Source organism: Aethina tumida, chromosome 5 (genome assembly GCF_024364675.1).
Source record: "Aethina tumida isolate Nest 87 chromosome 5, icAetTumi1.1, whole genome shotgun sequence".
NCBI classification, from domain to species: Eukaryota; Metazoa; Arthropoda; class Insecta; order Coleoptera; family Nitidulidae; genus Aethina; species Aethina tumida.
The window spans coordinates 19,438,788-20,592,220 of NC_065439.1; the positions used below are offsets into that span (position 1 = coordinate 19,438,788).

At 29.4% G+C, this 1,153,433-nt stretch overlaps 65 protein-coding genes, 5 long non-coding RNA genes and 1 pseudogene across 123 annotated transcripts in view; 34 read left to right on the forward strand and 37 right to left on the reverse strand.

The window, feature by feature from the left end:
• Positions 1-3,433: 3,433 nt before the first annotated feature.
• On the reverse strand, positions 3,434-5,061 carry LOC109596198 (tubulin alpha-1D chain). The gene is made up of 2 exons (XM_020011695.2): positions 4,873-5,061; positions 3,434-4,819 (listed from the first exon to the last, which is right to left on the reverse strand). The coding sequence occupies exons 1-2, from the start codon at positions 4,873-4,875 to the stop codon at positions 3,479-3,481; spliced, it is 1,344 nt and encodes a 447-aa protein (XP_019867254.1). The 5' UTR covers positions 4,876-5,061; the 3' UTR covers positions 3,434-3,478.
• Positions 5,062-5,206: 145 nt separating this feature from the next.
• On the forward strand, positions 5,207-6,816 carry LOC109596197 (tubulin alpha-1 chain-like). The gene is made up of 2 exons (XM_049968231.1): positions 5,207-5,349; positions 5,399-6,816. The coding sequence occupies exons 1-2, from the start codon at positions 5,347-5,349 to the stop codon at positions 6,746-6,748; spliced, it is 1,353 nt and encodes a 450-aa protein (XP_049824188.1). The 5' UTR covers positions 5,207-5,346; the 3' UTR covers positions 6,749-6,816.
• A 4,696-nt stretch (positions 6,817-11,512) lies between these two features.
• LOC126265544 (uncharacterized) lies at positions 11,513-14,632 on the reverse strand. Its single transcript, XR_007548036.1, has 2 exons — positions 14,050-14,632; positions 11,513-13,983 (listed from the first exon to the last, which is right to left on the reverse strand). It is a non-coding gene; the product is annotated as an uncharacterized LOC126265544 (long non-coding RNA).
• Positions 14,633-17,254: 2,622 nt separating this feature from the next.
• On the forward strand, positions 17,255-32,240 carry LOC109596174 (transcription factor cwo). The gene is made up of 6 exons (XM_020011670.2): positions 17,255-17,655; positions 29,671-29,733; positions 29,913-29,991; positions 30,074-30,276; positions 30,489-30,962; positions 31,020-32,240. The coding sequence occupies exons 1-6, from the start codon at positions 17,594-17,596 to the stop codon at positions 31,408-31,410; spliced, it is 1,272 nt and encodes a 423-aa protein (XP_019867229.1). The 5' UTR covers positions 17,255-17,593; the 3' UTR covers positions 31,411-32,240.
• Positions 32,241-32,503: 263 nt separating this feature from the next.
• LOC109596185 (prolyl 3-hydroxylase OGFOD1) lies at positions 32,504-52,392 on the reverse strand. 2 transcript variants are annotated; one of them, XM_020011683.2, is made up of 8 exons: positions 52,201-52,392; positions 34,535-34,644; positions 34,289-34,480; positions 33,860-34,233; positions 33,525-33,806; positions 33,167-33,470; positions 32,903-33,114; positions 32,504-32,848 (listed from the first exon to the last, which is right to left on the reverse strand). In XM_020011683.2, the coding sequence occupies exons 2-8, from the start codon at positions 34,542-34,544 to the stop codon at positions 32,585-32,587; spliced, it is 1,638 nt and encodes a 545-aa protein (XP_019867242.2). In that variant the 5' UTR covers positions 34,545-34,644; positions 52,201-52,392; the 3' UTR covers positions 32,504-32,584. The 2 variants fall into 2 exon arrangements, with proteins under 2 accessions (XP_019867242.2, XP_049823656.1); XM_049967699.1 differs by lacking the exon at positions 34,535-34,644 and having other exon boundaries at positions 52,201-52,391.
• On the forward strand, positions 35,395-36,156 carry LOC109596168 (E3 ubiquitin-protein ligase sina-like). The gene has a single exon (XM_049967958.1). It carries the CDS (start codon positions 35,395-35,397, stop codon positions 36,154-36,156), a length of 762 nt encoding a protein of 253 aa, XP_049823915.1.
• LOC109596199 (MAP kinase-interacting serine/threonine-protein kinase 1-like) lies at positions 37,579-104,892 on the forward strand. Of its 3 annotated transcripts, XM_020011696.2 has the most exons (7): positions 37,579-37,800; positions 75,565-75,601; positions 99,343-99,528; positions 101,838-102,079; positions 102,141-102,410; positions 102,469-102,807; positions 102,869-104,892. In XM_020011696.2, exons 1-7 carry the CDS (start codon positions 37,594-37,596, stop codon positions 103,220-103,222), a joined length of 1,635 nt encoding a protein of 544 aa, XP_019867255.2. In that variant the 5' UTR covers positions 37,579-37,593; the 3' UTR covers positions 103,223-104,892. The 3 variants fall into 3 exon arrangements, with proteins under 3 accessions (XP_019867255.2, XP_049823657.1, XP_049823658.1); XM_049967700.1 differs by lacking the exons at positions 37,579-37,800; positions 75,565-75,601 and adding an exon at positions 92,060-92,355; XM_049967701.1 differs by lacking the exons at positions 37,579-37,800; positions 75,565-75,601 and adding an exon at positions 97,881-98,069.
• On the forward strand, positions 64,881-65,733 carry LOC126265628 (uncharacterized). The gene is made up of 2 exons (XR_007548131.1): positions 64,881-65,425; positions 65,574-65,733. It is a non-coding gene; the product is annotated as an uncharacterized LOC126265628 (long non-coding RNA).
• Positions 104,893-104,949: 57 nt separating the features above from the next.
• On the reverse strand, positions 104,950-108,585 carry LOC109596184 (S-phase kinase-associated protein 2). 2 transcript variants are annotated; one of them, XM_049967702.1, is made up of 8 exons: positions 108,331-108,585; positions 106,967-107,071; positions 106,690-106,903; positions 106,519-106,630; positions 105,935-106,442; positions 105,744-105,871; positions 105,527-105,686; positions 104,950-105,474 (listed from the first exon to the last, which is right to left on the reverse strand). In XM_049967702.1, the coding sequence occupies exons 1-8, from the start codon at positions 108,411-108,413 to the stop codon at positions 105,285-105,287; spliced, it is 1,500 nt and encodes a 499-aa protein (XP_049823659.1). In that variant the 5' UTR covers positions 108,414-108,585; the 3' UTR covers positions 104,950-105,284. The 2 variants fall into 2 exon arrangements, with proteins under 2 accessions (XP_049823659.1, XP_019867241.1); XM_020011682.2 differs by lacking the exon at positions 108,331-108,585 and having other exon boundaries at positions 106,967-107,111.
• LOC109596190 (protein SCO1 homolog, mitochondrial) lies at positions 107,250-108,806 on the forward strand. The gene is made up of 4 exons (XM_020011688.2): positions 107,250-107,443; positions 107,530-107,713; positions 107,771-108,177; positions 108,600-108,806. Exons 1-4 carry the CDS (start codon positions 107,381-107,383, stop codon positions 108,753-108,755), a joined length of 810 nt encoding a protein of 269 aa, XP_019867247.1. The 5' UTR covers positions 107,250-107,380; the 3' UTR covers positions 108,756-108,806.
• Positions 108,807-109,415: 609 nt separating this feature from the next.
• LOC109596179 (general odorant-binding protein 72-like) lies at positions 109,416-110,281 on the forward strand. Its single transcript, XM_020011677.2, has 6 exons — positions 109,416-109,568; positions 109,617-109,692; positions 109,748-109,836; positions 109,896-110,010; positions 110,070-110,140; positions 110,198-110,281. Exons 1-6 carry the CDS (start codon positions 109,509-109,511, stop codon positions 110,213-110,215), a joined length of 429 nt encoding a protein of 142 aa, XP_019867236.2. The 5' UTR covers positions 109,416-109,508; the 3' UTR covers positions 110,216-110,281.
• Positions 110,282-110,331: 50 nt separating this feature from the next.
• On the reverse strand, positions 110,332-111,019 carry LOC109608027 (H/ACA ribonucleoprotein complex subunit 2-like protein). Its single transcript, XM_020024472.2, has 2 exons — positions 110,760-111,019; positions 110,332-110,703 (listed from the first exon to the last, which is right to left on the reverse strand). The coding sequence occupies exons 1-2, from the start codon at positions 110,920-110,922 to the stop codon at positions 110,399-110,401; spliced, it is 468 nt and encodes a 155-aa protein (XP_019880031.2). The 5' UTR covers positions 110,923-111,019; the 3' UTR covers positions 110,332-110,398.
• Positions 111,020-111,291: 272 nt separating this feature from the next.
• LOC109608028 (rho-related BTB domain-containing protein 2) lies at positions 111,292-122,611 on the reverse strand. The gene is made up of 7 exons (XM_049967723.1): positions 122,412-122,611; positions 116,114-116,449; positions 114,607-115,002; positions 114,324-114,550; positions 113,726-114,266; positions 113,417-113,650; positions 111,292-113,363 (listed from the first exon to the last, which is right to left on the reverse strand). The coding sequence occupies exons 2-7, from the start codon at positions 116,405-116,407 to the stop codon at positions 113,070-113,072; spliced, it is 1,986 nt and encodes a 661-aa protein (XP_049823680.1). The 5' UTR covers positions 116,408-116,449; positions 122,412-122,611; the 3' UTR covers positions 111,292-113,069.
• A 3,363-nt stretch (positions 122,612-125,974) lies between these two features.
• LOC109596201 (dynactin subunit 1) lies at positions 125,975-132,084 on the reverse strand. Of its 3 annotated transcripts, XM_049967303.1 has the most exons (16): positions 131,768-132,084; positions 131,580-131,710; positions 131,474-131,500; positions 131,316-131,369; positions 130,039-130,222; positions 129,753-129,983; positions 129,416-129,701; positions 129,098-129,357; positions 128,781-128,987; positions 128,423-128,729; positions 128,174-128,364; positions 127,790-128,116; positions 127,498-127,738; positions 127,244-127,446; positions 126,301-127,194; positions 125,975-126,240 (listed from the first exon to the last, which is right to left on the reverse strand). In XM_049967303.1, the coding sequence occupies exons 1-16, from the start codon at positions 131,939-131,941 to the stop codon at positions 126,097-126,099; spliced, it is 3,861 nt and encodes a 1,286-aa protein (XP_049823260.1). In that variant the 5' UTR covers positions 131,942-132,084; the 3' UTR covers positions 125,975-126,096. The 3 variants fall into 3 exon arrangements, with proteins under 3 accessions (XP_049823260.1, XP_049823261.1, XP_049823262.1); XM_049967304.1 differs by lacking the exon at positions 131,316-131,369; XM_049967305.1 differs by lacking the exons at positions 131,316-131,369; positions 131,474-131,500 and having other exon boundaries at positions 131,768-132,083.
• A 1,151-nt stretch (positions 132,085-133,235) lies between these two features.
• LOC109596171 (V-type proton ATPase subunit B) lies at positions 133,236-135,830 on the reverse strand. Its single transcript, XM_020011667.2, has 5 exons — positions 135,691-135,830; positions 135,079-135,366; positions 134,515-135,020; positions 134,121-134,459; positions 133,236-134,064 (listed from the first exon to the last, which is right to left on the reverse strand). Exons 1-5 carry the CDS (start codon positions 135,770-135,772, stop codon positions 133,798-133,800), a joined length of 1,482 nt encoding a protein of 493 aa, XP_019867226.1. The 5' UTR covers positions 135,773-135,830; the 3' UTR covers positions 133,236-133,797.
• Positions 135,831-136,463: 633 nt separating this feature from the next.
• LOC109596177 (4-hydroxybutyrate coenzyme A transferase) lies at positions 136,464-142,350 on the forward strand. Its single transcript, XM_020011674.2, has 7 exons — positions 136,464-136,746; positions 140,648-140,810; positions 140,864-141,002; positions 141,099-141,189; positions 141,246-141,683; positions 141,736-141,969; positions 142,025-142,350. Exons 1-7 carry the CDS (start codon positions 136,569-136,571, stop codon positions 142,210-142,212), a joined length of 1,431 nt encoding a protein of 476 aa, XP_019867233.1. The 5' UTR covers positions 136,464-136,568; the 3' UTR covers positions 142,213-142,350.
• A 211-nt stretch (positions 142,351-142,561) lies between these two features.
• LOC109596186 (TGF-beta-activated kinase 1 and MAP3K7-binding protein 1-like) lies at positions 142,562-144,791 on the reverse strand. 2 transcript variants are annotated; one of them, XM_049967810.1, is made up of 4 exons: positions 144,043-144,783; positions 143,424-143,995; positions 143,115-143,368; positions 142,562-143,057 (listed from the first exon to the last, which is right to left on the reverse strand). In XM_049967810.1, the coding sequence occupies exons 1-4, from the start codon at positions 144,051-144,053 to the stop codon at positions 142,629-142,631; spliced, it is 1,266 nt and encodes a 421-aa protein (XP_049823767.1). In that variant the 5' UTR covers positions 144,054-144,783; the 3' UTR covers positions 142,562-142,628. The 2 variants fall into 2 exon arrangements, with proteins under 2 accessions (XP_049823767.1, XP_019867243.1); XM_020011684.2 differs by having other exon boundaries at positions 143,424-144,791.
• A 2,655-nt stretch (positions 144,792-147,446) lies between these two features.
• On the reverse strand, positions 147,447-152,894 carry LOC109596204 (uncharacterized). The gene is made up of 13 exons (XM_020011699.2): positions 152,596-152,894; positions 152,272-152,547; positions 152,069-152,222; positions 151,839-152,018; positions 151,153-151,724; positions 150,937-151,103; positions 150,645-150,826; positions 148,881-149,037; positions 148,508-148,825; positions 148,141-148,456; positions 147,816-148,090; positions 147,678-147,760; positions 147,447-147,597 (listed from the first exon to the last, which is right to left on the reverse strand). The coding sequence occupies exons 1-13, from the start codon at positions 152,839-152,841 to the stop codon at positions 147,584-147,586; spliced, it is 2,940 nt and encodes a 979-aa protein (XP_019867258.2). The 5' UTR covers positions 152,842-152,894; the 3' UTR covers positions 147,447-147,583.
• On the reverse strand, positions 149,167-150,628 carry LOC109596205 (probable malonyl-CoA-acyl carrier protein transacylase, mitochondrial). The gene is made up of 2 exons (XM_020011700.2): positions 150,090-150,628; positions 149,167-150,035 (listed from the first exon to the last, which is right to left on the reverse strand). Exons 1-2 carry the CDS (start codon positions 150,463-150,465, stop codon positions 149,206-149,208), a joined length of 1,206 nt encoding a protein of 401 aa, XP_019867259.1. The 5' UTR covers positions 150,466-150,628; the 3' UTR covers positions 149,167-149,205.
• A 403-nt stretch (positions 152,895-153,297) lies between the features above and the next one.
• On the forward strand, positions 153,298-154,138 carry LOC109596203 (uncharacterized). Its single transcript, XM_020011698.2, has 3 exons — positions 153,298-153,447; positions 153,496-153,827; positions 153,889-154,138. Exons 1-3 carry the CDS (start codon positions 153,408-153,410, stop codon positions 154,093-154,095), a joined length of 579 nt encoding a protein of 192 aa, XP_019867257.1. The 5' UTR covers positions 153,298-153,407; the 3' UTR covers positions 154,096-154,138.
• Positions 154,135-157,473, reverse strand: LOC109596182 (uncharacterized). The gene is made up of 10 exons (XM_020011679.2): positions 157,344-157,473; positions 157,001-157,288; positions 156,265-156,947; positions 155,814-156,215; positions 155,628-155,758; positions 155,135-155,577; positions 154,941-155,087; positions 154,727-154,883; positions 154,475-154,674; positions 154,135-154,423 (listed from the first exon to the last, which is right to left on the reverse strand). Exons 1-10 carry the CDS (start codon positions 157,420-157,422, stop codon positions 154,236-154,238), a joined length of 2,718 nt encoding a protein of 905 aa, XP_019867238.2. The 5' UTR covers positions 157,423-157,473; the 3' UTR covers positions 154,135-154,235.
• Positions 157,474-157,680: 207 nt separating this feature from the next.
• LOC109596181 (ER membrane protein complex subunit 6) lies at positions 157,681-158,123 on the forward strand. The gene is made up of 2 exons (XM_020011678.2): positions 157,681-157,826; positions 157,877-158,123. The coding sequence occupies exons 1-2, from the start codon at positions 157,706-157,708 to the stop codon at positions 158,086-158,088; spliced, it is 333 nt and encodes a 110-aa protein (XP_019867237.1). The 5' UTR covers positions 157,681-157,705; the 3' UTR covers positions 158,089-158,123.
• Positions 158,124-158,144: 21 nt separating this feature from the next.
• On the forward strand, positions 158,145-159,330 carry LOC109596194 (TBC1 domain family member 7). Its single transcript, XM_020011691.2, has 4 exons — positions 158,145-158,372; positions 158,432-158,891; positions 158,946-159,075; positions 159,135-159,330. The coding sequence occupies exons 1-4, from the start codon at positions 158,183-158,185 to the stop codon at positions 159,231-159,233; spliced, it is 879 nt and encodes a 292-aa protein (XP_019867250.1). The 5' UTR covers positions 158,145-158,182; the 3' UTR covers positions 159,234-159,330.
• A 582-nt stretch (positions 159,331-159,912) lies between these two features.
• LOC109596173 (GDP-fucose transporter 1) lies at positions 159,913-161,729 on the forward strand. Its single transcript, XM_020011669.2, has 6 exons — positions 159,913-160,154; positions 160,281-160,479; positions 160,660-160,885; positions 160,941-161,233; positions 161,285-161,488; positions 161,539-161,729. Exons 1-6 carry the CDS (start codon positions 160,084-160,086, stop codon positions 161,551-161,553), a joined length of 1,008 nt encoding a protein of 335 aa, XP_019867228.1. The 5' UTR covers positions 159,913-160,083; the 3' UTR covers positions 161,554-161,729.
• LOC109596172 (peroxiredoxin-2) lies at positions 161,721-162,855 on the reverse strand. The gene is made up of 5 exons (XM_020011668.2): positions 162,696-162,855; positions 162,577-162,643; positions 162,383-162,524; positions 161,962-162,332; positions 161,721-161,911 (listed from the first exon to the last, which is right to left on the reverse strand). The coding sequence occupies exons 1-5, from the start codon at positions 162,726-162,728 to the stop codon at positions 161,826-161,828; spliced, it is 699 nt and encodes a 232-aa protein (XP_019867227.1). The 5' UTR covers positions 162,729-162,855; the 3' UTR covers positions 161,721-161,825.
• Positions 162,856-163,328: 473 nt separating this feature from the next.
• On the forward strand, positions 163,329-165,865 carry LOC109596196 (uncharacterized). The gene is made up of 4 exons (XM_020011694.2): positions 163,329-164,105; positions 164,790-164,923; positions 164,976-165,174; positions 165,225-165,865. Exons 1-4 carry the CDS (start codon positions 164,027-164,029, stop codon positions 165,752-165,754), a joined length of 942 nt encoding a protein of 313 aa, XP_019867253.1. The 5' UTR covers positions 163,329-164,026; the 3' UTR covers positions 165,755-165,865.
• Positions 165,866-179,037: 13,172 nt separating this feature from the next.
• LOC109596167 (juvenile hormone esterase) lies at positions 179,038-181,126 on the reverse strand. Its single transcript, XM_049967959.1, has 9 exons — positions 181,064-181,126; positions 180,872-181,015; positions 180,362-180,821; positions 180,119-180,315; positions 179,887-180,070; positions 179,682-179,836; positions 179,510-179,633; positions 179,340-179,457; positions 179,038-179,289 (listed from the first exon to the last, which is right to left on the reverse strand). Exons 1-9 carry the CDS (start codon positions 181,124-181,126, stop codon positions 179,091-179,093), a joined length of 1,644 nt encoding a protein of 547 aa, XP_049823916.1. The 3' UTR covers positions 179,038-179,090.
• On the forward strand, positions 181,001-183,585 carry LOC109596193 (uncharacterized). Its single transcript, XM_020011690.2, has 5 exons — positions 181,001-182,634; positions 182,685-182,849; positions 182,902-183,128; positions 183,254-183,361; positions 183,416-183,585. The coding sequence occupies exons 1-5, from the start codon at positions 182,577-182,579 to the stop codon at positions 183,536-183,538; spliced, it is 681 nt and encodes a 226-aa protein (XP_019867249.1). The 5' UTR covers positions 181,001-182,576; the 3' UTR covers positions 183,539-183,585.
• A 7,296-nt stretch (positions 183,586-190,881) lies between these two features.
• Positions 190,882-193,178, forward strand: LOC109596183 (IQ and ubiquitin-like domain-containing protein). The gene has a single exon (XM_020011680.2). The coding sequence runs from the start codon at positions 190,949-190,951 to the stop codon at positions 193,112-193,114; it is 2,166 nt and encodes a 721-aa protein (XP_019867239.1). The 5' UTR covers positions 190,882-190,948; the 3' UTR covers positions 193,115-193,178.
• A 25,217-nt stretch (positions 193,179-218,395) lies between these two features.
• LOC109596189 (homeobox protein Hmx) lies at positions 218,396-229,270 on the reverse strand. Its single transcript, XM_020011687.2, has 3 exons — positions 228,618-229,270; positions 222,291-222,439; positions 218,396-219,545 (listed from the first exon to the last, which is right to left on the reverse strand). Exons 1-3 carry the CDS (start codon positions 228,956-228,958, stop codon positions 218,728-218,730), a joined length of 1,308 nt encoding a protein of 435 aa, XP_019867246.1. The 5' UTR covers positions 228,959-229,270; the 3' UTR covers positions 218,396-218,727.
• A 28,469-nt stretch (positions 229,271-257,739) lies between these two features.
• Positions 257,740-260,994, forward strand: LOC109596176 (uncharacterized). Its single transcript, XM_049967707.1, has 6 exons — positions 257,740-257,750; positions 258,023-258,159; positions 258,211-259,655; positions 259,710-259,911; positions 259,968-260,143; positions 260,200-260,994. Exons 2-6 carry the CDS (start codon positions 258,048-258,050, stop codon positions 260,899-260,901), a joined length of 2,637 nt encoding a protein of 878 aa, XP_049823664.1. The 5' UTR covers positions 257,740-257,750; positions 258,023-258,047; the 3' UTR covers positions 260,902-260,994.
• A 3,247-nt stretch (positions 260,995-264,241) lies between these two features.
• On the reverse strand, positions 264,242-337,200 carry LOC126265640 (uncharacterized). Of its 2 annotated transcripts, none has more exons than XM_049967713.1 (4): positions 337,106-337,200; positions 265,805-265,863; positions 265,686-265,745; positions 264,242-265,632 (listed from the first exon to the last, which is right to left on the reverse strand). In XM_049967713.1, exons 2-4 carry the CDS (start codon positions 265,860-265,862, stop codon positions 264,317-264,319), a joined length of 1,434 nt encoding a protein of 477 aa, XP_049823670.1. In that variant the 5' UTR covers position 265,863; positions 337,106-337,200; the 3' UTR covers positions 264,242-264,316. The 2 variants fall into 2 exon arrangements, with proteins under 2 accessions (XP_049823670.1, XP_049823671.1); XM_049967714.1 differs by lacking the exon at positions 337,106-337,200 and adding an exon at positions 322,356-322,470.
• Positions 272,980-274,580, forward strand: LOC109596187 (facilitated trehalose transporter Tret1). The gene is made up of 2 exons (XM_020011685.2): positions 272,980-273,129; positions 273,182-274,580. Exons 1-2 carry the CDS (start codon positions 273,087-273,089, stop codon positions 274,546-274,548), a joined length of 1,410 nt encoding a protein of 469 aa, XP_019867244.2. The 5' UTR covers positions 272,980-273,086; the 3' UTR covers positions 274,549-274,580.
• Positions 325,084-337,002, forward strand: LOC109595488 (homeobox protein slou-like). The gene is made up of 2 exons (XM_020010838.2): positions 325,084-325,675; positions 336,130-337,002. The coding sequence occupies exons 1-2, from the start codon at positions 325,138-325,140 to the stop codon at positions 336,636-336,638; spliced, it is 1,047 nt and encodes a 348-aa protein (XP_019866397.2). The 5' UTR covers positions 325,084-325,137; the 3' UTR covers positions 336,639-337,002.
• A 56,025-nt stretch (positions 337,201-393,225) lies between the features above and the next one.
• On the reverse strand, positions 393,226-393,886 carry LOC126265697 (uncharacterized). Its single transcript, XM_049967960.1, has 2 exons — positions 393,490-393,886; positions 393,226-393,430 (listed from the first exon to the last, which is right to left on the reverse strand). The coding sequence occupies exons 1-2, from the start codon at positions 393,884-393,886 to the stop codon at positions 393,387-393,389; spliced, it is 441 nt and encodes a 146-aa protein (XP_049823917.1). The 3' UTR covers positions 393,226-393,386.
• An 86-nt stretch (positions 393,887-393,972) lies between these two features.
• On the reverse strand, positions 393,973-394,458 carry LOC126265617 (uncharacterized). The gene is made up of 2 exons (XR_007548120.1): positions 394,149-394,458; positions 393,973-394,090 (listed from the first exon to the last, which is right to left on the reverse strand). It is a non-coding gene; the product is annotated as an uncharacterized LOC126265617 (long non-coding RNA).
• An 18,346-nt stretch (positions 394,459-412,804) lies between these two features.
• LOC109595483 (uncharacterized) lies at positions 412,805-414,058 on the reverse strand. Its single transcript, XR_002191301.2, has 5 exons — positions 414,016-414,058; positions 413,723-413,959; positions 413,279-413,670; positions 413,082-413,222; positions 412,805-413,024 (listed from the first exon to the last, which is right to left on the reverse strand). It is a non-coding gene; the product is annotated as an uncharacterized LOC109595483 (long non-coding RNA).
• A 272-nt stretch (positions 414,059-414,330) lies between these two features.
• On the forward strand, positions 414,331-415,411 carry LOC109595482 (uroporphyrinogen-III synthase-like). Its single transcript, XM_020010833.2, has 3 exons — positions 414,331-414,772; positions 414,828-415,093; positions 415,146-415,411. The coding sequence occupies exons 1-3, from the start codon at positions 414,391-414,393 to the stop codon at positions 415,269-415,271; spliced, it is 774 nt and encodes a 257-aa protein (XP_019866392.2). The 5' UTR covers positions 414,331-414,390; the 3' UTR covers positions 415,272-415,411.
• A 477-nt stretch (positions 415,412-415,888) lies between these two features.
• LOC109595502 (deubiquitinase MYSM1-like) lies at positions 415,889-419,122 on the forward strand. Its single transcript, XM_020010867.2, has 9 exons — positions 415,889-416,031; positions 416,084-416,861; positions 417,179-417,556; positions 417,618-417,774; positions 417,830-417,975; positions 418,028-418,183; positions 418,237-418,640; positions 418,690-418,900; positions 418,955-419,122. The coding sequence occupies exons 1-9, from the start codon at positions 415,961-415,963 to the stop codon at positions 419,060-419,062; spliced, it is 2,409 nt and encodes an 802-aa protein (XP_019866426.2). The 5' UTR covers positions 415,889-415,960; the 3' UTR covers positions 419,063-419,122.
• Positions 419,123-419,177: 55 nt separating this feature from the next.
• Positions 419,178-421,426, reverse strand: LOC109595503 (putative cystathionine gamma-lyase 2). Of its 3 annotated transcripts, none has more exons than XM_020010868.2 (6): positions 421,347-421,426; positions 420,518-420,679; positions 420,122-420,409; positions 419,800-420,064; positions 419,422-419,749; positions 419,178-419,363 (listed from the first exon to the last, which is right to left on the reverse strand). In XM_020010868.2, the coding sequence occupies exons 2-6, from the start codon at positions 420,671-420,673 to the stop codon at positions 419,222-419,224; spliced, it is 1,179 nt and encodes a 392-aa protein (XP_019866427.1). In that variant the 5' UTR covers positions 420,674-420,679; positions 421,347-421,426; the 3' UTR covers positions 419,178-419,221. The 3 variants fall into 3 exon arrangements, with proteins under 3 accessions (XP_019866427.1, XP_019866429.1, XP_019866428.1); XM_020010870.2 differs by having other exon boundaries at positions 420,518-420,690; positions 421,347-421,405; XM_020010869.2 differs by lacking the exon at positions 421,347-421,426 and having other exon boundaries at positions 420,518-420,801.
• A 569-nt stretch (positions 421,427-421,995) lies between these two features.
• On the forward strand, positions 421,996-431,853 carry LOC109595500 (constitutive coactivator of PPAR-gamma-like protein 1 homolog). 2 transcript variants are annotated; one of them, XM_020010864.2, is made up of 11 exons: positions 421,998-422,275; positions 422,647-422,914; positions 424,941-425,227; positions 425,283-425,921; positions 426,810-426,906; positions 426,958-427,131; positions 427,188-427,448; positions 427,672-428,367; positions 428,425-428,810; positions 429,179-429,261; positions 429,431-431,853. In XM_020010864.2, the coding sequence occupies exons 2-11, from the start codon at positions 422,704-422,706 to the stop codon at positions 429,555-429,557; spliced, it is 2,961 nt and encodes a 986-aa protein (XP_019866423.2). In that variant the 5' UTR covers positions 421,998-422,275; positions 422,647-422,703; the 3' UTR covers positions 429,558-431,853. The 2 variants fall into 2 exon arrangements, with proteins under 2 accessions (XP_049824016.1, XP_019866423.2); XM_049968059.1 differs by lacking the exon at positions 429,179-429,261 and having other exon boundaries at positions 421,996-422,275; positions 429,431-429,569.
• A 2,053-nt stretch (positions 431,854-433,906) lies between these two features.
• On the forward strand, positions 433,907-447,376 carry LOC109595485 (GTP-binding protein Di-Ras2-like). 2 transcript variants are annotated; one of them, XR_007548184.1, is made up of 8 exons: positions 433,907-434,318; positions 434,860-435,117; positions 435,169-435,309; positions 442,968-443,237; positions 444,244-444,376; positions 444,468-444,601; positions 444,661-444,866; positions 447,126-447,376. XR_007548184.1 is itself a non-coding variant. In XM_020010871.2 (3 exons), the coding sequence occupies exons 1-3, from the start codon at positions 434,181-434,183 to the stop codon at positions 435,361-435,363; spliced, it is 591 nt and encodes a 196-aa protein (XP_019866430.1). In that variant the 5' UTR covers positions 433,909-434,180; the 3' UTR covers positions 435,364-438,524. The 2 variants fall into 2 exon arrangements, 1 of the variants encoding a protein (XP_019866430.1); XM_020010871.2 differs by lacking the exons at positions 442,968-443,237; positions 444,244-444,376; positions 444,468-444,601; positions 444,661-444,866; positions 447,126-447,376 and having other exon boundaries at positions 433,909-434,318; positions 435,169-438,524.
• Positions 438,868-441,558, reverse strand: LOC109608192 (27 kDa hemolymph protein). The gene is made up of 5 exons (XM_049968148.1): positions 441,400-441,558; positions 440,165-440,352; positions 439,829-440,105; positions 439,327-439,474; positions 438,868-439,270 (listed from the first exon to the last, which is right to left on the reverse strand). Exons 1-5 carry the CDS (start codon positions 441,455-441,457, stop codon positions 439,054-439,056), a joined length of 888 nt encoding a protein of 295 aa, XP_049824105.1. The 5' UTR covers positions 441,458-441,558; the 3' UTR covers positions 438,868-439,053.
• A 190-nt stretch (positions 447,377-447,566) lies between the features above and the next one.
• Positions 447,567-456,940, forward strand: LOC109595511 (uncharacterized). Its single transcript, XM_020010883.2, has 5 exons — positions 447,567-448,169; positions 453,854-454,436; positions 454,496-454,981; positions 455,062-455,264; positions 455,378-456,940. The coding sequence occupies exons 1-5, from the start codon at positions 448,110-448,112 to the stop codon at positions 455,513-455,515; spliced, it is 1,470 nt and encodes a 489-aa protein (XP_019866442.2). The 5' UTR covers positions 447,567-448,109; the 3' UTR covers positions 455,516-456,940.
• Positions 456,941-456,944: 4 nt separating this feature from the next.
• Positions 456,945-458,668, reverse strand: LOC109595479 (aminoacylase-1-like). The gene is made up of 7 exons (XM_020010831.2): positions 458,463-458,668; positions 458,243-458,412; positions 458,021-458,189; positions 457,821-457,967; positions 457,578-457,765; positions 457,296-457,525; positions 456,945-457,247 (listed from the first exon to the last, which is right to left on the reverse strand). Exons 1-7 carry the CDS (start codon positions 458,566-458,568, stop codon positions 457,034-457,036), a joined length of 1,224 nt encoding a protein of 407 aa, XP_019866390.1. The 5' UTR covers positions 458,569-458,668; the 3' UTR covers positions 456,945-457,033.
• Positions 458,669-459,031: 363 nt separating this feature from the next.
• LOC109595501 (inositol polyphosphate-5-phosphatase A) lies at positions 459,032-472,621 on the reverse strand. 2 transcript variants are annotated; one of them, XM_049967432.1, is made up of 8 exons: positions 472,099-472,621; positions 469,364-469,594; positions 468,964-469,131; positions 464,028-464,285; positions 463,827-463,976; positions 463,535-463,777; positions 462,344-462,380; positions 459,032-460,982 (listed from the first exon to the last, which is right to left on the reverse strand). In XM_049967432.1, exons 1-8 carry the CDS (start codon positions 472,159-472,161, stop codon positions 460,822-460,824), a joined length of 1,311 nt encoding a protein of 436 aa, XP_049823389.1. In that variant the 5' UTR covers positions 472,162-472,621; the 3' UTR covers positions 459,032-460,821. The 2 variants fall into 2 exon arrangements, with proteins under 2 accessions (XP_049823389.1, XP_019866425.2); XM_020010866.2 differs by lacking the exon at positions 459,032-460,982 and having other exon boundaries at positions 461,412-462,380.
• A 702-nt stretch (positions 472,622-473,323) lies between these two features.
• On the reverse strand, positions 473,324-480,575 carry LOC109595505 (uncharacterized). 2 transcript variants are annotated; one of them, XM_020010872.2, is made up of 11 exons: positions 479,925-480,575; positions 479,452-479,869; positions 479,007-479,304; positions 478,867-478,955; positions 478,780-478,794; positions 478,194-478,463; positions 474,797-474,999; positions 474,526-474,739; positions 474,330-474,471; positions 473,988-474,272; positions 473,324-473,933 (listed from the first exon to the last, which is right to left on the reverse strand). In XM_020010872.2, exons 1-11 carry the CDS (start codon positions 480,482-480,484, stop codon positions 473,758-473,760), a joined length of 2,670 nt encoding a protein of 889 aa, XP_019866431.2. In that variant the 5' UTR covers positions 480,485-480,575; the 3' UTR covers positions 473,324-473,757. The 2 variants fall into 2 exon arrangements, with proteins under 2 accessions (XP_019866431.2, XP_049823486.1); XM_049967529.1 differs by lacking the exon at positions 478,780-478,794 and having other exon boundaries at positions 479,925-480,574.
• LOC126265596 (DNA ligase 4) lies at positions 475,050-478,177 on the forward strand. The gene has a single exon (XM_049967530.1). It carries the CDS (start codon positions 475,543-475,545, stop codon positions 478,114-478,116), a length of 2,574 nt encoding a protein of 857 aa, XP_049823487.1. The 5' UTR covers positions 475,050-475,542; the 3' UTR covers positions 478,117-478,177.
• Positions 480,576-481,203: 628 nt separating the features above from the next.
• LOC109595473 (pescadillo homolog) lies at positions 481,204-489,417 on the forward strand (annotated as a pseudogene).
• LOC109595475 (uncharacterized) lies at positions 481,394-623,655 on the forward strand. 5 transcript variants are annotated; one of them, XM_049968006.1, is made up of 10 exons: positions 510,253-510,452; positions 572,273-572,557; positions 614,567-614,809; positions 617,288-618,182; positions 618,261-619,805; positions 620,293-620,832; positions 621,006-622,320; positions 622,376-622,518; positions 622,571-622,652; positions 623,278-623,655. In XM_049968006.1, exons 2-10 carry the CDS (start codon positions 572,384-572,386, stop codon positions 623,321-623,323), a joined length of 4,983 nt encoding a protein of 1,660 aa, XP_049823963.1. In that variant the 5' UTR covers positions 510,253-510,452; positions 572,273-572,383; the 3' UTR covers positions 623,324-623,655. The 5 variants fall into 5 exon arrangements, with proteins under 5 accessions (XP_049823962.1, XP_049823963.1, XP_049823961.1 ...); XM_049968005.1 differs by lacking the exon at positions 510,253-510,452 and adding an exon at positions 481,394-481,604 and having other exon boundaries at positions 617,288-619,805; XM_049968004.1 differs by having other exon boundaries at positions 617,288-619,805.
• LOC126265706 (uncharacterized) lies at positions 495,668-498,071 on the forward strand. Its single transcript, XM_049968011.1, has 2 exons — positions 495,668-497,414; positions 497,467-498,071. The coding sequence occupies exon 1, from the start codon at positions 496,022-496,024 to the stop codon at positions 497,054-497,056; it is 1,035 nt and encodes a 344-aa protein (XP_049823968.1). The 5' UTR covers positions 495,668-496,021; the 3' UTR covers positions 497,057-497,414; positions 497,467-498,071.
• Positions 623,656-624,000: 345 nt separating the features above from the next.
• LOC109595478 (argininosuccinate lyase) lies at positions 624,001-626,141 on the forward strand. The gene is made up of 6 exons (XM_020010830.2): positions 624,001-624,047; positions 624,504-625,048; positions 625,098-625,291; positions 625,344-625,687; positions 625,738-625,925; positions 625,980-626,141. Exons 1-6 carry the CDS (start codon positions 624,045-624,047, stop codon positions 626,113-626,115), a joined length of 1,410 nt encoding a protein of 469 aa, XP_019866389.2. The 5' UTR covers positions 624,001-624,044; the 3' UTR covers positions 626,116-626,141.
• Positions 626,142-628,501: 2,360 nt separating this feature from the next.
• LOC109595494 (cyclic AMP-responsive element-binding protein 1) lies at positions 628,502-640,599 on the forward strand. Of its 19 annotated transcripts, none has more exons than XM_020010843.2 (7): positions 628,502-628,977; positions 633,414-633,600; positions 634,574-634,720; positions 636,276-636,459; positions 637,448-637,519; positions 638,075-638,206; positions 638,272-640,599. In XM_020010843.2, the coding sequence occupies exons 2-7, from the start codon at positions 633,433-633,435 to the stop codon at positions 638,517-638,519; spliced, it is 951 nt and encodes a 316-aa protein (XP_019866402.1). In that variant the 5' UTR covers positions 628,502-628,977; positions 633,414-633,432; the 3' UTR covers positions 638,520-640,599. The 19 variants fall into 19 exon arrangements, with proteins under 19 accessions (XP_019866402.1, XP_019866404.1, XP_019866409.1 ...); XM_020010845.2 differs by having other exon boundaries at positions 636,276-636,447; XM_020010847.2 differs by having other exon boundaries at positions 628,506-628,977; positions 636,330-636,459.
• A 209-nt stretch (positions 640,600-640,808) lies between these two features.
• LOC109595484 (uncharacterized) lies at positions 640,809-642,249 on the forward strand. The gene is made up of 4 exons (XM_020010834.2): positions 640,809-641,101; positions 641,186-641,288; positions 641,699-641,887; positions 641,942-642,249. The coding sequence occupies exons 2-4, from the start codon at positions 641,223-641,225 to the stop codon at positions 642,116-642,118; spliced, it is 432 nt and encodes a 143-aa protein (XP_019866393.1). The 5' UTR covers positions 640,809-641,101; positions 641,186-641,222; the 3' UTR covers positions 642,119-642,249.
• Positions 642,250-644,954: 2,705 nt separating this feature from the next.
• Positions 644,955-649,145, reverse strand: LOC109595476 (equilibrative nucleoside transporter 3-like). The gene is made up of 8 exons (XM_020010827.2): positions 649,013-649,145; positions 648,811-648,956; positions 647,457-647,706; positions 647,309-647,359; positions 646,819-647,253; positions 646,677-646,762; positions 646,422-646,621; positions 644,955-645,238 (listed from the first exon to the last, which is right to left on the reverse strand). The coding sequence occupies exons 1-8, from the start codon at positions 649,050-649,052 to the stop codon at positions 645,127-645,129; spliced, it is 1,320 nt and encodes a 439-aa protein (XP_019866386.2). The 5' UTR covers positions 649,053-649,145; the 3' UTR covers positions 644,955-645,126.
• Positions 649,146-651,733: 2,588 nt separating this feature from the next.
• LOC109595506 (protein pelota) lies at positions 651,734-653,828 on the forward strand. The gene is made up of 7 exons (XM_020010873.2): positions 651,734-651,893; positions 652,083-652,326; positions 652,381-652,635; positions 652,693-652,915; positions 652,968-653,160; positions 653,220-653,326; positions 653,385-653,828. Exons 1-7 carry the CDS (start codon positions 651,853-651,855, stop codon positions 653,468-653,470), a joined length of 1,149 nt encoding a protein of 382 aa, XP_019866432.1. The 5' UTR covers positions 651,734-651,852; the 3' UTR covers positions 653,471-653,828.
• A 44-nt stretch (positions 653,829-653,872) lies between these two features.
• LOC109595508 (pescadillo homolog) lies at positions 653,873-655,968 on the reverse strand. Its single transcript, XM_020010874.2, has 3 exons — positions 655,862-655,968; positions 654,317-655,801; positions 653,873-654,263 (listed from the first exon to the last, which is right to left on the reverse strand). The coding sequence occupies exons 1-3, from the start codon at positions 655,883-655,885 to the stop codon at positions 653,925-653,927; spliced, it is 1,848 nt and encodes a 615-aa protein (XP_019866433.1). The 5' UTR covers positions 655,886-655,968; the 3' UTR covers positions 653,873-653,924.
• An 816-nt stretch (positions 655,969-656,784) lies between these two features.
• On the reverse strand, positions 656,785-709,377 carry LOC109595509 (TNF receptor-associated factor 4). 5 transcript variants are annotated; one of them, XM_020010881.2, is made up of 6 exons: positions 709,281-709,377; positions 691,040-691,091; positions 658,919-659,023; positions 658,672-658,833; positions 657,770-658,348; positions 656,785-657,678 (listed from the first exon to the last, which is right to left on the reverse strand). In XM_020010881.2, exons 3-6 carry the CDS (start codon positions 658,988-658,990, stop codon positions 657,325-657,327), a joined length of 1,167 nt encoding a protein of 388 aa, XP_019866440.1. In that variant the 5' UTR covers positions 658,991-659,023; positions 691,040-691,091; positions 709,281-709,377; the 3' UTR covers positions 656,785-657,324. The 5 variants fall into 5 exon arrangements, with proteins under 5 accessions (XP_019866440.1, XP_019866438.1, XP_019866439.1 ...); XM_020010879.2 differs by lacking the exon at positions 709,281-709,377 and adding an exon at positions 708,798-709,043; XM_020010880.2 differs by lacking the exons at positions 691,040-691,091; positions 709,281-709,377 and adding an exon at positions 679,323-679,363.
• A 23,801-nt stretch (positions 709,378-733,178) lies between these two features.
• On the reverse strand, positions 733,179-735,418 carry LOC109595480 (uncharacterized). Its single transcript, XM_020010832.2, has 5 exons — positions 734,559-735,418; positions 734,345-734,506; positions 734,024-734,294; positions 733,858-733,974; positions 733,179-733,806 (listed from the first exon to the last, which is right to left on the reverse strand). Exons 1-5 carry the CDS (start codon positions 734,936-734,938, stop codon positions 733,231-733,233), a joined length of 1,506 nt encoding a protein of 501 aa, XP_019866391.2. The 5' UTR covers positions 734,939-735,418; the 3' UTR covers positions 733,179-733,230.
• Positions 735,419-736,119: 701 nt separating this feature from the next.
• On the reverse strand, positions 736,120-864,307 carry LOC109595490 (205 kDa microtubule-associated protein-like). Its single transcript, XM_020010841.2, has 15 exons — positions 863,956-864,307; positions 855,628-855,737; positions 852,447-852,658; positions 852,200-852,388; positions 851,994-852,143; positions 851,846-851,939; positions 851,461-851,625; positions 757,537-758,139; positions 740,664-740,788; positions 740,333-740,593; positions 738,372-740,175; positions 737,906-738,308; positions 737,474-737,843; positions 737,153-737,416; positions 736,120-737,099 (listed from the first exon to the last, which is right to left on the reverse strand). Exons 1-15 carry the CDS (start codon positions 864,123-864,125, stop codon positions 736,800-736,802), a joined length of 5,220 nt encoding a protein of 1,739 aa, XP_019866400.2. The 5' UTR covers positions 864,126-864,307; the 3' UTR covers positions 736,120-736,799.
• On the reverse strand, positions 838,975-840,068 carry LOC109595472 (dihydropteridine reductase-like). The gene has a single exon (XM_049967311.1). It carries the CDS (start codon positions 839,689-839,691, stop codon positions 838,975-838,977), a length of 717 nt encoding a protein of 238 aa, XP_049823268.1. The 5' UTR covers positions 839,692-840,068.
• LOC109595491 (transportin-2-like) lies at positions 856,564-860,434 on the reverse strand. Its single transcript, XM_049968009.1, has 2 exons — positions 860,176-860,434; positions 856,564-860,045 (listed from the first exon to the last, which is right to left on the reverse strand). Exon 2 carries the CDS (start codon positions 860,026-860,028, stop codon positions 857,350-857,352), a length of 2,679 nt encoding a protein of 892 aa, XP_049823966.1. The 5' UTR covers positions 860,029-860,045; positions 860,176-860,434; the 3' UTR covers positions 856,564-857,349.
• Positions 864,308-864,310: 3 nt separating the features above from the next.
• On the forward strand, positions 864,311-867,194 carry LOC109595499 (fatty acid-binding protein homolog 9). Of its 4 annotated transcripts, none has more exons than XM_049968018.1 (5): positions 864,311-864,477; positions 866,493-866,570; positions 866,622-866,794; positions 866,876-866,980; positions 867,035-867,194. In XM_049968018.1, exons 1-5 carry the CDS (start codon positions 864,459-864,461, stop codon positions 867,089-867,091), a joined length of 432 nt encoding a protein of 143 aa, XP_049823975.1. In that variant the 5' UTR covers positions 864,311-864,458; the 3' UTR covers positions 867,092-867,194. The 4 variants fall into 4 exon arrangements, with proteins under 4 accessions (XP_049823975.1, XP_019866422.1, XP_019866421.1 ...); XM_020010863.2 differs by lacking the exon at positions 864,311-864,477 and adding an exon at positions 864,678-864,776; XM_020010862.2 differs by lacking the exon at positions 864,311-864,477 and adding an exon at positions 866,196-866,332.
• LOC109595497 (UPF0545 protein C22orf39 homolog) lies at positions 865,616-866,310 on the reverse strand. The gene is made up of 3 exons (XM_020010861.2): positions 866,176-866,310; positions 865,956-866,120; positions 865,616-865,902 (listed from the first exon to the last, which is right to left on the reverse strand). The coding sequence occupies exons 1-3, from the start codon at positions 866,257-866,259 to the stop codon at positions 865,666-865,668; spliced, it is 486 nt and encodes a 161-aa protein (XP_019866420.1). The 5' UTR covers positions 866,260-866,310; the 3' UTR covers positions 865,616-865,665.
• Positions 867,190-874,235, reverse strand: LOC109595496 (RING finger protein 10). The gene is made up of 8 exons (XM_020010860.2): positions 873,866-874,235; positions 869,881-870,277; positions 869,737-869,827; positions 869,277-869,461; positions 868,730-869,226; positions 868,237-868,488; positions 867,515-868,027; positions 867,190-867,418 (listed from the first exon to the last, which is right to left on the reverse strand). Exons 1-8 carry the CDS (start codon positions 873,936-873,938, stop codon positions 867,333-867,335), a joined length of 2,094 nt encoding a protein of 697 aa, XP_019866419.2. The 5' UTR covers positions 873,939-874,235; the 3' UTR covers positions 867,190-867,332.
• Positions 871,458-872,602, reverse strand: LOC126265708 (mitochondrial nicotinamide adenine dinucleotide transporter SLC25A51-like). The gene has a single exon (XM_049968016.1). The coding sequence runs from the start codon at positions 872,319-872,321 to the stop codon at positions 871,491-871,493; it is 831 nt and encodes a 276-aa protein (XP_049823973.1). The 5' UTR covers positions 872,322-872,602; the 3' UTR covers positions 871,458-871,490.
• A 977-nt stretch (positions 874,236-875,212) lies between the features above and the next one.
• LOC109595477 (T-cell immunomodulatory protein) lies at positions 875,213-877,259 on the reverse strand. The gene is made up of 2 exons (XM_020010828.2): positions 876,549-877,259; positions 875,213-876,492 (listed from the first exon to the last, which is right to left on the reverse strand). The coding sequence occupies exons 1-2, from the start codon at positions 877,237-877,239 to the stop codon at positions 875,321-875,323; spliced, it is 1,863 nt and encodes a 620-aa protein (XP_019866387.2). The 5' UTR covers positions 877,240-877,259; the 3' UTR covers positions 875,213-875,320.
• Positions 877,260-884,910: 7,651 nt separating this feature from the next.
• LOC109595489 (uncharacterized) lies at positions 884,911-885,612 on the forward strand. Its single transcript, XM_020010840.2, has 2 exons — positions 884,911-885,007; positions 885,168-885,612. The coding sequence occupies exon 2, from the start codon at positions 885,168-885,170 to the stop codon at positions 885,534-885,536; it is 369 nt and encodes a 122-aa protein (XP_019866399.1). The 5' UTR covers positions 884,911-885,007; the 3' UTR covers positions 885,537-885,612.
• A 434-nt stretch (positions 885,613-886,046) lies between these two features.
• Positions 886,047-887,815, forward strand: LOC109606199 (sperm mitochondrial-associated cysteine-rich protein). Of its 2 annotated transcripts, XM_020022761.2 has the most exons (5): positions 886,047-886,172; positions 886,770-886,925; positions 886,989-887,141; positions 887,567-887,598; positions 887,685-887,815. In XM_020022761.2, exons 2-4 carry the CDS (start codon positions 886,771-886,773, stop codon positions 887,568-887,570), a joined length of 312 nt encoding a protein of 103 aa, XP_019878320.1. In that variant the 5' UTR covers positions 886,047-886,172; position 886,770; the 3' UTR covers positions 887,571-887,598; positions 887,685-887,815. The 2 variants fall into 2 exon arrangements, with proteins under 2 accessions (XP_019878320.1, XP_019878318.1); XM_020022759.2 differs by having other exon boundaries at positions 886,770-887,141.
• LOC126265668 (uncharacterized) lies at positions 887,179-947,023 on the reverse strand. Its single transcript, XR_007548167.1, has 3 exons — positions 946,955-947,023; positions 946,781-946,865; positions 887,179-887,526 (listed from the first exon to the last, which is right to left on the reverse strand). It is a non-coding gene; the product is annotated as an uncharacterized LOC126265668 (long non-coding RNA).
• Positions 947,024-1,003,571: 56,548 nt separating this feature from the next.
• LOC109603956 (calmodulin-binding transcription activator 2) overlaps positions 1,003,572-1,153,433 on the reverse strand; it is a 329,859-nt gene continuing 179,997 nt past the window's right edge. The window contains exons 4-24 of one of the 10 annotated variants that reach the window (XM_049967907.1): positions 1,094,591-1,094,682; positions 1,028,713-1,028,780; positions 1,023,189-1,023,324; positions 1,014,852-1,014,923; positions 1,014,600-1,014,791; positions 1,013,658-1,014,546; positions 1,013,261-1,013,608; positions 1,012,960-1,013,208; positions 1,012,681-1,012,907; positions 1,012,349-1,012,624; positions 1,011,962-1,012,290; positions 1,011,525-1,011,779; positions 1,011,367-1,011,470; positions 1,010,683-1,010,775; positions 1,009,333-1,009,400; positions 1,009,098-1,009,252; positions 1,008,863-1,009,044; positions 1,008,481-1,008,808; positions 1,007,204-1,007,278; positions 1,006,867-1,006,977; positions 1,003,572-1,006,826 (exon numbers count right to left, since the gene is read on the reverse strand). In XM_049967907.1, coding sequence (XP_049823864.1) covers positions 1,006,760-1,006,826; positions 1,006,867-1,006,977; positions 1,007,204-1,007,278; positions 1,008,481-1,008,808; positions 1,008,863-1,009,044; positions 1,009,098-1,009,252; positions 1,009,333-1,009,400; positions 1,010,683-1,010,775; positions 1,011,367-1,011,470; positions 1,011,525-1,011,779; positions 1,011,962-1,012,290; positions 1,012,349-1,012,624; positions 1,012,681-1,012,907; positions 1,012,960-1,013,208; positions 1,013,261-1,013,608; positions 1,013,658-1,014,546; positions 1,014,600-1,014,791; positions 1,014,852-1,014,923; positions 1,023,189-1,023,324; positions 1,028,713-1,028,780; positions 1,094,591-1,094,682 — 4,316 coding nt within the window. In that variant the 3' untranslated portion in view covers positions 1,003,572-1,006,759. Of the gene's footprint in view, positions 1,006,827-1,006,866; positions 1,006,978-1,007,059; positions 1,007,088-1,007,203; positions 1,007,279-1,008,480; positions 1,008,809-1,008,862; positions 1,009,045-1,009,097; positions 1,009,253-1,009,332; positions 1,009,401-1,010,682; positions 1,010,776-1,011,366; positions 1,011,480-1,011,524; positions 1,011,792-1,011,961; positions 1,012,291-1,012,348; positions 1,012,625-1,012,680; positions 1,012,908-1,012,959; positions 1,013,209-1,013,260; positions 1,013,609-1,013,657; positions 1,014,547-1,014,599; positions 1,014,792-1,014,848; positions 1,014,924-1,023,188; positions 1,023,325-1,028,712; positions 1,028,781-1,094,590; positions 1,094,683-1,153,433 lie in introns of all 10 variants that reach the window. The other 9 variants (XM_049967908.1, XM_049967909.1, XM_049967904.1 and 6 more) reach the window with 9 other exon arrangements.

The window sequence follows — 1,153,433 nt, forward strand, 5'->3', positions numbered from 1 at the left end:
AATTGCAGATTTGGCGCGATACTTACGTCGCACCCCTTTTTTTTCTACATATATCGCCGGCTGCCTTCACGATTATTGCCGGCCGTTGCAGTTAACATTTGCGGAAACGTCTCGCACACACGTTTTTTCTCTGTGTAACATTTTATTCTGTGCCAGTGGGCTTTCATAAATATGTCTGCAGAATAACCAGTTAAGAATTAATTAAACTATATCAACTATACATACACAGTAGTAATGGGAGTTGTTTGATCATAAAAATTAAATAAAAATATTGGTAAAAACAGTAAAATGTAACAAAAACTATTTCTCCTGCGAAATTTTTAAAATTAATTTAATAGCACATGAATTTATTATATAATTTATTTTATAAATTGTGGGAAGATAGAACTAATTCCATTTTTCGCATATTTTCTGGTAACTACTCATAGAAAATCTAACTAACAGCTTATAAATACTGATAAATAACTGGTACCATTCAAATGATCAATTAATGGTGCAATAAATAAAGTAATAAATTGATTTGTAAAAAAAATCCACTCGTTTCTTATTAAAAATGTAAAATATAAATTTTCATTGTAATATTGTTGTCAAAAGTGTCTTAGAACCAAAATTAAAAGATTTTAATGTAAAATTATTTTTGAAATTATCTTGGACAATAAAAAAACAAATTAATAATATACTTAAAATGACATGGAACAATATTAGTTAATTAAACATTGATAAAAATATATATACATACATACATATGTATAAAATAATGGACATAAAAGTAGAATTGTAAAAGACGAAAAACTATGAAATATTCTACAATCATAAAATTCCATGATTTGAATAATAACATATTTTTTATAAAATGTTTAAGAATAGTAAAAATTCTCTATATAAAAAAATAATAAGTTTTAAAATGTATATATAATTTTCTGTACCAAATTAATCAAAAAATATTATTATTATTAAAAACGTAAAGTGGCCTAATTCCATACGATCAAATTCCATACGATCATTTTCTATATGATTAAAATCCGTACGATCATTTTCCATACGATGAAAATCCGTACGATCAAAATCCATACGATCATTTTTTCATACGATTAAAATCCATACGATCATTTTCCATACGATCAAAATCCATACGATAATTTTCCATACATAAAAGTAGAATTGAAAAAGACGAGTACGAAAAACTAGGAAATATTTTGCAAACATAAAATTCCTTGATTTGAATAATGTATACATAATTTTCTGTACCAAATTAATCAAAAAATATTATAATATTATTATTGTATAAATTTATTGGTTTCTCATAAAAATATAAAATAAATAATAAAATTATTGTTAAAAGTGTCTTAGAAGATAAAAATATATATAAGGGAAGTTAATAATATTTAATGTAAAATTTTTGTTAAAATTATATTAAATAAATAAATTAATAATAGTTAAAATGACATAGAAAGAAATTTATTGGATAGTTAAAAATTAGTAAAAATATTGAACTTGTACAAAAGTGACATAAAATTGGATCAATTTTTTCGATATAAAAGAAAGTAAAAATGAACAAATTGTACAAAATTTACATTAAAATAGACAAATTTTGTCTATAAAAAACAAAATTTTAAAATACAAGTACCAAAAATTATAGAATATTCTAAAAACTTAAAAATTCCACCATTTTTCAAATAGCAATAGAAATTTTGTTTATAAAATTATTAAAAATAATAAAAATTCCCTAATTAGAAACAACAATAATAAGTTATAAAATCTATACTCAGTTTCAAATTAATCAAATAATATTATTATTATTGCACACATTTATTGGCTTCTCATAAAAATATAAAGTATCTAAAAAAGTAGTTGTTTTTAATGTAAAATTGTTGTAAAAATTATCTTGAACAATAATATAAACTATATTAAAAATATAGTTATACAGGAAGAAATTTATTTGTTGGTCAAAAATTAGAAAAAATATACAATTTGTACAAAAATTACATTAAATGTGGATCAATTTTTTTGCTAAAAATGCAAAATTTTAAAACTGTGGAATATTCTACAAACGTAAAAATTCCACCATTTTTCAAATAGCAATAGATGTTGGTTTATTATTATTTAACTTGGTCAAAAATTAGTAAAAATATTCTTGTACAAAAATTACATTAAAATGGATCATTTTTAAAACTATGGAAAAATTTTTCAAAATTTTGGTTGATAATTTTATTAAAAATGGTAAAATTTCTCTACTTAGAAAAAATTATAAATTTTAAAATGTATAATCATTTTTCTATAACAAATTAATCAAAATTTATTATCGAACAAATATAATGGTTTCTGTAAAGTACAAAATATATGAGGGAAACTAATAGTTTTTAATGTAAAATGTTTGTCAAAGTTATCTTAGACAATAAAATAAACTACGAGTACATTAAAATACAGTTAGAATAATATAAGAAAACAATTTATTTTTAATTAAATATACAATTTATTTAAAAATTACATTAAAATTGGATCAATTTTATCCACAAAAAAGCATAATATTTTAATAATAAAATAACAAAAATTGTTTATTATAAATTATAAAATGTATACTATACCATTATTATTATTATTGGACAATTTTATTGGTTTCTTAAAAATATATAAAAAATGTAAATAAAACTATTGGTTTATGTTGTGGACTTATTAATATTGTTTCAGGCAATAAAATAAACTATATAAAAAATGTAATTGGAATAATATCGGAAGAAAATTATTTGTTTAAAAATCCAAAAAAGAATAATGTGTATTCACATAACATAAAATTCCACAAATTTTTAAATATTGCTTTAGAAAATTTTTGAATATAATAATTGTGTAAATTGGAATAAACAAAAATAAAATCTCGCAAATAACATACCCACCTCTCTCAAAATTTACTGTGTAGACCTAGGAAAAGAAATAAACAGCACAACTGCATCTTCTTGAGTAATTAATTAAGCCTCGACCAAAACAAGCACAATGATAAACGCGAGCGCAGTTCAAGGTGGAGGCGAAACTAATCAGCGTCTTATTTAAAATTTTAGCAAGCATAAAGATATACGATGCAGCACAGTTATTTACGATTAATACTTTAAATCCGGACGTTTGAAAAATTAAATCCGTACAAACAATGGCGGTGCGTGGTAAATTGCGCCGTACAAATATACAACTGGGGGATTAATGTAATGAACTAGATTTAATTTGGGACGCTTAAGTAATACCGGGGTTCACCGCAAACTACCAACCAAGTTTCCTAGGCGTAATTCAAAAAATATATTATTTATCCAGGGGAAATTATGAGACGGCACCCTCTGTGACAACTAACCCGGAATTTCTCGCCATGTTCACACTGAGCAAGCTTTGCCCGGGTATTAACGTACTTTGTGTTGAATAAATGAATTTTCTATTTTAATTTAAAACTTACTTTGCTATAACATATAAATTAAGTAAGGGACAAGAACTAATAGTTCTATGAAGGTTCTTCACACTCCCCGGCACAGGGATCCATGCCAATTTCTTCGAAATCCTTTTCTAAAGCTGCCAAATCTTCCCTCGCTTCGGCGAACTCCCCTTCCTCCATGCCTTCACCAACATACCAGTGGACAAACGCCCGCTTCGCATACATTAAGTCGAATTTGCAATTAAGGGTGGCAAACGATTCTGCAATTGCCGTCGTATTCGATAACATACAAAGAGCCCTATGTACTTTGGCCAAATCACCACCTGGTACAACAGTGGGAGGCTGATAGTTGATTCCCACTTTAAAACCTGTAGGACTCCAATCCACGAACTGAATGGAACGTCTACTATTCTTTATTGACGTTATTGCCGTCGTGACGGATTGAGGAACGACGTCTCCTCTATATAACAGGCAACACGCCATGTACTTCCCCCTATTGGGGTTGCACTTTATCATTTGATTTGCTGGCTCGAAACAAGCGTTGGTAATTTCTGCCACGCTCATTTGCTCATGGTAAGCTTTTTCCGCCGAAATAATAGGGGCGTAAGTCGCCAACGGAAAATGAATGCGCGGGTAAGGCACCAAATTGGTTTGGAACTCGACGAGATCCACATTCAAGGAGCCCTCGAATCGCAACGAGGCGGTAATGGAGGACACAATCTGGCCGAGCAACCTATTCAAGTTTGTGTATGTGGGTCGTTCAAGGTCCAAACTCCTTCGGCATATCTCAAATACGGCTTCGTTATCCACCAGAAAGGCGCAATCCGAATGGTCTAAAGTCCCGTGAGTGGTCAACACGGCGTTGTAAGGTTCGACTACTGCATTAGATAAATGTGGAGATGGGAAAATGCCAAACTCCAGCTGGGATTTTTTACCATAGTCTAGAGACAGACGTTCCATCAGCATCGGCGTGAATCCCGAGCCGGTACCACCGCCGTACGACCGGAAAATAAAGAACCCTTGAAGACCTGTACAGTGGTCCGCCTGTCTCCTTATCCTGTCCATCACCGAATCGATGATATCCTTGCCGACACTGTAGTGGCCTCTTGCGTAGTTATTCGCAGCATCCTCCTGGCCGGTGATGAGCTGCTCAGGATGGAATAACTGACGATAGGATCCCGTTCTTACTTCATCCACTACCGTCGGCTCTAGATCAACAAAAACAACCCGTGGCACGTGTTTTCCCGACTCCGTTTCATTAAAGAAGGTGTTGTAGCTGTCGTCTGCTACTACTGGTTCAGATATGAAGTGGCCGTCCGGCTGGATTCCATGCTCTAAGCAGTATAATTCCCAGCAGGCATTGCCCATCTGGACCCCGGCCTGACCTACGTGAATTGAAATGCATTCGGGCTAAAAGCAAAATTATTTTTTATTTCTTTAAAATTCTATTTTATAATCATTACCATTTTTACTAAACTGAATTGCTGAATTAATTAATGCGGATTAGAATATTTGCTCATTTAATCGTAACCTAGGTAACCGAGATCATTTTTTTATTTTCACGTTGACTTGACTATTTTTTCATTTAAAATAATATTTATTTATATTGACAACCGAAAAATCCTATTACATAAAATAAACATAAATTGTGCAGATCTGGTTTTGTAAACATTACAGAACAGGTTTTAAATCAACGTTACTCACGCTTTTGTTTACTTTTAATAATTAAAACATCACATTTTTCAAAAACAAAAGATGGAAACAAAATGATTTTGTTGATCAAAAAACAGTTGCGCACACAAAACATTTCGGTTCTCCTAGACAACATTATTTCAAAAATTACTAAGAATCTGATACGCTGCATCACTGGCTTTTAGATTCGACCCATCCACTCATTTCATTTCCTCGTAAAGAAAGCCATTAAAAGATCATAAAGCATGGTACGTATTTCCCTTACGAAACAAAATCAATTAATCTGTTTTTCTGTAGCGTGAATGTATATCTGTGCACGTCGGCCAAGCCGGAGTCCAAATAGGCAACGCCTGTTGGGAATTGTATTGCTTAGAGCATGGAATCCAGCCGGACGGCCAGATGCCGTCCGAAAAAACGGTGGGAGGAGGAGACGACAGCTTCAACACATTTTTCAGCGAGACGGGTGCGGGAAAACACGTGCCCAGAGCAGTTTTTATTGATTTAGAACCCACAGTAGTGGACGAAGTAAGAACGGGAACCTATCGTCAACTATTCCATCCCGAGCAACTGATCACGGGCAAGGAGGATGCCGCCAACAACTACGCGAGGGGACACTACAGCATTGGCAAGGAGATTGTGGATTTGGTGATGGACAGGATAAGGAAACTGGCGGACCAATGCACAGGTTTGCAAGGTTTCTTCATCTTCCACTCGTTTGGCGGCGGTACCGGCTCGGGATTCACGTCCCTGCTGATGGAACGTCTGTCCGTCGACTACGGTAAAAAGTCCAAGCTGGAGTTTGCAATCTATCCGGCCCCACAGATATCCACCGCCGTGGTGGAGCCGTACAACGCCATCTTGACCACACATACGACCTTGGAACATTCAGATTGCGCCTTCCTGGTGGACAACGAAGCCATCTACGACATTTGCAGAAGAAATTTGGACATTGAACGGCCGACCTACACCAACTTGAACAGGTTGATCGGCCAGATTGTGTCATCGATAACTGCGTCGTTGCGGTTCGACGGCGCTCTGAATGTGGATCTCACCGAGTTCCAGACCAATCTGGTGCCCTACCCTCGCATCCACTTCCCCTTGGCCACTTACGCTCCCGTCATCTCCGCCGAGAAGGCCTACCACGAACAGCTGAGCGTGGCGGAGATCACCAACGCGTGCTTCGAGCCCGCCAATCAAATGGTGAAGTGCGATCCGAGACACGGGAAGTACATGGCGTGCTGCATGTTATACAGAGGAGACGTGGTTCCCAAAGACGTGAACGCGGCAATTGCGACGATCAAGACCAAACGTACGATCCAGTTCGTGGACTGGTGCCCGACAGGTTTCAAAGTTGGCATCAACTATCAGCCTCCGACTGTCGTGCCCGGTGGTGATTTGGCCAAAGTGCAGAGAGCAGTTTGCATGTTGTCCAACACGACGGCCATTTCCGAAGCTTACGCGCGTCTAGATCAAAAGTACGATCTGTTATATGGCAAACGTGCGTTCGTCCACTGGTACGTGGGCGAGGGCATGGAGGAAGGTGAATTCTCAGAGGCCCGCGAGGATTTGGCAGCTTTAGAAAAGGACTTCGAGGAAGTCGGCATCGATTCTGGCGACGGCGAAGGAGAAGGTGGTGAAGAATATTAAATTTTTTTTTCTTGTCCCGATTTTACTCTTTTCTACTATTTAATAAATTGCAACGTGCTTGTTTTGAACTTGGAAGGAAAATTTTATTTTGTGTGGCGAGTTAACTGAGGTGCCATCTAGTTTCGGGCTCGTGAAGTGCCTGTTTAAAGTTACAGGGAAGTTTAATTGATTTTGCTTGCTTGAGGTATTGAATTTTACTTTGTTTCCAATTAATTGAATGTTTTTAATTTAAACAATTATTTTATAATCAATTAAAACAAAACCTAGAACTACATTAAATGGTTAGTATCCAAGTAAACCTATGCTGTACAACTTTTTGTTTATATAATTCCATTAATTATTGTTATACACTCAACTGAACGTATTAAACAGACCAGTCAACGTTAAGAATTAATAACACCTCGTCAAATTCCAACGATTATTGGAAACTCACGTTCCGCAAGTTAGCAGCCGATACGTTCCTGCTGCTTCACGTGACCGGCTGCTCCCCCGACAATCAGGGAGGTCGGAATTTTCGACCCGGAAAAAAATTGTTTTATATAAGCCTCGTCCATGGCCGTTTCGTAACACTTTTGCACGGTGAATCTGGCAAATGCACATGTGAATAAAATTAATTCGTGACGGTGAACGTGCCGATTCGGGTCGTTGTGCACGTGTTGGCGGCTCCGGTTTCGATAAATCGCAGAGCGAATTCTTTCCCGTCGCTCGTTGTTTTATCCTTAATCGCAATTTGTATTGGCACGTTTTTAGTTGAACGGTGCAATTAATGAGCAACTATAAGCAAAGATAGGAAATGCTTCTTTTGACGTGCCGACTTACTTAGATAACACAGATAATCATCGGACAAAGGCAGTAGAAACAATAACAGACTCTAATCTTTAACGCCCCTTTAACGTAATTTTTTGGAAACCTCCACTCACGTCGTGGAAGCTGGTAATTCGATACGGTCCAAAAAAAACAAAATTATACACCTCATTAGCTATTTCAATAGTTGAACCGTCGGTTTAACAATGTTAATTAATGTTGTTGCTGCCAGTTTCATGTGGGAAGTCACGTATGTACCATGAAATTAACACATAATTAAACTGGGTTTCTTTAATGACACATCGAATCAAAAAATTGCAATAAATCATGCTACGGCCGATTGCGAAACGTAAAACTAGAAAATTTCCCTTGTATCGGTCGAATGAATCAAAGTTCGCTCTAAAATAACATTGTTTACATATTGGCCGTGTTGGAAATGGGTCACGCGATATTTCAAATTTATTACAACGAAAAATATTGGCCGGTGCCCCAACAAGTTTGAACTGTCTATTTTTAAGTGCTGTAATAAACCACACGAATTAACAACTCACTTTTTAATTGGTATTTTATCTGGTGCAGTTTTTAATCTGTTAAGACGTTCCAACGATCACCCGATGTTTTTTATCTAGGTAAATAATCTAAAAAGCGGGTGCACTAGAATTGATATTTTTATATACTCGTGATCGTTTGAGACAACAAAGATTTTATCAAATTCTTGTTACACATTACTTGATAATAATCTGGCACGTGTATTCGTAAAAGTTGCTAATCATTCTTGAAATAAAGACCTTCTGGGAATGTTAAACATGACTTCCAAAGGCACGAGCCACTAATTACTCGGAAAATTTTATTCAAAGACTTTCAAAACTACCTAAAACAAACAATTGTTAATTCCAGTTGTTTCAAAGTGTCCCCAGGAAGGTAACAAATGTGCGTCGAAGACACAAGTACCTAAAGTACTCAAACATGCTAAAAATAGTTCTATTAAAAATGTAATTTTATCTGCACTTCTTAAAACAAACGATTTTTAATTCAATTTGGTTTAAAGGGTCTTCAAGAAGGTAACAATGATACAAGTACTGAGTACTCATACATGGTTTTAAAAATAGTTTTATCCAAAAATGTAATTTTACCCAAACCTGTTAAAACAAACGATTGTTAATTCCAATTGGTTCAAAGAGTCTCCAAGAAGGTGGCAAAGGAGCTTCAAAGACACAAGTACATAAGTACTCAAACATGTCTTTAAAAATAGTTTTATAAAATATGTAATTTTACCTAAACTGCTTAAAACAAACGATTCTTAATTCCAGTTGGTTCAAGGAGCCTCCAGGGAGGTAACAAAGGAGCTTCAAAGACACAAGTACATAAGTACTCAAACATGACTTTAAAAATAGTTTTATAAAATATGTAATTTTACATTAACTGCTTAAAACAAACGATTCTTAATTCCAGTTGGTTCAAAGAGCCTCACGGAAGGTAACCAAGGAGCTTCAAAGACACAAGTACATAAGTACTCAAACATGACTTTAAAAATAGTTCTATTAAAAATGTAATTTTACCTGAACTTCTTAAAACAAAGAATTCTTAATTCCATTTGGTTTAAAGAGCCTCCAAGAAGGTAACAAATGAATTTCAAAAACCCAATTACTCAATATTACCTTTAAAAATTGTTTTATTACAAATCTGAACTATCTGAACTCTTTAAACAACAACGATTCTTAGTTTCTGTCAATTCAAAAACTCTAGGAAGAAAAAAAATGAGTTTGAAAGACATGTACATAAGTACTCAAACATGCCAATGTAAGGTACAGTTAAACATATCTCTTAAAAATAGTTTCCAGAACTCCTTAAAACAATTCTTAATTAAAGTTAGTTCAAAAACCCTCCAGAAAGTTCGGAACTACTTTTTACAACTCATTTTTACCTTCTTAGAGGGTTTTTGAACTAATAGGAAATAAGAATCGTTTGTTTTAAGGAGTTCTAGTAAAGTTATAATTTTAACAAAACTATTTTAAAGAAACAAGTACATTAGTACTCCGTTGTGAAGACAGAAAAAATGAGTTGCAAATATATATTTATAAATGTACTCAGACATGCCTATAAAAATAGTTTTATTAAAAATATAACATTTCCAGAACTCCTTAAAACAAACAAAAACACTATCGTTGCCAAGTAGATGCACATCTATCCGTAGTTCCCAAACACGTGTGTACTCAACTTACAATGTGACATTGAGAAGGAAAATGTTTTATGTAAGAAACCGATATAAAAAAAAAATTATATAAATAAATAAATTCTAAACGATATTGATTTAATGCTAATAAATTCGTTACGTAAAGTGCCAACATCTAAATGGAATTACTGGTTCATGTAACCTGTCCATAAATGCCTTTAGTACGTATCAAATTGAGAATTTGGACTTCCTGACAGTGCATTGTTTTGTTGCATGATTATCCGTTATTAAACACTAGATGTATTTATTCAAGTAGGTGCGAATTCATCGTGATAATTAATCCGTTTTTGAACAGGTGTTTATGGATTTTAATATCATAACAATTAATAAACGGTACTAATTTATGGTGTTCTCGAAAGTTTTCAAGAGAATTTCGATTAAAAAATTCACAGCTGAATCAAATAGGCGAAAAGCCAAGGTCAATCGAAAATACTTTCACATAAATAAACACACGCCGCACGATAAATATTTTTTGGGTGCACGAAAAATTCCAGATTGTCTCTGTAACGTATCGGCGGATTCTGTTCAAATCCAATTCAAAATAGACAATCGCGCACACAAGATATCAATGTCACGTTATTAATAGGATATAATTGGCATGATAACAAATTTTAAATGTAATTGCCTTATCAATTCCGGGAATTGGAGACGGTTCTCGGAATTTCCAAGACACACGATTACGAAACGAGTGTGTTGTCATGTACATCGAGATCTCCGACCACATGTTTTGGGATTAAAGTCTCCAACGCTTATCTCGGGCATTTTATTTTTGACGGAAGTCAATGAATTTTAGAGAAAACAACTGTTAGAGAGAAAAATGATATTGTTTTGGCTACGATTGAATCGGAAAAATTGAGGAGGGCATACCTCTTTTATCTTTTCTCAGTTGTCTTAACATTAAGGCCTTGTACAAGATGGTGCAACAGTCTTCAAAGTAATTTTATCTACTTAATAGTAATTGGTTCATTTTAGTGGCAAAATATCTTTCTGAATATTCTGAATTTTCTCCAGTAAATGATTTGTTATTCAATAATTCCTGTTGGCAGTTCTAATAGTGGAGTAATGAGATAAAAATTGTACTTAATAATATAACAATCCTATTTTAAAATAATAATTAAGATTACAATAAACACTGCTATCTTTTTATCTAGTAATAAATAAATAAATTAGCGTGACGTAAAAACCACACCATAAATTAGGTATTAATTATAGTTCTATAATTCCATTAAATCACGTGTCATCCTTTTATTTAAAACAACCAAAAAATAAAACAATCGTGTCTTTTTTATTTGCGGCAACAACACGAATAAAATAACGATTTAGGCCACCAACAAATTGAAAAATGAAAAGGCAACGATGAGAAGCAGGAACGATAGTTACGGGAGCATCACGTGGTTCCTCCACGTTACTTCAAACGTGATCAGGCGGCGCGATCATGTGAATGTCGACCGGTGCGATCCACGACAAACGTTCACGGATCGGCCGTTTTAAAAATACTCACACTACTCTCGATCGCCTTCGCCGTTCCGTCGGTCATCGAGACCGCCGTTCCGCCGTGCGTGGAGATTCCCCGTCCGCATCGCTTATCGGGCCCTTTGGACCTGAAAAACGGGACGAGATTCCGATTCGGTGAGGCCGATGCTTTTTGTTTTTGGCGATTGGACGTCGTGGGGATTCGATTTCATTGGTTTCTAAAGGTGCGGTGGGAAATTAATAACAAAAGATTTAGTTTTTATAACAATTTATTGTATATTTTTAGTAAAATTATAAACAAATCACATCATATATACAAAGGAGAGGTGTTCAAAGACAGACATGATATATTTTGCATATCTGTATCAAAAACACCTTATCAAAAGGCAGTTAATTAGTATAATGGTTTGAAATGAAAATTAACAATAAATAATATTTATTAATAATTATCAAAATCATAATACGAAAGTTACATCACAAATGATATGAATGATTTGAAATTTGAATGTCATATAAATGTTGGTAGGAAAGTAATGGTAGAAAAATTCCACACCGGGAAAGAAATCTTTGATGCAACTTCTGGTAGAAATTTGTTACTCATCTTGTACTCCATACCACCCACCTAAAATTTTCGATTCGACTTTCTCAGGACTATATCAAAAACTTCAAAATGTGCTCTTGTTAAGGATAAAGTCCAAAGAAAACTTTTCAGATTGACCCTGTTTTGGTTACTTTCAGAATAGAATTAAGTGAAACCAGTTAAAAATGAGAAAAATTGTGGTCCCGTCCAAATTGGGGGCACCAAAACACATAGTTCTCTTCCAAAATATGGTTCTAAAAGAACCATGCACTCTGGTGCCCAGAATTTGGACGCAACATCAGTTTTACTCATTTACCCCAGTTTCCTTCCCTTAATTCTACTAAAAAAGCAACCAAAAGCTGAACCAGCTCTCCGAAACACCCACGAAAAGTCATAATTAAGTTGAGTTTTATAAATAGCAAATTTTCGAGTTGTCACATAATTTTGGTTACTTTTCAAATAGAATTAAACAAAACCAGTAAAAATGACAAAAATTGTGGTCCCGTCCAAATTGGGGGCACGAAAACACATAGTTCTCTTACAAAATATGGTTCTAAAAGAACCATGCACTCTGGTGCCCAGAATTTGGACGCACTTCAGTTTTACTCATTTACCCCAGTTTCCTTCCCTTAATTCTATTGAGAAAGCAACCAAAAGCTGAACCAGTTCTCCGAAACACCCACGAAAAGTCATTATTAAATTGAGTTTTATAAATAGCAAATTTTCGAGTGGTCACAGTTTTGGTTACTTTTTCAATAGTATTAAACAAAACCAGTTAAAAATGAGAAAAATTGTGGTATCGTCCAAATTGGGGGCACCAAAACACATAGTTCCCTTACAAAATATGGTTCTAGAAGAACCGTGCACTCTGGTGCCCAGAATTTGGACGTAACATCAATTTTACTCAATTACCCCCTAATTCTACCAAAAAAAGTAATCAAAACCTGGACACAATTCGAAACATTCATTATATCGTAGTAAACCAGTCCTCCAAAACACCCACGAGAAGTCACTATTAAATTGGGTTTTACAAATATCAAATTTTCGAGTTGTCACAATTTTGGTTACTTTTCGAATAGTATTAAACAAAACCAGTTAAAAATGAGAAAAATTGTGGTCTCGTCCAAATTGGGGGCACCAAAACATATAGTCCTCTTACAAATATGGTTCTAAAAGAGCTATGCACTCTGGTGCCCAGAATTTGGACGTAACATCAATTTTTCTCATTCAGAAAGCAACAAAAAGCAGAACTGTTCTTTGAAGTTGCCACTAGTAAAATCCTTTTATTGTTTCGTTAACGTTTTGTTCAGATTGCGCTGAACGTTTTGTCTATAAATCCTGTTTAGTTCTGCTAAATACCAACGAAACATACCACTCATAAATTGGATTTTACAAGAATCAACTTTTCGAATCGTTTTGGTCTGAATAGAACTAAACTAGACAAGTTAAAAGTGAGAAAAACTGTGGTGCCATCTAAATTGTGGGTCCCAGAACATAGTTTTTATATATCACTTACATTACGTACATAAATTTATGGTATTTTTATGTCACGGTTGTTAAATGGTGGAGTTGTAAACAAATGAATTAATTAACCAAACAAAATAAAAACAATTGCAAATAAATTATGTTTATAAAAAATTAAAACATTAGAAATATGGTTCTTAATGAACCAAGTGCTCTGGCACCCAGAATTTGGACGCTACATCTTTTTTTTTATTTACCCAAATTGAAGTTAACACTTATGAGACACTGATCTGTACGTTTTGATTTCCTATCAATATTAAACTAACACAAGTTCGACTGACTCACTAAGAGTAAAAAAAGCAAACATTTTGCTCATAACTGAAGAATCGAAATGACAAATTATTCATAAAAGGAATTAACATAGGTTACTTCAACATCCTGAGTAGATATGAGTACAAAAAATAGAATCATATTAACTACAATTACTTTCCTACCTTTTCTATTGAATTATAATTTGGGCTTCCCATTTCGACTAAACACACCACAGTAGATGCTCCTCTCAAGGAAATTGTTCTCAGGATCCAACAGTAGTTTTACCACGTGTTCCAAATGATCGATCCATGGTCGTGATTCAAATGGCACAACCTAGTTACAGGATTCTGTTGATACTGCCAATAACTGCTGTTGAATTTATATTTAAATATGTAACTGGTTCGATTTGTTTCACAATCTTTCCTTGTTTCATACCTTTTTCAAACTGTTTTCGTATTTAAATGTTTATTGGTAGGTTTATTTTTGGACCTTCATCATCCCATTATACGTTGGTTTCTCAGGAGACTTCTTTTTAAGAGTTATCGACATGAAGCTCTTCTCAAACTTCTTACCATCACAATAGATCGACAGGGATGATATCTCCCCAGGTTTTCTTTATAGTTTCTATATTGGATTAATGTTTCATAACATTCTCAACGTTAGACCTGCAGGTATTTTATCATGTGTGGAGGAGCTGATGCTTTCTTGCAGGTCGCTGATTATAAACTAAATGTTTTTGTTAGTAACTATAACATTACACTTTTGTACATAGCTACCACAGAACAATAGGTTGCGTAGTAACTACATAATACACATAACAACCTCAGAGAACTGTTTTGTTTCAGATAACAAAAGAGGTTCGAAACTTTAAATTTAATACCAAGTAAATTGATAAATTTAATTTACATTAAAATCTAGAGACAATTCCTCAAAAAGTCTGGTTATAAATAGAGTTGTGTATTTGAAACAAAACATTTGCAACTGTGATTTACTTTTAAACAACCTTAGATCTAGTAGTAGTGATTTATGCAAACAAATAATTTATTTTATTTATTTGCTTATTTAATTAATTACAACTTATTTGAAAAAAACTTGATAAATATCACATTTAAACAATTTAAACATACATTTGTTATGTTATTTTGTAAATGATTTAAATATTTATCTTTTTACTTGTTTTTTAAACAATTTAGAATAGATTAAATCAATTTATTTATATGAAAACATATATTTTTCCAATGCAACTTAAAAACACCTTTTTTAAAAGAACATGAAAGTATTAAAACTAACCTAATAAATATTAATAATTATTTACCAAATATAAAATTAAAAATGAATAATTTGAAGATTACGACTTATTTATTAATAAATATGCTTGCCCAAATTTTTAATCTTTATTATTTTGATTACGTTTGTTTCCCAAATTATTCTGTTTAATGTTTTTACAAAATTTCTCTCCTCGTGTAAACAAAGTAAAAACACCAATATCAAATTGTTTATTCTGCTGACAAATAAACAAAAAATTATCTAATCAATCTGTACGTCAGAATTAACTTGTGCTGTCATTAGAACAAATGGTTTTCAAATATATTTGTATTTGATAAATAATTAACATATTTCTTTATTTAATAATTATAGTTTTTTCTTAGAAAAAAATTTACGTATTTAAAGTTGTGGGTATTTTCATTGCAATCAATTAAAACCTGTTTTAATCGAGTGTTTTATAATAAATAAATATTTAATTAGATTAATTGCACATTTTATTTTAAACACTTTCATATTACGTTATATAAAATTATCATTTTAGTTGTCTTTTATTTTGTAAAAGTGTAAGTAAATTATTTAATTATTTACAAAATTATGATAGATAAAAAGTAGTATTTAAATGTGTATTGAAAAACAGGTATGATGTATAATTTTTATTATTTCTTGTAAATCTTGACTAATAATTCTTGAAATATTTTAATACTTGATTATATATAGAAAAATATGAAGTATAATGAATAATTGTTTTTAAATAAATGAAATTCACAACCTTTTTTATTGGTTTTACTATCTTATTTATATAAATATAGTAATAGTTGGTTGTATATAGAAAACAAAAAGCTTGAAGAATTTATTATTGATATTTCTTATAAAATTTGAAAGTATAAATATTTATGACATTCAGCATAAAATATTTTATTTATAGATATATAATAGTACTAGTTGTATATAGTTTTTCTTACAAAAGTTGAATGTATTTATATTTATGACATTAAACAAAAACATTCAAAATATGCTTTAAATTTCAATAATTTTAACTATTTTAATTATAAAAACTATATAATGTATTGTATATATGGTATTATAGAAAACAATAAACATAGAAAATATGTATAATTACTTATAGAACTTGAATGTATAAATACTTGTTACTTTACATATCTTGTAGTTTTAAACACCACCAAAATATACCTCAAATTTGAATAGAATTTACTATATTATTTCTAGGTTGAATGTATAAGTATTGTAATTTTACTGTATAATTATTTATCATTCCATGTAAAACTTGACTTGACTTTAAATATAATATTAAAAATACCTACAATTTTACTATTTTACTTATAGTACTAAGTTGTATATAGAAAAACAAGAAACCTAGTGAAAATAATTTATTATTACTTCCTGTGAATTTTGACTGTAAAAATATTTGTGGCTTTAAACATAGAAACTTTAGAAAAATGTCTACTATATTATTTCTAGATATATTTTAATACTATATTTAGAAAAACAAAAAGTTTACTAAATAATGTTTTATTATTCCATGTAAAACTTGACTGTATGAATATTGGTGACTTTAAATATAAAACATCTAAAAAACCTTAAATGTAAGTAGTTGTTACTATTTTATTTATAAAAATTAAATAGTACTAGGTACGAAAAGAGATTGATCCACCTGAATCCTGAAAGAGACATCATGTACAATAGAGACAGTATGTCTCCCACTATGGGTCAGACTTCTACTGTCTCTTTCATGCATGATGTCTCTCTCTAAATTCAGACGTGTCAAACGCTTTTCTTACTGTATAGAAAAATAAGTAGCTTAAAGAATCATTTCTTATAAAACCTGAGTATACAAATCTTGGTGATTTTAAAACATAACATACTTTAAATTTATATATAGGTTTTACTATTTTATTTATAGATATATAATTATAATTGGTAATAATTTTTGTATAAATAATTGTTGTTTTAATTACATAACCTATAAAATATACCTTAAATTATTATTTTTATGAAGAATAGTAATATTTATGTATTTTATATATTGGAAAAGACTGAATTTATACTTATTTTATTTTAAAATTCAGTTTTACTAATATAAAAGTTGAGCAATTCAGGGGATTTACCTAATTGTACATATGTCTGTAATCAACTAACAAACATATATTTGGATAGTTGATGAGATTAAAGAATTCATGGAGGTTACACGACGAAATTCGACCAAAAACGGCCCTTATCAGATAAAACTTAGCGAAATTCTAAAATCGGCCCCACCAAACGCGCCAACCGCACCAATGGGACCGACGTTTAGGCCGGGCCCCGTTCTAGCCCACGGTGCGTCTCGTGGTATGTGTGCGGGGTCACGTACCGCCTTCAGACAAGGCGAACGGCGTCGGTCACGTCGTGGATAGACCGCGACTCACGTGTCCGCTAGCGTGTTCGCCTTCGCCGCGTCCGTATCAGTGAACCGCCAGTCCTGCAAAGCGACACGCCGATTGCGCGTAGACACCTGTCACGACTGTGGTCCGTAAACAATCCGCCGATCGGTGCCAAACAACCGCAGTGCGTCCGCCGATTGAACAGTGTTGGCCCCCCGTTCGTGACATGCCCTTGTGCCTCAGCCGCCGTCGTTGATTGCGTTGCGTCGAAGGAAGTCCAGCGGTGCGATTCGAGGAGGACAGTTTCGTTGGTGAAATCGGTGCCCGCATCCGATATGGATATGACACACTATTCCTGGGACGATCTCGCCAACAACCAGCGCGTCAAGTACGAGAGGTGAGTTTCGGGTCGTGCGACGTCACGACCGACGAATTCGACAAGTTCCCCCGGGGGTCTGTGGTGGCCCCGCGTGCGACGCCGGACGCGGTGACATAACCTGTTTTCGATTGAGCACAATAAGTGTTTCGAGTGCACTTTGGCCGGACAGGTGAAACCCCCGTTTGCGAAATTGATATTGTAAGTACGGTGGTGCAATCCGGTGCGCAAAGAGACGAGACGAGTGACTCATGGAAAAACTGTTTTCGACCGGACCGGAGGGAAAGTAAAACGCGGACGGGACGGGTTTGCGTGAGGTTTCAGCGCGAGTCAATAGCCCACGACACTCGGACGAGGTTCCTTAATATGTCCCGCTGGTCGGCGGACACGTTCGCAAATGTTTTCGTTGCGAATTTATGCTGGACGAGTGGGTGCATTTTTTTTTCTGCGTCTTGTATTTTTAAGTGGCACCACGACGAGGCGATCGTGGATGCTTTAAATTTTATTACCAGCTGTTGAAGAGAATTGAAAAATTTTGGGTTTTTAATGCGGTTGCCAGCACGTATTATTATTGTGTATTACGCACTTAAAAACAACAAGTAATCTACCAAAATATGTATCATAAATTACATCGACACACAGCTCTAGTTTGTATAAGTAAACATCTGATTTAACGCATTATTTGAAGACTATTAATAAAACTGTAGTTTACAATTTATCAAATAATTATTAAAGGAAAGTTGTTCACTAATTTAAATACATGCAATATACAAAATACGTAATTTGTGTACAAGTAATTGGAGGACAACTACGACTATAAGTAATTTATACACGTGTTATCAAATAATTATTTTAAAAAAATGTTCAACAAGTTCTAATAAAGGTAATATACAAAATAATGATTAAATTCAAAAGCAATATGTATATTATATAGATTCTATAATAAATAAATAAATCAAATAGTAATCAAACTACAATTTACAACTTATCAAAGAATTATTATTAATATTATTATTATTAGATAATTTGTTCACTAATTCAAACACATGCAATGTACAAAATACATAATTTGTGTACAAGTAATTGGAGGACAACTATGTATGTTTAATAAGTAATTCATACACGTGTTATCAAATAATTATTTAAAAGAAAAACGTTCATTAAGTTACAAAAAAGATAATATACAAAATAATTTTTAAATTTAATAGGATACAGTACAGTATCGTTACAAAATCTAGAACAATTTTCTATTTGTTTAGATACAAACGATATATATAAATTATGTTATTTATTGACAAAACACGTCACGTTAACGATGACATGAAAAAAATAAAACCAGCAAAAAAAATTAAAGCGGCTCATAAAAATTAAAAAAAAAATAGCCTTACTTCTCGATTTTTTTTAAAAAAAAAAGACAGGATTTTTTTTCGATCTTCCTAACTTATAAACTACAAAAATTATATTAATGAACTTTATAATTTGGTTTTTAAACTTTTTTTTTAATATTTAAGAAAGTCTCTCTAATTTTGTCCGACACTGTAATTACAATTGTTTGCATTAATTCATAAAATATAATATAATTTATAAAAAATTAAAAACGTTATTCAAATTTATAATAAAAATAAATAATATAAAATATTATACGGTAATAATTTCATAAAAATATATAATATTTATATTTGCCACTACTGTAAGTCATATATTAACATATAATTATTTTAAAAATTGCACACAAACTTCTTATAAAATAAGTGGATGTCATAATAATATTAAATTAACTAACAGTAAATATATCCCCAAAAACTGTAATTGTATGCATTAATTCATGAAATATCACATAATTAATCATAAAACTATTTTCAAAATTCAAAACATCACACAAAATCCATAAATTGATAAAATAAAATTATAGAGCAATAATCGCACAAAATTATCCATATACATAAATTATCCAACATTTCCTCAAAAACTGTAATTGTATGCACCAATTAATTTATAATATATCAAGTATATAAATAATTCCAAACGTCATACAAAAAGCATAAATTTTCTGACAAAAATAGATATTAAAGTAATATTAAATAGCAATATTTTCAAAAAAAGTATGACTGTACAATCCATAAATTATACAACAATTAAAACAGAACATTTGTTCCCAACATTCTAATATATGCATCATAAAATATACATAAATTGTAGACCAATAATTGGATGTGCCAAACTTAATTTAAGTGACAATATTTTTGAGAAAATTTGGGACAATTATTATCTGACCAATCAATTTTTGTAATTTGAAAAGAGTAATTGTTTTTTGAATATGTTTTAATTTAACGTCACGTGAATGAAGAATAAATTTAAATATCGTTGTCTGTATAACTTTGGCAGTGCAACATAAAAAATAAGGCCAAAGTAAACATATTCATGTTTAATTGCTTAGCGAATCTTAAATAAGCTTATACAAATTAGCAAACTAATATTTCTCGTCGTGTCTGTTTGAAAGTTGTGTGTGTCTATCAAAATATACAAAACCGTCAGTAATAAACTGTGGAATGTGCCTCCTGATTATTTGCATAAATTGATTACAAAGTAAAAATTATGTGAACATGATTTTTATTAACCATCAAATGTTTATCCAAAATATTATATATATTGTTAGTTATAAAACTTGTGTGTTTGTTTTAATTGAAACATATGATATTAATTAAAAAAATGTTTACAATAAATCCAATTAAAGACTTTAAAGAAGCGATTTGACCTAATTACTTTCTCGGAGGCATCAAAAATAAACTTTTACATGTGTTCTTTATTATAGGAAAAAAACTGTGAAAATAGTATAATGGCTTTTTATTTTGTTTATTTAGGAATTATGCATGCAACACCAATAATAATGAATTGTCAAAATAGTGGAAAAAATATTTATTCTTTAAATTACGCAGAAACTTAAGTAAATTCTAATAAACAGATAATTTTTATAGCAATTTGACCTAATCACATTCACTTTCTCATAAACGATAAAGTGATAAATAATTTTATATTGTAAATAAAATAACATGTAGAATATTTAAATATTATGTGTTGACTTTCTTTGTTTAAAACTTTTAACATCAAACTTCGTGATCTATAAATTGTGCTGAGTCAACTTAAAATAATAAATAAAACACATGATAAATTTAGGCTTTTGATCTCTTTATAAAATACATAATTATATAACCTTAAAATGCACTTTTGAAACAAACTAATTGTTAACATCACAATTTTAAATAGTTTCAACATTTATTGGACACCAATTTTATGATATCATAAAATTGTAAACCTATAAATCCACCGAAGGTCGTAATAAATTTCTCCTTCTTTTTTTCGAAAACTGTTTAATTCTAAAAACGATTCCAAAGGTCAAAAAATTCCTCCAATTAATTAACACATTTTTAAAAACCTGTAAATGACAGCTAAAAATCTATATGTGTGCAAGGTGCCCCTTAATTAATGGAGCACAAAAAAATACGATTTATCCAACCTTGTCTTATTCATTTGTATTAGTCGTTTTCGAATTACGAGTGGTTGAATTTAAGATTTTATTCTACACTTTATTCGGTGACTTCTATATAAATCAGTCTTTTTGAGCAAAATTTGGTTTTTGATTCTTCTGTTCAGACTTTTTGATCAAGTTACTTTAGTTTTTTAACTGAAGAGGTTAAATTTTGATCATTATTTTGTGGTAGAGTTACCTTAGCAAACTTTAAAATCGTTTACTTCTTGGAATGTTAAAATATTTTATAAAAATATTATCTATTCAGACTTTTTGCCTAAAATCTAGGGTAGTGAATTTAGTTTTTTGACCCAAGAAGTTAATTTTTGATTATTATTTTGTGGTAGATTAAAAACTTACTTAGCGTACTTTAAAATCATTGTAACTTTTTTACTTTTTGGAATATCTTAATATTTTATAAAAATATTATTTGTTCAGACGTTTTGAACAAAATTTTAGGTGAATTTGTATTTTTAATTGGAGAACTTAAATTCCGATCATTAACATACTTTGTTGTAGATTAAAAGTTACCTCATTGTTAAAATCATTGTTACTTCCTGAAATATCTTAATACATTATAATAATATTGTTTGTTCAGACTTTTTGGGCAAAATTTTAGGTGAATTTAATTTTTATTTTTGACCCGAGAAGTTAAATTTTGATCATTATTTGGTAGCAAAGTAAAAGTTATCTTACCATACTTTAAAATTATTGTAACTTTTTTTACTTCTTAATATCTTACTAAAATATTATTAGTTCATACATTTTGAGCAAAATTTTAGGTGAATTTGGTTTTTTAACTGGAGAACTTAAGTTCCGATCATTAACATATTTTGTTGTAGGTTAAAAGTTGCCTAATCGTACTTCAAAATCATTGTTACTTCTTGAAATATCTTAATACATTATAATAATATTGTTTGTTCAGACTTTTTGGGCAAAATTTTAGGTGAATTTATTTTTTTTTTTTTTTTTGACCCGAGAAGTTAAATTTTGATCATTATTTGGTAGCAAAGTAAATTACCTTACCATACTTTAAAATTATTGTAACTTTTTTTACTTCTTAATATCTTACAAAAATATTATTTGTTCATACATTTTGAGCAAAATTTTAGGTGAATTTGCTTTTTTAACTGGAGAACTTAAATTCCTATCATTAACATATTTTATTGTAGGTTAAAAGTTGCCTAATCGTAATTTAAAATCATTGTTACTTCTTGAAATATCTTAATACATTATAATAATATTGTTTTTTCAGTCTTTTTGGGCAAAATTTTAGGTGAATTTAATTTTTTTAACCCTAGAAGTTAAATTTTGATCATTATTTGGTAGCAAAATAAAAGTTACCTTACAATACTTTAAAATTATTGTAAATTTTTTTACTTCTTAATATCTTTCAAAAATATTATTTGTTCAGACATTTTGAACTAAATTTTAGGTGAATTTGTTTTTTTTTACAGGAGAACCTAAATTCCTATCATTAACCTATTTTGTTGTAGGTTAAAAGTTGCCTAATCGTACTTCAAAATCATTGTTGCTTCTTGAAATATCTTAATACATTATAATAATATTGTTTTTTCAGACTTTTTGGGCTAAATTTTAGGTGAATTTAATTTTTTTTGACCCGAGAAGTTAAATTTTGATCATTATTTGGTTGCAAAGTAAAAGTTACCTTACCATACTTTAAAATTATTGTAATTTTTTTTACTTCTTAATATCTTTCAAAAATATTATTTGTTCAGACATTTTGAACTAAATTGTAGGTGAATTTGTTTTTTTTTACTGGAGAACTTCAAAATCATTATTACTTCTTGAAATATCTTAATACATTATAATAATATTGTTTGTTCAGACTTTTTGAGTAAAATTTTAGGTGAATTTAGATGTATTGTTTGTCTAGTATTTTTAGTAGTAAAATAGTACATGTTATAAACTTTTACGTCATAGACCATACTATTTAATTATAATTAATTAGTTAAAAGAACCGTAGATAAAAACAACATTAAATGTTTATATGTTTTTTTGCAAATAATTTACAGCCGACATGTTTAACTATTTTAATTTCAAATCATCGATTCGAATTATTTATAGAACTTATTTAAAGTCGGGACTGGATAATCTCCTGCATAATAATATCATTATGTATCCCCAGTGGTATAAATTAAAAATCTGGTATTTCTTCACCGTTCTATTAATAATTTCCGACCTTGTTATTTATTTTGAAACTCTCGAACTGGGGAGAGAAAAAAAATCGACAAACCATCGATGTTTCTCGTCGATCGGTGAAAGTACGGTCGTCAATTCGAAACGTCACACCTGAAAAAGTTACGTGCACAATTTGTTGTCGTGCGTAAGCAGTAAAAAACCAACAATACAAAACACCACAAACGTCCACGATAAATTTGGAAGCTTGCGGTGAAACAATAAAAGCAACTTCCCGCTAATTGTGTGCGTCGTGGCGCACAACGTACCAATTATAAACGTGAAGTTGACCGTACGGATTAACAAAAGCGGGCTTTGTACGATTGCGCAAGCACAATGGTATTTTCCTTTTGGATAAAAACTAGGTTGCACACATGTATGAATGAAGTTTAACAGTGGTGCGTTGCGCGTCGAAATTTTCCAAATTCCCTCCCGGTTTGCACTCGTAACGCACGTGACGACGTTTAATTACTTAATTAAGTCGGGCATTGCGGCCGCACAAACACGGGCGTGCTTTTTTTTTCCAACGTTATCGGCGTCAATGCATGAGCCGATTCACTGCGGAGGATTATCGGCGAAGATTGTCGTTTTTTTCTTACAAAACAACCAACCCGGATCGATTTGTTGAAAGTTATCAATGTCACGTTTATTTATAAAATTATCGATATCAGTTTTAAGCATAAGGCTCGTATCAATTCCGAGAATTGGACCGAACTCCAGGAATCGCCACATTATAACTGTGTTATGAAACTCTGTTTTGATGATCTGTGATAGTTTTAATCACGAGGTTTTTTGCCTAGTAATTGAAATATTTTGATTGCCAATTTATGAATTGACGCATTATAAATAGATAAAAATGTCACGGATTTTTTTTCTAATATTTCATATAATGTAATAAGGAATTGTTTACTTGTCAATTTTATGAAGGGCAGATATAAATCAAATGATTTCACGTCAGGAATTGAATGAATTTATCACAAGGTATTTTTTATTTCGTTAGATAAGGTAAAATAAGTTTTATCGTTCAAATTATCTAAACCAACATATTGCACTTCATATGTTCATAACTATTATAATCAATCGAAAATAAACTAGAAAAATATAAATAAATGAATAAATTAACTCTGAAATTTGACTCAGTAGTGTATTACGTAATTTTTAAATTTATCCTATTCGTTTAAATAAAATCTCAAATAAATTGTCCGTCTAGTTTTCTGTATCCTAATATATCCTAAAATTAACTGCGAACTATAAAGTAAGAATATTTAATTATAACTGCTCTTTTTAATCAATTTTTAAAATAAAATACTATTAAATTGACCCTGTTTAAACCCTGACTCTAAAGATTATTATATAAAATTAAATTTCTTATTTTTCTGAATAAAATTTTCTTTAATAAAATATTAGATAAACTACTACTATTTAAAATTGAACTAGTTTACTGTCTACTTTTTATTTATCTGTCCTAAAATTGACTATCAAAATATAAACTAAAAACATTTAATTATAATTGTTTTATTTAATCAATTTTTTAAATAAAGCTATAAATAAATTAACTCTGTTCAAATTTTGAGTCTGGAGTTTATTATATAATTTTCAGTTGCCTACTTTTTAAATACAAAAAAATCACAATTAAAATGTTTTGATTTATTTAAACAAATTTGCTTAAATTAATCAATATTGCGTTGATTTCATTTAAACTCCGACTCTGTAGTTTTTATGTAATTTTTGATTTGATCTCAGTTTCTTTAATAAAATATCTATAACTATTTAAAATTCAACTATTTTATTTTATATCTCATAAAATAGACTGTCAAAATATAAATTAAAAATATTTAATTATAATGGACTCTTTAATCAATTTTTTACATAAAACTGTTTAATCTGTCGCTCTGTAGTTTATTGTATAATTTTGAATTCCCTAATTTTCTAAATAAAATCACAAACAAAATGTCCTGATTTCTTTATTAATTTTTTTAAATTAATTAATAATTAGTTTATTTTGTTTAAACTCCAACTCTGTATTTTTTATATAATTTTTTGTGGTTCCAAAAATTGACTGTCAAAATATGAATTAAAAACGTTTAATTATTATTGAATTCTTTAATCAATTTATTATACAAAACTACAAATAAATTAACTTTGTTTAATTTCTCACCATGTAGTTTATTATATAATTTTGAATTTCTTATTTTTATAAATATAATCACAAACAAAATGTCCGGATTTCTTTATTAATTTTTTTAAATTAATTAATAATTAGTTTATTTTGTTTAAACTACAACTCTGTATTTTTTTATGTAATTCTTTGTGGTTCCAAAAATTGACTGTCAAAATATGAATTAAAACCGTTTAATTATTATTGAATTCTTTAATTAACTTATTATACAAAACTACAAATAAGTTAACTTTGTTTAATTTCTCACCATGTACTTTATTATATAATTTTGAATTTCTTATTTTTATAAATATAATCACAAACAAAATGTCCTGATTTTTTTATTAATTTTTTGAAATTAATTAATAATAAGTTTATTTTTTTTAAACTCCAACTCTGTATTTTTTATGTAATTTTTTGTGGTTCCAAAAATTCACTGTCAAAATATAAATTAAAAACGTTTAATTGATTGATTGATTTCTTTAATCAATTTATTATATAAAACTACAAATAAGTTAACTTTATTTAATATCTCACCGCGTAGTTTATTATATAATTTTAAATTTCCTATTTTTATAAATAAAATCACTAAAAAATGTCCTGATTTCTTTAATCATTTTTTTAATTAATCAATAATAAATTGATTTTGTTTAAACTCTGACTATTGCATTTATCTTATTTTCTATAATAAAATATTAAATAAACTATTACTATTTAAAATGTAACTAGTTTATTGTGGATTTTTTGTTTATCTGTTCTAAAATTGATCATTAAAATATAAATTGTTATAGATATCTTCAAGTATATATTTTTTAATAGTCATAAATAAGTTAACTCTGTTTGACACATAACTTATTATATACTTTTTGAATTTATCTCTATTTTTTATTATATTTATCTTTATTTCCAGCTAAATGGCTTTTTTTAAATAGTCACAAAGTTTAACTTTGAAATTTGATTCAATAGTTTACGGTGGAACATTTGAAACTATATTATTTTTCTGAACAATTTATTTTGTATTTCAAATTTCACTAATCTCATATATTTTTTATTTGACTTAAAATGTTATAATCCATCTAACATAATTAAAAACTATACTAAAACATACTTTAATAATCTCACAAACAAGTTAACACTATTTGAGATTTGACTCAGGTTTTTATTAAGCAATTATTTCATTTGTCTCACCTAAAATAAACCACAGACTAGAAATTACAAACGTTTAATTCTATTAGTCAAGAAACAAACTGATTTTGAAATCAAATTAAGGCGTGTCCCTGTAATTACGAACTCACGAATCCACATCAATGTTATCAAATTAAAAAAATAAACGCGAAATAATTTTGGTAACAGTTGCAGGATTATCTCATAGGTCAAGTCTACATAAATATACTTCCATATCAAAAAAATAAATATAAAAATAAAACACTACAAATTGGCAATAATCGGAGGGAACAGGAACCGAAATTACAAGATTATCTAAAATTCAATAACACGAACGATGTCGCAAACAAATTTACACTCGACACAACACCGGGCCATGAGAAAACTTGAAACGTAGAATTTTCAAGTTTGTAGACCTTAGAGAGGTTGTTTACGTTTTTCGTTTGTGTTGATGCAACGTGTGGGTTCGACCTTGCGTCGAAGTCGAAAATTGCCGCAGTTTTTGCGTAAGACGTTTATTTCTTTTTCCCCCCCGTTTTAATTGAAAATTGAGTTCCACCCTTGATTGGATCCATTCAGAGTGGAGCGCACACGTGCGGAATTATCCCGGATTGTGTGGTTTTAGGACGTAACGAGACGGATAAACAATGACGGTGTGGAAAAACATATTGACAAATAGGCGAGAGTGATAAACTACTTCCATGTAATGTGAATCACATTCGGTACGAGGATATTGTCGAACTGCAAGGAGACACGTGGATGTTTCACGTGATGTTGTCACTTTCTTTCGTATCGAACGACACGAAACCTTCGCTTGTTTATTGTCGCTGAAAGAAACGCATTAATTATGGTATAATTACAAGGTTCAACAATTAATTTTAATTGCGTTCGACTCACCATCGTAAAAGTGAAAGAAATGTAGTAAATAACGAAGAAAAACTTATTTGCTGTATTATGTGGCCCAAATCTAACAGAATTTTCACAAATCGTCTAATTTCAGCGAAGTGTACAGTGGTGACCAGAGAAATGGGAAAAAATTTAAAATCAAACATTTTGTATGTTTTCAAACAAGGATTTAATTCAAATTTTGTCTATAATTTGATTAGATTCTTTAGATTCTTTAGATTCTATAAATTCTTTAGATTCTTTAGAGTCTTTAGATTCTTTAGATTCTTTAGATTCTTTAGATTCTTTAGATTCTTTAGATTCTTTAGATTCTTTAGATTCTTTAGATTCTTTAGATTCTTTAGATTCTTTAGATTCTTTAGATTCTTTAGATACTTTAGATTCTTTAGATTCTTTAAATTCTTTGGGTTTTTAGATTCGTTAGATTTTTTAGATTCTTTATATTTTATAGATTCTTTAGACCCTTTAGATTTTTTAGATTTATTGGATTCTTTAGATTCTTTTGAATATTTAGATTCTAATTGTATAAAACAGTATATTTCAATATTCTATACTTTTTTGCTTTTCTGTTACACATTTTATAAACGTCCGAGTTATTAACTTTAAACGCATATATTAGTCTGATTTGGTTGACCAAGAAAATAGGGCCTTCAAATGTATTTAGGTTTTCAGTATGTATTTAACGATACTCTTAATAATTAGACTTTATTCTTAGTATTTTATTAAATAAATTCACTTCCAGTGAGGAAAGACACATTTCTCTCCAGAAAAGAGGAAATTAATAATTAACATAAAACATAAGTCTAAATATTGCTGATACCGGTAAATATTTATGATGTTTCCAAAAAATGATTTACAATACTCCTTTTATTGATCGACAAATTTGGAAAATCAGGAAACGACATCCTTTCTTGTCCTCTAGGTAAATAAAATATGAATTAATGAACTCATATTCAATAGAACAAAATCAGAGGTAAAAAATACATTCATCGTCATCCCAATGAAAGTTTGAATCACAGATACACTACAGAAATTTAGAAATTCCATGAGGAAAAGTTTTGGTTTTGGGATCCCTTTCCTTGGCATAGTATAGTAGGACCATTAACAAAAATTATTAGTAAAATGGACGGTTTCTTATATAGTGACATCATGAAAAATGAATAATGGAACCATGATAATGACTTGGTTGAAGGAGTCGTGAAGTTTAATTTCAAACGACCATTGCCGATATTTTATTGAATCTGTGCCACACCGTTTACAGGAAACCATAATAATGAACAAAACATTAACAATTTTGTTTAAAGTTATGTGTAAATTATTTAACAAATATGTATTCCTCAAAAATATTTTGATTCCATTTAATGAGAGGCGTGCATTTCCTAAGTAAGTTAAGATAGTAATATGATCATTTCTCTGGCCACCACTGTAGCTCAAACATCAACCAATTAGCTTCCCTATTATCAGTTTTCGAAAAAAAAAAATAATCAAGCGAATGCGTAAAAACTTGTTGTTGCACGATCACTTTATAGTACAATTCAAGTACTGATAATTTGTTTTCACACAATCGAACAAACAAATTCATTAATAACGTTATCGACCACGTTACAAGACCACAACCCACAATTTGAACCAATTAAAATCACGTGATTTAAACAGGGTAACGTGTGAAATGCTTCCAGGTGCCGATTTCAACTAACAATGCACAACAGTCACGTGTCCCAATCGTCTTTTTACACACGTTTTACTTGTAAGAAAAAGCCATTGTATAAAAAACTCGTTTTATGTAACGCACCAGAACCCATTGTTTGCGGAGACATAGCCTCAAATCAATAAACTGGCTAAAAATAATCCCTTCAATTCGATGGTACAATAAAAATAATCCAGCCCGAAACTAGGACGTGTGCAATGCCAGCTGATTTATATGTTTTTATAATTTATAAAGTGTATTTTTAATCGGGCCCCCACGAAAATATCCACGGCCCGATATTTTAAAACTATCTTCCGTATTTTTAGACATCACATGACAAAATAATTGATTGCTTTTTTAAACTGCTTAAATTTAATTTTACACTGTTATTTTCAGTAATGGCAACGATGACCCAAACAGATTAAAGGATGACAGAAGTTTATATGCCTGCTGCGATGGGTGAGTTATTGAAATATATCCAAATTATTTTTAAAAAAAAATGTTACATACACCTTACCAAAAATAAAAAGTTACATTCGTCCAACACAAATATAATATCACTTGGCTCAATTTTTTATTATTCGTGACAATGCATACGATAGATGTGGCACGTATTTTGAACATAATTTTATTCACAGGAATCTGAACTTCCAAACTGCGCCTTGCAGCGAGGACGATTGCGAGTATGGCGGTTTTAAAAAGAACAAAGTGCCACGAGTAAGTATTTATATCAAGAGAATTAAGATAATATCCGACAGGCATGTTCTTTATAACGACAAAACGTTTTTGATTTATTCAGCAAGATCCGATGTCGCATCGTATAATCGAGAAAAGGAGACGTGACCGGATGAACAATTGCTTGGCGGACTTATCCAGACTCATACCCACCGAATACCTGAAAAAAGGCAGAGGCAGAATCGAAAAGACCGAGATCATAGAAATGGCCATAAAACATATGAAATATTTACAGCAGGAACAGTCGAATCCCACGGAACATTACAGGTAACACATAGATGCACTTTGTGACTTACGTTAAAGGGAATACTCATATAATTTTAGATGGCAATGCGTCACACTGCAAATGTGGCGTGACGTAAATACTTAATTGCAATCATAATACGTTTTCAACAAGTTGTGGAAAATCCACAAACGTATAAAAACCAACCATTGATCATTTCCTTTTCCGCCAACATGTTGAATAACTTTGTTTTCAGGTTGGGCTATCAGGAGTGCATGTCGGAGACGATGCGTTTCATGGTGGAGGTCGAGGGACACTTCCCCAGGGATGCGATCTGCGTGCGACTACTCTCCCACCTCACCAAACACTGCGAGCTAATCTCGAGAGCCCCCCATATTCCCCAACAGACACCCAGCCCTACTCACGTACCCGTCCACCATCCCCAAGAACTGACCAGGAACGTGTCGGTGCCCCAGGACTACCAAGTTCCCAAACAGGAGTCCGAATCGCCCGAACAGAACAACAACAACGGGTGCGTGACCAATTCGTGCAACAACTCCGAGTCGGAGCACGAGAAGCACCACGAAACCAATGGCGCCCTGTACAAGTACAAGACGAACATCAAACTCAGGTTCAACCAGGATTTGAACGGTGGACAAGAGGTGCCCACCAAGAAACCCAAGCTGGAGAGCAGCAGAAGGAATTCCGTTACCAGTTTAGAGAACCACAGGTAAAACGGTACAAAAATTGTAGGTTCCATTAGTACAAGTTATTGTTTTTCTTTTAGTTCGAGTCACAGCTCACCCCCAAGCAGCGAGGTGTGCACGAGAATCTCTGACGGCGAAACCGTCCACAGAAGATCGCCCACAGACAGCACCGCCTCCGCCACCAACATGCGAATAGAACAGCCCCACAGGATAGATGTGATACAGAGATACTCGCCGACGATAAAATCCCCGCCCCAGAACAACTTCAGCGTACCCATATTCGCCCTGCACTCCAAAGGATCCTACTATGTGCCACTGACGGTCGATTACAAGGCTCTGGTGCCCTACCTGCAGAACTTCAACGTGCTGGATGTGGGGGGGCCCGTGCACAACGTGGTGCTGCATCCCGTCACCATTAGCGTGAACTTCCAACCGAACTACGACGGAAAGTACAAGATGGAATGGCATTAAGTTAAACGGGTTTAGTGGGGATTGAACAAGCCCATATTGGGTGCCATATTACCTCGGAATACACACAGTATGATTTAGGTACGTTCGCATAACATCCAGACTCGTGTCCGAGTTTGTTGTGCGATATTGCAAGTTCTTACACAAGCATTAACTCGCTTAAGAAAGCTGTTCAAGCCGCTGCGTTAGTCAAACAGATGAACTTTAACAGGCTGTGATGGTCAGGGGAACTTTAAGACTGATAAAAAATATAGTCTGTACATTGTGGTTAGATTTTTAATTTTTCTTTTTCGTTTCGATGTTCGGTGGTTGAGCAAATCTATATATACTTATATTTTTTGTGTACATCTTAAGGAAAAACTAATAAAGAAACTCTGAACCAATTTGTTATTTACATGTTAAGGATAACAGTGATACAGAAGAATTTCTTTTTATTTTTTGAAGAGGAATATTTACGCATACTTCGGTGAGAAACTCTTACGTCTTAAGGCGTGAGAATTGGAAATTGAGGACTTGATGGCTGTAAAATTTTTGAATAATATTAAAATTATATAGATATAAATTTATTTATACATATAGATATATTATATAAGGTTACTAAGTACCTATTATAGAGATGTAGGTGCAATACTCAAATTGTACCATCATGTTGAATTGTTATACTATTTTTTACACCTCCTCTCTATATTTCATTTATATAAAATTCGTATTTTAACTGTATTAATGTCTTTTATTTAATTTGTTTTACTTTGTACAAAAACCAACTGCTTTAATACCATAATAATGCATACATTGTAATAATTTTTATAATAAAACAATTATTGTACAATTCAGCGTTAGTTTCATTTAATGCACACAGTAATAAATTTATTATTCAGATAACAAGGATGAGAATTTAAACCTGAAATAGAATATAATTTAACCATAGTATAATTTTAATAATTAAACTTAACATATGATACATTATAATAATTGGTGTAATTAAACAATTTATAGTTTAAACAAATTTATTATTTAATTAATAAATTCTTATTCAAGAATTAAATATTTAAATTATAAGTATGTATAAGTAAATTATTATAATAAAACATTTAAAAATTTAACATCAGTTTTATTCAATAAATATACACTTCAAATATTTCAACGCTATGTGAAAAAATCATTTCTCTTTATACATTTATTCACAATATGAACAAATCAACGTGTAAAACTCCTGACATCTACTCTGCTTACTAAAATACTTAGTAAATCTGGCCGAGTCTCTGTACACAATATTCAAATTATTCTCTTCCGGTTCTAGAGTTATTAACGCATTTTGCACTTCATCTTCTATGGTCACATACTGAGTTCTTGCTCCTATAACACTGGATGCACTTTTACACCCAAAATACATTATTAAATCCAACTCATTCCTTTTCTGCCAATTATAATCAGTCAACAACTAAAACAATATTCTAATTAATAAATTAAAAACCCAATTGAATATGTAACATACGGAATAACAGCCTGGTGTCCATCTTTGGAACTCGAACTTCATTACTGCTGTAGGACTAGTGAGTTCCAAGTCAGTGTATCTGTGTAACATTGAAAACATTTCAGTGGACTGAAATAAACTGATGCATCTATCCAAAATATATGGTAAATTGGTTAAATCAAGTACTTCATAGTTGTACCTATTTGATGGACCTTGTCTCTTCCAAGTAACCTCTGAACAGACTCCAATGAGAAGAATTTTAAAAGTGGAAAACGGTGAACTTACCGTCACTTTTTAAGGTCTTTAAAATTTCGTTAAAAGGCTCCTGTTTCAAATAATTCTTTAGTGATATCTCAGAATTGTCTTCTATGTGTTGTTGTATAACTTTTATTGACTGGTCATCCAAGTAATCATCACAAATCCAGCTGTGAAGGTCAATGTCCACCTCCCTTGCCTTACTGTAATGGTCTCCATATAGAGCACTGTCTGTTGGCTTGTATTCTGGTATGTCAAAGACTGGTGGCACTTTTGTGTGAAACCAACCATTTATACTCATGCGACAGTCATTTAAACTGGTAACTTCAGCTACCTAATCAATAACAATTGTTACAAAAAGTTACTAGTTAATATTATTAATTCTCACCTGATGGTAGGAGTCATTTGCCACAGGAAATATCACCAACTGATTATTAGCTGGTAAAATATCCCTAACAACATCAAGAGGTTGTCCAGCTTCATCCTTGTTCAATAACTGCAAGGCACCTCCTTTACTCTTATTCCAACCATTGTCATTAGTCAAATACAAGACGAAAGCAACCTTTCTGTCCTCCCTTTGATCATCGTGTACTAGCAAATAATCGGTGTTGCTGTATAAGCTGCAAGTGGTTGATATATGGGTCAGTTCAAATCCTGTCAATTCTGAAACCTAACAACAAGAGTGTAAGTTTGAAGACAGAGTTATGTTTAAGTTTATCTTACCCATGGCATTACAGTTGTTTCCAGAAAACTGTGTATGGTTTTAATATTATCTGAAGTTAAATATTTTAAATCTTTGGATTGGAAAAACTCATACAAGTCCATGTTTCTGTTATTCCAGTCAAGTTCATAAAACTCTTGTCTAACTTCCTTAAGTATGTCTGGATTATCTAAAAAGTTATTAAAAACACAAACTCTGAAAGGTTTTGAAATCAATTCGAAATGTTCATCTAGAAAGTGTGTGTTACTCTTAAAGCACTCTTTAAATTTCTGAATGAATGGTGCGTTGGCAAGATGAGCATTTATCTCAACTGTCGGTTTCATTTTTTTGCATAGATGTTCCTCTGGATTTCTGCTGCAAGTGGGCATTAGGTGTCCTAAAAAGTGGAATAGGTAAGTTTTCTAAATAGTGGCGATATATTATCTTATTACTTCCTATTATATGGGAATCAATAAAATTTTTCGATATTACTTTACAATCATCATCCCAAATGTCACACTCCAAGTCAGGCTCACTTTCCGAGGACTCTTCGAAGAATTCCATTTTCTCTTCATCCGAAAGCGCACTTTCTTCATCACTAGAGTCGCTATCATCATCCAAGGGCCTTTTTAAGGATTTTTTTTCTGAAATGTTTACAAACAAATAGAATAACTTTTTTCATTTAAATTAACACGTACCTTTATTCATGTTTGACAGATTTTAGATGATGTTCCAGATTAACAAATCGAAATTGAATGTGATGTATTATTACTTCACGTGTGATATGATTTTTTAAATGAATTATAACCTAAAAGTTAGACAATAACAGTAGATGTTGGGTGCACTTGAGCTACTCCAACAATCACTTTTATTTTAAATTTCTCATAGGACTATTATTATTAATATATTATTAAAGATTGCATAATATATATATTTTTTTATTTAATTATAGATTTCGTTAAATTATCAGAATATTTGAATTTTAACGGCTGAGTATAGACACATTCTGATATCTAAGCAGTTAATGCACTCAGAAAGTTCAAAATATACTATAAATAAACCATTCCATAAAAAGATTCCCCATTTTCAGTAAAAATTATGATTGAAACATAATTATGTTTAGAAATGTTATTTGGGATCAATTTTTTATTAGAAAAAAATTGAAAAACAAATATTCCATTAAAAGACAACATTTTATAAATTGACAAACAAATAAATATATTTTTTTATTCTTCATCAATATTTGATCTAAAATTAACAGCCATTTACAAATTAATGTTTGACAAATTTATTAACGTATCTTAATCATTGACCAATTGTTTTAAAAACATAAATTAAGTAAATATAATCCTAATTAATACAAATACATATAAAAAACAGAAGAAATAATCCCAGGTATAGCTTTTAAACTTAAATCTCCTAATCCATAGCATATGTTAAATTTTTTCTTATACCTGAATGTTAAGCATATAAATATTAATTGCATCCATCCAAATAGGCATAATTCATCAAATCTTCTGTTGAGTACAACGTTTAATACAACCAACTAATTATCATAATGTCTAGCAAGATAATGTATGATTTAATCGACGAATTTAAGTGTGCAGTATGCTTTGATTACATGAAACCACCAATCCGAATGTGCGTAACCGGCCACAGCTGCTGCAAATCCTGCTTTCAACGTATGAAACAATGTCCAGAATGCAGAGGGAAAAAGAGCAATTTCAGAAATTTGAACCTTGAAAGGATATACTATAAACTTGTGTTCCCCTGTGAAAACGCAGAGTACGGTTGCAATGTCGTTGCCAAGGGATTGGAGGTCATGAAACACGAAGGCAAGTGCAGATATGGATATCTTCAATGTCCGTTAACTGCTTATGGATGCTCATGGTCGGGTGCGTACAATACAATGGAGGATCATTTAAAGGCGGAGCATGATTTCAGAAATGATATACCTGACGATTGTGATTTGTTGGGTCTCGACGATGGAGCCAATTGTTGGAGACAGGTGCTAAAGTTCGACGGTCATCTTTTCATACTTTGCGTAGTAAAAGGAGAAACAAGTTTCTGGTTTGGGGTTTATTCCCTCATCATTACTGATATTTCATATGAATATGAGCTAACTTTCATGGATTTTAAGGAGAATAGGTCGGTCAGCTTCAATGGGGTATGTTCAACTCACAAAATATATGCTACCGAAGAATTAAACATGGACAGCGTACAGAATCAACCTGTAAGGTTGATTGAGGGTTTCAGGGAAGGTGATAGTCTTAAATACAAAGTTAAAATCTTTAAAAAACCTCAAGCACATAAGTTCTAAATTGTAATTGTAATCTCATTTCAATAAACAAAACGAAGAAGTAATAGTATTTTGTTTCAATTTATGCCTTCCGATGTTCACCTTCATCGGCAATCTTTTCAGTTAATAAGCACAATTCATCTAAATTGGATGCGTGTACACATTGTCATATACCGTACGAAAAATGCTCTTCGTGTCTGGATGTTGTAAGAGATGGATGCACGACAAAGAGAGAAAAGTTTTGCCCGGTAGTAAGAATCCCTACTCTCAGAGACAATGCGCCGTGCTGGTGCGCGCCGGCGCACAATGTAAATTAATCTTTGCGAATGCATTTAGTAACTCTCCGTATGCGTAGGGATGTAGTTCGAGTTCTTCGGATGCTCCATTTAAATTCCGTAACTTTGTATAATTTTCAATCTGTAAATTGAAATATTTTTTGAGGGTATATTAAAAACAAAAATAAGTATTCTAAAAATAAACTACTTTTTTCAAAATAAAAATGTATCCCAAAAATTAAATAAAATATACTAAAAACAACGTCTGCGGAGACGAACCGCATGCTAAACGCAGCAAACCCAAATGATCCCCTCCAGTCAGTTCGGCCCGCCCACATAATTGCATGTATATCTTTCCTTTTTGTTTACAAAGGGGTATTGATGTTCCGTCTCAATATGCGAGTAGACACGCTCATCATTTTTGATACGGTATATTCCATACATTTACATGCAAACTTTTAGTCTTGTTCGAATATTCTTTTTTACATACACCAAATGTTTCTGAAATATATCCTTACAAGTTTCATTCAGTCGACATCTGAATACTATTGTATGTGGACAAAACGTAAATATATGTCGGAGGGTTCATGTGAAACGCAAGTAGTATTATGGGCTGCATACTTATAGTACTGTGTGGGTGGAATCAGCGGAAGTGCTAAGCAGGGGATGGTACTCGAACCGAGGGTGACGGTAGAGGAGACCTGCGAGGCGGAGTGTGCCATCAATTATTTTAAATAAGATGTATAATATATAAATAAAATTTTATGAAAAAATGTTGTGCTATTTCTGTGACCGCCGCCGCAAATGAACCGCATTACATTATTCAATTATTAATATTTTTAAAATTATCTGCCCCTCTGTTTGATATTTTTATTTTTAAAGAATTTTTAACTATTTGTTTGTTTTAATAATCAAAAAATATATATTTTTTAAATATGTATTTGTCTATATATCCGATTGCCTGTTACATGAAGCTTAAAAATAAACATTGTTCTAATGTGTAATGTGTAATGTGGGTTGCAGAGTTCAAGGCAGCATAGTATTGATATTTATCTAAACAAATAATTTTAAAATTAAATATACACATTGTCATTTATTAAAAAAAATATCGTAAATTGGACATTTATAATTCTAATATTTCTCCTGAGAAGCCGACTATGAAAACATTATACAATCATATCGCATGACTTTGTTAAGGACGAAACAACAGCGTCACCACCCGTTTTCAACGGTCCCATATCGAAGACGCGGCACCCCAACGCCGAGGGGTAGTTTCCGTCAATGTGACCTTGCTACAAGAGGGCCCCTCGGTATCGAACTCGGGCAGCGCCACCGTCCCCACCAGTCAGTGGGTGGCATCATGGCGGGCGTCCGAGTGCAGTCTGAATCGGTGAGTCCGTTTAGCCGTTTCTGCACCAGTTTTCGGGGGTACCGGAACGTACCGTTGCCGCGGTTCGCCGGTACCTCCGTCTCTTGCCTTGTTTCTAATGCATGATATTTTTGCGGCACGATCTCGGAGGTGGTGAATAGTTGCCGGTTGCGGTTTTGTTTGTCGGGGCCCGAACGAAAGGAAAAGTGAGCGGAGCAGAGCGGACTGCGCACGCTGTTTTGTAAACGAACGCGTTGTTTACGGTGCGGTCGGGACGCCCGATTGGCGGGAACAACAGGGCCCGGTTTAATGCGCATCGTGTAAATGCGATATTTACGTTGTTAGCCGGCTTATTTCAACGTTTCAAATAATGTTATTTATAATTTTATTGCTACGATGTATAAATTGTGGGATTAAATTATGATATCATTTTTGTTTGGATTTTTCAATTTTCCTCGTTCGAAACCGGCTTTCAAGCTTTGGAAATTCACTTTAATTAATCGTATTTGTTTGTAAACTCTCGAATTTATAATCGGAGCGTTGGCGGAACAAATTAGTTCATTAAAGTTATTTTATGTACATACATTTGGAACAAACATATTTATTTAATAAAAATTCATAACATTATTATTATATAACTTATTTATTTTTCATTATATAAATATTTACCCTGCATAAGACTTTATTATTTCATTATGTTCGTTCGTCCAACTTATGTATCTCAAGAAACGGAACAAACATGTTTATTTGATAAAATTTATGGCACGTAATAATTATATAATTTATTTACATTTTTAAACATAAATATTTATTCCGTAAAGGACAAATACAAATTATTCTATTGCTTATTATTTGTGCATTACCATATACAGTGGTGGCCAAATAATGACACAAAATTTAAAATCGAACATTTTGTAAGATATTTCGTAAGATTCAATTCAAATTTTGTCCAATCAAAATAAAAAATATAATTTATTTAATCTTTTGTTTTTTTGTTACCCATTTCATAAACGTCAGAAATATTAGTTTAAACGTGTATAGTCTAATTTGGTTGGACAAAGAAATAGCATGTTAAAATGTATTTATGTTTTTTCGTATGTATTTAGCAATTCCCGTAATAGTTAGAATTTATTTTCTGTAGGATTTATATTTTGAGAAGAAAGAAACATTGCTCTCTAAAGAAGAGGAAAATTATAATTAACTTGAAATATGTCTAAATATTGCTGATGTCGCTAAAAACTTATGATGCTTCCGAAAAATAGTTAAAAATATGAAATAACACACTTAATTGAAAAAACAATAAAAAATGTCCTAACAAAAAACAACTACATTTATTGACAGACAAATTGGAAAAATTGACATCCTTTCTTGTTCTCTATATAAATAAAAAATGAATTAATTCGATCATTCAATATTAGTGTGTTTAGTAGAACATCTACTGAATGAACAAAACTTGGAAGAACATATTGCAATCAAGAAACCATTGGTATCAAAAAAGGATATTCTAACAAGACTAAAAGTTTGCACAAAAATGTATCAATCAACCTTCAGAATTTTGCAGTGATGAATCCATGTTCAATAGAAGATCAGATGGTGAAGGAGAAGTTTTGGTTTAGGGAGCCTTTCCTTGGCATAGTATAGGACCATTACAACCATCAGAGATGTAATGGAACTTTTTACCAACGATAAATTACCAATTACATGAAATTTTATGTATGAAGTATGCATTCAAAGTTGTTCAAAGTTGTTTAAAAGTTAAAAATGTTGAGATTCTCGATTGATCATCGTAAAGTTCGGATCTAAATACAATTGAAAACTTGTAAAACAACATGTAATGTCGATTAAAACACCAAAAAGCATCAGAATTAGATGAATTGTGGTTATGATTATAATAGCATCTTTGGCTCACCATTTGCAGGTGGTTATAACGGACAAAGGACACCAAACAAAATATTAATAATTTTGTTTAATGTTATGTATTTATTTAACAAATATGTATTTTTCAAAAGTGTACTGTGATCAGCCACATTTCGCATTTATTTTATTTAAGATTTGATTAAGTAGCCATTTTTTTGTCTCGGATATAAAATGAATAATGGAGAAATATCAGAGTAGTATCAGGAGTACTATTTCTCTGGCCATCACAAAATCTAAATCTGCGTTGTACTTTTGTAGCAATGTGTTAATCTTTTTGATTTAATTAGAACATTTATATTTTAATAAAAACTTACTTAACATCTTCCTGGAATACGTCTAAGTGATTGTTTTCATAGTGTAATGATTTGGAGACCAATAAAATATCCACGTTTTGTTAAAATTAGAAATACACCCACATTATTAAAATTACACGGATGTCAATAAATCACATTTCATCCATATACAAAGTTTAAATGAATGAAAAATTTAGTAATACGTTTGACTGTTTATCCAATTTTGCTTGATATGGCTTAAAACGTGTTTCTACTGAAGAAAAAATAGCTCCACAAATTTAAATTTTAAAAATTGTTTTTCTCATATTTTTATAACTTTCATCAAAGAATCGAAAATGCATTATTTTATAAATTAAATTTAGACTCGTCCTCACTGTTGAAAAATGGTTGAAAATGGTCAAAATGCATGAAATTTAATCCGTAAATCAGCTATTTCTCATCCGACTAGATCGAATACAGTACTGCCAGACATGTAATTTAATAATCTTTCAATTGAAATATAATTTATTTCGATTGTGTTTCCTGTTCACTCTGGACGCTGGTTTGAGTAAAACCAAAAGGAGAAACAAACAAAATTTTATATATTAGATTCGTGACCTGCACACTCAAATTACCCTAAAAAATGCGAGAGAAAGTTTCTATATTTCAACTGTAAACCAGTGTTATTTCTATTTTATTAAAAAATTCGTCCAACTCGTTTTTCTCGAGTATTTGGGACAAACATGTTTATTTAATAAAAATATACAGCACATGATTATTATTATTATATAATGTATTTACGTTTTATTAAAACATAAATATTTAGTATGTGAAAAACAAAAAAAGCTAACGACAATTTTATTATAGCACGTTATTTGTGCATTATTTTTTTTGTTCCTCCCACTTATATTTCTCGAGGAAGTTCTCGTAAGTTTTAAGCCCTTTACATGGAAGGCTTCGCGATATGTAAATGTAACTTCTATTTCTGTCCGTTTCTGTATAATGGCACTTTGCTACTTTGAAGTTTTATTTACTGTTTTAATACGACAACACAGTTTTTTTATGTTTATGGAATGTTTAAAATTTCACTGAACATCTGAAATTGGATTTTGTTTTTAAGCCTCAGCACAACGAACATTATTCTTTGTTGTGTCAAGTTACATTAGGTTAGGACAAATGTTACTTTTTTGCAGTTTAATTACTAATTAAATTATTAAAAATGTTAGTGGAGAAACTATTTATGTGCAAAAAAGGTATTTTCATTGTTTATTAATTAAAATCGCGTGTTTTGTTATCATATTTTTTATTGATAAATGCTATCTTGTTTTTTAAATACTGATGATTTATTTCCACTATAATTTAATTTATAGTGTTTACGAGCGTATTTGTTCCCAAGCTAAATTAACACTTACATAACTTTAAATAATTATAAACGGCAGATATGTATTTATTAAAAATTCATATTCTGAAGGCGCGTTTTAAATACAAGATTATGGAATGCTTGTTTATTTACCCACCTTTCTTATCATTAGTGTAAAACAAACATAACAAACGTTTATCAGTAATTATTCATAAACTCAGGTGAACCCCGAGTTTAAAACGAATAAATGGATTTAACTTTCTTACAGTATTGGCCATAACACTTGGAATATTTGAAAATTTCATCCAAAATATTATTTTTGCTTCAGTTTTTGTATATTATTTTAAAAAAAATAGCTGGACAAAGTACTTGGAATGTATGTCTATTATATTTTAGTACTTTTTTCAATATTCAAAATGTAAAAAATGAAGAAATTCCAGATATTATGGGCAATACTAACAATGATTTATTGTCATATTAAAATTGTTACAATTTACAGGAAACAGATGTCCCTGCCAGGATATCATTTTTAATCAAAAACACAATTAGTCCCAATTAAAACAAGTCTTTCACAAATACCAGACAAACTATCGAAAGAGTTTCGACATCAACAAATGTCAGACTGATTTGATTTGATTTAGTTGAATTGGACTACTTTTATTTAGCATTTCGTTAACCTTGTCCTTTTTGTGATAAGAACGCCTCGGTTCCCGACTGAAATAACTCTTTCTCACCTTTCCAAAAATAAAACAATTTCATGTCACCAGATACCATTAAACGATGCTGGCCAACGTCCAGCGTCCATTGTTCGGCGACGTATTTTCGAATTAATGCACATCCAAAAATACCCAGTATAACATCGTCAACGCAGACAACATGTGCACCAGCAGTCCAAGCGTTGGATTTAAATACGCGTTTCCTATTAGCCATTTTGCCCCGCAACCCGACTCATTATCCTTGAATCGAGGAAGCCGAATTAAAAACCTCATCAAATCAGCCTCCGAGTTATGTATTCCTTTTAATTGCCGAGATAATTATATTCATTAGTCCTTTCTCTCGCCAGTTTTTAAGAACCGTTGTGCGCAACAATCCAGAGCGTTTTTCACACCGGTCCGATTTCCATTCGCACCCCGGGCGACATAAATCATCGCAGACGCAGAAGCTACCGTTTCCGGTGGGTTCTTCGACGTATGGAAATCGTGGTGGAGTCAAAAAAAAAAAAAAAAACGGTTGCATGTGGGGACACGCAGGTCCGACCTTGGATCCGTTCCGATAAGGTGTACCGAATCGAAACCAGTTTTCGTGTTCCCACTACGAACTTTTCCGGTCCACGCCGTCTGAATCTGCGTCGTATTTTTTTCCGACCGATTCCATGAAAAACGTGGCCAAATATTAAATTAAGGTGGCCGGGGAGAATTTCTGAGGCGTTGGTAATTTGCGATGTTAAAACGTCGGTCTGGGAGTCGGAGGCGCGTGCCTTGATTTATTGCAAGAGGGACCTTGGACCATTTTTTTTTCGCCAGCCAAAATGAAACGTGCGCAGATAAAAATAAATTAATTTTTAAAACTAATAGACGTTTGTTTGTTGTCCGGTTCGTTTATATTAAAATATTCATTTCTGTCTCACATGTTTTATTTTCTATAAATAAATGTGTTGTAGAATATACAGGGTGGACATAGTCGTTCTTAATTCGAGGAAAATAGATAGAATGAACCTAGGTATTTAAAAATGGATTATGTATAAGATTTACAGTCTCTCTATGAAAATAACATGAAGAATAAATACATTTTAAAATTTACTTATTTCCCTGCATCATTATATATTTTCCTCTTTATCTGTTTATAATCTAATGAAATTAACATAATTTGGAACACATCTATATTAATGCATTTTTGAATTTTGTTTATATCATAAGGAATTCTACTGTGCTATTTTATAGGTAACTGAAAATTATCTAATCGGCTTAAAAAATAACCAGATCGTCAGCTATCTTAACAACAGATAACAAATATAGGACCAAAAAAATAAATATATATACAGCAAATACTATGAATTTTTTGCGATATTTGAAAGACATTTAATAAATGTCAAAACGTAGAAAGCCGCAAGATTTACTGGGAAGAATAGCTAATAACTAGTTAGTATTTTATAATCGTTATTTTCTGATATATAGGTCCCCCATATTTCATTTTCATTGTCGATTGCCATCAACGTTGAATAATAAACTTTATTATTTACTATAATATAGAAAATTAAATTATTATATGGATTCTTGTTTGTATATTCTTCTTGATAGTTGTCTTATTATTAAATACTTATTAACTTAATTTACATTTATGTTTCAAACTAGACTAAACAGAAGAAATATAGATTTTGCCTTTAGGAATATACTATACAGGTCATCCATATTTCATTTTCATTGTCGATTGCCATCAACGTTGAATAATAAATTTTATTACTTACTATAATATAGAAAATTAAATTATGTGGATTCTTGTTTGTAGATTCTTCTTGATGATGGTCTTATTATTAAATACTTATTAACTTAATTTACATTTATGTTTCAAACTAGACTAAACAGAAGAAATATAGATTTTATCTTTAGGAATATACTATACAGGTCATCCATACTACATTTTTATTGTCGAATGCCATTAACGTTGAATAATAAACTTTATTATTTACTATAATATAGAAAATTAAATTATTATATGGATTCTTGTTTGTAGATTCTTCTTGATAGTTGTCTTATTATTAAATACTTATTAACTTAATTTACATTTATGTTTCAAACTAGACTAAACAGAAGAAATATAGATTTTGCCTTTAGGAATATACTATACAGGTCATCCATATTTCATTTTCATTGTCGATTGCCATCAACGTTGAATAATAAATTTTATTACTTACTATAATATAGAAAATTAAATTATGTGGATTCTTGTTTGTAGATTCTTCTTGATGATGGTCTTATTATTAAATACTTATTAACTTAATTTACATTTATGTTTCAAACTAGACTAAACAGAAGAAATATAGATTTTATCTTTAGGAATATACTATACAGGTCATCCATACTACATTTTCATTGTCGAATGCCATTAACGTTGAATAATAAACTTTATTATTTACTATAATATAGAAAATTAAATTATTATATGGATTCTTGTTTGTAGATTCTTCTTGATAGTTGTCTTATTATTAAATACTTATTAACTTAATTTACATTTATGTTTCAAACTAGACTAAACAGAAGAAATATAGATTTTGTCTTTAGGAATATACTATACAGGTCATCCATATTTCGTTTTCATTGTCGAATGCCATCAACGTTGAATAATAAAGTTTATTACTTACTATAATATAGAAAATTAAATTATTATATGGATTCTTGTTTGCGAATTCTTCTTGATATTTGTCTTATTATTAAATAGAAATATAGATTTTGTCTTTAGGAGTATACTATACAGGTCATCCATATTTCATTTTCATTGCCGAATGCCATCAACGTTGAATAATAAATTTTATTACTTACTATAATATAGAAAATTAAATTATTATGTGGATTCTTGTTTGTAGATTCTTCTTGATAATGGTCTTATTATTAAATACTTATTAACTTAATTTACATTTGTATTTCAAACTAGACAGTACAAAAATACATTTTATCTTTGGAAATATTTGAAAAATTTTGTGTATAAATCACAGTCTAGAAATTTAATTTTGTCGTATTGCCATCATTGTTGAATAATAAAATTAATTACTTATTATAATATTGAAAATTAATTTGTGGATTCTTAGTTGTAGATTATTCTTGATGGTTGCCTTGTTATTTGAATACTTTTTAATTTAATTGACATTTATGTTTCAAACTAGACTAGGCAGTAGAAAAATAGTTTTTGTATTTGGGAATATTTGAAAAATATTGTGTATATGTCACAATTTAGAAATGTACAAGATTTATTGAACGTAACAACTAACAACCTAATTGGAATATTTTAGTCGTTATTTTCTGACATAGAGATCTTCCACATTTCATTTTGATTGTCGAATCCTTCAGTGTTGAATAATAAAGTTTATTATTTACTACAATATTTAAGACTAATTTATTTGTTCATTTTTATTTGTAGATTCTTCTTGATGGTTGTCTTATTCTTTAAATACTTATTAACTTAATTTACACTTATCTACTGGACTATATAGTAGAAAAATATATATATATATATATCTATATATATATATATATATATATATATATATATATATATATATATATATGTACATAGTACATTTATCACAATGCAGAAATCTACAAGATTTATTGGACAGAACAGCCATCTTCAAGAATATCTTGTAGAACATGATTTTTTGGAATCTTTGTACTGGTTCTTGGTTTTATTCTACTTTTTTACTGGAGCTTTTTCCATCTATTATAAAAGTATCTATTTATAATAGATAATAAAACCAAATTTTAATATGGGGTTTTAGTATTTACTGTTGTATAAGAATAACTTTTTGATCGTTTTCAAAAAATTGTCTAGACAAAATCTAGACACCATATATATAAAAAATAATAATAAATGGACATCAAATCGTAAAACATAAATTAAAATTCTGTCCAACCTTTACGTTATAGTAGCACTATCGGCCTTGACATTTTTTTATCAGACATAAACTTTTCAAACGTGCCACTCAAATTACGAACGTGTGCAAATCCAGACACGGTCCAGCCGCCCCTAAGACGAAAATAACCAGCAGTAAATCTTCCACACGAACCATTTCCGCAACACAAATTAAAACTAATACGTTCGTTCACATTTTTTCTGTTTAAAATTAAAAAAAAGAAAAGGACGAAATCGCAGTAATCGACATAAATAACGGTTCTTCGAATATTATAAATAATATTGTCTTGTCTATGGTCTGGCACCCGATCAAATAGCCCGGACTATATTTAACGTGGAGGCGAACGGATTTTCCGTAAAATTTATAAATAATAGGTCGGACCTCACGGCTAGCGCATGACCAGAATAGATTTTTGGCCGAGGATCGCGGAAGTGCGACTTCTTTCACCATCGTATTCCTGCAAGCGAACTGCACCGCACTATTATTAACCAGATAGCAATAATTAACGCAACAATGACGTCGGTTATTAGATTGCGAGACATGGACAACATGGAATGCTTGGAGCACATTCAATACCTGATTTAACATTAGGTTAACATAGGCAAGGTGTTATTTTAAGATGCCAATTATAACAGATACAGGTATTTAAATATGTATCGTCAACATATTTATAAGGTGTACATAAAAAAAACAATAATGTTGACCCTTCTAATCAGAAACAGTTTATAGATGGCAATAGAGATTTATAAACAACTTATCACTACTAATTTTAGAAACATAAAATTAATTTATCAGCCCCAATTTAACTAATAATATATTATGTGACAAGTTTTATGAACGCAATGTTTTCAGAGATGTTTACATAACCAACTATATATTGTATACTTTTTCAACGACCAGGAATGCTAAAGATATTGAGAGTCAACTATCATTCATTAACAACTAACGTGAAACTAGCTTCAGCCTATGAGTAAACAGACAAGCTCATAACTTTCACCTGTGTCTAAAGCATACAAAACCATAACTTGTCAATGTGTATTTAAAAGGTCACTTAGGGTTGTAAAAAAGTACTATTAAATGGTGTTTTAAAGATGTCATTAGTAAATAGTGGATATATTATAAAGTAAGTTTTAAAAGCTGTATTTTAGTTACTAGTGTACTAGTTACTGTATTATCATTTAAATAACAAATAACATAAAGCTAACTTCAACCTGTGTGTAAATTGTCATTCAGTTAACACCAACCTGTGTCTAAAGCATAGAAAACCATAATTTGTCAATGTATATTTAAAAGGTCACTTAGGGTTGTAAAAATGTACTAATAAATGGTGTTTTAAAAATGTGATTAGAAAATAGATATTTTATAAAGTAAGTTTTAAAAACTATATTTTAGTCACGAGTGTTTAGTTAAATCTTGTGTCCAGAAAAGTTCATAAAACGAACTGAATTCTATACTTTTTCTACGACCAAGAATCCCAGAGATATTGGGAGTTAACTGTATTATCATTTAAATAACAAATAACATAAAGCTAACTTCAACCTGTGTGTAATTCAACCTGTGTGTCATTCAGTTAACACCAACCTGTGTCTAAAGCATAGAAAACCATAATTTGTCAATGTATATTTAAAAGGTCACTTAGGGTTGTAAAAATGTACTAATAAATGGTGTTTTAAAAATGTGATTAGAAAATAGTAGATATTTATAAAGTAAGTTTTAAAAACTATATTTTAGTCACGAGTGTTTAGTTAAATCTTATGTCCAGAAAAGTTCATAAAACGAACTGAATTCTATACTTTTTATACGACCAAGAATACCAGAGATATTGAGAGTTAACTGTGCTATCATTTAATTAACAACTAACATCAAGCTAACTTCAGTCTGTGTGTGAACTGTCATTCAGTTAATTCCAACCTGTGTCTAAAGCATAGAAAACCATAATTTGTCAATGTGTATTTAAAAAGTCACTTAGGGTTGTAAAAATGTACTAATAAGTGGTGTTTTAAAGTTGTGAATAGAAAATAGTAGATATTTTATAAAGTAAGTTTTAAAAACCATATTTTAGTCACGAGTGTTTAGTTAAATCTTATGTCCAGAAAAGTTCATAAAACGAACTGAATTCTATACTTTTTATACGACCAAGAATACCAGAGATATTGAGAGTTAACTGTGCTATCATTTAATTAACAACTAACATCAAGCTAACTTCAGTCTGTGTGTGAACTGTCATTCAGTTAATTCCAACCTGTGTCTAAAGCATAGTAAACCATAATTTGTCGATGTGTATTTAAAAAGTCACTTAGGGTTGTAAAAATGTACTAATAAGTGGTGTTTTAAAGTTGTGAATAGAAAATAGTAGATATTTTATAAAGTAAGTTTTAAAAACTATATTTTAGTCATGAGTGTTTAGTTAAATCTTGGGTTCATAAAACGAACTGAATTCTATACTTTTTATACGACCAAGAATACCAGAGATATTGAGAGTTAACTGTGCTATCATTTAATTAACAACTAACATCAAGCTAACTTCAGTCTGTGTGTGAACTGCCATTCAGTTAATTCCAACCTGTGCCTAAAGCATAGTAAACCATAATTTGCCAATGTGTATTTAAAAGGTCACTTAAGGTTGTAAAAATGTACTAATAAATGGTGTTTTAAAGATGTGATTAGAAAATAGTAGATATTTTATAAAGTAAGTTTTAAAAACTATATTTTAGTCATGAGTGTTTAGTTAAATCTTGGGTCCAGAAAAGTTCATAAAACGAACTGAATTCTATACTTTTTATACGACCAAGAATACCAGAGATATTGAGAGTTAACTGTGCTATCATTTAATTAACAACTAACATCAAGCTAACTTCAGTCTGTGTGTGAACTGTCATTCAGTTAATTCCAACCTGTGTCTAAAGCATAGTAAACCATAATTTGCCAATGTGTATTTAAAAGGTCACTTAAGGTTGTAAAAATGTACTAATAAATGGTGTTTTAAAGATGTGATTAGAAAATAGTAGATATTTTATAAAGTAAGTTTTAAAAACTATATTTTAGTCATGAGTGTTTAGTTAAATCTTGGGTCCAGAAAAGTTCATAAAACGAACTGAATTCTATACTTTTTATACGACCAAGAATACCAGAGATATTAAGAGTTAACTGTGCTATCATTTAATTAACAACTAACATCAAGCTAACTTCAGTCTGTGTGTGAACTGTCATTCAGTTAATTCCAACCTGTGTCTAAAGCATAGTAAACCATAATTTGCCAATGTGTATTTAAAAGGTCACTTAAGGTTGTAAAAATGTACTAATAAATGGTGTTTTAAAGATGTGATTAGAAAATAGTAGATATTTTATAAAGTAAGTTTTAAAAACTATATTTTAGTCATGAGTGTTTAGTTAAATCTTGGGTCCAGAAAAGTTCATAAAACGAACTGAATTCTATACTTTTTATACGACCAAGAATACCAGAGATATTGAGAGTTAACTGTGCTATCATTTAATTAACAACTAACATCAAGCTAACTTCAGTCTGTGTGTGAACTGTCATTCAGTTAATTCCAACCTGTGTCTAAAGCATAGAAGACCATAATTTGTCGATGTGTATTTAAAAAGTCACTTAGGGTTGTAAAAATGTACTAATAAGTGGTGTTTTAAAGTTGTGAATAGAAAATAGTAGATATTTTATAAAGTAAGTTTTAAAAACTATATTTTAGTCATGAGTGTTTAGTTAAATCTTGGGTCCAGAAAAGTTCAGAAAACGAACTGAATTCTATACTTTTTATACGACCAAGAATACCAGAGATATTGGGAGTTAACTGTATTATCATTTAAATAACAAATAACATAAAGCTAACTTCAACCTGTGTGTAAATTGTCATTCAGTTAACACCAACCTGTGTCTAAAGCATAGAAAACCATAATTTGTCAATGTATATTTAAAAGGTCACTTAGGGTTGTAAAAATGTACTAATAAATGGTGTTTTAAAAATGTGATTAGAAAATAGTAGATATTTATAAAGTAAGTTTTAAAAACTATATTTTAGTCACGAGTGTTTAGTTAAATCTTATGTCCAGAAAAGTTCATAAAACAAACTGAATTCTATACTTTTTATACGACCAAGAATACCAGAGATATTGAGAGTTAACTGTGCTATCATTTAATTAACAACTAACATCAAGCTAACTTCAGTCTGTGTGTGAACTGTCATTCAGTTAATTCCAACCTGTGTCTAAAGCATAGAAGACCATAATTTGTCGATGTGTATTTAAAAAGTCACTTAGGGTTGTAAAAATGTACTAATAAGTGGTGTTTTAAAGTTGTGAATAGAAAATAGTAGATATTTTATAAAGTAAGTTTTAAAAACTATATTTTAGTCATGAGTGTTTAGTTAAATCTTGGGTCCAGAAAAGTTCAGAAAACGAACTGAATTCTATACTTTTTATACGACCAAGAATACCAGAGATATTGAGAGTTAACTGTGCTATCATTTAATTAACAACTAACATCAAGCTAACTTCAGTCTGTGTGTGAACTGTCATTCAGTTAATTCCAACCTGTGTCTAAAGCATAGTAAACCATAATTTGCCAATGTGTATTTAAAAGGTCACTTAAGGTTGTAAAAATGTACTAATAAATGGTGTTTTAAAGATGTGATTAGAAAATAGTAGATATTTTATAAAGTAAGTTTTAAAAAATATATTTTAGTCACAAGTGTTTAGTTAAATCTTGTGTCCAGAAAAGTTCATAAAACGAACTGAATTCTATACTTTTTCTACGACCAAGAATACCAGAGGTATTGATAGTTAACTGTATTATCATTTAATTAACAAGTAACATCAAGCTAACTTCAGTCTGTGTGTGAACTGTCATTCAGTTAATTCCAACCTGTGTCTAAAGCATAGAAAACCATAATTTGTCGATGTGTATTTAAAAAGTCACTTAGGGTTGTAAAAATGTACTAATAAGTGGTGTTTTAAAGTTGTGAATAGAAAATAGTAGATATTTTATAAAGTAAGTTTTAAAAACTATATTTTAGTCATGAGTGTTTAGTTAAATCTTGGGTCCAGAAAAGTTCAGAAAACGAACTGAATTCTATACTTTTTATACGACCAAGAATACCAGAGATATTGAGAGTTAACTGTGCTATCATTTAATTAACAACTAACATCAAGCTAACTTCAGTCTGTGTGTGAACTGTCATTCAGTTAATTCCAACCTGTGTCTAAAGCATAGTAAACCATAATTTGCCAATGTGTATTTAAAAGGTCACTTAAGGTTGTAAAAATGTACTAATAAATGGTGTTTTAAAGATGTGATTAGAAAATAGTAGATATTTTATAAAGTAAGTTTTAAAAAATATATTTTAGTCACAAGTGTTTAGTTAAATCTTGTGTCCAGAAAAATTCATAAAACGAACTGAATTCTATACTTTTTCTACGACCAAGAATACCAGAGGTATTGATAGTTAACTGTATTATCATTTAATTAACAAGTAACATCAAGCTAACTTCAGTCTGTGTGTGAACTGTCATTCAGTTAATTCCAACCTGTGTCTAAAGCATAGAAAACCATAATTTGTCAATGTGTATTTAAAAAGTCACTTAGGGTTGTAAAAATGTACTAATAAGTGGTGTTTTAAAGTTGTGAATAGAAAATAGTAGATATTTTATAAAGTAAGTTTTAAAAACTATATTTTAGTCATGAGTGTTTAGTTAAATCTTGGGTCCAGAAAAGTTCAGAAAACGAACTGAATTCTATACTTTTTATACGACCAAGAATACCAGAGATATTGAGAGTTAACTGTGCTGTCATTTAATTAACAACTAACATCAAGCTAACTTCAGTCTGTGTGTGAACTGTCATTCAGTTAATTCCAACCTGTGTCTAAAGCATAGAAGACCATAATTTGTCGATGTGTATTTAAAAAGTCACTTAGGGTTGTAAAAATGTACTAATAAATGGTGTTTTAAGATGTGATCAGAAAATAGTAGATATATTATGAAGTAAGATTTAACAACTATATTTTAGTCATGAGTGATTAGTTAAATTTTGTGTTCAGAAAAGTTCATAAAACGAACTGAATTCTATACTTTTTCTACGACCAAGAATACCAGAGATGTTGAGAGTTAACTGTCCTATCATTTAATTAACAACCAACTTGAAACTAACTTCATTCCAGGACTAAAACATTCAAGACCGCATTTCGTCAATAGTGACTTAAATGAAGAGAGTAAAAAAGTTTTTAAACACTTACTTTGCGTTGCCAGTTTCCTTGTTAACTAGTCTCGTTCTGAATAAACATAATTGAAACACACATACATCAGTAATTGTATAAATTAAACAAGTTATTCTGTCTGTTTTTCTCAGTTTTTAACTACTACATTCTCCAAGTAATATTTTTTTTCTTCACCCCAATACTAAACTGACTGAAAAGCACCGCTATTATTCATGCATTCCATCACTCACCACTCAAATACGACTTTTAAACGCTTGTTTTGTTTAAATTATCACAATTTGTATAATTTTACCGGCAACAAAATGCAGGACGCGTAAACAACAGAAAATCAGGCTATGTATTCGATACAACGCTGACCACATTTCCCAAATATTGTAGTGAAGAACACAAATTTTTAATAAAATTGTATAAATCATTCAACCAATTAAATAGTTGTTTTAATTTTATTGTGGTTGCCACAAAATAAAACAATTTCCTGTTTTTCCAGATAAATTTATAAATATTAAAATAGCCTTTAATCAAGACGTTACGCATCAGAACTTTATTGGTAAGTTCGCATGAGCATTGTTTACATTTTAAGATACGTGATTAATTAATACAATGTAACAAAGACATAACTGGAATGCGCGGACACAAATAAATATTTGCTGTGACATTAACGCTCGTATGTATTCAGAATGAGTGCAGTTTTTGCTTGTGGAAGATGGAGGTCGTTCACACAAAGCAAATGCATCCACTTAATCGGCCGTATGTGGGAATGAATGGGTGAAAGGCTGTACAATACATCATTACACAGCAAACTGGCGTATTTGAATTTTAATCGCCACCGTAATTATCCACTTACATAATTTTTATTATTATTTTTTTTTTTTTAACAACCCGCCCCCAACTGTTATTAGACATCTCTTTTCGCTGAACGTAAACGGTGTCCGTACTTAAACAAATTAAAAATGGCATAATGAAATGATTATAATTAAAAAGCATTTTTAATGGATGACTTAATCGGAAAATGTTTCCCAACATGTAACGAACTTGCAGAGTACGTTGGCCTGAAATTGTTACTAGTGGATATTACGTGACGTATTTGCATTAGCCGATGTTGCAATGTCGGTGTATTCAACTTGGCAATACCATTTTTAAAGGATTACATTTTATTGCAGTCGCACAAACAACTAAATAATGAACGAATTATCTTTTCATTCAAGACTTAAGTGATTAAGAGTAACTCTGCACTTGGTAAACTTGACGAATGAAGAAACGTATATTTTATTTTTGAGTTTGAAAACATGTCATCTGAGATTTCATACTGGAACGTTCGATTGTATTTATAGAAATTGATGAACGAAGAAAAACTCGAAGGTCACGACAAATTGACTGTATTATCTTTTAATTAACAATTAACATGAAGCTAACTTCAGCCTGTGAGTGAACAGTCACTCTGTTAACTTCAAGCTATGTCTAAAGCGTATAAAATCATCAGTGTATATTTGAAAGGTCACTTAGATTTGTAAAAATGTATAAATAAATGGTGTTTTAATGTTGGGATCAAAAGATAGTAGATATATTATAAAATAAGTTTTAAAAACTGTATTTTAGGCACAAGATTTTAATTAAAACTTGTGTCCAGAAGAGTTTATAGAACGAATTGAATTCCAAATTTTTTCTACAACCAAGAATATTGACAGTTAACCATACTATCATGTAATTAATAACTAACATGAAACTTACTTCAGTCTGTAAGTAAACAATAATAACTTCAACCTGTGTCTAAAGCTTACAAAGCCCTAACTTGTCAAAGTGTATTTAAAATGTCACTTAAGGGTTCTGAAAATGTTCATAATAAATGGTGTTTGAAAGATGGAGTTAGAAAATAGTATGTATATTATAAAATAAATTTTAAAATATGTATTTTAGGCATGAGAGTTTAGTTAAAACATGTATTTTGAAAAGTTTATACAACGAACTGAATCCTAAACAATCATAACTTCAACCTGTGTCTAAAGCCTACAAATTCACAACAGGTCAATGTGTATTTAAAAGGACATTTAAGAGTTCTGAAAATGTTCATAATAAATGGTGTTTGAAAGATGGAGTTAGAAAATAGTATGTATATTATAAAATAAATTTTAAAATATGTATTTTAGGCATGAGAGTTTAGTTAAAACGTGTATTTTGAAAAGTTTATACAACGAACTGAATCCTAAACAATCATAACTTCAACCTGTGTCTAAAGCCTACAAATTCACAACAGGTCAATGTGTATTTAAAAGGACATTTAAGAGTTCTGAAAACGTACATAATAAATGGTGTTTTAAAGTTAAAATTAGGAAATACTAGGTATATTACAAAATAAGTTTTTATAACTGTATTTTAATGACGAGACTAATTAAAATTTGTGTCCAGAAAAGTTTATAGAACGAACTGTATTCTATATTTTTTCTGCGACTAAGAATACCAGAGATATTGAGTGTTAACTATTCTATCATTTAACAATTAACATGAAGCTAACTTCAGCCTGTGAGTGAACAGTCACTCTGTTAACTTCAGGCTATGTCTAAAGCATTTAAAATCATCAGGGTATATTTAAAAGGTCACTTAGATTTGTAAAAATGTACAAATAAATGGTGTTTTAAAGTTGGGATTAGAAAATAGTAGATATATTATAAAATAAGTTTTAAAAACTGTATTTTAGACACGAGGCTTTAATTAAAACTTGTGTCCAGAATAGTTTATAGAACGAACTAAATTCTAAATTTTTTCTATGACCAAGAATATCAGAAATATTGAAAGTTAACTATACTATCATTTAATTAACAACTAACATGAAACTTACTTCAGTCTGTGAGTAAACAATCATAACTTCAACCCGTGTCTAAAGCTTACAAAGCCCTAACTTGTCAATGTGTATTTAAAATGTGACTTAAGGATTCTGAAAATGTTTATAATAAATGGTGTTTGAAAGATGGAATTAGAAAATAGTATGTATATTATAAAATAAGTTTTAAAATATGTATTTTAGGCATGAGAGTTTAGTTAAAACATGTATTCAGAAAAGTTTATACAACGAACTGAATCCTAAACAATCATAACTTCAACCTGTGTCTAAAGCCTACAAATTCACAACAGGTCAATGTGTATTTAAAAGGACATTTAAGGGTTCTTAAAACGTACATAATAAATGGTGTTTTAAAGTTGGAATTAGGAAATAGTAGGTATATTACAAAATAAATTTTTAAAACTGTATTTTAATCAGGAGACTAATTAAAAATCGTGTCCAGAAAAGTTTATAGATCGAACTGTATTCTATATTTTTCCTGCGTCCAAGAATACCAGAGATATTGAGTGTTAACTATTCTATCACTTAACAATTAACATGAAGCTAACTTTAGCCTGAGAGTGAACAGTCACTCTGTTAACTTCAGGCTAAGTCCAAAGCATATAAAATCATCAGTGTATATATAAAAGGTCACTTAGATTTGTAAAAATGTATAAATAAATGGTGTTTTAAAGTTGGGATTAGAAAATTGTCGATATATTATAAAATAAGTTTTAAAAACTATATTTTAGGCACGAGACTTTAATTAAAACTTGTGTCCAGAATAGTTTATAGAACGAACTAAATTCTAAATTTTTTCTATGACCAAGAATATCAGAAATATTGAAAGTTAACTATATTATCATTTAATTAACAACTAACATGAAACTTACTTCAGTCTGTGAGTAAACAATCATAACTTCAACCTGTGTCTAAAGCTTACAAAGCCCTAACTTGTCAATGTGTATTTAAAATGTGACTTAAGGATTCTGAAAATGTTTATAATAAATGGTGTTTGAAAGATGGAATTAGAAAATAGTATGTATATTATAAAATAAGTTTTAAAATATGTATTTTAGGCATGAGAGTTTAGTTAAAACATGTATCCAGAAAAGTTTATACAACGAACTGAATCCTAAACAATCATAACTTCAACCTGTGTCTAAAGCCTACAAATTCACAATAGGTCAATGTGTATTTAAAAGGACATTTAAGAGTTCTGAAAACGTACATAATAAATGGTGTTTTAAAGTTGGAATTAGGAAATAGTAGGTATATTACAAAATAAATTTTTAAAACTGTATTTTAATCAGGAGACTAATTAAAACTTGTGTCCAGAAAAGTTTATAGATCGAACTGTATTCTATATTTTTCCTGCGACCAAGAATACCAGAGATATTGAGTGTTAACTATTCTATCACTTAACAATTAACATGAAGCTAACTTTAGCCTGAGAGTGAACAGTCACTCTGTTAACTTCAGGCTATGTCCAAAGCATATAAAATCATCAGTGGATATTTAAAAGGTCACTTAGATTTGTAAAAATGTATAAATAAATGATGTTTTAAAGTTGGGATTAGAAGATAGTAGATATATTATACAATAAGTTTTAAAAACTATATTTTAGGCACGAGACTTTAATTAAAACTTGTGTCCAGAGGAGTTTATAGAACGAACTAAATTCTAAATTTTTTTCTATGATCAAGAATATCAGAAATATTGACAGTTAACTATACTATCATTTAATTAACAACTAACATGAAACTTACTTCAGTCTGTGAGTAAACAATCATAACTTCAACCTGTGTCTAAAGCTTACAAAGCCCTAACTTGCCAATGTGTATTTAAGGACACTTAAGGGTTCTGAAAATGTACATAATAAATGGTGTTTGAAAGATGAAATTAGAAAATAGTATGTATATTACAAAATAAGTTTTAAAATCTGTATTTTAGGCATGAGAGTAAACAATCATCCTGATCACTTCAACATGTATCTAAAGCTTACAAAGCCCTAACTTGTCAATGAATATTTAAAAAGTTACTTAAGGGTTATAAAAATGTACATAAAGTTTTAAAGATGGGATTAAAAAATAGTATAAAATAAATAAAACTGTTTTTTAGTCACAAGAGTTTAGTTGAAACTTGTGTTTAGAAAAGCTTATAAAACAAACGGAATTATATACTTTTTCTATGGCCAAGAATACCAGAAATATTGAGAGTTAACTGTATAACCACTTAATTAACTAACATGAAGCTAATTTCAGTCTGTAAGTAACAGACATTTTATTAACTTCAACCTGTGTCTAAAGCTCACAAAGCCATACATCATCAATGTGTATTTAAAAGGTCAGTTAGGGTTGTGGAAATGTACATGAGTGATTAAGATCACTTGGTAAAATCGACGAAAGAAGATTTTTATATTTTATTTTTAAATTTGAAAACATGTGACCTCTGGTTTCGCACTGGAACATTCGATTGTATTTATAGAAATTGAGGAACGAAGAAAAAGACGAAGGTCATGTGAAATTGCGCATTGTTTGTTCTGTTTTGTAATTTTATCTTGTTGAAACAACATGTTTTCGACCCACAAAATTTAAAATACACGTTTATTGTCGTTTCCTTCAAAAATTTTCGACGGCGTAATATTAATAATGTTAATACGAACACGTTTTCTGGTTTATATTATATTTTAGATGCAGCTGGAAAGACGAGGCGAAGATACGCCGCTGGTGTGGACTCGGTATATTAATTTACGGCCACTTGAGACAAGTGGTGTCAGTATATTCTGCTTAGGTCCGTCTGAAAATAGGCAATTCGTATTGCCGTTACAATTGTGTCTTATATCATATTTTCAAAAACAATGTCAAGGATAATTTAATTTTTATTCACGGCTTGAATATGTATGTTGTTTGTTGCTTGAATAAATTTTGGAAAAATTGTTAGGCATAAACGTAAATTAACGTACGAAAATATTAATAATTTTACTCGTAAAAGTAAAAGTCAACTTTCCAACTAGATATAAAATAAATTTAATGTGAAATAAATGTTTCGGAAAACAGTTAAGGAAATACATACAAAAAAAGTGGAGCGAATCAGAAATAAATTAGTGAATGTTTTTTTCCGTTAATATGTTACAGATTCTTAGTATAAAAAACACATGTATTTTGTAGAACTCGTAAAGATATGTGTAGAGTGTAAATAATTTACATTTAAACTTAACTAATCAAAAGTAAATCATAACAGACTATAAAGATGAAATTACTAGACTGGTTTTTCAAGTTAACAGATTAGACAGATAAAAATATATTGTTTACATGTAATAGTTCTGTTTTTTCACATCATCACATTTTTAAAATCATAGTTTTGTGATAATAATGGTGAATTGCACTTAATATTTTCTAAAATCGGACATTAAATTTTAATATTTCTTCAAACAATGCTAACATACAAATTATTTATGAGTCTACACAATTAAAATCATCTATGACTCACTAACTGTTCAATTTGATTAGCATTATGCAAAAAAGTTAATTTCTTTTTAGCATAATTCCGTAGTTTAAGAATAAATTAAAAATTTTAATATTTCTATTTATTTCTAACTAACAAATATATATTAATATAATTTATATTTATATTTAGATGTCATATATGGATGTACAATTAAAATTATGTAAAATGTTCTCATTTAATTACTGTCAAGAAGCAATGCAATTTTTTCCGTTTATAATAAATATTTACATCAGAAAATAAATTAACTAATTATTACTTTTTAATATTTTCAAAAATGTTTCCATTTAATCATTATGAAATTATACCATTTAACTTAAACTATGGTATAATATATAATAAATTTAAATAATATTTAAAATGTTTTTATTCAATCAGCATCATGAAATAATTTAGTTAATTGCACATTCTCAGAATAAATAAATTTCAATATTTCAATTTATTTTTTACCAAAAAAATAAAAAAATCTTGTATATCATATATAGTTTGAAATTTATTTAAAACGAAAGACTTTTTTGAATCTAAACAATTAAAATCTTTGAAAATGTTTTCATTTAATCAATATAATGAAACAGTCCAATTTTTCCTGTTTCTACAACATATTTTTCTAAACAAATAAATGTATAAATAAATAAACAAAAAGTCTTAGATACTATTGTGTCTTAGCAATTAAAATCAGCTGATTTGTTTTCATTTAATTATGATCTTGAAATAATCCAATTTTTTGTGGTTACTCTAAATTGAAGTTCATAGTCTAAATTAAATTATTCAATTTTTTTATTTAATGATTAAATTATTAATTTTTTTTATTTAATGATTATCATGAAACAATCAAAATTGTTCCAATTTAATATCCACAATATTGTAGTCTGAAAATAAATTAAAATATTAAATATTCCTATTTATTTTTAACAAATAAATATATAAATAAATAAAGAATTTTACATATTTTTGTGCCTGAACAGTTAAAATCGTATAATTTTTTCTTTAACAAATAAATAAAATAATTCTAATATGAATGAAATTTTTTAGTTTGGACAATTAAAATCACCTAAAATTTCATTTAATTTAAGAAAGAATTAATTGTTTTCTATATATGTTAATGTCAACTAATAATTGCATACATAAATTTTTAATAATTATATTTATTTTTAATAAATAAATAATTTAAAAAATATTCTAATAAAAAAGACATTTTGAAGCTGTTGTTTTTCTCATTACATTTTTAAAATTATAATTTTATGATAATAACGGTGAATAGCATTATAATTTTGTAATATCGAACATAAAATTTTAATATTTCCTAGAAATAAGGTGATATGCAAATTATTTACGTTATACAATTAAAATCATCTATGACTCACTAAATGTTCCTTTTAATTAGCATCACACAACAATTGCAAAATTCCTTTTTGCATAGACTAAAAATAAATAAGAAATTTTAATATTTTTATTTATTTTTTAAAGAAAAAATATTCAAAATCTTAGATATCTTTAATGATTTTTAAAATATCCTAATATGAAAAATATTTTTGAATCTGGTAATTAAAATCATCAATTCAATTAAACATTTTGTTATTCATATTTATTTTTAACCAATAAATAAATAAAAATTCTTAGATATCATTTATAACTTAAAAATATTTTAATATAAATGACATTTTTGTGTTTGAACAATTAATATCAGCTAAAATATTCTCATTTAACTATCATCTTGAAACAATACAATTTTTTTCCGATTAGCAATAATTCTACAGTCAAATCAATAAGATTAAATATTTCAACTTAAAAATATTCTACTTGCATCTGTACAAGTTAAACAATTTGTTACTCACTGAATTGCTCTCATTTAATTAACATTACGAAACAATTCAAATTTCTCCAGTGCATAGCACAAACCAATAATTTAGCAGTCCCACATTTATATCAGTTTTTCTTCTCTTTTGTTCTATTACTTAATCAACTAACACTGTCATTATCTGTTACGAAACTGTAACACAATTAAATACAATTGAAGTCGTATCCATAATAAAAACGGGTAAAGCTTTTGTGGAAGCTCAAGCGAACTGCAGTCCCTGACCTAGTTAACGTGTGCTACCTACCCCGTTGCGTTGCGGCCTCCAATTAAACCCGGTTTCCGTGCGAATCAACAAGAGGCATAATCTTGGAGTTTGACGGGATCACACGTCGTTTTGAAATGAGAGCAAATCGGGTTGGGATGAGGCAACCTCGTGATTCGGGAGGAAAACAAAGCGCTACGTGACTGGGCGCATTGATGCGTCTGGATGTTTTTTCCGTCGATGTTTACTACCATTCGAATAATGTGTGAAGGCAAATCTAGACGATTAATGAGCCGATTTGTTTACTCAGATTTAAATTTCGTGTTATTAATTGGAAGAGAGGTTAAGCAAAGGTGTGGTGAAACTTTTCAATTTGTTTTTAGCACAATCTATTAATTCCCCCGTTTGAAAATAATTCAATTTTTTTAATATATTTATTTTTGAATGAAAATATGGAATATATAGTTTTAAATATTGTCTAATATGCCAAAAAAAGTCTAAGTATAGACAAATCATGACTTGCCAGAAAAAATTTGACTCACCAAGATTGCAAGTCATCAAATAAACTAGTAATTATATACCGGGTGGCTAAATGATAGAGATCGTCGGTCACAACTCAAAAACTGCTAATCTGTGAATTAGTATAGAGAATGAAACGTGACTCATTAACTTAGTAGGAAAATTAAAAACATTTGACATATTTTTATTTTTAATGCTATTCCTACAGTATCTCGTAAAATAACAGGTTAAACATTTAAAATGATGGAAGATAAGTTTTCTTTTTCTATCTTCTACAGTAGTTGTCATTATTATTGCAACCTTCTATAAGGTTATATATTTTACTAATATTTTATAGTGTATTTTACAATCTAATTTTTTTATTATATAAATAATATCATCAATACTTAATTTATATATTTATTATTTATCATATGTGGTCGAATTTCAATACCTCGACCCATTATGTATCACGAAAAATGTTTTACATTAAGATTATAAGATTGTACAACTAAATATGAAATAAATATGAAATAATATGAAATATGAAATATGAAATACGAAATAATATGAAATACAAAATAATATGAAATATGAAATAATATGAAATATGAAATATGAAATACGAAATAATATGAAATATGAAATAATATGAAATATGAAATAATATGAAATGAAATAATATGAAATATGAAATAATATGAAATATGAGATAATATGAAATGAAATAATATGAAATATGAAATAATATGAAATATGAAATAATATGAAATATGAAATAATATGAAATATGAAATAATATGAAATATGAAATAAAATGAAATATGAAATAATATAAAATAATATGAAATATGAAATACGAAATAATATGAAATATGAAATAATATGAAATATGAAATACGAAATAATATGAAATAATATGAAATATGAAATAATATGAAATAAGAAATAATATGAAATATGAAATAATATGAAATATGAAATAAAATGAAATATGAAATAATATGAAATATGAAATACGAAATAATCTGAAATACGAAATAATGTGAAATACGAAGTATTGTGAAATATGAAATAATATGAAATATGGAATAATATGAAATATGAAATAATATGAAATATGCAATAATATGAAATGTGAAATAATATGAAATATGAAATAATATGAAATATGAAATAATATGAAATATGTAATAATATGAAATATGAAACAATATGAAATGTGAAATAATATGAAATATGAAATAATATGAAATATGAAATAATATGAAATATGAAATAATATGAAATATGAAATAATATGAAATATGAAATAATATGAAATATGAAATAATATGAAATAATATGATATATGAAATAATATGATATATGAAATAATATGAAATATGAAATAATATGAAATATGAAATAATATGAAATATGAAATAATATGAAATATGTAATAATATGAAATATGAAACAATATGAAATGTGAAATAATATGAAATATGAAATAATATGAAATATGAAATAATATGAAATATGAAATAATATGAAATAATATGATATATGAAATAATATGATATATGAAATAATATGATATATGAAATAATATGAAATATGAAATAATATGAAATATGAAATAATATGAAATATGAAATAATATGAAATATGAAATAATATGAAATATGAAATAATATGAAATATGAAATAATATGAAATATGAAATAATATGAAATATGAAATAATATGAAATATGAAATAATATGAAATATGAAATAATATGAAATATGAAATAATATGAAATATGAAATAATATGAAATATGAAATAATATGAAATATGAAATAATATGAAATATGAAATAATATGAAATATGAAATAATATGAAATATGAAATAATATGAAATATGAAATAATATGAAATATGAAATAATATGAAATATGAAATAATATGAAATATGAAATAATATGAAATATGAAATAATATGAAATATGAAATATGAAATATGAAATATGAAATATGAAATATGAAATATGAAATATGAAATATGAAATATGAAATATGAAATATGAAATATGAAATATGAAATATGAAATATGAAATATGAAATATGAAATATGAAATATGAAATATGAAATATGAAATATGAAATATGAAATATGAAATATGAAATATGAAATATGAAATATGAAATATGAAATATGAAATATGAAATATGAAATATGAAATATGAAATATGAAATATGAAATATGAAATATGAAATATGAAATATGAAATATGAAATATGAAATATGGAATATGAAATATGAAATATGAAATATGATATAAATATGAAATAACATGAAATATGAAATAACATTTTATGATGAGAGGAACGCTGCTTCTTAGTACGTTAAATCTAATGTGGGCTAGTAACATATATAAGAACAATTAATTTTGCCATATTGACAAAAAACTTTGGTGACATTTTTTCTCCTCTTACAGTAATATGAAATAATCTGACATAATCTGAGATAATATGAAATAAAATGTATAATATAAAATAGTATTAAATAAATCGAAATAATATAATATGAAATAATATGAAACATAGGCCACATTTTTGGATTTGGAATCATTATCATAATTAAACACATTTCTTAAAACCATTATATCTTCAATGTATAGAACAAATTATAACCTAATATTTTTTCTGTATATGCAGAAGCAGAGATGTATCTCCATGACATAATTGAATCACCTCCGTGTTTCACAATGGGTATAACAGACATTTAGACTAGGATGTTTTAATATAAACAGTACTGTCATTTTAAAGTAAATTATTTCTAGATTCATCACACTCGTCCACAATACATAAGTGTGAGGAAATCAAAATTGGGCCTTCACATTCTTACCAAAATGCAGGAATTTTTTGCAGATTTTTAGTCAAATAAACTTCCATAACTTCATAATCTTGTCATTACAGTCCATGGACTAATTTCCTGAATACTAGCTTTAATTTTAGTTGACGATAAGACTGGACTGAGACTATTTTTTGATATTCAAATTATCCAATTTTACATTTTTTTTAAATCGTCCAATATTACCTGGTTTTCTTAATATTTTCAATGTTATTTAACCGTTAAAATTTACTAAGAACAGAACTGTATTTATTTAGATTTAAATAATGTATAAACAATCATTGAGGATGTTAAGCAGAGGTGTGGCGAAATTTTTAAAAATAAAGGAAAAATCCGCAGTATCCAAAACACCAATATAAATTCCAAACGCGTATCTATTAATAAAACTTCGATCGAAAGAAAGTTAATAGTACGGCCATGAACAATAGTAAATAAGTTACATAACAAACATATTAATTATGATAAAAAAACGTAACTTAATAACTTAACAGATTCGTGTCAATGCTTATTTTCGTGTCATTAAGATAAACATGTTTTTCACATTTTCACACGTTTACAACTTCCACCTGCCGATGGAAGAAATTGTGTACCAGTTGCGTCATCCCAGGAGGAGCCGGAAACGAATTGTTTTGTTCAGTCGCCGAAATTGCGCAGAATTTTTGCCAATATTAATGACATTGTTGACGGTGGCGGCGGCGTTGTCGCCTCCACTTCGAGTTCCGCATGTTGGTTCACCGTCACCTGGCACCAATCGAACCAATCGATCACCAACCACCGTTGAACGTACAAGCAAACTTAATGGTTGTGGCGTGTTTGGGGGTTGGGGGGTGGTCGTCGGCGGAGGTTTGGACCCACGACGATGAAAAAATCGGCAACATCGAGGCGTTTTATCGCCGAAATAGTGCGTTCAAGGCCAGGTGATGTTGTTTGTTTGGTAAGAGGCCAAGGTTACGTTTCTCAGTGGCGTGGAAAACGCCATAAAAAAAAAACAGCGCGGCGAGTGAAAGGACGTGGTGCCAAGAACCTGGACATCTGCAGAGTTAAATGCACTCCGGTTTTATCGCCCGTGGAATATTTCATGTTAAAAATGATCGGTTTCCAAACGATGGCGCAGCGTCGGAACGAATTCGTAAAGCCGCACGGACTGCTAATGTTAGCAGCAATCCTGACCGCAGGAAATGTTGTTTTGCGGTTGATAATTCGACAGGACACATCCCGTGTGCGTCTTGCACTTTTGTGAATTAGGTAACAGTTGCTAATCAGTGCGGTAATCAGAAAGCATGAAACGACAACATGATTTTGCCGGTAAACCTACAACAATATTGTTTTTGTGTTACACTCTGAGTGGTCCAGTCCGTTGAACTAATATTTGCAGTACTATCTGAAAATTTACAAGGACAATTGAGATAAAAAATTATTTAGAAATTTTACATTAGTTGTTTGCGTATTTAAAACGTATGAATGTTGTGAAATCTATAAAGTAAGTGGAAGAATGCACTGAAGTAAATGTGCAAATAGATGAGTTTAAGAAACAAGTAAAAAGGTTAAATTAACATAAGAATTTCTCTTAAAATTTGTATTTACATGAGTGTTTTTATTAAATTTTAAATTCGTTTCGTGTTTTTCAGTAATATAGTGAAGAAAGTTCAAGGCTTTGTGTGGAGCATCTTAAGGAATTAGTTTTTCCTTTTTAACACAAAACAGTCTAAAAGACACTTACCCAAAATATTTTATAAACTAAGAATAAAGAAAAATGAAAAAAAGAAATTAAAGTATTTTTTTAATTAATACGTGTATTCTTTCAAATATTCCTGTAAATTGTCAAATTCCCCAGTTTTTATTCTTCAATGAATTTTTTTTGTATTTTTAAGTATTTTTAATTTATTTAAAATCAATACAATATTTTATTATTATTAATAGCTTACTTAAAAATTTACAAAGAAAATTGAATTATAATAGATTATATAACTTAGTATAAGAAAAGTATGAATGAGTAATAAGTTTTTTTGTTTACATATTTACAGAAAGTGAAATATTTTTTGACAAAAATAAAGGTCATAAAAAAGTTAATAGGTGAAAATATAATGTTTTAAATATTTTTTAAACAAAAAATTATCTAAGTTTATTTATAATATAATGAAATGAATATTTTTTTATTTTAAAATACGTATTACTGATTAATTTACTGAAATATTTCTCATAATTTTTTAACAAAAATTTTGTTAAAGAAATTATCCAAATAATTGGGTTTACAGCATTTACACTATGATCTGCAAAACTCCATTTTTGTAGTTTTTCTTTATAAAAAAAATCTGAAGATTGAAAAGAATATTTTTGGAAAATCTAAAAATGTCAAAATTTTTGTTCCTTTGTCGGTATAAAATATCTTATTTCAAAACATTTATATGGAACAAATTTTCCAAAGCAAATAATCTTTTGAAAATATATAAAATTTTCATGATAAATTTATAAATATGAAAATTGTCCAAAAAAATTATTTCAAACAAAATAAATTTTTTATCAAAATAATAAATTATAAATAATTGGTAAAAACTATTCTTTTGATTAACTTTTTTTTTTGAAAAATAAATTATATTTTAATATGTATTATGGTCCTTTATATGTCAATAATCTCATATTTTTTATTTTATTAAATATAATTTTTTACAATAATTATTTTAATTTTTCATATATTATATATATTTTCAATTGTTTATTTATCTATTTATTTAAAGGAGCTCTTTACTCAAAATATTTGACATAATTTTTGTTCAAAATTTTTACAAAATTTAAAAATAAAATAAAATTTATACTTATTATATTTAAAAAATTAAATAAGAAAATTAACAAAAACAAAATAATAATTTATAAAGATTAAAATCTCTAAATCTTACTCTATATATATATATATATATATATCTACATATATAAATAAAATCATATTTTTTATTTTATTAAATATATTTAAAAAAAAAAAAAATAAAAGTTAATTTGCAAAATATATTTTTGATTTATATAATTTAACCTTAATATGATAAATATTTCATTTTTTTATTTAACATTTATTTATATATTTATTTATTTAAACAAGTTCTTTATTCAAAATATTGACATTTTTTGTTTAATATTTTTATTAAAAAAAAAATGAAATAATTTATATTTCATAACAAATTTATTTTTTATGAACATTTTCAATTAATTCATAAATCATAAATTAATTCTGAAAAAAAATAAAAAATGTTTTTATCCAAAAACAAAGTTCAAAATATTTATTGGACAAAAAAAATTTATGTGAAGAAAAACTTCTAAAGCAAATAAATATTCTCTGAAAATTAAAACATATTTCAAGACAAATTTATCATATTTTAAAAATAATTTTTGAATTGTCCAAGAAATTTCTCTCAGGCCTTCTGGAAACTATATATTTTCAATTTTTTTTATAATATTTGACATATATTTCCATGATGAATTTTTAATATTTTAAAAAATATTATTTAATACAAAAAATATCCAAGAAATTTATTTCTGGCCGTCTGAAAACAAAACAATTTTTCATTTTTTTTATATAAAAATAATTAATTAGTTGCGAAAAAACTAAATAAATAAAATAATGTTTAATATACTATTTAACTATATTAAATTATACATAATAATTTAAAAGACAAAGCCCTGAACAAAGTATTTTTAATTTAATTATTGTTCATATTTTTTTATAAAAATCATCCAGGACATTAAGCTGTCTCACATAAGCTATTTTGAGAAACATTTTTTTTCTAAAAATTTTCTGTAAAAATAAAAATAATTCCCAAAAATTGATCAAAATATTTCTTAAAAGATAATAATTATCTAAGTACAAAAATTGCTGATGAGCAAAGTTGTTTAGAAAAATATACAGTTTACTAATTCTTAAAATATTTTCCCAAACATTAAAATAAAAACTTTGACTAAAGCATAAATAAATTTTATTTGAAATTAAATATTTTTACACGTTTGTGGTCAAAAACAATAATTTTTTCGATTAATTTACCGTAATAAAAAATTACTTTATTTTATTTCTTCCTAACAATAAATTTTTATTTTATTATATTTTTACATATTATTTAAATTAATTTAAAATTGTAAACAGTTAATTGAGAAACTGATACTGGTTGATTCTAATCTGGCAAATATTTCTTCAACAATTTGTAACAATTAATTAATTCAACATTTATAATATATATAAATAAGCACGTTAGAAGACTAATTTATTGCAACTAGACACAAGTTTAATGTAGACATGGTATTTAAATAATAATTCCGGTCGATTTGCAAGCGAAATGGAACTAAATAAAGAAAATGTTCCCATTTCGCCCAACTTGTGACATTTAGAAGTGGTTTCTGTTTGTCCACCTTTTCTAATGTACGTGCAAAAAACTAAAGCAAATACAGTTTTTCATCAGTTAATTGGAGATCAATAAACTGTATTTGTGCTAGCCAGACTCCCGAGTTATGATCGTGTTTACATGAGGGAATATAATTGGGCATTACATCAGAACACCGTGTTTTATGCACGGCAGATTATCGGTTGCATATTAGATTTAGAAAAAACTTTAACCAGTCCGTACGTGCTAATTTGTGAACGATTTTTCCTCATTCGCATTCTTCGTCGAATAAAAATTCAAGGTTCCGTGGGTAATTGCTTTGCAAATTCAATTTCCATGTTATTCATGTGACTTGTAAAACATAAACAACTTGATAAAAATAAATATGTTGCATATGCAAATCGAATAGTAATTTCTTCGACTGGAAAATTCGTTCGAATTTACAACGTACACAAATATGCGTGCGTGGGTGGCCAGTTATTTGGGGCTGCTGCAACAATTTCGGACGCTTTGTAACTATATCCGATACTTTTTGTCTCTCGATCGATAAAACCGGGTTTATTTTCGATACTTTCTGGCGAAAAATAAACGCAAAAATGCACGATGCCACGCGGAAAATTTGGCATGTCTGCCGAATTGTTATTTTTTGTGTCTAAAATAAAAAATATTTACAAACACATTCATTTTATTAAAAGAACGATTCTTTTTAATTTAGTGTCAAAATATTTCGTACGTAGTTTGTATATAACTTGTTATTTCAAGCAGGATACCTAGATGAGCCCATTTATCGATACAAATTAAACAAATTGTAGAAAAGTTCAGGAATGGTAAAAAGCAGAGTAAAATACGACGATTTAAATTTAATCAAATCAATCATTTCGAGGACGATTTCCAATTTTAACAGAAGGAATATAACGGAGAGAGTTCCCAAAAGTGGTAAAAAATATAAGACTAACTGAGTATCACTGCATCCCGCATAAATCAAGAAATAAACGAAATAAGTGTGTCAGTGTGAATACCATAAAGCAAAGACTAAAAGAAGCTGGTCTCTATGGTAGAAAATCAGTAAAAGAGCCCTCTATTTCAGACAAAAAAGGGCAGCGAGACCACTTTTTGCAAGAGAACATGAGAACTGGACAGATTGGCAACAGAAAACTCCTCCACCATACTGTGAAGCATAGTGGAGGAGGCGTTATGGTTTGGGAATGTTCTCTGGTTTTGACATGGGCTCGTTGGTTAAAATAGACGGGATAATGGATCGTTTCGTTTACTGTTACATTCTGGAGAATCATATGCTTCCATTTGCCGATAATAATATGAGTTAAAAGTGAACCTTTCAGCACGATAACGATCCGAAACACACGTCTAAATTAATTAAAGAATACTTTGAATGAACTCTTCCAATCCTTGTTGGACTGTTAAATTGTGATACTCCTCACTGAAGGGAATCTAAAGATCTTTAATTTTCTTAATTCTTTATGTATTTAAACAATTATTATCATTATTAAAAGAATTATGTAAACTTGACTCTCCTGTCTCTTTATTCAATAATAATTAAAACACATTTTCTTTAATAAATATATTTTACCTATAATTACATATTGTTTTTCATATCTAACTTCATAGTAAATGTTTAGCTTCTTCATATTTTTTCCTGTATTGTGGTGATCTTTCCAGGTTGAAAGCACTTTTTGTTGCTGTTCAGCTGCATTCTTTCATTTTATCTTACACCGCTTTTAATCCTTATTTAAGTGTTTCTGAAGTTCCTCACTGAAAGTTTCAACTGGAAATCCAGCTAATAATGTTTTGTTCAGCATCAACACTGCCTAAATTTGTATCAATCTGATTGATTTTGTTTCTGCACGTGAGAAGTATTGTCACCTTGAGCCATTGGATTCAATATTTTGGGACACACACGAGGTGCTAAGGAATTCAGCATAGACTATTTGTTGTGTATGACCAACAGAATCATAATTTCAACACAATAAAACCATTCGCAGATCTTACGGTCAAGACTCAGTGGATACACAGCTTAGTAATCTCTCTTCATCCAATTATCTGTTATTAGCTCCTTGGAAGAGCTGGAAGACGGGCCTCCCTTCCGTTGCTTCCAGAAATCCATCAACTATGGTCTCTGGGATAGTTTGGTCTTTGAACTGTGTTTTGGCAATAAAATGTTTTGAATGCGAAAGAGCTAGAAGGTGATTGTTTAAAGTTCCATTCTGAAACTTAAATCAGTCGCTGAGGTTGCTTCTTGTAACTCTATGAAAAGTGTTAACCGTCTGTATTTAGATGTTAGTGACACAGGTCAACGTTTCTTCGATTTGTTAGACTCTGAAGCCTCATGTATGATGATTTATCTGATTTTGAATTTTTGAAGTGGTAGTTCTGGTTGCGTGAGACTTCTTTTTTCATGGATTGAACGAAGTTTCTGGACGTTTTTGATTCTCCTTACTGAAAGGAATCTAAAGATCTTTAATTTTCTTAATTCTTTATGTATTTAAACAATTATTATCATTATTAAAAGAATTTGACTTGACTCTCCTGTCTCTTTCTTCAATAATAATTAAAACACATTTTTTATAATAAATATATTTTACCTATAATTACATATTGTTTTTCATATCTAACTTCATAGTAAATGTTTAGCTTCTTCATATTTTTCCTGTATTATGGTGATCTTTCCAGGTTGGAAGCACTTTTTGTTGCTGTTCAGCCAGCTAATAATGTTTTGTTCTCCATCAACACTGCCTAAATTTGTATCATTCTAACTGATCTTGTTTCTGCACGTGAGAAGTATTGTCACTTTGAGCCACCGGATTCAATATTTTAGGACATACAGAAGGTGCTAAGAAATTCAACACAGACTATTTGTTGTGTATGACCAACAGAATCATAATTTCAACACAATAGAACCATTCGCAGATCTTAAGACTCAGTGGATACACAGCTTAGTAATCATACCTTCTATTCATCCAATTATCTGTTGTTAGCTCCTTGGAAGAGCTGGAAGACAAGTCTCCCTTCCGTTGCTTCCAGTAATTCATCAACTATGGTCTCTGAGGTAGCTTGGTCTTTGAACTGTATTTTAATGGTCACGTAATCAATGTTTATTAAAAATGCATCTTCCGAACTCATCGATTTTGTTTTATATTTCACTTGATCAATGTTTGGACGAAGTGAATTTGTATGTAGATGAGACTCCATAAATTTAATTCGCACTTTTAATAGGGACATGTCGAATTTTGTGGGTTCTTCATTTATGAGTGTGAGAGTATGTGTAGAGGGTATTTAATTCATGTTCCCACACATATAAAACATGACAATGAAGCAAGTCTTTCAGTTACTAGCCGTTTCCTTTCCAACATGTTAAATATAATTTTATGCTTTAATTCGAGTTTCGTCGTAAAGTTTTATGGCTGTTTTATTCAGGTTCCCAATTCCTTCATCTTCTTTTCTTTTTCACAACAAATTATATTTGCCATTTCTTTCATAAACTGAAATTGAAGGCTTCTGCAAAATCTGATAGGTTAGGTCATCTATTTGTAGGTTATTATTTAGAGGATTTACAGATGTCATGAATGAACTGCATGTTAAACTATCGTTTAAAAACTTTTACTTTGACCAAAAGCACCATCATATCCCCAATTGGTTTATAGAATCTGACTGGCTTGTCCTTAAAAGATCATCTTGCGGTTTATTATTGAGGATTCTCTCAGCAGTGTCATCCTAATTACTTTGAAGTAGCACACGAGCTGAACTTTAAGTTCCTTCAATATCCTTTGGAAGGCATCCCTTCTTTGATGACGAAATACTCCTATATGAAAGGAGTATATCGTATCCTTCATTTCGAAGTACTCATATTAATACTCCGTCATATCTGTGTGTATAAGTAAGTGCTTTAAAGAACCGGATCACTTAATTCCTGTAAATAAAATGCCTCCTCATCGTGGCAACTTTAATTAAACCCACCGTCGGGTGATGACACAAACCGGAGAAAATTTTCAACTACAAACAACTAATCTAATTGCGCATAATTTTTTTTTACGATCGAAAAGAGCGATTTGTTTACCCGACATTCAAGGTACGTGGGTTATTGACTCGCCACTGAATTATACATTATGTAACAAATCGACGTTGCATAAATAATGATAAATTGGACAAATGAAACTTATAAATAAGTTTTATCTAGCCGTGCAGTCGAACTCGGTCAAACGAAAAAAAAAAAATGTACGGTGAGTCAGAATCACCGGATTAATTGCTCGCGGTGCTAATTAAAATTTAAGGTTAGATCTTTTGTGATTTCATGTGGGAAATTTGAAATAATTGGATTCTGCCCTTCGGAAGGCGGGTATTTTTTTAAATTAATTTCGTGAGTTCAGAAAATGTAAATAATGTTTAATAAATATGGTTAAAATGGCATTTTTACAATTTTTGTGTGATATTTAATAAAATATAATTATGTATAATTAAAGTTTCCAATTAAACTCTGTAATTTTCGTTTAAATTCACCTTACTTTCACGTTATTACTTTCAAATTTTCTGTGGTGTAAATTTTCTGAATTAAAACGTTTTAATTGAGAAATAAGATATTTTTATCCATAGAATTTGGTTTAAAAATGATATCATTTCTTTTTACTATTAATAATTCAATATTTTGAATTTTGTATTTAAAACCCTATTAAACCAAGATCAGATAAAAAATTAAAATGTTATGATTTGAAAATTTCAGTTTATTTGCTGTATTTTTTCATATTTCATCCAACAAACTTTAATGCTTATTCGATCATGGTCTACCATGGCTGGATATACTTTTAATTGAATAAATTGATTAAAAATTTTGAGTTTGGAAAGTTGGAATTATTTATAATTAAAAAAAATCAAATGCGAGAGTAACGGAAAATAGGCAAAAGTTGTATGAAATTGGAATTTTCTACTGTTCTATGTAATTCAGTTATTTTCATTCCTCTCGAAATTAATTAGGCGCCGTTGGATTTACCCACAAAATATAATTTCTCTGTTGGTCCCAGACGGTGTATAAAGTTAAATTATAAACCGAAAAATACAAATCTAGTTGAAGGGGGAAAAATAAAAATGATTTTCATGTTCAACAAGCCCGAATTACCCTAAAGAAATATAAAAAATATATATTTTTGTTATAGAGTATTTCACAAGTAGAATAAAATGGAAATATATCACTAATAAAAATAATACAATAGCTTGAATTAAAAATTAATTAATAACAAACACAAACATATTTTCAATTTATTGAAATTATTTAAAATTATGTTATCAATCAATTTAATTTAATAAAAGGCAGTAAGCAACATTAACATTTAAATTAAATAGACTTTAAGGGAATAAATATTTTTTCTGAAAAGCTGGAAAAAAATTAAAATTTATAATTATAAATATAAAATCAGTAAGTTGAATATATTTTTTTAATAACATTTTCGGTATTTTCAAAAGAGTAAATTAAATATTATGTATATTAAAAAACGGAAGAAAATCACATTATTTATTAAAATTATAATATAAATATTTTACCGATATTATCGTTGTTCAAATAAATTTTATTTGAAATATTTAATTTCACTCATTTAAATTTATTTTCTAACGCTTTTTATTAAATTTACTTATAAAAACTAATCTTCACAAGAAATATTGTTTTTAACATAAAACAAAATTTTTTTACTAAAATTTTTTACAATAAATCTCACATCTCAAATATAAATTGTAATAAATCATCAATTAAAAATAGACGAAAAAACATTTAATTTAGTTTTTCATAAATATTAAAACAATGTACACAATTTGAAAAGAATAATTTTTTTGTTAATTCATTTTTTAAATTTAATATATTTTACCTATTTTAAATAAATAAATAAATTTCATTTAACAATAATTATTGGTCACATTTTTTATTAATACTTTTTCTAATATTGTCTATTAAATTTTGTTGAAAAATCTTTTTTTACAAGAAATAATTTTTAAATAAAAAAAATATATTCAATTTTTAATTTCGTAATTAATATAAAATAATATTTTATTTTAATATATTGTATTTTAAGTATCTTTAGGTAAGAAAATTAATTGTGCATTACAAATCACTTTATAATTTATTAAAATTATTAATATTATATTTTAACTATATTAGATATCTTCATTCATTTTTCATTAAATTTTTAAATTAATTTATCTACTTACAAAAAACTTTAATGTTTTTAATTAAATTTTATTATAAAAACCAATATTATTTACAATAAATCTCTTTCTCAAAAATAAATTGTAATAAATCATTAATTTCTGTTTGTAATAAATTATGTCAAAAATTAAAAACTGGCTGTAAACATTTAATTTATTTTTTTCTTAAATATTTCTTGTAAAAACTTTTTTACAAGAAATATTTCTAAAAATTATATTCAATTTTATTTTCATAAATATCACATTTTATTATAAAAATTCAGTAAATTGTTTAAATATTTCATTTTCTTTATAAAAATAAGCAAAATTGATTATAAATAATATTATAAATGAATCATTTTCTTATTATAATAATTTTCAAATAAATAATTATAAATAAATTTGAAATAGAACACACATTTTATTCTATTTATCTAATTATATACAAATAATTTTTTTATTAAATTATTAAGGAAATTGTTCAAATTTTTAATTCTGTTTATATAAAAAATTAAAAGTCAATTATCAATAATTAACATAACCATAATAATTATTTTTTTACTTTATTTACTTGCGAATTTTTTGCTATTATTTACATTTACAACATTAATAATAATTAATTTAAGAGGAAAAAAATATTTTTTCTTAAAATTCATAAAAATGTTAATTTTATGCAAAGTACAATACCTCTGTAGTACATTTTCTGTAAAGAACCTTTCTTCGAAAATACACATGTTCAAACAGTGATTTGAGCAACGTTTATCTCGGGCACAACGATAATGAAAATTTTCCGAAAAAACATTCTCCAAATAGCATTAGCATTATCATTGTTCACTTGCAATTTTTGCGGCACCAACATCATTCGAAATTCCAAATTAACAAACAAAAATACATTAATTAATGCCGATAAGAAATTAATTTTCATGATGTAAGTTTTTAATCAGTTTCGTGTGCCTTTGGATCGTCGATAAGGACTTATTTGTATACACTCGTAGATAAACGTGTCATTGCGAATTTCAAAAGGGGAAATTATTCATTATTTATATCAATATTTATTGTTTATTTTTATTTACAGGAGGCAGACAGCAACTTCGACGAATTGGGCGATTCGGGTAAGTTTTGTGGATTTATCTATGAAAAAATTCAAAACATAATACTTATTATCTAATTGTAATAAATATTGGATTTTGGACGCCTCACAAACATACGGGGCAATCATGTTACTTATAACGTAATATTTTTAATTTTTTATCACTTGTTTTTAATTTAATGTTTTTGTGATTAATAAAAAAGTCCTCTATTAAAAACACTTCAGTTTTATCGATTGATTTTTGTTTATATTAGAGTGAATTTGTATGTGGTTGATTATTAAAACGTGACTAGACCAGTTAATAATAATATTTTGTTGTTAATTTATGGATGCGATTAGATTACTTGCACTTAAAAGTTAATATAGGAAGTGTTAACTATTTTTATATATTCGTCGGCTGATCCAGACACGTATGTACTGTAACCTAGACATGTACTTAAAACCTAGATATGAAATTATTTCGTAAATATTAAGTTTCGATTGTCTCTTGTACGATTCCTGGTCCAAATACGGGGGTTGTCCGAGAAGTACCCGACTTGACGTATTTTACATTTTACATATAATTATAGCAACTTATTAAAATATATTAAAAACATGATGTGTACTACTTCAATTGGATGAAATCCAAAAATGTGAAAATATACAGGGTATTCCTTTTAAAAATTGGAAAACGGAACCATTTCCGGTGAACCGGAAGTGACTGAAAACTGAAAAATATGTGAAAACTCTCCTCTCTCCATACCATTTACGTATAGCAGATCTCATTTTGATTTACCGAGTGTCCTAGAAGTTATGCTTTGCCTGATGAATCGTTGGCACCTGGTATATTTGGAAAAAAATTGGTTTGTCAAATATTTTATAATATTTCATTTAAAATGTAAGATATTTTGATTTTGACATAGCACAGACTCATCTACATACTACACTTACTATTTTCAACGTTTAACTTAGGAATTATGTTCATTCAATTTTGACATTCTGCGCAACTCGGACTTTCAGAGATAGAACAAACTTAGTGAATACAAATTTCAATGTGTATAAACACATGGAAGTCTATGTTGGAACAGAGGTATGACCATGATTGTATGGTACTTGGATATCTATACTTATCAAATCTCTGTTTGATGATTAGTTTCAATCTTAAAACGTTTAAGTGTAAAGTTTTAAGGTCTACATAGTATTTATTTTAAAATTTGATCATCGTTATTTGATTCGATACTTTCATTCGAAAGATATCAGTTCAACCAATAATTCAAATGATGTTTTACAGTCCATTGGATGACCAAATGATTAGACCAAATCAGAAATTGTTAAAAAACTTCACAAAATGGTTTTTGGACCACTAAAAAATATATGATCTGACACATAGAAATTGACAACAAATTTGTACTTGAAAAAGCTGTGCACGAGATGGATGCTTCGTTTGTTCATAATTGAACAAATATAATGTCGTGAAAATCTAATTTGTGGGTAGACTTCTAACATTGGATAAATTAAAATTGGAATTGCTCCCACAAGCATCCTATTCACCAGATTTAGTTCCACCTCCTTCTATTTCTATTCCTAAACTTGTAAAGGTTTTATCAACCATAGGAAACACTCTTTGCAGTTGATGGTTATTTTAAAAAGCTCGACGTTTCTCACTACAACACTCGATACCCCAAAGCTATTGAATATCGTTTAGAAAAAGTAAGTTAAAAGAGGACTATATAGAGAAAATAAAGACTTTTTATGTGTCTTCTTTGTTAGATCTTTGGAAGTGCCCTCGTAATTAAAAATACACGCATTTTACTGCCAGGTAGGTCAGTCATCTCGGGAATGACCAGTTGCACAACGTTTTTCCCGTTTTATTTTTAGTGACAACGTTGTGCGCCCCAGAACTGGGACGAACCGATAACCAATCTCAAGGATCGAGGATCTAAAGTTTTTTTTCATTAATTTTACGCTAGAATGCGTAAATTCATTTCATTTGTCCTTAAAAATATATATTTTAACATTTTTTGTACAACAATTTATGTTCAATTTCCAACATTAATTGCATCTAATAATATTCTAATATGTTCATTATATTATATAATGCATAATAATTATATATTAATGCACTTATGTATGTAATTGTTGCTGTGTTGATTAGCACGAACATTCTAGAATAGATTAGATTCAGAATAACAATTGTTTCCGTTTCCATTCAATATTTTAAGGGAGCTGCATTGTGAAACGAGAGAAACTATTGCAAACGTCGTAATTGATGCGTAAATATTGATTAAACCAGGTGAAAGACAAAGATTGGCTGCATCCAGTTTCAATAACAGACATCAGCGTTTAATTGACGTTTCCGGTTTGCAAAATTGTTTCGTTTCGTTTGTTTCATTCACCATCATAAAACAACAGATATGACCATGGATATTTATATTTTTATATATTTATTGTTTTAAAATAAAACTACATAAAAATAAAATAAAGGTATTTTTAATATTTTTATTGAAAAATGTATGAGTTTACAGCAAAAATATAGAATATTATAATTTTTATTTTGTTTAATAAGTTTAAAACCAGAATTAATTATTTAATCTACATGGTAATATTTATTTATAAACAACCAACTTTAGATAAGTTCATTTATTTATCATGAAAGTCCTTTATAATTTATTTTTTGTGAAAGGTTATTTTCATGTTCAACAAATTAATCTTCAAATTGTTTTGTTTACATGAGGATTTGCGTAAAAATGTTCACGTTACAGAATAAAAAATTACGCTGTTCAATCGAAAACATTATTTTTACGTGTGTAGCGATCGTTGATATTCAGGAAAAATTGCCAGCGCATAAACACCTCGACATGTGACTTAAGTTAGGTCGAATTCGCGTGCGATAATTTTAATTTGCGATTGTAATTATTTCAAATGTTTTAATGACTCAGCCACAAAAATATGTTTTCAATATTTTCGATTTTTGTCATGCAAAAAATATCAGCATAATTTTTGTTGAATTATGTATTACATTTCAAGGAAATTGTAATATTTATAAAAATAGAAATCCTAACTTTTAATAAATAAATATTGTTTCTACAGTTACTCATTCCATTATTTGAATTATGATTAAAAATGAATATTAAATATGAATAAAAAAAATTTACACCTTTTATTTTCTTTAAAAATCGTAATTGGTTAGATATAAATATTTTTATCACATTGAACTAGACATTTTTTTTAATTTTTGGTTATTTTGAATTATTTTCAAAAAACAAAATTTTTATAAACAAATATTTTTATCTCGTTGAATTAGATTTTTTTAATTTCTATTATTTTGAATTATTTTTGAAAATCAAAATTGTTACAAATAATAAAACTGGTTAGAAATAAATATTTTTTTAAAATTTTTGTTATATTCAATTATTTTTAAAAATCATAATTGTATATAAATAAAAATTTTTGACACATTGATTTAGACATTTTTATTTTTTGTTATTCTGAATAATTTTTAAAAATCAAAATTTGTTTTAAACAACTATTTTTATCTCGTTGAACTAGACACATTGATCTGGACTCTTTTTTAAAATTTCTTGTTATTTTTATATATAAATTTAAAATCAAATTTTTAATAAATTGATTATAAATAAATATATTTTTTACCACATTAATTTGGACTTTTAAAATTTTGCTATTTTCAATTTATTTTAAAAATCAAAATTTTTATAAAATTGGTTATAAATAAATATTTTTATTACCACATTAATCTGGACTTTTGAATTATTTTTAAAAATAAAAATTTTTATAAAATTCATTATTAGAAATAATATTTTTACCTCATTGATTTACACTTTTTTAAAATTTTTATTTTGGATTATTTTTAAAAACGATAATATAATAATATATATAATAATAATATTTTTTGACACACATTATTTATTTTTTGTTATTCTGAATAATTTTTAGAAAGCTTTTTTTATGTTTTATTACTTTGGATTATTTTAAAAAATCAAAATTATTTATTAATAAATTTTTGACACATTATTAGACATTGTTTATTCTTTGTTTCTTTAAATAATTTTTAAAAAACAAAATTTATTTTAAACAAATATTTTTAGCTAGTTGAACATTTTTAATTTTTGTGTTATTTTGAATTATTTTTAAATACTAAAATTAGTTATAAATAAAAATGTAGACTTTTTCTATTACTACGAATTATTTTTAAACAAAATTTGTTATTAACAAATATTTTTGCTTATTTTTAAAAATTAAAATTGATTTATAATTCCAAAAATAAACATTTTAACTGTTGTAATTTTTGTTCTTGTCTGACGTTCGTATTTTTTAAATAATTTGTAAGATTTATGAGTGTAAACGACCTGAGTCATGTTGGCGCATTCGATGCTCCGATAGACTTGAAAGTTGTTATGCGGGTGGATTGATGAATAATTTAACATTCGATTTGCAGTAAAATCTCATCGTTTCCGTCACTATTCTAATATTCAAAGAGATTATGCATGATGTGTTAAAATCCAACACTCGATTAAATACAGTACTGCATTGGTTTCATTAATATTATTTACGTTAATTCTAATATTCTTTGTTTATTTTTCACCCTTTATAACTAAATTAATTATTATCTAATCTACTATTAACTTTATAAGTAAATTATTAGTTAATTAATAAAAAAAGAATTATATTTTTTTTAATTTAAAAAAAAAAGTTCTAAAATTTACTTACTCATTCCAGAATTCCAATCATATTAATAATAATTGTGCTAATTTTGAAATCTAAATATATTTTTATTTATTTTTACTTATGAAATTAATTTCCATATTTTTTAATATTTAATTTATTTTCTTTTTATTAATTTTTTTATCCTTAAATTAAATATTACAATTTTGACATAATATTTGACAACACTATAATTATATATTATTATTTAGTTTGATTTTTTCATTTTATCAACGAAATTTTTACTAAAATTTGTTTTTTTTTTTCTAATTTATAATTAAAAATCAACATTTTACGTTCTAGAATTTAAGTACTCATTCCAGAATTTTTTATATTTTAATTTAATTAAAAAAAAGTATGGTATGTGATTCAACTCCATCAGTACAATAGTATTGTTCTATATTCATCTCAATAATATAAATAATATAATGAAATTAAATTATTTTCCATATTTTTTAATACTTAATTTATTAAAAAAACTAATAAATTTACTTTTTATTAAAATTTTTTATCCTTAACTTAAATATTACAATTTTAATATAATATTTGACAACACTATTACTTTACTTAGTATATAAATGTTTATTTTTTAAATTAAATTTTTATCAAAGAAATTTTTTCTGTCAACTTTTGTGTTTATATTAATTTATTAACGTTTAATGTCAAGAATAAAATATTTAGACATACATCTAAAGTAGAACTGAATAAAAAATATATTTTATAAAAATACCCGGAAGAACAAAACTCAATAAAATGGATTCAGTTAAATTAAAAATAGATCATTCCACTTGCCAACGAAAACTAACCGTAATTTAGTACAAAGTACTGGAAATAGTCGAACGTTAATTTCATTCGAACAATTATTTGATTGTTATTTTTAGTTAATGACATAGAGATCTGGATGTCATCTCGTTACTACCGGGAACAAACGTGGCACGTCCCACTTTAACCAGGTGTTAATAGAAGTCACCTCATTTGTAAAATAGTAACAAAAACACTATTTTTTAACCACTGAACTAATTTAATTTAATTAAACTTATCAATAACTGGAAATCAACAGTGCTCATTTAATAGTTTATGGCTCTGTTGGTGCCTACGTGCAGGTCGACACAAACCCATCTATCTAGAACGTTCCGCAGACAGAGGTAGAGAGCGGACCCTTGTGGCACCTACTGGAAAGGTACGCGTCCCTCTCGTGGTGAAATCGAATTTCTAGCGGCATTCCAGAACGGCAAAAATCGAATTGTAAGACCTGACGATTTAAATTTAGATGTAAACATCCAGTTTCCGTTCGCAATTATAAACCATTATGCGAAAAACCGGCTTCAACTGCGACTGCAGAATATAAATAAATATCAATGAATAAAGAACGGTTTTAATTAACTCGATTGACTTGAAGTATTTATTTATAATGATGTAATTTCCATTAAAACGAACGCTAATGGTTCGCCGATATTCGATAATAATTATACCTACATCGGCATATTTACGGTACAATTAAACGGGGAAGTTTTAATTGCATTTCGCCCGGAATTCCCCGAAGGTCCTTGGAAATTGTTTGTGTCAAAATTTTTGGGAATGACGTCCGGCTTGTTCGTGTGTTTACCCAAAACGAAATTCTGATGGGATCGGCCAAAATGCCGGCGTATTTTTAGATGATGCGAAGAAATTATTTGTTTGAATCGCAATTGTGTTCGAATGTTAAAACACGTTATTCTATGGCAAATGATCACGATTGTATCGTATAATTTTTGCGGTTTTAAATGGGAGGGTCGGACTCATAATAAATTATTCTTATGGTATGAATCATTAAATATTCCTAAACGATTTGCATTCAAGATATTATGTTAATTCGATTTGATTTGTGGATAATTTGTTGTTATCCTAATTTCTTATTATACGTATAGGTGTGCATATATTATTATTTTGATAGTTATTTTGTTTTTTCTCCAATTTCCGTATTTGGATTCGATCGATCTTTAGAAGGAAATAGGTAGTATTTCCTTATTATTCTTTTATTATAAGTAACATTTCATTCCTATTTTAGATAACAAAAGAATAATTATATAAAAGAACATTAAAGTATTAAAATTAATATATGTATAAAGTTAATTCCTTTCAGATTTAATTTTGAATTATTGTGTTACACATCTTAATTTATTTTATTATTTTGATTATATCATCTGACATTTACTCTAGTCAACTAATTTTCACCTAAAATTGTATTTTCAAATATTCTTTTATTATTTTACTTAATTTTTCAATGCTCATTTTCCCTAACTCAGAATAAGTTACTTTTTAGGTGTGCAGGACTAACAAAAGTTTCTTATAATTTAACTATTTTTTAATAAAGACTTATTTTTGTTTAAGTACCTTAAATGTTTAAAATAATTAATGACCATCTTATCTTTTGTTTGGTTGATCCACTTTGAAATAGTTTAAATTAACTAACTATACGTTAATGATATAAACAACTACGATAAATATTTTAATTAATCTCTTTAAACAGTTATTTTATGTTTAAAAATTATAGAAAATACAATAAGATATTGTATTTAATAAACATAATTATTTGAATTTTGAATTATATTTTGTTTTTAAAATTATATCGATTTGTTTCTTTATTTCATGATTATTTTAAAGTTAAGAAAAGTAAGACATATTATTTATATTTGATCATCCTTTTGTAAGAGGATAACATATAAAATAAATTTGTTTCAATGTTGTTTTCTTACATTTTATTATTTAGTTTTTAATTTAATTTTCATTTTATGCAATTTTTATATGTTTAATAGTCAATAATTATTCATGATAGAAAATTAATTTAATATAATATAATATAAAAAATTTTATAATTCATACATTTTTATATAAACATAATCTCATTTTTCGAAAAATTTCTTCTACTTTTAATAATTATTTATCATATTATGATTGTTGTTTTATATTTTTATATGATTTATAGATTTAGATAAAAAAATAATTGTTTCTGATAAGAAATTCTATTATTTAATAAAATTTTTATAGTTTTAAAAACATTTTGCTAATTTATTAACTCAAATCATATTTTGTAATTTATAATTTTTTAATTATTTCTTCTTTATTTAATATTTATTTTCTTACCAATTTTATTTTTTTAGATTTTTATATGTAAATTTAATTATTTTACTTTTCTTAATAATTTAGTTTAGTTTTATATGTATATCATTTTAAAAAATATTTTAATAAATTTTTGAATTATTTCCTCTACATTTAATATTTATATGTCATATTACTGCTATTACACTTATATTGTTTTAGATTTTTAAAAGTTCTCTAAATAAATTGACTATTTTAATTTCTATTTCTTATGTTTAATGTTTAATTTAATTATTATTATTAATTTTTGATTTAATTGTTTAATTGTTAGTAATTGTTTTAAGGTTAAGAAAAATGAATTGTAAATTTATTATTTATATTTTATTAATCCCCTTATAAGAATATATAATTTTATATTGTTTATTGTAGTTTTTATCTTTTTCTCTTATGTAATTGTTTATACGATTAGATAAACATAAATAATTATTTATGATAAACAATTAATTTAATAAAAGTTAAGTATATTTTATAATTATTTTATTATTAATTTATTAAATTGTTTAAATCTTGTTATTTATACATTTTTTAAATTAAACTTTATAGTTTAAACTACTATGTTTTGAATAATTTCTTCTACATTTAATATTTATTTGTCAAATTATTGCTGTTGTTTTACATGTTAGTATGATTTATAGATTTAGATAGAAAACAATAATTGTTTCTGATAAGAAATTCTATTATTTAATAAAGTAATAATAATAATTGCTATTGTTTTAGATTTTTATATGTAAATTTAATGGTTTTACTACTTTTTAATTTAATTCAGATATGTTATATAATTTTTATAGTTAGAATTAAATAAAAAACAATAATTGTTTCTGATAAGAAATTCCATCATTTAACAAAATTTTTATAATTAAAAAAAAATAATTTTTAATTTTGTAATTTATTTCATTGATATTATTTTGTAATTTAAATTTTGTATATATTTGAATTATTTGTTCCACTTTTAAAAATTATTTGTCATATTATTGTAATTTTTTTTTATAGTTTTATATTTACTAAAAATAAATTTAATATTTTTACAAATTTTATTTTAATTTATTTCATTTCCAATAATTATTCCGACAAAAAATTGTATCATTTAATAATTTTTTTATAATTTTTGAAACATTTTTATAAATTTATGAATTTAATATTTAAAATTTCGTTTTTATACGTATAAGTGTCTCTGATTCTTTCGTTATATAAAATTTTTATAATCTAAACATTTTGATAAAAGATATTTATAAATATGTTTATGAATTTAATTTATCATTGTTAATAATTTTGTTATTTTCACATTATTTTAATCTTTTATATTTAATATTTACTTTTATATTATTTCAGTTTTTTTTTTTAAATTTTTATGTGTATGTCAATAAATTTAATAATTTTGTTATATTTATTTTTATAGTTTTTAAAACATGTTTATAAATTTATGAATTTAATTTTTCAAATTTTGTAACCATACATTTTTGGAATTATATTTTTTATATCTAATATTTATATTAATTTTACTACTTTTAATTTAATTTTCATATGTTATGTAATTTTTATAGTTATTTAGATAAGAAAACAATAATTGCTTCTGATACATGATTATATCATGTAATATTTTTTTATAATTTAAACAAATTAATAATTTTTTCTTTTTGTAATAAATTTAAAATTCATACATTTTTTAAATTATTTTCTCTACATTTATAATAATATTTACTTGTTATTTTTGCTGCCCTACATTACATTGTTATAGACACTATAAAAAATATAAATTTAATTTTATAATTAAAAATTATTAAAATAATTTATAGTAACTTTATGTTTAATCATATCATTTTATTCATTGACTTCTGCATATTATTTCCTCTTTCATTATGAAATATGGTTTGTATTTCTCAATCTATATTTATTTAATAATTAAACCGTATCCGTTTCCACATTTCATATTGTGCTTATCAATAGTTATTTCATTTATCAATTGTCTATTGTTCTTTATTTCTTATTTTTATTCATCATTCTCTTGTACATTACCATAACAACTATTTCATTGTAATATTTTCACACAAAAATGAAATATGTGCATTTTCGATGTGTATTGAACTGACGGTACACAATAACAACACTCTTGCAAATTCATAATAAACTACCAGCGTGTAAACCAAGGTTGTTACACGATACCATACAATTTACAACCATATTTACTTCCTCCTGATTATATTCATTACTCGTTTATTATCTGGTAGCATTTTTCGCGACAGAAATAAAACTTACGTTCCTTGATTGCATTATAATAATAATTCAGCGCTAATCGGATCCCGTCCTTCCATTCCAATGCAAACGACTCGATGAAAACCGTGTGCAGAAAATCGAACGGTTTCATTTAATTTTGAAACAATAAATAATTCGATTAGTCCGCATTATATCACCATAAAATATTACGTAAGGGGGCGGGATGCCGCTTTTCGTTTTAATCCAATTATCGGCTTGGGAATTGATTTTTGCTCTTACGTCGTCCAACAAGAAAATATGTTACGTAAAGCGATTTACCTTTTTTCATATACGTGCCTTATTGTTGTGTGTTCTTTAGATGGTCTTGGAGTGACACGAACATGATCAGCACACGTAGATGTGTAGTAAACATAACGAACGGCTAACTCAGCAGTATTATTTCTAGTAAATATTATTGAAATTTGCTGATGAAAATATTTTTAGAATCTGTGACGTTTATCAAAGTTGGTCTGAGCACTTTTTATTATATGGAAAATACATATTTATACATAATTATAATTATTTATATTGTTCGAATTATGAAACTGAGGTTGCAAAATTGTTAATGTTATGAAAACATGTTTTAAAAACAAATTAATGCAACCATTATAATAATTTAATTACTAATTTAGTCACTACTTCCCTTAGTTACAAAGATTTTAATACTTTTTTTTATTTAATTATTTTATTGCTGGATAAATATTCATTTGTAATTTGATTTACTGAAAAACAAATACATATTTTTTTATTTTATTTTAATTTTTTAACATTTAAATTAAATAATGAAATTGTCAAGATAAAAGTGTCAATTTTATATATTTTGTCAACCAAATTTTTATATTGAATATTATATTTTAATTTAAAAAATGCACATTCCCATTTCAATTTCTACTCATAAAAAAAATATTATTTTGTCAAAATTATCAAAATTAAATAGTAAAATTGGTAGTTTCAATTTGAATTTTGTATTATATTTTTTTATTTCCTTTATTATATTTTTTTATATTATTTTTATTATTTTAAAATTTATTTTTTGACCCTATATTTTTATTTAAAATTTTATAGCTTAATTTCAAAAAATTAAATTCAATTCCAATATTCATTTATTTTTCATTTTACTGAAAATTTATTAAATAATTTTATTATTAAAAATAAAACCTAAAGAAACATTTTGTTAGATTAATACTATTATTAAAAAAAATAATCGGTAATATAAAGAAAATTTTTGTTATAAATTTCTTTAACTTTAATTTCTAAAATTAATATTGTCATTCTAATGAATTAATTTAATTATTTGATATTATTTAATGCACATACTTTTTTTAATTTGTCACTAATTTCAAAAATTTAAATTCAATAATTTACTTTACTAAGAAAATTAATAATTAATTATTAAAAATTCTTATACGTTCTTTTTACTTATTTACAGTTTATTTTTTGAGAAAAAAATAAAATTTTTCCAACATTTGATTTGTGTAAATAATTTAGTTTCAAAAATTTACATTCCCATTCCATTCTTCATCTATTTTTGACCCTCTTCAGTAAAGATTAATATTTAAATTAATATTTTTTCTCATAAGAAATTTAAAAAATAATAATAATCGATTTTTAGATAATATAAATGAAATTTTTATTATAATTTATATCATTTCAAATTTTAAGTTTACTGTAATATTTTTAATATTAAAAACTAAAAATTTTATTTTTAGTGAATTACAAATTTTATTTTTTTTTTAAATTTACATTTTTATTCCAACTATTTATTATTTTATTTACTGAAAAATAAGTATATATTTTTTTAAATTGAATTTTTTATCACGAAAATTAAATATTAAAATTATCAATTAACTATTTAATATTTTATGTTCTTGTTTGTCAGTAAACAAAGTACTAACAAACAAGAACATAATTTTTTAATTAAATTTATCACTAAAATTAAATATCAAATTTTACAGAAAAACAAGAAAATTAATATTTTATTAAAAAAATAGTTTGAATAATTTCTTCTACATTTAATATTTATTTGTCAAATTATTGCTTTTGTTTTACATGTTAGTATGATTTATAGATTTAGAGATAGAAAATAATAATTGTTTCTAATTCTGATTTATATAATTGCTGTTGTTTTAAATTTTTATGTGTCAATAAATTTAATAATTTTACTAGTTTTAATTTAATTTTTATATGTTATGTATCACTAAAGACATTAAATTTTATAGAAAAACAAGAAAATTAATATTTTATTAAAAAACATTTATATATTTATAACTTTTATGACTTTTTTAAATTTTATTTTCTAAAAAACAAAATAGAACATTAAATTTGTGTGAACATTTTCATAAACGAAAATATAAATTTATTAAATACGTATTTATTATTTTCGTTAATATAAAATTTCTAGACTAAAAAATTAATGTAAATTTAATTATAGAAGAATATTAAATGAAAAAAATAGATAAACTAAATATAATGTTACTTATATGACAATACTTCTTCTGGACGACATTTATATTTAAAAGATTCTACTTTAATGTAATATTGGCACTTTATGTTTCTTATAAATATACATTTCGCAGTACCAATTTTGATGTAAATGATTTTTTTCAATTTTATTTAAATTTTATTGTTAATTTTGTTGTTTATTTAAACTTTCGTTATTGTTTATGGTTAATGAATGGTTTTAAGTATTTTTAAAGGTAATCATACGTTTCCTGTCGTTTATGAATTTTATGCTGTTATTGTCCTTTTAATGATTCGTTTCTCTCAGTTTAATCTTTTGCAAATTACAACTTTCATTATTTAGTTTATTTACATTAAATGTTTAAAAAATTAGAAAATTTGTATCAATTTTAGTTATACGGTTTGTGTGATTCAGTTTGGACCATTTATTTGTTTTGACTAAATGTTATTGATAGCTTTGACAATTTCTACTGAATCACAGCCCACACACACATTGATTGTGCGTTTTATACCAAGAATTACCACGTGTAATCAAAACCATTACCACTTATCATACGTTTATCGGTAGGAAAACTCCTTTTGTGCTACATGTGCAGATGCATTTATGTGTCACTGAGCATAAAGGTACTGTTCATAACCGGCCCTTATCTAAATTTGCCCCAGATAATACGTAGTACCGATAATCCTGACACGTGGATACGGAAGAATTGTAAATCAAACGCCAATCAAAACACTATCGTGCTAATAGTGATGTACGATCGGCGTGTACCACAAACATTGGTAAACTTTCAGGACTTTCAGTCTAAAAATAGACACGTTGCGTAGGTGAAAATGCCGGCGTATCAAGTTCGACAACTTGTAATCACAATATTAGATTAAAGGTAAGGGATCGATTCCTACGGCCACTTTCTCCGCATCGTTGAGAAAAGAACTTGAACGGTGTTTTCAGCGTCCCACCAACAAGTGGCGTCGAACGTTCCCGTTATTAATTTTCGACCAAGAAATTCGCTAATTTACACAGATAACATTGCGTACGCACGTTTCGGCATGTTTTGATTTTTATTTGTCTTGACTTGTGCACATACGAACTTGTGTTTACGTAGTTACATGATAATGTCGAATTGCGTCTCATCCAGTTTTTATTTGATTTGCATGAGACACAATAGTTCGGTTGTGTTTTTAAAATTGTTTGTCTTCTCTTACATTGGTTGTAATGCTGGAGTGTGATTTTATTGAATTAAATCGAAAGGCACATTAATATGGCATGTTTTAATCTAATCGGGTTAAAATTGGATTACATACCGCAAAACATAATGTAATATTGCGTGAAAACGTGGTGTTATTTACATCATGCATCACGGCTTGGGTGACACACTCGTGTTTCTGATGAAACTTTACTGTTGGAAGTGAAATTTATTCCTGTTCGTGTTTTTTATTTTTGTTTCTAAAAATTGCGTTGAAAAATATTATTATAAATTACTTTTAAATATTTAAGAATGTAAATACTAATAATAATTTTTATATGAAATAAAAGGAAATGTCTTAATAGAATATCAATAGAAAATATTTAAAATCATAAATTTCAAATTATATATCTATTTATACAACAATGTGAAAGAGATTTAAATATGTAAATCAATTAAAAATAGATTGGTAGTAAAAATATTTTTAGAATAAATATTAATCAACAAAAATATGAATGAATAAAAAATACAGATTGTGTTAAAATTTTAATTTATTCAATTATACAGATCGAAAAGCACCTTAATAACAAATGATAAATAAATTATAGGAAATTAAAATTAAGTGTATTAAACTTTTTACAAATAATAAGCATTTAATTTGAAAAAAATTGGAAAAATATAGAATTATTTAAAATTTGATTTATCAATTTTACAATTATAAAAAATAAAATAAAAAATTTTAAATATAAATAATAATATTTTTTTATTATAATACGAATTAAATAAAAAATAAAATAAATATTTTGAAATTAAAAATTCAAATGTGTATTTTCTATTTTAATTTTGTATAAATTTCGATATAAATGAAAAACAATACAAGAAAATTATAAAACCACAAAATTTAAAAATTTAAGTTGATATTAATTAAAAAATATGAAAAAATATATATAAAAAAATAAATTTTTACTTTAAAAAAATATTAATATTAAAATATTTTGATATTAATCAAATAATATAAAATAAGTTTAAAATAAAAACTCACTCAAATTATATTAAATAAAGCAAAATTTTTTTGGATTTAATTAAATAATACGAAATAATGAATGTAAATAAAGGAAAGATTTTAGTTGTTCAAAATTTTTAAAAATATTTTGACAAATAATTTTTTGTTTTTTAAATAATTAATAATTATATTTTGTGAATTAAATAATAATTTTAAAATTTCTAATTAAATAAAAAGCGAAGTTAAAACATTTAGTGTTAATTAAAATATTTAGTGTTAATTAAAAATAATAAAACTAATAGTGCACTTAAATTGACATAAATAATGCAAAGTCTAAGTAATACATTAAATATTTTAAAAAATTTAGTGTTAATTAAAACATGAAAATATTTAAAATGATAAAAATTTACTTAGTTTAATAGAAATAAAGCAAAATTTATAGTTTTTTGAGAAATTTAAGAAAATATGTTGTAGTAAAATAAAAAATATGAACAAATTATTATTATGGTATTGGTTAAAAAATATAAATAATTATAAGATTTTATTTAATTTATTGAAAATAAAACAAAGTTTTTTGTTTTTTAAAAAAATTAAAAATGTGTTGAATATAAAAAAAATATATTACAATTAAAACATTTTAATATTAATTATATATTATTTAAAATGTATAAAACACATCTTAAATCAATGTAAATAAAGTTTTTAGTTAATTAAAAAATATGAAATAATTTTAAAATTTATAAAACTTCAGCTAAATTAATTTATATAAAAGTTTTTAATTTATTAAAATTTAAAAAAAGTATTTATCTCATAAATAATTAAAAAATAAGAAAAAAATATTAAAATTTATGAAACGTAAGATAACGTAAATAAAACTTATTTTTTTATTTAATTTTAAAAAAATTGTTTATGTAATATAGAAAAATAAAAAATATGAATAAAATAAAATTTTAAATTTTTGTAAATAAAAATAAAATAAAAAATTATGTAATATAGAAAAATAAAAAAATATGTATAAAATAAAATTTTAATTTTTTATAAATAAAAATTTAATAAAAAATGATGGTGATTATTAATTTTAAAAATATGAAAAAATAGTAAAAATTTTAAAATTCAAAAATTTTTAAGTTATTAAAAATCAAAAAACATTGTTTATAAATAAACATGAAAAAATCATAAAATTTTAAATTAATGTAAAAGACTCAATATTTTTTCTATAAATTAAAATGAGTTGGCTTCAAAAATATGAAAATATTCCAAAATAAATATATATCCATTTATTGTTTTCTAACCTAACTTTTGAACAAATTTCAAGAACAAATTATTGCATATTTTAAAACCCATTTTCCACGTGTTTTATGATAAATTTTAAAAAAGATCCTAATTAACAAAACCCACAGAATATTCCCGAAGTTTTTGTATAAATTTGAAAAACAATAACGATAAGAAACATCGTCTTATCGCAAATTTCCGAAATACCAATACACATTACTCATAATTGCGTGCCACCCGCAAAAATCGCTAAGCTTTTGCATCACCCAGTCGCGTCCTCGTCGCCGTTGTCACGGGGAAAAAGCCAATTGGTGAAGCGTCGCGGCCACGAAATGGAAGCGTCTGGAAAGCGGAACGCACGAAGCGACGCGGCAACGGTCGTCCTCTCCGCGAGATCATACGAGCGTCACGTAAGCTCCGTCGGACGCATGCGCGCGGCCCCCTCGCTCGCGTCTACGTGACCGACAAAACTCCCAAGCCGAGACCGAAACCAAAACACGGACAGTCGGAAATTAACATCTGTGGTGTGTGGAAGCAACGATGGGAAGATAAAAGTGGCTAACCAACCTGTTTCTTTTCTTTGTGCCCAAGTTAAATTCGCGGTGACCGGCCGTTTAAACCATCCCCCGATATCACAATAGAACGTCGGCGGTGAATCCGTTCCGTTTTTTGTACGCGGTGCCAGCTTGTTCGACAACGATACGCACGATACCCGTTCAAACAACATGGTCGAGAGAATCTTGGAGGAGACCGAACATTACGATTCAGGTGGGTCAAATTCGCATAAGCGGACCGTTTAGGCGACGTGCGGCAACGCCGTTCCTACCCGAGCCGACCGACCTTTGTTCTGTGTTACCGTCCGACTGGATGATGTCCCTTTGTTCCCGTTCCGTTTGTCCCGTAGAACTATCTGGAAACCACCTGCACTCGGTTTCGTTACGAAATGCTCGGTGTTCGGGGCCCCTGAATCGGTGCTGCGAGTGTGTAGATAAAGAGAAAGAGTTGCGTCGCTGGTCGGATGTGCCCTAAACACCACCGGTTGACCTCGGCCCTAATGTTTTTGTTTATGTTTGGACGCAACAGCTGGGTACTGCCGGTTCGGACGTGTTGTTTGTGTAGCAAACGGTTTTTGCGGCGTGTCCGTACACGTTTTCTGGCGTGAGTGGCGTCCTCGGTCCTTCCGCTTTGCACGACGATTGTTGGAAAAGATTCCGTTTTCAAAATCGCTTAGCTTTGATGACTTGTCAAATTTGAATCAATTTCTATGCTTTTTGTTTTGTTTTTTCTGGTACAAACAAACTGTGCTGAAGATAATGCTGAAGTCGGCATGAAAAACTGTTTGTTTTGGTTGTTTTGCATCAGTCGTATTATATTTCCTGGGTTTTGTAAATTTGTTTGCTTTTATATAATGCCTTTAGCCTTCCGTTAGACTATTTCCTGAATTTTAATTAGCAAAATTATGTAATTTTATTAATAACGTACATTCTTTCCATGCCTTCAAGTTTTCCACATTTTTCAATATTCCGATATTTAACTTTGGTTTCATTCAATTTTTGAAGCTTTTTACTAATACATATAATAAAGTATACAAATTTTATAATATATTAAAAATTTTAAAATAAATCCCTTATGATATATTTTTTATATTTATAAATTTTAAAGGTAAAAAAATCCGAGTATCTTTGAGATTTATTTTGTCACTGGCTGCACGTACTAATAATTTTGTAATATTATTTGCTTATTTAATTTTAACAATTTATTTAATTTCATTTTTGAAGAGTTTAACAATTTTAATATCTCTAAGTCTACTATTTTTGTTAATAATTTAAATATTTATTTTACCACCGATTATATAGACTGAATGCTTTTTTTATTTTATTATTAAAATGTATAAAAAAACTAGAAAAATATTAAATTATTACTATTTATTTTATTTATTAATTACTTTTAGTTTTCTAAGAGTTTTAATTTTTATTTTGTTATCTTTATTAACTGTCTCTGTTAATTAACATAATTTAAGTTTTAAGAAACATGGTTAATTTAATATTTATATTATCACCTGCTACAAACACTGATTTTTTCCATAATTACAAATCATTCAAAATTAACTAAAAATCTAGAAAAATAATTTTGTCCTGACAATTTATTTAATTTCATGATTAATTTTAGTGATTTTTTAAGTGCTTAATAACTTTAAAACTATTAAAAAAGATTATTAAATAATTATAGATAGTTCTGTACTATCTATATAAATACTAAATATTCCATAAACCACATTTTTAAAAATATTAAAGTTTTATTCAACAGTTTTTTGAGTAATTTTAAAATTTATTTCATCACTGATTTTTTTTTCAACAGTAAAAAAAAGTACGTTATTATATACTTATGCTAATTTATAAATATTGTTATTGCTTATTTTTTTAATTTCATTATTATTTTCAGAATATCAACAATTTTAAATATTCAAAAAATTTTATTATGTCTTTGGATCATTAAAAACATTTTAATAAAATTGAGAATAAAAGTATATATAAATTTTGAAATCAGTAACTTCTTGAATAATTTTAAGATTCATTTTATCGCAGGTTGTACACACAAAATTATCTATAATTAATAATTTTGCCTTTTAAATACACATTTAAATAAAATATCTGAAGATAAAAAGAAAATTATTTTTATTATTTGCGTATGTAAATTTATACCTTTACTTAATTTATGGCGATTTACTTAATTTTATGATTATTTTTAAAGGTTTTTTAAGTGTCAGCGATTGCTGATTCGATGTCCAACAATTTTATTGCCTCTAAAAAAGTACGACAATACATTTATGTATGAATAAATAGGCAGACTCTTAAATAATACTCATAATAAAGCGCAAATAATTAATTTATTTACAATTAGATAGTGTAAATCAATATTATTATAGATAAAGTAGAAAGTAGACAAATAGGTGCCTTTTGTGAGTGTTCATGATTTGAAATCTTAATGAAGTATTTGAGGGCAGAAACTAAACAAATTAACAATATTGGTCTTCAGATTGTACAATTCAAAAAGGTACACTTATATTTTTAACGTTATCTTAATCTGCAAAATTATAATTAATTTAATTTATTACTGTGATACGTCAATTAATTATGAAATTGGGACACGATAAACTATTTTTACGTAATTAAACAGGCACTTAAATTCGATAAACGATTTTTTTCCGAAACCTTGAACTTACTATTTGCTTTAATCTTAAATTTACATGTTTAAAATATTTGCGAGCAAATTTTTGTTGGGCAGACAATTTAAATACGTAAACAATTTTTATTATTAGCACATTGCTTAAATGTTAATATTAAATAAACATACATTACAGAAAATTACATAAGTTTTTTTTAGAAAACAAGGAAACATTTAATAAAACTCATCATAAAAAGTCAGCTTTTACAAATACAGAACGTAATCCTCTTTTACGCCCACCACACGTTGTAAAGGACAAGGAAAGTCTTAAAATATCTTTCGATATGACTTGGTAGTTTCTAAACGTTTTGCATACAATGGTCTCATTATTTATTTTTAAGCGAAGACAAATGTGAGATTGTTGTTTAATGGAACGCAAAGTAATTTAACTTTGTAGTTTTGTCAACGTTATCGGTAAAAATCATTTCTTGCGTCGTTTCCCCTTAACGTTTGACGCACACCCTCAGACGTGTGACCCACATAATTTTTGTTTGTAAATAATTAAGCGACCTCTTTGAACTTTTCGATAATCGCACATTTTCAGATGTTTTTATTGTAATCGTGCAACGTGGTTTCTGACCTTGCGGCCATGTGAATTTATTATTTTGTGGCCACGTTGTTGCTGCCGCTCGTTCGACTTTAACAAATTCGCACTTCACAATCGGTCCGGTTCCCCCGTACTTAACTTAATTAGTTTGGCGTATCAAATATTAATGCGAAGCGTGATTCTGAAACTGACGCACAACCCAGTTTATTTAGAGACAGTCCTGCGTCAAGTCCTAGATTATTTTGGGTATCGGACTTTTCTTTGTCCCCTGCTGATGTGTTTTTTGGCAAAATGTCCCCTGTTTATTTCCTACGGTGTTTTTGTTTACGACTCCACAGGTAGGCAGGAACAACCGTGAACTTTTCGTGAACGGGAAAACAGGAAGGGTCCTTGATTGATCCGTGCTTCGTATAATAGAGAGGAACCTATGTGTCGCACGCAAAGTTGGAAAAAATCGTATTTGAGGCACGTACCGGAGCGTGCGTTGTAAAGTATGTGAAACTCGTCGGCGTCGTTGTCGGTCAGTTCCACTGGGATTCGTTTTATTTTATCGGATTGTTGGCACCTAGTTTTCAAGGTTTCGGTCCGCGTTAAATATTGTATTGTCCATGGAAACCGGCAAAACTGGACGAAAGTATTGAAATTTGCTTGCACGATTTTATGCGCTTAGATTAATTGTTTTGCACTTCTAACAATTCTTCGCCTTGCAAGTGTCTTTCTATTCGCACTCATCATATGTTACAGTTTCTAATATTTTGTATCCGAGTGCAATTACACGTTAGAAATCTGAAAAGTATGAAATTTTCTATTATTTTACATTACATATTGTTTATAATAATGTGGTTTTATTTATTTAAACATCTGTGTATTTATAAGTTCACCAGCAGGAAATCCAACAATATTTTATATTTAAAAAAATGTTTTAGAGATCTACAACTGTACATAAATTTAGTCAACAATTCTAAAATATCGTAGTTCCTTTAAATATTGTGTTGAAAAGAACAAAAATAATTAAATTTAATTAGTTAAATTAGTTTTAGATATCCAAAATTTTAAATAAGTATTTTTCTTGGGGTGTCTTCAATTTAAAGGATAGACTCCGGATATCATGAATTTTTAAGAGTGGTTTTCCCAGCTTCCATCCAGTCTGTTTCATAGATATTTGTTGTTCGTTTTAATAAGCTTAATCTGTTTTAGTCATTAAATTCCCTTCAATTAAAACCAACCAACCAACGTTCAATTTAATCGATGCATCAATTCTTATCTAATTACTTTCTAATTCGTCCATTCATGACACCGAATCGTTCTCTGTAATATTTCCACCGTATTTATTTATAAACAGAAATTATGATGTGCCTCGCCCAGGAAGTGCGCCTCTAAATAAACACATGTGTAAACAAAGCATCCAGTCCGCAGCATGTGAGAAGTTGCGGTTTCGACGAGCCACAACAATAGTTCGTGCTCTCGTCTGAACGGTCGCATTTCATGTCCACAATATTCTAATGCATCTAAATGCCAATTGTTAATGGCAATCAATTACCGTACCGCCTTTATGAATACCAAGGCCAGGAAGATGGTGTTTGGCGAGGAAGTTATGGACGTTGTGAAAGTGAAAATGTTCGATAACTTGGCGTTTAATTGAATTTCAAATGTGTAACAACGCGCTCCCTTGGTTCACACGAGGAAATACATGTATCCAAGTTATGCGTGTATTTTCGTTGCGCCCCGGGGGTTATTTTTAGTCGTTTTCTAATTGGTACTCATGTTCTCCGAACGCGGATTGTCCGTTAATCAAGCCGTCAGGTGCCGCCGCTATTTTTATCCTGTTTTATTAAAAAATTTGGAAAAAACCCAAAGTCGCATGATAATGCGCATATTAATTAAGTACGCACTTTAATTACTAGACTTTATTATTATCACATCAGTTGCATAAACAAAGAACGACAACAACAAAATCTCCCGTTTTAATTTTTTAATCTGTGTAAATTGATTAGTATCAAGGTGATGCAAGCGACTGCGAACTTGCCTATTCACGGCGCAAAAATAACCGATTCGGTCGTAAAAAAACAGTTTGGAACGGATCCAGCAAAGTGCAAAGGACGGACGGACTCCGCGATATGCGTCTCAAACGGTTAATAAATCGGGTCCGTGCGAAATGGACAACGCAGAAGGGCTGGTTATATTTTGATGCCTCTATTACTTATCTTACAGGATAAAAATATAAAGAAGTGTCGTAAATAGAACTGATATCCTGATTTCTAATGAAACATGATTAAAAATGACGTGACGTTCACAGATAAAAGTTTTGGTTTTTGGTGTGTTAATCGAGACATTCTATAGAAGTTTTCAATTGCGTTTAATTGGTAAATGGCAAATGGTTCCATGATTTCTCTATACATGAGACGATCCATATTACTAATAACTTTCTGTAAGAAGAGCCAAAGCTACTAGTCCGACTCAATTAATTTATATTTTCATTTACCTAGTAGACAAGAAAGGATTCCGTTTACTGATTCTTCCAGTTTGTCTGCCTATAAAAGGAGTTTTTTGTTAGAATGTTTTCTCACTGAATTTTCAAATGAGGATGTTCTTACATATTTATGCAATATTTCATTTTTCCCACTGTACCGTTTCTCTGATCACTATTGTACGTTACTTCTTAGAAATTCTTGATGTAGGAGTACACAAATATTTTCATTAGATTAAAAAGGTAAGTTGTTTAATATTGTTTTGATCATCAAAATAAAGTTAGGTTAAAAGTCAAGTGTGCCACTCTTAAATAATTAAATTCCCCAGTTACCGACGATGACATAAAAAGGACCACGATATTGATAACATTCCCTGGAGAAAGTAGTTTTTCTCGCTTAATTTTATAACTAATGATATATCGAAAAACTGAGAAATAGATCTACAAGTATTATTTCAAACTTTGCTTTATATGGCGTAATAAATAATATGAGGCCTGAAATGTAAATAATAAACCTGTAACCCGGCTTTTTTTAACTCGTGTGCAAAATAATTGTTAAAACAATTCGACAAGTATATAGACCTTGAACAAGTAGTACGCCATTATCTAACCGGGTAATTGTATTCGTTTTTTGTTGTTTGCAAGTGTCAGTAATTGGAATAATAGGCATATTTTTACGGTTTTTTTAATTAGGCGTTAGTTACCGGAGGCTTTCCTAACACCACCAACAAGTTTATCATTCTTAGCTGGAACGTTACCACTTGTATGATTAGAAAACTTTTCTAAGCTTCATTACAATCGTCCTCCAAAAGCAGTTGTTACTTTCATCGGCTTAACAACAATTGATGGCAGCCATGAACTGTGAACTTCTAGCGAGTGATTAATAGTACATCCGTCACCTCCCCCAGCACCAATTCATTACCGATCGGCCAACTTTTGAAACCATCCACGTTCACCACGCAAACCTGTATGCGTTAACGGACAAAACACTCGGATGATTGTGGCATTTAGCTCTCTCGTGCCTCTTAAACTGGATCAGGGTTTCGCGGTGCCGTTGCTCGGGCGACCATCCCACAAAGATGTTCCGCCCAGTTGGTACAGTTCGATGTGATATATGCCCCGGTTCGTCTGTCTCGGTGTGCACGACAGTTTCGCAGGTCGTTAGCCCGGACACACTTTTCCAAGTCTTACGCAACTTACGCCTGAGTTTGCATCGCGATCCAGCGATTCAATCCGATATTGGGGTTGGTGACGGTTTTACTGTTGGCAGGTTTAACGGACGGAGCGCGTTGAATCAATCCTCGCTGGAAACAATGCAATGATATCATCGTGCCGCGTTGCCGAGCGCAACGTCCATACGTGTTATAAAATCCAGTCAAAACGTTTGCAATTCGCTTTTCTCTTTTATACACGCCGGGGCCAATTGAAAGCCGAACAATATTTTTACGTTTACCGCATTGCGGGACGGATGTTGACGAATTAATTAACGTGGTTTCTTTTTTTTTTTGTTTTCCAGAGTGCAACGGCAGTGTGAACAATGGAGATAGCACGGGCGGTGGCGGGGGCAGCGCCTCCGACAGCGGCGATCAAATGGACCCCGACACTCGTGCCAAAGAAGTCGCCCGTCGCAAAGAAGAGGCCAAGAGGAAACGGCGCAGCAAGAAACGTACCGGCTCATCTCTCGTGTCATCTTGTTTTCAAGGTGCGTTTTCTAACGTCTCACTTCATCATTGTTTGCAAGAGAAATTAATAAACCAAATGAATTTTTAAACATGTATATTTGTTACAAAATTGCTCAAAATATTTAAACTGTACAAAATGTTTAATATATCCACAGTGAAACAATGTGGGGGTTTAGTCCAGCTCAATTCAGAAAAACATGTATAACATTTTGTAGAATAAGAATATAGTAGTTCTATAATAAAATATAAAAACAACAATAGAAAATTAATATTATTTTAATAGTTTACATTAAATAAAAGAGTTAAGACTAAAATATTTAACATTTTAAAAAGTTGCTATAATGAAGAGTACTACTGTAATTTAATTTATTACACTGGTTGTGAGATAAAAGCTGCAAATATTATTAGGAAAAAACAAGTCTATCTAAACCACAATTATGGTAAAAGGAAAAACGTCAAAATGTCTCAAAAAAGCACATAATTTAATTTATTACATTAATTATGTCACAAAAACAAAGAATATTATCGGGATTACAACAAAATGTTTAAATGTGCATAATTTATTTAACTCAAAACAAAAAATCAGTACAACAACAAAGATCTAGAAATAAAATAATCGAGAAATAGAGTTACAAGACTACTTGCTACGTTTTTCCTCATGATAACGATGGACAATAAAACCTGAAATTTAACCAGAACAAATAATTTTTTATTGTTTAAACAGCCCAAGACAATTCATACAAAAGAAACAATTTCTAAACCATTTTCTAACCATAAAACATGTCCAATTACCATTTTTTCACTAAATTAGCCGTAAATGCCTTTTATTCTTGCCCAACTAATTGTGAACTTCTATTTTTGGGAATATGACAAACATAAAAAGTGTGACTCACCACGTTGTTATTTACTTTTACTTGCTGATTTATTAATTTGTCATCTAATCGAGATTAGATCAAATCGTCATTCTGGGTCGCCAGTTGGAGCAACAGAAACCTACAATTTGTTTCGAAATGTGCCTTAGTTTTTTATCGAACACTTCTCTTTAATATTAATTGGTAATTACCCCACGCGTTACCATGAAATATTTATAAAAAAATTGAAGGTTTCCTTTACATTAGTTATTCATGTTAATGTTAATAAAATAGCTGTCGCTGATTTGCATTAAACCGATACCAGTGTAAAAATTAGATTTAATATTGATGAGTGCTTGTGCACCAGTATCTATTACATCAACAATCCCAGTCGTTTTGTGTTTAAACCAGTAAAACTTTCCGTAATAATAAGCTATTTGCGTCATATTTTTTATCTAGATTAAATATTTGTTGACCTTTCCTGGATAATTGATAATTTTTTGGTACATCACGACAGCAATGACAATTCCAACTACTGTAAAAACTCACTCCCAACGTTATTGGCTTAACAAACATTGTGGAACTGGTTTTGTCGCCTACGGCGTATTCACTTTGAATCATAACTTTCTAACTGTGAGGTTCGGACTTATATGGTGACAGAAAAAATTCACGTTCCTTCGGAACAGTTTTATGGGATAGTATCGCAACCGTGCATATTTTTCTCATCGATTTGTATTGATCAACAGCAAACGGGGACATTCGGACCGATTATCTCTGTACGCTGTGACGTGATTTATCTATTTTACAACTTACTCCCTAGAATGTAAATATTTACGGTCTATTCTCGGTACGAAAGGGTCAATATTTATGCAGACGGAAAGTCACACCACCACTTATCAAGCGCAACATATTTGTGTTACGGTGTGCGGTCATCGCCTAATTGAACTGTCATTATCTTCTCCAGGAAGTTACTTAATCGTGGAAACCGCCTAAAATTAACCCACCACGTTGTAAAATAGAACAATGCGTTTTAATTGGTTTTTTATGGTAAGTCGCAGATGTTCCGAGAATAGAAACAACGCGGGACGGCCACCGTTGCCAATTTTTAATTATATCACCGGGACATTTGTCCCAGTTTCTCGGACGGCTATTCTATGCGTGTGGCACATTCGCTTGGGTTAGGTCAAGTCCGGGGACTGAATTACCGAATGCACAAACACTGTTAAGCAACATCCACTGATATATGAATAAGCAATCGCACTATTTTATGCTAATCCACATGACTGGTTATTTCCTTGTTTGTCTGCTTGCATTAAATGAATTTTCTGTAACTCGACACTTTGAAATAAAACCTGAAGATTGTTGAAAGTAAAATGTGCTGGTTTACATTGTCTCAATTTCCCCGCATGTGGTTTTTACAATAAACAATTAATTTCACTTCATTTGTTTTTTTTAACGTGTGGTTAATTTTGTTTCAGACCTATACAAATTGACAGGGGAGGTTTTAGGCGAGGGAGCCTATGCAAGCGTCCAAACTTGCATAAGCCTTTACACCGACCAGGAGTACGCCGTTAAGATCATTGACAAGGTGCCGGGGCACGCGAGAGCCCGCGTGTTCCGGGAGGTGGAGACCTTCCACCACTGCCAAAATCAACCGAACATTATCCAGCTCGTAGAGTTCTTCGAGGGCGAGGAGAAGTTCTACTTGGTTTTTGAGAAAGTAAGTAACAACACCCACACTTCAATTCCAAACATCATTCTAACTCATGGACATTTTACAGATAAACGGTGGTCAGTTGCTGAAGAGGATCCAGGAGTACAAGTACTTTAGCGAGGCGGCGGCCGCGGAGATTGTGCGCGAAGTCGCGACCGCATTGAGTTTCATGCACGCCAAGGGTATAGCGCACCGCGACCTCAAGCCGGAGAACATCCTGTGCGTGAACCGCGATCGACTCTGTCCGATCAAGATCTGCGACTTCGATCTCGGCTCGGGCATCCGGTTCCAATCGAGCGTCTCCAGCCCCTTGGCTACACCTCAACTCCTCACTCCCGTAAGTTTTGCTTACTTGCACCTTTTGTGCGGGTTGTAAATGTGGTTGTTTGTTGCAGGTTGGTAGTGCCGAGTTTATGGCGCCCGAGGTGGTCGAGGCGTTCATCAGCGACTCGGAAACGACATCGTATGACAAGAGGTGCGACCTCTGGTCGTTGGGAGTGATCACGTACATCTTGCTGTGTGGTTATCCGCCATTCTATGGAAAGTGTGGAAATGATTGTGGTTGGGAGAGAGGTGACAACTGTAGGGCCTGTCAGAACCTCCTGTTCCAGAGCATTCAAGAAGGGGACTATGAGTTCCCGGAGCAGGAGTGGGCCCACATCTCCGAAGACGCCAAGGACCTCATCTCCAGCCTGCTGGTGAAGAGAGCTAGTCAGCGAATCAGCGCGGAAAAGGTACTAAACCTCCCCAATTGTTTTTATTCTTCGATTACTAACAGTGGTTTGATTGTTTCAGGTGTTACAACATCCCTGGCTGAAGAACGCCAGCGATGGGGCCGCTCTGACCACGCCGGCCGTCATCAAGAAAAACAACACGGCCCGCGAGCTGTCGCAGTTCGCGGAGTCCGCCATGGCTGTGAATAGAGTCGTGCAGCAGCACTTCAGCATGAAGCTTGACTATCTGGAGCGGCCGAACGTCTATCCGATCGGCGGTGCCGACGGAAAGGCGACGGTACCCAACTGTTCGTCGCGCATATTCGGCCTCAGTCCGCCCAGCGAGAGCAACCTAATGCAGAGACGGGTCAAAGGCCGGTCCTGTCAGTACCTGTTGCCGTCGCCGGTGCAGGCCATACCCAGTCCAAGCGGCTGAAGTCCGTTGCTGTCAAGGCTCATCCCTTACATCTTGTACTACTATTACTTTTTTTCTTTGATGTTTTGTTGAAGGAGTACCGGAAAAATTTTCAAAAACAAGTTAAGTTTTTTCTACGTAAAAACCGTTATTTGGCTCATTGCAGAAAGTTGAAATTCATTTAATTCTATGTGACTAGCGCGAGCGCTCTCAAAGGGTGGCGCGCTGGCTTTGTTTTCATTTTGTAATTTTTCTATAATTGATCGCGGTGCGGGGTTCATCACATCGATCACCCCGACTCAGTCGCATGATTTACAGACGGCCGGCGGCCGTCTTTACGTCATTCAAAAGGTCGGGGCGGTTAGGGTGTTGTTCGTCGTGTCGCGCCGGCCTAGATTTAGATATTGCGCTTGATTTTTAATACTTTTGTATGTGTTGAGGCGGACTGGCTGCAGCCAGTTTTGCATTGTGATAATTAAATAAGCATCTGACCGTGCGATCTAGCCGCACGTAGACTGTAGACAGCCGTACCTGCTTTTCGTTCAGTGAGATACGGAACTTTTGTATATTTTTGGGACGAAGTCCCGTTTGAGGGAGCCCGTCGCCGTTTTTACCACCGCAACAGTGAAGCTTCGTCCATAGTATTATAGGCTTGCTGAGGTTGACAACTTGGAAATGCACCGTCCCGAACCCGATTTGCTTGAATCCTGTCTACACAGTACTAAGAGTTAGTATTTGATGGGAGTTTAGGGAAGTCCGTGGTTCGTGCAAGTGCGTTGGTTTTGTCCAACGACATCGGACAGTTTAAAACCACGAAATTTTGATTATTTAGTATTACTCGTGGCAAAAACGGCGAAGAGTTCTCAAAGTACTGACAGTCCATGTATTCTAAGAGTCCTATATAAGTTTGGATATTTTTTTAATATTTTGTAATGCTCAAGGGGTAGTTTGTCTTTCTATGATTCGAATGGTATCCAAACCAGGGCGCGTGTACTACAAACGTCCACGTGGCAGTCTAGGGCTATACCAGTGACTTTATTTTGATGGGCCCCCTGCCATTTGGTCGTTTGGTCTTCCAACACTCAGGGTTGTAATTTTGATTGGTCGCGAGAGTTTAAATAAAACCACAGTAGCCAAATTAACTAGGTAACATCACATAATAATATTCGAGCAGGCGACACCATGTTATTTGGCATTACTTAATATTAATTTGGCTTCTCTAGGAGACTCGACATGTCTGTGTGAATGCTGTCAAGTTTGAATGTGATATTATGTATGGATGAATCCCAAAATAAAAATTTAAAAAAACCTGTAGAAATCTATCAGATTGGAGAGTATTCATTTTTTTTCTAATTTTATTTTAAGGCATTTATTACTGTACCAGCGTCTATTTCCAATCAATCATACCAAAAAAATTTGATCAGATATATATTGGAAGAAATTAAATTATATTTCATGGCGATTGTGCCGTGAGTGCCATTGCTGAGTTTGTAATTTGCGAGCCGTATGCTGTAAGCACACGATTTATTTTTTTACATCTTACAGCAGACAGCCCGCAAATTTCTACAGAATTATTATATTGTTATTCATTATTGACATGTCTCTTTTCCGCAAGAGCATGCCTGCAATGATGGAAATTTATGTACCACGTGTGCTTTAATTTCATATAATAAAGACCGATTTTTTTACAATACCTTTGTATCATTTCGCCTAAAAATTCAAAATTCCTAATATGAACAAAAACAACATACGTATAATAATTTTATTGAAAGAACAAGGACCAGGGAACATTGCATTTGAGGTAGACACCAGCCTTAAATATATACAAATCACCAAATTAATAGCAAAATTTCATCCACACTCCCATTGAACTTTGAGGAGACGAATCGTTCACGTCCCCGCAAGCCAAGAACATCTCTCAATAAATAAACTATAAATTAGAAGATCAAAAAATATGGCAGTGTTTACAAAACTGAAATGAAATTAGATTAATACCCATATTCATGAACATAACATTATCTCGTTATTTTAACAAAACTTAACATTAAATCACAATTTTGATAAACAAGTAAAGGTTAATCAATCAATCTCGAACTCTCATGTTCCAAATACTGGTCCTCCTCATGCCGACTGTCGGCCGGGCTACCGAACTAAAAATAAATTTGTTGAGTTGCACCTGTGATCCCAAGCCATCTTGTATAGCTCTAACTTCCGTACGATCTATGAAACCATGGATATCCAGAAACGCTAAATTCCTCGACTTCTTCAAATACCTAAACGTGATATTTAAAATAACTGTTGTGATATTTATAAAAAAATACTTACAATAAAGATTTATATTGAATGGAGTAACACCTAGATAAGGCGAGACAATTAATATCCTCCAGAAGAGCTATTTGTCTGACACTCTCTCCTGTTATAACTGTGCAATCTGATAAGTCTAACTCTCTCAGTCTTGGACAACTGGATACTAAATCTGATACATCTGTAAGACAATAATGTAATTAAAGAACTGTTAGGTTTAAGAATTAAAACAGCTTACTCTTATCACATATTAATTTTCTACATCCAGAAAAATTAAGTCTATCCATAGAAGATGGTAAATTTTCACACAAATACTGTATGCACTTACTATTTAAATAAGTCCATGCAATATTCAGTTCTCTGATTCTAAAAAAATAAAACAATATTAAATAATAAAAGAAAATTTTTCATGATTAAGTTGAATGTTACCTCCTGCAATTGTTAATTAAATACTTCAGTCCCTCTTCCTGTATACCAGTACACATGGCAAAATTAATAACTTCCAAGTCCTTATTGCCAGATAAAGCAGTCAATACATCATCATTCACAGGCACATTTTCCATACTCAGTTTTTTCAGCCTCCTGCATTTGCTGAATAAACTGGTCTGAGTTTCAGTGCTTATGTAAGTCATACTTAAATCTAAGTAAACCAATCTGGACTGGAAGTCTGGATTTGCGACAATACTTGTGGGTTCAATTGCTGGATCACATATTTTACTTTTGGCCAGCCTCAGAACTACCACTTGTTTAGCCACAATTGTGCCCAGTACACCTGGTGGGAGAGTTTTGTTGGACATGTCCAGTCTGGTCCAGAGACTCTCATCATGTGTTAGTCTGGAGAATCTCCGGCACACTAGAGCAATGTCCCTTAGTGATGAGCGGGGCAACCACCTCAAAATGTGTAGGATGACCTCATCAGAGAGGGAGTTAAAATAATCTGAAATTGCAGGTATAATGAAATTGTGCAAGTCAGCAAACAAACAAATGTTGGGTAATTAAAGTAGAACACTTACTGGTTTTATCAGTAGCTTTCATTATTGGTTTTTTGACTAATAAATTATCCCATTCTCCCATACATAACTTATCTAAGGCTTCTTTGGTTAAAGTTGACTCAAGTACAGCTAACTGCAAAAACAATAAACAGTTAATTTAGTGTTAATTGATGAAAAATGAAAAGTGCTTACTTGCTTAACTTTAGTATTTGGTGACATGGACACACAGGAAACATTGATGGCCTGTGGTTCATCTTTGCAGAAAATGGTATCATCATCTGTGAGCACCTCTTCAGTATCACAATCTAGTCGTCCGATTCCTTGGTCATAAATTTCGTGTAAAACAACGTCACTTTTATTCAAACTCCAGCTCGAGTCCAAATCGTCATCGTACCTCGCACGTTTCCTTGATTATTTTCATTTTATTGTTATTAATTTTAAATGATGAATTAAACGAACATGTGCTTACCTTGCGGGCGATCTGTCTATATTCACGTCAACGGGTTGGAGAACGCTTTGCCTGGACATTGTTAAAATTTTTCTCTCATTCCCGGTCTTTTCGATCACATATTCCCTCCAAGTAAATATGAAAATGTGTATAAACTTAGGGATTTCTCTTTCGAAAAGTCACTAAACATTACAGAACTCTATAGTATTATTTTTTTGCTTATTCCTTATCTTTTAGCAGAGTCCCCTAGATTAACGTATAAATAACTATACAATTCGAAAAATTATGCCAAATCATACTAAAATAGTCTCATTTCAATTCACAAATTCCTAAATTACAACCAAATACTGCAGTGGAAATTTGAATGAGAGAAAAAACGCAGCGACATCTATTAATAAACGAGTAAAGATTCCTGACAAGTTAACCTTAAAAAACATGTCCACAATTTTTAATAATTTAAATAAATTTACTATAGCAAACTGCCTTAAGTGCTCAAATGTAAGTAATTAAACACACATTAAACAAAATTTCAAAAAACATATATATGTTGCAATTTTATTTTTATTAAATTATGCAATTTTTAGAGGAGTCTTTCTCGTCTCTTCAAGCCCACAAACACAGTACAATTAAGGAAATACAGTGATAAAGTACATCGACAGCCTGGTAAAGGCATAGGCCCTGTATCATGGAGAAATTTGGGCATAACTTCTGTGATAGGCGCCGGACTTTTGTCCTTTATGTGGTATGTGAAAAAAGAAAAAGAAGATGGTAAAACGCACCCCAATTAAACCTTTGACAGCCCTCTAATATTATTAATATTTTCAGCAATAGCCAGAGAGAGGCAAAGGATGCTGGGCAAAACACAAATAGGAGGAAAATTTGAGTTGGTGGACACTGATAACAAAACCAGGACCAGTGATGAATTCCTTGGCCAATGGCTGTTGATTTATTTTGGTTTTACCCACTGTCCAGACATTTGTCCTGATGAATTGGAAAAAATGGCACAGGTTATAGACAATTTGGATGAAAGTCCAGACACACCAAGGATACAGCCCATATTCATATCAGTGGACCCCAACAGAGACACACCAGCTGTTGTGGGGAAGTACTGTAAAGAATTTAGTCCTAGATTATTGGGACTGACTGGGTCAGAAGAACAAGTGGGCAAAGCCTGTAAAGCTTACAGAGTATATTTCAGTGCAGGTCCCAAAGATAAGGATAGCGATTACATTGTAAGTGATTGTTGAAGTTAAACAATTATATATGTATCATAAAATCATATACTTTAGCACAATGTAAATATTTGTTTCAAATATTTATGTTGCAGTTTTTCTGAATATATAAATATATTTTCAAAAAAAAAGTAATAATAATCATCTACTTACAACATATAATCTTCCAGTAAAACATGTACAATTATATTAATTTTCACACACGCATTTGAACAACGTGTTTGGATATTTTGCATGCAGTGTATTGATTTGACACAAGCTACTTTCAAAGAATATTTAATTATTGTTTATATAAATTTTTTGCATGTTTATCTGTGATGGTCTAGACCACATATTTACAATTGCAATTATCAGCATACACTAGACCAAAACTAATTAAAACAAGCATAAATTATGTCCAAATATTTTTCAATTATTTTTAGGTGGACCACACAATAATTATGTATTTAGTCAACCCAGATGGTGAGTTTGTGGACTACTATGGCCAGAACAAGAATTACTCTGAAATTTCCTCATCAATTAAAATGAATATGTTCAAGTATAATCAGTTGAAAAAAGGTTCTAGTTGGTTTTCATAAGTTTGTAATTAAAGGACATTAGTAATTTTAAATAAACTGTTATTTAGTGTTTCCGTTTTTTTGTATTTATTTACCGGTTGTTAATCATTGTTTAATTTATGTAAATTTGCCAGTAAGATGGGAGGATTCGCGTGAGCGATGAAAAACTGTTATTAGTTCAATTTCTGAGGCATATGCACAATTTATTTCAAATAGCAGGCTCATTCATAAAAACAAAAAACAGAGTCGTATTTTAAATTAAAATTATATTCTCTTTCTTCTTTTTTCTGCTATACTGGATTGTTATTTAAATAATTTGTTACTACTTTCTGAAAGACGTAAATAAGCCTATTCATTAACTGTTCCTTCTCTTAAGATTATATTATAATGTACATAGTGTTCCAATTGTGTATTATAGTATATAATTAACATCCACACATACATTATCCAATTATACTATTAATGTAATTTATAATGTATTTAGTAATATTTATTAATAACCCGTTTCTATAAATTTTCATCAAATTTGATTTATTTATTCGCACTACTTAACCAACATAATATCATGTTGACTTTGAAACTACATTTTTTTTAATAATTAGTATGATAATTAATTAAATTGTTGATCATTCAATTTGACACTGCAAACTATTTTGAGTACTGTACTGTGTGGATAATGTACTCATTACACCGCAATTAATATAATTGTTATGTTTTTTAATTATAACAGACTATAAAAGATGCATTGATCAGTTTTGATTTTACATTTTCAAAATGAAGTTGATATTTGCCTATTTAGTGTCAGCTTTATTGGTGCACCATGGCCAAAGTGCAGTAAGTAAAACACTAAGTTTAATAAAATTTATTAATTAAATTTGTTAGATGTCAGAACAACAACTAAAAGCTGCCATTAAGCTAATGAGAAATGTTTGCCAACCAAAGTCTAAAGCTACTGATGGTAATACTCTGTACAAAGATTCGTTTATCAATTTAAACAACTTATTGATTTTTAGAACAAATTGCGGCAATGCACGAGGGAAATTTCGACCAAGGAAAGCCCATTCAATGCTATAATTGGTGTCTTCTAAACATGTACAAACTGGTAATACACATTACATTGTATTTGGTGGATTTTTGTTTTAAACAATAATATGTTAATAGATAAGAAAAGATAATTCTTTTGACTGGGAAGGTGGTCTTAAAACGTTGGAAGCTCAAGCTCCACCACGAATTGTTGGACCTGCTACAAAATGTATAACTCAATGTAAAGATGCAGGTGATTATCAACAAGTAATGATATAATTAATGTGAAAAAATTATTTCATGTCATTTTAGTAAAAACAACATCCGATAAATGCGCTGCCGGAAACGAAATTACTGAATGCTTATATAAATGTGATCCTCCAGTAAGTTACTTAAACATCAAATTCATAGTCATTTTTTTAATACTTGTATTTTTTCAGAACTATTTTCTCCCATAAATCTGATGTTTAACTGTTAATTCAGATATCTTTTAAGGTGCCTTATTAATAAACTCATTAATATAAGTTGTGTGTTTTAGTAACCTGTTCACAATTAAATAAATAAAACTCTCATATACATTGTAAAAAACTTTAATAATTCTTTAACTAAAAATATAGATGTAATATAGATGTTGTGATACCTTACAAACTAAGTCCTAAAGTAGAAATTTCCGCTTTTAGTTCATCAAACGCCTCCTCGTACTCATTGTTTTTTCTAATCAACACAGTTAAACAACCCCTTTTCACACCCATAGCTGCTCCCAAATCCTTTCGACTTGGAGTATAAACATAAGGTATTTGTTTGGATTCACATACTCCAGGGAGGTGGCACATAATTTCAACTGGGGAAACGTCGCCAGCGAACAAAACTATACCAGTCTCTCCTTTACGTATCCTCGTTTGTACGTCTTTTAATCCACATCGCACGTAGGTTTTATGTTTCATTGCTATAAAATTTAAAGAAATTGTTGATTTGTATATTAGTTTTAGCTAAAATTATTACCTTTTTTGACGAGTTTGTAACATTTTTTGGCTAATTTTTTTGAAGCCATAGGTGACGCGATCTCGTTGCAGTTTGCCACTTTGTCCTCATAACTGAGTTCTTCTTCTTTAATCGTCACATCTCCGGCGTCTACTTCTTCGGGTTCCGACTTAATCTTGCCCATTTTTCTGTTTTTGTGGTTGTATTAATGTGCCAACAACAACACGTGTTTACTATCGGTTCAAAAGAAGGAATTGAGGTTAAGTTTGGTCACGTGATACCCCAACCAGACATACAACTAATTCTAAAACGAGACGCTTGGAGCGGGGGCAGTGACGTAGAACTGTTTTTCTGAATTTTATTGAATATTAAATTAATTGTATTAAAGATTATATAAAAAATTAAATTAGATAGCAGCAGTTGTCTTCCAATAATTTGTTCAATATATGGAAGCAAATTGTTGTTTAATGTATCCCTGTTATAAATCAGTTCCTGTAAGACGTTTAACATAAGCAGAACTATCATTTTTTATAAATTAAAAAAATAAAAGAAGTATTATTTCATACAAATGTTTATTAGAATAGCAAATTATTGCACAAATACATGATTGTAGGTAAATTTATATTGAATATATCCTTCCACCTAAAATGAGAATGGGTTTAGAGGTAAAAATAAAAACGGTGTATTAATTTGCTTCGTACATCGATTGTCATTCAACCTAGATAAAACGCGACGGAACAGTTTGCATAAAACACCTACACCAACTTATCATTAAACCTCCTCTGAGTCTGTATTTGAAATCATCTCGGTCGCAATTTGTTAATCTAATGCGCACAGTGATATGTAAATTCTTCAATTTTTGTTTTATGCAAACCTTTCCCCCTTCCTACGAACTTAAGTGAAAACTGCAATAATTTAAAGATTTATGTACAAGTACAGATAATTTGACAAATTGACATGAATGTATTATAAGGAGGTGTGTGTTATAAATTTAAGTGTTAGCTAGTTCGCCCTAAAAAATATCCACTTCGAGAAAATTAGCAAAGCAATACGGCACCTCAGTGTGAACTATACCCTTTTAGAATCTAATCGCTATGTTACTAAGATTTGTTAAAGCTATTTTTCTTATAATATGGTAGCTGAGTATAGTCCACACTAAATATGGAACATAAGTAAGTATGCGATCTGGAGGTAAATTGTCCACGATACGACTGGTAGTTTTTGTTTGTTGAACACAGTTATGCAAAAATTAAAACTAGAATGATTTATGATTATTTTCGTACCAGGGACATGTTTTACTCACAAACCAGTACCATGGATTATTTTATTTTTTATTTTTGATGTGCCCAAAGGGCCAAACAACTTTCTTATATTACTTCCTACTATCACTAAATTCTCACTAAGTGTTACTATATCTAACATCACACAGTGTAAATTACCCATGGCACTGTCACGCAAAATTAATACATCTTAAAATTAATCCGCGCGTATCGTCGTGGAATCGAAAAATGGAAAGTATGGATATAAATTTGGTCGTAATCGAATAAATTAAAAATAGTGACACACTGATCATCAGTATTCGAGTATGAGTAGAAAATTGTTTACTATAATAAGAATGGAGTAGTCGAAGAACTAGACGGACCCTCATTTATCACTTCATTCAATAAATGCTAAAAAAATACATTAATTTTAATCTATCGCAAAATACCCTTTGTTAGTTAATTCAATTCACACATGAAATAAACTCCATCAAACGTACTGTCTGAGTGGCAGTACCTAATACTGCAACAGGTTTTCCGGAAATAACAGCCAATGGAAAAAGCGACTTTCATAATTGACTAGGAACTTAAAGTGAAGTCACAACCAACACAGTCGACCCTCCCGCGGACGTGCCACGTCATCAATCACCCTGTTTTTAAATCTTAATCGTAAGTATTTCAGTTTCATCGTAGCCTAATTAGGTTGTCTTAATACGTAGGTCAGTCTAGCTTTTCTAATAAGGATGCTTAATACTAAATACGTGCGAGCCACCGACACGGGAATACACTACAACCGCCCGGACGGGGGACTCGTCGCTTAAAAACTACGATTATGAATGAGTAGGGGATCGATTCCGTCCGGTCCAGTTTCATCATACCCTCAACAAAACACCCACGTCGAGCCCGGCTCTCACCGAACGGAATGATTTTTAGAGAGAGATACGCCGATAAAAAATTTCCCGCAAAACAGGATGCACGTACGAATGATTATGTATGACAGTTACATGTAAATGCAATTATTATTTAATTTTTTTTGGTTTGTTTTAAAGTTTTAAGATGAGGAGACGCGTGTTCAGAGCTGGCTGGACGAGAGCGCCGGATCTGATTCGGACTTGCGCGAAAAGCAGAGGCAACCGCTGCTGGGCTTGATCTGCGGCTTGAGCTCCTTGTCGCGTTCCGCCAAGCACTTCTGGTAGTAGTCGTAGTCCTTCAGGTACCAGACGGGCGGCCAACGGTGCTCCACCAGATAGGCCTGGTTGTCCGGATGCAACAGACGGAGGCTGCGCGGTGACATCTTGCACAGCTTGTTGTAGTTGACGCAAAGGTGGTTCATGCACCAGTCCGCCAGTTGATGTCCGTTGTGCAACTGAAATCGATCGGTTGATTACTAGGAACGCGTCAGGAAACGCTTTAGGTTACCTTAACAGGTTCTAGCAGTCTTAAACATTGTTCGATGGCTTCGGCGGGCTGAAGCCGCTCGAGGTCCTCGATAACTCGTCGCTCGACGAGGTTGACCAGTCGAGGGATGCACAACCTATTGGCGAGTTCTAGAAGATTGACGCAGCGCAGTGCTGAAACCGCCGGCACCTCGTCCGTGTAAATGAAACACAGCAGCTTGTGGAACGTGTACTCGCGCACGCCTGGGAATTCTATCTGTAGAGAAGACGAAAGAAACGTTAACACACACTTAATTTGTAAAAGGATAAATGATATTTGATTGATATTTACCACTTTCGCCTGACTTTCCCTAAAATCCCCGCTGAACATGGCCTTCATAACATCACACCTGGCAGCCAACATGGGCTTGTGAGCCGCACACGCTCCGTCATCCAACTCGAAAACCACATCAGCGAACAGTCCCTGCTCAAGGCAAACATCCTGCAACCTCTTCTTAAAGAACGTCTCGTAGATCTCGTCCGGTGGATCGGGTGCGACGAACGGATGACGGGTGAGTAGTACCAATAACTGGGGCAGTTCGAGGAATTCGGCAGCTTCGCAGGTCTCCTGCAGATTGAGTGCGCTCCTATCCACCGTGCCAGTGTACGCGAACTGCAGACATTGTTGCATGGCACCGGGCGTGACCAGTTTCGACAGCGTGACAACGGTCTGTCCCTCGGGCTGTACCACCCTGATGCATTGAAAGGCCGGATGGTCAAGCTCGCGGGCCGTCGGCAGCGCTTGACAACTGGCTCTTCTGCGGCAAGTCTTTTGCTCGGCCCTCACCAGACATTCGGTCTCGTCGGCGAAGTCGCCCAGAGAACTTACCATGCTTGAACATAAAAAAATGTTCCAAAAAGGGCTTGTAAGTGGAAAATTTAGTGGTTACCTGGAGTCGCTGGTGCTTCTAGCAAGTAGATCGGCGGTTAGAAGGCGATAGAAAGCACGGCTGCTGGCAGCAAGGACGAAACGGTGGGCGGGGAATCCCATAGAGCCGACCACCAAAACGATGTCGGTGTTGGGTCGATTCAGCCAGAGTTGGTGCATGTGCTCGATGTAAGAGCTACTGGCCACGTGCACTTCCGGCTTGAGCGGCGGTGGCGGCTTAAACGGAGCCTACAATTATAAAACATTCGTTCGAAATTTCTCTCCAGAGGGTAATCGAGTCGTACCTGGAGTAGAGGACGTTGGACCTTCTTCAGATTGGTCATCCAGAAACGCTGAGCCCGGCGGGCGATCAGCGCCGCCCTGATCGCGTTCTCGAACACTTCGTTAACTCCGTAATAGGTAAGTACCGATGTTTCGTAATAGAAGAGTCCCAGTTCGCGGGCCACGTTCCGCGCCTCGTCCGGCATGACGAGATCGCTCTTGCGGGTGGCGCGCACGAACGGACTGCGATCGCGGAAGTAGCTGAGGTAGGCCTCGTCGCGGTACATGTAGCGCAGGTCGTTCTTGCACCCGACCAGCAGCACCGGCGTGCTGGGACAGAATCGCCGGATCTCCGGATACCACATGAGACGGCAGTTGCGCAGCGACACGGGGTTGTTGATGCTGAAGCACAGCAACACCTACAACACAAATAAAATTCTCAATCAAATATATTGTTGGGGTAGTACCGGATCGGGTACTTAGTGGATACACAATATAAAATTCATATTTTCCAATCCGAAATAATAATAGATGTATCTAAATTGATGAGAAACAACAATTTGATTATTTCATGTGGATTTCCAATAATTGCTCAATATTTTATTGGAAGTATGAAAGAAAAATTCTCCGAGATGAAGTTTAAGGAATGGCTCAAGTTAAAATAAACTTATGAACAAAACCATAGGTAAGTTAAGGTACAACAAAGAGTGTAAAATGCTACAGAATGTGGATATAGACAATGATGAATTGGCTTTTAAACCAGGAACGAGTGATTTTTCAGTAGACTATCTTTAGTTTATTTTTGGAAATTAGGTGTTGCTTTTTCCCGTCTCTTATTCATTTTTAACCAATTTTTACATTTTTGAATTAAATTTCCTTCAGAATTGTAATTAGTGGAGGTAGTTCCTCTGGCCCATTTGTCAGATTGATCAGATTTTGATATTCTGCCGGAATTTCAGTACACGATAATTGATAATCAGGTAATAAAATCTTTTAATCACCACTTTCACAAAGGATAATTTGACCGTCATCTAAAATTACTCCTTTCGTATCCTAATCAAATCCTGTTTACTCAATTGAATGAACAGCATGGTATGAACTGTGGGGGGTAGTTAAAATTGAAATCGTGGTCACGATATTCCAGTTATAGACTACATCAATCTTTAATGCCGTCATTAATTGTGTGGAGGAACGGCTCCAGCTTGAAAATTGTGTGAAACGTAAATCGGAATGGATTATTAAGGGAATTGCGGGGACATTATCAACAATTGATCATTGTTTAAGCGGAATTAATTTGACCAAAGTAAATTACATGCTAGATTCTTAGAACAAATTATAACAATCGATCATTGTACCCTCCCACCAAATTGTTTTGATGACGCTTGAGGTAAGCAAGCAGCCCTCCAATTTCAAGGACATATCTAATAGTTCTTTTTGATGAGTAGGAGTTAAATCTGGCAGCCTTTGAAGTGTTGGTGTGTGATGTCGCCCCTTGAGCAGTACTGTACGGTGGCCGGAGGGGGTACTTACCACATCGGAACGTCCGTAAGCGAACCGTCTGTCTTTTTCGTGGTCGCCGAAGGTGTCCCAGAGACGCAGGCTGACATTGACACTGTCCACCACCTCCCACGAGCGTTCTAGCACGTCCTTGTAGATGCGGTACTGGTCGATCGCCCATACCGTGGGCACGTGCGTGGCCAGCAGCTGGGCCAGCGACACTTGCTTGTTGCAGGCGCGCGCGCATATCAATCGCGTCTTGCCGACGGCCGTGTCGCCCACCACCACACACTTGACCAACTCCTGGTGGGGTTGTTCATTATCCATCCCCCAAGACCTCTACTCCCAAATCCATCACACCGTGGCCCCCTAAAAAAACCATCGTTACCATTCACTTACGCTTAACCGGTTCCGGTTCTTTGAACCGGTCCAGTTTGGTTGAATTATGCCTAAACTCATTAAGGACAATCAACAATTCCTAAAATACTCGTGCCGTTTGCGTTCCCGCAGTGCAACAGACATAGATTGAGTCGCGTTGCGACGATTTTATCGTATTCCGCTTAATTTGCACACGCAAACTACCACCATAGTCGTTTGCCGGACCATTGGTTATTTATGGCGGGACAAAGGAACGCAAGTTTCGGTGATAAAAATTCACGTGAATGTTTTTCAAGATGTCGCGTCGGTGTTTTCCACGTACCCGGTCGCATGACTTGTTTAACGAGCTATTAAATGTGTTTTCGAGGAGTTTTAATTATTTATGGTTTTATGCATTTGCCGCAGCCATACATCCGATAACGCTTAAACCTGCGCATTCACCAAAAATTAAACTGTGAAATTCATCATAATCTGGGTTATGGAATCAATATGTATGCGTTATTGGGTCACCTATAACACAAAGTACTAAAACCCATTAACATACTAACAATACGGCATAAAATTAAAAACCTTCATTACCAAAAAACACAATGAAAGCAGCTGTTATATCCACCTATAAATAGATTGCGAAGCAGACCACAAAAAAATTAATTCATTTACTAAAGACAAAACCACACAATGGAAATAACACTAAATTGCACTTGTATTTATTACACGACTAATGATTTGTTTGTATTCTGTAACGTTTCATAAAAAAAAAAACACGTGGCTGATTTTATGTTTGCCAGCACCGACATGCAATGCAGTCAATGTAGGGATAGTTTTAGGGGAACGTTTCATTTCAAATAATTAAAAAGTTTATATGGCGAAACGGGAACACAGAGCAATATTTATGGAAATTGATTTTCGTTGGTAAACCGACAGAGTTCAATCATTGTTTAAATTACGCGGTCTGTTATTATTTATTAATGGGTTTGTTTGATATTGAACGGATTAAAAAGTTGCATTAATAATATGAATGTGAATAATTTAAAATAGTTCATTTTGCACGTGGATAAATGTGTTTTATTAAATTCATAACAAAGTCGAAACATCAGTAACCAATTAATTACTAATTTGATTGAAAAATATAAAAAAATTGATGAATTTGTACCATCAGATTCAACATAATATGTAAATTTGAAATTGTCACATCAGTTCACTAATTAATTTAAACCATCCATATTAAAAATATTTCATAATTTAACAAATATATTATTATATTATAAAATTTACATTTTATTGTTTATTATATTATTATTATATAAGGATTCCCTGATTCTCTGTGTGAATGTTGAATTGTTAATTTATAACATCATACTTTATAGCAAAGCACAGATAAACATGGGTAACTAATTAATTTTTATCATCCACATTAAAAATATAATAAAACTCAATATATTTAATAAAAATTTAAATGAATTATGTTAATTTATTTAAACATTTTTCTGATTTAAGAGTACACAACTGTGTAAATTTTAAAGTTTTGAGCTTACCCAGTTTAATAATTACTAATTTTAAATTCTCCCCCAATTTCAAACATCAGTAACCTATTGATTTATAACAATCTCATTATAAAATGTCTATTTATTGTTTTTTGAGTTTAAATATTTCTCTGATTTAAAAGTACAGTTGTACAAATGTCAAATTGTTGAGTTTCTTCTGTTTAATAATTATAAATTATTAGAATTTTAGCAGAGGTAAATATCAGTAACTAATTAATTTTTAACATCTACTTAAAAATATAATGAAATTCAATAAATTTAATAGAATTTAAAATTAATTGTTTTACTTAAACACTTCTCTGATTTAAGGGTACACAACTGGGTAAATTTTAAAGTTTAGAGCTTACCCAGTTTAATAATTCAATAAGATTTAAAATTAATTGTTTATTTTATTTAAACATTTCTCTGATTGAAGAGTACACAACTGTGTAAATTTTAATTTCCTGTTACTGTTCTATTTAACGATTACTAATTTTTAATTCTTCACTTTCAAACATCAGTAATTAATTAATTTATAACATTTTATTGTTTCTCTGATACAAGAGTACTGTTGTGCAAATGTTAAATTGTTGAGTTATCTACTTAACTACATATTATTAATTTCTAAAGATCTAATTTTCAGAATATTATTAGCCAATTTATAACATCAATATAAAAAATGCATTTGAAATTTATTAAACATAATAAGAATTAATACCAATTGTATGTTTTATTGAGCATTTTTCTGATTTAAAAGGACAATTGTGAAATTTTAAATTGCCAAGTCTGTGCAGTTTAACAATAACTCAACTGTTTAAACAGTTGTTTGCCACAGTTAATAACAATGTTTACTTGTTTTGCATACAACAAATTCCTCAGACAATCATCACAGGACCGATGACCCCGTATCCAAACTTCCCAATTAACTCTTACAATTACAATTGTACATCTGAAAATAGCACTGGAACACAAACGCGTCTTGTTTAATTCACACTTTGCCAAACACTGATAACTTGGTACGACAAAATGTCGTTTTCGAATGCATTACTTTGATTGTTCGGGAATACTTAATGCCGATAAGTTGCCGTCGCATTACTAGGTCACAAACAAATTTGATTTACGTTCAGCAAGTTCCACAATTAATAAAACAACGTACATAAATAATTCGTAAATTCACGATTAACGTCAGTAAAAGAAGAAAAATAGTGCGTGATCAATTACCAAATTCGAATACGAACCAAAGTGGGTTGCGTGGCCTTTATGTGCAGATAGCAATTTGTCTACCATTGACAGTAATCGAATGTATTGAAACTGAATCCCAGTAAAAAAAAAATCCATCCAACTTGGCACCGGCTGTTTCGAGTTTAACACATCGGTTCAAATGCGAGCTACGAACGATTAAATGCGTCTGAGAAGCTCTTAACGTAATCATCACCATATCTATAATTGGACATTTCATCTCTCTTTCGTTTTCAATTCATACGGGTCGTCGTCCGGGGAAATTCAAGAAAAAAAAAATTATCAAGTCGTCACGACAAAAACAACATCCCGACGTGGTTTTTGCTTTTCTTAGCCTTCCTGTCTCTTCGTTTCGTTGCTGCCATCGTCGGGAATATTATTTTATCGTTGGCGGAGTGTCGCAACTTCGGATGATTTAATGCGGACCAAACGCTGTTTTTTTACCAGAGAGTCTTTCTAGGCAGCGACTGTGTACGAGAACTTTTAGCAGATAATATGACTGTACTTTCTTGGTTCTATAATATGTGTAAACTTTTACGTTATACTTTATTTTTTATTGAAACATTCCAAACAGAATTAAAACTTCTAAATCGACAAGATAAATCAATAAGATTCTAAAAAAACTAAATATTTTAATTATTCAAACATCTATTTTAAGTCTTTAAAAGAACAAAATGTTAAAAATAGATTCAAACACTTTCCAGAATTATTAGATTGTAATTTAGAAGTAGAAAAGTCTCCATATGGAAAGAAGATTATTCATTTTTGAAACAATTATTTGTAGTTACCTATTACGAATTTATTATGTTTAATAAAATAATGTTTTTAAGAAAGACGAAATCACAAAAAAATTTCAACTACTCTTCTTTCAGTTTCTAAAACCCGAACATTGACTCAAATTTCTTGGCATTTTGATTAATTTGTAGCTGTACACATTCGAGGCTATTTACACCATAAGAAAAGAAGTCTAAAGGGTTTATATCGGGTAATCTTTTATTTTTTAATGTAGTGGAAATGTCTTGTTTAAACGCTTTCAAAGGTAATTGAGAAGTGAGTTGAAGCTCCATCATGCTGGAGCCACATTTGGTCCAAAGCATTTTGTTCTATAGCTTAACAGTACCTATTATTCAGTTTGTTACAACAGGAAGATCCAGAAATCTGTCATCTACGTGCCATGTCTCCATATTCCTTTAGAGTGTGGGGATTTTCTTTAACCCAAACGTACGTAATCATAATTTTTAAAAAACAAGGGTTTTCAGTATCTTTGCGAAGAAACCAAAAGCAAAAATCTACAAAGTTTCCAGATTATCCTTTACACTTGCTAGAATTTCTTCTTCAACTTTAGGACAATATACATACTTTGATCTTGAATTTTTCCAAATGTGATAGAAGCTGGCGATGATTCTGACTATGAAGTAAGACGACTTTTTAAAAATTAATCTTTCATATCCATACTATTACCCTCTTAAATATTTTACATTGTTTTAAAACTCTGTAAAGTTAGTTGCAAACTCAGAAACAAAGTTACAAACGATGTTCAAACTACTCTTCATCCCTTTCTAAATGGGCACGACATCTTTGTCCAAAGGATTTTCTTTTCTTAAAACCTGTACATTAACTCTAATTTCTTGGCGTTTTTGATTGCAGCTATTCGAGGCTATTTACACCATAGGAAAAGAAATCTAGAGGTTTAATTCAGGTGATCTTTCAATTCCTAATGCAGGTACACCCAATATGCTGGAATCATATATGTTAGCTTTGGTTCAAAGTAATATCGTCCAAAATAATCAGCCACTACGTTCTTCAGCTTAGCAGCACCTCTTAATTGGTTTGTTAGAACAAGAGGACCAAGAAACCTATCACCTACATGACAGATATTCACATTTATTTACAGTAAAAAAAATATAGAAAAAAAAGAAAGGGTTTTCTGCATCTTTGCGAAGAAACAAAAAGTAAAAAACAAGGAGATTATAACATCTAAAGACTATATTACACTCTTGCTAGAATGTATTTTTCTTCTTTAGGAGTAAATACAAAGATATAATGTGATGGATGATTTCAAGTAGGTTGTAAAAGACAATTTTTTGTAAATTAAAATGGGAGCTATAAAAAGGAATAATCTTCCATATCCATAATACTACCCTTTTAAATAATATACATATTTTAAAACCCTTTAGAGTTACTTTCAAATTGGATAAATTGAGTAAAACGAATTCTTGATTTAATTTCAACAATGCATTCTGAGTATCAGTTTGAAACTTTCAGGAGAAGTTTTTATTTGTTTAAAGAGACGTCAATTTATTTTTTGTTGTTGTTAACTCAGTAAAATTGGTTGAGTTAAACTAATTAATAAATTTGTTTTTGTAGAAAACCTTAACGATTTTATAATGAATTAATAAAGCAAATTATTATAAAATGTTTTGTGTCTCTACTAACGGTGTTAACGTGTGGCTAATTACTTAATTTACTTGTTATTACATTTATATTATTTAATTAGTTTCCCTTATTAATAATGTGTGATGAATTTCCGTTACTTTCATTTGTGTTATCAGGTACAATATAATATATGAGTAATAGTTTTTCATAAAAATATAACAAATAAATGTGGTTGTTGTATGCAAGCAAAATTAAATAAATGAAAAAATCTAGATGTAACTTTGTCTGGGGGTGTCTGTGGGGTGTTTACAGGATTCATTCAGAGCCAGCCAAGATTTAATTAAAAAAAATCATGGCTCACGCGTCCAATGGTTAATTTCCCCCAGACCAAAGCCACAAACAACCAACGTCAATTTAAAAACCAACGTCCTATTTGCATTACTGCTTAGAGGTGTAGGTAAGTGCAATTTGCATCGAGTCGTTAACGAATTACCCACACAAGGCCGATGCACTTAAATGCAGACATGTCACTCAATCCTGAAATAATAACTAACCGCGATAATTAACACAAAAACTAAAATAAAAATTTACTACGACATCGCCTACATTAACAACAATTGTGCACCAAGTAAACAATCGTCGGTCAGCTGTTAAAACTGAATTGGTTCGCGTTCCGCGAAGCGAACAACCGACGGTGTTTATGTCCGGCCGTGTTTTGGGCAAGGGCAGGGTGCGAAAGGGCGTGCTCCGGCAATTAACCACCGGGACGCCCGTAACGCTATGTCCGGCCGCCGTCGCAACGCCTTCATACTTACATTCATCAGTTTGGGCAGAAAACGTGAGGATAGAGCTGCATTTGAGGCGTCACAGCAAGAGGACACACGCACACTAAACTCATATACGGGCCTACGGTGTGGGTGAGAGCGTCCGACCAGCGCGACAGCTCCTGGCCAACTACCGGTCGTGACGTACCGTTTTCGATCAAATCGACTCTCCTACCGCTTGCTACTCTCGAATTTCGCGAACCACTTTTTCCCCGGAAAGTCCGTCCCCAGTCGCGGATAAGGAATCGCCTCAAATTTTCACCGCGAACCCGTCGTCTCCCGACCAGTCTGGAACACCCCAGAACCGCGCCGACATCCGGTTGCTGGTCCTCGACTCGCCCAAGGCCGGATGCAGCAGCCGGCCACCCTGACTAATATTTTTACTCAAGCCTCCGACCGTCGGTCAGTTTCGATGTTGGAACGCATTGGTAATGTGATTTGTGTTGGGGTATGGTTTGGGATCCGGTGATGAATGTCGATTGATTTTTCGCTGGCGGTCTGGTGTGACGTCAAAGAGCCGAGGTCGTTTCAGGTTCATGGCGGAGTTTGAACTCCGACGGATCAGGGGCGGCGGGATGCGCGGCGTTCCGGCACGTCTGGAAGTTGCCGCTCTGAAAAACGCGCTCTGTTCATCGGGATTTGTTCTATGCGGTCTTCATTTAGACCGGCACCGGTTATGTGGACATGATGAAGTTGTCTGGTTTCAGGGAATATTGTCGCAGTATCTTTAGGAACAATTTTTCACTCAAGCAGCGTTTTTTCTTTATAATTAAATTATATACTTTTACAAACTATTCATTTTATAATCAAAGAAAAATATTTACAGTAGTACCCATAATAGTAACAACTTATTAAAAGTGAGTTCGAAAATCTTGAAAGAAAATCAATAACAGGATAATTGGAGTGTCAAAAAACAATCCAATCTTATTGTCAACTAAAATTAAAACCAACTTGGAGAAAATGAGACTTGCTGAAATTACTTCAAAGGAAAGCGAGAAGATGGTTAATGGATGGAGGTTCGTTTGACCCTTACAAAAAGTCCAATTTTGGCTTGCTTTATTGACCTGTCTAAATTTAATTTATAAATAATTCTGGTTCTGCTTATGTTGAACATTCTACAGGCCCAAACTACACAAACAGTTTGTTTATCCACTGTGAAACATGGTGACGGTTCAGTTATGGTATTCCCATACCATAATCTTCAATTCTTCTGGTGTACACCCCCTTATACTGATTTATTTACGGGAAAACAACAATTTGCTTCCATATAATGAAGAAAAGACAGTCTTAATAAATGTATTTCAACATGAAAACGATCACAAATACAATTCCAAACTTATTTGGAGGACGACAAAGATATTGAACTTGAATTCACTCCAAACTATTCTTGCCCAAAATTCGAGAAGATAATTAATATATTTTGGTGCAAACATTAGCTTTTTCCAATATTTATTCTTTTATACCAATGATTTGTTAACTCAAAACATGAAACGATAAATCGTTTATACAAGTTGAAGGTGATATTACTTCAATTTGAAAGTGATAATGGAGATGAACAAATAAAAAATCGTCCTAAAACGTGTAATAACAAATAAATTAAACAAAATCTCATCCAAAATATATAACATATTTAGAAATAGACCTGTCATTAAACTGTGATGAGTCAACATAAGGAAAAGATATAATGAATTTATTCAAAAAATTGGATAAACGGATTCCATATAAATTAAGTGAGGATAACAAAATTGGGCGTTTAACAATTGCCAATTCCTCATGTCACATTATAGACTCAACGGAAGCTTCAATCTACTTCATTCACCAAATATAAGTGATTATTATTTATTTTTTACGGCCCAATTTTTTTTAAATAATAAATAATTTAATTCTGAAGAGGTTCTACAGACACAGAATTTTTATAATAGTATAAATTTCGTTTTATTGTATATTTAGTTGAATAAAAGATATTTTAATGTAAATTATGTTAAAAAACAAATTACTAATTACATACTAAAATAATTAAGAGTCAAACGTTGTTTTCAATGGGTAGCGACCTTTATTAATAATAATTTTGACACGAAAATAACCAATTAGATATAGACCAATCATTTAGAATCAATTTATCAGACATTTTTGAACGTGTGAATCTTCATTACGTAACAACACCATACTGTACTCCATTGAAAAAATATTAATTGCCATTTCTACGCCAGTCTATATTAAACTCCTTATCAAGGAGTCTTGAAAGATCCATTCTAGATAGCCTGCGTCTACGAATTGGACGATTCTCTCTAATACGATGATCTTCTGGCACTTGAGAAGAAAATGTGGTGGTTTCTCTTGATTGTAACATTGGTGTATTATTGTTCTCTTCCTGTTCAAATGGTATAATTGATCGAACTGCTGTCATATATCGGGTGACTTCGATTAGAAAAATCGCTTGAATAAGACACGACGCCAAAGCCAGAAATATTTCAATAATAAACGGTGAAAATCTTATGTTCAACTCCATTGGAGTTGAAACTGTGTTATAAATGAAGTACAGTAATTCTTTCATGTTATTACTAATTTTGAAGCGCTACACTCGTTAATTTTAATTTGATATGTAGTCAATATTAATTCTGTCAAATTTGTTTGACGTAATATTAATTGTTGTAATTTGAACAGATTCAATTAATTTTGTGTCTATTAAACGAATATTAAATCAAAATCCGATGGGTACTCCACCCGGCAATTGGCAATTACAAATTTTTACGCCCGAAATTTATAGTTCGATTGTGCCGGTGAGTCGTTCGTCTGACTGTTAAAAATTTTATTGGGCACTAAAACTTAATGTCAACGAGCAATTACACTCATCCCATGTGTTCCACCTCATTAACTCCAACCCAGCCAACATATTTTGTGTTGTTTATTTTGTCTATCGGTTTTAAATAAATGTTTTATCACTTCTTTCTCTTCGGACACACTACTTAACACATCCGAACGAAATTAATAATGCAACATATTGATTAACCATTAATGTATTTGTTGCCACTGATGAACCTACTAAAGTGGTGCCGTTTAATTAATGGATCCCAGTGTATTTGCATCATTTATATTAAGTTTCTCTTAAATTGGTACGTACTATATCAACTCCCATTAAAGGGATAATTCGTCGTATTTACTTTGTTATGAAAAATTTTATTCAATATTCGCTGATAATTGATCAATTACTTTGGTAAAGACGATTGATTGTCTAGTTTTGATGAACAAACATATAGACAACAATGGAACGCATCTATTGAATTGATGAACGGGCGTACTTTAAAAAGATCCGTGATATTTTTAGACTGCGTATTATCTTTCTGCATCTGGACAATTCGCGGTGATTAGTGTCGTTATAAAGCCATCGGCCTTGACGCTATATTCGTCCATATTAATTTGTCGCTGAGAATTAATTGATCTTTTATTGACATTTATTATAGTTTTCAATGCAAAAAAATATTGGTTTCAATTGAGTGTGTATAATGACTTACTGACACAATAACTAGTTTGGAAGGGGTAAATAATACTATGTGTTAGGTATAAAACAAATAAATATATTTAGTGTGTTTAAATTAAAAATACAATTTATCACTTAATGCATTATTAGAAGTAATTCCACCTAGATTTTGTTTAAAATCAATAAATAAGCGTAGGATTAATATGCCAAAGTTTGCAAGATTTTTTGTAGATTCTGGAAATCTAATTCAAGATTTACTATCCGAGGTTGCTCAGACGGAGGTAAATGTTCCTTTGGAATCTTTACAAAGCCTATGTTTATTGGCTTACTCTCATTCAAAGCCTACAACAAACAAAAACAGTCATAAATCAATTCAAGTAAATTAAACTGTGAATAAACTACCTTGGCCATCTCTTTTGTAGGGAACATGGTAAAATCAGTATCGATCCTTCCTCCATACTTCCTCTTAACGCTTTCCGCTGCCACCTTCAACTGGAATTCCTCGGCCCTTCGTTTCAGACTCAACATCTTCTGCTGCTCCTCCACAAAGTGTTTCTGCCAAGCAGCCGGACCATTACCGGGCTTAAGTTTCCAAATCGACGGGAACGTGGGCTTGGCCAAAGTCATCAAAATGTCCTGTTTGAGAGCAATACCTTCCTTATACAAATTATCAATGACTTCGTCCCTCGTTGTTTTAAACGTGGGCAAAGGCTTGAGACTATCCAACTGCTTTTTAAGATGCTCATTTTGCAACCTGATCTTCTCGTTCCTTTCCTGATGGTACAGCTTCCTCAGATTGTCGATTTCCTGAAGAAGCAACGGAGAATCCTTAACCACGGCGGGCAAAATCGGGCCGGCGGAGGAGTGCATTGAAGACATGGAGGAGCCGGAGATGCTCTTCGTCATCGAGGCTTCTATTTGCACCTTCTTCGAGTACAGCTTCAGCTTTTCCTTCATCTCGCCGCGTTCCATCTCCAGGGAGTCGATGTCGGTCTGAAGATGGTCCAAAGTTTCCTCGAATTCCTTCTCCTTTTTCTTGTAGTTGTTGTGCGCTTCTTCCAACTTTCTTTGGAGCATTTCGATTTTCAATTCGTAATCTTTGTTGACGTTTCCCAGTTTCTTCTCCGCCAGCTCTTTGCGGATTGTCATTTGGGTTAGCTGTTCCTGTTTTTCTTTGACGAGTTTTTTGAGTTCTTTGATGTCGGACTCTTTGTTCTCCAGTTTGCTGGTGAGCGTTTTGGTTTGTTCCAGCTCCTTTTTAACAGTCTCGGCCCTGGTGTGAATTGGGGGAGTGGGCTGAAACATCACAGGTCATAACATTGTCCATAATAAATAGTATAAGTACCTTTTCTTCATTTTTGTTGGCGGTGCTTATTTCATACTCGTTGTCTTGTAAGAACTGTGCGACTTGAGTAACTTGAGTTAAAACAAAGGTCAAGGAATTCTTTATGCTTTGTATGGGACCCAAATCATCCTGCTCATATACTTTGTCACTGGCATTGATTGCAATATCCTTTATCTTATCCTGATTTAGTCCTTTTTCAGATTCTGAAGAAAAATACATATAGTTATATACTTTTAGACTAAATTAATACATACCACCCTCAGAAGACAAAGCCAGAACAGAGTGCTTGACGATATCATGGAGTGTTTTAAGTATTTTTCCCGCATGTTGATAGCACTGGTACAAATTTTCAAAAACTTCTTTGTTGAGGCCTAAGTTCGCCAAGCTGTTGTCTGGAGGCAAACGCCTCTTCACCAATTTTAGTTGCTGCTGTAACTGTTCTACTGTGGCAATAACGTGTTGCGCAAGAAGTCCAATATCACCAACGTTTGCAGCCTAAATATTTGTATGTAATTAAATTTTTAGTTGCTTACTAAATCACCTCACCTCAATTAATGTTCTAATAACTAGAGCGTCTGTGTTAAAACCATCAGAGGCGCTTAATAATGTTCTGACATTATCGTTTAGTAGCTGCGTGTGATGAAGTCGATTTTCAGGACCCAATAGCACTGGGAAAAGTGTGTTGAAGTACCCAACACATTTTTCCAAAGCATCAGTTGGCACATTTTCATCCAACTGATCCCTTTTGATTAGCTCTATGAAACCATCAACTATTTTTTCTTGTGCTGCCATTTCTGGATAAGAAGCTCCTACTTTAAGCAAAGCTTCAGTTTTACAGGAATTCAAAGCATAATCGTATTGATGCAAGATTGTCTGAAAACGAAAGTATTACGCAATTTATACTTCTATTAGTTAATGGAAAATAATTACTTGGAGCGCATAAATATAGTAAGCAATGCGACATCTGAAATTATATTGTTCGACCTGGTGTCCCTTCAAAATAGCTGCCCTATCAATTTTTTCTACAGCTGGGAATTTGTCCTTGATTTGGCTTAATATTATTTCGGTCTTGTACGTCATCCTAGGGATCAACAGGAGCATCAAAACTGCATCATGGTCACCTAAAATTATAAATATACAAGACAGATAAAATAAATTCAATTTGATTACAATTTTTACCTCCCCGGTTCATAAAGGAATCTGGCATGTAAGAACTCAGATACTTGATATGTTGCTGCAACTGTTGAATGTCCACTCTTCTTAACTCGAGATCTATAGCTTTGGTGTGCGCCTTGGTCTCCGTGAACATCTTCTTAAAGTCCATAATCTCAGGCAGCGCCGAAACCGGTTTGCTAGTTTCCGACTCCAATCTATGTTGGAGATTTAGTGACTGCTCTTGCAGCTGTTGCACCAACTGTCTAAACTTTCCGATCGTCGACTCCCGATCTGCTATGGTCTCCAATGCCGCGTCTCTATCTCTTACAGCCTACAAATTGTGATTGTATAAAAAATGATATAAATTTATCAATTTAAGCACCTCTCGAGTAGCGGCGTGAGCCAAATCTAATTCCTCGCGTAGATCGGCCTCCAATTCGGCGTTACTCTCGACCAATTGATCGTTCATGTCCTGCAAAGCCTCCAAGTCTGCCACCTCTTCCTGCAACTCCTTTACTTTCTCTTCCAGCGTTAGTTTCTGCTCACCCAAGATCACAACCATTTCTTCAGCGCCCAAAGCTGCATCCACCTAAGAATCAACGCAATGTTAAAACCATGACTGACTAGCACTAGCATGTGTTCATGTGTCAAAAATACACGCGTATAGATATATAAAAATAACTCATAAATTGTACCCACCTGTTCCTGAAGGTCGGCGATCTGCTGTTCCATGTCGTCGACTCGAGCACTCAGCTTCTCCTTGGTTTTGCCCAGTTCAGTGATCTCAGACTTCTTCTGATCAATGTCCTTCATCAGTTTCTGGTACTCGTGCTTGTCGTGGGCAGAGAGATCTCGCAACCGAATCAAAGTCTCCCTCAGACGGGCGTTCTGTTGTTGCAGCTGTTTGATCTCGAACTGCGACAAGCCCTGTTCTTCCGTAGTTGTAGCTGCACCACCAGCTAGAATGTTTAATATCCTTTTTATAATACATACTGAAACGGAAAGACAGCTGTGTACCTTTCCCTTGCATTTCCGTTTTTAAAATCTCCAGGTCGAGTGTGACTTCCTCTAAACGTTCCTTGCACACATCCAATTCCAACTGGAGGCTTTCGGCCTTTTCCTCGGCCATTTCCTTGTCCAAAGTTGCCATCTCAACAGCTTCGGCCAGGTCTGCCACTTCGTCGGCGTGTTGTTCTCTTGCTTCGATCGCCTCTTTGGCTTCTTGTTTGGCACGTTGTAACTCCCTCTGTAGACTTGCTTGCGTCTCCATGATCTTCGTTTTAAACTCGATCAACTGCTCCAGCTGTAAGGCAAAGATTGGAGGAACAGTTCGTCAAGAGTTGGTGGGAGTTACCTGAATTTTCAACTTATCGAAGTCCTTTAGTTTGTCCTTGTCTTCCTGTCGGCGCAACTTCAACGACTCCAACTTCTCGGTCAGATCTTTAATTTGCTGCTGCCTGTTTTCGATTTCCTGCTGCAACTGCATATTGTTGATCTTCTCCTCCACGGATGTTAAAGGTGTGGGTGTTGTGGTCAAGACTTGTCCAGGTGTGAATTGAGGCTTGAGGGTTTCCACAAAGCCAGTCTATAAAATTATTTGCTATATATACAAATTCACTATAACTTTTGATATAATTTACCTCGACAAAGGATGCCCGCTTCGGAATCTGACTGTCCGCTCCATTGCCGCTATCCGACGTCAACTTCTCGACGGATGGCGAGGCCAGTTGACTTCTGCTGCCACTCAGGGACTGCCTGCTGCCAGCCAAAGATTGTCTACTACCAGCCAACGATTGACGACTACTGGCAAGCGACATTCGAGAGCTGTGACGAACACAACACTACAGTACATAGTATAAACGAAAAATAAGACAGCTTCAGCAGTATACATTGTCACTAAAGGCAGAAATTGTGAAGGTGCTCTATATATAAAGTGAAGCTCAAAGACAGGACAAATTCCCACAATTCATTGAAAGTAAATACGAAGAGTACTGCCAAAAATACTTAAAGCAAGATGTTGATAAATTCAACAGAATAATTGTAGGAAAAAATACAGTTTTGTAGCACCAGAAATTGTTATAGAAAATATGTTAATATTTTCAGGATGAAAACACCTTTATTTTATACACACTTCAATATTATTCCACATGCAATTCTACATAGAAACTATTTTGACTGGAGTTTATATAACGGACCCCGGAATTCTAATTTAACAACACAGAAAAAAACCACCATTGTAAATATTTTAAAATATAATTTCGGTTATAAGACAATTCATCTACATAAACTTGTCCCAAAAATAAATATAACGCTTCATTAAATGAATGAAGTGCATTGACAAAAAGATTTAAGAAATTGTTGAAAAATTCAACAAAAAATAAAATTTAGGAGAAAATTTAGATACAAAATTATCACAAGTATCACAACATGAATACATTTTAGGGAGACACATTATAAGAATTACTTGCATGCACATCTACATATTTTTACTGGAATTTAAACAATTGCGAATATTGCAATTCTAATAAAAATTATTAAAATATCACCTTTAATACAGAATAAATAAATCTATTGTGAATGACTACAAACAATCCAAAGTAAACATATAATTATAAAACACTTCAAGAATAATCTACATAAACGTTGTGGTATATTGTCCCAAAAACGAATATATATTACACAAGTGGCAGCAAATTATAATACTGCAGAAACACCAAGAGAATAAATACAACAATGTTGCACAAGAAGAAAATACACATTTTTAGGTATTAGATATACATAAATATTCTGAATTAAAATGTGCAGGAATGTTAATATTCACAAATCGTCGATTTATATTTAATCTCAACAATGTTAACACATATATAGAACAAATACAGACAAAAAGCGACGAGATCTAGTCGTTTTAAACCTATACCTTGAGGCTGATAAAGACGGTGGTCTTTTTTGCGGCGATGTTTTACGTCTTACACTATAGTCCAATCAGGCAGCAGTGCAAAAAGTTATGAATTAATAATAATTGTTATACCAGTTTAATATTTATAAAAGCGTTATTGCACAGTTTTTAAAACTTACGTGGTGGGTTTGGGTTTTGATCCAGGACTGCATAAAAATATATGTTTACTTAATAACTGCATAATACTGATTGATCAATTTAAAAAGTAAAAGAGTTGACACTTACGTGCTCTGCCTGCTTCTGGCAATTTTCGATGGTGGCGGTTCATCAGGAGTAGCAACTTCCATGGGTTTTCCGTTCTCGTCCAGAGGCACAACTTGCGAGGGTCGCACGAACATGCCATGGTTTGGCTCACACTACATTCAAAGCAACGGCATTCAATCCAATAAGAACAGATGTAGGGAAGGACTCACCTCAAAGTACACCACGCCCTTAAGACAACCATTGTTCTTGCCCTTGGGTTCGTCCAGAATTAATCCGATCCATTTTCCTGGGGCGAACGAAGTATTACCCACAAAAGCAACAACGCCTTGCACATCTTTTCCGGTGACATCCACCCGTCGGCCGATTTTCAGGACGTCCGACATCTCTGGTTTTTCGTACAGATTTGTCTGGGTTTTAACAAAAATATCCGCTACTTTTTCGGTATTGGTAGTTTTACATAATTAACACAAAAAGCGATTGGGAAGTTAAAAACTGTTATTTGACGTATATGTCAAACATGACATCATTAGGTGAAGTTTGCCACAATAACTTTCAAATTTAAGGTTATGTTATGTAAATATTTTATTATATAACGAGGATTTTTCTTAAATGTATTTATTTTTTAATATTTATAATTACACAACAGAATATTGTAGGCATACTTATTTCTATAGATTTTTTATAAATAAATTTAACGTATACTATAGACATAAAAATAATAGATAGAAGGAAGTAGTGAATAATAGTGTATTACCCAACCACCGTATTATAATGGTCATTACTCACGAGAGTAAGGTTTTTAATGAAGAATGTGATGTTACTTGGTATTTAATAGGCTCTAATATATTTATTATATAAAATATTATTAGTTCTCTTGCAACAATCCTGCATAAAAAGTATTTTATACTAATCGCCATCCATTTTTAAATTTCTTTAACTTAGAGTAAAAACGATCACAATAATTTGTAAAAAACACAAATATTACATTCACTAGTAGCCAAAGTAATAGCAAAAAATTTAAATTCCAACTTTTTGTTAACATGTTGCCGAAAAATTGTTTAATATATTTTTAATAAATGTGTAAATACAAAAAGAAAATGCCCTCAAAGACACTCCGTTTATAAAATAACAAATTGTTGATTCTTTCTTTTTTTAATTAATTATTATAGCAACATTTTATAATATTAAATATTTTAGCAACAACTCTTTCATTTAAGGTGGACTGTTAAAATAATATTAAATTACTATTATTTTATATAGTATTATAAAAACTACATTATTCTTATTCTGTAAAATGTTAAGTTCAAGTTTCTGAATTGAGCAGGACAAAAATGTAGCAACTTTAATTTTGAAAGGGATTTTTAATGATTAAATCTGGTCTATTATATTGTGGTACTGACATGCAATTCAAATAGTTCAGTCCATGTTTTTATAAATATGTTCTTTCTAGTATGCAATTTTACAAAATTTTTATGTATTCACTAAGGTAGAATAAAAGTTTACAACGTATGAAAGGTTAAAATTAATAAGCATATTAATTAATTTCAGCGTTTAACTTAATAGACAATATATATATATATTAAAATAAAAAACGGTTTAGGCACGATATCACAATACTGTTTTATTAACACAACAAATAATTATGTAATGGTGAGGAAACACAATAAAAAAAGTGGATGTGTAACATGTAGGTATTTATTCACAATTTTGTACACTAATCTAAAACATAACATTAGATTATTAATTTTTTACAATAACATCAAAATGTCAAATGCTACGCTGAAAAAAAGAAAATTCCGTTCACCATTTATAACAAACTAGAATAAAAATACTGAAAGCTGGGGTGTATTGCTTTATACAACATAAAAATGATAAACATAATGGAATGTTAATTTTTCCACTTTTTTTAAACATTGAATGGATGAAACACTAACTTCATATATTTAATATCATCAAAAAGTATGATATATTACAAATATTGTCGCGGTTATTTTGAAACTATACATGATAAAATCGATTTAATCTTAAAAAGTAATTTATACAACCATACTTCGTTTTCTTCAAGGAGACGAAAACAAAATACGCAAAATAAAATACGTGTGCATATGTTGTAGCCGTTACAGTTACTATTTACACAATTGCACCAAATAAACATGGCTTTAGGGCAACTACTTTTAAAGTAAGTGGACAATTTGTAACAAATCTATGGAACTAGGGATATAAATTGATAAAAATAAAACTAATGGCGCGAGTCTCTTGGGTAGAATTCCGCGAGCGTGGTGGCGGGTATACGCTTCAACATCTCCTTGGGGAAGATACGGAGCAACTGCCAGCCGATGTCCAACGATTCGAACACTGTGCGGTTCTCGTAGTTACCCTGCGTGATGAAGTTCTTCTCGAACTTCGTCAGGAACTCCAGATACAACAAGTCGTCGGGTGTCAAGGCTTCCTCACCCACTACGGCCTTCATGGCCTGCACGTCCTTGCCAATGGCGTAGCAAGCATACTAAAAATTAAAAAGTTAGCACATCGATACGCAGAAATAGTTTAATTTATACGTACCAACTGGTTGGAGACATCAGAGTGGTCTTTCCTGGTCATACCTTCACCAATAGCGGACTTCATCAGACGGGACAGAGAAGGCAACACGTTGATTGGCGGGTAGATTTGTCTGTTGTGCAACTGACGGTCGACGTAGATCTGTCCCTCGGTAATATAACCGGTCAAATCGGGAATGGGATGGGTGATGTCGTCGTTAGGCATAGTCAAAATGGGGATTTGAGTGATAGAGCCGTTACGACCTTCAACACGTCCGGCACGTTCGTAAATGGTGGCCAAATCGGTGTACATGTAACCGGGGAAACCACGACGACCGGGTACTTCTTCACGAGCGGCGGATACCTAAACAATTATTTCACGTAATCTTATCAGTAATAATATATTCAAGGATAATTACCTCACGCAAAGCTTCAGCATAAGAGGACATGTCAGTCAGGATGACCAGGACGTGTTTCTCGCATTGGTAGGCCAAAAATTCGGCGGCGGTCAAAGCCAAACGGGGGGTGATGATTCTTTCAATGGTGGGATCGTTTGCCAAGTTCAAGAAAAGACACACGTTCTCCATGGAGCCGTTTTCTTCGAAATCTTGCTTGAAGAACCTAGCGGTTTCCATGTTGACACCCATAGCGGCGAACACGATGGCGAAATTGTCCTCGTGATCGTCCAAAACGGATTTGCCAGGCACCTTGACAAGACCAGCTTGCCTACAGATTTGGGCAGCGATTTCGTTGTGTGGCAGACCGGCGGCGGAGAAAATAGGGATTTTCTGACCACGGGCGATGGAGTTCATCACGTCGATGGCGGTGATACCGGTTTGGATCATTTCCTCTGGGTAGATACGAGACCAGGGATTGATGGGTTGACCTTGGATGTCCAAGAAATCCTCAGCCAAAATTGGGGGCCCTTAAATAACGAAAAACTAGCTAGAGGAGCAATTATGGGGGAGGTTTAGGAGTGGTACCTTTGTCGATGGGCTTTCCGGATCCGTTGAAGACACGACCCAACATGTCCTCGGAGACGGGGGTGCGGAGAATGTCGCCGGTGAACTCGCATACTGTGTGTTTGGCGTCGATGCCAGAAGTGCCTTCGAACACCTGGACGACGGCTTTGGAGCCGCTTACTTCCAACACTTGTCCTGAACGAAGACTGCCGTCGGACAGTTTAAGTTGGACGATTTCGTTGAATTTCGGAAATTTAACGTCCTCGAGGATGACCAATGGTCCGTTCACACCGGACACGGTCTTATAGGCTGAAAAAATTTGTAGATACTTGTGATTTTTTGCGATTTGGTTGAGGAGTGGCTGTCATAAGATGTTGTCATGTGACATTTACAAACAGCTGATTTCAGTCAATTTGGGCGATTTTGGGTTTTTTTGGGCAGCTGAAACGTACATCGCGTATACGGCTGGAAAAAATCGATCGCGTTTTATTTATAAAACAACAATAAGTACGGATTTTTTGGTCATATGACCTAGATGTAGCCACCATTAAGTATCAGACCCACCCAAAATATCAATGTTATTCTCAAAAAATACGAACTGTAGGGCCAGCAAAACTAGCTCGGGATACTTACTAAGCCTAGGCTGAGACACGAAGTCCCGGGAAACAGCCAAAACATGTTCCCTTTGAGCCTGTAACGCTGATATCGTCGACATTTTCGCACAACACGTCTAACACAGGCCGAGAAAAACCAGCAACTGCAAAATTATTGGATTCACGTGTAGTCACATGATCATTGTTACAAATGTCAAGCACCAGGTGACGCTTAGATTTTGTCAATAATCGAAAAATTCTGGAGTTTTAATTGTTGTCCCGTAATTCTCATTATTTGCCATAATTCCTGCTTATTTGTTGGAAAATTTTCTAATTTGATTTTCTCAATAAAGTCATATTAGACTATTTTACAGTAATCTTCTTTTAATAAAAATGAGGGCGTTATGTAACAACTTATTAAATTCCTTAAAACAAATTAAGCGTTCTTAATTAGTTGTGAAACATAATAAGGACCTATCGACAGTTATTTAATAAAAAACTCAATTAATGATAGCTTCCAAATTACAAAATTAAATTAGAAAAAAAAAGTTCAACCGTGTGTTTAACTCTTGTCCAACAGATGTCAACTCAGGTTTCCACTTTGTTCAAATTTATTTTTTTTAATTGTAGCACAAAATAACATTTAAATCATAATTAATATACTTAGAAAATGTTGTTATTTAAATAAATAATTGTTATATAAATAGTTTTCTTATTAAGCGCTAAAACTAACGTTGCTACTGGCGGCGAGATGTCGCGTTGACGTCTGTCACCAAAAGTTTTGTAATCATATTCGTCGTGCGCTATAAATTAATAACTTTAAAAAAATTTGAGCAGTCCGCGACTAGTCCGCGCAAGGGTTGGGAATTTTTTGGAGTAGTGAGGTTTCTGAGTTACCGTGAGACACCAGAGATAAGAATGGCCGCAACCGTCAGAGGTGTATCCAGCAAGCTCGGGGGCTGTTATACCTCCGTGAAGGCGATGACATGCGGTTCCAGGAATTATTTCACCTACTCGTTGGAGCCGGCACAGCCCCTTAAGGGCAGAGAACCGAAATGGGTTTCGGCTAAGGAGGCCTTCGAAATCATGAAGTCTGGTATGAGTCCAATAAGAGTATTTTTTCTGAGCGTGTTTTATTATTTCAACCTTCGGCTCCAAGGCAATTGTTGAACTTTGGTCCTGGTATCAATAAATACCAATGATTAGCCGGAGGAGGAAGTTGTTTGTTCAACTGGTCAACAATTTAATTGTTGCACTCAGTAATATTTGAACATTTTAAGGTTCATAATTTATGGGTGAAATGTGGCTGAACAACAATATGTTGTGCCACATTTTTTCCATGTGCTGTTAAAATAACAACTAAGCCTCATGAATATTTATCTATCACGATAAATAACCTAACAAATGCTTCAATTTGTTGTTATTAAAGTTTGCACTTCATTGGTCATTATGTAACATTCCAATTCAAAAACTAATCTAAATAATAACATTAATTATTTCACACAATAGAATGCTATAAATAATTATCAAATTACTTTGCGTATAATTTAGGGGAATGAAATTATTATGACGTACAGTTATTTTTGTTTATCTACAGTAATGCTTTGTTTATTCTTTTACTTGTAATTTTATACTTTGACCCTGTCACTCTGGTGATTATATTACATTTTACAAATAATTCATATTAAAAACATTGAAATAGTTTGAAATTGATCAATCACATATCAATATTTAAATAAAAACAATGTTCTAATAAACATATAAAATATTTCAATAAATACATTTAAGCAGCATTTGATTTACAGACAAAACCATTGTATTTATTACCTTTGTGGAGTCAGTGTACTGAATGTTAATGTCCAACTATTTAGTTGATTTTCACCTATAGAGTTCCTGTCTAATAATTGAAATATTAATTATAAATTATTATAATTTAATTGCATTTATCATGATACACTGAACAGGTTTATCTGTGAAGTTTGTTTATTTAAAAATTTAATCATTTCATTATCTGTGTTGTAATTTAATAATTTTAACATTATGCGTTAAATCTGAATTATCGTTTTGTATAATTTATTTCTCGGATTATATAAAAATATTTTAATTTTTATAAGTTATGTTTTAAATTATTATTTCCAAAACTAAATTTAAGTATTCATTTTAAGGAAACACACGAAATAAATAAACATTGGCCTATTTCCAAGTTCTCTAGGAAAAAAGATCTCGTCTATGGGACAAAGTGCTGCATTTTTCGTTCTTAAAATATAATTTTTGGGGGACGGTTCTCTATATTCGCGGTTGTTGTGGATTCTCTTTGACGTAGACGACACAGGCCTCCATAAGCGAATCCGTGATATTTGCCAAATTGTTAAAAATAGACGTACTTTGCACATTTATACACTATCATAATCAAATCGTGTTTTCGCGCCTGTTTCTCCTTTACGTAATCGTTTTATTTTTAATTTTAATAAATTAACGAATATTTAATTGGTGATAAGTTAAATACATATAGCGGTAGTCATTATTGCAGTAAATGTTGTTAAATAGTTTAGATTAACCCTTTTACTTAATGTTAACTATTAAAACAATATTAATTTACTATTGTTGTTTTAGACATCTGCATAAAAATTACTATATTGTTTTTCTATAAAATATTCCGTATATATTTGAGTTGAGCTGAACATAAATACAGTAATTTTAATTTTGGAAGGGGTTTCAATGATTAAATCTGTGTTATTTAATTTAACATTAACACTGTATAAAGTATACAATATCAATTTTATTTCAAGTTTTCGAATTTTTTCATAAATACCATTTGACTAGTTTCTATAAATTTTTTAATAATACAGGAAACGATTGACTTATTTAGTTGTAAACTCTTACCCATTTCTTTTTGCTTCTCTTGGTCTCGGTAACACTGAATTCCAATTTTTCTTGCAGTTTCACTTCGACCAATTATTAAATAATTATAATAAAAATAAAAAAACGTAATTTTTAAAGAATAAAAGTAGATTGATCAATCACTTGCATGGTACAAGTACAAGTTTTTAAATTTTAAGATGAGAATTTTAAATCACAATTTTTCTGGTTATCGCCCGATTGGATTCTTGCAAGGATTATTTATCGATCCCCTTAATTGTTTGTGTACAATTGAAATTAGTAGAGTCTCGTCTCGTAGTATGTGTATTTTTTCGTTGCCGATGTCATTAACACGGGTTCATAAAATTTTGGCACCGTACTGCGGATTTTCCAAATTTAATTTCTCAGGCGCCGACTCCCAAGCCAGAACAGTTTATTCTCGTGGTCAATTTGTGTTCAAACAAATTGACTTTTTTACGCACCGTTTACCTAGTTTACGTGACCGATTCCTTACATCCAATTGGAAACGTTTGTTTGTCTCGTAAATTTCACGTTGGTATGAACAATGGTTTTCTTGTTTGAAGTATTCATGAGATAAGAAATGTCGGTCAATTCCGTGATACTGATAATAAATTGATGTCCATGCACAATTTAAAATTCAACTAGACTTCGTACTTGACGGATTTTAAAATTAATAGCTAATTTTTCAAAAAATTGGAATGTAAAATATGAGTATTAAGATTATTCAGTTCAAAAATATTCCTGTTGCAATTCAGGACATAAAAACAAATATAATCCACGTTTGATTTGATGTAAAAACAACTATTTTTAACTGATTGGATTTGCCAGGTTTCTATTTTTCTAGTATTGAAACTATGCATAGAAATATACGCACATCTCTGTTCCATAAATACCGACTACTTTATTAATATTCACCGTGGTGTTTACAAAAAACAGTGCTGAAAGTTAATTAAATAGCTCGATCATGTATATAGACAGGGTTTATCCTTTTTATGACCTTTTTCTAGTATACTCTCTATATTAATATTTAATGACAGTTGAAGGGTATTGATAACCTTTCAATCAATACATAGACAAAATTTGATCACTTTTTATCCCTAATGAGGTCAAAAATAAAAAGATATTTGCACGGATTCACTTACAACTAGTATGTTAGAATACACATATATTTTTTAGTTACTGATTAGATAAACATGTATCATAACTGTGATACACATGAGAATATTAAGTTTAAGTTCACATTATGAACAATAAAAGATAATACATATCATATATCTAAACCCTTGATTTATAATGTTGTTAGAAATACAAACAGATAATCGTTGTTAAAATTATTCTTAAGTTATAATAATTTTCACAAAATTGCAATATGTAAAGCTCATTTAAATGTTCTCTAATTTTTCTCTTTACTACTATTCAAAAATTAAGAGTATTAAGTTCCCGTGAAATTTATTTAGTGAAAATATACACGTCTTAATAAATTTAACATAATTCAGAAATTGTTATTTATACATACATACTGTACTGCCATAATTACACCAACTTATTAAACTATATTAAAAAAGAGCTGTATTACTTGAATTGGATGTTTATTTTTTTTATGTCTTCTCTGCAATTTATTCTTTAAAAAATTGGATATATACTTTTTTATTTTTTAATGGACAAAATTATGGCAGCATTGATATTTTATCTTGCCCGTCTCCATCTCCAGGCATCTACACTGTAGAAAACATGGGAGATCACGTTTATGATCCGACATAAAAATTTTACAAATTTAAATGAACTCGTATATTCATGAAATTGGTCAAGTTGACTATGAAGATGGGCCAAAATTATAAAACAAAAAGGATATTATACAAAGTATTAGTATTAGTATTAGTAAATTAAATACTACAGATTTAATCATTAAAAATCTCTTTCAAAATTAAAGTTGCTATATTTATGTTCAACACAATTCAGAAAAATATATGTAACATTTTATAGAATAAAAATATAGTAGTTTATATAATATTATATAAAATAACAAGTAAATTAAAATTATTGTAACAGTTCACTTTAAAAAAAGAGTTATGAGAGTTAACATTTGAATATTAATTACATTATACTAATTATTTTAGGGGACACCGTGTTCTCATCTGGAGCCGCCGCCACTCCGGTGGAACTCTTGAAGGCCATGACTGAAGTTGGCAAGGCAAAGAAGCTGAGCAACATCCGCGTGTGTCACATGCACACTGAAGGAGCCGCCCCTTACACTGATCCAGAGTGCGAGGGAATCTTTAGGTAATTTTTACTTTTGCCACCTTTGACTGTTTACATTGAACATTTAATTTCAGATCGTTCTCGTTTTTCATGGGAGGCAACGTGAGAAAAGCCGTAGCTGAAGGACGTGGCGACGCTTTGCCGATCTTCCTCTCAGAAATTCCACTACTGTTCACCAAAAAAATTATCAAACCCGACATCGCAGTGGTGCAGGTAATCTTTTAAGAGCGTCCGGTGCTCTGATGCCCCGCTACAAGTACATTTCCTTGTTAATCAAACATTGTATTTGCTAAACTTGTCGTTTTGCAGGTCACGCCACCAGATCAGCACGGATACTGCAGCGTAGGTACTAGCGTCGACTGCGTACGCGCCGGCATGCAACACTCTAAAGTAATTATCGGTGAGACAATACCAAAGGTGGCCCTTGAATTTTTTTATAATTGAACAATCCCTCAGCTCAAGTAAATCCAAAGTTGCCTAGAACTTTCGGCGACGGCATCATCCACATCAGCCACATCGATTACGCCGTCAAGTTGGACACGCCGTTGCCCCAGCACGGCGGCAAACCCCCAAGTCCAGTCGAGGAAAAGATCGGCAAGAACATTGCTGAGAACCTCGTCGACGACGGTGCCACCCTCCAAATGGGCATCGGAAGCATTCCAGACGCAGTATTATCCTGCCTTAAGGGACACAAGGACTTGGGCATCCACTCCGAGATGTTCGCCGGTGGTGTCGTTGATCTGGTGGAACTGGGTGCCGTCACCAACAACAAGAAAACAATGCACAAGGGCCGCATCGTCGGTTCGTTCTTGATCGGCACGCAGAAACTCTACGACTTCGTGGACAATAACCCCTTCATTGAAATGTTGGCCGTCGACTACGTCAACAACACTGGTAATTGTGTCTTATTATAAATGTTTACAGGATACTCAATTTATATTTTTAGGAGTCATTGCCAGACAACCAAAAATGACAGCAATAAACTCGTGCATTGAGGTCGATCTGACCGGCCAAGTTTCCTCCGACTCCATCGGCACGAGGATGTACTCCGGATTCGGTGGACAAGTCGATTTCATCCGTGGTGCCGCCGAAGGTACTGACGGACTTGGAAAACCAATCATTGCGTTGCCTTCAGTTACCAACAAAGGCGAATCGAAGATTGTGCCTACTCTCAAACACGGTGAGATCTTAATTGATGACTCGTTAATAACAAATTTAATGCGATTTTTGTTTAGGTGCTGGTGTTGTGACTACCAGGGCTCACGTTCATTACATCGTTACTGAACACGGAATTGCCTATTTGTTCGGTAAATCGTTGAGACAGAGAGCCCACGCCTTGATCAACATCGCCCATCCTGATCACAGGGAGGCCTTAGAAAAAGCAGCATTTGAACGCCTTAAGGTCATGCCATCGGCCGACTAAAATGTACCTAAAATATTTCTAATATTCCGTCTAGGTTAATTTTTTTGTGTATGTTGAATACTTTTTTATGTTATGCATTTTTAAACGCAAACATTTATATGTTTACAAATTATTAAATAAAACAACGAAAACCCAAAAGCTTTTTTATTTGATTTATTTAAAAGTATATTAAATATATTTTTACATATTTGCAAATTATATTATATTGTATTTTAAATGAAAACAATAATGAATGTGTACAAAATTTAATTTTTATATTTAAACATCGTTTTAATATACATCAAAAAGTTATAAAATAATGAAAATCCACAGTTTTTTGTGTTATTTAGGAAATTAAAAGAAATTATGATACAAATAAATAATCTTATATTACAATAACTATTTACATTACATCATAAGTACAATATTTAAAAGGATTATTCCAGGGACAATCCGGGTGGGAGTGTTCCCGTATCCCGGGCATACATATAATTGTTATAAAACTCTGAAAAATCAACATAGGCGTTAATCTTTTGGTCTGGACCAACACCCTCATCATCTAGTACTTCTTCGGAACTGCTCGTCGTATTTGTTCTGATAGTATTAACTGAGGTTCCTGTTAAAGTGTGCTCCCTGTCATCATCAGTCATAATCTGACTGGTAACAATGGGGTTAAACGTAACCACTGGCGAGTTAATCGCTTTGGGCAGTGGGTAATTGAAGTTACGCAAAATTAACGTCATATCCTCACGTTTCGGGAAGCATTTTTTGTCTAGTGTTTTGGAGAGGTATGCATCTCTGTGCATGTGAACTACTTTGTCCACAACTGCTTGTGCCACTCCAGTCAAATTTGACTGCTCCCTGAACTGTTACAAACAAATAAATTAAATTTTATTAACACAAAAATCTGATAGTATATATACCTGTTCAACAACACACTGGGCAATGAATTTGTTGACTTGATCACTTCCAGTGGCTTCCTCAATTGACTTGTACAGGCCTGAGGACATTAATAGTAAAAATCTGCAGGATTCATCCAATGTTTTACTTTGAATATCAGGTTCAGCTGTTATTGGTTCTTGAGTTGCAGAACTCAAAATATCATACTCTTTGTATGAGCCTTTTAATAAGTAGTTGCCTAAACATCTGGTGCTCTCCTGATTGCCCAAAGAAGAATCTAAGAAAAAACTGAATATAAAATATGCTGTTAAAATTATTATTCTTTTACCTACTTGGCCCAAGTTTCTTCACATTAATACCAATCTGTGACAGTCTTAGAAGTTCATCTTCATTTTTTAAGTCATGGTCAATACTTAATTGTATAACTTTAAGTACAGAATTCTGATCAGTCTGGCAAAGTAAAACGCGACAATTCCCCACATTTGCCACATACAATTTGTTGTTGAAAATCAAGGCTACTGCACTGGAGGTACCGCAAGCCAATTCCCTATCTAGCCTGGCCAGTTTATTGTATTGTGGCTTGCCACTCAACAGCTCATAAGGATTCTTACCCTTGGGCAAATCCCAAGTCAAAGCAGTTTTCTCAGCCAAAATCTCCCCCATAGTATCCAAATAAGCTCTTTCAACAGTAATGAAGGCCTGTCTCAGAAGCTCTTTGATCTCCTCATCAGTTTTGTTCTCGATCTGTGAGAAACAAATCTCAGCAGACATCCTCTGTGAGCAATACTCGGCAGCCTTTTTACCTTCATGACCATCGAAAACGGCATACCAATCGCAGGCATCGAATTTGAAGTTGGACGTGAAGTCCTCATAAGGGTGGGCTTCTTGAGGGTGACCATCTGCTCTGTAAATTTGATTGATGGAGAATCCTATTCCTGTGTTTTTACATACCGGTAAGTCATCCGTCCAACTTTGCGACTGACTGTTAAAGGTGTTGTGTGAACTCATTGTTTGCCTTATTTATGCATGTTGTAAATAAATGTTGACGCACATAACCTCACAATTTGTTATCGTTTGGGATTGTTTTTGTATATGTTATATAAAAAAAAAACTATAATCTTCTAATGTAAATTTTGAATTTTAGTACTGCCCTAAAGTTGAGCAGCAAACTATAAATAATCAGTTTGTTTAAAAAGTTAGGTAAAAGATTCCTCGGCTTTTTCCAAATGTTGTCAAATTTTCTTGTGTATTATTCAAGGTTTTTCTAAAATAGGTGGTCAAAGTTTGGGAGGAGACTGGACACATTCAATAATGACGTTTCAATAATGATTAAATCTGTGTTATTAAGTTTAACATTACCACTTGTATAATATCCTTTTAATAATTTTGGCCCATCTCTGTGGCATAGACTGAAGCATTTTTCGAATATACAACAGTTTCGTATTCCATTAAGCTTCTTAAATTCGGATTTGGTTATAAACGTGATCCTCCATGATTCTTGAGAGGGTGATGTCTGGAGTTTGGAGCGGGTATGACAAAAAGTTGATGCTTTGGTCTTTTTACCAATCGGTCACACTGTTGGATTTGTCTTTTTCGAACTCAAAAAAATTCTTTCGTAATTACCATTGGGCCAGTTTCACTAATTTTCTTAATATTACTAGAAACGATTGACTAATTAAGCCGTAAACGCCTTCCCATATTTTATCTCCCGGTCTTCGCAACGCTGAATTATAATTTTTCTTACAGTTTCACTTCGACCAATGATTAAATAATTATAATAAGCAAAAAGCCGTTAGTAAATAATCGATTTAAATTCTGAAAGATAATATTTTTTAAAGAATATTATATATTAGAATTACATAGTAGGCTGAAAAAACAATGAACACTATTCAACTGTACTGTCATTCAATTTAAGTAGTGCAGCTCTTTTTTATTATATTTAAATATGTTGTTATATTTATGGCCAAACTGTGGTTTTTTGAATCTTTACTTAAAATCCTGTAAATTTTCCCTGAGAGTTAAAAGAAAAATATATTTTTAAAGTCATAATTTATTAAACTATTATATAATCTTCCAAGTAATGCATACATAACAGTTGACAGTTTAAGATTCCAAAAGAGACAATAGGACCAATTTTAGATTATTCAGGATATTTGTAGCAATGGGACTAAAAGGAAACAACCCCGGATACCTGAGCAGGTAAGCAATCGTGAATGGGGTCTTTGGGACATACAACGGGAGTTTGGGTTATTATGAAATATAAGCGGTTTTATAATACCTTTCGAATATTGAATAAGGGGAATTGCATAATTTTAATACATGTGCTATATTTGAATTTATTTTATATAATTGATAATTTAGTTAATAATACAAATTTAACAGATGTACCACCATGCTAAGCTGGTTTAATTCCCAATTAATGTTGTAACATCTAAATATGTATTTTTATTGAAAGTGTTTGGTAACATTATGTTTTCATGGAAAACCTTGAAATTGTAAAAATATAATTGATGAATAATAAAATACATGTGTATAGGTTTATCAAAATTATGAAACTATTAATTTGAAAGTGTGTAATTTTAAATATGTCGATAATCGATGTTTATGGGCAAGATTTAATTTTGAATCATTATATTCAGTTTTAGAATTTAATAATTATTAACGCAATATAAATTATTATAAAGTCTGAATAATGTCATTTAAATTAATTCTTCTGATTGAATTTATCAATTGTGTTTAATTGATAGTTTTAATTATGTAAAAACCTTTTGTCGAATCCACCTCATCTCCCGACAACAAGGCCATTGAGCACCAGACATCCCCAACATCAAAACGATCCCTTAGAAGGGCTCGGCATGCCCGAAATAAATCACTTCGGAGGGTGTATTTTTTACCTGGTACGTTGCACGTTCGCCGTTCCCGCCACAAACTGTTCGGATGCGCACGCGCACCCGTCACCACTTCCCGCCATTCGCCATTGTCGTTTTCCATTTGGTAACAGATAACGGCAACGGACGGTTACTTGGTAAGTCAGTACAATTTTTGTTTTTGCCAGAGCGGTTTTGAGTTTAGGACGTCGAGCGGTTTTGTGCGTGATCAATTCGAATGGACCATAACCTACGCTTGGTGCGGGCTTGTGTTCTGTCTATGGTGGCATGTTATTTGGGTTGATTGTGACTAGATAGAACACTCGCCTGGAACTGGCGGACAGACAACGAACCCGAACTGCCGGATCAACAGGTCATGGCGTTGGATATATTCTTCTTTGGTGAGCTAGGTGTATGAGTGTTTACTACTTCATAAAGCTAGTTCAGCAAAGCAGAAACTATTCAACTAGTCTACGAGGGACGCGCGTACGTCGGTTACAGGGGTCGAGACGTGTTTTACAAGGGAATCTGGTTTGAAGGAACTTCTGGTGTGATATGTAGTAATGTATTATATCACAGCCAGTAGTTACCTACGAAATGGGTTCCCGGCATCGGCTGGCTTATGTTTTTACCCCCTTACTATTATAACAATATGTATATGTTACACGTATTTAAAATATATTTGTGCATTGTAAACTATAGATTTTATTATTCAACATAGACCTACAAACCATGTTCTAAATTTATCCAGTTGTTTTGTGTCACCAACGTGAGAGAGGGTGAGGAAGGTCCGAAAAAATATCAATAAAAATCAAATATCACCAAATTTTAAATGTTCTATAAAAAGTATTTTTTGTGAAATATATTTAGGTATTATGTAGAGTGCATGTATTTGTAATATTTTAAATGATACAGTATTGAATACATAACCAAAATCAAAATAAAAATTTTACAAATTTAAATGGAGCAGTCCAAGACGTTTGAAGGAATATAAATTTGTAGTATATTCGGAAAATGGTCTATGCCACGGAAATAGGCCAAAATTATAAAAAAAAATATACAATGTGTTAATGTTAAATTAAATAACACATATTTAATCATCAAATATTCCTTTCAAAATTGCAGTTATCATATTTATGTCTAGCTCAATTCAGAAAAAGTATTTCTTATAATACTTTATAAAACAAAAATAGTAAATTAATATTATTGTGACAGTTCACATTAAATAAAAGAGTTTCTGCTAAAATATTTAACATTTTAAACGTTTTTATGCGTTATATAAATTTTAGTATCCCAATATGTTATAGCTTATTTTTTATCTATTTTACACTTAATGTAAGGTCCAAATATTTTTCACAGTTATTTCAGGTTTGATTTTCGTCGTTCATATGGTATAAATAGTTTATATAATATTGTCAAGTTAGTGAAAATGTCATTTGTTATATAAAAAACTATATTATATGCATCTATCATTAAAATTTCCTCATATCAAATACTTATACCATCCGTTCTTCCGGTCTAAATGTATCCCCACTACACGACAATTGCCTGACTTTTGACGAACGCTTTCAGGTAGGCGGATAGGTAAAAAAAATCCCAAACCTCAACCATTTAGATAAGGTTAACTATTCTTCGATATCTAAAATAAAACACAAATTTACGTCATTTTGTATTACAGACTGTTGATATATTTAATCGTGTTTTGCGTGTAAAACGAACCCGAGATCTTTGAAGCTTTTGTTGGCTCTCCTTTTATTTTCTTCAAAGTGTCTTTTAACGGATTTACCTTTATATACCTCCTCCTATTAAAATAAAGGTTTGTATCGATTGACAAAATTGTCATAGTTGTTTACTCACTCGCGTTCTGATGACCTATTACCCGAAGATTTGTTTGTTGAAGTGTTCAGCGATACAAAGTGCATTGATTTAGTATCGTCCGCAAGAAAATAGTTTGTATTATTTTTACCGCATTTTGGAACAGTTTGTTTTTTAGGTATTGATTTTTTCACTACTTTTCCTTTTGTCGGTTTATTTTTCGTTGAGTTTTTGACTTTATTGTATTCCATGCTGGCATGGAAAACTTGAACAGCTTCCGCCGACGGTTTCTTAGCGGCTACATAAGTTTTCGTAAGCTAAAACCCGAATTAAATGGTAAAGAGTCACCTGTAATGAACAACAATACTTTTTCAGTTGATTTAAGTGTCTTTCGTAATTCCGTTTCTGATCGGGTGCACGCACAGTCGTTGTGCCCGCATTTACACACAATTATCTTCTGTTCCACCGCCTTTTTTGTGTCTTTCACATGTTTTATCGAAGCTGGGGGTAGCGGTTTGTCTTCATCTGGCGGACAGCAACTGCAGTCCTGGAATCCGCAAACGCATAACGCCGGGTTGCCCTTCTCGTTGGTTTTTACGTTCTTGTAATACTTATCCGGCATGATCAACATTTCGGAGTTCGCTGCCGCAACGTAGGCGAAGGTGGTTGTGTAATATTCATCTCTGAATCCAAAAGACAGGTTTAATAAGTATCGGTTAAAAAAACTAACTCACTTTTTCAGGGTTTCAATGGTGGTGTCACTAAAGGTTTCCTTTCTGTAAGTGGGAAACGACTTGCTTCCGAACGATGCTTTGCGAAACACCTCTTCCCGTAGACTGTCCGGTAATTTATCTGGCACCTTTTCTTTAACCCAATCTTTTAACTTGGGACTGCCACTTTTTTTTATATTGACATTAAATATTTTGATGCTATTGCGTTCTTCAGTGAGAGAAACGTGCCGCGAGCCTGATGTCTTGCCATCGACATATTCATCATCCGTAAGACTTTTTTTTGGGCGATCTGTTCTAGAACTTTGCTTCAATATCTTGTATCTAAAGAGAAGTAAAATAACGTCGATAGAACATAATTAAGGTACAGTTTTAATACGCGGGCAGTTCAATGGAAGGTCTGTGACTTGTCAAAGATCCTCCTTTTATCGTGGGTTGGGGAATAGTGTCGTCTTCAATTTGTGGTGGAGTAATGTAAAGGTGTTTATCTCCTATCACAAAAGATGCATTTATCATTCTTGTTGTTGTTGTTACCTCTGAAAATACAATTTTTAATTCATAAAATTTAAAAAAAAAATTCTATATTTTTTATTGTTGAAATTAATTGAATTTCTGAATTGATTTCATTAATTTATAGAATAAACGAAATAATAAGAACATTTAAAAACTTTTAAAAATTTATTAAAACTATAAATATGTATACACTAAGCTTCTATACTAAAACAAGTGTTCCAAGCTTTATTGTTGACCTGCTTGAGAATCGCTTTGAGAGAAGTACCAGGTCCACATTCAAAAGTCCTGGGGAAAAAATCGTCTGGCTTCCTCTCATACACTGTGTGCAGTAGCTGTTCCCACTTCACAGGTTTGACAATTTGCTTGGGCAACTGTTCTTTTATATGATTTGCATCCCTGTACTTCTTGCCATCTACATTTGAATAAACATTAATTGCAGGTTCCAGTACTTCACTTTTTCTTAATGCTTTTTTAAATGGCTCTACTGCAGGCCTCATCAATGCAGAGTGGAAAGCTCCACTGACTGCCAGTCTTTTAACTTTCTTTAAGTTGAATTCCTTGTAGTTTTTTTCTAGGAATTCTATGGCAGACACACTGCCTGACACCACTTTACAATGTGGAAATAAATAATTAGCAATAAGGCACTCAGGTACTTCATCACCTTTATCTTTAGCCCATTCCTTGGCTTTCAAACATGCAAAGTTCAGTTTACTGTCTGGACTATAGAATACAGTGGCCATGTAACCAGGTTGCATTTCACTGGCTAGTTGCATAGCCTCAGCGCGAATTCTGACTAGTTGTAACGCCCTTTCAAAGTTGAGAGCACCAGCAAAGACTAATGATGTAATTTCACCCAAACTAAAACCAGCAGTCCCCACACAGTTTTCAATGGCATTGGGTCTTTCCTCTTTAAGCCTCTCAATTGCTGCCAATGAGGTTACCATGACTGCAGGCTGACAATACTTTGTTTGATCTAACTTTTCTTTAGGCCCCTCCAGGCATATTTTTAACAAATCATATCCTAAAGAATATCATCATTAGTTATACAAATTAATTGAATCATAAATTTGCTTACCTAATATGTAATTTGCCAATTCAAAAAGATCTCTTGCCATTGGAAATTTCATGAGGCTCTTTGCCATACCAACAAACTGACTGCCTTGTCCAGGAAACAATATAATAGAAGTTTCTCTGGGGTCATGTTTAGGCTGTATTTCATATTCACCCTGCTTCCTAATCTTTGTACCCTTTGGATAGGGAAGCGTTACCCACTGTTGGTCGGGAGTTTGGTTGTTCAGGTCTTGAAAGGTAGCTGACTCATCAAGCAGTTTTTTCAAAGGACTTTCGCCTTCATCTCTCTTATTGGAGCAGGGTCGGCACGATGAAAAAACAGGTGTCCTAAGTGCATGTTTCGTGAATGCACATTGAATTAATTTGTACGTTGAATTCATTATTTATCACGTTGTCATTTCTTAACAGACATTGATAAACCACACTTTATTTATTATTAAATAATAAGTTAGGTTAATGTACTTTCATAAATAAGGAAGTGCATCAGAACTACGCGGTAGATAAAATAACACATGGGGAACACAGGAACATATAAGAATATACAGGGTGAGTTACATACCAGATTTAGTTTTTCTGGATGATTGTTGTGAACCTATTGATCCTCTATTCTTAGGTAACTCGCCCATCGATTTTGTGTATATTTCCAAGGAACATCTTGTATTTGATATTGTACGACCTCTGTTATCCACGTTGGCTACTGGTATGTCTGTGCCAGAAGCACTATGTTGTATACTTACGAGGCTACAAAATATTATTAGTTTTAATTTAAAAATAATTCTCTTAATCTATAATGTGTGGAATAATGAAGAAACATACCCAAAATATTATTATTAACATAGAGTTATAAATACCTTTTTGGACAATCACAATTTTCTTTGCCACAAACACATTCAACTTCCAACTTTAAGGGATTCAAATTTTTGGCAGAAGTTCCGCTCTTTATAATCGATTTCGTCTTTTTTACGGATTGCACACTATCCTTGGGTCCAAGTGATATCTCCTCAACCATTGTAACATTCTAAAAGAACGAGTAATAGATAATATCATTAACTCAATGAAAGTAGTACCTTTTTCGTTTGATAGATTGTGTCGACATTTGCATCGTCAAATGCGTGATGTGGAATTGGCCGATTGGTAGCTCGAGAGTCTGCTGAAGCAACAGATTTGTCTTCGACTTTTTGATAATAACTACTTGTGTCCGAAGTAGATCCCTGTTTAGGCGGTATCATGAGGAAACCTTCTTCTGTATCACATGATATACCCCTTTCATCTTTACGGGTTTGACAAGTCTCAACTTCTCGAAACACTTCTTCCATCATGTCATTTATTTCATTACAAATCTCTTCACCTTGATCACAGGAAAAGCCTCTGTATTGTTTTTCTTCTAGGGACATATTACGTTCTTCTCCCGGTAAGACTTCATCGAATGATTTGGCATCATCATCTAACGATATATCTTTTTCTTCTTCGATAGATTTAATGTTATCAACAGGTTCAACCTGTACATTTGATTCTCTGAGTGTTTGTAGGAATTCTGCCAAACCAGCAAACTTATTCTGAGGCATTTCCCGATACTCCGTCTCTTCTTCTTCCTCGACTTTCACTTCTTCTTGTTCCACTGGTGGCTCTTCTTGGACACCTAAAACATTTCCGCTGGCATTAAAGATCATATCTGAACATTTAATTGACAACATCAGAAGAATAAAATTAATTTTACTCTGCTGGTGGTAGTAGTAGATAGTAAATTTCTTACATTTGAAACTCTCTCTGGCTATGACGTTCCAATGATTACAGGCACAGTCTGGTAACTGATTACACTCGCATCTTTCCCTATCAGGTTTGTTCCAATCCGAATACTTGCCCTCCTTTTCCTTTTTCTTAATGAGTTCGAGGATGTCTGGTCCATCGGGAATTACCCTGTTTTCGCTCATCTCTGTAAATAAATAACAGTATATCAAAGGTTGGCAAATAAATGTTACCCACCGGTTAGTTTCCAAATATCTGTCTTGCTGCTCTTCTTATCGGTCTTCCAATCGTTCAAACCCACGAGATCATCCAATTTAGAAGTGCAACATTTAGCTTTTGTTAATTTTCCTTTCATTATTTTGCATTGGGGACATTTTCGTTTGGCTTGCAACTACAAACCGAATGTTAACTTTTGCTATGAATACTTTGTAAAATTTTACCTTTATTTGGTCCAATTTTTTTTGTTGAATTTCTTTTACAGCGTTGAGGAAGATCTGTTTCAACTTGTTTTCGCTCTCTTGCAAACTCGTAACGGCGTTTCTTAATTTTTCCAATTCTTCAGATTCTTCTTGACTTGTACTTTTACGTTTTTTTTTACCGCGTTTATCATTTATTATTGTACATTTGACCGGCTCTAAATTTTCTTGCATGATTTTGTGCCAGAACTGGATGCATTTTTCAATACTAGAATTCGGTTCGGCTTCAAGCGATATTATCTGAAGTAGAATATTAGAAAAGGGGTACCCTTAATATTACTGCCTTACTTCAGTCTTTGATCCTAGCGAATTCTTACTTTCTTTCGCGCTGGTATGAACATCCGAATGAGAAAGTCGATGAAAATTGGCCGCAACTTGATGTTCACTTATACAAACAACGTCATCTTGACGGTAACATTTGTATAATTGCCGTCCAGAATTTGGTTCTGGTTTATTATAATTGGACATATAATCAGGTTCGGGGTCTGCAATACTAGGACTTGGGATTTCTGGGTAATTCTCTGAATCATCCATCTTTTATTAGTATAATAAAAATGTTTATAAAATGTGCGACATTTGTCAGTAAAATATAAATAAAATGATTTTTTTTAGAACGATTTATGATGTTGTCATGGTGAATCTTTTTTCAGAAAATTATTCGATGTTTACAAATGTAGATAAAAAAGATTTGTAGTAATTATTAATAATTTATTATGGACTAATATATGTTTAATGCAGTGTCGTTGACTCATTTAGTACTTAAATGGAAACGCGTACCTAAAAATTCCATTTCAGAAAAATATATGTAACATTTTATATAGAACAAGAATATATTAGTTTTTTACTTCTGTAAAAAACAACAATAGTAAATTAATATTACTTTAATAGTTTACATTAAATAAAAGACTATTGCTAAAATATTTAACATTTTAAATAGTTACTATAATAATTGATTGTTGTAGATTGGTTATTATTTGTTATATACTTATTTGTTTCATTTTTGTGACAGATTATGTCACAGTTCCCATATTGTCAGAAGAAGAAGAGACACTTAACCTTATATTTCTAAATTTTTTCAGTTTTAAAATTTCAATGTGAAAATGGCAATGTTAACACGGTTGTTCACTGGAATAATCAAACGTAAGAATAAACCCATAGTAAATCCATAAACCCACGAATTCTTTTCAGATTCTGTCACGAATTCCCGATTTTTGTCAACACAAAATGTAACTAATGTTGTTTCAATTCTACCACAAATAGCCGTTTCCAACAATTGGATTTACAAGGAAAATGATAAAGTACAAACGCCTTTGACTAACATTAAAATAGATATCCCTAAGGGGTTCAATTACATCCCTTCAATAATTGAACCTCTCCAAAATCTTCACATAGAGGCACCATCAACCAGTGACAGTGACATTACAAAACATGCAGAACGGCTTATAGTTATTAGGAGAAAGAAAATGAAGAAGCATAAGCTGAGGAAACTAAGGAAACGAATGAAGTTTGAGTGGGCAAAGGTAAGATTCTGACCAGGTTCACATATACAAAACTTATTATTTAATTAAATTATTTGTGTAGTTGAGACAAAAGCGGGAATTGAAAAAGGAAAAAGAATTTCAAGCAATTTTAATGCAAAAGTGTAAAGAAGCAGAAGCATTCTCTGCTGAAAAATATGTGGAAGAAAAGCTTAACAAACTAAATGAGATTGTTATTCCAAGATATTGGAAGGGCAGAAGGTTGCCTGAATTTATTATTAGAGAGAAAATGGGATTACCACCAAAATAATTTGTTATGTGTTATAAATATAAATAAATACAATTTTATTAGATTTTTTATTTTTATTACTTTAATTTAGATATTCATTACAAATTGTATAACAAAAAGCACCAATTTATTTAGGAACCAGCTTCATATTATGAAATTTATTATTTACTTACAGAAGTAAATAAACCAAGTAATTTTGGATTATCTTTGATCAAAGAAATCAGAGAATTTATACGATCAGAAGTGAATTCAACTGGGTTCTGTTGGAATTCTTTGCCATATCTTTCACCAACAATTTTACATTTATGTTCCACCTTTGGTATACACGGCTTTTTCTTCTTAACAATATCTGTAAAAAAGTTCATCAGTTCGTTAAAACGTTATTAAATATAAAATTCACCTGGTTCTAGTTTGTCCTCAATTTCAGGCTCATATAATTTATCTATTGGATGTATAACATTCATTAATTTATCTCTAGTTGAAAATGATACAGTAGAGACAGTTTTCAATCCAGTACACTTGCATTTTCCACAAACTTTTAAGGACGTGGTCGATTTCCTAAATATTTCCAGAGAAGATTTTGTTGTCAACAGTTTTGAACTGCAAGAGATTTAAATGAAAATATAATTCTAATGCTAATTATATAATATACTGGTTGGGTTTCAATTCGAGGTCAATAAGAAGATCCAACGAATCCTTTGCATCTGACAAACGCGACTTCTTTTCTTCCCATAGAGCATCCTGAGCCTGAATAATGGAATCCTTTGTTGCTATTGCAAGTTTTGCTTCTGGTGTAATGATGACCCCAACTGTGATTAAATAAAATTAACGACGATATTTCATTTTGTTTAGCATTGAAACAACACCTTTTCCGGATTTAGTGGCGACAGATACGGTGTCGGGTTTGGGAGCGTCTTTACCAGAGAGTCTTTTTTGCGCTAATATATGTTCATATGATAAAACATTAGTTGTATCAGCAATAATTTCTTCATCATCTGCAGGCTGCTGTGTAACTGAATATTTATTATATAGTTTATTATATAGTTAGTATTTAATGTACCTTTTGTAAAATCAGGTGGTTCTGGATGTTCTTTAGTATCTAATTCTAGCCATTTCAAGTAGTCCATGATATCATCATATTGCGTGTCTAAAATTTCAGTCGTGCGTGACGATGAAGATTCAGTAGTTTCATCATGTTTAATATGCGCCAATGAAAGTCTATACAACTCCAAAGAATCCTTAGCCGATAAAATCGTTTTGGATTGTTCAACTTCTCCTATTTTCTGATAATCTATGTGGGCAGTAACCTGTGATGCATCACCAATTACGCATATGCCTGGTGGTTTACAAGGTTTAAAAAGGTTTTCTTTGTTGCATATTTCTTGAGAGTCCCATGAAATTTCCTCTTTGTCCTCTTCCATTTCTCCTTCCTCATCCTCTTCACTTATCTTGTCCATTTCGAAGGTAACTATCAATTTTTCATCAGGTTTGATCCTCTTCTTGCTGTAAAATTTATTTTCATTAAAGGGAGTCGAATTATACGAATTACTTGCCAGATTGGGAGTTCATCGTCGCTACTAAATCGGTATGTCTTAGGAACATTTTCCGCAACTTGTCTGAACTTCTGAATTAATAGTTCCACATCCGGACTCCAAAGATCATGGTCTCTAGTTACTTCAGCACCCTAATATTGCAATAAAAAGTAATAAGTAAATGAAAACGAAAATTTCCAAACTTACCGATGCAACTAAATCTCTAAAATCTTCTCTTATGTACAGAAGATTATTCCAATTAACAGCTGGTACAACAAAGTCAGCACCTCGACCTTCCATTTCCAAAAACTTCAACGTAGGCTCAACTTCTCTGTAGCACATATGGTGGTCCTTTGCCGTCAAACTATGAACACTTGACGTCGCCGAAGGTCCCTGTTTCCATTTCTTTAGAGGTGGCTCCTCACGACGTTTTAATTTATTAACACCTTCCTCTCTGATATTTTGAAGCGCATCAGTCAGTTCCATCACCAACAGTTTTTCAGTAGATAGGAGAAACTCTGCTTGGGTGGGTGTAGCTTGCAGAGCAAAGTTTATGAACTTCTGGAACTGCTTGAGAATTTGCATTATGCATTTCTCCCTCAGATTAATCTGAAATTCAAACTATAACTTCAAGAATTACGATAAACAAACGACTAACTCCTAATATTTTTTCTTCTCTTTCTTCTTGAAGTTTATTTATTTCCTCCCCTTGTTTGTCAATGATTTCATTCAATTTAGATATTTCTTTCTTGTAATATTCCTCAATGCTGAATTTCTCGGTGTTGCACTTCCTCCTCTCCATACACAGCACGTACATCATATTTGCCACGTTCCTGCACTCCAGGTGGTGCTTCAAATTCTTCATTTGTCTGTAGAAATGCAATTCGCGCAACTGCGCCTCGTAGTGATTCTGTATTTGCACACGTTTCATTTCGGCACCGAAATACTGACAAAGGAGCGCGTGCTGCTTCTCCAAATCCTCAATGAATAATTGGCACATATCTCTGACCGTTTTCTCCACCGCCTCTTTGATGGTGGCTTCGCAGTGTCGTTCCTGTTGCACCAGCACGTCGCAGATTTTGTTGAACTTCTTTTGCAGCTCGTCCTTAAGTATGTGCTCCTGGGCTTGCAACATGCGTCTGAGCTCGTTTTCGAACTTATCACTCAGAGCGGCAATCTTTGCCTGGCATTCTTCTTGAAGGCGGACGCCTAGACACACGAGAGACTTTTGCAATTCCTTCTTGAAGCAGAACATCAGATCGGCCTTCTGTTCCATCAGTGCCACTTCTTTCTCCATCTCCATTTGGTTCCAGTACTTCCTCTCGATTTTCGCACCGATTTCTGTCGTTCACTTCAAATTGTACAAATAATCGAAGAATAATTTGGTATATTACCTAAAATCCCTTGATGCGTAAGAGCTTTGATGTGCTTGGAAGTAAGTGGGGGCTTCAAGCATACTTTTCCAATTAAAAGGTCGCTAGGTGATGTCCATAAAGCTTGTCCGTCTGGTCCGATAAGGGGTGGAATAAGTCCCAATTCAATTTGCTGCTCTTCAGGGCAGTTTTCGAAAACGACATTGGCTACATTTATGCCTAAATTTTCTTTGATTTCTGATATTGTGGGCGTTCTCAAGTTTTGGATGGTTCGTTTGCGAGCTTGGGCATATGCGCTCCTTTCCAAATCTTAAAAGAATGGTTTTGTTGAGTCAATAATAAAATTACTATTACCAAATTTTACCAATAATAATTTTTTCCTCTTCTATTTTGTTGAGTTTTCGATGTGAACATACTATTTCGATCTCACTTGTATCACTCATTTTGAAAAAAAGCGGCCAATATAATTTCTAATTTTTTGACAACCCTTTGACTTTAGTGTACTGAGGGTTGCCTACTCCTTAACCGAAAAACAGGAGAAACTGAAGCCAATTGTGAAATAATTATTATGCACCCATAAATATTAGTTTATTTTTCTGTTTGGGTGCTTTAAACATGACATGAAAAAAATTTTATAGGTGAAAATTTTAGCCAGTAATATTTGACGTTTCATCAAATCAATGTAAACACTCGTCGTTTAACGTTAATTAATGATTAAAGTATAAAATGTCGACTAAATCAAAGAACAGTCCAAACATCCCTTACAGCGATGTCGCTATTAGAAACAATTTTTCTGTGGTAGAGTATTGTAGGACGTCTATGGCCGCACTTTCAGGCTGCACAGCAGGTAAACCTTTGCAGGATGCAAGAGTAAATATTATTAACGTTAATTTTTAGGTTTATTGGGATTAACGGGCTTGTACGGCGCATTTTTCTTCGTATTCTCAGTGGTCAGTTTATGGTTAATGGTCTTAGGAAAGGCAGGATTCAGTACATGGAACAAATACTTCATCTCACGTAAACCCCTGTTAACCAATAGCATTTATGGCCAACTATTCACGTACATATTATTCTGGACTTTTTTCTACGGCATGGTCCATGTATATTAGCTAATTTATTAATAAAATAATTCATAAAAAAGCCACCAGTTTCAATCAAATCAATACCCAACCAAAGTCACGTTGGCAACGCTGCTGGTAAATAATGGCGACCGACGAAAGAAATTTTCGTTCTGCCTATTACGAAAAAGTCGCCTCGCGCAGCGTCGAAGAAAAGAAATCGCTCGAAATCATACTCAAAGACAAACCATTGGACAGGAGGAAGCTGCAGCAGTACTGCCTCGCATTTTGCGTTCCCATTGCTTACAGGAACTTGCTATGGAAACTGCTGTTAGGTAAATTGTTCACCCAGCGTTGGCTGAACTGTGCCGGTCAATTCGAATTCCTATTTCAGATGTGGTGCCCGTGCATGTTGAAGCACATCCGTTCATAATGAACCAAAGGAAGCAGGAGTATGCGGATCTGATGAACGCCGTGAAGGCGATGAAACTCGTGGACAATTCCACGCCCAAGTCGCAGGTGTTTCTTGTCATGTGGCTGCTGCAGACCGGCAAATTAACGTTCGATTTGAATTTGTTCAATGATAAGGGGTTTTCTGCAATCAGTCAAGTTTTCATGCAGTTTTTTGATGACGATGTTGATGTATATTGGTTATCCAAGAATTTCTACCTCAAAATATTGGACTTTCAGAATGATATACCAGCACTTGTGGAAGGCGTCTATAGTTTATTACAAAAGGAAGATCCAGCACTGTTTAAATACCTTGAATCCAACAATATATTAGATAATTTGCCCATGGAGAAATGGTTCTATTCATGTTTTGCGGGAATTCTAAACGAGACTGCTTTGGGAAAGTAATTATCTAATTAAACTTTAAAAGAATATCAATTAAAATTTTTTTATTGCAGAATCTGGGATAAATTTGTAGGGGGTTCATTAAAAATACTATGTTTCGTCGCCGCTAATCTTTTAATGATAAACAAGGCCAAGTTACTCAAATGCAACGACTGGAATGAAGCTTTGTCGTGTGTAAAAGAAGTAACGTATCAATTACTATGAATTATTATAATTATTTATTTTATTTTCGTGTCTTTTAGATTTCTGATGAAATAGCGGATGTGATCGCCAACAAATCGATAGATATGTGGCAACAGTACGGTACCCATTTGGTAGTGGACGTGCGAATTATTAAGTGATTTAAATTTTTGTACAATTATCATTAGTTCCTAAAAAGAGCGTTTTTATATTGTTTATGTTACGTTTATAAAGAAATATATTGATTTATCTATTTCACCTTGTGTTATAACGAAATTCTCGTGATAGAAGGGTAATATGTTGTAAAATGGACTATTAAGCAATAACAGCTTTATGTAAAATTTCAATAAAAATTTTGTTCACATGTTTCCTAGAGGCACTTTTCGCCAATTCGATTCATAAATAAATTTTGAACATTTCTATTTGGTTCCAACATTCGCGCATGCGGTCGACCTATTGTTTCAGTGGTAGGGGAACTGGGGCGTGCCTCTAGCCAATAAGGTAACTTCAAATACCGATACATGTTTCAAGAACTGGTGGATTCAGGATTTTAATACTGCATCTCTTTTTTATTATGATATGGCGACAACCAGTAATAACACGAAATGAATTATTAACAGAAAAAACGGCGTTGATGAAGTGGTTTTTTAATTAAATAAATATGAATGTCCAGTTTAAATTACTATAGTAAAATATTTCTTGCTAAATAATTAAATTGCCCAATTCATAATTTGAATACTTTAACCAATATAGGACAAATTAGCTTCAAATAAAATAACTATAATTATTTATCTATTTATGTTTTTATCTATGGGGTATATGTCATAGATCGTTCTATGTTTGTAAACTTATGGTTTCTTGGGTGTAATTGTAGATAATGATTGTATATTTCGCCGAATTTATGAATTCTCTTTGATAATAATGTAAATACAAATAGAATTCATATCGCAGTGTTTTTACAGTACCGCAACTTAGCTGACGTTACCATTTTCGTCTGAATGCCACGAAACAATGACTGAACACGAATCGAAAAGTTTGTTAGCAAAATACGTGACTATTTTCCTTGTGGTTTCCGGCTACTGGTCAGTAACAGAAATAAACTTAAAGAAAGATAATTTATAAAATATATTTTCGTTTTTGAGGTTATATTTATGTGGAGTTGGCATAGTAAACAAATGAGTGGCGCTTATTTTAAAATTTGATTTCAGGTTTGTCTCAATATGCACGGTTTTCGTGAACAAAACATTACTGAGCAATATAAATTTGGATGCACCCATGTTCATTGCGTTCACACAAACACTAATTACTGTGTTCATTTGTTTGTTCAAAAAACAGCTCAGCAAAATGTTTCCTGATAAATTTCACTTTCCTGATACAGACGTTTGGGATTGGTACACGATTAAGGCCGTAAGTTATTTATTCGGCAAAATAATAACAAAATTAGCAACTTTTTATTGCTAGATATTAGTGATAATCCCTATCAAAACTTATTAATCCAATGCAATACAACGTTAATAAAAAATAAAACGCATTACGAATTTCCACAATTAATTTTTGAGAATGAAAATAAAAATTCCATTATTTCAGATTGCACCAGTCTCAATCATGTTCACCTCAATGATTGCAACAAATAATTTGTGCCTAAAATATGTATCTGTGGCATTTTATTACATTGGAAGATCTTTGACTACAATTTTTAATGTCTGCTTGACTTATTTAATTTTGGGTGAAAAAACATCAAAAAGGTGTATTTTTTTCTGCCTTGTGATAATTTTTGGTTTCTATTTAGGAGTAGACCAAGAAAATATTGCAGGTAATAAAATAATGATCAAAAATTAAAATTAATTCTCATATTTTAATAATTTTAGGCAGTTTATCAGTAATGGGAACATTGTTTGGCATATTAGGATCTCTATCCCTTTCACTATTTTCAATATTCACCAAAAGGGTGTTGCCAAAAGTAAATGGTGAAGTTTGGGCGTTATCATATGCCAACAATGTATATGCCACAATTTTGTTCATACCAATGATGATAGTCAATGGTGAAATCACTCAATTAATTAACTATAAGGACATTTTCGATTCGTATTTTTGGACCATTATGGTGATAGGGGGCATATTTGGATTTGCCATTGGTTTCTTCACTTCATTACAAATAAAGGTAATTATTTCAAAAATATTCAGCACGTAAATTACATTAAATTTGTTATAGTTCACATCAGCTTTGACCCATAATATCTCTGGTACTGCCAAAGCATGTGCCCAAACAGTCCTGGCCACATACTGGTACCAAGAAACAAAATCATTACTGTGGTGGACCTCCAACATGATAATATTGCTTGGGTCCGCCGGTTATGCAAGGGTGAAACAATTGGATATGGAGAAAAAACATAGGGCAACACCTACATACAATAGAGTATAAAATTTACTCTAAATTGTTGAAATGTTTGACTAACATTTTTTTAGCCCACTTTTTTTTGAGGCGCCAGTATTAATTGGTACCGAGATATAATTCTTTTATCTAAAATGTCCACTCCTTAGGCAAAACTACCTGTGATATTATTTGATTACATCTTAATACCAATTTTATTCATTGTTTTGTTCCATCTTTATTGAATATATTGAACTGTGTTTTATAAATAAAAATATTTAACCAATCACATAAATTTTATTTAAAAATATCAACTGCACAAACAAATATCAATTTGGTCCTTCTGAACCCATCCAAAAAACTTCAAAAAATGCAACTAGATTTAATTCACTGATCCAAAATATTTCTTTGAACCTTCTGGGTCTGGTTTGATGGTCTTCTGTCCTTTTCTCCAATTGGCAGGGCAAACTGGAAAAACAAATTTACAACCTGCAAGTAGTACTAATAAATAAACATACCTTCTCCATGTTCCTCTACAAATCGCAGTGCTTCAATAACCCTCAAGGCTTCATCAACAGATCTGCCGATGGGCAAATCATTCACAGTAATTTGCCTTAAAATGCCATTTGGGTCAATAATGAACATGCCCCTAAGAGCAATGCCTTCACTTTCAATCAACACATCATATTTCCTGGAAATCTCTTTATTGATATCTGAAAGAAGTGGGTACCTAATCTGTCCTAAACCACCTTCAGATCTTTTGGTATTGATCCAACCCAAGTGAGAGAATTGGGAATCAATCGAACATCCTATAACTTCTGCATTCAATGCCCTGAAGTCCTCAATCCTGTCGTCTAAGGCAATGAGCTCAGTTGGACAGACAAATGTGCTAAAAGTCACAATTAGTGTTTTATCTCAGTTATGTCAGTTACTACTTACAAGTCTAGTGGATAGAACACTAAGACAACGTATTTGCCTTTGTAGTCACTCAGCTTGATGTTTTTGAAGGTGTTGTTCACCACTGCGACCCCACTGAAATCTGGAGCAGGATGTTGGACTTGCGGCGACGCGAGACAATGGCCTATGTGTTAGCAGAATGTAAAAACTGTTACGTAAATGTTACAAATTCTTACTCATGGAGATTGTTCTGACGGCATTGCACCTGACAACCGGGGCAGCTGATTTTATCAATTGGGGCGCCTAAAATCCAAAAATAATGTTTAATTTAATTCGACCAACTGCAGCATGTTACCTTTCTGATCAACGAAGAAAACAAACTGGCCATTTTAACTGATTTTATTTGAATAACCGGCGGAAAATAAGTGATTTTGCAAGTTACGAAATTTTTGAGGTTAAACTCATCAATGTCACGGACCGGAATGTGATGTAATAAGATTTATGTTGAAGTTTTTAAACTTTTTTACTTTATTGTTGGATGAGAATTACAAGTTCAATTAAAATTAACTTAATGTGTATAAATTTAATATCTTGAATTTACATTTTGTGCTTTATTTTGTGATTACGAATATCATTATTAGAATCCGGGCTCACATGCAACAAAAAAAGGAATCAACATTTTAAATACATTAATAATACATTTATATGATTATTTTTTTGTTACACCATGTGTATGCTAAAAAATATATTTAACAATATTTATGTTATTTATTTTGTTTTAATTACAAACAGTTAACACATATTATTTGTTTATTGATAACCAAATATATATTTTAAAGTTGACTGCTTACACCAAAAGGCTGCTGTCTTAAAACAACAATATCGTTTTATTGTAGATTATTTTTTATTCTAATTAATAAAAAAAATTTATTTAATAAATCATTAAAATATACTTTATGTTAAACCATAAAAAATAAGAGACACTTTTACTGATGCGATCAATATTTAGTTATAATATGAATTATAAAAGCACCCAACTGTGAAAAATCGATTGATTCATGCATAATGAAATAATTCGTCGATGTTTGAACAGCGTGCCAGATATAGCCGTTTGATTTCTATAGAATTATTTGATATGACAGTGTTAAATGATCAGCCCGATTAATTCGTAAACCCGACCTGATAATAGTATCGATTGCGGTTATCACGTTTTATCTATTTTCCCCTGTATTTACTCAGCGACAATAAAATACAGTAGTGCACCTTTGAACAATTCATACATAAGTGCTAGAATCGTGCATGCGAAAAAAATCCGTGTCTGTGAAGCGACAGATTAGATTAAAAGTATTTAGTAGTCCAATTAATGGGTTGGCTAACGAGCGTAACGAAAACACCCGCAGACCGTATATTACGATTATATATCAACGTTAATTTGTTATAATAATATAAAGGCAACTTCGTAAATATACAAACACCCAACTGAAAATATATTTCGCCGCTGTTTGTTGTGACGTTTTCAAGTAAATGTTTGGATTGGGAGATCCAACACAGACTCCAACGATTTAAAATAAATCGATTATTTCCCTCTTTAAACCGTGTACCGATAGTTTAGTGATATGGTGCGGAAATTTCGGTCTCCATTGTTTTCGTCGCGGCGCCGGTTCTGTAACAGTTTAATATGAAAACATGAAATTTAACTCACCCTGTGCCATCCTTGTCCTCGTTACAATATATTCTCAAATCTGTGTTTCTAAAAGACATTCTGGTAAGTTTTTTATTACTAATTTTTCGATATTTTTTAGGTATAATGTTGCTATTTGCACATAAATTATACACAATTTTTCTAGAATCATATCTAGACTTCACCGGATACTGCGGTTCCACTTAGATAAAATTGTCGTTTTAATTATTATTTAATTCATACAATTAACTTTCATATTTATTATAATAAAATATTTTTGAAATAAATGTGTATTTACAAACGGTGGTAACTCACACGTTTGCACGTGTTGACCCTTGCTATACAACTCGATTAAAATAAACAGTACTTTTATTGATAATCAAACATATTTGAGCTAAAATAAATAAATAGAAGCAATAAAATTATGTTCACAAACATACCTATGCATTGTCATCTTCTCTAAATATAACTGTTTGATAAATACTTGACTTAGAATTTTTACAGATAATACTGTTTATAAATGTCGATTAAACGGATTGATATGTTTCAGGCATTTAGATTCTTTCTTAATGACACGTAAACAAAACGACGGATATTTATTTATCCGTTGTAGCTATAAATCTTTCATTTATTTTTGCTGTTGAAAACCCATTGATAAAATAAGTATCAATAGTTTATATTTAAAATATATGGCATATACAAAACGTCGGACCTCAAAATTTACGTAAATGTAAATCATTATTAACTATCGAATGTTTTCGCACGTAGGTGTCAGAAAAAATGTGATCCCGGTGGTAAAAATGATTGAAGTTAAAGCAGGAAAGAATATCTCATTGATCTGCAAGGATTTTCATAGCAATCATCACAATCCTGTTAATAATGGAATCACTTGGGATCAACTGGTATGGTATCTTAAATATTTGTAATATGACTATTAAAATCATAGAGTTTCAGCCTTGCGAAAGCAATGACTATAACGACTGTGATACGGAAAACGCTAATGACATAGGTACCAGCAAGAAATGGAGGTCCTTAAGTGAATTTTCTGGGCTGGGCAACCTAATCATTAAGGACGTTAAAGAGAGTAATGCCGGCCTTTATAGGTGCATGGATAACAGACGCATCAAGAAACTCTTCGATGTTAAAGTTAGAAGTAAGACACATGATATATTGTGGTTTCGCAATAAACTCCAATTTTTGCAGACTTCGACACTTCTTCAAATGACATGAACACGACGGTGGACGACGTGGTAGATTTGGATTTGGTGTACACGCCAGCCTACAAATCCATGCACTTCATCATCAGGTGCAACGTCACCCTCTCGGCTCCTGTGAAAATCATTTGGTTCAAAAGGTGCGAGCAGAACTCCAAGTCGGTACTCAACGAAGACGGACTGTACTATTGCCACATCGTCTCCAACATCACCTCGTACAGTAACAGGGACGTGAATTTGAGCAAGTTGAAGATCTACAACGCCCAACATTCGGACAGTGGGGTTTACGTTTGTGTTGCCATAACTGGAATGGGGAGGTTCGACAAAACTATTGTGGTTGATATTCCGAAAGTCGACGAGGAGGAGGGCATTTCGTTGCTGCTGTTTTTGATACCGTGCGTCCTGTTTATACCGATCTTGTTAGTGTGGCTGTGTTATCACTTTAGAAAGTGGAGGAGCAAATCGATGCGATACATGAGGCCGACCAAAATTGTGGCGCAGCCACAAGAGCGAATTTGAGAGGAGTTATTGTTATGAATTTCTGGTATTTATTCCCTATTGCTGTCCCGAAAAAGGACTGAATATCTCTGTGATTTATATTTTTTAATAAAGTACATGATTTATGTTTTATTTATATTATTTTCAATTATAATCATAAATATGTATTCTGAAAATTTAAGTAAGTCATTTAAATTTCTTGTGAAATTGAAATTTCCTGTTTTAATAACCCATTAGTTTGACTGGTTATTCATAGATGGCGCAATAATAGAAAATGAAGGTATTGGTAAGGATGTCAATAGATGGGACTACTAGAGGAGAATTTGAAAACTTTTAAATATTTAAAAATATTATGAACTTTTTTCATAGTTAGTTATTTAAAATTAAGAGTACTGTCACAAATGTCATTACTGATATAAATGATATGATAAAAATACATACGATATATTTTATATCATCATAATATTAATTATTAAATAAAGTTTACATTTTTCTAAATATAATTGTTTGAATTTGAGGTGTGAATAAATATTAATTATTTAAGTAAACTGTGATAAAGTTAAGAAAAAAAATGTGTTCATAATTTAAAAGAATTTGTTGCAAAAAGAAAAAAACATAAATTAGTTTCCATTGAATGATTTCTGTAGCAGTTTAAATAGAAAATTAGGAAACGGACAAAAAAAAAAGAACAAATAAAAAAGCAAAAAGACAAGTGGGCATAGAAAAAGCGGCATCATTAGAGTCGTGGTTGGCCAATATTGCTACGTAGTGCTTGAAATCGCCACTAAATGTCAAATAAAAGCTCATCGGGCTTTTTACGGTCTACGAGTTGCGGAGCGCCGGTAATAGAAAACGCGAATCAAAAGGAAGTGCCTTTTGTTTTCGTTACTATTTTTAACTTATACCAAAATTGAATTGTAAATTTAAATCCCAACCAATGTGGCGTTCACCCAGCCAAACTTTTAACACGGAATAATGTAACGATCTATTTACCACTGAGCGCACTTTAAATACAAATAAACAATTTTCGTCCGGCAAATTTATATGAATCATTCCACGTATCGAGCGAGGGTCGAGGTCCCAGAGCGACTTTTACAGTCATCTGCGATTTCGGATGGGAAGATCGGTGAATTAATCTGTGCTCGTCTATTAAAAGCCTCAATGGACACCCCACAGATTAACCCGCCGGCTCCGGGGTGGGGTGGCACCTGCCGCAGGAAATTTGAGACGCTGACACACAAATAGCCTCAAGTTTGCTCTCTAATTGTGATTAGAATGTATGGCATTACAAGAGGAAAAACCTAAATTAATTGGTCGCCAATAGTAACATAAACTCTTCTCCGTCCACTCTGTTCCATGACCATTAGTGTGGTACTATTTAAAGATCATGCTATTTATTCTTTCTAGTAAGGCTTCTTGGTTTTTTTTCATAGTTACATATTTTTTGTATTTCCGTGTTCATTTCCCCGTTGTCCCATCAATCCGTATAAAAGTATGTAAAATTTCAATAAAACAAAAAATATGTTGGGGCCGTTATCAAAGTCAATTAATGGTGGCCGTGTCTGGTTATTTATTCCTCCCATGAAATATTTCTTTGTGCGGCGGTTTCCGCGTCCGAATCGGCATTAGCACTGATAAATAATGATTGGATTTGGACCCGACCGAATGACAAAACAATAAAAAGAGAAACGGCCATTAGTCGTTGTGTATCCGAGCATCTAGAGGGCAAACGCTGACACCTGATTGGTCCAGGCTTATTGCGGAGAATAGTAAAATTGTATTTTATGATTTGGAACACGGTCATCCGCATGTCGGGATGCAGGAGAACGGTTGTAAATAGCGTTGTAGCGCGCCACGGCAGTAAATCGTGATGGATTATCCACGGTGTCAGGGCCCCGGATGCCGGCTACGAGCTAAAATATTGACACGGCCATCGATGTTCGTTCGCCGACATCGAGTTTCCTAAATCCATACCTCGTGTTCGATGTACCGCCATACGGAGGACATTAAATGACAACGGATACGTGTCCGCTACATGGCGCCCGAATTTAATTGTCCATACGTGCCATAGGCTAATATCGTTAAACTGGAAACCAATCACTCATATTATTAATGCATCGTGTCTGGTTTGTGACACTTATTCGTACCAAATCAAATTAGATGATAATAGTGCTGACGTCGCCATACTGTTGATGATTTTTCTTTGGGGCCGATACCTCTAAAGACAAAAGAACTGCAGTAATAATCTAAATATACTACGTATCTTTTTGAAGTGGGTAACTTGAATTATTCCAAAAAATGATGATGGCAAGATCATTTAATTAATCTCTCTCAATTTTGGATTTGTGTTTGGGATGGTCTTCATGCTGAAGCACAGGTATTAAGAGCATCATTTCTTCAATATATGGAAGCAAATTGTGGTTTAATACATCCCTGTAAATAAATCAGTTTAAGAGGGTTTACACCAGAAGAAATGAAGTGTATAAAATAATTGAACCGCCACCATATTTTTCATTGTGGGTATAACAAACTTTTTGTGTAGTTTTTCCTCTATAGTAACATAAGAAGAACTATCATTTTTAATAAATTAAATTTAGACTCATCTGTTCTATGGTTCAGTGAATGTGATTCTAAGCAAGTCATATTTTTAGCAGAATTTTTCTTGTAAGTCTGGGGTAAGACATCCCCTAACCATCTTGCCAAAGTCGTTGAAATAATTTCAGTTAGTTTCATTTCCTTCAGGTTAGCTTTCATTTCAGTTGGATTGTTTTTTGACATTCGAATTATCCACTAATTGATTTTGTTTCAAGTTGTTATTGATTTATTTGTCGTAAACTATTAGCCATCTCTTCTTGTTTCTCTCGGTTTTGGTAACGTCGAATTATAATTTTTCGTACACAACCGCTTTCAAAAACAACTATTGGAACCATGTTTTGGTCGTGGCATTTCTCACCACGTTCACACGAAGTCCAAATATAGTGTGATAATGAAAAAGCCAAATTTGTTTTAAAACTAGAATTAGAAAGAAGTAGTTAATGAATAGAATGGGGAAAACATTGACGCCCTGTGGTTGAGTTGAAGCAAACCATTAATAAGACACAACTAAGTAGATTTAGTAATTTCATGGTATCTTAAAACTTCAGCAAAGTCAAAAAAGTGCCGAGGGAGGGGAAAAGCTCCGTTTACCCTCCAGAGGAGCGCGTATACTGAAGTGATAAATCCGGTAGGCAGTGGGCCGGATGAGTCTATTCATATTTATGGGGCCGGTACATGCAGGAAGCAGTTTACCTGAACAATATATCTCGAAGGGCATTCCCACACGAACAATATCGGAGATTGTCGCCATTTTCGCACCGTCGTGAAACGAAGCGATAGACATAATAAAAAACGCTATATAAGGAAAATGCATTACTATTTCGCGTTCGGAATGGGTCCCGCGGGATAGCGGATAAACTCCGCCATATTATTTCGCGGTTCACTTTCACATCCACACAGTTTTAGCCTTAATAACTTTTTCGCTCGGCTGCGTCCCCGCACACTCGAACCCGCCAACTGAAAGGATTTCATCCGAAATACTTTTTAATGGAATGTCTGGCGAAGTCCTCTAATTATTCCACAAAAAAACACCGCGTGCTAAACAAGTCCGCAATGGAAAAATGCTTTGACGAAAAATGTACATCAATCATTTTGTCGTTCGGATGTGCATTGTTATAATTTAGTGGATAAAGGCATGATTTTAAAATAGAATGTTTTTGATTTGGTTTTAATTAAAAAATAAAACCTAAAGGTCGACCAAAAAAATAAAAAAATTAACAGACGACTAATTAATTTTTTTTTTCAAAATTTCTGTTCTCTTTTAAATAAACAATTTGGACTTGATTCTAGATTTTATCTTTATATTATCAAAAAATTGAGTAGTTTTTTGGAACTTTCTACTTTTTTAAAAATGTTTGTTTTCAATTTAAATTTATAAATGAAAACAGTTTTCAAAGTTAATTTTGTAACATTTTGGCTTTAAATATTACTAATTTTTATTTAATTCATTTCTATCTTAAGCTCTTAGCTGTATTATTTTAAAGAGGTTTCCCTAATAAAATTAAAAATCAAGTAGTAACTTAAAACTTTCTGCTTTTTTCAAAATATTTATTCTTAATTTTAATTAATTTTTAAATTAGAAGTAAATACTTTACAAATATTTAAGAAAAAGTTAATTTTGTGTCATTTTGGTTTTAATTATTCTAATTTTAATTTAATTCTTTTTTATCTTAAGGTCCTAGCTATATTGTTTTAAAGAGGTTTCCTTAATATAATCAAAAGATATGTAGTAACTTGAAACTTTCTACTTTTTTCAAAATATTTACTCTTAATTTTAATTAATTTTTAAAATAGAAATAAACACTTTACAAATATTTAAGAAAAAGTTAATTTTGTGACATTTTGGTTTTAATTATTCTAATTTTTATTTAATTCTTTTATATCTTGAGGTCTTAGCTGTATTGTTCTAAAGCGGTTTCCTTAATATAATCAAAAGTTATGTAGTAACTTGAAACTTTCTGCTTTTTTCAAAATATTTACTCTTAATTTTAATTAATTTTTTATAATAGAAGTAAACACTTTACAAATATTTAAGAAAAAGTTAATTTTGTGATATTTTGGTTTTAATTATTCTAATTTTTATTTAATTCTTTTTTATTTTAAGGTCTTAGTTGTATTGTTCTAAAGCGGTTTCCTTAATATAATCAAAAGTTATGTAGTAACTTCAAACTTTCTGCTTTTTTCAAAATATTTACTCTTAATTTTAATTAATTTTTTAAAATAGAAGTAAACACTTTACAAATATTTAAGAAAAAGTTAATTTTGTAACATTTTGGTTTTAATTATTCTAATTTTTATTTAATTCTTTTTTATCTTAAGGTCTTAGCTGTATTGTTCTATAGAGGTTTCCTTAATATAATGAAAAGTTATGTAGTAACTTGAAACTTTCACTTTTTTTCAAAAAATTTACTCTTAATGTTAATTAATTTTTTAATATAGAAATAAACACTTTACAAATATTTAAGAAAAGTTAATTTTGTGACATTTTGGTTTTAATTATTCTTATTTTTATTTAATTCTTTTTTATCTTAAGGTTTTAGCTATATTGTTCTAAAGAGGTTTTCTTAATATAATCGAAAGTTATGTAGTAACTTGAAACTTTCTGCTTTTTTCAGAATATTTACTCTTAATTTTAATTAATTTTTTAAAATAGAAGTAAACACTTTACAAATATTTAGGAAAAGTTAATTTTTTGACATTTTGGTTTTATTTATTCTAATTTTTATTTAATTCATTTTTATCTTAAGGTCTTAGCTATATTGTTCTAAAGAGGTTTCCTTAATGTAACCAAAAGTTATATAGTAACTTGAAACTTTCACTTTTTTTCAAAAAATTTACTCTTAATTTTAATTAATTTTTTAAAATAGAAGGAAACACTTTACAAATATTTAATAAAAAGTTAATTTTGTCACATTTTAGTTTTAATTATTTTAATTTTTATTTAATTCTTTTTTATCTTAAGGTCTTAGCTATATTGTTCTCAAGAGGTTTCCTTAATATAACCAAAAGTTATGTAGTAACTTGAAACTTTTTGTTAATTTAAATTTTATTTTGAATATAGAAGTAAATAATTTAAAAATACTTAAGGTAAAATTAATTTTATAACATTTTTGGTTTTTAATATTACTAATTTTTATTTATTTCTATTAAGCACTTAGCTGTATTATATAAAAGAACTTCCCCTAATATAATCAAAAATTATGTAATAACACGAAACTTTTTCCTTTTTTAAAACTATTTTCCCTTAATTTTAATATCGTTTTGAAAAGGGACGTAAAACGTACAAATATTTAAGAGTATCACTAATTAAATTTTATTAATTTCTTTTTAATTTTAAACTTTTAACTGTATTTTAAGAAGTTTTCTTAATATAAAAAAAGAAAAAGCAATACCTTTATACTTTTTTCAAAATATTTGTCCTTTATTTATGAGAAAGAAAGTAAATACAAACAAATATATAGAAACAAATATTATTAATTTTCTGTAACATCATAAAAAAGTTAAGTAAAAATAGTATTTTCCTCTTAAAAATATTTTTCAGAATTTATAATTATAGGATTGAATAATGAAAATATGTTACACAACCAAGTAATAATGTTGCAATATAGAGCGATTTAAAGCGGTGGGCGCCCTTTAATATCGCAAAGTTAGTTTATATTTTTATCAATGCATATACACACTCTGAAAATATTGCAATTTATGATAAAGCCGCGTTTTATATCCAAGCGCATAATTTGCTTGATATATTAAAAAAGCTTCATAAAAGGGAGCCGCCAGGCAGATTTTTCGAGTAGTGTATTGGTAAAACCATTCATTTGAGTGAAGCGTTTATTTTTACCATTACCGCTATACTGTTAAAAATGGAGTGGAAATTAATAAAAATATGTGCTTTCACTACCCGCTATGTTCCCACTTTTATTATGATGGAGAATGTCACAACTCGCGTTTCGCGTGACAAAATGCCATGGCCGAATTAAATGAATTTGTTTATTTTATGAAATTGTTCTTTATTATAAAAAAAAAATACACGCGGCTTCGCCGCACCCGGATCAAATGAACGTATAATTAAACAACTTGACGTGGAAGCGTAAAAACAAAATAACGAAATAAAAATTGAACAAAGCAACTTTCCTGGTGCTTTGTGCTTTTCGTGCCAACCCCGTCCCCATAATCAGCCAACATTTTATTTAATCAAGACGCATCACAAAACCCAATTGCCAATTGACCGATCCGCGACAAATTGGATTGTGTTGGCGCCATTTTGGAATCGAACAATAGCCGCCCCCCGATTTGCGGGAACTCCCGGCGCCCGGGGCTAAGAAAACGGCAAGTGGCGACGAATATTCGATTAAAAGGGAATCGAAATCGGGACGGCCGTTTGAAAGGGCCGCCGATCGCGTCCGAAACGTTCGTTCCACCGAACATGTTTGATCTCCGCTCAATGGAGGACGTACGACGGTGGAGACGAGAAGCTTTTTGTGACGCGCCCGTTTTATCCCTTTTTTGTGCGACGTTAATTGAACTTCCCATTCAGTGCGTTTTACATTTATATAATGATCAATTTTATCACCGACTTCGGCGGGCCCACATTCACGCGGCACAATGCCTTGCGAAATTACGCAGCCCGACAATTTTTATCCACACCGTGGCGGTGTGTTCGGGTTGCGAAGCTCGGAAGCTCAGCGCGTAGTGATTATGGTGGATGGGTTCGAAAAGTTGTTTGTGCGAGAGGCCCCAGACCACTTCCCCTTCCGACCACCGAAACGTAAGCACGTGGCCACATTTAACACACATTTATATTATCTGATGCGGCGGCTTTATCGCTGCCATCTACATGCCAACATTTTATTACGGCCCGGCATTGCGATGCCAGGTGGTGAACTCATTTAATTGATTTGAGCATCGACTTTTAGGACTGCGTTTTTACGTTGTTGGTTATTTTTTTGTTTCAGGTGGTGGTTCGTCCCCCGAACGCCACGCCACAGTAATTTGAGGTCCGCCGAAATTATCGCGTTTTAATGAAGGGGTAACATTTCTGTGGACAAAGGCAGTTTTGATGGTTGACTCAGTGATGAGCGGACCACCTAGACCACGAACTTTTTAAATAAATAATTTCTTTTTTTCTCCTATTGTATCCTGTGATTTTTTTTTGTTGATCACACATTATGAAGATGGAGATCTACAGAAATTATCCTATTTTATTGAAGGAGATACCCGAAGACCAAGCCAATTTTTGTGATGCAAACCATCTAGTCCTTAGTCTAGATGGTTTTTTATTAAATAAAAGTATTACAAGAAATTTTCTTTCTGTACTATTCTATGAGCATATTGTGTATATCAGTCCGTGTTGTTTTTTTTATTATAGTTATAGCAATAAAAAATTAATTTTGTGTTTTAATGAAGGGGTAACATTTCTGTGGACCAGGCTAATTTTGATGATCACGAATTTACCTTTTTAAATAAATAATTTACCAGAAATTTTCTTTGTTTGTTCTTCTATTAGTCTTCTCTTAGGTTTTGTATATGTTTTTATATTTTGTGAATTAGTTAGTATAGATTTTAAATTATTATTTAAGAAAAGTAATAATTAATATTGGCAGGTACATCATAATAAATTACGAGAAATTTTCTATGTTTGTTCTTCTATCAGGCTTCTTTTAGGCTTCGTATAGTTATTATATTTTCTTAATTAGTTAGTGTAAATTTTTAATTATTTAATTTTTGTGAATTAGTAGTTTTTTAATTATTTTTTAGATAAATAATTAATAAGGGTAAGTACCCACTTGTTCAATATCAATATAGAGAGGTAACATTCTTGTGATTAAAGGGAATTTCAGTAATTAATTAAATGATGCTAGACCTCAATGATCACAAATTTACCTTTTTAAATAAATAATTTATTCTTTTATTAGGTTTCCTTTAGGTCTCGTATATATTTTTATTTTTTGTAAATTAGTTAGTGTAGATTTTTTGTTATTTTTGGACAAATTAATGAATAATGTTGACAGGAACACCCAGCAATATGAAGATGGATGTGTAACATTCCTATGATTAAAGACAATTTTAGTAATTAAGTCAGTGATGCGTAAACCACAATTAACACAAATTTTCCTTTTTAAATGAATAAATTATCAGAAATTTTCTACGTTTGTTCTTCTATCAGGCTTCTTTTAGGCTTCGTATAGTTATTATATTTTGTTAATTAGTTAGTGTAAATTTTTAATTATTTAATTTTAGTGAATTAGTAGTTTTTTAATTATTTTTTAGATAAATAATTAATAAGGGTAAGTACCCCCTTGTTCAAAATCAATATAGAGAGGTAACATTCTTGTGATTAAAGGCAATTTTAGTAATTAATTAAATGATGTCTGACCTCAATGATCACAAATTTACCTTTTTAAATAAATAATTTATCAGAAATTTCTTTTGTTTGTTCTTTTATTAGGTTTCCTTTAGGTCTCGTATATATTTTTATTTTTTGTAAATTAGTTAGTGTAGATTTTTTCTTATTTTTGGACAAATTAATAAATAATGTTGGCAGGATCACTCAGATTCAACATGAAGATGGAGGTGTAACATTTCTATGATTAAAGACAATTTTAGTAATTAAGTCAGTGATGCGCAGACCACAATTATCACAAATTTTCCTTTTTAAATGAATAAATTACCAGAAATTTTCTATGTTTGTTCTTCTATCAGGCTTCTTTTAGACGTCGTATAGTTATTATATTTTGCTAATTAGTTAGTGTAAATTTTTAATTATTTAATTTTTGTGAATTAGTTAGTAGTTTTTTAATTATTTTTTTGACAAATAATTAATAATGGTAAGTACCCCTGGTTCAATATCAATATAGAGAGGTAACATTCTTGTGATTAAAGGCAATTTCACTAATTAATTAAATGATTTTAGACCTCAACGATCACAAATTTACCTTTTTAAATAATTAATTTACAAGAAATTTCTTTTGTTTGTTCTTTTATTAGATCTCCTTTAGGTCTCGTAATGTTTTTATATTTTGTAAATTAGTTAGTGTACATTGTTTGTTATTTTTGAACAAATTAATAAATAATGTTGATGTCCTATGATTAAAGACAATTTTAGTAATTAAGTCAGTGATGCGCAGATCACAAATTTTCCTTTTTAAATGAATAAATTACCAGAAATTTTCTGTGTTTGTTCTTCTATCAGACATCTTTTAGGCCTCGTATAGTTATTATATTTTGTTAATTAGTTAGTGTAAATTTTTAATTATTTAATTTTTGTGAATTAGTTAGTATAGTTTTTCAATTATTTTTTAGACATATAATTAATATTGGTAAGTACCCCCTGGTTCAATATCGATATAGAGGGATAACATTCTTGTGATTAAAGGCAATTTTAGTAATTAATTAAATGATGCCAGACCTCAATGATCACAAATTTACCTTTTTAAATAAATAATTTATCAGAACTTTCTTTTGTTTGTTCTTTTATTAGGCTTCCTTTAGGTCTCGTATATATTTTTATATTTTGTAAATTAGTTAGTGTAGATTTTTTGTTAATTTTGGACAAACTAATAAATAATGTTGGCAAAAACACCCAGATTCAATATGAAGATGGAGGTGTAACATTCCTATGATTAAAAACAATTTTAGTAATAAGTCAGTGATGCGCAGACCACAATTATCACAAATTTTACTTTTTAAATGAATAGATTACCAGAAATTTTCTATGTTTGTCTTCTATCAGGCTTCTTTTAGGCCTCGTATAGTTATTATATATTGTTAATTGGTACCTTTTTAAATAAATAATTTACCAGAAATTTCTTTTGTTTGTTGTTTTATTAAGCTTCCTTTACGTTTCGTATATGATTTTATATTTTGTAAATTAGTTAGTGTAGATTTTTTTTTAATTTTGGACAAATTAATAAATAATGTTGGCAGGAGCACCCAGATTCAATATGAAGATGAAGGTGTAACATTCCCATGATTAAAGACAATTTTAGTAATTAAGTCAGTGATGCGCAGACCACAATCATCACAAATATTCCTTTTTAAATATTCATTTAAATAATAATAAAAATAATTACCAGAAATTTTCTATGTTTGTTCTCCTATCAGGCTTCTTTTAGGCTTCGTATAGTTATTATATATTGTTAATTAGTTAGTGTAAATTTTTAATTCTTTAATTTTTGTGAATTAGTTAGTATAGTTTTTTAATTATATTTTAAACAAATAATTAATATTGGCAAGTACCCCCTGGTTCAATATCAATATAGAGTGGTAACATTCTTGTGATTAAAGGCAATTTTAGTAATTAACTAAATGATGCCAGACCTCAATGATCACAAATTTATCTTTTTAAATAAATAATTTACAAGAAATTTCTTTTGTTTGTTCTTTTATTGGGCTTCCTTTAGGTCTCTTATATGTTTTTATATTTTCTAAATTAGTTAGTGTAGATTTTTTATTATTTTTGGACAAATTACTAAATAATGTTGACAGGAACACTCAGATTCAATATGAAGATGGGGGTGTAACATTCCTAAGATTAAAGACAATTTTAGTAATTAAGTCAGTGATGCGCAGACCACAATTATTATAAATTTTCCTTTTTAAATGAATAAATTACCAGAAATTTTCTACGTTTGTTCTCCTATCAAGCTTCTTTTAGGCCTCGTATAGTTATTATATATTGTTAAGTAGTTAGTGTAAATTTTTAATTATTTTTAAGACAAATAATTAATATTCACAAGTACCCCCTGGTTCAATATCAATATAGAGGGGTAACATTCTTGTGATTAAAGGCAATTTAACTAATTAATTAAATGATGCTAGACCTCAAAGATCATAAATTTACCTTTTCAAATAAATATTTTACGAGAAATCTTCTTTGTTTGTTCTTCTATTAGACTTCCTTTAAGCCTCATACACGTTTTGTATGTTTTGTGAATTAGGTAGTAAAGTTATTTTACATATTTTTTAGATAAATATATAATTAATATTGGTAAATATAACCTAATTCAATATGAAGATGGAGGAGTAACTTTTGTGAGGTTGAAGACAATTTAAGTAGCTAAGTAAATAGTGTGTAAGTGATTTTTTTAAATAAATAGTTTCCCATAAATTTTCTTCTTTTGTTAGCCAGGCCTCGTGTGTGTATGTGAGTATGTTGTGTACATCAGTCGCTGTTGTTTTTTCGACTATTTTTCGGCCAAACAAGTAATTAATATTGTTAGACATACCCACACACAATATGAAGATGGAACAGTAATAATAAATGAAAAATGCGTGACATTCGACATCGAACATTTCCCAATCCAAGCTCATGAAACGCATTTGACTTCATTAAAATAATAACGCCGCAGTCCTTAAAAAGGGCAAAAAGAACAAGCGCACGTTCAAAAAAGGGGGCTACACAAATAAATTCATTCAAATCAGAAAAGAGTAATGTTGTTTTATGGCGGTTATTTTCCTGCATGAAGCGTTAATGTATCTGCAGTATATTTCCTGTTTAAAAAATGTGGCAAACGAAAACAAATCATCATATTTCTAGACATCATAATAAAAGAAAAAAGTAGCGATTTTAAAACGCAGATTATTCTCCTAAAAAAGCTTATAAATCTGAAAGGATCATAACGAATGTTATACATGGTGCTATTCGTTGTTCAGCGGATACAATGCCCAACCGACGCAACAAGCGAACATTTTCAGTTAATGGATCTAGTTGGGTACACCAACACGATTTATATTTTTATACGCAAACTTGTAGCAAGAAAGTGAAATTGAAAATACATCATAGCTAATGCTAATGTGACTGCACATTCTTATAATAGTCTTAAAAGGCAGTTGTACATATTCATAAAAAATAGATTAGTGTGAACGATAAAAGGACAGGATAAAAATTTTCGAACTCGCACCTGTTAATTATCCACTTATCTTGTCAGATCCACTTAGCATCGACCTAACTCTTCTTCTACGCACATGTTTTGAATTAATACGTCCAAGTCTTAATTAATAGGTTAAACAAGATAACTTTCCCGTTTAAAATTCCGTGAATTTATGAACGCACTGGAAAAATATAATTTGTGACTTGAATGAAAATACGCCGGGGAACGAATAATTAAATTCATTTCGTTCCGTGTTTAAATAAAAGGCACACGAGGCATTTTGCTTGATAGATTAGTCTTGAATGAAAAATAAAGGAGACCCGACAATGGTATGGCCGGAAACAAAGATTCAGCCGTTGGATTTTCATAATCAATCTCCGAAGGGAGTGGATAAGCTCTCTCATATAAACACATAAAATATAACACACGCCGAGTTTTAATTACTGCCATTAAAATTGTAATTAATATGGTCTATATACGAAATTAAATATAGCGGAAAACGGAACAACAAAACCAAATTAAATTAATGGAAATTTGTATTTTAATGTAATTGCTTTATAAACTATGATAAGGATTATTAATATTAATTATTAGAGTGAGTTTCGCTGAATGCGCTGCCGGCCGCTTTTGGATTTGCCATTGAGTTAACAAATTTACTATGTATTTGGGCGCAGTCGATAATCACGGAACGTTCAAATGCAGCTTCAGATCAAATTTATGGTACGCTAAAGATTAAAATTGATTTTGGGCCACTAAACGCTCCAGACATTAAAAGCATTGACGTCAACCGTAAAACACTTGCGTGAATTCAGCTTTGCATGCCAAGGTTAAAAACGATAGTATTTTAATTATGTATGTAATCAGCAAAAGTGTTTTATGTTTTAGTTTAATTCTCAGTATGTGTCGTAGGGTTGGTTGCCAGATCTAAAGTACAAGTTCCTCCAAAATTCTAGGTTGGGGGTGTCGTAATTGCTTTCAAGTTTTAAGGGATCACTTATGTTCAAGTACACCAGGTTCTCGAAGGTCGTGGGGTAATTAGTCTTTGGCCAAATTATGTTTTGGAGAAGTTCCTCTCGTTGGGGTGTGGGATTTCTGGAAAACAAGTTTAAATAATCCTGATTTTGTATTATCTAGATCAGCACCTGTATTTGGCAAAGTTGGTTAACAATCTGACATTCCTTCTCCTCATCAAAACATCACTAGGAGAATTTACGGCACTGATTGGGAAAATAAATGGTAAGTCTGCAGCATGTCCAACATCTAAAATTAATTAAAAATGTAACTGAAACACAAAAATTGACATTTAACGGACCTGCATCTGAAACATTTAAGAAGGAACCACCGTAGGAATAAATGTAAAAGTACACCGGGACGTATTTGGATTGAAGCTGGACGGCTTGAGTAATGCCATTGTTAAAAAAAATATCACTGACGTACTGTAAGAAAAAATAAAAGAAATGTTATAAAACCAGATAACTTCTTACATTTGTTGCAGCTGTTCTATCTATAAGTAGTGGATTTAGTCCATAGTATCTTTCAATTTGTTTCCCAATTAGGAATTTCTCCAACGGGTTTGTAACATTTAAGTCACCCACCACAACATTCTCAGGATTTTGAAGGAAGGAGGGCACCATTATGTCTAAAAATTAAGTTAAGACACTCCGGCTTGTTTCCTTTTGCAACACTCACCAGGTAAGAAAAAATAAACATCTTCAGCTTCTTCACTTGTGTGTCCAATCATTAAAGGCACACGTGTGAATTCCCCGTTTTTCACCTGCCTGTAGCTTTCACCGGTAAATATGGCTCCTTCGTGGACTGGTTCTTTAACTGGGGAAAAGTTCAAACCATCCAAGGGATTGTCAAACATTTGAGTCTGTAAAATATCACGTTACCAACTAATCAACAAACTGTGGAAACATACGGCAATAAACTCAGGGCCAGAACATGCTTGTAACTTGTGAGCATCGATCTTCTTAAGACCTTCTTTCAACGTATACGAATTGGTGATGTCCACATTGAGGCTGGCGGCTATTAAAAAGGCAAGCTGTCTGGAGTGCCTGCTCAACGACCAAACGTTAATGCTAACGCCGCTCCGCATCATCGCAGCATAAAACAAACCTAAAAGTCTTGTAGAAAAATCAAAACTATTTGACACAAATGTTACCTCTTGCTGCTGGACTTTGCACCAAATAAGACACCGACACGGAGCCAGCGCTCAAACCGAAGATTGTAACCCTCTTGGGATCACCTCCAAACAAGCCAATGTTTTTTTGCACCCACTTCAAGGCCAAAACCTGATCCTTGAGACCGTAATTACCGGGACTGACCACATCACCGGTGCTCAAAAACCCAAATATGCCCAGTCTGTAGTTCATGGCGACATAAACGACACCATCGGCCAAAAGGGCTTCGGGGTTGTATCTGTATCTTGAACCGTCGCCGTTTATGAAGCCTCCACTGAAAATCCAAACCATCACTGGTAAATTCGACGAAGTGTTCAAAGTGGGGGTGAAGACGTTAAGGTACAGGCAATCCTCGGATCCATCTCCGTTTTGTTGGATGCAAGAACTTCTGTTGGTTAGGGTTTTAAGGACGCCACTCCATTTTTCATTGGGTTGTGGAGGCTGAAAACTAATTTTTGGAAGAATTTTGAGGTGACTGGCTTTGAAATTACCTCGAATCGCAGGCTTCCTAAAGGTGGCTTTGCGTATGGTATTCCTTCGAAAGAGAAGTAATGAGTACCTGGTGCATGTGGATTAGCTTGACTTTTGCCTTCTATTGAACCATCTGGCAATTTAACAATTGGGTTGGGTCCATTCTAAAATAAATTATGACGGTTATTCAACATTATTGGAAACATTCTTACCTTGTCCAAAGCTTGGTTAATGGTAAAGAGTGTAATTAAAACAGTTGCTGGAGATAGCCCCATTTTAATAAACAAATAATGATTTCAAGTGGTCTATTTGTACATTACAAGAGATAACAATAAGGTGTGTGCTATCGTGTTTGATACATTAATTAATTATTTTACCATATTATCGCCGTGCAAAACATTAAAAATTCGTGCAATTTTTTTATTACTTTTATCGTGTCTTCTAAATTGGCCAGACGATGAAGACGGATCAGATAAAAAGCAATTTAAACAAACCCATTGTTGAGACTGGCTATTTGTTTGCTTTACTAATAAAAATAATAGGTAGGAAGGTGAAAATAGATAAAATTAATAGGTAGGGTCAGATAATTAATGTTAACTTCTAGCCCTTAATTACATCAGATCAGATAGAGCCAAATGTTCTATTAAAATTATCTGTTCCGGCCATATGCTTTTTGTGCTCACCTCGCCACGTTTTATCCGGGATTAGGTGTAAGCTTTACAACGGATATTAACTTAAATAATTTCATTTTAATTTAATTAAACGTAAAAGTGGAGTATGATGGGTGTACTGGTTCTGGGCCATTATCGTTGCTTAACAAACGATTTACATTTTAACGAGTCGATATTAATTTTGTTAGGGTAATTTCTATGAATTTTGATAGATTACTGATAACAAATGATTACTAAAATTGGTATTACATGTATCAAAATGGCTGGGAATTATGGTATTATTTGTTTCGGTGTGAATATTCCCTCATATAGAGAATAAAATATTTCTTGCCAATTAAACGCACAAATAATTAAGGGTGAACGAATTAACGCCAACAGAGTAGACTTTATGGTAATAGATTGGGGTTGTCATATGTTTAATAAAGGAGTAAAGAATCACAAAGTGCCACAATGTGCCCATATAAAACCACTTAACTCCTTCAAACATGATAAACTCATCAGTTATTTTATGACATTACATCATAACAGTAATAGTGTGTTTTTTTCGAACCAGTGCACATTCGGCAATAAATGTGGCATTTAATTTTTGACGAGCATTGCCCACATGTGCACCCCACAGTCTCTATTGAGCGATAGAATAATAGAGTCCACCCCCATATAATATTTATGTAGTGCTTTTATATAAAGCTCACAAAGATTCAGTCTGCCCATGCTGCAAATGATCAAGGGACGGCTCAAAGGACGCGTACATCAATTTTCTACTAAACAATGGCTTGACAGAAGTCGGGTATTAGGGTGTCTAACAGGTTTTTAGGGATCTGTTCGCGGACTTCTCATCTCGATATTATGAACTGCAGATCCGTTCTCTGGTCGATTGACGCCTGTAAAGGTATTTACGTTGCCACGTTGCACTCACCTGCATCCAGTTTAGGAATGACTTTTGATGTTGTTGCCATGGAAAGATGTAAATTTGTCAATTTAGATCTTTCTCAGAAAAACTCTCTACAAAAAATATAAAATATTTAGTAAAAAATAACGACAGTAACATCTCAAAATGGACTCATTTGTGGAAATGCTCCTGGGCAACAGACTCTCCATTGATTTCGAAAAAGGTACACATTCCAGAATATCTAATGACAATTCTAGTTACACCTATTTTCAGATTACTTATGGGGAGAATCAGCTTCCTTTATTACATTGAACGATTCAGCCTTGATGGGTGCATTCTATGAACCGATCCACGAACCCGAAGTATGCAAGAAGTATTTGAAAAAAGATATTTATGCTGCCAAACTTGTCGATTCTATTGTTACGAAAAGAGTTGCGGGTATTAATAAATATTTGCAGCCTTATACATGTATTCATAATGGTGTTTTTAGAACGTGACATCTATATCCCGCATCAGCCAAGTCCAACGCCAGTGGAAGACTTACATCCTAAAATCGACATATCAATGTGGCCAACTGTGGAAATGATGAATGTTGATGTTGGTGCCGACACAATAAGGGAATATATTAATAGGATGAATTTCAAAGAAAACTGGCAGTTTAATATATTCTTCTTGAGAGACACTGAATCCCCTTTGTGCTCTGAGTACCAATATGAAGTAAGAGGCAAAAGGATTTAATAATTTGAATATATTACTTTCTTTGTGCTGACAACAATATTTATTTTCATTCAGATATTCAATAAATAGATTTAAGTTTCAAAGTTGAGATATTTTTGTTTAAGGTGATATTTTCCTTGCCGACAAACGAATATCCAATTGTACAAGCTTATGCTAGTGTATTTTTCTTTATACAAGCTTCGAAACTGAAAAGAACCGATTGCAAAGTTGAAGTAAGTGTCAGGAAATTTTTAAGGACAAAACTTTTGAAATCATTCTTGTTTCAGGTGTATTATTGTTACGAGAATATGAGACTAAGTAGAAATGCAAAAATAGATAAATTCCAAGAATTTTGGCTCAATCTTATACTGGACTGCAAGATTAATTTCTTTAAAACCTTGCGATTTTAATGAAATGATTATACATTACCTCAATATACATTTTTAACATTTAAAAACGTTATTTGATACCAAGGACTGTTGCCAGATTGACTTTGAATACAAAATGTTGATCTCTAAACATTTTTGTATATGGCATTAATCACTAGACAACTAGATTATCAAAAATTTGATTCTGAGAAATACCACATTACTATTGTAAATAGCAAATATAGGAACATACCTCTAAGTACCTTAAGTACTAAGTACTCTTTATGCACCAAATAAGACACTGATACAGAACCAGTAGTTCAACCAAATATTGTAACCTTATTGGAAACTTATCCAAAGCATGTAATGTTTTTTGTACCCAATTTAAGGCTAAAAGCTGACCCTCAAGGTCATCGTTACTTTGATTGGCTAAATCACAATTGCTCAAGAACCCATATATGTAGTTCATCAAACGACACCATCTGCTAAAAAATGTTTTGAGATTGTATCTGTATCTTCATCCATCGCCGTTTATGAAACCTCTTCTATGAAATTAGAGCAAATGTTAAGTTAAAGTTGTTGTGGAGGCTGATAATTAATTTTAAAAGTATTTTTGGGTGATTTACCTCGAATTGCAGACTTGGTTTAACTTGACTTCAACCTTGGTTTAAAATGTCTAGCAATTTAAGAATTGGGATGAGATGGTACTAAAATAAATCATGGTGGTTATATAATTTTTTTTTCTTGTCCAAAGTATGGTTAATGGTGAAGAATGTAATTAAAACAATCGGCGAAGATAGCCTCATTTTAATAAACAAATAATTATTTCAGGTGGTTGTGCTATCGTGTTTGATACTTTAACGAATTATTTTATCACATTATCATTGTGTGTCCTAACCTCAATATATATTTTTAACAGTGCAAAACATTATTTGGTTCTAAGCATTGTTGCCAGATTACCTTCGAGTACAAAATGCTGATCATTAAAAATTATGTGTTCGTGCGGCCTCAGTCGATCGGTAACGAAGTAGAAATGCAAAAATAGATAAATTCCAAGAATTTTGGCTCAATCTTATACTGGACTGCAAGATTAATTTCTTTAAAACCTTGCGATTTTAATGAAATGATTATACATTACCTCAATATACATTTTTAACATTTAAAAACGTTATTTGGTATCAAGGACTGCTGCCAGATTGACAATGAATACAAAATGCTGATTTCTAAACATTTTTGTATATGGCATTAATCACTAGACAACTAGATTATCAAGAATTGGATTCTGAGAAATACCACATTACTATTGTAAATAGCAAATATAGGAACATACCTCTAAGTACCTTAAGTACTAAGTACTCTTTATGCACAAATAAGACATTGATACAGAACCAGTAGTTCAACCAAATATTGTAACCTTATTGGGAACTTATCCAGAGCATGTAATGTTTTTGTACCCAATTTAAGGCTAAAAGCTGACCCTCAAGGTCATCGTTACTTTGATTGGCTAAATCACAATTGCTCAAGAACCCATATATGTAGTTCATCAAACGACACCATCTGCTAAAATGCTTTGAGATTGTATCTGTATCTTCACCCATCGCCGTTTATGAAACCTCTTCTATGAAATTAGAGCAAATGTTAAGTTAAAGTTGTTGTGGAGGCTGATAATTAATTTTAAAAGTATTTTTGGGTGATTTACCTCGAATTGCAGACTTGGTTTAACTTGACTTCAGCCTTGGTTTAAACTGTCTAGCAATTTAAGAATTGGGATGAGATGGTACTAAAATAAATCATGGTGGTTATATAATTTTTTTTTCTTGTCCAAAGTATGGTTAATGGTGAAGAATGTAATTAAAACAATCGGCGAAGATAGCCTCATTTTAATAAAACAATAATTATTTCAGGTGGTTGTGCTATCGTGCTTGATACTTTATCGAATTATTTTATCACATTATCATTGTGTGTCCTAACCTCAATATATATTTTTAACAGTGCAAAACATTATTTGGTTCTAAGCATTGTTGCCAGATTACCTTCGAGTACAAAATGCTGATCATTAAAAATGATGTGTTCGTGCGGCCTCAGTCGGTCGGTAACCGTTGTTAATTGGCGAAGTATCCCCATAGCATTCCCATAAAACCAGCGGGAGCGGCTGCGGCCGAAATCGACCATGTTTGCGTTTGCCGGGGACGCGCATTAATATCGTCGGGGGGGCCGGTGAGGGCGCCGGGTCCCATGGCAATCTTTAGAGCGTAATTAAAACCCAGTGTCTATCGGCCGGCGGGGCAGGTGGCGGCTGCGGCTGCGGCGGCGGCGGTGGCGGCGCTGTCGAGATATCCGTCCGTCGAAAATTCGCCCGGCCATTACGGCGTGCGCTTAAAGTGAGCCGGGCTTTGCGGCGGTCCTGTTTTGTCCCCCGACACCGATAAATTAATCAAGAATGCCATGACTGTTAGTGGTGGATCGTTCAAAAGCCGCCTACGTGATTACGGATCCCCGGCATTGCCAATGTTTTAGAGCTAAATTATTGGATGGATCCGAGCGCGTTCCCCCGGTGTCGGTCCCCACCGTGCGGGGCGAAACGCGATTTCAATTTTTCCGCTGTCACGTCGATGTGTTTTTGTATCAGGGGGTCGTTTGTTCGCTTCCTCTTAGGCGGTACGTCTTGTCTAACTAAATATCAGATCATCTAAAGAAATATCACTAGTTGTCGGACCAGACAATTCTTTCTTAGCAGAGAATATTTTAGAAGATTTTAAGAGTTTAATTCAAACCTTAATTTAATATCTAAAAACTTTACATTTAAATAGACTCCATTTCCAACTTTGATAATGATTTTATATCGAAATATGACATTTCATGCAAATTTCACATGTAAAAAATTGTGATATTTTTAATTGTACACAATAATCAATTTTCCATTGATTTCTTTTAAAAATGCATAATTTCATGAACCCTAAAGAATTTTTACCCGATTCACTTTCACAATTTATTGTTTGATTATGTAAAAAAAGCAGTAAAAATAGTAAACGAGACGTTAAAACTGTCCTCTATTGTGTAAATATTATAGGTTTTTTTTGTGAGTATATCAACTTTCTAAGTAAAAAACAATGAAAATTTTTTAGGGAACTTAACTTAACACCTTTAATTTTCGTCAGCAAAATAAAATTGAACAGATGATAAAAATAGACTTTATTAGAGATAATTAATACCACACTTTCCATAAAAAATAGTAGACAGATTTACAACATTTCATTAATTATTTTATTATTTTATTATTTTATTATTTTATTATTTTATTATTTTATTATTTTATTATTTTATTATTTTATTATTTTATTATTTTATTATTTTATTATTTTATTATTTTATTATTTTATTATTTTATTATTTTATTATTTTATTATTTTATTATTTTATTCTTTCCATTAAAAAACGTTGATGGTGTCCATATGATACTGGGCAATTTGTCACATGCAAAACTCTATGGCAAACAACATTTTATATGGTTTTTATTCGAAATCTATATCTTGTTCTATTTAAAATTTATCAGGGGGAAACTCTTTACGACTTTACAGTATAATAAAAAAATATTAACGTTTGAAGTTCACTTAATTTATTATGCCTGAAGACATTTAAAAAATTGATATGGATCTTTTAAATAATTCAAGATGCCACAAATTCTATCCTAAATTATAAGTTAGATTATATATTTTTTATCGAGAATTACATTTGGCAAACTGTAACGAAAAATATTAATACCTTAAAAACTATTGATTTTATGTGTAGATCTGTACTATGCCATTTTACATACTATTTAAAATTATATAAATACGTATAATTTAAAAATATATAAATATACTGGGTGTCCCACTTGAAATAATAAAGCCACCTTGAGGATAAAAAACACATTGTTATATAAGCTATACAAAGGCAAAAACTTTTTGAGAAATGTTATTGTTAATTTTATTAATATTTTATAACTTTTTAACCCAAATTTCATCGCAAGAGGTCAATCGCCAAAACAATTATTCGTGCAAATGTCCAGTCTGCGGCCCTCGACCCAATTTAACAATACGACATTCGGCAATAAACATGAGCAGTTAAATGTTTGGCTCGTGTCCATTAGGCGGCATTATCATATGTAAATTTGAAATTATCAGCGTCAATTAATTACGAAAACGGATCTCTTAGTTAGAACGTACGAGGGTCGAGTGCGGTCCTTAATATTAATGACATTTTACGCATTGTAAACTGACCATGTAATTTATTTCCTCCATAAAAAAAACCCGTAACGGGAGTAAATTTTTTTTTTAACATTTCGGCCGTCCGAAAGGGTTGAAGGCGCACGGCCTGTAACGCTTTTTAAACGCTACGCGTATCCGGTCCGGAAATTTATCGCCGATAGAGCGACGTTCGAAAAGATTTCGATCTGGTGGTTTTAGTTTCCTAGGACATAAATTACCACCCGCGGATTAAACCCTAAAAAAATAGCGGGACGGATCCGGCCCTGGTGCCGGGGCCCCGCCATTAAATCCGAGTACTTAAGGGTGATAATACCGAAATGAGAGGAGAAGTCAGATTAAATGTGTCAAAGAAGGTTTAATTTTCAGGGAAATTTTAGCGGATTTTTTACTGTAGGGTTTCATACTTTGTATGAGAGAGCAGATTAGTGTAGGACGGGGCTGAATTCAGCGAAATGGGTTTTGTTAAGGATATCTCTGATGTCTGTTCATGATTTTGTTCTCGCCTAAATGACTGTGAAGCTGAGAGCACGCTCGGAATTATAATTAATATTGCGATACACAACTTGCATGCTTTTATTCATTCCGCTACTCTCTTTGTGTCATGTGCCTGCTTGTCTTTTTCATAATTTTTCTGCCTTCTATACGTTTTACTCCTTTTTACATGTGTACGTCGTGTGTAATTTAATGCTTCATCAATTCAATTTCTATCTGTGCATTTCGATCTTCTTTATTCTCAACTCTCTAATCAATAAACGCCAATGGGATGCATTAACGAACACGCGACAGAACTGTATTCATGAATAACTGTAGTTATAACAGTGTCAACATTTATACTTTACTTGTTCTGTCCGTCATTCTTCCACATTATTTATTGTACAATAAATAATGTGGAAGAATCTCACGATAAATGTACCCCTTTTCCCTTTTAATTCCAGAATTATCAACAGAAGTTAAATAAATGTTTAATTTTTAATATTTAAATTCAATACACATATTTTGTACTTTTCAATAAGTATAATTTTTGTGAACAAATTTTTTTAATACATTTTTTGCATAATACGCAAAACATTTCAAATTATGAAAAATGGCTCGGACTATCAAGGAGCTAGCCACCCCTGATATACAACATTACTTTTCCATTAAACTATTTGAAAATATCAGTGTAATATATTATGTAACTTGTATAAAATATGTTGTGTATTATTTCGCTTGTTTGAGAATTCAGTAACTAAATGCTTTTTAGTATTTATTATAGATATTTTAAAATATAGTCATACTTTTTAGTTGTAAGCAATTGGGATAATAAATTATTATCTGATCATTGGTCATGATTTCACTCTTTTTCTACACGAGCTTCATCACAAATCAGAGCAATTACTATATATATACTTCATTGTCAAATTGCCAAATTGTAGTAAAAGTCTGTTAGTGTAACGATATACACTACTTTGATTGATAATAAACAATCAATTTTTTTGGTAAAAATTTATTTATTTAAATTAAATGCTTAATTTTAAGCAGTAAAATAACATTTATTTAATAAAATTTTTAGTTTTCAGCAGCTAACTGTAAAAAATATCTAAAACTTTTTCGGAGATAAATTATAGGAAATTGAATTCTCTACAAAAAATGTCCTATAAAATTTTCCCATAAAGTTGATGGTTGCGTCAGAAAATGAGAAAAATGTCAAATTTTTAAATCAATCCAACTTTAATGTTAAATAACTTTTGAAAAAATGAATATATCAAAAAACTGTAAGAGACATTTTTTGTAGAGCGTTAAATTTTCTATTAAAATCTGTTTTGGTCATTTTGAAATATTATCTCTAACGAAAGTTAAAAAATTTTAAAATCCAAGAGAACACCGTTCCCGTCTTATTTAAACAGGAAATTAAAATTTACGATTTTTTTACCATTTCCAACAAAATTTTCGATATAAATAAGAAAAAAACAAATTTGTGGATTTTTTTGAAACAGTCTAATATATATTGTTAAATTATTTATATATTTAATAAAATTTATGTATTTTAAATTTTGGTTTATATTTAGTTCTTTTATTTCATCTATCAAAATATCAAATATAAACGCACAAAATGTATTATATATAATACGATGTAAATTTATAAATAATAATTTTATAATAATATAATTATACTACTACTCAAAAATTTTTAAATTTACAGAAGTGTTCTACAATTATTGCGTTGAGATGGTCACACAAAATTGTTACTTACTAAAATACAAATAAATGTAAATTTGGGGATAATTTATGCGAACCCGCTTGTTCAGGTCGCAAACGAAACTCGACCTTAGGGTGGTAATGCCATTCTGCAGCCGACTGTACACTCATTACGGATACCTTAGTTTTGTTTCATTAAAGTTTATCACATCTGGAGGAAGCTTTGCAACTAAATGACACCGGGCATCTGGTGAATAAATTGACGTCATAACTGTGTAACACCAGCATTTAAAACGTGCAGCAAACAACGACAAAAATCGTTGGTTAATTTTGCGAAAGCTCGCAGATGGCGATCATTAGGTGCTAAACGAAGTAAAAAAGATAAATGGGCCCGACACGAAGTTTCTGAAAACTTCGGCGAATCGAAGCATAACGAAAACAATCAATCAGATATTTAGAATTGTAGAATTTCGTGATTGCTATCGGGTTGGATGGTCACCACACTTAGGACCACACATCGGCAGATGTCATTAATTATTTTCAATTTTGCCCACTAAAAACTAAAAAATATTGTAACTGGGCATTTTTTTGCTGCCAGTTATTACTTGTTTGATTGTTTCACCGCAATTACATACATTAACTGTAATTAAACCCAAAGGAATAATTAAAAGCTACGCCCTTGTTGATTATGTTATCTGGAATTTTAATGGGGTTTATCAGGATATTTTCGAATTAATCATTTTTTAATTTCCAGTTGTACGAAGACTGCGTACTCCACGAATTGTGGCCCGATAATTAAGTTATTACTCACTGATGGAAAGTCAGTAATAAAGTAATTAACGAAATGCAATTTGGTAACTCCCCAAGGAGTTAAAAACTGATATTGAACAATGTCTATTAAGGGATGAAGCGTAATGACACGTTCGTTTTGTTTGCTGTCATCAGTGACAATTCAAAAAAAATACATCAGTCATTATAAGTACCTGAATTTACCCCTCCAAGTAGTACAAACTTGAACCAGTTTACGATGTTCAGAAGCATTTCCGAAATTGAAGAGTTCAAAATGCGGCGATATACAAGCAGCAAATCGGTACAGTCCAAGCTGTCGGAAGCAAGCAGTGAACGAGACCGTAAACAGTCGAAGAAAATCATCATTCATCCTCCAAGATTGAATGTGGAACTTTACATCATTAATGATCACACCAGATATTTCTTGCACAAGGGAGTCTTTCCAATTTACAAACGAATCATATATTTCAAAAGAGCCTTACAAGGTTGTCTGAACATAGCTATCAACTCAATCAGTGCCATAGTGGACAATGAGTTCGTCGAAAATACCAAGAAAATCATCGACTTCCCTTACAACAAGTGTCTGCAAATAGAATTTCTATTTAACAGATACCTTTGCCCCAAAGAATTAAGTGAGGCTCGCACCAAAATTATCATACACCTGCATAGGAAGAGGCCCGTCGAAAAACGAATAATAGTGGAAATATCTCCGGAGAAGGCTGTGGAGGTCAGCATAGTCGATAAGACGGTAATGAAGCCGAACCTCGGCGGTTTCAAGGATATAAATACCGACATTGAATACCACCACGCTTACTCCCAAACTGGACCTCCACCTCCCAAAATTGAACCAGAACAGTTAAGAACTAGGGACGTGCAAACCGAATTTATGAGGAACCGGAAAGTCGTACAGAAGTACAGTCGAGCCCAACAAACCTGCACGAAATCTTTGTGGATGAATTCGGACAGTGACCAACTCAAAAACAGCTTGCCATATGTGACTTCCGCGGTGTACCGTAAACTGTTAAACATCGAAGGAAAGGTGATGTTCATTCAGAAGTGCTACCACGCACATATTATCCGCATCAAACTCTTCGAGCAAAGTGTCGAATACCACAAGAGACGCACGCTGGAACAACGGAGAAGATGCGAAGAAAAGAAGGAAATAATGGCCAGGAAGTGCACTTTGCTGATTAAAATCAGCACACCAATCAATCACGGCGACTATGCGATTTTATATTCTTTGGTGAACAAATGGAAGGAGGCCGAGACCAATTACATCAACAGACATTACTGCGGTCCTGCCAAAATTGTACAACTAAAGGCCCTGCTGGAAAAAGAGTTGGAGATTTTGAGCAGGATGAAAACACTTGAGAACAACCACATGGAGGACGCTACGACCATGACTTATTTAAAATTCTTCAGAACCATCGGCGAACCGATTAAATGGTACTCCAGGAAAAATGGTCTGCCGCACACCTTGGACACCCTTCAAACGCAAGCTGCTAGAAGATACATAGGACTGATAACCAAAGTCATAGGCATCGGTAAGGTGTCCAAGGAAGAGAAGTTGCTGATTTACAAGGAAGTACTGGATTACCTCAGAAATCACTATTGCGAGGACGCAATGGATTTGCGCATCAGATTGAACAGAGTCTGCGTGATGATTTCCAGGGACATGCCGAAGGATTCGTACCTCATCGAGCAGAAGATCATCGAAGAGTACTTGGTGAATCACTTGAAAAATTACTCGTGCAACGAAGGCATAACGTATAGAATGGACAAGTTAGCCGAAAATCGGTGGCGTCACAATCTTTACAGCTGCATCTCCTGCCACAAGCTGGTCACCATGGATGAATGTGCGATAACTGGTAAAAGTTTGAAGCCGAAGTTCTGCAAAGTTTGTCACAGGTACAACATGAGCGAACCGAAAGGCGACATGTGCCCGTATCAGTTTATGCTGCAGGACATAAGAAAGTACGAGAAGCTGCACTTCGGTAAATCCATCATGGCTTATATACTGCGTGACAAGGACATACAATACATAGTAGACAAGATATGGAACGGACACTCATCCGTCTCTGAGGAAAAAGATTTGTATAATTTGAAGTTGGTGAGGTTCTACAGGGACCAAGATTGGAGTCCGTGGAACTGCATCCTACTGACGCACAAGGAAGCTCGTGCACATTTGAAAATTGTAGACCTTAAGACTGTCTACGATGAACAGTTCTTGAATAATGTCATGAGCAAACATTGTTTGGCTAAATATTATTACAAACATATCCTTTTGATCAACGAACGATTCTTTGAGAAAGTTGCAATCAATCCTAGATTGGATGGGGAGATGGAGTACTATGAATTTGAGAGAATTTCTCCAGGAATTCAGTTATTATATCAGTGTCACTGATGTTATTATTATTATATCTATATATGTATTTTTTTAAGGGACAAAATATATTGATAGGGAGTAAGATGGCTTTGATTTACTATTGTTATGCTTGTCTCACTTTCTGACCATTTAAGTCAGATGAACTGGTGTCAGAAACCATTTTGAGTAGTTTATGTTTATTCAGTGTTATGGGAAATGATCGATGATTTGCTGCGTTATTAGTGTCTTCAGGTTCATTTTTTATCAAGAAATTTAACTATTTAAGGGTGCCTGTAATCGGAGTAGTTTTGGGGTGGCTTCGTACGAAAGAAAGCTCGTTTTAAGGGCTTTTATCCGACGTCGTGTAATATTACAATTGGAACGTTTCATTATTAGGTTACAGCCATCCGAATCAGTGGCGAGTGAGTTTCGCCTCTATTGCGGACGTAAATAGGGAAGGCAGTTGTCCTGACGTGTCGGGTTACGTTAAAATACATTTTTAGTGACATTTGTCGGGCCGTTTTTAATGCCAACTTTACATAATAGGAGGCCGAACATTGATTGTTGTTTTTTTCCTATCAAATTAAACACGATCTTTTTTCCCGTTTATTTTTTTGTTTGTTGCAAACAGAGGTGTCGAATTCGACACTTTTTATTGGATTTGTTTGGAACGTCTTTTTTAAATTATCTCGTCGATTTGCGCCTGCAGATGTTTATTTAGTTTAAGGCGATTATCGGATGTTTGCGACACAATAGAAAACATTTGAAGAGACGTTCTCGATCGAAATTACTTTTTAAATGAAGTGGGCACAATTGCGGAGCGCCGACGAAAAAACTTAATTGAATTGGGATTACGGCACATCTATAAAATGATTTGTAGCGCTCTCGAATTTATAAAACATAAAAGAACTTCAATTTTCTTTAATATTATTATAAAAACATCAACCGTCATTTTTAATAGTACTTCAATTGTTTAGTGATTAGTCAAAGTCATAAATAAATTTAATACTGTAAAATAACATATTTTATTATTCATCACAATCGACAAAGAGGTTCTTGTGCCCCTGTTAAAAATCTCATCTAGCAAAAGATCTTCCAAGAGTATTTAGTGAAGCACTTGAAAAGTTACACCTGCAATTAAAGTATAAGAATGCAGGATGGACGAGTTAGCCGGAAATCTTTGGCTTACAATCTTTTCAACTATACATCCTACCCTAAACTGTTCACCATAGATGAATGGAAGATAAGGTGAAAGTTTGAAGCTCAAGTTCCACTCTTCTGTTTCTGTAGATAAAAATTTGTACATGATGGTATCGAGTACCACAACTCTGGAACAACGCCGAAAATATGAAGAAAAGAAGGAAATAATGGTCAGGAAGAGTACATTGCTTACCAATCATTCTTGGTCAATAAATGGAAGGAGGCGGAGACCTATTACATCCATAGACATTATTGTGATCCTGCCAAAATTGGATAAAATCACTTGAGAACAACCACCAGAAGATCATCGAAGAGAATTACTCGTGCAACGAAGTCATAACATATAGAATGATTACGTGACAAGAACATAATGGACAAGATATGGAACATCATCTTCCGTCTCTGAAGATAAAGATTTGATTAATTTGAAGTTGGTGAGGTTTTACAATGACCAGGATGAGAGTCCGTGGAGCTGCATTCTACTGTCGCACAAGAAAGCTGGAGCATTTGAAAATTGTAGATCTTAAAACTGTTTACGATGAACAGTTCTTGAACATTGTTAAGAGTAAATATTGTTCGGCTTCCTTTGGGAAGGTTACAATCAATCCTAGATTGTATGATGAGATGGAGTACTACGAATTTGAGAGTATTTCTCCTGGAATATGAAATTTCTTCAAACATCAAAAACATCATCGGTCATTTTTAGTAGTACCATAATTGTTTATTAATTAGCCGTCGTCATAAATAAATTTAGTACCGTTCTACGTGTGAACAATAAAATAACACATTTTTATTATTCCACACAAATGACGGAGGGGTTCTGCACGTCAGTTAAAAACAAATATCGTAACTGAACCCGGTCATTAAATTTTCGTTTAGGGGCGTGAATTTCAAATGAGGCCGGATCATTTTCTTGATTTATGTCCTTTTACGCCTTCCCGCCGATCCAGCTGATGATCTTTATGTAAATGCCGACAAAATATGTTAATGATTTTATTTAAAAACAATTAATTTACATTTTTATTATTTAGGTAAATATTAATTAAAGATAGTGGTTTACCAGCGAAGGGTACGGTCGTCACTTTTGATGCGCCAGCACCGTTATTTAAATTCATTAAGGCCAGTCACTCATTACACGCTTTAATATATTAATTAAATTTCGATCACAGGAAATACCGACGGGTAATAAAATAATTGGTCGAATCGCGACGGCGGAAAATAAAGGTATGGCAGAGCATATGAATGTGGATTAATTGGTCGTGTGCGATGGGAAAGAGAATGAATAATAAGAGGGAAAAGCCGGGGGGAAGGATGGATCAAAGTACACGGTTGCTACGTGACCATTGATTGATGTGATTTTAACACACTCATTAGTTCGGCAACACGATGCGAACGTCTAAATGGCGTTAGCCGGTGTCATCGACGGTTTTCACAGTTTCGCGTATTTTGTCTGCCTCACAACTATTTCTCTGCAACGCTGTATATCTTGTATATTGTATTACGTTACTCTATGACCCAGGTAAATTAATACTTACATAATTTTTTGATAAAATTGTTATTGTGAAAGCTAAAAACTGAGAAGCCTCATAATTATAAAAATATAATCACTAAAAGGAAATTTAAAATTATAAAGTATTAAAAATATGAAATTAAAAAATATGGACAAAATATAATTAAACGAAATTATGACGTAATAAACTAGCTGGATTTAATAAATATTAATTAAAAATATCCATTAAATAAACCAAATAAAAAATGGTAAAAACTGTAAAAACAAATAAAACAAAATTAAAATAGGACAGGATACTAAAAGAAATAAAAAAGATAAAATCGTTAAAACTATAAAACAAAACCTTTACTTTAAAATATAATAAATATGTATTTGCAAAAAATTAAAAAAATAATTAATTGTAACAAAGTACTAAATATGTAAAAATAATTTAGAAAATAATATTCAAGTAAAACTTTTACTTCCTTGCAATTATTTGTAATAAAATATTAAATTAAAATTCGATTGACGTTAAGTTATAAATAACCTATAATATATTTATGTCTATGTTATACTTTACAATTGTTTTTTTGCTTATTTGATTATAAAGTTTGAAAACTGAGGAATAAAAAAATAGATATCGGACATGGACAATAATCGATTGAAAAAACTACTATTTTCGAACGAATCAAAGTTTAATATTTTCATGATAGTGGACAGTTTGTTCATTGCCCTAAAAACAGTAGACTTCATTTAAAATATGTTACAATAACTATAAAATTAAAAATAGTGTTATGATTTGGAGTTGTTTTTGCATTTATGGTATGGGCCCGATTTACAAAATGGATCAATTTGTTTGAACAAATCAAAAATGTTTGGAACAATAGAGACGGGGAAATAAGGGATATTGAATGAAATATTAGGCCATATTTTTTATGAAGAGTCTCAAATTTTGTCCAAATATAAATTGTTAATTTTCTGGTTTTATTTTTTTATGTTATCGTTAACGTGACATGTTTCGACAATAAATAACATAAAATATATATGTGTTTTATTATATGATGAATAAATATTGTTTAGTATTTAACAAAAAGAAAGTCGCACTAATTTACACAAATTAAATAAAAATGTGGTACATACAAATACAAGTAATTGTTTAAAATAAATTATAATGTCAAAATATAAAGAAGATAAAATATTTACTCGTAACTCTTAATATATTTCTTTCGCAAGTACATATAAAAACATAAATATAACGATGTTACGAAAAACGTAAAAATTTACTAATAAATATTAGTAAATACTAACACTAAAAATCTCAAAAATTCGTTAGAAACGTGAGAAATCATTAAAAACGTAGTGACCAATTCCATAAAATCAATACGATCATTTTCCATACGATCAAAATCCATACTGATCATTTTACATACAGATCAAAATACACAATGATCATTTTCCATACCGATCATTTTCCATGCCGGTCATTTTCCATACCGATCAAAATACATAATGATCATTTTCCATACCGATCATTTTCCATGCCGGTCATTTTCCATACCGATCAAAATACATAATGATCATTTTCCATACCGATCATTTTCTATACCGGTCATTTTCCGTACCGATCAAAATACATAATGATCATTTTCCATACTGATCAAAATACATAGTGATCATTTTCCATATCGATCATTTTCCATACATCAAAATCGTATTTTTTGGATTTTTATTTTTTTACATACTAATTTCATGAAAAATCATTAAAAAAGTAAAAATAAATAATTCTAATTCTTCCTGGATTCCCAAAATATTACTAAAAACGTAGTAATAACTAAAAGACATAATCATTTTATTAAAAGAACAATTCTTTTTAATTTATTTAAATTAATTTTATGATTAACCAGCTATACCCGCGACTTTGTCCGGGAGGCGCCCGACGTGACGGCCCAGTGGTGGCATGCGCCTGAGCTGCGCGTGGTACTGGACAGTACTTGGACATTGCAACATTACTTAATTTTTCTGAAATAAAAGAATTTTTCTAAAATAAAAGTAGCCTAAGTTAGTCCTTATTACATCAGCTACCTGCCAATAAAAGTCCAGTCAAAATCGGTCCAGCCATTTCAGAAATTAGCCGGAACAAACAGACAGAGAGACAGAGAGACAAAAATTGTAAAAAATGTTATTTTGGTGTATGTACCGTATTTATATTCATATGCATATACTAAAAAATTGATTATTTAGTAAAATTGTGATTAAGAAATTTAAAAACTGCTGTAATCTAGTCAGATTTAATGAAAATGAAATAAAAATATTCCTTAGACCAAAGAAAAATAGTAAAACAAGATATTAAAAGAAATGAAAATATTGGGATCAGTAAAAATATACATCATGTAAAGCGTAATTTCTAAATAGAAGAATGTGAATAAGGAGATTATATAGAACAACAAAAATTATTACGAATATGTATCAAAATAAGTAATAATAATAAAGACAAAATTCATTTAGAAAATATGGTGGAGAATGGAACTATAAAAATGTGTATTATGTAAAAAAAATATTGAAACTAATATTCTCATAACATATAGGATATATTGGATTAATATTTGGGAGCCACTAAAATTTAATCCAACGTTTACATAATTAGTAACGAACATATGCCAAAATGAAATGAGATTTTGAATAAATAAACCCTGTGATTTGCAATTTAATCGAGACCATTTTCGACTATATAAAACATATGGACAATTTTGCTAATTGCAAACAGTGCACCTTCTAATTATAAACAATCCGAATTATTTTCCAGGTCAATACTAACTTAAACTGGATAATTGAATGTGTTTAAAATGGTGCGGCGGAGCGATTCACTGGATCCTGGTCGATTAGTTTTTAAAGGTTTCGCCTGCCCTATTCATTCTGCCTTTGTTTCAAACAAACAATATAGCTAGACGTATTTGTATGTTTTATATTACCCCCCTTTGTTTTTTACAAATTTTTAATTGCGCTTTTTCGTTGCCATTGTATTTTTAACCATCACATTTTTAATGGCTGCTACATTTTAATTTCAATGAATATAATTGCTCCTCCGACCAAACAGAAAATAATGAAGAAGTGAACGCCGCTCCAGATAATTTTTTTTTTCGTTTTTTCAGCTCGCCGCATTTAGTTCCAACCAAACAGAAACATTAATCTATTTTTGCGCATTTAATTTTCACAATTAAGCTCACCCTTCGCGGACCATCCATTTTATTTAACGACGTATTCAATTGAGACCGATTTTTATTTTGTTCGGATCCTTATCTCAGATATTGGTAATTTGCAAGAACAACATGCCCGAAATTGCGGCGTTATCCGTAACAGATCGGACGATGTTGCCAATAAACAAATTGCAGACATTGTTCACTGTTTAATGTAAACTGACAGATAAAATTTCAGTTACACCTGTTCGGGCACGCGTGATACCCGATGTCGATGAACTTCGACAAAAACCATTCTTGGTTTAATCGCACGTATTTAATCTGTCGTCTTTTGCGACACGTTCGCTCCAGTTATTTTCAATGTATCAACCGTTTTAATGTAATTAGCTTATCGCCGCTTTTATATCGGTTATTATTCGTTTAACGATCGTTTTGGGTACAATTAGGTGGTGTAATTAAAAAAAAAATGTGTGGCGCTTGGTGAGAAGGACGTGATAATGTTGGACACGAGCAAATTAAACTAATTACTTTTTATGCACAAATTATGAAAACGTGAAATAAAAGTTCTGTTCTATATGTGTAACCTTTGTAAATTTACCATTCGATAAATCAACAATTTTCAAGAGTTCTTTTGTTTCAAAGGTAAGAGGATTCATATTGGGAAATTATTTCTTTTCTTTCTTTAATAACCATTTAATCACCTTAGTAAGTAAATAATTATATTTCTATATATTAGTTGAAAATTAGATATATATCTTTTAATCTATCTAAAATAAACTTGATTAAAGGAACATTAAAAAAAAATTTGGTAACCAAGTTCAGAATTTTATAGAAATTTTGTACTGAATTTAAAATTATAAGTGATTAAAACTAAATTATGATATAATAAACTAGTTATAGGAGAATTAATAAATATTATATTAATTAAAAATTGTCTTCCATATAACCAAATAAAAAATAGTAAACCCAAAATTAAAATATAGTAGAACGGTATAATGAAATTGATAAAAACAAACCCGAACAACTATAGATATAAAATATAATTATTAAAAGAATTGTTATTTCAGAATTTAAAAGAAATTTTATAATGACTTATTATATTATATATATTTACATATAAACAAAACAAAAATAAAAAATATGATCATAATAATAAAAAATTTATGTTAAACAAAAACAAAATAAAAAAAAAATTGAAAATTTAGAAGCATAAAAATATAATCATCAAAAAAATTAAATTCGTAATTTTATAGAAATTATGTATTGAATTTAAAATTATAAGTGGTTAAAACCAAATTGAAATATAATAAAATAATTATATTTAATAAACATTGTAAAAAATGTGTGTAATAATAAAAAATGGAGGACTTCTTATCATAAACATTCTTTTAAATTATTGTTTTTTATAGTACTGATATTTTAATAAATTATGCAGTAGTTCCCTTTGTTCCATTTTATAGAACAATATAAATTGATTGGAATAAAAAATAAAGATAAATCATCAATTTTCAAAAGTTCTTTTGGTTCAAAGCTAAGAAGATTCATATTGGGAAATTATTTCTCTTCTTTCTTTAATAACTATTTAATCATCTTAGTAAGTAAATAGTTTTATTTCATATATTAGTTGAAAATTAGATATATCTTTTTTAATCTACCTAAAATAAACCAGATTGAAGGAATTTGGTAAACACGTTCAGAATTTTATAGAAATTTTGTACTGAATTTAAAATTGTAAGGGATTAAAACTAAATTATGTGATAATAAACTAAAGTAGAATTAATAAATATTATATTAATTAAAAATTGTCTTCCATACAACCAAATAAAAAATAGTAAACCCAAAATTAAAATATAGTAGAACGGAATAATAAAATTGATAAAAATTTCAAATCCTAACAACTATAGATATAAAATATAATTATATAATATAATAATTAAAAATAATGAAATAAATAAAATTTATGTTAAGCAAAAACACAAAAATTGGTCAAATAAAAAAAATTGAAAATTTAGAAGCATAAAAATATAATCATCAAAAAATATATATTGGGAAATTATTTCTTTTCTTTTCTTTAATAACTATTTAAATATCTTAGTAAATAAATAATTTTATTTCATATAATATTTGAAAATTAGATAAATCTCTTTTAATCTATCTAAAATAAACTTTATTGAAAGAACATCCAGTTCAGAATTTTATAGAAATTTTGTACTGAATTTAAAATTATAAGTGATTAAAACTAAAATTATCTTCCGCACAACAAAATAAAAAATTGTGAACCCAAAATTAAAATATAGTAGAACGGAATAATAATATTGATAAAAACTTCAAACCCGAACAACTATAGATATAAAATAAATTATTAAAAGAATTGTTATTTCAGAATTTTAAAGAAATTTTATAATGAATAAACATATATACATATATAAAATACAAAATTAGAAAATATGACGATACTATAATAATAATAAAAAACTTATAAAATAAGTTAGTTGGATTTAATAAATATTATAATTATTAAAAATAATGAAATAAATAAAAATTTTGTTGAGCAAAAACACAAAAGATTCGAAATAACAAAAATAGGTCAAATAAAAAAAATGAAAATTTAGAAGCATAAAAATATAATCATCAAAAAAATTAAATTCGGAACTACAGAAATTATGTATTGAATTTAAAATTATAAGTGGTTAAAACCAAATTGTAATATAATGAACTAATTAAATTTAATAAACATTATAAAAAAGTGTGTAACAATAAAAAAAATAGAGGACTTCTTATCATAAACATTCTTTTAAATTATTGGTTTTGTTTCATTTTATAGAATAATAGAAATTGATTCAATAAAACATAAAGATAAATCAATAATTTTCAAGAGTTCTTTTGGTTCAAAGATTTGGAAATTATTTCTTTTCTTTCTTTAATAACTATTTAATCATCTTAGTAAGTAAATAATTTTATTTCATATATTAGTTGAAATTTAGATAAATATCTTTTAATCTATCTAAAATAAACTTGATTGAAGGAACATTAAAAAAAATTTGGTAACCAAGTTCAGAATTTTTAGAAATTTTGTACTGAATTTAAAATTATAAATGATTAAAACTAAGTTATGAGATAATAAACTAGTTATGGTAGAATTAATAAATGGTACATTAAAAATTGTCTTCCATACACCAAATCAAAAATAGTAAACTCAAAATTAAGAGAGTAGAAAGGAATAATAAAATTGATAAAAACTTCAAACCCGAACAACTATAGATATAAAATATAATTATTAAAAGAATTATTTCAGAATTATTAAAAAGAAATTTTATAATGACTTTAAACATATTTACATATATACAAAACAAAATTAAAAAATATGACGATAATATAATAATAATAAAAAACTTATAAAATAAGTTAGTTGGGTTCAATAAATATTATTATATAATAATAATAACTATTTAATCATCTTAGTAAGTAAATACTTTTATTTCATATATTAGTTGAAAATTAGATAAATCTCTTTTAATCTATCTAAAATAAACTTGAATTGGATTGAAGGAAAATTAAAAAAAATTATATAATAATAATAAAATTATAAAATAATTTAGTTGGATTATAAAATATAATAATAATTAAAAATAATGAAATAAATAAAATTTATGTTAAACAAAAATACAAAAGGTTGAAACAACAAAAATTGATGATGATGATGAAAATTTATTCGAAATTTTATAGAAAATATGTATTGAATTTAAAATTATAAGTTATTAAAACTAAATTGTATAAAAATAAATTAATTGGATTTAATAAACATTATAAAAATTAACCATTATCTTACATATAACCAAATGAAAAATAGTAAAAACAAATTTAAACTATAGTAGGACAGAATAGTAAAATAAAAATTTACTAAGGTAAGTAAAAATTGTAAAAAAATTCCAGTTGGTCCTAAATATTGGAAAGGTCTTCTTTGCTTCAGTTATGGAGCTTATCAAAATGTGTGTAATAATAAAAAAAATATAAGACTTCTTATCATAAACATTCTTTTAAATTATTTGTTTTTTATAGTACAATAGAAATTGATTGAAATAAAAAATAAAGATGAATTATAAATTATCCTAGAATAGTATAAATAACAATAAGAACATCCTTTCAAATTATTTGTTTTTTATTTTCGACAATTTGTATAAAATGTTACAGAATTACTAATTAATGAGTAAGTATACAAAACTTAGTAAGAATATTTTTTTAAATTATACAATTGTTTAGTTGAAGTTTCAGCAAAAAAAGATCAGGAACACTCTTTCCTTCAGTTTATTCAACAAAATAAAATGATTGAAATGATTAGTTACAATTCATAATGTAATACGGAGGGTGTAATCGTGTGCAATTGAATCGAATTTTCCGAACGGTTGCCCCAGACCGAAATGTTAATCAAACATGCGGAGGACACGGTGCAGATTGTGCAAAGTGGCAGCAACCAATGATGTAATAAAAGTTAATATCCAATTGAAACGTGGGGGGAAGCCACTCGAAGAAGTGAATTGGTATTATTCGGATGGAGGAGAGTGAGTTTTTCCCTTTTTTGTCGTCGACGGGGAGAGGGAGGTCGGTGCGCGCGTTGACAGATAAAATCTAGATGTTTATCGTGCGGCCTGCAAGGGAGGGCAACAAGGCATGTTAGCTAATATGAGGGGTCTATTAAATGATTATCTAAGCAAACAAAAATCATCTATTTAATTAGAAACGAGCGCTCGCACCGGAAACCCGGTATTTTGGGGGTCGCGTGTCCCATCGCGTTTCGACGTTTGTCGTAAATGTGAATTTAAATGGGCGAATTTTCAGCTTTTGTAACGCCGACGGTTATTTCGAAGATGGAATTTCACGATGATTGGGAGCGATCGTGTGACTCAATAATCAGTTAATTAAATTGATCGAAAAACGGCAAAGGAAAACATCAAAGGACCAGGTTAATCCTGGCTCATTAGTTAACTGGAAACGGCTCAACAATAGAATGTTGTCAAGCCGCACTTTACATAATAAATATAATTGCCGTGGTGGGTTGATGATTAATGTTGCCTGCTACATTGTAGCACCCCTTGGAAATACGTAAACCACCGATATCCGAACATGGATATATGTCACATGTTACATGTGATTGTAACAAATTACACGAATTATTGAGTTGCTAACTAGGTCTGTACTAGTACTATAATAATTTCATAATTCTTCCACATTTTTCATTGCAATCATTTTATCATATTCAACAGAGTGAAGCAAATTATGGTTCCATTTAAAAGAATGACCTTTAAGGCATCTGTTTTCTGATGATTTATTCTGTATTAATGATTTAGTAACTTGGTAATTTTTACACAAGTTGTCTAAAACTGGAAAACAGTGGTCAAAATTTGAATTAATTTTTAACTTTGGATAACTTTATACAAAATTTAATTTAATTAAATTAATATTTTTACAGATTGTTCAAAAACAAGAAATATACAAGTTCAAAGAATGTTTTTAATATTATTTGTTTTCTGTTGACTTGTTCTATTAGTATTACTATTAGTATCATAATAATTTTGTAATTCTTGTATATTTTTTAAATCATTTTATTATGTTCTTAAAATTGAAACACATAATGGGTTTCTGAATTTTGTACAAAAAAAAAATTGTTGTCAAAATCCACTCAAGTTATTCAAAACTATAAAACGAATAGTTTAAGAGATTATTCTTGATGTTATTTGTTTACTGTTCCTTTATCTGTTCTATTACTGTAGCAATTTTGTTATGTTTTAAACAGATTGTTCAAAAACAAAAAACATACAATTTCAAAGAATGTTTTTAATATTATTTGTTTACTGTTGACTTGTTCTATTAGTATTACTATTAGTATCATAATAATTTTGTAATTCCTCTATATTTTTTATTCTAATCATCTTATTATGTTCTACAAATTGAAACACAGAATGGGTTTCTGAATTTTGTATAAAAAAAATAGTTGTCAAAATCCACTCAAGTTATTCAAAACTATAAAACGAATAATTTAAGAGATTATTCTTGATGTTATTTGTTTACTGTTCCTTTATCTGTTCTATTACTGTAGCAATTTTGTTTTGTTTTACACAGATTGTTCAAAAACAAAAAACATACAAGTTCAAAGAATGTTCTTAATATTATTTGTTTACTGTTGACTTGTTCTATTAGTATTACTATTATTAATATAATAATTTTGTAATTTTTCTATATTTTTTGTTCCAATCATTTTATTATGTTCTACAAATTGAAGCACAGAATGGGTTTCTGAATTTTGTAAAAAAATAGTTGTCAAAAACCACTCAAGTTATTCAAAACTATAAAACGAATAATTCAAGAGATTATTCTTGATGTTATTTGTTTACTGTTCCTTTATGTGTTCTATTACTGTAGCAATTTTGTTATGTTTTACACAGATTGTTCAAAAACAAAAAACATACAATTTCAAAGAATGTTTTTAATATTATTTGTTTACTGTTGACTTGTTCTATTAGTATTACTATTAGTATCATAATAATTTTGTAATTCCTCTATATTTTTTATTCTAATCATCTTATTATGTTCTACAAATTGAAACACAGAATGGGTTTCTGAATTTTGTATAAAAAAAATAGTTGTCAAAATCCACTCAAGTTATTCAAAACTATAAAACGAATAATTTAAGAGATTATTCTTGATGTTATTTGTTTACTGTTCCTTTATCTGTTCTATTACTGTAGCAATTTTGTTTTGTTTTACACAGATTGTTCAAAAACAAAAAACATACAAGTTCAAAGAATGTTCTTAATATTATTTGTTTACTGTTGACTTGTTCTATTAGTATTACTATTATTAATATAATAATTTTGTAATTTTTCTATATTTTTTGTTCCAATCATTTTATTATGTTCTACAAATTGAAGCACAGAATGGGTTTCTGAATTTTGTAAAAAAATAGTTGTCAAAAACCACTCAAGTTATTCAAAACTATAAAACGAATAATTCAAGAGATTATTCTTGATGTTATTTGTTTACTGTTCCTTTATGTGTTCTATTACTGTAGCAATTTTGTTATGTTTTACACAGATTGTTCAAAAACAAAAAACATACAATTTCAAAGAATGTTTTTAATATTATTTGTTTACTGTTGACTTGTTCTATTAGTATTACTATTAGTATCATAATAATTTTGTAATTCCTCTATATTTTTTATTCCAATCATTTTATTATGTTCTACAAATTGAAGCACAGAATGAGTTTCTAAATTTTGTACACAAAAAATAGTTGTCAAAATCCGCTCAAGTTATTCAAAACTATAAAACGAATAATTTAAGAGATTATTTTGGATGTTATTTGTTTACTGTTCCTTTATCTGTTCTATTACTGTAGTAATTTAGTTATGTTTTACACAGATTGTTCAAAAACAAAAAACATACAAGTTCAAAGAATGTTCTTAATATTATTTGTTTAATGTTGACTTGTTCTATTAGTATTACTATTAGTATCATAATAATTTTGTAATTCTTTTATATTTTTTGTTCGAATCATTTTATTATGTTCTACAAATTGAAGCACAGAATGGGTTTCTAAATTTTGTTAAATAAAATAGTTGGCAAAATCCACCCAAGTTATTCAAAACTATAAAATGAATAATTTAAGAGATTATTCTTGATGTTATTTGTTTACTGTTACTTTATCTGTTCTATTACTGTAGCAATTTTGTTATATTTTACACTGATTGTTCAAAAACAAAAAACATACAAGTTCAAAGAATGTTTTTAATATTATTTGTTTACTGTTGACCTGTTATATTAGTATTAATATTAGTATCATAATAATTTTGTAATTCATCTATATTTTTTAGTTCAATCATTTTATTATGTTCTGCAAATTGAAGCACAGAATGGGTTACTGAATTTTGTACAAAAAAATAGTTGTCAAAATCCACTCAAGTTATTAAAAACTATAAAACGAATAATTTAAGAGATTATTCTTGATGTTATTTGTTTACTGTTCCTTTATCTGTTCTATTACTGTAGTAATTTAGTTATGTTTTACACAGATTGTTCAAAAAAAAAAAACATACAAGTTCAAAGAATGTTTTTAATATTATTTGTTTACTGTTGACCTGTTATATTAGTATTAATATTAGTATCATAATAATTTTATAATTCATCTATATTTTTTAGTTCAATCATATTATTATGTTCTGCAAATTGAAGCACAGAATGGGTTTCAGAATTTTGTACAAAAAAAATAGTTGTCAAAATCCACTCAAGTTATTAAAAACTATAAAACGAATAATTTAAGAGATTATTCTTGATGTTATTTGTTTACTGTCCCTTTATCTGTTCTATTACTGTAGCAATTTTGTTTTGTTTTACACAGATTGTTCAAAAACAAAAAACATACAAGTTCAAAGAATGTTTTTAATATTATTTGTTTACTGTTGACCTGTTATATTAGTATTAATATTAGTATCATAATAATTTTATAATTCATCTATATTTTTTAGTTCAATCATATTATTATGTTCTGCAAATTGAAGCACAGAATGGGTTTCAGAATTTTGTACAAAAAAAATAGTTGTCAAAATCCACTCAAGTTATTAAAAACTATAAAACGAATAATTTAAGAGATTATTCTTGATGTTATTTGTTTACTGTCCCTTTATCTGTTCTATTACTGTAGCAATTTTGTTTTGTTTTACACAGATTGTTCAAAAACAAAAAACATACAAGTTCAAAGAATGTTTTTAATATTATTTGTTTACTGTTGACCTGTTATATTAGTATTAATATTAGTATCATAATAATTTTATAATTTATCTATATTTTTTAGTTCAATCATATTATTATGTTCTGCAAATTGAAGCACAGAATGGGTTTCAGAATTTTGTACAAAAAAAATAGTTGTCAAAATCCACTCAAGTTATTAAAAACTATAAAACGAATAATTTAAGAGATTATTCTTGATGTTATTTGTTTACTGTCCCTTTATCTGTTCTATTACTGTAGCAATTTTGTTTTGTTTTACACAGATTGTTCAAAAACAAAAAACATACAAGTTCAAAGAATGTTTTTAATATTATTTGTTTACTGTTGACCTGTTATATTAGTATTAATATTAGTATCATAATAATTTTATAATTCATCTATATTTTTTAGTTCAATCATTTTATTATGTTCTGCAAATTGAAGCACAGAATGGGTTTCTGAATTTTGTACAAAAAAAATTAGTTGTTAAAATCCATCAAGGTATTTAAATAAATAAAACGAATAATTATTCTTTATTTGTTTACTGTTCATTTGTCTGTTCTATTACTTAGTAATTTTGACATTTTTTACACAAATTGTCCAAAAACAAAAAATGATCATGTTGTTCTGTAATAGTATTATAGTAATTTTGCAATTCTTCTATATTTTTTATTTAAATCTACCATCGATGTTAAAAACGAATAATTTAAAACATGTTTTTAATTATATTTGCTAGCTTCGAACTAAGTTCCATAAGAAATTAAAAAGTATGAAATCAAAAGCCATTGAGTTGTGTTTCATTTAATACAACTGTTCTCAATTCATCATTCACAATACGAAAATCGTACACTTCTGCAGTGCACGACCTTTAATCAACCAGTAATTATTTAGCGCCAATTTTCACACATACTTCTCGCACAATAAAACCGGGCCACCATATAATTTAATGAAACGAATTGTTCGGCCCCAAACATTCGCATTGTGATCAGTAAAACGGGAAGGCAGTAGTTACAGGATTAAATATTAATCCGGAACAAAGGCCACCCGTTAGTATCGGGTTGGATCACACCCCCTGTTTCGAAGCCTGTTGAAGAGAGTTGAAAAAAAAAAAAAAACATATCATTGAGTCCTCGCACAATTGCAGGTCGCCTTCGGAGCGTTGGTTTACAATTTTAAGTTTCAAAGTGTGTTAATTACAACTTTACATTTGTAAAAACCACGGGTGTCGTTTCTGCTTGAGCGGACCAGCGCGGTGTTGGTGGATGTTCGGGTGGTGAGCGAAGTCGAAACTGCCTGGGGCGCTGCCAGACAAACATAATAACACAAATAGTATAATGCAATTATTGTTGTGAAGTTACGAGGAACGTGCTATTATATTTTCGGCCCCCGAGGCGACAAACAACTTATAATAATGTACGGTCGGAAAACGTTTCGTGGAATGTGTGCTAAATGAAATAATTAACTCTAATTGACTAACCCCATTTCCTTGGCAGGGTATTAGTGGTATGATCATTGTGGAAATCTGGCAAATGGAAAACTTCTAATGCTACTTACTCGACACTACTAATTAAGTAACATTCAAAGGTTCCAGACCTGAGGGGCACAGTCGGTTGCCATTGTGCCGGCCAGATTTAAAAGCTTGGGAAACAATGTCCAAAGTGTGGAGTCAGGTATTATATGGGGATGAAAATGTAGAAGTTGGTTAAAATTATTACAAGGGTTTAAGAAAAAAACATGAACGCGATTGGATGGAAGAGGTACAATATTGTGGTGTTTACCAGAAGGCATATTGAAAAGCTGAAACGAAGGTTGAAAAACAATGATTTTAAGAGATGGAAAGTTTTACTCCTTTGGTACTTATAGGTTTATAAAAACATGTGCAGCTTGCAACTAAACGTTGAATAGAGTTAGTTTTCATTGTTATATTGTTTTCGTCAAAATTCGAATAGAAAAAGCAACAATGTAAATTTAAAACAAAGATTTGTATGTTTTTCTGTTCATGTTACTACAATAAAATGATAATATTATTATTTTTGATTTCTGGTGAATAAAAAATATTAAAACTGTTAAAAGTAATCAAATTAAAATTGATAAATACAATAAATGACTATAGGCTTATTCCATTTCTGTTTATATAATAAATGAATTTTTTCATAGACATATTTAATTTAAAAACAATATTTAATTAACAATAAATAAAAGTTTGGAAAAATTAAATTTTACAAAATATCTTATTTTTATTGGTTTTTATTCATTAATATTATTATTTTTGATGAATAAAGTTATTGAAAACTGATAAAGGTAAGCAGATTAAAATTGACATTAAATGATTATGGGTCCATTCCATTTTTTTCTACATTATAAAATGATTTTTTTCTACGGGTAAATTATTTGGAATTTGTATAAAATCCTTAAAAATAAACTAATCTAAACTGTTTTTTAAATGTGTCAAATAAATTACTTTTCTAATTTATATATTTGCAAGAATATTTAATTAATAATAAATAATAGTTTGGAAAATTAAATTTTAAAAATACCTTATTTTATATTGAATTTTTTTCACAAATATTAATTTTTTTGATGAATAAAATTATTGAAAACTGATAAAGGTAAGCAAAATTGCAATGTTAGTAATAAATAAAGGGTTTGAAAAATTAGAATTTTAGAAAATGTTTTTCTATTGACTTTTTCCACTAATATTGTCATTTTTGACTAATAATTTTTGTATAAATTGCTAAAAGTAAGCAAATTAAAACTGATATATACAACAAATGACCAAAGGCCTATTCTATTTCTTTTAAAAAAATAATACGAATTTTTCCAAAGATATATTAATTCAAATGTGGATAATACCACTAAAAATTGTCGAATCTAAACCGGATTTTTTTTAATGTGTGGAGTAAATCACTCTTTTAATTTACAAATTTGTAACAAGTTTTAATTAACAATAAATAAAAAAAAAACATTTCTTATATTTTTACTGAATTTTTTCATTAGTATTAATATTTTTGATCAATAAAAAATATTGAAAACTGTTAAAAGTAATCAAATTAAAATTAATAAATACAATAAAGGCTTATCCCATTTCTGTTTATATAATAAATTAATTTTTACATAGATATATTTTTAAACGTGCATAATTTTTAATTTAAAAACAAAATTTAATTAACAATAAATAAAAGTTTGGAAAATTAAATTATACAAAATATCTTATTTTTTATTGGTTTTTATTCACTAATAAGCAGATTAAAATTGATACGTACATTAAATGATTATGGGTTTATTCCACTTTTTTCTAGAGAATAAAGTGATTTTTTTCTAAGGGTACATTATTTGGAATTTGTATAAAATCCTTAAAAATATACTCTTTAATTTATAAATTTGTAAGAATATTTAATTAATAATAAATAATAGTTTGGAAAATTAAATTTTACAAAATACCTTATTTTATATTGAATTTTTTTCACAAATATTAATATTTTTGATGAATAAAATTATTGAAAACTGATAAAGGTAAGCAAAATTGCAACGTTAATAATAAATAAAAGGTTTGAAAAATTAAATTTTATAAAATGCCTCATTTTTCTATTGAATTTTTCCACTAATATTGTCATTTTTGACGAATAATTTTTTTTATAAATTGCTAAAAGTAAACAAATTAAAACTGATATATACAACAAATGACCATAGGCCTGTTCTATTTCTTTTTAAAGAATAAAACGATTTTTTCCAAGGATATATTATTTCAAACGTGCATAATATCACTAAAAATTCTATCTAAACCGATTTTTTTTTAATTTGTGGAATAAATCTCTCTTTTAATTTACAAATTTGCAATAAGTTTTAATAAACAATAAATAAAAATATCTTATACATTTTATTGAATTTTTTTCACTAGTATTAATATTTAATTAACGATAAATAAAAGTTTGAAAAATTAAATTTTACAAAATATCTTATTTTTTATTGGTTTTTATTCACTAATAATATTATTTTTGATGAATAAAGTTATTGAAACATATAACATGTACATTAAATGATTATCGGTCTATTTCACTTTTTTTTTTAGAGATTAAAATGATTTTTTTTAAGGGTACATTATTTGGAATTTGTATAAAATTCTTAAAGATATACTAATCTAAACTGTTTTTTAAATGAGTCAAATAAATTACTTTTTTAATTTATGAAATTGCAAGAATATTTAATTAATAATAAATAAAAGTTTTTTCCACTAATATTGTCATTTTTGACGAATAATAGGCCTATTCTATTTCTTTAAAAAAAAAACGATTTTTTCCAAGGATATATTATTTCAAACGTGCATAATATCACTAAAAAATTTGTATAAACCGGATTTTTTTTAATGTATGGAATAAATCACTCTTTTTATTTACAAATTTGCAACAAATTTTAATTAACAATAAATAGAAATATCTTATACTTTTTATTGAATTTTTTTCACTAATATTAATATTTTTGATGAATAAAAATTATCGAAAACTGGGAAAAGTATGAAAATAAATGATTATAGCTCTATTCCAGTTTTTAGAGAATTAACATTTTTTTCCATGGATTTATTTATTAGATTAAATTAGATAAATTTTACTATCATCAAAGTATAAAATAACCAGACTGGATCTGTCGATTTGGAATGAAACAGCCCATTTTTCAAGTATACCTATAATAATATTTTGGCATCACATTAATAGCGGCCAAAATTGTACGTGCTAATCAAAATATTATCCGACAACGTGTTCCTTGACCCGAACCATATCTTGTCCATTATCGCTGATGACAATCGTGGTTGCAATTTTTGTGGGCTAATTAAAGTTAATGCCGTAATTATTTTTTTCGGTGCAACTGTCGAACATTAGAAAATCCACGGGTTTATATTATAATTAATTCGGCCGTTAAATAATATTCTATCTGACGTATCTCTAATTTTAATAATTCGTATTGCTGGCCCAGACCATGTTAAACTGTTCATTTAGATCCGATGCGATAGTCTTGACGCACGAACAAAAGACGAAAGAGAAAGAAATTAAAAAAAAAATTCAACCCCGCCTGACAATGAGGCGCGTACATTAATTAGTCATGTTTATTTATTTATTTATATACGGGCGTAATTAACTTTTTCCTGATTACTTTGGTATGACTAAATAGTGTATGTACATCTCATAAATATAATTTATATAACTTCTTACAAAGTTATCAGCAGTTACTGAAGTGCAATTTATAGTATTTTCAACTAAATTAACTGATACAGGGTGACCCATATAAAACTTACTAAAGAACATTACAATTAGGATAATATTAGAGAATATAATCGATATAAAATAAAATATTTTGCACAATTTAAACTTTCAAATTTATTGTTAAACAAAAAAAATATTTTACCGAATTGTTTTACTGAATTGTGACTATATACCTATGAGGACCACATATCATTTTTAATTTGTGTACATTTATCAGTTTTCAATATTTTTTATTCATCAAAAATATTAATGAAAAATAAGGTATTCTGTAAAATTTTATTTTCCAAATTTTTTATTTATTGTTAAATAAAATTTTTTAAACAATTTTTATCGAATTATTGCAAATTTATAAATTGGAGGGACGATTTATTTTTAACATTTAATACAATTGATCCAAATTAGTTAATTTAGTATGATAGTTTGTACGTTTGAACAAATATATTCAATGAAAAAATGAATTTATCCTCTAAAAAGACAATTAAATAGCCATTTATTGTATAAATTAATCTTATTTTGATATGATGTAAATTTTCTTTTTTTACTTTTAAAAAAATTATAAACAATATTTACTGTAAATAATTAAACAAGTTATTTAATCTAAGCATAGAAAAACCTAAATTGATTGATTTGTACTTAAAAAAAATGTATTCATATTTTAAAAAAAATAGGTCAATAATCATTTATTATTTAAAAAAATATCCAATACATATCAATTTTAATTTACTTATTTTTACTAGTTTTAATATTTTTAGTTATCAAAAATAATATTTTCATTGAGAAAAAATTCAATAATAAATAAACAATAAAGTAAAAAATTAATTTTCAAAATTTTATATTTTTAGATTAAATAAAAAAATTTAAACAATTGTTACCGAATAATACAAACTTATATGTTATTTTTATTATAATAATTACATTAAAAAAACAGAAATTTATAATAATGTTATGTACGTTTGAAGTATTTCATTAGAAAAAATAAATATTTTGAAAAATTTTCTAAATTTTTTGATTACTGTTAAATAAAAAATTATGAACAATATTTAATTGATTTAAATTTGTGAACTAAACAAGCGATTTATTCTAAACACATATTATGTGTTTATTTGAATAAAATTGTTAATGAATTCATATTCTAAAAAAATAAATAAATAGGCTTATAATTATATGTTGTATAAAAATTGAATAGAAAAATATATATAAAATTTAATTCCTCACATTTAAAAAAATATCCAGTATATATTAATTTTAATTTACTTACCTTTACCAGTTTTCAATATTTTTTAGTTTTTTTTATTGGAAAAAAGTTAAATAAGTAGAGTAAAATTTGAAAAATATATCAATGGAAAAAATAAATATTTCGAAAAATTTTCCAAATTTTTTGTTTATTCTTGGATAAAAAATTGTAAACAATATTTACTTAATTGTTTTAAACTTGTAAATTGAACAAGTAATTTATTCTTAACATATGAAAAATACAGCTTTCTGTGAGGCAAATATGTAAATTTAAAATGTCATTTATTATGAAAAATTCGATTGAAATTATTTATTTTTCTAAGGATCTATTTATTCCCTAGAAATAACAGTTTTACTTTAGACCTACTTTTACCAATTATTCAATATTTTTTATTTATCAAAAATAGTCAAATTACAGGAAAAAAAATTATTAAAAAAATATGACATTTTATAAAATTTAATTTTTATCATTGAATGACAAGATATAAACAAGTTTTGTCTAATTGTTTATAATATTTTTGCTCCACCTATTAAAAAAAATCTGTTGATATTCGTAAATATCTTATGATATCATGTATTTTAAGTTGTTTTACCAGTTTTCAAATATTTCGTTATCAAAATTTTTAATTTTTCGTCAAACGTCAAATGAATGAATCTGTACTCAAAAATTAAACACTGTATGTATAAGGTATTAAAAGACCTTTTCAGTGAGGTATCATGAAACCCTCATTATCAATTGAAAAAAATTGTGATATGACATCTTCATTTAAGAGATTGAGTTTTATTATGTTTTTTGAATCTAAAGTTCTCTACTTAAAAAAAAATTGGTATTTTTTTGAATTTTGCCGCAGCCTGTTATACCTGACGATACGTTTTAAATGATCATCTTGTAATATTTTCAAGTATGAAGTATAGTCGAGGATTTCCTTATTTGAATCTTTGCAGATTGCATAGTTTAGGTAACTGATAAGGTTGTATTTCAGGTGGTGAGGATGGTGTGTCGACTCTCCTTAATGAGTAGTCCTAACCCAGCTTTGTGTATTCAGTTAGTAATCTAGGCAGTAATAATTGTTGGTGATGAAGCTTTAGGTTAGATTTCCATGATTTTAGTAAAGGTTTGGATGCTTTGAGTTTGCTTATCAAATTATTTAACGGTTGTTTCTGTCTTTATGCCACACTTACCTGTGGTTATTGCAGGATTAAATAACTTTTTTTGACAAGTCTATTAACTACTCCATATCCAGTGATATCAATGGGGCTCCAGAGAAAAGTGATTTTGTTTGTAACAGTTGGATTTTCAACATTTGGATGTCCTTGCATTGATGCTGCACCATAGGCTAATACATTAATATTTGTTAATTACTCGTGTTTTATTTATTTGCGTGCGTAATTAACTTTTTCGTTATTACCACGGTATGATTAAACGTTACACAACCCATAAACAACGCACAATATTGTAATATTGTTTGTTTAAAATTAACGTTTTAATCAAAACAATGAAAATATAATTACATTGTGCATAATTGGGGGAGAACGCATGCATTAATTAATCAGCGGCGTGTAACACGATCTGAATTTGTTGCCGGGACATATTTTATTTAACTGGCCCGGCTTTTCGCTCTCCCGTCCCGAAAAATATGCATACGTTCAAAATCGATAGGCGAGGATGCCCCGTTGCCGAGGAGTGAGTGAAGGAACCGACCGAACTCATGTAATTCGAGTCCACACAGTCAGTCAATCCCCATTTAAAAGGCGAATTCAAAAACGGCCATCCGCATTGTGATTCTCTCCCGGTAGGTACCAGATGTGCTGTAGGGACATGATTAAAGTTAAACTCGAATTAAAAGCAATCGTTAATCTGCTAAGAGATTTGATAGTGACAGATAAGTTCAATTGTACGCCAATGTTGTTCCCCCATCGGATCCAAATTGTTATTGCCTCGATTTTTAAATGCGTACACACAAAGGATGATGGGCCCGACGCGACAGAAAGTCGAGCAGTAAATAGTTTGTACATCGTTTTCATTTTGGGCGTTTTAATCAGCACAACGATGACAGTTTTCGGGGTTATTATTATGATATTTATTGGGTAACATAAGAGCAATCATCCGTCAAATTGTAACTTTATATTGTGTGTTGTAATCAGGACAACAATTTTCGGATCAACATTTGTTCAATTTTGCCACGAATTTGTTTTATAAATTGGCCCAATTTTGTTTTTGTTTTGTTGATTATCACCATCTTTTGAAATGGTTGAGTATCGATTGCAAATAAATTTTGTTATACTAATTTGTAACAATTTTTATTTGTGTTGAAACGGAAAAATAAAAAAAATATTATGAAAATAAAAGAATTTATATCTTGATTAAGTTAAATTTATTTTGATTTTTGGATAGTTTTATGTAATAAATTCATCCAGTAACAAACATTTTAATTTGGTTTAAAACCAAAACAGTAACAAACGATTTTTTAATATAGAAGTATAAATTGTTTCAATTAAAAATGTCTGCTGAAAAAAATTAAATTAAAATTTATTCTGTTTTTTTGTTTTTTTTATTGGCTTCCAATAAGTTAAATATTAAACTAATGTAAAAAACTAACAATATGCTTTTTTTGATTTGTTTTATGTATATATATATATATATATATTATATATTATATATATATATATATATATATATATATATATATATATATATATATATATATAGGATATAAATTGTGTTAATTAAATATTTGTTCTGAAAAAAATAAATCAAAACTTATTTTGTTTATTAAAAATTGATTTTAAACAGTATATGATATCAAAATAAAATAGAAGCTTTAATGATTATTTTTTTTGGAAAAGTAAGTTAATTATGAAACTATTTATGTCTTAATTTGTCCATTAAGAAAATACTAAATTGATGTATGTAAAAAGTTAATAATATACTTTTTTAATTTGTTTTTTGAATACAGGAATACAGGAATATAAATTGTTTTTAGTAAAAATCTGTGCTGAAAAAAATAAATAAAATTTAATGTCTTTATTAAAAATTGATTATATATGAAAAGAGTGCAGTAACTGGGAATTATAAAAATTTTACCTTATTTTGCTCAATAGAAAAATATTAAAGCGATGTAAAATGTTTACGATATATTTTTTTAATTTGTTTTTGAATATAAATTGTGTTTACTAAAAATCTGTTCTGAAAAAATAAATTAAAGTTTATATTATTTATTAAAATTTGATTTTTATATAATATATGAAATAAATATGAAGTAGGAGCTTTAATGATTAATGTTTTTTGCAAAAGTAATTAAAGTAATTTTGAAACTACAACAATTTATATCTTAATTGGTCCAACAAGTAAAATATTAAATTGATGTAAAAAGTTAACTTTTTTAATTTGTCTTTCGAATACAGGAATATAAATTGTTTTTACTAAAAATCTGTGCTGAAAAATATAAATTAAAATTTGTTTTGTTTATTAAAAATTGATTTTTAAATAATATATGAAATAAATATAAAGTATAAGTTTTTTTGGAATAGCTTAATTAATACATCCAATAAATAAAATGTTAAATATTTGTTTTATTAAAAATTTGTGTTGAAAGATTAAATTAAAATATATTTTTGTCTATTGAAAATTGATTGATTAATGATTTTGTATGATTTCTTGAAGAGTACGTCCAATGACAATAATTTAAAATTATTGTAAACAGTCAAAATTAAATATTTTTAATTTGTTTTTTGAACTAGAAATTATGAATATAGTTTATGTTTACTAAACATTCTGTGATGAAAAAAAAAAAAATAATATTTTACATATTTATTAAAAACTTATACATTTTTAATGTTAAAATATGTCATTATTTTAAACTTTTTGTGAATACTAAAAAATAAAAATTTTAAATTTATTTACGCTAATTTTAAACATTCATTGTGTTTTTTAATTAACATTGCACAAAATATTATTTAAATACTTTAATAATTCAAATCAACTGAATAAATATGTTTTGCAATAAATTATTTAAATTATTTTATTGACTTTTCATATAAACAAAATGTTCATATGTAAAGTTTTATAAAAAAAATTAATTATGTATGACGCACAGTCATTTATAAATGATAAATGTCATAATAAGGATGTTAAAAAATAGAACAAGGTTTAGTTTGTATCCATTTATTTACTGGTAACAACGATTTTTTACTACACAATTATACATTTATTATCAACTAATTATTTTTTGGCATATAGGTAACTGTGGTAGCTGTTACAAACTGGAATATATACAAGTAGCTACATAAAGTAAATAAATAATTTAATATAAATACGGTATTTACATAAAGCATTTCTACAAGTTCGTACACTATATATTTGCACATGAGACAACCTCAAAAACCAACCAATATGTACATTAAAGCAAAAAGGAAATAAATAAAACAAATACAGCGTTCACAATCCTCGTTAAACGAGACACGAATTTACAAGTTGCACAACGGCCCATCATCACCTTAACGCCTACGCACTGACGAAACCTCATACCAAACCCGACATCGGGGGCCTGTTCACCGGACTGGCGGGCAAATTGTGCACGGCCGCGGCGACGGCGGCCTGATGGTGGTAGTACAAGGAACTGGGATAGCCCGCCGTGCTGACGACGGGTGCACCGCCGCTGGGCGGCTCCCTGCTCGCCTCCAACGGATGGTGCAGACTCAAGGGATGGTTCTGGTCGAAGGGGTGGCGCATCGACGTGTTGGCCGACTCGTGGTACAGTATTGGCACCCGCACCAGACGTTGGGCCGCGTGGGCCATGTTGGCCGCCTCCAGTTCGGCGGCCAGTTGCCGTTTCCACTTGTTCCTGCGGTTCTGAAACCAGATTTTGACCTGGGTCTCGGTCAGGTGGAGGCTGGCCGCCAGGCCGGCCCGTTCGGACGACGACAGGTACCGCTTCATGTCGAACGTCGACTCCAGTTGGAACACTTGAGATCGGGAGAACACCGTTCTGGTTTTCTTTTTCCGTTTGTTCGCCAACGAACTGCCCGGACTCAGGCTGGAGCTGTTCACTTTCTTGTCCTTGTCGTTGTCGTAGTCGCTCTCGTCGTCCTCGATCTCCTCGTCGATGACCATGTTCTCCGAGTCCCTGTACGGCGACTTGGATCGCATGTAGGATTGGTCCAGGAACGCGGGATGGGAGGTGGGCAGGCCGCCGTGGTGCGAGGGGCTGCTGGCCGGCGATCTTTGGTGGTCCGATGGGGATGATGGTCTGGACGAGCGGCTCGTCTCTGTGTTGTTGGTGGTGTTGTGGTGGTCGCGTGGCGAGGCCGGAGGCGATGGCTCGTCATTTGTGGAACCGCCTGAAATATCAAAAGTTCATTAAAAAATCAGAATCATGGTTTTAATCAGCACAACGATGAGAGTTTTCGGGGTTATTATTATCATATTTATTGAGTATCATCCGTCAAATTGTAACTTTATATTATTTTCGGATCAACATTTTTTCAATTTTGCCACGAATTGTTTTGTAAATTGGCCCAATTTTATTTTTATTTTGTTGATTATCACCATCTTTTGTAATGGTTGAGTATCGGTGCAAATAAATTTTGTTATACTAATTTTTATTCGTGTTGAAACGAAAAAATAAAAAAAAGATTATGAAAATAAAAGAATTTATATCTTGATTAAGTTAAATTTATTTTGACTTTTGAATAGTTTTATGTAATAAAATTAACAAACGATTTTTTAATTCGTTTTTTAAATATAAATTGTTTCAATTAAAAATCTCTGCTGAAAAAAAATTAAATTAAAATTTATTCTGTTTTTTATTTATTTTGATTGGCTTCCAATAAGTTAAATATTAAATTAATGTAAAAAAATAACAATATTCTTTTTTGATTTGTTTTATGAATACAGGAATATAAATTGTATTAATTAAATATTGGTTCTGAAAAAAATAAATTAAAACTTATTTTGTTTATTAAAAATTGATTTTAAACAATATGTATGTAATGTAATAATGTAATGAAATTACAAGAGTTCATTAAAAAATCAGAATCATCGAAAATACTAAATTAATATTTAAGTTTATATGAAAAAATATTGTGATTTAAATGTTTCTTCTTGTGTTAAGTAGAATGTTAAAGCTTTAAATTTTATCCGGAATATACTTTTATAATTTATTTTAATTTGACCACTCTTTAAAGTATGTATGTTGTTGTATAAATTGAGGTAAAATAATCATGTTTAAACTGAATTATTTACTTAACATAAAGCTTAATAACATAAAATTTAACGTAAGTAATTAAAGATTTGTAGTGTTTTCAAATATATAACTTGGGAAACAGTGTTGAAAGTACTTTAAAGAAGGTTCCTTCAAATTTAATCACTTTAACAAATTCTTCTAATGCTTTGAAGAATATTAAAGCTTAAAAAATAATCCAGAACACATTTTTATAATTTATTTTATTTTAACCTGCCTTTAAAGTGTGTTGAAAATAAATTGAGGAAAAATAATCTTGTTTAAACTAAATTATATTATTTTACATATAATAATTTAAAAAATTAAGTAATTAACAATTTGTATTATTTTCAAATATACAACTTAGAAAATACTTAGAATTGAAGGTATTTTAAAGAAGGTCCTTTCAACCACCTCTTACCTTCTGAAGAATGTTAAAGCTACTAGTGCCTTTAAAGTATGTTTAAAATAAATTTAGTTAAAATAATGATGTTTAAGCTAAATTATTTTTTAACATGAACAAATTTAAAAAAATAAGTAATAAGTAATTAGTGTTTTCATATATATATAACTTGGAAAATACATAGATTTGAAAGTAATTTAAAGAAGATCCTTTCAAATTTGACCAGACAGATTATGGTTTGAACATTTCTTTTCGTATTTTGAAGAAAAAATATCCACAACATAATTTATTTTATTTTGATCTGCCTTTAAAGTATGTTTAAAATAAATTGAGGCAAAATATAAAATAATCTTGTTTAAACTAAATTATTTTTGTATGCATAGCTTAATAAGAAGCAAATTTAAAAAAAGTAAGTAATTAAGTATATGTAGTGATTTCAAATATAAAACTTGGAGAAATCTTAGTTCTTCAAATTTAACTACTAACTTTATTTTAAATTTAAATATTAAAAAATGAGTAATAAAGGATTTGCAGTATTTGTACTACATGGAAAATACTTTTTAATTTAAAAACACATATAGTTTGAAGACTTTTTCTTGTGCTTTATTTCTTCTATTTCAACAACTTATTCACGGTGTTCTAAGAATGAAATCTTCTTCAGCTTATTTATTTACATTCAAACAGGCAATCAAATTGACTGTCCAAGCCTTAAAAGTGCCTCATTTTTAGGGAAATACAATTAACCATAATAAAATTTGGTTGGGAAACACAACACCGTTTAGCGTTTCTTTTTTTTTTCGGATTGAGGACGCGTTTCGGCAGCACCGTTCCACCTCGACACGTAACCGGCTTCGCGAAGCCCCACGCCTCAAGTTTGTGTCAAATCGTCGGTAAGCCCTAGTAGTGCGGATCGACGGCTACGTCGAAACAGCAAGCAATCCTCCCCGTCGAACAATAAAAACGGACCGTGCTCCTTAATCAGCTTTTGGCCAGGATTAAACTTGATTACGCAATTCGTTTTTAAAGACGGCTTTGAAGACGTGCAAGTGCGACGGCAATTTGCTGCAATTAGATCGCTTTCGACGATTGCGATTGTGTGTGTTGTGTGTGTCGGGGTTTCTATCGGGAGTAATTGCGCCGAATTGAATTGGCCGGTCGGCTTTTTGATTTTTGCCATTTTTTTTTTTTTTTTCAAATCGTATTTTAAGTGAATCGATATTCGAAATGCTGGTAAAAATTCCGCAGATTAATTACGGCGAAATAAATAAAAAAAAAAAAAAATCGGGGGCTTTTTGTTGACATGAATTGGTTCGTAATTTGGCTTTGGTCGGGCCGTTTATCGGTAAAAATCAAAATTAATTAAAAAAAAGTTCCCGCTGCGATGCAAAACATTATTCGATACGGTCGACGGGTAAAATTGATTGTTTTTAATCGGTCGTCGGACCGTAATGCGAAACGTACCGTTCGGACTGGGTTTTTCCAGGGGAATTTGCGACGGTATCCTGCCCCAATACCAGGGCAAAGTTCTCGGGTCGGAACCGCCGCCGCATAGTGCCGCGTATCTACTGCTCGCCGCCGCCAGGGCGCCGAAATGGGACATCAATCCTAATCTGTAACAGAAAGACATAGTTGTAAAGACTGAGGAAAAAACTCTTCATTTTTTATTGTGAATAAAATCTATATTCATTTTTTTTTCATAATATGAATTAGAATTTAGCAATTGTTGGTTTAAATTAAATTAAATTTAAAGGATTAGTTGACCAACAAATAATCCTTCCTGTGATTTGTGACTTAATGGTTATAAGTGAATAATAAGAACTAGAGTTGAGAATAACCGGATTATATCAGTAACAGACTATTCACTCGAATAACAACTAATCGCTTATTTAAGTTACTTTTCATACGATTGATGTTAATCGTCAGTTGGTTTTCATTAATGAGGAAATTAGCCGACTAATAAATAGGTTATGTGACAAAATTGATGACTAACAACTAACCAAACAAGTAATAAAAATCACTAGTATATAAATATATTATTCGGGATTTTTAAATAACCTGACTTGTGACTTCTATGTGGTAACTGATGATGATTTATGAGAACTAGAGTTGGGAATAGCTGGATTATATCAATAACTAGCTATTTACTCGAGTAACAACTAATTAGTCTATTTAAATCAATTGAATACATGATACTGGTCAATTCTATTAATGTTTATTTAAGTTACATTTCATACGACTGATGTTAATTGTCAATCGAAAAATCCAATTTCATTAATGAGGAGATTAGTCGACTGATAAATATTTTATTATATGGTTTTTAAAATAACCTGAATAAATAGGTTATGTGACAAGATCATGACTAACAACTAACCAAACAAGTGATATATATATATATATATATATATATATATATATATATATATATATATATATTATTCTATATTTTGAAATAATCTGACTTGTGTTTTCTAGTTATGACTGATGATGAAACTGATTTATGAGAAGAGTTGGATTATATCAATAACCGACTATTCACTCGAATAACAACTAAGTGAATAACCAACTGACTAATAGAATTTATGATAACTGAAAGAAACTGACGATATAATTCAAGAATGAAAACTATGACTTGACTGAAATTAGTCGTAAAAATAATATATGTGTCGAGTATCCAATTTGTTCGGTTTACGCATCCACCATTATTTAAAAAATGCTTTGGGCAAATTGATTATGTGTAAAATTTGTATGAAAATCTATAATAAAATTTATATTAAAATTCATACCAATTAAAATATTTGAAAATAAACCAATTGAAATGCATGTATGTTAAAAATGTTAAAACAATTGTTGATAGACAAACTCATAATGTAAAATATATTAATTAAACTGTTATTCATGTCGGAATAAAAACCTTTAAAAATATTTTAATTTTATTAATAAAATGTTATTAATAAAAAGTTAATTTTTATGAATAGATATCGAGACGAAAAATGTGTTAATATTAAAAAAATAAGTTGATAGACAAACTCATAATGTAAAATATATTAATTAAACTGTTGTTCATGTCGGAATATAAACCTTTAAAAATATTTTAATTTTATCAATAAAATGTTATTAATAAAAGATAATTTTTATGAATAGATATCGAGACGAAAAGTGTGTTAATATTAAAAAAATAAGTAAGTAAATGAAACTCGATACGGAGAAACCTCATAAAATATTTAAAAATATTTTAATTTTATCAATAAAATGTTATTAATAAAAAGTTAATTTTTATGAACAGATATCGAGACGAAAAGTGTGTTAATATTAAAAAATTAAGTAAGTAAATGTGACAGTTCCTTAGAACTGAAACCCGATGCGGAGAAACCTCATAAAATCGGTCGCCGTCTATTTGTAAATCAATAACCGGAATAATATCGATAGTTGTTGCTTGTTGTTACATCGCAGTGGAATCACCCGACGATTCGTTGATCGATACAACGTAAATTCCCTGCGGCAATCTGCTGCGAACTAAAGTCGATCTCGCATTAAATTTGCATCAACTTAAGTGTTTTTCGTCGAGGAGAGACAGGCCCGAACTTGAACAGCGGAACGAGATTTTGAGACTTCCGCCGAATTCCCTAAGAAGCTTAAGGAACCTGTTTAAGTGGCCCGATATCGGCTACATGATCAGCAAATAACGTTCGATGTACAGTTTTGTGTTTCATTAATATTTAGAGGCGCCTAGCTTGCTCCGCTCACTCCCACTTGTTTATTTCTGCACTTCCGGCTAGAGAATATCTCGTAAAACGGATGTATGAGAAGTATACACGCTTATACGTACTAACAACTTCTTGTTTACTTTGAATATTCAAAAAAAATCAACCAATCAAAAGAAATTATTACTTTAATAGTTTATTTTATATTTACTGAAACATGACATGAATTAAATTTATATTATTTTAGTTAAAAAGGTATAATTAATATGACATAAAAAATTTCACAATTTACAAAATACTTCTTTGAATTAATATGAAGATCTTTATAAAAAAATAACCAAACCACAACAAAATTTTAGCACAAAATTTTATAAATTATTTTAGTTTCAAAATAAAATGTGAATTACCAAATATTTCAATGTCTACATTTGATAAAAATATCAAATAAAATTCTCTATAAAAGTAAATGAAGAATGAATTTATTTTCTAATAATTTTTTTATGTTTTAGATTCTACATTATGTTATCAAAAACTATTCAAATATTATTATTTAAAAAATATTCCAATAATATGTCAGTAAAATCTAATTTAAAGTTAAACTTCTAATATCAAATAATACAAGAAGAATATTTTATAATATTTGAAAGAAAATTTATGAATTAATAATTTAAATTTGATAATAGATTCTAAAAATACATCTCATAGTTCAACAAATTAGATTTTATATCATAATATATTTTAATTAATATTTATTTAAAAAGAGTAATAAAATTTTAAAATTTTTCTAGGACCTAATTTTATATAAAATAAAATCATATTTCAGTAAAATGCTGAAATTAAAATTAAAAACAAATTAAATTTATTAAAAACAGAAACGTAATATTCTTATTTATAGAATTATATATATGATGATTTAATAATAATTTGAAAAAATGTATTAAATCAATTAAAACATAAGAATTAAATTCGTCTTGTTAATACGATAAGATTATAAACACAAAAACAAAACTGAACACAAGAATCATTTTAGGATAAAAGTATAAAAACGAAAGAGGCTCAACGGAATTTTTTTTAATAAAAAAGAAACACAAAAATTGTCTTGGAATAACCCTCGTGTCGGTTATGTTAATAATTTAAGGAGTTTAAAATCTCCCTTAAAATGGCCGTTTTCCCCCCAGCAAAGTAAAAAACTTTCGCAACGGCGAACTCCCAAGACCCGAAGAAGTCGAATATAATTACTTTTAAACCGATATGCTAATTATTATCAAGCGTTCTTAGAAAATTAGTCGTTACAGTAATTGGTCATAAAGTAATGGAGGTTTTTGGGGGGCGCCGCTGCATCCGGTTCGTAATTATAAAATTAATTAATGCCGATTTAATATTGTGATCAGGCACACATTCGCATACACTGAATACATGTAATAATTGAAAATCGCTCGAAATTAAAACAAACTAATATTAAAATTTCAGTATACATTACGTTATGGCAAAAAAGATGCACGGTCGTATTTTAAATTAAATTTAATATGTCGAACGAAAAGCGCATTCCCCATTTACAACTGCTAATTAAAAACATTAATTCAAATAATTTGTTTTATAAATATTTTCCATGCGTAATTTATTAAAATACGGGGCAGTGGCGTTTTTGTCGGTCGACGAATAAATTCATTTGTTTTAATTTATTTTCCATGTTGAAATTCGTACCAATGAAATACAAATCATTATATTTATTGAAATACAAAATATTATAAACGACCGGAGTCGAATCAAGCCAATAATTATGTGCAGACATTGTGCAAAACACCGGGATTTATTCCAGAGTCGGGGTAAAACGGGGATTTCGGAAACAAAGAGACGTTAAGCAGGTAAGATGGATAAGTAGACGTATGACGGGATCATCTCCTTCTAATCGGTTCGAACATCTCGACATCCATTGGATCCGTGTTCCTCAGTCGAGGATGAAACAATCCTGGAGGGCTTCTGTCTGTATCGGCCGAAACTAAGATATCGTCCTCTTTGGTGAGGCAATTTAGGGTGAAATTTAAGTTATTTGGATGTTACTTAGAGGCGTTCACAACTCTTTGCCTTTTCTTTGTGTCATTTCTATGTTATCTTAAATACAAATTAAATAAATCCTTTTCAATTTCAAGTTTTATAATCATTATTATATTATTTTTTTTGTACATTTTGAGATGATGAGATTAGAAGAAAAAATATCCATCCATTTAACCAATAATAAAATATAATAATAAATAAATTAGGGTCTCATACATTTATAAGTCTATTTATTAATTTCTTGGGGATTACTAATTTTTCAGTTAATTAACCATGATTTATTTTAGGTATTTAGGGTGAATATTCTATAAATATAAGGAATAATTTAAGGATATTAATCAGATATTTTTAGACAAAGTAATTACACATTTTTAAAAATATTTTCATTTGTTTTACATTAAAAAAAAAATACATTTATTTATATATATTTTAATATTAATATTTTAAACTAATATGTTTAGTTATAAAAATATATGTATTGCAAACAAATGTGCAAAATTTACTTAATTATTAAAAACATATATATGTTTTTAATTTTGTATTTGAAAATTTTTAAAGTTTTAAAAATATTATTGTAAATTTTATTAACAAAATTGTCTTAAAATATAATAAAATCATTTAAATCAAATATTTAAACTAAATTTAATATTTGTAAATCTAAAAATGTATTTATTTATGTTTTAATTATTTTTCTTGAAATACATATAATATAATTTAATAATATAATATAATTTAATAAATTAATTGAAACCTAACACTGGTGACAATTATTTCTTTATTATTTCTTTGTGCATGTTATGTATTTTTCTGTAAAGATTTTATTAAGATTTATTTAAGTTGAGTTTAGAAATTAAATAGCATTTTTTTATATTTTAATAAATATAATTTTTAAGATATTTTTATTTTGTTCTGTTAAAAAAGATTATTTCTGTTTCTTTTAACATTAATATTTTACAATAGTATTTTATAATTAAAGAAATATATATATTTTTAATTTTAATATTTTAATATTAAAATATGTGTATATTTTTATTCTGTAATTTAATTTTGATAAAAATTTGTTAGTGTTTAAAATATTATTGTGAGAAAATAGTATTATGAAAAGTAAAGTAAAAGTAAAATATTTCCTCAAAAGTAATATTTTTGTTTATTTAAGTTCAACTTTAATTTATTATGTCAAATAAGAATGTATAATAATTTTTATTATCATTATATTTATATTTTATAATTGTAATAATAATTTGAGAGAAAATTGTGTTAAAAAAATTAAAATAGGATAAAAACATTCTAACCAAATATTAAAACTAAATATCTTATTTGGAAATAGACATAGTTAAAATAAATTAATTAAAACATTGGATACAAATATTTTTTCATTATTTTCGTTGTTTTAAGAGTATTATTATAATAATTTTAGTTAATATTAATCTTGATTTTTTTTATTTATAAAAGATTTAAAAATCTTATTATGGTAGAAAATTGTGTTGAATAGATTAAAATAGGATAAAAATATACAAACCCAATATTTACACAATTTTTTTTGTTTTAGAAATTTGACTCGGAAAATATTTGTTATATTGTTTTTCTATGTAAATTTTTTATATATATTTCTTTCCTGAACTAAACCAATTTTAAACATTAATATATACTTTTTATTAATTTAGATCCAGAAAAGGAAAATTGTGTCTGAAGCTATGTAATCTCTAGAAATTGTTATTAAAATTTACAAATTTTTACGTACGTAAATATGATAATTTTTTTTCAATTTATTAACGAATATGGTCAGATTTTAATAATTTAAAATCAACGATTATTTTAATAAATTTTGACTTCGACTTAAATCCAATAATTAGCTATAAAGCTAAGATTAGCTGGCTAGCTTGTTTGATTTAGTTACATATTAGAACTGGTTGCTTGTTGCGATTACTTTTAAATTTCTATTAATTTTGTTGAAGTTTTGCTTTAATTCTCTAAGTGACTGTTTTTTCCATTTCAACTAAAGGAGAAATACAAGAAGCAACAGTCGAATTACCTTGACAAAACGGCATTGTCCGAAGTGGCCGACAGCCCGTTGTCGATGACGTTCTGTCCGGCGAAGCCGTTCTTCCTCGCCGACGGCTCGTTCCTCGAGAGGATACTCGAGATCGAAAAATTGGTCGAGGCACCGGAGCTCTTCTGCGTCGCCGACGACTTCGACGACAGCTCCTTCTCGTTCTTCTCCTCATCGTCGCTCGTCTTGATCACCGGGAAACACGTGATATTCTGGCCGCGGTTCAGGATCCGGTAGCCGTCCGGCTCCGGCGAATTGTTCCTGCTGCTCGACTCCGGACTCGAGACCACATTAACTTCGATGTCGCGTACCGGCGAACTCATTTCTACAAAGTTTATTTACGTCGGTCTTTGGTTACCAGTCGGTCGCATCAAACACTGCACACTACGTAGACAACAAAGTCGCACCGGACACACAGCACCTAACCGAAAAAAAATGCCGCGAACGGGAACCGCGTGTCGGACCCCCAAAAATAGATTATAAAATATCCGGCGGGCCGTTAGATTGCCTATGACGGAGTATCGTCCGTAAGTGCTTAGATTGTGGCTCGTAGGGCGAAAAGGGCGGCGAAAATGTGGACACACCCTCTCGGCCGCCAGATACACACCCCTAACTTTACCTGACGGCGTCGCTCTCCGTCGCGCCCGTCCGCCACGTCCGACCACCCTCTCGCTCGCACCCTTAACGGTTTTATGTTAAGAACCTCGTTACAGGAATTTTACACATTCCGCTATGTGCAATTCACTCGGATGCCGTCTTCTTCCTCATAAGCCGGTCCTCTTTGTTGCCCGTCTACCGACTTATCACCCCTAAAGTGTCGTTTCTTGGTACTCGATTTCGTCCTGGATGGGCTTACGTGTGTTTACAAATAAGTTTTTTTTTTTTTTCTTTCTTTTAATCTGTTTTCACGACGGCACCGCAATATCGGCGGATCTGGTTGAATTAGCTAATTTGTGTTTGCGTTTGATTATTTGGTATTTTTGTGATTGTCGCCTCGGCTCCAATTGGAAATCAATTTATATAGTGAAGACCGAAAATTTATTTTCTAAATTAACTAATATTTAAATACATAATTTTATTTATTCGGTCCTGAAATTTTATGCAATTCTCTTTTAGTTAGAATAATAAAAAATCATAACAAATATCGTTTTTAATAATTTTTAAAAGTGTAATGGTTTTTAATTAATTTATATGTATTAACATATGTAATTATATTTATAATATTTTTTTTAATATAAAGAAATATTGTAAGTAACATTTGGATATTAAAAAATATATTTTTCTTTAACACTATGCCTTTCTTTGTTTTCAAATGATTTAAGACGTTTTATCACAAATATCATTTATTGATTTTTTAACCAATGTTGTTTTTAATAATTATTAAATTATTAGAAAACTGCTTCCTCAATTATTTTTTTAATATTATATTATGTTTAAAAATAAATTATATAATTTTAAATTTTGAGGTATTGTATAAATATAAAATAATAATATAATAATAAGAATAATAATAATATTTCATATTTATTCAATATTATTATTATTAATAACGTTTTTTAATAATTTTTAAATGAGTAGAAAATGCTTTTTCATTTTTGTTTTTAATATTAATTTATGTTTAAAAATAAGTTATACAATTTTTAAATATTAAAATATATGAATAAATATATAATAATTATAATAATAATAAATTTGTATTTTTTCTGTATAAAGAAATTTTTTAAATAATTTTTAAATATTAAAAAATATATTATTCTTTAATAAATATATAATTTTATTTGTCGCCAATTTTTTTTTATATTATTCAACATGATTGAAATAAATATTTTTTTCTAAAATAAGTTTAGAAATAAATTGTTTTAAATATTTAAAATAATATATATACAGTTAATATTGCATTTTAAATTTTATTTTTTTATACAAGGAATTATTTAATGATAAAAAAATATATTATATTTTATTTACTATTTTTGTGTGTCGTTGTCGTGTTCTACTTCTCTTCTTTAAACCTTTAAATAATTTTAAAATAGGTAGAAAAAAGTTTGTTTAATTATTGTAACTTGATATGTTAATAATTTTTTAAAAATTAAAATAATTTAAATTTATATTTGGATATTAAAACTTACAGGTACTTCTTTTTAACAAATTGTTTCAATGATAGAAGACTTTTTAATTTTTTTAATCGTGTTTAAATATAATAATAATAATAATATAAATTGTTAATAAATATTTTATAATATTAAATAAATAAATTTGACATTGAATTTAAAATTTATTTATTTAGTATAAATTAAGATATTAATGTTTTTGAAATTTGAATAAATGAAAATATTACTAAATATTTATTAGTATTTTATTTTATAATATATTTTTATAAAATATTTTTTACAAACATCTGATTTTTTCTTAAGATGAATTATTCTTCGTACAGTATAATTAAACTACATAATTGTAATTAAACAATATGTACTTAAATTATATTTATTTAATTTTATTAATCAGAAACATATTTAATAAAACAACATAATTTCCACAAAGTACTTTACAAATAATAGTCAATCAATTAGACAGTATATTTTAATGTAAAATTTGAATAAACAATAATTCATAACATCAAATATTTACAACTTATTTTTTTATTAAATTCAAAAATAAACTAAATGCTAAATAAATTATGAATTTTATAGAATATTTAACAATAGTTTGAAACATTTATATAACAAAATATATATATATAATATATATGAATTATGTACAAAATGATGAAAATAAATGTTAGGTCTTAAAAAATTCAATTATTTCATCAAATCAATAAATATTTGGTAGTTAAACAATTCTTTAATCTATAAGCATAATAATTAATAATACATTGTAAGCGACAGTAAATATAAATTATCATTTATCAAATTAAATGTATACATAAATTTATCACCGAATACTTGCAAAATGTCTAATGACATTATCAGTAATAAAAAGGAAATAAAAACATTTTTAGAACAATGTCTCCAAATAAATTCCCCAGAAATAAGAGCTTAAAGATTAATACGACATAAATTATATATAAAATTGTACCTATTTATATGATAAAATATGCAAAATACAATTTTTAGCTACTGTCTTCTCTTACAATACTTATGTTTCCATTTATTATAATAGGCTATTATACTGTTCTTGGTTAAAACGCGATATTGTTTTATTTATCCGCATCTTCATTGTTATCGTTCTTGCTTTTAAACACGAACATGCTTTATTTGTGGTTGTTTCATTAGCTATAATAATTTACTGTTACACACAAACTTTCTTGGCCCGAATGTTTCATTGTATTATTCTGTATTTTATCATATTTGTCTTGTTTTATTTATTGTGAATTGAAATTGGCAATTAAATTTTATTTTGGTAATATATACGGAGAGTTCCGAAAAAGTCCCTCCTCCCTCTGTTAATTGTAGAAATTTGCCACAAAGTTTTTGCTGTTTGAAGTGGAATGAATAGATTAATTACAGAGTTATAAGTTATTATTCATTTAATGTGTTACAAAAAAATTGATTTTCATTCTAAACAAAAAATAGGTATTACAGTTCAATATTTACATAAACAACAATTTTAATATCTCATTTATTTCTAAATATTATTATTAGTCCAACAAGCTTATAATAATTATTAGGGGGGAAAGTTTTAAAATCTTACTCTATATGTTTATTGAGTTTCACTTTTTACTGAATAACTGTGATTTCAGATTTTGTTATTTCCCTTTGGAAATATGTAAAAATATTCATATAGAAATTTCTTTACCTCCAATTATTCATTGTATTATTCAGCATTTTTTATATTTGTCTTGTTTCATTTAACAATGAAAATAGCAATTAAATTTTATTTATTATATACAGTGAGTACAGAAATATGCCACAAAGATTTTGCTGCTTAAATTGTGGTTACAGAGTATAAGTTATTATTCATTTGTAGTGTTAAAAAAACTATTCAATGTGTTTTATTAAAAAAAAAAATCGATATTCATTCTAAACAAAAAATAGATATTATAATTCAATATTTACTTAAAAAAAAGCTTTAATGTGTCATTTATTTCTGAATTGTTTGTTGGGTTTATAATAATTATTAGGGCTAGGAGAACCTTTTGCGACATCACCGTATGTTTATTGAATGTAATGGATTTAACTTTTTACTGAGTATGTATGATTTGGGATTGTGTTATTTCCAATTGGAAACGCTTCCTCAGTTCCAATTGTTCATTGTTTTATTCGGCATTTTTTATATTTGTAATGTTTCACTTCAAAATTGAAAATAGCAGTTAAATTTTATTTATTATATACAAAGAGGTCCGATAAAGTCCCCCATCCCTCTGTTAAAAGTAGAAATTTACCACAAAGTTTTTGGTGCTTAAAAAGGGGTGAGTAGTTACAGAGTTATTATAAGTTATTATTCATTTAATGTGTTAGATAAACTTCTAAAAAAACTATCGGATATAAATACACTCAAAAATCTAATATTACTTGCATAAAGAATAGATATTATTGTTTAATATTTATATAAAAAATAGTTTTAATGACTCATTTATTTCTGAATTGGCATATAACAGTTGTTAAGTGGGAACAAATGACGGAGGATTTTCAGTGTTTATTACAAAAATAGTTTAATTTTCCTAAATAAAATAAATATGACAAAAGAAAAGCAATAAACATATTTTTAAATAAAAAGTTATGCAAATAGTATGTTATCAAGGAACCATATTTTTGTTAGATAGTGTACCTTATAACTTGATTAATTTCACACTTGAATTTAAATAGTGTTTTCTGATGAAAGTAAATTTAATTTATTTTCATTAGATGAAATTCGATGGATTAGACGTCCAACCAACAAAATGTTTGACCCTAAGTACACCAAGGGAACTATTAAGCAGCAGGTTGGAGGAATAATGGTGTGAGACTCATTTGGGTTTGGAACAATAGGATAGGTTTCAATATTTACACATCCTTGCCAATTGTATGCTGCTAAAAGCTGAGAAAAAGCTTCCAATAATGTGAAATCTTATAAAGTGACCAGCCTAATCTAAACCCTATAGAAAATCTATGGGACATGATAAATCATAAAATGAGGAAAGCTCAGTCAGGCAAATTTCAAAACAGACATGAATTGTTTGAAGCTAATTATATTATTTGAAATTCTGTTTATAAGAAAGAGAGTGATAACCTTCTTTATTCTATGAAAAGAAGATGTCAAGAGGTAATAAAAAATAATAGATATGCTACTAAATTTTAATCAAAAATATTAAAAAAGGTAGGTATTTTAATTTGTTATACCTTTGACTTCTTGTTTTATATTATAATATTTTTCCTTTTTATTAATAAAAGGCTGTATAAATATTGTTTTTAATTTCACTAATTTAAATATACAAATGCGTTTAGAATATTTTCTTAAAAATAAATTTGTTGCTTTACTTATGACTGGTACTGATTATGATTAATGTCAAAATTGTATAATTTATTTTCAAGTGAAATTATGGAAAAATGTTTATCAACCATGTAGGCGACAATAAAGACCGGAGTGAAACGAACCGTCAGCGATCGGTGCTTGACGAACGCAAAACGGCACCGATAAGGAGCGAGAATGAAACGACGAGCGGTGGTGGCATGTAAACAGTAAGGGAAACACAATGAAGCTTTGGCCATTTATCGCTACACTATACTGATCATTTCACTCCACAAAGACGTCAAACGTTGCGCTCATAAAGTAAATATTGACTTGAAAACCTCAGATGCGATTGGAGGGCGGCAATTTCGAGCCGGGGGGGTGGCGGAACGCGCGGCGCCATTGGCCCGCCGCCCCGATGGTGGGGGACCGGGCCGACGAAGTGACAGAAAATCATACCGGGGGAAAAGTGTACACTGATTCCGTCGATGTTTTTGCCCTCTCTCGGATTTGTACCCTCTCAATCATTTACAACTTGTGCGCTAATTCACCGCAAGATTACTTGAATATCTTGTGTTCGCCGCACAGCCGCCCCCACCCCCATTCACGGCCTCGCGCCACCCCGTGAACGTCTTTCGACGCCGTTGATTTATTTAAATACGGGGCTGTAATTAAGATGTCTCACTTAGCGACTAATACCGTCGTTGAATTATTGCTGATCTTGTTTGCGTCAGCTTCGCAGTACGCTGTCGGATTAATTAAACGTCTGTTGTGTTTTATTGAATGTTATTTGTTTTGTTGCTCCGCGTAACTGATTCGATGTCAATTGATGTAGTACATCTAAAAGGGTTCTGCACATAACAGAAAGTTTAAATATTTTATTTTAAAAAATTATAAGGAGATTAAGTAAGTAATTTATTATATAATATCATACATGAATTGAGGACCCAATAAAAAATTATTATTCTTATATGTTAACGTAATATTAATTACGTTAATTATTACAGCTGAATTTAAAGTAGTTCTGATACTGTTATATTTTTTTTAAATAAAATTTCTTTTATTTATCTTGAACCCATTTTTCTTTTATATTTCTCTAATAAATTACTTCCTCCTTTTAATTTAATTCTATTATTAAATTAAGTTTTAAATATTGTAATGGAAGAATAGAAAAATATGTTGTAATACCTCAAAAATAATTTCTTCAATTGTACGTTTATTATTGTTTATTAATAATGAATACGTACTACGTAATATTAAAGATTACATAAGAATTGAAAATAGTCTACAATAACCATTATTTTATTTTAAATAAAATTTCTTACATAAGTACATTTTTCTTTCATATTTCTCTAATAAATTACTTCTTCCATTTAATTTAATTCTATTATTAAATTAAGTTTATTATATTCTAATGGAGAATAGAAAAATATAACACCTCAAAAATAATTTCTCTAATTGTACTTTTTTTATTAATAATTGATTTGATTTCCAAAAGTAGTCTACAAAAACCATTATATTTTTATAAGTAAAATTTCTTATATTTACTTTTAACCTAATTTTCTCTTATATTTTTCTAATAAATTATTTCTTCCATTTAATTTGTTCGTATTGTTTAAATTACTTATATCAAATTAAAATATTAATAATGGATGAATAGAAAAAGTATTTTATTATCTTTGATTTGGTAGATATATATTTATAAAATTGCCTCTTCAAATTATATAGTCAAACTTCAAATTTCACCATATGTATTTTTTTAATAATATTACTTTATTTCCAATTTTTATGACATATTTAATTATACAGATCGATTATATATTTTTTTACTTGTATTTCTTTAATAAACATCGTAATATAAGAGATTACAACTGAATTGAAAGTAGAAAAACCGTTATACTTTTTTTAAATAAAATTTTTTATATTCATTTTTAACCCATTTTTTATGTTTCTCTAATACATTATTTTCTCCATTTAATTTATTTGTATTATTAAAATTACACATGTCTACTTAAAATCTTTAAATGGGAAAATAGAAAAAGTATTTTATTATATTTAATTTGGATTTTATTTATCTACAAAATCGTCTCCTCAAAGTTTAAAGTAAAATATCAAAAATATTGTCACCAATTTTATTTGTTTATTGTCAATTTTTTTAACCCAAATTTATTTCCTCATTTTTATCTTGTTCACAATAAGGCACGTTGAAATTAATTTTAAATTTGTTTAATTTAGGAAATTCAAATTATCCACTGTAAAAGACACACATATTTCTCTAATAAATTACTTCTTCCATTTAATTTAATTCTATTATTAAATTAAGTTTAAAATATTCTTATTGAACAATAGAAAAATATATTGTAACACCTCAAAAATATTTTCTCCAATTGCACTTCTTTTCTTAATAATTGATTTGATTTCCAAAAGTACTCTACAAAAACCATTACAATTTTATAAATAAAATTTCTTATATTCACTTTTAACCTGTTTTTTTCTTATATTTCTCTAATAAATTATTTCTTCTTGATTTGATAGATATATATCTATAAAATTGCCTCTTCAAAATATATAGTAAAACTTCAAATTTCACCATATGTACTTATTTATTAATATTACTTTATTCCCATTTTTATGACATATTTAATTATACAAATATATTATATATTTTTTTTGTTTCTATCTCTTTAATAAACATCGTAATATAAGAGATTACAGCTGAATTGAAAGTAGAAAAACCGTTATAGTTTTTTAAATAAAATTTCTTATATTCATTTTTAACTTATTTTTTTATATTTATCTAATAAATTACTTCCTCCACTTAATTTATTTGTATTATTAAAATTACACATGTCTACTTAAAATCTTTAAATGGGAAAATAGAAAAAGTGTTTTATTATATTTAATTTGGAATTTATTTATCTACAAAATCGCCTCCTCAAAGTTTAAAGTAAAACGTCAAAAATATTTTCACCAATTTTATTTTTTTATTGTCATTTTTTTAACCCAGATATATTTCCTCTTTTTCACAATAAAGCAGGTTGAAATTAATTTTAAATTTGTTTAATTTAAGAAATTCAAATTATCCACTTTAAAAGACATACAATCGTTACCAAACTACAAATAAATGAATCAGTAAATATGTTGGTCCTTTGAAGGATTAATTATCGTCAACATGGGACGGGATATCGAGTCGATAATTAGGGAGCGAGTTTAAACCATCGGCTGCGGCCAATCCGATCTTTAGTCCGTCGAAGGTTAAAACTGACCTGCCAGCAATTAGGTTCAATCAGTGGTAATTGATTAAGACCACGGCTAAAGTTGCAAACTATCTATTTGATCGATCAGCTAACCTCCAGTCCACTGCACCAATATTAATTTAACGTGCGTCGTTTCGAAACTTCATCATCCCGTCTTCGGACCACATTAAAAATCAAAATCCTCTTTATTTATTCACCTATATTCACGTTTATTGGAATCGTGAGTCTTTGTCGGACATGCCGAAAGCGTACTTTTCACAGAACACTTTTCGACCATCAATCGAATTGTGAACTGTGAGAAACGGCGTTAAATGGATTAAGTTCGATGGAACGTCGAGATGCGATTCGCAAACCTAAAAGGTGAGTCCGGTCGGCGACGGGTCCTTGAAGGTGTACTTAAAACCTCAGTAGCTGACACAAAAGGCGACAATGCCAGTGTTTTGCTAACTAACGATCTCTTATGCACGCTCGGTTTGCCAACAGCCGTCCATTGTCTGAGGGGATTATGCGATTATCGGTACTCAACAAGTACGGAATTCGCACTTCTCAATGTGTGGAACGGATTATGGGCTGCACGTTCGGCTACCACTTATGAACAGTTCATTGGCTATTGTGCAACACTCTACTGAGATGATCTCGTTTCGGGGTTTCCTGGAATTCCTATATGAATACGGCAAGTCACGACATTTTAATTTTGAAGAACAAACAAGATAAATAAATCGTTTTATACATTTTGTTTTCTTCTGTCTAATCAAATAGACTTTTATTTGTATGTTTTGACCAGCTCATGGCATAAATTAAGATTATTGTAAATTTTGTTTTTATAAATTTTAAACGAGAAAAAAGATAATGAAATTTGTGTTTAAAGAAAATATATTAATTTTTTTATTCTGCTTTGAATTCAGGGTTTCACGATAAGTTGTTTATTAGAAAAATACAAAAAATGCATTATATTAAAAAAATCATGGTTTTTGTAGACTGTTTTCATTTAAGCTGTGTTCTTTTACAATAAGTTTCTTATTAGAGAAATATAAAAAATATATTAAAATCTTTTTGTGTATTTTAATATCTGTTTCATAAAAAGTGGAAATATTATTCATAAAAAAATAAAATTAGGAAATTATTTTTAAGGTTTTATTATATATTTTGGGGACGTAATTTTAGAGATAAACATACTTTTTCTATTTTTCTATTAGAAAATTTTAAGCTGACAGCAATTTTGGTGAAAATGTTTTTGACGTTTTACTTTAAACTTTGTAGCTAAATAAATTCCAAATTAAATATAATAAAATACTTTTTCTATTTTCTCATTTAAAAATTTTAAGCAGACATGTGTAATTTTAATAATACAAATAAATTAAGTGGAGGAAGTAATTTATTAGAGAAATATAAAAAAATAAGTAAAAAATAAATTTTATTTAAAAAAGTATAACGGTTTTTCTACTTTCAGTTCAGCTGTAATCTCTTATATTACGATGTTTATTGAAGAAATACAAACAAAAAATATTTAATCTATATGTATAATTAAATATGTCATAAAAATTGGAAATAAAGTAATATTAATAAAAAAGTACATATGATGAAATTTGAAGTTTTACTATATATTTTGAAGACACAATTTTATAGATATATATCTACCAAATCAAATATAATAAAATACTTTTTCTATTGTTCCATTAAAATATTTTAAGTTGATATGAGTAATTCAAATAATACGAACAAATTAAATGGAAGAAATAATTTATTAGAGAAAATATAAGAAAAAAACAGGTTAAAAGTGGATATAAGAAATTTTATTTATAAAAATATAATGGTTTTTGTAGACTATATTTGGAAATCAAATCAATTATAAAGAAAAAAAGGACAATTGGAGAAATTATTTTTGAGTTGTTACAATATATTTTTCTATTGTTCAATTAGAATATTTTAAACTTAATTTAATAATAGAATTAAATTAAACGGAAGAAGTAATTTATTAGAGAAATATGTGTGTTTTTTACAGTGGATAATTTAAATTTGCCAAATTAAACAAAATTAAAATTAATTTCAACGTGCTTTATTGTGAACAAGATAAAAATGAGGAAATATATCTGGATAAAAAAAATTGATAATAAAAAAAAATAAAATTGGTGACAATATTTTTGACATTTTACTTTAAACTTTGAGGAGGCAATTTTGTGGATAAATAAATTCCAAATTAAATATAATAAAATACTTTTTCTATTTTCTCATTTAAACATTTTAAGCAGACATGTGTAATTTTAATAATACAAATAAATTAAGTGGAGGAAGTAATTTATTAGAGAAATATAAAAAAACAAGTTAAAAATGAATATAAGAAATTTTATTTAAAAAAAGTATAACGGTTTTTCTACTTTCAATTCATTTGTAATCTCTTATATTACGATGTTTATTAAAGAAATACAAGTAAAAAAATTTATAATTGATCTGTACAATTAAATATGTCATAAAAATTGGAAATAAAGTAATATTATTAAAAAAGTACATATGGTGAAATTTGAAGTTTGACTATATAATTTGAAGAGGCAATTTTATAAATATATATCTACCAAATCAAAGATAATAAAATACTTTTTCTATTCATCCATTAAAATATTTTAAGTTGATATGAGTAATTTAAATAATAAGAACAAATTAAATGGAAGAAATAATTTATTAGGGAAATATAAGAGAAAAATAGGTTAAAAGTGAATATAAGAAATTTTATTTATAAAAATATAATGGTTTTTGTAGACTACTTTTGGTAATCAAATCAATTATTAAGAAAAGAAGTACAATTGGAGAAATTATTTTTGCGTTGTTACAATATATTTTTCTATTGTTCAATTAGAATATTTTAAACTTAATTTAATAATAGAATTAAATTAAATGGAAGAAGTAATTTATTAGAGAAATATGTGTGTCTTTTACAGTGGATAATTTAAATTTTCCAAATTAAACAAATTTAAAATTAACTTCAACGTGCTTTATTGTGAACAAGATAAAAAATGAGGAAATATATTTGGTTTAAAAAAATTGACAATAAACAAATAAAACTGGTGACAATATTTTTGACATTTTACTTTAAACTTTGAGGAGGCGACTTTGTAGATAAATAAAATCCAAATTAAATATAATAAAACACTTTTTCTATTTTCCCATTTAAAGATTTTAAGTAGACATGTGTAATTTTAATAATACAAATAAATTAAATGGAGAAAATAATGTATTAGAGAAACATAAAAAATGGGTTAAAAATGAATATAAAAAATTTTATTTAAAAAAAGTATAACGGTTTTTCTACTTTCAATTCATTTGTAATCTCTTATATTACGATGTTTATTAAAGAAATACAAGTAAAAAAATATATAATCGATCTGTATAATTAAATATGTCATAAAAATTGGAAATAAAGTAATATTATTAAAAAAGTACATATGGTGAAATTTGAAGTTTGACTATATAATTTGAAGAGGCAATTTTATAAATATATATCTACCAAATCAAAGATAATAAAATACTTTTTCTATTCATCCATTATTAATATTTTAAGTTGAAATAAGTAATTTAAACAATACGAACAAATTAAATGGAAGAAATAATTTATTAGAAAAATATAAGAGAAAATTAGGTTAAAAAATTTTATTTATAAAAATATAATGGTTTTTGTAGACTACTTTTGGAAATTATTAATAAAAAAGTACAATTGGAGAAATTATTTTTGAGGTGTTACAATATATTTTTCTATTCTCCATTAGAATATATTAAACTTAATTTAATAATAAAATTAAATTAAATGGAAGAAGTAATTTATTAGAGAAATATGAAAGAAAAATGTACTTATGTCAGAAATTTTATTTAAAATAAAATAATGGTTATTGTAGACTATTTTCAATTCTTATGTAATTATTAATATTACGTAGTTTACTAGAGAAATACAAAACGAGTCATAAAAACTGGAAATCAAAATTATCATTAAAAAAAAACAATAAATAAAAATAATAAAACTACCGCAATATAATTGGTATTTTGATGTTTTAAATAAATCAAATTATCCACTTCAAAAGACGGGCAGAGATTTAAAATTATGCGAGAGAGAGAAGAGATGATACGAGAAGAAATTAAGCCAATTAAAAAGTTTTACTTCCTGAAGCAGCCGTTTTCTTTGATGACCAACCAATTAGTTAGTTATACATTTCAGATTGAAAAGTATTATTTGGCAGCAAGAAAATAAGATTCAAAGTCCTCCCAAGAAACTAATTTGACGTTCCCGTTGACGAATCACAATTACATAAAGTATCCTTTGATTGGTACAAGAGTTGCGGGGCTTTGTGCACGTATCAAGCTCATTTAGTAGTGAATGGCGTCGGCCGCGGGCAAATAACTGCGAGCGGAGCCGATGAAAAGAGGAGAAAGACACCGGGCAAGTAAGGAGATGATTTAAGGAGATATCTTTTCAACTCCCCGTCAACTTTCCAACTATATGAGGAGGACATCAAAAGTAAAATTAACGGAATCGCCGTCCGTTTTGTGTCTTTGATCATGTCTGAATAGAGTGCAGGAAATGAATCCATCATCTACATCTTTTTACAAATTATCCATTAAGAAGCGGCTCATGCCCAAATTAAAATGATTAGATGGAAATTCAAAGACGAACTCCGCCGGCCATCAGATTATTATCTTATCTTTTTACGGTTTTTATCGGGAAAACTTATTCGCCCTGAACGTTATCTAATTTCAACTTTCCGTCGACGCTACTCGTTTATCAATTTAATTAATCCTCTCCAGTTGCTCCGCATTAAAACGGACATGCAAGAAAATCAGTACCATAACTACCGGGTGATCATCCGTCCATTTGATTTTCACGTCGGTCCGCGATGTATAATTTTAAAATTTTCGTCGTGGGGTTGATTGGGGCGTAAAATAAGTCTGTCTAAATATCGAATTACCGAAGTGTTAAAATATTAATTCCCCCGATATGTTTTGGTATTCAAATGGCCTCCGCGACGGTCCGGGGACAGATAATCAAAACTTGTTATTTCCCCAAAGAAATCAACTCGCCGCCACGGTTTGCGGTCGCGTTGCCGATCCATGTTTATATTAAACGTGAGTTGATTTTATTATTATTTGAGCCTTCAGCCCGAACATAATGAACTGTCAATGTTCTTGATGTTCGGTGTATTTCGGTGGTTCGACGCCGTTTTTTTACCGGTTTAATTAAATTTATTTCAGCTTATTTAAATTCGGTGTAGATGAACTTATTCGAATTAGATTTTTTGTAGCAATTTGAGTGTCTGGTTGTTTAAAACTTTTTTATAAGAAATTTTGCCACAAATTTTACTTTTATATTTAATAATAGGTTATTTGATATTTAAGAATAGTCAAATAGACCTAAGAATCTTATCCAAAAACTTAATATAAATATATGTGATGTATAGAAATTATATGTATATTTATTTTTACTTTTTATCCTTATTCAGGAAAACCGATTTGATGAACTATAATTTATTTTATAATTAAACTCTTTTTAATAGGATATTTTATTATATTTAAAAAATTGTGAAAATAGATCAGACAAGCTCTTCAAAAGCTTTATTAATATAAATAAAAATGATAAATAGAAATTATATGTATATTAATTTCTATTCTATTATACTGTTTATCCTTATTCTGGAAAGTAATCTGGTGAATAATTATAATAATTTATTTTGTAATTAAAGTATTTTTTTAATATGATATTGCAGATTATAGAATTGTAAAGCTAAGAAGTTCTATGAAAGCTTTAGTAATATAAATAGAAATGATTATGAGAAATTATATGTTCATTAATTTCTATTACACTTTTGGAAGTGGTTTGATGAACTATAATTTATTTTATAATTAAATTATCTTTTTAATACATCTATTTGAGATTAATGAATTGTGAAAATAGAATTCAGAAGCTCTATGAAAGCTTAAGTAATATATCTACTTTTTATTCTTATTCTGGAAAGTATAAGACTTTTTATTTTATTTATTTTTTAATTTAATTATGTATTATTTTTAGCTTTTATCTTTTTATAATTTATTAAAATTAAACATTATTAAATTTAATTCATGACAAGAAATTATTTGAAAATGTAGATCTTAGAAAATTAATAAATGTTATAATTTTACAATACATTTTTATAAATTTATGTTATAAAAATTTTCTGAATTTTTAATTTTTCATCATTAATAAGGATGTAATAATTTATAATAATGTACTTGTAATAATTTATAATAATAATAATAATTTATCATCATTAATAAGGATAATTAATTTATAATAATATAATCTAGCAATAAATCTATTTTATTATTTTTACATGGTAGTTAAAATAATGATATACAGATTTAATTCATTATTGTATTTTAATTTTTAATTTTAATTTAACATATTTATTCGTTATTATTTTAGTTTTAATTTGATAAAATGTATTATTTTTAGCTTTTTTTATAATTTATTAAAATTAAAGATTATGAAATTTAATTCATAAAAAGAAATTATTTGAAAATGAAAATCTTAGAAAATTAATAAAAGTTATAATTTTACAATATATTTTTATAAATTTGTGTTATTAAAATTTTCTTAATTTTTAATTTTTCATCATTAATAAGGATAATTATAAGAAATTGTAATAATTAATTTATAATAATATAATCTAGCAATAAATCTATTTTATTATTTTTACATGGTAGTTAAAATAATGATTTAATTCATTATTGTATTTTATTTTTTAATTTTAATTTAACCTATTTATTCGTTATTATTTTAGTTTTAATTTCATAAAATGTATTATTTTTAGCTTTTATCTTTTAATTTGATAAAATGTATTATTTTTAGCTTTTTTTATAATTTATTAAAATTAAAGATTATGAAATTTAATTCATAAAAAGAAATTATTTGAAAATGAAAATCTTAGAAAATTAATAAAAGTTATAATTTTACAATATATTTTTATAAATTTGTGTTATTAAAATTTTCTTAATTTTTAATTTTTCATCATTAATAAGGATAATTATAAGAAATTGTAATAATTAATTTATAATAATATAATCTAGCAATAAATCTATTTTATTATTTTTACATGGTAGTTAAAATAATGATTTAATTCATTATTGTATTTTATTTTTTAATTTTAATTTAACCTATTTATTCGTTATTATTTTAGTTTTAATTTCATAAAATGTATTATTTTTAGCTTTTATCTTTTTATGATTTATTAAAATTAAAGATAGTGAAATTTAATTCATAAAAAGAAATTATCTGAAAATGAAAATCTTAGAAAATAATTTTACAATACATTTTTATAAATTTATGTTATAAAAATTATCTGAATTTTTAATTTTTCATCATTAATAAGGATGTAATAATTTATAATAATATACTTGTAATAATTTATAATAATATACTTGTAATAATTTATAATAATAATAATAATTTATTTTTACATGGGAGTTAAAATAGTGATGTACAGATTTAATTCATTATTTAATTTATATATATATATATATAGGTATCATTTTAGTTTTAATTTTATAAAATGTTTTGATATTATTGAATATAATTAACGTAATTAATAATAAAGATAATATGTTAAAATATATTGTGAAAATAATAGAAAATTCAAATATGTAGGCTTGCTGGATCTTGGCAACACGCCACTTATCATAGGAGCCAAACTTTTCAATGTACATGAATCAATTGACACCCTCATTCTCCCGATTTATCTATCCCAGACTTTTTTTGTGAAAATTGAAATTAATGTGACTATATCATCAAAAATTAAATCATCAGAAATAAAATACAAATATGGTGTATATAAAATAAATATTTCCCACTTTATGATTAAATTCACATTTTTAATTAAATTTGGGTGATCCCTTATTATTGAAATGACCACTTTTATTATAAATTAAATCCCCAGAGTATATTTCGACATCGGCCAACAATAACGGCTAATCCCCCATGCTTTGTAATTAGCCATCGAGGATTTCCATTTTTATGGAAGTAAAGCAAAGTGCACCACCGTTCGGTGGGTAGGGAGGAGTATCATTTCGCAGTTCGCGACTAGACAAAACTCTAATGCGAAGTAGGAGTTCTGTCGGAATATAAAAGACGGATTACTCGGTCAAATGTCAAAGAAGAACGCTCCGATATATTCGAGACTGATTAAAAACCGACTTCAAAGCTCGGTCCCCGTGCTGGGGTAAACGACAATCACGGCCAACAATCGTTCCCCAATTTATTCACCATTGTTGTCTTTTTTCAATCGATATCCATTCTTATTTCTTACAGATTCATTTGCCGAACGTACCAACGGCCAAGAGGAGGGTGGGAAGATGCATTTTCAATTCCAACACTGCATAAGTTTATCGCGTTTATTAAGTGCAAGTTTAATTCGGGTAAAATGCGAGAAGGAATCGATGCCGTGGAGACCGTGCCTTTATCTGGCTCGGGGTTCCTTTATTTTTACACTGGAGGCCTCGAGTTATCAATAATTGGTTCGTAATATCGGCTTTTATTACGGGCAGAAGTTCGAGCAATTATTGGAATCTGTTTTATGCGGGACGATTCACTCCCCACCTCCATCCCGGGCTCTCTTATTTTATCAACCCCTAAAGCCGATTTTCATTAAACAACCCAAACAATACAAATTACTTAAATGGTTTTCCCTTTTTTTTTTTGGTTGGCGGTTTTGCTTTATTTCCAGCAATCCCGGTAAAAACACATCGATTGTTATGTAAGTGGGTACGGTAAAGGACTTAAAATAAGTGAAAGAGCCATTTATCCTTAAAACGGTCTGAAATGTAAATCGTCGGAATCGGCTATAAGCTTTTGCTTGCGTACTAAGCACTCCACTTCAGTCTTGCCACTTTTGAATTCGCGCTTTACACTTCCAAGGTACTTTACCGTAATGCCTCTAATCTGTTCTATAAGCTCTTTTTAGCACCTTAAGTGCCTCTCAATTATGACTAAACAACGACAAATACCGTCCTTATGTCAGATGCGGTTAAGGGCCCTCCATCCTTTGCAACTATTTGTCAACATTTACTGAGGATTACCGTTCGAGTGTAAGACATTAACAATGAGACTGTTTAGAATGCGACCTTCAGCCTGGGAATTGTTTGGAATGAATATTTTGTGTAATTTGCGGTTGCAGGCCGGATCATAATGTCATTGTGTCTTTCGGTAATTGACCACTAAATAAGATAAATGTTTATTATCCACAATTTTAATCCTTTCAATACAATGGTCTTGTATTTATTGTACTTACATTGTGTACAAGGTTTTGATAAACAATTTCATGTTTACCTTTATATTTGTTCCTTGTAATTTGGCATTCCTACAAATCGATAATTCACCGTGGAAAAATGGTCCAAATGACAGATGATATTTTCTGACGACACATTTCCGTTTCCACTTAACAACCCGTTATTGTCGCAAACCAGATAATTACCCTTAATCGTTTATGCAGATGTCCGGATACGTATTCCATATTTTTCGGTTTTGTGATTGGCGAAATACATAAAATTTAACATTAAGGGTGCACAAAAGAATGTTTATTGAGGCCGAATAATGCAATTTGATCTGGTGGACTTTCGGAACGATTCCGGCTTTGTTTATGGTTTTCGGTTGTTCAAAGACGCCGAACGCCGATTATTTGAAATGGACTCCCGCTGTTATTTTGGGATTTTTTTAAACGTTCTAGGTCAGAGTAAAAATATTCTTTTTTATTTCAATTTGAACATATAATCTAATTCTAAATATTTGTAATCTTTAATTTTCAATCAAGATTTTTAAGTTATAAGGTTTTTAAGTTTCAAGACGATAAAAATAAGAAATATTATTATTATTTTTATAAAAATAAAAAATTTCAAAATAAAATTATAAAACTAAAATAAAAATTAAAAATACTCAAACAATTTTTAGTGGGTCAGTTTATTACAAAATTTAAAAAATATACAGATTTACTTGAATTTTAGTTTAGTTTTATGTTTTAATCTAATTATTATCATTTTATTTTTTTTATTTTAACTTATATGTAACAATAAAAATAATGAAGGAAGGAAAAATATTAATATTCTAAATGTTCGTAATTTTTAATTTTCTACCATTTTTAAGTTTCAAGGTTTTTATGTTTCAGGACGATAAAAATAAGAAAAATTGAAAATAAAATTTTTACAAATTAAAAAAATTACTCAAAATTTTTTAGTAAATCAGTTTATTACTAAATTAAAAATTGCCGATTTATTTAAATTCAAGTTTATAATTTAATTTTTTGTTTTTGGAATTTTTAAGTTTTTATCTATTTATTATTTCTAAAAAAATTATGGTAATTCAGTATAATAATAATGTCTAAACAATTATTTTATTCAAAATAAAAAAAAAATATTTGAAAATATAAATTTTAAAAATTTAAAAGACAAAAAAATAATAAGGAAATCAAATTTTGAATTTTTCCATCAAGATTTTCAAGTTTTAATCTAATTATTACTTAACATATTTATTTATTTAATATTTAATCAAAAAAAAAATTATCATTATTATCATTTTATTAAAAATTAATTTTTCAAAATTAAAAAGGAAATCTCAAAAAATTGAAATAATTTAGTACAATAATATAATTTTATCAAAATTAAAAATAATAAGGGAATCAAATTTTGTATTTTTCTATCAAGATTTTCAAGTTTTAATCTAATTATTACTTAACATATTTATTTATTTAATATTTAATCAAAAAAAAAAAAAAATTATCATTATTATCATTTTATTAAAAATTAATTTTTCAAAATTAAAAAGGAAATCTCAAAAAATTGAAATAGTTCAGTACAATAATATAATTTTATCAAAATTAAAAAATATTTAGAAATAAAATTTTAAAAAGTTAAAAAAAAAATGTGTAATAATTTAATTTATTATATAATAATTAAATGAAATAGATTTTTAGAATAGATTAGAAAATAGATTTTAGAATAGAAATAGATCATTAAGTTATTATCTAATTCAATGTAATTTTTCACCAACATTGATAAGAACAATTTCAAATAATAAAGTAATAGTCAAAGGTATAAATATGTTTTTTTACATTATTTATTGGTATTTAATGAGTTTTTATATAATGAAAATTCTATATAAAAAGTTATTTACCCAATTGTTTAAAAACATTTCATAATAAAACTTACAACGTTTTTGCTTCATGTCATATTATGAATAACTTTTTTAATTATATTTCTACATTTTCTTATTAAATTATATATATATATATATATATATATATATATATATATATATATATATATATATATATATATATATATATTATTTAGAAGTTATTAGTTATTATATATTTTCTGTACTGAAGCAGTACGTTGCAGAACGTTTGGTGAAGATACTGTTCAAAATAAACTTACCCAAAAGATGTTAATTACAATGGTGATCAAATTTGAAAATGAACAGTAAAAAATCATTCATATCAATCTTACAAGATAAAAATAGTAATATTTTGATCTTTTATTTTTTGATTTTTACCAAACTCAGCATAAAACTTGTTAATTTAAATAAACTGCATTAAAACCAAACATATTTGAAAATATTGTGCGAAACAAAAATATAAATGAATTTATATAGACATCCCCTCGAGTGGTTTATCGATTATTGTTGTTCTTCCGTGTTCCGAAATACTAAATCCGAATATATGAGCGAGAACTGCGTAATATATCAATGTAAGTTGGGAGTAGATAATATCTCATTTAGATGAAAGCCTTTATCAATATCAATATAACATGTTTTTAAGTATTCTCCGGTTTTTGAGGTTCTTTATAAAAGCCGAATTTGATGAAAGCATCGGTTTACAAGTTCATATCAGATGTAGAGAGATAAAACTGATTGCCTGCCGAAAATATCCATATGCCGTCTATTTAAGCATACAATTCCCAATATAAAGGAATAAAAGCAAGGGATGAAACCAAAAGGGATATATCAATATTGATTTGAAAATATTCTTTTTGAAACTTGGGATTGTGAAATATTAGTTGGTTTAGAATGATGAATCTCGTTTCCATCCTACATATGGCACATCCCTTTTACCCGTTTTATGTAATCTTTGTCGCTACGTGTGGAACGAAATTTTGGTGGGCTTTCTGAAATTACCAGTTTTGAAAAAAAAAAGGTATTAAACGTAATCGACGGAGTTGAAGACTAACCGGGCGGAATAACGCAGTTATGTTACCAGGCATTTATTCCGCTTAAGCGGTCAGAAATTATGGGAAAATTTGCCGTGGTCAAAGTTTTGAATCGGCCTTCTGCGCCAAGTGGAAACTATAATGTTTTAACTTGCATTTCACGGCCGTCGGACAAATACACCGGAGATTAAACGGATTACGGGAGGATGGTTATTTTTCGGTAGTTTTAACATGTTAGTGGCGCCGTCCGGAGCTGGCGCCCGGTTATTGGGAAACAAAACGAACGTCGGTTTGCGACGATTGCATTACGTCCGCCCGACGAACGGGCACAACGGAATTACAGCAAAAGTGAACCGAGTGATTGAATCCGCAGATGCTATCGGGATGCGGATCGATTGCAGGTAATTGAGGGAGAAATTAACGTGCACCTAGCCGGAATTAAGTCCGTCTGAGAGGACTGGCAAAGCTCCGTTGGTTTTTTTACAGGTGTCGACGGCTAAAGTACGTGTCGCAGAGCCGTGATCTTAGAACAAATGCGCGAGAACTGTGGGCACGTAATGAATATTCAAAGAGCCGGGACGAGGAAAAGTAGTGCACAATGCACGGGCGAATCGTCGCTCGGCACCGGCTAAAAACACACACACGTATAAAATATATAAAGCAGTGGCAAGTATAAAGCTACAAAGGGAATAAGCACATTTCAATGTAAAAACCTTTAGCGGGAACGTCCATGACAGCGCAAATCTCCTAAGCCCCGGGTTTAGGGCGGAAGAAAGACTGCTAATAGAGCTTTTCCGAAGCTTTTACCGCCGCGCTGAAACCCAATTCATGATCCAATAACAAAAGACAACTATATTACCGACCGCTCGGACAAAGACCGTCGCCGACGTCGGCTGGATCACGCCGTTTGGGTCCAGATTGGATCAGGGCGACGGCACCGCGCCACCCCCGCTCGCCGTTAGTCAGATAAAACGGGGAAACTTTTAAGGTGATGCGATTTCCGCGCCTGATTTTATTAGGCTGCGATTCGGTGCGGACAACGGTGTCATGGCCCCGTGTCGACGACGACGTATTGGGAATACGAGTCTCGGTCATTCCGACACGGATTTATGACAATTGGAATTTTTACTATTATTACTATGATTTTTACTATCTAGAACAAAATTATATAATTTATATACACTTCAATATTCTTAAGAAACGACGAACAGTATGTCGAAAGCCGTACAATTAGAGGTAATAAAGCTTGACAGTTCCACGTACTGCTGATTATTATAGAACAAAATTATACAATTTCAATATTCTCAAGCTACAACGAAAGTATATCAAAAAACCAGTCTTAAATAGAAATTTAAGGAACAATAAAAAATATAAAAGTGATTGATTATGTATCTTATTACCTGGAATAAATATGAAATTTATATACATTTGAATTTTCTTAACAAGTAACAAAGGTAAATACAAAATTTAGCGTATTAAGTCTTAAACAGTCAAATTAGAGGTAATAAGTTTTAAAAGAGTACCACAATGAGCAATTTGGTATTCAAAATTTCAACATCTAATGACCACGGAGTACCACGGAAATATGATGATGTATTTCCATTATACATACATATGAATCATTTTGAAAAGTAATGAAAGGGTATCAAAAGTTTAGTTGATTAAATATTGAAAAGCATAATAAGCAATAAAGTTTAAAAGAGTAACATGATGGGCTGATTATTAAGTATATATTATATATATACGACGAAGTTAATCACAAAATTAATTTAAATTAAAAAGTCTTTTAGTTATTTCTTACGTTTAGTAAGTAAAAAAAATAAAAATCCATAAAGTTATTAAAGTGAAACTATGTAATTTAATCAGTATGAATTTAATCGTATGGATTTTAATCCTATAGATTTTGATTGTATGGAAATTGATCGTATCGATTTTGATCGTATGAAATTTGATCCTATGGAAAATTATCATATGGATTTTGATCGTATGGAAAATTATCATATGGATTTTGATCGTATGGAAAATTATCATATGGATTTTGATCGTATGGATTTTAATCGTAATGAAAATAATCGTATGGATTTTGATCATATGGAAAATGATTGTATGGATTTTGATCGTATGTATTTTAATCATACAGATTTTAAACATATGGAAAATGATCGTATAGAATTAGGTCACTTAGTAATTTCTCACGTTTTTAATGAATTTTTGAGATTTTAGTAGTTTTTTACGTTTTTAGTAAACGTTTTTTGTAACATCGTTATATTTATATATACCCAAAAAATTTCGAAACTAAATTGTTCGAGAGGACCGAAATTTCTTTCAATTTTGCTTTCACAAGAAATTTATTTCATAATAATTTTCACATCAAATTTTTATAATTAATAATTTTTTGGTTATAGAAGTGTAATAAACAGCTTGTTATTAATATTATTTTATTAAAAAATACTTTGAAAATGAAATTATTAAAAATTATTGAAAATTTCAAAAAATTGAAATAATTCAGTAGAGTAATAAGATATAATGATAATTATTTTGTCAAATTAAAAAAAAATACATTAAAATATGTGTAATAATTTAATTTATTATAAAATTATTAAATAAAATGATTTAGATATAATAAATTTAATTTTTTAATATAATTTTTGGAATATTCCTTGAAGATTTTTAAATTTGAATCTATTTTGTTCTATTGATCATTTTATTTTGTCTTATATTTGAAGGTATAAATAAATAATAAAATAATTTAACAAAAAAAAAAACATCTAAATATAAATTTTATAATAAATTAAAAAATAAAAATTTGTAATAATTCAGTTTATTACAAAGTTATTAAAAAATTAGAATGGGTTAAGTTAGGTTAGGTTAGTATATTAATAATATATAATAATAATTATTTTACCAAATTTAAAAATGTGCAATATAATATATAAACGTATGTAATTATTATAAAAATATGAAATAATTTTTGAACTTGACTTTCTATCAGGATTTTTAAATTTTATTATTTATTATTTACCATTTAATTTTTGGTTTTAACTTATATTTGAGGATAAAAATAATAATAATTGTTATTATTTTATTAATAAATAAAATTTAAGTTTGGTTATAAATATATTTTATCATTTTTTATATTAACGTGTTTTAAGTTTAATTAAATTATTTTAATCACTTATTTCTTTTTTATTTTTAATTACAATTCAATTAGTTGTTTTTTTAATATTATCTAATATAATAAGAAAAATAATAACAATAACAAAATTGAAAATAGATGACATCTTGGAAACTTGGGAAAAACATTAAGAATATGTACGGATATTTTTCATCCTAAAGAATATACCATTGTTATAAATTGTAGATGTGAAAGGAGCATCAAGAAAATAAACGAATAATTCTTATCTTAAAAAATATCCTTCAGTTTGATAAATTCTAGATGTTCTCTTCTTTATTAAGTAGATATATTTGAAATAATAAAAAAACATTTGAATAAACTGCTACTTTTTTATTATAAATTTAGAATCTCTCCTCCATTAAGTCGACACGCATAAAAAAATAGATAACATCTTGAAAATGAGCGGGAAACATTAAAAGTGTAGTTTTCATCCTAAGGAATATATAAATTCTAGGTAGTCTTCTTCTCTTCATTTCATGTAAAAATTAGAAGAAAATTTTAAGAGAATAATCAAATAGTCTTTCTTCCATTAAGTTAACACATTTAAAATATATGGAAGAGGCAAAAACATGAAGAATACGCGAAGAAAATAAATAGATTCTTCTTATCCTGAGTAGTTTTATAAATTCTAAATTCTTTTTTCTTGATTGAGTAAATACTTTTAAAAAGAAATAAAAATTCATTCAAAAAATAAACGAATACTACTTACCTCAAAGGTATTCTAAGGAACAGACTAACTTAGTTTTTGTTGACAAAGATAAGATAATCAAATAAAAATCACTTAAAATTATCAACAATTAATCAAAACAATAGTTATTGGGTAATAGTTTACACTCTATTTATATTAAATAATTGCAGTAAAGATAAATTACATATGAAAACATTGAAAATAATTCTAAGAGTCGTATATGAAATGTTTGAAAGTGCGACATAAAATAAAGGCGACCTAATGGCAGTAAAGTCTGTAAAAATATTTATTAAGGATTTATCACCCGACGTATTAATCGAATCGCGGCTAATCCCGTCGTGATAAAGTCGGGGAAGGTCCCACCTCCCTTAAGGGTGATCAGCGCGGTAGTTAGGGTTAATAGGGCCCCGCAGTATTTACTACCTTGAGCCTAATAGTGGTGGCAGGACAGGGCAGGAGTCCCGACAAATTGCCGCCGTCCTTCCTGCCCGCCGATCGGCAGGACTACGCCGTCCGACTGCACACATAAAAACCTTAATAGACTTTTGATGTGCGCAGTGTGTTGGCACTGCCTCTAACTAAATCACCGATGTTGACAAAATAAATGAATGGTCCGGCTTTTTTCCCCGCACATTACATCAAATAAAATGATGGTCCCGCTTGTTTTATAGCTCGGTTTTATTTTATACGTCGCCGCGTATGAGCCGAGCCGTACGCTCCGCTTCCTGCCACCATATTAATTTCATTCCTAAATTATACGACTCTTTAACAGCAAAATGGACGGTTTTAACTTAATTGGGTCATTGTAGGACTTTAGTTTTATTTCCAGTCGCTGAACGAATATCGCGCACGATGCGGGAATTAAATTATGGCCTTTAATAGACCCATTACCTGAAGAATAAATATTTATGTCGGATGCAATGGTTTTATGGCGACCGTCGCTTTTATTGGCATCGTCAAAATTTTCCATATTGCATTTAAACAGACATGGAGAATCATAAAGGTTCATCAAATTCTTAAGATGAACCAATCAAAGTATAATTAATTAGTGGGCCCATAACTACACCCACCCTTTATTTTATAACTGATCATCATCAGACCTAATTAAAATTTTGAATAAATTAAATAAATGATCATATAATTTTATTATATTTTAATCTGTATTGTTTCTAACTGGACTTCTTAAGATTTAATTAACTAGACTAATTACTTTCGCTACTTTTTAAGAATAATTAAAATAAGTAAATTACATAACTCTTAAAGACAATTTTTATTACTTCAATCTGGACTTCTTATAACTTAATTAACTAGACTTCAAATGTAGTTCAGTCTTAAGTAGAAATTTAAGGACCAATAAAAAATATAAAAGTGGTTAATTATGTATCTTATTACCAGGAATAAATATGAAATTTATATACATTTGAATTTTCTTAACAAGCAACGAAGGTAAATAAAAAATCTAGCATATTAAGTCTTAAACAGTCAAATTAAAGATTTAAAAGAGTACCTCAATGATGTTTCAACATCTAATGATCACGGAGTACCACGGAAAGATGATGATGTATTTCCATTATACATACATATGAATCATCTTAAAAAGTAATGAAAGGATATTAAAAGTTTAGTTAAATAAGTATTCAAAAGTATAATTAAAAGCAATAAAGTTTAAAAGATGACATGTTATTTAAAATAGTAAAAGAATATTTGAAAATGAAGTCCACATACCAACAAAATAAACTGTTACTCCTCAATTATTTTTATTATTATTAATTTTATTTTATTAAAAAATCTTTTGGTAATGAAATTATTAAAAATTATTGAAAATTTCAAAAAAATTGAAATAATTCAGTATAGTAATAATATATAATAATAATTATTTTATAAAAATTAAAAAAATACATTAAAATATGTGTAATAATTTAATTTATTAAATTAAATTATTATATAAAATAGATTTACAAATAATACATTTAAGTGTTTAATATTTTTTGAATTTTCCATGAAGATCTGTTTATTATTAATCATTTTATTTTTTATTTTGACTTATATTTGAAGATAAAAATTGTTGTTATTAATTTAATAAAAAATTTAAATATAAATTTTATAATAAATTAGGTATAAAATTTTGTAATTTATTACAATGTTTTTCAAAAATTAGGTTACCAAATTTAAAAAATGTGTAATGTAATGTATTAACGTATGTAATTATTATAAAATTATGAAATAATTTTTTGAACTTTTCATCAAGATTTTTAAATTTTACTATTTATTATTTACCATTTTATTTTTTTATTTTAACTTATATTTGAAGATAAAAACTCTTAAAGGCAATTTTTATTACTTCAATCTGGACTTCTTATAACTTAATTAACTAGTCTTTTCATATAAGTTGATAGTTTTTAAAAAGATTCAAATGTAGTGAAGTAGAGCCATAATAAATCTTCCCAGGGACTCTTTAATTTTTATTACTTCTACCGGGACTTTTTAAAACTTAACCAAACAATTGATATACTCTGATGCGTTCATAAGAGGATTGAAATGTATATAAATTGTATAAAATTGTTCTGATAAAGTAATGCAATAATCAATGGTACTATTTTAACTTTATTGTTTCTCACTGGACTTTTGATATATTTTTGTTCCTTTTTAAAAAGATTTAAATAATTTTAAAGTGGACTCATAATCAGTCCTTTGTAGTACTCGCTTAATTTTTATTATTTGTACCTAAACTACTTAAAATTTTATTAACTAGACTTTTGGTATATTTCTACCTTTTCCAAAGAAAGTTGAAATGTATATTAATTATATAATCTAGTTATGAGTAATAAAGTGAGGCTACAATCAGGCTCACATTACAATTTTAATCTTCATTGCTTTTAATTAGATTTTTTAAGATTTAATAAGCTATTTTTGATCCACTCCACTTTTTAAGAAGACTCCTTCCATAGTTTCTTTTAATTATATTCAACTTTAACTTAATTAATTAGATTTTTGTTATATTTCTGTTGTGACCTAAGAATTTTGGTTAGTTAATAAATAAGAGAAGAGCATTTAAAATTTACAATACTAAAATATCATCAGCTTATCTTTCGGAGCTCACGTTTTTCAAATGTTTTAAATATATCTACTATTTACTTTGTTCATTTTTTAACTTATCTTCTATGTTTTCACTTTTCCAAATAATTTAAATATGTTTACTTAACAGAGCAGGGAACATCTAGAATTTGCAGTACCGAAGATTTTCCTACCATCTTTAACTTTTAATGATTGAGAAGTTCAATATTATACAGAAAACATATGAATTATTGAGTTGAAAATAGGGATTTGAATGATCCAACATTGGCACCATGATAATTTGATGTACACACTCGGTTGTTGAACATTAATAGTGGATCACGGCTGGAAAGATCCTTTCATTTAATGCAACCACATTCGCGGGCTCAGACCGCAACAAAGCCAATAATAACACATTTCGGTATTTTTCGAAAATCACCTAAAATCAGCCATAACTTAATCTGACCACAATGGTTCCGAGAAAATTACTAGCACACCACAATAGATAAGCTCATTACACATAAAAGCCCTTGAATATAATACAATTTCTGGCACAAATGGATCGGGATGGACGTTACGAAAGTTAAATAAGACACGTGTGGTGTATGAGAGCTACACCAATTAGTAGGTACGGATTTTATGTACGGGGGAGATACACATGAGAACTGAGGGGCATGATCTGTTTTATTAGTGTCGAGGCAACAGCTAAGTAAGACCTTTGTTGCTAAATTCCCTCTTTCATTCGACCATTTCAACCGTCCTTGACGTTGTAATGAGCTAACAACACTAACGTGGACTCCCCATGAGAACATATCTTAGTCAGATGAATAATCGTCGGTTGACTGACATACCAGGTACCATTAGACACATTTCTGAATGAAAAAGAGAAAGTTGGAAGTGTTAAAGACATATTCGAACTGGCCTGCAAGCAAATAAAACAGTCTGCAGTGGTTCCACTATACATAGTTGTTTATTTAATGATTAATGTAGTAAACATCACGTGTCGTAAATTATATCTACTGGCAATTCAAATGTGAATTTAACCTTGTTTATCAGTTGTGAACCTAGTTCGGAGCGTGGAATGGATTTTTACATGTGTATATTAAAATGTTTTAATAAAACATGCAAATAGTTGTTGAATATGTGGATATTCCAAACTTTTTTTGATTGTCTGATTTTGTACAAAAAATATGTTTTTGTGAACTGAGCAAGTGTACCAATTGAACAAGGTCAGTGAGGTTAAGATTGTTTCACTTGTCAAACCGATTGCTTAAGATAATTCCTGCTACACCAAAATATTTTACATGTAGGTAGAGAGAAATTGTGGCAAATTAATGTTGTTAATTTAGTGACGAAATATTGGTTATCAAAGTATTTGACAATCCATTGTTTGGCTGCAAAATATAATTTGAAGTTCAAATAGTCGGAAAATGAATTTATTTCAACGATTACATTCGTAATTACCAATGTTTAACATATATAATGATTAATAATTACTAATAGTTATGAAACAACGTATTATTAACAAAACATTATTAAAATGAGCTTCGGAAGTTACTGTAAATATACGTGGTTTTTACAGATTTGGAGGTATCTCTCTCTCAGATATGGACCCCAAGTCAAAAGTATTAGAAGAAGTCCTAGCAAATATTTTAAAGCCAGACGTTAAAGTCACCAGGGAAGAACTCTCCAGCTTCATAGAAAAAATTGAACAATCTGGTAAGTAGTAAGAAATATTCAAAATCAAATTTAAGAGAACAACTCTTTTAGAAACCAACCAATTGACCCCGTACACAAAAATCTACACGAAATGGATCCAAACGGCCCTATCGGAATGGACCTACGACCAACCAATAGAAGTAGCGGAGTTCATCGTAAAACTGTGCGGCGTTCTGTGCAAGAACGACATCAAGTTTTTGCACCTGTTGAAAACAAAAGCGTTGGACTCCTTGATAAGTGTTTTGCATTTAAACAACACGAATCTGGAGACATCATTGAAACTACCGTTCATGCAACTCCTTCGAGTGTGTCTCAAGTACAAGTTCGGTGTAGATTGGGTGATAACTACCCATCATCATTGGAAGCACGTGTACGAACATGTTTACAAAGGACCAGACAATTACGCGTGTGTAAAAGAACAGCTACCGTATTTTATGATCGACCTCTTTTATCACGTTGTAGAAGTGAACAGGTTGTTTTTAGTAAATATAGTACAAGTGAATGTAGAAAATCTAGTAAAAATGAGCGACCAATTAGTGAGCAAAAGTCTAACAGAGGAGGAAGAGAAACAATGGTTGCCTAAACTTAAACCTGTGCTAGACAATTTTGAAGACATGACCACATATTTTATTGAAAAAACTACTGATAAAGCCATGTACAAACTAATAGTTAAATACGATAGAGTTTTCAATTGTCAAGAACGGTTGATCACCATACTGAAGGCTGTGAAATGCAAAGAATTAACATTTTTAGCCAGTCGAGGTCTTTTGTGTACCTATTATTTTGATATATGTATTTCGGCTGATTCCAACCTAAATATTGGGGTGGAGCCGTTTAATGAGTTGATAAAAAAAATTTTATTCGTACAGCAAGTCAATGTGGATCGAGGCTTTTTGGACAACGTATTAGACTTGTCGTATTGTGAGTGTGCTTATAGGAAGAACAAATTCTTGCCAGTAACTATAAAAGACAGTAACAGTGACAGTGAAGCAATGCAGTTTGAGATGCAATTTATCGTTTTCCCTTTGGCTCCCATTATATTTTGGGACGAATTACTTTGTAAGAGAGAGTTTCTGAAACTAATCAATGATGATGAGCACAGAGACGACTTCTTCTACGACTTTTTTAAAGGAATGTTTCCAGAAATCCTGCGGTTTGGTTATTACTGTAGAGACGTCGTATTAAAACAGGGAAATTTGGCTGAGCACTCCATATACTGTTTGGAGTTGTTGCAAAAGAACCTGCACGAATTCCCCAGGAAGATGGCAATCATGATGTTTCGAACTTTAGTGTACGTAGCGTCTGATTTCATTCAACACGCTGTTAGTGGAGATGTCATAAACCAAAAGAACGTCTACAAATGCACCAAGTTGGGTCTGGACTGTCTGGTGAAGTTTATCAAGCATCTCAACATCACCTGGAGGGACTCAATTGAATCTATAGAAATAATGAACATTTGTTCCAAGGTTTTCAATCTGCCTAACGTTCCAACAGAGGTATAACATTTTTGTTTGTATATTAAGAGGTTTAATAAAGTTTAAGACTTTCAGGCGGTTGCTGCGTCTTTGAGGCTGTTGGCGCTGTCCATTTCTAAATACATGTCGCCCAATCTTGCCCTTTTGGTCGAAACTAATGATTCCACCATGCACTACATTGGTACGTTGCTCTATTCAAAATTGAGAGACTCCGATTATGAAGTGAGAAGGGCTGCACACGACGTGCTGCTGTCAATTTCCGAAAATGCCGAAACAAGTGAGGACGATACAATATTGTTTGAACTAGTACTAGATTAAACCTTTTTATTTTAGAATTTCCGTACTTCAGGAAGATACTGATGGAGTCTCATTTGCCAGGGTTAGCTTTAAATTCGTATTTATTAATCAATGAAGACTGCTCCATAAGGAAAATCGCCGTAAATTGCCTTAAACATTTAGTTGCAATCCCCGAGATATCTGAGGAAGCCATCGATTTAAACAAATTATCGGTAGAAACCCTTTCATCATCATCATCGATGATTTATATTAAAGTTGTACTTTTTAGATCAGCCTGTTGGGAATTCTTTGCAACCCGGAACAAAAAATCATCTATGGTGAGACGTTATCCCTCATCAAAATAATTTTAGAACTTGATTTTTGGACTGAGAGACAAATAGAACCATTATATGAGATTTTATTTACTTTTATAACTTCTGACATTGATGATGATATAAAATTGGAAGCTTTGCATCTAACTTCTGGTGTTATATTCTGGCATTTGAAACAAGAGGGCTACATCGACAACGAGTTTCCGGAAACGATATTTGTAAATAAAAAAATAAAAATACTGAACAGGGGAGAGATTAAAAAAAGACTGATACGTGTAATGCACAAATTTGGTGATATTGGCTGTCTAAATATTTTATTGTACTGTAAGAGAAGCGAACAAAAATCCAATTTATATCAAAAAGGGACAGAAATTATCAACCACATACTCAAATTGCTCTCAAGATATCAAATTAACAGTGAAACCATCCAACATTCGAGTCTAACCAACTTAGACAAAATTATAAATGAATGTCTTGAAGTGATGAAAATGGACCACCTAGGTTCGTTTACTGAGGCTGAAAATGTACGAAGAATGGCTGTAAATCCCATCGACTTTCTTCAGGAAATAATTAAGTTGGAAAGGAGGAAGATTGAGAAACCTGACTCATTTTTGTTGTATTTAAATGAATTTTCGAATCATCTTTGTAACAAAGCTTGATGTAAGTTGTCTAAATTTTGTGTATTTTTTTAAATAAATATTATTAATTAAACTCTAAATTATTTTACCAATCAATAAAATATAGTCATGTAATTATCGAATAATTAATTAACCTTCTTCATCCCTATTCTATAATTAGCATCCAAAAATAGATATTGAGCAGCATTTTCTGTAATTTACTTGTACAGTTTTTAAATAAAACAAAGCTTTAAATATAACAATGCTTAAATTGTATTTTCCGGATTTAATTCCGGATTTTGGTTTTCCATCTTGGCCTTGATGACGGCCATTTTGGAAGAATTAAATTGTATCAGTGAAGTCTATATTTGTAGTACGATTCATCGAAGTCTTCGTTTTCAATTTCGGATACTTTACTGTCACTCAAAATGTTGAGTATCTTCATCATCAAAAGATCACCTTCGGTTAATTGAAAGTTGGTGATGACCAACTTTGGTCTGTGTTTTGCCGTTCTTTTCCTACCTTTGGTCGTCATCCACAAAATCTTCTCCGGTGATTATTATATAATTCAATGTCGAGTTCCGAAGCGTTAAAATTGTCTTCTTCATCATTTGTCTCTGACATTTGGCGAAATTGTTTATCACAAATTGTTTCCAAGAATTGTTATATTTTCTTTGATTTGTACTTGAAGTAAGTTGTTTGTTTAAACTTTTGAGTATTTTTCCTAAATAAATATTATTAATTCAACCCCAAATTATTTTGCCCAGTTGATAAAATATAAATACAGTGGAGCCGTACCGTTTAATTATCTGACAAACAGAACCGTTCAATATGGCAGGGAAATCGAGTAACCTGGTCGCTTAAGTAACGGCACTATTTTAATTAATTAACGAATAATTAACCCCGGGGGTAGTGCGGCCTGGAAAATCTCAGATGAGGCTAATTGAAGTAAGCGGCCGGGCCGTAGAGTCGAACGAGCCAATTTCCATTCGGGTTCCGCAAGCGACGGTACCCCGATGCGACAATAACGAAGGGAAATTCAGCCGGAGTGGCGAGCGGTTTACACGGAGCGGTTGCGACATGATTTCGCAATTAAACCGGCACGGAGGCGTCGCAATGCCGAGTGGCGGGGCGCACGGAGGCCGTCGCGACGCTTACCTTTCCCCGAAAACCGTGCCGCGTTGCCACATCTTCCGTTCATTCGAGATGGAATTTGAGGTCGATCATTTCCAAATCGATTTTGAGGCATCGATGTCTCGATGGATCGGAGGATATACTTAATTAGTGTGGCAATGGTCGTTTTAATTATCAACCTAAAGCGTCTGTTCGTCCCAACGACTGCGGCGAGGGTCCGAAAACCAGCGAACGATTGGGAAATAAAGTTTGTATGTTGCAATAAAAACACGAAAATAAAATATTTAATTGGGCATTTCGTGCCGACGGCTATGGAGAGGCCGCGATATAATAACTTGGTACACAAACGGTGAACAAGCCAGCATCGTTTACCCGTGCTCCATTGTTTGGCAACAAAGCCCGACGCCAGACGTTCGCGTTCCCTTCATCCTGATTGGGCCGCGTCTTTTGTTTCCGCTCGGCTACTGAATTACTTACGCCTGCCGAACTTCTTTGAGCCCACGACTTTTTATCTCGGCCCGACGATCACACCAAACTTCCTCTTCTTCGTCAGGAATTCTTTAAAAACAGCACGTGACCGTCCTCTTCAACTTTATCTCTGTGGTGGGCACTCGATTTTTGGTGCATCCACAAAACACTCCTAAGAATGTAACGTTAGAAGATGGGTCCTCTTAATTACGCTTAATGTGTACCAATTTGGCAATTAACCGGTGCACTGATGCAAGAAGAAGAGGCAACGGCATGATCATTAACAGGGGAGGATTTACCTTTTTGAAGGGCGTAATTCTTGACGATAAGTGGGTATCATGATGGTCTACTGATACTGGTTCCTTTGTTGGCCACCCGTTGCTCCGCCGGAGGCATCCCGAATCAAAACTAACCCACGCCCGGCTTTTTACCGACTTAATTTGTTATTGTTCCCGGTTTGTTTTCAATGGGATTGGATGCAGAGAACGGACGGCCTCATTGTCGATGGTACGGGGCCTCACGCCGTGCCACTCATATTCACGATTGTAATTGTATTCGTTAATTGTATAGCTCTGAGCGAGAGAGCCCTTGTTGGGTCGGGGGATATTAATACGTTCAAGTATGGGCTATTAATGATTTGAAGCGTGATCCCCAAGCAATGAAATATAGTTACTAGTCAAATTTACCAATCAAAGTAAATATTTTAGAAACCAATTGATTTATGCAAAAAGAAACAAATGATTTGTATAATTTTCCATCAAAAATTTTTAATTACAGTCTATAATGTAACAAATTTAACCTAACCATACAACAAACTAATCATAAAGGTATAAATACAGTCTTCATACACATTTTTTTAAATAGCAACTTTGATTTACAAATTTCTGAGCTACTCTTTCAAGATTTTAGTGACTTATTTATTTGCATTACTTTCTTATCTTTACTATTATATATTGACTTTATTTTATTTTCTAATCAAATTTACAACTCAAAGAAATACTTTTAAAAACCAACTGATTCTTACAAAAAAATGTTTGTATAATTTCCAATCACAAATGTTAAATATAAAAAATGAAACATAATCATACAAAAAACTCAAAAACAATCATAACAAATTAACTTAAAATACAGTCTTCATTAACATTTTATAATCAGTATCCAAATATGGATATTGAAGAACATTTTTTGTAATTTTCTTGTATAATTTTTAAACACAAGAAAGCTTTAAACATGGCGATTCATAAAAATACATTTTAGTGCTAATTAGCACTTAATCCAGAGTGCGATTTTCTATTTTGGCCTTGATGACGACAATTTTGGAATGTTCAATTTGGATATTTGTAATACATATCATCAAACTCATCCTTCCCAGTTTTGGATTCCTCACTGTCACTCAAAATATCTTCATCACCAGAAGGCCGTCTTCAGTTAACTGAAAGTTGGTGTTGACCAACTGAAAGAAAATCGATTGTTAAGTTACATTTGTATTCATTAACTAAATAGCTTTAAACAAAAGAGTCGTTGTTAGATCAGAGGATATTAATTCGTTCAAGTATAACCTATTAAGAACTTTCTAGTCAAATTTACAACTCAAAGCAAAAACTTTTAAAAACCAACTGATGCTTAAAAAAATGAGTTCATATAATTTCCAATCACAAATGTTTAATGTAATATATGAAACACAATCTTACAAAAAACTGATCACAACGTATTAACTTAAAATACAGTCTTCATTCACATTTTATAATCAGCGTCCAAATGTAAGTATTGAACAGAATTTTGTGTAATTTTTTAATACAATTTTTAAATAGAAGAAAGCTTTGAATATAACTATACATAAAAATATATTTTATTGCTAATTAGCACTTAATTCCAGAGGGCGATTTTCTATTTTGGCCTTGATGACGACAATTTTGGATCTATCAATTTGAATGGGTGGAGGTCTATATTTGTAGTACAGTTCATCAAAGTCATTCTTCCCAGTTTCGGATTCCTCACTGTCACTCAAAATGCCGTGTATCTTCATCGCCAGAAGGTCGTCTTCAGTAAACTGAAAGTTGGTGTTGACCAACTCAGGTCTGTGTTTTGCCGTTCTTTTCCTAGTTTTGATCTTCATCCACATATCTTCGCCGATCAGTTGCGGTTCCGTAGATTCAATGTCGAGTTCCGGTTCGTTAAAATCGTCTCCTCCGTCACTTGTGTCGGACATTTCGTTGTATTGTTGATCAAAAATTGTTTCTTCGATCAGTGGTTCTAAGTTAACTTGTTGTCCATTGTTTTTTTGATTTGTACTTGTGGCCAAGATCGCATTATATTCATTAGGTTTCTCAACATCGCTTTCGGAATCTGAGCATAAGTTCCACCAGTTGTCAGGTGGAGGTCGTTGGAAGAATGTTTCTAAATTTTCTTCGCGACGGGCAACAACCTGAGCAACAGAACGTTGTTGAACTACATTCTTAGTTGGCTCCGGTTTTTTAATAGGAATATTATCATTTGGTTCATTGTTGCTTTCTTTTGATTCACAAATTACTGAGCAATTCTTTCGAGATTGTAATCTCAAGTTCCTTTTCTTAACTTTCTTGTTTTTAATATTTTCATTTGATTTCACTGAAGCGTCAGTAGAACTAGAATTATTTACTTTCTTATTTTTATTCTTATCTTTAATTTTCTCAGTTTTTTCTTTTAAAGCACTTGCATCATCATTTTCATTTGTATCTTGGTTTAATTTAGTCTTATTATTTTTGCTTTTTTTAACCTTCAAAAGGGAAGTGTTTGTGGATGTACCCGCACTCGGTTTTGCAACTTTATGAGTTTTGTTCACCTGAACCAATTCATCGACCACAGGAGGCAAACTAGACTCCTGTTCATCTACAATATGTTCGTTTTTAGCCACCCGCTGCATCTTTGTATCTCGTCTCTTTTTAAGAAACAAAAATCGATAATATCTGAACTGTTCGAACATATCTACACCCTTTGCGGCACATTTCAAATGATTCGTTCTCCTTTTGGCTTCTTCATCAATCACTTCGAAGAAACGCCTTCGATTTTGCTTTATGTTTATTGGCTTCTCCTTTTGGAAACGTTTCAGACACTTCGAGAATTCGGAGCATGATTCGCTGCAGAATTTTTCAGTAACCTTCTGTGGGCTTGTAGTAACCTCTATGAACCTCTCTAAAATGAACATACATTATTTTCAAACATTGGAAATTTGACCAAAGATGTACCTTTTGAAAGTGATTCTGCGTCCTTCCCACTGTCAACTGATTGTTCTAAATCGAGGGTGGCTTTAAAATAAATAGCAAGGATCAAAATTTTTAAAATGTAGAACAATAATAAAACTCACCCGTGGGATTGTTGCTATTTTTGTCCACCTCATCGATTGTTGGTTCCATGTCGCCCATCCTGAAAGAAAATCGATTGTTAATTTACATTTGCTGCTCATCAACACTAAAAAATATATAATTTTTTTTTGGATAAAATTAAGGGGAAGCGCAAAATGCATGAATAAAGGAAAAGGTAAAAATGGTGGGATTCGCTGATGTGCGAATGGAGCGTAGGTGCAATTATCTATAAATCAAGCCATTAAAAGCTATTCGAAGGCAATCTGTCCGGATTACAGTAATTAAGAGCAACGTTAACAGACAGTCGTCCCCCGGAACAAAATCGCATTTAATCCCCGCACCCGGAATTAGCATAAACTGAATAATAGCGGGAAGGGGTTTATGAAGAAATGCAATTATACACAATGTATACATCCAATCCGTGCCAGTCCGTATAAATGAAGCTATTACGGGCGACAGTGCGAAGATGCGACCGACGTGTCTAAATATTAGAGGGTCTGGGCCTGTTTATGTGGGTATAACTCTATTATGACATTAGATTCGCGTTTCCACTGCCCGAGTTAATAAAGTGGATAATAGTATTTCTTCCCCTCTACTTTGTGTGCCGCTGCTCCTTCAAGGGGTGTGGGCACCGGAGGGGAAACTTAGGTTACATTGTTTAAGTTTATTGTGATCTCTTGCAATTATAAACCAACGACCGAAACAACATTTTGTTTATTTGTTTATTAAATAGTATTAAATGGAGATGGCGTGTTCAGCTTCAGCTTCAGAAATGTACGTGAGTATGCTTTTAGTGTAAACAAAGGGACAAAACCTCTTTCACTCCATCGATTCGGCACGTAGAAAATGTGAAAAACCAGTGGAAGCAAGGCAAAAAAAAAGTCGGACAGAAAGCTAATAACGTTGCCGTAATTGGATACAAGTTGTATAAAAATTCCCAACACGTCTAACATACTTTCAGTTTAGCCACTAAAAAGGCCACTAACTTCAATGATTTCGTTACAAGAGCACATTTGCTCCTCAAAAGTACACCATTTTGAGTCTCGAACAAAAGGGAAACTTAATAAAACAAGTCGGTCCCTTTATTTTCCAACAAACACCGGCTCCGGCTAAAAGCTTGCTCCAATATGTTCTCTGTCTCGCTCTACGCCGCAGACACTGGAAAAAATATCCATTACGAACTTTTACGCCAATTTACTCTTGCGTTGTTTTTAATTGGTAATTCTGCACGACTACTGCAATTGAATACTAGTTTTCAAAGCCTGAGACCTTTCGATTTTCACTCGAATGTTTTCGGTGCTAATTGATGTACTACAGAACATGTTTTTCTCGCCACCCTTTCCGCCCCATTCGAATTAAGCCTCGCCTAGGCGATCGAAGCTACACGAAATGTATAACTTATTATAACACAAAATCCGCTGGATCCTTTTAAAGTCGTTTAAGCATTACCTCCGACATTTCCCCCTTACCCTCTTTACACATCAGCCATCTTTGATATCAGCGAGCTGAATAGCGTGGGGTAGTTCCCTAATCTTATACTAATTCACCCTGTTAGAAGTAAGTCTATACCCTTGCGTGCTAAAAAGGCGGATTTCCCCCCAAAAGATTTTCTTCGTCCGCACCTCGCCCCTCACGTCCTCAACACGGAGCGACCGAAAACCGTTCGCAATTAGCGTGTTTTCCTCAACTACTCCGAACAATTAACGCGGACATTTTCGTGAGGTGGGATTTGAAGTTGTGCGACCGCGGAGTCGTCCGTCTGCGTGGCACATTTCCACGTGGATTCATTAAGTTTCCGCAGCACTCGTATAAATAAAGGTGGTTTATTAAGGGAGTCGGCTCGTCCTCGCCCGCCAAGCTGTTACGGTAATGTTTCGAATTACTGTTTCGGATTACTTGGGACCGGGACTTGTTAAAAAAGATTCCGCGGCTACGGAATTGCCACCGCCGCAGACCGTGTGTGGAGGCGGACTTGGCGGTGTAATTTCGCCCGACAGATTGGGGTTTATAGTGCTTCGTAAGTGGAATTTTAATAGAGGCAAGGATCAGCGGAGGGTAAATGCTTCGAAATGGAGGGAACATTACTTTTGGTTTTAAATAAATAGATGGTGCAAATGTGTTATATGGCGGTATGACAAAAGCACGAATAAAATGAAACAGTATTTTTCTGTTGGGCACATAATTTGTATTATAATTAAATATATTTTTATAATCTAACTGAAACTATGAAATTATAATAATAATATTGTTTTATAAAATTGAATATAAAATTTTATTTAATTAATTCATGAAATATTATATAAAATAATAATAAAAATAATATAGTAATTAACAACTAGACCAAAATTTAGAATTAGATATTAATTAACTAAAATTTTAACTTTTTAATTAACTTATTAAAACTATGAAAAAAATAACATTGTTTTTTAAAATTGAATATAAAATTTCAAATATTTTAAGACATTCTTATTATTATTATTTTAAATTTGACAAATAAAATTTAAATAAAACTAATAAAAATAATATAGTAACTAATAACTAGATTAACATTTAATAATCTTGTTATTTTGTTATATTTATTATGAAAAATTAATTGTTAACAAAAGATATTAATAAATAATTAAATTTATGAAAAAAAAAAAATTAAATTATTGTTATTTCTTGTGGTATTTTTTACAAAACATTAGAAATTTATTAGTAAATGAATAATTTGTTATCATAAAAATTAATACAAATTTTATGACGTTTTTAAATAACACTTATGCATTTTTATTTATGCATTTTATTTGTACATTTTTATTTAAAAACCATAATTTTATAAAAGAATAAATTATTGAAAATATTATTTTTTATTGATGACATTTTAAGATATATTCATTAGTCCAATGTGTTTTTAAAGAAATATTAAGATTATTAAAATATATTAGTCTATAAATAATTTACTGACATAAAAATTAATGATATCAAAAACATTGTTTTTTAAAATTGAATATAAAATTTTAAATATTTTAAGACATTCATATTATTATTATAATTAAATTCAGCAAATAAAATTTAAATAAAACAATAATAAAAATAATATAGTAACTAATAACTACATTAACATTTACAAATCTTGTTGAAATTTATTATGAAAAATTAATTGTTAATAAAAGCTATTAATAAATAATAAAATTTATGAAAAAAAAATAAATTATTGTTATTTCTTGTTGTATTTTTTACAAAACATTCGAAATTTATTAGTAAATAAATAATTTGTCATAAAAATTAATAAAAATTTTATGACGTTTTTAAATAATACTTATGTATTTTTATTTATGGATTTTATTTGTACATTTTTATTTAAAACCCATAATTTTATAAAAGAATAAATTATTGAAAACATTATTTTTTATTGATGACATTTTAACATATATTCATTAGTCCAATGGGTTTTTAAAGAAATATTAAGATTATAGATTAAAATATATTAGTATATAAATAATTTACCGACATAAAAATTAATGAAATCAAAATCTTATTAAATTTTTAAATAATGATTATACATATTTATTTATGCAACAAAGATGTACATTTTATGATTTTTAAAAAAAGAATGATATAAGAATTACACATTTATAAATTTTCATGAGTCCATATTTTTTTTGAATAATGAATTAAATTAATTATCTAAAAAAATAGAATTTTTTAATATAATATTATAACATGTTTATTTTTCTTTTTAATTTAGTCAATTAATTATTTCGTAATTTTCCAAGTCCAATAATGTTTTCTAAACAAATTTATTTATTTTAATACTTTTTACAAATCTTTTAAATAATTAAAATAAAAATAAAACTTATTGTTTAATAAATATTGTTAGTATTATATATGAATAATTTGTTGGTATAAAAATTAACATATAAATTTAAAGGTTTTAAATAAAAGTTTTATTTATGTAACAAAAAATGTATATTTAATAATTTTTAAAGCAAAGAAGAGATAAAATTAAGATACAAATTACTTGTAAAATTCCATTAAAGACCGTAATTTTACAAAACAATGAATTAAAAAGAAAATAATTTTTATATTAATGAACCTGTATGTATGCAAAAAAGGCATTAAAAAAAATTTTTTACAGAAATTATATTTATGAAAAACATATAAATATAAGTACAAAATATGTGTATCGAATTTAAATATTAAAAATTAAACACATTTATTTCACTTCTCTTGATAATTCTTTAAATTTGGTGAATAATTGGTGACACCACTTCTCAGTAATTCTTTGAGTTGCTGGTTAGTTAACACTGATCGCTGTTTCGATTTCACGAATTTTAAAGTGAATAAAATGATTCACATAAGTGAATATTGAAATAATTCGACAAGCAGCTTTTTTTAATTTAGGATACTTCGACAATACAAATTTCCAAAATTCGGTAATCGACGTCAACATATTTTATTTCTATTAATTCTAATTCTCGAGATGCTTTATGTTAATTTCAAATGGATTTAGAAAAAAATCTAGAGATGATTTAAAATATTTCAAGTTTTGAAATCTATTTTGTCCTTTTGAAAAAGTTGTATTATTTTATCTTACCCCTGCAATTGTAAATTCATGGTTTGCCAAAACTGCCAATTGCGGAAGATCTGTCCATTCATCAATACAGTTCTCCAAATCATTTTTTAAATTATATTAATGTATTGATGTATTAATTGTAGTTGTGCGTTGTTCGGTTGTGTGTCTCGAGACGAGAATTTGACATTTTCAAATAAGAGTCATACATTTTTATTTACGCAACAAAAATAATGTACATTTTACCGTTTTTAAAACGTACATAAAAGTGAGGCAGGAATTATTATTTAATTCATAAAAGGACAATTTAATGAAGTATAATTGGAAAAATTTTAATATTTTTTATTGATGACACATTTTAATATGCATTTATTTTATTTTAAATAAAATTGAAGTTACTCAGCACTTTTGTACACAAAAATCACTTCGATTTATATTTATTTATAATATAAATTAATTATTTTATATTTTTCGTACGTAATTATTTTAAAAACTACAGTAATATATTTTAAACTAATATTTACATTACATTTGATATTTTTTATACAGTGATAAGAATGAAGCGTTAATAATTAATTCATGAAAACTGTTGCTATATGACTAATTTGTTGACAGAAATATAAACGATCTCACAAACTGAACACGTTAATATGAAATGTTAAGTTTATATTTAATTACAAATTTAGATTACATAACATGTGATTGAAGTTGTTAGACAATGGGTTTGATTATGTAGCTCTTGTTTGAACTGGCACAGTCTTATAAGTGCTTTTTAATCCTAATTAAAAATAATTTCTATAACAAACTTGAATCAATTCTAAAATAAATATGAACTAAAATGTATTTATCCTTGTTTATTTATATACATTTATAATTTATGTAAATTAGAAGTAAATTAATAATTTTATATCAATGTAGGAACTATTTTTAACGACAACAATGTGAATTATATTAATGTGATTAATGTGTCTTAAATCAAATAAACATTTAAATATAACACTACAAAGGATTATTTTTATCATGCCGTATGATTATATCAAAATGTTTGCCATAATTTAACCAAGCATATGATTATGGCAAGGGTTAGTTATAATGTTATAATATCACAATTGATTTATTTAGGGTTCGATACGAGTGTCGCCCTCGCCCTATTATCGAGCACACAAAAAACAAATCCAGTATCCAAGGCCTGAAGGACCATTATGTTATGGCAAACGGACCGTGGCAACTCAACAGACATATGCCACATTATTTTCGACTATTAACGCACACGCACACGTTTAAGGACTATTTCCGGTCGCAAGACGAGTTTAATTTAATCAATCTACATCAATTTATAACTACAAGTGTAATTGGAAGATTTTTAAAATTGAACAAACAAAAATGGGGCACTTTGTTGTTAGTAAGGTGTTTTGTAACAATATAAAATCAGATAATCAGAGATTGTAGTAATTTACGTTTACAAACGGCGACAAATGAATAATAATTAGCAGGTACATTTTCTAATTAACCGGTCGCAAAGCCGCCCTCTTCCATTTACCCTAAATGAAATATTCCGGCCTAATTCGTTCTTCACATTTTAACTTCTCCTTAGGCTCAATTTGGGATTTCGCGTTAATGTCCGGACGGGTGGCGCAGGGCCGGATTTCGTAGGGGGGGAAGAGGGTGAATGATGGAAGGGAAACGTGGAGATAATCTGGTGGCGGGAACTCCGGTAATTACCGCGACATAAACACTGTTTAAGAGACGAGCTACATTAATTCATTAATTAAAATGTTGTGAACCGCCGACTCTCCGAAACCTGACTGGTTGTAAAGTAGAGGGTACCCGGTACTTACACCTTAAAGAAACGAAACAAAATGCGACGCGATGTGTGCAATAATTAAACCCGTAACGTAATAGCGATGAAAACCGTTCCTGCAAAGCTGCAAAACGACGGTGCACAAAAGCGAACGCATAAACCAATAACGGCCACCGCATAATCATTAATGGCAGAATCATTCGGCGGAATTTAATAGTTTACATTTAAGTTTAGCGTTAAATTCGCCCCGTTACAAATTGGCAACATTGAAGGGGTCGTGAAAGGGACCAGAACCGCATCCACTCTATCAGCATCGGACCAGAGTGGAGCGATTAGTGCCGTTTCGAATGTCCGGTGAAGGATCATCGATTTCGTTACTCTTCTCGTATTGAACTGTTCACATTCGGTCCACTATTCACTACAAAACCCCATTTACTCTGTATCATTGCGTGCTTTCATGTTTTCGACTGATTGCTTCTGCCGATGCCGGGATCCATTTAATTTTATGTAGGTTCCAGCAATGCAGGCGGTTTAGGTTTTATTTGTGCTACGATTGCTGCGTTTGTCAACTATAAAAATTGCTAATCTTGATAACAGATGGGAATTAAGTATGAAAACTTTCATAGTTATTTTATTGTCACATAACAATCTCAAGTACAAAGCTAATCCTTAATAAACCACAGTGACCATATTTGTATTGTTTTAAATGGAATTTTAGAAAATATCCTTTATAAATTTAATTTGAAATTTGCGTCATGTTTGTTAAATACCATGGTTATCGCATAAACCAAAAAGTGATAACCTGATCCCTCACCGGTTTTCACCAACGGTTTTACTATCGTCACAAAGAACTAAACGCACAATTTGGATGTATAAATATGATGGTTGATGACAAGCTCTGCCCTTCTGTGTTAAGACGGCGTCCACAATGGGTGCTCTTAACCTGAAGACCCTCCTAGTCGTGAGTTCTGGTAAGTTTTCAATCGAACACCATTAAATCATCATCTAAATTGATCATTTTAGTCTGCCTTTTGGCAACAACGGGGGACTCCGTGATGACTTGGGTCTCACCAATGTACGCCAAATTGTACTCCGACGATCCATCAATAAACCCCCTCGGAAGGCCAATCACCAGAGAAGAAGACACATGGATAGGCTCGATCATAAACATTGGATCAATGGTTGGAGGTATACCGTTTGGATTTTTATCGAGCCACTGCGGTCGAAAAATTACTTTGTTAACCATCGCAGTGCCTTACTTCATCTCCTTTGTGACTTTGGCCTTCGCCACTGATGTAAATTTGTACTACTTCGCCAGGTTACTAGCAGGAATTGCTATTGGTGGTGGCTACACCCTTCTTCCCACATACGTAACTGAAATAACCGAGGATTCGACTAGAGGACTCATGACATCATTGTTAAATTGCTTCTGGACCTTCGGCAACCTCATTCCTTACCTCATTGGTCCCTTCATGTCGGCGTTGTGGTTTAACGTAACTCTGGCTTGTTTACCAGTCATGTTCTTCATTTCATTTATGCTTATAGCACCAGAATCTCCATACTATTTAATAGGAAGAAACGAAGTTGACAAGGCCGAACAAGCTTTGATAACACTTAGATCTGGCAACAAATCTACGGTGCAAAAAGAGTTGGAGCACATAAAGAACGTCGTGGAAAATGAAACGCACGGCTCCTTATCGGAAATTGTCAAATCCAGAGTGTTAAGGAAGGCGATGTGTATCGCCATGCTCATTGTGATCTTCCAACAAGTGTCAGGTATTAAGGCCATCATGTTTTACCTTCAGTTCATATTCGCAGCGACGGGTAGCTCAATACCTCCAGAGTACTCGTCAATGATCTTTGGTGTTGTGCTGTTCGGTTCGAGCTTTATAGCACCTTGTTTGGCTGACAAGTATGGCCGAAAGGTCCTGTTAACCGTTTCCTCCTTGGGCGCCACCGTGGCTCTTGGAGTTCTCGGTGGGTTCTTCTATATACTGAATGAAACTGACATAGATACGTCGTCGTTCAGTTGGTTGCCCATCCTTTGCCTCATTTGCTTCGTAATCTTCTTCAATCTGGGCCACGGTTCTGTTTCTTGGACCGTAACTGCAGAACTGTTCCCGAGCAACGTTCGTTCCTATTCTGCGACAATAGTTTCCAGTACTACTTGGTTAACTGGATTTTTCGTAACTAAGTACTTCAGCGCTTTGAGGGACGCCGTCCAGGATCAAGGAACGTTTTGGTTCTTCAGCGCCTGTTGTCTGGTGGCCACGCTGTTCTTCGTGTTCGTCCTTCCCGAGACCAAGGAGAAGAGTTTCGACGAGATACAGAAAATGTTAGAGAATAAGAAGAGCAAAAGCGACTCTAAAGACGCTAATGACAATGTATAAATAATTATTTTATATTAAAATTATTTTTTTAACACTTTGTATTATTATACATTAAACTAGACTCGAACAAACTAAAACACCGGATTGAAACTGAAAAAGTCAAAGAAGCATACATACCCTGGTCTCCAAAGATTGGACTTATTAAAGGCATTAGCAAACACCAGATCATCCATCAATATACCCCCTCGAAAGACTAATCACCAGAGAAGAGGATACGTGGATAGGGTCCACCATAAATATTGGGTCAATGGTCAAAGGTATACCTTTTGAATTTTTATTAAGTTTCTGCCGACGAAAAACTTTGTGGAAAATGAATGCTTGCTCATTGTGACCCAACAAGTATCAGATATCAAAGCCACCATGTTTTATCTCCAGTTCATATTCGTAGCTACAGGTAGCTCAATTCCTCGCCAGTACTCGTCAGTGATCTTTGGTGTGGTGCTATTTGAATCGAATTTTATAGTACCTTGTCCTCTTAACTGTTTCCTCCTTGAATCCTATTGTGGACATATTGAACGAAACTGACATTGATACCTCACCGTTCACTGGGTTGCCTATCCTGCACCACTAAATACTAAAGGATTAAAGTACGTTTTGGTTCTTCAGCGCCCGTTGTTTTTCGGTTCTTCCGGAGAGGAAGAAGAGTTTCGACGAAATACAGAAAATGTTCCAGAATAAAAACAGCAAAAGCGACTCAAGGGGCACAAATAACAATGTGTAAATAATTTTTTTATTAAATTTATTTTTTTAACACTTGTGTATTATTATAAATTAAACCGGACCGGAGCAAACTAAAATGTTGCACACGCCACAATTTCACAGCAGGTCATATATCTTGGACCCCATTTTTATGGCGACGCGTAATTAAGAAAACCACAACAGTTTTCCGTGGCTTTTTTATGGCTCTATCATTTTATTATTTTTTTGCTTTGCCCCATTTTGCTGTGAAATGGTCAACGAAGCATCAAACCCGCGCCGGTCTCCAGAGGCTGGGCTTATTAAGGGCATTAGCACCGTCTGTTAAGCACATCTGTTTAATTTTTTCGCCCCTCTGGTTATTGCAAACTGTACAGGACCGAATTTTAATCACTTACTTAATCTTGTGTCTTCCATTGAAGTTTTTGTGTCCGTTCAAAGACATTTAAGATACACGATACTTGATTGATTGGGGGTGTGATGATTGAGGCGACTCAAAGGATGGAGCGGAATGAGTTGATAATGGTGATTTGTGGATCAGTGGGGTACGGTCCTGTTTGAGATTATAAAAGTGGAGCGCCCATCAAGCACATAAGTGATACATGTAATTAAAATGTATATGGTGTTGTGACAAGACCACCCCAACTATTTATTGTGACAGGAATGATAAGGGATCATCCATTCCCTTTTATGAGTTTTAACATTTGATTTATTAAGTCGCTCGAGAGGAAAAAAACTCGATCGGAGTTATTAACATATTAGGGGTCTCTAAACGAACTATAATGGATTGGGCCAATGTTTTAGGTGTGGTGTTTGTTGCGAATAATGAATATTTAGTTGGCTGTTTTGTGGGGATTTCACCGCTTTATTGAGTCATGACGTTGATTTAGAGTGGATTTCGTGTAATTAATAATGTTGTGACATTGATGGTGAATTCCACAAAAGGAAGATACTTCATAGAAAATTACCAATTGATGGTGCCGGAACAATTATTAAGTGCTTTAATCTACATTCACGGTGTTATTGGTTTCCGACGAACATTCAGTCCATTTGTCTTATTCATTGAACACATTATCGGCAACAAACGAGACGGCAAACTGGCGACCATAATGTAACCTCGACCAGGAAGTCTCACAGGAGTTGATACTCCAATCCGCACACATCCACTCAATCAACGATTTGCGTAATCAAAATTTATGCCGTATTAACTTTGAATAATACGAAGGGGTAGCGACCAATGCACGCGTCAAATGGAATACTAATATTGCGACCACGATCGCTATCGACTGCTTTTGTCAATGCACGTTTTGGCTTTATCGTCCTGGATCGTACACGAGAATCCAGTCAAAGGGAAATATAATGTACGCCTTTTTGTCATCGTCACACTACAACATGGCTATTCGGAAATACGAAAAAGTCGATACAATTCAATATTTTCTAATGTTGCCGCTTTAAATGTTCCAATCGTTGCCGAGGTTCCCATGATGGTAACTTGGAGCAATCGAACCGAATCGCACACACAATAATGCGTAACATAAACGGAGCCCCGTGTGTTTCTTTTTTGTGTAATTTTTCGCATCGCCGCATCAAAAAGAGCAGAAACCATGGCACGGTAAATGCAAGATGGCAACCGTTTCATCGATGGCTTTTGTCCGGGACTAAACAGTAGTGGATCTTCTTATTGTTGCGCCGGCCTTTGTATTATTGTTGACATTTGCAAACAACGACACCCCAGAGTGAAATAATCTCAGTTAAGTACGCCATCGGTAATCAGCTTTGGACTTTAATTTTTCAGGATTTTTCTCGGCTTTTGTTGGCACGGGATTAGCACCGTTTAAGGGACACTGAGAACATAATCTGCATTGTCAATTGGTTTGTTGTGTTTCGTGTTTGGAAATATTATACCATTCGTTATACGGTTTGTGTACTATTTAATAAGTTTTTTAATACGATTTAGTAGTTTCTATTTTCTTTTAAACTGTCGTGTCTTAACAATTATACTAAACTTGTAATAAATAGGTAAACATTTTGGGAATATTTGTATTTCTCAACCATTTATAATTTTTGTGACAAATATTATATTTTATTTATTGATTGTCAATAAAGCCACAAAATGTTCTTTTTATGTCCTGTTCAGTATAATTTTAATTAATCATTATTTATCAATTAATTTTGACGGATTATACTCATCAATAAATTTTCCAACTAAATTTATTCCAATATAAACAATATTTACATTAAATATTAAATTAGTTATTTAAATATTCTTATTTGAACATTACTTATCAGTAATGAATTAATTTTTGTATTATATTATTATTTTGTTTTTTTTTATTTGCATTTTGGTGTATTCAAATAGAATAATAATTTTAATTCAAGTTAAATGTATCAACGAAGAAATTAAGTAATATCTCGAACCAGTCATTAAACTGGGTTGAATTAATCATTAGAAAGAGGCAAATTCATCAAACAGTTTGAAAACTGGATTCCTCACAAATTAAATGAAGGTAACAAAGTTAGAAGTTTAACAATTACATACCAAGAAATCAGCCAATTATTGTTCACTAAACCACCAAGTTCATGAAAAATTTGACTCATCAGGAAACACAAAGACTAAAGAGCCCATAGAAATGCTGTTATGCTTTTTCATGACATCGTAAGATAATATGCAGCTCAAGAAAACAAAAAAAAAAACAACGGTCAAGTTAAGTGAAAAGTTCTACTTCATCCATCACATGGCTTAGATGTTTCTTCATGAGGCTATCATTAATATATGTCATTATCCCATGTTTAAAGTAATAAACAATGGCATGAATTGTTTGTAAAATATAAGAAAAAATTGTTGATTATAATGATTATTTTATTAGACAAAAGTTATTTACATATTAATTTAAATATATACATTAAACATGTAAATTATTATTATTATTTTTGGAATTAATCATTTGAACAATGGATTGAAGCTGGCAAACCTAGTGGAACACCATTTAAAATTGTCTTAATCCAAGAACCGACTGTGATGAACTGCTTGTGGTATTTTACATACTGATTACTTACCAAGAAGCCAGCCAAATGATCAATCTAATTATTTCTCAAAATTCCAATAACTTCATGAAAATATTTACTCAGAAATTAAAGAGTCTATAGAAATGGTGTTGTGCTTTATCATATCATCGCAAGATCATATGTAACATTAGAAACTCATGGAAAAAATGTAAGAGAAAAGTTGTACCTCAGCCACTTCATAGCTTAGATGTTTCTACATCTGACTGTCACTAATTTTTGTCATTATCCCATGTTTAATGTAATAAAGAGCTTAACTGTGAAGAGGATGTCCAAACTGACGTTTGATATTTTCTTTAGCTTCAAGAACCCCAATTTTTTTCTAGTGTCGTGTCGTGTCAAAAATGTTTGATTATAATGGTAATTTTGTTAAATAAAAGTTATTTTACAGAAAGGCCATGAGACGATAAATATACCGAATCGGCCCCAGAAAGTGGTCGGGTTCATAATTTCAAGGAATCTGAGTACTAATAAAATACTTCGATAGTGCGAGTTTCAGGTCTTTATCTATAACCGTTTCTGAGTAAATCGAAAATACTGAAAATTAGAAAAAATTAATTTTCTCAGCGCTGTGTGAATCGATTGATCTAGATACCGGATATGTTTTGGAGGACGATTGTAGCTTTTCGGAAAAAAAATGAGAGCCATATTGGTTCACAAGAACCTTAAAAAAATGAGTTTATTTTCTTAATTTCCATTTTTAACCATCTTACGATTATGACACAAATATGAAACTATTTTTTTTTGAATTCCTCGTCCAATTTCCGATAAATATATGAGCTTTTGGAATTTTTAAAAACGGTACGCCATATTGAAAAAAAATAAAATCCATTTTTTTGCTCAAAAATCGGGTTTTTTAATAATTTTACTCTTGAACTGATATAATACGGAACTTGCTTGATTACTGAGCTGGTGAAAACAACAGAAAAAATCCAGTAAATATTTAAGGTTTTTCATCAGGTATTCGAAAATCATCCATTTTATCAAGAAGTGTAGAGTCACATTCAACAGCCAAACTTTCCATCATTTTAGATAACTCAGAAGATCTTAAATTACTCCAATTAGAATAAACTTTTAAGTGGTTCGTTCAAATTCTCCGTATAAAAGTGTTTTTTTATGAGATGATCGCTGCAACATTGATTCCCATTCGGAATGAAAATTCTTTTCTTAATAAAGCATTGCATACGGGCATCTTGAGGAACAACTACTAGATTTGAATTAGAAACAGAACATACACAACAATATCTGTGAGTTACAACAGTTCTCTTAATTTGAACTTCGAGAAAGTCTTCTGTATCATCATCACATACAACATCTAAATTGAATGATGAATCATCAGTGCTTGACTCATCTTCCACCGATGTTTCCTGATCCTCATCTTCAAGTTTCGTTTTCTTATATTTTTTAACACGACAATTAGAACACAGAACATCACCGACTGCAATTGGACACTCTTTAGCATCTTCATCAGATTTTATATATTTTGGAGTACTTGGGCTTTTTTTTAAGAATTTTAAGAACAAATGCAACACTTGAAATTATTAGTTTTAGGTGTCGGCATATTTTCACTTAAATAATAATATAGTTAAATAAAAATAATTATTAAATATAGATAAAAATACAACCAATACTTCCAATAATAGTAATTAAGTATATTAAAAAAATATTTTGATATGAGTGTATCTATTTTTTCTGTTGCGTTCACAGCTCAGTAATCAAATAAGTTCCGTATCATATCAGTTCAAGAATAAAATTATTAAAATCCCGATTTTTGAGCAAAAAAATGGATTTTATTTTTTTTTTTCAATATGGCGTACCGTTTTTAAAAATTCCAAAAGCATATATTCATCGGAAATTGGACGAAGAATTCAAAAAAAATAGTTTCATAATTGTGTCGTAATCGTAAGATGGTTAAAAAATGAAATTAAGAAAATAAACTCATTTTTTTTAAGGTCCTTGTGAACCGATATAGCTCTCATTTTTTTCCAAAAAGCTACCATCGTCCCCAAAAACATATCCGGCATCTAGATCAATCGATTCACACAGCGCTGAGAAAATTAATTTTTCCTAGTTTTCAGTATTTTTTGATTTACTCAGAAACGGTTATAGATAAAGACCTGAAACTCGCGCTATCGAAGTATCTTATTAGTACTAAGATTCCCTGAAATTATGAGCCCGATCTCTTTCTGGGGCCGATTCGGTATATTTATCGTCTCATGACCTTTATTTTAATTTAAATATAAATTATGCATTAAAAATGTATTTTTATTTAAATCAATGGTTTGGACAATGGATTAAAGCTGGTCTAGCTGTGGAATTTTACATATTGACCACCTATCAGGAAGTCAACCAAAATGTTCAATCCAACTATTGCCCCCAAATCCATCAAGTTTATAAAAACCTTTACTCAGAGAATAAAGAGACCTAAAAGCAGTTACGGTCAATTTAGTTATTTCTTATCAATTCAAAATTGAACAGGAGCTCCAAATTGACAATTGATATCTTGGAAAGGGTGCGTGCTTTGGCCGCTCCGTTTAATTAAACAAAACGTCCATTTTTTGCGGTCGTCTCGTTAATTTAAGGATAATTAAAGCATCGATTGGTCGAGGATTTTTTAACGAACGTCAGCGAAACTGGCAACAACAACAACGAAAAATAAAAACCGAACCAATGCGCACTTTGATGCGGAAAACTAAACAAAAACACAGTGAAAAATTAATAAACACACACACACACAAACCAGGCAACAAGGAACAAAGTGAAGAAAAAAAAATCGCTCGCGCACACACACACACACACACACAGTCAATCTCGCTGAACCCCTTGAATGTGGTTCGCGGCATAAACTTTTTAAAAAGCTTTTCCGTTAATGGGAAATAGGCAGAGGGATTATCTTGCCGGCTAATGTAATTTGTTCATCTGAACATGTTTAGTAGGCATTCGCGTGACTAGAATATTTTTTTCAAAGGCCAGAGGTTTATTATTCTTTGCTTTTATCTGTCCGTAATTATTTTTATGAATCCGGCGCGCGCCTATTTTTCGCACAGCAACCGAAAAAAACGGGCGACGTACGTTTTTGGTTGATTTTATGTGTGCTTTTAATTGTGCGGAGTGCGGAACGACACGACGAAACTCCGGTGGCATTTTGTTTCATTACTTTTTCCCAAAACGACGATTGTTTGATGTTATGCCTTTAATTTTTTCCTAACATGAATATGAGATACAAAGTATCTAAAAACCGAATTGTCTTTTTTTTCTGATATTGAAAGGTGTACTTACCCTATATTTTTGATCTCTTGTGATAACATAAATAATAGAAGGGGTCAACTTAATAACCTTTTAAGCTGCTATTTACACACACAGTTAATGTTCACTTTTGAGACCAAATTAATGTTTAATTTTTAATGAGTCATTAAATTTCTATTTTTCGACAATTTTCTAGTAACGTCTTAGTAATTTTTAATACTACCAACTTATAAACCACGGTTCTTTACAAACCTCAGAAATTTGGTAAGTATAAATACCAACATGCAAACTCAACTTTAGTACAATATGTATGAAATAAGTTACCAGCAATTTTTGTAGTTCCATCTCTTTTTACACCATATTAAATTAATGTAAACTTATTTCCCTCTTTCTTGTAAGGGTAAATATTTCTGATTGGTAAGAACCCTAATTGGTTGATTAGTTAACCGCTAATTTTAAATTTACTGTTAATACACGAAATTTAAATTTTATAAGCTGATTTTTTTTCAATAACATCAATATGAAGATAATATTTTTAACGTACAGTTTAAAAGTATTTTATTATTAAAAAAATAATCCTCATAATTTCAATTTTTACTCAATTTGAAAATATTTTTTAAAAAATGTATTAAAAATATGAGCTCTACTACTTGAATGGGCTGCCAGTACCTATAATGTTTATCGTTTTTTCTGTTATTGGGAAATTTATCAAGTAGTAGGCACGAAAAATTTGTCTGAGTTTGAGAAACTTAAAAGTAGATCGATAAGTAAATAACTTGAATGCCAAAAAACAATCCAATCATATATATAGTCAACTGAAATTAAAGTAAAACTGGAGGAAATGGGACTGAAATTAGTTTAAGAACTGTGAGAAGATGGTTAACGAATGGGGGTTGGTTTGACCCCATCAAAAATGTGACTTATTTAGCATCACACTCACTGGACCACAGGAAGTGAGTACGAGTAGTTTTTTTAGTGATGAGTCTGAATTTAATTTATTTCTACAAAACTTTTAAGTACACATAGTAAATAATTTTTAACAACTGAATTGCGTGTTCATAGATTTTGGGACAATAAAATATGCATCCCACTAAATATATATACCAATATAAAATTGGTTTGTCAAATATTTTTTTAGATATTTTGATTTTGACCAACAACACTTATTGTTTTCAATATTTAAGTCGGCATTAGGTTCATTGAGTTCTGACATTCTGCGCAACTCGGTCTTTCAGAGAGAGAGAGAGAGAAAGAGAGGCAGAATCCGTTACTATAAGGAACATTTTCTAGCGCATGCGTCGTAAGGCAATTTTCATTGAACAATTTTCAGTGCAGTGTTGTCGCTTTGTAATAGTTAAAATATTCGAATTATTCTTTGTGGTTGAATTATAATTATTAATATGCATTATACTTTTTATTTTTTGGCAAGTATATTATTTCTTCTAATTTGATGATTATTGTTCATTAATCAAAATATACTTTACAGATTATATTCTCGTGGCGTTTTTAAATACAAAATTAATATGTAGAAAATATTATCCCTATTCTTCTGGTAATTACAATGTACATTCTAAATTTAATGGTATGCTCATTTAATATATTTTACTTTATAGATCATTCCCATTTTTAAAATATTATACATTTATTTCTTTAGTAAGATCATTTTTAATTTGTTGGCAGTAATTTTTTAAGATATCTTACTTTATAGATTATTTGTGTGATTTGTGTGCTGTATTTATTATTATATTTTTTTTTTTTGGTACAATCTTAATTATTGATATGGGTCATTAATTAATTAATATATTTTACTATATAGATAATTTAATTAAAAATGTTTTTAATTTTTATTATTTTTTGCAATTTTTTTCGAGTTTTCTCCACGAATTCATATGGAGAAATAAATTTAAAAATCATAATATGTTTATGAGCATTTTAAATTGCACCAGGGATCAATATCGAGTGGAATATATTTTTTTGTTTTAATATAATTTTTTATTATAAAATATATAAATATATTTTTTTGTTAATTTTATATTAATGTATTATTTTTTATAAAAATTATTCATTCCCCTTTGTAAATTTACCTAATTATTTAATAAAGAACTTTTAATTACATAGTTAAACTACCAAAGAAATATAGAGTAAATACAAAATAAATATACTAATAATTAATAAAGTGATTTGCAGAATTTTAATTTTTTTAGAATTCAATCACAAGTCATACATGAAAAACATAATAAATTACATATAGATTTTTCTAATAACAATTTTCTCTACATATTTCGTTAAAAATGAAATCTGGCAACTATGCTGTTTAAAATCTCCGAAACAGATGATTTCAAATCAAGTTGACGCATGCGCTAAAAGTATTCCTTAGAGTCGCGGATTCTGCAATATTACCGAAAGAGAGAACAATCACAGTGAATAGAGATTTGGATGTAACATAAAAGAGACGAAGATAAAGATGAAGAATTATATATTAGAAAAGACGTCCATGATTGCATTGTATATTGATTCATGATATACATACTAAGATAAACGATAATATATTACTCTTGCGCTGCCGAAAAATTGAGCAATAAACATCTCAACTGGTTTCAAAAAGTTAAGCATATTGTCTCATTTTAAAAGTAAATGATTTATTAAAAAATAAATTGTAATAGTAGAAATGTAATAAAAAAAGAAATTTTGTTCCCACTGTTCCCAAAATGAAAAATACACCATATTTTTTAATATCGAATAATTCCGCATCTGCTTCCTATTACAATTTGTACTTCTGATCAGGTCAGGATGATTTCGATACAAAGCGTTCCATAATTTTGGAGGAATTTGTCTTAACCCCCTGAGAGTAAGAGCAACGGGACTCGTGAGCAATTAATGATCTTATAAGCACTTCCCAGGCATGTTCTACGTAATTCAGATCAGATGACAAGGATAGTGGAGTATTTTCTAAGTGGTTGAGAAGAGCCCTAGCTCTGTGTTCGTTGCATAAATTTCATTGGTCATGCTACGGTCGCAGATATAAAGTTCTATTCTACTTCCTAGAAAAATACCACCCCATACCATTACGGACCCATCCCGATATGAGTGAACTTTCTGCACATCACGTGGATTTATTCTGTGATTTGGAGGTCTCCAGACTCGTACTGACTTTCTCTCACTAAATACTCCAAATCTGCTTTCAACTGTGGACATCACAGTATTTCACTTATCATATCACAATTAATGATCTTAGAAGCATATCCCATTCGTGTTCTACGCAATTCAGATCAGGCGACAAAGCTAGTGGGGTATTTTCTAAGTGGTTGAGAAGAACCCTAGCTATGTGTCTGTTGCATAAATTTCATTGGTCATGCTACGGTCGCAGATGTAAAGTTCTGTTCTACTTCCTAGAAAAATACCACCCCATACCATTATGGACCCATCTCGATATGAGTGAACTTTCTGGACATAACGTGAATTTATTCTGTGATTTGGAGGTCTCCAGACTCGTACTGACTTTCTCTCACTAAACACTCCAAATCTGCTTTCAACTGTGAACATCACAGTATTTCACTTATCATATCACAATTAATGATCTTAGAAGCATATCCCATTCGTGTTCTACGCAATTCAGATCAGGCGACAAAGCTAGTGGGGTATTTTCTAAGTGGTTGAGAAGAACCCTAGCTATGTGTCTGTTACATAAATAACATTGGTCATGCTACGGTCGCAGATGTAAAGCTCTGTTCTACCTCCTAGAAAAATACCACCCCATACCATTATGGACCCACCTTGATATGAGTGAACTTTCTGCACATAACGTGGATTTATTCTGTGATTTGGAGGTCCCAAGACTCGTACTCTCTTTCTCTCACTAAATAATCCAAATCTGTTTTCACCTGTATGTAAACATCACAGTATTCCACTTTTCATGTCACAATTAATGATCTTAGAAGTATATCCCAGGCATACTCTACGCGGTTCAGATCAGGCGACAAGGCTAGTGGGGTATTTTCTAAATGATAGAGAAGAACCCTAGCTCCGTGTCTGATGCATAAATTTCACTGGTCATGCTACGGTCTGTTCTACCTCTTAGAAAAATACCACCCCATACCATTATGAACCCATCCTGTAAACATCACAGTATCCCACTTTTCATGTCACAATTCTCTTTCTTGACATCAAGGTTGCACGATGAGCAGGCTAGAGGGGTAGTCACCTTATGAATATCCTTCAACGAAGACCTGCATCATTTAACTGATTTAAAACTGTCCTTGGGCTTATATGACGTCCAGTAGCCAAATTAGGTCTTATCTGAGAAGCGTGCAGTTCCTTATTGTCTCTAGAAATGTTAATAGAGTCTGCACACTAAGGATTGTTCAACATTAAATGCAGCGGTCTCTTCAACTTAACTTGAGCCAGTCTGAAGCACTCTATAGCACGATATCCGTCAGCTTCTGTTAAATGACGCCTATGCATGATTTTGAAAATCAAAAAATTTAAAAATTTTTTCGACTTCACTGTTTTTTTTTATCTAAGGATTTATTGCTTTCATTTTTACGTTTTTAATGACAAATAATCAACGGAGACCGCATAAAAATATACGGTTAAATTAACATTTTATTCGAGATATGTTAATATGCTTAACTTTTTTATCAGTTTATTATAAACATTCCCGCAGACAAAATTCCAAAGGTTCGCCGCCCCGTGCGCCGAAAGGAGGAAATATTCCATGCATTAGAATCATGACGGGAATAACAAAGGGCAAAATGCATCTCGGTTATGTATATAAATGTGTAAAATGTGATCAGGGGCGGCGCGTCGTCTCCCGTACGTCGACGAAATAACAAATGATAAACTTTTGATATGTATTTACATAAAACAAACGACTGCGCCCGTCCATACGAAAAGTTGGCTAATATTTCAAGTTTGCAACAAGGTATCCTTTATACCACGTATCATCTCGGGTGGTGTATTTCCCTTGGGGGGTGGCGCGAGTCGAATGTGCCACGTTCCGTCTCCACGATCTTAATTTGAAACTGTCAATTCTTTTTGCGGTACGTCCGTGACCGGCAGCCGTATATTTCAAAAAGCGACGTTTTGCGAAACGAGAAAATCCGCACACACACACACACTTGCACGAATTTATTAAATGAATGTTTGTTGATAAACGAATACAAATTCCGTTGAATTGGATTATAATTGCGCAGAAAAACCATTACATTCGTTTGAAGTGGCTTTAAAAAAACATATGATTTAATTAGAGGGAGTGGAATTAATTAAAGATTGTTGTTGTCTTTTTTCGGATGTTAATTACGGAAAATACGGGATGTGTAAAAAGAACATCAAGTTTAATATTATATATTTTTAATTATACCTATATTGTGTTCAGCGAAAAACGAGTTAATTAAAAGATTAAAATATATTTTTAATTAGGAAAAAAGGCAGCTATACTTAATTAAGATGTTTATAAAACTCATATTTTTAAAAACCTTTTAAGCTTTTAGTACTTACCAATTTTATTTTTATTTATTATGCTGTTATTTTAACCGGAATATACTTGTTAGTGAAATAGCATAATGTTTTTAATTAGAGTTTTCACGAATTTCGTTTCCTCATGCACATCAAAGTTTGAGTGTATCTAAGAAAATAATTAACGAAATTAATTCCTCCTTTCAAAATCAAGGCAAGAACAACACAAATTAAAATTACAGCTGCAATTACTTTATACAACCTAGTAGTTTTTCATCCCCACTCATTTACCTTTTTTTTTTTGGTCATGTAAACTTTTATCGCGTATAAAACGCGAACACTCAATGTATATTCTTAGTGAGGGCCATAATAAAAACGGCAACGGGATGCAATAAATGTATCTAGTAAGTGGATTAAAACAACCACTTAATTACCCCCGCTTTGAAATATGGCCGTAATCTATCTAAAAGACAAAAGGCCACTCCAATAAAGCGTTAATTAGATTAGACTTTTAATTTTCCGCAGCCTAGACACGCGAAACAGCGTTTTTATTAGCGGGGGTTGTTGGTTCGGCGCGGGGTTGCCAGGTGGGAAACAAGAAGCACGATCAAAGTGGAACACTAAAATGATTACAATGTTATTGCTTTAATAAATACAAATGTTTTAGTTCGAAGTGGATTGCAACTTTGTTTTTTTTTTAAATTAACATCAAAAACATTAATTATTCAGTTTTCATTTTGCGGTGATTAAACGTCGATTTGAATTTTTAAACTTGGTTTAATCATTTTTATTGGTGGTTTTTAAACCAATAAATTAAATCTTGAACTTACATTTTTATTTCACAGGCAAATATTATTTTAGAGCGTATTTCTCATTTAAAAATAACTGAAAATATATTGTATATTATTGTATGTATTTAATAATAAATTGTTTAATACTTTTCGCTTTTTTAAAATTTACCTGTAGAACAATTTGTGCATTTGTGTTAAATAAATTAGAGATATTTTAATAGTAATTACAGTTTATAATTAAAATTTCTGTATGTTAAACTAAAGTGAAATTTTAACATTTTAATTTTTCCCTCTTAAATAAATATAATTTTTAGCGGTTTATGGTTCAATAATAAATTTATGAATTTAAATGAATGTATTTATAATTGTTAATAAAATATTTATTTTAAGTTGAATTAATTCCTATATTTCTTATAATTATAATTCAAAATATTTAAAAATTGATATAAAAGCTTATCAAATAGATATTTTTATAATTTATATTAACATTTTTTATAATAAAAAAATTTTTTATAATAAAATAGTTTGAATATTTAAATTATAAACATGCATTTTTTATTTTTAATAAAATTGAATTTCTACTAATAATTACTTAAAATAAAATTTTTAAATTACATAATAGCTTAAAGATTATTTATAATACCCAAAAAGTTCTTAAAAATATACAAATATTGAAATATATAAGTATAAAAGAAAAATATAAATATCTATTAAATAAATTAAATAAGTACTTAAGAAAAATTTAGTTGACAGCAAAATGCATAAAATAATTTGTTTTTTATTGTTATTTTTGTAATAGATCTTAATTACAACAAATTTTAAATTTTGATTAATAATCGTTAGAATAATAAATAAAAAATTTATCTATTTTACTACTTATATTATCATTTTTTATTAGTTCAATTTTTAAACAAAATTTAAATAAATAAATTTATTATTTATTCATTATAAAATTTACAATTTAGTTAACAGCGAAAAACATAAAAAAATTTGTTTTTTTTTTTTTGTTATTTTTGTGTTAGAACTTAATTATAATTTTTAAGAATTATCATATAATGAACAAGGAAAAACATTAAAGCCTAAATATTAAATAATAATTAAATTTTGATCATCTTTTTTATTAGTTCAATTTTTAAACAAAATTTAAATCAAACAATTTTAGAGCAAAAAGAAATATCTGATATATATCTATGTTGTTGGTCTTTACTAAAATTTAATAAAACTGGATAGTTCTCAATATTTAAAATCTAAAGAATATTTATTTTTTACTTATTACTATTACTTATTAGTGTAATATTCAAAAGTACATTTAAAATAAAACTAAATTTGTATTTTTTTATTGAATGTCTACAAGTACTTACATAATATCTTAAAAGTTATTTAGAATATTCCTTGAAAAGTCCTTGAAAACTTAAAAATATTAAAATATGCGTCTATGAAAGATAATTATAAATATTTATTATCTACCAAGTACATAAAAAAAATTAGTTGAGTACAAAATACATAATATAATATGTATTTTTTTAAAAATTTAGAATATTTATTAATATTATCATGTTAAAAACCAAGAAGAAATGTTTAAGCCTCAATATTAAATAATGTTTCATTTTAATTTAATAATCGTTACACCGCTAATTAATTTCTTCTTCAAAAATATCTTAAATAACCAATCGGATTGGATTTACTTTGGAAACTTGCAGACGTTTCTAAAAATTGCGGCAATCTAAAACTGTCGTGCGACGGCAACATCGGATCTTGGTCGATCATCCCCCGACGATAGTGGCTCACGCGACCCGCGTTAATTCTTCCCGATGTCCGAACAAAACGTTAATTTCCGACCGTATCGGGGTCACGCCATTGGTCGCACGTGCTTTTAGCCTAATGGAATGAAATTAAACACACCAATCGCGAACAACTTTAGATATCATCCGTCGGCCGATTGACGATTGCTTTGGTGGTGCGGCCGCTACGTCCCCTCCCGGCTGCCGACGCCGTACACAAAGCACGGACACGCAGCAACGTCCGTCGCCGCCGCCGCCGCCGCCGTCGTCGTTGTGTGTCCGACAGGACAGGGCAGAACACGCAGCTTTTTCACTTTATGTCCGGTAAATCGTGTGCGGAACTTAAGTGAATCGATACGAATCTGATTCTAAATTTGCTCAATTTTTATGTACATAAGTACACGATTATTTTAAAAAATTAGGGAATGAGTCAATTATTTTTAAACTATTTAAAATACATGTATTAATAATTTGTTTATAAAAGGTATCATTAGTTTCAATTAGTCTTCAGCAATATTCATGTATTTTCACATTTGAATTCTCCAGTAATAATATAATTTACAAAGCTATTGTTTTCAAAACAAACGTAAATTATTCCACTCATAATTTAAATCGTAAATCAACCAAACTTAATACAATGGAATAATTCTGGCGCTTTGTTTTAAACGTATATATTAATAATCAACAGAAAAACATTTCCTAATAATTATGATTAATCAAAGTGTATACAAATTATACTTTTAAAAATGCTAGCTTTATATTTTGTATAATTTTTAAACAAAAGTTTAATTTATCCTTTTTTCATCATTATCAATGGATTATAAAAAATACGTTTTATATTCATTTAAATATGTATATTATTTTAAACATTCAATTATTCTTTTTTTAATTTAAATAAAATTCAGATTCAAAATAATAGATAATAATTAAAATAAATAAAAGTTATATAGTCTTAAGAATTTTATCATTTTAGAAATGACTAGACAATTAATTTTATAATTGGTTATTCACAATAGTCCAATAAACAATTCAATTTCTTACACAAACCTAACGAGAGCGCCATCTCTTCATCCGCCTGAAAACTTTCACATTTTGAGGGTAGTTCTCTTGACACAGGGTAGAAGTTAACTGTAATAGATATAAGGGTAAGAGCAACCCTCTATCGTTGTATTGAGCTACTGTAAAGTGTAATAAAATTATCTTTAATGTATTATTAGGGGTGGTCATAGATGTCGACAGATAAGGAAAAACAGAAATCATTTATTTTTTGAAAATTAGTTTTATTGAGCATCGTAATACATATTTTTTTTTATTTTCAATCTTGATTACAAATTTTAAATTAAGATATATTTTCTTTAATTACTAAAAAATAAAATATTATGTATTAATCCTTTGAACATGTAAGTGATAATTAAAATTTTTAACGTTTTCTTTTTAAATTTTAAAATCTTTATATATTTAAATGAGAACAGTATGAAAATAAATAATAATATTTACAAATTAATTTTATTATACATTTAACAATTTTTATATTTACTATACATATCTCTTTTAATTTATTGATTTTATTATATTAAATTAAAAATGTAAAATTCGATTATTTTCTTTTAATTCCTGAAAATCAAAGTAAACTTTCTCTACTTTTAATTGATTTCAAAATTTCTAAAATTATTATTTATATGTTATTTTTTGATATCAGTATATTGTAATATGTATTTTTTCATATTTTCAAATATGATTTAAAATTTAAATTAAAATACACATTTTTTACATTGATTGTTGATTAATTAATTAATAGGAAATATAAATATTTTAAAGTTTAATATTAATTTTTGTTAGTTAAAATCTATTATTAAATGATTATAAAATTTCTGAAATTAATTAAAATATTTATATATACTTTTTTATAAATTTGATATTTTATATTTACCTTATTTATCTAATTTAATTTTTTGGTTTAGAATTAATCGTTTATTTTTTGAATTAACATATTTTGATTCATTTGCATATTATACATAAACTTTTATAAAATCTTAATTTTATTTTCTAATATATATTTATTATTAAACTATATTTATTCCATAAATAAATTTTCATTGATTAAGTTAAATATATATAATAATACATATTTTTTCATATTGTTTCATATTTCAATATCACACTAAAAACAAAAAATGTAAACTTTTATTCAAATTTTGCATTAAAATATTATAAAAATTCTTTTATGTGAAAAAAAATTGAAATAAATATATTTAAATTCATAGAAATTTAATATATTGGCAATTGTATATTTTATCTTTTTATAATTAAATTCATTTTAATTAAAATTTGTTTAATTTTTTTAAATCACTATCAACTACAAAAGAAAAAGTCAATTTAAAATTAATTTTATTTTTTATTTTTTATTATTAAATTATGTGTATTTAAGTCTAATAATAAATTATTTGTATTTTTTGAATACTAAATATAATATAATTTAAACAATTATTTAATTATTAAAATATTTGAATACACTTATTATAATAATAATTTATAATAAAGTTTGATTTTGTTTTCCTTAAATCATTAATAATAACAATACAACACTATACAATAGAAAATGTCAATTTAATATTATTTTATTTATTATATTTCATATTAAATTATTTTAATTTATTAAAATTATATTAATTATATTAATTAAATTGTACTTAATATAATAAGTAAAAAACATTTTCTATTCTATTTCATTTTGATTACAAAAATTTAATTAAAAAGAATATACATTGGTTTGCTTTTCTTAAATCATTCATATAATAATAAAGAAAAAGTCAATTTAATACTTTTTATATTTGATATTTTTATATTCTTTAAACCTTTTTTCTTCTTTTTCTATTAATTTAATACTCGTAATTTTATAAGTATAAAATTTCTCAAACTACTAATAGATTAATAAATATTTTTACTACAAGAGGCGATTAAACTAGTACAATTATTAGTTTGTTTTATTTTACTTTAAAATTCTATTAAAAATTGCATAGCTGTAACAGTAAATATATAATTGATATATACAATCACAAAAAACATTAAATTAAATGTTTTTTGTGATTGTTCTTTATCTTTTAATATTTAGAAATAAAATTAAACTTGACTTTTCTTAACGTCTCCCGACGATTTCTGTAATCCATAAAAAGTGCAACAAATTGATTTAATTTTAACCGTCCAACTTAACCTTCGAGTGAAAAGTCGACTAACGGAAACATGAAAGCTCATCAAGAAGTCAGGGAGTGATTTAATTGAAACACAAGTGGCAAACGTCGTAGATTTGTCCGTGGCATGGAACACACTAAACCGGCCATTAAATACAGAACATTAAATTTGATGTTTGTTGTCTGTCGGAAGCCGGTCTCCTTTTGTCTATGACATAAGTCGGGGCCGCCTTGTCGGCGAACGGAAGGAGGGCCTCCCGTCCCGTGAAATTCGCCGGTGCGAACAACAAACTAATTAGCTAATTTGGAAACGGTCCCTTTTCTAACGCCCCCCGGCTCCGCCGTTCGATCGCACTGATTGATTATCTGCCGATTTTTAATTAGACGAATCGTTCGTACCGGGGCTCTTTGAAAACGATCCGCCTCCGTTTGCCCAACCATATGGAAGGAACAGCAACGGAGGAAGCTCTTGTCCGATCATTCCCGAAGTGCTTCAATAACTCGGCTAATTGTCACAGTTAGCTTGTTTTAGTTTGGTAATTGAATCGAATTGCCCGAACCGTCGATTAAAATACTAGTCAGTAATTGGTGGAGCCTTTACTTTGATTGAGTGCTCGTTTTTGGACGATGTTCGGTGCGTGACTGCCAAAACTTTTGGAAAAATCTGTCCCGTCCTTAATTAAAACGCGAATAAGCGTTTCATTATCGCAATTTGTCAGGAATAATAAGCAGTTGGCGTCCAGCCAAGGATTATTAACCGTCTAATGGCATATGACCGCGAACGTTTACAAGTCTAATACATAATTGCCGCTATTCGCGTAATTTATGCTTGAATGACAACAGTTGTTAACGATAAAAACGCCATTTCGACTGAGCAGCAATTAAAATGTTCCGTTTGGGGTTTCGGTGGATGTTTTCGCGGTATGCCAAACGCAGAAAATGATGTTCGTCGGTATTTTTGGGTCGGCTAATTATGGTACGCACAAGGCATAAATTACGCTTTTTTTCATCTCCAATAAAGTCAAAGTGTTTATGGTTTATTGCTTCTTGCACCGAGTTATACTTATCGGTACTTAATAAACTTAACCAGAAATGTTTTGTCACGTTTCAAGTATTAAATCTCAGTTTATTCCTTCTGATGAGACTCAGATTAAACTAAAATGTTTAAATAAATACATTTAAATTCATAGAAATTTAATATATTGGTAATTGTATATTTTATCTTTTTATAATTAAATTCATTTTAATTAAAATTTGTTTAATTTTTTTAAATCACTATCAACTACAAAAGAAAAAGTCAATTTAAAATTAATTTAATTTTTTTATTATTATTAAATTATGTGTATTTATGTCTAATAATCAATTATTTGTATTTTTGAATACTAAATATAATATAATTTAAACAATAATTTAAGTATTAAAATATTTGAATACATTTATTATAATAATAATTTATAATAAAGTTTGATTTTGTTTTACTTAAATCATTAATGATAACAATACAACACTATACAATAGAAAATGTCAATTTAATCCTTTATTTTATTTATTATACTTCATATTAAATTATTTTAATTTATTAAAATTATATTAAGTATAATAACTAAATTATACTTAATATAATAAGTACGAAACATTTTCTATTCTATTTCATTTTGATTACAAAAATTTAATTAAAAAAATATACATTGGTTTGATTCTTTTAATCATTCATATAATAATAAAGAAAAAGTCAATTTAATACTCGTAATTTTATAAGTATAAAATTTCTCAAACTATTAATATATTAATAAATATTTTTACTTCAAGAGGCGATTAAATTAGTTCAATTATTAGTTTGTTTTATTTTACTTACTTGTTTTTATAACAATTATTTTTTTAACATATTATTACTTCTTATAACAAACCTAAATCTAGAACAATTCTAAAATTTAACCAAAATTGATTTTTTAAACTGTATGTCTTATGATATGGTATAGATTAAATTACAATATTTTATAATAATAATAATGTGAGTAAACATAGTTTCTAAAATTTAACCAGAAATGTTTTGTCATAACTTTGAAGCATTACAAGTTTTAGTTCATTCCTTCTGAGAAGATATAAATTAAATTAAAATGTTTTTATAACAATGTTATTTCTTCAACTAAATCAACCAAATTCTAAAATTTAACCATAACCAAAATTGTATTTTATAAGTTTCAAGCTTAAAAAGTCTTTGTTTATGTCTTATGATGTGACATAGATAATATTATAATGTTTTATAATAATAATGTGGGTAAACATATATCTTAAATTTACTATTACTTATGTATAAAATGTTTTGTCGTAAGTTTGAAGCTTTAAAAGTTTTAATTTATTCCTTCTGAAGAGATACAAATGAAATTAAAACAATGTTATTTATTTAATATATTATTTCTTCTGATAACTAAACTAAATCAAGAAAAACAATATATAAAATTTAACCAAAATTATTTTTTATAACTTTTAAGCTTTAAAAGTCTGTTTATGACTTATGATGTGATATAGATTAAATTACAGTGTTTTAAATGTGAGTGAACATATATAGTATCTTATACTTATTATTACTTTTGAGAACAAATCTAGATTATTTAAAATGTTATTACTAGTGATAAACAACTTAAAGATAGAATACCAAAAAATAAATATTAAAAAATGGGTCTTATTAATTACTTAAATAATATAAATCGTTTTACACTTGTCACATTTCAAAAATTAAATTAAATTAAATTATTTTAATACAATACTTTTAAAGAATGTTAAAAGATTATTGATTGATTAATTAAATATCTTTCTATTATTGTTCACATCATTCCACTTCTATTCTGCCATGCAACTATTTTTTTTTTTAGTTTGTCATTCCTCACCAGAATTCCAATGAATTTCTGAACACACAAAATAGTTTTTTCCCCCTAAACCATTTTTCCATCCTTAATTAAAAACACCGTGGAAAAGAGGACGAACCATTCAGTACCGGAAACTGACCCACAAAACCAAAAAAAAAAAAAGATAAATAAATAAATAAAAGCAAACAGTTGAATCAAGTGCGGTGCAAGTAAACGTTCGTGGAATAGATATAAAGGTGTCCAACAGATGTTGGTCCATATATGCTCAATCTCACCATTGAACAACATTCAATTTGAATCAATTTGTACCGTAACAGGATCAATGGCTCGGTGCCTGAACGGGAGCTCCTTTATTTCTGTAATTGGTTTCTAGTATTTGTAAGGCCCTTAATCTCGCATTCTTTTTATCTAATTTCTTTTTTGATGGCTCCTCTTTATAACATCAGCCTTTTCTTTTCGTGTTAAAAAGAATATAAATGTTCGTAATACAGGCCGATTGATCCTAATGTTTATGTCGTTGGATATTAAGGACGAATATTGTATGAAAGTCCAATTTAAATGGTAATTGTTTGGAGTAATTGGTTTTTTGACTATTTAAGTTGGTGTCTTTTATTGAGGATTGATTGATTTTTCTGGTTTCCTCCGCTGGCGCAGTCCATGGGCGTGCTCCATTTACTCATATCATCCGAATGTCCCTAAACCTCCACTTTTCAATCTTCCATAATTTTATGAGTCTCTACCTAATACTTGTTATCTATCATAATTATGACAGTTTATGACTTTGCACAATTTACATAGAAATGTTGAATGTTACAAATCAAAAGTATGTGATAAAAATTTATTGCTGCGCTTATGGTGTTCTCCTAAAATTTTTAAGAATGGCCCAGCACTTAAACGGTTTCGTTGTATACTTTCAATCTGACATATGTTCCACCGTTTCACGGATGTTAAAATTATCCCAGCTACCGGATTTAATTACCGGCATTTTTTTATTCAGTTAATATACCTATTAAATGACCAATTCAAAATTTTAGCTACTGAATCTCATTGTGTCAGTAGTGGATAATAACTCATCCTGATCTCTGAAAAGATTACTATATTATTTTTTTTTAATTGGACTTGGTCCAGGTAGGTTAGGTGAGGCGATAGATTAGTCGTCGATGATTTTATTGTTGGCTGTGGAATATTTTCCGGCATGAAATAGATCGTTTATAGCGTTACTTGCAGGTTTTCTTATTGGGTGTTAAATAATCATTAATAAGACATAATTGGTCCATGAATATATACCTGGAAGGTGTTGAAGATGGTTATGGTTATAAATTTTTAACAAGGAAAAGTAAATTAATCTTCATTTAAAATTATTTTATCCAGTTGCCCATGGCTTCAAAATTATGAAGAAATTTTGTTACATAAAGTAAATGAGCATTTTATTAATTGTATTATTACATTTAGTAAAAAATGTGTTTATTACAACAATTTTGACAAGTTTAGGAATTTTGAGTAATCATCCTTGAATTTCAGGACATCTTCAAGAACATTTTGTAAAGAAACAAAGAAAATTGTAATTAATTATTAATTACAGTACTCCTAATTTTCACAAAAAGTAGGATCTTCTATAACATAATTTTGATAAAATGATTGAACTATTAATTCTCGAATCTTGAAACTCTTAGACAATAGAAAAAATTCATGACTTTTAAACTTAAAGAGAGCTTCAAAATGTATAACTAAATGTTTTTTCATGTAACTAATATTTATTTTTATTATTGTTTAATATTTTAATGAACTGTTTAATGAATCTGTTTGTAGAACATTGGAAAAAATTATAATATATAATGATTATTTTGTTTAATAAAACATTTTATTAAATATTTGAAATTTTTAGTAAAAAAGGTATATAAATATTCAAAATATATTCAACCAAATATTATTTATATATTATTATATTATATTATATTATATTATATTATATTATATTCATATTTGAAATGAGTAAAAAATATTTAATTTAATTTTTAACAAGTTTAGAAATAATCTTTTAAAATTAAAGATACCGTGTGGTTATAATAAGAACAAATTATTAATTATAATTTAATTATATTAATTAAAAATATAGAAATGTTTTAAAATAGAGCAGCTATTATAAAATGAGAATTTAAAAAATTTGATCAAGTATTTGAAATATTTGGTAATAAACTATAGTATATAAATAAATATTCACAATATTATCATAAAATTGTATTTTTAATTAATATTTATTGTTACAAAATTATTGTCAAATTATTTATAGTATATTTGATGTAAGTAAAAAATACATATTTAAAATTAATTAATTAGTTTAAAGGTAATCTTTTAAAATAATATGTATTGGAAACATAATATAATTAAAAAAAAATGTATTAAATAATTGAAATATTTGAAAGAATATTTAAATATTCACAAAATATTTTATCCAATATTTTCATAAAAATCTATTTTTTTATTAATTAAGAATAATATTTATTTTTAATTTTCTTACAAAATTATTAAAAAATTTTTATTTGATTGAAACTAAAATTTGATTGGAATTCTAGAAAAATAATTATGATTGTGGAATAAATCTTTCAAATAGGAAATATTTTATAATATACAGTGTGGTCATAAAAAGGGCTTTATAGAAGTTATAATATTATTATATTCTTTTTTATTAATTAATTACAATATTTTTGTTAGTTTTGTTACAAAATTATTGTTAAGATACTAATAATATATCTGATTTTAATAAACAAAATATTGACATAAAATTAGTTATTTAAATTAAACAATATATCTCTCCTACTAATACAGTAGTTATTCACTTATAAATTTAATATACATGTAAAAAAGAAAGATTTTATTATTACTGCTAGTTTAATATAATAGTTATTAAAATCTTGGTAAGCTCCTTGCTTGATAACTTAATATATAACATATATCATAAATTTTGATATTTATTTTGATATAATATCATGAAATATAGTAAGGTCGTAAAAAGTCAGTTCAGAAGTAAACTTGATAATAAAATTGTGCTGTTGTGTAAAATATTTACCTGAAATGTTCAGTTTATTTTTCAAAATATAAAAATTTTTAGTAACAAATAATACAGGGAAGAAAAATACTTTTCAAATGAGGTATCACAATATTAGTCTTTATAAATAAAAGTAGTTCTTAACTATAAAAATATTTTTTTCTCCCACCTATTAGAAGTAATGTATATTAATTTGATAATATCATATTGTAAATAGAAAGAAAAAAATATATTTGATTATTAATTAGTTAAAAGTCAATCGTCACTTCTTCAGTCTTTTTTTTTTTTTGATAGGTAGAAGGTATAACTATTTGGATGTCTACCTCCTTAGTGATAATAAAATGAAGAAAGTTATAATGGGTCTTAACCTCAATGGAAGGATCAGGACAGTAGGAATATTTTATTTGTGTCAAATGTTAGAACAGCATAAAAGTATCAAGGGTTGTGGTAATTTCTTTATACTGTCGTGCAGCGATGTACACAAACCGTGTAAATATTTAACGTATAATTCCATCATAACTGCAAGAAAATTAGAATGAAACAATGTAATAACAAGATAGTTAGCATTCCGCGAGACAGTTTTATGTTCGGGCATTCGTTTTGCGTGCAACGTGTTTATTTAAGGTGGCGAGGGCAATTTTTATTCAAATGGCGTAAGCACCGCGGTGTACATCAAAACCCGCCATTTGCCGCATGATATTTTCGCAAATTGCCCCCGAAGATAAAACCGGAGAGACGGGGCACCGCTCTTGGTTTCGGATGGTGGCATTCATAAAACATCGGAATATTATGATGTCCCATAAACTCTGATTTGAGCGCGCCCGAACGTTACGAACCGGCGAAACGGATTAAATATTTATAAAACAATCATCATTCGACCATCAGCCAACATGGCGGAGGCCACGGGGGAGCAAGCAAACTGCAAACTGTTATGAACCACTCAAATATTTATACCTGAATAGAGATGCCTCTTAAATTTGTTTTCGGGGAATCGAAAATCCACTTAACGACACAAACTTACATTCTCGACACGAGTACCGCTCTTTTTTTATTATTACATCGCGCCCCAGCCCCAGCCACTTTATGTTCTCCCGCGTAATGCAAAGATTTAATATTAAAAGTCAATTGTTCGCCTCCAGTTCTCCTATTTCCTGCAGCTCCACCTCCATCTGCGCCGCTCCTGTTTCAATACCTGCTCGCATTGTTTAACAACGCATTCATAAATCATGATCGTGCATAAGGGAACCAATCGCTGCACAAAAATGATCATTATCCAATAATGAGATGAATTACGTGTTCAATTTTTTTACACGCAGCACATATCAAATTAATTGTCGATTGCTGCAGACACTTACGTCACTCGGCCAATTGCCATAGCTAATTACCTTGTGCACCGATGTACAGTATTGGCAGAAAGTAGAAAAACTTTAAAAATATGTAAATTGCTTCCGCCCTGTGTATATAAATCGAATATAATTTATACCAATTATGAACACGCTGTATACAATACCGGTGAATATTTCTTGTCTTAAAAGTAACTCTACAAATCAAAAGTATTCGGCTGACAAAAAGAAGAGTAACATTTTACTAAATGATACTAATACAACCAAAATCGACAATAATTTTTAATTTTAAAGTTTAAATACTTATATTATTGTCAGTTATGTAGTAGATAACAACAATACAGCAACATAATTGTTTATTAGTGGGTTTATTAATATTTGAAAAAAATTCAAAGGTTAAAATTAGAGATATTTCTGTCCACTGATTTTCAAATTCGTTCAAATTTGACAGTCTTTTTGCATGAATTTCGTCCCATTTTGAATTGAATTGAGGTCTGGGATTTGTACTGGCCAAAACATTACACGTACTCCTTGAAAGGAGAACTACTAATTTAACTAATTTAGACGAGTGTTTCAGATCGTTATCATGTTGAAAGGTCCACCTTAAACCCATATCATCTTCGGCAAATAGAAGCATATGCCTCCCCAGAATGTCCTTATAAACGAAACGATCCATTTCCGTTCCACTTTAACCAGCAGGGCCTATGTCAAACTCAGGAAAAATTATATACTTTATCTTAGTTTTTTGGGATAATCAAATAAGAAAAATCATCAATCAGTTAAAGGAGTTAGAGTTTTAATCACATATTTAATCCCGATATTATTATTTATACATTATTAAAAAAGTGATTGTTTTAAAGTGACATCTTTAAACAAGTTGGAGGAGAATCAGTCTAGAAATTTAGAGTAGTCATATTCGTCCTCCGAACCATACAAGAATAGTTTCAAGAATATTTTGTGTAGAAACAAAGAACATACTAACAGATAATTGTTGTACCCATATAAGTTTTCTTAATTGAAAGGCAAAAAATAGATTGCATCTGTATCAATCTTAATGATATCATTAGTTCTTGTTTATTTATTCTCAGTTTCTTGGAATAATCAAATAAGTTGAGTTGTCATAATTAACTTTTGAACCACATTTTTAATCATCAATTTTTAAGAACATAATTATTCTAAAATGGTAAATTTTCAAGTTGAAGAAGAATCAGTCTGAAAGTCGAGTGGTCATCATCACCTTTTGAAGCACCGAAGAACAATTTCAAGAACATTTTATAATCAAGCAAAGATATCAACAGATAATTGTTGTACTAATGTAATTCTTTTCTTAATACAAAGCCATCTTCATTAACTTTTAAGAGCACAATTATATTAAAATGATATTATAAATTCTTGAATAGTTCTTCTTATTTTATTGAAATAATCAAAAACATTGATGAAAAATAGATAATCAGAGTAATTATAATTACAGACGTCATTCCTTCTAGAACTTTTTAAATAAATTGAAGAGAATCGATAATCATTTAAGGTAGTTTCAGATATATTTAAGTGTAAAAAAAACTAATTTTGGTCATAATCCAGATATTTATGGAGATAACCAATCAATTGTTCACTTATTTTTACCAAAATAAAAGTTTTTAGAATGAACATTTCGAATTTTCAAATCTCAAAATTATATAAAATGCTGAATACTTTATCTTTATCTAATCTTGTAGTATGAAGAACATAGAAGAGAATGTCCTGATAAACGAAACGATCCATTCCCGTCCACCTTAACCAGCAGACCCATCCCAAACTCAGGAAAACATCCCCAAACCATAACGCCTCCTCCACCATACTTTCACAGTAGGTCTAATGTATTTGGGATTATATGTTTCATTAATTAGTCTTCTCACCCATGAAATGCCGTCAGATTTGAATAATTAGAACCCACTTTCATTGGAAAACAAAATTATTTTCCATTGCCCATCTGTCCAGTTCACATGTTCTGTTGCAAAAAATAGTCTCAGCTCTACTTTTTGCAGAAATGAAGGGCTTCTTTGCTGAATTTCTACCACAGAGACCATAGTTTTCGTTTTATGGTACTCATCGACACACTGAGTTTATTTCTTCCTGTCCACGACTCTGTTGGTCATACATTTTCTACCACTTTTGGAAACTATTTCCAGTGCATCTCTTCTATTAAAATTGGAAATCGATGATCGATTTGTTTAAAGTTAAATGGACTGCAATTTTCATCTGCTTTAACTTTTATTCAATATGTTGTTTAATTTATATCGATAAATGGACACCTTTAGGCATTTTTAGATTAGATGAATGATGTCGGACACAGAAATAAACTATAAAGTCAACTGCATTGAATATACGAACCCTGCTCAAAATAACTGTGTAAATAAAGATACCCGTGTATAAACGGAGGTACGAAATGTTTAGAAACTAAATAATTTTAAAATTAATTGGTGGTGGTACCATGTTGCTGCTCAATATGGTTATTAAGATGAAAATATACCACTAAAACATTATTTTCAACGGGATAATGATCTGAAGCACACAAAATATTTGAAGCAATGATTTTTAAGGGAAAAAATAAGGTTATGAAATGGCCATTGAAAACCTACCGGAGATAGTGAATAACAAAATAAGATAGTAATAAACAATATTTATTCACAGTTTTACAAGAGGCCTAGGAAAACACGAATCCAAATATTATTGACTATCTGTTGATTTCAATGAAAAAAGGTGTTTTGAAGTTACTCATATAAATAATTACAAAATAAAATTTTAATTAGCACTTTTTGCCAGTCCAAAACAAATAATCCTTAGCAAAATTAAACATTTTTTGTTATTAAACCGTGTAAAAAGAATAAAATTATGTGAATCTTAAAAAAGTTGCCCTTTTTTCTGCCAATACTGTACTTGAATCTTGGAAAACAACACTTCGATCCTTGTTGCACGGCACGTAATTAATGACAAAAAAAATCATTATGCGATTCGGATCCGTGAGACCGAGTAATTGCCGACAAAGACAAAAACACATCATTAGCATGGATCCAAATGAATATTTTTAATTGGCACCGCGGAAAAAAAAATAAAAACTCCGAAACTAAATAAAACAATGGCGGCCGGGGACCGGGATGACGGAATGAAAACGTGTTCGGAAAACTTATAATGAGCTGAATTATTGATGTTTACAATTAATTCATTTCGAAATGTTCACGCGGCTTTTTATTTCGCGTCCCATTGTCGGGCACGGGAGTTAATTGAAAATTATGAAAGTTCACCCTCGTGTTCGACGTCCTCTGTTCGTGCCGATTGTCATGTTATAACCAGTCAACTTTCCGTGATTTTTTTTTTTTTAATTTTTTACGCGCACATCAAGTATCAATTATTATGGAATTTATTTTTTCCGGAGGGCATATCCATATTCGCACGCAATTGTGGTCACGTCCAATTATTTTTATCCTATCAACTATATTTTGTGGATTCGGTAATTACTTCAAAGTTTTGGTTGCAAAGTTTTAATTTCATTTTTTTTTAGTTGACAGCATTAAATGGGCTAAAAAACGTTACTCAGTATCGTTGTGACGTTACTGTCACCCTTTGGAAGAAACCAAAGAAGATAATTGTTTATTAATATAATTTTTCTTAACCAAAACAAATCAAAGTTGAAGAAGAACCGATAATCAGGATGGGGTATGGGGTTTTGAGGTGTCACCACACTCTGAACCACATATTAGTTACAATTTGATTCTTCATCTCTTTTGAAAAAACATAATTATTTTAAAATGATTAAATTTTTAAATAAGTTCATCCTTTGAACCATAGAAGAACAGTTTCAAGAACATTTTGTAAGGAACTAAGGATAATTGTTGTACTCATATATTTTTTCATAATAGAATGGCTTAAAATAGATTTGCATCTTCATCAACCATTAAGATCATAATTATATTACATATTTTATCTTAGTTTTTTGAGATAATCAAACAACAAAAATAATCAATCAGTTTAGGGAGCTTTAACCACGTATTTAGTCTCGATTTGACTCTTTATACATTATTAAAAACAAAATTGTTTTAAAGTAATTACATTTTTAAACAATTTGGAGAAGAATTAGTCAAGAAATTCAGAATAATCATATTCGTCCTCCGAACCATAAAAGAATAGTTTCAAGAATATTTTGTGCAGAAGCAAAGAACATACTAACATGTAATTGTTGTACTCATATAAGTTTCCTTCATTGAAAGGCAAAAAATAGATTTGCATCTTTCTTAATCTTAATGATATCATTAGTTCTTGATTATTTCTTCTCAGTTTCTTGGAATAATCCGGTGAATATTTCATGTCTTAAAAGTAATTCTACAAATGAAAAGTATTCGACTGACAAAAAGTAGAGTAACACTTTACTAAATGATTCTAATACCACAAAAATCGACAATAATTTACAATTTTAAAGTTAAAATAATTATATTATTGTCAGTTATGTAGTAGATAACAACAATACGGCAACATAATTGTTTATTATTTATTAGTGGGTTTATTAATATTTGAAAAAAATTAGGTTAAAATTAGAGATATTTCTGTCCACTGATTTTGAAATTCGTTCAAATTTGACAGTCTTTTTGCATGAATTTCATCCCATTTTGAATTGAATTGAGGTCTGGAATTTGTACTGGCCAAAACATTACACGTACTCCTTGAAAGGAGAACTACTAATTTAACTAATTTAGACGAGTGTTTCAGATCGTTATCATGTTGAAAGGTCCACCTTAAAACCATATCATCTTCGGCAAATAGAAGCATATGCCTCCCCAGAATGTCCTGATAAACGAAACGATCCATTTCCGTTCCAGTTTAACCAGCAGGGCCCATGCCAAACTCAGGAAAAATTATATATTTTATCTTAGTTTTTTGGGATAATCAAATAAGAAAAATCATCAGTTAAGGAGTTAGAGTTTTAATCACATATTTAATCTCGATATGATTATTTATACATTATTAAAAACGTGATTGTTTTAAAGTGACATTTTTAAACAAGTTGGAGAAGAATCAGACTAGAAATTTAGAGTAATCATATTCGTCATCCGAACCATAAAAGAATAGTTTTAAGAATATTTTGTGTAGAAACAAAGAACATACTAACAGATAATTGTTGTACCCATATAAGTTTTCTTAATTGAAAGGCAAAAAAATAGATTGCATCTGTATTAATCTTAATGATATCATTAGTCCTTGATTATTTATTCTCAGTTTCTTGGAATAATCAAATAAATTGAGTTGTCATAATTAACTTTTGAACCACATTTTTAATCATCAATTTTTAAGAACATAATTATTCTAAAATGGTACATTTTCAAAAAAGTTGAAACAATCACTCTGAGGAGTCACCTTTTGAAGCACCGGAGAACAATCTCAAGAACATTTTATAATCAAGCAAACAAGATATCAACAGATAATTGTTGTACTAATACAAAGCCATCTTCATTAACTTTTAAAAGCACAATTATATTAAAATGATACCATAAATTGATGAACAGGTCTTCTTATTTTATTGGAATAATCAAAAACGTTGATGAAGTATAGATACCCAGTGTTTGGGGAACTTGAGTTGTTTAAAAACAAATCTAAAATTATAATTAAGTCATTCCTTCTAGAGCTTTTTATATAAATTGAAGAGATAATCAAGGTAGTTTCAGTTATTGTGATTACCTCTTGAATTACAGTAGGTTAGTTTATGTTTATTTTGGAAGAAATCATTGTACCAATATAGATGAAAAATGTATAATTGAAAAGTATAAAAACATAAAATAATTTTAGTTATAATCCAGATATTTATGGAGATGACCAATCAATTACTTATTTTTATCAAAATAAAAGTCCTTAGAATGAGCATTTCGAATATTCAAATCTCAAAATTATATAAAATGCTGAATACTTTATCTTCATCTAATCTTGGAAATGTATAGAATAAAATAGAAGAGAAAATTTAGTTTCTCGGAGACAAAGGATCAAGTTTGGAATTGTCTTGTATCAAGAAGACCCAAATTAGATAAGCGTTTTAAAGTTCTGCACCCAAAAAGTTCTATAAATAACTCAACTATTCAATTAAATGGTTTTGAAGACCAACAACAAAAAACTTCCACAAATACATCACAGCCAAACGACCGAACCTTCAAGCGAAAAAAAAAACCCATCATAAATAAGCCGCCGTCACTCGGCATTATTAATAAATTAATGCGTCGATGATTCATTGGTCGACGTTCTAAAGAGACTAGCTACCGAAACCGAAACAGCAAGGAAAAAAAATGAAAACACCGAGATATTTATGTGTTATGAAAGCGTCTTAAGGTATATATCCACGTCCAATTAACATCAGCAGTTAGAGAAGTCGCACTGTAGTAATTTGGCAATTTGTTAGTCGTTAAAATTCTCAGCTGTCTGGATCTGTCATTTGCCGGTTGGCTGATAGTCGGCCTCAAACATGTGTCGCACTGTCTATTCATCCACTCGCATGAGTATGATTATAAATAAGATGTTGCCGTCTAAAATAAACTGCGGATTGAATGTTCTTCGGTCGCTGAAAAATCCGTCAGTCATCAGCTAATCGTCGAATTTGACGGTTTAATTGGGGCTGGAGGAAATTCACCGAAAAAACCCGAGGCACAGGAAATACTTCTGTTTGTTTGAGTCTTAATAGGTTTTCTTTGTTGCACGGATCTGTTTAATCAGATCAGTCCATCAATCACCCCAAAGGTCTTTGATTCATTTCTAATTAAAAACCGGCTACTGGAATTAGATACGAACTGATAAGTGGCACGTATTGTCCAAATCCTAATAAAAAATTACCACCCAAACTGTAAAACTATCGATCAACCGTTTCGTTGGAGTAATTACCTCCAACTCTGTATGTAAAACGATTCTTTTTCTGAGATCAGGTGTTCCCTAATTCGGCGTCCCACCCCCCCCCCTAAAACGGAACGCGTCCCGTAAAGAGTTTAAAGTGGGCCACCGTTCAAGCATCGGCAAATAGACCAAGAAGTGATTCCATTACGCGTCCTATTATCCCGTGATTGAAATGAAATTGACACATCTGCTACTTAGAAAGTCGGCATCGATACTCCACGCCACCATGGACGTCCCCTTTGGGAATGCGAACCCGAAACGAGCCGACTTCAGTGGCGCACAATAACTAAATCTGAAGTAAAACTGTTGTTTTTATTCGTTCTCTTCATTTTGTCCTTTAATGGTGCCATTTGTTTGAATTGGAGTCAATATCTGATGTTTGAATCCGCAGAAAAAGCAACGAAATTTTTTTATGAATACCATTTTTTTTATTATCTTCTTAACATACTCTAGATTTATTTATATATCTAGATATTTATATATATATATATATATATATATATATATATATATGTATATATATATATATATATATATATATATATATGTATATATATATATATATATATATTTATATATAGATATAGGATATATAGATATTATTTTACTGGATGGAGACAGATATTCTTTTCACATTTAATTTTGATTTATGTCATCGTCATTTATTTATTTTGCTTTTTAGTTGATTCTCTTCCTTTTTATTATAGATATTTTCAATTTTAATTTTGAGGTTGTATTAAGTTAAACTATTAGGAGGTAACAGATTTTTATAAACACCTGTGAACATTTTTTTATAATTTACAATTCTTTATTTTAATTTTAATTTTAGGGTTGTGTTAAGTCAAAATTATTAGAAAATAGCAGATAAAATAACTTTTATAATAACCTGTGAACATTTTTTGTTATATTTCATCATCCTTTATTCATTTTGTTTTGATGTTAGGTTCCAAGTTATCTTCTTTTTGATCTTTGATGATGCTTCTTTGTTTGTACTAAAGTCAATATTTGAGAAGGTTTTATTCTCTTTCTTCTTGCTACAGATGTTTTTAATATTAATTTTGGGATTGTACTGAGTCAAAATTATTAGGAACTAACAGATAAAATAACTATTATGTGCACCTGAGAATATTTTTTGCTTTATTTCGTCATTCTTTATTCATTTTGTTTTGTAGTTAGTTCCTAATTTATCTTCTTTTTGAGCTTTGATAATGCTTCTCTGTTTGTACCAGATAAGTCAACATTTGAGAAAGTTTTATCCTCTTCCTTTTTATTACAGATGTTTTTAATTTTAATGTATTAAGTCAAAATTATTGGAAAGTGACAGATAAAATAACTTTTTTAATCATCATTTTGTTTTGAGGTTAGGTTCCAAGTTATCTTTTTTTTGATCTTTGATGATGCTTCTTTGTTTGTACTAAAGTCAATATTTGAGAAGGTTTTATTCTTTTTCTTCTTGCTACAGATGTTTTTAATATTCATTTTGGGATTGTACTGAGTCAAAATTGTTAGGAACTAATAGATAAAATAACTTTTATATGCACTTGGGAATATTTTTTGATTTATTTCATCAATCTATTAATTTTGCTTTGAGGTTTGTTTCTCAGTAATCTTCTTTTTAAGCTTTGATGGTGCTTCTTTGTACCAGATAAGTCAACATTTGTGAACGTTTTATTCTCTTCCTCCTTACTACAGATGCTTTTAATTTTAATTTTGGGGTTGTATTAAGGACGTGTAAACATTTTTTTTTATTTTTGAACTTTCAGAGCTTTGTTTGTACTAGGTAAGGCAGCATTTGAGATGTCTTTAATTCAAATTTTGAGGTTGTCAAAATTAAAAAAAATATAAAAGGTTAATTTTTTACACTTATCTGAAGAAATCTTTATTAATATATATATATATATATATATATATATATATATATATATATATATATATATCTTTAGTAGTCTTCGGATTATTTCTACAATAATTAAGTAACAGGATAATTAAGCAAAATAATGTTCCCTAATAAAATTCATGTTGTTCCACCCATGTGCAACTCTCGTAGAAAACCCCAAGGCAATTGATGTCGGATCAGTTGATCGGGGACGATCATAGATTGGAGTGTGTGTGTGTGTGCAGGACCATTCACTCTTGTGCAAATACGATTAAAACGATCGCTGATTATTTTCCATTTATTGTCATTTGGAGGATTGCCCGTTCGTCGAGTTCGTCGAACAAAGCTCAGCCACGAAATCGACAAATTGGCCTGACGATTTAACGTTGAAGTGGTGCCAATATTTCGGTTCAGACGGTTGGCAACGGTGCACCCGGAATATGCGTGGACGTTAATTAATTTCGGTGTTTCGTAAATGATTTGCATCTTGTACGGTGCGGGTCCATTGTCGCCGTCATCGGCAGCGGCAAATGGATTCGGGATGTCAGTCATTTGCCGGGCGACTAATTCATTTTTAACACGGCTATTTGTTAGGAGAATCATTAATTAACCGACATAATTAACATAACTAAATGCTATCGTTCGGTTAATTGGATTTCTTAAAATACACGGCACAAATGACTCGGGCCGGCGAGCGAGATACAGGTCTGTGTCGAAACTGGAGGACGGCATCCAGGAAACCATTGCTGATGGGAAATTTTACGGTTCTTGAGATTCGGATGGCTTTTTCGGTACAATCGTTGATTAACATTACGTAAATATTCGTGTTGGAATTGTGGTGAAATAGACTGGATGATTTTATCGCAAGCAAACAACAATAGTGACATAATAAACTATAAATTGTGATTGAGCCAATTAAGGAGATTGGAAATGCAACTTGCTGTTTGTTTACCAATTTAAATTAAATTACTATCAATTACCACTATAAAGTTTTAGAAGTATAGAAAAAAAATAATAAAAATATAATGTATAATTAAAAGCCTTCTTTTAGTTATTTCTTACGTTTTTAGTAATTTTTTAGGAATCCAGGAAGAATTAGAATTATTTATTTTTACTTTTTTAATAATTTTTCAGGAAATTAGTATAATAAAAAAATAAAAATCCATAAAGTTATTAAAGTGAAACTATGTAATTTAATCAGTATGAATTTAATCGTATGGATTTTATTCCTAGAGATTTTAATTGTTGGGAAATTGATCGTATGGATTTTGATCATATGAAATTTGATCCTATGGAAAATGATCATATGGAAAATGATCATATGGAAAATGATCGTATAGATTTTGATCCTAAGGAAAATGATCGTATGGATTTTGATCGTATGGAAAATAATCGTATGAATTATAATCGTGTGGAAAATGATCGTATGGAATTTGATCGCATGGAAAATGATTGTATGTATTTTGATCGTAAGGATTTTAATCGTATGGAAAATGATGGTATGGATTTTGATCGTATGGAAAATGATCACATGTATTTTGATCGTACGGATTTTCATCATATAGAAAATGATCGTACGGATTTTAATCGTATGGAAAATGATCGTATGGAATTAGGTCACTTTACGTTTTTAGTAAATTTTTACGTTTTTCGTAATATCGTTATGTTATATTTCTTTAAGGCTACCATTCGTAATTATATCAATTAATGCACCCAAGAAATTTCGGAAGTGTGGCTCATTAGTATTTACCACTCATACGGGAAATTTTCGAAACTAAATTGTTCGAGAGGACCGAAATTTCTTCCAATTTTGCTTTCACAAGAAATTTATTTCACAATAATTTTCACATGAAATTTTTATAATTAAAAATTTTTTGGTTATAAAAGTATAATAAACAACTTGTAATAAATATAAATTTAACAATTTATTAAAAAACTAACTAAAACTAAACTTAACAATCTGTCTCGACTAGAGAATATAATAAATTTATTGCATTTTGTTTAATAAATTGAATAAAATGTTGAATTTAAATGTAAAATAATTAAGTTATTTTGATTATAGAAAATATTAATTTTTAACAAAAAAATTAGAAATACCTAAAAAAATCACAATGAAAGAAAAAAAAAAATAATTCCTCTGCAACATTATTAATTAAAATTTTTTTAATATTTTTAACTACAAATATGTTAAGAAAACTAACATTTGCAATTTTTAAAGTCTACATCACCACCCAATACTCCCTATTTTAGAGAAATTAGGAAAATATCTGAAAAAATCACACTGAAAGAAAGACTTAAGAGAGAGACTGTAATATTAAGAATATCTTTTTGATATTTTTAATTATAAATATTTTAAGAAAATTTAACATTTAATATTTTTAAAAAATAATTATTCAATTCTTTCTATTTTAAAGAAATTAGTGTGACACATGAAACAATTACACAAAAAGAAGAAGTAATTCCTTTATAAAATTATGAATAAATATTTTTTAAATATTTTTAATTATAAATATTCTAAGAAAATTGACCATTTTGATATTTTTAAAATGTACATAATCGAGCAATACTCTCTACTTTGAAAAAATTCAGAAACAATTACAGTAAAAAAAATAATACTTAAAATAATTTTTTTAAAATGTTTAATTTCAAATATTTTTAGATCATTTATTTATTTATGTTAAGGAAATTAAGAAAATATATAAAAAATTACATTGAAAGAAAAAATAATTATAAAATATAGAAAATATACATTGGAATTTTATTAAAAAAATGTATATGCAACTGCGACTCCACCATTTTTTTAATACTGAATAAACTAATAAAAAAGAACTTATGAATCTTATTCACAATGTTCGGTATTTAGTTTTATAGTATAATTATAAGGATAAAAATAAAAATAAACAAAACTTTGCAGAAAAAATCAGAATTATTTTTAAATGAATACTTAAAAATTTAATGTAACTAAATTTTAATAAATTAAAAACTTAATGAACTACCTCACAAAGCGATTTACTGGAAATCGCCACACCATATTTGGCCAACAATAAAATAATTTTTAGTCGATTGTCGATGGCATTTAACATATGTTTAATGTAAATATACAGTAAATACCATTAATCGGTACGGCACAATGGACGTTCAATTTGGAAATGTTAGATACGTTTTTGGAAAAACTATTGAAAGCGATTGGTTCCGCGAATGTATCTAACAATTTTGTTTAGCAATGTTGACATCTAATTTGTTCGTTCTTTTATCTTGTCAATGAACTAAAATTTATATCGGTCTGCGCTAGTGGAATGTTCAAATCTTAATTATATTGTTTATAATTTTGAGGTGCACGTCAACTGAAACTTTTCCACATTTCTTCCAATTAATAGACCGTCTAAAAATAGGGTCATCATTTTTATAATATTCTTAATTCAAAGGAAATAAAGTAGATTTGGATTAACATCAAACTTTAAGAGCACAATTGATCTAAAATTATGACATCGTCATTACTTCTTGAACCCTTCTCTTTAATTTATTGGAGTAGTTAATTAATATTGTCATCATGACCCTCAGAGGTTCTTAATTAAAAAGAAAACAGTACGTTTAAATCTATATTAATCTTTAAGGCATAATTGTATTCAAATGTAAACAATTTAAATAGATGTAATACTTCTCTTCTCTTTAGTTTATCGGAGTTATTAAATAAGTTGAAGAATCAGTAATATATTTGTGGGGTTTGAGTTGTCATCATTATCCCCAGAATCACTTAATTAATTTGTTAAGTTTATTTTGGAAGATACAAGTATATCAATGTGGGAGATGCATAATTGTTTCTCTAATATAGATTTGTATCGATGAATTACAAATTTGTGAGTGTTAAAGTGAAAAACTGAATATTATTCTTCATAATTTAGAAATTGGAATATTATGGTCTATTGAAACTCTTCCTCGAAATTTTACACATATCAAACTATTTTTTCTAAACTTTTTGATTCATTTCTTACCAATCTAAAAAAAATTATCTTGAGTAATTTTTACAATATTTTTAATGGAAAAGAATAACAATAGGTTTAAATCTAGTTTGTGGGGTTTGAGTTGTCATCATGGAAGAAACAAATGTGTCAATGTAGAAGACAATGTATAATTGTTTTTCTAATATAGATTTTTATCCATGAATTACAAATTTATATGAGTGTTAAACGCAGAATATCAGTTAACATAATTTTATTCTTCGTAATTTAGAAATGCGGATTATTATAGCCCATGGAAACTCTTCCGCAAAACTTTATACATATCGAACTATTATTTAAAACTTTTTCGTCAATTTGCTAGCAAACTAAAACAAAAAATATTACCTTCAGTAATTTTTACAATATTTTTAATGGAAAAGAATAAAAATTGGTTTAAATCTATTGTAATTTAAGTAGATGTCATTACTTCTTGAACTGTTCTCTTTAGCTTATCAGAGGTTAAATAAGTTAAAGAAGAATCAGTAATATATTTGTGGGGTTTGAGTTGTCATCATGATTCTCAGAGACAATATATAATTGATTCGCTCATATAGATTGTCAATGAATTACAAAGGCCATGACACGATAAATATACCGAATCGGCCCCAGAAAGTGATCGGGCTCATAATTTCAGGGAATCTTAGTACTAATAAGGTAGTTCGAAAGTGCCAGTTTCAGGTCTTTATAACCGTTTCGGAGTAAATCGAAAAATACTGAAAATTAGGGAAAATTAATTTTCTCAGAACTGTGTGAATCGATTGATCTAGATACCGGATATGTTTTGGGGGACGATGGTAGCTTTTTGAAAAAAAATGAGAGCATATCGGTTCACAAGGTCCTTAAAAAAAATGAGTTTATTTTATTAATTTCAGTTTTTAACCATCTTACGATTACGACACAATTATGAAACTATTTTTTTTGAATTCCTCGTCCAATTTCCGATGAATATATGAGCTTTTAGAATTTTTTAAAACGGTACGCCATATTGAAAAAAAATAAAATCCATTTTTTTTGCTCAAAAATCGGGTTTTTTTAATAATTTTACTCTTGAACTGATATGATACGGAACTTGCTTGATTACTGAGCTGGTGAAAACAACAGAAAAAATCCAGTAAATATGTAAAGTTGTTCATCAGGTATTCGAAAATCATCCATTTTATCAAGAAGTGTAGAGTCACATTCAACAGCCAAACTTTCCATCATTTTAGATAACTCAGAAGATCTTAAATTACCCCAATTAGAATAAACTTTTAAGTGGTTCAAATTCTCCGTATAAAAGCGTTTTTTTATGAGATGATCGCTGCAACATCTTCAAGTTTCGTTTTCTTATATTTTTAACACGACAATTAGAACACGGAACATCACCGATTGCAATTGGGCACTCAAAAGCAGCTGAGAACTCTTCAGCATCTTCAGCAGATTTTATATATTTTGGAGTACCTGGTGTTTTTTTTAAGAATTTTGAACAAATGCAACACTTGGAATTATTAGTTTTGGGTGTCCACATATTTTCACTTAAATAATAATATAGTCAAATAAAAATAATTATCAAATATAGATAAAAATACAGCCAATACTTCTTTGGAATGTCAACAGTCAATAATTTTAAGGTCTACAGATGGTGAGTTTTCATAAAGAAAAAAAACAGTGTTACCTTTTTTGAATTACAGTCCCATCTTGTGGTCCTTAAATTAATTAAATATCGATATAATAGTAATGTATACTGATTTTATTATTGTAATTAATAAAGTTTATAATAGTAATTAAGTAGATTAAAAAAATATTTTGATATGAGTGTATCTAATTTTTTCTGTTGTGTTCACAGCTCAGTAATCAAATAAGTTCCGTATTACATCAGTTCAAGAGTAAAATTATTGAAAACCCGATTTTTGAGCAAAAAAATGGATTCTATTTTTTTTTCAATATGGCGTACCGTTTTTAAAAATTCCAAAAGCTCATGTATTCATCGGAAATTGGCCGAGGAATTAAAAAAAAAAATAGTTTCATAATTGTGTCGTAATCGTAAGATAGTTAAAAATTGAAATTAAGAAAATAAACTCATTTTTTTAAGGTCCTTGTGAACCGATATAGCTCTCATTTTTTTTTCCAAAAAGCTACCACCGTCCCCCAAAACATATCCGGCATCTAGATCAATCGATTCACACAGCGCTGAGAAAATTAATTTTTTCTAATTTTCAGTATTTTTCGATTTACTCAGAAACGGTTATAAAAAAAGACCTGAAACTCGCACTATCGAAGTATCTTATTAGTACTAAGACTGAAATTATGAGCCCGATCTCTTTCTGGGGCCGATTCGGTATATTTATCGTCTCATGGCCTTTGTGCAGAATTCTACCGGATAAACTGAATTTTATTCTTCACAATTTAGAAATGCGGAATGTGTTAAACCTTTCCACGAATTTTCATACGCATATTCCAAGTATTTTTTCAGAGCTTTGCGGTCAATTAAAGACCATCCAGAAAAATATGCTTCAGTAATTTTCGTAAACAAACCGTCATCTGGTCAGTCCACAAATCAAATAATATTTTTAAATATCCCAAAAACCGTTTCGATCGCCATTTCTCGCCGCTAAATCCATCGTCGTCCGTATTAAAGCGTCGAGTAAAAAATATATTTATTAAACGCCAGAAAAACGCCACTTTGAAGCGCATCCCGATTTGATTTTTTTTTTATACGATCATTTTTTTGATGTCCCCGACGATAAATCTGACGTTGGTAAGGCGCGAAGTCGTCTTTAATGTTTCGAATGTGTGTCGCACAGGAAATTCGAAATGGTTTTGGGCCGCTAGGAAAATGACGCGGGGACAAATTTACGAGCCGATATTTATACGGAGGCGGGCAAAGAGACGCGGCGTTTCGTCCTCGCCTCATGCGGACACGGGCTAATGGAATTATGGGTGTGCGGCGGCGGTTAATTTTAGAAAAGCGCGCCCGCTTAGTTTAATCGATTTTAAATTGGCGACGATTAAATCCGAACGACGATTTTATTCGCACCGTCTCGATTTTGTTCGGGGATTGGATCATTAAAAAAATTGGATGACAGATTAAACTTTTTATTTTCAAATGGAAAAACCTATTTGTTTTGACGTTTATTATATTAGTTTTTTGATTGAATTATTTTAAAATTTAAATATATTAGTTGATTATATTTAACAATAATTAAAAAAATATATTTCTTTAGTTTTTTAGAATATTATTTCAGGTTCATTAATTTAAATTATTATAAATATCATCATTTTACATCCACATATTTTGTGAAAAAGATAAGAAAACATCCAACTGTAAATAACATATTTAATTATTTTGCTCTTAAATTTCTTAAATTTTTAAAACAGTTTGTGGATTTTTTTTTTTAGTTTTTGACAAACTAATAAAACTGTTTTTCTGTTATTTTAACTACTTTTTAATTGATTAGTTATAGATTATTATTTGGTAAGGTTTTACATCATTTCCAATTAGAAAATTTTTATCATTTTTCAGACAGTTTTTGTAAAATTTTTACTAATTTTGACCAATAAATAAATATTTGACAATCTTTTACAATTTTCCCAGTTCGCAATTACACAATTTCAGTCAGTCAGTTTTTGCAGTTTTGACCAATAAATAAATATTTACTGTTTTTCAATTATTTTAACTACCTTTTATTGATTTGCTTTGGATTATTTGGTAAACTTTTACGACTTTCCCAAAGACACAATTTTTAACATTTTCCAACAATTTTAAACTATAAACTACAAATAATAGCTTTTACTTCACTTTTACTAGTGTTAATAAATCCAATAAATTTTTAATGATTTTTCCTATCATTTTATTTACTTTTTAATTGATTTGCTATGGATTTTTGGTACGCTTTTACATCTTTCCCAACTAGACAATTTAACATTTTTCAACAATTTTATTCTATAAACAAGTGTCAGTTCTTACAACATTTTTACTAATTTTGACAAACCAATAAATATTTACTATTGTTTTAACTACTTCTTAGTTACTTTTCTATGGATAATTTAGTAAACCTTTATGCCTTTCCCAATTAGACAATTTTTAACTTTTTTCAACAATTATATTCTATAAACAGAAGTCAGTTTTTACAATATTTTTACTAGTTTTAACAAACCAAAAATATTTACAGTTTTCCTATTATTTTAATTACATTTTAATTGATTTGATATGGATTATTTGATAAGGTTTTACATCTTTCCCAATTAGACAATTTTTAACAATTTTCAACAATTTTATTCTATAAACAAGAATCAGTTTATACAACAATTTTACTAATTTTGACAAACTAATAAATATTTACTGTTTTTCTATTGTTTTAACTACTTCTTAGTTACTTTTCTATGGATAATTTAGTAAACTTTTATGTCTTTCACAATTACACAATTTTTAACATTTTTCAATAATTTTATTCTATAAACAAGAGTCAGTTTTTACAACATTTTTACTAATTTTGACTAACTAATAAATATTTACTGTTTTTCTATTGTTTTAACTACTTCTTAGTTACTTTTCTATGGATAATTTAGTAAACTTTTATGCCTTTCCCAATTAGACAATTTTTAACTTTTTTCAACAATTATATTCTATAAACAGAAGTCAGTTTTTACAATATTTTTACTAGTTTTGACAAACCAAAAATATTTACAGTTTTCCTATTATTTTAATTACATTTTAATTGATTTGATATGGATTATTTGATAAGGTTTTACATCTTTCCCAATTAGACAATTTTTAACAATTTTCAACAATTTTATTCTATAAACAAGAATCAGTTTATACAACAATTTTACTAATTTTGACAAACTAATAAATATTTACTGTTTTTCTATTGTTTTAACTACTTCTTAGTTACTTTTCTATGGATAATTTAGTAAACTTTTATGTCTTTCACAATTACACAATTTTTAACATTTTTCAATAATTTTATTCTATAAACAAGAGTCAGTTTTTACAACATTTTTACTAATTTTGACTAACTAATAAATATTTACTGTTTTTCTATTGTTTTAACTACTTCTTAGTTACTTTTCTATGGATAATTTAGTAAACTTTTATGCCTTTCCCAATTAGACAATTTTTAACTTTTTTCAACAATTATATTCTATAAACAGAAGTCAGTTTTTACAATATTTTTACTAGTTTTGACAAACCAAAAATATTTACAGTTTTCCTATTATTTTAATTACATTTTAATTGATTTGATATGGATTATTTGATAAGGTTTTACATCTTTCCCAATTAGACAATTTTTAACAATTTTCAACAATTTTATTCTATAAACAAGAATCAGTTTATACAACAATTTTACTAATTTTGACAAACTAATATATATTTACTGTTTTTCTATTGTTTTAACTACTTCTTAGTTACTTTTCTATGGATAATTTAGTAAACTTTTATGTCTTTCACAATTACACAATTTTTAACATTTTTCAATAATTATATTCTATAAGCAACAGTCAGTTTTTACAATATTTTTGCTAGTTTTGACAAACCAATAAATATTTACTGTTTTTCCTATTATTTTAATTACATTTTAATTGATTTGCTATGGATTATTTGATAAGCTTTTACATCTTTCCAAATTAGACAATTTTTAACATTTTTCAATAATTTTATTCTATAAACAAGAGTCAGTTTTTGCAACATTTTTACTAATTTTGACAAACTGATAAATATTTACTGTTTTTGTATTGTTTTAACTATTTCTTAGTTACTTTTCTATGGATAATTTAGTAAACTTTTAAGCCTTTCCCAATTAGATAATTTTCAACATTTTTCAATAATTATATTCTATAAGCAACAGTCACTTATTACAATATTTTTACCAGTTTTGACAAACCAATAAATATTTACTGTTTTCCTATTATTTTAATTACATTTTAATTGATTTTCTATGGATAATTTGGTAAGCTTTTACATCTTTCCCAATTAGACAATTTTTAAAATTTTTCAACAATTTTGTTATATAAACCACAGTCGGTATTTTTGTTAGTTTTAACAAATCAATAAATTTTTACTCTATTCCTATTATTTTAGTTACTTTTTAATTGCTTTGCGATGGATTATTTGGTAAACTTTTACATCTTTCCCAACTAGAAAGTTTTTATCATTTTTCAATAATTTTATTCTATAAACAAGAGTCAGTTTTTACAACATTTTTACCAATTTTGACAAACCAATAAATAGTTACTGTTTTTCTATTGTTTTAACTACTTCTTAGTTACTTTTCTTTGGAGAATTTAGTAAACTTTTATGCCTTTCCCAATCAGACAATTTTTAACATTTTTCAACAATTATATTCTATAAGCAACAGTCAGTTTTTACAATATTTTTACTAGTTTTGACAAACTAATAAATATTTACTGTTTTTCCTATTATTTTAATTACATTTTAATTGATTAGACAATATTTAAAATTTCTCAACAATTTTATTCTATAAACCACAGTCGGTATTTTTACTAGTTTTAACAAATCAATAAATTTTTACTATTTTCTTATTATTTTACTTATTTTTTTAATTTCTTTGCAATGGATTATTTGTTATTAACTTTTGCATTTTTCCTAATTAGACAATTTTTAAAATTTTTCAACAATTATATTCTAATACATTTTTACCGTTTTTTTTAATTGATTTGCTATGGATTAATTGATAAACTTTTATATCTTTTTTAACAATTCTATAAATACAATTTATTAAATTACTTTGACTTCATTAATATTTTGTGAATTTTAAAATTAATGAATTAGTGTTGACATATTTAATTATTATGTATTAATTAACGTAATAGGTAATGTATATAATTAATGTTTATATTTAGTATTAAATAAAGTATTAATTTAAATATTTTTTGAGAAATTTAATACATTAAATCTTGATAATTTAAGTTATGATATATTAATTAATAAAATATTTAGTTGGTGTTACATCAAATTAAATTTTTGAAAAACTCCAATCCCAAAATGTAAAACGGTAATCACTACACAATTAATTCCATTTAATTTTAATTTAAACAACAACTGACACCGGACCAGAAAAAAACCCAATTAGATTAATTTAAAACCCCATTAATGATCGTAAAACATAATTGGATGGAATCACAGCGTCGAAATTTTATGCCGAACAAATGTGTCGAGTTAGTAAAAACGACCAGTCTCAGCGAACACCACATAAAACTGCCACCGTGTGTCCCCATAACATTACACCCGGTCGCCTGTAAGTTTTTGAGCGGCAGTTAATTTAGAAGATGTCCCGCCGCGCACATCCTCTCTTCGACACAAAACGGAACAATTCTATTTCTGGGCCAGTTCTGCGGACCGACACGGCGATTTGTCGGGCCGAATTATCCGAAATGGGCCCGTGAAAGCGGCACCGTCGTCGCGAGTCGGTCCCGACTAGGTCGGGGATGCGTGCCGTAAAGCGTTGCCACCGTGCAGATTAATATGTCGTGTAATTCTTACGGCGACGGCTAATTTATGCATGTTGACGTTGGAGTCGGGTTCGCTGTTTACAAACAAAACAACCGGGGGCATTTTGTCACATGCTCCGGCCGATTCTTCATCCCGAACGTGGATTTATTGGTTCCGTGTCGACGTTTCCGACCCGATAAATTAATATCAAGTGGTGCTCACTTGGTTGTACGGGTCGAATGTTTGTTGCTTTTAGAAATGCGGAGGTTGTTTACACAGATTAAAATGTTTCACATCGAGTGTCGCGTTCTGGATAAACACTTCGCGTCGCATTATGATTTAAGAACCCGATGATGCGATACGGTTAATTAAATAACGTTCCGAAATGTTATTTTAGGAGGTTACGGATCAAACTGTAAAAATAACCTTTTGTGAGATTCTAGTTAAAACACTATCGCTCATATGTAGAGCATTCATTTTATTAAAAGAACGAATATTTCATTTCAACATTTCGTACCACCCTGTATATGTTCTAGAAGTATATTTTCATCTCAATACGGTACCATGTTCCTCAATATTGTTTTAAAATATATTCGGGAGATGATCTTCTTTGGAGTAAGATAAAATTTGTTTATCCTAAAACCTATTGGTTTTTCTTGGTCTTCCAGTTTCCAGCAGTTTATTTAAATTTAAACAAATCAATCATTTCGAGGACGATTTACAATTTTAACAGAACTCTAGACTCTAGAAGGAGTTTCCAAAAGTGGTGAAAAGCGCAAGACTAACAAAGTCGTGGACAGTATGTCACTGAGTACCATAAAACAAAGACTAAAAGATGCTGAATTCTATGGTAGAAAATCAGTAAAGAAGCCCTTTATTTCTGCAAAAAAAATAGAGTAATGAGACTACTTTTTGTAAGAGAACATGTGAACTAGACAGATGAGCAAAGGAAAATAATTTTGTTTTTCCGATGATGAAGTTGGTTCCAATTATTAAATCTGGTGGCATTTCATAGGTATACTGTACACATACACTGGACCTACTGTAGAGCATGACGGAGGAGGGATAATGGATCATTTCGTTTATCGTGAGGTTCTGGAAAATCATATGCTTCCATTTGAGGAAGATAATATTAGTTTAAGGTGGATCTTTCAGGACAATAATGAAACACACTTCACTTCTCAAGGAATACATGTAATGTCTTGGCTGGTACAAATCCCAGACCTCAATCCAATTGAAAACCTATGGAATGAAATTGATCAGAAAATCCATGTTAAGAGATGCTCAAATTTGAATGAAATCTACGAAGAAGTTCAAAGTCAGTGGAAATAAATATCTGACGATTATAAGCTATTCAATCAATCTAAATCAATGAAAAAAAAGGACTTTAAAAGGTCAAATGTTCGTAAGGCTGTTTTATTTTATAGTTGCTCTACTTTTGACCCTTGAATTTTTTTTCAAATATTAATAAATGCCTAATTAAACCCACTAATAAACAATTATACTGCCGTACTGTTGTTATCAAACATGCTGTATAATTATCAATAATATAAATATTTAAAGGCACACTTTTATCAAGAAAAAAGAATGTTGCTCTACATGTGTACATTCACTATTATCATTAATACTATATTAATTAATATATGAATAGAAACATCCTAACTTTTATTTTAGGAACCAGACAATTTCAAAATTTTATATTTTGATATTTTTACGATAAACTGTATAAATTATTTGGAAACTTATTTCTATCTCTGTTTCTTCATGACAAAAGAAGCCACAGCCACAGAATGTAAAATGGAAAGACCGACCTTACCCACGATATTATTATTATCTATTTTTGTCATTGTTCATTTTCTTAAATAATAAACGGTTGAATTTTCAAATCAAAGATCAAAATTGAGGTTAATTTTTTTTCTTCGGTCCCAAAAATTTTTTCATAGAGACTAAATTTCTTTGTATAACGTTGGACTCAACTAATTATAACCGTCACTATTTTGTAAATAAAACTTGAAATTCAACATTTTTTTCTTACTTAATGATTTTGTGTAAAACTTTCTGTTAAAAAATGTTAGGTTAGGTTAGGTTAGGTTGTACATTAGTTCTTTAATTTGTTTAGTACTCACAATTAAATAAGAAAGGGGACGTAATTCAGTTCTTCAATAAACACCCAGTCTTGATCCAACAGCTTTGCCACCTCACAACACTGATGTTTAGTCTTCGTAGTCGTTTTCTCAATTTAATGTTTCCTCCGATTTTCACAGTTTTTTCACCATATAGGATTTTTGGAAATAAATTGGTGTTTGTACCTTTTCTTTTTTTAGTCTTTAGTCTCTTTGTGTAGGATTAACTAGGAACTTTTTTAAAAATAGAACGAAATTCTGACATATATCATAAACTCACGGATCACTCAAACGTCAAAAAATTTTTTTTTAACAGTTGGTAGTCACACACCTCAAATACATAAGAAATGGACAAGCTTTATTCATTAGTCATTATTTGTGACAGTTGATAACGTATGTATACAGGGATGTCATAAAACGTCCCTCCTGATAGGTATTATAAGTATGAACGACGATCCAGAAGTAAACGAGATACTAAAGCTCACTGTTATATAAATATTGACCTGAAATATATATTTTTTGTATGAATGTTTTATTGAAAGTTATTCTGACATTAAAATGACCCATAACTTTGTAACCAATGACTCAATTTTAGCCAGCAAAATAACATTGAATATAAAATAAACATTAAACACATGTAAACTTATAAATTTGTAATTTTCAATTACATCAGGAGGGAACTTTTAAGATCTCAGTCCGTAAATTATTTAATATAAATAAACAGAAATTTAAAATATCTAGAAATAGGTAAAATATTATTATCAATGTTATTTTAATACATAAAGTAAAAATCATACTTACATACCTATATTATTGTGATAAAACATTAGAAAAGAAATAACTAATTATTAAAAAATGAATAATGATAGTGATTTTAAAATAAATTGAAAATTGTGTGAAATAACTTTTTTTAAAGTAAATAATTTAAATTTTTTAATATTTTAAATGTTAAAAATATGTGAAGATAAACATAAAAATATCAAATGTTGAAATCTTTTCTAAGTAATACAAAATATTCAACTAAATAAAAAATAATTTAAAAAATTGGAATTATCCAGAAATGAGTAAAAATATATTAAACTTATTTTAATTTAATTAATTTAAAGTAAAATTGTCATGTCTGCTTAAAAATATCAAAAAAATAGTGTTGGTGATTTTCATATACAAAAGTGAGAGAAATATTTTTCGTTAAATATTTTAAGAATTTTTTCCAAAAATATATGAAGATTATAAATTATATTAAAATTCTTTTATAACTATTAATTTGTAATTTTGTAGGAGTATCAAATTTTTTAATAATAAAATATATATTGACAATTTATATTTACAAGAGGGGACATTTTTTAATAATAAATAAATAAAAAATTGAAATGATTTATAAATGAGTAAAAAATTGTAAATCTTATTTTAATACATAAAGTACTGCGGAAAGATTTTAGGTGAAAAGAAATAAATTATTAAATATACTACCTATAATTCAATTTTCGTAAGAATATCGAATTTTAGTTTTTATTCAAGGTCCATATCTTCTTCAAATTAAAATTTATCAAGGTAGTGGGGACTTTAGACGACTTTCCTGTATTTGATCATTAAATTAATTAATTAAATAAATAAATAATAAATTAATAAATTATTAAATATCTTTAATTATCTTATTACAAATCTTATTTTAATAGTTCTTAAAATATGTATACCTATATTACTAAGATAACACACTAAATAATCATTTATAGTTAAAAATAAGGTAATAATTATATTAAAATATTGTGTGAAATGCCTTCGTTTGCATTAAATAATTTAATTTACATAGATAATTTAAGGATAAATAAATAAAATATTTAGAAAAATAATACTATTTATATTTTTTTAATTTGTCAGTCATTTTATGTGTATAAAGATTTATATACAAATATATATAATTTGATATTATCTTTTATTATTCCTAAATAATGGTGTGTAAAATGTATCTGTAATAATTCTTTATCATAAAAATATGTCATACCGTGTAAATAATAATGAGATAATATATTATATAATTAAATAAGGAACAAATTAATAGTCAAAAGTGAACGTGACTTTGTAATCGCAATTGTCCCTTTAATTACATAAACTGTCCGGGCAACGTTGGAATTTTTTTATTTTCCATTGAAAATGTAATTAAACACGAACTTAATTCGCGGTTAATTCGTGCCCGAAGTAAAATATTTTTACGGTCCGGCGCAACGTCGAAACGACGTTTCATATTTAATATACATTAAATAAGGCAGACGTTAAACGCGCGTTGATAAGCCCTATCGCAAATCCCTGTTCATAAAAACAAATAACAATACAATTCGTCCCTAATTAAACTGCTAGCCATAACATTTTCACCGCTACTAAATTTAAATTGTTTCATCAGCGTACTCTAAATAAGAGCTTTTGTCCCAAAATATGCCCAACAATCATGGCTTGATAATTTCCCTACCCGCTTCTTTTGTTATTCCAAAACATATTCATAATTACAAAGCAAATAAAGTGGCTCTCCGCATTTAAACGGGCTACGCCCCCAGATCTGCCGGGACCAATCGGACGGCGGCGTCGCTCCAATAGCGACGTCGTTCCCCCACCGCGGCGGGATGCTGCGATTCTTAGCTCGCCATTCTGTGTGAACCGGATCCGAAGCGGATCAAATCAGTAGCCGAAAATCTCCCTCTACGAGTGGCAAGCACACGAAGCCCATTAGAGCCGATTGCATGCGACGGACGTCAACAAGTATGCTACCGTCACAGTGACCACGCTACGCAAGATGACAATGCTGATGATGGAACGGATCATTTCGAACAGTCACAAGAGCCAGGAGCTGGTGTTGCCCGAGAAGCAGTCGGAGCCGCAGGTCTTCCTGCAGCCGAAGAGGATGTGCGACGATTCGCGTGACGCGGAGATGTGCGACAACGAGAAGACGGACGAGGAGGACCTGAACGTGGACGTGGAGAACGACGACGCATTGTGTCCTGTCGATTTGACTAGACGTCAGGAGAAGTACACGTCCTTCGAGAATCTGGTCAATTCGTCGAAGACCGACTCGAACAGTGACTATACGAGCTTCAAGGACGAGATGAAGCGGTCGGAGAGTGTTTGTAGTGATGTTAGTAGGTCGGACAGTCCGAGGGACCGGAGTCCGTCGGTCGTTTCGCATCCCAACAGACGATTGGCGTTCTCCGTCGAGAACATTTTGGATCCGAATAAGTTCACTGGTAGACAGTCGGTTTATAGTGATGGGATTTGTTGTTGGAAGCCGCTCGATGGGTCCAGGGGCTCGCCAGATTACGAAGGAAGCGAAACAGGTCAGTTCATATCAAAATTCTAAATTGAATTTCTAATGGCAAGATATTTGGATGAAATGAAGTTGGAACCTTAAAATTTTAGAGATTTATGATGATTCGATTAATATAACAACTTTAACATCTACTAGTCATCTTCTAGATTTCATCTTTGCTACAATTATTTAACCACCAATATTCCAAAAAATTTAACAATTACAAGAACAATCAACTTTCTTAAAAACCGATTTAACAAATAAAAATCTGTAGAATTGTAATCCTCTTTAAAAAAATACAACATGTTTTCATAGATTTTAATTTAAAAAGCACAATTGTAAAATATTGATTAAACATTCGGATTACGTTAATTAAATTAAATGTATTGTCTAATTAGATGTAATTTTGCTTCCGCCACTGGTTGCTTTGGAAATCCGATGGGATAATTAAATTTTATTATACATTTAATTTTACTAATTTGTTGTTAATTAAATGCTGTAATGAATACATAAATTTATATAAAATGGAATGTGTAAAACAATGGTTATTAATGCAATATAAATTTGTTACAATAATATGCAATGATATATTTATTACTGATATTGATATTACTACAAATTATAACTATCTTTTACTTTACTGCTGCTTTTACTATGAGAATAAAATGTTGGAATAAGATAAATTAAACAAAATCCACATTTTTTAAACAAAATTTTTAAAATATTACAGTTAACATTTCTTTAACAATTATTAATTCAACAATTTTTTTGAGAATATTTTTAAATACTGTGAAACAATGTAGTTGTTGGTTTAAAACTACTTTTAAAGCACTGTTATTTATAATTAATAAATACTCTAATTAAAATAACTGTTTAAATATTTAATATTTACCTATATATAAAGATTTTTAAATTAAAAAAAAATATATATAATTTATTAATTTATAATTTTTTTTTTTTTTTTCATAATGTGCAGAAATTATTAAACACTATTTTTATCAGTAACATATTCAATTAATAATTTTTAATATTATGAATATATATTTAAAAAAAGATATATTTATATTTTTAATATTATTGTATTTTTTAAAGTTATGTTTAAATTACATTTATATGTACAAAATAAATACTATAAATAAAATAATTATTATTAATTTATGTATAAAAGTTACCTCAAAACAATGAAATATATATAAATTGAAATATATTATATTATACTATTATCTAGTAAATTAATTATTTTTTATGTTAAATTGCATAATTAAAAAATCTTTATTATTAATCTATATAATTTAAAATTATATTTTTCATAAATACTTCTATTTTTTCAGGAACATATCAATTATTATCAATCAAGTACTTTTTAAAATTGTAAATATACATTATATATAATTTGAAATTATTATTACATTATATTATTATTTAATTATTTTTGTGGATGATATTAAAGTATATAATTAAAAGAATTTTTATTACGTTAAATTAATCATTACATTTTACAAATTTGTATATAAAATAATTTAAAAATATATATAAATATAAATAATTTTTATATAATTCTTAATTACCATTTCTGAAATTAAAAATTTGTAAAGTGACTCAATTTTTATATACAATTTTTAAAAGACATAATTTTAAAAATTCAATTTACTTTTTAAAATTATATGTAATTGCATTTTTAATATTTTGATTTAAAATTATATTTTAAGTTACATTTATTTACAGTAATATTTATTCAAGTAATTTGAAAATTCAGACAGTTTTTTTAAAGTTGTAATTATAAATTAAAAAAGATTATTTATATTTTGAATATTTTGTTTCAAAACTATCATATATTTGAAACGAGATTTCTTTATAGTTAATAAATAAATAAAATAATTATAAAAAAGAATAAAAAATTCTTTAAAATAATATATAAAATATTTGTGTATATAATTAAAGTTATACAGTTTAAAATAACACAATTTTTGTATATACTTTTAGTTTAGTTTTTTAAAATTTTGAAAATTCACAAAATTATTTTAAATTAATAATTATTCAAAATAATATTTAAAATGATTATAATTTATAATTTTGACAATTACTAATGATAGAATAATAAATTTCTATTTTTATTTTATTATAATTGTAGATATTGTCAGATTAAAATATAAAATATGTGATTCACTTAATAATATTTAGAAAACTGATTTATTTTACCACAATATTTCAAATTATATAATCCTTAAATTAAGGTAATGAAATTTAATAATAATTAATTATGGCTAATACTAATTAATTGATGAAATCACAATAATAATTGATAATTAATATACATTATCATTGTACTGACAATAAATAATACTCATAATAATTGTTACATAATTATTCTTTAATTTTTTAAATGTACTAAACCATAATATTCATTAACTAATGTATGTAAAATAATATTTTAAACATATAAACTGCAAAGAAAATTTATAAAGAATTGATTTAAATCATTTCACAGTCTATTTTAATAGTCATATCATTACTGCTGTCTTGTCACCAGGAATAATAATAGTTTTATTACGAAATAGTTAAAATGTCATGAGCCTAATTAAATTTATGCAAAGTTTAAATACTTAATTTATTAAATACATAACAGAATAAATGGTTTGTTTGTAGATTATTTGCATCTTTAATTGTTTTATTTATTTAACCTTCGGTTCTTGTCTTTTTCATCAAATAATTACATTATTTATAGTAAATATAAACATGAACAGGTATGTTTTTATGTATGTACGGGCACGTGCCGTTGCTTGCGTACCGGATCCGCCGATCCCGTAAACGACCGGACGACACGCGACCGGATCAATTAACACCGGAGCCGTCGGCGATGCACCGGGTCCCCCGTATATTTTGATTGGCTACCGATCGGGACTAGGTTGTTTGGAGCCTAATCCCGGGATCGGCGTACGGGAGCAACGGCGTGGGGGAGGAGGTGGAGGAGGGCGCCGCCGCCGCTGCCGCCACCGCAGCGCATTGTTTCGGCGGTGAGCGGGCAAATGAATGTGGTTAACACATTTGTCGGGTTGTTAGGTATTGATTTCGGCGATGTTCTCGAATTACCGACGGCCCGCGCGGCCGTACGGATTTTCCGGCATTAATTCGACACCGTCAGTCAAATCGGTGGCCGAGGCCGCCGCCGCCGCCGCTGCCGCCCTGCCCCGCTCTGTACGGCGTACGCGACCGGATCTGGGGGTGCTTTCACGGTTGGCGCGTCGGGATGCGTGTGTTGTTTTCCGGGGTCGGCTCGAAGCTCGATCGCGGGGACGTTGTTGCGGTTGTCGCGGCTTTGATGGATCCACTTTGGACGCTAAATTTATTTCTTCACGTTTTATTTCACTGTTTATGACTGTTAGTATTGGCAAATTAATTTTTTCTCTTAATTTTATATTAAGAATAACTCTGCTTCTTTTATATTTTAACTATTTTACTGTAATAAAATATAAAAATAATATATTTTATTAAATATTCCTCACAACGAAATTAATGATTAATATTCAAAAATTATAAAATTACTTTTTTAATTTATTTTGTACTTGTTGAAAAAAATTACTTTATATATTTTATCTCAGCCAAAATGTAAATAAATGTATATTTTTTTCATTAATTATTTATATCCCCTTCTACAGTTTATTTTATATATTTATATTTAATAAATTTACAATACTTTTATTTCAATTTAATTTATTTTATTCATTTAGAAATACCTTCAAATATTATTTTCACACAAAAAATAGACAATATAACTGGAAAACAGTTTTTCTTTATTTTTTGGCTAATATCATTAAATGAATCTAATTTTGTATATTATTTCAATGTTATAAAATATCGAATTAATTTTTTAATTAAATATTCCTTACAAATCGAGATAATTTTAAAAAATTGTGTGTATCCATTTTTTACTCTATTTTATATATTTTTATCTAATAAATTTACATTATTTTTATTTGAATTTAATTTACTTTATTCATTTAAAATAGTTCCAAACATTATTTTGATATTAAAAGTAAATAATATAATTGGGAAATTATTATTTCTTACAATACTTTTATTTCAATTTAATTTATAATATTCATTTAAAATATCTCCAAATATTATGTCATAAAATATCAAAATAATGATTTATGAATATTTAAATATTCCTCATGATTCGTGATATTTTTATTTAAAAACAAACTATGTCTACTCATTTTTTGCTTTTTTATATTTTTGTATATAATAAATTTAAAATGCTTTTATTTGAATTTAATTTATTTTATTCACTTAAAATACCTCCAAACACTATTTTGACACTAAAAATAGATAATATAACTGGAAAACAGTTTTTCTATATATTTTTTGGCTAATGTCATTAGATGACTATAATTTTGTATATTATTTCAATGTTATAAAATATCAAATTAATTTTTTAATTAAATATTCCTTACAAATCGTTATAATATTATTTTAAAAAATTATGTGTACACATTTTTTACTCTATTTTATATATTTTTATGTAATAAATTTATATTATTTTTGATATTAAAAATAAATAATATAATTGGGAAATTATTTCTTAGAATACTTTTATTTCAATTTAATTTATTATATTCATTTAGAATACCTCCAAATATTACATCATAAAATATCAAAATAATGATTTTTTTAATTAAATATTCCTCATAATTAGTAATATTTTTATTTAAAAAAGAAACTATGGCTACACATTTTTTACTTTATTTTATATTTTTGTAAATAATAAATTTAAAATGCTTTTATTTGAATTTAATTTATTTTATTCATTTAAAACACCTCCAAATATTATTTTAACACTAAAAATAGACAATATAACTGGAAAATAGTTTATCTATATTTTTTGGCTAATGTCATCAAATGAATCTAATTCTGTAATTATTTCAATGTTATAAAATATCAAATTAATTTTTTAATTAAATATTCCTTACAAATCATGATAATTTTATCTTAAAAAATTGTGTGTACCCATTTTTTACTCTATTCTACATATTTTTATCTAATAAATTTACATACAAAATAGTTCCAAATATTATTTTGATATTAAAAATAAATAATATAATTGGGAAATTATTATTTCTTACAATACTATTTCAATTTAATTTATTATATTCATTTAGAAGACCCCCAAATATTATGACAAAAAATATCAAAATAATGATTTTTTTAATTAAATATTTCTTATAATTCGTAATATTTTTATTTAAAAAAGAAACTATGCCTACACATTTTTTACTTTATTTTATATTTTTGTATATAATAAATTTAAAATGTTTTTATTTGAATTTAATTTATTTTATTCATTTAAAATATCTCCAAATATTATTTTGACCCTAAAAATAGACAATATAGTTGGAAAACAGTTTTTCTATATTTTTTGGCTAATGTCATTAGATGAATCTAATTTTGTATATTATTTCAATGTTATAAAATATCAAATTAATTTTTTAATTAAATATTCCTTAGAAATGGTGATAATTTTATTTTAAAAAATTGTATGTACACAATTTTTACTCTATTTTATATATTTTTATCTAATAAATTTACATTATTTTTATTCGAATTTAATTTACTTTAGTAATTTTAAAATAATTCCAAATATTATTTTGATATTAAAAATAAATAATATATTTGGGAAATTATTATTTCTTACAATACTTTTATTTCAATTTAATTTATTATATTCATTTAGAATAACTCAAAATATCAAAATAATGATTTTTTTTAATTAAATATTCCTCATAATTTGTAATATTTTTATTTAAAAAAGAAACTATGTTTGCACATTTTTTATTTTCTTTTATATTTTTGTATATAATAAATTTAAAATGCTTTTATTTGAATTTAATTTATTTTATTCATTTAAAATTCCTCCAAATATTATTTTGACACTGAAAATAGACAATATAATAACTGGGAAACAGTTTTTCTATATTTTTTGGCTAATTTCTTTAAATTAATTTAATTTTGTATATTATTTCAATGTTATAAAATATCAAATTAATTTTTAAATAAATATTCCTTACAAATCGTGATAATTTTATTTTAAAAAATTGTGTGTACCCATTTTTTACTCTATTTTATATATTTTTATCTAATAAATAATAAATATTAATTCTATTTGAATTTAATTTACTTTATTCATTTAAAATACTTCCAAATATTATTTTTGATATTAAAAATGAATAATATAATTGAGAAATTATTTCTTACAATATTTCAATTTAATTTATTATATTCATTTAGAATACCCCCAAATATTATGTCATAAAATATCAAAATAATGATTTTTTTAAATTAAATCTTCCTTATAATTCATAATATTTTTATTTAAAAAAGAAACTATGTCTTCACATTTTTTACTTTATTTTATATTTTTGTATATAATAAATTTAAAATACTTGAGTTTTTGATTAAAAGTTTAATTAATATTTTTAAATTTTTAGTGGTAATAAAATGAAAAAAATAATAATACAGTAAAAAAATATTAAAAGGTGTTTAAAAAACAAAAAAACAACATTGTATTATGCACTTTTAAATATTATTTTATTATTATCAAAAACTACTATACAAAAACAATTACTTTATTTTATAAAAAATATAGTGTAAAAATTGTTTGTATTCAGTAAGTAAATTATCATGAATTATTAAAACGCCATCCCTTATTTACGTAACAAAATTGTCACAGTTTCGTTATTGCTCCGGAGTTGGAAAGTTGTTCGCCGCATCCGTTATTCTCGCTCCCCCGTCGTTCTATCAAGCCCCTCGAGTGGCCGCGAAGAAAGCAAAACCGGGAGCAAGAACGGCAATAAACGGCAAGGAACGTGCATCGAGCGCTCGGAGGCGGAGTAACGTCGGCGGGCAATCGGGCTCGCGGAACCGAACGGGCCGGGACACGTAATTAACAGTCTTAGCGTAATTGCCTCCGGGCTCGTTAGCAAGCCGTGAACTTTGTAATTAATCCTTTGGTTTTGCCGGGAGCCTTAAGCAGATGTATTAATTATGGACGGGACGCGCCGCGCTCACCCCGCCGCCCACCGGCGGGGCTCACCTACGACGGACGGGGCGGCCGTAGCCGCCTCTCTTTTGCGCCTTTCCTTTCGCTGCACTCCGTTTCAATTATTTAGTGCTTGCCGATGGTTTTCTAATTGCGATCTATTGTTGCGTGCCGGTTTCCGGGCTGGGCGGGCGCGGCCTTCGGCCTTTTCCGGGCTTCCGGGTGGGGCGGGCGCCGCGTTCTGCGGTTTCCGGATCCCGGGCGGCGGGGGGCTGGCGTGTCGGACATCAAATATTCACCGGTTTAATCAGGGCCGCGCTTAAATGATCCTTTGTGGAGGGTTTTATGAATGCCACAAAATAAAATGTTTTTTCTTGTGATGTTTTATTAAAGAAGTATTATTATATATTATATATTATATACTTTTTTCATCAACATTATCAGAATCTTCAAAAGTTACTACGTTAGTGTCATGTTTCTTTTACTTACTGCTGATGTTTTAGTTGTTTTCATAGAGACCATACCTGCCTATTTAAGCATTTGATTTTTCAGAGTCTAAGACAGAAACTAATAATCTTGTTATTCTGTAAAACATCACGTTTAACAATATTTGAAGTATATTTCACATTTTTTTTACCTTTTTCTTCAAACCTAGGCTGTGAATGGTTTCTGAAGCTGACCCATTTGAATTCTTTGTAATTGTAACAACGACATTAACGGGTTGTTGCATCTTTTCATCAAATTTATTATGAGTATGATTGTGATTATTAAATGATAATAAGAAAAATCACAAAATCATAAGTTAAGCCTCATAAAACTTAAATAATAAACAATAAATCTTCCAATTGTTTCAGTTCGACTTTGACTTCCTTCCCTTTAACTTTAATTTCTTGTTTTTCTTCCTCCTTCATCTCTATCATCATTACTTCCTCTTTTCTGATGTATACTAATGACACGTTATAAGAATAGTTGTTGAAGATAGTTTGAGAGAAAGTGAAAGAAGAAAATACCGAAAATTAATTCATGAATTAAAGTTGTGGAATCAGAAAATGCCAAAAGTAATGTCAAAAACAAATGATCCAGATGAAGAAGGAAGAAAAAGACGAATTTAAACTCAAAGAGAAGTAAACTTAAGTCGAATTGAAACAATTAGAAGCTTTTTGCAAAAATTGAGTAAAGCTTAACATTTTTATCAATGTTGACAATTTCTTTTTATTATTATCATTTAACAACAATCATGTTGACTTAATTAACTTGAGAAGTTAAAATTCGAAAGTGACCATTAATTTATTGTATAAGTGGTAAATTATTAAAATAATGGTTTTAAATATTTATAGAGACTGTTATTTATTTCAAAATAATAACTTATTACTATAGAAGTCTGATATAATTTGACTTTTTTTTTGTTTAGTTGTTATTAGCATTCAATTTGTATAAATTTGAATAAAGGTTAATATTTAATTAATTTAATATATGATATTAATAAATATTTGCCAATTAAAATATTTAAAAACTCATTTTTTTAATAAATGTTAATACGTCATATGTAATATTTAATACTTTAATAATTAGTAGTAAAATAATTTAAAATAATCAAAATTTTTTTAAAAAATTGTTTATTCAGTATAAATATTTACATGCAATAATCTTTTAACATTAAAAAATTTTAATAAAAAATTAATTTATTAATCTATTATTATTATTATTTATTAAAAACAACAAACAATTGTGCTCGCTATACTCCATTCAAACTAGGAACTTATTTAAATTTTGTCTGTCTTATTTAATTTATTATGATCATTAATTATTTATAAAATTAAGTTTTTATACTAAAATAATTTAAAATAATCAAAATTTTATAAAAAATATTATTTATTCAGTATAAATATTTAAATGCAATAATCTTTTAACATTAAATTTATTAGTCTATTATCATTATTATTTTGATGTCTCATGTGAAATAATTTTATCAATTTGAATATTCTTAAATATAAATTTATAATTTATAATTTTAATTTATCAAAAACAACAAACAATTGTGCTCTCTATACTCCATTCAAACTAGGGACTTCATATTTAAATTTTGTCTGTCTTATTTAATTTATTATGATTACTAATTATTTATAAATTTAATTTTTTATACTAAAATAATTTAAAATAATCAAAGTTTTATAAAAAATATTGTTTATTCAGTATAAATATTTACATGCAATAATCTTTTAACATTAAAAAATATTAATAAAAAATTAATTTAACCTATTTTTAACCTATTATTATTATTATTTTGATATCTCATGTGAAATAATTTTATCAATTTAATTATTCTTAAATATAAATTTATAATTTATAATTTTAATTTATCAAAAACAACAAACAATTGTGCTCTCTATACTCCATTCAAACTAGGGACTTCATATTTAAATTTTTGTCTATCTTATTGAATTTATTATGATTACTAATTATTTATAAAATTAAGTTTTTATACTAAATTATTGATTCCAAAAGAATATTTTTGTGTCTTAAAATATATTATCTTATAAATAATTTTTTAAAAACAAATCCAATAACCATATGATATTGTGCATATGATTTGTTAAGTTTACTGACAATTATTATTTCTTTTAAATTTTAATTTAATTTTTTTGAATATTTATTGATAATAATCATTGTAATCGATTTTATTCTTCATAACAATATAATATACGTATTACAAAGTAAATATTTTCTGATCTAATCCAATAACAGATTAATATTGTGCATTATGATATATTATTTGTTTAGTCTGACGAAAATTATTTGTCTTTCATTTTAATTTAATTTTAATTAATTATATTTTTATTACCGTGGAAAATTTAATATAATAAATGTTAAGTGATATTTTAAGTAATTGAATAACAATTGAACAGTGCTTTTTAATAAATTATTTCCAATGAAATGAATGATTATTTTGTTAATTAATCATGTTTCATGTTATCATGTATGTTATATAAAAAAATATTTTTATATATGTTATTTTAATTATTAATTTAAATTTATTGCAACCACGTTCTAAGTATTATACAAAATCATTAGCAAAATTCAGCAATTCTAAACCGGAACATAATAATGCCGGATAATGTTTCTCGGCAAGTTCGTCTCGGAGAAAAGCCCTGAAATATGCTTATTAATTTCCAAACAGTTCCGCTAAGTGTCTAAATCCGAAAGTGAGCTGGCGAATTAGTTAAGCAATCACGTCCCGATCCAATTAGAAAGTTTCCCCGTCCCGGGGAGTTCGCTTGTAAGCTTGCCACCGGGTATTTATGTCGACTAGGTGTTGTTCACGATCTCGACGACGATTCCCCAAACTTGTTTCGTTATTGTTTTCTAACTGTTATTAGCTTTAGACAATTATACTATCGGCGACGTTTCCCCCCATCAAAATAACTAAACCAAAACTTTTGCTGCAGGCAAGGAACACAATTCGGACGACGACGACGACATGCAGAGCGACATCAGCGACGACCTCAAGGACCCGCTGTCGAAGAAGAAGAAGGGCGACTCGAAGTCGCAGAACACGGGGAAGCCGCGGCGGGCCCGCACCGCCTTCACCTACGAGCAGCTGGTGGCGCTCGAGAACAAGTTCAAGACGACGCGCTACCTGAGCGTGTGCGAAAGACTGAACCTGGCGCTCAGCCTGAGCCTGACGGAGACGCAGGTGAAGATCTGGTTCCAGAACAGGCGGACGAAGTGGAAGAAACAGAATCCGGGCATGGACGTGAACTCGCCGACGGTGCCGCCGCCCAGTGTCGGTTCGGGCGGCAGCTTTCCCGCCTTCCCCGGCCACCACACGCACTCCGGGCTGTTGTATTCGCACCACGTGCCGTACGGCAGCGTGTACCCGTTGCAGGCCACCAGCTCGTCCGGCTACACGCCGTACTTCCACCTGGCCAACCACGGTCACAATTTGGGCTCTTGAAAGTTGAACTAGATGACCGGCGGATTTGTATATAGTTCTTTTTTTTTCGTTTGCGTACTGGACTCGTTTTTGTACATTCTGTGCTGTTCCGAGGTTTATGGCAATGCGAGGTTTTTGTATATATAAAATATATGTATTGTTTTCGTTGCTCCGGGGCAATGTGACTTGTGCCATATTGTATATATGCGTAGGTATAAGGAATTGGTACTTGCCAATTTAATATCGAATATGTATATCTAAAATTCAACTGGGTTTTGTGCAAATACCTAATTACCTGTAAATTATGCTAAAATGAATGTACTTAGAACTGTATTTATTAATGATGTATGTAAAATTTCTCTTGTAAATAAAATATAACTTCGTACATTAATGATTGTCTTATTTTATTGTTCACCAAAATAATAATAAAGATTATACCACATAATAGCCACAGGGAAGTATTAAAAGCTCTACGATAAAAAACTTACCTTATTTACTTGTCACGGCCTGTGTTAACTAACTAATATCCTCCCGACTCAGTTTGTTGCCTCATAATAGAGTGTAAACATTCCAACACAACAAAAGTTATAACAAACGTATGATTAACCGAAGATCAACAGCAACCTGCACTATCACTAGTTAGGTTATGTCAGAAATGAAAAGTTCACTCTTTAATCTATTTGACAAATTACAAATAGAAGGGAACTTCTTTACCTAAATCGCGGGTACCCCTCTATAAGCATATGTATTTCATGTTTTCATTACAATTAAACTTTATTTTATAGAGAATTCAAATTTATTCCAATTTATTGATATATTATTAATAATTCGCTTGTAAATTGCAAAACATTTAGTTTACATTTCATATTTAAGGTATTTAAGTTAGTAAAAGTTTATTGAAATAGTCGAGTCTAATTGGTATAAAATCAATTAGAAATAATTTTATCCAGTTCAATTAATATTATAATTAAGATATAATTGACCTAAATAATTATTGCAAAACATTTAAATCACATTTTCAAAAATAGAAATTACTTAAAGACTAAATAAATAAAATTTAATTAATTTTATATGTGATTATACACAAAATAATTTTTTTTATTGAATTATTAAAAATTTTTACAATTATTATTTTAAAAAAGTTTGTTTAGTTTAGTCTAGATAATATTATTTAAATTAAATTATTGTAAATAGTAAACAAAATAATAATTAAAAATTTATAAACTTTTCATTTGATATATAGAAAATTATAGTATACAATAATTTGTAAGATGTAACTGATAATCAGTAAAATGTGAAGAAATAGTATATATTCCAAACTAAATAACACAAAATAAAAAAAAAAACTAAAAATAAATAAATATTAAATTTAATTATTAGAATAAAATATATTAAATACAACTATAAATTTGAATTATAAATTAAAAAAATATATAAATGAAATTAATTAATTAAAATAATAAAAATAAATATGAAATATAATATTAATTTGTTTAACAATATGCAATAAAAAAAATTAAAATATGAAATAGTTTTGAAATAAATAAAAAATTCTCCTTGCACTTATTTCAATGAATTATTTATTATTGCACTAAATAATTTTAATTATCAATTTAAAAATAAGAAAATAAAAACAAAAAAAGCAAATAAATATTAAATTTACATATTAAAATAAAATATATTTTAATAGTGCTTCAAATTTTAATTGTAAATTAATGAAAAATTACATAAATTTAAAATAGAAAAATATTTTTTGTGTACATGTATATAATTTTTTTAACAAAATAAAAAATATTAAAACTAATAAACACCTAGAAAAATAAATAAATATTTATTTTAAAATAAAATATATTTTAATACTGTTACAAATTTTAATTAGAAAATAATAAATAAAAGTAGAACTTGTAATCATTAAATATATGTAACAAAATATAATAAAACTCTTATCATTAATAAATTATAAAATTTAGCAATAAATTACATGATGAGATTGAAATCAGTAAAATGTTTAGAAATGTATACAATTAAAAAAATTTTATAATTAAATTGTTAAACTCAGAATAAAAATCCAAAAAATATATTTTTATTTTAGAACTACTTTACTGTGCCCATTTTGAAATGAGTATTAATTTAATTTAATTTTGAATTTATTGTATAGTATTGTAATTGCTCTTCATTTTTCGTGAAACACTTATTACTAGTTATAAGTGAATACAGAAAAAAATTGCCAAATTATAGTAAAGTGTAACGATATATACTACTTTGATTATAATAAACAATCAATTTTTTTAGTAAAAATCTATTTTTTTAAATAAAATGCTTAATTTTAGGCAGTAAAATAACATTTATTTAATAAAATTTTTAGATAACTTATTATCTGTAAAAAATATCAAAAACTTTTTCGGAGATAAATTATAGGAAATTGAATTCTCTACAAAAAATGTTATATAAAATTTTGCCATAAAGTTGATGGTTGCGTCAGAAAATGAGAAAAATGTCAAAATTTTAAATCAATCCAACTTTAATGTTAAATAACTTTTAAAAAAATGAATATATCAAAAAAGGGTAAGAGACATTTTTTGTAGAGCGTTAAATGTTCTATAAAAATCTGTTTTGATCATTTTGAAATATTATCTCTAACAAGAGTTAAAAAAATTCAAAATCCAAGAGAACACCGTTCCCGTGTTATTTAAACGAAAAATTAAAATTTACGATGCGGCACCTCTTAATATTAATATTAAGAGCTGTAACTTTCACAGTATTTTTTCTACCATTTCCAACAAGATTTTCATTTAATATTAAAATTCACATTGCTACAAACTTTAATTAGAAGTTAATGAAAAAAAATATAAATTTATAACATGAATATATCTAATGTAATGTAAACAATACATATTATTCTTTGAATTAACAAAAATTTTCAAAATTTAAGGACTGTATGAATAAATATAATTCAAAAATATTCTCTATGAATCGATTTTCGTCTATAAATTCTTACATACTCCTAAAATAGCCAATTTTTTCTTAACATTGTTTCAGGTTTACAAATTATATTGCTTCTAAATATATTTATTTATTGCGGATACGTATTTCACCGGTCCCAAAACTTAAAAAACCCTCTCGTCTTACACATGTAAGTGTTTAATGTTTTCAGGCAGTTTTTTCTTGCAACGTTTGATAGTCGTTGGTTACGCACAAGATATTAAACATATTAAATATCAAAGGGAAATTAAAGATCGGGCAACATCTGTTACGGACAAAAAGCGCCGACGGAAAGTGTGAACGCGTTTCGAATAATTCGGCAGCAACATGGGAAAATGTGTCAAGTGTGACGGGACCACCAGAATCGTCTTTCTCGTGGTTCTGAGCGACGGTTTAAAAAAATGTTTCGTAATATTGATTAGGTATTTAATGCGGAAGCGGTGGTGCGTGTAAACAAATTGGGGCACGCGTCTCCCCCTTAATTTTGACAATTTTCCGGTAGATTGTTTGATAAATGCGTATTAAATACAAACTCGGGGGGTTAACGCGGAATCGGACGGGTCCAATTTGGATCGGTCTTTTTTTCTGTGTATGGGGCGGAACGACGACGCAAATTGAAATATGTTAATATTGTGCTGCCAAAAGTAATTCACATTTTTGGTTCATAATTTATTTTAATCAGTTTTTATATATTTTACCATTTTTGTGTTACAATGTTATACTAGATGTTTCTAAAATTAAGGTGGTAAAATATAAAAAATATTAAAAACAAAGAAAAGCAAGTAGATTTTAAATTTAAATATTAAAATATAATATTTTTTAACACTGGTACGAATTTTAATTAGAAATTAATGGAAAATGTACATAAAACATTAAATTTTTTAGTAAAATATAATAATAAAATAATAAATAATATATCCAAAAACGTTTTAATAAATAAATTAAAATGTTTTGTTAAAATTATTATTATTTTTTAATAGGAATACTTAAAAAAATAGATAAAAATTGGGTTACAATAATTGAAAAAATATTTTTTTTAACATTAATTTTTTTTAACAAATTTAAATATTAAAATAAAATATATTTTCATATTGCAAATTTTAATTTGAAATTGACGAAAAAATATTTTTTGTAAACATTAAATTTTTTAATAAAATATGATAAAATAATCTATCTAAATAAATTTATTTATAATGGATATGTTTTACCTGTTTCCAAATTTTAAGCAGGTTATATATAGAAAGCTCTCAATTCTTAGTAGTTTTTTCCTCATTGTATGTAAACAATTTTTGAGGAAAGATACGGAAAGTGATATGAAGTCTCATGATTGTAGTTTTGTGTAAGAGTGACAATGAATGTATTGAAGATGAACGATGCAACTGTATAGTGTTAGAAAAATTTACTCAAAGTTATAATATATACTCGATGTTTCTAAAATTAAGGTGGTAAATAAAAAATATTAAAAACAAAGAAAAGTAAATAAATTTTAAATTTAAATATTAAAATATAATATTTTTTAACACTACTACGATTTTTGATTAGAAATTAATGGAAAAATATACATAAAACATTAATTTTTTTAGCAAAATATAATAATAATATAATAAATAATATATCCAAAAACTTTTTAATAAATAAATTAAAATGTTATGTTTTGTTAAAATTATTATTATTTTTTTAATGGAATACTTCGGTTGGAACAACAAAAAAAAAATAGATAAAAATTGGGTTACAATCATTGAAAAAATAAAAAAAAAAATTTAACAAATTTAAATATTAAAATAAAATATATTTTCATATTGCAAATTTTAATTTGAAATTAATGAAAAAATATTTTTTGTAAACATTAAATTTTTTAATAAAATGTGATAAAATAATCTATCTAAATAAATTTATTCATAATGGATGTTTTACCTATTTCCAAATTTTAAGCACGTTGTATATTATTTGAGAGCTTTCTTAGTAGTTTTTTCCTCATTGTATGTAAACAATTTTTGAGGGAAGATGCGGAAAGTGATATGAAGTCTCATGATTGTAGTTTTGTGTAAGAGTGACAATGAATGTATTGAAGATGAACAACGTCAAAGTTGTCCTGCAACTTCTGTCAACGAAGAGATTAAGTAATAACACATACGAACTCGTTATGCAATAAACATGGGCTAGTTAGTAATTAAACTGCAATGAATCAACTATTAGAAAAAGGTTTTAACGCAAGAAATATTTTGATGATAGTAGACTGACACCCCAAAATAATCGATGCAACTGTATAGTGTTAGAAAAATTTACTCAAAGTTACAAAATATACTCGATGTTTCTAAAATTAAGGTGGTAAATAAAAAATATTAAAAACAAAGAAAAGTAAATAAATTTTAAATTTAAATATTAAAATATAATATTTTTTAACACTACTACGAATTTTAATTAGAAATTAATGGAGAAATATACATAAAACATTAAATTTTTTAGCAAAATATAATAATAATATAATAAATAATATATCCAAAAACTTTTTAATAAATAAATTAAAATGGTATGTTTTGTTAAAATTATTATTATTTTTTAATGGAATACTTCGGTTAAAACAACAAAAAAAAAACAGATAAAAATTGGGTTACAATCATTGAAAAAATAAATAAATTTAACATTTTTTTTAACAAATTTAAATATTAAAATAAAATATATTTTCATATTGCAAATTTTAATTTGAAATTAATGAAAAAATATTTTTTGTAAACATTAAATTTTTTAATAAAATATGATAAAATAATCTATCTAAATAAATTTATTCATAATTGATATGTTTTACCTGTTTCCAAATTTTAAGCACGTTGTATATTATTTTAGAGCTTTCTTAGTAGTTTTTTCCTCATTGTATATAAACCATTTTTGGTGGAAGATGCTGAAAGTGATGTGAAGTCTCATGATTGTAGTTTTGTGTAAGAGTGACAATAAATGTATTGAAGATGAACAACGTCAAAGTTGTCCTGCAACTTGTACCATCGAAGAAATTAAGTAATAACACATACGAACTCGTTATGCAATAAACATGGACTAGTTAGTAATTAAACTGCAATGAATAAACCATTAGAAAAAGGCAAGAAATATTTTGATGATAGTAGACTGACACCCCAAAATAATCGATGCAACTGTATAGTGTTAGAAAAATTTACTCAAAGTCCAAAAAGAAACAACTTTTGGTCAATAAAAACAGCTGCACAAGCAAGACTTCTCGAGTCTCAAAAGAAGATTCAAAAATGTTAAGAAGAGGCCTAAATTGAGGTTATTTTTTTCTTCAGTTTCAAAAATTTTTAAATTGACAGGAACTTGTTTGTAGAATGTTGCCAAAAAAATTGTTAATTATAACACTTTTCCGGTAGACAATACCCAATAAATACAATCACAACGCCGCAGTTTGTTCGAATTGTCGTAATTAGCGGTGAAGTCTAATTAAAATTAAAGCGATTCGAGTGTGGAAATTTATATTTTAATAACGTGTTCAAATTAGTAAATATCATAAATAGCAAATTGGTAATTAAAACTAAACTACACAGCCTATAGAAATAGTTAATGAAATTAATTTCGGTCAATAGAGCCGTGCAACCGAATTTATCGAATCTCCGATTTATCAAATAATTTAGCGTGTCGGTTACCCGACTTTCGCCCCGGGGTAAAATCACCAATCAATGTAGGAAAAAAAAATGCAGGTGGGGTAACACGATACAGTAATCTCCCCGATTGGCAATATCCAAATGATCGCACGCCCGGGATCCACTTCGTTCATCAAGTAACACGATGCGGCCAATCAATTTTCTCATAACGTAAATCATAATTCGAAGAGATCGGGTAACCGAAACACAATTTTAGTATACATTACTTAGTTAATTCGATATGTCACTTAGGAGGGTGTAAAAGTCGTTTATGTCGGGAACGAAATAATTGGATACTTTGACTTGCCACTTTCGATGTTGCGTCTGTCGTGTTGTCGTGTTGGCCTCCGATAGGAATTAATTATCTGGAAGGGACGGAGTGTTTTGGACAATTTTGTTAATTATTTTACGGATGGGAGTGATTAAATTTTAGACCGACAATTTACATATGAGAGGGAAAACGGATTAAGTTGTTGAGTAAAATTTGGATTGTGTAAATATTTAAAAAGGTAAAAATTGGATAGAGGAGAAATTGATACAAATCAAATCTTAGTCCAATGGACCTCCCAACTAAACATACCACCATGCGACCTATTTACAAATAGGATACTTCGGGGATAAAAATTATTGGTGATACAAATATTGCAGCAGCACCAGTGGGTGCAATCCTTCATACTACTCCTCAGTCATCATTTACAGATTCAGGGAACTTTAGATTCTTTAGATTCTTTAGATTCTTTAGATTCTTTAGATTCTTTAGATTCTTTAGATTCTTTAGATTCTTTAGATTCTTTAGATTCTTTAGATTCTTTAGATTCTTTAGATTCTTTAGATTCTTTAGATTCTTTAGATTCTTTAGATTCTTTAGATTCTTTAGATTCTTTAGATTCTTTAGATTCTTTAGATTCTTTAGATTCTTTAGATTCTTTAGATTCTTTAGATTCTTTAGATTCTTTAGATTCTTTAGATTCTTTAGATTCTTTAGATTCTTTAGATTCTTTAGATTCTTTAGATTCTTTAGATTCTTTAGATTCTTTAGATTCTTTAGATTCTTTAGATTCTTTAGATTCTTTAGATTCTTTAGATTCTTTAGATTCTTTAGATTCTTTAGATTCTTTAGATTCTTTAGATTCTTTAGATTCTTTAGATTCTTTAGATTCTTTAGATTCTTTAGATTCTTTAGATTCTTTAGATTCTTTAGATTCTTTAGATTCTTTAGATTCTTTAGATTCTTTAGATTCTTTAGATTCTTTAGATTCTTTAGATTCTTTAGATTCTTTAGATTCTTTAGATTCTTTAGATTCTTTAGATTCTTTAGATTCTTTAGATTCTTTAGATTCTTTAGATTCTTTAGATTCTTTAGATTCTTTAGATTCTTTAGATTCTTTAGATTCTTTAGATTCTTTAGATTCTTTAGATTCTTTAGATTCTTTAGATTCTTTAGATTCTTTAGATTCTTTAGATTCTTTAGATTCTTTAGATTCTTTAGATTCTTTAGATTCTTTAGATTCTTTAGATTCTTTAGATTCTTTAGATTCTTTAGATTCTTTAGATTCTTTAGATTCTTTAGATTCTTTAGATTCTTTAGATTCTTTAGATTCTTTAGATTCTTTAGATTCTTTAGATTCTTTAGATTCTTTAGATTCTTTAGATTCTTTAGATTCTTTAGATTCTTTAGATTCTTTAGATTCTTTAGATTCTTTAGATTCTTTAGATTCTTTAGATTCTTTAGATTCTTTAGATTCTTTAGATTCTTTAGATTCTTTAGATTCTTTAGATTCTTTAGATTCTTTAGATCCTTTAGATCCTTTAGATTCTTTAGATTCTTTAGATCCTTTAGATTCTTTAGATTCTTTAGATTCTTTAGATCCTTTAGATTCTTTAGATTCTTTAGATTCTTTAGATTCTTTAGATCCTTTAGATCCTTTAGATTCTTTAGATTCTTTAGATTCTTTAGATCTTTTAGATTCTTTAGATTCTTTAGATTCTTTAGATTCTTTAGATTCTTTAGATTCTTTAGATCCTTTAGATTCTTTAGATTCTTTAGATTCTTTAGATCCTTTAGATTCTTTAGATTCTTTAGATTCTTTAGATTCTTTAGATTCTTTAGATTCTTTAGATTCTTTAGATTCTTTAGATTCTTTAGATTCTTTAGATTCTTTAGATTCTTTAGATTCTTTAGATTCTTTAGATTCTTTAGATTCTTTAGATTCTTTAGATTCTTTAGATTCTTTAGATTCTTTAGATTCTTTAGATTCTTTAGATTCTTTAGATTCTTTAGATTCTTTAGATTCTTTAGATTCTTTAGATTTTTGAGAAATGAGAAACAGACATCTCAGTGGATGAAAATAAAGTGTATAGTAGAAATATGGGAGTGTTTCATAAAATTCATCTCACTCACTTGGAATTTCTCAAATAGAGACCATTTCACTATTTAAAGAATGTAAGGCAAAGAAAAATTGATACAAGGTAATTTAATTGCCAATTAAGTGTTTGAAGTATGATAAGCCAAGAACAATTTTTGAGGTGAGGGAATGGTATTGCTACCTACTAAACATTCGAGACCTCATAATGTTCTCCTATTTTACAACGATTACAAATATTCTATGTCACCACGAGGATGGAAAAAAGTGGTGGTTTAGGGAAATCCTCATCAGTTGAGGCATAACAATCTAAATAGTTCAAATAGTGTAAATATAAAATAGAATTGGAAATTGGATTGGCAAAAGAAAGAGAAGGGAGGGAAGAAAATGTTTGGTAAAATTAAATAGTCAATTAAGTGTTTGAAGTGTGGTGATCCATGAGAAGGGATTATCGACGTTGCTCACCTGCCACACACTCGATTGTCAACCCCCACAAAAAAATGCAGGTGAGCAGCGCCACAAATCCGGCCGCTGCACCAGAAAATGCCATTTGATCGACGACATGATCCCGATGCACTCACATCGACTCAGACAATGAGGGGACAGCAAGAAACAACCTTAAACATTTGCGCCTAATTCGGAACGCCCCGGTTAGTTTGCTCTGCGTTGGAAAATAATTGCGGGCCGGTTGGTTAAGTCTCCGTTGATCCGTAAGAAAATAACGACGAAAACGGGCGTCGGTGTAGCAGGTGTGCAGGTGTGTTGCCGTCGTCCGGATCACCGAATCGGACGTCCAAAAAGGATTGGCACGAAGAAGACGCATCCGTTCGGCAGGATAATGATGTCGCGTATTTTGTGCGGTGCGGTTTTAATGATTTTCCGCCTGTTACGTCACAATACGCGACTGCCGAATTAATTGGACAACGTACGACGATGGCTTTTTGAACGGATGCAGCACGTGTGTGTTTGTTTATGTTTGTCCCTTGAACTGCAAGAGTATAATATGATTGAATACGAAATACATATAAAATACCCGCAGGAATTTCATTGGTTGTGCAATCAAGAAATAAACTGGCATGTTATTTATTAAGGTTTTGAAAGTATACGTGGGATTCCAGTAATATTTGTACTTCAAATTTAAAAACAACAAAAAAATGTTTAATTTTTCATTGACAAACGTCGGTATCTAAATTAATATGAGACTTAATGCTCAGTATATTTACCTAACCCATAAATTAAAAAGTTTTTATGCAACTTACTGTTTACACGCTTATAATTATATATTATTAATTATGGTATGGTTTGTGAACGGTTGATTTTAACTGCCATTTTGTAATTGCACCTAAAATGTTCTGATTCACTCATGTCGTTACAAAATTCGAGTTTTGCATTTGCTCTCGCAAGAGTAAAAGAGAAAGAAATACATATTTATAAGAGTTCGAGAACGATGAAAGACTGATGCCATTCAAGTAAGCTGTGCATTTTTAACGCATGCGCATTAATTTATTTTTCTCAGAATTGCTATTTTGTTTGTTTGAGAAGCCGTTCAATGAGGTGTGCAGAAACAATTGTTTACATTCTTTAGGTATATTTAGAATTTCGTATATTTGAGTTATTTATTTATGGTATGTTTCAATGTCTCGTCACATATGAATACACTGGTTTATAACGAAAAGATAGAAAAAATGTTTTACATATTTTTTTAGAGTAATTCTGTCGAGCAAGAAAATTCTATTGTTGTTTATGTTTTAGTTAATGTGCCGAATGGAATAAGCGGTAAGTCTGATCCAGAGTAATAATTTCTCATTAGACAGGCGGCCAAATTAGTCATTCTAGGTGGCGGTTTTTCATCAGTTGCTTTCCTGTCTTTTTAAGCTCTAAATATGTTTATAATTAAAATAAATTAAATAAAATTGAAATAAATAAAATAAAATTTACATATTTAAAAATGCATATTTTTATAGTTGGCCATGGATTTGTATAATTAAAATGGCTCATTCTGATTGGTCGACGCTTAGTTGCCAAATGCACAGATTGTCGTGGCTTAGTTGCAAAATAAATTCAGATTTCACACCGTCTTCGTTTGGACGATTTCTGTGTCGGTCTGTTTTGTAAAAATGTTGGGTGTTATTTTACTTCCTCTGACTAAGAGAGAGAGAAAGGGATATGTTTATGAGAATAAGAGAAGGGTGAAAAAGTGTATATCTAATTATTATTAATTACACTTGTTTAATTTTTTTACATATATGTTTAATTAATATTTCAATAAATGTATATTATAAACAATTTATTTATTGTGCAGTATTGTATATGCCTAAATGATTTAAATTAAATCGATTTTTATATACTTACTGCTCTTTGAGATAAAATATTTGTTTTATATATGTTTAGAGTAATTCGGTTGTAAACGAAAATCTTAATGTTGTTTATCATTTCAGTTAATGTGCCGACTGAAATAAGTGATAAGTCTGATCCAGATTATTTATTAGAAAGATGATTTTAATATTAATTCTTAGAATTTTAAAAAATGTCAATAAAAATTAGAAATTATTAAAATATACTATTTGTAAAATTAATTATACCCATGAAAATTACATCTATAAAAAAGTGGCATGTAATTTCTATAATTAATACATATTTTTTAAGTTATTATAATACAATTTGTAATTAATTTTATGTTTTAAACATGACTTACTGTTTCTCAACAAATTATAATCAATAATAAATCATGATCGTAAATGAAATATTTGATTTACAATATATTTATTTAACATTTTTAAAATGTTAAAGGAATAAATTAATTTAGTGTTTTAAAAATGTATTGCATAATTTTTTCCATTTTTTGAAATGAATGAAAGGTAACTAAATAGAAAATATTTATTTACTTAATTTTACTTTTTCAAAAAAGAAAAAAAGTTTTATTATTCTTAAACATTATTTAAAAATAATTTTGCCCTATAAAATTAAATCTGGAAGCATGAAAAATTGAAAACATTTTTTAAATTTATGTAATTCAAATTGAAATATTGAAAAAATTAGTTTTTATTATTCCTGAACGTTAATAATTTAAAATATAATTTTAAATATATTTATATTTTCGGTATTATTAATTCTTATAATGTTAAACATTTCAAAAAAGAATGATTGACATTATAAGACCATTAAAATTTAATATTTGTAAAGCTAATTATAAAATAAAAATACGTAATACATAAAAATGACATTTAATTGTAATAAATTATATATTTTAAACATGAAAGTCAAATGACTTCTGCCGTTTCTCAACATAAATAAATTATAATCAATAATAAATCATTATCATAACTGAAATATTTGATTTAATATTTTTAAAATGTTAAAAGAAATAATTAATTTAATGTTTTAAAAATGAAATGTATATTTTTTTTATTCTTGGAAATCAATATTTATTTATTTATTTATTTATTTATTTTTAACATCATGGAAAAATAATATTTAAATATATATCTTGGAAATTATTATATTTTTACAATATTAAAATATTCAATAAATGAATTTGTAAATCATTAAAATATTTGCAAAATTAAGTGTGTCCTATAAAATTAGATCTAGAAACATGAAATCTTTAGTTTTACATTTGTCACCGTAAAAGTAAAAGAGAAGGAAATATATGTTTATGAAAATTCAAGAAGGATGAAAGATTCTTTCCGACCAAGTAAGCTGTGCATTTTTTTACGTCTGCGCATTAAATTGTTTTTCTTAGAATTGTTGTTTTGGAGAAACGAATGAATATTGTGCTCGTGCTTGTATATTTGATTTTTAGAAACATTCGGTAAGGTGTGCAATAGCAATTGTAATTTATTATATTATATTCAAATATATAGTGTATTTGCGTTATTTATTTATGGTATGTTTCAATGTTCTTCATACTTACGGATATACTAGTTTGTAGTGAAAATATAGAAAAAAATGTTTTATATATTCAGAAAGTAATTCGGTTGAACACGAAAATCTTATTGCTGTTTATCATTTTAGTTAATGTGCCGACTAGAATAAATGGTAAGTCTGATCGAGATTAATAAGTATTCATTAGAAAGATGGTTAGGACTGCATTCATCGTAGCAGTTGTACAATTACTTTGCTGTCCTTTAAGCCCGTGTTCTGAATATCAATGTTCATAATTTAAATAAATAATATAAAATTGCATATTTAAAATTTTATAGTTGGCCAAATATTTGTATATTTGGGGCATTCTGATTGGTCGACGCTTAGTTGCCAAGTGCACAGATTGTCGTGGCTTTGTTGCCAAACGTATGCATATTTCCCCCCGCCTGCACTTGCACGATTTCTGTGACGAGTCCGTTTTGTGGAAGCGTTGGGTGTTGTTTTGCTTCCTTCAATCAAGAGAGTAAGAAAGACTTATATTCATGAGAGTAAGAGAAGAACAAAATAATTGTATTTTATATTACTCATTACTATTAATTAAACTAGTTTAAATTTTTGTACATATATGTTTTAGTTAATATTCCAATAAATGTATATTATAAACAATTTATTTAATTTACAATGTTGTAAAATATTTAAATTGGTAAAGTTGCAGAATCCGTTACTCTAAGGAATATTTTTAGCGCATGCGTCAACTTGATTTGAAATCGTCTATTTCGGAGATTTTAGACAGCATGGTTGCCAGATTTCATTTTTAACGAAATATGTAGAGAAATGATTTTTAGAAAAATATATATGTAATTTATTATGTTTTTCATGTATGACTTATATTATTTATGTGGTTGAATTCGAAAAGAGATAAAATTCAAATCACTTTATTAATTAGTATATTCATTTTTTATTTACTCTATATTTCTTTGGTAGTTTAACTATCTAATTAAAAGTTCTTTATTAAATAATTAGGTAAATTTTCAAAGGTAAATTAGGTAAATTTACAACATTAATATAAAATTAACAAAAAAGATATATTTATATATTTTATAATAAAAAACAAAATCAATTAAAACAAAAAAATCTATTCCACTGGATATTGCTCCCTAATACAATTTAAAATGCTCATAAACATATTATGATTTTTAAATTTATTTCTCCATATGAATTCGTGGAAGTACGATGGAAACAGATCTTCCGAGGAACAGTCATGGTCTATGTAACTCGAAAAAAATTGTTCAATGCAAATATAGTATAAATTTATTAATAAATTGGAATAAATTAAAAAATAATAAAAATTAAAAACATTTTTAATTAAATACAATTATCTATATAGTAAAATATATTAATTAATTAACGACCCGTATCAATAAATTAAGATTGTACAAAAAAAAAAATAATAAATGCAGCACACAAATAATCTATAATGTAAAATAACTTAAAATATGACTGCTAACAAATTAAAAATAATCTTACTAAAGGAATAAAAGTATAATATTTTAAAAATGAGAAAGATCTATAAAGTAAAATATATTAAATGAGCATACAAATAAATTAAGAAAGTAATTAGCAGAAGTATAGGAATAATATATTGTTTTTAAAAACGCCATGAGAATATAATCTGTAAAGTATAATATTTTAATAATGAGCAATAATCATCAAATTAGAAGAAATAATATACTTACCAAAAAAATAAAAAGTATAATACATACACAACAACACAACAATAATTCAACCATAAAAATGATTCGAATATTTTGACCGTTGCAAACCGACAACACTGCACCTCAAAATGTTCAAGAAGCGCGAAATCAGCGCGAAATCAGCGCCTCACGACGCATGCGCAATATAATGTTCCTTAGAGTGACGGATTCTGCAACTTTACCTTTAAATTAAATATATTATTATATAACTTATTGTTTATATATTTAAAATAATATTTTTAAAATTTTTTAATATACAGAGTATTACAGTATAAGATAAATATTTACTGACAATTTTTCAACATTAACAAATTGTGACCAACAATAAAATTAAAAAAATTAAATTATAATAATTAAATAAATGAAATATTTGATTTAAAATTTAATATATATATTTCCAAGAATATATATATATATATATATATATATATATATATATATATATATATATATATTCTTGGAAATCTAACCAATTAAATATTATATATTATTATATTTCAATGTGTGTTAACAATTAATTTAATTAGAACTTGAAAAACTGTCAACCTAATTTTTTCTATTCAACACTTTTTCTACAGTTTCTGCTAAATAAAGTACATTCTCCCATATTTCCATAAGCTTTAATCCATTTCTGTTGGAATATATTTCTACTATTCATTATAATAAGTATTTTCCCTAATCATACAGTAGTGAAGACATTACTAAAGTAATTTTCATACAATACAAAATCAAGTAAGTATGATAAGGTTGTTTCTTCTAAATTATTAAAAGAAGAAAAAAATATTTAGACTCTCCTCATTATGGGACGTATTCTATTTTGACCATTTTTTTTAAACTCGTTGAATATATTTATGTGTGATAATATGCATTCAGAACAGATGATGCCTAATTAGCTTTAAATAACTTATCCGCAAAATATGTACATAGTAAAATTTTGATATCAAATTATGGCGCAATCCGACTCGGAAACGCATTAACTTATTCATGCCGGTCTGCGAGGCGAGGTCGCAGCATCCGGTGCGAAATGCGGCCGGTTTGCGTAGGTAATCGCGCCGATCCGGGCTCATTTTAAAAATTACATAAGCGAATCGCGCCATCAACTTATCGCCTTGTTTTTAGTGTCGCCCCCTAAACTGGCTGAACTATGCGCCGTGCGAGTCTATTCATATTAAATGGAGTTGTGGAAGTGGCAAGAGCCCAGGCAGCGCTTTCGCCATGAATTATTCAGGACGAGGCGGTCGCCTCGTATCCTCGCAGGTGCCGTTGATTCCTGCCGCGACTCCGGGCTACGTCTTCCGCGACCGCCATCTACACGACGACGTCTTCTGTTCTTACAATAATATGGTTATTCCCGCATCAATTATTCAACACATTATTACACGCTTCCGCCCCGCCACTTTAACCCCGATCTGATTTACTCCCGCTCGGCATAATGTAAGCACTGCGCAAACACTTTTTAATACGGCACTCGATAAGTCCCCGGTTTGACATCATATGTGGAGCAACAAATTAAAAAACATAATCATTTTATTAAAAGAATAATGCTTTTTAATTTAAACTAACTCGTTCCTCCCTTTATATGCGGATTGTAGATAGTTTTTATGTAACTTTTTATATCGAACAAGATTTATAAGTAAAGCAACCAAACAGTATATTCAATACAGTTTATTTTATAATTTATTTCTGTGTCCGACGTCCTTCCTTAAATTGCAATCGATTTAAATTTAAAAAATCGATCATTTTGAGGACGATTCCAATTTTAACAGAAAGAATATAGTGGGAGGAGTTGTCAGCTGACTCTATAGTAGAAAAAGAAGCCCTTCATTTCTGCAAAAAAAAAAATAGAGCAGAGAGATTACTTTTTGAAAGAGAATATGTGAACTGGACAGATGAGCAATAGAAAATAATTTTGTTTTCCGATGAAATTAGGTTCCAATTATTCAGATGTGATGGTATTTCATGGGTGAGAAGACCAATTAATGAAAGTTATAATCCCAATTACCATAGACCTACAGTGAAGAGTGGTAAAGGAGGCTTTATGATTTGGGGATGTTTTACTGGATTTGGCTGGATCCTTTCGTTTATCATGACATTCTAGAAAATCATATGCTTCGATTTGCACGATAACGATTCGAAAGTTAGTTAAAGAATAGTTTACTTCTCAAGAAGTACGAATAATGTCTTGGCCAGCACAAGCCCAGACCCCAATGCAATTGAAAACCTTTGAGATGAAATTGATGGGAAAATCCATGCAAAAAGACTGTTAAATTTGAACACGAAGTAGTTCAAAATCAGTGGAAAGAAATATTGAACGATTATATTGAAAAGCTAAAAAAGAAAAATAGTGTTTATAAATTATTAAAAGTAATCGATATACTAATTAGATACTAAAAAAATAAAGGCTAAGCGTACATAAGGTTATTTTATTTTATAGTTGTTCCATTTTTGACCCCAGAATTTTTTTCAAATATTATTAACTAAAATCACTAAAGCACTAATTTATGACTGTATTGTTGTTATGAAACTTACTGCATTACTGACAATATGGATATTTAAACGTACATTTTTATCAAGACTAACGAAAATTTCTATAGTTGCTCATATGATTGATAGTGTATATTAGACTGTTTCAAAAAAATCGACAAATTTTTTATTTCTTATTTATATCGAAAATCTTGTTGGAAAAAGTAAAAAAAATACTGTGAAAATTACAGCTCTTAATATTAATATTAAGAGGTGCCGCATCGTAAATTTTAATTTCCCGTTTAAATAACACGGGAACGTGTTACAGTTTTTTGATATATTCATTTTTTCAAAAGTTATTTAAAATTAAAGTTGGAACTTTATGGAAAAATGTTATATGTCATTTTTTGTAGAGAATTCAATTTCCTATCATTTATCTCCGAAAAAATTTTTGATAGTTTTTACAGATAATAAGTTACCTGGAGAAAACTAAAAATTTTATTAAATAAATATTATTTTACTGTTTAAAATTAAACATTATATTTAAATAAATAGATTTTTACTAAAAAAATTTATTGTTTATTATAATCAAAGTAGTATATATCGTTACACCAACAGACTTTTACTATAATTTGGCAATTTTTGTCTGTATTCACTTATAACTAGCAATAAGTGTTTCACGAAAAATGAAGAGCAATTACAATACTAAACAATAAATTCAAAATTAAATTAAATTAATACTCATTTCAAAATGGGCACAGTAAAGTAGGTCTAAAATTTTTTTCATTGATAAAGATGTAAATAGTAAAATAACATAGTACAATAACATTTATTTAATAAAATTTTTAGTTTTCTGCAGATAACTTATGATTTGTAAAAAATATCAAAAACTTTTTCAGAGACAAATTATAGAAAATTAAATTCTCTACAAAAAATGTCATATAAAATTTTCCCATAAAGTTGATGGTTGCATCAGAAAATAAGAAAAATGTCAAAATTTTAAATCAATCCAACTTTAATGTTAAATAACTTTTGAAAAAATGAATATTTCAAAAAACTGCAAGAGACATTTTTTGTAGAGCGTTAAATTTTCTATAAAAATCTGTTTTGATCATTTTGAAATATTATCTCTAACGAGAGTTAAAAAATTTCAAAATCCAAGAGAACACCGTTCCCGTGTTATTTAAACGGGAAATTAAAATTTACGATGCGGCACCTCTTAATATTAATATTAAGAGCTGTAACTTTCACAGTATTTTTTTTACCATTTCCAACAAGATTTTCGAGATGTCGATTTTTTTGAAACAGTCTAGTGTATATGGTAATATTATTGACAAAATACATAATTTCCTGATAGTAATAACATTCAAACAGTATGTGTTTTACTGACCTCCGTTTTGTAATTTCCAAGATAGTGGACAGAAAGGAGTTTCGAGTGTTGATTACACACTGTTTTTTGATGGAAATTCGCTATAAATGTGCCCAAGAGGTTGTTTTGGTGGAAGAAGATTAAAGTTACCGCAGAATAGCCGACAGCTTTGGATTATCCCATATATTCATTTACATGGAGACTGGTGACCATACTAAGAGTCTAGGTCAGGTTAGAAATCATGCTACAACTCCTGCTGAAGATCTTTTTTTGAGTCTTTTAACCTTGAGAGAATTGTTTGTAAGTACAAGAAGTCTAGAGTCTCAGTTAGAAAACGCAGAAGGGGTTCGAATAACTATTGAAACTATTCTACAATGATTTAGGAAGATAAATTGCAACCCCATGTTGCTGCTCAAAGGTCTCAACCCAATAGAAAATATCAGGCATATCCTTGGAAGACGTTTAAGAAACAATGTCCTAATCGTCGGAATATCTTAGAGGATGTGAAGCGTCTCAATTGAAATTTGGGAGAATTTGGATCAAAATGATATTCGAACCCAGATTTTGAGTATGAACAAAAGATGTAAGGATGTCATTCGTAGTAGATTTGTAAATACATCATCAATTTTTTTTAAATTTTTTTAGTAAAACAATATTTTTTAATATTCTTTGTAACAATTATAAATAAGAACCTATTTCTAAATAAATATACAAAGACTATGTAAGTTTAGGCCTATTTTGAAATCGTTTTACATAAAAGGCTCCGAAATGTATCACTTTTGAAGGATAGAAAAATTTGTTTTTCTTAGTTTGACCGGAGAGTGTTGCATATTGCCAATTACTTGGTGGGTCAATTTAGTCGATTTTTGACAAGACTATCGCACTCGTCAGAACGGCTTCCGATTATTCGTCGATAAATCTGGCGGGTCCGCTCTAATGGAAGGCGACCGTAGACGGGGGCCGAAACGGCAAAAAAGGTAGAAAGATTAAGACGGAGGCAGCGAAATGAAAAATCTCCCGATCCGCATTTTCCGTAGGTTGTAAGTGTATCGGATCGCTGTTAAATATTTAGGCTGTTTACGTGCGAGAGCGAGAGGACGGCCGGGTCTGTATCGGAAAATAGCGAGAGGAATCCGCCCTCGTCGTGTTTATAGGCTCGAAATGAATCTGGCCTCTTGTATAATTCAATTTCATGGTTGGATCCCTTCGCCCGGCAATTGTGCCCCCTATTTTCTCCGTTCCCGCCGCCGCCGTCGTTTCACTCTGGATCACACCGATGGACTTTCCTGCCCGTCGCTCCTGCTCCACGGCCGATCGCTGCACTTATTTATTCGACGATGCGGTCCCGATACTAAATCCCGGAACGAGCGTTTTTTTTAACGGGTCGTCCGACTTATCGGACGTTTACTGTGAATTTAAAACAATTTAAATGCTTTTTTTTTCGTTAATTTTAAATTTTTTATTTTACAAAATTTTCTAGGCCCTAATTTTTAATTAAATTAAGTCAAAGTTTTGGGAATATAAATTTTCTTTCTCGACATTCTTAAATTAAACCGTAAAATCTAATTTTTTTATAGTTTTAGTTAAAAAATTATATGCATATTTATTCTTTAGAAACTATGTATATAATAATAAAATTTTTAACCTTTAAATGTACATTTTTATTGTTTAAAAATTTGTATTTCCAATAATTTATATCCCGTAAATATAAAATGTTCTAATTTTATTTTTTTCTAGGTTTTGATAAGAGACTTTTTTACAATTTTAATTAAAAAATATATTATTTTTATTTTCCAAAAATTTAAAATGTTCGTCTAAACAAGACATTTTTATCATTTTTAATCTCCACAAACTTTGTAAATCTAGTGATTTAAAACCTGGAATTCGAAACTTTTCAAGATTTTAATATTGGTCTTAATTTTCATATAATTAAGATATGTAATATTAATTTTTTTATAGACATTTCAGTTTTGGTTATAAAAAATATGTAAGAGAATTTTATTCTTCTCATATTATATGTTGGAAATATCAATAGATGGGATGATTGAACGTTAATATTAAGAGATTTTATTCAGACACTTCTGTTTTGATGTATCACACATCAGACTCATTTTTTTTCTTGTTTATACATTTCTATAGTTACAATTCCACACATTATATGAATATATAATATAATATATAATTATTATTATCCACAAATTGTAAATCCAATAATTTAAAATTTAAAAATGTTGATTCTGAAACTTTTCTGTTTTAATTTTAAGAAATTCAGTAATCTATTTTGTCTTTCAGTTATTTCTTACGTTTTTAGTAATTTTTTGGGAATCCAGGAGGAATTAGAATTATTTATTTTTACTGTTTTAATGATTTTTCAGGAAATTAGTATTAGTACAAAAATAAAAATCCATAAAGTTATTAAAGTGAAACTATGTAATTTAATCAGTATGGATTTTAAATCCTATAGATTTTAATTGTATGGAAATTGATTGTACGGATTTAGATCGTATGGAAAATGATCCTATGGAATTTGATCTTATGGAAAATCATCATATGGATTTTGATCGTATGGAAAATGATCGTATGGATTTTGATCTTATGGAAAATGATCGTATGGATTTTGATCGTATGAAAAATGATCGTATGGATTTTGATCGTATAGAAAATGATCGTATGGATTTTGATCGTATGGAAAATGATCATATGGATTTTGATCGTACGGATTTTCATCGTATGGAAAATGATCGTACGAATTTTAATTGTGTGGAAAATGATCGTATGGAATTGGGTCACTTTACGTTTTTAGTAGTTTTACACGTTTTTAATAAATTTTTGAGATTTTAGTAGTTTTTTACGTTTTTAGTAAATTTTTACGTTTTTCGTAACATCGTTATATTTATATATATATATATATATAAATATATATGTATATATATTTCTTTAAGGCTACCAGGTTGCTTATAGCAAGAGTACAATAGTTTTCATGACCTGGAAATGACAATTTCCAAAAAAAAAAATATTTGTTACAAATATATTGCTTATCTGAGTTTTAGGACAACTTTGGCAAAAAAAAATGTAGTCAAAATTGATCCATTATGAGATAGTTAAGTATTATAAAATTATTAACGACCTTCTCGAATTTTTAAACTTCTTCATTAATAATTTTTAAGTAATAAATGCTTTTTTCTGGCGAGGCACTCGCGGATTACGTCAGATTTAGGAGGCGAGCTAGACTTAATTAAGGGTGACTGTTTATCAATTGAGTAAGCTAACGACTGCGATGAATATTAAAGTGTCTAATGAAAAAGTTTCCTTTTTATTTCCAGTCTGAATTTTAAAAACTTCGTCGCGAATTAAGAGCTTTTAAAAGATTATCGCTTTTTTATTTTTAATGTGTATTATACATAATTAATTTTCGTACTTCCTTGAAGAGTTAAAAACTGGCAAAGCGGTTTAGATTATTATCCGTCGTTTTGCGCCTTAACTTTTTTCCGCCGGCGACAAAGATATGTAAATTATAGAGCCGGAAGTTGCGTTCCGAAATCGAAAAACTAGTTTTAAAACGTGCATGGTGATTCGAAAGTTTTGTTTTATGTTCGTGTGCACTCAGGTTTTAGTTGGAAACTTTATCCGCCACCCTAAACTCCTGCTCTGGCAGCAGGATTTGCAAGCATCCACTTGGAGTTAACACTGGCCGCAACAACATTTCCTGCATTTTCGCAACACTTCCCGACCGCCTCCCGATCCGCATCCCCGTTTTTGGATTATTTTCCACAACATAATTTAATTCGGGCGGGCGTGTAATTTCAGCCTCGCAAGATTAATTACGCTCCGCATCATAATATTTTGTTAATTCGGTTACAATTAAATTAATTAAGTGTTATTTATTAGCGCGTTTTATCATAATTACGGAACGTGTTAATTAAGCGATTGGGGTGTTCACTGCTTGTTACACGAAACGCCATAATTCAGCGATAATGAGTGGAATTTAGCGAGACGAGCCGACAAGAGCGCTGTCGTGCCGGTTTACTGCAAATTGGGTAAATCGACGTCGCAGGAACAACTTTCCTGAACCGTACCATGTTTCCATTGTTCTGAGGCAAATTCTCTATCCACTAGGAAATGTTTCCGGTAAATTATAATTACTACTACAATATGTTAATGTTTATCCAACAAAGGGGTATTTTTATTTTATTTTATATAAACAGTGCAACAAATATTGTGTTTTGTATGAGTTATTCAGATCTTCACGAAGATGTTTATATATTGACATGATACCAAGTATTTAAAAAAAAGAATGAAAATGGAAAAAAATATTATAAAAAATACTGAATTATTATTTAATTATTATTAAATATTATATATCAGGGGTGGACAAGCTCCTTGATATTTCGAACCATTTTAAAAATTTGAAATGTTTCATGAGCCGTAATTAAATATTTCTTTAGGTATGCAAAAAAGATATTAAAAAAATTTGCTTACGGAAATTATATTTATTGAAAACACGAAAAGGGAACTCGAGTACATTTATCGAGAGTCACAAATAATCCTTCAAAGAGCCGCAACTAAATCTATAGAAATACAAATTCATTTTAAACAATCAGAGATTGAGACACGATGTTTTCAATTTTCAATACTTTGACAGAAATTGGAGAATGAATATGAGAGTAGATGATTTCATTTAATTTTTTGATAAAACCTTTGAAATAAAACAATTAAACATATTTTATTATAACGACTTTCTATTTATTACATTTTTTTATGTATTACACTCTTCACCGAATTGTTATTTATTTACCATACTTTACTATTTTTTGATGAATATCAATTATTTTAATAATTTCATTTAAAATATTGTCTAAACCTTTGAGGTATTAAAAAGATTTATAAACTAATGACTCTAACCTTTAATAATCAAAACTGTAACAAATAAAACAATTAGAAATATTTAATAATCACGTCTTCTTTTCAATTTTTTACCATTTTTGATACATTCATCTCCTCACCGAAAAAATACTTATTTCTTCTTCTATTTTGTGATGAATTTCAGATCTTCTTTACAATTTATAACTATTTTTGATATATTCATCTCTTCACCAAAAAGATTTTTATTTCCTTTTCTACATTGTAATGAATTTCAGATCGGTTTAGAAAGTTCCATTTAAAATTTTGTCTAAACCTTTGAGGTGACATATAGTGATGATTGTAGCCTTTAATAACTACAATTATAGCAAATAAAACAATTAGAAATATTTAATTATCACCTCTTTCTTTTCAATTTGTTACCATTTTTGATATATTCATCTCCTCATCGAAAAAATACTTATTTCTTCTTCTATTTTGTGATAAATTTCAGATCGGGTTAGAGAGTTTCATTTAAAATTTTGTATAAACGTTTAAAGTGTTAAAAAGATTTATATACTGATGACTCCAGCATTTAATAATCACAACTATAGCAAATAAAACAATCAGAAATATTTAACTATCAAGTTTTTCTTTTCAATTTATAACTATTTTTGATATATTCATCTCTTCACCAAAAAGATATTTATTTCCTTTTCTATTTTGTAATGAATTTCAGATCGGTTTATAAAGTTCCATTTAAAATTTTTATCTAAACCTTTGTGGTGACATATATTGATGATTGCAGCCTTTAATAACTACAATTATAGCAAATAAAACAATTAGAAATATTTAATTATCACCTCTTTCTTTTCAGTTTATTACCATTTTGGTATATTCGTCTCCTTGCCGAAAAAAATGAATAAAACAATCAGAACTATTTAATTATCACGTTTTTCTTTTCAATTTATTACCATTTTTGATATATTCGTCTCTTCACCAAAAAGACATTTATTTTCTTTTATATTTGGTGATGAAATTCAAATCGGTTTAGAAAGTTCCATTTAAAATTTTGTCTACACCTTTGAAGTGACTTAAATATTGATGATTGCAGCCTTTAATAACTACGATTAAAGCAAATAAAACAATTAGAAATATTTATTTAACATGTCTTTTTTTTCAGTTCGTTACTATTTTTAACATTTTTCTTCCTGTATTTTTTGATGCATTTCAGATTGGATTAGAGTTGCATTTAAATTTTTGTTTAAACCTTTGAGATTAAAATTAAAAATCACAACTATCAATTAAAACAATTAAAGTTTATTAGAATTATTGATACTACTCTCTTCTCCTTACCAAATTCCTATTTCCTTCCTTAAGAAAATTGATCTTAATATTTTATATTATTGTTTACAATAATTTATCCTTTCTTACTAAAATTGTGTGAGTTTTGACTATTTCGAAATCTAATTTCAAATTAATAATTGTTAATTTTTTTAAATTAAACTTCTAAATTTTAATTTTTAAGCTTAATTTTTTAAATTTATTAAATTTAATCATATATTTTATTAATTTAATTATTTAAATTCAATTTTTTACATTTAATTTTTTTTAATTTTTTAAATTTAAATTTATTATTTTAATTTCTTATTTTAATTATTAAATTTTAACTTAAATTTTTTGAAGTAAATAAATTAATTTTTACCAATTTTATTATTACTTTTAATAAAAATTTATTATTTTTTTTAATATTAATTTTTAAGTATGATTTTTCAAATTTTATTAATTTAAAATTTTGATTTTTTTTAATTTAACTTAATTTTTAAATTTTATTAATCTAAATTAATGATTTTTTTTTTAAATTTAATTATAGTAAATTCTAATTTAGTTTTAAATTTTAAGTTAATTAGTTATAGTTATATTAATTAAATTAGTAAATTTGACTTTTTTAAGAATTTTATAAATTTTAAATAATAATTTAATAATAATTAAAAATAATATAACTGGTAAATTTTAATTTTAGCTTAATTTTTAAATTTTATTAAATTAATGATCTTAATTTTTTGCATTTGCATAACCTAAAAATAGTATTTTTAATTACATAATAATTTTTTTTAAATAATTTTTAATTTTTATATATTTAAATTAATAATTTTAATTTTTTTGATTTAATTGGTAAATTTTAGGGTTTTGGAACTTTAATTTAGTTTTATTTAAATTTCAAATAAGTGCCGAATACATTTAGGATGCACCACCATAAATTGGAGCGGGGCACTGGTTTAAACAAAAAAAAATTGGTCACCGGAGCGTGCTTAAGTTTTGGCCGGCGCAATTTTCTAAGCCATAAGCCGCAACGGCATTTAGAATTCAGCAATTATAATATAAATAGATGTCATTACGGCGCTAATAACGAAACGGAATCGTTTAATGTCGGTTGTGTAGCCCCGGGGGTGTCGTGTGTATAATTTATTAATGGGTGGCATTAGGGCGACCAGTTCTCTCCTCCGTCGCTTTATTATCCGACGCGTATTGTGCAGTCGACAAAAGAACACAAAAACGGGGACCGTATTATGGTGCGACTCCCGGTATGTCGAATCGGGCGCCCGTTCACCCAGAAGCGCGCCCGATTCGATGCGATTCGATTCGATTAAGCGGGGATTATTTGTTTGTTGGCCGCCCCGTAATTGCGACATTATGCGCACTCCTGTTTTATTTCCGACGACGACGCCAATTGACTTCGGCGTGGAATCGATGATCGTCGCATTACCGGATACAATGCCGGTCGTATAATAAGGAATTATTTTATTGGTGATGGTGGCAGGAAAAAATTCTAATTGGATTTGATCTTATGACCGTTTCATTTGGTTTGGGGAACGTGTTTATTTCGAATTGAATTGCCGATTGGTCGGTCGTTTTAATGGGATTGCCGTAAAATTTGTTTGGTGCTAATTAACAATTTCAATGATGTGAATTAGAATGTCAGTAAATTAACAGCCAATCAAACAGTATATGTCATTTGAGGGAATGCTTACATAAAAATTAAATAACTCGAATTAACGACTTGAAATTAAAATATAAATAAATGCAGTTTTTTAGTAAAGAATCCACCAAAATTTTAAATTTTGGAAAATAAGTAACTTATGAATTATATTAAGTATTATTATGAATACTATGAATTTTATTAAGTATAATAAAAATAATTCTATTTTTATTAATATAACTTTGATTTTTTTTTAATTTATTTGATAAATTTTAATTTAACAAATTTAATATTTTTAATTTCACAAGTTTAATTAATTTTCTTAGTTTCAGCTTTTATTTTTTTAAGCTAATTCTTTTAAAATTATTACATTACAAATTTAAATTTAATTTATTTAAAAAATTTATTTTAATAAGTTTAATTTTTAAATTACACAGTTAATTTAACTATATTTTATATTATCTTAATTTAATTTGTTTTAGTTTTAAATAAATAATTTTTTTATTTAATTCTTACATTTTAATTTTGAAGCTTAATTCTTTAAAACTGTTAAATTTATACTTACAAATTTTGTGTAATTTTAATTCTTTAAGTTTTTTTTTTAATTTTATAAATTTAAATTTAGTTTATTAGATAAATTTTATTTATATTTAAATTTATTTATTTATTTTTAATTTAATTCGACATATTTTTTTAATTTCAAATTAATAAATGTTAATTTTTTAAATTAAACTCCTAAATTTTAATTTTTAAACTTAATTTTTTAAAATTATTAAATTTAAACATATATTTTATTAATTTAATTATTTAAATTGGATTTTTTACATTTATTTTTTTTTTAATTTTACAAATTCTAATTTCTTATTTTAATTGGTAAATTTTAACTTAAATTTTTTTAAGCTTAATTCTTTAAAATTGTTAAATTTATACTTACAAATTTTGTGTAATTTTAATTCTTTAAGTTTTTTTTTTAATTTTATAAATTTAAATTTAGTTTATTAGATAACTTTTATTTCATTTATTTATTTATTTTTAATTTAATTTGACATATTTTTTTAAATTCAAATTAATAAATGTTAATTTTTTAAATTAAACTCCTAAATTTTAATTTTTAAGCTTAATTTTTTAAAATTATTAAATTTAAACATATATTTTATTAATTTAATTATTTAAATTCAATTTTTTACATTTATTTTTTATTAATTTTATAAATTCTAATTTCTTAATTTAATTAGTAAATTTTAACTTAAATTTTTTGAAGTAAATAAATTTATTTTACCAATTTTATTATTACTTTTATTGATAAAACTTTATTTTTTTAATATTAATTTTTAAGGATTATTCTTCAAATTTTATTAATTTAAAATTTTATTTTTTTTTAATTTAATTGGTAAATTTTTAAACTTAATTTTTAAATTTTATTAATCTAAATTAATAATTTTAATTTTTTTAAAATTTAATTTAAGTAAATTCTAATTTTGTTTTAAAGTTTAAATTATTATATTAATTAAATTAGTAAATTTGATTCTTTTAAGAATTTTATAAATTTTAATTAATAATTGTATTTTTTTTTAATTTAACTTACAAATTTTATTTTTGTAAGCTTAATTTTTGTATTTTAAAAATAATATAACTGGTTAATATTTAATTTAACCTAAATATATTATTTTTTAATTACAGTTTTTTTTAAATAATTTTTAAATTTTATATATTTAAATTAATAATTGTAATTTTTTTTTTTTTTTTTTTTTAATTTAAAATTTAACTAAACTACAGTTTTTTGTAATGAATTTAGTAAATTTAAATTTTTAAGCTCAATTTTTTAATTAAATAATTTTTAAATATTTTTTAAATCAATTATTGTAGTTATTCTGAATAATTTAAGTTTAAATTTTATGAATATATATATATATATATATATATATATATATATATATATATATATATATACAGTATATTAATTTTAGTTTTTTTATTTGATTTTACAAGTTTGTATACAAACTTTAATTAAAGTACATATTTTAGAATTTTTTTTTTAATTTAAATTCAAAGATTACTTATAATAATAATTTATTTGTTAATATATTTTTAATAGTTTTTATAAAAATATTTCAAAATAGTTTTAAATAAACAAAAAGGGAATAAATTATGACTTAAGACTATAGTTTTTATAAGAATATAAGCAAATAATTAACCTTGCTGTTTATATTACCAATTAATAATTATATAAATAATGAAATATTATTAAAATAGTCAACATAATTTTTTTTTGAAGGAAAAAAGGAAAATATAATACTCATTATCAGAAAGATAAAATAGAACATTTAGATCTGGTATTCCAATTTTACCAAAGGACTATGCCCGAACTCATATAATGAGTTTTTTTTTTTGAGAATTTTCGATATTCGGATGTAAATTTGTAAGTAACTAGATCTTCAGACTTACCATCGACAGAATATGTGTATCCTAGGTAGGGAACTTCAAAAGTTACCTTTCTTCCCACAGACTTTCACGGATCTCCAGCGTTAAGTAGAAGTGACATAATATGGGGTGTCTTAGATAGAAATTGAATCTGAATTTTTAATCATATACCACAGTATTATTAGAAATATTATACATACCATATGTTAATTAGACATAATAAATATGTTTCGTTGAATTTTGTTTGAGTATCAATATTTTAGAGGGTAGAAGTCAACCCCCTTTTAACTTCTAATGCCACCCATTATTTTATCAATACCTAACATTTAACACAAGTGCAAAATAGATGGTAATTTTCAATGCGATCGGGATCATCCGAAATCCGGCATATTGTGCGTATCACTTGCCACATGATGACAAAACAACCACCAGGACATATGTGTAATGGGCATTCATTAAATGTGAATCCCCGCACGGCGTGACAAATCCCCGTTTTATAACTAGATAACAGATTGCGGTTATTGTTCGTTGATCCCGCCGGTGCTGTGCAGGACGTGGCGGATCGTCTACGGCGGCGCCGCGGGGAAGATCACTATTAATATTATTCGGGCGACACTTTACAGGACATTAATGAAGTCCCTGGTGTAATATTGTCGGCACGTCATATTTCAGGACGCGGTCCTTCGGGGCGGTCTGTCACCGGATAAATTGGCTGACGGCAAAACGCCGCCCGCTACCCTCCTGCCAGGCCATTCGGGCTAATGAGACGGCGTGCACAAAACGACACTGGAATTATTTATACCATTTTGATTCACAACAACGCCAGCAATGCTGGAACAAGACGTGGACGCTTTTGATTCCTGACCGACAATTTGTATAGGCAAATCTTCAACCCCGTTTACGGCGAAACGTCGGCGAATCTGCGGTCCGAGACCGGTCCATTGATCGTGACAAACCCGCCGTGAAATCGCCGCGTTTAACTTATAATTTCCCCGATCGATTTGCATAATTGCTTAATATTTTGACTGCAACTTGGCAATTTACATTTAAATGGCGATCAGCGAAAACCAATTTAAAGTTGTCAACTGTCTGAGTGAATCCTTTGTTATTTAATTCTGGATTGGTTTAATCGGTCTGCCCTGGGTGGGGGGAGAGTCGGAAGTGTGTGGGTCGGCTCGAGGGTTAAACTTTCTATCATCCTTGCACATGCCGACTTCACACAAACGGACAACCGGGTGCCATAACTCATGTCTCGATGCTAAATGTTCCATGGTTTTAATTCACACTTACGTATTCTAATTTCTATAATATGCCATATGGTTACGTTAAAAGAACTCGTGACAAGTTGTAATTGAGATTTGTTACATTTTGTTTAGTGATGTGTTAAGTTTATTGCAGAATTAACAAATGTTCATTCAAAAATCCTTAGTTAAAAATTGCATGTGATTTATCTCAACAGATTTAAACATTGTCAATCAATTAATTATACTTAATTATACACAGAATTGGTAGAAAGTAGAGCAACTACATTAATTATTACCACCCTGTATATACCAATCTATTATAGTTTATACCAATTATGAACACACTATATATAAACATTTCGGTGAAAATTTGTTGTATTAAAAGTAATTCTGTTACAAATCAAAAAACTAAATACTTGGCTGGCAAAATCCCTACAAATGATCGTAATTTTTTGAACTTGCATAACCTAAAAATATTATTTTTAATTACATAATAGTTTTTTTTAATAATTTTTTTTTAATAATTTTTAAATTTTATATATTTAAATTAATAATTTTAATTTTTTTAACTCAATTGGTATATTTAAGTGTTTTGGAACTTTTTTATTTTATTTAATTAAATTTAAAATTTAACTAAACAGTTTTTTTTACTAAATTTAGTAAATTTGAATTTTTAAGCTCAATTTTTTAAATATATAAATTTTAAATAATATTTAAATCAATTATTGTAGTTGTTCTGAATAATTTAAGTTTAAATTTTATTAATCTATATTAATTTTAATTTTTTTATTTAATTTGACAAGTAAATTACTACCACCCTGTATATACCAATCTATTATAATTTATACCAATTATGAACAGACTATATATAAACATATCGGTGAATATTTGTTGTATTAAAAGTAATTCTGTTACAAATCAAAAAACTAAATATTCGGCTGGCAAAATGTAGTGCCAAATGTCACCATTCCCTACAAATGATCTTAATTTTTTGAACTTGCATAACATAAAAATATTATTTTTTTAATTACAAAATAAAGTGCTTTTAAATAATTTTTAAATTTTATATATTTAAATTAATAATTTTAATTTTTTTAATTTAATTGGTAAATGTTAATGTTTTGGAACTTTTTTATTTTATTAAATTTATTATTCTAATTTCTTATTTTAATTAGTAAATTTTAACTTTTTTTTTTTTTTTTTGATCAATAAATTTATCTTACCATTTATATTATACTTTTATTGATTTTTTTTAATATTAATTTTTAAGCATGATTTTTCAAATTTTATTAATTTAAAATTTTTAATTTTTTTAGTTAAATTGGTAAATTTTTAACTTAATTTTTAAATTTTATTAATATACATTAATGATTATAATTTCTTTAAAATTTAATTAAAGTAAATTCTAATTTAGTTTTAAATTTTAAGGTATTTTATTAATTCAGTTAGTAAATTTGACTTTTTTAAGAATTTTATAAATTTAATAATTGTAAATTTTTTTAATTTAATTTACAAATTTTATTTTTGTAAGCTTAATTTTTGTATTCTAAAAATAATATAAATTTTAATTTTTTTAGCTTAATTTTTAAATTTTATTAAATTAATGATATTAATTTTTTGAACTTGCATAATCTAAAAATATTATTTTTTAATTACATAATAAAGTTTTTTATAAATAATTTTTAAATTTTATATAATTAAATTAATAATTTTAATTTTTTTAATTTAATTGGTAAATTTTACTGCTTTGGAACTTTTTTATTTTATTTATATAAATTTAAAATTTAACTAAACTACAGTTTTTTTTATTGAATTTAGTAAATTTGAATTTTTATGTTCAATTTATTAAATATATAAATTTCAAATAATTTTTAAATCAAATATTGTATTTCTTCTGAATTATATATACCAATATATTATAATTTATACCAATTATGAACACACTATATAAACTAACATATCGGTGAATATTTGTTGTATTAAAAGTAATCACTACAAAATCAACAATAATTTTTAGTTTTACAGTATACACCTAAGTAAAATGAGTTAATATAATGCCTCGTTAGTAAAATTAAACACTTTATTTTTTTTAATATTTAACTATGTAATCATTATATTTATATAATTAATATTTAATATACATTCTTTTTAACGTAATAACCAATATCAGTCAGTTTAAAGAGAGTTGGATGATATACAGTACAAAAAGTGTTTGATCTATCTGAATCCTGAAAGAGACATCATGTGCAATAGAGATATGAAGTCTCCCACCATGGGATAAACTTCTATTGTCTCTGTCAAGCATGATGTCTGTCTCTCTCTAAATTCAGACGGGTCAAATTCTTTTATTACTGTATAAACTGGCCAAGACAATTTTGCCAATATAAAATTTGTTATACAATAACTCATAAACTAAAATTTTTTGGCTAGTTAAATTATTATAAACCAAGAAATATTAAAATGCAATTCTTTTTTATTTTTATTAATAAATATATGATATAAAACAACAAACATAAAGATTTGCGTAGAAAAATAAATGTAATTAAATGTATTTTGTAATTAATTAAAGTGCTTCTTTATGTCTCATTTGTTTACCAACTCTTTTCGCTTTAAAACATATTTAAAATAAATTACTCAGTAAGTGATAAAGTACAGTAACGATGAATTATATTTTGTCAACAATATGCATGTTAGAAATAGCAACAAGGTGTGTAGTGACAATTATTAGTTTTTTTAGATCCAATTTCTATTAAGGTGTTTCGTATATTTGTGTCATTTATTTATAGTTTATTTAAATTTTCTTCATACAATTTTAGCAAAAATAGAGTTTTTGACAAACTAATTAATGTTGATGGTATAAATGATTTTCCTATAATTTTATCCACATTTTATTTATTTAGTTAATTTGGATCACCGATATTGCACATTAATTATTAAATAAATAATAATCTCTTAATGTGAAAATATAATAATAAAGTTGCGTTTCACTACAGCGTGTCAAAAAATCAATTATAAATCGCAATAGATTTATATGCTAATCCCGTTCGAACGTAAAGGAGAATCATCATGTAGCAATAAAAATCAGAGACATCAGTCAATGGGGTAGTCGGACGTGGCATAATCTGTTCGCCGGCCGTAGATTAGAGCGGCCCCCGGGGGTGAAATTCTGATTGTTTTTGTCCTTGTTAAGAGATTAGTGCCCGATCCTTCTCGGATTGATGTGTGAACCAGCACACGTCCTTCTGCGACATCCCTTTCGTTTTCCCGCACTGGGCCATCCCCCGCGCCCGGGCCGCTCTCGAAATCCGTTTCGTTCCTCCACCCTCTTAGGTCGCACGATATTCTTCGACATTGCCGGATCTAAACTGCCGTCCACTTAACGGATCAGGACCGGGCGACTTTTCGGTTTTTCCATTTAGTGGAATGGGTAGGTTCCTTTTTTTCAAAATAAAATTGCCGTCGGAAATCGAACTTTAAAATTCAATTTTTACAGTTTTAATGTTTTTTTAGGATAAGTCTATTTTAAGTATTTGCATAGGGGTGAATAATAAAAGTTTTTCTAATAAAACAGAAGTAAATTGTTAATCCCAAATAATAATCAAAATATTAATTAGGTATCTATTATTATATTATTGTCATTGTCACATTTTTTATATTTAATTTCATTTATTAAATAGATTATGGGTTAATCTAGGTTAGTTTAGGTTAGATTTTATTATTATTTTATACAAAATCAATTTAACACAAGATAATTTTATTATTTTTCGATACATTTTTAATTTTTTTTTCTATAATATTGTACATTCATCAATTTAATATTTAAATTTTGTGATGATACTTTTTTGATATATATTTTTTTATTTTTAAATATATAATTTTCTTTATTATTAGTATAATATTATATAACTATAAATTTAGCACCTAATATATTTTCTTCCATACTAAATATCTGTTGAAATATTTTTAGATTTTTGTCTTAATCATCAATTTAATACCTAATAATATTTTTTATGATATTACTCATTGTTTTAACATATTTTTTCTATTTAAATTTGTTTACAGGTTAATTTTAACTATGTTGGATAGTTTAGATTAGGAGAAGTTTGATTGTTTTGTTTTTCCATACTAAATATTCTGTTAAAATGTGAATATAAGATATTTTTTTTATTTTTTGATTTCTATCGTAATCATCAATTTAACACCTAATAATATTTTCATGTTATTACTCATTGTTTTGACATATTTTTTTACTTAAATTTGTTGTTTTTCTGCTTAAAAATATTTTTTCTCATATCTTTTTAATATAATATATGATAATTAAAAATATGCTTTTTGAAAGATTACTAATTTTTTGTCAAATGTTTTTTTTTTCTATTTAATTTTATTTATATTTATTTATATTTATAAGATTAGTTTAGAGTATTATATTATATTTCTTAATATTTTTTATATATATTATATAAATATACAAATATTAATATTTCTTTCTTGACATATTTTTCTATTTATTTTTAATAGTTATAACTCATATTCGAGTTATCAAGACTTGAAAAAGTAAAAGTTATCAATAATTAGTCATCGAAGTTCCACAGTATATTATAATATATAATTAGGTTAAAATTTAAAATCAAATAGTTCTTTTGTAAACTAACTATAAAAACTTAGATTATTAAAATTACTCAAATGACGAAAGTGAACATGTACAAAATTAGCATAAAATTTGAACTTTCGACAGTTTACCATTGTCATGGTTGATTAAATAAGTATAAAATTATGCCACATTGGCTACACATATACAGCATTTATTCAACTTCACATACATTGGCTACAAATTCTCTTTAACCCTTCATTTTTCATGTTATTTTAATTTTTTTTCTATAATCTTGTGCATTCATCAATTTAATATTTAAAATTTGTCATGATACTTCTCTTTTTTGATATATATTTTTTTATTTTTAAATATGGTATTTCCTTTATTATTAGTATAATATTGTATAATTATAAATTTAGCACCTAACATATTTTCTTCCATACTAAATATCTGTTAAAATATTTTTTGATTTTTGTCTTAATCCAATTTAATACCTAATAATATTTTTTATGATATTACTCATTGTTTTGACATATTTTTTCTATTTAAATTTGTTTACAGGTTAGATTTAACTGTGTTGGATAGTTTAGATTAGGAGAGGTCTGATTGTTTTGTTTTTCCATACTAAATATTCTGTTAAAATGTGAATATAAGATATTTTTTTATTTTTTGATTTCTATCGTAATCATCAATTTAACACCTAATAATATTTTTATGTTATTACACATTGTTTTGACATATTTTTTCTACTTAAATTTGTTTTTTTTTCTGCTTAAAAAAATATTTTCTCATATCTTTTCTATAATATACCATAATTAAAAATATGCTTTTTGGAAGATTACTAATTTTTTGTCAAATGTTTTTTTTCTAATTAAATTTATTTATAACGTTAGTTTTAGAGTATTACATTATATTTATTAATATTTTTAATACATAGTGTATAAATATAAATTTAATATATAATATTTTTAATATTACTATATTTGACATATTTTTCTATTTATTTTTAACAGTTAACACCTAACATATTTTCTTCCATACTAAATGTCTGTTAAAATATTTCTTTGATTTTTGTCTTAATCATCAATTTAATACCTAATAATATTTTTTATGATATTAATCATTGTTTTGACATATTTTTTCTATTTAAATTTGTTTACATACTAAATATTCTGTTAAGTTGTGAATATAAGATATTTTTTTTTATTTATTTGATTTCTATCGTAATCATCAATTTAACACCTAATAATATTTTCATGTTATTGCTCATTGTTTTCACATATTTTTTCTTCTTAAATTTGTTGTTTTTCTGCTTAAAAATATAATTTCTCATATCTTTTTAATATATCATAATTAAAAATATGCTTTTTGAAAGATTACTAATTTTTTGTCAAATGTTTTTTTTTTCTATTTAATTTTATTTATATTTATTTATATTTATAAGGTTAGTTTAGAGTATTATATTATATTTCTTAATATTTTTAATATATATTGTTTAAATATAAATTTAATACATAACATTTTTAATATTTCTTTCTTGACATATTTTTCTATTTATTTTTAATAGTTATAACTCATATTCGAGTTATCAAGACTTGAAAACGTAAAAGTTATCAAAAATTAGAATCATCGAAGTTCCACAGTATATTATAATATATAATTAGGTTAAAATTTAATATCAAATAGTTCTTTTGTAAACTAACTATAAAAACTTAGATTATTAAAATTACTCAAATGATGAAAGTGAAAATGTTCAAAATTAGAATAAAATTTGAACTTTCTAAAGTTTGCCATCATCATGATTGATTAAATAAATATAAAATTATGCCACATTGGCTACAACATATACAACATTTATTCAACTTCACATACGTTGGCTCCAAATTCTGTGTAACACTTCATTTTTCATGTCATATTAATTTCCATCAAGAGAAAATTTCTCGACGAGTCACAAAGAATAATTGCTAAATTACTTCGTGTTTATCACAAAATTGCTAAATGGAACGAGCCATACGAAACAAATTCGCTCAAAGGTCCGCCCGATGTTTTGACGTTTTTATTTCAGTAATGAAAAGTGCTGCATGAAAGTCGAAAAGGTAATCACGCGAAAGCATACACACTGAACGAAAGTTAGCAAGTTGAATTTTTATTTAAGCATCGACTTATTTCGTACGCCCAATTTAACATACCCGATGTGATCGACCGGAACGAATTTTCCGGGCGTATTCTTCACTTTATTATAATTTCCGACGTGCGATGTCGCACCTCCCGGATCCGTCGTTAATTTGACCGTTTTCCGTTAATGCAGAAAAATGTTAGGTAACGAGATAAGTTTAGAGAAACATCCCGAGAGATAAAAGTAAGTAATCTGAATCGTAATTTTTAAAAGAGGGCACAGAATTTTCAGTCCCTCGCCTAGGCTGCTTCGCCCCCGTTAGGGAACAAAGCGGCTCGAATCACACTGTCCAAATATTCTCATCTTATTAAAAAGAATAAGGGAATAATGAAGTGCCGGAACAGTCATATAAACTTTTCTTATTTCGGACTGGGAAATAAAATTTTAACACCTAATTCAGGCACATAATTTGTTCCAAGTTAAAAACAAGCGGGGACCTTAATTAGTTTTACACGGGCAGGCTGTTTATGCAGCTGATACGTTTGTGTTTTTCTTTTGTAATAAGCGTTGACGTTTTTATTTTGTGCCACATTTTTTGTCTTCTATATTTTAATTAAAAAATTTTAAAATCGTAAATTATACGTTTTACTTATTTTTATTATATTTTTAAAATTTTTATTTATAGATATTTCTAATAAATTCTAATCAGAATAAATTCAAAATTGTTTACATTTAATTAAACACTGATTAATTAATTAAATAAAAATTATGAAAAGTGAATTAATTAATTGAACAGTTATAATTAGTAGGTGACCAAAAAAATTGTGATTCTCTTTGTATTCACATTTAAACACAATTTTTATATTTTACGATCACTAAAATTTCTAAAAAATAGATATTTATTAAAATATTAAAGCAATAATAATTTTAAATGTTTTATATAACTTTTAATATCAATTAAATAATTTTTTAACAATTTTAATAACTTCATATAAAAAATAATTTATAAGAATTTTAATAATTTTTTACAATTTTTTAACAATTTTGAAACATTTTCTCATCCGTATCACATATATATAATAATTTTTTAAAATAATTTTAATAATTTCTAATAATTTTTAATCTTTTTATCAATTTTTTATACTAATAATTTTAATAATTCCGTTTCATATAGAATTATCATATTTATTAATACATTAAATGAGTTTATTAAAATATTAAATAGAATAAATTAATATTTTTCAATTCCGTATCATATAAAATTATATTTATTAATATATTAGTTTATTATATATATTATTATTAAAATATTAAATAAAATAATTTAATAATTTTTAATGTTTTTTTTTGTAATTTATAATAATTTTAATAATTTCTATTAATTTTTAAACTTTTTAAAACATTTTTATACTCTTAATAATTTGAATAATCTGTATCAAATAAAATCATATTTATTAATGCATTAAATGAATTTATTAAAATGTTTTTTTTTTGTAATTTATAATAATTTTAATAACCTGTATCAAATAAAATCATATTTATTAATACATTAAATGAGTTTATTAGAATGTTAAATAGAATAAATTAATATTTTTCAATTCCGCATCATATAAAATTATATTTATTAATATATTAATTATATTTATTAGAATATTAAATAAAATAATTTAATAATTTTTAATGTTTTTTTTTTGTAATTTATAATAATTTTAATAATTTCTATTAATTTTTAACCTTTTTAAAACATTTTTATACTCTTAATAATTTGAATAATCTGTATCAAATAAAATCATCTTTATTAATACATTAAATGAATTTATTAAAATGTTTTTTTTTTGTAATTTATAATAATTTGAATAACCTGTATCAAATAAAATCATATTTATTAATACATTAAATGAGTTTATTAGAATGTTAAATAGAATAAATTAATATTTTTCAATTCCGCATCATATAAAATTATATTTATTAATATATTAATTATATTTTATTAGAATATTAAATAAAATAATTTAATAATTTTTAATGTTTTTTTTGTAATTTATAATAATTTTAATAATTTCTATTAATTTATAATAATTTTAATAATTTCTATTAATTTTTAACATTTTTAAAACATTTTTATACTCTTAATAATTTGAATAATCTGTATCAAATAAAATCATCTTTATTAATACATTAAATGAATTTATTAAAATGTTTTTTTTTTTGTAATTTATAATAATTTGAATAACCTGTATCAAATAAAATCATATTTATTAATACATTAAATGAGTTTATTAGAATGTCAAATAGAATAAATTAATATTTTTCAGTTCCGTATGATATAAAATTATATTTATTAATATATTAATTATATTTATTAAAATATTAAATAAAATAATTTAATAATTTTTAATGTTTTTTTTTGTAATTTATAATAATTTTAATAACCTGTATCAAATAAAATCATATTTATTAATACATTAAATGAGTTTATTAGAATGTCAAATAGAATAAATTAATATTTTTCAATTCCGTATGATATAAAATTATATTTATTAATATATTAATTATATTTATTAAAATATTAAATAAAATAATTTAATAATTTTTAATGTTTTTTTTGTAATTTATAATAATTTTAATAATTTCTATTAATTTTTAATCTTTTTAAAACATTTTTATACTCTTAATAATTTGAATAATCTGTATCAAATAAAATCATATTTATTAATACATTAAATGAATTTATTAAAATGTTTTTTTTGTAATTTATAATAATTCGAATAAACTGTATCAAATAAAATCATATTTATTAATACATTAAATGAGTTTATTAAAATATTAAATAGAATAAATTAATATTTTTCAATTCCGTATCACATAAAATTATATTTATTAATATATTAATTATATTTATTAGAATATTAAATAAAATAATTTAATAATTTTTAATGTTTTTTTTTTGTAATTTATATTTTTAATAATTTCTATTAATTTTTAACCTTTTTAAAACATTTTTATAATCTTAATAATTTGAATAATCTGTAACAAATAAAATCATATTTATTAAAATATTATTTATGTGATTTATATATTTAGTAATTCTTTCAACTTTTCAATAATTATGAAATTATCACATCTATAAAACCCTATATTATCTCTTTTTTTTCAATTTAAAATATTCATATTGCATATATACAAAATAAAAATAATAAAATAAATATGAAACAAATATTATAATTATTATAAATATCTAGCTTCTCTGAACTCTAAAGCCCAAATCATTCTTAGAGTCACTCATTTAAAATCTCGCATTTATAATTTTAGTTAATAAAACAATATTTGTTTACGACGTTGTAATTCAGCACGTAATACAATCAAAGTCGATGTCAAATATTTACAATAAACTATCGGACAGACCTTATTGTTCCTATTTGACAATATTAATTAATATTATATATTTTATCAATTATTTTCCATTTTGGAAAGTTCATATTAAAATAATAAACGGAAAACAACTTGTTGTTCATATGTGATAATATTAATTGATATTATAAATTTTAGCCATTAAATATTATTTATGAAAACACATAATACAACATGCTAACATGCTTTTAATGCAACAAAGCCGGCAATAAATTACAAGTCTCCTGTGTCCATGGATTCATTAGAAAAAAAAAGGATCGTTTTCCCATTATAGCCGTCCCCCTCGCAACAACCGTAACTATCATTGAAGTGTGGAAAACATGTTAACACATAAACGACATCGGAGAGGAATTAATAAAGACACCGGCGGAGCGGATTCTTTTGAGCAAAACGTGGGGTTGCGATGCGGCCCCCGGACCCGTTCGCTGATCGCCTAATGATAAAGATTGATCGGCCAGGGAGGGGGAGGGGGCGCCCCGATGGCGAAATAATTGGGCCTCCGCCACGCCGCTGTGTTTGCAGCGCGCCCAAAAATGGATTAATACATTTTTAATACGACTTGTGTAAACATTTTCTTTATTATGTGGCCGCTGATTGTTTGCTTAGTTTTGGTTTTATGCGGGAGGGTTCGGTTACGCGGTTTTGTTTTATATTTATATTGCGGCGATTGTGCTTTTTAAAATGGTTTACCGGCAGGATAGATTTGCCACTGTTGATTTTCGGTTTTTTATTCGGTTAATGTTCCTATTCAACGGCCCCATCAATTACTCCTTCATTTTTGCGCTTAATTATTTAATGGGTTTTCGCTTTGCAAATTAATTTCCCAATATCGCGGGTCATTGGAGCACTCCATAAAACTCTGTTGTTTACTGTGTGTTATTTTCCATTTATATTAATTAATTCCACTTTTTGTTTTTGTTCCGGTTGTTGCCACATAAAGTCACATTTAGATTAAGTATTTTAACCATTTCTAATATACTCAATATCAAATTGAATAGAAGGTTTGTCTGTAAATATTGAAGAGCATCGTTTGACATGGTCTAAAGAAGACTGTAAACAACATGTCAGAGGTTCTGAACGACATGTCCAGACTGCCTCTTTAGGACTATAGCTCTATAGCTCTATCACTGATGCAATTGCCAACCAATAGTTTACAGAAAAAGAAGGCTTCTTACCATGTGAAGTGATCACCATTGAAACCAGTCTTGTAAACTTATTTTGTCTCCAGTTTGTACTTTTCCGTATTACAACATCATAGTCAAAGATTAAATTAGTGAAGAGAATGACAGCCTTGGGAAGTAGAATGAAATGTCGTCGTCTTCAATGATGTGCGATCTTCTTTTGCCGTGTACGTTTTAGAAGGCATCGAGAAGAATGCAAAATGCACAATTTTATGAGGGTTTTGATTAGCTTGAGTAATAATGTGGGATGTTATTGCGTATTTAACCACATTTAATTTTTGTTAAAGGTAATTTGTTGGTTTTGCGATTGACTCAAGAAATTTTGGAATTTTTTCTTAAGTTAAGACAGAAGTGTCTTAACTTAAGACCCTTCCAGGTCTTACTTTTGAGTATTTTCAACATTTCTATGAAAATTTATTGTTATGGCCAGCAAGATCTTCGTATATACCACCGATGCCATCTGTTCCATAGACTTCTAGATTTTTATTTCCGTCAATTTTAGAATATAGAATGAAATTGTTTCTCTCTCCCTCACTTTCTTTCTAAAAGTTCGAGTAGCGCAGAATGTTAAAAGTGAATGAACCATGTTAGATATAACTTATACATAAAAAAGTGAGTGTCTTATATTCTAAAAAGAAATATTATTTTTAAATGTTGGGGAAATATCTACCACTACCACTGCACTACCACTACACTATCACTGCACTACCACTACACTATCACTGCACTACTACTACACTACCACTGCACTACCACTACACTACCACTGCACTACCACTACACTATCACTGCACTACCACTGCACTATCACTACACTACCACTGCACTACCACTGCACTACCACTACACTACCACTACACTACCACTACACTACCACTGCACTACAACTGCACTACCACTGCACTACCACTGCACTACCACTGCACTACCACTGCACTACAACTGCACTACCACTGCACTACCACTGCACTACCACTACACTACCACTGCACTACCACTGCACTACCTCTGCACTACCACTGCACTACCACTGCACTACCACTGCACTACCACTGCACTACCACTACACTACCATTGCACTACCACTGCACTACCACTACACTACCACTGCACTACAACTGCACTACCACTGCACTACCACTGCACTACCACTGCACTACCACTACACTACCACTGCACTACAACTGCACTACCACTGCACTACCACTGCACTACCACTGCACTACCACTGCACTACCACTACACTACCACTGCACTACCACTACACTACCACTACACTACCACTACACTACCACTGCACTACCACTACACTACCACTGCACTACCACTACACTACCACTACACTACCACTACACTACCACTGCACTACTACTACACTACCACTACACTACAACTGCACTACCACTGCACTACCACTGCACTACCACTACACTACCATTGCACTACCACTGCACTACCACTGCACTACCACCACCACTATCACAACCATTATCACTACCACTACCACTACCACTACCATTACCTTTACCATTACCATTATTATTATTATTATTATTAATATTAGTTTGCTAGAAATTAATAATTGTTTTATAATAATGACAATTCTTTAAATTATCATGTAAGGTTTTCAATATTCCAAAAACTTTGGTATAGATGAGACTGATACAGCATATTTGTCTATTTGTGTATAATTCTATTCATAATTTTAACAGTATTAAAATCCCTTCGAAATTATTGGTTACTATATTTATGTCCAACTCAATTCAGAGAAATATACATACATATGTATAAATTTTTGTATATAGGTAATAGGACCAATTATATTTCACTACTAATTTATTTTATACAGTTATATAGAACTACTTTCCAAATTATGTAATAGTGCAGTGGCGGCTACATGATACAGGTTAATGTTAAAAAATACATTTTTTGTGTTTTTATTCTTTAAAATTGAATATAACTTAATATTTAAACAAAGATAAAAGAGTAATATGTTGTAAAACCGGCAATTAAACAAGCAATAACAGTTTTATATTAAATTTCAATGAATATTTTGTGTACAACTTCACCAGGAGCACTTTTAAATGTGCCTCTTCGCGCCAATTTGTTTCATAAATAAATCTTGAATATTTCTATTTGGTACCAACATTCGTGAATGTGTTCTAAGATCGGGCTATTATTTCTGAGCGTGCCAATAAAATGAAGTATTTCATTATCATAAAAAAATGACTTTGACATGGTGAATTTATTATTAAATAATTAGAATACTTTATCAAATACTGAACAAAAAACCGTGAATTTACTAAATATTAGTACGATAAATTTGATTTTCAAAAGATATTAAAGATATTTGGCATAGAAGGGGGTTTTGTGACTAAATTTTTTTGACAAAGCACTCATCATTCGTATCGTATATTGGTTTCGTTTTTTGTTCTATTTATAATGTGCCTCATCAGACTCAAACCTCACGAGCCTCCTGATTCCTTAAGAAATATATTTTTCATGATATTTTGTCCATTAAGACTTTAAGTATACTTACATATTATTTAAAGGAACATTCAGTTTAAGTTTGAATTTTTATTGATTGATTGGCACAAATTTAAAATTGGCGATTAACAGTATAACCAATCTGCAAAGAGTCCTTACCTGACAAAAACATTTACCCTTGTAAGAAAGAGGGAATTATTTTGATATTTTGTAAAAACACATACTTCATACATACTGGAAGGGAATTCAGTATGCATGCCAGTATCTATACCAAAACTGTGTAGATAGAAGAGTTCAGTCCTCCTTTACAGACATTGAAGAAACTTCAGAGTCAAGTAGAGATCATTTGGAATAATATACTTGAGGATGAAATTGATCTCGTCATCACTGCCAAGGAGAGTAAATGAGAGTTTGCAGGTTCTACTCATAATTAATTCAAAAAAATGATAGTCATCAATATTTTTGTCTGAATTTTTAATCATTTAATACACTGCACTCTGATCTTGAATCTAGTTCTTCTATTTGTTATACCACTTAGCATAAATTATTGAATAAAATAAGAGAAATATGTAGAAAATAATGTTGATCAGCGAGACTAATTTCGCTAAATCAGTTTCCAAAAAGAGCAGTGTACAAAGCGGCGGCAAACATGGCGTAATTTGATTGTCGGTTTGGAAAACGTGGCCGCTTTATTCCGGCAACAAGAACTCCGGTTTCCCCCGTTCCTGCAATAGATATTCCGGGGTAGCGCTACAACCGTCGCATGATTTCACCATGGTTACCGAGGACAATGGTGTTTATTTGTCCTGCGAGACCGCTAACAACGTGGCGTAGTGGCTGATAAGGAAGAGATGATATTGTACACGGAATAACGTGACCCCGTCGCGGCGCACCAGGCGACGATCGTCCCCGATTAGCTTTTGTTCGTCGCCTTTGTTTCGCTTTTTATCCGGCGCAAAGCGTTATTAAACGGTGCCGCTGTCTTTTTGATGGAGACGCCTCCGTTTCCAATTGCCTTTTTTCCGAACGGTTTTTTTTTTCGACGCTGGCCGGAGCCGTTAGGCGACGGCCAATAGTTAAAATTGATTTACGTTCTGGATAAGTGGCCGTTTTATGGGACTGTTTCCACATAAACCGATATTAGTTCATTTTTTTCGAGGCGCGTATCACTTTTATTTGTTTTCCTTTTCATTTTTATTATCGACTTGTGACCGCCTGTCATAAATTTTAAGATGTGTCGAACATATCTATCTGATGTATCTGTTTTTGAGACACAATACAAAAGAAGCTTTTAATCTTCTTTTTACTACGAATTAAAATAATATTTTTTTCTTTCACATTCTATTATAATCCTTCCAATACCTTCTAACTTTTTCAACCAGGAAGACAAAGGCCATGAGACTAAATATACTGAATCGGCCCCAGAAAGAGATCGGGCTCATATTTTCAGGGAATCTTAGTATTAATAAGATACTCCGATAGCGCGAGTTATCTATAACCGTTTCTGAGTAAATTAAAAAATACTGAAAATTAGGAAGAATTAATTTTTTCAGCGCTGTGTGAATCGATTGATCTAGATGCTGGATATGTTTTGGGAGACGACGGTAGCTTTTTGGAAAAAAAATGAGAGCTATATCGGTTCACAAGGACCTTAAAAAAAATGAGTTTATTTTCTTAATTTAATTTTTTAACCATCTTACGATTACGACACAATTATGAAACCATTTTTTTTTTAATTCCTCGTCCAATTTCCGATGAATATATGAGCTTTTGGAATTTTTAAAAACGGTACGCCATATTGAAAAAAAATAAAATTCATTTTTTTGCTCAAAAATTAGGATTTTAATAATTTTACTCTTGAACTGATACGGAACTTATTTGATTACTGAGCTGTGAATACAACAGAAAAAATTGGATACACTCATATCAAAATATTTTTTTAATCTACTTAATTACTATTATAAACTTTATTAATCACTGTAATAATAAAATCAATATACATTACTATTGTATCGATTTTTAATTAATTTAACGACTACAAGATGAAACTGTAATTCAAAACAGGTAACAATGTTTTTTTTTTCTTTATGAAAACTTACTCATTTGTAGATAATCCAAAAATTATTGACTGTTGACATTCCAAAGAAGTATTGGTTGTATTTTTATCTATATTTAATAATTATTTTTATTTTGACTATATTATTATTTAAGTGAAAATATGTCGATACCTAAAACTAATAATTCCAAGTGTTGCATTTATTCAAAATTCTTAAAAAAAAAAAACAGGTACTCCAAAATATATAAAATCTGATGAAGATGCTGAAGAGTTCTCAGCTGCTTTTGAGTGTCCAATTGCAGTCGGTGATGTTCTGTGTTCTAATTGTCGTGTTAAAAAATATAAGAAAACGAAACTTGAAGATGAGGATCAGGAAACATCGGTGGAAGATGAGTCAAGCACTGATGATTCATCATTTAATTTAGATGTTGTATGTGATGATGATACAGAAGAATGTCTTGAAGTTCAAATTAAGAGAACTGTTGCAACTCACAGATATTGTTGTGTATGTTCTGTTTCTAATCCAAATCTAGTAATTGTTCGTCAAGATGCCCGTATGCAATGCTTTATTAAGAAAAGAATTTTTATTCCGAATGGGAATCGATGTTGCAGCGATCATCTCATAAAAAACGCTTTTATACGGAGAATTTGAACCACTTAAAAGTTTATTGTAATTGGAGTAATTTAAGATCTTCTGAGTTATCTAAAATGATGGAAAGTTTGGCTGTTGAATGTGACTTCTTGATAAAATGGATGATTTTCAAATACCTGATGAACAACTTTACATATTTACTGGATTTTTTCTGTTGTTTTCACCAGCTCAGTAATCAAGCAACTTCCATATCACATCAATTCAAGAGAAAAATTATTAAAAAACCCGATTTTTGAGCAAAAAAATGGATTTTATTTTTTTTCAATATGGCGTACCGTTTTTAAAATTCCAAAAGCTCATATATTCATCGCAAATTGGACGAGGAATTCAAAAAAAGTAGTTTCATAATTGTGTCATAATCGTAAGATGGTTAAAAATTGAAATTAAGAAAATAAACTCATTTTTTTTATGGTCCTTGAGAACCGATATAGCTCTCATTTTTTTTTCCGAAAAACTACCATCGTCCCCCAAAACATATCCAACATCTAGATCAATCGATTCACACAGCGCTGAGAAAATTAATTTTTTCTAATTTTCAGTATTTTCGATTTACTCAGGAACGGTTATAGATAAAGATCTGAAACTAGCACTATCGAAGTATCTTATTAGTACTAAGATTCCCTGAAATTATGAGCCCGATTCGGTATAATTATCATCTGATGGCCTTTATATACAATTACATAAAAAAAATTTTAGTAAACTTAATTTGTCACAGACTATTTTCTATTAAGCAAAATCTTAAATCTTCTTTTGAAAAGATCTTTAACAGGTTGTAATTTTATATTAAATGAAAAATATTTTCACAATAAACTTAATTTGTTACCGACTATTTTCTACTAGACAAAATCTTGAAAATATTAAATTTTCTTCTGAAAAGAGCTTTAATAAGTTGTGTTTTAACATTAGAAGAAAAATATTTCCCAAACATGTTTTTCTATTACGAATTAAATTTATATTACATTTATTATAGTTTGTTCCTCTTCTAGCATTAATTATAATGAATAATTTTAAAATAATCGTGATTAAGTCTTGCTCTTTGAAGTGTGCAGATCGGTCTGGATGTGCGGCCGGCTGGGCGAACGGGCAGAAGGGCGCTGAAGGTCCTGTCGGCGGTGGCTGGTGCAGTTCGGTTCGCCCCCAGGAACGTAGACCGCAAGCTGAGTGAACGGAGCGAAGCGAGGCCCGACCTCCAGACCGCATCCGATCCGAGCTCTCAGACCCATTAAACATTCACACTGCAGGCAAGGATTGCTTACTCTCCCGCCCACCCACACTTAACCCGCCGCCACCCTTTAATGGGCGCCCGACGATTCCTTTCAGCGATCCATCTGCCAGCCTCGCCGACCTCCCGCCACTTCCGACGCTTCGAAATCAATTGGTTTGCACAAGGAAATTCGTGGTAATTATCAATTTAGGAACGGCATGCTTCGACGAATAATTTGTTCCACTAAGGAGTGGAAATCGATGGCGATGTAAGAACGGTCGTCACCACGTCATACAAGAAGCTGCACCACGAAATATGTTGGAGGAGTTTAAGCACAAATATTCAGTGAAAGGACGGGGGAAGATTGAAAAACCCCCAGACCGGATAGGGACGGACGTGGGCCGTAAAATCGTCGTTCAAACGTCCAACATTCACTTGCGGTTCGTCGAGATAATTAAGCGGCGGTGACGTCGTGTGTCCGGACACCAATTACGCCCTAAATTATTGGCTATTTCTAGGACAGGAAGCGTTTAATAAAGCGCGGTATTCATTAGGGTTATTTCGGAGGTAATGTGCGACAATCTTTGATGGTCGCCCGGTGGCGGAACTAAAGCGAAACATCTGAGGATCTAAAAGACGTCCATTGTTGAAACAATCGGCCGACTTTGCGGCCAATTTGCCACTTGGTTCGTGTATTTTTGGAACGGTGGGCCGCTTTAGCGATGCCAACTGCCAATTTGTGCCTTCACACTGATTTAATTAAGATAATGTGCCCATTGATGAGGCCGTATTTCATGTCACACTCTGCCACAGCATCACTCGGCAATTAGCTTCGATTTCTGATCTTCCGTAAAACCCAATTTTCGATTTTTTTACTCGTAATGTTTCATCGCACGAGACGACACCCCGAAGAGTCGAAGGTAGCATGGCAAAAAGACATAAATGTGCGACCGAGAAATTGGGACCATATGCCTAATGGTCGTTTGCATCAAAGACAACTTTAAAAGTCGGTCGCTTTGTTTAAGGCTCATTAGTGCTGTATTTATAACCTACAGAGGTGATTCCAATTCGACCCGGTTGATTAGTCTATCCTTTGAACCAAGTATGGAGAATTGATTTGAAGGTTGTTCGTTTAATAGTTTAAAAATAATTAGTATGTGTCAACGGATATTGGCACTGAGACTTCATCATCAAAGGACAAAGGTATCATTTCATTAAAACTTTGAAGGAAGCAAATGTGAAACTAGTTAATTCTTCACTTTTGTCGAAAGAGTCTTTTTTTCTTTCCATGGGAACAGGTCATAATTAATTAACTATGTAAAATATAATAGAATGAGCCTTTTTGCATGTGATTTACATTTCATTTAATTTGTAGACTCATATTAAACAGTTGAAAAAATGCTCACTATCACTATTTTTGTTGTAACGCAAGTTTAAAATTGCAAGTGCCTGAAACTTGCATATAAATAAAGTGGATGCGCATAATTAATTCAGCACGGTAAACTATTGCAAAGTGCATGGATACGGAAACGATTAAAAATTAATTGGCCAATCGGATCGGGCGCATCCCATAAACCTAATTAACATACAATTTAGTAGGTATAAATCCGGAACAATTTCAATTAGAGTGAATCGTTGTCGTCCTCGGCAAAAGGTTTAGACACTTAAGCGTTAAAGGAGCGGCGGTGGCGGCGGCACAGGACCTTTGCCGTGCCCCGCTAAAAGCCCCATTCGGAGGACTAACTGTGAGATGCAGGACTCAACTTTAATTGAAAATGACAAATCCCTCTATTGAAATGGTAATCAACTACTACGAAATCCTATTAGGATATACTCTGGTCCTGATCGATATGGCCCTGCGGGAGCGACGAGGATCGACGACTGAAAAGAGAGGATCGCCCCAAAAGACTTTCATCCGTTTGTTTTTTACTCTACTTAAGGACACAATTGGATCTGATAATAATCTCCGGAGCTCGATCGCGCTTCACCCCACCCCACATACTCTTCCCAATCATAACCAATAAATTGTATCAGAATAAAACAATTATTAATAAGCACCAAAAAACAGTATCTTCTCATTCTCCACACTTCTTTATTAATCTTTCTGGAGAACTGATAAATTAAATTTGGTCTCTATAATTAATTAACTTTTTATTACAAAATGGGATTTACCACATCAAAAAAATAATTCCTAAAAGACTTTCTCCATTTGATTTTTACTCACTTCCAAAATTTGATTTGATATTAATCTTCATAATTCAATGATCATCTCTTTAATAATATTCTTGAAGCTTTTAATAAATTAAATTTTGTCTTACTTAAGCTTTTGAACAATTTATAACATATCTAAAATGTCACCAATTGCTGAAAGGAAAACATTCCCAAAATACTTCATCCATTTGGTTTTCACCCACCTTAAAACAACAATTTGATATTATTATATATTTGTAATTCAGTAATGTCTTCTCCAAACCCAAATACAATAATAGACAACAAATTTTATCAGAATAGTAACCATAAACAAATATCTGTCTGTCTACTCTCTCATTATTAACACTTCTTTAATAATCTTCTGAAAGACTTAATAAATTAAATTTTGTCTCTAAAGTGAATAACAACATATATATTAAGATTTTAAATAATGTATAACATCTAAATATGCAACCAGGATTTTTTTTTACTGTAGAATTGAGCAAATTCATCATCATTTTACTCTAAACTCAAATACTCCTATAATAATAGACAACAAATTGTATCAGACAATTATTCTTTTTCACTCTTAACACTTCTTTAGATACCTTCTTGAAGACTTAATAAATTAAATTTTGTCTCTAATCAACTTATCAACAATGTATAACATCTAAAATATACGTTTTTTTTATTGGAGAATGGAGCAAATTCATCATCAATTACAATAAGGAATACATTCCCAAAAGACTTAACTTTTTTTTCTATAGTACTTAAAACCATAATTTGGTCTGATATTAATTGTTGTAGTAAAAAATAAACTTATTTAAGCTTTTAAATAATTTATAACAACTAAAAGACCAAAATGTTTTATTGGAGAATGGATTAAATCCATCATCAATTACAGCAAGAAAAACATTCCCAAAAGATTTCATCCAATATGATAAACAATTTTGTAGTTTAATAATGTCTCCTCCAAACCCAAATACTCCTACAACAATAGACAACAAATTGTATCAGAATAAAACAATTATTCTTTCTCACTCTTAACACTTCTTTAGAAATCTTCTTGAGGACTCAATAAATTTTGTCTTTACAGTGATTAATCAACTTATCAACAATGTATAATATCTAAAATATATGTCGAGTTTTTTTATTGGAGAATGGAGCAAATTCATCATCAATTACAACAAGGAATACATTCCCAAAAGACTTAACTTTTTTTCTACAGTACTTAAAACCATAATTTGATCTGATATTTATTGTTGTAGTAAAAAATAAACTTATTTAAGCTTTTAAATAATTTATAACAACTAAAAGACCAAAATGTTTTATTGGAGAATGGATTAAATCCATCATTAATTACAGCAAGAAAAACAGTCCCAAAAGATTTCATCCAATATGATAAACAATTTTGTAGTTTAATAATGTCTCCTCTAAACCCAAATACTCCTACAACAATAGACAACAAATTGTATCAGAATAAAACAATTATTCTTTCTCACTCTTAACACTTCTTTAGAAATCTTCTTGAGGACTCAATAAATTTTATCTTTACAGTGATTAATCAACTTATTAACAATGTATAACATCTAAAATATACGACGAGTTTTTTTATTGGAGAATGGAGCAAATTCATCATCAATTACAACAAGGAATACATTCCCAAAAGATTTAACTTTTTTTCTACAGTACTTGAAACCATAATTTGATCTGATATTTATTGTTGTAGTAAAAAATAAACTTATTTAAGCTTTCAAATAATTTATAACAACTAAAAGACCAAAATGTTTTATTGGAGAATGGATTAAATCCATCATCAATTACAGCAAGAAAAACATTCCCAAAAGATTTCATCCAATATGATAAACAATTTTGTAGTTTAATAATGTCTCCTCCAAACCCAAATACTCCTACAATAATAGAGACCAATTTGTATCAGAATAAAATGATTTTTGATATCCGTCAAAATACTCTTCTTCCTCATTTTAAAACATTTTTTTAATAATCTTCTTGAAAACTTGATGAATTAAATTTTGTCATTACTTATTAAACTTTTAAACAATGTGTAACATCTAAAATATGTTACAATTTTTTTTTAATTGGAGAATGTAGCGATTCCTTATTAATTACAACCAAATATATTTCGAAAAGACTTTTTTCAATCATGCATCCTCCCTATTCAAGTACTTTCAATTTTTACCGGAGTAACTCAACGATAGTAAGTATTAAAAAATCACTGAGTACTCCTTTTCTTCATTCTCAACACATCTTTAATAATCTCCTGAAGCCTTAACAAACTATATTTGGTCTCTAATTAAACTAATCAATCAACTTCTAAATAATTTACCACATTTTAAACCTTTGACTGATATTATTGTATGTGAATTGAGTGAATCCAACGTCAATTACAGCAAGGAAAACATTCCCAGGAGAACGTATAACGCACACGCGCCTCGCCGCCATAATAAAGTCATTATTTTGAAATCGGCGTCGATTTCGCCATGTAAACTGGATAATCTACGCCTCATTTAAAATTGTAATGACGATAATGATATCAGGGAGGTTTGTTCGCCGACCACCGTCGATGATTGATCACTTAATCACCGTGTTATTCAATTTTAAAACGGGACCCTGTTTTAAATTTAATCTATTGTGCGCGGTGGCCGGTTTTTATTATCCCTGTCGTCACGTAATTGATACACGATTCTAGTTTTATACACCGTAATTATATGGTTTGGGTTAATTGGATATTTTTCAGCTCAATTTGCATGTTAACTCGGTTTGTGTTATTTGTTTAAAAAGACTATTTACAAGGTGAGGCAATAAGAACGAAAAAGCTGAGCCAATAACAACTCATTTTGTATTTGAGCTAAGGTCGTTTAATTTTAATTAGTCACAATACTGATTAGCGATGACATCAGATTCTTTGAATTAATTTACCCAACAAACATTATATAATGTGCATAATGGATTAATGGAATCTTAATAAATAAGCAAAATTCAATGTTTATAAAAATGTTTATTTATAAACATGATAGAATTTAAAAGTTACTGTGAAATTTGACGAAATATTCAACAAATATAAAATAATCAATTATTGTATACTAACCTGGTGTTTAATAAGTTAGGAATATAGAACAACTGCAGATGGCACCATTACCTTTGCTTCGGTATAGGCAACACGAGATACATAGTATATTTACAGTTAATATACATAATAATAATACAGTATATATAAATATATCATTCATATCAGTTTTAAGAGTAAACTAAATATAAACTGTGAGGTCCATATTTATAAATTTAATCTTCTAGAATCTCATTTTCCTTTCTAAATTAAGATATTTTAAATTTAATTGACAAAAATTATAAAATATGAATAATTTGTATTAGTATAAAATATTTGCTGTAAAATGTAATATTTGAAAAATGTCTATGTCTTAATCCTTATTTCACTTATATACTTATACACCTCACTGATTCCACATTTGTAAGTTATTTTAAATATTTCAATAATTTGTCAAAAATACAGAAGAAATAATGCGGATCACATTAACTCTAATATAGACAACAAAATTGCTTGGTGTAATAGTGGTTGCAGATTAAGAGTACTCTAATATATAGAACTATAAGTTAAGAATAATTCAAGTAATTCAGTCAATCTGAATCGGTCATTTTACCGATCCCATTATCTGAACTATAAATCACAAATAAACGATGGTAGATATGGGTTCGCCCTAAATACCAATCGGATGATCGACGGCCGACAAATCGGACTAATTGATTTGGATTTGTCACCGAAGCCGGCGGCGGCATCATAATTAATCCCGATTCCTTCCGCCAATTCGGCAATAACAAGTCGCAGCGACAAATGCAGGCCGGAATTGTCGTAGTGTGGGGTTGGTCACGGGAACCGGCCAGGCGGGGGCGGAAGGACGGAGTCGATTGCCACGCGAGCCGCGTAACAGAGCGTAACTAAACTAAATTGAGATCGCATTAGAGCCGGAGAGGTCTTATTGCGCATATAATAGACGATGTTTGTGCAGTTTAACCACTTCCCGACGAGAGGCGTTCGAATTAGCATTTTAGGCGTTCAATTTCGGATTTCTCCGATTTCCCCGGGTTCCGTTCCGACGTTCGGATGAGGGGGATTCCGATTTTGTGTACGGACTTATTTCCGCGAATCGAAGTCTCCGAAAACCCGGGAACGATTTGCATCACAATCGTTGGATAATTGACAGGTATAAAGTTTGCTTCGATCCGGCGCCAAGATCCCATCTAATCTGGCTAGGGTGACCCGGATTGATCGATTTGTTCTAATGAAATAGCCTCCAAATCCGCAGTTGGTATATTTTTTAAACGTATGCAAAGGTTAGCGTGTAATGGTAATTGCCTATGTTCAGTAGACGAAACGTGCTGACATCTGTGGCCTGATTATAGCAACATTAATTAATCTAATTGTAAATATAAACTATTTATGGAGTAACATTTTACTCAATTCCAACGTAATTAATAGTGGGTCATTCAGTGGTATTACGTCGACAGATGTCACTTGTAATGAAATAAACGCAGTGTGCAAATTATGCAATTAAAGTGAGCGATGCTGTGGTTGAACAAATTTTAGATCAATTACTCTAATAGCACTTGAAGGCAGAACAAATAAATAATGAATAACAAAACAAACTTATCGTGGATTCCCTTTATTGTTTGGACTTTCCGACCAAGTTCGTCGGGGCTTCGCTCTGTACACATTGCGGGAACGCAGTGTTTGCTTTTTCCCCGTATCACTTCACTACGTTGAACGCAACCCGTCGCTCTGTGCGACCACAAAAAACAACCCCGATTTACAACACAATTCGGTTTCAATCAACGATTATAACCAGACGGTTTTACAGCAAATTCTGTAGTCCATAAATTTATATTTTTTGTTAATTTAGATATTTTTATTTGTAACATAAATATTTGTTTGTTTGATTTGTTTTTTTAATTTAGCATTGATATATTTAACATGGAGTGTTTTATTGATCATAATAAATGTCTGATGTCAACGGGGGTGGTAATTTTTTCCGGGCGACCGTTAATTAATCGGAATCCGCGGGAGAAAAAGCGCGACCCGATCCCAAAAAAGCAGTGGCCGAAAATCCATAAAACATCTACGTCGGCGGCGAATACGATGCTCCCATTATTGTTGCTTGGCAACCGGTAGGCGGCTCTGCGATAACAAAACGGCATCTCCGCTGTGGCGAGAAAACACCAATACACCAGCGCTACACTAATTATTGCAGTAATTAGGATAAGCCCGACACGGTTAGTTAGTGCGCATATCGCAGCCGGGACCGCCATTGTGCCGGCCGCCCCGTAATTAGATCGAGTGATGGCCCGTTATATTGTCACGAAGACGGTAATTGCCAACTTTATCTGTCGTGCACGTTTAACCCCGGCCGCCCGTCTGAGGCTGCGGCCGCAACCGTTCGCGTCTTTGTTGCAACTTCCCGGTGCACGATTGTCGCGGATGAACCGCACCCGATGCAACCCCTTTGTGACATCCTTGATAATTGCTAATTAATGCACGTCTGTCTCGTCTTACCTTTACATCGCGTAGATGATGTTAAAAGTACTGGTTTTTATTAGTAATACGAATATGCAATAATGTCCCCATAGATGTCGATGCATTTGTCTCCTGCAAGTTAGACAACTCTGATGTCCGGCAGAATGCATACTCCATTTTGTCTTACTTACAACTCGCATTATTTATAATTCGATTTCAAATATTTTCCTGAATTTAAATATAGCAATTTTAATTTTAAAAGGATTTTTAATTATTAAATGTATTATTTAATATAACATAACACTTTGAATAACATCCTTTTGGTTTTATAATTTTGTCCCATCTTCGTGTCGTAGATTCGAAAATTTTCTTCTTGTATTGCTGTGATGAGTTCATTAGTAATATGGTTATGTAGAATTTGGTTAGAAAAGTGATCCTCCACGTTTTCATATTAAAATACATTTATTAAGAGCATCATTGGTTCAATACACGGAATCAAATTGTGTATTTAATATATCCTATACTTAAATCAGTCTAAGAGGGCCTACGCCAGAAGAATTGAAGCATCCTCATAGAAGGATTGAATTTCTACCATTTGTATACGAAACTTTTTGTGTAGTTTTGTCCCTGGTGGGACTATGTTAAACATAAGCAGTGCCATCATTTGTTATAAATTAAATTTAGACTCGTCACTAAAAACTACTCATTCCACTGTTCTGTGGTCCAGTAAATGGGATCCTAAGTAATTCATAATTGGACTTTCACATTTTTAATAGCTTTTCTTGTAGATCTGGGGTCAAACCATCTTCTCACACTCCTTGAACTAATTTCAGCCATTTAATGCTTTGGCTTATAGGTACTGGAATCGAATCCAAATAGTACAGCTCATATTTTTAACACATTTGTATATATGAGAGCTTTCATATTAAGATATGTTATTATATTTTATATATATTATAATACTTCAGAAATAAAAATAATAAAGTAGAGATTGGTAACACAACGTTAAATTATATTCCTTATTAAATAATATTAAGAAATTTATCCAAATATGTGAATATTAAAATATTTATTTCAATAATCAAAAATCTACAAAAACTTAGTATCCAAACATTTTCTTCATCAACCTCTAAATCTTCATTTGTATCTTCTGAAATCAATGTTTAGAATGTTTGAAACGATATTCCCTTCTGCACTAAACAACTCACCAATTCATTAAATCGAGTTTTAAAAAACACCAGGGCGCTTTCCATCTTAAAAAATGACACATAGTGAAAAGTAACATGATCTTAAATAATAAACGATTCTTCGGTTCCCTTCTGTTATTCAAGAAAAAAGAAAAAGCAATATATAGAATTGGAAAAAATTAAAATAAAAGATACGGATATGAGAAGTGTAAAAAAACAACTAAGTCTTTACAAAGGATCTTTCTACTGCTTCCTCTGTGACTTCTGAAATCAACAACGTTTATGTTTTAAGCAATGTACTGTTTCTACAATAAGCAACTCACCAATTCTATCAACAGCATATTCATGCACCTTTTTTGGTATACGTTTTCTGTATTCCTTTTCTTTCTTGGCGTATATTTTCATTAACAGAACGGTCAAAACCAAACACGTTATCGAAATACTTAATTTACCGATCAACAAACTCAACTCAAAGATTAAATTCGCTGAAACTACTTTGAAAAGTACCAATCCGAATCTGATAAAATCGAAAATTGTAGAATCTACAATGGTAATTAAAAATGGTTTCATCAAATGTCTAGCGTTAAACAGTATTCCGACGAGTGCCACCAACGAAGACATCAGATATGCCAATTGAAAGCCCAAAACTATCGGCCATAACCTTTCGCCGCTTTTCAGCTTGAATAAAGTATGGATCAAATCTAAAACAACTACTACCATATAAATTATTAAAGCAACATACAAGAATATCTTTAATTTCATTTTAAATTGACATTTAACGTTGACGTTAATTTAAAAGAGGCAAATTATGATCAAAAGTGATATTTATTTAAATGAGTAAATGAATACATGGTACAATATAATGGTACAAATAAAAAATCAATATATTCAATTTTGTTTATCTGGCTGCATTACGAATTGTAGCTGAAACATAAAAAATAATATTAATGTGATTAATTAACAGGGAAGGAAGGCTACTTACGATTTGCAACGTTATATACTATCCTTCGCTTGAACAGCTTACGCCAAATTAAAATCGTGCTCAAAAGGATCAAAGAAATTGTTGCGGATATGTAAACGTACCACATAATGTGAACCTCTTGTTTCTTTGGCTTGTTGTATTGATAGTATATTGCCAAGAAGGTGATTGCAATAGCAAGACCTACAAGAAATTTCTTCAGGAACATGTTTGGAAGTGTCTTGTCAAAGTTTTTGATACAAATGTCAAATTTATTTACATTGATTGTAGCGTTAGCTACAGTTAATAATGATTTTTTTAAATTAACAACTGCATCATGATTTTATTGTTGATAGATACTGAATTAACTATAGATTTGTATCATAACACGATTATATAACAAAGTGGAGTATTACAAATAATATTACCAATATAATTATTAGTTATTACCTAATGATTCAAAAATTCAATTAAAATAATCTACTTTCAATTTTTCTGTTACAAATTTATATAAAAATCATTTTCCAACAGGTTTTGTAGAGGTAAAATCAAATCTCCAAATAATTACTACGTATTTAAACATTTTTGCTTCTTAAGACCTAATGAAACTTTTCATAGTAAGTAGAATAATATTTTAACTTTATAAAAATTATTTCATAAGTTTATCTTTTTCTTTTAGTTCAAATAATCATGGAATTCTTCAAACTTAGGGGATTTAAGTAATACACATTTTGTAAATCAATAAATTTATTAGAAATAAGTACAACTTCCATCAAGACAACATTTAACTATGTAAATCACACATTATTCAATTTTGGACGTATCCTTTTCGGTGTCGCTGTGCTGAACAAACTTCATCACCTGATTCTTCCTTGTGTCACTTATTTTCTTCAACATTGAATATGTCAAAGCGAACGAAATCATCGACACAGTCGCTTTACTAATCAACAAAGGGGGCACAGAGAATATATTCACATAAATCATTTGAAAATATATCATCATATATCTCACACCATCCACAATTATGGAGTACCCAATGGTCGTGAGGAACGGTCTCATCAGCTCCTTAGCTTCCTTGATCGTTCCGAAAAAGGAAATTAACGGCGAAACCAGGAAAACTATTTGGAAGGCGACATTCAAGGGCCACAATCCCGAAGTCACGTACAAATCTAACACCACCATCGCCATGTACAAAATTAAAAAGGTGCACACCAAAATCTTCAACATGAACATTTTGCTAGAGGATGTTGACAAGATGTCAAAACGTAATGTTAGAGTAACCACGGTTATGTTACATACTCACTTGATTATTTTTATCTCGCATCAATTGTGATTCAATTAAAAGCAAATCTTGCTGCGGCTACGTCCTTGTCCCAAGCACCGAGACACGGATCCGCCGAAAGCGGGGCCTTCATCCCCCGGGACCCGGGCCGAAATCCCGCTGTCGTTTGTCCAACAGCTGTTCACATATCATCAAATTACGTCATTACGAGCGATTGTCGATAGTCGGCCCCTTATCCCTGCAAAACACCCCACCGTAAGTCGGCGATTAATTTAAATTTTAAATAGACAACATACTGGAAATGGTTGCTGGTGTGTGTACGTTAAGTTGGAATTGAATTATTCTTTGTGTACTGTAAACAAGCCCCGATGGGGTGGGTGGGTTTTTTAAACGCACCCGCCGTTTTTGCTTAATTTAACCCCAACTACATATTAAACACATTCGGGTGCCCAATAAATATTCGATTAATATCTCGACCAACAGGTCACGGAAACCGAAAATAATCCAGGAAAACGGCGTTGTAATTTATTCCGGTTAAGTGCACAAAGAGACATAATGAGAAACTTCAACAAGTCTAATTCGGAACAAGGCACGTTAATTCCGTGCCTCGTCCTAAACGCAAGAAGCAATTAATTCAGTTTTAAAGTTAATTTATTTGTGTACACAAGTCTGAGAGCGGTACCTAATCACGTTAATTAAAATGTTCTGCCGGCTGTACGTTTCTGGGGGCATTCTCCCGCCACCGCCGCCGCCGCCCCCATCTCCGTCTCCGCTTTTGCGGCTCCGCTGCTCCATCTGCTCTTCGCAAAGCAACTGCCAACAGGTTCTGAACAGTTTTCCAAACAATTTTTTTACTCGAGTTGTTTTTTCTTGGTCCATGAACTTGAATCCAAAGTTTAGAAGGGCATATATGTTTTGTTTCCATTCTGTACATGATTTTTATTGAAATGAAATGTTTTGTTCCAAGAAGGATAATTTTTTGAGACAAAAAATATTTATTTTTTTCAGTTTTTTCTATGGATTTTTTCTTTAAAATGGTTGAACTAAATATCCTCAAAACACTCCCATCTAACGGAATTACTAATCGAACAACTTATTTCAGTTCTAACAAAATATAAAATCATGACTAGAATAGATTAGAAATGGAATGAACCAACGTAGGTTTCATAAATTACATTCTCATAATAGATTAAACACCAAAATGAATTTTAATACCTCATTTTTCTATTATAAACACATTAAATTATAAGTGCACTGAGTGTAACAAATTTTTTCAAATAATATTATTTATAAATAGTTAAAAAAAAAACAATAACCAAATGATATAAAAACTTATATTTCAATCACCGAGATTAATGTTTCTGGAAACATGAAGTCTCTTTTGTTGCTAAATAATATATCCATGTTTCTTTTAAATGTTAATTTATTGTCTAAGAACAGAAATGTCCTCAAAAAATTCCTGATTAATTAAATTGGCTAATGAGCAACTTATTTAAGTTCTACCAAAATATAGAATCATGACCTAAATAAATTAGAAATGGAATGAACCAATGTAGGTTTCATAAACTACATTCTTATAGTATATTAAACACCAAAATGAATTTTATACCTCATATTTCTATTATAAACATATTAAATTATAAGTGAACATTGAAAGTAGTCTTGTACTTAGTTATAACATATTTTTCCAAGTAATATTATTTATGAATAGTTAAAAACAACAATAACCAAATGACATAAAGACTTATGTTCCAATCACCGAGATAAATGTTTGTGGAAACATGAAGTCTCTTTTGTTGCTAAATAATATATCCATGTTTCTTTTAAATGTTAATTTATCGTCTTAGATCAGAAATGTCCTCAAAAAATTCCTGATTAATTGTATTGGTTAATGAACAACTTATTTAAGTTCTACCAAAATATAGAATCATGACCTAAATAAATTAGAAATGGAATGAACCAATGTAGGTTTCATAAATTACATTCTTATAATAGATTAAACACCAAAATGAATTTTATACCTCATTTTTTTATTATAAACACATTAAATTATAAGTGGGCATTGAAAGTAGTCTTGTACTTAGTTGTAACAAATTTTTTCAAATAATATTATTTATGAATAGTTAAAAACAACAATAACCAAATGACCAATGACTTATGACAAATGACCAATGACTTATGTTTCAGTCACCGAGATTAATGTTTCTGGAAACATGAAGCCCCTTTTGTTGCTAAATAATATATCCATGTTTCTTTTAAAAGTTAATTTATTGTCTAAGAACAGAAATGTCCTCAAAAAATTCCTGATTAATTGAATTGGTTAATGAACAACTTATTTATGTTCTACCAAAATATAGAATCATGACCTGAATAAATTAGAAATGGAATGAACCAATGTAGGTTTCATTCTTATAGTAGATTAAACACCAAAATGAATTTTATACCTCATTTTTCTATTATAAACCCATTAAATTATAAGTGAACATTGAAAGTTGTCTTCTACTTAGTTATAACAATTTTTTTCATATAATATTATTTATGATAGTTAAAAACAACAATAACCAAATGATATAAAGACTTATGTTTCAGTCATCGAGATTAATGTTTCTGGAAACATGAAGTCTCTTTTGTTGCTAAATAATATATTCATGTTTCTTTTAAATGTTTATTTATTGTCTAAGAACAGAAATGTCCTCAAAAAATTCCTGATTAATTGATTTGGTTAATGAACAACTTATTTAAGTTCTACCAAAATATAGAATCATGACTAGAATAGATTAGAAATGGAATGAACCAACGTAGGTTTCATAAATTACATTCTTATAATAGATTAAACACCAAAATGATTTTAATACCTCATTTTTCTATTATAAACACATTAAATTATAAGTGGACATTAAAAGTTGTCTTCTACTTAGTTATAACAATTTTTTTCATATAATATTATTTATGATAGTTAAAAACAACAATAACCAAATGATATAAAGACTTATGTTTCAGTCATCGAGATTAATGTTTCTGGAAACATGAAGTCTCTTTTGTTGCTATATAATATATTCATGTTTCTTTTAAATGTTTATTTATTATCTAAGAACAGAAATGTCCTCAAAAAATTCCTGATTAATTAAATTGGCTAATGAGCAACTTATTTAAGTTCTACCAAAATATAGAATCATGACCTAAATAAATTAGAAATGGAATGAACCAATGTAGGTTTCATAAACTACATTCTTATAGTATATTAAACACCAAAATGAATTTTATACCTCATTTTTCTATTATAAACATATTAAATTATAAGTGAACATTGAAAGTAGTCTTGTACTTCGTTATAACATATTTTTCCAAATAATATTATTTATGAATAGTTAAAAACAACAATAACCAAATGATATAAAGACTTATGTTCCAATCACCGAGATAAATGTTTGTGGAAACATGAAGTCTCTTTTGTTGCTAAATAATATATCCATGTTTCTTTTAAATGTTAATTTATCGTCTTAGATCAGAAATGTCCTCAAAAAATTCCTGATTAATTGTATTGGTTAATGAACAACTTATTTAAGTTCTACCAAAATATAGAATCATGACCTAAATAAATTAGAAATGGAATGAATCAATGTAGGTTTCATAAATTACATTTTGATAGTAGATTAAACACCAAAATGAATTTTATACCTCATTTTTCTATTATAAACCCATTAAATTATAAGTGAACATTGAAAGTTGTCTTCTACTTAGTTATAACAAATTTTTTCAAATAATATTATTTATGATAGTTAAAAACAACAATAACCAAATGATATAAAGACTTATATTCCAATCACCGAGATAAATGTTTCTGGAAACATGAAGTCTCTTTTGTTGCTAAATAATATATTCATGTTTCTTTTAAATGTTTATTTATTGTCTAAGAACAGAAATGTCCTCAAAAAATTCCTGATTAATTGAATTGGTTAATGAACAACTTATTTAAGTTCTACTAAAATATAGAATCATGACTTGAATAAATTAGAAATGGAATGAACCAATGTAGGTTTCATAAATTACATTCTTATAATAGATTAAACACCAAAATGAATTTTAATACCTCATTTTTCTATTATAAACACACATACACACACAAATTATAAGTGGACTTTGAAAGTAGTCTTGTACTTAGTTATAACAAATTTTTTCAAATAATATTATTTATGAATAGTTAAAAACAACAATAACCAAATGATATAAAGACTTATGTCCCAATCACCGAGATAAATGTTTTTGGAAACATGAAGTCTCTTTTGTTGCTGAATAATATATTCATGTTTCTTTTAAATGTTTATTTATTGTCTAAGAACAAAAATGTCCTCAAAAAATTCCTGATTAATTGAATTGGTTAATGAACAACTTATTTAAGTTCTACCAAAATATAGAATCATGACTTGAATAAATTAGAAATGGAATGAACCACTGTAGGTGTTATAAATTTTATTTTTATGATAAATTAATACCAAAACGAACTGTTAAAGCCCCATTTTTCAATTACAAACACGTTAAATTATGAGTGAACATTGACAAATTTTTCCAAATAATAATATTTATGTAAAGTCTAAAACAGCAATAACCAAATGATATAAAGTCTTATGTTCCAAACATCGAGATTAATGTTTCTGGAAACATTTTTTCATTGTTTCTTTTAAAGGTTTATTGATTGTCTAAGAACAGAAATATCCTCAAAAAATTCTTGTCTAATGGAACTGAAAATAATCTCGTACTTAATTGGAGCAATTTTTTTCATATAATATTATTTTTGTAAAATGTGTAACAGCAGTAACCATATTATATTAAGGTTAATGTTCCAATTATCAAGATTAATTTTTCTGTAATGAATTTGTATTTGGAACAACTTTTTCAGATCAATTAAAATAAAAAATCATGACCAGGACAGATTTGTTTTTGTAATCTTTAATCTTGTGGTAGATTAAAACCGAAACTCAATTTAAGTGTTTCATTTTTTTATTACCGACACAATAAATTATAAATTTACGTTAAAGCTGGCACTGTGCTTTGTTGTAACAAATTTTCACAACTAATATTATTATTGCAAAGTTTAAAACTGCAGTAAGCGAATGTAATAAAGACTGATGTTCCAATTATCGAGATTAAGTTAGTTGTTGCCCGGATTTATTCAGAACCGTTAATTATCTGCGGAACAGAGATCGGCGAAAAGGTCCAGGGAGTAACGCAGACGGGCCTGGATTTCCCGGTCGGGCAGATTAAGTAATTGTGGCCAACTTTGCCTATTACTATCCTATTGTGCTGTTTATTTTCGGGCGATTCACTCCATCTACGGGCACAAAAGACTATACCGGGCGCAATTTGCCTCCCGCTTAAATTATTGTTCAATTAAATAGATAAGGTGTTCTATTTGAAACAGTCCGTTCGGTTATTTACATTGCGATTGCCGAGTAATTGCACCCCAATGGAGATACATTACACCGCAAACTTTGACGCAAACCGAACACAAATTATTATTCTATCCCGTACAACCAATATTTAGGTCATCTTACAAGAAAAAATCAATGGCTAAGTGAAGAAGTCGCAGTAATGGATTGGCAAATGTTTAATTAAGGAGCGAAAAAATGAACCCGTAGGTCCATACAATATTGAGTGACCAGCCAAATGAACACAAATCGCATCCATTACCAGGAAAACAGGAACAATTTCTCGGCATGTCCCGGGGGCGGGTGGACCAGACGTAAAAGCCTCCCCTCCCATTTTGTGCGAGTCTTACACCCCCGCAACGGCCCGGCAACCGTCCCGCGACCCTACTTACTAATTCAAGACTTAATTACGAGCGCTGCGCCGTAATGCAGCCTAATATTTAACTAATTGTTTGAGCTATTATTAATATAAGCCGAGAGCTTTCGGAAAGTAAATAACGATGGATGACTGGCTGGCTCGTTGGATGTTGGCTCCATTCGGCACGGGCGTACCATTTATTTTCTGCTTACATTCAATTTTTAAATTTTTCGACCAATTTTTTTCTAAATACGGAGTTTTGTTTATTTTATGTGGAGTTTACTTTTCATTATCAGATATATCTACATATAAAAAATATTGGTTATCATCCAATTTTTTAGGTTCATAATGAATACAATCAACTTAAGAATAGATATTAGTCAGAAATCAAAGAAGAAATTTGGATTAGATTTATCTTAATACTAACTAATTCAGTCTATCTCTTCTTTTCAAAAATATTAGTTATCTTTCAAAGTCTTGAATCCAATCAACTTTGAACTAAGAAGAAATATTGATGAAGCACCTTAAAATTTTCTTGAAAAAAACATATTGGGAAAGAAATAAAGAAAATCAAAATGCAGTAACCAGGATAAATGTCATCGGAGTTTCAACTTAAACTAGATTAAATGTTATTGGTTTCTGAAATAGATTTGCCTTAATACTAACTAATTAAATCTATCTTTTCTTTATCAGATATATTTACATATAAAAAATATTGGTTATCATAAAATTTTTTAGGTTCATAATGAATACAACCAACTTAAGAATAGATATTAGTCAAAAATCAAAGAAGAAATTTGGATTAGATTTATCTTAATACTAACTAATTCAATCTATCTCTTCTTTTCAAGAATATTAGTTATCTTTCAAAGTCTTGAATCTAATCATCTTTGAACTAAGAAGAAATATTGATGAAGCACCTTAAAATTTTCTTGAAAAAAACATATTGGGAAAGAAATAAAGAAAATCAAAATGCAGTAACCAGGATAAATGTCATCGGAGTTTCAACTTAAACTAGATTAAATGTTATTGGTTTCTGAAATAGATTTGCCTTAATACTAACTAATTAAATCTATCTTTTCTTTATCAGATATATTTACATATAAAAAATATTGGTTATCATCTAATTTTTTAGGTTCATAATGAATATAACCATCCTAAGAATGGATATTAGTCAAAAATCAAAGAAGAAATTTGGATTAGATTTATCTTAATATTAACTAATTCAATCTATCTCTTCTTTTCAAGAATATTAGTTATATTTCAAAATCTTGAATCCAATCAACTTTGAACTAAGAAAAAATATTGATGAAGCACCTTAAAATTTTCTTTAAAAAAAAACATATTGGGCAAGAAATAAAGAAAAGCAAAATGCTGTAACCAGGATAAATGTCATTGGAGTTTCAACTTCAACTAGATTAAATGTTATTGGTTTCTGAAATAGATTTGCCTTAATACTAACTAATTAAATCTATCTTTTCTTTATCAGATATATTTACATATAAAAAATATTGGTTATCATCTAATTTTTTAGGTTCATAATGAATATAACCATCCTAAGAATGGATATTAGTCAAAAATCAAAGAAGAAATTTGGATTAGATTTATCTTAATACTAACTAATTCAATCTATCTCTTCTTTTCAAGAATATTAGTTATATTTCAAAATCTTGAATCCAATCAACTTTGAACTAAGAAGAAATATTGATGAAGCACCTTAAAATTTTCTTAAAAAAAAAACATATTGAGCAAGAAATAAAGAAAAGCAAAATGCTGTAACCAGGATAAATGTCATCGGAGTTTCAACTTCAACTAGATTAAATGTTATTTGTTTCTAAAATAGTTTTGCTTTAATACTAACTAATTAAATCTATCTTTTCTTTATCAGATATATCTACATATAAAAAATATTGGTTATCATCCAATTTTTTAGGTTCATAATGAATACAACCAACTTAAGAATAGATATTAGTCAAAAATCAAAGAAGAAATTTGGATTAGATTTATCTTAATACTAACTAATTCAATCTATCTCTTCTTTTCAAGAATATTAATTATCTTTCAAAGTCTTGAATCTAATCAATTTTGAACTAAGAAGAAATATTGATGAAGCACCTTAAAATTTTCTTTAAAAAAACATATAGGGCAAGAAATAAAGAAAGGCAAGATCTTATGGTCAGAATGAGACCAATCGACTTTGAACTAAGAATAAATATTTATATAAAATTTTATTAAGAAGAAATATTGGGTAAGAAATAAGGAAGAATAACATGATTAATACCATCGGAGTTTAAAATTCAACTAAATTAAATATCAGTTTTTCAATACCAACTAATTAATTCCATCTCTTATTCTTAACCATATAAATTAGACAAACATGAAAGCTAAGCAAATTGACGTAACGAGTAAATGATTATGATAAGCACCATCAAACAGTTTCAAGAACGGCTAAATAGTTCCAATTACTACAAACATCTCCAAACCAACTTCTAAATTGAAACACTATTGAAGAGACACTTCATTTGCATAAGTCACGATAAAGAACACATAATTCTGAGCTTTCAATCAACGATCCAAACGACAGAGTGGAAGCGATAAGGGACAATCGACAAAAAAAAACTAAAACCGACGTTATCAAAAGAGCACACGGTCGAGAGTGTGCCGATCAATTATTCACCGGGCAAAACAGGCCGACACAATAATTAATTTTTCGACAACAATGGCACCCTCTTCGGCCGCCCGGAGTCTCCGTTTAGCGCACCACCAAGAGTCTCTGCGGCGTTCTATCCGCCAGTTTACCTTCGGACTCCATTCCAATTCCACTTAATTTTGTGAGCGGAGCCGAGCAAATATTTGCACACGGCCGTGCCGGAGAAGAGATGGGGCCCCGTCAATGCCTATTGCCTCCTGCTCCTCTCGGTTTTCGAGGAGAGACCAACTTGGTGTTTTCAATTGTTATTATGCCCTCTTTGTTACAAACCAACTAGGTAATACAACTGATACCACCACGAATTGTTGGTCGAAGTGGGAAGCAAACAATATTGATAGGTTGTTGTAAAATTGTAGTTCATAAAAATACAGACAATTACATAAAACATTGCCGTCAGGTTTTTCCCCCAGTTGCAAATCGCCCAAATGCGGTAAAAGCTTTCGAAAGCACGTTGTTGGTTTTTTTTTCCTGTACGATTCGAGGTAAAACACATGTTGTTGCGTATTTGTTTAGTGAGTGTTCGGCTATTCCCCCGGTCGTTTATTTCACTTGCTGCAGTGCACCGAATCCCTTGCGGTGGCTCGATTCTGTGGGGAACACGTCGACTACCCTCCCACTTATTTCCCGACACGTTATTACGCCACCCATCATTTTATTTCGGTTATAAATTACTTGTTAAATGACCTCGAACTATAGTTATGCCTATTGTTTCGTCGAATTTAAATTACCTTATAAATATGAGATTTTATCATTTTATCGTGTGTTTGATTGGTTTTATTGCAATAACCGGGGTGGTTAATATGTAATGTTGCACATCTGGTAATATTTCAAAAGCAATTTGATATTGTGCCGACAACAATAACATTTGTGCGAACCACAATTTCTCCACGTTTTCATTGTGAACAATAAAATTAAATGTAATACGGTTTTAATCTGAATTGAAATTGGCTGGAATTTTCCTCTTTTTACTTCGATGAAATGGAACAATACAACTCTCGTTTTTAATTATTTAACAAATTCACATTTTAATTATTTACTTATTCACCCACCTACACTGATTTTTCTACAATAGTTTTATACCGAATTTTTTGTAACGAATAACTTAATTTATTAATTAATTTCCACCAATTTGTCTAAAACATTCATTTGTATACGTCGAGGAAATAACTGACAAAGTGTAGTCGTAAAAACCGCACCGACCGCGAAACGGCGAATGAAAAGGGAGACTAATTAAAATAAAAAGTTAAACGTGCCACATCCCCAAACCACAACAACATCGTAGCAAGGAAAAACCAGTAGAAATTGATTAAATCTTTATATCTGCATTGAATATAAGATAAGTAAAAATTAATTAAATCGACGGTATTTTAAATTGATTAGGATTAATAACCTTATTAAAATTAAATTTAACAGAAAACAACCTAAAATTGATACAAATTCATTTTTAGTAATCTGCTTTAGCAACAGAGGGCAGCAGGATAGTCAGTCTTAGAATAGGCAACCACATCTCACAGTACCTTTATTAATAGATACCAATATACCATCCAATCATGAATATACGTCTGTTTCAACATAGACTTCTCTCCCCGAAAGTTGCGCAGTATGTCAAAATTATATAAATGTAATACTTGACTTAACTCATTCTAAGTGAACACATTTTTTTACTAAAAAATTATAATACAAGCAAATAAAATTAAATTTAAATGAAGACAGTCAAATTAGAAGTAAGTTTAGCAAGTTTTTTAATAATAAATAAATTTAAAAATATTTTATTATTTCATTTATTTTCCCCCACAATCTCCCCCCCTTTAACGCCCAGGGGATCGACAAAATACCATCACGAAGCTGGGACTTTTTTAAAAGCTTATTATCGAATCCCTTCCTCCGGGCGGACATTTATTTTTTTCCGTGTCCTTAATTAAAATTAATACAAATTCATTTTTAGTAATCTGCTCTGGCAACAGAGGGCAGCAGGATAGTCAGTCTTAGAATAGGCAACCCATCTCACAGTACTTTTATTAATAGATACCAATATACCATCCAATCATGAATATACGTCTGTTTCAACATAGACTTCTCTCCCCGAAAGTTGCGCAGTACGTCAAAATTATATAAATGTAATACTTGACTTAACTCATTCTAAGTGAACACATTTTTTTACTAAAAAATTATAATACAAGCAAATAAAATTAAATTTAAATGAAGACAGTCAAATTAGAAGTAAGTTTAGCAAGTTTTTTAATAATAAATAAATTTAAAAATATTTTATTATTTCATTTATTTTCCCCCACAATCTCCCCCCCTTTAACGCCCAGGGGATCGACAAAATACCATCACGAAGCTGGGACTTTTTTAAAAGCTTATTATCGAATCCCTTCCTCCGGGCGGACATTTATTTTTTTCCGTGTCCTTAATTAAAATTAATACAAATTCATTTTTAGTAATCTGCTCTGGCAACAGAGGGCAGCAGGATAGTCAGTCTTAGAATAGGCAACCCATCTCACAGTACTTTTATTAATAGATACCAATATACCATCCAATCATGAATATACGTCTGTTTCAACATAGACTTCTCTCCCCGAAAGTTGCGCAGTACGTCAAAATTATATAAATGTAATACTTGACTTAACTCATTCTAAGTGAACACATTTTTTTACTAAAAAATTATAATACAAGCAAATAAAATTAAATTTAAATGAAGACAGTCAAATTAGAAGTAAGTTTAGCAAGTTTTTTAATAATAAATAAATTTAAAAATATTTTATTATTTCATTTATTTTTTGGAGAATAAATAAGCATAAAGGTAAACACTACACCCTGTTCATAGAAATTAAATAAGTTTAGTAGAATTATTTGAGTTTTCCCAAAAATAGGATATATACTCATTTTTAGTATTTTGATTTTATAAAAAAATCTCAAAAATGGTAAATTTTAGTAAAGTACCTATGTAATGGGTCCAGTAATATTTCATTACTAAATTATTTATACAAGTAAAAACCATGACTGAATTAAACATTACATTCATCATTAGTTAACTATTTTAATAGTAGATGTCTACAGGATAGGTAGTATATGAATAGGCAACCAGTTCTCATTGCATATATCTTGTTAGAATTTGACGCAAATGGGAATGTGATAAAATAAACAGTTTTCATACATTGAATCAAACAGTGCCGCAAATTCATCGTTATTTCACTATTTTAACAACAGAGGCCAGCAGACAGACAACATTAAATTAGGCAACCAACATTCAACTGCAATTAATAATAACGAATAATTTGTTACGACTGACGCCAATGCATAAACGATCGCCTATCAACGATAAAACCGGACAGTTTTTAATCAGTCCGTCCACGCTCGCTGTACAAACACCGACGCCCCAATTATAAAAAGGACCCCGGCGTCGCTCCGCATCCATAACGCCGCGGCGCTCGATTTGACAGATTCGGGTCCGTCGGCCGGCCGCAATCACGGAATAATGGAACGCAAACAGCGGCTAATGTCCTGCCGGCCGCCCCTGCGTATCGGTATCGTGCCGAAACAGACGACGAACATGCCTCCAAACAAAACACGCACCCGCGGAACGTCTCCTTCTTTTGTCACGCCGTCGGCCTGCTCAGACGATGATAAATTGCCATTCAATTGCCCCGACCGTCGTTTGTCCTCCCCCGTTTACGGCGGGGGAGAGAGATGTTGCCTCTCCATCGCGTGCCCTTTATTGGCTCCGAAAAATAACACTGATTCCTTCATAATCCTAATCGAAATGGGATAATGGCGGCCGGATGGCTTTTTATTCTCGCTCGGGTGGCGCCTTTATTGGGGGATTGTTTTTGTTTTAGCGAGATTGATGGCTCCCTCTTCGAGACCCATTTCGACTGCTTGAGAAAGCTCCATTAAGATGTGCATGGCTCTCCTAACTCAACATTATTCACTTCCTCTCTTCATTTAAATTGCCTACACTACTAAAAGTCATTTTGTCTTTGTTTTATGTTAATTAAAGGCAATTTCAACCATAAACCTTTTACCAGATATTTTAGGTATTTTGGTTGGAATTATTATATTTATTTTTGGTATTGACTATTAGAAGAAATTACTATTATTTATAATCAATCAATTCTCAAGGAGTTTTGAAAAGCACTAAATAAACTATTTAGCAGTAAATGAATTTTTTCTATATATATTTTAATTCATACCCTAATTATTATAGACATCTTCAACTGCACATTAGATGCAATATTTCATTGCAATAACTTTCATTTAAAAACTTGAGTCTTTGGTTCTCTGAAATCTGTAGAGTATTCACATAAGGTACGAATGAATGTATAAAACGGGTAAGAACATGAACCAACCCTTCTGAACTGACAAATAAAAAACATGTTACCCATCAGTTACCTAAGATCACGTTTTTGTTCACTGCTACTTAAAAATATCTTGAATATTCAAAAGAGTTACCCAAGAAATTCGCCCATGATAATCATGACATGATATGCCCATAAGGTTTCGGAAAGCAAGGGATGAATATTAATATAATCGCGGCAGCTAATTACTGAACGAGCATTCCAATTAACTAAGAATCTAATTTGCTAATCGCATTTAACGGGTGGTGGAAAACGGGAGGAGGCAAGGAAGGAGAGACGGGAGGCGCAGCATCCGCACCTCCCCCACAATCTCCCCCCCTTTAACGCCCAGGGGATCGACAAAATACCATCACGAAGCTGGGACTTTTTTAAAAGCTTATTATCGAATCCCTTCCTCCGGGCGGACATTTATTTTTTTCCGTGTCCTTAACAGTTTTTAAAACTGTATTAGAGTTTTTTATCGGACGGACGAGTTTTGCGGAGCTGCGACGCTGTGGGACCGTAAATCATCGCGAGTTTTGGTTAACAACACTCCGGCTGTTTGATATTCGGTCTTCCGGAAACTGATGGAATTCAAACAGTACTTTAGCAGATTATGGTGAACTGCCGCTGCTGTTTTCTATGTACGAAACAAAGTAATTAATCTAGTCGGCTGATGTTTTCCTTTTGCTGTAATTTTATTGTAAATTCTTGACCGTGGAATATTTAACCAAAGGATTGGAGTCAAAGACCAGATTAGATTTGATCTTCCGCATGTTCGCCAGCATTGTTATTTTACATTTGAGTGGTTTGACATATCACTTATACATGATGCACTCGAAGAAAGAAAATATCGGGCCCGTAATAGCATTAAAATGCACTAAGTGAAAACCTGGCCGAAGAATCGCTAAGACTAAGTGTATAAGTGGAAATGGGTAAAAGCAAAGAAAATATATATGTAGCGGGTAGAAGACTGTGGGAATTAAAAATCTGTTGTTTTTGTGCAAAGGACCGATCGATTGTTCGGCTCCTTGTGCCCGAGAGAGACGGTCTGCCAGCTACTTAAGAATTTAAAATTCTTTTACGTAAAATCCGGCCGAGTGTAGCACTTACGGCAGCAGGGATGGAGCCGGATCTATGAAATGGCATTTTAAGTTGGATTAGGTTCAAATTTAAAACACTGCCAATAATACGCAGCCAAAGGGAATGAACACCGGCAAATTTATCCGGAACAAAAGTTCCCACCGAGACGAATTTTTAAAAGACGCCATTCATCCGCATTACTCGAGCTATTTATACAAAATTGCTACACCACCCAACAATTTTTTTGTGTTTTTAAACCATAAACACTTATGAGCATCGTGGCAAAGTGTAAAACGCTGGGAGTAAAGAACAGAGTCGGACAATTGGCGGCGAGAGACAGCCGAAGGACGTTTTCATGGTGCCTGCGCCCCAATCTTTTTTTATCGGAACAGAATCCGACCGGAAAATGAACACTCCCGTGGTGACAAAAGACCGCTCCATCATTTCCGGCGAGATGGTCTCCATTAGAAATGCATAAACGGGGATTCACCGGTCGTATTTTAAACGGCCCCGACATTTTTACGGGCGCCGGCACAAATGAATTGGAAAATTGCCACCAATCAATTGACATGCCGTAGATTCTGGTCAATTTTTTTTTGCCTGATTCATATGCAGGATTATTGGACGGGTGCACTTTAAATTGCTTTTAAATATGAAGTTCTGCCGCATTCCCTTCTCCAGCGATTTATCACGAATATAACTCCTACAGTTGAGCCCAATCATTGTACAAACACAATTACAAATTGGGTTAGATGCAGGAGACACACAGTTGGACCGGTTGTGCACTGGCCGGTCGGCAGGAAGGGTCATCCGTTTCGGCCATTTAACAGATAACCCGCTTCCGACGTCCCACTTGTTTTAGCAACCCCTTAAAGTATTTCCTGCTGCCTTCCGCCTTGCCCTTAAACGACGGTTAAGGCGTAACAAATTTCCCAAGAAAACTACACATTTAGATAAGGCCCTCATTAGTTACTTCGCACGGAAACGGTCCGGTTTATTGCCAACTGAGAATTGGCCCGGAATCTCTGCAATCCCACCACATTAAACGAGGCGTTTGGTAATTGGTTAAATATTGTCCGTGTTAGGAAATGCTTAAACTAATTTAAAATATACAACGCAGCAACTTTTAAAAATGTTAAATATTTTAGCACTAATTCTTTTATTTCATGTGAACTTTTAAAATAACGTTAATTCACTATTATTGTTTTGTAGAATATTATAAAAAATATTCTATAAAATGTTACATATATTTTTCTGAACTGAGATGGATTAAATTACAATTTTAATTTTGAAAGAAATATTTAATTATTAAATGTGTTATTTAATTTAACATTGTATTTGCATTTCGAAATTTTAATAAATTTATAATATGTTTTAGTAATTTTTTGGATTGTAGAAAATTTTCTGTTAGAATATCTAGACACAGTGTACATAGACATACTCATCCTGTCAAACTCTGATAAACTACTTAATCAAATTAAGAGAGAATTAGCTGAGAAATTGAAGATCAAAGATCAGATGCTAGCTTTTTCTTTGCAATAGAAATTAACCAAGGAGAGAAAGCAGTAACAGTTAAACAAAGGAAATATATTTTAGGGATTCAAGAGAAATTCAGAATGGTAGATTGCAATCCAGTTAAAACACCGTATGACAGCCACTCAAAATTTAACAGAGATTCATAGAAATTCAAAGACCCCAAAACGATATATAGAATTAATTGGTTCTCTAATGTACTTAGCAGTAGCAACTCGGCCCGACATAGCATACACTGTTAATATGTTAGCGCAATTTTACGACAGCCCAATCGATCAAAACTGGGGGTCCGCCAAAGGAATACTAAGATACTTAAAAAAGACCATGGAAAATACTCTTTAAACTATCAAAGCATACAACAGAAATTGACAAGTTATGTGGATGCAGATTGGGGAAGTGACTTGACAGACAGAAAATCCTACACTGGGTACGTATTCTTAGTGAATGGAGCTGCCATTAGTTGGAAGGTAAAGAACCAAGCTACCGTGGCAACGTCCAGCACCGAAGCCGAATACATGGCATTGACAGAAGCAGTAAAGGAAAGCATTTATTTAAGTCAATTCCTAAAGAAAATAGGTTTTAATAACAAAACAATATTTTGCGATAATATTGGGGCAAAATTGTTGTCAGAAAGATCAGGATTTCATAACCAAACGAAACATCTGATATAAGATATCATTTTGTTCGAGAATCTGTGCAGAATGGTAGGCGAAAATTACACACATACCCACGCAAGATATGGTTCCAAACATTTTCACGAAAGATGGGTCTTGATACTTGGGATCTTTAATACGGTACCTTCATACACGCTGAGGATGTTAGAATATCTAGACATCGTGTATTACAGTTGTGATGACAACGGAGAATAGAAACAAAAGTAGAGTGTAGTCGTAGAAACAGGGTTGAGTCGTATGAGTAGAGTTAATCGTATACAGTCGACTAATCTTGTAAGATAGTCAATACACTGTTTTACTGAGTACCTTGCATTTTCATTCCACGTTGCCTTATAAGCATCCATATTCTAATATTTTCACATTTTTGGAGAATTCATTCATAGAGATTTTTACGTATTTTAGTAATTTCAGTAATAGATTTAGTTTCTTCAAATATCTCCAATTTCTCCAATTCCTCAACTTTTCCCACTTAAAGAAAATTTAGTTTTAACTATTTTTCGTCATTGACACTTGGTAATTTGGTCACAAGATAATTCGGTCTCTAGATAATTGCCTGATTAGTACCAATTTTATGAAGGCTTACCGCTTTTACCGTATGTATGCACAATTTGAGGGGTACGCTGAACACACAAAAATCCTATTTTTTATTTTACAAAAAAAAATACACATTAAAATTTGTATAATTTTTATATAATACAAATAATTTAACCTCATACGACTGACTAGGTTGGAACAAAGCGTTTTGAAGGAGAAATTCACTGGTTGTTGCCCGTAAGTTTGTGACACTATCGGACGTATTTCTCCTTTTCCGTCGTTCCGGTAAATTTGTGTCGGATCGGGGCCGCTTTTCCGATGGTCCGCGGCGCGATATTATCATAAAGCCATTTTTCAAGTGAGGCATTCAGTGTAATTTGTTTCTGGGTGCGTAATGGAGCGTTTAATGAGTAGCTCGCCGCCGCCGACGGTGGCCAAGGGACCGGCAAATTGAATCGTTCCCGGCATAGACGCGGGGTCCTCGCCAACCTGACACACTCCGCCTGCCTTGCAAGGACCTGTGTCTCGGTTCTTGCCATACTTTTTTCCGTTTAGTACGTCTAATATGATGTTTGAATTGCCCAAGTTTTACAAATTGGTCTGAACGTCAGACTCATGTTCGAGAGTTAGGATATTTAAACTCTTATGAATTAAAAGTCTATTTTAATTGTTCTTTAATGTTCAATTGTGGAAATATTCATAAAACTACACTTTTTTAATACTAAGAATAAAAAAAACAGTAGTTCCATTGCAACATTAACATTTATTTTTAAACAACTGGAATATAGGGGGGGATGTGTGACAAAATAAGTTTTAAATATGTAGTTATTCTTCAGTGTAAATAATTTCTTTTTCTTTTTTTTTTCAGAATTGAAAACATTTCCACCTTTTGGGCTCCAATTAAGAAAGCATATCCGGAAGAAATGTCCACAAAAGTTTTTTGATATAAGCCGTCGGCTGAAGCTGAAATTAAGGAACGTTAATTAATTCGTACTTGGAAAATTATTGAATAAAACTTACCATACCTCTAGATACTTCGTTATTTTTAAAAATATTTCCTTCAATCTTGGGACTGTTAAGTTATTGAATAAACAAAGTATCAGGAGGTAGTTCGCAGTAAACTATTATATTAATTGTAACAACCAAATACTACAATTGTGTCTGAAATTGTCACAAATTACTATAGTAAATTTAGAATTATTTGAATAATAACTCACAATTAAAATCCCTTGAGATGCTCTTCGTAGTAATTTTTCAACAAATTCTTCAATATTGCACAATTGTTCTAAATTATATTTTTTGAAGAGGATCACATGGAATCAATATAGAATTGTAAATAATCATTCCGCTAACGAGGTCAATTATATGTTTATGATGAAATGTAGTCAATCGTCTTATCAGGAGCACACCTTAAAATTTCTTACAACCATTTTATTAATAAGTCGATTCCTTTGTGGATCCCTTGCTCTCCCATCCAGGGAGTAATGAGAGAAGCACCTTCAGCAGAATTGCAGAAGAGAATCCAAGGAACCAACGTGAACAATTAACAATAAACATAAACACACATTATTCCAGTTATTAACTAACAAGCGAGGCTCAACATAATAAACTAAAATGGGTCAAGATTAACTATAGACTATTACAAAATGATAGTTACTCACCGACGTAGCGCCACACATCGTTTATTTGGAGCACTCTTTATCAGCCCTTTCAACCGGTTCACCAGTTGATGTGTCTTCGGGCTCCTTGCGCTTTCTCAGCCAGGGAGTCATGAGAAGCGCACCGAAGGGCACCAACATATACATGAACGATTGAAATAGGCCGTGAAAAAGCAATTGTCCCCTAGTCAATCGAGTAGCTGGGGGCCCAGATATCACGTGGGCCAAACCTTTAGTCATCTGTAATTTATAAAATATTAATGTTTACCTTTACTAGAAGATTATAAATTGTTCACCTTCCCACTGGGTCTGGGAAGAGACTGAATTCGATTTGTATTTGATTTAACAAGTTAACTTTCGTTACTAAGTAACAAAAACAATTCGCCTACTAGAATAACATTTATTTTAGTAACGGGATTAATCAGTCTAGTTTATTTAAAAAATCCATCAGTGGCAATATCTAAAATCCAGTATTTACATAATTAAAATTAATAAAATAGTTTGGCTGATTTTTACATTATAAAATGATGTTTTAAATTTCCAATTTATAAAAGCGCGGTAAATACCAACTTAAATCATACAACCCTGAAACAACTTATAGATGTAAAAATCTCTACGTCAAATCAACAATGATTATTTACAAAATACATAATTAATTAATTCAGTTCAAAATGATTCGCAAAAGTTCTGTCTTATTGTTAAAAACTCGTCCTGCAGAAGGTACCAGTGATAAATACGAATCAATTCTGACCGAACATAATTTTGAGGTTAAACTTATCAAAACATTGGATTTTGGTTTCAAGAATTTGGAAGTTTTAAAGGATCTACTGGAAAAACCGTCACAGTTTTCCGGACTGATATTCTCTAGCCCTAGGTGTGTTGAAGCAACACGTTTGAGTTTAAATTCCGGTACACTGAACAAAGAATGGAGCCATAAAGTAAATTATGTGGTTGGTGAAACAACGTACAAAGATGTCCTGGATAAGTTGGAGCTGGATTGCGTTGGAAAAGAATCGGGAAATGCTGTCAACTTATCCAAAATTATCCTTGCCAGTATTTTATCTCATATAATTGTTCACTTATTTCTATATGAATTAATAATTTTTAGATTCCGATAGGTGTGATAAACCATTTTTATTTCCTCATGGAAATTTAAAAACTGACACCCTAAAAGTAGAATTAAACAAACAAGGACTGGAAATAGAAGGAGTGTGTATTTATGATACTATCACAAATCCAGAGTTAGATAAAGAGTTATTAATTGCAACTCATAATTGCACAATATTACCAGAGTTTGTTGTTTTTTTTAGTCCATCTGGAGTTTATGGTTGTGTTGATTTTTTTAAAAAAGCTTTATGCATTGACAGGGTTAAGGTAAATTGAATAAATTACTAGTTTAAATTTCATATTTTGAGAGAATATTTAGTTTGTCGCAGTTGGACCAGTAACAGCCAAAGCCATTGAAGAAGCAGAGATCAATGTATATTCAGTTGCAACAAAGCCTACACCTCAAGATATATTGAGAGCTGTTAAAGTGGACACAGAACATTAATAAATATAATTTAAACAATATTGACACACAGTGTTATGAAACTAATTGAAACCATTGAATGATGATACAGTAAAAATTGTTTATTCTACAGGTTTTTTATAAGTAATGCTAAAACATATTAAACATTACATTTGTAACAACTATAATCATTTATTTATTATAATTATTTAATTATTCTAGCACGATTAGACCAAAGGTTATGTAAAAAAAAAATAAATTTGAGTTGTATCTACTTCAGAAAAAGAATATTTATATTTTCATTAATGTTGGACGTGCTCTACCATCTTTATAATTTAATAATTCTCTTTTTTTATTCATTTACATTGGAAATTTTTAACCGTACGCATTTCCCAAACGTTTCTGATGTAACAACACGTTCGACATCTATTGACCAATATCTTAAGTAACTTTTCATAGTTAACCTAGTTAACTACAAAGTAAATTGATATTTTTCATAGATGTCACTGCATACTTGATAAGCTCTTAATTTAAATTTGGCTTAAGCTAATTTTGCATTATTATAAATTTTTTCAAATAATTTCTACAAGAAATAAATATTAAATAATTTAAAGAACAATTATAAAATTATTTATTAATGTATATATTTGGCCTTGAAATGTTGTCACTTGGGACCAATTGGATTGGAAGCGCAGATTGTACAGTGTGTGTTTGTGTGTTAAACAATAACAATGGCAGAAGACGACGAAATAGACATTCTCGGCGACTTTAATTTGGATAATTATAAAAGTGATACTTGTTTGTAAGTTAAAAAAAACCATCCTTTTGTCGTTCGTTCAACTTCAATGTTTTAGATCACTTGTATCGGAAAATTCCGACTTGTTAAACTGCGACTACACAATTCACCCCCAATGGTTATTGGACAAACCGAGTGCAAACCCGGATAATTGGTACAAGTCAACTGGCGAATTAACTGACCCAGGTGAAAATGAGTCCTCTGGACATGTGTCCACTGAAAATTGCATCACTGATGAAAGTGGGTGGACTGAAAAAGAGAAAAACTTGCTTGAAAGGGGCATTGAAATATTTGGTAAAAGTAATGTACGACTATCGCAATTCATTGGCTCCAAATCTGCTTCAGAAGTGAAGTATTACCTAAAGAACTTTTACAATGAGAACCAGACTGCTAGTCGCACATTTAGTGGCTGTTTAATAGAAGACAATGTTATTAATGATACTGAAATACCAGCAAGTATTGAAGAAGTCATTGCTGCTGTAAGTACAGGCAAGTCCTCAATTTCAATTTCTTCAAAAAGGGCAAGGAAAAAGAGCAATTCGTTTAGTGGAGACAGTAGTAGCTCTGAGATCAGCAACATTCCCAGTGGCCAGTCTTTACTAAAATCTTATTATTTGAAGGCACAGAAAAATAATCCCAAAGAATTTAAAAAAAAGCTAAAATTAAAATCCAAATTCAAGGTGTCTGTGCACATAAATCGACACAAAGAACATAAAATCAAAGAGAAGTATAAAGTTAAAGCTACAGATGATGAAAAGAAAATTGTTGAGACTAGAAAAGTTGAAATCACAACTGGTGTTGGATTGGCTGTTCCAATTTCTGATGGGGAGGAAATTGTAAGTGGTAAATTTTTAAGTAATAATAGATGTAATATAAATTTCTTATCTTTAATTTCTCCATTAGTCATTAGCAATTATTTAGTTTATTTTGAATTACTAGTCAATGAATGTGTAATATATATGTTTATATCAGTAAAAGAATTTATGAATACCATATATTTATAATGAATGTGATAACATTATTTATGACTCATTGGTATGACTTTCTAAGTAAAAAAATGGGTTGTGATTATTTCATTTATATTAGTGTTGATAAAAATTAAATACAAGGTAACTAAATTACATGTATTGTACATAACTTTTAAATTCTTCAGATTAAACTAAAAAATGTTGAAAATGAATCAGATGAAGATGTAGATGTTGATATTGAAGATGATGATGAGGAACAAAAAGTACAAAATATCAAGGAAATTGAAATGAAAGACAATATTCCTGATAAAGTAGAAGTAAAGGAAGAAGAAAACATAAAGACTGAGCCAGAAGAAATAAATGAATCAAATAATGCTTTACATACAAAGCAGTTTATAGATTTATCTGCATATAGTGACGAAACTGTCAGGCAATTATTGTTTTTAGATGAACCTTCTGAAGAAGTGTGTCTGGTAGAAAATGAGATTACTGAGTTGGAAAAGGCCATTCACAATGAATTCTTTGAAGGTAGAACCACAAAAACACCAGAAAGATACCTTAAGGTAACAAACAAGTTCATTTTATTATAATACTCTATGACTATTGCCAAAATTGTTATTACAGATAAGAAATTATATAATAAACACATGGAAAAGTAACAAACCTACTTATGTAACCAAAACATCAGTGAGGCAAGGCTTAAAGTCTTGTGGGGATGTCAACTGTATAGGAAGGGTGCACTATTTCCTGGAGCAAATTGGAGCAATCAATTTTGGTTGTGGTAGGTTTATTGTTGTTTGGCATAATAATATATTTTTAATATATATTATTTTCAGAACAAATGAAATATGTTAGACCCTTGTATGATATGTTACAAACGCATGCTCCGCAGAAAAATAAATCGGTCAAAGAACTAGTCAAGCAAGGTGTCAGAAGCAGTGAATTAGGGAGCAGACCTAGGATAAAAAAGAAGTTTGCAAATGTTAATAATTTTAACCATCCATAATCACATTTATTATACGGTTTTATTTTAGGATGGTGAAGGCGGCTGCACTTTAACCCACGACGAGAACGGAGAAATTATCAACACCACAATCGTCAATGAAGAGCCAGCGGTTAAACAGCGTTTATACGTGAAAAAGCCCTCAGTTCGCCTTATCTTTTGCCGACCTTTCACTGACGAGAAACCAGTATGTAACTATTCCACTTGATAGGCATTCTTATAATTCTTAATTAATTACAGCAAGACTACACACTTAACATTCACCTGTCCGCCTTGCTCAAAATGGACTTCCACGCACACACAAATTTGACCGAGGTAATGGGTCTGGTGGCCGGCCACTGGAACTCAACAGAAAGGATACTCGAAATAACCCACTACGAGACTTGCAAGAACATCGCTTCGTCGGCCACCCACTGCGACATGTGTCCTATATCTCAAGCCAAAGCGGCCGAATTAATCGACAGCAAAGGCTTGGACATTCTCGGCTGGTTTCATTCGCATCCGACTTTTGCACCAGAGCCGTCTCAGCAGGACTTGGAGACCCAACAGTCGGTCCAGCAGTGGATCGGTAACAAACGGCCTTGCATTGGGGTTATTCTGTCGCCGTTCAGCTTAAATGGTGCCTTAATTGCTTCACCTTATAGGTATGACGGGATGTTTTAATAGAGGTGTAAATTAATGTAGGTGTTTTAGGTGTATGATTGTTGATAAAAAGGTCAATTTTGAAGACCAGTTTGTGCCTTACAAATTTCAAGTCAACGTTTTGTCTAATGAATTTGTTGTGGAGGACTTTTTGATGGAGATGACCAGAGTTTTGGAAGTTGAGAAGGATGGACCCTTAGGAAGCAAAATTTCTTTGGATAAACCGTACTTTCAGGATACAAGCATCACATTTTTGGATAAGGTATTTGTTGTTAATTTTTCTGGATTACCTCATAATGTTTGAATTGTTTTACAGTTCATTTATAGTGTGCGAATGCATTTAGCTAAGTGCGGAAACTTCAGCAAAATGACGTGCGACAGTATTATTCAAGGAATCATTGAGATTACCAGTAAATATAAGTAATAAATTTTATATTTTTATTATATATTTAATTAATTAAAATGAATACGGTTTAATTTAAAACTGCTTTGTATATATAAATCCTCTCCTCCATTCCTAAAGAAAACAACACTATAAATAAAATCAATAATGTTTATTTAGGGCAGTGTTGTATTAAATAAATTAGATCTGATCTAAAGCTTGTGCCAAATCGGCGATAATGTCTTCAATGTCTTCAAGACCAACGGACAGACGCACCAGCGAATCGGTTATGTTTAGGACCTTTCTCTGTTCTGGTGGGACCGACGCATGGGTCATTACAGATCTAAAAGCATCTTCCATTAGACAAAAGCACTTATTCAAAAACTCAGATGGAATCTTACGGTAGTTCGGCCAAACTCTCGTATCCTCCCAAACTTTCGGCAAGTGTGAACAGCTTCAACGACTGAAGGAATTTTTTAGAGTGCTCCAGTGTACCTTTGAGGTATATCGTTACCATGCCGCTGTGACCGCTTGTCTGTCTTTTGGTGATTTCATGTTGCGGATGGCTTGGGAGACTAGGATGAATTACTTTGTCGATTTTCGGATGAGATTCCAAGTATTGGGCAACGGCCAGTGCGTTTTTGCTGTGTTGCTGCATTCTCAAGTTTAGGGTTTTTAAACTCCTGTTAACTTGGTAGCAGTCAAATGGCGATGGCACAATTCCCATAGCTACAATTTTATTATTAAGTACATACAACCAGATTAATGTTAATGCTTACAGTTTTGGAGGAACTTCAGTTCTTGAAACAGCTTATCATTGTTGGTTGTTACGGCTCCCATGATGATGTCTGAGTGACCGTTCATGTATTTTGTCAAAGAGTAGGCGACAATGTCGGCTCCAAAGTCTAACGGTCGTTGAAAGTAAGGAGTCAAAAAGGTGTTGTCCACAACCAGGATTATGTTCTTCTTTTTGAGAATTTCAGAGATGGCTTTAATGTCGAAAACTTTCAACGTAGGATTGGTTGGCGTCTCCAGCCACATCAACTACAACAAACAGTACTCATTAAATGTTTGCTAATTGTTACAATAAATGAATTATACCTTGGTGTTGGGTTTGATGGCATTTTCCACGTTACTGATGTCCGACAGGTCGACGTAAGAGGTTTCGACTCCGAATTTGCTGGCGACTTTGCTGAACAGCCTGTTGGTGCCGCCGTAGATGTCGTCGCCGCTAATTAGGTGGTCGCCGGCCTTTAACATGCCGATAATGGCTGATTGAGCCCCTAAACCTGACGCAAAGCATAATCCGTGTTTGGCGTTATCAAGTTTCGCCAAAACATTCTCCAGCACATCTCTCGTCGGGTTTCCTGACCGGGAGTATTCATATTTCTACAACATACTTGAGCAATAGATAACAGAACGAATAACATCATTGCAACAGATATTTTGCAATTAGAACCTAACATATTTTAATTAAATTAACGAATGAAAATATACCTTAAAATCGGCGGGTCCGTATTGTTTGTAAGTTGTGGAGGTAACCAGAGGTGTGACTACGGCCATCGAGTCCCATTTCTCCGGTTCTTGGTCGTGGTGAATGGCGGCGGTTGCGAATCCTTTCGGGGGTGGAAGATGATCAGATTGTTGAGCCATTGTCGTCTGTAATACAGCTGCGTGGTATAATATATGTTTATTTTTTGTCAACTAATTTTTATCGGAGAAGAGCCGCACAAATCACATACATTCACCAAGTACTCAAAGCGACTGAATTGACTCAATATTGTGGAGCGTATTATCTGGGTTTTATTAATCGGTACTAAATGTTTTCAAGGTTGGTTAATGCCAATAATGGGGATTATAAGTAATTGTTGTTGCATCAGATTCATCTCCACAAAGCTTTAGATATCTGTGTGCGAAATTTGATTATTTATTGTGAAATTAAACATTGATAAAATTATGCTATTTCATGCGGTCAATAAATCTGATAAAATTACGTTTACTTAATATTTAAAAATTCGCGCCTTGATTACGTAACATGGCGACAACCGTTTGGTTTTTCAATGACAATGACCATCAACAAATTAAAAGATAAATCAGAATTGGACAAAAACTAGGCAAGCTAATTGTTACAATGCAGAAACACAATTTTAAATACGATAACAGTCCATTGTTAACCTTTTTCACCCAATTAACAGGTGAGCTGACACGTGGATAGGTTTTGTTTATTTTTCACATAAAATTGGGCCAACAAAGCGTTAGTGAGTAAATTATGTCATACATATTCGTGTCTAAACACATATTTTTTCTTATCAATCGATCTACGCACCTTGTTTAGTTATTATATTTATTTAATTTTATAATCTTTTGGGACCAACCATAGAAAACCTACCAACACCGCAACACCACGACCTTGATAACTACAGGGAGTTATTAAGTGATTTTTAGCATAATTTTTTCAAATTATAATCTGGAACATAAGTATGATAAAAAGACTTTTGAAATTTTATCGTAAATAATTAACGAAAAGCTGTTAATTAAATATCTGACAATTATTTGCATGCTGAACGTATTAATTTGCGTATATATTATTAAATACCAAAATTACTTTTTTAACATTCTTAAATTACTTTTAACTTTCCATAGGAGTTTATGCTATTAATTAATTATAAGTTAATTAAAATGCAAGGTTTTTTATTGACGGTGATTTTAAAATTCAAATTCCCGCCCTCTACTATTACATAACATGTAGCCGCCCGGCAAACGAAGGTCGTATCACATTAATTTTAATTTATTAATCTATTTATTTACTAAGTTTACGTGGTTCAAACCCAAGCCGAAAATTTCGCATCCATTCCAACATTAACCGGCATAATTTTCAGTGAGTTCCTTTTATTTACAATTTCAATTAACGCCCCTAAATTATCAATTAAACACATAAATTTGTTAAACAACGTGTGGGTTTATTAAAACTGAGCAGTTAAGATGACCGAAAGTCTGTGTAGAATTGACGCAGTGTCATGTAAGTCTATTATCTTCAACATGTCTTTGATATTTTAGGTCGGAATGCGAAGCACCACGGGGCCGAATTGGCGCCCGATATTTTGAACGTGGAAACAAGTGCCACATCCGACATGCGCGCGCTGTACAAGCCCCAGTATCCGGTAAACATTTCGTTCGTGCACCAGGAAAACATGTAATTTATTAATTTGGATTAATCAGGAAGTGTGGAAATGTCACTTGGGACACGTTGATGCTGTAAGTAGCGATTGTCCGGCCGCAAAATCCGCCGCCGGTTTCCCATTGTCGCGTTCGTCGGTGCCGTATTGTTGCCGGCGTTTTTGCTGCCGACCAACAATCGTCCAGGCGTCCTGGATGTGACGTTTCGCCTTCGGACGCGTTTGGTTTTTTGACGGTGGGACGATTGTTGGTTGATTTGTCACGATAGTGCTCAATCGAACCGGCACCAGGTGTTTTCGCACGCGATCACCGCGAAAATACGTGGGAAATGGCAACAATTTTACGCCGGAATGGTGTCGCCATGATGGCGGCTCCCGTTTCATAATGAAAGAATGTTTTTGCACGGTTTACGTGCGACCGCTGGTATAACAACCGTTGATTCGTTGCAGAATTAACATGTACAACTGATGTGATCCGGACTGATGTGTTGAGAGGATTTAACGAAAATGGGTGTCGGTGATTTGCAAACGTTTTTGGAAAGCTCCAGTTTGGACAGGGGAGCAGTTTCGGTGGATTTAATTAAAATTGCCAGGAATGTTACGCAGCGACAGCAACCGCACAACACCAACCGCAAAATTAGGCCCATTGGCAATAAGTTGAAACTCATCATTGATGCTGAAGATTGTTTGGACAGGTTATATGGAGGATATTTCTCAGGTGAATATTTACTTGACATGCATTTTTGTAAATAAGCATTCAACATAAATAGTCTTATAAGATATAGTACAATCAGTTGTCATTTTATATTTAAATAATAACCTCACTAACAACTGACAATTTCAACTACCACTTCAGTTGAGCATTTAATACTGACAACCTCAAAGTTTATATCTTTGTTATATTTTTGTCAAAAATTCATCTAAAAGTATTTACATTTTAAGCTAAATTAATAAAATGCAGGGTGTGCCACTTATGAGAGTAATTGTATTATATTTGTTTTATTTATTATTCCATTTAAATCAAGTTAACCTTTCTTCAAGTTTAATTATTTTTATTTCAACTCAGATATTATAAAAAGTCTTCTTTAATGAAAATATTTAGTTCAGTCATACAAAAAAAACCTTAAATATAAATTTTAAATTTATTAAATGCAAGTAAATTTTCGTTTAAAATAAAACAATGGAATTTTACTTGTCCTTATGTTTAGGTGATTTTAGAATATTATATTTAAGATTTTTGCATACCTTTGAATAGATTTTATTAGGTAATACTATAAAAACTTCTATAACAAATAAACTTTCATGATATCTATCTTTCAAACTTGACTTAGAATGAATTATAAGAAATGTTCAGTATTGGTCATTATTAGCAAATTTTTATTTAATATAAACTGTTAAAATAATATTAATTTATTATTGTTTTATACAGTATTATAAAAACTACCATATTCTTATTCTAAAAAATGTTATATATATATATATATATATATTTTTCTGAATTGGGCTGGATATAATTATAACAATTTAATTATGAAAGAGATTTTTAATGATTAAATTAAAAATTTTTTGTTTTATAATCTATATTCCTTTAAGTTTCTTGAATTATTGTGATTTAAATTTGTAATATTTTTATGTTAATATGGTTACAAACGTGTTCTCCAATGTTTTCTGTAGGGTTGATGTCTGGAGATTTAGATGGGCAAGACAAAACATAGATGTTTTGGTCTTTTAACCAGTTTACCACAATTTTGGATATGTTTGGGATCATTTTCATTTTAAAAGACATTTATTAAGAACATCATTTCTTCAATATATAGAAGCATATTGTTGTTCAATATATCCTTGAACACAAATCTGTCTAATATGTCTATCCCAAAGGTTATAATAAACTTTTTATGTAATTTTGTCCCTAACAAGTCTAACATAAGCAGAAGCATCAATATATATATTATAAATTGAATTTAGACTTGTTACTAAAAATTGCTCGTCTGTTCTGTTCTGTTCTGTGATTCAGTGAATGTTATCCTAAGCAAGTCAGAGGACATATTTAGTAGAAACCAGGGTTTTTCATGTGGGGTCAAATGAACCCCCATTCACTAATCATCTTCTCACAGTCCTTGGACTAATTTCAGCAAGTCCCATTTCCTCCAGGTTGGCTTTAATTTCAGTTGTCAATAGGATTGGATTGCTTTTTGACATTGAAATTATCCAGTTATCGATTTTCTTTTGAACAAATATTTTAATAATATATAAAAGAATTGAGTTGTTTATCTGCAAACTCTTAACCATCTTTTCTTGTCTCTTTCAGTCTTGGTAAGGCTGAATTATAATTTTTCTTACAATTTTACCTTGACTAATGATTAAATAATCACACAGCAAAAGACCACTAGTAAATATGGGATTTAATTTCACAGAGAACAATTAAAGACCATAAAGTAAAAAGTTGCTACAATTTTGTCCATTGAAAAATAGGTCATTTTTGGAAGAATAAAATTAGATTAATGAGTTGCATAGTAGATACAACAATAACAGAAAAATAATGTGTATAATAATATATTTTAATAAGTTGCTATACTTATTGCCACTACTATAAGTAACAGAATAAATTATTTTTGTGAATTTCTATATTTTATAAATTAATGAAAATGCACAAGAATTTTAAACAAATAAAGTGGTATTTTTTAAGAATTGATAGAAAATAATAATCAATATATTAATTTTGTATCTTAAATAATTCATTTCAGATTGGGCATGCGGTGGCCAGTGGAACCGCATGGTGCAGTTCCTCTCGTTACTGACCCGAGCTCTCGAACGCGGCAACATCGAACTGGCCGCAGTCTTCAACGGCACAATTGAACAGTGTCGCATGAGCGAATGGGTGGCCGAACAGGCGAACGTACGACAAAAGGTCGGCATGGTGCTGAAGCATATCAACACCAAAGCCACACCGCCGCCGAAGATCTGGTGGACGGCACCAACCTGCATCAGATCCTCGCTCAGGATGGCTCTTAGACATTTAGGTGTTACTGTGGTACGTATCTGCTTCAGTTATCTGATGGAGTGTCTCACTTTATTATTGATTCTAGATGTGTACAATGGACGATCACCACCAGGAAGTGATCGCATACTGTCGGGAATACGGATTCCACGGATTGTTAGCGGACGACGCCGAGTACGCCGCCTTCGATCCGCCCCGCTATTTCTCGTCGGAAAATCTGAAACTCACATACAAGGGATCAATCGAAACCAAAGAATATATGATAAGTGAACTGACTAAAACGCTGAAAATCACCCAGGAACAAGTCTGCGTTATGGCCGCCCTATTGGGCAATTTTCTTTTACCCGAAAGCGATTTACAAGACCTGTACAAACAGTTGAACATAACGAAAGTCTCGCCCGAATCGGGCCCGGAATCCAATATCGAAATCCTGGCACGATTCGTTCGAACGTTGCCGCCACCCTCAGAAATGGAGGCTCTGGTCGTTGCCGTGTTCGGTAGCTCGGATGATAAGAGAGCCTCTAAATTTAGACAATCAGTACAATACTATCTCAACGGCACTGCCAGCGGTTTTTTGAAGTACTGTACGCCCGTCGTCAATCCCGCGGACAAAAAGAAAACTGCCCCACAAACCACAACCGCCACCGTGACGGCGAACTGCACCAACAAGGTAGAGGATCACGACTTAGACACGTCTGGCTTTGCATCTGAAACCACAGAACAAGAGGTGAGTTAATAAAAATACTTTAGAGTTTATATGTTTACTAATGACAAGAATTTTGATAAATATGAATGCCAATAGGTACTTTAACTTACATATTCCTGCGACTTTGGTTCATGAGTAATTAAGATAGAAAACAAGTCAAATATTTAAAATTTAATTTATTGTTGACTGCCTTTACTATGAAAATAAATTTGATAAACACAAAATTAATGAATAATTCCAATTATATATTCCTAAAATGTCGCCTCAAATAGATATATTTTATTGTTAAATCCTTAAAATTATTTAACCAAGATATAACAAATAGTATAAATTTAATTTATTAATTTTTACAATACAACTGATACAATATGTACTATGGTTAATTTTGATAAACACAAAAGGTACTTTCAATTGTATATTCATAATACTTCATTAAAAAATGTCAAAAACAAAAAAAATATATATAATTTATTGAATCCATAAAATTATTTAAAATTTAAAAAAACTGCCTCTGAAATGATATAACTGGAAGTAAGTAGTTAAATTAGGTAACTGATAGGCTTCTTCGGAATTACAAATTCATGTAACTCTTATGAGTTTGTTCAAAATGGAAGCCAAATTAATTATACCCATGATGGATTAAAAGTAACATTTATTGTTGTTATTTTTAAGAAGTTATGGGTACATTCCTCTGGAATAAATTGAAAATTTATTTTTAAAATAATTAAAACTGACAAATAATTGACATTAGTATAAAAAACAATTTTTTTGTCATTTTTAATATTAAATTAATGTACTAGATAATGTATTGTACACTACATAATCATAATATTTTTAAAACATCCATAATTCGATTAATGATCGATATGGCCTTTTTCCTTTAATTAATTTTAGTGTACTTATTCACAGCAAGAAAGTATGCAGAAGTACATTGAAGCTACCGCAAACACTGTTATAACAGACTTGGAAGGACTGGAATCAGATACCATAAAAGACTTACAAAACGGTAATAAAAATTTTAAAGCCTTCAACTGAGTTTACTTAACAAATTTTATAGATGATTCAAATTATTCATCGGATACTTCACGATTTAATGGACTATCGAATGGGTCGTTGTCCAGTGGACGAAGTACCACCAGTTGTCAGTCAAATAATAAAAGCAATTTGATGGGTAGCTCCAGTACCAGCAGCCAACCATCCTCACCAAAACATTCATCAGAGTTAACCAATTGTAAGGTCAAAATAAAAAATTTAATTTTCGTTGTGTGACGTTATTTTTATCCACAGCAACTAGTTCAAATATAGTAACACCAACGGTATCACCGGACGTTTTAAGGACAGCTTCCCTTCGTCACCAGAAGGGCCTGATGGCACCTATGATTTTACACGTTCTCAGCACTCAAGAAGTTCGGTTACCATGTTTGATGGAGGACGAGGGAAACCGAGAAATTCCACCCATTCACGACATTTACCAAAACCTTAGACAACACGTTTACGCCGTATTATTTAATTTACACCACTTGCGTTACGTCCACGCCCAGAAAAAAGGTACTTTTGTGTGGTTAATTGTGTGTGCTTCCTTAGAATTACATATTTGTTTTATAAGTACAAATTTGTTGAAATAGGAAGCAAGATTGACTTTATCCATGATGCAATAGGGATGGCAATACTTTTTTGTTATCTCTAAAGAAACGTGGATTACATTGAAATAACTTAGTTACTTTAAACAATTTTAAATAATCAACTTACGATCATCTTTCATTACTTTCAGAGTCCGGAGAGATCCCGGAAAACAGTCCCCAACCTGAAATCGTAGTCAAAGAGTGGGTGTACACGCGCTCCAACCCTTACCAATATCCTGAGGAACTGAAAGCTGAACCGCTACCGTGGGCCGTACCGACACTGCAGCGGTTGTGGTTCGGACCTTCCGTCGACGACAAACGGCGTCGCATGCGCGCTCTCCTCTCCTGCCTCAACTCCGACACGCCCCTCATCCTGAACACCAGCCACGTGCCCCATCATATGTTAATAATGGCGTGCGTGCTGCGCTACATCATGTCGCAGGACAGGCCGGTGCTGCGCAGAAACGAGCTCGACGCCTTCTTATGCCACGCCTTCAACCCGAACCTTATGAATCCGCAGTACCTGCAAGAGTTGACGCTAAACATGGTGACAAGCCGCGGCGTCCAACTGGCCGCTCTGTTCATGGAAGGCGTCGACATGGCACTGCTGGCGAACGACGCCTGCGGTGCTCCGTTGCCCTGGCTTATGTGCTGTCCTTGGCTGTATTTCGACGGGAAGTTGTTCCATCACACCTTGAACAGATCGGCGCAGGCCAAAAGTCTTCTGGAGGTGTGCGAAAATTATATGGATCGGGTTTTCAAGGTGGAACGCATGAGGAAAGCTATTTTGGAGGGTTTGGACGTCAAGTTTGCCAAGATGCCCATTCAACCACCTTACTCAGCAGGTAGTTATCATTTCCAACGATTACTAGTATTCAATTCTAAAATAACATCCTTTACAGGTATGATGCGTCAGGGCATACCGCCACCACACTGTCTGCCAACAATGCTCTTACCTTCGAGCAGAACCGGACCCTCGCCGATGCGACACCAACGTCCGGTTCCGTCCAGGGGTGGGCAGCTGCAAGTTGCCGGCGTCGTAGTCGGCTCCTGGGGCGCCAACTACGGCTTCCATCAGCCGCCTCGTCAGGGCGGAGCCGGTGGCGCTGGCGCCGGAATGGCAGCTTCCGGGTATAACATGGGTGGTCGGGGCAGAGGTGGAGGTTCAGGACCTGCACAACTTCATGGCGGAGGGTTTAACCACTACGGCGGAAGGGGCAGAGGACAGAGGAAGCTTGGGGGATCGGGTGGGCCGCCGACCTATCCGGTTAATAACAGAAAAAATCCGGTAAGTGTTTCTTAATGTACTGCATGTTTTATTTAAATTTTAATGGGTTTTTTCAATAATGAATATCAAAATTTAAAATGAGGTGATTTTAAAGAACGCCCTCATAAAGTTTTCAATCATGAATTACAACTGAAACTATTAGAATACATCAGATAAAAGTTTTATCTGATTTATTAAATGGTTTGTTTTTGTGTATGTTTGACTTTAGCTGAATGAGGGAATTATTAGAATCGTGACAAATATTCACAGTATGCGTGAAGATGTCTGGTTTTGCATGAACCTCCCTCATCTGTGCAACATCATAATTGCTTTAAACATGTTAATTCCTGGCTTGTAAGTTTGTTACTAATCGCAGGTTTTCTTCGCAGGCAAACAAAAAGCGTAACACTAACAAATCTAACAAAACTCAATTACCACGGGGAATAGTCGTAACTGTTAAAAATGATAATGGGTATGTTATTTGTCCATAAAAGTTGGATGACTAGGTGAGCTATTCTCCGAATATAATAATAATTATTCAGTTGTTACTCAATAAATCAATCAGAGAAAAGCTAATCTGATCATTGAACGAATTAGTGGGCGGTCGAATAAGTGCCCGTTCTATAAAAAATCGTTTTCAGTGACGAGGTCGGATCGAAGTTAGATAGGACGGGCAGCTCTGGCACGACGAAACTGGAGGAATGCACCAAAACTCCCGAGCACAAGGGCCAGGGCGACGCACCTGTTCCCCAATTGGAGACCAACTAAAATCGTTTTTTAGTGTGCTCCTCTCGTCTACCCCATAAACCCCATTTCCTCCCTATCCCTTCTACGAATATGTTTTAATCTGGTGGACGACCTCGGAATTTATTATAGTTCGGACTCGATTACAGTGACTGTGACTGTTCTCACGATAGAATGACAACGATATAAAAGACAGTATAGATTTTTTAATTAAAACCCATGAGCAGTGTTAGTGCCGCCGGTGTTGTTGGCTAGGTTTAAGTCGGATATACTTGTTTATGGAAAGACGTTATTGATAAAAAGGAGGACATTGACACTGCTGAGCTGTGTTCAGATGGTCTGCAGACTGATTGTTTGAAAGCATATGTATATTTTTCTATGTTTGTTACAACTGTTATAATTATATATTGACTGAGAGAGCGCTCCAAGAGTGCAACTGTGATCATATTTATGGTATTTATACGTTAGATCTGTTGATTGATTGATAAAAATAAGGCGGCGTACATTTTAATTAAAGTTTTATTATGAATGAAATTAATTAGTTACAATCTACGTCGTCAATGTGATCAGAATGAAAAGGTTATGATGATGGTTCGCTATATAATATATATATTCGATGACCTTTCGGTGTAATATTTGAAAAATGATTTAATAAAACTGGACAAAACATACAGGTATGGCCTTTTTGCATTTTCAACTCAATACAGTTGCTGCCAATACTGTTTGTTTGTGTTCTCTTCTAATTCAACATATGCATTCCAAATTGCATGCCGTTTTAGAAACTCATTCATGAATTCAGGTAGTTTACATTGATGTAACTGTATTGAGTGTTTTATTATACAAATAATATTGACAAACCGAATGTCCATTACAACTTGGTATGTGAATTTCGTAAACAATATTGCCCGATTAATATACATGCACAATATTTATGTAATGATGATATTGCATCAGTCTTACTGTTGAATGGAATTTACTTTTTCTGTTAGTGACTCTAAAATTTCAGGCACATTTGCGATAACGGAAAAAGTATTAACTATTCTATAGACTATGAAATTTTGTGAATGTTCAGAACTGCGCTATTGCTCATAGAAGACAATATAGCTTTGAAAAACTCCACTGAACTCCAAAAAATGAAAAAACAAAGTGAAAGATATTTGTATTAAATGAATCAAAAAAGGATTCTTGTTTTAAACCAGAAAATAAATATCATTGCTTGACAAAAGAAAAAACCACGGAAAAGATTCAATATTTTATGTAGCTGTTTATCAAACAAAACACGTTGTAGTCCTTGAATTACAATTATATTTAGCTCACACAAATGGTATAGATTTATTATCTTAGAGAAAAATATTAAAAAAACAATCCAAGCCGGATGAAATTCTAGTAATTGTTCGTGAAAACTATATACTCTATTTATTTGTAAAATTTGTCCTGCGTTTACGTCATTTACTAATTGATGAGTTTTACATTCGCTTTTTTTTATTCACATCCTCTTTTTATTTTGTGTATGGTTGCTTTTTATTTTAGTTTATAAGCGAATGTTTCAATATTTCGTTTGGGGAGGTCACTTTGAGTTTTCCCGTGATTAATTTTTTGCCCCACGTTACAATGAAGTTAATTGTGAAATGACTGGCCTCCTTAATTGTTTAAATAATCATAATCTTATTAATAATAGTATATTCTAATGCTTAACATATTTAGAGATATTTGGAATCGTAGCATATTTATGAAGTTTTTTTTCTTATTTTTTTTTGTTTTGTTCGTAATTCACTATATTCAAAGATATTTAACATTGTATTTCTGATATATATGTGTATATTGGCTCTGTGGGTGAGAGGGCATCCATGCAATTTATTATTCTTATTATGATTAAAATATAAATACTTAGAAATAGTACTGCGTAATTGTGATTTTGGAAAACACTTGGGACAATATAATGGCTCCTCTCGATTAAAAACGTAACCGATCATTCTTCACGATTTTGGCCGTTTTTTGATTGCTTATATTCATGTTAAATATATTCACACTTGTCCGCTAGTATTGTCTTGATGTACCTTCTGAGATCACCGTGAATTCAATTTTCACTTTTTTCTTGTAATTCAACTTATATAAAGGTAAAATAAAATAAAAAAAATTATAAAAACATAACCGTTCAACTGTTAGACAGTTTTTTGAAAATGGGCAACAGAAACCTTTGTATTTAGTATTTGTGGGCAGATGATGAGAACTACGGATGTAAGACAGAAGGATTTTAGCGAGTAATTCTGTGCAGTTGAAAGAGTTTGTTTAATATATAATATACAAATGAACCATTAAATTGATGTATTATTTATTTCTTCCTTAAACAATCCCCAACGTCAAATGAAAGGTATCACTTAATGTAAATAAAAAAATAATCATTATTTACCAAATAATAATTTATAATTAAATTGTGTAAATTATTTCATAAATTTCATTTTTTTGTCGCATGTTAAAAATAAATATATTACTTTAAACACATGTATTGAAATATATTAAAAATATGAACCTGTACTACTTGACTGGATACCTGTACCTATCATTTTAATTACTTTCTATTATTTATTAATTATTCTTCAAAAAAAAATTAATTGACAATTATAACAATAATATCAAAAAATTTTTATTCTTTAAAATGGAATATAAGTTAATGTTTGAGCAAACTACTTGATATGTGTGTGTCTTCAGATGTGGAAATATTTTTGGGTATTGTTTAGAATCACGACTCCACCTATTTTCAGCCATAACAAATGGAAAAATTGAGCTATCGACATTTTTTTTTAAATGTTATCCTCTTCGGCGCATTAAAGAGTACGTTTCTATCGAGTAAATAGAAAATAATATTTCTTAGAGAAAAATTAATTTTAAATTTGAAAAGAAAGGCGATTTTTAAGATTTTTGATTGAGATATTTATAAATTTTATTTTTTATTATATGCTTATTATAATATTCATACTCAATATTTATGTAATGATGATATTGCATCAGTCTTACCGTTGAATGGAATTTACTTTTTCTTTTATTCTTTGAAATGGAATATAAGTTAATGTTTAAGCAAACTACTTGATAATGTGTGCGTCTTCAGATGTAGAAATGCTTTTGGTTATTGTTTAGAATCACGACTCCACCTATTTTCAGCGCATTAAAGAGTACGTTTCTATCGAGTAAAAAAAAATAATATTTCTTAGAGAAAAATTAATTTTAAATTTGAAAAAAAAATGGCGATTTTTACGATTTTTGATTGAGATATTTATAAATTTTATTTTTTATTATATGCTTATTTTTTTCAAAAAGTTTAAGAAAACATATTTACAAAAAAAAGTTCAATAATGTAATTTTTTAATATTTTATGAATTTTTGAAAATTTAACAATTTTTATTAAATTAGGATTTTATATCATACAAAATCAAAAAATCTATATTTTTTCTTTTTCTTTAATATTCCATTTTTATGCGTGATAAAGAACTTGTCTTTGTCAATTGAAATAAAATAATTTTTTTATTGAAAAGTTAATTTTAAATTTAATTTAATTTTATGAAAAAATTATTTTATACCGTATGCCTATTTTTTTTCAAAAAATTCATTATAAATAACTATTTTCAAAAAAAAAAAGAAATAGCAACCCTATCTTTTTTCCAGAGAATTAAAAAAAAAAATTAAATAGAAACCCTATCAAGTTCATCAAAAATAGAATATTTCAAAAAAATAACATAATTTTTCATTTTTTTTTTTTTTTTTTTGACGTTTTTCTTGAAATTTTTATGAACACGTTTATTATTTCAAACTTTTTGTTTTTTTCTTCATATTTTAAATATTTTAACAATAATAGGATTTTCAAATATTTATAATATTTAATTAGCACATTCAAATCAAATAATAACTTCTAATTTTTTTAATGAACAGACTTTGTTGATGGTAAAGTAGAAATCGTTTAAAATGGAATATTAAAAATTTGAAATTTTTGTATATAAAACTGATTATTTTTAAAATTTTTCCTTCAAGTTGTTTAATTTATTTAATAACTACTTAATAAAAATAAATAACGTAAACTTACAATGTTTAATAATTTTCTTAATGTCAGATATTATTTAAGAACTCTAATAAATTTCACCCCAAAAAGTTATAAGATTAAAGTGACAAAGAAGCATGTAACATAATCAACATATTTGAATTCCTGAGCTTGCGCACCAGTAATTCCTAATATTGACCTAAATTCAAAGGTTACTAACCTGCGCATTTTATTTTATATTAACAATTTCAAAATAAAACAAATAATAGTTTCCTCGTAAAAGTACTTGCGTATTTACTTCATTTAAAGCAATAAAGATTTTTATTTTGTTGTGTCACATCAGAGGTGACGACTGCGATTGCGAGATGTCGACACCTTGCAAATCAATACAGAATTTTTAGTTTTACAATGACGTCATTATTTTGAGACAATTTGCAACAATTTAAACAAACCCACCGACCCGGTTATCGCGAAACAAGTGTGTAAACGGACCGTCCACCATTCGAATATGTATCAGATGGAGAACAATCCGCAATCCGAAGATGTGATCATATAACCTCTTTTCTATTTGAATTGGGTAACATTAGCTGGTCAAAATTGAGGGAAAAATAGCTAGGATGCCGGAACAGAGCAACGACTACCGGGTTGTGGTGTTTGGAGCCGGTGGCGTTGGCAAAAGTTCCCTGGTATTGAGATTTGTCAAAGGTACATTCAGGGAGAGTTACATCCCAACTATTGAGGACACCTATCGACAGGTAACACCATCCAACACTCAACCACTATTTATTTGTTTATTTATATTTATGTTTCTTTTATTTTCAGTTTTTGTTATTGCTTGGTTTTGTTACTTGATGTATTATTTGTAGTGCTTGATGTTTGTTTATCAGGTAAGTTTATTTTTTATCACTATTATTTATTTATACCAAGATCTAATGATTGTTTATGTTTTATTTGGCACATTTAACTCCTTATTTTATTAATGGAATATTTCAGTTGCAAATGTGTACAATGTGTGTTCCATATGGGCAATATTTATTAAAGAAAAGTGTGAATTATTTTTATATTGATTTCTAAATATAAGTTATGTAAACCAGATATTTACTATGAAAATGTTCAGAGGCAAATATTAGGACAAAAGTGTACTTCAAATAAAGTTACATTATGAAAGTATTTTTTGTAAACTGTTTAAAACCTTAATATTAAGCATAATTTTTGTATTGTTTCTTTATCTGGTCTTATTTTTTGTTGCATATTATAAATTATTTTCACAGTAATTGATAATTTTGGCTGTTTTAGGTAATAAGCTGCAACAAGAACATCTGCACACTGCAGATAACAGACACCACAGGCTCTCATCAGTTTCCAGCGATGCAGAGACTGTCCATAAGTAAAGGCCATGCTTTCATCCTGGTCTACTCAGTGTGCAGCCGCCAGAGTTTGGAGGAGCTCAAACCCATCTGGGAGGTAATCAAGGAGATTAAAGGCCCTGACACCAGCCAAATTCCGATCATGTTAACCGGGAACAAGTGCGACGAAAGTGCGGAGCTCCGCGAGGTACTACATAATTCCTCATTCAATATGTGTTACTAAAATTAATATTTACAGGTGACAACATCGGAGGGACAGGCTCAGGCGGCCGAGTGGGGCATAAGCTTCATGGAGACGTCGGCGAAGACCAATCACAACGTCAAGCAGCTCTTCCAGGAGCTCCTGAATCTGGAGAAGAGTCGCAACGTGAGCCTCCAGGTGGGCGGTAAGGCCAACAGCCGTGTCGCTAAAGACAAATGCGATCTGATGTAATTCGTTGTCCTCGACGTCGACTTTTGTTTTTGGTGCTAAACTAGTTGTCGAGAGACGTCGTCCGCACGTTTTGCGGACGGCGTTCAGACATTTTTGGAGCGACACGTCCGGGCTACGTTACCGAATTTCCCACTGTGACGTTGCCACGGATCGCCCAAGGGTTTGTCCTGTTTTAATCTTTTCACCACCGTCACATCGTCGCACATATTGTCTACGTTTTCTCGACCAAGCTGGTTATGGAGGTTGGCCGGGCAAGTGGGAAGATGATTTATTGGTAGAATGTTGGGCTGTATTCTTTCTATAGCATACTTAGTCGTTGGTTTGTTGAGGTTTGTTGCCGCCCGACGGTAGAGGGTTAGCCCGTTGTCAGGCTTTTAAGGGGTCCAATATTTTTAAGGGAACAAATTTGGAAAGTGGCGCATACACTAATTTGAAGACTGCAAAACTAATTGGCTTTAATACTTAACTGTGCACGTTTTTTTGGATGCAAAATTTTCAGTTTTGAATAGCTTTTTATTAGTCTGTAACACATTACTTCGACAATAAATTATAATACTTAAATTTTGGATATTCCAAATGAAAATGAAAAGTATATAACCTACTTTCTGATTGACTGAGCTTCTAGATTATACATCTGTGTCATCTAAAGCTCTCTTAAAAAATTGTTGATGGTACACTTTTCAGCTACCAAATATGGGATCTTGGTTAGTTCAGTCGTGCCGAATGGACAACATGTTTGTTTCTTTAGCTTTGTTATGGCCAACTTTGCCGTCGTGCTGCAACAAATCCCCCCAAAAAGCCGGTAATCTTCGGATCATTTGACGATTATAGACGTTCGTCGTCGAAGACGAATCTATTATTGGATCTGGAACATATCCAACTCTAATTGGAATATTATAATGATCATAAGTAATGAAGGGACATGGTGTTAACTGTTTTAAGTCGCGTCCTTCATTACTTGGTGTAATACTTCAAATGATATGCTTGGATCTCGTCTCAGACTTGCACGTTGTTCTACTCTCAATGTATCCTTTAAAATGTTGAACAATGCCGAAAGTAACGAACAAATGATGTTGTTTCATTCGTTTTTAAATCTTGTTGACTGTTATTGATGAAGTGCCCATCTGTGGACAATATTATTAGCTAATTCTTAAACATAATCCCGTCACAAACACTTGTACATAATTTCACTTTGGCACTTGCTCGGCTCACTGAGTCAGTAGCATTTTCGATGACGAATTTTCTATTCAAATTCCCATTTAGTTCTGATATATAATATTTCGACAGCAATGAAGGTCATCATTAAGGATAGAATACTGACGGAGTAAATAACCCACGATTAGTTTATTAGTATTAGTACTCCCAGAAAATAGAAAATACGTCCATCGTCCAGCATTTACCATTGAACATTCCAAACTGACTCATTGAATTAATAATGTTTTTGATGTTATGCAACTTACATCATTTACTTATTGGCACTGATATTGATTGTTTAATTCACATGATCATATCCTGTTTCCAATTGTTATTCACGTGTTCGGGTGTTCCAAATTCTTAATAAAATCGAGCGAAACACCTCGGCGTTGTAACAGTTTTCCATTAGTCGAGCTTTGGAACGCCCCGCAGCGAAAAAAATTTAAAACAACGCAGACGGGTCCATCCTTCAGATCTTGTTGTAACGAAGGACAGTAAAACTCGGTTTTTACTGAACGATTATTAACATTATACATATGTCAGTCACAATAGCATATCAGTAATAGTAGTGAAAAAAAACGAATATAGAAATTCTAGTTATTAAATATATACATATAAACTTGTTCTTAAGGCTGCGTCCATCGTTGTACTTCAAGCCTTAACAGGTCGGATTTGGTGATTAGTTGCAAAACTAGAGTAATTTGGAAGAACTGGTTGGTGTTAAGTAAAGGGGCCAAACCAATTACAACATATCAGTCTTTTTGTCTCTACATAGTCCCATATTTTTGGATACTTTTCCTAATATCAAAACATATATGCAGTGCCATAAAAATATCAGACATATTACTTATTTTTTTTTTAATATTTGGTTGTTTACTGGAATATTTAGCAGCGAAGTACAATGATGGACCGTTGAAATTATTAGACTGGGTGCTAAGCAAAACATTGTTTGTTATTATAAAAATTTGTTATATTCACGCTTTATAGTGTTCACTATATGAACTGCAATTGTGATCAATTTATAATACATATATATTTATGCAACGAATATAAAAAAATAATTACTAGCAAAAAAAATTTACTCAAAAATATTTTGTCTTTTTGCTCTGTAGAAGCCACAACTACGATTTTTGCATTTTCAAACTGCAAAAATGCTTTTATTAGCATGAAGAAGAGGTTACAGATTTTACTACGTTTATTATCGAATTACGCTGTTATCTGCTGTCTGTTAAAAATCAGCCCCGTTCTCATGAAAACTTATTTAAACCCTTAATTTTATCTTATATTTCAGTTCTATTACAAATTATGCGGACAATCGTAATTTAAATTTTAATTTTAGGGGGGCTGCTGTAAATGGACTTGTTGTTTCACTGTTGAACTAAAGTCTGTCACCTTTGCAACAAAAAAAAATTGTTATTATATAGTGAACGTAAGGATCCAATTTGTATACCTGTAGATTATTTACTTATTACTGATAGTTTGAAGAACAATGATAGCTTTAAATTTATTATTTTAGCTCAATTTTGTGTCCAATAAGAGTCGGGTCGATTCTTAATTAACTGGAATTAACAACGGTCAACTCTCTTTCTGTAATCTGATGAAGATTTATCATTATTTTATGTGTTAAGGATTGTTCGACTCTTACTGGCCCATTTTTACATGACTGGCAATACCTGTAAATACGAAAACCTCCTCTTTTCGTCTATCTTGAAGCTCTCGTCCATCGATCAAGTCAAAGATTAGACCGAACACTTTATGTTAATTTCAGTGCCAAAATTTTTATTCGCACATTTCGATAATCATCCACACGAGCCCCTCCCACGAACCCTTGTTCGTTTCCCACGTCGAATTTTTGACTTTGATGTGCGTTTGTGCTTCGATTTTAAGTCCATTAGAGTTAGCGAATATTAATTGTATGGAAGTTGTAATATGTAAAATCCAGAACGGTCAGTATTGAACAATATCGTTGCCGTAGTTTTCCGAAACTAACAATTCACATAATTTCCAGACGAATATTCGTTGTTCAACCGTTGTACTCCTCGTCTTATCGTATGGTCAGTCAAAACTAATTCGGTGCATTTCTAATAATTATTGTGGATATTGTGTTGAATAATTATTGTAATTTTATATGTTCCTACCGCGTTTTTTGTATAAATGTTATCTAATGTAAAAAACGAAAATATTAAAATTGTAAAACCTTTTATTTGTAAATTGTTCTTTGTAAGCATATTTATTAATTAATAAATCAAATATTGATGATGATATAACTGTGGTTTTTATTCTAGGAACTGAAAAAATTGTTACAAACTCAAAAAACATATATTAAAATCTACATAATAATACAAAAGAAATATTTTATTATCACAATAAAATCTATTACGTATATCTATACAATTAATACAACTGGACTGATATAAAACATTCAATCCTTTTCGATGATTAACTCTTTAAACTAATCAGTCGAAGGCGTATTAAAACAAAGTAATAAATCAATTATTAAAACACAAATACAACAAAAATGCCTAATACCATGGCAAAGGACGCCACCGCCGAATAGGCGTCACTGGTAGCCTGTAATTCCAAAGTTGAGGTGGAATTACAAGGTGTGTGTTTCTTTAAGTATCTAAAGAAGGCGTCCACCAAGTTGGCCGGTGTGTTCGTTTTACATTGTTCCAGTTCTTTGTTGATGCACACTCTCATCTTCTCGAAATCCCTGCAAAAAATGGACCAGCTAGTGTGATGTGGAGCTAGGATAATTGAATGTCTTACTTGCACTCGCTTTCGGTGAACACCAGCAAGGGAAGGTTGTCCACATTTAGGTTGTCCGGCACTCTGGAACCCAGTGTTTGGTTTAGACAGTACTTAATGTTTTCCTCTTTTTCAGTCACGCATTCTACACCGCCTTCAGCAACAAACACTAAAAATAAAGTGTGTTATTTTTTGTTTTTCACAGTAACTCGACCAAAGGTGAGGGATATTCGATATCGTTGGCGTCTAATTAATCTTTGAACCGTATTTTAATAATGATTAAAATTAAAAAACTATTTGCTAATTATTCGGCTAATTGAAATAATAACTCGTATGTAGAAAAACCAGTCATTTGCAAGTTATTTGTAAAGGCATGTAATATTTGATTTATTCTATGTAAATTTCATGTTCAACATTGTGAATTTGTCATCGCAGTTTACGCAAGTGAATGCAAACACTTATAGCAAATATGCTTATCACTGTTCAGAAAAACGTGTTGTTATTAAAGAATAGAGAGACATACTAGCCATCCGATCTCCGTCTCTATAGCAAAGGAACTCCTTTAATTCGGCTATGGCTTTGATCGAAGAGTTATATGCTTCTTTTTCTTTTTCGTTTAAGCACATAGTAATGTTTTCTGTAGCTGTGGAAAAACATTTTCTTACATCCCCGTATTTAGCGCAATACTTTCCGAAAACCACATCCATTGAACCAGTTTCCTTTGCTTTCTCTAACTCATCCCTCAACACTGTGGTGTTGACGTAGTTTTCCATACAATTTTTTATGATCGTTTGTTGTTCCTAGAAATTCAAAAAATTTCACATATTTCAAAATTATTGTAGTAGTATTATAAAATTACTTTTAAATTATCTATGATGGTGGGATCAGCACCGTTTTTCTTGCATTTTTCTTTAAGAGATTCTTCAACTTGTTCCGGACTTGGCAATGCTGATTCATTGAAACTGCCTAATTCAGGAATGTGGTTGCTTAGTTTGTTTTTCACATCGTCCAGATCTAAATCGTTAGTTTCTTGAGTGGCTCCAAAACCTAAAAATGATGAAAAATATTTATTACAAGAACTTTTAATGTGGAAAGTTATTGAAATATTTAAAAAGAAGTAAAAAAATTCAATTCATTGGAGATCTGCCATTGCCAATAGGGATAATTAAATAATTTCAACTTAACGGAAATCGGCTAATATAATTATGTATGTTAGTAAAACCTTGTAAGAAAATTGTCATATTTAGAAATTTAAATTTCATTACCAGCTCATAAATACAATAGTTGGTGAAGTATTCTTAGCCAACAAAATGTTCTAGATATTTTATAAATTCCATTTATATATATTATATGTTTAAATAAATTTAAAATATTCCAAGGAATTGAAAACACCTGTATTACATGCACGTGGTTACTTTCATTAATATCAGGTAAAATATATTTTTACATTTGAATCCAACATGCCATTAACAAAACTGACCTATGTAACGATTGCAAAATAAAACTTTGACTTCATGGTCATCGGGACAAGTTAAAGATTCCATGACATAAAACTATTTGTGACATCCTAACGATTTTTTGAAGTCTGTTATTGAAATTAATTAAACATAATTAGTGTATTTGTGCACCATTATGTCTACAAATTTCTAATTGTTTTATGATTTAATGGATTATTCCATAAACTAGATTACAAACTGTCGCAATAATTTTAAATAAATAATATTTATCTAATAATGACACAATTCCAAATAAATATTTGCTCCAAAACAATAACGAAATTTATTAATAAGTTCCCGTTTTCCTTAAAAATAATAATAAATTAAGCTTTAATCAACTCAACAAATGATTTTAAATGTAGAATAAAAAACAATATAAAAATTAGATGTCGTTCCGCCTAACATTAAATTATCATTTTGCAACAATTGATGATTTATTTATCATCTATACATATTTCAACAACGTACGCACATTGTAATTTTTAAATTATTCAGCTATTTTACCTTTTTTTTAATTATTTTGATTTACTTAATATTTTAATAATCGCACACATTAATTTTTTGACTTTGTAATTGCAATGTTTTTGCCAACACTTACCACTGACCAGAGTAACAACGAGGCACGTTGCGAATGTTAACTTGTTGATGATAAGCATGGTGTTGAAACTCGACACAGCACAGATTCTGGATAACTGCAGTGACTGAACTGACTGGTGCTTGTGGAGTCCCTACACTGCAGTCGATTTGGTATTTGACCTCCAGGTGATTGGGGAGATGGTTCAAATTCGGAATACCGGCATTTTTTTATGTATTTTTTGGAAATGTTTTATAGCAGTGCACCAAAGTCCTGAAATGATATACAATTTAGTTAAAATTATTGGTGATTTTTGAGATCAAGAGTTTTATTTTTGGTTTTCTGATAATTATGATTTTTATATCATACATTGGGTAAAACCAGTGATAAATATGATCCCTTGTTATAACATATTTGAAAAAAATTATCTCCATTACTGAAGTATTCTTGATAGAAACAAAAATAAACATAAAAATGCATTATTAATCACAAAATTCTTATGAAATCCCCACCTTAGTTTTATAGATTATAATTGGGGTATATAAGACCAATACCGTCTCAACTTAATGATGCAGAAGTCAGAAAAGAAAAAATGCCAGGTTCACATCATCCTCCAGGTAAACAAATGTTTTTATGAGTATTTTTCTCAACTCAATATAAGAATTACATATATTTGAATATATTTAAATAAAGAAAATACAATTTAATTTTTCTTTAAGGTCCTCCACACAACCCACCTCCTCATCACGGTCCTCCTCATCTCCGATCGACCACATAATCCACCAGGACTTCTCGGACCACTACATTGTCCACCACCACATCATTAATATTATATTAATTTTATTTTTATCTATTAAGGGAATAACAAAATCGTGTATTAATTTAGATTTATACATGTATAATTTATTTATTTATTATTTTTCGTTTCCGTTTAAAGGATTTTGTAGTGGTGAAAATTGTTTCGTTTTTATGGACATATCGCAAACTTACACAATATGTTCTTTATTACCATCTATTAAATCTCTATAAAATTTATAGTTTTCAAATAGTTTCTACTATCTAAACAAAATATTTCTTGTATAAACAGTGTCATGTAATTTCTGTATACAAATGAGTTTATAAATTATACAAGGTGATGTTAAAATTGGGTACAAGTAGGATACGTTTAATAATGAAGAAAATCTAAATAATATTTTTTTCTAAAGTTTCTCCTGAGGAAACTTCTCTATCTTTGTTATACATGACGTCTCCATCTAAATTCAGACGGGTAGGAAAAGTCCTACTGTATATGTATATTTTATTTTAAATCCGCCAAGTCTGTTAATAAACAAGTCATTAGAATAACCTGGTCTAGCAACCAATACGTTTATGGTATTGACTTGCGCATGCGCAATACGTTCCGCGTCTCCAAAACAGCTGATTCAAATTTAAAAAATCCCGCTTACACGTCCCATAAAATCTATAAAACAGTTTACAGCATTGAAATCATTAAAATTCATAATAAATAATTATTACAGTTTACGACTCTATTAATCCCTACGAATCTATTAGTTTGTTCACGATTATATAAATTAATATGCTATGTTTTACAGGTGACACTATTACTGTAAGAGGCAGCTCTGGAGAATGAAAAATGAAGATAACATCGATTAAAAAGCAATAAACGTAAATGAAAAATTAAAAAATTACACAAACGTCTCCAACGCGCATTTTCTTTTATAAATTCTGCGGTATGTCGAAAGATGTCTTTGACATCAGCTGATCAGGCAACGCGTACGCGCTTGTGGCGTTGCCTGGACAAGCTGTCAAGAATATCGGTGAATATCTCCAAATTTCGTCGTTCCACCATCAAATAATTCACGGTAAGTTATTGAACATTCATTGTACCATTATTAAGATAATAGGTAACGACAATTTAGTTTTATTTTCATGGAAAAAGACCCTCAATGTCAAAACCACATAGTTGGCTTCGTTTCGCATTTGGGTGTGGATTGAAAGTTTTGCTTCGACAATTGTTTTGTTTTATCGTTGTTCTTGTTCGTTAAAACCGTTGTGGCTTTGTTAAAGTGGCGTGATATAGATACGAGGTAAATGTCGACGATTGTTGAAGTGTTGGAATTAATTTAAATGCGGTTTTCAGACAGGAAATTTTTCCATGATGACGCCAACTTGACATTTTATTCGTTTTTTGTACTTTTTATCGTTTATTTTTTACATGCGAGTTAATAAAGGATTAAAGAAATGTTTGAAATCTTACAGAGGTTTATTAACTGATTTTTACATTGGGAAATCTAATAATTACACAACATTCCTATGCATTACATTCCTGCAGTTTTCAGGAAATTGGCCTGGAAAACATCAGTTTTTGGCTTATTGATTAGGGTTGTATATTTTCCAGACTCAGTCAATACAATTATTTTTACTACATGTCTTTGAAACAACTATTGACACATGTATAAATTATGGTTAACCACAGTATTTTAATGAAATTATGCCTAATTTTTATCAAACTATTGTATTGTATTAGTTTCAGCTTGATGTACACCAATAGATATTATATAAAAGATTCACAACATTTACAAATATTGTGTAATTGCTTTGGTATCTTACAGAGCTCATAAAACTTTATAATTAAAAGTTGACACATACATCTAACAAATTTGTGTACAAATCATATTCAAAAGCCTCATTCGTCTCCTTTCTTTTCAAGTAGTTTGTAAGTGAACAAACTAAAAATTAACAAACAATAATTACTTGTTAATTAATTTGTTTTTTTAATTTTAATAGGATAATAATGTAATTATTATTATTACTATAATTTTTTAAAATTTAAATATATAATAATAATTGTTTATCTATATTTTTCAGATGATACTTCAGAGTTTTTCTAGAAATAATGCCAAACAATTTGACCATCTTGGAAAGTTATTGATGTGGCACTTGGAAAATCAATAGCCTGACATTGGTTTTGAAAACCAACAAAAATTATTTATTCACATTGGTTTGTAGCATTCTTTTATTTTTCTATTTTAAACATAGTTTACTATGTTAAGTGAACGAAAAATTTAATGTTTGTTAATTGAATTTTTTAGGCTTTTCTTGTTACAGTCATGGAGGAATATTGACTTAAACCAAGATGTTATTTTTGAATAATAGAATTATTACTATTAATAATGATATGGCAAAGAGTACATCAAGTGGAAGACTTCAATATATATTAATAAAGGTATACAATTTCTACATGAACTGTAAATTTTATAAAACTTATAAAAATATTTGTTACAGACTCAAATGTAAACAATGAGGAAAATAACTCCTGTTAGGACCAGGTTCTGGATAAATAGTACTAAAATTGAACAGGATGTTTAATTGAGATTATCGATACACAGTGAGTTTTTGTTACCTTGTGTGTGAGTAACACCGTGCAATTGAAAGTCTTTAATAAGTGAAGTTTGTGTAGTTAAAATTGGAACAACCATAAGCTAATATGCGTAAGTTGTTGAATTAGAGTTTGATTGATATGAATTATTTAACTTAATGTGGTCAATATATTAAATATAATATTTGTTTTTTAAAACATACACATACCATACAAAAATTATTTTTAGAGAAAAAAATTAACCTATGGACTATAACAGTTTGTAATTTCATAATTAGTAATTTACTTTTGATGTGTTTATTACTTTAAAAATGATTAACACTTTTATTTTGTGATTTGAAGGACCTGGACATCAAATAATTTGGATGTTTCAAGTACTCATCAAGTAAATTGTTGAAAACTTTGCAGTCTTCTTAAAGATAAAATAAAAGAAATTTTTTAATGGAAACTCAAATTATTAAATAAGATTGTACATTTTTTAAAATCAGTTAATTGAAATGATTTTTAGTACATATTTTCAAAATAACTATCAACACAGAACTGTAAATTATAGTATATAACATAATAAAATACAATTTTAATATATATTTTAGACAGTTTAAATCATTTTTTAAACATGCCTTCAAAATGACTATCAAAACAACAAAATTATAGTCTATATATAACATAAAATAGAATATTATTTTAATATTAACAAACTTTTGTCTTATATTAATTTCTGACCAATCTTCATTCTATTATTCTACCAGTGATATATCCCAAGATTTATTGAACTATGGACTATAATAATCACGATTAATAATTTATTTTTGATGTGTTAATTACTTTAAAGATGATTATGACTATTATTTTATAATGTAAAGGTTCTGAACACCAAATAATTAGGAATTTTATAAGTTATAAGTACTCATCAAGCAAATTGTTGAAAACTTCTTAACTTAGAGTCTTTTTAAAAATAAAATAAAAAATATTTTTTAAAGGAAACATCAATTATTAATTAGGATTGTAAATTTTCTAGACTCAATCATTTGGAAGTATTTTTAGTATATGTCTTAAAAACAACCATCAACACATCTGTAAATTATAAATTGTAACACATAATAAAATATTATATTAATGTTTAATTTTAACATTATGTGTTATATTAGTTTCAGTTCAAACCTCATTCTATTATTCTATCAATGGTATATCCAAAGAATTGTTGAACTATGGACTGTAATAGTCTTCAGTTTATTGGTAAATTATTTATTTTTAATGTGTTAAATACTTGATAATTATGTCTATTATTTTATAATCTAGAGGTTCTAGACATCAAATATTTTGGAATTTTCTATTTTACTTACACCAGGCAAATAATTGAAAACTTGTTAACTTTACAGTTTTTCTAAAAAGTAGATATTTTGAAAGAAACACCAACACATAACTATAAATTATTGTCTGTAATAATAAATATTATTTTAATGTCTAATTTTAACATCAAACTTTTATGTCCTCATCCAACTCATACTTGATTATATTCTACCAATAGTATATACCAGGGATGGGTAATCTGCGGCTCGCGAGCCACATGAGGCTCTTTCAACGATTATTTGTGGCTCTCGATAAATGTACCCGAGTTCCCTTTTCATTCAAAAATTATCAAGAGAAGTGAAATAAATGTTTTTAATTTAATATTTAAATTCAATATACATATTTTGTACTTTTATTTATATGTTTTCAATAAATATAATTTCTGTAAACTTCCATACCTTTTAAATACAAATTTAAATAGTATACATAATAATAGAAGCAAAAAAACAATTTAATTACTTAATTTGTAATAGATTTTTTTAAAACCACTAATATTTTTTATCAATGTGTTACTTTATGTAGTGTGCATAATAATAGAAGCATAAAAAGAACCTTTACTAAGAAGTTACCTGGGTTATAAAAGATGTGACGTCAGATAAATTTATTCCCACGAAAATGCGAGAACATGTCAGAGTAATTTTCCACAATGGTCTAATTTTTCCTGTTAATCTTTATTTCCATTAAGTTTTATAGATTTAATTTATCAATAATTATCTGTAAACAATTTATTTTCTTAGTGTTCTTGAATAATAAATAAAACTAAAAATTTAAGAAAATATTAATTAATTAAACAAACTCAATTGTATAATTTGGTTTAATTAAATTAAATTAAGAAAGAATTATATTACTGTAAGACTAATTTATTTAGTTTAATTATAAACAAGAAATTAATTATATTTTCAAGTTTTATCACACACAATTATTATTTTTAAAATTTTAAGACGTTTTTAATCTTAACAACAAATACTTTTTGTTTTATCTGGACAACAATATTTTAAAAAGGATTATTTCCATTTTTCAGCTATGTTATTCCAATTGGATTCCGAAATTGAGTGCGATGAGATAAACAATGAATACACCGATCATTTGACCATGGACACGTTCGCAAGGGGTATTGACATCTATTACAATATCATAAAAGAAATTGCTAACGTGCATAGACCATAAAAAATATCAACGTCCAAGAGGATAAATTGTGAAACGACTTATTTGGAAACATTTCCACAACAGGTCGGGAGAAATATGAAGAGATGAAATAAACGTTTTACATGCATTAAAGTTTGATTTTGTACATATGGTTCCTCCGAGCAATTCGTTCTTACTCCGTTTTCTTGTAATTGATAAATTACGGCTTTGTCTTCTGGCAAATTGAAATCGCACCGTCCCCCCCCCGGGTGCCGAATGGACTTGTCCGCGGTACAAAAATCGATTTTTGCCGGGTTTATTAAATTGGATGTATGTGCATTTCTCGCAAACGCACATGCCGGAAATCTGTTTTTCTGGTACGATTTCACCGGAATATTGGATGTTTTTCAGGCGATATGGGTTCATTTGTTGCGGAATGTGGATTACAAATATTGCCGTCTGCCATGACAGTTTCCGGCCGCGGACGTTCCCGGCAAAATCTGAAAAGGCTTAAAACTGTCGCATTACTGTGTCGGCCGACAATTGGGTAATGCACGGCGAAAGGCGTGTCAAAATTTTCGCCGAAAAACGCCGATTAATTTGTCGTCATCGAATTTTAACGGATTTATTCCGTAAGTCGATAAACTTAGGTTAAATTAAATGTCAGGCGCCATTGCCATGTGCATCGTTTCTCGACGTTGTGTGTTCGTCTTGCCTACGTTTGCGCGCCGACCAATAGAAATCGCGCGGGAAACACTCGTGACCTGCGCCGGCCAATCGACAGCGCGCGATTTGAATTCCCTCTTCGTCCTTTGTGGCAACCAGGAGTTTTGTATACATTCGTCGGGTGTACGGTGCTGTCAGTGTTAAAATCATATTTATGCACGATTTTCATGAAAATACGATCGGACACAACGAAATCTCTACGGAAATTAAATCGGTAAGTATTTTATAATTTTTGGTGATAATTTTTGCGTGCATTTCTGTTACAAAACGTGCGAAATCGACGAAAACAGTTTTTTCGTAATTCGCTCCGTGAGAATGGACTCGTCCTAACGAACAATCCCGCTCTTTTGTGTGGACGCGTGTTATCTTATCAATTATTGGGGAAATGTTTGTTTGGGGACAATTCTGTTATGAAATGTTACGTGATTTTTGCGTTGTTCCGGAAATTATTGCCGGCCGATAACGAACTGGCAAACGTCCATTTAAATTGCATGTAAATAAACAGTAATGGGTACACCCACCTCGGAAGTTTTTTCTCAATTCATTTTATATTTGTTTTATTATGAGTCCAATTGGAGCTTTTGGATGTTACTGTTGGTGTTGGTTTTTGTAACATTATACGTTTGCGAATAAAACGTTTATTTTAAGCAAAAATTGCTAGGCGGGAAGAATAGTCAAGGTCAAATGGAAATTAGTTTTGATGTATGAGGAAAACGTTGCCCTCTTCAACAGCTTCGCACAAAAGCGATTATTTTTCAAATTGAACAGTCGACAAAAAGACCTGTCACTTTGTTTACGATTTATGATTTCTTTTCGACGGTTCAGGTTGATTCTCGGGGTTGTTTCTTTTGTCCGGCCACGGCCATTGTGTCCGGAGTCAAGTCGTACACAAAGAGGCTCGACGTGTGTGTGTACCTGAGGAGGCGACGACAATTCGTCGTTATTCCGCAAAATTATCCTAATGAGCCGGACGGATGTATTGGGATTTAATTTCATCTCGGAGTATTATTATTGGCACCCTCTGCCGATGCTCGTTCCCCTCTCTGTCTATCTCACGTACGGGTCGGCCATCTGCCGGCATACCGTGCGCCAAGAGAACGGCTACCAGAAATGGTTTGTGGGTAAACCTGAGGAGCAATCATGGGCACCGAATAAATGTTTTAAAATTGATTAACTTTGTTGTTGGTGATGTCTATGTCGCTTGCAGTAAGTGACAATCGGCAATGTATGATAAGCGATGGTCCCGTTGGTGAATTTGTCATTTACCAAATACTAGTTAATACTTTAAACCAATGGCGGCTCGTGCATTGCCACAGAGTTCCTAACAAAATTAATTACCTATGTTCTCTAACTGAAATGTTAATTTTTTATTGTATAGAAACACATAAACTCATATTCAGAAGTTGGGGATGTTGTTATTTTATCTTTTAGAATTTTTTTAAGAATTAAGTAAAATCTCGTGAGAGATATTCAGTAAAAAAACATCTATAATAAATCAACAATTTTTATTTTTAATCAATTTTATACATACTGTAGCGGCCATAATTCTAGAAACATTAAAAAGTATTAAAAGTATGAGCTGATACTACATGTATGACGGTACCTTTAATGTTTATTGTTTTTTTCTATTATTTTTGTGTTTACTATGCAACTGATCAATCTTATTTTATTTTTACTTTATGGACTTACATTGGTTAGCGGATCCCCATCCACCCCATCTATCCCTTCGTTTTATCCCAGACCTACAAGGAAAATCCTGGTTTCTTCTAAAAGTGTCCAATTTTAACTTGCTTAGGATAACATCACTGGACCACAGAACAGTGGGAACAAGTAGTTTCAGTGACGAGTCTAAAATTAATTTATAAAATTTATGCTTATGTTAAACATCTTACAGGGACAAAACTGCAAAAGTTTGTTATACCCACAGTGAAACATGGTGGAGGTTCAATTATGCTATGGAGATGCTTTAATTTTTCTGGCGTAGACCCCATAGACTGATTTATGTACTGGGATGTTTAATATTAAACAACAATTTGCTTCCATATATTGAATATGTGTGTTTCAACAAGAAAACAATTCCAACAAATCGTAACGAAATCATTAAAAGTCGCATTCACCATGTATCAAACCTCTAGAAAACATTTGGATTCAAGTTTATAACCAAATTTGACATTAAATAAAAGATTAAGGAATTAAAATATTTAACATTTTAAAAAGTTTCTATAAAAATGACCACCACTGTATGTTCTATTTTGTGTTGTTCTCTTAACAAATTTCTTCCAACACCATAATGACCTTGAAATGGGTAAAATTCTTGAAGTATTCAACGATTTCGTGGAACACATCGTTTACACTAGACAGGAACTCGAGGATCATCTTTGTTTGTACAACCCAATTCCACTTTAATATGTTCAGTGAACATGAGACTTGACCCATTCCAGTCGTTACTTATGGTCGTGGGTCAAAGTAAGCGACGCAATGTTCTTCGTGAACAAAAAAAAAAATAACATTTGTCAAGCGTCTTCGTACTATACCTGGAGCGTAACAAGCTCCTGCGGACTTTTCTAGCTGAACAGCCAGTTGCGATGAGGACGCTATAGGGTCCCTACTGAAATTATATTGGTTTGCAGCAGTTTTTCTTGGTCTATAACTCTTTGGTGTTTCTTAAGTAGAGCCAGTATAATAAACTCGAGTACTCGAGCGAGAAATGCTTCTTCGTGCAACATTGAGCCCACCTGCAATTTCGATCTGATTAACCCCAGATTCCAACATTCCAATTGTTCATCTGTACTATTATCTGAGCAAATATCAGTGCAAACTTCAATGGAAATATACAAGATATTCCTGTTTTTTTTTTTAATAATTTTTACCCCAACTATTGGAAGTATTGAAAAAAATTGAAAAAATGTGATAACCCTTGTAGATACACTTTTTAATCAGTTGCAGCAAAGTAAAATCGACCCACGATATCGATAATTTTGAACACAGTGTCATTGAAGTTCGAATAATTATATAATAACGTTAGTGAAGCGTGATGAACCATCAGAAAATAAATGTATCCGTTTATGAATTCCTGCTATAATAGTTAGTTGCATTACTTTTTACTTTCGGAATACTTTGCAGAATATTCCGACAAGTTTCTGAGGATGAACTCACTGCCATGTGTTTCTTTTATCTCACACTCTATAAAGAATGTTTACGGACTGAACTGTCTTTTATTCATTCAAGTAATGAATGGTTCATTACCTCTTCTAAAATTTTAATAGCATACAATCTTAAGGGTAACTAGAAAATTATTGGAAATTGTGGTAACAACATTAGAAAGAAACCGATGCTTTTCAACTCTAAAACGTAATAAAAGGTTCCAAAGAAATTTAATAACCGAAAATTTATATTTAACCGCTCTTTCCATCCTATCCATTCAGAAAAAGTTAATCTCCGAAGTAGAAAAGAACCCATGATAGGCTTGATTTCTAAAAAAATATTCCCTGAAATGTTTACCACGAGACACCACTGCCTCGGCGCATTATTATTGGCACCCTCCACCGATCCATGTTCCCCTCTCTCTCTCTCGAGTTCGGGTCGGCCATCTGCCGGTAGGTGTACAGTCGCGCCAAGAGTATGGCAACCAGAAACGGGACGTGCCCGTTTTATAATACCTGAGGAGCGATCATGGGCGCCAAGCAAATGTTTTAAAACTGATAAATTTTATGATTCATTGGGCGCATTGTTTTTGCGTTGTTTATGTTTCTTACAGCAATTGACAATCAGCAATGTGCGATAAGAGGTGGATAGTCGCTAAAGTTGTCATTTAACAAATGCCAGTTATGCTTTAATCGTCATTAGTTTGTTCTTCATGTCTATTTCTTTTACTTTTTTATCATTTTGTTAGATATGTGATACTTTGTGGAATTATAGTTTGTAAATATGTTTTGCTAATGAGTAAGTATTTGTTTTAAAAGGTATGTTTGTGTAATGATTAAACGTTGAAAATAAAAGGCCTGCTCTTATGAAAATTTTAGTTGGCTATCCCTGGGCATAAAAATTTCTTATATTTTTTTAACATTGGTAAATATCAGTTTATTAATAGAAATAATTAGTTACAAATATTTTCCAAATTATTATAATTCAACTTCAACATCATTAATTATTAATCAAATTAAGCCGTAAACATTATAAAATATAGTTTGTACCGATTAATTTATTATTATAAATTGTATCATTGTTTAAAAATAAACTTTTTGATAAATTTACTCTTAAACTTTAATATTTTAATTACTACTATTATAATTATTTTTAAAATAATATTTAATATTAATTTAATATTAAAATAAAATGAAAATTTATTAATGATTCTGTATTAATTTAACATTAATATTAAAAAAATTGAGAATTTATTAAATATTCTATATTAATTATTAAAAAAATTATTTTTTTTTTTCAAAATGTCTCTAAAATCTTTATATTATTATCAATTTTGAAGTTGTTTTTAAAATCACATCGTTTAATACAAAAAATATTGAAATTTTATAAATTAATCTATATTAAGTAATTTAAGAATGTTTTAAATTAATTTATTATCATAAATTGTTTGTCACATGAATTGCATATACTATTTAAAACTACTCGTTTCGAAGAAAGTTTTATATCTTAGTTTTATTATATCTTTGAAACTAGTTTTTATTTAAATCCTATTGACTGATTTTAAACCTTTTATTTTATAATACCATTAAATATTCCCAACACCAAAACGTTTCAATATTACCTGCTATTGAATACGGGACTGTGATATCTAGGGGGTAGTTTGGGGTCTGTTACACTTTTATTAATTCAATGGAAATATACAAGACATTCCCGCTTTTTTTAATTATTTACCCCAACGACTGGAAGTGTTGAAAAAAGGTTGAATAAATTTGATAGCCCTTGTAAAGATACACTTTTTAATCAGTTGCAGCAAAGTAAAATCGACCCTCGATATCGATAATTTTGAACGCAATGTCATTGAAGATCGAAACAATATTGATAACATTAGTGAAGCCCAAGATCTAATAGGCGATGAACCATCATCCCTTTATGAATTCCTGCTTTAGAGGTGTGCGATTATAAATTGTACAAAAGATCATTCATAATATTTCAACTTCGAAATTGTTTGCCAATTTAAATAAATAGTTATGTTTATATTTATTCTTTAAATTTGTGTCCCTTTTAATACCCATTTAAAGACATAAAGTACACGTGCTACTTTTAGCTTTGTGATTGTTTTAATGTTTATTACCGACATTAAACAAGAAATGCAATAGACCGTAATAAATATGCATACACAGGTAGAATAGATAATGTTTCTTTGAATCAATGTCCGTGTGAAATAAAAAATACACGTGAAGAACTCTCGACGGGAAATGAACTCGTGAAACTAGAAATCGCAAAGGCAAAGACAGTACTAAAATTCGTGATGATGAAATACAAATACTTTTAAGTACGTGTTAAATTGTTCCATTTAGATATGTCGTAAATATTTAGAAGCATCGGGATTAACGGTTTTGTTAATGTAAAATGTTAACGATACAATTTTGTTTTACGACTGAAATTTACGGTGTAAAAATTATTATAAGCGATTATAAACATGGGAGACAGAGTGCACAATAAAGAGGGGTATGGACATTTCACCCCCTGGGATCAATATCGTGGGGAGAGGGTTTTACATCACTTAATCATTCAGGCATCTCTAGTGGACTGAAACCCAATTACACAAAACATCTGCGTGATATTTATGAATTTTATGTCTTTATTAAAGTTTATTTTTTCATTTTTTGTAACAGAAATTGTTTGACGCAATTGTTTATAACATTGGTTGAAATTCTAGAGGAATTTTGCTAATTGTAAATCAATTTCCCCCAGAATATTAATGCCATGTCCGCAGCAATGGATATGTTTTTGAGCGCGACGGACTCGCTGTCCTTCCCCGACATCCTCGACATCGACATCAAGTCGGAGATCGACACGCTGGTGGGCGGTCACAACGACTTCTCCGGCCTCAACTTCAACGAGCTGCCGCCGCTCGAGTTTGAGGACGTGCACGACATCAAATGGTTCTCCTCCCATTCGAACCACTCGAACTCGAGCCTGAATCTGGAGTTTGGCAGCGAGGACGGACCTACGATGGTCAATCCCAACGCCGTGATGCCGCTGATGTCGCTGGCGCAGAGCATGAGCTCGCCATCACCCACGCCGAAGGAGAGTCACCTGACGTTCTCACCTGCCACCATCAAAATCACGTCGATCAAACAGGAGGCGGATACCGTGAAGCGAGACCTGATACACAAGTTGGAGGAAGACGAAGTGGAGGTCGAGGAGAGGAAGCCGGTTTTCAAAGCGATCACCAAAGTCACGCCGATAATCAATAAGCCGACTGTTAAAACCATTTCCGCGTCCAAGCCACCAACTTTGCTCACCTTCAGAAACGCAGTGTCCAGACAAGTTGGTAAGTAATCATTGCAAGTTTTATCCTTCTTCGTTCTAACCATATTTGTTTTTTTACAGTGCCAGTAATCACGGGAACTCCCATCACAGTAGCCCAAATGAACAACGTCACCACAGTCCGTACTCTGACGGCGAATGTGAACCGTGGCCAAAAAATAAACACCAATAACAATCACCATCACAGAGGCATGTACGACGATAATGAGCGGTCGTTCCCGAAGCCGGCGTACAGCTACAGTTGTCTAATAGCTATGGCGCTGAAGAACAGCCGCACCGGCAGCCTGCCCGTCTCCGAAATCTACAATTTCATGTGCAAACATTTTCCGTACTTCAAAACGGCGCCGAACGGCTGGAAGAACTCCGTGCGTCACAATCTGTCGCTGAACAAGTGCTTCGAGAAGATCGAGAAGCCGGCACTGAACGGTGCGCAAAGGAAGGGCTGCTTGTGGGCGATGAATCCGGCTAAGATCAGCAAAATGGACGAGGAGGTGCAGAAGTGGTCTAGGAAGGACCCGTCCGCTATCAAGAAGGCCATGGTCAATCCAGGTGTGTAACTATATCTATTTTCTGTTATTTTGGACATATTATTTAGGAACCGATCATTATTTTGGTGTAAATTTTTACAGAAAACTTGGAAGCCTTGGAAAGGGGTGAATTGAAATTCTCGTGCAGCTATGACGAAAGCGATAACTTTGGCGACTCCTGCGGCAGCGCAGAGAGCGAGGAGGGCAGCGACTCCGAACACGAAGTGGAGGAAAAGCCCACCTACAAATTTATCAATGTCCAAACCATCAAAGAAAACGGAGACGTCAGCGATCTCGATATTGAGGTAAGATTTACCATAAAGCAATAAATTATTGAACTACTATGATAAATCCTGGATAATTAATTAATTATATTATAATTTCAGTTGTTTTTACGTTTTGTTTATTTTCATTACAGGTTTCTGACGGTATGTACGAAGACATGGACGACGATCACGAATTGTTGCGGGTAGAAATGGCGCTAGCGCAGAAGGAGCTGTTGTACGAAAGAACGGTAAATAACAAGCGGAGAAGGACGTACATTATCCAGAATTAAAATGAACGAAAACCAAGACGAGTGAGTAAACGGAGATGCTTTAAGCATCCTAAAAAATGAGAGAAAAGAATTTGTCCTATCTGGGTTAGCAACTCCATTGATATGTAATGTGAAGCTGTGTAGATTGGTGATATAAAAATTGTAAATATTGTATTTTTTTTCTACCGTGTATGTATCTTAGAAGATATCTGTTTTATGTTCCAAAATTCGAGATATACATCAAGACTGCCAAGCTCAGCAATTTTAGCTAAAAGATGTATTTTATTATAGTTTCTTATAGACGGAAGAATAACGGTTTTGTGTTGATTGTTATTACATTACATTTTTTATTCGTAGTGAATTGTCTCCCCTACATTGTCTCGAAATGTAAGCCGACAACAGTATTCTATAGAAGTGAAGGACTGATGGCAATTAGATCATGCTTTCAACTTAAATTTGAACAAAACTGCAGATATGTACTTACTAGTTTGTAATTATTTGGTGGCGCAAATTTTATTCCATTGAATTATCGTTATAATAATTTATTTTACGATTGCGAGTGTGAATATAATTTCCGTGAATGTATAGCTTCATTTTTTCATATTGGATAATGACATGTGTTATTAGAATTGAATGGTTCTTTATAGTATATTATCAGTGGAATGTAATTTGTAAGAGTGCAAAAATGTGTTCTAATTAACAATTTTAAATTTAAGTTGCAAAGTTTTTAGTTATGTACAAATCGTGCCTTGGCTCCTAACTTAACTTCTTGGTCATTTCCTTATTGCGGGACCAGTTCAATCACAATTTTTTAATTTTATGTTTTTGTTCATCATAATAATAATGATTATTTTTATTATGCCAATGTGATAATTCGTGTTTTTGTGACCTGTTACGTTTGTTGTGTTCGTTTTCATTTTTTATTTAATTGTCTAATTTAAAATGGAAATGATCATGTCACTTATTGTTCAAGTAACGATTTATCTAAAAGAAATGTGACTACCTCAAAAATTAAACATCATGCTGAATTGTTTGTAAACAAGTTCCTTTTTGGTGGACATTTTTCTTTTTGTTTTTATTTGTATGTGTATTGTGAAAATGTGGTTCATGACAGGTTTATGTATGAACCAAGTTTTCTGAAATATTTCTTTTATATTAGTATAGAATTGCACAGTAACAGATCATTAAAAACTTGTAGAATAGAAGAAATTGTTATTTTATTTAGAAAAATGACTGATTATTTCATAACCATAGCTGGTAGCTTTTTGCAAAATATACATATTGTATTATGTATATTTTACGACAAGCAGCCCAATCTATCTCTTAGTCTAACGTTAACTATCCTTGTGTATAATATTATTTTTACATTTTTTGTAAACTAATTTTTAACTTAAGTCCATGTACAAATTTTGTTAGTGTCTAAGTAAATATTGGTAAATAAAAGATGATGTGATTTTTCATATACAAAATGGTTTTATTAATTTTTGAATATACGTATTTTTAATATAATATATTTCTAAGATAATAACACAACAGTCCTTAGATTTGTGGTATGCATGCTAGGGAATTGATTAATTGTGCATAAATTTCAATTCCTTTCAAGAACGTTTGTACGCCAAGAAATTCGTCATTATCATGCAACAAAATTGGAGTTTTATTGATCGGAGAAAAACCAAGAACTGGCACGCCGATTCCTCTCAAGTATCTACTATTTGTTCCGCCAGGGAATATTTGAGTTTTAATCTTCAACCCTCTGAAATTTATATGTTAAGTGATACTCAGTTTGTTAATTTATGCTTACAATTTGTTTATAGTATTCTTGAAAGTAATCCAGTAAGGATTGGAACTGTCTATTTTGGTTGGTGCAATTTGAGGTTGTTTTTGAATGAAATCTATGTAAACATCTGGACCTGCCTCTTTACACCACTGATTAATTGTTTTTTCCCATTGCTCCACATCCAAAGTTACTGGTATTCTACAGTCAATTGTGAAGGATAATTCTGGTGGAACCACATTAGACTGAACTCCACCCTAATAGATATTTTAATTGAGTAAGTGACTTAGAAGTAAGCAATTAGTTTACCCAGAGCTTAGTTAGGTTGATGGTTGTTACATCTCCTATGGTAAAATGTGGATTATTTGCCAATTTTAGTTTTTCCTGACGTCTGAATTCAAAGAATTTATCTAAAATATAAGAAACCTTTTCTCCGGCAGTGTCGTCATGTAGAAGTGAACCATGTCCAGGTGTACCCGGGCAATGTATGTCCATGTCTAAAATTAATCTATGCAGTACAGTACACTGTATAAACATATTTTAAGCACTTACACCAAATGCATCTTTCACCATAAAACACTGAAAATTCTTCGTTTTCACTGGCCATACCTTCGTCAAGAGCAAATCCAACATTCAATTCGTCAAACTCTCGAGTTTTTACCAATTTTTTCATGCCATCTACCCCACCAATTTCTTCATCTAATAAGACGAATGTGGAGGAAAGTATCTTGTGTGTATCTTGTAGTACTTACCTGGTGTGAAAATTAAATGTACGCTTCGCAAAGGTTTTTTATTTTGAAGCTTGAGTCTTCTTATAGCTTCCAAATATTGAATTCCGACACATTTCATGTCTTGCGAACCTCTGGCATATATCTTGTCGTTTATTATTTCAGCTGCAAACGGCTTTTTGGTCCATTGCTCCTAAAATATCAGCAAGAAAATCTAATGCAGAAATAATTTTGGGCAATTTATACTTCATATACTGGAACAACATCCATGTGACTGCTCAATGCAATCGTGGGCAAGTTTGGATTAGTTCCAACCCAAGAGATGATCACTACCGGATTGGTGGGTGTGATTTGGACAATCTTAATCGGTAAACCCAAATACTTCGCTTGTGTTTTCAAAAAACTAACGCAAGGTCCTAAAACTTGTAAATTAGTATCCTTACATTGTACTAGCCAAAGATCATACCGTAGTCAACATTGGGATGCACAGAAGGTATCCTCAAGTACTCCTGAAAATTATTTATCGCTTGCTGGTCCAATTTTTCCTTATCCTCCATGGTAATGACGCTCATGTTGTAACACTACGTTTGTTTGTCGCAAACGATTCATTCAGCATTTAAATTAACATCGAGAGCGCACACTTTATCATTTAAGCCAGCCGGTGGTAATTTTAATCAAACAATTGTTACAAACTGCCTGGTAAACAACCAAAGATAACCCACGATATTCGGACGAGGCCGGAATTTTAAAAACAAGCTCTTGGGAAAGTTGTTTTCCATAGGTAAAATAATATGGCCCTGCAGTTAACAATGTGAACATTGGAAAGTTATGATTAAAGAAAGTAGTTATGTGAAATAGTTTTAATCGTCGACAATAATTCTCTACATTTTAAGGCAATTTTATCTTGCGACTAGATCAAGTATTTACTCAATTAAGCCCAGTTTTATTATTCGTATCCACAATTCTGTAATTTTATACTTACCACACATCTTACTGTTAATAAGGATTTAATTAATTGGGAAAAAACACATGTAATACTTTCCTAAATGTTTTATTTGAATTTTAGTTTATTTATTACAACAAAGTATACATAAAACAATTCAGATATTAAATGACTATTAAGAATGACTAGAAAATAAATGGAAAATAAAGCGAGATTGAAAATCCGTGTTTTACGGGTGTTCAACTCTAAATCTATTATTCAAATTCAAGAGGTTGAAACAGTATTAAAAATATTAAAAAGTACATAATGAAAAGGAGAAGATAATATGACTAGTACATTTATTTATCCCATTTTAAAGTTAACATTTTAAGATTATATGATATAAGTACAAATATTTCTAAATGGGCACATATAAAACATTTAACAATAAAAGTACAACTGTACTGAAACAGTCAATTTTTTTGGTTATTCTAAAACTCCTTAAAAGGTCACAAAATTTTCAATTAGCTTTAAAATTAGAGTATTGAATAATATCAGCATTTTGAGCAACATTGGTGTTCTAGGTAGCATCTCTTCTAATTCAAATGGGTCTTTGATTACACTTTTACTAACGGTTGCAAGAAATTATAATACTAAAAAAATATTTCATCGAACGGGATATGTTTTAGTCGTCAGTGATAATTTAATTAACATTCTTGCAACCCACCAGTTATTTACTTAAACTGTTTTTAACGATACCATGTTTACATTTAGAATAACCTTATTATGTATCTAGGTACATTTAGAGGTATTTTGGGCAAAAACGTTTACTTTACATGGAATCCACGGAACATTTAACACAGTGAATTATGTCTAACATCAAACATTAAATATATAGAAAAATCACATTAGTATAAAAAATAATAACAGTGGAGAAACAATCTTTTAATATCAAAATATTTAAGACAAGCAGGTTCATCAAATGAAGAAAGCGTACCGATTTGGCAAAACGTACAAATACAGTGAAAATGTGCTTTGTACGCTTATCCAATAGTGTTGGTGCATCAATTTTGCGAACAAACGTTTAAAAACACAACTTTATAAAGTATGTCAGTCGTGGGGTTTTGTTTGTACCTTGTTAGATTAATAATTAATTAACAACCAGAGAAGCGCAAGAGTTGCAATAGTAATGGCGAAAATATGATACCAGGTGTTACAGGTTAAGATGTGTGCTTTTAAATGTCTTGCTATAAGTTTTATAAACACCAAGTATCTGTGACATTTAACTAATTACTATGTACTTTGGAAATTAGACTTGAATGGAGATTAACTTAAAAAGGCTCCTTTACATGATGGATTCTGTATATAATAGGAAAGGTACTAAGATTGCACAGGAGTCCCTACCTTTAATAAGCATGAATAGGAGTGAAACACTCCAATTTATAAATTAGTTTACCTTAAAATTAATGACTTAAGAAAGTTCTTCAAAAAATATACATTACAATCCAAACTAAATGTCTTTTTTGCATTGTTCATACGGTTTAACAATTGGAAGCTTAGCGATATATGTTTCCATGTTTTTAATAAATATCACATTTAGTTAGAATATACATACATATGGTTTTTTAAAGAATAATGGCAAGCTTTTTGGGTGGATCACTTTTTGGGGGGGATGGTATAATCCGAAGAATGACATTACACACAGGTTTCTTCAATATATACAAAAATGTACGTTTCTCAATTTGTTAGACTGGCGACTCTTTCTAAAAATAATCAGGAAAAAATCTGGGATTTCCTTGTAATGATCACTTCATTTAGAATCGTGAGTCTCGCGTTTGTCAACGAAATACTAAATCTAAAATGAAATTGTGCCAATCGTCCTTCCAACGAGGACTTTCGCATTTTAAACGGCCGTCTCCCTGAACACCTTCACGGGGTTGTCAATGTTCTGGATGTAGATGTAACTGGTCACTGTCGTAGTCGGACTGCTGTCCACAATGTCCTGAACTTTTGGCACTTTCGAATCAGTCAAGTTTATACTGTTCATTGCGCTCAGCAACGACCCTGTATTGTTGGAAAGAGAAAAGAGTCCACAGGTTAACTTTTTGTACAAATTTGTCACATCAGTGCACACAAATCTACAAAAGGTTATTGGAAGCTAACCAAACTTACTTACTTTATATAAAGTAGTTAGCTAATAAAATAAATTAAATAATTAGTTTGAAAAACACCCTGTATTTTCATAATAAATAATTATATTGTTTATTTTTAGGTAGGAACTACATTAACTATTTAGTACTTGTTCTGGTACAGTAGAGTTATTGTACTATAAAATTGAAGATCAGTTTGGTCAGCTTGTGCAAGCATGCAAAAAAATCAACAACAAAAACTACTGGATGCATAACATTGCAGCACTAGAAATGTTTTGTGGTTTAGGTGTAATTTTTCACTGTGGTTTTATCTTCTTGTAGCTTCAAAATCCATCAAGAGAAATCTTTTTCAATTATTTATTTCGTATGTAGTAATACATTTACATACATTAGTCTTATTATTAAAAACAAAAGAAGCTACTAGTCATCAGGTTTAATACGTTTCCTCCCATATTAATTTCCAAAATTTTTTTTCATTTACATCTTTCCATTTTAATGATCTTGTATCATCAACATCTCATCTGCATAATTTATTCCATTGCACATCTAAATATCAACTCAAGAGTCACGAGAGGCTACAACAATCGATAGTCTTTCGCTTATCTTTGACTTTGCTCTTGTGTTTCCTCTGAATATTACAGTCTTCTGGTATAAACGTGAGTTCGACAGCATCTTTGGTCAACGAATAGTCCAGCGTCTCTTTGGATTGGCCTGTAATACAATCTTTGCCGTAGTCACCCCAGTCTTCGTCGGAGGAACTGTGATGGCTCTGCAGCCTGTTCAGCGAGTGCCCGCTAACGCTGGAACTGGACACCAGCCTGTCCCTCTGCGTCTTGGGCACCTCGGACATGGCCCTGCCCCGAAAAAAGTTGTCGCTCGTGCCGATGTCCACGTTCTCCGAGGCAGACCGCTTCATCAGCCTGGGAGACTTGTTCAGTTCCTCCCTGATAATTTTCTCCAGCCTACTCTTCAGCTGACTGGGCGATACGGTTTTGATGCGGGCCTCCGTTTCGGCCAGCGTCTCCGCTTTCTCCGGCATCGGCGAGTGGGAATCGACGCTCTCCGGCGTGTACGGTTCGTGAGTGAGCATGTCCCTGGTGATGGGTTTGTGCAAAAATCGACTGTCTATCGGCAAGTCGGCGAAACTTTGTTTGGTATTGGTGATGTAGTCGCTCATGTCTACTACGTTTATCATAACGGAAGCATACGATTGACAACAAGTGCAAACGGCTGGCAAGCATACAAACGGCGCGTGATCGCAACAAAGAACAGTACCTGCGTTCGACCTCAGCTCCACCCTAAGATACACTGGCTGTAAACAAAATATTGAATGTGTCAATTAATGTCTGGCGAATGTTTATTCAGGATACACATGGGCATGTAACAAATCATAACTAAAATGTTCTTTATTGTATTTACGAGTGAAACCAAAAGCAAAAGGTTCATTGTAGTTTAAGCGAGGCATGTCTAAACACACGAGCTGCAGGAATTTCAATATGTACATAAAATGAGTTTATTAAAAATGTTTAGTGAGAAAATATTGTCTTTTTCACGGACTTGTTGATTGACAGTTTTTGTTTCATGGCAATATGTACTATACATTTTTGATCTATTTTTACATTTTATATACAAATAATTTGAAGCAGAATTTTTGTATTATTTATTTTAAATGTATTTCTACAACTTGTAATAATTCAAATATACACTGCGTCTCTTTTGAAGTGAATTATTTAAAAAATCGGAATACCAATGGCAACAAACATATTATCAAAATAAGTTTTAATAAACAATGTAATCTACTGCATAAATAAAACAAAATTGCATCAACAACATAACTTTTAAATCAGTAATAAAATTAACATTACCAAATTCCTTGAGAAATTAATAAAATAAACATAATTTTAAAAAAAAACAATTTGAACTACTCCATCAGTACTTAAGAGGTTCCCATTGCTTTACAGCTTACACCAGCCTCATATACTTAATAAGTTGCTTAATTATGACCACAACTGTAATATAATATTATTGGTCAAAACAAAACATATTGAAAATATTTTTAAATCTATTTAATTTAGGAAATTCAAATTATCCACTTCAAAAGACACGCAGTAAAGACAATATTTTTGCTCCACGACAGAGTATTATTTTCACTTGTATCAAACATACACGTTTCCGACTTTAAATTGATAAAACTTTGGGATTCGACAATTTCTAGCTAAAAAATCAAAAAAGGGTGGCGACTATACTACGTAAAACGGACATGTACCTCAGACTTCAGTTACCAACATGTGAAAATCCAGAAAAACTGGCTGCGTACACGGATAAGAGAAAAAGAGAAGAACAATAAGAGCAATTAAAGACCCAAACAAAATTCAACACTCGAAAACATTGCAGGAAACGAAAATAAAATAAAATTTTCAAGTGTTGTCTTTCGTCAAACCATCATTGGTCAACCCAGAAACTCACCTTGTGATCTCCCATGCACGTATCACTTCCCATTATATTATACTTCACCTCAGCCGCGTCGTCCACGAGTTGCTTAGCCGTGTGGCTGAGAAGCACCCTGTCGCACCAGGCGGGACACCGCGTCATCATGTACTTGGATCCGAGGCCTACTTTCTCCTCGAACGGATAGGAAGGCGGGAACGTTATGGGGTATTCGGTGAGGTGGTCTTCGAACGCCTCCAGCTCCTTGTCGTAGGACTTCAGCTACAAATACAGTTATAAGGGGTGTCCTAAGACGAAAACATAATCTTACCCAAGTGGGCGACGGATTTAAGAAAACCGACTGGTGATCCGAATGGTTGAACTCCTTTTTACCCACACTCAAAATGCATTTACTCGATTCATTCGTGTACTGCAGCAGGTTCTTGTTGTTCTGCACCTTATTGAGACCCTCCGTAAGTTTCTGGAACGCCCAAAATTATTAAACGGAACGTAAATTAACAAAAACATTTACATTCACAACGCCTTCAGTGTCAGTTCTGAAATTGAAGTCGCCGAACAGGAAGTAAGGTGCCTTTCCGTACGAGTCGTTGTGGAATTTGTTGAGGGTGTAGTCGAGGGCCCGTCTCCTGTTCTGTGAGTACACCGACGGATACGATTCCATCGCAACGAAGTTCGACGCGTCGTGGAAAAGGTGGATGTTTATCAAATCGACAACTGTACCCTGTATGGACCATCTTGTACGTAGGAAGCCCTTTCTCGACCACACACTCTGAAACACAAAATTTTCAAATGTTATTTCATATTAATATTTTTTATATTAAACTTTTATGAATTAAAATAAGTCCACTTTAATTGTTCTTGATTTGTATATACAGGTTGATCACCTAACTTATTCACTGGAAGTTTTATAACAATTATAACTTGACTCTTGAACTACTTTCTGTCTGCATATTTGACTTGTATATGACTATACAAATCTATACCTAAACCCATTGGTTTTAGAGTTATAATCATAATTATTTTCCAAAAATTTTGACAAATTGATGGTCGAACTAAATTGTCACCAATTTTGATGCTGGAATTTTTTGTATACACGTTAACTAAGGACCATCCTATAAGGAGCCATTATTAGACCTCCCAAACTTTATACATTTATATTTTTACATTTAATTTTGTACATCTTAGACATGAACAATTTAGTCAATTTCAACGTATCAGACAAACAGAAGAACAATTAATTAATTAACAAGGAAATTTCCGGTAAAACATAGAAGTGAAAGAATTTCCTTAATGAGAATTCCTCATTACATTATATTGCAGCAATTTGTGTTGCATAGTTCCCTCTCTGTCCATTAATAGGTGCCAGTTTCGACAATTAATGAACCCGTTTATTAATAGCACGTACCAACCCGAACTGCACAATAAGCGGAAGACACAAAAGATATAAAATATCATTTTGTGAATGTCATTGTAAATAATGCGCTTTGTTTGGGAATCCATTGTGTGTTTTCGTGTGAAATTCGACTCACCGTAACAATTTAAAATAAAACGAATACGATTGAATGTAAAACACGCTGGAAGACAGCTAAAATTATATGATTTAATAACTTACATAACACATTTAAATTCTATAAATATAAATGACCGTTAATTTTAATAAAATTATTTTAATTCAAGGTTCAATTGTTAATTATTGTTTTTGTTTAAAGTCAACTTATTATGATTGAATACATTACATTACTACATACTATTTATTGAAATTTAAAGTTTAATGAAGGTATCAAATTAATATTCAAGTTGTCAGAAGTACAGCAATAATAAACTAAATTAGTACTACTATTAGTGGACATTATTATAGGAACATTTTAAAATATTAAATATGTTAGCTATAACTCTTTTATTTAAAGTAAATCGTTAAAATAATGTGAATTTTCTATTGTTGTTTTATTTAGTATTATAAATTTTATCACATTCTTATTCTATAAAATATTACATATATTTTTTTGAATTCAGCAGATCATACTCAGAAGGCAGTTGTGGTCAATCTATATGGCGGTGGCCTGTTGGTCCATATTACCGAAAAAATGGATAGATTGGTTTGTGGAAACATATTAAAGGATCACATGTTACTTTTCGCTGAAAATAATATGCCACTAAGATGGTTGTGATCATTTAGAAGTGAATATGCGGCAGCACACAAAAAAAATAAGGCAGAGGTACTGAAAAAGCTGCAAACAGAATTGCAAAAAATACTTTCAGAATTTATCAGAAATTTGGTTGACTCCATGAACAAAATGTGTGCAATAGTCATACAAGCTGATGGATATGCAACAAAATATTAATTCTTCTCTTTGTTTTCGAAAATTAAATTATTTAATAAGGATTCCCAACTTATGTCCAAATAAAAAAGTTTAATTCTATTTTACTTTATAAAATCTTAATAAAAGTAATAAATACAATTTCTAGAAACATTTTTATTAATCCCTTATTCGGGAGATAGAACTGTAATTTTATTTAAATCATTAGTCGTTTATTAATTAATCTAATAATTAACAATTTAATTTTAGGGTCTCCAAACTTTTGTCATTCGTGTAAATATGCATCATAACTTTTTACAGATATGTTTAATGATTAACATTTATTATTATAGAAGCAAATTGTTGTTTAATATATCCCTGTACATAAATCAAAACTATCTTTTTTGTAAAATACATAAGTCCACTAACCATCTCCTCACAGTCCTTGAACTAATTTCAGTAAGTCCCATTTCCTCCAAGTTTTCTTTAACTTTCCTAAACCAATTCTCTAAACTTTTTAATAATAAGGAAACAACTGACTTATTTAGTTGTAAACTCTTGGCCATCTGTTACTGTTTCTCTCGGATGTAGTAACGCTGAATTATAATTTTTCTTATAGTTTCACTTTAATCAATAATTAAATAATTTTAATAAGTAAAATACCACTAGTTATATTCACAAAAACCATTGAAAGACCATTAAGTAAAAGCTAGTTATAATTTTGTTCATTAAAGATTAAAAAAATTGAAAGAATAAAATTAGATTGACCAGTTGTAAAGTTAATAAGTATGGCCACTACTGTAAGTATTAAATGTATTTAGATACTAGATATTAGGTTTTAAATCCCACAAAACCGCAGCCTTAAGACGTCTGGTAAATTTATCAAATGTTTTATCAAAGTTGGTTGGGTCGTATCATTTTTATGGAATTATAGAGACATTTTATTCTTATTCGTATTAAATTATTATATACAATATTTTCAATCAAAACACTTAAAACTGCAAATAAATTTAATATTAATACTATTCAAAAAATATAAAAAAATGAGAAAAACTAATTGTTGATTGGCGATTAATCATATGAATATAATTTAGATTAAGCAATAGTTCCACTGAAATAAATTTTGACTGATTGAAAAGCAACATATTAATTTATACAAAAACAACTAGGCATTTTACATCATCACCCGCATCATATCAACGGAAACGAACGATTGACGAACCACAACCGTCTCCATCAGTTAATTCCTTATCCACACCTGATCGCGTATGCAAAGGAGTCCGCAACACAAACAGAAACCGAAACGTGTCCTCCGCTCCGGGCGTTGTACGCCAACCCACCTGCTGTCACTCCGATTGACGCAGTTTGGGACCGGTGTAATTGACACCCGCTGACGTCAAGAAGGCGGAAACTGAAATCTGCCAGCGCCGGAAGCGTCTAATCGTCCGAAAAAATGTGCACGCACCGATAATGCACCGGTATTTTCCTTTTTTTATTTTTTTGTAGACTGCGGACGTGAACGGGATTTTTTGGGCAATTAGCTGACGATAGTGTGGGGGGACCTTGGTACTTTTTTTGATAGATTTACAATCGTCACAAATTGGGAGAGATGAATTTTTAAATTATTATAATTCATATTTAATTTCTAATTTATTCGTGACGCATTCACGACGAATAAATGTCAGTGTTGTGGTAATCCAAAATTCTGATGTAACAATTGGTTAAATTATAAATGAACGTTCATTATCTATTTATACACATGAATGGAGAGGAGTAAACGATTCCAAATATTCCTACTCATTTTCTTCCCGCTTCATTTAATGACGTCATTTAGTGGCCACCTCATACAGTTTACTAATTACCAAAATGAGTATGCACTTTTACTAGAATTAAATTGTTAAACATTAGTAGTAACCACTTAATTTGTAATTCTTTATTTCTAATTTTAACGTGGTGATTTTATTTCCGATCAAGCAATTTCCGTCTCCGTCAACTGCAATTTTCTAAATTTGTTCTAAATTACAAGTGCTTCTTAATTATTCATTTTAAAACAAAAAGTTCCAATTTTATTATACTAAAATATAGATGATATTCTACTGAATATAAGATAGTTATTAATGTTTTGAAATGCACAATATTAAATATAAATAAAAATAAATTTGAGAGTACTAATAATGGCTTTTTATAGGACGGTACTTGGTTACCGTGTATGTCAAAAATTAACTTTCCTGGATTTAAAATGGTAGCTTTACAGATATTTTAGTTAGACCAGCAATCTGTCAAAAATGTTGGAAAAAAAATTAAAAACTCAAAAACTATTTGATTAAGATGTGGTATAGTCATTTTATTTGTAATTATATGTAGAATTTAAAAATCCAAAAAATATACAGTTTATGTCACTCAAAGAAATTTTGTTTAAAATAAATTAGACAATTAGTTCAGGTCCAGGTATAATTATACACAAAAATTTCAAATTAATACCTTTTTCCGTTTCCCATAAAGGTCTATTGAATAAGTCAGATGAATCACCCCGTATACCAAGAAAATGGGTTGTTTGTGTTACATTATATTTTAAATTACAAGTAATAATTTTCTCGTTATCCCAAGCCAAAAGTAGTAAATACTTTTGTACTATACACCATTTGTGCTAAACGATTAATAGTACCTTTAAAAAATATTCCACTTTCCAGAGTAATTAGGTCGTGTTTTAGATAAAATAATAATTTATTTCAAAATAATTAAAACCCAACTAAATAAATAAGTATTTTGATAGTGTAATCACAATTTAAAAGTGTTATGTTCAATATATTTTTCCCCGTTTATAATAATTTGATCTATAAATTGGATTATAAATAAATAACTGAAATTTTTGTAATAAACAGGTGGTTCATTATGTCCCAAACAATGTTTAATTTCCGATAAGATAATACTCAGTAGCTTCTGCCCGTTATTAATCACAATAAACAAATTACAATAGGAAGCAATTTAATTATAAGTATTTTATTTGTTTATGTAACATTTTCGTAGATAAAACCCACTATTTCCTATGGGCACCGATTAAAAACAACATATTGTTCTATTAATTAAATACTGATTGAACGATTTCAGTTTTATCTGTCACCATAGAACCAGTTCCCCAAACGGGCTTACCTTAGGAAAAAAACTTTGGGGAAATTTTGCCTTTTCTTTGGTAACGACCGCCTCGATGTTCCCCGAATAGATTTCTTTGCCATCGACAGGCACATACTGAGAGTCCTTGAAGTCCCATATTAAGACGTGATCAATCGATTCGTGTACGAAGTAAAGATTGCCAAGGGCCTGCAAAAGAAAATGCAATTAAACCATTCCCATTTCTAAATTAAATTAACCGCTCGCGTAAATCGTATTTAATATTCAATTTTCCGTGTCGGAGGCTATAAACAGAACTCAATTTACACGAGCGTTCATTAACTGTGCAAACACACTTTATTGTGTTTACAAGCAATCTCACATAACTACTTAAACACATTAAAAAAAGACGATGTTCCGTAACAACCGAGACGATTATTACCGTGAAATTCTCCGCGGAACTGTAGTCCTCGTCGAGGAACACCCTGATCTTGTCGAAGAGCCGCAGTTCGTTGCTGGACATCAGGAGGTTGAGGAACAGCTTCACGTGTTTCATGCTCTCCTCGTAGTTCTTGCCACCGACCTCTTGGCAGTGCAGAGCTATGAACTTCGGTTCCAGTCTGGCGACGGTGCCGAGAAACTCTTTGGTCCACAGTTCCAGCATCTGTGAGGGCTACATAAACAAGAACAATCGTTTCTTAATGACGTACTTTCAAGCAATCTTAGCTTTGACATAATTTTATTTCGAAATACGTCTCCGAAATTGTATTTAATTGCACAAAGCACAGAATCCTCGGATCTGCGATTATATTTCATAAATCCGCTCCGTTATTCATGATTACTTTGCATACAAATTGAATTGGCCGGTCTCAAATCCCTGGGAACAACGAAATTAAACCCGAGTCTGGATTTGAGACGCATTCCCTCCTTTAATACTATTCATGGTTGTAGCGTCTTGAATTTTAAATGAAACTGGTCACATTAACGTGATTCTTTTATGAGAATCGTTCGTTTTTTCATTATTATTATTACTTATTGTTTTGTTGTTTTTTTCTGTGAAAGGGTATAATTAAAATTGGACATTATATGTAAAATACAACGCTCAAATATGTTAATTTGTAGTGGCGGCATTGGATTATTCTTCCAGAATATTTACTTTCGAAAATAAACAAGTTATTTATAAAGTTTTAATTTTCAAGTCAAGGTTTGAACAAAAATTCATTGACGCAATTTCGGATGACAAAAGTTTTTAGGTCACTGTCCGCATCCTTAAACATTGGTTAAATTGTCGAAGTGTCATTTAAATTCAATTGAAAAAATGTTTTAATTAAACAACATTTAAATTCAGCCATAAAAAATTAAAATATGTAAATATTTTCATTACATTTAATATTTTTATGTACTAAATGAAGAAAAACCTTACGTAAGATTTATGATCATAATAAAAATAACACTAGTATTTTAAGATTCTCTAGAAGTAAATTATAACAAGCCATTAATTAAAAATTGCTGTTGTGAAACGTGATCCCAAAATAAATTTCGAATCAATTTATATATTTAAAGTCCTCTTTTTATAGTATATTATAAAATGTAAATAAGTAAGCTTCTATTCAAGTTTCATTTTAAATGTTTTGTTTAATTAAAAATTGCTAGGGTGAAATGAGATCCAAAAATCTCCCCTTTTTAAAATGGATAACTATGAATTGAATAAATCTCTATAGAGTAAATGTAAGTCAGCTTTTATTAAATTTTATTTTAAATGTTTTGTTTAATTAAAAATTACTCTTGTGAAATGACATCCTGAAATACATTTCGAACCAATTTTTGTATTTAAAATCAACTCCTTTTATAATATATTTTATACAAACAAACGTGTACACAGCAAATGTAAATAAGTGAGCTTTTATTCAAGTTTATTTTAAATATTATGTTTAATTAAAAATTGCTGTTGTTAAATGGGAATCAAAAATAAATTTCGAATACATTTATACATTTAAAATCTTATCCTTTTAAAATATACTATAAATTGAAAAAAATTTGAACAGAGTAAATGTAAATTAGTAAGCTTTTATTAAGTTTTATTTTAAATCTGGTCTTGAAATAAATTTTGAATCAATTTTTGTATGTAAAATGCCTTCCTTTTATAATATATTTTATACGAATAAATTTGTATTCAGCAAATATAAATATGTGAGCTTTTATTCAAGTTTCATTTTAAATGTTTTGTTCAATTAAAAATTACTGTTGTGGAATGAGGTCCCAATGTCAAATTAACACATTTCAAATTTATTTATTGTAAATAAAAATAAAATTAAATGGAGAATAATTACAAAATATTTATTAATAAAATAATAATAACAATTAATTCTAAGAAAAAAAAAATTAAATATAAATTGCAAAAATATTATTTTAATTTAGTAAAAAGTGTAAATGTGGCTTATTTACTTCTACCATAAGTAAATATTTATTTAATTCTACAATACTGCTCAAGTATAAAATTACACTAGAATAAACAGACATTCAGTTAAAAAATAACAGTTTATATATTATTACATTATTTATTTATAATCCAAAAGTGATTGAGTGGTTTATAAATAGTATATTATTTTATTACGTTGTATTAACAATTATTTTGTATTTAACATGTATTAACAATTATTTTGTATTTAATAATAAATAAATAATATAAAATTAAAATTTAATATTTTTAAGAGGAAAATCAGAATATTTATTTTAGTTACACATTTTTATTTAAGTTAGTGTTTAATTATGAAAAGAAATAATCTAAAATTGGAAAATAATTTTTCTGAAAGTTAATAACCTAGTTGATTTGATGTTGTTTACTTGTTGGATAATTTTAAAGTAAATTTAATAAACAAGTTAAATAGTTTGCCATTAAATTTGTGTAATATTTACACTTTCAAATACACAAAAAATCATGTCAGCAATACACATTACAATTTTGTTTTTTAGTCAACAATATCTAAGTAATTTGTATCTCATTTGTTTAGTGAATATGTGAATAGTAGATACAACTAATTTGTGGTGAAAATAACTAGTTTTATGTATGAATAATATCTGTAAATAATAAATTATACAAACAGAAACTTTCTTCTGGTATTCCACCAACATAAAGAAAAACGTAAATTTTCTCAACGTAAAGATCAGTTTACTCACATCCTCAAAAATAGATCCCACATTGGCTGTGACTAGAAGAACGGGAATTGTGCTTGAACCCATTTCGAACTGAACCTGGGACCGTCCGGTGGTGACTGTCGTCCGCAAAGAGGGCACTAACTAACGCACCAACGATCCATCTCGGACGAGATTTCCAAAACTGCTTTATAAGGTTAAATCTAAATATTACTATTTTCGCTGGCTGTTTACACGCGATTTTTGTGTCAGTCCCGACAGACCATCGTCCAATCGTCATGCGCGTACACCGTCACGTTGTTTTCCCTTGCTTTATTGATTTATTCCCAAAGTTCAATTCAATCAATCACTGCAAACCACAAATTCGCCCATGCATTTTATTTAAACAAACGCTGATCGTTTTCACTGTGTGCCGTGTAGAACGACCGATCGGACCGTTCCATAACCACACATTCCTGTCGTAACGCGTACCGACATTGGAATCAATAAGCTGGTGCATTTATCTGCTGGTTTATCAACAACAAACTAGCAAATTAATGGGCTATTTGTTTAGAGGAGACAACAAAAATTTATATATATATATATATATATATATATATATATATACACGGGGACAGATTGTTACTTCATCGAACTCTCTTCGTACTAATGTTATTTAGTTACTTTACACGTTTATTGTGCAACAATATACAATTACACGACTAAACTCTTGTTAACATTGGTAATTTAGCTTTAATTTTTATTTGTAAACAACCGAGTGCATTCATTCATAATTAACGAGTTGTTGAATTCGATGTATTCGCTTACATCGAAAGTTTAATATATAGTGTGTGCGTTTTAAGCACGTGGAAAACCAGTAGGGACGTGCATGTAAACAAAACATTGTTAGGAAATTTTGTGGTTTATGATGATTACAAAAACGGGGGGATTCATTCCGGTTGTCACTGATCACATGTAAATTAACACGTTCCCTCATTTTTGTATCAATTTGATAATACCAAGGATGTGTCGCACTTTAGACGTCAGGGGTAATTAGAGTTAATTAATGATTAGAATTGATAATTGAGTAGCAGTAAAGTGACCATTGTTTCTATATCTATAGTGGTTCGGGTTTATTGGTCGACGTTTGTGGGAATTATTTCCAAACGTTTGGCTAGCATCTTCAGAAGTCTGATTTGTATCCACTCTGTGTTAATTAATAACATAATTTTCTTGTATTACAGAGAAAAACGTTTAAATGAAAGTCATTTTAAGATGATAAACCAACAATTTATTAAAAAAGTAAAATTATCACAAAGTAATACATGGATTGAGGAATGTCAGTCAACATATACTTGAAATAAAGTATTAATAAAACAGAAAAATTAAAAAATTCAGCACCAACAACAATGTTATCACATTAAAATTTAATTTAATAGTAAACATATACAAAACACAATCAATAAAATGCATTTTCTATTCCTATTTTGTACTATTAATATCTAATAGATGAAGCATAATAACTGGTTAAAAAGAATCACTGTTGTGAATAACAAGGACATTTCTAGCCTAGACATTAATATTTCTTTGGTTATACAGACTGTAGAAGATAAATACTAAATACTTTTTATATAAAATATATGGCACTTAAACAATAAACCAACATCAATTTTAAAAACAAACACAACAAAGGAATGTTAGAAATTATGCAGAAGCAGGAGGCCCCAATGGGAGTTGACTCTCCTCAATTAATTTCATGGATATTAGCTCAAAAATTTGCAAAAATATGTCTTCATTGATTTTCTCCGTTTGCAATGACATTACAAACAGTCTGATTGCTCTTTCCAAGTTCTGTTGGGAAAATATTATCACCATGTAGTCTGAAATGTAACAAATTGTTATGACACACACACAATGAATAATAATATTATTACCAGGAAAGCTGCTTAAAATAGCACTTATGTAGGATTCCAAGTTCATATCCAACGTTTGATTTATGGTTGTTTCTGGAATTCTAAATAAGTTTGCGCACAAATTGTTAATGAAGTTTTCCGTTTGGGAAACTATTCTGTTCTCGATGGTGTTTCCGAACGATAAAACTATGGCTTTTACTAAAGATTCCTGAATTAAAAGCGATTCAGTGTCGGCCAACAGCTCGCAAATTATACCAATTATGGCTTTTGTTACTGGGAGTTTTACCTCAAATTCGTCCAGCTCGTCTGTAAAAACATAAAACGGTTCGTATAATTAACAACACCACTAGTTTATAAGCAAACCTTCAAACTGAACATTCACGTTGGAGTCAGTTAACTGGCTTATTGGATCCAGGGAGTCAATGGCTTCATAAGCTGTGTCCACCTTACAAAACTCCTTCCTTTCAGCTAACAACTTCTTCACACGCAACAGAAAGTCGTTATCCTAAAAATTTATTAACTGTCATCTTTGATTAAGTAATAAAATAATATAATCTACAGTCTCCTTGACGGCTTCAAATTTCCAATTTTCGGTATTCAAGAATTGGTCAGAGGTGTTGCCAGGAAGGGCCGTTTTTATTGTGTTTAAAGATTTGTTGAATACACCTGTGGCAGTTTTGGCACACAATTTATAAAAACTGGGAACCATCCCGTCGACTTCCAAGTCACCGGTTGCGTCCTGTGACATTTTCATGCAGAAATCGTCTGGCGGCCTGTAAATCAGTTATTGATTTTTAGAATTAATTTTACATAATATTTTATGTATTTACATGGGACTTATTGCAGGTGTTGATAAATTGGATTCAGACGATTTCTGCTGTAGTAACGAGCGCAACTTTGCTATTGTGGATTCTAAATCTGCTGGCTCCTCGTACTCTGGATCCGGGCTATCTTCACTTTCCGTTGAAATGTATGGAATTATCGGATGGTCTTCAACAGATTTTTCAAAATCATCAGCTGGTTTACCTTTTTCCTGAAATACCATTGTAGTCATTATTATACTTTTTAAAGTGTTAAAATAATATTAATTTTCTATTGTTTTATACAATGTCATAAAAACTACTATTTTTATTCTACAAAATTTTATTTAAATTTTTCTGAATTGAGCTGAATATAAATAGAGTAACTTTAATTTTGCACAAACAATTTTTAACACTTTGTACAAACAACATTATTTAGATAGCAATAAAAAATAGTTTCTCCTCATTATTGGATGTCTTCAACCTACTTTCAAATTTTGAGCATTATTTTAAAAACACCTTCTATTTTCATTTAATTTTCCAAAATAAATATAAATAAATATAATAAAGTTTTCAGGTTCAAAGTTGCAATTTTTTAACAAAATATCCCAATTTAATGCCTCAAATTTACAATTTACATTTATAGAACACCCTGTATTTTCATGTGCCTTTAAAGGTCCACAAGTTGAATTGAATCGAGAAGGCCTTGGTTCCAATAAGATATATAAGAGATCCGATTGAGGTTATGTTTATATTGCAAAACGTCAATAACAACAATGAATTTCCAAACTCTTTGCGAATTTTTCGAGTTGATCAAATACAAAAAAAACTTGCAGCAGAAAAGCATTGCAATAAAAGAGCAAATGAGAAACTTCAGATCCCTTGTCCTGTTGAAACCTGAGGATGAACGTTTCGACCTGATCTTCTCGATAATGCGATTGATTGTGCCCAAATTGGACAGGGACAGGTCGACGTACAACATGAAACAAGCTAGGATTTCTAAAATATTAATCAAGATGCTATCACTTCCTGAAGGTAATGACAAAAATAAGCTGACTAAAGGATATCAACATTCAGGTGTTGGGGAGGAATTCAGTGAGATCATCTATACAGTATTAAGAAAATACATCAGGTCCAACACATCTACCCTTACCATAGATGAATTAAACAAAACCCTAGATGATATAACTCAAAGAGAATCAGATGCTGAAGCAGACCGTCTCTTGTTGGGGCTATTCAAAAAGTGCAGTCCTGAAGATGCAAAGTGGATTATAAAAATAATTTTACGGGAAATGCGACTTGGAATCGACGCAGACAAGATTTTGAATTGCTATCATCCAGATGGATCAAACTTATATTCGACAAACAACAATCTAAGAAAGGTATGTGAGATTTTGTTTGATCCAAATGTTAAACTCAATGAAATTGAGATAAACATCTTCGAGGCTTTCCGCCCTATGTTATCAAAACGTCTGGACAAAAATTCATTTAAAAAAGAAATATTAGATGAAAATGAGTACATCCTTGAAAATAAATTTGATGGAGAACGTTTTCAAGTGCACATGGAAAACAACAAATTCATGTATTTTTCAAGAAAAGCCTTTAATTACTCAAGTACTTTTGGAGAAACATTTGATAGTGGAAATTTTACCCCAAAATTAAAAGGTGTAATCCATGAGGATATAAACAGAATTATTCTGGATGGGGAAATGATGCTTTACAACAAATATAAAGAGGAATATGGATCTAAAGGTATGACTTTAGATGTTAAGAAGCTGTCAGATAATGGTGCATATCAACCATGTTTTGTCATCTATGATATTCTTATGGTCAATGATACAGTATTAACAACTAAACCACTAAAAGAAAGACTGGAGATACTAAATGATGCAATAGTCAAAGAAATACCTGGTGTGATAGCAATCAGCAAATTCAATAAAATAAAATCACAAGTAGAAATAGTGAATGCTCTGAACTCCTCTATGGATAATGAGGAGGAAGGCATAATCATAAAGAATCCAATGTCTGAATACAAATGTGGACAAAGAAATGCTGGTTGGTACAAAATGAAAATGGAGTATTTCAGTGATGTTATGAATGATATGGACCTTGTATTAATGGGAGGGTCACATACTTCCTCTGATACCCAGAAACTTAATACATTTTATGTAGGAATAAAGTCTGCTGACTCTTATGCATGTCTTGTTAAAATTTCTAGTGGTTTAACATATGAACAATTGGATATGCTGGACAAAAAATTGAAAAACGAAGGACACCCTTTCGAAGAATTTGAATCTAAGAATAACGGTCGGTATATGTTTGGCAAAGACACACCGCAGTATTGGATAGATCCGGAAAAAACTGTCGTATTTGTTGTTAGGGCGACTGAATTAATCAGGACCGCAGATAATAGCGTTAAAACTCCATACACTTTAAGGTTTCCAAGGATTCTCCAAATAAGAAGTGATAAACCTGTACACGAATGTATGGATATAAACGATTTACTCGATCTAAGCCAACAGCACAAGCCCGTAATAAAGTTAAATAAAAGACACATCACTCTGCAGGAAATACTTACTCAAAAACCGAGAATAAACCTTAAAAGAGCCAGATTGATTATGCCAAAAATGGAGGATTTGGGAGAAAGACTGGACATATTAAAAAATTACACAATTCATGTATTAAATGGCACAGAAGAAAAATCTAAGGACTTCATTGAAGATCTAGTTGCTCATGTTGGAGGCAAAATTAGTTACAGATTGGATGAAAAAGTAGACATTGTTATAGTGGGTCAATTAAATGAAAAATTTAAGAATGTCAAATTTAATCCAGATGTTAAATACGACTTGATTCACGTTGATTGGCTTTTAAGAATAATTGAGAATAAAGCACTGCTTAGCTATGAACCTGAAGAAGTTCTAGGAGTTGGTTTCAACTACAAAAATAAATTGTGTGATAAAGTGGATGTCTGTGGGGATGGTTATGTGGAGGACGCCACTGAGGATTCTTTAAACCAATGTTTTAGAAATGTTAAGAAAATTAAAACAGATCTCAATGCAAATGGTTTATATAGTGATTTGTTAGAAGAACGATTCAAAATGCAGAAGTATAATGTTTACTTCGATAAATTTGAAGAAATCAACAATTCCGGATCTAAAGTTATTTTAAATACATTCCTTGATGAGGTCCAACTAAGATATTATAGGGGAACAGTAAGTACAACTGTTACTTCTGACGTTAACTTAATTATTTGTTATAGCGAAGAACGAACAGAAAAAGTTCGTGACTGGCTAGAACGTAAAGGTTACACGTCTGTAGACGTAACGACTCCGGATTTTTTATATATTTAATTTCTATTGTGATTAGTTTACTCTGTAACATTTTTACCAAATACAGTATAACAATAGCAAAGTCTATAATTTCTCACCAGCAAAATCTGCCCATCATAATTTGGCGTGTCTGTACTTTGTAAAGGATTTATCCAGCAGGATTCAGTGCTGTCACCAGAGCTAGTTTTTTCAGTCGAATCTGAGTGAACGAGTTTGGTGGCCTTAGTTTTCAGTTTGGGCGCAGTCGTACTGGTGAGCACCGCCTTCGCGTTCTGTATGTTGTCTTGTAGCCCAGTCAGACGCAGACCTTTACGTAATCCCGCCCTTCCGAAGTCCAGTAAACCCTCTACGACGCCAGCAGCTTCGTCCTAGAAGAAGATGCTATGTTGGAAGTTTTGCTTATAATTTTCTTTTTGCTGAAGCGGTTTTTAAGGGTTGTAGAAGTTAAACTAGTTGTAAGCTATAACTGGAGATTCAGGACATATTATATTTTTAAGCACCCTCTAAAGTTTAGAGTCTGAACTAAAGAATATATAAAAAATATTTATCCTAATCAATTACTATTGGTATAAGTTGTATGGGATAACATTCTATCTACTACAGTCATATTTGCTAAAAAATTCTAAGTGGGTCTACAAATTTGTATTAGCAGTGTGGAGAATTCTCTTTATGCTGTCATCTTACCTGACCATGTGGCTTCTGTTATGTGTTTTACGTGTAAAGAAGTACATGTGATTAACTAAAAGCAAGTAATAAGCAAAGACAAATCACCTGAAAATCTCCGATTTTCGTTAAGGCATTGTTTACAGTACTTTCTTGAAGATCCTTGAAGTTGCTCAATGTATTAACTGTTGCCTCACCTATAATTTTTTAATAAAAAAAAACGTATTATTAAAAAATTGTGTTCTTACTTATTGGTTTGATTGAGCTCTTGAGTCCCTCCATTGATGTCATCTGCTTGACCTCATTAAGGAACATATTTGTAGCACTAGTGGGTGACTCCAGACATTCTTCAGCCTTCCCTAGTTTCACGTCTTCAGTATTTTTGTAACTTACTTTATCTTCAGCCATGAATGAGCTCAATGGATCCATTCCAAAAGAAACCGAAATTAAATCTTGAGAATCATTCCAGACTTTTGATGTGCCCTTTGGTTCGTGAATTTTAACAGGGTCGCTTTTTAATACCGGTTCTGACTTTTTAATTGCAGGCTGTAAATATATTTTATAAGGAACATGGCTGAGTAACAGTTTCAAGTATCATTTATTGTAAACTTAAATTGTTTTTAAACACAAATTTTAAAAATACATAAACAGAGTTGTCTGATAATTATTTTTAAATATTAAGATAAAACATACCTTATCAACAGAAATAATCTCAGGCTTGGTGACACATTCTGATTTATTTTCAGGTTTTGAGTCTACTACATCTTGATTTTCCTCTTCCTCCTCTTCATTTTGTTGATCATAATCTTGTTTTAAGCAATCATTGAAACAACAATCTTGAAGACAAACTTTTGAATACTTTGGCAGATCCAGTACATTTTTTACACTTTTAGAACCTAGGACTTTTATAAATTGATAATTGAGGAAATGTGGGCATGACAATAAATTCAACATGTATGCAGTAAATTTTCTTGATACAATTGCAACCAAAGCATGGCAGGGTAATGAATTCCACAGTTCCCAATTTATGAACTGATTTAAAACATTGGTGGTCAATTGATGTAAATAATACTTGAGAGATTTCTGTGATCCTACACATACATGGGAATACCTAAAATAAAATTACAGTTAAATAACAAGATAATTTAAATTTTACAAAATAATACTTATAGAGATCCTGAATTTGTCCACCATATTTTTCCTTCCGTTTTAACGTTCTTCTAAACTCTTTTAGATGTTTTAAGTATATATTAAGAATACCATGAATTAGTACTTTTTTGTTGACATGAATGAGTACTTTAAATAATCTGTGCAACACTTCCTCAAGTACAATATTACTTTCCAAAGTAAATTCATTGTTTTCACTGATGTATTGGTACCATTTCTTTATAAAATATTTATCAATATCTTCCGCTAATTTTTTTACAGCCTCCGGATTTGGTTCAAGATTAGTGGTCTTAATCTTTTTTTGTTCTCTAAACAATTCAAAATCTTTGGGATAATCCAGTATGACTTTGTACAGCAAAATTGTGTGAACCACTGAAGAAATAAGCCACACAGTGAAGAAACACGTTTCAAAAGTTGATCCTCCAATTGGTAATATTTCAAAAGAGTAATTTAGGGCGCTAAAAGCAGAAACTAACCCAAATACAGAAATGAAAAACACTCTCCATGTGAGACACCTGGTTATGCACGAATTGTAAAGGTTCAGAAGCATTGTGACCATTTGTTTTTGCTTTTCGACTCAATTTCCTTTATCACTTCACATTTTACTGATCATTTGTTGTCACTCGAGTGTTTTACGGTACTTTGATATCTGTCAAAGTTGTAAACAATCTGATGATTCAGTTGATTTTTGATTGCGACATCTTTTAAAAGTACACGCAAGTTAGAAATCTTATAAACATCTGTTATGGAGTATAAAGTTCTAAGTGGAGTTTTCGTATTGTCCGGCAGATGGTGCGCCGCATTTTAAATAGTATTTTAAATATATTGATTTGCATACGATGTCAATAATGTAAATAATCTATTAATAAATTCTAATAAAAGGACAAACGTTATGTCATATTTCATATGGTTTTTTTAAAGACAAATTACTTGTAATTAGTTACAGTTGTTATATTTAATTACGCAAATTTTAAATATTAATCATTTTGAGATAGAAATGTTTTAAATACTAAATAAAAATATTTATTTGTAAAATTTCATTAAATATTTAATTACTCATTAAAATTCACAGGTGGTTTTTATAAAAAATATTGCTAAAAACAAGTTTAACATTAACATTAACAAGTTAATTACCGTATAAAAATTGTAAATATTGAGAATTACAATGATTAATTCCTTTTTAGAGTATTGTTGTCCCCCTAATGATTTTCGAACACGCAAAACTCATTGTCGTGTTCCTCGGGTCAAATCGAAAACCATTTGGCCGAATAAAAAACGATGACCAAAACCAAAATTGAGCAAGACCAAAAACCCACTCTTGTCGCAAGCCCGTGCGATAGTGCGGCCGCCGCACAACTAGTTTTTGTCTTTGGCTGGGTGACTGACTTACCTGCCGCAAGTTCTCTCGCCCGCCGCTTAGTCTTAGATCCGCTCTACGCGAAAGTTCAACGCAGTTCGTCGCGTGTGCCTGCTGAAAACCATCTGCAACGATCCACGGCGAATTTTCATCGAGTTTTCCGGCCGGGGATTCCCGTCCGCCACCCGTAACGTGGGCCGACTACGAAAGCCACCGCCACGTTTGGACGGCGGCGTCGGGCCGAAGGGGTCCATTGGAAAAATGTGATCTTGAGTTTTGTGGGTTGTTTTATTTATTTCGAAACGAAAAGTCGCTTTTGAAGGTGAGTGGTTTTCGGGGGTACGGTGGAGGTTTGTTTATTTGTTGTTCGTGCACGGCGGCCTGCCAAGAGATTGGATAATATTCATAAGCCGGCTGACCTTATATGGCGAACACATTTAAATTTTATGTAACGCAAGTGTGAAGTTTCGCAGCTGTCACTTCGGAACATTGTTCTTGGGCGAAGGAAATTTATTTTTAATCGGGGGCTTGCAAAAGGGGCACGGATGCACATGGCTCGTGTTACTGCCAAAAGTTATCTTCAAAATTAAGATTCGCATAATGCAAATTGAGTAAATGTCCATTAAAAATAAAATTGAAATAATGATTTGCTTAAATTCCTCAAGTCGTCAATGAAAGTACTGGAATAATACAAATAACATAAATAATAAAAGTATGCTGGCTCTTATGACAACAATGACGAGCAGGATTTAAGCAATCTGCATTAAAAACAAATATAGATATACATAAAAATCACATTTATCACTTGTACATCTAAATTGAACAACACACTTGAGTTTAATCCAGCAAAAAATGATAAGCATCTATTGTAGTTCTGAAGCAACATATTGAACATATTTATGAATTAAAATAATCCTTGTATCTGGACGCTGTCATATAAAATAATGGTGAACAACACTACAACAACATGAAAACCCCCAATGTATCGCATGTAGATCTAAATTGAACAACACGCACCAGAAACAAGACCGAAATCTTTCTTCCGTTTGATAAATATGTGACATTTAGAGACATCACGTTCTCTAATGTTTATGTTATATCCGAGAATAGGTACCAATTAATCATATATTTAGTAATGCATGTTTAGTTCAAACAGTTATTCGCCATATATAAACATATCAACACCCACCAGGACGTGGATTATGTAGAGAAATTTGATTCGTGCGCCCACGATCTACTAACTGCATGCATATGTGTTGGGAAAAAAATTCGAAAAAACCTCCGTGTGGTGGTTATTTAACGTCTAAAATAGAAAGTATGTTTTTAATACACGGTTTTCATAACAAAATTTGAATAAACCTTTACCAGTTGCAGCCCCATTTCTGTGCTCAAAGTCAACAACAGATATTAATGTAACGGAAAAAAGTGCCATCATTGTTTATCGAATAAACAAACGTTCCAAATCCGACGCGAGAACCAACCAAATCCTTATTTAAAGGCGCATTAAATAAACGTCAACCACTCGTGTTGTACATGCAAAAATTTATTGGACCGCTTGTAAAAATTTACAAGTAACAATAATCCAGGCTTAGGTCCGCTCCGTGTTTTCGTTCATTCAACAACATTGTTGGCACTTTTGGCCACGGATCCCGATAAATTAGCGCTAATGAGGAAAACCGAATGCAACATTATGCAGAATTATGACATTTATTGTGTTTATGGCAGTCAGTGCGTGCGAGTTACACGAGTATGCCGATTTGAAAGGGTAATGAGGCGGATTTATTTTATCGCCTTTTTTAAAAATTAAACACAAGGGCAGTCGGTTTTTTAGTTTGTTATTTATGTCGGATTTATCCCAGGTGTAACATGGGATTGCTTAGTGATGAGGTAACCGCAGGAAATGTGGAGCAGCCTTTCAATGTTTTTGAAATTTTGTGTGTGTGTGTTTGGTTGTTCATTATTTTTTGAAATTTAACTTCCATTGAAGTTAAAAAGGGCTATTCCTCGTATACTAGCACTGAACTACCCTTTTTTATCCCAAGTCATCTAAGTTCAATGTTTCATTCCTTCCAAATTAACAATAACTCCACAATCTAAACAATAACTACTTAATGTATACTTCATTACTTTAAGTGTCCTGTTTCAGTTAACTCACTTGAAAAATGTGTAACACTTTTGATGCAATCTTCGGAACAATTCTAAAGATAGTTTTGACTAATGCGGCATATTATTATTAAGTCTTTGTAAATGGGTTTTAATGGTTGTTAGTGCAATTGTGTCGCGTACAAATTACAAAACATTAGATTTTTCTTGGCAAGGAAATTCGTGTTAAGCGAATATCAACCCAGAAATTATTTTAGCACGTCCACAGTGGCACAAATGAATTTTAAGGTTGAATTCCTTGAAGTAATTAATCTATTTATACATGTACGTTGCGTAGAGGTGTCGTATTCCTAAATAAAATTAAAATGTATGATTATCTTGATATTATTTAAATTCCAATACCATTAGCCATTCTGCAAGTAGGTTTTGTCCTGTTGTTCTTTAGCTCGAATTCTTGAAACGCCTACTCTATATTAATAAAAAAAACAACAAATAAGATTATGTTAAGTTGGAATTGAACACCTTTTTAATTTTGCGTGTCACGCACTGTTTTTAACAATTAAGTGTCCGGTGTTTTGTTACGAATAATTCCTCGAAGCAATAAAATCTTGGATGTGGCTAAATATTTAATCTTTGACTATTTTCCTTTGCAAGCACTAATGTTATTATGGTTGTTATATTAACATCTCCAAAGGTAAAGTAAACTCATGTGCAAAAACTTGAGATTTTATTAAAATTGTATATTAATTGTTGTATAGTCAGTAAATTTTTATGAAATTCGACACAAGAAAATCTTTAAACGTTTTTAAAGAAGTCAATACAACGTGTATTTAGTTTGTATTTTGGAGTATTTGTTAAAATTAGGATGTGGGAATCTAGTTTTAATCAGATCGAAATCGCTGGTATGTTGCAATAGTATCAAAGAATCAAAAGAATCAAGAAGTTGTTAATCAAGGAAAACTGCAGGAAATGAAAACCGATATTCACGATTGGTAGCTAGTAGGAACCCTACATCGTCTTCCTCGCTAGTAGCTGGTCACATGGTACAGAACCTTGTATCATTCCAATGTTAGTAGCATTAGCAACATTAGTAATATTGAAATGGATGTAGGAAAAGAAGTTTGTACTTTTTACAGATTAAAGTGATCGTTGAATTTGTCTCTGGATTAGACAAGGTGTTTCAAGAAAATTTGAACAAAAAGTTTACACAAAAATATATTAATTATCCTCCAGAATTTTGGCGTAAAGGACTTTGGAGCAACAGGATCTGATCTAAATAAAAGTTATGTTGTGGTTCTGGATTGTTGTAAAACTATTATTAACTACTATTAAAAACTTATGGAATATAATAACGAAGAAAGGGAATACAACAAAATATTAGCAAGGGTCAAATGGTTCCAAATTGATAACAAAATTTCCTGGTTATAAATAATTATAAGCAACAGTCACTTCTACTCAGCTTCCCTGGTGGAACTTAATGTTCCGCCCTCACAGGTCTCCCCTACCGTCACCCTCGGTTTGAATACCATCCCTGTTTAGCACTGATTCCACCCAAATACTATATCTACTCAAATCTAATTCTATTGAAAACTTATGGAATATAATAATGAACAAAGAGAATACAGCAAAATATTAACAACGCACAAATGGTTCTAAATCTATAAAAAAAATTTCCTGGTTATAAATAACACAAAAAAAATTCTTACAATGTAATTAAACCAACAGATACAGGATTATAAGCAACGGTCACTTCTACTCAGCTTCCCTGACCGAGCTTAAAGTTCTGCCCTCACAGGTCTCCCCTACCGTCACCCTGGTTTGAATACCATCCCTACTTAGCACTTCAGCTGATTCCACCCAAATACTATATCTACTCAAATCTAATTCTATTGAAAACTTATGGAATATAATAATGAACAAAGGGAATACAACAAAATATTAACAAGACACAAATGGTACTAAATCTATAAAAAAATTTCCTGGTTATAAATAACACACAAGAAGTCCTTACAATGTAATTAAACCAACAGATACAGGATTATAAGCAACAGTCACTTCTACTCAGCTTCCCTGGTGGAGCTTAATGTTCCGCCCTCACAGGTCTCCCCTACCGTCACCCTCGGTTTGAATACCATCCCTACTTAGCACTTCCGCTGATTCCACCCAAATACTATATCTACTCAAATCCAATTCTATTGAAAACTTATGGAATATAATAATGAATAAAGGGAATACAACAAAATATTAACGAAGCACACATGGCTCTAAATCTATAAAAAAATTTCCTGATTATAAATAACACACAAAAAGCCTTACAATGTAATTAAACCAACAGATACAGGATTATAAGCAACAGTCACTTCTACTCAGCTTCCCTGACGGAGCTTAATGTTCCGCCCTCACAGGTCGCCCCTACCGTCACCCTCGGTTTGAATACCATCCCTACTTAGCACTTTCTCTGATTCCACCCAAGTACTATATCTACACAACCAATAGTACTAATAATATTTCTTAAGAGTTCATTAAATCATCAATCAAGTTTACCTGGTAATAAATATTAAAGTCGTTTAAAACCTAAATAATACATCAATTTAATTCTGTTGTTGAAATTTTTGACTTGAAACTGTTAAAACTGTAAAAACAAACATAAAATTATGAAATTGGCAAATACTTGTCATATAAATAAAATATGTATAAAAGTTTAAATAAAAAAGTCTAGGAATGTTTTAGAGAATGTATTGTAAATAATAAAAATGCATTGGTTTAATTAACTTATTAATTTATTCATAACTTAAGTAATATTACGAATATATTTTTTGATTTTATTGTAGATTATAAATGTTTAAAATAAATAAGTAGAAAATTTAATTTATCAAATTTATTATAAGACTTTAGCAAATAACAAATATGTAAATGTTTCTGTAGATTCTCTTTAAGATTACACATTAAAAATTAATGCTTTTAAATTAATTGATAACGTCATTCTTAATGGTATTTTAAAAATTGTTGAAACATAAATAAAATATGCTAAATAATAAATGTGAAAATGTGTTTTGTGTATAAAAATTAAAATAACAAAATCTATGCAATAAATATTTAAACTGTAACTATGAAATAGTGCTTGCAGACCTCGGATGCTGCCCACATGTTATGAATTTTTATCGATACAGTGAATTGTGGCAATAAACAGTCAGAAACCGTTAAATCGACAATCACTTTGAAATAGCCGATACGCATCGTACCTGAGAAAAACCGATACAAATAGATAAGCCGTCATGTGCAACAATCGCCGTATGAAATAATAAAACTGTTTTGAGCGAACGTACCCATTCGTCATCTGCGATATCGAGAAAAATCGGACACCTCTGCTTTATGTTGTGCGCAACGTATTATTAGTTGATTTATTCCCCATTCCCGGCCAACAAACTGTTGGGAAAGTTATGGCTCATCGCTCAGGGGCAACCGCTCTTCCTGGGCGACGTTTCCTAGAACGATGCTTTATCGAAACGGCTTTTGGGTGGTGCGGCATCGGTTTTCCGAAACCCCACATTTTCGATGATCGATCAATCGCGAATTGGCCGAGCGTGGGTCCGCGGAGCCGTTGCCCCCTGCATGTCCCGACCTTGGACCAATTCACCGCGCTGCGACCTACACCGAAACGACCAACCAACGATCCACCGAAACGAAAGTGAACACGCCAATTATTGGTCGGCGTGATTTTTTTCGCGTTCGTCACTTTCCACCGGCGACACGTTGCGAAATCCCCGACCCGTTAGGTCCGTGAATCACCGCATTGACGATGCTTTTTTCCCGCTAATAACTGTTAAATTGTTGTGGGGTTAAACCTCGAAGCTTCCGAATTAAGACAATGTGTGTTCACATTAGTTCAATTTAGATAGCCTAATGGCATTCTTGTTTCCAAGAATGTCGATCAACATTTCGCGGACCACCTGGGAATTCGAATGATTCTGACCTTAGGCCGGCCGAAATGATTAAACGCGATTAATTATCGAAACCCATCGGATTACATAATCCAACCTGATTAGACCCGAATCGGATCTAGTTCACTTATTCACTCGATCGGATTTCAACAGGGAGACACACGGAGACAATTAAAAGAATGCCATTGGTCCCGCACCCACTCACTCGCCACGATCTGAGTGGACATATCTGTATCGAGAGTTGCACAATTTTATTGTGTGTTGCTGATATCGATCAGCTTGGTACACTTTTTTTTTTTCGTAAAAAGTTTGTGGGTTTTTAGGTGACTTAACAATTAGAAAATGTCGTTTGGATTTACCAATGGTTTGTTGGGAATGAAAAATGGAGAAGCAATATTTCCATTTTGTAACTTGTTGTCAATATTCAACAAAAACTGCTGTTTAAGATCGTTTTTTGAAATTTTTAACTTTGAGACAACGGTTTGAGTCTACAAGAAGTTCACAGTCTCACTTAGAGTTTCGAATAAGTATTGAAATTATTCGACAATGATTTAAGGAATATTATTTTCAACCCCGTGTTGCTACTCAAAAATCATCGCAGAGTCCGGCTAAATTTTGTAAGAGAACATGTCAATTGGAACTAAACGTATTGGGATCTAGTTCTGTTTACAAATGAATCTAGATTTTGCCTGAACACACGTGATAGACGCGTTCATATGTTTCGATGGCCAAATGAAAAATGTGCTCATCCTAGAGAGCCCCGTAACAGGAAGAGAGCACAGAAGGGCCACATTGGAATAAAAACGTTGTACCATGTCAAAGACATACAATTTTTGCCCCATGAATCCATCATTTGGAGGCTTCGTGACTACAAGATTTTCAACATGAAAGTAGGACGTGCCAGGGCGACTAGAGACTTTGAAAAATTGAACAGATACTTGAACAATCATCCTACACTTAAGCTGGATCATATAGTTAAAGAAAGATATCCAACATTTATTGATACTTTGAGAGACTTAGATGATGGTCTCACTTTGTGCTTCTTGTTCAGCACTCTCCCTTCACTTAAACATGTGCCAAGAGATCAGTCTGCACTTTGTCAAAGATTAACCATGGAATTTTTGCATGCTGTCATTGAAGCTAAAGCATTGAGGAAGGTTTTTATATCGATTAAAGGGTATTACTTCCAAGCTGAAATTAAGGGTGAAACTATTATTTGGATTGTTCCACATCATTTTGCATTTGAACCACAGCAAAGAGCAGAAGTGACTTTAAAATTATGTGGACACATTTGTTGAGTTTTAAACAATTATGTTAGGGTTTATTAATTTTAGACTCTACCATTGGTTGAATTTGTATTACCCACCAAAATTCTCTTTAGCTGCACCCTCAGAAGCAGAAAAAGCACTGGTTGATGAAAATGTGTATGTGGCTGAAAGAATTGCAGCGCTCAATTTTCCATTGTCAAAAAGTTTAAATGAAACAGTGGAAGAAGAAGTAGAAATAGACAACTTCAACACTGAAGAAAGTCCGGAGAAAATTGAGGAGCTTAAGAAAGGACAAGAGAAAATCAAGAGAACACTTTTTAAAGGCAAAAAATTCTTAAACAGAGAAGTACCAAGAGAACCTTTGGTATTCATTATTCGTTGTTTTGGAGGTGAAGTCTCTTGAGACAAGACCCTTTTTGTAGACGCTACTTTTGACGAAAATTACCAGATAGTTGACAGGCAGTCAATGAGCAAGCACTACATTTCACGGTACTACATTCAACCCCAAGGGGTGTTTGATTGTGTTAATGCAAGGGAATTGTTGCCAGTTAACAAATATTTTATGGGCGAAATTCTCCCCCCACACTTGTCACCATTTATTGATAAGGACAGAGATCAGCAGTACATTCCACCAGAGGAGAGGGCATTGTTGGATCCTCCTCTTTTGGAACAGATGCATAAGAAGGATGAGCAGGAGGTGAATGGAGAAGGTGATGATGATGAAGAGGATGAAGATGACGAAAATGAAGGTGAGGATGATGAAGAAGGTGAAAGTGAGGAAGATGAAGAGGAGGAAGAAGCTGCTGGATCAAAGAAGGTTTAATGGACCATTCTAAACGTCTGAATGATCTAGAAGGTGCAGAGCATCTTCTATTCGAAATTTGGAATTTAGAACAAAATGGAATTCTAACTCAGATTTTGAGTATGAACAGAAGATGTGAGGCTGTTATTCGTAGTAGAGGTGGAAATACTCCTAATTTTCATCAAATCAGTCAAATTTTGTTGTAACCATTATAAATAAAAACATACCTTTAAATAAATATACGAAGTAAAAACTTTTTATTTTTTTTCCACCGATTTCAGAAAATGTTAATAAAAATCAATTATTATTAGTGTGCTGCGTTAATTTCTTAAAACAGTATTACTGTAAAAAATTGATATAAATTTTATTATTGTTATTATTATTACATCTTTTATATCAAAATGTTTTAACTATAAGATACAAATTAATTAAAAAATCATGAGCCAGGACAGCAAATCCTTCTTCTTCTCATCTTCCTTTTGTGAATCTTACAAATTTGATTAATGTTTTAACACGAAGAAATAACACAACACAAAAAAAACACGGCTAATTATATTACAAATGAGCAATTAATTACAAAATCCCTTCAGTAACGATAAATCACCGTGTTCCTGACACGCGTCCCCGATTTTGACATCCAACATTCGTTTCCGGCAATCGAAATTGCTAATGTCTCGGGTTTTGAGGCGCGACACGGTTGCGCCAATACAACAATATCATAACACCAATAATAACGATAATAATTAAAAAAAAAAAATCTCGTATTAACATTTCAATCTGCGACGGTGCAACGACAAGCAAAGGAAAAAAAAAAACGTCGTGTTTGCACACAAGCGACCTTTACCTTATTACTCAAATCAGGAAACCGTATCTTGAACATGTGTACACACTTTGTATTCACACCTTCGCGATTCAATGTCACATTATTGACTAAATTTGGCACAATAACCGACAATTCGTATTTCGCGTGTGTATTAACTGCTTAGTTAAATGACTCTATTTTCATTTTTAATTACGAACCCGCAACAAACAATGTAACGGTGTTCGTTTCGATTGTTTGAACAAAATTGTTTAATTACGGCGATTAATTTACTGTTTCATTGTCGAATTGTGGGACTTGGTTTGTTGTTTTTTTTATTTGGGCTAATTGTCAATGTATAACGGCAATCTCAGTATGCTCATTGTAACTTAGTAAATACCACTTTATTTGGTGGAGGTTTAATTATGGTGTGGGGAGGCATTTCTTTAACAACACTTAACGACTTGTTGGTGATAAATAATGGGAACCTCAATCCTGCCATATGCCCCTTTTATAGGACCTTATTTTTTTTTAATGCAGGATAATGCACGACCACATACAGTTCATGTTGTCCGAAATTATGACGTCGAGACATCGAATTATGCTAATTTTTAATTTTTTTAGAAAAACTATATTTTTTTAAAGATTTTTTGTAACAATTACAATTACTGTTTCGTTGTCGAATTGTGGGACTTGGTTTGGATTTGTTGTTTTTCATTTGGGCCCCACAAAATTGACTTGTATTGCAGCAATAGACGATTACAACAAATGAATCGACACACTAAATACTATTGTTAACATATGAAAATGCCGTCGCTCTTTGTAAAAAAATTGACCTCTATCAATTTTGACATTATAAAAGTGACGCCCAGGCGTGCACACTTTACGTTGTAGGTTTGCTGACAAGTGGGAGGCAATAATTAAAATTTTAAATAAAACTAATTGGTTACTTTGTAACAGTAACAGGTTGCGTGAATGATTTCAAGAAAATTCATTTAAATATTTCTACGATTTATATAATCCGGCTCTTTCGTAAAAATTTCTCGGGTTTCATCGCAATTTTTCGGTCGATAAATTTTAGAGAAGTGCCTCACATAATCGTAAACATTGCTTTTTTGTTGTCGCGTTTTATGGACCACACGATATTAAATTGACGGCCGACTTAAATTTCAGGACGAAAAATGTCAAAATCACATGTGGAGATTTCCAATTTATTTATAAAAAAGTATTTTGCAGGCTTGGGCAATTGTTTAGTTAAATCTGAGAATAAAATGAACCTACGTGTTATTAAAGGAATAAATTGAAATAATGAAATTACTTACATAAAAAATACCATTAACAATAAATTAAAATTTTATTATACTCGAAAAATTGTATGAAACTAAAAAAATGTTTTGAAATGTTTCTTAATACTTCATTAAATCTGCCATTTTAAATAAGTTTTATTATTATTAATAATACTAAAATATTTAAAATATTAATTATGTAATAATTTAACAACACTTTTTTTAGTTTAAAAAGGACGAATTTATGGAATTAGTTTAAAATATAAAGATTTTCTAAAATTAAAACTTTTAGAAATTTGTACCTCAATATATCTATAAAACTTGATGCAAATATTAAACATAATTTTAAAAAATTGTTACAAATTGACAGAATGTGATATTTATATAAAATTATAAATAAATATTAAAATCGTTTGAAATATAAATTAATGTCGATTTAATTCTGTTGTTGAAACTTTTAACTTGATTAAAATAATATAAAAATTATTTATGAATCTAATAAATAAGTGAAAAAATTATAGAATTAAATAGATTAAAAATATATCCATTTTTTAAACATTGTTATTATATACACAAATTGATAAAATGTAAAAATTATCCAAGGAGCTAATAAATAAATTAAACTCTTGATCATTTTGATGGAATTTGTTATATATATATATATTATTTATTATTAGCTATTTGTTTACATAATATTAATAAATAATAGAAGAGTTTAAAATAATTACGCTGTAAATTGATAAACTGTGAAATTGGCACATAGTTATAAGTAATATAAATAAAATATGCAAAAAAATATAAATTTTAATCAAATAAAAATTATCTAAGGATCTAACAAATTAACGAATATTTAATTAATTTATTTAATTCTACAAAATATATTTTTTCTTAACCAAAATAAGTAATTTTATTTCGAAATATTTCTTAAAATTCTATTAAATCAATCATTTTAAATAAACTTACATATTGTTAATAAATAATAAAATAGTATATTACAGTATTCTACAAAATATATTTTTTCTAAACCAAAAAAAGTAATTTTATTTCGAAATATTTCTTAAAATTCTATTAAATCAATCATTTTAAATAAACTTACATATTGTTAATAAATAATAAAATAGTATATTACAGTATTCTACAAAATATATTTTTTCTAAACCAAAAAAAATAATTTTATTTCGAAATATTTATTAAAATTCTATTAAATCAATCATTTTAAATAAACTTACATCTTGTTAATAAATAATAAAATAGTATATTACAGTAATCTAGAAAATATATTTTTTCTAAACCAAAAAAAATAATTTTATTTCGAAATATTTCTTAAAATTCTATTAAATCAATCATTTTAAATAAACTTACATATTGTTAATAAATAATAAAATAGTATATTACAGTATTCTACAAAATATATTTTTACTAAATCAAAAAAAGTAATTTTATTTCGAAATATTTCTTAAAATTCTATTAAATCAATCATCAACATATTGTTAATAAATAATAAAATAGTATATTACAGTATTCTACAAAATATATTTTTTCTAAACCAAAAAAAGTAATTTTATTTCGAAATATTTCTTAAAATTCTATTAAATCAATCATTTTATATAAACTAACGTATTGTTAATAAATAATAAAATAGTATATTACAGTATTCTACAAAATATATTTTTTCTTAACCAAAATAAGTAATTTTATTTAAAAATATTTCTTAAAATTCTATTAAATCAATCATTTGAAATAAACTGACTTATTGTTAATAAATAATAGAACAGTTTAAAATATAACACTGTTATTATAATACTAAACTTATTAAATGTCTTATTGGCATATAGTTATAAGTAATATAAATAAAATATATAAATAAAATTACAAAAATTAATTAAATAAAGAATCTAATAAATAAATTAGATTTTCAACAAATCATTTCATATTAATGTAGTTCTTTTAACGATTAATAGGGTCGGCCATTTTAGAAACTTAAAATATCTTGCAGGATTTTTCTCTAACAAGTCATGATTTGACTTATTGTAGTCCAACTGTATTTGCAAGTAAGCAGAGTGTCACACACATAAATTTAGCGGCACAAAAATTTATGTAAATCAAAATATAAAATGTATTCTTAAGTCTGCATTAAGATTTATGGTGATAAACTGTGGGCATAACAAGCAAAAATCTTTGGAGATTAAACGGAATGTATAGGAAAGCCATAAATTGTCCGAATGGCATTTTCTGAGCCGTTCCATTCCCAATATTTTCAATTTGCACAATTTCCAATAAACAACCGCAAAAGTCGTCGGCATAAATCCGCTTAAATATGTAGATAACCTTTCGCGATTTCGTAAAATAATTGATTAAAAAACATTTTATCATTTATCTTGCGCATTATCACAACTTTCGACATGCGACATTACTTATTCGTAAAATGCAAATTTACACGCTCGTAGTAGGATTTCATAAATTGTTTTGCGATTTTATTTATGTTGCCTGGAAATCGAGGCATTCGTGAAAGTTATCTTCATTCAGGACAAAAAAAAAAAAAGACGAACGAAATGACGATGTGGTAGAAAATAAGACGGGATGCTGTGCCGGTAAATTGAATGCGACCATTTAAGGAAGAAACTGTCTGGACGTCCATTGCGGAGCAAAGGCATGTCTAATCCAAATAAAGATAAATTACGGCAACAATTTGTCTACAATTATTATGCACCGTGAACAGAATGTCACAAAACATCGAGCAAATTAAATACCTCGCAAATTCATTTTTTCCACTCGCACACTCACATTTCCGACGTTGTGATTAATAAAAAGACAAAAGTAAATAAATTTCAGACGCCCACCTTGATGAATTTTTCACAATTCCGCATAGATGCGGGGTAAATTAATTGAAATTAGGTGGAAATGTTCGATAAATATTTATGATTCCGTTGGATTGAATGCATCAAAATAATTGATGGATAAATTTGCATGCATTACGACGAGCGAAATTGAAAAAAATTCACCCACCTAAAGTCTCTTTTCATAGAAAACATGGCGAAGAGTGCAGGAAATCTCGGCCAGGTGTTACGACGATCGCCTCAGAACAATACCAGCAATTAACTATGCAAATCTTTTAGAGAATTTACATCTTGCCTGACCATTTTTCCTAGACTGACAATGGGTTTATTTCATAGACGTTGGACGGATGAATCAGACGAGAGTGACATTTTTGAAAAAATATTTTTGTCTTGCACTGTTGCTGAGTGGGATAACTTAATTAATAATAATTGTTATGTTAATTTTTGTGGAACAATTATGGGTTCGTGGTGTGGATGCCACGAAAACATGGATAATTAGTTTTGGAAAATGAAAACAATATAAATATACAGGGATTTCAAACTGGTTCTTCCTGACTCTTGGTAAGTATTTCCAAACTAGATTGAGAAAAACTGAGTTAACTGACTTTTAACAAGTAAATATTGGTAAATAATATGATGTGATTTTTCATATATAAAATGGTATTATTTATTTTAATAACATAAGAATGGTTCTTTATATTATACTAATAATTGTCAAAGACGTTATCCTCTTTCTAATGGTTGATCCAAAGCAGTTTGCTAATTGGCCTATTTTTAAACAATTTTACATGAGGTATTCTTTAATTTCTTGGTTGGTACAGGTATATTAAAATGTGGTTTGTGGCAAATAACATTAATATATATATATATATATATATATATATATATATATATATATATATATATATAATATATATTAGACTGTTTCAAAAAAATCGACAATTTTTTTTTTCTTATTTATATCGAAAATCTTGTTGAAAATGGTAAAAAAAATACTGTGAAAGTTACAGCTCTTAATATTAATATTAAGAGGTGCCGCATCGTAAATTTTAATTTCCCGTTTAAATAACACGGGAACGGTGTTCTCTTGGATTTTGAAATTTTTTAACTCTCGTTAGAGATAATATTTCAAAATGATCTAAACAGATTTTTGTAGAAAATTTAACGCTCTACAAAAAATGTCTGTTACAGTTTTTTGATATATTCATTTTTTCAAAAGTTATTTAACATTAAATTTGGATTGATTTATAATTTTGACATTTTTTTAATTTTCTGACGCAACTATGGGAAAATTTTATATGACATTTTTTGTAGAGAATTCAATTTCCTATAATTTATCTCCGAATATATATATATATGTTAGCTTACGTCATCACCTTCACCGATGGACCGATGCGACGTGCTCACATCTATTTAGACTAGTTTTGTTTCATAAGCAAATCTGAAGTATTTGTTTACATTTAATAATCGGGGCAGTTCTTAAGAAAGAACCGAGCAGTCAAGCTTTAGATGTCGAGGGTTAAAGTACGTTTGTTGTAATAAAGCGTATTATTGTGAATTTAGTGTTTTAATCAAACTAAAAAGACAGATTAACAGTCGCTAATCTATCATCAGAAGTGGGATATCTTCTCGTGAATTATTTCCGGAAGAAAGGACCTAAAAAAAAAAATAAATTTTTTTTTGTGTTTCTTTGTGAACGAACAATGGCAGACAATAGTGAAAAACGCGACCGCGCAGTGAGTCCGAACGTTGTGAACATTACCGAAAGTGTATCGGAGACGGACAATAATATGGCGTTGTTATTTAAAATGCAGCAAGAAAATAACAACAGTTTCCAAAAACAAATCATGGAAATTTTGTCGACAATGGCCAACGCCCAAACTACTCAAGCAACATTGAGGGTGACTGCGCAGACGCAACCTGTTTCCGCTTCAGTATCAGAAGGTGTAAGTGCCGCGGCGGCGCAGTTTCGACTTGCCAGTTTTGACCCAGATGATACACCGTTTACTATGGTTGAGTGGATGGATGATGTTACTAGGATCCAACAGGAGCTGGAAATATCCGATACTCTTATTGTTTTAAAAGCTGGTCATGCTTTACGAGGACGTGCAGCACGCTTTTATCAACATTGGAAACCTATTATTAGAGATTGGGCTTCTTTTCGACGAGATTTTGAAATTGCGTTTCCTGAGTTAGGTACTCCTGCTACTCGTATCAGAAATTGTTTAGCAATTAAGAGTTCAAGTTTTGATTCACTAGTAGAATACGGTAACGCCAAATTAACAGCAATTAGAAGATTTTATTCAGACTTTCCATGGAATGTTGTGTTAAGTCTTGTTGAATACGATATTCAAAACACAGAAGTGAAAAATCGAATCTCCTTGCTAGCTCCTACATGTGATTCTGAACTATTAAAACTGTTGGCTACCTGTGATGCGAATAAATTGAACGCTGGTGTGCGAGAGCGTGAATTGTCACGAAAACGACCGTATAGCTTTCGTGATCAGCGTTCGTTTCAAGGAAACTGCAGAAGATGTCAACGCTATGGACATAAAGCAGTGGATTGCAAAAATGCGGAAAAAATACAGAATATGTCGGAAAAGGTACAGCCGGGTCCTTCTGGAGTACATCAAAGAAATTTTTCGTCTGGCAACAACACCTCAGCAAATAAGAAGTTTTGTAACATCTGTGGAGTGAATGGACATTCAGAAGATACATGCTATAGTAAAAAACAATGACATGAGGCATCAAAACGAGTGCTCCTGGCAAAAAACACTCGTTTTATCCGTTCATTTCCATCAGCTACGGTTACTAACAATTCCATGATCAGTTCAATAGCATACTTAGTAGACACAGGTGCAGATGTCTCAATACTTCACGAAAAAATAGCGAAAGCCTTAGACTTGCAAATTCAACCGGATTGCCAAATACTGTCTGGTGTAGGAAATTGTGTTATGAAGCCTCTGGGTCGCAGTAGTGTTGTGATGTGTACACCAACCATGACATTAGAAATTGATTTTCTAATTGTGCCAGATGGATCAATTCCTGGATGTGATGTTGACGCTTTAATTGGACTTGATGTTTTAAAACGACCAGGTATTAAAATTGAATTTAATGCAAACAGTGTAGACATTGTATATGATCATAGTGATAGGCAACGAATTTGTGCTATATACGCGTTTGAAGAAAATGACTTAAATTTGTCAGGACTGGACGAGTGGGTTATTAAGGAAATAAAAACAATAATCCAAAATGGAATAAGTCAAACACCGGCCGCAGTAACAACAAACAAGTTAAGAATAACATTACGTGATCTACAGCCAGTGGCCTATAAACCCCGTCATTTGTCATATGGCGAAAGATTACAAGTGAAACAAATAATAAAAGAACAAATTGAGAGTGGAATAATACGACAAAGTGAATCTCCTTATGCAAGCCCAATAGTCCTTGTCAAAAAGAAAAACGGAGACACAAGATTATGTGTAGATTATCGTGACGTAAATAAAAAAGTATTACGTAATAATTATCCTCTACCACGGATACAAGATCAGATTGACGCCCTTGCCAAAGCTGTATATTTTTGTACTCTTGATATGAAATCGGGATTTCACCAAGTTGAAATAGAAGAGAATTCAAAACATATAACTGCTTTTGTGACACCAGATGGACTTTACGAGTACAATCGAATGCCGTTTGGTTTTATAAACTCCCCATCGTGTTATCAAAGTGCCATCGATAAAGCCCTTGGACCACTTAAAGACGATATTGCGTTTGTTTACGTTGATGATGTGTTGTGCCCCTCTCGAACCATTCAAGAAGGTCTTAAGAACTTAAGAAAGGACATTGACGCCCTTAAATATGCAAAAATGTAACTTTTTCCAAACATCTGTGAAATATTTAGGTGTGATCGAAAAAGAACTGGCTGGATATTTCAGACATCTTGTGAAAAACTTTACAACTTTAACAGCACCGATATCTGCATTGTTACGTGAGGGAAAATCTTTTGAATGGACATGTAAATGTGAAAATGTACGATTGACTTCTTATCCGATTTTCAACATTTTTGATCTGGAATTGTCAACCGAACTACATACAGAAGCAAGTTCGTTAGGATTAGATGTCGCTATTAGCTGTCGAATAGAGGAAAGTTGAAACCAAAGTATCACGGACCCTTTGAGGTAACGCATTGTTTACCTAATGAGAGGTACGCACTCCGAAGGATTGGCAGCCGAGGTAGAACTACAATAGCAGCGCATGAACAGTTACGAACCTGGCCAGATACAGAAATTCTATAAGGTATGATGGATATAGATTTATTTAATAAGATTGTGAATGTGTGTAAAGGTCCCTGCTTAGTAGGCTGTTTAAGGTCCCTGTGTATCAGGCTATATGTGAAGGTCCCTGCTTAGTAGGCTATGATTAAGGTCCCTGCTCGGCAGGCTATTTTTAAGGTCCCTGCGTCGCAGGCTATGTTTGAGGTCCCTACTTTGCAGGCTATGTTTAAGGTCCCTACTTTGCAGGCTATGTTTAAAGGTTCCTGCTCGGCAGGCTATTTTTAAGGTCCCTGCTCTGCAGGCTTAGATTGTTGTGTTCTGTGTCTGTGAGACAAGCGGGTAATAGACCTGGTAGTGGTTGAACCGCCTCTGAGCTCCTGGCTAGAATATGGTATCTTTTGATAGCACTTGAGAGTCATGGGTGTAACAGACCTGTTGATGGTTGAGCCGCCTCTGAGCTTCTGGTGGTTGTTAACTGTGCCACATAACAGTCTATTTTGTTAAATGAAATAAGGTTTAGACTTAGTTCTTCGAATATATTTTGAGCTTGTACTGCTGTTATAATGTTTACAGATTACCGGTGTCAGGTGAATCTTTGCAAAACTGTGGAAGGTGCGAGGACGCCCCACATGTCAGGAAGGCCGTGTTAGCTTACGTCATCACCTTCACCGATGGACCGATGCGACGTGCTCACATCTATTTAGACTAGTTTTGTTTCATAAGCAAATCTGAAGTATTTGTTTACATTTAATAATCGGGGCAGTTCTTAAGAAAGAACCGAGCAGTCAAGCTTTAGATGTCGAGGGTTAAAGTACGTTTGTTGTAATAAAGCGTATTATTGTGAATTTAGTGTTTTAATCAAACTAAAAAGACAGATTAACAGTCGCTAATCTATCATATATATATATATATATATATATATATATATATATATTTTAATGTTATTTGCCACAAACCACATTTATATTACTATATTATTTTAAACAAATTATGGATTTAATAGAATATTAAGGAATATTTTGAAATAAAATTAGTTCTTTAGTTTAGAAATATACATTTTTTAGTTTGAATAAAAAAATATATATAACAAAATCCATCAAAATGATCAAAAGTCTAATTTATTTATTAGTTATTTGGATAATTTTTATTAGTTTAAATTTTATAATATTCTAATTGATACTTATTAGCCAACTCCACATTTTATCAATTTGTGTGTATAATAACAATGTTTAAAAATAATGTATACATTTTTAATCTATTTCTTCTATAATTTTTTCACTTATTTATTAGATTCATAAATAGTTTTTATATTATTTTAATTATGTTAAAAGTTTCAACAACAGAATTAAATTGACATTATTTTTATTTCAAAAGATTTTAATATTTATTTATAAGTTCATATAAATGTAACATTTTGTCAATTTGTAACAATTTTTTAAAATTATATTTAATATTTGTATCACGTTTTATAGATATATAGAGTAGTACCGGATCTACTGACCTACGAGAGAGATCAAAATCCTAAAATAATATTATTTTTCTTTCCTTGAATTATTTTAAAGAGTCCAGAGATCATTTTTTTTTAAACTTTGATTGCCACAAACCACATTTTGATATCTTTGACCGTTTATGAAATATATACGAAGACTGACGTTTGACAAGTAAATATTGGTAAATAATATGAAGTGATTTTTCATATATAAAATGGTTTTATTTATTTTAATAACATAAGAATGGTTCTTTATATTACATTAACAATTGTCAAAGACATTATCCTTTGTCTAATGGTTGATCCAAAGCAGTTTGCTAATTGGCCTATTTCTAAACAGTTTTAATTTCTATATATATATATATATATATATATATATATATATATATATATATATATATATATATATATATATTTTAATGTTATTTACCACAAACCCCATTTTAATATACCTGTATCAACCAAGAAATTAAAACTGTTTAGTGAAAAAATTATGGAAGAAATAGATTAAAAATATATACATTTTTTTAAACATTGTTATTATACATACAAATTGATAAAATGTGAAGTTGGCTAATTAGTATCAATTAGAATATTATAAAATTTAAACTAATAAAAATTATCCAAGGAACTAATAAATAAATTAGACTTTTGATCATTTTGATGGATTTTGTTATATAAATTTTTTTATTCCAACTACAAAATGTATATTTCTAAACTAAAAAACTAATTTTGTTTCAAAATATTCCTTAATATTCTATTAAATCCATATTTTGTTTACATATTATTAATAAATAACAGAAAAGTTTAAATAATATAGCAATATAAATGTGGTTTGGGGCAATCAAAGTTTAAAAAAAATGATCTCTGGACTCTGAAATGATTCAAAGAAAAATAATATTATTTTAGGATTTTGATCCCTCTCGTAGGCCAGTAGATCCGGTACTACTCTATATATCTATAAAATGTGATACAAATATTAAATATAATTTTAAAAAATTGTTACAAATTGACAGAATGTGACATTTATATAAACTTATAAATAAATATTAAAATCTTTTGAAATAAAAATAATGTCAATTTAATTCTGTTGTTGAAACATTTAACTTAATTAAAATAATATAAAAATTATTTATGAATCTAATAAATAAGTGAAAAAATTATAGAAGAAATAGATTAAAAATGTATAAATTTTTTTAAACATTGTTATTATACACACAAATTGATAAAATGTGGAGTTGGCTAATAAGTTTCAATTAGAATATTATAAAATTTAAACTAATAAAAATTATCCAAGGAACTAATAAATAAATTAGACTTTTGATCATTTTGATGGATTTTGTTATATATATTTTTTTATTCCAGCTACAAAATGTATATTTCTAAACTAAAAAACTAATTTTATTTCAAAATATTCCTTAATATTCTATTAAATCCATAATTTGTTTAAAATAATATAGTAATATAAATGTGGTTTGTGTCAATCAAAGTTTAAAAAAATGATCTCTGGACTCTTAGAAATGATTCAAGGAAAAATAATATTATTTCAGGATTTTGATCCCTCTCGTAGGCCAGTAGATCCGGTACTACGCTGCTATAAAAATCATCTGCCACTCGTCTTGCAAATAAAGAACCGCGAGAGTAGAGAGGAAAAAAAAACAATAAAACACAGATGTCGTGAATGTTTTTCTATACAATATAAGCGAACAATAAATGTATCTCGTTGCGGTGTGTTAATAAAACTTATGGCTGAGTTGTTGGTCGAGTACTTAACATATTGTAACATTCGCCTGTATGTTGTTAAACCGACTGGAAAATTCTAAATAAAATGTGCTTCAAGGTCTGCAGTGTCTGCATATTCTTAAAATTATGGTGTCTCGATCGGCCTTCCTGTGTTCTTCGTGGTTTTCTCGTTTCTGTGCATAGACAAACGTTTGTCTGGCTGACTCGTCGTTGCCGCATTTTTGTCGTCGAGTGTATGTGTAGTACGAAAATTCGTACGTTCCTTAATCGTCGGTTGTCGGACACGAAATAAATTTCGGCGAACCCGCAGCGAAAACATTTCGTCTTGCGATGGGGAATAATTTAAACGTGGCAATATTTTATGGGCCCTGTTATTTTCCTCAATGTCTCTGCATTAGCATGTCTCTCGGGCAGTCGTCTCTTTTATCTGATATGAATGTCCGCCGATCAACCGATCAAAACGATTGCCTTTTTCGTCGACCGCGAACCATTTAATTAACGGTTTGCTTTTATTTTGCCATTCGCTTTTAATCTTGACGTTTCCCTCCGATCGCTATAATTTGAATAATCGGAAACATCACACGAAGTAATTATTAATTGACAACGCTAATTGATACAAACACTCTGACAAGGGCGATTGCCATATGTAGCTAAAAGCTTTTTTCCATACAACGTAACTCATGGATTTGCCGCATGAAAGATAAAAAAAAACGAAAAGGTAAGATGAAATTTTGTCGTTGGATTAATAAGCCGAAAATGGATTGGTTTGCCATTGGCGATAAATCAAAATATCCCCAATCAGGGTCTAAAATTATATCCGAAACGAAATTAATGAGTGTGAATTTACGGGGTATCAAATTTGTTGCAAATTAACAGAACTTGTTTTATTCAAAAGTTAATAACGGCCTAGATTAAATATACAAGTTATCAAATTTAAAATTTTGGATTTTGATGAATTTATATTAATCATTTTGACCAAAAATTAGTGGAAGAAGGTTTTTTCGTTTAGAAAAAAAATTTTGACTATTATTTTGTTGTAGATTAAATCCGTTAATTAAAAAAATAAATTTTATTAAAAAAGAATTACTTAAGTAAATGACATTTAACAACATTTTCTGTTAATTTGTTCATTTTAGTAAAAAATATTTTTTTAATACTTCTTGTTAAAACTCAACTTGCCATATATTGATGGCCATAGTCAGGAAACACTCTATATATAATATAAAGTTGGCTAATTAGTATCAATTAGAATATTATAAAATTTAAACTAATAAAAATTATCCAAGGAACTAATAAATAAAATAGACTCTTGATCATTTTGATGGAATTTGTTATATATATATTTTTATTCAAACTACAAAATGTATATTTTTAACTAAAGAACTGATTTTATTTCGAAATAACAGTTTAAAATACAAAAATAAATTTAAAAAAATATTGATAAACTGTGAAATTGGCACATAGTTATAAGTAATATAAATAAAATATGTAAAAAAATATAAATTTTAATCAAAAAAAAATTATTTAAGGATCTAATAAAAAAATTAACGAATATTTAATTAATTTATTTAAAAAAAAGTAATTTTATTTCAAAATATTTCTTAAAATTCTATTAAACCAATCATTTTAAATAAACTTGCATATTGTTAATAAATAATAAAACAGTTTAAAATTTAACACTGTTATTATATTACTAAATTGATAAAATGTGTTATTGGCATATAGTTATAAGTTATATAAATAATAATATAAATAACTACAAAAATTAATTAAATAAAAATTTTTATCAAATTTGTTGCAAATTAACAGAACTTGTTTTATTTAATAGTTAATAACAGCACAGATTAGATATTCAACTTATCAAATTTAAAATTTTGGGTTTTGGTAAATTTAGATTAATCATTTTGACCAAAATTTAGTGGAAGAAGGTTTTTTGAGTTAGAAAAAAAATTTTGATTATTATTTTGTTGTAGATTAATTGAGGAACCTCATATGGCATGTAGAGTATTTTAAAACTGTTAATTAAAAAAATAAATTTTATTAAAAAAGAATTACTTAAGTAAGAGATATTTAACAACATTTTCTGTTAATTTGTTTATTTTAGTAAAAAATATTTTTTTAATACTTTTTGTTAAAACCCAACTTGCCATATATTGATGGCCTTAGCCAAGAAACACTCTGTATGCAAGTATAAGTAATAAAAATTGAAAACAGAAAAAGAAATTCGATTACAAATATTTTCCTTTACTTGCATTTATTTAATTGTATGCTTTGTGTTAAAATTTAATCAACATAATTATGTTATGACCTTAGTTATAAGGTAAATTATTTAGTTTAGTTTCTAGTATTAAATATTGGAAACAGAAAAAATTCGGAATTTTAAATATTTTTTGTTAATTTGTTTATTGGATATTATTCAGTTTAGTTTGTAGTAATAAAAAGAGAAAAAACGGAAACTGAATTTTAAATTTTTTCATTTTCAATTAAAATATTCACATGCTTTTTTGTTAAAACGTATAATGAACACCTTGGATATTATACAGTTTAGTTTGTAGTAATAAAAAATAGAAACATTTCTTAATTTTAAATATTGTCTGTTAATTTGTTTATTTTCAAAAAAATATTCTCATATTTCTTATTAAAACTTAATGAACCAAATATGGTGACCTTAGTTATGAGACACTTTATTTTTTAGTTTTTATTAATAAAAATGGAAAACAGAAAAATTTCTTAATTTTGAATATTTTTGTTTTTAATTTGTTTATTTTCAATAAAAATATTCTCATATATTGTGTTAAAACTTAATCAACATAATATTTAATTATGCCCTTAGTTATGAGACATACTGTATACTATTCAGTTTAGTTTCTAACAATATAAATTGAATACATATATAAAATATTCGAAATTATAAATATTTTCTGTTAATTCGTTTATTTTCAATAAAAATTTTCTCATGTTTTTTATTAAAACTTAATGAACCAAATAAGATGACCTCAGTTATGAGACACCTTGTTTATTATTCAGTTTTTATTAATAAAAATGGAAAATAGAAAAATTTATTAATTTTGAATATTTTTGTTTTTAGTTTGTTTATTTTCAATAAAAATATTCTCATATTTTGTGTTAAAACTTAATTAACATAATATTTAATTGTGCCCTTAGTTATGAGACATGTATATTATTTAGTTTAGTTTCTAACAATATAAATTGTATATATACATAAAATATTCTGAATTATAAATATTTTCTGATAATTCGTTTATTTTCAATAAAAATATTCTCATATTTTGTGTTAAAACTCAATCAGCATAATATTTAATTATGACCTTAGTTATGAGACATACTGTATATTATTCAGTTTAGTTTCTAACAATATATACATACAATTTTCTGAATTATAAATATTTTCTGTTAATTTATTTTCAATAAAAATATATTCATGCTTTATGTTGAAACTTAATCAACATAATAATTAATTTTGACTGACTAGTTATGAGACACCTTGTATATTATTCAGTTTAGATTCCACTGATAAAAATTGAAAACAGAAAAATTTCAAATATTTTCTGTCAATAAAATAACAATATTTTTATGGTTTGTGTTAAAATTTAATCAATATAGAATTTATCTATGACCTCAGTTATGAGACACCTTGCATATTACTCAAAATAATTTATAGGGTTTTAAATATTATCTAATATGTAAAACTAAAAAAAAAAACATCTTGGTCTTAAATATTGATTGTTAATTCGTTTTTACTCCAATAAAAACAATTTTTAAATTTCGTGTTGTAAACTAAAATAAAATGTAAAAATAAAATCTTCCATAATCATCAAATAATTTGAAAATTTATTTCTTATTTGAAGAAGCAAAGGATACTCTCAGTTTCATTGTTGAACTGAAAACCTCATTTCATGTGTTTAGTTACATTGGTGTGTTTATTGAATTGTTTTGTGTTTAACTATTGTTTGCCAGACAAAAAATATATATACACTCATAAACGTACACATTGTAATTGGTTCATTGCCAGCATCCAACGTCTAATTTTAGAAACAAAACACTAATACTCTGATTCATATCTATCTGCCTTCACTTTCTTTATTTTATTATTACTTTTACAAATAAAAAGGTCGTTGAAATGGATTTCACCATGTTGGCAAATACACAAAGTTCTACATCAAAAAATAATCCTGAATGTTTTAACAAGTATTGAAATACTACAAAAAAATAAATATCAATTCCAACATAATGACCAGGAAGACATGTATACAACTGTCGGTTTAGTACGCAACAACAACAATTTTTACAGTAGCGATCGATTCAAAAATACAAAAGTGGTCGATTATAACGGACGTCTCACAATTATTTTCGTCCATTGCACGATCTCTTAATCCTTGTACGTATTATAAAATTATTTAGGAAATAAGCGGTTTATAAAGACATGCTATTCACTTACATCGCGTATATAATTAAGGTGGCCTGCGGCATCTGCAAACACCGGTAGCAATTTACGGTATTATTGTGACCATGGCTAAATGCTTCAGAATGACAGAATCGTTTGCGGATGAAATTTTAAAATCGCAGATGTCCGTTCAACGAAACCAGCCAACTAAAACCGAATTTGAAGCGTTCAACGTTGCATGTTGATCCAATAAACTTATCCAGTCTTCGGAGTTACCGGCTTTCCAAAATGGTGGTTTTCTTGATGCTGTGGCAATGGATTTTTTGTACTATTATAGTAAACACGATACGCAATTAGTGGTGGCATGATATAACCGAACACATTTAACCATGTTCATGTGTGCACGTACATTCCAAATTTGGTGCTGGCCGTCTTGCGAATTATCGAATAGTAATTACTGATTATTGCTGTTCCGCCACAACAATGCAGGAATCATTGTCGAAAGGCTGAAAAAACGTAGCCTTGATCATTGAAAGGCCAATTACAAAACACAATTACGCTAACAAAACCCCTAAAATAACTGTTTCGACATATAAGGGAGTATTCTATTCGTCGGTGCCGAGCTGGTCTCTCGACAACAAGGAAGTAATTATCGAAGATTCCCGGCTTAATCTTCGTGTTGCGACTAATTTCACGAATTCAACGAACCATCCATGACCTTCCACAGTCAATTGTCCCGTGTTTGGTTTTTCAGCGAAGCCGTGTTCGAATCGATTTGTTGAACGTCTCAGCAAATGCCGTCATCCCGCCAAATTAACCAGCACAATTAGTTTTGATGATGAAACGAAAGGAACCCAGAAAGTCCAATTTAACATTCTCGTAGTGGAATGTCTTCGTTTTCAAACCTGAGGAGTATTTTGTAAAATAAGCAATCGAATCCTGTTTGAGAACTCGATCTGGCCGATGTCATTCAGCTCACGTATTTCACGTATCCTGTCAACAAATTAAAAGTTAATATTAAATCTTGAAAGGGGATTATTATTGACCCTGTTAATCATCGCTTGACACCTTGGGAGATAATTTCGCCAATTATCTCGAACGCCGCGCGAGTGCAAATATGAAATTTTCACCGGATAATTGCCAATCAACTTATCAATCCGATGCAACCACCGTCCCGATCGCTAATTAAATAAAGCATTTTGCGAGGGATTTACTTTACGATACCGTTTATTGGGCCATTTTCAATGCAAGGACGACGCAGGTTTTTATCACATCCTGTTATTGATGTATTTTTTGCTCATGCTGGGAAATCTACTGATCCCACAAAAATTCTTTATAGATACATTGAACATACAAAATATGTATAAAGCACCTTTTTGATTACACTAGATAGTTTAGACTAGCTTTTGAAAGCATCCCTCATAAACTCTATAAATTTCCCGCCTCCCGGACGAAGTCACGGGTACAGCTGGTTAATCATAGAATTAATTTAAATTAAAAGAATTATTCTTTTAATAAAATGATTATGTCTTTTAGTTATTTCTTACGTTTTTAGTAATTTTTTTGGAATCCAGGAAGAATTAGAATTAGTTATTTTTACTTTTTTATTGATTTTTCAGAAAATTAGTATTAATAAAAAAATAAAAATGCATAAAGTTAAGGTGAAACTATGTAATTTAATCAGTATGAATTTAATCGCATGGATTATATCCTATAAATTTTAATTGTATGGAAATTGATCGCATAGAAAATGATCATATATATTTTGATCGTATGGAAAATGATCGTATGTATTTTAATCGTATGGAAAATGATCGTATGAATTTTAATCGTATGGAATATGTTCATATGGATTTTGATCGTATGGAAAATGATCATATGGATTTTGATCGTACGGATTTTCATCGTATGGAAAATGATCGTATGGAATTAGGTCACTACGTTTTTAGTAATTTCTCACGTTTTTAATAAATTTTTGAGATTTTAGTAGTTTTTTACGTTTTTAGTAAATTTTTACGTTTTTCGTAACATCGTTATGTTTATATATATATACTGTATGTATATATATTTCTTTAAGGCTACCGTACAAAATACGTGTAACAAAATATTGTTGGTTCAGCAAAAGCAATTAAATAGCACCTTTTTGATTACATTAGCTAGTTTAAACTAGCTTTTGAAAGCAGCCTCTTGGGCATCTCTCATACTGGTCCAACATGATGGTAAAACGTCTTACTGTGATGGTCACTCATAACTCTATAAATTTCCCGAAAGTAATCCAGATATGAATTTTCAATGACATATGTCTTAAAGAAAATGTTGGGTAACGAGGTCTTTATACCTTTCCTTTATGTTTTCCAAAATATTTTTTTCAATCATGTTAAAGGCGTTTTAAGCTTCTTCCTTTCTTTCTATTCTTTAATTGACATTTAATTTTGTAATTAAAAACATTTATTGGGACATTTTCAATGTAAGGACGACGATGGTTTTTGTCACATCCTGTTATTGATGTATGTTTTCCCCTTATTGGGAAATCTACTGATCACACAAAAATTCATTATAGATACATTGAACATACAAAATACGTATAACAAAATATTGTGGGTTCAGCAAAAGCAATTAAATAGCAACTTTTTTATTACACTAGCTAGTTTAGACTAGCTTTTGAAAGCAGCCTCTTGGGCATCTCTCATACTGGTCCAACATGATGGTACAACGTCTTACTGTGATGGTCACTCATAACTATAAATTTCCCGAAAGTAATCCGGAAAGAATATGAAAGAAAATGATGAGTAATGAGGTATTTATACCTTTCTTTTATGTTTTTTTCTATTCTTTAATTGACATTTAATTTTTTAGTTAAAAACATTTATTGGGACATTTTCAATGTAAGGACGACGTTGGTTTTTGTCACATCCTGCTATTGTATGTAAGTTTTACACTTAATTGGGAAATATTGAAATGATCACACTAGATAACAAATTTCAACTTTATAGATACAATGAACATACAAAAATACAGATAACAATATACTGGTGTGTATAATATAATCTTACTTTCTCATATTCCTTCTTTCTTTCTTTGAAATATTCTGAAAGAACCTATTACTATCCTGGTCACTTACACTATCGTAAATTTTCGAAAAGTATGTATACTACACCTAACGTCTTGGAGAAGATGTTGGTTGGGCAATGGGGACTTAATAGTTTGCTTTTGTGTTTCACAAATGCAACCATTTTAAATGTATTTTAAATGTATACATACATACATAAAGTTTGATTGTTACTCCATTGGCAACAATATGTGAAAAGTACAAATTTTCATTTTTCATTCCGGAAAACATGGGATCCTTAATAATTTATTAAATGCCCATATGTACAATTAAAGTAAATTTTCGATTCATAAATGTTTTTTATCCCCATTTAATAGTCAAATTTTCTCATACATTAAAGGGAGACAGATAATAATCATAATCCCAAGTCATATTATTAATTAGTATCATAAAATAAGTCATAATATGACTTTACCATTTTTGAAGAAGGCAAGAAACAAAGGATAATTGTCTGTAGGACATGAGACACAAATCATCTGTAACACGCGTTAAAATTTCCGCCATCAGTCCCCGTGCAAATATGGTGATGATCTAAGATCAGGTCAGGGTTGCGATGAGTCCAACCTTCGAGATAGTCATTTAGATTGCGCCGTAATCTGATGGGTTGACGATCGATTTTTGCCTCGATTCAAAGAACATCTCATCTTCGTCGATGTCGTGAAAGCCGGTACGGCCAGATACCTAATCTGCAACGTTAACATCGTGATAGGGAATGGAAACAGGGCCGGGACCGATCCCGGGATTAATTGGAGGCGCTAGCGGCGGCGCGCCGTGTCGGTAAGGTCAGGGCCTGGTCGGCCGCGCCGTCGAGTTACTGACCTCTGCGGAAGGAAGGAAAAGTGGGGACCATCTCCGCGGCGGAGTCGCCGGCCCGGCATCACCGGGACCTCGCATTTGGCGTTTGACTGGACGCGCGCGTTGACTGCGTTCGTCGTACTGCACGGCGTACGGGCTGATTGATTTGTTGTGAGTGCGAGTAGCGGTCGTACCTGGCCGGTGGTTTTTCGTGGAACGGGAGACCGGACGGTACGATTTTGGATTTCGACGCTCACCGACGCCTGGATAACATCACCGACGAGCCAGTGATTTGGCCTGTTGTGTTTTCAGTTATTGGGTAAGTTCCAGGTGTAAATTACCAAAAGACATATTTTCAAATTTTGGTATAATAAATATTTTTATATTATTTTTTTTTTATATATGTTCTGTTAATAATAATTGTAGTATTTTAAATATATTTTTATATATTTTTAGATATATTTTTTATAATAAATTTAATATTTTTCTCTTACACTTTTGATATTTTACAATTATCTGTTAATGTTTGTTCAATATCTCCAAGTTTTGTTAAAAAATGTAAATGAATTTTTTACAGTATTGAAACAAAGAATAAAAACATTGAATTTATTTAAAAAAAATTGTTAATTATTTACATTGTTTACAATTAGATTTTTTAAAAATATTTTGTTTCTTTATTTTTTTTTGTTTATTAAAATTATAATAAATAATTCAATTTATTTTTAAATTTTAAATTCACATGTTTTTTATATTGTGTAAATTAGTAAATACGTCTAAAAATTTCATTTTTATATATTTTTTACATTGTTTATATTATTTTACAATTCGATTTTTTATTGTTTTTCATATTTTAATTTTTTTATTTATTCTATATTAAATTTAATATATTTTTTTTATGCTTATTTAACTAAAAAAATATTTTTAAGCCTTTTGATATTTTACAATTATTTAATTGTTAATTTTTCTCCGAAATTTTAAATATTTAAAAAAATATATTAAATAAATAAATTAATATAGATATATATATATATATATCTATATTATATATATATATATATATATATATATATATATATATATATATATATATATATGTATATATATGTATATATTTTTAATATTTCAGTTCAAAATTATTTAATACATTTTATATTGTTTTATAATAGTATTTTTTATTATTAAATTATTATTTCATATTGTAAAATATGAATATGAATATTTTTAAACATTGATATCGACAATTAAAGTAAAAAGGATGAATTTATTTTAAAATTACTTTTTGCAGATTATTTATTTATTATTTTAAAAATTTTCATTCAATTTTTTATAATTATTTAAACTTTTGATTTTTGAACGTTTATGTTTATTTTATAATAATTTCTTATATACATATTTTATTTTTGTGTTTATTTTATTTAAATTTAATAAATTCTCTTATATATTTAACTTAAAAATTAATATATTTTAAAATTTTAAATATTTCAGTTTAAAATTTTAAATTATTATTTCATATTGTAAAATATGAATATGAATGTTTTTAAACATTGACATCGACAAATAAAGTAAAAAGGATGAATTTATTTTAAAATTGCTTTTTGCAGATTATTTATTTATTATTTTAAAAATTTTCATTCAATTTTTTATAATTATTTAAACTTTTGATTTTTGAACGTTTATGTTTATTTTATAATAATTTCTTATATACATACTTTATTTTTGTGTTTATTTTATTTAAATTTAATAAATTCTTATATATATTTAACTTAAAAATTAATATATTTTAAAATTTTAAATATTTCAGTTTAAAATTATTAAACACAAAATATTTAATAAATAAACTTTAAATAAACTTTTAATTTAGTTCAGATATTTCAAAATATTTAATAAATATATACATAATTGAATTTATGAAAAAAAAAAAATAATAATAATTAACAAAGAATAAATAAGTTTTATTTCATTATAATTTTTATATTTATTGTATGAATTTCAATTTGTATTAAGAATTTTGTATGGAAAAAGACAAAAATAAAGTACTCACAGAAGAAATATTTGTAAAAACGGTTATTTTATCTTGATTATTTGTTATTTTCAAATTTTTCATTAAATTTTTTATTATTTTTTAATATTCTGATTTTTGTACACGTGTAATTTATATAATAATTTTAATATTTTTTGTTGTACATTTAACTAAAAAATCAAAAAATATTTAACATTTGACACAATGTACATATTTTAATTTAAAAAATAAACAAATTTAGTCAATTTTACTGTTACTGTTAATAATATGCAATTTTTTAGAGTTTAATATTTTTTATAAGGAATATATATTTAATTTAAATTTTTACAGTATTAAGAAAAAAAAGTAAAAACGCTTAATTAATTTTAAAATTATATTTATATTTTACATTCAATTATAATTTAAAAAAATAAATTAATTTTTAATCTATTTTTTTAAATAAATCCAGAAAAATTATATATAAATAATGAAACTTTATTAAATTGTATAATACATGTCTACAATAGATTATTCTGTAAAAACAATGCTATTTAATATCTGTGAATAGAAATTTGCATAATTATGTTAAAATCATGATGTGGAAAATGTAATATGAAATATAACAGATACTGTAGCATTTTATAGACTAAACGAAGTTTTTTAATTGAGCACATAAAGATAATTAGTTGTCAATGCAAATTAATTTTGTGCTGCGAATAAATTAAATAATTTTATGTTTACCATAAAAGCTAAAATTGTAATAAAATTTCTCTATGTGAGACACATGCCCATTAATTAACTAAATGTTTCCTCGTACACACACGTAAATAAATACTGGTGCATTCCTCTTTTCTAAACAAAAATCCTGTTCATTCATAGTTAAATACGGTTTCACTTTGCGTTTAGGAAGTGGACAGGTAATGCGGTTATGGAGCTTGACCGAGGAAGTATTAATTCCGTTCTGGGATCCAGTCGGTTTCCAAAAAATCCACGATTTTCTATACAAAACTTAATAGAGGTGTGTTTGTTTTAATAATTCGTTTTGTTTACCTCGCCGGTACATGTATCGGTTTCACTTCACAAGTGTTTACTTTCTAAACGTAGAAATTTTTGCACACATGTCTTGTTAATTTCGTTTTTCCCAGAAATTTTCGGTACAAAGCCACGTCGAAATGGACGGAAGACAAAAGGCCACGGCTGAAAAGTGACTAAGTTATTTTTAATATCCGCCAGTTTTTCTAAATGTTCAATTAGTGCTCAGGCGGAGTCTAGTGTGGAAATAAAATTTAATGATTTAATTAAACTTCTTTTCTTTAATTAACGCAGATTCCTGCTGTGTTAAATTAAACTATTAAACATACCTAAATGCCGGTCTTTGTTGTCGTTTTTTCCTGCGGACCGTAGCATTTTTATTGGCCGCATTTTATTGCCGTTTATTTTTTCAAAAAAATAAATAAATAAAACGTTGAAACGACAGAAAAATGTCGGGCGGATTGCGGTTCATGTGAAATCAGTTTTCTATGACTAAACACAACAGAGGCGATTAATTTTGTTTTAAAAATAATAAATTCTAGGCACAGACAACACGTAACGCTATACTTGTAACGAAACACTTCCTTAAACATTCTGTCAATTAAACAAACCGTGGAAAAAAATTACAAATTACACCGATCACGTATCCTTTAACTGTGTACCAAAAAGGAAGTCCATAAATATTTTCATCCAAAACAAGAGAAACCCGATGGAATTGCGTCATTATAAATTATTTCTCTGTCGGTGTTTTTTTCTCTCTCTCCTTCTCCTCAATCAAAATCGGTAAATTGCTTCGAACGTTTGCTAATGAAGATTTACAAAGGTTTTAATTCATTAAATTGTGGCGACCTTTTCCAGCCGCTTCAAGGCTCCGTCGAAGATCGAACTCCATATTATTCCAAATATTGACTTTAATTACTGTCTTAAATTAATGGTCAGATGAATAATAAGTTTTTTTTATGAAGCACATCAACTCAACCGAATTTTTAGGCATTGACAACTTTGAGAAGAAGAATGGTAGATTTATGTCAATGTTTTAATGGATAAATTTATGGTTTACAGATTAATTTCACTTTATTTTGCTTAATATATTATTATTTTAAATCTTAATTAGATAAACAAAACAATTACTCTATCTTATATTGATCAACGGTTTGTTAAAATGAACATAAAAGTGTGATTATTATTGATTTGTCTATAACTTATTAATTCATTGTAACAAACTAATAAAAACACTTCAAAAAGTAATAAAATAAAACTTAAATTTAATACAATTCTGCTCTTACAGATTAATGAAGATCTAAATCTTTCTTTTTCATTGGTATTAAAGAAATTTTTTTTTTAAAAATCTCATCAGTTCAGCAGAATTTTTTAGACATTGATAACTCTAAGAGAGGAATAATTGTTCTGTTTGGTGGATAAATTGTTGATTTAACATCAACTTTGTCTTATTTTATTTAACGTCAAGGATATATTCCAAATGAACACTGCTTTTCAGAACAGTTCAAGGAGTAATATATTTATTTAAATTTTATACAATTCTACTTTTAAGGATTGATGAGGATTTAAATCTTCTTTTTTTCCTTGGTATTAAAGAATTTTTTTCTAAAAGAAAAATGAAGACTTGCAGATAAGAAATAATGGACTTATGGTTTTCTTTAGTGGACAAATTGTTGATTCCTAGATAAATTTAGTCTTATTGTATAAACATTTTTTCAGTGGTTCAGGGAATAATGATGATTCCCCATACAGATTCCTCAATATTCTATAATTTGTGTAAGTACTTAAATAAACTAAGAAGAACAGTTCAAGGAGTAATGACATCTATTTAAATTTCAAACAATTGTCCTTTTAAGGATTGATCTAAGATTTAAATATATTTTTTTCCTTGATATTAAAGAATTTTTTTCTGAAAAATCTCATCAGTTCAGCAGAATTTTTTAGACATTGACAACTTTAAGAGAGGAATAATTGTTCAGTGTGGTGGATAAATTGTTGATTTCAACATTTATTTTGTCTTATTTTATTTAACATCAAGGATTTATTTCAAATGAACACTGCTTTTCAGAAGAGTTCAAGGAGTAATATATCTATTTAAATTTTATACAATTTTGCTTTTAAGGGTTGATGAGGATTTAAATATTCTCTTTTTCCTTGGTATTAAAGAATTTTTTTCTAAAAAAAATGACGACTTGAAGAAGAGAAATAATCGATTTATGGTAATCTTTGGTGGACAAGTTGTTGATTCCTAGATAAATTTAGTCTTATTGTATAAAAATTATTCAGTGGTTCAGGGAATAATGATGATTCCCCATACAGATTTTTCAATAATCTATAATTTATGTAAGTACTTAAATAAACTAAGAAGAACAGTTCAAGGAGTAATGACATTTATTTAAATTTCATATAATTGTCCTTTTAAGGATTGATCTAAGATTTAAATATATTTTTTTCCTTGATATTAAAGAATTTTTTTCTGAAAAATCTCATCAGTTCAGCAGAATTTTTTAGACATTGACAACTTTAAGAGATGAATAATTGTTCTGTTTGGTGGATAAATTGTTGATTTCAACATTAATTTTGTCTTATTTTATTTAACATCAAGGATATATTCCAAATGAACACTGCTTTTCAAAACAGTTCAAGGAGTAATATATTTATTTAAATTTTATACAATTCTGCTTTTAAAGATTGATGAGGATTTAAATCTTCTCTTTTTCCTTGGTATTAAAGAATTTTTTTCTAAAAAAATGACAACTTGAAGAAAAAAAATAATGGATTTATAGTTTTCTTTGGTGGACCATTTGTTGATTCTTAGATAAATTTAGTCTTTTTGTATAAACATTTTTTCTGTGGTTCAGATAATAATAATGAATCCCCATACAGATTCTTCAATATTCCGTAATTTATGTCTTACTTAAATAAGCTAAGAATAACAGTTCATGGAATAATGACTTCTATTTAAATTTCATACAATTCTCCTTTTAAGGATTGATCTAAGATTTAAATGTTTTTTTCCTTGTAATTAGAGAACTTTTTTTTAAAAATCCATTTGAATTTTTTAGACATTGACAACCTGAAGTAGGGGTTGATGGACAAATTGATGAGTCCTAGATTAATTTCACCTTATCCTATTTAACAAATTCCCAGTGCGTAACTTAATAGTACCTCATATTCGTCTAATAGTCACCCGTGATACTGTAATAGTATACATTTGTAACACGAAGCTTGTTTAGTAAATTACCCACCATAAAAACACGACCTTCCACAACTTTTACTATTCCATTAAAGTTTTTATTAAATTATATAACTGTTCCGCCGGTCAATCGGCCACAAACAATTATTAACGAATAATGCACATAGCATATTAATGGACACTAGATTATTTCCAGCAAATGTGCTTATTAAAGTGAGGGCGAAGGCGAAACGGTTGATTTCTTCATTTGCCGACCGACGGTGGATGAAAGACCAAGGCTAGGAAATACAATGAACAGAAGGGGGAAAAACCAGTTCCCGTGGAAAACAAAATTAAATATAAATACCTCGGAGGCAGCAAAAAGCTTTGAAATGCCTTTTCAGCTTAGGTCTATATTAGAGTGCTGAAGCAAGCGATCCATTACCTTTTTTTGATGCGTTTTCTGTCCTTTCCTTAGTGTTTTAATGGTTTTGTGTAAATAATAATGAAATGACTCGTGCAATTTCACGATTTTATGCACTTGAAACAAGTTGCAGCGTTGAATATTCATAATTGCTATTGTAACAGGAAATATTTTTAGTACGAAATGTCACAAACTAGTCCTATAAATCTCTCCGGAATCAAATGCCCATTATTCTTTTGTGCAAAATTGCATGTTGTCGACAAAAAGTAAACCACATCACTAACTCACTCGGCAAACTTGTTCCTTAATTAGCCACGGAATTAATTTGCATTTGATTGTAATTTAGAATTTTTATAATAACAGATATAAATAATGATGTCATTTGTAATAATAATAATAATAACAATAATTTATATATGTACGTGTGGTAAGCGGTATCGTGTCATAATCGAAGTCGAAGAGTAGGACTGCATATATTTACTTAAATTAATTGAATTAATTTAAAAAATTAATGCTGAATTGATTATTAGGAAGGAATCTGTAGTAAACGAGGCAAATTATTCTGCATCCTTTTATAATGACATATATCTGTTAATAATTTATTAAGAAGGGTAATTTAAATAATTTCAATTTAGTTTTACTCGTTTGACTAATGCAATAATGAAATATTATAATTTATTCACAGGCAAGTTCCTTCAAGTACGGCATTTGTAAAATTATATTAAAGTTGTGTAATGAAAAAATATAAAAAATAAAGGAATCTACCAACATAATGCTTATAAAACCATGAAGAAGATTATTAATAGTATATTATTAAAATTACCATTAATATATATAATGTAAAATTTTGTCCTTGTTCATACTGTTTTTCTACAATCGCGTTTATTTTTAAGTTTAATTATAATATAAAAAAGAAATTTTATTAAAAACAAAGGATTAAAACTAAAGTTCGTCTGATTTTTCATGTTTTTAAAACCATAAACTAAAACAATTTTATTATAACATATTTTTAACCAAAATATTAGTGCATTTTTATCAAAAACAGTATATCATCAAATATCTTTCTTTTTCATTTATTTCTTTTGATCAAGTAAACCAAGGAACAAAATGTCATAAATATCTCACAGTTCTCATATATTTTTCATATTATATATTCTTATAATGTATTTTTAGTTTCAATAAGCCAGAATCTGATATTCTCAGTTATTTTTAACATTTTATAAATTAAACTTTCCTCTTAAATCTTAAACCAATACTCACAACAGATATTCTGAATTTGTTAAATAACTCACATTTTAATCCATGTCTTAAAAAAGGTGATATTAATTTTGTTAAGCCACTAACTAATATTCTCATTTCACACTAGTTGACGAGAAGACACATTTTCAATGAAAAAATGTGACGTTCAATTTTGATAAGCCACTAACTAATATTCTTAGTTTTATTCCAGGTTTTAGTTAGCATAGCTAATCAGAGGACATATTTTCATCGAAAAAATGTGATTTTTAATTTTCTTAAGCTACTAACTAATATTCTAAGATATTTTTTACATTTTAATCCATGGTTTAGTTACTTTAGTTAATTTGAAAACGAATTTTTATCTGACAAATGTGATTTTTAATATTTTCAAGTCACTATCTGATATTCTCAGATTTTTGTCATATTTTATTCCATGATTTTGTTAGGCAATCAGAAGACGTAATATTTTCAGAAAAATGTCATTTTAATTTTGTTTTGCCACTATCTGATATTCTCAAATATTATTCAAATTTTATTACATGATTTAGTTAGATTAGTTAATCAGAGAACATATTTTCATCGAAAAAATATGATTTTTAAATTTGTTAATCTACAACTAATATTCTAAGATATTTTTTACATTTTAATCCATGGTTTAGTTACTTTAGTTAATTTGAAAACGAATTTTTATCTGACAAATGTGATTTTCAATATTTTTAAGTCACTATCTGATATTCTCAGATTTTTGTCATATTTTATTCCATGATTTTGTTAGGCAATCAGAAGACGTAATATTTTCAGAAAAATGTCATTTTAATTTTGTTTTGCCACTATCTGATATTCTCAGATATTATTCAAATTTTATTACATGATTTAGTTAGATTAGCTAATCAGAGGACATAGTTTTATCAGAAAAATGTGATTTTTAATTTTGTTAAGCCGCTATCTGATATCCCAGATATTTTTCAAATTTTATTTATTTATTTTAAGTCACCTAATCAGAATACATATTTTTATCAGAAATGAGAGAAATAATTTTTAATTTTTTTATGCCACTGTCTGATATTCTCATATACTTTAATCCATAATTAGTTAAACAAAAGACATATTTTCATTAGAGAAGTGTGATTTTTAATTTAGTTAAGCCACTATGTGATATTCTTAAATAATTTTCAAATTTTATTTCATATTTTAGTTGGCTTAATTGATTTGAAGATATATGGTCATTGGAAAAATGTAATGTTTAATTTTGTTAAGCAGTTAACTGAGATATTTTTTCATATTTTAATCCCTGTTTTATTTGGTTCAGCTGATAGAAGTAATTCTTTAATTGGAAGGCCAGAATCTAATATCTTCAAATATTTCTCAGATAATTTATTTTAGGATTTAATTAGCTTAGTAAATCAGATTGATACTTCCATTAGAAAAATGTATCTTAAATTTTCAGATACTTTTCACATTCTATTTCATGCTTTGATTAGCTTAACTATTCAGAAAGCATACTTTCATTAGAAAAGTGTGATTTTGTAATATATTTTATTAGTAGTTTACTCCTAACTCACTATTTGGCCATTTAAAAATTTAAAGAATATAAATATTATCAAGTGAATGTTCCAAACAGTTTCAAATGAAAGTTAAAATTTCTGTTAAAATTAATATTTCCTGTTTCTAAGCTTTAAAATATTATAATATTTTTATTTAATTTGACAAGAATTGAATAAGTTAAAGAAAGTTAAATCCATTAAAATTGCATATAGGCAATAAATTATACTAAAATGTATTATCAAATTAATTTAAAATGTTATAAAACGTTAAGATCCTTTTATAGGATGAATAGTTAAGTTAATTTAAATCTGTAATTATAGCCTGCACGAAATTACATTAATTACCCTTTAATACGTCTAAATTTGTTGTAAGGCAGCAATATCACATTACATGATATGTAGTTTAATAAATCCGTACTGCTGTGACCGCAACAAGACGCCAAGAGCCAGACAAAAGAAATCTATCGGGCACTAGACCGCATGCAAAAAAAAGTCCACGCGGCTTTGGCGAAAAAAATGGCAAAAAGCTTCCTATGGCGAGCAACAATACATGTCCTTGATCTTTGTACAAACACAGCGTACAAGCTGAATGCATCGAATCTAAAATACGCTGCTGGCCGCTGGTGGTCGCCCTTCTGGTCTTCCCTAAATGGTGAGGCCTTGGCACGTCGAAACGCACGAACCCGAACAACGGTCTCGTACCACGCCAACATCGGATCCGTTCTTCATTAAACCCTTTCTGTGTACGCCGCAATTCATCCTCCGACTTTCGTCGAAGGGTCCAGTGACGTAAACCGTTTCCGTCCGTCCAAAACAAACATCAGATGCAGAGGTGTGTGCGTTTTTCCGCAACCGCGGAAGTTCGAAAATAAAAATATATTTCTAAATATACAACCGACCCGGTAAAAACACTCACGCTTGATGTGATTCAAAACTGCTAATATTAGCTGAAGATAGGTCGCATCGTAGGTAAACAGTGGTTTTCGGTGCCAAGCTTCTGAGGTGAGACATAAATATTGTAAAGGTCAGGAATCCATATGATGCATTTATTGCTGATTTATAATAGGATTTAAGAGTCTATTCCGAGAAATCTAAAATGAGTCCCCTTGAGAGATGCATCTACAGATGTTTGCGATTGTTTTTATTAAAATCCGCTTTATCTTAAACGATTCTGCAGCTAAAACCGGCTTTGAATTTATTTATATTATGATAATAAACATGAAAATGGTCCTTGGTGGGTATTAGTAACAATATTCGATTGTCTTTTGTGTAAGCTTATTATTGCTGGATGTAAAATTGACATGATCAACCTTCCTGCAGTAACCTTCAGGTTAAATAACCATGAATAGAACAATTTCAAATGAAGATGTGCCATACAAATTATAATATTAATAAAAATTAATATTAATTGTTATTCTGTGCAGTAATTTTGGTTTTAACCGAAGCGTTGAAGGTTAATTTTGGATACTGGAAGAGGTAATTTACGTCCACAAGCAAATTTTTATTTATATTTTAATAAATATTTTTGTATTAAACATTTACTCATTCTAACTGTGCTATTTATCACATCGCCAATAAAAAATCCATTAAGGAATTTATCAAAAATAGTTTAAAACATTAAAGAAAGAAAATAATTGGTGTTTTAGTATTTCTCTGCTTATTTGTCTCCTTATTCTCCTGTTTGTGTGCCTCCTCCACGTTATTTTTGAGAATATGAAAGAAAAAAACTTTAGATGTTTTAGTACACCTTATCCTTCTTTTTCCTCTTCTTATTAATGAGTTTTTGAGAGACCTGTTTGCACAAATCATTATAAATGAGTTTTCAGAAATGAAGACATGAACTTCAGAAGGAATGCGAAGAAAAGATTGTTTAATAAATGAATTTTGTTAAGGAAAAAAAAGAATTGGTTTTTATTACATGTTATTCTTCTTGAAGAGATGTTTTGCTTTTTCATCACAACGCAGGATCAAATGTCGCATTAGAGACTGAAAAAGAGCTTCAAAATGTTAAATGGGATGTTATCCTCATCAATTCATTTTTGTCATTGTCTAATTTTTATGTTTAATTCTGAAAAGATTGATCATATTTTCAGTTCCAAGAACCAAAATTTTTTTCTCGTGTTAATAATTTATTTATAGAACAGTGGAAAAGATGATGTTTAGTTGAATAATGTTTAAAGCTTCACCTAATATTAATTTTGAAATATTGGTTGTAGGAAACAATTAATAAGGTCAATAGTTTTTAGGACTTAAAAATACTAATTAAAATATGTTTTCTTTTCTAGGTAAGTGAACAAACAATCCAAATACCATCTATATCGATCGGTAAGTGTTAAAACAAGATTAGTTAACAAGCTTCTAGAAGGTTGACTTCTATAAACGCACAGGAAGCAAGTTGTAAACTTACTTATAGTAAAAATAAGAAAATTTATCGACTAATTAAAGTGTCCCATAAACGAACGGATTGTAAATTAAATGGAACGGCAATTATGATCATAGAAAGCCGAAAATAATCATTTGGCGAGGTTCTACCAATTTGCCTACGACAAAACTAACGCACGCTGAACTTAACCGAAACTAATTCGCTTATTTAGCAGTGACTAATGATAGTTATTTACTTTCATTCGCAAAAGTAGATCGACCGGTGCGAATGGTACGGAGCAAACGAATGACATTGATGAAATTTAAGAGTGTCATGGGTCTTGCGCCCAACAGAAACATGAATAAGTGTCCCGCGTAACTTTTGCAACCGACTACAGTTAGAGAATGGCCGCGGGTGGTGTCGTTTTCCGGCTAAATTGAAACCGTAAGGTTTTGGTTTATTGTATTACCGGTCCCCCGGGAAAGTTGCTGAGCCAATTTTCAAGGTGTTAATGAAGAAATCAGTTCGCACACCGAGGATAAATTATTTCTGTTCGTCGTAGATTCGTTTATGAGCTAATGATGGTTATTAGTCACAAAGATGATGATCGAAACAAACCGGCAAATTGGCCAAAACTTTTCGCTTTTTGCATTATTCAGCCGTGTTCGGAATGCAATTTTAAAAAGAATCATGTAAGGTTACAAAAGGGTACCGGTTATAGCGGTAAAAGCAGTCAATTTCGTTGTACATTGACTCATTTCGACAGTGAAAACATTTCACAGGAAAACAACCGTTCCATCGTTTATTCGTACATCTTCCGTTAGGTTGCACTGTTTTGATGAAAATAAAAAAAAAAAACTGGTCGTTTCACATCCATGCAGTCATTTTATTGACTAATGCAAGATTATCGAGTGGTAATATTTATAATTACACCATGAAATCATTTAAGGCATCATTACTATGCCTTCGGCTTCTTGAAAAATGCTCCCACGCGGCTCGCTCCTATCAGCAATAAATCAACATCAAAACAATGGCTTCCTAAAAATGCATACAATGCATTTTCGAATAATTAAATTAATGATCGTTACAGGACTTATAAGGGCACTGCTAATATGACAACCGTAATTGATCGATGCAAGAAGAACTGCAAGATCATTTTTATTACATTGTGTTTTAGCAATAAATCTGGAGAGGATTAATTCCAAAGTGAGTTAATTTATATGTTTTAAATAAAAGATTGTAAAACTTTCAAAACTAGATTAGACAAAATCCGGAGAAAAAATATTAAAATTAGTGAAAACAGTTGATTCATAATTTGTTTATTACATCTTATTCTTCTTCTTTCTCTTAAGATTTTGCACAAATAATCACGTTCGAAAAGTTTTCAAAGAAGATGATATATACTTCAGCGAAAGACATGAAAAAATTATTTACCAATTGAGTTATTCTTAAAGAAAAAAAAAACTTGTGTTTGCACAATTAATTAGAACAGACAATAAAGACATGAATTTCAGAAGAAATATGAAGGAAGGATTGTATTATATGATGAAGATATGAATTTCAAAAGAAAGATGAAGAAGAGATGATCTTTTATTAAAGGATTTTAATAATTGTTTTTTTTTAAGATAAAAACATGAATTCCAAAAGAAACAATGAGAAAATATTGTTCAACAAATGAACTTTTATTAAAGAAAAAGACATGATGTTAGAGTAAACTTCTTCTTTTTTGTCTTCTTATTTGGAAGACTTGTTTGGACAAATGATTATAGAGTTTTTAAAGGTGAAGATAAGAAGAAACAGGATGAAATCTGTGTTTAACAAAGAACAGTGTTTATTAAAGAAAAAAGTACAGATGCTTTAATAAACTCCATTCTTTCTCCTTTTGTTATTGAGACTTCCGAGGACCTGTTAGCACAAATAATTATAACAGTGGAGGCACGAGCTTCAGAAGAAATGTGGAGGGAATATTATTTCACAAAAAATGTTTATTAAAGAAAAGACGAACTCATATTTTATTACTTTTATCTCTCCATTTATTCTTCTTCTTTCTCTTCTTATTTGTAAGATTTTGAAAGACATGTTTGTACAAATAATTATAAAAGAAGAGTTTCCAACTTTAGGAAATATTGTTTAACAAATTAATTTTTAATGTTTTACAATTTTTGAGGTAAAATTGGGTTAGAAAACGTTTTGTATTACACAAAAATTATAGGACAACAATTTTCCTCTAGAGCTTAGTGTAGCAAATTATTTAATGTAAAAATCCCATTGATTTGATACATTGAATGCTAAATGTTGTAACAGGTTCGAAGCAGATGTTTCATTGTACAATTAATTAGAACAGACGATAAAGACATGAATTTCAGAAGAAATATGAAGGAAGGATTGTATTATATGAAGAAGACATGAATTTCAAAAGAAAGATGAAGAAGAGATGATCTTTTATTAAAGGATCTTAATAATTGTTTTTTTTTTAAGATAAAAACATGAATTCCAAAAGAAACAATAAGAAAATATTGTTCAACAAATGAACTTTTATTAAAGAAAAAGACATAATTTTAGAGTATTCTTCTTGTTTTTTGTCTTCTTATTTAGAAGACTTGTTTGGATAAATGATTATAAAGAGAGTTTTTAAAGGTGAAGATATGAAGAAACAGGATGAAAAGTGTATTTAACAAATGAACTTTTATTAAAGGAAAAAGAACAGATGTTCTAATAATATCCATTCTTTGTCTTCCTCCTTTTGTTATTGAGACTTTCAAGGACCTGTTAGCACAAATAATTATAACAGTGGAGGCACGAGCTTCAGAAGAAATGTGGAGGGAATATTATTTCACAAAAAATGTTTATTAAAGAAAAGAAGAACTGATATTTTATTACTTTTATCTCTCCATTTATTCTCCTTATTTCTCTTCTTATTTGTAAGATTTTGAAAGACATGTTTGTACAAATAATTATAAAAAAAGAGTTTCCAACTTTAGGAAATATTGTTTAACAAATTAATTTTTAATGTTTTACAATTTTTGAGGTAAAATTGGGTTAGAAAACGTTTTGCATTGCACAAAAATTATAGGAGAACAATTTTCCTCTAGAGCTTAGTGTAGCAAATTATTTAATGTAAAAATCCCATTGATTTGATACATTGAATGCTAAATGTTGTAACAGGTTCGAAGCAGATGTTTCATTGTACAATTAATTAGAACAGACGATAAAGACATGAATTTCAGAAGAAATATGAAGGAAGGATTGTATTATATGAAGAAGACATGAATTTTAAAAGAAAGATGAAGAAGAAATGATCTTTTATTAAAGGATCTTAATAATTGTTTTTTTTTAAGATAAAAACATGAATTCCTAAAGAAACAATAAGAAAATATTGTGCAACAAATGATCTTTTATTAAAGAAAAAGACATAATTTTAGAGTATTCTTCTTCTTTTTCGTCTTCTTATTTAGAAGACTTGTTTGGATAAATGATTATAAAGAGAGTTTTTAAAGGTGAAAATATGAAGAAACAGGATGAAAAGTGTATTTAACAAATGAACTTTTATTAAAGGAAAAAGAACAGATGTTCTAATAATATCCATTCTTTGTCTTCCCCCTTTTGTTATTGAGACTTTCAAGGACCTGTTAGCACAAATAATTATAACAGTGGAGGCACGAGCTTCAGAAGAAATGTGGAGGGAATATTATTTCACAAAAAATGTTTATTAAAGAAAAGACGAACTGATATTTTATTACTTTTATCTCTCCATTTATTCTTCTTATTTCTCTTCTTATTTGTAAGATTTTGAAAGACATGTTTGTACAAATAATTATAAAAAAAGAGTTTCCAACTTTAGGAAATATTGTTTAACAAATTAATTTTTAATGTTTTACAATTTTTGAGGTAAAATTGGGTTAGAAAACGTTTTGTATTGCACAAAAATTATAGGACAACAATTTTCCTCTAGAGCTTAGTGTAGCAAATTATTTAATGTAAAAATCCCATTGATTTGATACATTGAATGCTAAATGTTGTAACAGGTTCGAAGCAGATGTTTCATTGTACAATTAATTAGAACAGACGATAAAGACATGAATTTCAGAAGAAATATGAAGGAAGGATTGTATTATATGAAGAAGACATGAATTTCAAAAGAAAGATGAAGAAGAGATGATCTTTTATTAAAGGATCTTAATAATTGTTTTTTTTTTAAGATAAAAACATGAATTCCAAAAGAAACAATAAGAAAATATTGTTCAACAAATAAACTTTTATTAAAGAAAAAGACATAATTTTAGAGTATTCTTCTTCTTTTTCGTCTTCTTATTTAGAAGACTTGTTTGGATAAATAATTATAAAGAGAGTTTTTAAAGGTGAAAATATGAAGAAACAGGATGAAAAGTGTATTTAACAAATGAACTTTTATTAAAGGAAAAAGAACAGATGTTCTAATAATATCCATTCTTTGTCTTCCCCCTTTTGTTATTGAGACTTTCAAGGACCTGTTAGCACAAATAATTATAACAGTGGAGGCACGAGCTTCAGAAGAAATGTGGAGGGAATATTATTTCACAAAAAATGTTTATTAAAGAAAAGAAGAACTGATATTTTATTACTTTTATCTCTCCATTTATTCTTCTTATTTCTCTTCTTATTTGTAAGATTTTGAAAGACATGTTTGTACAATAATTATTAAAAGAAGAGTTTCCAACTTTAGGAAATATTGTTTAACAAATTAATTTTTAATGTTTTACAATTTTTGAGGTAAAATTGGGTTAGAAAACGTTTTGCATTGCACAAAAATTATAGGAGAACAATTTTCCTCTAGAGCTCAGTGTAACAAATTACTTAATGTAAAAATCTCATTGATTTGATACATTGAATGCTAAATGTTGTAACAGGTTCGAAGCAGATGTTTCATTGTACAATTAATTAGAACAGATGATAAAGACATGATAGATTAGCGACTGTTAATCTGTCTTTTTAGTTTGATTAAAACACTAAATTCACAATAATACGCTTTATTACAACAAACGTACTTTAACCCTCGACATCTAAAGCTTGACTGCTCGGTTCTTTCTTAAGAACTGCCCCGATTATTAAATGTAAACAAATACTTCAGATTTGCTTATGAAACAAAACTAGTCTAAATAGATGTGAGCACGTCGCATCGGTCCATCGGTGAAGGTGATGACGTAAGCTAACACGGCCTTCCTGACATGTGGGGCGTCCTCGCACCTTCCACAGTTTTGCAAAGATTCACCTGACACCGGTAATCTGTAAACATTATAACAGCAGTACAAGCTCAAAATATATTCGAAGAACTAAGTCTAAACCTTATTTCATTTAACAAAATAGACTGTTATGTGGCACAGTTAACAACCACTAGAAGCTCAGAGGCGGCTCAACCATCAACAGGTCTGTTACACCCATGACTCTCAAGTGCTATCAAAAGATACCATATTCTAGCCAGGAGCTCAGAGGCGGTTCAACCACTACCAGGTCTATTACCCGCTTGTCTCACAGACACAGAACACAACAATCTAAGCCTGCAGAGCAGGGACCTTAAAAATAGCCTGCCAAGCAGGGACCTTTAAACATAGCCTGCAAAGTAGGGACCTTAAACATAGCCTGCAAAGTAGGGACCTCAAACATAGCCTGCGACGCAGGGACCTTAAAAATAGCCTGCCGAGCAGGGACCTTAATCATAGCCTACTAAGCAGGGACCTTCACATATAGCCTGATACACAGGGACCTTAAACAGCCTACTAAGCAGGGACCTTTACACACATTCACACATCAATCTTATTAAATAAATCTATATCCATCATACCTTATAGAATTTCTGTATCTGGCCAGGTTCGTAACTGTTCATGTGCTGCTATTGTAGTTCTACCTCGGCTGCCAATCCTTCGGAGTGCGTACCTCTCATTAGGTAAACAATGCGTTACCTCAAAGGGTCCGTGATACTTTGGTTTCAACTTTCCTCTATTCGACAGCTAATAGCGACATCTAATCCTAACGAACTTGCTTCTGTATGTAGTTCGGTTGACAATTCCAGATCAAAAATGTTGAAAATCGGATAAGAAGTCAATCGTACATTTTCACATTTACATGTCCATTCAAAAGATTTTCCCTCACGTAACAATGCAGATATCGGTGCTGTTAAAGTTGTAAAGTTTTTCACAAGATGTCTGAAATATCCAGCCAGTTCTTTTTCGATCACACCTAAATATTTCACAGATGTTTGGAAAAAGTTACATTTTTGCATATTTAAGGGCGTCAATGTCCTTTCTTAAGTTCTTAAGACATTCTTGAATGGGTCGAGAGGGCACAACACATCATCAACATAAACAAACGCAATATCGTCTTTAAGTGGTCCAAGGGCTTTAACGATGGCGCTCTGATAATCTGATGAAGAGTTTATGAGATCAAACGGCATTCGGTTGTTCTTTTATTTCTTTCGTAACCCACTCGTCCATTCCTGACAAATTCAAGTCATATTCCTCAAATGCAATTTCTAAATCTTACAAGTCGAAACTGCGCTGCAGCCACACTTAAACCTTCTGCGCAGCCATCTTCAATGTTGCTTGAGTAGTTTGGGCGTTGGCCATTGTCGATAAAATTTCCATGTTTTGTTTTTGGAATCTGTTGTTACTTTCTTGCTGCTAGTCTCTCTCCGATGCACTTTCGGTAATGTTCACAACGTTCGGACTTACTGCGCGGTCGCGTTTTTCACTATTGTCTGCCATTGTTCGTTCACAAAGAAACACAAAAAAAAAAAAAAATTTAGGTCCTTTCTTCCGGAAATAATTCACGAGAAGATATCCCACTTCTGATGATAGATTAGCGACTGTTAATCTGTCTTTTTAGTTTGATTAAAACACTAAATTCACAATAATACGCTTTATTACAACAAACGTACTTTAACCCTCGACATCTAAAGCTTGACTGCTCGGTTCTTTCTTAAGAACTGCCCCGATTATTAAATGTAAACAAATACTTCAGATTTGCTTATGAAACAAAACTAGTCTAAATAGATGTGAGCACGTCGCATCGGTCCATCGGTGAAGGTGATGACGTAAGCTAACAGACATGAATTTCAGAAGAAATATGAAAGAAGGATTGTATTATATGAAGAAGACATGAATTTCAAAAGAATAAATAAGAAAATATTGTTCAACAAATGAACTTTTATTAAAGAAAAAGACATGATTTTAGAGTATTCTTCTTCTTTTTCGTCTTCTTATTTAGAAGACTTGTTTGGATAAATGATTATAAAGAGAGTTTTTAAAGGTGAAAATATGAAAAAACAGGATGAAAAGTGTATTTAACAAATGAACTTTTATTAAAGGAAAAAGAACAGATGTTCTAATAATATCCATTCTTTGTCTTCCCCCTTTTGTTATTGAGACTTTCAAGGACCTGTTAGCACAAATAATTATAACAGTGGAGGCACGAGCTTCAGAAGAAATGTGGAGGGAATATTATTTCACAAAAAATGTTTATTAAAGAAAAGAAGAACTGATATTTTATTACTTTTATCTCTCCATTTATTCTTCTTCATTCTCTTCTTATTTGTGAGATTTTGTAAGACATGTTTGTACAAATATTGTTTAATTTTTAATATTTTACAATTTTTGAGGTAAAATTTGGTTAGAAAACGTTGTGCAATGCACAAAAATTATAGTAGAACAATTTTCCTCTAGAGCTTATTGTAGCAAAGTACTTAATGTAAAAATCCCATTGATTTGATACATTGAATGCTAAATGTTGTAACAGGTTTGAAGCAGATGTTTAATTGTACAATTTGCATATCAAAGGCTACTGTGATGAAAGTTTGAGTCGAATTTATTATTTTTGTTTTCGATTTCAATCGATGTCCAACAATAAGTTACACAAGTCCTAGATGACAGATGTGGATAATCTACTAAATAAACATGTCGTTTCCTCGATGATTTAAATGACAATATAAAATTGATCTTTTTAAGGCGTGGAGATAAATAAAACAGCTAATAAACACGCTTAAAATTTATGATATTTAAAATAAATCACTGACAAATCCTTCGATGTGGGTTGATCAAGTATGAGGTGAGTTCTCTAGGTAAGCAACATGTCCACTACCGATGTCTCCTTACTAAATCATCGGCCGCGTGTGTTTATTGAGTCCTTCTTGTTACTGCACACAAAGACGTATAAATCTTCAAATGTACTCAATCAAGGAAAATCAGTTTTCTGATCATAAATCGTGGCGCGTCAATATTTTAAATCATTGTTTTTAACACTTGCAGTTTGAGAGGCTTACCTCATGGGATAAAAGGCAACATCTTGCATGATACTTATCGGGTCTAATTGCGAGGAAAAATAAACGTATTTAATTCAGGAAATCCATTGAAACGTTATGATTAATCAAGATAATCAGATCGGGTACCGAAAGAAATTTCCTTTCAGCTCCTTCAGTCTTCCTAGTGTCATTATTTCAATTACGCATAATATTGTAGATCGACAGATTTAACTTCCCCCCCGTATTCTAAGTCATCGAACAATTACAGTATCTTCACTTAACACAGGTAGCGGTTGAAATAAGAAAATTAAATGTACGACCGGCCCGGAGTTACAGCCGGTGCAATTACACAAACTAACGGATTTACATATCTGGTGTTAGATCGTGTCTTACACAAATAAAAGACTAGCCGGCCGGATCGCACAAGAAAACACCTTCTGTTTGTAGATCCCGGATCGTGAAAAATCCCCCGACGATTTCCCACCACGACCGGCAACAATCGGTTGCGTGGGCACCGAAATAAATTAAATCGGTGATTCATTATAAATCCCGCGAGTGACGCAATTAAGTTTAGCGAAAATTTTTTAAGTGTAACCGGCGGAATTGCAATGCGTAGGTCACGTACCATCGCGAAACCGACTCACAACAAAGTTCAAGCTGCCCATAAAATCTCTGTTACCCTGTCAGGCTGGCTCCTTATATGGCTCTACTCGCCAAACCCGACTTTTGTCTGTGCCTCGGTACTCGCATCGGAACTCACTTATTCTTATTTCGTGATGCTCAAACGGTACCTCATAAAAGCGCCGAAGATCCCAGATATTCTATTGAATTATGGGTATGGCACTCTTGTGTGCTGCATTGTAATTTACAGTTTGAGGCTTCCACGGTACCATTTTTGATCTTGCTTCGTTATTATGTCGGATAAAAGGCGGTTTATGCTGTAACTTAATGCAGCCCCGTACACAAGAGGGCACCAACATTTGGTGCCGCTTTTAGTCGTTCTGAATCCAACTTCAGCAACAAGACTATAAAATTATTTAATTCCGTGGTATCGGTTGTTGTTGTTAAAGATAATAATAAACCTTTACACAACATTGACTATAATTTTTATTCGATTTTGAAACTATAACAATGACCAACACCTTTCCAACACAGAAATTTCTAAAGCCCACGTTATCTAACGCCGGAGAACGGCTACTTGGTACCACTCTTTCCTCCACAATGGTGTTTGTTCTATACTTAACTGTCTCCTGTTATTACAGTTCGTGGACCAGTTATACAAAATAATTCTTATTATGACTACAATCTAATACCGTTTTATGAGTACTTAATTGGTTTAATTATTACGCTCCAAGATGAAATCGTATTGGATAACACTTTGCACTTTTAGTATTACTGACACAGTTTTCGAAACGCCGATGTTCCGTTAAAATGCGCTTTTAATTGAGATAATCGGATAAGGAATTGAATTTGTGGACGATTTAATTGAAAACTGACACGTTGGATTTATTCAGTATGTAAATATCGAGAGTATTAATTAAAATGCAAATTAGGAAACATAATGATAGTTCAAGAAAATAATAACAACGGTAATAAGTGTTGATATTGAATAAATCACACATTTTTATTTAAAATAGGTGTTTTCAAAAATGTCAAAATTATGAAGATATTAAAATTGTCTAAATAAAATTTAAATTTTTGTTAATTTAATGAATTAAATTTAGATGTATTTTCTCAAAAAATATTGTATTCATTTTATAAAAGAAATTGGATGTAAAAATTTGCTATGAAAATTCTTATTAAAATTTAAATTTTAAAGAAATTTAAAATATATATTTAAATTAAACAAATATATATATATATATATGTTAGCTTACGTCATCACCTTCACCGATGGACCGATGCGACGTGCTCACATCTATTTAGACTAGTTTTGTTTTATAAGCAAATCTGAAGTATTTGTTTACATTTAATAATCGGGGCAGTTCTTAAGAAAGAACCAGGCAGTCAAGCTTTAGATGTCGAGGGTTAAAGTACGTTTGTTGTAATAAAGCGTATTATTGTGAATTTAGTGTTTTAATCAAACTAAAAAGACAGATTAACAGTCGCTAATCTATCATCAGAAGTGGGATATCTTCTCGTGAATTATTTCCGGAAGAAAGGACCTAAAAAAATAAATTTTTTTTTGTGTTTCTTTGTGAACGAACAATGGCAGACAATAGTGAAAAACGCGACCGCGCAGTGAGTCCGAACGTTGTGAACATTACCGAAAGTGTATCGGAGACAGACAATAATATGGCGTTGTTATTTAAAATGCAGCAAGAAAATAACAACAGTTTCCAAAAACAAATCATGGAAATTTTGTCGACAATGGCCAACGCCCAAACTACTCAAGCAACATTGAGGGTGACTGCGCAGACGCAACCTGTTTCCGCTTCAGTATCAGAAGGTGTAAGTGCCGCGGCGGCGCAGTTTCGACTTGCCAGTTTTGACCCAGATGATACACCGTTTACTATGGTTGAGTGGATGGATGATGTTACTAGGATCCAACAGGAGCTGGAAATATCCGATACTCTTATTGTTTTAAAAGCTGGTCATGCTTTACGAGGACGTGCAGCACGCTTTTATCAACATTGGAAACCTATTATTAGAGATTGGGCTTCTTTTCGACGAGATTTTGAAATTGCGTTTCCTGAGTTAGGTACTCCTGCTACTCGTATCAGAAATTGTTTAGCAATTAAGAGTTCAAGTTTTGATTCACTAGTAGAATACGGTAACGCCAAATTAACAGCAATTAGAAGATTTTATTCAGACTTTCCATGGAATGTTGTGTTAAGTCTTGTTGAATACGATATTCAAAACACAGAAGTGAAAAATCGAATCTCCTTGCTAGCTCCTACATGTGATTCTGAACTATTAAAACTGTTGGCTACCTGTGATGCGAATAAATTGAACGCTGGTGTGCGAGAGCGTGAATTGTCACGAAAACGACCGTATAGCTTTCGTGATCAGCGTTCGTTTCAAGGAAACTGCAGAAGATGTCAACGCTATGGACATAAAGCAGTGGATTGCAAAAATGCGGAAAAAATACAGAATATGTCGGAAAAGGTACAGCCGGGTCCTTCTGGAGTACATCAAAGAAATTTTTCGTCTGGCAACAACACCTCAGCAAATAAGAAGTTTTGTAACATCTGTGGAGTGAATGGACATTCAGAAGATACATGCTATAGTAAAAAACAATGACATGAGGCATCAAAACGAGTGCTCCTGGCAAAAAACACTCGTTTTATCCGTTCATTTCCATCAGCTACGGTTACTAACAATTCCATGATCAGTTCAATAGCATACTTAGTAGACACAGGTGCAGATGTCTCAATACTTCACGAAAAAATAGCGAAAGCCTTAGACTTGCAAATTCAACCGGATTGCCAAATACTGTCTGGTGTAGGAAATTGTGTTATGAAGCCTCTGGGTCGCAGTAGTGTTGTGATGTGTACACCAACCATGACATTAGAAATTGATTTTCTAATTGTGCCAGATGGATCAATTCCTGGATGTGATGTTGACGCTTTAATTGGACTTGATGTTTTAAAACGACCAGGTATTAAAATTGAATTTAATGCAAACAGTGTAGACATTGTATATGATCATAGTGATAGGCAACGAATTTGTGCTATATACGCGTTTGAAGAAAATGACTTAAATTTGTCAGGACTGGACGAGTGGGTTATTAAGGAAATAAAAACAATAATCCAAAATGGAATAAGTCAAACACCGGCCGCAGTAACAACAAACAAGTTAAGAATAACATTACGTGATCTACAGCCAGTGGCCTATAAACCCCGTCATTTGTCATATGGCGAAAGATTACAAGTGAAACAAATAATAAAAGAACAAATTGAGAGTGGAATAATACGACAAAGTGAATCTCCTTATGCAAGCCCAATAGTCCTTGTCAAAAAGAAAAACGGAGACACAAGATTATGTGTAGATTATCGTGACGTAAATAAAAAAGTATTACGTAATAATTATCCTCTACCACGGATACAAGATCAGATTGACGCCCTTGCCAAAGCTGTATATTTTTGTACTCTTGATATGAAATCGGGATTTCACCAAGTTGAAATAGAAGAGAATTCAAAACATATAACTGCTTTTGTGACACCAGATGGACTTTACGAGTACAATCGAATGCCGTTTGGTTTTATAAACTTCCCATCGTGTTATCAAAGTGCCATCGATAAAGCCCTTGGACCACTTAAAGACGATATTGCGTTTGTTTACGTTGATGATGTGTTGTGCCCCTCTCGAACCATTCAAGAAGGTCTTAAGAACTTAAGAAAGGTCATTGACGCCCTTTCGAAGGCCGGATTTGTTTTAAACATAAAAAAATGTAACTTTTTCCAAACATCTGTGGAATATTTGGGTGTTGTGATCGAAAACGGTACGGTAAAACCTAGTTCGCGAAAAGTTGACGCGCTCGCTCAAACATCAGCTCCTAAAGATGTAAAAGGTGTTCGTCAATTATTAGGACTGGCTGGATACTTTAGACGTTTCGTGAAAAACTTTGCAACTTTGACAGCACCGATATCTGCACTGTTACGTAAGGGAAAAACTTTTGAGTGGACAAGTGAATGTGAAAATGTGCGATTGGATTTAGTGAAACGATTGACTTCTTATCCGATTTTGAACATTTTTGATCCGGAACTGACTACCGAACTACACACAGACGCGAGTTCGCTTGGATTGGGTGCCATACTTATGCAAAAAGACTTAAATAATGTGCTTCATCCAGTGGCGTATTACTCTAGGCGTACAACTGATTGTGAATCGCGATATCATTCTTATGATTTGGAAACTCTAGCGATAGTGGAAGCCACTCAGTATTTTCGCACATATCTGTATGGTATAAAGTTTACAATCTATACAGACTGTAATTCAGTAAGGGCTACAGCACTCAAAAAGGAACTACACCCCCGCGTTGCAAGATGGTGGATAAAATTGCAGGACTTTAATTTTGATATAGAATATAGACCAGGACATAAAATGGCACATGTCGACTATTTAAGTCGAAATACAGCATCTCCGACAAAACGAATTTTAGCAGCACGAATTATTGCTAACAAACCAAAGACAATTTGTGAATATCAATCAGAGGATGTGTTTTGTCAGACAATAATAAACAAAACGCATCATGAGACGGGATATATAGTGAAAGACAATTTAGTGTTTTTACAATGTTCAAATGATGGTCGCGAACGTTGTTTTGTACCTGTAGCAGCTCGACTAGAGATAATGAAACTGTATCATGATAACTCGTCTCATATTGGTGCTGATAAAATGTTAATGAAATTACGTGAGGACTTAATATGGCCACGCATGGGTAAAACAGTACGCAAATATGTTGCAAATTGTAGATCGTGTGTGTTGGGTAAATCTTTTACTGGAAAACGGAGTGGATTGTGTCAACAGAAAACGAAACCTTCAAGTAAAATGGATACGTGGCATATTGACCATGCCGGACCTTTGGTCAAATCTAATAAATGCACTCAAATTTTAGTGGTTATAGACGCTTTTACTAAATTTGTGCGATTTTGTCCTATTAGACAAAAAAATGCCGAATGTACTATAAAGGCATTAGATGCATTATTTATGGAATTGGGTCGACCAAAACGAATAATAGCTGATCGGGGAACAGCATTTGTAGCGAGTAAATTTCGAGAATTTCTCAATGATAACTCTGTTGAGCTACACCTAATTGCAACAGGAGTTCCTAGAGGTAATGGACAAGTGGAACGCGTTATGAGAAGTTTGTTTAATGCGATGCGTGCTGTGTTGAATGAAAAAGACGAAAATAAATGGACAAAAGTGCTACCTGATATTGAGGACGATTTTAATGTAACTGTGAACAAATCGACAGGATTCGCGCCGTGGATATTAATGTTTGGTGAAAATCGACGTCTGAGAGCAACTAACGAACTGTTAAATGGTGTGCCAATACAGACAAGTGATGTGGACGCTGAAATACTTAGACAACAAGCTCACAGTCGCGTGTGCGAAGTAACCAGTAGAACAATTACAAACTTTAATAAGAAAAGAGTGCCGGCAATACCATACGCTGTTGGTGATAAAGTTGTTATTGAAAATAGTCAGCTGTCGAATGGAGGAAAATTGAAACCAAAGTATCACGGACCCTTTGAGGTAACGCATTGTTTACCTAATGAGAGGTACGCACTCCGAAGGATTGGCAGCCGAGGTAGAACAACAATAGCAGCGCATGAACAGTTACGAACCTGGCCAGATACAGAAATTCTATAAGGTATGATGGATATAGATTTATTTAATAAGATTGATGTGTGAATGTGTGTAAAGGTCCCTGCTTAGTAGGCTGTTTAAGGTCCCTGTGTATCAGGCTATATGTGAAGGTCCCTGCTTAGTAGGCTATGATTAAGGTCCCTGCTCGGCAGGCTATTTTTAAGGTCCCTGCGTCGCAGGCTATGTTTGAGGTCCCTACTTTGCAGGCTATGTTTAAGGTCCCTACTTTGCAGGCTATGTTTAAAGGTCCCTGCTCGGCAGGCTATTTTTAAGGTCCCTGCTCTGCAGGCTTAGATTGTTGTGTTCTGGGTCTGTGAGACAAGCGGGTAATAGACCTGGTAGTGGTTGAACCGCCTCTGAGCTCCTGGCTAGAATATGGTATCTTTTGATAGCACTTGAGAGTCATGGGTGTAACAGACCTATTGATGGTTGAGCCGCCTCTGAGCTTCTAGTGATTGTTAACTGTGCCGCATAACAGTCTATTTTGTTAAATGAAATAAGGTTTAGACTTAGTTCTTCGAATATATTTTGAGCTTGTACTGCTGTTATAATGTTTACAGATTACCGGTGTCAGGTGAATCTTTGCAAAACTGCGGAAGGTGCGAGGACGCCCCACATGTCAGGAAGGCCGTGTTAGCTTACGTCATCACCTTCACCGATGGACCGATGCGACGTGCTCACATCTATTTAGACTAGTTTTGTTTTATAAGCAAATCTGAAGTATTTGTTTACATTTAATAATCGGGGCAGTTCTTAAGAAAGAACCAGGCAGTCAAGCTTTAGATGTCGAGGGTTAAAGTACGTTTGTTGTAATAAAGCGTATTATTGTGAATTTAGTGTTTTAATCAAACTAAAAAGACAGATTAACAGTCGCTAATCTATCATATATATATATATATATATATATATATATATATATATATATATATATATATATATATATATATATTTGAGAAAATAAAAAAAATGCACATTATATGTTATAATTAGTGACAATTTTTTTTATTTTTGTCATGTTTTTTAAATGTAAGTAATTTTTAAAGGAATATAAGATATACTATTAATTTAATTTATTATTAAAATATATTCTATTTATCCTAATGTAATTAAACTTATTTTTTTGTAGGTTAAAGCTAAAATAATATTTGTATATTTTGATATTTTTTAATTTAAAATAATTAAAAATTATTTATTATTATTAAATTGAACGAATGTGCTTTTAAAATATAAGTTTATAATGCCATTTATAATGTGTATTTTCCTAAATTAAAATATAAATAGGATTGTTTCTAATTGAAGAAACTGAAAAAGAAACAAAATGCAACAGAAAACAAGTATATATAAATTATAATTAGCGTCAAATTTTTGCTATTTGTCATAAGCTTGAAATGTGAGAAAGTTTAAAATAAATATGAGATGTACCATTAACCTAACTTATTTCTTATTTCCTAATGTAATTAAACTTGTTTTTCTTTTTTTATGGTACGATTTATTAAATTCTCACACTTGTGTTTAAGACGTGAATGATTTACAGTCTTATTAAAATTCAGATTAAAAAATTCAAATAGAACATCAGATCTGTTTATCACGTAAATAGAATTGGGATATACCTATTAAAATAAAATATTGCCTTCGAAAAGATTCTATAATTATTTAACTAGTTACATTATTATTAATTAAAAATTAAGGATTAAGAAAGTGAAAAGGGATACAAACTTTTATAAATTATAACACCGTTAAAATTTTGCATTTATTATAGTTTTTAAATTTATTAAAACAATGTAAATATTCACAAATATTTAACATATACTTTTATTTAATACAATTTGTATACTTTTAAAATATTATTAATATAATTTTAAATTATTTAATATATATTTTTGAATTTTTGAAAATATTATTAAATTAAAACTTTTTAATAATACACATTATTTTAATAATATAATTATTAATTATTCAGAAATCATTCAAATGGAGGATAATATATATTCACAAATATTACAAACATATTTTTCTTTAATACAATTTATATTTAAAATAGTTACAGAAACATTATTTATTCTTTTTAAATATTCTTAATATAATTTTAAATTATTTAATATATATTTTTGAATTTTTGAAAATATTATTAAATTAAAACTTTTTAATAATATATATTATTTTAATAATATAATTATTCATTTTTCAGAAATCATTCAAATGGAGGAAAATATATATATTCACAAATATTACAAACATATTTTTCTTTAATACAATTTATATTTAAAATAGTTACAGAAACATAATTTATTCTTTTTAAATATTCTTAATATAATTTTAATTTAATTTTTGATATTAGAATAATATAATATAATAATTTTTCAATTATAAAGAAATATTTTAATTGGTGAGAAATATTTTTATTATTATTATAATTATTTTTTATTAAATTCTCACAGACGTGTTTAATAAATGAATGATTTACACTCTTATTAAAATGCAGATTAAAAAATTGAAGCAGAACATCAAATCGTGTGTTTACCACATGAATAGAATTGAGATATACCCATTAAAATAAAATATTGCCCATGAAAAGTCTGTATAATTTCCATAACAGTTCATGCAATAAATATGTAAATATATTGGCACAATACATCAATTTGTCAAAACAGTGGGTGTTTACTGACGGAGCTGAAGAAAACCAAACCAGAAATATTTTGTGTGATCGATCGATATTATTGATTTATTATTATGCTAATTATACGCGAAGCTAATGTCCATCATTCCGACGGACAAGCAATTTGTTCACTTTGTATTTTTGATTGGTCCAATCAAAAATTATTTATTTAATTAGAAGGACTTAATTAAAAAACATTACGCATTCAGCGTTAAAACCAATTTCAGTTGTTGTCTCTCGCATTAGACGTTTAACCCAGTTCAAGGCCCCCGTCGAAGATAAATGACCATCCGCTTTTTTGATACATTACATATACCGTACATGTAATTGAAGTATTATGTATATGTAAACGAGGCCTACATTAAATCTGTCAGGTCTTTTGATTAAGGAGATAATTTCGGAAGAATTAATTATCGGGGCCGCCATTATAAAACCGCCACCAGTCCGTAACAAAGAATGGTAATATTTCAACGTCGGTGCTATCCTGAAAACTGAGCCCGCGTATCGCGTTACCTGCTCTCCAAATATCCCGAATCAAACCTCACCGTTTCGTCCGTTCGTCCGTCAATTTTTTAAACTCGCATAATTTTTTCGCCCGTTTCACGCGGGTGAGAGGCATGATTAATTGGACGCGGCGAGGACGGCGAGGGTGATTTATGACGGACCCTAAGAGGTTTGGCGAATGCGACTTTTTCGACATCCGAAGTGGAGGAGAAACGCGAGAGTATCGCGTGACAACAATATTTCCGAGGTGGCCTGTAAAAATGCAAGTAAGCCACGGTACGGTAAAAATCTCGGTACACGAGAGCATTTTTACGAACCGGACGTACTCTGGACAGAACATGGTTTAATGGGTGTTTATCATTGGCGTAGCGGCCTCGATTTTCACGACGAACATCGCAATGATTTGTGGGAACGTACCAGTCGTTCATCGGAATAAAAATGAATCGTGAGTTTCTTTAAAATTATCCTTTGGTATCTAATAAAAGCATAAAATCCTTTGGAAATGTAAGTTTAAATAATTAAAATACCTAATTGGAAATACAAAATAAGTTTATAAAATTAACATATTATTTAAATTTATTGAATAAAATATATATGGTATTTTTAAGTATCTCAAATATGAATTTTTAATTTAATTCACTTTAATTGATTATATAATTAATTAATTTTTGGTTTATTTTATATTTATATTATTTAAATTTTAAAGAGTTAATTAATTTGATAGTAACTTTTTTATTTATTTACAATATTTTTTATTAAATCTAAAACTTATTTTTGATATAATATTAAAGACTGTTGAATATTAATTTTTAAAATTTTTAATAAATAGGTAATATTAATCTTTTTTTAGTTATTGACCTACAATATTTTTTGTTAAATCTAACATTTATTTTTTAACAAAATGCATTAAAATTTTAATTTTAAATATTAAAGAAATAACTAATTTTACAGACATTTCAGTATGTACAATAGTTAAACAATTTTAACATGAATTCTTTGGTTAATTTGTGTTAATGAGTATTTCAATATATTATTTTTAATAAAAAATATTACAACTCAATACTCACATCTTGCACGAAACCGAAATATTAGATAACTTTTTATTCACTGTTCTTAAATTTATAATTCAGGACTAATTAAAACTCAGGTTAAAATAACCTAACTATATTAAGAAATAAATATAAGAAATACAAAACAAACAGAAAATATGAAACTGAATGATTTAAATTTAACTTAAATATTTGGCAAAAAGGTTAAACTTAAAAAATATTGTAACAATTGATTCGACAAACAATAAGTAAAAAAACGAAAAGAACTTTGATCTTGATACTAGAAAATTTCTGGTAAAAATCTACCGAAATAATGACTCCCAGAGTTTTTATAAACTCGGATTCAAGGAAGGGGGTGAAGTAGGTGGTGACTTAAGTCCTTTAAGAAACATGATGTTTCCGACAATGATCCTACTTCAATCAATCAGATAAACTAAACAAATGTTCCTTTTCTCAACATTGTTGCCAGACTAATTTAAGAGTTTTTTTATAAGAAATCCCAATCTGAATAATAATATTTTTGGTCTAAATAACCTTATTGCAATTCAAAATAAAATACAATACATTATTTCAATACAATTACAATTCTGATATTGTTTGCATAAGGAAAAACTATTGTACTTATAAATATTTTCAATAATCTAAAAATCAATTAAGTTTAAATAATTAAAATACCTAATTGGAAATACAAAATAAGTTTATAAAATTACCATATTTTTTAAATTTATTGGATAAAATATATACGGTATTTTTAAGTATCTCAAATATGAATTATCACTTTAATTCACTTTAACTGATTAAATAATTAATTAATGTTTGGTTGATTTTATATTTATGTTATTTAAATTTTAGAGTCGATAAATTTGACAGTAACTTTTTTATTTATTTACAATATTCTCTATTAAATCTAAAACTTATTTTTATGAAATATTAAAGACTGTCGAATATTAATTTTTAAAATTTTTAATAAATAGGTAATATTAGACTTTTTTAGTTATTGAGCTACAATATTTTTTTGTTAAATCTAACATTTATTTTTTAACAAAATGTATTAAAATTTTAATTTTAAATATTAAAGAAATAACTAATTTTACAGACATTTCAGTATGTACAATAGTTAAAAAATTTTAACATGAATTCTTTGGTTAATTTGTGTTAAAGAGTATTTCAATATATTATTTTTAATAAAAAATATTACAACTCAATACTCACATCTTGCACGAAACCGAAATATTAGATAACTTTTTATTCACTGTTCTTAAATTTATAATTCAGGACTAATTAAAACTCAGGTTAAAATAACCTAACTATATTAAGAAATAAATATAAGAAATACAAAACAAACAGAAAATATGAAACTGTATGATTTAAATTTAACTTAAATATTTGGCAAAAAGATTAAACTTAAAAAATATTATAACAATTGATTCGACAAACAATAAGTAAAAAAACGAAAAGAACTTTGATCTTGATACTAGAAAATTTCTGGTAAAAATCTACCGAAATAATGACTCCCAGAGTTTTTATAAAATCGGATTCTAGGAAGGGGGTGAAGTAGGTGGTGACTTAAGTCCTTTAAGAAACATAATGTTTCCGACAATGATCCTACTTCAATCAATCAGATGAACTAAACAAATGTTCCTTTTCTCAACAATGTTGCCAGACTAATTTAAGAGTTTTTTTATAAGAAATCCCAATCTGAATAATAATATTTTTGGTCTAAATAACCTTATTGCAATTCAAAATAAAATACAATACATTATTTCAATACAATTACAATTCTGATATTGTTTGCATAAGGAAAAACTATTGTACTTATAAATATTTTCAATAATCTAAAAATCAATTAAGTTTAAATAATTAAAATACCTAATTGGAAATACAAAATAAGTTTATAAAATTACCATATTTTTTAAATTTATTGGATAAAATATATACGGTATTTTTAAGTATCTCAAATATGAATTATCACTTTAATTCACTTTAACTGATTAAATAATTAATTAATGTTTGGTTGATTTTATATTTATGTTATTTAAATTTTAGAGTCGATAAATTTGACAGTACCTTTTTTATTTATTTACAATATTCTCTATTAAATCTAAAACTTATTTTTATGAAATATTAAAGACTGTCGAATATTAATTTTTAAAATTTTTAATAAATAGGTAATATTAGACTTTTTTAGTTATTGAGCTACAATATTTTTTTGTTAAATCTAACATTTATTTTTTAACAAAATGTATTAAAATTTTAATTTTAAATATTAAAGAAATAACTAATTTTACAGACATTTCAGTATGTACAATAGTTAAAAAATTTTAACATGAATTCTTTGGTTAATTTGTGTTAAAGAGTATTTCAATATATTATTTTTAATAAAAAATATTACAACTCAATACTCACATCTTGCACGAAACCGAAATATTAGATAACTTTTTATTCACTGTTCTTAAATTTATAATTCAGGACTAATTAAAACTCAGGTTAAAATAACCTAACTATATTAAGAAATACAAAACAAACAGAAAATATGAAAAAATATTATAACAATTGATTCGACAAACAATAAGTAAAAAAACGAAAAGAACTTTGATCTTGATACTAGAAAATTTCTGGTAAAAATCTACCGAAATAATGACTCCCAGAGTTTTTATAAAATCGGATTCTAGGAAGGGGGTGAAGTAGGTGGTGACTTAAGTCCTTTAAGAAACATAATGTTTCCGACAATGATCCTACTTCAATCAATCAGATGAACTAAACAAATGTTACTTTTCTCAACATTGTTGCCAGACTAATTTAAGAGTTATTTTTATAAGAAATCCCAATCTGATTAATAATATTTTTGGTTTAAATAACCTTATTGCAATTCAAAATAAAATACAATACATTATTTCAATACAATTACAATTCTGATATTGTTTGCATAAGGAAAAACTATTATACTTATAAATATTTTCAATAATCTAAAAATCAATTCACTAACGAAATTTATTAATATGGAAAATCAATAATAAAAAGAACAGACTTACAATTCTCTAAGTTTTCACGTAGGGGTAATTTATTAAGTCTTTTAATTAATTTAATTTAAGAATATTTTATTAAATAGTTGTATATAAATCCAACCATTTAAACTTCGAACCCACTGTGCGACCGCACCCAGACAATTGAAAAGGGTTCTAAAAGAAAATAAATTTTTGTATGATTTTACGACTATTTTACGATTAAAATATGTAAGATTAGTTTTAAGAAAATCTATCAAAAATCGAAAAAAGTTTGTAAGAACCTAAACAAAGTCGTAGTCTAAAAATTCTCCCATGAAGCCATTAAATAAAGATTTTTTAGGTCTGTTACAAATAATTGATTAGTGATTTTTTCGGTTAATACTATAACTAAAATTTAATAAAAATATGTTTGTGTATTAATTAATTTTACAGTATATTTTGTATTACAAAAAACTGATTTAGATTAATTAAAGAATTGCTGTTATAATTAAATTTTAGAAAAATGTAACTGAATGTTACCATAGCCACATTTTATATTCAAACTTGTTCTAAAACCAGTTGCAATAAAAGATGTTACAAAATAAAATGGTCGATGTTATTAAATTTACTGGTCGTTAATCAGATAAAAATAATCACGAATGTATAAATAAATTAATATTTTTTAATTGATCAATTTTGAAAAGGATGCCACATAACTAACGCGGACGTCCTTTATTATAAACACCGTAAAAATTTGACGCAAACGTTGTTGCAAATATCCTGCTCCAACCGAAACCTTGAAACACAAATTAAATCACAACCCGTATTAATTTATTGTAATTTTTGAGTGGTTGCATCATTGTAATTCGTTCGGTACAATTTTTAGACAAATGACCGTTTATGAAAATCCGAGGCATACATTATTCATGTCGTTTATACTAATTTTGGAGTCAGTGTCAAGTGTGTTACGTCAAGTGCAATAAAATTTAAAAAACTATAAACAAACGGATTTCTTTAAGGTGTTTGGGGAAATTTGGGCCAAGGGATGGTTTGATTAGTATGTTAAGAAACTGTCGGTTACATAGGGTTAGAGGTCATTTTGATGTTATTGATAATTCTTCGTCTGTTCCTGGCTAATTTTTGGACGAAGAGTCCTAAATAGTCATTATGTATATACAAAAACAATATATAGTTAAATATTTATTTCAAAAGGTAGTTGAACAATTTTCTAGAGTGGAACTTGGAAGACTTCAACAGGTTTATGTGGCTGTTTCATGGTCCTTGATATCCATCTTCCTTCACGTCCTAATGGTATCTTTCTGTTAAATTGTAATATGGATAGATAGAAAAAAGAGATCTTTCTTCCTTCCTCTTCTTCTTCTCTGAGAGATTTAAGTATTTTATGAGATCATCCAGCTTTTTTAGAGTAAAACGTTGAGGAATTAATTAAAAAAAATCCTTCTATCAATATCAATACAGGTCTTATTGCTAAATCTAGGACATATCCATTGGTGTCTGTTGCTTCTGGGAACGAGACATAAATAGCAGTTATTGTGGAGGATTGTTGGTTTTCTCCAAACTATGCATTATGGACCCAGGAGGATTTTAATTTTAAAAGTACCTTTCCATTTTGACCTCAAAAGATGTCTTCGGTTCCTTTCTTAAGACTTTCTATCAGTCTCCTGTCTCAATAACTAGAGCTGCATTGCCATTAATTAACCTATGGTATATTTTTGGAATCGGCAAATTGCGTGCACAGAAGATTTACATTATCTACCCTACCCGTCTCAGTGTTGCCAGCAACCTTGAGACTGCGTGCATCTTTCAGATCGATTACCTGCATAATTTATTGTTATCGGCCATTCGCAATTTTGCCATATTAGTTTTTCAGTTAAAATTTACACACACACTTCACGTGCAGACTGAAGCGCCTCGGTAAAAAAAAATTACCTCATACTTTAGCTGGTTGTTTTATCCTTTGGGATTTTTCTCTCGACCGAAGTGTTAACATTGTGTCGAAGTGTGTAATAAAGGTAAAGGTGATATTTCATTAGGAGTGAGTAATAGGATACTTAATACTGACCTGGACATGCGGCAATAAGGCAACGGACAAGAGGAATAACAACATTAATTTTATTAATAACGGCATTGTACTATCAGATCCAAATAAGGCTGTTGAGGTCAACGGTTTAGTTATTTTCTAATTTTGTAATAACGTTTTAATTAACTATTATATAGTGCGTGTTCGGTCAGGGACTTAAAGCTCGTGTCGGGATGGAAATATTCAAAATAAGCGGGTGGAACGGTTGGGAACCTTGCAGTTTTAAAAATCGAAAAATGCAACGTGACAAATTTTTGGAATGCTGCTACCAAGTTGCGAAATGTACACAATGCATGTATCGACAATGGCAAAGACAGTGAGTCATTGCGGCTGCAATTAAAATATTTATTGACATTAATAAAAACATTGAGACAGTTTAATTGCTTTTGTTCTTTAAACAAAGGACGAGGAGATATTTTAAAGATAGTATGGTAATTTTTACGGACAAACGTTTTCCAACGGCACGTCCGCAGTTCGCGTTGGAATTATTGGATGATTTTTATCTCTATTGAAATAGCTAATGTGTTTGATGTCGTCTATGGTAAATGTTTGTTTAGTTTTTGTTATTGTTTGTGAAGGTCAGAAATAGGTCAATTTTGATTATATTGGAAAACTTATTATGTCTAATATATTTACTAATGTTGTTTTTTATTATACTTATTTTGTAGATATACCTAATGTAAAAAATCAAATATTAAGGATTTAAAACAAAGTTTTATAAATATAGTGTTACACATAAATTAATCTAAAAATTTATAATTAATTTAAAAAATCAGCTTATCAATAAAATATAAAAAATAATAAAAAATAAGAAAATGCTTTTTTTATAAATACTTAAAAGTATAAAATATTGTGCAATTTTAAAATTCTAATAATTAATTTAGGATACTAAAAAAAATTAAAAAAATGTATTTACTGTATGTTAGTAATTAAAATCAGACAAATAAATATAAAATTTTGGTGATAAAAAAATAAAAAATAAATATTTTAATAATTTACAATTAATTTTAAAAATCTTATATTAATATTTCATTAAAAAATATATAAAAAAAAATATGGGAATTATTGTACAGCTAATTTCTTCATTTAAATTTTTAACAAAATTTATAAAATTAAAAAATATTTTCAATTAATTTTAAAGAATATAAAAAATTTCAGTATTAATAAATTAATTGATACAATTTAGGAGTATAATAATTAATTTAGAATTCTGAAAATAATTATAATTTTAACAACAAATTTTAAAATATGGTAAAAATACTTAAATACATTCTTAAAATATTTAATTGATTTAATTATTTAATAATTTGCTCCTGTAATGGTTTTCCCATTAACTCATTCAAAGGACTGTCAAGTAAAAATGTCAAGAAAAAAGAAAGAATATAAAAAATTTAAAAAAATATGATGATACCACATTTAATAGAATATTTGAAAAAGATATTTAATATTTTATATAATTAAATATTGATTTAAGAAAAGTTATAGTACATAAGATATTGATAAATATAAGAAAAAATAATAATAAAAAAGTTTGTATTAAGGTATTATTGAATATTTTCTTTATAATTTATAAAAAAAATATTGTTCTAATTAGTTTGCATTAAAATTTTAACAACGATTTCTTATTAAACTTATACCATTTTTAATTTTATAATTTATAATTAATTGTAAATATTAATTTTATGGGAAAGATTAGAAAAAACAAAAAAAAAATGTATTTACTGTGTGTTATTATTTAAAATCAGACAAAAAAATTTAAAATTTTGGTGATAAAAAAATAAAAAATAAATATTTTAATAATTTACAATTACTTTTAAAAATCTTATATTAATATTTCATTAAAAAATATAAAAAAAATGTGTATTGTACACCTGAATTTCTTCATTTAAATTTTTAACGAAATTTATAAAATTAAAAAATAAATTCAATTAATTTTAAAGAATATAAAAAATTTCGAAATTTCAGTATTATTAAATTAATTGAAAATATTGTACAATTTTAGGAGTATAATAATTAATTTAGAATTCTGAAAATGATTATAATTTTAACAACAAATTTTAAAATATGATAAAAGTATTTAAATACGTTCTTAAAATATTTAATTGATTTAATTATTTAACAATTTGCACCTGTAATGATTTTCCCATCGACTCATTCAAAGGGCTGTCAAGTAAAAATGTCAAGAAAAAAGAAAGAATATAAAAAATTTTTAAAAATATGATGATACCATATTTAATAGAATATTTGAAAAAGATATTTAATATTTTATATAATTAAATATTGATTAAAAAAAAGTTATAGTATATAAAATATTGATAAATATAAAAAATAATAATAAAAAAGTTGGTATTATTGAATGTTTTTTTTATAATTTATAAAAAAAATATTATCATAATTAGTTTGCATTAAAATTTTAACAACGATCTTTTATTAAACTTATACCATTTTTAATTTTAAAATTTATAATTAATTCTAAATATTAATTTTATGGGAAAGATTAAAGAAAACAAAAAAAAAAATGTATTTACTGTGTGTTATTATTTAAAATTTTGGTGATAAAAAAATAAATATTTTAATAATTTACAATTAATTTTAAAAATCTTATATTAATATTTCATTAAAAAATATATAAAAAATGTGAGAATTATTGTACAGCTGAATTTCTTCATTTAAATTTTTAACAAAATTAATAAATTTAAAAAATATTTTTAATAAATTTAAAAAAATGTAAAAAATTTCGAAATTTCAATATTAATAAATTAATTGAAAATATTATACAATTTTAGGAGTATAATAATTAATTTAAAATTCTGAAAATAATTATAATTTTAACAACAAATTTTAAAATATGATAAAAATATTTAAATACGTTATTAAAATATTTAATTGATTTAATTATTTAATAATTTGCTCCTGTAATGATTTTCCCATCGACTCATTCAAAGGACTGTCAAGTAAAAAAAAAATGTCAAGAAAAAATACAGAATATAAAAAATTTTAAAAAATGTGATGATACCATATTTAATAGAATATTTGAAAAAGATATGTAATATTTTATATAATTAAATATTGATTAAAAAAAAAGTTATAGTATATAAAATTTTGATAAATATAAGAAAAAATAATAATAAAAAAGTTGGTATTAAGGTATTATTAAATGTTTTTATAATTTATAAAAAAAATATTGTCATAATTAATTTGCATTAAAATTTTTACAACGATTTTTTGTTAAATTTATACCATTTTTAATTTTATAATTTATAATTAATTTTAATATTAATTTTATGGGAAAGATTAAAGAAAACAGTAAAATATATTTACTATAAGTTATTATTTAAAATCAGACAAATAAATTTAAAATTTTGGTGATAAAAAAATAAAAAATAAATATTTTAATAATTTACAATTAATTTTAAAAATCTTACATTAATATTTTATTAAAAAATATATAAAGAATGTGGAAATTACTATACAATTGAATTTTAACAACAAATTTTCAAATATGTTAAAAAAATATAAATATTTAAATGATTTAATTATTTAATAATTTTTAATTATTTATAAAATATTGGAAGAATACAAATATATATATTATACCATTTTTAATATTACAATTTATAATTAGATTTTTTTAGATTAGATTTTAGATGAGGGAGCCAAAAGAAGTCGCTTGGGGCTAGATCTGATGAGTGAGGCGGATGGTCAAGCAATTCAAACCGTAATTCGTGCATTTTTGTCATGGATGAGGTGGCAAGAAAAAAGAAAGAATATAAAAAATTTTAAAAAATATACTATTTTAAAAATATGATGAAACCATATTTAATAGAATATTTGAAAAAGATATTTATTGCATACTTACAATTTTAAGAATTCCAGTAAACAAATTGCTTTAATCATTGGAAGAAATAAATATTTTTTATAAATACTCGTATTCTTTATGAGGTTAATGTATTAATAAAATTTCCTTAATATTAATTTAATAATCTCGAAGTCAAATTTTCATACATGTGTGCTTTGTTTAAAACCATTTTACAGTTCTTTATTTGACGAAAGGAGAGCAACATAACCATAAAATCTGTCATCTTAAAAATCTAGCAAAATGCCGTTAGGTTATCATCGCATTTTAGAGCTAATAAACCATGTTGGCAACATACAAGAGCATAATGTTAGTCCCATAAACCCGAGGAAATTCAATTAAAAGATAATAGTGAGCATAAAACGAAGCGGTTCGCATCAACCTCCCGCGGTCGTTTTGAAAACGCGCAGAAATAAAATCGCTTTGCACTGGGTCATCGCGTACCCCGCGGTATTAATTTAGTTTAATATATTTATTACATCTAACCGGCACCGGAGTGGTTTACAAGACTTGCCACTGTGATCACTGTGCACTCTACATAGCTACTGGTTTTTCCGAGAAGCCGCTGTAAGTAGTCCAAGATAAGAGACCGACATGCTCCTATGTTCACTTTAAAAACCTGTAACTGTTTAATCTCCTTTAATTGCTCCGGTGCAAAGCGAAGACGGCAAAAATGGAGCACGCACTTTCCGCAATATTTTGCCTCGACTTTCTATGTGGCGATTTTATAATATCAGGGTTGTTTTGTGGTTTTCGTTGTTTTAAAACTGATAAAATGTATTGTTAATACATATTTCTTTGTTCTTCAAGGTTAAATAACAAGTAAATTGTTTAAATTATTTTTATTTATTTATTTTGATAACCTTTTACGAAGATTATATATAATTTTTAGGTTTTGCCTAATTTTTTCAGGATTAAAATATTTTTAATTTTTTATTTCATTGGATATTAGAATAAACAAGTGAGTTATATAATACCAATTTATTTTTACTATCGTAATATTTTTTTTATATATTAGAATTAAATTATTAAATTCCGACATTTTATTAAAATTTTATCATGAATATATACAGTATGACCCATTTGAAAGACGCACATTCTCACTTTTCTCAAATCCAAAACCAATCAGAGTAATTTTTTAGTTATGAAAATTGAAATAGCAATTTTTTTATAGAAAAACTATACTACTGAATTAAGCACTATCTGAAATGTGCGTATTCCAAATTTCAAAAAATAATAAAAAAATATATACATATTCATAATTCTATTCTATATCAAAAACAGCACATATTAAAGATAATTAAATTAAAAGTAATACTTAAAATTTGAGAAAAATTACAAAACATAAAGTAAAATTTTATTTTTTTTTATTTAATTTCTTATTTCTTATATTAATAATATGACAAAATTTGGAAAAAAAATAATAAAAAAATATATGCATATTCATAATTCTATAAAAAATTAAAAACCTTATGGAATAAACTATCAAAAACAGCACATACTAAAGATAATTAAATTAAAAGTAATACTTAAAATTTGAGAAAAATTACAAAACATAAAATAAAATTTTATTTTTCTTATTTAATTTCTTATTTTTTATATTAATAATAAGACAAAATTTGGAAAAAAATTAATTAATTTTAAAATTGTTTTTCAGAATTTTAAATCTTTATAAAATTGGTCGCTGTTTTTTAAATTTTAATATAAATAGTTTCAATATTTTGTTTTATCATGTCAAGTAACAAAAAACAAGTATTTAGTAATATCATATTTTCGACTTTATTTCATTTTATTTTAATATTCCTACAATTTGTTTTTATTTTTGTGTTTTTTAATACATAATTAAATATTCTTAATTGAAAAAGTTTTTTTTGGTAAATATTGTCATTTGTTTATGCTATAAACATTTATTTAGACAAACATATGATAATAAAATATTTAAAATCTTATCTACTTGATAATTAATTTTTTATGTTAATGAATTATATTTTTGGAATTTGAATGTAAAAAACTACTTCAATTATGGTTTGTGAGAGAATTATACTACAGATGATATTTGAGAAACATTTAAAAAACGAACATTAACAAAATTTACATATTTTAAAAAATTGCTGTTTTATAGGTCAAACTAATTCCAGTTGCTCATATTATATATATTTTAATAACCTTTTCTTACTATAGAAAGCTGTTTAACATATGTTGGAAAACAAATTTGTAAATAACGATAAAAGTATATATTTATTTGTTTATTTAATGACACGAAAAATTGTTGATAAAGCTTAACAAATGAAATTAAATTGTTAAATTACATAAATAATCATTTTTATTGCTAGTCTATTAAAAATAAATTACTACAAGCTTCATAACTGTTATTACCTTAAAAAATCAATAAATGAAACTGTGAAATTTATCTAATAAATAGATTTTAAAAAATAGCACACCGGTTATTTAAATACTTACACATATCGTTTCTAAATAATATCTGTCTTACTATTTTAAAATTTAATTAAAATATTATATTTTTATATTAAAATATTTTATAATCTAAATTTCAGCTTAGACTTTTTTCTAAATTACACCAATAATAGTTTTTGTTATCCCATTAATATAACAGTTATTTGGCGTTTCAATAAATTGGATGATAATGGGAGACTACAACGCCGGATCAGACGACGAACCTTCGTCGTTTTCAAGAAAGAATAATTTTATATTATAATCGACAACAATTTCCTTAGGAAATCATTAGCCAATATACGCAAATAAAAAATTTCATAATCCTGAATACATCATTAGTTTCTAATAAATTATCCGGGAACTTTGAGTAATCACCTGTTCGACTAATACAAAACCGCTTAATATGCATATGCATTTTGTACAGTTCGTTAAATTAATCAAAACACAGCATCAATCATCTTACAGTTAGAAGATGGATTCGGCTGTGTTGCCGTGACGAATGCGATATGAAAATTGGTTTGTCGAACAAGGAAACACAAGTTGTAAGTAAGCGTAGCGTAATTAAAGTAATTTCGGGATTAAGAGTGCAAACCTTGTAAACGAATTCACAGAAAACCACATCTCGTATCCTGTATATAGAACCTTGACGACCGTCATATATGGAAAATCGAAAATTACAACATTCTAATGTTATGATAAAGAGTGTTTGTGTGCCGATTGGGAATCTGTTTGGCATTATTGCTCGATGAATATTAATTGACGCAGAAGCGATAAATTTATAGGTTTAATTAACATAGAAAGAAATTGCCGGTATTTATCGCATCAACAAAAGAAATGTTTATTACATATGGTAATTTTTATGGGGACCAGCAGACTGTTGTTTGCACAATTGATGTGTTTGTTTAGTAGGTGATTATTTATTAAAAAGATCTCTTTGCTCACACACCCACGACGACTACTTGGGTTTCACAAAACACTTTGCCAACACACGACAATAATACAAACAGTCTGTCCGAAATATTGATGTCTATTTGTCAACCTCGAAATGTTATTAGCAGCAGTAGCTGATATTATTATTGTAAAAACTTATAATATATAATTGAGAGCAAAGAAATTGGGACTCGTCAAGCACTAGTTTTCTTGAATGACGAAACTTATAATGACAACGTGAAAAAGCATTCAGATATCATGACAAAAACTGAAGATGCCGAAGATGTATAAGAAAAAGTTGATGAAGATTCATGAATATTGTACAAAACACTTTGTCAAGCTACAGTAGTCAGTACTATTCCTGAAGTACCAGTTTGTTCTAAATTGCAAACTACAAGTTTCTTTGAAGAAGAAACAAAAATGTTATTGTTGAAGCTGAGGAAATGACAAAAAATTAATAGAAGAGAGTAGTTCAATCTATGAATTGAAGGAAATTATGATCAGATATCGTGTCATAAACTGAAGTTGTCGAAGAAAAGGTCGACGGTGCACAAGAAAAAGATTATGAAGATTCATGAATATTGTCCAAAACTCTTTGCCAAGCTGCACGATGACAATATAAGCAGTTTGTCTGATTAATTAATTAATTATATGACTTTTCATTAAAAAAATGCTGAATCCCTTTAAAATGCCATTAGTACAAAAGATTCCCCTATATCTGAAAGCATAGAAATTAGTACTATTCGTGAAGTGCCAATTTGTTTTAAATCACAAATCGAGTTTTCTTGAAGAAAAAAAATAGTGTTATTCCTGAAGTTCAGGAATAGGCAGAAAATTAATAGAACAGGTGTAGTTTAACCTATTAATTGCAGTTCAAATATCTTATCAAAAACTGAAGATATCGAAGAAAAAATAGATAATGTATATAAAACAGATGATGAAGATTCAACAAGGTTATTCAAAGCACATCGCAAAGCTGTACAAAAATAATATTCAAAGTTTATTAATTATTTAAAAAAATTGTCAATCTAGAAATGTTAGCAACAGTAACTCATATTACTACAGTAGAATCTCATTGAAAGCAAAAGAATTAGTACTACTTCTGAAGAACTGTTCTAAAACAAAAACTACAATCCCGGGAATTTGTGATGACCACAAAGACAGAAGATGTCACAGGAAATGTAGACGACATAGAAGAAAAAGAAGAAAATATTCGGATACAAGAGGAGATGAAATTAAAATTTGACCTCCTGGTACTATTACATTTTCAAACATTTATTTTATATAAATTAGGACAAAAAATTAATAGAAGAGAGTAGTTCAATCTATGAATTGAAGGAAATTATTATCAGATGTCATGTTAAAAACTGAAGATGTCGAAGAAGTCGACGATGCACAAGAAAAAGAATATGAAAATTCATGAATATTGTTCAAAACTCTTTGCCAAGCTGCACGATGACAATATAAGCAATCTGTCTGAAATGTTTATTTATTAATTATATACCTTTTCATTAAAAAAAGTGCTGAATCCTATAAATGGAAGCATGGAAATTAGTACTATTCCTGAAGTACCAATTTGTTTTAAATTTTCTTGAGGAAAAAAATATTGTGTTATTCTTGAAATTGAGGTAAAGACAGAATATTAATAGAACAGATGTAGTTCAACCTATTAATTACAGTTCAAAAGCACTCAAATATTATATCAAAAACTGAAGATATCGAAGAAAAAATAGATAATGCATATAAAACAGATGATGAAGATTCATCAAAGTTGTTCAAAGCACATCGTAAGCTGTACAAAAATAATATTCAAGTTAAGTTAAGTCTTCATGTCAATTATATGATTTAAAAAAAATTGTCAATCTAGAAATGTTAGCAACAGTAACTTATATTACTACAGTAGAATCGCCTGTCATTGAAAGCAAAAGATTTAGTACTACTTCTGAAGAACTGTTCTAAAATAAAAACTGCAATCGCTAAAATTTGTGATGACCACAAAGACGGAAGATGTCAGAAGAAAAGTAGACGACATAGAAGAAAAAGAGAATATTCGGGTACAAGGAGATGAAATTAAAATTTGACCTCCTGGTACTATTATATTTTCAAAAAATTATATTATTCAGCTTAATTTGTAACAGCAAAGTCCTTTAATGATACTATTCGTTCGATTATTAATCAGTTAAGTAATAATTGTTGGTGGCGATTTTGGTGGATTCCAAAGTTTTATAGTACCTTGAGTTTGCTTGTCGAATTACTCCATGATTATTCTCATTTTTCGGTTTTAGTTCTTGAAACTTGGTAGATAAGTCCTCACGTCACACCTTCCTGTGTTTATTATTGAAAGAACTCCTCTCTTCTTGGCAAGATTATCAGTTATTTCATTTCCTGTGGCTCCAATATATGATGAGGCTAAAAGACATAAAAACTGAATTTGCCAATCATATGATCTGTTTCTGTTATCTTAAGAAATTAAAGAATTTTTAAAAATTGATTTAATCTGTGGCCCGAAGATATCGTCAGCCAAAATCAATTTGATCGGATGTCAACAACCTCCACCGTTTGTATGCAATTCTGCTGAGTAATACTTTTTTTTCCAACGAAACGATTCTCGTTCAAGCAAAAGAAACTCCGTCGAACAAGAACTAATAAATTTAAATAGATCGAGCAACCGATAGAAAAAAAATTAGATTAAAACCAGCGACGAATCGCTGCGGTTTTTTCAGATCGGTACCTTTTGCGTTTTGTCGAATCGTGATCGCCTATTAAATAATTTAAACAATGTGACCGCGTTGATCGAAACAGCCCGACACTTTTGGAAACGGCTGCGGCTCTCGTATCGCTGTGGGGAGATGCCAACAAAGACAAAGATTGTTGTCCAGCCGGCGGGACATAAAAATGACGGCGTGGCGTCTTCCACACGAGATTCCGCAAAACGATTTTATTGTTTTTCGAAATTTATAGTGCCAGTTTTTATTGGCGTCCATAAATAACGCACGGACTCTAATAACTTATGTATAACACTCGTATTACAGTATTTTATCGGTTTTATATCTTGTCGGAGATTGCGGTGAAAAAATGTCTTAACAACAATGTTTCCGTTTTTATTTATGGGCCTGTTTGCAAAACTACCGGTAAAAATGGGCAAAACCGAGACGGCGATCAGGTTAAACCTGGTATTTAATATACATAATAAAACGTTAAAAATATATACCCGGTTGCACTAAAGGCTGTCCTTAAGACTTGAAAAAATCGAGAGATAAGTCAATAATATCAATCGTTCAATGTTCCATTCTCTTTAAGCAATAAATGTATGTTTAACTGAAGTTTATTCAGTTTAATTTAGTGATATGTATATAGTATTGTCTATTAGTGTTGACTTAATTATTATGTTAGCAATTGTTATTTTATACAGGGTGTTATAAATTGGTTGAGAAATCTATTAGAGTGGTGATGGGATTAGTCAATTAATTAATAAATTAGACGGCGTTTTTAAATAATCTGATTTATAACTTACAAGTTATGACTGACTATTTGATTGTTGATTGAAATCAGTCTGGTGAAAAATAACTTATCATAAATAATCAATATTAGTCGGTTTTTTAAATATTCTGAATTAATTAATCTAAATAAACATTAGTCATATTGACCAGTGTGAAATGTCCCAATGAATTCAGTCGAATTATGAGTCGATTATTAATATCAGTCAGTTATTGAAATGAGTTAACTACTTTCAACTCTAGTTACGAGTATTTCCAGATTAGATAGACAAGAAATGAAGTGTATAAACCAAAAATTTTATATATCTCATTTTGATATCTCTTACTCTGAAATATACAAGAACTAACATTTAGCAGATATAAATAAGTTGTACGAAATATTTAAAAAACAATATTTTTAATTACATTTGTTTCTGAACTTTAATTTTTGTATTATTTCATTCAATTTTTTAATGACATCTGCTATTAAAATGTATTTTATCTCTCCATTTTTAATTAAAAGAGGAACATAAACGAACAAAGTAATTAAAGCCGAGAAAGTAAATTTTCTTTAACTAATTTATTTATCAGTACTGCGTAATTCTATATACATTGACGTTACGCAATAAAGAAAAGCTTCATCAAGTGATGCAAAAATCATAATAAATTAGTTTCTTAGACCATTAAGAAAATCACCTCAGCAGGATTAATGCCTTTTGTACAATGAATGAAATGAATGTCTTTGATATTTGCCTTATTAAGACGGAGATGATTCAATTGAATTGATTCAACACACATTGACATACGCTAGTAATAAATAAGGCTTACACACATTGGTGAGATATACCGGCACAAATCAGTATAAATTAATAATAAATGCTGCAATAAATTGCTAATCCACTCCTTGTAGTTTGCAACAACATTAGAAACCTAGAACTGACATAAATACTTCTAGATTATCGATAATTTTCTTATAATTGAATGTCTGGCTCTCATAAACAATAAAATTGCACAAATAATCACGCCATTCGGTTTCAGTCCTATGTGAATGTCAAAAACCTGTTAATTTATGTAAAATTATTTAGCAAATTACCGTCATAAATTTTCTAAAAATGGTTTATGACCCGTTATTTCTATATTATTGTATGATTTTATCTTGATGAAGGTACTAACATCGAATTTAACTGAGACGCAGGCAGTAGGTTTCAATAAATTGCTCTGTTATCTTGAATTATGTGATCAACTCGTGGAGTTTTTTCACACACCAATTTGAACTATCGTTCAATCTTCACACACACACTGAACAGTTTCCCAAGTTTTAATTGAAAATTTCGGCGAGAACATCAACCAATTTTTGTTGGTGCGAATTTGGATCGCTTACGTAAAACCGGCTTGAACAATGTTTCATCATTTTTTTTTTCCTTGATTCAGCATCTCACCATTGAAAAGGTCAAAGGCTCTCGTGCCAACAAAACGTTTCAATTATTTTACACGTCCATTGTTCCGTTTAATTGTCATTACCGGTTGGTAGTAACGACACGTAAGGTCATGGTTGGACATATTTTTAACACTTCCCATATTCACGTGTCAGATAACCGAATAACCAATCACAAACCACACGAGTGCTTTTTGGTAAAGATCAAAGCTCCAAAATGCTTTGCCCGAGATTCGTAATTGTTTGGTAACTGATCCCTCACATTTTTTATGTTAATATGTTACGGTTGTGCAAAATTTGTTCTGGTTTTTACCTATTGATGATTGACATGTTGTAAAATGAAGCCGGTTGGGTAATTTCCTCGGGGATTGCATCTGACCGTGGTTTTTTGATGAAGATTACCGTTTGTTAATTTATGATTTATGTTTTCGTGTCATTTTGTAATATGTAATTTTGAAGAAACAGTTAATTTTTAAAACAAATTTCTGCTTAAAAAACAGCCAATCGATTGCTTACAGTGTTAGCCAAAAGTATGGAATAAATTTTAATTTACTTTTGTTTTCAATACATTTACATTTGTATTTTTTCTTATAGAAAGAAGTATTTTTTGTATAAAAATTAATTATTCATTAAAATACATTTAAATAAAAAATGGTCATGGACATATAGTATTGGAAGAAAGTAGAGCAACTTTTTTAAATTCGAATAATTTTTGCCCTGGTTATATTGTAATTGGTATTTTAATTAATTCGTAAAATACTCATTATTATTATGAATAACGTCCAAACATTTTTTTTCATAGAAAGTAGCAGATGTCAATAATATTTGGATCCATGTTTTGCCAAACCTCCTGCAGATCAGTGAATAAATCTTGCTGATTACTATATTTTTGTATCTTATTTTGATGTTCACTATCTATCATAAGTTTAGAAAGGGAGATTGGTATGGCCAATTCATAATATTTATTTTTTCCCTTAAAAACCCCTTCTTCAAATATTTTGAAGTATGCTTTGGATCATTATCCTGTAAAAAATAATGTTTTAATGGCATATTTTCATCTGAATACAGTACCATGTTGTTTCTTAACGTTTCTTTATACATAAAACGATCCATGGTACTCTCTATTCTATGGAGAACCCATTCTAAATCCCGAAAAGCAGCATATCATCCCAAATTACACGTTTCCAATCATTTAAAGTTCAATTTAAAGACACCCCTGCAGTAATCTGTCTCTTACGGTTCATAGAGAAACATTAATTGTTGTGTCTCAAGTAGACCTTTTATTTTATTGGAACTCAGGAAAGGATCTTATGGACCATCTTCTAAACATCAGTTCTATTACGACATTTTAAAGAGATATAACGAATTTTCAATAAATCGAGATTAATAAATCTAACATACATACTTTGACCACCATTGTATCTTAAGCTAGATTGAACAATGACATGTGTACGTCATAGTGGAGGAGTATCCATCTAACTACTGACACGTCTTCCTAAGCTTTCGCACCTACCAGTCTCACGAGATTAACAAAAATAATCAATTTCTTAAAATTATTCCATACTTTTGACCACAACTGTATATCTGATCAATCGTACTTATATCATTAATAACTAACTCAATATTATTAGGACCAGTTTTTTATAATTTACTGTTATATTTTACCATAATAAATTTCCTGTGTTTTTGTCTCCCTTGATCTCTAAAAAATGTATCCAATAAAAATTAATTAATATTCCAACCTTTATAATCTACTTTTATTGTAAATAATTTAAATGTTTTCATTGTTGAACTAGATGGATATGTTAAGGAGCTGAAATTTGGACCCAACCCAAGCCGGCTGAGGGCGAGCCGAAGTCTGGTTGATGTGTCACTAACTGAAATCTTTTCCTGCTATATGTCAAAGTGGTCGTTAATTTCAAAAACACCCTAATGTGCGTTTATACATTAGATCAAAACGGTTATGCTTTTGATCCTTATTTGGTAAACCGTTCATAATATATGGTAATAACAATTTGTTGGTAATTATTTACAGGTCATTGAAATGCCAGTTTTGTTTCCTGCATTATTTCAATTGTTCGACCGGGCAAATCTGTTTCTGTATTGTGTTGAATGTTCAATGGTACAAGGAACTAGATTTTTGCCTGTTGCTTTTTGTGTTTGGCTCGGTAGCAAATGAAGACATTTGTAATTTGTTTTGTGTTACAATGCCTCACAATCTTTACCATGTACATTGTGTTCATTCATTCATTATGATATTGATAATTAAACCCAATGGTTTTATCCGCACTCGCTTTTGTCACATTGTACGTTAACCTTTGATTTCTTTGTGCCACGTATCGGTAATTAAAAACAGATTCAAAAACACACATCAAGGTCTCCTAATTGAATTAGAGTGAAAAGTGTCAAAACACTAGAAACAAATTTAATTCATGTATCCGGAACCACACTCGTTAAAATTGACCTTAATTAATGAACTATTTATCGGTTGCCATATTTAGAACAAAACTATTGGAACTATGCCGTATATCTCATTAATTCAATTAGCCGAGCTTAATTCGGTATGTCGGTTATTCGATTATCATAGATTTTAATTAACTTGGAAACCTTAGATAACACATACGGTAATAAAATCGTGAATTATTTATCCACTGCATAATCCATAATATTTGTTGTTTATCATTTGAATTTTTCCTGCATTATTTTTTAGCACCTGAAAAAGTGATTGGTGTTTTTAATGTTTTACTCAATTTTGGTACCAGAAAAAGTGATTTGTGATTTATAAATAAAAATCTATTTTTACATAAATATGTAAAGTTTATTTTACCCGTTTTCAGAAGATATTATCCAATTATTATTGGTGTGGTGCGTTAATTTCTTAGAACAGTGTATGAGTTTAATATCCCTAACTTTTAAAGTTAAAGTTTAATAAAAAATATAAAAAATTATTCAAATCAATCAATCAATCAACCAAAATCGTAAATTACTGTTTACATATCCTCCTATATATTTGAAATTTTATTTTAAAAATAGTTGTTAATTGATGTAATTAGACCGTATTAAAACAAATTATTTGGGTCAGCCAAGTGAAATGTGTCTTGTAACAACTTCACACTTTTCCTTACCAATTAATAAAATTACGTGTCCGAAGAGATGGTAATATGCAAAACGGTTTATGGATTACGTTCATCTATAATTAGCACCTCCTACACTTTGTTATTCGAAAAAACACAACCGTAGCATGGCGAAATATTACTAATAACCGTAATTAATGATTACTGCTTTTCCACCTTTTTAAATGTGTTGCAGTAAAATTGAAATTATCCAAAATTTTATGCAAGAAGCCACTTTATCAACTTTATTATTAATTGCTCTCGATATTCGATATTTTTTTACAACATTTACACTCCCATTTATTTCGAAACTTGATCTTAATTTAAATTTGTTGCGGTTAATGCGCACACTGAGAAGGTAAATAACCTGGTTTGATGGGTTTATAATTGTTCATTTTTCAGTTAATTAATGATTATGCGAGAGCATGGACTGAAATAACCGACCCACTAGGTGGGTGTTGTTAACTCGCTGTAAAATCAGATATGTGTGTTCCAAGAGAATATAAGAGATTTCAGGCCCACTCTAGTCAAAATGTGAATATAAATTAACCTGAAAATGCGGACTGATACTATTATGTGCCAATATTTAAGTTGTTTAGCTCAAAAAGTTTAAAGATCACGTTGTGAACATTGCACCGGTCAACAGCCATTTTGGTAACAACTGTTTCTGGCTAATTTTTAGGTTCAGGATCCATTAGATTTCAACTATCAAATCTCCATATATAGGTCTTCCATCTTCCATATTTTGAATATCCTGAAGGAATCTTTCTCGTGAAATTATATTGGTACCTGGATGAAGTTGATTCTTTACTTTGGATATAAGTAACTGGCAGACTCCTTTGAGAGGTCTCTTATGAGATAATTCAGTTCTTAATCATTTTCTTATTTCGAAACTGAGGAAGACTTCTGAAAGATGCAATTGTATTAAGACAAACAAAAACAAATTGTCGATTTTCAGAGTAATGGACTGAATCAACGTTAGATTTCACAAAATTTTGAGAATTGTGAAAACATAAATTGGTTTTTGGATCAGATGGTGTCCATCTATGGCAACATCTGGATTTAAAAATTCGATAAAAAAAATATTACCAGCAAAAAGCATTTGTGGCAAGTTATAAAAAAAGAATGGGCATTTCTGTAGAAGTATGTCATAATCTTGTTGACTTAGTGAACAGACGATATCGAGAAGTTATTAAACAAAATGGTTGTTACCAAATATTAAATAAATAAACTATTTTCAAATGTATTTCTTGTATATGAACTTATTTCACACCTATGTCCATGATCATATTTTTATTTTCATTACAAAAACAACAGTCATGATTTCATGGTGATGGTTTCCTGCTTTCCTCCAAATCACTGGTGCACTCTCTTTTCTCATAGTCCACTGTCACAAATGTTTTACACACGAAATGTGGCACCCAAGATTTATCCTGATTTCCACCTGGTAAGGCAGAAATGGTAATATGGGCCAAAGTGAAAATTAACATGGTATAAGATTTTCTGTTAAATCTTTGGCAAATCGAGCTATCTGATCTGGTCAATTTTAATTTTAGCAATTTTGACCTCAAAAGATACCTTTATTTCTTCGCTTTAAGCTTTCTATCAGAACTAATTTTAACTAGCCTGTATCTCAAAAACTAGAATTGATAGTCTAATGACATTTTTGGAATCAACGCATTAAAAATATTCTAAATTAGTTCTTTGCTTTCCGGCACAGATAAAAAAATTTCTGTTGGTCTACGTTGTCATTCTAGTCTTCAATTTTTTAATTATTTGTTGTCATCGAGTGAGTAAAATAAATAAATCATCTCACTTCTAAAAATAGACCATCTTATAGTTCACGAACCTAATAACGACGGCCAAGATTAATCATTCGCCATACAATAAAAAAAAGAAGACACAGAGAGCATCCTAGATCGACAATGGAAGACGGTTGTCGCAATCATAACGGTTCGAAATCTAATCTAATAATGACCGTGTAGTCCGATTTTTTCCCAGCGTGATGCCGCGATCAAACACCGCATTATGACCAAATACGGGCCACGGCGGACGGTTCCGTCCCGTCCAACCCGTCATTACCATGACCAGGAGATGCAGCGTCCGATTGTTTCAATAAGGAGGAAGTCCACCGGTAAACAATGGCACGGCCAACGGTGCCGCCGAGTCCGACACGTTGGAAAAAAAGCAAAATAAATTCGTTAAGTTAATATGCCTTTTTATAACTGTTGTTTTACATTTTCTGGACGGCTACTCTGACTTCACGGTTGCGCCGTACTCTGCATTGTCTATTGGCGTATCTAATGTTAATTGGTTTAGATATGCGCATATTAAATGGGCTAAGTGCATCTCTTTATTGCGCAATAAAGCTGATTGAACGACCGTTTTACATATGGATCAAATTTCGAATGGGTAAAAGTGCCCTATTTTTTCAGCTAGAGCGGATTTCTATTCGAACCGCAAGTTCGTGTGACACGATAAAGTTGTACGCCAAGATTAGTTGGTTTTCAGTTCGTAAATTGGGATCAATTGGAAGTCATTATGTTTGATGTATCCAATTTTAGCAAATCCAAAGGAAAAAAACTGTATTTCATTTCTATTTATTATTGGACTTGTGTAATTTAAATCAAAAGAAGGAACTGTATTAGTAATTTAAAACTCTATAAACGTTGTCTGCACCAAAGTCTAACTTTTTTGAAAATGTTTCATCATGGCCTTTAAGTCAACATTAATTATTCTATAAGTGTCATCTCTAATTATGTGCCCAAATGTGACCTCTAATATCAAAAATCTTCAAAAATGTAATTTAAACAAAGAGAAGAAACTGTATTAATATTTTAAAACCATATAAATATCGTCTGTTAAAATTTTGGGTCATGCACCAATGTCTAACTTTTTTTGAAAATACTCCATCATGACCTGTAAGTCAAATCTGACTTAATCAAGAAATAAACTGTGTTCGTTATTCTTTGGCAGAGTAGAAATGTCATTGCCAAAATTTTATGTCTTCCTCCAAACTCCCATCATTCATCGGACATATTCCATCATAACCTTTTGCGAGAACACACAATGAGTTCATTTCCCATATAAACACTCGAGAACTTGGAGAATGAAATTGAAACCCAGATTTTGAGTATGAGGCTGTCATATTAAATTAAAATTTTAATTTTTTATAAATATCAACTGTTAATTTTTAATTTTTTAAGATTTTTTCAAAAAATTAAAATTAAAATCTTAATTAGTCAATTAGCTATTTTTTATTGAGAATAGTTAAATATGTTAAATATACTACATAAGTATTATTATTTATATATCATTACTTGATTATATATTTAATTTTTAGGTTTTTTCAATTTTAAATTTTTTAAAATTATATAATTTAATTAAAAATAATAATAAATAAATTATAAAAAAAATTTTGAAAAAGAGAATATTAAAATTTTCGTGTATCACTATTTTATAAACGTTAAATCCCTTTTACAATTTTTTAAAATTAGAATTAAATATTAAAATCTTTGTTATCTAATTAGTTGTTTTTGATTAAGCATAGTTTTTATGTCTAAAATATTTTAGAAATTCTATTTGCTATACTTGCTCAAAGAATTTATTAATTAGATTTTATAACTTAATTTTAGATTAAATGAAATTTTGTAGAATGAAATTGGAACCCAGATTTTGAGCATGAGGCTGTCATATTAAATTGAAATTTTAATTTTTTATAAACATCAACTGTTAATTTTTAATTTTTCAAAAAATTATAAATAAAAACCTATTCTTAAATAAAGAATAAAGAGTGCATACGTTTATTTTTAAAAATATTAATAATAATCAATTATTATTGGTGAGATGTGTTAATTTCTTGGAACAGTGTATTTGTAATTATATATATAAACGTTGTCTGCACCAAAGTTTAACTTTTTTGAAAATGTTTCATCATGGCCTTTAAGTCAACATTAATTATTCTATAAGTGTCATCTCTAATTATGTGCCCAAATGTGACCTCTAATATCAAAAATCTTCAAAAATGTAATTTAAACAAAGAGAAGAAACTGTATTAATATTTTAAAACCATATAAATATCGTCTGTTAAAATTTTGGGTCATGCACCAATGTCTAACTTTTTTTGAAAATACTCCATCATGACCTGTAAGTCAAATCTGACTTAATCAAGAAATAAACTGTGTTCGTTATTCTTTGGCAGAGTAGAAATGTCATTGCCAAAATTTTATGTCTTCCTCCAAACTCCCATCATTCATCGGACATATTCCATCATAACCTTTTGCGAGAACACACAATGAGTTCATTTCCCATATAAACACTCGAGAACTTGGAGAATGAAATTGGAACCCAGATTTTGAGTATGTGGCTGTCATATTAAATTGAAATTTTAATTTTTTATAAACATCAACTGTTAATTTTTAATTTTTTAAGATTTTTTCAAAAAGTTAAAATTAAAATCTTAATTAGTCAATTAGCTATTTTTTATTGAGAATAGTTAAATATGTTAAATATAATTACGTAAGTATTATTATTTATATATCATTACTTGATTATATATTTAATTTTTAGTTTTTTTCAATTTTAAGTTTTTTAAAATTATATAATTTAATTAAAAATAATAATAAATAAATTATAAAAAAAATTTTGAAAAAGAGAATATTAAAATTTTCGTGTATCACTATTTTATAAACGTTAAATCCCTTTTACAATTTTTTAAAATTAGAATTAAATATTAAAATCTTAGTTATCTAATTAGTTGTTTTTGATTAAGCATAATTTTTATGTTTAAAATATTTTAGATATTCTATTTGCTATACTTGCTCAAAGAATTTATTAATTAGATTTGATAACTTAATTTTAGATTAAATGAAATTTTGGAGAATGAAATTGGAACCCAAATTTTGAGTATGAGGCTGTCATATTAAATTAAAATTTTAATTTTTTATAAACATCGACTGTTCATTTTTAATTTTTCAAAAAATTATAAATAAAAACCTATTCTTAAATAAAGAATAAAGAGTGCATACGTTTATTTTTAAAAATATTAATAATAATCAATTATTATTGGTGAGATGTGTTAATTTCTTGGAACAGTGTATTTGTAACTATATATATAAACGTTGTCTGCACCAAAGTCTAACTTTTTTGAAAATATTTCATCATGGCCTTTAAGTCAACATTAATTATTCTATAAGTGTCATCTCTAATTATGTGCCCAAATGTGACCTCTAATATCAAAAATCTTCAAAAATGTAATTTAAACAAAGAGAAGAAACTGTATTAATATTTTAAAACCATATAAATATCGTCTGTTAAAATTTTGGGTCATGCACCAATGTCTAACTTTTTTTGAAAATACTCCATCATGACCTGTAAGTCAAATCTGACTTAATCAAGAAATAAACTGTGTTCGTTATTCTTTGGCAGAGTGGAAATGTCATTGCCAAAATTTTATGTCTTCCTCCAAACTCCCATCATTCATCAGACATATTCCATCATAACCTTTTGCGAGAACACACAATGAGTTCATTTCCCATATAAACACTCGAGAACTTGGAGAATGAAATTGAAACCCAGATTTTGAGTATGAGGCTGTCATATTAAATTAAAATTTTAATTTTTTATAAATATCAACTGTTAATTTTTAATTTTTTAAGATTTTTTCAAAAAATTAAAATTAAAATCTTAATTAGTCAATTAGCTATTTTTTATTGAGAATAGTTAAATATGTTAAATATACTACGTAAGTATTATTATTTATATATCATTACTTGATTATATATTTAATTTTTAGGTTTTTTCAATTTTAAATTTTTTAAAATTATATAATTTAATTAAAAATAATAATAAATAAATTATAAAAAAAATTTTGAAAAAGAGAATATTAAAATTTTCGTGTATCACTATTTTATAAACGTTAAATCCCTTTTACAATTTTTTAAAATTAGAATTAAATATTAAAATCTTTGTTATCTAATTAGTTGTTTTTGATTAAGCATAGTTTTTATGTCTAAAATATTTTAGAAATTCTATTTGCTATACTTGCTCAAAGAATTTATTAATTAGATTTTATAACTTAATTTTAGATTAAATGAAATTTTGGAGAATGAAATTGGAACCCAGATTTTGAGCATGAGGCTGTCATATTAAATTGAAATTTTAATTTTTTATAAACATCAACTGTTAATTTTTAATTTTTTAAGATTTTTTCAAAAAATTAAAATTAAAATCTTAATTAGTCAATTAGCTATTTTTTATTGAGAATAGTTAAATATGTTAAATATAACTACGTAAGTATTATTATTTATATATCATCACTTGATTATATATTTAATTTTTAGGTTTTTTCAATTTTAAATTTTTAAAATTATATAATTTAATTAAAAATAATAATAAATAAATTATAAAATAAAAATTGAAAAAGTGAATATTAAAATTTTCGTGTATCACTATTTTATAAACGTTAAATCCCTTTTAGAATTTTTTATAATTAGAATTAAATATTAAAATCTTAGTAATCTAATTAGCTGTTTTTGATTAAGCATAATTTTTATGTTTAAAATATTTTAGATATTCTATTTGCTATACTTGCTCAAAGAATTTATTAATTAGATTTTATAACTTAATTTTAGATTAAATGAAATTTTGGAGAATGAAATTGGAACCTAAATTTTGAGTATGAGGCTGTCATATTAAATTGAAATTTTAATTTTTTATAAACATCAACTGTTAATTTTTAATTTTTCAAAAAATTATAAATAAAAACCTATTCTTAAATAAAGAATAAAGAGTGCATACGTTTATTTTTAAAAATATTAATAATAATCAATTATTATTGGTGAGATGTGTTAATTTCTTGGGACAGTGTATTTGTAATTATATATATAAACGTTGTCTGCACCAAAGTTTAACTTTTTTGAAAATATTTCATCATGGCCTTTAAGTCAACATTAATTATTCTATAAGTGTCATCTCTAATTATGTGCCCAAATGTGACCTCTAATATCTAAAATCTTCAAAAATGTAATTTAAACAAAGAGAAGAAACTGTATTAATATTTTAAAACCATAAAAATATCGTCTGTTAAAATTTTGGGTCATGCACCAATGTCTAACTTTTTTTGAAAATACTCCATCATGACCTGTAAGTCAAATCTGACTTAATCAAGAAATAAACTGTGTTCGTTATTCTTTGGCAGAGTAGATATGTCATTGCCAAAATTTTATGTCTTCCTCCAAACTCCCATCATTCATCAGACATATTCCATCATAACCTTTTGCGAGAACACACAATGAGTTCATTTCCCACATAAACACTCGACTCGGCCGCGTTAAATCATCACGAACCTTCATCACAAAACCGAAACAACCGTCCCTAAGGCCAAAAACCATTGATTTACCATAACCCGCGCCACACATGTGCTCATCAAAGACCGCGCTTCGTCGAAATTTACGTGTGTACAACACACCTGCTCCCAAATTAAAAGATCCTATTGTCGATTAAATGGACATGCCGAAAGTTGTTTTGACCATTTTTGTCCGACCGTCTATGTGGGACGATATGCCCAGCTGTCTGACATATCGGTTGCCACATAAGTTTCAGCAAGTCGCAATCTAACGCACGGCGTGTAATTAGTTGTCGGGTGTAAAACATTCAGTGATACCGGTGGATACAGATCTGGAAACTATCAGGGAATAAAAGTGAATGAGTGTGTGGTTGTTCGGTTGATGAACACGTGCCTATAAGTTGGATTATTCAAGTAAATGTGCTAAAGGTATTCCATTATTTTTCTGCTGGAATTGTAAAACACGCTTTAATAACTCGTTTGTATAAAATTAAGATTCAAAATACAATGTTGCTTGTAGTACCCACTGCATTCAATGTACGTAATTAATAACAATCAAATTTCCCAACACTATATTTTAAATCAATCCTTAAACATAAGACTTGAAATTGCCCTTTCCATTCGCATACAATCCCGCATTTAATTATATAACGAGAAACCAATTTGAGCTAAACCAATTAGTGACTTCCTTTAGATCCACTATCGAGTATTCTAGTGGATAATTACGCTGAAATCCTGAAAGAACATAATAAAACAGAGCGTCGAATCGATTTTTAATCACCGATTTGCCTCCCAATCAACCGAGATCCTGTTCATTGTCTCTGCAAATGTGTGCGAAGCCTTTGCATATACACTGTTCCAAGAAATTAACACAACATTTATAATTTTATAAATACATTTTTCTATTCAAGCAAATAGTACATAGTTAAAGTTAATACAAATAATTTGTATTAACTTTGACATTTTTGGAATTTTTGGAGAATGAAATTGGAGCCCAGATTTTGAGTATGAAGCTGTCATATTAAATTAAAATTTTATAAACATCAACTGTTAATTTTTAATTTTTTAAGATTTTTTCAAATAATTAAAATTAAAATCTTAATTAATCAATTAGCTATTTTTTATTGAGAATAGTTAAATATGTTAAATATACTACGTAAGTATTATTATTTATATATCATTAAATTAAAAATAATAATAAATAAATTATAAAAAAAAATTGAAAAAGAGAATATTAAAATTTTCGTGTATCACTATTTTATAAACGTTAAATCCCTTTTACAATTTTTTATAATTAGAATTAAATATTAAAATCTTAGTTATCTAATTAGCTGTTTTTGATTAAGCATAATTTTTATGTTTAAAATATTTTAGATATTCTATTTGCTATACTTGCTCAAAGAATTTATTAATTAGATTTGATAACTTAATTTTAGATTAAATGAAATTTTGGAGAATGAAATTGGAACCCAAATTTTGAGTATGAGGTTTTCATATTAAATTGAAATTTTAATTTTTTATAAACATCAATTGTTAATTTTTAATTTTTTAAGATTTTTTCAAAAAATTAAAATTAAAATCTTAATTAGTCAATTAGCTATTTTTTATTGAGAATAGTTAGATATGTTAAATATACTACGTAAGTATTATTATTTATATATCATTACTTGATTATATATTTATTTTTTAAGTTTTTTCAATTTTAAATTTTTTAAAATTATATAATTTAATTAAAAATAATAATAAATAAATTATAAAAAAAAAATTGAAAAAGAGAATATTAAAATTTTCGTGTATAACTATTTTATAAACGTTAAATCCCTTTTACAATTTTTTATAATTAGAATTAAATAATAAAATCTTAGTTATCTAATTAGCTGTTTTTGATTAAGCATAATTTTTATGTTTAAAATATTTTAGATATTCTATTTGCTATTCTTGCTCAAAGAATTTATTAATTAGGTTTGATAACTTAATTTTAGATTAAATGAAATTTTGGAGAATGAAATTGGAACCCAAATTTTGAGTATGAGGTTTTCATATTAAATTGAAATTTTAATTTTTTATAAACATCAATTGTTAATTTTTAATTTTTTAAGATTTTTTCAAAAAATTAAAATTAAAATCTTAATTAGTCAATTAGCTATTTTTTATTGAGAATAGTTAAATATGTTAAATATACTACGTAAGTATTATTATTTATATATCATTACTTGATTATATATTTAATTTTTAGGTTTTTTCAATTTTAAATTTTTTAAAATTATAGAATTTAATTAAAAATAATAATAAATAAATTATAAAAAAAAATTGAAAAAGAGAATATTAAAATTTTCGTGTATCACTATTTTATAAACGTTAAATCCCTTTTACAATTTTTTATAATTAGAATTAAATAATAAAATCTTAGTTATCTAATTAGCTGTTTTTGATTAAGCATAATTTTTATGTTTAAAATATTTTAGATATTCTATTTGCTATACTTGCTCAAAGAATTTATTAATTAGATTTGATAACTTAATTTTAGATTAAATGAAATTTTGGAGAATGAAATTGGAACCCAAATTTTGAGTATGAGGTTTTCATATTAAATTGAAATTTTAATTTTTTATAAACATCAATTGTTAATTTTTAATTTTTTAAGATTTTTTCAAAAAATTAAAATTAAAGTCTTAATTAGTCAATTAGCTATTTTTTATTGAGAATAGTTAAATATGTTAAATATACTACGTAAGTATTATTATTTATATATCATTACTTGATTATATATTTAATTTTTAGGTTTTTTCAATTTTAAATTTTTTAAAATTATAGAATTTAATTAAAAATAATAATAAATAAATTATAAAAAAAAATTGAAAAAGAGAATATTAAAATTTTCGTGTATCACTATTTTATAAACGTTAAATCCCTTTTACAATTTTTTATAATTATAATTAAATATTAAAATCTTAGTTATCTAATTAGCTGTTTTTGATTGAGCATAATTTTTATGTTTAAAATATTTTAGGTATTCTATTTGCTATACGTGCTTAAAGAATTTATTAATTAGATTTTATAACTTAATTTTAGATTAAATGAAATTTTTGAGAATGAAATTGGAACCCAAATTTTGAGTATGAGGCTGTCATATTAAATTAAAATTTTAATTTTTTATAAACATCAACTGTTAATTTTTAATTTTTTAAGATTTTTTCAAAAAATTATAAATAAAAACCTATTCTTAAATAAAGAATAAAGAGTGCATACGTTTATTTTTAAAAATATTAATAATAATCAATTATTATTGGTGAGATGTGTTAATTTCTTGGAACAGTATATTTGTAATTAACTGAAAGTGAAGATTTCGACTTTTTAATTGAGATGATCGAAACTAGTAACAGCTATATCAAAACTTCTTAATTGGCATACGAAGACAAATTTTATAATGTGTTAAAATTTAAGACCGAATGTTAGTCGGATAATTGCCAATAACGCCTCATTAATAAATTAATTAAGACCCATCGTTAAGATGTGACTCAATAAACAAGTCCCAAATTGTCGTGGAAAACACGTCACTGTCGAAAAAATCGTGGATCTTCGCACATAACTTTCGGATTTACAGTTACAGTGTCAACCAAATAGCAAATTTTGATAGTCATTTATTTGCATGCGAATATGGAAAATGTATAAAACTTAATGTTTATCATGTGAACCGACTAAATGTACGAACGAAAAGGAAAAATTCGTCTGATTTATGTGCATGTTTGCGGCATAAATCTGTATAATCAGTGCCGAATCTTTTATGATGCACCTTGAACTTTATAGTTCGACTCTAAAGGTGCAAACGATTATTGGCCCAACAATTTATATTGACATTGAATATTTTCCGTTATAGGTTGATGTCAATAGCACTTGATAACACACCTTGAAAGAGCCGAGAACCTAGAGCAGGCGCGCGCGCTCAATCGGACTGAAATCGGAGCGGATAGGCGGCCGTTAGTGATTTATGATGGAGGTGGTGGCAGCTGCGCCCTCAGGCGGCGGAGTGCCGCCGTTCCACGACCACGACGTACGCGAGTGGTCCAGATTGGACAGTTTGACCGGCGTCCTCGAAAGGGCCAGATTGGAAACGGACAATTGGACCGCAAACACCAACAACGGCAGACACAAATATAACAAGGTAAGTGTGTGCTAAAGTGTGAGTAACGGGTTTAAGTTGGTGGAATAGAAAGGACTTAAATTATCTGAAAACTGACAATTGACAATTATACTTTCACTGGAAATGTGCATCAATCAGAGTGAAATTAAGTTGAAATGGGGCAACAAGTAAAGGTCAACGCTAGAGTTATTGCCGCAGTAAATATTGTAGTTTCTTAAAATTAAATGAAGTAAAATGTCAAGTTTATTTAAATGTTATGTATTTATTAGATTTAAATGATAAAAATTTATTTAAATGATATAAAAATTAATTTTATTTTTTTTTTATTTTTTAAATCTTTAAATTGTTTTTCTAAAATAGATATATATGTATTTAATTTTAATTTTTTTATAATATTATATATTTGTATAATTTTATATTTAAAAATTTTATAAAATATAGGAATAAATGTTTAAATTACAATTACATATTAAATTCTTATTTTTTTCAATTTGTAATTCTTGAAATGTAATTTCTATAATTAAGAAATGGCATAAACATTTTATTTAATTTTATTTTTTTTTAAATGTTAAATTAGATACATATTTTTATAAAATTCATATTATTTCTTGATCATAAAATTTACTGATTAGATACCAAGATTTAAATTCAAATTAGAATTAAATATTAAAATCTTATTAGTCAATTAGCTATTTTTTATTGAGAATATTAAATATGTTAAATATACTACGTAAATATTATTATTTATATATTATTACTTGATTATATATTTAATTTTTAGGTTTCTTCAATTTTCAATTTTTTAAAATTATAATTTTAATTAAAAATAATAATAATAATAAAATTATAAAAAAAAAATTGAAAAAGTGAATATTAAAATTTTTATGTATCACTCTTTTACAAACTTTAAATCCCTTTTACAATTTTCTATAATTAGAATTAAATATTAAAATTTTAATTATCTAATTAGCTGTTTTTGATTAAGCATAATTTTTATGTTTAAAATATCTTAGATATTATTATTTGCTCAAAGAATTTATTTTTTGATTAGAACTTAATTTTAGATTAAATTGATTTTTTTTTATTTTAAATAAATATGTGATTATTAATTAAAGAAAATATAAAATTGTTTTATTAACATTTTTATCATTTTCAGATACCAAAAGTAAAATTAAAAAGAATTAAATAGTAAAATCTTAATTAGTCAACTTTCTAAATAAATTATAAAAAATAATACATAAAAAAGGAGAATATACAAATTTTTATATTTCACTTTTTTATAATCATTATAGATTTTTTTAAAAATTGGAATTAATTAATTAAAATCTTAATTAACTAATTAACTATTTTTATTAAGTATAATTTTTATGTTAAAAATATTATATATTAAAAAAAAAATTATTAATTGGATTTTATATTTTAATTTTTTAAATTAATTTTTTGTTTATAGTAATTTTAAAACTTATGTATTCACATTTTTATCATTTTTAGATATTAAAACTAAACTTCAATTATGAATTAAATATTAAAATCTTAATTGATCAATTTTCTAATTTTATCCTGAATAATTTTTATATAAAAAGTACTACATAAATTACTCCATTAAATAGATTAATTATTATTTTATTTTAGATTTTGTTAAATTTTAATTAAATATAATAATAAATAAATTTAAAAAATCTTAAACTCAAATCTTTATATGTCAAGACTTTTTAGAATTTTTTCTAATTAAAAATAAATATTAACTATTTTTTATTAAGAATAATTTTTATATTATAAAAATTGTTATATATTATTACTTGCTTAAATAATTTATTAATTAGATTGTATAATTTAATTTTAAACATTTTTAATAGTTTATTATTTTAATTTGAATATTTTAAATTGAATATTTTTTATTGTAATAAATTTTATAAATTAATATTAAAGGAATTGTTTTAAATTGTATATATGTTATATGTTTAACGTGTCTCCTCAAAAATTATATGGGATAAATTTTGAAGAATAATAGTTTTACTAAAGCTAAAATTACATAAAACTTGAATGCATTAAGACCCATAAAATTATTAATTACAAAACCAAACATGGCTGATTACATCATCTTTAATCAGACGGTCGAAAAACCAGAATTAAGACAGTTTTAAAATGTGTGTAAAAAAGAACAATGGCGATACTAAGTATTTAATTCGTTGTAATTATATCTTAATAAAAATTTCAACATGGTTTTATAATAGTAGCGTGTCAAATTCGTGCAATGAAACTTCCTTATAAAACCACAACAAAAAAATTACAAAATAATGATTTCTCCAGTTTTTTTTTTTGTTTGTTTCAAGTCGGGCTTTATGCGTTGCTGAGCAAACTTAATTAAAACTTGGGCGAGATTTGAATTTTTAACGTTGTTGTTTCTTGGATGCATTTGAAGGTTGCTGTGTGTTCATTTAGCAGTTATTTTCACACTATTTGGTGAAATTTAATCCGACAAGTTCAAAAGCGTTTATGGTCACATTTGGACGTGTCCGTATTACAAATTCTCTCGGCACTTTCATCGCTGTTTAGGAAACAATGCCGGTAACATAACGACGGAGCGTTAAACGCCTTATTTGAATAAATTTATTGTCGCTTCTTCGCAGTCCATTTCCTGTGTTATTTGACTTTTAGATTAATATTTTGTTGCCTGCATCTGGACAAAAGAGTTGTTGTTGGGAAACATGTGAAAGAGAAAATGTTTTTGATGTTTTTAATCGAGTGTCGTTATGTTAATTTCCAGAATGTTGCTGGATGGATTTTGGTAATTGATTATTTTATTGATGATTAGCTAGCCTTTGTTTATAACATAAACTTTTTTTATTCTATTAACATTTTTCACTATTTTATGTTGTAATTTTTATATTCCAATGTTTAAATTAGAATTAAATATTAGCTACATTTTATTAAGAATATTTTTATGGTAAAATATTGTTACTTGCTTATAAAATTTATTACTATGACATTAAAATTTAATTTTAGATCTTTTAATTTTAAAAACCAGAATTATCAATTTTTATTGAGAATAAATATCAATTTATTAATTTTTTCAGTTTTACTTAAATTCATATTTTATTAATTTTAATATTTTTTAATGTTAAATTATATATTTATTTTTATAAAATTTATGTAATTACTTTATAGTATAATTTATTCCTTACACATTACTTTTAAAATTTAAAACTTGAAATTGATAATGTAGAATTTACTAAAAAGAAAGTAATTTGCCTCATTCATTTACAATTATATTATATTAGCAACAATACAATAATAAATAATTGTCACCTACAAAACAGAGAGAAAATCTTTTAAGACTAACAATGTGTTAATATTAATTTGTTCTAAGTAACATAAGATAATGGAACTTAAATCTACACCTTTATTTATTATTATCATGTCAAATTTAGGAAGATGGTAGGTACCAGGAAAAGCAATTTACATTTGTAACGTTTAATTTTAAAATAAAATAACTTGCTTTCAAATAACTGTTATTTAACAAAATAATTACCATTATAATCAGTATTTTTTGCCTACTTTCTACAAGCAATTCATGTTACCAGAAAAAAATTCTGGGCTCTTGAAATTTAAGAAAACATCAACATCAGTTTTAAACTCTTCAGAATTAAATTATTTATTAACTCAAAAATTGGACAATAAGAAAAATAAATAATAGTGACATGAAGGATCTGGAAAAATATTCCATTTAACATTTTGAGAGTTTTCTTGTGAAAAAAAAAATGTTTTAAAAATATACAGGAATTTAACAAACAATAATGTCCATAATTATAGCAGCTTATTAAAATACATTAAAAAAAAAAAATTTTAAATTTATTTTTAAAATATTGTGTACTTTTTTATTTTTCAATAGACAAAAATGTAACAACTGTGTGGCAAAATATATTTTTATTTATTAAAATAATAATATCTAAACATTTTCAAATCTACTTTGGTTAAATATATCTGTAAAATTAATCATTTTATATTGTCAATCAATGTTTGAAATACAAGTTATTCTAATAAAAAATATAATTATAAATATAAATATGTATTTAAATAGGCTTTATTGAAAGAAAAAACTGAATTCAGTACAAATATTATTTTTTATATTTTTTATTATTTAAAATTATATTTTTAATAGTTTCTTTTTCAAATTTATTAATGTACTTTATAGAGAGTTATTAAAAACAATAAATGAAATAATGTAGATTATTAATTAAAATTTTATTAAACTCGATATATAAAAATAAAAATATAAAAAATTATATAAAAATATAAGGATAATTAGATTAATTAGAACTCTTCAAAAGTTGAACTCATTGTAAAATAAATTTAAAAATATCTAAACAGAGACAAATCACTTCTGTTTTAGTTATACCTGAAAAATTAATCACATATCACAAATTAATCAAACAATTATTTCAACGAAATTTATTTTTTTTTTAATTTATGGATATTGTTAATTATTTTATAGAGAGTTATTAAAAACAAAAATGAAATTATCTAGATTTTTAAATAAAATTTTATTAAACTCAATATAAACATAAAAAATTATATAAATTATATATAAATGTAAGGATAATTTAGAGTATTCAAAAGGTTTAATTTTAAAATAAAATAACTTGCTTTCAAATAACTGTTATTTAACAAAATAATTACCATTATAATCAGTATTTTTTTGCTTACATCTACAAGCAATTCATGTTACCAGAAAAAAATTCTGGGCTCTTGAAATTTAAGAAAACATCAGCATCAGTTTTAAACTCTTCAGAATTAAATTATTTATTAAGTCAAAAATTGGACAATAAGAAAAATGAATAATAGTGACATGAAGGATCTGGAAAAATATCCCATTTAACATTTTGAGAGTTTTCTTAGAGTTCCTAGGAAAAAAAAATGATTTTGTAAAAATATACAGGACTTAATAAATTTAACAAAACAATAGTGTCCATAATTATAGCAACTTATTAAAATACATTAAAAATATGTGCTGTATTAGTTAAATCGTAATGTTTATTGTTTATAAATTTTAAATTTATTTTTAAAATATTGTGTACTTTTTTATTTTTCAATAGACAAAAATATAACAACCTTCTAATTTATAATTTTTCATTATTTATTAGTGGTCTTTTGTTTTTATAATTATTTAATCATTGGTCTAAGTGAAACTGTAAGAAAAATTGTAATTCAGCATTATCAAGACCGAGGAAATAAGAAGAAGTGGAAGAATTGGTTTAGATAAACAGCTTTTTATTTTAAAAAACAACAACAGAAATTCTGTTGAAACACAGACTTTGATAAACATTAAGGGGGTATTCTAGTGTAGAGACATGAATTTTAGGTGATTTTTAAAGTGTCGTAAAAAACAGGCAATCAATATTTTTACTATCAATTTTTTTACAAGTTATTTATTAATGTTACAAGAGTACAGAAAAAAATTAAAAAAAAAATTAAAAACTTTAAAAATTAGCAGCTGATGAAGTGGGGGGTCTCAAAAAATTGACACATGACCATATCCACGATTCCAACCTTCCTAGCAATCTGAAATGAAAAAAAAAGATTATTAATTTAGAAAGATGTCGCAATTGCATGAACTAGGGTGGCAACTGTTTAAAAAAACGAGTTTTTTACCTTTTTTTTCTTCTTCTCGAATTTTTAAAAAATAGTAAAAATTGAAATTTGGAGATGAGGATAGTTCATACTCGGGAGAGGTCTATAAAGAAGATTCTCAGAAAATTTCAAGTGAATCGGTTCAGTAGGTATCAGAAAATAATTTAAATTTTCAAAAATCCTCTTGAATAGTTAAACTTTGAAAATATGAAAAAAAATTTTTTTTGAATTTCTACACTAGAATACCCCCTTAAACCGTTTCAGGTGGTGAAATATCAATAATAACAAAATACGAGGACAAATCGGCAATTTCCATCAGCGGCGATTTAATCCAATCTCAACAGCTCGGCATTAATGTCAAGAGAGTCCCAGTCCGACAGACGCAAGATGACTAAGACAAATTGAAGTGGCATCGGCACAATTACGATCCAATCACACTAATTTTGCAATATTGCCGTGCAATTTGTTAACGCACACACATCCCGTATTTAATCTATAAACGTGCATTTTTTTCTTTCTTGTTTTTTAGCTATTCGCCTCCCATATGAGTTAACCGTTACGGGTTGCGTAACCGATTCTACGTACAGGTTGCAGTTAAACTGGATGACACAACTTTAATTGCGACCACATCGACGATTTCCAATACGCGATAACAATAAAATGAGACGAGAAACGTCGCATGCTATTTGGAGCGCCGCGGGGGACGCTTTACCGACGCTCTTTCTAACAATTATCACCTCGTTCCGAGGAAAATTTATGGACGATAAAATTTTACGATTTTTAAAGGATTATTGCCAAACACAGAAAATTCATTCTCACAATACTCACGATAAAGTGCCTCCAATGGAAACATAATTAAAGATTTCATTTAAATAATGACATTTTATTAGTTGAATCAAAATGGAACATTTGAACAAAGCTTTCTTTTATTAACATTTAGCATGCTTACGTCATTTATCTCTTTTAATTTTATAATGAAATATATTTTTTTTTATTTAATGTATTTTTTTATTAAAAGAACTTCAACTTCAGGGTGTAATAACATATATTGACATTTTCATTTAATTCTCGAATTTAAGAATTAATTAATTTAATTATTAAAATAATTTATTCTTAATTATAAAAATTAATTAAAATTCTATTATGAAATATTTTAATTTATTTTAATTAAAAAATTTTAAAAAAAATGTTTTATTATTTTGATTCATGATTATTTTTTATTAAAATTAAAAAAAATTAATTTTAATAATGAAAATAACAATTTTAATTTTTTTAATTTAAAATTAAAATTGTTATTAATTTTATAAATGTAAATTAAGAATTTTATTTTTTAAAAAATTTAATTGTGTAATTTTAATTTTAAAGATTAATATTTTAATTCATATTTTTCAGTTTTCATATATATCACATTTTTCCATATTTTCCATATTTTTCATATTTTCCATATTTTCCATATTTTCATTATTTTTCGTATTTTCCATATTTTCCATATTTTTCCATATTTTCCATATTTCTAACATTTTCCATATTTTTTATATTTTTAATATTTTCCACATTTCCCATATTTTCCATATTTTTAATATTTCCCATATTTTTCATATTTTTAATATTTTCCATATTTTCCTTATTTTTCATATTTTTCACATTTTCTATATTTCCTATATTTTCCATATTTTCCATATTTTCCATATTTTTTATATTTTTAATATTTTCCGTATTTTTCCATATTTTCCATATTTCTAATATTATCCATATTTTTTATATTTTTAATATTTTCCATATTTTTCCATATTTTCCATATTTCTAATATTTTCCATATTTTTTATATTTTTAATATTTTCCATATTTTCCACATTTCCCATATTTTCCATAATTTCCACATTTTCCATATTTTCCATATTTTCCATATTTTCCATATTTTCCATATTTTCCATATTTTCATTATTTTTCGTACTTTCCATATTTTCCATATTTTCCATATTTTCCATATTTCTAACATTTTCCATATTTTTTATATTTTTAATATTTTCCATATTTTCCATATTTTTTATATTTTTAATATTTTTTATTTAAACCTTTGATTAATAATTATTTAAATATTACTAATATATTCTACTCAAATATTTCTTTAAATTTTATTTATTGTCCTTAATTTATTCCATTTTTACGATTTTTGTAACACTTTTAAATTTAATAACAGTTTCCCATTGAACTACTTCCATATTACCTGATAAATATTCATTTTATTATTGATTACACCATAAAGATTAACATTAAAAAAATTGATTCATAATTAATTATTAATAATGTTTTTTGTCAAGATGCATCGAAAGGTGCAAACGAAACTTGTATCAGTATTGTGCCGAATTGAAAAAGTAAAAGTACTTTCCAAACATCACATTTCAAACATTAATTCTTAATTGAATTAATAATACATTGGGCAACGGTGTTTTTGTTGTCGAATATTCCGCTGCAAAGGTTACAACTATGTTGTAAAATGTCTGATATAAATCATCAATTTTGTGCTTTTAACATATTATTGTCCGTTGGAAATGTGTAAAATTAATGCAGAAAGTGATGTTGGTTTTATGTTAATGATTGACAGAACAATCGTTAAAATAATACAAAAATACCAATAAACTTTCACATATACACATTAAATGCTGCATGACTTAAATTTCAACAAATGAACCGAGGCAAAACTGTACCAGAGTAAAATATGATATAATAAAGGTCACGTATGATGAATATAAGTTATGGATGACATGTGCATCTTACAGCAAATCTAGCATGATCCTAACGGTATTTAAATGCAACAATACTCCAATGTCTACGTGAATAATGTACTTATAATATGAAGAGTTTCCTGGACAGTTATTTACCTCCATATTTTCGTTGTTTATTGTTTTGGTTTATTGGTTGTGGTTTTGTTAGAGAATAGAAAACAATAACATCACTTTCTTGGGTCCCATTAATTTGCATCTTTTTTAGTGTCACTTTCTAAAAAATAAACCGTTTTCCAATAAGTTTTACTTTCAAAATGCATCTTCATCTAATTAGTCTTGACGGTGAGTCGAATAAATTTTAATAAATATCCATATATTTAATATTTTTGCCATTTTAAACAGCACAATGTGACGAAACAAATTACTAATATTGAAGGTTCCACTGCAGGTTTTTAAAACGGTGACGCACACTCGAGAATGAAAAGTTGCAAAATAATTAAAATTAACACTTGTGATGACGACAATATATTTTATTTAACATTTAATACACAACCAAAATCGGTAAGTCTATAAATTCGAATTCATTTTATTGGTCATTTCGCATCGCCGCATTTGTCACTTATGGATTGTAATGGCCTGTTGTATTATTCATTGTCGTTTTATTACAGTGCATTTTCTTATATTAATATTAGTAATATGCTTTATTAAATACAAATTGCTTCGGGCACCGTTTGATTTATTGCACAAGTTTAGTGACAAATAGAGACGGCGATATTATGAAAGCTATGAACGGATACGTTTTATTCAGGTTTATGTCTTTGTTTAAGTTAATTTCGTATACATAATTATTGATATAAAAGTATGTAAACATATTAAAATATCACTTGTTTAAATACATCTTTATAAAAACATGTTTTATTACAATTTGTTAATTTCATTAATATTTCAAATATTTAAATCTTATTCTACGGCAAAATGTAATTGTAAATGTTTTTGTGTTAATATTTTTATTTTTGAAGGTTATTTTAAAAATTTCTGAATGTTGATAACTGTTTATAGAAAGTTGTTAAAAAATTATTGTAAACAATTTATAAAAAAGTCATATAAAATTATATAAATTATTAGAATTATTTTAGAATATATAATTTATAAAAAATAAACGTGTAAAAAATTGTATGAAATTATTAGAATATTTAAGAGGTTTCAATAATGTGGCAAAATATATTTTTATTTTTTAAAATAATATTATCTAAACATTTTCAAATCTATTTTGGTTAAATGTATCTGCAAAATTAATCATTTTATATTGTCAATCAATATTGATTAATATTTGAAACACAAGTTATTCTAATAAAAAATATAATTATAAATATAAATATGTATTTAAATAGGATTTATTGAAAGAAAAAACTGAATTCAGTACAAATATTATTTTTTATATTTTTTATTATTTAAAATTATATTTTTAAGAGTTATTAAAAACAATAAATGAAATAATGTACATTATTAAATAAAATTTTATTAAACTCGATATATAAAAATAAAAATATAAAAAATTATATAAAAATGTAAGAATAATTAGATTAATTAGAACTCTTCAAAAGTTTAACTCATTGTAAAATAAATTTAAAAATATCTAAACTGAGACAAATCACTTCCGTTTAGTTATATCTGAAAAATTAATCACATGTCACAAATTAATCAAACAATTATTACTACGAAATTTATTTTTTTTTTAATTTATGGATATTGTTAATTATTTTATAGAGAGTTATTAAAAACAAAAATGAAATTATCTAGATTTTTAAATAAAATTTTATTAAACCCAATATAAAAATAAAAAATTATAAAAATTATATAAAAATGTAAGGATAATTTAGAGTACTCAAAAGGTTTCACAGTCATATTGTAAAACAATCATCTTTCATAATCATTTCGTTTAAATACATTTTTAAAATTAATTATATGTCACAAAGTAATCAAATATTATTTCATCAATATTTTATATTAATTAATAATAAAATTTAAAACACAATTTATTATAAATTATATAAAAAATGTATAATAGATATATAGAACCTTTATAGAGGAAAAACAGAAAACTGAATTTAGTATAATTTTTAAGATTTCCAAATTAAATTTTTGATTATAATTTAAAAATATAAAAAAGAATGATTAAAAAAAAATTAATTAATTAAATAAATAAATATTGGATTATTTTATTAACAATGTAATAAAATGTAATATATTAAATAATATACATATTTTTTGTAACCTCGTTTTATCAAAATATTAATAATAAATATTAAAATAAATATTTTAGTCAAATAATGTATTTAAATTGCAAATTTTCTACAAAATATTATACGAGAAGCATATATATTAATAAATTTAAAATTTAATCAAATTATATATAGAAATTACAGAATTAAAATTTAAAAAATAATTACAGAATCACAATAAATTATATAGTTTCTTATTTTTGTTAATACACATTTTAAAAATACAAGTACGAAATAAAAGTATATTTTTTCCAATAAATTAATCTTATAATAGTTAAATAAGAACATTAATTACGTAACCGTCGTTTCCCATGGACGTATCCGTTGTGTCCCGTACCGACTGCTCCAGATTACGGTCCACCGTTCCATTGTGTTCTCTCGCCGACACCGCCGAGATGGAGGTGGATTATTAACAACAATTAAAACGTTCAGTTGCGTGCCGCCGTCAAACTAGATACACACAGTTGTTCGTTCGAAAATGTGAGGTTTTCTCGTCGTGCCAAATGTTGTTGTGTGCCGCAGTGAGTTGAGACGGTACTGGTTTGGACATGTAAAACAGCTGTTGCAAATGTAAATGGCAACAGTCAAGGTTAAAATTTTATTTATTATCGGTATGATTATTATGATTTTATTGGTTTAACAGATGCACTTGAAATTGATTCGTTTTTTTTTTTTAATTGTGGTAGAAAGTTAGTTATTAGTTGGTTTTGTGTGGATCAGTCGACATTTCACCGAAATGCACAGCTGGTTTATTTTTAATAAAATCGTGGCTTAAATATATTAATAATATGTATTTGCGAATTGGTTGCAATTAATAAGTAGTACATTTACTTATTAGGAATAATTTAAAGTTATTTAACGTAGAGATATGAACGGTGGGTGAGAAAACGAACCTTGAAAACTCAACTGTCATTACAATAGATTGTTAATTTTATTAAAGCCACAATTAAAAATGTTGTCATTTATGTTTTGTGTTATCATTAATTATCTTTTTCCAGCTAAAAAAGTTAACATTCACATAAACATTTTATTTACTATTATTTATTTTAATTATATTTAGAACCGGAGCTTTTATTGCATTTATTTAATTATTAATAATAATGATTACGTGAAGACTTGAGAATTTTTTCTCACCTATCTAAATATTAACAATATTAAATTTTACTGGTAAGATTTAATTAGATGTACTTTTTATTACTTCAAAATTGTTACAATTCAAATTTTTGGATAAAATCACAACAAATTGATAATTTTATAATTTAAGTAAAATAATAATAATTTTTTATTAGAGTCACAAATTAATAAACATAATTTAGAAAATAAAGCATGTTTAATAAATTAAATTAAAATTTTATTATAATGTTTCATAAAACCACAAATTAATGAATTGTTAGTTTTTGCTAAAAATAACTAATTACTAATGAAAGTAAATTAAAAGAGAATATTATTAAAATTTTTTACTTTAATACAAATTTCCTGTTATTAGTAATTAGTTATTTTTCAGTAACCAGTAAAAAAGTTTAATATACAATAACTAGTTTTGTCACCGATCAAATATTAACAATATTAAATTTTACTTGTAAGATTTAATTAGATATACTTTTTATTACTTCAAAATTGTTGCAATTCAAATTATTGAATAAAATTACAACTAATTGATAATTTTATAATTTGACTAAAATAATAATAACTTTTTATTTTTTAGTCGCAAATTAATAAATATAATTTAAAAAATAAAGCATGTTTAATAAATTAAATTAAAATTTTATTTATTATTTGCTAAAAATAACTAATTACTAATAAAAGTAAATTAAAAGAGAATATTATTAAAATTTTTTATTTTAATTCAAATTTCCTGTAACTAGTAATTAGTTATTTTTTAGTAACCAGTAAAAAAGTTTAATATACAATAACTAGTTTTTATAATTTAATTTTAACTATAGAATTTTATTTTGAATAGGTTTTTATGGATTGGTTTTTAATGTAGATTGGATAAATAAATAAAAATATGTTTCAAATTTTGTTTCGGACGAAAATTTGACTGATTTGTTATTTTAATGTACATAATTTATTTATTTAAGATGTGTCAACAAATTAACTAATCAAATTCGACAAAGACTATAATTAAATTTTGTCAATTAATTAAGTTTTATTAGCGTAAATATTTAGTTTAAAGTAGTTAAAATTAAAAATAAACACAATTTATTTTTTTAATCTAGTGTTCCTTGACATAAATTGACATTAATTTCATAAGTTAATAAAAAAATTGAATTGAAACTTTATTATTTATTTGAATTTTATTACAAAACAACATTCACTTTAATTAACATTAATATTTTTCTTAGATTAATGGAGAGATTAATAAATTGACTCATTCACCAAAATTTTAAAATTTTGTAGAAAAATTAGAAATTAAGGGAGTAATAAAAATTATTACATTTAGAATAATTTGGTTATAAATTTTAGTATTTAAACATTTGACTGAACACAACAAAATTTTCTCACTGAACACAACATTATTAATATAAAATTTTACACGTAACATTTAATTAGTTGCAGTCCTTATTACGTTACAAATTGTTTCATGTGCACCGCAAAAGTGAAAATTAACTCTGAAAGCAAATGAAACAATAACAATATGTAGGTAATGCACTCTTTGTTTGTTTTATTAATTAGCCGGTGAAAACGAAATTTTTGGTAACGGTATTACACGACCGTTCCCCATAAAGCGGCCCATCAAAACCGTCATAATTAATTCACATAATGTCAACAATAATAATTACAATAAAAAACGGACGCACACTGGCACCGCAATGCAAATTTCGTAACTGCACCGTGTCCGAAATGAAAATTTTATCCGTCCGAGCATATCTAATCAATCAGCTGTTCGAACTGGCGGCATGAAAGTGTGTCGCAGATCGGCACGAATAACAATTAAAGTGGGTTAAATTGGAAGCTGGGCTTTTTCACTTGCGTTACAATTGTTGTTGCCAAAGGTCTTTTGAAAAAAAACCGACAGTCGTGTCGGCGATTGTGTTCAGGTTTCAATTAGACGATTATTTTTTTTTTTTTCAAATACACAATATCAACGGTACAATACAATTTAATGTACAGGTACGAGTGCAATTAATTATGTTTAATAAATACAGTTACAGTTTTATGTTTTAAGTTGATATATAACAATAAAATTTAAAAAAAAATATAGAATTGTAATGTAGCACTTATTAACACTTTGCTGGAATTTGATATATATATATATATATATATATATATATATATATATATATATATATATATATATATATTAGACTGTTTCAAAAAAATCGACAATTTTTTTTCTTATTTATATCGAAAATCTTGTTGGGAATGGTAAAAAAAAATTCTGTGAAAGTTACAGCTCTTAATATTAATATTAAGAAGTGCCGCATCGTAAATTTTAATTTCCCATTTAAATAACACGGGAATGGTGTTCTCTTGTATTTTGAAATTTTTTAACTCTCGTTAGAGATAATATTTTAAAATGATCAAAACAGATTTTTATAGAAAATTTAACGCTCTACAAAATGTCTCTTACAGTTTTTTGATATATTCATTTTTTTAAAAGTTATTTAACATTAAAGTTGGATTGATTTAAAATTTTGACATTTTTCTCATTTTCTGACGCAACCATCAACTTTATGGGAAAATTTTATATAATATTTTTTGTAGAGAATTCAATTTCCTATAATTTATCTCCGAAAAAGTTTTTGATATTTTTTACAGATCATAAGTTACCTGCTAAAAACTAAAAATTTTATTAAATAAGTGTTATTTTACTGCTTAAAATTAAACATTTTTTTTAAATAAATAGATATTTACTAAAAAAAATTGATTGTTTATTATAATCAAAGTAGTATATATCTTTTCACTAACAGACTTTTACTACAATTTGACATTTTTTTTCTGTATTCACTTATAACTAGCAATAAGAATTGTAATTGCTCTTCATTTTTCGAGAAACACTTATTGCTATTTATAAGTGAATACAGAAAAAAAATTGCCAAATTGTAGTAAAAGTCTGTTTAATTAAAATAAATTATATTTCAAGAAACTGATTTGTAAAAAATATGTCAGTTTTTGTTTAATTAATAATTGATTATTTTGTTTTTAATAAATGTAATATTTTTTATATAAATTTCAAACTAATGATTCTGGGTTAAAAAAAGTATACGTTTCTAATTTCTGTCTTTAAATTTAAAATTAAACATGTTACAATGAATGTTGAATTTCAAGGTTTGTGTCTTACCCACTGCTCATATTTCTACGTTAAGTAACTTTAAATTTCTAAATAAATTAATCTATGACGTATTTACTGCATTTACAATTTATATAAAACGTTATAAATTTATTTAAACTTATATTTTACTAACAGTCTAATATATATATATAAAAAAATCGACAATTTTTTTTTTTCTTATTTATATCGAAAATCTTGGTGTTCTCTTGGATTTTGAAATTTTTTAACTCTCGTTAGAGATAATATTTCAAAATAATCAAAACAGATATTTATAGAAAAATTAACGCTCTACAAAAAATGTCTCTTACAGTTTCTTGACATATTCATTTTTTCAAAAGTTATTTAACATGATTGATTTAAAATTTTGACATTTTTCTCATTTTCTGTCGCAACCATCAACTTTATGGGAAAATTTTATATAATATTTTTTGTAGAGAATTCAATTTCCTATAATTTACCTCCGAAAAAGTTTTTGATATTTTTTACAGATCATAAGTTACCTGCTAAAAACTAAAAATTTTATTAAATAAATGATTGTTTATTATAATTAAAGTAGTATACATCATTACACTAACAGACTTTTACTACAATTTGGCAATTTTTTTCTGTATTCACTTATAACTAGCAATGAGTATTGTAATTGCTCTTCATTTTTCGTGAAACACTTATTGCTATTTATAAGTGAATACAGAAAAAAAATTGCCAAATTGTAATAAAAGTCTGTTTAATTAAAATAAATTATATTTTAAGAAACTGATTTGTAAAAAATATGTCAGTTTTTGTTTAATTAATAATTGACTATTTTGTTTTTAATAAATGTAATATTTTTTATATAAATTTCAAGCTAATGATTCTGGGTTAAAAAAGTATACGTTTCTAATTTCTGTCTTAATAAAATTAAACATGTTATAATGAATGTTGAATTTCAAGGTTTGTGTCTCACCCACTGTTCATATTTCTACGTTAAGTAACTTTAAATTTCTAAATAAATTAATCTATGACGTATTTACTGCATTTACAATTTATATAAAACATTATGAATTTATTTAAACTTATATTTTACTAAAAATAAACCAACCGTGAGAACACATTTCATCTTCAAATTTAAATCTATTAATTTCCTAATCAACTATAAGTTATTTTTTAATTTCAAAATTGATTTTCAGTGATTTTATAAAATTCTACAGTATTAGTTAAGTTTATTAAATATAAATATTTTAAATTTAGATATAATAATTTTCTACACTAAAACAAATTTGCTATTACTAGTAATTAGTTATTTTTTATTTAAAACTATAAATTTATTAATTTATGATGTTTTTTCTTTAAGTTATTAAATATGAATGTTTTAAAGTTAGATCTAATAGTTTCCTACCCTAATATAAATTTGTTGTTATTAGTAACTAGTTATTGTTATTTTAGTAAAAATTCATTAATTTGTGTAACACTACAATAAAGTATAATTTCTTAAATGTAAATATCCTAATAATATCCTCCTCTAACACAATAAAGTTTCAGTTTTATTTATTGGATGTAAATGTTTTAAATTAGTTATAATTATAATTTTCTTCCGTAATAGAAATTTTTCTATTATTAGTAATTAGTTATTTTTTTAGTTAAAACTATAAATTCATTAATTTGTGGTGATTTTATGGACCAAAATTTAAGTTTAATTTATTGAACAACTTAATATAACTTTGTTGTTATTAGCAATTAGTTATTTTTTAGTAAAAACTAAGAATTATATATATTTGTGACGATTTTATGAAACACTACATTAAAGTTTCAGTATAATTTATTAGATATAAATATTTGTTAAATTAAAATGAAATAAATGTTTTTATAGTGTTTCAGAAAACGACAAAGTAAATAGATTTGAAAACTAATATCCATCTATCTTTTAATATTTTCTCTTAATATTTTACAAAGTGTCAAATTTGAATAAAACACTTTAATCATAAACTACATTTACATAGTCGCACGTTTATTTTGTGAAATCTACGTGCAACAAGAAATATAAAAAAAAAATAAATATATCGGTGATTGTTGCAAGTTCACCACTCTCGTCGTCCGTGATCCAAATACTGAAAGAAAACAGTCGTGAACTCGCACCGTAAAAAATCCATCGACGCATTTCAGTCGGTTCGTGTTTGATTTGCAGTTTAGTTATGCGACATTAAAATCGGCTAATCCATAAAATATTCTGATGTGATTGATGTGTCGTCGGTTTTCGCCACCGATTAGTTCGTTGCATCCGGTGCGACGGAACCGGATCATTCGCCTACGACACATTTCGGTAAGAACGCATTTTTTAATTATTATTCGGCTGCCGTTAATCGTCGTTGCGATCGGCTCTTACAAAATAATCGTATCGTGACTTGTCAACCTCCAAAACACTCGACTTGTTCACAAGTAATTGGTGTTAAATTATTCCGCACACCCACGCGACATACATATCTCGATTGCAAATAGCCAACCGAATCGTCTTAAATAAAAATTGTGTTTTTTTAGACGATCGATTCGTATTGGTTTTGCACGTTTGCGAAGATCATGACCGGTCACGTAAGTTATGAATGGCGTGTCGTGACATTGACTTTGAAGCCGTAGAAAAATTTACACCACAATGCATAATTAATAATTCTCTAATACACGGCACAACAATAAATCACGTGACTTTTTCTTTCACGCCTTTTATCATCGTGATCTTCTCTTCTCACTGCTTGTAGCAAATTGTGTTGCGAAATTAATCAATATTAATTAAATGTTACACCGGTATTGTAAAGTTCAAATATTTATTTTCGTGTGAAAACATTATTTTCTCCAACTGTAAATAATAGAAATTTATTCATATTCGTCAATGTGTTAATTTTAAACAACAGAAAAATATACCAATTTTTTTTTAAATATGCATTATTGTAAAAAACCGTTAATAATTACGTTCTAAAATAATAGTTATAAAATATTTCCTTTTTAATGTTCATGGTTCATTTATATCTAAATCCTTGAAAAGTTTAAAAATCCAATACTTATGATATAATATAATATCCATAAATTGTATTTCTTATTATTTATAATAAATATATAATTATTATTTATATAAAATATAATGTATAATAAAATATACTTAAATCAGTGAATAAATTAGATTTTTATACTACATTTAAATCGAAAATCTTTGAATCAAAAGTAACATATTAAAAATTAAAATAATTAAAAAAAACTTTTCAGATTGTTAAATTTCACTTATATTTAATATTAACATTTTAATTTACCCATTACAATTAATTTAAAATATTTTAAAACAAAATTATTGTTAGTTTTATTTTTATTTTATTTTATTTATTTTATTTTTAAATTTACATTTATGTATTAATTTATAAAAAAATATTTGAAAATAGCAGTTATGTAATACATTATTATAAAAATGTTTAAAATATTATATTTATAAAATATTCCTTTTTCAGATGTTCATTTCATTTAATTCAACTTTTAATATCCTTGAAAAATTTTAAGATCCAAAATAATATTATAACATAAAAAATAATATCATATATATATATATATATATATATATATATATATATATATATATATATATAAATTAGATTTTTATGACATATTTAAATCAAAAATGATTTAAGTGAAATACAAATAAAAAAACATATTTAAATTAACATTTTAAATATTGAAAAAAATTAAATAAATATTTTTAAATCCAAATTTCGTCTTCGTGAAAATATACATAATTTAAAAAATTAAAAAAAAAATAAGATTATTATATTTCATTTACATTTAATATTAAAATTTTAGTTTACCATAATTTCATTTACATTTAACATTAAAATTTTAATTTACCAATTTTAATTAATTTAAAATATTTTAAAACAAAATTATTATTAGTTTTAATTTAAAATTTACACGTATGTACTAATTATTCAAAAATAATTGAAAATAATTTTTATATGATACATTATTATAGAAAGAGTTTAAAATACAGTATAATATTTATAAAATATTCGTTTTTTAGATATTCATGTTTCATTTACATTTAAAAGTTTTAATATCCATGCAAAGTTTTAAGATAAAAAATAATATTAATATAAAATATAATGTAATACTCTTAAATAATTAAATTTATGTCTGTGAATAAATTATATTTCTATATTTCTATGTTTTTAAATGGAAAATACACATAATTTAAAAATTAAAATTAACATTTTAAATATTGAAAAAATCAAATAAATATTTTTAAATCCAAATTTCGTCTTAGTGAAAATACACATAATTTAAAAGATTAAAAAAAATTAAGATTATTATATTCCATTTACATTTAATATTAAAATTTTAATTTACCATAATTTCATTTACATTTAACATTAAAATTTTAATTTACCAATTTTAATTAATTTAAAATATTTTAAAACAAAATTATTATTAGTTTTTATTTAAAATTTTCACATATGTACTAATTTATTCAAAAATAATTGAAAATAATATTTACATGATATGTTATTATAGAAAGAGTTTAAAATACAGTATAATATTTATAAAATATTCGTTTTTTAGATATTCATGTTTCATTTACATTTAAAAGTTTTAATATCCATGCAAAATTTTAAGATAAAAAATAATATTAATATAAAATATAATGTAATACTCCTAAATAATTAAATTTATGATTATGAATAAATTATATTTCTATATTTCTATGTTTTTAAATAGAAAATACACATAATTTAAAAATCAAAAGTAACTTTTAAAAAATAAATAATTTCAGATTATTATATTTCATTTACATTTCATATTTACATATAAATTTACCAACTATAACTAATGATAATAATAATAATAATATATAAATAATTGAAAATAACCTTTGTATGTCACACTGCTATAAAAAAAAGTTAAAAATACAATATAATATTTATATAATAATATTTTCTAGATGTTTCATTTACTTTTAAAAATTTTGAAATCATTGCAAAGTTTTAAAATCAAAATAGTATTTAAATAAAATATAACTAACAAATCTAATTTACCAATTACAATTAATTTTGGAACATTTTAAAATAAAATTTTTGTTAGTTTTATTTTAAAGTTTAATTAATAATATATTAAAAATTGAAAATAGAATATGTGTGGGGTACATTATTATAAAAAATTAAATATAATATTTATAAAATATTTTTTTGGATGTACATGTTTCATTTACATTTAAGTTTTAAAATCCTTGAAATTATCCAAAATAATATTTATTTAATACACATACATTTAAAAAATATTTGCTCATATTGTTAAATTTCATTTATATTTAATTGAAAATATGTTTTAAGTAATTTATTTCTTTAATTCTTTTTTAGATTAAGCAACCTTAAAGCACAAAGTTGTTATAAATTTAATTTATTTAAAAATAATTAATTATATTTTTTTTATTTATAAATATTAAATATTGTGGCATGTAAGTAATTTAAAAATATTATTATATATGTATAATTTCTAAATTCTAAAGAAAGACCCGTATTAATTGTTTAAAACTACACAACAAAAGATCAAACAACATACTGAAACATCTGTTATTAATTATCATTTTCCTGTTCCACACGAAAACCCTGACAATTTTAAATTGCCCGTGCACAGAGTAAAAATAAATGGCAACAACTGCTAAAACCCGATGAACCCACAGCCATGAAAGGGCATCAGCTTGTGCACACACAATTAATAATTTTCATCCCAACAAAATGTATACGTGTACCCAAGCGGACACCTGTATGCTAAAATAAAACCCAATAAAAAAGAGGAAACGTCCAATTTAACACAACAATACAAGATGCACGGCGCAAATAACTCCGTCCCGAGTGAGTTATGATGACACACACCTTCGAGCATCCGGACTGCGAACGAAAGAAATATTAATAATATAGATTTTTTGCCTTCTTTCATCGAACTCGAGAGTCCCGGGCACCCAGACCACAACAAAACAGAACACTCGACGAAATTTCGTCGAGGTTGTTGCCCACAAACGTTCGTCGGACCGTCTCATGATGATGCACGCAAGAAAAACAAAAGGATGCTGCCCGTGAGTCACGTGGCGAAATTTCGGGGGCCGACGCACCTCGGTCGTTCGACTTTGGGTTCTTTGTGCCGTTCCTTGAATAAGCAGGACGACGAAGGCCTCGTCTAATGGCACGTTTTTATCTCGAAATGCTGAAAAATAAAAATAAAAATGAACGGCAAGTGCACATGTCGAAACTGATTACAAAATGGTCCGTGTTTAATGATAATGTGTCGTCGTTTTATCGAATCGATTTAATTAAAAGTATTGACTACTACGTTTCGCGTGCTTAATTAACCATTATCTTTCGTCGTATGCCTTGTTAATTAATAGTGTTGTTTGTAATGTGTTGTCGGGACCGTATTAAGTTTATTTAGGTTATGGGATTGATGTAAAGATGAAAGATTTGTTTTATAACGGCTGAATTACTAATAACTGGATCAATATCATATTTCAGTTTGACTTTAAGATACTATTGTTTCATGGATTTATCGGTTTGTGTGGCTGCTTGTTGAAATACAATAGGACAAAGTTATATTCAGTAATAAATATTATAACAATCTGGAAAATGATTTAGGTTTAATGTAGTCCTGAAAACAGTTAACTCTATGCAGATTTATATTCACTATTTCGAGAAAGTTTCTTTGTTCAATTTCTGTTGTAAATATTTTTGTTATTAAACATAAATATGTATTATAACTTTTTTGGTTTATTAAAAGTTTAGGTTACTAAATTATTTATTAAAAAATACATAGTATAACACCTTATCTTTTTTATTCACCAATTAATCAAGTTTCTTTATATATTTTATAAATTTTATTAATCATGTCTTTTATTATATGTATGTGTGTCTAATTTTTCATATTCCGTACGTCCAAATTATACGATCATAAAATTATAATTTCTACAATTGAAAATTAGATTATTTATAAAATATATTAAAACCTGATACAAATTTCGTATATTAAAATTAAAAGAAAATAATTAAATATTGTAAAAATGTTTAAAATATTCCGTTTTCAGATGTTCATTTCATTTATATTTAAAAATTTTAATATCCTTGCAAAGTTTTAAGATCCAAAATAATATTATAATATAAAAAATAATATAATATTCCTAAATTTATTACTTTTACTTTAAAATTTACATATGTGTACTAATTTATTCAAAAATAATTGAAAATAATATTTATATGATGCATTATTGTAGAAAGAGTTTAAAATACAATATAATATTTATAAAATATTCGTTTTTTAGATATTCATGTTTCATTTTCATTTAAAAGTTTTAATATCCATGCAAAATTTACTCATAAATAATTAAATTTATGTCTATGAATAAATTGTAATTCTATGTTTCTAAATAGAAAATACACATAATATAAAAATCAAAAGTAATATTTAAAAAATAAATAATTTCAGATTATTATATTTCATTAATATATTAAAACCTGATACAAATTTCGTATATTTAAATTAAAAGAAAATAATTAATTTTTTAATAAATTTTCCTTTATTTGAATTAAAATAAACTTTTTATCAATAATCTCTTTAAAAACTTTCCAAAAAATATTTTACTTGATACTTTTTAAGATAAAAATAAATTTTTTATCAATAATCTCTTTCAAAGCTTTACAAAAAATAATTATTTGATACTTTTTAAATTAAAAATATTTTGTAAATATGAACTATAATTTGAACAAAATCATATTTTCTTAAATATTTAAAAAATTTATTTACAATTGACACAAATTTCGTAAATTTAATTTTAAAAAAATAATTCATATTTTAATAATTTTTTTAATAATTTAAAAAAGCTTTATAAAAAATATTTTAATTTGATACTTTTTAAGTTAAAAATATTTTCTAAAAGAGAGTTGTAATTTAAACAAAATCATCATTTCTTAAATTGAAAATAAGATTATTTAACAATATATTTAAAGTTGATACAAATTTTGTAAATGTAAATTTACAAAAATTAATATATTAATAAATTTTTCTTTATATAAATTAACACAACATCAACAATCTCTTTTAAAATTTAAATTAAAAAATATTTTAATTTAATACTTTTTAAGATAAAAATGTTTTCTAAATGAGAGCTGTAATTTGAATAAAATCATATTTTTTTAATGTTGATTCAAATTTCATCAGGAAAATAATAAATATTTTAATAAAGTTTCCTATAATTGAAAAATATTTTTTAATTAACTGTCTCTTAAATAACATTATAGGCAATATTTTTTAGAATAAAAATATTTTGTATATGAGAATTATAATTTGAATTTATTTAATGAAGTTTAAATGTAAAAACTAAATTTAAAACCATTTTGTTTCAATTTTTAACCCACATACAGTGGGTGTGCATTATTATATTTATGTAATATAACATTTAAATATTCGATACGGCTATAATTAGTACAAAAATATTAAATTAAAATTAAATTTTATTTGGTTATAAAAGAACAATTAAAAACCTGAATTAAAACAGTTCTGTTGTGCGTCAGTGACATTTGAAATGAATACAGAAAATCATTAAGGAAATTCACTTAAAATAATCAATTAAAATGTGTGTGGGTAAAATAATTTATTTTACAACCGACAGAAAACATCGGTAATAATTACCAAAATGCCATTTTAGTTTTCAGTGATGAAACAACTCGCAAAACCAAACAACTTTTTCCTCCACAAAGCGATTACTTCATATTTATGTTTCGCGATACAAAAGAGGATGAATAAGGCACCGCTTTTAGCGGCCACAAAAATCCGCTACCGCCGTGTGTTCTACAGATACTTATCGGCTAAAGTGCAAATATAATACTTATAATTTATTGATAAGTGTTGGTGTACGTTGTATTTCACTTTATATCTGCCGCCTCGGCCTCAAACCCGGTTTAACGCGTTAGATAATCGGATATTTAAATCAGTCACTAATTTTTTTTTCTTGTTTCGTTATTATTCCACCTATAGAAATATTGTGTTGGTTCATTAAATTATCGAGATTGTGTCCGTGGATTTTTCAACGGCACGCAAACCCATTATTGCATTAGCAAAACGTCGAACTAATTGAAAAATCCGATCGAAATTTATAAATCAAAACGTGGGCGTGCGAATTTTTTTATTTGCATCCTTTGCCGCATGCAACTCTTGAAAGCAATTATATTTTTATAATGGACCGCCATTAATGCCGTGTAAAATCGGACTTTATGACCACCGTTGATTATTGAAAATTGACGGGGGGAAAACTTATCGATCCCACTCCAGGAATTTATCGGCTCTCACTGACACATTGTGGTAAGGAAGTGAAAAATTATACTTCGATTGATTGTTGAAAAGTTTAGTTCTCAACTATGGAACTTGTCAATCTAATTTCATTCTTCCAAATTTATGTATTTTTTTATTTTTCCAATGGACAAAACTATATCAGGTCGATTATTTACTAACGGTATTTGGCTTATTTAAAGATTGGTCGAAATGAAACTGTAAGAAAAATTATAATTCAACATTGTCGAGACCGAAAGAAACAAGAAGAGATGGCTAAGAGTTCACTGCTAAATAAATTTTAGTGCCAAGTCTAAATTTAATTTATAAAACAAATTATGGTTCTGCTTATGTTAAACATTTTACAGGGACAAAACTACCCAAAAAAATTGTTATACCCTCAGTGAAACATGGTGGCGGTTCAATTGTGATATGGGGATGCTTCAATTCTTCTGGCTTAAACTGATTTTCGTACTAGGATAAATGAAACAACAATTTACTTCCATATATTGAAGTGTTAATATTAAATTAAATAACACAGATTTAATTCATGAGAGTTTAACATTTAAACACAACGAGCTTGATGATGATTGTTAACAGATTTCGGTTATTAGTTCAGTTGCGGCACAACCTCTGGTGCTTACTAACGGAAGAACAAAATTCTTTCTCAAGAGTATATGCGCATTTATTAATTTTAATTGTTGCCTGATTTATTGTGTATTGATGCTTTCGACGAGGAAGTGCAAGATTCGTGTGAAAAAAATATGGAAAAAATGCACGTTTCACCAGAAGTATCGTTGCAAACGTTGAACCTAACAATAAATAATCATAATTATTGCATTAGTTCACCACATAATTGTTTGTTTGTTCTTAGATAATATCGATTAATGATTTTACATTAAATAACCATAATCTTGTTGTTGTGTTGCTTCAGACACTTTCACGCCGTTGTTTTATTTCTAATGTGTTTTTGTTTTTAAAATAAATGATTTACTCTATAGTGAAAATATTGAAAGTTATTGAAAAACATATTCCATTTTAAAGCTCTCAATTTGCATCTGTTCTACCGCAATTTATATTGTAATAAATTATCATAAATTAGTAATTAATACTTTAACCACAAATTAGATATTTCACCTAATTAGCCTTTCATTTTAAAATGTGTAAGTATCGATTTAATAATAAACATGAACAAAAAAATGTGTACAGGTTTGTACATACTGTAGTTAATTTTATGATTTGATTTGCATCTGTTTTCTAATATTAGAAATTGATACAGTAACCACAAAAGAAATGTTTTACGCTAATTATCTTTCTTTTGAAAGAGTTTAAGTATTATTTTTAAAAACATGCTTTTCACAATATATTTGTAATGTGTTTAAGAATAAGGCAGTGGTGCTATTTAGATGTGGAAGGTGAAGCAGTACCTCACTTATGAAAATGATTTTCTTGATATAACGTTATATTAAAAATATTAATTATTATTATTTATTCTTTAGAGTAGTAACAACGGAAGAAGAATAATATTTTTTTAATTTTTTGAGTTTGAAAGGACTCAGCTGATAAAAAATTAAACATAACACATTTATTGATAATGAGATTGTGCGTGATAATATTTCAAATTAAATATTTTAATATTTTATTAATTTCTTTTTAAATTTAAATTAATCATTTCATTTTTTTAATCAAAAATTAAATGTTTTTTTTTTTAATTTTGAATAAAATATTTTACTTTTTATATTGAAATTAATTTTTTTACTCTTTTTTAAGTTTATTTAAATAAATAAATATTTTATTTTTTATATATTTTTTTTATTTCAAATCAGATATTTTAATATTTTATTAATTTCTTTCTAAATTTAAATAAAATATTTTATTGTTATTAATTTTTTAATTTAAATGAAATATTTCATATTTTTTTAATTTAAATTTGATAAAAAATATTTTTTTATTTTAATTAAATATTTTTATATTTTTATTTCAAATATTTAATATATATTTAATTATTTTATTTAAATTCAAATTTAAATTTAATTAAATTAAATGTGAATTAAATATTACATTTTTTTTTAGTTTAATTAAATATTTTAATTAAATATTTAAATTTTTTGATTTCAAATCAGATATTTTAATATTTTATTAATTTTTTTCTTAATTTATATAAAATATTTTATGCTTATTAATTTTTTAATTTTAATGGAATATTTCATATTTTTTTAATTTAAATTTGATAAAAAATATTTTTTTATTTTAATTAAATTTTTTTGTATATTTATTTCAAATATTCAATATATATTTAATTATTTTATTTAAATTCAAATTTAAATTTAATTAAATTCAATGTGAATTAAATATTACATATTTTTTTTTGTTTAATTAAATATTTTAATTTTTTGATTCCAAATCAGATATTTTAATATTTTATTAATTTCTTTCTAAATTTAAATAAAATATTTTATGGCTATTAATTTTTTAATTTAAATGAAATATCTCATTTTTTTTAATTTAAATTTAATAAAAAATATTTTTTATTTTAATTAAATATTTTTATATTTTTATTTCAAATATTCAATATGTATTTAATTATTTTATTTAAATTCAAATTTAAATTTAATTAAATTCAATGCGAATTAAATATTACATATTTTTTTTTTAGTTTAATGATAGTGCGTGATTGTGCGTATCAATGTTAAATAACACATATTGAATGATAAAATATCCCTTACAAAACGAATATAGTGGATTTTATAATACTATTCATATTTTAACATTCAAATCAAATAAACGAGTTATGGTTAAAATATTTATTGACTGTTTGTTGTTAAGAAGAAAAATAATTATTAATAGAGAATTTTTAAAAAATTTGAAAAATGGCAGTTACAGAGACTGCTGTTAGAAGTGAAAACTTAGAACTTTTAGTATTAAAATTTGAAATTTCATAGTGTTTGAATTATGACTAAATTTATTCAATTTCACTTATAAGATATACACATGTCGGTGACGCGAACGCACGAGATTTCACCCATCCAAAAAGAGTCTAAAAACCATAAGATTTTCCTCTACCAAAAGGTGTCCGATGCGGCTGAAGAAGTTTTCATTTCAAAAATATTAATACTTCGTATTTTGATTTAAGTTTAAAGAGAAAACTATGACCAGAAATTTGACAGAAACTAGTGATTTTTTGTCATCGATCACCTTTAGAATAATTCAAGACGTGGGCAGTTACCGCGACCGACACTTAATACAATATCCCCCCGACATTCAGACGAACAATCCAAAGCGGAGCATCGAAACGAAATCATGGATCTTGATAAGAATAGTAAATGTAGGTAGCCGTGGTGAAATTGCATTTGGTCGCGGATTCTGTGCATCACCGCATCTAGTCGAGACGAATTCGTAACAAGGCGACGACGTTTTTCATATTTCAAAATTCGCAGTAAATAGTTGTTGCTCAAACGCTATCAGATTTGCCCGTAGAAGGCGCACAATCAATAATTTTCTAGGCGGCATGTCTCTCACGTTGCCATTGATATATGGTCACTTCGATGGTTATTAGAAATTCCCGGACATAATAGCGACCATAACTGCATTCAAATCGTTGGCCGGCATAAATTTCAAAATAACTCGGCGACATTTCCAAACTGACGAACGCCATCGATCAAGCAAAACGCTTTTAAACCGAAATATTGTTCCCAATACGTCAGATTTTTGCAATGGGTACATATGGCTGAACATTTGCATAACAAACTGTCTTGTGGTGTTTCAATCGGCTAAATTGGTGGGTACACCCATGCCTTTATATGGAGTAAAAGCTATTTGAATGTGGTTGAGTATTATGGCTTCGGGTTATTTTATTTGAATATTACAATTTATTGATGGAGTATGTCGTCTCTACTGGCGTTAAATATATTTTAGTTAGGAGGTTTATGTATAATATTTATAAGAAGTTTTTATAAACTGAAAGTACCTAGAAGAATGTATGTCAATAATATAATATAAAAAATTTACTAGCTATTAGATTGAGATTTATTTAAAAAATAGATTAATTAATTCTGTTTTTAAAAATTCTTTAATTAGTAGGTTACTAAATTTTTCCGTTCTTACAAAAACATGTAATGTGTTTCTTTTTATATCTTATAAGTTATTTCACGAATCCTTCGTTGTAATAACATATATTTCAATATATTCAACAGGGTTTTGAAACTAAAAAAGTTTCCAAAATTTTTACATTTCAATATGAAATAAAAATAAATTACAAATAAAATTAAGTACTCTTATAATAAGTTATAATTTTAATATGCATTTTTTTTTCTTTTTGCCTTTTAAATGTTTGTAAAAGGAAAATAAAAACAAAAAATATGTACATTTTACAATTGACACTTTGAAAGTACATTAAAAATATTAATTATTTTTAATGAATTAGTATATAATATAAGTTATTAACAAAGTTTGCATATGTTAAAAATTAAAGTATAAACCAGAAATATAGTAAGTAATATTTAATATAGTTATTGTAATATATTTACCACTGTTTCACAATAAAAATATATTTCTAATAATTCAAGTTTTTCTGATCTATATTACATTTAAATTAAATATTTAATATTATTATTTTTTTAAATTTAAATTATATATTTAATTTTAAATTAAATATTTTGTTTAATAATATTTTTTTAATTTCAAGTAAAATATTTTAATTTTTTTATTTCAAATTAAATATTTTAATATTTTATCAATTTCATTTTAAATTATTATTATTTTTTTTTAATTTAAAGTTAATATATATATATTTTTTATTTTATTTTTCTAATTCTAATTTTTTATAAAAATTATATTATTATTATTTTCAATTTCAAGTAAATATTTTAATTGTTTTTAATATAAATCAAATATTTTATTAATGTCTTTTTAAATGTAAATAAAATATTTAATTTTTTTTTAATTTAAAATAAATATTTCTATATTTTATTTTTTAATATTTTGTTTTATATTAAATTAAATATATCATATATTTTTTTTAATTTAAAATTAATAAAATATTCTATTTCTTTTTTTAATTTAATTTAAATTTTATTATTTATTTCTTATGTTAAATACTTTAACTTTTAATAATTTTAATTAAAAATTTTAATGTTTTATCAATTTAAATTAAATATTTAATTTTTTTGTAATTTTATTATTAATTTTTTTTAATTTCAAGGAAATATTTTAATTGTTTTTTATACAAATCAAATATTTTATTAATGTCTTTTTAAATATAAATAAAATATTTTATTTTTTTAATTTTAAATAAAATATTTTGTTTTACATTAAGTTAAATATACCATCTTTTTTTAACATTTAAAATTAATAAAATATTTTATTTTTTTTAATTTAAATTTTATTATTTATTTTAATTATAAATTACAAATTTTTTTAATTTATATTATTTCTTATGTTAAATATTTTAACTTTTAGTAATTTTAATTAAAAATTTTAATGTTTTATCAATTTAAATTAAATATTTAATTATTTTGTAATTTTATTATTTTTTTTTTTAAATTCAAGTAAATATTTTAATAATTTTTAATACAAATCAAATATTTTATTAATGTCTTTTTAAATGTAAATAAAATATATATATTTTTTTTAATTTAAATTAAATATTTCTTAATTTTTAATTTGATATTAAATATTTTATTTTTTTTAATTTTAAATAAAATATTTTGTTTTACATTAAATTAAATATATCATTTTTTTTTTTAAATTTAAAATTAATAAAATACTTTATAATTTTTTTTTAATTTAAATTTTATTATTTACTTTAATTATAAATTACAAATTTATTTAATTTATATTATTTCTTATGTTAAATATTTTAACTTTTAGTAATTTTAATTAAAAATTTTAATGTTTTATCAATTTAAATTAAATATTTAATTTTATTATTATTTTTTTTATTTCATTTCAAGTAAATATTTTAATTGTTTTTAATACAAATCAAATATTTTTTTAATGTCTTTTTAAATGTAAATAAAATATTTTATTTTTTTTTTTAATTCAAATTATATATTTCTTATTTTTTAATTTAGTATTAAATATTTTATTTTTTTAATTTTAAATAAAATATTTTGTTTTACATTAGATTAAATATCATATTTTTTTTTAAATTTAAAATTAATAAAATATTTTATATTTTTTTAATTTAAATTTTATTATTTATTTTGATTAGAAATTAGAAATTTATTTAATTTATATTATTTCTTATGCAAAATATTTTAACTTTTAGTAATTTTAATTAAAAATTTTAATGTTTTATCAATTTAAATTAAATATTTAATTTTTTTTTGTATAATAATATATAATAATAATAAAATTATTTTTTCAATTTCAAGTAAATATTTTATTATGTCTTTTTAAATGTAAATAAAATATTTTATTTTTTAAATGTAAATAAAATATTTTATTTTTTTAATTTAATATTAAATATTTTATTTTTTTTTAATTTAAATTTTATTATTTATTTTAATTATAAATTAGAAATTAATTTATATTATTGCTTATGTTAAATATTTTAACTTTTAATAATTTTAATTAAAAAAAAAAAGTTTTATCAATTTATGTTAAATTTTATTTTTTTTTTTGTAATTTTGAACTATACAAACTAAATCATGATAAAATTCTGAAGGATTATAACCCAGTATGTCACAATAAAAAACTTGATCAAGAGAATTTAAATTAAAAAAATCCAAATGGTCCTTAATAAAAAACAAAACGAGAAAAGAAATTGTGTTATGTGAAATCCCTGTTGAATCACAAAGTCAGTATGCTGGATCGCCGGTATGGCGAAAGTGAAACTGTCATTGCGACCCACACAGGTCACAGTTACGTTTTTTTCTAAAAAACCATCCGCAACCTTAAATGCCACAATAGTTCTGTTGTCGATTTTATATCGCACAAAGCAGCTCTACAACATTTTTTCATGTTCCTACACCACCGACGTATCCGTATCGGAATCGACGTTTCCTGATCGACGGATAAAACTCACTCACCGACCTATTTTTTCCGAGCACCATTGTTACGTGTTACGCTGTTGCATTGTTAATTAGATTGTTATATGTGCGTTCGTTTAACGGTCACAACTTTATGCGATGCGACCGCCGATTGTTTTGCGAGACCTGGGACTGGATGAGGTCGGAGTTCGCACGGACGTCGGCGGTCCGTGTGTGTGTGTCGAGATCATGATAATGGCGTCGACACGACCGTCATAAAGTTGCCGATGACGTTATATTGTTTTACACGGTTTACCGACGTACTACGCTTCTTTATTAATAGAAAACGACGATTTATCGGGGCCCCGTTGCAACGGTGCACCGGTTCTGTGATGTCGGTAGAAAGTACTGCTGTGGTGCTTCGATGCACCTTTTTTTTTCTGTCGGTGAGCAAAAATTGAACGTTGCGAATTATTTTTTTCGTCTATCGTTTCCTGATTGAAAAGCGCGAACCTCACGCCCGCCAGTGCATTAACAATAAGCGGCTGTGTTCAATGGAGAAATCCGATATAATTGCATGACCTGATAAATATTTCATTAAAACCGTTGTTACACTTTTATTATGATATTTTGTTGAGCGTTGCCTTCCTGTCTACCTTTGACATTTCGTGGTCGCAGCATAATGGGAACTAATTGCATCAATATTGAACTTAGACGTCGGACAACAATGACGACCGACACAGTATCGATAAAATCGTGTTGGGCGCAACTCGTTGCTTTCTAGACGTTTTCCCTTAAAATTATGTAATTTTAGCATGATATAACGCTGTCTTTTTATTTAAAAAAAGCTGAATAGCTAATAATAATCATTCAACTATAGAGTTAGTCATTAATATCTCTTGAAATACTTTTAATATTTTGTAGGAGTGTTAAGCAATTGATAATGTTGTTTAGACCATAGTAATTCCATCAAAGTTGTTTAAACAATAAATTTCAAATAATTTTAAATACATTAATTAATAAAACTAGAAACAAAAATATTAAATTACAAATAATTTAAAAATAATAATAATAATTTGTATTAGTACTTTTAATATATTTTTAGAAGAAATTTAAATAAATTACAGTTACAAAAAGATATTTATATTTTTTAAAATATTGACATTTTTTCTTAATTTTAATTCCAACAAAAAATAAAAAAAATATAAATTAAAAACTAATTTAATTACTAAATTTTAATTAAAAAATATTTTAATCCTTTTTCTAATATATATATTTTTTGAAAAATATTTTTAGACTTTTTTTTTCTTAACAAATTTTAATATTAATTTTAAAAATAAAATATTTTAAATTGTCGGTAATTTTTCATAAAATTGCTTTGAAAAAAATTATATATATTTTTATTATTGACGTAAAATCTTCAGTAAAAGATATTTTTACAAATATACAAATTATTTTTTATAAAATTGCTTTTAAAAGTAATTAATTTTTATTTCCAAAATAAATTTTATTTAAAAAGTATTTTTAATATTTTTTCAATATCGACATTTTTTTATTTTAAAAACAAAGTAATATATATTTTAATTTCAAATATTTTTTTATAAAATTAGAGTAATAATATTAATATGAAAATTATTAGTAATGCTAATTTTAAAAATACATTTTAAAACAATAAACCAAAGTATTATTTAAATAATAAATATTTTTTTATAAAAATACTTTGAGAAAAAATAATTAAATTTTTATTTTTATTGTAAATTTATATTTAAAAGAATATTATTTCTAATTAATATTTTGATTATTTTTAATTTTTAATTCTAATGCTAAAAATATATTTTTATTATTATTGAAATTAATTTAAATACATTATTTAATTATTTTTTTAATTTAATTTTTTATAAAATAGCTTTGAAAATATTATTATTTTTACTAAAAAAAATTAATTAAAAGAATATAAAAAATATTATAATATAAATAACGAAGTTTTTTTAAAAAATTACTCTGTAAAAATTATAATTAATTTTATTCTTTAATGTAAAATTTTAGCTGAAATAATATTTTTTTAAATAACAGTTTTGTTATTTTTAATTTCAGTCCAGATTCTTTAAAATAATCATAAACGTTTATTTACAAAATTGATATATTTGTTATTTTTAATTGTGATTCTAAAAACATATTACTTATTAATTTAAATAACAAATATTTTAGAAGATATTAACTTAAATAAATTACAATGTGAAGTTTTAAAACAATAAACAATATATATTATTTAAATAACGTACATTTTTTTAATAAATTACCCTGAAAAAACGATAATTAATTTTTATTTTGAATATAAAATTTTAATTGAAACAATATTTTTAAAATATTTTTTTAAATAATATTTTTGTTATTTTTAATTTCAGTCCAGTTTCTTTCTTTTAACAAAAATTTTTAGATGAAATTAATTTAAACAAATTGTAATATTAATATTTAAAAGAAAAAACAATTATTATTTAAATAACAAATAACTTTTTTATAAAATTGCTTTGAAAAATAATGATAATTAATTTTCATTTTTAATTTTAAATTTTAATTAAAAAAACCAAGCCCAGTTTCTTTAAAATAATGAGTATTTTTTTATAAAATTGGTTTTAAAAAAATAAATATTAATTTTTATGTAAAATTGATATTATTGTTATTTTTAATTCTAATTTTAAAAATACATTACATATTAACTTAAATGACAAACATTTTTAGAAGAAATTAATTTAATATATATTACAATATTAAGCTTTAAAACGATAACTAAAAAATATAACTTAATTAACGAATAGTTTTGTTTTGAAACGAAAATAATAGTAAAAAAATTCTTAGATAAATTACAAATAATTTTTTATATATCGATAAAAAAAATTAATTCAAAGATATTTCTAATATTTAAAAATTATTATTATTATTATTATTATTTCAAATAAATTAAATTTTGTATTCAAGGACATTATAATAAACAAAATCTTATATAAATTACAAATACTTTTAAAATATTTTTAATATTTAAAAATTATTATTATTTCAAATAAATTAAATTTTTTATTCAAGGACATTATAATAAACAAAATCTTTTATAAATTATAAATACTTATAAAAAAATTTACAATATTAAGCTTTAAAACGATAAATAAAAAATATAACTTAATTAACGAATAGTTTTGTTTTGAAACAAAAAAAATTAATTCAAAGATATTTTTAATATTTAAAAATTATTATTATTATTTTAAATAAATTAAATTTTGTATTCCAGGACACTATAATAAACAAAAACTTACATAAATTATAATTACTTATAAAAATTAATTAATTTTTTGTTAATTATATTTGATATTTGATAATTTATTGTGCCAAAACATTTCTTCTTTTATGGTTACTATTAACACAAAATTTTAATGAAAAATAATAATTTTTAGTAAAAAAAAATACTTAGAAAAAATTAGTAGTACACTATAATTATAAAGATTTGCGCATTCGCCACGTTTTTAAAACATATATTACCCTGGTCAACAGCTTATTACACATAAATTATATTGTGTATGCATGTCGTCAACTAATAAATCTCCGCGAATTTACATAGACATTACATAAACTACTTAATAAATGTATTGGGTCAGTGTAAAAATTGCATGCACGGAATATTGATTGTGCCGAAGTAGTTCGATCAATCATTCGACAAACCGAAAAATGTGTGTTCGCGTTACCATAAACCTATCACGCATTTTTTTTTTTTGCTCCCCGTGCCCGTTCGATATCGTTAATTTAAATTTTCCGATTAAATCGCCGATTGGCGGATCGATATTATCGGCTGATTGATTGTGAATTAGAGTCGGTAAAGAGATAATTACAGATTCTGTAATAATAACACGTTACCGTATTATGAGGAAAACACTCGGGGCGCTTAATTCAATTTACAATAAATTAATTCGTGATTCTCTTGACCTACTCAATTTCGTTCGTTGCAAGTGGCAAATTAAAATTCTTCGGATTTTACAACCTATTTAAGTTGTTTTAAATACATTGATTAACCAGGATAGTCATGCATAACAACATGATTTGTGTACGAGGAGTTGCAATATTAACTGAATATTTTATTTATCGGCAAAAGAAAACGAAGTTTATCGACGGATTTGAATATTAATTTTGCCGACATTTTTTTTCCATCGTACCATACGTATATAGTTTAGAAATTTGCAATAGTTTATAACTTGTTTTAAGCTCGTTTGACACGGTACTAAATTTTATAGTATATTACGAATTTATTACCGTAGCAAACAACGAATAATGTTGATAAATTATTTTGTAAATTTATATGAAAATTATTTAGAACCTGTTACTGATTATAAATTATTACGCATCTGTGTGAAAATGTGCATGAAATAAGGTAATTTACTAGAGGAAAATAAAATATTGTTGGAAATTTTATGGGTAATATATACATATATCTTAGAGAAATATTCAGATACACTATTTAGAAACAAAAAAGAAAATACTATAAAATTTCTACATTATTTTACTTAAGATATGATGTAATTGATTGATTGATTGAACTAAATACTATAAAAATCAAAGCCTCTATCAAATATGTAACATTAAACCAAAATATTTTAACTATATTTAATGAAGGGAAGGAAAAATGTCTTAAGACATGTCAACTGTCTCTAATACTAACAAAACAATGTTTTAAAGATTAATAATAAGAAGCATTAATATAAATAGACAACAGATAAAATATTAACTAAACATTAGATTACTATTATCTTTAAAGTAAATCTGAAATTTTTGACTGAATACTTTAAAAAGCACTATTAAGCACTATATTTTAAAAAATTAGTAACATCAAATTAAAATATTTTATCTACAAGTGGTGGGAAGGGAAAAACATTAAGACAGATACAATGTCACTAACACTAACAAAAAATACATTAAAAATTATTAATAGGGACTATTAATAGAAATAAAAGGCAAAATATAATCTCAACACTAGATATTATTATGCTTAAGATGTGGTTCGGTGTAACTGAAATTTTAGACTAAATACTTTAAAAAGCACTGTCAAAAAGTGGTATTTTTCAAATTTGTAACATAAAACTAAAATTTTTTATCTACAATTAATCGATGGGAAGGAAAGAAGTCTTAAGACAGGTCAACTGTGTCTAACACTAACAAAAAAATGCATTAAAGATTATTAATAGGGACTATTGATAAAAATAGACAAAATATAATCTCAACATTAGATATTATTAAGATGTGAACCGGTATAACTGAATTTCTGAACAAAATACTTTAAAAAGCACTATTTAAAGTATTTCTCAAATTTTAACCATAATTAATTGATGGGAAAGAAAAAGTACCTTAAGACAGATCAATTGTCACTAAAAAAATGGTTTTTAATTGGATCTATTAATAGAAATAAACAAAAGACAAAAAATAATCTCAACATTAGATATTATTATCTTTAAGATGTTGTCCGGTATAACTAAAATTTTGGACTTAATACTTTAAAAAGCACCGTTAAAAAGTGTTTTTCAAATTTGTAACATCAAACTAAAATATTTTAACTACAATTAAATGGCAGGAAGGAAAAAAATCGTAAAACAGATCAATTGTCACTACCACTAACAAAAAATGCATTAAAGATTAATTAATAGAAACTATTAATAGAAATAGATAAAAAAGAATATAAAATCTTAGATGTGGTTGAGTATATCTGAACTTTTGATCTAAATACTATAAAAGGAATTACTCAAAGTGTTTTTCAAATATGTAACATTAAGTTAAAATATTTTTTTTACTATTAATTAGAGGAAAGGAACAAAGGCTTTAAAACAGATCACCAACACTAAAAAATGCATTAAAGATTAATTAATAGGAACTGAGAAGGAACAAAAGCTATAAATTACAACGATAATATCTTTTAAGAATTACTGAATTAATTTAAAATTCTATTTTTAATTAATTATTGTATATTTTATTAATTTAATTTTAATTCAATAATACTAAATTCATCTTTATTTATATAACAATTTTTTCTCAAAACAATAAAATAAAAATAGTTTTATAAATAAAATTTTTAAATTCAGTAGATGTTTACAAAGAATAAAACAAAAAGAATTATTAATAAGAGTGACCCGGAAAACACAAAGAAAATATTCTTAGTTTCTTAGATGGCAAATAGGGAGTTCAAACCCCTGATTTAAAGGAAAAGTTAATTTTTCTTTACAATTTTCCAATTAAAGTGTCATTTAAGATATTTCAATATTTATTCGTTATATTCTTTTTATTAAGTGTCTTAAATAATATGGTGGTAACAGATTAAACACTAAAAGAGTAAAACTTTTAGAACTTTTTAGGTTGTTTCAAAATAACATTGACTATTCTAAATTATTATTTATGGAATGTCTGTACTGAAGAATCTGTCAAAATCTGTCGTCTATCAGAATTAGAAACTCCTTTCTAAAAATTCGACTTTGAAGATCACATTCAGAAACCAAATTCAATCGAGTTAGGGAATTTCAAATCAGGACTAAAGCTTTTATAAATTTAAAAACGATTTTAATATTCGAAAAGATAAATAAATAGTATTTTATGAGTAAATTAATTCTTTGAATAGACAGCAGGATAAACACAGTTCAAAGTCAGACATTTTACGAGAACATAAACGTGTTTTACGGTCGGTCTTCGGCCAAAGCTTGTAACAGTCCACAAAAGGGTTGTCCAACTCCATAAATTATACATAAAAGCTTCGCACAAATTTACGACCATAATTTCACTCCACTTTAGCACAATAAGTTCTTGGCTTTTTACCACTCGGCCGCAACACCTACAAAATCAGCGGCATTTGTTTAATTAGATAATTTCGCGTTTCGAAACGAAAAAATAATCGACGTTGCCCAACCAAAGGTGGATAGATAGGGGCGATTTAATTCGAAACGCATATAGACGTTATTATCGAAGACAAAATAAATTGTCAACGTGGTGGGTGTTTTAAACGCCACGATGCATATATCAGTGTTTAGACTGCCTTCCTAAAATGGACATACGCCGCTTTGAAAACAAGACGAAAACCACACCGCCGGAACATCATCAAATATTAATGTCCATTGTATCGTAGTTTAACATATATTTTTACTGTCAATCCCCCAACGTTTATCACGGACAAAATCACAAGTGTAACCAAACAATGACTTGCAACAGTGTTCGTCTGTGTTAACAACAGAAATCATCTGGTTTATTGGGGTGCAAAACGATTCAGCATTGAACTGAGCGATGATCTAAGTGGCCACTCTACCATCACAGCCTTGTCTTAATTACGGGAATACGCGAGGAAAAACGCTCGAAGACTGATGATGATGGTGCCCGATAACCGTCTACGTAACCTTCACACCTTCTTGCCCATTTTCGTGCCTTTTCATCTTTCACGCTTCGATTTTGTTCTGGGAAATTTTTGTTTATTGTTCAAGTGTTTTCATCCAAAGAAACTGAATATTCTTACTATGATATTCGACTTTTAAATTGAAACAATTTATTGAAAATATATATTACAGTGTATGACATTTTTTCTTTCTTCAGAAAATATAATAGAGTAATTAATCACTTTTGAATCTGTAAGGTATTTCTAAAATAAGTGGTCAAAATTTGAAAGCAAGGAGAAAAGTCAGATATTGAAGAAATTCTGAATAAATGTTTTTCTACAGTATCTCCTGAAAAAAGGTACAACCTCTCAAATTTACATTTTAAAAATTGTCATTTTTCTTGTATTTTCATAACCAACACCCTAATCGTGTATAAATTTCAATGAAATAAACTTTTTTTTATATAAAAAAAATGGTGAAATTTATTTAGATTTTCTTCATTATCCTCCTGCCCTTATATTTAGATGCATTTCAGATATATTTTGTATTTAAATGTATTAAATCTTAACTATTTGTGTTTTCATTGTTGAGTCACATTAAAGAATGTCAGTGTGAGATGTGAATGTTAATTTGTTTAAATTTATTGGAATGTGTTTTTGTTGATGGTACTTTTCCTTATTGCAGTTACAAAATATCAAGACAGCTGTTTGAAAATTTGTTGAAATAATTGTGGAGGTGATGTTTTACACCTACTGTAGGTAACGTTTAAAATGATGTAAATGTGTGTATTTAAAAAAGTGTCGTAACACCCAGACGTTTCCGGTATTTTAGATTTTATCAAATTACAAAGTCAACAAAATAGTAATTATTAATGTTTTTTTATTACTAATAATACTTCATTATTTTTTATTTATAATTTTTGTTTGTTTGAATACAAATAGCAAAAAATAAAGAAAATAAAACAAAGTGTGCTTAATTAAATTATTTATTAAATTATTACATTTATTTAATAACATTATTAATTTGTAGTCATTATTTGAACTTTTATTATGATCTTTCTGACTATGTTATTTATTTGTTTAATTATTTACTTATTTATTTATTTATTTATTTATCTATTTTTACATTATATTTAAAATATGTTGTGAGTTGTACGGTGTATTCAAGTGCTACAATTCGTACAAAATTGTTTTATGAGTCCAAAAATCAGCTTAAAGTAACACTTCAACGAACAACTAACACATCAACAAACAACGAACACTATCAACGAAATAATTAAGCAATATCCCATGCCCAAATCAAAGTGGCAATAGATGTAATATATGTGAGGCTTCATGTATTGGATTTTATAAAAAAATTGGTGGAATAACATGGACATAAAAGTCGAATCCTATAAAAGAATTTTACATCCTGATTACCTGCCAATGTAATTCTTTAAACTTTAAAGGAAGTCGATAACTGCATAGTTTGAATGTTAAAAAACAATTATCGTCAACTGAAATTACAGTCAGGAAATGGGACTTGCTGAAATTTGTTCAAGGACAGTGAGAAGATGTGGATGGGGGTTTGTTTGACCCCAACCTACAAGAAAAGCTCAGATTTCAATTAATAATTTTGACTTGTTTAGGATCACATTCACTAAACCACAAAACAGTAGAAACGAGTAGTTTTTAGTAGATTTAAATTAAGTATATATAAAATTAGCCATCATTTTTATGCTTATGTAAAACAGTTCACAGGGGTAAAATTACACAAAAAGTTTGTGAAACCTACAGTGAAACAAGGTGGTTGCAATGGGGATGCCTCAATTCTTCTGAAGTAATCCCCCTTAGACTGATTTATATACAGGGACATATTGCCAGTCTCAATCTTCAGACATCAACTCTACATAAAAATTTGATACATTTAAAGAAAGTCATCATATCAATACAAGAAGTTTGAAGGAATATAGACATGTCATATATTTGGAAAATGGAGATGGGTAAAAATTATTAAACAAATAAATTTTATAAGTGTCGATGTTTGTTTGTTGAATTGAATAATAGATTTAATTATTAAAAAAAATTTGAAATTAAAGTTGCTGTATTTATGTCCAACTCAACTCAGAAAGATGTAAAAGATTTTATAGAGGAAAAAATTATTTTAACATTTCACAATAACTAAAAGAGTTATGACTAAAATGGTTAACATTTTAAAAAGTTGCTATAATAATGTCCACTACTGTATTTTAAATTTAAGCTTTAGAAACCTAAATTAAGTTTCCCGGAAACCAATGGTTAGCCAAAAGAAAGCACAAATAAAAAATTAAAACAAAAAATTTCTAAGAATGTTTAACCATGGAAAATGATGAGACATAAAATAAGAAAAATTTAATCGAATTTAATCAGAAGTTCATAATAAATTAAAAAAATGAACTTAATTTATGCACATTTAACAATTTCGGTTCAGATGAGGTGTTTTCCCAAGAACCGAACGTACCCACAACACGAAATCGCATCGCATTCCTTCAGACACGATAATTTCCATTAAGCGAAGGCTCATCATTAAAATCACGGGATCGTTTTATGAAATATGCATCGGATTTTGTTGACCGGCGGCAATTGGACGCAAGTAGGTAGAAAACTAACATGTGGGTGACCCCCACGTCGGCCAGACTTCGGTACGATTGAACGGACAATTATTTTTACGTGCGACGCGCACGATTTTCGGGACACCGGTTTTATCAGACGGGTGAAAGTGGATGCGTTAATCGGTTTTTAAACTGCGACGCATTGTTCGCGTGCGTGGGAATTGCACGTAAACAATGTAAAAAAAGGCCAGGAAAAATTCACGGGCTGAACGAATTTTTAATCATGGGACTGTACAAATTGTGACGTTATGATTATCGTTAATGATTATTATAAGATTCTATGAGTGCACCGCTTCCTTGGCGTTTTTGCTTTATCATTTCAAGGTGTAAAAATATGTTACAAGATGGCAAATCATTTATATTATAAGATAGAAATTAGATTTTAATTATTTGAATTATTCGATTCCTGCGTTTCTTTGGTGTTCTGATAGTTTATTTCAAAACTTCAGCATAAGACTGTGATGAAGTGGCTAAGTTGACCAAGAATGAACTGATTAATCGGACCTAAAGAATTAGGAAGAGATTTGCAACAATTTATACAAAACCGTTACCTCCATAGTCGCATTTAAACTTCTGTCTTAAAAGGACAAAACCAAGTGTCCATATTAGTAATCCAGTCGGAGCAACTTTTTTTTTTTCTTGCACAAACCTGAACCGAAGATTCCATCTAACTCAGTTGGTTAGTGGCATTTGTGCATCCTTCCTCCAATTGATTAGGTGGTGGTCGGATGTCCGCCTGAGTTCCCCCAAACTGCAACCGGGCAACCGGTCGGTCGGGCACGTGATCCGCACTCTAGGTGTATGTTCTCCGGTTGCAGGTAGTGGATTCGCGAGCGCGGACCGACGCGGACGGCTCACTGCAGGCCCAGGCCAGACGGCAGCTCGAGGTGTTCCAGAGCCGCGTGCCCGGCGGACACCTGCAGGTCATCAAGACGCACACGGTCAGCAGCAGCAGGTGGACGAACAAGGGTGGAGGTGGGACAGGGGCCATTGCCGCCAATCCCGTCGCCAACGGGGAAAACGGACCGCCAGACATTGCCAGGGACTTCGAAAACCTGCAGGTCAGTCACCATTATTTTTATCTCGGTACGAATGTATTTCGATTTTAATGCTAATTGTCACAGCTAATCGCAACCTCGTCTAAAATACACTTGGAAACAATGAATGTTCTATATTAATAATATAAATATATTATTTAATTAATTCAAACTTAAATATTAATTAAAAAATATTTTAGAATTTTATCCCCACACAAAAATTTCGATTATCCCCCTGCTATTGAAGTTTGTATTTTAAAAGTTTATTTTGAAAAATGTCTCTTATAAAAACTTAGGTTAGATAGAACAGGTAAGGTTAGGACATTTTTGACCAAATTAGATAAAGTTAGGTTAAGATAATTTAAGACAAGTTTTTAAAAGTATAATTTCAGTTCTATATTCTACAGTAAACATAATTTACACATACATTTTTATAAATCAATCATTCAATAACTTTTACAATAACTATATTTTTTTAATAAATTATTTCAAAATATTTATATTTTAATATTAAATGTCACAACTAATCGTAATTTGGTATAAAAATCCACCAAGAAACAATAAATATTTGTATATTATAATAAAAATTTAGTTTAAATTTAAATGAAATGAAAAATTTGATTCTTCCCTATAAATGAACTTTGTATTTATAAGGTTTCGTTAGAGAACATTCTTAAAAATTATTTAATTTACTTTATATAGGACATATTTGGTTAAGTTAGGTTAGGTTACGTTAGGATAGTTAAGTTAAATAAAATTAGGTTAGGGTAATTTAAAATTAACCTTTAAAAATAAAATTACAATTTTATATTTTCATTAATGGTTCCATTTGATAATTTTAATAAAAACTATGGTAACTAAATTATTTGAATAAATTATTTCAAAATATGGTTGAGAAATTAGCACAATTATCAATGTTACTCATATCCTGAGAATTGCAACAACATTGCTTCTATAAAATATTGATTTTCTAAGAAAAATTTCTGAGAATTGTTCTGACTCAATTCATTTGAAAATCTTAAGAGAGCCTTAACACTGAAAAGTGGGCTGGCTTGCTAACACCCACAATATTAATGAATATAAATTAGCATACGTGAAATCTAAAGAGTTCAGTAATCTTATCAATTTTAATTTGCGAAAATATATAGAAACATTCAATAAAAAATCAACAACACAACAGTCACTTAGAAGAAATTTATAAATATATTGTTTGACACCTAAGTAATGACATTTTGAAGGTTAAACAAATTAAAGTAAACTATACCCAATATAATAATTAATAATCATCTAACTCTTGATGCAATGATTCATTGTCCCATTAGAAATTCTCGTCACCTTCCTTTGTCATAACTCTGTCGATTGGTCATGTTACCTTCAAGAAACTTATACTAATTAACTCATTGGACGCATTTTGCTCGATCAATATATAATTTTGCTGGGAATCCATCTAAATAATACTAACTTAAATAAAATTAATGAATTGTGTGATTGTATTTTAACGAGGAATCCTAACTGTACCGTACAAGTGGTCTACATTTCTGTCATTAAATTTGTAATACTTGAATTGTTTGTTCTTCCAGTAACCCAATTCATGTCTTCAATAATAGTTTTAATGATAGTTACATGTCGAAAACATTCGTTGATTATTTGGACATTAGACAACCTGCACTGACCCCGTTTAAAACGCTTGTGACAATTTTAAATCTATCGGATAAGCTTAAACATGTATTGCACGTTTAGGGTTCAAAGACTCGTGTGGCCGTTCGCAGAAGTGGTTACATTTTTGCGTATTAAATTTATAAAAATCGTTAAAACAAGCTACGTATAAGGTTGAATTTTATGTATGTATATATGCAAATGAACCCGGAATATAAAAATACGTAATGTGCATGTTAATAATCTTACATGAAAAGCATTTTTATTAAGTTTTCAGCACCAACAAAATTTACAATCAAATGATTTCCCAACTTAATTATCCATATGAAAGATCAAATATGGAATGGTTAAGCAGTTTTATGTATACACCTACAGTGAAATAACAATAAAAACAATACCTAGAAGCAACAATTAGTACTGCTCCTTATGCAACGTTAATTTCAGAATTAAACGAAGGACAGTGAAATATAATTTATGTTATTTGCCTCTACCTTGATTTAATTTTAATTCTAAATTTTATGTACAAACATCACATTGTTAGTTTAAATCTGGATATATAAAACGATTAATTTCAAAACAATTACAGGTGTTTTATACAAATAACAAATAACTGCTTATGAGAGAATTTATTTATTTCTGACTAATTTGCAGTAATTGGTTTGAATATTTGTCATGTGTGAACAATCAATACAAACAAGGTTATTTATCCTTGTGTTATTGTAATGAATAGATTATATGCTTATGTCAATAATAGTAAACACTTTAACTCAAAGATTAACCTAACAATCCTGTTCGCATCAACCTATTTTACAATCATTAAACTTAACCCTAATTAATTTTTTTCAGCTCGCACTAAATCCCCTGGATTTGAGCTCGGAGAAGTCCAAGGCTTCTGTGGGCAGAAGTGTCAGTAGGCGTCCGCCAACCCGTCAAAGAAACAGACAAGACTCCACCCAGTCCAGCAATCTGTTTAGGGACGTCCATTTGACCGCTGCGACGAACCTCCACAGAGTATCGCGACTCTGCCATCAGATCCACGAGTCGGCGGTCAGACAAGCCTTCGGAAGAAGATCGCCCCGGCCACCCATAGACGAGCGGGAAAGTGGTGATGGAAGTGTTGAAATATACGAGATAGAGAGCGTCTCTTCCAGCGATAATCGATCGGTTAACGGCCATACGAATCTGACACGAACGAAAAGTACTAGCAGTGAAGACATACTAATCACACCTGATAAGGATTCTTCCACCAAGAGCATCGAAGACTTAGAGGACCTCGAACAACTGCAGAACTGGAGGAGGAGTTCCAAAATACGGAGATCGTTGCAGTTTCCCAAGCAGAATAAGCCAAACGTCGCAAAACCTGCGGATCTGCCAGAAAACAGCGGCAGTGTAAGAAAAATTCGGGAAGACATCGAGAAAGGACGACGTCTAAACACAGCCTTGAGGGGAAACAGCATAGATCTCGAAGCGTTAGATCAAATTCTCCAATCAATATCAAGCTCCAGCAGTATACATTCGGATAAAACACTCGAAGACAATTTGGAGGACGACGAAGTCAAGTTAATCACATCGAAAAAACGTGAAAAACGGAACTCCTTCGTCACCGTGCAATCATTACAAGAAGTTCGAGGCAGGCTAAGGCGTACCAGCTCACCTTCCAGTGATATATATTCAAATAAAGACGAGGAAGTTGATGATGGCATAGTCACAGAGGAGAAACCGCAACCGGAAATGCCTCAGGGTGAGAAAACTGCCCCTTCAAGGGTGCGGTCCTATGTTTTCGGTATGGAGGCAATGCTCAACAAGAAACCTGTTTCAGGAACAGGCAGTCTGGAATCTAGATCGAAATTTGTGAATGGAAGTTCCAATAACAGAAGCGACGACTGGTACAATAGAAGAAAATCTTATGGCTTTGAAAAAGTCCACACCCACGAAGAATCATCTAACTCTATATCTAACAAAACTAAAAACTTCGTGGAATCATCAACCGACAGTGGCATTTGCAGGTCCACTGAAATAGTCGTGGTGCCAACTACCATGAAAAAGTTTGCGGAGGAGTCAAATAATTGCAGTGATGTTAATAGTGATAGTGAAACAAAATACATACCGTATGATTCAATTAAGGAAAACGGAATTAATTTTGGTAGTGTTAAGAAAATGACTAATCTCTTTAACAAAGAAGACAACCTGTATAATAAATACGAGGAAAATAACTGGTCTAAACGAGCTCTATACAATGGGGATGAGTGGAAGCCCAAATCCACAACCATAACCATACCTATTGTAAACAATAACAATAACGTGATCGACTTGTCTTGGAATGATGAACCCGAAAAGGATATTAAACGTCATTCCATAGCAGTAGACGATACGAAATACGCCAAGAATTTGGACTCTAGGTACAAGAGATCTGATCTGGCCTCAATCGAAAATGACGATGATACTTCGGGCACACGTAAAACTAAAAAAGTCGAGTTCTGTAAGACAGAAGTGCATTTTGCAGCTGATTCGGGCAAGGTGAACATTGTGGAAACTGACGAAAAACCTCCTCCCACTAACAATTTTAGAAGACGCCGAAGAAACTCTGGTCCTCTTGTCAACATCACTGAAGACTACAATAAGAATGGCTTACCCGTTCTTCATTTCGGCGATTCGTCTTACGAAAAGACCATGTTTGGTGTTACAGATGAAGTGAATGAAAAGGTTGAGACGAATGATTATGAGAACGTGCAGTCGAGAGTGCCACCAGCATTTGGAATAGTGACTGTGAATTCTAACAGCAACAACCATCTCGATTATCAAAATGATAAGAAGGAGTTTGTGGAGAACGAAAATATAAGGGGAATTTTAAAGAACAAGCCCATTAAACCGAAGCCCTATCACTTGGGTGAATCCCCGTTTTCAGATTTAAATTCGGATGAGGAGAACAGAAAGTGGGGAGTGAGATTAAGACCGGTGAAGAAGGAAGACCCACCCGTTTGGAAATCAACGGTCAGCGTTCACAATTCTCCGTACGAGAAAAGCGAGGAGGAAAAATATTACAATGGCGATTCAAATCCACCAGAGTTCCAGAAGCTTCTGAAGAACTTAAGACCGACGAAGAAAGATATTCATAGTGACGGCGAACATCATTACTCGGATAGTTTTTCGAGCATCAGAGTGGTACCGCCGGTAAGGGATAATAGAAGATCTTCGTGGTCCGTTCCTGAAAAGCAAGTTGAAGAAAATCATGTGCAAAACGGTGAAATTAAGGGTTATTCGACGAAAGTAAATTTTGGAAATGGTGGTGCCACAGTAGTGGAAAGTGACAACTATGTGGAGAACAACAGACACCCTACTTGGCCTAGAGCAGACAGTTCTAAAGGTGAGAATTGCATGATTTAAGTAGAATCTGAACTAAAACTATTTATAATATCGAGATATTTATTTAAAGAGAACAAGAACAAACTTTAAAAGCACTTTATTTGAAGTAGAGGTAGTAGTAATCATATATTAATCTTATTCTCTAACAGGTTGTGGTTTGATTTATTATGTATTAATAATATTTATTATAATATTTGTAGTTTACTATTCGTGTATGTAGAAAGTACCTTTTTCTATTTGTGCATGATTGAGTTTGTAGAAGTTGCTGTTGTTTATTCGCTATTAACTAGTACATTAGAATTGTAAATCATGTTGACCACATTATTAGTGATAATCTTCGCATTATAGTTACTTCCATTTGAAATATGTAGCCTAAAATCCCAGCTGAATACAAAAATAACCCAACCTGTAATATAATAAAAGTAGACATTTGATCAAGACCTTTAATAAATGGCAAATAATGTCACTAACATTGTGGTCAATTTCAGACACGAGACAGTTGCTCAATAAGGGCCTTGTAGTGCGAATCGGCAAAGACGATTCAGCTTCAAACCACATGGTGTGTTCCAAAATGACCACCACACAAGATCGTAATAACACAACCACAACTACGAAGATCACCATCGATTTATCACCATCACCACCCGTCACAAAGCAGGAAAAGCCTGTCTTCTCCTACACCAAATATGATCGATCTCAGAACCATAGTTTTAAGTCTACTTCGCTCATACTAAACACCATAAAAGACAACGAGACTGAAAGCAAGATTCCTCAACAGTTGGAAGCCCTAAGAAAGCTCTACGATGATGTTCACAGCGATAGTGATGCCGACAAAGAAGTCCAGCAACTCATGAGTCGAATTACCGAAAGGGAATTGTCTAGATTGGAAAATGATAACAGCAGTGTTGTGTCTGGTAGTTGGAGTAAGATGAGTGCTCGGAAGAATCTAGGCAATTTTGTAACTAGGGCTAACATTAAGGAAAACCAGTCAAGATATGATCTCAAAGCTAATACGAAAATAGAAAAAGGTACTTACTATAAATGTTTCGTTGTGTATCCAATGTTGCTGATTAAAAATAAAGGACAAAATTAACATGAATTTCTAACACTGTGTTTGTAACTAACAAATTTTGTCCTCTATTTAATTTTATTACAAGTTTCTATACACATAAACTTTATCACTTTGATATTTTTATTTTAGAGTCCCCAATGGATGACTTGAAGCCTGCTCAAGATACTAACAAATCGACTGATTACCCACCAACGAAATACAATGTAAACTTAAGTAGACACAAATTCTCGCCAATAGTGATAAGAAAAGCTGCCCCAACTATAAGACCCGACTTAAAATCGGCAATTCCGGCCGAAAAACTATCTAGTCCATCTCTGGTTGGTCGAAATGTGAACGGATTTGATTATCCGGAGAAAACGGATAAATCCAGAAATACTAATGGAAGATTGACTCCCAACAAGCCAATGGTAAATGGTCGACATTCACCAGCAAAAGTCACAGGCAGAAGGTCTCCTACCAAGCCAATGACAAACGGTGTATCACCAACGAGGCCATTGGTTAATGGCAGAGCATCGCCAGTTAAACATGGTAGATATTCACCCACTAAAGAGTTCAAGACTGTATCAGACATTAAAACGAAACATGATATGGTTCTTAGACAGCCGAAGAAATCAGAAATGACATACTTTGGAGTCAACGTTTCTCCAAGACCGACTAAGAAACCTGTAGAAGCTGTGATACGTAAAGAAACTAAACTCAGTGATAAACCAGACTTGCTACAACATTACAATAAGTCACAAGAAGCTCAAATAAAAGTAGTAAAACCACGTAGAAAATCACCGGAAATTAAAAAAGAAACTTCTCCTATTTACGAGAATGTGAACGCTATAAAGAAAGGAAAATATTCCTCACAGAAAGAGTTTGATAACACTATTATGGAAGAGTTAACCAAAGCTGCCGATCAAATTTTGCAGGCAGTGAACGGTTACACTGATGAAGATGCCCATAACAGGTTATCTTCTGATGAAGAACACAATCACAAGCAACTAGAGACCATTTCCGAGACAAAATCTTGGAAGCAAGACAGCCAAGCTGTAACTAAAATAAAGCCTCCAAACTCCAAGGCTAAACTTAAACGTAATTCGTCAAATTCTTCAATAGAAAGTGTTTCAAAGGACAGACGGAGATTGACTCCTGAGAAAAAACCTCTGGTAACGAAATCATCTTTAGAGAAACCAAAAAAGAAAATCTCCAGTGATTCCACAGTGTCTGTAAAACAAACAACAAAAGCTAGAAGACTGCAAAGAGCTAGTAGCAGAGAAGCTCTTTTACAATCACATGGTAGTTCTTCAGAAGATATTTCTGCTAATATTGAGGCTCCAGTAAGGAAACCTAGACTGATCAAAAAAACCAAATCTACCCAATTAACTATGAGTAATGGTTTAGAAATTAATAAAAGATCACCAGGTCAGAGAAAGAAGGAGGAGGCGAAAACCGATGAGAGGTAAGTTGGGGAATTTTACCTTTGGATTGGGCGCTAATCAATATATCTATTCCAGGATTATGAACAGTTTACCCGAAATCAGACATAAAACTGCTGTTTCGACTATACGTAGCACTGCAGAAAAGTCGAGAGACAGAAGTAGACACAAAAGTGAGGATGTCAAGAAAAAGATGCCACAAAAAAGAGAATTGCCGAAAGGTTGGTTGAGGTTTTTATAGATACAATTTAAGATGATTGTGGTCGATTTTAGGTGTCAATTTGCCATCTTCAAGAGCAGAAAGTAGGAGTCGCACTGGTGCTTCAAAAGAAACCACTCACAGGACTTCGACTGCGTATGTACCAGTTTGTAGCAATAGACGAAGGAAAATGCATGCAGCTCAGACAGACGATTGTCCGTGCTTATGTTCTTGACACTATCACAAACCAAATAAAATACACACATAATAGGTAGACACAATATCAGTATCTATTTTCTGAAACTAAATGTATTTTTAGACTGTGTTCATATAAAAATGTTTTTCTATCACTTCTATCTTCTATCACATACAATTCCAATTTTTTATGAATGTGAAAGTGACTTACAGTCTTGAACACAAAACTGACAATCACGACACATAGTAAGTTACACATTTTTATACTAGAACATAAATTTACATAAACTCAAAAAATGAAATAACCTTTAATTTTATATTTTATATGAACATTTATCCAGTTACTAATTAATGATTGTAGTATAACCAAAAAACTGGAATACAATTAAAAATTGGTTGTAGATTGGTTAAGAATATCTACAGTAGATACTAACACAAATAACCACATAGAAATGTAGATACTGATATTTGGTTGACCGATTAAAAGTAGCACGTCAACTGCATGTATTTTTGCCGAATCAAATTAACTGTTTACAAATAATTTTAAATTAAATTATAACAAACTGTCATATATTTTTGTTTCCAGGACTATTAAAAAATGCCATCGTTCAGAAGGAGGAACAAGACATTAGACCACAACTTCAATTTTATATAAAATGTACTGTTTGTTTTTTAATTTAGTTATAATATACGAAAAACTCCTGCCGTGTTAGCATGTAAGTTCCTAAAAACATTAGTTTGTAAGTTTTTCCGTCATATTTGACAGACAGCGGCCTTAACAAGGGTCCTTTGATGGATTGTGAGAATACCGCATAACATAAGTGTATAAAAATAATGCTTTAATTTGCTTAATATCTTTTAATGTTTCATTGTAATAATTTATTATTCCTTAACATTCTCAAATAATTGTGATTATAAACTGCTTTGGTTTTGTGATGTTTACAGAATAAACGTTTAATTCATACCCGTTGTTTTATTTTATTTTATTTTCGTGTGGAATTAAGAGAACTATTCATAATATTATTATGTTTACATAAATATTACTATACCATGAACAAAACAGATAAGAATTAATTTTTCTGTTGTTCCTGGGTATTTTCCACAAAACATTATTGGCAACATCCTAGTAATTAATTACATACAGTGAGAATATAAACAATTTAATTTCTTGTATTATTTGTATTTTTTTAATAACGCATATTTATCTTCAGATTTTTTAATATTTCCCAATTAAATCATTTGTCTGGTGACTTATCTTTTAACCTTTTGATAAGTTAACTAACAAGTGAGAATTTATAGAATTTACCAGTGAATACTTTTCCTTCCAACTGGTGTGTGCTCTAAAATTTTAAAATGGTACGCATATTTAATTATGTTAAAATATTTGATATTAATTTAGCACTTTAATTTTATTACAAAGGGAAATACATTAGCGTTCATTATGTTTATGTTGCAATTAAATTTTCAATACAATTGTTTATATGAAATACCATTTTTTTGCATATTTATATTCAGGACAGGTATCATAAAGGTCCATTACTAATAATAAATCATTTGTCATAAATATTAATAGAACATGCGATATTCTTTTAAAATTACTATACTTTGTCTACTTTAATCATAATAATGATATTAATAAAACTTCTTGTTAGTATTTTTTAACGATATATTTATTCTGATTTATTTCATCGCTATAATTGCACAACTTTTGCCTTACGAAATATGCGAATTTATTTGTGGTATGGATAAATTCTTAAACTCTTAGTATTTCCGAATCATTTAAAAATTAGCACACTTATTTAATTATCTCAGGACAAAGAAACTCATGAAAACGGTAAAGAATCGGCGTCTAAACTGTGGGGCGGAAGATTTACCCAATCGACAAATCCCGCTCTAGAAAAACTTAATGCATCCATCGGACTTGACAAAAGAATGTACAGCGAAGATATACAAGGGAGCCAAGCGTATGCTCAAGCTTTACTCAAAATAGATCTGCTTACTGAAAAGGAAGCCATCAGTATTTGCCAGGGGTTGGAAAAAGTAAAAATCGAGTGGGATAATGAAGAATTCTTGATTAAAGATGGTGATGAAGACATCCACACGGCTAACGAAAGAAGATTGAAGGAGCTTATTGGAGAACCCGCTACTAAACTTCATGTAGGAAGAAGCAGGAACGACCAAGTTGTAACTGACATGAAGCTGTGGTTAAAGAAGAATTTGGAATGTTTGAGCAGGAAATTAAAAGATTTGATCGTCGAAATAGTTAACAGATCTTCTCATGAAATAGACATAATTATGCCTGGTTACACACATTTGCAAAGAGCTCAACCTGTCAGGTGGAGCCACTATCTTTTAAGGTATTACAATATAATATAGCATTTTATATCAATAACAATGCATTTATAGTCACGCTTGGAGTTTGAAGAAGGACTGCGACCGACTGAAAGATATTTTAAAATTAGTTAATGTCATGCCCTTGGGTAGTGGAGCGCTAGCGGGTAATCCGTTCCATATTGACCGATTGCAACTGGCAGCTTCTTTGTACTTTGACGACATTACGCGTAACAGTATGCAGGCTGTCAGCGACAGGGATTTCATTGGTATATTTGTGTTTTGCGTAACATAAACTTATATAATACACTGATGTTTTAGCTGAGTTTTTGTTTTGGGCTTCGATGGTGGGAATTCACTTGAGCAGACTTGCGGAGGATCTCATTATTTACAGCTCAAAAGAATTCGAATTTATTACCATTGCCGACTCGTATTCAACGGGCAGCAGTTTGATGCCTCAGAAACGGAACCCGGACAGTTTGGAACTGATCCGGGGAATTGGAGGAGGTTTGTTCGGTCAGTGCTGCAGTTTTATGATGGTCCTGAAAAGTTTGCCTTCTACGTATAACAAAGACTTGCAAAGCGATAAGGAAGTAATGTTCTCTACTTATGACAAATTAAAATCAATACTGGAGGTAGCCACAGGAACAGTAAAAACTTTAAAAGTATGATCTTAATATGATGTTCAAAAAATGTTACAATAAAGCAATTTTAGGTGAATCAAGGGAAATGTAAGGCAGCCTTGAGTTTCGAAATGTTGGCTACAGACGTTGCCTATTATTTGGTTAGGAAAGGTGTGCCTTTCAGGGAGGCTCATCATATTGCTGGCAAAGTTGTTTCCGAAGCTGAAAAGAAAGAAGTCAACATATGTGACTTAACTTTGGAGGAACTGAAAGAAATCAGGTAAAATAAATATTATAATCTACAATATAATTGTTGTTAATATCTTTTGTTTAGTTCTCATTTCAGTGTGGATATAGGAAAAGTTTGGAACTATGAAAACAGCATTGAACAGTATCAAGCCATTGGAGGAACTGCCAAGCAAAGTGTTTTAAGACAGCTTGATGAATTATATGATTGGCTTAAAGAATAAAGATACATAAATAAAATTTGTTTCAATTATTTGTTTACAATTTACGCAATTCCCGTGTGATGATGCGTGAATTACACGCTTTGTAATGTTGGTTGCATATACTCATATACACGATTCGAACTTTGGGAGATAAGAAGACATAAAAATAGATATTTATGCTAATAATATTGCGAATTTTAAATGAATGATAATAACAATTGACGTAAATATAGTATTACTCTTAAGATAATGTAAATGGTGTTTCCAATAACAATGTATTAAATTTATACATTTATATAAAATATTATTATTGAAATTACTACTTAATTACTTGAAATTATTACTTATTATAGTGTAAAATAAAAAAATATGAAAACTAGTGGAAAATTATTTGTTATAGAACAAACTAACAAAATAGTTCTCGACTAAAAGATATAATTAATAAATGTACTGTGTTATATACATTAGAACACTTTAAAAAAAATGATTCAATATCAAAAAGAATTTACTTATGATTAAATAGTATTTAATAAATCTTCCCTATATAAACAAACAATTATCATCTCATGATTATCAATATTTGGAACAGTCCAAAACAAAATATCTTTAATATTCCAACAACGACAAAACAATTAAAGCATATTGAATTAAAACAGGGAAAACCAGCGAGATGCAACAAGTCTCCCGAACTGACGTTCCCCCCCGCGACAAACAAATAATCGGCTTAGCAAAAAAAAGGCCATCGCAAAGTCGCCCGTCATCCACAGTTTCACCTTGTCAAGAACGGATGACTCACGGTGACGTCATTGGCCGTTAGAATGACGTAAGCCGTTGGCATGTGCTCGATTGCGTCACCAAGGGATGGTCCTATGACCTTTTCCCCAACCGAGCATTTTCATTATCATTCGCTCTCGTTTCGCCGCTGCTATTGGGGCAGAAAATCGGCGAGCTTTTGTTGTATTCAAGGACGGTTTTTACGTAAATTCGAGTTTGTTTATCAACTTATAGGCCGTGTTGGGGTTATATAAGTAATTAAATGAATTATTCAGAGTAATATTGGCACGTTGGTTATGAACGGTTTGTTTATGTTGCAGAAAGTTGATTGAAAACGTTGATAGTTTGTCTGGAAAATATAACATTTGTTGTATTTCGATGTAATGAGCTTTTAGTTGGCATAGAAACGAATGGTAAATGTTTTGAGAAATGCACAATTAATAAACCGCAATCGGAGACGATCGGATTCCGCCGAATTACTTATCATAGGTGGTTCGTTACTTAAGGATGTTTTAATCAATTTAAAACATTATACTTAGTCAAATATCATAAATATAAACTGATTACTTAGATTAGAGATTTACTGTATCTAATATATTAAATATATGAGCAGTACTAACTGAATTGGATGCCAGTACCTATAATGTTCATTGTTTTTTCTGTTATTGTTGGGTCTACTATGAAAATGATCAGTCTAATTATATTCTTTAAAAACTTTTTTATTTTTCAGAGCACAAAATTGTACCTTTTTAACTTTATGGCCTTTCACTTTTCTGAAAAACTTGAAAGAAAATCGATAAAAGTATAATTCGAATGTCAGAAAACAATCCAATGTTATCGTCAACTGAAATTAAACCCAAACTGGAGGAAATGAGACTTATCGAAATTAGTACAAGAACATGAGACCTACAAGAAAAATCCTAGTTACCACTAAAAATGTGTCCAATTTTGACTTGCTTACTTTCAATTAATCACAGACCAAAGTGTATGTTTAATTTATAAAAAAAGTTCTGTTTATCCTACAGGGATAAAACTACACAAAAAGTTTGTTATATGGAGATGCTTCAATTCTTCTTGGACTGATTTATGTACAGGGATATATTAAACAACAATTTACTTCTATATATGAATGGGCCAAAATTATAAAAAAAGGATATAATACAAAATGTTAATGTAAAATTAAAAAACACAGATATAATTAGTAAAAATCCCTTTCAAAATTAAAGTTACTTTATTTATGTTCAGCTCAATTCTCAAAAAATATGTTCAACCTTTTGTAGAATAAGCTCAAAAATTGTGGTCAAACGGTTTGAAAAGGCCCATGATCAAAAATAAATGTAGCTGATTTATATTAAATTTATTCATGTAGATATTTAATAAATAAATATTATTTTACAAAACTATTAATTATAAAAATCTAAATTATAGAATAACAAAAAGTAAATAACAACGTGATTTTTAGATACTTTTTCAATACCAGTACAATTAAAAATAAAAAAATAAGGAATAATGAAACGCAATTTAAACAAAAAATAACAATTTACAGTTACTGGCAAAAGAAGAGTGTCAGTATTTATATTTAAAACAAAATTTCTCTAAACATTTCTAAGAATTTATTTCACTGACTACAGCACAAATACGTAATATATTTTGATGTATATTATAAATTTTGTATATTTGTGAATATAAATATTTAAGAAAAATTCGTACAAATGTGTACTACATAACCAGTTAGATATGTCACCAAAAATTAAATCACTCTTGACAATTCTACCGGGTTTAATCACCCAAACAAACAAAAATCACCGACGCCCCCGCACAGCGTAGCCCGAACGTCACGTTTCGCCAAAGATCGCTGCGACCCGACCGCGTGTTTGCACAGAACGCGTGCGATATACGTGGCGAATCCAGTCAACCAGATAGACGAGGGGCGACGAGAGGCGAGCGGAAGGCCCCGATCGCGGCGCATAGTCCGCCATTGCTGTGACGCGCATTTCCAGTCCGCACTTGGCCAGTGACGACCGCCCAGAAATTTTGACGTGTCGACTACGTATAGCCCTGTTACCCACTCCGGACGCAGCAAACTTGGTGACGAGAAATACGTAACTGGTAAGTACCCAGCTGAAGAATAATAACAATGCGGACACGGTGCTGTCATCCCCTCGAGGGTGGTGCGGCCACATTACGTTCGTGCGAGCCGTACGAAAACACGTTCGTTCCTACGTTTGTTTTAACTGCTTTACTGAAAATGGTAGCGGAATATGGCGTCACAGTGGTCGGACTGATTTAAATTTAGATTCCAGTTTTTGTGCACACATCGGAAGTCGCTTTATCGGTGACAATCGAACGTCGTTTGACATTTGTGATTGGTGCATACTCTTGTGATAGTTGTGGTTAGGATACGGTGTACGTTTTTTGACAGGCCGCTGGCGAGTTAACGCGCAATTTTCGATTATTGTTTGATCACAATGGTTTGTACATTTTGAACCACACTGCGTCACGTATCGTGTGCCAATTTATTTGTTTACACAATAAACATTTGATAACATACTTTATGGTTAAATGTTGCTATACTTTTTGGGGACTAAATAGCGTTGGTTCACTATTAATTTATTAATAGGATGTGCACGTTATCTTTTGTAGGTATTATTTTAAATTATTTATGCATTTGCAAAATGTGTAATAAAAATTTGTTAACAATGATACGGGGCAACCTTGCCTTAAACTATTAACTACTAGGTCAACTAGTTTTAATTTTTTGCAAATAGAAATTCCTATTGAACAATAATAAATTTAATAATGGTTATTATAGAATCATTGTTTTCTATTAATTATTAACCGTTTTATTTTTTCAATGTTGTTCATATATTAATGACAAAAATCTAAATGTAAAATGACTAAATTATGGTACTCTTTAGAAAGTGCATAATTCATTACTAATAATTATTTTTAGTCCTAGGCTATTATAATATACAATATGTAAACATGCATAATATTTAGAAATACTAACTTTTGATTTAAAAAGTATCTTAAATCAAATTAGGCTATTCTAATATTAATAACAATAATGAATTTATGTTTTTGTATTTACAAATGGTATTGCCTTATTAATTTATACTACAACAGTATTCGTATTAGACGAACACAAATTTAAGGGAAAAATTCGTATCATATTGCTAACAGTAATTTTGCATCTACAAGTTATAGTGGTGGCCAGACAAATAGCACACTACTGTTTATTGTTACTTTGGAAATACACGTCTCTAATTAAATGAAATCAGAATATATTATTTTCATCCATCACAATTCTAGATTTGTGTTTGGGATCGTTTTCATGTTAAAACACATTTATTAAGATCATCATTGGAAGCAAATTGTTGTTGCCTACGTCAAAAGAAATGAAGCATCCCCATAGCATAATTGCTATGTTTTACTCTGGGTAACAAACTTTTTGTGTAATTTTGTTCCTGTAGAATGTTTAACTCTTTTTTTAATGTATTAAATTTAAACTAAAAACTACTTGTCTCCACTGTTATGTGGTCCAGTGAACGTGGTCCTAACAAAATCAAAATTGGACTTTCACATTATTAGTACAAACCGGGGTTTTTCTTGAATCTTCTCACAGTCCTTATACTAATTTCAGCAAATCCCATTTCCTCAAGGTTGGATTTAATTCCAGTTAGTTTGGATTGTTTTTTGACATTCGAATCTTCTTTTCAGGTTTCGACTTCGTCTTGATAATCCTAAATTATGAGCAAGGAAAGATCAGGAAATAAGTTTCTATAATTTTGTTCATTGAAAAATAAAAGTGTAATATAATAACAGACATAACAATACCAGCAAAATAAACGTTATAGGTACTACCAATTCAAACTTATATTTTTAATATATTTTAATAAGTTGCCATAATTATGGCCGCTACTCTGTATATTAAGTAATTCCAGGTACAAACTCTTGATTCACTTCCATCAAATTGGATTATTTTAATATTAAAAGCAATAATGAATCAACTATTGTCTTATTGATTTATGCTAGTAATACCGTATTTGTATTAGTCGATCAAAAATTCATGACAACAATTATGATAAAAATATATATTATTTAAAACATTATACTTAAAACGTAAAATACGTATCATATTATTAACTTCGTTTAATATAATTCTAACTTTGATAATAACTCATTGTGTTCTTTATTTACAAGTTACTTTGCTGTGGTGATTTTTTAACTGAAATTAAATCCACTCAACAAAGCTTCGAAAATATTTGCCCGTTGAAAATATTCAGTATTTCTATTTGATTAACCCAGTTTTTAGAATGATTACGGTACCAGCTACTTACTTAAATTATATTTTTACACAAGAATCATTTTAAAATTTGTGATGTTAATTTGCCATAAAATTATTTTTGGCTAATTATCTTGGAATATATTTTTAGCATTCAAATGAGGTTAATTACAAACCCTTGAAATGTTTATCTTTGGATACTCGAGGTAATTAATTGTATCAGGTTTTTAATGAAACAAAAATAATCATGGTGCATCGTTTATTAAAAATGGATGTCATCAGCTAAAAGTGCTTGTCACCAATATTATTATTCCAATAAATTATTCTAATGTGTGTTAACCCATGGATGATAGTACCACAATAGTTTGCTATTTACAATAACCTTGCATAAAGTGTCTTGGGTCAAATAGACGTTTGTTGATTTTGTAAACACTAGAACCTGTTTAGTGACCTAAAAAAATTGTCTCTTGTAATGGTTATAATAATTTGAATAGTGCATGCTCAGTTTTCGTATTGACTTCTAAATATACCCCCGAAACTGTATACGGGTTAATGCAGGTCATTTAATTATTAAATGAATACAATGACCTGAAAATTTATTAATAAACTAATGTTATGGGTCAATTGTAGCGTTTTCCGAAGGTATTGTTGATAGTAATTTCATTGTTTTACCATTTACCAAGTCAACGGTCTAATTTATATCGTAATTAAACATAAATACACTAAAATATTAATAGTGTGAAATAAAAGTTGACGGATTATTAAATATGAGTATTATTCTCAAGTGATCATTTTATTATACATACTATATACTGCTAGACTGGCAGGCAATGTACTGTTTTTACTGCGGAGGGTAATGAACAAATTATCGCGCAGAAACACTATTTTAAAATTCATCTAAAACACTGCTGCAACTGCATTAAAAGGAAAAAAACGTGAGAGGATATATTATTGGTGTTAATTTTAGTTTTAAGTGCACAAATTATGAGGTGAACCAAGTATGAAAATTTGCTTATTTGAGTTTTTATTACGAATTCATACAAAACATTGTGTAATTAAAATAAAGTAACTACATATAAGTTATTTATATATAAGTTATTTACTAAATAACACTTTTTAATTATCTAGTGGTCATTATTATAGTACCTTTGTATAATATCCTTTTTATTTAATAATTTTGGACCTTCATATTCCTTTAATCTTTTTGAATTGCTGTGATGAATTCATTTAAATTTATAAAATTTTTATGTCGAATTTGGTTATAAACGTGATTCCTCACGTTTTCTAACCTTCACAATTTTGGTTTGGGATCGTTTTCATGTCAATATATGGAAATAAATTGTTATTAATATAACCGTATACATAAATTAGTCTAAGGGGCATTCACCAAAAGAATTGAAGCATCTATAATTGAACCTTCATCATGTTTTACTGTGGGTGTAATAAATTTTTGATATAGTTTTATTCCTGTAGGATGTTTAACATAAGAAGGACTGTTTTTTTATAAATTAAAAAATTACTATTGTTCTGTGGTCCAGTGAATCGTAGGGTTGCATTGACAAGTTAAAACTGAATTTTTCTTGTTGTCTGAGGTAAAACTAACTTCCATCCACTATCCATTTTCTCAAAGTTCTTGAACTAATTTCAGTAAGTTCAATTTCGTCCAGATTGGCTTTAACTTCAGTTAATCATATGATTATTCATTTATCGACGTTTTTCTCAAAATTTTTTAATAAGACGGGAAACGATTAACTTATTAAGCCGTAAACTCTTAACCTCATCTTGTTTTTCTAGGTAGAGGCTATTGGAAATTAAAAGTGTACACAATTTTTTAAAAAATATGATTATATTGATCAGTTTAATAGCTACAACAATAACAGAGAGAACATTATAGGCACTGACATGCAATTTCAAATTATATTTTTAATGTATTTTACTCATTACATTTTCATAATAGACAAGATAGACAGAAATTCAAATAATTGAACCGAAGCTTCAAATGTAATATATTTTGCTGTGTCAGATAATTAAAGAGAAGTATGTTGGTGTTGTTTAATGCAAACATTCGAATTAATATCGAACATTCTATTTTTAGAATTGTTCCTCTGTTGGATTTTCTCCGTTATATAAAACAGACTGTTATGCATGTTATAGACGTTCAAAATATGTATTTTATTGTAGAAACGTCCCATTTGTTTGTTACATAAATTCGTACCAAAATTATTGTACAAATTTTAATAGTCTTTTGTTTTTTTTTTAGGTGCCGGAGTACTTAGGCAATGGACGGCATGGTGGAGGAGAACGGCGCTGTTGATCCGTTGTCCACGTCGCCGGATCCGCAGGGCGGCCCCATCGTGTCCTCGGTAGGGGTCACTAATTCGCAGCAGCCCCACCTCGTGGCGGCCACTAACATTGTGCAACTCACCCTGCCCCAGACTCAGGCGCAGGTAGGGGAAGCTCTCCACGAAGCCCCCCGTATCTGTGCATGGTAGAATACACCTGTGTTTTTTTCGGCCCACCACTACTAATATCCCCCAAGCATCATCTGCATGTATCTCGTAGGGATTAGCGCAGTGTCGGGCAAAAAGGACTGAAATCGTTTGGAAGGAGAAGGTCAATATTTGTATTGCTAAAGAGAAACTCAAACGTTTAGTTCATAATTTGATTAATGGACGGAGACGAAATTATTTTTAGATGAACCGTTGAAAGTAATCAACCTTATTCTCACCGAATGACGCACATGTTAATTATTGCAAAAAATTGTTGATTTACTCTGAAGTTTACACAATTTTTTTTACTTGGCATGTGGTTATGAACTTGCTTGAATAAACTTACACCAGTTTGTTAAAAAACGTGTATTATTAAAATTAATAGGCTGCATTAATAAAAGTCTATTTTTCTCATTACTATATATAGAATTACTTTTGTAATTGCCTATTAACTGTATTGTTCGTGACAGGAAAATATTACTTTATTATTTTCCACGTAATAACAAAGAGAATATTAAAAGAAAATACATAAATAATAACTAATGCAGTCTTAAAATGGAGTTGTTTTTTGCCCGAGCTGTAAAAATGCCCATTAAAATGGTCGTTCCGAGTTAGCACATTAAAACGATATTAACAGTTCAAGATGTTATGTGGTTTCACCAATATATGATTCACCTCACCAAAAATTACAAAACCTTTTGCGTCAGTACCAATAAAAAAACGCGTTGACACGAATACTTAGAATTTTACGTGACGACGTACAATTTAATCGTCCCATTCAGCCCGTACAATGGTTACGAGAATGTTTGTTCTGCTAACATTTTATCGCGCTCGCCATCGTTACGAACTCTGAACCACCATCGGAACAACCTGTGTTGCACGTACCCGTTTTGTTCTTCGATTTTCTGGACGTGTTGCTGTTTCATTTCAGGTGCAAAGTGTGATACAACCCAACACGCAATCGGTGATACAGACGGCGACCAATCTGCAGCCCATGCTGGGAAAAGGCAATGTGATACTAGTGAGCAAACCCAATTCCGTCATACAGACGACACAGGGAAATCTGCAGACTTTGAGAGTAAGCATCGTGTGAATGTCGTGTCACATTTAGCTAGCCTTTTTTTGGATAAAATTGTAGTGTTTTTCTGATTGTAAGACACGTGGAGTTACTTAATTATTTAAATAAAAAGTCAAGGTTGAAGTTGTGTATCAACCTTAAAGTGTCCGTAGATGAAACAAGGGTCATTTTACAACATATATTACCGAAACAGTTGTAGAATGTACTTCCAAATAAAATGCGAGCAAATATTTGTTGTTTACTAATTTCTCACTTATCTTAAGAGTTAAGTACATTTAATAACATAAAAATGTAGAAAATTATACCATTTTCGTTTAAACATTTATTTAAAATCGTGCTTGTTTAAGGGAATAAAATAAGTAAATAATATTTGTTTCGTACTAAATTCTTTGTTATCTAAAATGTTAAATACACTGACTTAAGAATTATGTTGCAAATTATACATTTTCATCCAAATATTTCTTAATTTTATACTAAATATTGTGTTTATCATCCTTTAATCTTGGAAACATGATACAGCATTAACATTATTATAAAATATCAGTATTTATGTATAATTTTCATTCTTCCGTAATTATGGTAATTGCAGTTATAGAACAATTTCATGAAACGTAATAACGTAATGTTTATTCCCACTGACGTATGACCATACATCTCATTCGTTCATTCAAGTTTATCCAAACATTTTATTGTATTATTGTTAATTAGTAAGATATACTCAGTGACAGGACGGACATACAGATCAATGGTCCAATTTCATTAAAGTTTAATTGTCCTCCAAGTGAGGATAAAAAATAATTAGATTTGTGAAATTTTATTTTAGTTACTCGTGAGCAAAAAATAGTAAATATTATTACCTTCAAACGGAATGAACCGGAGCGTGTCAATCTATGGTTTACAGAGGAAGCAGGGTTTCGTCCCTAGTTCAGCTTCCTCTCATTTTGTCACCCCAAGATCATGATGTAGAGAATTTCAATTTTGGGATATGGAATTCAATGAGGTCATCCTCAGTGATTTGTTAGGCGACACATGATGGTCCGGAACGTGTCAAAAGGCGTCCTGCAGAAAGGCAACCAGTGATACTTCCAAGATATTGTGAAACTCCATTTGATGTCTAATTTATTAGCCCTTCAAAATCCAGTTTCTAGCTGGATAATGCCCCAACTCATCATTCAAGGATTACTTTACAATGGTTTCAATATTTTTGTGTAAATTTGTTGCTATGGTTACCTAATTGAACACTTGTGGGATCTAGGAACTTCACTGAACTAAAATTCAGCCCTTCCTCTATAGACTTGAACATTATGTAGAGGCTAGTTAGTGAGTATCTGGGGCGTTGTGGAGGTCCAACTTATTCTTAATTTAAAAAATATACTGATACTGATCAATTTTAATTTATATACTCTAAAATGTATATCAATAATCAATGAAATCTGACCACTAGATCTGTATGTTCAGTTGCCAATGTCACTAAGTATAGATAAGCGGGTAGCAAAAAATTAAAAACTGCTACGCCACCCAACCAGGTAATTCTAAATAAACTGTCTATCCAAAGATAAACAACACAGATGTACAAGATAACGAGGATGGCTACAATGTACGCTTCCAGGTTGTGGAGACCGCTAGTGACGACAGTTTTTCGGAGGACGAATCATCGCCGAAGAAGCGACGGGACCTGCTCACGCGTAGACCGTCCTACAGGAAGATACTCAACGATCTTGGCGGGGGTGAGATAGCTGGTATGTTTTTTTACATGCATGACCTTTGGGGAACTGTCTATTCTAATTAAACACGACGATCATTTTTTTAGGACAAGCTTCGTCCTATTTTAAGTTTTACTTTTACGTATTTTATTTCGTTCCGTTCTTTCCCACCCCGATTGTGCTTTAGTTCGATGCAATTTTTTCTTAGTCCCCCTTTATTTGGGGGACTCGAAATTGTTGTTCAAGTTTTTTTGAGGTATTTGTTATTTTTTATTTATTATTATTATTTGAAGCCTGCATGTGTTGGAGATTTAATTTGCGAGGATTTTACCAAATTTGCACGTTTTATCCTGTACACGTGGTAAAATTTACGTTTATTAAATTTTTTTTTATTGCATGTTTAATTTATTGCATTGATTATTAAACAAGACAAACGCATTACTAATCGCCAAAACAATTTGTTGTTTGTTGTTATCATTGAAGAAACTTTTTCCGATGATAATGTGTTTGTCTTGTGTAAAACCCATTGTTTTGTTTTTTTTATTAAATACGACCGTAGTAGTACCTACGATAGTTTGCATGCTGGGCTAAAGCAGGTTTACTTGATTGGAGGCAACCTCTATTTTTCTACTATCTGATCGCATCACATTGTACTATACAATTACTGTTTCGAATCTTTTGTGGTATGGGATTACTTTTGTACATAGAGACAAACAATGGGCTTAAAATTTTGCAGTTTCATTGAGTGAATTCACGTTCAGTCGCCTAGTTTTTTAAATCAACATAATAAACTCCCAATAAACAAAAAAAAATGACAAAAAATGAACTCATCGTGCAAATGTTTGGTACTAACGTAGAACAGTCAGTAGTGTCACAAAACGTAGTGTCCGTATCGATTTGTCGTGAATTCATTCCGTTATCAATTAAATTTTGAGATTTAGTTTAAGTATACGTCGCCGACGCAATTAGAAAATTTTGTAGTGGTACGGGTTCTGATCTGAGAAATATTGCTGCGTGTTCACAGAAACCAAGGTCGAGCAGACGTCGTCGGAAGGTGACAGTGAGCTGAGCTCTCACTCTATCCCATACCACACAGGTTAGTCTTCCCCCTAATTCGACCAAAAAAAAAAAAAAAAACATAAACGAGAAAATCAGAAAGAAACGACTTGTAGTCAGCACACCATCTACATTATACCATCTTTCTGTCTCTCTGAAATGTGTCATAGATTAGCCCATGCAGTAATCGTTGCACTAATGCATCTATAGAACTGTCAGGGGGCAGATTTAGGACAGGTAAATGAGGTTTATTACTTGCATCTTGCATTCTGCCCCTTTACAGCCAAGTAGCATGCCCATTCTTTTTATAACTAGAGGAGCTTTAACTCACAGCAACTGGCTTCAAGCTTCGTAAAGTCACCAAAAGTTGTTGTTTGTTGTTTTATATTTCAAAGACTTTTAAAGTGAGGTAGTAACAGTGCTGTGCAGTCGTTATAATGTGCAATTTAATAACAACTAATACGCCTGACTAATCCGCTTGAAATTAAATTGCTCGTTATAGAACGAAGGGTGTCCTGTCAATAAATGTCGGTTATGTCATTTGGTGACGATCGTTCAAGGATCGTTAATGATCGCATACAATCGTTTGTTCCAGTGTTGCCCGCCACAGCCATACAAATTTCGAGTGGTGAAGGTGGACAAAGCATACACACACTAACGATGACCAATGCGACGGCAGGCGGAGCCATAGTACAGTACGCGCAAGGACAGGAGTTCTTCGTGCCAGGTAAACCCGCTATCCGTTAACAAAACACCAAAAAAACGTAGTGAATTTTCCCGTCACTCACAAAGGTCAATTCTATTCTCCAGTCGTGGCGCAGAGCGGCAGTCTGGGCAGCTCGGCGACCGAGGACCAGGCCAGGAAGAAAGAGATGCGCCTGCTGAAGAACAGGGAGGCGGCCCGCGAGTGCCGACGAAAAAAGAAGGAGTACATAAAGTGTCTCGAGAATCGCGTCGCCGTGCTGGAGAACCAGAACAAGACGCTGATCGACGAACTGAAAACGCTCAAAGAACTGTACTGCCAACAGAAGGTCGAATGAGACTCGACACGACCACTCGCAGCGACGCACTCGGTCGCATGGGCGGCATGATCTTTATTTAAATTGTGGCATGGAAATAAACGGGTGCTTGGTCCGGGGATCAGGTTATGACGTACGCTAGGATGTGTTTGGGTGTGGTTGCTGTCGTTCGGTCTACGCCGTGCAGTTACCGTGCAGGCTTAGGGAGGGTTTCGGTGGCCGAAACGTGCATTTACACACCGTTCGTGCAATCTGACTGGGTTGTTTTGTTTTTGTTAGATGGCGGAGTTGCTGCGGGTTGGTAGTTCAGTTTGTCACTCCTTATTTTTGTTGGTACACATTTACGTTAAACTGATTAGTTCGTTCATACGTTCACCATTTTGTTCCTAGTTATCATGTATAAATTGTAAGTTTTGCGAGACGAATTAGATGCTATCAAAGGCTCAACCGGGAATTAAAGAAAGAGAATCTCTTAGCTTGTGAACTGAACTAGCAATGCGGTGCATCGGTTTTCTTATTGGGACTAAGGGTGGTTCGTCACTTACGGTTTTTGGGATCTGCATTGATGGTTTATAATTTTCTATTAGTCATACTCTGTTTAACATTTTACCTCCACCTACTGCGTTATTGTGCTTATAATACCATCCAATTAGTAATTAGAAGCAGTGATGGTTTTTTTTTTCTTTTGTAGAGTGTCTAATTTATTTTTATAAAATCTTATGGGGCACAATTCAAGAAGCCTTTTTATAAACTACTAACATACATATTTGAATTGATGCCTTTTATGTAAAGAGCCTTGTAAATATCCATTTAAAATTTTTAACCAAAGAATTAAATTCCATTTTTTTTTTAATTTTCGTGACTGTTAGTTTTGTTTCATCTTCACAAAGAACACGGACAAGAATATTTTGATCTGAAAAATCCGCTGAAATATTTTTCTAACTTACTCCTTGGGAATATAAGAAATTTTAAGAAATATGTTAAGCGACAATAATCATGTTCTAGTGAAATTGTACTTAAAAGTCAGTTGCTAGGGTGTTTCTTTTTTAATTGGGCTCAGTTTTCACCTGCAGTGTTGCATTTGTATTTATTATTATTTATTTTTCATAAACTATTGAATTATATGACGTACTACGTTCATGCGTTTTTATTGCAACGACTTTTCGGCAATACTTCAGGTGAAAATTTTTACCGATTTCCATTTTATACTTAGGTTCTCGATTATGATGTTGTATAGTACTATTTACATACTGGACAGAGAAGGCTTGTGAAAAGTATAAAGTTATATTTATAAGAAGCCGATGTATATATTATATATTGTACAAAAAATGAATAGGTATTTATTTTATAAATGTCCAGACCTGACAGACAGTGCCTTCATAGGTTTAGTTTTTGTTTTTCCTTAAATTTTTTAAGACCATGCTTTACATAAACATTTTATCATGTGTTGTAAAGCTTTATTATCAAATTGAAGTCCCTCATAATATTGTGAGAGGACAAACAGTGGATTAATCATTTATGTAAAACATGTAATTGGAAATATGAGACTTCATAACATTATATTGTTGTTAGTTGTGCCATAATTCTTTCCAAAAACGTTGGTGCTTTAGATACTGCTTTGGCAAAAACTTCTTTGAGCTTATTTCCGAAACATAATATAGTGTTATGAATTACGTTGAAACTAAACGCTAGAGAATTTGTTGGTCTAATAGGTTAAAGTTGTATATATTTGTATTAAATGTATATGTATTTTTACATATCAAAAAAAGATTATATATTTATCGAAAACTAACTACTTTTGCACACCACATTTTTATTCAACAAATGAATTTCGTTGTTATTTGTTATCTTATTTAACATGTTCGTTGAGGATGTGTGTTGTTTTATCTATACTTCACGTTCTGTTGCCTCTTTGGTAGTGTTTTTTGTAGTTAGATGAATTGTAAATAAGATTATGGATTTTGATGATGCAAATGTAAATAAATGATAGCAAGAAAATTAACTTTTTTATAGTCAGCTGCACCGTTATTTACATTTGTCTCAGCTAATATTTTAAGTATTAGTTGATTTATTATTGTATAAAAAAGTCAATATTATTAAATTTGAGTTTTATTTCATTTACCATCCTAAGAACTAAATAATAAATTACGTAATTATTTTTAATTGAAAACTGCCAGCAATTTTTAATTAAAACATTAAATAAACATTTTGCGTTCTGTTTAATATGATCCTCCCACGAACATGATAATTAAACAAGTGGGTGTAGAATAAACCACATCGAAGTTAGAAAACTGAAAATAGTTCCTCTTTTCTTTTTGATCTTGTTCAAATACGCACGAGTAACAATAATACTTGAAAAGCACTAACCAGGTAACTGATAAGCTGTTGTCGACAGCCCGATAGTAGCTTATTTGCATTCAAAAAACTTCAGAAATGCCAGCCAACACACGCGCCTAATCAACGTAAAAACAAAGTGCGCATATTTGCCATACATTTCCAGCAATTGTTTACCCACTGCTAATTTTAATAACCATAATACAATTTTCATCTGCGTGTTAATTGAACACCAACATGACACCGGCACGATAAAATATCAAGATAATGTAAGTGAAACATGTTTTATCTTATCTTGTGTATCTGATATGTTAATAATTGGCGGTGGATTAAGGACGGACATATTTTTGCAGTGATTCGATTTGATTTTGTTAAGTTCTTACTTGTAAAATGAAGTTCAAACCCAATGAAAGTGTTCTAAGAGTGGCCCTGATAATTTTTTGCGTCATATTTGGGGTATGTAGTAATTATAATGACGTAAATTAAGACTTGTGCGAGGCGGGAGTTTTATGAAGTAGGTCCGCCTAAATATAAACAAACTTCTTTGTGGAATTCTTCATCAGTAACTAATAGTTTAGCATGTTTTTATGATAGACATTATTTAATAAATTCAGCTTAATCTGCAGTATAATACAATAGATGATACAATTTGTACAATAATTTTCAACTACCTCAAGAATTAAAAAAAAAAATTAAGAGAAAACGATTGTGTTGTAAGTAAATATTTGTCGTTATATTATTGTCATTTACTTGGGAATTGATAAGGAATCGTTCAAAGGTTCATGTAATAGATAAAATAAAATTAGTGTGAAAAAAATATGTTAAATAAATGCACGACCAGTAACTAAAAATATATTCGCTTTTAGGTGTTAAGTATATCCCTCATATCCTTAGGGGTGGTATATATGGATGACTTATGGTGGCCTAGGCGATATGTTGGTCTAGATTTCTTGGCCCTTCCAACGTTGGTAATAATTTTAGGTTCAATTAGTTTCCTTATGTCCATCATTGGGTGTTGGTATGCGAAAACCTACAACAGAAAATTTTTTATTGGAGTAATTGTCCCAAAAAATCATTGTACCTTCTCACTTATTCCATTTCTTTTTTAGTTTATTTGTGTGTTGGTTGTTATTTTGTGTTTGGAATTAACAATCAGTATAATATCATTTGATAACATGACTGGAAGTAAAGAAAAACACATTCGAAAAATTATGGAAGAGGAGGCTGCGAATATGACCAACGGATTTAAGGAGTTTAAAGATCACGTAAGTTGGGTGTATAATTAACATGACAACAGTGTCTCTGTATATGAATATAATTTGATGTATTGTAAATAGTGTGTAATTATAATTTATTGTAAATATTTAAATGTGACTTCTTATGAATTATTTGATCTGCAATAAATGTGATATAAAAGCTTGGTTTTATTTTGTTATATATTGAAAGCTTTGGATGTACATTCCAAATATTATCCCAGATAAGTTATTTTCAGTATAAGTGTTGTGGACTTAATGGTACTGAATCTGAATGTTCAACTAACATAACAACTTTAAGTTCGACTACAGAGGCTACTATAATAATTTTTGTAACACCAGGATGTTATTCCACTGCTATAGATGTTATTTGGAAAATAGCTACTAGAATTGGTTGGTTTACATTGGCATTGGCTCTATTTCAGGTGAATTTATATATAAATATTCTACAAAATGGTTTCATATTTATGTTATAACTACTTCATTACAGGCTTTAAAAATAATGGTTGTTACATTAATTTACGTATTGATTAAATAATAAAAATTAGTTATTAATGTTCCTTTAAATATACTTTTCACAGAAAATTGCATGTTGATGTTTATTTAGTAATAAATAAATCTTAAAATATATTCAAATATGGTTATAATATGTGATTCAATCTGATTTATGACTGTTAGATGTTATGATCAGATTTACGAGAAAAAGTCAGATGAATAAAACTTAAGACTAACAATCGGATGTTATGTTATGTTATATGTATAGTCAAAACAGTGATAAAATGTGGCACAAATTGGTTTATGATTAACAAATCTGATGATGGACATTATTATCAGATTATAAAAGTTGTTACAATGACCACTTAAGTTTTTTCAAATAAATGGAATATAAAGAAGAGAACTAACTAATTAAATATGAGGTAGGTATGAAATTACAGAAGATACAATATTTTTGTGATAGAAACTTGCGCATCCGCCATTTTTGAAAAAGTCTAATCACATATTAATTTCTTAATTAATTAGTATTTCTCAGTGTTTATATACTTATATATTTTTTTTATATATATATATAAAATTGTTTAAATGTAAAAACTCAGAATTTTTACCTTCTTTACCTTTAATATTTTACATTTGATTTAAAGAACGCATGTCCTGACAACTGATAACGGTAAGTAATGTTTGTGCGTAACAAATTAATACGATATAAAATTTATCTACATTGCATTATCTCACAGTCGATATAAAGGTTTAACGGACGTTGCTTTAAGTAACAATATAATTTTACTATACATAGGTGTGTACATTTAGTGCCTATTGTGAGTAAATTAATTGATTGATTAATAACTTTCATCATATACAATTTCAAAATTTCTAATTAATTTAGTTTGTTTGAAAACTGCTTTTCCTTTGTTCTACGACGCATGTTCACACGTATATTAATTGTTATCAGTTTAAAATTATCTGATACTTCAAGTCAAAAAATAAAAACTACTTTTTATTATTTGTTTTCGCAATTATTATTTAAAAAGTTATTTAAATTGTTCTACTATTCTTCTAATATTATTATTATAAAAATTGAAAATTGAATTAGGAATATAGTAGACGTGGTGATACTTATTTGTGGTTTTCTCCATCTTTTTCTAATTAATACTGATAAGAACAAATAGATAAGAATATTTAAAGTTTATTTTTAGGGAACTGCCAAACAACTTCAATATAAAACAAACTAAAATAAATATATAAATACCAATTTATTACCAACTAGATACTGGTAAAAATAAAGTAAGTATAGTAAAAACTACTTAACATTAAAGAATTATTAAAATATTTATTATTAATGTTTTTATTATGGTTTTCAGGCTACAAGGCATCTCCAGTCAATATGATGTCAACTTTCATATCAACAAGTTTAACAAGCAACGATATCTGTAATTTGTTGTTATAATATTTCTTATAATATAAAATAAAACTTTTTTGTCGTTTCATTTTCCTGACTTTGTCACAAATTAAAACAAAAATACACAAAAATCTAAAACAAAATAACAAATTGAAAGGAAAATATGAATGATTTTTACTTAATATATTATATTAAATTTACATATTATCTAATTTATAGTTTATTTATCAATAAGATAAAATAATTCATTTTTCCTCTTATCATTTTTATTAAATTTTTTTTACCTCCCTAAGATACACATGTTTTCATATCAAGTACTAGGAAGATAATCAATCAATAAACCAGTTTCAAGTGGACATCCTTTATTATGAATTATATCATTTATTACAGAAGTTTGATTAACTAATATTCACATATGCAATTGTCTGATTAATCATAATTCTTATCTCATAAAAATTTAATTTAAATTAGGAAGCTTGAGTAAAAAATCATGGTCATTATAAATGTAAGGATATTGATCTAAAAAAATTTCGAGTACAATGTAACGAAATTTACCCCTAAAAAGTCATTATAAATAATTAACGAGAGATTTCGAGTACGAAGTTTAAGATTTCCATGGTAGAATATTTTGTATATTGAGACAAATAAAAAAACTGAATTAAATGGTATTATTTTTAAAAAATTGAACTTAGTAAATATTATCAATAAAGCAATTAAAAAATAATCACTTGTTTGGTTTATAAGTAAGATGTAAGATGACTAAATTTAAACTGCAAAATGTGCAAATAAATTGTATTGTTCTAATTAAATTGTAAAAATATTTTATTTAAATTATATTCAAAAATTTTCAAGAAAAACCATCTAATTCAGTTTGTCTTAAAATAATAAATAATCATTTAAGTCTAACGTAGTTTCTTATGTTCAGTCAGTATTATTTAAAAAATATGATTATACATATTTTAAATAATTAATATGTACATGTTTATACATCAATAGAAAATAAAATAAAATATTAATAGAATATAAAAAACTAGATTTTGAAACTTAATCTAAAACAGTTAAAGGTGACGAAGCAGTGACTTTATCACATATTCAATGACTTAATCTCAGGGTGGTAACTTAAAAGATACTTGTTTGTCAGCCCAATTTATATAACATCAACGGAGAAGAAACTTAACACTGAGAAGGCGGCTCCAATAATCCCAACATAAATCACCAATACGTGGTAAGCACATTCTGTTTCTTCTTTTGGCACCAAACTGAAACAAAATCATTATTTATCTGTCAGTGTTGTCGTATTTTATAAAATCAATTTAATATTCAAAATACGAGTAATAAATTTCAGTTCAACTATATTTACAGTTATAATTAAAATAACTAATAAAATTACGGTACGGTATACTTTAGTACTTTTAATTTATCAATTTCAGGACAATTAATTCCCTTAATGCACGTCTAGGTTTTCTCCACTTCATTTATTTTTAGAAACATTATAATATGGTAAAAATAACTAATATAGTCAATATTTAATTGTCAAGTACCTTTTGATATCTTATCTTACCTATTGGTTATTTTACTGTTTGTTTCTAAATTACTATTTTTTAAATATAATGGTAATTTGTTTTTTCAAAACAATTTTATATTTATATATGCCAATATCTACCTAATGAGACATAAAAATGTTTTTCGTATTACTATTTTCTACCATGTAAAAATAAATTAATTCATTTCCTTCAGAAACTAAAAGAAATTACAGCAATAATTTGTCCTATTTTTGGTATTAAAATATCCTGAGAATATTTGTTAATCAATAATCAATTTTAGGCTGAATAGTTTTGTTTAGAAGATGTAAATCATTACTTAATGCATTGTTTTTAGTAATGTTTAATTATTTTTTACTGGGATGTAAGTTTAAGCAAATTTTAATTTCCTCTGTTTTAATGTAATTTTATTTCAAATAAAAATTTACCAAGATTTTAAAAATAATTATTAAATATTTAAATAATCATCTCAGACACTTACTAGCAATGAGTTAAAATTATAAAAAGATAAAATATAAAAATGCATTAAGTATAATATGCATTTTTAAGAGGGAATGTTACGAACTTGATAACTGTGATTAACACATTTTATAGATTAAATTAAAATCGTTTGTAATGCGTAATGTTAAAAAGAATATAATAAAATTTTTAATGTAGGTATGTAATATGAAATTCGAATACAAATTAATAATTTATACACATGGCTAAATTCGAATGCACAAATTTATGTACCTAAATAGCCACAACGTTTGTTTCTATATCATTTATCTAGAATATTTGCGTCTGAAGTACCCAATACGACTCTATCGCTAATTATACTTGTACTTTGTTTTTTGCGAATCATCTCTTATAAAAAATGATTAAAATGATTACTCACAATTTTAGATGTAACAAAACTCACCTGGGTATGCTCATAAAAGCTAAATTAAAGAAGTAACCACTGGACAAGCCAAAGACAATCACTATAATAATGTATTGGTAATCGTGGTTGAATATCACAGGCAGATGATGTCTTGGTTGTGCGTTGCACATCATGAAGAATGGCACGAAAATAACCATACGTAAAAACATTATTATTGTAATCAGGGTTCCATTCAAAGTCTGCAACAATCAATCAGTAAATATTGGTGTCTATTCTAAGGTTTCCATGACGTACTTTATTAATTTTAGATGAGATTGTCCTGCCGAGAAAATCACACACGTTGTTCAACAAAAACGTTACCACGGGCACGAAATACAGATCTACAATTCAGTCAAAAAAAATCATTTTTCCCAACAACTTTATTATGGCTACGCACCACTCCACGGTCCAGATCCTGCGTATTCTGACTTGACCAACGAAGTAATGGACGGACTAGTAACAAGTTGGGCTATGTACAAAAACAAAATAATAACGATGCTGGACCAAATCAGCTTGGAGTTCTCAACGAACTCTTTAAATCCAACGCTCTTTTTGCATTTGGGCTTCGCGAAGGGCACAATGAAGTGCTTGTAGTAGGTGACACGTTCCGTGAAGCTGTACAGGACCATGGCGAAAAGCATGACGGCACAGCCGGATATGAAGTAGATTAAGGCGCTGGTTGTCGTCGACGTACCTATCGCCAGCGAAATGATTTGCAGGATGGAATTGAAAATTCCTGCCAGACCTTCGCCGGCCAGGAACCACGCCACCGACACCTGAGGGAACTTCGATATTATTTCGAAGATGCTTATTCTGTATATTGCTCTGGCAGCTGAAATTAGTCATCGGTAATTTATAGTTCATTTTTTTATTTGGGGAACACTTACAGTTGATTATTGTTATGAGGAGCAAAGATAACATGTAAAACCATGTTTGCCCTACAATCAATAAACAGATTAACGTTGTTATGTCGGTTATTAAAATTATTTAAGTCAAACAAATGACCAAGGAAAAGTTTTATGTGCCAAAACTTACATGAATCAGTGTCGAGATTGATAAATATGGTAGAAATGACAAAACACATGAGCATAAGTCCTATGGCCACGTAAACTCTAAGTTTTGCTTTTACGTGATGTCCATAAGTGGTGGTCAACAAAACGAATATAATTAAAGGTACATTTGTGGCAATTGTAGTGGCAGCAGCAAAATGCGATTGTAAAGATGTTCGATTCTGAGTATTGTTGTATTCTTCTTGTGACGTATCTCTGAATTTGTACATCCAATACTAAAAACAATAATAATTAAATGGCATGTGTACAAGTGGAAGTAAATTCTAAGATCTTATCTTAAATATAAATAGTTGGAATTGTTTTTTAGTGTAGTTAATGTATAATTTTGTATAAGAAAATCATTCGAGTTAAGGTTTTTTACCTTGACAAGCACATTAGATTACAGATCAATTTTATCTACAATAACGTGTTTATTCGAGTGAAATATTTTACATGATTGAGTACTTAAATTGAAGTGTTTAATTATAATTAAATCTGAGGATCCCGATTAATTGTTTATTAAGACAAAAATACTATTGTCTATTCTGTCTCATATTGCCATAATTAAATTTACATACAGTAGATATTTTCTAAGACACATGGCTGATTGACTCACTGCAATATTTATAGAAAAAATCACACAACTTTTATTAAAAATCCTGTTTGGTGATAATATAAACATATTCACGTTGATTATTTATCACTTCTTTATTTGTGAAATATGGGTGTGCGTATGAAAATTGATTGCAATATCCAAACAATTTCGTGCGATTTGTTATATTATTAACCTCATTATAAACATTAATGACCACTAATGATTAATATTAATTATGACTAAAATCTATACATATTTCGAATATACCTAGAAATATAAATATTGTATTATTAAATGAATCTTATGAAATGAATTTTATAAATTAAATATTAACCTATTACATTGAATAAATATAGTAAAAGATATAAGAATGCAGATGAAGGTTAATTGTTTGTATTGTAATTTTAAGTGTGTCAAATATTACAATTATCTTAAATATTTTTATTGTATTTAAAGTTGATACTTCTGATGATGGTTTCCTCCAATTAACAACAAGAACAACGCAAGTGCTTGTTAATATACGTATAAATAAATATATTTTATCTACTTTTTCATGAAATTAAAATAAATTAATTATTAACATTATTCAATAAAAAAACATTGAATTTAATAAAATCTGCCTCGAAAAGTAGATAATAAACCTTATGAAAATATTATTTTTTGTTTCTAGTTATAGGATAAAATAATTCATAAAAATTTGACATCAGATTATGGAAAATAAATATTGTAAATAAATTTAACTTACATCGTTTGCTGTGGTGAAGAACGTCAACGGAACGAAATGGACTAAACCCATTGTAAAAAAGAGAATTCGGACTACGAAAAACTTATCTTTGATGTATTCTTTGGTCTCAGGTTTGACGTATCCATTTTTCTCAACACTGAACACCCCTAAAGTCGTATCACAATTTGATTTAACTCTTAAATCCCGAAGCTAAATTACGTACCTTCTTTTTCTGTAGTTGTACTCGTAAATACCGTCGGCATATTAAAATCAAATAATTAGTCAGTCCTATCACACTATTAAACACTAATTTTAATTATTCATACAAAAGGCAGTAAAACGATATAAAATCATTCTTATCGCAACATTCGTTATTACAATCAACTACTACTGACATATAAATAATTAGGGAAACTCTAAACAGATTTAATATTTATTTTAAATCAGATCGAAACTGCGAGAGATAAATCACTTAAGATAATACCGTATGCATATATGATTTTTGAATATCAAAACTTGGGTGTTTTACTATTGACAATCACTTTACGTTATCTAATTAACATTTGCGCCAATATATATATACCACATATACATTAAACAAATTCCGTAAATTAATTAAACATATTTACCACATATTTATATGTGTGAAAATTTTGATATAGATTATTCAAACATATCTTTTTCAAATCAATTTGAAAATTAATTGTCGACAACGATAATTTTAAATTTTATTCGAATAATTTAAAACTATTTCCATAGTAGAAACCGCAACAATAGAAATTTTCTAATAATCTAATTGTTAACGATATTAATGTATGAGAAATTCGATTTAGTGGTTACTGAAACAATTCTAATTTATGTTGTATGATTTTATAAACCATATTGACCACACAATGAATACTAAAGAAATTCATATTTTATGCAGTTTGAATAAAATGACGTATGAATCATTAATTTCAATTTTTAATTATTTTATCATTCCCGCAAATCCACAAAAAGTTGTCTATATAATTTTATATTTGTATATTAGAACTTTTTTATATTGTTTATATTTTGTAATTGGGCAGAAAAATAGATTTAATTCAAATCTTGTCCAGTCAGTATATAAAATATATTTTAATATTCTATACGATTTCTTATTTTTTATCTTAAATATGACGGAGATGTTACTGTGAAGGCACATTGAAATACAGTGGTCATTATTATGGCAACTCTTTTAAATTTAATTGTTTTAATTGTGCTGAAAAATTTTAGTTTTGAAAATGATTTCTAATTATTAAATCTGTCATATTTAATTTAACATTAACACTTTGCATAATATCTTTTGTGTTTAATAATTTTGGTCCATATCCGTGACATAAACTTGACTATTTTCTGAATATACTACAAGTCTATATACCTTCAAGCTTCTTGAATTATTGTGATGACTTCATTTAAATTCGTAAAATGTTTATGTCGATTTTAGTTATAGACGTGTTTCCCTGAGTTTCTATAGCATTGATGTCTAGAGATTGAAACGCACAAAACAAAACTGTATACTTTGTCATCGGGGTCGTTTCATGTTGAAATACATTTATTAAGACCACTATTTCTTCAATGTATGGCAGCAAATTGTTGTTTAATATATCCCTGTGCATAAATCAGTCTAAGAGGGTCTATAAAATCCCCATAAAAAAATTGAATCGTCTCCAAGTTTCGTAGATATAACCAACTTTTTGTGTATTTTGGTCCATATAAGATGTTTAACATAAGCAGAACCATCATTTTTTTATAAATTAAATTTACATTTTTCACTAGAAACTATTTGTCCCCACTATTCTGTGGTCCAATGAATGTGATTTTAAGCAAGTGAAAATTGTACTTCAAATTTTTAATTTTAGGTCTGTGGTCAAACAAACCCCCATCTTCTCACAAACCTTGAAGAAATTTCAGTAAGTCGTATTTTCTTCAGATTGACTTTAATTTCAGTTGATCGTTACCTTGGTCAGTTTCTCTAAATTTTTTAATAGTACGGTAAGCGATTAACTTATTTAACTTTTAGCCAACTTTTCTTGTTTCTCCTGATCTTGGTATCGCTGAAATATAATTTTTATTACAGTTTCACTTCGCTTTATGATTAAATAATTATAATAAGCAAAACACCGCTAGTAAACATAGATTTAAATTTACAGTGCAATGAAAGACCACAATGTAAAAAGTTGTCATAATATCTACTGAAAAGTAAAAAAGACAATGTTTTAAAGAATAAAATTAGATTAACCTGTTGCATAGCAGACACAACAATAACAGAAAAACAATAAAAATACAGATACTGGCATCCAATTTAATAAAACTAATTGAAAATTTATGGAACGATATCAAATTTTAATAATCTTAAAATACCAAAAAACATAAAATTTAAATGAATTTTGGTTATTAATCAAAGAGTCATGGAATTTAATTAGAAACGACCGTTGCCAATAATGTATTACATGTTCACATGTAGACATGTACATATCCTAATTAACATTAAATTGTGTATCTCGATAAATGTACCTGAGTTCCCTGTTCATTCCAGAATTATCAAGAGAAGTAAAATAAATGCGTTTAATTTATAATATTTAAATTCAATACACATATTTTGTACTTTTATTTATGTTTTCAATAATTATAATTTCTGTAAACAATTTTTTTAAATACCTTTATTGCATACCTTTTAAATACGTATTTAATTGTGGCTCGCGAAACATTTCAAATTTTGAAAAATGGCACGGACTATCAAAGAGTGACTAAGTTATGCAACCATGTTACATTACAAATTTAAAGCTTTTAGATTATTCATTTTTAAATCGGTCTGTCGTTATTAATAAATTACAAATAAGTTATTTAATCTATTTTATAAAAATGTCTTTAAAAGATATTCGGACCTTTTTTTGACATTTAACTATGGCAACATCGCAAATAAAGGCCTTGTGAAGCGCAAAGTGTCATGTACGTTCGTGATAAGCCCTGTCATCAATTAAAAATGCCAAACACATTGAGAGTCCGTTGTATTTTTATTGGCATGAATAAAACTCAGTCAAAATGAAACTGGTTGATAAAAATATCGACAAGGATGGTGAGGGGTAAGTGTTCAATTTACAACTAGTTATAGGTTATCTCACATGTAACACCTTTTCCATGTTCTATCACATATGTAACAAATTTTTCCTTAATTATACGATGTAACGATGCTAATGAAGTCGAAACCTTTTAATACCACACCTGTTTGTCATAGTTAATTCATGATAAATTGATTGTTTATGTTATTACAGTTCGATAACCCTCATCCCTGAGGAGCCTGAGGATATGTGGCACGCCTACAACCTCATATCAGAGGGTGATTCTGTCCGTAGCTCCACCATACGTAAAGTACAGTCAGAATCATCAACAGGCTCCTCCACTTCTAACCGAGTGAGAACAATGTTGACCATCAGTGTGGAAAACATTGACTTTGACACACAAGCATGTATGCTTAGACTTAAAGGCAGGAATATTGAGGAGAATCAATATGTTAAGGTAACTTATGAAAGTAGCAATTTATGACAGTGTTTGACCATTATTTGCTTGCAGATGGGTGCCTATCACACTCTAGATCTCGAAATGAACAGAAAATTCACCTTAAGAAAACCATTATGGGACTCAGTTTGTTTAGAAAGAGTGGAATTGGCTGTTGATCCCACAAAAAGTGCTGATGTTGCTGCAGTCATTATGCAAGAAGGTTTGGCACATGTGTGTCTCATCACATCCAGCATGACTCTTGTGAGGGCCAAAATAGATTGTAACATTCCTAGAAAGAGGAAGGGATTTGTGCAACAACATGAAAAGGTATTACAAATATAATATAATCATTAAAAGAGGGAACTTATTTATTTTCTCTTATAGGGTTTGGCAAAATTCTATGATAATGTTATGCAAGCCATTGTAAGGCATGTTGACTTCAACATTGTAAAATGTGTTTTAATTGGATCTCCAGGATTTGTAAGGGATCAGTTTTATGAGTATATGTTCAGGACTGCTGTAAAAACTGACAATAAGATACTGCTGGAAAACAAATCAAAATTCATGCTGGTTCATGCTTCATCAGGTTTCAAGCACTCCCTGAAAGGTACTAAAGACTAAACAATAATTAATCTGACTCTATTTCATTCTCTTTACAGAGGTGTTACAAGATCCATCAGTTATAAGCAAAATTTCTGACACTAAAGCTGCTGGAGAAGTGAAAGCTTTAGAAACATTTTATACAACCCTACAATGTGAGCCTGCCAAAGCATTTTATGGTAAAAAGCATGTGGAGGCAGCTAGTGAAGCTCAAGCCATAGAGACTCTATTAATTTCTGATAATTTATTTAGGTAATGTTTGTGATCTCTTCTGAAAATTGGAGACTAATTCTTTTAATTTTGATTTTCAGATGCCAGGACGTCAATCTTCGTAAAGAATATGTTAATTTAGTGGATTCTGTTAGAGAATCAGGGGGCGAGGTAAAAATTTTCTCCAGTCTTCACATATCAGGCGAGCGTAAGTAAAATGATGAAAACTTTATAAATCACATAATGAGTGAAATAACGTTTTTTAGAACTAGAACAATTAACCGGGATCGCAGCAATTCTTCGATTTCCCATGCCCGAATTGGAAGATGACGATAGTGAAGCTGAAGACTAAACTAAATAACTAAATTTATTTGCTAGCAATTTTGTTAATTAATTGAGGTCCTTTATAAAGAATATTTATTTATTCCAAGACACTTTATTTGTTGAATGTGTTTTATTTTTTAAATGGTTATTTAAAACGGTGATTGTTCCGCTAAATATTCGCAAATGGACCATATTTTAATTACTAATTGTTGTTTTAAGATATAATGTAACTATGTCAGTTTTAGCAAATTGTTGTTATTGATTTTATTTTCTCGCTCTGTATTATATTAAAGGTGTACATTGTCTCATTTAGAAAATGTACTTTCTAATTTATTTATGTAAAAACCAGATTATTTTAAGTAAGTACTTTATATAATAAAAGTGGCATTATAAAAGTTCCATTTTTATTTATCAATAAAACTACAACCTCTACAATATAAAATTATTTTTATTATAAATATACAGTAACAAACATTCATAACTCAATTCTTAGATTTCTTGGTTTTCTTCACTGTATTATTGGTAGGTTTCTGTTTCTTAACCTTTTTCTCTGAAACTGATTGTTTAGATTCATTCTTAACTGCCTGCTTCTTTGACTTCTTCTCAGCTGCAGCCTTTTCATCATGTAGTCGCCTTTTCTTGCGCAACAACCAAATCTCCTTTGCCCTGTCTTTCTTTCCTTCCATCATACTCTTATATAATTTCCTATGTTTTTTCTTTATCATCTTTTCTCTCAATCTGAACTCTTGTCTTTCCTGCCTATTCTTCTCCCATGGTACTTCTTTATAAACCTCTCCAGGTGTTACTGACAATTTGGGTTTCTGTAATTAAGATAGTTTTTTATAAAATCACCTAGAGAAAAGTAATAGTATACCTTTGATCCAGCAGCTTCTTCCTCCTCTTCATCATCCTCTCCTTCTTCTTCATCTTCCTCACCTTCACCTTCTTCATCATCCTCACCTTCATTTTCTTCATCTTCATCCTCTTCATCATCATCACCTTCTCCATTCACCTCCTGCTCATCCTTCTTATGCATCTGTTCCAAAAGGGAAGGATCCAACAATGCCCTCTCCTCTGGTGGAATGTACTGCTGATCTCTGTCCTTATCAATAAATGGTGATAAGTGTGGGGGTAGAATTTCGCCCATAAAATATTTGTTAACTGGCAACAATTCCCTTGCATTAACACAGTCAAACACCCATTGGGGTTGAATGTAGTACCGTGAAATATAGTGCTTGCTCATTGACTGCCTGTCAACTATCTGGTGAGTGATGGATTCGTCATTTTCGTCAAAAGTAGCGCCTACAAAAAGGGTCTTGTCCCAGGAGACTTCACCTCCAAAACAACGAATAATGAATACCAAAGGTTCCCTTGGTACTTCTCTGTTTAAGAAGAATTTTTTGCCTTTAAAAAGTGTTTTTAATCTCTTGATTTTCTCTTGTTCTTTCTTAAGTTCCTCAATTTTCTCCGGACTTTCTTCGGTGTTGAAGTTGTCTATTTCTACTTCTTCTTCCACTGTTTCATTTGAACTTTTTGACAATGGAAAATTGAGTGCTGCAATTCTTTCAGCCACATACACATTTTCATCAACCAGTGCTTTTTCTGCTTCTGAGGGTGCAGCTAAAGAGAATTTTGGTGGATAATACAAATTCAACCAATGGTAGAGTCTAAAATTAATAAACCCTAACATAATTGTGTAAAACTCAACAAATGTGGACATAATTTTAAAGTCAACTTCTGCTCTTTGCTGCGGTTCAAATGCAAAATGATGTGGAACAATCCAAGTAACAGTTTCACCCTTAATTTCAGCTTGGAAGTAATACCCTTTAATCGATATGAAAACCTTCCTCAATGCTTTAGCTTCAATGACAGCATGCAAAAATTCCATGGTTAATCTTTGACAAAGTGCAGACTGATCTCTTGGCACATGTTTAAGTGAAGGGAAAGTGCTGAACAAGAAGCACAAAGTGAGACAATCATCCAAGTCTCTCAAAGCATCAATAAATGTTGGATATCTTTCTTTAACTATATGATCCAGCTTAAGTGTAGGATGATTGTTCAAGTATCTGTTCAATTTTTCAAAATCTCTAGTCGCCCTGGCACGTCCTACTTTCTTGTTGAAAATCTTATAGTCACGAAGCCTCCAAATGATGGGTTCATGGAGCAAAAATTGTATGTCTTTGACATGGTACAACGTTTTTATTCCAGTGTGGCCCTTCTGTGCTCTCTTCCTATTACGGGGCTCTCTGGGGTAGATGCCTTTTATGATGCATAAACGTCTGAAATCCTTAAGCGACAACTGCAGTTTTTTCAGCGCTTGCTTGCGCGACATAAACTGCGCTCCTTCACCTGTTGAATACTGAAAACGTAATAGAAAGTTAGCTAAATAAAGCTACTAGACACTAGTAGTTGCTTTTACCTTCTTTTTCTGTTTTGCGACCATTGTAAACAAATTTTTACACTACACTATTCTGAAACCATAACACGTGCGTTTGAGGTTATGGATAAAAGGACCACATAGAAAACATTACAAATTCTTCTTCTTCTACTCTAGTGATAATGTCATAGACTGATGCCTACCGACTAATCTTTATTTTTAAATTATTTGCTAAATTAAGATTAGATCTTAATAGTAATTAAAGATTTTAAAAATAAACTATTTTAGATACATAATTAATAAAAAAGCATGCAACAATTCTACTAATTGAATTTATAGATCACCTTGCCACAATTTTGTTTGTTTCATTTTTCACTGATAGATGACGCCATATGTGTAAAAAATTCACATACTTCCATTCTGTAAAAGTCTTTGAATACATTCAGATACCTACTACTTCTACTATTTTTATATATTTGAAATACATAAATATATAATACATTAATTGCATTAATTAACATACCAATTTGTAACTCATTGCTTAAAAAATGTGAAATGATTTAGATAAAGTTAATATTCAATTTTTAACCATCCTTTGGAAAATAAAGAATAAAATATGTTAATTTACAATGAAGCAGATAATTTAAATTTCCAGTTTAAATAGAATTAAAAATATTTTCATGTTTATTTTATTTTTTATGGCGTGATATACATTATATCATTCATATTTGCATTTGAGCAAAACATGTCTCAAAACTGCTAATTTTGGTGGTGGTTCTGTAATATTGAATGGTGGAATATTAGTTTTATTACTGGGTTGAGAGTTCTATAGTTGATGCAATGTGACATTTGTAATGAGTTAGGAAAGGACAATAATCAGTACATTAATTTATTATTAATGTAAATCATCATCATAATAAAGTTTTAGGGAATTGTATAAAAAGACATTTTTACATAGAAAATAATATTTATTGCTTAACTTCGCATTAATAAAGTACAAAATTAAACCTAATTGACTAAGTATGACTTAAAAATAATTCTTCCTCTAAAGTTATATATACAAACAAAACTGTATAAACAGAACTTTGGTGTTTTCCAGCTATCACAAAAATACATACAAGTCCCAAAGATGTTCATTCCTGAGAAACCTAACTAGTCGTAAATATTAAAAGTTTCCATTGTAAAACTTTTAATATTCTATATATACAAAATAAACAGAAATTCAGACGCGTCCAAAATTAAAACTAATTTCTTATGATGATCTCTTGGAGATCTGCAAACTTTAAAAGTTAGGTTATAAAGCCACTTTGTTAGGTTACACAAACCCACATTATCCCGAAGTAAATGAACTTTTAAGTAGTATTTATAGGTGCCAAAATATACAGTCTTAAACATAAAATCAAATTGAATATAAATATTTATAATTATATACACTTTGTACATTATGAGATCAAAACAAAAACAATTTTTTAAAAATAAAAAAAAAACAAACAAAAACAAATAGCCTAAACGGCCACAATTTTGCTGGGATCGACTTTAACTCTAATGAACATTGTGTCATCCTTCATGAAGTGTCTCTTTTTGAGCATCTCATGCGAGACGAACTTGGGGAACCCGAATCCCAAGGAATCTGGTTCTTTGCTGGGTCTCTGGAAATTCTTCCATGTTGGATCTGGAATGAAGCTCTCCACGATATTGCAAGCTTTCTCCGGACAAGTCGATTGGTCAAACAGTGTAAAGGACACTGAATGGGCAAAAGGCCATCTTAGAAGAGCGTCGTACTCCCCTGGTAAGATTTTGATGTAGACGGAGATGTGGGAATTTTCACCGGCTCCGTTTCCATTTGGAAATAGAGAAGCCTGGAACAAGACAAAACAACAGTTAGCAACAGTTTTACCATAAGTAATGTATTTTTTTATGAAATCAAAATGGTATTGTTAAGAAAATTACCTGTAATTTGTATCCATATTGACTAGTATAAAACGGAGGAGACACCAATTCCATGCCTTCCTTGTTCTTGGCCTCGGCCATTTTCGCGGAGAAATCGCTGATCTTCCAGATCAGAGTTCCCGAATAGTTCAAGGACAATCTAGAGAGCGCACTCTTCAACGACGTAATCTGATGCTGCTGCTTGGACACCATGCTGCACATCAAAGTGAGATGTTGCTGGCAGTTCTCCTCCAAGTGCTTCTCCATGTTGTATCTGGGTCCCTTGAATCTGCAGCCCGCCTCTTTGAAACTACAGGCGAGCACCGAGACCGTGCATTCCTCCTTCAGGTGCGCCTCCAGTTCCTCTCTGGCCAGGACGTTGACGTCGCATCTGTTGGGACAAGAGACGGGAACGCGGCCGCACTTCAAGTGGTGGGCGGCCAGAGTGTCGGCCACGAATTCCTTGCTGCAATATCTGCAAGGCAGGAGTCTTTTCACACAGTCCCCGGCCTTGTGTTGGCTCAAATGTCTGCGGTGGACTTTGACACCGCACTTATTTTCACAGTACAACGGTTCGTAGCCGCAGTTTCCGACGTGGTTCTGTAACGAGAAAATATTCGTTTAAATACACGAACGGGTTATGTTCCCACATAATTCTGCGGCGTTGAAAAAATGATTGATGTCTCGGAGATTGTAAACAAACTGTGTTATGTGAATGGGTTAAACAGATACGGCAAAAAGTCTTTCATTAAGGCTACTGGTGGGTGCACATGGCCCTGTTTTATGCGTTTATATGATTTATAAATAAAAAGTGTTTACATTTTATACTTATATGTTTAGAAAAGGGTCTTAGTTTTATATACAATCGGGGAGGTTATCTAAAAGATTTCTGTTTTAAATATGAATGTGGAAAGGATCCTTACCTCCAAGGTGTGACCGGTGAATTCTTTATTGCAAAATTCGCATCTGGTTCTTCTTTGTGGGCATGTGTATTTCAGATGGTCCTCCATGAGAACCCTGGGGATTTGGGCGCCGCATTTGCTGGTGCACGGTATGGCATCATGTTTGCACGTATTTAAATGACCCTGTAATAAATGTTACCAATTAGTAAACTATATACAATAAAATTATTGTGAGTTATTAATAGTGACAGGTAGAAATGATATTTACCTTGAGTTTTCTTAATTCATCGGACCACTTGCATCCTTCTTTGTGATGGATGCAGTAGACAACTGAGCTCATAATCGCCTTCTCGGACTCGGGATCGGGATAGATCTGTAAAGAAAAGAATATCTTTAGCTTCCGGTTTACTAAAAGGCCGTGGAAATTGTATGATTTAAACAGTATGCAGATGATGTTAAAATATAATAGACAATGGAAATTCGCCATTATTGAAACTGTTGTACAATAATGGCTTTCGGTTCAACCATCGGTGTTGTACAGTTACACACTTAAATAAACAAAACATTCTCAGGTGCAATGCGTCAGATAATACTATAAAAGTTGATAGATTTATGAAATGAGGTAGCGTTACACATTTAATAAGGAAATGAACTGACAATCAATGTTTCACCCAGTTATTCTGTAATCAACGTCAAATGGCAAAAATTAATTACATGACTTTCCCCAGATCTTCAACCGATTCGTACGTGGAAGAACAAAACGGAGAAAACATCGGATTAGATAACGTAACAGCGTGCATTGTTTTCCCCTCAGGAATATTCAACATTTACAATTTCGACATGCAAAACAACTGAATAATAAAAACAATGGGCTGTTTAATAATTTTCACCGGTAGTGGTTTATAATCTTCACTAAACGCTTCCTCACTGGGTCAATACACTCGAACTTGGTAAACTGCGGTCGAAAAATATGCGGGACAATGGGCATTTTAAATAGTACGGCAGATGTTTCCTTCGAAAATTTGTGGCCTTTGTGTCCGTTGATCGTAGAAAAGTATCAGAAATGGTTCAGGTCCCTTGAACATTCATTTTTTATGGCGAAACAATGTTTGGAGGAGATGTCGTTCCGGGTGTTATTCTTGATTGTACAATAAATGGTACCGTAGAAATTATAGTGCTGAACTTTTAATAATCTTGTGATTTTTATTTAAATACGTCGTACCCTCCGGCTATTACCGCCAGCATAAAACTTATCAAACATCAAATTCCTCAGAGTCGGTTACATAAATTATATATCTAAAGTACCGCTTGATAACATACCGGGGTTCGGTCAGTAGTAAATCGTATCAGAAATACCGGATGTAGGTTTAATAGACGTTCAGATTTTGCTTCATTCACATGGTGTCGCCTCAGAGGTCAACACCATGAGATCACAGTTGTGAAGCTCAATTCGCCGGCAATAAACAATGTTTTTATGGTTCTAACTTGACCCAAATTACGTATTTTGCTTTCTCCGACTGATTGCTGTTGCGAATGTCTCATTTCTGGCACCAGCTGACAAGTGAACACTTATTTTGGTAACGATCGACGTTCACTTGTTTACACCATCCCAAGATATGCCCCAAGTACAATTTTCGCATTTTGCCAACACAATAACAAGATTTCGAACACAAAATGTGACGGCACTTAAAATTCCTCGACTAGAAATTGTGAGACTTTTGCCCACGCGCCGCTCAACAACATTAATCTGGTGAATCCACCGGTGGGCGTAAGTCCAAGTTTGGATTTTTAGCCCATTAGATATTGGCACACCTGCTACTTTGCACCGGGAACATAAAAAAGCGATTATTTTTCCTGTTTATTGTCGCCGACCGACCTTCGCCGGGCGTATATGGATGAAGAAAATTAATTAGGAGCGATGTGACATTAAGTGATTTTCGCAGAAAGTTGATTTTTAAAATTCTCACGATTATTTTTTAATTAGGCATACTTTATGGGCTTGTTAATATGTTTTAATGTCTTCAAATTCTTGCCATATTGACAACATATTCCCATATTCGTGTTGGGAAATTATGAATAAAGTTCACCTCATTTAATTCATAACAAATTTCATGGTTCATTTTCTGTTACTTAATAATGTGTATGTTTAAGTCACGGATTGAATACAATACAAAACAAATTTGTATCAAATCTTGAGAAATATTGAACCATTGACGACGAACATTGGAACTATTAATATTCCAACTAAATGGTTATGATTGTGTGAGATTCCCGTAAATTATGGGTAATGATGTCTTGCATAATGAACAATTAGTAGTCTTCAAAAAGTCAAAGTCTTCCCACTTCCAGGTCATGTAAAATGCATCTGATCCCACACACTAATTGCATTCCACTAAAAATCGTAATTATTTTCTAACAACTTCAAACCTTCCAACCCACTCACTGAGGGTTATTCATTGTTGACTGTGAGAAATTTCAAGAACCGACACATATACAGGATGTCATGGATTTTTGGACACATCCAAACCCATTGTGGCCCTCCGCGACACGCACCACATTTCTTCAGGGTGGCGTGTTTATTTTCGTAAATCCCCGGTGGGAACACACCAAAATTACGATCGTTTAATTTGTTCGATTGTGAAAGGACGTGGTCGAGTAGTTTTGTAATGTTTCGACTGTTACGGCAAAAAGTTGCTGAATGGGAAATTAAACAGGTTCTAGAAGTGACACTGCAACATTTTATATTTCATTCTTTCGTTCACAAATATTCGGTTTTAGATCAAATTCGCTCGATTAATCCGAATCGCATTTCTCGCACCTATCACAGGAAACATTACCCACTCGATACCGAGAAACGGACGTTTTATGATCTTGGAAATCGTTGTGCATTTTAAGGTGTACGTTCGACGTAAAATATTCCTGACCAGTGAGTAGCCGGCCTATCGGCCCGAACGGATGTGAGATCGGAATTATACTTGCAAATGAATCGAGAATAATCTCCCAGTATCTGACAGCAGTGTTTGTTTCTAATATTTATATTGCCATCGAACGAGATTTGCAAGACAAGAACCGGGTTAATGCTGGGCTGGTTAGTGGCGATAGTGGATTCTACCGTTGAGTCCCAGTTACTCACATGATTTTTTGGAAAAAAACATCAATTGTTTTTTATATTTTTGTTGTAATTAGTTTCAATTCATTGAGACAAAAAACGCTAGTGAATGCAGGTTGGCCATGTTTTATAAAAGGTTTTGAAGACAATTTTAGTCAGTAACCTTTTGTTCGTGACAATTTGTAAAAAAGAGGTACAAGAAAAACTAATTTTTAAACCTTTGGTAATCATCGAGAGAGATTTGCAAGTCAAGAACCGGGTTAATGCTGAGCTGGTTATTGGCGATAGTGGATTCTACCTTTGAGTACCAGATACTCACATGATTTTTCGAAAAAATGTGTTTTTATATTCTTATTGATAATTAGCTTCATTTTTTTTTAACAAAAAACGTCAGTGTAAGAAGACATTGACCATGTTTTATAAATGTTTTGAAGACATTGTTAGTTCGTATCTTGTTGTTGGTGGCAATTTTAAAAGATGAGAACCAAGAAAAAAACTTTTGACAACCTTAGAAAGAACACATCATCAAACTAGGGATGAAGACTTGATTTTTAAGGAAACTTTTGGCACTTTATTCTAATTCTGACAAATCAATGGGTTTGTGTTCTTAAGAAATGTGACGCAAGATCCCGAAACTTACTTGGCTGACCTCACTCATGTTGTTGTTCATGATGGTGTTCATCTCGTTGTTCTTGGTCAACGAATTGTTGCTGGGTGTGGGGGTGATGGTCGGACTGATCTGGTGAATATTAATGTTATCCTTTGAACCCTTATTGGGGCTAATCCTGGCTGGGAAACTCAATGTCTTTGTCCACTGTGCCAAACTGCGAACCATTTTATCGTATCGGAATCCGTGTAAACGGAAATCACACAATCACCAAAAAATAGTCACTTCTTGCACTCTTGCACCGGAACGTTACGATGTTGCTTGTGTCGCGTCTCGCGTCGAATTGTTTTGGAATCTCGACATCCGACCGGCCTTTCAATGGCCTTTCCCCCACCACGCCGGAGCCTGGCATGAAAAACAGCTGTTCGCATGAAATTGTGCGCGAGGTGGGAGTGGATGGATGGCTTTAACGTATTTTTGTCCTGCGGCGTGTCCTTTGTCCTGGCTTTACAACCGGACATTTGGCCAACGTCAAAACGTATTGTGTAGTCGACCTTTTTGCCTTTTTCAATCATCCAAACCTTCAATCGTGGCTCCTGATTGATTGATTTATTTTCGGACCGTTTTGAGATGAGCCGTTAATTACAGGATTATGTAAAGTGAATGTGTTCGCGTCGTTTCCTCAAGTCATAACAAGTGACTGACTTGTTTGGACTTGTATATCCGGCGTTGGTCGGAATGTGCGCTCCGTAAACCAGTTTTCATTCATTTTACACTTAATTTCAGTTTTGTTTTGAGGATATGTAATTTATTTACACAAGACTCGTTTGATGGTTTAACGGAAACGTAAATGAATTTTGCACCATTCACTCAACCATCTCCGATTTATTATGGCTTTTAAACTGGTGATTATTGGAATTTAATAAGTAAATTAATTGAGTCATTTCGTCCACTTGTATGACTATTATTAAATATTTGTTTAAGCAATGAACCAGGAACTGCACGCTAGAGGAAATTACTTCCAAGCCGTTACCAATATAATTACATCAGAAGTGATTTGGGATTTACGCGTTGCCGGTTTCATTGCTCCGATTATCAAAATTTTCGTAACCCAAATTAAACAATAGATATCAGGTGCGTGGAATGTTTGGTCTTAGCGTCTTGTATATTTATCGTCGGCTTTTTAATAGTGCTAACAAATCGTGGAATGTTAACTTCTGCTTCCGTTAAACTGAATTCGGGTTCAAGGAATTGATGATTTTGTTTATTAGAACTTATTGGACACCAACTGCTGCTTCCCAATCCACTTCAATAATGGCAAAGAATTCGGCATCCATCAATGACATACCAAAACAGCGTAAATCAAAATATTAAACAAAACTCAACCAACACATGCTCGAAATCGATGGACAATAGACCACGAGCCATTGTAAAATAGTCGACAATGGTTCGTTGAACAAGTAACAGGATCTGGTAGGATTCAATGGTTTCTAAAGAGTGAACGTCAATAAACACTGGTATTCGTATTGTCTTAATACAACATTATAGGAATATTTATGTTGGAAGCGCGAAACATTTCCGAAGAAATTGTTCAACACATTTCTTCAAACTTGGATGTTAGGCGAGTGTGATTTGAATTCGAGAGTGCTGGTAATATGGGAAACAATTCTATAGCTTCTGGAGGTTATATTAACAGGAATTTAAACATTTGTGAAGGACATATTGGAACTGATAGTTCAGATCTTGTTTTTGAATGACTTAAAAACACAGAAGGGAAAGAGTAATAAGTAATTAAGTAATATTTAATGTGATAACAAATCTTAATGATTACCATCTGTATTATTTGTTATGATTTCTAATCATCCTTATCTGTATCCGTTTTGACCACAACAATACACCCTCATAACTACTAAAGACTTAACCAATAAGCCTTTGTTGTATTCTTAATTGTTGTACTCATCTCCAGTCAGGCAAACAAACCAACAACTAATTATAGTCCATCCAAAATACCAAATAAATAAATGTGAGCAATATTAACCCCCAATTACCCACTTGATATCGGTTTATACCTAAATTACAAATATGGACGTGAGAAAAGGGTTCGATGGATATGTGGCAATTAGAGAACATCAAGAGGGTCGAACACATAATGAATTATACAATGCAAGCCGTGTCATATAATTAAACGTGAGTCATCCACGATTGCGTCCCCCTGAAACTGGTTTCGCGGATCGGTTCTTTGATCTTGAACAATATGATGGTCCTTTCGTGTTTGGATGTAGCCGAAAGGGATAGAACTGACGGCGAATTGTCCCAAGAATGATTGTGTGGTGAAGACAATTAAATGGAGCTGAATGTGTAGTTGACAGATCCAATTTGGCAAGAATTTTATCGTTGCAATCAGATTGATACTGACAGACAACCGAAGGGAGTAAAAGTGAAAGTCGGAATGAATGTTCCTCGGTGACTTTAGCAAACATTAAATTAGCTAGACTTGGAAATTGGAAGATATACAATATACAATGAGAAGAGCGGCTATTTTTAGTAAATTACGGGATTATGGGCAAATGGTGTTATCATGTAGTGTGCGTGAACTAAACTCGCAAATATTTAACTTTATGATTATCGTTACTAAGTAAACACGCCTCTTGAGTATGCAAAACAGCTGCCCAAATAAAATGGCCAATGATAGTTTTGTAACTATAAAAATTAAAAAGGTTAAACGTGTAAACGTGTGTTCAATTTTCTGGAAAAAAATCCATAATGGTTTTTCTGTGTTCTATGAGTTTTACTTAATTCCTCCTGATTTACAACTTATTAAAACTAGTCAATGGGGCTCTTCTTGAACGTCCTCCGACTCGTTTCAAGCCAGCAACAGGTCGATTCTTGTTGGAAAAAGCGGTTGTGGATGTTTACGTGATTTCTTTTTTTCTCTTGTTTGTTTGGCGTCCACGACATTACGAATGCAGGGCGAGGCGTAGTCGCACAAAGTAAGAGTCCGATCTTGTCGAATCCTGTTAGCGGGCCGGTTACCTTGCCCGAAGGCCGATCACTTCACTGAAAACGTCGTGATTAACCTAGAGACCCAAAACGCCGTCTGACGTTTCGTACTCTATTGTTATCCCGTGGCAAATGATGGTGTCAGATGACGATCGACACTATTTTATTTATTCGATCCATTCAATTTTATGGGAATAGAAATTATGGGATGGAAACGGTTGGTGCATATTAAGTGCAAGTATCATTAAATAAAAAATGTTTTTTGTCCGTACAAAGCCACATAAATCACAACGTTTACGATCCTTTGTCAGTGACGAATTTGTGAGAGGCCTACCTGGAGCAAAACGGCTGTTGATGGACCCATTTTTTAATAGGAATTAAGTGATGAGGCAATTAACGGTAATGCTCGCACAGAAGTGTCGTTTTCTATTTGAATGTCTTTCGATAAGATTACCGGAGTTGGGTAATGGGCATATCAAGAACATTTAAAAGACTTATTAACATCCACTTTTAAGCCTCCGTAACCTCATAATCAAGGATTAATTTAGACTCAATAATCAAAATAATCTAACAATTGCGACTTGTTAATGCAACCTTTCAACAAACAATTAGGTAATACTAGTAAGTGAATATTAACAAGGCTAAACATATTTAATCTGGTACGACAATAAACTGAAGAGTAGGTTAAGTGGTTTACAATGTTAGGCCTCAATAAACTATAATGTACTTTTTAATAACACTCAAATTATTCCTAGCGGCAACGACAAAAGTGAAAAAACGAATCAGCAAATCGGAAACGATTGTTGCACTTTTTACTTCAATAAGACTTTCTAATTTTCCCCGTTTTTCCATGTCCAGCTTTCTAACGTTATTCTTGATCTTTTATTTTTAGACGTTATACTATCAAACTGTTACAGATAGTTTTATGTCCAGTTTGGCATTGTTCTCGATTTCATTGTGTCGATTTATGTGCCTGTGAAGTGTAATTCATTCATAGATTGTGCAAAGATTGTTGGCGGTCATTTAGATTTATAACGAAATTGGTTTAGTCGGATTAATGAAGCGAACAGGTATAACTATAACAAGAGTTATTGCCTTGAGATAACTGCAAACCGGATCTGTTCACAATCAGTTCCTTTTGCCAACCATAAAATGGCCAATAAAAGTTGGTTCATAAAATCTCCATTGTGATGGTCTCTGTATTTTTTGACTTAATTATATGATTTGGACGACTACGTTGTCATTTATTTTATTATGACCTTGAAATGTACCAAATTTTAATTGAGAAAACCAACAGTTTTAACCTTTTTTTTACACACGTTCCAACGTTCATGCAACTCAACAATTTTAACGTGGGAAAAGGAGGATTGCTGACCAATTGCGAAAATATGTGTCCACCAAAGGACAAAAAGCCTTAATCATCAGTAAAAAAAAATGCAATAATTGCCTCCGACGATTTATTACGCAGCCACACGCAAATAACTAACTAAAATTGTTAATTGTTGCAATTAATGAAAACGAATCTGAGGTGGTACTCGTGTTGACAATTGAACGACCCACTTTCCTAAAACAAGCCCATTAATAAAACATGTAGTTTTCAATTAGCAGCTCTTAATTTCCTGAAGTGAGATGAATCGTTTTACATTTTTTACAACGTTTCCCACAATTGTTACATTCCAGGATACTGAATCCCATGGTACATTATTAATTCGATGTAATAACCTTGTAATAACATTCAAAGCTCACATTCTTTAACAAAAGTAACTGTTACATATTTGCATATAATGAAATTCCTGTGCTAAATTAACTTTTATTATTTTATCGATATGATGGGGGGTTTTAATTAAACTTACACAGATAACGTGCAATTAATGAACAGGATTATCATGTTGGTTATTGTGTCGGTTGGCTTTTGCCATCATTTTTATTTTTACCAGTCGGTTTCGCCGTCAGCAAAAAATTCCCAAATGAAACAGATGAATCCGAAATCGCAGCACACCTCTTTTTTTAACGGTCGGCGGAATATTTACCATCAGATCGATTAATTAATTTATATGAATTTGAGGCGTGCGTTAACCCAACTGACATATTCAAATAGCATTAGCATCGGATTACCATAAATTAATGTCGAACACGTTGACAATAAAAATCATATGGTTGGATTTCATAAACGGTCAGGTTTCGCGTCATATAATCGCCGCTTGTTAACTCGTATTGTGACTGTTACAGGTTGATAAAAAATACACTTTATAGCAAACATTTACTTACTCGCAACGAGGATATGTTTGTCTTACCTAGAAGCAACAAAAATATAAATAAATAAATGTAAACAGTACAAAAAAATCATAAGCTAATTTTAATGTTGTATAATTTCTAATTTATTAGAGATATTTGTAGTATAATGACATGCAAGAAGAATCTTTTAACATTTATGCCCACTTTTTGTTATTTAAATGTTACAAATTAATTCCTTGACTTCATGATAATACAGATATTATTGTGACTTTTATAATGATTTTGAATATTTTAAACTTATAAGTGTATTTTTAAAAAAATGCATATCTTATGTTTTTTCCCAAATTAACATATGGATATAATTATGTATATGTGTTAACCACTTTCAAAGTATACTTTAGCAGAAATTAATATTTTATTTTAATTAAATAATAAAAAGTACATTTTGAAAGTTGCTGTAATAACTAACGACTACAATTATCTTTTTCAAGATTTTGGAAATTTCTGAATTTCTCTATTAGTTGTTAATTTCGCCTTTCCCGACGAAAAATTGAGACGTGTAATACATAAATTGTAGTTAATAATTCGAATGAAAATTGGTTAAGTTGCTAAGTTTCGTTGTTTTTATTTGATTCCTCTGTAATTAACAAAGTATATAATATATTTTAATTTTATCAAATTTTAGTTTTGAAGAAAGGACAAAAAATATTTACAAAAATTTTTGACTTAAATTTGTAAATTAAGTTAAATTTGATATTGATATTAACTTAAAAATGAAATTCATGATTAAATTCAAAAATTTAAAATCTTATATTTAAATTTATTATACTTAAAATATTAAAGTTGAAATATTAAAAAAAATAATTTAATGTTTAAAAAATTTAATTTAAATTTATAATATTTGAAATATTAAACTTTAAAAATAAAATTACACAATTTAATTAAAAAAATAATAAATTAAATTGTTATTTTAAATATTAAATAATAATAATTGAAACATTAAGCTTAAAAAAATAAACATAAACAATTTAATTAAAAAAAATATATATAAATTGTGAATATTTGAAAAATAAACTATTTAATTAATTTTTTTTGAAGATATTAAAAAAAAATTATATATTTTAAATATTTGTAAATATTAGTTTAAAAACAATTAAAATTTTTATTTTAAATTTATAATATTTGTAATGTTGAGCTTAAAAATAAAAAAAATAAATTTTTGAGTATATGAAATATTAGCTTCAAAATTATTAAAATTGTTATTTTAAATTTATAATATTTGAAATATTAAGCTTTAAAAATAAAATTATACAATTTAATTAAAAAAAATAATAAATTAAATTGTTATTTTAAATATTAAATAATAATAATTGAAACATTAAGCTTAAAAAATAAACATAAACAATTTAATTAAATATATATATATATATATATATATATATATATATATATATATATATATATATATATATATATATATATATATATAAATTGTGAATATTTGAAAAATAAATTATTTAATTAAATTTTTTTTGAATATATTAAAAAAAATTACATATTTTAAATATTTGTAATATTAGCTTAAAAACAATTAAAATTTTTATTTTAAATTTATAATATTTGTAATGTTGAGCTTAAAAATAAAAAAAATAAATTTTTGAGTATATGAAATATTAACTTAAAAATTATTAAAATTGTTATTTTAAATTTATGATATTTGAAATATTAAGCTTTAAAAATAAAATTATACTATTTAATTAAAAAAATAATAAATTAAATTGTTATTTTAAATATTAAATAATAATAATTGAAACATTAAGCTTAAAAATAAACATAAACAATTTAATTAAAATATATATATATATATATATATATATAAATTGTGAATATTTGAAAAATAAATTATTTAATTAAATTTTTTTGAATATATTAAAAAAAAATACATATTTTAAATATTTGTAATATTAGCTTAAAAACAATTAAAATTTTTATTTTAAATTTATAATATTTGTAATGTAATAATAAAAAAAATAAATTTTTGAGTATATGAAATATTAGCTTAAAAATTATTAAAATTGTTATTTTAAATTTATAATATTTGAAATATTAAGCTTTAAAAATAAAATTATACAATTTAATTAAAAAAATAATAAATTACATTGTTATTTTAAATATTAAATAATAATAATTGAATAATTAAATTTATAATCTTTGTAATGTTGAGGTTAAAAATAAAAAAAATAAATTTTTGAGTATACGAAATATTGGCTTAAAAATTATTAAAATTGTTATTTTAAATTTATAATATTTGAAATGTTAAGTTAAAATTAAAAAAAAAATCTCTAATTTAGGTGTATAATATTTGAAAAAATTGAGCTTATTTTAAAATTATATTTGAAATATTAAAATTATAAAATTAAATACAAACAGTTTTAATTTAAAAAATATATAAACTGTAATTTTAAATTTATAATATTTAATATGTAATATAATTTTATTTGATTATTGTATAATTATTAAGGTTCATAATTTTTGTATTTTATTCATTCTAATATTCCTTGATTGTGTATTAAAATAATTTTAGTTTGGAAGAAAGTTTAAAAAATATTTATAAACTTTATTAACTTAAAATATATATTAGTAATTCCTTTTAACCCTCAAGAATAAGTTTTCTCTGGTATTGTGGGACCAAAAACAACTCTGAAACTCGTTTAATGATTTTTTTTTCTAATTCAAAATTCCGATATTTTCCAAACATTTAACATTTCCAAGCTCTTGTTTCTTCCTTACCCAAATCTTTTGTTTACTTCATCCCAAAATTTCGATTTTCATTTTCAATTCCTAGTGTCCGAAACACATCTCTTCCATGTGGCAATTCGTGAAACTCCCCACATCGCCCATTAAAACCATAATAGATCGAAGAATGCATGACATTCACATAATCGTTGGCTGAACGAGCAAAAGAAGGAGTCGATGTGACGCAACCGCCATCGATTCGTGACAATAACAAAGGAAAAACGGCCGGCAAAAATAGAGAAGAAAAAAAAACGGATCGAATCCGAGTGACGTTACCCTGTTGGAATCCGAAAGTGCTTGTCCGTTTGTGGACCCGCGCCGCGGTCGATGCAAACTCGCTCGGACATGTAGTCAATTCCATTATCGGTACGACCACAAATCTCTTTTACGAGGTGGTACCACATCATCCTCCGATTTTTTATTCTAATAACGACATTCCTTGCATTTTGTAGCAGATTTTTCGCCAACACTTTCTGGCACTTCTGCGGTTCATTGATTGAATCCGGTACGACCATTATTTGAACGAGGATTATTTGCCGAAATCCCTGTAAATAACCCGAAATTATCCTACTGTTCGCGACAAAGTAAACAAAGTTGTTAACTCCATTCACATTCAATCAGGTAACACGTTGAGAATGTTGTTGGGCCCCCGAACAATGGACAGGTCGGTACCTGTTGGCAGCCAGCTTCTCCATTACAAAAAACAATCCCGTGCACATCTCCCTCTCACCCACCATCTCGCACGGGACGAAGCGAGACAAACGCCGGACGATTTATGAACGGAACCGTTTTTTTTTTAATACAAGACCATCGTGATCAACCGTTTTTATGGTTGCGAAGTATTTTCGGCATAATTAAAACTTTATTTATTTCGATTTCGTTTTGCGGTTTCGCCAATTTGCATGTTATCCATGCCCATAAACTATTTGCTGCGGCGAAGGATAACCGGGCAAAAAAATGAATCAATTACATAAGTTTGTTTTTCGCATCTCAAGGATAGGACGAATGAGCACGTCGAATATGAGAAAGGTATGCGGGCCGTTTCATAACGCTGCACCATTAAATGGTGGCCACCATTAAGAGGTATGGGAAATGCTGTGCGAATTGTAAGTACCGATGGTACCTAGGCATGGTTCTTCGGCACGCAGCAACAACATCTTCGCCAACTTTCTAAACGTACCGCAAATTTCTCGTTGTTATGTAAAGTTTGTTTTTATGCACTTTCTTTGTATTAGTTGGTGGAGCTGGATCAGATGTTGGTGACGTTCCATAAAATGTAAATTTTATTGTTCTGTCTAGATGGAATGCAAAATTGTATGGCCGATTTTAGTATTCATCATTTCACTGGCGTCACAACTAATGGTAACTCAGAAAGTGCACGAAACCATCAGAAATATGAGGATGTGGTACCCACTAATCAAGACGACCAAACGAAAACACGTGGAAATAATTATTTTGCATTTGGAACGTGCAATTTACGGTTTTAATTATCACCTGCGTTGCAAAATAATAGACCAAGACTGCATGTAATATGTGAAATAATTGCTTTTTGCTTTCAACTATTTGCTATTGCCAACAAACTAATTACAGTTGTTTCGACAGTAAAACCTCGTGACATCTTTTGACTTGGACTATGATGAGCCAACTAATTAAAAAACTAACATCCATTTCACAAGCGTTTCATTGTAATAATTAAATCTGTGACATGTGTGCAATCTCATTAGCTCCTTTAAGACCATTATTGCAGATTTGGTGAGAATTTACTTATAAAACCGACAGACATGTACGGAACACTCTTTGGAAAATCTTTTAAAGGAAATTACATAACTGCTGGCTGAAGTAATTCTTTCCACAAGGAATAATCACACACACACAACATCATTCCTTGAATAGCCCGTAAATCTGTTTTGCATGCAACATTTTATTAAACAACATTAAGTCTACAATGATTCTTCATATTACGATTGTCCATGCATCAATCACATGGCGTGCTCAATTCCAACGGGTTTTAAATATTATTCGGTTTAAGAGCTAATGTTTTTTGGCAAATTACACGAAAAACCAAACGGGCCCATTAGGTTGGTAAAATTAATGTCACAATTGCAACAGAATTGAACTTACTCAAATAACCATAGATAAAAACATGACTCAACGTGCTCTCTTTCGGATTCTGGGGATTAAGATATCCCCTATCTGACTTGCCCACCAATATTTGCAATTGAATACATCGAATGCAAATAAAACTGCACTTCTTATCTGAGGGGACGTTAAAGTTGCCATTGAAGTTGTCATCTCAAGTGAAAAATTACATTATCCATATTTGGCTTGGGCAATCAGGGGGACGCAGTCTATCAAGGGACCGATTCACACAAATAATCGATATCTCTTCATAACTCGAACGGGAAATTGGTTGAAAAAAAGTTTTTCAAGTAAATATTTTGGCAGCAAGGCCATAAATAACAATTTGTCGTTCATCCGAGTGTTTGGCCAGTTGGACAAACAAGTGCAATATTTGAATTTTTAATTATTCCGTACATTCCGACGAGTTTTTTTCTTCTCCACGACTGAATTAATCAAAACCGGCGACAATTTATTTATTGAGGCGACCTTTACTATTATAGAAAGAAGACCTTGCTGGACGCACGGTGTCACTAACCTTACTTTAATTTCTCCTTCCTCTTGTTTCTGTTGAGTGTTTTGCGGCGAGCAGTAATCCCGCAACGTGCACGCAAATATTGGCGGATCACGGTTAAAAACGCCACGTAAATATTTGATCTTGCTAATGTCTCTTGCAGTGCACGTTTTATAAACAACAAAAAAGAAAAGAAAAAACATCAATGTAAATAATATTTAGTTCACACTGTGGAAGAGGTTCAGACGATATTTATTGTATGTGTTAAAAGAAACATATTAAATAAAAATATCTTCTAAGGATGTAATAAAAACTTCTAATACTTTACTTGGAATTAAATCAATTTTTTAAAATCAATAACTGTGTTAAAGGATTTACGTTGATTTTCAATAGATGACATTTTATCTTTTACCAAATGGAACAGTAAGATTTCAGAATACAATTAATTTGATATTTTATTTTAAACGAATCACATTTTTTTCTATACTCAATACAGTGTGATCATAAGTCCATTTAGAAGTTATCTATAAAAATCATTGTTATTACTTCCTTATCTTTATGTCTATAGACTAAATTGATGAAATATTTTATAAAATAATGGAATATTTACTCCTACTTGTTTTTCATTTGACGATAGAAATCTGTGGCAAAAGAAAGTTAGGTAAGTGTTTAAAATCTTCAGTTCAATCAATACTCATTTATCAAAATTTTGGTACAGGAGGAATGTTTATTTTAAACAAATCACAATTTTATCTATACTCAATAACACTTTGAAATACAACAAATGTAAGGTTTAGTAGCTTTTATACAGTGTGACCATAAGTCCATTTAGAAGTTATCTATCAAAATCATGGTTATTCCTTCCTTATCTTTATAACTAAAGACTAAATTGATGAGATATTTTATAAAATAATGGAATATTTACTCTTACTTGTTTGTCATTTGACGATAAAAATCTGTAGCAAAAGAAAGTTAGGTAAATGTTTAAAATCTTCAGTTTAATCAATACTCATTTATCAAAATTTTGGTACAGGAGGAATGTTTATTTTAAACAAATCACAATTTTATCTATACTCAATAACACTGAAATACAACAAATGTAAGGCTTAGTAGCTTTTATACAGTGTGATCATAAGTCCACTTAGAAGTTATCTATCAAAATCATAGTTATTCCTTCCTTATCTTTATGACTAAAGACTAAATTGATGAGATATTTTATAAAATAATGGAATATTTACTCTTACTTGTTTGTCATTTGACGATAAAAATCTGTGGCAAAAGAAAGTTAGGTAATGTGTTTAAAATCTTCAGTTCAATCAATACTCATTTATCAAAATTTTGGTACAGGAGGAATGTTTATTTTGAACAAATCACATTTTTGTCTATATTCAATAACACTTTGGAATACAACAAATGTAAGGCTTAGCAGCTTTTATACAGTGTGATCATACGTCCATTTAGAAGTTATCTATCAAAATCATTGTTATTCCTTACATATCTTTATGTCTAAATACTAAATTGATGAGATATTTTATAAAATAATGGAATATTTACTCTTACTTGTTTGTCATTTGACGATAGAAATCTGTGGCAAAAGAAAGTTAGGTAATGTGTTTAAAATCTTCAGTTCAATCAATACTCATTTATCAAAATTTTGGTACAGGAGGAATGTTTATTTTGAACAAATCACATTTTTGTCTATATTCAATAACACTTTGGAATACAACAAATGTAAGGCTTAGCAGCTGTTATACAGTGTGATCATACGTCCATTTAGAAGTTATCTATCAAAATCATGGTTATTCCTTCCTTATCTTTATAACTAAAGACTAAATTGATGAGATATTTTATAAAATAATGGAATATTTACTCTTACTTGTTTGTCATTTGACGATAAAAATCTGTGGCAAAAGAAAGTTAGGTAAATGTTTAAAATCTTCAGTTTAATCAATACTCATTTATCAAAATTTTGGTACAGGAGGAATGTTTATTTTAAACAAATCACAATTTTATCTATACTCAATAACACTGAAATACAACAAATGTAAGGCTTAGTAGCTTTTATACAGTGTGATCATAAGTCCACTTAGAAGTTATCTATCAAAATCATGGTTATTCCTTCCTTATCTTTATGACTAAAGACTAAATTGATGAGATATTTTATAAAATAATGGAATATTTGCTATTACTTGTTTGTTATTTGACGATAGAGCTCTGTGGCAAAAGAAAGTTAGGTAAAGTGTTTAAAATATTCAGTTCAAAACTCATTTATCAAAATTTTGGTACAGGAGGAATGTTTATTTTAATCAAATCACAATTTTGTCTATACTCAATAACACTTTGGAATACAACAAATGTAAGGCTTAGCAGCTTTTATACAGTGTGATCATAAGTCCATTTAGAAGTTATCTATCAAAATCATTGTTATTCTTTCCTTATATTTGTGTCAAAAGACTAAATTGATGAGATATTTTATAAAATAATGGAATATTTACTCTTACTTGTTTGTCATTTGACGATAGAAATCTGTGGCAAAAGAAAATTATGTAAAGTGTTTAGAATCTTTAGTTCAATCAATACTCATTTATCAAAATTTTGGTACAGGAGGAATGTTTATTTTAAACAAATCACAATTTTGTCTATACTCAATAACTCTTTGGAATACAACAAATATAAGGCTTAGTAGCTTTTATACAGGGTGATCATAAGTCCATTTAGAAGTTATCTATCAAAATCATTGTTATTCCTTCCTTATCTTTATGTCTAAAGACTAAATTGATGAGTTATTTTATAAAATAATGGAATATTTACTCTTAGTTGTTTGTTATTTGACAATAGAATTCTTTGGCAATGAAAGTTAGGTAAATTGTTGATAATCTTAGGTTCAAAATTTTGGTATAGGAAGAATGTTAATTTTAAACAAATAACATTTTCCCTATTTTCACAGACATTTTGTAATACAACAAATGTGGGTTTTAGCTAGTTTTATTCAGTGTCCATTTAGAAGTCTATCAGAATCATTGTTATTTTTATATCCAAAGATAAAATAAGACATTTTATAAACTAATGTATTATTTACTTGAAGTCAGTTTATGAATAAACCGTTTCCTAGTATTAATAAATAAAACAATATTCCTTTCTTAAAACGTTCGCAATAAATACATGCAACATTGTATTGTAATTTCTTGTCGTCGAGTGCATTTCTTGTCGTGTTATCAAGCGGGTGGTAGCATCCAGGACAGGACAGGCCAGTATGCCCACTCGGATTAACGGTAATCCCGCCGACAACAATACAACGGCCGACGAAATCGCGATTCGCACAAGAACAGCCGCCCCGGGGCGATGCAACGTTCGTTTCGAATGGTCGCGGAACCGTTTACCTTCTTCGTGCCGTAAACAATCCCAAATAAGGCGAGGTTTTCATGCCGATCGATGTCGCAACTACACGTCGATCCGCGAAAATGCGTCGTACCGCGGGTACGACCCTCACACTTGCCTTGTTTTTCGGGATATTTAGTTGTAAACGGGGCTCCTGGTGAAGTGCGGGAGGCCTCCCACAGTTAGGTGGCACCACGTCGGCGTAGCGCAAAGAAGATACTGGTTGGGAGCTTTCTAAATCCGATGGGATTTCCTCGAGATGCAGCGTAGCCGCGATCTCGCGCTGAGGAAGGTCGTTCGGCCGGTCACAAACCCGTTCGAAACCGCGGATCGCAAGGACGTTGTCTGGTTGTGTTGGAATAGATGCATAAGTATCTCGTTGTAATCCTCTTTCTTCGTGGCTGAATGACACGCGGTCGTACCTGTGCGACTTCGCTTTCTCCCCGACCAACTGACGTTCATCTCCAAGGCGCCGTACGATCTCTTTCTGACCGGATATCGATAGATCCATATGCAGCAAATGTGGCGCATCTACGCCTAGACATATCTGCTGGTTTTGGCATTTCGTATTGAAACCCTCTTCTTCAATTTGCTTTTAACAACGATTTTTACGCACGTCCAATAAATAAACCAAGATGTCAATGCGAGTCACGCATCAATTGGCTTTACCTACGGTTGGTAAATATTTTCAAATACGGCGAGGCCAATTACACCTATTTTCGGGGTGGCCTACGTCTTACTTTTGTCAATTTTTTTCGGTATCAAAGGCGGCGACCGTAAAATCGTTCGGCAGCCGTTTTTTCGGACCTGGTGGTGATTGATCTATTGTGATTTTATGGGGGACAGTGGAACAAATCATTGTGGAAGCATTCTTGTGCTTATTCTCGATTATTTCGCATTTCGACATCGATTTCTAAAATGGTGGGTATAAATTAAGGTAGGTACCACTCTTTTAATCTACCTAGTGGTGGTCATAAATGTGTCTGGCAACAAAGGTACAGTTTTTATTTGTTATTGTACGTCACAAAAACTTAAAAAAAATATTTTATTGCATTTAAATGATTATTTGTTTTTTCTAATGCAATTATGATATTAAAGGATGTAGAACCAATTAATTATTACTAGTTTTACTTATTACCCTTCAAAATCATTGTTATTCTTTTCTTATTTTTATAAAGACTTAAATGATGAAATATTTTATAAAATAATGTAATATTTGATGTTATTTAACCTATGGCAAAAGAAAGTTGTGAAAATTCTTAGTTCAAAACTCATTTATCACAATTTTCCTCCCTTTTCTCCATTTCTAAAGACTAAATTGATGAAATATTTTATAAAATATTAGAATGGTCAAAGGACCATTTGACGAAAAAAACATATGACAAAAGAAACTTAGGTAAATTGTTTAAAATCTCCAGATCACAACTCATTTATTAATTTTTTTTAGAGGAGTACCGTACTATTGGCAACAAAGGTGCAGTTTTATTTGCTCTAGCACCTCACAAAGACGGGACGAACTGTTAATAAACAGTTTATTGCATTTAAATTAATATTTATTTTTTCTACTCCAATTATGATGTTAGAGGATGTAGAACCAATTAATTATTATTAGTTTTAATGATGGGGGTACTTAAAATGCCCGCTTAGGCGAAATCCGTTATAAAAATTATTGCAACGTTAGTTTGCATTTATTATGGGCAAAATTCGTAAATGTAGTTTATAAAACCTCCTCGTTAAAACTTAATAGCTAATTGCTTTGATTAACTCATTCTATTTATGGTACTAATTGTAGTTAAAAGACTCAGTTCTGGATATTCTGTGTCACTGTGTTAATAATTAACTAAGTTTACGATATTCTACGAATCCCTCAATCAAAAAAAGAATTAATCATTTATGCATCACTCATTGCAGTACCCCCAGTACCATATAATCTTGTTTATGCTGTCTAAGTACCTGTGATAGACAGTGTTTACGTAAGCTTGTCTTTGCATGAAGCCCTTGAATGGAAAAATCACTTTGTCGGTCTTTCGATTGACAGCCGTTGGAGATACGCCATGTGTGGGCGTAGGCGAGATAAAATGAGATTTATTTAATATGTAATTGTTTATGGAACAGTTTTTGCCGGATAAATTTAAGTGGTGTCATAAAGATTATGTTTTATAAACAGTAAAAACCGTTACATGGGAAAAAAGTATGAAATTTGAGCAAGGTACAAATGAAGTAATTACATGGGATTTGAAAAACAAGATAGCATGTCATGTTTGTGTAAAGAAATTGACTAATATGACAAACGTTTCATATGATTACTCACTTCAGATAATGTATCATCTTCAGTCTCAGTGAATTGTGAATTGCCGGAAGTATTTCGTAATAATGATAACAAAAACAATGAGAATTTGTACTTTTTATCCTCTTTCGTGTCCCAGAAATGTGACAAATGGAATTTAATACATTTTGTTTTATATAATTTGACACATACCAAAGTTTTCAATGGATGACTTAAACAATTTACTGTTTGCAATGTGTTGGTAAATGTAGAAATTCCAAGAATAACGTCCTCTTCTGTTCTTGTGATCGGTTCCCTTAACCTCTTCACATTCCGAGATAATTACTGGTGTTTGTCCCTTTATCATTTAAATTAGGACGTCCCAACCGACGACAAAGACGATAGATATAATCTTTTCTTGATATCAATTTGAGCGTTCAATATTTTCGTGTACAATAGAAAGGGCCTCATTGAAATGTTTATTTAAAAGCTTAAGTTACATTTCAAGCGTATCAAATGTCATATTTTATTACGATCGCACAAAGAGGCAACAATCCCCGATAACCGTAAGTGGTACATTGAATTTTGAACGGGATAACCTGGAGGATTTCTGGACCGGCGATTACAAAGAACAAAGGGAGCACCCTACCTTAACTGTTCCACTCATGTCGATGGACGAAACAAGAAACTTCTCCCACAGATGGATCACACGTTAAGTTACGGAATTAATTAGTTCACCTTTACCAGCACACTGGGTCAAGCTGGGAGTTTGCTGACCTCATAAATTTCTGGCGTCTTTGTGTCGTTGGTGCCCGGCGATACTGAATGGCTGAAAATGTGGGAAAGCTGGGGAAGGGTTGGCCACTAATGTATTTTATTAGGAATTAACTGTCGTGTAATTAACGTTAGTCATTGTGGCTGGGTTCCGGATAAATTGGTGGTAATTGTTTAATTCGGTTTATTTATGATTTTTATTGTGACTAGGTGAATTTTGTGCACTCTTCGGTTGGCTGGCAAGTTTCTAAGAACTGCGGATTTAATATGAAAGACTAATGTGAGACACATGTTGCAACGTCTGTAAAACAAATTATCGAAGAATATTCTAGAGTTTCCAGCTCATCAAAAACAAGGTTTATGACCACAGTGGGCAGCAACATCCTTTCGCATTGTTTGTTTGAAGACGCCCGAAAGGAAATAAATCAGACCGAATATTCAGCATGTGTTTGCACAGTTTGTTGACTTGAAACGTTGGTGCCAAATTATAAATCTTTTCGCTGCAAACCGTTTGTTTGGTATTGATTTTTTTCTGGGCATACAACGGGGGTTCCATGTTTATTCGAATCACAAATCCGTTCGAGCTAAACGAGGTACGAAGTCCTCTCGTTCAATTAGCACAAACGGGGGGATTGGAACTAGGGGAACCGACACCCACTTAAAAAATGATTTCAACGACTAATTTCAGGCCTCCAGCCATCGCAGATTCGAATACAGCTGTACGACCGTTTTTTTAATAGCCCAAAAGTAAACATCCAGAAATCCTAGATGTCCGGATCCGGTTTCAAACGGGCCGGGACACTTACGGAATGTGTTGCCCGCGATTTGTAGTGTCTCGGTGGCACTATCTGATCGAATTTCATTAAAAGGATACACCTGGTTTAATTTGAATTAACCGATGTTTGTTTCGTTTACATTTTTTTGGAACTGATTGGCGTCCACAAAATTGCGTATCTAATTACCGGCTTAATTAAGGATAAGTGGTTCCGTAAAATCTCGAAGAAACTCCGTTTTAAATTCGTTTCGAGCCATTAAAAAAATTCCTGGTGAAAGTGCGGAGGTAAATTTAAGAGACGTTTAATAAAACTGTCACTGCAATTGAGAATTAAATGGTGAACCGAAGGTGGACCGAATTGGTACACGTTAATCTGATAAATTTTTCTTAAAATAACAATTGCTGTTATTTTTAAGCGTTGAATTTACGGTTGTCACTGGCACACGTGCTCCCGCGAGACTCATCTTTCGACGGGGGTGGATAATTATGAAATACGCGGGGCTAAAACATATGCTTGGAAATTAGTGGCGAAATTTATTGGGAGGCTACACAGACGCTGTCAAAACTGCACGTGGTAGACCCAACGGGGGATCAAGTAGCTGTGCTTGTCTCTCAGTGGCGGAGAAAGGAAAGAAAAATATTGAATTAATTCATATAAGCAATATTAATAGTTATAAATTATTACATTTTAACAAATTAATAATTTTTTGAGACCAGTGTATAGAAATAATAGAATACAACATTTTTTATTATATATATACTATAATTCTTTGAGCTATATTATTTTACAAATTTATTATAAAAATTTGGTTTATTTTTGCCATTTTTTCTCACAATTTTACTAATTTATATTATATAGTTTTTATTCTTAACAAATTGATAAATTTATAAATTTGATAATTATTTGATCTGTACCTAATAATTTTTTATGTTTATTTGAGCTATATACTTTAAAAATTTATTATTAAATTAATATTTTTTTTATACTTTTTTATCATTTTTTCCATCATTGTTATATATTTCTTAAAACGGAAAATTTTTTTGTTTATTTTTACTTTTTATTTTTGTCATTTTTTTATAATATTATTGGTTTTTGTTGACTGTTTGATATTTTTAATAAAACTGATAAATTTTTACAATTATTTGGGCTAAAAATTTATTTTAAAAATTTGGTTTATTTTTGACAAATTTTTCCACAATTTATTTATATACTTAATTATTTTTAAGTTTATTATTTAAAGTATATATATATATATATATATATATATATACTTTAACAAGCTGATAAATTTTTATAATTATTTGGGCTAAAAATTTATTATAAAAATTTGGTTTATTTTTGACAATTTTTTCCACAATTTATTTATTGTTATTATGTATTTTTTAAAATTTATTATATCACTTTTTCAACAATTTGAGCAATATATATTAAAAATATGTTTTATTTTTAACATACAAAAACAAACAAAATTATTATAAAAAATGGGTGTATTTTTATTGATTATTTATGCCATTTTTTTACGATTTTATTAATTTTTGTAACATCTAAGAGTTAGTAAATAATAATTATTTTTAAGATCTGAATTGGTTTATTTTAAAAGGGCAACAGAACTATAACTAGATTATTCTTATTTAGCACTATGGTGCTAAATATTAGATGTGAAAAAATAAAGTGTTTATGATGTTAATTTAATTTTAAAATAAACAATTTATTAGATAATATTTAAATTTTAAACCACTTCCTTTTTACACTTAACCCTTTGGTGCTAACAAAACAAAAATTAATGCTAAATTAAATTAACATATACAATTTAAGTATTATAAAAATTATTTATTAATTATGTTGGTAATAGCAGGAATAAATTGCATTAGATTTAGAGGTGACAAGATAATTCCTTGATAAACCACATTTTGGCACTTCCCTGGATTTTAGATGGGTAGGTATATGGGGGTGTTACATTGTTCATGCTGTACCTTCCGCCCTCTTGATATGTGCACACATCTGTCGTTAGACCGTTCCGTTTTTCGATTTTGTGAAAGGTCCAGATGGCCTAATGAATCCTCAAGGTTTTACGATGAATATTCGAGGGTGGTTCTTCGATTTTACACTCGTAATATATAAAGTTTTAGAATTTAAGCAAGAAACGAAGAAGACAATTATATGCACAAAGAAGAGGAGAGTGGATAATTAATTAACTAAGACACCTCGATAATGAGTCTATTAGTCTTCATTAGAAGGTTGGCAAATATTAATGTAATAGGAACTGGTTATCAACTTCTTCCTCTTACATATCAAAGAATAAATTATAAACGAATAAGAATGAACAAAAAAACACTTGATAATGCCCGATTGTTTTTATTCTGGTAAACAAGAAATAGCTACTTCTATAAAGAAGAGGAGCCTGGAAAGGTTTTAACTAATTGTTGATCGATCAGATAACACCACTGGTTTAACGACATTTAAATTTCAACTAGATAAAATCTGGTTTGACACGGTTAATTAGAATATACAAATGGATGCCATTAAAACATTAAATCGTTATTGCGAAGACATGACTTTGACCATGTAGTTTTACGAGTACGAATCAATTTCCGTACGCACATGAAATTGATCTGTATCGCTGGCGTGCTTTTTATTAGTCAAGATCGAACAGCTGTCCGAGATACACAATAAACCACGTAGGGGTTGGAACACGGTCAGACCGCCCGGAAGATATTAAAAACAAAGAGCGGCCACATCTTCGGCACACGTGTGTCGATTTCCCGTAGCGTAACACGACACTCGAAAGGGGCTATAGGAAAAAAGTAAGTTCAAGAACACGAAAAATTATACTTGCAGATGGATGGCATCGGAGTGTGACCCGACCGTCGGGTAATTACCCCGCATTGTGCCAACAATGAGGGATAATCGAAGCCAAAATGGTCAATGGTGATGGAGGAAAAACATAACTGCCACCCGAAGCGCCTGAAGACAATTGCGTCGTGTTTATAAGCAGAACAACAGGGAACATATGTCTTGAAGGGTGTTTGACTGTCTGTTGATCAAAAATATCTGGGAAGCTCTTTGAATGCACAATTTGAATTGGTTTATGGAACTTTTTGATCGTTCTTCAGTCAATCTATGAATGAAGACAAATTTGAATTTATCACTCATCTGATCAAGATCTTTTAGTACATTTGAATCTTCTTTTACACTAGGTTAGAAGATTAGCAAATTTTAATCGAATTAGAAATGATTTATCAAACTTTTTCCTGTTAGATAACCAAGAATTAATTATAAAAAAATGAGGATTAATAAAGATACTTCGACGAATTTAGATTGTTCGTACCCTTCCAGCAAATTACCAACCACATTATTTTTATTTCTTCATAGCATGTTCTTTCATCATTCTATCAAGGAATGAAGATAAATTTGATTTCATAATTTACCTGATTAAGAACTTTTACTAAACTGGTGCCTTCTTCTACTTTTCATTAGAAGATTGCCAAATTTTAATCTAATTGGAAATTGTGTATCAAACTTCTTGCTGTTAGATGACGAAGAGTGACTTATAAAAGAATAAAAATTAATAAAGATGTTTTGACAAATTTAGATTATTCATACCCTTCTAGCAAATTACCAACCAGATTGTTGTAATTTCTTCCTAGCAGGTTCTTCAATCAATCTACCAAAGAATGAAAACAACTCTGACTTCAACAATCAGTTATAAAACCAAAGGAATTACGTCGTTGTTATCGGCAGCTGTTCATCAAACCCTTTATAACTTAACTAGTATGAAATCCACCATAAAAGTTATCGTAACGCGATGTTTGGCTTTGTGCAAGTTAATTTGCGTGTACGGTTGAAATAATGTAATACATTTGCATTGTTGGCATCTGTCAAATAAATACCGTGGTAGAACAAAGGGCAGCTGCTGCCAATATGTTACGGTCCGAAGAAAATGCGACACAATACTCACTTGACTTTGGTGAATAGTCCAGACCGATGGGTAATTGAGGGTTGTTTTTTGTAAAAGTAACGGAGGTTAAGTAAGTGATTGGCAAATGAAATTGTCTTTTGTCAGTCGGCTGCAGAATGGCATTACCACCCTAAGGTCGAGTTTCGTTTGCGACCTGAACAAGCGGGCTCGCATAAATTATCCCCAAATTTACATTTATTGTTATTTAGTAAGTAACAATTTTGTGTGACCATCTCAACGCAATAATTGTAGAACACTTCTGTATATTTAAAAATTTTTGAGTAGTAGTATAATTATATTGTTATAAAATTATTATTTATAAATTTATATCGTATTATATATAATACATTTTGTGCATTTATATTTGATATTTATAGATGAAATAAAAGCACTAAATATAAACCAAAATTTGAAATATATAAATTTTATTAAATATATATAAAATAATTATAAATAAATATAAAATAATTTAACAATATATATTAGACTGTTTCAAAAAAATCGACAAATTTGTTTTTTTCTTATTTATATCGAAAATTTTGTTGGAAATGGTAAAAAAATCGTAAATTTTAATTTCCTGTTTAAATAAGACGGGAACGGTGTTCTGTTGGATTTTGAAATTTTTTAACTTTCGTTAGAGATAATATTTCAAAATGACCAAAACAGATTTTTACAGAAAATTTAACGCTCTACAAAAAAAGTCTCTCACAGTTTTTTGATATATTCATTTTTTCAAAAGTTATTTAACATTAAAGTTGGATTGATTTAAAATTTTGACATTTTTCTCATTTTCTGACGCAACCATCAACTTTATGGGAAAATTTTATATGACATTTTTTGTAGAGAATTCAATTTCCTATAATTTATCTCCGAAAAAGTTTTAGATATTTTTTACAGATCATAAGTTACCTGCTGAAAACTAAAAATTATATATTATATAATCAAAGTAGTATATATCGTTACACTAACAGACTTTTACTACAATTTGGCAATTTGAGCAATTACAATACTATATACTATATACTATATATATATATATATATATATATATATATATATATATATATATATATATATATATAATTCTGGACTATGATACATTTGTGTAGATCATTAGTCGTTCACTGAATAAACGGTTTTTAATTAATACGCGATATATGCTTAGAGTAAAATCATGACCAATGATCACATAATAATTTATTATCCCAATTGCTTACAACTAAAAAGTATAAAATACCTATAATAAATACTAAAAAGCATTTAGTTAATGAATTCTCAAACAAGCAAAATAATACACAACATATTTTATACAAGTTACATAATATATAACACTGATATTTTCAAATAGTTTAATGGAAAAGTAATGTTGTATATCAGGGGTGGCCAGCTCCTTGATAGTCCGAGCCATTTTTCATAATTTGAAATGTTTCGCGTATTATGCAAAAAATGTATTAAAAAAATTTGTTTACTAAAATTATACTTATTGAAAAGTACAAAATATGTGTATTAAATTAAAATATTAAAAATTAAACATTTATTTTACTTCTCTTGAAAATTCTGGAATGAAAAGGGAACGGGGGTACTTTTATCGAGAGCCACAAATAATCCTCCAAAGAGCCTCAGGTTGGCCACCTCTGCTATATATTAATAAAATCATAAATATCTTAGTTTATGTCAATAAGATTAATTTTAATTCATAACAGATGAGAGAAAAATAAAGATTTTTTTTTTCTAATTTTATACATTTTTATTAGTTTTTATAAATTGGGCTATTTTATTTAATTTATGACTACCTGTGATAATAATTTACAAAAACTAAGTTTCTTTAATTTAGTCAATTTCTAATTTTCTCAAGAAGTGTTTCCAAAAATATGAAATACTTATTAAATAATCGATAGAAGTAAATTTTTTGACCCGCAATTGTTACGTATACCTGGGTTTTATGGCCTACATTTTTTTGGGGTTCTGGGCGGGGCTTAGCGAGAGAGGGTCGCAAAGGATTTTGTTTGGAAAGTGGTAATGCCATTCTGCAGCCGACTGTACATTTAGGACCAGTTCAAGACAAACATGTGTGTGCGTAAATTCTGGAAACTGCCAACAAATTGACGATTACCCACGTAATTTCAAAATTACACTTTCGAATTTCACCTTTCTTCCGTATCGAATGGCATTGCGGGCATTCTCAATTCCAAACCGTGCATAAATCTCGATCGCCGTCTCGTTCGCATTGGTATTATCCTTTTTATTTATTATTATATTACCAATTTTCAACGGACAAAGCCAGAAATAACGATCGATGGGTATTAATACGACGGTCCGGATGGTTTACGACCTCACGACATTCGAGATTGGCAATAAAACATATTCGTCATGGATTCAAGTGTTCCGTCCAATAAAAATGGATGCACAGAAATTATATTACGTTTTATTATTGTCGGTATTGTGCCATTAATTGTTTATGACCGCACAATAAATCCCGATTGGTTTTACTACAACGTGCGTAATATGAGACGAATTCGTTGAAATATTTAACACACAAAAACCACCCAGAAAATGTCTTGCTCGACCACAGACTGAAACATCCATCAAAGCAAACGTTCCGTTAGTCTGATGTCTCCCGACTAATTGTCGACGACTGCACTCCAACGACGACGACGGCGGACGGAGAATGAAAACAGATTAATAAATAGACGTTGACCGTTTCCTGATTAAAATTTGCCCCGGGGGCTGAGAAATGCAACGACGGTTTGCCGCGACGTCGCTGGAACGGAATGCACGAGACCGGCGACCGGAAGCGTCTTTCGGTCGTGTTCACACGACATAGGAGCCGTGCATTTATTTGTTTTACATGTCGACGTCGCATAAGGCCCAGTTTAATAAATGCTAATAAAATGGACAGTCGCACAGACTGACGGTATTAGATTTATACATTTACATAAACATATGTATCTGATAAAAATATGCTTATGTATGTATTTTAAGCTTCAGTTGCTAAAGAGTATTGACTTACCAATGAATATTTATTTTTTTCTTAAATATATTAATTAAATTGAATTGATTATTTATATGAAATCAAATTCACAGCTGCATATTTAATAAAACAAATTTTTCATACGTTTTGTTTTATTAATCCCAAAATAAATAACATATTTTTTTTGTGCATTTTATATTATTTAGTGACTATTCACTGAATTATTTAAAAATTTTATATACTGTTTTAAAATTGATATATATTTTTTTAAATTATTTTATACATTAAATAATTTTAAAGGGTTTGTCCAGTAGTAAAATTTTATTAATTAAAAAATAATTAATTAAAAATTTTAAATAATAATTTTAAAAATTTAATTAATAATTAAACTAATTAGTTTTAAATTTAGATTTCAACTGAATATTTTATCATAAATTTATAATAAATTTGTTAATACACTATTAACTAATTAATTTTAAATTTATAATTCAATTGAATATTTTATCAGTATATAATATCATAATACATAATCTATTCACAGAATTAGTTAAAAAATAAATAAGTATAATATTTATACAACTTAACAATTATATATTATTTTTAATTAATTTTATATACTAATTTTTCTAAATTGTTTCATATGCTAAATGATTTTAATATTTTTTGGTCAGTAGTCAAATTTTATTAAATAAAATATATTAATTAAAAAATATTAAATATTTAATTTTTAATTTATTCTTCAAGTGAATTTTTATTTGTATAAAATATATTTATTAATATTATAATGTTTTATTAGAATTATTTTAAATTATAATTATATATTATATCATAAAATTTTGGTCAGTATTTTATATTAATTTTATATACTATTTTAAAATTAATATTTTTATTTTTTTATTTCTTCATATACTAAATGATTTTAAATTTTATTGGGCAGTAGGCAAATTTTATTAATTAAAAAAATATTAATAATAATTAATAATAAATTTATATTTCAATTTAATTTTTTTTTATAAAATATATTTGTAAATATTATAATTTTTTATCTGAATCATTTAAAATATACGTAATAATAATATTCATGAAATTTTGATTAGCAGCAATATTATAAACTAATTTTTTTAATTATTTTATATATTAATTAATTAAAATTAGTATTCTTTTGTTAAATTTTGGTTTTCATATATTTAAATTTTTTTTTCCAGTCACATTTTATTAAATAAAATTTATTATTCAATTAATTTCAAAATTACACTTCAATTGAAAATTTTATCTGTTCTCTAAATAATATATTTGTTAATGATACATTTAGTGAATTATTTAATTATATAATTATTATATTATTTATTAATTTTAATTATTTTATTTCTTATATTAAAATTGTCGGAATTTTTTTAAAATTTATGTTATTGTTTTATAATCTACATTTTTAGTTTAATTATTCAATATTTGAATTATTTTTTAAATTTCTTAAGTGTTTTGCAGATTTTTCTGTTTGCTGTTTTCTTCATTTATTATATCTTTTTTACTATTTATAATAATCAACAATATTTTTTTAAAATTAATATTTAATTGATAATTCTACTAGTATTAATATTATAGGAATTTTTTATGTTTATCTTAGATTAAAAATGTGAATAAATTTAATTTTATAGTTAATAAATATTGAAATTAAATTAATTTATAATTAATTATAAATATTTAAATTTTTTTCATTATTTGTATTTTTTGGAAAATTAAGTTCAATTTTTTTATTTTTATCTTTAATCTTAAACTTTGTCTAAATTTATTAAAAAAAAAAAATATATATGTTATTTTTTAAAATATGTAAAATAATAATAATGAAAATGTTATGATGGATACAAAAATATACATTTTCAATTCGACGTTTGGTCTTTGAATAAACAAACGATTAATAATGTAAAACTAAAAAATATTTAAGAGAAATTTAAAATATTCTAAAATTGTAATAAATTTGAAATTTATACAACTATTCTTTGTTGAATGTTGGGAAATTAAATTTGTAAAAGAAAGCTTAAATATTTTATTCTTAATTTGTGTATTGTTATGTATTTTATTTGAGTTTATAAAAACATATTTCTTGCACTTTGTTATCTTTAATTTTATAAATTTATTTAAAAATTCCTTTTGCACATTTTTATTTTACTTTTATTTATTTGAGATTTGTTATTTAATAAAGAAAGGTGAGATATAATACACTAAAGTGAAATCTCCATTTAAAACAATTAAAAAAATACCATTTAATAATTATATTATTCAAGTTTAATGTTAACATTTCCATTTTTCCCACATAAACTTCTATGAAAAACTGATATATTACCTCAACAACTTGAACCGATGACCCTGCGACGTTTTCTCTAAACAGAAATGAAAATGCTGTACCACAATTAAACGGGACGGCAATTATGAGAAATCTTCACTTCGTAACCCGTGTTTTTGTACCAAGGCTTGATACGTTCACTAGATTTACAACCTTGTTACCGTTTATTACGTTTGTCGCATGGATTACTGTGTGAAACCTTGTCATCGCCGTGATGGCTTGGTTTGTGCTTTATGCTTCGCTCGGCTTTGTATTATAATGTCCCTTAAATTATGATTATTTCTGGTGTGAAATAACCCGTGCAATCACGTACACGTACAAGAGCGTAGAAACAAAAAACTCAATTTACTTAAAGTGGACAAATTCCAATTAAGCAGTTAATTACTCCCCAATTAATTTTATCCATATTAAGGACGTTTTAACGTATTATTATAACCAGTTATTAATGATTGACTTAGATATCACCGGATCCGTCCGTTTTTTTCGCCACCGACTTAACAATTATGTTGCAACTTTAACATAATTAATATCTTTTCCATTTCACAGAAATGTGAACCAAGGCTTTCTGGTAAAAAGGTAACTGACTCACACGCGGATTAAAGTACTAAAAACTAGTTATACCACTGCGAATTAATTGTCTAATGCCCGCAATTTTCTGTTCATAACAATAATTGTCTTTGTCACGGTACGCAGTACGCACATATTTGTCCCGTGACCCTTTCTTAATGTCACACGACAGACGAATGTGACACATTTTGTGATGGAGGCGCGAGATAAAACTTACGGACAATCCGTTCATTTGCATTTACACGGTATGTGGATTAGGCACGTTTACGCATTCCAGTGCACCACTTTTATATCGGGGAGACTTCAACGGCCGATTAGGCAAGGAGCTCGGAGTATTGAATAATTTTATTGAGCTCAAGTGGTACACATACCAATTGAATGTCAATCGGTCATCTGATTTAATTGATAAACGTGTTGCTAGAAAACTGCCGAAATAAGTTATATTTTTCATCAATACTAACTTAACGTAAACTAAAATGTTGTCCACTAACTTATAAATAATGTTTGTTAGAATAGATTATTTAATGTGAATATAATATAATATAGAGTAATATTAACTATATTCTAATTCTATAAAATGTTATATATGTTTAGCTGAATTGAGGGTGTTAGTGAAATGAGTGCCGAAAATTTAACCACGGGTTAAAAGCAATAACTTTCTCAAATACATTTTTTTCGAATAATCCACATTTTGGATATTTTTGTTATTTTTTTTTTATTTGTCGAGAAGGGTGTAAAAATACGCCCATTTTTCGACTTATACTCCTCTATTTAACAAAATTCTTAATAATAAGAATTAATTTTAAGTAGAATTTACATTAAAGTAACATTCAAATTGATGGAAGACTGTGAATAAATTGAATAAATTATTATTTTATTATATTATTTTCTTATAGAAGTGGAACAAGTCATTGTGACAAATTATTAACTATAATCTACACCTTAATAAAAAAATAAATAAAGTCAATTATCAGCTTACCTTAGCGTAGTCGAGTGGAACACTACTCTCGGGTCCAGTGAATAATCCTTCACTGAAAACAACAATTATTCGAATTAGTAATGTTTTCGCTTTTTATTTCGGTGCAAATTTTATAGTTTCGTGCTTATCCAACGCAAATATCTCGCTTATCGCCTTCAAATGCTGATTAACATACAATTATCGCTTCGAATGGAAAACGTAATTAATTTGAAATAATATAAAAGTCCTCATTATTCGCGTATAATTTATTATTTATTTATGAAGCCTCCTACAAAAGATGATTAACTGTAAACTTTGTAGGACTTGACATTTAGCATTGCAAACACAATAAAGGATGCTTCGTAATGAGTATTTTTACCTTTTGTGCTGTGGTATATTAGAACTGATTTATTGCACTAGTATTCTCAATAGACAATTGACACAAATAACTTTGTAAAAGTCATATTGGTAAATATTTTTATTATAATTGATATAATTATATATTATTGAATTTTTGAATTGAATACCGTAATACATAATTTAATAATATTGATAAATTTTAACAAGAATGTAATAAAAATATTAATTTAAATTTAAATATTATATACTAAAATATAAATCTTAAATTATGATTTCAAATAAAATTAGTAGAAACACTTGGAAGAAGTGATGGAATTGAAGAAGATTGAAAGAAACCAAAATTTGATTATATAATGTACTGCAGTCGGCAGTAGAATGGCATTACCACTTTCCAAACAAAATCCCTTGCGACCCACTCTCGCTAAGCCCCGCCCAGAATCCCAAAAAAAATAGACCATAAAATCCAGGTAAACGTAACAAAGGGTCAATTGCGGGTCAAAAAATTAGAGATTGTCTAAATTAAAGAAACTTAGTTTTTGTAAATTATTATCACAGTTAGTCATAAATTAAATACAATAGCCCTATTTATAAAAACTAATAAAAATGTATAAAATTAGAAAAAAATTCTTTATTTTTCTCTCATCTGTTTGAACTAAAATTAATCCTATTGACATAAACTAAGATATTTATGATTTTATTAATATATAGCAAAGGTGGCCAACCTGAGGCTCTTTGAAGGAATATTTGTGGCTCTCGATAAATGTACCCCTTTTCCCTTTTAATTCCAGAATTATCAAGAGAAGTAAAATAAATGTTTAATTTTTAATATTTAAATTCAATACACATATTTTGTACTTTTCAATAAGTATAATTTTTGTGAACAAATTTTTTTAATACATTTTTTGCATAATACGCGAAACATTTTAAATTATGAAAAATGGCTCGGACTATCAAGGAGCTGACCACCCCTGATATACAACATTACTTTTTCATTAAACTATTTGAAAATATCAGTGTAATATATTATGTAACTTGTATAAAATATGTTGTGTATTATTTCGCTTGTTTGAGAATTCATTAACTAAATGCTTTTTAGTATTTATTATCGATATTTTAAAATATAGTTTTACTTTTTAGTTGTAAGCAATTGGGATAATAAATAATTGCTCTTCATTGTCAAATTGCCAAATTGTAGTAAAAGTCTGTTAGTGTAACGATATATACTTTGATTGATAATAAACAATCAATTATTTTAGTAAAAATTTATTTATTTAAATTAAATGCTTAATTTTAAGCAGTAAAATAACATTTATTTAATAAAATTTTTAGTTTTCAACAGCTAACTGTAAAAAATATCTCAAACTTTTTCGGAGATAAATTATAGGAAATTGAATTCTCTACAAAAAATGTCATATAAAATTTTCCCATAAAGTTGATGGTTGCGTCAGAAAATGAGAAAAATGTCAAAATTTTAAATCAATCCAACTAATGTTAAATAACTTTTGAAAAAATGAATATATCAAAAAACTGTAAGAGACATTTTTTGTAGAGCGTTAAATTTTCTATTAAAATCTGTTTTGGTTAAAAAGTTAAAGAAAGTTAAAAAATTTTAAAATCCAAGAGAACACCGTTCCCGTCTTATTTAAACAGGAAATTAAAATTTACGATTTTTTTACCATTTCCAACAAGATTTTCGATACAAATAAGAAAAAAACAAATTTGTGGATTTTTTTGAAACAGTCTAATATATATTGTTAAATTACTTTATATTTATTTATAATTGTTTTATATATTTAATAAAATTTATATATTTTAAATTTTGGTTTATATTTAGTTCTTTTATTTCATCTATCAAAATATCAAATATAAACGCACAAAATGTATTATATATAATACGATGTAAATTTATAAATAATAATTTTATAATAATATAATTATACTACTACTCAAAAATTTTTAAATTTACAGAAGTGTTCCACAATTATTGCGTTGAGATGGTCACACAAAATTGTTACTTACTAAAATACAAATAAATGTAAATTTGGGGATAATTTATGCGAACCCGCTTGTTCAGGTCGCAAACGAAACTCGACCTTAGGGTGGTAATGCCATTCTACAGCCGACCGAAAATGATTTATATCAAATTACAAATTACATTACTAAATAATGAGTTACAAAATATAATCTAAAATTAATTAATGAAGTGTTAAAATGTGGGAAACAAATTATTCATATCCATCTTACTTTAGAAACAAAATGAAAAAAATATTTATTTATTTTTTATAAAAATAATATTTTATTCTTAAATAATGACGGATAATAATTTAGAAAGAAGTACCAAAATTTACATATTAAATTATGTGATACCAAATTTCAAGTATTTATTAAAAATGTACTAATTTAATAGGTAATATTTATTAGTTAAAAATCTAAAAGCAATTTAGACCACACAAGAAATATTTTAAGAAACGTTCCATCTCGACAATTTCTAGCCGGCAATTAAAATGTATCATTCGACAGATGTTTATGGGGAAACAATAAAAGTGCCAGAGGAATTTTCACAATAAATCCAAATAGGATTGTAAAAATTTTTTCACAATTCCTTCGGAATTTTCACCTTGAATACGGATAATCGTCGCATTTTATTTTAATCGACTCAGCTGCAAATCCTGACTGCTTTTTTTTTAGTATTAAATTGAATTCCGTTGATTCTTATGCTAAATGGAAATCTTTTCAGTTGGCTTTTCATCGTCGTGTATTGTTGGGGAATGATCGCAAGCCGCATCAAGTTATTAATACCACTATTTACCATTGTGACGGGCAAACTAAAGACTTGGAATACTGTTATCGTGGAGTGACATATATAATTTAGTAAATAAATAAGGAAACGTTTTCTCATCGGTATTAATGTAACAAAGGCCGTAATTCGTCAGACACCTGTCGCCATACTGTTGTAGTTTAGTTACTACAATGACTCGATTTTTTACTATTGTCGATTTTAACTTACATGATCACATCGTAGCATATAAGTATACAGGGTGATACAAATAAAATGCATTATGAAAACTGATTTATTTGAGGTTTCTAGAGAACTAAAAGAGATGACAATCAGAAATTGTACCTGTAAGTTTGATGTTTTATATTTTTCTAAATTTATATTCATTACATACATTTGTCTGAATTAGGCTGGACATAAGTTTAGTAACTTTAATTTTTAAAGGGATTTTCAATGATTTAATCTGTATTATTTAACACTAACACATTGTGTAATATCCTTTTTGAGTTATAATTTTGGCCCATCTCTGTCGTATAGACTCGACCATTTTCCGAATATACAACAGGGATGTCTTTAATATCAGTAGTCGATGAAATTGTATTATTTTTTCATATATTTGAATTATCCAGTTATCCGGTTTTTCGAACTCACTCAGATAAATTTCACTAAAGGCCATGAGACGATAAATATACCGAATCGGCCCCAGAAAGAGATCGGGCTCATAATTTCAGGGAATCTTAGTACTAATAAGATACTTCGATAGCGCGAGTTTTAGGTCCTTATCTATAACCGTTTCTGAGTAAATCAAAAAATACTGAAAATTAGAAAAAATTACTTTTCTCAGCACTGTGTGAATCGATTGATCTAGATGCCGGATATGTTTTGGGGGACGATGGAAAAAAAAGAGAGCTATATCGGTTCACAAGGATCTTAAAAAAATGAGTTTATTTTCTTAATTTCATTTTTTAACCATCTTACGATTACGACACAATTATGAAACTATTTTTTTTTTAATTCCTCGTCCAATTTCCGATGAATATATGAGCTTTTGGAATTTTTAAAAACGGTACGCCATATTGAAAAAAAAATAAAATCCATTTTTTTGCTCAAAAATCGGGATTTCACTCATATCAAAATATTTTTTTAATCTACTTAATTACTATTAATCTAATTAATTAATTAATTAATCTACTAAACTTTATTAATCGCTGTAATAATAACATCAGTATATATTACTATATATGCATATATACATATATATATATATATATATATATATATATATATACATACAAGATGGAACTGTAATTCAAAACAGGTAACACTGTTTTTTTTCTTTCTGAAAACTCACCATCTGTATATAACGTTAAAATTATTGACTGTTGACATTCCAAAGAAATATTGGCTGTATTTTTATCTATATTTAATAATTATTTTTATTTGACTATATTATTATTTAAGTGAAAATATGTCGACACCTAAAACTAATAATTCCAAGTGTTGCATTTGTTCAAAATTCTTAAAAAAAAACAGGTACTCCAAAATATATAAAATCTGATGAAGATGCTGAAGAGTTCTCAGCTGCTTTTGAGTGTCCAATTGCAGTCGGTGATGTTCTGTTCTAATTGTCGTGTTAAAAAATATAAGAAAACGAAACTTGAAGATGAGGATCAGGAAACATCGGTGGAAGATGAGTCAAGCACTGATGATTCATCATTCAATTTAGATGTTGTATGTGATGATGATACAGAAGAATGTCTCGAAGTTCAAATTAAGAGAACTGTTGTAACTCACAGATATTGTTGTGTATGTTCTGTTTCTAATCCAAATCTAGTAGTTGTTTCTCAAGATGTCCATATGCAATGCTTTATTAAGAAAAGAATTTTCATTCCGAATGGAAATCGATGTTGTAGCAATCATCTCATAAAAAAACACTTTTTTACGGAGAATTTGAACCACTTAAAAGTTTATTCTAATTGGAGTAATTTAAGATCTTCTGAGTTATCTAAAATGATGGAAAGTTTGGCTGTTGAATGTGACTCTACACTTCTTGATAAAATGGATGATTTTCGAATACCTGATGAACAACTTTACATATTTACTGGATTTTTTCTGTTGTTTTCACCAGCTCAGTAATCAAGCAAGTTCCGTATCATATCAGTTCAAGAGTAAAATTATTAAAAAACCCGATTTTTGAGTAAAAAAATGGATTTTATTTTTTTTCAATATTGCGTACCGTTTTTATAAATTCCAAAAGCTCATATATTTATCGGAAATTGGACGAGGAATTCAAAAAAAAATAGTTTCATAATTGTGTCGTAATCGTAAGATGGTTAAAAATTGAAATTAAGAAAATAAACTCATTTTTTTAAGGTCTTTTTGAACCGACATAGTTCTCATTTTTTTTTCGAAAAGCTACCATCGTCCCCCAAAACATATCCGGCATCTAGATCAATCGATTCACACAGCGCTGAGAAAATTATTTTTTTCTAATTTTCAGTATTTTCGATTTACTCAGAAACGGTTATAGATAAAGACCTGAAACTCGCACTATCGAAGTATCTTTTTAGTACTAAGATTCCCTGAAATTATGAACCCGATCACTTTCTGGGGCCGATTCGGTATATTTATCGTCTCACGACCTTTTTTAAAAACACAAAAAGCGATTGACAAATATAAAAATGATAAAATATACACTTTTGTTAATTTAGTAGTGTTGGAGGTACATACATTTTAGTTAACATCACATTTTTGAAAAAATCTCTGTCAAGAACAAGCGAAGATAGAAAATCGATCCAGAATCAGTTGGATGAATCACCATGTATAATACTAAGCATTTGAATGAAGTGCGTTTTATTTTGTTAGCAATGACGGTGCACATTTCAATTCATATTTTTATAACATACATGCCTCAGGGTATGGTTAGTGCACTAACCGCTTAACATTTTTACAAACGACTCGTTTACGTTATTATTTTGTAGCACTTGATTGTTGGTCTTCTAGAGTGGAAACTGCACATTAGTCTCGTTATTTTTCTTGTCTGTGTGCATTTTTGTAATGCAAATAGCAAAGATCGAGCGCTAAAAAGTGTTTACCAACCTGGTTAACTGCACCTGATCTGGTTGTTTACTCGATCATTTAGTTCGTGTGGTTGTTTATTAATAAACGTAAACACTATTAGTGCGTGGAAAGTTAACACGAATGTGTCAAGTGTGTTTGAAAGAATTACCGTTTTCCGCCGAGAAGTGGTAACGGTTACATTCGCCATTTTTCTAACAATGAACAGGAAAATGTCTAACAATAAACGAAGTACAATAGTTTTTCGGATTTAGTTAATTGAGGGTTCAGTAATCGTGTAGGAATTTCATTTTTGTTCCAATTTTACGTTGAGTTACAGTTATGTACCATAAGAAATGCAAGTTTAATTAGATTGTTCATTATAATTTATACCGTGATAATAATCGTTAAAGTATTAGATTGAATGTCATTTAGTTCAATGATTAATGTCCTTGAAATCTATATTCAACGAGGCTAATTGCATTTTGTGCACTGGTCGATTTATTTTACGCTACGTTAAGTTAAGTTTATATGAATTATGTATAAAAATTTATTACCTAGATACACATAAATTCAATAAACTTGATTATTATAAAAATTTGTATTTAATGGTATGTTTAATACAATTAATACAAATTATAATAATTCAAATTGAAATATATATACTTAATAAATTTAAAACTTTTTGTGAAAAATAAAAAAAAGCATTATATATACAGTATTGGAAGAAAGTAGCAAGTTTAAAAATATATAAATTGCTACCAATTATGGACACACTGTACACAAACATATCGGTGATTATTTCTTGTCTTAAAATTAATTCTATTAATTACAAATCAAAAAACTAAATATTCAGCTGGCAAAACGTAGAGCAACTTTTTACTAAATGTCACTAATCTCTCTTTTGAATAAAGTGTATCTTGGATCGTTTTATGTATAAAGAAATATTGAGGGTCAGCAAGATTTATTCACGTTTTTTTAGCAAAAATCTATTTATGTAAATAAAATGTTGTAAAATGTAATTTTAAACAGTAAAATAATATTAATAAAATTTTTAGTTTTCTGCAGATAACTTATGATCTGTAAAATATATCAAAAACTTTTTCGGAGATAAATTATAGGAAATTGAATTCTCTACAAAAAATATAGTATAAAATTTTACCGTAAAGTTGATGGTTGCGTCAGAAAATATGTTATATATGTTATAAAAAATATATATAAAAACAATATTAAATATAAAATATACCAAGCCATTTAAAAATTTGTTCAAATATAATTTTTAGAAAATTAATTTGATTAAATATAATTTAATCAAATATAAAAAATTATATATTATTTTAGGAATCTTTATTTATGATTTATTTATTAATAAAAATATTATTTTAGATTTTATGTATATATTTACTTAGATATACAAAATTTTGAAAACCATTTAAGAATTCTTGTTAAAATTTATTTTTTTTAATTAATAAATGGCAAATATAAAAAATACTACAGTCATTTAAAAAGTCTGTAACTTTCACAGTATTTTTTTTACCATTTCCAACAAGATTTTCGATATAAATAAGAAAAAAAAATTGTCGATTTTTTTTAAACAGTCTACTGTATATATATATAACATATAAAAACAATATTAAATATAAAATATACCAAGCCATTTAAAAATTTGTTCAAATATAATTATTAGAGAATTAATTTGATTAAATATAATTTAATTAAATATAAAAAATTATATATTATTTTAGGAATTTTTATTTATAATTTATTTATTAATAAAAATATTATTTTAGATTCTATATATATATATATATATATATATATATATATATATATATATATATATATAGAAAATCTTGAAAGCCATTTAAGAATTCTTGTTAAAATTTATTTTTTTTTTAATTAATAAATGGCAAATATAAAAAATACTACAGCCATTTAAAAAGTCTGTAACTTTCACAGTATTTTTGTACCATTTCCAACAAGATTTTCAATATAAATAGGAAAAAAAAATTTGTATATAAAATATACCAAGCCATTTAAAAATTTGTTCAAATATAATTATTAGAGAATTAATTTGATTAAATATAATTTAATTAAATATAAAAAATTATATATTATTTTAGGAATTTTTATTTATAATTTATTTATTAATAATTTATAATTAATAAAAATATTATTATATATATATATATATATATATATATATATATATATATATATATATATATATATATATTTACTTATATATACAAAATCTTGAAAGCCATTTAAGAATTCTTGTTAAAATTTATTTTTTTTTTAAATTAATAAATGGCAAATATAAAAATACTACAGTCATTTAAAAAGTTTATTAATTATAAATTATAATATGAAGTATACACAAAATATTAGAAAATTTCTTAATTTTGTTGATAAAATAATTAATTAAATATGAAAAATGTTGAATTCCAGAATTCTCAGGAATCTCAAATTTTCAGATATTAATACATAAAAATTATAATAAATATAATAAAGTATAAAGAACAGCACAACACAATTTTTTCTATATAAAAATATTAGTAAATATTAAAAATAAAATACGTCAAAACCATTGAAAAATATTCTTAAATATAATAATTAGTTTATTAATTAAATTAAGGATATTGGCAATTTTAGGAGAAGATACTTTATTTATCAATTAAAATTCTTGCTTATTATAATTTATATATTAAATATATAAATGTTAAAGTCATTTGGAAAATCTTCACATAATTTATTTTTGACAAAATAATTAATTAATTATTTTGAATGTGTTTTAATAATTCCTAATTAAAAGTGACTTTATGAACAATAATAAAAAATGCACACATGAGTCTCATTAATCTTTCCCCGAAATCTAAACAGCGATCCTTTCCCGCCCACAAAGTCATAACTTCAACGCATTAATCCGCGGCCGTAATCTACCGAACAAAGCACCAGAACATCCTCTCCTTATCCGACTTCCCGACAATCTCGTTCGCCATCTGAACATTTTTCCGCTTGCACCGCTAAATACCCTTTGTGTTAATTCGCCTGGCCACTGAACATACTTTATGTGTCCATATTAAAGACGAAAAGAAAAGAGACGTGAAGCAACCGAGCCTTGTCCCGTGCTCTACTGTCGTCGTGCATAAATTTAACGCCAGCCAGAATTGACAGCATCCGTTCTCCGTGCTCTACTGGCTACCGACATTACGCCGCTTCCACTAATTACCATCGCACAGGATTGTTGGTCTCGTGTAATTAAATATAATAGTTTTCAAACCGGCTAATTTCTCCGGATTAATTAGGGATGCCGCAAGATGCTCGCGCTTGGATCTTCATCCATAAATGTGACATGATTATGCTTTAAAAGCACACTAGGATAATTTGTTCTTGGCGATAATCACACGTGAATATCTTGGAAGTGGTAAACCTGACGATAAATTTCATCTGGATATGCTAAAAACTGTTTTTAATTGTGCTCTCGTCCCGTGTTCTCATACAGGCAACATTCCTGCTTTATAACGTGTGTTTTATTATTTCGAATGACTAGGAAATCAAAAATTTTTCACAGGCGTAACTATGTGAATGTAACACTAATTCTGTTTAACCACTTGCTTATTTAACGGTTACTCGGAACAAGTTTCGCGTTGTATAATGTCATTTGTATTCCAAATTCAAGCGTTAAAAATAATTAGACAATTAAAATAATGCCGGGCAATTAAGTGATTTAGAACGAGGAAAAAACAAGAGAGCATTGTAACAATTTCGTGTGGAAAATAACTTAATTCGTCTGTTACAAATCGTACGCAAAATTCGAATAAGAAAAAGTATACGGAATGTGATTAAAATCGACATCAAAATCAGATTGAACAGTTGGTCTTGTTAGCTGTCATTCAGGAATTGCCATCTGAAAATTGATTGGAAACTGGAATTTTAATGGTCTGCGGAGGAATTTCAAATGGACCAGCGAAATTCAAGTGCACATCAAAGTAAATTTATGTGCATAAATGTGGTAAAAATTTACCTACAGGTTTTATCGTGTAAAAATTTGTAAATGTATATAATTCTTGTCTTTCAGTTTTTGAAAAGTATGAGAAATTAATGCCATTTTAAATCAACAGATTGACTTTGGTCATAATTTAATAATATTTTGATTAAACTGAAATTTGTTGTTTCATGAGCCATTTTATAAAAACAAAATATTTTGTGGGTTTGGAGGCATTTTTGCTTTTAGCTTTCGACAACAAAATCAGATAGAACAGTTGGTCTTATTAAACGTTATTGAGAAATTCATATCTGAAAATTAATTGAAAGTTGGAATTGAAATGGTCTGTGAGGGAATTTCGAATGGACCAGTGAAATTCAAGTGTACATCAAAAAGAATTTGTGTACATAAACATAGAAAAAAAGTGTCTATAGACTTTATAAAGTAAAATTTATATTGGAATTAATAATGAATCTTGTCTTTCAGTTTTTGGAAAAATTTAAAATTTATTCCATTCTGAATCAACAGATTGACTTTGATCATGATTTAATATTTTGATTAAACTGAAATATGTTGTTTCATGAGTCATTTTATAAAGACAAAATATTTTTGTATTTGGAGGCATTTTTGCTTTTAGATAATAAAACAATTTTTCGACAACAAAATCAGACAGAACAGTTGGTCTTATTTAAGTGTCATTCAGAATTTCATATCTGAAAATTGATTAAAAATTTGAATTTAAATGATCTGTGGGGGAATTTCGAATAGACCAGTGAAAATCAAGTGTACATCAAAGAGAATTTGTGTACATAAACATGGAAAAAAGTGTCTATAGACTTTATAAAGTAAAATTTATATTGGAATTAAAAATGAATCTTATCTTTCAGTTTTTGGAAAAATTTAAAATTTAATCCATTCTGAATCAACAGATTGACTTTGGTCATGATTTAATATTTTGATTAAACTGAAATATGTTGTTTCATGAATCATTTTATAAAGACAACATATTTTTGTATTTGGAGGCATTTTTGCTTTTAGATAATAAAACAATTTTTCGACAACAAAATCAGACAGAACAGTTGGTCTTATTTAAGTGTCATTCAGAATTTCATATCTGAAAATTGATTAAAAATTTGAATTTAAATGATCTGTGGGGGAATTTCGAATAGACCAGTGAAAATCAAGTGTACATCAAAGAGAATTTGTGTACATAAACATGGAAAAAAGTGTCTATAGACTTTATAAAGTAAAATTTATATTGGAATTAAAAATGAATCTTATCTTTCAGTTTTTGGAAAAATTTAAAATTTAATCCATTCTGAATCAACAGATTGACTTTGGTCATGATTTAATATTTTGATTAAACTGAAATATGTTGTTTCATGAATCATTTTATAAAGACAACATATTTTTGTATTTGGAGGCATTTTGGCTTTTAGATAATAAAACAATTTTTCGACAACAAAATCAGACAGAACAGTTGGTCTTATTAGGTGTCATTCAGAATTTCATATCTGAAAATTGATTAAAAGTTGGAATTTGAATGGTCTGTGGGTGTATTTCGAATGGACCAGTGAAATTCAAGAGTACATCAAAGAGAATTTGTGTACATAAACATAGAAAAAAAGTGTCTATAGACTTTATAAAGTAAAATTTATATTGTGATTAAAAATGAATCTTGTTTTTCAGTTTTTGGAAAAATTTAAAATTTATTCCATTTTGAATCAACAGATTGACTTTGGTTATGATTTAATATTTTGATTAAACTGAAATATGTTGTTTCATGAGTCATTTTACAAAGACAAAATAATTTTGTATTTGGAGGCAATTTTGCTTTTAGATAATAAAACAATTTTTCGACAACAAAATCAAACAGAACAGTTGGTCTTATTTAGATGTCATTCAGAATTTCATATCTGAAAATTGATTAAAAGTTGGAATTTGAATGGTCTGTGGGGGAATTTAGAATGGACCAGTGAAATTCAAGGGCACATCAAAGAGAATTTGTGTACATAAACATGGAAAAAAGTGTCTATAGACTTTATAAAGTAAAATTTATATTGGAATTAAAAATGAATCTTGTCTTTCAGTTTTTGGAAAAATTTAAAATTTATTCCATTCTGAATCAACAGATTGACTTTGATAATGATTTAATATTTTGATTAAACTGAAATATGTTGTTTCATGAGTAAATTTATAAAGACAAAATATTTTTGTATTTGGAGGCATTTTTACTTTTAGATAATAAAACAATTTTTCGACAACAAAATTAGACAGAACAGTTGGTCTTATTTAGGTGTCATTCTGAATTTCATATCTGAAAATTGATTAAAAGTTGGAATTTGAATGGTCTGTGGGGGAATTTTGAATGAACCAGTAAAATTCAAGTGTACATCAAAGAGAATTTGTGTACATAAACATGGAAAGAAGTGTCTATAGTTTTTTTTTTTTTATAAAGGTGGGGGAATGCTTTTACGCACACCCAGCACCGAGTGTTGAGTAGTGTGGGGCTGGCCTTAAGGGCCTACCCACCAAACCTCTAACCACCTACGCGCCCTCTTTGCAACAACTTTATTAAGTAAAATTTATATTAGAATTAAAAATGAATCTTGTCTTTCAGTTTTTGGAAAAATTTTAAATTTATTCCATTCTGAATCAACAGATTGACTTTGGTTATGATTTAATATCTTGATTAAACTGAAATATGTTGTTTCATGAGTCATTTTATAAAGACAAAATATTTTTGTATTTGGAGGCAATTTTGCTTTTAGATAATAAAACAATTTTTTGACAACAAAATCAGACAGAACAGTTGGTCTTATTAGGTGTCATTCAGAATTTCATATCTGAATATTGATTAAAAGTTGGAATTTGAATGGTCTGTGGGTGAATTTCGAATGGACCAGTGAAATTCAAGAGTACATCAAAGAGAATTTGTGTACATAAACATAGAAAAAAAGTGTCTATAGACTTTATAAAGTAAAATTTATATTGTGATTAAAAATGAATCTTGTTTTTCAGTTTTTGGAAAAATTTAAAATTTATTCCATTTTGAATCAACAGATTGACTTTGGTGATGATTTAATATTTTGATTAAAGTGAAATATGTTGTTTCATGAGTCATTTTATAAAGACAAAATATTTTTGTATTTGGAGGCATTTTTGCTTTTAGATAATAAAACAATTTTTCGACAACAAAATCAGACAGAACAGTTGGTCTTATTAGGTGTCATTCAGAATTTCATATCTGAAAATTGATTAAAAGTTGGAATTTGAATGGTCTGTGGGTGAATTTCGAATGGACCAGTGAAATTCAAGAGTACATCAAAGAGAATTTGTGTACATAAACATAGAAAAAAAGTGTCTATAGACTTTATAAAGTAAAATTTATATTGTGATTAAAAATGAATCTTGTTTTTCAGTTTTTGGAAAAATTTAAAATTTATTCCATTTTGAATCAACAGATTGACTTTGGTCATGATTTAATATTTTGATTAAAGTGAAATATGTTGTTTCATGAGTCATTTTATAAAGACAAAATATTTTTGTATTTGGAGGCATTTTTGCTTTTAGATAATAAAACAATTTTTCGACAACAAAATCAGACAGAACAGTTGGTCTTATTAGGTGTCATTCAGAATTTCATATCTGAAAATTGATTAAAAGTTGGAATTTGAATGGTCTGTGGGTGAATTTCGAATGGACCAGTGAAATTCAAGAGTACATCAAAGAGAATTTGTGTACATAAACATAGAAAAAAAGTGTCTATAGACTTTATAAAGTAAAATATATATTGTGATTAAAAATGAATCTTGTTTTTCAGTTTTTGGAAAAATTTAAAATTTATTCCATTCTGAATCAACAGATTGACTTTGGTCATGATTTAATATTTTGATTAAACTGAAATATGTTGTTTCATGAGTCACTTTATAAAGACAAAATATTTTTGTATTTGGAGGCATTTTTGCTTTTAGATAATAAAACCATTTTTTGACAACAAAATTAGATACAACAGTTGGTTTTATTAGGTATCATTCAGAATTTCATATCTGAAAATTGATTAAAAGTTGGAATTTGAATGGTCTATGGGTGAATTTCGAATGGACCAATGAAATTCAAATGTATATCAAAGAGAGTGTATGTACATAAACATGGATAAAAAGTGTCTATAGACTTTATAAAGTAAAATTTATATTGTAATTAAAAATGAATCTTGTCTTTTAGTTTTTGGAAAAAATTTAAATTTATTCCATTCTGAATCAACAGATTGACTTTAGACATGATTTAATATTTTGATTAAACTAAAATATGTTATTTCATGAGTCATTTTATAAAGACAAAAATTTGTGTATTTGGAGGCAGTTGGTCTTATTTAGGTGTCATTCAGAATTTCATATCTGAAAATTTATTAAAAGTTGGAATTTGAATGGTCTGTGGGGGAATTTCGAATGGACCAGTGAAATTGAAATGTAAGTACATCAAAGAAAATTTGTGTATATAAACATGGAGAAAAATTTCTTATAGATTTTATAATCTATAATTCATATTGTAATTAAAAATGATTATTGTCTCTCAGTTTTTGGAAAAATTTAAACACTTTATCTTGAAATTCATCTCTTTATCTTGAAATTCATAAACCAGCAGGTTGATTCTGGTCATGACTTGAATAGAAAAAGTTATTTCATTATATTAAAATATAAAATCATGTGATCAGTAAGTACATTTATTTATCAATGAGACACACCTCAAATATCAGGTCAAACCGAAAGGAAAGTGTGGGATATTCAAATGTCCAGTCTGCGAACTTGTACGGTCTGGGAATTCCCATCAGATAAAAATACAAGATCGCCAATACTTAGGCGACACACACACATGCAGGAATTAATGTGCGGATGACTCACAAATTTGCATTGTTTATTCAGCGGACGGTTGATTAAATTAGATATGATTGAGATGGTGTAATGTTACAGTCCGAGAATAGCAATCACCTGAACAACCAAGTTTATTGACTTGCCGATAGTGCATCGATAATCTCGTACCACACCACGCCGTAGACTTTGAAATTTACACTCGGTTTTCAATGTTAAGTGTGCTGAAACGCGCATGATTTTCCAACGTCAACAATGATCGTTTGCATAACTTACACGGGCAATTTATTGCTCCCTTGAACGCAGAATTTTCCCAATTAATTAAAACCTGTGCCTTTCATATTAATATTAATCAGATAATTACGTTGCAACGCCAAACATACACAACCTTGCTGTTATGCAACGCGTCCAATCGCCTCGTTCACTTCACGCTTTTCATTGAAAGTACACACGAAGGCGGAACATTTACTGCAGAATCAGGAAAAAAATTGGTCGGCGATATCGTTGCAGGAGCTTCGTTACGAAATGACATTTGCAACCGCATCACAATAGGTCAGAGAGTCGTTTTTTAAAAATCGCAAATTGTGTCAAAATAATTAAATCGAATTAAAAATTTAAAGCGGCAATTAAAATAATCCAATTGGATTTATGAGTGGGTCAAATGAAATCAATTAAAACCATATACGCCAGATTTCATCCATTTAATTGACGCATTTAAGGTTAATTCAATTTCTCAGCATTATTCTATCCAATTAAATTTAATGTGGCAAGATTATCAATCGTTACGGGGTTTAGAAAAACATTATTAAGTTAACAAGTATAGGAAAAAGTGAAGTCGGGGTGATTTTCTCAGTTTCACACATAATTTGATCAGTTTCGTGCATATGGACAATCTGCATAATTTCCTGCTGTTTCAATACTTAAATGTGTCATTTGTTGAAGGTAAACGTTCCAATTACGAATAATTCTTTCAAACAAGCGTAACGAACGGATATCTGTAATGCATTTCCTCTATTCATTTAATGATTGCAGTAATCGATGTTCTAGCTTTTAAATTCAAATTTTGTAACTTTTATAGTAAGAGGAATCATTTCTTATACTTATATTGTAATGATTTTAGAAAAAATTGTAATAAATTAGCTATGGATATAAATTAAGTTTGTAAAAAGTTAGAAAACAATAAAGGAAATATACTCATAGAAGTAGACAAAGTTTTGAAATAAATAATACTTAATACAAAATAAATTTCTCCAAAGTTATAGGCTATATTTTCTTATTAATTTATAAATTTTATATATTTTATAGATTTCAAAGGTTTTATAGGTTTTTATAGGTTTTGTAGGTTTTTATAGGTTTTATAGATTTTATAGGTTTTATAGGTTTTATAGGTTTTATAGGTTTTATAGGTTTTATAGGTTTTATAGGTTTTACAGGTTTTATAGGTTTTATATGTTAAATAGGTTTTATAGATTTTATAGGTTTTATAGGTTTTATAGGTTTATAGGTTTTATAGGTTTTATAGGTTTTATAGGTTTTATAGGTTTTATAGGTTTTATAGGTTTTATAGGTTTTATAGGTTTTATAGGTTTTATAGGTTTTATAGGTTTTATAGGTTTTATAGGTTTTATAGGTTTTATAGGTTTTATAGGTTTTATAGGTTTTATAGGTTTTATAGGTTTTATAGGTTTTATAGGTTTTATAGGTTTTATAGGTTTTATACGTTTTATACGTTTTATACGTTTTATACGTTTTTGATAGATTTGATAGATTCAATACATATGATTAATTTGAGATTTTTTACTTTTAAAGGATTTAAATTAATTAAAATTTTACCTTAAACATAAGTGTGAATATGTTATCAAATTAAAAACATAATAAATAATAATTTCATATCTAATATTTACTGCTAGCAATTTATTGATAAAACATTTAGTACTAATATTATTGAAAATAAAATAATTATATTATTTATATTATTAAAATAATATTATATTAACAATATAAAACTGCATTTTATTTAACAAATTAATACGATAACTTATTAGTGAACAAATATAATAAACAATTTTCTTGGTAATGTTATATTTAATTTTAATCCAAATTAACTTAAAGTCAAAGAAATATTACACCCATAAAAGGCGTCAAGAATGTGAAATAATTAAATTTGCATCACTTAAAATGCGGACAAGTGTTATTTGTTAAGTTATAAAAATTAAAACAATTTAATGGGGCTGTAAATTTATTAATTCTACAAAAGAAAAAAATTATAAAAAATCAAGTTGTAATAGGAAATTTTAGGTCATCAAGATATTCTGCATATCAAGTTATAATCTTGATTTGCATTAGATTTTTCTCCCCATTAATTGAAATACAGTTATGAAATAATATTATAATAAACATCTCAATAAAATTATTGATAAAAGACGAATAAGTAACTCATTTTGCTGGTCCTCTTATAAAAATAAAATCGTCTATTTACCAAAAACTAAACCAAAATATCAGATCAAGATATTATTTTATTCTGATCTTTGAAATAAAACATTTTTTAAGTAAATCGTGTTATATTCGTTTAAAAGTTAGTCTTGATGCTCTCTGAAGACATAAAAATAATAAGATTACATTTACTACACCTGCCAATACTTTCAAATGTGAATTAAACAATTTATCTTATTGTAATTTCGGTTTAGTAAAGTTTTACAAATGAAAATTTGTGGTGTTTTGGTGCCTTACCCATTGATGTTAAAGACAATTCCTACTGGCATCGTAAGTTTAGTCCTGCCCTCGAATCGAAGCCGGACGTCGACTGTGTCACACCGAACTGCACACGTACGATAGCCAATCAATCAATCAACGACTGCGATGCCGAAAAAACTAGAAAAACCAAAACCGCGACCAGAAAAGATTCTAAACAGCAAAACGACGTTTGAACTAGACGGGCGAGAGAACGAGCCGGGCTCACACAGCGACCGGCCGTGGTGCTAAACAGGTGGATTGTAAGTCAGGTGAACAGTGAAAACGTACGAGCAAACGCTTGCCGGATGTTGGCTGGCGGGGCTCTTGCGTTTTACCAGCAATGTGGAAAACTAATGGATGGCGGATCGGGGCCGTAGCGAGGGCACTCGCTGCTCACCGCGTGCGTGCGACGGATGTGGGTTTGTGGGTGGTTTTTGGTCATTTTTCGTTGCATTCAAAAGTTTACGATTACGTTATTACCTTTCGATTAATTTCTATCCTGGTCCATGAAGACGCCGTTAAACAATGACGAACTGATTTCACATACACTTACAATTAGAGGCGAATTACTTCGAGTATGACATTCTTATTTGCATGCTGGAACGAATCTGAAAACTACTGCCTTTCAAAAAAGGCTCAGCATTGATATACCAAGAATGCATGATTAAGAGTGAGTCACTGAAGTCATCCCGAAGTTATAAATATGTATTTTACACTGTTACGTTGGCTGATTCTAACTGGAATTGAATTATATTTTTAATTTTAGTTTTAGGAAAAAGTAATTTACGTTTTCGGTTCATGATCTATTTGAATACATTTTTGTATTATACTATATACAGGTTCGAAAATGATAGACCCTACTAGTCGCGTATTGAGGGTATTAATACCCCTTAGTATATAATAGTGGCAACTTAAAATTTTAAATATTTACCCATAAAATTAATTTATTAGATTTTAAAAATTATATATATAGCTTGATGGATTTAATAGATTTGTCATTGTTTATAGATTTTTCATAGATTTTTTATGGATATTTTATAGTTTTTCATATATTTTTTATAATTTTTTATAGAATTTTTGTAGAATTTTTGTAAAATTTTTATAGTATTTTTATAGAATTGGTATAAAATTTTTATAGAATTTTTATATATTTTTATAGAATTTATATAAATTTTTTTTAGATTTATGGATTTTATAAATTTTATGGATTTTATGGATTTTATGGATTTTATGGATTTTATGGATTTTATGGATTTTATGGATTTTATGGATTTTATGGATTTTATGGATTCTATGGATTTTATATAATATTTTTATAGAATATATATAAAATTTTTTTAGAATTTTTTTAGATTTATGGATTTTATGGATTTTATGGATTTTATGGATTTTATGGATTTTATGGATTTTATGGATTTTATGGATTTTATGGATTTTATGGATTTTATGGATTTTATGGATTTTATGGATTTTATGGATTTTATGGATTTTATGGATTTTATGGATTTTATGGATTTTATGGATTTTATGGATTTTATGGATTTTATATAATATTTTTATAGAATGTATATAAAATTTTTTTAGAATTTTTTTAGATTTATGGATTTTATGGATTTTATGGATTTTATGGATTTTATGGATTTTATGGATTTTATGGATTTTATGGATTTTATGGATTTTATGGATTTTATGGATTTTATGGATTTTATGGATTTTATGGATTTTATGGATTTTATGGATTTTATGGATTTTATGGATTTTATGGATTTTATGGATTTTATGGATTTTATGGATTTTATGGATTTTATGGATTTTATGGATTTTATGGATTTTATGGATTTTATGGATTTTATGGATTTTATGGATTTTATGGATTTTATGGATTTTATGGATTTTATGGATTTTATGGATTTTATGGATTTTATGGATTTTATGGATTTTATGGATTTTATGAATTTTATGGATTTTATGGATTTTATGGATTTTATGGATTTTATGGATTTTATGGATTTTATGGATTTTATGGATTTTATGGATTTTATGGATTTTATGGATTTTATGGATTTTATGGATTTTATGGATTTTATGGATTTTATGGATTTTATATAATATTTTTATAGAATATATATAAAATTTTTTTAGAATTTTTTTAGATTTATGGATTTTTTGGATTTTTTTTATTTTATGGATTTTATGGATTTTATGGATTTTATGAATTTTATGGATTTTATGGATTTTATGGATTTTATGGATTTTATGGATTTTATGGATTTTATGGATTTTATGGATTTTATGGATTTTATGGATTTTATGGATTTTATGGATTTTATGGATTTTATGGATTTTATGGATTTTATGGATTTTATGGATTTTATGGATTCTATGGATTTTATATAATATTTTTATAGAATATATATAAAATTTTTTTAGAATTTTTTTAGATTTATGGATTTTATGGATTTTATGGATTTTATGGATTTTATGGATTTTATGGATTTTATGGATTTTATGGATTTTATGGATTTTATGGATTTTATGGATTTTATGGATTTTATGGATTTTATAGATTTTATAGATTTTATAGATAAATTAGGTATCAATTTTATTTAAAATACATTAATTAAATTAACAAAAGAATATAATTTAATTAATACATAACTTAAATTAAATTTATACACATCATATATAAAACATTTTATGTGCCTCCATGGGCATTGACTACTTCTTGACAACTCCTGTCTGTCTTCCATGAGGTTATTCAAATCTTTGGGAAAAGTTTTATCGTCTTAAATTATCATTACTGGCATAATCTTCGTCTGAATACTGCAGGACATTTTCGGCCACAACAAAAGTTCAGAGTGCAATAAATTCTAAATTACACTATTAGCACCTGACTTGTTGCGTGTTCACTTTCTAGACCCAAACAAGAAAAACATTAAACTTGAAAGCGTAATTAACACAGTCGGCAATTAATTCATTAACAGCTTTTCATGGGATATGGCAAAATGTCGAGAATGACATTTTGCCATATGAATAGACAAGTTACCCATTTTAATTTTTGAAAATGTAATATCAGTAACTTTGGACATAAGCTCATTATTTAACCTTTTTATGCTCTTTCTATCTATGTCATTTCTTTTTCTCACATATAGTATTTAAACAGTAATAAACAGTTTGATTCTGAAGAGGTCAAAAGAGAGACTGATCTTTCCTTCAGTTCCAAAAGTGCAATCCGTATCTCGTGGCATGAATTTGCACGAATTGTTGAGTATAATATATTATATGATATATAATATTGCATTAAAGTTTGACGTTAAATGTGTACATTGTTATTATGAATATATTGAACAATTCAAATTGCTTTGAGGTTTTGAAACTTAATTACTTAACGTAACAACGTCCCAGTGACATTTATAATTGGCCTCCTCCGCCATCTCCAAAACCGGAGACAATTTTCCCACAACATTGCCAATAATCACACACCTCTCAACATCAACAGAAATTAAATTTACGCAATTCTAAATTTAGAACTAATTGTACGCGTAGGTTTTCTCAATGAACCGCCGTGCGTAAATTACCAGTTCCAAATCGCATTCAGAAACAATTAGCCGGTGTCGTTGCACCCTGAATTAACAACCATTAAATCAATAAAGATCATAAACACATGCATTATCTCCGCTGCCATATTCGGCAGGGTCCGGGCTTAATTTTTGCGTAGGCCTACTCCATATACGTCCGTCTAATTAACAAAACCGTAAACACACTCGTAATTGATTTCACAACATCCAATTACACTTTCAATGTCCGATAACCGGCCAAATCGATCCAAAACATCTGTAAACCACTTCGGGTCGGTCTATTAGCATTGGATTATCGACAGAGTGATTTTACAATTCCACGTCTTTATAAGGCTCGCTAATATAAATACATATTTATGAGACCTAATGCCTGTGCGTATCCTGCCATTCTGATTCACATTTTGCCGCTTGCCAACTTGTAATGTTTGTCGGGGAGCGAAACTGAAAGACGGTTGCATGAGAAAATGTGTCCAATTTTCAGCGGGAATGCATTGATTGTGTCTGCAAATTACCCAACTGCCTGTCCCGACATTGACAACAATTTTGTGTAAACACTGTCTTGGAAATTGTTATCTTCTTAGTATTCAGCACCATCATTTTCTTGAACAATGGATATGCTTAACATAATAACGTGTGTTCACGGTTGAGGATGTGGACAACGATTAAGTGACATCAGTGTGGTTCAGGCAAGAGAATTTTCAACGATTTTTGTGCTACAAATTTTAAAGATAAAATATTACTTATGGGCTTTTTATAATTTTACAGATCTAGACACTATTTTAATTTTTTTTTAAATTTACCAGGTTTTAGGTCATTTTTGGTAACCAAAGATTATGGACATTATGGCCATTGATTTTAAAAAAATTTTGATTATGGAATCCAATCTATGGAGATTCCAAATATTTTCGTATCTACAGTTGTTGGGGTTTATTGGTCGACGTTTGTTGGAATTATTTCCTGACGTTTTATAAGTTTATAGGTCGTGTTTATAGGTTCTATAGGTTTGTAAGTTTATAGGTTTTATAGGTTTATAGATTTTTATAGGTTTTATAGATTTTATAGGTTTTATAAGTTTCATAAGTTTTATAGTTTCATAAATTTTAGGGATTTTATTCATTTTATAGAATTTGTAAAGTCGGCTGCAGAATGGCATTACCACCCTAAGGTCGAGTTTCGTTTGCGACCTGAACAAGCGGGCTCGCATAAATTATCTCCAAATTTACATATATTGTATTTTAGTAAGTAACAATTTTGTGTGACCATCTCAACGCAATAATTGTAGAACACTTCTGTAAATTTAAAAATTTTTGAATAGTAGTATAATTATATTATTATAAAATTATTATTTATAAATTTACATCGTATTATATATAACACATTTTGTGCATTTATATTTGATATTTATAGAAGAAATATAAGAACTAAATATAAACCAACATTTAAAATATATAAATTTTATTAAATATATAAAAATTAATTATAAATAAATATAAAATAATTTAACAATATATATTAGACTGTTTCAAAAAAAACGACAAATTTGTTTTTTTCTTATTTATATCGAAAATCTTGTTGGAAATGGTAAAAAAATCGTAAATTTTAATTTCCTGTTTAAATAAGACGGGAACGGTGTTCTCTTGGATTTTGAAATTTTTTAACTTTCGTTAGAGATAATATTTCAAAATTACCGAAACAGATTTTTATACAAAATTTAACGCTCTACAAAAAATGTCTCTTACAGTTTTTTGATACATTCATTTTTTCAAAAGTTATTTAACATTAAAGTTGGATTGATTTAAAATTTTGACGTCGTGACCATGAACTTTATGAGAAAATTTTATATAACATTTTTTGTAGAGAATTCAATTTCCTATAATTTATCTCCGAAAAAGTTTTAGATATTTTTTACAGATTATTAAGTTACCTGCTGAAAACTAAAAATTTTATTAAATAAATATTATTATACTGCTTAAAATTAAGCATTTAATTTAAATAAATAAATTTTTACTAAAAAAATTGATTGTTTATTATAATCAAAGTAGTATATATCATTAGACTAATCTCAAACAAGCGAAATAATACACAACATATTTTATACAAGTTACATAATATACAACACTGATATTTTCAAATAGTTTAATGGAAAAGTAACGTTGTATATCAGGGGTGGCCAGCTTCTTGATAGTCCGAGCCATTTTTCATAAGTTGAAAAGTACAAAATATGTGTATTGAATTATAAAATTAAAAATTAAACATTTATTTTACTTCTCTTGATAATTCTGGAATGAAAAGGGAACGGGGGTACATTTATCGAGAGCCACAAATAATCCTCCAAAGAGCCTCAGGTTGGCCACTTCTGCTATATATTAATAAAATCATAAATATCTTAGTTTATGTCAATAAGATTAATTTTAGTTCATAACAGATGAAAGAAAAATAAAGAATTTTTTTCTAATTTTATACATTTTTATTAGTTTTTATAAATAGGACTATTTTATTTAATTTATGATAATAATTTACAAAAACTAAGTTTCTTTAACTTAGTCAATCTTTAATTTTCTCAAGAAGTGTTACCAAAAATATGAAATACTTATTATATAATCGATACCACAATTGATCCATTGTTACGTATACCTGGGTTTTACGGCCTACATTTTTTTGGGGTCTGAGCGGGGCTTAGCGAGAGAGGGTCGCAAAGGATTTTGTTGTGGAAAGTGGTAATGCCATTCTGCAGCCGACTGTACGTAAAATGCATAAAATGTTGCATAAGATGTATATATGTATTTAATTTTACAGAGTGAACATAAATAACAATTCAATTTTTTAGTTCATAATTACGTATAACGAAAGAGTAATAATAAACACTTATTAACCAGTTTATTGACTTCCATTTCCTTGAAAAAGAGACAGCGTACCTATTGCATAGGCGAACTGACATTCCACTAGAATTATCTAAACGACATCATAAAAAACCGCCCATGATAATAGATTCGCAACTCGCTTATCTATCAATTATTTCAGCCGTTGCAAATTTACCATGAAATACGCGAAACACCGCATAAACAACCGACCAATTTAACCATAGGCGACCGAAGTGGATGTGAAACGGTCGCGGAATGATTGTCGCAATTGCTTTATTTGCGTCTGCACACGAGGTTGGCAAAGGTCGTTGTCGCACATAAAGTATGTTTTGTGTGTGAACACCAACCGGAAAGGTGGTCCCGAAACCGGAACACGCAATCTTTGAATATTGATTTGGGTGCGTTGGTTTAATAAAACACCATTGTACATGGTATAAACACTGTTGCAAGGTATTTTGTGATGGCTACTTGTCTGAGCAATTCCAATAAGCAGCGTTTGTGTATGCGTAGTCATAACTTCGGATATAATGTATACGAGTGTATAATAATTGTTTATTACTTCCACATAAGGAGATTGCACGTCCTCCACTTTATCAGTGCAGTTCTTGGCTGCAGTTATTAACAGGACATTTCCTCGTATGTATTCTGATTGAATAATGATTAACTAATGCTAAAATATATATAATATAAAAAGAGTTTAACAACATTGTCCTCAAATTCTTCCCATGTATTCCTAATTATACTTTTGACATAATTTTTTACAAATTTTATTTTCCAGACTTTTATAGAATTCCTATTTATTTATTTGTTTATTGTTTTTTCTTATGTTTATTTAAATAAACATGTTGTTTTGTTATTTTATTTTCTTATATTTGTTCACAAATTAAGAATTAGAAATAAATGGACTCTTTATTTTACATATTTATTTTTAAATATATTAAAGGTTTCAAAAATTTTATAGATTCCATTCATGATTTCAGATATTTCAGAGGTTTCATAGATTTCATAGATTACATAGATTTCACAGATTCCACAGATTTCATAGATTTCGTAGATTTCGTAGATAGATTACATAGATTTCATAAATGGATTTCATAGATAGATTTCATAGATTTCATAGATTTCATAGATTTCATAGATTTCATAGATTTCATAGATTTCATAGATTTCATAGATTTCATACATTTCATACATTTCATACATTTCATAGATTTCATAGATTTCATAGATTTCATAGATTTCATAGATTTCGTAGATTTCATAGATTTCATAGACTGCATGGATTTCATAGATTTCATAGTTTTCAGAGATTTTATGGATGTGTCATATATCATAGCTTTTATAGAGACTAAACAGATTTCATAAATCTCATAAATTTCATATTTTTCATTGATTTCATAGATTTCATAGATTTCATAGATTTCATAGATTTCATAGATTTCATAGATTTCGTAGATTTCATAGATTTCGTAGATTTCATAGATTTCATAGATTTGATAGATTTCATAGATTTCATAGATTCCATAGATTTCATAGATTTCATAGATTTCATAGATTTCATAGATTTCATAGATTTCATAGATTTCATAGATTGCATAGATTTCATAGATTTCATAGATTTCATAGATTTCATAGATTTCATAGATTTCATAGATTTCATAGATTTCATAGATTTCATAGATTTCATAGATTTCATAGATTTCATAGATTTCATAGATTTCATAGATTTCATAGATTTCATAGATTTCATAGATTTCATAGATTTCATAGATTTCATAGATTTCATAGATTTCATAGATTTCATAGATTTCATAGATTTCATAGATTCCACAGATTTCATAGATTTCGTAGATAGATTTCATAGATTTCATAGATTTCGTAGATTTCATAGATTTCATAGATTGCATAGATTTCATAGATTTCATAGATTCTTGGATATCATAGATTTCATAGTTTTCAGAGATTTTATGGATGTCTCATATGTCATAGCTTTCATAGAGACTAAACAGATTTCATAAATCTTATAAATTTCATATTTTTCATTGATTTCATAGATTTCACAGATTTCATAGATTTCATAAATTTCATAAATTTCATAGATTTCATAGATTTCATAGATTTCATAGATTTCATAGATTTCATAGATTTCATAGATTTCATAGATTTCATAGATTTCATAGATTTCATAGATTTCATAGATTTCATAGATTTCATAGATTTCATAGATTTCATAGATTTCATAGATTTCATAGATTTCATAGATTTCATAGATTTCATAGATTTCATAGATTTCATAGATTTCATAGATTTCATAGATTTCATAGATTTCATAGATTTCATAGATTTCATAGATTTCATAGATTTCATAGATTTCATAGATTTCATAGATTTCATAGATTTCATAGATTTCATAGATTTCATAGATTTCATAGATTTCATAGATTTCATAGATTTCATAGATTTCATAGATTTCATACCCTTCATAGATTCTTGGATATCATAGATTTCACAGTTTTCAGAGATTTTATGGAGGTCTCATATATCACAGCTTTCATAGAGACACAGATTTCATAAATTTCATAAATTTCATATTTTTCTTTGATTTTATTTAAAATTTCATGAGTTTTAAACATTATCAGTATCATACTTTGTGTCACAGACGGTTTTTGTAATCATGTGCACATCCTCTTTATTCAGTCACACATAAACCGAATTAGCATAGATGGATGATAAAATAAATTGCTAAAATAATAAAACCAGCTGGACAAACTATTATCTGGTGTACATGATCAAGGTTTCCATATAATTACCATTATTGCACACATCAATCTGGCAGATTTATGCGTTGGATTTTTCAATGTCTAAAAAAAAATATCAACACAACATGTAATTTGCGTTCAGGTGGATATTGAAATTGCAGAATGTTTGTTATTAATAATACAATATAAAATGCTGTCACACTTTTCATTTTAATTATCTATTAGTATCAAGGATTTTCACGTTATTAACATGAGAATTGGGACCGAAGCAGATCGCGTAACATTATTAACAGGTTGACTTGTTTATATTATTGTGAAATTTTATGAATTACAAGTTACAATACACAATTTAAATTGGAATCCAATTTACCGTTTCCTGTTTTTCGGACCACACGTGCAGGATCGAATAAACAAAAGCAAAATATCAACCAATTTCACATCAAAATGCTGTTAAATCAATCCATTTTTTCCAAATGTAATTCAATCCACCGCGACACTACCTGTTTCCCTTTTTGGTAATGGAATCCTAGTCGAGTGGATCCCCGTAAAAAAATCGGATTCTTCAATGGTCGAATCAAAACGCACCGTAAACAATCATGTTCCTCAATACGTTCTCACAAAAAAACATAAAGGTTTTCGTTCAGACAGTAAACGCTTCCGTTCTGAAAATCTAATTGATGAAAATTATCGGTCCATTGTACATTCAATTGCGAAAACGTCGGATTTGTGGATTTATGGGGCAAAAGTGAGGATTGGAAAGTTGGAATTGCGAAAAATATGATCGCATTGTGGCAGGATGGGATCTCCCGATAAAATCGGACGGGGTATTAAAATCTGTGTTTTTTTTTTGTCGAGGAAAAAATCAATTACACAGAAAATACGTAGACGTATAAAGAAAGTAACAACAGTAGGGTTTCCTGCTGACACACAATATTCATCTTCTTGCGGTGCTCTGAATATTATTTAATTGTCGTTTTACTCGAAATTATAATTCGTATCAGTTGTTCGTTACACAACCGGTTTGAGAGGAAGCCGTCCATATTATTACCAGTCACTGAAATGAATAGGTTCGGTTACTTATATTACATAAGGTTTTTTATTTTCTTCGATTATAATGCATGCAACTTGTGTTTAGATAATGCGGAATAAGCATCATTACCGATGAATGATTGGCACTGGATGTGGGTAGGAAATATTACTCTGGCATTGTGTAGCATGTTAGCCAACAAATTATCGATAAAAATCTGGATGGAAATTGAATGAAGTAGATCAATAGATACATTTCATACTAATACATACATTTCATACTCTAATACAGTGATTAATTTAGTTTTCTAAACTTCCCAGTCCATGTCAAGACAGTTATTTTAGGCATTTAAATCCAATGTTATCTTTGTCCTAATTAATATATCAACAACAAAGTGTGTACCTCGGTTGTAGATTGCGTAAAATCTCCAAGTAACATTAGTACATAACTGTAACGATAATGCGCACGTAGTAACACCTAAAAGCAGTTGAACCTTATTTAATGAGCATAATTGCATTGTCCATCACTGTATTTACGTAAACTGGTTTTCTTCATATCTAGTTCTTTCTTGGACGTCATGTTTTTAGGCCTTCCTGGTTTGTTTATCGTCATAAATTACCCATTCACATTTAGTACCTGAATCAAATCTAAACGTAGCATATTGTCGGGTTTAATGTTAACGTCGGAAGCAAAAAAGCCATAGAAGCCTTAATTTCACGCTGAAAAAGTGCATGTTGCATTATCCAACTGGTTGTGTTTCCGTTCGGCATCAGCTGTGTCTGGATACTTGGGATGAAAACTGTACGTGGTCAATTGGATAGCTGTAGGAGTTTTAAACTGACGAATTATATGGACTTAATTCATTTTGAAGCTACCAATAACCAATTCTAAAAATGTTTCAATGCTAATATTCCCCAAAATATGTTATAAAATGATTCCTCCCTCATATTATTTTATGAAATGTTGAAACAAATTTTTTTTCCGAATATACGACAAGTCGTAATCCTTCAAGCTTCTAGAATTACATTTTGGATTTGTGCTTGGGATCGTTTTTATGTTAAAACATATTTTTCAATATATGGAAGCAAATTGTTATTTAATATATTCTTGTGCATAAATCAGTTTGAGGGGGCTTACGCCAGAAGGATTGAAGCATCCTCATAGCATAAATGAACTGCCACCATGTTTCAATAACTAACTCTTTGTGTAGTTTTGTCCTTGTAGGATGTTTAACATAAGCAGAACCATGTTTATTTTTATAAATTAAGTTTAGACTAGACAACTAGAAACTACTAGTTCTCACTGTTTTGTATTCCATTGAATATGATCCTAAGAAAGTCAAAAAAAGAAAGTCCTATTTCTTCCAGGTTGGCTTCAATTTCAGTTGACGATAAGATTGAATTGTTTTTTGACACTAGTTGCCACTTGACTAGTTTCTCTAGCGATTGACTTATTTACCCGTAAACTGTTAGCCATCTCTTCTTGTTCCTCTCGGTCTTAGTAACGGTGAATTATAATTTTTCTTAGTTTCCCTTCGATCAGTGATTGAATAATTATAATAAGCAAAAGACCTCTATTAAATAATCGATTGAAATTCACAGATGGAATCTTTAAAGATGTCTTTTTTAATCTTTTTGTGACGAATTTCATAAAACCAACAGAGGAGTTGGTGAGCTCCTAGATGGTCATTAGCAAACTAACAATTCATTTCCATCCTCAGTATAGTCCATATTTATAAGGTAATATGGAATAATTTTCACATAAATCCTTGGGAAAAGTTTGAACGTTTTGACATAAACCATTGTAAAGTATTCATCTCTTCTTGTTTCTCTAGGTCTTAGTAGCGGTGAATTATAATTTACCTTAGTTTCCCTTCGTCCAGTGATTGAATAATTATAATAAGCAAAAGACCTCTATTAAATAATCGATTGAAATTCACAGATGGGATCTTTAAAAATGTCTTTTTTAATCTTTTTGTGACGAATTTCATAAAAATTAATAAAACAATCACTGCATAGATAGTATTGGCAGAGAGTAGAGTAACTTTTATAAAATTTAAATAATTTTTGTCCCGGTTATTAAGTTCAAAAAATGCATTTTGGATATTAATTTTACATTATTAATTTTAACAATTACATAGTTAAACAATAAAAAAATATAGTGTTTAATTTTAATGATGAATCTATCTTAATTTATAAAAGTTTATTTTATAAACCAGTTCTAATAGAACAGAGGAGTTGGTGAGCTCCTAGATGGTCATTAGCAAACTAACGATTCATTTCCATCCTCAGTATAGTCCATATTTATAAGGTAATATGGAATAATTTTCACATAAATCTTTGGGAAAAGTTTGAACGTTTTGACATAAACCATTGTAAAGTATTCATCTCTTCTTGTTTCTCTAGGTCTTAGTAGCGGTGAATTATAATTTACCTTAGTTTCCCTTCGTCCAGTGATTGAATAATTATAATAAGCAAAAGACCTCTATTAAATAATCGATTGAAATTCACAGATGGGATCTTTAAAGATGTCTTTTTTAATCTTTTTGTGACGAATTTCATAAAAATTAATAACACAATCACTGCATAGATAGTATTGACAGAGAGTAGAGTAACTTTTATAAAATTTAAATAATTTTTGTCCCGGTTATTAAGATCAAAAAATGCATTTTGGAAATTAATTTCATATTATTAATTTTAACAATTACATAGTTATACAATAAAAAAATAAAGTGTTTAATTTTAATGATGAATCTATCTTAATTTATAAAAGTTCATTTTATAAACCAGTTCTAATAGAACAGAGGTGTTGGTGAGCTCCTAGATGGTCATTAGCAAACTAACGATTCATTTCCATCATCAGTATAGTCCATATTTATAATGTAATAAATATGGAACAATTTTCACATAAATCCTTGGGAAAAGTTTGAACGTTTTTACATAAACCATTGTAAAGTATCCATCTCTTCTTGTTACTCTCGGTCTTAGTAGCGGTGAATTATAATTTTTCTTAGTTTTCCTTCGACCAGTGATTGAATAATTATAATAAGCAAAACACCTCTATTAAATAATCGATTGAAATTTACAGATGGGATCTTTAAAAATGTCTTTTTTTATCTTGTTGTGACGAATTTCATAAAAATTAATAAAACAATCACTACATATATAGTATCGGCAGAGAGTAGAGTAACTTTTATAAAATTTAAATAATTTTTGTCCCGGTTATTAAGTTCAAAAAATGCATTTTGGATATTAATTTCACATTATTAATTTTAACAATTACATAGTTAAACAATAAAAAAATAAAGTGTTTAATTTTAATGAAGAATCTATCTTAATTTATAAAAGTTTATTTTATAAACCAGTTCTAATAGAACAGAGGAGTTGGTGAGCTCCTAGATGGTGATTAGCAAACTAACGATTCATTTCCATCATCAGTATAGTCCATATTTATAAGGTAATATGGAATAATTTTCACATAAATCCTTGGGAAAAGTTTGAACGTTTTGACATAAACCATTGTAAAGTATTCATCTCTTCTTGTTTCTCTAGGTCTTAGTAGCGGTGAATTATAATTTACCTTAGTTTCCCTTCGTCCAGTGATTGAATAATTATAATAAGCAAAAGACCTCTATTAAATAATCGATTGAAATTCACAGATGGGATCTTTAAAGATGTCTTTTTTAATCTTTTTGTGACGAATTTCATAAAAATTAATAACACAATCACTGCATAGATAGTATTGACAGAGAGTAGAGTAACTTTTATAAAATTTAAATAATTTTTGTCCCGGTTATTAAGATCAAAAAATGCATTTTGGAAATTAATTTCATATTATTAATTTTAACAATTACATAGTTATACAATAAAAAAATAAAGTGTTTAATTTTAATGATGAATCTATCTTAATTTATAAAAGTTCATTTTATAAACCAGTTCTAATAGAACAGAGGTGTTGGTGAGCTCCTAGATGGTCATTAGCAAACTAACGATTCATTTCCATCATCAGTATAGTCCATATTTATAATGTAATATGGAACAATTTTCACATAAATCCTTGGGAAAAGTTTGAACGTTTTTACATAAACCATTGTAGAGTATCTTAAATTACCATTACAAAGGAAATTCATTACCGACACAACCTTATCCTGAACCGTGCAAGAATTTTGGGCCACAACAAGTACAGAGTGCAATAAATTGTACATTACACTATTAGTACCTGACCTGTTGGTTGTTCACTTTCCAGACCCAAACAAAAAACATTGAACTTGAAACTGTAATTAACACAGCAGACAATTAATTCATTAACAGCTCTTCTTGGGACACGGCAAAACGGCGACGATATCGTTCCCCTTTCCCTTTATTTTCTGTAAAATTAAAACACGACTAGTAAGTATCGGATTAAAGCCAGAATTAATTTCCTGCGACCGTGTTTTAGACAGTTCGTGCCCTTCCGGTCATTACGGTCGACTTAAGAACGAACAAAAGACGGCATTCCATGCATTCCTTCCCACAGCTCGTAAGTTTCACGGAAAGCCTGTCGCGAATATATCGCCTCATCAACACCGCCACGTTATGCGTTTGGTATCTGTTATAATTATTGAAAGGCCTTAAGACTGCGGGGAAGACAATCCGCATTTTTGTTGTGGCGCCTTTAGTGTGCACTGGCAGTTGGTAACCGAGTATAAATTTTCAGCTTCCTATTTGTGTAAGTAATCTCGAATGCAAGGAACGAGGAATGTCAAATATTAACTGGGTAAGAAGTAATTAAACCGCTTTATGGCAACAGTGATTTGAATGACAAATGAGAATTTTATATGCTTCCAGCCATAAAGGAAGCTTTCGATTGATAATTTTAGCTTTGTCACTTACGGTTGATAATCAATACAACGGAACGAGGGAGTTTTTTTTCCCACATTACTAATCGGCATTTAATGTTTCCTTCTGATAAAAAAACGGAGGACGGTTGTTTTCCGATGAAATATCACCCCCCTTGTGTTTACTTTCAGATCCTAAAACCAGTATTAGTGTCACCTAATGTGGATAATTTTACCCTTGCGGGATATGAACACAAAAAATCGGTAATGAGCGGCTGAGTGATTGTTCAAACAGGAGTAATAAGCGCACGTGGCTCACGTACGTTGGGCATATTCGTGATAAAAGGGAAAATATGTATTGCATCATTACATGGCCTTTTTGTTTATTAAAATATTTCAACATTTGAGTAAATTCAAAATGAAGGGTTTTTAATGGAATAAAGTAGGTTTTTTATTAAATTTAGCATTGTCTAAAATTGACACATACAGTAATGGCCATAATTATAGCAACTTTTTTTAAAATATATATCTTATAGAAAACATGGGGACTTACGTTTATAATCAAACTCGTCATAAACATTTTATAAATTGATCTCATCACAGCAATTCAAGAAGTATATACTATAGACTTGTATATTCGAAAAATAGTCCAGTCTGTGCTACAGACCCAACATTATAAAATAATAGGAATATTACTCAAAGTGTTAATATTAAATTAAATAACAAAACTTTAATCATTAAAATCCTTTTTAAAATTAATGTTGTTATACTCATGTTCAGCTCAATTCAAGAAAATATATGTAAGAATTTATAACATAAGAATATAGTAGATTTTTAATACATTATAAAAAACGGTTTTATATAGTTTTGTAAAAAAAATAGAAGTTGTTATATCTTCCAGCATTTTATTATCAATAATAATAAACTGGACAATAAATTGTCGTGCCTAAAATGATTTGAAAATAACATTATTCTACGACTTTTTTCTTTTGAATAAAGTTTCAAAAGTATATAAGACATTAGATAGACTTAACAGCTTAATTCGTATCCAACAGATCTCAAGTTCATTTTTGTATTTTACCCTCAGTTATACATTTGTAAACATGTTTATCACGTTTTAATCTGGGAATTAAAACGCAAATTTTTTCTTTGAAATTACATATTTTATTATTAATTTTACTGATAAAAGACATCAGAATCATTAGTATTTCTCATATTTTAGATGTAAAACATGTTTTAGTAAATTGTCTTTTAGCTATTATTCCTTAAAATCAAAATTATATATTTTATGAATAATTTTACAGTTAAAAGGCACCTTAGTCCATTTTTTCAGATAATCTTAACAGCTTAATTCGTAATATTAACAAGATCTCAAGTTCATTTTTGACTTTTACTCCCAGTTATACATTTGTAAACATGTTTATCACGTTTTAATCTGGGAATTAAAACGCAAATTTTTTCTTTGAAATTACATATTATATTATTAATTTTACTGATAAAAGACATCATAATCATCAGTATTTCCCATATTTTAGATGTAAAACATGTTTTAGTAAATTGTCTTTTAGCTATTTTTCCCTAAAATCGAAATTATATATTTTATGAATAATTTTACAGTTAAAAGGCACCTTAGTCCATTTTTTCAGATAATCTTAACAGCTTAATTCTTAATATTAACAAGATCTCAAGTTCATTTTTGTCTTTTACCCTCAGTTATACATTTGTAAACATGTTTATCACGTTTTAATCTGGGAATTAAAACGCAAATTTTTTATTTGAAATTACATATTTTATTATTAATTTTACTGATAAAAGACATCATAATCATCAGTATTTCTCATATTTTAGATGTAAAAAATGTTTTAGTAAATTGTCTTTTAGATATTATTCCCTAAAACCGAAATTATATATTTTATGAAAAATTTTACAGTTAAAAGGCACCTTAGTCCATTTTTTCATATAGTCTTATTCTTAATATCAACAAGATCAAGTTCATTTTTGTCTTTTACGCTCAGTTATACATTTTTAAAGATTTTTTATCAGGTTTTATTCTGTTTGTGGAAACTAAAAATTGGTGTGATTTTTATTTTCATATTAAAATATATTTTTTTTTTCTTGGAAATTGTATATTTTATTATTTATTTTACTAATAAAGGACACCAAAGTCCGATTTTTCTCATTTTTTTAGATGTAAAAAACGTTTTAGTAAATTGTCTTTTTGCTATTATTCCCTAAAATCGAGTTATTAATAAAAAATATGCTATTCGGAAGTTTAAAAAATATATGAGACACCAGATAAGCTTAACTTATATTTTAGACTTTTACGTATTATTCCCTAAAATCGAGTTATAAATAAAAAATATGTTTACGTTTCCGCCTTGTAGAAAAATGTTTAGCAGTGTTATCCCGTTTACTTTTAACATGCATTTCTACTTTCTTTTTAGCTAAAATGGCAATTACTTTACAAACTTTTATTAGTTAATTTACAACATTCACTGTACAGAAATGGTTATATTATAATAATATTTTTTATGCATCCTGTTTGAGAACAATTTATATTCTGCAAATAATTCTTTTTCGCATTCTTGTTTCTCCGATTATTATCGTAAATAAAACTCACGCAATAATAATTTAACATAAAAACTGTAGAAAGTGAAAACCACTTTTAAAACATTAATTCAATAAAATTCTAAAGTAAGCGTAGTGCAAATAATATAAGAGTTAATTATAGAAAAACAATAATGTGAACGTTTAAAATTAAAAAGTAATTTTTTGTATGTCAAATCTGCGTAAGCCAAGAACAATACGAATAATGTTGGTCGAGGTTTCAACGTGAATTCCACTCCAAATTGTGAGGAGTTTCCGATGACTTGTGTTGAGTGTATACTGTTTCGATTTCTACTTATAGTTACAACCATTGTTTGGCTTAATTGCTTGCAATTTCTCAGGATGTTCCTAATAAGCTTAATTAAATTTCAATGACAACAAACAAATTGATACTGTTAAAAATTTAAATAAACAACAACTAGTCCGCGGAATATTAATTCCTCCAGTTTCAACACGTCAAAAATAAGTTACGGACCCAAACTCCCACTCGGTTACACAGTTAATTGTGGAAATTTATGCGCCCAATTTGATCTCCGTTCCAAACGACATTGGCGGGTCCATTTCTTGGCGGCGAGACGTCCGTCACCTGCCCACACGTATTCAGCTGCGCGAGCGGCTACTTACGCCGGACATCAACAACAATAACCCTTTTTAGGCCTTCGGGGGCCGCGGCACCACGGCTCTGCGTCCGAGTGTGCGGGCGTCCCATCTGCCTGTCGCGTGGCACACGTGGCCAGGTAGATATTCCACCGAAGGTCGAGAGACTGTCTGTTGCAACTTTTCTGAACTTTCGAAATGTGTATTGGAATACTAATTGGTTACGATGATTGTTTTGATTCATTGGAACTCGAAACAATGGTTCTATTAGAAGTGGAATAAGTAATTGTGAGAATATTATGTAATTTGCATCCACAGTTCAAGATTGATGACTTTGATCTACTGACTTTCCGAATGAACTTCGGGTTAAACATATATAATAAATAGTGTAAATACTTCTTTCTTATGTCCTCCAGGTTTAAAACGTTTTTGCAATCGCTGTGCTGAATCTCTTTGATTGTCGGTCGCCGAAAAGTACCTAAATTTCACCGCACGTCGAAGGCCGGATGGGATTGGAAAAGAGCAACAACGTGCCGAAGAACATCTGCCCGGGGTGAGCGACATGTGCACTTCGAATTCCTTTTTGCCAGGTGCCCGACGTTTTTCCTACCCAAGCCTCCTTTCAATCTCCTTCGGTTTTTGGGTTAGTTTATGTTCTATTCATCGCCCGCATCTGATGTGCTTGAGGATTGAAAGGATTTGCTTTCGATTTCGTTTCAAAGTTTAATGTTTCAAAACAAACACTAATTATATGAGACAATTATGTAGAAAATAAAGTAAAAACTGCGTGACATTAAATGAGCAGTATAATGCTGGACAAGAAAAGTAATTCTATGAAACTTTAATTTAGATACACATCTGACAACATTCTTTCATTCACGATTGTTATTAAGATACTGGAATATTTATTAACTTTAGGTAACTGCTGTTGCATTACGGACAATGAAAGTGACAGAACGAGAAAAATTAGAAGATTATCTGGTAATGAGTTTTATATTGATGTAGTCTTTTATTATATTATGCAGTTACTTACAAAGAATGGTGAAAAGATAAGATTAGTATAATCCAAAAAATTTACTTTTAACAAATATTATATTATTTGTATTTTTTAAATTATGTTTTTTTCAATAAAATAAATGTTTGTAATATGTAATTACATGAGAATTTAGAATGAGATAATTTTAATGAAGTTGAATAATAATATATGTACACAAGATTCAAAAATATATGAGATATCAGATAGTCTTAACAGATTAGACCAATTTTTCTCATTCTTCAGATGTAAAAAATATTTTAATAAATTGTCTTTTAGCTATTATTCCTTAAAATCGAAATTACATATTTTATGAATAATTTTACAGTTAAAAGGCACCTTAGTCCATTTATTAATAAAAAATATATTGTACACTTTTTATTTTCATATTAAAATGCAATTTCTTTCTTTGAAATTATATATTTTATGAATAATATTCCTGTTAAAAGACACCGTAGTCCAATTTTTCTCATATTTATTATTTTAATTTTACAAAATTGTATAATTTTATAAATAACACAAAATTGTGACAACATAAAATTTCATAATATACTTTTAACAAATATTATATTATTTGTACTTTTTTAATTATGTTTTTTCAATATAATAAGTGTTTGTAATATGTAATTAAATAAGAATTTAGAATGAGATAATTTTAATGAAGTTGAATAATAATATATGTACACAAGATTCAAAAATATATGAGATATCAGATAGTCTTAACAGATTAGACCAATTTTTCTCATTCTTCAGATGTAAAAAATATTTTAATAAATTGTCTTTTAGCTATTATTCCTTAAAATCGAAATTATATATTTTATGAATAATTTTACAGTTAAAAGGCACCTTAGTCCATTTATTAATAAAAAATATATTGTACACTTTTTATTTTCATATTAAAATACAATTTCTTTCTTTGAAATTATATATTTTATGAATAATATTCCTGTTAAAAGACACCGTAGTCCAATTTTTCTCATATTTATTATTTTAATTTTACAAAATTGTATAATTTTATAAATAACACAAAATTGTGACAACATAAAATTTCATAATATACTTTTAACAAATATTATATTATTTGTACTTTTTAATTATGTTTTTTCAATATAATAAGTGTTTGTAATATGTAATTAAATAAGAATTTAGAATGAGATAATTTTAATGAAGTTGAATAATAATATATGTACTCAACGTTCAAAAGTATATATATAAGTATTTTTCATATGTAAAAAATATTTTAGTAAATTGTATAATTTTATAAATAACACAAAATTATGACAACATAAAATTTCAAAATTTTCCAATAAATAACTTAATTAAAGGTGTATATAAAACTATGAAATAAAAAATACATTTTATTGAAATTTTAAAAATGTGTGCAATAAAATTTTATCTTAAAATCATTAAAAGAAATATATTTTTGTCTAATCAAACATTTTTAAATTTTACTTATTTGTGAAAATTAATTTGAACTACATATTTTACAAAATTACAATAAATTTTATATTAATTCGGGACCAACCAATAAGTAAATAATACTTGAAATAATTAAATAATATAACAAATACAAACACACAATTGCTCATTGTGTGACTTTCAAATTGAGATAATCTTTTATTATAATTACAAATTAACAATAAAATTGAAATAACTTTTTAATATTATGCATTTAATTCTTGAAAAACGGTAAAAGAATAATGTAAAATTATATTAAATTGAATAACTTGAATATTTTATATTAATTTGTAAAAATGGAATTAAGAATTTCAGTAATTCAACTTTCTATAAATAAATACTATTTGTTGAGTTAGAATATATATTTTTAATGTAATTAAATAATATTAAAAGTATATATATATATTAAGTATTTAATTTATTTTTTTTTTTCATTACAAAATTGTATATTTTTCAAGTGTGGACTAAAAAATTTACAAAATTTTGATAAAATTACAAATTTTTGTCAACAATTCAGATTTCTTACAGTAAATATTATTTAAAATAATTAAAATTCCTAAAAATGAAAATAATAAAAATTATTTGAAAATTAAATAAATTTAGATAAATTGTCTAATTTATAGATAATTATTATAATAATTAATTTTAATATATTTTATTTTTAAATAAATCTTTTCAAATTAGAAATTCAATTAAAATATTATTCAATATCGTTTTTAAATTGCAATGTTTTTATTTTAATTGTCCAATTTGAGCTAGTACAAGGTGTCTTGTATAACCAGCATTGATTGTTTTCGTCCTGAATTTATAAATCGTGGCATGTGTTTCCTAAGACACTACATATTAACCTGTTTCTTTTTCACCGGCAGATGCTCTTAATCAATTCGAAGGCAGATGCTCTTATGTAAAGCACCAATCAAGGCTGGACCACGGAATGTAATCACACTAAATGCGGACACCACGAAACGACCAAAGCAAGAGTGTCACATCTTTTTTATACAACTATTGCACCTGTGAGACCTGAATTAATTGGACTCACCCGTTAATGTGGAAGTACAGGGGTAGCGACATCATCCAAAACAATGAAAGAAACAAACACCACAAAACCAATTCGAGAGGGCACACTATTGTTGCACAATTTACAAATCTTCGATCGATTCGAATCTCGTTATCGTAATTTCCGTTGAACTTCACGTCCGCATAAACAAGTCTTATCTCGCTGTTGGCCTTAACGGCACCGCAACGCACAAATATAGAAACGGAACGGGTGGCGTGGAACAAGGGCCGCACTTGTAAACGAATAAGTTTGTAAGTTGGACGCGTGAAGCCAAATGTTAGCATTTGTCGGGCATGCGACTTATCTGTTGGCTATAAATACCGTTTTTGATATGGAGAGTTTCTGGTTTCAAAAACTGTTTGTTGTTGTAATTATTACATCGACAATTCCTCGTAATTTCTGACTTGTTGTAGTTGTTTTATTGCGTGGTCACATTTACACAGGTACTGGTTGTAAATCATCGTAACATTAACAAATATAATTTGCCATCGGTTCAAGTTTTTGTTCAAAGGTTTTGGTAATTGAAACAGGCTTACAAATATTTAGCTTTCTGGCACTTTCGTTATCAAAATGATAGCCTTTTTAAGATCTAAGACATGATGATGAGTCATGATAGTCCATTGTGTCATGAAATTTCATTTACAGTCATAAAAAAAGATTTTTAGAAGCAATTGTATGATATATGTTTATTTTTACCACGATTTAAATGGTTTAAATAATTGATACCTTTATAATTTATCATTTTGCGTTTGTTATTTATCCAGCACAAAAAAATCTTCTTACAAATTCAATAGAATAATAGAAAGAATGGTGTATAAAATGAAAGAATGAACGACTTAACTGTTATGTTTAATTAATCTCAGAATATAATACAAGATGATAACAGACGTTTAAATTCAATAAATGTAAATCAGCTTTGTATTATTACACATAATTACAATATTAACCGATATTTGCAATTTACCGGTTCAACAAATTGGTAGTTGTGTTAAACGGAGTTCTAACGTATTTAATGCCACGACTAGAAAATATTTCATTTTTAAATTTTTCTCACAATCAGCCACTTAAAAGTGTCAACATTATTAAGGAAAAGCTTTCATTGAAGTACCGTTGATAACAACTTTATGCCAATCAGTTTACAGTTCACCCATCTTCGAAAACTGTTACTCCATTCGTCTTGCAACTGATTAACTGGAGCTGTTCAGATTGTGTTTGATCAGTAATAAATTTTAATTGGGGAGTAATTGTTTGCATATCGGTTAGGACTGTTAACGCCATATGGTCGGTACGTTTTTTTTTGAAAAGTATCTGCCGGTAACGCACAGGTGAAGTTACCGAACTGGAGTGCCTGTCTTGGTTTTTATCTACGGTTTTAGTTCAGCGATTGCGATAGTAAATGACTTTATTGGATAAATTGGAAGGTGTCGACTGTAACGCCCATAATACGAAAGGAATTGGAGGAGTGATACGGTTTAAAAACAATTCTCTTCGGGGTCAGTGTATGTTCTTCATGGATTCACATATTCATATTTTTATGGTCCGCTAAACAATTGCAGATGTGAATGTGTGCCCTCCATATGTTGAGCACAACCTTTGCAGGAGTAATTATGCCTTATCCGCTTTAACAACTGAGAATAATGAAATGCAGGTTACGTGCGGGGTATTAATATACATATAAACGTATGAACAGACTTGCATTCCCAACGTTCGATTCCCAGTGTTTGATATAAAAGCAGACACAGCGGTGTAGATTATTCTTTTATATGTATTGGTAAATCTTAGAAGTATTTTAATAATAACCCAACTTAGATCTTACTATACTTCCTCTTATTATTTCATAAAAACCCATATGTTCGTCGAGAAGCTGTTTACAATGATTCCTTCTTATTAAGACTCAAAAGACTATTATTTTATTATTCTTTTCAATGTGTGTATTGTATTGTTTACCAACTAGCCTTTACGTTCTATAAATCATACACTACTTAATTAAGAGGCATGATTTGTACTCAATAAGATGCTACATCTCGCATATGTTTAGTTTATAAATCAAATAAATGGGAGTTAAATTCATTAAAATATAATTGTGAAAATACAACATATAAAATTCTAAAATATATTCTTTCTTTAATGTCTTCGGGTGGTGCAGGATGTTCAATGGGCTATTTCTCCACTTCTTCCACTGGATGGTCCGCATGAATTCCTTGTACTTCACTTTCGGCTTTAGGTTCTTCTGGTTTCCACCACAGACTGTTCCTGTTAGATCCTCTAAATGTTTTTCTGGTTTACTTTCCCCTGTTTTCTTTTGCAATTCTATTCTCCTCTACTTCTATTTATCAGCTGGTGCTTCTGGAGATTCCACTTGATTTTCTTATTGTAAGATCCTCTAGTGAAACAGTTTGTTCGTGTTCTGTTTCTTCAACCTTTGGTTCAGTCAGTAACTCGAGTTTTTGTTATTCTTTTCATTGTTTACCAACTAGCCTTTATATTCTATAAATCACTCACTACTTAAGACCATATACTTATAACCAATAATATGCTACATCTCACTTATATTTTGATAATAAAGTAAATAAAATAGAATAAGGTTAATAATATAACACATATAATTTGTAAAATATAGTATAACATATAAAATAGTTATTCTTGTCTTGACAGTTGGTCATCAGGTGCTACAGAATATTCCGATGACGCTTCCTCAGTTGGCTTTGTCTGTTTCTCCACTTCTTCCACTGGATGGTCCGCATAAGTCCCTGGTACTTCACTTTCCACCGATTCTTCCGCTACATGCTGTTCCGGTTTAGTTTCCTCTGGTTTAATTTCCGCCATTTCTTCTTGCAATTCACTTACATGCAATTCTTTCTCCTCGAATTGTATTCGTTTATCTGCTGCTGCTTCTGGAGATTCTACTGGTGCTTCATGTTTCGTTTCTGGCTCTAGATGGTGTTCAATTTCTTGTTCCACTTTTGTTTCCGGTTTGACTTCTGTTGCTTCAGTTTGTCCTTCTGGTTCTGAAGCTTCAACTTGTTCCAGTATCGGCTCAGTTGGTTTTTCAAGTAGTTCAGTTAGTTCCTCTAGAAGTTCGGCTTGTTCTTGTTCTATATCTTCATCCTTTGGTTCAGTCACTTGATCTTCAGTAACCTGAGTGTCTAGATATTCCTTGGTATAAGTCTTTTCAGTTTCTGTAATTTCTTCAACTGTTGACATCATTGGTCGCTAAAAGTATAATTAATAATCTTTTAAATTCAAAATATATAAAAAACATACACTTTCTGTTTCCGTAGAATGTTTACTGATATTATCGGGTGTTGTATAACCGGGTACCTTTCCAACGATGTCTTCTGTTACACTATGGTCGTATGGAGTGTCAGTCGTTGGTAGTTCCTAAGATAAACTAGTTACAGCAATATTACGTGGAACAAAACATACATACAAGCGATTTAAGATATTCAAGCTCTCCTGGCATTTCTGACCATATATGAGATACATAATCTCTTAATTTGATCATTTTCTCCCTCGCAAAATCACATTCGTCGTCAGAATCTCTATCATCCGACAAGTGTTTGAAATCATCTTGATAATATAGAAGTATGCTAGGCACATAGAAATTGGCTGGAATGCCCACATCGCAGAACTGATCTCTTTCGTCGTAAATCCCGTTACCCTCCAGAGTCTTGTTCATACGTATTGGTTTGTCATTATGTCTGAAATTATATTATTCAACTAGAATATTTTGGTAATTTGATTATCTTGCCTCCAAGCATAAGAGTCGCTGTCTTGACAAAATGGTGAATATCTTTCGGCAATTCTGTAGAACGTGTCTTCGGCGCAAACATTTATAAGGACCTCTTGTTGTGTCAGCATATTTATGATTCTTATAGGCCGAACACGCTTAGTCAACAGTCCAACCTGATATCTGCGGTAATAATAAAAGTAGTGAATGTTCAAGTAATTAAAATAGATTTTACTCTTCGTTTTTCCACCAAGGAATGCTTTCAGGTCGCCACTCGGTGCTGGGAACAATTGGCTGTATGTCTGGAATCGCTCCGTGTGGTAAATAAGGTACGTAACTTCCAGTTATTGGATGAATGTAATGTTGGATGTCTTCGGTGGCTGGATCGAACCAATGTGATATATCCTTGCCGGCCATCGCCAGAAGGGGTTTGATGGTATCTTGCCCAGCATGTTTTGATATTACTGGAGTTATGTCGAAGACTTTTCCTAGAAATGAGACCCAGCAGTCGCATTCTGAGTTGTGAATGACCACTTCGAATGGCCCGTAATATTTCCAATTTTTGTGTACGGTTTTGTTTTCGTTAGTAGGGACAACATCTACTTGACAATACATGACTTTTACAAGACGTAAATTGCAACCTGACTTAACATGTCAAATAATCCTTCATTTTAGATACACATTATGTGTATTTGATCACATTCACACATGCTACGACCAGACTGGTTTTTGATTTCTGATTATCTCTGCCAAACGAAGCCGAAGATTCTGTACATCCAGACTTCATGTTGACGTTGGAACCATTGAAAGTCTGTCTACAATCAGAAGGAGGTTGCATGAAGCTGGTTTTAGACCTAGAGTAAAATATGGTCCTGTTTCCGTCGAAGATAGTTTGACCAAGAATTTGGTCAAGATTCCATTTTTGCAGATGACTGTCCTACCATGCGACACATATATTTGGTATTGCAAAATCAAGACAGTGGCTCCCGCGTTCACCAGAGAGCAATCCAATTGAACTCTTGAATAGTTACAAAGAGGGTGGAATGAATTTGTATAGTTAGACACTTAACTGTTAAGGGGACCGACCAAAATACTGACTGGTAAAAAATACATCAGTTTATATTGTTTTACTTTAAGATTTTAAGTTCTTTTATTAATGTAGTTTTGTTTATTTTACGCACTAGATAACAGTGTTAAAATATAATATAATATATAAAATATAATTTCATTGGTATTGTTGAAATAATTCAATTTATCCATTTTGAGATACAATAATATTTTCTACGTTTCTATTTCATGTTCCAGTTTTAAGACGTTTATCTCTCGGTATATCTAATTGGTGTGCAAGACACGCGCCAAAGATAATGTTAATCGGTACCTACCGTATAAAGTTTACTCACTAGAGCACAGTTCCGTTCCTTACTATTCTTTGAACTTGTTTAATACTGGTAATGTTTTATTAATAATAATGATTTGAATAAATACGTTGCAAATTATTAAAATTAACAGAATGCTACAGAAACATGTCGAGTAATTAAATAAAATGTTTTCAATATTTTACTTATATTTTAATATATAGATTAATAAAATATATATCTGCTATAAAAAATTGTATATTAATCTTAATTGATTCGCCGTTTTTAAGTAATTTTTTGGTATATCTAAATTTGTTGTTTTAGTTCATGACAATTATAGTCAAACATTTGGTTTTATCAGAGATGTGATTTAATAAACTAGGATGCTGATTTTATTAGGAAAGGAATATTGGAAGACAGGAAATTATTTAAACGATTAAATTCAGTTCTTAAGACTTTTTTTTTTATTTTGTGCTGAAAGTATTATAATTCACAATAAATATTATGCAAAACTAAGACAAACGATAATAAAATTTCAAATTAAAACAAAGTCTAAAGTAAAAACGTTTAAAAATATACTGTTTACATAAGTTTATTCTACGAATCACTAGTATTAAAAAATATTTTAAAAGTTATCTTAAAAGCAAATAAAGGGTGTCTCTATAAATAGGAAAATTAAGTAACGTTTCTCGCATGCGGTTAAAATTTGAATGTAATAAAAGTCTATTAAAAACATAGTACTAGTAATAGGCCAATAAAAATTAGCACCCAAATATAAAATTTCCCATATTCTTTAAATATATTTACAGAAGAGTGCATAGCATCACATCAGCACACCTAAGCAATAAAAAGCTTAACTTAAGAATAATAAATACATACAAATTTTTAAATCAATCGACGATTATTTAATGTCGATATTATAATATATAAATTAAATCTTAAATATTTAGTTACCAGAGTCTTTCGTTATATCCACACCACTTAGTAGTACTCATTAATATTACCACAGCTCTATACATTCATAGTTAGGGGGGGGGGGGGGCGTAAAGATATAAAAATTTTAAATATAACAAATTAAATTATAAATTCTAAGTAAGTATAGTAGTGTTAGTAAAAATCCTTCAGTCTGCATTATTAGTCTCGATTAATGTATTCTCGACAATTAACTTATTGTCAATTGGGGAATTATCCTTAACCAGACTTTCCTCTTCGTTTATCAGATTGTTCACTGTGGTGATTTCTTCTGTAACCACGGTGCTGATACCGTTCTCCTTTGGCTTTTCAATCTTCGTCACCTTGGTTGTAGATGTCTTAGACGCGTTGCGAATTATTTCGGATGGCTTCTTCATGGCCGTCGCACTCTTCGTTACCGTGGTGGTGGATGTGGTCGTTTTCGTTACGGTAGTTCGGCTGCCCGGTGCCTATGGAAAGACAGTTTAAACCTCGATAATTCAATAAATGTTGTCACACTCACTTTGGTTTCGACTTTGCGTGTGGTTGTCGTTCTGGTGGTGGAGGGTACAGCTCTAGTGGCCGCGACGCGTTTGTTGGCCGTTTCCTTGCTTTGCTTATCGGCATCGGGTCCAGCCGATGTTTTGGTCACTGCGCGATTTGATGCTGTCGACAATAACAATTTGGGTTTGGCCGCGGCCGATGAATGGCTCATGGTAGCGCGTGCTTTTGGAGCTGTGGTCGATGGTGCTTTAGTCAAAGTCGTGCTTGGCTTTGACAGAGGCGCCTTAAATAATACAAACAGTTAGTTATAGTAATCTCGAATGAATTTACTGGTTCTTACTTTAGCCGCGGTGGTAGTCCTCGATGCAGTAGTCGTGGTCTTTGCTGCGACGTTCAATTTTGAAGGAGCAGCCGATGAAGGTTTTGCGGCTGTGGTTCTAGGAGCGGTAGCAGGCCTTGCAGCAGTCGGTTTTGTGGGGCTCGTTTTTGTGGTCGCCGTGGCGGGTCGTGCGGTCTTTGGAGATGAAGCATCTACGAGCGGCTTGCGAGCAGTTGTAGCCTTTGCACCAGGTGATTTCAGATCTCCATTGGTCAATGGCTTGCGCTCAGTCGGTTTTGGAGCAGTGACACCAGTTCGTGCTTTGGGAGAAGCAGCAGTAGTCTTGGGAGCGGCGGTCTTAGTGAGAGTTGACCCAACTGCCGGTTTCGCGCTTTTAATAAACAAAAAAAAAGTAAGTTACACATTGTATTATAAACCATCAAATAAACTTACCTTGGTTTTGAAGCAACGGTAGTCTTGGTAGTGCTGGCGACTCTGGAAGTAGAAGACTTGGTTGTTGGAGGCGCCTTGGTTGTCGAAGGCAACCTGGCCGAAGAAGGTTTTTTGGCTGATGTCGGTGTTGCAGCTTTGGCTTTAGTCGGAGAGGAAGGCTTTTTCTCTAACGGTTTTTGTTCGACCACCGGTTCCGATTTCTTTTCCTCCACTATTGGTTGAACAACAGCAGCAGCTGCTTCAGGTGCCTCTGCCAGAGGCACTGAAGGAGCGATTTCAGAGTTCTCCGAGGGAGTTACAACGGCGGGTTCAGCGAACTCGGGTGCAATGGTTTCGGTTTTAACTAGGAGAGGTTCACCAACTGGCTCCAAGTCCAAGGTGGCAGGTGCAACAATTGATTCGACTGAAAAATACCATTGAATTTAATTTTTACAAACTATAAAAAGTTTCGTCGATAAAAACATACCTTCCGGTTTCAATGTGCAGACAGGGGAACTCTCGGGAGCAATTTCTTCAACAACTTGGGACTGTGGAGTGGTTGGAGAGGACACATCGTCCTTGATAGAAGATGTGATATCCTCGTGAGGAGATTCGATGGGCTTTTCCAATTCCAATTTGCACTCGTCCTGTTTCTCTTCCAATGGTGGGCATGGCGACAGATTACATTCCTGAACTTCCGGAACTTCTGGTGAAAGTGGTTGAGTCTCGGGAGTTGGTGCTTGTGGTTCTGGAGACTGAACTTCTGGGTCTGAAAAATGAATCTTGTGTGGAGATGCCACTCGTACTGGTTCTACTTCTGGGGATGCCACTGGTTCTGGTACTGGAGATGCCACTGGTTCTGGTATTGGAGATGCCACTGGTTCTGGTTCTGGAGATGCCACCAGTTCTGGTTCTGGAGATGTCACTGGTTCTGGTTTTGGAGAATCCACTGGTTGTGGAGATAATGGCTGTGGCTCTGGCGACAACGCTACTTCAGATTCTTGTGGTTTTGGAGATAATGCTAGTTCAGGTTCTTGTAGTTTTGGAGACAAAGCTTCTGGTTCGGGTGATGGTGAAGCTGCTGATATCGGCTCAGATGATAAAAGTTGTGACTCTGGGAACGGAACGCTAGGTTGTGGTGACAGCGCCGATTCCGACTTATCAAAGTTTTCGCATTCAATAGACAAAGCTTGTGGTTCAGGAGTAAGAATATGTGGTGATGGAACTGGTGACTCCAACTTCTCAGTAAGATAACATTCATTGACTGGTTCATTACTTGGTGTTGGTGGCTCAGGAGATGTGGCTTCTGTTTTGAATGTAACTTCCGGTTCAGAAGCAATTACTGGATCAGGTGTTATTGCTGGTTCAGACAAAACAGGTTCAGGGGACAGGGCCTCATCCTTAAATGGCGTTTGGGTGGATTCAGGAGCAGTTTGCTTTTCAGCTTCTCCCTCAGGTAATGGTGATTTTGATTCCAAGAATTCATCAATTGAAGATTTTGATTCTGGAACATCGAATTTCTCATCGGAAAAGTCTAAAAGTTGCGATTTTGATTCAACTCTATCACAAGTATCTGCGCAAAGCTCGGCAGTAACGTGTGATTCATTGGAATCTTTAATATCTAAAAATGGTTCGCTTTTGTCAACTTTAATAAATTGATTGTCGCCCTCAGAGCTGGGAGTTATATCGGAAGGTTTCTCACACACGTTTACATCAGCTGTTGGTTCCGGCGATTTGGGTAACTCACAGATATCATTGGAGAAATCATCGCTGTGCGAGACTGGCGAAGCCAATTCTTTCTCATCGTCAACGTCAAACTTCTTCGATTCTTCCGGTTTATCAATGTCTGTTGTTTGGATGTGGTCGTCATTATTGATATCGGTCTTCTCGCCACCACTTTTCAGGAAGTCATCGAAACTGTCGGACGGCAACTGCTGCACTTGATTCAGCACATCGTCCTCCGCCTTGCTCTCGTAAAACGACATCGACATCGGGTCTTGATTTTTGGCCGCGAAGGGATTGGCGCCGCCGTCTTGCGAGAACACGGACTCGTTGAAGGACGCACCCAACGTTGCCTCGGATTCGTCGCCGTATATCGCCTTGGTGGAGAGCGCCGCCTCAGACTGATCCAACAGTCTGACGGGTGTGAAAGGGGCAGCGTTCGGACCAAAGTGGAACTCCTCACCGATCGGGGCCGCCTTTTGCGGGGTACTGCCTGGTTGAAATTCGGGGATGTCATCTATGTTTTTGCCGTTAAGCAGCATCGAAGAGGGTGAAAGTGGCCTATAGTCCTAAAAAGAAACAACAGTAGTTAGTTTTGATAGTGGTGATGAGCTTTAACGTTATGGAATGAAAGAATATAGTTTAGTTAATTAATCGTGTACGATTTAAATTAAGCGTGTAATTTTATGTCAGATTGATAATTGTCTGAAAGCTGTTTGAACTTACTTCATCATCATTGTGACCGTTGCTATAGGCAACATCACTGGGCCTGGACTTGATCTCTTTTTCAAATTCCTGTGGATTTGGCAAGTTGATATCCAGGTCCTTTTGGACAGTGGCCCGCTGCGGCGACTGCGCAATTATCTCATCGTTGATGAGGTTGCGACAGGCCGGCGAGGGAATGCTCCGCGTCGGCGACACTGGCACAAATTCGGCAGCGTTCGGGTTCAGCTGAGACATATTGTCTTCCTCTGTCAATTCCGCAACCTGCACAAAAGGAATAGATTAATATTTGCGGTCGTAGGTGAAATGTGGATTATGTTGGAGTTATACACACCTGATTATCTGGCTGCAGGGAAAGTTTCAAATTGCTCTTCTCTTTGTTGGCTTCGTCTCCTTTGATATAGTTCCACTCGTCTTCAGAGTCGCTCTCGCCAACGTCTAGCCCGCTAACATCATGTACTGCAAAGTGTAAAGAAAAAGATTGAAATTATGCAAAAATTACGTAGGTGCTCGAATAGCGGACCGTTCGAGGTCGCATGCAAAAAATGAATGAATCACTCGGGAAATAATTAATTATCCGCTTTTGTAAATATCAAGCCGGTTAAATTGAACTGATTGGAACTGCGTTATTTACTTACAACAGTCACCACGTAAAATTTTGATGGTAATACGTTTTTCTTCATCCATTTTCGGATCAGAAATAAGCCGCTTTAAAAAGGTATTGGGGGAGAATGTTACAAAAGCGCACTATACAATTTTAAACATGATGGATGACTGAAATTTAAATGAACGAAAATTTTGACAACACTACATGAAAATTTAAAACGTCAACATTGGTTGCATTGTTTCCGATTTTAACAATCGAAGTGGGTACAACCGGATTCAAAACCGAACGGAATTGTATATTAATGTCCCGGTACAAGACCTAAAATGGCACCGGCAAACTTGATGTAGGTTTGATTGATTTAATGCCAAGACTATCAATATGTATATATGAATGAAAGAATTTCATGTTTATTCTATGAACCGACACCAATTTAAATGTACCAGTTGAACTTGTTCTCATAAAAAACCTTTAACGATTTTACATCACCAACGTGTACAATAGAAAGTAGTAACTCGTGAACACGTGGTGCGTGGTAAGTAACGCGCCGCCGTCGCAGCCACACCCTGGGGCAATCCTCGGACCCTTCTGACCCACCTTCTTGTCGCCGAGGGCGCATCGACCGGTCCCTAACTTAGGCCGTGTCCCGGTGCAAACAACAGCTGATCACATTTACGTCTGGCTCTCCCGCGTCTGTAGTGTAAGCGAGATAAAATCGACCGGGGTTGGATAACATCTCCTTTTTTATCCCCGTTCAGTAGCAGAGTGAGGCAGATTTATGGTATAAAAGTGTGGCGCATCTGTGACCAAAAAATAGTAAACGTACTTTGTTTTTTTAACTCTGTGGATGTGGATGATGTTGGCTGTGGCAAATTATGTGGATTAAGTGGAGTAATTGATCAGGCAACGTGTTCACAATACAAACACGTCGTATAAGAAAAACTAGTCAATTGCGTTGTGATTGTGTACACTATGACTCTTGTTCAATTGCTTAAAAGCGTTATTTTCTGGGAAAGAGCTCGTTCTTCTCTACAATGGCATTGGCATTTCATGTCCAATAATTTATTCATCGATTACGTAATGTCACCATTGACTATAAAAATTAAGAAAGCTGTTACTTCCTGGCTCACATCATTGTAACGTTTCCTGAGTAGCCTTTAATGGTCAACCATTGTAATAAAATTTGGCAAATAAAACCACTTAATGACAATGAAGACATTTTATTTACACCACTGTCACTGTAATATATACATGTGAGAAAATTATGTATGCAGTAAAATCTGCATTTATTACATGTACGTAACTATCAAAATTATTTTAATGCATACAATGTAATTATCAGTGAACGTCGCACGGTTAACCCATAAAAATATCTTATGTAAATCGCACCACGTCAGGAAACATTTATATCTAATGAATACATATAAAATCATTATTAATAACCCAATAATTTCGCGTGTCCTCCGCACACCCATAATTTTCCAACCATTACCCAGTAAGAATGATAATGGATGACACCAGTTTTCACCAAATATATACTATACTATCTTACGTCTGCTCTGCTCAATTATTAAATCAAATCAGACCCGCCTCCGAAACGTAAAATCGCCATTAACAGCCCACGACTCGATGAATCGACGTCTGAACGACCCTCGGGTCGAGGGGTGAAAAGCGCTTTCCAGGGCGATAACCTCGCCCCGACGGCCGGGGCTCAACAGGTGGCACATTCGCCAACCCCGAAGATTTACGAGCCACTATACGGTGGCACTGTTACCCAACCGAGGGGATACGTTGTTTCCGTTGTCCGGCCATACGTGAAAAGGTAGAAAAGTTGGCCACATTCGCAAACACGGAAATTAACGGGTTGAATTAATATTAACGGGGGTCGGTGTGCTTGAGGGGATGCTGAACGAGCTGCAGTCTTCAAGCCCCGCAACTGACGAGTGGCGGTCGGGGAGAAACGATGGAATTTCCTTTGTCTTCGTGAACATTGGACGTAAATTCGTATTATTAAATGCTCTATTGTTTCAAACATAGTGTGTAATAGATAAGAATTTAAATTGATTTTCATACCATTGCTATGAGACAACCAAAAAAATCGGTAAAGAAACAGTTGACTAATTTTTTACATTATGATTCAACATCTATATATCTATATATATATATATATATATATATATAATAAGGAAAAAATAAGGAAAAAATACAATTGAAAAAAGATATATATCTAATCCAATCTAATTTTACATCAAAATTAATTACATTGTAAGTTTTTAAAAATATCTTTGTGTTTATTGAAGCTATAAATTGAATTTTATTGAAATTTATGAACAATTTCAAATTATATAACGTAATCTACTTCAAATCAAAATATTAACACTAATTTAAAAATATGTATTTTTAAATAATATTATTTTATTTTTGATAATTGTCATAGAATATTTATATAGATATATTTTTATAAATAAATTAAGTAATTTTTAGGCAACAGGACAAATAATGAAAAAAACAAAAAACTATTATTATAATTTAAAATCAAAATTGAAGATTGTATCAAGTTTTTAAAAATAATATGAAAACATATTTGTTTATTTAGGCTATAAATAAGATTTTATTGATATTGGTGAAAAATTTAATGATTTATATTCAAAATTTCCTGTTTCAAATCATCTATTGTAATCTAACTTCAAATCAAAATATTTACTCATTCTAAAATATTTTTTTAATATTTTAAATACATATATAGAGGATAAAATATATTTGTATGTATTTCTAAATATTATTTTTGATAATAGTCATAGAGAAGATAAATTCTATATGATTTTATTTATTTATTTTTAATAAAAAAATTAAATAAACTAGATAAGTCTTGGACAACAGGATAAATAAGGAAAAAACAAAAAAAAAAAATCAATAATTATAAGATTATAAAAAGTTTTTAAAAGTAATATGTAAACATCTTTGTGTTTATTGACGCTGTAAATAAGATTTTATTGATATTTGTGAAAATTTTAATGTAACATCAAAAATAATTTTAAGTCATTATTTTGCTTTAATTGTTTTTTAATGAAAAATTATAAATGTTATTTTCAACTGACATATATATAAAATTGAATTACATTAATTAATAGAAACAGATAATTTTCATATAATTTTTTAATCAAGAAAATAAATGAATTAGGTAATCCCTTATCAGCAAGACAATTAATATTTTTATGGCACCGAGATAACATTGCAAATGCGCATAGATTAATTCCAACAAACAAATAGTGCCTCAACATAATCCAACCTTCGTCTGCTGCAGTTAAATTCAAATATGCATAATACACTACGTCAAGTCTCAAAATCCCAGATGGAGACCGCAATTAAATTACAGTCTGCGACGTCTTAGTCAAGACCTCCTAGCAGCACATTGGCACATTTCCAGCGTAATAAAATTACCTCCGCACATCTTGGTGCATCAACCCCCCTTTAATTGTTGTATCGTCGTATTCCTGTAGCCACAACGACGTCATTTGTTGGCTGTGGATTTTAACGCGACGCCAAAATCTCAATCGAAAAACAGGTCCCATGCCGAGATGCACAAGCGACTGCGGACATTTCCATACCGGGTTAAAAATCCCTATTTGGCGTGCCGGTCCTTGATCCAGAAACTGACATTTTCAAATGGTAAACGGCCACGGAGGCCGCGTTTCATGCATAACATTTTGCCCACACACGTACACACCACGTAACCGCCATGCGTTTTTCTCTCGCCGACGAATTAACTGGGGCGACAGATAGGATATACCGAGAACAAGTGGTGGCAGATTGGTTGTCTTTAAAATCGATCGTTGGACGTTAATAAAGCAAAATGCGATTAGCGATTGATGCGGACTGTAATTCTCTTGACCCATATTGACGGCTGTAAAAAGACCGCATTCCGTTCCACCGGTCTTTACGTGAATATTTTTATAAGACGGCTCAAGTGACAATAGAAACTGTTACTTTACACCGAGTGAGACAGTTATGATTCAATGACGGGAAGTACATATTTTCCAATTGTTCACTTTATTGATTGTATAAATGGCCTTGGTTATACTGGATGTATGGCCTTTGTAAGAAGTATTTCAAGATTCGGAAATCTGCTCAAATATTCATAATTAAAAGCCACAAATTTGAATTTTCGAATACAAATTTATCTATTGAATATTAAAATCGTTTGATTTTTAAATTTTATACTCCAATTCAGGTATCAATAAATTATGGTTCAGTAACCTTCGAGACCATATGCAATAATTTACAGAAAACTATAAACACAAAAAATCAGTAAAATGTATTGTAATGGTCATTATTTTAGCAACTTTTTTAAATGTTAAATATTAGTAAGAACTGTGAAAATAATTTTAATTTATTGTCAAAATTTTTTTGTAGCCACTTTCTCCAAATTTTTTACTAATACGGGAAACTATTGACTTATTTATACCACTACAGTTTCTTTAAATTTTTCAATAATACAGGAAACGATTGCCTTATTTAGCCATAAACTAAATCGATTTAAATTCACAGAGAGCAATCAAAGACCATAAAGTAAAAAGTTGCCATAATTTTCTCCATTGAAAATTTAAAAATATGGAATTTTTTAAAGAATACAACTGGATTGATCTGTTGCACAGCAGACACCGCAACAGAAAAAGTAGAGCTCATATTTTAAATATATTAATATTTTAATAAGTTGCTTGAATTATGGGCAATACTATTCATTCACTTCATTGTTATTAATTCTAAATAAAAAAAAACAAACAAAACAAGATTATATATTTATTTAAAAAAATTATATATAAACTCAATCTGAACTTTTTTCTTTAATTTAAGTTTTAAAGTTTCAAAATACCCTCCTGGACAAAAGTTTGGAAACCCTCTAAACCTTATAGAATATCTTTGAGATTATTTAGAAATGAATATACGGGAGCACACAATAAAAAATAAGACGGAGTTGAGCCTGAAAAGGCTTTAAATGGTGTGGTAAAAAATACCTCCAGAATTTACAAGAAAACTGGTTGATTCCATGAACAAAAGATGTGCTGCAATCATAGCAGTTTTTGGTCTATTATTCGACAATTAAATTATTTAATAATGTTTCCAAACTCATGTCCAAATAAAAAAGTAAAATATTCTATTTTAATTTATATCTTAGTAAAAGTAAATACAATTTTCAGAAACATTTTTAATAATGCCTTATACAGGAGAGAACACTAATTTTATTTAAATCATTCATTGAATAATAGACAATTCGATTTTAGGGTTTCCGAAATTTTGTTCAGGGGTGTAAATCGATTTAATTCTGGAACAGCAATTTTTATGACTAAACATTAATTAATGGCTCTGTTATATTATATTTTCGACATCGATATTCAAATGAATATTTAAACGTATTCGTTTGAAACATTTCCAGCCTTAGTGAGAAAATTAAAATACAATTTAAACCAAAATTACGAAAAACCAAATGTCAACAACACGAACAAAAATAGATCTGTGTACTTTATACGTTGGCACAAAATTTTTGCGCAATGTTATGTAAACGGAACAGTTGATCCAACATTATTGTTGTCATTCCACTAAAATATTGTCGCAAATTAAAAGAAAATTGTGTTAATGACTATTATTTAGAAAATAATAGTTGTGAATTGACAATTCGGCCATAAAACAACGTTTACACAATTTTATGTGAAAATTACATGAGTTAAAACAAATTTACACGTAATAAAATCACGTGCAATTAGCAGAAATCTCGTAACATATAACAACAATATTTTCCCAGTGCATAGAAAAATGTTCGTTTGTTTTGTTAGCTGATATTTTTGTTTTTTTATCTGGTAAAACAAATTCATTATAAATGGGGAGTATTCAATAAGAGCTCGAAGAGACATAACGTCTCTATTTGCAGAGTAACGTAAACAAAGGGGATGGATCGATTTCGAAGAGTCCATTAACAACTTTTCGATGCATGGTTAAATTTCTACAGCTTTTATCTCTCGGCGATAGTATTTTTAAGTAGAATCGTTTCTGAAAGCATTTTTGTGATGATTTTGCTCAATTAAAATAATTATATAAATATTAATATGACTCATTCAAAAACTTAAATGTCATTGTTTAGTATTTGATTTTAGAAATGACGTATAAACAATGGATCTAAAATGGAACTTATTTGTGTTTATTAAATTTGGTTATTTGGTTTAAACTCAAATTTTTCCTGATTGAAGTCATCTAGAGCAATCTAACCTCAAATCTAAATATAAACACCCATTAAAAATGTTATTTAAGGTCACTAATAAGATAGTAAAAATATTTTTTAAATATTCCTAAAGAGTATATAAATACAACCATTCCAAAAAAAAAAACAAGAAAACAAGTTTAATCCAATGTTACTTCGAACCAGAAAATTATTATTATCATATTTTATTCATATTTCTGTAAAATTTAAAGATTTCAATCAAATTTTTTGGTGTTTGAAGACATGTAAATGATATCTAACTTCAAATCGATATATAAACACTCATTAAAAAATGTTATTTAAGGTTTTAAACTCACAAACAAGAGAATAAAATATACTTTTACATATTCCTAAGAAGTATGTGAGAATTGTGAAATAAAATTATTAAAATTGGTTTAAAATTCATAGTTATTAGTTAATTATTTTTATATATAAACAAAACTAATCTATTTTATTGATATTTTTATAAAATTTAATGATTTGAATAAATTTTTTTGATGTTTGAAACCTCAAATCAAATATATATTTAAGCTTTTAAACTCACAAAAAGAATAAAATATAATTTTACATATTCCTAAGAAGTAATGAGAATTCCGAAATATATATTATAAAGAATCAAAAAAATTATTTAAAAATTTAAATCTAATTTAACTTAAAATCAAAATTATAACAAAATTTAGATAATAATACACAAACGGAACCAAATAAAATGGTATTTTTGTGTTTACTGAAGTTGCAAATGATGTTGTTTTCTTCTTATTTAATGCAATCAACCGACTTCAAATTAAAAAATTAACTTTAATAAGAGTAAAAATATGTTTTTATGTTCCAACAACAACCAGGAGAAACAATAATTATTAAAAAAATTGATATCTGACCCAATCTAACTTAAACACAAAAACTGATTTTAGATTGATAATTCCAGGAACTGTCACTAATTGATTTTATCATTAATGCCATTTAATTGGTATACAACAGATTTAGATAAGCAATTACATTTATAATTATAACACCGCAAAATTGTTTGCTCACACCAATTACTAGATGGATATTAAACATTGAATCTTCAGACAGTTTCTTATTGTTTTCATCCGCATTATCTAAATCGTTACACCGTCGTGGGTAAACAGTTCAACCTTCTTTCGAGTGAACGCAAAACGTTCCTGAGCCTATAATAAAAAAAATATACACATGATTAGTTATTTGTCCGTAGCCGGCTTATAAATATTTACGGACGGCCTCCGCAAAACAGGAACGATTTGCCGTAGGTCGGCCCCGGCGTGTTAGCCCACCGCGGCGCATTAAACATTCGAGACCGTTCAAAAGAAAAATGCAACCTTGGGCCGGGCGAAAATCGCCCCGACCGAAGAGATTCAGGTTAGATTCGCACTCGCGCACAATTCTAACGGTCCCGGTGTTCCATGTTCTTAAATTCGTTTCCTCGTTACGTCGTTCCGATGTTAATGAGCGACTTAATTGGACCAAGATATCGAGAATAATGCGAGCGCAGATGTGGAAAAAGACCGCACGTCCGTCTCTCAAAATAGAAGGCCGTGCGAGGAACGAGGGACGGAAAGTGCACTTGCACATAACAAAGAGTTGACGGCGGGGACGTCGCCTGCCAAAAACTTATTAATAAACCGGCACGTTGTACGTACATCGGAGCGCTGAAAACATGCGAAACGTTGCCCGAGGAAAACCGTTGGTGTATTTTTTTTTTGACAACAAGAAACTTTGAATTTTTTACGTGTCTGTCCGGATAAAACGCCTCCAGAGGGAGGACAGTCGACGAAGACGGGACCTACCTTAAGACCTAACAGACGAACACGGGTTGTAAATATCACAGAACAAATAAATACACACTTATCAAATAATTATATGTCAGGCACTGTAACCATAAGAGAGAACGTCAAACGCGAGTCCGAAGCCGGTACAAGACTGAAGTCGGGTTGGGCGATGCGGAGCGCAGGCGCCTTCCGTTCTAGAAACTGCACACTACGTGATCCGCGCCGTAATCGCGTTAAATTGAATAATGTGCAATCGCGAAAGCCGTTTTGCAAAACTATTCCGGGGAAAACGAAAACCGATAATCGGCCGGGACGCGTTTGGCTTTAGGGTGCTCGCCGTGGAGGCCGGTTTTAATTGGATTTATTTTGCGACGATTTTCAAAACAATCGAACGACGTAAATGTGATTCGAATAAGACGCTAAGACAGTGATCTTCTATACCGCTGGTGCGGTGTTGCCGAATTACGTGTCTTGGTTAGGTTTTACCTTTTCAGGTATTTCGTTTTGTTTATTGTTATTATTTATCGGGTGTGTTCAATAAAAATGTAATTATTGTTGGTGTACATGTACTTTGTGTAAGAATGGTTTAATAATGTTTATTTTTGTTGATTAAAAATAAAAATTTTCCTTCTCTTTTTTCTGACAGTTCATATTTAAAATTTATTGAACTTAATTCTGTTTTTTCCCTTTTCACTTTCCACATTCGAGGTGGAAACTAAATTCATAATTAATTTTTTTATTTTGTTTTTGATAATGATTAGATCCAATATGACTGAAATTGTAGGTGAAAAACTAAAAAAATGGTAATAAAAAATTAATTTAGTGTGAACCTTTAAAAGATAGAGAAAGTTAAATGTTAAAAAAATAGATGTACAAAAAGGTTTTTTAAAAACTTTCCTAAAATTTTGTTCTAATATAAAAATGGAGAGCAAATCTTGTTAGAAATCAAAATAAAGCACTTTAAATAGTATAAATATCTATTTTTTGTATATATCATGAAATTGTAAAAGGAAAAGATTGAGGAGTATTAAAAATTATGTTAAGAAAGTTAACTTTGATATTTTTCAAAACTCAACTCAATAGACAAAAAATAAAAAACAAAACATAAAAATTGGACGTATAACAAAAGAAAATCTGAAAACTTACCTAAAAACTTTTCTAAATCAAAATAAACTAAATTTAAGATATTTTAAAAAGTTCTTGTATGTTTTCATAAAAAATACAGTCAAAAAAATATTTTAGCAAAATGAACCATTTTACTAAAATGAAGTAAATTTTTCACATTCAAAATTTTTGTTATGATTTTCATAAAATTATTATTAAAAAACTAAAATATATCCTCTTAAAAATCATATTTTATAAAAGATTATTCTGAAAAATTACCCAAATACTTTTTACTAAAGTTCAAAAGAAATAAAATACTGGTAGAAATAAAGACATATTAAAATGTTAAAAGATGCTTAAAAAAATTAACATTTTATAAAAGGTTCTTCAATAATTACCTTGTAAAAACAATAAGAATAATAAATTATCCGATTACTTTTTTCTGAAATTAAAAAGAGGAATAAAATATAGGTTGAAATAAGAAAACCATAAGAAGTCATATTTCACAAAAAATTAACAAGACACTTTTTGTCTAGTGTTGTCAATAAACCAGAAGATCTCCACTGTTGAAAAAAAAAAAAATTACAAGATATTTTTGAAAATTACTTGAATACTTTTTTTTTAAATACTCAAATCTTGGTAGAAATAAAAAAAACAGGATCAATTTTTTAGACACAAAATGTGTTTAACATTTTTACTTAATAGATTTATTAAAAAAAAAATAATTATCATAAATAGACAACAAACAATCAAGAATTTATTTCCATATTTTTATCATTAATTTAAAGAAAGTTATAAAAAATAGGTTAATTTTTCATATTACAAAAGAACATTCTAACAACGTAGAAAGTTAATTAATTAATAACGATTTTAAAAGAAGATATCAACATGCAAACATTCCAGTATGAAACTGTTAAAATATATAAAAGAATTAAATCAATAACATTGAGATAAATGTTTAAAACATTTTTATTACTAGATAAATTGACAACGTCGCATATTTATCAACAAAAGATTAAAAAAAGCGGTCGATTTGAAAATTTGCTATGGCCCGTTTCCTGTGCCAAACGGCCAAGAATTCGCGACCCGGGGACATTGTGATTCACCGGGCGGGGGCGTACCGTTATCGGACGAGACTCGCACAAGAAACGCCCGTTCCGTTCAGACGGTTGCCAGACACATCGACTCTTGCCTCAAAATTTTTCAACCGTTCTTTCAATCGCAGCACTTTCGTAAGTGCCTTGAACACAATGTTATGCAATCGAAGATCTCATAAAAACAATGGACGACATTCCGAAGTTATAAATAAGCATAAACTTGACCCTGGACGGAGCAATTTGTGTAACAGAAACGGGGGGACCCCGGCGCATCCGAATGTCTAATAACGCATGATGATAATTTGTTGGGAAAATGGACACATAAACAACAATAAATCGAGAATGGTAATGGCAAACAACTCGATGCAAATACAGACACAACACACATTGCTCTCGCTAATGCGGTGCTAATTGGAAACGTGTTAGTCACTGTTTTAGTATGGTAATGTTATGTTATAAAAATATTGTTAATAATGTCAGTGATGGATTTAAAATTAAGTTTTCAGAATTGATAAAATAATTGATCTTATCTCCTTCTCAATCAGTTTGTCATCAAGATTGATATGATGATAAATTATTAATAACAAATTAATATTTACTGTCAACTCCAGTCATGTCTGTATTTTAATAATAGACTATTTGCATTATTTATATTTTTCTTCATGCTGCACAATTTTATAATATCTGTATTAGGTATCTGAAAAGATAATTTATTATTTACTGGATAAAACTTTTATATTAAACCAACATTTTTATAGTAAACTGTACATTTTATTTGGCAGCTTTTTATACTCTTTCTGATTATATATTAATTTATATCCTATATTGTATTTACGACCATTTTTTTTTAGGTACAATACGCTGTTCCAAAAATCAGCTTCAAGCTACAGAAGAGTCATATGTCATCTGTAAGACATTTGGCAAAATGCTATAAAGTGATGAAATCGCATGATTTGGAAGTGAATGTTTTGAAGATAGATGATGTCAAGGTCGTCCTGTAACTTGCACTATCAGAAAGAGGCTTCATGAAATTTGATCAAAAAGTTGAACAATTGGATTCAACATAAAATAAGTGGGAAAAAATGGGTAAAACAGTATTTGTAGTCTTAACCCAAGAAAGAATTTGAATCTGCCAAGAGGTAAAACAATCAATGCAATCGTCTTCTGCTTGAAAAGTTCAAAAAAGCCTTAATCAAAGATGAACTTCTTTGGTCAATAGAAAGTATACTCTTTATGACACAGTAAGACCACAGGTCACATTATAGGCTCAATGAATACTTCAAAAGTTTAAGTGAGAAGTTTTACTTCAATCACAATATATTCCACATATTTCTCCATATCCAAAAACACAACATTTTTTTCTTTCCAGTGGCTAAAATTTTCTAAAAACTTGAACTGTAATTTGATAATAAGACAATAATCAAGTAATGCCGTATTATTTTCTAGTAACAACTTAGATAAATCATTATACACTTTTAATAATCGTTAATAAATTGCTATTAATGATAATCAATTAATACTCAACGATGGCTCTTAGGATATGATAATCCTTTAAAATTATTGAAACCCAAACGAGTCAAAAAGTTGCACAGACATAATGAAAAACCGAATCCCCAATGCAACAACGCATAAATTTATTATACAGCTCCTCATAAATACGAATCGCAATTTATATTCAAATCGTTATTACTATTCCATATTTTAATTCTAGCCGTGTCTGGCATATAAAATTATCTGGTTGCTAAATATAAACCGAATGAGATAACCCATAATCGAGTTAAAACACAAAAGTACCACATAAAATAATAATATTTTATTGCTGTACTTTCAACACATCCACCTACCCACCCACACGCAGAGACGCTCTAGATTACAAGCTTATTTGAGGCCCTTCAGCTGCCGGTGTCGCCGACTGTAATTGATGCCTTACAATTCTATTAGTACTCCAGCACGATATACAATTAACGAATGGTAAATCAGATTTGATTCACCCACGTCTCGTCATAATCCGTAAGCTCCGCGTATTTTATTTAAAAAAAAACCCGTCGTCTCGACTGCGGTAGGCGTACCTCTAAATTTCCCTCCTTATATGCACCTTGTCCAACTTAATTCTTATTTATGGAACGACACGGAACGCTTTCACCGTCGCGAATATTTCAAACACAAACCTCAAAGTAAAATCCTCAAAAAAACCCCGAACTCACTGGTGAAACAGCCACACACTAGTCCACGTTACGAATGTCTCTTCGTCCACCAAAAGTGCACGGGTCTTCTTCAGCCACTCTCTGGCCGGACGTTATTTTCGGAGAGCGTTCGCGGAGGGTTCATTAACACGGCCGTCGAAAATAAAATGTCCCCAAGACGAGTTTCCAGTCGAGGGTTAAAAACAAACGCAACTCGACATGGCGGCACGCCGAAACTTGGCAACGTGTGCCAAATCGCTGATGACTCTCTTCAATATCAATTTGGTCTTCAGAGAGAAAAAGGTTTTTGTGTCTGACATCTGTATAGGGTAAATTTGATCATCAAATACATTAAATGAACTTTTGAAGATTTGTGATGATGCAATTTTGATAAAAAAGCAAAAAATTACTTTGTGAAAATGTTTCTGTAGTAAATGAAGAAGGAAAAAGATGACAAGTAGTGTGTGTCTTGGTAAAGATATATTGTTCACATTTCTATTTCAAACAACTTTTCAAGAAATAGTTTGTAAAATGTAAAGAATTTCTATTAATTTTCCTTTGCCAATTAGTTCTACCAGAATTTTTATGGTTTTGGTAGGTCAAAGTAAAATTAAGATGGAAAACTAAAATATTTATGAAAGTGTTGTACCAGGTCTACTTTTGGAGATTTTTGTTATTAAAACTCAGAGATATACACATAGTTTTGAAAATATATAGGGAGTAATAACTTGGTACAGACATAATCTGTAGAAGTCTATTTTATATCCCTTCTCAGAAAATAGTTTTTGGGATCAATCCTCAAAATACATTATTTGAATTTCTTTGAATTTAAAAGAACACTTCTCTTATAGAGATAACTATTTTTTTAATGTAGGTTTCGTTATAAAAATTTTATATTGAGTATCAAGAGCACACCATATCTAATAATTTACTTCTGTCAATAAGAGTTTCAAGAAAAAAGGTGGTGAAACTTCTACTTTGATGGTTTTGATGGTGAATTTTTCGAATAAGCACTTCTAATATAGAGGTAAAGGTAATTCATTTCAGGATGCGGTATCAAAAAACCTAGTTTTGTGCCATTTCTGTATTGAAAATCTCCCAGCCTTTGTACCAATTGTACCAAAGGCATTTTACAATAATTTTCTGTGGAAGAATTATCACCTAAATCCGAATGATTTCAGATATAGCAAGAGATGTAGCAAAAATAAAATGTACACTGTTATATATAGAGAACCAATTGTTTCAAGTCGACTGGCCACTCTTCTCTCGGTCACTGCGGGTCGTGAACTCCGGGGCAGAACGGTGGCGTAAGTCTCGGTATCGGAGCGGTGATTTATGATGGTAACGCACATGAACTGCGACCATTTGCCGCCGCACTTACCGCAAATTAATAGAGTCGCTAATCTTGATGAATTCGCACAGAGGGAGGCTCTCTCTCCCGTTCGCCAGCTGCACGGGTCGAAAAATCCACTTCTCCATTGAAGATTAATAAATTTATGTGATTCCGTGTTTATTTTGCCAGGCGATTAATTATTGAACGTTGAATTATTCACGCGGACGGGTTATGGATATTGAATTAGCTCGTTGATTTAAAACAAACACGCTCAATTATAATTGTATCAGAGGATAATTTGATGTGTCGCACAAACACATGTCTGGCCGTTTTGTTCAGTTTCCCCAACTCGTTAATTAAATGAGGATAACCCGGGGGACCGATGCGTCCATACAATGATCTACCTGTATGGAAGTGTGCTAGTGTATGAAGAATGCGACCTTAACTAACAATTCCCAGGCAACAATTAAACGTCGGTCGCTGGGGCACTAATTAAAGCACCATTCGTTCAACAGATGTGTCTAATTAATTGAGAGATACGGAGGTGTACACGGGACGTGGAATGGCGTACGTGGACGGCCACGAATTTATAACGCCGTCTGGGAACCACCACGTGGGTTTTGAGGGACAGGCAGTTAACAACTGACGTCAAAAAACCAGCCGGGAATACGTATTATCTTTCGTCGCGAATTAAACGCCGTTTGCACCACCCTCACAGCTAAACAATAAGATAAACGACCGTGGAACTGGTCGGAGATTATCAATCTTCACTTGAGGAGTGGTTGCGGGACGGTGCGTTCTCTCGCTCTCTATTTGGAAGATGTCTGATCGTCGCCGGCTGAACTTCTGAAGTGATTGAGTGCCGCGTAAATCGGGTTGGTTCTTTTGACGCTTATTTATAGAGTTGTTGGTAAGTGCCAGTCGAAATTCAACGACTCAGGCATTACTCGAATGAATTCCATACTTTATGGACGGGTTACAGGGCCGCATCTAAAATCGTACCCCGCTCCTCTTTTTCTTGTACTCTATTTTTGTCGGTCTTGAATTAAACGCGTTGGTTATATGTCACCCGGAGACGGGAATAGCCGTCGTTATATTTAGTCCGGCACTTCATCCTGATGAACATTGAAGTTTTATTGTTCAGACAATGGAAATCGGTACTTTCCCACTCGTCATACAATGGCCAGCAATAATTGGTCCATAGCGCGACGGCGGTCCTTTGAGGCTTGATTGGCAGTTGCCATGGCGACGACGCCGCCGACAGTCGACCGAGACGCGCCTCCCGGCTTCATCCAGGGGTGGACCGGAGCCCTCCGGGGCCACGCTCCGCACTCGATTACCGGGGATTGAAAGGATTTCTCCGTTGAGATACGAAAATTGGACGCCGTCAACAAGTCTCGGGAAAAGTGAAATAAAAACATGTTATTTGAATCGTTCATCCGAAGAGTAACCAGATATGCACGACTTTTCTTTGCAGAACGATGAATTGAATGGAAGGAATAAAATACGGTTGAAAAAAGAACCAAGAACATATTTCCCATTGCGACGGCTTAAGGAGGATTTAAAAATATAACTTCAATTTCCTGCTACATCAAAGACATAAAATAATAAATAAACGAAGTTTTACATCAAAATATAATTTTACTCTTGTTGGGTTATTGATTCTCAATTTCCGTGCGCTCTTCTGGGAGCATTCACATATTCACATCGAATTGATACAGTTCTTTGAACGGCTTCATTGAATTATGCTCCAACGGAACGGACTATGCAATAAAAACAAGCGAAACAAAGAGCGACCTCCGATAATAACCCGATAGAGTCGGATCTATTGCCAGAACACTTGTAGATAATACTGAATATATTGGCAATCTGTTACGAAAGTATCTCCGTTATCGCTTTTTAATATGGGCTCGTTCCATATTCGAGACCATTTGTTAGAGAATGGTGTCGATAAATAAGTGTTGTCAATGCTAACTTTGCTGATCTGTTTGGGTGGTAGAATGAAAGAAAAGTTACAGTTTGTTATTTATCAGTGAAACAGTTTCAAAACTATGGTATAATTGTGTCAGCGATAAAACTGATTTATAACAAAATGGAGGGTGGAACGTTTTAATGACTACATAACACAAACACAAAATGGAAATAAAAACACTAATCAGACGTGCAGTTGCGAAAACAAAACCCTCCATTGTGAATGATATTTTTATAACCCTCAACGTGAGGGTGTCAGGAGTTTCCCACCATTCACAAGTTTTTTTCGAGCAATTGATCATCCCCGCGGCTTAGTCGCGTGGCAAACGCAATTTTTATGATCCAGATATAATAAAAACATAAGCGATTGTGTCGAAAATGAAAGGTTAACGTCTAAATAACGCTGCAAGGAAGATAAGTGGCATATAAAACTGGTTCGCTAGAATGTACATAAAATTCTATTGGAATTACTTTCAGTCGTCCGTCTCGCTGTTTATAGATCAAAGTGGTGAACGTAGACGAGATGTTTCAAGTAGGTGATGCATAAAGAGCGGACCTCCGCAGTTGAAGAGTTTAGTAGATGGCAGATATTAAATTTCATAGCGACGAGGCTTTAATTTATAAATGCATGAGCCACTCGTTGAACGTCTAGCTTCAGCACAACACCAGAACGAAATCAAACACGAAATTAATGGGTTTTCTTAGAAACAAATTGGTTTCAAATTTTTCCACATGTTAATATTGTTTAAGTTGCCGCAGTCTGTTGATCTTGGCAACCGTTCCAAGGCCCACGAAATGTGTCAGTATTAGATCACATAATCCCGAAATACGCAATTCATTCATTGGAAACTCCCAACAGAACAAAGGGTACTTACCAGCATCAGCGGGAGGGGTGGGTGTCTCCTCCCTGGCGTTGGCGATGACGTCGAACTCATCCTTCTGCATGTTCTGCATGTCGTGGACCAGTCCCAGGTTGATCTGGTGTTGCTCCGCGAACTTGTTCATCTCATCCGGATTGTTGATCATGTTCGAGTACTCCTTGTTGATTTCGCCCAAAATCTTCTCCTCCTCGGCCGGCGACATGGCCACGTCGTCGACGGCGTCCACATCCGTCTCGGGTCCGAAGTCGTCGTCGTCGAATCCGGGCCGTTTGCCGTTCGAATTGTCCATGTTGAAGAAGCCGGGCGTCGGCGACAGATCGGTGCCGTTCTGTTTGTAGTTGCCGGTTAGCTGGAGCAGGAGATCGTCGCTCTTCAGCACGTTGTCGGCGGCGGTGCCGTTCGAGTTCGTGAATGGGTTGTTGGCATTGTCCAAGCTCGCGTCCATCGTGACCTTTGAGCCGTTGTGGTTTGCCCGGTGGGCGTCCGCCACTATCTTCGCCGGATCCTTCAGGAACACGACTATCACGCTGATGTTGTCGACGGAACCCTCCTGCTTCGCTAGCTGGACCAGGTGCTTGCCGATTCGTTCGGTGTCGTCTGTAACAAATCAACAAGATGATTTAAAATTTTATGGACGTGCGAATTACTAATGTTGTTTTTTTAAGTTACGAAATTGTTTGCAGATTCATAAAATAATTATGACCACGTTTTATTGCTGTCATTAACGTCAAATATCCTCAATTACGACGTACATTAAATGATTATTTAAGGGGTGCATCTGTTGCGTCCCATTATTAATTTGGATAAGCTCCAACGGTTGTCTTCTAGACACCTTGTAAATAATAAATAAACAGTTTTTCATTAAATGCCAACAACGAGGACATTATGTTTTTGCAAGACCATGATTCTCGGGATGTTCATGCCACACACGCTAGCACATAAGACGAGCCATTGATGAAAACATAAATCAGACCGTAGGACGGCGCTCCGCTGCTATGTGTTTATGTGGTACGCAGGAAAATAAATAATCCTGTTATTCGCCGTGTTTAAATTATCCGTGTAATACGACGCCATTTGTCAGAATCAACGACTGACATGTGGTCACAACCAGTGTGGCCGTTTCGGAAACGGGCTTTCTGCGAACTTTATATTTTCGTTAGACAAGTTCGGTGGCTTTGGACTCGGCAAGATTCGGTTCCCCGGGTTCGGGTCATTACTGGAGGGGACCTGCTTATGTTTACATTAGCCGCGAAGTAAAAAAATGTTTTATAGCAAGCGTTACACAAACTTGAATATATGAAATTCGGTTCGAATCTCCAACATTGCGGTTCATATATAATTTGAAATTAGTAAATAATATATAATTCGCGAAATTCACCGTCGTTTTTCTATTAATCAGACTTAGTTTTAAAGTCTGAAAGAATTGTTTGAATTATTCTTAATAAAAATTTTGTTTTAAGAAGATAATATCCATTAAACGTCCGTTAATTTATATTTATCAATTATGCGTTAACAAAAATGATTGTACACAGTAACAGTCAAATTTAAGTGCTTTACAATTTATTCATGTAAAGAACAAATTAATTAATTTAATAACGTTCGTTAATTTATATATACATATTTAATTTATAGGTTTAGAGATATTTAAGAAAATGCAGAAATTATACATAGTAGCAGTAAAACAAAATAATATTAATAGGTACCTTAATACTAGAATTAAAACTAACTCCTTACATGGTATTTAATTTAATGATAAAACTTTCTTATTACATTACATATAATTTTGTATTCGGAATATTCATATTACAAATACATCAATTAATATAAACACAGTAAAAATACTATCAAAGTATTGAACAAATATGTTAACTAAGTATGTAAGAAGATACAAAAGCTCTCACATATGGATGTTCGATCACTTTTGAAATACATGTATATAAACAAATTTTAATCGTTTCGTGTTTTTCAAAATATTCTCCATGAAGATTAACACAATTTTTTATGTGAATTAATTTCCAAAGCACTTTTGCCACCATTGCTCCAACATGGTACAAGCTATCCGGAGAATATTCCGTGTGATGTTTTGTGTGTTCAAAAACTCAGTTGTGTGAGAACTCACATTGTCATGAAGTAGCATCATTCTCATTCGGTGGTACGTTTTCTTCATTTCTTCGAATACTTCTGACAAACAAATTGTTCCGCAGTATTCAAGATTGGTATGTTATCGTAACAATTAAAAACTTCCCATAAAATAGTTATTTATATTTAAAAAAAAAAATTGTCTATGAAAACTACCTACTAGGCCCTATCAATTAATACTGGACAACACATAAAAGAGGTAAATCAGACTATTATACCTAACATTAATAAAAAGCACGCTAATGAGTTCAATGTTACATTGAGAAAGATCCGAATTAATATTTTTTTCATAGTTTGTGAGTCATATAAAGTGGTGTACAGAATCACACACAAAGAAATTGCATGTGGAATTGTTGATAAACAACTAAACAATAAGCAGTAAAGTTCAAATTAAAGTGGACAATATTCATATTTTTAAATATAAAGTATGAGAATTTTCTTTCATGTATTATGTATGTAAAATAAATTGTGAACGATATTGACTTCATCGTATTATATAAATGATAAACAGCAACGAAGACGAAGTATTTTTGACGAAATGTAATATACATGAGAGTATGCCGAAATGAGTGTAATAATTAATAATTTCAGTCAATGTCGATCTTTAAACCCTAATTAATATAGATATTCAAACAACGGTCACAAACAAATTCTTTGCAGAATCTGGTGGCACATAGAGAACATGACAAGACAAGATATGCGTCCATGTGGAATAAAATTTTTAATGTTATATAAAAACATCTTAAGAACTTACGAAAAAGTGTAATATTAAATTTTGACTACAGATTGATGATTTAAACAACCCAGTACAACGACAACTGGGGTTGACATTCCTGATGATGAAGATACGAACTGAACTATTGACATTAATAAAATTTGATAGCATAACGGATAGTTTGTTTGTACAATCACTTTTCTAACACCATATTCCGCTTGCCAATATTTCCTTTTAGTTCACCGATAATGTAAAAATGATGGTAGGAAGAATTATCTAGTATTGTAGAAAACTTACAAGGCGGTCTTAACATAATTAAACTGCCCTTCTCTTAGAAACTCCCTGCAAATAAATGCCACTGTAGCTATTTGGCAGTGAACATTACTCCGAATGGAAGGCCACATTTTTTAAGAAGCTTGCAACGACTAGATTAGTAATTAATAAAAAATGTAACGTAACAACATCAAGTTATCGAGTGCTTGGCCAACGTTGTGTCTTATTTAAAATATGTCAAGCAAAACAGAAAATACACATAAATTACACCTAGAGTAAAATAAACTGAGCGAAAACTGACTGACCAATTTAGTTTTATTATTTTTCCTGATAAAAAAGTCTACCTGAGTTAAATGAAATTATTATTATTAAATTATATACCTAAGTTATTTTCAGCAAAAGGAAAAAAAGATTAATTTACTCGAATTTCATAGAAATGTTACTTGTCTTGATTCTGCGACATTTGAACATCTCGACTTAATAATACAAATATGACCGTAAATATATAGAAAATAATCACTATGGTGAAAATTCTATACATCCTAAAGAATTTGTTTGTAAATTCCAAAGAACAATGAAAAATAAATCAGTCAAATCATTTCATTTTCATTTCGCATCTTCTAAAAGCGATTTTGCACATTTTAACAATGATGACTTTTCGGGGAAAATTATCGATAATGTTAAACTGATTTATCTAAAATATTGAATGGTAGATATTGTCATCGAAGAGTTTAAAAGTTGTATGTAAGTAATGTAACGGTTATAGGTCGACGTTTGTTGTAATTATTTCCTGACATTTCTCTAGCACGAGTGGCTATTATTTTCAAAGGGCTGATCTGGTTTGTGTTATTTTATTAAAGAATTACTTAAATATAAAATCCTCCTAAGCATATTACTCAAAAAATAGTACAACATATGACAAACAGAATTTAGATGAAAGACAGAAACACATTTTAATTCTAAGGAATGAAAAGAATAATGTTTATTTCAGTAATTTACTCTTCATTAATGTGATTCGATTACATTACCGAACCCGAATGCTGACAGTTTATTACAAAAAAAATAAACCGATTGGTTAACCCTTTCGGTACAATTGATCCACATAGGTACCACATAAGTTTGAAGTGTACAATAAAATAAATTCACAATTTGCTGAATTGTATGATTTTTACCGAACAGTTGGTACAAATAAGTACCAACAAAAAGTACGGATGGTACAATGGTTTACCAGTCTCCCCAACTATCCCCCTATTTTTTTAAAATATTTTATTTATGATTTCTATTCTACCACATATTAAAATTATTAAAAAAAATAGTGCATAAATTAAAATTGTATTAAAATAAAAATATACTTTGTTCTAATCCAATTTTTTTTACATAGCATGATATCAGACCAATTAAACTTTAACGACGTACATTTAAGGTGTAAGATGTATAAAAAAGGGCAATAGAACTTATCGATGAAATGGAAATATTTTTCATTCACAAAAGTTTAGAAATATTTTTATTGTTACAAAAAGTTTAAAATTATTTTTTAATATGAAAAAAAAATGGCTGCAGAATGACATTACCATTTTCCAAACAAAATTCTTTAAGACCCGCTCTCGCCAAGCTCCGCCCAGAACCCCAAAAAAAAAAATGTAGGCCTTGAAACCCAGGTATACGTAACAAAGGATCAATTGCGGTTCAAAAAATTCCTATCGATTATATAATAAGTATTTCATATTTTTGTAAACATTTGTTTAATCTTCACTTCTTGAAAAAATTAGAGATTGACTTAATTAACTTAGTTTTTCTAAATGATTATCTCAGGTAGTCATACATTAAATAAAATAACCCTATTTATAAAAAAAATAAAAATTAGAAAAATAATTCTTTATTTTTTCCTAATCTGTTATGAACTAAAATTAATTCTATTGACAAAAACTAAGATATTTATGATTTTATTAATATATAGCAGATGTGGCCAACCTGCGGCTACTTTTTCCCTTCCCTTTTCATTCCAGAATTATCAAGAGAAGTAAAATAAATGTTTAATTTTTAATATTTAAATTCAATACACATATGTTGTACTTTTCAATAAGTATAATTTTTATAAACATAATACATTTTTTGCATAATACGCGAAACATTTTAAATTATGAAAAATGGCTCGGACTATATATAAATGCACAAAATGTATTGTATATAATACGATGTAAATGTATAAATAATAATTTTATAATAATATATACTACTACTCAAAAATTTTTAAATTTACAAAAGTGTTTGTTCTACAATTATTGCGTTGAGATGGTCACACAAAATTGTTTCTTACTAAAATACAGATAAATGTAAATTTGGGGATAATTTATGCGAGCCCGCTTGTTCTTATTTAATACGCTTTGCGACTGAATACACAAAACTTCAACAAAAAAACAGGTCATAAATAACTGCAAGCGGTTCAACAGCAGTCGTGTTTCAATTCGGAAACCGATGCGTGCCGAACGTATATACGAAAACGAGTACTCCAAAATGGTCTTAGACCCCAGAAAGTCCGTTTCCGAAACGGCCACACTGGTCACAACTCTCAATTAATGACGGGCCCGAGAGTTACGTGCGTCAATTATGCGAAAGACGAATGCACCGGACAAGATAATGTCTCGGTCGCTCCGTATACTACTTCGAGATAATTGCTCCATGTAACTAGAGCAGCGCTCCTCAAACTGTTCATTTGCATTCTGATTACCACTGCATCAAACCACATGTACAGCAAACAAGGCCATTAATAATTTAAATTACACCTCAAAGAGGTGTCAGCCTGAATTACGGCCTACATCCTAAGACGCAGCTTGGTTTTACGAGGGAACCCATCAAATCCACCACCCGCTTCCGAAAGCGGAGCCGCCGGTGCAAAATTGTGTGCCATTGTGCCACAGACTGGATAATAAACCGCCCTGGAATACGCGACGTCGACACGGGGCCGGATGGTGGCGGGACGTCGGCGACGCCGGGCATCGAAAGCGGCGCACAGACGCAGCCGAGCAACAGCCGGAAAGTGCATCGGTTCGATGAACCCCCAGCCAGTCACCGTTGGCTGCAGACGATCTGCAGGTGGCAACAGGCGCATCGCACCGCCAATTCCGCCGCTTTCGCCCGCCCCACTCGCCCAAAAACCCACTCGACTGCTCCCGGCAAGACAATATGTTCCGTTTTTCCGTTTGCGCATTGAACGAACGGATTGCGAACGAGCTAAACCGCAGCTCGGGGACCTGAGAGAATTACGAGACGAATCCCAAAGTGCAACCGGAGAACGCGACTAATAACAGACACTCATTTCGATTTGTGAAGTAAATTACATACCCTTCGATACATCCCAATTCGTAACTTTGTTTCTTTATTTAATAGTTAATGGTAAATGTTGTGATAAATCTTATGAACAATATAACAAGTGCCTAAATTCAAAACACATTCTTAAATTGTTGGAACAGAATAACTTGAATACACTCGTATGGGAATGACTGACTGACTAAGATGAGGAATTATCCAAAACACACCTAAAATAAACAATTTTCTGCGAGCACATTTTCTGGCAATATATTTTATCATTAACATATTAAAATTGAACATTTTAAGAAGTCCTAAGTCAGATAATGACCAAGACAAGAAGTTTTTAAATACAAAACACTTCTAAATTTTTGATATGGAATGCGGAGGTTTTTCACACAATATATGAATAAGTACGAATAATTAACACTGAAATTGACCTCTTAGACTTATTTAAGAGTCAAAAATGATGAATCACCTAAAACACTTCTAAAATGCTGTTGCTACTGTGAATAAAATTTCTAATTTTGGCAATACATTTTCTTACTGATATATCAAATTTTTTTAAGAACGAAATAGTTAAATATAAAAGATAAAATAGAAGAAAGTTGAATTTCTTTTCAAACTGAATCAGTTAATGATTAAGGCAACAAGTTTTTAAATATGAAACACACTTTTAAATGATTGGAATGGAATGTACAGGGTTTATACATATAAGTATGAATAAGTCTGTTGTTATTAATATTGAACATGACCTTTTAAGTCATATTTAATTGTCAAAAATGATGAATCATCCAAAACACTTGTAATTCGAGTCAAGTTTCTGTACAAATTGTTCTCTCTAATTCAGTTAAACTAAGAATAAGAACAAAACACAACTGTTGAAATAGAATAAAGGTACTTTATTGTAATTCTCAAATTGGCTTATTTTCGTATTTAAAAATAATAATGAATAATTAAAAATATTCTGAAATATTTAACTTCAGACTAAAATTTAATTTCTTTTTAAACAAAACGATAATATAGAAAAACTAAAACCATACATGTCTAAACCTAAATTGGTGAAATAAAATAAATCTTTGTATACAATAAACGAATAAGTAAGGTGTTTTTAATTATTTAATTGGACAAGATGATGAATTTTTCTCAACAAGACAATAAAAATGATCATTTTCCAAGAACCAAACGATGGAGAACAAAAACGAAAATAGATTCTCTCATAAAATTTATTGCGAACGTGGTGATCCACCAGTACAAATAACAGAGTTGAGTTTCTGGGCGGTTTCATTTCGTCCAGACAATTATTTAGACCGACTAGATAAAGCGTAATGCCCGGTGAAGACAGATCATCGCACAAAATGAGCATGTTATCCTGCAGCTGTCTCACAGACGGACTCGGTCGTAATGCTCCAGTTGTCTCGTAACTGATGCGGTGGAAGATCATGCGAGTTACGACCTGGCCACAATCGAGAAAATAATTGAATTGTACAGAAAAACTAAATAGAATTATTTCGTACGTGTTTTATAAAAGGAACGACGATTATTCCTTTGACACTCGATCGAACTAATCAACAGTAACCCCATTCATTTTAATCGTTTCAGCAATTTACCAACATTATCGCCAGTCATGTGGACATGTTTATTTTCGGTGCCATTAGGCGTTAATAAAATCGGGCTGTATAAACAAACCCTCCCCCAATAAAACAACAAACCACATCGAGATGAATGCAATAACTTCTTTGCCACGCCGGGTCAGAAAACTGCTCCCAATAATATAAAATTTGTACAGATTTCCGTCGAGACATATGGCTGAAAAAGTGTGACCTCAACAAATGACATGTTGCCTACATGCAACCTAATTAAACGTCATTAAAACGGTACGTCACGCAGCAACGAAAGTAATTCAATTACGCTGACACACCAAAGCGTCCCCGTTATCTTTTCAGACGGGCCGAGACTTAATGTAATTAGAGTTTCGTGTTTAATTACCGAAAGTGAGCGGCAATAGATCCGGAATTTTCGAACCCCCGGCACTACATTGTGGCACTAATTGCGACTGGGATTCTTACTGGCGCATTAACATCGAATTTTATGGCCGAATGGGACATCATCACTAATCCGACGACAGTGATACATTTTAGTTTGTTTATTACAGACAACAAAGCAATTTGAATTCACGTTCAGACACGGCTCCAACTTATTGTCTTGTTAACAACTGTGGGAATTAGACACATGCAATGTTTGCAGCATTACGTATGCATGAGTGTAGGAATGAAAAACGTTGCTTGCTAACCATAAACAAATCCATAAAGGATTTTCCAATCTTTTCTAAATAAATCTGTAATTTGTTGGCAGGCGTGACCGGCGCATTCGCCATTTTCCCCAACATTCAAATTGAAGGCTCAAATTATCCAAGCCGCTAATGAACATTAAATTGCGGTAGCTGCTCATCTTGTCAAACACTCGTGTTATTTGGAGTGTGTTAATGCTCATCAAGAACCGCATCCATCATCTTTTATAATAGATAAACGTCTCGTTTAAAGCAGACCACACGTGACAACACAAAGCTTGCTGCTTGCTTCTCGTCCGCAATTTCATTTGGCTTGAGGCTCGTTATCTGTGAAGTGGTAGCCGCAATTTGCCTCGTTCTTCCCTCGTCCTTAACGACGCTGATTACTTGACCAAGTCCTCGTACTATAAATAGCCCCGTGTTCAGGACCATCTATTTACCTGTCACCGCAGCCCGGTTGGAAAGAAAGACGAACGGCGTCTCATAATAAACAGTGCCCGATGTCAAAGTGCACTTTTCCTTTCGTTTGTGGAATACCCAGGCTAGGCATTCGGAACGCTCCGCACAAGAATGCGTAGGACATAAATCAGTGCGATATAACGGCCCGCTGATGGTCGCGCTAGACGTCGTACAAGTCTTCTTGGCTCCGGCCAACAATTTATTTATATCTTTGTCCTTTCTTTTTTGTACATGAAATGCGTGTAACGTTAATGCGTGTATTTATAAGGATCGTAAAAGTGGGGAGAGTTAGTCATAACATTTATACAAAGAAGTTTAATACAAAGTAATAACAAGAAATTCAGGTATGATGTTTATTTCATTAATTAAGTATTAAAAAAATAATATGATCTTTGAATCAATTTAAAAAACTTTAGATAAGAAAGACTAAACACCCTGTAATAATTTAGTTAGTGTTGTAAAGCATTATTTTGCTTATTAAAATAACCCCTAAACATACCCTTCTTTTGAATATAGATTCTTTAGATTCATAAGACCTTATAGATTTTTTAAATTCTTTAGATTCTTTAGAATTTTAGATTCTATAGATTCTTTAGATTCTATAGATTTTTTAGATTATTTAGATTCTTTAGATTATTTAGGTTCTTTAGATTTTTTAGATTCTTTAGATTCTCTAGATTCTTTAAATTCTTTAGATTCTTTAGTTTCTTTAGATTTTTTAGATTCTTTAGATTTTTTAGATTATTTATATTCTTTAGATTATTATTTTTTATATTCTTTAGATAACTCGAAAATTTAAAAATACTAATTTTTTATTGTAGTAATACTTCTTTATTTATTAGTTTTATTTAGTATTATAACATAAATTATACAATAACTATAGAAGAGATTCGAACTTAAGTAGGAAAAAAACTTTTCATAAGAAATTAATTATAGAAGAGATAAGCTTAGAAAAAATGCATTATAGTATTTGTGCATTTGTAGTTCTATTTTATTTTTGTAAAATCTGCACTGTAATCAAACTTTAATAAGAAAAATTTAAATAATTTTCCCATTTGTGCGTAGCTTGTAATAAAAGAAAAAAAAGTAATAAAAGTTAACAACATAGCAAATTTCAAAATACTACCACGTTCTCGAACATTATGAGATAATGGTGTCTTGTAATATATCCTTAGTAGTAATTTATAAACAACTTAACTCTAAAATTATACGGGAAGTGAAACTAATCTGTTTATTACATTTCTCGCATGTAACATTCTTATTATAGAAACATTGTCTAAATATAGTGCGAGTGTAAATGGTTTAAATATGTTAAAATATTATGATAAACCTATTTATGGATGAAATGACTATTCTGTAAACGAGCAAATCCTGTTTAAACTAATAAATAGGTCGCATCGATGTAAAATTATTGCTGCTGCAATATGTAAAGAGGCGTTCAACGTTTTGTCAATACATTCCAGAAGGTAAATTAATTATTTCTTATGGTAGACTAACAACAATTCGCACTTTATCCTTATAAGGATTAAATTTAAATTCCACGATTTGACTGCGGGTTTCAAACTCCAAACCAATTATATTTATTCTATTATTTGTATATTGTTATAATAAATGTACAGTAGTGGCCTTTATTATAGCAACTTATTAAAATATATTAAAAATATGGGCTGAACTATTTGAATTGGATGCTTATACCCTTATTGTTTATTTTTTTGTTATTGTTGTGTCTACTGAAAAAGTGGTCAAGCTTTAAAAAATTGCTTACTTTGTATTTTTCAATGGACAAAGTTATAGAAACTTTTTACTTTACTACTACTCTGTGAATTTAAATTATTACTTTATTATTTACTAGAGGTTTTTTGCTTATTATAACTATTTAATCATTAGTCAAATACATACTAGATTCTGGGTATTTTCCAATTTTTCTCACTCTATTTTCTGCACCATTGAATATTTTTTAGAACTTATAAGTTTTTTATGTTCTTCGTACAATTTAGAAGGTAAATTAATTATTTCTTACGGTAGACTAACAACAATTTGCACTTTATCCTTATAAGGATTAAATTTAAATTCCACGATTTGACTGCAGGTTTCAAACTTCAAACCAATTATATTTATTCTATTATTTGTATATTGGTATATTAAATGTACAGTAGTGGCCTTAATTATAGCAACTTATTAAAATATATTAAAAATATGGCTGCACTATTTGAATTGGATGCTTATACCCTTATTGTTTATTTTTTTTTATTGTTTTGTGTACTGTGAAAGTGGTCAATCTTTAAAAAATTACTTACTTTTTATTTTTCAATGGACAAAATTATAGAAACTTTTTACTTTACTACTCTCTGTGAATTTAAATTATTACTTTATTATTTACTAGAGGTTTTTTGCTTATTATAATTATTTAATCATTAGTAGTACAAGATTCTGGGAATTTTCTAATTTATCTCACTCTATTTTTTGCACCATTGAATATTTTTTAAAACTATTAAGCTTTACATGTTCTTCATACAATTTAGAAGAAAAAAGTACTCTTAATTAATTTTGAATATCGCAGCCATTTTTAAGATATTTCAATTATAATGTGTGAAGAGAGTTAAAGTGATTTTATAATTGTATTGGGGATTTCCCAGAGGCTGCTTTCAAAAGGCACGTTGAAGCACTAAAATGATAAAAATGCTGAACCAACAATAAACTTTTATTCAGGAAATTAAAAAAAAGTTAGTTTCCGAGTGTAATTAAATTGCCAAGACACCTCGATTGCCGTACGCCAAACACTCCCAAATATTAATTGAGATTTGCCGGGGTTCATTTCCAATACATAACTGAAATTCACAGATAGGCAATTAGGGGGGACTGTTAATAAACGGAAACGGGTCCACAGTTAGATGAAATGGCATTAGCGTACCCTCCAGGCTCATAATCTAGCACATTAATCGCCACAATCGTTATTATTTAAGAGTCATAGAACTCGACAATTTTATTAAAATACTCAACATAAAACTGCGAGATTATCATCCAATTCGACTCGGTCACATAATCTATGCCGTTTATCAGGAATTCGGGTTTTTCCAATTAACATTCTGGTATAACGTTCAAATTAACACGTCAATAATTAAAAATATTAAACCGCAACTAAAATTCATCATAACTTAATCGTTATGTGCAAGATTTAACAGCCTCATAAACACCACCCGTAGTCTGCAAGTCTATGAAATGTTTTCGTGCAAAATTAGGTTTTCACGTTCGAGTCGTTAAATAAACTTGAGGAAAAAAGAAACCGACGTTATCTCGGTTTTCGCCAGACGCGACCTTCCGCACGTTCATTACCGTCGTCTGCCGCTTTTTTATTATTTACTTTTTTCGCGTGGAAAAGTTCCGATTTGTAATCCGAACGTTCGGGCCTCGGGCCTTAATTATGTCAAATTTAAACTCGATTCAATTAGCGCGGCCAATCGATGGGCGTAAGTTGATTTTTGTCCCCCGACTAATTGTTTCGCCTCCGGTCGTGTTTTGGAGTTTTCGAGTTTCATCGATAAAAAATTTTAAACGAAAATGGAACTTGAGTTTGATTGTTCGTTTTACCTCATTGTCGATAAACAATGGATTGCTTGTCGTTCGCTAAAATAACTAAATAAGTGTAAGAAATTCTGAGAATAGCTATGACGAATTTCGTTCGGCTTACATAATGCAAAAATAGAATTGTCCGCATCCTGTTTTTGCTGGTAGGCGAATGTAGTGTTCAGTCACTTGGAGTTTCCGCTTAAATGGCGACAATAATTAATTTCGCATTGCATACAATTGAAACAAGAAAATTGGCCTTTGTACGATTCTCTTTTACAAAGACCATTAACAGGAAAATAACTTTTATGAAACTGTGGTCGAATTTTCGGTTCATCATTTTACTTAATGTGATGTCTGGAATTAACCACAAGTCTGATTGTGATAAATAATATTTCGTCAGAAACATATTCTATGATATTAATAAAAACCATATTATAAAATTAAATAATTAAAAAAATATAAAAATATTATTGAGTTGAACTGAAAGTTAACATTATAAAAAACAAATTTAGAAACCAGGTTGCTCATAAAAATTAGGAAATTTAATTGTACATTTTAACTTAATTTTTTTCATGAAATATATCTTTATAAAACTTTCTCAAAATGATAAATAAAAAATAAGAACTTACTCTGTTTTCATTTGTTTAAAATACTTCACTGAACTTTTTCAATGTCTAAAATTATAAAAATTAAATATAGAGGCAGATTAATAATAAAATAAGAAATCTTTTTGACAGTTTCTTTTATGAAATAAGTCTTTATCAAACTTTTCAAAAAATAAATTTAGAAACAAAATACTAATAAAAAAAATCTTAGTCACAGTTTGTTTTTTCTTGAGGTATATCTTTATTCAACTTGTTTTAACTTAATTTTTTTCCTGAAATACATCTTTATCGAACTTTTTCAGTGATTAAAAAAATAAACTTGGGAACAGATTACTAATAAAAAATTAAAAAATCTTAGTCAGAGTTTGTTTTTTCATGAAATACCATTTTGTCAAACATTTTCAGTGATTAACATTATAAAAAGCCCATTTAGAAACAGATTACTAATAAAAAATTAAGAAATCTTAGCCTGTGTTTGTTTTTTTTTTTCATGAAATACATCTTTATGGAACTCTTTCAATGTTTATCATTATTAAAAGTTTGTTTTTTCATGAACTACGTCTTCATCCAACTTTCTCAGTAATTAACATTACAAAAAAACAAATTTAGAAACAGATTACTAATAAAAAATTAAGAAATTTTAGTCAGTTTTGTTTTTTATGAAATATGTCTTTACCCAACTTTTTCCTTTAAGAATATTAGGCAAATTTAGAAACAGACAATTAATAAAAAATAATAAGAAAATTATTAAGAGTTTGCTTTTTCATGAAATACGTCTTTATCGAACTCTTTCAATGTTCAACATTCTTAAAGGCAAATTTTGGAATCAGATTATTAATAAAAAATATTATTTTCTTCATAAAATACGTCTTTGTCGAACTTTTTGAGTGATTAGCCAACAAATTTAGAAACATTATTAAGAATTTATTTTTTCATGAAATTTAGAAACTTATTACTAACGAAAAATTAAGAAATCTTAGTCACAGTTTGCTTTTTTCATGAAATATGTCTTTATCGAATTTTTGTAATGTTTAACATTATTAAAAGCAAAATTAAAAATAAGAATAAAGAGATTTTTATCTTACGTAAAAGATTCTAAAAATGGAAACAGGCAATTTTCCTTGTGAGACAACGAAATACATCATAAACCTGAAAGAAACAATAAGAACAGGGACCAACTTTTTTAAAGAATAATCCGGTACTTTTACCAGAGAGGTTTTTCGTTTAAAACGTCAAGCTTTCATGCATATTTCAGAACGAGCGTTAATCTCCCTAAATTGAACATTTTCCTTGTCCCAAAGTAAATCCTCCATTAATGACGCACAAGATTATGGTATAATACGAAAAATAATTGCACCTCTGTCGAAATTGTTTAGGAATCCGGTTACTGTAACTATTTAATTATACAGTCATGCCGGTTAATTCATTTTGAAAAAGCAAAAAAGCTGTACACATTATGTAAGTATCAGATAGTCAGTGTTGAGATACACCACGGAAAGAACATATAAAATGGTACATAAAAAAATAATATAACGGAACAGCACGTGTTTAACATTCTACAATAAGGAATCGTTTTATAAGAAACACCTTTGAAATGATATTGCAATGTATTTGCTGAATCGGTTTCATGTATCTAAACGGCCGTTAAAGCATTGCAAAACACGTCGAAATACGGCGCAGTTTAATTAAATGAGGCAGAAAATGTAAAATTTAATTAAACCGTTCGAAGAAACCATTTCGTAAACAACTACCTAAAACACATCCTGCAGGTGTTTGTTGATCTTGTAATTAGTAAAAATCTACGAAACAAACTTAAATGGATTACGTTTGGTGTACATTAGAGAAGACTTCCAGAGGCCATGAACTCGAATCGTCAATTGGTCGAAGTAATTGAATCAGATAAGTCGACTGGGGTGATGTTGCGGAATGATTAATGGCGTAAGGTTAATATACCGCCTGCATCATTTCGATGCAAGTCAATTTTGATATATTGAACGCACGACAAGCCCTCCATTGTACTGTTACCCACCCTCATGCACGTTCCCCAACAATTTTTATGGCATCACGACCCACACGTGGTGCAAGCGATGCTCTTTGATCAAAACTTTGTACATTGAGTCAACGAATTATGTTAGGCAGGTTATAAAAGTTTCTTTGATGTTATTACGACTACTTTTTGTAAATCTAGAGGAAGATTAAATTGGTGAAATTCCCACGAACTCCAAAATTCAGTCAGAGATTTAAAGAAGTTTTTCAATTATTGAAACAAACGAAATAAATTAATAGCCTAAACACTATTCACTGTCAGAAATTTTTTGTAGCTAAAGAAATCAATTTAAACCTATTAATAAAAAAATTAAGGTCATTTTTCCTTGATATCTTCATTTTGAGAACTTTGCCAAAGCAAAATAATAACTGTCATAAACTAACTTGTACTGCTGCTATAGTCAATTTAAGCCTATTAATAAAAAAAATGTAGGTCAGTTTTCACTGATATTTGTATTTTGAGAATTTCAACAAAAAAGAAAAAAAAGCCATAAACTAATGACTTGTACTGCTGTAATAATTAATTTAAGCCTATTAATAAAAAAAATGTAGGCTATTTTTCATTGATTATAATCTACATTTTAATAAATTTTAAGGAAAAAAATGAATAACCTAAACACTATTTACTATAAGAATTTTTTTGCAGTTTGAAATGTTAATTTAACCTATAAATAAGCAAAATTATTGGTAATTCTTAATTAATATTTGCATTCTGAGAACTTAGCTAAAAAATAATAACTATATAAACTATTAACTTGTACTACTGTATTAATGAAAAAAATGTCATAAGACACTGCTATAATAATTAATTTAAGCCTATTAATAAAATATTTATAGGCTATGTTTTATTTACCAAAATTTAAATTTTAACAAACTTTATCGAAATAAATTAATAGCCTAAACACTATTCATTGGCAGAATTTTTTTTGTAGCTGGAAAAATTAATTTAAACCTATTAATAAAAAAATTACATGTCATTTTTCCTTGTTATCTTCATTTTGAGAACTTTGACAAAACAAAATAATAATTGCCATAAACTAATGACTTGTACTGCTGCTATAGTCAATTTAAGCCTATTAATAAAAAATATATTGGCCATTTTTCACTGATATTTGTATTTTGAGAATTTTAACAAAAAAGAAAAAAATGCCATAAACTAATTACTTGTAGTGCTGTAATAATTAATTTAAGCCTATTAATCAAAAAAATGTATCATTGATTATAATCTACATTTTAATAAATTTTAACGAAAAAAATGAATAACCTAAACACTATTTACTATAAGAATTTTTTTGCAGTTTGAAATATTAATTTAAACTATTAATAAACAAAATTATTGGCAATATATAATTAATATTCGCATTCTGAGAACTTAGTCAAAAAAAATACTAACTATATAAATTATTAACTTGTATTACTGTATTAACGAAAAAAATGGTCAAAAACTATTGACTATAAGACACTGCTATAATAATTAATTTATGCCTATTAATAAAATATTTATAGGCTATGGTTCATTTACCGAAATCTATATTTTAATAAACTTTATTGAAACAAATTAATTTAAATCTATTAATAAAAAAATTATATGTCCTTTTTCCTTGATATCTCAATTTTGAGAACTTTGACAAAACAAAATAATAATTGCCATAAACTAATGACTTGTACTGCTGCTATAGTCAATTTAAGCCTATTAATAAAAAAATATATAGACCATATTTCACCGATATTTGTATTTTTTAGAATTTTAACAAAAAAGAAAAAAAATGCCATAAACTAATTACTTGTACTGCTGTAATAAACTATTTTTCATTGATTATAATCTACATTTTAATAAATTTTAACGAAAAAAATGAATAACTTAAACACTATTTACTATAAGAATTTTTTGCAGTTTGAAATGTTAATTTAACCTATTAATAAACAAAATTATTGGCAATTCTTAATTAATATTTGCTTTCTGAGAACTTAATAATTAATTTAAGCCTATTAATAAGACTATTTATGACTGAAAATTTTGAAATTTTGAAATTGGAAAACTTAAACGAAAAAAAAAAATAGTTTATAAACTGTTATTGAAACTTTGCACAGCTGTAATCATAAAAATATTATAGGCTATTTTAGATTGAAATTTACATTTTTCGACAATAACAACCTATAATTTTTAAAATATTCCACGACACAAAAAAACAACGACAGTTTCTTAAGTTTACCATGGTAATATAACTCAGTGACTACGTGGCTCTCTTTCTCGAGGCGTCTCTAGTTTTTTCCAAGGCCGCTGTCAGAAGACATTTGGCACGAGTTGAAAGCAATTTCGTCCGAAAGCAGGATGCCACAGTTAAACGGTTGGGCGTACAAAGACGATTCGACACGTATCAAATGTGCAAATCGTTTTTCATAATTATCATGGATGCATTAACTTTCAATGAGAGAGCGAATACCGCTAGAAAATCGGCGGCACGCGAACGAAGAAAGAGGTTAATGAACACTTTTCGTTCTCTTTTCGCAGACGTTACTATAAAAATTAATTAATCCAAACGTCCCAACGTGCGGTCAAAATTTACTGCACCGAAGAGGATCATTTATATTCCGGCCTGGTTTTTTGGTCGTTTTCCAGCTAAAACAGTGCAAATGGCTGTGCTGATTATGCTGTTAATGTTTTATATGAAATTGGCCCGTCTGAAATATCACGTTGCTTGGCTGAATTAATTAGAAGTGGAGGGCTGAAATTTAATAATGTACATCACGTGGTTTTTTTGCTGCACGAAGAAGTCGTGTAACCGAAAGCAGGATATACATTTCTGCAAACGGATTAAATGAATTAAAAGGATCGAATTTAATAACTTAATATGCATGTATTATGTATGCGAGACACCAGTTTTAGCTTAATAACTCAACTAATTAACCCCTCGAACGAACACGTTGGAATTAAACCTAACGACCATTTCCATTTTTGATTGACTAAGTTTATCGATCCACATTTCTTGCAAATATTACGAAACTCGTCCGGCAACATAAATAAAACGACTCGAGATCCTATTGTGAGCAATCAAGCTTTAATCGTGTTGCATCGATGATAAGCCAGACCGTCTGGTTTTCTGCAGTTCCTGCTCGGATTTCACTTATTCAGCGGTCCTGGAAAACTCCATAACTCCATTAGAAACGACCGTTCAAACAAACCGGGGACTTCGCAGCTCCTAATTGGACCCCGTCCCGGACCCGGGGATTAAACGAATCCCGGCGTTTAATTGGCGGCTCTTCACCGCCGTGCGACCGTGAGAATACGTGGAGCAAAACTGTTCAGCCCTTGGGGTTATTAATGAACTTCGGCGGCGGTTTCGAGAGTTCAAACTCGATTTATTAGCCGTTGGAAAAACGTTCACTTTGTGATTTCGTTCGTGCATGATTACAGGACGTCGGGGCCGTTTAAAAATATCGCAAAAGAGGCGTTTTGCCCGTTGAACGGTGCCGAGAGAGGACTCGGAGAATGCGCGGTGTTAGTTATAATGTTGTTTTAATTAATTAATCGTGTACGAGGTACACGAGCGGGCGACGCCCCTCGGTGCTCGTCGGGCCTCGCCCCCGCCGCTCCTCGTTAAAAAATTAAACGTGCACACCTCTCGCTCCGGGTTCCGGTTGAAATTTGCATTTCGGTCTGGGAATCCGATGAAATGACGAATTTGCGGTCGGACGGAATTTATAATTTGCGCTTGTTCCATTTCAAATCGATTGGTAATGAAAATAATAAAATAATTTCGATATTAAATTTCTCAAAATTTTTGTTAATAAATAAATCATTTTCGATGAGAAAATTAATAGTTCAAAATTTATCAATTTCTGGAAAAATAAATTAATGAAAAAAATTAATTTTAATGTTATTATTATTATTAATAAAAAAACTAACTATTCATATTCAAATTAACATTAAATTAAGTTAAAAAAAAACTTTCTAATTATGGCCTATTAAAAAAGTATAAGCTATTTATTTATGATATTTCGGTCTAGAAAACTTTAACAAAAGCTTAAAAACTATTAACATTAAACAATTTTGCACGATTTTAACAATTAACTCTAACTTATTAAAAATTATAGGTCAATTTTTTATCGAAATTTAAAAACTAGACTCTAAGAAACTTTCTACATTTAAATAAAAAAAGTTTTGGAGACTTTAACGAATAAAATATGTAGTTCAATTATTATTAATATACAGCTGTAACAACTAATAAAAGTTATACGTCATTTTTATAGACTATTAACATTATGAAACTTTGTACGATTGTTAGAGCAAATTCTACTATTAATAAAAGTTATAGACCAATTTTTAACGATATTCACATTTAGAAAATTTTAATAAAAAAATAAGGATTTCAAGAAACTTAGTACAGCTTTAACAGTAAATTTAAACCTATTAGTAAGAAAATTATAGGTCATTTTCGATTGATATTTATAATTAGAAAACATAAACGAAACAAATTAATAGATCAAAAACTATTAACTAGAAGAAACTTTGTAAATTTAAACCTATTAATAAAAAAGTTACAGGCCATTTTGAATTTAAAAATTAATACATCAAAAACTATTAACTGGAAGAAATTTTGTACTGTTTTAACCATTTATTTAAGCCTATTAATAAAATAGTTAAAGGACATTTTAAATTTTTATCGACATTTGGAAAAAACGAATAAAATTAATAGATCAAAAATTATTAATATTAATGAATTTTGTACTGCATTATTTACGTGAAAATTTTTAACGAATAAATTGAATAGATCAAAAATTATTAACATTAATAAAATTTGTAATGTATTAATTTTAACCTATTAATAAAAATTATAGGCCAATTTTTTATAATTGGATATTTTTATAAATGGAAGATTTTTAATAAAAAAATAAGGAGTTTCACAAACATACTTATTTATTCTTATAAGTGGAAAATATATACGTAACTAATTAATAGATAGAAAACTAATAACTATATAAAACTTTGTACAGTTTTAACAGTTAATTTAATAAAAAAGTTACAGACCATTTTAAATTCATATCTACGTTTGAATAACTTTAACGAATAAAATTAATAGATCAAAAGTTATTAACCTTAATGAATTTTGTACTGTAACAATTTTAACCTATTAATAAAAAGTATAGGCCAATTTTTTATCGATATTCTAATTTGACAAATTTTGGTAAAAATGATAATAGTTCAAAAATTATGCACTTCAAGAAACTTGGTACAGCCATATTTAGGCCTATTAGTAAAACAGTTATAGGCTATTGTTAATTGATATTTACATTTTGAAAACATTTAAGAATAAAATTAATAGTTCATTAACTATAAGAAATTTTGTACAGTTTTAACAGTTAATTTAAACTTATTAATAAAAAAGTTTACAGGCCACTACTTTTGATTATTATCTATATTAGGAAAACTTTAATGAATAAAATAAATATTACTAATAATCAGTTTATTGAGCCTATTAATAAAAAAAATTATAGGCCACTTATGATTGATATTTGAGAAACTTTAACGAAATATTATAGTTCAAATATTATTTACTTTAAAAATCTTTGTAGATCTGTAGCTATTATTTTAAACCTATTAATAAAAATAATAAAAAAGGTTTTAGGTCATTTTTGACTGATATCTGTATTTGGCAAACTACAACGAATGTTTCCAGAGCTGTATCAGTTAACTTATTTTTTCTGTTTTTATTTATAAACTTAAATTTGCCGGTTAAATTGTTAGCTAGTTTTCTAATTTTATCCAATTTCCTCTGGCAAAAATAAGGAACAATAAACTCATTACACTTATGACAGTTCCTTCCTTTCGAGCCTCGCATAAATACATTCCTGAACACACTTAGCCTACATAGTCCATTGTACGTTTCCAACATAATGAGAAACCCGCAACTGAAATTACCAAGTTCCCTCACAATGTCGGAACAGTATTTCGTCTTGTTGCAAAAATGCGACAACGGTCGTATAACAGAGGTGGTTTCGACGTAAATCCTCTCGTCGGAACGGCGGTTTTTGCTGGCAAAAAACGATGTCCTAACCGCTTCCGAACGAATTTATTGGACCTTTTCAAGCTACGTCCGTTAGGTCTTGTCGGTCTTGTAATGCGAGATGAATTTCGACGATTATGGATAGGGTGGGAAAAACGACACATTGTTCCGCTGATAATCTCGGTAAATACGTGTCTGCGTTCATTGTTTCCATTTTTTCCCATTACATCTATTGTTTCTGATGAATCGATGGCACTTGAAAGGAACCAACAACGTACGTGGAAAAGTCTGTCATATTTTTTTTTATTATTGAACTCAACAAATAACAATTATCGATAACGAAGGCAGCATCTCATCTTGTCAGTCGAGTTAGCCATGTGTAGCAACGGTTGTTGTTAGCGTTGTACGATTTACGGTTTTTCGAAACGAAACCAGTGACTCACGATGCTAAAATAGTAATAAAAATAATGATTAAAGATAATTACGAAGTTGGTTTGCGGGTCAATTACTCGAACCAAGGGCGTTCGTCAGCGTGAATTCCATCGTGAACAGCGAAAGTCTGAACGTGCAGCGATCGCCGAGATGGACAGCCGCTCTTGTTGTTGTATAAGATTATCGTGTTTATTAAGACGTTTCATAATTCATTAAGTAAGTAACGGAAGTTACGACCGGGGAGCTCATCTTTTTTTTCTTCCTGAACCAAACATATGGAGTGTGTGTGAAAATGGCTCTAGAATTTCCGTCAGCAAAACAAGTTCCATTGGGCGTGTGCCATATGGTGTAATTGTAATTTAACAATACAGGTGCCGGTCTCGGGATTCAATAACGTTAAACAATCGCTGGCCAGCATTTTATTTCGCAGCGAAATCGAATTTTCATGGGAAACCGTCGATGTTGGGTTTTATGGATTTTGGAAACATCCACGCTCATAACGCCATATTGTAGCAATAAGATTACTGTCAACCTAACGGAGTATTTTATATTGGTTTAGTTCTTTGTAATCATTCTAATGAGAACGTGCGAAAAAGCTAAAAGTTTGAAAGTTAACGACTTTAGGAAACTATAGTTTTAAATCTATTATTAAAAAAGTTATAGACTATCTTTTATTGATATTTATAATTGAAAATCTCTAACGAAAAAACAGATGATTTCAAAAACTATTGACTGTAAGAAACTTTGAGCACCTACAGCACTTAATTTAAACATATTAATAAAAAAATATAGGCTATTTTCTATTGATATTTATATTTGGAAAACTGTGACACAAAAATTAATAGCCACAACTTTGTACAATTTATTTAAACCTATTAATAAAAAAGTTTTAGGCTATTTTTTATTGATATTTATATTTGGAAAATTTAAACAAAAAAAAAAAAATTTCAAAAACTATTGCCTGTAAGAAACTTTGAGCAACTGGAGCAGTTAATTTAAACCTATTAATATAAAATATAGGCTATTTTCTATTGATATTTATATTTGGAAAACTTTGACATAAAAATTAATAGCCTAAACACTATTCACTTCAGGAAATTTTGTACAATTTATTTAAACCTATTAATAAAAAAGTTATAGGCTATTTTTTATTGATATTTATATTTGGAAAATTTAAACGAAAAAAAAAAAAAAAAAAAACTATTGCCTGTAAGAAACTCTGAGCAACTGGAGCAGTTAATTTAAACCTATTAATATAAAATATAGGCTATTTTCTATTGATATTTAATATTTGGAAAACATTGATATAAAAATTAATAGCCTAAACACTATTCACTTCAGGAAACTTTGTACAATTTATTTAAACCTATTAATAAAAAAGTTATAGGCTATTTTTTATTGATATTTATATTTGAAAAATTTAAACAAAAAAAATATAATTTCAAAAACTATTGACTGTAAGAAACTTTGAGCAGCTAGAGCAGTCAATTTAAACCTATTAATAAAAAAATATAGGCTATTTTCTATTGATATTTATATTTGGAAAACTTTGACATAAAAATTAATAGCCTAAACACTATTCACTTCAGGAAACTTTGTACAATTTATTTAAACCTATTAATAAAAATATTATAGGCTATTTTTTATTGATATTTATACTTGGAAAATTTAAACGAAAAAAAAAAAAAAATTCAAAAACTATTGCCTGTAAGAAACTTTGAGCAACTGGAGCAGTTAATTTACACCTATTAATAAAAAAATATAGGCTATTTTCTATTGATATTTATATTTGGAAAACTTTGACATAAAAATTAATAGCCTAAACACTATTCACTTCAGGAAACTTTGTACAATTTATTTAAACCTATTAATAAAAAAGTTATAGGCTATTTTTTATTGATATTTATATTTGGAAAATTTAAACGAAAAAAAAAATTTCAAAAACTATTGCCTGTAAGAAACTTTGAGCAACTGGAGCAGTTAATTTAAACCTATTAATAAAAAAATTATAGGCTATTTTTAGATTAGAAAAAAGCCTATTTAAAAAAATATTATAGGCTATTTTTGACTGAACATTTTGAAACTTAACGAATTTAAGAAACTGTATACAGCAATTAATTTTTGATGCCTATTTTTTATCAATATTTATAACTTTAGCTAAAAAATTAACAGAACATTTTTGATTAATATCTACATTACGAAAACTAAAAAAAAATAATTTTTCAAAACCTACTGACTTCAAGAAGCATTGTACTATTGTAATAATTACTTTACCCTATTCATAAAGAAGTTATATGCCATTTATATTGATATCTATACCCGGAAAATTATTCAATTTAAGAAATTTTGAACAGCCGGATAAGAGAATTTAAGCCTATTAATAACGAAAAATATTATCGGTCATTTTTTATCAGATTTAATGTAATTTGGAAGAATCCATGGCCAAAATGCCATGTGGCACGTAACAGGATTATTAATAATCCAATTTCTAACGTGGATATTTTACATTGGTTTAGTTCAACGTAATCGTTCTAATGGTAACGTGCAGAACATCTACTAAATTCATGGTACAATGACTTTTATATTCGTGCAGTGGGGAGACTTTGAAGTTCGGAGGGTCTTTCCCCATGTTTTGTTGTTGTCTGTTGTAAATATCAATTATATTGCCGCAATATTTCTGGCATTTATGGCTTCACAGCTTTTTTTCCGACTTATTTCAGCAGAAACAAATCGGCAATCAAACTTAACGAACGGAACGACGGCAAAAAGTTCCATTCAATTCGAAACGAAAGAGTTTTTAATAAGTTTTGCATAATTTGTAGGTGTGCAAATGACGTTTTCCGTTCCGCGGCCAATCTAACTTTTTTCCCTCCATTACACATTTAACGAACGACAAAATTTAATATTGCAAACCCCGCAGCGAGTAGGAAAGAGGTTATAGTTCATTACTGTAATTATTTACGAATTACGACTAAAATAGTTCTTGCGTGTGATGCACGCTCGAACCGGAAACGTAAATTGTTTGCGTTCAAAAAATTGAGCGTTTTACATTCCAGTTTTTTGTCGGCGTACGCGTATGGTGCGACATAAATCGACGTGCCGAAAAAATCTCGATGTTCCCGATACTAATCTGCGTTGTGTGGAAAAGTGCCCAACGCATCCGGTTTAATGAAATGAAATTACGCGCTCAGAAATGCGGTGAATATTGTACAAGTGTGATAACATTCATTCATGAGGTTAAAGATCCTCAACGGCATTCCTTATCGTGCCATTTTAAAAATAGTTTTTGTTTTGCATTCTTGGCCAAGAACAACATGAAACTGACGCCTTTCAAAATATATGATCTTCTAATAAACACGCTGTAGGAAATTTTTTTGAAAAATTGGCTAGTAAACAATGTGGGGAAAAATTGCCACTGCTCAATATATTAGTGTATATTGACAAGTTCAAGTTTAAGAGATAAATCCAAATAAAATATTTCTTGGGAACGATGTGATTTCTATAAATAGTTTGTGTTCAGTTAAAATGTTTGTAGGAAGGGATTTGTATAAAAAAGCTGATAAAAATAGAAAATATTTAGTCTTACTTTAATACATTTCACATTCAAGTGTATAATTTTATATTAAAACTTATAATTATGTTCCAGAATGTTGTGAGAAAATTTAAAAAATTGCTAGTAAAGAATTTAAGGAAAAATGACAGTTAAATGTATTAATAAATAAACTAGTAAGTTCAAGTTTAAATGAAAGTTTTAAGAATATGTATTTTGGAAAATTTAAAATATTTGAAATAAGAAATTTATATATACAAGTTGCTAAAATAAATAAGATCATATTCCCTTTATTTATTTTATTGGATTCAGTACAAAAAACTGAGAAAATAATATTTCAGAAAAAATTCACACTGACATAAAAAAATGCTAAATTTAGTTTTAAATGTTGTATAATATAGTTAAAGAACGTTCTATATTTCTTGATTTTTTAAAACTTTATTTTCAAACAATTTCGAAAGATATCAGTAAATAAAAATATATTAGAAATGTTTTTATAAATGAACAATTATATTTGTCCATTTTTAATATGCTAAATTCATTTTAATTTCCGTTTTTATCAATAACTTGATACTACATAATTTTTGGAATTCAAGTTGCCTAAAAGATAAATAAATGTAAAGAATATTTTAGCAAGTGGTAATAAATATATTGTTTCCATTAAAAAATTATAATAAATGTATATAAAAAAAATATAAAAATAATATATATTAAATTAAATATTTTCTTTTTTATTTGCTTTACTGACTTTCGGTATGAAAAAAATGAGTATAAAAATTACTTTAATTTGAGAAATAATATTCCCTTCAGGAACTTCTTCAAACTTTAAAAATATAATAAATTTTTAGTTTTATTTTTTATTATTGCTCTTATATAAAAAATTATATAAATATGAAGTTCATGTCTAAAATATAAATAAATGTAAAGAATATTTTGGGAAGTGGTATATTTTCTATAAATATATTGCTTCCATTAAAAAAATTATAATAAAGAATTTATATAAAAAATATAAAATAAGATATATTTAATTTCTAGTTTAGTTTAATTAAATATTTTCTCTTTTATTTACTTCACTGACTTTCTGTATCAAAATTAATTTAACTTGAGAAATAATAAACCCTTCAGGAGTTTCTTCGAACTTTTAAAATATAATAAATTTTTAAGTTTGTTTTTTAATCTTATATAAAAATTATATAAATAAGAAATATTCAAAAATTCTTATTAAAAAAAAATCCAATTTGGAATAAATTTATTTTTCTTAAACTAAACATCTCAGTAAATTTAACAGAAATATAAATGAATTTAACCATTTTTAATTTGGTAAATTAAATAAACCCATATTTATCAAAAGCAGAATTATTATATATAATATAATATTTGGAAAGAACAAATTAAATATTTTCTTCTTTATTTATTTTATTGGATTTCAGTATAGAGAATAATATTTATAACTAAATAAAAATATTAATATAATTATAATATATTATACTAAAAATATATGCGTTGGGGGTATATATTTACAGTGTTTGTTTCTTTCTAATAAAGAATAATAAAAAAGTTAATTAAAATAAAAAAAATGATTACGAACAACGTTCAGTCTGCTCTTTCTTCATCTTTACTTATATTAACGGATTTCATTATAAAAAATTGTGAAGATAAAATCATTGATAGGATTATTAAAACATAATAAATTGTTGAAGTTATTAAGAATGTATATAAAAGTTTTATAATAAAATTTACAATTAGATAAGTTATAAATATAAATTTTCTAAACTTTATTTAATAAATATTTAAATACCTCAGTAATTATATATTTTATATATATATATTTTTTTTATTTTGTTAAAATTTATGATTTGTTTCATTTTTATTTTAAGATTTCAAGTATCAAAAATTAAAAAAGTACCAATTTATTTTATTAGAGATGTCTAAAATTTCTTCTGAGGAATAATATATTTTTTTTAAACTTCGTGTTCAATGAATAATTTTTTTTTTTTCTTATTTTTTAAGATTTCAAGTTCAATATCCCCAACTTTATTTTAAGGCATTTCAGTTTAAAAAGTTAAAACAATAACATTTTAAATTTGGAACAAAAATATTATTTTCATAAAAAATATTAATTTATTTCTTTATTTTTGCTGTAAATAATAATATAAAAGTTTTCAGACAGACAAGGCAAATTTGTTGAAAAGACACGTCTAAAATCTCTAAGAAATACTCGATTACTGAATCATTCCCAAACGTCTTCAATAAATAATAAATGCATATTACAACGGTTAATATAAATAAACAATAATACTTCTCTATTTGTACAATAAACAAGTTCATATAAATCACTTTTCCAACTTTACCACAAGCAGAAAAACTCGATGTTTATATAATTTCAGTGATTTATAGGCACTGACTCATAATATTGAATTATTCAATATGTCTAGTGAGCCCTGAGGCAATAGAATGTATTGCATTAATTACAATTCGCACCAGAGAAATTGCTTTGATTTACAGTTTTACGAGCCATCCTATAATTACAGTCTGAAATTATTGGCAAATCTGTATATTAGTCACTTTTAGCAACTCTCCGATTTCTCCCCATTATATCAAACCGTATCACTCCAAAAACTTATTACAGTACCACGACTCGATTTATACGGTCAACTCGCCGCACAAAATTAATATCACGGCTTGATTAATTTTCAAGAACCACAGCGGAATTCTGTGACTAATAGGCCGAGTGCAGAATATTAATGCGAACTTCATTACGACGCCACTTTAGAACATGACATCATGGGAAATGCGAACGCGGTAATTCTATTAGAAACCATGACTAAAAACGCACATCGATAAGTTTTCGCAGCACAGGACGAATCCCGAGTCCCGTCGTGAAGGACGTGAAGGCAACGCCACATCGAATTGTGATTCATTCGATCCCAAAATATTTATCCCCGACATAAATTTCGGCGGATAAACATGCCGGGCGTTTTTTTTTTTACAAGAAAATTTTCGTACGGATAAAAATAACGATTATTTTGGGCGGGTCAAGTAAACAGCACACATACTTTTCATTCGGCGGTCCGCATTTTCTCGGCGAGTACTTTATTTTAAAAGTGACCGAAATAATGATGACACCGATTCATTCAATACAACCGGTGCTTTGGGAAACTTACACGTCCATGTATGTGTTTTATGATTGTTTAAATAGAGCGTTTCTTATGACCACATTAATATTTTGTTAGAAAATTTATTGCTCATCAAGAGATGTTGCTTTTAGTTGGGTTTTTATGGTATACAATGCGTTGTTTTAGGTGTTTCTCTTTTAATATTTCATCTTTACTTACTTTAATACCTTTCATTACAAGAAAAGAAAAAAAAAATAATATTACACCTTTCTATCTTCATTAAAAACTGGAAAACTTTATATTTGCATAATTTTTATGATTTAAAATGTATATTTTTCAAATAAAATAGATATTGGAAACTTTTTAAAAAATTGCTAATGAATAATTTGGGAGAAAATATCACTTCTAAAGGTATTAAAATAAAATGACAAGATCAATTTATGGTAAAATTTTGTTAATAAATTTGTTATTTTCTAAGAAAAACAATACAATGTTTCAGAAGTTCAATCTTTCAATTTTTACTTCCTTTAATACATTCCATTATAAAAAATTGAAAAATACAATATATCATTGATATAATTTTTCAAGACATAACAAAAAGTTAATCATATTTTATTATTATTATTCAATTTATTCCTAAAAGTTTTATCAAATTTACAATTAGATAAATCAGTCATATTCAAAAGTTTTAGTTTTAATTGGGAGAATTCGTTTTCAAAAATAATAATCTAATAAATTTTTGAACATTTCAATAAATAACAAATATATTTTCTTCTTTCTAAATATGAGAAATTAGATAAATCACTTTTCTGTCTACACTAAAAGCAGAAAAACTAAAGTATTAATTGAATGACAAGTTCAATTTATTATTTTGTTAGTAAATTTGTTATTATTTTTCAAATAATGTGGTTTTTTGAGAAACAATACATTGTTTCAGAAGTTAATTTTTCCTTCAATACATCCCAATTATAAAAAATTAGAAAATAATATGTTTACTTTGTCATTGATAGACTTTTTCAAGACATATTTTATAATCATTGTTCTATGATGTTCTATGTTCTATTTCTACGTAAAAGTTTTATAATAAGATTTACATTTAGTTAAACCAGCAACATTAAAAAGTTCTTGATTTAAACGAGAAAATTCGTAATCAAAAATAATATACTTTTTGTAATTAATCTGAACACCTCAATAAATAACAAATATATTTTCTCTTTTTTTAAATATGATCAATTAGATAAATCACCTTTCTTTCTTCATTAAAGACAAACAATTTTGTGCTACCAGTCAGTTTAAGTCAGTTTTAAATTTATTAAAAAAATGATAAGTTCAATTTTATAGTTCGTTAGTAAATTTATTAATAATCTAACGATGTGGTTTTCAGCTTGCTTTTTATGGGAAACAATGCATCCTATCAGAAGTTGGTATGCAATTAAGCATTATCCACACTTACGTTTTAATTAGCAGAATTAATTAGAAACTTATAATTAAACCAGATTATTATTCATATGACTTTTTTAAATAAGTAAATTGTTCAGGCAATTTTTCATAGACCAGCACACAACGATTACGGTTCTTTATAACAAGAGTACAGTGATTAATAACGATAATAAAAAATGAACATCTTGACAAAACTACAGTTCTTTTCTCGTGAAAAAAATCTACGTATTTGTCATTGACTTGTTTACAATCCAATCAATTGCTTATTAGTATGCTGGAATAAGTGCAGATCATTATCATTACCGTCACGTACATCCGATGTAAACACTTACCTGTAAAACAGTTAGATATTCGCGAAAATTAATTATTAAAAACCGACTTAATTATCGTGACTCAATAAAGTCAATAAACCGATTTATTTCTGTTCGGATGAATGTCTTATTTGGAGAGGAAGTATGACAAACTGAGCAATCATATTTGCATAGTTAGTGTGTTACTAATAATTAATTTTTATTGGGGGTAACTCACTTTAATGATGAATCATTGAGGCAACAAAAATCCCTCCTTTTTAAACATATATGATTCTGTTCTCAAGTTTTTTTAAGATTTACATATACAATTGAGTGCCAATTAAATGTAATTTTTTTTATTTTTTTGAGGCAATTTTTAATTATTTTGGTGGAGGTTGTGTCAGTGTCTCTAAAAATCTATATTTTAAAACCAAATATATCGGGATAAAAACGTGGCAAACGTTCTCATGTCTTAAATATTCTTTCAAAGAAAAATTGCTTTTTTTGATGTCAGTGGTAACAACCATCTTAGATATTTTTCATGGCTGCTTTTATTAATATTATTATTATTATAACGCGCCATAATCAGTCACTTTATTAATATTAATTTACACCAATGTATGACACAATTTTGACCTACCTCCAACAATTCCAGACCAGGTTATATTTAAAATTATTTTGAAAAGACTGTACAGTAAATTAATAAAAAGAGATAAATTAAAATAATTGTTATTTATATATATATATATATATATATATATATATATATATATATATATATATATAATTATTTTATATAAATTTTAATACATAAAAAACTGAAAAATAGTTCTAAAAGTCAAGTTTTCAGTGAAAACACCAAATAAAGTCAACTCTACATAGTAAAACTTAAACTTTCTTTAAATATATTTTCTAAAGTGAAATTAAGTTGTCTAAGACCAACAAGAACTTTCAAAAGGATTTTTAGGATACAGTTTCAACAGTTAGCTATTTTTATAACCGGAATATTTAATTAAACTAACCCATAAATTATATCTTTTATAACATAGATAAACATAACTTGTTAACAATTAAGAATGTTACAAAGGAAGTAAGTTTTTATAATTGTAATTGCTTCGGTCCAGTCATTAATCGCCTAGTTGAAATAATGATAGAAATCCTAAATCTTGTTAAAAAGGAAGTAAATGTCGCTCAATAGTGAAAACATTTATCAAGGAAACTAATCACTAATAATACAAAATGGTTTGGTACAATTCATTAAAATGAAGAGATTGCAATAACCAGATTAGGTTGGAGATCACAAATTTTGCACCAAGACAATATAGGCAATTATGGAAAGAACTTAATTGCCACTTAACCACCATAAATTAATAAAACCATAGGAATTATAAACGTACTTACTATGTTTATCTTAAGCATCAATTATTCATGCATTTCTATGCCATACCTGCAACAAACACACAACATTAGTACAAGAAATATCTGAACACATATTTATGTGATGTTATGTCAGAACCATGCATGTTATAAATTCTCAGAAAGAAACAACTCCTCGATCGTGATAGGCATTTACTTTGCAAAATCTCTCATGCTAAAACATTTCCCCGCTACTTTTCCGATGTTATCTTCCACGATATATTGGCTCCTTAACCCAAACCTTATCAATATAAATTCCCCGATAAACGGGGCAAAATTTCAATATCCCTTGCCCTAACGATGCCGCCGACTTTTTAGCCGGAAGGCGCACTCATATTGATCTATGTCAACCCAACAAATTTGCATACGTCCCGTTTTTTCCTGCACTACCCTTCCGGAGCCCTTCGTTTTACAATTTAATTCGGCCCCCGTTGCACAATCGATGTGACACTTGCTTATCTGCCATTAAAACTCCGGGCCCTAATTTATTCATGGTAATTGAGTCTTGGTGTCGGATTTATTGGGACAAAGGATTGGATGAAAAATCTCGAATAATGAGAGATTTTAAAGTGGACTGAGCTGTTGAAAACTTGCGAAGTGATTGATTACGTCTTTGTCTTGCTTCATTAAAACGTTTTGTAGCTTTTAATTTGTTTCCAGTAATCTTTTCTTCCTCCTAAAGTCTGATAATGGGTTCCAATGTTAAGGTGGACATCGATCAATAAGATAAAAAAAGGAATGAATTGCTGATAAATAAAAAAACTACCCCTTGGACATTATGAATTATGTATGAAGGGCTGGTGGAACAGTTCGATAATGTAATAAACCATAATTGTCACATATCAACGGGCCTAATGCATCAGTATTCAGTCCTTCATTCATCAGCAGACACAGAAAGAGCCACCAATCCGTATTATCCCATTTCTAATGTTTCATTCTATATTTAGATTGACTGCCGGGTAATTTGATATCGAGCCAGGGATACTTTATTAACGTATATTAGTTATCACGAAAGCCGCAAAATGGTCGGACACAGAAAATATTGCTCACACGATATAAAATAACCAAAACCCCGACGGATCGTGTTCGCGAATTTTTATATGTACCAATGGAACTGGAACAACACACTTCATTCACATGAATGGCATATGGCGAACAATTTTAGTAGATCTAGTCCATGATTAGAAAACGGTTTTGTTAACAACGGTTGCAAGTCCCAAATGTGCATTTCTACAAAACCCCCTTTATAGAAAGTAGCAACGAAAACGACAATTATATGGTTATAAGGAAATTAATCGGTTTTATGTTCAATAACGGATATTACTCATAGTTTTACGATGAAAGGGGTGGTTTTTTTATCGTAGGGTCAACAAACGAAACTATACCCAACCCTAAAAAACTGGCTGGCTTTTATCTAATCAAAACCTGAGAGAATTGAGTGATTTAAGCATTTGTTTCACATATGTCTGATGATATGGAACGTCTTTGAACAAACTTTGACAACAAAATAATTCCTTTTTATTTGAATATAAATTATTGATTATAAAATAAATGTATAAAAATTTACAGAATAACCTTTATCGACATTTAAGGCATCGTTAACTATAAAATTTAGGATATTCTTCGAATAGTTTGCCACTTTTTTATTTCTGAAGTATTTAATTAAGTTAATTGTAAGTATCGTGTTACACACTAAAGTCCACCCAACTTTAAAAGACTTTATTATATAATTAAATCTGAAGGAAATCAATGTGTTAGAGGAAAAATTAAATGGTTTGAAACTTGTGTCTCAACGAATCTGATGAAACTACTATATATGTCTTTGAACGATTTGTATTTTTTTTACCAACAAAATATTTCCTTTATATTTATATTTAAATTATTGATAAAAAAGTAACATTTTCTCTATAAAAATTCACAGAATAATCTACATCAATGTTTAATACAACATTAACTATAAAATTTAAGATATATTTTGAATGGTTTGTCACTTTTTTATTACTGAAATATTTATTCAATTTTTAAGGAAATCAATTTGTTAGAGAAAAAAATCAAATGATTTGAAACAATGTTTCAACGAGTCTGATGAAATTATGACGTCTTTGAATGATTTGTGTTTTTTTTGCCAACAAAATAATTACTTTATCTTTGGATTTGATCGAATTATTGATAAGAAAATAACATTTCCTATACAAAAATTCATAGAATCATATTTATCAACGTTTAAGGCAACGTTAAATATAAAATTTAGGATATATTTCGAATAATTTATTACTGAAGTATTTAATTACATTAATGGTACGTATCGTACAGCAAACTAAACTCCACCCAACTGATTTGGAACATTTTTTTCAATGAGACTGATGAAAATTACGATGTCTTTAAACGATTTATATTTTTTGCTAACAAAATAATTCTTTTATATTTGGATTTAAGTTTTTGATAAGAAAATAATATTTTTTTACAAAAATTCACAAAATAATATTCATCAACGTTTAAGATAATGTTTACTTTTTTATTACTGATATTGTTAATTAAATTATGTTATTAAATGTGTATCGTGTAACAAACTAAACAATCAACTCTAAAACAAGACTATCTAATCCAAATCTGAGAAAATCGATTTGTTAGTGAACAAATCGAATGATTTAAAACATGTGTTCCAAATGTAAACATGACGCCAGTTTTATTTATCAAATACTTAAGCCGATTTTTTATGACATCAGTACAAAAATAAAACATTTGTCATAGTTTCCCGTATAATGTATCACGCAATTCGCCCAATTTCGAGATAAAACTCGCAAAACCGAACGCGAATTCGATACACACAAAAACAATTAACCGACAACAGAGAAATCGGAAAAAGTGAATGCTAATTAGCCGCACGACAACTAAAAATCGGCAATAAAAGAAAAGGAACAGGACGCGCGTCGGACGATTGTCCGACAAGTGCAGTACCAGCACGTTGCTGCAACCCAGGACTTTCTAACGGAATTCTTTTCACACAATTTAGCACCGAAATGCAACGAACGAGACCAGCGGTCGTACCACTTTTCCGAAATCAGAGTCTGGAGGGAATTAACACGGAATGGAGAGCAGGCGATGCGTCGATTACATTTCGCATTTATTTACGATGAAGCAATTCGACTGAGCCTTTAAACGTGCGATGCAGCTATGGAATAAATGCCTCTGTAAAAGGACCGGTGCGAAACGTCACGCATTTTATTTCGTTACGTCTTGTTATGGGTCTTATCGATGGGCAATAAAAGTTTAAGATGAATTATTATTATCTGTTTTATGAAATGACTCGTTTCGTTTATATAGTCGAGTAATAAATTCTTTCTGTATGAATGTTGGTGTAAAGGAATATATGATAATTAATTTGAAGTTGTTTTTAATTGTGTCTGGTATTTTTTGTCGGTTATTAATTTACTTCAATTCATCAAATACTGAGAGTACTCCTTCTACATCATTATAAATACATAAAAATATACATTAATTAAAATAAAAAAGTCCTTAAAATAATAATGAGAATTTGTTTATGTGAATATTATAATTTAATTTGCTAATTTGATAATAAAAAAAGAAATAATAAATAAATTATTTTTAATTGCACATTTTAAAAATATATGTAGTTATATTTGAGTTATAGAATCAAAAAATTATTAATTTCTAAAAATAAATTTAATAAAATGAAAAAAAAAGAATTGCAAATATAAAAATATTAAATTTGAATGACAAAATTTTTAATACAAATTTTATTTCATACGATTTAAAATGTTTATTACTCATAAACCTTCAAAATGATAAAATAGATGTCTAGACATCATCTCTTGAAGAACAATTAAGTCATTTTGTGGCTAATGAACAAAAAAGCTATTCAAAAACCTTCATAATAGAAATATACATAAATTAAAATAATTAACTAAAAATACAAAGTCGGTGAAACAATACCAAGAATTTATCTAACATCGTTTTCAAACCAATTTCGATTTTTAGTAAATTTGACCTAAAATAATTTTCTGATACTTCCTGATCGAATAATAAATTCTTAGTATTTTGAACACTAAAACCACTGCACACATAAAAAAAAATAACCACAACACTCAACCCCATAAAACAACAACCCCTTTCAACCCCGACACTAAAAAATACAAATAAAACCCGACAGGCATTCAAATCTCCACATCCACGCCGCAGATCGCGTACCTTAGATTTCCACCGAATGCAAAACACGTAAATTATCCAAGAGCTCCTTCGAAAGCACAACACAAGAACCACTTTATTATTTTTATTTTTCTTTTGAGCCTTTTCTGTCGGTGTGATCGCGCAGTATCAAGGCAGCGGTACCAGTTGTGCAGTATATTGTCTGTCCTGCGACAAGGCAAACGGACTGAGCAGCGACTGAAACGCGTTCGCCCGACGATCGACGGGAGTGAGAGGAGTGCGGCGCGCCGCCGAGGGAAGTCGATCCGACGGCGATGACTCACACGGCCGTCCGAACCGTAGGCAAAACGAAAAGGGCTCGTCGCCACATCCATTGCTACCGTGGTCGATGGCCGAATTTGGATGTATTGGCGGTGAAATGGGACTGGTGAAAGCTGAAAGCTTCCTTGGATTTGCGAAGGTCTTACGGATAGTTTGTCTTCGAAGAGAGCTGGAGGTGTTTTAGGAGTTTAAATAGCTGTTTTATAATATTTAGCTTACTTTAATGATTGAAACATAACTGAATTTGTATGTTTTGGGTTTAAAACGGAATATAGTGAAAGCTGAAGATTTTGAAGTGCTTCTGAAAATCTTACAGGATGAAGAGTTAGTCTCTAAGCAGAGCTTAAGGTGTTTTTCAAGTTTAAATAGTCGAATTTTATAAATAGCATTATCGATAAATTTAAATTCCCCTTGAAGGTGTTACAAGACGAAGAGTCTTCAAAGAAAACTGAAGGTGGTTTTAAACTTTAATTCATCAATATTCAATAATGGCCATACTTATAGCAATTTATTAAAATGTATTAAAAATATGGGCTGTATTACTTGAATTGCATACCAGTACCTACGATGTTTTTTGTTTTTTCTGATATTGTTGTTTCTGATGACCAACTTTTTAAAAATTTATCATAATAATGGCCATCATTGCACATCCAAAATTGTCTACAAACGTGAAACTTCCAGGAAAACATTATTTAGTACCAAATTTTCTAGAACAAATACAATTTTATATCAAACCAACCCCATTAACTTCTTCCATTTCAGAATCAAATTACACCACAGCATTCCCATTTCAAATTATAAAACAAACATTTGTAATTGTAAAAAAAACATTTTTAAATCGTGACAACATGGGCACAACGCCGGGTCGTCTCGTCCATCAATTGTGTCGTCTATTAATATTTATGAACCGTCCATATGGCGTTTGGCTGGGGAGCCCTTTTATTTCTGTCTCTATCCAATCCTTGACCCTCCGTACTTTCGGCACGTGACCAGGATTTTCGTGCTGCGGTGCGTTTCGAAAGTCTACGCTCTTGTAAATTGACCGTCACTCTGTTACCAGGTGGACGACGAGTCCACCATTGAAATATTATAATAAAAACGGTAATAAAGCATCACGGACAAATTATAGTTTTATTTATATGTTTTGCTAGAAAGTCAAAACACACCAAGCGTTATAACCTAATGGATATGCGCATGTATATAAATACAAATGTTGACCATAACAATAAGATAATAAGGTATTACGAATGTCTTGCAACTTGATGGTTTCATTGTCCGTCTGGCTTTATGGAGTGTCCATTCCACGTCGAATAAACTAGTCCGTAATGGTCAGGAATTTATATTTTAATGGAACTAAAATAATTTCCTCGAGTACTCATGTATATTTTTGTTTTCAAAGAATATTGATCACTTTTTAAATGTTCATAATTTCATTAAAAATTAACAAATTTTAACTGATATTTGATGTATGACATAAATTGATCTTTTACTACAAATCAGATAAGTCATTAAGGCAGCTGAGTTAGAACGTATTAACTCAGTAACAAAACTGGTGAAGGATGAAAATTTTGGAATACTTTTTAAGGTTTTATAAGACGAAAAGTTAGTGTTCAAAAATATCTGAAGTTGCTTCTGCAGTTTAAATAGCTGAATTTTATAATTATTGACTTATTTCACTGATAAATTAAACAAATTTGGACGTATTGCATCTAAAGTGAAGTTTGCTGTAAACTTTGGAGTGCTTTAGAGGAACATACAAAAGGAAGAAATTTGAAGGTGTTTTCAAAAATAAATAGTTGAGTTATATAAAAATAAAAATTTGAACGTATTATTATTTCACACCTAATTGCATATAAAATGTATAGTAAATGTTAAAAGACTTCAAGAAAATACAAAAGGAAGAACATTGAAGGTGTTTTTAAAGATAAATAGTTAAGTTTGAGTTATTTTAAGATAAATAAAAAGAATTTTTTTATATATGAAATAAATCATTCATTTATCGCAAAGGTCTAGGTCCAATCTTATCAGATTATCTTCCAAATATTCAGACAACTGATAACATATCAAATAATTAATACGAGGGTGGTCTGAAAAGTTTCCGACCTCAACCCAAAAACTGTGGCACTCGTCAAAAAAAGCTAGTGAACGTAGTCGTGCATCTCTTGACAGTTACTCATCAAAGTTTCGACCATTTTGGACACGTAGTTTTTAGTTGGCAGTCGTTTAAGTGAATCGATGTAAGTGTTTTAATGAAAATTGAAAAAATTGAGTATTGAACTATTAAATTTTTGTTTTTGAAAGGCAATACTCCTTCGCAAATCAAAGATGAGTTGGACTCCATGTATGGGGACTGAAGCCGATTAATTACTGTAGATGAACCTTGGATACACCATTGTCCAGATATGCCTCCATGTATCTATTACTTATTTTTGACATTTTCATGTAATAAACGATTCTTTTGTCCATTCCAATCCTGACTATACTGTTGATTACTTTGTTGAATAAAAGTTATCATAAAGATAAACTTTAATAACGTAACTAATATATTCATGTACAATAAATTCTAATAAATTGCATTAAAAGCCGGTTACAGCACCTAATCGCAACGTGTGTCTAGGCTTTACGGCCACAATATATCGGCCCGACTGGTTAATTCAACGATCCACATAGCTACGACATAAATACACCTCTACGTGAGTCTCCTTTTGCATAAACCCTCCAACAACGGGCTTACGCCCGATATGGCGGAATTATTCAAAATCGAAATTTACTGCGTCGATTTTTGTTGCAGTTAAGACGCCGCGTTTCGCACGACTTCGAAACTTTGTCGCCGGTTTCGACTTTTCGTATTGTTTTTGAGGGTTTTATGGCCGTATAAAAAATAACGAGCCTCGTTATTTCCAATCGCGATAATGGTGCGGCGGTTTATCGCATTTTTAAGAGCCGCCAACCAAAACTTTACGACTGCGAGTACATGAAAACTTTTTTAATAAAGTGCCCTCGTCGTCGACCGTTTCCCAAAGCTCCCGGATCCCAGGGCAATTGTTTTGTTTTATATATTTGCTTTCTGTGTATTAAAATGTCGTTACATCGTCATTCAAAGAGATTGCCATCGAGGTAAAACAGGTGATAAAATTATAATTATATGGAGATCTGAGGTCGTATGTGCGGTCTACGATATCCTATTGTCGATTTGATCAAACTACGGTTGTAAGTACATTGATTGAGCCTTGACGTTAAACACAGTTTGCAAACCTCATATTTACAGTGGGAGTCATTATTGTAGTAACTCTAGAACTATATTTCCATTGTATAAACTGTTATATACACTGTCGTCCATACGTAGTGCAACAAATTAAAAAAAAAATAATTATTTTATTAAAAAATAACGACTCTTTTTAATTTAAATAAATTTTATTATTAAATAGGGGAGAAAAGCTTTACCAATGGTGGGCCCACTAGATAGAATTGGAATAATCATATTAAAACAACATCCATACTGTGTTTATTCCAGCAAGGAAAATTAAACAGTCTCAGATCTACCAAAAATAGGAGAAACCATCAAACAGCTTCTGGGATATACTGCATACCATGCTCAGGCGAGAAAGTATACATCGGTACCACAAAACGTTCAGATTTTAAAGTGACGAGAATCAAGTCAGACCTCTGAAAATCTCGTGCTCCACTCGTGCTACCGAAACGTTAAGAAATAATTCCAACAAACATCATTCAACAAACCCTAACAACTATAGATACGGTAATAATGGTCACGAAAGCCTCAACTTTTATAATAAAAAAGGTGTTTAGAAATTATTAAAAATAAAGGAAGGCCAGATGTACCTATGTAACGTTGTTTTATTTTTTAGTTGCCTTACTTTTGGCCTTTCAACTTTTTTTTTTTCATATATTAATAAATATCTAACTAAACCCACAAATAAACAATTATATTGCCATTTTGTTGTTACCAAACATAGCACTACACATAAAACGAACACTATTATCAAGACAAATGAAATTTTCTTGCTCTATATACAGCTCATAGTTTTAATATATTTTAATAAGTTACCATAATTATGGCCATCACTGTAAGTAGACGTTTATATGAATGATGACTGTAGATACGTAATATGTTACAATTTTATTACTTTATCAAAAATTTAAACACAAATTTAAGATAAAAAATAACTATATATTAATATAAAATTTAAATTTACTATGTCAAATTACAAAGAGTTTTCTAAAGTAGGAAATAGATTTATTTATTTACAAAATATATTTTAACACATTTATAAAACCAAGTCAAAGGTTATCATTCAAATAATTGTAGATATGTAATGTTACATTTGTTATTCCATTATCTAAAATTTAGACTTACTTTTCTTTTTCATATATTAATAAATATCTAACTAAGCCCACAAATAAACAATTATATTGCCATATTGTTGTTACCAAACATAGCACTACACATAAAACGAACACTATTATCAAGACAAATGAAATTTTCTTGCTCTATATACAGCTTATATTTTTAATATATTTTAATAAGTTACCATAATTATGGCCATCACTGTAAGTAGATGTTTATATGAATGTAAAAGATAAAGTCGTGGCATTAAGGAGTGAATGATGAGAACGCATTTACGCAAATAGCATGTTAATGAAGACATTTTTCGTTTTGTGCAGATCATAGATAGGGCACAATTTAAAAACGCATCGCTTAATATTCCCAACATTCCTTTAACTAGCGTTAGCACGTTCCGTGCATTTCCTGCCGGCATTTTTTAGCGACCACCATAATTTAACGGATTCAATTTGCATTCCGTTTGAAATTATATGAATTGTAAAACAATTTTCTTACTATTTTCTCTCGGTAATTATTAATTTTCAATTAGCCGTTAGAGACGCACTTGTTCAGGTGTCTCGTGCCTCGTCAACGGATTGCCGCGATGGCTTTTACGGTCGATGAAAACGGGTGAATTTGTTCAGAATACTAGACAATAATAGCCCTACATTTATGCCAGTCTAGACGTTCAATTTACATCATTGTGGGATAGCAGGATCGTTGACACCTTGCGGATATTTATTCGTGATTTAAAACGTTTTCCTACGGGCCGCACCTTAGGGGCAAGTCCGCCGGGCACACAAACGTTCTGCCCGCTTTGTGCCGCATCAAAACGGGAAAAATCCTTAAGGATAACGAGGTTCCCGTCGTAAAAAGTCTGTGGCAACTAATTTTATGAAAATTGTACCAAATTAAAAAGTTACCGAAGGCTACTGGGAAAGTTTTATAGTAGTTAGAGTTAATTTGTTTATATGAGCAACCCGGTCTGGGCTCTGTGATTGTTGTCTGATGTTTAACAGCCTCAGGGTCGTGACTCATGTACGCTGACTAACCTACTAATAATAATAAACAGGAAAAAAAATTGTTATATTTTTTTCAACAGTTATTATATGCAAAAACCCGTTTAAATAAATTACTTTTACGTAATCGTTTAACAAGTGTTACTTAAGTGTGAAATCGTACGTACGTAAACTTCACCAGAACGAATGCACAATGTGTTTTATGTTTATGCTCTGGCACAACAACAATTTATTAAGTGTTTTTATCGGATTATACAATTACACGAAATAATTAAAAACAAATAAACAATAAGATTGCATCTTTGAAATTACACCTTTAAGATCAGAAATCAGATAAAAATTAAATAGAAATATTTCCAAACAGTATTCAAGAGATTTCTAAATTTAGAACTAGAGTGAATATCTAGTTGCTAAATTAAATTTTAACAAATTTATATGAAAAGTCACGTGTTATCGTGTAAATGACTGTAGATACGTAATAGGTTACAATTTTATTACTTTATCAAAAATTTAAACACAAATTTAAGATAAAAAATAAGTATATATTAAAATTTAAATTCTAATAATATGTCAAAGTACAAAGCCTTTTCTAAAGTAGGAAATAGATTTATTTATTTACAAATTATATTTTAACACATTTATACAGACAAGTCAAGGGTTATCAAATTCAAATAATTGTAGATATGTAATGTTACATTTGTTATTCCATTATCTAAAATTTAGACTTAACGAGTCCAATTTACCTTAATAAATCATCTCTTTTTTTCAAAATTACATCGTGTCAAAATATAATTTTAGAAAAAATCGTTCAGTATTTTCTACTTATATTAAAATAAAAATAAAATAATTAAAAGTCGTATTCAAACATATTTCAAATCACTTTTCGAGTATTTTTTAAATTCAGAAAAACATGTAACTATATTATATTTATATGTTAAATTATATTTTAATAAATTTATAAAAAATACGTCAAATGTCATTATGTAAATAATTATAGATATGTATAATTATCAAAAGATGTTTATAAAAATTGTTTAATATCCTTTACTGATCCTAATATCAAAATGAAACAAATATAAATTAAAATATGGTTTCAAATCAAATTTCAAGTGTTTTATAAATTCAGAAATACAAGTAACCATATAATATATATTTGCTAAATCATATTTTTACAAATTTATAAAAAATAAGTCAAATGTACTTATGTAAATAATTATATATATGTCATATGTTGTAATGTTATATTCATCTTCTAAAATTTATTCTTATAGCAACCATTTAACATTAAAAATATGCTCAGTTTCTTTAAAATTATATCATTTTATCAAATGATATTTATAAAAATTGTTTAATATTCTTTACTGATCCTAATATCAAAATGAAATAAATATAAATTGAAATGTGGTTTCAAATCAAATTTCAAGTGTTTTATAAATTCAGGAATACAAGTAACCATATAATATATATTTGCTAAATCATATTTTTACAAATTTATAAAAAATAAGTCAAATGTACTTATGTAAATAATTATATATATGTCATATGTTGTAATGTTATATTCATCTTCTAAAATTTATTCTTATTGAAACCATTTAACATTAAAAATATGCTCAGTTTTTTAAAATTATATCATTTTATCAAATGATATTTATAAAAATTGTTTAATATCCTTTACTGATTCTAATATCAAAATGAAATAAATATAAATTAAAATGTGGTTTCAAATCAAATTTCAAGTGTTTTATAAATTCAGGAATACAAGTAACCATATAATATATATTTGCTAAATCATATTTTTACAAATTTATAAAAAATAAGTCAAATGTACTTATGTAAATAATTATACATATGTCATATGTTGTAATGTTATATTCATCTTCTAAAATTTATTCTTATTGAAACCATTTAACATTAAAAATATGCTCAGTTTATTCAAAATTATATCATTTTATCAAAAGATATTTATAAAAATTGTTTAATATCCTTTACTGATTCTAATATCAAAATGAAATAAATATAAATTAAAATGTGGTTTCAAATCAAATTTCAAGTGTTTTATAAATTCAGGAATACAAGTAACCATATAATATATATTTGCTAAATCATATTTTTACAAATTTATAAAAAATAAGTGAAATGTACTTATGTAAATAATTATACATATGTCATATGTTGTAATGTTATATTCATCTTCTAAAATTTATTCTTATTGAAACCATTTAACATTAAAAATATGCTCAGTTTCTTTAAAATTATATCATTTTATCAAATGATATTTATAAAAATTGTTTAATATTCTTTACTGATCCTAATATCAAAATGAAATAAATATAAATTGAAATGTGGTTTCAAATCAAATTTCAAGTGTTTTATAAATTCAGGAATACAAGTAACCATATAATATATATTTGCTAAATCATATTTTTACAAATTTATAAAAAATAAGTCAAATGTACTTATGTAAATAATTATACATATGTCATATGTTGTAACGTAATATTCATCTTCTAAAATTTATTCTTATTGAAACCATTTAACATTAAAAATATGCTCAGTTCCTTCAAAATTATATCAATTTATCAAAAGATATTTATAAAAATTGTTTAATATCGTTTACTGATCCTAATATCAAAATGAAATAAATAGAAATTAAAATGTGGTTTCAAATCAAATTTCAAGTGTTTTATAAATTCAGGAATACAAGTAACCATATAATATATATTTGCTAAATCATATTTTTACAAATTTATAAAAAATAAGTCAAATGTACTTATGTAAATAATTATACATATGTCATATGTTGTAATGTTATATTCATCTTCTATAATTTATTCTTATAGCAACCATTTAACATTAAAAATATGCTCAGTTTCTTCAAAATTATATCATTTTATCAAATGATATTTATAAAAATTGTTTAATATTCTTTACTGATCCTAATATCAAAATGAAATAAATATAAATTGAAATGTGGTTTCAAATCAAATTTCAAGTGTTTTATAAATTCAGGAATACAAGTAACCATATAATATATATTTGCTAAATCATATTTTTACAAATTTATAAAAAATAAGTCAAATGTACTTATGTAAATAATTATACATACGTCATATGTTGTAACGTAATATTCATCTTCTAAAATTTATTCTTATTGAAACCATTTAACATTAAAAATATGCTCAGTTTCTTCAAAATTATATCATTTTATCAAAAGATATTTATAAAAATTGTTTAATATCGTTTACTGATCCTAATATCAAAATGAAATAAATAGAAATTAAAATGTGGTTTCAAATCAAATTTCAAGTGTTTTATAAATTCAGGAATACAAGTAACCATATAATATATATTTGCTAAATCATATTTTTACAAATTTATAAAAAATAAGTCAAATGTACTTATGTAAATAATTATACATATGTCATATGTTGTAATGTTATATTCATCTTCTAAAATTTATTCTTATAGCAACCATTTAACATTAAAAATATGCTCAGTTTCTTTAAAATTATATCATTTTATCAAATGATATTTATAAAAATTGTTTAATATTCTTTACTGATCCTAATATCAAAATGAAATAAATATAAATTGAAATGTGGTTTCAAATCAAATTTCAAGTGTTTTATAAATTCAGGAATACAAGTAACCATATAATATATATTTGCTAAATCATATTTTTACAAATTTATAAAAAATAAGTGAAATGTACTTATGTAAATAATTATACATATGTCATATGTTGTAATGTTATATTCATCTTCTAAAATTTATTCTTATTGAAACCATTTAACATTAAAAATATGCTCAGTTTCTTTAAAATTATATCATTTTATCAAATGATATTTATAAAAATTGTTTAATATTCTTTACTGATCCTAATATCAAAATGAAATAAATATAAATTGAAATGTGGTTTCAAATCAAATTTCAAGTGTTTTATAAATTCAGGAATACAAGTAACCATATAATATATATTTGCTAAATCATATTTTTACAAATTTATAAAAAATAAGTCAAATGTACTTATGTAAATAATTATACATATGTCATATGTTGTAACGTAATATTCATCTTCTAAAATTTATTCTTATTGAAACCATTTAACATTAAAAATATGCTCAGTTCCTTCAAAATTATATCAATTTATCAAAAGATATTTATAAAAATTGTTTAATATCGTTTACTGATCCTAATATCAAAATGAAATAAATAGAAATTAAAATGTGGTTTCAAATCAAATTTCAAGTGTTTTATAAATTCAGGAATACAAGTAACCATATAATATATATTTGCTAAATCATATTTTTACAAATTTATAAAAAATAAGTCAAATGTACTTATGTAAATAATTATACATATGTCATATGTTGTAATGTTATATTCATCTTCTATAATTTATTCTTATAGCAACCATTTAACATTAAAAATATGCTCAGTTTCTTCAAAATTATATCATTTTATCAAATGATATTTATAAAAATTGTTTAATATTCTTTACTGATCCTAATATCAAAATGAAATAAATATAAATTGAAATGTGGTTTCAAATCAAATTTCAAGTGTTTTATAAATTCAGGAATACAAGTAACCATATAATATATATTTGCTAAATCATATTTTTACAAATTTATAAAAAATAAGTCAAATGTACTTATGTAAATAATTATACATACGTCATATGTTGTAACGTAATATTCATCTTCTAAAATTTATTCTTATTGAAACCATTTAACATTAAAAATATGCTCAGTTTCTTCAAAATTATATCATTTTATCAAAAGATATTTATAAAAATTGTTTAATATCGTTTACTGATCCTAATATCAAAATGAAATAAATAGAAATTAAAATGTGGTTTCAAATCAAATTTCAAGTGTTTTATAAATTCAGGAATACAAGTAACCATATAATATATATTTGCTAAATCATATTTTTACAAATTTATAAAAAATAAGTCAAATGTACTTATGTAAATAATTATACATATGTCATATGTTGTAATGTTATATTCATCTTCTAAAATTTATTCTTATAGCAACCATTTAACATTAAAAATATGCTCAGTTTCTTTAAAATTATATCATTTTATCAAATGATATTTATAAAAATTGTTTAATATTCTTTACTGATCCTAATATCAAAATGAAATAAATATAAATTGAAATGTGGTTTCAAATCAAATTTCAAGTGTTTTATAAATTCAGGAATACAAGTAACCATATAATATATATTTGCTAAATCATATTTTTACAAATTTATAAAAAATAAGTGAAATGTACTTATGTAAATAATTATACATATGTCATATGTTGTAATGTTATATTCATCTTCTAAAATTTATTCTTATTGAAACCATTTAACATTAAAAATATGCTCAGTTTCTTTAAAATTATATCATTTTATCAAATGATATTTATAAAAATTGTTTAATATTCTTTACTGATTCTAATATCAAAATGAAATAAATATAAATTAAAATATGGTTTCAAATCAAATTTCAAGTGTTTTATAAATTCAGAAATACAAGTAACCATATAATATATATTTGTTAAATCATATTTTTACAAATTTATAAAAAATAAGTCAAATGTACTTATGTAAATAATTATACTTATGTCATATGTTGTAATATTATATCCATCATCTAAAATTTATTCTTATTGAAACCATTTAATATTAAAAATATGCCCAGTTTTTTTCTAAATTATATCATTTCATTACATTATAAAAAGTAACTCAAATGCCATATGTAATACGTTGTAATGTTGTATTCATCATCTAGAATTTATCCTGAATTATATAAAATTTCGTCATATTCACATACTATAAATATATTAAAACCCGTATTAACATAAAAACTGAAATAAAGCAATTATTAGAAATTCATTGCAAATTGTCGTTGACACACATAAACATAGCCGAAGAAAAACATTACGGGACCCGATAAAAACAACCTGAATCGGTGCAACGCACATGTTCGGTAGTCGAACAGGTCAGAAACGCGATAAGCGCCTTACAAGGTACCCGGAGCCGATTTATGGGTACCACCACGCTGCACCGTGTGTCCGCCACATAAAACTCCCCATCGCCGTCCGGCAAAAACGCATCATCCGAACATTAACATCGTTTCACTGCGATTGTCATTGGGGATTTTTGCCAAACGCTAATATGCATATGCACCTTGCAGAACTAATAACACATCGGTATTCGTTTTTGTTCTATAATTTTATTGTTGCCCATCACAATGGGTAATATTCCTATCGTTTTAGAACGATCTCGCCGCTCGTACGGGGCCGTATGTATGGACGTGTTGCTTTCTGACTCATGCATTCGGTGTTGGGAATTTTTTCAAATGCAAATCGCCGTTGTTTTCGTCGATAAATCGGCGGATGAGTGTGCTGAAAGTTGTGCGACACGTTTGCTCCCGTTTTTTGGGACGTAACGGGGTCCCGTCGCCGACCGAAAGGTACACGAGAACCAGTTAAACGATAATGGTGTCTGTCGTGAAAGTTTTCATTGTTCGATCGCGCTTCCTTCTCTCCACTTTGACCGGAATGTTCTTTTTTTTTTTTTCGTCGTCCGACCGTCGGGGACGGTACGGGAAACGGACGAGATTGTGGACGCCGATACCGCCGACTTAAAAATAATTTTTTGGTCGTGTAATAGACAATTATCCGAGATATTTACGGCTTTCTAGCGTTTTGTTTGACGGCTCAAAATTCGCTAATGAATGGAATCAGAAAGCGTGGCGTGCACGGGCATCGCGTTACACAAATATCGTCTAGGTTGGGCGGCAAAAAAATTTTACCCGTGCACTAAAACAAAAATCGCAATTAGCAAATGGAATTAAAAAATTAAAAACGGTGCGCGGAATTAATTCCGCAACTGCGGTGGTACCATTTTCCACGATTGTTAATCACGAATGGCAGTGAAATTGTTAATTCAGTAAATTAAGTCCGGGTAATGAACGATCGTCAAGATTACAGTGTATTACGGCAGCAAACCAATTAATGCCCGTTTTAAAATTAATTTCGTGGCAAGAGAAATTGTTTCGGAATCGTCATTAGAATAGTTGTAAATAGAATAAAAGGTTTCTACATTGAAGAATAAAAATGCATGATACAATTTTAATGTCATCATACTTTTTACTTTATTAGGAAATTAGATAATTAATAAAATGAAATATAAATTAAAAAATACATGAATACATTTATAGAAGGAATAGAATATAAAATATTAATCATATTTTATAGAAAGTGTGTAATAAAACTTTTTAGTTTTATTACACACTTTTACTTTTAATTCTTTTGAATTGAAAATAAAAAAAAATATAATTTTTAGAAGTGAAGAAAATATTTAATATTTATTTAATTTATTAAAAAAAAAATAAATATTACAATTTTAACATTTATTGATATAATAATAAAATTAAAATGTAATAAAAAATTCTAAATTTTAATAGATTATAAGTTTATAGATTTATCTCTTTTAGTTGTTAAGTAAATCAGAAACATATAAACAATATATTTCTTAGAAGTTGAATTAAAAGTGACTAGTTTAAAATTTCGCATTACAATATTTTAAGAATACATTTAACATTTAATTTATTATAAAATATAAAATATTTACAATTTTGACATTTATTAATATAATAATAAAATATAATAAAAAAATCTAAATTATTTTATTATAAAAGATTATAAATTTTCCTGATTTATCAATTTTAATTGCTCAGAAAATCAGCAAAATATAACAAAAATTTTAAACAATAAAATTGTTAAAAAAATCAACAAAATATAAATAATCTAATTTTTTTAGAAATTAAAGAGAATATTTTAATATTTATTTAATTTATTATAAAAACACAAAATTAAAATATTACAATTTCGATAAAATAATAAACTTAACTAACTAATAAACAATTCTAAATTTTAATAGATTTATCATATTAAATTGTTCAGGAAATCAGCAAAATATAATTAATCTAATTTTTTTAGAAGTTGAAGAGAATATTTTAATATTTAATTTATTATAAAAAATATAATATTATAATTTTTGACATTTATTAATATAATAATATAATCTAATAAAAAATTCTAAATTTTAGTGGATTATGATTTTTGCTGATATTATATTATATTTTATTATAAAAACAAAAAAATAAAATATTACAATTTTGACATTTATTGATATAATTAATAATAAAATTAAAACTGACTAATTTAAAATTTTGCTTTTAAAAATTTTAAATTTTAATAAAAGGTTAATTTAATTTTTATGACATTTATTAATATAATAATAAAATCTAATAAAAAAATTCTGAATTTTAGTAGATTATAATTTTTGCTGATATTATATTATATTTTATTATAAAAACAAAAAAATAAAATATTACAATTTTGACATTTATTGATATAATTAATAATAAATTTAAAACTGATTAATTTAAAATTTTGCTTTTAAAAATTTTAAGGATATCTATAAAATGTAATTAATTTCATATTTTAATAAAAGGTTAATTTAATTTTTAAGACATTTATTAATATAATAAAATCTAATAAAAAATTCTGAATTTTAGTAGATTATAATTTTTGCTCATATATTATATTTTATTATAAAAACAAAAAAATAAAATATTACAATTTTGACATTCATTGATATAATTAATAATAAAATTAAAAGTGACTAATTTAAAATTTTGTTTTTAAAAATTTTAAGGATATCTATAAAATGTAGTTAAAAATTTCAAATTTTAATAAAAGATTAATTCAATTTTTAAGACATTTATTAATATAATAATAAAATCTAATAAAAAATTCTGAATTTTAGTAGATTATAATTTTTGCTGATATTATATTTTATTACAAAAACAAAAAAATAAAATATTACAATTTTGACATTTATTGATATAATTAATAGTAAAAATAAAAGTGACTAATTTAAAATTTTGCTTTTAAAAATTTTAAGGATATCTATAAAATGTAATTAGAAATTTCAAATTTTAATAAAAAATTAATTTAATTTTTAAGACATTTATTAATATAATAATAAAATCTATTAAAAAATTCTGAATTTTAGTAGATTATAATTTTTTGTTGATATTATACTATATTTTATAATAAAAACAAAAAAATAAAATATTATAATTTTGACATTTATTGATATAATTAATAGTAAAACTAAAAGTGACTAATTTAAAATTTTGATTTTAAAAATTTTAAGGATATCTATAAAATGTAATTAAAATTTTCAAATTTTAATAAAAGATTAATTTAATTTTTAAGACATTTATTAATATAATAATAAAATCCAATAACAAATTTTAAATTTTAGTAGATTATAATTTTTGCTGATATATTATATTTTATTATAAAAACAAAAAAATAATATATTACATTTTTGACATTTATTGATATAATTAATAATAAAATTAAGTGAAAATTTTGCTTTTAAAAATTTTAAGGATATCTATAAAATGTAATTAAAAATTTCAAATTTTAATAAAAGTTTAATTTAATTTTTAAGACAAAAAAGGTAATGAAGTATTAATATTATATTTGTGTTTTGAAAAATTATTCAAAATATGTTAAAAAATATGGAAAATATAATATAATATATATTTTTACAGAAACTTGGGAAAGTTTAATTATTAATCGAATCAATTTTTAATGATATATTTATTTTTTATTAGTTAATTGTAATAACCATTTTCATAATAGTCAAAACTTAAATTACATTATTAAAACATAATTTTCACCACATTGATCATGAACATAAAATAATAATTTTTTAAACGAATACACAATCGATAAATTAATTCACGGCACGGGTTAAAACGGCCTTCGAAAACGCCCTGAACCAAACACATACCTACTTTCGAAACAGGAAACCATGCGAACGGCTCGCACTAATGAGATCCAGAAGAATAATGGATCCCACCGTCACCCCTTCAGGTACCGTGTTAATGCATTTCACGAAACAATAATAATAATAAATTCACCGGGGCACACAGGCTGAAACGTCCATCTTAATGTGCCTCTCGAACACAGTTAGAATTCGCAATAAAACAAACATCGATTCGACGAAGAAAAAAAATCACCACATGAAAATGATCCTTCTCATATTTCCCGTGGCGATAATCTCGATCGGGGACCGGCCAGACGCGGCACGGAGGCGTAATAATACCAATAATGATAATGTTCGATGTGTGTAAATACGGCACGACGGTACATACGTACAGTACGTATATTCCACGCCGTAGATGCGATCTTTCGCAAAACGAAGAATGTGGAAACATTAATACGTCAGTGTCCGCGATTGGGATCTACCACCGGGTTCGATTTCCATACAAACGGCACCACAATTACGGCACATGTAATGGTAAATTGCGGAACGGGTCCGCGATTAAGATGCAGGAGGCGGGTGAGCCTTAGAATTTTGGCGAAAGCGCCGCAAAAAATCGACGACCGCGACGTTTGGTCGGCGAAATGTCGGGGAACTGGTTTCCGAAATGCATCGGCGTTATGGGATCGGGTTCGTAGTGTGCATTTATTGCGTTGCCAGACTGTTTTATATTCGGCGTTACGTTTTATGTAACGATATTTTACGTAACTGCGACAGTACGGTACTGCACGAGCTGCAATGGGCCCCGAAACGCGTTTAGCTTAACGGTGCAGAATTGAACGAATATTTATTGAAACGACTTACACACAGGGTATTATCAATTTTGGCTGCTTTGGGACAATCCCGCCAGTTCAGAGGATGTTTTTAAAAACATAAAGGAAATAAAATATGGATTGTCCATCTTTGTTTCACACGATAATATTGGGTTAAATATCTCGAAATTTATCAGAAATGTCGTTATATCTTCATAAGAGATATATAATTTAATAAATAATTTAATATTTCAAAATATTTTATTCTTTTCGCCATTTTAGACAATTTCAATTATGATTTTCATTCATTTTCATATTCTCTCTTCATATTATCTCGAAATTTTTAGAAGAAAAATTTTTGTCAATGAGGAAGTACTCATAGAAAATTTTTACAAGCTTTAATTTCGCAAAAAAATATATAATAAAGTAATTCGATAATATAAAATTCTAATAATAAATAATATTCCTTTAAAATATCAAGATAAATATTCAACATTTTCCTTTAAAATATTGTTAAAAGTCTATAACAAAAGTTCCAAATATATAAGGTAAAAACATTCAACAAATATTATTTATAAAAAATAAGAATTACTTTCCTTAAAAATTTGGGATAATATATTGCCAAAAATATCTTGGTTAACTATATAATAATATATCAAAAATTGAATATTTTCCCTTTTTAGTCAAATTCAATTATAATTTTCATCTGAAATGCAAAATTTATACAAATGAAAATTAAATTTCGAGAAACAAAATTCAAAATTGTTAATTTTTATAATACAAATATTAAAACTAAATAAATTAATAATATTTTCATCTAGAGATATACCATAAAGTTTTAAAATGTAAAATTCTTAATTTAAAATTCTAAAATTTCATTCTTAAATTCTGAAAGGAGAAATTTGAAAATATTTATAGTGTAAAATTAAAAAAGTTCGTACTTTAAATAATTTAAACTGAATACATATAAAATTTAAATTTAGAAACAAAAAAGTATGAAATTAAAGATTTTAAAATATAAAATATCAAATTTTAACATTTATAATACCAAATTTTATAATTTAAGCTACAAATATATACATAAAATTAAATAAAATTTAAATTTAGAAACAAAAAAGTATGAAATTAAATATTTAAAAATGTAAAATATGAAATTTTAACATTTATAATACCAAATTTAATAAGTTACAAATATCTAAAATTTAAAAATGTGATCATCAAACACCCAAATTTTTAACTAAAAAATACTGAAATTTACTATTTAAAAATTATAACATTTAAAAATTTTGAAATATGTATTAAATTACAAGTGAAAATTGAATAAAATTTACACATTCAAATTTATTCTAAAAATCTGCATTTAAGTAAATTTAGTGTAAAATTAAATATTTAAAATATATTTTCAAATTTTAAAAATCATTAAACCTATTAAAATTTATAAAAATAAGAATATAAAGTATAAATATTCAACGAGTGTGCTTTGCTTTCTAAATACTTTTACTATTATATTTGGTTAGTAATTTTCATTACAAAATGAATGAAAATTTATTATTTTCATGTGTTTCAATTTTATGGTCAACTTCATTTTTAACAAAAATTTATTTTATGAAGTTAATAAAAAAACATTTAATGGAGCATTTAGTAATTGTATTTACACAATTTTTGTAAAAAAGAAAATAAATATGAATATTTGAAATACAAAAATTAGTTTAATGTATACATATAATGTATACATATTCGATAATAACCATTAAGTGGTTGATGCGATTAATAAAAAAAAAATTAGTTTACTAAAAATTTAATAAAAAGTTAATTGAATGCAAAACAATTTTTGAAAAACGTTGATTCCATCAAAATAATGTATACATATTCGATAATAACCATTAAGTGGTTGATGCGATTAATAAAAAAAAAAATTAGTTTACTAAAAATTTAATAAAAAGTTAATTGAATGCAAAACAATTTTTGAAAAACGTTGATTCCATCAAAATTAAATGTATTTATAAATAACGAATACTTACAATTGATGTTTATGTTGTTTACATTATTTCAAAAAACATATAAGCATCACCCACTTTTCCCGCATTCTGTTTATTTAAAGTAGGTTCATTTTTGTAATACTTTTACCGTCCATGTTACAAAAGAATTATAAATTGTAATTAGTCATACAAATAAAACACAATAAGGTTCATCAAACTAATTGGTTTGAGATTTATTCTGCCTTAAAAACAGGCAACGTTTTTACCACTTAAGACAAGCGGAAAACAATAAGACATTTCGACGTTGATGATTTAAGGTACTATTGCAGAAAACAATAAGCGAAATGAGGCACCATTATTTGCACATCACGTGTAAAGTAAAAGGCCTTCGCGCTCCGCCGAACGGAGTAATTAACTAAAAACAAACAATTTCGGATTAGTTTTAAGTTCTTGCACAATGAAACTGGCAACGGTATTATCTAATAAACTTGGTGTTTTGAATGCATTTTAAAATTAATATAGGAACAACGCATATATGGCATTGACGCACATTCCTTGCACATGCAAGACATATGCTTTAAGAATCGGTTTATTATTATGTATAATATAAGTATGAAACATGTCAGGAGTGCATCTTAGAATTACGGATGTGAGGAACAGTTACATCGATCAATAAAAGTGGGTTTATTCACTTTTAGCATCGTGATAAAACCACAATATACGCAATTAAGTCGTTTTGTTTTGATTAATATTCAATTTGCACCGTTAAATCGTCTCTGGGTTTTGCACAGTACTGTACAGAATATCCAATTATGTTGAAATATTTTTATATGAAGAATTTATATTAGTTTTCGAAATTTAATTTAAAACATTTAGTATTTAAAACTAGATATAATTTAAAATATTTAGAAATAAGAAAGTTTGGATTTTTAGTGTTTAATTTGTTTATAAATTAAAATTTTGCATTTTACATTTTTAGATTACTAAATATTATAATTTATAAACATTGATCTGTATTAAATTTTAGAATATTAAAATAAAAAATGAATTGTAGCATTTTGAAATTTTGTGTTCCAAGAAATTAACACATCACCTATAATTTTGAAAGTAACTTTTTCTATTTAAATAAATATTTATATTAACTTTGAAACATCCTCGTATGTGTAAAGGTTGTTTCGGTGTTTAACCCAATAGAACATATCTGGGATATTTTTGGGAGACGCTTAAGGGACTGTCCAACAAAATGAAATTCATACCAAGATTTTGAATATGAACAGAAGATGTGAGATTGACATACGTAGTAAAGGTGGAAAAACCTCATATTAAATTCAAATTTTTTATTTTTTATAAACATATTTCTGTTATTTTTTTTTTAGAAAAACGTTATTTTTAAATAAATATACAAAGAGTGAGATATTATTTATAATTTGAGTAATTTTTTCAATTTAATTTTCAGATTTTCAAATTCAAAAATTTTGAAGAAAATATTTAATTTTTAAATTAGACCTTGAATATTTGAATTTTAAGTTTGTAAAACAAAATAAATTAAATTTAATATTTTTACATTTTTAAATTAATCTAGAAAATTAATATTTAATATAGCTATATCTCTTCTATAGCTTAATTAACTTATTGAAGATATATATAATATCAGACAAATAATACACTAAATTAATTAAATTTTTGCGATGATTTATAATATGGGAACACTTTGATTATCTAATTAATACAATAATTTATTATTGTTTTAATTAAATTTATAATATCAAATTTAATAATTTAAGCTATAAATATAAAATAAAATTAAATAAAATTTAAATTTAGAAACAAAAATGTATGAAATTAAAGATTTAAAAATGTAAAATGTCATATTTTAACATTTATAATACCAAATTTGATAATTTATGTTACAAATATCTAAAATTTAAAAATATGATCATCAATCTATAGTTTAATTAGGTTATTGAAGAGATATATAGCATTAGACAAATAATATACTAAACAAATGAAATTTTTACGATGATTTATAATATGGGAACACTTTAATTATCTAATTTTTTTAAAGCCCTAAAAACGTAAATATACAATAATTTATAATTGTTTTAATTAATATACCAAATAATAATAATAATAATACCAAATTTAATAATTTAAGCTATAAATATAAAATTAAATAAAATTTAAATTTAGAAACAAAAAAGTATGAAATTAAAGATTTAAAAATGTAAAATGTCATATTTTAACATTTATAATACCAAATTTGATAAGTTAAGTTACAAATATCTAAAATTTAAAAATGTGATCATCAATCTATAGCTTAATTAGGTTATTGAAGAGATATATAGTATTAGACAAATAATATACTAAACTAATGAAATATTTACGATGATTTATAATATGGGAACACTTTAATTATCTAATTTTTTAAAGCCCTAAAAACGTAAATATACAATAATTTATTATTGTTTTAATTAAATTTATAATACCAAATTTAATAATTTAAGCTATAACTATAAAATTAAATAAAATTTAAATTTAGAAACAAAAAAGTATGAAATTAAAGATTTAAAAATGTAAAATGTCAAATTTTAACCTTTATAATACAAAATTTGATAATTTAAGTTACAAATATCTAAAATTTAAAAATGTGATCATCAATCTATAGCTTAATTAGGTTATTGAAGAGATATATAGTATTAGACAAATAATATACTAAACTAATGAAATTTTTTCGATGATTTATAATATGGGAACACTTTAATTATCTAATTTTTTAAAGCCCTAAAAACGTAAATATACAATAATTTATTATTGTTTTAATTAAATTTATAATACCAAATTTAATAATTTAAGCTATAAATATAAAATTAAATAAAATTTAAATTTAGAAACAAGAAAGTATGAAATTAAAGATTAAAAAATGTAAAATGTCAAATTTTAACCTTTATAATACCAAATTTGATAATTTAAGTTACAAATATCTAAAATTTAAAAATGTGATCATCAATCTATAGCTTAATTAGGTTATTGAAGAGATATATAGTATTAGACAAATAATATACTAAACTAATGAAATATTTACGATGATTTATAATATGGGAACACTTTAATTATCTAATTTTTTAAAGCCCTAAAAACGTAAATATACAATAATTTATTATTGTTTTAATTAAATTTATAATACCAAATTTAATAATTTAAGCTATAACTATAAAATTAAATAAAATTTAAATTTAGAAACAAAAAAGTATGAAATTAAAGATTTAAAAATGTAAAATGTCAAATTTTAACCTTTATAATACCAAATTTGATAATTTAAGTTACAAATATCTAAAATTTAAAAATGTGATCATCAATCTATAGCTTAATTAGGTTATTGAAGAGATATATAGTATTAGACAAATAATATACTAAACTAATGAAATTTTTACGATGTTTTATAATATGGGAACACTTTAATTATCTAATTTTTTAAAGCCCTAAAAACGTAAATATACAATAATTTATTATTGTTTTAATTAAATTTATAATACCAAGTTTAATAATTTAAGCTATAAATATAAAATAAAATTAAATAAAATTTAAATTTAGAAACAAAAAAGTATGAAATTAAAGATTTAAAAATGTCAAATTTTAACAGTTATAATACCAAATTTGATAATTTAAGATGCAAATATCTAAAATTTAAAAATGTGATAATCAATCTATAGCTTAACTAGCTTATTGAAGAGATATATAGTATTAGACAAATAATATATTAAACTAATGAAATTATTAATATGGAAACACTTTAATTGTCTAATTTTTGTAAAGCCCTGAAAACGTAAATTTACAATAATTTATTATTGCTTTAATTAAATAGCTGGAGTCCTAAATTAGCATAGCCAATTAACATTTAACAAAAACAACAACGTCTCAATACGATTTGAGAACCAGAACGGATTAGCGTCGTAATTAATCCGCAACGAACGGACGCGAAATCGCCGTTGTGGGAGGCATCGGGGTCCATCAGAATGCACAAGTGCATTCGCAGATAAAATCGAAACGTTACGTATCTCGTAAATCCGAAGATGATTCGCCGCCAGTGAGATCGTGATGGCCAAACCAACGGTAAACAATTTTACGATTTCGTTTCAGGGATTTTGCGAGGCGGTTCGTATAATCGCGAGTCCGACTCGCGATTAGAAAGAATGTTAATTGAAATTCCCCTTGTGCCGTTTCGCGTTTCGCCAGCTTCGATACCTCGACACGTACGTTCGCATGCCTTAATTAAGCCGAGCCGTGATGTATAGACCGATCCGGCTTAAAACAAAAAGTGTGTAGCAATTTCTCCGGTCCATATTCGAACAGCTACATGTCATTAATCAGAATTAATTGCCGTTTCATTGCTGTGTACTTTATTCAAGAGACAATAAATAAAAAAAAATGTGTGCAAGACATAAAAACAATTCGGACTGTTACTGTGCAATTTTCGGGCCGTTCACATTAGTGTGACTGTGTTAATTAAGCCACTTAACCCATATTTCTGGAATAGCATGATGGACGGTGGAAAAAAAAGCTTTTAAATTATCTTCCTAATTTGCATGACCCATTTTAAGCATACATGCATCGCATGGGTGTAGCGAATAAATAAGGGAAGCGCTCCCCTAAGAATAACATGGGTTTGGTCCAAGACCTATCCTACAAAATAAAAAAGCGACCGCAACGACTGGTTTTAAAAATTTTCATGATGCAACGTTAACAGGCTACTTGGAACTCCCACAGGACCTAATAAGGATTCCATTAACTAACAACTATATCCTATATTTCAGCATCGGCCATTGACCGTACTGATGGTGCAATTATACAAATGTTTATCTTTGCAAATTTCGAAAACAATGGCCTTCATTAACCGCCGTTGCGGGGATTAATATCTGAATTAAATCCAGTTTACTTTTCGATCATGCCGTCCAATGTTTTATTCACCACGTACCGCATTAAACCGGCGCAATCTGTAGGTCTGAAAATAATCGTATTATTGCATTAATTGAATTTGTTCGGCATTCGATCGACGTTTTAATTCGACAAACACAATTAAAACGCAGACTGGTTTTATTTTGATGTCCTTATCTGACTGACGGTCAACGCAAATTATCAGCGAATTATCGGGTACGGATTTGAATATTCAAATTAGGGAACGATTTAATTGTGGATTAATAGCATACTAAAATTGATGATTGTAATATTTACAACTTTTAATAATTTTTAGTACTTTCCTAAATATTTGAATAACCAAATTTTCTGTGTAATTTTTTTGTAAAGCTTAACCTCCAAATCAGCCTTTAATTATTAATATATTATATTTAGGTTTAGATTTTAATATTAATGGTACACATTAATGATTGAAAAATTATTAAAAACATTAAAAACTAATCATTTTCTCAAATAATTTTTAGTACTTTCCTAAATTTTTGAATATATCATACTAATTTTTTACTGTGTAATATTTTCTGAAGTGCTTAATTACCAGATCAGCCCTTTTTAAAATTTTTAGTAATTTTTAGTAATTCCCTAAATTTTTAAATATAATGATTATACTGTGTAATATTTTATGTAAAACTTAACCACCAAATCAGCCTTTAATTATTAATATATTATATTTAGGTTTAGATTTTAATATTATATGGTACACATTAATGATTGAAAAATTATTAAAAACATTAAAAACTAATCATTTTCTCAAATAATTTTTAGTACTTTCCTAAAATTTTGAATATATCATACTAATTTTTTACTGTGTAATATTTTCTGGAGTGCTTAATCACCAGATCAGCCCTTTTTAAAATTTTTAGTAATTTTTAGTAATTCCCTAAATTTTTAAATATAATGATTATACTGTGTAATATTTTATGTAAAACTTAACCACCAAATCAGCCTTTAATTATTAATATATTATATTTAGGTATAGATTTTAATATTATATGGTACACATTAATGATTGAAAAATTACTAAAAACATTAAAAACTAATCATTTTCTCAAATAATTTTTAGTACTTTTCTAAATTTTTGAAAATATCATACTAATTTTTTACTGTGTAATATTTTCTGGAGTGCTTAATCACCAGATCAGCCCTTTTTAAAATTTTTAGTAATTTTTAGTAATTCCCTAAATTTTTAAATATAATGAATATACTGTGTAATATTTTATGTAAAACTTAACCACCAAATCAGCCTTTAATTATTAATATATTATATTTAGGTTTAGATTTTAATATTATATGGTACACATTAATGATTGAAAAATTATTAAAAACATTAAAAACTAATCATTTTCTCAAATAATTTTTAGTACTTTTCTAAATTTTTGAATATATCATACTAATTTTTTACTGTGTAATATTTTCTGGAGTGCTTAATCACCAGATCAGCTCTTTTTAAAATTTTTAGTATTTCCCTAAATTTTTAAATGTAATGATTTATACCGTGTAATATTTTATGTAAAACTTAACCACCAAATCAGCCTTTAATTATTAATATATTATATTTAGGTTTAGATTTTAATATTATATGGTATATATTAATTATTGAAAAATTATTAAAAGTATTAAAAACTAATCATTTTCTCAAATAATTTTTAGTACTTTCCTAAATTTTTAAATATATCATACTAATTTTTTACTGTGTAATATTTTCTGGAGTGCTTAATCACCAGATCAGCCCTTTTTAAAATTTTTAGTAATTTTTAGTAATTCCCTAAATTTTTAAATATAATGATTATACTGTGTAATATTTTATGTAAAACTTAACCACCAAATCAGCCTTTAATTATTAATATATTATATTTAGGTTTAGATTTTAATATTATATGGTACATATTAATTATTGAAAAATTATTAAAAATATTAAAAACTAATCATTTTATCAAATAATTTTTAGTACTTTCCTAAATTTTTAAATATATCATACTAATTTTTTACTGTGTAATATTTTCTGAAGTGCTTAATCACCAGATCAGCCCTTTTTAAAATTTTTAGTAATTTTTAGTAATTCCCTAAATTTTTAAATATAATGATTATACTGTGTAATATTTTATGTTATGGTATATATTAATTATTGAAAAATTATTAAAAATATTAAAAACTAATCATTTTCTCAAATAATTTTTAGTACTTTCCTAAATTTTTAAATATATCATACTAATTTTTTACTGTGTAATATTTTCTGAAGTGCTTAATCACTAGATCATCCCTTTTTAAAATTTTTAGTAATTTTTAGTAATTCCCTAAATTTTTAAATATAATGATTATACTGTGTAATATTTTATGTAAAACTTAACCACAAAATCAGCCTTTAATTATTAATATATTATATTTAGGTTTAGATTTTAATATTATATGGTATATATTAATTATTGAAAAATTATTAAAAGTATTAAAAACTAATCATTTTCTCAAATAATTTTTAGTACTTTCCTAAATTTTTAAATATATCATACTAATTTTTTACTGTGTAATATTTTCTGGAGTGCTTAATCACCAGATCAGCCCTTTTTAAAATTTTTAGTAATTTTTAGTAATTCCCTAAATTTTTAAATATAATGATTATACTGTGTAATATTTTATGTAAAACTTAACCACCAAATCAGCCTTTAATTATTAATATATTATATTTAGGTTTAGATTTTAATATTATATGGTACATATTAATTATTGAAAAATTATTAAAAATATTAAAAACTAATCATTTTATCAAATAATTTTTAGTACTTTCCTAAATTTTTAAATATATCATACTAATTTTTTACTGTGTAATATTTTCTGAAGTGCTTAATCACCAGATCAGCCCTTTTTAAAATTTTTAGTAATTTTTAGTAATTCCCTAAATTTTTAAATATAATGATTATACTGTGTAATATTTTATGTTATGGTATATATTAATTATTGAAAAATTATTAAAAATATTAAAAACTAATCATTTTCTCAAATAATTTTTAGTACTTTCCTAAATTTTTGAATATATCATACTAATTTTTTACTGTGTAATATTTTCTGAAGTGCTTAATCACTAGATCAGCCCTTTTTAAAATTTTTAGTAATTTTTAGTAATTCCCTAAATTTTTAAATATAATGATTATACTGTGTAATATTTTATGTTATGGTATATATTAATTATTGAAAAATTATTAAAAATATTAAAAACTAATCATTTTCTCAAATAATTTTTAGTACTTTCCTAAATTTTTAAATATATCATACTAATTTTTTACTGTGTAATATTTTCTGAAGTGCTTAATCACTAGATCAGCCCTTTTTAAATTTTTTAGTAATTTTTAGTAATTCCCTAAATTTTTAAATATAATGATTATACTGTGTAATATTTTATGTAAAACTTAACCACAAAATCAGCCTTTAATTATTAATATATTATATTTAGGTTTAGATTTTAATATTATATGGTACACATTAATGATTGAAAAATTATTAAAAACATTAAAAACTAATCATTTTCTCAAATAATTTTTAGTACTTTCCTAAATTTTTAAATATATCATACTAATTTTTTACTGTGTAATATTTTTTGAAGTGCTTGATCACCAGATCAGAATATTTGAAAGTAGATTTTAATATTATACATATTAATTACTGAATTATAAATTATAAATATTAATTACTGAAAAATTATTACAATTTTTAATAATTTTTAGAACATTTCTAAATTTTTAATTATAATGATTTTACTGTGATTTTATCCTTTAATTTTACTAGTTATTATTAGTATATTATTAATGAAAAATTATTAATAAAATAAAATTATTAAAATAATAAAAATCATCGTTAAATAATTTTTTTTGCAGTAGTCTTTAGAACATCTCTTCATTTTAAATTAAACATTATTTATACCTTAAATAAAGAAATTGATGAAATTTTTAATAATTATGGAAACCATATTTTAATTGTACGAACAATCGTTTATTAATGATTGTATTACAGCCGAAGAAAACCATGATAAGGGAAATATAAAGACAGTTTAGATTCATTTAGATATATTATAAACTAGTTTATCCACAACTTTCGTCAAAAATAATGTTTATAGAGTTTATAATGAACGGTTTGCTATAAATCCTATTATTTGTTCTAGCTGATACAGTTGGGATTTCACATTTTCCTTCCTAGTTTATCTAAATGCAATCTAACGTAATAAATGGAACCGCTTCTCTTGTCATTACATAAATTTTACAAAAACAAAAGAAAATATCCCACACATAAACTACTCTTATCCCGAATATAAATAATATTTACAGTCAACTATTAATTGCTACTCTCTTAGGGCACATAAGAAACTTTAATGCATTTACATACGCCGTCAATTTATCACGGTAATTATACGATAATTACGTAAGAACATATAGAGAAACTTGGATTAACTTATATAGAATACGTGCTGCATGTGAATATATTGCTACACGACGCAAGATCCGAAGGGTATTAGCATTCGAAATTTATTCCGCCGACTTTTTGACTAATTAACCACAACATGCAATTAATTAATTAATTTCCTCGAATGCACTCAATGAGAAATTCGACTTTCTTAAAATCGATGCACTTTTTAAACCCCGCAAGCAAACATTGGTCTGCAAAAACTGGTGAGGAGCAATGGAATAAATTTATGGCTCAGAATTTGTCGGAGGAATATGAATGACCGCCACCGAGTGTTGCGACCGATAAATAACGAGACGTACCGGAAGCGGAGTGCCCTTTTGCGGATTTATCGCGGGCGCAATGAGGGAAAAAACCTGGGGAACGGGGTGCCGGCCATAAATTTCGAAACGCCGGTTATTTTCGGCGACTTCTTGCATCGACACCTTGGCCGTTGAACTTGTCCTCCACACGATAACCTTCGGCTGTTTGCCGGTGCACAAGAAAATATGTGGCAATTCTGATTTTTTGTTAATTATACTCAGTGAAATAGAAAATAGAAGACGGATCCAGAAACTTAGCATAAAATTTGAGATCATGGAGAGTAGTTTATAAATCTTCATACAATAGTTACTGGTTTGCACAGTTGGTTTACTAAATCCTTCAACCAAACATCCTTCAAAATCTATTGACTTCTTGCAGGAGGAGTCTATAAATAAAATTTTGTTAAAATTGGATCACTGATTTTATGAATCTAAAATGAAAACATCTTCATACAATAATTACTGATTTGCAGGATAGATTTGCAGGTGATGTGGAAGGAAAAACAAAATTGGACGACCAAGAAAAACCAATAGATTTCAGGATAAACAAATTATATTCTACTCCAAAAAAGATCCTTTCTTGAGTTCCAAATTAAAAGGCCTATTTGAGACACAACTTGGAATTATTTCTTCAATTCTTCAAGAACTTTAAGAGATAGATTACTACAAAGGGGTCTTCATACGAGAAGGCCTGACTAAAAAACCACCACTATCTTAATAATTTCACATTTTCTAACTTCTAAATTTTCAGGATCATGAAAAAATAGCTCAAAGCCAATTTTTCCTTACTTGATTGAGTGTTCTTTCATTTATGTCAATTTCCTCTCCTTTAAATCTTTATTCAATAGCTACTAGTGTGTAATGTAGATTTATCAAATTCTCTTTCTTTCTTCGTCATTAAGATTTCAATGAGCAAGAAGTAAATTTACGAATTTTGCTAATTTATTGGAGTAGGGAGAATTACGTTACATCTCCCCCATACAAAGAACTGAGCATACACTTCAGATGTGATGATGTGTAGTCCTGCATTTCAATATCTTATCACCGTTCCACCTGTCTGCCTAGAATATTAAAGAACGTTTGTTGAAAACCCTCAAATCCCGTAAACTAATGTAATCGGGGGATTCGATTTTGATGTCGCGATAAAGCGGCGGACATGGCAACAGGAAGACCGAGCTGAAATTGTAAGAGTTCGCTTGGCATGAGGTAAGACGGAAATTATTCTGATCCACTCGACTAGTTCCGGACGGATTGCATCATTCGGTTGCCTTAATGCGGCTTTGCTGACGGCCTCGTTGAAAATTCAATTTACGAACGGTGTCCCATGTATCCACTAGACAATTTATGAATTCTTTGTTCTTATACTTTGGCCAATAATGTCGCAGGTAATGGTGCTGATTTGCATTTAACAGAACTTCAGACCAATCAAATTAATTATTGTGGATATTAAAATTTGCTAAAAATAATACGATTTCCAAATACATTTAAGCTTGCAACAAAATGTGCTTTTGCAGGATATTGAATCGTACAACGACCTCATAAAATAAAGAATGTCATAAAATGAAATGGTTTTATGTAACTTCAGTGGAACGTAGCCAGTAAAAATACAATATGCCATTACACTAAAAAGATAAATTGGACGTCAAGTACCAATACACAAAGAACATAACTTTTACACAACAAAGGCATAACTCATACCATACACATTAACGCAATAAAAACTGAATTATTAAAAGAGATCACGATCGATTAAACAATTAAAGCAAATCCGATGTCAAAGATAGACCACATTGTTTACATTGCGGTTATTGACACGTGCGAAAAAATGGCATAGATGCCTTGGAATCGGATCAAAATCGCACACACATCGTGAATGAATGAATCGAGTCCAATTGTGAAAATAGTTTCAGCCAATTAGCCAAGTTCGCGCTGATAAAAATCCGTTCTAATGATACAAAGCAGGCATTCGATAGATTATTTAAATTTATGGCTCATAATTAAGTTTATTACAGGCAGTATTATGCAGTCGATTAATTTATCTTAAATCATTTAAAGTGTGTCGGAAAATAAGAATAAATCGCCCATGAAGAAGTGTGGGATTCTGTTTTTGTTCGTTGGTCAATCGATATAATTTCGTAGGAAGTGCATCGTGTTGTTTTATTAAATCGACCGCGTAAATGATCTCAGCTGCGTCAATCGTCAACTTCATTAATAATTCTAATATTAAAATTGTTGCTAATTATTGTATACATTTTAACTTTAAATATTTGCATTAAATAGAAAAATCATCAAAAATTATCAAATTTTTAAAATTGTATTTCATTGTAAGGAATTTTAAATATTACTATAAAAAATACAAAAGGACAAAAGTAAATTTCTTTTTTATTTTATTTCTTCCCTACAATTTTTTATAATTATGTTTAAGTAATAGATTTAAACGAAATTAAATATAGTTAAAAATTTTTCGTTCATTCTCTCTTCTCTCTTCCTTCTTTTTCAGCTTTCTTGTAAAATAAATAAATCGAATATAAGAATTTTTATAATTTTATCAAGTCACAAAAGGTCAAAACTAAATTTTAACATATTTTCTTTCCTCCTCCATTTTATCTTCTATACAATTTTTATTCCAAATATCATAATAAATTATCAGGAAATAAATTGAGGCTACGAATTTTTAAAACTGTATCATCAATCTCAAAAGGTCAATAGGAACTTTTAATATTTTAAGACATTTTAAAAATATTTAAACATTATCAAATTTTTTTGAATTTTTATCAATCTCCATATGGAAAATTAAGGAAAGTGGTAATAAGGAATTTGTTTGAAATTACAGAAATCAATTAATCACCCATAAATAATTCCATTTTATCTGTCTGATATCTTATTAAAATCGTCGTAAATTATCTTCAGGTGTAAAATAAATCATTGACGTCAATCAGCAACGTTCGACAACTTCATTAAGAAATTTTTCAAAATGATTGAAATTGTTACATTTTCACTTATTTTTTAACTCTCATCTCTTTGGATAACTTGGTAAAATGTTTTATAAAACCGGTGTATAAATATTTTTTAAAAATTCTAAAAAAGTATTAAAACTTTGACCTTTTATCTTTTCAAAAAATAAAAAATTAATAAAACGGAACAATGAATTTGTCTTAAATTATTAAATTATATAAATATGTAGAAAACGAAGATAAATTATCCATATAGAAATGTGTAATAGTATTTTCTCTTTTACTCAATCAACATATTTTCGTAGGAAATGCATCGAGTTGTCTTATTAAAATCGACTCAGTAAATTATGTTCTAGTGTATAATAAATCTTTGATGTCAATTGACAACCTCCTAGAACTTCATTATAAGTTTTTATAGCATATAATTCGTTCCAACGGTTGAAATTGTTACTAATTATTATATTTATATTATTCTTTAATTTGAACTCTTTGATTATCATGATAGAATATTTTATAAAATAAGCGTATTTTTTAAAAAATCATGAAAAATATGGAATTATATATAATAGCTATTAAATTTGACTAAATAAATTACCTTCATATGTAAGTAAGTTTTGACTTCAAATTAGCAAAATGTTTTATAAATTAATTATCAAAAAAAAAAAAGAATTTATATTACAATATAATCTAGATATTAAAAAGATACTGCTAAAGTACACTATTTATCAAAAAAAGCATTTTGAAACTTATGAAATATGAAATACATACTACAATCAATATTATATTATGTAATTAAAATAAATATTAACTAAATATTTAATATTTTAAAAATTTGCTATAATGACCTATACTATATGTAAAAGTATATGATTTAAGTGGACATTTAATATTCTCATAATTTTCCTAAGACCAAAATATTTTTTTTTCCAGCAATATTTTCTTGTACGAAAATCCCGTAAAAATGCAATTATCCAAACGAATGGGACTTTCTAAGTGCTCAAGCCGATAATGAGATAATGACACACACACATGCAACGCATGAGAGCCGTGTATTAATCCTACGCAAATAGTATTACAGTATACGGTAATCTTCCCATGATCAATCAATTACCCCCATTCCCATAAAATCAGAGGCCAGATGCCTTCCCATACGGCAAAAATCTTTACGTACCCCGCGTGCAATTCTTCAAAGAGAATTATCGTTTTTTTTTTATTCGCATTTCTAAAAAAAAGAATCCAATCATCGGATATAATGATCTGTCGGTACAAGAAATTTATACGGTCTGCGGTCGCGTTCGGCCTCGGAAGAACGCCGTTTAAGGCTTAAAAATGCGCGGGCGTGCTCTCTTAACGTCGCGATCGCTGGAACCAAGTGCAACAGTCGATAAAACGTTTTACGTGTGGAAAATCCGGTAACAATGCCTTTGTTCCCCCGATTAAAAAAAAAAAAATAAAAAATCAAATCACGAATCCTCCAATTTAAACAAAAGGGGACAAAAGACGGCCGACTGTTCCAGTCACACGGAATCACAACCGGTCCCCGGAAACGGTCGGGTGTCGTGCGAGAGCGCCCCGGGGTAGTCGAGGGTTGTCCCGGCATCCCGGAGACGTGTCTGGCTGCGCCGCCGGGCATTTCGCTATCAAGCGGGGGACGTCTCCTGCTGTTCCGTCCGACGGCTCAATTACGGTCCTGCTCGGCGTTGTCAGACGTTTTAATCGTGTTTATGAATTTAATAAGGGAGGAATTGCAATAAGATGATACCGCGACGACCGTATAGTAGTTACTAAGTTACGACGAAATAAAATGAAGCTAAGGATTTTTAAAATTGTATTACAATGTAAAGAAATTAGGAGATTATTATAAAAGATACAAAAGGACAAGTTATAATAAACTGTATCAAGTCCCAAGTAATTAGTTAAGTTTAATATATTTTCTTCTTTCTTTTTTCCTTCTTTTTCCACTCTCTTATACACTTCTTATTTAAAATATTATAATAGATTGTGAGGAAAAAAATTGAAGCTAAAATTATATCAAGTCCTAAAAAAAGAAAAGAACACATTTTTTTCTTTTTTCCTTCTTTTCCTCTTCTCTTATACAATTTTTATTCAAAATATTATAATACATTATGAGTCAATAAATTGTTAAAACTTTAACATATTTTTTTCTTTCTCAAACAATTTTTATTCAAAATATCATAAAATATTACAAGGAAATAAATTGAAGATAAGGATTTTAAAATTGTTAATAGAAAATTTTAACATGTTTTCTTCTTTCTTCCTTCATTTTCTCGTCTTTTATACAATTTTTATTCAAAATTTAATAGTAGATTATGATCAAGTAAATTGAAGCTAAGAATTTTTAAAACTGTATCAAGTCCCAAAAGATAAATTTTAACATATTTTTTTCTTTCTTCCTTCTTTTTCTCCTCTCTTATACAATTTTTATTCAAAATTCTATAACGGATTATGAGGAAATAAGTTGAAGCTAAGGATTTCTAAAACTGTATCAAGTCTCAAAAGGTCTTAGTAAATTTAAACATATTTTCTTCTTTCTTCCTTCTTTTTCTTCTCTTCGATACAATTTTTATTCAAAATATTCTATAGATTATAAGAAGATAAGTTGAAGCTAAGAATTTTTAAAACTGTATCAAGTCCCAAAAGGTCAATGGTAAATTTTAACGTATTTTCTTTTTTGTTCCTTCTTTTTCTCCTCTCTTATACAATTTTTATTCAAAATATCATAATAGATTATGAGAAAATGAATTGAAGCCAAGGATTTTTAAAACTGTATTAAGTCACAAAAAATAAGTAGTAAATTTTCATCTCTTACACAACTTTTATTCTTATTAACGAAAAACGTAAAAATTTACTAAAAATGTAAAAACTACTAAAATCTCAAAAATTCATTAAAAACGTAAAGTTCCATACGATCATTTTTCATACGATTAAAATCCGTACGATCATTATCCATACGACAAAAATCTGTACGATCAAAATCCATATTATCATTTTCCAGACGATCAAAATCCATACAATCATTTTCCATATGATCAAAATCCACAGGATCATTTCCTGTACGATTAAAATCCATGTGATCATTTTCCAGACGATCAAAATCCATACGATCATTTTCCATACGATCAAAATCAATATGATTATTTTCCATATGATCAAATTCCATACGATCAAAATCCATACGATCAATTTCCATACAATTAAAATATATAGGACTAAAATACATACGATTAAATTCATACTGATTAAATTACATAGTTTCACTTTAATAACTATGGATTTTTATTTATTTACATTTTTCAGGAAATTAGTATTAACTAATTTCCTGAAAAATCATTAAAAAAGTAAAAATAAATAATTCTAATTCTTCCTGGATTCCCAAAAAATTACTAAAAACGTAAGAAATAACTAAAAGACATATTCATTTTATTAAAAGAATAATTCTTTTTAATTTAAATTAATTTTTATGATTAACCAGCTGTATCAGCTTAGAAGCAAATAAATCGAAGCTGGTGATTTCTAAAATCCCCAAAGGTACAGCAGTAAGTTTCAATTTTCCCAATTTAAATATAATATTAATCTCGTGTAGAATTTCAGGACAAAGGCGCAAATTAACAAAAAACTCTGGCAACACCGGCGTCGGGCCCTTTTTTGTGGTGCGTACACGTACGTTTGAATAGAGTGCATCTCGCTGCTAGTCATTAGAACCGCTCTAATGACGTTTATATTGGCTTACGCTCCAAGAGCAGGAGACGGCCCTTTTAATTGCGGGCCATTCAGATCTGGTCGCTGCAATGATTAAATTTTAATGTATTCATAGCACCGTACACGTACGACCCCCGGGATCGATCCCGTCGAGTTTTGTGAAACGCGATGCACTTGTCGGAAACATCTGGTTTATTGGCCCCGTACAAAACGGGAGGTTGAGTTTGTTAACGGGTGCATTTATCAAAGGACTCAGTAATGGCATTTAAATGTTTTACATTTTTACCATTCACCTGCTGCATATGTATGTATGTGCAAAGGGGTGGATTTGTACGGGCAGTCAATTGAAATAAAATAGCGTTCATTAATTTCATACGGTGGTTCACGTCATCACAAATCAATTGATTCTTAAGCATATAAAATGGCAGACTCGCCTCGGGACCGGTTCTCACCGTAAACAATATCAATTAGAATCGATCGCGTCGGCATCGATCAAAATTAATTTTTGTCCGCTTTTATGAGCGACTTCTACTCAACACTTCCTGTTCGAGAGGAGATCACGACTCCGGGAACGTGATAGAATCCAACGCCGACTGCAATCCTTCGGTCAGAATCAACGATGTCAGATAGTGTTCGCCGATAAACCGAGGCAATTACTTTCTGCCACCATCGCCGCCCGATCACATAAATACCCAAGGTTAATCATAAGCCGCATCCTTGCGCCAGCCCATCCGATGCTAATGTAAGATCGATCATCTATGGGTTGAAGAAGCCAGTTCCAGTTACTTTTATCAGGCACAACTTTTGTGATGTACGTGTGTATTTATCACGGTCTCGTTTTTAAGTCGAAATTACATCCGAAAACTTGACTGATAAAAATATTCTCTGCAGATTTTCTCCCAAGATAACCAACCAGTTTAAACTGATGTTCAAAAGTTAAGGAATTAAAATTTAATTGTACTTCTCCTATGTGGAGTATGTATAATAACAAACTAAAAAAAAACTATATGATGGAGGAGGCATTAAGGTTTGTAGACGGTTTGCTGCTTTTGGGTTCGCTGGTTAAGATAGATAATGGACTGTTTCGTTTATCGTGACCTCCTGGAGAATCATATGCTTCCGTTTGCCGAAGATAACATGAGTTTAAGGTGGACCTTCCAGCACGATAATGATCCGAAACACACGTCTAAGTTACTTAAAGAATGGTTAGCTTCTGAAGGAGTACATGTAACGTCTTGGTCACCACAAAGCTAGACCACAATCCAATTAAAAACCTTTGGGATGAAACTGACCGGAAATATCATGCAAAAATTTAAATAAACTATACGAAGATGTTCAAAATAAGTGGAAAGAAATATCCAACGAATAATCGTTGGATATTTCGTTCTATTTCAATATAATTGAAAAGCTATTGAAATCAATTAAAAAGGTGTTTAGAAGTTATTGAAAATATTGAATATCCCCTAGGTACTAAATAAAGGAAGGCTAAATCTACGTAAGGTTGTTTTATTTTATAGTTACTCTACTTTTACCCTTAATATTAATTAATACCTAACTACACACTGCTTTCCGGGACTTGGAATGGGTCTTCTCCTTTGAAGAGTGTATCATGGATCTTTATATATATAAAGAAATATTGAGGAACTACATATTACCGTATTCAGATAAAAATATACCACTAAAATATTATTTTCAACAAGATAATGACCAGACGCACACTTCAAAATATTTGAAGAAGTGATTTTTAGGAGAAAAAATTAATGTTATGAACTGTTATGTCAATTTCTCAATCTAAACTCCATTGAAAACAAAATAAGACACAAAGACTATAGTAATCAGCAAGATTTATTCACAAATGCAAAAGTTCTGGCAAAATATGGATCCAAATATTATTGACCATCTGTAGCTTTTCATGAAAAAAAGGTGTTTGGAAGTTATTCATTAATGGGAATTATACAATATATTTGTATAGAATTAATTAAAGTACTAATTACAAAATATTTGTAGTCATAAAACTACAAGTTGCTTCTACTTTTTGCCAGCCTAAAACAAATAATCATAAGTAAAATTAAACTCTTATTTTTATTACAGTTATTAAATTGTGAACCTTCAAATGCTTCATGTAATCTATTTAATCCAAAAGTTGAACAAATGAATTTTAAATACATAAAGTAAGAAAAATGTATTTAACAACTGCCAATTCTTTCTTGCACACAATATTATTTTGTAAAATAATGTTTAATTTAAGGAAAATTAAGTTATTTATAGTTACATTGGAAATGTAAATTAATTTTTCCAGCACTTAATTAAGTTTTACTATGTGTGACATGCCTAAATACAGTATGGCTCATTTCAGATGGAAACATCTCTGTAACTTTTTTATTTATAAATCAATGTTAATGTATAATAGTTCAAAATATGGGCAATAAAAAACACTGTACATACCATAAAAATTGATTTTTATGTCTCTCTAGGCAGTGCAACAGAATCATGATCTTAAGTCAATGAGAAAAATTGATTAAGATTTTTACAGACATTAAAAAATAATGTATTATAGGGGATGAGAAAAGTTCTGGCAAAATATAGTTCCAAATATTATTGACTATCTTTAGCTTTTCATGAAAAAAAGGTGTTTGGAAGTTATTCATTAATGGGAATTATACAATATATTAGTGTAGAATTAATTAAAATACTAATTACAAATTATTTGTAGTAATAAAACTACAAGTTGCTATACTTTTTGCCAACCTAAAACAAATAATCATAAGTAAATTTAAACTCTTAATTTTTTTATTATTACAGTTATTAAATTGTAAAGCTTCAAATGCTTCATGTAATCTATTTAATCCAAAAGTTGAACAAATGAATTTTAGATATATAAAGTAAGAAAAATGTGTTTAACAATTGTCAATTCTTTCTTGCACACAACATTATTTTGTAAAATAAAGTTTAATTTAAGGAAAATTAAGTTATTTTATAGTTAAACATTGGAAATGTAAATTAATTTTTCCGACACTTAATTAAGTTTTACTATGTGTGACATGCCTAAATACAGTATGGCTCATTTCAGATGGAAACACCTCTGTAACTTTTTTATTTATAAATCAATGTTAATGTATAATAGTTCAAAATTTAGGCAATAAAAAACACTGTACATACCATAAAAATTGGTTTTTGTCTCTCTAGGCAGTGCAACAGAATCATGATCTTAAGTCAATGTCAAAAATTAATTATGATTCTTACAGACTTATTAATAAACAATGAGAGGATGAGAAAAGTTCTGGCAAAATATGGATCCAAATATTATCGACCGTCTTTAGCTTTTCATGAAAAAAAGGTGTTTGGAAGTTATTCATTAATGGGAATTATACAATATATTAGTGTAGAATTAATTAAAATACTAATTACAAATTATTAGTAGTAATAAAACTACAAGTTGCTCTACTTTTTGCCAACCTAAAACAAATGATCATGAGTAAAATTAAACTCCTTATTTTTTTATTGTTTAACAATGTAATCGTTAAATTTATAAAATAAAGTTAATTTTCAATATATATTTTTTTTAACATAATAACCAGAATAAAATTTATTTGTATTGTAAGTTCTACTTTCTGTCAATACTGCACATTCCACCGTCACCACCAGAACTAGCATTGCATAAACAGCTTCCAAAGAGCTCACAAGCGGGAGCAATAACATTCCAAACCAAAAAAAAAACAGTATCCGTCGAATTTAAAGAAACAGTTCTGCCGGGACCATTTGGAGGCCCTGGGAGCTGCGACCGGTCGAATGTAGGTGAGGCAATGGTATAAATTGCATGAAATGTGACGGCGTAAAAGGCGAAATAACGTTGCATTTTTACCGCACGACGCACTGACTCATCTTCCTGATCGCAGAGAGCCGTTTTCGCCCACATAATGGCGCCGTCTTTTATTTTCCATTTGCTGGCAGCCTACTTGCGACTCGTACGTTTCGTGATTCATTATTAATTACGGGCCCGAGCAATGCGATTGTGGACGTCGCGAAAAAATCGACGGCCATTGTTATGTGGCCGGGTAACATTTTTAACGTCTGGAAAATTATGGAGATGCGTGTGCAACATTCTGTCATCGGGTGGTTGGATGCGGTCACGTCTCTGACGTTATAAATGTGTGATCGAAACACGTTCATATATTTTGATATGCTCTTTAAGATTCACGATTGTCCCCGTTGTGTTTGCAAGAGTTGGGCTTGTAATTTTATGAGGTTGCGTGTATTTTTATTCGCATTAAGTAAGTCTTAATAATAAGTAAGCGTGCATGTTTCCATAATTAACATATTAGGACAAATTACTTAATGGCTAATAATTTAACATTAATACAATATAATAGCCAGATAAAAAACTGGAGAAAAAATATCTTTGTCCGTATAATTCGTGACAACATACATTGTATAGGAAAATTTATGTTCATTGCAAAAATTTACTAATTATTCCCGACCATAGCCATCCTTGACACAAAATTTTATGTAATTTGTGCACGTTACCCGCAGACAAACTGAAGGTATTTTGAGGATTATCTGTGTCAAAAATCTATACTGAGATCATCCAATAAAGTCACCTAATTAAAATTTAATCCCTCTGAAATGGCAGTGAAAGGACACAGCTTAAACAAATAATACAGCGATCCCCACATTTATGACACCCCATTAGAAATTAATACTCAATACAAATAATCCGCGGCATCGGGGGCGGGATTAACATATATATTGCGGAAGATGCCACGCGCCTAATACAAACATTCGGGACCGGTACAAGGGGGATGATAATCTAAACGTAGGGGGGTGGAAACACGGCAAAGACAATGTATACCCGTCCGTGCAAAACGACGGACCGCCAGTTGGGGTGATTCAGCCCCATTCCCCAATTATACGGCACGTTGAGTCATTTCACACTGACACGGGCTTAAGCTGTTCGCATACTAACGTAAAAAAATACAATGGAACAAAACCGGAGAATGATTTACACAGATTTCAACGCACGAATGCAATGTGGTAACGTGAGTTTCTGTTATTTTGGTTTTGTCAAAGTTTGCTTGACTCATCTGGGACATTTGGGGACACCAGGAACCAGAAAAACTAATTTACATTACTGGTTCACTAATTTTTTAAATACATTTTTATATTACTTTTTAATTTTTTTATATCACCTAGTTTATTCAATTTATGCAGAATTGAAAAAGTCATCAATGTGAAATTTGTATTGCAATAAAACTTGACTGAAATACTCAAATTTACATTAACTTTGTTAGTTTCTTTCTTACGTTTTTTTGGGAATCCAGGAAGAATTAGAATTATTTATTTTTACTTTTTTAATGATTTTTCAGGAAATTAGTATTAGTAAGTTATTAAAGTGAAACTATGTAATTTAATCAGTATGAATTTAATCGTATGGATTTTATCCTATAGATTTTAATTGTATGGATATTAATCGTATGGATTGTGATCGTATGGAATTTGATCCTATGAAAAATGATCATATGGATTTTGATCGTATGGAAAATGATCATATGGATTTTGATCGCATGGAAAATGATCACATGGATTTTGATCGCATGGAAAATGATCGTATGGATTTTGATCGTATGGAAAATGATTGTATGGATTTTGATCGTATGGAATTAGGTAATTTAAGTTTTTCTATATATATATATATATATAGATTTTAGTATTTTTTTACGTTTTTAGTAAATTTTTACATTTTTCGTAACATCGTTATATTTATATATATACTGTATGTATATATATTTCTTTAAGGCTACCACTCGTAATTGTAGCAATTAATGCGGCTCATTAGTATTTACTACTCATAAGGGAAATTTTCTTCGAAACTAAATTGTTCGAGAGAACCGAAATTTTTTCCAATTCTGCTTTCACAAGAAATTTATTTCACAATAATTTTCACATAAAATTTTTATAATTAAAAATTTTTTGGTTATAGATGTGTAATAAACAGCTTATTGCAAATAAAATGGCTATACCATTAATCTATTCATGTTAACCAACTAAATAAACTTAAAATAAATAAGTTAGGTCCTCCTGTATATTATTTGAGAGCTTTAAGTTCTTTCTAAATATGTCTTTTTTCTTACGTTGTACTTGAAACATTTTTTTTAATTAAAAATGATATGATGTAAAAGTGACAAAGTGTAACTATTTTGGTTTTGTGATTTAAAACTTTCAGTAAATGTATTGAAGATGAACAAAGTGAAGGTTATACTGAAATCTGAACTAACAGAGAAATTATGCAATACTTGGCCAAAATTTTCGAATAACATATTTGAAAATAGACCAGTTATTAAATTGTGAACCTTCAGATGCTTCATGTAATCTATTTAATCCAAAAGTTAAACAAATGAATTTTAGATAAATTAAGTACGAAAAATAAGTGTTTAAAAACTGTCAATTCTTTCTTGTACACAACATTATTTTGTAAAATAAAGTTTAATTTAAGGAAAATTAAGTTATTTTATAGTTAAACATTAGAAATGTAAATTGCTTTTTCCGGCACTTAATTAAGTTTTACTATGTGTGACAAGCCTAAATACAGTATGGTTCATTTCAGATGGAAACACCTCTGTAACTTTTTTATTTATAAATCAATGTATAATAGTCCAAAATATAGGCAATAAAAAATACTATACATACCATAAAAATTGATTTTTGATTTTCTCTAGGCAGGGCAACAATATTATGAATTTAAGTCAATGAGAAAAATTGATTATGATTTTTACAGATTTTTAGACATTCTACGACCAACATAGGGGATGGGAAAATTCAATGTCGTACTTATTTTCATATAAAACTATCCTAATCAATATTTCTCATTTTTGACTAACTTTGGATATACTTTTTGTGTGTAAATCAGATTATTACCTTGTTAATATTCTGTGTATCTCGTCTTACCTGCAACAACAATAAAAATTATTAATATGACACTCTTATTATGATGGGAATGGATTCAGAGAAATTTCTAGTTAGGCTGTGAATCATTGTCAATGTGACTTATTGTTAATTGTGCATAATGGGAGAAAAAAACAAAACGAAAGTTCATTAAAATATGCGTTGTTTATAGTGAAACGTGTGTTTATGTATACCCCGATTACAAACGTTTCGATCACAAATAATTGTGAACCCGGTCATACTCATATGAGTCACAACAAGTGACATTTTGTTTGGAAATTAAGTTATTAAAGAGAAAGTTGATTTCAATCTAAGTCAATGATTAATAACACTTATGGTAATAAAAATGGCATATCAAGGTACAATGGTAGTTACCTGACATATACATGAATTAAATATTTTTAGTACTCAAGTAAACTTAATAAAATCCATATGTCAAGACTACATTGTAGAAACACATAAATCAGAAGACAGGTTCTACTAAACTAAAATTTCAAAAATCGACAACATAAATCACCACTAAATCGGAAGAAAATGTACATGTTTAAATCAAAAGCTCGATTCAAGTAATTGATTTATTTTCATGGATTTTTCGAAACGGCCAGACATGTTTTAGTGCAATTTATAGTCGGAATCGATATTTTTCATTCGAATTGCCGGTGAAAAATTGTCGTCGGTCGCGAAACACACAACAGTCATACATAAATTCCAGTTCTATAATTAACACTCATACAGTGCAACACAACCCAATGGGTCGGGTGCCAGCAAAATTAATTATGCCACATACATAAGCCGCGAAAGTTGAACGAACCGAATTACGAATGCTCGCCGTATTTCCATCCCAATTATTGTTATACAATTAATTATGTAATCTCATACAAAATTAATTAGATTTTCTCGTTTCCCCCCCTTATTTTTTGAAACAATACGTCGAAAATTGCGGGGGCGTCGGAATATTTGATGTGTTGCCGTCGAAACTTTTTAAATTGAATTTTTGACGTGCAATTGTATTTTGTTTTTGTTTGTTTGAAGCGGTCGCCGAGTTGTGCACAATTTAAAATGTCAATTGAAAGGTAATTTTATTGGTTTTATGCTCGAACATCCGGTTAATGACAATCTCTTGTCACAAATCTGCTGTTTTCTAAGGTTTTTATAAATTTTAATAGCCTGTGCAGTCGCAAGATTGCGGTAGATACCGTCCTTGAAGCTTGGTTAAAATATCATCTAAGTAGTTGAACTATACGCTTCAGTAAATGCATACTCAAGTGAACAAAAGCTAGAAACATTAAAGTCGATTCGTTATAATAAATTATCCATTGACTTCCAATATTATAATTGAATATTAATAGTATTATTATGCCCACACCTTACATTGGAAAGGTAAAACTGATATTTCGTTGGCATGATAGTTACTCACCCAAATTAAAAAAATAAAAATTGCTGATTTACAGTGGCCATAATAACTAATAAGATATATTTTAATAAAAATATATCAAAAATACAAGCTGTACATTTAAATTCCCTCAGAGATGGGTCAAAATTATAAAACAAAAAGGATATTATACAAAGTGATAAAGTTAAATTAAATAAAACAGATTTAACCATTAAAACTTTAAAAGTTACTGATATTTATGTTCACCTCAATTCAGAAAAATATACGTAACATTTTATAGAACAAGAATATAGTAAGTTTTATAATACTGCATAAAAAACAATAATAAATTAATATTATTTTTAACAGTCCATGTTAAACAAAAGAGTTGTGGCTAAAATAAAGACAGTCAGAGTGCCTAGGGGAACCTAAATATAATGAAAAATAGTGTTTTTAACAAATTATATAAAAAATATTGTAAAATGATGTTACAACCCCTTCAAAAATTAAAATAATATCACCCAACAAATATTCAAATATTCATTATTATGTTATTTATATTGATAATGCCCTATTTTTTTTTTATTACGGAGTTCCTCGGTTATTTTCGACCGCTCTACATAGTTTTGGCATATTCAATATCAGTCTATCGAGTAATTTTTGGTCCAAACTTGGCCACACCTTCTATACCGCAAAAATTAACTGCTACTGGTCTCCATAATGGTCTTCTTTTCATAGCATCCCATAATTTTTCTATTGGATTAAAGTATGGGGAGTTTGCTGGCAAAGATAAAACGCTTACTTTATTTTCTGTGGCCTAACGTTATATTGCAGGACATTCAAAGTGGTTTCAATTATGAAGGTTCTTCAGAGAATATTAATTCCTCCCCAAAATTTCAATGAACCTCCTCCAAAGTTCAGATAGTGCCTTTTCATAATAATAAAAGTGTTTTATAATAAAATTTGATGAATATTGAGTAACGTGTACCCAGAAATACGATAAATAATAAAAAAATATTATTTTTTGCTTTAAAAATGTGTTATATAGTGTATTCTTTTGTATTCAGTTATGTTATTTTATAATTTAAGTTAAATTATTTTTTAATTCAATTTAATTCGATTTTTCTGGGTGTTTTCAAGACATTTTGACTGTATATATTTAACATTTTAAAAAAATTGCTTTAATAATGACTACTATTGTATATTAAATTTATCAAGTATATATTTGTACTAAATAAACTTAATTTTTTCATGAGAAATTACTTTTAATTAAAAATTCTAAAAATAAAAATAACAAAAAGTCAATGATCAATTTTTTTCAGTGCCCCAACTCTTGAACATGAGTTTATTTTCCAGGGATTTGTCAATTTTCTCATAATTAGGTTAAAATTGTCCATTTCTGTTGAGCAATTCACTGCGAGTCCGTTAAATGACAGTCATGGCATTTTTCCTCAGTAATCGAAGCCGTCTAATTAGTTCCTCAAAAACCGTAATGCAATTATCAGCCCATAAAACCGATACTAATGAACCTCTGTGATGCACGCTAGACAATTAGTTAATCTCCTTAATAGACAAACGGCCACGGACATTTTATAAAGGAGAAGAAAAAAAATGGCAAGACCTGTCCTTGATACTTTATGAACCATTCAAAGATATGCATGGTTGCAACTTTTAAACACTAAATTAAGCCACTGGTGCATTTCTTGTGTACGTCATGTGTTTTTTTAATAATATTATATATTGTTCATAGTCATTCAGATATTGTAATTGGTTATTACAGTGATTTTGCATTAGTCGCAGTTGTTATCCTCATTAATATTATCTGCGATTAAAATCTCGTAAAAGATTTATGTCGAATTTCACTAATTATTTCATCTTTTTATTACAATCATTACGATGGTGAAAGAGGAAACTTATTTATGAATTTCAGTTTACAAGGGTAGAAAACGTCACAAATATTTGAAGTAATGTAATTGGAATAATTCTAGGATCATCACGTAAAAAACTACGTTTAAGCTTTAATAAGTGTTTACTATACGCGTGTCGTATTTTTGGAACACTGACCTGTAATTTGGAACAATAATAATTAACTTAATATTTAGGTTGTGAAACAATTAATTTCCATGCTTCGTGATTTGATTACTCAAAATGAAACAAATAAAACTTAAACGCCAAGACGAGCTTCCCACTTATCCAATCCACGTAGATTCTTCCTTATTCATATCCCACTTAAAACTAGTGAATAAAACGTATGACAAGTCCTTTGGAGACATCATAATTGACGTGACTCGATAGCGAGTGCGAAACATGGCAATGGCCCCCAGACAAAGTGCAGATGGGATTATGTGGTGTGAAGATGAGACCCTTTGATAGGTCCATTGTTGAAATGGTCGTCTTCCTCTCGCATTCCGGAAGCTAGAAGCCCCTTATGTAACTCAATTATCCCCAGACGTTCGTTGCCACCTTTTACTTTTCCTGCATCCTGTCTGCGCTAAGGTTTCTCTACTAGACACACGCTGACGTATTGAGAACAATACACCTGATAATTAACTGGTGTGTTTATGATAATTAAAACAAAGTAGTAATAATACAATCAATATTTAATAACAGGAATTATATCAGTATTACAGTTGATGGTGACTAATTGCAGGAGACTACCTGAAGTGGGCTTGTTCTGTCCTCTGACCCAACTGAGGAACATTTCGGCAACAAACTCCAACGGAGTCCAAGTGGTAAAGTCGCCGTTCGGCATCCACTTCCTGTTCAGGGGTGTGTCCAAAGTTGAAGGCAAAATGGATACCACCGTGGCATTTTTGGGTAAGCCACTGTTGGGATTTGCCAAACACTTGGTCAAATAATGCACCGCATTTTTGGCTAAACCGTAACCAATCATGTTGGGGGTACCCTCCAAAGCAGCCTTGGCCCCCGCCAGTTGTAAAATCCCCCCTTCGTTTAGATGTTTAACAGCCAAAGATGTGGAAATTAAAGAGCTAATCACGCTAGAATTCCACATTGTATCGGAATTCTTAACCAGATCTTTGCTGGCACTTCCTCCGATCCAGCCTCCAGCCACGCAGAATATTCCATCGAGTTTGCAGCCATCAAGAACAACCTCAGTGGATTCTAGTACTGTTTTCTCTTGTTCCTCTGGTGACTGAGTCTTGTCAACGATTATGTTCAGGTCAGCTTCGGCGTTTTCGCGATGATCTATGGAGCCAACCCAATATCTATTTGCTTTGAAGTGTGACACGCATTTGGAGCCCAAAGCTCCTCTGCCTCCGTAAATTATGATGCGACCATTCGAGGACATGACTGATAACAAGTGACAACTTATTTGTCAAACTAAAGTTCGGTTTATATTAATGATCAAGCTTCAAACAGGTTTAAAAAATCCACTAAGCACACCTAATTAAACCCATCTTCTCACGCCGTACAGCGAAAAAGTTTTCCAATGCCTGCAGACAGGATCATAATAAATCATCGCAGAAACAGACTGTTTACTGAATTGTGTTTTCTACCATTAGATCGGGGCATAAGGAGGTGCACGAACACAAGCTGTTTTCTATTAAACAGCGAATGAAATTGGAGCTGAGCAAATTACCAAGATAAATCGATCCCTTCGGTATTGGTTTCCACATCAGCGAAATTTTAATACAACCTGTCTACTAAGTTTACGCTTTAAAATAAACATTTTCAATTCCCAAATGCTCTCCACAAGTGTGTGAATGAAGGACTTAACAAATGACTTCTGGAGTGGCACAATCCATCAGGCTACTTAATACCATCAAAGATAATTGCAAACCCGCGTCGAGTCCTAAGTGCATCAATTCTCACGGACTATAAATACCCCCAATGTAACACCATAAACAAACCATAACCCAGATCGTTTTTGGTTCCGAAACCATTTTTCTAATTACGCTCGGACTAATGGCCGTCGTAACTCTACGAACTTTGTTTGTTTGTTTTGTGAACAATTCGCATTATGCAAACCGTCTGCGGAAGGTAATTAAGAGACTGCGCAGATTTTATCCCAAAAGTACTATGAGATATGGACCCGCTACATGGGTAGAGACTTAACAGATTTATTTAAGAGTTAAGTACCTGGAATGTTGGAGCACATATTTTAAATTTTATGAAACAGGAATTGCTTTACTTAAATATTATGGTCTTATTGTTTCTACAGATAAATGACTAATATATTATTTTTATAACATATTGATACAAGATGTTTTTCATATTCTTGGCCTGTTAGTTGTTTCTAGGGAAAGCAAAATATTTCAACTTGAAATTTTATTATACAATTTAGGTTTTTTTACTAAATTACAATGGTACTTATCCTATGTTTATTTATGAGAGCTTGAAATGTTTGAAAATGAATAAAATAACAATTAAAAAAGCTCAAATGACAAAACTAAATCAAAATAATCAAAAATTGCATGAAATATGAATTTGATGTATAATTTACAGTTATAACAAAATTATATTATCTTCATCAGGCTTGTTATTTATTCTGGACCACATATTAAGTAAGATGAAAATACACAAATTTGCCATTCTCCAGTTGAATAACCCTAACGATGATTGGTGAAAAAATAAGTCAATGAAAAATAAGATCAAATCTACTCAGAAGTGAATAAGAATTATAAAAATAATTTTTGATATGAAAAAAAACAGTAATATACCATATTTTTCTTTAAACCTATGTACAAGAGAATATGTATCAATATAATATCAAGTTTCATTAAAATATCTAGAGTAGTATAATATATTATAAAAATATATATAATTTATAAATAAAATAAATTTCAAAATTTAATACATTTAGGACATACCATAATATCTTTTTTCTTAAAATGAACTCAAGATTTGCTTTCTTATATATTTTTCTTTACTTTTTAAAAACTTTATAAACCAAAAATATAGAATTAAAATATATAAACCGAAAGTTGTACATACTTAAAATTTTAAAATTTTAAGTATGTATGTAATTTTAACTAGATATAAATACTATATTAAAAAAAGTCATAATTAAATTGCTGTAGAAAAACTCCATAAATAAATAAAATTGAATATTTAAAAATATAAATTTTCAAATTCTACGAATTTTTAATCCTAAACTAAAAATCTGAATTTTAAAAATTAAAATTTAATATATAACATAATATTTCAGTATTATATATATATTAGTATATAATATTTAGTACTGAAATATTATATATTAATAGTGTAAAATTAAATAAAACCTTGAAATTTAAATAATTTTTACCGAATAAATATAAAATTTAATGGTCTAACATTAGAAATATTTAATTAAAATTAAAATTGAAATTAATTTTAAAAAATATAGAAAAAAAGTATTCAAAAATGTAAATTCAAATTTAAAATTTATAAGCTATAGTTAACAATTTAAACTTAAAATATGAAAAATGCCAAGAATTTAAATATTTAACATAAAATTTAAAAATATAAAGTTTTGCTATTTAGAAATTACAATGTTTAATATTTTAAGGTAAAATTAAAAGTGAAAAAAGTTAATAAAATATTGAAATTCAAATAATTCTGGAAATCATTAAATAAAAAAATATTGAAAATAAATTTTAAAACAGGTATAATATAAAATTTTAACAGTTATAATTACAAATTTAAAATATTAAGCTACAAAATATCTAAACTTACTAATATAATCAAAAATTTAATTTTTTAACGTAAAATTTTAAAATTTATATATTTTAAATTATAAAATAATATTGAAAAATTTATATGTATTAAAGTCTTAAAAAGAAAAATTAAATAAAATTTTGAAATTCTAATTATTTTAGAAATCACGAATTTGAAAAATCTCAACTCTACAAGTTAAAAATAAATATGTTGAAACTAAAATTTCAAATTTTATTTATTAAAAGATATTTTAAAAATTTAAATGTGACGTTTCAATATGATATTTAATTAAGGTTTTAAAAAGTAAAATTTAAAATTATCAAATTCAAATATAAACACCAAATATCAAATAAATATAAAACATTCCCAATTAAAAGTTCTCGTATAATTTTTTTTTTCTTAAAAATAAACCTTTAAATTTTTTACCACATTTTTGAAACACCCCGTATAATGTAAATAAAATCTATATTTTATATTATATTTTATAGTGTAGTTGATAGATATTAGTAATTTAAAGTAAAACTATTTCATCCTTCTCGTACTCTCACAAATATATCTCTTTCTCTCTCTCTCTCCCAGTCAGAGGAAACAAAACCACAAACGACACATTTTCATAATCAATCCGATTCAAAAATCGTGATTTGCAGACGGTTCGAAACCTGAATACATTTGGCAACTAAGCAGTGACAATTTGATATACTTGGCAACTAAGCGTCGACCAATCAGAATTCATCGGTTCAATAACAAATCCATAGCCATCTATAAAACTTTAATAGCAAGTAATAATTTTTATTTTATTTATTTGAATTATGAACACTGATATATAAAAAATGATCTTGAAGGATAGGAAACCAATTGTTGTCATAGCACAAGGTAATAGCACCGTTATATTTAACTACGAAAGAACGTAACCTAAAAAACAGTTCCAATAAAACTTGCCCAATTTTCTTTCAAATTCTCAGAGTTTTAGGAAACATAAAATATCATAAAACACATATGCTCAATCGACATATTAAAAAATTATTGAAAAGTAGCGAAAAACTCCCATAGAAAACCATTCCTTGTCCCTAATGTTAATTGTTTCAGAGATAATTAATTAAATATTTGGATAGAAATGTTTAATGAGCCATAAATATGAAATACCCTGTAACAGTAAGTGATAATAAAAAATCTAATTAGCCATTTTCTATTCATTCAAACATTTATTGTTATATTATTTTGTAATGGATTATTAAAATAAAAATATAATAGAATTTTACAGAAAAATAAAAATATATTGATTTGTACAATAAGTACTGTTATTTTACCATATCTTTGTATTTTTATCATTTTTTAATTAACACTGATAAAAATTTTGTAATATTAATTTTTATAACCTACTTAATATAATAATTAAAAATATATTAATTTTAATTTTGTTGTCAATACTCTGAACCTCCGCTAAATTCAAGAAAGAAACTCTAAAACGCTTACCTCGAAGTGAAACGGTCTCGGGCAAGAGAAAATCCACGGGGATTCGAATCGCACACGAAACACTGTGAACCGCGACCTCCGCCTGGAATCGCACGGATGACGGGAACGGCAGGAAAACGCTACGCGAACGGTTGTGACGGTCCACACGCTTTAATAGACAGTGTGTCGAGAGCGGCAATTGAAACGACCTCCGCGTCCACCACGGAACGGAACAAGGTGCAAAGAGCAGTGCAACAAGATGCTGCACCGGATCGATACGAAGTGGTAACGGCCTTTGGATTTCCTTTATTTCCCGTGTACAAAAAAAAAACTATTGAATGCCGCAATAAAACACCCACCGGGACTCGGTTGTAAAGGAGGCATTAATCAAATATCTAGATGCTTCCCGGTTTTGCATCGAAAGAATCCCATGGTTTTAGTTATTGCCGATTCGATTAGCCATCTGCACGGGTTACGAATCGATCGTGCGTTAATCGTAATTTCAATTTGTGATGGTTTTCATATGGATTTTTAATTTGGATGTGCCCAACTGTGGGATGAACAGACTCCGTCTTTGACTACGTCCCGAGGTGCAACCTAGGCACTATTTCCGTAAATGTGCATAGCAGTTAATATACAGGGTGATATGCCTGACCGACTCATTAGAGGTTGCAAAAAAATTAAAAGTTATTAGTATTTAACTCGGGAAATAGTTACTGTTTTTATAATATATTATAAAATGTTTCATATATTTTTCTGAATTGAGCTGGACATATACGAGGGCGGTCTGAAAAGTTTCCGACCTAACAATGATACAATACAATTTTCTTAAATTTTTTATTTATTTTTTTACATAGTCTGCTTGTAACTCTACACACTTCTTCCAGCATTACTCTCATCTCTCTAACCCGTACAAATAGTACTTAATTCAATTCAAAATTTCAAAATGATGGTGCAGAGACTCCATACACAGAGTCCAACTCATCTTTGATTTACGTAGGCGTATTGCCTTTCAAAAAAATAAATTTAATAACAACTCGATACTCAATTTTTTTCATTTTCACAAAAGCACACACATCGACTCACTCAAACGACTGTCAATTAAAAACTGCGCGTCCAAAATGACCTAAACTTTGGTGAGTAAGTATCAAAAGATGTACAACTACGTTCACGTTCCCGTTGAGGTCGGATTTTGTAATTAGAAATTGACAGAAGTAATAGAAAAATTGTTGGCATCACAATAACTGTTGGTCAGTGTAATCGTTAATTTATCTTTTTGCCTTTAGTAACCTTTTCAATTTTCTACTTCGTATCTACCACATTTTTCCTGTCAATTTTAATAATAACCTCTAAGCATGTTTTAAGTAGTAATTTAAAGAAAAGTGATGTATTGCTGTTATTAAGTTATTCTTAATACTATGATAGCACGGTAATCTTCGAATTCATTTAATATTCATGGACAGAATAATTGCATAAACAGTGTCCGTTCAAAATAAAAAAATCACACACGTTTCAGAATCAAAACAAAAATCTGATACATCTAATATGTCAATTATCTGCATAATAGGAATAGATAATGCCACATTATTCATCCACCTGTCGTCGTAAAATATTACCTCGTACATCAACATCACTAATAGACATCCGCATTTGCCAAATAACAGCACGACCGCGTTTCCCATAATTGAAAACCGTCCTAATGAGCGATAATTCATTGCGTTAATTCGATTTCGGGCGAAGTTGGCGGTGCACGATCTTTTGCAGGACCAGTTGAAAAATCACCAAGTCCTGGAGGTGAATTATTGCACGTGGGTTCCACGGCCTACAATTAGAATGGGGTTTAATTATGGGCATTTTCATGATTTATGCCTTCCCACACGCAGGAACCGTGTTGGAGTGAGAACTGATTTCGAAATATCCCTGGAATTATTGACTTGTTACTGATCCAGATTCCCCGGAATGTGAAATTATGAATTTGGCCTTTTTCATAACACAGTCAGTTATTATGGATAATTAAAACCGTCTGTTAAATATCTATAATTTTACCTGTCGTCTAATCAACAATTAAATAATTATCGTGTTAACACAGCCAATTATGTTTTCTAAATTTTAACAATTCTCAGTTTTAATTAAGGTGTTATCTCATTATAATGGAAGTGGTTCTTATATCCATTCGTTTCAGCATAAATACCATATTTTAGTATATTCCTGTTGTACAAGGTGATTCATTTAGCCAAGACATTAGAGGTTCATATAGAACTAAAAGTTCTTTACTTTATGATCTTTCCTTACTCTCTAAAAATTTAAATTGAGTTTTAACTGTAAGAAAAAATAAAATTCAGCTTAACAAGATCGAGAGAAATAACTGTAACCAAAAGAGTTATAAATTGGTTACTCATTTCATTAATTATTTTTAAATGCGAATATTAAGATAAAAAAGTATTTATACTCAATGAAATCATTTACTTTTAAGTACATATTCAGCATCTGGACAATGTTTCGTATGCTCAATTAGCTTCTCTGAAAACTTATCTATAAAGTTTACAATAAAAACTCATGCTTGCAAATATTTCGCATTCCTGACTTCCAACGTTGCTTCTTTTATTTATTCTAGTATTAATTTTTTTTGTATATGCACGGCATTATGGTTAATAAAGAATTTCACGACTAGAACCGGTATTACACGCTTTCTGCATTGAAGAGAAATTTTATGTTCTAATAAAACTGTTCACTGCAAAATATAAAATATTCTTTATAAATTTTTAAACGCTGCATTAAGTATTTTTGCTTTTATAGACAATAAATATTATTGCGTTGTAAAGTACAATACCGTGATTTAATATTCCTTTGTAACCGTAAATGATAATTAAATGATACGTATAAATTTAATTAAAAAATGGGCAAAATCAATTTGTCGAAACTAGTGAGGTGGCGTAAATTATAACTAGTTTCGTCAGATAAATCACTCAAAAGATCATGTAAATTTAAAATAGATACAATTATTTATAGAAGATCAAATGTAATTCTGTTTGCAAAGCAATTTTACTGCACGATAAAATAGCAATTGCAATTTCGGTCTAAATTTATCTTCAGCCACATTTTATCCATTGTTAACTGTAAGTGTTGTCACTTAAATTTGATTTAAGTTCCCCCACATTATTTTTGAGTCTCGGTTTTAGGATTACATGTAATATTTTGATAATTATTCTAATTATAAATAATACCAAGTGCGGCACTTTTAATTTGCATTTACTCCAAACATTAGTGCCGTCCGGGGCCGGTCATAAATTAGAAGATACAAAAGGACTTAATTTATATGACAATAAACGTAACATAAAGTAGCTTTAAATTGGACTAATTTTATTTATGGTTTAGTTCTTCGCTCGCATAAATTCGAAAAACATTCGCTGCATTTAAGATAAAGGCTGGAATTATCATATTTCTGATTTGCGACCATTTTACGGCCAAAGGCTTATAAATTACGGTGCCCCGATGCTAAATTAGTTTAATGGTTAGTGGCCTCCGTTTAATAACCTAAACTATAAACTTCTTCGTGCGCTGAATTATCGCTCGTAACCGGGATTTGCATTGTGGGCACACAAAACCAGAATTCGCAGTTACGAATTTAATCAGCAGAACTCGATCGAAACGCTGCCGAGTAAGCCGGAGTCGCAAATGACCGATGCTCTCGGCTTCCTAGTCAATTATACACGTCAACCCCTGAATCAATCGGTTCTGCGATTGGAAAACTGCGGTTCGTTGTGACATTATCGGAATGCAAATCGGTAACGGGGCTAACGAGGCCTGTTTCGTGCCACGGCGGCTCTATTGGAAATCACTTCAGACGGAATACAATTTGGTGTTTGGACGTTTGGAAATTTGCCAGACGTGGTTGCATAGTTTGGTGGGAAGTTTCTGATTGCGGGGTTGTGAGGTAAATGCAACGACGAAAAGTCTCTCGTATTTGGCAAATGAGGTTCGAAATTTTCCATAGTGGAGCTGAATTTACTGAATAAATGAAATGGCAAGTGCCAGGAAAATTTTACAGTCAAATAAATCTCATCAACAATCATTAAAATGTGCACACTAGTTGGTTGGAAGTAAATTTTTTATCTGTGGGCTGTGATGTTAATGACTAAGTGCCCCTCAAATTTTTCCATACTAAAACTGAATTATCTAAATAGGTGAAATAATAAGACATCAATCATCAATCATCAATGCAACATCTGCATTATTTGGAGGAATGTTTCTAGTTGCAGAAGTATGAGGTAAATGAAAAGACGAAAAATTCCTCAAATTTAGTAAATGTTAAATATTTTATATAGTATAGGTGAATTATCAAAATATGTGAAATGACCTTATCACTGCCCCTTGGCAAAGAAAGTTTTTCAGACTACTTACTAAATAAAATGACAATAACACATCGTTCAATAAGTCCCAAGACTAATCCAGAAATGGTCCTAGTAGTACCAAACTGGCCACGTTTCCCTAGAGTACGAACCTTTACATGAAACGTGTACAAATTTTACGTCGATCGGACCACAAATAGCAGAGTTATCGAGGTTAGAGTAAAGTCACTTTGTAATTTGTTTAAAAAATGGAAAAAAGTTTCGCGTGTTGATAAAACATTGTTTTTTAATGGGTAAAAACACCGTAGAAGTCCAGCAATGGCTTGAAAAACATTACCCGGGCTCCTCTCCATCCAAACCAACGATTTGTCGATGGTATGCTGAGTTTAAACTTGGTCGTACGGACACAAACAATACGGAACGTTCGGGTAGGCCATTGGAAGCCGTTACACCGGAAAAAATGGGTGAAATGTTAAAAAATCATAATGAAAAATCACAAAGTGAAGGTCCGTGAGATTGCAAAAATGACACAGATATCATCTTTACAATCCTTCATGAAAAATTAAGCATGGAAAAGGTTTTTTCCAAGTGGTGTCGCGATTGCTTTCAGTGGAATAAAACAACAAGCCACAAGTCCATGAAAACAATGGCAAAATTGAACGAGTTGGGCTTTGATTTGCATCCCTACCCCCCGTATTCGCCAGATTTAGACCCCAGCGACTACTGGCTCTTTGCTGATCTCAAAAAAATGCTCCAGGGAAAAAAATTTGGCTCGAATGAGGAGGTCATTGACGAAACTGAATCATATTTTGAAGCATAGGATAAATCCTTTTATAAACATGGTATAGAAATGTTGAAAAGGCGTTGGAACGATTGTATCACTCTAAAAGGAGATTATATTGATGAATAAAAATGATTTTTGAAAAAAAAAATGTTGTTTTCGTTGTTAGTCTCAGGACTTATTGAACGATGTGTTAGATCACAATCGTAAAAAATATGCACATTTTCTATAGAAGATTGAACATCAAGGAATGTTTCAGGCTTGCAGAGATGTGGGGTAATTGAAATGACGAAAAGTTCCTCAACTTTGATAAATGCACTTAAATAATTTCTATAATACAGCCAAATTTCCTAAATACGTGAACTGACAAGGAACAAGGAAAGTTCTACAGCCTAATAAATAAAACAATCGTTAAAAATATGCACACCTCTCAGTCAAAGATTGACTGATAGAATGTCCGACTGTCTATCCGTGTAGCCAGGCAATCTGGACACGAACAAATTCCTCTCATTACAGTACGGTACGCTCTCCCGCGGCCAATTAAAATATTCAAACAGTCCATCCACACTCGATAACGGCTTCCTTAACCAGGCGCAATACGTATAATTAATAATTAATTAAAACCGAATTAGCATATGATGAGGCACAAATTATAATAAGAATGTTATGATTAGCTCGCGCCAGTCGTACCGAATTGGCCATTAGGCATCGCGATGGGGCGGACGGACGAAATAGACCATGCCGGACCCCGGAACATCTAGAGCGGTCAGTCGCGCTTCTCCTTTGTCCATTCATTCCGGCTCATTCAGCCGTGCCGGGGCATAACGAAGGCATCACGATGGATAATTGCCGGTTCGTTCCTCGAACGGATCGCAATTTATTTGTCGGCGATGTGCACCGCATCGATTAGTACTGCATCCACTCCCGACACATTTCTTGTTAGTGCCCGACGCTGTGGAGGATCACGCATAAACCACTGTCAATCCGGCCTTTATCATAAGTGGCCTGAGACAATTCGCAGACGTAGTTTAGGAGGTGAACGGATTGCTTTGCATTTTCCTACGTCCGCCATGCATGACGGTTTTCAAGGCCAGTCCGTGATTTTGCTTAGAAGCAGCCCGATAAATTAAAAATGAATAATCATCTAATTGCGCAGCGCTAGGTTAATTGGGTATTTGGTTTGCCGACGACCAGAATTATCGCTAATTGAATCGGGATACGTTCGCGAAATTACAATATGGAGCTACGCCATTAACATGTCGATGTATTAATTCTGATTGATTGGATCCGACCAACCCTGCCGATATAATGAAAATGGAGCGTCCCTAATTATGGACTTGCGGTAAACAGGCATAATTATAATACGCCAATTGTATTTATCATCATTTATTAGACACGTTCTGACGCAAATCCGGCGCATCCACCATTTATTATAAAAAGAAACAACATCATAAAATACACCAAAACTCAACTGAAAAAATTATGTTGTAAAACCATCAATTTATTCGGAACCAACAATTCGCAATTAACTAATTAAATTTTAGTTGGATTACCGGTTATTCAATTACTGGTGCCAAACTGTCGTGGTAAATCAGGACGGACGACAGTTAATTTTTAGTCCCAATAATTAACCTGGTCAACCCGTAATTGCTTAATAAGTTCCTAATGAAATTTTTTCTAATTATTAATAAGACGAAGAAAATCTTGCTGTTGCGTCAGTTAGTTTGTAATTTGTCTTGATTATTTGTGTGCCCACACAAAGGAACTAAATAAATTCGATTGAATTAAAAAACGTCAATTATAGTTAATATTATTAAGAAGGTGAGTGGGCGTGACAAAGGGATAGCATATGTTCCAAATCGTGGTTATAAATCGTGCCTGTAATGAGGTATGTGACATGGGACGTCAACATACAATTTAACATGAAAAACAATAATTTTATTTTATGGATATTTATGTTAATAACTAACGCCAATCAAGGTAGTTTAATAATCCAATTTGTGCACTAGTAAAACGGAATTAAACTATTTTAACAGGGTTTACTTTCGAATCATTAAAATGAGGAAAATATAAATATTTGTTCCGTCTATTAGAAAGTATATCGATCAATCATCCGATTTAGACCGAATAATTTTTGTGAACCATAACAACAATTAAATATTTATTGGTAATGATAATTTGGTATTTAATTTTTGAATTAACTATAACTAGTTGCTTATTATAGAATTACAGCTGAGACCCGGATATTGGTAGATCAGTGCTTATACGGAAATCAGTTTAATTAATTCTCTGTTTTTTTATTTTATTAGTTTATACGAGGTCTTTAAATTAAGGAAATTAAATTAACCTATTTTTTATTTGGCTAATTAATCCTGAACAAATCTTTAAATATGTTGTTAAATTAAATCCACTTTAATTATTTTTATTTATTTGATTTTATTTTATGTATAAATAGGATCAGTATATATGCAACCCATTTGCCACTCACATTTATTACACAAAGGCATATGCAGTATTGGTTAGGCAAAAAATTTAAAATTAAATATTCTGAAAAATATTTCATAATAGGATTTAATTGGGTTCATTCCTCTTGAAAATGTTATCTTATCACCCTTGTTTTACATTTTAAATATAAATTCAATATTTCCAGGACTTCACTATAGGTAATTTTCCTAAGGAAAACGTGACAATGTTTACATAGACAACTAATTTATAATTAAAGTACTTCATATATTTCAAACACTCTTTGGTTACTAAATATTTAAAGGTAATCTTATTTATATACATTCCAAGTACAGTTATGCAACCCAGACTACAGATACTGAAATATAAATCTTACCTGCATTTTCGAAGAGAAGATTGTAAACTGTTGTGGAGACTACGTATTCTGTGACATGGTCCCATAGACCGTCACATGCCAAAACAATGAAGTCTTCATTACCATCTAAGGGATATTCATTTACATCGGGCGTACCAGTTACATAAGGCTTATAACTAGGGTCACCTAAACAAAAATATAACATTGTTACTAAATAATATTTGAAAATAAATTGTTATAAAATCAAATGACAAAATACTGAAAGTTTTTTTTGTTATCCATTTTTCAATTACCATTCTCAATTCTGGAATCTAAATTGACTGCATATTTAACATTTATGTTTCATTCTGATTGTATTACTTTTTATAATGGAACTAAATTTTTATACTTTATCCGGTGTTATTACCTATTGCTCTTGACACAGCCAATTGTCCATTAACTCTCCACGTTCCCCAGAGAATGACGCATCCTCCTTTCGATTCGATTCGTTCTTTTTCGTCCTAAAACAAAAGAAATGAGTAAATTACTCCCCAATATTAAATATTGTGGCTTACGAGTCGTCCTGGTTTGTGTGGATCGACACATTGTATAACTTCCCCTTGTCTAACTAAAATGGCCTGAGAATCCCCGACCCATGCTATGTACAACATTTTTTCCTTAGGTCTTAATAAAGCACATACAGCTGTGGTACCACTAAATAAATTCTGGAAAACGATTTAAGTTAACTGATTGGAAATACTCTTGATCATTATGTAATTACTTCAACTTCACATTTTTCTAAAAATAAAGCATCTGTTTTGCAAAAGGCATCTTTCAAGGCTTGTTTCGGATCGCTAAGAAAATATTTATTTTCAACAAGAAATTGATGCAAATGGGCACTACTATAGGCAGCGGCGTCGTGGCCTGCGTGGCCATCAAATATTGCGTAGTAACTGGACGGAGTGGCTCCCTGAAACATTAATATTAACATTAAACTGTACGATTTATTAGAGGTCGCCACTTCTCACCTGAAGATTGCTGAACATCTCGTTCAGGTCGTTGACGACGGTGTGTCTGTCCTCCATAGTCCTCCTGCTGTTCTTCATAGTTGCGACGCTGGTTATCGGGAAGGAGGCGCCCGGGGGTGGCAGTGAACTAAGCATGCTGTTGTCCAAATATCGCAAGCAGATCTCGTTCGTTTTAGCCATTACGGTCTGCATTAATTTGAGCGGTTCGTAAGCTATGAAATTTTATAAAACAATATTTACTTTGCATATTGCTGTAGTATGTTAAATATTTGAATTGCTTAAATAAAAGTCAACAAATAATAAATAACTTGTTACATTATAATGTAATAGGATTCATGAATGTGGAATATTACTTGAAATCCCGAAAAAGCACTAAAAATGTAAAATGTAATTAAAAGCCAAAAAATCATTAAAATGTAACCAAATAATATAAAAAACGAATAAATTTTTACTGAATTTCCGAAATGACCAAATGTCTAACAGGACGAAAAACGATCTAATGACCGAATAACCTTATGATCAAATGACCTATGACCGAATTACCTTATGACCAAATTACCTAATGATTGGATTATCTAATGACCAAATTACTTAATGACTTATATTACAAAAGACGTAAAAAACTATGAATATAAAAAATTAATAAAATTCCGATAAATCATTAAAACGTAAAATTGCATCACAAACATAAATCCAAAAAAGTTACTAAAGACTATAAATTTATTAAAATTCTGAAATGGCCAAATCAAGAGCACCAATAAGATGTACGTAATTGGTTCAAAAATTCTTCCATATAACTACTATTTATTTTTGATATTGTTCAATTTTTTACATTATCAACAATTTAATTCTGGAGAACCCATATTTTTTTTCTGATGGCACAAATTTGCTTTTAAAACAATGGCAAAAAATTGTCGATTATAATAGTGTTTATTTTACTGAAGGAAAATTATGGGTTAATGGTTAAAAATGTAAATTACTTTTCCAAGGACCTAATTTTTTTGGTATTTATTTTATCAATCAATATCAAGTTGATAAATGAATTTGCAAAATGCATATTTTTTTATTTATCTTTATTTTTCACAGATTAACAATGTAATTAGCCATATGTTGAATTCACAACATTATTAATTATTTTATGTCACATAAAAAATCAATACGTCCCATATTTCATAAAATCAAGACCGACTGACTGACTTAATATAACAAACCAGAATATTTACATTGCAATGTATGGATTCATTCTCGATAAAATAATCAAAATCACCCAACTGCCGGATGTGATAAGACTTTCCAAATAGGCATATTTTTTTATGCCCAACAAGTTCCTTGACTTAATCTGTCCAAACAATAACTATCTAGTTCAAAACCCACTTCAACGAAAGAAAAAAAATTAATCAAGAAACTAATTAACGCCACCGCATCATTACAATTGCCTAGTTAGATATCCATCAAAAATAAAACTCCGCCGCATTTATATGCGTGTTTTATTCTAATGCGGCTCTGCGGTACAGTTATTAACCGCATGTTAGTTTAAAATCGGCCCGTGCAACGGATGCGGAAGCGACGCCAAATGTATAATCTTCCGGTACAATAAGGAAAGTGGAAAATAAAAATGATCATAATCGGAGGGCGAGCCGCGTTCTCGACCGTTGAATACGTTTCATTCGACACGTTCTGAACAGATTGAAAAATTACTTGCACAGGATATTGTGCATCCATAACTTAACGTAATTGCGTCGACGCTGATTCCATCATTCATTCTTTTTAATTAAAAAAAAAACCAAGATACCTACGATGCAATCGTGATGCAACACGATAAATATGAATGGCCTACGCACCGCAACCAACATAAACTGTTAATTGTTTGATGGGGAACAAAACGTCGTAAAGTGCGCCGAGGTTTGCCTTTTATTTTCGCCGACTTTCCTAGGATAAATCAGCACGGTGAATGACATTTATCGACGTCTTGTGGAAACGACAATTTTATATACTGCAGTCTGGGCAAGTGTATCAAAGTTTGCTTTTAGAGAAATAAAATTCAGACGTCAATATTTACACTCGAATCGAATTTTCCGTGTACAATTTTGTGTTATACAATGTAATTTTATACCGATTGTGAATTTACAAACCGCTAATCTAATTGATAATATAATACAATAATTTTCTTTGTACATGAGATACTTATCCGCAGAGATATTATCATTAAATTGTGATATACAGTGGCCATTATTATAGCAACTTTTTAAATTATTAAATATATTAGCGACAACCCTTTTATTTAATGTGAACTCTTAAAACAATATTAATTTACTAATGTTATTTTATACACTATTATAAAAACTACCATATTATTATTCTATAAAATGTTACATATATTTTTTGAATTGAGCTGGACATAAATATAGCAACTTTAATTTTGAAAGAAATTTTTAATGAATAAATCTGTTATTTGATTTAACATTAACCCTTTGTATAATATCCTTTTTGTTTTTAATACTGGCCCATTTCCGTAGCATAGACCGAACATACATTATCGATAGTGTACATCTACATTCCTTCAAGCTTCTTGAATTGATGTGATGAGTTCATTTAAATTTAAAAATATTTTTATATTTATTTATTCAGCAAGTCCCATTTCCTCCAGGTTGGCTTTAAAATCTATTGACGATAAGCTTGGATTGTTTTTTAATATTCTAATTCTCCAGTTATCGATTTTCTTATACGTTTTTTGAATACAAATAATTTTTTTAATAATACGGGAAACGATTGACTTATTTAGCCGTAAAGTCTTTGCAATCTCTTCTTGTTTCAGTCAGTCATGGTAACGTTAAACTATAATTTTTCTTATAGTTTCACTCGGACTAAATAATTATAATAAACAAGAGTAGTAGTAAATATTCCTTTCAAATTCACAGACAGTTATAAAACACCATAAATTTTTTAATATATTGTAATAAGTTGTTATAATTAGGACCACTACTGTATGAAGAGATTAATGAGTTGCTTCACATACATCGATTTATTGTTAAATTTTGGGGCTTTGTAATAGATTTTTCATCAATATAGGGTAACTGACAAAAAAAATAAATCAAGTAATACAAAAATTGCTAAAAGTAAAACTGAATAAAACAGCTATTAATAAAAAATAATTAATAGATTATTTTTAAATTATACGTACCGTTATCGTTCGGATTAAATCCGCATGCAGTCGGTTGCTTCTTGCATGACTTTCTGATTTCTTCTATGACCATTTTGATCAGGACGCCAAGTAAATGTGGAGGGCAGTTTCTGAAACGGACATGTAAATCAATTAAAACAATGGCATTTTTCCAAGTACAATGATGTATGTTCCGCAGACTCTGCTGGATTATTGATTGAGTCTCCCCGACGCCAAAAAGCCATTTCAGTTGTTTGCGATTTGGATGCTGCTCCCATTTGAATAACAATGTCAACAATAAAAAGTTTTTACTACTTTCCGGGTTCATTCGTTTCTAATCTCGTATTATAAATTAAATTACCAACTTTGATGGTGTTTCGTTGATATTTCTGGAGTCCTTACATTAAATCCGGTATTTTATAAAGTAAAATATATATTATACCTAGTGAAATATTTAATATTAATATATGCAAGCAAATATTATTGCAATAACTTCATAAAATAAATATTTGTCACATAGATCATACCACATATATTACTAATATAGATAGATACACACTGATCTTATCAGAAAATGATCCAACAGTGTGAAAATACATGACTCAATGTTTTCCCTTTGTTTATAGATATAACTCTGTGTATAGGTCACCATTTATTATTTAGGAATATAAGCTCTACTTACACATCATTTTCATTACCAATGAAAGAAAACACAAATTCCAACGTTTATTTATAAAATTACATTATCTTTTAAAAAATGATTTGAACTTCAGTCTGGCGGTGTACATATTCAGTCTTACAACTACAATTTAACAATAATACTCACAAACATCACAAAAAACGTTTCTATCACAGTTTATAAAATGTACATGATGGTTTTTGGGTAGTCCTAAGTGCAAAATTTAAAACGATACATGAAGCAAACAAGGAAAATTGAAATAAACAAACACAAACTGATTATTTTAAAAATATTTATTGAAAATACAAAATAATACATAAAAAATGATAATTTGAAAACAACATATTTTTGATGGAAGCCATTAAAAAAAAATAATTTAAATAAACCAAATGTTTGCAGTTCTTCTGCATTTGAAATAATGTAACACTAAAAATGATCGAAAACATTTAGTAATACTAAAAGAGTGTCACTGTAATTCACATTTAAATTATGTCTGTACCTATTAACATGCAATTTCTCAACTAATCTGTTAAATTCTTGTTTATGTTACGTAACATGGATGTGGTTTCAACGTAAAATATCCCTTCAAAAATAAAACGGAAAACGAAAAGTATACCGGAAACCCGACGATGAAACAAAAAATAAACATTATCAAAGTCATTTCACGTTAAGTCACTGAAATTTTATCAAATTTTGTTTCTCAGAGATACTTTTAGATATTGTTTTTGTTTTTTTAAGTTTTATTATTTGAGATAAGTTTATTCTAGGCATTCTTTTAATATTTCTGTATGGCTGTTGTTAATGACATTCAATCTGACGTGGAAAACTGTTGCTTTAATCTGCTCAACAAGTCGGACTTCTCGTCAAATGACTCGGACACATCTCCGAATAGTTAATCGCGTGACTCTAAGTTTTGTCTGCAAATCGGACCCACCCACGCGGTTTGACGACGACGACGGATTGTTTCGAATAACGGTTTTCGCGAATTGAACTCAAGGCAGGTGCACTCAAGCTTTCCCACCCAACGAATTGAAAATTCCCCATTTACAAAAAGTCTAACTGATTCAAACCCCGTAAAGACTTTGCAGCTTGGCTTTGAGAGGTTCCGGGAACTGTGTGTAAAACTGGTTCCACTTCTCCTCGCCGTACTGCTGCCGCACGTTTTTGAGCAGGTCCTGAATCATCTGGCTGAGGTCCATGCGGATGTTGTTCCAGGAGGCAACGGCGTCGCAGAAGAATATGAAGTTGTTTTTACGGAACTCCTGGTGGCGCGCCACCACCTGACACAGGCCGCGGAAGGCCAGGTCCTTCTCGTCCGAGTCCCGGACGTTTCTGATCAGCATGCAGCAATTTTTGATGACCTCGTCGATGTCGGGGATGTTGACATCGGGACAGACATAGAAGACAGTACAAAGGGAGATGGCGACGGTTTTATGCATGGTGCGGTGGATGGCGGGGCTCTTTAGGATGAAGATGAAGGCAGCGAGGATGTTGGTAAGGTATGGTCTGATGTTGCTGCCCATTACTGAGCAAAGTTTGCCGATAACCCAGGCGGCGTTGTTGCAAACACCATCGTAGTGCTCGTCCAAGTTTTTCACAATTAGGGGAATGTAATCACTGATGTTGGTTGCCAGTAGGGGGAAGCACAGCATTACCAGTTCCCCGTACAGCGCAATGGAGGTTTGTCTGATAAGATTGGATCCGTCCTGCATTGTGGTGTACAGCAGAGTGATCAGATTGCTGTTTGTCACGTATTTGATGAAATGATCTTTCAATCCCATGGCCATGCTGTACAGAACATCGTGGGCAACATTCATGGGTTCCTTATCAGGTGGGTCACACTCCGCCGGATTTTCCTGGAAGTTCAAGGACGCGATCAACGTGTCGTTGATTAATTGCAAACAGTGGCAATACACAACTTCGGAATAGGGCAAAAATGACGTCTCTAAAGCAGGAATTAAATTTGAAAGACATTCCAGAACTGCTATGAAATGATCATCATAGTAGTTATCACATTCGCTGAACTTCTGCATCAATGGGGGCATTAACTTGAGGACATACTCTTCTTTGCACAGTTGGTTTCCAACTGATTGTGCCAGAACACCTATTGCATCATAAAGAAGATAAAGACTTCTGTAGTGGAATTTTTGGAAGCCCAATTGGAATCCCTCCAGGATGAAATCTATGTATGGCACCAGTTTAAGTTGTGCTTCTTCCTCGAAGATGCAAAAGGCAGACAACGCCGCCCTTTGCACTCTTTTGTTATCATCTATGAAGTGTTTGACTAAAATGGTCATGACTGGGATGAAGTACACGTTGGGCGAATTTTCCACATTAACAATCCAATTTACATAACGGCTAAGGGTCCAGCATGTAATTACCCTAACTATTGAATGATCCTGGTTCATGGCAGTTATGAGAAACTGGGTCAAAAATGGTAAATGAGGTTTCAAACCATTCATGCAGCCTTCAGCAATTGCTCCCAAAGCTAATATTGCTGACTCCTTGATCAAATAATCATCATGATGTAAAATCTCATTGAGATATGGCACTAAAACAGTTAGTAGGTCATCCCCAAATTTGACAGCTAATGAATCCAAAGAGGCTGCACTGCACTTCCTCAAAGTCCAGCCAATGTAAAAATCATCAAAGTCATCACTGTGCTGTTCCCCTTCATCATCACTGAAGTACTCATCTTGAATACTGTTGTTCCTATCTCTAAAGTGGAATGGAGTTATATCCTTGGACAGATCCTCATTGTTGGCATCTGATCCTAAACTGTCCTTGATTATATTCAACTCATATTTTGAATATTTCATGTTTTTCAGCAGAATTGGCAACAATTTATCTATATACCCACTTAATATTTCCTTGCAAGAGCTCAGTTTAGTGGTGGAAAGCCAGAATTCACATGCTTGTAAAGCTAGATCTTGATTGTCACTCTGTGATTTGTCCAAAAGATATACTATGACATCATGGAGATGGGGCAAGACTGCTTCTTCTTGATTATCAACAAATATCAGAAATGTATGGCACACATTCTTTTGCATCTCCACATCATCAGAGTTTGCAAAGTTCATCACATATCTTAGATACTGGTTCATGTCTATTGACTGTTTCATAATTTGAAAATAGTCTTGCATAAATTGATTTGTTAATTTTACTATTGCATATTTCATGGTGCATTTTTCTTCTCCTAAATAATTTACTAGTTTGGGAAACACTTCTTTGGTAACAGTAAATATTTCATCTTGTGGTTTCTGATTGGTGATTAAGTCTTCGCATATGCGAGACAGGGTGGTTAAAGCAATTTCACTGTAGTCCTCTTGACATGTGAATGCTTTAAGTAAGTAATTCAGCAAGTCAGGCCATGTTTTCAAACTATCTTTGGCTATAAATATAATAATGTTGGATATACTTTGTCGTACCTCCCTGCACGGATCATTCAGTAAACCCAAACACTCCTCTCGAATCTTGATAATGTTTTCCTCTGTAAATGTCCCATATAGATTGCTAATATTATTTTTCAATAAAATGCCACTAAGGGAGCGCACCTCTTCCGAGTAGCTCCTATTTCTGAGTATAAACAGCAGATAATAAGCAAAGTCTGTCAAATTCTGAATTGTAGTCAATTTATCCTGAACATTTCTCTGTATTTCACTGTCGGGTATAAGAGCCTCTTGTAGAACATCTTTTATCGACATCAATATATTTTCCTGGGGCGACCACTCGATCCAATTCATTGTGCATCGATATATTCCTACGAAAAAAACCAGCTGTTTAGGTTAGAAAATCGGGTCGCAATCGAACGCTCGGTGTCGAAATTCGACCGTAACGAGTCACACACTCAATACCACTTGAAAACACCTCAATTAAAGCAGTCAACTTACCGGTAAAACAAAAAAATCAAAATAATTCGAGAAGGTTCGCCTGGATATATTGACAGGCCGGCATAACTGATGGGCTAGCGGTAGGCGGGGGAATCTGCGCATGGCGCTCGGCGTTGTCAGTCCGACGTCGATAAAATGGGCGAAGGGGAGAATTTCGGGAAGGGTCAGAGTGATGTTTTAACAATTCGGGATGCTCTCCCTGTTTGTGGTCCAGTGCAGGATCGATACCGTCAAAAATCACATTTGACTGTCAATCTAATAAATGCCCGCCAATGCCAACTTTTTAAAATATAATTATGTTTACATTAATTTTATAACATGAGACATTCTACCAGGAAAATGCTGTTAAAATATCTAATAAACACTTGAATTATCGTTAAAAAAATAATTATAAGCTATTGTATTAGGTATTACATTGAAATAGTGTGAACAATTGATTCTGATAACTGCACTAATGTAAAAACTAAATGTTGTACTAGTGATTATTTATTTAAAAAATTATGTGACATGAACAAAATGTGACATATATCTTGTTAAATTTTACCAAATAAAAAATTGAATGAATTTTCAATCTACACTATTTAAAGTATTAAGATTTTTTACTTTCTAATTTTTGCCTTAAAAACAATCAAAAATTCTATAAAATAGCAAAACGTTAAGACAAATAATAATTATATAATTATTTAAATAGTTGAGAAAATTAATTAATTAATGAATTTGTTTTTAAACGAACCAGAGTAATTAAATAAATTGAAATCGTATAACAACATTGAGAAGAACCTAATATAATATAATTTCCGAAAGATAAATTAAATATATGTATTATTTTCGCCTATAAAATACTTAAAAAAATATATGAATTTTAAAATGATATATTAAATAGAAATATTTCCTTCTTCAAACAATTAAAAAAGCAGAAAATATAAATTTTAAAATTAAATAAAAATTACTTTATAGTTTAAATTTCATTCAAAAAAAGGTGGAAAAATCAATTTAAATTTTTTGGGGTTTTTACTTTCTAAAAATTATTTTTACCTTAAAATCAATAATCAAGTATTCTAAAAAAAAATAACAAAACATAAATTAATACAAGTTGTAAAAGTATTTATATCTTCGAGAAACTTCATTAATTAATGAACTTGTTTTTAGACGAAAAAACGTACACAAAAATAATAAACGTAATTTCATTCTTAAATTCTCATTTCCGGCGTTTACAAAAGTGTTGTCTTTAAAAGTATTTCATCTTTAAGCATCAGTTTTAATATTTTTACGTTTATTAAATACGACGCACTGAATAAGACACAATTTAACTAAAATTAGAACGGGCTAATTTTAATTTTACATGTCATACAACCTGTAATATTTTTAGGCAAAAAAAAATATTTGTGATGTGCCTAAATCTGTCGAATGAATAACGAGAAATATTAAACTAATATCTAAGATAGTCATTACTTATAACTGGGTAGAATGTAAGTTAGTAAATAAAACTTTACGACAACCTGAGGTTTTGTTATCTGAGAATATGATGGTCGTATTTCAAATATTTACAGTTTCTTTGTTTACCATGTCTGCATACGTGAACAAAAAACATGAGCCTGAATCATTTGTATCATCTTTATTTTTCTCGCAATTTACTTTTTAATGATACAACCCCTACACACTTGAAACATATATTCAAGACTATTCAACTCGGTCCTGGATATATTTTTAATGACCTTTTCGTTTCTAAACAAAGGAAAACTATGGTAATATTAACATAATTTTATGATATTTTTAAATGTTTTCGTTCACATGCAAATTTTTATGATGTAATCCAAAACTATACATCATAATAAATCGGAGAGTGTTGCGCTATTTTTACACTACAATCTCAACATTTATTAAAATCCCTGTTGAACCTCGATCAGTTTACCTTATACGAAACATCACAGTTTGTAATTAAAGCCCTACGCATAGAGCAAACATTTATAAACAGTTTATACATAGGTAGACTATTTTTACAACACAATCCCACCAATATCTCTCCCCCTGAAGGTCGTTAAGGACGGAATCAGGAAAACCATCAAATAAAATAAAAAAAGTTCACTTCTAACGCCGATAACAGTACAAGTCAATTAGCGTCCATTATCTCGGGCAGTTTTGCCGATGGTTCGTTCACAGTTGCGTTAATTATTACAAATGGAACAGGTGTTAATGTTCAGTCTGTTCGCGAGCGTGACGTGCAAATCCGTGCGCACAATTACGCTCGAATTTTATTTAATTAATGCCTTCTCTATGCCGATCATGTGCCTGATTCTGTGAGCCTGGGACCGTTGATGAATGTGAATTGACGAAAATTATATTACTCAATTCTAAAACTTATTTTTGAAGTATAATTTGTTAGTCAATTGGATTAAATTTTTAAAACAAGAACAATTCTTTTTTATGATATTTTCAAAACTAACACACTTAACTGTAAAATATTTATATATAAAAGATTAAATAAATGTTTTAATTTAGCTTGCCAATTTTAAAATACGGACAATATGAATTATAATATTAAGTATAAAATAACTTTATAACTTCAGACTAAATAAAAATAAAAAATATATATAAAAATAAGGAAATGAAATACAATATAAAAAATTAGGAAATGTAAAATTTTAAAATTAAGTGAAAATTACTGTTCACACTAAACAAATCTGGAAAATTTAATATAATATTATTTTTTCAAATGTCCTTTCTTGAAATAAAAAAATATATATATTTCAACAAACTGAAATCATATAAAAACGTTGGAAAAAACCTAATTTAATATAATTTACGAAAAATACTTTAAATAAATTTATTTCTTTCGCCTACAAATGTTCAAAAATAGAAAATATGAATTTTAAAATTAATGAAAATTACTTTATTATTTTAAAATTCATACTAAAAAAGGTGGAAAAATTAATTTAATATTGAGAAAAATTTAATTTAATACAATTTACGAAAACGAAATAAATATATTTATTTCTTCTACAAACTATTAAACAAGAGGAAAATATGAAGTTGAAATTAAGTGAAAATTACTTTATAGTTTAAATTTCATTCTAAAAACATGTGAAAAAATCAATTTAATATATTATTTTTTCACATGTTTTGAAAAACATAAAGTTTAAGCTTAAAATGTAAAATAAAAAACAAAAAGCATAATTTTTATAAAAACTTTATTTTAAAAATTAATTTCTAGTCTAATTAGAAAAATTTATTCAATACTTCTACACTATTTTTTATAAGGCATGTTTCCCACTTCAATTTTTTAAATTTGTCTTTGATTAATTAATGCATATTATAATAAAATATAGTAAAATAAATTTTTACTAAACAAAAAATGATAAAAAATAAGAAATAAAAAATAATTCACTAAAAAACAATGGTAATATTGAATTAAATCTAAATAACTACAATACTAACAATGCAAAACAACTTTCAGTAGAAGCAATTCGACGGACTGAAATCGTTTTCAGTCACGAAGATTATATATGTTGTTGTTGTCTGTCGAGGGAAAGCGTGAACGCCGGTTACAATGTAAATAACAATAAATACCCAACAGACAAAAACAAAATAGGTATTATAGTAATTTCACATAGTACTATTTACTCCAGAAATTCATTCACCTCGAAACCGGTGTGTTTACTACGGTGACTAACCGAATGAATTGGGCCGAATTTAAGTGTCGCCCACACGCAATTATACAACGTGCACAATTTAAATTTAAATGGCGCGTATCACGAAAAGCTCTTAAATTTTAAGACTTACTTTTGCGTTAAATACTGGGTGGTCCAATCAATGATTCCTCCAACCACTTCAACGTTTAGCAACTTGTAACAGGCCAATTTGACAGGCAGCTGATCGTTGGGGTTGACAGTTTTCGCGAATTCGGCGAAGAACTCCCGGTAAATCGTCAGGTAATCTTTCTCGTTGGACATAGCGCACACTTTCAATCAACTATCACAGTTTAAATATTTTACGTAGAAACAAAAAAAAAAACACTTAACCACAACCAGTTTCGTTGTTTTGCGCCGTTTGATATGTGTATTTGTACTATGTTAGGGATCCTGCGTGCTCGTCGGTGGTACGGGGATCATTTATTTTGGGGTGAACTAAAGGAAACCATTCATAAAAATAGGAAATCTTTACAGTGAGTCATTGGTCTAGTCGTCACTGCAAAACATTTTCTTCGACTGTGGATTCACAGAATACCAACGTTGTAAACACGAACGATACGTCGGCGCGCGTTCCATGGATGTCTCAATGACGGAATGGAGCGGGTAGAAAAAGGTGCGAATCATCGATATTTGCCACATTTTATTTATCTTATTGATACGGTTATCGTTATCATTGACATAAGGCACCTTAGTACACAATTATGTTATCCGGCCTCGTTACTTTTTGAGACCTAAAATTATATGATGACATCTTACGACGCGAATTCGAAATTAATGTCTACCAACTGAAGAATACTAATTATTATTTATAAATGAACAAGTGGTTAATCACCCATTGTTTAGTATACAAAAGAAGCTGAATTATCCTTAAAGCACAATAGCCAAAACCCATCGAATAGATACGTAAAGCAGGTACTGAATGTCATCTTATAAGAAAGCTGTAATCAACTCAACATTCCATGCATGACATTTGGTTTTGGACAATAAATTCATTTTTAACAGTAACATTTATTTATCTTATTTACATACTACTTATATACCGCATTATGTCACATTATATTGTGTTACCTAAGTTAGGTGGTGGTCTAAGAAATAACACATTACTATTTATTGTTAATTAGGAAATACACACCTCTAATTAATTAATTAATTAATTAAATGCAATCAACATATTTTATATTTTATCTAAAATAATTACACTATATTCTTTCTCCCATTATTCATTTCAATAATTTCTTCTTAATTAAATGCGAAATGTGGCTGGTCACAGAAATAGCACTTTTAAAAAATATATATTATATATAAAAACTTTGTTGCGTGCCCTTTGTTCGTTATAACAACCTGTAAACGATGAGGCAAAGACTCAGTGAAATATCGACAAAGATTATTTTCACAACTCTTGAATTAATAAGTACAATCCATTTAAATTGATGTTTTTTGGTTTTTACTCAAGACTACATGTTCCACAAGTTTTAAATCGTTTAGACTCGGACTTTACGTTGCCCAACAGAGAATCTCGACATTTATATTTTTTAACCAACTTTGAACTTTGTTTCATATTTTTTAAATATTATAATTTATTTTTCGGGAGCATGTTAAGCTTTTAACAATATCAACAGTATTTAGACCTTGATGTTTCATGTTTAAATTTTGAGTTATTTCTCTCACCATTACTGGAACCAATTTTCCAGTAATTAATTTATTCCTGTTAGTAAATATATATAAATACCTTTACATTAAGCAATTTGGACTAATATTTAAAAAATCTTTTATCTTAATATAATTCTAAAAGTACTGGAAATTACATTATTGTACAACTGAAGCCATTGAAAGGGGGATCAAAAGTAGGTGGTATTTCACCTTTCATTTCCTTAGATTTTAAATTTAAATAGGTGAACTCATATTCCTTCTGTAAATGCTCAGGTAATGGTTTGTTCCAATCCTCTGGTGGTGTTTTCCTATTTTCCCACACATCATTTTGATAATGAGGTACAAGTCTCTGTAATCTACGTCGCTTTTCGCTGTCTATAACTTCTTGCTGAAAATAAGGAGTTGTTTGGAGAAAACTTAAATCTTACTGGTATTAATTACCCCTGCTTTTAGGTCATTTTTCTCTAAATATTTGTTGCAATTGTTTGCATCTATTTTCCATTGTGAGCAGTCTTGAGCTTCTCCAAAGATAAAATATTGATTAAATCTAGCTTTTATTGACACACAATCCTGATATTCATCCTCATACACGGAGCATTTTCGGATCTAAAAATGGTTAAATTTTTGACACACTACACAGATTTGTCATTTTTGTATGTACCATCCATTCATCTTTTAAAGCGGTTCTATTGGTGTCGGCTTTTGAGTCTTGAGGTGTTTCTTTTGAATTTTCACTTGGTACCATTCTGAAAATGCTTAATAAATATATTACGTAAAAACTAAGGTTATGTCGTTGTTTAACCAACAAGAAATTCCTGGTAAGTTGGTTGCCTATTGGATGTCAAGTAACTCGAGTACTTATATAATTATAACAAACCCTTAAACAAAACTTATCTGATTTCTTATCACGATGAGCAATCGGTCATGTACACACATAAGATTTAAATTAACATACAATAGTTTTTGGTTTCATCATAGATTCAACAATGACGAAAATGGTAGGAAAATACTCCCACGAAAAGAATGAGAATTTGGACGAATATTTTAAAGCCGTCGGTAAGTAAATATATTTTGTATTAAATAAAAGTATCCAATTTCAATGTGCAGGGGTTCCTTATATACCCAGAAAGATGATGTGCTCTACAAGCCCATCATTGGAAATTGCTACATCTGAAGATGGGGAATGGACCATATCTACCAGTACCATGTTGAGAACAAACGTCTCAAAGTTTAAACTGGGCGAAGATTATGAAGAAAGTATGCCTGGAGGCATTATTAAGGTACTTCAGTTTAATTTACGAATGTAATCAAGATAAATTTCTATGTCATAGTAAACAAAATTAAATTCAACTTGCTTCTAGAATAATACAGTGATTGAAGATGATAAAATTGTAACAAGCTCAATTGGACCTAATGGAGAAAAAATGATGAGAATATATGAATTTACTGACACTCATTGTATTCTTGTGAGTATAATTGTTTAATAAATTCCTTTACATGATTTTAATAAATTATTTTAGACAATGAAACATGAAAAGAGTGGAACTGAAGCTAAACGATACTTCAAGAGAAATTAAATCACGTTTCTGTCTGTCCACGTATTTTATATTATTAATCAATATAATGTGTAATGTATCTGATCTAAAGGATTTTATGGAAAATAAATATCAGCAAGTAACATTTCCATTTTTATTGAACCAAAAAAATGTACATAATAAATTATACCTAAACTCATAGCGTAAGTATTAAAAGAAGTTCAACAAACAAATAAACACCTCTAAAAATAAAGATCCAAGATCAGTTATGAACTTTAATAAATTAATTTCCAGATATAGCGACGTTAGTTGTAAATAGCACCTTTTGTTTACTTTTCTTTTTCTTCTTTTTGCCGGAGGTTGTAGATTCTGTAACAACAAACTCAATTAGTTATTTCCTAAAAAGCCAAAGTTTTAAGCAATTTAAATAACTGAAGTATAAAATACTTTTAACTTTATATTTACCTTCATCAACGACTTCGGCCTTCTTTAAAGCCTGCGCAATCGCATCTCCAAAATTCCTGTTCAATGACTCCATCCGTTCAAAACCTTCAAGTTCACCATCATCACACCCAGTTTTAGCCGCCATCGATGCCGTCATCTCCCTTCCCGTCACACTTATCAACTTGGGCACCTCCACCGGACCGGCACTCTTCAATCCAGGCCAAATGGGCTTCTTCCTTTCCGTCGCCAGCATCGTTGCAAAAGATGGTCCCGCATAAACATTTCCCAAAGAAGAGGACGCTTCTGACGTACTGTCAGGTTCACTCGGTAGCGTGTTCTCGGACTCGGATCTTTGTCTGCCGAGAGTTGGTTCATACTCACCGAAATCTGGAAATTGACTATGCGACTCAAGATGGATGTTGGCCGCCGGATATCTGCCCATTTTGCGGTTCTCCTCCTCGGCGATCTTCTTTTCGCGACGCTTTTCGTCCCTGGCACGTTGCTGACGCCACTTCTTCCGCTTATCGATTTGCTCTGTAAGGAATCAGATCTTAATAAAAAAATTAAATAAAAAAATATTAATGTTGCCCAGCCTCTTCATCCTCCAAAGGCACCAAAGCCAGAAAAGGTGAATTAAACTCGCTCTTATCTAGCACAAATTTAACTTTGAATTGCTATTATGGAACAGTTCATAGTAAATAAACTGTGCACCTACATAACTACAAAGAACAAACTTTTTTTACCTTGAAAATGTTGAAGAGTTTCTTTGGTAACAACGGGGTGACGTAGTTGTATTTCCGCCACTTCGAACTGGCATGTTACTGGCAAATGAGCAAGGTAGCGGAGACGCTTTCGAAGTTCTTCAGTCATGGATCCGCCCTCCTTTTCCATGATGCGTCCAGTTATAGTTTTGGGGCCGAATTCCAATGAGCCGTAGGTGTGCTCCAACATATGAGCGTTGATCGAATGTAAATAGATATGTTGACCATCTGAGGCTAGAAATACAGAATACTTGAAATTAATATAATATTAATATAATTAATTTTAAAATATAATAAATACAAAATTTAACTATAATTAAATTGTTGTTCCAAGACAAATCGAAAACATTAATTTGAGCTTTCGAATAAGTTTGTCGTCGAAACGTTGATTTTCCAAAGATCACATTTCACAAAACCCATCAAATAAGGTAGCATGTACTCAACACTTTGGATACCATAACCATAAATGTCTTACCTTGATAAAAATAATGAAATTTGGCAGGTTGTCCACTAGTTACAGCGACAGTTTGTTCTTCAGAAACGTTTGAAATGATGGAATTATCACAGTCGAGACTGATTTCGGCCAATTTATCCTCGATGTCATTTTCTGCAGATTCTTCGACAATATCTTGAACTTCCTCCTTATCTTCCAACGTTCTGCCCTCGCGTTCTTTGAGCATACGAATCGCCTCCTCGATGAAACAGCGTTCAGGCGCATTCTCGTCCTCGTTCAATTGTTCGTCGAGCTCTCGCTGTTCGCGGGATATAATTGACATGATGTCCGTGTGTCCGGCCATTAACAATTTGGAGTGAATGTCGCGGGACGCAATGTCCGACACGTCGAACATAACGCCTTCGTCCTTCACTTCGGCATCGGCTGGATAGGCGATGAGGGAGCCGCGTTGACGCTTCATTAGCTTGAACGTTATTGTCTCGTTTACGTTGAATGTTTGATGTGGAATCGCGACGACACTAAGAACAGAAGAAATCAGATAACGATAACAATAAAACTGACTGTATACCTTTTCAAATCCTGCTTGTAAACGGATTCGTAGCAGATGGGGCACTTGCGCCACGCCTTGTCCGTTAGCGCCAGGTAATGCAGGATGCATGACCAACAGTATATGTGGCCGCAGCGTGTTATCTTAGCGGCCACAGGCGAAAACAAACAAATCGGACAGGCCGGGTATTCAGAAACTTGGACGTGCTAAGAGACATATTAACTATAAATAAGTGAAATTGGATAATTATATAAAATATATTAGTCATAGGATTGTGCTGTGGTTAATTGACTGTGGAAGTCGAATTTTATGAGTTAAACTTTACTAAATCACCTACATAATGGATATTGTATAAATGCTCAGAATATAATAATCTTTTGAAATAAAGTTTGCATCTTTGGCGGATATTTGACCGAACTTTTATCCAGTCAATTGACCTCAAAATATTTAATTGGTCAAATGTACAATTCTAAGTAATTACCACTTGTTCAATAAGATTCCAATCGACTAAGGCATCAGGATTGTTCATGTATTGCTTGTAGTCTCCAGATTTTTTGACGACAAATTGACAACTGTAACAAAACATACAATTAGATCCAATAATCCCCAGTTTCCAGTCACTTACTTGGCTTGCAAAAAGTGCTCCTTGTTGTACTTGTGCTTTTTAGAAAGCGCATGCCTGCCGCCACCGTAATCGCTGGCGACGCTGCCGTAGCGACTCTCGGCCGGACTCTGGTACCTGAAGTTAAGCAGGTGATTCAGACTCTGCTTTTTGCTGCCCGGTACGAAAACTGAACCCAATTCCGCTTCGAGCGGTTCATGCATCAGCTCGGACGTCTCGTTTCGGTCCAAACCTCCGCCGCCACCGCCGCCACTGTAATAACCGCGGGCGCGAGGACGCTTGTCCGAGGCTCTGAGGCGCTGCGGCGGCGGTTTGCGTGTGGATTCCGCCTTGACGCCCAGGCTGCCGTTGGTCGGCTCGCGCCTGCGCCCGTTACGGGGCCACGCTTTGCCGCTGACATCTGAAACAAGAGTACTATTATTATTAATTAACAATCTATTATGAAATTAATATGCAGGGCCTCATCATCCTTACACTTCGGTTCAAAATAGGTGGTGTCGGGCAAAATCTTACAATACACATTATTTAATTTGTGTTATTTGATTATTATCTTAGTATAAAATTTTCTTCAATATTCTGTATCCGCAGTTCATGAGTCCCCAGCTGATCATCGCCCTCATACTGTTTCCGAAGGCTCCTATGTAAAGTTTGGAGATGGAACTACCGCGTTTTCTGTATGTACTGGCCAAAACAGTCCATGGACTTTCCCATGGACCGCCCAGTTTGCTTTGCATTTGCACTTTGGTGAGATTTAGCGGATAGGAGCCGGTGCTGAGAAACGCACCGACGAATGCACCGTTCACGAAGTCAATGAATAGTTTGAACGCTTCTGATTTATCGTCGGTTGAGTTCCAGTTCATCACGTCTCTGAAGTTGAAGTAAATAATATTGCAGGGTATGTTTCTGCAAGCAATGGGTGTGATGCCCCTGTAGTACTCAAAAACACCGTAATTTTTTACGACGCCGAAGGCATGAAACATATTTCTGAACGTCTTGTGATACTTTCTGTCTTGAAGGAGAGTTTGAATCCTTTCAAAGGGCACCATAATTAATTCAGTGGTCCCAGCAACGATTGCAGCCCCGGTTTTCGAGATTGTCGTGTCCTGGCCATTTGGTCGTAGAAGTCTCCTGATCGTGTCGTACACTCCAAACATAAGGGACATCGAAATCGTTTTCTGGCAAAGCGGAGGAAAAATACCTCGATACAAGTAACCAATTCCCTCATACTTTAGCTGATATACGGCGTTGGATATTTTGACGCCGTCCAGCATTTGACGAAATATCAGCTTGTTAATAGGGTAGGTGATGGACACGCTTAAAAAGGCGGCACCCCATCCACAAACAAATTCTCTCCAATTTATTGTATGGTCGACATTTATCATCTGTCAGGGTTCCAGTTTAGGGAAAATTCGGTGTTTCTACATTTTTAAAACTTCTTTGGGGCAGATCTACGTATCTTCTAGGAAAAGTGTATTTTCATTTTAATGGTAATGTAATTTTGACTATCACAGAAATTTTGTTCAACTAATGTCAAAGTGATAGACAAAATACTGGGTGAACTATCAAAATTAATACAGTAGTTAAAATTTTACAATATATTTAACGTAAACAGACTAGTACAATAAGTTTTTAAGAAAAGCGTATCCGCAGTTCATGAGACCCCAGCTCAGCGCAGCCCTCAAACAATTCGCCCACATTCCCATGTAAACTCTAGACAACGAGTTGCCGCCCTCCCTATAAGTCTCGACCAAAACTTTTATTGGATTTTCGAAGCCGACACCAAGCTTGCTTTGCACCTTCACCTTGACCACGTTCACTGGATGGAAAAACGTGCTGAGAAGGGCACCAAGTACCGCACCACTAAAAAATTCCAAGGCCAATTTGTGCGCTTTCGATTTGTTAACGAACTCGTCATCCTTCAGGATGTCCCTCAAATTAAAAAAGATAACGTTACACGGTATATTCCTGCACGCAATCGGCACCAAACCCCTGTAATACTCGGTAAAACCGTAAGTCCGCACCACGGCGATGGCGTGAAACGTGTTCTTGAACGTTTTGTGAAACTGTCTGTCCTGCAGCAGCGTCTGGATCCTGCCCATGGGCACCATGAGCAGTTCCGACAGTCCGGCGAAGGACGCGGCCGCCGCTTTAGACATGTTCGTGTCTTCACCGTCCTTCATCAGCCGTCTCCTGACTTCTTCGTACACGCCGTACATCATGGCGAATGAGAGCGTTTTTTGGAACAACGGTGGCAAGATGCCACGATACAAGTACCAAGCTCCTTCCTGCCTCAGCTGAATGATGGCGTCCGTCGCTTTCACTCCGTGCAACATCTGACGGAATATCAACTTGTTGATCGGATAAGTGATCACCACACTTATGAACGCGGCGCCCCATCCGCAGGCAAATTCTCTCCAGTTTACTGTGGTGTCGACATTTACCATCGGACTACTGGTTGCTTTTGTGCTGGTTTTCTATTATGTTGGTTTCACTGCCAGTGCTTTTTTGATGGAGGTGATGTGTGGCGGATTGTTTGGACATTGTACTAGTTCTGTTTTTTTATGGGAATGGATTCCCCATGAAGGAGTGAAATGAAATGACAATAATTTTGTTGACAAATGTCAAACTGAAATGTTTTACATACAGTAGTGGCCATAATTATAGGAACTTATCAAAATATATTAAAATATGAGCTTTAACACTTGAATTGGATGCCACATAAGTTGCAATATAGCACAATATTTAACATTAAATATTTTAAGATATTTAATTTAATTCAAATTTTGTCCAGTTAGTATATATATTTCAATATATTTTTTTTCCTTTTTTGTTACACATCTTATAAAGGTTGGTTACCTGATACACTTCAAAAGCTTTGAAACTCGCTGGAGAAAAATTTTGGTTTAGGCTTCCTTTCCTTAGAGTGCTACATGACCATTAAAAAATATTAGTAAAATGGACGTTTCATGAGAGATGTAATGAAACCATTTGCCAACGATAATTTACCAATTACATAGTTTATATTCATGACAGTCAATACGAAGAATGCATCCAGTGTTGTTCAAAGTTTGTTAAAAGATAAAAATGTTGTGATTCTCGATTGGTCAGCATAAAATCCGGATCAAAATAAAATTGAAAACTTGTAGAACGACATGTAATCTCGATTAAAACACTAAAAAGTATCAAATTTAAATGAATTGTGATTATTAATCAAAGAATCATGTAAATTAATTACACTATATATTTTTCAAAAGTGTACTATTTACGTTAATATAGTAATGTCTGCTATTTCACTGGCTATCATTGTATACCAAGATAATAAAAATTGAATTTTTCTGTAACTAAATTTTATTGAAGAAAATCAAATTGTTACTTATAGAAATTTAAACAGCCTGTTGAACCACTCAATAATTGTTAAATTAAAAGCATTTAACAAGACGGAACTTAAGTGGTGCAATAATTTTCCAAAGTTCAAATTTCACAAGTTCTATTTATTAGAAAATGTGTACTCAACACTTTGGAAATAATTATTTTATAACATTAATTATATTATTGATTTTTCAATTCAAATACTGATTGCACAAAACAAAGCAATATTGTGTTGTGCCAATAAGCTATTTTTAACTTAAATGCTAATCAGACACTTGATTTGTTGTAACTTTTAAGAATTCTATAATTAGTAAAAGATTATCAATCTACGTTCTTAAATGAGTTTGCATTTATATCTCAAAATCAATAATTTTTCCTAAAAAGTGACGTTTTGTTACTTAACCTGAATGTTTTTGGGAATATCAGTAATTTTTTGAAACAAAGACGTCACACTATTCTTAAGGATTTGACACAGTACCTGAGGTTACATAATCGTTCATAATACGATAACCAAGCTTGAAGAACTGTAGCTATTTGTTATTGGAAATGACCTTGCGTAACAGATGATGAGGTGTGATACGTGTTCAGCGAACATGTTATGATGTATTAAGATACGAACCTTGATTCTTCTTGGAGTCAGTCGCGAGGGCCCTGCTCGAGGGCTGCAAGCTCCTGTTTCCCTTTTTCTCCATACCGTCCTCCAGACTTAAAAACTATCGCTTGTTGGGAGTGAGCTCCTCCGTTCGGAGTAACTACGCACGATTTCAGGGCAGACATTTTAAAAAGCCATGTTTATAAAATCCAACCCGAAGAAACAAATACGGTCTTCTCGGTTATGTTGGCACGCCAAATATTGATACGTTAAAAACACGGGCTCGGATCGAGGTGGTGAACTGGCGGGAGCAGGAAACTCCCTCTCGTCGTTAACGACGATTTTTGCCGCTGAAAACTCACTATGACGATCACGTCGCGGTAATGGCGACGGGAAATTGCTCTCGTTCGAGGTGCGCGATTCGCCGCTTCGACCTACAATTTTGGGGTTGTTCGCTACCAACCTAAACGATGCCTCGTTAAATTTTAAGCGTAAGCCAATAATGTTTTGTAAGAACTTATCCGTTTCTGTAGCAACAATTGTTTTCGTAACATATTGGCTATTTTTAATTATTAATTTGTTGAAAATTACTTTGTGTTCTAAAACGAAACATACCAATGCTAGAAACAAAATATCCCTAGAAATTGTCCAACAGGAAATAAGTTTCACAATGAGACAAAATTGCAAGGAGTTTCGAAAAAAGTCGTCAACATTTGATAGGTAAAGTACTATATAATGTAGTAGTAGTAATAGTATTATGAAGAAAATTTAAATAATTTTTGTTCTAAAATTTATTAAAGAAAATTTCAAAAATTATTTAGTATCGTAGACTCTGGGGGTTCCCCTCTCGGCTTATTTTCTATTCTATTGAATATTTTTTAGCACTTTTAAGCGTTTTGTATTTATTTTTTATTTATTAATTTAGATATTTATAGATATTTAAGATATTTCTGTTTTAATATCTGAAGAAAATTAAAGAAACTTTCATATAATATAAATGTATACTTTAGCCAAAACTCTTCTATTTAATGTGAACTGTTAAAATAATATTAAATGACTATTGTTTTATATAGTAGTATAAAAAGTATTGTCAATCTGTCACAATGCTAAATTTGTATGTGGAATCGTTTTCATGTAGAAACACTGAGCATTTCTTCAATATATGGAAGCCAATTATTGTTTGGTATTCCTGTACATAAAGCAATCTAAGGGGCATATTAGCCAAATCAATAATATTATTTATATTTTTAATATATTTTAATAAGTTGCTATAATTATAGCTACTGTAAGTAGTATTTCAATATTTATAATATAATTTAGTAAAATTTTACATGGAGACGGAAACAAAAAATGATATATAATAAAAATAATTACTAAAAAGAATATTAGATAGTTTATTTATAAATAATTACACAGCTTAGTATTAAACAATAACATAGACTCTTATTAATAAATTAAGCAAAACAATACTAGATCACATAATTACATAGCATCAAAGTGGAACCTATGAGACTCTGAAAGCCTTTCCTTCTTATCCTCCTGCCGTTCCTTCCAATAAAGCACGGCAATAATAACCGTTATAACACCGCAAACTGCGGTCAACGCAGCCACTGACATCAGAATCAGCTTGCTTGGAGTCACAAACAGCTGCGCCTTCCACTGCGACGGATCCGTTGTGGGCCAAGGAATAACGACCATTTGAGAATTAGGTATGATCTGGGTCCACGACCTGGAATTGTTGGACAATCCCACCGTCAAGGAGTCTACGAAGTTGGGCGTTCTGCCCAAGCCGAATATGGTGTAGGGCAAGTTCAAGCTGAAGTGGGCAGACTGCGGCAACTGCGCAGACACGCCGTGCCTCACGTCACCTTCCTGCGTAGTCGTTTTGTAGTAGATGCTCGGACCGGGAAGGTTGGTGCCGTACGTCTTACGTTTCTTGCCCACTCTTCCCATAGTCATGGGATTCGCCTTGTTGGAGAGACCGGTCAACACCATCACCTTGACGAAGTTGGCGTCGTAATCCAGACTGTTTTTGAACGCGGCCGTCCTGTAATTTGTTCCATCGTACGTAACCAGTATCACGTCCAGGATACCGTCCTGATAGAAGTCGAAGAACGCAGCCATGGCTGTGCCGTTCTTGAACGGGCTCAACGCGTTCCATTTTATGGTGTACGACCTCTTGAACTGGTTGCAACCGCTCACGCAAGCCGTGTTCTCTAGTAGGAACGACTGTGGGTGACCGGTGTTCCCCACGGATAATGTGGCCAGTAAATCCGGATAACCGTCCATGTTAAAGTCGCCGCTGTGTAATGTAATTACGTTGGTGTATTTCGAGCCAGGTTTCTCGTAAAATCCCCAAGTGTTTCCGTTGTCGTCCTTAAAATTTACTTGCATGGTGTGCCATTTGTCGCCGGAATAAACCATAAGAGCGCTGTTTCTGCAGTCTTTGTCGTGACAGACGGGTGTTACTAGATCCATGTGACCTTTGAGTTCGACGTCGATGAACAGGGATTGACCAATTCGCTCGACGTTTGGAGGGAGGGACACGGTTTTGTTGAAGACGAATTTCTCTTCAGCATTCTCCCTGCCAGTCCAAAATTCAAAGTTTTCTGGTGTTGTGATGAATAAGTCTGCCATGTAATCATCATTCCAATCTGAAATTTGATTTTTATTAAGTTTATATTTCTGTATTTTTATATAATGAATATACCTAAAAATGCATGTGAATGTGGGCGACTGAGTTTACCATGAACCTTGTTTGAAACCATTCGAATCTGTTTGGGAGTGTCCCTGGTCTTATTAAATATCCAAAAATACCTCACATAGTCCTTGTCCTGTCCAAACAAATCAATAATCATATCCTGATTGTAATCAATTGCCAAAGGCTGTCCAATCATTTTAATCAAAGGTTTATCCTCATCATTGCTACAATTGAGTTTCTCACCACCACCCCAAAGCACATGGACATTGGTAAGTGGAGGTTTACCATCTTCGGGGCTAACGTTCTTGTCCAGAGTCGTTACAAGTATGTCCATAAATGCATCACCATCGAAATCACCAGGGACAACACTGGTGATTATTGAATGCTTAAAACTACACTTCAAACCATTCGTTCGTAACAACGGCTCTTCTTCAAACGCTAGCAAAATTTCAATCGCTTTGCCATCTTCCTGAAGCACAAAGACGTCGGTCAGTTCATCAGAGTTGAAGTCGCCAAAAGCAGCAGGCATTCCGTTGGTGTTTTTGCCAAAAACCAAGTTTGTTATGTCGCTGCATGTCGCGCAACTTATTAAAACGATAAAGCTGAACACAGCCCTTGTATTGAATAATTTATTTGCCATTGTTGTTAGGTCGGAATCACATATTTTGTTTGTTTTCAATTTGTACGACTGATGACACATAAGAAACGTCAAAACTGATATCAAAGAGGGAAATGTGGAAATCACGTATGTTTATTATTTATAGTTTTTAACGCTTCTTTTGCAATTTCATGTCACAATTAATTATTATTGTTATTTATAAAACAAAATTGTTTTAATTTATAAGAGCACTAATTATTAATTAAAAAAAGTCTTCTGTAGTTCTTTAGGTACACTTCTGCATAAAATGAATAGATGGCGCCACTATATATATTAAAAGTTATCAGGTTTTTCAAATATTAGATTTATTTCATAGATGGAACAGAGTGCAATAAAAATTTACCTGCATACTACATTATAATTTTAAAAAAAGTGTGAGTAATATAACTCTGAATCACACCCTTTTCCCAATGATTATTCCGAATTCATTTTTATTACAGCCAGGGGTCCTTAACCCAAAACGATTTTATGTTTAGTTTGAATTAAATATGCATGTATATGGTAATTTTGTTATAGTGGAGGCATTTTTTTCAGAAATGTGAATTTAATTAAACATTCCAGGCCATAAAAATTTGCATGCGGCTATTAATTTTGTTTTTTAGGAATAGATAAGAAACCACCAGCTTTTAACCAAAGAATGAAGCATTGTGTCGAACAGGAAATCTATTTGTGGAGAGAAGATGCAAAAAGATAAAATATTAAGTAACATTTTTAACCGGGTGGTTCTCCTTAAAGTCCTTCATGCGCCTTTCAGCTTTAAATTTGTGAAATAATTAGAAATTTTATCACGTTTCCCTTATCGGAAACTAAAAACCAAAGACAAACAGACCTTTAACCTCTTGCGGTCATTTTCGTTACAATGCTTATCAAACAGTCAACTTTCATGCTTATCTAATAATAAATTTCTTAGGGACTTAAGTACTTAATCGCATGATCAACCTGGGGGTCCACCACTCACTTTTATATTAACAAAATATGAATATTAAATAGTTTCGTGTTAAAGATACAGAAATAAAAATTGTCACAAAACCTAAACGAATAATTTTATATTAAAAAGGAAAGGGACAACATTTTTATATTTGTCACCGTGACTTATTTTAATGTGCATGAATAAATTACTAAAATGCTTACGTTAACAATCGGTTTCCCCATATTGTATTTAAAATGTTTCCGGTTAACACTTAGCATTGACCCCTCAAATGCAAGCAATGTGCCGGACACGTTTTTCTTACCGTGCCCCACCATAAATATTCAAACGCATTGTGAGCCCACAAAACGCCATTTCCACACAAAAACGTCGACGTCGAATTGATTAAACGGTGGCCTGTTATTTACACAGATCGAAATATGAGATGCGCTCGGCCCGTTGTAATATATAAATCGCATATGAATAAATTTCCATAATTTTATGGGCACAGGTGGTGTGAATTGCGATTATACCCGTTCATGGAATTGTGCCACGAAATTTAGTGTTCGGCCCCGTACAATGGGGCATAATATATTGTATGCGGCCGTTTTGTACACAAATTACCTCCCTTTAAAACATGCGAATCGTACGAAATTGTTGTGGAAATCATAAAGTTCAGGTTTTATTCGCCTGTTTTTAATTTATTCGGATGGATTCGTTCTTTTTGCTGGTTAAGTATAAATGTCAGAGTTTGCATTAGGATGCAAATCTACACTGGTGGCCACAGAAATGGCACACATTACCTTAACTAGGAAGATTCACTTAAAATCGTCAATGGTCGTATGAAATTAAATTTCACTACTCTTCAATTAATTACAAAAATTCATATAAATTTGAAGCTTTTCAGTGTTTTAATCGAAATTACATGTCAATCTACAAGTTTTCTATTGTATTTAGGTCTGGACTTTATGCTGGCCAACCGAGAATCTCAAGATTTTTATCTTTTGATCAACTTTGAACAACTTGGTTCCATTGCATCTCTCATCATGGCTATACGAAACGGTCCATTTTACTAATAATTTTTTGTAATGGTCATATATCATGCCAAGGAAAGAAACTCACTGTCTTTTGTTTGTTTGGGATCTACACTTTTATTAGGACGACGATATTTATTCAGTCGACGTTTGATTATTCTACTATGACTTAATTAGTTCATTTTTTATTTACCTAACGGACAAGAAAGGATGTCGTTTACTAATTCTTTCAATTTGTCTGTCAATAAAAGAAACTGTTTTTTTGTTAGAACATATTCTTATTGTGTTTTTAATTGAATCTGTTGTTTCATATTCACTAATAAATATTGTAAACCATTTCCGACTTTTCGAGATGTGTAACATCATATTGACATATTTTTTATACCGACTGGACAAAATTTATATTATATCCTTTTGTGTTATTTCTGTAGCCATAACTATACGTTTGTGTGAATATTTAAGCCGGAACTTTTTAAAAAATATTTGAACAACTATCGTACAGGTCCGAATTTTTTATAGTTAGTTGTTTACTACATAAATAACTTTACTGCCGTCAGTCCTCCAGCTAATTTATTCAGTTATATTTATTAGATCGTTTAAGTCAAAGTTTTATATTTTTAATATTAATTTATTTAAATGTTATGTTGCATGTCTGTAATCTGCGGTCATAACACCACTATTCAAACACTACGTCATTAATATCAGAAAAAAAAAGCTTGCAGGTTATCACGGGATCGGCCATACATTTTTTCAGAACTAGGTTAAATTTAAATAAGGGCTTTCTGCGGCCGTTATCCTTGAAAGGTGTTATTACAAATTAATTACACGACAAATTTGCAAAAGCCATAGATTATTCGAACCGCCTTTTAAAAGTACCAGCATAAAAACCCAAACATTTAATCTAATTGACCTGAAAATGTGTTTTCAGCATTACATAACCTGCCTGCAAAATGAAAAAAAGCTCGGCAATTTATGAAACGCATAAATATTGTAATTTAAATGCAATCTTAATAACGTGTGATTATGCCTCGTAAAATGTGATTGCGAATACTTCGAGGGAACACCTCGGATTAAAAATAGCGCTAAAAACCACACACACAACGACCGATTGAATGGGTAAATCACCTCAATGAGATTTATGAGCCGCAAATTAAATTAAAAGTGTTTAATCACAAGAAACTATTGATTGTTCAATTTTGTGATGAGTCGAAATAATTAAAAACCAGATGGTATCTTGTAACTGCACAAATTAAATTATGCTCGGTGTCATTAGTTGCGTCGTTTCAATTTTTTTACTAATTAAACGTAATTTATTTAACGATGTTAATTTGTTTAATTAACGAAAACGCTGCATATTTTTCCAATTCGTATGCGGTGCGTAATTTACATTTGTAATAACATTTTGTTATTGTATAATAAATAATTGGAAATGGGGAAATTTATCACTGGGCAGTTTATGCGATAAAATTTGCCCTCTTCTTCTTAAGGACCGTGTAGAAAGTTGCGCACCGATAATGCATTTTTTTGCAGGCGTACCGATCAGAAGGACGATAAGCGTTTTAATCATGAACTCATAAAGATTATGAAGATATAATTGGCAGTACGACCGCGGAACGCCCCGTCCATAATCAGCTGCCACCTTAATATTTATAATTAAATATCAATCAACAGGAAATATTCCAGGGCCAAAATAGAAACCCGTGCAAAAACGACAAAGGCCGAGTGAAATCCCATAAATTTAAACAAAACGAAAAACGAAAGTGAACGCGTTTATTATTTAATCGCCGCAATAAAACACAAGAGGCAAAAATACACGACTAATGTGTATGCTTCACATATTAACTGGAACGGGAAATCGGGCATTAGTGAGTGTTTCGGCTGAATTGCTTTTACCTTCTATTTCATAAATTTTTTAGTTCAGGCCAAAGAGACGGCATGCGAGAAATTAGTAATGTTGTTAATTGGATTGAAGGAAATCGAAGTGACTCAACACTGTTTACTGTTGCTTGTTCGTATCATGTGAAGATGCATGATTCAATTCGTGGCTTACAAATGTGGAAGCATATTTTATATACAAGGTGCTTCCTAGGTACAGTATTGGCAGAAAGTAGAGCAACTTCTGTCTAATATAATTTATACCAATTATGAACACACTGTACACAAACATGTCGGTGAATATTTCTTGAAAAAAAAATAATTTTGTTAACAACAAATTAAAAAACTAAATATTCAGCTGGCAAAAAGTATAGCAACTTTTTACTAAATGTCACTAATCCACAAGAATTTTTAATTTTCTAGTATACACCAAAGTAAACTGAGTTAAAATAATGGCTTGTGGTAGAAATTATTTTACGAATTACAATTACGGATTGTATCGTTCTTTCAATACAATGAGAGAAAAATCAATATAGATCGATTGTAACGCTTGTTTTACAACAGTTTTCAAGATTTGGTAATGTGAAAGGATTAAATAAAACTGGAACACCAAGAAAAAACAATAGGTCTCAGGATAAACAAATTTTATCCCACTCCAAAAAAAGATCCTTCCCTGAGTTTCAGCAAAATAAAAAGTCTACTTGAGACACAACAGGGAAATAATGTTTCTTCAAGAACCGTAGGAGATAGATTACTACAAGGGGGGTCTTCATGCGAGAAGCTCAGCCAAAAAAACCACTACTATCAGAGAAGAACAGAAATTAAGTTTAATTCGGTTAGAAGTGATGGGATTTTATTTACCTAAAGTTTACCATACTCACTGTTAAACACGGCGACAGGTTGGTAATGATATGAGGCTGCTTTTCGCGATTTGGAATGGGTCCTCTCCTTTGAATGAAGGGTATCTTGTATCGTTTTATGTTTAAAGAAATATTGAGGAACTACATGGTACCGTTTCCGGATAAAAATATCTCACTAAAACATTATTTTCAACAAGTTAATGACCTGAAACACACTTCAAAATTTTTGAACCAGTGTCTGTTAAGGGAAATAATTAATGTTATGAACTGGCTATGTCAATTTCCTGATATAAACTTCATTGAAAACTTATAGCAGAACAAAAATTATTTGAATTTTAAAAAAGTTTCTCTACTTTCTGCCAATACTGTAGGTGTGAGCAAGTAGAACATGTTCAGTAACAGAAAAAATCTATTTTTTTTTTCTCCTAAATCTTACACTATCGCTCATTTGTAGACCAATAAATCAAGAAACATAATCATTTTATTAAAAGAATGTTTTTTTCTAATTTAAATTAATTTTATAATTATTAAGTGTTTAAATAATTTGTACTTACCTTTATATACAGTTATATGTGTTTATATAACTTTTTATTTTGAGCAGGGTTCATTAGTAAAGCAACCAAACCGTATATTCAGTGCAGTTGGTTTTTTAATTTATTTTTTTGTCTGACATCGTTCCTTAAAGTTAACAAATTGCAGAAAAGTTCTGAAATGATCAATGGAAAAAAGGTGTTTAAAGGTTATTAAAAATAATGGGTTGTTTCATTTTATAGTGCTACTTCTGACCCTTAAATTTGTTTCAAATATTAATAGGTACCTAATAAACCCACTAATAAATTTGTCTCTCTTTTGTCAAGAAAAATAAAAATTTCTAAAGTTGCTATACATATAAGCGATAGTGTATATTTATGTCCAGCACAAATTACAAAAATGTATGTAACATTTCATAGAATATGAATATAGTATTTTTCATAATACTGTTTAAAACAACAATAGTTAATTAATATAATTTTAGCCGTTCATATTAAATAAAAGAGTTGTGACTAAAATATTTAACATTTTAAAAAGTTGCACTGATAATGTCCACTACTCTACCTATAATAATGATACAGTAGCGAAGACGTATTTTAGGATAAAAATTAATTTAGATTTGCTTCATTATTGTGTTTTCCATTTAGCCCCAAATTTGAATCACCTATTTTAGAAAGACCTTGAATAAAATAAACAAACAAATAAATAAAACTTCATATCTTAATAAAAAAATCCATAGTGTGTCACTTTAAAGTTAAAGAGATACAGTTATGTTGACACAAATAACAAACAATGAGTAGACGACAAAATATTAATAATTGCTGAGTTCTTACATTGAAAAAAGAATTATTTACCATTAAACTAGTTAGTTCTGTGAGCAGACATAAAAATAATTAAAGCGCTTAATTTACATGTACAATTTACAATTTAAAAAAATTCCACCTTGTACATATAGTTGAAACATAAACCACAGCAACTGAATAGAAATTAATTTATATTAACCCATTTAACATGGACCAGCCGTGACTTATTTAAATTCTGCCCCATTTACACAATTTAATTTAATTTAATTCACCATACGAAATATAAAATCGTTCGAGATGTAAATTAGGATAAGGAGGTGTAATTCTTGAACGCATGCCAGCCGACTCGGCGGACGAAAATAAAAAAAAAATAACTTTTTCGTGTTAAAATTTACTCGGTTTCCTCGAAATAATTTATCAGATCTAGACACGTTGCTTTCGACGATTTTTATTCCTTTGATCTGCCTGATTTTAATAATCGTAAACCGACCGTTTTGGTTTATTTAATGCGCCCGAAAATTGTTCGTTGCTTAAAAATTTATGCGCCTCCATTAAATCACCTCCCTTCGCGATCAATTTTTTGGGGTCGCGGGGAAAGTGAAGCGGGGCGCAGCCGACATAATTAAATTAGATTAATTCGTTGGTAAGGCGGCGGGGTTTTGTGTGGAGAAGTTTTGCGTATGTCGACTTTCCCACACCTTCTTTTTACACGTAAGTTGCGTGTCTCGGCTAATCGATAGAAGAATTATTGATTTTGGCACCGGAGCAGGCCGAAGTTATTATACAACTTTAGTGGCTAATGTGTGTTGTTTCACGACTAATTAACAACGTGTCCATTAGAGAGTACAATAAATAAAGCGCTGGCCGATTGATTGCATTTGATATGTGTCCTTGCTGAGTGTTTGTCATCTATTCAATCTAAACGATCAAAACGAATATTTATGCATTAATAAATATTATTGAATGGCTCCAATTTATATATATTACATACATAATAGATACAGTTTTTTGTAATTTTTTTGTACAATAACATGGAAAACATAGTATAAATGTATTTAATTTATGATATCTCACAATGGATATGAATAAAAACATCTGATGAGCACAAATAAATAATGAAGAAGTATTGAGTTAATCATATATAACAATCAAATATGTATATTATGTATCGAAAAAAGTAATTTATGTTTTTGCTTCATAGTTCAAACTAGCTATTTATTATCTTTTATTTAAATATTGTTTTTCCTTCTAATGGTATATTCAAGTGCAAATAAAATTTGTTATTAATAAAGTATTATATAATGATTTTAGTTGAGTTTATAAGAATACATTGAAGTTGAAACCAACGCCCAAGAACTGAAACTTGTACCAAAGAACAATTTGAAAGAGTCTTAGTGAATGAAGAGGCTCAAAGATGATCTTTCTTAGTCAACAGTTAATGTGTCTTCTGCCACATATTCCATAAGAAATTCAAATGAAGCTGCAAATGATAAACGGGATATTCTACTTCATCTGCTATTTAGTCTAGGTATTTATTTTTGTCATTGACAAATTTTTCTTTTTCTTTTATTCAGTTCCAAAAACCATAATCTTTTATTATCAAATATTTTAAAGAAAGAAAATTTAATTTATATTGTTCACATTTAACCTATAAAAAAATATGGCAACAATGCACTTGTCATTCTATTCAGGTTGTTAAAAAATCAAGTTTGTTAGATATGTAAACCTCAATTTGAAAATTTCTGTTTCAGCTTGTCTATTCATTACACGTCCTAAAGACCGAAAAATACCTAGCAGGATGTAAGTAAATGTTTTCAGTTCCTTTGGGAAATTCCTTTGTAATATTACATTAAATTAGATTTTCCACATTTTGATATTTTTCCCCCATTCGATAGAAAGTTGTAGCATCCGTCAAATTTTTCCTCTTGTCAAAAAGTGAAAAGTGCTGTCTTGTTCTCAGATGTGGTACGAAATTATCCCAGCTTATGCTATTATAACCGCAGCTATAGCCGCCCCCCACGGTATAGCATATTTACTAAACTATTTGGTGGCCGGCAACATGTACAGACGCAGTCTTGAGACCAAACCGCTGTGCATGCAATATTTGAGAGACATCAGGATAGGACGTGATGCCTACAGAGTTAGGGGACTTGAGTCCATACCTAACGAAGATGGAACCTTCGATGAGGGTTACGAGGAAGTAGATGAGTACGATTACACCGTTCATACAGAAGGAAAGGAACAGGAGACCACACAAGAAACTAAAGCAGAATCAGAACAAAAAGCTGGACAGACTTTGAAGAAGTGTCCGGAAAAGAAGAAAGCTTAATCAGTTTTTTTAATTAGATGACATGTTAATTTTATTGTCCACAATTATATAATAAAATATAAGCCGTCCAATGGAACTTTTCTTTTAAACACCATTCCTTGTATTGAAACCAAGTCACACAATTTTCTAACGTAACCCTTTTAGGATAAGCGTTAACCACCTTATCCATGACCACTTCCTTGACATAGTTCAATGCAGGGAACAAAAACTGTGTCATCTGGATAAACAGCCGGAAATGGTGCTTTTTTTTCATATCAAGAATTTGTAGAACGTGAGCAACAATTGTTAATTATAATTGTAATTACTTTGTAGAATAAAAGTTATTTCGAAGAAAGTTATCTTATTTTAGTGTCAAACGTTAAAAATATTATTTTTCACATTTCTAATATTACTATGAATTTTTGGCCTCACTCATTCTGTATTGTTTGGTTCTTTTAACTTTATTAAATTTTTCTATATAAAATATAATTCTAATATTGAATCTCGAAAATTATGACAACAATGTACTTGTCATTTGATTCAAGTTGTTAAAAAATGAAGTATGTTTGATATGTAAACTTTCATTTGAAAATTTCTAATTGCTCCAGCTGGTCTAATCATCACTTGGCCTAAACACCGAAGAATACTCAATAGAACGTAAGTAATTGTTTCCAGTTCCTTTGGATAATTCTGTTATAATATTAAATAAGATATGGTTGTGTTGGATTATTTTCCACCATTCGCTAGAAAATTGTAGCACCCGTCAATCTTCCCATCTTGTCAAAAAGTGGAAAGTGCTGTGTTGTGAAGTTATCCTAGCTTATGCAGTTATAACCGTTGCTATAGCTGCTCCCAGCGATATAACGTATGTGCTAAACTATTTGATGGCTTTGAAGCAATGTAATATTTAAGAGACATCTGAATATATCGTGATGTCTACAGAGTTACAGGACTTGAGTCTATACCTAAAGAAGATGGGAACTTCAATGAAGCTTACGAGGAAGCAGAAGAATACGACTACACTGTGTATACAGAAGGAAAAAACTAAAACAAAATCTAAATGAACAACTGGGCAAACTTTGAAGAAGTGTCTTGAACAGAAGAAACCTTAATTAGTTTTTTTTAATTAAATGATACGTTTTATACACCACAGATATACAATAAAATGTTAGCTGCCTAATGGTACTTTTGTTTGATCCACTACACTTTACATTGGAAGCAAATCACACAATGTTCTAACGCAACATCTTTTAGAATGAGCCAAATCCACCTGATCTACGACCACTTCCTCGACATCGTCCAGTGCAGCGAGCAAAAACTGTGCTGCCCGGACAAGCCGCCAGAAATAGTGCCGATGGACAAGTGCACGGCGGCCAGGAACCGCCGCCCGGAACCGCCGGAGGAGCCAAGGTTTCCACCGCGTCCAAAACCACCGAGCTGTGCTAACTGTGAACCCGTGTGCTTCCCCGACAGGCCGATATGCTGCGTCGAAAAGTTGGACTATTGCAACGAGAGGAGTTCCTGTCTGCCCTGCGTGCCTTTGCCGCCCCAGCCGCCTAAACCGCCTACTTGCCAGAAGAAGCAGCCCAAGTGTGATGATGGAAAAGCTAAGAAGAAAGGCTGGTGGTAAGTTCAATGTTTAAAATTTGGTACCGGAAAATGAAAGAGAACTATCTTTAACCACACTTAAATTCAACTGAATAGTCACCATTAAACTCATTATTTTGATGCCAATGTCCTTCAAGCAAATCGACGCCAACTGAAGAAAAAATCAGTCTCACTTTTGGCTTCCTCTTAAGAATTAAACCGTTTGTTACCTAAAAATTAGACCACGATGTAATTAAGAAAGACTATGTGGTGGATAAAATAGAACTTCCCATTTAACAATTCGAATAGAATGCCTTTCCTTTTAACCAAATCACTTTTGGAGTATTCATTTATGTCAAGTTCAATAGACAATTGTATTGATTGTTCGGCTTCTTGGTAGTTAGTAAAATACTTTTTCTGGTACCTAAAATTTTAAGAGGTTTTACTTATACTTATGGTTTTAGGTAAAATTCAACAACCATTTTTTAACATTCAGGTAAGATTTAAATTAAAACATATTCAAGCTACTGCAGCTACAAAATGATGTCTGTATTTTTTTTTCTATAAATTGTTTATTCGTAGGTAATTGAATACTGATTGAAACGAAGAAGATACGACCAAAAAGTCTCATTTTTAATATCACAGTCATATATCATCAGTTATAAAACGGAGCAAATTATACTATATACATAAAAATATATTCATAAAATAAATTTATATTTGTTTATTTACGAAATCATATAATGCCCTTGCACATGCCTAATGTAAGATTAAATTAAACGGAGTGTAAATGGAAAAACCACTGACTTTAGCACTGCACTTAAAATATCTTTGATGTGTCTAACCTAGTTAAGTCACAGGATGAGACCAAAATAAATGAATGACCAAACGGATTTATCCAAAAGTGCTAAAACACTTGGGAATGTGAATCTACCATATAATTTATGTTTATTGCCACAAATAAAACAATGGGGTAATAATATAATTTTAAATTTATTTCACACTGGTTGACAATCCTAAAAATGTAACAGACACGATATTCTGTTCTATAAGCCATATAATTTGCCGTAAAAATATCAACGGCGTTTAGTTGTGGGCGTCACTTTATTAGAGTTACACAATCTGAATGGGATTGTTGCTGTTTCTGGGCGTCCTGTTTTATACGACTTTATCGTCCTTTTTTTTCAATCGAATATAAACTTGAAAAGTTCAACAACCTCACCGTTTACATCAAACACCTTAAAATTGTCCGAATGAAATCGAAAAAGGACGCATGCGAATCAAAGGCCAATCGTAAAGGAGAAAGAAGAGATTGGTCCGGGTCGCACAGAATCCCACGGGAATGTCCCCCTCCCCATTAAATTTCACCCCTTAAATTATGGGCGTGGAATATGAATAAGATATGTTTTTATGTGTTCCTAATTACTCCGTGCTGCGGCAAAACTTTGTTCAAAATGTCGTTCACATCTTCGGGGCTCGTATTATACAATTTTTAATAAATACAATCTAAACGTAAGCAACGCCACTGCTTTTAACGCTCGACGATTGGATATTTTATTGGCCGGTATGCAAATGCGGGTCCGGACTGTCCGAAATCGAGATCCCCAACACGTTCGCACAATAAAAATTCTTTTGCCTTTCGTTTCCTCGTCGCGAACGACGACGGTCGAAAAGGCGAACGCAAACGGCGCGAACACACACAAATAACCGATTCACTCTGCGTGAACGTCTCCGACGCTATTTCCTCACCGCATTCTTTCGGTTTATTTTCGACGTGGACGCCCGTTTCGGTGCGTTGGATGCATTAGCGTTTTCGAAATGCCGACGATTCGATGGGAAATTGGTTGAAATGAAACTGTTCGGTGGATGACACCTTTCCAAAACAAACACACTTCACGAAACACACGATTTATTTCAGTTGTTGGACATTGCAACAGCTCAGATTCCTCGTCTCATTAAGTTCGTCACTGTCTGTGGTCTTTCATCAATAGGAAACTAAATAGCTAATGCACTTGGCAGCCACCTAGTGTTTTCGACTTTTACTTGAATCACTTCTAAATTTCACTATTCGGTGAGAAATTTGTTTACTATTGAATTATTTTAGATATTGGGGGAAGATGATGTTTCTATATTTTAGTATCTTTTCAGTAAATCATTGGAACAAAAAGTAATTACATAAATATTATTTAATCATCTATAAAATTTCATGAGTTTTGATTTCTCTTATTAACTTTGTAGCAAATGAAGAAATCAAGCTTACTTAAGTTGTTAAGATATAATGATTCTTAAAGACAGTTAGAAGCATATTTTTTCTTAATAATAATAAATTAGAAGAGGATGATTCCATCTGTTGAAACGTTTAATCAGTCATTTTCAATTATCAATGAAATCTTTTGATATGTTATATTAAACAAATCAAATTTTTCTCAAACCTGCTTCTCTGAATATTTTCTAAACTTTCAAGATTTTTCTTTTGTCTCTTTCATTTTGTAAAAGATGTAAAACATGATTATGATGATTTTTGTTACAAATTTAGTAGCCCTTACAATTTTCTGTATAATTCTTAGCTAAATTCACGTTAGAATTTGCTTAAAAATATTTAATTTAATTAATTTAAGTAGGAGAAACTAACTTCACTTGGGTAAAGATATGTAGATTGTTAAATTTACGTGAATTTCTTCTACACTTTCAAGATATGTTGATTGTTTTGCAGATTTAGTAGCCTCTTACAAATTCTCGCATAATTCCAAATTAAGTTCATGTTAGACATTTGCTTAAAATATGTGGAAGATGATAATTCCCCAGTTCAAACTTTTCTATTTTATGATTTTCATCGAATTATCAATGATCTTTTTTGGTAATAAATATCAGATTTCAGTCAACTCTTCTTCTTTGAATTTCCACAGTTTCAATAGTTTTGTTTTATCTTCATGATTTTGTAGAAAAGGAAGGAACTAATTTTACTTGGTTAAAGGTTTGTTGGTTGTTTTGCACATTTAGTAGCCTCTTAGAAATTCTTGTTCAATTCCAATTTAAGTTCACATTAGATATTTGCTTAAACATGTGTGGAAGATGATATTTCCTCAGTTTAAACATTTATATTTGTTTGTATAATGTAGTATTTTGACAATAAATGGCAGATTTCAATCAACTCTTTTTCTTTAAATTTCTTTCAGATTTTCAAGTTTTGTTTTATCTTCATGATTTTGTGTAAAAGGAAGAAACTAACCTTACTTATTTAAAGATATGTTGATTGTTTTGCAGATTTAGTAGCCTCTTACAAATTCTCGTATAATTCCAAATTAAGTTCATGCTAGACATTTGCTTAAAATGTGTGGAAGATGATGATTCCCCAGTTCAAACTTTTCTATTTTATGATTTTCGAATTATCAATGATCTTTTTTGGTAATAAATATCAGATTTCAGTCAACTCTTCTTCTTTGAATTTCCACAGTTTAAATAGTTTTGTTTCATCCTCACGATTTTGTAGAAAAGGAAGAAACTAATTTTAATTGGTTAAAGATTTGTTGGTTGTTTTGCACATTTAGTAGCCTCTTACAAATCCTTGTGTAATTCCAAATTAAGTTCACGCTAGACATTTGCTTAAACATATGTGGAAGATCATATTTCCTCAGTTCAAACATTTATATTTGTTTGTATAATGTAGTCTTTTGACAATAAATGGCAGATTTCAGTCAACTCTTCTTCTTTGAATTTCCACAGTTTCAATAGTTTTGTTTTATCTTCATAATTTTGTAGAAAAGGAAGAAACTAATTTTACTTGGTTAAAGATTTGTTGATTGTTTTGCAGATTTTGTAGCCTCTTACAAATACTTGTGTAATTCCAAATTAAGTTTACGCTAGACATTTGCTTAAAATGTGTAGAAGATGATAATTCCCCAGTTCAAACTTTTCTATTTTATGATTTCAATCAAATTATCAATGATCTTTTTTGGTAATAAATATCAGATTTCAGTAAACTTTTCTTCTTTGATTTTCAACAGTTTCAATAATTTTGTTTTATCTTCATGATCCCAGTTTCCTCAGTTCAAACATTTATATTTGTTTGTATAATGTAGTCTTTTGACAATAAATGGCAGATTTCAATCAACTCTTTTTCTTTGAATTTCTTTCAGATTTTCAAGTTATGTTGATTGTTTTGCACATTTAGTAGCTTCTTATAAATTCTTGTGCAATTCCAAATTAAGTTCATATTAGGCATTTACTTAAAAATGTGTGGAAAATGATGATTCCCAAGTTTAAACTTTTCTATTTTACAATTTTAATCGAACTATCAATGAAGTCTTTTGGCAATGAATGATTTCAGTCAACTCTTCTTCTTTGAATTTCTTCCACAGTTTCAAGAGTTTTGTTTTATCTTGGAAAGATACGTTGTTTGTTTTACACATTTAGTAGTGATGATACATTTTACAAATTAATTAATTAATTTTAATCAACTCTTCTTCTTTGAAGTCTTCCAAATTTTCAATACTTCTTGCCTGCATTATTTTGTGAAGAAAGAACAAATAAATATCACTTTGTTAAAGATATGTTGATTATTTTGCACATTTAGTAGACTTAGTTAAGTTGTTTTGTTTTCATGATTCTTTTGAAAGAGGAGACAACTCTTTCACATTAAAAATTTACCTAAAATAGTTTGAAATATGAATCCAAGAGTTCTTTTTTTGTGATTTTGTGGGAGAGGAAGAAACTAACCAGATTTTTTTAAAGATGATAACCTTACAAATTTTTGGAAATATTTATAGGATCATCATTTCACTCATTTATTAATTAAAACCTTTTGGTATTTTATAGTAATTATAAAATTTTAATCTACTTTTTAAAGATTTAAGATGATGGTGTTTCGTTCATTTTAAATTCTTGAATTTTACTAGATCTTGTGGACTTACAGATGATGATGACAGTTTTATTTAGTTATCACTTCTCGAATTAAAAAGTATGTTGGAATTGACTACACTTCTTTTCATCACTTCACATAGTCGATGGGGAATTACAGTATGTTAAAGACACAATTTTTCAACGGGCAATTCAATATTACTACAGCAATAAAAATACCACAATTCAATATTATTTCTTCCGCATCTCCTTTTAGTTTATCCACCAATTGATTCTATTTACTGAATTCGTTACGTCAACTCACATATCAGATAACCATACATCAAGCAGACATATCTTCGCGTAATTGCGATTGCCACGTACCTAAAACGCTCACTTTCCTCACTAAAGTAAGAGCTCATACGTAATTGCCTCGCATTTCCTCGCCTCAGATAAAAAAGGGGGCCGCAAGAGATAGGCGTTGGACGTTCAATTTGACGGGCGGATCATCGGCCTTACGAATTAGTCGCATTTACATCCTAATGAGACAATAAATCGCAACACAACGAAAATAAAACCGGGGGGGCTGTTTCAGGCATCACGTGCTGGAGGGTTGGCATGACCGCGGTTATTAGCCACCGGTCGACCCGCGATATGCAAATGCGAAACTTCGGAATGTATCGATTTCTGACCCCTACGGCCGCCGGTTGGCCGGCCGTTCCTTGGATTTTCTTCGGTTTGTGTGTGTGTTTGAGCATTTTACGACCGGGTCGTTCGCGAGGAAATTCGATATTGAACTCCTCGCACACATTGTATGTGTGGCACCGTGGCCACGCCGTCGGCTGTTTTAATTTGAGAGACCAAAACTCGGACCGATAAATAAATCTCTTCGTCCTGTCATGGACTGATGGCATAAACAACTGGCGGTTGCTTCATTGATTTATTCGGTTACGTTTAATGAGTGTTCACTGGTAGATGTACCATCGCACACATCTCCATGTAAAACATCGGCCAACATACCACATAATGGAAGCGAATTATGTTAATAATAGCCTTCGTTAATGCCATATAATTAAAATTATTCAAGTAAATGCGGAGCGAGCCGAGGTGGGCTTAACTGTAAAAATCTATTTATAGCAAGTGGTTTATATAAATAGATTACCAATGGATGTGTACAGGCAACAGGCTCCTTATCATTTTTTTTCCAATGTGACATGTTGATACTCCGAACTGGTAATGGTCTTTATAATCTTATTGGAGCGAACGTAACACCAGTAGCGTTGCTACGATTTGCTTCGGCATAAATTGAACTTTCATTTCAATTGATAGACACGTTCATGTGCTAATGTTCTGATTAAAACGATTACATATTAAATGGATGAGGTGCAGATTTATTTCCACTTATAATTTGGTTCATTTTTATTAATAAAGTATATTCTCTTCGAGTCATTGATTTTGTTCATTAGAATGATAAAATTATAAAAAATACGGAAAATCCAAGGAATTTTGTCCAACCAAAGATTAAATATATATTTTCTCTATAAATGTATATATTTAATCTTTGGTCCAACTACAGAGGATTTCAGTAAATATATTCATGATAAGAAATTTATTCTGTTTGTTAATATGAGTAGAAAATAACGTACTATAAAGAATCTAAGAGCTCAAAAAAGATTTAAGAACGAAAAAAAAACTATAGAGGGTTAAAATATTACGGAATGTAAAAAATATTTGGATTTATATGAATAACTGGAGAATTTAAATCAACTGAAGGATTTCCGGATGAAATTATCAAGAGTTTATAGAAGTACATAAAGAAATTTTAATTGATTTGTATCAAATTTTTCAAAATTATGAATTTTTAGTAAATAATTTATCAACTTCATTAGAAAGTTTTCTGTTTTTGGACATAATTGAATATCAATAGAAAATAATACTGAAAAAAAAAAATACATAATCTAAAGTGTTTTAAAATCTAAAAAAAATATACTGGGTTAAAATTTTACAGATTGTAAAGAATATTTGGATTTATATGAATAACTGAAGAATTCAAATAAACTGAAGGATTTCCAGATAAAATTATTAAAAATTTATAGACATTTTAATTGATTTGTACTAAATTTTTTAAAATTATAAATTTTTAGTACATAAATGAACAAATTCATAAGAAATTGATTTTAAATGGTTCTAAAATATAAAAAATGTACATTTTTTTAAATATTACAGAGTTTAAAAAATATTTGGATTTATATGAATAACTGAATTATTCAAGTCAAAAGAAGGATTTCCAGATTAAATTATTAAGAGTTTATAGAAGTATATAAAGAAATTTTAATTTATTTGTACTAAATTTTTTAAAATTATAAATTTTTAGTAAATAAATGAACAAATTCATAAGAAATTGATTCTAAATGGTTCTAAAATATAAAAAATGTAAATTTTTTTAAATATTACAGAATGTAAAAAATATTTGGATTTATATGAATAACTAACTGGAGAATTTTCGGATGAAATTATCAAGAGTTTATAGAAGTACATAAAGAAATTTTAATTGATTTGTATCAAATTTTTCAAAATTATGTATTTTTAGTAAATAAATTTTCAAATTCATTAGACAGTATTTATGTTTTTAGATATGAATAGAAAATAATAAACTGAAAAAAAAATTAGATAATCTAAAGGGATTTAAAATGTAAAAAAACTACACGGGGTTAAAATTTTACAGAATGTAAAGAATATTTGGATTTATATGAATAAAACTGAAGAATTCAAATGAACTGAAGGATTTCCAGATAAAATTATTAAAAATTTATAGAAGTACAAATTTTCAAAATTATGAATTTTTAGTAATCAAATTCATAAGAAATTGATTTTGTTTGTTGGTGTAATTGACTGTATAGAGAAAATAACACACTGTAAAGAATCAAAAATGATAATTATCTTTTCTTATTATATATTAGATAAGAAGTTCGGTGCAGATCAGATAATCTTTAACTTCTTATTATATGAAATAATTACATTTGAAAAAAAGAGGAAATAATAAATATTATTTATAAGAAATATTATAATAATTATCTTGATAATTACCATGTCATTCATATACACTAGTGATAATTAACAATTACGAGATGAAAATCAATTGACATTATTTCAAGATCGAATATAAATTATTATATTTTCTGAAAATTCTTTAAAAAAAACATCCACAATTGGCAGTTTATTCACAAAAACTGACAGTTATCTTTTTTATATATCAGATTTATAGTTTAGTGTAGATGGGATGTTGATAATCTTTAACTTCTATACAAAATAATTACCACATAACATATTTGAAGTAAATTTGAAAGTATAATATGTTTGTTGGTATAACTGATTATAAAGAGAAAATAATACTGTAAAGAATCAAGATAATAAAGGGTTTTAAAATAGAAAAAAAATGTCAAAAATATTTGGAATTATATCAATAACAGAAGAATACACATGAACAGGCTGATTTCCAGATGAAATTTTTCACAGCTATGAATTTTTAGTAAATAAATTTACAAATTCATAAGAAATTGATTTTGTTTGTTGGTGTAATTGACTAAAAATGGAAAATAATAAACTGTAAAAAATCAAAATAATTTAATTGATAAAAAAAATAACACAAACGGTTAAAATATTACAGAATATAACAAAAAAATTTGGATTTACATGAATATCTGAAGAATTCAAATCAACTGAAAGATTTCCAGATGAAATTATTAAGAGTTTATAGAAATACTTAAGGAACTTTTAATTTAATTGGTTTCAAAATTATAAATTTTCAATAAATAAATTCAAAAATTCATAATAAAGAAATTGATTCTGTTTGTAAAGAACCAAGATAATCCAAAAAGTTTTAAAATCGAAAAAAAATAACTAAAGAATTCAAATCAATTGAAAGATTTTCAGATGATATTGTAAAGAACTTGTACAAGTCACAAGAAATTTTAACTAATTTGTATTAAGTTTTTATATATTAGATTTACAGTTTAGTGTAGATGGGATATTGATAATCTTTAACTTCTATACAAAATAATTACCACATAACATATTTGAAGTAAATTTGAAAGTATAATATGTTTGTTGGTATAACTGGTTATGAAGAGAAAATAACTCAGTAAAGAATCAAGATAATAAAGGGTTTTAAAATCGAAAAAAAAATGTCAAAAATATTTGGATTTATATCAATAACAGAAAAATACAAATGAACAGACTGATTTCCAGATGAAATTTTTCAAAATAAAGATTTTTGGTACATAAATTAACAAATTCATAAGAAATTGATTTTGATTATTGGTGTAATTGTATATAAAGAGAAAATAATAAACTGAAAAGAATCAAAATAATTTAATTGATAAAAAAACACAATGTTACAGAATATAAAAAAATATTTATATTTATATGAATATATGAAGAATTCAAATCAGCTGAAGGATTTCTAGGTATAATTACCGACAGTTTATAAAATGATCAATTTTCACTTAACATGTTGTTTGTTAACATAAATGAGAATTCAAATCAATTGAGAGATTTCCAGATGGAATTATCATTATTTATTTAATTTTTCAAAATGATTAATATTATTCCCAGCAATTCCATGAAATCATCTCGTATTTAAAATCATATCACAGCAATAATACATAACAGTTATTTCACAAAATATGAAATTGAATTTCGGAAATGGATAATTATAGTAGGCCAATATCTAAAATACAAACGAACGTCTTCCTCATTCGACATTGACAAACACATTACACAACTATTAACTAATAATTATTATTCATCCTGAAAGTTTCGTGCGATTAATTCTGCTTAAATATTTGAATATTTTCTAAATTCGTGTAGCGTTTTCTGTTGTGAAAGTTGTTTCTGTATCTGAACGTGTAATATTTCAAACATTTTCGTAAGAACACTTTTACCGCGCTCAGAAAACATATTAGTGATATATTTGAGTTGCACATTGTGGAATAATTATTCCGCCAGTTTATAAATACCAAAGCAATAAAACACTATCGCCGATCTAATTAATTAAGAACCATATACGCCTGTATCTGGTCGCGAACTCTCAATGTTGTTGGTACGTAAAGGAGATTTTCACCGATAGCGTTGCCGGTACACGGGCGCGACAATATTTATTTATAGAACATTACATCCCAGTTTGATATGTTAATTAATTAGCAACATGATTATGGCCAACTTGTCTGTCTGGATATGTATGCGCCGTAAAATATTCACAATGGCATTTCTAGCATTGTTCCCACGTCGAACATCCTATTATTACATCGATATCTTTGTTAAATATTAATCAAATAAAAAATAACGAGAATAAAATATTCATATAATGTTTCACTGAAATACTCTGTGTAAAATTTGATTTTAACAATATGTAATTTAATAATTTGCTACTTTATCTCTGATGTTTTAAGAAAACAGATATATCAAAAATATTAAGATGATTATAATTTTTTGATATGTTCAGACAAGATTTTGTTTATTTTAAAAATATATTCTGTAGTTGACAAAGGTGTAAGCTAGAAATTTATTAAAATAATTTTATTTTTTTTATTACAAATTTTAATCAATATAATATAGTTTAGTAATTAATAAAAATTATCTATTTCAAAAAGTAATAAAAGCAATATTATGAACTTTTTAATGAATCTTCATATAATTATCAGTTGATAATTACCGCTTACTTGTACATAAATATCACAATAATTATTAGAAGTTCTTTATCAAAATAATTGTCACTTTTCTTTAAATAATCATTTTTATTTGCTGTTTTTTCAAATTTAGTCAGAATATGTTTCAGATATTATTATAAGAATTTAAAAATTACTCCTATAATAATTTCATCTGGAAATCCTCCAGTTTATTTAAATTCTTCAGTTATTTATATAAATCCAAATAATTTTTACATTTTGTAATATTTTAAACGTCTGTATTTTTTTTCGATTTTAAAACCTTTTGAATTACTTAGATGTTTTACACTGTATTTTCTCTTCATACTCCATTATACTAACAAATAAAATAAATTTCTTATTATGAATTTATTAGTTATTAAATTAATATTTTTGAAAAATTCCCCCAAATCAATTGAAATTTCTTTATATCCTTCTATAAACTTCAGTTATCTTAAAATTAATACAAATTGCTTAAAATTTCTTTGTGTGACAATTTTTACATTCTGTAATATTTGAAAAGTCTGTAATTTTTTTCGATTTTAAAACTTTTTGAATTATCTAGATTCTTTACAGTATGTTATTATCTCTCCATACTCGATTATAATAACAAATGGAATAAATTTCTTATTATAAATTTATTAATTTTTTTACTGAAAATTAATATTTTTGGGAGTTTCCCCCAAATCAATTAAAATTTCTTTATGTTCTTCTATAAACTTCATTTATTCAAATAACTCCAAATATTTTTTATGTTTTATAATAGTTTAACTCACTGAAGGTTTCTTTTAGATTTTAAACTTAATACAAATTAATTAAAATTTCTTTATGTACTTGTACAAGTTCTTTATAATTTCATCTGAAAATCTTTCAATTGATTTGAATTCTTTAGTTATTATTTTTTTTGTTTTTGGATTTTAACACTTTTTGGATTATCTTGATTCTTACAAACAGAATCAATTTCTTATTATGAATTTTTGAATTTATTTATTGAAAATTTATAATTATGAAACCAATTAAATTAAAAGTTCTTTAAGTATTTCTATAAACTCTTAATAATTTCATCTGGAAATCCTTCAGTTGATTTAAATTCTTCAGATATTCAAATAAATCCAAATATTTTTTTTTATATTCTGTAATATTTTAACCGTTTGTGTTATTTTTTACCAATTAAATTATTTTGATTCTTTACAGTTTATTATTTTCTCTTTATAGTTAATTACACCAACAAACAAAATCAATTTCTTATGAATTTGTAAATTTATTTACTAAAAATTCATCTGTAAATCAGCCTGTTCATGTGTATTCTTCTGTTATTGATATAATTCCAAATATTTTTGAGATTTTAAAACCCTTTATTATCCTAATTCTTTAGAGTGTTATTTTCTCTTTATAATCAGTTATACCAACAAACATATTGTACTTTTAAATTTACTACAAATATATTATGTGGTAATTATTTTGTATAGAAGTTAAAGATTATCATCATCTCATCTACACTAAACTATAAATCTAATATATAAAAAAGATAACTATCAGTTTTTGTGAACAAACTGTCAATTGTGGATGTTTTTTAAGGAATTTTCAGAAAATATCATAATTTATAATCGATCTTGAAATATTATCAATTGATTATCATCTCATAATTGTTAATTATCACTAGAGTATATGACTGACGTGGTAATTATCAAGACAATTATTATAATAATATTTTTTTAAATAGTATTTATTATTTCCTCTTTCTTCAAATGAAATTGTTTCATATAATAAAAAGTTATAGATTATCTGATCTACACCGAACTTCTAATCTAATATATAATAAGAAAAGATAATTATCAGTTTTTTGGAGAAACTCCCAGTTGTGGATGTTTTTTGACGAATATATATCACTATATTTGTCAAGATAATCATCATAATAATTTTTGCTGTTCAATTCATTCAGATTTTAAGTTAAGCAAGTTGAATGTTATTTAGTCTACTCATAACTTTTAATTTGATAAATAAATAAAAATGGCTAATTTATTGTCCAGACTTTGAATTTTTATATAATAAAATTTGCTCTTAAGTCGTTTTAAGGAAAATCTTCTTTCAGTTCCCACCGTTATCCATCTGGAAATTCCACCTTGCTCATTAATAATCTCTTCAGCACACAGACGGAAGTGTATGTATAACATTACCTCAAACTCTGGTAGTCAAGAAAATTTATAGTTTCATTTCGCTTATAATTTAAAACTTTATTAGACGTTTGAACAGTATTAATTCTTGTAGAGTTTCCTCCTTTAGAAGTGACTGCACCTCGTCCATCATCGGAAACCATACAAGATGTATGAACGCGTCGCTTGGCGTAAAATAATAATGAATAGCATACTACGCCTCTGTGAAAATAAATTCAAATGTCGCCTGACCTTTAACAAAAACGTCAGAGCCAATGCAGCGGAGGAATAGCTGCAAACGGATCACATCCATTGGCTCGCGTATGACAAATCTGCCGGTGGACAACATTAAATAAACAGTAGGTGTGTTTGTTATTAACAAATAGTAACCAAGTTTATTTTTATCAGCACAACCGTATAATTATGCGTCATTGGTTGTAATCATTGATTATTCATTTATGTGCTACCTATAAGTGTGAGTACAAGTGTACATTTGTAATTGGTCCAAATTCGATGGCGATAATGTCACTCCACCCATGCTTGTTGATGATCAATCGAAGAGAAACTCCCGAATCAGACGGAATGACCGAAGGGTCAGCCGCCAAAACGGCGTAGAAACGGACGCATCCTAATTGCGGCCGGCGTTCCGCAGTTGGCTAATGACGCGTCATAATTCAGCGTCCGATGCGCCCTCCGTCCTCCCTCCCAAACGTAGATTATCCAGCGTCCGTGCCGCGCGATATTTTGTCTGGGACGTGTTATGGTTGGACGGCGGCCAGGACGACGCCGGCGACGACGCATCTCTATCCCTGACTCCGTCCCGGGGGAGATGCAGGGGCGGTTCCGTGGGCGGAACCCCATCCGCGTTTTTGGAGCAGAGCGTTCACTGATTTTCGCTCAATCCTATCACATTGGTGAAGACAGGTGTTGAGAGATTACATCACTATAATGTTACCTCACTTTTTAACCATTTAATATCCATCGCATTAGTGAAGATAAGCAAAGAAAATTATCAACAATGAGAATGATAAGTAATTATGATAAAATTACTAGGGGATGTGGCAGTTAAAGACCCTTTGGTCATCATCATAACTTTTAATCACTAATTTTCTTTGACCACTTGATACCATCCCATTGGTGACAATATTATTAGATCATGTATAGCTTCTTCTTCATTTTTCTTTGCCTGTTTAATACCCTTCATACTGAGAAGAGAATCAATTATATCTAGATTTCTAGGACATTTATGATTCTTGAATTTGGCAGTTAAAGAAGGTTGTGATCTTTCGGATTTGCTTAAAATATCTATTGATACATCACCAAAACATTTTTTTATTTCTCCTCTGCGACTGTTTAATATCGTTCATTTTGGAGGAGACAGGTTAAGAGAATCAATATATTCAATTATATCTAGTTTTTTAGGACATTTATGACTCTTTGATTTGGCAGTTAAAGAAGGTTGCGACTTTTCAGATTTGTTTAAAATATGCATTGATTTATGTCATCCATTTATATCACCATAAGATTTCTTCATTTCTCCTCTTCGACTCTTTAATATCCTTCATATTGGTGAAGACAGGTTAAGAAAATCAATTATATCCAGATTTCTAGGACATTTATGACTCTTGGATTTGGTAGTTAAAGAAGTTCGAGGCTTTTCGGATTTTCTTGAAATATACATAGGTTGATGTCGTCCATTTACATCACCACAACATTTCTTCATTTCTCCTCTTCGACTATTTAATACCCTTCATATTGGTGAAGACATGTTAAGAGAATCAATTATATCTAGATTTCTAGGACATTTATGATTCTTGAATTTGGTAGTTAAAGAAGGTTGTGATCTTTCGGATTTGCTTAAAATATCTATTGATACATCACCAAAACATTTTTTTATTTCTCCTCTGCGACTGTTTAATATCGTTCATTTTGGAGGAGACAGGTTAAGAGAATCAATATATTCAATTATATCTAGTTTTTAGGACATTTATGACTCTTTGATTTGGCAGTTAAAGGAGTTCGAGGCTTTTCGGATTTTCTTGAAATATACATAGGTTGATGTCGTCCATTTACATCACCACAACATTTCTTCATTTCTCCTCTTCGACTATTTAATACCCTTCATATTGGTGAAGACATGTTAAGAGAATCAATTATATCTAGATTTCTAGAACATTTATGATTCTTGAATTTGGCAGTTAAAGAAGGTTGTGAACTTTCGGATTTGCGTTGTGCATTGATTTGTGACATGCCCTTTATCACCATAACACTTCTTCACTTCGAAGGTTTAATACCCTTCATATTCGTGAAAATAGATCAAAAGAATCAATTATTTCAAGATTACTGGAGCATTTATAGGTAATACCCTTTGCGTTGGTGAATATAGATTCAGAGAATTAATTATGAAAAGATTATTAGAAAATTTATAACTCTTGGATCTGGCATTGATTGACGGTTGTGCTCTTTCAGATTTGCTTAAAATCTGCATTGATTTGTGTCGTCCGTTTACATCGCCGTATTTCAGTATCCTCAGGATTTAGATATGATCAATAATTCAAACTGAAAGTGCCACGACTTGAATTTAATGAATGTTGATGCTTTCACAAAGTCCACAAGATGATTTATCTAGAGACAGCGGATAATTGTTCCAATGTATCTTGCATTATTCATGTCAGAAATAGGAAGTACAGCCGCAGATAACGCGGACATGTACACTTAAAGTACATTATTTGCTTCACCTAGACAATGTGATAACCGCATTTTTCCCTTTCCTGAGTTACCTTACGTAACGTGAACGTTAATTCATTCCTGGCGCAGCAAATTCGGTTGATTTATTAAACAAATCCAATAACAAACATCCATTTAAAATTGGCCAAATCCCCTGTCTGGCCCGGAATTTATTGGCAGAGCGTAACCTCGGGATATTTTTTCGATGTAAGACTCTTGTATCTTTTATTTTAGTCTTTATAATTGAATATAAATCCAACACCCACACGCATAAAATTTAAGGCAGTTTATGTTGAAATACGGTCCTAAATCGTTTGTGTTACGCCCACGCGGCCAGACTTCCAAGCTCGCTGCCAAAATTTCAGAAATTCGAAGATGCGCACACACACACATGACGAACGTCCGGCCATTTCGTTTTACAGATGTTTCGCCGTTCGCCTCGTTCCTTTATTTGCGACAATTTTTATTTTTTTTTTTGGTCGGTTCACGGACGCGGTGTTTTAAAATAAATACGTTTTCGTTTCGCGACGACGATGTGCGAATTCGACGAGTGACCCGTTCGCGTACTCGTATCGCGAGCTATGCAAATGGGTTTCTTGCATTTTTAGTGGTATATCGTGGAAATAAATATGCATGGGAATATTTACTGTGCACGGCGTTATGAAAATGGCATTTGTGATTGATAAAAGGCCGTGCTTTGGACGGCAAAAATGTGCTAACAAGCACACTTGGACGATGCGTTATTTTCAAATTGTTTCTGCTTTATTACATTTTTACGTAAATGCGGAAATGCTTCGCATAAACAAAAGAGGAATATATTTTAATTGACTTATTCTATAAAAAGATTTAATTAACTATTCTTCTTAAACTATATTTAAATTTTTAGAGCAAGATATCATCAATAAAACATATCTGTATTTCAAATGTGTAATATAATTATTTTATATAATTTTGAAGAAATATGTTTATCATTTAAACATAATTTAAATAGAATTTATTATTAAAAAAATTTAGAACATTTTATTTTCTTAATGTCTGGAGTACTTTTTATTAAAATATAAATTAAGTATTATTAATTAATAATTTTGAATAATATTGAGCTTTTTATAATTTTAAATTAAATATTATAATTAGTTTTTCATTAATATTCTTTGCCTCTCATTTTAATTTCCGAATCACAATTGCCAATTACTAAATTTATTATTTGGAACCACGAAAAAGAATAAACTTTTAATAATTATTAAATAATTGATATTGATTTCTATAATTTCCAATTGACAATTTGCAATTATTAAATTTAGTTTTTGAAACTATAAAAAAATTTAATTTTAAAAATTGACAAAACAAAATAGCAAAATATTAATACTAGATATTAATGAAACAATTTTTAATAATTATTAAATAATTGATATTTATTTCTATAATACCTAATTGACAATTTCCAATTACTAAATTTAGTTTTTGCAACTATAAAAAATTTAATTTTAATAATTTTTAAAAAATTGACAAAACAAAGTAGAAAAATATTAATAATATATGTTATATGTTATATTATTACTATTAATAACTTTTTTGTCATTAAAATGTAATTTTAAATACGTCTAGAGATTCTTTAATTCCTAAATTACTTTTCCCAATTACTAAATTTAGTATTTGTGACAAAAAAAAGTTTATTTTAAAGTTTAAAAAATTGTCACTTACTCATTCAAATACAATTTATTAAATATATAGAAAAAAAATATTAATAGATATTAACAAATTTTGTAAATTTAGAAATAATATACATATTATACTTTATATTTAAATTTTTAATAACATTTTGTCATTAAAATGTAATTTTAAATAAGTCTAGAGTATCTTTAATTCACATTTCCCAATTACTAAATTTAGTTTTTGAAACAAGGAAAGTTTTTAAAATTGTTTAAAAAATTGTCATTAAAATTATGGAGCAAATTGGCAAAATATTTTTGTTGCAATTTATTAAATACAGAGTAAAAGAATATTAATAGATTTTAACAATTTTTTTAAATTTAGAAATAAAATACATATTATACTTTATATTTAAATTTTTAATAACATTTTTGTCATTAAAATCTCATTTTAAATATGTTGAAGTTATTTTTAATATCTAAATCACAATTCTAAATTACTAAATTTAACTTTTGAGTCCACAAAACAGTTTAATTTTAATAAAAATCGGAATTGATTCATTAAAATAATAAAATTGGCAAGTTTTATTGTCAGAATTTATTAAATACAATGTAAAAAAAAATTTAATTATTAATTTACTTATTCATTAAAATAGTTAAATTGGCAAGATTTTGCAATATATTGAACACAAAATAAAAAATATTAATACTAATGATTTTTTTTTAGATTTTTAATAACATCTCATTTTAAATAAGTGTAAAGAGATTTTTTAAATTCTTTATCACAATTTCCAACTAAAAAATTTAGTGTTTGAAACCAAAACAAAATTTAATTTTAATAATTTAAAAAAAAAAAATTGGAAAACAATTCTAATTACTAAATTTAGTTTTTAACAAAAAATATAATTTTAGTAATATAAAAAAAAGTTTTTTTTAATATTTTTTAAAAAATTGTCACTTATTCATTAAAATAATAAAATTGGCAAAATATTTTTGTTGCAATTTATTAAATACATAGTAAAAGAATATTAATAAATTTTAACACTTTTTTTAAATTTAGAAATAAAATACATATTATACTTTATATTTAAATTTTTAATAATTTTGTTTGTCATTAAAATCCCATTTTAAATATGTCGAGGGAATCTTTAATTTCTAAATCACAATTTCCAATTACTAAATTTAATTTTTGAGACCACAAAACAGTTTAATTTTAATAACTTTTAAAAAATCGGGATTGAATCATTAAAATAATAAAATTGGTAAGATTTTTTTGTTAGAATTTATTAAATACAATGTAAGAAAATATTAATTATTAATTTACTTATTCAATAAAATAGTTGAATTGGCAAGATTTTACAATATATTGAACACAAAATAAAAATATTAATACTAATGATTTTTTTTTTAAATTTTAAATAACATCTTACTTTAAATAAGTGTAAAGAGATTCTTTAAATTCTTAATCAGAATTCCCAATTAAAAAACCATGTATAATTTTAATAATTCTTAACAATTAAATTTGGACTAATTATAGTTTTTGACACAAAAATATAATTTTAATAATATTTAATAATTAATTTTTATTCATTAAAATAATATAAATGATTTTTTTGTTACCACTTATTAACCACAAAGTAATCAAATATTGGAAGTATATGAATTTAATGACTTTTTTTAATATAAAAATTAACTAAAATATAAATTATACTTAATTTAACACAAGTCTCTTTCAATTACTTCTAAATCACTATTATTAAACTTATTGTTTGGAATCACAAAAATATATAATTTTATACAAATTTTAAATAATTGAAATTTATTCATTATAATTATAAAATTGTTAAAACAAATTAACTAAAAATAAAAAAAAAAATAAAACAAGATATTAATATATACAGTGGTACCTAACATACATTTTTTTAATTTAGAAATTAAGTACGTATTCTATATTATATTTTTAGTAACATTTTTGTCATCAGTAACATTAAATAAGTCTATTAATAAAATTATTAAGATTTTATAAATATTTGGTTAAAATAATTAAAAGGTGTAATCCAAATAATTTAATTAAATAATTCCAGATCGATAAGCAAATTCTCAATAAGAGTTTCTAATGTTAACAATTTATATTTGCTTTAATTTAGGAAGAAAATAATTGTAATTTATAAACGGTTGTGTATGACCAACGCACAGGGGATTATTTTTATCGCGGTATGGATCAAGGGCGTGTCTGAATTATGTCCTCATTAATGGATGAACCTTTCGCGGGGTTTTTGTACTGTAAAAAGCTCTGGCTAGCACCGTAATCCACACCTTATGAAATAAAATACGCTTGGGGTGGCCGCTGAGTCATTCAATTAACCGGTCACTATTCGGATAGTCACACACGAAATAATTTAATTTAGCTGCTGGCAGGATCAATGATGTACAACCACGGCACATTCAGTCGGGTTTTCAATTTGTTCGACGTTCAAAATTAGATTTCGTATGCAAAAATATGCTGTTTACATTAGAAAGTTTATAATGTATTTGTTTGTTTCCAAGGCCGTTTTAGTAAGTCAATAATATTCAGCTGTGCCTTATAACGTTAAACTTTATATTTTTTTTTAAACGCGGAATATTGACGACTTTGCCCTACATTCGTACAATAAGTCGACTTCCTTGAATCGAACTCGGGAAAACGTCATACGGACACGCATCGACGTTGATTAATTATGGCGACGTCCGACGGTATGACCAGACAATGCCCCCCATACAATTAGTGAATTGAATTGGTTCGCGCACAGAAACGGAAACGGTTGAACGTGGAAAACGTGCGGCCGAAATGACCCAATTTTCACGGGGTTCTGGCGCCTGGTGTCGTCGCTAAATCGGCCCCCGCGACAAACGAATGTCTATTAAAAGACGCACTCCCGCTATCTGTCCAATATTGTTGCAGGTATTCGGATGCCAAATGCCGACACCCACCATTTTTATTGTGACACCGGGAAAAACATTTGTGAGAAACGCACAATTCATCCAGAATTTAATTTAAAATGTAATTTTGAATATATAGCGGAGCTGTGTAAAAATAAACAAGTTAATAATTTTAAGAATACTTTTTCAAAATTTATGTAAGTTGGTCAAATGTGATACTTTGGTTTGGAGAAAAAAAAATGATTAAAAAAATAATAATTTACGCCATTTTCTAACTTCTAATTAAATATTTTCACAAAATTAAAAAAATCATATATTTTAAAATTAAAAATTAGGAAATATATATTAATAAAAAATTGTTTGTTATTTGAATAATAAAATATATTTATTTGAACATATTTTGTTAAATATTTTGTAAACGAATTTCCCTTTTCTAAATAAGAAAAAACTTTTTCGCCCTTAACTTAATAATGTGAGAAAATTAAAGAAATTTTTAATTTTTAAAAATTAAAAATTACTTTAATAAATTATATTTATTTTTATTGTATAAAAACCTTTCTAATTCTAAATTTTGAAGTAATAATGGTTAAATATGAAACTTTAGTTTACAGAAAAAAATGTTCAAAATAATATTTAAAAAATAACTCGAACAACATTTTTGGTGACTGCTAATTTGTAAATAAATAAAAAATATTAACGAAAATTATAAAAAAGTTATACTTCATTAAATATTTCTATTGTAAAAATGGCTGTTAATTTATTTTGTTTTTGGGGAGTTGAATATATTTATATTTTGTTAAATATTTTTAGTTGTCAACAATTCAAAAATTGTGAAAAAAAAGTGCATTTTGTCATTTTTAAATAATAATGTTTGTTGATCAAATATGAAGCAAAAGAGAAAAAAATTGCAATTCAGTATTAAGAAAAATAATAATAATTGTATACATTTTTGGTTAATTTAATATTTGAAAAGATTCATACCTTTAAGATTTAGCAATAAGAAATTTAAAAAAAATATTTCTACCAAAATTATGTAGTGGTAAAAAAATTATTTGTTTTTGAAGAATAAATTATAATTATGTTTTGTTAAATATTTTTTATTATAAAAATGTTCCCAATTCTAAATTTTGAAATAATCAAATTAAATTTGAAACTTTGCTTTAGAGAAAAAAAAATAACTTATACAATATATTTTTTGCTGCTAATTTGAGAAAATAAAAAAAAATGTTTTTTAAAATTGTATAAAAAGTTAAAAAATATCTATTTTTGACGAATTAAATATATAAATAAAAAATATTTTGATAAATATTTCTATTGTGAAAATGGCTGTTAACTTAATTTTTTAAAAATTTTATAAAATATATATGAAAAATAGTAAAATTATTAAAATAATACTTTTTAAAAAAATCACTTGTAAAACTGTTAATTTGATATTTTGAGAAAATTGAAATAATTTTATATATTAAAAATGGTAATTAAAATTAAAAAAATAAATTAAATTAAAAACCGATTATTGTTCGAAGAATGAAATATATTTGTATTTTGTTAAATATTTTTAAATGTAAAAAAATTTACTTTTTCAAAATAATAAAATAAAAATGGCATGGAAACTTTGGTGTGGAGAAAATAGTTTCCAAAATAACTAAAATAACTTCCATAACTTTTTTGGTGACAATATTAAAAAAATAAATTGGATATTGTTAATAATGTTTTGTAAAAATTGTAAAAATTGAATATTTTTTAAAATTTTAAAAAATTTGATTAAAATTTTATAAAAAGCAAAATGAAATATATTTACGTTTTGAAATTTGTGTGAAAATTAATCAAAATATATAAAAGATTTAAAAAACTTTTGGATTTTCTAGAAAACTTAAAAAGTCAAAATTCAAAATTTCAGTTAGTATTTTTAGTTTAATTTGAGAAATACAAATTGAAAATAAAATAACTTATGCATTTTTATAGCGTATACAAAAAAAATCCATTTATTATATTTAAATTTTAATAACTTTTAATTTTAAATGAAAATTGAAAACACTGGACTCCAAAAATTTGCTAAAATGAAAGTTTGTGTAAAAATGATTAGATATAGAATTAAAAAATTAGGATTATTTAAAAATTTTTTAAAAGTTTAACCAAGAAATTAGCTCAAAATTGTGTACTAAAAATAATTGTGTGAAATTTAAGATTTAAAATCAAATTTTACTAACAAAAATTATAAAAGAAAAAAAATTGTATATAAATATTATTTGTAACCTCTTTTATATTATTTATTTCGTTTTAAATATTTCTGGGGTTAAAATTGGCGTATTCATAAGCAAACTTACTTTATAAGTTGAAAAAAAAAAAAAATAATTTAACTTCTTATAAAGTAAACTAATCGAAAATTACAATTATTAATAAAATTCTAATTTCACTGGGCATTGTAGAAACCCACCGCATTAATATTAAAAAAGGTTTTCATGTTGCCGTTCGCGTTTTAATTTATTCCACACGCAAGAAGGGTTTGCTTATATAAAAATAAGGCGATGTAGAGATAAACACACAATCGAGAATATACTTTTTAAACGGCTACGTGTGTGCATTATTGCGTTCTATATTTAACCGCGGTAAAAATTATGGAATTAATCCCGTATTAGTTAATGAATGTGGTCCCGTACCCCCTCATAAAAATGTCAAACGTGTTTCGGTAATCGACTCGGAAAATAGAAAAAAAAATGCTCGACTACTTAGTAACGCACATGGTTATTTGAGAAACGACTATGGCTTAAGCTTTAACACATGTTTTGTCAAGTGTGTTTGTGTGTGTATATTTAAGAGGGTGCAAACCATAGGCGTAGGGATTATGAGAATAAAATTTTTTACATTTTATATTCACTAATGTCACTCATATGTAGAGCAACAAATTAAATAACATTTCATTAAATTTAAATTAATTTTAGAATTGTTATGTCTACACATTTTGTACCGCCCTTTATATACGGATATCTTTATTTATTTAGTTTTTATATAACTTTATTATTAAATAACAAATTGTGGAAAAGCAGAGTAAAATTGCAGTCGATTTAAATTTAAACAAATCGATCATTTCGAGCACGATTTCCAATTTTAACAGAAGGAATACACAATTAAGACTAAAAGTAACTGGTCTTTGTGGTTGAAAATCAGCGAAGAAGCACTTCATCCTGCAATGAAAAGAATAGCGAGACTATTCTTTGCAATAGAACATATGAATATGAATGATATAATCCCAAGTACACTAAATCTACAGTGAAGCATGGTGGAGGAGGCGTTGGGGATGTTTTTCTGAGTTTGGCAGGGGCCCGCTAGATAAGATAGACGGGATAATGGATCGTTTCATTTATCGTGATACGTTTAAGTTAATTAAAGAACGGTTCGCTTCTCAAGAAGTACAGTCGGCTGCAGAATTGCATTACCACCCTAAGGTCGAGTTTCGTTTGCGACCTGAACAAGCGGGCTCGCATAAATTATCCCCAAATTTACATTTATTGTTATTTTAGTAAGTAACAATTTTGTGTGACCATCTCAACGCAATAATTGTAGAACACTTCTGTAAATTTAAAAATTTTTGAGTAGTAGTATAATTATATTATTATAAAATTATTATTTATAAATTTAAATCGTATTATATATAATACATTTTGTGCATTTATATTTGATATTTATAGATGAAATAAAAGAACTAAATATAAACCAAAATTTAAAATATATAAATTTTATTAAATATATATAAAATAATTATAAATAAATATAAAATAATTTAACAATATATATTGGACTGTTTCAAAAAAATCGACAAAGTTGTTTTTTTCTTATTTATATCGAAAATCTTGTTGGAAATGGTAAAAAAATCGTAAATTTTAATTTCCTGTTTAAATAAGACGGGAACGGTGTTCTCTTGGATTTTGAAATTTTTTAACTTTCGTTAAAGATAATATTTCAAAATGACTAAAACAGACTTTTATAGAAAATTTAACGCTCTACAAAAAATGTCTCTTACAGTTTTTTGATATATTCATTTTTTCAAAAGTTATTTAACATTAAAGTTGGATTGATTTAAAATTTTGAAATTTTTCTCATTTTCTGACGCAACCATCAACTTTATGAGAAAATTTTATATGACATTTTTTGTAGAGAATTCAATTTCCTATAATTTATCTCCGAAAAAGTTTTAGAGATTTTTTACAGATCATAAGTTACCTGCTGAAAACTAAAAATTTTATTAAATAAATTATATTTTACTGCTTAAAATTAAGCATTTAATTTAAATAAATAAATTTTTACTAAAAAAATTGATTGTTTATTATAATCAAAGTAGTATATATCGTTACACTAACAGACTTTTACTACAATTTGGCAATTTGACAATGAAGAGCAATTACAATACTATATATATATAGTATATATACATTAAAAAAAATTCTGGACTATGATACATTTGTGTAGATTTCTTGATAATTCTGGAATGAAAAGGGAACGGGGGTACATTTATCGAGAGCCACAAATAATCCTCCAAAGAGCCTCAGGTTGCCACCTCTGCTATATATTAATAAAATCATAAATATCTTAGTTTATGTCAATAGGATTAATTTTAGTTCATAACAGATGAGAGAAAAATAAAGAATTTTTTTTCTAATTTTATACATTTTTATTAGTTTTTATAAATAGGGCTATTTTATTTAATTTATGACTACCTGCGATAATAATTTACAAAAACTAAGTTTATTTAATTTAGTCAATCTCTAATTTTCTCAAGAAGTGTTTCCAAAAATATGAAATTCTTATTATATAATCGATAGGAGTAAATTTTTTAACCCGCAATTGACCCTTTGTTACGTATACCTGGGTTTTACGGCTTACATTTTTTTGGGGTTCTGGGCGGGGCTTAGCGAGAACGGGTCGAAAAGGAAAGTGGTAATGCCATTCTGCAGCCGACTGTACGTGTAATGTTTTGGCCTCCACAAAACCCAGACCCAATTGAAAAAAATGATCGGGAACTCTACGAAGTTCAAAATCTATGAAAAGAAATATCGAACGATTATATTGAAAATCTACTGAAATCAATGAATATAAGTGTTCATGATTAATTCATTTTTGCTTAACCTGTGATTTGTAAATTTTATTTTTATGGTTGAAAAACGAAATAACTTTCTGGACAATCTAATACTACTATAAATCTGAACTGCTTTTAATTTAAAAAAAATTTAAGATCATTATCAAGATTTTAATATATTATTACGAAATTTTATTTATTTTGGTAATTAACAGATTTTAATTGATTAAGCTTGTTCGATTTTATCTTTTATAACTGCGGAATTAATTTCAACATTTTTTTAAGAAATAAAAGCTGATCTAGTTAAGTCCGGAATAAAATATAATTGTAGCTTAATAAAGAAGAATAAATAAAGAGAATTTATTATAATATAAAACGTATTTAATTGACCATTATTTATACTAGGAGACACTATATTTTAGCACTAGGGTTAAGCTGGGTTAAATTAACATTAATTAAGTAATATCTTAATGGAAAATAAGATTTAATGCACAGTTGTTGGAATCCTTAAAATTCCGGTGTTAATAATCAATAACAGATAATGAGCATCTTATATGGTCGCCGTTTCGATAGCGAACCCGCCGAGTATAATCAGAATTGTGAGCTTTCTACGAGAGATCACCGTATGCAGAAAGCGCTCGCTCGCCCTTGGCGATGCCCACTCCCTGGCCGCATACCATTCGGATGGACAGAACTGATGGACCTGTCCCAATGTCTATCAGTACATAAATACCCGTGCCTCTATCTGTTGCAAATTGATTGTAAATTGTGTGGCACGACGGCTGAATTATTTTAGATGCGTGCACGCCACGTAAACAACCCGACGGACGGGCGACCCATCGGACTTGAAACAGGTGTTTTCCAGGAAACTGGTGCCGTATTTCAGGAGGCGTCTCAATTCGATGCAACGCTTCGTCTACACACCGCAACGATATGTGCCGATTTCTAAATTGAACGGTGATTTATGCCCGGCAATCGATTAAGGCGTTGCTCAAGGTGCATGTGGCCGATTCGATTTATCAAAGCGATTTGATGGCTCGGATGAAATATGCAAAATGCCGGTCGATGGTGTGAGGTTGATTCCTAAACAATTAAGGGTTAATTGAGAATATCGATTCTTCAATAAATCCTTTCATCTTGGACATATCAATAATTATCGGAGACTATAGGTGGTCATGTAAAATTAATCTTGGCTTTTTTAAGAATTTTAAGCGTCACTTAATTTCTTGTTTTATTCATTTATCACTTCGTTAAAATTACCAGAGTTTTCAAATATATTTTCATATACATTCCGTAAGTTTAATTACAATTATTACCATCAATATAGTAAAAACCAATTACTACGGAATAAAAGACTTTAAAAGAGAAGAGAAGAGAAAGAAAGAGAACGGAAGGGAATTGAATAAAAAAAGAAAAGAAGAGGAAAGGAAGGAGGAGAAGGACAGAGAACACAAGAGAAGAGAAGAGAAGAGAAGAGAAGGGAAGGGAAGAAGTGAAGAGAAGAGAAGAGAACGGAAGAGAAGAGAAGGGAAGAGAAGTGAAGAAAAAAGAAGAGAAGAGGAAAGGAAAGAGGAGAAGGTCAGAGAACACAAGAGAAGAGAAGAGAAGAGAAGGGAAGGGAAGAGAAGAAGTGAAGAGAAGAGAAGAGAAGAGAAGAGAAGAGGAAAGAAGAGAAGAGAAGAAAAGAGAAGAGAAAAGAAGAGAAGAGAAGAGAAGAGAAGGGAAGGGAAGGGAAGCGAAGGGAAGGGAAGGGAAGGGAAGGGAAGGGAAGGGAAGAAGTGAAGAGAAGAGAAGAGAAGAGAAGAGAAGGGATGGGAAGGGAAGCGAAGGGAAGGGAAGGGAAGGGAAGAGAAGGGAAGGGAAGAAGTGAAGAGAACATAAGGGAATAAGTGAAGAGAAGAGAAGAGAAGGGAAAGGAAGAAGTGAAGAGAAGAGAAGAGAAGGGAAGGGAAGTAGTGAAGAGAGGAAAGGAGAAGGGAATAAGTGAAGAAAAGAGAAAAAAAGGGAAGGGAAGAAGTGAAGAGAAGAGAAAAGAAGAGAAGAGAAGAGAAGAGAAGAGAAGGGGAGAAGAGAAGAGAAGAGAAGAGAAGGGAAGAGAAGAGAAGAGAAGAGAAGAAAAACAAGAGAAATGAGAAATAGATTAGGAGTTGTAGAAGGAGAATGATCATTAGATTAAAATAGTTATTATTTGTAAAATAGTATATATATTTTTTCTAATTTTTTATTTATTTTCTTATATATTAAATTTCGTCGAGTTTGGTAATCTGTTAACGTTGTGTATGAAACACATCTCGAATTGAAGACACAGGGTACGCCATTGGCGGATTTAAGAGTGCAAAACAACGTAACCGGTAACCTGATGCAACCGGTCCATCGGATCAGTGATCGGACCGAAACTCGATGGAAGTGGGTGTCGACCCGAGTCGAGTGTGCCCAAGTGGCTTTCGTTGGGAGTGTCGAAATAGTCATAATTGTTGCCCATCGCCCAACATAATCCTATTATGGCATTGAAGTGTGTACGGGCTACAAAAGGAATTATGTAAATTTCGTTTATCCGTGCTAATGGATACAACAAATAGGTTTCATTATCCCATATTAGTTGTAGCATGTTGATTCGGCATAGGTCAGGATGTCGGTTGTTTTTATTGACTTTCATTTATATTCGAATCGAATGCTTCGGTTTCCGCAAATTATGATTTTATGTTTACAATTTGTTGGACACTTCCTGTTTTTGTCCGTGGTGGTACCGTTATGACAAAAAATATACAAATATAACATGTCCAGAAATTTAATGACACCTTTTTGTGATATTAAATTATTCAAACAATTTAAAACACCTGTATTTCAAACATTTGTGTAAAAACATGGTAATTAATGGAGTACCATGACTTTCAAAAGTGCCGTATAAACAAAAAACCTCCACATCACCTTTTAAAGTAAACATAATTACATGGTACTCGCAGCTTAAGTAGTTATCACATCGGAAATCGTTAGAGAAATATTTAGACAGCATAATTTCAGTCGATCAAAAAACTTTAAAATCAAGCCCTGAAATTCGTCTGGCCATTATTTCAACCACATGTGCCTATTTTGTTTTTTCCATTTTCATCTGTTACGCGTAGATGACAGAAGTGAAATATTATTTCCTATTCGCCATGACCGTTGCAAAACTATTGGGTATTAAAGAAATTTTAATGTGACTATTCGTGGGGTAAATAAAATTATACGTTTGTGGGAACCTTTATTACGAATTAATGTCAAACACCTGCATTTAATTCGTGTAAATGTGAAGTGCACTATTTCTTTAAAGAAATATTGCCTAGTCTATTTTGCTGTTAAATGTTTATGAAAAGTTTTGTAATAAAATAAATGTATGCTTATTGGGAAACTCATTGTGTTAATTGAAATTAATATAAAAGTTGCTTTTTTAATAAGGTTATTCGATTCATGTCCTTTATTTTTAAAAATGTAAATATTATAATATTATAAATATATGCATATTTAAGTATTTTTTAGAAATATTTAAGATGTAAATAAGTTTAATTTAAGCGTTTTTTTTTTTATTTAGATTCTTAAATTTTTATAATATAGTAGAAACAAAAATTTAATAATTAAGTATTTTTTATGTCTATTATATTTAAAATATTGTTATTTAAATTTATTTAAATTTAAATAAATAAACAAGTAAATTTGAATGCTTAAACAATACGTAATATAATTAATTTATTAATATTTAATTTTTTAAATATGTATAACAAAATAATGAAAGTTTTTATAAAACTGAAACAAAAGAACATTGTAGAATTAATAATTTTTTATATAATGTAATAATTATTAAAATAATAATAATTACTTTTAAATTCAATAATTAAACATTTTTTTTATTATTTAAAAATTACTTAAGAATTTTATAATTTTGCAATTTTAATCCAAAAAAACATTTTATTAATAAATATATGAATATATGAGTGAGTATTTGTTAAAAATGATGTTTAATAAATTAATAGGAATTTAAATTAAATAAGGAAATATACTTTATCAGTATTATTTTTAAAATTTACTGTTTTATTGTTTTATTTTTATATTATTTAAACCAATAAAACATTTTATTATTAAGTATTTTTCAAAAATATTTAAAATTTGAATAAAATAAAAAATGAAATTTAATAATTAAATAATTATGTAAATTATTTTTTTTTTAAAATATGAAGTTTTTTCAATCAAAATTGTTTGAAATTTAAAATAAAGAGTAGAATTTAATGATTAATTAATAAACATTGATTTATTGAATAAATTGGATTTATTTCATAATTTATTACATACATAATATAATTAATATATTGATACTTTATTTTTATACATTTTTAACAAAATAATGAAAATAATTATTGGAATAGTGAAAATACAGTACATATTTTTATTTTTAAATTTCATGAATAATTCTTTATATAATTAAAAAATTTTGTTATACATTTAGACCTTTAAATTTTATAAATTAATAAAAATCTAAATTCAATATTTAAATATTTTTTATTTTTATTGTATTTAAAATTTACATAAATATTTTATTATCTTTTATTTCTTTATTACTATTTCATTTTTACAAATTAGTAGAAATTTAAATTTAATAATTAAACATTTTTTATTTTCAAAACTTTTAAAACTCAAATAAAAAATAAAATTTAATACCTAAATTAATTAATTTATTGTTTTAATTACATTTTAAAAACTACAAAGTAAAAATTTTTTATAATGTAATGATATTAAAAAGTAGTATTTTTGAATATTTTTTTATAAATTTGTAGAAATTTATTTTCAATAATTAAATTTTTTATAAATTGCATTATTTTCAAAAATATAAATTTAAATTTCAATATTTCTTTTTTTAATGTAATGATATTAAAAAGCAGTATTTTTGAATATTTTTTGACCTAAACTTTTATAAATTAGTAAATATTTTATTTCAATAATTAAATATTTTTTATTTATATTATATTTAACTAAGAATTTTATTTTCTTGTAATTTTAGCATTTTTTTATTAATATTTTTTTTACTTTCACTGATTGTATTTAAAAATTCAAAGTCACGCATTTAAATAGCAATAATTGTAATACAAGTTTAGTGCGTTATAAGTATTTAAAACATTAATTGATTACGTTTAATTTTCTACAATATTCACAATAAATTAAAAAAAAAAAACAAAATATATTCGATAGTCATTTATATAGGAATGCTTTTACCACTTTACACGTACTTATTGTTAGTGATTAACTGTTGGAGCGGTACATGAAAAACTAATTTCGTTTCGATTAAATAAGTGCCATGTTTGGTAATATGTTTATTTATGTGTTGTCTGGGGACATTACATAAACGAATAATTGCTTTAATAATACTTAACTATTACACATTCTAACAATAAAATTAACAACATTGTCACCTCCGTGCTACGCCGTTTTCACATTTCAGTCGGCCAGCCAAGACTTCCATACAAACCGTTCATATACGTTTAAACGACATGACAAAAAGATTGTCCGATTAACGTTATCGTTGTTCAAATCATGTGAGGACGAAATGGCCGGCCGTAAAACTTGTTGGTGTTAATGATTGTGATCCGAGTCCCCCGGGGACAAAGTGGAACATCTGTTTGGGATATACCACGTCCCGAAAAAGCCCATACATCAAACTGGACGGATTGGCTTCTCTTTCTTAATGGGCTCGCGTTTTTTGTGGGCGTTTTTCTCTTAACGGTTTGGCGGGAAATTCTCTAGGTTTAGTTTTTGGTCGAATTGATATCGGTCGAAACGTTTTTGAATGTATTATCCGGCCACGGTAATTGATACCCAGAAAACGGGAGATAAAATTGAAAATGTTCCCTCCAATTCGCTATCGTTATGTACCCGCCACATGGTTCGTATCTTTTTTAAAATATGTGGCCGTATCCGGTGTAGATACTGTCTCGCACATTGATGTGTTTCAGGCCTTGTAAAAACTTACAATTATATTGACACAGCATCGCGTCGTACCCGACCAAAAGTGGGCAATTTGATGAAAATTATGGATAACTAGTTGTGCCAGTTGCAATGCACTCGTTACGTTAACCCAATTAAGAGAATAATTTTACAAGTTGTAAGAGCCGTAGCTATTTTCGGTGTAAATGTAATTTAATGCATAATTTCAATGAAAAATTTCGTCTCTTAATTTGAACGTTTAATCCAACTTGAAACTGGAAATTATACGTGTGGTGTGGTTATTTTCTTTTAATTTAATTAAATTAATTCAGTGAAACGTTTTGCATTTTAATTCGTTGTCACAGACAAGAGATTACATGTAATTTGACCGTCCAGTGATACAACTAGGAAATTAAGTATCACTGTTTATTTCTGAGCGTTTGAAGAGACCATCAAACAGCTTTTGGGATATACCGCATCTCATGCTCTTGCGGGAAAGTATTGTCAGTAAGTAAGTAAGTGTAAGCTTACCTAATCAAATACCTACATAACCTATTTAAAAAATAATACTTTTGTACTTCAGTAATTAAATTTGCACATAAATGATTTATTAAAAAGAAATAATTTCTTTTTCAAATTAACCATGTCCAAAAAAGGTTAATTATTTGAATAAGCTGCAGATTTAGGAAATATGCAGGATTACCTAATCCAATCTAACCTTACCTAACCAAATACAACTCAACAACTATGTAAAAAATAATTAATTCTTTTGTACTTCAGTAATGAATATTTCAAATTTTTACAAAAATGAATTTTGTTATTTTTTTTTATTTAAAAAAAAAATTATTTCCTATTAAATATTTAATTTTTTTTCAATTAATGAATATTTTATTATTATTTTTATTTTACATTAAATTCTTCAAATTCTTTAATTTAAATCAGTATTTTATTATTTGTTTAATGCTAAATTTAAAAAAATAAAAATATTAAATTTAGCATTAAACAAATACACAAACAAAAATTTAATTATATTTTATTGTTTTTTTTATAATTTTTAATTAAATATTTCAATTTTTGTAAATTTAATTAAATATTTTATTTTTTGTCTAATTTTATATTATATTTCATTGTTTTTTTATTTTAAGTTCAAATTAATTTAGATTAAATATTTAATTTTTTTAATTTTATAATTATTATATTATATTAATTATTAAATGAAATATTTATTTTTTTAAATTTAAATTAATTTAATTAAATGTAGTACATAGATATATTATTTTTTTAATTTAAATTAAATGTTTTATTTTTTTTTTTCTATTTAAATATATTTGTTTTAATTTTTTTTAATTAATAAATATATAAATTTTTAAATTTTACATGATATATATATATTTAAATAAAAAAAATTAAAAAATTCAATTTTATATATATATATATATATATATATATATATATATATAAAATTGAATTTTTTAATTTTTTTTATTTAAATTAATTTAGATTAATATCGTTATTTTTGTTTTTTTTTTTTAATTTTGGATTAAATATTTCAATTTTTTTTAATTCAAATTAAATATTTTATTTTTTCTCTAATTTAAAATTAAATAAATATTTTATTGGGTTTTTAATTTTAAATTCAAATTAACTTAGATTAAATAATTTAATTCTTTAAAAATTGTAATTTAAATTAAATGTTTTTGAATTAATATTTTAAAGAAATAATTTCTTTTTCAAATTAACCACATCCAAAAAAGCTAAATTATTTGAATAAACTGCAGATTTTGGAAATATGCAGGAACTAATTGATTACCTAATCCAATATAACCTTACATAACCAAATACAACTCTACATAATCTATTTAAAAAGTAATTAATTCTTTTGTACTTCAGTAATGAATATTTCAAGTTGGTACAAAAATGATTTTTTTATTTTAAGTTCAAATTAATTTAGATTAAATATTTCATTTTCTTTTAATTTTATAATTATTATTATATTATATTAATTATTAATAATATTAAATGAAATATTTAATTTTTTTAAATTTTATTATTATCTTTTTAATTTAAATTAAATGTTTTATTTTTTTCTATTTAAATATATTTGTTTTAATTTTTTTTTAATTTATAAATATTTTATAAATTTTTAAATTTTACATGAAATGTATATTTTTTTATTTACACTGAATTCTTTTGTACTTCAAATATGAATATTTCAAATTTGTACAAAAATGATTTATTAATAAATAATTCTTTTTTCAAATTAACCACATTCAAAAAGCCTAAAATATTTGAATAAATTGCAGAATAACCTATTTAAAAAATAATTAACACTTTTATACTTCAGTAATACAAATTTAAAATGTACACAAAAATAATGTATAAATAAAAAATTTCTTTTTTAAATTAACCACATCCAAATAGGTATGCAAGTAATTGCCCTTCCCAATCTAACCTTACATAACCAAATTTAACCTATTTAATACACAATTAAAACTGCATATTTTAAATTTGCACAAAAATGTATGAATGAAACTTTTTCAATATATCTTCATCAAATATGTAACCTAATTCTATTTAACCTTAACTAACCAAATCAAATCCAAAATCACCTATTTGACAGACAATTAAAACTTTGGTACTTTAGTACTGCATATTTTAAATTTGCACATAAATATATGAATGAAAATTGCCTTTGGCAAATTAACGAATCCAAAAAACACCAGTTTTGGTAATAATAATAATTTACATAAAAATATATTGATAAAAATTTCCTTTTACAAATTAACTACGTCAAAAAGGCTTAAATATGTGAATAAAGTGATTTTTTTAATATACAGAAAATAATTGATTACCCAACCTAAACTTGCCTAACCAAATACAACCCAACATATTTAATAATCAATGCTTTTTTCAGTATATTGATACAACAAACATATTAATGAAAATTCCCTTTTTTAAATTAACCTCGTCAGAAAGTCAATATTTGAATAATCTGAAATATATGCAGAAAATGATTGACTACCTGACCCAACCAATAAAACTGATCTATTATATATAAAAATTTCCATAACCACATCAAAGAGGCCTAATTATTTGGATAAGCTGGAACTAGATAATACGCAGGAAATAATCGGCTATTATATTCCATCGCGTTTACTGAACAAGACGAACAGATCTAGGAACTAGTGTACACATACGAATTCCAAAATTCTATTTTCGACCGAGTGAAATAGTTGAACATATAACACCTCAATTAAGGCGTCTAAAAATGCATGGACAATTGCCAAGTAAACTTTACGCCACATTTACAAGTTTATAAAATATTGCCCCGTTTATAAATAAACGCGCTTCATATTTATTTAATTCTTAAACATTTATTAGTTGTGTGGCGCGGGACATAATAAATTAAAAGTATTACGTCCAGAGTCGTCTTCGAGGACGTCGTCGTGTGTACAAGACACAGCGCCGTCTTAAATTAGCGCCGGATACGAGCCGGACGCCAAAACTGATACATTACCGCCGTTCGCCAATCGCAAATTGACCGGATCGCACAAAAATAAAAACGCCGTCGGACATTTTAACCAACCGTTATCGCCTCGTATACGGTTGATGAGAACACGTTGCACGCGGATGTGTGTTAACTTCGAAATAAATCAAGCGACGATAAAGTGAAGTTATCGGTCTTATTTTGTACAACCTTTAACACGCTTATCAGGTCCCACATTTCAAATTATTCCGTGGCCCGATTGCACAGTAAATAGACATAGGTTATCAATTCACTTTCAGGCTTAAGTAAAACGCTCCCCCCCTTTCCATAAATGTTGATCTTCGTTGAACTTTCGTGCCGATAAAGCCAATAAACAGGCTCGTTTCGTCGATACCATTATCATGGTTCGTTTTTTTTTTGTTTCATTTCGAATGTAAGATGCATTCGTTATGTTACTGTACGGTTTGAATATGTAGACATTCGAAATATAAAAAATCAGCGTCGGTATGAGCATTCCAAATGGATTATTCCGTACGTTGCCGTAATACGTGGGCTTGTTTCGAGCTTAATGGAATGGACAACAATAAACGCAATTACACCGTGACAGTTATAAATATATAATGTAATTGTAGTTATTGTAGTTATTAATTTAGATTTATGCTCGCATAAGCTGCTCACTAGGCCTATTGAAGTTGAACGCATTTAATTAATTAGTTTGGCTTACGGACGCAATAGACTCATCCAATTACATGGTATCATTTCAATTAAAGAAACCTATGAGTTTTTTTTTTTTTAATTATTACAAAAGAAAAATGGAAACGAAATCTTGTTGTACAACTGAGGAGTTAATTTTGATGTGGGAAAAAAGTAATGCCGCATATTTATTTAATGATAGTAATTATTTATAAATGTGACAGATCTAGCTTACAATTGTTTACTGGGCTAGTAATGTGACTAAAATGAATATTTTAAAATGTCACTTGAATTTCAACATGAACTTATGAAAAACAAACATGTTTATTCAACAATTGTATTTAATGATTCTGTACATTAAAATATCTATTATTGATTGTCCTAATCAATTGCGTAGGCAAGTAGTTTCAAAATGCTAAAGCATAATTTTACTACAGTTAATTTTAATATAAAAAAAACTTTGGTTTTACCATAAAGTGATAAAATATCTGTTACCAGAGAAAAAAATTTACAACGTTTAATTTTAGAAAATTTGTTTTTTTTTATTTAAATAAAAAATTATTCAAATTTAATTTTTTTCCAATTAATGAATATTTTATTATTATTTTTATTTTACATTAAATACTTCAAATTCTTCAATTTAAATCAATTAAGTATTTTATTTGTTTAATGCTAATTTGAATATGTATTTAATGTTAAATTAAATGTATTTATTTTTATAATTTTTAATTAATAATTATTTTATTTTTTTTTAATTGAAATATATTTTATTGTTTTTAATTAAATATTTCAATTTTTGTAAATTTAAATTAAATATATTATGTTTTCTCCAATTTTATATTAAATATTTCATTGTTTTTTATTTTAAATTCAAATTAATTTAGATCAAATATATCATTTTTTTTTTAATTTTATAATTATTATTATGTTATATTATTTATTAATAATATTAAATGAAATATTTAATTTTTTTACTTACTAAATTAATTTAATTAAATGTAGTATGTAGATATTTTATTATTACTTATTTTTAATTTAGAAATATTTTATAAATTTTTAAATTTTATATGAAATATATATTTTTTATTTAAATTGAATCTTTTAATTTTTTTATTTAAATTAATTTAGATTAATATCATTATTTTTGTTTTTTTTTTTTAATTTTGGATTAAATATTTCAATTTTTTTGAATTCAAATTAAATATTTTATTTTTTCTATAATTTAAAATTAAATATTTTATTGGTTTTTTAATTTTAAATTCAAATTAACTTAGATTAAATATTTTAATTTTTTAAAAATTTTAATTTAAATTAAATGTTTTTGAATGAATATTTTAAATTTGCACATAAATGATTTATTAAAAAGAAATAATTTCTTTTTCAAGTTAACCACCTTCAAAAAAACTAAATTATTTGAATAAACTGCAGATTTTGGAAATATGCAGGATATAATTGATTACCTAATCCAATCTAACCTTACCTAACCAAATACAACTCAACATAACCTATTTAAAAAATAATTAATTCTGTTGTACTTCAGTAAAGAATATTTCAAATTTGTACAAAAATGATTTTTTTATTTTAAGTTCAAATTAATTTAGATTAAATATTTCATTTTTTTAATTTAAATTAAATTTTTTAATTTTTTTTCTATTTAAATATATTTGTTTTAATTTTTTTTTTAATTTATAAATATTTTATAAATTTTTAAATGTTACATGAAATATATATATATATATATATATATATATATATATATATATATATATATATATATATATATATATATATATATATATATATATAGATTAATATCATTGTTTTTGTTTTTTTTTAAATTTTTGGTTTAAATATTTCAATATTTTTGAATTCAAATTAAATATTTTATTGATTTTTTAATTTTAAATTAACTTAGATTAAATATTTTAAATTTGCACATAAATGATAAAGAAATAATTTCTTTTTTAAATTAACCACGTCCAAAAAAAGCTAAAGTATTTTTTTTATTTTAAATTAAATGTGGAATTTTTTGAATTTAAATGAACCATTCTATATATATTTTTAATATTAAATTAAGTACTTATTTTTTTTTATTTATTTAGTGTTAAATTAAATATTTTATTACTTAAAATATTTTATTTTTTTAAATTTAATACATATATTTTTTAATTAATTTATCTACCTCCTTTAATGATTATTTCTAATAATATTAAAAACATTAGGCTCAAAATATTTTTGTCTATCAATAAAGATCTATAATAAATGAGTGTTAAATGGGCCACAATATATCTCTAATTTAATTTATTATTAATATTATTATTTAATTTATTTTTATATAATAAAAATAACAAATACATTTTCAGAATAAATTTAATTCTTCTGATATACTAACCATTTACTAAAAACATTTAAGTATATCATAACCAATTCTTATTAAAATTTTCACCATTTAAATTTTGACTGATATATAAAATTTATCTTGTGCATTTATGGGGTGGAAAAGAATAATGGCTTCCTTTTCTTTAAATTTGAGAAATGACTGTTGACAGTTCTGAGTACATATTGAAAAGTAACTTGTGCAAACTCAAGATAAATAAGTGCAAGTAAGATAACAGGAGTTTTGGTCCCCTGCCACTTTGAAACCTTCATTCATATTTTTACTAAATTAATGTTACATACATTATTCATCTAATTTTATAATTATATATTTGTTCAATTACATTATCAATTGTGTAATTTTTTTAAATTAATTATGTGCATAACAACATGCATATCCAATTAGTACTAATCAATTAGAAAATTTTCACAATAATACCACAGTTTAAGCAACAACCTAAAACATATAGATTAATTGTGAATTATAAACAGTACAGAAAAACTTTCGTTCAGATACTGATTAATTATACATAATTAACCAGTCTTGTAAATTGCAAATGCATAAACAAATCCATAAAATTAATCAGCGAAGAATGCATAATAATAACCCCTAGCTTTTGTGCGAATGAATAATGAGTTTTTTTTGAGGCCTCTAATCACTCAATTGACGACTCTATAATTGTAATTACAATATGCTCTAATTGAATTTCAAATAATTTATTAAGTAATAAAGCTGAAATGTGATTTATGTCGTCGTTGTGGAGCACTATTAAAATTGATTTATGCGTCCAAAAATATTAATTTTATCACCGATCCCCATCAATTAACCGACCTAAAAATAATAGTCCAGTTATTTTTCCGTGTGTTCAGTTGCATCTAACTCAGAGATTAAAAGAAGTTTGTCACCGTGTATTTTTAGGAGTCAAAGGTAATTAGTTAGGAAATATGTCAACTAAAAATACACGTGTTAAGTGAAATGGTAGCTGAACTATTTTTATTTGCGGGGTTAGACAAAACATATAAATTACACAATCCCAGTCGTATTAAAATCTGAACACACATTTTTTTTTTTATATAGATACTGCAATATCCTGTGGAACGTTTACGTATGTCGATTGCAGTTTTCTATGGCAATTTGGTTCAATTATCAATAATCGCCGGACTAAATTTTCGATTTATTTAAAGCAACACCGTACGTAATAAACCCCGACTGCATATTTTATCGATTGCATTTGCATATCAACCATTTCTGCTTAATTATAACTTATATCGGCAATGAAAATACCTAAAATGTAAATGGACTATGCATAAATTATTGGAGACCTTCCTTTAATTAAATTTGATTTAAATTTATTGGCGTCGAAGAATTTTCGAAGGGGTACCACATAAAATTGTCTTTTTATGGGTCGTGGACAACGTTATCTGGGATTAATTCGATGTTTTCGATTCTTGATCAGCATCCTGGTTTCTTTGCAAACAAAACGTTAAATTACACAACGGATAATGATAACAGAAAAACTGTGTTCGTATATTTTAATACATATTCATGTGAATAGTTTCATACAATTCAATTAAAATTATTTGAATGGCTAAGAACTGGCGGAATTTGAATTTCATAAATAATTTATGTCTGTATATTAATACTTTTTTTATGAACGTGTTTTTCTTTATTCGACATTCATAAAACAGCGGGAGGCGATTTTTTGGAAACCTGAATTTGAATATTGATCATTGGTATGGAATCACGACCACGGTTTACAATGTTGCAACATAAAATTCGGAAAATCAGTACATTTAAATGTTGGAAACATTCTTGTTTTTTTCTACATTCCTTAATTTATAAATATTTTTTATACAAAATTTCTAATAAAATGCTGTACATAATATATAGTATACAACCATGTTCATTTTAAAATTCTTCTTCTTTTGTTAATTTTTTTGAGTTCTTGTAATTAAGGAGTAAATTTAATATTTATTCATTAGAAATCTTAAATATTACTGTAAAACAGTAATTTTATTCTTCATTAGTTGGTTATTAGGTTCTTAAAACATTAAATTGTAAGTTTTTTCTTAGATAGTTTTATGTAAAATCTTTTCAGCGTGTGTGCAAATTAAAATTTTAATTTTACTCTTAAAAAGATTAATTAGCAACGTCCTCAATTTCGTTTATTATTAATAAGTTTTAAAACATTTTAGATTAGAAAACTAAATAAACACAAATTAATTTTGAATTATTGTCTGTTTAATTAAATATTTGATGAATTCCTTAACCAAAACTTATAATAACAGTAGAATTTATATTTTCTTATAAAATTTTAACTGTTTGTCGACTGTTTATGAATTTTTATTATTGTTTTAAATGTCGTGGCAAAAAAATTGAACATTAAAAAACTTGCTTGACTCTAAATTTAGTTTGAATTATTATTAATTTATTTAAATATTTGATATTTTTTGTTTTTAAAATGTGATTATATGTACTTAAATTCCAGTTCCACTTTTGTACAAAAATATTGATAATTAAATTTAAACAAAAACTATTTAATTTTAACATAGCAATATATAAATTTCTTAGATTCTCAAGAAACAAAAAATTGGTCAAATTAATAATTTTGTAATTTAGAGTTAATCAAATTCTTCAATTTTTTTACCTTAAAAATATAAACCTTTATTTAAATAATTTTTAAATTATTTTGAATTTTTATTAAATTAATTATAAATTTAATAAGTTTGAGTTTAATTATTTTAGAAAAGAATATTAGTAACTAATTAGACAATGTTTCATTAATTTTTGTAATTAAATATATATGTTGGTACAAAAATTATTTATAAATTTAATTTTACTGGTTAAGAAAATAAAGAAACATTGACAGTATTGTTTTAAAAATTCAGTTTCAGATTTCTAATATTTATTTGGTTTTAGTCAAATATTAGATGCTTGTATTATTTATAATTAAATATTGTGAAATTTTATAAAATTTAATGGTTTTAAAATAAAAACAACTTTATATAAATAATTTTTAAATTATTTTCAATTATTATTAAATTAATTATAATTTTAATAAATTCCAGTTTATCTTTTTTACAAAACCATGTTAATAATTAATTAAACAATATTTATTTAATTTTTGTAATTGAAATATATATGTTATACAAAAAATATTTTTAAATTTATTTTTACTGGTTAAAAACATAAACAAAAACCTTGGTACTACATTTTAAAAATTCATATTTCTAATATTTATTTGGTTTTAGTCAAATTTTATATGACTTTATTATTTATAATTAAATATTGTGAAATTTTACAAAATTTATTGGTTTTAAGTACTAAAAGAACTTTATATAAAAAAATTAAATAACTTTTAAATTAGTTTCAATTATAATAATTATATATTTGATAAATTCGAGGTTATCTTTTTTTACAAAAAATATTAATAATTAATTAGACAATATTTATTTAATTATTGCTATTGAAATATATACGAGATTCTAAAGAATCTAAATAATCTAAAGAATCTAAATAATCTAAAGTATCTAAAGAATCTAAATAATCTAAAGTATCTAAAGAATCTAAAGTATCTAAAGAATCTAAAGTATCTAAAGTATCTAAAGAATCTAAAGAATCTACAGAATCTAAAGAATCTAAAGAATCTAAAGAATCTAAAGAATCTAAAGAATCTAAAGAATCTAAAGAATCTAAAGAATCTAAAGAATCTAAAGAATCTAAAGAATCTAAAGAATCTAAAGAATCTAAAGAATCTAAAGAATCTAAAGAATCTAAAGAATCTAAAGAATCTAAAGAATCTAAAGAATCTAAAGAATCTAAAAAATCTAAATAATCTAAAGAATCTAAAGAATCTAAGAAATCTAAAGAATCTAAAGAATCTAAAGAATCTAAAGAATCTAAAGAATCTAAAGAATCTAAAGAATCTAAAGAATCTAAAGAATCTAAAGAATCTAAAGAATCTAAAGAATCTAAAGAATCTAAAGAATCTAAAGAATCTAAAGAATCTAAAGAATCTAAAGAATCTAAAGATTCTAAAAAATCTAAATAATCTAAAGAATCTAAAGAATCTAAGAAATCTAAGAAATCTAAAGAATCTAAAGAATCTAAAGAATCTAAAGAATCTAAAGAATCTAAAGAATCTAAAGAATCTAAAGAATCTAAAGAATCTAAAGAATCTAAAGAATCTAAAGAATCTAAAGAATCTAAAGAATCTAAAGAATCTAAAGAATCTAAAGAATCTAAAGAATCTAAAGAATCTAAAGAATCTAAAGAATCTAAAGAATCTAAAGAATCTAAAGAATCTAAAGAATCTAAAAAATCTAAAGAATCTAAAGAATCTAAAGAATCTAAAGAATCTAAGTTCTTACAAAAATTATTTTTAAATTCATTTTTCTGATTAATAAAATAAAGAAAACCATTGAAAATATGTTTTAAAAATTCATTTTCATATTTTGACATCTATTTGATTTTAATCAAATTTTGGATGCCTCCAGTTCATCTTTTCTTCAGCTCCCATATTCCAAATTTTTATGTATATAGCCTGAGTTTACTTCATAAACAAAAAATTGTTGTCTTTAATGGTGACTATTTTGTAGTTAAACTGTATAAACGTGAATTGCTATTTCCTGAACCAGCAGCAATTTTATATAAATCTCAGTACACTTTTAGTTGTATGTTCTGCTACTTCCTGCTACTATTACAGAAACCGTAAGTAAAATCCGGATGCAAAATGTTTTACCATCATTGTTACATCTGTTCGAACACATTTTGTAACACCAGCTATGTATGTAAAGTGTCCACTTTCTCGTGCGTAATCCGGCCTGTAACCGAAACCGCGATCCGTCCATCCGAGCTTGGTCAATCGAGGTACGGGCAGGCAGGTGTATATTGAGTCGTTTCCTTAAACTAGGTGCTCGTTTATTAAGCCGTGTTGTCCCCCCTGCCGCAACACTGGCGCCGAACTAACTACCATGTTTATACGTTTCGTTACTTAATACCGTGTACGATCATATAACGTTGATTGCACCTCGACGTAAAACCATACCCGGAGAAATTTTATGCCTGCCTCTGTCCTAATGCAAAAATCCACCCATTATAATTATCTTAAGCTACTGGATTTTAGTTAAAAATAACTTTTATTGGAATTTACCATAGTAAATCACATACTTCAGTTTGATTTAGTTTACTTTTTGCATCATAAAGAGTTTAATTATATATAATTAAAACTTAAGTTTACGGTTTACGTTTCTGTAATAATTATGATTATTTACTGCTGTTGTTTAATTATTAAAGTAAGAAATGTAGTTTTTGAAGAAGGTTTTTTGCAAAATATTTTAGATAGAAATTCCTTTTAAAATTTGTTTCAATAAAATCTGTTAGTATTAAAAACTAAATAAATATTTGACTACTGAGGACGAATGTCAAGAGACCCAAGAAAAAAAATTTAAACAATAGTTTTAGAAATATCTTTCTTTATTCAAAATCTATATAATAATTAATTAATTATCTAAAGAAATTTATAAATATACTTATAAAAATTAAAGAAATATTAAATAACCCATACAAGTTTTATATTTATTCATAAGTATTTTTCAATTTAATATATTATTGCATTAATATACAAAAAATAATAAACAATAATTTTAGAAATTTAAATCAAGACATAAAAACAAAATGTCTTATTTCAACATTGTCTTTATAAATATCTTTCTCTCTTCCAATATCACTAAAGTTTTCTAAGAAAGTTTCAGTGCTTTAAATATTTTGTGTGAATATTCCAACAAACAAATAAATATTAAACAACTCATAATTTTTATAATTTATGTTTCCCACTTTAATATATTATAAAACAATGGAAAAAATAACTTAATATTTGTCTTTTGAGAATGAGACTGAGAATTTGGAATGAATATCTAAAATGAATATAAAAAAATCCTATTTACTTAAACTTCGATATTAGACACCCCAAAATAAACAACAATTACAAATATTGAAAGTATCTATTTCTTGAAATATCATTTGGACAACTTGAAGTGAAGATCTAGCAACAATTAATCATTTTTCCCCAAACCTCAACATTATTCTCAAAATAGTAAATAGTTTTTATGATTTTCTGTATAAATATCTTTTTTGGTTTGTAAATGTTTTCCAGTTTAATAAATTAAAACAATACATAAAATGGCATTAAAAAAACTGAATTTTCGACTCCTGAGAATGACAATTTGGAGAGAATAAAAAATATTCTTTTGGACTCAATAATGTAGTATAAAAATGAACATTATATTAAGTATAATTTACTGTAATTTTAAATAAATAATAATAAATTAAATATATATGTAGCCAGAATTACATTAATATAATAAATCATATTTTCCCCATCCTCAAAATATACTCAAAATAGTAAAAATATTGTTTTATTTTATGATTCTCTGTATAAACATCTTTTTTTGATTGTAAATGTTTTCCAGTTTAATAAATTAAAACAGTACATAAAAAGGGAATTAAAAAACTGAATTTTTGACTATTGAGAATGACAATTTAGAATAACCTATAGTGTATTTACATAAGGTACGGAGTGAAATATTAAAAAAAATATTCTTTTCAGCTCAATAATTTAGTATTTTAAAATGAACATTGTATTAGGTAATTTCAGTTACCTCGGATCACCTCTTTATATCCTTATTACGCAACTAAATTTGTTTGTTACTCCATTCCTAGTTTGAATGGAGTATATCATGAATGTTAAGAAAGCGTATTTGAATAAACGTGGATAATAAATATACAAACTAAAATCAATATTCAAATATTCCTGACATAAAATATAAAATAATTAGAAATATTTCAAAATTATTAAATTTTCTCTTTCTTTAATAAATTTCAGAAAGATTATCTATTGAACAACAATTATATATTTCTAAATATTATTGCTTATTATTATTATTAGTTTATTCTTTAATATTTTCGATGGAATAAAATGAACACAATATTTAAATAATTATTAACCAACTAACAAATTAATTAAAATTTCACTTAGGTCAAGGTTAAAAAAATAATCATAAGAATGTTCATATTTAAATAATTGTTTTCACTTGTGTTGAAAAAAGTTAAAAATTTCAAAATTACTTCTTGATTAAATTTCAAAACCGTATATTAAATTCAACAATATATGCATATCACGTTACAGTAAAGTTTTGATTGGAAAATAAACACAATCACAATTGTTAATGTTGTTTTTTCAATCATGCATTTAATTACGAAGCTTAACCGGCACAATATAAACGTATAAATCGAACAATTCCATATCAATTTAATGTCATTGTTGAAACTCGCTGCTAATTTAAAGTAAAATGTGCCACCATTGTTGGTTACGACTTATCTAAATCCGAATGGAAGGCGCCAACATGAATAAATAAAACGATTTTAATTTTATTTAAATAAGAGATCCCAGATTACGTTCGAAAGGACACTACGAAAGTGTAACGATACCGTTAAAAGATGTCCAACGATTGCCTAGTTTTTTTTTCTCTCTGTTTAATGAATTCCTTTACACAATCATTCACCGTGTGTTTAAACTGGTTGATTTGTTATTCAAATTCGAGTCCTAATCGTCTTTTTCTTGACAATTAGTACGAACCGGATCAACAGATATTTGGAGTGTGAAAAATCGTTTGCCCGTAAGCCTACCGTGTACTTAACTGTTTCAAAAGTTCCAAAAAAAATCCTCGTTTTACAGCGTCCATAAATCATAGCCAGTTAATTTTACATGAAGAACGTTTCCACGTGAATCCGGCTGATGGTTAATTTATCGATCATTGTGTTGATGTGCTTTTGCACACAAAAAAACCAGTGAAATTTATCGATTTTCTAGTTTTTTCATTTAATTCATTAAAATATTCCGTCGTCCACGAGCTCACGTCGAAATCTGAAAATGTATTAGTTACGTCCTTGGACATCACTATGAATGATTTTCTCTCATGTTTTATTGATCCCTTTGATTTATTTATCTCTATTTGGACAGCTGACACTTTTTATCTGTTAAAACCTATGCAAGTCGCTGAATATTTCTCAAATCACAATCAACTGGTGGCACTGTTTCATTATCGAGATTACACCGAATTAATGAGATAACATGTTCCTTAAATAAATATTTTTTTAAAACTTATCTATTCGACAGTTACGACCTGTATGTTAACATTGAATCGAAATCAAATGTAATAATTTACATGCATTTTTTTCTAATTTATTAATGGTTTCTCTAATGGGTAGTAAATTAAAATGCGTTTCCTCCTTTTAAGGTCGTTTGCTTTCTCGTACCGAATATTTATTGGACAACATTTAATAACCGAGTACTTAATGTAAGTCGTTTTTAATTATAATTTAATTTTCAGTATAACATCTTCAAGGTTTACTGTATAATTATAATTTTAAACATATAATTGCCGGACAATTATTGCTTTTGTAAGGTAACCATTGTCCTGCCTTAATTGCTTTCGCGAACTGTGAAATGTAGGAAAAAACATCGAATTCACCTATTTATGTCGAATTATTAATTACATGCATAGCCATTAATTATTGCCTGTATCAATTAATAATACAACGGAGGTAGGTTTTATCACGAACAGGTCCAACGTCATGTGGATTGATGATTTATTTGCAGTTTAAATTAATAAATATTAATGCGGTGGTTATGCAAATTTGTCATTTTGAAATGTTTTCTTAAATTCGCAGAAATTAATTTCGTATCCTTGTATTTTATGCACTCCAATTTTATCAATTTTATTTTTGCAGGGAGTATAATTTATGGGACAGTTTATGGTTTGTTTGATAAATGTGCTTTATAAAGTTTATATTTTACCATAAATATTAAATTGTATTTTGTACATATATTTTTTATATATAGATATATTTTTTTTTGGCTGGTAAAATGTATTGAATAGATAGATATTAACTAAATCACTTATGATATGATTTACATGAATACTTATTATCATGTAAGGTACCAGAAAAAGTAAATTTAAAATAACACTTTTTTATTCTTGAAGCAACACTACGAGAAAATAATTATGGATGTTTCGTACTGAAAACTAGATCAAGTTTTGGTTTCCACTTGAAAAGTAAATAGTTTATTACATAAAAAATTGGATAATGTTAAAAAGAAATGATACATGCATGAAGAAGATTTAGACAAAATGGTGGAAGAAGCAGAACCCATTTTTTAATATTTTGAAGCTTTCTTTTAAACTCTAATACGACACGTGACTTAGAGTTGTCATAAAGACACTTTCTCTATTGACTAAAGAAAAACTCTTTGAGTAAAAATTCAAAGACAGGTCTTGTATTGAGATATTTTTAAATAACTGTTCCACCAGGTTGGCCATCTTCAACCCATTGTTCAGACCGGCAAGAGTGATGGCAATCAACCCATTTTCCTCGCACGTAACAACGCGATCGATAAAAGACTCATTTGCGTTGCGTGCAAGAAGAGAAATGTCAACAGACGAACGCCTAATTTTGTTATCCTCACTTAATTTATGTGGAATCAACTTTTTGATAAAGTTTATCGCATGGAACCTCTTTCTAATGGTTGATTAAAAGCAGCTTAATTACTGGCTTATTTCCAAACGTGTTGCACGAGGATTTTGTACGAGATGTTGCTTAATTTCTTCGACGGTGCAGGTTTCAGGACGACCTTGACGGCGTTCATCTTTTATGCATTCATCGCCCCTTTTAAACCGACTACACCAAAATCGTGTGACTTCACCGTTTAAAACGTCTTCTCCAAACATATTGCGAATACAGTTCATCAATTTTGTTGCTTTAACTTATTTTTGAACACATATTTTTCAGGAATTTGTTTAATAAGGTATGTAGTTAGTAGTGGTCAGTCATTATTATAGCATATTTTTAAAATGTTTTAAATTAATTTTAATTAATTACTATTATTGTTTTATACTGCATCCCAAAAACTACAATATTCTCATATTTTTCTGAATAGGACTGGACAAAAATGTAGTAATTTCAATTTTGAAAAAAATGTTTAATTATTATATCTGTGTTATTTAATTTAACATTGTCCTTTTTGTTTTATTATTTTACCCCATCCCCATGGCGTAGCCTCTACCATTTTTCGATGCTTTGGTCCTTTAACCAATCCTTCACAATTTTGGATTTATTTGGGATTATTTTCTTGTTGAAACTCATTTATTAAAAGCATCATTTCTTCAATATATGGATGCAAATTGTTGTTTAATATATTTCTTGTATGAAAATTAGTGTAAGGTGGCTTACGTTGAAAGAATTGATGCATTCCCATAGCATAATTGAACTGCCAGCAGTTTCAATGTGTGTAATTGTTCCTGTAGGATATTTAACATAAGCAGAACCATTATTTTTTTAAAAATTAAGTTTAGACTCGTCTAAAAACTACTCGTCCCCATTGTTCTGTGCCATAGTGAATGTGATTCTAAGCAAGTTAAAATTTGAGTTTTACATTTTTTGTAGAAACCAGGGTTTGCCTTGTAGATCTGAAGTCAAACGAACCCCTATCCAGTAACAATCTTTTCACACTCCTCGAACTATTTTCCGCATGTTCCATTTCCTTCAAGTTCCTTAAATTTCAGTTGACGATAAGATTGGATTGTTTTTTCAATTATTGAGTTATTGATTTTCTTTCAAGTTTTTCTGACTCAAACCAAATTTTTGCAGTTACTACTTGATCAATTTCTCTAATTTTTTCAATAACACACTTAAACAGTAAAAAAGTATGCATATTTTTAAAGAATAAGATTAGATTAACAAAACTGGACAATACATATTACAATTTGTGTACTCTTCATATTTTAATATATTTTAATAAGTTGCTATAATTATGGCCACTACTGTATATTTAAATTATTATTTGTAAATATTAATTTCCAATTTTACAATAGTCCTGAAAAATAGCTATTGGTACAAAATTCGTATAATATTTCAAATGTTCCAACTAGTGTAATAAATTATTAAAGATTGAATAACTATACCAAAAAACTAGATTTTTGTAAGTTATTAAGAACTAAAAAGTTTTTACTTTAAAAAATAATGATCATAGTTAGAAAGAGCATAAAAAAGCTTTTAAATAATATATAAAGTTTAACAGAAAAATGGTAAAATATAACATAAAAATGTATTTAAATAAATATGGAAATGTAACCTATAATATTTATCCTGATACCCATTATATGTTTAGTATTATAAATTTTCAATTGGAAAGATTTTCTAGAGATTATGTACCTAAGTTCATAATAAATTTCATACTTGTTTGATATTTAATACTTTCTCAATAATTTTAACTCTCCATTATCTTTACATTCATAACTTATTGTGAAAGAGATGTTGTAAGTATAAATAAATTATATGTAATGTAAAATTGGTACAGAATTGTTGTCATAAAATGAAATGCAAATTAAAGTAAAATCGTTGCAATAAAATAAAATGGAAATTACATTAAACTATGAGTAAATAAATTCAATCAAAATTCAATGTCCTTTTAGAGAATAACGTAACGCATTTCAAATATTTTGCAAAATTAACTTTTAAGGTGTTTTTTTATTATGTAATAATTTCACTTTGGGGAAATAATCACAGTGGTAATTATGTTGTAATTAAAAATTTTACTTCAATACAAAATGTACGATAAAAACTGTAATAAATCTCCAGTAACTCATAAAAATATATTACATAATTAGTTAAGTCAAATTAAAATGTCAGCCTTAACACTTTTGAAATGTTAAATGTGGATTTGTTGCAATATAATAAACACAGATACGATTGTTTAATTCTGTTTGCTTGATTTTACACCGTCACGAGATAGTAAAGTAAATAATTATTACACAAACCGGGCCAGCAAATAAATTTACTGCTCAAATCGATACTCACTTAATAAAAATCAGTTAAAATAGATGAACTGGAGCCCGGAGGACATCTTTACCTGACAGTATTAGAATATCGAAAGCATCTAATGCTGCCCGGTAAGATGTACTAACAGCACTCCTCTAAACTTTCCGGGTGAACGTCGAAACGGCTCCATCGTGCACACATCTTAACACACAGCGATCCTTGGAGGCGACACAATAAAACGCCTCACACACACAATTCCTCGGCGGTTAAATAAATATTAATTAATATAAATAACATTGGTGAGGTACCTATCAGCCCACGTTTCCATCGAACAATACACTTCGCATACACACGTACAAATATTTTATGTTTAATAATAACACCGTTCATATTTAAATTCCACGGGACTTCCACGCGAGGTCGTGCACACGAACCCCCGGCTTAAATGTAATATTCCTAGGTTCCCCGTCCGTCCATCATCGGCGAACGCACATTTTTAATAATGGAAAATCGATATTTTATTAGCTCACATAAACACCGTTTATTAATAGAACCCATTCGAGCCATCATCGTCTATAAATAATGGTTTTATTGTCCGTACGAAACACACAATGCCAAAATATTCGAAAACGTAAGCGTCGTTCATTGGCGCAGCTTATCCTTAATTAATTAGTATTTAGCGCCAATTAATGCGGTGCGCCGGCCGCAAGTGCCAATGAGGCGTCTAATTAAGGTTCTCTCCCTCGTGCTAATTAAATTAAGCCGATTCATTACGTACGTACCAACTATTCGGCGGCGGTTCCCCCCAAGCACGGTCACAACTCGACGAACGAAACGCAACATTCTGACTGAGCGACGGAGCTTCTTGTGAGGCCCGAGCTCCATAACATTTATCTTATCCAGTTAGATAAAGCTTGTTTGTTACTAAATTTTGACTGACCAATTACACAACATATTTATACGAAGCAATTCAATAACAACTGATTAATTTTGGTGTTTTTCGTTTATCTTCGACGGTTGCGTCAATTGTGCATGCGAGTTACCAACCACCCCCCCGTTGATTTCACATTTATGAGACGGTCGGTCAGTTTTGACAACCGTTGGTTACTTCCTGTAATGAGGCATTTACATTGGCATATCATGCGAAGCGATTTTAATTATAGTAATGGAATAATTAGTTATTTAGCCGTATTTTTTGGCAGGTTAAAACGATCATTTTTAATGGCACACAATAAATCTCGTGGATTTTATGTTGTGGGTAATAAAGAATTAACAACAACGCCCGTAATAATAATATTTATTGGTCATTTTGTGCTGAACGAGCGTTGAATCTTCAATTAACAAGTTTCTTAATGATATTTTACGGTCGCACAATGTCTCTTAGGGCATTGTGAAGCCCTAAGTTTTTAAAGCAGTTAATAAATGTTAAATTAAATTAAATTTTACTGGACAATTTGTTACTACTAATTATTTGGTATCAAATACGTAAATGTTAATTGCTCAAATACTCTTGATTGATTACGTAAATTCTTGAAATTAATAATGTGTGTTTTAATGTTCAGAGTTCAATACTTATCATATTTTTATCAATTTTAAGAAAAATGCTGAATCATATATTACATTTAACACTATAAAATTATTCTACAGATTTTTTCATTTGTCAAAATTAGAAATATATACTTTCAATATTTTATAAACCCTCTGAGACTTACTTCTAACAAAAAAGTGTATTTAGAGTTTAATTAAATTAATTTTGTTAGATAATTTACTTTTTTAAATTGTGTGCTACAAAATGTATTAAAATAAACTTTACATGCTTTTTTAAATACTTTTTATTGATTATGTGAAATATTGAATTATCACAATTAATATTCTCAGTTCACATTTTTATCAATTTTAATATTTTACTATAATAATGAATTACCCTTATAATATGAAGTTCTCGTTTCATTTTAACACCATAAAATTCTTTTAGAGATTTTTTTCAATTAGAATTATGTATAAATTTCTAAATGTTAATTAAAAAAAAAATACATAAGTTAAATCTCTCGTAAAATATCCTAAAATTATATTTAAATGTTTAATGTTTGAATTCTTAAGATTGATTATGCAATTCTTAATTAAACATGAAACTTTTTAAAGACAATTATCAGAATTAATATTCCCAGTTAAATTATTATAACAATCTTACCAATTTTAACGTTTTTACATTTATAATATAAGATTATTGTTTCATTTTAGCATCATAAAATTATTTCAGAGAATTTTGTTTATTTAATTAAAATTTTGTATAAATTTTAATAATTGCCAAGTTCTAAATATTAAATTAAATACAATTTGATATTTATTGTTTGAATACTTATAATTGATTATGTAAATTGTTAATTAAACATAAAACTTTTTAAAGATAATTATCACAGTTAATGTACACAGTTGAATTATTGCCACATTTTATCAATTTTAATGTTTTACTAAACTACTGAACTATCACATTTATAATATAAAATTCTTGTTTCATTTTATCACCAAAAAATTATTTCAGAGTATTTTGTTTATTCAATTATACTTATGTACACATTTTAATAATTTCTAATTGTTAAAATAAATATAAAGAGTGAATAATTTGATATTAAATATTTAAATTGAAATACATAGTGTCATAAAATATACTCAAATTATATTCACATGTTTATTGTTTGAATATTTATGAATGATTTTGTAAATTCTTAATTAAACATAAAAATTTTTAGAGACAATTATCACAATTAAAGTTCATAGTTGAATTATTATCACATTTTTATCAATTTTAATGATTCACTAAAATGCTGAACTAATACACTTAAAATGTGAAATTCCCGTTTTACTTTAACACCACAAAGTTATTTCAAATAATTTTGTTTATTTACTCAATTAGAAATAGGTAAGCTTTAATATTTTATAGACACTAATGGACTCGTAATAAAAAAGTAGATAAAGTATAATGGAAAATTCCAACCTTCTATTGCAAGTTCTAAATGTTAAAATTAATTTAATTTTGATATTAATTATTTAAAATGAAAAATTCATAAGTAAAAAGTGTCAGAGAATGTACTAAAGTTACAATTAATGTTCACTGTTCAATTATTATCACATATTCAAAAATTTTATTGTTTTACTAAAAAATGAACTAAAACATTTATAATATAAAATTATCGTTTCACTTTAGCACCATCAAATTAATCTAAATTTTGTTTATATATCCAATTAGTAATATGTATAAAATTTAATAAAAAATGTAGATATAGTTTAATGTGGCTTTCTCAACTTCCAGTGGTTAAAGTAATTTAAATTTTGCTGTTTAATTCGATTAATTATTTAAAGGGAAATACATAAATAAAAAGTGTCATAAGATGTACTAAAATAAGCTTTATATGATAATTGTTTGTGTACTTTTGATTGAGTATGAGAATTCATGATTAAACATAAAAATTCGTTTATTATCACTTCCACATCAATTATAATGTTTTACTAAAAGAACTGTAATTACCATATTTATTTATGATATAAATGACCTGTTTTATTTTAACATCGCAAAATTATTCCACGGAAGTCTGTTTATTTATCCAATTAGAAATATGTATAAACATTAAAGACATTAGTGAACTAATAGTAATAAAAAAGGTGGATGTAGTAAAATAGGGAGTTCTAAGGATCTATTTCAAGTTTTTAATATTAAAAGAAATTTAATTTGTTGGATAATTTAATACTAATTTATTTAAAATGAAATGCATATATAAGTAAAAAATTATAATTGTTGGAATATTTTTGATTAATTTTCTTTTTATTACTAAAAAACTGAATACTGTTTTTTAAATAACAAAATTTTATTTATGCAAACTTTAATATTAACAGATACTAATTCTAAGCTTCCAGAGCTTTGAATAATTTTGATTTAAAAGCAAAATTCGTTGAATTATGACCACAATTAATTTTCACTGTTCAATCATTATCACTACTATTAATTTTATACAATAAATAACAATAACAAAGACACAACAATTTCGATATTTTATTTATTTATCCAATTACCAATTATGTAAAGGTATAAAATTTAATACAAATAATGTGCAATAAAATTTTTATGTGTATGAATGTATGGCGAACAAACAGCGTAATGGAAAATGTCTCTTTGAATTGCTTTTCATATTGCAAAATAAATAGAAACATTAAAAACGTTTTTAGTTTTGCGTTTTTTATTTAAATTCTATAATAAACATCAAAGTTATTGCAAAATATAATAGTTTTGTAATTAGTCACATGTACGTTCTCTGTGAATTTTAAGCTGCCGTTTTTTAATAAATTGGAAATTAAAACGTCTCGTTAACTTTACGAGCTGACACTCGGCTAATTTAACTTGAAGCAAAGGAAAACGTGTGGGGATTTTCAGTCTGCAGATGAAGTCATAAAACGGTGAAATTCCTCGGCAATAAAATCTAAAAATTGCGGTGCTTAAAAACACATTCACTTCACCGTGTTCTAAAATTACAATCACTCTTCCAGCACGACGTAAATAAATTGTTAAATTATTAAAGCCGGATAGAATTCAGTCTTGTAATGTTGTTTTCCCACCGCAAGGGTCCGCCGTTAACATTAATTTAAAATGTATTAAATAAATAAAGTCCGTGGCCGTTTACATTCAATAAAATAACTAACAGCTCGTATAAAATTTAATTAGCCATCACGATGCATCATATCGCCTTGAAGCGCATCCAAAGGTACGAGATGAAAACTTGTTTGGCGCCAGGCGTGATGAACAAATAAATAAATTGCACCGCAATTCGAATCGATCAGTCCTCGCCCCGTTCGATAAACCGTCAAATAGTCAATGGGCAATTAAAATAATCTTTGTTGTCGTGCACCTATTTGAAACTAGATCAGATTCGTTTTAATCATAAATAAATTATCACCAGCATTTCAAACTGTTATTGCCAATAAACCATAGATTTTATAATTGCCGTGCGCAATTATGAAGTGTTTAATTTAATCACGACGCGATATGCTAAAAGAACCTTCCACCGTGTAATGGAAATTTCACAATCATTAAAAATAAATTGAAACGTTAATACCGTATAATTTTCTTAGGTTTTTTTTTTATATATCGAAACGGCGGTGTTATAAATAAACGGACACGATTGTTGTATGACAACGAATTATGGCAAGACGGGCAGTCGTTTTGTTTTGTTATGGCTAAATATAAATCGAACTGTCGCGCGCCCACAGAGACTTTCATAAATAATGGAATTGTTACAGTCATTTTGAGGCCCTCCAAATGTGAACGGTTTTTATTATTAATGTTGTTCTGTATTTGGAAAATATGACCGAGTATTGAGTTTTGTAATGAACTTCTGAATATGTGCTTATTATTCAAAAACATTCAAATTTTGTTACATTTGTTTGTTTGAACTTATACTGTTTAGAAATTCTAAGGAAAATAATAATTATATTCTTAATCAAAAACTTCTATAAATTGATCACAAATATCCATTTATTATTAAAAAACTATTAAAATTATATGAACTTTAAAATTTTGAAAATGCTGAGGTGTATTTTAACAAAAAGTACTTCCAATTAATATATATAGTTTTATATAAAAAAGAAAATATTAAAATTCTTAAACAATAAAGCATTTTATATAAATACAGAACATTTACAGATAAACAACAAAATATTAAAATAAATGATTTTTCTAACTAGAAATATAAATTGATATTTATTATCCAAAAAATTCAAATTTTGTAGGAGACCATTTAAAATATTATTTAAAAAATTTAAGAAATATATATTTACAGATAAACTGTAAAATTTTCAAAAAATCTATAATTTTATATAAATACAGCGCATTTACAGATAAACTTATATTTAAATTTTTCATATATTTTCAAGATAAATTTTTGACATTGTCCTGAAAAAATTCTCTATAAAAAAATTGGTAAAGCATTTTATTTAAATGCATTTTTATACATAAATTCGCATTATCCCAAAACATTCCAATTTTGTTGGAAGAGACATTTAAAATATCATTTTTAGAAAAAAATAAGGAAAAGACTTCAAGATAAACTAAGTAGAAATTTTTGACCTTGAACCTGTAAAAATACTGTATAAAAAACAAAATATTAAAATAAATGATTTTTTTAACTATAAACATAAATTGAGATTTATTATCCAAAAAATTCAAATTTTGTAGGAGACAATTTAAAATATTACTTAAAACATTTAAGAAATATATATTTAAAGATAAACTGTAATAGTTAACTTTTAATTTTTAAAATACTTTAACAGAAAATATTCAAAAATTCTATAAAAACATTTTTAAAATAAATTTTATGTTTTACTGAATCTATAAAATTATATTTAAAAAAATAATTTATTACAATTCACAAATGTTAGTTCTTATTAATACATTATCGTAAATTATAAACATTTGCACATATATTCGTTTATTATTCAAAAAAATTATAATTTTGTTGAAGAATCTTTGAGATATTCAAAAAGCTAAGTATAAGTTATTTATACATAACCTTACTTAGGTTGTTACTTATATTTTTAAAATAAGTGACATAAAACCTTTAAGAATAATCTTAAAAGAAAATATAACATTAAAATTTACAAATGATGAAGTAATTTATATTAATGTATATTTCTATTAATTTAATATTCAAAAAAATTTAAAATAAAAAAATAAATTTAATGTAATATTTATGTATTTTAACAGAAACTTTTGATGCAAAATCTGTAAAATTCTATATGCATAAAAAATAAAAATATTATAATTCATTAATGCTAAAGCATTTTTTATTAATACATAATCTTAAATTATAATAAAAGCTTTAAGGAAAATATATATATACATATAAAATTACATTTATCTTTATCAAATCAATTTTTTAAAATTGTAAAACTATAATGTGCACTTCAACAAAAAATTTTAACGTAGAGCCTGTAAAGTTCTATTTATATAACATAAAGAAAAATGTACAAAATGTAAATATTTACATGTACATTTCAATGTTTATTCAAAAATCTAATCAAGTATTCTGAAAGCATGTTAAATTGTATTTTTTAAAAATGCAGAAAATTTGTACAATGAAAATAAATTACACATAAATATATAGGTTTAAAATGCAGTCAATATTCCAACAAAACAAGCGTAGAAACTTTATAAAACTGTATTTCATAAACTTAACAACCTTGTAAAACTAATTTTTATAATTAATAATGGAAAAATTTTGATTCACAATTTGTGTCATTAAAAATATATATTTTTAAATTAATTGAACTGGCCTAAATGTCCAGGTAAGACTGGAAGAAATCGCATACCCCACAAAACATGTACCGATCCGTAACGTTTGTTACCAACGGGGGACCCGAGGCGAACGTGCCAGCCTTTTCAAATCGTTCCATTGAAATCAATTTTTCCATTTAACAATTACACATGTTCCGACACCTGAGTTAAACTGTTGTACCGGAACATGCCGTTTTCCCGTTCCGTGATTAACGATACCGAAAAATTTTTTCCACATTAAATTACTCTTTGTCCGTGTACAAAGATCGCACGGTTTTGCTCGCGCAGCTGATTACGGGTAATTTTCTAATTGCACCGGCCAATAATTGCTTTGGTAATAAACCCTGACACTATTTTCTTGTCGATTAATTAAAGTAAACAGTAATTAGAGATTTGCGAACCGGTCTATTTAATAATTTCCATAAATAAAACGAAGTCTGAAATATCGCCAATCGTAAAACACACATCAAAACACAATAAAACAGCGGAGATGTGAGTGGAAATGAAAAAAACATCAGTATTTTATAGTGCAACAGATGCTGGAACTATATTTCATTTGAGATGATTCCATCTCAAGTTGGCAAACAAATGGTCCATCGATAATTCACTACTAGTAAATGTTATTTGATATGGTAATGCAGAAAAGGACAGTGTCGTAAAATAACTATCTAAATATAAATATTGATTTCAAACACCGCTATATTTAGACACGTTTGTGTGCAAGAAAATACTTGTTGAATACACTTTCAGTAGTAAAAAAAGATGACCAACATTAGAAATTTCAAAAGCAACATTGACATTATACACCTCCCCCCTCAATAATACTTGAGCAATCTTTAGAAAGTCTAATCATATTTCTATACAAATCAGCAATAGTATGCATTTACTAAACAAATAATCTACAGATAAAAACAATTTTAATCATAATTATTATAATGACAACTAAATTATCCAAAATAAAAAATAATGGTTCAAATTTTTCCAGTGTATTTTATGAATTTTTTAAAAGTTTTTACACTTCTGAAGGATGCTTATGTAATAAAAATATTATGGTTTAATGCTGTCATAACAAATTTACATAAAATAAAGTTGTCATATAAATAATAATAGCAATTGTCTTGTTAAAAATGAGCAATAAACAGTCATTTATAGTTTTTAGTGGCATTTTAAAATTGCCTATTAGTTACTAAATGAACTCAATTGAATACCGTATATTATTTATTCAAATGTTATTTATTTTATTTTTTTTTATTATTTATTGTTTCCGTTCAGTACAATTAATTTGTATCAAATATTGAATAAAAATATCCCATGTATTTTATTTTAGTACTTTGACTTATTCATTAAGAGATATGATTTTAACACCTGTATTAATGTATTAACTAATATTTATTTCCAAAAAAAAAAAATCCGATATAAATATATTTTAGTATTAGAATTTTATATGTTGGACTGACATATGAAGCAATAATTATATATGTTTTATATTGGTAATTTGACTAATTTATTCACATACATAATTTTAACATTTTTATTCAAAAATTAATATTTTTCTCCAATAAAATATAAAATAAATTATTTTTTTTTTTGGCAGCAGTGTAGTATTTTGTCTACGTTGGATACAATATATCATAAATATTCGACTGATAAAAGACAGAGTATATCACATAAAAATTCGAAACATTTTACTTGGTACATTGACACATTTATTCAGATCAGTAAATCTGAGTATATCTTAGTAGTAGTATAGTATTTCCTAGAACCATTAGAAGACACGGTGCATAAAAAAAAGTTTAATATATTTTATTTTGATACATTTTATTTATTCAGATACATAATTTTAATAATTCTATTGATTAAAAGAATATTTTTTTAAAAAGATTGGATATTTTCATATATTCATGATAACTGTATTATAATAAAAATTAATAAATAATCAACCCTTAATTAGCAAAAAGATAAATTAATATAATTCAAGATATCATAAATGTAAATTGTGTTTTCTATCAGAGCTTAAAAAACGATATCAATATATTTCATTTTCAATTTAATGTCAACTAATGAATGACTTGCATAAATTGTTGTAATTACACAAACGTGTAAGTCGTGTACATAATGTATGTAAATGCAATAAACAACAACCAAGAAAAAATATTACCATTTTAAGTTTAATATTAATACCCAAGAATTATCATAATTAAAACTGTGAAAAACCTAAGTGCAAATGCACAGGAGTCCCCGATTTTTGTTTTCAAAAAAAAAAAAAAAAAAAATAATAAAATCTATCGGCTCGACGACTGGCGCAATTAATTACAGCAATGCGAAACGTGTAAACCGTCCTCAATCTAAAAATAAACGGGACGAATGTAAATTAACTGAATCACTTGCGTATATCAAGTGCAGATTGCAATTTAGAACAATCCACACATCTCGTTCCGTTCCTTCCTCGAACCCGTAGTATCGTTGCGGCAGCCTCGCCCCGCTGGAGTCCGACAATTATAGGCGGTCGAAATTCAACTAACGCCGAATTAAATAGTTTGCAATGCCGCTAATTTAATATTTTCTCTTTCAATTCGTACGAGCCGACCGGGATGGGGCAATTATACGTGCCGTGTTAATTGCACTGACGTTTCCAAATAAATTCGACCGATTTTTTCGCCGTCCGTTTCTGTTTCGCCGTGTCTGTTGATGTATGCAAATGTTGTGCAAATATTTGTACGTCCCAGTTTTGATTCCGTTTGTCTGCACGAACGAAACACACACACACACTTCGAGGCGTGAGATTGATGGCCTGTTGGAGATAACTCACGAAATTCCATCAAGCATCCGAAGGAGGCTGTTTCGATTTGAGTGTTCCCAACGACAATGTTCCCGTGTGCTTGTTTAAAAATCGACGTTTTAATTTAATACTTACATAAATCACGACACGACAAATAACTTGTCAATTAGTTTTTTGTAATTACGCCGTCCGGCTATCGATTATCCTTGATTTGTTGTATCTGGAACAATAAAAAGAAAATTGTTTTAAAAATCGATTGGCAATCGGGTGAGGGGAAATGCGTTTTGATTTGGTGGATTATCGACTTACAGGCTTTGTTTGAATTGTGTTAATGTATTAAGTTAAATAAACACTCGGGCAATAACTTTGATAATTGGATTTATACCACCGATTGTAAATACATGTCATAATTATGACATTATTCACATGTCAGGCCAACTTAGAAAATCATAATAATAATGTTTATAAAGTCTACACATACTCAATTTTTTGGTACATTCCGAAGAAGTAGTCGGGCACACACCCAAAATTTTATGTACCACTTATATAGCCATCACTGAACTTTGCCAAATCACTTCAAAAAAATGTGGGAGAAAGCCTGTATATTTTAGTTGTAAACTAATGGACTAACTGTATAACTAACTAATAGAGATATTAAAATACCTTCCGTTCAAATGGTGCTTTTTTTGGCCCATGCATTAAAACCCGATAAACCAATCACAATTGGCAATCAACTTATACGTTCAACTATAAACTATATCTGGTTAATTGTTAACGAATCGAAATTTATAGAATTTTTTAACGCTTTATAAATATTTATGTAGGATAACGTGGAACACTTTTTTAAAAAAAAACAAGTTGCTTAAGTCGTAAAAATAACAGCATTTACATATAAATCTATCGGCTTTCGACACTGGCCGTGCGAGAGAAAATTCGACAATTCGAATGTACAGTTAGCCAAGACCTTATTAATTTATACGTGTAACAATTAAAGAAAAAACAGCCCATAAAATATTATGGACATGGTGACACAGTGCACGACGACAGGTCGTCTAAAATAGGCACATGAAAGTGTTAAAAACCACTTTGTACGTTTGTCGGTTTGAATTCGAGTTCCGGTTATTTTAGTACAATTTGTGTGAAAATGTGAACATCGAAATGATGGGAAAAATCATATGTTCCAATAAAGACTCAAGTTTAAATGTTATTCCTAAATCTCGGGGAGATTTACATACTGAACTGGGTCTTTCAGATCCGTTTACAATTTATATTAATATTTGTTTGCCCAGATACTTAATTTAAATATATTTATTTATTAAAAAATTAACTATTTTCTTAGCTGATGTATGATTTATATTATAAAGTGATGGTAACACGTTAAAAACTATATAAGATTCATAATTTCAATTTGGCTTTGGTGGATAAATTTAGCATCAAAGAAAGAAAAACGAAGGACTAATGTGACTAAGTAGTAGATGTCGTCAGCTACAACTCAGAAATTAATAATGGAATAAATAGAAAAAAATATGATTATGATTAAACGTGGCTCTGGAAAAATATGGAAGGCATTTTATTGTTTCTAAGGTGGTCAATTTTTCTTGAAAACATTTCCCATATTTATATTTTTATAATATAAAATGTTGATAATACATTAAAAATTGAAAAAGAGAAGCACTACAATTTGGCTTTACATTAACAATAAGAGAAACTAAATATGAATACTGCAAAAAAGACAATTTTGTTTCTTAATTTTTTGTTGTTATTCATACTTTAGAGTAATACCCAATTAACCTTTTTTTTTGTGTATAAATTAAGTTTGGATACATATCTAGGATATACCAGTTGTTCATACCCATTCAAACTAACAAAACAGGTTCAGATTAATTCAAGTGGATCAAACACAAAGATTAAGTAGTTTTAAACACAGAGTTTCCTCTTCCTAAAATCACAACCACTTTTTGAAGTTATAAAATAGTTTTTATCTACCCACTCTCCAGATATTCACCTCACTGCCAAAATCTGGTTAAGATTAATTCAAATGGATCAAACATAAAGATAAACCTGTAAATTTGAACTCTAGTCGATTCTTTTTTCAACTATAAAATATTTACATTTTATCTAATTTTAGTATTCTAGAAATTGAATGAAAATGTGGATCTTTGAATTTTCTTATGATTTGTTTGTTAAAGAAACTATTTTTTCAACTATAAAATGTTTACTTTTTATCTAAATTTGGTATTCTAGAAATTGAATATTGTGGAACTTTGGATTTTGTTATTAATTATTTGTTTAAAAAACTATTTAGAAGACTAAATTGAATCAAAATCGTCAAAAATAGCATTGTTTTTGATGTTTCATAGCTGTAACTTAGAATCATTCTTAAAGCTTTCTCTTCCCAAACTCATACCCCCTTTTTGAGATTATAATATATGTTTGGAATATCATATTTTATAATTATCAGTCTACCCTTCATATATTCACCTCACTGCTAAATCTGGTTCAAATTAATTCACATTTTTAGTGTGCTAGATTGTGGATGAAAATATGAGACCATTAGAAGAAACTATTTAAAAGAAGAAATTGATGAATATCCCTAAAACTCGCATTGATTTGTATCAGCTGTTAGTCAAAGCCATTCTTCAAGTTGCCCCAACCCAAAATCACACCCCCTCCATCCTTGAAAAATCTGTGTTTATTAGAACTTATCAACATGTGTCGGCAATGTAAAATTGCGGATGGAACACCGCAAAAACTCTAACTTATCAGGTATTTGTCCTTGTTTATTTATGATAAAATACCACTCGATAAATAAAATCGTGACATTGCGGTCGTGTTTGACGGTAAAAATGGTAAACTTTAGGTCAACTTTTACGACTGGCCATAAAACCGTACCCGAAAACCAACAACAAATATACATGGTAGTGCATAAACGTCGTTAAAAGTCAAAATTTCGATGGAAACGGTAGGCGGATCGGTTCGATTAGGTATCCGTTGCACTTTTTCGATAGCAGACAGGGGGAAGCTGGTCCAAAAATACTTGCGCCATCAATCAACGACAGGCGAGTCGTAAAAACGTTTTATTCGGCGATGTTGACGCCAAGGCTAATTTAAACTCGGACCGGCACCAGTTTTCGGTTCCATCCCGAACCACCAAAAACAAATCCTTATCGTATATATATATTTTTTGGAAGGAGGTATTTGAACCGACACATTGGAGGCCGTTGACCTTAATCAATTTACATAAATAAAAAGACAACTACCGATGAATACATTCATTAGGTCTCATCGCGTCGGATCATTTTTTATTTTAATGCACATAGATGGTTATCCCGTTCTATCTAGACGGCATTAAGCCGAGATTATTTCACAATACCGGCAAACTACGGGCCCTTTGTAATTCAATATATCGTCGCGGGAACTCGTTGGGGTCACATTTTTTTAAATAAATCAAAATACCAAAGCATCTGGTGGTTTGTGGTGGAACGTTTCTAGAAATGTTTCGGGTTAGAGGCGTTGTCGCTGAAGCTATGCAAAATGCTGTTTTTTCAACAAAAATTTGTTATGAAAATGCGTTATTAAATTACTTTAATTAATTATTAAATTAACAAGGTTCTTGACGCATTCAAATAAATACAGTAGTGGACATTATTATAGGAACTTTTTAGCTACATTTAATGTGTAATATTAAGATAATATTGTTATTATATATTAATAATTATTATTCAATAAAATGTTCCTTTTGTTTTATAATTTTGGCCTAAACACGATCATTTTACGAATATATGACAAGTCTATATTCCTTCAAGCTTTTTGAAATGGTGCGATAAGTTCATTTAATTTTATAAAATTTTTATGTCGAATTTGGTTATAAATGTGATCCCCAATGTTTTTTATAGGGCTTATGACTGAAGATTGGGATGGGCAGGACAAATATCGATGCTTTGGTCTTTTAATCAATCTGTCATATGGGTTTGGAATCGTTTTCATGTTGAAACACATATATAAAAAGCAGTATTTCTTCAATATATGGAAGAAAATTGTTGTTTAATATATTCCCGTACATAAATCAGTCTAATGGGGCCTACATCAGTACAATTGAACCATCCCCATATCATAATTGAACCACCATCATATTTCATTGAGGTTATAACGAGCTTTTTGTGTAGTTTTGTTCTTATAGAATGTTTAACAAAAGCAGAACCAACATTTTTTGTAAATTAAATTTAGACTTGTCACTAAAAACTATTTGTCCCCTCTGTTCTGGAATTTAGTAAATGTGATCTTAAGAAGTCAAAATTGTACATTTTTAGTAGATCTCAAGGTTTTTCTGGTATGTCTGGGATAAAATGAACCCCCATCCACTAACCATCTTTTCACAGACCTTGAACTAATTTCAGCAACATTCACTTCCTCCAGGCCGGTTTTAATTTCTGTTGTCAATATAATTGGATTGTTTTTTGACATTTATCGATTTTCTTTCAAATTTTTCGAATTCAGAGAATTTTTTTCGTAACTACCACATGGCCAGTTTCTCTAATTTTGTAAATTAAAAAATAAAGAAAGTACATAATTTTCTAAATAATAACAGAAAACACAATAAACAAAACAAATAGTACAGTTCATATTTTTAATATATTTTAATAAGTTGCTATAATTATGGCCACTACTGTAAGTATTGTGTAAGAAAATTGAATTTTGTTGTTGACATCAGCAAATAACTAACATATTATTTATGTACATATTTATTTGTTCAATTGCATTGGTAAAACTATAATTAGAAATAATTAGGCTTGACAATTTCATAATAAAATAATCATCAGCAAAAATGAATTAATTAATAATAGAAAATATTTACTTAAGTTTAAGTAGTTAATAAAATTGTTGTCATGGATAACCACTAAATTTGACATTCTATGATTGGTTTACTTTCCAGAAGTAATCTGAAGTTGATTTATGTTATCAGTAATTATCGGAGGTTAATAAACTATAGAACATTATCAATATTTTTGCCGTCGGTAAAATATCCTAAAGATTTTTCGAAAACTTTTTCATTTTAACAAAATTAACCCATTATACTCCAATATGATCCATCATATCAGGTTGTTAACTTTGAACAAAATTGTACTTAATCTTACTCATTAAATATTTAAAAGTTATACTTGTTAATGTAGTTCAAAAAGGAAAAACATAACAAGTGTTAATATTAATATTTAAATTTAATTCGGGTACACACTTTTCTGAGGGAGTACATCGAGTAATGACCCCTTCCACAAAATTTGGTACTTCTACTTGAAGCTTGAAGTAATTGCAGTAATTCATCTTTTAATACGAAAATTGATTATTTAGTCACTGTATGTTAATAATGTGATAAAAAACTAATAACATATTGAAAATTCCTTCTTCAAACTTTGGATCCTTGCTGGCAACTCCGTTATGAGTAGCCAGAACTGAGAAAAAAACGGAATCCATCTATTGAGTTATTTAGCAAGCCGGTAACATTTTTCAATAAGAAATCATCAACAGGTGTAGAATATTTCTAAAATAAGTGATTAAATAGAAACTGGTTTCTAAGATGCCGGCTCCAATATCATTCCGAATGAAGATCATCACAAAACCAGTATTTATCATCGGCAATAAAAATTATAAGACCACGAAGAAGAAGACGTAAAAATAAAATGGTCCACCGTCCCGAGAAAACTTGATCCCTGAGCAACTTCCACGTATCGGAAGGCCGTCGCCCGACGATTGGTCGGATTCAAATTTTCCCCAGACACGTGACCACACGACCAATGTGCTCTCCAATACTTACAAAATCAGGCAGGAAATCCTTTGCGCCGCAACAACCCCACCGACCACATGGGCACACTTATATATATATATGTAAATATATAAAAAAATTGTACAGTCAAAAAGGCACTAGGTTAGGACCCGGACACTTATGGAGGTGTACAGTGAGGCAATGAAAAAAAACATAGTTATGGAAATTGAGCGCGGCGACGCCACTAACTGTCCGAAAAGTATCGTGCGGACAACTGCTGAGCTCGACTGAACGTTTTCGGGACATCGGAATCGGCTATGTGGATGCGCGCGTGCGCAGACGGTGCGGCGGTGCGATGGGGGGGTCCCGCCGCCACGGGACAATGTCCAAACGATAAGCGCGCCTCAAAATGAAATTAAAACAATGGCGTTGACCTTACCGGCCCTCGGTGGTTTCGGGAATGGATTTTTCGGGAGGTGCCGGCCGATTGTTTTCGGTTGCGAAACTCTTTGTGGGAAAACAAAGTCACTGGTGTTGCTGACGATGGTCGTTCGTCTTTGTTGGTTTTGTGACATCTTTGACTTAGGAATGTTAAATTTTAGTTTTGGCATCAAATATTAATTGGATACCTCAGATTATTAGTTTATTTAAAATTATGATTTAAAATTAAATTCTTTTAAGTGTTATATTTTTGGTTTATTTTTTCAGATTATTCATTTAAATAAGATCACATTTTTTGTATCTATCTATTCCTAAAATTCTATAGAAATTGAAGATGGTTTAAATTCTTTAAATTCGTAGTTTTTTAATTCTTTCATATCCATTAAATCTTCTATATATCTATATTCTACTACTACTTGAATTATTTTAGATTTTTCTATCTATTTTTGTGTTCTTTGGATTTTTTATACCCTTAAATTAACAAAATTTAGACCTTCTTCCCCAGGATGGGACCTTGTTATGGTGCTGGGGCTCAGTACCGCTCCACAAGCCAGTGGTAGTGAAGAGCTAACGGATCCAACAGCTGCAAGTCCAATTCATCCCCAGGAAGTTCTCGGATCTTCCTCAGATTGGACTTGTTCTTCCGAACCCAGTTGACAGGGGGCTGGCATCTTTGTCAGTTCTGCGTCTTCTGGTTCAGCATACCCCGTATATGCAAATATACGTTCCTTTCCCCCATCTATGATTTATCATCTTCAGATCGATGTCCGGAGAGGGTTTTTTTAAACTTTCCCCTCGTTCTCCCCCAAACAAAAAAAATAGACCTTCTTCTTGTTTCAGATTCTTTAAAATTTCTAATTCCTTTAGATAATTGATTATTAAAACTCATCAGAATGTCTAGATTATATAAATTTTTTAGAAATTCTATACATACTTAAATTTTCTTGTTTTGAGTACCTACTTCAGGTTTTTAGTTTGTTTAGAACATTCAGATCATCTAATTTTTTAGGGTTATGTTTATTTGATTGTGATTTATCTGAAATTTTTAATATTGAGTCACAAGCTTTTTGATATTCAAGAACTTCTTTGTTTTTCATCTCTTCTACATCTTTTAATATTTTTAATTCTTCTATGTAGTATATACTCTTTAAATTCGCAAAATTATGTGGTAATAAATTAAGTAAACATTTTAAATAAGTTAAATTATTAGATTTAGGTTTCTTAGTTTCTTTCTTCCCATCAAGACCTCTTCGGAATTTTAAAATTTTATAGAATTTTATAATTTTCTATATTATTTTTAAGTTATTTAGTTGTTTTTTAGTTTCTACTTTTCCACTTTATCTTAAATATATATAAAGTTTTACATTTTAAGTGTATATGACATTTTTAGATATATAGATATTCTAAGAGATTTAGATTTTTTAGTTTATTTCTATGGAGTGGATATATATTTCTAAATTGGATCTTCGGATGAAAGAAATTGAATATATTAGATTTTCTTAAAACAATTTCATTTACTTACACTGGATTTTTAGTTTTTTAGATTTTCTGGATTGTTTGAAACATAGAGTTCATCTAGATTCTTTAGACTTATTAAATTTGTTACTTTACTTATATATTATTTTAGACTATTTTAATATTTTAGATTCGTTATAACTTTCTGTAGATTTTCTAGATCTTTTATATTTTTTTATACCTTATATTTGCTATAAATTCCTTAGAATTCAAGATCTTCTTGGTTCTTCATCTTCATTCCATTTTAAAAATTTTCAAACTTTTACAATTTTCTAGATGTGTAAATCTTCTAAATACTTTCAGTCTATTCAATCTATTACCATAGAAATTCCTTATTAATTAAGTTTTTTTTGATCTTTTCAATTCTTAGGATTCTTTATATCCTTTTTGTTGCCATAGAAATTCCTTAGTAATTGTTATTTCCTTGCTTCTTTATCAATTCTAGATCAAATTTTTAATTCTTATAGATTCTCTACATCCTTCTTGATTTCTTCTCAAGATTCTCTAGATTCTATGATTCCCTTCTTGTTTAGTTTCTTTTTTCTATAATTTAGATACCCTTTGTTTTTTAGTTTCTTTTTTCAACTTAAGACATTTTTGAATATTTTAAAGTCTTCATATTTTTATACTTTCTAAATTCTGTATATATAAATCCTTTACATTCTCTATATACTTTATATTTACTATAAATTTGATAGTATTATAACTCATCTAAATCTATTAAATTGTGTATTTCGGAACATCTTCTAGACTCTTCAGATCCTCAGAATTCTGTTGTGAAAATATTTTCCACTCTTAAAATTATTTAGATATTTTTTGTTTCTTATTTCTTTCATTCTATTTAATCAAAACTTTTTAGGATCTTTTAAAATAATATATTTTATATATATTAAAATTAATAGGTTTTCAGGTTTTAACATTTTTTAATCTTCAGTTGTGCTACAGATTATTAGATTCTCTAATGACTTAAGATAATTTACATTTTTTATAAAATATTTTTATATTTCCTAAGTAGTTTATTTTTAGATTTTAAAATTAGATTTATTATCTATCTCTGGATAAATTGTGACCACAAGATATTTAAAAATTTAGTTATCAAATATATTACATATTTTAGGTCCTGCTTTTAGTTGTTTAAATTTATTTGTATTTTTTTAGTTGATTGAATATTTTCGTTGCCTTTAATTCTTCCTTGAAGATTAATAAAAATTTTCTTTTCTTCACATTTATATTGTAAAATGGGAATGACTACAAATATACAAATGTTAAAAAAATTAATATAAAATTGTCGAACAATTATACTTGTTTTCTAAAACCTGGAACCCATTTTGTTCATTAATTGCTTGTTACAAATCCATTAAAATATAATAGACTGACGAATCACGTACAGCTAGTTAAAATTAGATAAACTTGGACTGTTTCTACGAAAAATGATTGGTTATTTTAACACACTAATTGCAACTCATTGATGTGTTAAGTAAAATTACAGTAAACACTTCTTCACATGGTCGATTAACTCGTTCTTCACATCCAGACGCCGGTGACTCAAAATTTCCAATATCCTCCAGTCTCGGTGACGGCAGACGTGTCTATGAACGCGACTAATAAAGAATTATTTATAACTAACGCATTAAATATGTATATACGCGACAAAGCACATACCCATTGTCTTTTTTTTATTAATAGTTCATGCAGTTCGAATACAAAACAGTGGCAGCATTAGAGATATGAAAAATTAAATAATTGATCATTATCAAAATCAATACGGTGTGTAATTTTGTGTCCGCAATTGAACGGCATGTTATGTTTTATCTGGATGCATTATTTATACGCAAATAAAATTTTTATTAGTAAATCAATTGTTGCAACGGCCGGGTGCTAATGAGTCTCGGGCTTGCGTTTTTACGCCGATTCAAGACGTTTTAAAACACACACAAGTCGCATTAATTTAGATTAACGTCACAGCGGAATAATGACAAAGCTAATTATAACACTTTGAAAATCATGAATATTGTGCTCTATTTAACCTGTGACTCGTATAATGATTTATATCATCGAGGCGATGGCATTTCCAACGACAGAAACACACACACTCGAGTCGAAACGTTTTCTGGTGTCGATGTAAATGCTATTCGAGATATTTGATCACTGTTAATTACGTATAAATGAGTAGAGAAATGTTTTTTTTGTCTTGGCAGTCGTTTATCATTATTTTTGTTGTTGTCGTGTGTACTTTTTGTGGAACGTACAAGTAGGAGTTCTTAATGAAACTTTCCTTGTGAAATATACTTTATTCTTTATCTTTACACTTTTTTTAATCTAGTTTTAAATGTCTTTTATTTATTTATTTATAGAATTCCTTTCGTATTACTCAACAAACACAGTATTAATTATAATGTATAAGGAAATTTATTGATTAATAGTTTTTCTTATTGTTAATTGTTTTTGTCATTTATCATTATTTTTATTGTTTTCATTAAGTAGCTATATTTTTTGGTTTACATTTAACCCGGCGGGAGTGTGGTGAGAAAAAATTACTTCAGGTATGTGCGGGGTGTGACATACCCCACAAATAGACTGCCTGTAAAATTTGTCTATTACTAAAATTGCATCAAATGCTTTCAGAATATTTAAATAGGGAATTATCCAAGTGCGATTGAAATAAAAAAAGTATGTAATTATCCATATTTTAATTATTTTTCTTATAACAACTAAGGCACTAGATTTTGGTTACAGGAATCAACAACCTCTTTTTAAACAATTTCAAAGAAAACAGCTTATAGCTAAATTAAAAAAAAACTCTAGAAACTTAAAACACATGAGATCCTTGACATAATAAAAATAATAACAATTAGAATTTAATATAGGAACTTCTTAGGAATCACCATCAACATCAGTACAGTTTTTGCAAGACAAAATTGCATGATCTAGGCATATTGCTTTTCCACAGCTCGTACATGCATATTTTGTTTTGCGATCTTTCTTCCGTGTGCAGTCGACACATCGAGCGTAATGTCCAGGGGCATTTGGGACTAATGGGCGTTGTGGTTCTTTGATTTGAGAAGAGATTCGCTGTCTTATATGAACTGGGATATTTTTTTGATCTGTTCGCAATCGTAAATGTGCATACACCAAACCCAAGCCTAAGTTACGGAGAAATTCTGTCCGTTTAATTGTTTTATTTCCATTTGCTTGAAATATTATATTGGCATTAATAGCACCCATATTCAGAAGTCCATAAAATATGGTCCCTATCCCCTCCCGCAACACCTTACCTCCAGCTACACGAAGCGGCTAAAATGACGCATTCAAAAATAAAAAAATACAGCGGTGCAAATACTCTGTGGGGTATGCCACACCCCACCACATTCCCGCCGGGTTAAATAAAATTTCTAATGAAAGTTTCCTTGTGAAACAAACTTGATTCTTTAAATTTATTTTACATTTTTTTCTAATTTTAAATGTTTTTTATTTATTTATATAATTCCTCTTGTATTATTCAATAGGTACACCATTGCAATATTTGTAGAAATTATTGATTTTTAGTAAATGTTAATTTTAATTATGTTTATATAAATAAAGAAATGTTTTGTCTTTGAAGTCGGTTATCATTACTTAGTATGAACTCTAGTGAGGGAAGCATGTTTATCTTTAACTTCTCCTAATCTAGTTCTAAATGTTTTTTATGTATTTATAGAGTTCCCGTTGTATTTTCCAATAAATACTATAGTGTTTGTAAAAATTATATTGATTTTTAGTTTTTGTATTTATAAAAATAAATACATGTTTTGTCCTTAAGTTTATCATTAATTTTGTAAGAATTTTAAACAAAATTTTCTTTAGAGAATTTACATTGTATTATTCAATAAGTAGAGTATTAGCTACAATGTTTGTAGAAACTCTAATGACATTTAGTTACTGTTAATGTTTTTGTAGTTGTTTACTCAATTTATGTAAAGATTCTAAAGAAATTTTTTCTAAAACAAACAATTTTCTTTATCTTTACATTTTCCTAATTGAGTTTTAAATGTGTTTTATTCATTTATAAAATTTATTGTTAATGTTAATTATCTATCTGTATGTGATAAACAAATGTCTTTGAAGTCACATTGAAGTTATTTCCATGTTATTATTTGAGTTACAAATTCTAATGAAAGTTTGTGAAACAAATTTGATTGTTATCTTTACATTTTTTAAATCTAGTTTTAAACGTATTTATAGAATTCTTTTTGAGTTATATTATACTATAAGCACAGAATTAGCATTAGAATATATTTGTAGAAATTCTCTTGATTTTTGTATATTATGTAAAGTATGTTTAAATGAGCAAATCAATTTTTCTGCTTAAAATAGAAACAAAATTTTTGTCATAACTTTACATTTATCGAATTCCTTTTATATTATACTATCATAAAATGTTAGTTATATAGTTTATAAAAATTTTCTTAATATTTGGCTATTACTGTTAATTTATGTTTAAATTTTACAGTATTTAAGTTAAGTATAATTTTGGGTTATCATTTAATAGTTGCTTCCTGGGAGAATAAAATTGGTTCTTTAACTTAATTTTATATGTATATTTTTATTAATTAATGATTATTGATATTTTTTAATTAATATTATTTATTAATATAATTACTTTTGCATTATTCATAAAGTACAGTATTAGTTACAATGTTTGAAGAAATTATCTTGTTTCTATTAGTATAAATGAATGAACAAATAAATGTTTTAGTTTTTGAAGACATTTATCATTATTTTTCTTGTTTAGTATACTATTTGGTTATCATCTAAATAACGTTTTCGGGGAAAATAAAACTGATTCTTCAAATTAAATTTACTTAACTTACTTCATTTTAAATGTATATTATTATTATTTTTTTACTATTATTATTTATCTGTAGAATTTATTTTAAATTATTCATTAGCTAAAATGGTTATAGAAAATGTCTTAATTTTTAGTAATCGTTATTGTTAATTACGTTTATATGAACACAGAAATATTTTTGTTTTTAAAGTTATTTATAATTATTAATAATATCATATAAAATTATTAATACCATTAATTATATTATTGTATAACTTCTTTTGTATTATTCCTAAAGTACAGTATTAGCTATAATGTTTGTAGTAACTTTATTGATGGTTATTGTTACTGTTAATTACGTGTGAATAAACACATCAACATTTTTATCTTTAAAGTAAAAGTTAAGTAAGAAAATTACTTTCTGAAACAAATTTGATTTTACTATGTTTGTAGAAGCTATCTTGATATTTAGTTATTGTTTCCATTAATTATGTTTAAATGAATAGAGAAATATTTTTGTTTCTGAAGCCATTTATCATTATTTTTGTTGTTTTGTGATTTTTTTAGTTTGCAAAGTAAAAGTTCAAATGAAAGTTTTCTTGTGAAACTAATTTGATCCTTTATCTTTACATTTTTAATCTAATTTTAAGTGGAAATTAAATTAACTTTGGTGTTGTAGGTGTTATTGTCATTGTGTTAATTTCTTCTTTAACATTAACACTGAAACTAATTTGATTCTTTGTCTTTACAAGTTAGTTTTAAATGCCTTTTAGTTATTTACAGAATTGCTTTTTATATTATTCAATAAGTAAAGTGTTTGCTACAACGTTTGAGAAAGTTTATTAATCTTTACATTTTTTAAATCTTGTTTTAAATGTTACTTATATTTTTTACATTATTAAAAATATATATTTTCTGATGTAAATGTATCCCAATTTGTTTTTAGACTCCGATTTGATTATTGAAACTGCAAACAGTAGTACGTAACATAAATTGTCAGAGAAGTTGTATGTGTTACAGAAGACACAGAGACATTTTCCTGTCACTCGAAACTATGTAGATAATTTGTCGCAATATATGCAAACATTCTCCGAATCATCAGATAGCAACTCGACACCTAATTTAAAATACGCCAAGCAACGTTATATTAAGATATATCTGCGGATGACACTTTTATTCGATCGCACTTTCTAAGTAGAATTTTTTTTTAATACAATTTCGACTTTCTCTCCACCACATTGATCGGCCATAATTTTATGCAATTAACAGATATGTAATAGCCGATAAAGAACCGCATCATCTGGTATCGCGTGGCACGTACGTTTTCTTTGCAAAGCCTGTAAATTACGCATTTATCGGGACAATAATTTTGCCATTTATCAACATGTGTCCGATGTTTTACAACAATATTTTAACCACCGATCGCCATAAACAGTAAATACTAGTGATCTACATACGTTCAGACCTTGAATGACATTGCTTCACGTTTAATCGCGACCTTTATTTATATCTTACTTATTAGGATTTTTCTAATTTTCTTATGGAAAATTTACAGTTGGTCTTACGTATGCTACGACGCAATGAAAGGGAAAAAGTGGTGTGTCCGTGAAGTGAAGCTATAAATGAAATACCACAATTTGCATTTAATTTTTATATTATATTTTAACATTTTTCCATTAAACTGTATACATTATTTGAAAGCTTTTTTATGCTCTTTCTAACTTTCATATTAGGTTTAGTAATGTTTTATTCAAGTGCTTTATTTATGAGCCCAAAAATCACCTTACATTAAGAGAATGTTTCGAATGTTTTTGGAGAAAATTTTTTCACCAAAATTGTTAATCTAGTTTGAAAATTGTAAAACAACTTCTGTCTCAAAGTATGAGAAAAAAATAAAGATTACTTATTGGTCAACGTTTGTCGGAATTATTTCCTGACGAGTGGTTAGCATCTTCAGTGGTCTGATTTGGTTCGTGTCACTTTGACATCTGATTGACAACTAAGTAAGTGACAACTTAGACAACTGATGTTCTAGAAATTTCGTTCTGTTCGTTGGCCGTACTTATTTGCTTAGCGATTTTAGTGTTTTTGAGGTGTCCATATTTTATCAAGCTTCAATGCTTCTTCTTTTCTATTGAAGTTGTTTCCGTGTTTATGGATTTCAATTGCTTCATTAATCATTGAGTTATAATATCCAATTGTTGAGGCAAGCAATTGTGTATATTGGTATTTTATCTTATGATTTCCATCTAACAGTGCATGTTCAGCTACAGCAGACTTGTCTGATTGACCTAGCTTGCAGTTTCGTTTGTGTTCCTTAATCTTGGTCCCTATTGAACGTTTCACATAGTCTCAGATCTACCAAAGATAGGAGAGAGCATTAAACAGCTCTGGGATATACCGCATTCCATGCTCTTTCTCGGTACTACAAAATTACTAACAGTTCATATTAAATAATATAGTTATGGCTAAAATTATTTATATAATTTTAGACATTGACTACCAAGAGGCCAAAGTTCATGAAAATGTATTCAAAGGCTCAATTCAAAGAATTAGGGACTCAAAGGAAGCTTTAAATTTGTTAAATGGGATGTTCTATATCCACTATTTCTCTGTCTATTATTTACTTTATTATTATCTAATTTACCCTTAAATCTGAAGAAGTGGTTAAAACTGAGATTGATTTTCTTGTAGTATAAATTTGTTTGTTGGCATTACTAATTATAATGGTGATTGTTTTATATAAACCTTATAAGGGTAAAGTTGCAGAATCCGCGACTCTAAGGAATACTTTTAGCGCATGCGTCAACTTGATTTGAAATCATCTGTTTCGCAGATTTTAGACAGCATAGTTGTCAGATTTCATTTTTAACGAAATATGTAGAGAAAATTGTTTTTAGAAACATCTATATATAATTTATTATATTTTCTATGCATGACATATCTTTTATGTGACTGAATTCTAAAAAAGATAAAATTCGGCAAATCACTTTATTAATTAGTATACTCATTTTTTATTTACTCTATATTTCTTTGGTAGTTTAACTATCTAATTAAAAGTTCTTTATTAAATAATTAGGTAAATTTACAAAGGAGAATGAATAATTTTTATAAAAAAAAACAAAATTAATTGAAACAAAAAAAGCTATTCCATTGGATAGTGGTCCCTGATACAATTTAAAATGCTCATAAACATATTATGATTTTTAAATTTATTTCTCCATATGAATTCGTGGAGGTACGATGGAAATAGATCTTCCGATGAACAACCATGGTCTATGTCACTCGAAAAAAATTGCACAATGCAAATATAGTATAAATTTATTAATAAATTGAGAATAAGTTAAAAAATAATAAAAATTAAAAACATTTTTATATAATAAAATATATTAATTTATTAATGACCCATATCAATAAATTAAGATTGTACCAAAAAAAAAAAAAACAAAAAAAATAATAAATACAAATAATCTATAAAATAAGATAACTTAAAAAATGACTGTCAACAAATTAAAAATGATCTTACTAAAGAAATAAAAGCATATAATATTTTAAAAATGGCAATAATCTATAAGGTAAAATATATTAAATGAGCATACTAATAAATTAAGAATATAATTACCAGAAGAATAGGAATAATATGTTGTTTTTAAAAATGCCACGAGAATATAATCTCTAAATTAATTAATTAATTAATGAGCAATAATCATCAAATTAGAAGAAATAATATACTTACCAAAAAAAAAAAAAAATAAAAAGTATAATACACATTATTAATAATAATTCAACTACAAAGAATAATTAGAATATTTTGACCGTTGCAAAGCGACAACACTTCACTACAAATTGTTCAAGAAGCGCGAAATTAGCTCCTCACGACGCATGCGCTAGATAATGTTCCTTAGAGTAGTTGCAGAATCCGTTACTCTAAGGAACATTATCTAGCGCATGCGTTGTGAGGCGCTAATATACTAATTAATAAAGTGATTTGCCGAATTTTATCTCTTTTCGAATTCAACCACATAAATAATATAAGTCATACATGAAAAACATAATAAATTACATATATATTTTTCTAAAAATCATTTCTCTACATATTTCGTTAAAAATGAAATCCGAACAGATGATTTCAAATCAAGTTGACGCATGCGCTAAAAATATTCCTTAGAGTAACGGATTCTGCAACTTTACCCATAAATGATATAAGTCATACATGAAAAACACAACAAATTACATATACATTTCTAATAACAATTTTCTCTACATATTTTGTTAAAAATGAAATCTGGCAACTATGCTGTCTAAAATCTCCGAAACAGATGATTTCATATCAAGTTGACGCATGCGCTAAAAGTATTCCTTAGAGTCGCGGATTCTGCAATATTAACCTTATTAGTTATATATTATTTATTCTTGTACACGAGAGGTAAAGAAAATATTTTAATTTGTTTATGAAACATCTTATTTCAGTAAACCATGACCAAAACCGAAATGGCCAATTTCCAGGACAGAAATTTTCAAGACAAGTGGATGGCAAAGTTACTTGAATAATTATTGCATCACAACCGATGTGTCTTAGCTATTAATAAACACAAATTGTTACTAAGCATCACACCGAAACAATGTCAATATTTGCTGAATCAGTTCGATAAACAACCAGATTACAACTTCGGGACCGAATAAACAGTCGGGGGCAAACGGAAGCTGACACCACTTGATGAGTCACCATCACCGAGCATTAAAATCACGCCAATTTACGCAACGAACACGCGAATTTTTTTGTGTGCGGTCAAGACGAGAACGTCCGTCCGTCCGGCCGGCCGGCCGGCTGGCAAAACGTGCCAAGTCCGTAAATTACATACGTACATAGAGTACGTACCCGAGTGGACAGTCATGCAAATCAGGCCAATATAAATACAATTGACTCGTGCTCTTTTCCATTGTATAAACATTTGTTCTTTTATGTACTACACGGGAGGGAGCTTTGAAGTATAATTAGAAACGTTTGTTTAAGCCATTTGTCTCGGCGAAGAATTCGCTTAATTCCATTTTAACTACTTTCCGGATTATCTGGTTTATGAGCGGCACCAGTCAGTGAAACGTTTCCCTAAAGCGCATATCTCGGCTGTTTATCGAAATACATTTGTTGACCGTACTACTATAATTTCCATTTTATGGAACTATTTCGTATTTAATAATAGAGCGTTAAATGTACTTGAAATGAGGTATTTATCTTAATGGAGACACACAACCGATCAAACTAGTCATAACACTAGTTCACAGCATACATATAGAAACTTTCTTTTTACTTATTTTTAAGGTAATTTGGGAGTACTGAACCATCATACCATCATCATCAGATAAGACTGATCTATTACTTAATTTCACTGCTTTTGTTTTATTCATTTAATGGCAAAGAAAAGGCAAATCCATATGTCAAACATCAAGGAAGCAGAAATTAGTTCAAGGGCTGCGATAAAGTGGTTGGTTAGTGTATGGATAATTGTTTGACCCAGACCTACAAGAAAAACCCTGATTTCCACTAAGAATATGAAAGTCCAATTTTGATTTGTTTGGGATCACATTTATTGAACCACAGAACAGTGATGACGAGTACTTTTTAGTGACGAACCTAAGTTTATAAAGCTACAGCTAACTTGTCTGATTGTCTTAGGATGCACTTTCGTTTTTGTCCCTTCTAGTCCCTATTGAACGTTTTGTAGTACCGATGTATACTTTTCTGCAAGAGCATGGTATGTGGCATACCTCAGAAGCTGTTTGATGGTCTCTCCTATCTTTGGCAGATCTGAGACTGTGTTGAATCTTCCTTGTAGCTATAAAAACAGTATGAATTTTATGTTTTTATAAGATTTTTCCAATTCTATCGATAACTTTATTATTTATCTGTAGAATTTATTTTAAATTATTCGTTAAGAGCTGTATTAGCTAAAATGGTTATAGAAAATTTCTTAATTTTTGGTAATTGTTATTGTTAATTACGTTTATATGAACAGAGAAATATTTTTGTTTTTAAAACTTATTTATAATTATTAATAATATATAAAATTATTATATTATTGTATATTTATAGAACTTCTTTTGTATTATTCCTAAAGTACAGTATTAGCTAAAATGTTTGTAGTAACTTAATTGTTAATAACGTGTGAATGAACACGGAAACATTTTTATCTTTGAAGTAAAAGTTCTGATGAAAATTACTTTCTGAAACAAATTTGATTTGTTTGTAGAAACTATCTTGATTTTTAGTTATTGTTTCCATTAATTATGTTTAAGTGAATAGAGAAATATTTTTGTTTCTGAAGCCATTTATCATTATTTTTGTTGTTTTGTGATTTTTTAGTTTGCAAAGTAAAAGTTCAAATGAAAATTTTCTTGTGGAACTAATTTGATCCTTTATCTTTACATTTTTAATCTAATTTTAGGTGGAAATTAAATTAACCTTTGTGTTGTAGGTGTTTTTTTGTTATTGTCATTATATTAATTTCTTCTTTAACACTTTGACACTTTAGCACTTTAGCACTGAAACTAATTTGATTCTTGTTACTTATATTTTTTCACATTATTAAAAATATATCTGAGACTGTGTTGAATCTTCTTTGTTGGTATAAAAACAGTATGGATTTCATGTTTTTATAAGATTTTTTCAATTTTATCCATAACTTTACATATATATTGAAGAAAAACTTTACCAATTGTGGGCTCACTAAGTGGATCTTTATTATTAGAATGTGGTATCATTGTATGTTTTAAGTCTGACATTATATAAAGTGTTAATGTTAAATTGTATAACAAAAATTAAACCATTAAAAACCCTTTCAAAATAAAAGTTAATATATTTATGTTCAGCTCAACTCAAGAAAATATATGTACCATTTTAGAATAAGAATGTAATAGTTTTTATAATACTGTATAAAACAACAATAGTTGTTTATTCCCGAGAATATTGTTAAAATTTTTCACATCAGTTGGACATTCGTAGAATTGAAATTTTACAAATCTATACCGAAGAATTTATCCGCGTCCCTTCCTCGCCGGACCGGACAAAAAGACAATGTTAACACGTCCACATTAAACGGCGGGAAAAAATACGAAACATGAGCGTAAATATTCCGACGATCTGCTACTGTCAGTCCACATTAAGGTCGTTAATTCAGCGCCACGCCCCGCCGGGTAAAAAAAAATTCTGATGCTAAGTAGGCACGAGATTTAATTAACTGTCCCGCGACACGAAAATCATGCCAACAGGACTTTTAATTTTTAATTTTTTTTTGTCGTAGCTTGTACTTGTCCCGACGGGGTGGTTTGTAATTATTGGTTATGTGTAATAAGTACTAATACGTGTACATTGCATTCGTGCACGATTTATCAGCTTGTTTGTGTCTTTTAAATTCGATTTAGTTTATGTATTTTATTATATATATTGAACATTTTAATGATAAGATTTCTTTGTCTTATTTGGAATTAAACTGTCTGAAAATGTAAATTAATTATTTCTATCTATAATTTCTTTCTGCTCTGGGTTTCTCTGTTTTGTTATTTTGTTAAATTAATAATTTTAGGGTGACTAAACTATTCTGAACTTAAAGATTTTGTTTCTTTTTTTTTATTATCTCATACTTTAAGTCCACCAATTCCTCTCAATTTATTTCTTTTTTGGGTTTCTCTGTTTTATTACTTTAGTGTCTTTATTAAACATTTTTCATGATTGAAAGATGATTTTAAAATGATGTGACTCCTTTTGTATTTTTTGGAAACATTAAAATCTTTATAATGATAAAATTATTCTTAAATTATTTTTTATGGTGATTTAAAGAATATTCTTTTAATTTTTGACATTTTCAAACCTTCAATCAACAGTTTCTTTTGTTTTTTGTCATTTACTTCTTCCAATTAGGTTAATAATTTCAGTGAACGAAATGAAAAGTGGTTTTGAAACGACTTTATAGTAAATAAACTATTACTAAATTAATTTCCTTAAACATTCTCAGATATTAGTCCTCCAATATCTTTCAATATATATATTTTTTTGGGGTTTCTACATTTTATTATTTTCGTGTCTTAATTAAATTAACATTTTTCATGATTGGCAAATGATTTTAAAATGTAATCTTAGATATATTTTCCTGGTGTTCCTTAAAATCCAACTTTTGATCCTGATAAAACTATTCTTAAAATTATTTTCTTTGGAGATTTAAAATGTATTCTTTTAATTTTTGACATTTTCAAACCTTGAATTAACAGTTTCTTCCTTTCTTAATGCTTCTGTAATTTACTTATTTCAATTAGATTAATAATTTCGGTGAATGAAATGAAAAGTGTTTATTAAACGACGTTATAGTAAATGAACTATTACTAAATTAATATCTATAAACATTTTAATTTCTACATATTTTTTAACTTGTCAGACTTTAAGTCGTCTATTTCCTTTCAATTTATTTCTTTTTTGTGTTTCTTCATTTTATTATTTTAATTAAATTAACATTTTTCATGAAAGATGAATTCAATATATTTCCCGTCGTTTCTTAAAATCCAATTTTTGATTGTTTGGTATATATTTTTTGAATTATTAAAATTTTTAGAATAATAAAACTACTCCTAAATTATTTTCTTTGGAGATTTAAAATGTATCTTTTAATTTTTGACATTTTCAAACCTTGATTTAACAGTTTCTTTCTTTCTTAATGTTTTTGTAATTTACTTATTTCAATTAGATTAATAATTTCGGTGAATGAAATGAAAAGTGTTTATTAAACGACGTTATAGTAAATGAACTATTACTAAATTAATATCTATAAACATTTTAATTTCTACATATTTTTTAACTTATCAGACTTTAAGTCCTCTATTTCCTTTCAATTTATTTCTTTTTTGTGTTTCTTCATTTTATTATTTTAATTAAATTAACATTTTTCATGAAAGATGAATTCTATGTGTTTCCCGTCGTTTCTTAAAATCCAATTATTGATTGTTTGGTATATATTTTTTGAATTATTAAAATTTTTAGAATAATAAAACTACTCCTAAATTATTTTCTTTGAAGATTTAATAAGTATTCTTTTAATTTTAGACATTTTCAAATCTTGAATCAACAGTTTCTCCTGTTTTATGTTTCAGTCATTTACTTTAGTAATTAGAAGAACGAAATGAAAAGATATTTTGATTTATGTTTTGAAACGATGCTAGAGGGAATATACTGTAACTAAATTATCTTCCTTAAGGATTCTAAATTCTATATATTTCTTAATTCCAATTCCAGTTTCTTAAAATTGAAAGTATTTTTAAATGTCTTACTTTTTCGTATTTTAAATAAGAATGTATTTTAACTATTTTTATTAGATTAATAGTTTTTGTAAAGGAAAACTAATTTTGAAGCGACCCTACATTAAATTTTTATGTTTTCAAATTTAGATTTTATGTGTTCGACTTTCTCATGCTTTGTATCCTTAAGTATTTCTTCACTTATTTACTTTTTGTGTTTCACTGTTTTGCCATTTTCGTTTTTAATTAGATTAATAATTTTGATAAAGGAATAATTATTATGAAAGCAAAACATCATTGGCGATTTTGCCTTGATGGTGGAACAAATTGTGATTGATATCTACACGTATAGTAAACATACAATTTATTGTATGCCTTGTAACTTCTACCATAAAACATAAATGTTGCATTCATTTGATTAAAATTATACGTCGTTAATTAAAATTCTTGGTTGCGCGTTGGACTGGCACAGTTAACTGGTCACGAACTTTATCGTATATTTTATAAAACACACACCGAAAAAAATTTTTAACAAACAACCAGATCCAACGGCAAATATTAGTTAGACAAATAATTGAGATGTCTCCGTTTGAACTTGCAGAACATAAAATACACTATATTATTGATATCAACACGATTCCCGGTAACTGTGCATATTAAACGGTGACAGAAACAAATTGTGCCTGCTCTATGTACATATCGTGATTGTAAATATTTTTCCTCGGTAGAAACATGCCGAGATATGATCTGCAGGGTACCGGCAAGTAAACAATTCTTGTTGCGATGGCGCAATAATAACATGGGACATGTGTAACATAACCGGGAAACCACCTTATAACTTTACTCGGAGACACTAATGATTTCGTAAACTCCAACCAGCACGTGCAAAACTACACCTGAATTTAAAATGGTCGATGGGCTTTTTTGCGCACATTCGTCTCGCTCGTTGGAGGACTCAACAGGTTGGCGAAAAAACTATGCAAATCGGGCAAAAAATGGTGATTATAATTGATTGAAATTCGGGTTCTTTGATGTTGCGCCTTTGTCGTGCTCCGCTGATTGCGGCGATGACGTTGGAGTAAATTGGTATTGATGTCTGTGTTGGAAAGTGATGGAAATACTCGAAAAATAAAATTTTGCAAATAGTAATAACAAAACTTGTAAAAATAATTTTTATTTAATAAAATAATAACCATGATAATCAACTATTTTTTTGCCAAAGTTTTTTTTGAACTAAAGATAAGATTAACTTCAATTTTGACCCCCTCTTTGGGATGAAATCATTTTTTACTTAAAAGAAATAGTAATGATAAAAATAAATAATATTATATGGTCAAAAAATAATACATATGTATGTATATACATCGAAAATAGAAATATAAAGTTATAATAAATAATGTGTATAATATACTTGTAAAATATATCATAATCATAATAATTATCAAAAATTGAAAACAAGGACAAAAAATAAAAAAAATTTTATTATAAATACATAAATTAACCATAAAAATAAAAAGTTATCAAATCATTATCAACAATTGAACAAAATAAGACAAATTTATTATTAAAAATATTTTGTCAAAAAAATTGTATACTCAAGGAAATATTTGAGGAATATTCTCATATTTAAAATTTGATAATTATTATTAATTTTTTCTATTTTTATATTATTTTTTTTATGTTTTTTAATAATAAACGTGGTTTATACAAATTTAATATGTATGTTTTTCAAATATTTTCGGATATACGATATATTTTGTTTAATATAAATATTTTTAACATGTTAAATATATGTTTATATATTTGATGCCATAACTTTTTATGTTTATATTTAATTTATGTATTTTTTAATAAAAATTGTTTTTATCTGGTTTGGATTTTGATTCTAATCTGGATAATTATACTAAAATTAGAGTAACTGGCCAAGTGGTAGCTACGAAAAAAATAGTCTGAATTCGAAAAAGTCTTCTAAAAATGTGACAGGCGTAGGGTCTCTTAGACTGATTTATATACAGCCATATATTAAACAACAATTTGCTTTCATATATTGCTCTTAATAAACGTTTCAACATGAAAACTATCCCAAACACAAATCCTCCCTTAATTAATGTGTCTTCCTTAAAGCTTCTGAATTTTACATAATGTTGAAATTTTCATATAATATGTCCTTCAATTTCTTTTGATTTATTTCCTTTTTTAATTTAATTATTGTCGTAGAAGTTCTTTGCATGCTCTTGGTGTGTCAAATAATTTTTGATATCTTAGGTTTTTTCTCGGTATTAAAAGCTGATACAACTACTGTTTAATTATTTTCTTTGAAGATTTAAAGAGTATTAATAATTATATATAATAATTAATAATTTCTTTACCTACAGCATTTTCTTCACACACTTTGCAAATGCAACATACTTCTTTTGTTGCTTTAAGTTATTTATTAACGTACCATATAATTTAAATTATAAAATAACTGAATACCATAAATTTTTATCTTGTTATTTTGTTAATAAACCTCTCTAAGAGGTTTCACCGGAAATGGTTCCATTTTCAAATTTTTAAATAAAATACCCTGTATATTTTTACATTTTTGGATTTCTGTAACAATTCTGTTTCGATCTGACTGTGACATTTAAAAATACGAATACTTCATTTTTTAGAGCCTCTCTGCTACCATTTATGAAATTATTTTGAATATTTTTATTATTTAAAAATTGAAAATAAATTTGTTGGTTTTTATATTATAAATCGGTTTTTATATTAATATTATTTTAGATTTGAAAATTATTTATTTATATTTGTTGGTTTTGATATTATAAATCGTTTTTTATTTTAATATTATTTTAAATTTGAAAATTATTTAAATTTAATTTTAACAAAATATTTTGCTAATAATTTTTTTAATTACAGCCACTAATTTAATAAGAGTATTTTAATGTAAATATTAAATTTTAGGAAATGTTTGTTTGAAGAAAACATTTTTTCAGTTGAATACTAAAAATTAGAAAGAAATTTTTTAGTTTTGATTGTGTGATGATTTTTTTATATTAATATTATTTTAAATTTCAAAATTATTTATATTTAATTTTAACAAAATATTTTGCTAATATTTTTTTTAATTATAGCCAATAATTTAATAAGAGTATTTTAATGTAAATATTAAATTTTAGGAAATGTTTGTTTGAAGAAAATATTTTTTCAGTTGAATACTAAAAATTAGAAAGAAATTTTTTAGTTTTGATTGAGTGATGATTTTTTTTATATTAATATTATTTTAAATTTGAAAATTATTTATATTTAATTTTAACAAAATATTTTGCTAATATTTTTTTTAATTATAGCCAATAATTTAATAAGAGTATTTTAATGTAAATATTAAATTTTAGGAAATGTTTGTTTGAAGAAAACATTTTTTCAGTTGAATACTAAAAATTAGAAAGAAATGTTTTAGTTTTGATTGAGTGATGATTTTTTTTATATTAATATTATTTTAAATTTGAAAATTATAAATATATTTAATTTTAACAAAATATTTTGGGTATAATTTGTTTAATTACAACGAAATTAATTTGAGAATTTTTATGTAAATTTTAAAGAATACTTATTGAATTTTAGTAAATATTTGTTTGAAGGATAAATTTACCAATAGATATTTAAAAATTTGATTAAGACAAAAATTAAACTTGGTTCCATTTTCTAATTTTTAAATAAAATACCCCGTGTATTTTTACAATTTTGGATTTCTGTAACAATTCTGTTTCGATCAGACTGTGGCATTTAAAAATACGAATACTTGATTTTTTTCTCTACTACCATTTACCTACATCAGATCTCATTTTGATAAAACAAGTGTCCTAGAAGTTATGACTTGCCTAATGAATTCGTTGACACCCGGTATATGATAGACTAGGCAAAACGCAGGAATTTGAGTGGTAATGAGTCAAAATGAGCATTTACCATATTTTAAGATGATTCACCAATATTTTGGACGTATAAAATAAGTTTGTGTAAATACCGGATATTTACCAGATTTTTATCTACCCGTCCATCAGGTCAACAGTGACTAAAGAGCACATTATATTAATGCATTTATAACCAACGCCACATTATGGCTTTTAATGGTTTTGTCCAGTATTGAAATTTGAAGCTTGGACTGTTAACTGGTTAGTCATCAAAGGAGCATTCTTGTTAACAACATTGTCAATAATATTTTGCCAATATTCCAGACAGAGCATATGTTTACAGGGCAGTAAATTTTAAGACTGTCGTACTTAGCGGTCTAACCGGGCAATCAGCAACTGGACAACTCAGCTTGTAAAACACAAGTATTCAGTAAAGATATAAATATACAATGTATTGGAATTTTTTAAAAACAATTCGAACGTTTTTTTGTTTTAAATTCCATTGTTCCAACAATATTTTGAGCAGTCAACCCGTCGTGCTAACACCCGTCCAATTAAAGCAACAACATGTAAGACCTTGCGTAAACAAATATGCGTTAGACCGGGGCTGTTTAATAACACCTATCAGTTTAGTAATTGTACGACACGTCCCATAGTAATTAGGTATAAATTGTTCGACCATTTAATATGCTAATGCGGCGTGTAACAATGCACTATCGATTGTCAATTAAAGAATAGAAAACGAAACGGTACGGTTGCGAAACGGGACGCAGAAAAAAAAATTAAATATAATCGGTTGTGGCGTTGCATATTAAAAAATGCAAAACGCCTGTCCCATATACCTGGACATGTTAATGATTTTCGTCTGCGTATGACGCCTAGATCGTTGTTTATGCACGGACCGTCGGCCGTTTTTCCTAGACCATTAATCTTTTTATCTGTATCTATCTATCTATTCGATATCGGGCCCCTTATACTGTGTGAATAAGAACCAGTAAAGTACGGTAGTGGACGGCATTATTCAAACAATAATTGTTTTGCGGTCGGATAATTTGTTATTTAAAAGGGAGTTTTCATCGTTTTGCAGTAATGACTTCATAAATCGTTTATGACAGGTTGAAATAGAAAGGAAAATATGAATGATTCGTGTGTCAAACTAATATATGTAACTTGAAACTGATTGAAGTGTAATGATGAACAATTATTTAATGGTTTATTTTAATGTAACACTTATTTCAATTTATTTAATGATACTCATTTATTATAATTTTGAATGAAACAATATGTACTGGTTATTATACAAATAATAAAATTTGAAAAGAAATCTGTTAGTTTATTGATAAATACGTATTTATTTAATACCTTTTCAGTCATGACAAATACTTGAATTAAGTATTGATTTGAGTATTTTAAAGTAGATATTAAATTTCAGCAAATACTTGTAACAAGGAGACAAATAATAATTAACAAATAAATTTTGGAAAGTTAATTAATAAATACGTTTTTAATATATTTTTAGCCATTACAAACACTTCATTTAAGTATTGATTTGAGTATTTTGAAGTATACATTAAATTTCAGTAAATATTTGTTACATAAAATAAATAAGAAATTACAAATAAATATTGAAAAGAAATCTGTTAGTTAATTGATAAATATGTATTTATTTAATATCTTAAACTTACACATTTAATAATTACATATTCCATTTTAACAAATTATTTTGGTCATGTTTTCGGTAACTAATAATTCAAATAATAGTATTTTAATGGGAATATTAAATTTTAGAGAATATTTCAACTAAATACTTAAAAATTGAGAATAAATTAATGTTGATTTCATATTAAGTTTACACTTTTTATTTTAATATTACCAAAGATTAAAAAATTACTTAAACTACTTATTATTTAATTTTAAGAAAATATTGTTATTGTATATAATTTTTTTATTATAACAAACAAATTATTATTTGGATATAAATTTTAAATTTTATGGATTACTTGTTTGAAGAAAAATTTTATTCACCTGAATAGAAATTTGTTGGTTTGATATTACAATTCGGTTTCTTATTTTAAAATTATTTTAAATTTGAAAATTTTAAATTATAGCAAAATATTTTGTGAATATTTTTTTAATTAATAATTACATTAATTAGAATATTTTAATGTAAATATTAGATTTTAGGCAATAAGAAAACATTTCTTCAATTTATTTTTCACGAAATATTTTGGGTAGAAATTTTTTATTACAACAAACAATTAAATTAATTTGAGTATTTTGAAATATATTTTAAATTTTAGGCAATACTGGTTTAAAGGAAACATTTTTTCAATTAAATACTTAAAAATTTGGGAATAAATTTGTTGATTTAATGTAATAATTTGTTTTTTTATTTTAATATTATACACTTAAAAATTACTCATATTTAATTTTAATAAACATTTTGGAAATCATTTTTTTAAATTATATCCACAATTAAATTAATTAAAGTATTTTGATGTAAATATTAAATTTTAGAAAGTGCTTGTTTGAAGAAGACATTTTTTCAATTGAATATCTCAAAATTAAGAATAAATTTGTTGGTTTTAATTATTATAATTAATTTTTTTATGTTAATATTATTTTAGATTTGAAAATTATTTATTCTTAACTTTAACAAAAAAAATATTTTGGGTGTAATTTTTTTTAATTATAACATACAATGAAATTATTTTGAATATTTTTATTACTTAAATACTTAAAAATTGAAAATAAATTTGTTGGTTTTGATATTATAAACCGGTTTTTATATTAATATTATTTTAGATTTGAAAATTATTTATATTTGTTGGTTTTTATATTATAAATCGTTTTTTTATTTTAATATTATTTTAAACTTGAAAAATATTTAAATTTAATTTTAACAAAATATTTTGGTAATATTTTTTATAATTATAACCAATAATTTAATTAGAGTATTTTAATGTAAATGTTAAATATTAGAAAAGGCTTGTTTGAAGAAAACATTTTTTCAATTGAATACTAAAAATTAGAAATAAATTTGTTAATTTTGATATTATAATTAATTTTTTTTTATATTAATATTATTTTAAATTTGAAAATTATTTTTATTTAATTTTAACAAAATATTTTGGGTATATTTTTTTTTAATTATAGCGTACAACGAAATTAATTTGAGTATTTTTATGTAAAATTTAAATTTTAAAGAATATTTGCTTGAATAAAATATTTTTTCAATTGAATAGTTAATTGAGAATAAATTTGTTGCTTTTGGTATTATAAATCGTTTTTGTTTATATTAATATTATTTTAGTTTTAAAAATTATTTATTTATATTTGATTTTCACAAACTATTTTAGGTATAAATTTTTTATTGATAACAAACAATTAAATTAATTACAATATTGTAACAGAAATATTAAACTTTAGGGAATACTTGTTGGAAAGAAAACAGTTTTATAATGAATATTTTCAAATTAAGATTAAAAATATTTGATATAATCTCTTTAACCTTAATAAGATTTCCCAATTTAGATATATAAAAATTAATGATGACAAGTTTGATTATTACAAAAATTCAACTTTAATATAATTAATATATTATTAAACCATTAATTTTTCAATTTAATCTTGAATTTAAAATTAAAAAAAATTATTAGGTAACTTACTTATATTTTTAATTTTTATGTCAAGTTTTTAATTAATAACGATTTAATTAATATAATAACAAATTCTTTCATATAAGAAGAATCATTTAATAAGACATATAAAAAGTATTTGTTATTCATTTTTAATTATTATAAGAATGTTTTATAAACCAACTGCGTAAATGTTTTAGTTATAAATATTACAATAATTTTCTTATTAAAATAAAATATGAATTGTTAATAAATTTAAAAGAACCCGTAGTTTTACCGGATCAAATTATCGGCGAGTCATCTAATCCGATGGTAAATATGCAAATGAATTCGCGCTGAAAACGTACTCGGACAATTTTCAGAAATTAACACCTACGTCCGTCCACATTCTGTGCGAATTTTTCCAGCGAACGGAACCTGTTATTATAATGGTACCGAGCCGTTCCCCCCTCATAATAAATGCACTTACCGATTGTTTACCCAGATCGGTGGATTCGGTCCGATGCGGCATCGTTATTTCCCATTCTTAGTGGACGTCAATGAAGTCGACAATGTTAATGCGACAATTTACATTTTCATATGGCCGTATAAACATCGGCTTTACGGAGATTCCGATGGCACGTTGTCGGGTTTCAATTCGATGTGGAATCCTTAGTTGGTTTCGAATCGATAACGGCCGTTGGTTTTTATTATTTCATACACGTAATAAAATCGTAATAGTGCTAATCGGGGGCTATTAATTTACGAAACGAATTACCCGCCAACACGAAATCCTGGTCATAGTTAAATTTTTTTACATATATTTACAACGGCGCCGCCCACTAATTAGCCCCCGAGGTGGGGAAGATTTTTTTTTTCAGATAATTAAGTAGTATTATCCGGGCAATATATCACAGCCCCTAATTACGTTCGTCGTATAATTATAATAATTACGTCGTTTAATTGCAACTTTGAAGTGTAAACGGTGTAAGTGAAGTACATTAAAAGCGCCGTCGTGGACCCTGGGGTCATTCATTATTAATTTGTTGAGATTTACACACGAGGAATCGTACAATTTAGCTCAGACAAATCATTTATTTAACTAGTTATATATGTAAAAGAATCGAATACATTAGTTGATAACAAAATTTTGTGGCGGTAAACGTCACAACAGAATCAACATCAATAAACCGACTGTGAACCTTGTAATTCAATCTGTTACATGCCATTATAAATATCATGTTTACTTTTGGCCCTATTAAATTATGTTGGTAAAGTGCGACGAAATTGTTATTGGATAATGGAGAAGGCCAAGGGGAAATGACAGGCAATATTAATTTTTGTTTGTCAACCCTTATCCTTTTTTCCATATTTTGACCCCTCAATGGATTTCCGAGTAATATTTATTTAGTGGATCTGAATAATTTGAAGTATTTTCTATTTGTTCACGAGGAAAATAACAAAATGTTAGTATTTATTTAATCAAATCAGATGGTTGATAAATATCTTCTTGAAAATTAGACAGTATTTGAGTATTTGTTTAATAAAATCAAATCAGTGATAATTATCTTGACAATTGTGGTGATATATGTATGTAATTAATGTCTAGAGTTGTTAGAATGATTTATTGTTTCCATAAAAATTGGCCTAAAAAACATGAGATACAACAATTTCTCCAATAAAAACTTGTTTATTACCAAATACATTTAAAAAATATAATTCTAAATATTTAAAACATATTATGCACATGACATCATCCTCATACACTAAATATGATATATGATAGGATTACAAAAATAAACAAAAATAAATTTATTAACTATTTTACATTAAAAAAATATTTGATCTCATATAACAAATTATATAATTATCAAATAAAACAATATTTATTATCAAAATATGTTATACATAAATTGAAAATAAATATGAAAAGTTATAATAAATAATGTGTATAATATACTTGTAAAAAAATTTCTAAATAATTAACAAAAATTGAAAACAAGGACAAAATATAAAATTTTTTTTTTATTAAAAATACATAAATAAACCATAAAAATAAAAAGTTATTAAACCATTATCAACAAAATAAGAAAATTTATTATTAAAAATATTTTGTCAAAAAAATTGTATACACAAGGAAATATTTCAGGAACATCCTCATATGCAAAATTTGATAATTATTATTAATTATCAAAAATTGAAAATCCAAACGAAATATTTATCGTTAAAAAATACATAAAAATTCATATTAAATGTATAACACATTTTGTCAACAAAAAAAATGTATATACAAGGAAATATTTGAAAGACAATGTTATAACAATAATTCTTTGATAAATATAATAATTTTTTCTATTTTTATATTAATTTTTTATGCTTTTAATAATAAACGTGATTTATACAAATTTAATATGTATGTTTTTCAAATATTTTCGAATATACGATATATTTTATTTAATATAAATATTTTTAATATGTTAAGTATAATATGTATGTATTTTTAAATAAAAATTAATTTTATCTGGTTTGGATTTTGATTCTGATCTGGATAATTATACTTAAATAATATCAAATGAAACAAAATTATTATTAAAATATGCGAAAAAAAAGTATATATTTGAATTTCCTCATATACTATTTAATATAGTTAAAACTAGCACTTATTTTAGACAAATTTTTAAATTGTAAAAAATAATTAATAACTTTTAACATATATATTTATATATATTAGACTGTTTCAAAAAAATCAAAAATTTTTTTTTCTTATTTATATCGAAAATCTTGTTGGAAATGGTAAAAAAAATAATGTAAAAGTTACAGCTCTTAATATTAATATTAATATTATAACACGGGAATGGTGTTCTCTTGGTTTTTGAAATATTTTAACTCTCGTTAGAGATAATATTTCAAAATGATCAAAACAGATTTTTATAGAAAATTTAACGCTCTACAAAAAATATTTCTTACAGTTTTTTGATATATTTATTTTTTCAAAAGTTATTTAACATTAAAGTTGGATTGATTTAAAATTTTGACATTTTTTTCATTTTCTGACTCAACCATCAATTTTATGGGAAAATTTTATATGATATTTTTTGTAGAGAATTCAATTTCCTATAATTTATGTCTGAAAAAGCTTTTGATATTTTTTACAGATCATAAGTTATCTGCAGAAAATAAAAATTTTATTAAATAAATGTTATTTTACTGCTTAACTGCAGTATTTTTTTTACAATTTCCAACAAGATTTTCGATATAAATAAGAAAACAGTCTAATATATATATATATATATATATATATATATATATATATATATATATATATATATAACAAGTTATAAAAACTGTTTGATAATAAGAACTAAAAGAACGAACAAATATCTTGTATTTGGAATGCAAACTTGATTTCTATCTCCTTTACAGTATTTTAAGTTATTAATATTATTTGTATTGATATTTTAAAATAAGTTTTTATTATTAATGAGATTGAGAAATGTATAACTTTTTCGATCATTCTTCGACTAATTAATAAATTTAGATAATTATGCAATATCTATGCAAGTCTGTGCACAATAGATACTTCGATTTTGTATTTTGTCCATACATCCCGTTTCAATTTCTCAGAACACAAACCGGGAACCGTTTCGAAGATCTTCTACAATGTAAAATAGAATTGATTGTAGTGTGGACCCTCGCTTACACACAAACACCACTCCGTAATCATTATAATTTAAGGTAATTTTGCGAGCCAAGTTTGGAGTGCCCCTCCCGTAGATCGCTACCGACGACTGGTTCATCGTAACTGCCGTAGCTGCGGGTGGTTAATGGGAAACCGAATTATAAAATGCAATCGTTATTATTTAATACGAGGAAATAATTTAGTTGACGTCGTTCATTCATGTGCACGAATGCGAATTGTGTTTTATTTTACGTCTTTATGAACCAGTTACTGGATAAATGTACCATGGCCTAAGTTACGCCGCATTATTTCCACGTTAATAAATAGAAAGGGAAGGAATATTTTATCAACAATGCAGGAGGCAACAAGTGTTCGCATTCAAGTAAACATTAATGTTATGTTAATGTCATTTATTAAAATCCCTGTTTCCGGAAGATCACAGTTGTATATACAACCATAAAAGGTGGTATCAATAAATATAAACCAACTAATAAATAAATTAAACATAGAAATAAAATGTTATGGTATCAAAATTATAAATATTTGAAAAACACATACATTTTAAATTTGCTGATACTCATCAAAAATTGAATATCCAAACTAAATAAACTAAAACATTTATTTAAAAAATTTATAAATTAAATTTAAAAAATGAAATGTTGTATTTCCAAATATATAAAAAGTTTATACAATCTTCATTCAGATAATTATTAAAAATCTCAAACCAAGTAAAACACATTTATTATTAAAAAAGATACAAAAATTAATTTAAAAAAAATATATAGTCAAAAGAAAATTTGTATATAACATGGACATCTTCATATATTAAATTTAATAGTTATCTTGTTACTTCCCAAATTGAAAATATAATCCAAATAAAACACAAATGACAAAAATAAATAATTATAGTTCCAAATACGTCAACAATGTGTACAACATTTTTGTTAAAGAAAATTTATTATATACCCAAGGAATTGATTGAAGAACCTCTTTATTTAATAAATTAGATAATTATCAAGAGCAATTATCAATAAGTGAAAATGCAAATCATATAAAAATATTCATTATTAATAAATCATAAATTAAAACTAAATAGTTATGGTTCCAAGTATGTCAACAATGTATACAACACAATTAGCAACATTTATTAAAGAAAATCTTTTGTATACCCAAGGAAATGTTTGAAGAACATCTTCGTGTATTAAATTTGATAATTGTCCTCATAATTATCAATAATTGAAAATCTAAACCAAGTAAAACTATTAATTATTAAAATAATCCATAAATTAAACATAAAAATAAAAAGTTATAGTTCCAAATATATCAACAATGTGTACAACACATTTGTTAAAGAGAATCTGTTGTAAACACAAAGAAATGTTTGAAGAACGACCTCATACATTAAATTTGATAATTATCCTGACAATTATCAATAATTGAAAATCCAAATAAATAAAAATATTTATTATTAAAAAGTCATAAATTAAAGTTATGGTTCTAAGTATATTAACATAGTTAAAAAAAAATTGTTGTATAAGTTTACAATTAAAAAATACAAAAATTAAATATAAAAATGAAAAGAGATTTATAAATGTGTAAACGATGATTATAAAATATTTGTATAAAAAAAATTCAATAATTTTCATGACAATGAATTCAAAATATATAAGCACTGTACACTAGATAAATTTTTGTTAAAGCAAATTTATTGAATAATATACATATTAGGGTGTCCGTTATTTCCCAAATTGATTTTAAACTCTGCAGCGCCCCCTATATTTTTAGTAAATGGCCTAAAAAAAATTATCCAATCCATATAAGCTCTTAATTTTGATAATGAACCGTGCCACAAAAACGATTTATTTCCCATTTAAATAACATGGGGTTTTTGTACTTTTTGGAATTAATTTTTTCTCTGCGAAGCCAGTTCATACATTGCTGCGGCATTGAATTATTTTTGTAGGAAATTGAACGCTCTACAAAAAGTTTCTCTTAACATTTTTCGAAAAAATCACTTGCTTCAAAGTTATTCAAGGTCAAAGTTGAACTCAAAATAATTTTTCATTTTAAACAACAAATTACTATTATTTATATTAAAATTTATTGTTAATTGCTGAAAATATTCTATTTTAGCTATTTTGTTGAATCTATTGAAATGATTGAAGAGAGGAAAGTCGAAAATTATCGAAAAGATATTACGATAATAGTACATGGTCAAATCACCCAGATTATTTAAAAGGTTTGGAAATTGTTAAGCATCTAAAAGTGGTCAATGATTCTGCAGAACGAGCTGTTAAACTAACTGAAGAATATATTAATACTTTAGCTAAGCATGAAGATCAAAAACAATATGCCACCAAAGAATGTTTAACAAAATAAATTGTGTTCATTGATGTGTTGAAAAATTTATTTAATTAGTCCCATTTTACCAATAACTTCTAATATTTGAAGTTTAACTTGCATCGTAATTTACATTTTCAGGTTATCGGGATATTTATCACTAATTTTTGTTATGAAACAGTTGAAATAAGATATTTCAGCAATAAATTATAAATTTTGATATAAATAATAATAATTTGTTGTTTAAAATGAAAAAAAAGAAAAATTATTTTGAGTTCAACTTTGACCTTGAATAACTTTGAAGCAAGTGATTTTTCCGAAAAATGTTAAGAGAAAACTTTTTGTAGAGCGTTCAATTTCCTACAAAAATAATTTGATGCCGCAGCAATGTATGAACAGGCTTCGCAAAGAAAAAATTAATTCCAAAAAGTACAAAAACCCCATGTTATTTAAATGGGAAATAAATCGTCTTTGTGGCACGGTTTATTATCAAAATTAAGAGCTTATATGGATTGGATAATTTTTTTTAGGCCATTTACTAAAAATATAGGGGGCGCTGCAGAGTTTAAAATCAATTTGGGAAATAACGGACACCCTAATACATATATATTAAAAATATATATGTTTAAAGAATACCGTATATAGTAACTTATTAAAAACCTCTTTTCCGGAAGATCTTAGTTGTACATACAACCTTATAAGGTTGTATCAATAAACACAAACAACCAGATTAAACATCAATGAAGCCCCATAATCTTTATGTTAATAACATCGATATCCATTGCAATTAATTAGCCGCAATCGGTGACTCTTGTAAAAATATATCGCAATTCAATTTTATTCCTCGCTAATGATATCGAGGTAAATTTATATCTTCTAATCACCTGTACATGTTAATTGCAATATTGCCGGAGCCCACCATTAATAACGCAATCCGCACTGGTTTTAATAAAGCGATTAGCTGTTTGTAGGCAGATAAAACTGTTTCACAAAACTTGAGGCCAATATGCATGTATAAGTATCTTGTTACGGTAGCAGGAACGTATCCCGAAGGGTCGCCGGTATTGATGGCGAAGACAACGGAATGCTGTTATTTTCTTATGAGTTTCGTGTTTTTATTTGCACAGTTACGGGAATACGTACAATGCCAATAAGGAAGTGTTCGAGAGGAAATTACTTAAGACTATTAATGGCCGGTTTGAGAGGTGTAAAGTTCAAATTGATTGTGTTTTGGGTTTGCAACAATATACAGAAGCTGACGTATTGACACGTAGGAAAAAACAATTATTAATTAAGCACATTAAACACAATGCAAAACAGATAAAATTGTTCTGCAACTGACAGCGTTGATCGATCGAATCTCGGTCGTTTATCTAAATCGAAAATCTCGAGGCCTTGATTTTCAATAGCATAATTGCTCGACGTTCTACACTAACTTACCCACATAAAGATAATGCTATTGAGAAATATGTAAACTTAGGTAAAAACAGCTGCACGAACCAGATTGTCGATTTTTCCATCTTGATTTGTTGCTACGAGTGTCCGTTGGTCGCGTGTTGTTGAGGCACTCGTATTTTATATCATAAGACAAGTACATCAGATCCCGGGAACTCGTTTCACATTACAATACGGTATTCCGAGATGGATTTTCTTGAAAACCGTTTTTAAATTCGTTTTGAATACTTTGGGTCGTGGCACAAGGTAGAAAATTACAAAGTCCAATGAGTGAGTAATTGTGCTGTGAAAGTGACTTTAATTACCCACGCTTCGGCGCCAATACGAAATTACCACGATTAAATACAAATTGTCGTAATCGTCGAAGGAGGATGCAGTTTAAACAGTCATTTGGATACCAGGGCTCGTGGAACGAGAGACGGTCCAAACGGAATGGCCGGGCAATTTATCGCAGAACTGAAATTCCCGGCGTGCCGGGCGTTATTCAAAAATTACAGATTTATGTGGGCTTTAATGCGCAGGAATTCTGGCAGGAATATGGTTTTATGACATTTAATGTGGGTACGAATAAAAATATCAATGTCAGGTTTAATTTATTGGGGTTTTAGGAAAAGAGGAAGCCTGAAAAATCGTTAAGGTCAACCAGTGTTCAGAAATTTGCAGAAAATAGAAACTATGCATTTTTTAGAATTCTAAATAAGGAAAAACATTTCCGACGATAACATTACAATTAATGAAATCAATAATAAAAAAGAATTAATTTATCCAATAGTAAACTTATATTTACAATTTGTTTTGTTTTTTTTTCTAGAATTAAAATAACACAAGTGGAAAAACTAAAAAATATGCAGTTTTGGAATTGAAGAAGAAAATCAAGTAGAAAGAATTATGTGTTACGATTCTGAAGGGAATAAATTCAGGTTAATACATATTCTAATTACTGAATATTATTTATTAGTTAGCAAACTGATATTTACAATTTGCCTTATTATTTATAAAATTAAAATTAATCAAATGAAAAAAATAAATAAAATATGCCATTTTTAAATTTTTAAGATTAAATAAAAAATATTGTGTCACCGTTTTAAAGAGAATAATTCCGGGTGAATACATATTGTAATTAAAGAATTCATTAATTAATTTGTCTTAGTAAATTAATATTTTCAATTTACCTTGTTTATTCCAGAGTTGAAACAACTCAAACGGAAAAAGTAGAAAATATGTAGTTTTTAGAATTGGGAAAGAAGATTAAGTAAAAAGAATTACGTGCCATGATTCTAAAAAGGATAATTCTTGGTTAACACATATTGTAATTCCTGAATTAAGTAATAAAATATTAATTTATCTGTTGGTAAACTTATATTGACAATTTGCTTTGTTTTTATTAGAAACAACTCAAATAGAAAAAGTATAAAATATACAGTTTTTAGAGGTAGAGAAGAAAATTATGTAAAAAGAATTATGTGTCACGATTCTAAAGAGAGTAATTGCTGGTGAAGTATTGTAATCAATGAATTCAAGAGTAAAAAGTTATTAACTTGTTAATCTATTAATTAACTCATATTTACAATTTGCCTTATTCATTCTAAAATTAAAAATACTCAAATGGAAAAAATAGAATAGAATTTTAGAAAAAGATAAAAAATATTGAGTCACCACTTTAAAGAGAATAATTCCTACATATACATATTGTAATTAATGAATACAATAAAAAATATTAATTTGTCTATTAGTAAACTGATATGAAATGGAAAAAGTAGAAAATATGCAGTTTTTAGAACAGGAGAAGAAGATTAACATATTGTAATTACTGAATTGAATAATAAAAAATTATTAATTTATCTGTTGGTAAATTTATATTGACAATTTACTTTGTTATTATTAGAATTGAAATAACTTAAATAGAAAAGGTATAAAGTATACAGTTTTTAGAAATGGAGAAGAAAATTATATAGAAAGAATTATGTGTCACGATTCTAAAGAGAGTAATTCCTGGTGAACACATATTATAATAAATTAATTCAATTAATAATATATTAATTTATCTATTAGTAAACTGTTATTGGCAATTTATTTTCCCTAGAATTGAAACAACACAAATGAAAAAAGTAGAAAACATGCAGTTTTTAGAATTTGAGAAAAAGATTAAGTAGAAAGAATTATGTGCCACGATTCTAAAGAGAATAATTCCTGGTTAATACATATTGTAATTACTGAATTGAATAATAAAAAAGTATTAATTTATCTGTTGTTAAACTTATGAACATTTTCCTTGTTTTTTCTTGAATTGAAACAACTTAAATGAAAATAGTAGAAAACATGCAGTTTTTAGAATTGTTCCTTGTTAATACAATTCATGTTAATGAATTCAATAATAAAAAAATATTAACTTACCTATTAGTTAACTCATTTTTTGAATTTGCTTTATTCTTTCTAAAAGGGATACAACTCAAATGGAAAAATAAAAAAATATCCAATTTTTTGGGATTAAGAAAAAAGAAGTGAATAAAAAATTATTAATTTATCTCTTAGTAAATTTATATTTGACTAATTTGATTAGTTTCATTGCTTTTATTATTATTGAACCAACACAAAAGGAAAATGTAGAAAGTGTGTATATTTTTTAAATTTGAGACGAAGTATGTTAAGATATTTATGTGCCACGAATCTAAAGAAGCATTTAATTTAAGCAATTATGAAAAAATGTCAGGCTGCATTTTTCAAAATTATCTCCACACAGTTGCCGCTTATTTTGATCGTCCCCCAATTACACGACAAAATCAATTATGGCAATGGGATTGTTCGCGCCCTGTTTCGTCCGAGTGTCAAGAAAATCCGACGTGTAATTTGGCCGTTGTAATGGTAATTGGAAACTGATTGGGGCCCAACCGTTTATGGCGATTTTTGCGAAACAGTTTCAGCTACCCGTTGAAATTTATTCCACGTAATTAACTACCATATGCACAATTTTAATTTATGTCCTGTCAATGGGAATGGACACGTTAATTATTCACCAGCTCCGTTATATATTGCTCCTTGCAAGGATACGTCGATTTATTGACTCGGTTTTACGCACAGGAACTGCATGTTTATATGGGTACGAAATTTTTCAGTAGCTTATCTTTTATTTTATTAATTATTTTTATCAGTACGGTATGTATTTGTCATATCCAGGGTCTCTTATTCTTCGACATACTTTCAACTGATACGTGTATGAATGTGGATGCCCAAACATAGCAGTGATTTATAATAATATAAATGATGGCAATGATGTCAATTTACTCGATAATCGTTATGATTTAAGATTCCTGTATCAATGAAGAATTTCTGCATTAGAAATGTGCATTGACTCCTTTGATGTCAAGTCGATTAGTACTTGCCGCATTCTTAATATTATAAATAAACTTTTCACGCCGTTTTTAATAAACCTTGAAGCGTTCGGATTTGTGCGTGTGATCTTGCATTAATAAATAGCTTTTATGTGTAACAATTTGATTTCTACAAATAAATAATGCCAATTAGCTCAAGTCCATGATATATCTATTAATGTGGACACGCCCGTGTGTTTATTGTGGCATTTCCAATAAGATACTGTAATTTATCTCATGAAAAACACTTTTTTCATACCCCCAAATGGTAAATAATTAAGTGATTAATATTAATGAATAAAATTAATGGGATTGTTATTTATTGCCATGGCTTACATCATTTTCATTTTTCGTTATTGGCGAGAGAAACTTTTTTAACGACAAGGAAACGACATCAACACATCGGAACCTAATTAATAGCCATAAAAAACTGAAATGAAAATCGATCAAAGATCGGACCATCGGATTACAATTAATGCGAAATAATTTTCAATTAAAGATGACACACATTTTTTGGAACGGTGCCGGTTTTTCAGTTCGCTCGTTATAACGACCTGGAACCAGTCGGACTTGGTTTCGTAATTAAGAAAGTCACACTGTCTCATTACTGAATCGCCTGATTAGCCGGGCGACTTCGTTCAAGGTTTTTTTTATAATACCGATCGTCTCTTTTCACAAGCGGAAAGATAAGATTAGCGTAAATCAGAATTGATGGGACGTTTATTAGATAATATTCGTTTAATTGGAAACCGACGGTATCGTTTCTCCGTTCGGAGAAATTTGCAGTATTGCAACAATGGCATTAGAAACAGTTGAGTGGCATAAGGAAATTAAAATGAGACAAGTCTCAATTAGGTTTGGATGGTGAGATAATATAAATTATGGGCGTTTAACAAACAGTGGTTTTGAACAAATACATACAATAATTGAATATTTTCTCTAATTAGTAAAATGATACTGCCTTCAATTGGTTCACAGTTGTATCTTAAGATATATATATAAGATACAAGGACTTTGAAAAAATTATTTACGTCTATAACTTTTTTCAGAACAACTCATCATCAAAATCAATAATATTTTGCCACAATTCTCTGTTGGAAGGAAAATATCAACATCATTTTACACCTCCCCTTCAAAATTAAACCGTTTCCCTTCACTCGTTTGGTTTTCTTCCAAGAAAATTTAGGTGATAGAAGCAATGAATAAGGTCAACAGATCACTAACACACTTATGAAGTAAAAAGGAGATACCAAAGCTTCAGAATCGAGCAACTGAAAATGAATTATCGCCAGTTTCTTATTCAAGATCTGATCGAAAATATAAAGGTCTAGTCGATAATCAATCAAATCAATTCCTCGAGAAAAAACTGGAGGAAAGATCAGTTTTGATGTCAGAAGTTTTGATTTCTTCTTCAGAATTAAGCAATTTTTAATATAAAAAAATGACAAAAATAAGTAATATACTTTAAAAATGATTATTGCATGCATGAGATATTGCTTTATATCTTCGGTGATACAAATTTCACCTTGGTGTTGTTCATCTTCTCTGCTTTCAAAGCCATTTTTAAACTTGACCAATTTGATTTGTCGTTTATAGCATCTTCTTTAGACGATTTTCCAATTCTATTGCTTTTAATTGATTTTTAAACATATATTTTGGAGTAATTGGTCTCTTAAGACCATGAAAGATAGAAATAATGAATAAACTATTTTTAGCATATTGTAATACAAGTTCCATTTTTCAATTCATTGTACATATTACGACAGTATATGTTTTCTTTAATTTACGTATTTATTACACTATAATGATATGCATGAGTGAACTTTACCGAATTTTATAGAAAGTCAAGTACTAGAATTCCGGGCACAAACACTTTTATAAACTTGTAAGTATGTTTACACTCCTATCTCACAAACAATGTTCATTATTGAGAATTGTATCTATTTCAATATTTGTAGTTTTAGAAATGTGTAATGATTGTAAAAACGTTCGTCAAACAAAAAATATACACTTGTGTATTGATTTAGTTTAAGAAAATGTATATTTAAATAATATGTGCAAACACTAATGTCTAATTAAACAATATTTTATCAAGCTTCAATGTTTTTTCTTTTCTGTTGAAGTTGTTTCCGTATTTATGGATTTCAATTGATTCCCTAATCATTCTCTTGTGATATCCAGTTGTCGAGGCAAGCAATTGTGTATCTTGGAATTTTGTCTAATGATTTCCAACTAACAGTGCATGTTCAGCTATAGCAGACTTGTTCTAGCATGCACTTTCGTTTATGTTCCTTAATCCTAGTCCCAGTTGATATTGTAACTTTTGATGAATGTCCACTGACTGGAACTTCAACTTCTCTCTTCCTGTTCACATCTACTACCTACAAACTAGTAGTTCACCTTCGATGCATTCAGTGCCACTTCTAAAACATCGAAACCAAAATACTGTGATTTCATCATTTATCTTTTCCTTCTACTGCTTTAAATGTTAATTGTTAATTACTTTTCCAGTAATTTCTAAAGCCAACTAAAAATATTGCTTTCCCAAATACCAGAAATTAAGAGACTGCTCAAAATTCATTCAGATACAACATTAGTTAAATGCATTGTCAAAAGAATGTAATCGACCTTGATCGAGCGTAACCGCATAATGTGGAGATGGTTTTTCAACTGGTAAACACATAATGGACCACATAAATAATGGTAACCTATTTGTAATTTAATGATATAGCATTAAAGGTAATTTCGGACATTTAATAATTGCTTTATAATGGAAGACGTGGTTATTTACACAAGGTACACCCGATCACCATTACCAAACAAAGTATCAGATAGATGATCTCTATTGATGCTTGACATTTACAGTTGGATTTGATCCAGACGTAATTTTAATAAAAGCACATATTCCTCGGTTCAATTCAGTCTGGATGGTTCGCATTTCGACTTTAATTATAACATTTACTTCAATGTTACTTTATAAAGACAACCTGTTCGGCTCTCGAAGACTCCTTGCCTGTCACTGGAACTTTTATGGCCGTATTTTACGATACGGCCGCGTTTTTTTAAACTCCTAACGGGTTATTTTCTCTTATTTAAATGAGAATTTCGATTTTAACTCGGATATGGTCCCCGCATATATTTATATATATTATATTTATAATTTTAAACCGGCCGTTACAGGACGGTAATTTATATCAAAACGTCTCACTTAATAGGCAACGCATGATCTATTGATTGTTTAATGGAACAACTGGTTTATTTATGTTTTACATTAGGAGTAGGAAATGATACGATTTTGGGATAATAGACAATAGAACCTTCATCATTGTCTTAAGAGGCCAATTTACTTGATAATCTAAAATTATAGGCTCTCCGTAAAATCACTTTCAACCTATTAATTTGACTTGCAATCTGGTGTTACATTTATATCACACACACACACACTTCCTTATTATCACGGTCTCACTTACATTACTTCTAACATGTACCCGATGGTCCATTACGGTCTTCGATGCCCGTTTACCACGTCCAGTGAAAAATGTACGAACAACGTACCAGAACAAATTAACTCATACCCATCCATTTACTCGCCAGGATCGCCTTAAATGATCGTATCTCCTACAATGAGGCGTTAATTTCTTAATTGCGGCTTCGGTTAATTTACATGTTTATTATTCTTTGCGCGACCCATTTTAATTAACATGTTTTGTTTGGGTACTCCTGATTACGACTACCGTTTCTCTAGATTTTTTCCGCAAACCGGACAATTAGACAAGTTGTCCGTTTGTCGTTTCTAATCTTAATAAAACAATTTATTGTGACACGACACGGCACAGAATCACCTACAATATGTTACCTACGTAAAATTATTGCAGTTTATGAAATTGTTATTTATAGCGGTGAACGGAAGATTGAAGAATTTGTTTATTTAGGGCAATTATACGTTTCGAAATTCTACCGGGGGGATTAACAATGGGACAAGACGATAAATTGCAATTATTTCATTCATTGGGTCAAAACTGAGCTCTAAATCAGATTTGTCTAGAAAATCGGAGAACTATTGTAAATTTACTTTATTTATGTCAAGTTTACAAAAAAAAAAAAAATGACAATTAATGGCCTTTGAGGTTACGATAACTAATAATACTTGTTAGCAACTGTCTTATTATTATTATTATTATTTGAATTTTAAATTTTTAATTTACTTGTTGACAAGAAATATTATTCATAAATTTATTTTTTGATAGAAAATAAAAACATACTTTCAATTCATTTTTATGATTTATATTAATAAAAATTTTTATGATTTTATGAATTAGTGTTAATTTTATATTTTACTAGCTGTACTCGCGACTTCGTCCGATAGTGTGTTGAATACGATCGTTTTCTAGACGGGGATCTCGATATTCCAAAGATTCTTGAGCCCTTAACAATAAATGACGCGTTCTATCTAATTGTAATCGTGTAATCGACCAATCAATCAAGGGAGGCGCCCGACGTGAAGACCGACGAATGTGGTGGCATGCGCGTGGATAGTTCTTGGACATTGCAACATTACTTTATTTCTCTAAAATTAAAGAACTTTTCTAAATAAAATTTTGAATTATAAAAATTTCATGTGAAAATTATTGTGAAATAAATTTCTTGTGAAAGTAAAATTGTAAGAAATTTCGGTGCTCTCAAACAATTTAGTTTCGAAAATTTCCCATATTAATGAGCCACACTTTCGAAATTTCTTGGGTGCATTAAAAACGTAAAAAACTACTAAAATCTCAAAAATTCATTAAAAACATGAGAAATTCTAAAACATAGAGGATCAATTCCAAACGATCAAAATCCATAACGATCATTTTCCATACGATCAAAATCCATAACGATCATTTTCCATACGATCATTTTCCATAATGATCATTTTCCATACGATCAAAATCCATACGATCAAAATCCATAACGATCATTTTCCATAATGATCATTTTCCATACGATTAAAATCCATAACGATCATTTTCCATACGATCATTTTCCATAATGATCAAAATTCATAATGATCAAAATCCATAGTGATCAAAATCCATAGTGATCAAAATCCATGGTGATCAAAATCCATGGTGATCAAAATCCATGGTGCTTAAAATTCATAATGATTAAAACTTTTAATAATATATAATTAATATTATTTTATAATTCTCCTGAAATCCCAAAAACATACAAAAACGTAAGAAATAACTAAAAGACACAATCATTTTCAATAAATTAATATTAATTAATTCTTTTTAATTTAAATTAATTTTATGATTAACCCGGCTGTACCCGCAACTTCTAAAATAAAAGTAGCCTAAGTTACTTATTACATCAGCTACCATGCCAATAAAAGTCCCATCAATATCGGTCCAACCATTTCAGAGATTAGTCGGAACAAACACGACAGAGAGATAAAAATAAAAGTAAAAAATGAGATTTTGGTGTATGTACCGTATTTATATTCATATGCATGTAATAAAAAACGGTTATTATATCTTTTATGTTTTAGTATAATACTATATACTACAATAGATATAAATTCATATTTTTTTATTAATTAATATTACTTTAATATACCATATTCAAAAATGAGACTTTTTTTCTGGGATTCCCTAGACTTCTTCAGTCTCATGTATCAATATACAGATCTTAAGTTATCTTTTAAATAGTCAGATTTTAGAACTATTCTTAACAAGGAATTAATTTAAATATTCATTGTCTCCATAAATATGCTAAATTAGTTATGGAACATTTAGAAATTAACACTTAGATGTAATTAGTTTTTTAAATAAATTTAATCTAAATAAATAATATTAAAACTACATTTTTTAATATGTAAAAATTCTATATAATAATAGTTTTAGCTGAATTAAGAAAGTTTATACATGCATAAAAATTTTAATAACTTTTAAGTTATTAAAGTAGTTGTTAATAATGTTAATCTCATTGTATTTAATGTTTTTGTATTTATTAGATATTTGTCCATCACTACTTCTACAAGAATTTTTCTAGTTTATTTTATATATAATCACAATAAACATAAATTAAATCTTATTAATAAGGCGAAAACACCCATTGACATAATACTAAAAACAGGTATTTACTTTTACAAGACGTATAATATTTTTTCTACTTTATGTGATTTGAATTTTAAAGTAACATGTCATGTCGTGTCATTTCATGTACATGTATTTCTTTTTATTTTCTCATTTTGAATGGTGAAAAAAATTCAATAAGGTCACGTAGAGAATCTCAATTGTCCTTTATATCATCTTCCAGATATAACAGAGATCCCACCGAAACCATCAATTTGCCATTGGCCTGCATTGTAAAACGCCCGCGGCGCCACACAATATCGAAAGCCTCGGCATCGAGATACGCCCCGGTGAAATATATTTTAATGCGCCGTACGCAAAACCTGACAAACAATCACTAATAAATTGTGTGCGGTAGGTTTTCAATTAGTGGCGATTCCACCACGGGCATTCCGTACGATTGTGGAACGGTGAGCGCAACAACGATAAGGACGGATTATTAATTTGTTGGTTTCGATGTGCGGGTTCTTGTTCGCCCAAGAGGAATGACACGACGATGCAAATCAACAGGCAGCATCTGACCATCTACGGCGCAGCTCGTGGGACGATTTGGATTACATGTATATTATTCTAAACGTAAAACGTTGAATCACGCCGGGTGTCTCTTTTATGTACGATGGTAATTTCGGTATTTGCACATGTGTCACCTGATTCATCCGATGCCACCGTGCGGTACGAAACAATCGAACGTCGTCCCACCGCCAATTAACTTTCTTCCGACCTTCTCGTCCATCTGGGTCCCAAATTCCACGGACCGCAATCTGCGATCGCAGCATCTGGACCGGGGTCCGGTCCTTGTTGCCGTATCCGTTTCAATAACGTTTGCGCCCTCCCTCCCCACAGCTGACCCATTATAAATATTGCACGGATGACGTGCAATTATTTACGGCCATAAAGCTTGCTCTGTGTTTGGTTAGGCCGCGAGAACGTCCCGGTGTCTCAAGGTGCGCGAAAACCGGCCCGTCGACGGATTCCTCATCTTCGCCGCTTCACTCAAGCTCTTGCACGTCTCTTCCTACTGGCCCGGCTAAATATAGAAGCGCTGCGGGCGCGGGTTCGGCTCTCTCTCCTCCAACTGCGTCGCCCTCCATTTTTGCATCGCGACAAGCTCCCGTTTTCGTTTCGTTCAAGGGGGGTCAAACCGATTGAGGAACTACCACCACTGGACGTAGCATCTTGAGTAAACCATTTGTCGCCACTTCGCTAACAACATTGTCAAATCTCGAAAGTCGGCTGTTTGACTTCGTATTCGCGTTCTCCAAGCCAAACATTGCGTTTCCTCATTACTGGACGTTCAATATTTATAAGCGATTTTCAAGTGTACGTGTTTTGTAGGCTAACATAATATTGTCACGACAGTTAAGGCAGCATTTTAAATGGTTGGCGTTCAATTATCACAAAACGAGTCGAGGCGCATGCACAAGGTTTTAATAATTGAGAACCTGTGCGAAACGTTTCATTTTTTTCGTCGAGGTTAAAGGACATGCACATGCACTTAAATAAATTACCAGATAGTATACAGATAATTTAAATAAATATACGATCTAGTGTTAATGTTAATAGAAGTTTGGTTCCGTTATTATGCGAGGCAAGTTGATAATGGTAATTTTATGAAAGTATTTTTTATTAATGTGATTGATGTGGGAAATTATTGGGATGTTGTTGTTGACCAAATGTGCTTCTAATATGTTTGATGTTTGTTTTCTAAAAACAAGTTCTGGCTTAAATTTAATTAATTCTTGCTCATCTGGTAAGCACATAACTTGGATATCAATTTATTATATAAATGAGATTCTCGAGATTCTTATCGATTAGTACGATTATCACTGTCGTAGAATATTAATAAAACTTGACATAATATATCAAACTGGAAATTGATTTTTAAATGCTGCTAATTTTCTGTGTTAAAATGATTATAAATTGATCGATTTATATGATTGGGAGATGTATATTTCATAATTATAATTAAAGTAATCACACATTACTCTTATTTTGATTCAGTTTGATGATCTGTGATTTGTATTTTGTCGTGGTGGTGACACTACTAATTAGTGATCATAAATATAGTAGTAGATAGTAAAATATATTATTTGAAATAAAGTTTATAACTTTAATTCAATGTATTATTTAGTTTATTCATACCTTTTGCAGTTTGGTTTTTTAAATGAGGAATAATTAATTAAACATTTGAAATTGACATTTATGAAATAAAAACTATTACAAAATTAAAATAGTTTGGAAGTTTGTGATGTGACAAAATTACTCTTACAAGGGAAGAAAAACATAGATGTATGTAAGTCATGTAACATTTTTATGAAGAACTCAAATTTATTAAAAAATAACTCAAAGAATTCATGATATATAATTTGATCTTCGTATTGCTTTAAGGTTAAAAATAATGTACCTTACTCAATTGCTATTAATATACAACTTCGTTTTATGTTAAAAAATTTTTGGAGAAAAGGGACAGGAATGCATTGAAGACGAACAATGTCTCTCCTATAACATTAAACTGTTATGAATAAACCATTAGAAAAAAGATTCATTCAATAAATTTCATCAAAATGGTGGATAAATGAATTTTACATAAATTAAGTGAAGATAACAAAATTAAGGTCATAAATTTGTTAGAACAAAATTTAAAAAAGTCTTAACCTAAGAAAGATTTTGGTGACTGCGTGGTGGAGTAGCTATTGAATTTCAGACATTGATTACTTACTTATCTACTGTAGGTATTTATTGATTATTGATTGCAATTGTCATCTATCTTGGTAATGGGATGAAGCTGGTAAATTTGATAGAACAGAATTTAATAAAAGTCTTAACCCAACAAAGATTTTGATGGCTATATGGTAGACTGACTATTAAATTTTAGACATTTACTACCTAACAAGAACTATTTGACTATAACGACCAGATCTGACTTAACTGTCCAGAACCCAATTTTGATATATCTACTAAAAAGACTTTTAGTAAATTTTGAAATAGTGTAAAATAACTCCTTTCCTTTATTTAACATAAGCTCCTTAATATTTCTAAATGATGAAATTTTTTATTGTTATTCCAAAAGAAAATAATGAGTGTCAATATACAGTTAGTCAATATGTTAAAAATATGAAGTTATTACTTAAATTGGATTTTATTGTTTCTGTTATGGTTGTGTCTACTACTCTAACTGATCAATATAATTTTAAATTCTTTAAAAATGCTTACTATTTTAATTTTCAATGAAAACTTTTAAACTTTTAAAATTTAAAATGTTAGTATAATAATGTCCACTACTGTATAATACATAATAAAAGGCAACAGAATTATTATACTTTGTTTTTTAATGAAATCAACAATAAGATTGATGCATTATTCTGAAATAAAACGACCTCGATTTTCATAAAACTCAGGGCTTAAATGGCTTTCAACCGAATTAACCCCGTCCCGAAATCAAATAACCCCCCCCTGATTGTGGCCGTAGTCCACGCGAAAAAATGCCGTGAATAAGATGTATTTATTATTTATGAACATGATTACGGTGTAAATGTAAATATCAGCAATTGTAATTATCATCTATCTTGGTAATGGATGAAGCTGGTAAATCTGATAGAACAGAATTTAATAGAAGTCTTAACCCAACAAAGATTTTGATGGCTATATGGTGGACTGACTATTAAATTTTAGACATTTATTACTTAACAAGAAGCCAAACTATCTAGTGTAGATAATTATTGATTATTTATGATTATGTAGGTGAGTGTCATCGGTCAGGACAATAGGAGTTACCAAACGTGGTAGAACAGGATTTAAAAATAGCCTTAACACAAGAAAGATTTTGATGATGTCTGGTGGACTACCTATTAAATTTTAGATGTTAATTACGTACCAAGAACAATTATCACCGGTGTGGACAATGGAGAATAGAAGTTTAAAAAGTCTAACAAACATTTTGATGGTGGACAACCAGTTGAATTTTAAACATTTACTATCTAACAAGGAGCCTACAGAAGGTATTTATTGATTACTGATTGCAATTGTCATCGGTCATGACAATAGGAGCTATTAACCTGATAGAATAGGACTTAAAAATATTCTAAACCCAAGAAAGACTTTGATCACAGTCTGGTGAACTGCTTATTGAATTTTTGATAGTGATTATCCACCCAAAGTCCAAATGAACAATGCAAGCAACTATCTACTCTAGGTACTTATTGATCATTGACAGTTGTCACCGATCTGGACAATGGGATGAAGCTAGTAAACCTGGTAGAACAGGATTTAAAAAATGTTTTATTAACCCAAGAAAAATTACTAGTAGTAGTCTGGACATTTAAAATTTTTGGGATTGGTTTCTTTTTTTAGCTAGAATTTTTTTCTATTTTAAAATATTGTTATGCTAGTAAGAATCCAAATAAAGGAAAGTGTCATGTATAAACTGAATAAGAAACGTGCTGATCAACTGAAGACAGATACATTTTAAAGTAAGACGTTCACTTCGATTTGGAATTCTGAACATTTGTCCCTATACGAGGTCGTACATATCAATAATAAACCACCGCATTCCGTAGTCCACAGTCGAAAATACTTTGACGGTAGGTATTTATAATTTCTTTGTTTCATCATGTGTAACATATAAAGCCACTTAATTAGTGCGTTCCGAGTTCACAACTCCGAAAAATAGCGTAATTTATTGAGTCGGAATACGTGATATAAATAAATATATCTGTGTGAATGTTAAACGTGTAAACAGTTATAAATATAGAGGAAATAAAGCACGGCGCACCGACATTTTTATTCCCCCCAGTAAATCAACTGGAAGTTTATTGTCTTCCATCAATCTCGATACAATAATTGCTGCTGTTCACCGCTTCATCACCCCAAAACATAAATCTGGATTGCGATGGTGGTGTAAAATTTTTGTCTCCAACTGTCGCTTGTGCCCGGTGCCTCGCGGCTGAGAGGTCGAACGGGCCGTAGTGTAACATTTTAATATTCAGAATTAGCAGGTATACATGTCTGGAGTTCATCGACTGTGGAGGAAGACCGGCGGCGCGAAGGTCACGCAGGAGCGTGCGAGGGAAGCCGGGGGGCTTTCGTGCAGTGGTCACGGGGGCGACACACTCATCCTGGGACCGTTGGCAACGTCCAGGTCGCGTGTAGCAACCGGCCGCGCCAACGCCGTCCGATCCGGTAGTGAAAAACTGCTCCGAAACATCCCAAGCGTTTCCTACGTTTCCAAATGACAATTAATTAAAATAACTCCGGTCGAAATTCGATCGGCCGATCATTAATACGCATCCGACGATGAACGGCCAATGCGGCCGGGTCACCGTGTTTTAAAGGACGGATGGTCTTCAAGAAGCCGGAGCACTAGTTTTAATAACCGTTCATTAAAGTTCGACCCAAAAGGGATACATCTCATTTATTCGGTGTCACGCCGACGGTTGCGTTGCTTTTTTGGAGCACGCAGGTGTCTCGGTATCGAGGCGCTCTGCCCCCGTATCGGTGCCGGTGATCTGCGACCGGGAGTAGCGGTAAAACGATGGACGGACAGCGCACACACCCATACAAACAATTATTTATGTATTTTGCAGTGGCGGGTCCAAGGAAAGCCGATGGAAAGCTCCGGATTAATTTGTTGTCTCCTCCTCCAATTTGTCGCAAAATAAATATGAATTTGAGACACACTTTCGTAACGATATAATCGATCAGATCTGACTTAACTGTCCAGAACCCAATTTTGATATATCTACCAAAAAAACTTTTAGTAAAAATTAAAATAGTGTAAAATAATTCCTTTATTTAACATAAGCTCCTTAATATTTCTAGATTTTAAATTTTTTTATTGTTATTCCAAAAGAAAATAATGTGTGTCAATATACAGTCAATATGTTAAAAATTTGAGCTTTATTACTTAAATTAGATATTTATTGTTTCTGTTATGATTGAGTCTACTACTCAACTGATTAATCTAATTTTAAATTCTTTAAAATGTGTTAAAATGATTATAAATTGATCGATTTATATAATTGGGAGATGTATATTTCATAATTCCTCTTATTGTGAATCTATATGATGATCTGTGATTTGTATTTAGTTATGGTGGTGACACTACCAATTAGTGCCCATAAATATATAAGTAGATAGTAAAATATATTATTTGAAATAAATTTTATAACTTTAATTCAATGTATTATTTACTTTATTCACACCTTTTGCAGTCATTATTATTATTATTCAAATGAGGAATAAATAATTAAACATTTGATTTTTTATGAAATAAAAACTATTACAAAATTAAAATAGTTTGGAAGTTTGTGATGTGACAAAATTACTCTTCCAAGGGAAGAAAGACCTAGATGTATGTAAGTCTTGTAACATTTTTATGTAAAATTCAATTTTATTAAAATAACTCAAAAAATACACGATATATAATTTGTTCTTCGTTTTTCTTTAAGGTTAAAAATAATGTACCTTACTCAATTGCTATTAATATACAACTTCGTTTTATTTTAAAAAATTTTTGGAGAAAAGGGACAGTAATGCATTGAAGACGAACAATGTCTCTCCTATAACATTAAACTGTTATGAATAAACCATTAGAAAAAAGATTCATTCAATAAATTTCATCAAAATGGTGGATATATGAATTTTAGAGTAGCTATTGAATTTCAGACATTGATTACTTACTTACTTATCTACTGTAGGTATTTATTGATTATTGATTGCAATTATCAACTATCTTGGTAATGGGATGAAGCTGGTAAATCTGATAGAACAGAATTTAAAAAAAGTCTTAACCCAACAAAGATTTTGATGGCTATATGGTGGACTGACTATTAAATTTTAGACATTTATTACCTAACAAGAAGCCAAACGATCTAGTGTAGATAATTATTGATTATTTATGATTATGTATGTGAGTGTCATCGGTCACGACAATGGGAGTTACCAAATGTGGTAGAACAGGATTTAAAAATAGCCTTAACACAAGAAAGATTTTGATGATGTCTGGTGGACTACTTACTAAGTTTTAGATGTTAATTACGTACCAAGAACAATTATCACCGGTCTGGACAATGGAGAATAGAAGTTTAAAAAGTCTAACAAACATTTTGATGGTGGACAGCCAGTTGAATTTTAAACATTTACTATCTAACAAGAAGCCTACAGTAGGTATTTATTCATTACTGATTGCAATTGTCATCGGTCATGACAATAGAATTCTTAACCCAAGAAAGATTTTGGTGACTGTGTGATGGAATAACTATTGAATTTCAGACAGTGATTACTTACTTTCTTATCTACTGTAGGTATTTATTGATTATTGATTGCAATTATCAACTATCTTGGTAATGGGATGAAGCTGGTAAATCTGATAGAACAGAATTTAAAAAAAGTCTTAACCCCACAAAGATTTTGATGGCTATATGGTGGACTGATAATTAAATTTTAAACATTTACTTAACTGTCCAGAACCTAATTTTGATATATCTATCAAAAAGACTTTGAGTAAATTTTGAAATAATGTAAAATAACTACTTTATTTAACATAAGCTCCTTAATATTCCTAGATGTTAAAATTTTTTATTGTCATTCCAAAAGAAAATAATGTGTGTCAATATACAGTCAATATGTTAAAAATTTGAGCTGTATTACTTAAATTGGATATTTATTGTTTCTGTTATGGTTGTGTCTATCAATCTAATTTTAAATTCTTTAAAAATGCTTACTTTTTTAATTTTCAATGAAAACTTTTGAACTTTTTAAAATGTTGGTATAATAATATCCACTATTGTATAATACATAATAATAGGTATCAGAATTATTATACTTTGTTCTTTAATGAAATCAACAATAAGATTGATGCATTATTCCGAAATAAAACGACCTCGATTTTCATAAAACTCAGGGCTTAAATGGCTTTCAACCGAATTAACCCCGTCCCGAAATCAGATTAGCCCCCCCGATTGTGGCCGTAGTCCACGCGAAAAAATGCCGTGAATAAGATGTATTATTTATGAACATGATTACGGTGTAAATGTAAATATCAGCACGGTCTAAGGGGGCCGTTTCAAGGGCCGTACCACCACACCCTTCCGATCGATTGGGGTGCCGCCCCGTTTGGGAGCGGCGCCCGCAAAAACCTAACGTCACATTTGCGCGTCTGGGGCTCGCTCGACGCCGACGCTTAATTGCCATTTTTACTTTAATTAATTAATCCAGTGGCGGAATAATATTTCATGTCGGCCGGCCGCGACACATTTAATTCCACTTTGCATTCGCCGCTGCATGAGGAATTACGGATGATTTAATACGATCATATTTATAAACTAGTAAATGGGGGGAAAAAAGAAGGTGCGAAATGTGCGCAATCAATTTTGTTAATTGGAAAATTCGTCAGGTAACATCACAATTATCTCCTTAATGTTTTATAAATCTTTATGAGAATAAATAGTGTGACAAGATTTAATAAGTGGGATGTAGAAAAAATATCAGCAGGTGTGTTCTTAAACCAAACATAACAAAAGATCATAAAATCTTTTAAGATTGCTCGGTAATAATTTTATTGCCTCGTTGACGTGACATCAAACAATGGGAATTGTAAGTACTTAACGTATTGACGAATTCGGAAAAGTGTAAGAAGTTTTTTATTTAATTTCTATTTTATTAGTTTCTTTTTGGCATATTCCTATTATATAAAGTATACATATATTTTTCTGATTAGCAACTTTTGAAAAAGATAATGATTAAATTTGTGTTATTTAATTTAACATTATCACTTTGTATAATATCCCTTTTATATTATTATTTTAACCCATCACCGTGGCATTAACTCAACCATTTTCCGAATATACGTCTAGATTCCATTAAGCTTCTTGAATTGCTGTGGTGAGTTCATTTAAATTTGTAAAATTTGGACCTACACCAGAGGAATTAAAGCCCGTGGCATAATTGAACCACCACCACAGTGGGTATTACAAACAAGCAAAACCATAACTTTTTATAAATTAAATTTAGATTTGTCATTAAAAAGTAGTCGTACCCACTGGTCTGTGTTCCAGTGGATGTGATTCAGAGCAAGTAAAAACTGTTTGTAGTTTTTCTTGTAGGTCGGGGATCAAACGACATCTTATATTTTAAATATATTTCAGTAAGTTGATATAATTATGGCCACTACTGTATATCATAAAACTAACAATTGCTTGATTGTGATAAAATGAATATCAAGACACTCAATTTCCGTTATCATGAGTTTTCAAACTAAGGGCGATTTGGTCCACCAGATAAAGGGGCGTCCGTAAACTATAACATCAATACCAGCAACAGACTCATGAAAAGAATCATTAATATAATTATTTACACTGATGATAACTGTGTACTTCGTCTTAAAAAGTAAACATTTAAAGTGATAACGGTGAAACTAATCTGAGGACCTTTCGACTCGGAACATTAATACAATATTTGTCTCGGATATTTTCCAATAGACGATAAGAAAGTTTATCTGGGGGTGAAGTGTCAGAGGTACAACCTAATTTTAATTTTATGCCTCTTATCGCAAAACATGCGCCGAATATTTATAGATCTGCCCAACAAACAGTCATGGGTTAGCGATAGTGGACGTCATTCGACTTTGGTGGTGATAAGAAATGGGAATGTGCTGACACCCCATATTTAATTCCAGTTCTTGTTACTAGTGTAATATTCAAAAACACATTATGCAATTAATATAATAGATTATTAAAGCCGTTAACATTAACTTACATAAATAAGTATTTTTAATAATAAAACCAACACCTGAAGGAAATGCAGCTCATTGAAGGAAATATTAATTGGTGCTTAAAAGATCATGTATATACATGTGTACATCGTTAAACGATTTCCGTTTGTAAATCAATGTTAAAAACTTTGTAATTGAGTGTTTATTTTAGTTTCAAATGTGATTATAATAGGGATATGGGAAATACTGACGATACTACTAATGCGACATCTCTCATGTTAATTTGAACTTTCAACTAAAAGTTACAGATTCCTACTTTTTCGTTCAAACCTGGTTTGCTACAGTGGTGGCCAAAGAATACGCGATATTTCAAATTAAACATTTTTTGTTACTTTTTTGATACGATCTTAAAAACAACGGAGATATTTTACGTTACTGTTTTATTGCACTATTCAACAATAATTTTGATAAGATTTACAGTAGTGATAATTATTATAGGAACTTTTTAAAGTGTTAAAAAATATGTTAGCCTCTTAATTTAATTGAAATGTTACAGATTCCCTTCGACCAATCATTAAAAAAAATACAATAAACAAAAGACCGCTGGTAAATAATCGATTTAAATTTACAGAGACCAATGAAAAACTATTATGTAAAAAGTTGCTATAATTTTATTAATTGAAAAATAAGTTTTATAATAATGAAGAAAATATAAAAACAAATATTATTTAAGTTTCTACTAAAGAAAAGCAGCCTCTCAAAATATTTCAGTTTTAATATTTGAAGAAAGTTATTATCTATTAAAGATTTACATTAAGATTGCATTTACGTAACTGGCTCCGATTCTGTTATGAACATAATCACACATTCTCCTGATGAGGGAACATTCACCAGAAATGGCGTTTTAATTGATATATTTTAAGACAATAGGTAAATAATAGAGGAATTATAATTCAGAAAGTAGTGTTTATTAGTCACAATAATATGTAACAATAGTTTACACCTGCACTCTAATAAATAAATAATGAAAACTAACAACTAATCTTCTATCAAATCTAGAATTCAAAAATAACAAATTCAATATTATAAAATACATAGATAGTATCAAAATATTTAATTTGAACAATTTTTAAATGGAATGACAAGAGCCAATATATATAACATTAAAGTATACAACCAACCATCTTAAAACTAGTTAAGTACATAATTAGGCAATAGTCAAAGAGACAACAAGAGACAAAAAACGAGGGATAAACAACTTCTGTTGAGTGCAGTAACCATTGTGAAGATACAGCATACAAAATGTAAGAAATTACAGCAATACATTCACCTTATTCCCTACAAATCTGTGTATCACCCCAACGTTGTTATCAATATGATAATTTATTAATTGGATTACACACTTGAATTCTGGACTCATTGCAATACCCAAACAGAATTTCTTACAAAGTGTCAATGTATATTTTATAAAATATACAGATGTGTACTTGAAGAGTGTATATAACAATTTGAATTCCTAATGAATATAAACAGGTAAATAGAATAAGATATAGTAGTAGGTACTGTGCAGCTACTATCTAAGAAGTGCAGGTTTTTTCGACCACTTTTAACTCTTTTATACATAATATATTTCCTCTGGCAAGAAACCTGCACTTGACCTATGAATAAAGAGTCAAAAATTATCTACCTTATAAATACTACTATTTTAACTGTATTATTTTTTAATAGGTTTGTTTTTAAAGCTTATATATTGAATAATTATGAAATTATCGTTACCTTCTAAAATAAATTTTTCACTACAGTATATTTTTAATACATTTCAAGGTAATGTAACCTCATAGATATAAAATTTAATTTGAATATATAATTGTTCAATAAAACTTTATCCTACAGATATTGATTTTTTAAATCTTCTTTAAAATACAAATTTACAATTTTCGATATTTTTGGTGTTGTTGTTTATAATCCTTTTACAAAAAAGCTTCTTCCTTTCGATATACTTACATACGTTCCCTTAAAGTATTTACAAATAGTCAGACTTTCTTATATAATAACCCATACATTCTGTTAAGTGTTTTTAACTACTAAGGATTGTTGAGTTTTGATTGTTTCATGTATTTTTTGAAGACAGAAATCCAAACCCTAGTTTTCTTGTTCTTGTAATTACCAACATTTACCGTTTTTCAATATATGTATGAAAATATTTCCTGAAACTCATTTTGCAACCATTATGCTTCTGTAAAATGATAAAATCATTACAAGTTACCTGTTGAAAATATGACGTCATTAATTTTAATAAAAAAAATGAAGTATTTTGATATGTTTGAATGAATGATAATGATTAATTCAGGAAATATTTCAAAATACATAACTAGGAAAAGAACAAAAAAGTGACTTAAACTACATATCTGGAATTATTTATTATTATGTCTGTGGCAATTAATTTAAAAGTATTGGAATTATCTATAGTAAATGTTGTTGCTTTTTAGTGAAGCGATAGATATTTGAAATTTTACCAGTCATTACGCATTCAAAATTTTAAACCTTCTACACTGGACAAATATATTTGATTAAAAAATATTTTGAAACGCTATTCTACAATTCACCTAACTAGTTTTTTATTTGTTATATTAACTGCACTGACTACACTAGATAATTGTCTATAGATGCAGATTAAAAATGTAAGCCTTCTGTTATTATGTATAAATATCAACATTAAAATTTACATAATACTTGTAATGTCTTAAGAAATATATTATTTTTTTTTAGTTTTAAAGAATAAAATTTCAAAAACAAACAACAGCTATTTACAAAGGAGGGATTCTTGTAAGAAATAAATCCTGCCTGCAGGTACATATTTTCTAGTTCATGTTTTTAGAAAATAAAGTTTCCCCTCGAATAATTGACTAACCATTTAGCTACAGCATAAAACACTACGGATCTTGTGTCCCCTTTGTTGAACCATGCAAATTGAGAATCTTCGAACATTAAAAATAACGCCACCATTAATTCTTTTTCGTATCCATAGTGTTTCAGACCGCGTAAGAAATAAAGAAATAATCAAAAATAAATTAAATAATTGTGCATACCGTCATATTGAGCACCAATATTATCTTCGTCTCGTTACACAATACACAAACGAAATTATTTACACATTCCATTTTTCCATTCATTGTACAGCAGGTAAATATTATGACTATATATTTCTTTCTAATTTACGTATTTATTACACTATAATGATATGTATGAGCGAACTTCACCGAAATTTATAGAAAGTCAAGCCCTAGAAATTCGGGTACAAACGCTTTTATAATTTTGTAAGTATATTTACAATCCTGTCTAATATTTCCTGTTGAACATTATTGAGAATTGCACTAATTTTAGTATTTGTTGTTTCAGAAGTGTGTAATAATTATAAAAACGTTCGTTAACAAAAAATATACACTTGTGTATTGCTTTAGTTTAAGAAGATATATATTTAAATTATATCCGCAAACATTAATTTCTAATTCTACAATGGCAGTGAAAAATAGTTAAAATAGTCGTAGGTACAAAATTTGTATAATATTTCAAATGTTTCAACTACTGAAATAAATTATTAAAGATCGAATAACTATACTAAAAAACTAGATTTTTCTATCGATTGGTCAACACTTTTTCAATTGTCTTTAAATAAAATTAATTGATTGTTAATTCATAATATGTGAATAATTATTATCCGATGTTTCAGAGGACCAAATTTGAAGACAGCGCGCTATTTAATATAATTTGGTAAAATTTATTCTTAGCTTTGGAAGGTGGTTTTAAAAACTGATCAACTGATCGAATTTTTTTTTTGCAGGAGTACTTGAAAAAGTGTAACCGAACTACAATCACAGCTCAGAAACCACACAATAAGAGTAATTAATAATAAATAATAAAGTTCGTACAACGTCTAATTTCATCTCACTTTTGTTGTCGTTCCTTAGCATTCGTATAAATGCATGAAAATTACCAATTAACAGCCAAAATAGACATTGTAAATATATAAGAATATATCAGAGAGATACAATATAGAGTCTACAAGTAGCAGTATATTACAAAAATTAACATTTTATACCTGCTTATATAATTTTTTAAAAAATCAAGCTTTTTTTACTTATTATTACAATCTGCCGAATCTTCCGAGGTTGCGGCATTACCGGACCTAAACAAGAAATATCTTCAAAAACCAACATTATTAATATTCTTCTAATAGTCACCTGCTATTTTGGCCTATGCAACTGGAAGAGCCCCCTTGATATTGTAACTTTTGATGGACATCCACTGACTGGACCCCCAGCTTCTCTCTTTCTGCTCGTTCTCTCTGCAATCTAAATGATACAAATTATTAGACAAAAGTATTACATTTAAATAAAATTGTACAAGTGGGAGTGTTGGGTGTACACAACTTACCACTTGTCCCATAGGCTCATCCCAAATACTGATTTGCGTTAAAATTACAAGTCAAATTTAAATTTTAGCAACAAACAATTCACAAGTACAACTCAAATAATTTTAATTACCACTCGAAATAAATACGATCATTATTTTACTTACTTATTTTTGGACTGCCTCATAAATTGCTGGATTTTTCTAGCAGCTTGATGTTGCCTTCTTTGGGAATAAGTACGTCTAAAAAACAACAAAGTTAAATCATTTAAACATCTGTACAACAAACCAAACAGCAACAGAATACTTATTTTTTTATAACAAAAATAAATAAGTACTTCCATTTGCAACAGAAATGTTGTGGATTAACTAAAACCTGAAAACGTCATGCATTTTCCTGTTTAAGTTAACCCAAGGGATAACTAATTAACTGCTAGCATTTAATGAGTTACCCCCTTGAACACTAAAACGTAAAGAACGACAAGGGTGGGGCAGGTAGACACCAAGAAATACCACGCTTCCAAAAGAGAACAGCAACTACATCGAAGCAGACAGGGGCGGTGCAGAGGTTGAAGAGACGGGCTGACTTTTTTTAGTATTTTGTTAGTTTGAGGAAATGGTTCGCTGTTAGTTTTCCTGGGGAATTTGTGTCGGGTTTTCTGTGTTAGTGTGACTTGTTCAAGCACATTTACAGACATCTAAGACACTAGTAGTTACCATACACATACAAGCACATAGAGACACTTAGCTTGGTTGGTTTATTGGGAATTATACAAGTGTAATTTTTTTTTTGGTGTTTTCTGATAATTTTGGTTTATAGTTAACACTGAAATCGAAAAGCCATCATTAATCGTAAGAAATAGATAAGTAGAAATTAGCAGAAATATGAAATTAATTTTGTAATGATTTATTTGATTTTATATATTAACGTCATATATTATTTAGGATTTGTATTTGGTAAATATGTTGCATTTTGAGAATTAACATGTACCTACTCATCGCAAAAATTGAATCACTTTTTCTTAAATGTTTTTTCTTCCAATAAAAATTACAGTTAATGATTTTTTAATAAGAATGACTATTTTATTACGTTATTATTAATTGTAAAAATATTTTATTTTTTATATAAAACCACATACATATAAGAAAAAGCAACTTACTAAATTCCTACACAGTCCTCTAGCAAGCAACACCTTTGAAGTAGTGATAAATAATATTAAGAATTGTATAAAAATTGTTGAATAGCAGTAAATTGGATAATACGTAATTAAATCTATCGCTACTTCTAAGGCTCTAGTTCCGGGACCTTTGTACAAAGGAAACAGCCACACCACACAGAAAGCCGTCCACCGCCGCCATAAACACCGACAACAGATTAAAACGCAGGCACAGCGAAAACCGCCAGTGGAACCGCCTCCTCTTGGGGATGGCCGTCGCCGACTTACTTGAGCCCGGAGGCGGGCGTGCCTTCTCTACTCCCCCTTCCCCCCTGCTCCTTGTAGTTACGGTAGTAGTTCTGGATGCAAACTGCAGCCTCCTGGCTCTTCTTGAACCGCTTGTGCTCGCAGTACGACCTGTACCCGTTCTGGATCACCATGGCGGCGTGCGTCATCTGCTTGTAGTACGCGTACTGCTTGTAGCGACGGTAGTAGTTCTGGATGACTACTGCGGCTGCCCGCTCCTTGTCCTGCTCCTGCTGTTGGCGGCCCTTGTACGAACGGTAAGCCTTTTGGATGATCTTGGCCGCTTCGTACAGTTCCCTCTGTTCACGATCTAAACATACATAAATAGTTTAGACGCATTACAACACATTGAAATAAATGGTACCTGAAAGAGTTAAGTTGGAAAAGTCTTTCTCGAAAACCGTTCCGGACGCTTGCAAGAACTCACAAAAGTCCGCGGTGGTTGGAGGTGGAGATGGAGAGTCCAGTGTGAACGAACATGGCGATTGCAGACAACTAGAAGAAGCTGGACTCAGGCTTGAACCAGGAGTACCCACATCACAATATCTAAACAAATTATTAATTATAAATAAGTCAATAAGTTTTTGACAATTTTTTACCTATAATTGTGATCTGAGAACTCAAAATTAAACTCGGTGGACTCAAAACTGGAAGAAGACTGGTCCAATAGGGGCTCCATAAAAACATCTGAAAGGGTATCGCTAGTGTCAGGTGGACCAGGACTGTTATCCAGTAACATTTCCTCGCTTTCGTTCTGCAATTAATCGTTCAACACAATGTAGGACTGTCTCACATCCGCTAAGAAAACGTGCAATTATAAATTCTCAGTTTTACCTTGATTCTGTCGGGCATTGCAGCAATAATCTGCTCAGCTAAGGTTAATACCCTGGCGTCTTGTTCCCCTAAAAAGTATCAAGTTAAATACATGTTTACGAAAAGGTGATTAAGACATCAAAACGTTTCCGAGTTAACAACAACAGTCATAAAAGCAACAAAAATTAAGCAGCTTTGTACATACAACAGGCAAAGTTTTCCCTATTTACCCTACTTCAATCAATCTCGTTCAAATTCATAAATAAGTTACACCAATAACTAAGGTGGTTGATTGAGGTCGAGTTTGTTAAGCTGGCATTCCTATTACGATTAATACTAAGGTAGCATTGGTGAGTATTTAAGTATGTTAACTATTATCTAAACTAATAACCTGGATCGAAACTGTAATGATAAACAATTCTAAAACATCAAGAGAACTGTAAAAATGTCAGTGCATAGAATTCTATGTACCTAGATAATATACAAAGTAAGATCAGAACGGGTAATCGGAATAAATCGATTTCAAAGTTATGCGTTTTATTGTACCTGTATGAAACTTTTGTTGAATTTTGCATAAGTTTGAAATAATTCCTGTTATAGTCTTTTTTTACCATACACAAAACTGTAATAGATATCTAATTTTCTAATAGTATTAGTAAGCAATAGAATTATCTGATCAAATTACATCAATTAAATTGTCCATTTCAAGGCATTTTCCTTGTATAAGCAAGTTGATTTGGAATCATAATCGTACGAATAAAAGCCCAAGAAATGACAAGTTTATTGTAACAAATTTCAGCATTTTGTTGATTAAAAGACAACATTTAAGAATAACATCGATTACTAAACTAGGAAGCGAGGTTAAGGTTTGTTTTTTAATTTGAATGGTTTTATTCAGCAGGAGTTTTAGGAGAGCTTCAACGTCTTCTGTAATATGGAAATATTATTAATATATGAAAATAGATGTTACAGAAAAAGTAGTCAAGTTCTCCTAATTTTAGTCCGTTAAGTATATGAATTTATATTGGGCAAAGACACAAACTAGGCTCACTCGTAAAAATATTTTTTAAAAGTGAGGAGAATAATGCGTTATAAAACTTAGTACCCAAAAAATGGCATTTTTCCAAATTGGTGTAAACGAAGCACATTTAATTAATAATTAAAATAAAAGCAGGAACATTGGGACAAGAAATTATTGATTAAATTTCTAATAAAATATGCCCGCCGTTTAGTTTTGTGATCTTCGCCTCAAATTCTGGGTTAGTAACATTTAACAGTGATTAAAAAAACAACAGTAAGTAAAAAACAGTAACAACACCGATAGACAACAAAGATAATAGAGACCAGCAATGTTTGTTTGATGGGACTGACCTACGGCGCCGCTGTGGATATCACTTTCGTCGTCGGATACAGCCTCGACGTCGATCAGGGGACTAGTGCTGCGCTGACCGCTTCCTATCTCGCCTAAATCATCACATGTTTCGTATCAGAACACACCGTCGGCATCAGAACAACAAGTACGCGATTCGGGTTTTTATGCTCTATAAATGGCTACCGCTACCATTTTTCGAAAGAGACTATTTTAATCCAACATTTAAATCATTTACCAAAAGAAAGATGTAGAAATAATTTTGTATTGAATTGATATTGGATTAAAATGAAGTCTAAAGATTAAAAAAATCATTACAGCACAACAATTAAATACAATTTTATCAAAAACTTATTAGTTATTATAATGAAATAAGTAATTATAATGGATATAATTTTGTAATGCCATAATGACTAATAAATCGTTTAATTTACAACCTGATTATGTCAGAACTGTTCCTTTTCTCATAATTAACAATAGTTACATCACTTTCCCATAATAATTTTAGTCACTAATGCGTATAGAAGCGAAACCAAAAAAATCGTTACGTCAGTATGTAACCAATAATTAAAAAAGTTGGACACATGCAAAAATTAATTTGTACTCACGACAGAAGCACTTACCTCCTAGATAAATGCAAACGATATAGTATGAATGTAACGGATGACTTTAAAAAGCATACTTACATAAAGCGAAATCCATTTTCCTTCCAGAGCCCTCAAAGCCCTCATCTATAGATTCCTTCATTGAAAGAGGTGAGTGAAGAGGCAAAGACATGCTCCTATCGAACCTAAAAGGTCTATCAATGTTAAAAATGTATTCTAAACTGAGACGATTTTATTACTTGGACAGTTTGGGTGTCTCCCTCATTTTTGAGCTTTTCGGCCGGGTTGTTTCGGATGCGGGGCCGCAACTCATGTGGATGCCGCTGTCGATGGACGGTCTTTTGATCAGTTTTTGACCATTGTGTCCTCTGGTGCTGGCTGATGAATCAGACAGCAACGGACTGGGTGTAGATGTCATCATTTTACCATTTCCCAGCAATCCAGAGTCCGAGTCCAAGTCCAGATTCAAAATCTTATACTTATTGTACTCGCTCCTGTAACACCAACTTTATTTGCAACGTTATCATTTGACTTAAGTTTGATTAGTATTTAAGACAGCTTTTCGAGTACTGTTTTAAAAATGGCGGATGCGCACACACTTTAAAAATTGGTGAATTCGCAGATACCAAAGTTTAAATTAATACCAGAAAATTCGTACTGAATCGTATTTTATCACCTGGTAACTGCTCCTGGTCTGAGGAATACTCCGTCATGTGACTTGCTGGTGGACGCCACGGAAGTCAAAGAAGCAATTGAACTAGCGGGAGAAATAACTGTGGGCGAATTTGTAGCATCTGTGGAGGAATTGTTCGAATGTAACAACATGTTAGCCTTATCCCTTCTTAACTCCAACTTCTCCAACTCTTTGACCAAGTCGCCGTGATTGTTGCTTTTCGCAACCTCGAGAGGTGATTGGTTGGCGGTGTTTTTCATGTTTAAGGCCGTGTGGTTCCACTTGTACAACATCACGGCGGTGTCCGTATGACCCCTCGCGCAAGCCCACATCTGTTTTTTTTTTTTAAATTGTTAGTGTCAATTGTCATTAGAAAATATTAATATTTACCAGAGGAGTAAATCCGTCTTCATCCTGGCTCAAAGCATCGACTTCTGTTTCAAGGAGAAGAGAAGAGTTCTCTGCACGCCAGTGTAACATGGCACATACCAGCCTGGAGTAGCCCAACGAGGCAGCCAAATGGAGCAGAGTCATGCCCCTATGGCTGGCGAACCAAGAGACACTCAGTTCTTCGCCGTGTCTCCAGATGCGAGATGTCATATTCTGGCAAAAGGTCACCAGACGGTCCTCGAAGTTTGGCTGAGTAAACAAAGCCGTGTCCTCAACCTAAACATTTGTATAATATGAGATCACTTAAAAAAAAATAAATTTAATTGACGTACGCCATCGCCGTCGTTGGGTTCTTGTTTGATTTGAAGCCTGTCGTCCATGGCTTCGAGCCTCTGAAGCAGGGTGAATTTTAACAGGTTGTCGTTGGATCTCTCTACCTTGGGCTCCGGAGCAGCCACTTGTTCTTCTCTAGGTGGCAACTTGTACTCAAATATCACAGAGTTGGATATCACATAACCATCACATGCTACTTGCAACGTTGCCAATCCGGCTTCGTGAGCTTAAATTAAACGATAATTAATCTAAGAGTGATAAATATCAATATATTTTACCTGGACAATGACAACGTAAGACCCCACTTTGGACCAGTGTTGTGGGGACCGGGAATGTATCGAAGAGGACTGTATAGGGCCCGGATGAATGCCATGGTCCAGTCACCAGAACTTTAACTCCTCCCTCTGGATAGGCCCACTCCGGCGAGTAGTCGGTGATTTTTGCCGAAGCTTCCATGGTGTTCTGCCCGTTATTTGTCTGATGTTCCTGCTCTTTTACAGTGCGGTGGGTTTCGGACGGATTTACATCTAAAACGATTTCAGTTATAAAAACCCAAGTGTAATTTATTTAAGTAATTACCTAATAGCGCGGTATGACCAGAGTCTAGAGCTTCCAAATCAGGGAACTCGCCTAGCATGTCGAAAGCATCCAAATTAACGAATACATCATCATCTACGACGTGAGTCGGTGATACCACGACATCGCAGGAGTCGATAAAATCCATGGGATTAATCTCAGGATGGAGTGGGGGCGGTTCTGATTGGTTCTTGTTCTGCGACGTCCTAGAGTGCGGTTCCGAATTGTGTCGTTGGTGATTATCTAAATCGTTTGAACACAAAGGCATATTGGCAGACAGAGTTCTCTGTATGTCCTCGTGGGATAAGTCAAGGGTTTCATTAAAGAAACCTCCGTTGATAATGGAAGAACCTGAAAAAATTCTTAGTTACAAATGAAAATTATATGGGGAAAAACTTACCGTCACTTTTACTTATAATCGATCCACTGGAGTCGGTGCCCAACAGTACTACAGTTTCGTCGCAGAAGTTCTGGTGCTTGAAGTCATCGACCACTTCGTCGTGGCTGGTGTCCATGTGCTTGGAGGGAGTGGAAGGTGCACTGGACATGACAACTTCAGTTTGTTGTTGCTGCTGCTGTTGCTGTTGTTGTTGTTGTTGTTGTTGTTGTTGTTGCTGGCGTCCGTATGAAATGGTTTCGAACATTGATTGTCTTAAATTTTCGTTTATTTCCATTTTGGTTTCTCTTTGGTTATTCTTCAGTTCCTGTTTAGTGGGATGGGCGCAGGACGACGTGTTCGTGTCCATCACTTCCTGTTTCAAAACCAAATGACTAGTTCTGGCCTCCTTCTGTTGTGTCCGGTTGGTGTTGCAAACGAAATTCGCCACCGATACGGGGTTGACGATATTCTGATGACTAGCATTATTTCCTGCGTTGCTGTTCAAAATCAACAAGCCACCACCGCCTTGTATCTGCGACAAACTTAACACCAACGGCGGAGTTTTACCAGAGTTAGCCTTGAGTCCTGGATGGTTCCTGGCATCTCTGGAATACACTCGCGGGGAATTATTGTTCGTCAACAATAAAGGACTGGATCCGGTGGTGGACGAGACTTGGTTGTTATTATCTAGACTGCTGGAGGGTCTCGAGTTTGAACTGGAACTTGGTAACGGGGAGCTTACAACTTCCTTGGCGGCGGTGATGCGACGCATTGGATGCGAACAGCTCTTGCCATCGGCACATGTGGAGTCCGGACATCCGCACTCCAGCTGTTTGACTAGGGCCGCTTGTCTGGCCTGACGTTGTTTTTCCATCAGCTGGCTGACTATTGCCTCTACCGTCTCCGCAGTCTGAAGCATCGTGATTAGTTGAGGTATGAAAAGTGTGGAGTGTTTTTACTTACCGAAATTTCTAATTCGTTGTGTAGATCGGGCTCGTCCTCGCTGAAAAACATGGGTTTGAGTTGGGAGACTAGTTCGTCCTTCGTCCATTCCTTTTTGTCCGCCCATAGGGCCAAGTTCGGCGTTATGACCGCCAACTTGTTGTCGTCCGGATAAGGAACGTTCAAATAATGTACGAGGACAATGTCTGGATTCTACAAAAAATAAATGTTTAAAAAAATTAAAATAGGTCAAAATTCGAAGTAACTAACTACCTGTAGGAGCCAGTAGCATCTCCGATGAAATGTTGGTAGTATTGCGGAATGGACGTAGCAACCGTAGATGCACTGAAAAAATAGATAATCAAATTAATAAATATGTTCGAATTTATAATTAGCAAATTTGCATATTAATGTAAAATGTTTAAAATAAAATAATTAATGTAAAATATAACAGGAATTTCGGCTTACTGATGTTTATTAAATTCAAATAAATTTTATAATTTGTATACAGGAATAAAAAAATTCTCAATAACTATTTGATTGGGTATACTTATTTTAAAAATAAATATATGGATGCTCTCGTTCAAAACAATAAAATTTGATTATTATCATTTCATTGACAATTAAACCGGTTTAAAAATTTAATAATAAAAGCTAATAGGTTATTAAATTTTTCATTGCGATTTACTGCGGAAATACCATCGTAATTGCAATTATAACTAATTATTTAATTAAATGAGATATACAAACAGGTTACGGCTATTGATATTGGACGTAAATCAAATATTTTACTGGCAATAATGCCGGGTTGTAAAATTATGCCAATAAATTTCTAAAATTTGAAATAAAATTTAATAACTGCACCCATAATCTGGAGAAGGGTTTTAATTTTTTTATAGGTTATATAACGGAGATTTATGTCACATTCTTAATGTTATTAAATATTTTCGTAATACTCATTATTCTGAAAGAAAATTTCTCTAACAACTATAAAAGTATAAACATTAATTTAATCGATAATTAATTTACACAAATTTGAAATACCACTTCAATAGTATTTTTAATATTAATATACAATACGGTGGTAAAAAGAACTCTTGAATGGAACAGTATAGAGATCTCGAATAAAACCCGTATACTATTGTACATTATTTTTACTTAAATCACATCACAATAATATAACAATAAACTTATTAATTAATAAAATAATACAAGTTTATGAAAATATTTGAATTTTTGTATATTTAAATTTTATTTAATTTATGTAATAAAATGCTCCTTTTATGACCTTACTGTATATTTTAAAATAATTCCCACACACATTATAATATTTTGAAAGAATATTTCAAGACTTGATAACTAATTTTCATCAATACTTTTGTATTTAAATTAGATAAAAAATAAATATTTTTATTAACTATTAAAAAATACAATAAATATTTAGTAAAATATATTGTGATTGACATAAGGCCTCTCAGAATATTATAAAATACTTCCCCTACATATCATCATATTTTGAAAGATTATTTTTAGACATGATTTTTTAATTTATATCACTAAATATCATAAATATTTTTCTTTTACTCAAATCAACTATACTATAAATATTTTAACAATAATTTTGGAATAAAATTAAGAATAAATATTATTAATTTATAAAAATACAATTTTATGAAAATAATTGATATTGATAATATTGTGTATATTTTTTACTGAAGATTTCAAATATTTGCTGTTTATATTTGTAGTTGCAGCCGGCATGTTTAATGTTGGAGTTAAAAATACGTAGTTTTTAATGTCAACTTGGAAAACTTCAACTTTAAAAGAAAAGTTTTATGGTTTATCACTTTTAAAAACCAAATCTTGTAAATTTATCCAGAATACTTTATGTATAGGACTGGTTGCGCATTCGCCATTTTTAACAACAGTAATAAAAATGGTGAAGGAGGCACAAAAAACCTAATTAAAATATTCAAATGAATTATGACCTTACTGTATATTTTAAAATACTTCCCATACACATTATAATATTTTGAAAGAATATTTCAAAATTTGACAACTAATTTTCATCAATATTTTTGTATTTAAATTAGATAAATAAATTATTAATTATTAAAAAATACAATAAATATTTGATAAAATATATTGTGATTGACATAAGACCTCTCTGAATATTATAAAATACTTCCCCTACATATCATTTTGAAAGATTATTTTTAGACTTGATTATTTAATTTATATCACTAAATATCATAAATATTTTTCTTTTACTCAAATCAACTATACCATAAATATTTTAACAATAATTTTGTAATAAAATTAAGAATAAATATTATTCATTAATAAAAATACAATTTTATGAGAATAATTGATATTGATAAATAATATTGTGTATATTTTTTATTGAAGATTTCAAATATTTAATAATTTTTTTTTTAAATTTTGATTCATATAATGAGATACTCTTTTTATGACCAGACTGTATATTATACAATACTTCTCACACATATTATTTTGAAAGATTATTTTTTGACTTAATTATTTAATTCTATTTATAAATATTTTTAAATTCAAATTAGATATACAATAAATATTTTAACAATAATTTTGTAATAAAATTAACATAAATATTAATTTTAATTAATAATAATACCATTCTATGATAATATTTGATTTATGTTTTTTACTGAATATTTCAAGTATTTAATAAAATATAATTTTAATTCTAATTTATACAAAAATATGCCCCTTTTATAATCCTACTGTATGTTATAAAATACTACTTACAAATATTATTTCATAGTTAATTTTCTATCAATATTTTTTACTCATACTCACATATACAATAAATATTATAACCATAATTTTGTAATAAAATTAACGTTAAATATTATTTATTGTTAACTATCAAAAAAATACAATTTTCTGAGAATATTAGATAGAATATATTGTGTATAGTCGTATACTTTTGTCAGTTCAGATTTCAGAAATTCTAAATGTTGTTATATAATAATAAGTTAATAATTAATTATTAATTAATATTTTTTATCGTTAGATTTTTCAGCAGTTTTTATAGAGAAAATTTAAAATGTGATTTTTCATCCATTATGGTTTAACGAACAGCACATAAAACAGCGTAAAAGTAAATTTCGCAGACCGTACTAGAGCGAGCTCCCGATGGAGGCGAAAATAATATAAAAAAAAAAACAGAAGAATAGAGCGAACCGAATAGATTAACATACAAATAGACGGCGTTAATTAAAGTTAGGCGCTAACGAAGCACTCGAAGCGTGAAACATCAGAGACAACGAAGTGTAGGGAAGGCGTTGCGAGCGATAAACCAATATCAATTCGTCGTTGATAGCGTTTTGTTTGCCGGGTGTAGGATGCGCATCGCGATACAATTTCAGATTAAAGAAGAGATTCCTAAAAAGCCGTTTCGCTTTTTTGTTTGGCGCGTGACATGACACTGTGATTTAATCAAAGTCGGCCGGCGCGGGCCCTGTATGAATTTAAACGGCCTTATTACCGCACTCCATATGTGCCGTATTAGATTCCGCCGTGAATTGGGGGTGTGGGGGACGCGAAGCGCACGGGGGTGGAGGTTTACCAGCACGGGGGGAATCCCGTGTGTTCGAACGCACGAGGCAATAATTCGGTTTTATGTTTTAAGGCGTGTTTCCTCGCGGTCTGCCCTCAGATACAAATGTGGCCAAGGTTCCCAATCGATTCACATTTGTTCTTGCGACAACAGGATGTTAACGGCATTAGTTTCAAGTGGGACAGTTAACTTGAACTTGCTGTTTATATTTGTAGTTGCAGCCGGCATGTTTAATGTTGGAGTTAAAAATACGTAGTTTTTAATGTCAACTTGGAAAACTTCAACTTTAAAAGAAAAGTTTTATGGTTTATCACTTTTAAAAACCAAATCTTGTAAATTTATCCAGAATACTTTATGTATAGGACTGGTTGCGCATTCGCCATTTTTAACAACAGTAATAAAAATGGTGAAGGAGGCACAAAAAACCTAATTAAAATATTCAAATGAATTATGACCTTACTGTATATTTTAAAATACTTCCCATACACATTATAATATTTTGAAAGAATATTTCAAAACTTGACAACTAATTTTCATCAATATTTTTGTATTTAAATTAGATAAATAAATTATTAATTATTAAAAAATACAATAAATATTTGGTAAAATATATTGTGACTGACATAAGACCTATCTGAATATTATAAAATACTTCCCCTACATATCATTTTGAAAGATTATTTTTAGACTTGATTATTTAATTTATATCACTAAATATCATAAATATTTTTCTTTTACTCAAATCAACTATACCATAAATATTTTAACAATAATTTTGTAATAAAATTAAGAATAAATATTATTCATTAATAAAAATACAATTTTATGAGAATAATTGATATTGATAAATAATATTGTGTATATTTTTTATTGAAGATTTCAAATATTTAATAATTTTTTTTTTAAATTTTGATTCATATAATGAGATACTCTTTTTATGACCAGACTGTATATTATACAATACTTCTCACACATATTATTTTGAAAGATTATTTTTTGACTTAATTATTTAATTCTATTTATAAATATTTTTATAATCAAATTATATATACAATAAATATTTTAACAATAATTTTGTAATAAAATTAACATTAACATTAAAAGAAAGGTTTTATCGTTTATCACTTTTAAAAACCAAATCTTGTAAATTTATCCAGAATACTTTATGGACTGGTTGCGCATTCGCCATTTTTAACAACAATAGTAAAAATGGTGGATGCGACGGATAAGATATTTGAAAACATAAAATTAATTGCCTTTTGGATGTAGTTGTAATTATACAATTAGTTTGTGCATTCATGATGTTTAAACATTTATTAAACATCAAATCATATTTTTTATAGTAAGTATACTTTACTGATTAATTAAAAAAATTTAAATAGTACCTGTTACAAATGGATCTAACAGTGGATAAAATAAATTACTTTTAATTTGATCAACTTATTCTTAGAATTTGTTTAAGGGTAATTAATTATTGGATTGGTTTCACATTCGCCATTTTTAACAACAGTTGTAAATATGGTGGATGTAAAATAAAAAACTTAATTAAAATATTCAAATGAATTAGGATAAGATATTTGAAAAGATAAAATTAATTGCCTTTTGGATGTAGTTTTAATTATACAATTTGTTTGCATTTGTTTTAATTATACATTTGTTTGCAACATCAAAATCATATTTTTTATAGTATTTTAAAGGTTACTTTACTGATAATTAAAAAATTTAAATAACATCTGTTGAAAATGGTTCTAACAGTGGATAAAATAAACTACTATTTTACTTTTTTATTAGTTATTGGATGTTCAGACTTAGATCCGCGAATACAGAAATCTTTAGTTGCGAATATAGAAATTGGGTCGTTGTTGTTATAATAATCAGTTCCTTCTGAAGTATATTCAGTGAAATTCTTTGCACAATTTATAAAAAAGTATTCTTGATTAATTTTAATTATCGCAGTCACTTTTGATGTTGCTGTTAGAAAAAAGTTAACAAAATTTTTAGAATAAAAATGTTATTTACATTCTCTTCATTATTGCACATATTGTATAAAATCTTGAACACCTTATACAATATAATATAAAATTTATTTAAAAAGATCATAAATCAGAAACATAAATTATATTTTCCGATCCAACATAATATTCGGTAGAGATAATATTAAACTTGTGAAATTTATCAGAAAAATCTTAGCTAAATTATTTAAGTTTTCTTTCTGGTCACGAAGTATTCATCCAAACATCAAAATTCAACCAATTTGTGACACCCTGTATACATAACTCAATTTTAATTTAATTAACAACAGTTATGTGGTGGTAAATTAATTAATTTCCACTATTATGCTATTAAACGATTATGACTAGTTGTGTAGAACAATGTTATAACAAGAGAACCGGAAGCTTTTGAACCAATTCATTTGCAAATCCCCATTTTTACCCAAATCACCGATCGTCGGATGGATAAATTCGTTAATACAGACAGCTCAAGCCGAAACCGGTGCGGCAGCTCGAAAAAGCTTTAGATTCATCATTAATTAGAGCCCGATAATGTCGGACAAAAGCTCACTTTGAGAATGTCTGAATTGAATGCTGCGAAGCTTTCGGAATGGCACCGATTGAGTCGACGCCGTTCGAATTACATCGAATTAAAGGCTAGTATACACTTTATCCGACTGTAATCGGAACACAAGGTGGAAATTTAGTGCTGAAACGCAGGTCAACGAAATATGCGGTGCTTCCTTTTTTTTTTTGTCGCAACACACCGGGGGTATTAGTTGGTATTTTTTTATGCTGATTGCATCAATTTATCAAGGCATCAATGTGGGTACTTTGTAGATTTATCGTCGAATTCATCCAGGTTAGAGCCGGAGATATAAATTTCCGAGTGAGGAAACGGTTGTGTAAAAAAATAATTGAAATATGCATTTTTTAAGTCGGAAATCTTGTGTCCGCCGCGGCTCATGTAAAATGCAGCCGTTTGCCGTCCTTAAAGAGATATATTACACCTGGGTAATTCATTCGCACCCATTAAATGCGGGTTAAAAAACCATAAACATTTTTACGTCTCTCGGATGAGCTGGCTGCCGTTTCTTTTTCCTTTTCCCTCCGTTTCTTGTCGCCTACATTTTTTTTTATCTCCTTAATTATACAGCCACAGGCCAACCGAAATCTTTATAATTTAATGCAGGATTAATTTTTTTTCAAGCACGATTTAATTAACCTAAATAATTGACCGTATTTCACATTTCGCAGGCGTCCACGAAATAAAACTTCCTCTCGGGCTTCGGTTACCGTCCCAGACAACAAAAAACGCTCGTTTAGCCCTATTCACTAATTACCATCCTTAATTAGCGTTCGGATTGACTAAGCGAACTCAGTTAATCTTCACTTTTTGGTAATCGTCAAGAGTTATTGGTGGATGATATGTTTTTTAATCAATTTATACATTTTTTGTATTTAAAATCAAGTATACAAGGTGTTTGACAACTTATTCGAAAAATTTGAAGCACATACTCACTGTTACATAAGAAGTCCATTAAAAAAATTTGTAATAGAGCAACAGGAAACGAGTTAAAAAAAATAATTTAATCTATCCATAAAATGTTTCGAAATTGTTCCCATTGCTTTGGCCTCCCGAATCCAATTTTCCGTTCTTTTTAACTTTTACAACTTTTATAATATTTTTTTTTAAAATGGACTTCTTATATAACAGTGAGTATGTGGTTAAAATTTTTTGGGTAAATTGTGAAACACACTGTATATACCATTATTTTTTTGTGAATTTAAGGATTGTGCATTTATGGTATGTCAGATTGACAGTAAAAATTTTTGAGTAATATAAAATAAAACAAATATTCTTTTAATTTTTTAATAAAATCTGCGTATATCTACAAAATTTTGTTTGGGAAAAAGTCAATTTGTGATAAAATTTAATCACTTGAACCAGATATTAAATAATTATACTAAGCAAAAGTCCGCTAGTAAATAATCGATTTAAATTTACGGAGACAAATAAAAATGTACGTAATTATTTCAAGACTAAAATTAGATTGACCAGCTCCATAGACACAAAAATAATATAATTATATATAAACTTGCTGTTGAAATGTATAAATTCAGATATAACCCCCTATGTTTCATAGACAACAATATTAATTATCTAGATTTATCATACGTTTTAAAAAATAAGATCTAGATAATTTTGAACACCCTGTGTCACTAGTATTCCCATTAACATAAATATTCTACAGTCCTCAAAATATTTTAAATCTCTGCTGATGTAACCCTGTAAATTAATCTGAAAAGCTTTCCTGTTATAACCAGACATTATGTTTTAATTATTCACACTCGTTGTATCGTCTGCACAAATTAATTAAATATTGAAACAGTAGTCTTGATGGTTTCCACATGGAATCAATTTAATCTAATATCGAATTAAAACGCAATTATAATATCAAATTTGCCGATAATAACGTGCGCAAATAAACGTGCATTGACTGTGGTCTATTTATATTATTTATTTTATTCGAGTACTTAAAATTATACCAAACAAATTGGACAAACGATCGTGTTCCCAATTAAAACAGGCAAATAAAATAAATATTAATGACAGGGACATAATTAATGCATTGTATTTCTTCATGAATTTGTCATTATTAAATTATACTAGATAATTCCGAATGTGTTGAATTGGTGTACTATATATAATTACATGCGTATTGATTTTACAAATTAATAACAACCATTTACATATAATTATCTGAGTGGGATATAATCTAAACCGTTTTAATTCTATATATATATATATACTAAATAAATATACATGCATGTTTATTGCTTCCGTTAATTTAATTTTTTATTAAACAGATTAATACATTAGAATACTTTGTCAGTGCGTTCGTGATCGAACACCGTAAATAAAGTAATTACTACGTTAATTTATGCGCGTGATTATAGTAAAATATGCTAACAAACAAAAGTAAAAAACTAGTGAAGGGTTGAAAAGAGAATTACCTCGGTCCCTTGTACTTTTAATTTCATGTGATCCTCTCTGGTAGTTTTGCCGTCCTTCCTTTTCTTCCAACAATATCCGTCCCGACGATATCGGACTTTTTTCCTGCTGTAGAGCAGCATGGAGCCGCTTTTGGGTCTGGAACAAACAAAAAGCCGGGGTTTAAACGTCGTCTACCCGAACCTGCTTATTATATACGTATAAGAACACAACATACTTTATGGTAATGTCCGATGTAAAAAAGATAACAGACGATGCTCCATGAACCATTAAGAATTTTAATGAAAATACTCAATGTTAGATAAAACGTATGTGGGGAAGTAATGAAATAAATGTATTCCCAACGTGGCGAACACAATAAATCTAAATATCGCTTTTGTCAGAGATGCTTTTTTATTTCAGCTTCAGCTGAACTAGTCAAAGTTAATTCATGTGTAAACACAAACATAGGTGGCAACGTGTGCTGTAATGCATCTATAAAAATATATTTACATAGTAACAGGGTAAATAAAGTTGAATTTATTGTTTATTTTTCATGCTGTTTCCAATCTCGCTGAACAAATACCAGAAGATTCTACGAAAATGTACAGAGGACTGGGGTAAAAGCGGTGGAACGCGTAATTGCAGCGCCGGACAACAAAAACTGTACACATATTTTCAGGCGCTCTGTAAATAGATTTCATTTTGTAATTCTATACAATTTATTTGCACACACTTATAAATAATGGATGTCATTGTTTGCTTTGGTCAGCCGGAATTATTTCCGTTTTGTATCTTTCGGAACATTCATTCATTAAAATCCCATTCCTCTTAATTGGCAATTGTTGTTTCACAAAATATAAACGTATTTTCTATTTCTGGCCCATTTCGTTTCGGCCCGATCCCAAACGGAAACTGTCCATTTAATATGAATAAAACAACTTTTAATTGTTGATGGCCTATACAAGTTTTATTTTGGTGGCGTTTTATTCAACGAGACAAAATATTAAAATGTTAATATTTGATAGGTAGTTTTAGAACAGGAAAAAGAATTTTATTATTTAATAGTAATCTGTAGCATTCATTTAAATATTAAAACTGGCATATAATTAAAAAAAATATTTTTATTATTATTATTATTATTTTATTCGTATGCAGCGTCTAACAGATTCTCCCTCAAACTAGACCTCAGTCTGTGTACTTGTTTTCCTTGTTTTTTAATATACTAATAGTAATTGAAATTAGAAACTTTCAACAAATTTTTATTCGTTTTCTCAAATGTTTCAGTACTGCTAACAGCTCTTAACTTTAAAATTTGAATGTGCTTATGACAACCATAAAATTGTAGAATTACTGATAATTTTAATTCAAACTTTATTAAGAAATGACCGATATTTATTAGTTTTAACGATAAGACATAACGTAGAGAATATTAACAGTAAGTATTAATTGTGTATTGAATTATGTTGGTCATACAATCATACAAAACATAGACTTTTCTGTAAGATACATATAAATATATTACAATATGAAAAAAGGAATAGTTTGAAAACCAATAATTAAAAATTTTATGAAATTGTACCAAGGAAGAAACAAAGAAAGAATAAAAATGTTTCACACTTTTCATTACTTGTATCTAGTTTATTGAGCTAGAAAAGATATTATTAAATTAAAAAAATTTATAAAATTTTTGATTAGTTTCTTCAAAAGTTTTGATACTGCTGGTAACTTTAAAATATAAATGTTTTGTGACAACAAAAATAAATATAAAGCTTAAAATATAGAAACTTGTGTATTGAATTATGAATTAAGTTTACTGTAAGGCAAATATCAAAAGAGAAAAATTTTGAAAAACAGTAATTATAAATGTAATTTTTTGTACATTTAAAAGAAAAATAAAAATTTTCTAGATGAATTTAAAATAAAAAGTGGAGAATTTTTGTTAATGGCTCATTTAAAAATAAAAATGTTTTAAACTTTTCATCACTTCCATCTGGTTTATTGTAAAAGCTACATCAAAAGTTTTTATATGAAGTTTAATACCAAAACTATTATCTATTTTAATACGTAAATAAATTTATACATTTTTTCTCTATTTTTTGTATCCCCTATAATGAAGAATTCTGTAAAATTTACAGTATTATTAAAAGCCAGCTGAAAACTGAAATAAACAATTTTATGGTGGTCATAAATAACATTTTAAGATTTTGAGAAAACGTTAAACATTTTTAAAAACTTTATCTAAGCTTTAAATAATACTATAAATTTTAATGACACTTTATTCTTACTGTAAAATAATTATTTTCAATTCGAGTATTAATAAAACGATACGTACATCAGCTTTCCTTTTTTATTTTTTTATTAAATCTGATAAATTTGGTTATCTATATGATCTATCTATTTACCATATAACCCATCAACAAAGATATTTCTAGTAACCGTCTTATAGTGTATATCAGTTTTAGTCAATTAATTTATGATTGTTTTTCTCTATTAGATAAATTTTTTATTTCTATTTAGGTTTTACTCCAAAGGAAAAAAAAACTAAATAATTATTTTGTATAACAATTAATTATTGAAGTCTAATATTGATAACATTAAAGACACCTGAACTGACATCTCTGATAATTATTGACTATTTATTTTAAAAGAACACATTTTATTTAAATTATGAAGACAAATTTTTTATTTACATAATTATTATTAATATTTAACAACAATAACTGTTTTGCTTTTTTATTTTTTTCAAAATTTATATTTATTTATATATTAGTGGTTGTTATTATTACTTTTTTACATTTGTTAAAAGAAATATTATTAAAAAAATTTGAAACTAGCTTATTAATTTTGTATTGTGTTGAATTTATTATTAGCCTGTATAATTAAAATTGACCTAATAACATTCAGCCCTGAGCTTAAATTAACACCAAACAAAACAAAAACAATAGATCACCAACACGAGTCACCTAATTCCCGATTAATTAATTCCTCGATAAAATCTCGAACACAACTTGTGAATATTGATTGGTGTTTATCGGACCGCACGCACCCGTTTCATATTCTAATTAAGGACCTTCGGTAAATTAAAACATCGAACGAATCCCCGCACGCCCACACACACACATACACACACACCTACACACAAAACCTAGCGAAGAGAATTCCACTTAAGCCGTTTTCGGGGGAGATACGCGAATTGAAAATATCCGAATCCGATTATCGGGCGTATCGATTGGCGGCTGGGGCTCTTAACGCGGCTATAATTATTACATTTCTCCACCTACCCGCCCGCCATCCTTGCACAGGACTAAGCGGGCGTCCCGACGCCGCAACGGAATGTACGGCGATTCGACGTTATCCATTAAGTTCCCGACTGCGGCTTAAATGAACACTTCTGTTTAATCGTAAATAACTTTGGATATTGGTCTAGTTATGGGGTCGATATAGACAAATTTTTTATTTGCCTATTTCGATTTGTATGAGTGTGGTACCATATTACATTCTTTCATTTTTGAAATATATATTTTAGATGTTTATTTTTGTCGACGAATATGTAAAATTCAACAAGGAACATATTTTTGTCTTGCAAATATTAAATAAATAAATAAACATGTGAAATATTCTATTTGCAAAATATATCGAATAAAATTAAATATGTTGTTTTAATTTAATACAATAAATTAATAGGATCTGTTATTTTCAAAATAAATGTTATGATAATTTTGTGAAGACTTATTGAATAGTCTATGTGCTAGATCATAGATGTCGTTATTGGAAACTTTAATTTTAAGGATAATTTTTCAGTAATTTTGTAAAAACTTTTTGAATTATCATTTCAAAAAATATGTCAAATATGGACTAATGTTATAAAATATCGTTATGCCAAGATTCATTAAAACCCAACAAACAATTTTTGTTTGATGTGTGTAAACACCGAAAATTAGGTATTAGTAATACAATTATATTATATGTATATCTATTTCTTATCGTAAAAATGTCAAAAACCTATTCGTCAATAGATGTATCTGTCGTTATTTTTATATCCGAAGTTATATAGTTATTAATATTATTTAACTATATTTAATATTATATAAAAAGATTTCAGAAGCTTTGCATATAAAAAAGAAATAATTATAATTCGTTATTTTTTTGATTTATCTCTTTAAAAAATATGTCTCTTTAAAAAATAGTTTTTGTTTGATGCGTGTACATACTGAAAGTTATTAAAATTAATTACAATTGTTAATGTATTTATATTATATAGTTATTTATAATCGTAGAAATATTGAAATAAAAGGATTTCAGAATCTTTGTATATACAAAAAAAAATCATAATAATTATTAAAATTATACATAGCGTTTTTCTATTCGTTAATAGATGTCACTACTGAAAACATAATTTTAAGGATAATTATTTGATAATTTTGTTCAAAACTCTATGATTTACCACTTTAATAAATATGTTATATGAGGGTCTAGGTTATAAGCTGTCATTATGCCAAGATTCATTAAAATTCAATAAATAGTTTTCGTTTGATGCGCGTACATACTTAAAATTCATTCATAGACAAAGATATCATGTATAACGTATTTATATTATTTATCTAATCTGATTTTAGAAATGTTGGAATAAAAGTTTCAAAAGGTCAGTATATAAAAATGCAATAATTATAAATATAAAAATTATACAGGAGATATATTTACTTTTTACGTAAAACCTCAATAAAATCGGCTGCGTACACGAAATAAAAAATTTACGATGTACTTCCAACGGCATATCTGTCAAATTTCAAATGATAAATTCGTTGAAATTTCGCGTCAGCCCCGAAAATAAAAAAGTAAAACTCATGATAAAATGTAATGTTTTAAAGTAGTAAATGACCGGTTACGGACACACTTATTACCACTTGGGCTTCCACGGACATAAAATGTATTCCGCTTAGCCAGCAATTACACGACGATATTGTCAACATAAAACCGATATTAAACGGCGAATAAAACATCAAACTACAAGTCTCGTCCGCGCTCCGTTCGTCCGCCAATTTAACCGCGACGGCGACGCAACTTTTTGAACATTTTGTGCCGTCCTGTATTTTTATTAATTGAGCAACTCGCAGAAAATTAACGGCATCGACCGGATCCGTTTGGAGCGTCAATCCGATATCAGTACCTTTATCTCGTTACGCGGTCCGGAATCAAAGAAGTTTCTCCGGAGTTTAATTCGGTTTTGTCGGGGACGAACTGACGGATAACAAGGATCAGGATCGGGACTTATGGAGTGCATAAGATGGTTTTATGCAGACGTTCGCTGAAAACTTGTTGAGACGGGGAGTAACGGTTTCCGATTTTAATTGCTATCAAGTTGTAATTACAATTTAAATGCATTGTGGGTCCGTCAGTTCGTTAAGGGGTGAGAGGATTAATTAAAACCGCTTTTGATTATGTGGTCCGATGTGTTACTGATGCACTCGCTTATCAATAGGACGTTCGTCGTTATCAAAACATTAATTTCACGACTTAATCAATCATAACCTTGCGTGGACTCACCTAATTTTGACTTCTTTGCTCTGCCACTCCGCATGGCGGTCGAAGCTGATGAGAATTGCAGCGATTTCCTGTAAAAAAAAGAGATAATTATTAGTACTCTTAGGCAAAGAAACCGAATATCAGACGTACAAGAACGTTACAAAGACATCCAGTAATAAAAAAATCTAATTATTGTTCTCCGAAATCTTTTTATTGTAGTCCCTTTGTCTTTCTGTAACATGTTCTTTTCATTATCCCTCCGGTTGTGTTGTGCGGGGGCGTGTTCGGCCGGCGGCGGCTGAACGGCGGCGCTGGAGATCAACAAAGGGGCGCTTTTAAAAATATAAAACGGTTTTTCTCCGGCCAACAAAACAAAAGCGGACGCGCACGTAGCCTTAAGATAATTGAAAAATGAAACAAAGTGTATTGCATTCAAAATGATTTAGTGCGGCGGCATTATTGCATCTCGCCCCGTCGGACACGGGGCGGTCCCCTTTTAATTGATAAAATACTGGCACGTGATGCCGGGACTCTAATTCTCTAATTTCATTGTATATCGCGGACTGAATTAATGGCTGCAAGATTTTTCGGTTCATGATTGTCGGCTTTTTCCGTTTCGGTGTTTCTGGAATCGAATTTAGACTTAATTGATTGTCGAGTTTTCATGGTTTATTACAGGAGCCAAAGTGAAACAAATTGTTTCAACAGTTCTAAACCAGTATATTTTAACTTTTTTGTAGTCAATTATTTTTTCAGTAAATATATAATTATTTATATATAATTTATTGAATATATTAAAAAGTGAAAAGTCAAATATTATTTTTAGTAACATTAATTCCATCTATATAATTTAAAATTTTATTGATCAGTGTTATTTTTTACATAAATTAAATTTTATTTATTTTGTACTATACTATCACTAGTAAATTATTTAATTTTTAAATTAATTCTAGATGTATAATATTATATTTTTTATTAATTAAATAAATATAATATAAATATAATATAATAGTAATTAATAAATATGATATGATAAAATAGTAAAAAATAATATAAATTAGTATTCAAATTTTTGAAATTTCTATTACGTTATTATTTTTTTATTAAAATAAGATAATCAATAATTAATTATAAAACTGATATGTTAAAAAAATCTATATTTTGATTTAATGATAGATAAATTTTAAAATATTATAAATCTTTTTATAATATTGTCTATTTAAATTTTTTATATAAATTAATTTTATATATTATGTATTATATATTTCATGTACTTATTAATATCACTAGTAAATTATTTTATAAATATATATAATTGTGAAAAAAATTAAAAAATAATATATATTTTATTAATTAAATAAATATAATTGACTAATGAATAATTATAATAAATTTTTTACACTTTTATTAAGGCTGCTATTTTTAATAGTAAACAGCAGACATAAAATGTGATAAATTTTGAATTTTTTATTATTGTTAATTTTAATTTTGATAAATTTTATTTATTATTACAAATTAATATTATTAGTAAATTAATTCCAACAGTACAATTTGCTATTTTATTGATTAAATAAATATAATTTATTAGCGAATAATTGTAAAAGTAAATTAGTAGCAAATAGTTGTAGTTTAATGAAGAATTAATCACATTCATTACACATTTTCATGCAAATCACGAATTGTCAGCAAATTATTCTACCATTATGCACATATTATTGTTTTATACTTTTACGAGTGAAATTCGATATTCATAGAAAATCCATAAAATTATATCGTTGAAAGCATAATTCATTAGTTAAAGTTCATTTAAATTTAATCAATTTTCAATTCTATTTATGAATGTAAATTGGAATGAAAGAAAAGTTTACTAAAAAATATACATTATAATTGAGGTTTTTTTAGGCAAAGCAGATGAAACAAAATAATATAATGAATCGATTTTTGGAAGTATTTTCTCATTTATGTAGTTGTATGAATATGCATACTTCCAGAAGATTTATTTTACAGTTAATTACAATTTTGCAATGCAAATTTATCACACTTCCATATTTAGGTTAAGATAGACGTTATTGTGTTGTTTTGCCGGCATAGTTTCACATTTCGATAACGCTCCCAACAAAGAGCTGTTTCTAATGGTTGAATTTATAATATAAAGTGTAACGGTGGATTTTATAATTTATGCACAACCGTTTAATGGCGACCTACACCGATTTTATCCATATTACAATTAATTATGCCGGTGTTTATTGTTAATTTGATTGTAGTATTTTTAAGCGTGATAAACTACGGCTAAACTTAAGCTACTGATTTATAGAATTAACTAGAGTACAATTATTGTTTTTATTAGCTGGCATAATTTACGTCGCAAACTGACATAATCCGGCAATATCCATTATTCCGACCGCCGTCAATAAATAAAATGATGGTAAAAATCGCACGGGGGGGCCGGGCGATGGTGGATCGTGTTTTGTGTTATCGTTTTCGGGCGTTCATACATTAAATTACTTTCGTTGTAGAACAACGAATTTATTTATATTTCATGGGGCCATTCCGCAAGTTACAGCGCCGCTACTTCTAGTCTAGGCCCGATAAATTACCAGATTTATGTTTGGACTCTGATACCGTTTTAGAGTTCATTTCGTTCGGTAATCAGATTGTCTTTTTCAGACCACTATTGCTTATTGAAGTTTTATTTTTGCAACCCTGCCCGAACCTTCTAAGCCGCTTACATCGGCCGCCCCTTTTTTATCGTCCGAATAGCACAATACTTTGTCGGTTTATGGGCCAATATCATCCTGGATTTTATGGGCGCAATTTTAAAACACTGAAAATCTGATGTGGGTAATTAAATCCGTGTCAGATGCCGTTTTCTTTTTCTCGCAGGAAAGGAAACCAAGGAAAGCTGATAAAACTAAAAGAGTATATTTAAATTGCCTACTTAATAATTTAATTATGAGCTTACAACTACTTTATATCTTTTAATGTATTAATTAAATAAATCAACATGCTTAAAACGTTGATTTGATCAAAATTTGAATGAACTGCTGAAATTTATGGTTCAATAGTTTATACAATATATTTAAATAATTGACTTAATGTATTAAATACAAACATTAAACTACAAAAGTTTATAAAACGATAAAAAAAGTTTATAATTTCTTTATATTTTTAGTACAGTTAACTTATAATAAAGCTTTTAATAAACTAATAATTATCAAATCATTTTAAATAATTGACTAATAAATTTATTATAAACAACAAATTATAAAAGTTTATTAAACTGTAAAAGAATTATCCTTATTTTTTAAATAAATCTGTGACTTTAAAAACTGACGTGCTCAATTCATTGATTTGTAGTTGTAAACAATTTCCAGTGAAAAGTTTGAAGTGGAGAGAATTGGAGATGAATAAATCATAAATTAATGTTCCTTTTTACTCCATTTACCATCTTATCGATTTATAGTTTTAATAACCGAACTGGAGGGATCGGAGCACTTAAAACTTTTTATTGATGATTTCCTCAATTAATTAAGCTGTCGCCTAACAGTAAGTCAACATCCTATCGATTTGCTTTGAATTCGTTTAATCATTTTCATTATAACGTCAACGATTTTGCTTTTCATCTATATTTTGTGTTAATTAGGTTACCCTTATAAAAATAATAAAAAGTTCACTTACGCAATCAGTAAAGAGAATAACAAATTCAAACATGAACGCAATTCGTGCCGTTTAATTAAATAAAAGAGCCTTAAGTGAACAATATTAAACGGCAATTTGTGGCTTATATGGCTGAAAAAAAAACTTGTTTGTTACACCAAGATGGCGTGATAAGCCATTGTGAATATAAAATGTTAATAGATCGCAGGCCACGGGAAAAGTTTCTGTAACAAGTTAAAAACTTCTATCGGGGAATTTAAACTAGTTTTTAACAAAATGCGTGTATAAAAATAGGTGAGTAATAACTTTAACAACCCACTCGTAAATTTATTCAAATTTTTATTGGTTGCGAACACAATCGACGCGAATTTATTCCGTGTACGTATTTACGCCCCGTTTTCCAGATAAACACAAAATAATTACCCACATTATACGAAAAAACCTTTTTCCACCGAAAGCGCGAACATTGTTACGTTGCACTTCGTAAATGGCTCTTTGAACATTTAGGTAGAATTTTCCGTGTGGCCTTTTCAAGCGCAGAACCGCCGTCCGCAACTTTTGCACCGGTAATTATCGAAACCGTAAGATTAATTAGGCGGAGGGGGCGCATTAAAATGTCAAAAAAGGTGGCTAATAACGCATCACAAATGTTATAAGCCAGGAGAACGAATTAATATATCACCGGGCATCTCACAGTGGATGCGTCGACAGTTGTAAAATGTCAATCAAATGTCGTCCGATCATTTTTGCCTATAAATAGAACGTACGTGCGGCCGCCTGCATTTGTTCATCTCGTTTTTTCTTGATTGACAATCCCGCGCATCCGCCAAAAATTAAATTATCATTTTTTCTGTCATTAATATCATGACACCTGATACTGAAAATATAAAAATATCGGATAATTACGATAAATAACGGATATATAGTGTACGACATTGTTGAATATTAATATACATTTTAATCAAAGAAAATATAAAAAAAAAAAATTAATAAACATGGGTCTGCAAGAGAATTATTTTTTGAAATATTTATTTACAATTAAATAATTGTATATATAAATATATACTAATAATACTTTAATATTATATATTAATACAATTATGTAGTTTAATGTTTGTTACTTATTAAGCAGTTTTCTCTCTAACTATTTTTAATTTATCAAAAGCTCTAATTCACTTCACTTTAACCTTTTCATTAAAAGCTTTACTAGGAACTGTTTACAATAACAAATCAACGCTTTGACCACGTTGGTTTATTTAATACATAGGTTGGAGTATACTAAAAAATATAAAGAAAATGTAAACGGTGTTGTTTCATAAACGTTTGCAGTTTAATGTTTGTAATTAATATATTATGTCGATAATTTAAATATATTCATTCTATGAACTATAAACTAAACAATAAATTTTAGCTCTAGTTCACTTCACTTTAATCTTTTCACTAAAAGCTATATAAAAATTGTAAACATTGTTTATTGTTTCAGAAACATTTGTAGTTTAAAGTTTGTAATTAATATATTATGTCGATAAATTAAATATATTCTATTATATATTGAGTAACTTAAAACTTATTTTAGCAGGTACTAAAAGCTTTAATCTTTTCACTAAAAGCTTTATTTGAAACTTGATGAACAATAACAAATTAAGGCTTTTACATTATACTTCTAATCAGTTAATTTTAGCTACTCTAGAAGCAGTTAATAATTTAATATAACAATTACAACATTAACATTTCACTTATAAATAGAGCAAGAAAACCGTTATTAAATGACTTCGTGGGAGAATTTTTAGACAATCAGTTTGTTTAGATTCTCACGAATTTTTTCAGATTTTTATGGATTTTCTTAAAATTAATCTTACATTTGGTAATCATAAAATAGTCGTAAAATCATAAAAAAATTATTTTAAAATATTCCTATCTTAATGTCTACTAATTTTTAACATGTGTGTTTTCTTTTCGAACCCTTATCGAGTGTCAGAGTGTGGTCGCACAGTGGGTTCGAAGTTTAAATGATTGTGTCGTGTCTTTAATTAATTTACAGAATATTCAGAAATTAAATTAAATTAATTAATAAAAGTTTAACAAATTACCCCTATGTGAAATTTTAGAGAATTGTAACTCTGTTCTTCTTATTTATGTTTTTACTATATTGGCAAATTTAAGTTAATGAATTGATTTTTAAACGATTGAAAATATTTGTAAGTACAATGGTATAAGTTGAAACAAAGTATTGTATTGTACATTATTATTATTTAGATTAGGGTTTCATATAGAAAAACTCTTAAATTAGTTTGGCAACAATGTTGAGAAAAGGAACATTTGTTTAGTTCATCTGATTGGTTGAAGTAGGATCGTTGTTGGAGACATTCTGATTCTTAAGGGTCTTAAGTCACCACCTACTTCACCCCCTTTCTGAAATCCGAGTTTATAAAAACTCTGACATTCACTGATTTCAGAAGATTTTACCCGAATTTTTCAAGTGTCAAGATCGAAGTTCTTTTAGTTATTTTTACTTAGTATTTGTCAAATCAATGGTTTTAATATTCGTTAAGTTCAACCTTTTTGCCAAGTATTTAAGTAAATCTAAATCATTCAATTTTTATATTTAAATTGTTTTGTTTATGTTTTTCTTATATTTATTTTGTTAATATAGTTAGGTTGTTTAAAATTGACTTTTAATTAATCCCGAACTATAAATTTAAGAACAATAAAACAATGAGTAGAAATTGTCTAATATTTCGGTTTGGTAAAAGGTGTGAGTATTGAGTGTAATACATCACCTTAATTGAAGAAGTTCTGTTCAACAAAAACAAAGGTTAGTGATATTGAAATTAATTATAGAGTAAGAATTGTATAGTCTAACCTCATCAATATCTTATGTAAAAATTAAATCGCTTCCTTTAACCTGTTGTAACGAGTCAATCAAAAAGACTTTGGTTATACCGATTGAATTGTCATCGGCAACCCGTTACACACTAAGCTTCCTTAAAATTAATAATAAATATTAATGACAAATTTTTATATTTACATTTTATGACTGGTACCATATTACTGTTATTTAAAATTAAATTATAGTATCAAGAATTGTTGTAATTTGTTTTAATGAAGTAAATTTTTTATAAGCATACAATAACAATTACACATTGTAAATTAAATCAAAATATTTGTTCTGCATACATTCCGTACAAACACATAAAGGTCGTATTTATACAAATTTCATTAAATTTATTAATTGAACTAAAATACATTTAAAATAAAAACAATGGCACACGTAATTGAAAATGAAACTTTAATTACTAGCCCTAAATTGTTTGAAAATTAAATAATAACATTGGCGGACAATAAAACTAACGCATAATCAAATTTCCGACGAGCCAATCAACGTTCCGCCGTCCGTTTCATAAATTTCGTAAACATATTCGACGCAAACGGCTTTACCGGTCATTCAAGCACCGTTAAGACCGGGCAAAAGACGTTAATTCGTCGTCCGTAATTAACGCTTACGGCATGGCAATAATTATTTCACCGAATTAGCCCGCACCAATCGCACTTCTTATATTTTAATTAAAGCGCCGCGCTTGATTTATGGACGGGCCCGCTGACCCACACACACACACTCACTCTCACACGAGCACGCCAACGCGGCTTTCGAACCGTGTAATGAGAACGCTCGCATTTCCCTAACATCTGTATCTCACGCGACCACATCAAAGCGTATGTGAGAAATTAGGTTTTTTTTCGGTCAACAGCCGGTTTTCGCGACAGTTTATGACGTATTACCGGTGTTTCGGCGCAACCATTTAATAATGGGCTGTTTAAAACTTTGCAGTAAAAAAGTAAAATATTAAAAGTAATTTATTTTTTTATCCGCTGTTGGTTCTATTTACAACAGATATTATTTAATTTTTTTTAAGAAATTTATTTTATCCACTGTTAAAATTATTTTCAACAGATACTATTTATTTTTTTTAATTAATCAGTAAAGTAACCTTTAAACAAATTGTATAATTACGACTACATACAAAAAGCAATTAATTTTATGTTTTCAAATATTTTATCCTAATTCATTTGAATATTTTAATTAAATTTTTTGTTTCGCATCCACCATTTTTACATCTGTTGTTAAAAATGGCGAATGCTCAATCAATTCAATAATTAGTTACTATTAAACAAATTCTAATAATAAGTTGATTATATTAAAAGTAATTTATTTTATCCGCTTTTAGATCCATTTTTAACAGGTACTATTTAAATTTTTTTAATTAATCAGTACAGTAACTTTTAAAATACTATAAAAAACATGATTTTGATATTTAATAAATGTTTAAACATCGTGAATGCGCAAACAAATTGTATAATTACAACTACATCCAAAAGGCAATTAATTTTATGTTTTTAAATATCTTATCCTAATTCATTTGAATATTTTAATTAAGTTTTTTGTTTCGCATCCATCATTTTTACAACAATTGTTAAAAATGGCGAATGCGCAACCAATCCAATAATTAGTTACTATTAAACAAATTATAAGAATAAAGTGATTATATTAAAAGTAATTTATTTTATCCACTGTTAGATCCATTTTTAACAGGTACTATTTAATTTTTTTTAATTAATCAGTAAAGTAACCTTTAAAATACTATAAAAAACATGATTTTGATGTTTAATAAATGTTTAAACATCGTGAATGCGCAAACAAATTGTATAATTACGACTACATCCAAAAAGCAATTAATTTTGTGTTTTCAAATATCTTATCCTAATTCATTTGAATATTTCAATTAAATTTTTTGTTTCGCGTCCACCATTTTTACATCTGTTGTTAAAAATGGCGAATGCGCAATCAATCCAATAATTAGTTACTATTAAACAAATTCTAATAATAAGTTGATTATATTAAAAGTAATTTATTTTATCCGCTTTTAGATCCATTTTTAACAGGTACTATTTAAATTTTTTTAATTAATCAGTACAGTAACTTTTAAAATACTATAAAAAACATGATTTTGATGTTTAATAAATGTTTAAACATCGTGAATGCGAAAACAAATTGTATAATTACGACTACATCCAAAAAGCAATTAATTTTGTGTTTTCAAATATCTTATCCTAATTCATTTGAATATTTTAATTAAGTTTTTTGTTTCGCATCCACCATTTTTACAACCTTTGTTAAAAATGGCGAATGCGCATTCAAACCAATAATTAGTTACTATTAAACAAATTATAAGAATAAGGTGATTATATTAAAAATAATTTATTTTATCCACTGTTAGATCCATTTTTAACAGGTACTATTTAATTTTTTTAAATTAATCAGTAAAGTAACCTTTAAAATACTATAAAAAACATGATTTTGATGTTTAATAAATGTTTAAACATCGTGAATGCGCAAACAAATTGTATAATTACAACTACATCCAAAAGGCAATTAATTTTATTTGGTTTGTTGTTTTGTTGTTCCTAATCCAGCAATAGAAAAAATGGAAGTAGTGTTATCATTATGGATCGAAATGAAAATTGATCCGTGTAGTCTTATTTTTAAGAGGCAAATTGCTAATTGTTGAATTGAAAGAGTTTCTAAAAACTGCCAAGCAAGAAACAATTACAAAATTCTTTAAGCCATTGCCTAAGCCAGAAGATAATAATTAATCAATATGGTTAAAAACCTCCATTAAATTGATTTTTTTATATATTTGTTCTTTATTTTGTCATCTAGGAAGGTAACTCCTATAATCCCATATAAATTAACATTCACGGTTTCTGTATTCGCGGCATAATAAAATATTTTAATAATTTGTAAGGTAGATTTATATTATTATTTATAACAATTTAGAAAACATATAAAATATTTATAATACTATAAGTTAAAAAATAAGTTTTGTTTAAGTTTTCAAAATTTGTAATAATAATATATTTTTAATAATATCACATTGTGAAAGTATTATTTTTGAAAACTAAATTTTAAAATTTTTCTTTATATCGTTACGAGAAATATTTTAATTATTTACATTAATTTATTGATTTTAGCAATAATATATTAAATAAACCTTGTATATTATTTATTATCTAATGATGAGATTTATAAGTTTATAAAATTTAGATAATTTTTAGTTTTATTAGTTAAATGCCCTACAATATAAAGAATTTTAATTATGGTCTTATCTTTGTATGGTCTCTAAAAACATTTAGTAAATATCGATGAATATGCGTTAATATTGTAAAAGAACATGATTTATCTGAATCGAATTGCAGGGATAGATAATTCGTCGTTTCGTCGGTTCCCGTTCCGAATTTATGTGCGTTAAAATTCAATCAAATCGAACCGCCGGCCGATAAATCGTACCGACAAACGGACACGGGACCGGCACCAGTCGTTAACTGCAAGCAACAATCCGTTACCTTTTGCCGCCTCCGTCGAAAACCGACCGTCCGGGGTGTGACGGTGCCCGGTAATAAATAGGTTTCGCGCCCGAAAAAGCCCCGATTTATAGCCGGAGGGTAGGGGGGACCGGATCGATTTTGAAATTTTCGTCCCACCCAGTTCGTGTTTTAATTGCCCCGTTTCGGTTCCACTTTTGTGATTTATCGGCCGGACCGATTTCGGGGTGCTGACTGGTTTTGCTTAATGGCTGTTTTGACGGCGGGATTTTTGTCATTCTACGTGGCTTATAAAACCGTTTGGTTATCGGATTGTAACTTCAACCGGCCTTGATCATTCAGTTGTGGCAATAAAATGAAACGTTATTTACATGTATAATCTAGTTCGAAATGGGAACATAATGCTTTTGACGTTACCTGACCCACAGAATCTTTTCTTCATTTCTCACAATTTAATTTATAACATTTTTTCAAATGTATAACTTACTACTTACTACACCACATATTTACACAAGTTTTCAAGATTTACAATACTTTTAGAAGATTCTTAATGATAACACATTATGAAATAATTTATTATTTTCGTTTAAACAACGTTTTATAATTTTTATAATTTTTAATTTTAATTTATTATTTTATAATCAAATTAAGTTAATTTTTTTGTGAAATTGTAATTATTAATTATTATAAAAATATATTTAAAAAATGGCATTTGTGCCGACTTTCCATAATATGTTTAATATGTTTAATAAAAATCCAAAATTTACAATATTATTTTTTAGATCCCCACAATAATTTTTTAGAATTATTAAATTTCCAATTTTAACAATATTTTTAGAAGATTCTTAATAATAAAAAATTAGGGAATAATGATTTAACTTTCTTTTATCTAATCAATATTTTATAATTTTTAATTTTTTAAATGTTTTAAATTTTAATTTAATGATTTTTATTCAAATTAAATTAATTTTTGTGCGAAATTATATATTTTTAATAATTTAATAATAAAAGTATACTTATAAAAATGGTGAATCCAATCGACTTACTATCTAATCTATAACAAAATCCATATTTTATAAATTTTTTGTTATTTTTATACTAAATACATTCATTTTATCATTTGAAGTTTACCACAATTTAAAAAATCTTTTAGACAAATCTTAAATTTCCAATATTTACAATATTTTTAAAAGGTTCTTAAGAAAAAATAAAAATGCTTTTATAAAAATTGAGGATGAACTTAATTCATTATATTTACGGACTTAATTAATTTAAATTTAATTATTATTAATATTTAATTTTAATTATGACATAATATTTTAATTCTTTTTTTTTACATTTAGATTTCGAATCGAAAATAAACCTTGTTCATATGATTAAAGCAATCGAAACTAACATTATTTACATATGTAACCCAGTTGGAAATGGGAACACACACTCACAACGGCCCGTAGGGCCTCTGGTGTTACGTGGCCCACGGAATCTTTAATTACCACTTCGTGTTCCCGTGATTAACAAGGCCCCCACGGTTCATATATCTTTCATGTGTGAACCCCACGACGCGTCTCACCGACCCGTCACACTATCGTTTATATATTTACTCAGTTTTTGGGGCATTTCTTAGATTTCTGCCGTTATCGTACGGCTTATCTTTTCGGTTAATTAATGGCCTTGCCAGCGGGTGGAAATCATGAGCACGGCGACGAAGAGAATATTCGGTTTTCATTGCGCCGCTTTCCAATTGGACGGGAATGCGGTGCCAGTTGTTCTTATCACGGCCAAATTGGCGGTTTCATTGTCATTAATTTAACATTCTAACAAGTCATAAGGAAAATAGAACGCAGTAGATAAGAATTTTTTGATTATAATTACTGATTTCGAATTTTCTTTTGAAATGGTAAATACAATGAGATATTCTCGAAAAAAGAACATGAAAAAATTTTGTGACTAGAAAAAATTAAAACAATTAATAACAATATAAATATATATTATTCTTTTTTTCGTGTGGTACATTTTTTTTGGTTATCGGCGGTTTTGGCGTACTTATCTAAAGAATATTTTAATGACTTCTGATAATTCTGTTATTTTATGTGAACTATAACGTATATACATACATTGTTTTTTCACATACAAAACGTACATAAGAATTATCTTATTACAATTATTTATTTTGAATTATTTATGAAATTATAAATATGTTAAGATATATTTGTTAAAAGCTATCACTGGGTAGGATGAGTTAAATGCGGATAATTACTTTTTGATAGATCTAAAGAATCTAAAAAAGAATCTAAAAAAGAATCTAAAGAATCTAAAGAATCTAAAGAATCTAAAGAATCTAAAGAATCTAAAGAATCTAAAGAATCTAAAGAATCTAAAGAATCTAAAGAATCTAAAGAATCTAAAGAATCTAAAGAATCTAAAGAATCTAAAGAATCTAAAGAATCTAAAGAATCTAAAGAATCTAAAGAATCTAAAGAATCTAAAGAATCTAAAGAATCTAAAGAATCTAAAGAATCTAAAGAATCTAAAGTATCTAAAGAATCTAAAGAATCTAAAGAATCTAAAGAATCTAAAGAATCTAAAGAATCTAAAGAATCTAAAGAATCTAAAGAATCTAAAGAATCTAAAGAATCTAAAGAATCTAAAGAATCTAAAGAATCTAAAGAATCTAAAGAATCTAAAGAATCTAAAGAATCTAAAGAATCTAAAGAATCTAAAGAATCTAAAGAATCTAAAGAATCTAAAGAATCTAAAGAATCTAAAGAATCTAAAGAATCTAAAGAATCTAAAGAATCTAAAGAATCTAAAGAATCTAAAGAATCTAAAGAATCTAAAGAATCTAAAGAATCTAAAGAATCTAAAGAATCTAAAGAATCTAAAGAATCTAAAGTATCTAAAGAATCTAAAGAATCTAAAGAATCTAAAGAATCTAAAGAATCTAAAGAATCTAAAGAATCTAAAGAATCTAAAGAATCTAAAGAATCTAAAGAATCTAAAGAATCTAAAGAATCTAAAGAATCTAAAGAATCTAAAGAATCTAAAGAATCTAAAGAATCTAAAGAATCTCAAGAATCTAATTGTTGTTGTAGTAAAAATACTAACGACGCATAGAAAAGTTCCTGATAATAAACCTGTTTTATGGAAATGTATACTAAGTAGTTTTAATATACATTTTTCTCTCATAAAATAGTTTCAACTAGTATTAAGAAATCCGAATAGTAGATAAGAACTAGCCGATTCTAATAATTTATTTTTAGTTGTCTTTAAAATGGTAAATGCTTTAAAATGTAAATTTACAAAATAAATGAATACTTTACCTTTATACAAAAAAATTAACTTTTATACGACGCACAAAATTTACGATTTAAAAACATTTGAAATTATGAATTGCATAAAGTGTTTACAATAAAAGTTTTAATGCCCCCAAAATAAACTTTCATAGTTTAAATATCCACTAATAAATAAAACTAGCCGTTGGGTAATTTTATAAAACGGCTTTGCCCATGAAAGAAATTTTATATCAGACTTTAAAAGTTATGTCACTTTTAATACACTTCAAGATATTAACGTTCTAAGGCTTTATTTTTAAACCATATAATCCCTTAATATTATTTAATAATCTTCTGACATCGACACCTGCGAGTGATATTAAGCTTACGGCCCGTCCACCTTTTATTTTCGTTCCAAAGTTTGTTTCTCTATTAATTAAAACGACTTATGGTGTAAAAACAAGGAAAATGTAAAATTAAAATTAAATGGTGTGTCCAAAGTGAATTATATAATAAATATAAGCAGTTACTTTTGAAATTGGTGCTCCATTGAAGTAATGCACGCCATATATTGTAATAATTCGCTTTCGAGCATCCGCAAACAGCAGTTTAAAAGTATCGAGTTTTGTGTTCGTAGTTGGGAACTTTATGGTGCAATTGGCAAGCGACCGGCATAAATAAAAATAAAAGTGAGTTTTTAACTCCCTCCGTTTCATACATATTTATTAAAATTCGCCCAATCTCCAAAAATATGAATTGTTTGTGTCCGAATGGAAACAATTTTTGTTCCGCGACGGGAACTTTCTCAGTTTTTTAAAAACGTTAAAGTGAAATATGGCCGGCGTGATAGCCAACTGCCATTCAATTTGCATGGACGCCAACCGGCGGGCCGTTTTAACGGGCGCATCACCATTTCGCCTTCGCTTCGGCGTGATGCTGCAAAATTTATTAATTACGAACGAAACGATCGTCGTTATCGTTAAGCCTGTTATCGCCCGTGAAACGTTCATAAGTCAAACACTATATTTTCGGTTAATTTGGTCGAGAAGGAATCCAAACAAAATTTCACGGTAAACTAAATTTATTAGGGTAAAAGGGTCGGCCGACGGAGGATCAGCCGGGAGAGTGTAATATTTGTAATAATTTTGCATCATAACGGGTCAATGAGTGTAACCTCGGTAATTCAGTTACTTATGTAAATTCCATTCTGAAACATAAAGCATAATTTGCAAACTGGCCTTAATCTGCCGGCGGTATTTCATTATTTTGGCTTGTTGGATTCCACTCCTCGTGCTCGACATATCAAACGACGTTTTGTTTTACGCGTTGTTTGTTTTGTTTTCGAGTGTATGACGAGAGAGTCGCGTAATTCGATGAGGTTCTGTTAAAAATTTGACTGAAACTGAAACGACAATTTTATTCAATGGTTACAATCATGTGGAAATTTGTTATGATACAGAGATTTTCTCAGGATTTGACAGAAAAATTAACATGTTACATACAATTTATTCAATTCTCTTATAAATTATTTAAGTTACACAACTTAATTAAATAACACTGAATTATTAAAAATGATAAACAAATATTTATCATTTTTATTCCCTTTTGAAATGTTTGAAATTACAGTAAAAGTTCATTTACGGAACATACACCTCACGAATACAGAAACCATGAATATGAAATGGTAATTTATATGGGATTATAAAGGATACGTTCCTAGATGACAAAATAAAGAACAAATATATAAAAAAAATCAATTTAATTCAGGTTTTTAATCATATTGATTAATTATTATCTTGTGGCTTAGGCAATGGCTTAAAGAATTTTGTAATGGTTTCTTGCTTAGCAGTTTTTAGAAACTCTTTCAATTCAGACTAATATTCAGCAGGAGCATTAGTAATCTGCCTCTTAAAAATAAGACTTTGTTCCATACACGGATCAATTTTCATTTCGATCCATAATGATAACGCTACTTCCATTTTTTCTATTGCTGGATTACGAACAACAAAACAACAAAACAAATAAAATTAATTAATTAAAATAAATTGGATGTAGTTGTAATTATACAATTTGTTTGCGCATTCACAATGTTTAAACATTTATTAAACATCAAAATCACAATTTTTATAGTATTTTAAAGGTTACTTCACTGATTAATAAAAAAAAATTAAATAGTACCTGTTAAAAATGGATCTAACAGCGGATAAAATAAATTACTTTTAATATAATCACCTTATTCTTAGAATTTGTTTAATAGTAACTAATTATTGGATTGGTTGCGCATTCGCCATTTTTAACAACAGTTGTAAAAATGGTGGATGCGAAACAAAAAACTTAATTTACATATTCAAATGAATTAGGATAAGATATTTAAAAACATAAAATCAATTGCCTTTTGGATGTAGTTGTAATTATACAATTTGTTTGCGCATTCACGATGTTTAAACATTTATTAAACATCAAAATCACAATTTTTATAGTATTTTAAAGGTTACTTTACTGATTAATTAAAAAAAAATTTAAATAGTACCTGTTAAAAATGGATCTAACAGCGGATAAAATAAATTACTTTTAATATAATCACCTTATTCTTAGAATTTGTTTAATAGTAACTAATTATTGGATTGGTTGCGCATTCGCCATTTTTAACAACAGTTGTAAAAATGGTGGATGCGAAACAAAAAACTTAATTTACATATTCAAATGACTTAGGATAAGATATTTAAAAACATAAAATCAATTGCCTTTTGGATGTAGTTGTAATTATACAATTTGCTTGCGCATTCACGATGTTTAAACATTTATTAAACATCAAAATCACAATTTTTACAGTATTTTAAAGGTTACTTCACTGATTAATTAAAAAAAAATTAAATACTACCTGTTAAAAATGGATCTAACAGCGGATAGAATAAATTACTTTTAATATAATCACCTTATTCTTAGAATTTGTTTAATAGTAACTAATTATTGGATTGGTTGCGCATTCCCCATTTTAACAACAGTTGTAAAAATGGTGGATGCGAAACAAAAAACTTAATTAAAATATTCAAATGAATTAGGACAAGATATTTAAAAACATAAAATTCATTGCCTTTTGGATGTAGTTGTAATTATACAATTTGTTAGAGCATTCACGATGTTTAAACATTTATTAAACATCAAAATCACATTTTTTATAGTATTTCAAAGCTTACTTTACTGATTAATTAAAAAAAAATTTAAATAGTACCTGTTAAAAATGGATTTAACAGCGAATAAAATAAATTACTTTTAGTATAATCAACTTATTCTTAGAATTTGTTTAATAGTAACTAATTATTGGATTGGTGGCGCATTCGCCATTTTTAACAACAGTTGTAAAAATGGTGGATGCAAAACAAAAAACTTAATTTACATATTCAAATGAATTAGGATAAGATATTTAAAAACATAAAATCAATTGCCTTTTGGATGTAGTTGTAATTATACAATTTGTTTGCGCATTCACGATGTTTAAACATTTATTAAACATCAAAATCACAATTTTTATAGTATTTTAAAGGTTACTTTACTGATTAATTAAAAAAAAAAAATTAAATAGTACCTGTTAAAAATGGATCTAACAGCGGGTAAAATAAATTACTATTACTACTATATACTATTAATATTTCACCACTTAAAATATTAATTTCGTGAATAATCAAATATTATAAAAGTATGATAAGTGAACATTAAAGAGTAAATTCATGGTGTTATCATTTTTATGTTATGATTTTAATTTATTTTTCGAATTTCATTTAAAAGAAATTTGCGTGGTATAGTCATAGAAAAAATCAGTAAAATAAGTGTTTTTATGATGTCATGATTAAAGTGTGATTTAGGTTAAACAATTATGCCAAAATAGGTAAAATATGTATTTTGTTTTTACTGTAATTCCAGAAACATTAAATTTAATCATCCATTTGCTTAAAGACTTCGGTGCGGACGAAATATGGAGTTATGATTTAAGTCGGATGATTAGCAAAACGTGGAAAACATAGTTCTGAACTTATCACCGTGATCATTCTGTGTAAATTATACAGCAGCGTAACGGCACCGTCCTTGAAACAAAACTTGGTCAAAGTAAGCTTATTATTCGTTAAACGCCGTTATTTCGTCTAATGCAAAATGGATACCGGCACTAATACGGGAAAGTCACGTAAAACGGTCGTAACTCGTTGGCAAAGCGTCCTGCGTCCCGTCATCCGGCGCTCTTCCCGTCTCCGCTCTCGTTAAGTCAATCATTTGGCAGTCAGTTATTCAAGTATTACAACAAGTAGTTTTAGTGCGGCATAACAATTTGTAAGTAACGACTTGATAGCATTTCAGCGGCATGCACGGGAAAGTTGCAATCTGTTTCTGAATGGCCATTATTAGACTACTGCGCCCCAATCAAATTGTAATTTAATTCCCATATAAACTCGGCGGAGTGTTCGATAACATCTAGACGGTGCGGCATCAAACTGCGCTAAGATAACCGAACTGAAATGGAACTGTACTCCGGTCGCCGCGAAATTGCCGCCACTAGCTTTCATCTACATGTTCGATAATTTGTTCGCAACTCGACGGTTATTATTCCACTGTATACGGCATTTCTCAAAGGGGAAACTTTAAATGTTTCCTTACTTTTTAACTGGCAACTGCGCGACTACAACTACCACAACACGTGATGCGAATGCAATTGCATTGTTTCGGTTCCATCGTCGGGCTAACACTCGGAATAAAACTTGTTGTTAATCAACTAACGCTACCGCAGCAGCTATAGTCTAAAGTATAACATCCAGTAATAATATAATAAATCAAGCGGATTTGTTTTTGTCACGTGTAGAATTTCCGGCCAACATAAATCGTTGGTTGGGTATTCCATCTGATATCGCTTGTATGTCCCTATTTCATTCTTGTTCTGAACCTATCCCAATAGTAAATTACTGAACGTACCTTATTGCAAATTCAAACCGACTGGTAGTGAGGAACTCCGCTAGCCCAACACTGATTTACGACCTGTTTGCCTTAGATGTATTATTAAATATGTGCGGCATAGAACACTGTAGCTGAACCGACATCGATACTTGATAAGAACTCAAATTGGACTAATCAATATTCAATTTAATTGTATTCAATCATGGTGTACTTATAGATTTTATTGTCAGTATTAATTTATATATATACGGTCGGCGTCAGATCTGCAGTTACACCTTAAAGGCTATATTAGCTTGCGGCGAGTGCGTGAGATTGGAGGGGATAGTAGTAAAAACTGTGCGAGTGTTCAATTGTGACACAGTAAATAAATGTTTTCAGATGTGTTATTGCAACAGATTCGCATCATTAATTTTTGACAAATTAAGAATATTGCTTATTCACGTTATGTATTTTGAATCGAATATTAATGTATACAACTCTTTTATAGTTACAAATCTTATTGTTTAATTCGTATGATAATTGTTGTCCTAATTCTAATATATTTATTCTAAAAGGTATTTTACTCAATTATCATATAATATGTTGGTAATTAAAAATTATACTCTATCATACGAAAGTTTTTACCATATCGTATTCGTATTAAAAGTTAAATGTATAATTAAAGTAAACAAATAAATTCAAAAATAAGAATAAATATTAGTATTATATATCTATTTGAACAAAATATATTGTATAATACTTCTATAAATAACAACTAAAATGAAACATAATATTTAAATACAAAATTATAAAATATAATTGGTATTGTTTAATATTAAAAAGAAATCTTACATTTTAGTGAGGTTGGATGTTGGATATACTAAATAAAATGTTCCGTTAAGACAAGCTATTTTGAATTAAAGAACTACAATCTCACAAGTCATAGAAGTATTGAAAATATTTTGAAATAACTAATGTTAATTTTTCATTATTGGTTTAGTTCTACTTTTTTATTTTTTTTTTTTATTTTATATCGTTTATTTTTGTTGATCAAGATACATGAAATATATTGTAAATAAATTAATTTAATAAATAATTCAAATCTACTATTGTTTAAAAGTTTAAATACCACCCAAAAATTCATGTTATAAATATTATGATCTTTACCTTTCGACAGTGCAAGGTAGATTAATTGTTTTTAATCAGTTATCATAAACACGCGGAGTGAGCGGGGAGTATGTGGTGGGGGCCGGCCGATAATGCACCGCAAGCGATTTTCAATTCGAGGTGTAACTGCAGATCTGACGCTGACTGTATATATATATATATATATAGAAAAAATAGTAACGGACTTTTTGTATGAAATTTGGTAGTACAGTAAAAGCTCTTTATTTGCAGGGTATATGTTCAGTAAATATAGAAATCGTGAATTTGGAATGGTAATTTATATGGGATTATAGGGGATATGTTCCAGGATGACAAAATAAAGAAAAAAATCAATTTAATTGAGTTTTTTAACCATATTGATTAATTATTTATTATCTTCAGGCTTAGACAATGGTTTAAAGAATTTAGTAATTTTTTCTTGTTGGCTTGGGTTTTTAGAAATTCTTTCAATTCAGACAGATATTCAGCAGAAGCATTAGCAATTTGCCTCTTAAAAATAAGACTTTGTTCCATACACGGATCAATTTTCATTTCGATCCATAATGATAACGCTACTTCCATTTTTTCTATTACTGGATTATGAACAACAAAACAACAAAACAAATAAAATTAATTGCCTTTTGGATGTAGTTATAATTATACAATTTGTTTGTGCATTCACGATATTTAAACATTTATTAAACATCAAAATCATATTTTTTATAGTATTTTAAAGGTTACTTTACTGATTAATTAAAAAAAAATTAAATAGGACCTGTTAAAAATGGATCTAACATTGTTTAAAATAAAGTACTTTTAATATAATCAACTTATTCTTAGAATTTGTTTAATAGTAAGTAATTATTGAATTAGTTGCTCATTCGCCATTTTACCAACAGTTGTAAAAATGGTGGATGCGCAACAAAGAACTTAATTAAAATATTCAAATGAATTAGGATACGATTTTTGAAAACGTAAAATTAGTCGCCTTTTGGATGTAGTTGTAATTATACAATTTGTTTGCGCATTCACGATGTTTAAACATTTATTAAACATCAAAATTATATTTTTTTATAGTATTTTAAAGGTTACTTTATTGATTAATTAAAAAAATTTAAATAGTACCTATTGGAAACGGTTCTAACAGTGGATAAAAGAAATTACTTTTAATATTTTATTTTTTTTGTTAGTCTATTTCACGGCGCGTTTACAAAGGATATTGTACCGATGTTCAGATTTAGATCCGCGAATAAATAAATTGGGTTGCATTTTTTTAATCTGCGAATAGTAAAAAACGCGTGTGTAGGAAGCGCGAATAAGGAGCTTTTACTGTATTAATAATGACTCCTTACAGGACATTTTTTAACATTTTATTAGACCTATCTGTCAAAATTTTTATAAATAAATTAATAACTCAGAAACTGTTGGACTTGAGTATAGGACAGAGTATAGCCATATTATTTGTTACAATATGTAAAATTAAAAAATTCAAAAATGTGCAATTTATTTTTAGAAAATAATAGATTCAATGTCTTCTTTCGTTCTCCATAAACGTATAATAAATAAGTTAGCTGAGCTAAGTCCTGTATTAAACTCAAAATTTTCGTGTAAAATTTCAGGACGAAGGGTTGGAATATTTGAATAGAGATTAAACACACAATATTTTGATTATCAAATAACTCAAATATTAAATTTTAATTTCAATTTTACCTTAAATTACAAGAAAGTACCAAAAATATAAAATAAAAAATAAAAAGTAAGGAAACATTTAAAGTTTCCCCTTACAGGACATTTTTTTAACATTTTATTAGACCTATTTGTCAAAATTTTTATAAATAAATTAATAACTCAGAAACTGTTGGACTTGAGTATAGGACAGAGTATAGCCATATTATTTGTTACAATATGTAAAATTAAAAAATTCAAAAATATGCAATTTATCTTTAGAAAATAATAAATTCAATGTCTTTTTTCGTTCTCCATAAACGTATAATAAGTAAGTTAGCTAAGTCCTGTATTAAACACAAAATTTTCGTGTAAAATTTTAGGGCGAAGGGTTTGAATATTTGAATAGAGATTAAACGCATAATATTTTGATTATCAAATAACACAAATATTAAATTTTAATTTCAATTTTACCTTAAAATACAAGAAAGTACCAAAAATATTATTTACAATAAATATAATTCTTTAATTTAATTAGAGTAAACAAAGCATAAACATAAACATTTTATTAGTAAGATTTAAATTCAAAAAATTTCTCATAACAGAAATTTCATTCCATCAAATTAAATACAATTTAATTAGAAATCTAAAATGTACCAATTAAAAATTTATTATATTAAATTTTATATTTATTCATGTCGAATATTAATATTAAAAATTAGTTTTAAACTTTGTCATTGAAAATTATAGAAATATGTAGAGCAAAGTTTCGTTATTTATATAATGAAATAATTAATTATAAAAAGTGATTGTATTGAACAATGCGTTGTTGTGTAGTGAGTTATAATTGGACGGCATCGAAAGTGATCAAGCGGCGGTTCGTGTTGTTGGAGTGCAGATGAAGCATCATCATTGTCTTGTGACATTGTCGCAATTAATTCCCCGAATTGGGACGTAATTAAGATACAGTGTCTGAGCACTCGTATTAACTCCTGCCGTTGCAAATGTCTGGCACAAACGAGCCAATATCCAAATTTCATAATGTACCATGATATAGTATGATGCTGTTTAATCCGGGAATAATCTATGAAATAGGTATTTATGCCGCCCCGGCGCCGCCTCCGGGGCGGTATGCAAGATACGAGCGGAGGATAAAGTCTCAAAGGACCGCCGACGGTGGAACTAAGCTTTGTTATTATTCGGAAGGCCCGGAGCCTGCCTCCTCTTTAATTGAAATTATTTTAATTATGCTTAATGAATTACACTAAGGGCCCACTATTTTCCCGTTTTAAGTGCTTTGATCTTCGGAACTCCAGCTAAAAATTCAAAGACTTGGAGCAAGCGGATTTTCATTAGTTGTACAAATAGAGATACCGTCTGTTATTATTAATTGTTTTCATCGGATTATTTGAATTAATATTAATGTTTATTAGTGTCAATACAAGATATTGTTTACGTCAGATAATATTCAAATTAATAAAATAATAAAAGTATTTATAAATACAAATACTATTCATACATGCTTAAAGATAAAAGACAAATAAAAACAGAAGACAACTACAGTGTATTCACACAAAGGACTAAATGAAGTAACCAACAAATAAGTATCAGAATTTTCCATATCCAAAGCATAAAATAATAATGAGTTGTTCAGTTTTTGTCAACTAATTAAATCTAAATAAAGGCACCCTTATCAATGTCTAAATGATTCAGTTCCCTGTCGAAACAAACAAAAGAACAAAAACGTGCGTGACTACATAGAAAACAGCGACATGTAGCATTTAATATTTTTTCAAGAAACAATGACAAATGGTTGTCTGGGGACGGATTGTGAATGGGGGTGGCCCCCTCTAGGTTGGAGGTGGTGCCTTTTTAATATCGTCACGTGCCCGTGATCAAGACAACGATAATTTTGGGAATAGGAAGTTGGTGAAACACATCGGCGTATGCATATTCATGGGGGCCGTTTGCACGTCGGCCAAAGAACGCGAAATTATCTAAGGAATCGACGTGCCTTTGTCGCGGCCGTTATCTTTTCTAAAATTAATGTTTAGCAGACTAGTGGAAACTATAAACCGCTAAAATGGGGATAAAATGTTAAAACGGCCGCATTTGCATTACATAAGTAATCGGACGGATAGTTTGCATTATGTAAGTGGGCAATTGAAGAACCCCAGCAGACGATATAATTGCCCTACGCCATTACATTTCTATTACTTGCACGGCTGAATGCTCAAGATAAAGGCGAAATATCGTACCGAATATTACCTGCATTCGGACCAGATACGACACTTTGGTCCCTTTACAATTGGTTTGTTTCGTTTTTTTGCAAATCTCCCACGTCCAATTGTGACGGATGCGTTTTTAAAAGCAACGTCATTCAAAATAATGCATCTCGCATATATTCAGTTAGTACATATTTATAATTTCTACTGACACATTTATGCAATTTTCTATGGTAATGAAAATTTATTATCAATTACCCTCTTTATGGTGGCTGTTAAGAATTAATTATGTATTATTTTTAGAACCCTATGTAGATGCCAACATGCATATTACGTTTCAGCAATTACTTTTGATGGATGGAACAATTAAGTACAGTGATATTTTTTAGCCTGTTGTAACCAGAAAGTGCAGCAAATTGCACAGAAATATATAATATGTTTTTGTTGGCCTCGTTTTTAGCATATACTTAATATGTAATTAAAATGTTTTTAAGTACATACTTTTAATTTAACTACCAATTTCAAGTTTCATAGTGTGAAATTTTGTTTTAAGATTTGAAACAAAGTAATTATAATGTTGAACAGACTGGCGGAAGCCTTTAATTAAAATTAGACTAAATTACATTAAGTAAAGTGTTTTTTATATTGATTATAAAATATGATATTTACAATTTACGAATAAATTTTGCTCCGTGTTTATTTTAACTAAACAGATTTAGAATTAATTAATAATAATTATTAAGAAAAAATCTATTTTTATAATTAATTATTAAATTCTATTCACAATATAAAAGTAATTAGATTGTTTATGAGTTTATTAAAATATTAAAAAAATATATTGTTTACTTTACGAACGGATAAAAAATAACTGTTTTCAATTTAAATTTTGATAAGTATTTCATATCATATGATGTATATCATGTACTTGTAAATAATAAGACGATTTCTTAAAAAAAAATTCTAATAAAAGAAAACGAGATAAAAAATGTTACTTTGTAAGACCAAATAAAGAATTTTTGTATATTTTCACTTTAATTTTTGTACAATTGTTTTACAATCCGAACGATGATAAAGTAATTAAAAACAAGGAGGAGGTTTTAAAATAATGGTTACTAAATTATTTTATGGATGAATTTCCAAAATAATTATAATAATTAATTAATTTTATTTATGGTGATTTAATAATTAAATTTCAATTCATTAATATTAATATTTAATTTAATTATATAAGTTTAAATAAAATTATTTCATTAACAAAATATTCACATAAAATTTAAAATGTGCACCTTTCTGTTATTTAAAACGTTAATTTTAATATATAATATGTTATAAATGATGTTAGTTAAATCACATGATTGTAATAATATTTAATTACATTTTAGTTATTAATATTAAATAATTAATTATAAAAATGATTTTAAGGTTTTATAGTCACTAATTCTTAATATTTGATTAGTTACGACACTTCAGTTAACTGAAGCAAAATTTATTTAGAAAGTAAATTTTAATATTACATATTTTATAAATAATCAAATAATTATAATAATATTTTAATTAAGTAATTTTGAAGTTATTTACATAATTATTAAAACAATTTTAAGCTCTAAAAGTCAATATTAAAATTTGTAATTTCAAGTTTAATATTTTCGTTAAGTGGAAAATAAACAATGACAATTTTGCAAAGCATTTTTAATTAATTTTCTCGTTAGCAAAATTAATTAAAATGAGTAGTTATCTGTCGACAATAAATTAAACAAAATATATTATTAAATAATTCGACTACGCTCTAGTAGTCGTAAAAACGATTTTAATGAAATCACATAATTAATTAATTAAGGCTAATTCATATTATAGAATTAATTTAGGTAATAAAAAGTTTCAAAGAGTTTCATAGTAAATGCTGTATGGAACACAGACTCACACACAAATGTGTTCACTAATTAAACAACGATATTATCAATGACACAAACTAATCCGGAAGTGGGGCGGCGTTCACGGAACGACCGTAATAAAAGAACAGGGGCCGGATAGCTGAGTGCAAGCCCGCACACACACACGGCCCGGGGAGTCCCCAAACGGTCCGACCGCCATTTACCATCAGATATTGTTTGGACGTGTCCGTCCCGTCCAGGGTTTCGAGGGGTCCGGTGGCGTCCGTCCCGGTCCGGGCGTCCCCGTAATCAGCTCGCCAAGAGCAAACACGGGGGCCGACGTGTTCGAGCGCCGATTTGCATTAGTAATGTGACCGATGGCCTTGTTCGATAAAACGAATGTCTCGTTTATCTGTTGCCCCATAACAGAAACTGTTGGGCCAGTGTCAACACGCGTGCGAATCGCCCGCCTAAGCTGCAGAAATGCTGACCGTTCGTCGGCCACATCGCCATACCACCACCCCGCCGGACCGCCCACCCCAGTTCAGAATCGTCCACGAATGGATTGTGTGTATGACTGTGCATGTATGATTGTGTGCATATACATGAACTGACCGAACGGCTAACTAATATTGTCCCATTACCGGCAATGTTGACTTGTTTAACATAAATTACCTGCGCCCGTCCGAATTCTGTTTATGGTGCGCAAAACTCGACCGCCATGATCCTTTAATTTACTAAGAAAACAACCCCGCGTTTGTTATGTTGTTGGTCTAAGAGATTACCAACGTATATTTGTACCAGTTTCATGGGATATGTTTGGGTTTTATTAATGATCCATTGTTTCTCTTTGTATGTATGAATTTGCCTATGAACTATATATATATATATATATATATATATATATATATATATATATATATATATATATATATATATATATATATATATATATGTATATATGTATATATAGTTATAGTATAGACACAATTCTTCTATCTATTAACTTGAAACTTTGTTGCATTGATTTAAATTTAAAAAATGCTCCTCTTATAAATGAAAATTATTATTAATTACTTACAGCATTGTAAATTTTCTATTATATTATAAATTAATTTGTATCTAAATTAAATGGAAACATAATAACTACAAAATTAACATAAAATCAGATTCAGTGTAATTATAAAAATAAATATCAAAAATGAATTTTAAAACTTGAAATGAAAACATTTATTATGGTTTTCCATGACTAAATTATATTTTCTATAACTATACATACATTTTCAGGATAGTAAATTATTTTAAAATTCATATAATATATTTCTGATGTAATTTAATTTAAATTATTATTAATTAACTACTGCAATTGTTTTCTATTAAAATTTTGTAAAGGACATAATATTCGACTTTATTACAATTTAGGTCACTTATAAACTGTTTAAATCTGTACTTGAAATAAATTTGTGTAACTTAAAAATCTTTATACTGAAATTAATTTTTCAGCAAATTTATTTATTTCTATACTTAAAAATAAAAACATTTGCTCTGTTTCTTTCATATACTAAATTATATTTTTTATAACTGTATAGACTGTATATAACTGTAATAAAAAAATTTAAAACCTTCGCTATTGGGATTTTATAATATAATTTTGTGTAATATTTGTTTTTCAGGACAGATAAATATTTTAAAATTTTTAAAAGCATTCACAATTCTTTCTTTTTTTAAATCGGATGAAAATACTAAAAATTCCATTTATCCTGTAATAAATTCAATAATTTATTGGTTTAATTTAAATTAAAATTGTATTTTCTGATGAACGCAAATTTAACTCACACCAAATTAAATATACTACTAATTATTATTTAATAAAAGATAATTTTTTATATTACAGAAGTTTGAAAAAAATAATAATAATTGATACTTTTTAATTAACTAGAACTGAAAATTATTTTAAAATATTATTCTGAAAACATTGTGTTCTTAGTTAATACAACCTGCTTATTATACACTCCATACGTAAAATCCGTACGATCATTTTCCATACTATGAAAATCCATACGATCATTTTCCATATGATCAAAATCCATACGATCATTTTCCATACGATTAAAATCCATATGATCAAAATCCATGCCATCATTTTCCATATGATCAAAATCCAGACGATCAATTTCCATACAATTAAAATCTATAGAATAAATTTCATACGATTAAATTCATACTGATTAATTTACATAGTTTCATTTTAATAACTATGGATTTTTATTTTTTTACTAATACTAAGTATATGCCAAATTCATTGTTTATGGCTATTACGAGTATGTCTATTCCAGGCAAAGTAAAACTGACTTAAGTGGCTAGAGATTATTTATAACATTTTAACCTTGATATATATATTTTGATATATCTGGTCGTTTTCAACTTTTTTTTATGTATTTTTGTTTTAATTACTACTAGACTGAGAAACTAATTTTTAATTAAATTCGAAGTTAAATTTATTTGGGTTAAACCTCATAGAAAATAATTAATAATTAGAAAAAAATTTGGAGCTATGTATCTTAAAAACTCACTTTTAGTGTGAAAATTGTTTTCTCTATAAAGAAAAATTGTTAGTATGTAATAAAATTATCTATTAAACAAAAAATTATAGAATTTTGACACCAAGAAAATTTATTACACCGAAGAAGGTAATTATTAGTAATGTAATTCCATTCTAAATTTACTAGCAATGTATTTTCATCACCCAGCCCTTAAACCGACCCTCTAAATACAATGTTCGATAATTATCGGTTATCACTGACAGAACTGTCAATGGTACTCAGCAATTTCGTCCGTAACAAACCAATACCCAACCTAATTCGGATTTCCACGTACATTTTTAGACGGCGTCCCCGCCCCCGGCCATCCATTCCGAGTTTCGGGCTCAAGAGAGGGAGGGTGGACGCACACTTTCCAACAGGAGGAATAATCCTAGGCAGATCGGCCAGGATAAACGCCGCTTATACATGCAACACCAGACAAGAACTATTAATTGGATTTAAATGGTTTGTTTGTGTTGCACTTTTGCGCCCGGCCACGATTTACATACAATCGATACTGTAATTAGACGTGTTATATTCGCGGCTACACATGTAGGCAATCAACGGCGTCCCGAACAAGAAGGCCGACCTTCAGTGCTCAATAAAAATGACATTATGCAAAACGTGTCGAAGGAAAAAGAGGCGTACATTGGTGTTTTAATCGTCCAGAAAGTTCGAGTCCGGAGGCAATTATTAAACTCACTTCGTGCAGTTTATGGTCGAGTCCAACTCTTTCCTACCAAATCAAAAGTATATCAATTAACAGTAACAGACCATAGAAACAATCTGGACGGCTAGAAAAAAGCCCCTCCACAAAAATGCTTATCTGGCAACAATTCCTAGCAAAAGCTAGTAAAGCGGACGATGTTTCAGCAATTAAAGCCCGCTTTGAGCCGGACTTTTTCTTAAGCTGTTTGTGTTCGTTTTTATTTGTTGCGAACGGTGGTGAATCAGGACGGCCGGTTCCCCTGCGAGGACGCTATCGCTGATTGTGACACCCCAGAGAAGAGATTTTCTCTACGTTTATTTATTTATTTATCCCCCGGACTTCGCCCACGCGCGTCCCCCACTCCGCCGGGTCCGCCGCCGCTTTGTTCGCCGAATTAAGGGAGGACGGCCGGCTATATGTTCTCGTTAAGATTACGGACCGTTTTAATATTGAATGCACTGTTTGTGCGGCCCACTTTGTGCACTGTCGACGAGGAATTAACGAAATTAAATTACATCAAGTAACACGTTATTTATGTTGTACGTAAAATATTTACGGTTCACTTATTAATTTTTAAGTCGAGTTTATTCGTGTTAAATCAAATTCAATCAAAAATACTGTTTGACTTAATAAAAATAGTTTACAATAATTATTTAAAAAAGATAAGTTAAATTATTTTACCCAGATAAATCAATTTTTATTTAATTATTTATTATGATTTTTATGGAACGTAAATTAAAAAAAAACTACCACTGTAGTATAATTTACTAGTTTACTGAATTTTTCAAAAAAAGGTGATAAATATTCAATAAAAATGGTGATAAATATTCAATAAAAATTTCTAATCAAATTTTCTAATTTTTTCAATTTAAATTTTTAAAAATTTTGTATGATAAAGAGTCAATATTTAAGTAATTTCTTCACACCATATTTTAAAAAAAAATTTAATTATGCATTTTTTGCTTTTTACTAATTTTGATATCCATATAGTAAAATAAGTTTTAAGAATTAAATTATGAACAATATTTATACCAAGTAAGTTTCAAAACAGACTGAACAATTTTTATTTAACTTTTAAATTAAATTTATTTATGTTAAACCAGCACGAAAGATAATTAACAATAATTATTAAAAAAAAAAAAATTAATTATTATATAAATAATAATACATTAGTTTTTTTATTTAATATTTTTTAATGTTACATAAATTTAAAAAAAAAAAAAATAAATACCACTTATTTTAAACTTTTATAAATATCCATTTTTTGAACATATTTTTTTAATTATTAATTTCGGGAATCATGTGATTTTAAGGTTATTTTAACTGCATAATTTAAAATTTTATATAAATTAAGAAATTACAACAGTAACTATAATTTACTAATATATTGGATGTTTCAATGAAAAAAGTTTGTATTTTTGAACATTTTAAACTTATCTTAAAAATTAAAATTTACTCCGTACATTCAGAATTGGATTCCTCCATATTTTAAATACAAAAATAGAAATAGGTAACAAAGGTAATTAGATGAGGGTGGTTGATTTAGTTAAGCTGACTAATGGAAGTGAAGTTTAAACGGTGCAGTATGTAACCGGTATCAAACAACTAATCGTTGTACGGCAACACATCCACGCGTTGCAGTTTCTCATTTCGAATAATTATTATTTTCTTTGTTTGAATATAAATCGCAGTCACAACTAAAATTAATTAGTCCCTTATGTAGGTTAATTACCCACTTTGTGTCGCCCCCCGTTGTAAAATATGGCTTGCGTTCTTGACCACACAATCGTCGATTAAATATGGTATCCAAACAAAAATAAAAACGAAACGAAAACAATGTGGCGTATATCAATAAGCTGGGAGTCCCCCTCTTGTTGAAAATTTGCATCCGTTTAAGTAAATACAGACCATTAACACACAACCGAACGAAAATAAAATGTTGAACATTTTAATAAAAAGCCGATTTAAATTCAGTTGCTTGTCCGCACACCGACAATATTTTATAACTTAGTGGCGGCAAATATATCCTGATTTGTGGGGAATTTATTTTTAACATTTATATAAGTGAAATTAAAATTTATTCTAGCGCTTATAAATATTCAGGGATTGGTGTGTGAAAATTAAACGGTCACGCGACGCCCGATATTCCTCCGATAATTCACTTCGCTTCATTTCCGCGTTGAAATATGTCCCGTAAAAATGGCCTGCACAAAAATTATTCGAGTTATTTCAACGCGGGGCCCTGGCGCAGATATAAATCTTTCGGGCGTTCCGACGTCTGAGCCGAAAAACACACACGAATCGACCAATAAAAAACACTAAAATCCTATCACGAGGTAAACACCCCGTAATGGCTTCGTGTCTAAAGATATGCGACAAATTTAATATAAATATCCTCCCGTTTGATTTGAACGAGATTGAAATCCGTGTGTTTTATTGCCGACGGTTCGGGGGGATCCGACGTCAAAGGCCAGAATTCTAACCCTCGGCTTTGTGACAGATTTTTCTTTGTTGTCTACGCATATTTCTGATTTATGTCGTTTCCACGTCTCCTGGCTGCTTCCGTACTTAATAATGTTTAAATAATTAAAATGCTGGGGGCGTTAAACAAAAAGAACAAAGTCCATTTTAATCAGTTTCACTGGATATTAAAAAATATGCTGCAGGAAAAAAATACGACACAACTTTATATTATATAGTTTCAATTTAGTTAATAAGAAAAGAGATCGAAGTATGCGTAGTATGTCGCTAATCCAGGTTCTGTTGAAGTAAGTAGACATATGTTACGTTTTCTCCATATAAATCTTAGTTAGTAACTTTGTATTTCAATATATTATCATAGGTTTCTCACTCTCATTGATTACTCTCATTTAATTCTAAGAAGTATATAAAAAACTTAACATATTAGTGATTCCTCGGAAGAAACAGTAAACAACTAAAATTGTTTTCAGGAATAAGATTAAATTGAAAGGTTTTCATAATCTCAAAAATTTCAGAAATCTTTAATCTAAATACTATTCTCAACTTGTCTATCAGTAAAAGAGATCGAAGTCAGTATAGGTCAGTATATTAAAGCAACTAAAGTTTGTTACTTCCTCTACATAAAAAACTTAAATTAACAAAGAGACTTTAAAGCTTTATATGTTGGTAGTTTCAACATCTTATCATTCTTTTAATAGAACTGTCTATCAATAACCTTAAAGAAGGTGTGTTTGGAGATCTCCAAATCTCTAAAAGGAATATGAATTTGTGCAGAAGTTAAATGAGAATAACACACGATCTTACTTGTCAGTTAAGGCTGTGATGAATTTCTTGGAAACAAGAGGTGGCCATATAAAAATAATTTTACTGTACTCTCATCTAGATTACTTTCCTCCTAATTAAAAACTAAACCTGATAAATGAGAAAGCCAGAATTTAGTTACTATGAAAATAAGTTATCAAGAGTAGAAGATTATTGCTAAATAGTTATATAAGAAAGTGTTACTAAGTAAAACAAAAATAGTTTAATATTTCAGTAGTTATTGGCATTGTTTTGAACTATGACATATTTATTAAATAGAAAATAAAAGTTCAAAATCTTAAGAAACGTAAAAAAGATTTCAATGTTTTCAATTTACATGTTCTCATTGTCACATGTTTATTCCCAACTTTCGGACCTCCCAATTCCAAACACTGTGATCTATTTTCTGTGTAAGCGGCTTCAAATATACTTTTTTTTGTGTTGTACACCGTACACGCGTGGCATACACATCGTGAATAATTCAGGATTTGGATCCGGTCGGTTTGGGCCAAAGTTCGGGTGAAGGGGGACCGGCCGGCCGTCCGGCCGACCGGACTAGAAGTAAACAGTTCTATAAATTCCTATATTTACCGAAAGCGGTCAGGGCAGCTGCCAACTCGGAATTCCCTGTAAACAGCCGCGGCCACGTAAAACTAATCTACCTGCTCCTTAATAATGAACAATGTTTGTTTCGTATTTATTACGGGGGTTTGCTTAGTTAACTCTATTCGGTCTATTTTAATTACGACGATCTATCCGAATTTGTTGCCGGTAAGGCCGTACGCCCGGTCGCCGGATTAATGGATCAACATCTTGGTGTTGGTGCGTTTTATTTGTTGTAAATACCTTCGATTAGAAAGTTAACCAGATAAAAGGCGGCGGTCTATTATTTCGGACCGGATCAAACATGGAATAAAACATAACGCAACGTAAACGTATGGGAACCGACAGTTGGGACAATAACACGTGAAGTGTGTGCGGAGGCGGAAAGCACAAGAACTGACTGTGCGATATGGAGATTAAGTCAAATATCGACTTAATAACGTTGTTTGAAAATTTCAATTAGCATCGTATATATTTAAATTTGTTACTCTTAGTTTATTAATTAGAATTCTTTCGTTACATTTTTGTTTAGTTACACCAAATTTTTGCAAATAAATCATTATTTCAAATATATATATATATATATATATATATATATATATATATATATATATACCTATATACTATTTATAAATATTTTTTAATCAAAATTCACTTGTCAATATTACTTGTTTTTCAAGTAATTTTTTATGTGTTTTGATAATCAAATTATGTTTTTCCAAATTAGCTTTGGTATATTTTTTATTCAAAAACTAGAAGAAAATGCTGAAACTGTAATAATTAAATATCTTATTTTGAAATTAAATTATTTTTTATATGTTCTCCTAATGTTTTTCCAAACATTATTACAAACATTATTATTTTAATCGAAGTTTATTTTAGTACTCCAAATACTTAATATTTTGATATTTTTTTCTACTCTAAATGTTTCTTAACCAAAGCTTAATAATGAATGGTCCCACTCTAAAAATTAAAAGCCTTATTTTCAAATTATGTTTTTTTCCAAATATTTTTCACATATTCGTAAATCTATTTTTAAATAAAAACTTAATAGTAAATAATTTGAGCTAAAAAAATTAATGCCTTTTTCAAATTTAACTATTTTTGCATATTTTGGTCCTGAAATTATATATTTCTAAATATTCTTTCAAATACTTTTAATATTTTGATTTTTTTCTATTATAAATATTTTTTAACCAACACTCAGTAACAAATGCTTAAAAATTCAATGCCCTATTTTTAAATTTAAGTAATTATTTATATTCTAGTAATTATAATATATTTTTTCAAATATTTTTTTAAATTTTCTTTTTAACTACTTTTATTTATTTTTTAATCAAAACATAATAGCAATAAATTTTACTTTAAAGAAAAAATGCCTTTGACTGAAATTTGACTATTTTTGTACATTTTAGTACACAATTTATGTTGAGAATTTATTTGAGGTTTTTAACCATATTGATTAATTATTATCTTCATGCTTAGGCAATGACTTAAATAATTTTATAATTTTTTCTTCGATCATTTCGATCCATAATGATAACACTACTTCCATTTTTTCTATTACTGGATTACGAACAACAAAACTACAACACAAATAAAATTAATTGCCTTTTGGATGTAGTTGTAATTATACAATATGTTTGCGCATTCACGATGTTTAAACATTTATTAAACATCAAAATCATACTTTTTATAGTATTTTAAAAGTTACTTTACTGATTAATTAAAAAAATTTAAATAGTACCTCTTAAAAATGGATTCAACAGTAGATAAAATATATTACTTTTAATATAATCAACTTATTCTTAAAATTTGTTTAATAGTAACTAAGTATTGGATAGGTTGCGCATTCGCCATTTTTAACAACAGTTGTAAAATGGTGGATGCGAAACAAAAAACTTAATTAAAATATTCAAATGAATTAGGATAAGATATTTGAAAACGTAAAATTAGTTACCTTTTGGATGTAGTTATAATTACACAATTTGTTTGTGCATTCACGATGTTTAAACATTTATTAAACATCAAAATCATATTTTTTATAGTATTTTAAAGGTTACTTTACTGATAAATTAAAAAAAATTTAAATAGTACCTGTTAAAAATAGATCTAACAGTGGATAAAATAAATTACTTTTAATTCTTAGAAATTCTTAGAATTTGTTTAATAGTGACTAATAATTGGATAGGTTGCGCATTCGCCATTTTTAACAAAAGTTGTAAAAATGGTGGATGCGAAAAAAATTAATTGCCTTTTGGATGTAGTTGTAATTATACAATTTGTTTGCCCATTCACGATGTTTAAACAATTATTAAACTTCAAATTCATATTTTGTATAGTATTTTAAAGGTTACTTTACTGATTAATTAAAAAAAATTTAAATAGTACCTGTTGAAAATGGTTCTAACAGTGGATAAAATAAAGTACTTTTAATATTTTACTTTTTTATTAGTCTATTTGACGACGCGTTCACAAAGGATATTGTACCGATGTTCAGATTTAGATCCGCGAATAAAAAATCTTTAGTTGCGAAGTCGGAAATTGGGTCGCATTTTTTTAATCCGCGGGGTTTATGTTTTTCCAAAAATTATTTACATATTTATTAATTTTTTTTTAACTACTTTTATGTAGTATTATATCATAATAGCAACTACACAGAAAACTTTTCTCTGAAATGAAATCACCCTCAGTGAGTAACCCAATAAGTAACGTGGTATTACTCACTCAATTTCAAACTGAAGAATCCCAAAGGTTTCAGAAAACCAAAACCACAAAACCCAAACTATCTAATCCCAACGCTAGGTGCGACTGGAAACAGAAAAACAGGAACACGTTGTTTACAGGTCGGGCGAACTAATCAGGTTGGATTTAAATAATTAATAGGCCGGTTGTTTCGTATTTATTGCACGTAGATGCGGCGGCGGTCCCCCCGAACGGCGAACAATCTGTTCCGAGCTTACGGCCGCGTTCCGCATCCCCCATGCGATCTCCGGATTTGAGAAATGGCCAGCCTCCGTCGGGCGTCGGGTCAATGTGCCGGGCCCAAATTGATGGGGATTTTCAATCTGGCCGCGGGAATCTCGCAAAGAAAATGCGTGCGGTGAACGACCCGCCGCTACTTCCACCGGCAAAAGCATCAAATATTCACCCACGTGTTAGGTACGCATCGGACTGATTTATAACGGCGGGCGTAAATTAGTTTTAGTTTTTTTAGTTTTAGGGTTTTCGCAAATTATACGGCCGACCAAAAATGGCTTAATCCCCCGTCGTGCACGCAATATTTGTCGTGGCGCAAAAGCGACCGGAATAAATAAAATTCGAATCGCATCCGAATTAAAGCCATATATTTTTGGTTGTTGCGTTTTGCGGGGGCTCGTTCACGTGGAAAGATAAATAATGATGTATTGTGTTGTTTGGAGGGTCTCCCCCCGCTGGACTCTCTCCACCGCCTCCGCCTCCTCCTGACGCCGCCCGATTTTTCTGATTCAGTCCGTCGGCGATGCCAGACGCACAGGTCCGCATTTACGGGAGTTGTTAGAGTATCGTTTCGTTTTATTCTATTTGGACAAATCTTACCTACTGATAAAGATATTTTGAGTCTTACCTGAAAATATAAAAAAAAATCATTTTTAATAATTATTAGAAATATTAATTAATTACAGTAGTAATTAAATGAATTAAATACAAATATAAGAAAAATGGATAACACTGCTATGAAATATTTTTATTTAGAGAACTATTAAATAAAATCTATAGAATTATTCAATACAGTATAGAAAGAAACAAAATACTATATTATTATCAGTATTTCAACTACTTGAATCAATTTATTCAATAGTTAACATAAAAAACAATGCAGTCAAGCATTTAAATGCTAAGCTATATTAATAAAAGTACTAACGAATAAAAAATATTCAAATTAATTAATTCGATAGTCGAATGTGTACATTTAATAATTACTCCATAATTTATCGTCTGTATGAATTAATAAATTTAAGATATTTTCTTAATATTTTTATTTGAGTGATAAATTATAATAAAACAAAGAAAAACACAACACCATTTTTTACAAAATAAGTCATATTTGATAGTTAATATTATTCGAGAAGAATAAATATACATCAATAATTATTTTTCTTATAATAATAAAATAAGTACTCGTAAATAAAAAGTACTCTAATGAATTGACTCGTCAGTTCATTTAGTTATTATTTGATAACCAGTATTATTCGATAGCATATTTTATGCTAATATAATTATTTAATTAAATTATAATCGATGATTTTTTTAATTTTTCTTTGTGTTATATATTATAATAAAACAAATAACCTATTTGAAGAAAAAATAACGAATAAAAATATTATATTTGTTTTAATTGAATCTATAATTTGTTTAATAATCAACTATCAAATAGTTGATAACATTATTCGAGAATTCATATAATGAATATTCATGCAAAACTTAAAGTATAAACATAAATTTTACAATAAAATAAACAATAAAATTTGTGTGACAACAATAAACACTATTTAAATAAATTAATTTATTATATTTATTTATGTTCATAATATGAATTAAATAAATTTATTAATTATCATTATTATTCTAATATTATTTTTTTGGGCGATATATTATAATAATTAAATAAGTATATAAAAACTATATTGACAAAAATTATAATAACGAATAAGAAATTGAAATGAATTGATTGTTTATTTGGGTGTATAATAGTTGTGTGTGTTCATTTAGTGATGATTCGATAACCACATTATTCGGTAGTTTATATTATGTATAAAAATAAATAAATTTATTTATTTGAATTAATAAATTTATAAAAAATAATAAATAAATATATAAAAGAAGGCTTGAAAAGAATAATCATGAATAAAAAACTATTCGAATGAATTAATTTAGTAATAAATTCATAGTTAACATTATTCAAGAATTCTAATAATGAATATAGGATAAATAATTACTATTCTTTGTTTAAATTAGTAAAATTGTTAGAAATTATTTTATTTAATATTTTATTTTTGCGACGATATAAAAAACAAAAACACAAAAAACAATTAAAATGAATTAATTCGATAGTTATTGTATAATCAGCATTATTTGTCAGTTCATATTATGAATATAAATCAAAATATGCACATATAAAAGATGTATAGACAAAAAATAATGAATAAAAATATTCGAATGAATTGATTCGATGATGATGACATGATGATTACTTTTCTTAATATTTTAATTTGGATACATTAAAATAAAAAGAGCTATATTGTCAAAAATAGTATATAGTAAAAAACATTCAAAAGATTTCATTCGTGTCCATTTAATAATTGTTCAATAAGTTATTATTATTAATTTCATTATTTAAAGTGATATTAAAATTTTATTTTTAAAACTATAGTTGAATAAATTGATTATTCTTTATTAGTACATATTAAATAACACATCATATAACATAAATTATCAGTAACGTAACGTAAAGTACAACAAAAACACATTTTTAATCAATAAATGTAAAACAACATGAGTACTCGTATATTGTAATAAAACAAAGCAAAACTTTTAAATATGAAATTTATGAAAAAATGCCCGTATACAAAAATTGAAGTACATTCAGAATATTTTTTATATTCCCGAAACTTTCATTACTGAGTTTATTTCATACCAAAATACGAGCTTTTAGTTGATTTGATTAGTATGATACAGATATGTTCTTGACAATCGCAAACACGCATTAACTGATTGAATATATTTTGGTAGGTGGTACGGGTAATGATTATAATTATTACTAAGACAACTGATTGTGAGATACCCCCAATAAAATATTGATTATTAGATGTTTTACGATACGATGATTTCTCTGCGCCATTCCGAGCCAGAATCAAATTGGGCATAATGATCCGAGACTAATGTTCATTTACCGATGTATTGTATTTATGTTACTTTGATTGTAACATTAATTGCGCCGAATTTATCATTTTCACATTAAATTTGGCTAATGCAACCAAAATTTACATTAATTACTTTAGGCGTAATAAAGACCACTTGTCACAACTGTTTAAATTGTAAATTATTGAGGGCGATTTTCATTTATTAAGTTGCACGTTATAGAATGTAAACAAATGTTACTCAACGTGTACCGTTCATTCGTAATTTCGATGGATTTTCATTGTTGTTAAACGTGGTTAATTTTGCGGTGGACCAGGTACATTGTTTCGTCCGGCTTGTTATACTCTATACGAGTAAAAATTAAATTAAAACATCGTTGGTGTCTGCGAAAATTTATCGTAAATTTACGTCGATTAATAGGGCAAAGGGCGAGAAATGAGCGTTTAGCCTATTTCTGCACAATGCCATGATACAATTTAAATTTTAAATTATCAATTGTTCAGTCCGGTGGCTGCGGTGGAATTGCTTTGTTAGAGCCAAACTCAATTTAACTTAAAGTTGGGCAAATTGTTCCACATTGAATGGCGACAATCTTATATTTTATCACAAATAACTTTAAAACATAAAACGGTCTGTCCCGAAGGAACGACTTGAACATTGTCAGGTAGTGGCGATTTTTCATTTTTAAATAGCCGCACAGAGCTCCTAGGAAACGCTAAAAACGGAAATTATGCTTTTATTGCCTACGGATTCTGAGATTTTATATTCATTTATCTAGCGTTTTGTTCCGCTATTATTACGTGTGTTTTATTTTTACAAATCTGCTTATCACGTTCGTATAATTAATCGGCCTGATAAAAGTGTTTCGTTTGAAAAAATAAAATAGTTGCTGATAAATTTATAAAAATATAAAATTCAAATATTGAACTTTTAACAGAATCAGCATTTATTAACGAACACGGTTTTACTATTAAAATTATATTTATTCAAATTATTAAATGATGCAATACGATAATGAAAATGTTATGGATTAAAAAAGCGTATATGTAATTAAATTGTAATTTTAACAAAAACAAACATTTATTTTTACGAACAAATTACATTAAGTAATTGGATTTACAATTTGTAGTGTTTGTTTTATTTTTATTTAAAATTCAAATCACATTTCATGTAAACAAGGAAAAAGTTATTCGATATATTCAAGAAATTAATTGATAAATGCCAGTGTTACGGCCAGAACCGGATCTGGGTCCGGTAATGGATATTCGGCGGATCCGATTCATTATTTAAAAATCGGGTTTAAGTTGGATTTTGTACTTGATCCAATTCGGACATGAGTTTTGGAGCTAATACCATAAAAATTAAAAAGAACTTTATCCAATGTGACTACTTTAAAATAACTGTAAAATTATTATGAAAAATCAAGAACAATTTTCAATATAAATATCATATAAATTAAAAATCCAGATCTAGATATGCGGTGGATTCCGTATATTTTATAAAATTTCGGTATGTACTAGATTCAAATGAAATAAATAAAATAAATATTATCCAAATTAATAAAAAATAACAGAAAAAATTTCATTTAATAATAAGGATAAAATTAAACTCTAAAACCAATAATCAGAATATGGCTTTTGCAGGAACAAAATTTTCAAATCAAATATTGTAGAAATTAAAAAGAACTTCTGTACATTTAAAAATAAATTTTGAATTAAAAACTGTAAAACTAATACATTTGATCTATATAGATACAGTCTATTTTTTAAAAATCCGATTTTGGCGAGTATAAAATTCGACCACAACAAGATTTTCAAACTAATACCATAAAAATATTAAAAAAACAACATCAAAGGAATTTATTTAATAATAATTGTAATAGCATATACGTCAACTGTAAACAATAATCCAGATCAAGATCCGGAATTTGATAGATTTGATCTATTTTTTAAAAATTTTGGTATGATTTTTACTGAATCCGGTTTTTGAGAATAAATATCATAAAAATTAAACGTCGATTGAGAATTACTGAACTTACAATAAAGTTATAAACAACAAAAAAACTGTCCATTGAGAAAGAAAGAAAATTAAATGTGTCCAAATTTCGGTCCTATATTCGGCAAACAACGATGCCGTTCGTACCTGTTATTTCCACTAATAAATATCTTTAAACTAATCGAATCATGACCCAATAGAAATTAAATATTGATATCAGTAAACGGATAATCTCTCAATACGGGCCTGGTACGAGGACGCCTGGCGGGATATAGGCTCGGCCCAGGACTTCTCATTATACTAAAAGGTCTATTCCCGTCCAGGACAATGTTCCTAATAACATTTATTAAGGAAAATTAGATCCGCCGTTCTGTGCGATGGTATATATATAAAAAAAATTAACGAGTTTAGTGTGTTTCGAGTGCATGGAAAAAAAGTGCAATTTCCATTCGCGCCGATAAAACCGTTTTACTGTTATGTGTTTCATGTGAAAGTCCTTTCGGAAAAAAACGGAAAATGACAAAACGACGTAGCAAACAAAAAAACAAAACAACAACTAAAACAATAACGTGTCGTAAAAACCTGGGAAATGTTAATTAAATTAAATCGCTGACAATATTCCGGGGCATGTAGATTTTGCGGTGGTAAAATTTTAGTTTTATTTGTTTACTATATGCAACATGGAAATCATTGTGTTTTTTGGGATGGATACGGAACGTCGGGTCGCGGCATTTTTAGATTGTGTCAACTGTATCTTTTGTGTAACGGATTAATTTTAATATTAATACCATATCCCACAACACGGTTTTTCTATTTATTAATTTCCGGTTACATGTCTATTTGTGTAGCAGCTCATAAATAAATAATATTGCGCACGTTTTATGACAAAATTGATTGAATTATATTTATATTACAGATTTTAATTGCCTACTTTTGAATCGACTCAAGTAACTTTTCTTCAAATTGTAACACAAATATTTACATACATCCGCTAATGTGTTAAGCCAATAACTATGAATATTTATGAAACAATATCCACGTTTCATGTAGTTGAATTTAACATAAATATTTATATTCTAATCAAAACGAAAATTAATCATGTATGTTACATATTTATTCAAATCTACTCAGTAAACTAAATAAATAATGTTACATTTGACGGCCAGAAACGAATAAATTAAACTGGAGCGTAATACTTTTCAATTCCGGGACGATTAAAGTAAGTCGTGCAAGTAGATTAGTTTGTAGTCGTTAACTTCGTATTCGTTTCTTTTATGAATCGTAAACATTATAATTTAGAATCTGTTTAAATTGTTTAAGTAGGGAATCGTCAGAGTGTCATAAAATGCACTGAAATATGGTGTTTGGCACTTTAAAATTTTGTTTAGTTTAGTATTTACATTAGTATTTGCTTGTTAAACAGTTTTACTATTTCTTTGTATTTCAAGTAATATATAGTATTTACATTAGTATTTGCTTGTTAAACAGTTTTACTATTTCTTTGTATTTCAAGTAATATAAAGTTAATGATTATTTTTTCTCTTTTAAAAACTATAATCTCCAGTTAAAAAACTCATTGGAATCAGAAATTGTAGAAGTATTTATTTACTCATATGTTTTAAAATTAATTAATTTGTAAAATTTACTCCGAGTTGTGGAATTTAATGTAAAATAAGTTTGTATATAAAGTAAATAGGTACAAAAACTAAATAAAATTAATTAAAATAAGTTTCTGTATGGCACATTTTCAGAATTTTAAAGTTATTAAAATATAAAAAAATAGAAAAAAAATAAATTTAACCAATATTTTAAAATTGGCAGCAAATAATTTATTTTTTTATTTACTTATATGTTCCAAAAGCAATAAATACAAATAGTTAAATAATAGGTGTTGAATTGATGGAAATTTTTTAATTAAGTTGTAGTTTATTTATTTATATATGTGTTTAAAAATTAATTAATTTAAAAATAATAGAGTGGAATTTTCTGAAAAATAAGTTAATGCATGGCACAATTCTAGAATTTGAATTATTGAAAAAAAAATTTAAGCTTTGTTGTAAAAATTGCAGCAAATAATATATATTTTTATTTCCTGGAATGGGCCATTTATGAAAAATAATGTATATTTTTTATTTTAATAATTTGATTAGAAATCAGTTGAATTTCAAAAACATAAATGAAGTAATTAATGAATATTACACTTAATTGTCAATATTCCCACTTTAGGTGTGGCGCATTCGCCACATTTTGAATTAGGTTTGAGGTAAGTACATAATGCTGTTACACTTAAAATGTATAAATCCGAGAGAATCCGGTCCTGTTTAGTATGAACCACAGCCGCACGTTGTGCAATAACAATTTTACGTGTTATCCAATCTAGCTGCGGGCCTTGTTGTCACAGGTCGACAATGTTTACCCAGTATTTCACCTTAACCACCCACTAAACACCAAAAACAACAATCCCGCCGCTGTCTAATACACAACACCGAACACGGGGACCGTTATCTCTGGCCGTGCGAGCCGGTCCGAATTATGGCCCCATTCCGGGACTAATCTATGGATATGAGTTAACAGTTGTCGACGGGAGCCGCGGCGAAAGTACAACAAGTATTTTTTGTGTGCTGCACGAACCGAATAAACACGTTGCCTTAAAACAAACAAACACACAAGTCCTGACCGTACGACAAAACTTGCCATGCACGCAATTAAATATTCAAATCCGGAAGTCGGACAACAATAAAACAAACATCGATCGAAAAGCTCAGAACGGAACGCAAACAAAACCGGAACACGTCGTTATATTATTTTGACCGCGTCGACGAATGCTTTGTTTGGTTTTTATTCGGCGGTGTGTGTGGGGAGGCGCGAAGAAACTTCTTAAATGGCACGTTGTCCCCTTTTAAACCGTTCCTTAACCTTTAGAAGCCGCAAACTGGGAGATGATATCGGCGAAATGTCACTGGCACAAAACACAATATGTTAGGATCAGTTTTTAAGGTTTCTCCTCAAAATAGCTGTCAAAGAATTTTTATTGATACGTATTAAATTGAAATAACACTTGTTATTCTGATAAAAATTAATATTTGAATGAATTTTATTCCTATCTTGTTGTCTTACAAGTTAGAAGTCAAATTAATAGGTGATATGTGGTGAAATGGTACTCCTATAAAAAATAACACATTAAGATCAATTTCTGAATTGCTTCACCAACAGTACAACAAGAACTAGATGTTAAATTATTTTTATTGATAAGTCGCAAACTGAAAGATGATATCGGCGAAATGTCATTGGCACAAAACACAATATGTTAGGATCAGTTTTTAAGGTTTCTCCTCAAAATAGCTGTCAAAGAATTTTTATTGATACGTATTAAATTGAAATAACACTTGTTATTCTGATGAAAATTAATATTTGAATGAATTTTATTCCTATCTTGTTATCTTACAAGTTAGAAGTCAAATTAATAGGTGATATGTGGTGAAATGGTACTTCTATAAAAAATAACACATTAAGATCAATTTCTGAATTGCTTCACCAACATTACAACAAGAACTAGATGTTAAATTATTTTTATTGATAAGTCGCAAACTGAAAGATGATATCGGCGAAATGTCATTGGCACAAAACACAATATGTTAGGATCAGTTTTTAAGGTTTCTCCTCAAAATAGCTGTCAAAGAATTTTTATTGATACGTATTAAATTGAAATAACACTTGTTATTCTGATGAAAATTAATATTTGAATGAATTTTATTCCTATCTTGTTATCTTACAAGTTAGAAGTCAAATTAATAGGTGATATGTGGTGAAATGGTACTCCTATAAAAAATAACACATTAAGATCAATTTCTGAATTGCTTCACCAACATTACAACAAGAACTAGATGTTAAATTATTTTTATTGATAAGTCGCAAACTGAAAGATGATATCGGCGAAATGTCATTGGCACAAAACACAATATGTTAGGATCAGTTTTTAAGGTTTCTCCTCAAAATAGCTGTCAAAGAATTTTTATTGATACGTATTAAATTGAAATAACACTTGTTATTCTGATGAAAATTAATATTTGAATGAATTTTATTCCTATCTTGTTATCTTACAAGTTAGAAGTCAAATTAATAGGTGATATGTGGTGAAATGGTACTTCTATAAAAAATAACACATTAAGATCAATTTCTGAATTGCTTCACCAACATTACAACAAGAACTAGATGTTAAATTATTTTTATTGATAAGTCGCAAATTGAAAGATGATATCGGCGAAATGTCATTGGCACAAAACACAATATGTTATGATCAGTTTTTAAGGTTTCTCCTCAAAATAGCTGTCAAAGAATTTTTATTGATACGTATTAAATTGAAATAACACTTGTTATTCTGATAAAAATTAATATTTGAATGAATTTTATTCCTATCTTGTTGTCTTACAAGTTAGAAGTCAAATTAATAGGTGATATGTGGTGAAACGGTACTCCTATAAAAAATAACACATTAAGATCAATTTCTGAATTGCTTCACCAACAATACAACAAGAACTAGATGTTAAATTATTTTTATTGATAAGTCGCAAACTGAAAGATGATATCGGCGAAAAGTCACTGACACAAAACACAATATGTTAGGATCAGTTTTTAAGGTTTCTCCTCAAAATAGCTGTCAAAGAATTTTTATTGATACGTATTAAATTGAAATAACACTTGTTATTCTGATGAAAATTAATATTAGAATGAATTTTATTCCTATCTTGTTGTCTTACAAGTTGGAAGTCAAATTAAAAGGTGATATGTGGTTAAATGGTACTCATATAAAAAATAACATATTAAGATCAATTTCTGAATTGCTTCACCAACAATACAACAAGAACTAATGTTAAATTAATTTTATTGATAAGTGTCGAATTAACACTTACGTAAACAGTATTCTGGTAATTCGAAAAAATCTCATAAAATAAAGAATATAATAGCTAATATAGGTGAAATGATACACCCACAAAAATTAACAAGTTAAGATCAATTTTTAAGATTCCTTCACTTACAATACAATTAGAATTAAATATTAAAGTATTTTTATTCTTAGGTTTAAATCATATTAAGACTTACATGATCATTGCTCTGCTAAATTAATAAAAATCTGAATAAATAATTAATTATTAACTGATAATTACATAATAATAGATTAAACTTGAGTTCATATATATGTATAGCAAAATATGAATTTTTTCTGTTTTTTTTTTTAATTGTAAACAACAGATAATAATAAAACGGGTTTGTTTAAATTAATAAACCTATACAAACAATTACTAAAACAAATAAAAAAGAAACTATTGAATAATCGATAATGTTCAACAAATTATTTATTGAAACTTGCGTTTGTAACGTATTTCACGGCATTGCAATACTTTAATTAATAAATTCCCTTTATATTCTACCATTATCGGTACAAAATAAAATATATAATAATTCGGGATGATTTAATAAATGGAATTTATTAAAACTCGGTCCAAAACGAATACCGTTGAATTTTAATTAAAAGCATTTGCGACGTTCGTATTTTACAACGTCATTAATTTGTATTTATATGTGGCGTTCATTCGAAATACAATATGCATATGAACCGAAAGACGAATTAATTTTCTTCCCGACGAAAATAAACATGTGTATAAAGCGAGGGCGGAAAACAAAAGATCCCGGATTTGGGTCAAATTAATAAATGTATATTTTTCTATTTTGGCAAATTGCCACATAAGGCAGATCCACTTCCATGTCCCGTTAGCAGTTAAAACTTCGGAATTTAATTGTGCGAATTTATTAGACGGGAACTAATTAACGAAAAATTACAGTTTAACTTGTGTACGAACTTATAAATGGAGATGGAACCGGCCCGATTATTATTTTAATTTAGCAAGTTAATTGAAAGAATGTTAATGGGGGGTTTATGCATTGAGCCCGGACTATTTGCGGCGGCGCAAAACGGTATTATTATTGAGAAATTCGCTCTCAATAATTACAACCATAACGGCAAGTAATTAAGCGTTTAATGAGTCGTTAAACAATTTTGTTTAATAATTTTCTGCTTCAATTACTGGAAAATTTCGTTTGCTATTTTAACCACTGTTTATTTTATGCATACTAATAATTTATTTTTAGAAGCGCCAAAGGGGGCCTGGAAATTAAAATCCGTTTTGGCAGTTTCAGGTGACCGGCGTCGTTCAAATTTGTTTGCTGTCAGAAAATTATGTTCCATTATCGTTTCCAGTTGTGCATTTGATTTCAAAGGGGAAAACGAAAGTGTAGCGTAAATTTAGCACGGCTAAACGATTTCCAGAAGCCCATTTACCTTGGAAAACGTTCAGTCTCAGTCTGTCTCAATGGGACATTCCGCAATAATTTCGAGCGACGTCAAACAATCCCGCCAAGATTAGTCTAAAACAAATTCTCGGCTGTACACAGTCCCACTGCACACATTTATATTCCTTAGTGTCGACAATTCAATGTGGCACTTGTAGATTAAGATATTTTTATATGGTTTGTGCCGTCGATAGATAAACTCGAGAATATATTTATGGTATTGACACTCTAAAAAGAGTTATCCAAATAAGGTAATCAAATAAATAACATTTAATACTCAATTTCTTTTATAAATACATCAATTTGTGACATGAAATATTAAAACCTACTCAGTTATTTGGAAATTAATTAAATACTTCCATTAAATACTCATAAAAATAGTTAAGTACTGTAAAAGAAATATAGAAGAGAAAAATAAAATTAAAATATTTAACTTCTCACTGAAAAAAATTTAAATTTTCTTCTCTAATATTGCTACAATTTATTTGGGTAATAAGTACTTTCAAAGTAACACTCATATAAAATAAATAGAAATAAAATATTTAACTTCTCTCACTAAAAGTTGAAACTTTTTGGTATAAAATCCCAATAATTTATTTTTTAAATAGATCAATATGGGTAATGAAAAAGTAGAACTAAACTAGATGTTATTATATAAAATTATGCTAATTCTGTAAAGATTATCTAATTACTTTCAAAACAAAATTAAAATACTTAATTTTTCTCAATAAAAGTGGAAATTTTCTGGTGTAAAATAACTACAGGTTAATTTTAAAAGAAGTTAATTTAAGTAATATGAAAGTTCCACTGAAGTAGTTGTTTTAAAACCAGATTAACTCCCTTAAAATTAGTTAAAAAAATACAACATAAATATAATATATTCTTTCTAAAATACAATACATATCAAAACTAAAGTTGAAAATGACAGTAGTTTTTATGTCTAATTTAAGATTGGATTATAGTGTAAACATAAAATTTTCATTAATTTGGCGAAGCACCGAAGTTAAGGGTGACAACAAATTAATCCAAATAACAGTTTATTACCGTGACCTAGAGACACTTCGGGACATTCCTCACCATCGCCGCTCGTTACTGTTTTATACTTTAATTACACACAAACAGAGTCCTCCACATAACAGAAATAAATAACCGGTCCAGACGTTTACATTAACCGCAGCGGGGGCGGGGTGGGTTTTCCAGGGGGAGGTTACGAAACGTATGGGGACAAAGTGGGGACCGAAGTCGAGCCATTCCAACTATTTGAAGTCTTGGCGGCATTCAAGTTGGAGGTTTTGTTGACGAAGGATAACAGTGTAGAAGGAATGTGCGATATTGATCGAAGAATGATCCTGACCCCTTCTCTGTTCGTTCTCCGTATCAGGGTCACTCGCTCTTTGACCCCCTCCGGAGCCTTTACATCGCCACCATTGCCACCGTAACCGCACGGTGGAACCGAATTTACTGTCAATGTCCGGTTGACGTTAATCGTGCGCCTATAAATACATCAAGCGTCGCGACGCCTGCTAACTAGCCCCTTTAATATACTGGGAGAACACCAATATGTATAAAATTGTTTTGTCTTGGTTACCTAATAATTAACATTTGTTGTCAGATTAAATATTTGACCAGAAATATGCATTAATTAATTCTATTAAAAATTATATAAACTGTAATTAAAAAGACAAAATAAATAAGGGTCTTTCAACAACATTTGTGAACACTAGACCTGGAATTTGATCTGGTTCGGACCATATTTCAAAAAACGTTTGCTTACCTTTGTACGGACATGTCGTGTGTTGTCTCTGTGATGTTTTATTTCAGCTGTTTCATTCGGGGTGTGTCTGTTTCAGGACTGTGTTTTTCGGTGAAAAAAGGGTCAAACATTGTATATAGAACCAGAAAATAGATTGTTATGATGTATAAAAAAATATTGGATATGGACCAAGGTAATTGTGGTCAAAGTCTTGTTAATATACTGAGTGAACTCTAATTATATATAAAAATGTTCAACGGAAAATCATCAAAATAAAAAGACAAAATAAATACGGGATTCAATAACAGTACTTTAGGTCTTAAGCATCCTTTATGGGGGCCCAAAATTAAATCTGGTCTGATAGAATTCCAAAATAAAAAAAACGTTTGCTTATTTTCCTACGTTTGTACGGTTTTCTCTTTGCACATGTCATGGGTTGTCTGTGTGATGTCTTATTATGGCTGTTTTATTCGGTTTGTCTAGTTCAGGACTACGTTTTTCAGTGACAAAAAAGTGAAATTCAATAATTTATAAAAATGTTTAATCTGAGTTGTTTAACAGTTTATATTTGTTGTCAGTCTTAATATTTAATCAAAAATAGTTCTTAACTAATTTTATTAAGGGGAATACAATTAAAATAAAATAAATACGGGTGTCCTTAGGCCTTAAGGGGGTCCTTTTATGATGGCACCTGTCCTAAAATTTGACCTTGTTCAAACCGTGATCCTTCAAAACGTTTGTCCGTTTTCCTACCTTTGTATGGTTTACTTTTTGCACGTGTCTGTGTTCTCTGTGAGATGTTTTCTTTCAGCTGTATTATTCACGGTCTGTACGTTTCGGGACTGTGTTTTTCGGTGGAAAAAAAGGTCAAACATTGTCGCTAAAGCAATAAATCGGGCCAGAAAATTGTGGTCATAAAAAATCTTATAGACGAGCAAAGATAATTGGTGGTAAAACGTTTCAGTTCAGTTTCGTCCGTATATAAGAAGCATGTGTGCGAAATGATCGTTAGTGGTTGTTCCGTCGCGAAGACATATCCAACACGGTTTAACGAACGTTATTAAATGTTCGTGTGTCCACCTAGTAAATTTCAATTATCCCCACGTCTTTTGTAGCGACGACGAAAAACCACCCGCAGCAATCTAGCGTTGTTAAAAATTGACACAAAGACCCGAACGGACGGCGGGTGTGTCGCGGGAAGGGGAGGCGACAGACGAGTGGAAATAGCTGACCGGACGTTGTGTCTCCGGAAACCATAATAAGGGAACATCGGGAGAAAATAATTTGGGGAACGGTCCGCGGAGACCGGAGGATGGATCCTTGTTTATCGCCTGTAACGCCGCCCTGGCCCGCACGTCCCCACATCCTCCTGACCGTATTACTGTAAAATGGGTCCCGGTCGTTTCCTGCCGTTTCTTTAGCCCCTAGAAGATTTCAAAGTAAATCTCTCTCGGGACGTGTCATTTTTTTGCGATTATTTATGGTGGTTCGCCGAGTTTAATTGTTATATGTGGCGGCGGATTTAATTTATAGCCTTTTGCCAGGGTCCTCACTCGCACACACACTTTATCTAACGGCTCAAACGAACTTTATCTCATCTCAGTTTGTTTATTTACAGCAGGAAAAACGTTTTTAATTTAACCCGAATATGACTTAATTCGAGCTTTAAAAATATCGACCCCCCGAGTAAAACGGTTCGTGCAACGGCCCGTGAAATAAAAACAAAACGAGGCGGCGGATTGAAGTTCAATTTTCCGAATGTAAAACACAAAAGTTAAAACATTCCGGGCGCCCGGAATAAAAACAGGCGGCGCAAACTTGGGGCCAAATTAGAGAAATCTCCGGGCGTTACTCAAATCACCGGGACTTGTAAACTTCTCAACGACTTTCTCGCGCTTTAGACGGGATATTATCGTCCTAAAATTCGATGTTACCTATTCCACTTAGCCGTGTCACCAGCGGGCGTATTATCGAGTTTATCTCGTTTTTCGATATCGATTCCCATTTCGTTATTTGATCGCCGCGGACGATAACTCCATTATTTCAATCAACGAAAAACGTTCGGCCCATAAACACACGTCCAGGTGGATTTATTTCCATATTTGGTACGGTCGACCGACACAAAAACAACAACAATTCGTTCCGAACAACGAAGTTACGGAGTTTAAACCGGTCCATCCATTAAACGTTACCTTCTATTTAATTTGAATTATAACGCTCCGGGACGCCCGGAACGTTACATCGCCTTTAAAACATTCCCACAATACAAATACATCGAGATTTACAAGCCTTCGAGTCCCGATCTGGATCCCAACTTCCGCCTTCCGCACAGAAATATTGCCCTTGTGCAGTTTCTGGCTTCTTTTTGCCGCGTCGGGCATTTTTCTCCGTGACAAATTTTAAGATCCCGTTTTTAGTGAAACGTTTGTCTTTCGCGAAATTAATTCAAGATAAGCTCCTCGAGCTTTGGAGGGTTTTTTTGCCTGTGACATCCACTGACACGGGATAATACACTATAAATTAATGTTTATCTTGAATAACAACAACGTATAATTTAACGTGGTAAAACAATTTTAGTCACAAGTTTTATTGAGGGTACGTATAATTTGTGACGTATTCGAACCCTTTTATAACTCGGCAGTATTTCTTTTTTTCCTGTCGTTTCTGCGCCCCAATACAAGTTTATTATATATCGTTGGATTTTTGGGGAAATTAGGCAATTTATAAGCCGGAAGTAACCAACCCGGGCCCTTTTTTATAGACTCCCGTTTTACACGAAACTGAGTTTTATATAATTGTCCCCGAACTTAAATATAAAAAACTCCTAATAATTCTCCATAAGGAGTACGGTTCAAAGGAGGCATAATTAGTGCAAGAAGTAAACTTGCAACAAATTACGTGTCGAGAAATTTATAAACTTTGCACAATTCAAAACTTAAATGTAGCCATTCAGATATTAAAGTGAGAGTATCAAATAATATAACTGCTGTGTTGAAATTGTCGGCAATTTGGTGTTGGGACTTTCGTCTGCAATTTTCTCTCGTCTTCTCCAAAGAAACAATTCCTTCGTTATAACTCAGTGGCGTGGTCCAAATATTTCCCAAGCTTTTATTGCTTTTAGTCGACATTAATTTATATGTTAAAATGACGGAAGCTGTTGATGTTTGCCTATTTCAATGGGACACACGCCTTTACGACCCATAAAATTTTTACAACCCTTAAGAAAGACAATTACATTTATATCGCTAACTATAAAGACAATCAGGGTCAGTGTCAATAACAGCAAATAAATTCACTACAGCAAGTTACTCGTTTTATATTGATTAATATGTACTCTCGAAATCAGTGATTTAGTGATCAGATTCTCAGTAAAACATTCACTAATTGCTTCAGTTAAAAATCTGCAACTGAGAATCTGTATAGTTCCCATAAGTATAAATTTTATTGGGCATAATCTCTCTGATCTTTTTAATAATCATTACTTCCAGAAGTGTTGCATTAATAGTAGGATTTTACTAATTAATCATTAGTTTTTTGAATTACTGAAAGAAATAATAGAATTTTCTCTTAATCATAAAAGAAAATTTTTGAACCACTAAAGGAAATATTAAAATGTTGCTAATTAATCAGTTGTTACTATTGAATAACGAAGTGGAATTTTAGTCAACTAATCAGTGTTTTTCTTTAATTGAACTTTAAAGGAAATAGTAGGTTTTTACTAGTTAATTAATTGATTTTTGAACTAATAAATGAAGTACTATAATTTTACTAATTAATAATCAGTTTTTTGAACTGTTTGAATAAAATAGTATGATTTTAATAATTAATTAGTATTCATTTAAGTACAGAATGAAATAGCAGAAACTTTTACTAATTCATTTTTACTAATTAGTGAGTGTTTTTTAAATTAGTTGTTTTTTAAAACTGTTGAATAAAATAATAAAATTTTACTGATTAAATAATTGATTTTTGAACTACAGGAGAAAATATTAGAATTTAATTGAATAAACAGTAGTTTTTTGAACTCGCGAATAAAATAGTAAAAATCCCACTGACTCAAATTTAGGGAAAATTTCACCCCTGTGCATGTGAAGGGGTGTGAAGTTGTTAAAAGAATAACTTTCAAAAAAGTTGCACAGTGCATGCGTAAGGAGATGAAAAGGGAACCGTCGGATTAATGTTTCGGTCCCGGGGACAAAATGGAACAAGTTTAATTGTTTATTTCAATTTAGACTGTGTCTCTTAATAGCTGCGGTGTTAGTTGTTTTAGAGTGCGGCCTCCCAACATCGACGCCCTTACGAGAATACTTCGGCCAAGTTATGCAAGTTTCGATTATAACCGGCAAAATTATAAGTTTTATGGCGGGGGCGGTTTGTAAACGTTGACGGATTGATTTTAAATTGCCGAGATACAATTTATGGATGCAATAAATCCGTTTCGTTTCACTAATTAATAATTGATCTGGATCTGCGGGAGTTTTTATCAACAAATGTTCAAATGGTAATTTTATTAAAACAATATCAATCTGATAAGGCATTTGAATGAGTTTTTTATGGAAATTTTTACGGTAATTATAATTATTTTGTATGAATATTAATTCTTAATGCTGTTCCCTTTTTGAAATATTAGTTTTTTTGCATATGATCGATACAAGGACAAACGTGAAAATGCACATGAAATTATCGTGAAATAATTTAATTCAAATATAAAACGGGGGGAAATTATATCGATAAATTTTAATTTATTTTCATTCGGCGGAATTTGTTTAAAATATTTAGTATTGTTCTAAAATAACGAAACGTAAAAGGTTTTTCCACTGCCTAAACAACAAATGTAAATTTTGTATTGAATTAATAATTTATTATTATGTAGTCGAAAAACAATTTTTAGTAAAAATATTAAAACATTGAATGTTTTGTGTTAATGTGCATGATTGTCATATATTCAATAATGATCGACAGATTTATCAATAGAGTTTATTAAAACAGACAAAAAGAGTAATTTAATTTTATTTTTGTGCAGCTAAACAAATATTAAAAAATCCAATTTGCAAAATATATCCGCATTATACATGAATAATTTTTAATATTAATTACGCTCATTGTTAAACATGTTTAAATTTTATTACGTAAAATAAATAAAACATCCGATTATACATTTTTCCATTAATTACTACACAAAGTCGAATTAATTTTAAATGAAATTAAAATAAATTAATCTATGCACGACTTCATAATAATGAAAATAATAATAATTTAATAAAAATATTATTTTTGTTAATCTGGGTTTTTACAATTAGAACTGATGTTTAGTAGGTGGTCAATATTTTTGTCATGTAGTGTATTAATACCATACTTAATTGTAGTATAATTAGTATAGTATTGATACTATAATATTACAATATTTTTGAAAAATAAAATGTGCTATTTTTGACAGGTTTTTCTACAGACTTGATTAAAAAAATAAATTCATAAATGAAAATATGATTTCACAGAATTATGAATATGCATATTTTTTATTAAATTTGGTATCTATCAATTACAGGAGATGCTTAATCCAGTGGTGCAGATAAATTATCTCTAAAAACATTACTAGTATCATTTTGTTCTCTAAAATTGGATAATTGTAAAAAGAATATATAATGTCATTATATTAAATAAAGTATAGAATATTTTAATTGCATTTAATTAGAGGTACGCATTTCCTAATTAACATTAAATATGAATGTCTGGCCACTACTGTAGATGTAGAACACTTCTGAATTTATAAGATTAATATAACGTAAGTAAAAAGTAAAAAGAAGAGATGGAGTTCAGCGTTTAACATGTCATTAGAGTTTTAAAGCCGGAAGTTTCGGAAGCGGGAGCGGTATTTATTGAAGTTGCCAGTCAACGGGGCCGTCGCAACCGGCACAGGCGCAACTTTTCGACATTCGAGTGTATAATGGCACGCTATTAGATGACACTCCCACAGCCACTCTCTTTTTCTATGCAAATTTAATATTGAAAACTTATCCGAACAATAAAAAAACTAACATTCGACTTTGTAATGAATATTAAAAAAGTTTTATGAATTTCAATTTTCGGGCGCGTTATTGTTGTTGATTTATGCGGCCCCCGCGGATAAGAAATTGAACGCGCGCCTCGAATATTCAATTTTTTTTTTTTTTTGTTTTACTGCGGGCAAATTGTTCGAAAATGTGTTTTTAATAAAATGCGCATTAGCTTTAAATAATCGATGGCTGGCCAAAAGAAATATTTATAACTTTGTTAGTACGAGAGGAAAAAGTTGTTTGCTAAAATTTTAATTAAATTTATGGAGTTTTGAATAAGTTTTGGAAGTCCATTTTCAATGTGGCTTGTTGTATGATGTACAGGTTGACCCACGGCGTTCTGTCTGAGCAATATATCGAAAACAGGTCGTAGAGTCTAAATGAAACATATTAAAGTTTGGGAAGTTAAATTATAATATTAAAAGAAAAATATATAACGATATGTGGATGATATTTTTAAACCTTATTTTCGCCCCTACATAAGAAGAGATCTTGAACTAATTTTTTAAAAAAGATAATGCCCGTTCATATATTGCCAGGAATACTTCCTAGAAGCCTTCCATGTGAATTTACTGCCTTGGCTACCCAGATCTTCAGACCTATGACCAATTGAACATGTGTGGTATATGATGAAGCGACGCTTAAGAAATTTACAACGCCCTCCATGGATCCTTAATGAAGTAAGACGTCAGAGTCAGTTCGTGTGGGATGAGATGCCACAAGTAAATAGCAATAATCTTCTTAGATCAATGCCACGAAGCGTCAATGAGTGTTTTAATCAAAGAGGGGACCAACCCATTATTAACTTCTGAATGCTTTAAGATTTTTGTCTAATTTTTTAACCAATTATTTATTGTAATGTTTTCTTTAGTCTGGTGTAAATCTGAACCAAGGGTCCAACTTTGGATCGAGAAAATCATTTTCAACCAATTTTTTTTATTATTTACTATAGAAAATTTTAATAAGTTTGTAATATTGTTTATTACTTGAGTTAAGATATTATGTATACAACACAGGCTGTTTTCTTCTTAAAATAATCCACATAGTATGTTTTCAGTAAATTAACATCACAGACAATTAAAGGAAAAAGGGTTAAGAGAAATACAAAATGACCCTTCGTGTGGATAACTAATTAAATTTTAAATATAATTAAGCGTCCCGACAACAAAAGACATCTGATGTAAATAAAACAGCAGAAGCTAATTTCGTAAATAATTAACGTATAAAAACCATAACGTAGAAAATAAACAAACAGAAGAACAGCCACTATTTCTCTTTCACATAATAAGAAACGGTTTCCAGTTTCTCCCTATTTACTTAATTAAATGTGGAACCATAATTCTCCCTATCCGTTTCCAGGCAAGTGTGAAACGGCGAAGCTCGCCTCCACGAACAGAACATATGAAGTCGTTGCGAATTAAGCGAAAACAGGGCATAATTTATATAAACACTGGGGTTATTAATTGGCGCCACCTTAACCATTTGATACTTTCACTGTATTTTTACACGTCTCTTTTATGTTCTTTACGCGCTTTTTCTTCGCTCGCGTGCCAAATTGCCCGATGCATAATTAACGATCCAATTACAATCTGATGAAAATGGAGAACGCGATGATGGAAATAATTGATGAGTATTGCAGACCAAACCAAATATTTTTTTATATTTTACATATAGGCTGACCCACAATTTTTTATGGTAGAATGAATATAAAATTTGAATGTCAGAAGTTTTAAAGCAAGTTTCAGGATTTACAATCTTAAATGGGTCACATTGTATTTGTAGAGAATAATTTCCTTAGATGCTACGAATAAATATATATTAGCTCGTATGTGAAGTTTCCAAAATAAAAAAAAAAAAACGATTTAGAAGATTAACCCTTCACCCTCATCCAATTAGTGAGCCACCCCAACAGAACGACCGTAACGAAAAGAATCACGATCATAGCCAACTCTACAACGGAATTAACAAACAAATCTAAAAATACAGGAACGGGAATTGCGAGTCGCTCTCTATTATTGTTTTCCTTTTGCAAATTGATCAAGTAAAATGGGTTACAAACTTGAATGAGTTTTCTTTGCCGGAATGTTTTCGCGTACTTTTCCGATACCAAAAGCGGACCCACAATTTTAAGCTCCGGCTGCCTCGTTCAAGACAAATACGGCTAAGCAAATATGTGGCTGTATGTGTTCTACTGTTTGCATAATCAGTTTTTTTTCTCCGCTGCCTCTCCGCCGGCAGAGACTCTATTTTGAAATTGTAATGGGCGTGTAAGGGAGTGAAAGGACTTGTGTTTGGATAAAATTCATCCTGTTAGTGGTTTTGGATGGAGTGGCAGAGGAGCGTGTGTAAACATGGTTTATGTGTCTTGTTTACATTTAAAAAATGGGATCCAGTATTAGTTCATCCTCATTCAATTTTTTCAGTTAATACAGCTGTTAGTTCTTCTCGATGGAGATAAATAGAAGCCTACATATATCTGGTTTGTGTGTCTTGTTATGGAGCTATGTATTCACACATGAGGAAAAACGTGGTATCTGAAATTGAGATCTGATTTTAGTTCATCGCCATTTAATATTTTCAGTTATTACCACTGTTGGTAGTTTTGAATAGAATTGAATAGAACCGTTCATAAATATAGTGTCTGTGAGTGTGTATGTGTGTGTCTTGTTAAGAAACTTTGTATTTAAACATGGGGAAAACGAGGATCTGACAAGAAAAAGATACCTTAGATCCATTTTAAACTAAAGTAAACTTAGTTTAATGTAGATAAACTTACAAACACTATAAAGTAAACGATTTGGTTTTAGTTCATCACCATTTATTATTTTCAGGTATTATAACTGTTAATGATTTTGAAAGCAGTTGAATAGTACCATTTAATATTTTCAGATATTGTTGTTTTAAATGGAGATGGATTGAACGGTGCATAAAAATGGTATGAGTGCCTTGTTATGAGGCTCTATATTTATACATGAGAAAAAACGTATTTTCTGACAATGAAAAGTTACACTAGATCCTTTTTTGTGTAGATGAAACTTATATTAATGTAGGTGAACATATAAAATTTATCACCATTTAACTTTTTCATCTTTTACAGGTTGAAGTAGATTGACTTTTTTAGTAAACTGTAAAGTGACAGTTAGCATCATTTTTATGGTCAAGTTGATACCCTTAAAAACTAGCAAATGTAATACAATTTAGTTTTTATTGATACTCGTTTGGTGCCTATTTCAATTACAGTTAAAATGGCAACATTTCCAAATTTGATGGATATTTATTCAATTTTCAAGCCGGAACCTTCAGAATTCATTGTCGTTGACGTCGAACCAGTCCAACCGGATTCAATTAAAGTCCATAAAACAAACAGGAATGGAATTAGGAGTAGTTTCAGTCGGTGCGAAATACAAATTAAGTTATTAGCAATTTCATTCATGAAGTGTAAAGTCAACCGACCGAGTTAACATAATTCGGTCGTCTGCACTACAAGCGGGTAAGTAACTCCGACGAATGCATAATGCATGTGTCGTCCCACATCCGGCCGAGGACCTATTGAATTCGCTGCCAGTCCATTAACAACTTCCCGACGATTCGACTTTTATTTCGGGACCGGTTGATTTTTAGTTCTGTTTTTTCTTTCAATTCGGCCAGGACTTCCCGTACGTATTTTGGTACGGCGTGTATGTCGTTTAATGGTAGTTTGCAGTTTTACAGCTTTTAATTAAAGTCTAAGCAATGGTTTATATTATCCCGAATGGTTAGTTAAGTTTAAATTAAATTTCTGCGCTGCTGCTTCGCGAGACAGACCAATATTTATTTTTTTAAGCGACAAATTAAAGTAAGCCACTGTAAACAGGACGCTTAATTGAGTTGACACGTGTACACAAAACTGAACGTCATAGGTAAATTAATAGCTTTTCTTCGGCGTTATTATTATATGTGCATGTGGCATTTCGTCTTATCTAGAAGTTAAATTACCGGGAAATAAGAAGAGCCAAGAAGGCAAACAACGGAGTCTGGCAAATTGAGAATTAATGTCTTGCGTAGGACAACTTTATGACATTCTCCAGACACAATGACTTGAAAGAGATTTCGCTGCTGAAACTTTTAATAGAACATTGCTGTATGAGAAAACTTTGACTCGGCCGTTAAATGTATCACAAATATGGTAATTAAGTCGGTTTTATTATCGAAACTTATACATTGTCTTTGCCTGTGTAATCATTCTATTTCACAAACATGTAGTTGATTAATAATGTGTCACGACGTGGACACTTTAAGTGATTAAACTATTCCGTTGATGTTTTTCTATACACGAAATTAGTTTTATTTGTATTAACCTAATTAATTACCCCAATCTAATGGCACATAAGGAAACTTTTATTTTAAGTTATAGTTTATTTATTTACCAATCAAATGATTAATTATAAAAACTGTTCAAGTATTTAGGAAAGAAATTATGAATTCATATAGAAAAAAGATTTTACACAAAAGGACATTACGACATTAAGATTTTTTCAAATAATACAAAATATTAAATAATAAATAATACTATTTCATTAACTAATTAAAAATATTCTTGTGAACAGAAATATGTTTATTCAGATTTATAAAGAAATGAGGTAGTTTAAATGCATTCAACTTATTCGATTTCCTCAAAACAGATCAAAGGGCATTTGATTGTCGAAAATGGAAAACTTTTTACATCATATTTTCGTAGGACGGGTCACCGGTCGGCCGCCACGGGACAGAGTGACTGTCCCGAAACATGCAAGAAAGCGACATAATTGAATCATAAGTTATCCGGGTGAAAAAGTGCCCGTCCGGAATATCAAGTTATTTATATTCAGATCGGACGCCAAAAGTAACCGCCACCGACCACAATAGCCGTGCGGCTTTTGTGTGTCTTTTTGCGGTCGTGTTTCGTGAACGGATAGAGCCATCGATTGGCGGGCCACTTCCCGCCGTCGAATCTATCACGGCGGGGTTAAATAAGTGTCAGGCCGGGCACGAGAGGGGCCGGACCGCCACAACAAAAAGGCACACGTCAACGCTGTCCATAAAATTTGTAAAACCCACTCGACGTTTTATGAGCCCGACAATAAACCACCCCGTGCCAAAAGGGTGTCACGAGCTGCATTAATCTATGCAAATGTTTACAAGATATATTGCAGTTCACTTCGGGAACGTTTCTTAGATGATAAACGACATTCATCTAAAATATTTATAGATTTTATTTAAGGCAATTTTTATTTAATTCAACTTTCAAGAAAATATAAATTGAATATCTTTGATAATTAATTACCTTTAAAGTTATTTTCTAATAAATTATTTAAAAATAATATAATCAGTTATTAATATAATTGTTTAAAAGAAGCTTTTTTGTGCCATTAATAAAAAATTTTGTTATTTTATAACAAATAACGTTTCTTAGGTGATAAACGACATTCATCTAAAATATTTATAGATTTTATTTAAGACAATTTTTATTTAATTCAACTTTCAAGAAAGTATAAATTGAATATCTTTGATAATTAATTACCTTTAAAGTTATTTTCTAATAAATTATTTAAAAATAATATGATCAGTTACTAATATAATTGTTTAAAAAAAGTTTTTTTGTGCCATTAATAAAAAATTTTGTTATTTTAGAACAAATAAATTTGTTTTATAAGTTTTTTAAGAAATAGAAACATTTACCAGCACCTAAAAGTTTATTTAAAAGAAGAAAGTTTTGTGTTAAATTATATTTTATCTTAATTCTAATTGTTTAAAAAGAAGAAACCAAAGATTTTTCAATAGATTGTGTCAACATTTTCACGGTAAAAATATTAAGAGACACTTATTAGCACTTATAAATTTGTTTTATAAAGTTTACTTAAAAGCAGAAAGTTTTCATGTTAAAAATTCCTTTATTTACAAATTATAATTTATCTCAATTTTTATAGTCAAAATTAATGTAAATAAAAGTTTTCTACTATAACTGCAAATGTATATTAAAATTTTTATTTCTATTAATTTTTAAACAAAAATAATAAAATAATTTAAAATTTTTTATTTGAATTCACAATTAAGTTTTAATATTTAATTACTTATGTAATTTTTGTATTCTTTTTTAAACTAAATAACTATTGAAATATATTGCAAAAAATATGTGTGTGTAATTATTCTTAAGTAGAAATTATAGTTTTGTAATTTTAGAATATATGAAATTTATTACTAATTTAACTAAAAAATATTACATATAATATGAGTAAAACTAAATACTTATTGCCTTGAAAATATTCTATTTAAACTTTTTATATACAAAAAAACGATGTTAAAAAGTTGTACACTTATTAAAGATTTTATAAAATTATATTTATAAATTTTTTATATATATGTAGTTTTACTTTTTCTTAGACAGTATTTTATCTAGTACAGTCGGCTGCAGAATGGCATTACCACCCTAAGGTCGAGTTTCGTTTGCGACCTGAACAAGCGGGCCCGCATAAATTATCCCCAAATTTACATTTATTGTTATTTTAGTAAGTAACAATTTTGTGTGAACGCAATAATTGTAGAACACTTCTGTAAATTTAAAAATTTTTGAGTAGTAGTATAATTATATTATTATAAAATTATTATTTATAAATTTACATCGTATTATATATAATACATTTTGTGCATTTATATTTGATATTTATAGATGAAATAAAAGAACTAAATATAAACCAAAATTTAAAATATATAAATTTTATTAAATATATATAAAATAATTATAAATAAATATAAAATAATTTAACAATATATATTAGATTGTTTCAAAAAAATCGACAATGTTGTTTTTTTCTTATTTATATCGAAAATCTTGTTGGAAATGGTAAAAAAATCGTAAATTTTAATTTCCTGTTTAAATAAGACGGGAACGGTGTTCTCTTGGATTTTGAAATTTTTTAACTTTCGTTAAAGATAATATTTCAAAATGACCAAAACAGATTTTTATAGAAAATTTAACGCTCTACAAAAAAATATCTCTTACAGTTTTTTCATATATTCATTTTTTCAAAAGTTATTTAACATTAAAGTTGGATTGATTTAAAATTTTGACATTTTTCTCATTTTCTGACGCAACCATCAACTTTATGAGAAAATTTTATATGACATTTTTTGTAGAGAATTCAATTTCCTATAATTTATCTCCGAAAAAGTTTTAGAGATTTTTTACAGATCATAAGTTACCTGCTGAAAACTAAAAATTGTATTAAATAAATTATATTTTACTGCTTAAAATTAAGCATTTAATTTAAATAAATAAATTTTTACTAAAAAAAATAATTGTTTATTATAATCAAAGTAGTATATATCGTTACACTAACAGACTTTTACTACAATTTGGCAATTTGACAATGAAGAGCAATTACAATACTATATATATATATATATAGTATTGTAATTGCTCTGATTTGTGATGAAGCTCGTGTTAAAGAAAATTCTGGACTATGATACATTTGTGTAGATCTCTTGATAATTCTGGAATGAAAAGGGAACGGGGGTACATTTATCGAGAGCCACAAATAATCCTCCAAAGAGCCTCAGGTTGGCCACCTCTGCTATATATTAATAAAATCATAAATATCTTAGTTTATGTCAATAGGATTAATTTTAATTCATAACAGATGAGAGAAAATTAAAGAATTTTTTTTCTAATTTTATACATTTTTATTAGTTTTTATAAATAGATTATTTAATTTATGACTACCTGTGATAATAATTTACAAAAACTAAGTTTATTTAATTTAGTCAATCTCTAATTTTCTCAAGAAGTGTTTCCAAAAATATGAAATTCTTATTATATAATCGATAGGAGTAAATTTTTTGACCCGTAATTGACCCTTTGTTACGTATACCTGGGTTTTACTGTTAGGTACTTAACATTTTATTATATACATGTATGGTATGGGAAATTTTAAATGAAACATATTTCGTATAAAGTTTGAATCAAATATATTTCTTTTTACTTAAATGTATCTCATCAATAACAACAGTGAGTGGTTATTGAAATTTCTCTTCGAAGGGCAATAAAAAAAAATGCCTGAATTTGAAGGCAACAATCCGACATGGCCGATACGTCGCGTCGAAATTCCGTCGAGCAGTCGCGAGAAGCATCGGGGAACATAAAAGGAGGCGTACGTCAGCAGAAATAAGTCACTTAAAAGGAATCCACCACAAAAGAAAAATATCACAGCTGCTTACAACTGACGTGAGGGTTTTCCACAAATGATATTAAAGCCAATACGAGAGCCGCCCCTCCGGCACTATTTCGTTTTATTTACTTTTTTAATAAACCTCGTATCGCGCCGCTTATGGGATTTGTCGTCGCAATTGTGCGATGGCTTTTTTATGAGGCTTTTGTACGGGGTTAATATTGAAGATGCCTCTATTCGGATATTAATTCTTTAGGGTACTGATGCCAATCGATTTTTGATCCGCTCCACATACATTCTGTGTGTATATGTGTACGTGGAGAGGAAAGGAGGGAGTCAATTATAGGACCGTTACAAAATCTGTTATTGATATAATAACATTTTACCGTTCAATTTTCTCATTTTCCGGAGCGTTCAACGTTCAGCTGAAAATCCCAATTGAAATTATGGTGACGTACTTGACGGTATTCACCGGTAACGATTTAATAAAATAAGGCACATTATCTTTAAATAGTCCAGACAATACAATTTCTACATTTCCTCCAAATGAACTTCTTTATTTTACTATTATTGCACAGTTTCATATCGAACTGCTCCAACGGTCGTAGTGCACCGAAGGCATTACACAAAATTTTATTATTTATTATTTTATATTCTTGAAGCTGTAAAACAGGGGACTGCTTCTAGCCTCAGCACATAAAACGTTTTTATTGTAATTGTCCGCTTTAGAGCCGAAACGTACAATAAAGATTTGTGTGCACTTGGACAAATTTTAAAAATACCTTTATGTACGAATGATTTCATCAAAAACAACACCCCTTTTTATTGGCCATACGAATTAGAAAATAAGGGGAAATTATATTGTAATAACTGCATTGTACATGATAAAAACACGTTATAAAATTTATTGTTTGTTGGGCTTTATGGGCGATTAATACTGGATGATTTGTGTTCGCGTATTTTTTTAATGTGTCGTAACACTAAAAATTATATGGCAGTCAATTTTGTTTAGCATTTTTAAACAATAATGTCCGTCATAATGTTTATTAACAACACACTTTTTATTTACCTTTATGTTGCCAATAATATTGTCTGTTCAGTTAAATTTACTAAGTGCATTTGTAGTGTTATTTTGTCAAATTAGATAAATTTTTCATAATTAATTCACAATGTTGAAGTACAAATATTTATTTAATACAAATTTCAATTATATTTTAAAGGTTTATCAAATTCAGTTTTTAATATGAAAATTAATTTAAATTAGATCGTTAAAAGTTTTATTTTTCTAAAATTTACTGCAAAATTTTTTAACAGTTTAATTAATTTTAAATATTTTTATTTACTACGACTTACGGACAAGAATTTTTTCCTGTTCGTTTAAAAATTAGTAAAATTAATTAAATAAATAAATTTCAATTATAGAAGGAAGTTTTATAATTTTTATAAAATTTCGTAACAAAAAATATTTTAAACTAGAGCATTTTTAATTTTTTCAAATTAATTGAAAAATATTTCAACAGATTAAATTCAAATATCATTTTTTGATAGTACGAAGAAATAATATGCTGAAATTACTTAAATAATTAAATATAAAAAATTAATCAGAATACTTTTGTTTTTAACTAACTTTTTTTATATTCATATGGTATGTATTTAATGAAGGTAATTATGAATTTTTATAAAAAGATTTAAATTCTACATACAGACTTTAAATGTGGGAATTTTATTCTGTTATTAATTAAAAAATATAATTAAAATTATTAAATTAATTATTTAAATATAAATTTCAATTATAGTCGAAAGGTTTTCTCATTTTCATAAAATTTCGTAACAATATTCATAAAATTAGGAAGAGTTTAAGTACAATTTTTAACATATATCTTTAATTATTTTAATGGAAACCTTTTCATATTTCTCGAATTAATTGAAAAATATTTCAACAGTTTAATTTATTTAAATTTCATTATTTGTTAGATGGAAATAATATATTAAAATTGTTAAATATTAAAAATGAATTAAAATATTTTTGTTTTTAATCATTTTTTCTGAAGGTTATTATGATTTTTTATAAAAAGATAATGATATAATATATATAATTGATAAAAATAATTAAATTGCATAAATTTCAATTATAATCTAAATATTTTAACTATAATTTGGATTAATTATTAATTCACTGGTTTTAAATTTAATTTTTAATAGTACAATTAAAAATTTGTCAAAATTTGTTGGTTTTTGTCATTTTCTTTTCTTCTTTTATTCTTTTTCACTGATGTCTGAGAAAAATTATCAATTCATTATTATATAAAGAATTTAATTTTTATTAGTTGATATTTTTTTCAAAATCAAAATACTCTTCTAGTTTTTACCTTTGAAACTTGTTCTTTTATACATTAAAATATAAATTTGAAGTGATTGTAGGACTTTGCTGTTTAAGCTCGTTCGTCATACATACTTTAAACGTATAATTTCTAAACATTGCATTTCATTTGAGACTGCAACACACCCCATAATCAATACAGTCCGGCTTTCCAGATAAAAGGCCCCTTTCGGAATAAATCACAAAATAATCAACGGCAATGAAACAAGGACGCCGATCTGTTATTTTCTTGTAAAAATGGAAAACGGCTCGAAATGACCGACATTTCGGGCCACAATTTCCTGCCTTTCCACAACAAATTACCCAATTACCCATTATAAAATTCCCAGTGATTTAATCCACACCATCGGTGTCGATGCAGCGGCGCTTATCGTCCAACAGGACGTAATAAAAGTCCAATTCATTTTTTTTCCTCACGGCCCACACTTTGCATGTGAACTGCCCAAATTGGTCTAATCAGCTTAACCCAATTCGTAAGCCCGGTAATTTTAACGGCTATTTTGTTGAACCCCCTCACCCCTATTTTTATTGCAATCAAAATTTGATCGTTCGACCAGATACCGGAAAAAACGCGGAGCAGTAAGTCTCCGTCACATCAGAATCAAATTAAACGATTCCGATCAATTGACGGTCTAATTGAGGCATCTTGGACGGGCCCGGAAAAAAACATGGCCAGAAAAATATTTCATTAAATCGATGTTAAATGCGTCGGCCGATTTGATTCGCATTTACGTTGCCGGTCGCCGTTTCTATATCGGCAAACATATCGTAATTGAAATTTAATTAATGTTGATGCGCGAAATTTGATTTATTAATTGAATTAATGCCTGTTGTTTAATTAAATGTTTAAATTGCATACGGCGCTTTTTCACCGTTGCATTTCACAATTAAATTGGTCTCATATTTTAACTGGCTATTGATTTTGTATCGAGCTACGTTTTGCATGGACAATCGGTACAGTTTTTAAATTTACCTCGTTGGTGTTCCAGCGGTGTCTTTGCGTGGGAAAATGATCCGCCCTGGGCAAACTTTCCAGATTTTCCGGCAACTTAATGGGCTCTCCATCTGTAACAAAATGACAAGTTTGAAGTTCCAAATCGTTATTAGAAGAAGCTTATTATTCTTATAAAGAGTTTTCATCATCTGTTATTTAAGTATGTGTATTTGTATTTATGTATAGTGCAAAATTAATTATACTTTTAAATGCATTAATAAATATTTTGTTATAATTATCATTCATTTCAACAAGTTTCAATATACTCCTCCAGAGTATTGTTTAGAAATAAAACTACGTTTCGATGACCAAATGAAAGATATGCTCAAAGTACCATAATTTCGTAAATATCACCATATTTAGTGGGGGCTCAATTGTTGTGTGGGCAACTATTTTGTTAACAGTACTTACTGACTTGGTGGTGATAAGTAATGAAAACCTTAATGCTAAATGTTACATTTTGTATATTTTAGAAGAACACATCGTGTCATATGTCCCTTTTATAGGTCTTCATTCTTGAGAGACATTTAAGGGAACATCCTAACCATCTTAATGTGTGGTTACCATTCTTAGTAGGGGTGGAAATACCCAATATTAAGTTCAAATTTTTATTTTTTATAAATATCAAATTTTGTTCATTTTTAATTTTTTTATAAAAACAATATTTTTAAATATTTTTTGTAACAATTGTAAATAAAAATCTATTTTTAAATAAATATACAGAGAGTGTATTCTTCCTGTTTTCTGAAAATATTAATAATAATCAATTAATTATTATTGGTAAGACGCAGAGTAGTAAATCATTTATCTAACCTAAAATTAAATATTTTTCTAATGAAGTAACAGAATTTTTTATTTATTTAGTTAGTTAATTTTGAATATGTAATATACTGTGAAAAATTTTTATCTACGTAATTATTTTTAAATCCATTTTCTACTGCATCGTAAGTTATCAATTAACAGGGCAGTAATCTGCTATTAAACTAAATTGATTTCCAGTATCACCATATGCACCAATATACAAAAACATACGTGGAACTGAGATCCGTACGGTGTATCAGAATCGGAACGGTGTGTGTCAGCAAGTCTTTAGGGCTATTCCTTCAAGTTGATTTTCCACGTCAGTTACCTTGCGGTGAATGTATTATTCAGCAATTCCCTTTATCGTGTCTTGTTTCTTTTACGTCTACGACGGACCGGCATTGGACCTGTGTGTGTGTGATTTTCGAATTCAACAAGCGTTAAGGAAATGCCATAACACAGATTACGACTGGAACCGTGTATGCCCCGGTCCCGCCGATGTTCCTTGTTACGACCAATTTCTCGAATCCCGTCCGTCCATCATAAATTACGTATGATTCCGCTCGTTCCTTAAAAATCAAATTAATTAAAGTATGCGACGAATCTGTGTCGAACGGGTTCGAACAACGGTCGACGAAACTGAACACGGGTTATTTTGCATCGGCTGCAATTAATTCCCGTGCCCGAATTTAAAACGTTCCGCAATCATTCCGGCCGACGTTTCGTTTTTGTTTGGCAATAATTCAAGGGCCGCAGTCCCGGTGCATATGCATGAGTGTCCCGCACAAAAGGACAATGCGAACGATGGTCCCGGTTCAATACGTTCGGCGCGTACGGAGCACCCTCCGGTCGGATGGGTCGTTTTCGAATTCCGGCGGCGTGTAAATTCAAAACGGATTTATAAAACTATCGTTCGGTGAACGTGAAATCTCGATGGCCGCGTAAATAGCGGCGTTCTTCTAGATGGTATTTTTTAGATGTAGATTTGCATAATATTGTAATGTACATAAAAACCTTCATTAGTTTTCTTAAATGTGTATATTATAACTTGAAAATAATAGTTTTAATAACATTATATATCTTATATATAAAATTCTCGTGTCACAGTCTTCGTTTCCATACTCCGAAACGGCTTGACCGATTCTCATGAAATTTTGTGAGCGTATTGAGTAGGTTTGAGAATCGGCCAACATCTAATTTTCATCCCCCTAAATGTTAGGGGTAGTCCACCCCTAAATTTTTTTTAGACAAAAATTTTAGTTTCTATTTTTTTTATGATACAACATACAAAAATACATACAATCCTAAATTTTCATCCTTCTACGATCAACCATTATCAGGATTTCTTCTACGATATATTGGGTATCCGTCGACATTTGTGACCTTATCATTGGTAAAATCTTTAGTACATTTTCCATTTGCCATGCAAGGCGATGAACAAGAGTACCACATGGACCATGAATCATGTTTGTTGTAGTATTTATTTATATATATATTATATTATATATATATATTTACAATATACATTATATTGTATAAATATACATTATATTGTATAAATATACATTATATTGTATAAATATACATTATATTGTATAAAGTTTGAAATTACAAATAATTTAAGGGGCAATGATATTGTTTAGTATTTCTTTAGATATAGTATATTTCTTTAGTATATAAATTGAGTAACCCATTCCTTTGAATAGAAATATTCAATATGTTTGTTTTGGTTTGTTGTTAAGGCATAACACAATATTGTTGTTTTACACTTCTTTATTAATATATATTTAAATCATTTTCTACAAAGACAACATTCATATTGTTGTCTTTTTTTTTATCTTTATTATTCCCGAGGCAAAATTATTCACAATTGTGTACAATTGTTAACAGAGTTATCAACGCTATTTTCATCATAATTGAAAAACAGTGACTTCCTGATTCTTCTCGATATATGTAACTTGAATTTCTTCCTCGGTGTAGAATCATCTTCTACTGATCTGGGACGTTTCTGGTCATAAACTTTGTTAGCATATTCAAATTCCATTTTGTTGCCCTGTTGAGTTTGTACTGACAAATTTTCTGACTATATGACTTTATAAAATAAAGTTAGGTACTTTGAGTTTGGAAGGTATTTAATATTACCTACCTAGATTATTAATTTTAATCGTTCCGATTATTGTAAACGTCGATCTTAAATTATTAAATATTTATTGTTATTAGTTTGGGATTTGTGAATTAACAAAATTAATATTATTATCAATTTATTTTATAAAACAAATTAAATTATATATTAAAAAATGTATAAGACAAAAATAGAAAAAAAATCGATTATATTTATACACAATACTGTATTTTAGGATAAATGGATTTAATTAAAAAAGCTGCACAATTTTTCAATTTAATTTCAATTTAAAAAAAAATGAAAACACAATATTTGTTAAAAAAATATGTGTTTATATGTGAAAAAAGTTTTTCAGATTAATTATTTTTTACATACATAAACCTATTTGCAGCTTTAATTTTATTTGCAGAGTTCCTTCAATTTAACTATAAAGAATTAAAACAAAAGAACATAATTTTATTACGTCATAAATAAACAAATATAAATTTATTTGTTTGACCACATTTTTCTATATAAATAACTACATAAAACAAACCTTTTGAAGTTTTCCAATTTCCATTCAATTTAACCAAAATGCATTAAAACATTGACCGACCTGAACAGAATTACGGTTGTCGAATAACGTATTCATTGCCATTCCAAACATCCATTGAATAACCCATTCCCATTTCCTTAAAACAACCGCCGGATTCGTCGAAGGAACATCCTCCAAACCCCGAACCCCACCGTCTTTCAGCTCCGTAGAGTCTGACTCGTTTAATTAATAATAATCACGGGTAATCGGCATTTAATCCGTCCGCCTTAATCCGGAACAACTAGATAATTAGTTAATTTTCCGTTATACATGGTGTACATTGATTGGTTTTTCCACGACAATTAAATTATTTTCATGGCAACCCACACTGGTACGTCATTAATCCGACGACCGAATTAAATCGGACTGCCATGCTGAAACCCGAAACGTCGGTGTATTTAAAATTTAAACGCATCCCCGGACGGACGAAAGAAACGACGTCCTTCTGCCCCAGTCCAGGCGCCCGTTAGTCCCGGATAATACGCTCGATCAACTGTCGCCTTATGTGCCAGATTACTGACGCGTCAACATCGGATTAAAAGCGCGTCCGCCCTGAAACACAAGAAATTTTCACGGTGTTCGGATAAAGGCCAAAAAATCTCCATCCCTGTCGGATTTTAAAAGAGACACGTATGGACTGGACCCGTATTTGGGATTCATATCCGGGTTGTTTTCGAGATTTATTTCGATTTATTACATGTGGATGGGGGATTTTAATATAATTTTCCGTCTGGCTTGTAAAAGGTGTTTGCAAGTAATGATGATCGTCATGTGGCACAGGTGAAACCTGATGGGCCGTAAAATGAAATGGGATTATATTTCTGTTTTTTTTTTATGCAGTCTCTTCCAGTAAAAAGGATTTAGTTGTGCAATAATATTAAGTACCTGAAAAAAATAATTTACTACTTTTTGGTTCACGTAATATTTGATTTGAAATTATTATATTGTTAAAATAATGTTTTAACATTTTTGTATTAAAGTATATACAGTCATAATCATAGCAATTTATTAAAATATTTTAAAAGTATGAGATGCACTAGCACCTAAACACACGTTTAAGTTAGTTAAAGAATGGTTTGCTTCTCAAAGAATACGTTTAATGTCTTGGCCAGCACAAAACCCAGACATCAAACCAATTGAAAACCTTTGGGATGAAAATCCATACAAAAAGACTGTCACATTTGAATGAACTCTATGAAGAAATTCAAAATAAGTGGAAAGAAATATAGGACGATTATATATATATTCAATTATTTAGCAATCGTCAAAATAAATATAATAATAAATACAAATGTTTGCATCCCCTAATGCCGAATGGTAGTTTACACCGTAGTCAGTGTACGATGTGTGAAATGAGGCCTGCGTAATAGAAAACTAGAGAAGCACTGTGAAATTGTTATGTTATTGCACATTTAATGCTCGCCCCTTTAATACGTACGCCTTTTATGGCCCTTTTAAATAGTGTGTTATTAGGACGAAATTAACATAGTAGACTCATTGGGAATGTGAGACATTAAAACCCAGCTGTAAATTTCTCAAACATTACTTTTTAATATCATCCAGTGCGGGCACCGAAATTACGTACCATTACAGAGAGTTTTACTGTAAATTTATTAATTATCCTTTTAACAATAAATACTAAAAGTAGCAAACGAAATGCAAAATATAAACGGGTGCTTTTACACTTTCGAGAATGAGCCACATTAAATGTTAATATTTTATACAGAAAATAGTAATTTATGTACTTTAGGTTTTACTGTAATTCAATAAAATAGACATCATTTTATTTGGGGATAGACTTCCATAGTAATTCTGAACCTGCAGATTTGGAACCCTTGAGTGCGATGTTGTTCAGAAATATACAGAGATTGAGATTTACCTGTCTGAGTTTGTGAAGAAGACATTTAATACATTGCTGAATGGGTAAATTTCTGAAAATACATTTAAAAAATATTGAAAAATAATAATTATGACCTACAAGTTAAATTCGATTAATGTAATGTAAAAATGTTCGGTAAAACCATTAATTCAAAACCCCATTATTCAAGCTATAATTTCAAAACAAACACGACTTCACCGACAAAGCATCAAGTTTCCGACGTTAATAAATTATTTAATCACTCCGGTCCAGATTTATAACGGCACGGTGGAAACTCCCGGGCGAAAATTTACACTCGTACACTTACATGATCCCCTATCATCATTATTTAAAGTAATTTAATTTCTGTTTACGCAGAATCTAATATAGGAGCTATCAACGGTAAATAAGCGTGCGGAGTTTACGGGTACTAAGCGGGGGATGTTTCGAGTGGTCCAAAAATCCCGTTTGCTAATGCTGATCAAGGAATAAGAAATTATTATACTATAATACGACGTATAAGTACAAACTGTTGTTAGTGATGCTTTTAAGCAAACAATGAAGATTTACGATTTAAACTGAGGCGTAATCAGTTCTTGTTTGTTTATCGCACGTTTAAAATTACAAAAGAATGTTTGATTATGTCAAGAAGTAGCAATTCAGTGAGAGGGTCTCGCATACCCGAGTTAATGCAGCATATATAATTTCAGATCAAATATTGGGATTAAGCGGTGGCATTCGATGTTATTTCCAAAGCAAACATATCCATGGTTCGTGTAAACAGTATTTGACCTTTAATCGCACCCTTTTGTCATGAGTATTTGCTTGTAACAGTAGATCATTGCTGATACATATATATACATATACAATTTGTCCCACTCGTTCCTCTTTCCAACATTAATTTATATAACATTGAAGTACTAATTTAGTATAAACAGAAAAAAACAAAAAATACAAATTCCAAATAGAAAATTATTATAAATTTAATAAATATTTTTAGTTTAAATTTAAAAAATACTGATATTTAAAGAATATTATACATTTTTTATTGATTTATAAAAAAGTAAACAAAAAAACAACAGTAATTATTAAAAAATACTAATTTATATAAGAATAAAAGAGACATTAAAAGATTAATTTAATTTATGGCATATAATTATAAAAAAATTAAATCTATATAAAATTTTATCATAAAATAAAATATAGTTTTTAATTACTTTTTGTTAATATAAATTAAAAATAAATAGTAAAAATGTATTAATAAATCAAAATATTTTTATAATTCTTCTAAAAATAATTTGATTATTTAAAAATATTAATAAATCTAAAGTTAAAATTATTAATTAAAAATTACATAAAACGAATAATTTATAAATATTTTTTGAACAGAAAAATATACCTAAGATATTGTATATTAAGTATACTAAAAGGAATCAAGTTTTTTAAGTAAATGATAAATATTTTTTTACTATTTTTAATGACAAAATTTGTCCCACTCGTTCCTCTTTCCAACATTATTTTTTATAACATCGAAGTACTAATTTAGTATAAACAGAAAAAAACAAAAAATACAAATTCCAAATAGAAAATTATTATAAATTTAATAAATATTTTTAGTTTAAATTAAAAAAATACTGATATCTAAAGAATATTATACATTTTTTATTGATTTATAAAAAAATAAACAAAAAAAAAACAACAGTAATTATTAAAAAATACTAATTTATATAAGAATAAAAAAGACATTAAAAGATTAATTTAATTTATGGTATATAATTATAAAAAAATTAAATCTATATAAAATTTTATCATAAAATAAAATATAGTTTTTAATTACCTTTTTGTTAATATAAATTAAAAATAAATAGTAAAAATGTATTAACAAATCAAAATATTTTTATAATTCTTCTAAAAATAATTTAATTATTTAAAAATATTCAAAAATCTAAAGTTAAAATTATTAATTAAAAATTACATAAAACGAAAAATTTATAAATATTTTTTGAACAGAAAAATATACCTAAAATATATTAAGTATACTAAAAGGAATCAACAGTTTTTTAAGTAAATGATAAATATTTTTTTTACTATTTTTAATGACAAAATTTAAAAATCATTCGGTTTTTTATCGTTTGTACCAATCACATTTTGAGATTTCTAATACAGGACCATCTCTAAATTATATAGATGCATCAATAGGTCAAACTTCACAGATTTAATCTGTAAGCGTTAACACCCGACATAATCCTTTATGGCCCATCCAATGATACTTTATTTCAGTAACGACTCGCCGATTAACGAAATTACCTAAACATTGACCGTGAGCCGCACTTCCGCCGCCACCGTCCCGAATTAAATCCCCATCATGTCCCAATAACCAATAAACAAACTAATAACAGCCCCACAGGAACACGTCCGCAAATTGTTCCTTAAGTGATCAATAGTATTTTTTATTTATCGCTCCCGCCGCGACCACGTAGATGACGCCCGTCACCCGATCTAATCGAATGACGTTCATTAACCGTAATTTGGTTGACCGTGCTCCCACAGCAATCAGGAGTCGAAACATGGCGGGTGTCATCCCTTGTCGCTGCTTATTCGATAGAGCACTTTTATTTTGCGGCGGGTCGCGGCTTTTTTAATTTTTACGCTCGTCCACGGCTTTTTGTTGCCCGTTCGAATCGGTTGGGGTTTTTTGTTTGCGCGTTAATTAAGTCGCAACGTCGGATGTTTAAATTTGGAAAATTCAATTGTGTAAATCACAAGTGAAAATGCGCCACACAAAAATTCGTCGTGTTGCACTGGCAAACCCGCTTCTTTACTTTGCCAAAAATGAAGTTTAACACTAGTCCAATTATTGGGGGGGACTGGAAAGTAGTAATGTTGCTTTCCTACACTAAATTCAAACGAATAAACTTTTAATATATCTTTATTTTTAATCAATAATATAATTACCCCCATTATAAAACAATCAAAAATGACAATCAAATGTCGACCAGCGAAAAAGCATAATTACGTTCCTGTACATAAGTTAATCCAAAATATATTTAATATACACATATTTTGTTTTCAAAAAGAACCAAAAAACGATTGACGTTTTTTAACTGTTCCTAGTAAGTAATTTGTCATATTAATGCATTAATGAAGTTATTATTATTATCTCATTTCTATGTTGATAAAGAAAGAAATTATGTAACAGAGCTAGAAAACCGTTATTTAATTGCTTCGAGGGAGGATTTTAGACCACCACTTGGTTTAGGTATTCACGTATTTTTTACAGATTTTGAATGGTTTTCTTAAAACTTATCTTGCATATGTTAACCATAAAATAGTCGTAAAATCGTACAAAATTTATGTATACGTTACTTGTTTTTTAACATAACGGATTTCCTTTCGAACCCCCATCAAGTGCCAGGGTGTTGTCGCACAGTTGGTTCGTAATTTAAATGACTGGATTTCTACATGTCTTTATGTAGAACTATTTAATAAAATATTCTTAAATTAAATTAAGTAATTAAAAGGTTTAATATATAACCCTTACGTGAAATTTTAGAGAATTGTAACTCTGTTCTTTTTATTTATGTTTTTACGATATTGGTAAATTTAAGTTAATCAATTGATTTTTAAATGATTGAAAATATTTGTAAATACAATGGTTTTTCCTTATGCAAATAACATCAGAATTGTAATTTTATTAAAACAATTAATTGTATTGTATTTTGAATTGCATTAAGGATTTTTAGACCAAGTACATTATTATTATTTAGATTAGGGTTTCATATAGAAAAACTCTTAAATTAGTTTGGTAACAATGTTGAAAAAAGGAACATTTGTTTAATTCATCTGATTGGTTGAAGTAGGGTCGTTGTTGGAGACATTCAAATTTTTAAGGGTCTTAAGTCACCACCTACTTCACCCCTTCCTAGAATCCGAGTTTATAAAACTCTGGGATTCATTTATTTCGGAAGATTTTACCCGAATTTTTTCAAATGTCAAGATCGAAGTTCTTTTAGTTGTTTTTACTTATTATTTGTCAAATCAATGGTTTTAATATTCGTTAAGTTCATTCAATTTTTATATTTATATTTGTTTTGTTTTTGTTTTTCTTATATTTATTTGTTAATATAGTTAGGTTATTTAAAATTGAGTTTTAATTAATTCCGAACTATAAATTAAAGAACAATAAAACAGTAAGTAGAAATATCTAATATTTCAGTTTGGTGAAAGGTGTGAGTATTGAGTGTAATACATCACCTTAGTTGAAGAAGATCTGTTCAACAAAAACAAAGGTTAGTGATATTGAAATTAATTATAGAGTAAGAATAGTATAGTCTAACCTCATCAATATTTTGTGTAAAATTAACTCCCTTTAACCTGTTGTAAGGAGTCTTTCAAAAAGACTTTGGTTATACCGATTGAATTATCATCGGTAACCCGTTACAATTAAAGACAAAGTTTGGATAAGAGTAATTGAAATAACTTTTGTAATTTTAGTAAATTAAATACATTGTAACCTAAATTGTTTTATTTATATAGTACGAGCCACGTTGTACAACGTGTACGTTCGACAACATCCCCATGAAAAGTTAACCGCAGCGCGTACAACTCGACAGAAGTCACGTCGCGTCTTTCAAATCCCCAGGAAGCGATATTAAACTTTAAAAATGTCGTTCTGCAGATTCCGTTCACAATAAAACTGAACAGAAAAAGGCAACACACGATGCACGGGAACGCTTTTGTGTGTGAGCCTGTATGTGCGCACCACCCTCATATCCGCGGGAATATTTAAGGACGGCGGCCGGATTTATTCGGGAGTCAAGTCGCGTGCACCTTCATAAATACTCATTTGGCTTGAGTGCGTTCCCGGGGCCAGCGGGTCGCCGTGCGGCGGTCTGGAAAAGACGTCGCGACGCCCGAGACACCAGCTGCTCGTCCCAAGCCTCTCAATAATTCAGCGGCGCTCCGTCGACGTACATCTGATGTCCTGCGAAACGGGGGGCTCCCCCGCTACGCCGGGGCGATCCCGTAAATAAATTGATGGAGTTCCTTCTAAATGTATCCGGTTTTCGGTTATGTGACGTGTATGTGTGTGTGCTTTTTTTCCTCTCTTGCTACGTTTTGACCCAGATTCGGATGCTACTGGATCAGCTGCACTTTTGATGCTTTTACTGGCGAAATAAACTTATGTTTTTGTAAAATTTTGATCTCCGTAAAGCTAATATGTACAGTAGTAGTCACTATTATAGCAACTTTGTAAAATATTAATATTTTAACCATAACTTTTTTAGCTTTAATGCGAACTGAAAAAATAATATTAATTTACTATTGTGAAAGAAATTTTTATAATAGTTTAACAGTTTCACTTTGACTTGTAAATAATCGATTTAAATTCACACTTAAATTCAGAGTAATGAAAGACTAAAGTAAAAAGTTATGTCCATTGGAAAATAAAAAGGACGCAATTTTTGAAAGAATAAAATTATATTATTATAATATGACGTCCAATTTACACAGCTCATAAGTTGCTATAATAAAATACTTTAACAATAAATAATGATAAATTATAATCCTATAAAATATATTTATTTTAACATAAATAAGGTCAAGTAGCCCTCAATAAAATATTAAAAGTAATGTGACAAATGAAAATAAAAATTACATTGACTGTTAAAATCTAAAATATAATTTTGGTAACCTTTAGAACAGTATGCAAGTAATTTATATAAATACGAACAGTTGCAGGACTAATAATAGACCAAAGTCAAGTAAAACAAGATAAATGGCTTAAACAAATAAAATTTGTAGTGGACAATTAACACAAATAAAATAAAGTTCAAAAAGCTAAGTACACATTAACAGAACGTGTACTATAATAAATCGATGCTAAATGTATTGTTATTTCAGTAACATCTGTTTTTACATATCCGTTATATTAAAACAACCTAAAATAAATTGGAAATAGTTTACAATATAAGCCGCCTTAAAATTAACAAAATAGTCGTCTCTAAATAACAAAAAGCGTTTTAATTACACCATCTTCCATAAATTACCAAATTAGTTAACCCGATTTGGTGGACCGACAAAAAGTGTCATTAAATCTTGTGGATGGAAAACGATGTCTAAGATAAGACCCACTCCAGAATTTCGGACCACGCCGTTTTCGTTGATCCCCTGGTAATAAAAGTATACAAAAAGAGAAGAACGCTCATAAATCAGCCGATTGTACAGTTTGTTCTCGATAAATAAGAATATCGGACTCGTGTATTTTTAGATAAATATTGCATGGACCGATGCGAAGTTGCAGACTTTTTCCTCCGCCTCGCTTTGTTGCGTTTTATTTTCGTACTTAAATATCTTAACGTTGAATTTAAAGGGCACGATACAATCCGTCAAGATAATCTTACAAATTGCCAAAAAGTAATTGTCCGTGTCCGCTATTAGTTTAAATAAACTGCATCCAAACCCGTGTCGGTGGTAAGGTTCTTTTTAATGTAATTCCGGTACGAAAAACAGCCGAACAAATCCGTATAAATAAATGCTTATCAAATTAGCAGCAGCAGAACGTTTTCAGCGTTCCACCGAAAATAATTACAACGGAATTTTAATTTATGTCGGCTTTGGACCGTTCTGTGCAACGGGACGAAGTCGCCACAATAAAAAGAAACCAAAGCGCGAACCTCTTCGCTAAGTAGACTTAAGTTAATTTCGCCCGGTCCGGAGTTTTTGTTATCGTCCGCAGCGTTTTATGATCTTTCACCAGTATGGAAATAATCCGTTTAAAATATCCGATAAAGCTAATTAGGTCCGCCTCTAAATAATTTACAGTGGAAGATTATCTCTTTGCTGTGTGCCAAGTTTTAAGTTACTTCGGGTTATAAATCAATTGCTTTTGTTGTCGCATGAATTCGGTTTGTATCTGATATTTATATTGTTGGGGTTTTGTTTTATGCCTTGCTATTAGGCATTTTTTGTTTTCGTTATTTTTAAATCGTTTAATCCCTGACGGTGATGTAAGCGGTATTTATAGGTCAAATCATTTTGGAAAGAAATCACCATGCTCACTCACCTGTTTCTATTATTTTTATTCTAGTTTATCGTGTTGGTTTGTGATTTAAAATTCAAGGAATAAGTATCAAACATTGAATCATTATAAAAAAAATAATATTATTTTAGAAAACTTATTAAATCTTAAAAAGTAAATAAAATTAATCATACAATAATCATCAAGTTAATGTGATAAATATAATTAAGGACTGAAATTTGTTTACAGAAATTATATTTATTGAAAACATATAAAAAAAAGTACAAAATATGTGTGTTGAATTTAGATATTAAAAATTAAACACATTTATTTTACTTTTCTTGAAATTCTGGAATGAAAAGGGAACTCGGGTACATTTATCTAGAGCCACAAATTATACTTCAAAGAGACCCATGTGACTATACTATATACAGAATTATTTAAATCTATTTTATAAATCGTCTTTACCAGTATAAGTTTTTGTAATTTCAAAAATTATTCATTACTTTTAATTTAAAGTCCTCTAATACATATTTAGATAGATTTCAGTATTATATTAAAAGTTTCATAATGATAAATTATTATTCTATTAAATGTAACGAATATAATTTAATCATATTTAAATAATTAAATTTATAATGGTACACAAATAATTGTGTAAACTATAATTTAAATTTTTTTAACAAATAAATATGCACAATTATATAAAATTATAAGTTATATGTCTTTTCATTTTATAATATAATACATTTTTGAAAATTTTTCTCTTGTGTAAAAAATGTTTACATTATATGAAATTTGAAAATCAACTGGAAAAAATAAAATAAAATTAAAAATATACATTAATATTTTTATTTTTATATTAAATTAAAAGTAAAATTAATCTTCTAAAATATATAAATATATGTGATGTAATTAAATATTTTATTATAATTAATTTAAAAAAAGATACACATGTATACATTTTGAAATACTTTTTAATATTATACATGTACAAAATAAAATTTACCCAAATGAAAACGTAAATAATTATATATAATTTTTTTATTTTATTATTTTCAAATCAATTTTAAAGTACTAAATATCGTCAACAAGTCCAATGCAATTTATTTATTTTTTTAATTGAAATATGATATTTTTATTTGATATGTATACAATAGCAATGGAATTTTACAACGTACATTAAATGAAGATTGCTATCATAAAACGAACAGTATAAAACTAAAATAATAAAAAACTGATATGTTCTAGTAAAATCAACGGAGACATATAATAATAAACTTAAAGAAATCAAACAAAGGTTTTCTTTATCAGTAAAAGTTTTTAAATCGTAAATTATTTTTGATTGAAATTAGTAATAAAAGGTGTTTTCCAAAATAATAATAAAATATAAAAAGCATATTGTTTCATATTTTTCCCACAGTTGTTTAAATTCTTTACTCATTTCGAAAATATAAATATCCATATATGTTTTATTATATTATTTTCAAATTAATTTTAAAATACCTATCGTCAACAAGTCCGATGCAATATCATTTTTTTAAAATTAAAATACGAAATTTTATGTATATGCAATGGCATTTTACAATGTTGAAATGTAAATGAAAATTGCCATCATAAAACAAACAATATAAAACTGAAATATTAATTAAATACATCCTAAATTAAAATATCTGTTTTACTGAACATTCTTTAAACAAATAAAACCGCCAACAGAAATATTTTTAACACCGATCTAGAAATCTAAAATATACAATTGATGACTATATTTATAATTATGTTATCTAAAAAATAGGTAATGTAATTACAAAAGTAAAAATATTTAACAGAATTGTAACATAAAATTAATTATATATAATTTTAATTTTTACTTTTTATACTTAATAGTATAAAATATTTATAGACGTTTCAATAATAAAATATTTTTGCATTGATTGAATAACAATTTTTTTAATTTATTTAACAACTATATTTTTATGGTATGTATATAAATTAAATGTTAGATTTGAACCCATTTCTAATTAAATTTCAAATTAGAAGCAATAAATATAAACATGAAGCAAAATAAAGATGTGGCATTGAATCTACAATTATATAAATTGCTAATGATATGTAATAACAAACTTATTTAAAAAAATATATTTTAATGGCTTATAGTTTAAGAGTCATGTTTTAACTTATTTAGACCTAATTAATAAACATATATACATAAAATTTTCCAGCAGTAAAATAAATATTTTGTATTGATCGAATCTAAAATTGTACAGTGGCTAACGAAAAACGAAAAACAATCCGAGCTGAAACGCTAAATAATTAAATTGGCGGCCAAATCTTTCCGTAATTAACACGGCTTCGGAACATTCTAAACGGCGACCCAGTCTCCGAAAATAGCCGCACAACCGACCCGTTCGAATCAAGAAAACAAAACAATACTCCCGTCGTCTAAATCTGCTCGCACAACCCGTCCGACACCCATTAATACATTTTATCAAGCGTCAAAGTGTAAATAAGTACATAATAATTGTTCCGGATAGCTTGCACACAAAGTCTCCATCAATTAATCGCATTATGGTCATTAGGACGTGTCGGCGCTTAATATTTATGGCATTAACATCGGCCATATGGATCGGATGATTGCCGGACACGAACGTCAGGCCTCCAGTCGACGGGAAACGGCCAAGTTTATTTTACGCTCCTGAGAATCCTGACGATCTGATGCGTTCAAATTGATCGACCGCATTGTTAGGATGTTGTGTTGTTCCCGTGCAAATTTCGCATCGTACTTAGCGAAAAGTTATTACTGGTTCACCGTAGTACTGGTCCATATCAGCATAAACAATTATTTAATTCATTCAGTGTTTTATTTGCTTATTTTTAAATTGTGTATAATAAAAAACACTTTTGGCTTTCCTTCAAGTTTGTCAGTGATTTAAATTAGATTTTTGAATATTGTGATAATTTTCAACTAGATAGTTGAATAAGTCTAACAGAAAAATTATTTAGTTTTCAAATTATAAGGTGTAATTGAAATGTCTCTGAACTTAAGAAAAAGTTTTAATTTAAAAATAACAAATTAAAAGTATAAATTTTTTAACTTATAAAAAATTGTACTGGTTTTGATTTCATAGTAGCTTCATACAGATAATTTACATTGATTTACAGTTATATAAGGTCTTTCAAAAACAGGTAATCAAAATTTGGATTGAACAAACAATAAAAAAAACCTAATTTTAAAGTTATAAAAATATTGTGGTGCAGAAAATGAGGAGAAAAAAAAACAGTTCATTGCAATGAATTGTAAGTATAGTAGTGACCAAAATTATGGCATCCTTAAAGTATATATAAATATGAGTTTTAAATGTTTATTAATATAATATAAGAAATTGCTTACTTTTTTTCAATGGATAAAATTATAGCTGATTTACTTTGTGATCTTTCATAGCTCTCTGTGAATTTAAATTTGTTAATTACTAGCGGTCTTTTATTTATTTATTATTATTATTTAATCGTTAGTCAATGTGAAAGTTAAGCAAAATTATAATTCCAAGTCAATCGGTTCCGTATTATTAAAAAGTTTAGAGTGATTGGCCAAGTTGTAACTAAGAACAATTTTGAAAAAAAAAAATCGATAACTGAACTTTTACACAATATTTTTACAATTTTATTGGCAACTGAACAACTTAGTGGATTTGACACCTGACCTACAACAATAATCCCGGTTTCACTCACAGAAAAGTGGGGACGAGTAGTTTTTAGTGATGAGTCTAAATTTAATTTATAAAAAAATGTTATATTAAATAGCTTACAGGGATAAAACTACGCGAAAAGCTTGTTATACCCACACTGAACAGATTCAATTATACCAAAAGAATATTTCATATGTCTCTGATTGATAATGATTTATGTAAAGGGATATAGTAAACAACAATTTGCTTCCATATATTGAAGAAATGATGCTTTTAATAAACGTGTTTCCATATGAAAACGTGTTTCCATATGAAAACGTGTTTCCATATGAAAACTATCATACATCAACCCTCAAAGTGTTAATTTAAAATTAAATGGTCCAGATTTAGTCATAAAATCCCTTTCAAAATTAAAGATGCTATATTTAGGTCCAGCTCAATTCAGACAAATATATGCAACATTTTATAGATTAAGAATTAGTAGTTTTTATAATACTGCATAAAACAATAATACATTAATATAGTTCACATTAAATAATAGAGTTAGGGCTAAAATATTTAACATTTTAAAAAGTTGCCATATTAATGACCATGGCTATATATTTTAGGAAAAGTTAAAAATAAATTTTCTACGATTAATTAATTTTATTTATTTTTCCGGCACATGTTCAACGAGCCAATTGATACATTCTCGTTTAATAAACGTCGCCGCATCGGCTGATCCTTCTAATAAAATTCCAATGTTACATACGAATTTTGCATATTGAATAGAACCAACCTATTTTTGTTCAATAAATTGAATTTTGCATAAAATAACATGCACAGTTCGTGGCTTGCAGCAGATATGTTTACGAGAGGGAATATCCTCGGAAAGTCTTTCTTACTCACAACTTCATTTTGGGCCACAGGAAATAAAGCGGATAACTTGCTTAGCTCGCTTTATGAATTATAAACACACGAATTTGGCGTGTAACAAAATTTTACGTCCCGACGAAAATGTACACTTTATACATTTCACACGGTTCGCGTATAAAACTTAATTAATTCGTTGTTAGTTCGATTTGCGTCTTGAACTTTTCACCTGCTTTTGAACACTATAAATCTAAATAATAATTTGGTCGCCGTCTAGCTACGTCGTACGTTCGAGGATTCGACGGAACAAATAAAAAACCCTTAGAACAACAGTGGAGGAGGAAGAGAAAGAGCGAAGGCGCAAATATTAAAAAACCATGACCGTAAAACTGTGATAAATCATTGCTTTTGACTGGCCCACTTTCAACTCTTCTAAAATAAGACCAAGCATTTCTTTTGTTTATCTTTTGTTGCTTTGATCTCTATTGTGTGTACGATTCCAGCAACCCCCCGGTTTTCGTTCGCCGGTATCGTTTTACAAATATGCGAGGAGAAGACTTTGAAATTTCAAACATAACTTTGTCGAACTCCACCGTCGAACCCGGATCCCGATGTTTTTGTATTCCGATTTATTTGTTTTCATCCCACCCGTCGTTGTTCTTCCTTTTCATCCGTATACGAATTGGCCCGGATTCGATTCGCGGATTTTGTATCCGATCACTTCCAAACGCTTGACTCATATTACTATGTTTACCATACGCATTATTGATGCCCGGTATTATTTGTCGAGCATTCACGTATATTGGAAAAATATTCACCTATAATTCGATTATTGATTGATATTTGTATATAGTTATATGTATCAGTTTCAGAGAGTCTAAAATTCTAAATATTTGTATTTTGTGAATAAACTTCTACATATTTTGTGAAATTTGGATAGGATATATAAAATAATATTTATATAATTGAAAAATTATTTTATATATAAAAATGTACCATAATAATAATAATAGTAATAATAAGTAAAAACAAATTCTCAATATGTGTCTCATTAAGAATTTGGAAAGTGGATTTAATAATAAAAATAAGTGCATAAAATATTTAATTCAAAAAATTGTCCATAAATTGTCTAATTAACTATATAAAAATATATAAAATTTTCTAAAGTAAATTAATTCAAAGATAATTTAATAATAATATGTGTGTGAAACAACAGAAATTTTTAGGTCTGTTAAAAAATAGTAAATATAATCAATATAAAACAGAAACTGGTGCCAAATAAAGTACATATATAAAAATGTTCCAAATTTACTTTAATAAAATATTCTGAATTATTCAAAATACATTTAACTAAAAAGAAAAGTTACTTAATTAGAAGAGAAATTACTGTCGTGAATTAAAAAATATCAATTATTCAGGAAGTAACTTAATTAATACGAAAAACAAATATTTGTATACAATTATATGCATAAATTACAGAGAGTTCAAATTTTTATAATTATATATAATTTATATTTTCGTAACAAACCAGACATATTGGGAGATTTGGATAGTGTATATAATACAGTACAAATATAAGCACATAAAATATTTTTAAAATTGAAAAAATGTAAAAAAATGTAGTTTCTATTGTTAAATTGTTTAACAAATGGTATAAACAGTCAATAAACTCTAATAAACAACATATAAATTTTTTATAGAAATTTAATTCAAAAGTAATTTAAATAATATGAGAATTAGTAGAAATTTTATAGGTTTGTTAAAAAATAGTAAATATGTAAATAAACCATATAAAATTGTACTAAATTTACTGAAGTAAATTAAAAAAATATATATATTATGAATAAATTTTCAAATAAATCATACTTTTTATCAGTTTTAGATATAAACAGTATTAACTTTTGTTAATATTTTTCGTGTTAATTATATTTTTTATTGAATAATTCACCATTTAAATCTCCCAATAGTAATTTAATTAATACGAAAAACAAATATTTGTATACAATTATATGCATAAATTTCAGAAGAATTCAAATTTTTATAATTATATATAATTTATATTTTCGTAACAAACCAGACATATTGGGTGATTTGGATAGTGTATATAATACAGTACAAATATAAACACAAAATATATTTAAAATTGAAAAAATGTAAAAAAATATAGTTTCTATTGTTAAATTGTTTAACAAATGGTATGAACAGTCAATAAACTCTAATAAACAACATACAAATTTTTTATAGAAATTTAATTCAAAAGTAATTTAAATAATATGAGAATTAGTAGAAATTTTATAGGTTTGTTAAAAAATAGTAAATATGTAAATAAACCATATAAAATTGTACTAAATTTACTGAAGTAAATTAAAAAAAATATATATTATGAATAAATTTTCAAATAAATCATACTTTTTATCAGTTTTAGATATAAACAGTATTAACTTTTGTTAATATTTTTCGTGTTAATTATATTTTTTATTGAATAATTTACCATTTAAATCTCCCAATAGTAATTTAATTAATATGAAAAACAAATATTTGTATACAATTATATGCATAAATTTCAGAAGAATTCAAATTTTTATAATTATATATAATTTATATTTTCGTAACAAACCAGACATATTGGGAGATTTGGATAGTGTATATATTACAGTACAAATATAAACACATAAAATATTTTTAAAATAGAAAAAATGTAAAAAAATATAGTTTCTATTGTTAAATTGTTTAACTAATGGTATAAACAGTCAATAAATTCTAATAAACAACATACAAATTTTTTACAGAAATTTAATTCAAGAGTAATTTAAATAATATGAGAATTAGTAAAAATTTTATAGGTTTGTTAAAAAATAGTAAATATGTAAATAAACCATATAAAATTGTACTAAATTTACTGAAGTAAATTTAAAAAAAATATATTATGAATAAATTTTCAAATAAATCATACTTTTTATCAGTTTTATATATAAACAGTATTAACTTTTGTTAATATTTTTCGTGTTAATTATATTTTTTATTGAATAATTCACCATTTAAATCTCCCAATAGTAATTTAATTAATACGAAAAACAAATTTGAATTCTTCTGAAATTTATGCATATAATTGTATACAAATATTTGTTTTTCATATTAATTAAATTACTATTGGGAGATTTAAATGGTGAATTATTCAATAAAAAATAAAATTAACACGAAAAATATTAACAAAAGTTAATACTGTTTATATCTAAAACTGATAAAATGTATGATTTATTTGAAAATTTATTCATAATAAATGACTACAGAAATTTTCTACCATTTTAGTTATTAACTATAAAATATGAATAAACAATATGTATTATGTATATGCAAACTAAACAAGTATTAATTAGGTAAGCATACAGGCAAATTAATACGCCATTACACATCCCCTTGGCAAATGGTTGGGAATATTTAATCAGCTAAGGTCATTCACACTCTGGAAACAACATCGCCATACATATAAAATCTCCTCTAAGTTGTAAATTTTTAAAGTTTACTGTTACACCCTCACGAAAATTCGTTACTCTTTCCGGCAACCATTATCCCATAATTTGTTGCTCCGACTCCATAATTATCGATGATTGTTTCGCGGCGAATCAACAAGTTAATAAGCCGTTATCTGTTTATTTGCACATTAACGATTCAAATCCATCAGCGTGTACGTTACACCACCGACTTGCCGTGACGGGCCAATAAAATAAGACGTGTCCCGGCCTATTTGGTCAATAGGTTTTGTTTGTACGTATAAATCCACAGCCACCATCCATCATGTCGGGCTTAGGTTTATATAAAGCCCCGCTGTCGACCGGTTCGACGGTCGAAGAGGATTCCGGCACTGTCGCACTTTTCGCAGGAATCGCAAGATTTATTGTTTTCTATAAGGGTTTTATTGCATTAATAAAGTAGTGAGTTGACGTGAATGAATTTGATGGATACAAAAATGAGGGAAATTATATTTTTGCTCCAGATTGTGCCTCAACGTTGATGTTTCGGAAGGTTAAGAATAATGATGGGACGAAAAGAAGTGGCTTAAATTGAATCATCCATATCTAAATTGATTCGCACGTGTCACATACCGCACAAAAAAAAAACGGTTTATTTGTGCAGATTTTAGGCCGTGCAAGTGTGCCTTGAATAAAACACAACCCATACCATCAGCCCCGTTATGTCTGGCTCGTTGGCAATATGTCAGCTTGGGGAACGTCTGGCAATATCGGCGACCGATGTGTTTATCATCACGTAAGGCGGTAAGTTCGTCATGCGTGGGCCATTTGTCTGCGGCCGTATATTGATAAAAGGCTCCGGTTATCGGTCCGGTGTTCGACGTCACCGCTTTATGGTCCCGCATACAAGTGTGCGTTATGGGAGGCGAGATTTGTCCGTCGCCGTATGTTGCCCCCGTCATTCGCGAGACGCTTTATTTATTATTGCCCCGGAATATTTCCACATAAAACCGCAATCTGGCGTTTCTTATTACCGCCGCTGATTTATCGGGGAATGCACTTTTACAATAACAAAACGGAGAGTCACTAGTAAAAATGGCGAATGCGTACTTTGGTAGTAACTGCTATAATTGACCGGGTTATTTTTAAACATAATAATTCAAACGACCATAACATGGTTTTTTCTATGTTCATTAACATTAACTCGTAAATTACATAACTTAATAAATTACTTTTTTATCCAGCCATAATTTTATAATAAAAATTAACATTAACAGTATTTATGGATATTAAAATCTTAAACGGCTTTCATAACTAAACTATTCTGTTTATTTTGCAATACCATTTATTCTGTTCTATTTCTGACGCATTTAACGAGGCCTTATCTATGTAAACAATATGCGTGCCATATTGTATTTTTTTTATACATCTGTATGATGTAAATTCTGATTAATGTCCAACTATAAGCATGATAAATGTGTTGTGTATTTATCGAGATATCTTATTATTTTTGTTATCGTTTTCAATAAGACTGCATTTATATTAACAATTAAAAAGTAGTTCAAATCGTAAGTAAAATTAATATATAATAATAAAAATAATAAATAATGAAATAAAAAATAATTTTTTTATAATAAATAGTTAAAACAAAAATTATATATTATAAATATTATAAAATAGACGAACAAAATATATTGTCTAACTAGAAAACAAAAGTATTTAAAAATATACCAAAATTTTATATATTAAATAGATTAGAAAATAGTTCAAATAATTGAAAAATAAACAAAAATTTATTAGTATTTAAAAATTGTAAATTATTGAAGGAAGAATTGGTCAAATTTATTTAATAGGAAAAATAATAACGTTTTATTATTTTATTAAAAAACAGTTACGTATAATTGAAAAGAAAGTAAACTATATGAAAATGTATAAATAAAAAATAATTAATATTAATTTTCAACTGTAAACAAATTAGAAAATAGTTCGAATAATGGAAAAGATTAAATAAAATATATAATTAATACAAAAATAATATGTATTACTTAAAAAATAAAAAAATAAATAGTTCATTATAAAATTGTTGAAAATGGAAATACAATTATTGTCTAACTGGAAAATATATTAAAATATACCAAAATTCAAACTGAAATTAAAAAATAAATTATATAAAAATACAAAAATTGCTACAACACAAATAATAGAAACAAATATTACAAATAAAAGAAAAATCGATTAAAATTTCAAAAATAAAATAAATTATATAAAAAAGTACCAATAAGTTTAAAAAGTTGTGTTAAAGAGACAGAAAAACTGGAAACGACAAATTTTTGAAAAATTGTTTAATAAGAAAATGAAAAATTTAAAAATAAATCAATTTGTATATAATAAATAAAATAAAAAGTAACTCAAATATGAGAGGAAAATTTACTAAATTTATTTATTTTAAAATTTATCGATACTGCAATTTTGACATAGACAATATTCTACACAATATTTGAAGTTGTAGTGAAATTATCGTGTAAATTGTTACGATTAGTGAGCAATTAACAATTTTGATTTAGACACTAATTGCAAACATAAATTTTCAACATTGTGACAGTGGATTATTTTACACATTATCTATGTGTGTGTTATACCATACTTTTTTAAACATCTGTATTATGTAAATTTTGATCAATCTCCAACTGTGAACATGACAAATATGTGTGTGCATTTATGGAGATCTTAATATCATAATTTTATGTAAGATTTTTACATATAAACAGCATTTAATTTACTTATATCACACAGTGTTGAGAAGAAGAAATTTGAAAATTGTGTTTTGGTGAAATAAAAAACCAGTTTTTATCAAATTCCATATAAACAAGAACGAAATCATGATAAGAAATATTTATCCCTCGTCACTTTCGCTTCGTAGATTTATAACTCATTAGTCGAGACAAATAACGGTACAGAAGCAAGGAGAAGAAAAAAAAAACCCATCAGATATTTCGGGAACGTCTTAACGATCCTCGAACGCTCTTGGCCAAACTGAACAATATTTATTTTGTTGTTCTTGTCTCTAATTGCGTAATAAAATTGTTTGATTACATGATTTCCCCGCACAACAGCTAAATAATTAGATTATCGATTCTATTCGCCGACATTATTACTTTTAATTAGAATTTATGGTTCTGTAGCCGTAAGGAATCGTTTATTTTTAGTCGGATCTTCTTTCAACGGACAATGGAACAATATACGTCTAATAAACTACTGCTTGCCTCCAGTATTTCACGTTACTTACACTAAATATAACCGGCCAAACAGCAAATTTATCTCAAAAATTTCCTAATAGTTAATGTGCTACATTTTAAAAATTTTAACATACAAATTCGCAAATAAACACGCATTCTTCTGAAAAATCACGAAATTATATTTGCCAAAATTTCAAATATAATTGTATTAAATGCATAAAATAGTGCCAAGTGTCTTTTGCAAATTTAATTAAATTTATTATTTATTATGAGTGTAAATCGCTTCATTTCGACATAAAATAATACCACGTCATTACTCAAAACATAAAATTTTATTGCAGTCCTCCCCCAAATAGACTCCTTTACATAACACATTAATCTCGCACGTATCAGATGGATTTATATAAAACAGCATTAACGAGACGGTTTTCTGCATATTGAAAAAGTAACACGGTCATATCCAGCCATCTTAATTTCCACGACACCGGATTTCAATAAAAATTTAAATGAAATCCTATTTAAGCAGCGTTTTTTTTGTGACCGGCCGTAATTGCATACCAATTATCCGAGCGGCACGCAATTTTTCACTGCGCCCTTAAAACACACTTACGTAGCCGGGGAACATGTGTTCTAATAAGATGATTTTAATTGCGGCACGCTAAAAAAAGGAACGCTTAATTGCGATCCGGAACTTCCAGCTGATTACAATTCAAATTGCAGTTCGTGACATTAAAGTTTAAATTTGCGGATAAGTTACCGGTTTCGATTCTAACTGGTTATTTTAATGGGGGAACTGCACACAATTACTTTTCGCAGGAATTGATTTTAAATAGAATAAATATGTTATCAGCTAATCAAAATACGTGAACGTTGGCCATGTTGACTTCATCGATGCGTAATGAGTTTCATTGCAAATCCTTGCTGATAAATTCATCGGTCACAATATCCTGGATTGTAGACTTCATCTAGTTTGATTCTCCACAACGGACGTTAAAACGTTAAAACAAAGAATAATTGGATTTTTCAAAGGATTTTGCTGATTAATCAGTGGAACTTTATTAAATAACTATTAGAATATGGGTGATTTGGAAGAAAATTTCTGTATAAAGAAGAAATTAAATTGATCGATCAATGGAACTGTACTGGATAATTAATTTAATATGGATAGTTCATTACTGAAATTCTACTGAAAGAAAAGTAGAATTATATTTATCAATCAGTGGGATTATATTGATTAATCAGTAGAATATGGTTCATTCATCAGTAACATTATATTGATTAAAAGGTGAAATTATATTGATTAATCAATACTGGTTAATCATATCTATTATACTGATCAATTAGAAGAATTATGAACTATACTCATTAATCTGTAGAATTTGATTAAAATGTGGAATTATAATGATCAGTAAATGGAACTGGAAAACTTAGGATATGACTCATTTATCAGTCTCAGGAACTGTACTGATTAATCAATAAAAATATATATTCTTATACTGATTAAAAAAAGGTGGAATTATATTGATCAATTAGTGGAACAAAACTAGTTTTTAGTAGAATATAATTTCCACTGATTTATCAGTAAAATTATACTGATCAATCAGTGGAACTGTAGAGGTTAATTAATAGAATATGATTAAATCATCAATTAAAGTGTACTGATTGAAAAATGGGCAATCAGGGAAACTTTATTGATTAATTAGTAAAATATGGCTCATCCGTTAGTGAAACTGAATCCGTTTGTAAAATAAAGGAATCATAATGATCAATTAGTGAAACTGTATCTCGTTAATTAATTTTATACGTTGGCCCATCACTGAAATTCTACTGATTAAAAAGGTAGAATTATATTGATTAATCAATGGAACTATACTGGTTAATCAGTATAAATTGACTCAGTGATCAGTGAAATTTTACCTAATTAATTCGAATCAAAATGCAAAGTTATATTTATCAATATTGTTGACATTTCACATAAATACCATTTCTAATTTGTACAAATTTTAATAAATATTATACAATATTTTAAAAATTAATAAATTATAAAATTCTTTATAGAATTATAAAATACATAATTTATACTATAGAGAATTAAATATTAATCTAAACTGAAATGTATTGTATTTTGAATGAAAATGTACAATAAACCAAATTATTTCAACAAAAATTAAATTTAAAATTTTTAAATATTACATTTATTTAACACTAAATGATATTGTTTTATATAAAAATTTTATAGTCAGTGTAAAATTGTCGTGTAAAAAACTGTTCTCGTTTAGTTAAATTTGTTCCGGTATCTTGGAGCTAATTATCAAGAAAAAAATCGAACCCAATAAGCAGTTCGAAACCGAAATAAAACGAGACCATAAAGGCGGAAGTGCTCAATAGTCAAATGACGCCGAACGATAACTTAGCGGATCCCACTTTCCGAGTTTTAAGTGGAAGGAAAGGAATCAGTACGGAGCACCCGAATCAAATCCAAAGATCTACGTTCCTCGATGAAACGTGTGCGTAAGTCACGAATATGTGTTTGAATTCATACGAGGAAATTTGCATAAATTGTACCACGCCACTAACATCGGATTTATGATATTACTTAAATTGTATCACGCCCTTTATTCGCACACTCGCACAGTAACAGGATAATTTCAGTCCTCTTTTGCTCCCGGACGTTTTTCACACGACTGGCGGGAAAAAAATTGCCCTATGCAGTCGCCATTCTGTATAATTTTAATGGTTCCAAGTACAAAAGTCGTCAAATTGAGTGAGCCGTCGCCAAGACGAAGTTGAAACTTTTAGGGCCCGTTGGTAAATGTAATTAAACAGTCGTTTGTAACCCGCCATTAACCGGAGCCAAAATATGAAACACAGCGTAACATTTCCGTAATTGCTGAAACACATTACAAAATAAAGCACATAAAAGCGACGTTGTTTTTCATCTACTCCGTCCATTACTGAGGACTTGAACTGTCGAATGCTTTAAGAAATTCTGCCGGCGCTGAGAGATGTGGAGACGTCCCTCCTTATTTTATATATATCTGGACCGAGCCAGAATCCCTCCAGCATTTGTCAATACATTTTATGGCGACTGTTCCCAGCAAAGATCAACCGGAGACATTAATTTATAGAAGTCGGAATGACGTTTTTATCCGTCCTACCCCAAAACCCGGAGAATTCTCATAATCATCCTCCGTATGTAAGACGTACAAGCTGTTTACTACCGAATTTCGACATAAAAATACGAATATACGACCATCAGATTTCCTAATATTTATAATATCGTAAAAACTGGAACGGAAAGGCTAACGCATATATTTTATGGTTGTCATATAACAAATTTGTTACTATTAGTATTTTATTTAATTAGACTGAGTTTTTTAAATCTGTTACAGTAAAAAAGTACTTAGTTTCAGCAAATATTTACAGATTGCTCCAGTTACAACTTTGCTATTGTAAATCCATTGATTTTCCTAATTATTTAGGACATAATAAAATATGTCAAATTAACTTTCAAAAAATTAAATTTATACTTTTTCATTATTTTAGATATTAAATGTTTCAATTTCTAAAAAAATATGTAAAATTTTTCTTGAAATACATTTAATTTATCAATTTTTCATTATCTTAGACTAAATATTTCTAAAAATTCTTTTAAGTAAAAAAAAATTATATAATGATTTTTTCGAGAAATTGAATTATCTATATAATTTTTAATTTCCAAACTAAATCCATTTTTTATGTACATATGTTACTTTCTTAAAATTCGACAGATTTTAAATATGTTTTAAATTTTTAGTCACCAAATGTTTAATAAAAATTAATTTATAAATAGTATTTATTAATAAATTTAATTAAAAATGTATATTAATTAAAAAGGTGTGAGATTATTTTTCAATAAAAAAAGATAAAAATTATTCAATAATAATTTCAAATATTCTTTCAATTCAAAATACAACAGTAAGTTGTAAGTAAGCAAATAAATTCTACTTTTAAATTCGTAAAAAAATAACAACATTAAAATTATCCCAAAATTTTGCATCGACCATGACAACCCATTACACCGTGGGTCATTTTAAATAAAAAATATTTTGTTTTGACATATCTAGGTGTACGTAAGTGTTTAGTCTGGTCGTTCGAAAATAATTATCCACAGTCAGAATAGCTTTAATGTCACTGTCCTAATTACAATAATAGACATTGCACCGCGCTGAAATATCGTCGCGCCGACTATTTTTATTTCAACTTTTAATTAAAGAGCTTTCCGCTCGCGAACACACCGAGGACGTAATCGTTAAAAACGTGTGTTTGTGTGTTCGGTCGGTAAAGGCGCAAAGGAAAACACATTTGATTGCGTTATAATGCGAATCGTAATTATACTGTTCCGCAAACGGCTTTTTTCGCTTTAAACATGACGGCTGTTCCTTTTTTTCTGTCGTAAACTGGGTCACCGTGTTCTCAATATTTGTGTCGATGGGTTTAGAATAATAATAATAATAATATTTCTAAAATTGAGTATTTGGTAGAATCAAGTCTGAAAACATTAAACATATGAGTTGTACAACTTGGAATGATTGTTTATTATCCACTATGCAACTGTTCAGTTTAATTCTATTATTTCAAAATTTTCGGACTTTTTATTTTTCAATGGATAATTAAATAGATTATTTAGTCGAAGTAAAACTGTAAGAAAAACTATAATTCATCGTTACCAAGACCGAAAGAAAGAAGAAAAGACGGCTAAGCTGTATAAGTCAATCGTTTTCCGTATTATGAAAAAATTTAGAGAAGCTGGCCGACTGGTAGCTACGAAAAAAATTATTGAGTTCGAAAAACTTGAAACTTGACTTGCTTAAAATCACATTCACTGGATTACTGGTGGAGATGAGTAGTTTTTAATGATGATTCTAAATTTAATTTATAAAAGTTGTTATACTATATTAAAAATCCTTCAGGATCACAATTACACAGAAAGTTTATTATACCCACTATAAAACATGGTGGCAGTTCAATTACGCTATGCCCCCCTTAAACTCACAGCATATATTAAACAATAATTTGCTTCTATATATTGAATAAATGGTGCTTTTAATAAATGTTACAACATGAAAACAATCCCAAAATTGTGATGAATTGGTTAAAAGACCAAATCAACCCAATCTGCAGACATTAACTCTATAGAAAACATGGGGGATCCCCGTTCATAATCGAATTTGACATAAAAATTTTACAAACTTAAATAAACTTATCACAGCAGTTTAAGAAGTTTATATACTTGTCATATAAATAGAAAATGGTCGAATATAAAACAAAAAGAATACAAACACAAGTGTATACGTCAAATTAAACCAGCTCAAATTATTACCAGCTCAATTCAGAAAAATATATGTAATCTTTTAATAAGCTGTAATAATGGTCATGATTGCATGTTTCATTCATGATCGTGGTATTTAATATTTAAATGTATTTATTGCCTTTCTTCAAGTGGCAACGTCGCAAATATACTGTACGTTACTGCCAGAATTGAGTTGTCATGTGCTAAGAGAGAGAGAGAGAGACGTTCAGTGTTTTGAATTATACAACGTTTCAGACCACATATTGACGACATGTTTTGTTTATATGATTTAATGTAATAATAAAAGTATTTTAAATGAAATGTAAACGTATTTTATGTTTGCATGCTTATATAATTCGGAAATAGGTACATGAAAATATAAATATAATTGAATATAAATGATGAATTAGTAGAGAATTTATAACTTTTTTATATCATTTTAAGCTTAAAGAATTTGAAGACTTTCAGCAACTGTCACATTTTTTGTAGACACTGATTTAAACATAAGTTGCCTACAGAAGTGTAATCGCAGTTCAAACAAGTGGTACTAATGAAAGGAGTAGAAACAGTGAAAATTATGACATTAGTTTAAGTGTTTAAGTTTTAGATGAGAAGGATTCAAAACATAAAATTTATACAGTACCATAAAAATATTTATGAAGTGCTAAACCAATCTATTAGTAAGAGTAGTATGACATATGTAGAATGATAAGAGTATTCATCGATTATTTAAAAAGCATTTCTAGAAATTATCAAGAAACTTAATAAAAGACTAAAAGATTCAATAAGTAAAATAATCTGACGCTTGTTGTTAAAATGAGAATTCCCTATTTTGTTTTGTAGGATATGAAAATGAAAAAAGCTTGCACACACATTGTCCACTCCTATTATGTTTCAATACTTACGACTCGGAAAATTGGAACTTACCTGGAAACAAAATAAAATAACTGGAATTAAAAAAGTGTTCGCAATGTGACACATTCATTCACATCGAATTGTGCCAGATATAATGCGTCGGTCGCGGCCTAATAATAGGCCCGCAAGACGAGCAGTATCTACCAGGCACGAGTACCCACTATTAATCATTCGTCACACTCATTCACCTAATGAAAAATTGACAACGGTTAGTTCTAGTTATTTTATTAGTGTCGCCGTGCCCCGGTATTTGAATGACGGTCACTCAAATTAATGCGAAAAAGGACGTCCCGTCCCAATGCCGAAAGTCCGGATAGTGAATCCGGTGCCAGGCGGAATGTTAACCGTTTTCGTTCGTACGAATGCATTGCGAGCAATTAGATGTCGCGGTGAATTATCGTTCTTGTTGTTCTGTCTAACGTTCGGTTATGGCTTCGCTAATTATGTTGTAAAATTCGACCATGTTAGAGCGTTGCGCCTTTGACAAAAATTGTCTGGCATATTACGTAAAACGAGCGAGCAACTTTTTTATGTGTCGAACTTACACTTTAAAAATTACACATTTATTGACAGTTTTCGGAAAAGTTCGGCCCGAAATTACGTTAGTCACGAATATAAAAGCGAGCTTTCAACTTTTTTATTGTTTTAACGGTCATTCCCTCAATTTTATGAGTTTACACAGTTATTATTAATGTGCAAACTATCATAAAATATACTTTAATTTTGTTATTATAATAAAGTTTACTCGGAAATTTATTGTCATTTTATAGTTTTATAAAAATTAAATTTTATGAAAATGCTGAAAAATATGTGAACATACACGATCAAAAGTCCGAGAACATTAATAATAAATTAATATGGATTAGTATCCACAGCAAAAAGTAAATTGTTTTTAACTCACTTCAAAATCTCCATTACAATCAATAATTTTTTGTCAAAGTTCTACGAATAAATTCATGTCACGAGAAAAAAAAATTGATTCTTAAAACTGTAGAAAATATTAAACTATTTAACCTTACTTTACTTAATTCCCGTTTCTCAGAAATTCAATAGCCAATACTTTTAGGCAATATTATAACATAAAAGATACAATCCTATAAAATCATTTAAAAACCTATGAACAATTTATAGTCATGTTTTTAATCTTGATTAAAATAAAAGAAAAGGTCAAACTGAGTCAAATTAATATAATTTTTAAAAATGTGCTTAAATGGTGAATAGTTATTGTTTGCAGAATAAGAAATATTTAAAAATATATGAACAATTTATAGTCATGTTTTTAATCTTGATTAAAATAAAAGAAATGGTCAAACTGAGTCAAATTAATATAATTTTTAAAAATATGCTTAAATGGTGAAGAGTTATTGTTTGTAGAATAAGAAATATTTAAAAATATATGAACAATTTATAGTCATGTTTTTAATCTTGATTAAAATAAAAGAAATGGTCAAACTGAGTCAAATTAATATAATTTTTAAAAAAGTGCTTAAATGGTGAAGAGTTATTGTTTGCAGAATAAGAAATATTTAAAAATATATGAACAATTTATAGTCATGTTTTTAATCTTGATTAAAATAAAAGAAATGGTCAAACTGAGTCAAATTAATATAATTTTTAAAAATGTGCTTAAATGGTGAAGAGTTATTGTTTGTAGAATAAGAAATATTTAAAAATATATGAACAATTTATAGTCATGTTTTTAATCTTGATTAAAATAAAAGAAATGGTCAAACTGAGTCAAATTAATATAATTTTTAAAAAAGTGCTTAAATGGTGAAGAGTTATTGTTTGCAGAATAAGAAATATTTAAAAATATATGAACAATTTATAGTCATGTTTTTAATCTTGATTAAAATAAAAGAAATGGTCAAACTGAGTCAAATTAATATAATTTTTAAAAATGTGCTTAAATGGTGAAGAGTTATTGTTTGTAGAATAAGAAATATTTAAAAATATATGAACAATTTATAGTCATGTTTTTAATCTTGATTAAAATAAAAGAAATGGTCAAACTGAGTCAAATTAATATAATTTTTAAAAAAGTGCTTAAATGGTGAAGAGTTATTGTTTGCAGAATAAGAAATATTTAAAAATATATGAACAATTTATAGTCATGTTTTTAATCTTGATTAAAATAAAAGAAATGGTCAAACTGAGTCAAATTAATATAATTTTTAAAAATGTGCTTAAATGGTGAAGAGTTATTGTTTGTAGAATAAGAAATATTTAAAAATATATGAACAATTTATAGTCATGTTTTTAATCTTGATTAAAATAAAAGAAATGGTCAAACTGAGTCATATTAATATAATTTTTAAAAATGTGCTTAAATGGTGAAGAGTTATTGTTTGTAGAATAAGAAATATTTAAAAATATATGAACAATTTATTTTCATGTTTTTAATCTTGATTAAAATAAAAGAAATTGTCAAACTGAGTCAAATTAATATAATTTTTAAAAATGTGCTTAAATGGTGAAGAGTTATTGTTTGTAAAATAAGAAATATTTAAAAATATATGAACAATTTATTGGCATGTTTTTAATCTTGATTAAAATAAAAGAAATGGTCAAACTGAGTCAAATTAATATAATTTTTAAAAAAGTGCTTAAATGGTGAAGAGTTATTGTTTGCAGAATAAGAAATATTTAAAAATATATGAACAATTTATAGTCATGTTTTTAATCTTGATTAAAATAAAAGAAATGGTCAAACTGAGTCAAATTAATATAATTTTTAAAAATGTGCTTAAATGGTGAAGAGTTATTGTTTGTAGAATAAGAAATATTTAAAAATATATGAGCAATTTATAGTCATGTTTTTAATCTTGATTAAAATAAAAGAAATGGTCAAACTGAGTCAAATTAATATAATTTTTAAAAATGTGCTTAAATGGTGAAGAGTTATTGTTTGTAGAATAAGAAATATTTAAAAATATATGAACAATTTATAGTCGTGTTTTTAATCTTGATTAAAATAAAAGAAATAGTCAAACTGAATCAAATTAATATAATTTTTAAAAATGTGCTTAAATGGTGAATAGTTATTGCTTGTAGAATAAGAAATATTTAAAAATATATGAACAATTTATAGTCATGTTTTTAATCTTGATTAAAATAAAAGAAATGGTCAAACTGAGTCATATTAATATAATTTTTAAAAATATGCTTAAATGGTGAAGAGTTATTGTTTCTAGAATAAGAAATATTTAAAAAAATATATATAAAATTAATTTTCATTTCATCAAGTTTAATATAAACTTATAATAAAAATGTCAATTAAAATTCCACATTGATATTTTACAAATACATATTATACATAAAATATTTTGCATGATTAAGCAATAAATTTATTAAAACATATAAAAGCAAGTTGAATTTAGTTAAAAACAATTAAATTATCCCCGTCTGTCAGAATAAAAACGGTAACACGCGACAATGTATTTATTTCATAATAAAAGCGGATTATGTTTCCTCTGAATTTATTAACTCTCTTGAAACTCGCCAACGTGCAAACTTTATAAATTCGTATTAGGCAAGTGCACGTGAAACGTAAAGTTATTAAAGAAATTTTTAATCTCCGATGGGGGCTAAGATGCGCCCGAGGAAAATTGTTTAGCTGCCCGGGTAAAAATGGCGGGATAGTTTATGCACACACACAAGCGGCGGGACCGAAGTAGTTGCTTATGCAAAACTGTCGTTTGGCGAAACTTTTAGTTTTCAAAGTTCCCCTAATAACTTAAACAAACTGCCGCGGCGGGCACCAATCGAGCCCGATCTCCGGGGGCTGTCCGGTCTTTTCCGTACGCCCCGACAAACTCCCGACAAACGCGTAATTAAAAATGCACTGGGCACGTTAAATATTACATCTAATTAAAAACAAAATGCGCGAGTTACTGAATAGTGTGAAAGAGGAGAGCGCAAATGTCTTCTAAAACACTCCCGAGACTCCATAAATTTCTGCATAAAAGAAAGATGAAGGCGGGATAATAACTCACGTCCAACTTGGGGGAGAAATGACTAAATATAATTTAAAAATAAAACAAAACGTGCGCCTTCCATACAGGATTATGTTTTAAGGATTATATTTTATTTGGCCGGAATAAAACATGTCAACGGGAATGTTGCAGTGCAACGGCATAAAAAAATCATACATAAAACAGGTTTAATTTATTTTATGGCGAATAAAACAAAGCAGAAGACGTTTCGCAATTATATCTTTAATGCGATTTCACATCACTTTGAAAGTCACGGATTTTATTTGTCAGGTACCATTTTAAATTTAATTCTCTGACTTCTATCTTCTCTGGTTAAAAATTCGACTACTTTATTCGTCATTTTTATTGAAACATTCATAATAAATATATTTTAATATATATTATTATCAATATCATTTTATTTGAATGAAGAACTATTCAAATAAACATAAAATAATATAATATATCTCTCAATAATCTGAGATTTATAAATATTAGAAATAGACATTATAGAGAATTATTTAAATAAATAAATTTTATTTTATTTATTAAAATTTAATTATTCAAAATTAATAATTGATTAATTTTATTTAATTTTTTAAAAAGAACAAATAAATCCATTTAAATAAAACAAACTTGCGTTTTAAACAAATTTTCAAAACATAATATTAAATAATTATGACATTTTGTTTTTTTTATTTGTTGATAGTCTTCATGTATGTTAGATCTTTAATATTTAAAAAAATTATATAAGTATTTAAATTAATTAAATATTCATTTTTTTTCCTTTATTACTTCATCTTTATTGTAAAATTTAAGTGATCGAATTTCTATTCAAATTAAAATATAATTGATTATATTTATTACTTTTTTCAACAAAATTTGAAAATTTATTTTATTATGTAAAATTTCCTTTATAATAAAATATCTCAATATTTTGAAATGTATCATTCATTCTAGCAATGGCATTTTTTATATATCTTCATTATTGAATAAAATTTAAATGTAAACAGAACTATAAATAGTTCATATGTTTTTTAGTTTTTTAATTTTATAAGATCGTATTATAATATGTATTGTCCAATAAATAAATTTTTGACTCTTCTATAAAACATAACAAATCAACTCAAAAAGATTCAATAGTCAATTTTGTGTAACGAGCTGATTAATCATGACTAGTAAAAACAAAGCAACGCCAACAAAAAAGCCTCCTAAGGCACGATAGTGTTATTTGAAGTTGTTTATGAAAACGAATCATTCGTTCCATCAGAAATCCATAAGGGAAGTCAACATGTCGAAATTAAATCCGACATTATTTTGACTCGCGTCCGTGCGCAGTCGTTTTTTTTTCTCTGCTCACGGGGAGTAAAACAAAAAATAAAAATCGGGAGAACATGATCTGTATGCAAAGTACATGACTGAAGAAAATTCGCTGGAAATAACATGATCCACAGTTGATGTGCTTCCAATTTTGTCGTCGCATTCACCGTATTAGCTTCCTTAACGATTCCTGCGAGCCGTTTGTTTCTAGTTTTATTTCCTGGCTGGGCTCAAACACCAAATGATTGCCAATGGGCTTTTTTGTCACCTTAAATAAGACACGTTTAGAATTGTACCAAATTTAACAACAGGAAAATTGAATCATTAGAAGAAATTTGATTGCTTCATTAATAAATAAAGTGTCAATTATATTTTCAAACTTAAAAATTGGCTAATCATTTATATTTATATTTTAAAGACACGTCCATAAAATATGCCTTAATTGATTTAATAAATTTATTACAGTACACTGGGACTATAATATTCGTAATAAAAGTAACCTTAAAATTAAATATTAAAATGTGAAATAGCAAAATTAAAAATTTCCCCTTTGCTTTTTATTCGAGCTGGATGCAAATTTTTATGGGAGTTAATGACAAACCGTAAAACGTTTGCTAACGTGCAATTTTTAATAATTGAAATCGTAAAAATATTTATTTAGAATGAATATAAAAGTGCATTGAGCAACCGTTTCCAGTTTATGGCGATATGAATATTTAAATTTTTAATGCATATTCGGGACCGCATGAATCGAATAAAAATATGCGGGAGCTCTTTATTAAAATTTAATGGACATTGACAAGGATAATTTTGTTACGCGACGAACCTGTATGTATTAATGTGGTGCACCGCAATTTCAACATTCAAGATTGCTACTTTGTATGGTGTTCTAGGCTAGGAGTTTCAATGTTAACTACAAAAATGGTCGTTTTAGCGGGATAATTAAAGACTTAATTAACTAGAAACACATCTGTGTACACACAAAAGCCATTTAATATGTGACATTTCTGAGTTAGACAAAAAAACAGGTGGTGTTTATGTTGCGGACGTTCACGCACGAAAGGCAAGAGTACGGTGGCCGAAAAGGTTTTAATTATTTTCCACCCTCCGCACTAGCACGACACAAATCAGAACTGAAAACCAAGTAAAATTCCAGTGTAGACGTGAATCCCCCGTCATTTTATGACTTCCATCATTCCGCGGTGATTTATCGTACGATCGGGGCGAAATATCATGATCACGAATAATTCGGGTCGGGCTCAAATGGCAAATTTATATCAATACCGTTGTTAAAATATACAAGCCGGCACTAAAATTAATTCTCCGTCGGTTTATTGTTCAATGTTGAATTTGTTATTGCGGGGATTCACCTGCAACTTTCCTGCAGCTTTTATATTAATGGACCTCAATGAAATTATATATGTTGTTTTGCTCAAACCCGGATTCTCAAATAACCGTAAAAGCGTTGAGTGAACGGTTCGTAATTTGTTTTATTGTTATCGTTCGATTTAAATAACTGAATCCAACAACCTCAAGCGTAAACTCTAATTAATTGTTGTTTTAAACTAAATTATAGCACGCAATGTAATCATATTCCGTCGAAACGTAAAAGTGGCGTTTTTAACCGGGCACCGTCGGTGATTATACCAAATGCGTTTGGTTATATTTAATTAAAACATAATAGGTCACTGCAATATTTAATTCGATATAGGGTCACTTTGTTGTTTTATAATTTGATTATTGATTGTGGTAAAATTGCAGCCGGACACATAAAAACCTAATTAAATATCTATGTGGATGGGGCTTTTTGCCGGTAATTGATATTGCAGTAATTTACATTTTTACTGTTCTTTATACACTCTGTTTACTGTTGAAAATAATTTAAATAATAAAATTAAACTCAAAAGCATACTAAAAGGTGTAAACAGGTTTTCATTAAGTAGATGTGACGTCTTTAAATGTTAATGTCTAATTGACTTTCATTCATTTAGGGGCAACGAATAAATTACAGTTAAAGAATTAGAAAAAATGTGTTTTGGCTCATTTAAATTTTAACTCTAAAAATTCTATTATATCTAAAATTGGGTATTTTAAAATTTGACAATTTTAATATATATATATATATATATATATATATATATATATATATATATATAAATTTTGAGCTGTAACACTTGAAATGGCTACTGAGCAATCAAATTTTATTTTTTTAAAAATTGAGTATTTTTTTATTTGTGAAAAATGTCAGAAAACAATCTAATTATGTTGTCAATTGAAATTAAAGTCAACCTGAAGGAAATGGAGCTTGCTAAAATTAGTTCAAGGACTGTGAGAAGATGAATTAGTGGATGGTGGTTTATTTGACCCCAGATCTACAAAAAATTCCTGGTTTCTACTAAAAATATGAAAGTCCCATTTTGACTTTGACTTAACAAATTTATAACATACAAAGTGTTAAATTAAATAATACAGATTTAGTCATTAAAGATCTTCAAAATTGTCCACCTCAAATCAGAAAAATACATTGTAATAGTCAAGATCAGCATCAACATCAAAATAATAAGTGACAAGAATCGATTGCAGTTTAAATAAACCGAATGAAACTTGCGCCGGGTGTTTCGCCGAGCGAAAAAATATAAATGCCGTATCCACGTCGGCACAAAGCCCATCGAATAAAACCTCAATAAACCCATACGTCATCGCAACAATCGCAAAGTAAAACAAAACCGGAGCGGCCGAAAACAATGAATGAATACGTGGCGTATTCATCGAGGTGGAGAGAGACTGCGAACGGTGGAAAAAAAAGCCACCGCACACCCACGAAACACGGGAGCATAATTCATATGTTGCCACATACACACACACACACACACACACACACACGAGTTCTTTTAGAACACGCGAAACAAAAGGCGCACATGTTACATGGCATTTTAATATTTTAGGACGCGCACCTTCCGACCCTGTTTAAATAACACTATTTTTTAGTTAAGGAATGTGAAGTAAAAGGCTGAGTCTGGCGCTAATGATTTAATGCAGGTTTGATAAAAATTTAAGCTTTATCTGTTATTTATTGTTATTACTTTCCGTCTGACAATGTTGTAATTTATTGTGGCTTGACAAGGGGGATGCTCCAAATGTTACAGGCAAAAATATTGATATTGGATTAGTTACTTTTTATGTTCTCATATTTGATTTAATTTTTTGTCAGAATATCCGTCAGAATATTTTTTTGTTTTATTTAATTAATATTATTTTTTTGCATTTCATAATTTATGTGAACTTCTTCTAGTTATCTAATTTTAGTTACTAATTTTTCTAAATCCTGGAGGCAATTGTGTTGAACAAATTTGAACGAATTAAAAATTATACCATATATAAAAAATTAATTAATATAAAAAATCATTCCTCAAAAAAATCGACCAAATTTGTATGCTAAAAAAATTTGAATAATTTATCCTAAAATTCAAAATATGAACTGTATTACAAAAAAATCCTTGATAGCTTCTATTATAAGAGTAAATCGTGTTAAAATACCTTAAATTTGAATAAGATAATAATATAAAAAATTATTAAAAATAACGAAAAATCATAATTCAAAAAAAGAAAATACTAATAATTTATGTTATGGAAATAATGTGTTTTAAAATTTAATTTAACACAGACTTTGTATTACAAAGATAATTGTGCGGTTTTTGATGCAAATCTCTAGATTGTTTATAGTTAAGTTTGACCAATGTGCGAACCGTGCCAATTATTGTCGCGGCCAAAAAACATTGTGTATCACAATGTGAATTATGACACGATTAATTAAAGGAGTGTGTAAGCAACAGTCTTTTAGGAAATTTCGCCGTGACTCAGTAGCCCCTATTAATATCGACCCGAGTGAACAGAAAAAAGTGTTTCGCATACTTCTTACATCTATTTATAAAACTGATGATAAGAGCTGAAACGGCGTGTTTTGTTCTTGATTGTTTTCGTGTAAAAAGATCGACTTTATTAAAGGTATTACTTACGGTTATGGCGACGATAAAAATACTTTTATAACTGCAGACCACTGGAAAATGATTGTGTCTTTTATTTTTGAAAAGTGAACTCCATCAGGTTTTTATATAGGCTGTTTTATTTTATTGCCTTTGTTTTGTATCGATTCTCAATAAAAGTCCTTATGTCATCCTAATGGACCCTTCAGACCGTACAAAAAATATATATGAGGCCGTTATTATTTTTGCATTTCGGGTGCGTTTTCCCTTTACGAAATCACTGGCGACAGAAAATGAATAATGGGAAATTTATTGCACTCGAACGTGCACCATTATTACAATTATAGAATGGCTTTTTACATTAAAATAAACGGTAATTTTTATTTTTCATGTTGTAGGTTATTTAACATACACAAATCCAATGACAGTGAAATCACTGTAACAATATATTAAAAATGACGGATCATCTTGTACTGAAGAATTAGGTTGAGAGATAATTTACACAAGATAGACATCAAATTCAAATCTTTTAATCTTTTATTGAGGACTACTTAAATGTACAGTAGTAGTTTACTTGTTATAAATGTTATTTAATGTTTACCTTGATCTGAACAAATTTAATTTACTGTGATCTAAATTAAAAATCTAAAGAATCTAAAGAATCTAATGAAATCTAAAGAATCTAAAGAATCTAAAGCATCTAAAGAATCTAAAGAATCTAAAGAATCTAAAGAATCTAAAGAATCTAAAGAATCTAAAGAATCTAAAGAATCTAAAGAATCTAAAGAATCTAAAGAATCTAAAGAATCTAAAGAATCTAAAGAATCTAAAGAATCTAAAGAATCTAAAGAATCTAAAGAATCTAAAGAATCTAAAGAATCTAAAGAATCTAAAGAATCTAAAGAATCTAAAGAATCTAAAGAATCTAAAGAATCTAAAGAATCTAAAGAATCTAAAGAATCTAAAGAATCTAAAGAATCTAAAGAATCTAAAGAATCTAAAGAATCTAAAGAATCTAAAGAATCTAAAGAATCTAAAGAATCTAAAGAATCTAAAGAATCTAAAGAATCTAAAGAATCTAAAGAATCTAAAGAATCTAAAGAATCTAAAGAATCTAAAGAATCTAAAGAATCTAAAGAATCTAAAGAATCTAAAGAATCTAAAGAATCTAAAGAATCTAAAGAATCTAAAGAATCTAAAGAATCTAAAGAATCTAAAGAATCTAAAGAATCTAAAGAATCTAAAGAATCTAAAGAATCTAAAGAATCTAAAGAATCTAAAGAATCTAAAGAAACTAAAGAATCTAAAGAATCTAAAGGATCTAAAGAATTAATCACATTCACAGATTTTTATTTTTTTTTTTAATAAAAAATCAATTTGGTTTGGAAAAATGAATGGAATATTTTATAAATATACATAAAAAATAACAATAACTCAAATATTTCATTATTTTGTGTCATTTTGACGTTTTTTGTTCGAATAGGACGGTCTAATACTTCTCAAAAGTACCCAATGCAATTTAGAACTGGGGACTGGGAATGCCATTAAAGCACAGTTAATTTTTCATTAGAAACTATTCTTTAATAACTTTAGACGTGTGTTTGGAACCACTGTCTTGTTGAAGTATCCAACCTAGTGGCATCTCTCCCTTGAGAAATGCAAACATGGAGTTTTCCAGTATGTTTCTGTAAGTATCTTACTTTGGATTGAGAAAAGCATCCCCAAACCATAATGCTTTCGTCACCATGTTTAACTTTTTTCCCAAAACATTAAATGGTTTTGATGTTTCGGTCTTATGTTTTTATAACATTGTATATCATATATTCTTAGACGCGTTTTTATTTGGATAGTTTATAAAATAAGGATGTGAAATGTCAATATCAGCTTATTACCATAAAATTTACCTAAAAATTATGTTTTTCACCTTAATCCTCGTGCTTGTATAACATAAAACTTAATTTATAATCTGACACATGGTAAAGCCACATCATTAATTACGTGTCAAAAATGCGTGGTTGTTTTAAGTCTAAATATAATATAATCCTCAAACAAAACAGATTTCGGTTTATCCAACATATATTTTGTATATTATTATTATAATTTTAACAATAAATACGCATAATCAAACTAAAATTCGATGCCTGTTCATTTGAATATGTAATTTTTGAAATTTGACGAATAAAACTAGACATTATTGTTGCAGCAAGTGCAGATAAAATACGCACGGATATAATGGCAATTCAAAACAAGATATGAAGCCATAACAATCGACCCTCCGATTCATATCTGCTATATTTAATATCGCAGTAGTGTAACACATGCAAATTATATTATTACTCCATGCAGACCTTTTCGTATGTTTATTAAAGCAGCACCATAATCGGATTCGTTCGCATTTGATTTCCGTACAAACGCGAAACGTCAAACTCAACACAAAACCGACAAAAACATGTAAGTGTGCGCCGATATTAAAACATTTTCAATAACTCTTTGTGCGGCGTGCGGGGCGGCATCGATTAAAATTTTAATATGTAATTTCTAGGTGGAAAATGTTTTGTTTGGCTGATAAAATTTAAATTATTTTTCGATTGGACCGCCGAATATGGAATTAAACTGCCGATTTAATTGGACAATAGTCATCATCGATTCCGAAATTAAATCGTGTTAAACCGCCGATACCAGTACGAAATTTCAATTTCGAATTGCCGTTACGGGCGAAAAGAAAATGCATGCGCGACGATAATTTCGACCCGAACCGTTAATTGTAAATTCTTACCTGCTGGACAATGCGCATGAATTTTCGTTACTGCAGACATTTATTTCACTCCTGATGACGATTTTTTTAAATGGTAATGGCCATAATTATAGCGACTATCAAAAATTTCAATGTAATACAAAATTCTTATGATAGAAAGAAAAACACATTTTTTATTTCTTAGCAGGTCTTGGTCTACTGGGGCTACTAATAATTAAAACGAATGATTGAAATATTGGAAATATTTATTGTAGAAAACTATTATCAAAATTGTATGAAATGTGACTGTTACGAACTGCCAAAAAATATTAAGGGGATCGAAAAGTAATGTCGTTTTTGCACACCAATCTTTAGTTGGAAAGTATCCGGCGATTGTCAACAGAAAAGGCGTCATTCTACAACACGAAAATGCAAGACCACACTGAATTAATTGGGGTGGGAGGTACTGCCTCGTCCATTTATTCCGATCCTTACAACATTTTCTTAGTGGCAAAAGAATTGAATATTTGGATAATGTCCAGAAAGCATTCTCGAGATATTTTACTCAAAAATCAATTGATTTATTGTCAGTAGGGGATTGAAAATTTGTAAACTAAATGACAAAAGATGGTGATTATATTATTGATCTATACATATAAATAAAATTGCAATGTCTGTTTGTAATATTCAAACAACCATTTTTTACTACATACACCAAAATAACATTTTTTACAATTTTTGTCTCTGGACTTTTATTGGCAGGTAGCTGATGTAATAAGGAATAACTTAGGCTACTTTTATTTTAGAAAAACTTTAGAAAAATAAAGTAATGATGCAATGTCCAACGAAGTGACGGGTACAGTTGATTAATCATAAAGTTAATTTAAATTAAAAAGAATTATTCTTTTAATAAGTTTTTAGTAATTTTTTGGGGATCCAGGAAGAATTAGAATTATTTATTTTTACCTTTTTAATGATTTTTCAGGAAATTAGTTATTAAAGTGAAACTATGTAATTTAATCAGTATGAATTTTAATCCTATAGATTTTAATTGTATGGAAATTAATCGTATGGATTTTGATCGTATGGAAAATGATTATATGGATTTTGATCGTATGAAAAATTATCGTATGAATTTTGATCATATGAAAAATGATCGTATGGAAAATGATCACATGGAAAATGATCGTATGAATTTTGATCATATGGAAAATGGTTGTATGGAATTTGATGGTATGAAAAATGGTCGTATAAATTTTGATCGTATGGAAAATGATCATATGGATTTTGATCGTTTGGAAAATGATCGTACGGATTTTAATTGTATGAAAAATGATCGTATAATATTCGCATATAAATATATATATATATATATATATATATATATATATATATATATATATATATATATATATATATATATTATATATATATATATATATATATTATATATATATATATATATATATATATATATATTATATATATATATATATATATATATATATATATATATATACTGTCCAATTAATGCACCCAAGAAATTTCGAAAGTATGGCTCATTCGAAACTAATTTGTTCGAGAGGACCGAAATTTCTTCCAATTTTGCTTTCACAAGAAATTTATTTCACAATAATTTTCACATGAAATTTTTATAATTAAAATTTTTTTGGTTATAGAAGTGTAATAAACAGCTTGTTAAAAATAAATACTTATTAAAAATTTATCCGTTTGAATTTAATATAAGATAGCAACATTACTTTCCGGTTTCCTAATCTATATTTGAAGGATATGATCCAATGACTACGTTAATCACGAACAAAATTGGTTATAACAGAACTTAACTGAGAGAAAATATATTCCATGTGCCCCATTCTAGTTTTCTTTATTGTTTATAAACACGGGTAAATTTTTAAATGAACAGAAAGAACAATAATGGCAATTTATTTGATTAATAAAACAGAAACTCGGGTCCGGAATACCACATGCCACCTCTTGCCTTATCACATCCTATTGTTGGGCATAAAAGGCGTGCGAAATAGAGCGATTCCTATTGTTAATCGGGTCTATTTGCCGAGAAAATTATAAAAGTTGTAGAACAAACGGCAAGGGCGGGTGTGCAGGAAAGGCGAGCGTCGTCGGCGTTATAATTTAAATAAGCGCCGGGTCCCCGCGTATTAATAAAACTCTATTAATATTACCTGTGAGACAGAAATGCATATTTACATTTATAAACACACAATGAGGGCGGGTGCCGTTGGCGAAAATTAAAACAACACCGACTTATTATTCCGCCATTCAGTTCTGCCGCGTTGTTCGTCACCGGACAATAAAATACACTTTGTGCGTGCATCATAAATCCAACGACAAATTTACAACATACTTCAGAGACATCATCATTAAATGTCTGGACTGCTTGCACGAAATACACGGAATAAATTGACGGTGAAATATAAATCCTCGGGTCGGACTGTGATTTATGCAACTGGTTCTCATATTTACCTACTCGCTTATTATGTGCGTTTGTTATTTGAAGTATTTTAATTTAGAGTATACGACACGGTGTCGCATATTCAAGCAGAACTGGCCGCGTTTCGAATGCAGGTCACAGCTTACGTTCGGCGCAAAGTTCCATGGGAATGTGCAACTTTCATGGTCAATGCGCGACTCCTAAAATACAACACTTAAAACTGGATTAGACGATTTTAAAATCCACTCGTTCGGTTTCGAATCGGTGTTAATAGTTTTCGAGTGTGGCCAGACAGTCTTGGTGTTTTCAACGTTTCCCCATCGTTTTATTCTATTTTCAGCGTCCTTATCGCTACCGAAAAAATTCAACCAATTATTCACTTCCCGCTATGATTGATCTGTGGAAGTGTTTGAAATATTTCCCCGGAATTTTCCCGAGATAAAACTGTTACAACTGCTAAGTTGTTACAAAGAAGATATAGCTGAAACTGTCTAAAACGTTTGTAACAGCTGAGTTGCTACAAAAGTAAATTAAAATACTACGAAATTTAAATTTATGTCAATAATAAATAAACGAAAGCAAACTAGGTGATATTGATTGAGTTATTAACTGACCAAAAATATTTGATATAAAATACACTGCATGTTATGAGTCTCCTAATTGGGGTGGGAAGTACTGCCTGGTCCACTATTGTTACCCGATATTGCACTCTCGGATGTCCATTTATTCCGATCCTTACAACATTTTCTTAGTGGCAAAAGAATTGAATATTTGGATAATGTCCAGAAAGCATTAGCGAGATATTTTACTCAAAAATCAATTGATTTATTGTCAGTAGGGGATTGAAAATTTGTAAACTAAATGGCAAAATGTGGTGATTATATTATTGATTAAAAATAAATACTTATTAAAAATTTATCCGTTTGAATTTAATGTAAGATAGCAACATTACTTTCCGGTTTCCTAATCGAATGGCGGAATGGGCTGCCATGGTGGAGATGTAGTGGTGGGTGTTGGCCATGTGTCTATTCTGGTATCCGAGCACCGTGCCATGGTGTTAGAGCACATGGTGGTTGTGACCACCACCGTGGTGCTACCTGTACCCCGCCACTTTTGGTCTCACTCGTCTCACTCCACCACAATTAACGAGTACACGTTTATATTTTATTTGATATTGTTTTTTGTTTGGTCATCAGCAAACTATTGTTTTTTATTTTTATTTAAGTGGTACTGTGCTTTGAAGGGGTGTAAAAGCTATTAAACAACAGGATTTTGATACCTTTTTATATTTTAGATGGTACAAATCGTAATATAGAAAATAGTATAAATGGCACTTTTTCACTGTTTCTCCATCGTTTTATTCTATTTTCGGCGTCCTTATCGCTACCGAAAAAATGCAACCAATTATTCACTTCCCGCTATGATTGATCTGTGGAAGTGTTTGAAATATTTCCACGGAATTTTCCCGAGATAAAAATGTTACAACTGCTAAGTTGTTACAAAGAAGATATAGCTGAAACTGTCTAAAACGTTTGTAACAGCTGAGTTGCTACAAAAGTAAATTAAAATACTACGAAATTTAAATTTATGCCAATAATAAATAAACGAAAGCAAACTAGGTGATATTGATTGAGTTATTAACTGACCAAAAATATTTGATATAAAATACACTGCATGTTATGAGTCTCCTAATTGGGGTGGGAAGTACTGCCTGGTCCACTATTGTTACCCGATATTGCACTCTCGGATGTCCATTTATTCCGATCCTTACAACATTTTCTTAGTGGCAAAAGAATTGAATATTTGGATAATGTCCAGAAAGCATTAGCGAGATATTTTACTCAAAAATCAATTGATTTATTGTCAGTAGGGGATTGAAAATTTGTAAACTAAATGGCAAAATGTGGTGATTATATTATTGATTAAAAATAAATACTTATTAAAAATTTATCCGTTTGAATTTAATGTAAGATAGCAACATTACTTTCCGGTTTCCTAATCGAATGGCGGAATGGGCTGCCATGGTGGAGATGTAGTGGTGGGTGTTGGCCATGTGTCTATTCTGGTATCCGAGCACCGTGCCATGGTGTTAGAGCACATGGTGGTTGTGACCACCACCGTGGTGCTACCTGTACCCCGCCACTTTTGGTCTCACTCGTCTCACTCCACCACAATTAACGAGTACACGTTTATATTTTATTTGATATTGTTCTTTGATTGGTCATCAGCAAATTATTGTTTTTTATTTTTATTTAAGTGGTACTGTGCTTTGAAGGGGTGTAAAAGCTATTAAACAACAGGATTTTGATACCTTTTTATATTTTAGATGGTACAAATCGTAATATAGAAAATAGTATAAATGGCACTTTTTCACTGTTTCTCCATCGTTTTATTCTATTTTCGGCGTCCTTATCGCTACCGAAAAAATTCAACCAATTATTCACTTCCCGCTATGATTGATCTGTGGAAGTGTTTGAAATATTTCCACGGAATTTTCCCGAGATAAAAATGTTACAACTGCTAAGTTGTTACAAAGAAGATATAGCTGAAACTGTCTAAAACGTTTGTAACAGCTGAGTTGCTACAAAAGTAAATTAAAATACTACGAAATTTAAATTTATGCCAATAATAAATAAACGAAAGCAAACTAGGTGATATTGATTGAGTTATTAACTGACCAAAAATATTTGATATAAAATACACTGCATGTTATGAGTCTCCTAATTGGGGTGGGAAGTACTGCCTGGTCCACTATTGTTACCCGATATTGCACTCTCGTATGTCCATTTATTCCGATCCTTACAACATTTTCTTAGCGGCAAAAGAATTGAATATTTGGATAATGTCCAGAAAGCATTAGCGAGATATTTTACTCAAAAATCAATTGATTTACTGTCAGTAGGGGATTTAAAATTTGTAAACTAAATGGCAAACTGTGGTGATTATATTATTGATTAAAAATAAATACTTATTAAAAATTTATCCGTTTGAATTTAATGTAAGATAGCAACATTACTTTCCGGTTTCCTAATAAAATGGCGGAATGGGCTGCCATGGTGGAGACGTGGTGGTGGGTGTTGGTCATGTGTCTGCCCTGGTATCCGAGCACCGTGCCATGGTGTTAGAGCACATGGTGGTTGTGACCACCACCGTGGTGCTACCTGTACCCCGCCACTTTTGGTCTCACTCATCTCACTCCACCACAATTAACGAGTACATGTTTATATTTTATTTGATATTGTTTTTTGTTTGGCCATCAACAAACCATTGTTTTTTTATTTTTATTTAAGTGGTACTGTGCTTTGAAGGGGTGTAAAAGCTATTAAACAACAGGATTTTGATATCTTTTTATATTTTAGAAGGTACAAATCGTATTATAGAAAATAGTATAAATGGCACTTTTTCGAGTGTGGCCAGTCAGTCTTGGTGTTTTCACCGTTTCTCCATTGTTTTATTCTATTTTCGGCGTCCTTATCGCTACCGAAAAAATTCAATCAATTATTCACTTCCCGCTATGATTGACCTGTGGAAGTATTTGAAATATTTCCACGGAATTTTCCCGATATAAAACTGTCTAAAACGTTTGTAACAGCTGAGTTGCTTCAAAAGTAAATTAAAATACTACGAAATTTAAATTTATGTCAACATCCTAATAATAAAATAAACGAAAGCAAACTAGGTGATATTGATTGAGTTATTATCTGACCAAAAATATTTGATATAAAATACACTGCATGTTATGAGTCTCCTAATGTTGATAAGATAGTAATAAAAATTTCTTACGATTCAATTGGCAACTTTATATGCTTGAAAAATCTGAATGGTTTAAATGGGAATATGTCTTTCTAAATAAGAATTTGATGTCTTCAAGCGATTAATTCAGAAACATTGTCAGTTTAGAATCTTTGAAGAATATAAAGATAGGAAAGGAAGCTGATGTTCTGTTCTGATGAAGCTGGTGCTCTCGCACCTCCAAATTTCTTGAGATTTTGTTGTCTACATAGAATTTTTGAATTTAAAAATATCTGTTGAATGAAAGGTTTGCGATATCTTGACTGAATTCCTCAGAAGAAAACTTTTGCAACTATTAAGTTGTTAAAAATGGAAAACTAATACCACTACGAAATTAAAATTTACATCAACATAAAAAAAAAATAATAATAATAAAATAAACGAAAAAAAAGTAATTTATGGTGAGTTATTAACAAACAAAAAATAAATAAAAAAGAGTTAAAAAGTTAATCCGAAATAAAATACGCAGCATACAAAACAAAATCAAATCCATACATATTTGAAATGTCCGTCCGTGTGAATTGTTCGCGGACTCATTTGAAAATTTGTTCCGCACATGTTTAAATAGCATTTGTCGAGTAAATCATTTTGAAATATGATTATATTTTGTATATTTCATGATTGATGTTCATTTGTATTTAACACGGAGCCATTTGTCACGGGCCAATCGTTAACACTTGTTCAGTTGATTCTATAAATTACACGTATGTATGTGCTGAATAAACAGATAGCGGTTTTACGCTCGTGTCGCAGAAAAATCCTGGACGCTGATATTTTAATTTGACGATTTTGACAATTCTGCAAAATGATTTTTTAATACCCCCGAAACGGTTTGTCTGTCGGAAAATGTATACAATTTTAAACATTTTACACAATTGTGTGTACATGTTAAGTATATTTCATGTTAATAAAAACAAGTTACCAGCGAAAAATTGGGTTCTTTTTCAGAGAGGAAGATTCCATTAGAAAAATTTTCAACTTCTTCTTTAGAATCATACAGAGAGAATATAGATGTCGAAGGTAGTACAGACGCAACATAGTACCATATTGTTCCTTCTCATACTCAAAAACATCCCCGAACCTCCCACCATATTCGAGAATGATAAACTCTCGATGTTAGTTTTATTAATTACCACGATTTTGCTCATTAGATTCGTTTAGATTCATCAGAGAAGATTCAGATGTCGCAAGTGGCCGAAAGTCAGTATAGACTTTTTTGTTTTTGCTCTTTTTGATAATAACTAATGACTGTAGTTCCTCACTTTCACTAACAAACCTGCATCTCACACCAGCATTTTAAATTCTTTGGTGTTATCTTTATTAATTTCCATAATTTTGCTTGAAACATATTTCTTGATAAAAGTCCTTTCGTAAAATGAAAAAAACAAGTTTGTGCCACTCATCTCTCCTTTATATTGAATTGGGAAAATTTTAAAATACCATTGTTTTGCATTTTCTAACCAAGCACTTCAAATATCAAACAGCACGTCAAATAAAATCGCGTGTTCCCCAAAAACTCACAACCTTGAAATTCTCATTCTGAAACTTCCCACGCTCGAAAATAATAAAATTCCCAAAATAATAAATTCCATCATTTCATTACATTCCTTCCGTGAGTTCTGCATTTAATGAGCAAACTTTTTCTATTCATATATATATATTTTAAAGGGCGAACATGAAATGGGCACAATTTAATGAATGCAACTGTTAAAAAGCTGTTAATTTTAAAACAGTGAAACAGCCATCCAGATATCTGTCACGGATAGACGTATTTCATTACAAACATGCATGGCTTTATTTTTAGCGCGGATTCCGTGTCAAGCGGTGCACCAGCGGTTGACACAAAATTATCAACACGTTCAAACTGACTGAAAAAAGTCTGAAATATTAAAAAACAATGACACTCAAGTTTATAGAAGTATTGGAACTGGATTTGTATGGGTGTGGTAAGTCTGGTTGAGAGAAAGCAGTAAAAAATGGAGATGTTAGTTATACACTTTTAAAAACCTTCAGGTGCTGGATAAAATTTTAATGATGCATCTTAAATTGTAATTGACACTCTTGAATATTTGAAAGTTATGAAAACAACTCTTAATGAAAATCTCCTTACAAAGGGTATTGATGTGATCAGGTTTCTGGGGATGTGATTAAGGGGAATAATTTCCAGTTTGAAACATTTGAAATATAGATGTGAGACACTAATTGAAATTAGAAAAATCTTCATGGCTCTGAAATTGGAGCAGAGCTTTATAAACTAATACTAATGTAAATAAAATTTTAGTCCTAATTAAAGTAAATTTCAAGGAAGTATTAATGACTTAATGGTCTTTAACAAACCAACAGAAAACCAAATTTAAATTAACACAAACATTTAAAAAACGAAATAAATTCATCATTTAAGTTATTTATAGTACAAATTACAGTGAGCATGATTTAGAAAATGAATGTCTGACTTAGGAGAAGAAATCTTGTGCCTATATTTATAAAAACTTTAAAAAAATAAAAAAATTATAATGATGCATTTTTGAGTAATTGGCACCCTTAAATATTTGAAGGTTCAGAAGAATCTAATTGAATATCTCCTTACCAAACAGTATTTGATGTCATCAATCAACTTTCTAGGGAAGTGATTAAGGCAGGGGTGGCCAAGCTTCTTGATAGTCCAAGTACAGTATTAAAAATTATTGAATGAAAAGGGAACTCGGGTACATTTATCGAGAGACACAAATAATCCTTCAAATCCCTCTGGATTAAGGGAAAATAATTCCCAGTTTGAAATGCATCAAATCTAGAAATAAGACCCTTGCAAATGAATTTATCTCTACATTCCAGGATTAGGATGACAATTCAATTGTAAATGTTTGAAGATTCTAAAAAATCTAGGCATGTTTTTGAAACCAACACCAGAGGTGTCAAATATTTTAAAATCGTTGGTAAACGAAACAATCACTTCAATTGGGAGGTGATGGAGCATATCTGGTGCGGGAGAGGACTTCTGCAACAAAACCATATCCTGCGGATATTAGACTGCCGTCGGCCACAAAGAGCCATTAACTTTTAGTGATAGCTGCTCCGTGGTATGATTCGAGCCACTAATATCGATCGTAATCGAAGTGTTGTCCCGTTTTTGGGTGGATGGCGGCGCATAGTTGACAGAAGAGGGCAACCGCCGCCGACCTCAACTCGCCTCGCAATAAATAATGAAATTCTGCGGAATTAATGAGCCAACTAATGCACGATATCATCGTAAAAGCAAAATACAAATTTGCCGCTGCTTATTTAACTGAAGTGATATTTATTGGCGCTCCATTGCCCGCCAATGGACCCTTGCGGGCTCGTATATTCTCTTCTTTTTCGATGATTTAATGTGATTAGCATTGTTTACGCGGCAACCGCAACGGTGCACCAGAAAATTTCGTTCGGCCCTCATTATCTATGCGGACCGTGTTAATCGCCTCGGAAATGTTCAGATTGTTCGCATCCTGCTATCGAAACCATCGACAAAAACCGCCATTATATTACGCACATCGCATAGATCATCACGGATACGATACCGGTTTAATCTATTCGTTCGATGCACATATAGCAGCGATAAAAATCAAGTACTTACTGGCATTCAGAGGAACGGCGGAATGGGCTGGCATGGTGGAGATGTGGTGGTGGGTGTTGGCCATGTGTCTGCCCTGGTATCCGAGAACCGTGCCATGGTGGTAGAGCACATGGTGGTTGTGACCACCACCGTGGTGCTGCCTGTACCCCGCCACTTTTGGTCCCACTCGTCTCACTTCACCACAATCAACGGGTACATGTTTATATTTTATTTGATATTGTTCTTTCTTAGGTCATCAACGAACCATTGTTTTTTGTTTTTATTTAAGTGGTACTGTGCTTTGAAGGGGTGTAAAAGCTATTAAACAAGAGGATTTTGATACCTTTCGATATTTTAGAAGGTACAAATCGTATTATAGAAAATAGTACAAATGGCATCAAATTTTATTATAAAATGTATTTGTACATTTTGTTCTCCATATCAAAACTATTTCAATATTATAATTTGCTTCAATTAAAAATATATATTTAATACACTTATTATTAGTTCTATTTTTTAACAAATTTTATATTTTCATGAAACATTAAAATATTTTACAGGTTTCTAAAAGATTTTTATTATGTATATAATGTAGTCCTTATTTAATTTTTGTTTTTCAAAGCAAAAGAGTTTCAATTTTCGAAAATCGAAATTATCTTTCCTTATAATTTGCTCAAATTAAAAATATATATTTATTACATTTTTATTTATTTAACGCATTTTGTACTTTTATGCAACATTAAAATGTCCAAAAGTTTATATTTTTTAAAGTATTGTTATCAGTTTTATATAAACATTAAAAATATAATTCAAATACTCATTAAATAAAAAATAATATTAATTCCAACTTCCTAAATTGCGAAAATGAGATTGAAATGGCTCTAATCTCTAAATCAAAAGAATTTCAATTTTGAAAGATAGAAATTATCTATAATTAGTAAGAAAATATAATAGTTAATTAATTTTAAAATGTCCAAGAATTTATACCTTTTTAAAGCATTATTGTCATTTTTATATGAACATTACAAATATAAATCAAAATACACATTAGTTAAAAAAATAAAATTAATTCCAATTTCTTAAGTTTGATAATGAAATACATTTAGATTTATTCTAGAAGAAATTATCTTTTACCACAATTTACAGAATTTAAAAAAAAAATATACGATTACATTTTTATTTGTTCAATGCATTTTGTAGGTTTATACAACATATTTACAGAATTTCGATTTTTATTGTATATCTGTAAAAAATATCGTTTTTATTTAATTAATATTAAAATATCCAAGAATTTATACCTTTTTGAAGCATTGTTATTTTTATATGGATATTAAAAATATAATTCAAATGGACAAATGGACTTCTTATGTAACAGTGAGTACATGTTTATTTATTGAAGTTTTATGAAAAATTTTTTACAGAATTTCAAGAGATTTTTATTGTAAATCTATAATTGGAAAGAAAATATAGTATTAATTAATATTAATGTATTATTGTCATTTTTATTATTACTTATTTTTAAATATTCTTATAAAAATATTTTAATAAAATTCCAGAAAAACAAGATTTACCCAGCTTTGTGTTAAATTTACGTAATATTGAAAATAAAAGAGACTTAAATTTAAATTAAATATCGTAATGTAAATAAAATATTGTCTGTTCAAAACATTAATTTTCAATAAAGTTACATTATACGAATTTCATTTGATAACGAAAATTACTGTCAGAAAGAAAACATTACATAAATAATAAAAAGACATAAAAATATGATTTAATAAAATCGTATAATTATATTTTTATTAAAACCTTGCAGAGTGTGTCTTTTAACGTCGCAATCAAAGGCTTTTATGCGTCACGGAAATCTCATAAATTTTAAAATATTGTATGAGAGAATTAAAAATTGAATGCAAATTGGACATTAAATATAAAACAGGAGTCATTTAATTAATTGAATAATACATCAGTTTTTTATTCCCTTCCAAGTAATAAATCTATTGAAACATGTGTTTAGCTTTGTGAAATAATAATAATGTCATGTCGCGTTAGATTTAACAATCATTTTATAAAAAAACAACTTTAATCAACCAGGATAATTGTTATCATAAGGTTGCACGAGAGTTGCCCGGGAATAATTTCATATTAAAGTTGTATTTAACAATAAAAAATTGTTTTCAACGAATTATTTTATATTTACAAGAGAAATTGAAAGCTTCACGTGCACGATCAAAGTTTAAACCCCACAACACCGAAATAAAAGGAACCGAAAATATCCAGGGGCATTTTTTTTGGTCGGAGCCCTTTTATACACATTTGCGTTCGTCCATTTTTCAAACCGCCGACATAACGAAACGGCGGCTTAAGCGAGGCGGCCCAATGTCAGATCGGCCATTGATATTCAAATTAGAAAAATTTATATCTCGACCGTCCGTTTGATGAAACAATCACGGAAGAAGTCCTTTGTAAAATATTTCCTGTGGCATGACAACGTTAATAGCGGCCGCTGGGTCCGGCGTATTTTATTCCGGGCCGTGCTTCATCACTTGAAGATAACATTGGCTAGCTGCTTTATAAGTTTTGCCTTCGCTAAAAGATTACAATTATATTTACGGGCCGCCCGATACCATTGTAGGTGATTAATGGACCCGGATGTCGCGTTATTTATTGGTTCGCAGATCGGGGCAGGAAGAATGGAAAAAAAAATACACATCGTACGGAAACGTTTATATTTTCAGTGCGGCTCGCAATGATCTGATTGCGGACGTGTATTACATTATGGCTGACGTAAAAATGCAAATAAATAGTCGCTAAATATTTAAATTAAAATTTATCGCGATCGCGAATATAACACCCGGTGAAATATGTTCGTAGTGCTAGAAAAAAGTGTTAATGCGTTTTTTCAGCGATTCATTTACATGGTTGTGCATGTAGAAACTGCTATCGACACTTCCTATCCGCACGTGTTGAAACTGCACTGAGGTCGTCAAAAATTTACTGCTTTCGCAAATAATGGATTAACTTTGATCCAGAAAAATACCTAATACAAAACCTTGACTTTGGTGTATGGTTTATACGGTTATTAAATGGGAGTTGAAAACTGATCAGTTTTTATAACTGTTTCCAGATTTTTGTTTTGTGTCCACAGACAATGTAGCCACATTAAATACTGCACTTTCACTCCTGGTCGTAAATTTTTGATTGTGTTATTAAATTCTTTTCATTTTATGACATGATTTAAAATCTATTTTCTTAATTATTTTAAGTATCAATCAATTTTTGACAATTATTTTTTTACTTATAGGATTACTTAATTGTTTATATTTATGGAGAAGCACCTCTTTTAAAATTTTAATAAACAATAAGATGTTTTGTTTATGTCAATATAGTGTGAAAGAGATTTAAAATGAATGAAAATTTAAGATATTTTTCATTTGTTAATATTTTAATCTATTAAATGATTCAAAATTTTCTTTATTGTAATATTTAAAAAGTTTTATTTTTTTATCTGTATATTTGCGGGAACAATTTTCTTCTGTTTTATGTTAATATGGTTCAAAATAGATTTAATTATAAACAATTTCAAAAATTTTAACGATTCTTAATTAATGAATATTTTTATATTCATATATTAATATATATATTTTTATATTTATATATATATTATTTATATATAATATTAATATATATATATATATATATATATATATATATATATATATATATATTATATATAATATTAAAGGAAAAATTGATTCGTTAATAGTTGACTTTATTTGAATTTAATTAAAATTTCCCTTATTTTTATGTCAAGATTTTCAACAATTTTTCAACCATTTTTATTCACACATATTTTTTTATTGTTATTTTTTGTTAATAGTTTAGTCCAAAATTTCTTTATTTCTTTCAGGATTTTCATTAATATTTGCCTTTTTACCTATTTTTAATCATCTATAAAATACACTTTTTTATTTTTTCACTATTTAGTTATTGCAGGATCTATTTTATATTATCATTTTTTCTTAAATACTCCAATTTCAATAAATTAGAATTATTTTTTCGATACACTTTGAAATAGATTTTGAAGTTTCAAAAATTTTTATTTGTTAATAGTTTAGCCTATTTGAATTCTATAAAATATTTGTAACAATTTGACTCTTTAATTATTTTTAATCTATGAATAAATTAGTATTTTTTATTTTAAATGATTTTTATTTAATTTTAATAAGGTATATTTTTATTTTAAATTTTTTATTTTTGCAGAAGTATGTTTATATTTCCATTTTTTGTTAAATATTCTAATTTTATTAAATTGGGATTATTTTAATTTTTTCTATATAGTATAATTTTTATCAACTTTTAACGACTTTTATTTAATGTATAATTTTTTATTCTATTTTTACACTTATAATTTTGTCGGAGTAATTTTAGTATCTTTTCTTCTATAATATTCAAATTAGGATTATTCAGATTTTTTCAATGTACGTAAAATAGATTTGAAATTTTAAAAATTTGTAAATAGTATTTGATTTGATCAAAATTTTCTTCATTTATTTTAGAATTGAATTTAATTAACTTTTAACAATTTTTCGCTTTTAATGATTTTCTAACTACTGAATAAATAATTTTTTATACGTTGCATCAGCGATTTTTAATTTTTTTATTTTATTTTTATTTGTATTTTTACAGGAATCAGAATCAGATGTTTGATAAATCAGAATTATTTAGGTTTTTTTTTCAGTATTGTGTAATAGAATTAAAATTTTGAAAATATTTATTTATTAATTTCATATTTGAATCATTGAAATTTTTATTTAACTCTATTTTATCACCATTTAGGTTTTTTTTTAATTTAATAAATTAGAACTATTTAAACTTTAGTGAATATAATATAGTTATTATTTTTATTTTTTTATTATTATTAATAATAATTAATTCTCCATAAAGTACAAATTTCAATAATTTCAAAGTTGTATTTTGTTCAGAGATTTGGATGTAAATTTGACAAATTTCTATAAAATTAACTAAAACCAAATTTAAAACTTCAAAAATTTGACAATGTTTAATGCGCTTTCCGAATCTGAAATCACACAAATATAAAAATTGAAACATAGCTCCATAATTTACATGGCTATAAATTACAGTGCTTTACTCAGTCATAAATAAAAGTGATTCCTCTTTCCCTAAAGCTTATCTAACAATCCAACCACAATTTGCTCATCCACAAAACCATTCCGAGCTCTTCCATATGACCAGTCCAATAACATTTATTAATTCTTCGTACGCGATCTGAATAGAGGAGGAATCAAGGAGGAAACGCGGCGGATTATAATCAATAACACGGTCCGTACGCATTTGCTTTTTCGTATTTGCATTGCTAACTATGTCAGCGTGCTGATTGTATAAGCGAAGCCAAACATTCCTGCTGACGGGAAACAAGAGAGGGGCATCCAGAAAGCAAGCAAAGGCACTTGTTACCAGTTGCGCACTTATTTACAGACGATGCGTCCCACGGTTTATCTATGTTATCATAATAGCATCCCTGTTATTATTAAATTGACGTAGATCGGCGTTATTTATCTTTAATTAGTTAACGTAATTTCCTCTGATACGAACGCTCTATTGATCACGTCCGTTTGATTACTTTGCGCCTTGTCGACAGCCATCATTGCACCTTAGCATTTTTTGATGGTGGAACGATGGAATTTTACTTCCTCATTATTCATTCAAGTATGCACGTAATTTTTTTAAGTGGTATTTGGGTGGAAATAATTTAGAGGCCATTAACAATTAAAACGTCTGTGAAATTCGCGTTATTCCACATGTCGGACACCGGAATATGTGAATTGCCGGTGGTTGTCATAAAATGTCGGTGGCATGACAAATATGTAGGTCGAGCGAATTATTGTCGTACGATAAAAATGCCGATAATCACGGTTTTTCGAAATGTTGCTGCGTTTTACAAGGGAATTCCGGTAATAAATCTTGAACGATTTGTCCGGGCGAAATGTAAATCGCCTTGAAATAATGTACATGTGGACTGACGTAATTATACCACACCTTTCAAAATGATAAATTTACTTAGGACATTTTATAGTTTTATATCTTTTTTACATTATGGCTAATAAATATTTCAATAAATTTTTCTAAACATATTATAATTTTTTAGAGAAGGGGTACTGTTAATAATCCAAATTCATCAAATTAATTTATATGTTCTTAAATAATTTGTAGAAAATGTTGATAAACCCAATTTAAAATAAGAAAAATATATCTATGCACCAAGAAAATATTTTAGTTTACATTTACAATGTTTAGTTGAACTAGCTTGTATAAATATACAAGGTGAAGTCCATTAAAAAAAGTATGCTAAATCGACTACTTATATAACAGTAGGTGGTTAAAATTTGTCGGATAAGTTGCGAAACACCCTATATAGAGGGTAAAAAAGAACGGTGTGCCAAAATTGGCTTCGGCAGACCAAAGCTTGCATTCAAATCAATGCTCGAACAGATTTAATAGATGGATTGATGATTTTTTATCTCGTTCCTGTTGCTCTATTAAAACTTTTTTAAGTGAACTTCTTATGTAACAGTTGTGAAACAGCTTGTATAAAAAATATTGTATATTAACTAAAAAGTGCTCCTAAAAAGCTAAACTAAAATTTTTTTTGTATATCAAATTTATGTGATAATTTCTAATGTGTATATGTTGTAATATTTTTATAATTTAATTTAATTACATGAAAAAAGAACAATTCCATATTTTGAGTTACAAATTATTTTATATTCTTCTAAATAAATTTATCCTTTTACCTTTTTAATATTTTTTATTTTTTAATTTTTTAATAAAATATGGTTTTATACAAAAAATATACAATTTATATTTTTTTAATTTATAGTATCTATAAGGTATGGAGAAACTCAAAGTTAACCAATTTGGAACATATAAACTATTATGTATTAACAAATGTATATATTATAAATCGTATTTTAATAATCTTAAAAAATTTCACTATTAATTAAACTCAAATTTAAGATAAATCCTTGTTACCATTTATCAAAAATTATTATTTAAATTACATTATTTAACAAAACAA

Excerpts from the sequence above, each read along its gene's own strand:
- LOC109596185 (XM_020011683.2), bottom strand. Across the intron at positions 34,234-34,288 it reads TGATTCCCATATAATAGGAA|GACACCTAATGCCCACTTGC; the intron begins GTAATAAGATAA and ends TCCACTTTTTAG. Across the intron at positions 33,115-33,166 it reads AAAGACCTTAAAAAGTGACG|AGGTTACTTGGAAGAGACAA; the intron begins GTAAGTTCACCG and ends GAGTCTGTTCAG.
- LOC109596186 (XM_020011684.2), bottom strand. The coding sequence starts at position 144,099 with ATGAGTTCACACAACACCTTTAACAGTCAGTCGCAAAGTTGGACGGAT. Across the intron at positions 143,369-143,423 it reads TGTGAAGAAACTTGGGCCAA|ATTCTTCTTTGGGCAATCAG; the intron begins GTAGGTAAAAGA and ends GTTTTTTCTTAG. Across the intron at positions 143,058-143,114 it reads CCCAGTGTGTTGTTGAACAG|TTCAGGGAGCAGTCAAATTT; the intron begins GTATATATACTA and ends TGTTTGTAACAG.
- LOC126265640 (XM_049967713.1), bottom strand. The coding sequence starts at position 265,862 with ATGGGCGACATGGAACCAACAATCGATGAGGTGGACAAAAATAGCAAC. Across the intron at positions 265,746-265,804 it reads AAATAGCAACAATCCCACGG|CCACCCTCGATTTAGAACAA; the intron begins GTGAGTTTTATT and ends TTTATTTTAAAG. Across the intron at positions 265,633-265,685 it reads CGCAGAATCACTTTCAAAAG|AGAGGTTCATAGAGGTTACT; the intron begins GTACATCTTTGG and ends TGTTCATTTTAG.
- LOC109596203 (XM_020011698.2), top strand. The coding sequence starts at position 153,408 with ATGGCAATGTTAACACGGTTGTTCACTGGAATAATCAAAC. Across the intron at positions 153,448-153,495 it reads GTTCACTGGAATAATCAAAC|ATTCTGTCACGAATTCCCGA; the intron begins GTAAGAATAAAC and ends AATTCTTTTCAG. Across the intron at positions 153,828-153,888 it reads TGAAGTTTGAGTGGGCAAAG|TTGAGACAAAAGCGGGAATT; the intron begins GTAAGATTCTGA and ends TTATTTGTGTAG.
- LOC126265708 (XM_049968016.1), bottom strand. The coding sequence starts at position 872,321 with ATGGTAAATGTCGACACCACAGTAAACTGGAGAGAATTTGCCTGCGGA.
- LOC109595485 (XM_020010871.2), top strand. The coding sequence starts at position 434,181 with ATGCCGGAACAGAGCAACGACTACCGGGTTGTGGTGTTTGGAGCCGGT. Across the intron at positions 434,319-434,859 it reads TTGAGGACACCTATCGACAG|GTAATAAGCTGCAACAAGAA; the intron begins GTAACACCATCC and ends TGGCTGTTTTAG. Across the intron at positions 435,118-435,168 it reads AAAGTGCGGAGCTCCGCGAG|GTGACAACATCGGAGGGACA; the intron begins GTACTACATAAT and ends TAATATTTACAG.
- LOC109595479 (XM_020010831.2), bottom strand. The coding sequence starts at position 458,568 with ATGAGCGTCATTACCATGGAGGATAAGGAAAAATTGGACCAGCAAGCG. Across the intron at positions 457,968-458,020 it reads ACATTTAATTTTCACACCAG|ATGAAGAAATTGGTGGGGTA; the intron begins GTAAGTACTACA and ends TCGTCTTATTAG. Across the intron at positions 457,248-457,295 it reads AAGAATACTATAAACAAATT|AGGGTTGAAGATTAAAACTC; the intron begins GTAAGCATAAAT and ends TATAAATTTCAG.
- LOC109595501 (XM_020010866.2), bottom strand. The coding sequence starts at position 472,161 with ATGGGTTCAAGCACAATTCCCGTTCTTCTAGTCACAGCCAATGTGGGA. Across the intron at positions 464,286-468,963 it reads CCCAAAGTTTTTTTCCTAAG|AGTGTGTGGTCGAGAAAGGG; the intron begins GTAAGCCCGTTT and ends TTTGTGTTTCAG. Across the intron at positions 462,381-463,534 it reads CGTGCATGGGAGATCACAAG|CCAGTGTATCTTAGGGTGGA; the intron begins GTGAGTTTCTGG and ends TTTTGTTTACAG.
- LOC109595508 (XM_020010874.2), bottom strand. The coding sequence starts at position 655,885 with ATGGTCGCAAAACAGAAAAAGAAG. Across the intron at positions 655,802-655,861 it reads TCGCAAAACAGAAAAAGAAG|TATTCAACAGGTGAAGGAGC; the intron begins GTAAAAGCAACT and ends TTACGTTTTCAG. Across the intron at positions 654,264-654,316 it reads AAGAAGCTGCTGGATCAAAG|AAACCCAAATTGTCAGTAAC; the intron begins GTATACTATTAC and ends TCTTAATTACAG.
- LOC109595502 (XM_020010867.2), top strand. The coding sequence starts at position 415,961 with ATGGCAGAAGACGACGAAATAGACATTCTCGGCGACTTTAATTTGGAT. Across the intron at positions 416,032-416,083 it reads TATAAAAGTGATACTTGTTT|ATCACTTGTATCGGAAAATT; the intron begins GTAAGTTAAAAA and ends TCAATGTTTTAG. Across the intron at positions 417,976-418,027 it reads TAAAAAAGAAGTTTGCAAAT|GATGGTGAAGGCGGCTGCAC; the intron begins GTTAATAATTTT and ends GTTTTATTTTAG.
- LOC109596183 (XM_020011680.2), top strand. The coding sequence starts at position 190,949 with ATGTTCAGAAGCATTTCCGAAATTGAAGAGTTCAAAATGCGGCGATAT.
- LOC109596205 (XM_020011700.2), bottom strand. The coding sequence starts at position 150,465 with ATGAATTCAACGTACAAATTAATTCAATGTGCATTCACGAAACATGCA. Across the intron at positions 150,036-150,089 it reads ATTGGCAAATTACATATTAG|GATATGATTTGTTAAAAATA; the intron begins GTAAGCAAATTT and ends GATATTCTTTAG.
- LOC109596193 (XM_020011690.2), top strand. The coding sequence starts at position 182,577 with ATGGACTCATTTGTGGAAATGCTCCTGGGCAACAGACTCTCCATTGAT. Across the intron at positions 182,850-182,901 it reads TGTTACGAAAAGAGTTGCGG|AACGTGACATCTATATCCCG; the intron begins GTATTAATAAAT and ends TGGTGTTTTTAG. Across the intron at positions 183,129-183,253 it reads GCTCTGAGTACCAATATGAA|GTGATATTTTCCTTGCCGAC; the intron begins GTAAGAGGCAAA and ends TTTTTGTTTAAG.
- LOC109595480 (XM_020010832.2), bottom strand. The coding sequence starts at position 734,938 with ATGTATTGTCAAGTAGATGTTGTCCCTACTAACGAAAACAAAACCGTA. Across the intron at positions 733,975-734,023 it reads TTGAATATCTTAAATCGCTT|GAACTACCAACGACTGACAC; the intron begins GTATGTATGTTT and ends AGTTTATCTTAG. Across the intron at positions 733,807-733,857 it reads ATTCTACGGAAACAGAAAGT|CGACCAATGATGTCAACAGT; the intron begins GTATGTTTTTTA and ends TTATACTTTTAG.
- LOC109595491 (XM_049968009.1), bottom strand. The coding sequence starts at position 860,028 with ATGAATTGGATCGAGTGGTCGCCCCAGGAAAATATATTGATGTCGATA.
- LOC126265697 (XM_049967960.1), bottom strand. The coding sequence starts at position 393,886 with ATGGTAGTAGTTGTTTTAGATTTGATCCATACTTTATTCAAGCTGAAA. Across the intron at positions 393,431-393,489 it reads ATATGCTGTTGATAGAATTG|AAGTCACAGAGGAAGCAGTA; the intron begins GTGAGTTGCTTA and ends TGTTGATTTCAG.
- LOC109596199 (XM_020011696.2), top strand. The coding sequence starts at position 37,594 with ATGACTTTGTTAAGGACGAAACAACAGCGTCACCACCCGTTTTCAACG. Across the intron at positions 75,602-99,342 it reads CGACGAATTGGGCGATTCGG|AGTGCAACGGCAGTGTGAAC; the intron begins GTAAGTTTTGTG and ends TTTGTTTTCCAG. Across the intron at positions 102,808-102,868 it reads AGCGAATCAGCGCGGAAAAG|GTGTTACAACATCCCTGGCT; the intron begins GTACTAAACCTC and ends TGATTGTTTCAG.
- LOC109595482 (XM_020010833.2), top strand. The coding sequence starts at position 414,391 with ATGATTCGCAAAAGTTCTGTCTTATTGTTAAAAACTCGTCCTGCAGAA. Across the intron at positions 414,773-414,827 it reads ATCCAAAATTATCCTTGCCA|ATTCCGATAGGTGTGATAAA; the intron begins GTATTTTATCTC and ends AATAATTTTTAG. Across the intron at positions 415,094-415,145 it reads TATGCATTGACAGGGTTAAG|TTTGTCGCAGTTGGACCAGT; the intron begins GTAAATTGAATA and ends GAGAATATTTAG.
- LOC109595490 (XM_020010841.2), bottom strand. The coding sequence starts at position 864,125 with ATGTCCAACGAGAAAGATTACCTGACGATTTACCGGGAGTTCTTCGCC. Across the intron at positions 737,844-737,905 it reads ACCGTTGCTTCAAAACCAAG|CGCGAAACCGGCAGTTGGGT; the intron begins GTAAGTTTATTT and ends GTTTATTAAAAG. Across the intron at positions 737,417-737,473 it reads GGACTACCACCGCGGCTAAA|GCGCCTCTGTCAAAGCCAAG; the intron begins GTAAGAACCAGT and ends GTATTATTTAAG.
- LOC109596194 (XM_020011691.2), top strand. The coding sequence starts at position 158,183 with ATGGCGACCGACGAAAGAAATTTTCGTTCTGCCTATTACGAAAAAGTC. Across the intron at positions 158,892-158,945 it reads AACGAGACTGCTTTGGGAAA|AATCTGGGATAAATTTGTAG; the intron begins GTAATTATCTAA and ends TTTTTATTGCAG. Across the intron at positions 159,076-159,134 it reads CTTTGTCGTGTGTAAAAGAA|ATTTCTGATGAAATAGCGGA; the intron begins GTAACGTATCAA and ends CGTGTCTTTTAG.
- LOC109596182 (XM_020011679.2), bottom strand. The coding sequence starts at position 157,422 with ATGAGTGATACAAGTGAGATCGAAATAGTATGTTCACATCGAAAACTC. Across the intron at positions 155,759-155,813 it reads TTAGAGATTTAGTTGCATCG|GGTGCTGAAGTAACTAGAGA; the intron begins GTAAGTTTGGAA and ends TTGCAATATTAG. Across the intron at positions 154,675-154,726 it reads CTCGAATTGAAACCCAACCA|TTCAAAACTGTTGACAACAA; the intron begins GTATATTATATA and ends AATCTCTTGCAG.
- LOC109595489 (XM_020010840.2), top strand. The coding sequence starts at position 885,168 with ATGTGGTACGAAATTATCCCAGCTTATGCTATTATAACCGCAGCTATA.
- LOC109595476 (XM_020010827.2), bottom strand. The coding sequence starts at position 649,052 with ATGCCGACGGTATTTACGAGTACAACTACAGAAAAAGAAG. Across the intron at positions 646,763-646,818 it reads AGGATCTGGACCGTGGAGTG|ATCTGTATTTCGTGCCCGTG; the intron begins GTGCGTAGCCAT and ends ACTGAATTGTAG. Across the intron at positions 646,622-646,676 it reads TCTCATCTAAAATTAATAAA|ACTTTGAATGGAACCCTGAT; the intron begins GTACGTCATGGA and ends TGATTGTTGCAG.
- LOC109596204 (XM_020011699.2), bottom strand. The coding sequence starts at position 152,841 with ATGGATGATTCAGAGAATTACCCAGAAATCCCAAGTCCTAGTATTGCA. Across the intron at positions 151,104-151,152 it reads CAATCTATCAAACGAAAAAG|AATGTTACAATGGTTGAGGA; the intron begins GTACTACTTTCA and ends TCGTTCTTTTAG. Across the intron at positions 150,827-150,936 it reads AATTGTGATTGTCCAAAAAG|CCTCGTAAGTATACAACATA; the intron begins GTATTTATAACT and ends AATATTTTGTAG.
- LOC109595511 (XM_020010883.2), top strand. The coding sequence starts at position 448,110 with ATGCACGATTTTCATGAAAATACGATCGGACACAACGAAATCTCTACG. Across the intron at positions 454,437-454,495 it reads CGCAGTGTCCAGACAAGTTG|TGCCAGTAATCACGGGAACT; the intron begins GTAAGTAATCAT and ends GTTTTTTTACAG. Across the intron at positions 454,982-455,061 it reads GAAGGCCATGGTCAATCCAG|AAAACTTGGAAGCCTTGGAA; the intron begins GTGTGTAACTAT and ends AAATTTTTACAG.
- LOC109596174 (XM_020011670.2), top strand. The coding sequence starts at position 17,594 with ATGGATATGACACACTATTCCTGGGACGATCTCGCCAACAACCAGCGC. Across the intron at positions 29,734-29,912 it reads TTATATGCCTGCTGCGATGG|GAATCTGAACTTCCAAACTG; the intron begins GTGAGTTATTGA and ends TTTTATTCACAG. Across the intron at positions 29,992-30,073 it reads AAAAGAACAAAGTGCCACGA|CAAGATCCGATGTCGCATCG; the intron begins GTAAGTATTTAT and ends TGATTTATTCAG.
- LOC109596167 (XM_049967959.1), bottom strand. The coding sequence starts at position 181,126 with ATGGGGCTATCTCCAGCAACTGTTTTAATTACACTCTTTACCATTAAC. Across the intron at positions 180,071-180,118 it reads CTGGCCCTGAGTTTATTGCC|ACTCAAATGTTTGACAATCC; the intron begins GTATGTTTCCAC and ends GATATTTTACAG. Across the intron at positions 179,837-179,886 it reads TGTTTATTTTTTCTTACCTG|ACATAATGGTGCCCTCCTTC; the intron begins GTGAGTGTTGCA and ends CTTAATTTTTAG.
- LOC109595477 (XM_020010828.2), bottom strand. The coding sequence starts at position 877,239 with ATGTGTCATCAGTCGTACAAATTGAAAACAAACAAAATATGTGATTCC. Across the intron at positions 876,493-876,548 it reads ACATTCACATGCATTTTTAG|ATTGGAATGATGATTACATG; the intron begins GTATATTCATTA and ends ATCAAATTTCAG.
- LOC109606199 (XM_020022759.2), top strand. The coding sequence starts at position 886,771 with ATGAGCCAAATCCACCTGATCTACGACCACTTCCTCGACATCGTCCAG.
- LOC109596196 (XM_020011694.2), top strand. The coding sequence starts at position 164,027 with ATGAAATTTAACTCACCCTGTGCCATCCTTGTCCTCGTTACAATATAT. Across the intron at positions 164,106-164,789 it reads TGTTTCTAAAAGACATTCTG|GTGTCAGAAAAAATGTGATC; the intron begins GTAAGTTTTTTA and ends TTTCGCACGTAG. Across the intron at positions 164,924-164,975 it reads GAATCACTTGGGATCAACTG|CCTTGCGAAAGCAATGACTA; the intron begins GTATGGTATCTT and ends ATAGAGTTTCAG.
- LOC109608028 (XM_049967723.1), bottom strand. The coding sequence starts at position 116,407 with ATGGATAATGAACAACCCCACCAGGAGTTGGTCAAGTGTGTGGTGGTG. Across the intron at positions 115,003-116,113 it reads CTTACGGACGTTCCGATGTG|GTGTTGCTGTGCTTCAGCAT; the intron begins GTAAGTACCCCC and ends TTTGTGTTGTAG. Across the intron at positions 113,651-113,725 it reads GGGAAAGTCAGGCGAAAGTG|ATAGAATTCCCAGGCGTGCG; the intron begins GTAAATATCAAT and ends TCTTCTCTACAG.
- LOC109596176 (XM_049967707.1), top strand. The coding sequence starts at position 258,048 with ATGGACCCCAAGTCAAAAGTATTAGAAGAAGTCCTAGCAAATATTTTA. Across the intron at positions 259,912-259,967 it reads TTCCGAAAATGCCGAAACAA|AATTTCCGTACTTCAGGAAG; the intron begins GTGAGGACGATA and ends TTTTTATTTTAG. Across the intron at positions 260,144-260,199 it reads TCGATTTAAACAAATTATCG|ATCAGCCTGTTGGGAATTCT; the intron begins GTAGAAACCCTT and ends TGTACTTTTTAG.
- LOC109595472 (XM_049967311.1), bottom strand. The coding sequence starts at position 839,691 with ATGTCCTCGAATGGTCGCATCATAATTTACGGAGGCAGAGGAGCTTTG.
- LOC109595475 (XM_049968005.1), top strand. The coding sequence starts at position 572,384 with ATGATGGAGGTGGTGGCAGCTGCGCCCTCAGGCGGCGGAGTGCCGCCG. Across the intron at positions 614,810-617,287 it reads GGGACTTCGAAAACCTGCAG|CTCGCACTAAATCCCCTGGA; the intron begins GTCAGTCACCAT and ends AATTTTTTTCAG. Across the intron at positions 622,653-623,277 it reads ACTCACAGGACTTCGACTGC|GACTATTAAAAAATGCCATC; the intron begins GTATGTACCAGT and ends TTTTGTTTCCAG.
- LOC109596168 (XM_049967958.1), top strand. The coding sequence starts at position 35,395 with ATGTCTAGCAAGATAATGTATGATTTAATCGACGAATTTAAGTGTGCA.
- LOC109595478 (XM_020010830.2), top strand. Across the intron at positions 625,049-625,097 it reads TGGAGCCACTATCTTTTAAG|TCACGCTTGGAGTTTGAAGA; the intron begins GTATTACAATAT and ends ATGCATTTATAG. Across the intron at positions 625,688-625,737 it reads GAACAGTAAAAACTTTAAAA|GTGAATCAAGGGAAATGTAA; the intron begins GTATGATCTTAA and ends AAGCAATTTTAG.
- LOC109595488 (XM_020010838.2), top strand. The coding sequence starts at position 325,138 with ATGACAATGCTGATGATGGAACGGATCATTTCGAACAGTCACAAGAGC. Across the intron at positions 325,676-336,129 it reads TTACGAAGGAAGCGAAACAG|GCAAGGAACACAATTCGGAC; the intron begins GTCAGTTCATAT and ends CTTTTGCTGCAG.
- LOC109595500 (XM_020010864.2), top strand. The coding sequence starts at position 422,704 with ATGGGTGTCGGTGATTTGCAAACGTTTTTGGAAAGCTCCAGTTTGGAC. Across the intron at positions 427,132-427,187 it reads TTCATCAGAGTTAACCAATT|CAACTAGTTCAAATATAGTA; the intron begins GTAAGGTCAAAA and ends TTTTATCCACAG. Across the intron at positions 428,811-429,178 it reads TTAATAACAGAAAAAATCCG|GCAAACAAAAAGCGTAACAC; the intron begins GTAAGTGTTTCT and ends TTTTCTTCGCAG.
- LOC109596190 (XM_020011688.2), top strand. The coding sequence starts at position 107,381 with ATGTCCACAATTTTTAATAATTTAAATAAATTTACTATAGCAAACTGC. Across the intron at positions 107,444-107,529 it reads ACTGCCTTAAGTGCTCAAAT|AGGAGTCTTTCTCGTCTCTT; the intron begins GTAAGTAATTAA and ends TGCAATTTTTAG. Across the intron at positions 108,178-108,599 it reads ATAAGGATAGCGATTACATT|GTGGACCACACAATAATTAT; the intron begins GTAAGTGATTGT and ends AATTATTTTTAG.
- LOC126265706 (XM_049968011.1), top strand. The coding sequence starts at position 496,022 with ATGGCAGACAATAGTGAAAAACGCGACCGCGCAGTGAGTCCGAACGTT.
- LOC109596172 (XM_020011668.2), bottom strand. The coding sequence starts at position 162,728 with ATGGCCAGTTTGTTTTCTTCGTTGATCAGAAAG. Across the intron at positions 162,525-162,576 it reads CGTCAGAACAATCTCCATGA|GCCATTGTCTCGCGTCGCCG; the intron begins GTAAGAATTTGT and ends GCTAACACATAG. Across the intron at positions 161,912-161,961 it reads TGTAGAGGAACATGGAGAAG|TTTGCCCTGCCAATTGGAGA; the intron begins GTATGTTTATTT and ends TTGTTTTTCCAG.
- LOC109596171 (XM_020011667.2), bottom strand. The coding sequence starts at position 135,772 with ATGTCGACGATATCAGCGTTACAGGCTCAAAGGGAACATGTTTTGGCT. Across the intron at positions 135,367-135,690 it reads CGTGTCTCAGCCTAGGCTTA|CCTATAAGACCGTGTCCGGT; the intron begins GTAAGTATCCCG and ends AAATTTTTTCAG. Across the intron at positions 135,021-135,078 it reads CGGAAAGCCCATCGACAAAG|GGCCCCCAATTTTGGCTGAG; the intron begins GTACCACTCCTA and ends TCGTTATTTAAG.
- LOC109595506 (XM_020010873.2), top strand. The coding sequence starts at position 651,853 with ATGAAACTGGTTGATAAAAATATCGACAAGGATGGTGAGGG. Across the intron at positions 651,894-652,082 it reads ATCGACAAGGATGGTGAGGG|TTCGATAACCCTCATCCCTG; the intron begins GTAAGTGTTCAA and ends ATGTTATTACAG. Across the intron at positions 652,916-652,967 it reads TTTCAAGCACTCCCTGAAAG|AGGTGTTACAAGATCCATCA; the intron begins GTACTAAAGACT and ends TTCTCTTTACAG.
- LOC109596173 (XM_020011669.2), top strand. The coding sequence starts at position 160,084 with ATGACTGAACACGAATCGAAAAGTTTGTTAGCAAAATACGTGACTATT. Across the intron at positions 160,155-160,280 it reads CTTGTGGTTTCCGGCTACTG|GTTTGTCTCAATATGCACGG; the intron begins GTCAGTAACAGA and ends ATTTGATTTCAG. Across the intron at positions 161,234-161,284 it reads TCACTTCATTACAAATAAAG|TTCACATCAGCTTTGACCCA; the intron begins GTAATTATTTCA and ends AATTTGTTATAG.
- LOC126265596 (XM_049967530.1), top strand. The coding sequence starts at position 475,543 with ATGAATTTCCAAACTCTTTGCGAATTTTTCGAGTTGATCAAATACAAA.
- LOC109596181 (XM_020011678.2), top strand. The coding sequence starts at position 157,706 with ATGTCGACTAAATCAAAGAACAGTCCAAACATCCCTTACAGCGATGTC. Across the intron at positions 157,827-157,876 it reads ACTTTCAGGCTGCACAGCAG|GTTTATTGGGATTAACGGGC; the intron begins GTAAACCTTTGC and ends GTTAATTTTTAG.
- LOC109595509 (XM_020010875.2), bottom strand. The coding sequence starts at position 662,594 with ATGGTTCGCAGTTTGGCACAGTGGACAAAGACATTGAGTTTCCCAGCC. Across the intron at positions 658,834-658,918 it reads ATGAATTAAGAAAACTCAAG|GGTCATTTAAATACGTGCAA; the intron begins GTAAATATCATT and ends CATTTATTACAG. Across the intron at positions 657,679-657,769 it reads AATATGGATACAAATTACAG|GCTTCTCTATTTCCAAATGG; the intron begins GTAATTTTCTTA and ends GTCTTGTTCCAG.
- LOC109608192 (XM_049968148.1), bottom strand. The coding sequence starts at position 441,457 with ATGCTTATCATCAACAAGTTAACATTCGCAACGTGCCTCGTTGTTACT. Across the intron at positions 440,106-440,164 it reads CCATCATAGATAATTTAAAA|GAACAACAAACGATCATAAA; the intron begins GTAATTTTATAA and ends TTGAATTTCTAG. Across the intron at positions 439,271-439,326 it reads TTCACCGAAAGCGAGTGCAA|GGATTTCGAGAAGATGAGAG; the intron begins GTAAGACATTCA and ends CATTTTTTGCAG.
- LOC109595505 (XM_020010872.2), bottom strand. The coding sequence starts at position 480,484 with ATGGTCACAATGCTTCTGAACCTTTACAATTCGTGCATAACCAGGTGT. Across the intron at positions 479,305-479,451 it reads AGATTATTTCTGTTGATAAG|CCTGCAATTAAAAAGTCAGA; the intron begins GTATGTTTTATC and ends ATATATTTACAG. Across the intron at positions 474,740-474,796 it reads ACACCTGCAATAAGTCCCAT|GCCGCCAGACGATTTCTGCA; the intron begins GTAAATACATAA and ends ACTGATTTACAG.
- LOC109595503 (XM_020010868.2), bottom strand. The coding sequence starts at position 420,673 with ATGGCTCAACAATCTGATCATCTTCCACCCCCGAAAGGATTCGCAACC. Across the intron at positions 420,410-420,517 it reads ACGGACCCGCCGATTTTAAG|AAATATGAATACTCCCGGTC; the intron begins GTATATTTTCAT and ends AGTATGTTGTAG. Across the intron at positions 419,750-419,799 it reads ACTGAAGTTCCTCCAAAACT|CTATGGGAATTGTGCCATCG; the intron begins GTAAGCATTAAC and ends ATAAAATTGTAG.
- LOC109596187 (XM_020011685.2), top strand. The coding sequence starts at position 273,087 with ATGGGTGCTCTTAACCTGAAGACCCTCCTAGTCGTGAGTTCTG. Across the intron at positions 273,130-273,181 it reads CCTCCTAGTCGTGAGTTCTG|TCTGCCTTTTGGCAACAACG; the intron begins GTAAGTTTTCAA and ends TGATCATTTTAG.
- LOC109596201 (XM_049967303.1), bottom strand. The coding sequence starts at position 131,941 with ATGTCGGACGTCCTGAAAATCGGCCGACGGGTGGATGTCACCGGAAAA. Across the intron at positions 128,117-128,173 it reads ACTATATTTATGCGCTCCAA|ACAATCTTGCATCAATACGA; the intron begins GTAATTATTTTC and ends TTTCGTTTTCAG. Across the intron at positions 127,739-127,789 it reads TTATTAGAACATTAATTGAG|GCTGCAAACGTTGGTGATAT; the intron begins GTGAGGTGATTT and ends ACAAATATTTAG.
- LOC109595494 (XM_020010843.2), top strand. The coding sequence starts at position 633,433 with ATGGACGGCATGGTGGAGGAGAACGGCGCTGTTGATCCGTTGTCCACG. Across the intron at positions 634,721-636,275 it reads GAAATCTGCAGACTTTGAGA|ATAAACAACACAGATGTACA; the intron begins GTAAGCATCGTG and ends GTCTATCCAAAG. Across the intron at positions 636,460-637,447 it reads TGGCGGGGGTGAGATAGCTG|AAACCAAGGTCGAGCAGACG; the intron begins GTATGTTTTTTT and ends GCGTGTTCACAG.
- LOC109595499 (XM_049968017.1), top strand. The coding sequence starts at position 866,302 with ATGTCGTTGTTTAACCAACAAGAAATTCCTG. Across the intron at positions 866,333-866,474 it reads TAACCAACAAGAAATTCCTG|TTTTTGGTTTCATCATAGAT; the intron begins GTAAGTTGGTTG and ends AACATACAATAG. Across the intron at positions 866,795-866,875 it reads TGCCTGGAGGCATTATTAAG|AATAATACAGTGATTGAAGA; the intron begins GTACTTCAGTTT and ends ACTTGCTTCTAG.
- LOC109596177 (XM_020011674.2), top strand. The coding sequence starts at position 136,569 with ATGGCCGCAACCGTCAGAGGTGTATCCAGCAAGCTCGGGGGCTGTTAT. Across the intron at positions 136,747-140,647 it reads CTTCGAAATCATGAAGTCTG|GGGACACCGTGTTCTCATCT; the intron begins GTATGAGTCCAA and ends TAATTATTTTAG. Across the intron at positions 141,684-141,735 it reads CGACTACGTCAACAACACTG|GAGTCATTGCCAGACAACCA; the intron begins GTAATTGTGTCT and ends TTATATTTTTAG.
- LOC109596179 (XM_020011677.2), top strand. The coding sequence starts at position 109,509 with ATGAAGTTGATATTTGCCTATTTAGTGTCAGCTTTATTGGTGCACCAT. Across the intron at positions 109,693-109,747 it reads AAAGTCTAAAGCTACTGATG|AACAAATTGCGGCAATGCAC; the intron begins GTAATACTCTGT and ends ATTGATTTTTAG. Across the intron at positions 110,011-110,069 it reads AACTCAATGTAAAGATGCAG|TAAAAACAACATCCGATAAA; the intron begins GTGATTATCAAC and ends ATGTCATTTTAG.
- LOC109608027 (XM_020024472.2), bottom strand. The coding sequence starts at position 110,922 with ATGGGCAAGATTAAGTCGGAACCCGAAGAAGTAGACGCCGGAGATGTG. Across the intron at positions 110,704-110,759 it reads TTACAAACTCGTCAAAAAAG|CAATGAAACATAAAACCTAC; the intron begins GTAATAATTTTA and ends TAAATTTTATAG.
- LOC109595496 (XM_020010860.2), bottom strand. The coding sequence starts at position 873,938 with ATGGAGAAAAAGGGAAACAGGAGCTTGCAGCCCTCGAGCAGGGCCCTC. Across the intron at positions 869,828-869,880 it reads GAGCACTTTTTGCAAGCCAA|TTGTCAATTTGTCGTCAAAA; the intron begins GTAAGTGACTGG and ends GTTTTGTTACAG. Across the intron at positions 867,419-867,514 it reads GGCCGAAGTCGTTGATGAAG|AATCTACAACCTCCGGCAAA; the intron begins GTAAATATAAAG and ends TTGTTGTTACAG.
- LOC109595484 (XM_020010834.2), top strand. The coding sequence starts at position 641,223 with ATGAAGTTCAAACCCAATGAAAGTGTTCTAAGAGTGGCCCTGATAATT. Across the intron at positions 641,289-641,698 it reads TTTTTTGCGTCATATTTGGG|GTGTTAAGTATATCCCTCAT; the intron begins GTATGTAGTAAT and ends ATTCGCTTTTAG. Across the intron at positions 641,888-641,941 it reads ACAGAAAATTTTTTATTGGA|TTTATTTGTGTGTTGGTTGT; the intron begins GTAATTGTCCCA and ends TTTCTTTTTTAG.
- LOC109595497 (XM_020010861.2), bottom strand. The coding sequence starts at position 866,259 with ATGGTACCAAGTGAAAATTCAAAAGAAACACCTCAAGACTCAAAAGCC. Across the intron at positions 866,121-866,175 it reads CTTTAAAAGATGAATGGATG|ATCCGAAAATGCTCCGTGTA; the intron begins GTACATACAAAA and ends AACCATTTTTAG. Across the intron at positions 865,903-865,955 it reads AAAATGACCTAAAAGCAGGG|CAAGAAGTTATAGACAGCGA; the intron begins GTAATTAATACC and ends CCTTATTTTCAG.
- LOC109596189 (XM_020011687.2), bottom strand. The coding sequence starts at position 228,958 with ATGAGTTCGCCGGTACGCGACATCGAAGTTAATGTGGTCTCGAGTCCG. Across the intron at positions 222,440-228,617 it reads GACAATGCCGTTTTGTCAAG|ATTAGGATTGATGTCCCATT; the intron begins GTAATTCGACTG and ends TTTCTGTTACAG. Across the intron at positions 219,546-222,290 it reads GGAAAAACCCAGTCCGAACG|GCGGTTCCACAAATGACGAG; the intron begins GTACGTTTCGCA and ends TTGATATTTCAG.
- LOC109596184 (XM_049967702.1), bottom strand. The coding sequence starts at position 108,413 with ATGCAAAATATCCAAACACGTTGTTCAAATGCGTGTGTGAAAATTAAT. Across the intron at positions 106,904-106,966 it reads ATAGACAGATCGCCCGCAAG|GAAACGTGCGAGGTACGATG; the intron begins GTAAGCACATGT and ends AAAATAATCAAG. Across the intron at positions 105,475-105,526 it reads ATTCAATATAAATCTTTATT|GTATTTGAAGAAGTCGAGGA; the intron begins GTAAGTATTTTT and ends TATCACGTTTAG.